The 1,153,433-nt window shown below is 37.8% G+C and overlaps 5 protein-coding genes, 1 non-coding gene and 1 pseudogene across 11 annotated transcripts; 5 read left to right on the top strand and 2 right to left on the bottom strand.

Moving 5' to 3' along the window:
• Positions 1-256,436: 256,436 nt before the first annotated feature.
• Positions 256,437-808,052, top strand: KCNH7 (potassium voltage-gated channel subfamily H member 7). 4 transcript variants are annotated; one of them, XM_088829777.1, is made up of 17 exons: positions 256,437-256,738; positions 258,383-258,613; positions 644,147-644,302; positions 662,370-662,798; positions 666,848-666,868; positions 667,269-667,292; positions 678,153-678,367; positions 734,259-734,684; positions 751,870-752,269; positions 759,137-759,336; positions 778,435-778,687; positions 781,613-781,818; positions 783,601-783,697; positions 792,560-792,823; positions 798,436-798,604; positions 805,788-805,980; positions 807,783-808,052. In XM_088829777.1, the coding sequence occupies exons 1-17, from the start codon at positions 256,663-256,665 to the stop codon at positions 808,050-808,052; spliced, it is 3,630 nt and encodes a 1,209-aa protein (XP_088685903.1). In that variant the 5' UTR covers positions 256,437-256,662. The 4 variants fall into 4 exon arrangements, with proteins under 4 accessions (XP_088685903.1, XP_088685905.1, XP_088685906.1 ...); XM_088829779.1 differs by lacking the exon at positions 667,269-667,292 and having other exon boundaries at positions 778,444-778,687; XM_088829780.1 differs by lacking the exon at positions 667,269-667,292 and having other exon boundaries at positions 792,572-792,823.
• LOC148778579 (dynein light chain 1, cytoplasmic pseudogene) lies at positions 551,029-551,358 on the bottom strand (annotated as a pseudogene).
• Positions 808,053-818,404: 10,352 nt separating the features above from the next.
• Positions 818,405-862,976, bottom strand: GCA (grancalcin). 3 transcript variants are annotated; one of them, XM_055397350.2, is made up of 9 exons: positions 862,685-862,976; positions 862,315-862,427; positions 834,560-834,676; positions 831,620-831,689; positions 827,598-827,641; positions 827,140-827,287; positions 821,314-821,427; positions 820,924-820,982; positions 818,405-820,280 (listed from the first exon to the last, which is right to left on the bottom strand). In XM_055397350.2, the coding sequence occupies exons 3-9, from the start codon at positions 834,590-834,592 to the stop codon at positions 820,254-820,256; spliced, it is 495 nt and encodes a 164-aa protein (XP_055253325.1). In that variant the 5' UTR covers positions 834,593-834,676; positions 862,315-862,427; positions 862,685-862,976; the 3' UTR covers positions 818,405-820,253. The 3 variants fall into 3 exon arrangements, with proteins under 3 accessions (XP_055253325.1, XP_055253324.1, XP_088685894.1); XM_055397349.2 differs by lacking the exons at positions 862,315-862,427; positions 862,685-862,976 and adding an exon at positions 837,034-837,197; XM_088829768.1 differs by lacking the exons at positions 818,405-820,280; positions 862,315-862,427; positions 862,685-862,976 and adding an exon at positions 837,034-837,198 and having other exon boundaries at positions 820,852-820,982.
• On the top strand, positions 830,241-830,343 carry LOC129538709 (U6 spliceosomal RNA). The gene has a single exon (XR_008682263.2). It is a non-coding gene; the product is annotated as a U6 spliceosomal RNA (small nuclear RNA).
• Positions 862,977-863,042: 66 nt separating the features above from the next.
• On the top strand, positions 863,043-924,429 carry IFIH1 (interferon induced with helicase C domain 1). The gene is made up of 16 exons (XM_055397348.2): positions 863,043-863,838; positions 870,387-870,555; positions 875,345-875,485; positions 891,149-891,253; positions 896,403-896,620; positions 908,270-908,480; positions 909,521-909,738; positions 910,958-911,074; positions 913,065-913,188; positions 913,734-914,006; positions 915,262-915,521; positions 917,902-918,051; positions 919,533-919,694; positions 923,056-923,246; positions 923,729-923,822; positions 923,923-924,429. Exons 1-16 carry the CDS (start codon positions 863,383-863,385, stop codon positions 924,100-924,102), a joined length of 3,069 nt encoding a protein of 1,022 aa, XP_055253323.1. The 5' UTR covers positions 863,043-863,382; the 3' UTR covers positions 924,103-924,429.
• Positions 924,430-960,254: 35,825 nt separating this feature from the next.
• On the top strand, positions 960,255-1,044,067 carry FAP (fibroblast activation protein alpha). Its single transcript, XM_055397367.2, has 27 exons — positions 960,255-960,329; positions 961,557-961,738; positions 962,069-962,153; positions 980,780-980,878; positions 981,829-981,923; positions 982,844-982,918; positions 985,316-985,368; positions 989,435-989,507; positions 990,200-990,320; positions 991,207-991,361; positions 993,264-993,367; positions 995,172-995,307; positions 999,041-999,085; positions 1,006,716-1,006,820; positions 1,006,919-1,006,989; positions 1,009,444-1,009,497; positions 1,011,542-1,011,666; positions 1,015,779-1,015,826; positions 1,024,702-1,024,800; positions 1,025,260-1,025,329; positions 1,026,071-1,026,265; positions 1,031,907-1,031,961; positions 1,039,908-1,040,007; positions 1,041,183-1,041,247; positions 1,041,719-1,041,791; positions 1,042,052-1,042,125; positions 1,043,676-1,044,067. Exons 2-27 carry the CDS (start codon positions 961,733-961,735, stop codon positions 1,043,775-1,043,777), a joined length of 2,283 nt encoding a protein of 760 aa, XP_055253342.1. The 5' UTR covers positions 960,255-960,329; positions 961,557-961,732; the 3' UTR covers positions 1,043,778-1,044,067.
• A 22,306-nt stretch (positions 1,044,068-1,066,373) lies between these two features.
• GCG (glucagon) lies at positions 1,066,374-1,076,720 on the top strand. The gene is made up of 6 exons (XM_055397368.2): positions 1,066,374-1,066,501; positions 1,069,587-1,069,687; positions 1,071,146-1,071,307; positions 1,073,562-1,073,699; positions 1,075,364-1,075,507; positions 1,076,157-1,076,720. The coding sequence occupies exons 2-6, from the start codon at positions 1,069,596-1,069,598 to the stop codon at positions 1,076,161-1,076,163; spliced, it is 543 nt and encodes a 180-aa protein (XP_055253343.2). The 5' UTR covers positions 1,066,374-1,066,501; positions 1,069,587-1,069,595; the 3' UTR covers positions 1,076,164-1,076,720.
• The last annotated feature ends 76,713 nt before the right edge of the window (positions 1,076,721-1,153,433 follow it).

Genomic DNA, 1,153,433 nt, shown 5'->3' with positions numbered 1-1,153,433 from the left:
TATAATTCATGGCACTTCTCAGGTAACACAAGGAATCACAAATATCTGATAATAACTGTCTAAATTATTTCTTGTAAATTTATAGCCATATTATGATTTCTCATTACTTGTTAAACCCTCACTATTGCCCTGGTTGAAGCCTGGAAAAACCATCAGGCATAAAAACATTTGATAAATAAAGTTTTAAAACAGTTAAATGATGTTTTTTGCTATCTAAATGTTTTCAAATCAATTTATAGCAATAGGTTATAACGCTATTAGCCATCATTTACCACATGATTATTTATATATCAGCTAATGTTTAGTTCCTGAGCACTGAGAGGTCTTGTTTTATCTTCTCAAAAACTCAGTTATGAAAATGAATGCTAGAAATATGTCTATAATTTATTATTGAAAAATGAACATATTATTCAAAAGCATACTGACTGAATTTCTGATCATTTAAGATGATAGATATGCTGTGTACATGTAGGAAACCCTAGGCAGATTCCTCACCAAAATGCTGACACTGACTATGTATTACTTTATAAACAATATTTGCAGTGTTACAAAAGGCATTTTATGACGATCACACATTACTGTATTCATCAGTAAAACCTCTTTTCTCTACACATATCTTCACTTTGAAGAGATATACTAGACTTTTATCATATTTATACTCTTTCCTCTATTTCCAGGTTCATAAACAGAAGCCTCCTATTTTTCAAGCTTTATGGATTCAGAGGGTTTTTTTTCCTATAGTTTTTATGTCTCAATCATGATATTTTACCAGAATCAGAGGGAGTGGGAATGGCTCAATGAAAGATAAATGAATCATTTTAAATGGAAAAAATTGTAATTCTGTTTTGACTCTAATCTCTTCTTCTCATTAAAACAAATTAGTTTAGTTTTAAAATATACTGGATCAAGATGTCCCAACATAGCCTAAGAATGTAATCATTAATCACATTTCTTTACTCTTAAAAGTTGGAATGTATTTAAGAAATTGTTTAAAAACAGTATTTTCACAGCAACTACACAAAAAACTGAATGTTTTCAACATGAGAATTTCCCAGTTTTGAGACATACAATACAAAATCACTCCATCCAAAGTCTACTCAACAATTTATGAAGCTGAAACTTGAGAGTACAGCTTGCAGATAACATATTCTGGTATGCTCAACAAAATCTGTGAACTTCAAGTTCAGATATTCTACTGCAGTCATCTAGAGATTTTCTTATTGCTTATGTTTAAAATTTTATAGCTTTCATGTTCATGCTTCTCCAGGTTTTAGCGCAAATTTGGAGATCATTTTGAGAAACTGTTTGGAACTTATTCCTACAGTCTGTCTTCTCACAAGAGTACAATGGTACCATATGTTCAATGATGTTTGTTGACACAATTACTTAATGAAACATTATCTAAAGCAAGTGAAGTCTCTGCTCAACCATTTAAATAATTTCCGCCCTTTAGATATTGACAAGAGAGCTTCATTCTTTGCCGACTCCTCCAATTCGTTTCAAACAAATATTTGAAACAAGTGTTCCTTGAGAAAGAACAACCAGAAAACATGCTATTTCTACTATCAGTGACTAACTGTGCTCCCTTTCTTATGAAAAGGCCACTTGTACAAATAAATTTCTTGAAGGTAATTTCCTGCTTCAGTTGGGGAACCTTAGGGAACCTGATCCAGGGAAAGACGTCACAGATTCAGATAACAAGAGCAAGTGAAAACTTTTAAATCCAACATCATGGTTATTTTCTTGATTCCTTAGACCTGTTATGCACTTTGATCCTGTGTTTTACATTAGCAACAATGCTGAGAACCATGATGTGTGGTGTATCATCCACTCAGGACACTTTGTCTTAGAACTAAGGATGGGGTAAGAGAATATCTTGTCTTACAACTAAGAGTTATAAATGAAAGGAGGTGGTGGGGTGACACTATATTTGTATTTTTTATTTACAGTATTCAAACAAATAGGTTTCATTCTTTTTGAAAATTTGGAATTTACTTTTAATATTTGAAAATTATTGTTTTTCAAATTTGTACAATATACTGTGTTCTAAAAGACAGTGATATTTTTTGATTCACCTTTTATTCTTTGGACCAGCACAGAGGGCTTTCTTCAGAAATGTCTATTGACAGGAAGGAAAGTTTGTTTGACTTCTATCAAGGATCAACTGAGTAAAAGAACCTTTTTCATCATATGTAAATATTTATTTCTCCTCAAGTAAATTGTTCTTCTTAAAAGGAATAAGAGAGAGAGGAATGATAAATAACTCCAACAATTTGGACAAGAAAATGTCTCTCTCTTGACAATCTTTCTCTAAATTGGTCTAAGGATATAATGAACATTCTTTGATAATCATAGTATAACACAAATTAATATTATATCATTGTATATATAATTTAAAAGCCTTATTATATAATTCCATTTATGTCTGTCCTATATTTTGAGCTATATTGTCATTAGTTTTACTTCTATATATGTTCAAAACACCACATACATAATTATTATTTGTGAAAATAATCAATTTACTTTTAAAAAATTTTAAGAAAAGGAATAATATTCATCATTCCTTCCTATATATAAGGATTTCCATTCTGGAGTCATTTACCTTTAGCCAGAGAACTTTATTTAGCCATATTTTAGTGTATATCTACTGTAGTGCTATCAACTTTTCTTTACCTGAAAATGTCTCTTCTTTTACCTTGAAATTTTAGATATTTTTCCTGGATATAGAATTTTTTCTTTCAGAATTAGTTTTATTTCATTATCTTTTGATTTACACCATTTCTAAAAAAAGATGCAGGCACTATTTTAACATTCTTGTTCCACTGTACATAATTTTCTCTCATTATCAATAGTTTGACTATGATGTACCTAGATGTATTTTTTTAATGCTGTTTTGGGTTCACCGAGTGTCTTGCATTTTAGTTGCTCTTTTTAATCAAATTTGGAAAAAGTACAGCCAGTATTTCTTTAAATATTCTTTTCTACAACATTTCTTCTTCTCCTGAGACTTTGATTACATGTATATTATACCATTTGATGCAGTCATATTGGCCACTGAGGCTCTATTATATTTTTCATCTGCCTGCTCACTGTATTTTGGTTTGGATAATTTCTGTTGATTTCTTTTTATGTCTACTGACCATTTGTTTTCTTTTGTGCAACCTGTTATTAGTTGAATGCAATGAATTTTTGATTCAGATATTGTTTTTTTCAGTTTTACATTTTTCATTTGTTCTTTACAGTTCTGTATATTTTCTGAAATTTTCTATTGCCTCACCAATTCTACCCACATTTTCCTCTAATTCCTTTAACATGTTTATCATAATTATATTAAAGTCCTGACTGCAAATCCCAAATCTGGGTCACATGCAGTTTTATTTTTAGTGAGTTATATTTCCTCTTTTTTCTCATATCTGGGTTTTTTGTCAATAGTTGACAATACACACTGTAGAGAATCTGGAATCTGTTATTGTCTTTTGAAAAGTGCTGTATTTTGTAAAAGCATGCAGTTAAACTACATGCCATTCACTTGATCTTTGAAAGAATTATTTGTAGGCTTTCTTAAAGTGGTCTTTTTTTTTTTTTTTGTCTTCTAGTAAACTCCTTAGTCTTTGGATGCAGTCTTGTTTTTTTTTTTTTTAATTAGTTAATTTTGTATTGTGCTATGACATACCTAATATAAAATTTACCATCTTAACCACTTTTTTTCTCATTAGCTTTCCATTTTATACATAACAGTGTATATATGTCAATCCTAATCTCCCAATTCATGAATACAGTATTTATTCAGAAGGTGTTACCCTTAGGTTGTTTCACTGGAGACTCTGAGATATTTACCAATCCCCTCAAAGTGTTGAGATTCACATGGCAAGCCTATCTCTCCAGCAGAGGCAGCTACTAATACCTAACACAAGTCTTTCAGCCTTCCAGATGTTCTTTTCACTAAATGGGCCTATTGATATCTTATTGTGGACTTCCCTCATAGCTCAGTTGGTAAAGAATCTGCCTGCAATGCAGGAGACCCGGGTTTGATTCCTGGGTTGGGAAGATCTCCTGAAGAAGGAAATGGCAACCCTCTCCAGTATTCTTGACTGAAGAATCCCATGGGCAGAGGAGTCTGGCAGGTCATGGGGTCCATGGGGTCACAAGAGTCAGACACAACTTAGCGACCAAACCACCACTACCATAGTTTAGGGTTCACTGATTTGAGAGGGGTTTATAAGCACAGTTTCTGTGGTTCTTTCCTTTCTGGGATTCTTCCCGGACATTCTGTTCACTCTTAAGTCATGAATCCTATTGTCTGACTACTTAAACCAATAAGACAGTAGGTTTTATTTTCTCTCTTGAGTTCTGTCAAAGGCATGCCATGTAGACTTAAGAGTTCCCTCAGGGGAAAAATCACATAAGTGGGGTTCTTACCCAGAATTTTTCTACTCTTCCAGGGTTAAACCTCCTCCAATTTGCACTTGTATCTGTTACTCTCTAGTTACTTTAAGTATATACATATTATATTTTGCTCACAGTTTATAATCACCAGCAGCAAATGAGTTTGTCCATTATACACTTTTCTATCATTGCTAGAAGCCAGAAGTTTTCAACCTCGTTTATTTTCTTTATTTTCAAATTATTAGTGAACTAAAATATTTAAAATATTTTACTAAAATTAAATTCATTTGCACGCAAATTAAGTCTTAATTATGTGACTGTTGGAACATCAAATGAATAAGAGCTTCAGAAGTTAGATGTGCCATTATTTTAAAGAATATTAGTCATTATGCAATAAGCATACTAAAATTTACACAAACAGATACTTGAAAGATGGCAGTCAAGAATCTCAAGTCATATTTATCCAACTATTTAATGAAGTTGCTAGCATTTTTCTGATGTCTCTTGGCACCGCTCTTGAATTTTAACTCTATAATTGTTCAGGTTAATTTGACTATTTAAGGCAGCACTAAATGTCTTCAAAAAGGATCTATATACTTATTCAACATAAATGATTATCCCTAAGGATCAGTTCAGTTCAGTTCAGTCGCTCAGTCATGTCTGATTCTTTGCGACCCCATGAATCACAGCACGCCAGGCCTCCCTGTCCATCACCAACTCCCGGAGATCACCCAAATTCATGTCCATCGAGTCGGTGATGCCATCCAGCCATCTCATTCTCTATCGTCCCCATCTCCTCCTGCCCCCAATCCCTCCCAGCATCAGAGTCTTTTCCAGTGAGTCAGCTCTTCACACGAGGTATCTCACATTCATAAAATATATGTTGCAAACAAACTTCACATACGTTTACATGATCTAATTCCCTTAACCACCCTCTAAGGTAGCATGCCAGTATCTCCATTTTATAGATTATAAAATTAGAATATTAAAGGGATTATGGTGACTTTCCAAAAAAGAAAAACCAAACCCACAGACAGCAGGTGATGGAGCCAAGTCTTGGACTCGGATATTCTGCCTTCCAATAAAACTTTGTTTCCACTAATTCATCACAGTCTCCTTAATTGGATCCCCTCTAATTCTGCTTTGGATCTCAATGCCAGTCTTTGTATAAATCAAATATAATACTTTGTGTAATCCTTTTATAATACAGAGTGATACAGGATATTTGATGCTAACTTTTAGTTTGAAACTAGTTACCTTGATGAGAAAATAAAATTCAGAAAAGATTATGCAGCATGAAAGATTAACACAGTTCATATTAGAATTTGGGAATCCTAATTACTAAATGTTCCCTTGGTTCATGCTTGACACAGTTAAAGAGATGCATTCTAGCTCATTGTTTTCTATTACCCATGTTTATATTTTAAAATCTTGATCAACTTTTAAAATCTTAATCAACTTTATATTTAAAATCTTAATACAAACAATTCATTTGCATTTGAGCAGGGAGTTTTTTGTAGGAAAGAAGTTGATAACTGCAAATTTGGAAGTAAAAATGTTAGACAGAAATCTGTCTCGCTTAGCATCCAGTGTCTTTTATCAGGCCTGAAACTGAGTTTAAAAATTACTTGCTAATAGCCTTTTATCTCTGAAATCTATAACTAGTCTCATTAATTTAACCATACATGAAAATTAAATTATTTTTAAATTTCTAGCTCTGAAAATAAAACTTCAACCCCTCAAGCCCTATACAATGTGCAGCATTTTGGTGATACTATTGATTATTATAGGCATCTCCTTCTAGGTGACTTTTTTGAATTTTGCCACCTGAGAATCTATTTGGCTTAAGAAATTTGCTTCCTGAGGATCTATTTAGCATTTCCATTCTCTATACTATAATTACACCCTTACTTTGATTATTAGATACCCTGTGAAAGAAATGGAGCTGATTCTGTAAAGCTCTTACTTTGCTAATACACTGAAAGCTTATGATTGTAGAGAGGGAGCTCTTTGAAAAACTATCATGTGACTCTTGTTACCAGGAAACCATATTCCTACATTAAATCTCTCATACAGCCATTGCTCAATATAGACATATATAAATATGCTATACATACATATGCATATGCGTATCCCAAACTTTGGACATATATAAAACACAAGTTAAAATAAGATCTAGCCTTACAGAGATATGGTTTTACAAATCTAGTTGGACTGAAAAGAAAGTCACTTTTGAGATTTAAAACAGTCAGATGATTCATCTTACATCTTAGATTCTTGATCTTAGAAATATACAGAATGGAAATTAAAAGAATAAAACAACCTAAATTTGAAACCTTCCACTTTCTGTCTCTTCTGTATTGAAAATATGTGTGGAGGGTAGTGAAGAGAGACATTTGGTTCAATTGTCAAAGCTGAATTAAGATATATTACATGATTTACAAATTTATTTTCTTTTAAGAGAGTAAGAAAGACATATTATACATTATATACACACACACATATATAATATATCAATGTAGTCTGTTTCCTGAAACTTAAAAAGTGTTATAGCCCATTCAGACAAATTTTGCTTCTATTACTATCCTTTTTATAAAATTACAGAAAGATGCCTTTTGCAAATTGATATAATGGTTAGGTGCATCAACCCAAGTACTGTTGTTCAGAAAACTTCCTTTTGTTGAGGTATTTCCTAAAATTAAACCTGACATAGAGTAATATTGAAACAGAGAATCATTTTGACCCAGTGGCCAGAAGGACCACTGAATTTCTTGGGACCAGAAGGAAAGCTCCTAGGAGCTATCTCAAAGAGCAAAATGGATACTAGTTCAAATACACTTGAAGTGTGTTAGACTGGTGTAAATGTTGTTGTTCAGTCACTCAGTTGTGTCTGACTCTTTGCAACCCCATGGACTTCAATACACTGGACTTCTTTGTCCTTCACTATCTCCCAGAGTCTGTTCAAATTCATATCCTTTGAGTCGGTAATGCCATCCAACCATATCATCCTCTGTTGCCCCCTTCTCCTCCTGCCCTCAGTCTTTCCCAGTATCGGGGTCTCTTCCAGTGAGTCAGTTCTTCACACCATGTGGCCAAAATACTGGAACTTTAGCTTCAGTGTCAGTCCTTCTAATGAATATTCAGGGTTGATTTCCTTCAGGATTGACTGGTTTGATCTCCATGTTGTCCAAGGGACTCTCAAGAGTCTTCTCCAGTACCACAATTCAAAAGCATCAATTCTTTGTCACTCAACCTTCTTTATGGTCCAGCTCTCATATTTGTACATGAGTACTGGAAAAACCATAGTTTTGACTATATGGTCCTTTATAGGCAAAATGATATCTCTGTTTTTTATTGCGCTATCTACTGGTGGAATATAAAAACCTAAAACCATTGTGAAGAATTCATCAAAAAAGAAGAACTGACTCATTTGGAAAGACCCTGATGCTGGGTAAGATTGAAGGTGGGAGGAGAAGAGGATGACAGAGGATGAGATGGTTGGATGGCATCACCGACTCAATGGACATGAGTTTGAGTAAGCTCTGGGAGTTGGTGATGGACAGGGAAGCCTGGCATGATGCAGTCCATGGGGTCACAAAGAGTCAGATATGACTGAGCAACTGAACTGAACTGATCAATAGCTGAAAAGTAATCAGCAACGAAATTGCTCTTTTACATCATAATCTTATGTCTAGAGATTTACCTTTAAATACATTCAGAAAAACAAAACTAAGCAAATATTCACAGAGATATTAATTGCAGCAATATTTCTAATAGCAAAATGTTTATTTCTCATTTATAAAACTTGGTTGAATAAAATATATTAATTCTGCACAAATAGACAGTTTAGCAGATGTAGTAAAAAGGAAAATGATCTCTATGAATCAACCATGAGTTATTTTCAGGGTATATCGAATAAATAAATTTAAAAAAATTAAAAAAAAAAACAAATGCAGAAAGGAACAACCAGTCAGTAAAGAAAATGGTTATACAGAAGGAGTAGTAATAATTCAGTTCAGTTCAGTTCAGTTCAGTTCAGTCGCTCAGTCGTGTCTAACTCTTTGCGACCCCATGAATCACAGCACGCCAGGCCTCCCTGTCCATCACCAGCTCCCAGAGTTCACTCAAACTCATGTCCATTTAGTTGGTGATGCCATCCAGCCATCTCATTCTCTGTCGTAATAATTAGGTGAAAACAAATGAGTTGGGAATGAAACTCTTCTAATCATATATTTTCACATTGAATTGAAAGTATTAGTCACTCAGTCATGTTTGACTCTGCAAATCCATGGACTATAACTCACAATTCTCCTCTGTCCATGGAATTCTCTAGGCAAGAATACTGGAATGGGTTGCTACTCCCTTCTCCAGGGGATCTTTCTGACCCAAGGATCAAACCAGGTCTCCTGCATTGTAGGCAGATTCTTTACCACTGAGCCACCACAGAAGCCCCATGTTTTCACATTGAAACTACATAAATAATTTACTGTAAACTGTGTAAATAATTTAAATATTTAAAAATAAAGTTAAAAAGAGTACAAAAGAAGCAAATACCTACATGAAAAATAAATAGAAACCAATGAATGAAACATAGTAATATTGGTAATTAATAGATTGAAAAGAAACAGAAAATAGGCATTATTGGAATGACAGGAAAAGTTTGGATATGGACTTGTTTTCAATTTCAGGAGAATGAGGCTTGCATAAATTGAAATTAATTTAAATGAGTTATCTAAGAATTAAAATTACTAAGGAAACGTGGGCTGATTTAGCATTATTAATACAGAATACATTTTTTTAACTTTTTATTTTATATAGGATTATAGGTGATTATGGGCTTCCCTGGTGGCTCAGATGCTAAAGAATATGGCAGCAACGAAGGAAACTCAGGTTTGATCCCTGGATTGGGAAGATCTCCTGGAGAAAGGAAAGTGAACCATCTCCAGTATTCTTGCCTAGAGAATTCCATGGACACAGGAGTCTGGCAGACTATAGTCCATGGAGTTCCAAAGAGTCAGACATAACTGAGCAACTAACACACACACACACACACACACACGCGCAAACTTATGGGCTTTCCAGGTGGCTCAGTTGTACAGATTCCACCTGCCAATGCAGGAGACTTGGTTTGATCCCTGAGTTGGGAAGATCCCCTGAAGAAGGAAGTGGCAACCCACTCCAGTATTCTTGCCTGGGAAATCCCATGGACAGAGGAACCTGGTGGGCTGTAGTCCACGGGGTTGCAAGGAGTCAAACACAACTTAGCAACTAAAACAATAACAACATGCAAACTTATACACTAATCAATCCAACCCCAGATCTGTAATTCACAAAAAATTCTTAATTCTTTTAAATATATTTCATAGAAATATTAAAGTAAGAACTTATCTTTACTTAACATATTTACTTTGAAAATATTTGGACATTAAAACCCGTTTCTTTCTGTATGTGTGTGAAAACAATATGCTCTCTGCATATTATAGGAAAAACAGAGCAGGACTTTCTGTGTTTAGGCAGCCAATAAGACAGAATTCAGGCATTAATATGGTTTAATTTTTTTCATTTTAATTTAACTGTGAGAGAAGAAAAATGTAATTATTTTTCTGTTATTTTCCCCATGTGTTCCCCACACCCGGCCAGTGTAAGGAAAACCAGTTCTGCCCAGTAAAGTTGGTGGCATTAATTATTGCTGCATCACTTTCAGCTGCTATAAGAAGCTCTATGCAGTGATGGCTGGCTGCCAACCAAAGGGCAATCTTCCCTCTCCTTGGCCTTTCTCATTCTTCTCTCATTAGCTGCGAATGAAATTGTCACATATATTTTTATAAGGGGACTTTTTCATGAGAACCTAACTCGTTCAATATTATATCTGGCCTGAAATTCTAGAGTCACATGCTCCTATGTATTTCAAGAAACTTTATTTTTAGCTTGTCTCTTTTTTGTGCCCTGTCAGCACTTAGGGCTTTCCTCCCTCTGTAGCCAGGTGGTTAGGAAAGGCTAAAAAGACAGATCAATTCAGAAAGAAGAGTCTCATGAAACTTGAGATAACTATTTCTCTTGCTCTGCCAAATATTTATGTAGCAGCCTATAAATGAGCATTTTTCAATTGGGGTTCTTTCTCTTTCCATTAGCACCAAAGGTCAACACTTCCTTTTATGGATTTTGTTTGAATATATGTTTACACTCATGAAATCCAGATTTTTGTTTCTGTCCCTTCATCTTCCAAAATGCTCCAGCAACAATGTAGTTCTGATATTCTGAATAAAAGTTCTAGACTTTAGTAATAATGCTATCCCTGAAATTGGCAGGTTCTTTTGAGTAACACTGTGTCAGTCTTACTTTTAGATAATATTTTGTCAAATCGATTGACATATCCTGGAAAAATAAATTACTTGTAGGCGTGTTCTGGGGGGAGGGCATGGTAAGAAAAATAATTTACCAAGGTCAGTGCAAAAAATAGTTTTGTTACTACTTTTGGAAATTGATTTGACATGAGCCTAGTTTTCTAGTCATTTCACTCTCTCTGTGCCTTCCTTGGTCTGAAGGACAAACCCCAGAGTCTTTGATTAGCAACTTTGAAATGAGAAGATTTGAGATATTTACTGGCAATGCTCCTTGGTGAAAATAATTAAGAGGAATTGAAAGAATATTGAAGATCACATTGTTTATTTTTCAGTGTGATCCAAAGAATTACTGGAAGTAAACATTAGAAATATGAATTACCATCCTAAATCCATCATAGATACATGAATGTTCATGTTCATGTTTATGAACAATGAGCAATACATGTCTTTCCCTGAAAATATTTATTCTGTAGTGAAAATTATTTTACTGGCTTCTCAAATCTAGATTCTGAGGTACTTTAATATGCTTCAAAAATTCAAGTTTGACCACACTATGAATTATGTGAGGGACAGTTTAAATAGCTCATTTTATATTTGTTAGTTTATTTTGTATTGGTATACATTTAACACTTTTCATTACTTGCAATTATTTGCTTTTACTAGAGAAAGAGAGTGCCAAGCTTAAGGCCTAACTAGGTAGTGACCAGTAGTACAGTACCTAGTTAGGTTTTGAAAACATTATTTTTGTGTTATTGCATTTATTTTAAAATTATCTTCCATTTATGGAAATGTTACTATCCTCTTTTTATAGTAGTGATATACATTTTCCTTATGTATTTAAGTTTAGAAAGTGAGTCATTTTAAAGAAAATAGTGATAATAATGTATATGAGGTATGAACATCGTGAGACTTTAAAGGTAATTTGGGAAACAGGGATGATAAACTTAGATTAAACATGTGGTCTGAGCTACTAGTCCATCAGTAACCATAAATTTGCTTCAATCTTAATAGGACGTTTTAGTTTGTTTTCTCTGGTTATACACAGCTTCTTGCCTTGGTGAGAAAATTGGTGGACAGAATATGATTATAGAATAGGGCTCTAATTGTAACCTATGCCTTAGTAGTGTGATGATCTAGCTGGGCAAGGTAAATAATCTGACTATGATTAGTTGGTAACCCACATGGTTTAAAGAAACTAAACCACCCTCAAACTTGTAAAAATCAAATGAAAATTTGGCCAAGTAACAGATTAGTAAAAATTACATAATCTAGAGAAGCGATCGTGATTAAATCTAAAGAATCACCCAGAAAACTTGTTTGAAATTTCATGCCTATGGCCTACTCTGAATAATGAGTTAGAATTTGTAGTGGTGGATCCTCTAAAAATGAGTTGGAAACAAATTACTACAGATGTATGATCTTGACAATATGTTCCTGAAATATATTGGGAAGAATCAATGCTTTTGAACTGTGGTGTTGGAGAAGACTCTTGAGAGTCGCTTATACTGCAAGGAGATCCAACCAGTCCATTCTAAAGGAGATCAATCCTGGGTGTTCATTGGAGGGACTGATGCTAAAGCTGAAACTGCAATACTTTGGCCACCTCATGCGATGAGTTGACTCACTGGAAAAGAGTCTGATGCTGGGAAAGGTTGGGGGCGGGAGGAGAAGGGGATGACAGAGAATGAGATGGCTGGATGGCATCACCGACTCTGTGGACATGAGTTTGAGTGAACTCCAGGAGTTGGTGATGGACAGGGAGGCCTGGCGTGCTGTGATTCATGGGGTTGCGGAGAGTCGGACACGACTGAGCGACTGAACTGAACTGAACTGAATGCAACCTATAATTTATTCCAGGGAAAAAAGGCTTGTTTTAGATCAAAAGAAAGAAAAAGAATATAGGAATTAGATGATCAAGACATGAGTCTTAGATACAACACATATAAATATCTAACTTATAAGATATTTATATTTCTTTTATTGGTTAGTATTGTTAATACACTATATTGATAAGAAGTAGAACTATTTGGTTTTGCCCATTTTATTGTGTTACTCTATCTATTGATGAAAGAACATTTATAAATTCTGAACAAGACAGTAATTTCTTCTATTTCCTTTGTAAAAGTTCAGTCATATGGAATATTTCTAGTCATCATAACTATTTAAATGAAATATTTACTGAAAATACTTTTCTGAATGATTGGAAGAGTGGAATGAAAACAGGTTACCATTAGTAAGAGTAGACCATCTCCATGCTAATGATTTGGATAAAAAGTTTAATTCATTGTCAAATATAAAAGAATATAAGACATGGGATCCCCATCTACCTAGCCAAAATGCCATGAGAAATTCGTGTTTTCTAATCATAAAATACATGCTTGTTTGTGCTGTACTTAGTCACTCAGTCATGTCTGACTCTTTGTGACCCCATGTACTGTAAACCCCCAGGCTCCTCTGTTCATGAGATTTGCCAGGCAAGAATACTGGAGTGGGTAGCCATTCCCTTCTCCAGGGAATCTTTCCAACCCAGGGATTGAACCTGTGTCTCCTACATTGCAGGCAGATTCTTTACAACCTGAGCCACCAGGAAAGCCCCACATAAATTGACACATACGTATTAAAATATTTTAAAATACAGCTTTGTTGTTGTTGTTTAGTCAGTAAGTCGTGTCTGACTCTTTGCAACCATATGGACTGTAGCCCATCAAGCTCCTCTATCCATGGGACTTTCTAAGCAAGAATACTGGAATGAATTGCCATTTTCTTCTCGAGTCTCTGGTGTCTCCTGCATTGGCAGGTGGATTCTTTACCACTGAGCCAACAGGGAAGCCCAAAAGATAGCTTATACACTCACATAAAAGAGAAGGTTGTTTAGAATCAAAATAATTTTAAGAGAAAAATGGAATAGAGGATTTGCTTAGAAATTAGGTTGTTTGAGTATAGAAGGGAAATTATGACTATGTTACTAGTGCTGTCTGCGTCTACTAAAGAGAGAGAAAACTTTGCAGTATATAACACTTAAGCTCATCAAGAGAATCCCTGAACTTGATTTAAAGACTTCCTCCATCTCATTTCTCATAAGAGAAAAATATAGAAAGAAATTAGCCTTTTACACAATTAGGCCCATGATGTCATGACTGTGTATATATTACAGATATGCATATGGAATAAGATCTTCGGGAATCTTATGATTATAAAATAGAGTATAATACGTCATTCCACCAGAAGTCAACCATACAACATATCTAGATATTTTTAACTTCCTCCTTTATCAGAAGAAGCAATGGAGAATTAGATCTTAGACAAATAACATGAAAGCAAGCTTTACTACTATAGATTTTTTGTTTAGTGTTTATTCATTTATTTTTGCTCTTGGGTGCTGGAAAGCACATCTGAAAAGGCAGTGGTTACTTGTCCTGCCATGAAATTTCAGAAGTGATTCAGTTCAGTTCAGTTCAGTCTCTCGGTCGTGTCTGACTCTTTGCAACACCATGAATCACAGCACGCCAGGTTTCCCTATCCATCACCAACTCCCGAAGTTCACTCAAACTCATGTCCATCAAGTCAGTGATGCCATCAGCCATCTCATTCTCTGTCTTCCCCTTCTCCTCCTGCCCCCAATCACTCCCAGCATCAGAGTCTTTTCCAATGAGTTAACTCTTCCTATGAGGTCACCAAAGTATTGGAGTTACAGCTTTAGCATCAATCCTTCCAATGAACACCCAGGGCTGATCTCCTTTAGGATGGATTGGTTGGATCTCCTTGCAGTCCAAGGGACTCTTCAAGAGTCTTCTCCAACACCACAGTTCAAAAGCATCAATTCTTCGGTGCTCAGCTTTCTTCACAGTCCAACTCTCAAATCCATACACGACCACTGGAAAAACCATAGCCTTGACTAGACAGACCTTTGTTGGCAAAGTAATGTCTCTGCTTTTTAATATGCTATCTAGGTTGGTCATAACTTTCCTTCCAAGGAGCAAACGCCTTTTAATTTCATGGCAGCAATCACCATCTGCAGTGATCTTGGAGCCCCCAAAAATAAAGTCTGGCACTGTTTCCACTGTTTCCCCATCTATTTCCCATGAAGTGATGGGACCAGATGCCATGATCTTTGTTTTCTGAATGTTGAGCTTTAAGCCAATTTTTTCATTCTTCTCTTTCACTTTCATCAAGAGGCTTTTTATTTCCTCTTCACTTTCTGCCATAAGGGTGGTGTCATCTGCATATCTGAGGTTATTGCTATTTCTCCTGGCAATCTTAATTCTAGCTTGTGCTTCTTCCAGCCCAGCGTTTCTCATGATGTACTCTGCATATAAATTAAATAAGCAGGGTGACAATATACAGCCTTGACGCACTCCTTTTCCTATTTGGAACCAGTCTGTTGTTCCATGTCCAGTTCTAACTGTTGCTTCCTGACCTGCATACAGGTTTCTCAAGAGGCAGGTCAGGTGGTCTGGGATTCCCATCTCTTTCAGAATTTTCCACAGTTTATTGTGATCCACACAGTCAAAGGCTTTGGCATAGTCAATGAAGCAGAAATAGATGTTTTTCTGGAACTCTCTTGCTTTTTCCATGATCCAGTGGATGTTGACAATTTGATCTCTGGTTCTGCCTTTTCTAAAACCAACTTGAATATCTGGGAGTTCACGGTTCACGTATTGCTGAAGCCTGGCTTGGAGAATTTTGAGGATGACTTTGCTAGCGTGTGAGATGAGTGCAATTGTGCGGTAGTTTGAGCATTCTTTGGCATTGCCTTTCTTTGGGATTGGAATGAAAACTGACCTTTTCCAGTCCTGTGGCCACTGCTGAGTTTTCCAAATTTGCTGGCATATTGAGTGTAGCACTTGCACAGCATCATCTTTCAGGATTTGAAATAGCTCAACAGGAATTCCATCACCTCCACTAGCTTTGTTCATAGTGATACTTTCTAAGGCCCACTTGACTTCACATTCCAAGATATCTGGCTCTAGGTGAGTGATCACACCATCGTGATTATCTGGGTCGTGAAGATCTTTTTTTGTACAGTTCTTCTGTGTATTCTTAGAAACTATAAATTCTCTAATATTATTTTGAGTGCTGCAGTAACTGTATCTTTAAAGCCCTATGTGCAGACACACACTCTGAAAATAGATATATTAATAGTGTTTTCAGAAAATATCTTTATTTCTTTTGATTAGTTGCAGGAAAATCCAAGCTCTTACGTTCATACTTTATATTTGTAAAAAAGAAATAAATTCAGACAGTGACTTTTAGTTCAGTTCTACCAAATAAGTTTGTTTTTTTTTTTAACCTTTAACACTTTTTGAAGTTAATTGAGTACCAGGGAATAAAATGAAGCAGAAAGTCCTTATATTCTACCTTAAATCACCCTTGATATTAAACTAGGGATTAAGAACCCTCACCAGTTATTTTCACTTTTTACTGTACCGACTGTGCTTTTTAAGGAACAGACAGTAGTCAACTAACTTTAAGGTATTACAGACTAATTAAAGAAGGGAGATTTACAACAGTGAACTAAGTCAAGAACTTTAAAAGATATATGCATCAGTGTTAGCTCCTGCAGTATGTGCACAGGAGGTGTAGGAGAAGGAAAATGATTTTTGTGAATTAGAAAAGGTAAAATGTGAGCTCTATTGTGATGGAGTAGATACAATGTTGATTCAAGAGCAGATGGGAAAACTGTATAGTCAAGGGAATGGAGATACTAAACAAACTTCATAAATGAAAAGGAGGCCAGCTTTATTGGTAACTACTGCTGTTCCTCTTTAAAAGTTGAGAAAATTGAAGCATAAAAATTTAGTAAATTTGTCAAGACCACACATCTTGACACAATAAGTGGCACTACATGAACTTCAAACTGTCACCAGGTAAGGAGCCCAAGGTTTGCCCAGAGAAGCAGCGAGAGACAGTGATATGAACTGAAAGGGTTAGGTCTCTTCTAAAACTCTATTCCTCCTACTCAGTTCTACGTCTCAGTTCTGATTTCGTTTATTTCCACTTCAATATTCTCTCCTTTGAAATTTATTTTTCATTCTAGAATTTTCTCAAAATAGAATTCTTATCTTCTATTCTATTCTATTTCAGAATTCTCCAGCCACTGCCTGAGAAACATCAAAAATACTTTTTCTCCTACTGAACTTTTTTGTTTCTGCCTCATTCAGAGAGTTTCTCTGAGAATTAAGGACAAAGAGCAAGTGAAGAACTGCAGACACAGCTGGACTGGCTAATTATCATTTCAAAGGAATTCAGTGGGAGGATTTTTGTCCCCCAAGTTCAGAGCTCAACTGTTTCACAGCTGTAATCACAGTAGTTTACACATGGAACCATAGAAATTGCTCACATTCTGTTCTGTCTTCCTTCTAAGCACCTCTCCCTTGCGTTTTCATTGTCGTCTCTAAATGTTCTTTCTCTCAAACTCTCATCTTGTTATATTTGTTTTTCCTCTTTACATTTTATCATTTCTCCCTCAAAAATATCTAATGTTAACATATAGTTGAAAAATACTTCTTGTATTTATTAAAATGCAAATTATTTTAATTATTTATTAAAATGATCTCTAAAAACTTTGAACATGGTTTAAAATTTTAACTCTCAGAAAGAATTTATCTATAAGAATTTATCTTGGAACTCCATCCTGTTAAAAGATAAACTGAACTATATTAAAATTTTTGAGTTTATTTGAACAAAAATCAATTTGAATCAAGCAGCATCCAATATAGCAGACAGAAAGGGGCTCCTAAGAGTTATACCAAATGAAGGACTTTTATAGGCAGGAGGGAGCAGGAACAAGACATTTAACAGGAGACAAAAGAGCAGATTGGTTGTTGAAGGTTACTTTCCTTTAGGGGATGGCAGAGATCTGTCAGGCAGATTGCCTAACTAGTGCTGCCAGGCCATTCCTGATTGATTGATTTAAGATGTCATTTTTGGGAGAGCCAAAACTGTGATTAAGTCTCAGCTTGGTGACAAGGCACTTAGCAGAAATAACTACATTTGGGGCTTATTGTCTTTTTTTCTTTTTTTTCTTTAATAATCTCCAACACCCTTTTTTTCAGCATTTCAATCCCCTACCAAAAAAAAAAAAAAAAATCTTACTTTTCCTTCTTCATGAGTAATATTTGGAACTTTTTAAAAAAAATTCTGTTTTTTTTTTAGTTGAAGGATAAATGCTTTACAGAATTTTGTTGGTTTCTGCCAAACTTCAACATGAATCAGCCTGCCTGGGTGCAAAAGCCCTCTTTCCCCTGTAAAATCTCTCTGTGCTGTGCTTAGTCACTCTACGACTTTTTGTGATCCCAAGGAAGTAGCCCGCCAGGCTCCTCTGTCCATGGGATTCTCCAGGCAAGAATACTGGAGTGGGTTGCCATGCACTCCTCCAGAGGATCTTCCAACCCAGGGATCAAACCCAGGTCCCCCACATTGCAGGCAGATTCTTTACTTTCTGAGCCACCAGGGAAGCCCTCTACTCCTGTTTAAAAGTTTCAGAAACACTAATAAATCTACATTTGTTGTATATCATTTAAATAACTATTTGGCTTTCAGTATTTTTCCCTAGCATGGGCCTTTCATTTCATGTTACACTATATTGGCATACTCACAAAGCAATCCTACAATTGTGAAATAATCAGTGATGAATGTAACAGATGATTAGCTGCAAGATTTTTCAAAGCCTTTAATGTAGTAATCTGCATTGTGAATTATCTTTAATTAAATTAAAAAAACTTTTCTTCCAATTTTATTGCGCTACTGTGGTATAGTGGTAAAAGATCTGATTCCCAATACAAAAGAGAGATGAAGTTTCAATTCCTGGGTCAGGAAGATCCCCTGGAGGAGGAAATGGCAACTCAGTTCAGTATTCTTGCCTGGAAAAATTCCGAGGACTGAGAAGACTGGAGGGCTACGGTCCACAAGGTCCCAAAGAGTATAATAGAATTGAGTGACTGAGCACACATGGGTACACAAAATAGACATATAGCACTGTATCTGTATAAATTTAAGGTGTACACATTAATGAATTGACTGACATACAACATGAAATGATTATCATAGAATGTTTAGGGAACATTCATCATCTCATATAGTGTATATATTTATAATGTTGTACATTACATCTCTAATACTTATTTATCTTACAACTGGGAAGCTTGTACTTTTTAACTGCCTTCATCCAGTTCACTCTCGCCTTAGCCCATTCCTCTGGTAACCTCAAATCTGAATTCTTTTTCTTTGAGTTTGTTTGTTTTTGAATTATAATTTACTTGCAACACTATGTTTGTTTCTATTATACAATATATAATACAATATAATGATTTTGTATTTCTGCACATTTCAAAATGATCACCAGGATAATTCTAGTTACGCCAGCGTACAAGCATATTATGTAATTATTGACTGTATTCCTCACACTGTACATTTCATACACATGACTCATTTATTGTGCACCTGAAAGTTCATATTCCTTAATTTCTTTCATCTATTTATTTCTTCTCCTTACTCCTGTTCCCTCTGGCAACCACCTATCTGCTCTCATATCTATAGCTCTGCTACTGTTTTGTTCATTTGTTTATTGTGTTTTTTAGATTCCATGTATGAATGGAATCATGCAGTGTTTGTCTTTCTCTCTTTGACTTTTTAAACTTAGCATAATACTGTTTCAGTTCAGTTCAGCAGCTCAGTCATGTCCGACTCTTTGCGACCCCATGGACTGCAGCAGGCCAGGCTTCCATGTTCATCACCAAATCCCAGAACTTACTTAAACTCATGTCCATCAAGTCAGTGATGCCATCTAATCGTCTCATCCTCTGTCTTCCCCTTCTCCTCCTGCCTTCAATCTTTCCCAGCATCAGGGTCTTTCCCAAGGAGTCAGTTCTTCACATTAGGTGGCCAAAGTATTGGAGCTTCAGCTTCAGCATCAGTACTTCCAATGAATTTTCGGGACTAATTTCCTTAAGGATGGACTGGTTGGATCTCCTTGCAGTCCAAGGGACTCAGCAATCTTCTCCAACACCACAGTTCAAAAACATCAATTCTTGGGTGCTCAGCTTTCTTTTTTTTTTTTTTTTTATTATTTATTGGAGGCTAATTATTTTACAATATTATATTGGTTGGTTTTGCCATACATTGACATAAATCCGCCTGGGTGTACATGAATTCCCCCTCCCGAACCCCCCTCCCACCTCCCTCCACCCCTTATCCTCACTCTGGGTCATCCCCGCATACCAGCCCCGAGCATCCTGTAACATGCATCAACCCTGAACTGGCGATTCGTTTCACATATGATAATATACATGTTTCAATGCCATTCTCCCAAACCATCCCACCCTCACCCTCTCCCACAGAGTCCCAAAGACTGTTCTATACATCTGTGTCTCTTTTGCTGTCTCGTATACAGGGTTATCATTTGCATCTTTCTAAACTCCATATATATGCACTAGTATATTATATTGGTGTTTTTCTTTCTGGCTTACTTCACTCTGTATAATAGGCTCTAGTTTCATTCACCTCATTAGAACTGGTTCAAATGCATTCTTTTTAATGGCTGAGTAATACTCCATTGTGTATATGTACCAAAGCTCTCTTATCCATTCGTCTGCAGATGGACATCTAGGTTGCTTCCATGTCGTCGCTATTGTAAACAGTGCTGCAATGAACATTGGAGCACATGTGTCTCTTTCAATTCTGGTTTCCTCGGTGTGTATGCCCAGGAGTGCGATTGCTGGATCATATGGCAGTTCTATTTCCAGTGTTTTGAGGAATCTCCACACTGTTCTCCATAGTGGCTGTACTAGTTTGCATTCCCACCAACAGTGTAAGAGGGTTCCCTTCTCTCCACACCCTCTTCAGCATTTATTGCATGTAGACTTTTGGATAGCAGCCATTCTGACTGGTGTGAAATGGTATCTCATTGTGGTTTTGATTTGCATTTCTCTGATGATGAGGGATGTTGAGCATTTTTTCATGTGTTTGTTAGCCATCTTTATGTGTTCTTTGGAGAAATGTCTGTTTAGTTCTTTGGCCCATTTTTTAATTGGGTCATTAATTTTTCTGGAATTGAGCTGAAGGAGCTGCTTGTATATTTTGGAGATTAATCGTTTATTAGTTGCTTCATTTGCTATTATTTTCTCCCATTCTGAAGGCTGTCTTTTCATCTTGCTTATAGTTTCCTTTGCTATGCAGAAGCTTTTGATTTTAATTATTTCCCATTTGTTTATTTTTGCTTTTATTTCCAATATTCTGGGAGGTGGGTCATGGAGGATCCTGCTGTGATTTATGTCAGAGAGTGTTTTGCCTACATTCTCCTCTAGGAGTTTTATAGTTTCTGGTCTTACATTTAGCTCTCTAATCCATTTTGAAGTTTATTTTGATGTATGGTGTTAGGAAGTGTTCTAGTTTCATTCTTTTACAAGTGGCTGACCAGTTTTCCCAGCACCACTTGTTACAGAGACTGTCTTTTCTCCATTTTATATTCTTGCCTCCTTTGTCAAAGATAAGGTGTCCATAGGTGCATGGATTTATCTCTGGGCTTTCTATTTTGTTCCATTGATCTATATTTCTGTCTTTATGCCAGTACCATACTGTCTTGATGACTGTGGCTTTGTAGTAGAGCCTGAAGTCCGGCAGGTTAATTTCCCCAGTTCCATTTTTCTTCCTCAAGATTGCTTTGGTTATTCGAGGTTTTTTGTATTTCCATACAAATTGTGAGATCAACTTTCTTTATAGTCCAACTCACATCCATACATGACTATGGAAAAACCATAGCTGGACTAGATGGACCTTTGTTGGCAAAGTAATGTCTCTGCTTTTTAATATGCTATCTAGGTTGGTCATGAGTTTCCTTCCAAGGAACAAGTGTCTGTTAATTTCATGGCTGCAGTCACCATCCGCAGTGACTTTGGAGCCCAGAAAAATAAAGTCAGCCACTGTTTCCCCTGTTTCCCCATCTATTTGCCATGAAGTGGTGGGACCAGATGCCATGATCTTAGTTTTCTGAATGTTGAGATTTAAGCCAACTTTTTCACTCTGCTCTTTCATTTTCATCAAGAGGCTCTTTAGTTCTTCTTTGCTTTCTGCCATTAGGGTGGTATCATCTGCATATCTGAGGTTATTGATATTTCTCCCCGCAATCTTGATCCCAGCTTATGTTTCATCCAGCCCAACATTTCACAAGATGTACTCTGCATATAAATTAAATAAGTAGGGTGACAATATATAGCCTTGACGTACTCCTTTGCCATTTAGGCTCATCCATATTGTTGAAAATGACAAGATTTCATTTTCTGAGTAATATTCCATTGTATACATATATGCCACATCTTCTTTTACACGTATCTATTAATGGTTACTTAGGTTGTTTTCATATCTTGGCTATTGTAAATAATGATGCAATAAACATGGGGGTTTGAATACAGATTTTCTGATTAGCATTTTTGTTTCCTTTGGATAAATACCTAGGTGTGGAATGTCTGGATCATATAGTAGTTCTACTTTAAATTATTTGAAGACTCTCCATATTTTTTCCATGCACCAATTCCCACCAATAATCGAGAGGATTCCTTTTTCTCCACATTCTGCTAACACTTGCTATTTTTTGTCTTTTTGACAATAGCTGTTCTGACAGGTGGGAGGTGATGTCTTACTGTGGTTTTATGTTTGATGATTAGTGATGTTGAGCATCTTTTCATGTGCCTGTTGACCATCTGTATGTCTTCTTTAGAAAAATATCAATTCAAATAGTTTAAAAATCAGGTGGTTTTTTGATGTTGAGTTGTGTTAGTTATTTGTATATTTTGAATGTTAATTCCTTATCAGATATACCATTTGTAAATATTTTCTCCCATTCAGTGGGGCTTTTCATTTTGTTGATAGTTTCCATCATTGTACAAAACTCTTTAATTCTTTTTCTTTTTCATGATAGAACTGGTATTCCACAAACATAGTGTGGCAAATATCATTGCATTTTCATACGTGTGTGTATTTATGTAGTCAAAACAAACATCTCTATAAACAATATTTGCTTTCTTTGCATAATAAAGCAAAAAAGTGTGAGTGAGTAATAGTTGCTCAGTCATGCCTGAGTCTTTGCAACCCCATTGACTGTAGCCTGCCAGGCTCCTCTGTTCATGGAAATCTCCAGGCAAGATTACTGTAGTGGGTTGCCATTTCCATTAACTCTCTTATCAGAAAAAATATTGAATCTAAAATAAGAAGAGTATATTGATATTCTTGTGTGGCCGAGAAGTACCTTAGAGAATCTATTCTAGGTTTCATGCTCATTGGTTTTCACATTAAGAGTTAAAATATAGATTTAGGTTATAAACAGAACTGACACACTAATAAAAATAGAATTGTCCTTGTCTATTTTTCCAAGATACCTTGAAAAGAAATTTCACATGGTAAAGATTTTGAGATATAATTTAGAGAGTAAAAAGAGTAACATTGATCTATTAATAATTGGGACATCTGACTCTTAAAGTTTGGCAGTTATCTTTGTGCCACCTGATGTCTTTTTTCCAAAATGGAATTAAAATCTGCAGCCATGTGTTCTCAATATAAACACAGATATATACAGGAATACACAAGGATTATAACAAGATTGCCTTATTGCCTTCTGCTAGGTCTGTATCAACTGAAAATTAAATTTTTTGAAGTTGGCAATTTAAATGGAAAAGCCATAAAAATTGTGTTGAAAATAATATTTCTCTAATCTATGAGTCACTGATGATAAGACATTATTTCTTTTAGGCACTCTGGTAGTGGTTATTTAGATTTTTCTCATTCTTGAAAAGAAATTATGTTTCTCTAATTATAAACTTGGTTGTATGTTTGCTGAGGTTTAAATAGATTGTTAATAAATGTGCCATATTCAAAATTTGTCATCTTTCAAATCAATTTAAGCTTCTCTTTGAAAGTGGGGGTCTACTCATACCTTTTCACTTTGGTTTGTCAATCTACATTTAAACTGACCTTTACCAAAACTAATTAAGGTATTTTAATCTTCAGAAATAAACATTAAGTATAGTATATGTTGGGATGCTGACCTAATTTTTGAAACTTCAATAACACCATTGACATCTTTGCAATTAATACAGTATCAAGCTTCCTTTAAAGGGCTTCAAATGGGCAGGATGGGAAAGTCTGCAGAGACCTTCCAAGGTAGAAATTAGAAAATTAATAGAGGTGACCATGGGTTCAAGAGACTATATTTCTGTTTTTATTTGCTCCTCTCCTAGCTCCTACTGGGAAATCCCACACAGAGATGTTAATAAAAATTCCACCAGAAATAGCCTCAATCTTTTCATGACGGCTCATCAAAGAAAAGTCTAATGTGTGGAATGGAGTTTGAAAACTTGAGTTGAGAAAGTCCATCTCAAAGCTGAGAAAGGGGTAGAAATTTTCCTTAACATTAGTCTGTCATTTGATAAAAACACTCTAGATTCACATCAGAGATATATATCTTATGGAACCCAATATATTTTGAAAGTTTTAACTCCCTTTCCCCCTCCTTCACAAAATCATTTCAACAGGGGCATGAAGTATCATTTCTATTGTAAGAGAGGTCACATTGCACCAGGGAGTTTTTAGAGAAGCTGGCCAGTGTCATTCTAAATTTAGTAAGAAAATCCCACTCTGCACAGACATTTGGTCTACATAATTGCCGAGTCTCAGGCTTTGTTACAGAAGCTTATGAAAACAAATGTAACTCTCTACCACAGCAATGGCCAAGTACCCTTGAGCATCTCTGCTGCTGCTGCTAAGTCGCTTCAGTCGTGTCCGACTCTGTGTGACCCCATATGTGGAAGCCCACCAGGCTCCCCTGTCCCTGGGATTCTCCAGGCAAGAACACTGGAGTGGGTTGCCGTTTCCTTCTCCAATGTGTGAAAGTGAAAAGTGAAAATGAAGTCGCTCAGTCGTGTCCAACCCTTAGCGACCCCACGGACTGCAGCCTACCATGCTGCTCCATCCATGGGATTTTCTAGGCAAGAGTACTGGAGTGGCTTGCCATTGCCTTCTAGACCTTGTTTAATTGACGCTTTTCCCAGCAAAGCACCTGTTCCTTAAACATGCAAAATTCCAGCCATATCCACAATAATCAGGCTGCAAAAGAGGGAAAGAGTAGAAAGAGCCCCCAAGGCAGCATGAATTCTGTATAGGACCTAAAATCTGGCATTTCTGCCAGAACCAGAAATAAAGGATTCCTTTGACAATAATAATTGGAACTGCTGCTGAACTGTGTTCTCTTGAAAACGTTTCAAAGTTGCCTTCAATGGGAAGAAATACATGATGTTAGTAAGCTTCAAATGATAATGAGACTGTATTTTGTAGAGAATAATGTAAGAACTCTACCATAAAAAATAGATAGTGATAATGAATCAGGAGACTGCATAATGAATCACATGAAAAAAATTGTTTTGTCCTTCCTGCTTGCCTTGTTTTTATTTGAGTTTGTTTCTGCCATGTAAGAATTGGGAGGGTTTCACTGAATTTCTGCCATCTCCTAAAAGTTGGAAGATCTGAACAACCTAAGTGTTCATCAGTGGGTAAATGGATAAATAATTTGTGATAACCACACACAAGAATATTATTCATTCATCAGAAAGATGGAAATCTTGTCATCTGTGACAAAATGGATGGATCTTGAGGATACTGTGCTAAGCGAAATAAGCCAAACAGAGAAAGACAAATGCTGTGTGATCTCGTATGTGAAATCTAAAAACAATGAATTTATAGAAACAGAGAGTGGAATGGTGGTTGCCAGTGACTGAGGGGTGGAGAAAATGGGAAATGTTGGTCATCTTCTAGTTATGAGATGAATAATTATAGCATTGTTAGTATAGTTAACAATACTGTATTGTATACTTTAACAGAGTACTTATAAAACAAGTAGAACTGTAATGTTCTCACCATAACAATAAAATGGTAATTGAGGGGAAGAATGTGTCAACTAACCTTATTGTGGTAAACATTTTGCAATGTATATGTGTGTATTGAATCATCACATTGAACACTTTAAACTTACACAAAGCTGTCAATTATATCTCAATAAAGCTGAAAAATACATGTATTTTTTTAAATTGGAGGACCTGATGATAGTGAGCCAAACATTTCTTAGTGTCAACAAAGAACTGAAGTTTACATCAACCAACTCCTTATACTTGGTCTGTTTTGCATGTCACTTGGCATCAGAGTTTGCAAATCCCCCTCTAAATGAAGTTTGAGATATAAAAACTGCCATTGGTTTTCAGGCATCAAAGGGTGTATAAAGAGATCTCTAGGAGAGGAGTCAAGAAACATCAGTTTTCAGGTCATTGTAATTTATCACTACTTCTGCATATAATGAGCTCAGAAATATGTGTTATACAACTAATGTGAGTATATAAGCATTAGAAGGCTCATATTCAGGAATGACACAGGCGCTGTGAATCCATGAATTGAATCCTCACCATAAATTTCCACCTACATTCATCTACTCTAACTTAAGGAAAAGCTTGGGACTTTGGGAAGGCTCCTGGATTTGGCATCCAGTATGATGATCTGTCTGTGTTATAGTTTGTCTCTTGAAAGAAGCAGGCATTTCTCTTCACTGAGATCTTATGTCAAAAGATTTTAAGCCAATAATTACTGTCAGTGACATAGAAGCACTTAATATGTGAAAATTATGTACAATAAGCTTTCATAACATTTTACAACCTGGTAGCTCAGACAGTAAAGGATCCACCTGCAATGGAGGAGACCTGGCTGGGTTCAATCCCTGGGTTCTGAGGATCCCCTCAAGGAGGGCATGGCAATCCACTCCAGCATTCTTGCCTGGAGAATCCCCATGAATAGAGGAGCCTGGCAGACAACACTCCATGGTGTTGCAAAGAGTCGTATATTATTGAATGACAAGCACATGTATGCATTAACTCCTTCCTTTTTAAAAACAAATCTAAAAACAGTAGCCAATTCTTCTAGGTCTTTGTTAATAGATTCTTGCATTTTCTCCATTTTGTTTTCAAGATTTTTGATCATCTTTACTATCATTATTCTGAATTCTTTTTCAGGAAATTTTCCTCTTTCCTCTTCATTTATTTGGACTTATGTGTTTCTAGTTTATGACATCATTTGTGCAGTATTTTTCTGCCTTTTCATTTTTTTCTGAAAGTTATTGTGTTTTAAGTTTCCTTTTCCCAGGCTTCAAGGAAAGTTGAATTCTTTCCTTGAAGAAGGTTGAATTCTTTCTTCCTTTTGGTTTCTGCCCTCTTAAGGTTGGTCAAGTGGTTTGTGTGAGCTTCAAATAGTGTGAGATTTGTGCTGAGTTTTTATTTGTTTATTGTTTTTCCTCTGGCTGGCAAGGTTGAGTGAGGTGGTACTCCTGTCTGCTGATGATTTGGTTTGTATTCTTGTTTTGTTAGCTGTTTAGATGAGGCGTCCTGCATGGGGTGCTACTGGTGGTTGGGTGATGCTGGATCTCATATTCAAGTGGTTTCCTTTGTGTGAGTTCTCACTATTTGATACTCACACAAAGGAAACAACTTGAATATGAGACCCAGCATCACCCATGCATTGGAGAAGGAAATGGCAACCCACTCCAGTGTTCTTGCCTGGAGAATCCCAGGGACGGGGGAGCCTGGTGGGCTTCCGTCTATGGGGTCACACAGAGTCGGACACGACTGAAGTGACTTAGCAGCAGCAGGGTTAGTTCTCTGGTAGTCTAGGGTCTTGGAGTCAGTGTTCCCACTCCAAAAGCTCAGGGTTTGATCTCTGGTCAGGGACAAATATGCCACAAGTGGTTTGTTATGGCATTAAGGGAGAGTAAAACAAATATCCAAAAATAAGAAACCAAAGTTGAATACCAGACCAATGGCAGTTATAAAACCAGGCAACTAAAAATAATGGAATACACACACATACACCCATGAGCAAAGTGAAAAAAGTCCAATAAAAATAAAGTACAGTAGATTGACCTGGTGAACAAAAGAAATCAAAAATTATATTTACCAGTTCAGGACAAAATTAACTTAAGCACAAACTGGAAAACAAAAACTAAAGCAAGGTGCCAAGTGAGGAATAAAGCAATAAAAACAAAACTAACAAATATGTTGATAGGAAAGGGAAGAAAAAAAGAATAGATATGCAAAGTTAAACAGAAGTAGATGAAGAAGATTTATATACATTAAAGATTAACTGCAAGGAGAAAAGAACAGTAGGAAAGGCAAACAAAAGAATAAATGTAAAAAAATATATAATAGGTTTAAAAAATTAAAATTATAAAAAAGAGAAAAGAGAAAAAATGGAAGAAGAATGAAAAATGGGGGGGAAACAAGGAAAATTTTCATGTTCCTGGGTAGGAAGAATCAAAATTGTGAAAATGACTATAGTACCAAATGGAATCTACAGGTTCAATTTGATCCCTATCGAATTACCAATGGCATTTTTCACAAAACTGGAACAAAAAATTTCACAATTCATATGGAAACACAAAGGATCCCTAATAGTCAAGACAGGCTTGAGAAAGAAGAATGGAGCTGGAGGAATCAAACTTCCTGACTTCAGGTTATACTACAAAGCTACAGTCATCAAGACGGTACGGTCCTGATACAAAAGTAGACCACTGGAACAAGATAGAAAGCCCAGAAATAAACCCATGCACTTATGAGAACCTTATTTTTGAAAAAGGAAGCCAGAATATACAATGGGGCAAAGACAGCTTCTTCGAAAATGGTGCTGGGGAAACTGGACAGCTACATGTAAAAGAATGAAATTAGAATACTTCCTAACACCATACAAAAAGATAAACTCAAATGGATTAAAGACCTAAATGTAAGACCAGAAACTATAAAACTCTTAGAGGAAAACATAGGCAGAACACTCGATGACATAAATCAAAGAAGATTACCTATGACCCACCTCTTAGAGTAATGGAAATAAAAACAAAAGTAAACAAGTGGGACCTGATTAAACTTAAAAGAAACTAAAAGCAAGGTGAAAAGACAACCCTCAGAATGGGAGAAAATAATAGCAAATGAAAAAACTGACAAAGGATTAATTTCCAAAATATACAAGCAGCTCATACAACTCAATACCAGAAAAACAAACAACCCAATCAAAAAGTGGGGAAAAGACCTAAACAGACATTTCTTCAAAGAAGACATATAGATTTCTAACAAGAGGAACTCAAAAGCCTCTTGATGAAAGTGAAAGAGGAGAGTGAAAAAGTTGGCTTGAAGCTCAACATTCAGAAAACAAAGATCATGGCATCTGGTCCCATCACTTCATGGGAAATAGATGGGGAAACAGTGTCAGACTTTATTTTTTGGGGCTCCAAAATCACTGCAGATGCTGATTGCAGCCATGAAATTAAAAGACACTTACTCCTTGGAAGGAAAGTTATGACCAACCTAGATAGTATATTAGAAAGCAGAGACATTACTTTGCCAACCAAGGTCCATCTAGTCAAGGCTATGGTTTTTCCCATGGTCATGTATGGATGTGAGAGTTGGACTGTGAAGAAAGCTGATCGCTGAAGAATTGATGCTTTTGAACTGTGGTGCTGGAGAAGACTCTTGAGAGTCCCTTGGACTGCAAGGAGAGCCAACCAGTCCATCCTAAAGGAGATCAATCCTGGGTGTTCATTGGAAGGACTGATGCTAAAGCTGAAACTCCAATACTTTGGCCACCTCATGCGACAAATTGACTCACTGGAAAAGACTCTGATGCTGGGAGGGATTGGGGGCGGGAGGAGAAGGGGACGACAGAGAATGAAGTGGCTAGATGGCATCACCAACTCGATGGACATGAGTTTGAGTGAACTCAGGGAGTTGGTGATGGACAGGGAGGCCTGGCGAGCTCTGATTCATGGGGTCGCAAAGAGTCAGTCACGACTGAGTGACTGAACTGAACTGAAACACATGAACAGATGCTCAACATCACTCATTATTAGAGAAATGAAAATCAAAACCACAATGAGATATTACCTCACACTGGTCAGAATGGCCCTCATCAAAAACTCTACTAACAATAAATGCTGGAAAGGGTGTGGAGAAAAGGGAACACTCTTGCACTGTTGGTGGGAATGTAAATTGATACAGCCCCTATGGAAGACGGTATGGAGATTTCTTAAAGAACTAGGAATAAAACCATCATATGACCCAGCAATCCCACTCCTAGACATATGTCATGAGGAAACCAAAATTGAAAGAGACACATGTATCCCATTGTTCATTGCAGCACTATTTATAATAGCTAGAACATGGAAGCAACCTAGATATCCATCAACAGATGAATGGATAAAGAAGTTTTGGTATACATACACAGTGGAACATTAGTCAGACATAAAAAAGGAACACATTTGAGTCAGTTCTAATGAGGTGGATGAACCTAGAGCCTATTATACAGAGTGAAGTGAGTCAGAAAGAGAAAGATAAATACTGTATTCTAAAAAATATATACAGGATCTAGAAAAATGGTACTGAAGAATTTATTTACAGTGCAATAGTGGAGAAACAGACATAGTAAGTAGACTTATGATCATGGAGAGAGGGGAGGAGAGGGTGAAGGTGAGCTGCATGGAAAGAGTAACATGGTAACTTACATTCAGTTCAGTTCAGTTCAGTCACTCAGTCGTGTCTGACTCTTTGCGACCCCATGAATCACAGCACGTCAGGCCTCCCTGTTCATCACCAACTCCCGGAGTTCACTCAAACTAACGTCCATCGAGTCAGTGATGCCATCCAGCCATCTCATTCTCTATCGTCCCCTTCTCCTCCTGTCCCCAATCCCTCCCAGCATCAGAGTCTTTTCCAGTGAGTCAACTTGTCGCATGAGGTGGCCAAAGTATTGGAGTTTCAGCTTTAGCATTACATATGTAAAATGGAAAGCCAAAGGGAATTTGCTGTATGGCTCAGGAAACTCAAACTGGGGCTCTGTATCAACCTAGATGGGTGGAATGGGGAGGGAGATGGGAGGGAGTTTCAAAAGGGAGGGGATCTATGTATACCTATGGCTGATTCATGTTGAGGTTTGACAGAAAACAGTGAAATTCTGTAAAGCAATTATCCATCTATAAATTTATAAAAAACAGTAGGCAAAGCAGATATTTGCTGCTTTTAATAGTCTCTAACAGTAAAAATGACTTTTGCCCAAGAATAAAAAAATCATTTGAAAAACCATGAACAGAGCTCTGATCTGTTTTCTACCAATAATAAAATTTTGAATTGTGTTCTTTAAATACCTAAATTTTCAGCAATTGAGTAAATATTATACAAAAGTGCTGCTGTTAAGAAGGACATTTCTGGAATTAATAGAGCTGGGTTACTACTCTGGGTGTGATGCTTAATACCTCTGAGATCTTGGGCAATTTAATAACATTTTTTATTTTTTCTCATTTGTAAAATATACATGATTGCAGTTACCTTACAGAATTATTGTGAAAATAAATGAGACAATGCCTATTAAGTACTTGTAACAGTGGCTAGTACATAATAGAAATTCAATGCTTAATACTTAAAAGAATTATATTAAGATTTATAACAAAATACAGAATTTAAATATACATGACTGAAAAAGCGATTTAGGTTATACTAATATAACTTTCTCTTTATGAATTCATTGCATGTATGTAAAGAAAAAGTCAATGTGGTATTTAACTTAGGTAACTGAATATATGTGTACAAAAACTCCTATAAAGATGTCAGAATGGTATTTGGGAAAAAATTGCCATTGGAGGCTGTTGATATTATTCGGTTTTTGAGCTACAAATATTTTTGAAAATAGTTTTGTTTATTTATTGTCAGGATATTTTTATTGGAGTATAATTGCTTTACAATGTTGTTTCTACTGCTGATTGACTTCCTTGACAGAATATTTTTAATACTTGAAAAGTTTTCAAGCATAATGCTTTTAAAAGTTCATTTCACATTTGCATTGGCAAATGGAAACATTCTAGACTGATGCTTTCTCCATTACAAATGTAAAATTTTTGTAAAGCTCTTGGAGAATTGCAATCTGCTTTTTGGTTTACAGAAAACTTGACTTTTTGTTTTTGTTTCTGTCTTTCAGAGTTGCTATAATTCTTACTGGGTAATGAGAAACAGGTGCACAGGAGTCAAAGCTCATTAAGATGAAAACCAACTGAGGTTTATATTTTTCTGTAACAGATAAAGGGCTCTCACATTTAAATAAGTATCACTCTTAATTTGTTGCATGACTGTTGTTAATTAGAAATGAATCCTGATAACAAAATTGCAATACTATTGATTTTTAGTCTATGAACTGTATCCTTACCAAACACAACTAAACTGCATATTCTTTATACTGCACTGCTCACATAGTTCCCAAGTTCCAGTGGCAACAATACAGGCCCCTCTAAATTGCTTTCACAGTATTCATCGATTATCATTTCTATTTAAATACCTTTAATACTGTAGGATTTCATGAAAAATGCCACTGTTCTATATTCAATTATTCAAAACATCTAAGTCAAATTTATAATTATTTGGGGTCTCAGCTTAACTAAAGCACTGAAAGTTTAGGTAAACTCATTGGTTTTTGAGGATTCTATTTCTTAGTTTTCTTATAGTTTATTTGTGTACATTTTCCCAAAAACAAAATTTAATACCTCCCAAAACTTGGTAGTGTGTAATGGGGGGCCTGGGAGGGAATATTTGTATACATATTGTAGATTTACCTTGTTGCCCAGGAGAAACTAATACAACATGGTTAGCAATTATACTCCAAAAATAAACAACAACATCAAAAAACCAAATCATCATGCTGTACACCTTAAACTTATATAGTGCAGCAAGTCAATATATCTCAGTAAAACTGGAAGAAAATTTTTTTAAAACTTGATAGTTTTAAGAATTATTTATAAGGTCAGTGTGTTCTTTCCCTTTAAAAACAGTCTTCTAAAATATTTAAGGATGAAATAATTTTTTATTTCAATCTGAAGCTCTCTCAGATTCAGAAACTTTTATAATCACACAGCGAAAAGGAAAGGATAAAATCATCTTTCAGAGAGACACGTGTACCCCAGTGTGCATCGCAACACTGCTCAGAATAGGTAGGACATGGAAGCGACCTAGATGTCCATCAGCAGACGAATGGATAAGAAAATTGCGGTACTAATGCACAATGGAGTATTCAGTTCAGTTCAATCGCTCAGTTGTGTCCGACTCTCTGCAACCCCATGAATCACAGCACGCCAGGCCTCCCTGTCCATCACCAACTCCCGGAGTTCACTCAAACTCATGTCCACAGAGTCGGTGATGCCATCCAGCCATCTCACTCTCCGTCGTCCCCTTGTCCTCCCGCCTCCAACCTTTCCTAGCATCAGAGTCTTTTCCAGTGAGTCAACTCGTCGCATGAGGTGGCCAAAGTATTGGAGTTTCAGCTTTAGCATCAGTCCTTCCAATGAACACCCAGGATTGATCAGGTCAGGAAGCAACAATTAGAACTGGACATGGAACAACAGACTGGTTCCAAATAGGAAAAAGAGTATGTCAAGGCTGTATATTGTCACCTTGCTTATTTAACTTCTATGCAGAGTACATCATGAGGAACGCTGGGCTGGAAGAAGCACAAACTGGAATCAAGATTGCCGGGAGAAATATCAATAACCTCAGATATGCAGATGACACCACCCTTATGGCAGATAGTGAAGAAGAACTAAAGAGCCTCCTGATGAAAGTGAAAGAGGAGAGTGAAAAAGTTGACTGAAAGCTCAACATTCAGAAAACTAAGTTCATGGCATCCAGTCTCATTACTTCATGGCAGATAGATGGGGAAAGAGCAGAAACAGTGTCAGACTTTATTTTTCGGGTCTCCAAAATGACTGCGGATGGTGATTGCAGAAAAGAAATTAAAAGACGCTTGCTCCTTGGAAGGAAAGTTATGACCAACCTGGACAGCATATTAAAAAGCAGAGACATTACTTTGCCAACAAAGGTCCGTCTAGTCAAGGCTATGGTTTTTCCAGTGGTCATGTATGGATTTGAGAGTTGGACTATAAAGAAAGCTGAGTGCTGAAGAATTGATGCTTTTGAACTGTGGTGTTGGAGAAGACTCCTGAGAGTCCCTTGGACTACAAGGAGATCCAACCAGTCCATCCTAAAGGAAATCAGTCCTGGGTGTTCATTGGAAGGACTGATGTTGAACCTGAAACTCCAATACTTTGGCCACCTCATGCGAAGAACTGACTCATTGGAAAAGACCCTGATGCTGGGAAAGATTGAGGGCAGAAAAAGAAGGGGACGACAGAGAATGAGGTGGTTGGATGGCATCACTGACTCAATGGACATGGTTTTGGGTGGAATCCGGGAGTTGGTGATGGACAGGGAGGCCTGGTGTGCTCTGGTTCATGGGGTCCAGAGAGTTGGACACGACTAAGCAAATGAACTGAACTGAATACAAATACTCTAAAGAAACAAGGATTCTTTCATAATTAGTATTTTATAACACACATACACATATGAACACATCTTAGCATTTATAAAATGATATGCAGCACTTCGGTCTAGTTACCTGGTATTGATGACTGTACATAATTACACCATTGGCATCTGTTGTTTTGCCTCCCATTTTCTTGGTCATCTGTTAATGGCACCCTCAGGAAGATTCCCTGGAGAAGGAAGTGGCAACACACTCCAGTGTTCTTGCCTGGAAAATCCCATGGACAGAGGAGCCTGGCAGGCTACAATCCACGGAGTCACAAAAGAATCAGGTATAACTTAGCGACTAAATAACAACAACAAAATGCTTTGGGAGATCTAAGGGTGGTGATTACAGGCACTCTCTTTGGATTTGAAAGCATATGTGTGCTAGGTCACTTCAGTTGTGTCTGACTGTTTGTGACCCTATGGACTGTAGCCCTCCAGGCTCCTCTGTCCACTGGATTCTCCAGGCAAGAATACTAGAGCAGGTTGCTATATATCCAGGGGATCTTCCCTACCCAGGGATCAAACCTGCACTCTTACATTTCCTACATTGTCAGGCGAGTTCTTTACCACTAGCATGACCTAGGAAGTATGAACAACATAAAAAACACCAACCCTGATAGATAGCATCCTGAAAAAAACTGTCAGCTTCTTTCAGATTTTGACAGCTGCCTTGGACCTGGCACTTCTAAGCCCAATGATTTTGTGATTTTTTTTTTCTTTCTTAAAATCTGTGAGCTGCCTTACTTCTTTCCAACCTATTTTTCTCATTTCACTTACTTTCAGCTAATGGACCCTGAGTTAAAAAACCTATCAAGACAGTCAAATGATCTTTGATACATGATTCCATGGTTATTTACATATTACAATCCAATGGAAATAGAAGATTTAATTTACATGCGTACCTATAGATATATATCTTTCAGCTTTAATGAATTCATTTATTAACTGATTAATTAATGTTTTAATTTTATTTAAAGTACTTTGTTGCTTTTAGGAGTTCTTAGCAAAGACATCATCTGAGAACTTACCAAAAATGCACATTCTCAGGCTTCACCCCAGATATAGTGAATTAGAATCTACATTCTTATAAGGGTGCCATTCTCAAATGTTAAAGTTTTAGAAAAGCACTGTTTTAAGTCATTCTGAGTCAAATTCATGAAACAGAACTCTGTCTTCTAAAGCAAATAAAGGTCACTTTCAAAACTATTAAATCCATTATACTGAGAGGCATCCATGATTATTGCTAAGTGCTCTTGGAAAACCTATAACTTTTGCAAATGGCTAATAGAAGAGGACATGACAACCCACTCCAGTATTATTGTCTGGAGAATCCCCATGGACAGAGGAGCCTGGCGAGCTTCAGTCCTCTGGGTCACAAAGAGTTGGACATGACTGATCTTGCACAGCGCAATATTCAGTTAAAACAGTCTTTTCTGTTTACTATTTTTTAATCACAAAATGTACTGATTCTTAAATTCAGAGAGCTGCACATGTTGTTCAGTCACTAAGTTGTTTCCCACTCTTTGCAACCCCATGGACTGCAGCACACCAGGCTTCCCTGTCCTTCACCATCACCCGGAATTTGCTCAAACTCAAATCCATTGAGCAGTGATGCCATCCAAATGTCATCCCCTTTTCCTCCTGCCCTTAATCTTTCCCAGCATCAGGGTCTTTTCTAATGAATTGGCTCTTCGCACCAGGTGGCCAAAGTATTGGAGCTTCAGCTTCAGCATCAGTCCTTCCAATGAATGCTGCTGCTGCTGCTAAGTCACTTCAGTCGTGTCCGACTCTGTGCGACCCTATAGACGGCAGCCGAACAGGCTCCACCATCCCTGGGATTCTCCAGGCAAATGAATACTCATGGTTAATTTTCTTCAGGATTGACTGGTTTGATCTTCTTGCTGTCCAAGGGACTCTCAATAGTCTTTTCAAACACCACAGTGTGAAAGCATCAATTCCTCTGCATTCAGCCTTCTTTATGATCCAAATCTCACATCCATACATGACTACTGGAAAAACCATAGCTTTGACTATACTGGCCTTTGTTGACAAAGTGATGTCTCTGCTTTTTATTACACTATCTAGGTTTGTCGTAGCCTTCCTTCAAAGGAGAAAGCATCTTTTAATTTTCTGGCTGCAGTCATGTCTGCAGTGATTTTGGAGCCTAAGAAAATAAAATCTGCTGCTGTTTACATTTTCCCCCATCTCTTTGCAATGAAGTGATGGGCCCAGATGCCATGATCTTAGTTTTTTGAATGTTGAGTTTTAAGCCAACTTTTCCACTTTCCTCTTTTACCTTCATCAATAGGCTCTTTAGTTCCACTTTGTGCCATTATATTACACTGCATTCTTCCATTACAACACATTATGCAACCATAAGTTTGAGATATTAACTACTTTTAATTTTTTTAAACAAATCAAGCATAAATATTCTGTCTTATAAAATATCACAATGATAAAAACAAATATAGCAAAATACTGGAGATTCTTTACACAGTTCTTACCTCAACAATTCCTTATCTCCCCTTATAGTTAGTAATTAGTTACATGCCCTTTCAGATATTTTTCTATTCCTATGTGTGTAGCTTTTAAATAGTTATATATGTAGATCCTGGAGGAGAAATGGCAACCCATTCCAACATTCTTGCTGGGAAATCCCATGGCCCAAGGTGCCTGGAAGGCTACAGTCCATGGAGTTGTAAAAGTGTCAGACATGAATTAGTAACTAAACAACAACAATGAGATGTAAGATAGATGAATGTTCTATATGCAAATTTAGATATACAGATAGAAACTAACATATGAATTTTCAAAATGTCTCCAAAACCTTGTTGTGGAGAAAAAAATGCTTCCTTTACTTTTTCATACCTGACTTTTATATGTATCCCCATTTTTCCCCAGTAAAGGAAAATTTATTTTTCAAGTTCATGGTAAACTTAGTCAATTCAGACATTTTCAGTTGATTCAGAGATAACTTACATAAAATCATGATATCAGTAGAAGACTAGTGCTTGGTCATCACTTCTCCATCTGCTCAGATATTAGGTCATATTCAGAACTGATAGCTTCTTTGCTGTTTGCAGCCATATGGGAACATGTTTGTTTTCATCTACTTCTCCCACAGAGGTCTATGGGGACTCTGAGATTGGAATGGGTCCATTTGCCTAGGCACCCCCAGGTAGTCATTTCTACTGTATTCTCCTGTGACATGGTAGCATGGTGAACTTCAAGAACATTTACCTAGCTTTTAGGTCCCTAGGCAGGAGAAAGAATAAAGGTCTTTCCCACTATCTGGTCTCTGAACTTACCTAGCAGTTCTGGTGTTCACCTCTGATGAACCTCAGGGTAGGTATAGAGTCCTTTCTCAGCACATCTTACCAGTGTCAACATTCTTACTACTTTCTCTGTTGAAGTAAATTTTATCATTTGGAGAGTGGGAAAATCTATCATTGTTTTATGTATTAAGGAATTATCTTTTTAACTCTTGAAGTTTACTTAGGGATAGATCTTAAATCAAAGAATTTGACATCAGTTGCTACATTTATTTAGGTGAGGAGCTGAAGGTTGAACTAACCAAGCTTGAAGGCCTTGGTATCTGAAAGATCTATACAATATTGAAACAATCATTCAAATTCTTATGGCCTTTAAGAAAGCTTCTAACATCAGCATGTGTCAGTTTCATCTAATTTGACTACAGTTGATCCTTAGACAACAGCGGTTTGGACTGTGTGTGTCCACTTCTATGCAGATATTTTTTCCAATACATACATTGTACAGTATGACTAACACATACACACACACACACAAAGTCCATGATTGTTTGAATCCACATATGCAGAACTGCAGATTTTAAGGTCCAACTGTAAAGTTTTACTGGATTTTGGACAGGGTAGAGAGGTCAACATCTCTAATCCCCTAGTTATTCAAGGGTCAACTAACTGTATATCATTTGGTCCTCAAAAATAAATTTGAGGTATACAGGAAAAAAATTAATCTTCCCAACCTTTGCAATGCCATATTTTCTTCCCTTTTCAGAATGTCTCTCCAATACTCATTCACTTGTGAATATTGTACTTTATTCAGGGTAGAGACTGGATAAATTTATTTCCTTATATTGATTACTACAATAAAAATAAGCAAATGTTAAATAAATAATATAAATTATTAATATTTAATTCTGAATGTATTTTAGAATGTATTAGAACTGTATTAAGAAACTTCATCAAATAGTTTATCCTTGTATGGTGCTATAAAATGCGAGTGAGGTATCTTATGTTTTGGGATCCTAGATAAACTAGTTTTTTCTCTCAAAGTTCAAGGCAAAAATTTGACAAATATGTATAAAGCAACAATAATATATTTTTCACTCTATATGAACATATGTGGTATTTGCATTTAAGAGTTTAAAGAAGAAAATATTGTTAGTTGTAATGTATAAAGAAAATGTGTATATTTGTCATTCATCAAAAATTTGGAGTGTTTTAATGTGTGTCATCTTGAGAGAATTAAATGAATCTTAGCTAAATATAGAGTTCAAGTTTCTTTGAGTTTACTGAGTCTCATCTGTGTTTGCAGAATGTACAGCTTTCATTCATCTTGGGAAAATACGGCTGTAAATGTGTATGTGTATAAATACATGTTTATACACACACACACACATTGGCTTCCCTGGTGGCTCAGAAGCTAAAGTATCCGCCCACAATGTGAGAGACCTGGGTTTGATCCCTAGTTCCCCTGGAGAAGGGAACAGCTACCTACTCCAGTACTCTTGCCTGGAGAATCCCCATGGACAGAGGAGCCTGGCAGGCTACAGTCCACGGGGTCGCAAGAGTTGGACACGACTGAGTGCCTTTCCCTTTCACATACACATACACACTGTGAATAGACATACACACTAACTAACGTGACAAATAACTGCATCTAGCTAAAGCGAGGGAACAGAATGCGTGAAAATGCAAGGAGTAGTGGAAACACAGAGGCAACTGGAATTTCTGAAATATATACTGGAAAATGTAACTTGATATAAAGGAGCTCTTAATTCCAGCACCAGAAATATATACACAAGCCTCCCTGGTTGGATCTATTTTAGTCTATAGCCTACATTTTTATTTATATACCAATGTAGCTAAGTTTAGTAATTCTCTCTTCTCTGTTACCAGTTGTAAAACAACACTCCAGGAGTAAAAATATGCTTTTCACTGTGACCTGTTTAATATTCATTTTTAAAGCTTAGCTTCATCATATGATTCAAGTATGAATTGATTTATGCAATAACTGGATACCCAACCTCACCCCCTTTCTTACACATTTGCACTGTATATTAACTCTACACACTGATATAGAACCCCATGTTATCGACACAGGGCACAAAAGAACTACTGAAATTAAATTTCCATACAATTTGTTAGAACACCAACAGAAATAAAAATTAAGTACAACCATAAAAACAAAATGTAGTTCTTACAGGTCTGAAATTCATACCCCATGGAACCATACAGTTTGTTGTTGTTTTGAGAAGGGAAATGTAAAAGAAAGGACATTCCAGGCAAGAATAACACCTATAGAAAGGCAAAAATATAAAACTGAATATTTTATACTGTGCCCAGACACTGCATGGCCCCAATGCAAAGTAGCTGCAAAGTAAATATTTACTGAATGTGCCAAATTTAGCATTGACACAAATAGCTTATAAAACATTTTGCTTTTCTCTATGAAAACCCTATATCGCTAAGTCCAGTGTACATTTAAGAGAACTACCTGTTGACTTTTCAAATGATTTTCATACATTCTCACTTTTATTTCCTACCCTGGACTTAAAACTGAAAGTCCCAAATGAAATGGTTTACTCTTATAGCACCTAATCCAAATTGATTTTAATTTCTCACTCCTGTCTGCATCTCTTCAACTATAGGACACCATACATCCAATACCCAGGTTGACATATATCTGCAAACTCTGGGGCCTCAATACAAGTGTGTCTCTATTTCCATAGCCACCTACCATGGATAAACCCTTTATTAGCTCATAGTCAGATATGTATGATTCCACTCAGTTGATTTTTATGTTTTTAGGCTCTCTTCTATCTGGTGTATCTACAGTATTTCTGCTAAAAATGTCACTCAGTTGGTCCAACTCTGCAGCCCTATGGACTGCAGCCTGCCACAGTCCTCTGTCCGTGGAATTCTCCAGGCAAGAATACTGAAGTGGGTAGCCATTTCCTTCTCCAGGGGATTTTCTCAACCCAGAGATCAAACGCAGTTCTCCTGCTTTGCAGGCAGGTTCTTTACCATCTGTGCCACCAGGGAAGCCCAGTGTATATATTTCTCAAGAATCTTGTCAGGAATTTACATCTTTTCAAGATTTAATAAATTTAATATCATACAGTCTTCAATATCTTGTATTCGATACTGTATAATTTTAGTTTTACAAAGTTTTCTATCATGTAACCTTTAAATTGGTCCTTTCCTATATTTTCTACATATAGAACTAAACACTAATTCTTTGCCTTTTTGAAAGCAGTTGAGATTTCTATTCTATATTTGAATTTTATTGACCTTTCCATAAATTATTATTTTTGTATTTGTTTCTCAAATCTAGTTAGTTTTATGACCTCACAACACTCCTTATAAAAGCAAATAGCTTTTTTCAACATGTGATTATGTGTCCTAGTTAATTAACTGAGTAATTATTGTTATGGTAGTTGGGATAACTTTGACCTTTACACTTCAGTTTTTAATACGAGAACTTTTTTATATTCTGTATCTGAGATTTTTATTTAAAATACAAATAAAATAAATTTGCTATTAAAGGTGATCACATTCTGTCACTATAGTTTGGAAGGCTGGGTTCAAAAGATATTGTTATTCTAGTGTAATAACCAGCAGGAAAGATGTGTGCAGGGAAATCCACAAATTCAAGGATGAATGCATGAAAGAGAACTTTAAAAACAAATTTTGGAGTATAATTGGTTTACAATGCTGTGTTAGTTACAGGTATACAACACAGCGCGTGTACATATATTCATTATTTTCCAGATTCTTTTCCTATATAGATTTTAGAGAATATTGAGTAGAGTTCCCTGTGCTAAATAGTAGATCCTTTTTGGCTGTCTATTTATTTATATATAGTAGTGTGTATATGCTAATCGAAAACTCCTAATTTATCTACCCCCAACCATATTTCCTCTTGATAACCATAAGTTTGTTTTTGAAATCTGTGAGTCTGTTTTTGTTTTGTAAATAAGTTCATTTAGATCATTTTTAAAAAATTAGATTCCATACATGAGTGATATCATGTGATATTACTAGGAGTTTAAACAAAATATTTCAATGAGAGTTCAAATGTATAGTAGATGCATTTTGAATTCTTATGACAATATGTTAAGGAAATAAGGTGAGAACTATCTCCATCTCAAATGAAAGAAAATGAAGCTTAGCAAAGTTGGGCAATTTATCAAAAGCTACTTAGCTGATGGCATATTTGAAAAGAATATACAGTTTATGCTGAACATTTGTGGTCCAAACTTCCGTTTCTCAACTACAGCAATACCACACCAAATGAGTAGAACATTAATCAAAAATTCAGATTCAATGGATTTACATCTTAAAAATAGATCATGTGAAATTCTACTTAAGTAGCATCTGTTCCCACCCACTACCTCTTCTGATTCTTTCCCCAAAGTGCAAGAAAGTGATGATTGAGAACATTCAGCAGTGTTTTCATGTGCTTTACCGCTAAATTCGAGGTTTAAATTGAACTTGTGATGTGAGCTACATTGTCTGATAAGGAATCAACTATATAGTCTATAGTAAAAATTCCTTAAAGCAAAATAGATTTCATTCTAAGTTTTTAAAATTAGAATTTGTTATTCAGCTAATAATTTCTTATGGCAACATTATGAGATTTTACTGAACATGCAACTATATATTTTTTTAAATTTTTGTCACAAATATAGTTTGTTTGCCAAATATGTGATCTGCTCATTTTTTTTCTCCATTGCAAGATTTTCTTTTATTTGCATTTTGCACAAGATGATGATCTAAAGACAATTATGTTTAGCACTCTATCACCTACAAAGCCTTTAATATCACACATGATTCCCAACTTCTTTTTAATATGTATTACCATTTATCACTAAGTCATTAAGATCTGCAGAACTGTCATAGATGTTAGGAAGCCCCTAGAAATGTGCACAACAATGGCAGGGCTGCAACTAATAAAATTGGGCCTCTATATATAGTCTCCCGTGCTTCTCTCTCTCCAGTTAAGCTTCCTACTTTCTCCTACAAGCAGAAAAAGTAGGTTTGGATATTTATGGATAAGTTTCTCGGGACTCCCTGGAGGTAGAAAGTGATATCCTTCTTATATCTCTATTAGTAAGCACAAACTTACCAAGAAAACAAGGTCTAGAATTGAGTGCCAAAAATAACATTCCTAGTCCTTGGTGCCCCTTTGAGGATTTATGTCTGTAAACCAAAGAATAGGATATTTCTTCTCAGCAGTCAGCATCAAGTAGGAGCTAATATGATAGGTGTTTCTCTAATTGGAACATATTGAAGTTAAACTTGGACCAACAGGCTTTCAGGTTGGACAAAGCATTTGAGGTCTCTCAGAACTCAGAGTTTCTAAATTTGTTCACAGATTTTATTTTCTTTGGTTGTATGAGTTTCTATTCTACTCAATAACTGTTGATAGACATTTAACTGTTAACAGACACTTCCAAGCATTTTATACTTATCAATTTTTTAGTCTTCACAGTGACTCAAGGAGGTTATTTTAACTCTCCAAATAGTCACATTGGTTGCAGTTTTTGTTAGTTACAGTTCAATCCAAATCACCTTACTTTTTCAGGAGAAAAAATCCATCATGTCTTGTCTTTAAGTGCTATAATAATTAAATTATAAACAAGCAATAAAATAATTCAACTAAATTAAACCAAATTACCTGACTCAAAACCAAAAATAATCTGTTAAAAATGAAAATATCAAGTAAAAATTGGGCATGATGAATCAAGAGATGATGATGTTATTATAATCATTTTTAATGCTCTTCCTTTGGCGTTTTCCTGAAGGTCAATGAGCAGTGTATTGCATTGATAGCAAGTGATCTTAACCCATGAATTGATTATTTTGCTATTAATGAAGAGAAAATTTAGTCCACAGATAACTATATTTTAAAAAGAGAAAATTTATTTAAGAAATTGAGCATTAGTCCTTATTGTTTTGATTGCAGTTTGAATCCATCCTTACTTCTAAACTCAACTTCCACTTTCTTACTGAGTCAGTTCACCGACCAGAACAATTACTGCTGATCCCCAGTTCCATTCTTTCAATTCTACAATAGTACCTCTACTCAGCTTCTAAAACTGCCATTTTCTTCCTTACATCCATGCCTAGGTAAGTTTCCAGCTAGAATGTAATGGTAACCAAATAAATCTGAATCTCTTCATACATCTTCCAAAAACCACAAGATCAAAAATGACAAGTAAAACTACACAAACAAAGAACAGAAAATTTAGTTCAGTTCAGTTCATTTCAGTCATTCAGTTGTGTCCGACTCTTTTCAACCCCATGGACTGCAGCATGACAGGCTTCCCTGTCCATGATAAACTCCAGGAGCTTACTCAAACTCATGTCCATAACTTTGGTGATGCCATACAACCACTTCATCCTCTGTTGTCCCCTTCTCATCCTGCCTTCAATAATTCCTAGCATCAGGGTATTTTTCCAATGAGTAGGTTCTTCACATCAGGTGGCCAAAGTATTGGAGTTTCAGCTTCAAGATCAGTCCTTCCAATGAATATTCAGGACTGATTTCCTTTAGGATGGACTGGTTGGATCTCTTTGCAGTCCAAGGGACTCTCAAGAGTCTTCTCCAGTACCACAGTTCAAAAGCACCAGTTCATTGGTGATCAGCTTTCTTTATAGTCCAACAGTCACATTCATACATGACTACTGGAAAAATCATAGCGTTGACTAAACAGACCTTCATCAGCAAAGTAATGTCTCTACTTTTTAATATGCTGTCCAGGTTGTTTATAGCTTTTCATCCAAGAAGAAACTGTCTTTTAATTTCTTGGCTGCAGTCACCATCTGCAGTGATTTTGGAGCCCAAGAAAAGAAAGTCTCTCACTGTTTCCATTGTTTCCCTGTCTGTTTGCCATGAATTGATGGCACCAGATGCCATGATCTTAGTTTTCTGAATGTTGAGTTTAAGCCAACTTTTTCGCTCTCCTCTTTCACTTTCATCAAGAGGTTCTTTAGTTCTTCTTTGCTTTCTGCCATTAGAGTGGTATATCATCTGCATATCTGAGGTTATTGAGATTTCTCCCACTAATCTTGATTCCCGCTTGTGCTTCATCCAGCCCAGCATTTTGCATGATGTACCCTTCATTTAAGTTAAATAAGCAGGGTGACAATATACAGACTCGATGTACTTCTTTCTCGATTTGGAACCAGTCTTTTGTTCCTTGTCCAGTTCTAACTGTTGCTTCTTGACTTGCATAAGGCAAAGGAGAAAAGGAAAGTTATACCCATTTGAAATGCAGCGTTCCAAAGAATAGCAAGGAGAGATAAGAAAGTCTTCCTCAATGATCAATGCAAAGGAACAGAGAATGGCAAAGACTAGAGATCTCTTCAAGAAAATGAGAGATACCAAGGGAACATTTCATGCAAAGGTGGGCACAATAAAGGACAGAGATGGTATGGATCTAACAGAAGCAGAAGAGATTAAGAAGTGGTGAAAAGAATACACAGAAGAACTATACCAAAAAGATCTTCATGACCCAGATAACCACTATGGTGAGATCACTCACCTAGAACCAGACATCCTGGAATGTGAAGTCAACTGGGCCTTAGGAAGTGTCACTATGAACAAAGTTAGTGGAGGTGATGGAATTCCAGTTGAGCTATTTCAAATCCTAAAATATGATGCTTTTAAAATGCTGCACCCAATATGCCAGCAAATTTGGAAAACTGAGCAGTGGCCACAGGACTAGAAAATGTCTGTTTTCATTCCAATCCCAGAGAAAGGGAATGCCAAAGAATGTTCAAGCTACCACAAAATTGCACTCATCTCACACGCTAGCAATGTAATGCTCAAAATTCTCCAAGCCAGGCTTCAACAGTACTTGAATTGTGAACTTCCAGATATTCAAACTGGATTTCAAAAAGGCAGAGGAACCACAGATCAAATTGCCAACATCCACTGGATCATTGAAAAAGCAAGAGAGTTCCAGAAAATCATCTATTTCTGCTTTATTGACTATGCCAAAACCTTTGACTATGTGGATCACAACAAACTGTAGAAAATTCTTAAAGAGATGGGTATACCAGACCACCTGACCTGCCTCCTGAGAACAGAAAATTACTACTGGCCATTCTTTAGATATGCTAGGGGACAGTGAATACCACAAACTTTTAATTACTTATAAGTAGACAAATGTAAAAAAATTCCAACAAGTTTCCATGACTGGTGAGTCTATAAGTATGAAGAGTGAGGGAAGGCAATCCTAAGTGATTCGGTGGAAAAGAAGAGTAGAACAGGAGATGCAGACAAACAAAATCACTTCCAGGAAGTGAAATTCCAACAGTAAGTACTAACATACTAAACAAAATTTGAAGAATGGCAGTTCCCAGCATCAGTTACAAGAATTGGACTTGCAAGCAAGAGGAATTAGGTATTAGTCCTTGAGAAACATTACCTTTGGAGGAAGAATTTGCCAGATAGAGAAGGGGTATCAGTGAAAAGAAAAAAGAAACAAAGAAAAAAAGGGAAGAAGAGAATGTTAAAGATCCCACAGAAACCAAAGACAAATATGACAAAGCATTTCTCTGCTCTTCCTGTCACCATCCATATCATCAGCAACATAATCACATTTTTAAAATACATTTTAAAATACTGGTATTAATAGAAGAGAACACTCTTGAGCCAGGAAAGTTAAGGGAAAGCCTAGAATTAAAAAAAGAAAAGTTAAGGCAGTATAAAGTACAACAAAAAAGTAAATAGAAAACTCCAATTAAATTATTTCCTGTGATAGATATTCTTTCCAAAAATCAATAAGGGAGCAGAAGAACATGGTAACAAACTTCTAAATTGAATTAAATATTCTTAAATAAGCCATTAGTTTTAAAACAACAATTTAAAAAATGCACTGAAACAAATTTTAAAAACTAATGACCAAAAAAAGAGAAAACACAAAGAAAAATGCAATGAAAGTCAATCAAGCTCAAAGAAGGAATTGAAGAAAAAGTTAACCAGAAAATGAAAAACAAATTAGAACATGCCCAAGGGAGTACAGATTGGAATAAAATTTTAATAAGGAACTTTGAGGAAAGGCAGGAAAACAAGCAAGACAGTACATTTGCAATTTTAAAAGCTGATTTAAAAAGTTTAAGGAGAAAATGGAGGAAATGCCAGGCAGGCAAAAAAAAAATTTTTTTTGCTCTTTTTATAATTAGAATTACTGGAAAAGAAAAAAGAAACACAACAGAAATAAATATTTAAATATATAAGACAAGAAAACTATTTGGAAATAAAAACTAGCTTAAATTTACATGTGGAGATGGCCTACCTTGTACTTGGGAACATTATTCAAAACAAATGACTTTGAGAAATATGCTAGTAAAATGATTTGATTTTAAGGGGAAAAAAATCATCAGGTCCTCCAAACAAACAATAAGATTATAATGAGAAGAATATTAGTCTAGCACTAGTCTCTCAAGAGTACAATATAATGCAAAGTAACAGTGGAGCAACATTTTCAAAATATTCCATAGAAGAAAAGTTAACCAGGTTATATTCAGCCAAACTGTCTTTAATGTATCAAGTCCATAGGTGAACAGTTTTGCCTGGCAATAACCCAGAGCCTGTTTTATAGGCAAGTCATTCATAAGGAATGTACTGTGGAAGGAGTTCATGCAAACAGCACATACTGAGGAAACCTTGGTAATTAGATTGCTGGTGGTTATTCCATTAAAACTGGGAGGAGAGGGAAAGGGGTGAACTTTGACAAAGGTAACTATTGTATATATGAGTGTCAATGAGTTCTATTTAAAGCTGACAGACTAATAGTTAAATTTTTTTTTAAGAAAAAATGAAGGGCTCTGCAACTGGTACACATATAAAGATTACTAGAACAAAACAAAATATTTCTGAAAAATCAAATTAAATAATAAAACATAATTTTGTTATATTTATTGTAAATAAAACATGTCAGTTACAGCATAAAATAATGTTAGATTGAAGTAAAATATACTTATAACATTAAAAGTACCTGGCAAGAATATCTTCATGCAACACTTTTTTTGACATTAAATTGGAAGTCCCAACTAATACAAAAAGACATTAAAAAGAAACAAAAGATTTACAAAATGAATAGGAAGAAATAAAATTGTTTATATTTGCAGATACAATAATGCTCTAAGTAGAAAATGCCAAAGAATCTTTAAAATAACCTCGAGAGCTAAAGAGCAATTTTGGTGAGCTGCAGGATACAAAGTCAATATATAAAAGTCAGTTGCTTTCCTAAGTACCAGTAATGAAAAACTGAAATTAGAAAAATACCATCTGCAAAAGTATCAAAAAGTCAAAAACTTAGGCACAAATTTAACAACATGTATACAGAATCTATATGTGAAAAACTGTAAGACATTGCTGAAAGAAATTAAAGATGAAGTAAATGAATGGATAGATATTTATGTTCATGGACTGGAAGACTCAATATAGTCAAGACGTGCATCTTGATCTATAGGTTCAATACAAAAAAGAAGTGAAGTCGCTCAGTCGTGTCTGACTCTTTGTGACCCCATGGACCATAGCCTGCCAGGCTCCTCCGTCCATGGGATTTTCCAGGCAAGAATACTGGAATGGGTAGCCATTTCCTTCTCCAGAGGATCTTTCCAACCCAGGGTTCGAACCCAGGTCTCCTGCATTGTAAGCAGATGCTTTTACCGTCTGAGCCACCAGGGAAGACCTAGGTTCAATACAATCCCAATCTAAATACCAGGGATCTACTTTGTCAGTGTTGATAAACTGACTTAAGTTTACATGGAAAGGGAAAAGACAGGGCATCCTATTTAATGTAATATTCTCTCTACATCAGTTCCCATGTTTCCTTTTAAAAACAGATTGTTTTTAATCTTAATTCCAGACTTCCATTTTAGTGAAAACATATCAATAAATATCTCTTCAAAGGTAAGCTGACAATTAGAAAATTATCTTGGAAACCAGACTCAAGTGTATCATCTCAAATGTTCAGTACACATCTTTGGAATATATAAACTGAAATTCACAATTTGTTTTTTATTGAACATTAGGGACTTTTCGATACTGATGATTCTTTTCATTCAGGCTTCTGGTCCTGGTGCAGTTTTTGAGACAGCTGACCAATGAATGGGTGTCATTTGAAAACCTATTTTGATCCCCAAGGAAGGTATAGTGTTGTGTTCTTTTTATATCACAGGAAACTTCTGAAAAGCCTGCAACTACTCCCTTTGATTTCTTGACTGAGGATGGTCTATTTAGAAAATATGAATTACAAACCAAGAGAGATAGAAATGAAAGAAATAGGTTCCCTCTATTATAAAAATTATCAGAGTCGTTATAGATCTATTTAATAAATTTAGAAAATTAAATATTACGATAGAACTAAACAATCTGGTGAAAATTAATTAAATAAAAACAAAACTCAGAACAGCTCAGTAGTTCAGTCTGGTAATAGAGTCAGTAAAATCAGATTCAAATTCTATCTTTACCTAATTCTGCACATGAGTTCGGAGAAGGCAATGGCACCCCACTCCAGTACTCTTGCCTGGAAAATCCCATGGACGGAGGAGCCTGGTAGGCTGCAGTCCATGGAGTTGCTAAGAGTCGGACACGACTGAGCGACTTCACTTTCACTTTTCACTTTCATGGTTTGGAGAAGGAAATGGCAACCCACTCCAGTGTTCTTGCCTGGAGAATCCCAGGGACAGGGGAGCCTGGTGGGCTGCTGTCTATGGGGTCGCACAGAGTCGGACACGACTGAAGCAACTTAGCAGCAGCAGCAGCAGCAGCAGCACATGAGTTGATAAGCTAAAATTTGTGAAATTTGCTATTACTGATCATTATACTTACCCAGCAAAGCAGTTAAGTTTTGATTTGTATCACAGCCACCTGGAGAACTTGTTAAATTAATAAATGCCCACCCTCCCACCCCCTCCCCCAAATTACCATATGAAATCTCCTGGCATTGGTCTTTTCTCTTCTTAACTAGCTCCCCAGATGATTTTGATGCACATCAATATGATGAATCACTGTCTGTGCACATAGTAGGGCCTCTAATATGATGCGTGAAGAGAATTTACTATGATTGCACATTATCTGTATCCAGTATACAGCTAATGCAACTACAGATTGGTGCAACTACATTTCTTTGTCATTTTCTTGGGATTTCACTTCACATTAATATGTCTATCCTATAGGGATAAGAGAAGAGAAAGAAAGGTAAAACAAAAATTTTTCAATTTTTCTTTTCAAGGATTTTGGTAAAGATTGAGAAATACATTGAAGTCAATATTAAGAATTGTCTCAGGATGTTGTTGTCTATACTTTCCGTGTTTTTGGTTATCATAGATTAATAGAGGTGATTCTATTGCCTTCAGGCTTCCCTAGTGGCTCAGTTGGTAAAGAATCTGCTTGCAGTGCAGGAGACGCAGGTTCGATCCCTGGGTTGGAACTGGGCAAGCTACAGTCCATGTGATCGCAAAGAATTGTACATGACTGTGCCACTAACTGGAGAACAAAAGTGAAGAATGGGTTTTAAGTTGCTTCAGAAAGAGCTGGCCCTAACCTCTACCTGCAGGTTCACTGATCTAAGCACACTGCCATGCCCCAGTCTCTCTGCACATACTATTTCTTTTACTTGGAATTCTCTTCTCTTGCTCTTGACTTTCTTGACTTCACCTACCATGCAGTTTTCCTTCTCTTGACTTCTGAAAGTGAAAAGTGAAAGTGAAGTCACTCAGTCATGTCCGACTCTTTGCAACCCCATGGACTGTAGCCTACCAGGCTCCTCTGTCCATGGGATTTTCCAGGCAAGAATACTGAAGTGGGGTGCCATTTCCTTCTCCACGGGATCTTCCCGACCCAGGAATCAAACCCAGATCTCTCGCATTGCAGGCAGACACCGTCTGAGCCACCAGGGAAGTCTCTTGACTTCTAATAGGGTGTAATTTAATTGTTCCTGTGCTTGACTGCTACATTTCCTCCCAGGCAGAGATCATATTTGACCCATCTTTAACTCACCATTTCTTACTACCATGCCTTGTTTATACTGGTACTTGATGTTTGCTGAATGAATGAAAAGTTAAATGGAAAAAAAAACCAAAAACCAAAACTCAAAAACCTCTTGACTAAAGAGTTGTAGGTTAACAAAAACAAGTCGCTGGTGAAAAAATAAAACTGTCTTCTTTCACCAGAATTGTCCAGAAGGTAAATATGTGAAGCCTCTGTTGCTTTTTTCTTACCTATTGTCACTTCCAAGGATACGGGAGAGGCAATGAGCATAGCTGTGGTGGCCTCTGAGAAGCTGCTGCTTTGGTTGCATTTATCTTTTTCTGAGTCTGAGCACCGAATCTGGAGGCAGACTGTTTAGAGTGATACTTTACGTTGCAGTCCCTGCATAACTGAATGGCATGGACTGTAAGTTGCAACCTCTTGTATCAGAGTAGCACCTTCATAGCCTGGAACCAGACAGCCTGAAAGCATAAAAGCTGGCCTCTAACCAGGGAAAGATCAACTCTCATCACAATAGACAGAGAAGAAAACACACTGCATTTTGTGTTAACCAGAGCTTCTTCAAGTTTAAAGAGTGGAGGGATCTTGTAAACGCACATTCCTATAAGTAATTGGTTCTGGAGGTGTAGGAAACTGCCCAGGAATCTGCTAGTGCCTGGTAATTCTAATGTAGTTAGCCTTTTGAAAATTAATGCTATAAAACATTGTTGTTGTTTAGTTGCTAAGTCGTGTCTGACTCTTTGCAACCCCAGGGACTATAGACCGCCAGGCTCCTTTGTCCATGGGATTTCTCAGACAAGAATACTGGAGCGGGGTGCCATTTCCTTCTCCAGGTGATCTTCCTGACCCAGGGATCAAACCTGTGTCTCCTGCATTGCAGGCAGATTCTTTACCACTGAGCCACCAGGGAAGTCCATAGAGTATTGACTACAAGGGAAGATGTTCTGCTAATTACATGGCAAAATTCTAAAAATTTACCCAAATAAATAAAAATGATTAAAGACTTCAGCTTCTATGGAATTCATCAAATAATGGAGGAACTTTAATTCCTATTCTTTTCCAGATAGAGGCACACGGTATTAGTAGTTCAGAGACTATGCTCTGGCTTCTTCCTCTGCCTTGAATTACAGGGAATTTTGCGGAAAGGTACTTAAATATTTTGCGTCTTTATTTCCTCCTTTTAAAAGAATGGGAATAATAAAAACACTTTCAGACTGCTGTAAGGATAAAATCAGTTCATATGAAGTGTTTACTACTTGGGCTTCAACAGATGGCTCACATGGTAAAGAACCTACCTGAAATGTGGAAGACCTAGGTTCGATCCCATGGTCAGGAAGAGCCTCTGGAGAAAGAAACGGCAACGCACTCCAGTATTCTTGCCTGGAGAATCCCATGGATAGAGGAGCATGGTGGGCTATAATTCATGGGGTCGCAAAGAGTTGGACTTGACTGAGTACTAACACTTTCACTAAGTGCTGCTGTCAATATGCCAGCAGATTTGGAAAACTCAGCAGTGGCCACAGGACTGGAAGAGGTCAGTCTTCATTCCAATCCCAAGGAAAGGCAATGCCAAAGAATGCTCAAACTACCGCAAAATTGCACTCATCTCACACGCTAGTAAAGTCATGCTCAAAATTCTCCAAGCCAGGCTTCAGCAATATGTGAACCGTGAACTCCCAGATGTTCAAGCAGGTTTTAGAAAAGGCAGAGGCACCAGAGATCAAATTGCCAACATCCGCTGGATCATGGAGAAAGCAGGAGAGTTCCAGAAAATCATCTATTTCTGCTTCATTGACTATGCCAAAGCCTTTGACTGTGTGGATCACAATAAACTGTGGAACATTCTGAAAGAGATGGGAATACCAGACCACCTGACCTGCCTCTTGAGAAACCTGTATGCAGGTCAGGAAGCAACAGTCAGAACTGGACATGGAACAACAGACTGCTTCCAAATAGGAAAAGGTGTACGTCAAGGTTGTATATTGTCACCTTGCTTATTTAACTTATATGCAGAGTACATCATGAGGAACGCTGGGCTGGAAGATGCACAAGCTGGAATCTAGACTGCCGGGAGAAATATCAATAACCTCAGATATGCAGATGACACCACCCTTATGGCAGAAAGTGAAGAGGAACTCAAAAGCCTCTTGATGAAAGTGAAAGAGGAGAGTGAAAAGGTTGGCTTGAAGCTCAACATTCAGAAAACAAAGATCATGGCATGTGGTCCCATCACTTCATGGGAAATAGATGGAAAAACAGTGGAAACAGTGTCAGACTTTATTTTTTGGGGCTCCAAAATCACTGCAGATGCTGATTGCAGCCATGAAATTAAAAGACGCTTGCTCCTTGGAAGGAAAGTTATGACCAACCTTGATAGTATATTAAAAAGCAGAGAGCAGAGACATTACTTTGCCAACCAAGGTCCGTCTAGTCAAGGCTATGGTTTTTCCCGTGGTCACGTATGGATGTGAGAGTTGGACTGTGAAGAAAGCTGATCGCCGAAGAATTGATGCTTTTGAACTGTGGTGTTGGAGAAGACTCTTGAGAGTCCCTTGGACTGCAAGGAGATCCAACCAGTCCATTCTAGAGGAGATCAATCCTGGGTGTTCATTGGAAGGACTGATGCTAAAGCTGAAACTGCAATACTTTGGCCACCTCATGCGACAAGTTGACTCACTGGAAAAGACTGATGCTGGGAAAGGTTGGGGGCGGGAGGAGAAGGGGACGACAGAGAATGAGATGGCTGGATGGCATCACCGACTCTGTGGACATGAGTTTGAGTGAACTCTGGGAGTTGGTGATGGATAGGGAGGCCTGGCGTGCTGTGGTTCATGGGGTCGCGGAGAGTCGGACACGACTGAGCAATTGAACTGAACTGAACTGCTTCTAGGAAAAATTAAAATTATCAGTTCTGATGCTGTTATAATGTATAGTTTCAAAGAGTAGATAATATTTGGACAATAATGACTATAATACAAATGGGATTGGGAAAAGGTAAAATAATTCTAAATATCTCTATTAGACAAGAGCAATGGGTTCAGTTCAGTTCAGTCGCTCAGTCGTGTCCGACTCTCCCCGATCCCATGAATCACACCACGCCAGGCCTCCCGGTCCATCACCAAATCCCGGAGTTCACTCAAACTCATGTCCACAGAGTCGGTGATGCCATCCAGCCATGTCATTCTCCGTCGTCCCCTTCTCCTCCCGACCCCAACCTTTCCCAGCATCAGAGTCTTTTCCAGTGAGTCAACTCTTCGCATGAGGTGGCCAAAGTATTGCAGCTTCAGCTTTAGCATCAGTCCTTTCAATGAACACCCAGGATTGATCTCCATTAGAATGGACTGGTTGGATCTCCTGGCGGTAAAACGGACTCTCAAGAGTCTTCTCCAACACCACAGTTCAAAAGCATCAATTCTTTGGTGATCAGCTTTCTTCACAGTCCAACTCTCACATCCATACATGACCACGGGAAAAACCATAGCCTTGACTAGACGGACCTTGGTTGGCAAAGTAATGTCTCTGCTCTCTGCTTTTTAATATACTATCAAGGTTGGTCATAACTTTCCTTCCAAGGAGCAAGCGTCTTTTAATTTCATGGCTGCAATCAGCATCTGCAGTGATTTTGGAGCCCCAAAAAATAAAGTCTGACACTGTTTCCACTGTTTTTCCATCTATTTCCCATGAAGTGATGGGACCACATGCCATGATCTTTGTTTTCTGAATGTTGAGCTTCAAGCCAACCTTTTCACTCTCCTCTTTCACTTTCATCAAGAGGCTTTTGAGTTCCTCTTCACTTTCTGCCATAAGGGTGGTGTCATCTGCATATCTGAGATTATTGATATTTCTCCCGGCAATCTTGATTCCAGCGTGTGCTTCTTCCGCCCAGCGTTCCTCATGATGTACTCTGCATATAAGTTAAATAAGCAAGGTGACAATATATAGCCTTGATGTACTCCTTTTCCTATTTGGAACCATTCTGTTGTTCCATGTCCAGTTCTGACTGTTGCTTCCTGACCTGCATACAGGTTTCTCAAGAGGCAGGTCAGGTGGTCTGGTATTCCCATCTGTTTAAGAATGTTCCACAGTTTATTGTGATCCACACAGTCAAAGGCTTTGACATAGTCAATGAAGCAGAAATAGATGATTTTCTGGAACTCTCTTGCTTTCTCCATGCGGATGTTGGCAATTTGATCTCTGGTGCCTCTGCCTTTTCTAAAACCTGCTTGAACATCTGGGAGTTCACAGTTCACATATTGCTGAAGCCTGGCTTGGAGAATTTTGAGCATGACTTTACTAGCGTGTGAGATGAGTGCAATTGTGTGTTAGTTTGAGCATTCTTTGGCATTCCCTTTCTTTGGGATTGGAATGAAGACTGACTTTTTCCAGTCCTGTGGCCACTGCTGAGTTTTCCAAATTTGCTGGCATATTGAGTGCAGCACTTTCACAGCATCATCTTTCAAGATTTGAAATAGCTCAACTGGAATTCCATCACCACCACTAGCTTTGTTCGTAGTGATGCTTTCTAAGGCCCACTTGACTTCACATTCCAAGATGTCTGGCTCTAGGTCAGTGATCACGTTATCATGACTATCTTGGTCGTGAAGATCTTTTTTGTACAGTTCTTCTGTGTATTCTTGCCACCTCTTCTTAATATCTTCTGCTTCTATTAGGTCCATACCATTTCTGTCCTTTATCGAGCCCATCTTTGCATGAAATGTTCCTTTGGAACCTCTAATTTTCTTGAAGACATCTCTTGTTTTTCCTATTCTGGTTACACAAGGTATAAAACAGTCAATTTCATGACACAAGTAAAGATCCAGTTTTGTGGAGGTCCAGAAGAGAAATAGTGTATTCTCGTCTATCTAGTGTTGTTGTTCTGCTGCTGCTGCTGCTGCTAAGTCACTTTAGTCGTGTCCGTCTCTGTGCGACCCCATAGACGGCAGCCCACCAGGCTCCCCCATCCCTGGGATTCTCCAGGCAAGAACACTGGAGTGGGTTGCCATGCCCCTCTCCAGGGTATCTTCCTGACCCAGGGACTGAACCTAGGTCTTCTGTACTGCAGGCAGATTCTTTACTGTCTGAGCTACCAGGGAAGCCCAGTGTTTTCTGCTATGGAACAAAAAACAGAGAAGGCATTGCGGATGGAACAACATTTGATTTGGGCCTTGAAGGATCAGTAACCTATGAACATATGGACAAAAACATCTCTGCCAGAGGAAATCTTGAGCAAGTTTTAGAAGCATTGAAACACACATGGTGTATATGAGTGAGATAGTGCCTGTTTTGATCTATTAGTGTAGCAGTGAGAAATATGTTAGAAATGTTTCAAGTCTGAAAAATACAGAAATGAAAGCCTTGACTTCTTTGATGTTTTTTTCCACACAGGTGCATCTAACATGAACAGAGCAGCAGCAGACACTTTTATTGTCAGCTTGAGAAGCAGTTCCAGAGATGGTAACTGGAATGTCAATATCATGGCCTTTTCAAAATGCAGTGAGTCAGTTGGAGTCTAGAGAAGAGGTCTTTATTAGTCATGGATAAATATTCAACTGAGACTGTCACATGAACCTAACAAGAGGGGATGTGCCGAGAGTATTGAACAGATGCAGCCTTTTCACACTACAGTCTCCAGCTTTTTTCTAAAGGGAATATTATGACAATGACAGCATTTATAACCAGAGAAGACTACATCACAGCCTTTGGTAATGAGAGCCATTAACATAGGGCCAACAGGATCTAATCTTGGCTCTAGCATTGACCCCTCCTATGCTCTGGGGGAGATTTTAAAGTATTAAGGCCACACTCCTTCCAGGGCTGTGACTCCAAGTTGAAACAAAAATCATTATAGTAAAAATTTCAAGACCTTGCTTTAGGCAGCAAAGTTGATGCTATTAACAAATAAATATTAAATGAGTGCTATGTTTTTGGACTTAAGGTAAAAATATGTATATGTTAGCCATGCAAACATTTTATGAATATCAAGTTACTAGAAGGTAGTTATAGCCACAATAGAGATTTGCTGATAATATGATGTGTTTATTCTTTTCCTTCAGGAAAATTACATAACAGAAAAAAGTATGGAGCCAAGTTCAGATGTTCTAAATTTATCACAGAGTCTTGTTTATGTTTCTCTATATATTAAAAACTCAGTGCTTGAAATTTATGTATGCATATGTTTAAAATATATATGCTCAAAACATATATACACATGTATGCACGTGTGCTTAAAACAATAATACAAATGTTTGTAGGATTTCCCGAGAGGATTTTCATTCGTATACGTTACTGACCCCATTAAGAATCCAGAATTGTGCATGGTGTTTACATACTGAAAAGGAAGTTATCGAGGATGCCTCACAGAACAGACAACCCTAGATGATTTCTGCTGCTGCTGCTGCTGTGTCGCTTCAGTCGTGTCTGTGCGACCCCACAGATGGCAGCCCACCAGGCTCCTCTGTCCCTGGGATTCTCCAAGCAAGAACACTGGAGTGGGTTGCCATTGCCTTCTCCTACCTTATGATATTAGTGAGCCAGCCTCATATAAAGTGTAGACCAAGTTGTTGTTCCTGAAGATAATATTAACATGTCAGATGTAAGGACATGGTTTGTTGAATGACCTCTGGAATTCAACATGATAACCTTTAGCTCTGACACTTTTGCTGACTAATATACTTGGTAACATTATTGACTTTTCGAATGATACATCTTTTAAACTTCAAAAATGAACACACACATTGGGCCCACATCGATTATTGACATCATCAGAATGACAATACACCAATATAGTATCACCATAGAGGTGCCACATAAAAAAGATACCCAACTTACCTAATCAAAAATTATCACTAGAATAAACATGCCTTCATTCAAGTATGAAGAATAATAGTAAGGTGAACCTAGGGTCAAGTGGAGGAGTCATTTCTGTAAACATCTGACTTAATCTTTAGTATAAAAGAAGGAAGGGAGCAACTGAGTAGGTCAGAAAGGGAAAACACCAAACAAGCTTTGATTTAAATTATTTAATGAATTCTATGATTTCATTATTGCTAATGATTTTATAGAGAGAATAGGCCTTGTGGTATTCAGTAGCTGGGCAGTCCACATCCTAGTAATATTTTTAAATCACCATTTGTATTCTGGAATATTAATGAGTGAATATTTTATTTGAGAACATTTTATGTGCAGAAGTAATTCCAAATTTTCTTAATTGATAAAATGTACTGCATATAGAAACATGTATCCTTTAAAATAAGCTTAGGAAAATCCCAACTTTACTTTTTATAAGTAAGGTCTACTTATGATGCTGGGAAAGGTTGGGGGTGGGAGGAGAAGGGGACGACAGAGAATGAGATGGCTGGATGGCATCACCGACTCTGTGGACATGAGTTTGGGTGAACTCTGGGAGTTGGTGATGGATAGGGAGGCCTGGCGTGCTGTGGTTCATGGGGTCGCGGAGAGTCGGACACGACTGAGCGACTGAACTGACTGACTGACTGACTTCTGGTCTGATAGCAGAGCATCATGAATTTAGCTAGTTTTCCCAATAAATAAATTATGTCCTGAGGCAAATGTGCATGCTTTGGGACTTTGACTCAACAAAATTGTGTTATGTGTCTCTTTATGCCTCCTAAAACTCAATCCTCAGAGCTTGTAAGCAGAACTAAAATGGCTATTTGACGAGTTGACTCACTGGAAAAGACTCTGATGCTGGGAAAGGTTGGGGGCAGGAGGAGACGGGGACGACAGAGAATGAGATGGCTGGATGGCATCACCAACTCTGTGGACATGAGTTTGAGTGAACTCCGGGAGTTGGTGATGGACAGGGAGGCCTGGCGTGCTGTGATTCATGGGGTCGCGGAGAGTCGGACACAACTGAGCAACTGAACTGAACTGAACTGAAAAGAAATCTAGTTTGACAAAGATTTGCTATATACCTACTTTGGCCACCTCATGCGTCGGACACGACTGAGCAACTGAACTGAACTGAACTGAAAAGAAATCTAGTTTGACAAAGATTTGCTATATACCTACTTTGTCTACCTCATGCATCGAGTTGACTAACTGGAAAAGAGTCTGATGCTGGGAAGGATTGGGGGTGGGAGTAGTCAGGGACGACAGAGAATGAGATGGCTGGATGACATCACCGACTCGATGGACATGAGTTTGAGTGAACTCCAGGAGTTGGTGATGAACAGGGAGGCCTGGTGTGCTGTGATTCATGGGGTCTCAAAGAGTCGGACACGACTGAGCGACTGAACTGTACTGAACTCAACTGTTAATCAAGAAATGTTTACTTGAGTTTTTGTTGATATACAGTATTCAAGAGTCTCAGGCAGAGAAATTAGTCTGGATGCTGTGTGATTTGTGGATTTGAAACAATCACCTCATCAAGAAGATGATGCCATCGTCCAGGTTAGAAACATCCAAACTTTACTCAGGCTGTGAGAAAGATGATGGAGAAACAATCAGAGAAAAATTCAAGGAATACTAAAGATGTAAATTGGCTCCTTCTGATGATTAATTGTATACAGAGACAATTGAGGGAATGAAAAGAGTTGAGGATGTTCCTAAGATTTTTTGCATAGGTTGGAATTGTTAATGATATCACTAGATGCAATACAGAAGGTATTGCTTGTAGGCAAAGGAACATAATGAGTTAATCTTTGGGGTATTTTAATTTGAAGGTTCTTCAAGACATGCAGGTAGGGCTTTCCACCTGAGATGTGAAATTCCAAAGCTCAAAGAAATCTCAGGGATAGATATAGACATTTAGTCAGCATCAATAAATGGTAGTAGAGCAGATGAAATCACTTCTGGAGGGAATGGAAAGGAAGAATAAAAATAGTTTGATGGCAAAACCTTGTAAAGAGTATTGATGTTCAAGACATGGATAGAATAAATGGTACTATAAAGCAAAAGAATAGAAACATTGGAAAAGTAGAATAAGAACCAACAATATAGATTCAATGAAGCAAAGTGGTTTCGTGAATAAACCAAATTGAGTGCTCACTTAAAAATCAGCTCCTTTGGAGCAAAATACTTGTCTGACTTGCTTTCTGCTGCATCCCCAGCACCAGGAGCAATGTCTGAACCTAAATGGACACTCAAGAAATGTTAAAGGAGTGAATCAACCAGCAGTATAATATGTACTATAGAGGTTTATTCAAATGACCACTAAAAAGCCCCCATCGATGAGGTGATTGAAGACATTGGAAAAAGTGATTTCAATGAAATGGTGGCAGCGGAGGTCAAACTCTCAGGCAAAGTAATACAAACACTGAGGGATGACTTCTTTTCAAAATGGTTGTATATAAAAGAAAAGTAAGAGGAAGACATTTCTTAAGATAATAAAAATAAAGCTTGGGAGACAGAAGATTACCAAAAGAAGAAAGTTCTCAAATGTCAGCACATAAAGAATTGGGTTCATCCTAAATGGAGTATAGAAAGGACAATCTCACCACCATATTGTAATTTCTTGATAACATGGCCAGTATTTCATTGAAATACATGTGGGTTCTGACATAAAGCAGGTGCCCATATTGGATGCTCTTGCTAATCAACTCCACCTAAACTCTTTAACTGTATGCCAAGATGAAAACCTATATTAATCTGTACTTATCAGTCCAGTCCTTTCTCTCTCTCCCCTCTGCCAGCTTGGTAACATAGAGATCTCAGGAGCTGGGCCCACACTTAAAGGAAAAATGATTGAAATGGGCAGAGAGGATGTTAGCACAATCCATAAAAGGGGCTTAATTATGTTCCATTCCTGGGAGCTCTGAGGAAATCAGATGAAACCACTGCTCTTCATTATGAAAATAATTCTCACTCATCTAGAGACCAGATGTGTTATGTGGCACTTGAAATTTTTTATATGATTCAAGGGTTTGAATCAGATGCTAAAACTATTTGATATTGACAAAATACATGTTTTAGCGCTGTTTGTTGGCTCAAAAGTTTGTTCCTGTGGATATAATTAAATTGCTTTCACATGTTTGCCTGTATATTGAAAAACAGTATTATTTTAAAACCATTATTTGTCTTTGTTTCCTTTCCTCCCTCCCTTTCATCCATTTATCCATCCCCCCATCCATTCATCATGGTTTTAAAATAATACTATTTTTCAATATACAGGCAAATATGTTAAAGTAATTTGATTGTATCCACAGGAACAACCATCTTTATCTTAGGATAGATATACATACGAGGAGGGTATGGCAACCCACTTTAGTATTCTTGCCTGGACATGGTAGCCTGGCGGGCTACAGTCCATAGTGTTGCAAAGAGTCAGACACCACTGAGCGACTAAGCAGAGCACAGCACAGATATACATATAAGCTGGATGCTTTCATTTGGGTGATTATATTCCTATTTTGTTTCATGGTTCTCTCTTGCCTTTACACAGCTAGTTTACAGTGTTTGGGTACATTTTTTGGTATCTGTATTTTGTTATATAAGTTACTGTTGCTCTGAAGACCATGAGCATTTGGAGCTTTGTCATTGACAGTTGCAGATATTGGGAGCTGTTTGATCTAGGTTTGCAGGATGTCTCAGCAGATCTTTAATCCGATGTGACTGTGCCAAAATAACCTGGCACCATGCACATACAATATGTCTGTGCTAAAAATTTCCACAAAAATTTTGGATAAGTAACCTCACAAAGTAACTGGGATCTGCTATTTTAAAAACAGAACTAATGCAACTGTGTTTATTGTTTTCAAATCACACAAGGTATGTTATCACCGAAAATGCTCCTTAGTTAAATATACTCTCAATAACTATATGTTATGCGTGGTCTCCCTTAAAAATGTCAATTTAACATATAGGTGCTTATTATTTTTTCTCTGGAGTCATGACAGTAAAGCCCCCATTGCCTATTTAAATGTTCATTTGTGGTGGGAAACCACTAGACTATCTCCTAAGACTCTTTTTGATCACCTCAGAAAAGTCTGTGATATAATCAGCCTTCAGTTCAGTTCAGTCGCTCAGTCGTGTCTGACTCTTTGCGACCCCATGAATCACAGCACGCCAGGCCTCCCTGTCCATCACCAACTCCCAGAGTCCACTCAAACTCATGTCCATCGAGTCGGTGATGCCAACCAGCCATCTCATTCTCTGTCGTCCCCTTCTCCTCCCACCCCCAACCTTTCCCAGCATCAGAGTCTTTGCCAGTGAGTCAACTCGTCGCATGAGGTGGCCAAAGTATTGGAGTTGCAGCTTTAGCATCAGTCCTTCCAATGAACACCCAGGATTGATCTCCTTTAGAATGGACTGGTTGGATCTCCTTGCAGTCCAAGGGACTCTCAAGAGTCTTCTCCAGCACCACAGTTCAAAAGCATCAATTCTTCAGCGATCAGCTTTCTTCACAGTCCAACTCTCACATCCATACATGACCACGGGAAACACCATAGCCTTGACTAGACGGACCTTGGTTGGCAAAGTAAAGTCTCTGCTTTTTAATATGGTATCTAGGTTGGTCATAACTTTCCTTCCAAGGAATAAGGTCTTAATTTCATGTCTGCAATCAGCATCTGGAGTGAATTTGGAGCCCCCAAAAATAAAGTCTGACAGTGTTTCCACTGTTTCCCCATCTATTTCCCATGAAGTGATGGGACAAGATGCCATGATCTTTGTTTTCTGAATGTTGAGCTTCAAGCCAACTTTTTCACTCTCCTCTTTCACTTTCATCAAGAGGCTTTTGAGTTCCTCTTCACTTTCTGCCATAAGGGTGGTGTCATCTGCATATCTGAGGTTATTGATATTTCTCCTAGCAATCTTGATTCCAGCTTGTGCTTCTTCCAGCCCAGCATTCCTCATGATGTACTCTGCATATAAGTCAAATAAGCAGGATAACAATATATAGCCTTGACACACTCCTTTCCCTATTTGGAACCAGTCTGTTGTTCCATGTCCAATTCTGACTGTAGCTTCCTGACCTGCATTCAGGTTTCTCAAGAGGCAGGTCAGGTGGTCTGGTATTCCCATCCCTTTTAGAATTTTCCACATTTTATTGTGATCCACACAATCAAAGGCTTTGGCATAGTCAATGAAGCAGAAATAGATGTTTTTCTGGAACTCTCTTGCTTTCTCCATGATCCAGTGGATGTTGGCAATTTGATCTCTGGGAGACCCCGGCCCCGGAGGCGAAGATGGCGCAACCGACCACGCCGTGAGGAGCTACCCCACGCCTGAGGCCAGGGCCGGTGGCCGAGGGGAGCTACGCCACATCCAATAGGCGGTGGCTGTGCGGGCGCAGGAGGGCCGAGAGGAGATACTCCACATTCAAGGTCAGGAGGGGCGGCCTTGAGGAGATACCCTTTGTCCAAGGTAAGGTTCAGCGGCTGTGCTTTCATGGAGCAGCTGTGAAGAGATATCCCATGCCCAAGGTAAGAGAAACCCAAATAAGACGGTAGGTATTGTGAGGGGGCATCAGAGGGCAGACACACTGAAATCATAATCAGCTTTAGAATCAACTGTAAAGATCACTGGGCTTCCCTAGTAGCTCAACTGGTAAAGAATCCGCCTGCAATGCAGGAGATCTGGCTTCGATTCCTGGATTGGGAAGATCCACTGGAGAAGGGAAAGGTTACCCACTCCAGTATTTTTGCCTGGAAAATTCCACAGACAGAGGAGCCTGGCAGGCTACAGTCCATGGAGTCTCAAAAGAGTTGGACACAACTCAGCGACTTTCACTTTCATAAAGATCAAAGGGCTTCCCAGATGTTGCTAGTGGTAAAGAACCCACCTGCCAATGCAGGAGATGTAAGAAACATGGGTTCTATACCTGGGTCTGGAAGATCCCCTGGAGAAGGAAATTGCAACCCACTTCAGTATTCTTACCTGGAGAATCCTAAAGACAGAGGAGCCTGGTGGGCTACAGTCCATTGGGGTTGCAAAGAGTCAGACACAACTGAAGCGACTTAACATGCACTCACATAAAGATAAAATAATTAGCTAGAAAGGGGAGGAAAAGCATTAACTTGATTTGTGTTAATGTTTCTCAAAATTGCATGGGCCTAAAAGTCACTTTGGAGGCTGAATAAAATTGTAGTTTGATGAACTATATCTCATGCCTACTGATTAGGAATCTATGGGTACGGAGGCTGGACCAGGAAATCTAATAACTGCCTTTGGTGAATTTTATGTCAGCAGTCCTGTACACAAACTATGTCCAGGCAAAGTTTTAAAACTTTCTGGAATTCAATGCCAGATTTTTTTAAATCTTAGTTTCTTTTACTTTCTATTCACATAAGAAGGTATTGTGGGATTATCAATAGACCATCAGAAATCTGGCAGCTGAGAGTGAGTGAAGTTCAAGCGAAGAGAAAGAGGTTCTTCCCTTTTCTCTTTGGACAGGGCATGGTGATAAGCTATCCATACTTAAGCAAACTGATCAGGGAAGTGAAAGGAATTAGATCATTTCCTGAGCAGGTAAATTTACTGTTTGAATTATCTAGGGAATTGGCCTGATTTTTTTTCTTGCTAGTGAGTCTTGTTCTAACTTTGTCCTCACTGCTCATGCACACCAAGTATAATAAGTAGTCAAATAAATCCATTGGTCCAGAGAGCTCTTAAAACATTTGCGTTAGTCTTTCATTAGCAACAAAGTTGAATTTTATTATTAAATTGAATTTTAGATATTATGAAGACTTTTCATGGAAGTTGCATCATTTAAGCCTTAACATTAAGTTCAGTACAAGATTTTTGTTCCATGTTCATGCTTAAAAGACTGAAAGTCCAAAAAAAAAAGAAAAAGCTAACAGCTTGGCTACCCAGAAATTAGGGACTAAAACTCAGGTTCCCTGACATATTGTTTAGTTTTATATCTTTGTTCTTGATTTAGTTTTTTCTTTAAAAAATAATTTTAAAATGTTGATATGTATTAATATGAGTCAATTAGAATATTTTAAGTTGCAAGTTATAGGAAGTCTCAATCTGGCCTAAACAATAAAGGCGATTTATTGAGTCTTCAAAGCAAATGATAGTATAACTACTATTGCTTCAAAGAAGCTTGATCCTGGAACTCAAATAAGAACTTAGTATTAATATTATCCTCTATTTCCTCACCCAGCTTACCACTGTCAACTCAATGTTGATATCTTGCAGCACCATCTTTCTTTGTGGCCATAAAACAATGGCCAAGAACACCCAAATCAGAACTTTTCTTATCCAGCATGAAAGAAAAAGCATTTTGCTCTTTTCTGGGCCCATGGCAGGATTAAAATTTCATTGGCCTGATTTCGGTCATCTATCCAGTTCTAAGGGCAGAATAGATGGAGTGATGTTTTGAGTCAAGCAGAGTTCACACTGGAAGTTAATTCTCATAAGCCCATTGTTAACAGAAAAGGATATTGTGCATATCAAAAGAATTTTGCTTATCAGTATTCTGTTTTCAAAGTCCCAATATATTTTACTGTTGATTTTTAAAATATTTGCCTGGTCAGCTGGAGGCTTGTGATAATGAAGTCAAGAGACTGGGTAACACACTGATTAGACTAGTTTTATTGAGGAAAAATTCCATGATTCTCATAATTTTGGCCAGCATTCTGACAAAGCTTTACTTTTGATAATGAACCAGGATGGAGACTGCATGATGCATAATAATTTTTATTTTCTATTAACATGTAAAATGATATGGATATACAAAATATATAAAATAAAATAGGGTATATTCTGTACCACTGATCGCTTAAGGACTTGGTGGGCCATTTCTTTGGCTTTATTCCAGACCTGCTCTCCAGAGACTTACTAGGATGAGCAAAGTTAGCTTCTTTGAAACAGCATTGGCACTAATTACTAGATACACAAAAGGAATGTATCATTGGAATAAAAATATGGAAGCAAAAGACCAATGAAGATAATAATTTTCATGGATCTCTTTTAGAATTATCCTACGCCGAAAGAAAAACTCTGAAGTTAGAAAGATTTGGCTATCTTGAGAGAAGTCATTCCAATTTTAAGAGCAACAGGAGTTAACACAGAAAAAGTAAGCATTAAAGTGTTCATTCAATGAACAAATATTTCTTAAGCAATGACTCTGTTCAAGGGATTTATTTAAACATCCTGTTAAATTACTGCAGAGGATAGATTGAGTCTGTTGCTTTTCTTTTATGTTTGATATATTTATGGATTGAGTAGCCTCTAATCCCAAACTTGCTTTGGAGGATATTGATTTGCTTTTTGAAAATCATAACTTCTTAACTCTCAGTTCAAGTGGTTGCCATATATTAACTATACCTCAGTACTAGCAATGAGCCATGACCAACTCACCTGGCCAAGAACAGAATTTCTGTTTCCCTGTACACACTAACTGGTGATCAACAGCAGATCAACAGCAATCATTTCAGGAGATTTTGCTGAAGCTATTAAGAAAGGGAAACTGGTGTTACTTCTTACAAGAGCTACTAAGATACAGGGGTTTTTCTGATGACTCAGTGGTAAAGAATCTGCCTGCAGTGCAGGAGACACATTTTTTCCTGGGTCGAGAAGATCACCCGGAGAGGGAGATGGCAACCCACTCCAGTATTCTTGCCTGGGAAATCCCATGGACGGAGGAGCCTGGTGGGTTACAGTCCATGGGGTTGCAAAAGAGTCAGACACGACAGTGACAACACACACACACACACACACACACACTGAGATACAGGCATCAAGCTTCTGGGGGCCACCACCAGGAAGGGAATTGGCTGAGAAGTAAGCAACGTGGAAAAGAGAAGAGCTGAGAGACGCCAATTAAGATCCAGTCCTGATGGTAACATTCAAGTGGCTGTTATCAGTGTCTGAAATGTTACTATATAATTTTCAGTTGGGCAAGCCTGCACATCCTCTTTTCTGTTTAAACTCGGTTGATTGTGTTTCTTACACAATTAAATAATAGATTAACATAGTTTCCAGGTTTCTAAATATAAACCCTTGCTTGTTAAACAAATCACTGAAAGAAACTACATATGATATAAAGAGAATGCAGCAAATTATAGTGGACATTGTGTTAAACGAAATAGAAACAGTTTCTATAAGTGATTGAAATTTTCTAAGGGGTAAACTCAGTTTAACTGCAGAATTTCCCAGTAGAAAACATATATCCCTTCTATATCAAAAGGAGTCTGAGATTTCATCCCCTTCATGGAAAGACTAATTCAGAAACAACACCTCTGTATACTTCTGTTGTTTTTCAATAAAATGTGTCTGTTTCACATAGGATGCTACTCCAGGGTCAGGAAATTTTATAGAGATGACCTCAGGCATTTACTTTTACCTTAGCGCTTGCCTGGTGGCTCAGTAGTAAGGAATCTGTCCGCCAATGCGGGAGACATAGGTTTGATCCCTGATCCTGGATGATGCTACATGCTTTGGAGTGACTGAACCCAAGTGCCACAACCACTGAGCTGGTGCTCTAGAGCCTGGGAGCCACAACTACTGAGCCCTAGTGCCCAGAGCCCTTGCTCGGCAACGAGAAACCAGTGCAATGAGAACACAGTGCACTGCAACCAGAAAGTAGCCTCCGCTTACCACAACCAGAGGAAAGCTTGCGTAGCGAGGAAGACCTGTCACAGCCTGAAATTAAATACATAAACAAATAAATTCTCATGATTTTACCTTACAGAGGTTAAACAGGGAATTTGAAAGCTGTAGATTTTTGGTCTAGCCTGTTCATCTAAGTGACTTTCTGTTTGTGACGTTTGGAAAGTGCAAACCATGAAACAACTGAGTGTTTTGATAACTCCTAAAATTAATGGTCAGAAACCATAAGAGGTTGCCAAACTGTGCACTTTTAGTTTAGGTTCTAGTAGAGAAAATCATTCTTTCTTATTGAGGTAAAATTTGTATACAACAACAACAAAAAAAAAAACCCTCCAGAGTGTATAGGCTGAGAGCTGTGATAAATGTATATACTAAATATAGCATCATAACCACCACACCAGTAAAGATACAAAAAATTTTCAGTCACACCAGAACATACTCTGATAAAGGGTTCCAGTCAAACAACATCCCTTTGAACAGTCACTGTCTGATTTTTAATTTTTTCTTTGTTCAATTTTAAAAAATTTTATCTTTATTTTTTAAATCTCTGTAGAATATTTGCCTTTTCTTGAACACCACACGATGCTGAAGCTTAAACTCCAATACTTTGGCCACTTCATGAGAATAGTTGACTCACTGGAAAAGACCCTGATGCTGAGAGGGATTGGGGGCAGGAGGAGAAGGGACAACAGAGGATGAGATGGCTGGGTGGCATCACCGACTCGATGGACATGAGTTTGAGTGAACTCTGGGAGTTGGTGAAGGACAGGGAGGCCTGGCGTGCTGTGATTCATGGGGTCGCAAAGAGTCGGACATGAACTGAGCAACTGAACTGAACACAATATACATGGAATAATAAGTGTATTACTTTTTTGTGTCTTATTTTATTGCTTAATATAATGTTTTAGAAATTTACTGGTATTGTTGAGTGTATTAGTAGTTCATTTTAAAATCAAGTTTATTGAGTTATGATTTACATAAAATAACATTTAAGATTTTAATGTATAATTCAGTGAGTTTTAACAAACTTACATGGTCATGTAACCATCACCCAAACAGTGATATAGACTGTGTCCGTCACCACAAACATTTCCCACATACATGTTTTATGGTCAACACCTTTCCCTACCCTGAATTCCTGCCAAAGACTGATCTCTTTCTGTCATTATAGCTTTGCCTTTTTTAGAATTTTATAAAAAATAGAGCTACAGATAGTGTAATGTTTTGTGTCTGACTTCTTTAGTTTAAAATAATGCTTTTACAACTTACTCATTTTGAAATGTATGTAGAAATTCGCTCTTTTCTGCTGCTGGACATTATATTACTATATCTTATTATGTAACTATACCATGATTTGTTTGACTGTGGGCCAGTTGACAGATATTTTAGGCTTCTTTCAGTTTGAAACTATTAAGAATAAAGCTTCTATGAACATTAAAGTGCAAATATTTTACAGATAATTAGTTTCATATTTTTTTCTGTTTACAAAACTGGCTTAAATTTATATTTAATGTACGGTAAATTTATATTTAACTTTATAAGAAATAAACAAATCATTTTCCAATTTAGCTGTACGACTTTGTAGTCCTGTTGGAGGAGGTCACAGAAAGGACATGACAGCTGATTGCCCTGCAAGCTGGACTCTGGCAATTTGAGGCTCCTCACCCGCTCCCCTGTCCTTGGAATGTATCGATACATTCCACCCACCATTTCCCACACTAGACACTGTCCCAAGAGCGTAGCCTTGAGAAAGCAAGGTGTTGTTGAGACCATCTGGACTGAATCTGCTGACTGAACCCCAGTAAAGCCTCTGTGTAAACTTTTAAGGATGGTGGTCCGGTGCGGAGATCTCGGCTTTGGGTTGATAAAGGCAAGCCTCCTGTGTAAATTCCCTTGCTTATTAAACGTGCCGCCTAACGATCTGGAGTGCCCTGGCTTTCTTGGCCTCAGATCCCTGCCCTCTGTGTCATATGGGGTCAGGTTTCCAGACCAACAATTCTCACTAGCCATGTGTAAGAATTCCAGTTTCTCTACCTGATCACTAATAATACTTGGTACTGTCAGTTTGATGTATGCTTGTGTGTGAATGTTTGGTTCATTTTAGCTTTTATAAGAACTGTGGCATAGCTATCTAGTGTTTTTAATTTGTATTTCTTCAATAACATGATGTTGAACATTTTTTCCGTGTGATTATTTCCTATGTATACTACTTAGAGCCAGACATCCTGGAATGTGAAGTCAAGTGGGCCTTAAGAAGCATCACGATGAACAAAGCTAGTGGAGGTGATGGAATTCCAGTTGAGCTATTTCAAATCCTGAAAGATGATACTGTGAAAGTGATGCACTCAATATGCCAGCAAATTTGGAAAGCTCAGCAGTGGCCACAGGACTAGAAAGCGTCAGTTTTCATTCCAATCCCAAAGAAAGGTAATGCCAAAGAATGCTCAAACTACCGCATCTCACACGCTAGTAAAGTCATGCTCAAAATTCTCCAAGCCAGGCTTCAGCAATATGTGAACTGTGACCTTCCAGATGTTCAAGCTGGTTTTAGAAAAGGCAGAGGAAACAGAGATCAAATAGCCAACATCCGCTGGATCATGGAAAAAGCAAGAGAGTTCCAGAAAAACATCTATTTCTGTTTCATTGACTATGCCAAAGCCTTTGACTGTGTGGATCACAATAAACTGTGGAAAATTCTGAAAGAGATGGGCATACCAGACCACCTGACCTGCCTCTTGAGGAACCTATATGTATGTCAGGAAGCAACAGTTAGAACTGGACACGGAACAACAGACTGGTTCCAAATAGGAAAAAGAGTATCTCAAGGCTGTATATTGTCACCCTGCTTATTTAACTTATATGCAGAGTACATCATGAGAAACTCTGGGTGGGAGGAAGCACAAGCCTGAATCAAGATTGCCAGGAGAAATATCAATAACCTCAGATATGCAGATGACACCACCCTTATGGCAGAAAGTGAAGAGGAACTAAAAAGCCTCATGATGAAAGTGAAAGAGGAGAGTGAAAAGGTTGGCTTAAAGCTCAACATTCAGAAAACTAAGATCATGGCATCTGGTCACATCACTTCACGGCAAATAGATGGGGAAACAGTGGAAACAGTGTCAGACTTTATTTTTTTGGGCTCCAAAATCACTGCAGATGGTGACTGCAGCCATGAAATTAAAAGACACTTGCTCCTGGAAGGAGAGTTATGACCAACCTTGATAGTATATTAAAAAGCAGAGACATTACTTTGCCAACCAAGGTCCGTCTAGTCAAGGCTACGGTTCTTCCCGTGGTCATGTGTGTCTGTGAGAGTTGGACTGTGAAGAAAGCTGATCCCTGAAGAATTGATGCTTTTGAACTATGGTGTTGGAGAAGACTCTCGAGAGCCCCTTGGACTGCAAGGAGATCCAACCAGTCCATCCTAAAGGAGGTCAGTCCTGGGTGTTCATTGGAAGGACTGATGCTAAAGCTGAAACTCCAATACTTTGGCCACCTCATGTGAAGAGCTGACTCATTGGAAAAAACTCTGATGCTGGGAGGGATTGGGGGCAGGAGGAGAAGGGGACAACAGAGAATGAGATGGCTGGATGGCATCATCGACTTGATGGACATGAGGTTGAGAGAATTCCGGGAGTTGGTGATGGACAGGGAAGCCTGGCATGCTGTGATTCATGGTGTTGCAAAGAGTCGGACACGACTGAGCAACTGAACTGAACTGAACTGATACTACTTTGATAAAGTATCTGATAAGAGATTTTGTCTATTTATATATTTTTAGTTGTTCGTGTTTTTTAAATGCTTATGTATGTTAATTGCTCAGTCCTATCTGACCCTTTGTGACCCCAGGGTCACAAACTGTAGCCTACCAGGCTCCTCTGTCTAAGGGGTTCTCCAGGCAAGAATACTGGAGTGGATTGCCATTCCCTTCTCCAGGGGATCTTCTTGACTCAGGGATTGAACCTGGCTCTGCTGCATTATAGGCAGAGTCTTTACTGTCTGAGCTACCAGGGAAACCCCAGGGAAAGTGTTTATGTAAATCCAAGTTATTTATGATTTGTTTTGGAAATATCATGCTGTTTCTTTTTTTAAATAGTATATTTTAATGAGCAAAACATTTTAATTTTGATAAAGTCCTATCTATTTATTTAGTTCATGATTTGTATTCTAAGAAATATTTGCCTAAACCAGTTTTCTCCTATGGCATTTTTTTTCCAGAGTATAACTCTAGCTGTTACATTAAGATTTCTTATTCATTCTTATTCTAAATTCATAGTGGTGCAGGTAAGGCATGAGTTTCATTTTTGATACGGTTATCCAATTTTGTTTCAGCACCATTTGTTCAAAATGCTATTGCATTTGTTTTCTATTAGTGCTGTAACAAATTACAAGAATTTTACTAGCTTATAATAGCACAAAATATCTTATAGTTTTGGAGGTAAGAAGTCCAAAATCAGTGTTACTGAGCTAAAGGTTTTGGCAATGTTGGTTTGTTCTGGAACTTCTACTACAGGAGAATCCTTTCCATATCTTAGTCAGATTCTGGAGGTTGCCAAGGCTCCTCTAGCTCCTTCCTGCATCTTCAGAACCAGCAGGGCAGCACTTTCAAATCCCCTTTACTGAGTCAGCTTCTGTCATCATGTTGCCTTCTTTCACTCTGAATCTTCTGTCTCCCTCTTATAAGGGCCCTTGTAATTACATTATACCCACCAGAATAAAATCATTGTGCATGTTCAGTTGCTCCGTCGTGTCTTGACTCTTTGCAATTCCGTGGACTAGACCTGCAGACTCCTCTTGTCCATGGAATTTTTCAGTGAAGGATATGGGAGTGGATTGCCGTTTCCTACTCCAGTGTATCTTCCTATCTTCCTGACCCAGGGATTGAAACTTTGCCTCCTGCATCTTCTGCATTGGCAGGCAATTCTTTACCATTGTGTCACCTGGGAAGAAAAAAAAAATTGCGCCCACCCAAAACAACCCAGAAAGTAAAGATCTTTTTTAAAAAGTAAGTTTTATTTATTTTTAAATTTTTGGCTGAGCTGGGTCTTTGTTGTTTTGCATAGGCTTTCTCTAGACATGGCAAATGGGGACTACTCTTTGTTGAAGTATGCAGGCTCTCACTGTTGTGGCATCTTGTTGAGCACAGACAGGGCCTAGGCACACAGGCTTTAGTAGTTTTGCTGCAAGGGCTAGTTGTTTCTTGGCATGTGAAATCCTCCTGGACCAGGGATCAAACCAGTGTCCCCTGTATTGGCAGGCAGATTCTTATCCACCACCAGGGAAGTGCAAAGATCTTTAACAACATTAGCAAAGTCCTTTCTGCTATATAAGGTAATATTTCATAGGTTTAGAGGATTAAGAAACATTCATCTTTGGAAGGAGATATTATTCAGCCTACCATAACTATCATTTCATTCATTGAGTTACTTTTGTTGTCAATCAATTGACCATATTTGTATGAGTCTGTATCTGGACTCTGTTCTCATCCAATGATCTATATATCTACCCTAATACCAATGCCACACAGTCTTAATTACTGTAGCCTGAGAGGTCCGTCTAGTCAAGGCTATGGTTTTTCCAGTGGTCATGTATGGATGTGAGAGTTGGACTGTGAATAAAGCTTAGTGCCGAAGAACTGATGCTTTTGAACCATGGTGTTGGAGAAGACTCTTGAGAGCCCCTTGGACTGCCAGGAGATCCAACCAGTCATCTAAAGGAGATCAGTCCCAGGTATTCATTGGAAGGACTGATGCCGAGGCTGAAACTCCAATACTTTGACCACCTCATATGAAGAGCTGACTCATTGGAAAAGACTCTGATGCTGGGAAGATTGGGGGCAGAAGGAGAAGTGGACGACAAAGGATGAGATGGCTGGATGGCATCACCGACTCGATGGACATGAGTTTGAGTGAACTCCGGGAGTTGGTGATGGACAGGGAGGCCTGGCGTGCTGCGATTTATGGGGTCGCAAAGAGTTGGACATGACTGAGTGACTGAACTGAACTGAGAATGATTAATGAATTCATGTACTGTGACCCCTCCAACTGTATTCTACTTTGTTGCATGTTTGGCTAATCTAGATCTCCTACATTTATAAATGAATTTTTGAAGTGGCTTTTTAATGTCTACATCAAAGCCTATATATCATTTTCAGGAGCATTAACAGCTTAGTAACAGTAGATTTTCTGATCAGTGAACATATTATTTAAATCTTCTATAATTCTGTGTTCAGGTTTTTTTAGAGACTTCAGACTATAGACTTCAGTATTAGATCTAGGGGCTTTCCCAGTGGTTCAGCGGTAAAGAATCTGCCTGCAATGTATGAGATGTGGGTTCAATCCCTGGGGCAGGAAAATACCGTGGAGAAGGAAATGGCAACACATTCTAGTATTCTTTTTTTTTGTTGTTGTTTGGGAAATTTATTTTATTTTTATTTTATTTTTTTTAATCAAATAATCCAATTTTATTTATTTTTTTTTCAAGTTGAACAGACTAAATTTCTTTAAACAAACTTACTTATAGTCCAGAGTCCTTTAAAAACTTAATAGCATTTATACATTGAAGGTATTTGATTTTCTTGTAATTAGCACTTCAAATGCAACAAGCATTTGAAGCAACAAGCATTTGACCCAACAAGTAAAACTTTTTACAGTTCATAACTTTTATAAATAAAATAAATTAAATGTACAGTGAATAAGTTCTCTGAAATATTTCAATATTTCTGCAGGTTTAGTAACATCGTAAAATACATTTCAACTAAAATTCACAAATCTAAAAACCTGTTAGGCATTTTTAGGCGTTTTAAGTTGGAAATGAAGACCAATGTTACATCGTAATATGCCAATTACAAATAGTACTTCAAATAGCAAATACTACAGTTTGTCCCAAACTTTAAAAACTATTCATGAACTCAACACTGAACTATTGATGGCTATGAGAATTGTTTCCTAGCCTTTTTGAAAATTTCAACCCATTTACGTTTAAGGTAATTATTGATAAGTACGATCCCATAGCCATTTTCTTTATTGCTTTGGGTTCAAGTTTATACACTTTTTCTGTGTTTGCTGTCTATAGAAGATCCTTTAGAATTTGTTGGAGAGCTGGTTTGGTGATGCTGAATTCCCTCAGCTTTTGCTTGTCTGTAAAGCTTTTGATTTCTCCTTCATATTTGAATGAGATCCTTGCTGGGTATAGTAATCTGGGCTGTAGGGTATTTTCTTTCATCACTTTAAGTATGTCTTGCCACTCCCTTGTGGCCTGAAGAGTTTCTGTTGAAAGATCAGCTGTTATCCTTATGGGAATCCCCTTATGTGTTATTTGCTGCTTTTCCCTTGCTGCTTTTAATATTTGTTCTTTGTGTTTGATCTTTGTTAATTTGATTAATACGTGTCTTGGAGTATTTCGCCTTGGGTTTATCCTGTTGGGGACTCTCTGGGTTTCTTGGACTTGGGTGATTATTTCTTTCCCCATTTTAGGGAAGTTTTCAACTATTATCTCCTCCAGTATTCTCTCATGATCTTTCTTTTTGTCCTCTTCTTCTGGGACTCCTATGATTCGAATGTTGGAGCGTTTAACATTGTCCCAGAGGTCTCTAATATTGTCCTCATTTCTTTTAATTCGTTTTTCTTTTTTCCTCTCTGTTTCATTTATTTCTACAATTCTATCTTCTAGTTCGCTTATCCTGTCTTCTGCCTCTGTTATTCTACTGTTTGTTCCCTCCAGAGTGTTTCTGATCTCATCTATTGCATTATTCATTGTATATTGACTCTTTTTTATTTCTTCTAAGTCCTTATTAAATCTTTCTTTCATCTTCTCAATCCTTTTCTCCAGGTTATTTATCTGTAACTCCATTTTGCTTTCAAGATTTTGAATCATTTTCACCATCAAAATTGAAATTCTTTATCAGGTAAATTCCCTATATCTTCTCCTTTTGTTTGTGTTGGTGGGCAATTATCTTTTTCCTTTACTTGCTGGGTATTTCTCTGCCTCTTCATCTTGCTTATATTGCTTTGCTTGGGGTGGCCTTTCCCTCTTCTGGCAGTTTGTGGAGTTCTCTTTATTATGTAGTTTCTTCGCTGTGTGTGGGGTTGGACGGGTGATTGTCTGGGTTCCCTGGTTAGGGAAGCATGTGTCGGTGTTCTGGTGGGTGGAGCTGGATTTCTTCTCTCTCCTTTAGAAGACAATGGGCTGCTTTTCTGGGAGCCTGATGTCCTCTGCCAGTATTCAGAAGTTGTTTTGTGGGCTTTACTCCGCGTTCAAATGTTCTTTTGATGAATTCGTGGGGGAGAAAGTGGTCTTGCCATCTTATCCCTCCGCCATCTTGTTCTTTCCTCCCCAGAACACTGGATTCTTATATTCCACTTGGTCGTGCAGTATCTCTTCCCAGCTGCTCCAGCAAGGCACAGCCGCTGTACCTTACCTTGGACGAGGGGTATCTCCTCAAGGCCGCCCCTCCTGCTTTGAATGTGGCTCAGCTCCTCTCGGCCCTCCGGTGCCCAAGCAGCCACCGCCTCCTGGACGTGGTACAGCTCCTCTCCGCCACCGCCCTAACCCTGGGCGCGGGGTAGCTCATCTCAGCCACGATTCTGCACGTGGTCGGTTGCGCCGGAGCCGGGCGTCTCCCGCGTCTGCGCCTGCGCCGCCGGAGCCGCCCAGTATTCTTCCCTGGGAAATTCCATAGACAGAGAAGCCTGCTGGGACACAGTCCAACGGTGTTGAAAAGAGTCAGACACGACTGAAAGACTGAGCATACACAAACAGATCTAACCATATTTTGTTGTTTATTTCTAGGTATATGTTTATGATGTTAAAATGGCTCTTGTTTTTACATTTTAATTTCAAATTGTTTGTGGCAAGCATATAGAAATACAATTGAATTTTCTACCTTTATTTCATATCTTATCATTTTGATATAAATCCATTTATTAAGTTTAGTAGGTTTTGTACATTCTTTAGAATTTTCCATATTGATAATCAAATTATCTTGAATAATGACAATGTAATTCGCTCTTTTCAGTTGAATGCTTTTTACTCTTTTTTTTGATTTATTGCTCTGTTTAGAAGTTCCAGCATTATGCCAAATCAAAATTGTGAGAGTTGGACATCCTTACTTTGTTCTCAATCTTAGGGGATTTCATTATAAAGTATGATGCAAATGAAGTCACGCAGATTACTCTCTTGATTCAAGATGTTCCTTTGTATTTTTTATTTACTAAGAGTTTTTAATTATGAATTCATGCTGAATTTTTTATATAACTTTTTTTGCATCTACTAATATGATATTGCTTTTTTGTCTCTTGAGGTGAAATACATTGTCTGGTTTTCATCTTTAAACTCCCAAATTTTGAAATTCATCTTGCATTCCTAGGATGAACTCACTAAGTCATAATGTATTATTGTCCCTTTTATATTGACTTTTATTTTTACTCTATGATCTTTCTTATATGTAAAATCTAAAGAACAAAATCTCACAGATACAGAGAACAGATTGGTGGTTGCCAGAGGTAGGGGCTAGAGACAGGGGAGCAAAATGAGTGAAAGGGGTTAAAGATAACAAATGTACAGCTATAAAATAAGTCCTGGGGATGTAATATATAGCATGGTGAGTGTAATAATGTATTATATACTTAAAAGTTTCTAAGAGTAAATCTTAAAAGTTCTCATCATAAGAAAAAAATTGCAACTATGTATGGTAATGTTAACTAGACTTACTTGTATGTTGAGAAATGATCACAGTATCAAATTGTGATGTACCCTGAAACTGTTATATCTGTTACATGTCAATTATGTCTCAGTTAAAAAAACTACTTTGAGTTATGATTGGGACAGAAAGCTTGCACATATTTAGTGTAAACTATGTGACGAATTTGCCTGATTTAAAATTTTTGTACTTACTAAATTTATAAAAGCTGTGTCTTGGAAGAGATCTGATATTTTCCTACTTGTCCTGTGTTTCACTGGCAGTTTCCCACACTCTTGTGTTAATCCTAAATCTGTGGTTTTCCTCCCTCCACTGAAGGTCTAAGTAACACATTGGGAGGAAAAGAGGAGTTGGCAAGTTTGTAACCATCATAGTATGGATGGGCTTGAGCAAGAAGCCCCAGTAAGGGTTAAAACTAGAGAGGCACTGGAGAAGGAAATGGCCACCCACTCCAGTGTTCTTGGCTGGAGAATCCCAGGGACGGGGGAGCCTGGTGTGCTACCATCTATGGGGTTGCACAGAGTCGGAAGCGACTTAGCAGCAGCAGCAGCAGAGAGGCATTACTTTGTCAACAAAGGTCTGTCTAGTCAAGACTATGGTTTTTCCAGTCGTCATGTATGGATGTGAGAGTTGGACTAGAAAGAAAGCTGAGCACTGAAGAACTGATGCTTTGGAACTGTGGTGTTGGAGAAGTCTCTTGAGAGTCCCTTGGACTGCAAGGAGATCCAACCAGTCAATCCTAAAGGAGATCAGTCCTGGGGGTTCATTGGAAGGACTGATGTTGAGCTGAAACTCCAATACTTTGGCCACTTGATGCGAAGAGCTGACTCATTGAAAAAGACCCTGATGCTGGGAAAGATTGAGAGCAGGAGGAGAAGGGAACGACAGAGAATGAGATGGTTGGATGACATCACTGACTCAATGGACATGGGTTTGGGTAGACTCTGGCAGTTGGTGATGGACAGGGAGGCCTGGCGTGCTGCGGTTCATGGGGTCACAGAGAGTCGGACATGACTGAGCAACTGAACTGAAGTGAGTCAGTGGCTTGGGAGCAAGATGTTTCCCTGGTCTCTATTTCTCCCCACTGTTTGCTCACTAATGGTCAGCATTTCAGTGAAATAAATACATTCCTAGTATTCAGAAGGCAGAGAGGAGTGACAGAGACCTACCCTGTACCTACTCAAGACTTTCCACTGTGATGGCCTAAATATACAGCGTCCAGACCTGGCCCCCTGTATGATAAGCCCCACCTGTAGGGCTGTAAGGGTCTGAAACTCTTGTGTTCTGCTGTCACACTGCACATAGGGGTGACCAGAGTGGCGGCTGCACCCTCTGGGTCTTAAAGTTTCCCCAGCTGAGAAGTGTGAGTTTTGAATGAGATGATTCGTATCTGACACGAGCCAATACCCTCCTTTTCTCCATGCTGGGGAGCCCAGCAGACACATAGTTGAACAAGGAGCTTTGTAAACAGCTGAAAGGTTTTGAAAATCTCAGAAGGCTGATTTTCTGCAAGGCAGAGTTATTTTCCTGGGGTGGAATCAATTAGCTGATGGGGAGTGGTTAAACCTGCTCAGGGAGCTGCCTGAACTAAAATAGTTGTAGTCAGTGAGGTGTTGTGAGATGTACCAGGAGCACACTTCAAATCAGGAGGGACTTGGTGGCCCATAATCCATCTTTATGTATCTGGACAATATTTTCAGATACCTACCTAAGAAGGGGTCAGATAGAGCCTTAAATGTAGTTGCCATGGGTGGTGAGGGGCTGCCAAGCTCAGCACGGGCAGCAGGTTCAGAGATGTTGGAATTTACTTGGTTGTGTCACGCAAAGGTCCATCTGGAGAACTTTCCCTTCCCCGAGGCTCTTTGACTGTAAAATGCACTAACAAATGTGAAGGCTGGGCAGCTGGTGACAGACTGACCTCTGAGAGGTTCTTAAGGCTTGTGCAGGACTCTCAGGCGCCTGGAACAGGGCTTGGCAAGCAGTCTTCCCTCAGCCTCCTCTCTATCTTCCTCTCCTGCTTCTCCCTCATGCAATCTTCTGAAATTTGTAGAGATGTGGGTGTGTGTAAGACGCTGAATTATATTTTCCCGTAATATTTCTAATTTTGAAATCAGTATAATGATGGCCTTATAAAATGAATTGAAAAACTGTAAACTGGCATTGTTTATGCCTTATATGATCGGTAAAATTCACCACTGAATCCACTGGGCCTAGAGTTTTGTTTCTTGGTAAGTTTTAAATTATGAATTCAGTTTCTTTCAGGGCTAACAGGCTATTCAGATTTTCTGTTCTTGATCTAGTTCTGGTAATTTGTATCTTTCAAAGGATTTGTTCATTTCTTGCAAGTAGTCAAATTTATTGGCATGAATTTTTTTCATAAGATTCCCAATTATCAACTGTCTGTGGTAATGCCCCTATTTTATGATATTGGTAATATGCATTTTCTTATTTTAAAAAATCAATTTATTTTATCCACTTATTGTGCTTTTTAAAGAAACAGTTTCTGAATTCATCTTCTCTACTTTTTGGATTTTCTATTACACTAATTTCTCTTATTATTATTTCCTTATTTCTCCTTACTATAGATTTAGCTTAATTTTCCCCACTAGTTTCTTAAGTTAAAACTTAAATCACTGCTTTGAAACTTTTCTTCTTTCCTAAAATGATCACTTAAGTTAATGCTATAAAATTCCATGAAAGTAAAGCTTTAACTCTGTGCCTCATATTTTTGTATGTGATATTTTTCTTTTCATTCAATTCCAGTTATTTTATGTCTTGCCTTGTGATATCTCTTTTGACTATGAGTTCTTTCAAAGTGTGTTATTTAGTTTTCAAATATTTGAAAAGTATCCAGATATCTTTTAAATTCTGTTTTGTTTAGAGAACACACTTTGTAAGCATTCAGTCCTCTTAAATTTCTTTTGATCTTTTATGGGCCAGAATATGAACTGATTTGATGAACGTTCTGTATACACTTTAAAAGAATGCTTATTCACCTAACATGGAACAGAATGTTCTATAAATGCCAGTTCTATAAATGCCACAAGGTTGAGGATGATATTCAATTCATATGTATGTTTATACTTGTTCTATCAATTTTTGAGATATTGGCATCGGAATATACAATGAGTTGATTTCACTGATCAACTTAACTCTTCAGTTGTCAACAGGACTCACAGGTCTCAAACCGTTTTTACTCACAAAACAACTTTTTATTGAAGACCTCAAACCATCCTAAGCGTGCCTATATGCAAGGTACCTTTGTTCCAGGAAGTCCAAGGTCTATCATGGTGAAGGTTTTTTGAAGTAGGCTGATTTTGTGGGCATATTCTAGTTATGTGACCAGCCCTACAGGAGCCCCTATTACCACCATTTACTGAAACCAGGTACAAATTATAAATCCAATTAGTATTTATAAACAACATTATCAAGCTGTTAAATCCTGTTCTGAAACAATTCACAGACCCATGGTTGCAGAATATTACCTTTACAATAGATTCCATAACATTGTCCAAGGGTCAGTAACTCTGGAGATAGGTATGATATCAATTCAGCCCAGCTGAAATAAATCCATACAGTACGGGTTCAGTGTGCTGCTGCTGCTGCTAAGTCTCTTCAGTCATGCCGGTTAAGTGTAGGTATCAATTTAAGAAGACAAACTAATACAATTTCTGTGAAAAATTTTACCATATTTTTGCACCAACTTAACTATTCTTACAAGAGTCTTTGCCTACTGTAATTTGAACTTTGTTATAAGCTTATGCTTATGGATTATAATGAATAACTCATTATTAATAAGATAGAAGTCCTCTTCAGGTCCACAACTTCCATTGAGACTGCATCCTAAGCAGATTTTAACTCAGTTTCCTTGTGCATTTGATCAACTATGTCTGTATTACTGTGTCTTATTTTCACCTATCAAATTGATAGGTAACAGTTGATTAACCAGTTGACCAATGATCTCAGTATTGTACTAAATTGCAGTATCACTATAAATATTAAAAATATAGTTTAAAAAATCAGAAATTATGACTAGTATTTGTTACTTCCCAATTGAAATATTTCCTGTGTGCCAAATATTGTTACGTACACACATATTATCAAAGACGATGTTTTTGTAAAATGTGGAGTTAAGTGTTCTGAATGAAGACACCTTCCTTCCATCACAAAAGATCAGATCAAAATGGGTTTCAAATGAAAGGAATCTTTTAATAAAGCCCCTTAACTGTTTCTTTGTAGTATTCATGTAAGTTGTAATTTTTTCTATGTTCACAAGTTGTATAATTGGAGTATCTTATTCTGGTCGACTGATGCTGCTGGAGCTGTTAAAAAGACTGATGTAAAATATATTCCCCTTTTGGAAACTGTGTTAATGAGGGGATCCATATAGTTCCATGAATGAACTACCTGTATTTTGTCAGTTGTATACTAGGCCAATGGGGTTGCCTTTTTTTGCCTCTATTTGACATAATATATCTAAAACTCTTGGCTGTGTCATAGTGCAAAGCTTTTTGCACTGTTGGTCGAGCCTATTGTCTTAACTTTGTTCCATTTGTAAAAACCATTTTGTTGAAACTGAATGATTAAACTAAACAGCTTGATGTCTACTTCATAAAATTTGAAAACTTCCCAAGCTACCTTTTTTTTTTGCAAGATATTTTTTTTCTTCTTTGAAAACTCTTCATTAAAGCAAATTTTGTTCATCTGAACATTCCTAGGCTGAGGCTTTCTCTTATTCCCCCTAAAGTCCTCTCTGGTCTGATAGTAAATGTTTTATGCATCATGTTTGTTGTTCCTACTGTGTGCTAACTGCCCATGTGTAATTGCCATTCGTTTGAGCAAGGAAAAGGAAAATGTAGGCTTACAGACTATCCACCAGGTAACAAGGCACTTGATCTTACTGAAGCCAGTTTGGCTTTATATATTTTGAAGATTAGGCACATATATATTCAGGATTTTGTGTCTTTGGATGAATTGTGCCACTTTTCCAGTTTTATTGAGACAGTTGATATACAGCACTAAATAAATTTCAGATCAGCAAAATGAGTTGACTTGTGAAATGATTACCACAATACATTTAGCTAACATCTATCATTTCATATAGATACAAAAAAAAGTTTCATTTTTCTTGTGATAGGAACTTTTAGGATCTGTTCTCTTAGCAACTTGCAAATATACCATACAGCAATCTTAACTCTATTCATCGTGTTGTACATCACATCCCCAGTATGTTTACTTATTATCTTATAACTAGAAGTTTGTGTCTATTGACCATCTTAACTCAATTATGAATTGACCCTATAGCATTATGAAACATACAATTTATCCTTCAAAACATTCCTTGGTCTAAAATAAAACTTTATCTAATTATTTTTATAGCCATTCCAACTTTATTTTAATTTGTGCTTACATGGTATATCACTTTTAATCCTTTTACTTTTAACATATCTTTGTCTTTAAAGTAGATTTCTTGTAGACTACATGTAGTTGAGTCTTATTCTTCTCTGTTTTACAGTTGGAGCACTTGGATCATACACATTTGATGTAACTGTCAATATACTTGATTTACGTCTATAATCTTCCTCTCTGTTTTCTGTTTTTTGTCATGTGTTTTTTTCCCCTATAGTTGGCAAAACATTTGGTTATTTAAATTTTCCTAAAATATATAAAACAGAATGGTTTCCTGAAATACGGTTTTTGGCAGTGAGTAAAGGTTACAATAAAAAACATTAAACCCCAAGTTTCCATAGCAGCTTTTATTTTTCTCTAAAAAGAAAGTTCATTTTCCTACAGAGATATTCATTTAGAAATATATTCTAATACACATGAGATTTTTTTCCTAAAGTGCCAAAACTTAATTTCTATTATTCCAGAGGAGAATCATAAGTCAAAGAATACATCAGCTTAAATACTCAAGGTCATCTTAAATCCTTAGGAGTTCCTGGATGCTGTGATAGGAAATTATTTTGATTGAAAATAGTTGGACTAAAATTCAAGCAATATGTACTAAATCTACATCTCTTGATTCTTAATTTTTTAAAAAATATGGTAACAGATTGCTTTCATATCTAATTATGTGGAAAAAAGACCCAAGAGTGTTTTGTAAAGATTTGTTTTAAAAATTCCTACATAAACTTTGCCAAAATTTTATTCTACTATCTATATTTTTCTTTGTTTTGTATGTCTTTTTCCCTTTCCACCAATTCCCAAGGACAATCCTTAAAAAAAAAAAGCCTATTTGTCCTATTGTTTAGGGGGAGGGAAACTTACTCCCATAGTCATAAGGTCTGTGGCTATCTAGAGTGTAAATTTGATCAGCCAAATGGTCTCCAGTGGTCAGAGCAGTGCTATGTGGAATGGTCTGGTCACTGCTCACTCCCACCAGGTTCAGCACCTCCAGCATCATGACACTGAAGCCACTGAACCACTGTTTGGTGTTTTCACTGAGCCACAGTACAGGGAACCTAAGACAACCAGAACAACATCTTTCACATGGACATTGTTGTTCAGTCACCAAGTCGTGTCTGACTCTTTGCGACCCCATGGACTACAGCACACCAGGCGTCCCTGTCCTTCACCATCTTCCGGAGTTTGCTCAAACTCATGTCCATTGAGTCAGTGATGCCATCCAACCATCTCATTCTCAGTTGTTTCCTGCCTTCAGTCTTTCCCAGCATCAGGGTTTTTGTTTTTTTTTTTTCCAGTAAGTCGGCTCCTCACATCAGGTGGCCAAAGTATTGGACATGGGCATGGATTGTATCAAATATATGTCCATATAATTCTAGAAAAATAAAGATGCAGATAAACAGATGGATCACAGGAGCCCTTGAAAGCACACCATCCAAGTAATGTTCTTCAATTAAATGTCAACCCTGAGCTAATTAAGGCCAGTATGTAATTCTTTATAAGCAGGTGGATAATGACAAGAAGTAAGAAAGCTTCTCCCAGAGCTATGCATTTTATTGCAGTCCTGGTCCCATATGTCATTAACAGTCTGACCTGCTCCATGTATCAGAACAGCTCCAGTATCACAGAGTTATACTGTGTATGAATCTGGAAAACAACCTGGTTCAAAGGCCAAATCAATGCTCCAGGTACACTGCAGACACATCTGTCAGGTTCCAATGGACTTGTGCAACCACACAAGGAGCATGTAGGGCTTTAGAGTGCAGGACACCAACTCCATGATCTCCAGTGCTACAGGCTAGTGGCTCCTGAGGCTGATGGCCACCAGTTCCCCTGTGATATGGGCACCAAGATGCTGGAACAGCCCTAGGAGTCAGGCAGCTGTGCCTGCCTCACACCCGAAAGTCCCAAATGAGCCTAGGAGGCATGGTCCCCTTGTCATGGGTTCTTTGTTCTTTTTTTTTTCTTCATGCCCTGACTTCTTTTGGTTAGTTAATATTTCTTTTGGCTCCATCCCTTCATTCTTTCTAGAGCTATTTCTCCACTGATTTCCAGTAGCATACTGGGCACCTACCGACCTGGGGAATTCCACATTCAATAACCTATCATTTTGCCTTTTTATACTGTTCATGGGGTTTTCAAGGCAAGTATACTGAAGTGGTTTGCTATTCCCTTCTCCAGTGGACCACATTCTGTCAGACCTCTCCACCATGACCTGCCCGTCTTGGGTGGCCCCACACGGCATGGCTTAGTTTCATTGAGTTAGACATGGCTGTGGTCCGGGTGATCAGATTGACTAGTTTTCTGTGATTATCATTTCAGTGCGTCTGCCCTCTGATGCCCTCTCACAATACCTACCGTCTTACTTGGGTTTCTCTTACTTGGTATCTCTTCACGGCTGCTCCAGCAAAGCGCAGCCGCTGCACCTTACCTTGGATGAGGTGTATCTCCTCACTGCCGCCCCTCCTGATCTTGAACGTGGGGTAGCTGCTCTCGGCCGCCGCCTCTGGCCTTGGACGCTGGGTGGCTCCTCTCAACCACGCTTCTGAGCGTGGTTGGTCGGGGAGACCGGTGTCGCGTCTGCGCGCTCGGAGCCGGGCGTCACGTCTGATGGAACAACAGACTGGTTCCAAATAGAAAAAGGAGTATGTCAAGGTTGTATATTGTCACCCTGCTTATTTAACTTATATGCAGAGTACATTATGAGGAATGCTGGGCTGGAAGAAGCACAAGCTGGAATCAAGATTGCTGGGAGAAATATCAATAACCTCAGATATGCAGATGACACCACCCTTATGGCAGAAAGTGAAGACGAACTCAAAAGCCTCTTGACTAAAGTGAAAGAGGAGAGTGAAAAAGTTGGCTTGAAGATCAACATTCAGAAAACTAAGACCATGGCATCTGGTCCCATCACTTCATGGGAAATAGATGGGGAAACAGTGGAAACAGTGTCAGACTTTAGTTTTTTGGGCTCCAAAATCACTGCAGATGCTGATTGCAGCCATGAAATTAAAGACACTTACTCCTTGGAAGGAAAGTTATGACCAACCTAGATAGCATGTTAAAAAGCAGAGACATTACTTTGCCAACCAAGGTCTGTCTAGTCAAGGCTATGGTTTTCCTGTGGTCATGTATGGATGTGAGAGTTGGACTGTGAAGAAAGCTGATCGCCGAAGAATTGATGCTTTTCAACTGTGGTGTTGGAGAAGACTCGTGAGAGTCCCTCAGACTGCAAGGAGATCCAACCAGTCCATTCTAAAGGAGATCAATCCTGGGTGTTCATTGGAAGGACTAATGCTAAAGCTGAAACTCCAATATTTTGGCCACCTCATGCGATGAGTTGACTCACTGGAAAAGACTCTGATGCTGGGAGGGATTGTGGGCAGGAGGAGAAGGGGATGACAGAGAATGAGATGGCTGGATGGCATCACCAACTCGATGGACATGAGTTTGAGTGAACTCCGGGAGTTGGTGATGGACAGGGAGGCCTGGCGTGCTGTGATTCATGGGGTCACAAAGAGTTGGACACAACTGAGCGACTGAACTGAACTGAATACTTCTTTTGATTCTATAATGTAATCATCATTTATCTTATTATATCTATCTCTGTATGTTTGAGAATTCTCTGGGAAAGCAAAACCAATAGGCTATATTCAGAGACTGATTTTGAGAAATTCGCCTATGTGATTGTGAGGGTTGAGTAGTGGTAAATCTGGATTCCCCCACAGGAGTTGATGTTGTCTTGAATCTGAAATCTGTAGAACAGGCCAAGAAGTTGGAAATTCAGATTGGATTTTTATGTTACAGTCTTGAGGCAGGATTCTGTTTTCTCCAGGAAACCTCGATTTTTGTCTGAAGACCATCAACTGATATAGATTGTGCTTATCATCACAAGAATTCCTCATGTTGCCACTATAGCCATACCCACTTCTCTCCTGTCCCTGGTCTCTGCTTAACCAGTGTCAACCACAAACATGTTCTCTATGTCTATATCTTTTCAAGAATGCTATATGAATGAGATGGTACATTGTACTTTTAGAGATTTTTTTTTTCCACTCGCATAATCTCTGGGGTTTTATTCAGGTTTCCTATGTCAGGTAATTCTAACATTTCTATCATTTTGGTCTTGACATCTAATATTTGTGTTTTTGAAAATTAAATCTGGAGTCTTCCTTGTTCTTGGTATGAGGCATGTGTTCAGTTGAAATCTGGACATATTTTTGTTATGGTCTCAGACTTTGGTTCTTAATTAAAGTTTGTGTTTTCTGTTTCATCAGAGAAAGCAGGGGAATGTTGCCTCATTACTTCCAGATGTAGATAGAAGTGCAGGTTCAGCACTTCGCCTTTATTGACAACCAAAGAGCAACCATGTTACAATTTGGACATGCAAGTTTGAGCTCCCTATGTGGAGTTCACTGGTCTTGTAGTGGGATGACCTCCTCACTGCTGTGTGCGAGTCCTGAGTCTATGCAGGGTCTGCTATGACACCCTTGGGGAGGGGTGCCTCGTTACTGCTGGCAGGGTGTGAAAGTCCAAGTTGTGGTCTCCGTTAACTCTGGGGGGCTCACTACCAGATAAATGGAGATGAAGATCCTACCTCCTTACTTGACCGTCTCTGACACCACCTCAGAGGAATTGTTAGAGCATTTCATTGCAGCCTCTCAAGAATGCAAGCCTAGTTTTCCCATTCAGCCTTTGCTGGTGTGGATGGGGTATGACCATAGTTGTTGTTTTTTTTCCTCCTTCATTTTTGATTGGAGTAGATTACTTATTATCTAAGAGTTTTCTTCTTCTAGATTGCCCTTTCCTGACACCTTGGCTAGAGAGAAGAGGCTCTTGGGGAACTTTTTTTTTGTCTGCACTGTTTCATTTTTTAGGCTACCAGCTTCTTCAACTCCAAGTCTAAGATATGAGCAACAAGAAACCCCAGAGAACTTACCATCCTGTTATCCCTCTGGTCCTGAAGTCCCGGCTGCTCTCCCTTCTTCTTGTTACCTTTCAGAGTCTTAGAGTTTCTCAATCTCTTTCTCACATACACACAATCTATCTGATCTACCTATTTTACCTATCTATCTTTTAATCTACTGCCTATCTTAGTTTTCTACAACTGTCTTAACCAGTACCATATACTGGCTGGCTTAAACAACAAATATATTCTCTCACAGTTCTACAGGGTAGAAGTCCATGATCAGGGTGTCAGCAGATTTGGCTTTTCAGGCTTCTCTCCTTGGCTAATAGGTGGCTGTGTGTGTGTGTGTGTGTGTGTGTGTATGTAGACACACACATTTATCCAGGAATTTAGTTGTAGTTAGAGGAGGAAATAAGGAAAAGTATATACACTCTATCTTCCCAGAAATGAAAGTCTTTACTGTTGTTATTTTCTCTCTCCAGTCCTTTTGTAACTCCAATTACACATAACAGATTACTTGATTTTGTGTCACAGATCACTGAGGCACTTCTGTTTGCTTGTCATTTTCCTGTCTGAATTGTCAGATAATTTCTGTTGAAGATTTTCTATATATATTGATCCCTTTCTTTGGCCATTTCCAACCATGTGTGGATCAGTTTCAGTGAACTTTTTATTTTCAGAATGTGTGCTTCTAAATTCTAAAATTTCTATGTTTTAAAATATATTTCCCATTTCTTTACTGAGATTGAGGCAGGAGTTAGATGAACCCTTCCCCCAGGGTAAAGTGATTGGAGATTCTTTCCCTGTGGATTGAAACTCTTAAAACATGAGTGTGTGCTAAATTGCTTCAGTCATGTCTGACTCTGACTCTTTGCAACCCTATGGACTGTAGCCCACCAGGTTCTTCTGTCCATGGGATTAGCCAGGTAAGCATACTGGAATGGGTGGCTATGCCCTCCCCCAGGGGATCTTTCCAACCCAGGAATCAAACCTGTGTATCATGTCTTTTGCATTGGCAGGCAGGTTCTTTACCACTATCACTACTTGGGAAGCCCAAGATAAGAATAGCAGGACAATTAAGGGAGGAGGCTGGGCCCACCCCAGATCACATATTTCTTGTTTTCACAAAGTCATACCTCCTAAGCTACACTGGCGCAGCAAAGCTTCTTGGCGTTCAAAAGGGAGTGATGCTAACTGATACTAGGCTAGCCACAGGCCTCTTTGGCAGAATCCAATTTGGCTAAGAGATTCATGCGCGCACATTGGAGGACTGGAGGATCCTGAGATATACCAAATACAGACTGTGATCCAGGAAAATCAAAATGATTGGCCAAAGGAAAACCAGAAGAAATACCCCATAAAAGTAATTCAAACTGCCACAAATCAGGGACTTTCCCCCTGAGTCTGCCCGTGTGTCTTTCCACTTATACTGTGCTTTTTCTCCTCTTAAACTAAATACTGGTTTCACTACTTTCCATCTTTGTGGGAGTTCTTTTCTGCATAGTTGAAGGGCCAGTATAGCCATACTCACCCATACTGACCACTGGTCTAGCAGCTAGGATCTGGTGCTTTTACTGCTGCAACCCAGCCCAGTCACTGGCTGGGAACCCAGCCCTGCTTCAAGCAGTTGCAGGCCAAGCCCACCCGAGACCAAGATCTTCCTTATAGTCACTCATTTTGATAATAGTTCCCATTTGATTTTTGAATAGGTTTTACACAGCTGCTATAAAGTTCTAGAAATTCCAGCTTCTGGGTTATCTTGAAATCTGTTTTTATTGACTTAAAAAAAATATGGGCCACATGTCCCTGCTTCTTAAAATATATCTCTATATTGTAGATAATACTTGATAAAATTTTGGACTCCATTAACTTCCTCCAAAGAGTGTTGATTTTTATTTTTCAGATGGTAAATTATTGGCTGTTAATCTTGAATGATGGAGGCTTGGTTTTATGCTTTATTGGAAGAGATTGGTTTTTGTTTTATTTTTGTTCAAGATAAATATTTTAGTCTGTTACATCATCTATGGCCTTAAGGCATGATCTTATTGTATTTTGCTGAAAAGAACCCAAATTCAAAATTTTATTTTTCTTCTGTGGGAAGAAACTGAGATATGTGTTCAGTTATTTCAGCCTTACACTTGATGACTTCCACTGTTATCGTTGAAGCCTTCTTCATATGTGCACAGTTTAGGGAACAGTCAATGATGTGAGGATGGTTATATGCAGATCTGGGGCCTATTCTCTCAGTGCCCTCTTTTTATCCAGGATTTTTATGCTCAATTTCCAGCAACTCTGGCTTCTGTGACCTTAAACCACTGAGACAGCAGTTTTCTGCTTGAGTTCTAGTCACTTCATGCCATATGGACTAAAGCATGTTATAGTTAAAGATAGAATTCACTGTTAAACCCCTCTTAAATTTCAAGTCTTCATTTGATTGCCCATTCCTTCAATTAGTTATTTAAAAGGTACTTTGGTAGAGTTTATAATTGTTATCTGGGAGATCATGAAGTTATATCAATAAAAGCTATTCCTACACACCAAAACCAAAACTTGTCTTAGTTTATTAGTAATTAAAAGAAAATAACCAATTAAAAAAATGAAAAGAAGATGGAAGTATAAATTATAACAATTTACTGATTATTAGAATGGTATATTTAAAGCTGGAAAAGGGAATGGCAACCCACTCCAGCAGTCTTGCCTGGAAAATCCCATGGACAGTGAATGCTGACAGGCTGCAGTCCACGCGGTCACAAAGAGTCAGACATGACTGAGCGACTAACGCAACACAATATTTAAAGTGCCTCCCTAGTGGATTTTTTAGTTTTAGCCATTTGGTTTTGTTTTTATTTGAATAAATGTTAAGAATTTCAAGTAGTTCAGTCAGACTATGAAAAAGGTCAACAAAAACAGAAAAAAGTCAGAGAAATATGGAATTTTACTTTAATGCTGTATGTTGAAATTTGATTTTTAGATTGAGTCTCACACCAAGTTTGCTACTTCTAAGGCTACATGGAACAATTTCAGTTACTATATCAAACTTCAAAGGAAAAATAAAGATGGACTTTTAACATTTTTTATCAGATTCTATGAAAATCAAGATTTCTCTTATGACTACAGAATTATACCATCAATAATAAAATGTCAGGCAGTGATCACTGTGTGCAACTGTATTTGCTAAACATAAAAACGACATGTTAGGGGATATTCATGAGGAACAATTGGTGTCTACAGATGAAATTTAATGTTCTTTTTCAAAATCCTTGTATTCTTCAGATTACTTGCAAACAGCTTTCACTGCCAGAGAGTAATCAGCTAGCTCACCTTGACTGGGAAAGGAGGCTCAGTTTCATAAAGCCAAATTTCTACTCTTGTGATTTCAGGGCAATTTTCTTTTGCTTCCATACGTAATTTCAGGAATCAAAACTAATTCCTCCTTATAACTATTCCTAGAAAACCCATTTTAGTAAATAGAATTACATAGAAAAACAATTATGTTCAAAGAATAAAGTAATAATTCTCTCAGCCTAAACTAAATTTCCTAACTATGCCAGTGTTGTAGCCTATCTTTTCTGTTATTTAAGCTTGGTCCTTTTTTCTTAAGCTCTCTTCTTATTCGGCTTGCAAATATACAGAAAGGCTGCCTCTAGGAGGATTAAAAAGTAATTTCTGGGAAAATACTTTTACACAATTAAGTGCTTCTTTTAAAGATAAATTTTAAGAATTATGTGCATAATTATAGTCCTTTAAGCTAAGCTACTATACCCTATTGGATAAATCTGTATTCATACATTATTTTTTCAATGCATTATTTTTTATAAAATAGACCAGAAATATTATGCAATTTAAGTTTCAAATATATGTTATCTATATGAAAAAAATCAATATTATTAAGTTGGCTCTTCATGAAATAGTGTTTGTTTGTTTTTTAATTTGTATACGTATTTTATTCCTAACAGTTTCATTTTGGGAGGATTTCTATGCAAAATAGAGTTTGAATAGTAACTCTGACTCAATATGGTGCTGGCTAAGAACTTTTCACTATTGGTCAAATAGATCAGACATTTGGACACTGTCTCTCTATGTGGCTCCATTATAGCATTTCTCTCTATGAAGATGGGAATGAGTATTTTGATATTTATCTTACACATAGTATGTACACATGTGTGTGTCTCTTTCTCTTATCCTAGTCATATGCCTCTTGCTCTCCCTCTCTTTCCAATTCTCCCTTCTACCTCAGTCTATCATTTCAATTTCGTAAGTGTTGATTTTGCTAGTGACCTTCTTTCGGATTCATCACACTCTCTGAGTAGACATTCACCCCTTCACTAAATGCAGTCTTTCTTTTAAATCCTATTTACTGTCAAACATTTCCACACACAGAAACCCCTACCCACTCCCCCCGCCCAGTTATCAATCAAGTGAGCAATACTGGACTTCACGGTATTTCTTTTACACCTACTGGTTCAACAAAGAAAGAAAGAAAGTATGCATTGGGTGAAGAAAAGTGTACAACTGGGCTCTTTTGTGAAAATTGTTGTGTCAGGGTCCTCTTCTTTCTTAATATTTATTGTGCTTGCCGCTGTTTCTGCTAAAGTATATCTACAGTTTTCAGTAATTTGTACCTTGTTGAACCTTTATTCAGGTTCAACACAAAACTTTATTCAAGGTTCAACACAAAAGATTGTAGTTGTATTTTGATTCTTAAATCCTACTGTCTGCTCCTACACATATTAGTGACTGTTCTGTTCTATATTTTGGAATATTTTAACACATATTTTATCTAAGATATCTAAAATAATTATGGTATTTATATAATAACAATCACACTAATAAACTTAAGCAACAGCAGACTTTGATTGAATATGTCTTGTCACCTGTCCATCCCATATTTGCCCAGCTTTGCATTGCATTTATATAAAGTGACTGAATAGTTTTCATTCAAATGCCACATGCAACATGGCATTTTGTTACTTGTAGCTTCCTCAGATTTAAGAGGGTCAAGTTTATTGAATTCATAATTATTAGACATCCAAAGGGACTTGCCATTTATTGTAATTTATTTACCACTGTGCTTGCCTGCCAGAACTAGAGTCACATTCATCTTGTTTAAATCCTCTATATTTGTTGAAATATTTAAGAGGCAATGTCAACAATGATTTAATTTAAAAATTACACCAAGAGGTTTTTGGCACAGTGTACAATCTAGGTTGTGATTAGGTTTTGTCTCTTGATTATGGGATAAATTAATTCCATCAACATTGCTTCTGTACTGTCCCGTGTTGAGTAGGATGTCAAGGGCCTGCTCTTTCTTGAAAAGAAATAGTAATGGATTAATAGTCAAGGGCAGTCTTTGAAGAAGGCAGCGCTTTTGCTGTTCACTTTCAAACATTAGTGTGTATCAAAGCTCTATTGATTTATACAATTTGTTCACCTTCCTAACAGTATGAAACTATGAGCTCATGACTGTAGTTACACCTTAAATTATTCACAGATATTATAAACAGCTTACTAAGGAGAGTTTAAAATAGCAAGGTAAAAAATATTAAATAGTGTTAAATAAAGTTTTTAGTGTATACATTAAGATAGTGTATATATATGTTAGTGAGACTGACATATATAATAAGAAAGGGTTTTCCATAGTTCAAGTTATCAAAAGAAAAAAGTTCTAAAAAAATTCACTTGACAGATGTGAAATATTATTTAGTATTCCTGAACAAAGAGGAATGAAGAAATGATGAAATATCTATAAATTCAAATTTTAATAGTAAGAAAGATATAAAGAGGTTAGTGTTAAAACACTGAGTTGTATATCATCATTGTATGTGTATTAATTGCTCAGTCATGTCTGACTCTGCAATCCCAAGGACTATAGCCCTACTGGCTCCTCTGTCCATGGAATTCTCCAGGCAAGAATACTTGAGTGGGTTGCCATTCCCTTCTCCAGGGGATCTTCCTGACCCAGGGATTGAACCCAGGTCTCCTGGATTGTAGGCAGATCCGTTACTGCCTGAGCCACCAGGGAAACCCATATATCATCAGCGTGCCTACCAAATTATCAGTAACTCAGCTTCTTTTGGCTTCCCTCATAATTCAGTTGGTAAAGAATCCACCTGCAATGCAGGAGACCCCGGTTCAATCCCAGGGTTGGGAAGATCCCCTGGAGAAGGGATAGGCTGCCCACTCCAGTATTCTGGCCTGGAGAATTCTGTGGACTGTATAATCTATGGGGTCACAAAGAGTCAGACACAACTGAGCAATTTTCACTTTCAGCTTCTGCTTGGACTCTGGGAATGATGAGAAACTCATTACGTCATGAGCAAGCCTACACCCTCATTAGACAAATTTAACTGTCATTTAAAAAATAGTCTACATTTATTTTTCTAGAATTTCTGCATGCTGCTAGACATATGAGAATTAAAAGCAAATTTCAAGCTAGAACTATCATTCTTTACCATAATATATATTTTATTGTCTGATTTTTTTTAAAGTAAAATTCTGCTTTATTTCTAACTACATGGGGATACTGACATTGTTGCAGTGAAAAGGAAAAAGAGGAATGAGTTATTTTTCCTTTCCCTTTCCTGAGAACAAAGAAGATAAAGAGAACAGTGAGAAAGCCTGAACATTCCTAGTGTTTTTACTTTTAACTGCTTGCAACTCTGCATGTCTGTAACTAAGTTTGCGTTTCTGTCCCCTAACTCAGCAGGAGCTATACTTTGCACCTATTTTCCTTTGACTCTATGCCAAATACATCCTATACCTGGTGTTTACCCTTTTAACACCCTTCCCCTTGAAGTTACACATCAGAAAGAAGGCCACAGAGTCATCAAACTGCCAGACTCAATTACTGGTTTACTGACTGTCTTTGAAACAATGCAAGAGGAAGAAATCACGATCCTAACACCTTTGTTTCTCATCACGACTCCTGACTGAGAGCCCTTAGCTTATATAAAACCTTAGTCTCCTCATTGGGGTGGGTGGCAGTTCTTGAGGCAGGAACCAACTGTGTTCACCTCTCTGCCAGCTGAGAATTAAAGCCACATTTCTATTGCTTCCAGACTCTGGCTCCATATTTTTTATTCCGCTTCAGTAGGCAGAGAAAGCCAAGATTTTGGCTAGCAACAACATGAAAATAACAGGAAAGGGAATGAGTGATCTAAGGCTATGACTTTTCGGATTCATCAAGGTTGGGCTTGGTTTACGTTTGAGATGAAGTTATGTATAGTCCTTCTATTGTAACCCATCTTCAGTTCAGTTCAGTCACTCAGTCATGTCTGACTCTTTGCGACCCCATGGACTGCAGAACACCAGGCCTCCCTGTCTATCACCAGCTCCCAGAGCTTGCTCAAACTCATTTCCATCAAGTCGGTGATGCCATCCAACCATGTTATCCTCTGCCGTCCCCTTCTCCTCCAGCCTTCTTATTTAAATGACCCATCTTACTGATCAAGAATTTCATAATTTTTCATCCCTTTACTCAGTAAGTATAGGGATTATGGTTTAGTAGCTCAGTTGTGTCCAATTCTTTGCAACCCTATGGACTGTTGCCTGATAGGCTCCTCTGTCCATGGAATTTTCTAGGCAAGAATACTAGAGTGGGTTGCCATTTCCTTCTCCAGAGGAACTTCCCAACCCAGGGATACAACTCCAGACTCCTGTATTGCAGGCAGTCTCCTGCATTGCAAGCAGATTCTTTACTGACTGAGCCACCAGGGAAGCCAAAATCTTGCTACACGAGTTGTAAGATACAATCATAGGTCTGTTGCAGGTAGGGGGACACATTCCAGGGCCCAAGATTGGACTCTTATCTAATACTTGGGAATGAATTGTCCAAGGAGACCCCATATTGACAAAGAAAAAGGCTTTATTGAGAAGGGACGTCCAAGCCAAGAACAGCAGGGTAAGGGAGCTACCCTGCCACATGGCTTGCCTTCTCAGGTTTAATGGTAATAAGGTCAGTTTTCAGGTTGTCTCTGACCAATCATCTTGCTTGTTCCATATCTGGTCTGATGCAGGGTCCTTCCTGGTGGCACACACACATCTCCAAGCCAAGTTGAATTCCAGCTTGAGGGTTTCTAGGAGGTTGGCAGGACATATCTGCTTCGCCCTCCTCCTTTTGTGCTGTCTCAAGTTCTCCCCTTTGGAGACAACTCAGACAAATGGTTATTATCATGCTTGGCTGAGGCAAGTGGTTTTGGTCAATGGTTCCCTAAGAAGTCTATTATCAGTCTTGAAATGTACCTTGAGGCCTTATTTGTTGGGATGTGTATAGCTAATTTAACTTAGCTCAGTAAACACTCTTTCCAGGCTATTCTAAGCCTTTACCTTTTTTAACTGATGATAAAGTGAATTCCTAATTGGCACTAGTGGTAAAAATCTGCCTACCAATGCAAGAGACTTGAGAGACTTGGGTTCAATTCCTGGGTCAGGAAGATCCCCTGGAGGAGGGCATGGCAACCCACTCTAGTATTCTTGCCTGGACAATCCCATGGGCAGAGGAGCCTGGCGAGCTACAGTCCATAGCGTCACAAAGAGTCTGCCATGACTGAAGTGACTTAGCACACACTCAGTAAAGCGACTTTGTGATGGTGGCTCAAGTAGTGTGCAGGGGTAGATTATACTGTCCTTTCCCTCTCTCCTCGTCACCTACTTCCATCCATTAGTCTCTAAATATCTGGTATTCCTTAGAACATCCCAGAGACATTCTTGTTGCAATTTCCAAAAGGTCCTTTTATATAGCATCATTATTTCCCATCGAGTTCTCAATCATTTGAGAAATAGAAAAAGAATGATAACATGAGAGCCAAAATATCACCTTTGTTACTGACAATGAGCAGATTATGGTAGTAGATTCTGTTCAATTCAAACATAAATGTTCCTGTCACCCTGCAGGTGCTGGAAACACTGGATAATTGGAAGAGGCCACTGTCCCAAAGAGACAACAGCCCTGGGGCAGCGGTGGAAGGATTGTTTCTGCAGCAGACAGCTTCCACCGGAGAGGAAGGTGGGGGGTGGGATAAGTGCCTGGTGAATTGGTTCAGATGTACACATCAAATATTCATTTCACCTTTCTACTGACAAAAATCGGTAAACAGTTCTTCCTCATATCAGATAACAATGGTGGTGAGGGAAGTGTTCTTACTTAACACACTCAAGGAGAAGAAATAGTGGTGGGTGAGTCTTTCTATTCTGGTCACCGAAGCTTCAGAAAACCAATTACCTTCAAAATGATTCTCTTCCAAAAGAATATCAGGTGAGGTTAAAAAATACTAGTTGGCACTATTTTTTTTACACTATTTTGACTAGATTTTCTTCTAGCTTATACATTTTATTCTTCTAATCAGTTCAGTTCAGTCGCTCAGTTGTGTCCGACTCTTTGTGACCCCATGAATCACAGCACGCCAGGCCTCCCTGTCCATCACCAACTCCCGGAGTTCACTCAAACTCACCTCCATCGAGTCAGTGATGCCATCCAGCCATATTATCCCCTGCTGTCCCCTTCTCTTCCTGCCCCTAGTTCCTCCCAGCATCAGAGTCTTTTCCAGTGACTCAACTCTTCGCATGAGGTAGCCAAAGTATTGGAGTTTCAGCTTCAGCATCAGTCTTTCCATTGAACACCCAGGACTGATCTCCTTTAGAATGGACTGGTTGGATCTCCTTTCTGTCCAAGGTACTCTCAAGAGTCTTCTCCAACACCAAAGTTCAAAAGCATCGATTCTTCAGTGATCAGCTTTCTTCACAGTCCAACTCTCACATACATACATGACCACTGGAAGAACCATAGCCTTGTACATCATGCAAAATGTCGGGCTGGATGAAGCACAAGCTGGTATCAAGATTGCTGGGAGAAATATCAAAAACCTCAGATATGCACATGACATCACCATTATGGCAGAAAGCAAAGAAGAACTAAAGGGCCTCATGATGAAAGTGAAGAGGAGAGTGAAAAAGTTGACTTAAAACTCAACATTCAGAAAACTAAGATCATGGCATCTGGTCCCATCACTTCATGACAAATAGATGGGGAAACAATGGAAACAGTGATAGACTTTATTTTCTTGGGCTCCAAAATCACTGCAGATGGTCACTGCAGCCATGAAATTAAAAGATGCTTGCTCCTTGGAAGAAAAGCTATGATCAACCTAGACAGCATATTAAAAAGCAGAGACATTACTGTACACACAAAGATCTGTCTAGTAAAAGCTATGGTGTTTCCAGTAGTCATATATAGATGTGAGAGTTGGACTATAAACAAAGCTGAGAACCAAAGAATTGATGCTTTTCAACTGTGGTGTTGGAGAAGACTATTGAAAGTCTCTTGGACTGCAAGGAGATCCAACCAATCAGTCCTAAAGGAAATTCAATCAATGAATATTCATTGGAAGGACTAGTGGTGAAGGTGAAACTCTAATACTTTGGTCACCTGATGCAAAGAACTGACAACTTGGAAAAGACTCTAATGCTGGGAAAATTGAAGGTGGGAGGAGAAGGGGAAGACAGAGGATGAGAAGGTTGGATGGCATCACTGATGCGATGGACATCAGTTTGAGTAGGCTCTGTGAGTTGGTGATGGACAGGGAAGCCTAGCATGCTGCAGTCCATGGGGTCGCAAAGAGTGGGACATGACTGAGCGACTGAACTGAACTGAATGGCAGTCATAGACACTCAAACTCCTGAACAAGCACCAGGCAATGCCACTGTGTTCCAACACTTAAGCTTTTGCAGCCATTTATTAATGGTTACTTAATTCCTTTATTGTTTGTAGTCAGATCACATTTTAGCTATTTATAATGAAGTTTTTAAATATGACTTCCTTGGAGCAAGAGAGACTCTTAATAAACATCACTGTATACTCACATTTTCTTTGTTTTGCTAAGTTTATAATATTTATTTCTATATACAGTATAAAAACATATTACAATGACATGCTTTAAAAATTCAAAGCTATATTTTAAATTAGAAACTGAAGTCAAGAGACACAGACTTATATGGGGTCTAAAATTAAGGTAAATGGATTTTTGAAAGAAAACAACCACTTACTGATTATTAAATGTGTTAAGTAACTAACATATAAACTAACATATATATATATATTTTAGAATACATAGAATGCATTTATTTTACAAATGTATATCTCAATTGATACAGCTCTTTAAGTATGTAATATCATTGTCCCAACTTTCTAGATAAGGAACTAAGGTTCAAAGGAATTATGCTGGTGTTAAAATAGTTGTTTGGATTTGTAATATAAGAAAGGAGAAGTGGAGTATATAATTTTTCTCAAACTGGTGTTCAACTAATTTTTCATTTTGTTAATGTATTTGGAGACTTTCTAGGACTGGTTAGCACAAATTCCTTTGCTCTCAGCTTCCTATACATTAGGTTTTGAGACTTGAGCTTTCTTAGGGTAGCCAATTAATTATACCTGTTTCTTTTTTTTTTTACGTTACAATATTGTGTTGGTTTTGCCATACATTGACATGAATCCGCCTTGGCTGCACGTGTGTTCCCCATCCTGAACCCCTCTCCCATCTCCCTCCCCATATCATCCCTCTGGGTCATCCCAGTGCAGCAGCCCCAAGCACCCTGTCTCATGCATCAAACCTGGACTGGCGATTCGTTTCACATATGATAATATACATGTTTTCAACTTCTTTCCAGCACCCAAAATTTGGTTGCTGTTTTCTACTCTACTGTTCTTTGACTTTTTAATTTAACTTTCTTTACTTGTAATTTAGTGAGATTTTAGTAGGGAGCAGAAGGAGGGAGGTGGGTTCAATCTGTCATCTTTAACCAGAAACTATATTTGGTGAAGATTTTGGTTTTGATTAAATTAAGCCAATAAACTAAACTCAAGAATTCTTCAACATAAGTTATTTTTCATATGTTCCTTGTATTTTATCTCTAGGTATTTAAAGACTTTTTCACTTTATACCTATTGTATGTTCTAAAAAAGGCTTTGTTAGAATAACGAAAGTTAATAGTTTTCTGATATTTTTGTGCCCAGACAATTAGAGAATTCTTTTTCTAACTTTAAACTGCTTAGTTTTCTTGGATAGGTAATAAACCCTTTGTTAAGATGCTTTACTTTTGAAATGTACTTTTATCTGATATTAGATATAAACATTTGAGTTATGAGATAAATACCTTCCACATCTTTATTTTACTTAAATTATGCAACTTGGCATTAGTTAAGCCTTTAAAGTTTGAATATGTTATTTATAAAATTGTCAAACTCTGGAGAGCATTCTTGAATTGATATCTGATGTTAAAAAATTCTGATGTTTTAATATTATTTCTTTCTCTCACTCTCTCTGTATAAATAATACAAATATATTTATATAATATATATAATTTATTTGATATATTTCACATATAACAAAGAAGTTTTAAAAATTTTACTCAAATTTTAAAACATTCCATGTATAATTATATATAATATAAAGTATACTTTTATAATATCTTGCCTACACTTCTTATTACATCACCTGTTGACCGTATTATCTGTTTCTCTCCTTAATTAGATTTTCCAGATGACTGTATTTTTGGGGGGTGTAAAAACTCTTATTTATCTATCCATTTACTGTTTATCATGCATTTCTTCACATTTGGCCTTTACTATGTTCCCTTGTCATTTTCTTCATCATTTGTTATTTTAAGGAGTCAAATATTTATCTCATTTATTTTAATTATTTGTTTTCACAATAATATAATTAAAAGTTAAGACTTGATAGGTACAGTTTTGGGTAACATTCACATTTTTGTCATAAAATATGGTTTTCTTCTGAATTATCTGGAATTGTATTGATGGTTTTGTTTTGGGTTGATTTGTGTTCTCCTCAAATTTTTATGTTGAAATCCTAATCCTCAGTACCGTGGAGTGTAATGTTATTTGGAAATAGGAGTATTGTGGATATAGTTAAGATGAGGTCATGCTGGAGTGAGGTAAGCCCCTAATCCAATATGACTGGTGTCCTTCATAAAAGGAACCTCATATGGATGGGTAGACATGTAGACAGGGGGAACACCACAGGAACATGATGACAGAGATCAGGGCAATGCATATCTAATCAGGAAACAATAAAGATTGCGAGCAAATCACCAGAAACTAGGAAGGAGGCATGGAATAGATTCTCCCTCATAGCCCTCAGTGGGAACCAATCCTGCTGATACCTTGGTCTCAGATTTCTAGCCTTTAGAACTATGGAACAATGAAAGTAAAAGTGTTAGTCACTCAATCATGTCCAATTCTGCGACCTCGTGGACTGTAGCTTGCCAGGCTCCTCTGTCCATGGAAATCTCCAGGTAAGAATACTAGAGTGGGTTGCCATGCCCTTCTGCAGGGTATCGTCCCAACCCAGGGATCAAACCCAGGTCTCCCACGCTGCAGGCAGATTTTTTTACACTCTGAGTCACCGAGGAAGCCCAGTGTATTGTATGAGACAATACATTTCTATTATTTAAGCCTCTCAGTTTGTAGTACTTTGTTAGAGCAGCCTGGAAATCTAATACAATTACAATTTTCCATATATTAAGATCTTATACTGTAAAAAAATTTTTTCATTGCAAAAAGCAATTGCAAAATATTTTGAAGTTTTCTGTTTAGATTAGCACTAAGTTCCCTTGGAGAAGAAAATGGCAACTTACTCCAGTATTCTCATCTAGAAAATTCCATGAACAGTGTAGCCTGGTGGGCTACAGTCTAAGGGGTCACAAAAGAGTTGGACATGATTAAACAACAACAAAATATCATTATGGTTGGAAATATCCTGAAGTCACTTTAAGTTTTATTCTTTCAAAATATAAAATGTAATATCAAATTCTTTATTCAATACATATTTTTCTAGCTTATAATGTACCAAGCATTACTATGAGTGCTGGGAAAACGGTAGTGAACAAGTCATATAAGGCCTGTATTTATGTATGTAAGTAACAGAGGAAAACAGATAATAAATACATAAATATAAATAGTTTTTCAGTTTGTGTTGCATCCTATAGAGGAAATATACAGAGTTGTATATTGTACAGCAAGAAGGGTAAGGCATGGAGAAGGTCTGTCTGAAGAGATGACATTCAAACCAAGAATCAAAGATTGAGAGGGAGCCAACTAACTGGAATAGTGAGCAGAAGCATCAGAAGTGCAGTCCATAAGACCAGAATAAATATGACCTGTTCAGAAATGGAAAGGAGACTAGGTTGGCTGGAGCAATGCAGAGAGTAGTTAGAGAAGTAGGCCAGAAACAAGTCATATACATCCAGGGAGTGGTCTCTGCTGTGGTCTGGCATCTAGTGTACCATTTCTACTTTTCCTGGTAAGAAAACACATTTTTGTTCTAGGGGAATACTTTCTTCTCCTGATCTCAGTCCTGAGCAGATCTCAGCTTGGGTCTCTTCACCCAGCTTTCCCAGAGATGGATACTTGATATGGGTCTGTCCAAGAAGCTTTCATATTACTTTGTCATGTTCAGTTCAGTTCAGTCACTCAGTCGTGTCTGACTCTTTGTGACCCAATGGACTGCAGCACGCCAGGCCTCCCTGTCCAATACCAACTCACAAAGCTTGGTCAAATTCATGTTCATGAGGTTGGTGATGCTATCCAACCACCTCATCCTCTGTAGTCCCGTTTTCCTCCTGCCTTCAATCTTTCCCCGCATCAGGGTCTTTGCCAGTGAGTCAGTTCTTCACATCAGGTGGCCAAAGTATTGGAGTTTTAGCTTTAGCATCAGTCCTTCCAATGAATAATCAGGACTGATTTCCTTTAGGGTTGACTGGTTGGATCTCCTTGCTGTCCAAGGGACTCTCAAGGGTCTTCTCCAACTCTGTTGTGTACTTGTGATTAAATCAGAGGAGAGACTCATGATGGTGAAACATGCTGTCTTCTGCGGTGTGAGAACCAGGCATTTCATCATCATGAAGATACCAGTTATGATGCAGACAATCAACCAAGAATCAGAATAGATTCTGGCATCACCTAAGTCCTTCATTCAGGGAACTCTGAAGCCAGATCCATCCTAATGCAACACCTATTTTTGAGTTGGGCTTTCTATTACAGTCATAACAGAAAAAAGGTTATATATATTGATTCTTAATTATATTGTCTAAATCATTTTTTTAACTTGTTCAGCTTTTGAATGATACCAGTATTTTAAAATCCCTCACTGCAATTGTATTTATCAGTGTCACATTTCAACAATTCAATATATATCTCTTTGTTACAATTTACACCATTCTTTATACAAAATGACTGGTTTGATTAATATGTTCTGAGTTCTCTTTGCTAGTAGTAGAGTCCCAGCTTTGCTTTTGCTTTTAAAAAGGAAAAATTAGACCCTTACATATTCTTTTGTTTTTGTAATTTCTTTCTTTCATTCTTTTTGAAGTAATTCTTGTGAATTGATAATTGTTAGTTTTTTGTTTTTTTTCTTTAAGCAATCTGAATTCCAACCCTGATGTGCCAGGCCTTACATGACCTGGTTCTTCAGTAACTTCTGACTTCATGGGCAGATATCCTCAAGCTCACTGCTATAGCTATAGTTGCCTATTTGCCAGTCTTCAAATACCCTTGACACATTTTCTCTTTAATATGTGCCATTTTCCAGCATACTTTAACAAAATGAACATGCTTTGAGGGAAGAGATTTCTGTCTACTAATCACTTTATGGTATCTCCTAGTGACTCAGTGGTAAAGAATCTGCCTGCCAAGGCAGGAGATGCAGATTTGATCCCTAGGTTGGGAAGAAGGTCCGCTGCAGAAAGAAATGGCAACCCACTCCAATATTCTTGCCTGGAGAATCCCATGGACAGAGGAGCCTTGTGGACTACTAGTCCGTGGGACAGCAAGAGGCAGACACAATTTAGCAACTAAACAACAAAAATAGCAATCACTCTATACATAGGACCAGAAATATTGCCTAGTGTATCACAGATACTTGTTGACTGAAGGAATTGGAGAAACTATTTGATTTTTGAAGCTATAACATTTAATTTTGACATGTATTTCTTTTATTTTGTGCTTCCTACCTGTTTTTTTCCCCTATATAAGTAGTCTTAATCCTATTTCCTTATTAACTTCTGGAATTATTTTAAAGTTAGTCTCATGACTTTTAATTAAATAAATGGATTTCCTTAAAACTTTTCTGTGAAATTTATAGGCCAACATTATACTGTGGAATGTGGAGATTAAAGTTAAATCTTTGCTTCAGTACCTCTCAAATCTGTGACTTAGGCAAGTTCTTTAACCTGTCTGTGACAGCTCAGCTCTGCAACACAGCATAAAAAATGGTGGAAGAAAAACACAATACCTATAAGAATGGCACCTGCTTGAAAAAGAGCAGAATAGGAAATACAGTAGTTTCTTCTCCATAGTAAGTATTTCCTACTAAATAGAAATAGTTGAGTCCCTGACTGCCAGGGGAATAGGATTCTGTACTGGTTCTGCTCTCAAGGAAGAGGCTTCTTTGCCATTGCCCTCTGTGACCACAACAGAGAGGTTCTTTCTCTGTCTATGCTGCTTTAGGAGCTCCCTTCTTGTTGTGAGTCAGGGGCCCTAGGATTGAAAACTTACACACTGTCAGGTCTTTAAATATCTTTCATCAATAGAATTCCCTCAAAAACTTAACAGTATTCTATAACACTGATTTGTTGAGCTAGTAACTGCAAGCAAGATCTTGACTACAATCCATGTTATCCCCACAACTAACGTTTATTTTAATGGCCTCTGCCTTTGAGTCCAGGAACAAATAAGCAGAAATTGGATTTTTTCTTAATTGAGTTTGTTTGTTCTGCCTGGTGAACAATGCCCAGTGAAGGAACCTGGATTAGGCTTGGGTCTCACTCTCAACAAGCGTATTTGCTGCAGAATGCTTACTTCCTGATGCTCTGAAGGTATGAGCTTCAGCTCAGGGATAGAGAAATTAGTTTTAGAAGCCTGGAAAAGCACCAGATGAAGGAATTGAGTCTACTTCGAAAGCCTGTAACAGACAGAAAACATGTTCTTTATCAAGGTTGTGTTTTCTTTCCTTTGTCCTTTAAGTTCAATCTTTCTTTCGGCTAAATTTCTCTCTGTTGTATTGTCCTTGCTGAAAGCCACAGTATGAACCCAACTCACCAAGCATTTCAAATTTTCATTTTATCTTTTTTCTACTTGTATATCTCTCTAGTAGGAGACCTGTTATGTTAGAAATAAAGCAGAAGTGGTGGTGGGGAGTGTGTTAGAATAGACAATGACTATTGATTCCAATGGTCAGCAACGTCTGCTAGACTCAGGGCTTAGTAAATGTTTTTTGAATCATTTTGCTTGTGTTCATAGTTGCTTCTGACAGCTCTTAATGTTAAGAATGCTTTGTTACTTCAGAAATCTTTTCTTGACTCATTTTCCCCTGATGTTAATATCTCTGCATTAAGTAGCATATCAGGGTGCTACGTGTCCAACTCTTTGCAACCTCAACGACTGTAGCCTACTAGGCTCCTCCATGGGATTTTCCAGGCAAGAGTACTGGAGTGGGTTGCCATTTCCTTCTCCAATATAAAATATCTCAGGTTGAGCAGCTTAAAAAGGAGAAATCTATGTTCTCACACCTCTGGTGAATAGAAATCCAAGATCGAAGTGCAAAGGGTTGGTTTCTGATAAGACCTTGTCTGTCTGATTTACAGATGGCTGCCCTCTTCCTGTGTTTTCATGTGACCTTCTCTATATGCATGAGTGGGGGCGAGAGCTCACTGGTGTCTTGTCCTTCCTCTTCTAGGGACACTAGTCACTGGATGAGGGCCTGCCATTTTAACTTCATTTAATTTTAATTACCTCCTTAAGGGGCCTATCACCAAATACACGCACATTGAGGATAGAGGCTTCAACGTGAATTTTGGAGAGAGATGTTTCTATCCATAACAACCTCATTTTAAAGCAGAATTTTAGTAATAAGTGAGTTTCTCTTGAGATATCTATTACTCTCACTGTGAATGACACCTCACCACATTTAGGTTAGAGGAATTGCTGAGGAATTGCTTTAGGTCAGAGGAACTTAAACATTAAAATAGGTATTGGCAAGATCGAGCTCATTGCTTATTTTTGTAAATAAGATTTCACTGGAGCAGCAGAAACATGTTTGCTCCTTTGAACCCTTTTTGTGACTATGGCAGGGTCTATATGACCCTCAATACTGAAAGTATTTATTCTCTTGATCCTTTAAGAAAGAAAGATGATGATATCTGATTAGGTGAATGCAGGAAACAACATGCAGCTGAGCAAAGCAAAAAAAAAAAAGAAAAAGAAAAAGCACACATGCACACACCTGGAACTTCCACCAGTACTATTAATGAGATGAGAAATTTTTCATACTGACTCAGATTAAGAAAAATGAATATAGAATGTATTTAGTGAGAGGGTTAGAAAGGTATGATCGTGTGATTATTGTGCTTGAAAATGTGAGTTGAGTTGCTAAAAGTAAAATTTACCAGATTAATAGAGGTAAAAGAGGTCTTAGTAAGATAAAGGAAGACACAGGAGAGAGAGAAGAAGCCATGAGGATTTCTGCATTCTTGTGACTGTGAAAATGGAGCATTCTGGGACATGTTGTCTGACTAAGTAGGGTAAAGGTTTCAATTAAGACAGGACCATGATTTCATTCCTGGTTTCCTTGGTTATCAGACCCCTTTGCCAAGGTAAGCCATTTGTTTTGAGTGCCTAGTGCATTCCAGGCACTGAGGACTGTGCCTGAATTAGATACAGGTGATAACCATGACCCGTGTCTCCTCAACCTCTCTGCAGAGGACAGTTCTTAGGCAGGCTGACAGCTTTTCCACTCCCATAACTTTGCTTCTCAGTCTAAACATTAGGCTTTCTCCAGAACTCAGGAAATTATTCACCCCACACAACTGGCAGCCCAGGAGAACTGGGAATGGAACATTAGCAGGAGAAATCTCCTCAATAAGAAAATTCTGAGGTACCATCAGTTTGGCTAAAATGCTTGTTTTGAAAATGTGGATTTATTCCAACACAATCAACATGTTAAGGAATGATTTGAACAGATCTCAATCTTCTGTTTTGTTTATGCATGATTTCTTCATGAGAAACATTATAATAGGGATTGGCAAAATCCAGCCCATTGCTTATTTTTGTAAATAAGATTTCATTGGAGGAGCAGAAACATGTTTGTTTCTTTGAAACTCTTTTTGTGACTATGGCAGGGTCTATATGACCCTCAATACTGAAAGTATTTATTCTATTGATCCTTTAAGAAAAAAATATGATAATCTCTGATTAGGTGGATGCAGGAAACAACATGCAGCTGATCAAAGCAAAAGAAAAGCACACATGCACACACCTGGAACATCCACCAGTGACCTCGTGCACTGGATAAATTATAAATCACACTCAGTCACCCCAATGCCTTCCAACTTTTTATCAGATTTCACATAATTCTTCTTCTACCACTTTGTAGTAACTCACAAACTGCAACCCTTCCAGCATGCGCTACCCCAAGTAAACATCATGCCTTCAAAGTCAGATGCCGTATTTATTGTAGATTTTAATTATTTCTTAACTATTAAACGTGTGACACTGTATTACCATTTTTAAGGATTCTATCCTTCTTATGTGTGAGAATTGTGCTTCTAACTTCACTTTTCTCCATAAGCCCTGTGATTTTTATTGCATGATTTTGTTTAGCAGAGCAATATTTTTTTTTTTTTAGGAACATATATGCCACATTCTATCAGAACTGAGTGTAGTTTCTACACTGTTTCTAAGACATTCCCCAGAAGAGTGAATCCCAATTGGCCAATCAGTGACATGCTTGATAACAGACAGGTTAAATGGCTTTTCTTTCTTCCCTGCCTCACTTCTCTCACTCTTTTCTTTGTACTTCCTTGGATCACTTTTCACATCAGCAACTTGCTCCCAAGTGCTTATCTCAGGCTCTAATTCTGGGAAACAAGTTGAGACAAACAGATTCCTGACTACAGGGAGAATACATCCAAATTTGGTAGAGAAACTATGATCAAGCAAATAAATGAACAAACACGCAAACAAGATAAAGACCGATGGTGGTGTTTTATGTAGGAAGAAGCCAGGGTGATGAGAGAAATTTAAAAAAAAAAAAATAGGGGAGGTACTTTAGAGAGGATTCAGGGCAGGTGTCTGAGAAGGAGACATCTGATGATCCGTGAAGGATGAAAATGAGCCAACCTGGGTAAAATAATAATCATGTTACAATGGTAAACAGTAGCATTTTCAAAGAAAGAATCAATAAGTAGGATAAGAGATCAAGCGTGATATAAAAATGCAACAGGTGGTACAGATAAAGCCTCTAAAATGACCCTGGGAATCCTAAGTCCCCAGTAGAGGCTCTCAGTTGGAGAAGGAAATGGCAACCCACTCCAGTGTTCTTGCTTGGAGAATCCCAGGGACAGAGGAGCCTGGTTGGGCTGCCGTCTATGTGGTCACGCAGAGTAGGACACGACTGAAGTGACTTAGCAGCAGCAGCAGAGGCTTTCAGGAAATAGTGATGGCTTTAACATTGCATTGACAGTTGTGGTGGAGGGTGGTCACAATCATGATGTTGGTTAACAATTCTTAGTGCAGAAAAAATGAAATATAGTCTCAGCCTTACGTTTCTTGCCAATTTGGAAGAGACATAAATTCAAACATTCATTATAGACTGGCTCCTAAAACTTAAGGTATCTTATTCAAAAGAAAGAAACAGAGGGAAGAAAGGATGGATCAAGAGAAATGACATTCTGAGTGTCCACATGTCATCACTCTTTGGCACATTTTACATGTTATCCTACTCATGTCACAAAAATCATATATGATAGTCTATCCAATTTTTATATACAAGGAAACTGAATCTATAATTTACCCAATTTCACAGAGCTCATTCAAACCGAATTGTATCTGTCTCCATGCTAATAGAGAAAAAAAAAAACGTCAACTAATATAGACTGAGTGGATGTGACTAATTTTAAAGAAAAGAACAAACATGGAAAAACTGAGTGCCATCTTTAAGACTTTGTTTAGAAAATGCTGGAAAGCAGAGAAGACAAGAAAGGCTACATTGGGACGTGAGGTCAGTTCATGTGGATCCTGTGGTCTTCAGCAGTGAATTCATTCTTGCGGATCATCACCTTTACTAATATACAGTGTCGAGCTTATTGTCAGTAATTAAACATTTGTGCTGATTTTGAAGAATTTTATGGACACAGTAGGGAAGCCAAACTGACTTAACTGTTTTGCTAATTGCTAATTAGCTGCAGTATAATGGCAGGTGTTTGCATTTGTGTAGTTAGGAAGAGAGCCAGAATATCATTTGTGAGAGATCCTACACTAAAATTTGAAAAGTGAGAACTGTTATCAGTTGATCAGGTTCTGGACAATAAAGCAGGTGCTATGGATTTGTTGTTGTTGTTGTTATAAAGTTACATTAAGATACAGTTTCTGTAGCTTCTTCTACCCTTTTTATGAGAGTGAACTTATATATATCTAAATCTTTCTATTTTTTTGCACATTTAGGAATGAGGCTGTTAGTAGGCTAATGGGATTAGTTCATATGGAAAAGTATGGAACTAAAACCCATCAGTAGCCCTAGCCCCTCCCCTGTTCTTCACCTCTTTTTCTTACTTAAAACTCTTCTTAAATTTATCTCCATAATTTTCAAATTTAACTTCATAAGTTTATCTTCATAAATTTTTTTTAAAACAATGTATCTTCATTCTTTTAAAAATGTCATTCTCATTTATATTATACTAACTTCTTTACTGTAATATATGTTCAGTCGTCAAGTTAAATTTTCTGTGACAATAAGGATTCTCTGTGCATAAATGTTGTTTGAAATTCTTTATTTTCTACTTGAAAAACAAAGCTCTATTACTGATACAATGTGCTCTTGGTCGAATAGGTTACTCAAGATATCAAGAAATGGGGGAAATTGCTTCAGACTTACACTGCACCATATTATTATTTTTTTCATAGCTTTATTTTACCAATATGAGAAAGATGAAGCAACTAACTGTGTTGATCTTTATCTGAGTCATTTACTTCCAGGAAACATCAGAGAGTTAAGATTTCCTCTCATTGTTTTGTATCTCCTCATCATTTTATGTTTCAACAAATGGCTAACCTAACAGCAAAGGCCCTGCCCTCTCTCATACTTCAAAAAATGACTCACTTCCATATCCACCTCTCCTCAGTGTTTCAGATTAGACCAGCCGCTGACCTTCATAACTCCCATAAGACTCACTGGTAATTTACTTGTTTACCTGCCTCTGAAAAACTTTTTTTATTAATGGACATTCTCACTATTGTAAAAGCCTTACTAGAATCACATCTCAATTGTCCAATGCCTTTTATCTTCCAAAGAAGGTTGAATGACTTGGAGGAGATACTTGAATTTACACCTGGGAGAAGACTCTTGAGAGTCCCTTGGACTGCAAGGAGATCCAACCAGTCCATCCTAAAGGAGATCAGTCCTAGTTGTTCATTGGAAGGACTGATGCTAAAGCTGAAACTCCAATACTTTGGCTACCTCATGGAAGAGTTGACTCACTGGAAAAGACTCTGATGCTGGGAGCGATTGGGGGTAGGAAGAGAAGGGGACGACAGAGAATGAGATGGCTGGATGGCATCACCGACTCGATGGACATGAGTTTGAGTGAACTCCGGGAGTTGGTGATGGACAGGGAGGCCTGGCGTGCTGTGATTCATGGGGTCACAAAGAGTCAGACACGACTGAGTGACTGAACTGAACTGAACTGAAAGGCTTCCAGCCCATCCATTCTTCTTTGATCTTTAGGTATCCAGATGACTGAAGAACAGAGTACATACCTACTAGCTGGGTTGATTCGCAGACTCTTGGCACAAGTATGGCTCCTAAAGCAGATGAGATGGTATTGAAGTCCATCACCACCAAGTGATATGAGTTGAGTATCCTAGGATAACCTTCTACTACCAATTGTCTTATCCCTACCTTACTGATACACCTTCACAAACCTAGCAAAGAAAACATGCAAAGGTTTTAGTTCGGTGACTAACACATAGTGAATGCTCTATTAATTGTGTGTGTGTGTGTGTGTGTGTGTGTGTTAGCTGCTCAGTCACATCCAACTCTTTGTGACCCCCTGGACTGTAGCCTGCTAGGCTCCTCTGTCCATGGAATTCTCCAGCAGGAATATTGGAGTGGGTTGCCATTTACTTTTCCAGGGGATCTAGTGCCACATTACATATATATCCATTCTACTGGTATAAATAAATAATATATATATATACACACACATATATATACACAATTAATATATATATATTTAATATATAAAGATATATCTTTTCCACATGTATCTATTCAGGGGAGGAGTGGGGGAACTAACTAGAGGCAATTCAGTCTGGCAAATTCGATCCAGTCTTATAATTTAGTCTTTATCTCTTTCAGGTCAAAACAAATTTTGAAGATACCTTCCTCCTTCTCTCTGCTCCTTTGCTAGATAGATTTCCCCAGAAGGCAAAATTGGCCCTGGTTGAGAGTAACTGGTCTACCATTGATCTATTTATATTTGAGAATTGTCACTGTTTAGTCCTTTGCAAACTTGGTTCTGGAGAAGGCAATGGCAACCCACTCCAGTATTCTGGCTTGGAAAATACATGGACAGAGAAACCTGGTGGGCTCTTGCCCATGGGGCCACAAAGAGTCGGATTCGACTGAGCAACTGAACACATCCTTGGTTTGGTCATTCTACTACTGTAACTCTTAGATACTGCATTGACTAAATGTATATAAGAGTAACTATTACAGAGGAGTGTTACAAAAACTAAGTGACAAAGAAGGTTTGTGTGATATTGTATCTGAGGGGAGCGGGGAATGATGACTGGACCTTTGATTTACATGGTACCCTATATGCTCCTGGGTAGATGCTGTGGTGAGGCCTATCTAGGCTACCCTCTGAATCAGTAATTGCTGGTCTTGTCCAGCCATTAAAGCCATCTTGTCTCAGCCCCTTATCCTTAGTCAGAAGGTCCTCACACCTCACACGGGGTGGCTGCTTTGTCTGGATTCCAGGCCGTTGCAGACTTACCAAACGTGGCAGTTTCTCTGGGCTCTTCAGCCAGAGCATACAGAACACCTGAAGTCCCTGTGCTTCACACAGGGCTTGGTAACCCAAGCGTTTCAAAGATTTTTCTAGACACTTCCTTTTGTTCATGCTATATAACATTCCCACATCAGATAGGTGTGACTGTGTTGTTACACATAGAGGTTTGTGTCCTTCCTTGAAAGATATGACACTGGCCATTGCCAATGTTCTCCAGTCCCCCATCCATGTCAGTATGTTTCTCCCATTCTATTTTACATCCTTCATTTCCCACCTTGAAAGACAGAAAGCAAGGAAACACATGTCTGATTTTTCTACGCTCTCCACATGTATGTCTACTCTTAGTTAGTTACCATAAACTGGGGTCATAATGGGTCTTCATTTTTACCATCCCCTTCAAGGAAGAAACCACCAAACATCCGATTTTCAACTGGGACATTGGATTCTAAAGACTCAAGAGACCCTTCTGGCTAGGACAAATGGGAATCTCCACGATAAGCAGCAGGAGAGAAAACCAGATGGAATATTCTCAAATGCACTGTATGACTCTTGGTATTTAATATGGTTCTCTGGAGTAAAGGAAACACTAGAAGTAATTGAGCTCTAATTTCCCAGCAGGCCAACCAGACAAGGGCTCTTTTTTGATCTCCATTGAATTTAATTAAATTAAAAGAAAATAGAGAATGAAGACATCTCTTGCAAAGCTTAATTTGTGGACAACTCACTTCTGCCAAATAATGCCGTTCCTCTCCACTATAAGTTCAAATTTTCTAATGATATTCCTAATGTTCATAAAGACTAATGATATAAATTTATACATTTATACTTTGAATTTAATACAGATTTCTTCTTCCTCAAAGTGTAATTTTAATTGATGTACACCTTTCATGCTTTGCATAAACTGTTAATAGTTATTTATTCCTCTGAAGGAAATTGAACTTTTGCAATTTATTATACAAGAATATCCTTGAGTTTCCCATCATCATATGGTATGATCAGTATATCATATTTGCTGTATCTATATTTTTAACAGTTGTGGCTTTTAAGAGTTTTTTAGAGACACGATGTACTCAACTCACATATTAATTCTTTATGCTGTGCAAAATATCTAAATCAATAAACATTTCAGACGAAAAAAAATCAATACTGCCCAAACTCCAGTGAGTAGACTGTGTCCTTGTGCTTTAGGTCAACATTGATGATTTGTGGGGAGACCCATAATTGGGTTGATTTTGGTTTTGGCTTTGTGGTACATCTTGATTATGATACATGTTATATTACCAGTGTCACTCTTTGCCATAAACCTATGCTTTCAGGATCAGAGTCTCGTTTTCATTGTATATGTTTAGTGTATGAGGGATATCCAGGGTCATCAGCTTAAAGATACAAGGAAGTGACTGTAAGAACAAATGTTAAAGGTGTTTGGTAAACTGCTTTATTTATATATTTTTATTTACTAGATCATGGTAATAGAAAAGTATAGCATTTTACCCAATCCTGGAAAAAAGAAGGAACAGAAGTAATTGACTTCTAATTCCTCCACAACAGACCAGATGAGGGCCCTCCATTGACCTCTACTGAATTCAGTTTAATTAAAAGAAAATAAATAAATGATACATTTCCTGAAATCCTAAACTCAAAATGCTAAATGTGTTATAACTAGATAGATCAAGGTGTACAGCTATGATTCATTAGGCATTATTGTTGTTCAGTTGCTCAATCATATCTGACTCTTTGCAACCTCATGAACTGCAGCATGCCAGGCTTCCTTGTCCTTCACCATCTCCCAGAGCTTGCTCAAACTCATGTCCATTGAGTCAATGACTCCATCCAACCCTTTCATCCTCTGTCATCCCCTTCTCTTCATGTCTCCTATCTTTCCCAGCATCAGGGTCTTTCCCAATGAGTCTGTTCTTTGCATCAGGTGGCCAAAGTATTGGAGCTTCAGCTTTACCCTCAGTCCTTCCAATGAATATTCAAGATTGATTTCCTTTAAGATTGACTAGTTTGATCTCCTTGCAGTCCAAGGGACTCTCAGCAGTCCTCCACACTACCAAAAACATCGATTCTTTGACACCCAGCTTTCTTTATGGTCCAACTCTCACATCCATGACTACTGGAAAAGTCATAGCTTTGAATATAGGGACTTTTGTTGGTAAAGTAATGTCTCAATAGGCATTAACTCCCCCAAATTTTTCTTCAAGTGTTAATATATATATTTCCTATAGTTTTTAGTCAATTTGTTTGCTTGAAACAATAAAGGCTGGAGAGGGTGTGGAGAAAAGGGAACCATCTTGCACTGATGGTGGGAATGTAAATTGATACAGCCACTATGGAAGATGGTATGGAAATTCCTTAAAAAACTAGGAATAAAACCACCATATGACCCAGCAATACCACTAGTAGGTATATACCCTGAGGAAACCAAAATGGAAAAAGGCACGTGTATCCTCATGTTCATTGTTGCACTATATGCAATAGGTAGAACATGGAAGCAACCTAGGTGTCCACTGACAATGAATGGATAAAGAAGTTGTGGTACATATATAAAATGGAATACTACTCAGCCATAAAAAGGAACACTTTTGAGTCCGTTCTAATGAGGTGGACGAACCTAGAGCCTGTTATATAGAATGAAGTAAGTCAGAAAGAGAAAGAGAAATATATACTGACACATATATACGGAATCTAGAAAGAAGGCACTGATGAATTTATTTTTAGGGCAGAAATGGAGAAACAGACCTATGGGCACAGGGGGATGGGAGGAGAGAGAGGCTGAGATGTATGGAGAGAGTAACATGTAAATTTACATTACCATGTGTAAAAGAGATAGCCAAATGGGAATTTGCTGTATGACTCAGGGAACTCAAACAGGGGCTCTGTGACAATCTAGAAGTATGTGATAGGGCGGGAGATGTAAGAGAGGTTTGGGAGGGAGGGGACATGGGTGTATGTATAGCTGATTCTTGTTGATGCATGACAGAAAACCACAAAATTCTGTAAAGCAAATATCCTTCAATTTTAAAAAAATAAAGTAGCAAAAAAAAAAGTCAGTTGTTGCGTGAAATGTTAGACATCGCTAACTTCTCTAGCCAGGGTTGCTGAATGTATTCTTTTCAGTTATAATTAGGTACAAAGGTGCACCCAGGTGCATCAGCTGGGTTTTATTGCCTGCTGTAGACTTAATTGCATCTGTCCCAAAATTCATTTTTAAAACCCTAACCCCCAGTGTGACTATGTTTGGAGATAGGGCTTTTAGGAGACAATTAAGCTTAAATTAGGCCATAATGATTGAGTCTCAATCTGGTAGGATTAGTGGCCTTAACAATAAGAGGAAGACGGAGAAAGAGATCTCTGTCCATGTGCAAGTATCAGGGAAGAGCCATGTGAACACACTAAGATGTCAGCCATCTGCAAGCCAGGAAAATATCCCTCACGAAAATTCGATCATTCAGGCCCTCTGCCAGCCTCTAGAAGTGTGACAAATGAATTCCTGTTGTTCAGCCCTCCCTGTCTACAGTATCGTGATGGTAGCCTGTGCTAAGACACTACCATTTTGTGAAAGCACCATTGTGCATGAATATGTGCTCAAGTGTGTCTGACTCTCTGGGAACACAGCAGGCTTCTCTGTCCATGGGATTTTCCAGGCAGGAATACTGGATCAGGTTACCATTTTCTACTCCAGGGGAATCTTTCTGACCCGAGGATTGAATGTGTGTCCTGAATTGGTAGGCGAATTTTCCACTGCACCAACTGGGAAGCTCTCTTTCTAATCAGCGTCTATTGCCTCTGCTAACGTGATGATGATGGGAGAAGGCAATGGCAACCCACTCCAGTATTCTTGCCTGGAAAATCCCATGGGCGGAGGAGCCTGGTGGGCTGCTATCTATGGGGTCGCACAGAGTTGGAAACGACTGAAGTGACTTAGCAGCAGCAGCAACATGATGATGACTCTTTTTGCCTTCTGGCCCTTGATCACAAGGAATCCAACAGCCATGGTTGCAGCTGTAGCTTGTAGTTCAGAGAGCCCCTTGCAGTGTTCCAAGACTGCACCTTTTTTAAAAGGCTATATCCTCCAGCCCTAGAGCAACCAATGTTGCCAGGATAGAGAGCATGATTTTTAAGCAGGTATTTGGGAATAACAGTAAGAGGGGCCAATCCTCATAGCACCCCTCAGTTCTCAGAGCTATGCATTCTTATTTGGATCACAGTTCCCTCTACAACTCTAATGTAGTATGTATGCATGAGTCCAGAATGGTGACACCAAATTCTTGCAGGGTATGCCTTCCAATCTAGCACTTTTAATAGTAAGGCATCCCTATATGCGGAGAAGGCAATGGCAACCCACTCCAGTACTCTTGCCTGGAAAATCCCATGGACAGAGGAGCCTGGTGGGCTGCAGTCCATGGGTTCACTGAGTCAGACATGACTGAGCAACTTCACTTTCACTTTTCACTTTCACACATTGGAGAAGGAAATGGCAACCCACTCCAGTGTTCTTGCCTGGAGAATCCCAGGGATGGCGGAAGCTTGTAGGCTGCCATGTATTGGCTCGCACAGAGTCAGACACAACTGATGTGACTTAGCAGCAGCAGTAGAATCCCTGTATAAGACAAGACCAGATGCTTCTGTATGTTGCAGTATATGATGTAACTAGTGGCGGCATAGACGCGAGAGACGCCGGCCCCCCCGGCGCAACCAACCACGCACAGAAGCGTGGCTGAGAGGAGCTACCCCATGCCCAAGGTCAGGGTGGTGGCCGAGAGGAGCTGTCCCACGTCCAAGAGACGGTGGCTGCGTGGGCACAGGAGGGCCGAGAGGAGCTACTCCACTTTCAAGGTCAGGAGGGGTGGCCTTGAGGAGATACCCCTCATCCAAGGTAAGGTACAGCGGCTGCACTTTGCTGGAGCGGCTGTGAAGAGATTTTCCACGACCAAGGTAAGTGAAACCCAAATAAGACGGTAGGTATTGGGAGGGGGCATTATAGGGCAGACACACTGAAATCATAATCACAAAAAACTAGTTGATCTGATCATATGGACCACAGTCCTGTCTAACTCAATGAAACTAAGCCATGCCGTGTGGGGCCACCCAAGACGGACGGGTCATGGTGGAGAGGTCTGACAGAATGTGGTCCACTGGAGAAGGAAATGGCAAACCACTTCAGTATGCTTGCCTTCAGAACCCCATGAACAGTATCAAAAGCAAAATGATAGGATACTGAATGAGGAATTCCCCAGGTCGGTAGGTGCCCAGTATGCTACTGGAGATCAGTGGAGAAATAACTCTAGAAGGAATAAAGGGATGGAGCCAAAGCAAAACAAATACCCAGTTGTGGATGTGACTGGTGATAGAAGCAAGGTCCGATGCTGTAAAGAGCAATATTGCATAGGAACCTGGAATGTTAGGTCCATGAATCAAGGTAAATTGGAAGTGGTCAAACAGGAGATGACAAGAGTGAACATAGACATTCTAGGAATCAGTGAACTAAAATGGACTGGAATGGGTGAATTTAACTCAGATGACCATTATATCTACTACTGTGGGCAGGAATCCCTTAGAAGAAATGGAGTAGCCATCATGGTCAACAAAAGAGTCCGAAATGCAGTACTTGGATGCAATCTTAAAAACGACAGAATGATTTCTGTTCGTTTCCAAGGCAAACCATTCAACATTACAGTAATCCAGGCCTATGCCCCAACCAGTAACGCTGAAGAAGCTGAAGTTGAATGGTTCTATGAAGACCTACAAGACCTTTTAGAACTAACACCCAAAAAAGATGTCCTTTTCATTATAGGGGAATGGAATGCAAAAGTAGGAAGTCAAGAAACACCTGGAGTAACAGGCAAATTTGGCCTTGGAGCACGGAATGAAGCAGGGCAAAGGCTAAAAGAGTTTTGCCAAGAGAACGCACTGGTCATAGCAAACACCCTCTTCCAACAACACAAGAGAAGACTCTACACATGGACATCACCAGATGGTCAACACCAAAATCAGATTGATTATATTCTTTGCAGCCAAAGATGTAGAAGCTCTATACAGTTAGCAGAAACAAGACCAGGAGCTGACTGTGGCTCAGATCATGAACTCCTTATTGCCAAATTCAGACTGAAATTGAAGAAAGTAGGGCAAACCACTAGACCATTCAGATATGACCTCAATCAAATCCTTTATGATTATACAGTGGAAGTGAGAAATAGATTTAAGGGACTGGATCTGATTGATAGAGTACCTGATGAACTCTGGACAGAAGTTCGTGACATTTTACAGGACACAGGGATGAAGATCATTCCCATGGAAAAGAAATGCAAAAAAGCAAAATGGCTGTCTGGGGAGGCCTTACAAATAGCTGTGAAAAGAAGAGAAGTGAAAAGCAAAGGAGAAAAGGAAAGATATAAGCATCTGAATGCAGAGTTCCAAAGAATAGCAAGGAGAGATAAGAAAGCCTTCCTCAGCGATCAATGCAAAGAAATAGAGGAAAACAACAGAATAGGAAAAACAAGAGATCTTTTCAAGAAAATTGGTGATATCAAGGGAACATTTCATGCAAAGATAGGCTCGATAAAGGACAGAAATGGTATGGACCTAACAGAAGCAGAAGATATTAAGAAGAGGTGGCAAAAATACACAGAAGAACTGTACAAAAAGATCTTCACGACAGAGATAATCATGATGGTGTGATCACTCACCTGGAACCAGATATCTTGGAATGTGAAGTCAAGTGGGCCTTAGAGAGCATCACGATGAACAAAGCTAGTGGAGGTGATGGAATTCCAATTGAGCTATTTCAAATCCTGAAAGATGATGCTGTGAAAGTGCTGCACTCAATATACCAGCAAACTTGGAAAACTCAGCAGTGGCCACAGGACTGGAAAAGGTCAGTCTTCATTCCAATCCCAAAGAAAGGGAATGCCAAAGAATGCTCAAACTACTGCACAATTGCACTCATCTCACATGCTAGTAAAGTCATGCTCAAAATTCTCCAAGCCAGGCTTCAGCAATATGTGAACCGTGAACTCCCAGATGTTCAAGCAGGTTTTAGAAAAGGCAGAGACACCAGAGATCAAATTGCCAACATCCACTGGATCATGGAGAAAGCAAGAGAGTTCCAGAAGAGCATCTATTTCTGCTTCATTGACTATGCCAAAGCCTTTGACTGTGTGGATCACAATAAACTGTGGAACATTCTGAAAGAGATGGGAATCCCAGACCACCTGACCTGCCTCTTGAGAAACCTGTATGCAGGTCAGGAAGCAACAGTCAGAACTGTACATGGAACAACAGACTGGTTCCAAATAGGGAAAGGAGTACGTCAAGGTTGTATATTGTCACCCTGCTTATTTAACTTATATGCAGAGTACATCATGAGGAACGCTGGGCTGGAAGAAGCACAAGTTGGAATCAAGATTGCTGGGAGAAATATCAATATCTTCAGATGTGCAGATGACACCACCCTTATGGCAGAAAGTGAAGAGGAACTCAAAGGCCTCTTGATGAAAGTGAAAGAGGAGAGTGAAAAGGTTGGCTTGAAGCTCAACATTCAGAAAACGAAGATCATGGCATCTGGTCCCATCACTTCATGGGAAATAGATGGAAAAACAGTGGAAACAGTGTCAGACTTTATTTTTTGGGGCTCCAAAATCACTGCAGATGCTGATTGCAGCCATTAAATTAAAAGACGCTTACTCCTTGGAAGGAAAGTTATGACCAACCTAGATAGCATATTAAAAAGCAGAGACATTACTTTGCCAACCAAGGTCCATCTAGTCAAGGCTATGGTTTTTCCCGTGGTCATGTATGGATGTGAGAGTTCGACTGTGAAGAAAGCTGATCGCCGAAGAATTGATGCTTTTGAACTGTGGTGCTGGAGAAGACTCTTGAGAGTCCCTTGGACTGCAAGGAGATCCAACCAGCCCATCCTAAAGGAGATCAATCCTGGGTGTTCATTGGAAGGACTGATGCTAAAGCTGAAACTCCAATACTTTGGCTACCTCATGCGACAAGTTGACTCACTGGAAAAGACTGATCCTGGGAGGGATCGGGGGTGGGAGGAGACGGGGACGACAGAGAATGAGATTGCTGGATGGCATCACCAACTCGATGGACATGAGTTTGAGTGAACTCCGGGAGTTGGTGATGGACAGGGAGGCCTGGCGTGCTGTGATTCATGGGGTCACAAAGAGTCGGACTGGACTGAGCGACTGAACTGAACTGAACTGAGTGGGTCACAACCTTATAAGCCCATTCTTGTAAAATGGATCCTTTGGTTGAATACTGTATTATGTACAATTTAATACCTGAAGATCAGGCATTCCCTATACCATAGGTTTTGGCTAAAGATATGTAGACAGGAAGGAAAAAATCCATTTCTCAGAGACGTATCTGTCTCTATAAGGATAAACAATGGGCACATCCAGGACAGAAGGTCCAGTGCAGTTAACTTTGCATTAAGTGATGGCCCCTTCATCACCTAGAGGAACTGTGCCATCTTATTGGCTTAGTGTTGGTCTTTGTTGCTAACATGTTAGACATTCAGGGGCAGCAGTAGCTAGACTGGCCTTGGCAAATACACCATTAGAGTTAGTGATATTTTAGGTACCTGCATGCTGGAATTTTATCAGTTTCTTTTTAAAATTATTAGCATATCTTTCAACCTTCATGTATTATATTTCCTTTTTTTTTAAAAATCTACCCTTTTAGCATGTAGGCTGACAAAATAATTATCAAACTGGAGAAAAAGATTCTAAAAAGATTCATAGGTTTGGCAGTAATATAAAGGTTTTGTGCTTCAAAGCAAGAAATGTCACCAACTGACTGGGTATGCTTTGGCACCTTAATATCTATGTTTTTCCACATCAAAAATATGTGTTCAGTTCAGTTGCTCAGTTGTGTCTGACTCTTTGTGACCCCATGAATCACAGCATGCCAGGCCTCCCTGTCCATTACCAACTCCCAGAGTCTACTCAAACTCATATCCATTGAATTGGTGATGCCATCCAACCATGTCATTCTCTGTCATCCCCTTCTCCTCCTGCCCTCAATTTTTCCCAGCATCAGGGTCTTTTCCAATGAGTCAGCTCTTCACATCAGGTAGCCAGAGTATTGGAGTTTCACCTTCAACATCAGTCCTTCCAATGAACACCCAGGACTGATCTCCTTTAGGATGGACTGGTTGGATCTCCTTGCAGTCCAAGGGACTCTCAAGAGTTTTCTCCAACACCATAGTTCAAAAGCATCAATTCTTCAGTGCTCAGCTTTCTTTATAGTCCAACTCTCACATCCATATATGACTACTGGCAAAACCATAGCCTTGACTAAACGGACCTTGGTTGACAAAGTAATGTCTCCGCTTTTTTTTTGTTGTCTAGGTTGGTCATACCTTTCCTTCCAGGGAGTAAGCATCTTTGAATTTCATGGCTGCAATCACCATCTGCAGTGATTTTGGAGCTCCCCAAAATAAAGTCTGCCACTGTTTCCCCAGCTATTTGCCATGAAGTGGACCGGATGCCATGATCTTAGTTTTCTGAATGCTGAAGCATATCCAATCTTGTTCTTGTAAGTTTTTATGAGATGTCTTACCTAATAGAAGATAAGAATACTTTTTCCTGTTAGTTTTTCAATGTTAATACACTTTACTCTTTTGGCTTAATAGATACAGAAAGGAAGTAGTTCTTAAATTTGCCATTGTTTGCTTTGATGAAACAGAGTCTGTATAGTTATTTTTTTGATTAAGGATTCTTTACCACTCTGTATTCAAACTTGCTCCTTGGAAGAAAAGTTATGACCAACCTAGACAGCATATTTAAAAGCAGAGATACTACTTTGCCAATAAAGGTCCATCTAGTCAAGCTTATGGTTTTTCCAGTAGTCATGTATGGACGTGAGAGTTGGATTATAAAGAAAGCTGAGCACCAAAGAGTTGATGCTTGTGAACTGTGGTGTTGGAGAAGACTTTTGAGAGTCCCTTGGTCTGCAAGGAGATCCAACCAGTCCATTCTAAAGGAGATCAGTCCTGGGTGTTCATTGGAAGGATTGATGCTCAAGCTGAAACTCCAATACTTTGGCCTGATGGGAAAATGACTCATTGGAAAAGACCCTGATGCTTGGAAAGATTGAAGGTGGGAGGAGAAGGGAACGACAGAGGATGAGACGGTGGGATCGCATCAATGACTCAATGGACATGAGTTTGAGTAGACTCTGGGAGTTGGTGATGGACAGGGAGGCCGGCATTCTGCAGTCCATGGGGTCACAAAGTCGGACTCGACTTGAGTGACTGAACTGAACTGATATTCAAACTACCTCTCAAATCTAGTTGCTTTAAACTAATCTCAGCATCTGTCTACAAGGTTCTTCACTGTTTACTGTTTCCTCCATATATAGTTTCATCCATCTGTGAAAATCCTGTTTTTCTTTTACTGCTTTATCTCTCCAAGATAAATTTTCTCCTTCTATTAGAGTAAAATTCATCAAAATAAATATTTCATTTAAAATATATGAGTGGTAATACTTTTCCAGCTTTCTTTTTTATTACACAATTTGACTTAGAAATACTAACATGTCTATTTTACTTATTATTTACAAATATATGTTTAACATGTTTTTACTACGACTTGCTCTGAAAATCTGTTTAAAATTTTTTGTTTGTCAATGCAAGATACATTCTCTTAAGAGAGTACTTTTACTTCTTAGGAAATCTAGAAGTACTATGGAATTTAAATTTAAGTAACAGGGCTATAAGTTAATTACTATATGTATTAAAAGGAAATATTTTTCTTGTTTAAAACTGAGGGAAAATATATCTCTTGAGGAAAGAGTTGTTTATAAATAAACCTCTACTTCTTCATCCCCCATTTATTCTTTATCTCAGCCCATTCTCAATTTTCCTCTACCATTCAATTTAATTACTTTGTCAAGGTCACAAATGTTTCCCAAATCCAGGGAATATTTATTAGTTTTATTTCACTCAGTGGACTTAGGCTTTCACAGCTGAACTACTCTTTGGGAATCACACTTCTATCCTGGCTCTCATGATACCATATTCCAATGTTTGCTTTGTTTTTCTCCTTTCTTATGTCCCCCGCTGCTATAATTTGATCTCCATTTCTGACTTATCAAAATGTGTTGTCATAGTCTATGAAGTCTAATTTGGTCTCATATACCTTGCAATTATGTTGGCCAGCTATTGCTGTGTAACAAACAAGTACCAAATTCCATTGGCATGCAATATTAAAATTTGCTTCATATGTGTCTCTGGATTGGCTGGAGTGGCTCTGTTGATCTTGGCTGGGCTTTTTCAGGCATCCATGGACTGGGGCTTGGACGGAGTTGGTAAACAGAATTAGTTTGCCAGCATTGATTCAAACTTAAGGTATGCCAATAAGGCAGGTGGCCTTGTTTTCTGTGTCTCCCATCCTTCTAGACTAGTGGACTGGACAGAGCATGAAGACTGCAGGAGCATAAGGGAGAAAACTAGAGCATTCATTGTTTGTAAGGATTAGATTCAGAATTGGCACACTACCAATTCCATTCATATTCCACTGACCAAAAAAAAAAATCACATAATTGAATGCACAGTCAAGAAACATGAAGATATACTCAGCCTTTCAGTTCAGTTCAGTCGCTCAGTCGTGTCCGACTCTTTGCGACCCATGAATCACAGCACGCCAGGCCTCCCTGTCCATCACCAACTCCCGGAGTTCACTCAAACTCATGTCCATCGAGTAGGTAATGTCATCCAGCCATCTCATTCTCTGTCATCCCCTTCTCCTCCCGCCCCCAATCCTTCCCATCATCAGAGTCTTTTCCAGTGAGTCAACTCTTCGCATGAGGTGGCCAAAGTATTGGAGTTTCAGCTTTAGCATCAGTCCTTCCAGTGAACACCAAGGATTGATCTCCTTTAAAGGCACTCAGCCTTTAGTGCAAGGAAATGCATTATTATGTGACAGAGGGTATGGCTATAAGGACAAAGAATTGGAGTCAATAACTCAGTTTATTTAATACCACACTTTAACTTAGGTTTTAATAATCAATTCTATAAATAGATTACATTTTCCTCACATCAGTATCTTTGCACATAATATTCCCACTCTCTGGAATGTCGTTCCATCTGGTATTTGGGTGGCTGTGTTTTGTGCAAGATTCATCTCTTCAGAAGTATCTTTTCTGACCCTTATGGGATAATCAGCGAGTTCTTCTTACTTTTTCACAGTACCCTCTTGTTTCCGTACTGCAATTTTGTAGTATGCTGTGTATTATTTTATTTGTGTTTTTGGCTATTTCTTTCTCCAGAATTCAAGCTTCATCAAAGCAAAGAGTAGTTTTGTCATTTTATCACTGTTTCTAAGAACCTAATGCAAGTTCTTGTGTATGATATTTAATCAATAAATATTTGCTAAGTAAATACAATTAAAAGTATGATTTGACTTTTTTTAAAATTTTAAAATTACAGAAAAGAGGTAGAATCAAAATATTATATCTAGATTTTTATGCCCCAGATATTTCTTTGCTGTGGTTGAAAGGCTTAGGCTGATAAGGTGGTTATTAAGCATAATTAAGATTAAATTTTCTTTTCTTTTCTTTCCTTTTAGTGTCAAATAACCCATTACTGTTAGAAAAATTTCATTCTTTAGCCTATGGTATAATAACATCACAAAAGCAAAAGACCAGTTAGAATATTATTGGAATGGTGGAGATGAGATAATCACTTAGAGTAGATTGGCAAAACAAGAGATTTGGGAGGAAGATGGGAAGTTCGACCTTGAACATGTAGACTTTAAGGGGATTATAAAATATCTAGTAGATCATTGGAAATGTAAGCTACAGAAATAAATTTGTTAGATGCTAAATAGATAGTAATTCTAGCCATGGCAATAAATAATATTATCTCTAGGGAATAGAGAGGGAATGAAAGATGTTTTAGAATTTGGCCCTAAAATGCTTCAACATTTAAAGTTTAGTTAATGAAGATGATAGAAGAAAAGAAAATGAGAATACACAGTTAGAGAGGTAGGAAGAACACTATGCTATCACAAATTACAATTGGCAGACATGTTTTCTGAAACAGAAAACAGTAAATAGGATGATTGCTATTGAAAGGTTAAATACAATGTAAGAAAGAGTTTACATTGGATATGGACATACTTTATGCTAACAAGAGCATATCAGAGGAGTCCTGTGGGTAGAAGCTAGAATGGAGTGGTCGTATGCACTAAGGTGCTTCAGTTGTGTTTGACTCTTTGCAACCCTGTGGAGTATAGCCTGCCAGGCTCTTCTGTTCATGAGATCCTGCAGGCAAGAATACTGGAGTGGGTTGCCATGTCCTCCTCCAGGGAATCTTCCAGAGCCAGGGATCAAACCTGTATCTCTTACGTCTCCTGCATTGGCAGGCAGGTCCTTACCACTAGTGCCACCTGGGAAGCCCCAGAATGGAGTACACTGCACATTAAATAAGGGCCAGAAATAAAGTCAGCAGGTGTAGATTTCTCTCCAAAAAGTTTTCCCAGGAAGGGGAAGAAGTGCGCATATAAAATTATCATTTCTCCATATGTCTTATATCACTTCTGGACTATCTTTTTTTTTCTTTGTCACATGAAGTAGTCAAATATCTAGATATGGACTAGTTAACCCCTGGGCTTGGGGTTAACTTTTTTGACTCTTTGCCCGACCAATTACCAGTTATTTTACTTGGGGTTAACATGAAGTAGTCAAATATCTAGATATGGACTAGTTAACCCCCGGGCTTGGGGTTAACTTTTTCAAATCTTTGCCCGACCAGTTATTTTACTTAACCTCTAAATCTCATTTCTTCATATGTAAAAATGGGGATAATAATACCAAATTTACTGGTGTATACAAGTGTCAAAGACATAATTAATGAGAAAATGACTGTAACAGAGAACATAGTTTGTAAAAATTTGATTTTAAAGTGGTAAATTTCAAATAGTATAAAAACAGACTACATGTTGTCAAGGGCTTCCCAGGTGGTGATAGTAGTATAGAAACTGCCTCCTAGTGTAGGAGACGTAAGAGATGCAGGTTCAGTCCCTGGGTTGGGAAGATCTGGAGAAGGGAATGAATGGCAACTCACCCCAGTATTCTTGCCTGGCAGATCCCATGGACTGAGGACCCTGGTGGTCTACAGGCCATGGGGTCACAAAGAGTCGGACATGGCCAGAGTAACTTAGCATTCAGGCACACTTTGTCAGAGGGTTTTTTAAGATTAATATTGTTAAAATTAATATAATTTCTTGTATTTAACTTTGGTACTTTGATTCTGTACTTTGTTTTACTTTTCTATAATAGTATTTTCATTTCTCTTTCTTCACATTTTCATTTCTCTTTCTTTTCATTTCTCTTTCATTTCATGTTCACTCTCTTCATGAGTATGTATTTCATCAAGATTTGGAAACACTTTATGCTCTTTGTTCTCCCTTTGACTTTCTGATTAGCTAAACTTTTCTCCCTGGTACCCTCCCATATCCTTAAATAATAGTTGCAGTTTTACAGTGATGTGGGTGATTCTCCAAACTGCATTTCCTTCCCTTAATCCAGTCTCTTTGGGTAGGTTTTTATGTCATTTGGTACTTATCTTCTGGGGGGCCTATTAATATTAAACACTAAACAAAATGGTTCAGTAGCTACTCTCACATAGCATATATTTTATGCTGGACACTTATTCTTTGTCAAGCACAGTCATGTATAACACCCTTTTTTTCCTTATAATGACCCTATGAAGTATGCAATTAGTATTATAGTCATTTTGTTGATGAAGAAACTAAGACATAGAGAGGTTGAGAAACTAGTCCAATTTACACAGTTACTAAGTATTGAAATTATGCTCTGTAGGTTCATAGACTCTTGTTGCATCTCCAAAATTCAAAAGTTCTAACAACTATACATTTTAAGATTCACTTCTGGCAAAAAATCCCTGACTTTAGCATGAGAGTCCAGGTGCTTAAGATGGCAGTACTATCAGGAAAAACTTGTCTGGATAAGGGGACCCAAACATGTTTGCAGGTGGCAGAGAAGACCTCATGGAAGAAAAAGAAAATATATTATTTGACACATATATTCTTTTAAATTTATTTTTAATTGGAGGATAATGCTTTATAATATTTTATATTGGTTTCTGCCTTACATCAACATGAATCAGCCATAGGTATACATATGTCCCCTTTCTGCTGAACCTTCCTCTCACCTCACACCCCTCTGGGTTGTCACAGAGCATGGGTTCTAGCTCCTTGGGTGACACAGCAAATTTCCACTGGCCATCTATTTTGATAATGGTAATGTATACGTTTCAGTGCTATTATCCCAATTCATCCCACTCTCTACTTCCCTAATGGTGACACATATAATTTTCCTACGTGAAAATGTGCTAGCTTCTGAGTATTCAGTGATGAACTCAATATAATCTCTGGCCTCATGGAGTCCGTATTCTATAGGATAGAACGAGATTTCAAGGGAAGCAGGAGGAGATGGGATTTAAGCAGCGTGATGCAAAGTGTGGTCCACTGATGGCAGCGTCAGCACCACCTGGGAGCCTGGCAGAACTATAAATTCTCAGGCTCACTGCATCGAAATCTCTGCCAATGAGGCCATGGAATCTGTGTATTCACATACTTTTTACCTGATTCCTATGCACACTGAAGTGTAAGAATCACCTGACTTGAACATACATAGATGGATCAGCCTTATTAGGGGAAAGGGACAAATGGGAACAGACGGTGAAGTTCTGCGGTGTGCTGAAATGAGACAAGGTAGATTACATCAGAAGATGTTCATTTTTCATTGAAGAAGGAGTGAGGTCATCTGCTGAACACATTCTGCCTGCTTTTCATCTCTCTGCAGGTCTGTCTCCCACTATGTCCCGACATAATTTGCACTCTAGCCGGTGTTTCCTAAGCACAACAGCACCTTTCTGTCTTGCAGTCTTTCCCTTTAATCTTAAGTGCCTTCTTTTTCCTCTAAAATTATTAGGGTGTTCCCTCCCATCTTAAGTCAATGTGACCTTCTCCTAGAAATGCCTTTTCTATAAATTCCTGCTGTAGCCTGTAGAATATCGGTTTCCTACAGCATAGACTCTGGAGCCAGGTGAATGGGCTTATATCAATGCTATAATTTAACATGTAATTTGGGAGAAAGTTAGCTAAGTTTTCTGAACTTCTGGGGACCTCACAAATGGGTTGAATAAATGATGATGTACTTGTCTTCCATTTGCTGTTTTCTACTTTGAGTTCTGGCCAGACCATCCCTGTTAATGTATCTAAAAGAGCATCTCAAATTTGTGTTCATGTTGTGGCTTCGATGGTTTCATTATTAGCTTCAGAGGAGAAAACAGTGATAAGATAAGAACACTGAGCCTTGAATTTGAACACATCTATTTCAGGATTTTTTAAGCTCAGCACTATTGGCGCTATAAGGCGCCAATTGTATTGCCACTCTTTAGATCAGCAATATGTGAACCATGAACTCCCAGATGTTCAAGCAGGTTTTAGAAAAGGCAGAGGAACCAGAGATCAAATTGCCAACATCCGCTGGATCATGGAGAAAGCAAGAGAGTTCCAGAAAAATATCTATTTCTGCTTCATTGACTATGCCAAAGCCTTTGACTGTGTGGATCACAGTAAACTGTGGAAAATTCTGAAAGAGATGGGAATACCAGACCACCTGACCTGCCTCTTGAGAAACTTGTATGCAGGTCAGGAAGCAACAGTTAGAACTGTACATGGAACAACAGACTGGTTCCAAATAGGAAAAGGAGTGCGTCAAGGTTGTCTATTGTCACCTTGCTTATTTAACTTATATGCAGAGTACATCATGAGGAACGCTGGGCTGGAAGAAGCACAAGCTGGAATCAAGATTGCCGGGAGAAATATCAATAACCTCAGATATGCAGTTGACACTACCCTTATGGCAGAAAGTGAAGAGGAACTCAAAAGCCTCTTGATGAAAGTGAAAGAGGAGAGTGAAAAGGTTGGCTTGAAGCTCAACATTCAGAAAACAAAGATCATGGCATCTGGTCCCATCACTTCATGGGAAATAGATGGAAAAACAGTGGAAACAGTGTCAGACTTTATTTTTTTGGGCTCCAAAATCACTGCGGATGCTGCTTGCAGCCATGAAATTAAAAGACGCTTACTCCTTGGAAGGAAAGTTATGACCAACCTTGATAATATATTAAAAAGCAGAGACATTACTTTGCCCACAAAGGTCCGTCTAGTCAAGGCTATGGTTTTTCCCATGGTCATGTATGGATGTGAGAGTTGGACTGTGAAGAAAGCTGATCGCCAAAGAATTGATGCTTTTGAACTGTGGTGTTGGAGAAGACTCGTGAGAGTCCCTTGGACTGCAAGGAGATCCAACCAGTCCATTCCAAAGGAGATCAATCCTGGGTGTTCATTGGAAGGACTGATGCTAAAGCTGAAACTGCAATACTTTGGCCACCTCATGCAACGAGTTGACTCACTGGAAAAGACTCTGATGCTGGGAAAGGTTGGGGGCGGAAGGAGAAGGGGACGACCGAGAATGAGATGGCTGGATGGCATCACCGACTCTGTGGACATGAGTTTGGGTGAACTCCAGGAGTTGGTGATGGACAGGGAGGCCTGGCGTGCTGTGATTCATGGGGTCGCAGAGAGTCGGACACTACTTAGCGACTGAACTGAACTGAACTGAATTATACAGAAGACAATTATTTGTCCTCTATCATAGGATGTTTGGCAGTATCCATAGCCTCTACACCCTGGATGCTACTATTTCCCCTGTTTCACTTGTGAAAACAATAAATGTGTCTGCTGCTGCTGCTGCTGCTAAGTCGCTTCAGTCATGTCTGACTCTGTGCGACCCCATAGATGGCAGCCCACTAGGCTCACCCATCCATGGGATTCTCCAGGCAAGAACACTGGAGTGGGTTGCCATTTCCTTCTCCAATGTGTGAAAGTGAAAAGTGAAGTCACTCAGTCGTGCCTGACTCTTAGTGACCACATGGACTGCAGCCTACCAGGCTCCTCCGTCCATGGGATTTTCTAGGCAAGAGTACTGGAGTGGCTTGCCATTGCCTTCTCCCATAAATGTGTCTAGATGTTACCAAAGTTCCCTAAATGACAAAAATTACCCCTAGTTGAGAACAAATGGTCTACCATTGATCTGTTTCTATCTGAGCTTTGTCATTTTTTAGCTCTGCAAAATCTTAGTTAGGTCACTCCACTACCCTCAGCCTCAGATCCCTCATCTGTAACATGTGCAATATAACGTGTATACCATCTTTTTTCCTTATAACCCTATGAGGACTTATTGTTGTATATTTTATAGTTATCTATTGCACTGGAGTTTTGTGAGGACTAAATGAGATGCTATATTGCAGTGTCTCATACAGAAGTTTATCAATAATACAATTTGTTAATCTTGATATCAGACACCTCTGTTGTTTATTTAGGCAGAACAAAAGAAAATGCCAAAGACACCTGAAAGGTGGGAAAAGATCATGCCCATTTCTAACACTCTCACTTCTCTCCCACCTTGGCATCACTTTCCACTTGATTTGACCCGCTTTTGCTGTGGGAGCTAAAATTGGCACGGTATTAAGTAAACTTCATGCACCACCTGTCTCTTCTGGCAGTCTAAACTTAAAGGAAGGTCAGAAGTGGAAGGAGAAAAACAAAACACAACAACCAAAACACAGCAGCAGCCAGGAGTAGTGGAATTTTGTAGTTAGAGTGAATTGTCTAAGTTTCAAGTATCTAGACCAAATTTGAGGGATACTAGTTTTGATACTTGAAGAAAATAATATTCCTTAAATGGAGAATTTAATCATTATAGAAGATAAAATATTAAATATTCCCTTTATAGCTTAGTAGATTAATGTAACTGCTAACCATGTAGAGTGAAATTATTCTTAAGAAATTGCTTGATTCAGCAAACCAATTCTATCTTCTTATGGTATTGAAACTATAAATAAAACATTTCAATTATTGAAATAATCATGAATGCCTTAGAAATATAGACTGAAATTAAATATGTCAAAGGATGTAGACATGGGGTCCTTTCCCAACGGATGTGGTAGTTCTTAGATGTAATGGAAAACTTGATAGACCAAGTTGCTGAAGAATTGAGCTATACTGTTCAACTTGAATAAGTTTAAACAATTTCCAAGTTGTTAAGAAAGAAAACAACCTGAGACTTTCCTTGCCAACACATGTTCTTGAAATGCTTCAGGGATCTGCAGTCTCATGAACACTGAGTAATGAAGAGGTAGAAAACATTCCATCACCAGAGCCAGAAAACTGTGTTTAAGGTTAAGTTCCAGAGACCCACTGATTTTCTCATATTTATTTCCATTTGATAGAAGCCAAGAACAAAATTATCTAGATAATTTAGAGTTTATTAAAGTAAGGTTGACTTTTTTTTTTTCGGTAATTAATTTATTTTTTATTGGAGGCAAATTATTTTACAATATTATATTGGTTGGTTTTGCCATACATTGACATGAATTCGTCCCGGGTTTATATAAGTTCCCCCTCCTGAACCCCCCTCCCACCTCCCTCCTCCCTTTATCCTCCCTCTGGGTCATCCCCGCATGCCAGCCCCGAGCATCCTATAACATGCATTGACCCTGAACTAGTGATTCGTTTTACATATGACAACATACGTGTTTCAATGCCATTCTCACAAATCCTCCCACCCTCACCCTCTCCCATAGAGTCCCAAAGACTGTTCTATACATCTGAGTCTCTTTTGCTGTCTCGTATACAGGGTTGTCATTTCCATCTTTCTAAATTCCATATATATGCGTTAGTATACTGTATTGGTGTTTTTCTTTCTGGCTTACTTCACTCTGTATAATAGGCTCCAGTTTCATCCACCTCATTAGAACTGATTCAAATGTATTCTTTTTAATGGCTGAATAATACTCCATTGTGTATATGTACCAAAGCTTTCTTATCCATTCGTCTGCAGATGGACATCTAGGTTGCTTCCATGTCCTGGCTATTATAAACAGTGCTGCAATGAACATTGGAGTACATGTGTCTCTTTCAATTCTGGTTTCCTCGGTGTGTATGCCCAGGAGTGCGATTGCTGGATCATATGGCAGTTCTATTTCCAGTTTTTTGAGGCATCTCCACACTGTTCTCCATAGTGGCTGTACTAGTTTGCATTCCCACCAACAGTGTAAAGAGGGTTCCTTTCTCTCCACATCCTCTCCAGCATTTATTGCATGTAGACTTTTGGATAGCAGCCATTCTGACTGGTGTGAAATGGTATCTCATTGTGGTTTTGATTTGCATTTCTCTGATTATGAGGGATGTTGAGCATTGTTTCATGTGTTTGTTAGCCATCTTTATGTGTTCTTTGGAGAAATGTCTGTTTAGTTCTTTGGCCCATTTTTTGATTGGGTCATTTATTTTTCTGGAATTGAGCTGCAGGAGCTTCTTGTATATTTTGGAGATTAATCCTTTATCCGTTGCTTCTTTTGCTAATATTTTCTCCCATTCTGAAGGCTGTCTTTTCACCTTACTTATAGTTTCCTTTGCTGTGCAGAAGCTTTTGATTTTAATTAGGTCCCATTTGTTTATTTTTGCTTTTATTTCCAATATTCTGGGAGGTGGGTCATGGAGGATCCTGCTGTGATTTATGTCAGAGAGTGTTTTGCCTACGTTCTCCTCTAGGAGTTTTATAGTTCCTGGTCTTACATTTAGCTCTCTAATCCATTTTGAATTTATTTTTGTGTATGGTGTTAGGAAGTGTTCTAGTTTCATTCTTTTACAGGTGGCTGACCAGTTTTCCCAGCACCACTTGTTAAAGAGACTGTCTTTTCTCCATTTTATATTCTTGCCCCCTTTGTCAAAGATGAGGTGTCCATAGGTGCGTGGATTTATCTCTGGGCTTTCTATTTTGTTCCATTGATCTATATTTCTGTCTTTATGCCAGTACCATACTGTCTTGATGATTGTGGCTTTGTAGTAGAGCCTGAAGTCCAGCAGGTTAATTCCCCCAGTTCCATTTTTCTTCCTCAAGATTGCTTTGGCTATTCGAGGTTTTTTGTATTTCCATATAAATTGTGAGATTATTTGTTCTAGTTCTGTGAAAAATATCGTTGGTAGCTTGATAGGGATTGCATTGAATGTATAAATTACTTTGGGTAGTATACTCATTTTTACAATATTTATTCTTCCAATCCATGAACATGGTATATTTCTCCATCTATTAGTGTCCTCTTTGATTGCTTTCAGTAGTGTTTTATAGTTTTCTATGTACAAGTCTTTTGACTTTTTTTTAAAAATAAGAAAGTATAATTTAAGATCATTAGAGTTCTTTCTGTAATAATAAATTGCTGCGCTGGTATTAAAATATTTGTCTACTTAATACAGTTAGCCTAAATTCCTAAGGGAGGCTTGTAAAAATGTACATGAATATGGTGTTCTATAACTTTTCTTTTCCTTTCTCCCTCCATCCCCCCCCTCCCTTTCTTCTTTCCTTTCTTCCATTCTTCAAGCATATCTAGATTCCACAAATATTTATTGACTATATCAACCTGTTTCAGATAGTTTGATCGCTGTTGATAAAAAGTGAGTTATTTCAACACTTAAAAATAGTGTCTTTGATACTAAATGTGCTATGGACACATAGCTGAGATACAAAATATGAATTTTATAGTTACTCGATGTCTAGCTGATTTGATTTATTTTAGAATATATGGGGTCTATGGGGTCACACAGAGTCGGACATGACTGAAGTGACAGCAGCCGTAGCAGCAGCAGCAGAATAGAACTCAAACATAAACTGCCACCAAAATAATTTGAAACTATTTTGTTTCAAAATAATAATTTGAAAGGCCTCATCTGTCTTTCTTGATTTCAAAAGGATATAAAGAGGAAAGTAAATATTAATAATCTCATGATTGATCATAAACGACAGGTAAAAGAGACTTCCCTGGAGGTCCAATGGTTAAGACTCTGTTTCTTGGCAGGGAACATGGATTCGATCCCTGGTTGGGGAACTAGGATCCTTTTGCACAGAGTGGCCAAAAAAAGGTAAGTAAATTGGCACTGTCACCCTGCCCTTACACACACACACACACATACATACACTGAAACATACCAACAAATACATATAATCCTCTACTTCACTCCGTTCTGGTTTACTATATAATGGTTTTTAAGACTAGCTTAGTGCTACAGTGGAAAACTTTACTTAATAGAGAAAGCACAGGTTTGTGTGTGATGCAAAAAGAATTTTCATCCCGTGGCTTAATTAATGATTTGCAGTTAATGTTCTCTCTGATTCCAACTACTCATTTTTATAATTACTTCTCTATATTGCTCTGGGACTAGAATTTCTTGACCTTTCATATAAGAAACAAAAGTGAAGAATTTTGCACTTGACTTTCCTATTTTAGCTGTATTTTTCTGAAATTACTAAGAAAACTTGCTCAGATTGTATATCATAGACTTTATAGGAAAATAAATAGGAATGACCTTGGCCTTTCCTGTGATTGCTGTATATTAAAAATATATTTAGTTCACTGTCATTTAATTAGAATGTTGCAAATATTTCCTACTTCAAATATCTCTCAGGCACACACACACACACAAAGGCATAATAAAAATTCTGACTTAAGAATTTATACTTGAATATATTCTGACTATATGTAGTCATTCTGTACATATCTAAACATTTATAAACAAAAATATTTAAGCATTAAATAAAAATATATAAATATTTTGTATATATGCATATAATTATATATTTGCATTATCTATCATATATTTACAATTTTATACATGTAATTATATATATTTGCAATTATGATTATGCATAAATACGTAATTATATATTTGCAATTATATATGTTTGCACATATATTTGCAAATTATACTTGTTGCTACATTTGAAAGTATTTTTCATATAATTTAAATCTCAAAAAATTTTCCCCCTGCTTGATAAAGAAGGAAACAAAGTATAATTTGGTTAAATAGTTTATTTAGGGTCACATAAGCAGACATGCTTAACCTGAGACTAGAATTTGAAGTTTCTGCTTCCTAACCTTATGGCATTTCTTCTACAAGATTTTTTTTTGCTGGTTGAGGATGTTATAATGCTTGTAAAGACAGAACTCAGGAAACTGACTTGCGTCCAATTAGGTAAGCTGGATATAATCAATGTATAATGGATAGTATAACCTTGATATCGAACACTATTAACTTAAATCACATTTTGTGTATATCCTTTCAATCAACACAGGCAGGCAAATTTCCTTTCATTCTCTGAATGCCCTTTTTTGGATTTCAAATGTTTTGCCTCTCTTTCTCTTCATCTCCCCATACTGCATGCCCCTCTCCCTGCCATGCCTTGCCTTTTTCTGGGCAATGTTCCCAGTTTAGAGTGTGTGTGTGTATGTATCTGCATGTGTGTGCACTCAGGACTGTGTGTGTGCGTGTGTTTCTTCATTTTTATTGTGAGGTACTGCATCCCAGATTCTGTTTTTTTTTTTTTCAGATTCTCTTTTTAATTGGAGTGCTTTATAAATAGTTATTAACATTCTCATTAAAGCTCTTTACAAATAGAATGCAAAATTCAAGCTTCCTACCTGCGATGAAACAGATAGACAGGCTAATAATTCATATTTGCATTTCTAATCTTCCTTAAGGAAAAATAAAAGAGGTGTGAGTTTAGAAAACACAGACAAGGTGAATACAAAATGCTCACTATTCTGAGATAGATGTCAGCGAATCCAGTCAATTGACGAATAACTATGAAATAGTAAAAAAAGCTATTATGCTGGGAAGACAGAAACAACATGATCCTGCACAACTTTAAAAAAGCTGTTTCCTGTACTAATCTGCTATTGTTTCTTTATATGAGATGTAAGCTTGGGTAATTTGAAATGAGAGCCAGAAGCCTTCACTTGATCTTAAAAAAAAGGGAGAAAAAGAAAAAGCTAAAATAAATTTTAAAATTTCACTTGGCAAGAACAAATTATGCACTTTTTATCACTTACTGAACAACTCTAAACTCAGTGGAAAATTTCACTTAACCTCTCTAACTTGTTGAGTAACATTTGAAAACAGAGCTGCACCATCTTTGTGACTGGGCCCCATAGGTGCCATAGATTGTGGCTGACCTATCTACAAGTTGGACTCTGGTCATAGAAGCCATGCATTAGGGTTCAGAGAATTGTGGCTGTCATCCAGATTTCTCTGAGTCGTATTATTTCATAGAACTGTGTATTCACTGTGATATTAATATGCCAGGGGTTTTAGTTTAAATCAGTAATCATAAGTAGATTTAGCTTTAGTGATACAGCTGATATTTTAATAAAAAAATAAGGTCCTATAAAATATCTGGGAAACATTTGGCTATATAAAGGAAAGTATAGTCAAATTTTTGTTATTATTATAATTAATATGATAGATTTACACTGGTGATCTGATAAATCTTGCCTGATCTCTCAGTAAAACACATATAAACACCCTGTGAAAAATGCTATTTGACACTCCCAACTGGGAATAGATGGTACTTACAAAAGCTTTCCAAGATAGGTTTCTAACATTTTTTTCCTTTGTTCTTATCTGATTCACATTTTGATAACTTGAATCAAGGAGGAAAATGAAAAACTGGCCACCAGAGGTGTCACAACTTACTCTCTGGAAATAAAACCAATATATCATCTAATTTCAAAGAATATTTTTTAAAAATTCTATTTCTGAACCTGAGTACTTTTAAGCCTGACAAGTATGAACAAGGTAATGATCTTCTAGCGACAGTCATGAGATAGACCGTGTAAAGCAAAAGAGAAGTAAGGAAATTCGACTGTAGTGCAATAAAGCAGCTTATTTGTTATTTTCAAGTTTCTTCCTGTCTCAGTAGCCGTGGCATCAAGGATTGTTCTAACCATGGGAGTCTAGTAGTTTAGCATGATCTCACAGAGGTACTCCTTGTGAATAGCCTAAACCCTGATGAGTCAGTTCAACAAAAATTAAGAGGACATCTCAGTTATGTCAGGCCTTGTATGGGAGCTCACTGTCAGAGCTACTATTGTCCTGATGACACTAAAAGGAGTAAAAGAGCATAGAAATTCCTTTATATGTAGTAATTAGACTTTTGAGTATTGACATGGCCTTCACTCAACCTAATACTGCAAGGCAATTCTAATCTCCCAGGAGCTATCAGCAATTCTAATCTCCCAGGAGCTTCATTCTCCTTCTGCTATGGAATGGCAAGCCACTCCAGTACTCTTGCCTAGAAAATCCCATGATGGAGGAGCCTGGTAGGCTGCAGTCCGTGGGGTCGCTATGAGTCGGACATGACTGAGCGACTTCACTTTCACTTTTCACTTTCACACATTGGAGAAAGAAATGGCAACCCACTCCAGTGTTCTTTCCTGGAGAATCCCAGGGATAGGGGAGCCTGGTAGGCTGCCGTCTATGGGGTTGCACAGAGTCGGACACGACTGAAGTGACTTAGCAGCAGCAGCATGCTAACCACCAAACTTGGGAGAACTAGGGAACTCTAGTTCCTATGGGCTGTGGGTGGGGCAGGCGCTTCATCTACTTGCACATTTGTATCTTTATCTCAAATATTGTTTTCACTGTTTATAATCTGCTAGTAAACTGAGGCGAAATCACTGTGCAGCAGGTGAAAATCATTTTAACCATGTTCTGAATGAAATAGATCTTCATGGTTCACTTTGGCTCACATTTTTCTGGATGCTCCTGAATATGCAAGAACATGGATCCTAAATGACAAATACTTAAACTTTGACATTTGCTGTTCAACTTACACCCAAAGATTGTATTTTGGTCAACAAAATGAAAGAAATCTGTCAAATAGATTTTTTTTTTAATTGAAACTGACTCCAATTCATTATGTGATTAATTACATGTCAGCACTTAATATAGGAGTTATATTCAGGGCTTCCCTGGTGACTCAGACAATAAAGAATCTGCCTGCAATGCAGGAGACCTGGTTTCAATCTCCATGTTGGGAAGATCCCATGGAGAAGGAAATGACTACCCACTCTAGAATTCTACCCTGGAAAATTCCAGGGACAGAGGAGCCTGGTGAGCTTCATACAGTCCATGGGGTCACAAGTAGTTGGACATGACTGAGTGACCAACACTTTAGATATATAGACTCCTCAGCTTTCTCTTTGATTCTGTATGATTCTTTTTTAAAACCACAGTAGAATCAATTGTGATATCATAAATAAGCTTTCCTGGCTCACATTTTTGATATTTTAGATGGTGTATTGTGTTCAACAAGTAAAAATCTTTTTATCTGGACATAATTTTTTAATCTAATTATAGTATATTTGATCTTTACATACAGACACATTATTTAAAGAAAAAAATAGAGTATGTGTACTATATGCTTATCTGGTGAGTGCACTCTACCCTCTGGAAAAATGTCCCAGTGCCTCTTTCATCTGCTGCTCCTAATCTGGAACAGAAGAGTTAAATTATTTTCCCAAGATAGCAAAGGGGCCATCAATCTAGTCTAGAATATAACTGAAAATTCTCACAAAGTACTCTTTTCTATATCTACTATGTGCTAAGTAGTATGAATATATTCACCATATTTGAAAAACTAGTTTATTGAAATACTAAAAGGCAGACTTGACAAAGGCAGGGAATGCCAAACCTGAAACATAATCATGATCAAAGCTAATCATATTACTTTTAGATAAAGATAAATTATAATTTACTAGATAGGTTTATTCATTAGAATAAATATTTTTATCTACTTATATGGTTACTTCCCATTATTCAAAGTAGTGGAATACCAAAAAGAATCAAACCTAGTCTTGGACGCTATATAAATTTACCAAGAAAAGTTAAAATTCTAAAACTAAACCAGAAAACTTTGCAACCCCATGGACTGTAGCCCACCAGGCTCTGTCCAGGGAATTCTCCAAGAAAGAATACTGGAGTAGATTGCCATTTCCTTCTCCAGGATATCTTCCTGACCCAGGGATCAACCTGGGTCTTCTGCATTGCAGGCAGATTCTTTACCGTCTGAGCTACAGGGAAGTCCAAAGTCTAATTATATTATTTAAATGCTTAGAGCAATATTTACAGTTAACTTTCAGTCAAATTCTGAAGACTCTCATCCAAAGTCCTAGAGTAATTCTTTTATTTAAGCAGATGTTTTATTTAGTGTAATTCTTTTATTTAAGCAGATGTTTTATTTGTTAAACATCTGCCTTAAATTTATCCAAGGCCGCTGCTAGCCTGGCTTCCCAGGTGGCTCGGTGGTAAAGAATCCACCTGTCAAGCAGGAGACATAGGTTTGATCACTGGGTTTGGAAGATCCCCTGGAGAAGGAAATGGCAACCCAATCTAGTATTTTTTGCCTGGGAAGTCCCATGCAAAAGCCTGACAGGCTGCCATGCATGGGGTTGCCAAAGAGTCAGTCACAACTTAGCGACTAAACATCAACTACTTAACTTAGCATTCCATTGCTAGCCTATCTGGTATCTGTGCAGATAGAAAAGTACCCATTCTGGGTAATTAATTAGGAAAAGGCCTTCATTTTGGTAGAAGCACTCCCGTGGACACGGTGCTTGGTGAGCTGAGCACTGGCTAAATTTGAGTCCCCACTCATAGCCCCAGCTAGTGCCTTTCTACTGTATTTAGTATGCATGAGGGTCCTGAGTTCACCCTCTGCTATATGATCATTATCTGCATTCTCAATTTTTAAAAAATTCTTGCCTTTCATAAGAAACACCAGATAACCAATGGATTCCTTACCCTTATTTTAAATCTCTGCAGCCAAAATTCTAGGTTTATACATGCTTGTATTTATCAAGAAAAAGACAGTAGCAAAAAGACTAAGCTAAACTCTTTAAGAGATAACTTTGCAAAATGTGGAAATTTAAAGAGAATAAAAAAGCAGAAATCACCACTGAGACCAAACAATGAAAACGTTTAAATATTTTAGCTTAAATTCAATCCCATGAAGGTACACATGAAATATTAATACTTTAATGTCCCCAAAGTAGTTTAATCTCATCTGCCAAGCCACAACCACAGCAGAGTACTATGTCCCAGGGTTGGGCAATGTGCTGAACTCAGCAGGTTGGGCTCAGTTTCCACAGACAAGAGGATATGCCCTACAGGCTTAGAGGAAAAGTCTATAAATGAGTATCTCCCTCAGCCCTCACCTGCAGAGTTCTCTAAGAAATGTTCAAGAATTTTCTGTTTAGATCTCTGGATTTATTATTCCTTCACTGATACTAATGGGAGAGTCAGTACTTGCAGAATTACTACACAATTGCTATATACACACAAACAAACTAATAACCAATTGTCACCAGTTTTGAAGTACCATCTATAATTAAAGTTATAAAGTTGCTTCAAAATTTAACTGTTATTAATAGCTAGCAATGAGAAGAGTTTTTAGAATGGAAGGATAGTAGAGTAAATCAATCTTAATTCATTTATCAGTTACTCAGAATAACACCATGATAAATAATTATCACCTAAAGGTGACTGGTTGTACCATTTCCTTTCAAGTGATATTTGTGACATATTATCAGCATACACAGCTTAAAAGCTTACACATGTTTTTCTCATTTGTATAATCTAATCAAAGGTGCAAACCCTGGATCTATGCCAATGCAAACCCTCCCTTGTTACCGAGTTGCAGCCTGCACGGTCCATCTGGAGTTGCTGGTCTGCTTGATGTCAAATGACAGGTCCTACCGGCTCAGAAGATGAAAGGATGTTCAGGCCACGTGTCTGGGGATGACAGTACTCTTTGTGATGAACCACAGAGTCACAGCTTGTTAAATAAGCCTGTGACAGTGATAAAAGACAAAGCCATCAGTTCATAGCAGAATATGGGCTATCTGCCACTGACAAACCATGCTATCTCTACTCACACAGGCTGACATTTCATAAAGCATTCCCACAAGTGGTGGCTAGAAATAGTCTCTGAAGACAGTCCCAAAAGAGAGTAATAGCTTGCCGCTTATCTTCGAGCAAATGAATGGAAAAAACCTGGAGTGCACAATGTAGTTCTCTTAGCCTCAAAGATAAAGGTGACTTCCTACTTAGAACATTTTTTATGATAGGCCTATGTGACATAGGCCTAAATGTCACACAACATTAAAAATTTGAGCAGTGTCATAAAGATGGCTGTGAGGCCTTTGCTTTTAAATACATGTTGATTATAAGCTCCCCTTCTATTCTCATAAGCCCATAGGCCCACTTTACATGACTGCTTCTGTTTATTCAGAACCAATGTATCTATTAACCAAATAATATTCAGTTCAGTTCAGTTCAGTTCGTTCGCTCAGTCGCGTCCGACTCTTAGCGACCCCATGAACCACAGCAAGCCAGGCCTCCCTGTCCATCACCAACTCCTGGAGTTCACTCAAACTCATGTCCATCGAGTCGGTGATGCCATCCAGCCACCTCATTCTCTGTCGTTCCCTTCTCCTCCCGCACCCAATCCTTCCCAGCATTAGATTCTTTTCCAGTGAGTCAACTCGTCATATGAGGTGGCCAAAGTATTGGAGTTTCAGCTTTAGCATCAGTCCTTCCAATGATCACCCAGGATTGATCTCCTCTAGAATGGACTGGTTGGATCTCCTTGCAGTCCAAGGGACTCTCAAGAGTCTTCTCCAGCACCACAGTTCAAAAGCATCAATTCTTCGGCGATCAGCTTTCTTCACAGTCCAACTCTCACATCCATACATGACCACTGGAAAAACCATAGCCTTGACTAGACGGACCTTGGTTGGCAAAGTAATGTCTCTGCTTTTTAATATGCTATCTGGGTTGGTCATAACTTTCCTTCCAAGCAGTAAGCGTCTTTTAATTTCATGGCTGCAATCAGCATCTGCAGTGATTTTGGAGCCCCAAAAAATAAAGTCTGACATGATTTCCACTGTTTCCCCATCTATTTCCCATGAAGTGATGGGACCAGATGCCATGATCTTCGTTTTCTGAATGTTGAGCTTCAAGCCAACCTTTTCACTCTCCTCTTTCACTTTCATCAAGAGGTCTTTGAGTTCCTCTTCACTTTCCGCCATAAGGGTGGTGTCATCTGCATATCTGAGGTTATTGATATTTCTCCCGGCAATCTTGATTCCAGCTTGTGCTTCTTCCAGCCCAGCGTTCCTCATGATGTACTCTGCATATAAGTTAAATAAGCAAGGTGACAATATACAACCTTGACGTACTCCTTTTCCTATTTGGAACCAGTCTGTTGTTCCATGTCCAGTTCTAACTGTTGCTTCCTAAAATAATATTAAGAGAACAATAATAAGACCTGTTACCTAGTCAGCGTTTACAGTGTGCTAGACAGAGTGCTATCACACAATAAACAGCTCAATGAATCCTATAACCCATCTATCATCTACAAACAATTGGATGTACCATTTCAAGTTAGAGCAGTATTGTATCTGTTTTGCAAATCAGGAAACTGAGACCCAGAGAAATAGTTTACCCAGGTTAGTCCATGGATGATTCAAAGATTGGAATGTGAGTCTCATAATTTACCATTTCTATCCCACCAGAATAGTAATAAATACCATGGACCACATTATAAATATATGGATTAAAAAATGTGAGGTCTAAAGCCTGTACCTCATTTTTGATTAACTGAGAGTTCATATTGTTAGGTCTAGTTATCTTAGGTAGGTTCAGATATATCAAATATAACTGATATATCTAATTATGCCAAGAAATATCTTCCAGATGTTTTGCAGATGGTTATTCAGAATAAGGAAAGATTTAAATAATATTTAGGTACTTCCCTGGCAGTCCTATGGTTAAGACTTTGCCTTCAAGTGTAGGGTGTCTGGGTTCAATACCTAGTCAGTCCTGAGATCCCACATGCCTCTTGGCCAAAACCCAAAATGTAAGACAGAAGCAATGCTATAACAAGTTCAGTAAAGACTTTATAAATGGTACACATCAGAAAAGTAAATAAACATTCAACCATCCCTTTTCCTTGACTTCTTCCCTTTCTCCCATTTCCTTAGTTTCTTTCTAGCCATCTTATTTTCCATGACCCCAGTGTTTTTCACCGGATTCCCTCACACATTAGGCTGTCCATGATGCCTTTGGTCCCTTGTCTTCCTGATCAGCTATTTTACCCTCTCTCTCTCTCTCTCTCTCTCACACACACACACACACACCTTAAAGGCAGGGTGTTAAGTTCTATTTAATCACAGGCTGGTTTCACATAGTTCCATAATTGTTTTATATATGTAAATTTCACCTCTCTTCCCTACAAATTTCTTGAGAATGTAAATGGGTCAGATGCTTCCTTTGTCCATGTATCAGACTTTGCAGACCTTGGACAACTAGAAGACACTCAGTGAATGGTTACCCAAGTGAAGTGCTTTTTTAGCAAATGGATTCAAAGACCAAAGAGGAGACTGTACCCCTGATGTTAGGAAACAATAATACCTGACAAATATAAATTCTGAATAAGCTCTCAGTAGCAATAGAAGTTTGCTTTGGGAAAAAAATGACTTTATGGTACACTCAGTTCAGTTCAGTTCAGTTCAGTCGCTCAGTCGTGTCCAACTCTTAGCGACCCCATGAACCACAGCACGCCAGGCCTCCCTGTCCATCACCAACTCCCGGAGTTCACTCAAACTCATCTCCACCGAATCGGTGATGCCATCCAGCCACCTCATTCTCTGTCGTCCCCGCCTCCTCCTTCCCCCAATCGCTCCCAGCATCAGAGTCTTTTCCAGTGAGTCAACTCGTCGCATGAGGTGGCCTAAGTATTGGAGTTTCAGCTTTAGCATAAGTCCTTCCAATGAACACCCAGGATTGATCACCTCTAGAATGGACTGGTTGGATCTCCTTGCAGTCCCAGGGACTCTCAAGAGTCTTCTCCAGCACCACAGTTCAAAAGCATCAATTCTTCGGCGATCAGCTTTCTTCACAGTCCAACTCTCACATTCATACATGACCACGGGAAAAACCATAGCCTTGACTAGACAGACCTTGGTATGGTACACTAAAATTGAAAAAAAAAAATCATTTCAATCCAGTGGTTCCTATTGTTCTAAATGGATTGCTGCTATTTTGGTTTTGATAGCCACCTTAATTCAACATGCTAATGATAGGCTTGTAATAGAATTTACAGACATATTAGATGCAAAGATTCAGTTCAGTTCAGTCGCTCAGTCGTTTCTGACTCTCTGCGACCCCATGAATCACAGCACACCAGGCCTCCCTGTCCATCACCAACTCCCAGAGTTCACCCAAACTCATGTCCGTTGAGTCAGTGATGCCATCCAGACATCTCATTCTCTGTTGTTTCCGTCTCCTCCTGCCCCCAATCCCTGCCAGCATCAGACTCTTTTCCAGTTACTACCTAAGAATACTGTTTTAATTATAAAATGACAAAATAAGAACTTTTCAGGCTGGAATTAAACTTTTAGGTCTAAGTACTTAATCTTAACTGATTCCCATCTTCATATTTCAATCAATTCAATCAAATCATACATACACACATGTGCACGCATACACACACATGTGAGAAAAGGGCTTCTCTGGTGGCTCAGTGGTAAAATAGTCTGTCTGCCAATGCAGGTGATGTGTGTTTGATCCTTGGGTTGGGAAGATCCCCTGAAGAAGGGAATGGCTACCTACTCCAGTATTCTTGCTTGAAGAATTCCATGGACAGAAGAGCCTGGTGGGTTGCAGTCCATGGGATTGCAAAATGAGTTGTACATGACTTAATGACTAAACAACAACAAGAATTATATTTATGAGAGAGAGTGAGAGAAGGAGGGGGAGTGAGGTGGGACTTGAAATGCCAAGCACTTTAAAAAATATTTTCAGGTGATTTTGATGTGTATTCAGAGTCAGCAGTGATATAGTTTAATCACAGATTGGTTTTAGAGTCTCTTGTATAACATGCCTTCCCTTGATCAAGCAACCTATTTTTTTTTTTAACACCTTCAAATAACAGAGCAGTCAGTGTACATCATTATGCTCATGAACTAAAAAAACTTGGCCACTTGTAAAATGTAGTATTTACAACCAGAAAATCACCTCTGATTAAAACATACAAGGCTTTATATCTCAAAATTAGTGTATTTTAAACATTTACTTCATAATTTAAAAAAATATACTAGATAATATGACTTTAAATCCAATTTCTTATTCTCAGTGAGAGAACTGGAGAAATCAAGTGGAAAATGACTAAGAAAAGATTCTCAAAAACAAAACAACAGGAAAAGGAGAACAAGAGGTTAAGTTGGAAAAATAATCATTACCTAGCACATTATTCTATATGTTTGATCATATCCTTTGCTTTAATTTTCAACAACCAGCTTCAAGTCACAGAGAAAAGAACACTAGAAATCTGAGTTGTTTAAGCATGCTGGCCTGTTTGATAAACTTACTTGCAAGTGAAATGAACTAATACTTCTTGAATATCTGCTATGTGAAAGACACTGTTAGAAAAATGACTTCCTGAAAGGCAACAGGACTAGCCAGTATATGGAGGCCCTGACAAAATTAAAAAGGCTTGTTGAGGAGGACCAGTCAGGTTTGAAAGAGACCAGAGACAACCTATAGCTGGAGACAGAGACAGAAAAACCTCTCAATGTCTGAGGGGAATGGTGAAAGCAAGGAAAAATGATTCTAAGTGGGATGGGAGCTTGGCCTCCTGTCATAGAAGAAGAATAAAGGTCATTAGAAAATATTAATAATTACCCACTTAAGAAGACAACCTTCTGAATGATCTGATAATATTGAACTAATGACTTCTACCTTTTCCTTGACCAAGAATCATATTATTATCCCCAAATTGGAGTTTACAGATAGGATGGGAAGGATGATATTGCAAGTGGAAGATAATGTGAATTTCAGTTGTAGTTATTTAAAGTTCTCCTGGATACGGCCCAAGAAGATCATCAGACACTGTGCTATATATAATCAAAGATATCAAAGGGATTAAGGTATTCTTTTCCAACAGACATATTCATAAGGAGATAATAAGGAACAATAAAGTTCAACTCTCATAATAGAAAAGTTGTCATGAGATTACAGAATATTAATTGCATAAGAATTTGAGTTGTTCAGATAGTATTGTCTCTGAGTTTCAAAGAGGTACAGATCCCTTCAATTGGAAAGGACATAAATCTAAAGGCAAAGAACCTCATATAACTCAAAGGCAACATTCCAAGGGAGAAGCATTTTGTCATTAAATGCTTACAGGCAGGGTCCTAAAACAGTCATATTAAGTGATTTATTTGTTAGGAATGGGATATTTGGAAAGGATAGCTAGTTTTAGGTATTTGAACACATGCTGAATAGTTTGGGCTTTATTTTAGAAACAACAGGGACCCATGAAAATGAAAGTGTTAGTCGCTCAGTTGTGTCCGACTGTTTGTGACTCCATGGGCTGCAGCCCACCAGGCTCCTCTGTCCATGGAATTCTCCAGGCAAGAATATAGAACATCCTTTTAGAGGGAAGTTACTTGTGATCCAAATAGTATTAGAGAAAACTGACTTAATAGTTTATATAGGATTAATGGGAGGGGAGAGAAATCGGAGCACTGAAAATCAGTTGGGAAATTGTCACAAGAGACTAAACCTAAGGGTCTGAATTTGGATCATGACAGTGAAATAGAAAGAAAAGGTCCCATGCAGGAGGTATTCAATGAGTGAATTGAGATGTTGCAAATGCTTCTTATTAACTTTGGTACTTCTATCATTGAACTGTGATCAGAAGTCTCAAATAAGTTGATTTGGTGAAATATTAGCTCGGTTGAAATGTGTGACAATTTACCACTTAAAAGGTCACACAAGTCAAACCTGAAAAGCTTTCTTATCTGGATATAATTATTCAAACACAATTTGGAAGCAGCATTTTCACTTAGATGCTGCCTAGCAAAATATAGCCAGCCCTCTTAATTAGGCCTTTTCACCCATGGATCTCATCCAAGTCAATAATGTTCCTTGGCCTCTGATGTCCTTTCCAAATACTAGCTGACAAGGAGAGAACCCTCTGTCTGTACTGAAGAGAGAAAATAGCATTAAATTCTAAGGCAATACAGATTCATTATCATTTAAAACGATTTTGAAAACACAAAGGTTATGAATTTAAAAGCTCTACTTAGCTGGTCGGGTGCTTTAGGTGTTGTGTCCAGAGAGGTCAGCTTTGTAGGTGGCAAGAGCAATGACAGTAATGAGAAAAAACAAAAAAACAGCTGTAAAAGTCCTTAAAACAAGATAAAAACTATTCAACTTCTGGATTTTTCCAATAAGTGAATATTTTCCAGGTAAATTCTGTTTACAGGGAATAGTTGAAATTTTTATTACCTAAAATACATGAATTTTAGAAGAGTATATCCCCTAATTATTTTCCAAAGATCTATTGTTAGATGATGTAGGTAGAATCTTCATTTTGGTTCTATTTGCCTTACCTTCCCTGAAAGGCCCCAGGTTCATAAGGTGTAACTTTCTCATTCATCAGTGATCTACTTTGTAATTTGTTCTATGTAGAACATTTTGGGATTATACTGGCATCTTCAGAACATCCTCAGAGATGATAATCCTTCATGGAAACGTGACATTTTAAATTTGGAAAATCCTTTTGAAATTATACAGCCACCTCCCACTCAAAATGGAAATACCTTCTCTGACACAGATATCCCTGACAGAAATTATCACCCAGACTGAATGCTTTGCAAGCATTCCATTCTATAGCAATCTACTCAAAAGAAGTCTTTCTTCTATACACCTATCTAAGGCATTTGTAAAATTGTTGAAAAAGCAGAGCCAAATGTACTGGAGACCTATTAGAAACATCAAAATGTCATTATTTATTTATTTTTTCTTTTGTATTTTACCGTGTCTCATCACCTTACCCACAATGACATAAGAGATTTTAAGACCTAATTTATTAGATACTTCTGAAGTAAAAGCATTTCTAAACAGAAAATTCCAGGTGCTCCATCTAAGGAATTCCCATTGCTAGAAGGCATTCTCATCTGGTTAGAAATTTCTAGTCATACCATTTTATTTTCAAAGTGAAAACAACTGATCTATTTAATAATTTATTCTAGAATTTTTTCAAGGCTTCATATTAAATTCTGCAGATACATATTTATGCTATAATTTATTGATTCACACAGTTAGATAAATATCATTAAGTATCAACTTTATACCAGCTACTGATCTAGGTTCTAGTAATGTGATGGTAAGTATATTCTCTACATTCTAGGAGCTTATAGGCTTACAAGCAAAATCAAAAATTAAATACACAATTTAAACACACTGGTAGAAAAGATATAAAGGAATAGTAGGACTTTTGACAGCGCACTGAAGGATCATTTATTGAGGCTAATAAAGGTGTGCAAGAGGATTTTAGATCTCAACTGAGATACAATCAATAGGTGGTAGTTAAGTAAAGACAAGGATAATCAATGTGGAGGAATCAGCATGTTTGTAGGTCCTAATGATAGATTTTCAGTTCAGTGAAGAAGGTCAGAGTATGTAGAGAGAGGGTGTTGGGCTAGATTGTGGGGAAGGTAGTAGAGAGGCTGTCAGAAGAAATGAGACAGAAGAGTACACAGAGGAGCCATAACAACCAAGGAACATATTGTGTGTATTTAAAAGATACTGAGATATAGAAATGAGAAAAGTTGAAGGAGAGCCAGGACAATGTGGTGGCATGAATGTCAAAGGAAGACCATTTGCAAGCAGGAGTCAATTATGCCTCAGATGTATTTTAAGAAATTTAGCAAGGGTTTGGGAAGGGTGTATTGGTTCTAGCTACACACAGGCTCTTGGTAACTGGTGTGAATAATATCAGTGGAGGTAGATTTGCTAAATCCTAATTGTTATGGGTTGAGGAGAGACTGCAAGGGAAAACGTGAATACAAGTATAGAAAACCCTCTGGATAACTTTACTGTGAACAGAGGACTAGGATAATACAGTAGCTAGGAAGAAATTTAAAGGGAGAATTTTTTTAAGCATAGAAATATTAAAGTTAGAAAATGTTTAAATCTGGGTATAGAATTATACCAAGGAATAGAATTAGGTATAGAAAAAGGAACAAATATAACATATAACAAAGATTTAAGAGAGAATAAGATTAAGACAAAGCAAAATCATGATAGATAAGAAAAGATACATTTCATTTTAAAAGGAAGAAAGGTAAAAAAAGATGAATGTACATGCAGGGACGTTTATAAGTTTGTTCATAGCTATAGGAAATCAGGAAATGCTAGTCTGATGCTTTCTACTTTCTCAACTGCTTAAATGGAGATATATGTTTAAATTCATTGTTTACAAGAGTGAAGAAGGCCTTGCAGTGAAGAGATCTGGAGGTTGGAATGGCTTGTTTTCCAATTCATTGGAAATCTTTAGAATATTAAACCATTGACACATCATAAAAGTATCATCTAGTAGCACTGAAGTCTCATTTGGGGATGATAATCATAAAGTTATAACTTGTGCAGTTTTGTGGAACTTATCCATCAGGGTCATTGGAGAGATTGTGGACTGTGAGAAAAAAGCAAACATTTAGATTAAAAATGTCTAAGGAACATTGGCTAAAGTAGAGTAGTGGTGAGGGTTATTGGAGTTAAGATCAAAATACTAGGAGACTGAGGTAGTTGAATGATTTGTCATTGTGGAGGCAGATGTCCCTCAGCATGATGGAAGAATTAGAGTGGAGAAGAAGATAGACACTAAAATCTCCAGTGAATGAGGAACACACACACACACACACACATGTATGTATATGTATATGTAAATATAGTTGGGTTGTGTATGACAGCAGTGAGGAGGACTGAGGGAAAATGGCTTGTATTATTCACCTCCACAGATAAGGAAATAGAGAAACAATGTCTTGGAGTCAGTAATTGAAATCTTGACAAGAGCAGACCTTGAGATGTGGGTGAAATAGTCTCCTTTTGAGGAGTCTGCCGAAGGGCAGATGTGGGTGATAACATTTTACTTTATTTTAAAAAGTAGAAATTGGAGCTGTAGATCCAATCTCTGGTTCCTCTGGGTTTGATCAAAGATGGATGATAAGGCATTTGAAAGGTGACTGAAGTGTCCAGGATCCTCACAGTTGTGACTGCTAAACCATTATAAGTGATTGCTTAGTGGCCACTAGCAGGTTTTGCCCCATCCCATATTAAAGAATGTTCTTACTGATATAAAGGACAAGCCAGACTAGATTAAGTGTGATTCTGACTAAGAAATAATTCTTTCTCACTACTGGTTCTAATATAACACCATGTTCCCTGTTGACTCACCAAGACTGTCATGCGTCCTCACCAATACATGTGTCTTTACATGTGGCTTTTGGCTTGCATCATTTCCTTTTGTTGGTCTAGTTTAAACATCTGTGGAGTTTCCTGTTCTCAGCCACTGCATCAGTATTAAGTGCCATGCTAAGAAACAGAAATGTAAGATAACTTCACTGCCTTCCAAGGAAATTAGAAACCTAACAGATGACCAAGTAGATCTTCTCAAGGCTCTCTGATCTGGAATCTTATAAGCAGACAACTGAACTTAAAAAATAGATGGTAATTGCAATTTGTGGGTGTGCTCAGTTGTGTCCTACTCTTCGTGACTCCAGGGACTGTAGCCCTCCAGGTTCCTCTGTTCATGGGATTCTCCAGGCAAGAATACTGGAGTGGGTTGTCCATTTTCTTCTCCAGGGGATATTTCCAACCCAGGCATTGAACCCACACGCTCTTGCATCTCCTGCACTGGCAGACAGATTCTTTACCCCTGTTCCACCTGGGATTTTTCTTTAAAACCCTGACTTTCCATGATTCTGTGATCCATTCTTAGGGTAACACTATCTTGTTCTCCAACATGCTCCAGATTATTGTGAGTTTTTTGAAAATTCTAATCCCTACTATATAAGTGGGAATCAAGCCTCTTGAGATTATGGGCCACAATACCTATAGCTCTTTGAAGCTGATTGTATTTTGCAAGCCTGCAGAGCTTGATAAGCAAGTAAGCATGGATGGAATATATTAATACAACAAATTTTCTCTGGACATGAAGTAAATATTTATATGCTCACAGAAAAAGAAATATTTCTACACTTTAAAATGACAACTTACTTAAACATTTTACTTCTTTCATTCATTCATCTTGTAAGTATTTTTACATGATTACTATTGGCAAGGAAGTTGGAAGGGTAGAAAAAAGAACTCACAAAAATGCAATTATAAAGATGATTTTCCCCCATAGTGAAGAACAGATGTGAATGTGAATAATTATCATTTGTGAAAAATATTTTAAAGGCCTTAGGAATCGTGGCATAAATTTAGCTACAATATTTAATGCTGACTGTGGGGATTATAATTACTGTTCTCAATTTTTTATATACTGATGGATACAAGAAACTGGCAGCAATTTTTCTCAGTGATAGGCTGGTAGGGAAGTGTTGGAAGGAGAATAGAATATTTACCAAGATCTCTGTAGATGGGAGGCATGCATGTTTTTTAAAAACTTCCAAGGGATTATTATATAGTACCGCCCTCCCCCTGCCCAGAAAATCCCATGGATAGAAGAGCCTAGCAGGCTACTGTACTAGGGTCTCAAAGAGTCAGACACAATTGAACAACTAAACTACCACACCACCACACACATGAACAGACACAAGTGTGCATCTTTTGAGGACTTCTAGGCAAAACAAACAAAAACTATACTGAGATATTTATTTATTCATAATTTGGGAAGACTGGTGGCTAAGAGATTATTGTTGGGTTTAGATTATTATTAACCTAATTAATATTTAGATAATTATTGTTGGGTTTTAATTAAACTTAAGATTCAGAGTTCACTGCTTCTTATCAGAGAGTTTCCAAATGAGAAAATATATTTAGTCAAAATTTTTAATGATTAATGACAAAATACTTTTCTAATTTTCTAATTATTATAAATATTTTGAAAATACAGATTAGATCCTGGGTAGAAGAGAGAAAGTGATTTGAATTTCAGGTTAAAACTGTATAATGAGTTTATGAATAAACTAAATAAAAAGTTGAAACAGAAAACAACTAGACCTAATTGGGTGGATATCTTGAACGTTATTGATCAAGAAGAAAATTCTTAAATATTTCAAGGTGCTCATTGCCATGGATTTAATGAGAGGAAAGGCTTATCTACCACATATAAGACAGTAATCAGTCATTTCAGTCAGTTCAATTGGTCAGTCATGTCCAACTCTTTGCGACCCCATGAACTGCAGCAGGCCAGGCCTCCCTGTCCGTCAGCTACTCCTGGAGTTTACCCAGACTCATGTCCATTGAGTCAGTGATGCCATCTAACCATCTCATCCTCTGTCATCCCCTTCTCCTACCTTCAATCTTTCCCAACATCAGGGTCTTTTTAAATGTGTCAGCTCTTCGCATCAGGTGGCCAAAATATTGAAGTTTCAGCTTCAACATCAGTCCTTCCAATGAATACCTAGGAATGATTTCCTTTAGGATGGACTGTTTGGATCGCCTTGCTGTCCAAGGGACTCTCAAGAGTCTTCTCCAACACCACAGTTCAAAAGCATCAATTCTTCAGCACTCAGCTTTCTTTATAGTCCAACTCTCACATCCATACATGACTACTGGAAAAACCATAACTTTGACAAGATGGACCTTTGTTGACAAAGTAATGTCTCTGCTTTTTAATATGCTGTCTAGGTTGATCATAACTTTTCTTTCAAAGAGTAAGTGTCTTTTAACTTCATGGCTGCAATCACCATCTGCAGTGATTTTGGAGCCCCCCAAAATAAAGTCAGCCACTGTATAGACTTGGATTACTCTGCTATCGAATGGATTGCCTTGGAAATGATCAGAGATCATTCTGTCATTTTTGAGATTGCACCCAAGTACTGCATTTTGGACTCTTTAGTTGACTATGATGGCTACTCCATTTCTTCTAAGGGCTTCTTGCCCACAATAATAGATATAATGGTCATCTGAGTTAATTTTGCCCATTCCAGTTCACTGATACCTAAAATGTCGATGCTCACTCTTGCCATCTCCTGTTTGACCACTTCCAATTTGCCTTGATTCATGGACCTAATATGCCAGGTTCCTATGTAATATTGCTCTTTACAGCACTGGACTTTTCTTCCATCACCAGTCACATCCACAACTGGGTGTTGTTTTTGCTTCTGCTCCATCTCGTCATTCTTTCTGAAATTATTTCTCCACTGATCTCCAGTAGTATATTGGGCACCTACCAACCCGGGGAATTCAACTTTCTGTGTCATCTTTTTGCCTTTTCATACTGTTCATGGGGTTCTCAAGGCAAGAATACTGAAGTGGTTTGCCATTCCCTGCTCCAGTGGTTTGCCATTCCCTTCTCCATTAGACTGTGTAGAAGACGGTAGTAGAATCATCTTTATTAGTCCACTTTTCCCAAGTGCAGAATAGGATGCTGGTGAAATGCTCTACCCGAGTAAAGGGAGAGCTGTTTAATGAGAAGTCTCATGCTGCAGGCCCTGGAGGAGGGTGAGATAGGCAGGAGGTTTAGACTTGGAGCTCCAATGGTCAAGAATTTAACAGAAGAGTCCTGTGTTCTATGAGGATGTTTATCTGCCCTTGATAGTCATATTGCAAAAGCAGGCATGTAGGGTCAAATGGCAAGGATTGCTATACTTGCTATGATTGCATGTAAGAGTTAAGAAAATGTCCAGAAAGATTCTCCATGTCCATTCACCTCTGTGTGACGAAACAAAGCAAGTCCACAATTTCCAATACAATTAACAAAAATGGCCCTGCCTGCTTATGGACATTTTTGTCCTCTCTTTTTCTTCCCACCACTTTCTTTTGCTTTCTTTATTCTTTCCTTAGTCCAGTACATACATCTACCAGATCTACAGAGTTCATTTAGTTTATGCCATATAGTTTATGCCAAAAAGCAAGAAAAAAGAAAAACTGGGTCCATGAAAATACATACATATACATGTAAAACAAGGTAATAATGACAGAAATTGGATTCAAATGATGATTTATAAAGTTAAAAATATCAGTACTTAGGAAATATAATAAAATATATTTCATTTACAAACATATGAATATCATGGATTTATAGTAAAATAAAACTAATAAATAAAAGAAAATACATTTTATTATGGCATATAAAATAAAATTTGAATACACGGAGGCTATTGAATTAGAAATTTCAAAGCTGTAAAGATGTTAATACATGATATATTGTTCTAGAAACCTAATAAATTATTAAATCCCAAAGTGTTAATTGTGGTATTTTTTTAATATCTAAAAGAAAAAAATCTCCCATTCTATTTTTTCCCAAGTTTTCATGGATATTCTTATTTGTGCATAATATTAACTTATTTTTAGAACTGAACTGAACTGAACATCAAATCACTAAGTAAATGACCATTTTTTTTTGACAGAAGATTATGCAAAGGTTTAAATGTAGAATGCAAAGAAAAAAACATAAATAAAAATGGCTAAGGAATATTTGTAAGGTACATTTGTAACTTCTATCATATAAAATGCAAATAAGAACATGTGTGACTTCTTTTTCCACCCCAGAATGACATTTTGGATCATCATAATACTCTGTGTTAGTAAGGGAACGAGGTAATGGTGTCCTATGCTGCTGGTATGAACATACGGTTATAAAGAGCAAAATCCTTAATCTTTAATATAGTGACTCCCTGCCACTTCCCCTGTGCCCCAGCAATTCAACTTCCAGGAAATTACCTGAAAGAAATAATTGAATGAAAAAAACAAAAGATATTTATGAACCTATTTAGAATATAATACTTCACAGAGAATAGGTCATCAATCAGCATTTTAATGGATTAGGGACAGTTGCTTAACTCCCCAAGTCTCTATTTTCCCACCTTTGAGAAGGGATCAAAATCACTATCATTCAGGATTGCTGTGAGGACAGCTTTGATGATGTAGGTAAAGCACAGAGCTTATTCTGCACAAGGAAAGTAGTGCTTGATAAGGGCATTTAAAGAAAAAGATATATAAATACATTGTTGCTATTGTTTAGTCACTAAGTTGTGTCCAGTTCTTTCAGGACCCCATGGACTGTACCCTACCAGGCTTCTCTGTCCATGGGATTTCCCAGGCAAGAATACTTGAGTGGATTCCCATTTCCCTCTCCAGGGGATCTTCCCAATCCATGGATCGAACCTGGGTCTCCTGCATTGCAGGCAGATTCTTTACCATCTGAGTGTTAATACTTGATATATTGAAAATACTTGATATATTAATACTTGATCTAGAAATCAAATAAATTATTAGATCCTTCCTGCATTGGCAGGAGGATTCTTTACCATTGAGCTACCTGGGAAGTCCATATAAATATATTATTTATGCGTATATAAGATTAAACATTTTTGTATGTGCTTATAGACTGTTTCAGTAGAATATTGTTTTATTTTCTATTCAAATATAGCTTTAAAAACTACAATGTTTTAAGTCATTTATTTTTTCCCTACATAAATAGAACTGCTGGAAATGTAGTGGTGTCCCAGTACATTTATCTTTTGCTGTGTAGGTGAAAACATCTTAGTAAATTATAATCTGGGGGAAAATGAAATTGTTAAATATTTAATTTCCCTACAGCCTCCGCAACCACTTGTTCTTGGAACACACACACACACACACACACGCACACACACACAAACTCACTTATACACATTGTACTGAGGTAGACAGTAGTATTTAGTCTCATGCTCTACAACCTACTATTTCTTATTTCATAAGCTTTCCTGAAATCATCTAACGTATCCTCATGATTGCATTGATGCCTAATACTGATATCTTTAGTGCATACACTGCCACTGCTTTAGAGCAAAAGAAAACTATAGGCTATGACTCGAGACTGATGCTTCAAGGAAAGACAGGTGTATTGTTGGCTCTTCTGTTCCATTTCTTTGTGTTCTTGGAAGCGCTGCTAGCCCAATATAGCAGCCTGGGACTGTTTGATTGTTTACACAAAAACTTCATTTTAGTGTCTTACAAACTACACCGAAACCAAAGTCACACATAGCAGTGACACAAGTTAATTACACCATTCTCAACAGTGTCAGAACACAGGGTAATGTGGGAGGAAGGCTACTTGAAGGAGAACTCTATTTAAACTTCTAAAGACAACCAAAAGTAGGTTGCTTACTCCTGTTATCACTAACCAAAGGAGAAGTCAACCTCTCTATAAACTCCACTATTTAAAAGTCTTTCTGCAGCTTGGTGTATTTTAACCTAGAAACAATGCAATCCAGGTGCAAGCACTGTGTCTCCTTTACATTTTTCTACAAATACAGAATTTATGTATCATCTCTTAAGACACAGATTGAAAAAAATAAGTGATTTTGAGTTGACATAAAATGTTCCCAAATTTCTTACTGACCAACCAAGACTATTTCTTAACAAATTTATTAGATTTAAAATTTCTAAAGCTGAACTTTCAGGTCACATTTTCTTGGATGAATAAATCCTTCCTAATTATCCCAGTCTCCTCCAGAGTGAAATGTAAGCAATGTGCTGCTCTATTTCCAATGTGGAGGTAGAATTCCTTTGGGTTTTTGTTCTTTTAGCTAGAAAGTAAGCCACAGTAACCAGAAGAAGTTCTTGCCCTGGCTCTTTTTGCCTGACTACATTGAAAACTCTCTAGACTACTGGAAGTTCAGAATATAAGGTTAATGATCCAAAGAACTGAACAGGTTTGGTAAGAAAAATCACAATAGATGTGCCAGAATGGGTTGTGCATTTTTATAACCCTTGTGTTATGTAGAGTGCTGAGCAAAAAAGTCATTTTGCATTTAAATAGTTAGCTTCTGAAAACAGTACATCATGTCCCAGCATTAAAATGAGAATCAGAAGTCTCCAGTGATCTCTGGGAGATCAAATGTCTCACTTAGATAAAATGAAACATTAGGATGCCATTACTTTAGCATTTCAGGTTTGGAAAATGACCTACTGTGTTTTCTATATTTCTTACTGTAATTCTGGAGTCCATTCACTTGAAATAAACTGATACACTGACAGATAAAATGGCATTGTGAAAAGGGCTATAGCAAAACTAGAACCCTCTGGGGTCTAAACTGAAGATGTATGACAACTGAAGCATAATACAAAGCAAATTGTTTATAGAAGGAACATTCACATTTAAGAAATGCTGTAGACTGTTCCCTGAATTGCAGTAGATGTGGATCCATCTTAAAGATATTCATGACCTCCCCAAATCATCCATATTGGAGTTGAAATAACTTGCACGTATTTTGGACAACGTAAGTATCTTTGGAATTGTTTCTGTGAATTGTCGTGTCTTGATTGATAGATGGAGAACAAGAAACATGATAAGTAGCAGAGAATGACTGGATAGGATAAAAAATATTTGATTAGTTTGTTCCCACAGGGAATAATTCATGGATAACTAAAAAAGTTGAATTTTTAAATTATACAGATGAAAGATAACATCTAAGTCTTTTATATTGCTATCAATATGATTATATCAGTTCTTATATTTCTCACTAATATGATTACATCAGTTCTAGATATGGGTAGTTAATTTAGAGTTCAAATAATCTAGCTTCCTATATGATATTTGAGGAAGTTAAGTGAAATAATTTGCACAATTTGCACAATCACATGCCCAGAATCAAGAATGGAATCCATATATATTCTTCCACTATAAAAGGTGGTCAAGAGGCTTGATCAGGACTTAAGAGTCCTAAGTGAAATTTTACTAAAAATATAGATACATGCACAAACTGCGAGGCAGAATAATAGTCCCCTAAAGATATCCACGGGCTTCCCTGGCGGCTCAGAGGTTAAAGCGTCTGCCTCTAATGCGGGAGACCCGGGTTTGATCCCTGGGTCGGGAAGATCCCCTGGAGAAGGAAACGGTAACCCACTCCAGTATTCTTGCCTGGAGAATCCCATGGACGGAGAAGCCTGATAGGCTACAGTCCACGGGGTCGCAAAGAGTCGGACACGACTGAGCGACGGAATGGAACGGAACATAAAGATATACACTGCAAGGAGATTCAACCAGTCCATTCTAAAGGAGATCAATCCTGGGTGTTCATTGGAAGGACTGATGCTAAAGCTGAAACTCCAATACTTTGGCCACCTCATGCGATGAGTTGACTCACTGGAAAAGACTCTGATGCTGGGAGGGATTGTGGGCAGGAGGAGAAGGGGATGACAGAGAATGAGATGGCTGGATGGCATCACCGAACCGATGGACATGAGTTTGAGTGAACTCTGGGAGTTGGTGATGGATAGGAAGGCCTGGTGTGCTGTGATTCATGGGGTCACAAAGAGTTGGACACGACTGAGCAACTGAACTGAACTGAACTGATAGTCAGAGAGAAAAAGATTCGGAGAGTTGCTGGCTTTGAAAATGAAGGGAGAGAGCCATCAATTCAGTTAAGTTGATCAGTTGTGTCCAACTCTTTGTGACACCATGGACTGGAGCACGCCAGGGTTCCCTGTCCATCACCAGCTCCCGAAGCTTACTCAAACTTATGTTCATCGAGTTGGTGATGCCATCCAACCATCTCATCCTCCGTGGTCCCCTTCTCCTCCCACCTTCAGTCTTCCCCAGCATCAGGGTCTTTTCCAATTGGTCAATTCTTCGCATCAGGTGGACAAAATTTTGGAGTTTCAGTTTCAGCATCAGTCCATTCAATGAATATTCAGGACTGATCTCCTTTAGGATGGACTGGTTTGATCTCCTTGCAGTCCAAGGGACTCTCAAGAGTCTTCTCCAACACCACAGTTCAAAAGCATCAATTCTTCTGCGCTCAGCTTTCTTTATAGTCCAACTCTCACAGTCATACATGACTACTGGAAAAACCATAACTTTGACAAGGTGGACCTTTGTTGGCAAAGTAGTGTCTCTTCTTTTTAATATGCTGTATAGGTTTGTCATAGCTTTTCTTACAAGGAGCAAGTGTCTTTTAATTTCATGGCTGCAATCATCATCCACAGTGATTTTGGAGCCCAAGAAAATAAAGTCTGTCACTGTTTCCATATTTCTCCATCTATTTGCCTTGAAGTGATGCGACCAGATGCCATGATCTTAGTTTTTTGAATGTTGAGTTTTAAGCCAAATTTTCACTCTCCTCTTTCACCTTAATCAAGAGACTCTGTAGTTCCTCTTCTGTTTCTGCCATAAGTGTAGTGTCATCTGCATATCTCAGATTATTGATATTTCTCCCAGCAATCTTGATTCCAGCTTGTGCTTCATCCAGCCTGGCATTCTCATGATGTACTCTGCATATAAATTAAATAAGTAGGGTGACAATATGCAGCCTTAATTTACTCCTTTCACAATTTGAAACCAGTTCATTGTTCCATGTTGGTTCTAACTCTTGCTTCATGACCTACATACAGTTTTTCTCTTGAGGCAGGTAAGGTGGTCTGGTATTCCTATCTCTTGAAGAATTTTCCACAGTTTGTTGTGATCCACACAGTCAAAGGCTTTGGTGTAGTCAATAAAGCAGAAGTAGATTATTTTTTTCCTGGAATTCCCTTGATTTTTCTATGATCCAACGGATGTTGCCAATTTGATGTCTGGTTCCTCTGCCTATTCTAAATTTAGCTTGTACATCAGGAAGTTTACATACTGTTGAAGCCTAGCTTGAAGAATTTTGACCATGACCTTGCTAGCATGTGAAATTGGTGCAATTGTGTGGTAGTTTGAACATATTTTGGCATTGTTCTTCCTTGGGATTAGAATGAAAACTGACCTTTTCCTGTCCTGTGGTCACTGCTGAGTTTTCAAATTTGCTGGCAAGTTGAGTGAAGCACTTTAACTGTATTGTATTTTTATGATTCATAAATTCCTATCTTTTAATTTTTACCATGTCTATGTGTTTATATTAAAAACATTTTTCTTAGCAGAATATTCTTGATTTCAACCTAATAAGCATAATACTTTAATTAAAATACCAATTCCACTTTCCTTTAATATAATTATTGATAATTTTGTTGTTGTTGTTTACTCACTAAGTCATGTCCTACTCTTTTGCAATCCCAAGTGTGTAGCCTGCCAGCCTCCTCCTCCACGGGATTTGCTTTCCCTGGCAAGAATCCTGGAGCCATTTCCATATTCTTCTCCAGGGGATCTTCCTGACCCAGGGATTGAACCTGTGTCTCCTGCATTTGTAGGTGGATTCTTTATCACTGAGCCACCAGGGGAGCCAACTATTGACATTTATTGTTGTTGTTTAGTTGCTAAATTGTTTCCAGTTCTTTGCAACTCCATGACCATAGCCTGCCAGGCTCCTCTGTCCATGGGATTTCCCAGACAGGAATACTGGAGTTGGGATTTTCCCAACCGAGGGATTGAACCCATATCCCTTACATCTCCCTTATGTTCTTTATCACTAGTGCCACACAGATTTAAACCTTGATTTTACTATTTTCTCTCCACTCTGTCTCATTTATACTTTTGTTTCTCCATTTAATTTTTTTGATTTGCAGAAAGTTTTTATTATTATATTTTATGTCTCTATTATCTTGGAATTATACATCTTGAAAATTGCTCTTTTAGTGTTTACTGATTAAAGATTCATCCTTGACTTATTACCAGTAAATACAGGTTTTTAATAGTTCACTTCCCTGTAATGCTAGCATCTTAGGACACTTTTAAGAATTCACCTCTCATGTTTGGATCATTGTTGTAATGCATTCTAAGTTTATATTTATGCCACAAACTTTATGACATTAAATTATTCTTTTGTACAACCAATATATATTTATACAAATATTTTCCATTCCCAATGCTCTTAATTCCTTTATTTGTTCTATTTATTTGCCTGAAATTATTTAACTTCTGCTTAAGAACTCCTTTTATATGTTTCCTAATGCCTTTTAATGACATTCTCTTAGTTTTTCCTTGCTGAGAACATCTTAATTTCACGTTTGCCCTTGAAGAATATTTTTCTAAGCATACGTTTCTAAACTAACTATTATTTCAACACTTTAAAAATATCAGCTACTTACTTTCCAGCTTCCATTATTTCTGATGAGAAGTCATCTGTCAGTTTTATTTCTGTTCTTTTGGGAATAATATATTTTTTATTAATTGCCACTTGTCAGACTTTCTCCTGATCTTTAGTAATCTGCAACTTGACTATAAAATTCATAGTAATATATTTTTAAATCTTGCTTGTGGTTTGCTAATTTTTTATCTGTGTCAATGATGTTCAACTGTTTTCTAAAATTCTCAGCTAGCATTTCTTTGAAAGTGTCTCTCTGCCCCATTTACATGTATATTGGACTTTTATAGAGTCCCTTATGTCTAGCATGCTCTTTTTTTGTTATTCTGTACTTCAGACTTGGTATTTCCTATTGACCTATCTTCTACTATATAAACTTAGGTCAAAACTCTTCATTATTTTATTCATTTTCAAATGTTTTTTTTTTCCTTCCACAATATTCATTTTATTCTTATAGTATACTGAATTTCTCCATGTTACCAATTTTCCATATTGCCCATATCTTGATTAGTCACAGTCATTGACTTCTGAATTCAATATTAGGATCACCTGAAAGTCTGATTCTAATGTCTGTTTTTCTTCTTGGTTACTGATCATATGGTCTTATCTTTTTCATTATTACATTAAAAAATGTAAAGGTTCATATTATAGATGCCATTTTTTTTCACCATCAGTGTTCTAAGAAATGAAATAATCACTTTAATCCAATCAGAAATGGGGCCAGGTCAAAAGTGCACTTGATTATCAAGATTCACTCTATTTCTACTTTGTCTTTACGTAGAGTACACCCACCAAGACCTTTTAATTGAGAGTCTGGAAAGGATTTTTCTTCTCACCTCTGGGAGACTGTTGGAATTCTTGCTCTGTCTTTCAAAGTTTTTTTTTTCTTTTTTCAAAAAATTTTTATATAAATTTATTTATTTTAATTGTAGGATAATTCCTTTACAATATTGTTGGTTTTGCCATACATTGACATGAATCTGCCCCGGGTGTACATGTGTTCCCCATCCTGAACCCCCCTCCCACTTCCCTCCCCGTCACATCCCTCTGGGTCATCCCAGTGCACTTAGTCTTGTCCTGTGCAGCTTTTGAAAAGCAGTTATGAGAAATTCTGGCTATGTGTTTGATTGACAAAATGCTTGTATGGTTTTTATTGTGTTTGTTTTGTTTTAAGGCCACCCCACATGGCACATAGGATCTTAGTTCCCCAACCTGTGCCCCTGCAACGGAAGTTTGGAGTCTTAACAATTGGACTGCCAAGAAAGTCCTCTCTGGCTGTATTCAGAATAAGCAAACATTCCCAGAGAGAAAAGCTAATAGAATATCAGCGTCAGTTCATTGTTTTCTCCAGTACCTTTAAAAATTATTTTATGGACCTTTCCTCTAGCAGAGAGACATCAGTAAATTTCATTAGTCAGTAAACATTAAGTACAGTTTCCAACTTAGTTCTTTAAATACTCACCCTACCCATATATGAATTATGTTCTTGTGAGAGAAACTGACCATGTGTTTGAGACAATTTAAGTCTTCAGCCCTTGATGACTACTAAAAACCCTGTTGGTTTATGTATTCCTTCTCATTGGTTTTCTCTCTGAAGGAAGCCCAGATTCTCAAGCTCTGGATGACACTCAAAATTATCACGTGCTGCCATGAAAACACAGCTGAAAATTCTGGGCTCATATCTGAATATTTTTCAAACTTTTCTCCAAATATTTGGTTCCTCTAATCTTCCTTGCATTTACAGCTCTCTGATGTCTTTAAAATATGATTTGTGTAATTTATCTGATTTTCTTGGGTTCTCACATTAAGAATGTTAGCCTTCTGAAAATTATTTCATCTTATTTGAAAATGAAAGACTCCATAGATCTTCATTCTAATTTGAATAGTAAAGAGAAGAGCAATTGTTCTCTAGTTTTCCAAAGATTTGATGAGCCTCTATTGTCTAAAATTCACAGCCTGATACATTGTAGAGGAATTTTTTGACCACAATACTAAAAGACACTATATTTTTTTTGTCTCCTTTGCTGCACACTTTGTATCTTTTTTTTCTTTTTTTTTTGAGGTTCACTTCAAGCCAAACTCCTCTGGGACCACCTTGTCTTACTGGCAAGAGATATATAACTTTCAATAAATTCCTTGACACAACTCTTCTCTGCCATACCACTCAAAAATAAATATTTTCAAAGAGCCCATGTGTTCCAAAATATAAAAACATACCTATTGCCTGAAATAGTTTAGATGTGAATAGAGGACCAGGGAAGAATGGAGTTTGACTCTTGCCAATTTCATCTCACCCTTATAATTTTGTTTTATAAGTCTTTACTAGCTATAGATTTCATGGAAGATAAGCAAATAGGTTTTTGAAAGAAGCAGTTCTTAGAATACTTTGGAAAATGTGTATTATAGGTCTCCCCAGTGCTATCCTGTTTCTGCAAACTGAAGACAATAAATAAAGAAAAAAAAAGTGCACCCAGAAATCAGTTGTCCCTATGGCTGGATGGCATCACCGACTCGATGGACATGAGTTTGAGTGAACTCCAGGACTTGGTTATGGACCGGGAGGCCTGGCGTGCTGTGATTCATGGGGTCGCAGAGAATTGGACACGACTGAGCGACTGAACTGAACTGAACTGAATAGAAATATCAAATATCCTACTGGATCTGTTAAGTTGTTCACTTGACTATTCTGCTTCTGGCTGTACTTAAAATCCCTCAAGAACCAGAGGGATTCTGGGTGAAAGACCCATGATCCTATTAGTAAATTTTATCTTCCCAGTTTAGGTAACGGTATCCCTCTTGGCCTACAAGCAATCAGCTAGTGCCCCAAAGCACACAACTGAAGTGTATGGTTACTAATGTTAATAAAATGATGGCTCTTATTTTGAAAAATAGCTTATAGCAGTATTGATAATATTCCAGCAGCAGAATTTGGAAATCCAGCCACAATATCTTAATATTACATCTGCATATTCAGTACTGTACATTTATCAATACATCACCACATGATTTATTCATACCACTCATTCACTGTCCTCTAGCATTGATCTCAAGGCTGTGTTTTTTTTCAGCTCTGTAATGAAAACTCTAGAGCTCAAAATCCTGATCAAATGTCATCACTACACCAAATCAGAAATATGGCCCATAGGGTTTAAGGTAAGATAAATTATTCTGGGCTTTAATTATAAAATCTTACCCAGAGCTAATATTGAAAAAAGGGGAAAAAACAACTCAGTGAGTCAGAACATTTTACTGTAATTCTCCACTCATCAGGGTAGATTGGGTTTATCCTTCTGAACCATGTGCTCCAAATATATATATACATAATATATATATATATTTTAATGCTGTTGAGAGGGTTTTAACCTTTATGTGAGTTTGGAAATGCATTAATGATGGAAAGTAAGAACAACAAATAAACTTAATTAAAGAACTAAAAAAATTATCATTTAAAATGAGGCTAATTTAAAAATAGAAACAACCTTGGAATGATAGTAGTGAGACCCTTACTAAATTGGTCCATTTTGCGTGTATGTGTTAAGTTGCTTCAGTCATATCTGACCCTATTAACTGTAACCCTCCAGGCTCTGCTGTCCATGAAGTTCTCCAGGCAAGCATACTAGAGTGGGTTGCCACGCCCTCGTCCAGAGGTTTTTCCTGACCCAGGGATTGAACTCGTGTCTCTTAGTCTCCTGCATTGGCAGGCGGGATCTTTACCACTAGTGCCATTGGGAAGCCCATATTGCTCCATTATCATTGTTAAATACTTAGAAAAGAGCTCTGGTTTGGATGAGTAATGGTCATCCAAATGTTACCATTTCTAACACCATAGGCTCTGAGTCATGAAAATGACTGTTTCATAAGCAAAAAAAAAAAAAACTTCAAGGAGACCACTGAAGTATTTTTGGTCAAATTCTTGGAGGGCATCTTATAAACAAAAGATCTCTATATGGTGGAGTTGGAGATGGTGGTCAGTTCAGTTCAGTTGCTCAGCTGTGTCCGACTCTGTGACCCCATGGACTGCAGCATGCCAGGCCTCCCTGTCCATCACCAACTCCTGGAGTTTACATCAAACTCATGTCCATTGAGTCAGTGATGCCATCCAACTATCTCATCCTCTGTTGTTCCCTTCTCCTCCCGCTTTCAATATTTCCCAGCATCAGGATCTTTTCCAGTCAGTTCTTCGCATAAGGTAGTCAAAGTATTGGAGGTTCAGCTTCAACATCAGTCCTTTAAATGAATATTCAGGACTGATTTCCTTTAGGATGAATTGGTTGGATCTCTTTGCAGTCTAAGGGACTCTCAAGAGTCTTTTCCAACACCACAGTTCAAAAACAACAATTCTTCGGTGCTCAGCTTTCTTTATAGTCCAACTCTCACATTCATACATGACTACTGGAAAAACCATAGCCTTGACTAGACAGACCTTTGTTGGCAAAGTTATGTCTCTGCTTTTTAATGTCTATGTCTAGGTTGGTCATAACTTTTCTTCCAAGGAGTGAGCGTCTTTTAATTTCATGGCTGCAGTCACCATCTGCAGTGATTTTGGAGCCCCCCAAAAATAAAGTCTGCCACTGTTTCTAGAGATTGTGGTCGGGTGTGACAATTTGCTTTTAAAAGATGGCAGAATATCTAGTTTCTATATTGCTTTATTCAAACAAAAATTTCCATCGTATAAATTTAAGAACTTGGGATGCCAATAAAGTCAGTCCTCTTGTTTTTACATTTTTACACTTCTGTATTAACAGTATACACAGATCTATATAAGAATCTAAAGTAATATATACGAAAACAAGATCCCATACGCTTACAAATAGTTATTGAAGTTGACCCAGGAAAAATCAGGCTCTAGCTACAATAAACATTCACAAAACTGACAGGATACCTTCTAACAATGAAACATAATCTCTGAGTTTAATTAATTTTTAAGATATAACAGTATTTTCATGAAGGTTAGTAAACACAATTTGGAAATCTTAACATAATTCATTGGTTAATGTTGTTTGGAATTATAATCCAGGTAACTGTATAAATCATGATTAAACAAGAGAAGCAGAATGCTTTCCTTTTATAAAGGAAAAGTAAATTAAGAGATTTATTGTAGGGAACTGACTGACACCGTTTGGGGGACTGGCTACTCATGTCTGAAACTTATACAGCAGGCTGTCAGGAAGGTCAGGCTGGAACACTCAGGCACAAGATAAAGGCCTTGTCAACATAGTTTTTTCTTATGAAAGCCTCAGCTCTGCTTTAAACCCCTTTTAGCTGATTGAATCAGGCCCTTCCAAACTATCTAAAATAAATTCTATTTTTAAAGTCAGCTGATTATAGATTTTAATCCCATCTACAAAAATCTTCAGAGCAACCCCTAAAATAGTGTTTGAAAAAAACAACTGGAAATTAGCCAAATTGGCACATCAAAGAGACTACTACAGTACTACATGTAAGTTTAAGTATTGGTTGATTTACTCAAATCTCTAAAAGCGTTGAAGATTTCTTATTTGATATTCAAACTCTGCTCTCTGTAAGAAAGCACCAAATGTGGTATGTATTATATTCTCTGATCTTTCCTTCTTATCTGGCTTTCTTGAAAATCAAGTTAAGTTAAAGAAAGCTCATATCTTTCTTACTATAAATTTTTGTCTCAGTTTTAATAAATGTGCAGAGGAGGTATTTCTGGATAAAGAATTTCCTATAACATGAAACCATATGAAGGAAAGAATATGACTTTCCCACTATTTCTCTTTTAAAAATATAAAAGGGATAATTCTGTTCACATACTAAGTGCAGTTGTCGATAATGGATACCATTAATTATTATATATTGATATATTAACAGAGAATTAGATAACTTGTTTTCATAATCCTTCATCAGTATTGTAGGAATCTTAATGTATAGGAAGATAGGGGAGATTTCAGTTATTGAAGAAGATACACCGTGGTCTGTCTCCAGCATTTTAGAACGAGTGACACAAGTTTCATTGTTTGCTTTTAATTTTGTGATTATCACTGTATAAAATTGTGTGGTGCTCACTTTGACAGTATGTTCACTAAAATTATATCAGCATTACAAACAAAATCAGAAAACCTCCCTACAAACAAATGTCCAAGACCAGATAACTTGACATATAAATTTTACACTACATTTAAAGAAGAGTTAACACTATCCTCTTAAAGTATTCACAAAAATTGCAGAGGAAGGAATACTTCCAAACTCATTCTAAGAGACCAACATCACCCTGATGCTAAAACCAGACAAAGAATCCCCCCCAAAAAAGAAATGTCACTGATGACCATAGATGTAAAAATCCTCAACAAAATACTGGCAAACTGAATTCAATAATACATTAAAATAATCGTTCACCATGACCAAGTGGGATTTATTTCATGGATGCAAGAATGGCTCAATACCTGAAAATCAGTTAAGGTGATACATCACATTAACAAATTGAAGAATAAAAATTATATCAACATCTCAATAGATTCAGATAACATTTTAGACAAAATTCAACATCTATTTATGATTTTAAATAAACTCCCAACAAAGTGGCTATAGAAGGCAAATGCTGCAATATAATTAAAGCCAGCTATGATAAACCTACAGGCAACATCATACTCAATGATGAAAAATGGAAGGCTTCTTTTTTACATCTGCTTTTAATCTCTAATCCTTAATTAATACCTGAACATTACATTCGTAGGAAAATTCCACTTGATGTGGGTATTAGTCTTCTTCTCTATGATTTCACTGAGTTTTCACTTCACAGGATCCCCACTTCCCTGCCTTCTGGCTAGAAAGCCAGGGTTTTATTTCCCCCAGTCTGTGGCATACTGTTAATAATTGTGACTGCCTTTTAGACTAAGTGATGAGAGAATGGAAAGAGAGAATAAAAAGTGATAGACATCCTCTCCACACAATGGGGAACACATCTTTAGATAGAAGGGTTCCTCTAGATAGAAGGGTTCACATCTTTATAATTATAGAGTTTCTGGTTCTGATCAAATATTGATTCCATTGCTGCTCCCACTGCCATAGGAATGCCTGGGGCTACAAAAGAGGAGAATGGATGGAACAAAAATATAGGCGTTTTCCTTCATCTCTCTGACTCATTAGAGCTTTCTTTCTAACTCTTCAGATCAGAGACTGAGGCCTTCCCTTGCCCACTTTCTGTCTACACATAAGGAACTTCATCTAAAAGCAGCAAAATACATTCTTTTCAGGAAACATTTAAGTGAGCATGGGACATTCTCCAGTATGGTTCATGTACTAGGCCAATCTCAATAAATCTAAGATTGAAACACTGTCAAGCATCTTCTTCAACATAGTGAGTAGTTACAGGGCTCAGATTTCCTTTGAGTCTAGCCTGGGAATCACTGGAAGAAAAATGAAATGGGAAACACCCCTCCAGTTCAATGGTATTTCAAATTATGGTTTCTTTTTCCAATCCACTCGCTAGTTATTTTTCAGAGCTCTTAGAGGGCTTCTGACTGAATTGTATTCAGAGATTTTAGTTTCATTTAGTATGAGAGATGAGTAAACATTTCTTACTCCATCTTACCCGGAACCTGCATTTACACAGGTTTTTTTTTTTTTTTTTTTTACTTAGTAAATGAAGTACCTTTCATACCTCTGAGTAGAATTTGTTGTTGTTGTTGAGTCACTAAGTTGTGTCTGACTTTTGTGATCCCAGGGACTGTAGCAAGCCAGGCTCCTCTGTCCTCCACTATCTCCCACAGTTTGCTCAGATTTATGTCAATTGAGTTGGTGATGCTCATCTGCTGCCACTCCCTTCTCCTTTTGCCTTCAATCTTTCCCAGCATTAGTCTTTTTCCAATGAGCTGGCTTTACGCATCAGGTGGCCAAACTATTGGAGCTTAAGCTTCAGCGTTTGATCCCCTTCAAGTACAAGGAACTCTCAAGAGTCTTCTCCAGCACCACAATTTGAAAGTATCAATTCTTTGGTGCTCAGTCTTCTTTATGATCCAATTCCCACATCTGTACGTGACGGCTGGAAAAACCATCACTTTGACTGTATAGACCTTTGTCAGCAAAGAGATGTCTATATTTTTTAATACAGTGTCTAGATTTGTCATAGCTGTTCTCCCAAGGTGCAAGCGTCTTTTAATTTCATGGCTGCAGTCACCATCCACAGTGATTTTGGAGTCCAAGAAAATAAAGTCTGTCACCGCTTGCACTTTTTCCTCTTCTATTTGCCATGACGTGATGGAACCAGATGTCATGATCTTAGTTTTTTGTAACGTTGGGTTTCAAGCCAGCTTTTTTGATCTCTTCTTTCACCCTCATCAAGAGGCTCTTTATATTTTACTTTAAAGTGCATTTTGATCTTCAAAAGAGGGTCATTCCTGTGTATAGTTGAACTGTACAGATTTTTAATTTACAAATTTCAGTCTTTAGAAATTACAGCAGAAAAAGATGCAAGTCATAGATTAAAAATAATGAATCAGAGTCACAGATCAGACTACATATATAACAAAAATCTGATTTCTTTTTAGTTTAGGAGTTTGAAAATAATTGCCTTTCCCTGAATTCTCATTAATAAAAACCACTTATTATTGGGAACAGCTTGTGAGGCTATCATCAGATGCAGCTCATTATGTGGCCTTGCGTTGCTATTATCCATTTTGGCTTAGCATGACTTATTCTTAGCAGGGTGGCAGCTTCTGCACTGTCGTCATCTAAGTGCTTTATGTGAGCTAGCAGGGTGACGGTGGAAAGAAACAATAGGTGTAGAGTGTGAGTGAATATTCAGACTTGAATTTTCCCCTTGAAAGGAGTTATTTCCCATCCGGCACCTTTTAGCTAAAAATATTAGATGCTTGCTTTCACTATTACCTCTGTTGCTGAGCCCTGAGGAAAGAAAAAAGAAAAGTTAGGCATCTATAAATTGGAAGACTTCTAGGTTCATGGGAACTGCAAGCTACCTGAAGAAGTATTTGGCATGCCTGGGTCCAAGTTGTCCAGGATCTCAGTTTAGTTCAGTAGTCGCTATGTGATGTCCAACTCTTTGCAGCCCCTAGGACTGCAGCACACCAGGCTTCCCTGTCCATCATCATCTCCTGGAGCCTACTCAAATTCATGTCCATTGAGTTGGTGATGCCATCCAACCTTCTCACCCTCTATTGTTCCCATCTCCTCCTGCCTTCAATCTTTCCCAGCACCAGGGTCTTTTCCAGTGAGTCAGTTCTTCTCATCAGGTGGCCAAAGTATCGGAGTTTCAGCTTCAGCATCCTTCCAATGAATATTCAGGACTAATTTCCTTTAGGATGGACTGACTGGATCTCTTTGCTGTCCAAGAAACTCTCAATAGTCTTCTCTAACACCACAGTTCAAAAGCATCAATTCTGGACAAAGAGAATGAGCTAGAACAACTGGATTCCAGTCCTGGTTTTACTACAGAACAATCAACGCCTTACCTTTCTATTGTGGGTTAGAATTTTCAAACACTCCCATGGTCTCATTTGATCTTCCCAACCTTGTCTTCAGCCAAGAAAAACTCATATTGTTTTCTCAGTTCTCAGGATGAGAAGTAAAGGCTCAACTCAGTTAACATCTACTTTCTGTTAATCTAAGATTCTTTCCACTTGAATGTCATTATTCATTTGTGTTTCTAGAAGACTCAGTTTTGTGATCTGTAAATGTAAAGATTTTCACTGAATTTTTTTCCAGGTCCTTTCAAGTTTTATCTAGTCACATTCTCACATTTTAGACACCTATCACTTCATAAATGGTTTATTAGGAAATCTTTCACAATTGCTCAACCTATAAGATGTCCCACATTCTGTCACTAAGATATAAAACATTTCTTCTGATCATACTCCAGTGCATAAGTACCAGCTGGGTATAAGGAGAGCATATTTCTTAGTACAGCATCTGATTTCTCAGTGTATGTGTGTTAAGTCTTGTCTAACACTTTGTGACACTACAGACTGTAGCCTGCCAGGCTCCTCTGTCCATGGGATTCTCCAGGCAAAATACTGGAGTGGGTAGCCAGGCCTTTCTTCAGGAGACCTTCCTGCCCAGGGATGGAACCTGTGTCTCCTTTGGCTCTTGCTGTGCCACCGGGGAAGGGTCCAGTTTCTCATTGTGTTTATAGAATTATGTAACTTGAGAATTGCAATCTATTTTACAGTCTATTAAATTTTAATGATTTCAACCACTCAAATTCTCTTTATTTAATTTGTCTCATTAATATAAACATCCAATAGAAAGGCAAAAGATATAAATGGCCAATTCATTAACAAAGAAAATAATTAGACCATATATAGATAGATAGGTATTCAGCCTCATTAATAGCCAAGTAAGAGCAAATTTAACAATACGACACCATTTTGCACACATCAGACCAGAAAAATTGTAAAAGATGAATAACATACCATGATAGTATGCATATACATAAATGAGAAAGCTCATACACTGTGTTGCTTGGGTAACAGCTCATACACTGTTAAGCCTGGTGGCTCAAATAGTAAAGAATCTGCCTGCAATGCAGGAGACCCAGGTTTGATCCCTGGGTTGGGAAGATCCCCTGGAAAAGAGAAAGGCTATGCAATACAGTATTCCTGGAGAATTCCTGGACTACATAGTCCATGGGATTGCAAAGAGTCAGACACAACTGAGCAACTTTCACTTTCACAACTTTCAAGCCCTTCATAGTGTCTGGCTTATAGGAAGCACTTAAAATGCTTGTTAAAAATCAATCAATAAAATAAACCGCTATTGCAAGTGTGAATTGTTTCAAATCTTTTGGAAAGTTATCTGGAAATATCTAGAATAATTAAAAATTCACTTAAACTTTGAGTGAATATTGCTGCTTTTAGCAAATACCTCACAGAAATAAGAGCACCATTATTTAGTAAAATATATGTAGAAGGATGTTTATTTCAGCAAAAATGCTGAAAATAATTTTTCATCAGCAAGGGAATGATTAAATAATTTTATCAGAGTCCCAAGAAAACAAATAAGTCATGGAAATTTGAGGGAAGTTTATTCACAAAAGGGGTATTTTAAAAGTATAATCAGTATGAAAGCAGTCATAGATTTTATTTTCTTGGGCTCCAAAATCACTGCAGATCGTGATTGCAGCTATGAAATTAAAAGACACTTGCTACTTTGCAGGAAAGCTATGACAAACCTAGACAGTGTATTAAAAAGGAGAGACATCACTTTGCCTGAATATTAGTTGGAAGGACTTTTGCTGAAGCTGAAGTTCCAATACTTTGGCCACCTGATGCAAAATGCCGACTCATTGGAAAAGACCCTGATGCTGTGAAAGACTGAAGGAAAAAGGAAAGGGTGCGGCAGAAGATGAGATGGTTAGATAGCATCACCAACTCAATGGATGTGAATTTGAGTGAACTCTTGGAAATAGTGGGAGACAGAGGAACTGGCCTGTTACAATCCATGAAGCTGCAGTGAGTCAGACACAACCTACCTACTGAAAAATGACAAGGGAAAAGCTATTCAGTAATGAAGTTTGAATTGGAATAGATCTATTACCTTCCTGGGCTCAAAGTGAGGAATCCGTGACCAGAGCTCGGAAGGAAAGTGCAGTAGAGGAAGCTTCCTTGGGAGACGTGGCCTTCAGCTGAGGGACACAGCCAGGCAGAGGCAAACTAGGATGGAGGGATCCAGGAAATAAACACCCTGACCTCAGCCTTTTTTCTTGCATCTCTTGCAAGGCTGCCTATTTGTTACCTCAATCAGAAACAACCAAGAGCAAGGGAAGCCAGAAGAGCCTGCCTCCCAAAGTGCAGAGTAGAAACAGGGGCAGAGAGAATCTAGGTCATCAAGCAAAAGGCATCTAACATGACAATACTCATGTCACATAGTGACTGTGGAATAATACACAGCAATGGAAATATTATGAACTGATATGGGTGGCCCATTTCATGGATCCATGTATGCTACATATTTGGGAAAAATGGAGTGTGAAGTTTTGAATATGATTTAATTTAAAAAGCAATAATGGTATGTATGTAAATGTACATGTGTGTATATATGTACATGCTAAGTCACTTCAGTCATCTCTGACTCTTTGCAGCCCCATGGACTGTAGCCCACCGGACTCCTCTGTCCATAGAATTTTCCAAGCAAGAATATGGGAGAGGGTTGCCATTTCCTCCTCCAGGGGTTCTTCCCGACCCAGGGAGTGAGCTCTCATCTTCTGCATCTCCTGCATTGGCAGGCAGATTCTTTACCACTAGCACCACCTGGGAAACACATATGTATGGATACATGTATAAAAGTGTGTATATATATAAACATGCATGTGCATATATCAACTTTTTATATTAGTGTTTCTACAAAGTGCTTTGAAATCCATTAGAATGATAGGATGTCAGAAAGACTGTGATAGTGCTAAATGCACTTTGCATGTTCATGGCAGGTGATTAGTAATATGGATTGGTTGATGGATATGGCTGAAATATTTGTAATTTGCATAAACTAAATTTTGCCTTGTAATAATGACTAGACTGAACAGTGTACAGATAAATGAACCTCCACAAAAAGAAGATGCCGATTCTATGTTTTTCTCATATCCACATGGCTGGAGTTGAAATGGAGCAAAGCATAATGGGATCTGACCTGCTTTTGAGTCAGGGAAATTTAACAATCATTTGTGTATGTGAGCTAAGTTGATTCAGTCATGTCTGACTTTTTGCGAACCCATTGACTGTAGCCCACCAGTCTCCTCTATTGATGAGATTTCCCAGGCAAGGATTCCCTTCTCCAGGGGATCTTCCCAACCCACGGATCAAACTTGGGTGTCCTAAATTGCAGACAGATTCTTTACCATCTGAGCCACCAGAGAAGCCCAACAATCACTTGCAGTCAACTCCAAAGTCAGGAATTCAATGAGGCCCTCAGCTCTATGGCAACTTATCTCAAAGTCAAATTTTTACCCTCAAATCTGGAACATTTTTTAGATGTTATCAGGTAACAAATCTGTTTTCTACTGCTCAGCTGAGATTCTCTAAATATTCAGGAACTTTTTGTTCACAGAAAGATTTTTTTAATAAATATCCCCTACCCCGTTTTTAATGGATGAGTATGTTTACAACACATTTCTCTTTTTTAAAAGTATTTTCAAACGTCACTGACTTTCAAATATTACCTTTTCACAAACCTACTTGCAGACCTTGCTGTTTTTAAAACACATGCCAGACTTGGTCTTGCTACAGATAACACACCACGCTTGCACAGCTGTTTCATCAGCCTTACCTGGGATCCTTTTCAAAATTCCAGGATAGGACAGGAGTCCCACTGCCTAGTGCCTGGAACACAGCCAGTCTCACAGCACTGAGTCAATATGACACACAGTCAGTCAAAGTTACATTTGATTCTTGAGTCTAAAAGACACAAAACATCTGGTGTTCTGTCTTCTTTCTTTCTGTCTCTCAACCTCTCTCTGTCTCTTTGAGAGAAATACGGATGCTCTGGCATTATAGGCACAGAGTCTATTTGGAATAGTCCTAAGAGAGCCAAGGTTTATATGTGAGTGCCTGGGAAGGAACATGAGTCACACTTGGATCTTTTCAAGCCTGGTTGCACATGTGCTGAGGGTTAGCCATTATTAGTGCTGGTTTCTGATGTGAGAAGCAGCAATTCCATAGCTGCTTTTTAAAAAGAAAAACTCAGGTTTGGCAAAGAATTTGCTAAAAGAATATTAAAATAGAACTCTTTTTTTTTTAACCTGCAGGAGTAGAGCCTTACATCGAGGATATTTTTTGGTACTTAGTGATGGATTTGTATCCATTTGTCTGAGGAACAAATCCTTTGGTTCTAAATTCTGATTACTTTACCTGAATGATCTACCAGGTATAAATTATACCCTTGACACTGTAAAATTATAATTCGAACTAAGTATCTTATAATTAGTAAATTATGAATGTTGTGTTAATAAAAATCTCCATGTAGCAAGTTAGACAGCAATAATAGTGAATGAGATAGTCTAATAATTGCTTACTCTGTTTTCATGATTCATCTTTGTAACTCCGGATGCTTGAAGATGGTGGTATAGCTAGAATTTCATAATGTGTCTGTAAGCTTTTATCACAAATAAGAAGCTGGTAATTATTACTGAAAAACTTGTACAAATCAGGTCAACGTCTGAGAATATTAGCATTTTCCCATGTCTCCACTACCCACTACTTCAGAACATGGGAGGTTTCTACGCTGGTAGGAAATGGAGCAGAAAGCAAAACAGTAGCAAAATAGATCAATAAAAAGTTAAGTGAATAGGTAACCTGTGGGGTAAATCAGAGACTGTGACTATTTTGTAATGTCGGGAAAGTTAGAACAAATGGCCACCCTATGATATAACAAACTTCCTGTGAATTACAACCCAAAAGCAAAAAGCAGAATGACAGATTAATACTAAAGGTAGGATGCTGGTAAAGGGGGACTTTGAATAAGAATTTTTCAACTGTTTTCTAAGTGCAGCATTGCACTCAATCCATTTTCTTCTTTACTCCTACAGAATTACTAGTAAAGGGAATCTACCAGGCAGCAATTTTGACAGTGTCATGTAACAGTATGTTTGCAGATTGGAACCTACTGATAATCCTTACGGAGCTAATACTAAATATTTACTGGCAGCCCATGACTTAGTACTGACCGATAGATAAAAATGCCTGTAATTTTCCCTGCTGCCTCTCAACACCACTGATTTTCTCTCAGCGTCACCTGCCCTTTCCCTACTCCTCCCATACTGTGTTAGCTCTTAAGGAAAAGCTAAGAATTTGCTACCCAATTAGGGAGCCTGTGGATTCAGAGATTTTCCTGGTGGCTCAGATGGTAAAGAATCTGCCTGCAGTGTGGGAGACCTGGGTTCGATCTCTGGGTCAGGAATCATTCCCTTCTCCCTCCTCTGGAGAAGGGAATGACAACCCACTCCAGTATTCTTGCCTGGAGAATTCCATAGGCAGAAGAACCTGGTGGGCCACAGTCCATGGGGTCACAAAGAGTCAATCTGGAGCGACATGAATTCAGAAGCAGAAGTGAAAAGGTGTGGAAGCAAAAAAAATAAAATAAAAATTATCTTAGGGGAAGTAGTATTTCACACTCCTAGATTGGGCTGATATGTCTACTTTGTGACCCACTGCCAAAAATTCCTCCTGAGCTAGCTGAATTTTCCACTTAGCATAATATTGGATCAAAAGCCAAAAGCCTCTTGTTGGGTTTCAAAAATTACCAAAAGTGTCCAATCACTGTTGAGAGACTGCTAAGTAACAAGCATTTTGATAGACATTTTATTCTTACTATCAGCCTGTGAGTTATGATATTATTAATCAAATTTAAGACGCAGGCAAGCAAAAGCTCAGAAAAAGGTTAAGTGATTTACCAAAGCCAGGGTAATAGAGTCAAAATTCAAAGACAGATGTCAAGCCCTAGAGAGTATCTCTGCTGCTGCTTCTGCATTCTACATTGTCTTCTGCATTGTTAGCAGTGTTTCATATTTTAATTTGATTTAACTCAACCTTGATCCATTCATTTATCCAGCATGCAACAGGCATTTGTAGAGTGCTGTGTGGGATACTCTGTTACTTCTTGAAGCTCCTGAGATTAGGTGCACTAGGGAATTGTTTGATGTGGGGATGGGTCAGGTGGCTGCAAACTGATTATTCAGCTCAGGCATTTGTAGGCACTTCCTGGTCTGGACCCCCAGGGACTTTGTGGGCTGACAATTGGAAAAGAACCCAAGGGAACATTTCATGCAAAGATGGGCTCAATAAAGGACAGAAATGGTATGGACCTAACAGAAGCAGAAGATATTAAGAAGAGGTGGCAAGAATACACAGAAGAACTGTACAAAAAAGATCTTCACGACCAAGATAGTCACGATAACGTGATCACTGACCTAGAGCCAGACATCTTGGAATGTGAAGTCAAGTGGGCCTTAGAAAGCATCACTACCAACAAAGCTAGTGGAGGTGATGGAATTCCAGTTGAGCTATTTCAAATCTTGAAAGATGATGCTGTGAAAGTGCTGCACTCAATATGCCAGCAAATTTGGAAAACTCAGCAGTGGCCACAGGACTGGAAAAGGTCAGTCTTCATTCCAATCCCAAAGAAAGGGAATGCCAAAGAATGCTCAAACTACCGCACAATTGCACTCATCTCACATGCTAGTAAAGTCATGCTCAAAATTCTCCAAGCCAGGCTTCAGCAATATGTGAACCGTGAAGTCCCAGATGTTCAAGCAGGTTTTAGAAAAGGCAGAGGCACCAGAGATCAAATTGCCAACATCCGCTGGATCATGGAGAAAGCAAGAGAGTTCCAGAGGAGCATCTATTTCTGCTTCATTGACTATGCCAAAGCCTTTGACTGTGTGGATCACAATAAACTGTGGAAAATTCTGAAAGAGATGGGAATCCCAGACCACCTGACCTGCCTCTTGAGAAACCTGTATGCAGGTCAGGAAGCAACAGTCAGAACTGTACATGGAACAACATACTGGTTCCAAATAGGAAAAGGAGTGCATCAAGGCTGTATATTGTCACCTTGCTTATTTAACTCATATGCAGAGTACATCATGAGGAACGCTGGGCTTGGAGAAGCACAAGCTGGAATCAAGATTGCTGGGAGAAATATCAATAACCTCAGATATGCAGATGACACTACCCTTACAGCAGAAAGTGCAGAGGAACTCAAAAGCCTCTTGATGAAAGTGAAAGAGGAGGGTGAAAAGGTTGGCTTGAAGATCAACATTCAGAAAACGAAGATCATGGCATCTGGTCCCATCACTTCATGGGAAATAGATGGAAAAACAGTGGAAACAGTGTCAGACTTTATTTTTTTGGGTTCCAAAATCACTGCGGATGCTGATTGCAGCGAGGGAATTAAAAGATGCTTACTCCTTGGAAGGAAAGTTATGACCAACCTTGATAGTATATTAAAAAGCAGAGACATTACTTTGCCAACAAAGGTCCGTCTAGTCAAGGCTATGGTTTTTCACCGTGGTCATGTATGGATGTGAGAGTTGGACTGTGAAGAAGGCTGGTCGCCGAAGAATAGATGCTTTTGAACTGTGGTGCTGGAGAAGACTCTTGAGAGTCCCTTGGACTGCAAGGAGATCCAACCAGTCCATTCTAAAGGAGATCGATCCTGGGTGTTCATTGGAGGGACTGATGCTGAAGCTGAAACTGCAATACTTTGGCCACCTCATGCGACGAGTTGACTCACTGGAAAAGACTCTGATGCTGGGAAAGGTTGGAGGCGGGAGAAAAAGGGGACGACCGAGAATGAGATGGCTGGATGGCATCACCGACTCTGTGGACATGAGTTTGAGTGAACTCCGGGAGTTGGTGATGGACAGGGAGGCCTGACGTGCTGTGATTCATGGGGTCGTGGAGAGTCAGACACGACTGAGCGACTGAACTGAACTGAATGGAAAGTGAGAAGGTACTAGTGACTAGTTTTACATCTTTAATATAATATAATCACTAGATTACATAACCTTTAAATGTGTCAATTGAACTACATTTCCCATAATTCTCTGCATGTTTCTTCTTAGGGTGGAAAAAAATCTTTTCATGGGAGATTTGGAAGGCAAGAGTGAAACAGCAGCCATTTTTGTCTCCATGCTCAGGTCAAGGCAGGTGGTTTTGTAGTTCATGCATATTGTCACTTAGTTGATGGCTCTCCTTGGGAGGAGTGAGTAGCCAGGTCCACAACTGCCTCACCCCCCTCATTCTCCTTCAGTGTTTCTGACTCCTGGGACAGAACTGTGCCCAGCTCCATGATAATTGGGTCCCAGCTTCTGTCCTCATAGCGTTATAATTGGGTGCTGATAGATGCCAACTGGTTCTTGCACATCTCACTTAGAGTCATCTTCTCTTCCAGACCATCTGCAACCTGTGTATTTCAATCTCCAGGATTCCAAAACAAAGGAAGTAGTCTTGCTGAGACTGCTTTCACATTGTGTGAGATCAAATTTCTATATAAAAATCTGCTTCTCTGGTTCACCTCTCACCAATATACTAGGAAAGGAGGGATCTAAATATTTTCCCTCCTCACTTCTAGATTGCATAACCTGACTGCATCTAATACTCTTGAAAACTCAACTGTTTAGCTGCCTCAGGGATTGCACGTCTGTGAGCCAGGAAGCAGGTTCTCACCAGACACCAAATCTCCCAACATCCTGATCTTAAACTTCTCAGCCTTGGGAACTCTGAGAAGTAAATTCCTGGTGTTTATTAGTCACACTGTGATTTCAAGTGCCCATTCTAAGGCCCTATGAGCTAACAAATATCCCTCTGTATTGGGAGACCAAATTTCACTTCTGCACTTCAAACTTGTATATTGGTTTGTCTACTGAGAAATCCCAATTAGATGTACTATATACAAAGTGAAGTGAAAGTTTCTCAGTCCTGCCTAACTCTTTGCAACCCCATAGATACACAGTCCATGGAATTCTCCAGGCTAGAATACTGGACTGGCTAGCCTTTCCCATATCCAGGGGATCTTCCCAACCCAGGGATTGAACCCAGGCAGGTACTTTACCAGCTGAGCCATAAGGGAGCCCAAGAATACTGGAGTGGGTAGCCTATCCCTTCTCCATCGGATATTCCCAAACCAGGAATCGATCCAGGGTCTCCAGCATTGCAGGCAGATTCTTTTACTATATACAAACTAGGATTTAATTTCTTCAATATCAAACTGACTATTGCTCATCCCATACTCTGAAAATACCAACTAATAGACAAATACCCCAAATATTCTCTCAATGTTTTTTTCTTTAGCTATTGGAGCAGCTGTCAGTCCAGTGCTCAAGTCAGAATGCTAGCAGTTCTCTTTTATTCCTTGGTATTCTCTTATTCTTTATATTCAATCACTAAACCATAAAATTTCAAAACATTTATCAAATCCATTCATTTCTCTCCACAGCTACTATTTCAGTTCAAGCCACCCATTCTCCAAGAATTATTAATGTGTGTGTATCATAAGATATAATGCAATATATGCTTTTGCTACATGTACATTATATATTAATTGGCAATATATACTTTATATATATTTGCATGTATGATATCATGTTAGACATACTTTTCTGAAACTTACTTTTTGCTTAGTGTCTTATAAACTGCTTTTTATCTAGTGCAAATATATGTTATGGGTGTACCATTAGTTGTTTCAATTATATAAGCAATATAGATGCACATAGTCAAGAATGCATGCAGAAAGCTATGAAATGTAGATTAAAATATTCCTTTTCCCATGGCCCCATTTCCATTCTGCTATTGCAATCACTGCTAATAAGTTTATTGCATTAGTCACACCAAGTTTAATATTGCAACTTTAAATCCTGTGCTATACCTCTGTTTATTCATCTGTCAACATTAAAGATTATCTTATTTACTCCCTTAAATAAAAGATGAGAATTCACTGCATTTATATAATCTTCCATTCCTCTGCCACAAACTAGGAAACATTTTCTGATTTAGCTTTAGCTTTTCATGTATTAATTTTAACTTTAAACCATATTCTTAAGCTTTTATTTCTTCCTTTATCAACTTTTGACAATATCTACTAATTCCACTTTATGAAAAGTGAGAAAATTAATTAACCTGCTGATCTTTTCCTAGATCTCATTTTTCTCCATATCATATCTCAATTTCTGTTGATTAAATCATTTTTCCAACATCAAGATTAATAATATTGCCTAGTATGTTGAGTTACATCATTGTAGTTAAATCTGCTGTTTTTATTTCTAGGTGTTTTCTCAAAGGTAAAAACCAATAAAAAAAAATGTGTGTTTTACTCACATCTAAATAAACCTGTTTACTATACAACAAATAAAATATTTGGACCATAAAAGGAGCAATAAAATGGTGTGTAACTTGAGATTCCAAAAGACAAGCCCCATGGCTTCTCTTTTATTTTCATTTTGAGTATCCATTTCTTCTGGATATTTTTCAAATACCCCTGTTTTTTATATCCTGTTAATGCTTCCTTGGATCACCAGGAACACATCCAACTGCTGAACATGTTGGGTTTATTACTTGTTGCAGTAGGAAAGACACAGACCAGTGGGAATTGCTGGATATCTCAGTGAGAGGGCATAACAATGAACTATCAGAAATTGTCTGAGTTCCTTAATATACCCTAAGTTTTATTTTCTTCTCACACTTGATTGATGATTTAACTAGGTACAGAACTGTAGGCTTAGAATTTAAAGTAGTCAATTATCTTCTATAATTCAATTTCATATAGCTGATGAAAAGTCTGAGGTAAATGTGGTTTTTATTTCTTGTTATATGTTTTTTACTCTCCCTCTTTCTCTTAAACCTTTCAGGACTTACCTAGGTGTGGGTTTCTTTGTATTTTTTCCATTAATTTCATGGGTCCTTTCAACATAAATATTTATGTTATCCTTCAGTTTAGAAACTTTTCTGTTAGTTTTAAATGTTTTCTCTCCTCCATTAACCCTGTTTTCTATGCTCTATGCCTTTGGAATCTATCCTCCATATACTGTGAACTTTTCTTGGATATTTTCTTACACTTTATCTTTTATTGTATATTCTAGGAAATTTCTTTAATTTGGATCACCTATTTCATCTTCAGTTATTTTATTAAGCAGAAAATTCACTAGTTTTGTTTTTGAAAATAAGAACTTCCAAGAACTTTACATTTTCCTTTGATTTTCTTTTCTTTATCATGTCATACTGATTTATTTAAAAAGTGCAATACCATTTGAAAAGCTATGAAATTATTCACTGTGTATTTTAATTACCTTTTTTTCTTTCAATGATTTGTTTCCTAGGTAATTTTATTATTGCTGTCACTCAGGATGTTGATTGTCCTCTGCTCTCTGCTTAATCTTGATTGCTTACTTATAATTAATTCAGTGACTAAATTGATTAATATAGTCAGGGAGCTTGGAGACTTAACCAATTTCCAAAAGGAGGGCTTGACTCTGGAGATGGAGCAAGATAGGTTATTTCCCTCAACAACAGATTGGATTTTTCAGTTCATATTATCTGGTCTTCCCTGGTGGCTCGGATGGTAAAGAATCTGCTCATAATGTGGGAGACCCTGGTTCAGTCCCTGGGTTGGGAAGATCACCTGAAGAAGGGAATGGCTATCCACTTGCCAGGAGAATTCCATGGACAGAGGAGCCTTGGACACGACTGAGTGACTAATACTTTCAAACTTTCATACCTTATGTGATATGGCAGTCAGGACTTGCTCAAACCTCCAGTGTGCCTCTCTCCTAGGACTTTAAACCCTCCACAGACAGATTACAAACTTTTCAGTACAAGAGAGGAAGGAGTTACTCAGCTTTTTTGTTATCAATTATGTAATGACTTTTTCTGATGGCCCCGAGGCCCACTTTCTGTTCTTGGGATTTGTTGGCTTTAATTTAGCACTCCTTTAGGAATCACTTGGGAAAACTAGAACTCAAGTATTGTGGTCTTCTCTCTCTAGGGCCTCTCTGGATGTCCATTTAGGATGAACTGGGCACATATCTGTGTGAATGGAGACCCCTAGAATTGCACATTGCACAACTTGAAACCTGAGGTTTGCTATTTCATCTGCACTGAGTCTCTACCTAGCTCCTGAAATGTCTTCAAATTCTTATCTTCATGGATTCCCAGTGATATTCTTTTTTGTCTTAAAAAATATTTTAAGTACTTTAACGTGACTTTGGAAGTACAGGAGAAAACAAATATCCTTAGATGAATGACTTGAATCAGAAACAATGTATTAGTTTTATTATTTCTTCTAGATATTATCTGTACTTAGATTAATACCCTAAATATTATCACTCTAAAACTGATGGAATGGGGAAAATAATCATGTTTCTCACAACATTTATGTATAAAAATTTCAATTCTTTTTGAAAAACTATGATTGCCTCAGGTTAATTCAGGGTGAGAAATTTGGGGGGAACTATATCAGATTCTGATCCTTTATACATAGAAATACATTAAATAAAGGCTTATGTATATAAGTGACAGAGAGTCATGAGGATGAAAATTATTTTAAAAAATAAATGATAATATTTATGCTTGAAAAATTCCTTTACTTACAAATTTCAGGTAAGATAATTAAATTTGATTTAAGGGCAAAAGGATTAGAAACTTGTAGTTAAGAAAGAAGAAATAAAGGGATAGAAAGGAATAAAGACCTGATTATTGACTCTCTCTTTCTCTCCTTTTGCAGCCAATGTGAAACATTCAATTGTGTCCTTGGCTTAATATTTGTCAGCCAAAGAAGGATAAGGATGTGTCTCACAGGTTGGGTTACCTGAGATCCGGACTCTGCAATGATCGGCAGGATATTTATCAGAGTGCTCTTAGGATCAATACATATGGAAAGGAAACAGGGGGACATCGTTGAACTAGTTTATAAGCCCCAGACCTCTGCCCACCCCATATATAGCTTTGAAACTCACCTCCTCTTTCAGAGATGTCTTGAATTCAGATGAAGGAGTTGAGGCTGTATATTCTGGGAATGATCATCCACTGGATATGGGCACACCTGAAAAGAGGTGTGACTTGACAAGTAGCTTTCTTTTCCTGTGGATAGCCCCCCAAAACACAAATAATTGACTACTATCCTCTAACATCACACCCATCAGCCAGGGAAGTATTTAATATTATAATAAGTCCTTTATTTCTGAGAGGAGCTCAAGGCATCTTACATCAACCATAATCTACCCTTTCTACCACTTGGAATTACTTCTTACAGGTTCTGGGAGCATCTTCCTTCTCTTGGTGAAAGGGAAAATAAAGCAGAAAGATTAGTGGGATAAACTAGCCCCAGCTATTAGCCTCAGATCCCAACAGCACACCAGGAAATATTTCTCAAAAGCCATAAATCTCAACTGTAAATGCAATGGCCTTGCTCCAAAACCCTAGAAGGCTGCATGATATTCTCCTGCTAGGGCTTATCACAAAATCAGTATGGGTGTCCCTTCCCACCACTAATATCTCTAATGCCACAGGGTCTACTGAGTCATATCCACCACGCAAGCAGCCGAGTTACTTGTACTGAAGCCTGGAATTGCTGCAGAGCCCTTCCGTGCTCTGGGATCCACTCATAGCTGCCAGCTTCTCAGACACTAGCTATATCCCCAGGTGGAAAATATGCTACCTCTGGGTCTGTTAGCCACTGTGTTTCATTCTTCATGGTGGGAGGCACAAGATGCAATAGTTTGTCCTTTATTTTGGAGAGAATGTCCTCACACACAGACCACAAACATTTTTGTTAACTTGGTGGGCCTTGGAATCTTCCTACGATTTGTTTTGTACTTTCTGAGGGACATATGGCTTACAACACGTTAATCATGCTGCTACTTCTTGCCCATGCAGTCCAATTAGAATAATGTCATTTATATGATAGTGAAACAAAATGATATTCAGACATCCTGGAAATGATGTTATGACAAAGGACAGACTAGCTACCAGAACCCTAGCACAAAACTGTAAATATATTCTGTTATTTGGTTCTTTCTTCAGACAAAGATAGAAAAGAAAACGTTCACCAGATCAAATTAGCGATCACTTACCAAGTTCCTGAGGACTTGCTAGTTCGTTCTAACAAATATTTCACATCTGGCTCCACAGCAATATTTGGAGCTACTCTTTTCTTGAGTTTACAATAATTCACTTTGTTCTTCAATATTTGTTGTCTTTGGTTTTGCTCTTTGTTATAGGAACATGGCGTGTATGAAACAGAGATAGGAGGATAGCTGTTACTTCTGCACCTTTTAGGTATTTAAGGGTGATGTTAATTTCTGTTCTTCCCCTGCCATGGGAGATGTGATTTATTTGCTCTCCTAGCAAGGTGTGTAGGTGGTGCAGTTTCAGAGACATCCTCTTGGCCTTCGTAGCTCTTACACTACAGGCCAAGAACCCATTATATGGGCTGGTGAAAGTGAAAGTGTTAGTCTCAGCAAATATAACCATTATACATTTAGGGACTCTAGAAACTACCATTGGGCGAGTCTGCAAGTCTAGTCAACCCACTGTGAACTATGACTGGGCTAGAACCCTGTTTATGAGCTATCCTCATATGATCCCACTATAACAGTGTGTGTGACAAGTTGCTTCAGTCATGTCTGACTCTCTGCAATGCTACGGAATATAGCCTGTCAAACTCCTCTGTCCATGGGGATTCTCCAGGCAAGACTACTGGAGTGGGTTGCCATGCCCTCCACAGGATCTTCCCAACCCAGGGATTATACCCATGTCCCTTGTGTCTCCTGCATTGACAGGTAGGTTCTTTACCACTAGTGCCACTTGGGACTATAATAGAGTTCAGTTCAGTTCAATCGCTCAGTCGTGTCCAACTCTTTGCGACCCCATGGACCAGCACGCCAGACCTCCCTGTCCATCACCAACTCCCGGAGCCTACTCAAATTCATGTCCATTGTGTCGGTGATGCCATCCAACCTTCTCATCCTCTGCTGTCCCCATCTCCTCCTGCCCTCAATCTTTCCCAGCATCAGGGTCTTTTCCAATGAGTCAGTTCTTCACATCAGGTGGCCAAAGTATTGGGAGTTTCAGCTTCAGCATCAGTCCTTTCAATGAATATTCAGGACTGATTTCCTTTAGGATGAACTGGTTGGATCTCCTAGTCGTCCAAGGGACTCTCAAGAGTCTTCTCCAACACCACAGTTCAAAAGCAACAATTCTTCAGTGCTCAGCTTTCTTTATAGTCCAACTCTCACATCTACATGACATGTTGGACATGTTCGTGTCCAACTCTTTGTGACCCCATGGACCATCCATGGAATTCTCCAGGCCAGAATACTGGATTGGGTAGCCTTTCCCTTCTCCAGGGTATCTTCCCAACCCAGGGATCAAACCCAGGTCTCCCGCATTGCAGGTTGATTCTTTACCAGCTGTGCCACAAGGGAAGCCCAAGAATACTGGAGTGGTAGCCTATCCCTTCTCCAGGGGATCTTCCTGACCCACGAATCAAACTGGGGTCTCTTGCATTACAGGTGGATTCCTTACCAACTGAGCTATGAGGGAAGCCCTTAGTAAATTCTTGTGGGTCCCTTTGAGACAAAACTTGGGAATTACAGTAATGTACAGTTGCTGAGACTTGGCAGAGCTCTTTCTCCTGGTGACCTAGTCTCTTTTTCAGTCATTAGGTTTTAGATTCCAAAACTGGCTTGGGTGAAAACTGGCTAAGACATTATGAATTTTATCAGTATTTTTACCCTTACTTTCAATTTGCTGATATTTTTTATTATTTAATTTATAGATTGAGTGATATAGTACTTTACTTTTTGGTTACCTATTATTCCCCTTGGTATGCTGTATTCTATTAACCACCACCATAATTCTCTGTGACTGGATTTTCTTGGCCTTTTGACTTGACTCCAATCTTTGTTTTTAATCAAAGTGGAGTTGATTTACAATGTTGTGTTAGTTTCTGGTATATAGCAAAATGATTCAGTTATATATATTTTTAATATGTTCTGTTACTTTCCGGTGTACAGTAAAGTGATTCAGATATATATATATATACACATATATAAAATATTATATATATGCATAATATTTCATATTATTTTCCATTATGGTTTATTACAGGATATTGAATGTAATTTACTGTTCATTAATATATAGTAGTAGGACCTTGTTCATTTATCTTATATATAGTAGTATGTATCTGCTAATCCCAACCTCCTAATTTATCCTCCCCTTTCCCCTGGGTAACCATAAGTTTGTTTTTTATTTCTTTGAGAACTTGACTCCAGTCAGTCTTAATGTTCTTTACAGCAAACACACTCATCTGCCTACTGATGCTTATGTGCAGCCACCTGGACTCTACTGTGCTCTTATGATGCCCCTTCAGTTCTATGATGGTATATTCCACTCACCTGGCCTAGAGAAGAAAGCAGTAGATGGATTTCTCAGTGAGGTTAGGACCAGTCTCACCCGCATATTCATTAAATGGTTCAATAACTGGCCCTCCCATGGAACAGAAGAGTCTAATGGGATTTCTCACCTTCTATAATATGTCCCTTCTAACATACCCATATCTCTTAAGACTTTTACCTCTTAGTCCATCATTTGCCATGACAATTCTGACATTTCCACCTCACCTAGGTTAGTCATCTAACTGGCATGCTAGCTAGTAATGTCATCTTAGCTGTGTGTTCACATCATCTCCCAGGGACCTTACCATGGTGATAAATTCTATACTATTTTCCTGACCCAGGGATCAAAACTGTGTCTCTTCCATCTCCTGAATTGCAGACATTCTTTTCCATTGAGCCATCTGGGAAGCCCGAAGAGTACTAACCAAATTTATTTTCTACTGAAAATAGATTGGTTCAGCACGCTCAGAATCCAGTCTCAAGCATATCCTTCCACCTCATCTTGGTATATGTTGTTCAGATCCAAGTGTTCCTTTGAGGCTTAATCTCTTTTTTCTCCTTAGCAAAGCTAGCACTTCCCTGCCTGGATTGTTGTAAATTTTTGCCTAAATTATTTTCCTGGTGGCCAAAAGGTGGAAAGAATGTCAATCTGGAAGACATGTTGCTTTTTAGGAAAGGTGCCTCGGTGTTTTGTTTGGACAAAAGGGAATTTCTAATTTTAATAAAGTTAGCTGGGCCATTTCTGTGAGTTTCACAGGTTCAGGGGGACCTGGAGATTAAAGATCTATCACCTTGGGTATTTCCATTCCAGCTGTCAGTGCCTTGCTTTTCCCCAACAAAGACTGATCTTGGCATGGCACATCTCATTTGCCAGGGAATTTAGCCTTATTTTGAAGCTTGGTGTGCTAACCAATTCATTGCTGGGCCTGGCGCTACAGCTTTCTCTGCCCTTTTGCTCTAGGAGATGAGAGCCTCTTTATACCATGCAGGCTTTCTGGCTTTGATATTTAGCTTTTAATTGCTTATTAATCACTCTTAATTTGTTATATTTTTTCCAGAAGATTGACAGAGCTTAGAGAGAATGACCCAATTCCAATGTCTTGGGGTTACCATTTCCCTCATATTCCCAAGTTTCTAATGCATCACCCAAGCTAATGCAGTCTCTTCACAGTATGACATCCCAGCTTGTTGATGATGAAAATTTTGATAATTGCATTGCTAACTTGTGCTCCAGGGCTGTCCATGCTCACCTACTACGGAAGATGGACTCCTCATTCCCCACACCAGACAGGAATAGGTGATCCAGTTTCAAAATGCCTGTCAATGTCTGGTTCTCTGACGATTACCGGTGTAGCAAATTTGGTTGACCTGGGAAGCTGGCTCTGAGATCAAGATTAATGTGCAGGAGCAGCTTTATAAGGAGTACATTTGGGATCAACATTTGTGGAGGGAAATTCAGGAAATAAAAGTGTGATTAGGCAGTGGGTGGGCTTCCCTGGTTGCTCAGATGAAAAAGAATCTGCCTGCAATCCAGGAGACCTGGGTTTGATCCCTGGGTTGGGAAGATCCCCTGGAGGAGGGCATGTTAACACACTCTAGTGTTCTTGGCTGGAGAACCCCAAGGACAGAGGAGCCTGGCAGGCACCAGTCTATGGAGTGGTCAAGAGTCAACTAAGCACAGCACAGGCAGAGGGAGAAGAGAGACTGGGATGAAGTTCCAACAGAAGCCTAAGCTGACAAAATGGGGAGTTCTGGACATGTAATGGTCTATCAGAGTTGTACCAACTTGGGACAAGGGGGCTTTTTGCTCCTTATTTATAAGTCTTTGAATATAAGCTTTTCCTAGAAGAAACTGTGAAGTTAAATGAAGCAATTTTCTTTAACTAAAGGTAATTCTAAAGAGAACTGATTTTGAAGACACATTCCAACAGCTATGGAAAAAAATCCTTCACTCAAAAATGTGATCTAGATGATGCATCATAGCATCTATTTCATGATTCAATCCATTATAGCTGAAGGAACATTTTTCAAACTGAGGATGGAGAAAAAAATTTGTGACAAAATCATGTTAATAGTTCCTATTTTAGTTGTTTTCAAAATGTGACTAGAATAAAATTATTTAAATAAGAAATATATTCATCTATTATTTACTGACTTGCTTAAAAAATTACCTATTGAGTAAAAATGTCTCATTTTAGACTCTGTTGGAATTCAAATGTAAATAAAAGTCCTACTTTCAAGATTATATTTTATGGGAAGGTACAAATATTAAATATATATGTAAATAAATATATGGGAAAACTTCAGAGATTTAGTAATGAGGCTATGTTATCTGGATAATTTAGTATATTTTATTGGGCAACAGTTCTATGCATATGTTAAGTATTGAGTGGAATACATAAAAAAAATACATTCTGTCTGTATTAACTAAACATAGAGGTTATTAGACTGATGTGAATCTGATGTCCTGATCATAAACAAACTGAAATCTTAGCCTGTAAGTGCCTCAAAATGCTAGGGATGCATAGAAAAGAATAACATAATGTCATTTGCAGCAATATGGATGGACCTAAAGATTATCCTTCTAAGTGAAGTAAGTCAAATGCAAATATATGATATCACTTATATGTAGAATACAAAAAACAATACAAATGAATCTGTTTATAATACAGAAATAGGCTTTCAGACATAAAAAACATACCTATGGACATGAGTCTGGGTAAATCCTGGGAGTTGGTGATGGACAGGGAGGCCTGGCGTGCTGCGATTCATGGGGTTGCAAAGAGTTGGACATGACTGAGCAGCTGAACTGAACTGAACTGAACTGATGGGTGTGTGCTTAGTTGCTCAGTTGTGTCTGATTCTTTGTGACCCAATGGACTGTAGCCCATCGGGCTCCTCTGTTCATGGGGATTCTCCAGGCAAGAATACTGGAGTGGTTCCCGTGCCCTTCTCTGGGGGATTTTCCTGATCCAGGAATCAAACCCAGGTCTTCCACATTGCAGGTGCATTCTTTATTGTCTGAAGAGAGGGATAAATTAGGATTTGAGGATTAACGATACACAGTACTATATATAAAATAGATAAACAAAAAGGACCTACTGTATAGCACAGGGAACTATATTCATTATCTTGTAATAACCTATAATGGAAAAGAATCTGAAAAAGAATGTATGTGTGTGTGTGTTTGTGTGTTACTGAATCACTGTGCTGTATATCTGAAATATTGTAAATCAACTATGCTTCAATTTTTTTTTAAGACATAGGATAAATAAAACATGGATTCTTTTAAAAAAACCAAGGACAATTAGTTACAACCAACCAACCAGACTTTAAGTTATAACAAATCAAGTGATTTCCTCTCTTTACTTCCACAATTTCCTGTCTTTCTCATGTCCCTGGAGGCTCCTAACCATATCCTGTTTGGTTCTATCCCATTTGAAAAGACGTGTGTTCAAATAAATTGGTAAAAATTTTAATATGCCTCAGTTTATTCGAATACTTCAATGAATTTACAATCTTACTGGAGAAATCAGAGACAAATACAGACATATCTCAGAGATACTGCGGGTTCAGTTCCAGACCGCCACAATAAAGTGAATATTTCAATAAAGAAAGGAGCATTAATATTTTGGTTTGCTAGTGTTTAAACATGTTTTGTTTACACATAGTATTCTATTAATAGTAAATGTGCAATATCAGTAGGTCTAAAAAATGTACATACCTTAATTTTAAAAAGCTTTATTTCACTTAAATAAAAAAGATAGTTGCATCTAAGGGCTTATGAACTTAAATATAAAATGTGCTGTAGTGTGATTAATCTTTTAGGGAAAATTGAGGGGTTATTGTAAAAATGATTTTAAACATACCCCCACACAAACACTTTATTGCTAAAGCATGCTAACCATTATCTGAGACCTCAGCGAATTGAACTCTTTTTGCTAATGGAGGGTCTTGCCTCAATGTTGATGGCTGCTAGCTGATCAGGGTGTGGTTGCTAAAGTTTAGCGAGGCTATGGCAATTTCTTAAAATAAGACAGCAGTGGAAGTTTGCTCTTTCTTTCATTTGAATGCTTGGAAGCCATTGTAGGATTATTATTCATTTTTTGTTGTATAGTTGTCTTATTACATTAGTTTCAGGTGTATAGAGTGGTAATTTGACATTTATATAGGTTTATACTTCATAAAAAGTTATTTTAAAAAATTGACTATATTCCACATGCTATACATTACATCCTTGTAACTTATGATTTTACACCTAGCATTTTGTGCCTCTTATTCCCCTTCATCTCTTTTATACCTCCCCTCACCCTGTCCCTTTTAGTAACTACTAGTTTGTTTTCTGCATCTGTGAGTCTGTTTCTATTTTGTTATAATATGTTTGCTTTATTTTTAGATTCCCCATATAAATGAAAATATACATTATTTGTCTTTCCCTGACTTATTCCACTAACCATAATACACTCTAGATCTATCCATGTTGTTGCAAATATTAGCTGGCTTAATTTCAATATTGTGTCTTAGGGAACATGGAGCCCCAAGGAGAGGGAGAGAGATGGTGTAGCAGTCAAAACATACGCAATATTTGTCTATTAAGTTTGCTGCCATATGGGCCAGATTCCTAGTGCCTCAAAATAATTACAATAGTAGCATCAAAAATCACTGATCACAGATAGCTACACAAATAAAATAATAATGAAAATGTTTAAAATTTGCAAGAATTATCAAAATGTGACACACAGATATGAAGTGAGCAAATGCTGCTAGAAAAATGGAACTGATAGACTTGCTTAGTGCAGGGTTGCTACAGACCTTCAATTTATAAAATATGCAGTTTATCTGCAAAACTCAGTAAAGTGAAGTACAGTAAAATGAGGAGTATCTATAAGACTCAAATGAACTAGAAAATAACTGCTGTGCCATGTTTCTAGAAATGTACTCACAGATTCACTGGAGTAGATCAACTGCATTTTTTGTTAAAAGTGTAGATCCTGGGGAGCTACCTCAGATTCAAAATTTCTAGAATGGATCCTGCATTCTATTAGCATTGCAAGTCATTCTGATGTACAGTTATGTGTGAGAGGAACTTGTGAAAATGGCAGCTTATAAGAAGTTAGAATAATTGTCAGAATGCAATAAAGAATCTAGGAGCTATGAGTCTTGAGGCAAACCATGAAATGGATGGAGTTTAGATCAAGAAAGAGGAGAGAATATTTTAGACAGGGGGAACTGAATCCTAGAGATAAATAAATGAGCGAGACATATTTAAGGTGGATTGAATAGAATAGACAATTATGATGTACAAGTTGGAGAACAGTAGGAAATGAAGTTGGGCAGAGTTTGCACCAGGTGGTAGAGAACTCTGAATGACAGACTGAAAAAATTTTCAACTTTATTCTGGAAGTCACAAGGAATGTTTGATTTTTACAAAAACAGAGTATTGGAACAAGCAAAGTTTTGAGAATACCAATCTGGTGTGATACATGGGATAGCATGAATTGAAGAGATACTCTAAACAGGATCTCAGTTAAGAGATGATTGAGATAGACAAGGTATGATGTCAATGGCCTAGATTAGCAAGTGAAAATGCAAGAGGTAGATGGATATGGGAGATTGCAGAAATACTTCATATGTTTTCATTCATTCTTATTTTTCTGAAAGTTGAGAGTTATTTATTTCCCTGAAGGATTCAGATAAACTTAAATAGGATAAATATTTGATATCACTTATCAAATGAGTGATAATTGATAAGTGATAATGTGGGCCACGGTGGTGTTGGAGAAGACTCTTGAGCATCCCTTGGACTGCAAGGAGATCCAACCAGTCCATTCTAAAGGAGATCAGCCCTGGGTGTTCATTGGAAGGACTGATGCTAAAGCTGAAACTCCAATACTTTGGCCACGTCATGCGAAGAGTTGACTCACTGGAAAAGACTCTGATGCTGGGAAGGATTGGGGGCAGGAGGAGAAGAGGACGACAGAGAATGAGATGGCTGGATGGCATCACCGACTCGTTGGACATGAGTTTGAGTGAACTCCGGGAGTTGCTGATGGACAGGGAGGGCTGGCGTGCTGTGATTCATGGGGTCGCAGAGAGTCAGACACGACTAAGCGACTGAACTGAACTGAACTGAATGTGGGCCTTGTCTTATCACTAACATGGAGCTGATGCTCACTGAGTGCCAGCTCTAACACTGATTATTATTCATATGTGGCACAAATTTGTACTGTCAGGAAAGGACCATAATTGACTAGAGTCAGAAGTGCTGGGTTCAAATGCTGGCAAGGTCTAGCCTTTTGCTGACCTATCTAGGGTGTGCAGAAAATTAGTTACACAAGAGAGCTTTAAGGTCCTCTAAAGTTCTGAATAAACTGTGGAAAATTTTGAAAGAGATGGGAATACCAGACCACCTGACCTACCTCTTGAGAAACCTGTATGCAGGTCAGGAAGCAACAGTCAGAACTGGATATCAGACTGGTTCCAAATAGGAAAAGGAGTACGTCAAGGTTGTATATTGTCATCTTGCTTATTTAACTTATATGCAGAGTACATCATGAGGAACGCTGGGCTGGAAGAAGCACAAGCTGGAATTAAGATTGCTGGGAGAAATGTCAATAACCTCAGATATGCAGATGACACCACCCTTATGGCAGAAAGTGAAGAGGAACTCAAAGGTCTCTTGATGAAAGTGAAAGAGGAGAGTAAAAATGTTGGCTTGAAGCTCAACATTCAGAAAACGAAGATCATGGCATCTGGTCCCATCACTTCATGGGAAATAGATGGAAAAACAGTGGAAACAGTGTCAGACTTTATTTTTTGGGGCTCCAAAATCACTGCGGATGCTGATTGCAGTGATGAAATTAAAAGACGCTTACTCCATGGAAGGAAAGTTATGACCAACCTTGATAGTATATTGAAAAACAGAGACATTACTTTGCCAACAAAGGTCCATCTAGTCAAGGCTATGGTTTTCCCATGGTCATGTATGGATGTGAGAGTTGGACTGTGAAGAAAGCTGATCGCCAAAGAATTGATGCTTTTGAACTGTGGTGTTGGAGAAGACTCTTGAGAGTCCCTTGGACTGCAAGAAGATCCAACCAGTCCATTCTAAAGGAGATCGATCCTGGGTGTTCATTGGAGGGACTGATGCTAAAGCTTAAACTGCAATACTTTGGCCACCTCATGTGACGAGTTGACTCACTGGAAAAGACTCTTATGCTGGGAAAGTTTGGGGGTGGGAGGAAAAGGGGACGACAGAGAATGAGATGGCTGGATGGCATCACCAACTCTGTAGACAAGAGTTTGAGTGAACTCCGGGAGTTGGTGATGGACAGGGAGGCCTGGCGTGCTGTGATTCGTGGGGTTGCGGAGAGTCGGACACGACTGAGCGACTGAACTGAACTGAACTGAAAATTCTGAAATTCTGTGATTTTAAGAAATGACAACTTAATAGATCTTGTAATAGATATCCTATAAAAGAATATATATCATACATTATGAAAATAGTAGCAATTTCTTGCAGAGAAGGAAATGGCAAGCCACTCCAGTACTCTTGCCTGGAAAATCCCATGGACAGAGGAGCCTGGTAGGCTGCAGTCCATGGGGTCGCTATGAGTCAGACATGACTGAGTGACTTCACTTTCACTTTTCACTTTCACCCATTGGAGAAGGAAATTGCAATCCACTCCAGTGTTCTTGCCTGGAGAATCCCAGGGATGGGGGAGTCTGGTGGGCTGCTGTCTGTGAGGTCACACAGAGTCGGACACAACTGAAGTGACTTAGCAGCAGCAGCAGCAATTTCTTGAGTCTCTTCTAGACAGAGATAATCTCCTCACATAAAGGTTTTCTTTTTTTTAATTTATTTGTGCTATTTTCAGGATACAATATAACATTTGAGTTTGAAGGGAAGAATTTTATTTAAAAATTGCATAAGAACCAAGTTTTAGTGTTCTATGAAAGAAAATAAACAGTGTGGTAAATCAAAGTGTAGAACTAGGCATCTTTCATTTACTTACAGTTGTAGAAATCATTTTACAAATCTTGTTTCCAAGAAAAAAGACACAGAAGCATAAAGGAATTTACAGATGAACCTGCAAGGCTGAGAAATTGTTGGACACTCAGCTTTGCATGTTGAGTTTAAGAACCGAAAAATATGATTGTGAACTGTCTTTTACATTACCCATGAAGAAAATGACAAACTGATTTGGACCAGACTCACCCTATTGAAAACTGTACACTGCAAAGACAAATACCAGTATTTTTAAGTCTGGAAAATAAATTACTTTCTTCAGTTTAAAATCGTTGGTTTAAAATAAAAGCAACTTGTTTTCCATAATATAATCTCTCTAGGGGAAAAAAAAAGAATGGGGTGGGGGGAAAGGTGTGCCTTGAAATTTAACATTTAGGCAAGCATTTCTAGGGAAGTCCTTTTTTTATTAATATTAGCAGGCAATATGTAAATAAACAGCAGCTTTAAAATAAATTAAGTTTATTTAATGGCACTCAATAACTATGAAAAGTTTTTGTGTCAACAAGGACTTATTTTAAAATAGATTTGTTTTTGACTAAAACATAATCTTCCTGATGCATAATTAATATATTAAAATTGTGGTTTAGATTTCTGTTAATTATTTTTGTGGAAATATTCACCCTAGGAATAATTTGAATAGCCAGTTTCTCAAGTATATTAAAAAGAGATTCAATTACCCAAAATGTATTTAAATTTGTTTCTAAGGTTTACATTTAGTGAGTTTATATGTACCTATATAGTGAGTCCTGTGTGTTGAATATTGAATATTTGAATTAGCTACCTGGAATTTAACAAAGAAATTGATTAGCCCTGATATTATGCACCAGGCAAATGATATAAGCCCAACCAGAATAAAGCAAGTGCATGAAGCTTTTTAAATTTATGTATTATTTTCATAATGTAATGACATTTATCTTGTTTTCAAATCAGTTTTAAGAGTTTTAGAATACATGTTCTTTTTATGTTTTATTCTCAACAATATAATGTTTAGATATAATCAGTATAAATATGGAAAAGCATGTGAGATATGTGATTTCATCACCAGCTTTGTCTTTGGATTCACACTAACTATTTGGCAGAGAAGGAGCTGAGGGAGGGAGCTGTGAGGTCTGTTATGTAGTCACTGCTGGACCATGACTAGGAGGCAGCATTAGTGTTGAGAAGTACAAACAGATCACAAAGCCTCTGCAAGGGCACTCAGAAGCAGCATCCAGAAATAGGGAGGCTTAAATAGATTTAGGCGAGAAGTCCTTCAGTTGTCCTTGGGGTATCTTAAACATATCATAAGGGCCCTGTGGCTGGGAGACTTAGATTTTTCAGACCTTGAAAAACACTTGAAGATTCTCTTCCCTCCAGACCCACTTAAGAGGAATCAGTGCCCCAGAACAATTTTTGGGAAAAAAAAAAGAGAGAGAGGAAAAAATACCCCAAGAGAGATTTTAATAACTTGTTGAGCAGGTTTTGAATTTGGAAGGCACATGTCAGAACTAAATATTCCCATTAACCCCATAACTAGTAAAAGCAATTCCTAAAAGAATACTGCAAGATGTCAGAGGATTTGTAGACTGATTTCACATTTTCAGACCTTGCTTATTTTTTCAGCAATGTTTATTCCCAAATGAATATTTGACAAGGTAGGAAGCTGAAAACTGTCTTCTTTCTGTATTTTTCTTTTTCAATCCAAGCCAAGAAACTATGGAGGACTGGAAAAGTGACAGTAAAGAAAGAGCTGGAAATCTGGGTCAGACATAAATGCATGATGATAAATACCTAAATATGATTGAATTATAGCGTTCTGAGCAGGTGATAAAGATTGCTGAATTATCAACCTGCTTTTTCTGAAGCCTGAATTTGTTTCAATTTGAGAGCCCCAAATTCATACTGCACTATGAATTGAGTTTTATTTCATTAATATTGACTTAATTAGAGAAATAAGCCCATTGACAGGTGAGATGAAAAGAAAAATTCACAGCCACTAATTAACAACATTTTGGTTACTTCTTTCTTTCCTTACTTTTCAGGATATTCACTGTATACTGAATTGCACAATTCTCGAATGTATTTTGTTGAATTTTATCCACGTTTAATTCAAAAGTTCTCCCAGTTTAGGGAACAGATACTGTATAAATATGCACAGTCTATATAATATAGACCCTTGAGGCATGACTAGCAGATTGTTTTCAAATCTAGGGAGTTGGAACTAGCATCTATGTTCTAATGGCTGAGGAATGCATGACAAAACATATTTTATGTGTAGATACAAAATCCATTTGTTTTAGCTCCTTTTACTGATGGGGAAAAAAAAAAAAAGATTATGTTGCATGTAAGACCCATAGTCAAAAAATTGCTGCTCTTAACGAAGCTGAGGATTAACTAAATTGGCTGCTTCCTGGCTAGCTCCTAACTCCTCTGACACCAACCAACCTCCAGAAATCTATAAAGCAGGGAAAGGGTGCATCTGTGTAACACAGATGGGAAAACAAGTTGAAATACACTCCCAGCTGATGGTAGTCTGGCAGGGATGTCTTTTCATAGGCAGTGTCTCATGCTTTTCTATTTCTTGGTCTTTTTGAATTCTGTATTCAAATATTAAACTCGTTTGAGCGAATCTTAGGAGACAAGAAAAAAGGGACAGGAGGTAAACTCTTCAAATTGTAGAACTCTCCAAATCTAACTTTTAAGAAAAATTTACATGATCAATTTTGAGGATTTTGTTTTGGTTTGGGTAAAACTTTTGATTAGGGATCATGTCTTATACTTAATTCATTGCTCACATTAGTCTCATAAGTATCCTAATAAAAAAAAGAAGGTATAAAGCAGACCTTGGGTAGAATTTTGAAGGAGTCAAGTTTACATGCAGAATTTTCTTCCTTATCAGCATCTTTCCTGGATCGTTTGAAACGTACTCCCACATTCTATTTGCTGAATCCCTGAAGATCCACATGAGCCAACAATCTAAGTTTAACCCTTCATAACATCCTCTTTTCTTTCTTTCACCCAACCTCTTTCTAAAGGATCAATGCCTTTTAGTTTAGATCCCCGTCAGAATATAGTTTCCAGGAAAGCAAGGAATTTGTCTTGCTTGCAATTTTATCTTCAGTCTTGGTATCTATAAGAAGATCAATACATTTTATATTAATGATGATTCATTCATTGCAACTGGTTTGAGCTAGTTATTAGAATAAACACTCCTGATTTAGCAACATCTCAAATTTGACCATTAAGGCAACTTCATTTCTTTAAGGTGTTAAAGAAGCTGTTACATGACACATGTTAGAGTAAGGGAGACTTTATTGAAGATGGCATTATGACAATAAGTATAAAGACCAATACAAGAGGGTTTTGCACTTGGGGAGAGAGATTGGGCTCAACTCTAAATGCAACAAGAAAAATGGGAATTTATAGCCAAAGAGCAGGGTAGGGGTCAGTGGATGAAAAATTACTAAGATGAATCATAAAAGATAAGGCGAGATTCTAGCTAAACTGACCTAACAGGATTCTTGCTGAAGGTAGAAGTAAACAATGAAATGCTATTTCATATAACCACATTCAGCATTGTACTGAGTAAATTTCTAATCTTACCATCACCATACTTGTTAACTTGATTGTCCAATATACGGTAATCAGAATGCACATAATGAGGCCAGCTGCATTTGTGTGTATTTGTGAATGTGTGGGCTGCTGTATGATATCGCAACAACTTGGCCAAGCCTGGACACAGAGAAACTGGCTGTTTCCTCTATCTGTTTTGTCATCTCACCTGTAGCCGAGAAGGTTTGAAAAATCATGTCAGAATAACAGAGCCCAGAGTGATGAATGCATCAAATGAGCTGGTTGTGCAACTATAATTGAAACTGCTAACTAGTCTTAGGATTGCAATTACAAGCTAGACATTTCTGGTCTCTCTCTCTTTTTATTAAACTGAATGGCATTTCAGTTCAGTTCAGTTCAGTCGCTCAGTCGTGTCCGACTCTCCGCAACCCCATGAATCACAGCACGCCAGGCCTCCCTGTCCATCACCAACTCCCGGAGTACACTCAAACTCATGTCCACAGAGTCGGTGATGCCATCCAGCCATCTCATTCTCCGTCGTCCCCTTCTCCTCCCGCCCCCAAACTTTCCCAGCATAAGAGTCTTTTCCAGTGAGTCAACTCGTCGCATGAGGTGGCCAAAGTATTGCAGTTTCAGCTTTAGCATCAGTCCCTCCAATGAACACCCAGGATTGATCTCCTTTAGAATGGACTGGTTGGATCTCCTTGCAGTATAAGGGACTCTCAAGAGTCTTCTCCAACACCACAGTTCAAAAGCATCGATTCTTCGGCGATCAGCCTTCTTCACAGTCCAACTCTCACATCCATACATGACCACGGGAAAAACCATGAATGGCATTTAGAAGGGCAATATTAATACACATGAAGAACAAAAGCCATTTAATAAACCTCTCACCACCTTGTCATTTTACAAATTAAATCTGGACTATTTTTTTTTTTTTGCTTTTCATCTTAAAGTATTTACAAACAGGTCTTTGCAATTTGGGCTTCCCTGGTGGCTCAGAGAGTAAAGAATCTGCCTGCAATGAAGGAGACCTGGGTTCCAACCATTGGTCAGGAAGATCCCCTGGAGAAAGGAATAGCTACCCAGTTCAGTATTCTTGCCTGGAGAATCCCATCAACAGAGGAGCCTGATGGGTTACAAGTCATGGGGTCACAAAGAGTCAGATGTGATTGAGTGGCTAACACTTTCACTTTCACTACTTTACAATTCATTATGTGGTTCCCCATTTTCATTGAGGCAGTGGGGTGCAGTGGTATGAACACTGGACTGCAATCTGGCATTCCTGGATTAAGGTGTTGGCTCTGCCAGTGACTTGGTATGTAAATACAAGCTGGTCATTTACCTCCATGAGGCCTAGTTCTTCTCATTTGTAAAAAGACATGCTTTCAAATTTAAAAAAAAAAGTTAAGGACACAGACTTATTCTTATGCTGAGATGAAATAGATATTCAAGGTATTAAGGGAAATAATGTAAACTCTTATGCTAAAGATGAACTGATTATTCCCAGAGAGGTTTGATATACCTTTACATTTATATGAGCTGTTATAGCAGTTTTTGGGTTACTTCTAAGTAAAGAAGTTAAAAATAATATTTTTGCACTGACCAATGACTTGAATATTCTGAAAGATATGGGAATACCAGACCACCTGACCTGCCTCTTGAGAAACCTGTATGCAGGTCAGAAAGGAACAGTTAGAACTGGTCATAGAACAACAGACTGGTTCCAAATAGGAAAAGGAGTATGTCAAGGTTGTATATTGTCACCCTGCTTATTTAACTTATATGCAGTGTACATCATGAGGAACGCTGGACTGGAAGAAGCACAAACTGGAATCAAGATTGCCAGGAGAAATATCAATAACCTCAGATATGCAGATGACACCACCCTTATGGCAGAAAGTGAAGAGGAACTCAAAAGCCTCTTGATGAAAGTGAAAGAGGAGAGTGAAAAAGTTGGCTTGAAGCTCAACATTCAGAAAACGAAGATCATGGCATCTGGTCCCATCACTTCATGGGAAATAGATGGAAAAACAGTGGAAACAGTGTCAGACTTTATTTTGGGGGGCTCCAAAATTACTGCGGATGCTGATTGCAGCCATTAAATTAAAAGATGCTTATTCCTTGGAAGGAAAGTTATGACCAACCTAGATAGCATATAAAAAAGCAGAGACATTATTTTGCCAACCAAGGTCCGTCTAGTCAAGGCTATGTTTTTTCCCATGGTCATGTATAGATGTGAGAGTTGAACTGTGAAGAAAGCTGATCGCCGAAGAATTGATGCTTTTCAACTGTGGTGCTGGAGAAGACTCTTGAGAGTCCCTTGGACTGCAAGGAGATCCAACCAGTCCATCCTAAAGGAGACCAGACCTGGGTGTTCATTGGAAAGACTGATGCTGAAGCTGAAACTCCAATACTTTGGCCACCTCATGTGACAAGTTGACTCACTGGAAAAGACTCTGATGCTGGGAGGGATTGGGGGTGGGAGGAGACGGGCACGACAGAGAATGAGATGGCTGGATGGCATCACTGACTCGATGGACATGAGTTTGAGTGAGCTCTGGGAGTTGGTGATGGACAGGGAGGCCTGGCGTGCTGTGATTCATGGGGTCTCAAAGAGTCGGACACGACTGAGCGACTAAACTGAACTGAACTGAAATCATTTTAGAAACAATGGGAAGTTATGACCAGGAAAGCAAGTTTTAAATGGTTTTTAAGAAAGGCATTATATCTTACTGTCTCAGTAAGCAAATTGAAAGCATAAAATTTTCCAGTTCTGTTTTGGGTAGTAGGAGTCAAAAAGAAGAAATACAGACATTCTGTCAGTTAATAGAGGACTCAGTTGTACCAGTCAGAAGGAATTAAAAAGGAAGGAAATAACTGGTATTGAATTTAATAATATACCCCATGAGAAATTAACAGACTTGTTTTCACCAAAGCAATCATGGAGTTTTGAACAATTAAAACCATTCATTTATTCAACTCAGACTTATTGGAATCTTCTAAATGTCTAGTCCTCTTTTGGGTGCTAGGGATAGGAAAGTGAACAGATAAAAAACACATCTACCCTCATAAAAATTGCATCCTGGTTGAGTGAGAGAACAATAAATGAGCAAATAAATGATACAAGATCTTTCAGAGAAAGACATGATTTGAAAGAAATATACTACAGGAATGTAGTAGAAAATGACTGTGGTGTGGGTGAGACGGTTTCATTATGAAAGTAACATTTTCTGAGATCCAACTAATGGGAACAAATTAGTGTGTAAGGAAATTAATGGCCCTGAAAGATGTTCATGGCCCAGTCCTCGAAATCTGTGACTATGTTACCGTACACAGTAAAAGAGACTTTGCAGATGTGATTAAATTGAAGGACTCTGAAATGGGGAGATTATCCTGGATGGGCCCAGTCTAATCAAAGAGTCCAAAAAACAGAGGAGAAAGGCGGAAGAGTGAGTCAGAGAGATGAGACAATGAGTCAACTTGCTGTTGCTGACGATGCAGATGAAGGAAGAGGGTCAGGAACAAGCAATGCACCTGAGAGTAGCCCTCAGCTCACAGACCGCAAGAAAATGGGAAACTTGGTTATAGAACCGTAAGGAACTAAATTTTGTCAACAACCCAGAAACAGATTCCCCCCGGAGCCTCTAGAAAGAAATGCAGAAATAAAACCCAAAGACTTTATTCGCTTTAGTAAAGAGCTTAGGTTTGTTCTAAATGAAGTTCAAACATACCATGGTCTGTGGTCTGTAGCCCGCCAGGCTCCTCCATGGAACAATACATGGCAAGAATACTGGAGTGGGTATTCCTTTCTCCAGGGTATCTTCCCAACCCAGGGATCAAACCCAGATCTCCTGCACTGCAGGCAGATTTTTTTTTACCATCTGAGCCACCAGGGAAGTCCTCAAAGACACCAGAAGTCTTAGATCAGAGTACAGCATAATTTATTTTTTAAAAAAGCATTAGTCTAACTGCCAGGTGGTAAATAGGTTATAGGCAGAAAGAGTGGAAGTGCCAAGGACTACTAGGAAATATCAGAGTCATCTATGTAAGATGATGGTGTATGGGGAATAGCAATAAATAAAGCATAGATGGATCTAGGATCTAATTGGAGATGGAGTCAGCAGTATGAATTTGTGGTTTGGTACAGGAAGTCAGTGAAGGGAAAGCAATCAAGAATGACTCATAATTTTGCTTTAAGCAATTGGTTGGGTGGCAGAGGTTTTGTTTTGTTTTAACATGGAGGAAACTGGAGAAGAAAATATAGTCCCTTTTGACTAGTGATGATAATCAATCAGGAAGATGGACTCTCATAGATTGACCAAAACTAGTCTGGGGATGTTTGGATTTCATATTTTTTACTCAGGGAATGTGGGAGCCTCACTTATCACTTTCTACAGCATCTTGGTGAAACTTTACAACATTTATTCAAGTGTGGGCTCCACAAAACTCAACTCAATCCCTTTAGGCATCACTGACAATATGGCAGCCCAAGCCCATATGCTGTGGGTTTATCTTACTTTACCTCCAGCAGCTGTGGCATTTATGATATACTAGCAGATTTGATATGATATACTACCATATTTCCTCTGTGATCTGGCAAGACAAATTTTAAAAGTACTTGTTAACTATGCTCTCAAAAGGGAACTAGAAAGGGTAATTAGAATAATAGTTATAATTTATTGAGATCCTATTCTGTGCCAAGCACTGAACTTAGTGGTTTACACCTGTATTTTTTTTTTTTTTTTGAGATATATCCTACCTTTTCGTTTACTATGCGCAATACCAATGTTCAGGGGAGTAAAATAACTTGAGGTCACTGAATGATCAAGAGTGGAGTTGTGAGTAAACACAAGCTTGTAATTCTTCATAAAATTCCATTTTGTGTAATATATATCTATTTATTTATACTCACACACATAAACATACACACACACACAATCTCAATTAAGAATCATAGCAACCCTGTAAGGAAAGCACTATAATTCCCTTCTTTTTTCTAGTGGAGAACTTGAAGATTAGAAGGCCTAATACATTTTTTCTAAGCTCACAGAGCTCCCATTTGGAGCTTCCGAGATTTGTTATAATTCTAAATCTCAATCCCACTTTGTTTCTTAGGCTTATTTCTCCAATATAAAAAGCAGAAAAGAGAGGATTTTTATTAAAAATGTTTCAATATTAACATATGCAGGTACTCTTCTAAGAATTTAAACAGTCTTCTAAAAATATCTAATTGCTGAGATTTCTGCTTCTCATCATGATAGAGGAATAGGTCCTTACCTTCCTGCCATCATCAGTACAAAACTGGACAAAATGTAAGAACCTGCGTGTAAGAACCTACAATGCCTGTTTGAGGCATTAAATATCAAGCAGTGCAGTTCTGTGATCCTTCTGAGAGGAGAAATGCACAAAACAAGAACCAAGTTCTTCCAGATTTTTGCCTGGGAGAATTTCCTGGACACAGAACATGAGTCCAAGGGGAGAAGATAAGTACTGGTAAGTTGAGAAGTCAGAGATCTGAGTTTGGACTCGCTGAAGTGTCTAGAATTTGTGCAACAGGGCAATTGAGAGAAGGAAGCGATGCAAGGAGGAGTGCAGGAACATGCTTGCGGTTTTCCTCTGGTCCTAGGTGTGTACTGGGCTGTGCACGAGCAGGACAAAATTCACTGAGGCTTAACAGAGAGCAGATGTGGTCCAACTGAAACTTGAATGTGACTAAGAGATAGCACATAGCCAGAGTTACTGAAATGCTGGCTCATCCAAAGTGGAGAAATGTCTCAAAGTACATTGGGCATTCAAGTAAGACCCTAGAAAGAATAGATTTTAGGATTAAGGATCCTACCCTAGAGTAAAATAATACCTTACAACTGAGGACAAAACTGAAATAGCCCTTCCCCCCCCACAAAAAAAAGGAAAGCTGACAGTTTCAAGAACATTTCCAATAATTTATCTATGTGTTAGAACAAAAAAAAAAAAAAACATGCTTTTTCTAGGAAGAATACAGTATTGAATGCCTATTATCATCCATCATCTCCAGTAATAAATTTTAAAAAATTACTAGACTTGTGAAAAAGCAAAATAATGTAATATATAATTTTTAAAACGTTATAGACATATATCCTGAGCATATATCCATAAAAGATGAAAGTTCCAATTCAAAAACATAAGTGCACCCTCTGTTCATAGCAGCACTATTTACAATAGCCAAGACAGGGTAACAAGCTAAATGTCCATTGAAAGATGAATTGATAAAGTAGATGTGGTATATGTATACAATAGAATATCACTCAGCCATAAAAAGAATAAAATAATGCCATTGGCAGCAATATGGATGGAATTAGAGATTATCATACTAAGTGAAATAAGTCAGAAAGAAAAATACAAATATCATATAATGTCACTTCTATGTGACCTCTAAAATGTTGATACAAACGAACTTATTTACAAAACAGAAATAGACTCAAACAGACATAGAAAATAAACTTATGTTATCAAAGGGGAAGGGAGAGTAATTAGATTTGGGGAATTAGAAGATCCCACTACTATATTATTTTTTTAAAGAAAATGTTATAGTTAAAATCTACAATATTGGTAAAGAAGAATTTAGTGGATATACTAATGAAAAAATCAGGTACTGCAAACAAAAATCTATGATCAATGAAACTGAAGACAAATCATGGGAGTTGTTTAAAATGAAAACACAGAGAAAGATAATTTTAACATCTGGAACAACTTCTGTGGAACTCCATGAACTCACGCTCTATCTAAACAATAGGTGAAAAATATATTTAAAAAAATGTTTAAAGTCTCTGGAAATTATCCATGGGTACACAGAAAACGAAGCTACATTTTTTTAAAGGAAATCTAAATGATTTTGCGAATAATTGTCAGAGTCCTTGGAACTTGAGCTTCAACCTGCTCCTTATCCATGTCAGTGTGACAGAAGCTCTGCTATGTGTGAATGTGGCCAGGAAGATGGGAACATATGATTCCTGTATCCTCCCAGCTCCTAGTCAAGGTATATTGTATCTTTCCAGGAAGAGAAGCATGTCTCCAGCACTTCTTACACCCCACTGCACCTTGAGTTGCAAAGGCTAACTTCCTGGTATATGTAACCAAAAGGTTGGTGATTATTTTTACCACCTATTTCCAATCAGAGGATGGGTGCCAGGTGGGGAATACTGGTGCCCTAATTCTGGTGCCACTTTCTCCATAACTCAGTTTTTAAAGAATCTGCCTGCAATGCAGGAGACCCCAGTTCGAATCCTGGGTCAGGAAGATCTGCTGGAGAAGGGATTGGCTACCCACTCCAGTATTCTTAGGCTTCCCTTGTGGCGCAGCTGGTGAAGAATCCACCTGCAGTGTGGGAGACTTGGGTTCGATCCCTGGGTTGGGAGGATCTCCTGGAGAAGGGAAAGGCTACCCACTCCAGTATTCTGGCCTAGAGAATTCCATGGACTATATAGTTCCATGGGGTTGCAAAGAGTCAGACACAGACTGAGCAACTTTCACTTTCTCATAGGTGGCTCAATGGCAAAGAATCCTGCTGATACAGGAGACACAGGAAACATGGGTTCGATCCCAGGGGCAGCAAGATTCCCTGGAGAAGGAAATGGCAACCCACCCCAGTATTCTTGCCTGGGAAATCCCATGGACAGAGGAGGGCTACAGTCCATGGGATTGCAAAGTGTCAGACACAACTGAACGACTAGCACTGTCACTTGTTTGCTTTCTCACAGGTTGGAGGTTTCCTGTTGAAAAAGGCAAGCCAACAAAGCTAGAGACTATTACCCTAACTCAGTATAGTTCTTATAAACTAAGAGAAGCAGATCACTGTACCCACAGCCACTGCAGAGATTTTGCCTTAGGCGAGAGGCAGGCCATAAGAACAGAGTGATCCATAGTTCTCCCCAAAGAAATCTACTTTATTTGAAACAGTGTGGAAAAGTTCAAGCCTAAGGGCACGCTTAAAAATAATGAAGATTTTGGTGGTAAGCAATTAAGAAGAGGCTCGTAACTCCATAAGAGCTAAACTGTCGGCTGGCTAGTTTACCAGAGAGAATCTGGAAAAAAGACAGTTAAGAAGAGCCCTACTAGAGTGAGGGGAAATAAAGCCTCATTGACAAGCCTTAAAAACTACCCTTGCAAAGGGACCTGGGGTTTAATCTGACCAAACTGTGGAGCAGTTTGTGTTCCAGGGCATTATTGAAAACAATAGGACAATCAACTGGAAATTAGTGGAGCCTAATGACTGGTATGATGCCAACAGAAACATCAGAGATAGACAACTATCATCCTGGTACACACTGTCATACCAGGATGACTGCAAAATAAAAATGTACATTTCTTCTTCTGTATTCTCTTAACTAATTTTAAAAGCAATTGTGTAAAACTGTATATATAGCAGTTGAATTATTTGACCCATAAAATATAGAAATAAAATACATTTGATAATACATGAGTGAAACAGAAAATGGGAGCAAAGCTTCTATTTCCCTAATATGAAAACACATTCTCGGTGGGACAGTATTACCATTCTGAGGCCAGTATTATTCTGACTTCAAAGCTAGATGAAGATATTACAAGAAGAAAAAAAAAACCCATAGGCCAATATTTTTTATGAATAGAAATGTAAAAATCCTCAAAAGAAGAAAAATATTAGCAAATTGAAGCAAGCAATATACAAAAAGAAAGACTCTTACACCATGGCTAAGTCGCATCCCAGTGGTGCAAAATTGGTTGAATATGTGGAAGCCAATTAATGCAATACACTATATCAATAGAATAAAGAACAAAAAACATGATTACATCAATAGGGGCAGTAAAACACTTTGACAAAGTTCAAAAGCTCTTCATGATATGAGAAAAAAAACCTGCAGTTAACAAGGAAAAGAAGAGGGATTTTTAACTTGAGCAATATGGTGGAAACATATTCTCAATAATTATATTAAATGTAAATGAACCATGCCCTCTAAATAAAAGGTAGAGATTATCAGACTAGGGAGAAAGGAAGGATAAAACTATAATTTTTAAGAGATGTGTTTTAAATATAAAACCATAGATAAATTGAAATAAATTATGAAAGAATTACATTTGGAAAAATGTTCACTGAATATCATCTGAGTCATTTAAAAATTATCAAAGCTTCAAAGATATCAAATTTTCTATAAATGTGTTTTTTGAATTTGTTTCTAAAACTAAGGTAAATTTTCTTCCGTTCATAGATGAACTTTGCCAGAATGTAAGAGCATTATGATGGCCATACCATAAAATATTTCAAATTACCTTGATATTTGAAAAATGTATTACTTTTCCTGTGTTATCACCCATGTTTCACCAGATAGATGCCATTCACAATAGAATGAACTGTACAGTCATATACTGCCCACAAAAATGTCACTTTTACTTTAGGGTGGTTGAATTAAATATGGAAATATGGTAACATTTTCTCCTTTAATTATGATTTTAATGTATGCTTCTATAGCCACATTATTTAATAATTAGTGAAAGTTATACACTTTTTAGTTTAAAAATATACATACTTAAACATGTACACAAACATACATGGGGCTCTCATGATTTCAGATTGAAGAGCAAAACACTGAAATCCATCTTTGAACACTGGCTTAAGAATCTACCTTGAAGTTAACATCACGTAGAAATGAAACTGCTGTTGTGCAGGGATTGAATTTCTCTTCACGCAAGTTCATAACTGAAGACAAATGCTTTCCTGTAGAAATTATACAGAATTGTTTACTCTTAAAGACAGACATGGTTTTCTGTAAAAATGGCATTTTTATATTTACAGAGAAAGATTTTGAGAGATTACAGAGAAATTTTGTAAAATTCCATCAAATAGAAATGGAAAGGAATTGTAGTTTTTCACTGCAGTCCACATATGTGTATATGTGCCTCTGTGTATGCATGCCAGTGGTGATGCCACACTGGATGTGCTGGGGGTAAATGCTGAACAAAACTAGAAATATTTTCTGTCACGTGGAGTTTGACATGTAATGAGAGATAGATATGAATACAAATTCATTAAAATAATAACTAGATTGAAGGAGGTACTCAGTGGTGCTTTGAAGAGAGCTTAAACAAGATTTGACCTAATTTAAGAAGGTAGGGCGGAGAAGGCAATGGCAAGCCACTCCAGTACTCTTGCCTAGAAAATCCCATGGATGGAGGAGCCTGGTCGGCTGCAGTCCGTGGGGTCACTAAGGGTCGGACACGACCGAGAGACTTCACTTTCACTTTTCACTTTCACACATTGGAGAAGGAAATGGCAACCCACTCCAGTGTTCTTGCCTGGAGAATCCCAGGGATGGGGGAGCCTGGTGGGCTTCCGTCTATGGGGTTGCACAGAGCCGGACACGACTGAAGTGACTTAGCAGCAGTAGCAGCAAGAAGGTAGGAAAGTCTTTCTTTTAAAAGGAAATGTAAATTGAGCTGAGATATGGCAACCCACTCCAGTATTCTTGCCTGGGAAATCCCATAGACAGAGGCACCTGGTGGGCTACAATCCATGGGGTCTCAAAAGAATCAGACATGCCTGAGCGACTAAACAACAAATGGAATAAAGAGAGGGATGGAGGAGGGGAGTTACACAGGTGAAGAAGAGAGGGAACATATTTGTAGAAGCAGATTTTTGTATGAATTCCCCAGGGCTTGAAGGATTGTGAAATTGAAGTCTTTTACATAATATGTTTATTCCTTTCTATATATACAGACAATAAAGAATCTGCTTGTGATGCAGGAGACCAGGATTTGATGCCTGGGTCAGGAAGATCCTCTGGAAAAGGGAATGGCAGTCCACTCCAGTATTCTTGCCTGGATAATTCCATGGACAGAGAAGCCTGGCGGGCTACAGTCCATGGGGTCACAAAGAGTTGGACATGACTGAGCAACTAACACACACACACACACACACACACACACACACAGAGAAGTGTCAGAGGCAAGTAATAACCCTTCAGTAGTATTGTGTCTGCAGGTTTGGCACTGAGTCGTCTGTAGGTTGCTCAGAGAAGTCTTGGCTACAGTTGTGAGATGTTGCTAGTAATGTCCCTTTCATTCTCAGAAGTGCTCATCTTTAGATAATGAATGAAATAGGCATTTACATCTCTTATGAGTATCTGAGGACCTCTGTAAGTCTGAATATTTGATCTTTAAGGCTCTTTTTAGCTATGAGTATTGTTGCAATGGACTTCCCTGTAGTTCAAATGGTAAAGAATCTGCCTGCAAACCAGGGTTTGATCCTTGAGTTGGGAAGATCCTCTGGAGAAGGGAATGGCAATCCACTCCAGTATTCTTGCCTGGAGAATTCCATGGACAGAGAATCCTGGTGGGCCACAGTCCATGGGGTTGTAAAGTATCAAACGTGACTGAGTGACTAACACACAGACTATTGTAATAGTTTTGATAGCCGTGAATTTCTGGCTATTTCTGTTTCCTTATAATTTCAAAATTAGTTTTTTCTTTGGTACACTGTATCTGTAATCATTGCAATAATATTCATTGGCAATGATGCTACAGTTTAAGTAAAATTATTCTGTATGCTTCTGTATGTGTTCATAGATGCATTTCTGCATGTGTCATTGTACGTATAACCTATTAATTAGCACTGCCTATATCTTCTGAATATCCCTATATGAACAACCTGGGCTTTGACGATCGATTAATTTGTAGTATCCTCAATCTTTTTTTTTTTTCACCTGTTCATACTAAAATGTGGAAAATTACATGGTAACCTTGTGTGTTTTCTCACTGCCACCTGGTGGCAAGAGTATAGAAAAGACAGCAAAACAAAGATGGATGACCCACCAGATGGAAAGTCATTTCCCATAGCATAAAAAATCACATGTCATGTTTTCAAACATTTTTTTCAGACTCCTGGTAGAAGCATTTTCCGTATCTGAGGTTTGAGTCTTTCAATGAAATATACACATAATCCTAAGTAACAATAAGGAATGAAATAGTATATAATTATTGAAAAAAATGAAAATACTAACATATTAAAATATCTACTTCAATTATTAACATATAACTTCAGAGTGCTTTCTTTGAGTAACTTTTAAATTTCAAGGATAATCTTTCTTGAAAATTCTCAATTTTGTGTGACTTCACTCTTTGTAAATAAAGGAAATCAAGTATCCTGATATTTTAAAATATACAATGATAAATAAATTTTTGAAGTTAAGTAAATATAAGTCCTGTCTTCCCTTTGTGGCCTAAGTCATTTCTAAACTAAAATCTTCATAACTTAAATTACTATTTTTAGCTTTAGTGTCTAATCTTCATTACTAGCCACTCTAATTTTATTCTTTAATGTCTAGAAATTTCATTATATCCTTTGAAAGAATATGTATTTAAAAAAATAGTAATACTGCATATCACTTTGACTCTTATTGCTCAAAGTTTTCTAATAGGTTTTGCTTTTAATGAATGAATTTCATAGATTATCAGGGGTGACTTCTATGGTCTACTCTTTCTACCTGAGGAGCTTTACAGTTCAGGATTCAACATTTGTCTCAATTATTTTGTATGTGCCTACTGTAGCCAGCCAGGCTCCTCTTTCCATGGGGATTCTCCAGGCAAGAATACTGGAGTGGGTTGCCATGCCCTCCTCTAGAGAACTTCCCAATCCAGAGATCAAACCCAGATGGATTCTTTACTATCTGAGCCACCAAGGAAGCCCCATGTAGCATGGATATTCTATTTAAGTTATTAATATGTACTATGATGTATTTCTATGTTGGAGTTATTGAATCCACATGTTGTATACATTTATTATCAAATTAGTGCATCATTTTTATAGATTTATCAAAATATAATTGACATATAACACTGTGTAAGTTTAAGGTATATAAAGTAATGATTAGCTGTAAATTATAGCAAAATGTTTACCACAATAAGGTTCAGTTCAGTTCAGGCACTCAGTCCTGTCTGACTCTTGCAACCCCATGGACTGCAGCGCACCAGGCTTCCCTGTCCATCACCAACTCCCAGAGCTTGCTCAAAATCACGTCCATTGAGTCAGTGATGTCATCCTCTGTCATCCCCTTCTCCTCCTGCCCTCAATCTTTCCCAGCATCAGGGTCTTTTCCAGTGAGTCAGTTCTTCATATCAGGTGGCCAAAGTATTGGAGTTTCAGCTTCAGCATCAGTCCTTCCATTGAATATTCAGAACTGATTTCCTTTAGGATGGACTGGTTGGATCTCCTTTCAGTCCAAGGGACTCTCAAGGGTCCTCTCCAACACCACATTTCAAAAGCATCATTATCATCATCATCAATTCTTTGGTGCTCAGCTTTCTTTATAGTCCAACTCTCACATACATGACTACTGGAAAAATCATAGCTTTGACTAGATGGACCTTTGTCGGCAAAATAATGTCTCCACTTTTTAATATGCTGTCTCTGTTGGTCATAGGTTTTCTTACAAGGAGCAAGTGTCTTTAATTTCATGGCTTTAGTCACCATCTGCAGTGATTTTGGAGCCCAAGAAAATAAAGTCTGTCGCTGTTTCCATTGTTCCAACAATAAAGTTAGTTAGCACATTCTTCACCTCACATGATTACCATTTTGTTATTGTCATTATAGTAAGAAGTTTAAGACTCTACCCTTATGGTAACTCTCCTGCTTTTACCAGTTTTCTTGACATATTGTATTGCATCTGGTACTCAAATCACTCATGGGAGAGAAAGATGGGGGAAATAGAACTAATTAACCTTGTAAATAAGAAAATAGAAACATAAACTGGACAACTGGGGAATTATTGAAACTAAGAATTCTAGTTGCAACTCCAGACTTTGTTTCAATACAACACAACAAATGATGGGAGCAATTCTTCCCTGCTTTGTAAATGTCCACTGAAATCTAACATGGCTAAGGAAAGTTAGCAAAATCCTGAAGACACCCAGAGGAGGTATGAAAGAGGGAAAGAACATTGTATTGTATTTTGCTAGGTACATGGCATGGCCTCTGATGAAAAATTATAACACATTCCTCTGTTTCATAAGAGGATTAGTGTTAATTTATGCAAAGCTCCTAGCACCATGCTGGTCAGATAGTAGTTATTACAAACAGCTATTATTAAGAAGAAAACATGAAATTCAAAAGATTCTTGCGGATCATCAGACCTGTGCAGCAGGCAGGTCCTCTAAGATAAATGGAGTTGACCATAGGTTACTTAACATTATACTGCCAGGTATTACTCCTGCATTTCAAAGCTACCCTATCTTCTATTTGGTGCCTAGCAATGACTTTATTGCTGTGACATTAACACTAATTGGGAACAATATGTGTTACTAATGTTTGCAAATTGAATTCCCTTATCTAAAGTTACATATAGTTGCAATTACTTTTCATTCAATCAGTACATGAGGACTTATCTTATTCCTAGCACTGTGCAAGAGAGTTAATAAAATAAACAAAGAAACTCAGAGCAATACCAAACTGAACTGTAGGAGAGAAGGAATTGAAGAAAACAACAAATTAAAAACTCAGCCTTATAAACAGATAATCATTCCTGGATGTTGTGTGTATGTGTGTTTGTGTGTGCACGCATGCATGCATGTGTATGGGTTTTAATGGAATAGTACTCAGTCTTATCACATAAGCAAAATCAAGCTATGTAACACTATTGCTTGTAGGCAAGAGAAGTGAGTGGGTTTGGGCCAGGACTCAGAACTAAGAAGACACTGCCAGGTGCCAGGAGATTCTAACCAACTCAGTATCTAAGAAAATAGAGAGGGCAATAAATGTCCTGGGGAGAAAAACAGAAAGTATCACCTAGTAACCACTTAACAGTAGCTCGCAGAGGCTAAAACATTCTCAGGAGAGCAGCTGCTGCTGCTAAGTCGCTTCACTCATGTTGGACTCTGTGTGACCCCATAGACAGCAGCCCACCAGGCTCCCCCATCCCTGGGATTCTCCAGGCAAGAACACTGGAGTGGGTTGCCATTTCCTTCTCCAAAGCATGAAAGTGAAAAGTGAAAGTGAAGTTGCTCAGTCGTGTCCGGCTCTTTGCAACACCATGGACTGCAGCCTACCAAGCTCCTCCGTCCATGGGATTTTCCAGGCAAGAACATTGGAGTGGGGTGCCATTGCCTTCTCCGTCAGGAGAGCAGAGACTTATGCAAAAAATATAGAAAAGGAACCTGTGGAAGGGAAACGTATGCTAAAAGCTACTGTTTTAGAAGAAGGTATTCAGAATAAAGGGGGAACGTTTATGTAAAGGATCCAAGAAAATCTGATAAACTGAGTAAAATCAATTTTGAAAGTCCATGAAATATGAATAGTTAATGTAATGAAAAAAATCATATTTCTATGCATTTCTATGAAATGGTACATATTTTATTCAATACATTTATTTGTAACTCTGCTCATAAACAGATGAAATTGTCTTTAATTGAATATATTATATAATATACAAATTATAAAAATATATTTGAAAATAACTGAGTTTTTAATTAAACAAACACTGAGCACTTTCTTTACAAAGTAAGTTCCATTTGTGTGTTTAATTTTCAAAAGATAGTGTTTTATAAATAAATGTGGTTGAAAAGTCTACCATAGTTTCAAGCATGAGAAGCATAATAAAAGGAAACCACACACTGAGATCATGATTTAAAGTATTGCAGAAATTCAAGTATTATAACGGATGGTCTACAAGTTAGACAAGGAAATTGCCTTACTAAAAAGAGAATATCATATATCTCCAGGCTGATAGAAAAATGAAAAAAAAAGTTAAAAGATTCAGTCTTTAGGAGCCTGAGTCATCAAATGTTGAATTGTTGAACTATGATTCTTCTCTGATTCCATAATACAGGGACAGGAGTACTCAGTTCTTACTCAAAATTGATCTTTAACAAGTAAACCACCAGAAGATTGAATGGAGATCTGTATGGTCTAGTTTTAGTGAACAGAAAACTTGAACAAGAAATAAACAAATCTGTAAGAGAAAAGGGCATCTAATTATAACTCTACCCAGAAATGAACGGAGAATGAATGATGTACAAAGGAAACTTAACTCATAAAGTGGATGTCTGAATTTATTGAATGGCTTATTTTTTAAGAAGAAAAAAATGAATATGTGTTGAGGGAATGTGGGTGTAGATATGTATTTCTCACACAACTATGATTTTCCACTCTGGCTTCACATGTCACCTGGATCATTGGAAAGCTTTCTAAAAAGAGGCACACTTGTGTCTCACTTAAAATTATTAAAATTTCTGGAGGTAGAACCTGAGCATTTTAAAACAGTTCTTCAGCTGAAAATGTGGTGCAGCCCTGGCTAACAAACACTGACTAATATCAACAATAATAGTAATTCACTCCGTATGTATCAGGCACTGTGTTATATAATTGACTAATAGTCTGTTAATAACCCTCACAACAATGCTGGTGGGTTGGTATGGTTTTTATTCCATTTACATGAGCAAGCTGATGCTTTGGAGAGGTTCAGTAACTTGTTCAATTATAGGGACTGGAAAGGAGAAAAAAATGATTAACTGATTTCAAGAGGTTACAATCTACTATTACCAAATCTACAAGTTGGTACAATTTTCTTTGCTCATTCATTTATTCAATGATCATGTTTCAAGTTAATATTATGTATTAGAACTTGAAAATATGGATAAATAAGACATGACCCATACCCTTGGGACATTCATTCCTAGAATCTTCCTAGCTTTTATGCCTAGAAGGTAACTACTAATACTATTGGGACTACTGTTGTCCCTTTGCTGCTTGGTGTATTCTTCCTTTCTGTCCATAGTAGCTCTTCAAATAGGAATTCCACAGCAGCTGTAGAAAGGCATTTTAAGTTGGTATATGTGTAGCATTCTCTACTTGGACTTTTTATCTATAGCTTTGGTATTTGTTGGCTCATAAGTAGTACAAAGGTGGGTACCCTCCCCAGAGAGGTGTATTTGGCACCTGTCTTAGTTGGATATACTTGCTAACATTTAGACTTACAGCACTGTAGCACAGTTCCTACCTAGTATGTAATAGATATTGAATAACTTTCTTTAAGTAAAGTCCGTCTAGTCAAAGCTATTGTTTTTCTAGTAGTCATGTATGGATGTGAGAATTGGACTATAAAGAAAGCTGAACACCGAAGAATTGATGCTTTTGAACTATAGTGCTGGAGAAGACTCTTCAGAGTCCCTTGGACTGCAAGGAGATCCAACCAGTCAATCCCAAAGGAAATCAGTCCTGAATGTTCATTGTAAGGACTGCTGTTGAAGCTGAAACTCCAATACTTTGGCCACCTGATGCGAAGAGCTGACTCATTTGAAAAGACTCTGATGCTGGGAAAGATTGAGGGCAGGAGGAGAAGGGGAGGACAAGAATGAGTTGGTTGGATGGCATCACCGACTCAATGGATATGAGTTTGAATAAACTCCAGGAGTTGGTGATGGACAGGGAAGCCTGGTGTGCCGCTGTCAATGGGGTTGCAAAGAGTCGGACATGACAGAGACTGAATTGAACTGACTGAATCTAAGTAAACCACATTAAATTGGAGAAACACCTCAAGATGCCTGAGTTATTGAAGATTTCATAGCTTTAGGTTTCTTTCTCTTTTCATAGAATACAAACTTTCCACTCCAAACTTCTACTAGTGGTGCTATGAAGGCATGATGGTGGTTCAGTCGCTCAGTCGTGTCTGACTCTTTGTCACCCTATGGACGGCGGCCTGCCAGGAGGCATCTCTTTCCATGGGATTTCCCAGGCAAGAATACTGGAGTAGGTTGCCATTTCCTTCTCTAGAGAAACTTCAGACTCAGGGATCAAACCCCGCTCTCTTGAATTGCAGACAGTCTCCTGTATTGCAGGCAGATCCTTTACTGACTAAGCCACCAGGTTGGGAGAGGCCTTATTAAAATAAATAATGAGTCTGTTTTGTGTCTTCTGCAAAGATCTATTTATTCTCATGATTTGACCCATATTTATGTATTCATGGGGTAAGAGGTTTATAAAAGTGCCATGTACTCTACCATGTCCCTCATTAAATATTAAACAGATATTAACGGAATTAAACATTACACTGATTCCAGAAAATTAAAATTAGCAGTCATCATTTGATTGCTGAGCTTTTATACTTTAAAGCTTATACGTACAATTACAGGAAAGACTTTGGACAATTAAAGCTCTTAACTTTGGGAGAGAAAAAAGTTGTAGCGAATTCTCTGATGGAAGAACACAGATATTTCCCCACAGAAATGTGCACTAACTCTTGGGATTTCACTGCTGAATTTTGAGTTCTGTCAAGAACTATCAGTGAGGGATTCTCTCCCACCAGACAAAAAACTGAAAAAGAAACATGTCTCCTTCACAAACCCATAGTTTTCATGTTTTCTTCCCTAGAATCCAGGTAGAAGGAGGAAACTTAATCTGAAAATGAAACTTAATCTTTTATATTTGCATAGAAATGACTTTCAGGGTTTTATTTAGGAACGTGTGAGTGAAGGGAAAAAAAAGTCATCTGAGACATTCTTACTTGTGCAGATCTTATTTGAGCCGCTAGCCTCATCAGTGAAAAGCTGTCAGAAAAAACTCCCAGATCTGATAGCAAGGACTGGCCACAAGCCTCAACAGGCAATGAACCGGCCGGTACATTCAATTTTAATTAAGTCCCCATGCCAGGAAAGAAGGCTTTGGGGGCAAGCTGGTTTTGGGGGTGCCGTGTGTTCATGGAGTTACTCTCTATTCATGGAATCATTTGAAATCATAGCAGCTGGTGTGGATATTTAACTGACCGATTAAAAGAATTTTATCATTTGACTTCTGCCAACTATGTTTAACATAACTACAAAATAATCTCTGAATTATGCACACCTTTATGGTTGTTTGTTCTCCTGGGAGGTGAAGCTTTCATCCAGAATTACTGTCTCTCCTGAATTCAGGCCAGCTTTTCCTCTTTTTGTTTCCTGTCATAAGTAATAAATGAAAAATAAACCATTCCATTCTTTTTTTGCAAAAACACTAAAGACTCAGAGGTAATGTTTTTACTCTAACTTCAAAGAAGTGGAGGAGGCCAATTACAGCTATCGAAGGCAAGCTGGACTCTGTCCTTGCAGGTAATACGATCTGCCTGACACTCACCATCTGCACCTTCATAGCACCAGTTGCTATCAAATTAGATTTCCCATAAAGAAATTAAAGAAAAATCGAATGACACACAGTATGAAGATCCATCTCCCCAGTGTTACTCACATTTGCCTTTGCCATCATGACTATTAGGAGGAAGGATATTTGTGACCGGCTCTACGACTAAACAATATCTGGATGACCACTACCAAAATACTACCTTACGCCTGTAATGCTACTTTTGCATATCCTTAGGAAAACAGTGGGCCATAGGTTCAGTGAGCCATTTATCCTTATTCTAGAGTACAGAAGAGTCTTTTTAAAGAAAAGAAAGGAAAGAAAATACATCCAAGTTGAGAGTCCTAAGACAAGTATTTCCCTTCTGAGGCAGAAGTTTCGTGCAATTAATAAAGAATAGAACTGGGAAGCACTTCGCTTTTGTTAATAGCACGTGCCTGAAAATATCCAGAGACTTTTTTTTTAGTTATAAGGCTGCAGCTTGCAGTACAGTGAGTAGAGGAGGGGGAGGAAGTGTGTGAACTGGGAAAGCTTAATATCAAGATTCATCTCTTCCTTGTTCCTATTCATAGGGCTTATTGATCTTAACCTCTCAATACATTGCTTCTTTTCCCTAGGTATATTTGCATGTTATAATTCCTCTTCTTTTTTTTTTTAAAGGTCCTTAGGTCACCTCAAGTCCCTGTTCTGCTAATGAGTTATGTCTCCTTTTACCTTTATCACTGTGGCTTTAAGAATCCCCATTTGCTCAGTTTCCCTCCATGCCTCTCAGTTCACTGCAACTTTTCTCGTTTATCCCTAGCATTCCATTAAATGGAAACATCGCTTATTCAATGCACACAGTTTAGTCACCTTGCTCTAACTCTGCTCCACGAACATTTTATTCTCCTTTCTTATTTAAATTCTAGCCATATTCACTGCTTCATTAATATTCTTTCTTGGTTTTCCTTCAACCTCTGTGATCTCCTCTTTTCACTGCATCAAGTCCTTCTTTTTTTCATTCCTATTGTTGTGACCTTAGAGTAGGACCTTATCATTTTTTATCTATATGACTTCAAAACTCTTCCCATTAGTATCCTACCACTGGTTGGCTGAACTTCCAATCCTTTCTGCTTGCTGCCTCTCCTACTGGCATGTAACAGCACTCACTTCATCTCCCTTGCCTTATTAAAATCCTTTACTGGTTATTACGATAAAACCCAAACTTCTTATCATATCCTGCACTAGTTTCCAGCTTCACTAGACACTCATCTATAAACAGGAAACCATATTAAATTGTTTGCAAGTGACCTGACTGCTTCATTTTCCTCATCATAGTTTAAACATTCTATTCATTCTTCTAGTAGATTCCATATTCCTCTTTTTCACCTGGTTAAGTCCAACCTATATTTTATGACATATTTCAAATCATATCTCCCTAGGAAATCAACACAGACACCGTATGCAAACAGCCCAATGTTCTTCATTGTTTCCTTTGCGACTCATGCATGCCTGTGTAGTTACTTATTAACCTGCTTTGCAGTGGACTGAATCCTGCTGGTTGATTCATTTCCTTCTAGTAATGGGCTGTTTTTTTCTATTCTTTTATTATTTTTTAATTGATGTATTCTTAGTATTTAGAATAGAGCCAGATGCTTGTCACTTGATAGTTATAAGAATGCAAGGACATAGGAGAGGAGGAAAGAAAGGAAGAAAAAGAAGGGAAGGCAGAAAGGCAGGCAGGAAGAAAGGAAGAGAAAAAGAGCGGGAGGAATTGAGAGCGATAGATGCGTTATTATGCCAGCCCAGCATTCATTCTCCCAATCAGCCATCCGTCTGGTAGTAGTTTCCATAGAAACCACCCTCTCCTATTCCTAGTCCATCTGATTCAGGTGGAGTTAGTTCCACACTTGGCTTCAAGGATGGACATACGGATTTTGAAAATATAAGAATTGACTTTGTCTGCCAATTCTGAATGTGGAAGCTTTGACATCTAAAATGCTTCAGATTTGGTTATGTTTTCCAAAAATATGTCAGATTGGAAGTGAAAGCGTATACTCCTCTAGCATATATATCAACAAAGCTAAAATGTCTATTAAATATCCAGCAGGTGTTATAGCCCAAAAGATCTATGGATGAGCTCTTTACTTTCAGTGATATATAAAGTCAATTATCCATGCAAATAAGCCCTTAGATACAAGTTTATATACTGTTTGTAAAACTTAGTTGAACTTTTGCCTGGAATATCTTTATGCCTACCTTATATGTTGATATTATTTTGTTCATGACAGAATAGCTCTTTTTGACCCTTTTTTTTCTTATAATCAGTCATAAAATTCTCTCTCTGAGATATCCCAGGAATTCCATATTTCCTCTCCGTCCCCACAGTTGTCGTTTCTATCATCATCTTTCTTAGTTCTCTAGTGGTACTAGTTCCTGGAGAAAACCAAGTTATTCTCCACACTTTCTTTACCCAGCAGTACAGAGGTAGCAAGTTGACAAAGTCAAAAACTGTATCCAGCCCACAGATGTATTTTTCAGAAGCCAAATTGTAACAATTTAAGAATTTAACATAAAAGCTAAATTTTGAGCTTCTCATGAAAAATAATTTCCAACAAACCTAGAGCCCAAGTTCTTTCCCAGTTGCAGTTTAAATTGCATCTCTCCCAAAGATAGATTAAAGTCCTAATTCCTGGTACTTATGAATGTATCTTACTTGGAAACAGACTTTGCAGATGTAATCAAGGTAAGATAAGGTAATACTGGATCAAGGTGGGCCCATGACTGGTACCCTTTTTTAAAGGCAAATTTAGACCCAGACACAGAAACACAAAGAGGAGAATGCCATAGGAACACACACAGATACAGGGAGAGCATCATTGTGCCAGAGATAGGACTGATACATGGCAACCAAGGACTGCTGAAGATTGCTAGCTAGGAAGCGGCAGGAAATGATCTTCTTCCCCTGAAGCCTTCAGAGAAAGCATGGCCTTTCCAACACCTTTATTTAGACTTCTAGCCTCCAGTGCTCAGTAGCTTAGTCGCAACTGATTTTTTGAGGCTGCACGGACTATAGCCCACCAGGCTCCTCTGTCCATGTGATTTTCAAGGCAAGAACACTGGAGTGGTTGCCATTTCCTACTCCAGGGGATCTTCCCAACCCTGTGTCTCTTGTGTCTCTTGCATTGGCAGGTGGATTCTTTACCACTCATGCCACCTGGGAAGCCTCTTAACCTTCAGAAGGGTGAGACAAGCACTTTCTACTGTTTTAAGCCAATCAACAATTTGTGGTACTTCATTATGCCACCCTAGGCTTCCCTGGTGGTTCAGAGGGTAAAAGCATCTGCCTACAATGCGGGAGACCTGGGTTCGACGGTAAAGAATCCGCCTGCAATGCAGGAGACCTGGGTTTGATCCCTGGGTTGGGAAGATCCCCTGGAGAAGGGAGTGGCAACCCCCTCCAGTATTCTTACCTGAAGAATTTCTAGAGAAGGCAATGGCAACCCACTCCAGTACTCTTGCCTGGAAACTCCCATGGATGGAGGAGCCTGATAGGCTGCAGTCCATGGGGTCACAAAGAGTTGGACACGACTGAGCGACTTCACTTTTACTTTTCACTTTCATGCATTGGAGAAAGAAATGGCAACCCACTCCAGTGTTCTTGCCTGGAGAATCCCAGGAACGGCGGAGCCTGGTGGGCTGCCGTCTATGGGGTCGCACAGAGTCGGACACGACTGAAACGACTTAGTGCAGCAGGATACTAATACAGCACCGGTGGGCTAGGATGAATAAAGATAGATGGGACTTGTGATCTTCAACTGAAGTGATCTCTATCACCTCTTATATTTTAATGGGTCACCAAAGCTAAGTGTTAGTGGTCATTTGTCATCTTACTTTCCCTTACTCACATTACATCTTTGGTCCCTATAACACTTTGAGCTTATGACATCTTCAGTTCAGTTCAGTCGCTCAGTTGTGTCTGACTCTTTGTGACCCCATGAATAACAGCACGCCAGGCCTCCCTGTCCATCACCAACTCCTGGAGTTCACTCAAACTCACCTCCATCTAGTCGGTGATGCCATCCAGCCATCTCATTCTCCGTTGTCCTCTTCTCCTCCTGCCCCCAATCCCTCCCATCATCAGAGTCTTTTCCAGTGAGTCAACTCTTCGCATTAGGTGGCCAAAGTATTGGAGCTTCAGCTTTAGCATTAGTCCTTCCAATGAACACCCAGGACTGATCTCCTTTAGAATGGACTGGTTGGATCTCCTTGCAGTAAGTAGTATATAGTCTTCACTACAATTCTCATCAAAATTGTTTTGTTGCTGCTGCTGTTCTCAGTGTAATTGATGACATTTTGGATATTGACTTCATCTTGTCAAAAAAAAGAGAAAGAGAAATATCTAGGTCTTCACTTAGATGTTGATAATTTGAGTGGATAATTCTTTATTTGAGAGGTAGTCCTGTTCTTTGATAACTTCCCAGATGGTTCAGTGGTAAAGAATCTATCTGCCAATGCAGGAGACACAGGAGGTGAAAGTTCAGTCTCTGGGTGGGAAAGATCCCCTGGAGAAGGAAATGGCAACCCACTCCAGTATTCTTGCTGGGATAATCGAATGGATAGAAGAACCATATACAGTCTACATGGTTGCAGAGTCAGACGTGACTGAGCGTGCATGCACACCTGTGCTTTGAAAAATATATATTGGCATCTCAGGCCTCTACACCCTAGATACCTGAAGCACCTCCTGTAGTTATGACAATCAGAAATGACTCTAGATATTATCACGTATTACAGGGATCTAGGGAGAGGCCAGGAGGAGGAGGAATGAGAAAATCTCCCTCACTGAGAACTGCTTTCCTAGGCTGTTTTTCCTCCAATCTCAGAAAAATAAACATAGTAGCACACTATGATAAATGTTTCAACATAAAATATTTAATCACTTCTGTCTTATCACCTGCTTTATGTCTTGTATTAAGAATTCTCTTTTCTTAGTCTATGACAAAGAGTGTTAATTGCTTCCCAGTATCCCTTTGGCTATGCCACCTTAATGAAAAACACTGATGCTATTTATATATCAATATTGATATATTTATTTGGGCACATACAGGTAAGAAAATTCAGAGTGTTGCCAGTGAGAATATGTGAATGGATACTGGCCTGTAAGATGTGAGTGGGAATTGATGTGAGAGAAAGGCCTTACTCTTATGCATTCCTTTTTTTTTTTTCCTGCTACCAGAAATATGACTGTGATGATTGGAGCTCTGGCAGCCATCCTGAGGCAGTTCACTAAAAATAGAGGAAGAAACAAACCATGGATCTTCCTTAACTTACAGTGAGGTTCAGTTCAGTTCAGTCACTCAGTCGTGTCCGACTCTTTGCGACCCCATGAATCACAGAACGCCAGGCCTCCCTGTCCATCACCAACTCCCGGAGTTCACTCAAACTCACGTCCATCGAGTCAGTGATGCCATCCAGCCATCTTATTCTCTATCGTCCCCTTCTCCTCCCGCCCCCAAGCACTCCCAGCATCAGAGTCTTTTCCAGTGAGTCAACTCGTCTCATGAGGTGGCCAAAGTATTGGAGTTTCAGCTTTAGCATCAGTCCTTCCAATGAACACCCAGGATTGATCTCCTTTAGAATGGACTGTTTGGATCTCCTTGCAGTCCAAGGGACTCTCAAGAGTCTTCTCCAGCACCACAATTCAAAAGCATCAATTCTTTCGCACTCAGCTTTCTTCACAGTCCAACTCTCACATCCATACATGACCACGGGAAAAACCATAGCCTTGACTAGACAGACTTTTGTTGGCAAAGTAATGTCTCTGCTTTTTAATATACTATCTAGGTTGGTCATAACTTTCCTTCCAAGGAGTAAGCGTCTTTTAATTTCATGGCTGCAATCAGCATCCGCAGTAATTTTGGAGCCCCCAAAAATAAAGTCTGACACTGTTTCCACTGTTTCCCCATCTATTTCCCATGAAGTGATGGGACCAGATGCCACGATCTTTGTTTACATCCTGATAAACCCATCCTAAGTTGAAAATATAAGTGAAAAAGTACATTTAATGCCCCTAACCTACTAAACATCATAGCTTAGCTGGCCTACCTTAAATGAACTCAGGACACTTACATTGGCTTGCAGGTGAACAAAATAATCTAAGATGAAGCCTATTTTATAATAAAGTATTGAATATCTCACATAATTTTTTGAATACTGTTCTGAAAGTGAAAAACAGAATGTTTGTGAGTGTGTTGGTTGTTAGCCTCCTGGTCTTGTGCTGACTGTGAATTCCGCTCACAGCCCCTGCCCAGCATCAGGAGAGAGTGACATGCTGCATATAGCTAACTTGAGAAAAAAAATAAAACTTCAGAATTTAAAGTATAGTTTCTACAGAGTGCATATTGCTCTCATACCAACATAAAGCGAAAATCCTAAATTGAACCCTCATGAGTTGGGGAACTTCCTGTGGAAGTCTTGGTCCCTGAAACAGAGGAGCTGTCACATAATTTCTACTCTGCCTCCAGAAGAATTTCAATTCAGGATAGAAAAATAAAAAATCTTATGTCATTGACTTCACTGTTATTTCAGGTATCCTGCCCCATAAAATACAGCCTACCTCTTGTTAATCATGGTCCATTTTAATTCTTAGAAGCTTTCCCAAAGTTTGTTTTATATAATTTGCACTATTATAATATTGACTCATACCTTGCTTTATTTAAAATTTTAAAATTGTCAAAGTTTTTTTTTTTTGTATTATGGCAATAATAATATGCATTTTGTGAGTCTGTGTTTCAGATCAGAGACAATACATATAAATCACCTTACACATTGCCTGTATAATGGAAATGTTGCTATAATCATGAGGACAATTTTAACAACTGTGATTATTATTATTATTATTATTATTATATCTGAGGGTGTCTTCAGTTAGCACTCCTATTATTCAGTGAAATCATTCCAATGATTTTTAAAGTTTTTTATTTGAGAGGCTAGAATATCTAGCTAAGTGAAACATATATTTAATTAGCTATATTTTATATATATTGTATGAAGTATAGTATTAAGCACACAAATTAATAATTTAAAAATAATTTCCTTTAAATTTAGTCTTTTAAATCCAAATACAGTTATTTCCTTTCAAACACTAGGTCTGAAATCTGGTTTCACCAATTGTATATCAAAACCTGTAGATGCCTGGGTATCACTTCTAGAGATTCTGATGTTATTATTGTGAGGTGGAGCCTAAACATTGCAGTTGATTACACTGCACAGCAACGTTTGAGAACCACTGCTTTAATTAGCAGTCAGGATAGGCACTTTCCCTATGATTTGCTAATTGTCAGAAACTAGGAGCCTGGCACACGGTGAGAGTGAACAAGCATAGTTCTGGTTGTCTGGATGTCAATCAAAGTAGTCACAAGATTTCCTTTGTTTTCCATCATACTCTTCTATTCTGTTCTTCTGTGTTGATCATTTGTCATTCTAAAATAAAACAGGAATTTGTTAGTTAATTTTAAAAAATGGATATGAACCCTCAGAGTAACAGTTGAAAAGAGGAGATCATTAGAATGGCTTGGCATCAGAAAGGATGGCATTATTTAACCCAAATTGCCTTGACTCCCAGACCGTTGCTTTTCTTACCTCTAGCAGTGAACTTTCCATGTTTTTTTTTCACCATAAACTGAAGGAAGAAGGGAAACAAAGAGAAAAATTACTCTTTTTGGCATACTGGAAACTACCTTTAACAAGTTACAGGATTAAATAAAGCCATACAGAATGAAGGGATGACATTCTGCTTTTTAAAGTCACTTAATATTTCTTAATATCCACTTTATATGAGACAATCATGTATCAAACCATTGCTTCATCTCCTTCAAAATTGAATTTGCTAAAAAATTACAGCTTGTAGCAAGTAAAATCCAGTTCTTATGCCTGGAAGTTGGTTTTAAAATATACAGAGAGCATATTATCACTTGGTCTAAGTGGATATTATGATCTAGGATTTAAAAGAAAGCATTGTACATACTCAATTGCTGATATCAAATAGGTTTTGTAGTGGTTCAGCTTTAAAAATAGAAAATGGATGAACATTGGGGTACACGTGTCTTTTTCAATTCTGGTTTCCTCGGTGTGTCTGCCCAACAGTGGGACTGCTGAGTCATATGGCAGTTCTATTTCCAGTTTTTTAAGGAATCTCCACACTGTTCTCCATAGTGGCTGTACTAGTTTGCATTCCCACCAACAGTGTAAGAGAGTTCCCTTCTCTCCACACCCTCTCCAGCATTTATTGCATGTAGACTTTTGGATAGCAGCCATTCTGACCAGGGTGAGATGGTACCTCATTGTGGTTTTGATTTGCATTTCTCTGATAATGAGTGATGTTGAGTATCTTTCTATGTGTTTGTTAGCCATTTGTATGTTTTTGGAGAAATATCTGTTTAGTTCTTTGGCCCATTTTTTGATTGGGTCGTTTAATTTTCTGGAATTGAGTTGCAGGAGTTGCTTGTATATTTTGGAGATTAATCCTTTGTCAGTTGCTTCATTTGCTATTATTTTCTCCCATTCTGAAGACTGTCTTTTCACCTTGCTTATAGTTTCCTTCATTGTGCAAAAGCTTTTAAGTTTAATTAGATACCATTTGTTCATTTTTGCTTTTATTTCCATTACTCTGGGAGGTGGATCATAGAAGATCCTGTTGTGATTTATGTAAGAAAGTGTTTTGCCTATGTTTTCCTCTAGGAGTTTTATAGTTTCTGGCCTTAGGTTTAGACCTTTAATCAACTTTGAGTTTATTTTTTTATATGGTGTTAAAAAGTGTTCGAGTTTCATTCTTTTACAAGTGGTTGACCAGTTTTCCTAGAACCACTTGTTTAAGAGATTGTCTTTTCTCCATTGTATATTCTTGCCTCCTTTGTCAAAGATAAGGTGTCCGTAGGTGCATGGATTTATCTCTAGGCTTTCTATTTTGTTCCATTGATTTATATTTCTGTCTTGTGCAAGTACCATACTGTTTTGATGACTGCAGCTTTGTAGTATAGCCTGAAGTCAGGCAAGTTGATACCTCCAGTTCCATTCTTCTTCCTCAAGATTGCTTTGGATGTTCGAGGTTTTTTGTATTTCCATACAAATTGTGAAATTATTTGTTCTAGTTCTGTGAAAAATGCCATTGGTAGCTTGATAGGGATTGCATTGAATCTATAGATTGCTTTGGGTAGTATACTCATTTTCACTATGTTGATTCTCCCAATCCATGAACATGGTATATTTCTTCATCTATTTGTATCCTCTTTGATTTCTTTCATCAGTGTTTTATAGTTTTCTACATATATATCTTTTGTTTCTTTAGGTAGATTTATTCCTAAGTGTTTTATTCTTTTTGTTGCAATGGTGAATGGGATTGTTTCCTTAATATCTCTTTCTGTTTTCTCATTGTTAGTGTACAGGAATGCAAGGGATTTCTGTGTGTTAATTTTATATCCTGCAACTTTACCATATTCATTGATTAGCTCTAGTAATTTTCTGGTGGAGTCTTTAGGGTTTTCTATGTAAAGGATCATGTCATCCGCAAATATTGAGAGTTTTACTTCTTCTTTTCCAATCTGGATTCCTTTTATTTGTTTTTCTTCTCTGCTGTGGCTAAAACTTCCAAAACTTTGTTGAATAGTAGTGGTGAGAGTTGGCACCCTTGTCTTGTTCCTGACTTTAGAGGAAATACTTTCAATTCTTAACCATTGAGGGTAATGTTTGCTGTGGGTTTGTCATATATAGCTTCTATTATGTTGAGATATGTTCCTTCTACTCCTTCTTTCTGGAGGGTTTTTATCATAAATGGATGTTGAATTTTATCAAAGGCTTTCTCTGCATCTATTGAGATAATCATATTATTTTTATCTTTCGATTTGTTAATGTGGTGTATTACATTGATTGATTTGCAGACATTAAAGAATCCTTGCATCCTTGGGATAAATCCCACTTAGTCATGATGTATGATCTTTTTAATATGTTGTTGGATTCTGGTTTGCTAGGATTTTGTTAAGGATTTTTTCATCTATGTTCATCAGTGATATTGGCCTGTAGTTTTCTTTTTTTGTGGCATCTTTGTCTGGTTTTGCTATTAGGGTGATGGTGGACTCATAGAATGAGTTTGGAATTTGAAAATTAAACACAAACATCTTCATTTGAAAAAGTTTAGTATTCCTTTGAGTAGTTTTAGTAGTGTTTCTTTGAGTTGGTTGTAAATACACTTTTACTTTTGTGGGGTGGAACTCTCATAGAAAGTACATTGAAAGAGGTTATTTATAACAGAGAAACATCCATGTTAGCATCCTCAGAGGTCAAGAAAATGAATGATGTCAGAACTCTCCTGTCACTTCTCACTACCTACCCTTCCCTTCTGCAAAAGGTAACTACCGTTCTGAAATTTATGGCAAATCTTTTTTTACTTTTCTTTATAGATTTAGTAGTTAAGGATGCATCCATAAGCAATAGGATTAGTACTGTCTGACTTATAAAATCATATATAATTTATAAAAATGTATATAAATTTCATATAAGTGAAACTATAAAATATGTTCTCTTGGGTTCATCTTTTCAATCTATGTTTGTGAGATTTATTCATATGATTTCCTATAGTTGTAGTAAAGTTAATATTAATGTTACTTATCCCATTGTGTTAAGAAGCCACCATTTATTTATCCATTTTACCTTTAATATGTATTAGATTGTATTCACTTTGAGGATATGATAAATAAGACTGCTATGAACATTCTTGTATGTATCTTTTAGAGCATCCAACAGGGATTTGTGTCATAGCTGAGGAGCTTGACATGCAGGGAACTGTGGAGATGATTAACATTGGGCAGTTAGCAAGAATATTGTTTAATATATAGAAGAATGAATGTCCACAATGCTGAGAAAAACTGTATCACTTAACGTTGTTGTTTAGTCACTAAGCCATGGCCAACTCTTTTGTGACCCAATGGATTGTAGTTTGCCAGACTCCTCTGTCAATTGAGAAGTTACAATTCTTTACCCAGTTTCTACCTGAGCTAATTTTCAGACCCCAAATCCATTGACTTTAGAAATAGCTGTTTCCTCATGAGATAGGATACAGTAACACCAGGGCAAATGTATAAAGTAATAATTCTCTGAGTCCTTTTTGAAAGTGACATGTAAATTTACTCAGGTTACTATTCACTGGACAAAATGCCCAAACATTTAGAGGACTTAGGGACACAGTTGAAGTTGACATTCATCCTGAGGGACCTGAAGCATCACTGTTGCCCACTGGTTAGGTAGAGGTTTATGTGGGAGCAGGTAATAAACTGTGTCCTGACCTAGCCTCAGTTCACAGTGGTTATCTGGGTCTGTCGATGGAACTGGTGATCATTTCTGTTTCTCAGTATATAATTGTAAAGTACATCACATGGCAGTTTGCAAAGCATTGGTTCCTTGGCCTGTGAGGTAGGACCTATCTTCATTGAGGAATTGGAAGTGGGAGCTGCAAAGCTGCCACCTCCATCTTCTGCTAAAGTAATGAGTGAAAACATTTTCCATCCCAGAGAGAAAGAGATTAGTGTAATTTTTAAATGTCTAAAGTATACAAGGGTAATAGCCCCATCATATACTCATTGGATTTACCAGTCTGACTCCTACAGGAGCCAGATAGATATAGGATGATACAGTAGATTACCTCAAACTTAACCAACTAATATTTTATTTACATCTGAGGTACCTTATGTAGTATCTTAGCTGGAGTAGATGAAAATAGGTATTAAAATAGGTATAGGTATATACCTGGTCTCAGGTATATAGCCAATGGTCTGGCAAATGCATTCTTTTTCATATCTGTGGGGAAGAAGAAACCCAAATTAGTTCACATTCATATGGATGGAGGAAGTATATATTTATTATCTTCCACAAGTGCTATGTTAGTTCCCTCAATCTCTATCATAATATAGTCCAAAGGCACCTGAAACAGTGGAACACTTCACATGATATTTGATCCAACTATTAATCAGATCACATGAGAAGTGATGAATACATTGGAGATTATTGTACAACACATGGACTTCTGCCACTTTGGACATATGACCCAGCAGAGTCTGTGATAGAAGAGTTACCTATGATGAGAAAAGATACTCTGTAGAAGAGTTTGCGACAAGCCCCAGTAGAAAAATTGCAACACATACTCCTGTGGCTCTGGAAAAAGCAGACAAGTACTTGCCAATTGAAAAGCAGCCTCTGGAGTGATTCTGGGCCTTGGTAGAGAGAGTCTGACTAAGTATCATCAAGCAACCGTGCAGCTCATCTTGAGCAAAGTTCCATCAGACCTGTCAAGTCATAAAATCAGGTGGACCCATTGGCAATGCATAATAAGGTGGAAGTAGTTCCGTTTTTTAAAATATCTGTCTTTAATTTATTTTTGGCTGTGCTAGGTCTTTGTTGCTGTGTAGGCTTTTCTCTATTTGTGATGAGTAGAGACTACCCTCTAGCTGCTGTGCACAGGCTTCTCATTGTGGTGGCTTCTCTAGTTGTGGAGCACAGCCTCTAGGGCATGGCGGCTTCAGTTTCTGAAACACATGGGCTCAGTAGTTGTGGCTCTGTGCTTCAGAGGACAGGATCAATAGATACGGCACACAGGTTCAGTTGCCCCGCAGCACGTGGCATCTTCCCAGACCAGGGATGGAACCGGTGTCCCCTGCATTGGCAGGAGGATTTTTTACCAATGAGCCATGAGGGAAGCCCCAGAGTGGGTCATTTTGAATCAGAAGGAGGGCCAAGAGCATACATGTTTCATGCCAGGGAATCTAAACTGTTATGCCATACATCACTGTTGCACCAGAATCTCCTCTTGGCTCACATGCATGGTTTCTAACAGGGGAGATTCTGAGTGTGGTACGTAGAGTAATGGACCTTGAAATATATTCTCATTTTAATCAGAAATATGTTAGATTGAATATACTAGGTTATGTGATAGAGTGGGTTGCACAAAATCCCCTAAAAAAATCATGTCCACTGGAACCTCAAAATGTGACCTTATATGGAAATAAAATCTTTGCATATGTAATTAAGGATTTAGATGAGATAATATTGGCTTAGTATAAAGTGTAAACACTAAATCCAATGAAAGTGTCCTTATAAGAAGTAGAAGTGATGCAGAGAAGAAGATGACAAGATGGAGGCAGAGATTGGGATGATGAGTCTCAAGCCAAGAACACCAAGGATTGCCAGCAACTACCAGAAGCTAAAAGGGAATCCTGGAATGATATCTCTTATAGCCTTAAGAAGGACTCACCCCTGCAGAAACCTTTATTTCATACGTTTGGCCTTTTAAACTATAAGATGATTTATTTCTGTGGTTTTAAGCCACCCATTTTGTGGTAATTTGTTATGCCATCCCTAGAAAATTAATACACATAGCAAAGGAGAATTAAAGTTGGTGGAATTAAGATTCTTGCTTAGCTGATGTTGGAATAGGGAGACGATTCTGAATTATCCAATATCATCACAGGTATCCTTAAATTTGAAAGAGGGTGGCAGAAGAAAGACAACCAGAAATGGTAGCATGAGAAGGAATCTGACATACTGGGATGGCTTTAAAGATGAAGGAAAGGTTATATGAGTGAAAAAATGCAGATGGGCTCTAGGAGCTGGAAAAGGCAGACAGAAGGATTGTCCTTTAGAACTTTGAGAAGGAAACCAGTGCTCCAACACCTTGATTTTAGCCCAGTGATTTTTTTCACTGTACTGTGTAAAATAATTGTATACTTAAGTCCCTCCTACACCTTTGTTCCTGCTGATCCTTTTGCCTGGAGGTTGGATAGTTTCCGCATCCAAATTTTACCTTTTCTTCAAAAATAATTCGAACACATCCACTTTCAAAGAAAAGCCTTTCCTGGTCACTTTCAGTTCAGTTCAGTTCAGTCACTCAGTCGTGTCCGACTCTTTGTGACCCCATGAATCACAGAACGCCAGGCCTCCCTGTCCATCAGCAACTCCCGGAGTTCACTCAAACTCATGTCCATCGGGTCGGTGATGCCATCCAGCCATCTCATTCTCTGTCATCCCCTTCTCCTCCTGCCCCCAATCCCTCCCAGCATCAGAGTCTTTTCCAGTGAGTCAGCTCGTCGCATGAGGTGGCCAAAGTATTGGAGCTTCAGCTTTAGCATCAGTCCTTCCAGTGAACACCCAGGACTGATCTCCTTCAGAATGGACTGGTTGGATCTCCTTGCTGTTGCTGCTGCTAAGTCACTTCAGTCGTGTCCGACTCTGTGTGACCCCATAGACGGAAGCCCACCAGGCTCCCCCGTCCCTGGGATTCTCCAGGCAAGAACACTGGAGTGGGTTGCCATTTCCTTCTCCAATGTGTGAAAGTTAAAAGTGAAATTGAAGTCGCTCAGTCGTGTCCGACCCATAGCAGCCCCACGGATTGCAGCCTACCAGGCTCCTCCATCCATGGGATTTTCTAGGCAAGAGTACTGGAGTGGCTTGCCATTGCCTTCTCCTTAGTCCTCATCAAATGTCCTGTTCTCACATGAAGTGTAATATTACTAGTCTTTATCAATACACTGATACATTCCCATAATTTTGCATTATGTACTGTTGATTGACGTGATGTTATTGTTGTTGTTCAGTTGCTCAGTTGTGTCCCACTCTTTGATCTCATGAACTACAACACACCAGGCTTCCCTGTCTTCCACCGTCGCCTAGAGCTTGCTCAAATTCATGGGCGACCTCATTGAGTCGGTGAGGCCATCCAACCATCTCATCCTCTGTCGTCCCCTTCTCCTCCTGCCTTCTATCTTTCCCAGCACCCGGATCTTTTCCAATAAGTCGGCTCTTTGCATCAGGTGGACAAAGTATTGCAGCTTCAGCTTCAGCATCAGTCGCTCCAATCTATATTCACGGTTGATTTCCTTTAGGACTTATTGGTTTGATTTCCTTGCAGTCCAAGGGACAAGCTTATCTTCTCAAGTAATTTTTAAGCAATACAGTAAGTCTCAACCAGAAACAGATAGCACACACAAGTAAGATAATTTGAGTGGGGTTTATTTACAAAAGAATAATTTACATAAATGTGAGTGTGTAGATGAAGCATAAGGGATTACAGAATAACCTTGGGATATTGTTAGCAAGTTAATACAGTCCCTAAGCAAGAACACACAAAAGGGAAGGAATAGATACCAGAACTCAGAAGGAAAGGATATTTTGTGATCAGCTGTCTTGAGAGGAGAAGTGATTGTTGTTTCAAAGAGACAGTCAAGTTTGCAAGAGAGATTTCAAGGGAATAAATACCTTGGTCTCACTTTAGTTGGTGCTGCTATTGACAGTTTCAGTCAAAATCATAAGGCAAGGGAGTCCTATTAATGTAATCCATGTAGATCTGCCTCTAGGGACAAAGAATATGGTGGAAAATATTGGAGAATGGATTAGTGGAGGCTGATAGAATAAGGGCTTCAGTATCCAAAACATTCATAGGTCCTGGCAGAACTATAGGAATATTATATGCATATATACTTTATAAATACTTGTTAATTGTATTTACTTTAATGTAATTATGTGTTTAATATGGTATGTATTATATGATTGCTATTTAATGAAATTAATGAATTTAATTTTTTAAATACTTACCATCTGATAGGCCCATTTACTCTAGTCTTGAGGATCTATTTAATACTAGTAACCATATAAAACTCAAAAACACCTTTGTTTCCTGGAGATTACACATGTCATATACAGAGTGTATGATAGGACTATAAAATACTTAGGCGTATGCCAAAGATACATTCTACTAGATTTCAAATTTCATAACCAAAAACTTCATCTAAATAGTTTATTGATTTATTAATACAAAAGGTCAATTATGTGACAAAGTCCTACACAGTAGATACATTTATCTAAAATTTATATGTGGAATTTTTAAAATCCTGTGTTAAATTAAGGAATATTATTTGTTTTTAAAATATCATTAATTTTCTATAAATCCTTATAGTGTTTACTTAATACTAGATATACAAGTATGGATTTATATATGTAGATCAGAGTCTCAACCTTAACATCAAGTGCATGTGTGTGTGCTTTGATATAATTTCCACAGATGCAGAGCATTGCACCTAACAGCTAAACTTCAGCCAAACTTCTGCTTAGTTTATATCCACACATTACCTCTTTGATTAAGATATGTTTTCTGGGAAAATCAGGTATTAAATCCCTTAATTTTAATGTTCAACATAGTCTTTTTATATTGTTCCATGATAAATCAAGGACTCTAAGAGGAACTGTAAAGCTTTTTCAAATGTTAGTATGAGAATTGCACTAATTTAGTCACCATTTCAAACCATTAATTTTTGGTGCACTTATGAATATCTGTTGGCTCCTTTTATGAAACCTAATTAACTCTCCATTTCCCTATGAGTTTGCCAAAAGCCTCTTTGTCAAGATATTCAACATGAGTAGATATTTATTAATCAAAATGTCAAACATTTAGAACAAAAAGATTTAAGAACTTAGAATGAATCTTCATGGACAGAATCTTAGACACAGACATTTAGCATCAATTATTTTCAGACAGCCTAATTATTATTCTGGTATACCAAGTGCACAAAAAGCACTATGAAAGATACTATGGGGGAAAAATGATACATTGGGAATAGGCAGCGTTCTTACAAAGTTTCTGACCTAGTTATAAAGGAAACACAGGGGAAAAGAAAATTGTTACTCTAAGTCCCTAGACTTAGGAATTTGAGGTGATACCAACTGTACACAAACAAGTAATGATTCTGGGAAAAAAACAAACATTTGAGCTAACCCCTACAGAATGAGGTTGTGATTGGTTGTTTATTTAGTCTGTGTTTGTCTAAGATTGGAGAAGATAACATTTCAGGAAGAGAAAATGACACAGCAGTAAAGCAGATTTTAGAAAGTATGTTTTTTTTTTTTTTTCTCTGCCAAGTATTTTGGTTGGACAAATAAATCTATTTGATTATGTCCATTAAGAAGAAGCTATGAGGGACAATTACAAGACCACTTTCTTCTCACTGCAACTGGAGGTATTTACATCATTTGCAGCCAAAATATTTATATTCAGTCACTTCATCTTAAAAGGCGATCATGCATACACGATCAATGATTTGAAATAGTTAAAATAACTGAAAAATAATCTGCTAATATATGAAATGTCAGTTAACTGTTGAATCAATTACCAAAACCTTCTCCCTGCCTATCAAAAATTAAGTTTTTCCCTTAAGGACTTATTTCCCTATCTTCAGACCAGAATTTCTCTCTCATTTTGTGTGCCCATAGCAATTTGTATGATTCTCTGAGACAAATAACCACATGAGATAGTGTTGGTTAGCAACCTCAAGAGTTTCTGGGGGTGAAACTAGTAAATGATCCTGGTACAGGGAGGGCAAGGAGAAACCAAAGAAAGAGGCATGCCACTCAAGATGGGAAGGTGACAGGTCTAGAAGCAAGGGAACTTACTGATGAGGCTCCTCTTGGGTGGCCAAAGGATAAATAGATCTCTACATCTGCCCTCTAGAATCTTGAGAAGTTATAGAGAGGCCTTAATGGTGTTGGGAGATATATACAATGCAGATGGTCTCAACAATATTACTCTCTCAAAAATGCATCCTAGAAGCAACTCCTAATACAGGGACAATAGGCAGACCCTACATTCCAGACACAGGGAAAAGGAGTAAGGAATCTCCCATTGCCCCATCCTGCCCCCCCTACAGGTCAAGGGCAGTCATGTCCTCTCAATGACCTTCTCCAATGTATTTTAATTTTAGAATTTACACCCAGTTAATTTTGGTTTACCTTGTAATATTGAATTATTCATCAATCAATAAAAATTACATAACAGATTCCATTTGCTTTTTCCCCTTTAAAGACTAACAGCAAAAATCTAACTTTGCTCAATCATAAGAATTACATTAAGCTAAATAATTGGCTATATTTTTCTCTCCTTTTATTCAAATGTTTATTTGTGAGCTGTAAAGATATTAAGATAGGTACTTGTAAGTACCACATATTTTAACACTAGTACTCTATTTTTAATGTGATCTTTTTCAAAAACTTGGAAAATATAAATAATAAATTACTTAGAATTTTATTTATATCTTGATGTATACTGGTGCATGTCAAATGTTCTAAGTGCAACAGTGTCTCCCATGAATAATTTTTGCATATTTGTGAAATACTCTTTTCAAGTAATATAGTTAGAGGAAGTTGCCAGTTGTCAGTCTACTAAATAAATTATAAAAACAAAGAGGTGGAAGCAGAGAAAACTGTTTGAACATGAAGTTTTGCAAAAATTATAAGTTACATTAACCCATTATTCTCTCACAACAACTCACAATAGGGATTTATAAACGTGTTTTATAACCTTAACTGAATGTTCATTAACTGCAAAAGTAATGGCTTTTAAAGCTGTACAGCTTAATAACCAAGGAGGTTTATGTAAAATGTTGTTATTGTTTAGTCACTAAGTAACATCTGACTCTTTGCGACCCCATGAACTGTAGCCCACCAGACTCCTCTGTCCATAGGATTTCCCAGGCAAGAATACTGGAGTGGGTTGCCATTTCCTTCTCCAGAGGATCTCCTGACCCAAGGATTGAACGTGGGTTCTTTACCACTGAGCCACCAGAATTATCTGTATGTAAAATTATAGATAATCAAAATATTTCCACCAGCAGATATATTAAATTCTGCATTTCTCAAGTCATAGTTACTGTTTTCTGGTTAGCAAATAATGGACTGTATACAACCAAGTTCCATTCATAGCATGATTGACAAAGCAGCAAAAATACTGGTCATGTCAATTGAGTTACTGTGTGCTTGATCCTTGAGACTGATTAACTTTTGACACTGAGTATTGGTGAAAATAGTAAGAAATCATTAGGCTATCCTAATATAAAGACAGAACGAAAGGAAGTAAAACTTTTGGAAATCATAATCTAGGTAAGAGTAGTTATGTGTGTGTGTTTGTGTCTTGTTAATGTGATTTGAGCCTTAAAGTAACAAGTTTTGTGGGACATGTGAAAGGTAGAATTTTCTCCCAAAAATTTCCCAATGTATTTTTAAAACTTTACTATTTGCAATGAAGTTTTGATTTACATATGAAAATTTTAAGGGCTTCTGCAAAGTTTTGGGTCACTAAATATCTTAGAAAAATGTGTTTGCCTGAGTATTTCCATGGGAAATTATGTGAGGAAGAGTATAGAATGAGGGTGTTGTGTAGCCTGAGTGTGTATATACTTTCTTGAGGTGTTTGCACTTCATGGAGAGAAATTAAACTGTGGTAAAACTTCAGACTTCAAGCACAACTTTTTAAGAATCTTTCTAGTCACCTTCTGGTTGAGGGTGACCATGATGCATAGTGCTGATCAAGGAGTCATAAAGTATAGTGTGCTAGACAGAATCTCTAAGACATTTTTTAAGAGAGGGCAGTTTCAGGTGGTATACCCTTTTCTGCTCTTTTTTGCCTCTTTTCTTCTTTTTCCCCTAACTCATTTTGCCTGGAATACTAATTAGAGCCTATTTTTCAACCATAAGGGGTTTCCCTGGTGGCTCAAATGGTAAAGAATCTGCCTACAATTCAGGAGACCCGGGTTCAATTCCTGGGCAGGGAAGATCCACTGGAGAAGGAAATGGCAACCAAATCCAGTATTCTTGCCTGGAGAATTCCATGGACAAAGGAGACTGGCAGGCTTCAGTCCATGGGATTGCAAAGAGTCGGCCGTGACTGAGAGACTAACACCTTCATTTTCACTTGCAATCATAAAGAAACAAATGGAAGAAAAATAATACCGTATAAGACGTGATAAGTCTGTAACTTCACTGGTATATACTTGAGCTGTTCTGTCCAGAACTTCCTAACAAGGGCTTTTTATGGCTTAACACTGAGAAACTTCTGAGTCAAGCACATTCGTTTAGAACTTTCTGTTACTTGCAGCCAAGTGTGGTTCTAACAGATACACTTTCAATCACACCATACAGAGAACTGTCTTCTCCATCACTTGCTGATATTGCTGCAATACCAAAGTTGATGAGATCACCTGAAACTCCCCAGGAGAGTGCCACAGCCATGTTGCTTAATACACATACTAATGTTAGAAAGTCTTTGTAAAGGTGAAGAATTCTAGGACTATCCTGAAGGATTATTATGAAAACATACTCAACACAGAAAATATCACACATGAACCAAATAATGCCCAAGATGGTTTCTTTCATGGACTATTTAAATAATCATTTAGAGCAAAAAATTGCCACTGCTAAATATCTTTTTTTCTCCCACTTTTATTTTTAGTGTGTTTTGTATTGTAATGTCTGCCAGGATAAGGTATAAGAAACTCTATTTTACCCATAATGGTGCATGACAAAGTATCATGAAACGAAAGAAGAATTGAAAGAGGAATTTATTGGCCTGAATGTATTCCTTAGATTATGGTTGACAACATAATGAGAAATGACAGCGAGAAATGGTCTGCCAAAGAAACTGATTCAGTATATTTGCTACTACTTGGTAGTATGGGCTTCCCAGGTGGCCCAGTAGTAAAGAAACTGTATGCCACTGTAAGAGACACAGGAGACGTGGGTTCTCTCTCTGGGTCCAGAAGATCCCCTGGAGGAGGAAATGGCAACCCATTCCAGTATTCTTGCCTGGAGAATTGAATGGGCAGAGGAGCCTGGAGGGTCACAGAGTCAGACATAACTGAGCAACTGAGCACACACATGGGGTATTAGGGTATGAAACAATAATTCAGATAAAAAATGGTGAGATAGTACATCTTTAAAAATAGAGTATGAAGAACGTAAGGAGTAGATGAGAATTATTTCCAGTGCTTAATTTTATCCAGGGCTAACAATGTTAATGACTAATTCAATGGAACACCAGTTTTGTTATTTAGATTAACTCCCTGTATAAAATGCATTAACAATATTCAGCAAAAGAATTTAATGTAGAAGGCTTGAAATAAAAGATTAGTGTCATACAGTTTCATAATTATATTTTGCTCAAAAAGAGACAGAATATTCATTTAGGACAAATTAGAGAAAGAGAAATGAAAATTTGTCTTTGAAAAGATTAAATACGTTCACACTGGGTAAAAGCAACTCAAAGAATTTCAAGATCCAAACTTCTGTAAAACATTACTAAAATGTGCATGAATGTGCAGTATGGCTTAGATATACAGGGTTGGTTAAAAAGAAACATTCAAATTAGTTATCAAATTTAGAAATTTAACAGATTTGGAAGAGGGAGGCTGTTTTAGCAGTTAGTAAGGGTATGAGATTCACATATTAGCTACAAAGCTGGAAAAGGAACTGAGCTGAACTCATTTTGTGACCTAAAACAGATCTCTTGATGTCAATTTTCCCTAGGTGCAAAAGTGAGCTGAGAGAGACAACAGTCCTTGTTCCCTCACCTGCCTCATTCCATGGGCAGGAACTTCCCTTCAAAGTCAGTGTAGAGAAAGTTGAATGGGAAAAGGAATTCAAACCAAACATGAATGCACATGGTGCTGATTGTATAAGCCCTGGATTTTACTGCTATAGTAACAACCATTCGCAACTATGATTATCTTTGATTTATAGTAAATTATAGTCAAGCACAGCTATTAATTGCAAATATATATTTCCATTCAGCAGTTTCAAGGTGGCATGGATTTTATATTGCCAATAAGTATTTTCCTTTATTGTATGCACATGCCATTCTTCTTTATAATGTCATTAAAATAGATGTCAAGTTTGCAGTAAATTATCTCTAGGCACTATTATAATACCAAGCATATGATACAACTGTATATCAACCTGAATGAAACATGCCTACATTTATTTAGAAATAGGATCTTACTGATACTTAGGAAATAAGGCAGTTCTTTCATGTCATTGTGGTGAAACTGTGCAGATTTTTGGAGGCGCTATTTTAAATGACTGCTGGATTGTGCAATAATTATTCAGTAATATTCCGGAAAGTTATGGTGGGTTTATGAGTACTTAATTACTTCAGTCTTCTTTTCTTTCTTTTCCTTCCAACCCTGCTTCCTTACTTTTACCCTTTGCTTTCTTTCTTTTTCTCTTTTTCCCTTGTATTTCATACCACTTCTCTTCCTCCATCTCTTTTTTATCCTCTCTTTGCTTCCTCCATCCCTTCCTTCTCTTCCTTTCTTCCTGTTACCATTTAATATTTCTCCTTCCTATCCTCATTTCCTCCTGCCTTTCCTATCTGTCCTAGCTCAACTCCAGTCATTGATCCTGCTTGCTTCTTTTTCTTCCTTTCATGCATGGACTCTCTTTCATCCATCCATTCATCCATTTATACTTCATATGCTTTCCTTTTTTTCTCTTATAACAAACATTTATTGGGTACTTATTGTGTGCCAGATGGCATGCCAAATATTAGGAATCCTTAAATAAATATCACATGGTCTTCAAGGAGAGAATTGTGGGTCCAAGGTGGAAGAAGAAATTTAAAACATAGTAAAATCATATGGAGGACTATGGAGAAAGAGGTATGGGTTGGAAAAAGGAGGCTCACACACAAAGCTTCTTTTCTATCATCCATCTCTGCTTTCAGAGACCACCTGTGATATCTAGTGCCGTCAGTGAGCAGCCCATCCCTGCTGTGATATTAGTCGTTATCACAATTAGGAATTGCCCTCTTTGCAGATCTCAGTTCTTTCAATAACCCATTATATTATCATAAGGAAGTTCATTGTGAAGAGACTTTGGGTTAGTCAAGCAACAAAGACCACACACCTGGGCTTCTCCACCCCAGCACATTCCCAAGAAAGGCCTGTCTTCAGGATTGGCCCTTGGATAGGCTCTTATAAATTGACCTCTGAGTCACTGAAATATCATGTCTGATAAGAATGTATTTATATGCTTGAGGCATTGGGCCATGCTGTGGTTTGACACCTGCTGTGGTGGTGGACTGGAGATTGAGTAGCTGAGGCCAGTTGCAGAAGCATTGCATGCAACATATCTTCCATAAAATCCTTGGATGCCAAACTTTGGTTGAACTCATTTTGTTGGCAACACTTCACATGTCCTTACATGTGTTGTCCACTGGAAGGGGACACCTGGAATCCTGCACTTTATTCTTCTGGACTTCACCTCATGTGCCTTTTTCCTTTGCCAGGAAGGGAATTTTAATTGGTTTGACTGATGGAGTGGTTTTCAACATGGCTTTGAGATAGTGTTTTGCTTGGCTAATACATATTTTGCAATATTGTCAATTGACACAGAAACCCCAAACATTAGAAAAGTGTTGGCACATTGGCTATTTTGTGCTAGGAAAGCACACTTCGTTGTGCAATGTTAAGATCATGAATTTTGCTAAGTAAAATTGTAAACACATGTTCTATTGCAAAGTAGGTAATGAAAAGCAAATTAAAAAATAAACAATACAAATGGTTTCACTAAGAAACACTGAATAAGACCAAAGATGTTTTAAAGACTTATGAAATTGTGCAACAACCATAACTACTACTTTTTGCATTTCTAATATATTAATGAGCAATATTGGTTGTGCTATTTCTACTTTTTAAATAATAAAATCAAGAAGATTAAATCACGAAAGCTTATATTTTACAAATTGTCTTCTTTTTTATTAGTGAAGGCATTTTAAATGCACAAGGAACTAATTTGAGGATGATTGAAATATTAATTCAATTATTAAAAATGGTCTTTTCTGAAATTTTATTTTGGTCACATCAGAATAATATGGATTTTGAAAGAAGGCAAGGATAGACTGGTTTGAACTGGTTCAGACCAGATCAGACAGGTAGAGAAATGTTTAAACTGATTCAGACCTGTTAAGACCGGTCTAAACTGGTCTGGATCAAACTGGTCCAGACCAATCTAGACTAGATCAGACTGGTTCAGACTGGTTCAGACTGATTTAGAGCAGTTTAATCTGGTTCTAACTCGCAGTCCAGACTGGACCAGACCAGATAATACCGGTTCAAACCTGTCTAAACTGGGTCAGACCGATTTAAACTGCCTCAAACTGGGCCAGACTCCTTCATACCAGCTCATGCTGGGTCTGGTCCAGACCCATTCAAACCGGTTTAAACCAGTCCAGACAGATTTAAACTGGATCAGTCTGATCTAAACTGGATTGGTCTGGTCCATGCTGGATCAAACTGATTCAAATTGCATCAGACCTGATCAGGCCAGTCTAAACCAGATTAGACTGATCCATACCAGTTCAGACTGGTCTAAACCGGATCAGACCCATTTAGACTAATTCAGACAGGCTTAAACTAGATTCAACAGATTCAGATTGGATAGGGCCGGATCATACCAGTTCAGACTGATTTATACTGGTTAGGACTGGTTCAGACCAGCCCGAATCAGTTCACTTCGGACTGGTTCAGAATGATTCAGACCAGTTTAGACTGGAATAGAGCAGATCAGACCAATTTCCACCTGGCTCCTCTGTCCATGGAATTTTCCTGGGAAGAATACTAGAGTGAGTTGCCATTTCCTATTTTAGGCAATCTTCCCAACCCAGGTATGAAACTCATGTCTCCTGCATCTTCTGCATTTCCGGGCAGATTCTTTACAAATGAGCCAACTGGGAGGTCTCGAGAAAGGATACTTTTTTCAATAATTGGTATGAGAACAATTGATAGTCATATGGAAAAAGCAAACAAAAATACTTCAATGCTTCTGTCACAGGTTACATGTAAACTAACTCAAAACAGGTCATAGACCTAAAAATGAAAGCTGAATCTATAAAGTTTGTAGAAAAAATATAGTAAAAAATCCTAGTGATTTTGGCTTAGACAAAGATTTCTCAAATAGGACATGGGGGAAAAAAAGCCTACAGTATAAAAGAAAAAAGATAAATTGGAATTCAACAAAATTCTAAACTTTTTTCTATTAAAAAATGAAAAGGCAATTCAAAGATTAAGGAAAAATATAAGGCATATATCCAATAAAGTTCCTGTATCCAGAATATATAAAGTCTTCTTAAAAGTCAATAATGACAGGACAAACGTCAATAAAAAATGGGCAATTGTTATTGATTAATGAGCAGACACTAAAAAAGAAGATACAAATATAGCGATGAATACTTGAAAATAAGGTCAATATTTGTACTCATTAGCAATACATAGATCTGGTTAGCTACAGTCCACGGGGTAAAAAAGAATAGGACACAACTGAGCACAAAGGAGCATGAGAAAACAAACATTTCTCCATTGGATTATCTAGACCAAATCAGTGAAAACCAATTAGTCACATATGTTTGAGTCAATTTCTGAATTCTCTTTGATTCCATTATTTGTGTCTATTTAAAAGAAGCTTTTCATAGATGCCCTTTGTCATGTTGAGGAAATTCTAACTTGAGAGTTGTTGTTTTTTTCTTTTTTTAAAGACAGGTTGATATTTTATATTGTTAATTTTTCTACATCTATTAAGAACTCCATTTTTTTCTTTTTAATGTCAATATAGCAGCAGCAGCAGCATAGTGAATTACATTGATAGATTTTCAAATATCAAATCAACTTTAAATTCTTAAGAGAAACTATACTCAGTTCTCTAAAATCTGGGTGAGGAGAGGTTTGCATCTATATTCTTGAGAGACAAGCTCTAAGACGTTTGGAATTTATTTATCTGACTGCAGTACCTGATTGCTGTTCTCATATTTGGGCTGTAAAAGTTTCTTAAGTATTGTTATTATTTCTTACCTTAAATATTTGTTAGCATCCATCAATGAAACCATTTGAAACTATTTTTTTAGGAAAAGTTTACATATCCAATTTTTATTTAATAATATTGAACTATTCAGATTATCTACTTCTTTTTGAGTGATTTTCTTAATTTATGTCATTCTGTCATTCAAAGTTGTGTGTATTTTTTAAATTTGTTGGAATAAATTGTTTTCATAGTTTTTAAAATTAATTGTCTATAGGATCTGAAGCATTGATCCCTCTTTAATTCATGACATTGGTAGTTTGTGCTTCTTTTCTTTATTTCTAATCTATCTGACTAAAAGTTTACCAATTTTATGTCAGTTATTGTTTTCATTGATTTTTTCTATAGTTTTTCATTTTTCTCTTTTATTATTTCTATTATTTTATTTTCCTCCTTATGCACATTTTTAGGGGTTTTGTTTGCTAAAGTTTTTTGTTTTTGTTTTTTTTAGTTTCTTAGCTGAGAAGCTTAGATTTAACTATTGTTGATGTGCATTGAATTCTATAAATTTCCCTTTCATCTCTGCCTTGGTTGAATCTCACATGTCATTTTTCTTTTCTTAATCAGTTCAAATTATCTTCTAAGTTTACTGGATTTCTCCTTGACTGTATCAGTTAGGGTTCTAGGAGAAAACACATATAGGTAGATAGATAGATAAATTATATGTAAAAATATTTAGTGTCAAGGAAAACAATTGGCTTAAATGATTGTGTGACTGTCTAGGTAGTCCTATATTTGTAGGGCAGGCCATCAAGAAGGGCAAACTGGAACTTGTGTATGCCCTAATGCTGCAGTTCACAGGCAGAATTCAGTTTTCTTTAGGGAAATCTCAATTCTGCTTTTAGAGCCTTTTAGCTGATTGAATCAGGCTCACTCTTGTATAATACAATCTTGATTAAAGTAAACTGATTATAAACTTTAATTACATCTGTAAAATACCTCCCCTGCAACCCTCAATTAGTGTTTTATTGAATAATTGGGAACGGTAGTGTAGCCAAGTTGACACATAAACTGCTCATCACACTGACCCAATAATTGTATAGGAGTAAACTTTGAAATTTCTAAATATTTGGGGATTGTTTATATATATATATTGCAATGTGATTTAATCCCATTTAGCCAGAGGACATATTTTGTATGGCTTAAATATATTTATAGAGCTTATCTTGGTGATCTGGGAGACTGTTCCTTAAATGCTTGAAACAGGGTGATTTCTATTATTCTCTGGTGTAGTCGAGTAAATGTCAAAATCTTAAATTGGTTGATAAAGTTGTTCAAGTCTTCTATATCCTTACTGAAGTTTTGTACACATTTTCTATCTTTTATTATAAGAAGAGTGTTGACATTTCTAACTATGATAGACTGGTCTATTTCTTCCATTCTGTGAATATTTTGTTTAAAATTTTGTAATAACAGTTTTAATGAGATATAATTCACACACCATAAGATTTTTCCTTTTAACATGCACAATTCACTGGGTTTTTTTATTAGCATATTCATAGAGTTGTGCAACAATCACTAATCTAATTTTAGAACATTTTTATCACTCCAAAAATAAACCTTATACTCACTGGAGATTACTCTCCATTTGTCCCTCTGCTAGTCTCTGGCAACCACAAATCTATTGCATGACTCTAGGGACTTGTCTAATCTGGACATCTGATATAAACAGAATTATACCCTATGTAGCTTTATGTGGTTAGATTCTTGCAGTCACCATAGTGGTTTCAATGTTCATTCATATAATATTATATATCAGTATTTCGTTCTTTTTTATGGCCTAACAGTATCCATTGTATGAATATATCACTTCTATTAGCTATTGATTTATATATTTTAAAACTTGTAAGTGAATAAGATCATTATATTCTCTTGATGTTTTAATGTCTATCATTATGAAATGTCCTTCATTATCTCTGATAATGGTTCTTGTTCTGATATTCACTTTTTCTGATATTAATATAGCAATTCTCACTTTTAAAAATAGTTTGTATGCTCTATCTTTTGCTGATTAAATTTTAAACCTATTTGCATCTTTATAGTTGAAGTGGATTTGTTGCAACCAACAATAGTTAATCTTGATTTCAGCTTGACAAACTCTAACTTTTTAATGGAATGTTTAGATGAGTTGTATTTAATATAATTATTGGCATAATTGGTTAAGTCAATTATATAGCTATTTTTTGGGGGGTCTTCCTGTTCTTGATTTCTTTTCTCCTCTTCTTTTGCATTTGTTTGGAATATTTTTAATAATTCTACTTTACCTTTCTTCTTAAATAATTAACTATATGTCTTTATTATTTTTATAGTGGTTGCTCTAGGGTTCACAGTATATACTTTTAGCTTATTACAATCTAAGTTCAAATAATACAATATCTTACACGTGTTATAAGTTTAAAAAGTTTTCATTTTCCCCTCTTGTCCTTTGTTTTGTTATTTGCTGCTGCTGCTAAGTCACTGCAGTCGTGTCCGACTCTGTGTGACCCCATAGACGGAAGCCCACCAAGTTCCCCCGTCCCTGGGATTCTCCAGGCAAGAACACTGGAGTGGGTTGCCATTTCCTTCTCCAATGTGTGAAAGTGAAAAGTGAAAGTGAAGTTGCTCAGTCGTGTCCGACCCTTAGCGACCCCACGGACAGCAGCCTACCAGGTTCCTCTATCCATGGGATTTTCTAGGCAATAGTACTGGAGTGGCTTGCCATTGCCTTCTCCGTTGTTATTTGCAGTGTTATTTAATTCTATATTATTATAAACCTCAAAATTTATTATTATTTTACTTTAAAGAGTTATTTTTTCATCTTGGTCTTATGATTGTCTTTATTTTAAAAATAATTACCTGATTGATTTTTTTAAATTGAAGTATAGCTGATTTGCAATGTTGAATTAGTTTCAGGTGTATAGCAGCATGATTCCATCATACATGATACATCTATTCTTTTTCGGATTATTTTCCCTTATAGCTTATTATAGAATATTGAGCACAGTTCCCTCTGCTCTACTGTTATAGGTCCTTGTTGGTTATCTGCCTTATATGTGAAAATCGCTTAGTCCTGTCTGACTCTTTGCAACCCCATGGACTATGAAGTCCATGTAATTCTCTCGGCCAGAATACTGGAGTGGGTACCCTTTGCCTTCGCCAGCGTATCTTCCCAACCCAGGGATCAAACCCAGGTCTCCCGCATTACAGGCAGATTCTTTACCAGCTGAGCCACAAGGGAAGCCTTATGTATAGTAGTGTGTATATGTTAATCCCAAACTCCTAATATATTCTTCTCCCTTTGGTAATCATAGTTTTATTTTTATGTCTGTGAGTCTGTTTCTGGTTTTGTAAATAAGTTCATTTATATCTTGTTTTCTGTTTTAGATTCCACATAAAAGTGATATCATATGATATTTGCCTTTCTCTGTCTGGTTTCCTTCACTTGGTATGGTAAACTCTAGGTCCACCCACGTTGCTTCAGCTGGCATTGTATCATTCCTTTTTTTGGATTAGCATTATTCCAGTGGTGTGTGTGTGTGTGTGTATGTATACTGCTCTTCTTTATCCACTCATCTGTTGATGGACATTTAGGTTGATTCCGTGTGTAGGTTATTGTAAACAGTGCTGCTGCTGCTGCTGCTAAGTCACTGCAGTCGTGTCCGACTCTGTGTGACCCCATAGATGGAAGCCCACCAGGCTCCCCCGTCCCTGGGATTCTCCAAGCAAGAAGACTGGAGTGGGTTGCCATTTCCTTCTCCAATGTGTGAAAGTGAAAAGTGAAAAGTGTCCGACCCTTAGCGACCCCAGGGACTGAAGCCTGCCAGGCTGCTCCATCCATGGGATTTTCTAGGCAAGAGTACTGTGTAAATTGGGGTGAATGTATCTTTTCAAATTTTTTTATAGTTTCTTCCAGGTACATGCCTACAAATTGAATTGCAGGATCATATGATAACTCTATTTTTAGTTTTTTAAGGAGCCTCCCCACTGCTCTCCAGAGTGGCTATACCAATTTGTATTCTTATCAACAGTGTAGGAGGGTTCCTTTTTCTCCACATGGTCTGTAGAATTTATTATTTGGGATCTATAGATTCAATGCAACCCCTATCAAATTAAAAATGGCAGTTTTTAAAGAACTAGAACAAAAATTTTAAATTTGTATGGAAACACAAAAGACCACAAATAAACATTCAGTTATCTTTTTAAGAAAGTTTTTAAAACTTGTAGGTAATTTTTTTTTAAATTTTTACTTTGCCAAAGCAAAAACAAAACACAATTGTGGATATGACTGGTGACCGAAGCAAGGTCTGAGCTGTAAAGAGCAATATTGCATAGGAACTTGGAATGTTAGGTCCATGAGTCAAGGCAAATTGGAAGTGGTCAAACAGGAGATGGCAAGAGTGAACGTTCACATTTTAGGAATCAGTGAACTAAAATGGACTGGGATGGGTGAATTTAACTCAGATGACCATTATATCTATTACTGTGGGTAAGAATCCCTTAGAAGAAATGGAGTAGCCGTCGTAGTCAACAAAAAATTCTGAAATGCAGTACTTGGATGGAATCTCAAAAATAACAGAATGATCTCTGTTCATTTCCAAGGAAAACCACTCAATATCCCGATAATCCAAGTCTTGACCAGTAATGCTGAAAAAGCTGAAGTTGAACAGTTACATGAAGGCCTACAAGACTTTTTAGAACTAACACCCCCCAAAAGATCTCCTTTTCAATATAGGAGACTGGAATGCAAATATAGGATGTCAAGAATATCCTGGAGTAACAGGCAAATTTGGCCTTGGAGTACAGAATGAAGCAGGGCAAAGGCTGATATAGTTTGGTCAAGAGAACGCACTGGTCATAGCAAACACCCTCTTCCAACAACACAAGAGAAGACTCTATACATGGACATCAGCAGATGGTCAATACTGAAATCAGATTGATTATATTCTTTGCAGCCAAAGATGGAGAAACTCTATAGGGTCAGCAAAAACAAGACCGGGGGCCTACTGTGGTTCAGATCATGAACTCCTTATTGCCAAATTCAGACATAAATTGAAGAAAGTAGGGAAAATCTCTAGACCATTCAGGTAGGACTGAAATCAAATCCCTACGATTATGCAGTGGAAGTGAGAAATAGATTTAAGGGACTAGATCTGATAGACAGAGTGCCTAATGAACTATGGACAGAGGTTCGTGACATTGTACAGGAGACAGGGATCAAGACTATCCCCAAGAAAAAAAATGCAGAAAAGCAAAATGGCTGTCTGGGGAGGCCTTGCAAATAGCTGAGAAAAGAAGAGAAGTGAAAAGCAAAGGAGAAAAGGAAAGATATACCCATTTGAATGCAGAGTTCCAAAGAACAGCAAGGAGAGATAAGAAAGCCTTCCTCAGCGATCAATGCAAAGAAATAGATGAAAACAATAAAATGGGAACGACTAGAGATTTCTTCAAGAAAATTAGAGATATCAAGGGAACATTTCATGCAAAGATGGGCTCAATAAAGGACAGAAATGGTATGGACCTAACAGAAGCAGAAGATATTATAAGAGATGTCAAGAATACACAGAAGAACTGTACAAAAAAAATCTTCATGACACAGATAATCACAATGGTGTGATCACTCACCTAGAGCCAGACATCCTGGAATGTGAAGTCAAGTGGGCCTCAGGAAGCATCACTATGAACAAAGCTAGTGGAGGTGACAGAATTCCAGTTGAGCTATTTCAAATCCTAAAAGATGATGCTGTGAAAGAGCTGTATTCAATATGCCAGCAAATTTGGAAAACAGCAGTGGCCAAAGGACTGAAAAAGGTCACTTTTCATCCCAATCCCAAAGAAAGGCAATGCCAAAGAATGCTCAAAATACCACAAATCACTTATCTCACATGCCAGTAATGCAATGCTCAAAATTCTCCAAGCCAGGGTTCAACAGTATGTGAACCGTGAACTTACAGATGTTCAAGCTGAATTTAGAAAATGCAGAGGAACCAGAGTTCAAATTGCCAGCATCCACTGGATCATCGAAAAAGTGAGAGAGTTCCAGAAAAACATCTATTTCTGCTTTATTGACTATGTCAAAGTCTTTGACTGTGTGGATCGCAATAAACTGTGGACAATTCTTTAAGAGATGGGAATACCAGACCCCCTGACCTGCCTCCTGAGACATCGGTATGCAGGTCAGGAAGCAACAGTTAGAACTGGACATGGAACAACAGACTGGTTCCAAATAGGAAAAGGAGTACGTCAAGGCTGTATATTGTTACCCTGCTTATTTAACTTATATGCAGAGTACATCGTGAGAAATGCTGGGCTGGATGAAGCACAAGCTGGAATCAAGATTACCGGGAGAAATATAAATAACCTCAGATATGCAGATGACACCTTCACCCTTGCGGCAGAAGGTGAAGAAGAACTAAAGAGCCTCTTTGAGAAAGTGAAAGAAGAGAGTGAAAAAGTTGGCTCAATATTCAGGAAACTAACATCATGGCATCTGGTCCCATCACTTCAAATAGATGGTGAAACAGTGTCACACTTTATTTTGTGGGGCTGCAAAATCACTGCAGATGGTGACTTCAGCCTAGAAATTGACACTTACTTCTTGGAAGAAAAGTTAGGACCAACCTAGACAGCATATTAAAAAGCAGAGGCATTACTTTGCTGCCAAAGGTCCATGTAGTCAACACTATGGTTCTTCCAGTTGTCATGTATGGATGTGAGAGTTGGATTATAAAGAAAGCTGAGCGCCGAAGAATTGATTCTTTTGAACTGTGGTGTTGGAGAAGAATTTTGTGAGTCCCTTGGACTGCAAGATCCACCCATTCCATCCTAAAGAAATCAGTCCTGAATATTCATTGGAAGGACGGATGTTGAAGCTGAAACTCCAATACCACGGCCAACTGATGTGAAGAGCTGACTCATTTGAAAAGACCCTGATGCTGGGAAAGATTGAAGGTGAGAGAAGGGGAAGACTGAGGATGAGACGGTTGGATGGCATCACCGACTCAATGGACATGAGGTTGAGTAAACTTCAGGAGTTGGTGAAGGACAGGGAGGCCTGGCGTCCTGCAGTCCATGGGGTTGCAAAGCTTCGGACAAGACTGAGCGACTGAACTGAACTGATAATTTTACCATTTCTGTGATGGTTATTGCTTTGTACCAATGCAGTTTTTCTTCTGATATGATTTTTCCTTCTGGAAGTTATTCTTTTACGACTAATCTCACTACAAGTCTGCTAGTAATGAATTCTCTTGGCTCTGTTTGTCTGAAAAAGTCTCTAATTTGCCTGAACACTTTAAAGTTTTACTGAATAGTGATACTTTGACAGCTTTTTTCTTAGATTTTATTTTGTTGTGTTGTTGTTACTGTTTTTTAAGTACTTGATGGATATGGCACATCGTAAATATATGGGCTTAGATTCTGATGAAAATTCTCCTTTGTATGGACTATGTCTTTTTTTTCTTATCACTGTTTCTAAGATCTAAAAAACTCTATCAAACAGTCTCATTAATTTGAATATAATTGGTGTCTTGGTATGGTTTTATATATTTTTTTCAGTTTGAACTTAATTGAAGTTTGCATATCTCTGGATTCAAAAAATTTAAGTAGTATTTAGAAAAAATTTAGACATTATTTTTGAAATAATTTTCTTATCCTGACTCCTCTCCCCTGTTGACTCTAGTTATATGAAATTATTTGTATATTTGATCACTTGATTGTAGGAGAGTTTCCATTGCTATGTCCTCAATTTCACTGATTTTTTTCTTGTTTCTTTTGGTAATGTTGAATTACCCTTAGTCTTATCTAGTATAGAAAGAGAGATATATATTTCAGTTGAGATGCTATATTTACATACCTACAGTTTGATTTGGATCTTTTTATGTCTTACACTTCTTTCTTCATCCCTTCATGTTTTCCTCTACATTTTTGGACATGGGTGGTATATTTACAATAACTGTGTGATGACCTTTTATGCTTTTCTAGCTGTTTCTATTGATTGATTTTTCTCCTGCTTTTTTAAATACCTAATAATATTTGTTTGAATGCTGGATGTTGTTGTTTTGTGTCTTATGGTACTAGATTTTGTTGTAGTCCTTTAAAGATAGCTGGGTTTTGGTCCAGAAAATAATTAGTATACTAATATAATCCCTTTGAGACTTGCTTCTGAGCTTAGTAGATAAGTCTCTCCTTAAGGTCTAATTTCACCCCTTTATGTGAATGCAGCAAATTTATGAAGTGTTCCATGCAATGGTAAGATTTTCACTTTAAATACAGCAACTATTCCCAAACCCATATAAGCTTTGGTAGTTGTTCCATACAATACTCTTCTTAGTTTTTTCCTTTGCTCTTGGATGGTTTCCTTACATATACTATGTAGATATCTTGACTTTTCTTTCTTTGCAACTTCCAAAATTCTGTTCTGCAAATTCAAGTTGCATTGATTTCCCTGAACTCCAAACTTTGTTTCCTCAATTTAGTTCATTGAGCTCTGATGGGGTTCCCACTTCATCAGCTGTGATCTCAAAATTCTTAGATGGTAAGCCAGAGCAATAGAGCTTACCTTGTTTTGACTCTTCTTTCAGGGAACAGTCTCCTGCATTTCTTGTTGTCCAATGTATGAACAGTGTTGTTTTCTACATTTTGTCCAATTATATAGCCTCATGTGACGAGTTGACTCACTGGAAAAGAGTCTGATGCTGGGAAAGGTTGGGGGCAGGAGGAGAAGGGGACTACAGAGAATGAGATGGCTGGATGGCATGACTAATTCTATGGACATGAATTTGAGTGAACTCCGGGAGTTGGTGATGGACAGGGAGGCCTGGCATGCTGTGATTCATGGGGTCGCAGAGAGTCGGACACGACTGAGCGACTGAACTCAACTGAACTGAACTGATAGCTGTTAAAAGTGAGAAGTTATACCTGATTTCAGTACTCTTGTCATGAATAGATGGGAAAGCCCAAATGACAGCTTTCACATTATTTAAGTTTAGGAAAAAGTTAATTCCTAGTGTATAGATTTGATATTTTGTGTTCAGTCGCCCAGTCATGTTTGACTCTTTGTGACCCCATGGACTGCAGCACTCCAGGCTTCCCTGTTCTTCACCATCTCTCAAAGTTTGCTGTAACATTACAGAATTTGCATGGTAGAATAAATATGTCCACAGATGTAGAGACAATTTTTAAAAATAACTAAAGCAAACTTCTTCCAGAAAAAAAAAGCAATCCAACTTAGTGTATTAGGGAAAAATATTTCTGTAAGATTCAAGGATCAATTAAAATTAGGTTTAATGAATATAACAAATAATCTAGATAATGATACTAGTGCATTTGTCAACTAAGAAATGATTTAAAGGTCTATTGATATAAAAGAAATTTCATATACTATCTTAGTCTTTAAAAAGCTGTAATGTATAACAACTGGCCCATTTTTAAACCAATGTGTTAAATTATCTATTAATTTGAGTAAAAACATTATTCTCTGAAACAACCTTACCAAATACCCCATCAAATCTCCAAATATATATACGTATATTTTCAACAAATTTCTAGGTATATTTTATTTTTTCATAAATTAAAAGAGCTCAGTTGGGTCACTAGCTATTTTCTACATCAGTTATTGATGAATGCCTTAACACTGCACATATGAAAAAATTTTTTTTGCAGAAATAGTTGGCCTGTTTTAGGGAACTATCTACCAACACCTTATTCCTCACAGAGAAGACATCTAAACTTATAGTAAGGCTTATAAGTAATCAGTAAGATGAGCCAAAATACTAGCCATTTGGATAAAACCTATAATAGGGAGTACATTATCACAAAATTATCTCAGGTGAAATGAATAGTAAACATTTGAATTAAAACTAATATATAAAACATTATCAGAAAAGCATCTAAATTTTCTGAAGCAATATCCAATTTTCTAACTAAATATGTTTACGTTAGTATATTAGGAATAGTCACTGGTATCAATCCAAATCACTTAGACTAATGAGTATGAGTATAATTCACCTACTCCATTCTTAACTTTTCATGCCCCAAACACACACACACACACACACATACACACACACACACACACCCCTAGTGAAGGCTTAGTATAAATTAGTTAAATCAAATATGTTAATGAAAATATTAATGCACTAATTTTAGATTGTCAAACAGCTGTTATTTAAATGTTCATCACCTGTCAGAGTTTATACTAAGCATTTTATATATTTTTTTCTAGTTATTCCTTACACAAAACAGAAAGTTGGGGATTATTATACTGATTATAGAAATGAAGCTATGAGCATCACTATTTTCGTTGGTTTCTGCTGTAAATGACAGTTTCAAGTTAGAGCCCAGTTTTTTTTCCTGCTTTCTTCACTAATTCATGTTGCAGAGAAATATTGCTGTTTTAATTAATGACCTCAAAATTTCTGCCTCTTAAGATATTGTAGAGCTACATATGATAATACAAGCCAAAATTTTCCTGTCAGATGTTTCTTAGGTTTAATGTGACCCAGTTACTAAGATAATACCCAGGATTCCCATAGAAGGCCACATTAAAATAGCATTTATAATGTTGCATTGTGGTCATTAGATCATTAAACTATTTTTGCTAAATTGAGAAAACTTCACATTACTTTCATTGATTTATATTCTACATTATTGAAAAATATGAAGCAAATTATACTGTTTATTTGATCTCGAAATGATTTCATTCTCTGTCAGTTTAAGGATGCCACTCAAGAAGCCCATAATTATTACTGGCTTATTAGTTTAATTCAAGCATTAATGTATGATATAATAATTTCTAAAGAGGGATTCTTAAGCAGGGCTGCATTAATTCTGTGGGCTTGTATAATTTTGTATGTATGAAATATATGGAGTACTTACTATGTGGTAGGCATTGTTAAAGTTTTAAAATACTGTAAATCCTAAACTACTTAAAGTAACAGAGACAAGTAATTTTAAGAATACATCAGAATCTGTTCTATATCCTTGCCCATAAGTATACTGCATTCAGTGTTAAGCTTTACACTTGATAGGATTTCAATGCTAGAACATATGTGCTTTGTTCAATACGTGAACTTCCAAAAAATGATCCCAAATTGCTAAAATGTTATGAAACCTGGCTTCAACACAAAAATGAATCTAAAGTTCATTTTTGTAGAGGTGGGGATGAAGGGAGGGGTGATTTTCCAGCCAGTGAGCAGCCTTGATTGCCATCTTCTATTTGATTCTATTATTGGCTGAATATAGATTGATGTACTTGTCTCCACTGTACCAATGTATAATGCATGAACACAATTACTGGGGTAATTTGAAACAGGATGCCTTTAATCTTCTGCTCAGATCAATCAATTACAATACATAGATTATAGAATGTCCTATGATCTTACACTGAATCCTTAATAGAACTAATCTTAGAACTAAATGGGGTTGGAAAAAAATGTGAAGCCCAAGTGATTGCTCATATGAACACAGACAATGAAACTTTAACCATCATATGTTTAATTATCCGGAATGAATGAACAGAGACCATACTAAAGCTTGTAGAGTAAGAAAGAATGCTTTGGGGAACAGAGTCAGGTTTTCTCTTGAAGAAGCCACTTTTCCAACCTTAAGGTGGAATTTCAAGGGTTTCCACACTTAGTAATCTATAAAAGTTTGTATCAGACTCATAACTAGAGACACTGTGCACTGTTATCTTTTTCATGCCAATACATCTTGTCATATGACAGAAAAATGTGTTTAAACTGCATTTGGAAATGCCCATTTCCCTGTAAAGCAATATTCATTCACTGAATTTACATGTAATTTGAAATATATATTTGCCACACAAACTTGCTTTAACTTAATGTTGTGTTACTATGCCTTTATAGTGTACATGAAACTTTAATTGCAGTGCACACAATGTATGGTGTACTCATTTATTTCTGGAGCCCTTGATGCATTTTGGGAGGAATACATTTGAGCATGGGTTTAACTAAGAAGCTAATTAGAAAAAGAAGGTATTTTAGAAATGGGCAGCTAATAGCGTTCTGTGTTTCTGTGGACATTCAGTGAAGGCAAGTAAGGTATTTGAATATATCAGGGACACTCGCCTGAGTTTGCAGTTCTGTTGTCTGTGGCTGAGTGTCGACCAGAGTGCAGTTGCTAATGGCAGAGTCAGAGTCAGCACCATGGATAGCTCCCCACGTTTAGTACCTGGGAGAGGAACTCGTCGTTTCACAAGCTCTCCGGCAGCTAGCGATCAGAAAGATCTGCTTTTACTGAAAACGGGGAGAAAATAAAGCCGTACATAGGAGGAGCGTGCCTATTTATATTCCGAGCGAGGGAACTTTACGGATTCAGGAAAGCTCAAGTTACCATAAGAGCCTAAGGAGTTGTCATAGAGTGTTTTATGTTTTTTGTTTTCTTTTTTAAGTAAAGCTAACTGGAAAATTCAACATTCCCAGGCAAATGTCTCTGATTTGTTTTAGTTACTTTGATATGAAAGATTGATCATTGTTTTTTTTTTTTCTTGGCTCCTGTTTCCTGGAGCAGAAATTAGAAGTTCTGTTTATTTCCTCTTTATTTATTGCAATCCACACGATCACCCTCCTAATTTAACCCTCCTTCTCAGCCCTATGCAGTTCCATTCTCATTTCTTTTTTCACTTCAGGCTTTAATGTTGGAACTGAAAAAAAAATATGAACTCGAGTTATTCAAGGCACAGGCAGAGCAGGCTAATGGACTGCAAGAACACCCAAAACTCTATTATGCAACTAGGTGTCTTGATGGGAAACTCTATTATGCAACTAGGTGTCTTGATGGGACTTTATCATCAGTAGAAGCAAGAGGTTTTTCCGTGTTCTAGTTCAGTAGTGGTGGCAAATTCCATTAAGAGAAAGGGGCGTGGAGAGGACTGACTGTAGGGTTAGAGGAAAGGGAAGTAAGCAAGAAAAACTAGAAAAATAACTTAGAAAGCACCATCCCCTGGCATGGCTTGTCACATGATTTCTCAAATCTCCAGGACTATTTGGACAGAAGTGTACGTATACCACGAGATTCCCAAGTTAGCAGGCTGAAAATCAAGAACACAGAGGACTAGTCTCTCCCCTGAACCCTTTCCTATCCTATACGAGATGATTTCTTAGACATGGTATAAGAGAGCAGAATGGCGTGCCTAGGGTGTTCAGGAGATGAGTGGCACGGGAGGTCACAACAAGGCTGGTAACTCTTAGCCCCACCCACCTTTTGTTCTTTCCCCCTCTTGCCCAGCCTCACCCATTTCAAACTCTTTCCTTGTTTTGTACCAGTTGCTTGCACAGTCTTTGGCTTTCCCGTCTCTCTCGCAACCTCCGAGAGAGAGACCTAATCAACCCCGTCTTGCAACTCCTCAGGGGCTCAAGCGATGAAACTGGGCATGCTCAGCGGCGGAGCCAGCAGCCTCCAATCTTTCGGAGGCGCGGCTCAGCCCCGGGTTGGGACAGGAGTGTCAATTCAGCGTAGGCTTCAGCGCCCACCTCCGCCGCCGAGCCCAGGGATCCGAGCTGCTCCCTGAGGCGAAACCTGCACCCTTAAGTGGTTCATCCTCAGTCTTCAACCTCCTGAGCCACCAAAGCTTAGAGCCACCAAAGCTTCACCCAGGAACTGTTTTTTCCCACCTGTCTTTTCTTTACAGCTAAGGGTGTTTTAGCTACTGCGGCGTGAGGAGCTCAGGAATGGGGCCCTGTGGCTGGTGGCCTCAGAGATCACCTTCCCAGTATAGCTGTTTGTCACTGAGTTTTGGAGATTTCTTGGCTGGCTTCCGCTGAAGCACGCTTGAGTAATCCGAGCTGTGGCGGCGCCCAAGCTGCTGGGATAAAGGGAGCGTGTGTGTGTGTGTGTGTGTGTGTGTGTGTGTGTGTGTGTAGGGGGAGAGGGCGGGGATAGAAACGTCAACCATCACCACCCCCCCCCAGCCTCCTTTTCTTTCTCCCCTTTCTGCAAAAGCTGCACAAGTCTCTCATCCCAACCCCCTTCTTACCCCACCTCCCACTCCCCCCCGCCAGCTATCCTTACAGCTCTGGGCAACCGCCAGGTTAAGCCCATTTGCACTGGGAAATTGACGCTGTTTGGGAGAAGAGAAACAGATCGATCGCCCTTGTGACTCCCCGCCCCCTCCCCACCCCCAGCCCTCCGCTCCCTCCTTCCTTCCCTCCCCCGCCGCCTCCCCTCACCCCGCCTCCTTCCCTCTCCCCACCCCCAAACCCTCTCACCCGCGGCAGTCCGGTGCGAGGTCCCCTCCGGAAGGTGAGGGGAATGGATTGGACTCCGGTAGGGAAAGCGGGTGTCTAGAAGTGGTGCTAATGGGAAGAGATTTCTGGTTTCAAAAGAGGATGCTCTGCCACAAAGAGCGGCTCGCGCGCTGGCCTGGGCTCTAGCCGAGGAGAGATCCCGGGAGAACTCCGGAGCTCGCGGGGAGCGCTCCTCGGAAGACCGGGGTCAACATGCCTGTTCGCAGGGGACATGTGGCACCACAAAACACATTTTTGGGGACCATCATACGGAAATTTGAAGGGCAAAGTAAGTTCATTTGTTCTCTTCTCTCTCCCTCGCTTTTCGCTTTGATAGTGCACTTGGCATCTGCCGCTTCCAAGCTGAGGAGACTCGGGGCTCCGTCAAGTTCAGAGACTGTGAAACGGAGCCAGGAGGTTCAAATGGCAGCGCAAGTGTTCTCCCCGTGATATTAATTTTGATTTACATTTTAGATTATGGTCTCCATTATAGGAGGCAATTTGATCCTCCTCTCCCACTGCTCCATTATCTGCCTTGCTACTTAATGTCCTACTCTTCTACTATCTTAAAGGGAACGTACTAGTGTAACGGGTTTATATTTCGTGGCTGTTTTATTGTAGACTTTTTGAAAGTCAGGAGCAGGGCAGAGCACACTATTGGAACGAGAGAACGTAAATGGTAGCAGCGATGTAAATGTCTATGCAAGCTGTATTTTACTTGGGTTAAATTGCAAGGCTGTGGTGTGACAGGGATGCTTGCTTGCTGCTAGTTTATAGAAGCTAAACTTTGCATTGAATCCACGCAAATTCCAAGCAGGAGAATTTGGGGAAAGCAGTATCTGACCCATGTTGATTCCCGAGGCAAACAGTTCATTGAAGAATATTTTTGTCCCTTTATTGCCCCCTTAAATTTCCACTAGAATTTTAAAAATTAAACTGTAATAAGTAAATCCCACAAAGACTGAATGCAGAGAATTTAATATTCTCATGTGTACTAATTATAGGGAATAAATTATTGTTATATAAATGTATTGATTTGAGATCCTACACTAGTTAATTTATGTCTGACGTCTCCTTTAAACTCCATTAGCACACATTTAATTTTGTACATTGTGCAGTTATTTTGGTGCTGCATTTAGTGGCGGGAGGATATAGTACCTTGTGTTCAAAAGAAACTTGTATATCCTGCTTCATATTTTATTTCGGAATAGTAAATATAATCTATGATCAAAATTAAGAAGCCTTTTGTATTAAAGTCCCTACTAGTACACACAAATGTGAGGTCACCCAAAGTAAAAGTGAAAAGGTAGTTAACATGATATTTACTGTGTGTGTGTAAATATTTTTGTCTTCTGGGTAATATATATTGTGAAAAGGTGAACTTTTGCATTATTGAACTGCTAATTAATGTGAAATAGTTTCATTGCTAGTAGTTTAAGAATTTGTTATTTTTAACATGACGTGTGTCATATGCCTTAGAGATCTAGAGAAAAGCCAAATCCAGGAATAATAACTACTTTAAGAAAGTTGTACTCTGAGGGCCAAGGTTGAAGTGAGGAACCTGACAGCTACAGGATGCTTCAGTGTTTGGGCTTTGAAAATATTTACCTCACAATTAAATGGCATTCTGGAAATATCAGTGTGCCAGCTGCTTGTCTGAGTGCTCATTAGGACCAAAGAGAGTTATAGGGCTTGAGAACTAAACTATTTGGGAAATGATACTCTCCAAATCTGAAGAAAAGCTTCTTAGTACTTTTTGTTAAAACTACTCAGGGGATCATTCATTTCAGTTTTAGGGTGTCTGTGTCCAGGCAGTTAGTGATTTGGGAAGTACCTGCATTTCAGATTTCCTGTTATGCAACGAATTGTTTCACTGTTTATAAGAATCTTGAGGAAGCTTTGTAAACGATGCCATCCTCTCTTCTTACTACAGATAAAAAATTTATCATTGCAAATGCCAGAGTGCAGAACTGTGCCATCATCTACTGCAACGATGGGTTCTGTGAGATGACTGGTTTCTCCAGGCCAGATGTCATGCAAAAGCCATGCACCTGTGACTTTCTCCATGGGCCCGAGACCAAGAGGCATGATGTTGCTCAGATTGCCCAGGCGCTGCTGGGGTCAGAGGAGAGGAAAGTGGAGGTCACCTACTACCACAAAAATGGTAAAGTTGATCTAGTTAGGATTCCTTGTGTTTTATTCCATTGAAATGAAATTTTGACAGTTGATTACTGAAAGTTCATAGGCAGAGAAACCCCAAATAGTCAGTTGAAGATACATGATTTGTTTATAGTGTTGCAGGAATCAAGGAATGTGGAGACTCTCCTCAGTGGATAGTAGGTACAATTTCTTTTCTGAATGAGTACTCTGTACTCTTCAAAAGTGCAGTAACTTAATGTCACTGAGGATAAAATGCCACAAATCAATCTCAGTGTTCCCTCAGGAATAAAGGCTAATAATTTACTGGCTGTGTTGATATGCATTTGGTTGGAGAGAAATACAGAGTTTTATTTCAAGTAAAGACTTACAGACAAAGCAAAGTCTTACAGAAAAATGTCTATCTGAAACTAAAACTGTTATAGATATTTCTTGGCTCTTCAGCTTTATTTGATAGGCAACACCTTTTGTTTCTTTTGATGCTTTTTATGCAAGATTAAGGATGACATACAGGAACTTATAAAACTGGTCTAGTAAAACTATGTATATTCAAATAACAGTCTATTCATGTATTCAAGATTTATTCTAAAATAAGAAATGGAGAAAAGGAACTAGGATATATAGAATTATTGGTATTCATTTTTACAGCTGCCGCAGAACTGGCATCTGAAACTTAAGGTCATATCTCCACTTCAAGGGCACTTCTCCTTTTAGGATTGCTTTGAGAGCATAAGTACATTAGACCTCTAATAGTTCTCAAAGAAATACACGTTTAGTGGGCATGCATTCTTTAAATATATTATATATATATATATGAACTTATGTGTATAGATATTCAGATATACCCATTTAACATATATACTTTCTCATGTATACACTTAATGATATCTGACAATTTGAAGCTTAAAGGCAAATAGATTAAAAATGAATGTTATAGGATTTGTTGATATTGCGTTATCATTTTAAAAAATTATATTGTTAGAAATCAGTGAGGCAGAGGGGTGTCTAATCAGATATTTAGGTAACTCTTAAAGTTTATAAATGAGTGATGTGTTATAATGACTCATCATTTGGTATGATACATTCAAACAGGGAAAAGGTTTAGCTCTTTCTCCTGTTTTCTTATAATTAAATATTTCATGATAGAAAACATGCAATTATTAAATTACTAGATTATCCTTAACACCAGTTTGAATGGGTATGAGTAACAAAGTATGACTGGAACAGGTCTGTATAACTTTGGATTAATCCGGAATGAAACCAGTTATATCATTATCAATTGAATAGATTTTTTTTAAAGTTCTCATTTCCCCACTACTTTTTAATCAGGAGGGTTGGCATACTAGAAATAGCCTAATTGCTCTGTTGTCTTGAAAGCATTTCTTGGACGGAAGCTCTCACTACCCAAATGCAGCTCATCTTCTTTGTGTGTGTATCTGATGCCAACAGTTTGGACTTTTGGAATAATTTGAATGTCTTGACATTTTGCCCTTATGAATATCTATCATGATGTCCCCACTGTTTGTATTGTGGTTACCGTAAGGTGTATTGGTCATAATATTTTCTGGTACATTTCAGAATTTTTTCAGCTTATAGAATTTAAGTATATAATGAATCTGGACTGTATAGTTCACTTAGATAACTATAATTTTCAAATTACATTTTCAGATAGAAAAAAGTGTTACTTATTAAGCTGTAAGTAAAATGGTAATGTTTTGAAGCCTAATTTATTTTGTACAATGTAACTGTGTAAAATGGTCTCAAAACAATTTTAAAAAGCATTTTAATGTGGAATCACAAACATGGATGTAAAAATTTCTATAGTGAAGATACTGGTACGTTGACTAATGCAAATCTATCAGTTATTGCTTGGTTATAATGAATTAAAATTTTGTTTTAGACAAGGAGTCTTTATTTGGAAGCTTGTTTAGACATACAAATATCAACTTTTGTTGATAATTTTGATTCTGTTGGCTTCATTTTCACATGTGACTCAGTCTACAAGGACTTGAGTATCTTTAGAATCAATGACAAATGCTGCCTATTTTGCTTTTTTTGATTTGGGGAACATGAGGTGATGGGCCAAGCTTTTTTTTTTTCTCCAAAGAGAAATATTAATTTGAATGACTTTTGTAAATTAAGAAGACACAGTCAGATTTAATTACTCTGAATGTAATCAACTTGTATTTTTGCTACTAATACAACTGCCTTGAATAGAATCTTCTGAGTGTATTGGTTTTATTCACATGGCAACTAAAAAATCATTTAGAGCTTGTGAAGTTCAAATGCTTTGAAAGTCTTGTCTCTTAGAGACCTGCCAGCCAGCTCTACATTTATAAAAGCAGGGAAAGAAAAGCACTGACATTTTCATTGGTTTGTTTCTGAAAGTTTCCCTATATCTTTATTATTGAGGTCATTTACTTTTGACAGGTTCTTGGTTTCTTAAATATATATGGTAAATGCCTCCTTTACTTATTCTTTATTTAGCATTTCACTGGGGTATGAATTGTGATGCAGTATGCACAATGAGCAAATTTAACAAAGAGTTGAGATATACTGTTTTCCACTTTTTCCATTCACTCACATTGGAGTAGCAAAATATGGGCATAGCCTTATTTCTGAAAGATTGTTTCCCAAAGTGGCCCAGAGGCTAATCAGTAATTTAAACTTCTGATCTGGGTGATGAGTTCACGTTGATTAGGTGTACATGAGCCACATGGTCACCATTGTAAAGCAGTGCTTCCTACCATACTCCTTCCAGTGATTTTTTTTTTTTTTAACCAGGTACAACTGGGCTTGCTGTTTACCAGAATATCAGTTTTTATAAACCTGGTTATTTGCAGTCGGAATATTTGACAGCCCTTCCTTTGAGGATTCTATTTTACAGCTTAAGTCATTATTGCATAAATCATTCTTGGCAGCTGTGAAATATTGCTTGAGGTGATAAAGCTGTAAATCTTTTGACATAAAACTCTAATTATACAAAACTATAATTATGCTGAAGCTTATATAAGGACAAGCATGTATTTTAATAGCAAAATATGTGCATTTTAAAAATACCTTTTTAGCAAAAGTGATTGAGAAATAACAAACACTTCAATTATTAACCCACTCATAGTTTGGAGATGATGTTAGTGGTAAGGTAACAGAAGAACAATTTAGTTGGTCATCCTTTAAGTTATTGCTCATCTGGTTTGGGGTGTGTTGTGGAGCAGAGCTGGCTGTAATTTTTACCTTAAATTATCAAGCCACTCTAAACATTTGGAAAGATCAAAGTAAATTTCTCCAAAAGAAGTAAAGGTCTTACCTCAGTAGAAAAACAGGACTTAAAATGCATTATTTTTAGAGGTCAGAGAATTTCTGTATTTTTGCCACCAGGCAGTTTGTTGTTGTTGTTGTTAGTAAATCAGAAATGCCCCTTTTTTTGTGTTGCTTCTAAAGGACTGAATGATGAGAAAGGGCTGAGGGAAGTCTTTTCCTGATCTACACAGGGACCAGATACAGACAGGGCACTAGTCATATTGTGAAAAGTGTGAAAGTCGCTCCGTCATGTCTGACTTTTTGCAACCCCGTGGACTGTACCCCACCAGGCTGCACCATCCCTGAAATTCTCCAAGCAAAAATACTGGAGTGGGTAGCCATTTCCTTCTTCAGGGGATCTTCCTGACCCAGGGATCAAACTCGCATCTCCTGTACTGCAGGCAGATTCTTTACTGTCTGAGCCACCAGGGAAGCCCAGTCATGCTGGAACCAATATAAAGTTCCAGAGGCATCATTTGATTCAAATCAACTCAAGAAAGGTTTTGGTTTGATTACTCTGAACTACCATCTCTAAGAGTTATTTGAAAAGATCTTATGGAAAATGCTATGTTGTTAGGAGTAAAAGTGAAGATGCACACAGAGTGCCACCTCCCTCCAGGCACCTGAGAGAGAGTAGGAGGAGATGTGAAGGATTATCCAACCTTATCTCTACTTTCAGGATGTTTCTGTCATAGGGTGACTAAAGTTCATTTCTATCTTCTAAATCCCAAGATGTTTTCTTGAAATTATTTTTAAAGAAAAAAAGACTACATAGACTACGAATGAAGAAGCTTTTATATTAATGAAGAAAAGAACTTAGGGTTAATTACCATTCTTTTGCTATTCCTCAAAGCTAAAATAAACTTGTATATTTCCTCTTATTTTTTTATTTGTGCATAATACAGACTTATTAAAGAAACAATGAAGTTTAGTTAAAATTTTAATAGCTCAAAATAAATTTTATAATAGCTTTATAAAGTTATATTGCATGCAGATATTCAAATCTCTTAACTCCTGAATTGTGTAGTAAAGATAAAGATGGTAGCTTTGAGAGAAAAATTGAAGCATATTTTGTGTGTGTGTAATTCAGGCAACAAGAAAGTTTGCCAGGGAGCATCTTGCCTAGAATTTGTTTTGGTGTTCATTTAAATTTTCGTTTTGTACATTTTTCTGTTCTGTCCGATAGTATTTAATAACAAGAGCAACATAAACTACATTTACTTTTACATATCTAAATTTCACTGGGCTTCCCTAGTGGCCCAGATGGTAAAGAATCTGCCTGCAATGCAGAAGACCCAGGTTTAGTCCCTGGGTTGGGAAGATCCCCTGGAGAAGAGAATGGTTACCCAGTCCAGTATTCTTGCTTAGGGAATTCTATCTATAGATAGCTAAAGTCCTTGGGGTTGCAAAGAGTATATTTCATAGACCCTAGTAGTTATTTTATAGAATTTAGATTTGATCAATTGTATTTGTTGATAAAATAAGATTTCTCAACACTCCTCCTCATCGTTTGAAAACTTTACTTCATTTTCCACATAAAAACAAAATATCCTAAAAATTTGGGTGTGCACTGTTCACCTCTAAGCAGGTTTGGTGCTGGAAAGAAGCTGAATTGTCTGCCAGCCTAAGAAATAACTGCTCAGTTACTTTTTCACCCAAGGGGCTTAAGAACAGGGTCAGCTTAGGGCTGTAGGCATATGCTAGATTTAGTGGAAGGAACTGATTTCTCTGGCTTCTAGTGGCTTCCAATGTGTTTTCATTTTTATTTTTTGGCTATAAATAGTCACTAAATCAATTACTGGCGGTCAGTGGCAGAGAGAGTCCTAGAATAATTGATTCACAGGGAAGTAGCAGTTTGGAGGGATGTTAAGACATCAACATTCATTTGGCCATCTAATCTAGAAACCTCAGGGTCATTTTCTGTTGTTTCCTCTCTCTCTTCTCCCTAAACCAATTGTTCACTAATTCCTTTCACTATTTACATTTGAAACATTTCCTAATGACAACCCTACATTCACATCACTGCCAAGTGCCCTGTTGAAGCCCTCTTCATCCTTCTTCTAGAGGGGAACAGATGTTTCCCTCCCTTTGCAATTCACTCTCCACTATACCAGCAGAGAACTATTTCTGAAATAAAAATCACATACCAGGGATAATTATCAGAGTCAGGCATCACTGTAAATGGATTTCATATACTAAATAATGAATACAACAATCCTGTAAGATACATGCTCTTATTATCCTTAGGAGAACCCTACACCCCATAGAGATGAACTTAGTCACACTTAAGAGATGATGTCCAAGCCTTTAAAAACATTTTCATATTTTCTGCTCAACATACTCAAGTCATACTTTGGCTTAAAAAGCTATCTTAACTCCTTAAAACTCTCACAAATAAAGTTCTGGACTCTTTAATACTTGGTGCCTTCAGAGTTGAATTCACTTGGGTTTTTAAGTGGTGTGTTTAGAGAACTAGGTGGATTCCCAGTTCTGACAGTTACTAGGTGAACTCAGTCAAGACTACCTTCTTGGTGCCTCAATCTCCTTTTATGTTGTATGTTTGGAAATAACATCCACTTTGTTAGGCTGATTGATTGTTTTATATAGAACAAAGTACATGGCATTATTCCTTGTATGATTTTTTGCCCATAAACTGTGCTTGATAAGTATCAATTAATTGTTCCCATAATACTTCACTGCTCAGAGTTTCTCAAAGAAGCCATGCCCTTTTTATGTCACCATAGCTTTGTTTACCCTTCAGAAGTCTTCGTTTATCTATAATAGACAAAGTCTTAATGATTAAATTGTCCTTCCCTCAGCTTCTCACCCTAAAGAAATCATTATCATCTTTCCAAAGGCAGATCAAAACAAGTCTTCTGATGCCTCCACTGTTTATTCCTGAACCGCTGCCTCTTTCCCACCCTTGGGTCTCAAGTCCGGTGTAGTACCTGAATTGTGCTGCGTGTCATTATATGTTGTTATTAATTTTGAGCTCATTCAAAGAAAATGCCAAGTCTTATTAATTTCTAAGTTCAGAATGTATGGAAAACTGTCTGGTATGAACTATGTGCTCAATTAGCATTCACACAAAGAATGAAGAGAGGATTAGAAATGGAACCATAGAATTGGGGAAACAAGAAACAGATCAACATCAGGAGAGGTTGTGAAAGGTGTACTTAAAGGGAAAGTGTGATGTTTTGATTTTTCTCATCTTCTTAAGAATACTTCTAAAGTGTTAAGAACAATTTTCAACATCGTTATATTAATGGACCCGTTTCTTTGCTTAATAAGCTAAGGTATTAAATAACCTTCACAGCCTGTAGCTATGCTGATAGCTAGAAAAATATTTAGTAAAAATGATAAGCTATTGATCAGGAATTCTCAATAATTAGTAGTAATAGTCAATAGTTACCCATGTCACTCACTCACAGTAAATCAAAATGATGCTTACCAGTGTCTCCAATTATATCTATACAGCAGCCAAAGTTCTCTTCTAACTTGAATTCATTGCTGTGTTTCACACAGTTCCAGCAGGAACTTACAAGTTAGACAGTACTGGCGTTTTATACCTAGTAGAACATCTCATTCCTCCCTGTTTCCTTGAGAATTCTTAACTGACAGTGAAGCTTGATTTCAGGGTCAGTCAATAATGTGTGTTGAATCTAAAATTATAAAATTAGCTTATTAAAAATATAAATAATAATTCTTAATTGTTATTGTCAAATGAACGCTTTCTCTCTTTACTCTGCTGTCTACATTTAGCAAAATTAGAAAACCACCAAGAAGCAATAGAATCAGGCAGCAGTAAGACACTAATCACCATAGTGAAAGAATTTGTCCTATTACTGAACAATTAGGAAGGTCAAATTGCCACTTGTCACAGATGGGTTACAAGAAAACCGAGTACCAGCCTTCTATTGGCGTGACTATTTCATATCGTCCTCTTGCTTCTTAATTTGTGTAAAATATCTAATTGAAAAAAACCAAGGCACTCTTTCTGTGAACAGTTTAAATTAGGACAGAGGCAGCCCCTGTGCCCTTTAGTCTGTTAAATGGACACGTGTGTGTACAAGCTCTCCTGTGTGTGGTTTCCACTGTTTGGTGGAATGTCTCACACTACTTCTTACTTCTGTTTATTGATTTACTTCTGTCTGTGGTGGATCTTCACTGCTACATGAGGGCTTTCTCTAGGTGCAAGAAGTGAGGGCTGCTCTCTGTTTTCGGTGTGTGGGCTTCTCACTGCATTGGCTTCTCTTGTTACAGAGCATAGACTTCAGGTGCATGGGCTTCAGTAGTTGCGGCATGCGGGCTCAGTAGTTATGATTTGCTCATTCTAGGGTACCTGGGCTGTAGTACTTGTGGCACGTGGGCTCAGTACTTGTGACTTGTGGGCTCCAGAGCACAAGCTCAGTAACTGTGGCACATGGGGTTAGTTTCTCCGTGACATGTGGGATCTTACCCAACCAGGGATCAGACCCCATGTCCCTTGCATTGTCAGGCAGATTCCTTCCTGTCCACTGTACCACCAAGGAAGTCCTACTTTTTACTTCTGAAAAGGGTAAAATAGTCTAGACTGGTGCTTGGTGAGCAAGAATTTGGAAGAAGTGAGAGAGGATTGGGGTGCACTTTGGCACTTAGTTGCACTCAGTTTGTAAAATAACTTCAAACTGAACCACACTGGTGAGCCTGGCAAGGCTGCCCAGGCCACCCTGCTTTTGTTCACCTGATTTTTTCCTCCAGGATGAAGTCAGAAGAGAGCAGGTGGAATCTCACCATTGCTGGTTTTATTGTCTCCTTTTTTTCTTCTTTCCTGAGAATCATTAGGAGCATTTCTATTGCCGTTCATTGTTTTGATAGGACATTAATTCTTATTTGTTGTTTCAAATATTGGTTTTGAGAAACACGTAATAACTGCATGGGTTCAAGACAACTTAAAATGACCTTCTGTCATTAAAAATCTCTTTTCATACTAACCTCTGTGTTCAAAATACCATTTGTATTTCTATTGCATGCAATCTATATTAATGACTCAAGATGGTGGGCATGATGACAAAAATTAAAGTATAAAATTGATGGTGGTTTCATAATCAATTTCTCAAGGATCAAATAAAGAATGAAATCTAGGAAAAAACTAAACAAGGTGCTTATATGTTAAAAAAAAAAAAAAAAGGGAACACTATTTGTGTTAGGAAAAATCTCATATTGAAATCAGAGCCCTAAGTGTTTTGAATATATCCTTAGGGTATAATTAAGTTAAGATCCCATTAATTCAATAAAATCAATAATAGAGCCAAGTAACATTATATGTTGTATGAATAATTTTTAATCAGGTTCCCACTTATTTCTCTTAGCTAAATTACTTAAAATTTCTTCTGTTTTTGCTAAAAATTTCTATGTACACCATACATTTTCTTTAATCATGTTAATCAGTTGATGTTTAGCGGTACATTTATTTTAGGTCTTTTATACACACAGTTGTGCACTATGGGTTTTAATTCTCCTGGTTATAGTATATGAACTATAGTCCTTCACCCAATGTAGATCTTCTCCCAAAGGATTAATTGAGTTCCATTTCTTTGACTGACTATATGAAATACTTTATCTAATTTTCATGACAGCTCTGGGAGTAGATATCCCATTTTACAAATTAAAATAAAGTTCAGAATAAAGTTCAAACTCCATTGGGCAAAGTGGAGTTGAGATTTAAAATCTAGAATTTTCTATGCTTGCAAATTTTGCTGCCTCCAAATATTTTATACTTTTAAACCTTACCGCATCCTATGTGTCCTAATTCTAGTTATTAATTATAGATTCTTACTGGTTGTATGAGGTGTGAATCTGATTAATTTTGACCAAAGGGTGAATGAATGAAGCAAACTTCATCCTGGGCAATTTGTATTTTAAATAGGACCATCATTCAGGATGAATCTTTATCTGGCAGATAATTCGATTTTGGTAGGGTGAGGAGAGCTATTTTGTGCTTATAATCTTTGCATTGTTATTAATGGTGCTATTTTTTTGCTCTTAAAAGTGTCTCTGTTTTGGACTGTCAACTTAAGTTTGGGGGACATTTGTGCTGAAGGACCCCTCGGCTACTCTGTGTCCAGTACTCATCCAGAAGGTCCAGAAGGAAATGTGTGTGGTAGTGTGATTCAGGAGGAGAAGCCCTATTATGTTCTTATCCTCTCTCCTTCCTACAAGGAAGGTTTTATTTCTTGGAAAAATTATGTGATTTAAAGAAATTTACCAAAATATTTAAGAGGGGAATCATAAATTTACTGGCAGGCAGAGTCCTTGTTTGATTTAAATCATCTCCAGTTTTTTTCATCTTGGGCCAAACGTCAGACTCAGTTCTGCTACACATCCTACTGTCTTGTGCCTCCCAGCTCCTCCCAAAGGCTGCCATCCTCTCCTTTACATGATCTCTAAATTTCTCAGCCAACCTTGTCTTAACATTTTTTTCCCATTGTCTCTGCAAGAACACCTATGAAATTACCTTGTAATAATTATTTCTATGTCTGTCTCTTCCACTCAAAGTCAAACTGTCTGAAAGGACTTATCAATGCACTTATTTTAAAAAGGGAAAGAAATGGAAAGAGAGCAAAAAACATAAATTTAAAGAACCAAGAAATATACTTGTTTGCTGATGAAAATGTCAGATAGCACGTTCTAGGGAAGTCTTTCTCATTCAACAACCTGTATCTAGATATGAGAGATGTAAAAATTACCAACATATGTTGTTTATTAGTTGAGTAGCTTAATTTGCTGCCATATAGCTTATATTTTATGAAGCAATTTGTTTTAATACTTAATAACCTGCAGCTTTTTCTAAAAGATATGACAACTACTCAGCCTTCTTTGGTTCACCTAGAAGGAGAGAGGTGGTCAGGACAGTCCAGATAAATCCTTAATGCCTACACAGATAATTGATTCTTTTGGGGCAAACACAGGTAAATAAAAGGGAGAATATGTCTACATATGCTTATAATAATAAATGCAAGTTTTAAGCCATCCTAGCTCTCCATGCATCTTGTTAGTTGAATATACATGATATAATATTTATTAAAGCTTCAGTTCAGCTCAGTTCAGTCGCTCAGGCACATCCAACTCTTTGCAACCTCATAGACTGCAGCACACCAGGCTTCCCTGTCCATCACCAACTCCCAAAGCCTACTCAAACTCATGTCCATTGAGTCGGTGATGCCATCCAACCATCTCTTCCTCTGTTGTCCCCTTCTCCTCCTGCCTTCAATCTTTCGCAACATTAGAGTTTTTTTCCAATGTGTCAGTTCTTCGCATCAGGTGGCCAAAGTATTGGAGTTTCAGCTTCAGCATCAGTCCTGACAATCAGTTCTGAATATTCAGGATTGATTTCCTTTAGGATGGACTGGTTGGATCTGCTTACAGCCCAAGGAACTCTCAAGAGTCTTCTCCAGACCACAGTTCAAAAGCATCAATTCTTTGGTGCTCAGCTTTCTTTATAGTCCAACTCTCACATCCATACATGACAACTGAAAAAACCATAGCTTTGACTAGACGGACCTTTGTTAGCAAAGTAATGTCTCCGCTTTTTAATAAGTTGTCTAGGTTGGTCATAGCTTTTCTACTAAGGAGCAAGCGTCTTAATTTCATGGCTGCAGTCACCATCTGCAGTGATTTTGGAGCCCCCCAAAATAAAGTCTCTCACTGTTTTGTTTCCCCATCTATTTGCCATGAAGTGATGGGACCAGATGCCATGATCTTATTTTTCTGAATGTTGAGTTTTAAGCCAACTTCTTCACTCTCCTCTTTCACTTTCATCAAGAAGCTTTTTAGTTCTTCGCTTTCTGCCATAAGGGTCATAGCATCTGCGTATCTGAGGTTATTGATATTTCTCTCAGCAATCTTGCATTTATTCTGATGTCTTTTTCTGCTATCTTTCTTCACACACTGAAAACAACCTTGTACTTACATGTGTCTCCAAACACATTTAATTCTTTTGCCCCAACTCTGAGTCATGGACTGAGATTGTAAGGTCTGTATGGTATCAGCAGACACTTCATCAGTCATATCCTGACAGAGGATTTCAGTCAGCAAGGATTTCATGTCTCTAACTCTCTCAAAGTGGATTAATTCCATTGTCAAAAAAAAAAAGAAAATAAGAGAACAAATAGAATAAAAGACATAATCTTGAACCTCAGAGAATAAAAGACATAATCTTGAACCTCAGAGAATAAAAGACATAATCTTGAACCTCATTGTTGAAAGGACAGCTTGCATACAGTCCATAATTTTTCTATACAAATAATGCACTTGCACACCTACACTTACATATGTGCATACCCATTTTTTATATGATCAGAATAGCATTATATATACTAAACTCTATCCTGTTTCCCTCACTGAGAAATTTATCCTGTACAGGTATGTGTTTTAATGATTGTATAATATGTATTACCTGTCAAGTCCATAAATTATTTTGATATTCACAAAGTGTTACATTGAAGGAAGTAACACATTACCAACATTATCTTATTATTGATCACTAACACTTCCAATTCTTTACAATTATTAAAACATACTAATTTTTCCTTACTGTGTACATCTGGAAATATAATTGCTGAGTAAAATGGTAAGTGTACCTTAAAAACCTTTGGTGCATGTGTGCATGCATGCTCAGTAACTTCAGTCATGTCAGACTCTTTGTGACCCCATGGACTACGTAGCCCACTAGGCTTCTCCGTTCATGGAATTTTCCAAAACTTTGGTTCTTCTTCTCAAATTATATTCCACTTAAGTACACATTTCCTGTGTATAATAAAACTTAGTATTCATTTTAATTTTTATTGACTCATTAAATAGTATCTTACTGTCTGATCACTGAATTTACTCCAAAATTTCTGTCAGAGAATGTATAGAAAATATTTAGAGCTAACAGTGCTCAATATTGCCAAACCTATGGAGCTATATGGTCTGAATGAAACCGGAGCTAGAATCAAGATTGCCAGGAAAAATATCAATAGCCTAAGATATGAAGATGACACCATACTTATGGCAGAAAGCAAAGAAGAGCTAAAGAGCCTCTTGATGAAAGTAAAAGAGGAGAGTGAAAAAGTTGGCTTAAAACTGAATATTCAGAAAACTAAGATCATGGCATCTGGTTCCATCACTTCATGGCAAATAGATGGGGAAAAAATTAAAACAGTGAGAGACTTTATTTTTGGGGGCTCCAAAATCACTGTAGTTGGTGACTGCAGCCATGAAATTGAGAGGCGCTTGCTCCTTGGAAGAAAAGCTATGACCAACCTAGATAGCATATTAAAAAGCAGAGACTTTATTTGCCAACAAAAGTCTGTATAGTCAAAGCTGTGGTTTTTCCAGTAGTCATGTATGGATGTGAGAGTTGGACTATCAAGAATGCTGAGCACCAAAGAATTGATGCTTTTGAACTATGGTGTTGGAGAAGACTCTTGAGAGTCTCTTGGGCTGCATGGAGAGCCAACCTATCCATCCTAAAGGAAATCAGTTCTGAATATTCATTGGAAGGACTGATGCTGAAGCTGAAACTCCAATACTTTGGCCACCTGATGTGAAGAACTGACTCATTGGAAAAGACCCTGATGCTGGGAAAGATTGAAGGCAGGAGGAGAAGGGAACAACAGACGATGAAATGATTGGATGGCATCACCGACTCAATGGACATGAGTTTGAGCAAACTTCAGAGTTGGTGATGGACAGGGAAGCCTGGCGTGCTGTGGCGCAGTCCATGGGGTCGCAATGATTTGGACAGGACCTAGTGCCCTGAACTGAACTGATGGAGCTATAGGACTGTCCAGCATAGATGCCCCTTCCTACATCAGGTTCTCTCTTCCAAAAACTCTTTTTCACATTCACATTTTCATTTCAGTGATTTTCTGGCAGTTTTCCAAGCCTCAGATTCAAAAACTCATACCAATTATTGACTGTTTAGCAGCATTCCTTGAAGTTTTTTTTCTTTTTTATATCTGTTTACGGGTTTGATTTTAAGTTATTTTCAGTATTGCTTATTGTCTGTGTAAACTCTGATGAAAATCTTGATTAGTGAAAAGTTTTTATTCAGGAGTTTGCATATGAATATACAGTCATATATATAAATATATCTCAAATTTTATAGCTTTGTTTAGATTCAAGTGATAGGCATGAAAAGTAATAAATTCATAATAAATAAACTTCCAGCAAGGATTCCATGTAAGAGAAATGTTGTTGTTCAGTCACTCAGTCGTGTCCGACTCTGTGACCCTATGGATTACAACAAGCCAAGCTTTCCTGTCCTTCACTATTTCCCAGAGTTTGCTCAAACTCATGTCCATTGAGTCAATGATGCCATTCAACCAAAATGTACTTATAACTATAAATGATATCAATTACTCAAAATGACACAATAATATGTGAGGAAATACACAAGCAACAGAGACTCAACATTGTATTAAATAAACTGCTAACTTTATCCCAATATAATACTATCGAAATGACTGCAGAGAAAGATCATTCTCTTCCTAGGCTGCCTTACTTAATAAGGACATGCAGAGCTCAGGTAATCTGATCTTTCTAGCTGTGACTCAATTCTCAGGTTTTCCCCCCAGGTGTTCTTTATAATGAATGTCACTTAACCAAGACTCCGTAGGATTTATGGATTCCCAAATTGCTATTCTCAGAATTTGCTCCCTGAATGAAGGAAGGACTACACAAAAATTCCACTAATGATGCATAGTTTCAACTCTCTTATTCATTGGCATCTATTTAGTTCTCACTCTAAAATTGCAGTACTTGTTTCTTTGCACAGTTCATGTTTCTAGAGTTGAGTATAAGATGTCCTACTAAAATTTCATACCCCTCAACATTCATTATTTTAAATAAGGACAGAACAATGTGAGTACAGTGCAAGTTACACAGTATTTGTTTTAAATATTGGCTCCTCTGAGGATGCCAATAACTTAACTGATTTAAAAGAATTCTGTTAGTACTTTTTGTTGTTAATCTAAATTTTTTCGAAAATGTGAGGAATGGTGAATATGTTTTCTAAATCTTTACCAAGTAAGAATTTTACACTACTCTTGAGTTTTCTTCACTAATAGAAAATAAAGCTAAATGTTTGAACTACAGCTCAGCTACAGAAATGAAAATTAGCCTCAACTGTGAACAAATAGGCAAGAGAAGCTTCATAAATATTTCTATGACATTTGAAACATAATGAGTAACATTTTAAATTTTTTCAGAAAAGAGTACTTAGAGATTTTAGGTACAATATCTGAGGTTATAGAATTAAAATATTAAAATATAAAAAATGAAGATGAAACTGACCTTTTAATTATTTTAGCTGTGTGTTGGAATCCTGAGAAAAAACAAGCAAGAAATTCCAGGCATTATCTTTTCATTGTAGCAGAAGTAATCATGCTAACTCTGTTAAAGAGTTCAACAAACATGCACTAAAAACCCAGAAAACTTATTCTAAAGTAATGAACTTATAACCAGGCAGGGTTTTCTTGCTACCAACTCCATTGTTCCAGAATTAGAATAACCACCGTCTTCTATCCATACACCCATTTTAATCATAACTCAAGTAAAAATCAGATCTTAAAACTTTTTCTTTTTGTTGATTTTAGTTTATTTATGTTTGTGTACTCTGGTATCTTGCTAATGAATTCAAAGACTAGGCTTCCAAAATTACCTATAGCAGCATACATGTTGTTCTGTAACTGGGATGAATTAAGTAGTAGACTGTGGTATGAGCACTTTAATTGATATTAATAGCTTTCATTTATTGGGTACTTACAGTGTGCCACTAATCTTGTGAAATCTCATTTTTTTCCCAATCCTCAGGACATCTTATGAAGTAGGTATTTGATTATTCCAATTTTATAGATTGAAAAGATGAAGTCAATAAGTTTTCCCAAGGTAACTCAAGTGAAATATAACAAAGCTGTGATTTAAGTGTGGGTTGTCTTCTTTCAGATCCTCTGCCCTCAGAACTCTACTGTACCACCTCAGGCCCCCTCCTGTCCATGTAAGATCTCTAAAACACACAGTGCACACAAATTGACATTAGAGTTAACTTCCATCTTAATAGAAAAATGTAAATTGTCTCTGAATTTTAGACACTTAAATGTTTTAAATTTTGAGGCTCCTAATTTTCTCTCAAATGCAATTAAGTAAACACATATTTCTGGTGTTTCAGAAATATTTTAAATTCACCTTTGTTTCCCCCATGCCTGAAGTAGTTGCTCAACAAATAATTTCTTTAAATAAATGTATAAATGAATTAAACCTGAGGCAAGCTCTCTTAATCATTTGATCTGTCTGTTACTTCTTCAATAATGTGTAAATTGTCTTTTGCCTGTTTGAAAGGGATGATAAAGAAGGAGCATACCACTCAGATATTCCTTCAAGAGAAACACTGGCATCTTGAACAGATATTTTCACACCTACATGTTCATTGTAACAGTATTCACAGTAGCCAACAGGTAGAATCAACCTTAGTGTCCATCAAGAGTTGAATGAAAAAGCGTGATGTATACCTATAAGCGAATATTACTCAGCCTGAGAAAAAGAATGAAATTCTGACACATGCTACAACATGGATGAACCTTAAGGACAGTATGCTTAGTAAAATAATTCAGTTATGTGGTGTCGACTATAGTTACGCTCTTAATAATAGAAAGTAGAATGTTGATTGCCAGAGTATGGTAGGAGGAGGCAAAGTGAAGTTATTTGAGATATCAACTTTCTGTTGTACAAGATAAAAAAAGTTCCAAAGATTGTTGTACAACAGTATGCACATAACGAACATTACTGTACACTTAAAAATGGTTAAAATGGTACAACAAAAGCACAGAAAAGGGGAAGCCTAGCATAGTGGCTAAGATCATGGACTCCATATTCAGGTGACTGGGTCTAAATCCTGAAATATTCATCGTGTGATCTGCAAGTTACTTCGTTGCCCTATCCTCAGCTTCATCATCAGTGAAATGGGAACCATGATAATAATAGGACTGATCCTGCAGGGATTTCTGAGGACTAAATTTGTCTGTATTTGTAAAAGCACTTACAGAAGCTCCTGGTTCCCAGTAAATGCAATGTAAGTGTTAACAAATAAAATTATATAAACATTTGAAAAAAATGTGAAAAAGAAATTGGGTTAAAAATACTTGTAAAGTTGATACACTTACTGAGTGTTGTGCTCAAAAGGAAATTTGGAGCCGCATGTGTGACTGAGTAAAAAATGTGAATGAAATTTTGACGTCAGTAGGTAAAAGAAGATATCAGCAGTATTTCTTGAAAATTTAAAATGTGAAATTCCCGGGACTTTATTCTGGAGATTATGGCCTCAATCACATTCTGTATAATTTATTTGTATACCTATTTTGAAATGCTGAAGCTCGTTTTCTTTTAGGTGTAGTTGCCCTGAAAATATCAACAGTCTGGGTAATTTTTTACAATTTTTCTCTGCACAGCTATCTTTCAGCTACACTGCACCAGTTCCAGAATAGTATTCCAGAAACCAATGAATTTTGAAAGCAACAGTTCCTCAAGTCACAGTGAAGTGTAAGCTCAGTTCACCTTTCCTCCTCCCTAGATTTAGTGGAAATCAAAATAGATCTTATTTAAAACAGATATGTGGAATTAATTGAAACCTACAGGTTTTAGAAAAGGCAGAGGCACCAGAGATCAAATTACCAACATCCGCTGGATCATGGAGAAAGCAAGAGAGTTTCAGAAAAACATCTATTTCTGCTTCATTGACTATGCCAAAGCCTTTGACTGTGTCAATCACAATAAACTGTGGAACATTCTGAAAGAGATGGGAATCCCAGACCACCTGACCTGCCTCTTGAGAAACCTGTATGCAGGTCAGGAAGCAACAGTTAGAACTGGACATGGAACAACAGACTAGTTCCAAATAGGAGAAGATGTACGTCAAGGTTGTATATTGTCACCTTGCTTATTTAACTTCTATGCAGAGTACATCATGAGGAACGCTGGGCTGGAAGAAGCACAAGCTGGAATCAAGATTGCTGGGAGAAATATCAATAACCTCAGATATGCAGATGACACTACCCTTATGGCAGAAAGTGAAGAGGAACTCAAAAGCCTCTTGATGAAAGTGAAAGAGGAGAGTGAAAAGGTTGGCTTGAAGCTCAACATTCAGAAAACAAAGATCATGGCATCTGGTCCCATCACTTCATGGGAAATAGATGGAAAAACAGTGGAAACAGTGTCAGACTTTGTTTTTTTGCGCTCCAAAATCACTGCAGATGCTGATTGCAGCCATGAAATTAAAAGACGCTTGCTCCTTGGAAGGAAAGTTATGACCAACCTTGATAGTATATTAAAAAGCAGAGACATTACTTTGCCAACCAAGGTCCGTCTAGTCAAGGCAATGGTTTTTCCCGTGGTCATGTGTGGATGTGAGAGTTGGACTGTGAAGAAGGCTGATCGCCGAAGAATCGATGCTTTTGAACTGTGGTGTTGGAGAAGACTCTTGAGAGTCCCTTGGACTGCAAGGAGATCCAACCAGTCCATTCTGAAGGAGATCAATCCTGGATGTTCATTGGAGGGACTGATGCTAAAGCTGAAACTGCAATACTTTGGCCACCTCATGCGATGAGTTGACTCACTGGAAAAGACTCTAATGCTGGGAAAGGTTGGGGGCGGGAGGAGAAGGGGACGACGGAGAATGAGATGGCTGGATGGCATCACCGACTCTGTGGACATGAGTTTGAGTGTACTCCGGGAGTTGGTGATGGACAGGGAGGCCTGGCGTGCTGTGATTCATGGGGTCGCGGAGAGTCGGACACGACTGAGCGACTGAACTGAACTGAACTGACTGATTTGGAGAAAACATGTAACTATAAATACCCAAATATTGACACTGTAGCTAAGGTGACTGTATCATTTATAATCCAAAGCATGATTATTTTTAATGTAAAAGGGCAAGTTATTAATAATTATAACAGGAGGACAGGAGAAATCCAGGCCTGTCCAGACAAATTGAATGAATGAGTACTTTGAATACAACCTATATCTGTCACAGTGTATCAGGGTTTTCAGAACGTAATCCATTATATAGTACATATTTTTCATGAATAGTTTTTAGATTCCTGAGAATGATGAGCTTAAAAATGTAGCGACTCATTCTTGTGATGCCTAAAATGCTTACTGTGTAGACAAAGGCAGTATCTTGCAATCTGGAGAAAGGAGTCAGAATTCCTCTAAAGAATATATTGCACCTGCTGACCTCTTTGAAACAAGACTACAAATGAATCTTTCTATAAATACCATGTTAAAGGCTCTCAGCAAAGGAATTAACCTTAACCACTTAGTGGACCATGGTGAGTCATGAGAGCAGAATGGACAAAAAGCAAAGGACTGAGTTCCTTGTTGAATGCCACCAGTTCTTTAAAGGATATCTTTTACTTTCAAGGATCTTATAAAGGATATTTATCTCTGAATCTGTTTTTTAAAGCATGGGTGTGCACAGGGTGAGTGTACAGCCATCTCTTTTCTATCTTCTCTGTTAGGCTTTAGTCATATGTATTTATCTGTTTGTAATCCTGTGATACAGTTAGCCTTACTTTGTGTGTAAAATTAATTTTCTAAAAGATTAAGAAGGAAGGACAACTCCAGAACAGTTGGGACAGATAGCATTAAGCATAAAGTTACCAACATTCTAATGAAGACAATTTAAAAAGTAGTTAGTTAATTTATTCAGATTTTGACTATACGTTCAGAAGTGAACTTTTTAGTTCTCATGAATTTAAATGAAAATTGATCTCCAAATTTGAGTAGAAGGTGCAAGAATCAGAAAATAAAAATTAAGGAGTAAGGATTATTTTTCCAGAAAAAAAGTTAGATGAAAGTGGTATAGCTGGTATTCTCATATTGTTTGTGTTTTCCCAGATCCAGCACAAACATAAAGGAAATCATCTTTGTCTGTGAAAATTGAGTTTGTAAGTAAATTTAGCTTTTGCAGTGCTACAATTCAAAAAGAGGACAAAAGCCTATGCATGACAGTAATCACAAAAATCTTTTTTCCCGTCCAGATCCAACTAATTATTTGTTTTAAATTACCCCTGGTTTTTGAGATCATTGCCCATGATAAAACATCACCAGGAGGATGTGGGGAAAATATTAAGGCATGAGAAATTATACCCTTCACATTTATCTGTCTCTTTTCCTTTTGACTTATGATGTCCCATTCACTTTATAATTGCTAAATAAAATTTCTCAGAATAAAGAAATCCCTGAATAAATATATTGAAGAACTTATATGATATGTGGGAATAGAAGTTGCATTATTGTGGGTGGTCATAGATTTTTCAATGAAAATGTGTCCATCCCCTTTTTAATGAACTAAGATAGAAGAAATACACAGATCTTCAATCAACATTATTGTCAATTTATCCTTAATGAAAAGTTATAGAAGAGAGTATCCTTAATTAAGGAGTGATTTCTTCTAGTCCCTTACCCTACATTCTTCCTCAACTCCTTATTCTAGAAAAATATTGTTCTATCTCTAACCAAAGAAAAGTGAACTAGACAAGGTAGAAATCTTTGGCAGTTGAAAAGGGCAAAATTTACTGGTTTCTTTTGAGTACAACAAATTAGCATTATTCTTGAAAATTTACAGAAAAGATTGTCACTTTAAGGTGATACTTTAATCCACTATTATTACTTTAATTAAAAGTTTTATTTTGAGAAATATTCATACATACAGAAGAGTTGCCAAATATTACAATGAACTCTCACACTACCTTGATATAAATGAACCTGTTTTACAAGTTGCCACCTTTGCTTTATCTTTGTATTTTCCCTATAACATATATACACATTGCTGTCTTATGTCTATTTACTTATTTTGCTAAGCTATTTGAAAATTCTGCACAGATCATGACCCTTCATCCTTGAGTACATCAATGCTTTATACATTAATAAAAAGGAAACACATTTAGGTAGCTACAGCTTACTTATCAAATTCAGGGAATTTTATGTTGATGCAGTACTATTATCTAATACACCCTATGATCAAATTTTGTCAGTTGTCCCAATATTGTCTTTTAGCTAATTGTTGTTGTTCAGTCACCAAGTCGTGTCCAACTCTTCGCAACCCCATGGAATGCAACTTGCCAGGCTTCCCTGTCCTTCACCATATCCCAGAGTTTGCCCAAGTTCATGTCCATTGAATCAGTGATGCCATCCAACCATCTCATCATCTGTTGCGCTCTTCTGTTTCTGCCTTCAATACTTCCCAGAATCAGGGTCTTTTCCAGTGAGTCAGTTCTTCACATCAGGTGGCCAAAATATTGGAGCTTCAGCTTTAGCATCAGTCCTTCCAGTGAGTATTCAGGATCGATTTCCTTTAATATTGACTGGTTTGATCTCCTTGCTGTCCAAGGGACTCTCAAGATTCTTCTCCAACACCACAGTTTGAAAGCATCAATTCTTTAGTTCTCAGCCTTCTTTATGGCACAACTCTCACAACTATACATGTCTACTGGAAAGACCATACATACATATAGTTTTTGACTATACAAACCTTTGTCAGCAAAGTAGTATCTTTGCTTTTTAACTCAATGTCTAGGTTTGTCATAGCTTTCCTGCCAAGAAGCAATTGTCTTCTAACTTCATGGCTGCAGTCACCATCCACAGTGATTTTAGAGCCCAAGAAGAGGAAATCTGTCACTGCTTCCACCTTTTCGCCCTCTATTTGCCATGAAGTGATGGGACTGGATGTCATGATCTTAGCTTTTTTTAATACTGAGTTTTAAGGCAGCTCTGTTATTCTCCTCATTCAAGAGGCTCTTTAGTTCCTCTTTGCTTTCTGCCATTAGAGTGGTATATCATCTGCATATCTGAGGTTGTTGATACTTCTGGCAATCTTAATTCCAGCTTGTAACTCATCCAGGTAATTAGCTAATTAGTTTTTAACAGTTCAGAATTTAAACCATTATCATATGTTGCAGTCTCCTTTTTTGAAAATTATTTTTTGAATTATAGTTGAATTATAATATTGCATAAACTTCTGCTAAACAGCAGAGTGATTCAGTTATACATATATTAAGATTTTTAATATTCCTTCCCATTGTGGTTTATCCTAGGATATTGAATATGGTTCTCAGTACTGTACCATAGGACTTTGTTATTTATATATTTTATATATAATAACTTACATCTGCTCACCGCAACCTCCCACTTCATCTTTAATCTCTTAATTTGAATCAGTTCTTCAGCCTTTCCTGTCTTTATGACATTGATATTCCTTAAGAGTACAAACTCGTTGTTTTGTAGAATGCTCAATCTGGATTTGTTTGATGAGTCCTCACAACTCGATTCAAGTTGAAAATTTTTGTATATTGTATCCTTTTCAGAATTGCCATAAACATGTAATATCAGTTTGCCCCATTATTGTTGATAAATTTAACAAAAACATGCAAGGTATCTATAGGAAAATAATAATAAATATTATTAAGAGAAGTTATAGAGCAAATAAGTAAATGGAGAGATGTTCCATGTTAATGAACTGCAAGTCTCAATGTTGTAAAAATGTCCAGTCTTCACAAATTGACCTGTAATCCTAACAACATTATATTGGATTTTTGATATAAAGTATCAAACTGACTCATAAATTTATATGAAAATGCAAAGCATATAGATAGCCAAAAAGATCTCGGAAAAGAAGAACAAAGTTGGAGAACTCTAACCACATGAGTTTAAGAATTACTATAAATTACAGCAATTATGAAAATAAGTATAGGCCTACATCAGTCAGTTCAGTTTGGTTCAGTCGCTCAGTCGTGTCCGACTCTTTGTGACCCTATGGACAGAAGCATGCCAGGCTTCCCTGTCCATCACCAACTCCTGGAGTTTACCCAAACTCATGCCTATTGAGTCAGTGATGCCATCCAACCATCTCATCCTCTGTCGTCCCCTTCTCCTCCCACCTTCATTCTTTCCCAGCATGAGGGTCTTTTCCAGTGAGTCAGCTCTTTGCATCAGGTGGTCAAAGTATTGGAGTTTCAGCTTCAACATCAGTCCTTCTAATGAACACCCAGGACTGATATCCCCTAGGATGGACTGGTTGGATCTCCTTGCAGTCCAAGGGACTCTCAAGAGTCTTCTCCAACACCACAGTTCAAAAGCATCATTTCTTCCATGCTCAGCATTCTTTATAGTCCAACTCTCACATCCATACATGACAACTGGAAAAAACATAACCTTGACTAGACGGACCTTTGTGGACAAAGTAGTGTCTCTGCTTTTTAATATGCTGTCTAGGTTGGTCATAACTTTCCTTCCAAGGAGTAAGCGTCTTTTAATTTCATGGCTGAAATCACCATCTGCAGTGATTTTGGAGCCCCCCAAAATAAAGTCAACCACTGTTTCCATTATTTCCCCATCTATATGCCATGAAATGATGGGACTGAATGCCATGAGCTTCATATTTTGAATGTTGAGTTTTAAGTCAGCTTTTTCACTCTCCTCTTTCACCTTCATCAAGAAGCTCTTTAGTTCCTCTCTGCTTTCTGCTGTCAGGGTGATGTCAACTGCATATCTGAGGTTATTGCTATTTCTCCCGGCAATCTTGATTCCAGCTTGTGCTTCCTCCAACCCAGCATTTCTCATGATGTACTCTGAATATAAGTTAAATAAGCAGGGTGACAATATACAGCCTTGACATACTCTTTTTCCTATTTGGAACCAGTCTGTTGTTCCATGTCCAGTTCTAACTGTTGGCATACATACACATAAACAGATCTATGGAACAGAATAGTTTATAAATAGATCCTCACATATATAGTTAACTGATTTTTGGTAAAGACACCAGGATAATTTAATTGGGGAAAGATGAGGCTTTTCAATAAATGAGCTAAATTAACTGAAAAAATACATGGGAGTAAGTAGATCCTCACATTATACTTTGCACAAAGTTAATTTGATGTGGTTTATAGGCCTAAATAGACTTCCCATGTGCACAGTGGTAAAGAATCCACCTGCCAATGCAGGAGCCACCAAGAAGGTGGCTTCATTCCCTGGGTCGGGAAAATCCTCTGGAGTAGGAAACCAACCCACTCCAGTATCCTTACCTGTAAAATTCCATGGACAGAAGAGCCTGGCAGGTTACAGTCCGTGGAATTGCAAGGAGTTGGCATTACTGAGCGTGCACACTAAGTAACATTATAGACATAAACATAAAAGTTTAAGTTATAAACTTTTTAGAAATAACCACCCAAAAAAGTCTTTTAACTTTCACTGGGCAAAGATTTCTTAGAAAGTATATAGAAGACCCTACCCTTAAAAATAAAAATTAATTGTACATCATCAAAATTAAAAACTTAAATGTTGTACTTAAAAAATTAAAGGCATGAAAACTGACATAACCTGGGAGAAAATATCATCAGTGCATTTATTTAACTAATTATATGTGTGTGTAGATAGAACAAATATATGTGTGTGTCTGCAAATCAATAATAAAATATAAATGAAAATGATGGGCAAAAGACTTGTGTGGATATTTCATGAAAGAAAGATCCACAGTAACCAATAAGCACCTGAAAATGGAAATGTAAATGAAAACCAAAGGAAGATACTATTTAACACCCACCAGAATAGGTAAAATTAAAATATTGACAATATCAAATGTTGGTAAGGATGTCGAGCTACTGAGGCTCTCATCCATTGCTAGCAGAATTACAAAGTACAGTTAATACCGAAGAATTGTTTAGGTTTCACTAGAAAATGAAAACCTACCTGCTTTGTGGTCTGGCCACTCCTCTCCTAAGTCTTTCTCCTAGAGAAATGAAAATACATATCCATAAAATGATTTGTATAAATTATTTTCAGTAGCTTTATTTGTCATAGCCCAAGTCAGGAAATGGGCTTCCCTGGTGGCTCAGTGGTAAAGAATCTGCTTGAAATGCAGGAGACATGGGTTCAATCCCTGGGTTGGGAAGATCCCCTGGAGAAAGAAATGGCAACCCACTCCAGCATTCTTTCCTGAGAAAACCCATGGACAGAGGAATCTGGCAGGTTACAGTCCATGGACTTGCAAGTCAGACATGACTTAGTGACTGAACAGCAAGAAGTCAGGAAACAACGTGAGTATTCACCAACAGGAAAATAGCTAAATAAATGGTGAAGGAGAAGATGGCATCAGAGGATGACATGGCTGGATGGCATCACTGATGCATAAACTTGGGCAAACTTTGGGAGATGGTGAGGGACAGCGAGCCCAGGTATGCTGCAGTCCATGGGGGCCACAAAGACTCAGACACGACTCAGTGATTCAACAACAACAACAAATGGTCATCAGCAGTACACCAGTCAGCAATAAATAAAATATTGATATAAAAAGCTAATGAGTGGCTCTCAAAACTTGGGGAAAAGCTTTATTCTTATAAATAAATATTGCACAATTTCATTTATATAGACTTCAAGATTAGGAAAAGCAAACTGATCCATGGTAATGGAAGTCAAAACAGCTTGCCTTTGGATCAAGGGGAGCAGGAATTGGCTGGGACAGGGCACATGGGAACTTTGGAGAGTGGTGGACATATTCTCTATTTTCATTGGAGTATTGATTATATGAGTCCCTGGACTGGTCCACATTCAACAAACTATGTACCTCAATTTGCATTTCACTGAACATAAATTTTCGCTTAATTTAATGAAGTCACTATTAATTTTCAGAGACATACTGTTTTTTCTGTAACCAAATAGACTTTACACAGACTTCAGTAAATCTTAAAAAAATTCATCAAGGGAAATGCATTCTTTAAATTCTGGGTATTTACTGTATCATATAGGGAGATTAGCATTATATTTAATATTGCACTGATTAGATTTTTGTCATAGCAATAAAATCACAGTCCATAGCTCATTTTCCACCTTTTTTCCTAAATTTAAAGATGTTAGTAACATCATGATTACCAGCCAAGATTTAGGAAAAAAGGTTACATGCTTGCTTAGCAACTAGTTTTGTCTATTTTCCCCACTGGCCTCTCAGATTTTAGAATTGCCTCAAAGGAACTAAATCTATTTTTAATTATATGTTGATCTATTTCTATTCACTTTCATCCCTTGTAAAAGTGGTATTTTATAACTTTGAATTTGACATTTCATCTTAAAACTACATCTAAACCAATGGCATTTAAGTCTTTCCTCCTTAATCAATGGTATCTCAGTTTTGTTTAAGGTTATTTTTATTTTTAAGTGGAAAGTGAATCTTCAGTAATCTGTGGATGCTTCAGGGTAGAGTGCTTGCTATTGATTTCTGCTTGTAGTTTTCAAGGCAGTTTTATGGGGAAGGGCAGAAATGATCATTTTAATGAAAGTCATTTTTTCTTAGATGCTGAGCCAAAGAGTTCTGCTAAAAGAAAACATGGATCAGTAAAGAAAGGAAACAAGAATAGGACAAAGGGTTTCTTTGGTAGGGTGGATTTCTAAGTAGGCTTTTTTTAATCTGGAGGATAAAAGTTATGAGAAAATTAATTATGTAATCCAAGTGATACATACATGCTACTCGTGCAGCCAGATGCTTCTTCACCAGAAGAAGCCCAGAATGATAGAACTTTCTTTGAAGACTGAAAGAAATCATGTTTAAATGTATAGTTATATGGAATCAGTAAGACTTTCCCCAAGAGATGATATTGACTGAGTTTACAAATACATCTTAAATGAAAAGTTTATTTACGCTGTCAGAGCTGAGCTAGACCAGTTCAGTTCAGTTCAGTTCAGTTGCTCTGTTGTATTTGACTCTTGATGACCCCATGGACTGCAGCACGCCAGGCTTCCCTAGGCATCACTAACTCCTGGAGTTTGCTCAAGCTCATGTCCATCAAGTCAGTGGTGCCATCCAACTATCTCATTCTCTGTTGTCCCCTTCTCCTCCTGCCTTCAATCTTTCCCAGCATCAGGGTCTTTTCCAGTGAGTCAGTTCTTCACATCAGGTGGCCAAAATATTGGAGCTTCAGCATCAGTTTTTCAAATGAATATTCAATCCTTTAGGATTGACTGGTTTGATCTCCTTGCCATCCAAGGGACTCTCAACAGTCTTCTCCAATACCACAGATCAGTTAGAGATGTAAACTTAACATTTTATTGACTTTGACATTGACATGAAAGGCAACCAGGTTTCATCTGGCCATCCTTTGGTGCCCACTTTGCTTTCTAATATGCATTATTCATCAGGGCATTCTGACCCAAGTTTTGTCTTTCTCTTTATTCATATTTATGTATAATAGCTAAAAATCAACTCAAAACCACACTTTAAACCCAGTGCACATACAATCATATTACTTCATATGATTTTCTAATAAGAGAATGTTTTCTCACATTTACCGTAATAAGAATTGAACTATATTCTAATTTTTGTCACATGATAGGCCACTAAACATAATTGAATACATATTTATATTTTTATTGGGAAAAATCATGTCTCTCATTTTTTACTTTTTCATTCTGACTATTTCTATCAGTTTGTAATATTTAGAATTTTATTTGTTTAAACAGAGACTTTATTTTCATACTATTCCTCTAATTATAAACTGAACTAGCTTGTTTAGATTACATAGGAGGATAAGACATAGCTTCTCCTTTAATTGTAGTAAACATTAAATTTAGATCTATGGACTTTAAACTTAAAATATTTGGGGAGATTACTTTCTATGCAAAAAAAAAAAAAAGAGAGATTTTTTCAGAGTATAAAGACAAAATTTGTGTGTGCTACTCCGTTATTGGAAGGGGCAAAAACAGAAATGGAAAACCAAGAAAGAAGGGAGGGAGGAAGGAAAGAAATAAAAAGGAGAGAAGATTCAAATATAGGAAAACTGTGAAGTGGAAAAAAAACAAATATATAAGCCTGTAGTGGAGAGTAAATAAGAAATAAGGTGGGAAAACTGCTTCAAGATAGCGAGGGAATAATAGAAAGAACTTAAAAAAAAAAAATAGACTGCTACTTCTTTCCCTCAAAAGAAAACATGCCAGTGAAATCTCAGACAAGCACAAGTTCAAGTGGGTTATCTGAGACTAGACACCATGATCCCAGAAGGATGAATTCTTCAGTGTGAAGAATATTTATTCCTTAGATCTGTTTACTGCTCTATTTGGAGCTGAGGCAAGAGCGATGAATAATGGATAACAGGACACCCTAATTGTTTCTGTAACAAAGGCAGCAGCACTGGAATTCATTCTATCTTATTGTGTGAGAACCATATATTGACAGTTACACAGATGAAAGAACTTCCCCTCGAGAGATAACAGGTCTCTGTTACAAACAAGAGATTACTTTTCTAGAAGTAGAAGCTGATACTTGGGGGCATACTTTGCCGTCCACACCTCATTGGTGAAGCAACTAGCTTGAGCTTTGTGGAAAACAAGATACTAATGTTAGTGACATTTTTCCCTTGAGTCAGTTTAAAACAATAAGGTCTAGAGATGAAGTGCTGCAGAATCATAGAATTTTAAGATGGTAGGAAACTGGGATCATCTGTAATGCTTTTTGGGAAGTGGCACAGAGTGAGTGCCCCCAAAATGCTCACTAACCAGCTTCCTGCTTGCCTGCCTTCCCACCTCTTTTCCTCCCTTTCTTCTTTCCTTCAACAGCCTTTATTTTGCGAATGAAGAAACAAAGGCCAAGCAACTAGTCCTAACAATCTTAACAGTTTCTAAGATGGGACTGGATTTCCCATTTAATGGTGAAAGCCTTGTCTTCTTGCTCATGTTCACAAACAAGCAATATTCTTATAAGTATAAAGATTTAGTTTATTTTCTTCATGATGAGGAACACTCTGCCTGAATTTCAAAACAGTGTTTCTCACTGAATTTGAGTAATCCCATAGCTTTCTATTCCCGCCCTGAGCATTTCATTTGCTCTTCTGGTGCTTTTTATACAACCTTTCATGACACTGTTTTTCCCCAATAAAATATGTGTAGTGTATGAATCTATAAATTGATTTAAGCCACTTGAGAAGGAATGGTGCTATTTGTACTGTATATTAAAATAATAGGGCACCAGTATTTGCCATAAAATGATATTGCAATATCCTAAGAGGGGAACTCACCTCTTACAGTGCATCTACAGGGGCATTAGAAATGAAACAAAATGCTGATCTGAGTTGGTGAATCTGATTTATTCTGTTTTATGAGCTCCGGCTGGTAGTTGTGGTTAATGAGCTGTTGCAGAGAATTTTAGAGAATGCTAGTATTTGTGTCCATAAGAAATGCTAATATCATTCAGGCTTATCTATGCCATGAAGACAATTCAAGTTCACTGTGGAGAAAGGAAAATCCAATGAGGATAGTACATTTTAGTTATAGCTAGATTTTTTGAGTTTGTGTATTTTTTGTATTTTTCTCAGTACAGTTTCAGAAATTGAGTACAATTCTTAGAAATTATGCCCTAGCTGAAGCACCTCCATCCTACAGGTTATTTTTGCCCATTGCCCTCTTGGCTCTCAGTTGTTCCCCAGAGGAAACTGTGGTAGCACAATTACCGAAGCCCCAGTTAATGATATTTTTGTTTCTGTATGATCTGCCCTGCTGATTGGACTCTTAATAAACAATGAAACATTCAGTTTTTAAAAACTCTATTTCTTGATAGGGTGTTTGGTTAGAATTTTGAAAATACACAATTCCATTTGCCGCTACCCTCCTTTGGTAGATGAGGTCTTTGTTACCCTGATATTTTATTGTATATTTATGTTGTTAAGGTATTTTTGCCTCAAATTTTTAAAAAAAGAATAATAGTATTCTGTGAGAATCAGTATCTTTTTTATTCAAAGGTGTATGTGTCTGTGGCTCCTTTTTTTTTTCCAAAATATTTTTGAATTTAATTCCTAAATGGTGAAGAAACTTTTATAATATAGTATTTTTCTCATTTATTTTATGTTGTATTATAAGATATTTGGGGGCTTCCCAGGTGATGCTGTGGTAAAGAATCCACCTGCCAATGCAGAAGATGTGGGTTCGTTTCCTAGACTGGGAAGATCCCCAAGAGAAGGAAATGGCAACCCACTCCAGTATTCTTGCCTGGAGAATCCATAGACAGAGGAGCCTGGCAGGCTAAAGTCCATAGGGTTGCAAAGAGTCGGATACAGCTTAGTGACTAAGCATGTGCTCGTGCACAAAGTGTTTGAGACATTTAAACATAGGAGGGGATCATTATCAAAGTAGCTTTCAGCATAAATCTTATTACTAACTTTTGTTAGAAAGCAATCATAAACATGTTTAACTGCCACTGATAGTATATTAAAAAGCAGAGACATTACTTTGCCAACCAAGGTCCGTCTAGTCAAGGCAATGGTTTTTCCTGTGGTCATGTATGGATGTGAGAGTTGGACTGTGAAGAAAGCTGATCGCCGAAGAATCGATGCTTTTGAACTGTGGTGTTGGAGAAGACTCTTGAGAGTCCCTTATACTGCAAGGAGATCCAACCAGTCCATTCTAAAGGAGATCAATCCTGGATGTTCATTGGAGGGACTGATGCTAAAGCTGAAACTGCAATACTTTGGCCACCTCATGTGACGAGTTGACACACTGGAAAAGACTCTGATGCTGAGAAAGGTTGGGGGTGGGAGGAGAAGGGGACGACGGAGAATGAGATGGCTGGATGGCATCACCGACTCTGTGGACATGAGTTTGAGTGTACTCCGGGAGTTGGTGATGGACAGGGAGGCCTGGCGTGCTGTAATTCATGGGGTCGTGGAGAGTCGGACACGACTGAGCGACTGAACTAAACTGAACTGATAATGCAGTATAGTATTTAAGAAGATAAGAGATTCCAGAGTTGGGAATCATAATAATAATATGGCTATTTCCTAATTTTTTTATTTACATAAGAAAGATGCAATATTAATTTCATGTAGGAGAAATTAATAAAAATATTAATTTTATATAGGAGACATAAGAGACATGGGTTTGATCCCTGGGTCAGGAAGATCTCCTGGAGTAGGAAATGGCACCCCACTCCAATATTCTTGCCTGGGAAATCCCATGGACAGAGAAGCCTGGTGGGCTACAGTCCATGGGGTCACAAAAGAGTTGGACATGACTGAGTGACTGAATACACACACACGTGGGCTTAGACCATCAGTCAGAAAAGACTTACATCCCAGAAAGAGAGCCATTCAAAGTAGACAGGATCAGATTCCTGGAGGCCCCGCTGTGCCAGGAATAAACCTGTAGTAATTGGATAATGTGGTAATTCATGGAGTCCAGTGCAGCCAGAGTAGTGTGGGCAACATTCAGTGGGCTGTGCTTGTGGCTGTTTGCCAATGTATGCAGAAGTACTTCAGAAATTTATTAATAGGAATGGCAATACTGCATGTAATTACCAAATTATCATATACTCTATGTGTTGATTTTATACATATATCACACTATGCCTTATTATTTTTATTGGGATATAGTTGATTATTATATTATGTTATAGGTGTAAAACATAGTGATTCACAATTTTTAAAGGTTATACTCCATCTATAATTATTTGACTCTATTCCCCTGTGTGCTCCAATATATCCTTATAGCTTATATATTTTACACATAATAGTTTGTACCTGTGGATCCCCTACCCCTATATTGCCCCCCTTCTGTATCATGTCTATTAATTACACATGTGGATTTTTTTTCTCAGTATAAGCAATGTAACTAGCTGTCTTGCTTGGTTTAAGTCTAGAATGAGAGGAAACTATTATTTATTAGCTAAGTCCAGCATTGTCTCCTAATATTCACTAGAATTCTAATTATACCAGGGTTTCAAAATTCCTTGAAATGTGGACTACTAGTGGCTACATAGTGTTAAGTGATTTTCATTCTTGAATGCAAGTCTCCATTAGGAAAGCTTGATACAGTAAATTTCTTTCTCTGCTCCCCCAGAAAATTCACTAGAGTCAAATTGGTGAGGGGAGTTACTTATTAGGTGAGGGAATGTAGAAGATTGTACCATTCATACATGAGATCATAGGTTTTTGTAACTAAAATTCTTTTTTATCAAGAATGTATTGATGGAATGATTCACAATTTCTTTTATTATAGCTGAATTGTTACAACATACCTGAATTTGTCTCAGTAATAGCTATTCAAATAAAATTTTAAGAATTTTTTGTGAATTCCTTTTATATGTCTGCTTAGAGGTTTCTTAGAAAATGAAGTTTAGAAGTTACTAGAACTGTCTTGAAAGAGATAGATGATATTACTGATAAGATAATTCACTGTAAGTCTGATTTTTTCCAGAGTTCTAAACAATGCTAGGGCATGGTTTATTAGATGTTCCTGTCATTTTTAGTGTGGTAAAAATGTAAAAATATTAAAATCTAATTTTCCTAAGGATAGACTTAAAAGAAATTCAGGTGGATTGTTGTATTTGTAAAACTTGGTGAGCAGTGGCTTATAATGGGTGGGAAATAATTCAGTCTCTCAGCGCCTGAATAGCTTTTCCCATGAAAAACTGAGAGTGAATAGGAGACATGAACTGTCATCTGAAGGTGTTAGAAGTCTCATCAAGTTTTGATGAGCCTCACGAATCAACCTCAATGGCAGTCTAACATTTCACTGCTGTTCAGTGACACTATTGTATATGCAATAGATACACCTGACGACAAGACTGGAAGAGGACAGAATGCAAACCTGGCCTGAAATTTCATCTACAGTTATTTTGTGTGCTGTGTGCTGAGTCGCGAACTCATGTTTGACTCTTTGCAACCCCTGGATGGTAGCCTGTCAGACTCCTCTGTCTATGGGATTCTCCAGGCAAGAATACTGAAGTGGGTTGACATTTCATCCTTCAGGGGATCTTTCCAACCCAGGAATCAAACCTGCATTTCTTGTGTCTCCTGCTCTGGCACTACTGAGCCACCTGGGAATGATTATTTTATCTCTCTATGAATTGAAGATGATCTGGGCCTGCTTGGGTTCTGGGAGGAAAGATATCTATGTTAACTATACAGGCCAATGTATTTTCTGATTTATATCTCAACTTTAACATTTCCAGTCCCCTGTTTCTGAAGTTTTGTCTTGTCTGACTCTGAAAATTTAAGACATTTTTTAAGTTTTAGGAGGAGGGTAGAGAGGAGATCTATTCTTGTTGGTTCCTCTCTGATTTTGGCCCTTTCTTTCTACCTCAGAATTATCAGATTTCTTCTTCTTCCCATCTTTTCATTTCCTCACTACCTTTTCCATTTTTGAGTCTCAGAAATCTTTGAGTCCCAGCCATCCTCAAGACACTGTACTCACACAGGTCACCAAGGATCTCTTCCCTGCAGGGTCGGCCTGGTCTTCTTCAGAATACACCGCACACAACTCTCCTTTTTCAGCTTTCCTGATATTGCAGTGTCCTTCCCCTCTGATTGTTTCTGTGATTCTCATCTTGTGCTATCTTTGAACCTAATTCTTTATTATTTTTTTGATTTTTTTCATCTGTAATTCAACTGCATTCCTACCTATAGAACTGTCTCCATGTCTAGTCAAAGTGAACTTATTTTCAAGACAGAAATAAAGATTCGGGCTTAGAGAATGGCCATGAGGACATGGAGGGGTAGTAGGAGGGTGAGGTGACTGGGATTGACATACATACATTTATGCAGATACAGATACATTGCCATGTGCAAAAGAGATAGCTAGTGGGAAACTGCTGTATAGCATAGGGAGCTCAGCTCCCTGCTATGTGATGATCTAGAGGGGTGGAATGGGGTTTGAGAGAGAGGCCTCAAGAAGGAGGGGGTTTAGGGGGATTTAGGTATACATATAGCCGATTCACTTCATTGTACAGTAGAAATGAACACAATATTGAAAACCAACTATGCTCCAATAAATAAAAAAGTATCATTCCTTAATGCCTATTGGTTATTTAAACTTCATTGCAATTCAATCCTGTATTTCACTGCCAGTCTGACCTCACTTTGACCCTGTTTTCACTGTGTCCTTTTTTATCAAAATATTCAAGGGCTTCCCATTTCTTTCATCTTCCTGTATAAAGACTTTGTTGATACAAGTTAAGTTTCAAGGTCTTCCATGAACTAACTCCACTCTCCAGCCTGATGTTTGTCAAACGTTTTAACTATAACCAGAGAAACATTTTTATATTGCAACTGTGTGTGCACATGACACATACACACACAGTCTTTTACACTCACGTAATTGGAATATTCTTTCTTGAAATAATATTTACATAAGCTACATATAATTTACTCTTATTTTCTTTTTTGTTTCCTTTAAAACGTGAAGTTTCTGAGCCCCTAAACAGACTTCCTGTCTTGATCTCATAGTCTGAAGTATCCAGCTTCTCAGATTTTTCACCTCTTCACACTCTACTTCCTTGACTCTCTCCAGGAGAGTTCATCTCTACCCTGTAAGCACAAGAACTCTCATTTCTGAGTTTTTATTCCTGTTTTTTTTCCAGTTCAAGTATCTTCTAATCATAAAGATATCTCTGCCAGCTTAGGCTCTTAAAAATCTTCAGTTCCTGAAGGACGACATATATACCCAAGCTGATCTGCCCAAGATGACCCATAATCCTCTCCTGATTTTGTAGTGGTTTTATAACAGTGAAAAACTGAGACTGAGCCCGACTTGCCAGTGAGTGTCCAGGAGTCTCCGGCAGAGGCGTGGGTCAGCAGAGGCCTGCCGTGGGGTCCAGAGCACTGACTACAACAGTGCTGGCATAAGTCCTTTTGAAGGAGGTTGCCATTACTGCCATTACCCCATAGTTTGGCCTCAGGCTACACTACAGGGAGGGAGCACAGCGCCTATTGACAGAAAATTCACAGATGTGTAGAACAGTCTTTGGGACTCTGTGGGAGAGGGTGAGGGTGGAATGATTTGGGAGAATGGCATTGAAACATGTATATTATCATATGTGAAATGAATCGCCAGTTCAGGGTCGATGCATGTTACAGGATGCTCAGGGCTGGTGTACGGGGATGACCCAGAAGGAGGATAAGGTGAGGAGGGAGGTGGGAGGGGGATTCAGGAAGGGGAACTCATATACACCCGGGGTGGATTCATGTCAATGTATGGCAAAACCAACCAATATAATATTGTAAAATAATTAGCCTCCAATAAAAAAAAAAAGAAAATTAAAAAAAAAAAGATTTACTGAGCATGGCCCCACCCATCAGAGCAAGACCCAGATTCCCCCACAGCCAGTCCCTCTCATCAGTAAACTTCCACAAGCCTTTTATCCTTCTCCATCAGAGGGCAGGCAGAATGGAAACCACAATCACAGAAAACTAACCAAACTGATCACTTGGATCACAGTCTTGTCTAACTCAATGAAACGATGAGCCATGCCATGTAGGGCCACCCAAGACAGACAGGTCATGGTGGAGAGTTCTGACAAAATGTGCTCCACTGGGGAAGGGAATGGCAAGTCACTTCAGTATTCTTGCCATGAGAACCCCATGAACAGTATGAAAAGGCAAAAAATAGGACAGTGAAAGATGAATTCCCTATGTGGTAGGTGCCCAATATGTTACCTGAGAAGAGTGGAGAAATAGCTCCAGAAAGAAAGTGAAAATGACACCCCATTGTGGATGTGACTGGTGATAGAAGTAAAGTCCAATGCCGTAAATAGAAATATTACATAGGGACCTGGAATGTTAGATCCATGATCAAGGTAAAGTGGAAGTGGTCAAACAGGAGATGGCAAGAGTGAAAATTGACATTTTAGGTATCAGTGAACTAAAATGGACCAGAATGTGCGAATTTAATTCAGATGACCTTTGTACTACTACTGTGGGCAAGTATCCCTTAGAAGAAATGGAGTAGCCCTCATAGGAATAAGAGAGTCTGAAATGCAGTACTTGAGTGCCATCTCAAAAATGCAGAATGATCTCTGTTCATTTCCAAGGCAAACCATCCAATATCACAGTAATCCAAGTCTATGACCTAACTAGTAATGCTGAAGAAGCTTAAATTGAACGGTTCTATGAAGACCTACACGCTCTTCTAGAACTAACACCAAAAAAAGACGTTCTTTTCATCAGAGGTAACTGGAACACAAAGGTAGAAAGTCAGGAATACCTGGAGTAATAGGAAAGTTTGGCCTTGGAGTACAAAATGAAGCAGCACAAAGGCTAACAGGGTTTTGACAAGAGAACACAGTGCCAAGAGAATGCATAGTAAACACCCTCTTCAAACAACACAAAAGAAGACTCTACACATGGATATCACCAGTTGTCAACACTGAAATCAGATTGAGTCATTCTTTGCAGCTGAAGATGGAGATGCTCTATACAGTCAGCAAAAACAAGACCAGGAGCTGACTGTGGCTCAGATCATGAACTCGTTATGGCCAAATTCAGACTTAAGTTGAAGAAAGTAGGGAAAACCACTAGACCATTCAGATATTACCTAAATCAGATCCCTATGATTATACAGAGGGAGTGACAAATAGATTCAAGGGATTAGATCTGATAGATAGAGTGCCTGAAGACTATGGACAGAGGTTCATAACATTGTACAGGAGTTGCTGATCAAAATCATCCCTAAGAAAAAGAAATGCAAAAAAGGCAAAATGGTTGTCTGAGAAGGCCTCACAAAGAGCTGAGAAAAGAAGAGAAGTGAAAGGCAAAGGAGAAAAGGAAAGATATAACCATGTGAATGAAGAGTTCCAAAGAATAGCAAGGAGAGATAAGAAAGCCTTCTTCAGTGATCAATGCAAAGAAATAGAGGAAAACAATAGAATGGGAAAGACTATAGATTTCTTCAAGAAAATCAGAGATACCACGGGACTATTTCATGCAAAGATGGGCTCGATAAAGGACGGAAATGGTATGGACCTAACAGAAGCAGAAGATATTTAGAAGAGGTGACAAGAATACACAGAAGAACTGTACAAAAAAGATCTTCATGACCCAGATAACTACGATGGTGTGATCACTCACCTAGAGCCAGACATCCTGAACAATGCTAGTGTAGGTGATGAATTCCAGCTGAACTATTTCAAATCCTAAAAGATGATGCTTTTAAAGTGCTGCACTCAATATGCCAGCAAATTTGTAAAACTCAGCCATGGCCACAGGACTGGAAAAGGTCAGTTTTCATTCCAATCCCAAAGCAAAGCAATGCCAAAGAATGTTCAAGAATGTTCAAACTACCGCACAATTGCACTCATCTCACGCACTAGCAAAGTCATACTCAACATTCTCCAAGTCAGGCTTCAACAGTCCATGAAACATAACTTGAAGATGTTCAAGCTGGATTTAGAAAAGGCAGAGGAACCAGAGATCAAATTGCCAACATCCTTTGGATCAAACAAAAAGCAAGCGAATTTCAGAAAAACATCTACTTCTGCTTCATTGACTACACTAAAGCCTTTGACTGAGTGGATAACAACAAACTGTGGAAAATTCTTCAAGAGATGGGAATAGCAGACCACCTTACCTGCCTCCTGAGAAACCTGTATGCAGGTCAGGAAGCAAGAGTTAGAACTGGACATGAAACAAAGGACTGGTTCCAAATTGGGAAGGGAGTATGTCAAGGCTGTATAATGTCCCCATGCTTGTTAGTTTTTATATGCAGGGTACATCATGAGAAATGCGGAACTGGATGAAGCAAACACAAGCTGGAATCAAGATTTTGGGAGAAATATCAATAACCTCAGATATTCAGATGACACCACCTTTATGGCAGAAAGTGAAGAACTAAAGAGCCTCTTAATGAAAGTGAAAGAGGAGAGTGAAAAAGCTGGCTTAAAACTCAGCATTCAAAACACAAAGATCATGGCATCTGTTCCCATCAGTTCATGGCAAATAGATGTGGAAAAAATGGAGATGTGACAGACTTAGTTTTGGGGGGTTCCAAAAATCACTGCAGATTGTGACTTGCAGCCATGAAATTAAAAGACACTTGCTCCTTGGAAGAAAAGCTATGACAAACCTAAACAGTATATTAAAAAGCAGAGACATTATATTGCCGACAAAGGTCCGTATAGTTAAAGCTATGGTTTTTCTAGTAGTCACATGTGGATGTGATACCATAAAGAAAGCTGAGTGCTGAAGAATTGATGCTTTTAAACTGTGGTGTTCGAGAATATTCTTGAGAGCCCCTTGGACTGCAAGGAGATCAATCCAGTCAATCCTAAAGGAAATCAGTCCTGAATATTCGTTGGAAGGACTGATGCTGAAGCTCCAATACTTGGCCACCTGATGCAAAGAACTGACTCCTTGGAAACGACCCTGGGAAAGACTAAAGGTGGGACGAGAAGGTAATAACAGAGGATGAGATGGTTGGATGGCATCACTGACTCTATGAACATGAGTTTGAGCACGTTCCAGGAGCTGGTGATGGACAGGGAAGCCTGGCGTGCTGCAGTCCATGGGGTTGCAAAGAATGGGACATGACTGAGTGACTGAACTGAACTATAACAGTATATCTTATATTTTCTGACTATCTAGTTTGTAAACTGATTAAGAATATAACTATGTTTCCTGCATCAGTCTAAGTGGTCTAAATAATGATATTAAGTACTTTTAATATCAACATATTAATAAGAGTATTAAATTCACTTTTCAAACTGCTGGATCTCTGTGATGATGTGAAAAAAAACAGTTTCAGAAGTCTAAATACAACTCTTATCTCTTCTAGTTGCAAGATGTGATCTTGGATGAAATCCTTAACATCTTAGAAAATTGCTGAAAAGATAAAATGAGAAGGCTCATTGAAAACCTCTGGTGTACACTAGAGGCCCAATGAATATTTGTTGTTAAAATCCTGCCCTGGTGCATAAGCATTTTATTACATCTATTGCTTAGTTTCCCTTCTGTTTGTTTATAATATTTTCAAATGTAATGCTTTTTCTAGTTTTCCTGTTACTCTTTTCTGATTATGCCAATTACCCACTAGACATATTTTTCTAAATTTTATGCTTGAGTCAAGTTCAAATGAACAATAAATGGGAAAATTATGGTTGTCTTCAGGTTCTTATCTCCCCAGGTAGTACTCCATGGCTGACTTTCTAATGTTCTAGAGCAAGTAGATACAACTAACTTCTTTATCAGGTTTCCTTTGGAGAAGAATGTTTGCTCAAAAGATTTGTGGCCACAGTTTCTGAAGGTTAGTTATATCAAATCAAATTGATTTAAGTATGTTTCACTTAAAAATAGAAGTTTCTGCATTAAAAAAGGGAATGTTTTGAGCTATTTCCTCATTATCTTTGGAAAGGTGGTAGTTTGGCCTTTAGCATAACTGGTTTATTTGACGAACTATGAGATGCTATTTTATTTTAAATTTGTGAAAGGAAGGTTTTGTATTTTAAGATAAACTAGGACACGAAGTTTTAGAGGCACATATTGCATCAGATTTTAGAACTAAATTTAAATTCATTTTCAACTTTCTTGCAATGATATATGCAGATTAAAAGGAAAGTGACACACATAAAATCATGTCTGTTAAGCATTTTGAATTTAAAAAATAGTTTTTTACTCACCAAGTCTCCCAAGAATGGAACTTGCTGGCATAAATTATCTAGAATCAGTTAGATGGCATAAGCAGTAGGGACTTATAGCAGCTACAAAGGCTAAAGAAGGGTGAGATAAGCTACATGAATATAAGTATGACGTTCCTTGTTAGTTATCTGCCTTCAAATCAAATTCAATATAAACTATTTTTTCTTTTCTGTTTCATTTTTTTTATTATATGTGGTAAACATGTAGCATTTAGTATGATGATATATTTCTGACAGACTTTCTACTGACACCCACTTTGTAGCTTGATTCTCTTATTTTTCTCTGAATTTCAGAGATATATTCTTAACATTCTAAACATTTTGTATCATACTCTTAAAAGCATAACCTCGGTTGGTTTTGGTTTCAGTTCAGTTCAACTCAGTCGCTTAGTCGTGTCCGACTCTTTGCGACACCATGAACCACAGTATGCCAGGCCTCCCTGTCCATCACCAACTCCCGGAGTCCACTCAAACTCATGTCCATCGAGTCAGTGATGCCATCCAGCCATCTCATTCTCTGTCATCCCCGTCTCCTCCTGCCCCCAATCCCTCCTAGCATCAGACTCTTTTCCAGTGAGTCAACTCGTCGCATGAGGTGGCCAAAGTATTGGAGTTTCAGCTTTAACATTAGTCCTTCCAATGAACACCCAGGATTGATCTCTTTTAGAATGGACTGGTTGGATTTTCTTGCAATTCAACTATAATATGAATATTATAGTATCAGTTCAGTCAGTTCAGTTCAGTCGCTCAGTTGTGTCCGACTCTTTGCGACCCCATGAATCACAGCACGCCAGGCCTCCCTGTCCATCTTTATTATAAATGTTATTATTAGATTGTTGATACATCAACAATAGGTGAGAATTCTCATCAAGAATAGGTGAGAATGATTTACAAAAGAATTCTGAAATCTTTGAATGTTTAGCAATCAAAAAATTATAAAAACTTTTATAGACTCAAATGAACCAGTTACTGTAATTCAAATTCCAGATTACCTCTGACCTCTGATTCTGTCAATTAGTAATGTGAAAATTTGCAAATTATCTTTTTCTTATATATTTATTAACCTAAAAATCTCTAGAAATGTTTATATGACATAGGATAGTTAAACCTGGATTATATTGAGTATCCTAAAAGAAAGATACTTTAATAAAGCTTTATTTTTTGTAAGATCTAATGGTTTTAATGGCAACCCACTCCACTATTCTTGCCTGGAGAATCCCAGGGATGGGGGAGCCTGGTGGGCTGCCGTCTATGGGGTCATACAGAGTCGGACACGACTGAAGTGACTTAGCAACAATGGTTTTATTATGCTTCCTAAAATATTTGCAGCAAAATTTGCTTCTGATATATAATCTGACATTTGTTTTTTAGTAAAATGAGCATTGTTATTATAGGAGTTGTAAGTATAGAACAAAGCTTTGCCGTCAGTGAGACTGAGTTACATATCAATAAAGTATTGACTTTATTCTAGGAAGAGGCATAAGAAGAATTTCTAAAATGTCATTCTAACATTTCTTAGTGTTCTAAGTTAAAGGAAGAGCATCTTCTGAAAAAAATCTAGTTCTTAATAAATTCATATCATAAGAAATGAGAAAGTAAAGAATGTCAACAGACATATGACATAAATGGTATGAGTAGAAAATACAAGTTTTAGAATTTCTTATTCAGATTGCCTCAAGAAAAGGGTGGAAACAATAGCCAGATAATATTTTTTTTCTTTGAATTTTCTTTTATAACAAAAAACTTCATAAAATAATATAGCTTCATATCACTGTGTAGTCTGTGATTATAATCATTCTTTAGTTAAACTAACTCTTGGATGATGAATCTAAAAAATGACTCCATCTCAGTCATGACTCAGATTTGTCTGCTGAATTCAATTATTAATGGATTAGAAAAATCTGTTAGGAGATTCTGGCTGATCAGTAGTGTACAGAAAATGCTCACCCTCCAAGCACTGAGCCTTGCAGAGCAAATACTAATTTATCTAAAATAGGACTAGCACGATGGCTTATCTTAGACAAAATTCAACTACCAAGTGCTGTTACCTCACCACCCAGCACCCTTCTTCCTGCTGTTCTATGTTGTACAGGTGAATGTATTCGTGAAATGGAAACTGATCCCCAAATTACTTTATGGAAAATAGATTTATTTTATCAAATATATAAACATACACATGTATAAATATGCACATGTAATCAGTACAAGTGTGTGCATGTATATATCAGTTCAGTTCAGTTCAGTCACTCAGTCATGTCTGACTCTTCGCAACCCCATGGACCACAGCATGCCAGGCCTCCCTGTCCATAACCAACTTACAGAGTCTACTCAAACTCATGTCCATTGAGTTGGTGATGCCATCCAACCATCTCATTCTCTGTTGTCTCCTTCTCCTCTTGCCTTCAACCTTTCCCAGCAGGGTCTTTTCCAGTGAGTCATCGCTTCGCATCACGTGGCCAAAGTATTGAAGTTTCAGCTTAAGCATCAGTCCTTCCAATGAATATTCAGCATTTCCTTTAGGATGGACTGATTGGATCTCCTTGCTGTCCAAGGGACTCTCAAGAGTCTTCTCCAACATCACAGTTCAAAAACATCAATTCTTCAGTGCTTGGCTTTCTTTCCAGTCCAACTCTCAAATCCATACAAGACTACTGGAAAAACCATAGCCTTGATGAGACGGACCTTTGTTGGTAAAGTAATGTCTCTGCTTTTTAATATGCTGTCTAGGTTAGTGACACCTTTTCTTCCAAGGAGTAAGCGTCTTTTAATTTCATGGCTGCAGTCACCATCCGCAGTGATTTTGGAGCTCCCCAAAATAAAGTCAGTCACTGTTTCCACTGTTTCCCCGTCTATTTGCCATGAAGTGATGGGACCAGATGCCATGATCTTATTTTTTTATAAGTTGAGCTTTCAGCCAACTTTTTCACTCTCCTCTTTCACTTTTATCAAGAGGCTCTTTAGTTCTTCACTTTCTGCCATAACGGTTGTGTTATCTGTATATCTGATGTTATTTACATTTCTTCTGGCAATCTTGATTCCAGCTTGTGCTTCCTCCAGCCCAGAGTTTCTCATGATGTGCTCTGCATATGAGTTAAATAAGCATGGTGACAATATACAGCCTTGATGTACTCCTTTTGGAACCAGTCTGTTGATTCATGTCCAGTTCTAACTGTTGCTTCCTGACCTGCATGCATATATATGGTACATTTAAAATGGAAGTAAATTGGAGAAATAAGGCATAAGATAGTGGCTCACATTTTCAAATCTGTTAACATTTGTACTCCATTGTTATATTTCTTCTTGACCTGATCTTTATATGGATATTGACAATTTCTAAGTTAAAAAAAATACACTTTTAATAATAAACATTTAGTTATAAAAGAAGCCCAGGCTGAGTAGTATAAAGTAAAAAGTCAGAGTCTTACTTATCTTCCTTTGAAATACAGCTCTACACCTTCAAGAGTAACTCCTTTTAGCTAGCCTCTTGTGAATGCTTCTATACTAAAAGCTCTGTGGGATAAAGACTATCACTATGGATCCAGAGCCTCACACAGTATCTGGTATATACTGGCATTCACTGAACTTTTAGTGAAAAAATAGAATGGATGTCAAAGAAGAAATAAATAAATGGAGAGATATGTCATGTTCATGGATAAGAAAACTCAATATTACCAAGATGTCAGTTCTCCAAACTTGATCTGTTTGATTTAATGTAATCCCAATCAAATTCCAACAAATTAATCTTCTAATGCTATTTTGACGAACAACCTGGAGGATTGACACTATATGACATTATAACTTATTTAAAGCTACAGTAATCAGGGCTATGTGGTATTGGCAAAAGTAAACAAATAGATCAATGGGACAGAATAGAAAGAAACAGAAATAGAAAATAGACTCATATAAAATGTGAAATAGACTCATATAAATATAGTTAACGGATGTTTGACCAAAGAGCAAAGACAATTCAATGGAACAGAGATAGTCTTTTCAACAAGTTGTGCAAAAACACCTGGACATCTACATTAAAAAAAAAACAACAAACTAATCTTGAGACAGAACTTACCCTTCACGAAAACTATTGCAAATCAAATCACAGACCTAAATGTATAACATAAAAAACTATAGAACTTCTAGAAGATATTATAGAAGAAAATATAGATTATGTTAGATTAGGCTTTGACTCTTTATATGTATCATCAAAAGTATGACCCAAGAAAAACAGAAGTTATAATTTAGAAATCATTAAAATAAAAAAAAATCTGTCTTGTAAAAGACACAGTAAAGAGAATGAAAAAACAAACCACAGGCTGGGAGAAAACATTTGCAAAAAGCATCAGAGACTCTTTTCCAAGATATATAAAGAATTCCCAAAACTCAACAATAAAATCATCAGTGAAACTATGAAAAAAAAATGGTCAAAGAACTTAAAAGACATCTTATCAAAGAAGATATACAGATGGCAAATAAGGGAAATGTAAATTCAAATGTTGAAATAGCACTATATACCTTTAAGAATGGCCAAAATCTAGAACACAGATAATACTCAATGCTGGTGAAGATGTGGAACAACAGGAACTTCCATTCATTGCCTATAAGAAATCAAAATGATACAGCCACTTTAAAAGACAGTTAATCCAAAAATCATGTTCTTTGGTATTTTCCCAAAGGAGTTGAAAACAGGTCCAGAGAAAAATCTGTACATGGTTGTTTATAGTAGCTTTACTCATAATTACCAAAAATGGGAAGCAATTAAGATATCTTTCAGTGGATGAATTATAAATATACTGTGGTATATCCATACAAAGGAATATAATTCAGTGTTAAAAAGATGTGAGTTATTAAACCATGAAAAAAAGAAAGTCACTTTTCTATATCATGTCTTCTTTATTTTCAACTTGTAAATGGATGAAGAGGGATGTTATACTTTAGGTTTTATAAATGCAAATAAACCGCAAGATTGTTTTCTGAATTTTCAGTTACTGTTAAAGTTAACACTTTGAGGTAAATATTTTGCAAGTTTTTTGTTTTATTTTGTTGTTGTTTTTTTAACATTTTTTTACATGAAAGCATTTATTAGTCATCTATTGTGTTTCTATTACTGCAGTTTCTTATGTTCTATTTCTATACAATTCTATTAATGTTACTATACTTTTTATTTCTATACTATAATTTCTGTTTCTAATACTATAGTTTTCTATTTTAGTGATTTTCTATGTAGTATTTTTAAACATACGATGATATGATCAATATCAGCTAGTTTAATTAGTACTTCCAGTTTAAGAGTTATCTAATTACTAGTAATTATTTATTCCCTCCCTGTTTTGACCTCATTAAGAACATAATATTCCTTACTCCCACAACTTCATTTTTAGTGAAACCACAAATTTCATTCAAACATATAGTATTGCCAGTGGTATGAATTCCTAATGGAATACAAAGTATTTATTAGTAAAACTTATATAATATTATCTCAGACTACTAATATTTCTTCATTGATTACAAGAATGCCCTAAAATCCAGTGTAAATTTGCTGAAGAGCTGAATTTGAGGATTAGAAATCAAATATTTTCTTTTTCTATTGACAGTAATGACAGCTATTTTTAATTGCCTGCTCTCTACCCATGAATTACTGAGAGATGGAAATCTATTAAGTACACTAACAATTTGTGTCTGATACAATTCAAAGGCATTTGCTATTTTCTGGTGTCAAAGAACAGAGCATATAGTAAGAACTCAATAAGCTGTGAGTTAGAGCATTTTATTATCTTCATCCAAAAGCCCTTCTATTCAAGATAAAGTATGAAGAGACACGGTGTTATTACTAAAATGGAGTTACCTAAACGTAGAGTTAGTTTAGAGTGGTTTTATAAATCTGCATAATTTTTTGATGTAGTGTTATTAGAGAAGTTCATGTTTGTGAATTTAGGTAGTCTCAGAAATAGTATAATTGCCTGTGAGGGAGATGAAAATGAAATGAAGTCACTTAGATTTTTAAAACATTTATGGAGGAACATTCTTTGGGGTTTTGTTTTTTTTTTTTTTGGAGAAAATTGGAAACACCTCAATATGTCTACCCAATATATCATTGCCCATGTGTCCTATAACTAAGGCATGAAGACAAGGGAACATGAGGAGAGAACACTTGTAATTTTACGTGCAGCATCAGCTTAGGTCCAAATTCCAGTAAATTATTTTGTTCTTTTATTGCCCTAAATACTAACTGTGAATTATATACCAAAGTAAAAACTGTTCTCTTCAAACACTAAGATTCCAGAAGTAGTTCTCTGATTACAATGAAATATTTGTCAATAATTTTAGTTCTCAGATTATCAGCCTGTGAATGATATTCTTCAGAAATGAAATTTTTTATTAGCTTGTGGTACCAGAGTCTTAAAGTAGAAAGAATTTAAGCTTCTTCACAGGCAGAAAAGATTTGCTTACTAGCTATGCGTCCTTAAGAAAATCACATACTCATAAGTGTCCGTTTCCTCATATTAAAACAGGCATGGTAACCCTCTATGAGTGGAGAAGTAAATCCAATGTTATAATTAAAATATCTCATGGAAGTATGTCAATACAAATGCGTTATGTTCGTTGTAAACATATTGTCAGTGGCAACTATTCCAGAAGTATTTTAAAATTCTCCCTCTTTCTTTTTGTATATTTCTAAAATTATATTAATTGAAGTAAATTTCTCAAGGAAATTGATCTAAAATTGAAATACATTTTAAATAGTTTAACTATCCCTTCTGAAGAAGTCTATAAAGAATTTTAGAATTTTATTTGTAAATAAGTTGGCTATCTCACTAGTGATATTTGAATTGTAAAATTAGTCTTGTTTAGGTTAGAATAGTATTTAGTTTTCACAATAGAAATTTGGGGGAAACTAAGAATAAAATAGAATAAATAGAGTAGAATAATAAATTGTATGGGATCATTGGATTTTATACTCTCAGCTGTGCTTTATTATTTAAACAAAAGGCATTTTCAGTGTGGACAGAGTCCTTCCTCTTCTGACTGGTGATGTCACATCACAGAGGTTTACTCCTTTTCAAGCTGTCCAGTTCTTCCTCTGCTACTTTCAGTAGAGCTTGTGGGCTATTTGGGAGGTTCAAGAATTTCCCTAATATAGTCACCTGTTTCAAGGCTCTCCCAAGTTTCCTACCAAAAGAAATGGATCCATGTCGTTGTTAAACATATAGAACTGTGCTGTCCTTTATGGCACACAGCTATATGTAGCGAGTAGGAACTTGAATATCAGATTAGCATGACTGAGAAACTGAATTTTGTTATTTTCTGTTATTATTATTATTATTCGGTTCAGTTCAGTTCAGTCACTCAGTCATGTCTGATTCTTTGCGACCCCATGAACAGCAGCACGCCAGGCCTCCCTGTCCATCACCAACTCCCGGAGCCTACCCAAATCCATGTCCATTGAGTCAGTGATGCATTCCAACCATCTCATCCTCTGTCATCCCCTTCTCCTCCTGCCCTCAATCTTTATTCAGTTAGATTTAAGTAAACTTGAAGCAGTCTAAATATTTTTTTGTTAAGCAAAACTATTGTTTCTGTCAAATTACATTTTAATTTAAACCACTGAAAATTTAGCATCTAAATTGAAATGTACTGTAAGTATAAAATGGATACCAAAATTTCACAGATTTAGTACCAAACAGTAAAATATCACATTAACAATTTTTGTATAACGTGTTGCAATGATAATATTTTTGATTTATTGGGTTAGATTAAAATATTTTCTTAAAATTTATTTCACCTGTTTTCTTTCTTATTTTCTGTAGCTATTAGAAAACATAAAATTAAACTTACGTCCTTCATCCTATTTCTGTTGGACCATGATGATATAGAGAGATGGCAAATTAAAAAATCCCACACTGGGAAGATCAAGTCCCAGATAAGTCAAATGAAGCTTAGAATGTGACTTGGGAGAGCAAAGGTAGTTTGTGGCAGAGGGAACAAAAGTTGCCGGCTCTTACAGATTCTGATTTAGAAGTTTCTACTGAGTTTAGTCTTAGCAAGTAGTATATAAAACTGTCTTTTAGCTAGAGTGCTACTGACAGCTTTACCTAACCTCTAATAGCTTAGGTTTTCCTGATTCACTTGAGTATTAGGGAACTTTTGATCATATTGTATCTCTCATTCTTTGTAAAAGAAACTAGAAAGCTATTAAACCAGAAGGATAGTTCTCAAAGTAGTGCTAGAACCAACATCATCAGCATCATCTGGTAATCTTATTTCAAATGCTAATTCTCCAGCCCCACTGCAGATGTACCGAATCAGAAATTCTGGGAGTGGGGATCAGGAATCTCCAATTTCAGCCCCTCAGATAATTTTGATACACTAAAGTTTGTGAACCACTGGGATATGACATTCTTGTACTGGAATATAATATTCTTGCTAACTATTCTACTAACTAATAGATTGAGATATCAGTAAGTCAACAGATATTTATAACTAAAAGCCATAATTAAGCACTGAAGCTGTAAGGAGCTCATTAAAGTACAATCATAATCATGACTCCCACTTCCAGCAGATTCATGTATTAAATCATTAGTCTTCATGAAAACTTCTAGATAAGGATTTTCCTGGTTTAGTATTTAGTTATCAATTGCCTTAATGGAGTATTCTTTGCTTTAATGGAATATACTGCTTAGCATCCTAAAGCAACTCCTGGTTTATTGTGACATGAGTCTAATAGACCACAATGCTTTTGCTCTTCATAGAAGAATTGCTGAATGGGATATGTTAGTTTTAAGGCACTCTAGTATGCTTCATCCATTTTGATGAAAAGTGATTGTGTTACTTTTTGAGAATGTCAGAATGATTATGTAACTTTTATGGTGCTAAATTATTTTGGATGTGACATTCTTGGTAAGGAAAAAAGGGTGTTTTAAGAAATCACTTCAGAATCTGACTAATTTTTTATTCCAGTTTTGCTTGTGTAACTTAAAATTAAAAAGAAAATTACTTTTTTGATATACCTGCTGTTAATTTTAGCATTCTCAATATATAAGCTTAAATACTTAAGTTGAGAAGGAAAACCTTATCTTTTTGTATTTTAAATTCCCAATAATCCACTTTCTCTTTTATTGTTCATTTACTTTTTTGGATGGTTTTATCAAGTCTATAGAGTATTGTGCACCTGTTTTCTAAACATATCTACCCTTTTAAAATTAGTTCCAAATATATCAGAATGAATTTTTCCTTCTTTTAAAAATGGATAGCCTTTCTCTCAGTCTCCACATAAATCTAAATATGGATTTAAAAGAAATGAAACATGAATTTTACATTCAAATGTAAAATAAAAAGTCAATACATGCATGTACTACTTGAGTACATTTTCGCCTTATTATGCAGAGATAAATTCCAGCAAAAAAGCTCTGTTAACTATTGTCAACCCTATAGCCTCCATTTCCAAGCACTACTTCAACATACAAGACAGAAATGTTAAATAAACAGGACAAGTGTAGAAGGACACAGCATTACTTTTACCACTTTACAGCTCAGAATTCTTCAAAGAATTTTAAACATCATGAAGGTATCAAAGGCCTCATATTCTGGCAGGTAGCATCCATGCCAACACAGCTGATTATTGTATTTTGTCATCTAAAGCGTAGGATTAATAAAAGCTGTTGCAACTTTTCTCTTCATTAGTGCTAACAAGTGCTGTGCTTCTTCATGTGCATAACTAATGCCTTCTCAAAAATGTAGTATTTGACCCAATAATGCTCTAGTCCATTTTGAGTGGGTGAAAGAAGAGTACTATTCTTTACCATGACAGGTAGGCTTAGATGCTTCAAAGGGCACTTAATGGAGTGTTTGGAATCAGAGCTTGAGGTATCCTGGAGTTAAATAGTTTTAATCAGAGTTTTGAAGATGATTGGTGCAGAGAATCAAACTAATTAACATAGGTGATAATAGCATGCCCAGTAAAAATTTAAAAAACACTAATACTGTACGTGACTTTCATTAAAATGATCTGGTAAAAGCTCTAGGAAATCTATTTACTTTCATTTTCTGCAGTGCTTCACCGGTCATTTTTTCTAAACTGATTCAAGTTTTTCCACCAAGAGTGCTTCTTTCCTCTTTTCAGAGGGTTTAGTATATGCCCCCAGGCACAATGCCCCATTGTTTGTTATGGTGATGGGTTAGTAAGAGATGTATTTCTCTGACAAAAGATAAAATAGGCATAATTTATATTTTATTGCATTTGAAGCCCATTCTGAGTATTTATAGTGTATTTGTACATATGCATATAGATGTGTGTATATATCCATATGTGTGAAACAAAGTGTTTTATGTTTATATTACAAAGACTTCTCTTTGGTAAGCACTAGTAGCACTAACTAAAGAAAAGGCAAATGTATAATTGATGATGCCCTAGACTTTCTAAAGCTTTGCAGTGAAATCCAGACACGCAAATTGTTCTACCAAAAATGAAAGTGTCTTCTTGTATGACAGCAGTTTGTTCCAGCTGCACCTGTGCTTTGCTATGATTCACAAATTGGTTGAAATTTGGCCCTTGCCATACTTTTACCTTCAAAATGTTTGCGTATTCTAGGGGTGAAAAGGAAGCCCGTTTATATTCCTTTACATCTGATTTGAGATAAATTTTAATTTTATGAATATAAGATACTTTTTTGAATAGGACTATTTGATAAAATAAGAAAGATTACTTATAACTATTAATAGTGACACACAAAACAATCTTCTAAATATTTAATATCTGGGTTATAATGATGTATGATATTGATGTTTACCTAATTTTAGAAAAAATACTAGTTGATTAATTATGGCTTATGTTTCATGTCATTCTGCAAGAAATATATAACCACTTTAGCAAAAATGTATGCAATTTATTAATAAAATATTTTTTTTTCCAAATTTTAAACAGAAGCTTACTTTTCTCCAAAAATTAAATGAAAAATTTATGGAGAAAAAATAACATAAAGACCATTCAGACCCCTCAATTGCTATATTTGAACACAGAATTTGGCACTGAATTTCTTGACAGCTTAAGGGAAATGTAGAAAGGGCCAGTTAAAAAAGGAGAAAACATCTGTTTCTCAGGGAAGCAAAGCTCTCCCTAGTACTTAAAGAATAAAAGATATTTCTCCAGTGGGTTTCTACCCAATGGATCTTTGCTAATATATATATAACTAAATTTGCTCCTATACTACCTAACAGCAAACCTGGTGACAAGGCTCATTTCTTTTAGGGTCCATGGATGAAAATCATGAACAAACTAAAAATTTCTATCAAGAATGTCTTTCAAAATCTTTTGTTATTCCCATTTCTTTCAGTTTTATTTTGCTGAATCAGAGTAAATTCAAAATTCTTTTATCTGCCAGAATTGAGATACAGGAATTCTCTGTTGCTGATTGGGAAGCAGATTTTTTTTTTTTTTTTTTTTAGATAACAGAAGCAAACCAATAATATTGGCCATTATCAAAAACCCAAAAAATAGCAAGTGTTGGCAAGGATGTGGAGGAGTTGGAAGCCTTGTGCACTGTTGATGGGAATATAAAATGGTGCAACTCCTAAACCGTAGGAGGTTCCTCAAAAAGCTAAAAATATAACGACATAGGATCCAGCAATTCCACTTCTGGCTATTCATCTAAAACAACTGAAATCAAGGACTTGAAAAGATTTTCACATTCCCATGTTCAGTGCAGCATTATTCACAATAACCTAGATGTGGAAAATCCCAAATATCCATCAATGGATGAATGAGTAAAGAAAAATGCAGTATGGACATACAGTGGACTGTTATTCAGCCTTTAAAAAGGAAACCCTGCATTATATGAACTAAGCTTGAGGAAATGATTCTTAAAATAAACCAATCAGAGAAAGACAAATATTGTATGATTCCACCTTGTTGTCTTAACGAGTTAAACTCATTGAAACAGAGAGTAGAATGGTGGTTTCCAAGGGCTGGGCAGGTAGAGGGAAGTAGAGAGTTGCTATTTGAGGGGTGTAACATTGGCTCAGAGGTTAAAGTGTCTGCCTCTAATGCGGGAGACCTCGGTTCGATCCCTGGGTCGGGAAGATCCCCTGGAGAAGGAAACGGTAACCCACTCCAGTATTCTTGCCTGGAGAATCCCATGGACAGAGAAGCCTGGTAGGCTACAGTCCACGGGGTCGCATAGAGTCGGACACGACTGAGCGACGGAACGGACGGAACATTTCAGTTATTCAAGTGGAGTAAGTTCTGGAGATGAATTGTACAACATCATGCCTTTAGCTAACAATACTGTACTTAACTGTATTGTGCACAACTGTGCACTTAACATTTTAAGAGGATAGATCACATATTAAATGTTTTTTACTACATAAAAGATTAAAGAATAAAATTCTTTAAAGATTAAAGTTTTAATCTTAAGTAATCAAAGTTTTTTTTTTTTTAGTTTTCTAGTGACTTTAATTAAGTTACTTTTTATTAGAGTATAGTTGTTTCACAATGTTGTGTTAGTTTCTACTATATAGTAATGTGAATCAGCTGTGTGTATACATGTATCCTTTCTTTCTTGATTTCCTTCCCATTTAGGTCACCACTGAGAACTGAGGAGTGTTCTTTGTATATACATTAGGTTCTCATTAGTTACCTGTTTAATACATAGCAGTGTATATACATCAGTCCCAGTCTCCCAATTCATCCCACCTCTCCTTCCTCTCTTGATGTCCATGTTTGTTCTCTATGTCTGTATCTCTACTTCTGTTTTGTAAGTAAGATCATCTATATCATTTTTCTAGCCTACAAATGTTGCACTGTTAAGTAGCAGATCCAAGACACACCACCTGACAAATGAAGCATGATATCTGGTTTCCCATAGTAACTTTATAATTTATACTTATATTTCTATCTCCATTGAAGAATCTGAAGCTCTTTATGGGTGCAAACCACTTTTCATTCATAGTGTAGTGCCTAGCACATATTAAGTACTGGATAAAAATAATGGAAATATTGTTATAGATTTTCCAGCAGCACATTCTATGGGACATTTTTCTATTTTGAAACTTAAAATTTGTTTGAAGACAATATTTTTAAAAATCTTGAAAGGAGTTATTCATAGTGCCTTTTTTTTTTAAGAAAGTAACAAAATTTAATACAAACAAGAAGGATTCAATGTATATTGTGCATTATATTGATTTGAGCGAAAATTTCAACTATTATGTGTTTGGAGGAGATCTGTAATTACATTTCTATACTGCTGCTGCTAAGTCGCTTCAGTCGTGTCCGACTCTATGCGACTCCATAGACGGCAGCCCACCAGGCTCCCCTGTCCCTGGGATTCTCCAGGCAAGAACACTGGAGTGGGTTGCTCTTTCCTTCTCCAATGCATGTAAGTGAAAAGTGAAAGTGAAGTCGCTCAGTTGTGTCCAACTCTTAGCGACCCCATGGACTGCAGCCTACCAGGCTCCTCCATCCATGGGATTTTCCAGGCAAGAGTACTGGAGTGGTGTACCATTGCCTTCTCCTATTCTATACTAGAGAAGCAAAAAATTCATAGAAAATAAATTCTAGACGTTTATTCAAGATTCTGTCATACAAAATGTAGAATGTTCAATGAATCCTTGGAAATATCCACATAAAATTTTATAAAATTCTTGCATCTCTTTGGGAATCTTACCATAATAACTACTTAAGCAATTTTCTGGGATATAAAATTCGTATGGGAATAAAAAGTAAATTTTAAAAAGCCATAGGGCCAACCATCTTCATTTTATAGATAAAATACTCCTGTCTCTAAAAGGAAGTTTCTAGTAAGGAAAATGGAAAAGTGCTATAAACTATACCTATATCTGTATATAATGTATATAGAGGCACAAGGCAACAAAGCTTTTTGCTTTTCATTTCCTGAAGGCAGAAAAATTATGTATTTTTTGAAGATTGCTTGAATGCACATGATAAAGAGTGTTATTATTCTTACCATTATTCACATTGTCAAGGCTATGGCTTTTCTGGTAGTCATGCATGAATGTGAGAGTTGGACCATCAAGAAGGCTGAGCCCCAAAGAATTGATGTTTTCAAACTGTGATGCTAGAGAAGACTCTTGAGAGTCCCTTAGATAGCAGGGAGATCAAACCAGTCAATTCTAAAGGAAATCAACCCTGAATCCTGAATATTCATTGGAAGGACTGAATCTGAAGCAGAAGCTCCAATACTTTGGCCATCTGATGCAAAGAGCCAACTCATTGGAAAAGACCCTGATTCTGGGAAAGATTGAAGGCAGGAGGAGAAGGGGATGACAGAGGATGAGATGGTTGGATGGCATCATGGACTCAATGAACATGAGTTTGAACAAACTCCCAGAAATAGTGAAAGACTGGGCAGCCCAGAGTGCTGCAGTCCATGAGGTCACAGAGAGTCAAACATGACTTAGCAACTGAACAACAGCAGCCATTATTCAAAATATTCTTCATTCTATCAAGTAGGAAAAAAGATCAAAATTAGTTTCTTATTTAATTCTGAAATGGGTCACTATAGACAACTACTGAGGCAATTGAAACTTCTCGCTCCATAATGTTATACACTTCATTAATTTGCTAAGTTCCTATTATCTCCCTCTAACCTTTGCTAGATTTCTGGGCTTCCTAGGTAGTGGTAGTGGCAAAGAATCTGCCTGTCAATGCAGATGATGCAAGAGATGTGTGTTCAATCCCTGGATCAGGAAGATCCCCTGGAGATCCCATGGCAACCATGGAGAGAGGAGCCTGGTGGGCTTTAGACCATAGGATCGCACAGAGTCGGACACTGCTGAAGCAACTTAGCACAGCACACACAACTTTTGCTGGATTTCCAGAGCTGTAACTTGGCCCGAAAGTCTATTTACCAGCTTTAATAGTTCGGCACTGCCTCTGGCAAAGTGATGAATTTACTTCTGGTCCCTGGAACTCTACTGAGGACTTCCTTTGGGTCAGAGTTGTCAACTGTGCTATCACATTTAAAGATTTGCATTGATAATTTTGTTCCCATATCTTTAATATTTAGGTCACAGGTCAGGGATTTACAAACAATGGCCCATGGTTCAGAAGTAGCCCAAAGAATCCTTCAGTTTGCTTTCATTATATTCTTGACAATGTTCTGTTTGAATGCCTTTGTGTCTTTTTTGCAGTAACCTTAGCCCACCAATATTTGTTTTCACTTCCAATCATTACTAACCTTGGTAATAATCAAGATTATGTTAGTTCTTCATCCTCATATGAAAGCTCTTATTTTCTCCTGAGTAATGTTGGACTTCTCTGTTCAAAGAAGGAATGTTAATATCCCAAAAACTGCTAATGAATGAATCGATTCTCTTAGGTCATTTGTGTATTTCCAGCAAGAATCAACAATATCATGACTTAGGGATACTAAATAGATTATTGGCTCTGATCAAGGTTGCTGGCTTGACAGTGAATTGTGTTGGCAAGAATTCTGAGACCAAATCCAAGTATGGGGAGAGACTATAGTTTTCAGCCACGGACTGTGAGAGATTAGCATTTGTCTAACTTCTATAGTTCCAATAGGTAAGAATTTACCATATTATGCTTTATAATTATGTGCTTGCCATATTACCCCCCACCCCATTCTTCAACTAGATTGTAAGCCAACATGGTGGGTGTGCATTCAAATTATCTAAATAACTTGTGGCACCTATCTCAGAGCTTTATGTGTGGAAAGCTGACTAGGTAATTGGAATGAAATTAAGCCAAGTATTTTGACTCTCTATCTCCTGCTACAACTTTTTAACCTATAAAGGGATTCCAAATTTAAAAATAAAACAGTATTAGGCAGAAGCCAAGTCTTAAAGAAATCCTGAGTGATTACTGTCAAACAAACATGAACACAATTTATTTTATTGAAGCTACAGCTCTCTTTCAGATACACTGCAGTTGCTAGTGCATAGAGACTGTGGCTTATTAGATGAAATGTTCACATAGCATTATGCTAAGTGCAATACAGAATATGGTATAGATAGCTGCTACTGCTTAGGTACCACTGGGAGTGCCTGTCCTCAGAAACATTTTCTGATAATAAGAGATGTGAGATATTGTCATCCATTTTACATTATCTAAGACAAGCTGGGTAGTGTATGACTATAGACCAGTTGTATTACCTGGATTCCATGAGGAGAAAGCCTCTAAACTGCTATCATTGGGAAGTCTTGAACCCACTAAGCTCACCAGCGGCAGATGTTTGAGCATACCAGTGGGTTCTGGGTTACTCAACATCAGTGGGAAATTCTCCTTGTCAAGCAGTGTTGGCTTACAAACCTATTATGTGCTTGGCTCCTTGGCACCTCATGTACATTATCGTGTTCTATTCTCTCAAGAAAACCTTGAGGTTCATATTGTTATACCCATTTTACATGTATGAAAACTAAAGTTTAGAAAGATAATTTTCCCAGTGTCATGAAGATGATCAATGATAGATATGAGATTCAAACCCCGGCCTCTGAGTTCAGTGCCCATGCTCTTTCTTTGTTGTCATTTGTGGTGTATATAAACAACTTTCCATTTAAACAAAACATGGATGCTATTGGTATGAGCAAACTTATTCTAGAATTTCAAATTTCCTGTTTGTTTAGTCCTTGGGCCTGATCGTGCTTCTCTTGGAATTGATTTTCTGAGGCACCGTTCTCACCATGTGCTCTTCTTTGTTTTTTCTTTTTATTCACTCTTCCTTTTACTTCGTGGAAGTAAAATAGCCAATATCTGCCTGTGAGTTTGTACACAGAGTACGTGTGTGACCCTTGCTGTTTAAATTGCTCATAAGAGGGACCCAGGATTCATTCCTCTCTTACTGTAGAAATGAAAGTGATCAGAGCAAGATGTCCACAATTATTGTCTTAAATTGTTTATGGATCCTGCAGACATACATGTCTATTTTGGGCATGTCTCAAAGTAAGATCCAAAGAAATGGTCCCTGTTGTGCAGAGAAGGTTTCGTGATGCTTCTGAGTATGACTTCAGGGCTCCTCAGTGTCAGAATCTGAATGCAGATGAGGACCTCCTTCACAGCTTCCTTGACATTCTTCTTGTTTGCTAGATTTGAAATCAGAGATTTTCAGAGCTAATAGTGAATGTCAAAGTGTGGATCCTGAAGATGGGACACAAGGGCTGTAAGAAGTCTATAGTTGGGGAGTTGTCCTCAGGACAGACTTCACTCTGCTTTCACCAGAGGGACTCCATTTGAGGGGGATGTCCATTGAAAATGCAACTGTCCCTGGAGCTAAAAAAAATTTTTTTTTGAGCCACACTGGTATAGTATAGATTCCTTGTAATTGTTGCTGCTTCTCCTTGTCTATCTTCTCTCTTCCCCTTCACCATCAAATTCTCATGAAACTATAAAGTTTTAAACAATTTCCTTCCAATTTATCCACTAAATTCTGTAATGATAAAAAAGATTTTAATAGATTGTGTAATTATATTATCTAATTACTGAATCATAGAACATTAAATCATTGATAATATGCAAGGCAAACCTTAATCTACAACTAATTAATGAATCCCTTTATATCTATGAAATGAGTTAACTGTCTGAGAAGAGATTTATAGATTTTGTGGTTACTTATTCACTTTTATGATGTTAAAAACTAAAGCACGTTCTTAATTACCGACTAACTGAGCAAAATAGTTAAGAGTGCTATGAATAGCTTAAAAAGGAAAAAAAAAGTATAATTTCACTAACTCTGATATGTATTTTACTCAAGGTCATGAATCAGAACTTTTAAAACTAATAAAACTGCATGATATCAAGAAATAAAATTAATGTGTTTCTATACATATTAATAAGGTCATTTTTCCATGTCAAATTTTTCTAGGACATAAACCATATTATAGTTTGAAGTTAGACTTTTTTGGAAGGCACTATTATGTATTAATAATCAGAATACATAAATGGTACAGTAAAGGTTGGTTTGCTAAGCCTAATTAGTAGGGCTGCTGCTGCTGCTAAGTCGCTTCAGTCGTGTCCGACTCTGTGCGACCCCATAGATGGCAGCCCACCAGGCTCCTCTGTCCTTGGGATTCTCCAGGCAAGAATACTGGAGTGGGTTGCCATTTCCTCCTCCAATGCATGAAAGTGAAAAGTGAAAATGAAGTCACTCAGTCACGTCTGACTCTTAGCGACTCCATGGACTGCAGCCCACCAGGCTCCTCTGTCCATGGGCTTTTCCAGGCAAGAGGCAAATTCACTGCAGTAAAACTTCTCTGAGACTCTTTTTTCATATGTGCAATAGAAGTATATGTGTATTGAAGGATTAAGAGTATATGTGTATTGAAGAATATATACATGAAAGAAAAAGAGAAAGAGTAAACATTTCAAGGACTGCTGCTGCTGCTGCTAAGTCGCTTCAGTCGTGTCCAACTCTGTGTGACCCCATAGATGGCAGCCCACCAGGCTCCCCCGTCCCTGGGATTCTCCAGGCAAGAACACTGGAGTGGGATGCTATTTCTGGACAGTGGTTGTTAAATGCTTGTGAAGATTATTTTGGCAGTTAAGGAATGAACATTAGAGTGAATATATAGGTGCCCCAGCTCTAATATTTTCTCCAGTGTCTCTCAGATCTTTTTCTAGTCCTGCACTGAGTGGAACTGTGTTTGAGGAGGGAAAAGGTGATGCTATCTGCAGTGTGCCTATTCTTTATGGGAAAGAACATGGAGTGATTTTGCCTGCACAAACACCAGGTATATGATACACCTGAGTTAGTCTCTGGTACACAAATGATTGGATTCTTCCTTCTTTCCTTCCTTTCTCTTTCTTCCTTTCTTTCTACTACCTAGCTAGGTAGCTATGCATTCATGAATCTTTTTAAAAAAATTTTTATTGGAGTATAGTTGTATTACAATGTTATGTTAGTTTCATAGGAAAGTGAATCTACTATACGCATACAGGTATCCCCACTTATTTTATTTCATTCATTTAGGTCAGCATCGAGCATTCAGTCGAGTTCCCTGTGTTATACAGTAGGGTCTCGGCAGTTATCAGTTTTGTACACAGTGTCAATAGTGTATATATGTCAGTTCCAGTCTCCCAGTTCATCCCAGCCCCACCTTTGCCCATTGGAATCCGTATTTGTTCTCTGTCTCTGTGTCTCTGTTTCTGCTTTGTAAATAAGATCATTTATACCATTTTTTTTCAGATTTGCGTTCATCAGTTTTTACTTCTTTATTTTACCATAAAATTTCTGTTCAATATGAAGGCTAAGTTTTTCTTTAATATATCTGAAATTATGCCTGCAAAATTCTGAGATGAGAAACAAGTAAGAAACAGCAAGTTTTGTTTTAATCATTCAGCCTGAAAGTTGAACATCTAGATAATTCTCAAATTTAACACACTTTATGCATGGTAAATTAAAGTGTACTTCTGTTGGACAGTAGTGTATATTCAGAATGTTTGGTTACAGTGAAAACAGTTTAAAAATGCTTTATTTAGAATATGCTTAAATTTTTGAAAGCATTTTCAAAGACATTATACAACATTTTTTTTTTTTAGTCAAGTGAAATAGCCTGTGGAGAGACCCAAACAAACTTTTTGTCCAACTCAGTTATAAAACAAAGATTTTTAAACTTGTTTTGTTTTTCATAGAAGTATGAGGCTCTGAAGCTGCACTTCCAGGCTTGAATCCTGGCTCTGTGACTTCCATGTGTGTCCTCTGGCAAGTGACTTAGCTTTGTGCTTGTTTCATTGTGTATGGAATAAGTGCATAATAGTACCTACCTACTGGCATTGTGGTAAGGAGGATGTGATATACGCCAAGGCAAAGAAAGCAGTGCCTGTTGAGTAACAGATACTCTGTGAGTGTAGGCTCATGTTACTTGTTTTGATAGGGGTTTTTAGGTCAGTTCAGTCCAGTCCAGTCCCTCAGTCATGTCCGACTCTTTGTGACTCGGTAGACTGCAGCACGCCAGGCCTCCCTGGCCATCGCCAACTCCCGGAACTTACTCAAACTCATGTCCATTGAGGCAGTAATGCCATCCAACCATCTCAACCTCTCTTGTCCCCTTCTCCTCCCGCCTTCAATTTTTCCCAGCATCAGGGTCTTTTCAAATAAGTCAGCTCTTCACATTAGGTGGCCAAAGTATTGGAGTTTCAGCTTTAGCATCAGTCCTTCCAATGAACACCCAGGAATGATCTCCTTTAGGATGGACTGGTTGGATCTCCTTGCAGTCCAAGGGACTCTCAAGAGTCTTCTTCAACACCACAGTTCAAAAGCATCAACTCTTCGGCAATCAGCTTTCTCTTAGTCCAACTCTCACATCAGTACATGATTACTGGAAAAACCATAACCTTGACTAGACGGATCTTTGTTGGCCAAGTCATGTCTTGGCTTTTTAATATGCTGTCTAGGTTGGTCATAAGTTTTCTTCCAAGGAGTAAGCGTCTTTTAATTTCATGGCTGCAGTCACCATCTGCAGTGATTTTGGAGCCCCCCAAAATAAAGTCAGCCACTGTTTCCCCTGTTTCCCTATCTATTTGCCATGAAGTGATGCGACCGGACACCATGATGTTTGTTTTCTGAATGTTGAGCTTTAAGCCCAACAGGGGTTTTCAGAGCCATTAAAATGGGAAATTCATTAAATAATTGAAAAATTAATGCCCCAATAGATTTGATGCAGTCACAGCTCAGTATCCATTCTCAGGGGCTTCTAAGCCGCACTGGTTTCAGATTCTTTCCTGAGAAAGTTGTCACCCCAAACCCAAACTATCCACAAATAAAAACAATGAAAACAAAGTCCCATACACTCCCTAACCCTCGCAAAACACAAACAAAAAACTCCACATGCACCATGAATAAAGAATAGTAATTGAAGTCAGAAGAAAATCCAAAATGCAGAAAAGATTTCCTTTTCACCTCACTTACTTGAATGTCTAAAGCAAATTAGATATTTTATTTTTTTAATTGAAGTATAGTTGACTTACAATATTGTGTTATTTTCAGGTGTATAACGAAGCACTTCAGTATTACATATATATTCTTTTCAGATTATTTTCCATTATAGGTTATTACAAGTTACTGAATATTATTCCCTGTGCTCTATAGCAAATCCTTGTTGCTTATCTGTTATTGTAGTCTGTATATGTTAATTCCGTACTCCTAATTTATTACTCTTCTCTTACCTTTCCTCTTTGATAACCATAAGTTTGTTTTCTATGTCTGTGAGTCCATTTCTCTTTCATATATAGATTCATTTGTATTATTTTTTATATTCCATATTTAAATGATATATAACAGTTTCGTTTAGTATAATTTTCTCTATGTACATCCATCTATTGCAAATGACAATATTTCATTCTTTTTATGTCTGATTAATATTCCATTGTATTAATATATATACCACATCTATTTAAACCAATCATCTGTTGATGGGCACTCAAGTTTCCATGTCTTGGCTATTGTAAATACTGCTGCTGTGAACACTGGAGTAATGTATCTTTTCAAATTACAGTTTTCATCTTTTCCAGATGTATGTCCTTTTCTGGAAAAATCCTGGAGTGGGATTGCTCTATTTTTAGGAACTCTGAACGCTATTCTTAGAAACCTCCATATACCTCTATACTGTTTTGAGGAGCCTCCATACTGCTTTCTATAGTGACTGCCCCAGTTGTAATTCCAATAGCCTAGGAGAGGTTCCTTTTCTTCACACTCTTTCCAGTCTTTATTATTTGTAGACTTTTGATGATAGCTATTCTGACTGATGTGAGGTGATACTACATTGCGGGTTTGATTTACGCTTCTCTAGTAACTAGTGATGTTGAACATCTTTTCATGTACCTGTATGTCCTCCTTGGAGAAATGTCTGTTTAAGTCTTTGACCACGTTTGATTGAGTTATTTGTTTTTGTGGTATTTAATTGTATAAACTGTATATTTTGGAAGTTAACTCCTTGTCAGTTACATCATTTGCAAATATTTTCTCCCATTCCATAGACTTTTGTTTTGTTGATGATTTGCTTTTAAAGCAAGTTAAATATAAGTAACTGCAGAAAAGAAAAAAAAGAAAACTTTGAAGAAAGAAGTCTAGATATCTAACTAATAGCATACTGTGATCATAGGTCAATAAATCAGTGAAATGTTAGAAAACTTTTGATATAAATTACTAAGTGGTAGTGACATCCTCAGTTCAGTTCAGTTCAGTTCATTCACTCAGTCATGTCCGACTCTCCGCGACCCCATGAATCACAGCACGCCAGGCCTCCCTATCCATCACCAACTCCCGGAGTTCACTCAAACTCATGTCCACAGAGTCGGTGATGCCATCCAGCCATCTCATTCTCGGTCGTCCCCTTCTCCTCCCGCCCCCAACCTTTCCCAGCATCAGAGTCTTTTCCAGTGAGTCAACTCCGCATGAGGTGGCCAAAGTATCGGAGTTTCAGCTTTAGCATCAGTCCTTCCAATGAACACCCAGGATTGATCTCCCTTAGAATGGACTGGTTGGATCTCCTTGAAACTAACTATATTAAGAGCTATAATGATGGAATAAAAAGTTAGTAGAAAAGTAAGGTTTTTAATAAAGTGTTATATTTAAGACCATTAATCTTAAGTATGGGATTCACAACTGGTATATTTATCTCCAGCTAAATGTGATTCACAGCTGTTAAAAAAGACTGGTAGTATTTTGGTTTATGCTATTTAATGACAAGCTAAAATCTTCTTTTAAAAGTGAAATATATACATAAATGACAACATTTGAGGTTGATTTAAAAAATTAGAAAATAGTACAGACTTGGCATAACAGAGTCATTCTTATTGGGCCCATGTCAGCTCTTACAAATGTGAGCCCGAGTTGGAAGATACCTAGGACACCATGATTCCAAAACCATCTCCCCTCCTCTCCCCCTTCCCCATTCCTTCGCTGGAGAACTGGTTGTAGCACTGTGGAGATTAACCAGCAGTTAAAAAGTATTGTACCCTACTGGTCCAGACTTTATTCTAAATTAGAAGCTTGTAAAGTATGCTGTGGCTTACATGGGGTAATTTTATCAAAGATTCTTTTTTCCTTTAAGTATTTGCTGAAACTATCCAAACCAAATAATGTATCCCAACTAGTGCTATTTTCTGAAACCTTTAGGAAAGGAAGTGAAGCTAATGCTTATTGAATATCTGACTGCATTTGACCCTCACTGCAATCCTGGGGTAAGGCGATCTGGCTGCTATTTTTGTGGATGAGAACAATGAAGCTTAGAGAGCCACTCACCCAATGTTGCCAAGTTTCCAAAGGGTGCATGTGGAATCCTCTGGCTTAAGTTCTTTGTACTCCTTAATGGAATTAGAAAAGAAATTTAAATAAAATTTAGTATGAAACCACTCAGGTAGAAGTTAATTTTTCAGTATTCATGTCTATATAGTTGAGGATAGGAGAATTATCACATTTCTGGTAAGGATTAAATAAGAAATAAACATTGGGGTCAGTAGTGTTATTTACACACCTACTATGACAGAGATTGAAGGAGGGAATTCTCATTGGTAGTCAGTATGCCAGGGTAAGACTGCTTTCAACGCAAGAGACACAGGAGTTACAGGTTCCATCCCTAGGTCAGGAAGATCCCCTGGAGGAGGAAATGGCAACCCACTCCAATATTCTTATCTAGAGAATCCCATGGACAGAAGAGTGTGGCAGGCTACAGTCCACAGGGTCACAAACACTCAGGCACATGAAGTGACTGAACATGCACGCAGGCACCTGGTAGCTCTGCCCCTCACTAACGTGCTAAGAATATGCACGTTATTTACTCTCTCAGAATGTCCATATTCTGTAAAGCTAGTGCACACGGTGGCCAAGAGGATTAATAAAGCATTGTACTAGAGAATTTCTGACGTATATTAACTCAAGAGTTCTTGTTGGCTTTGGATCAATACTTAACAAGTAACATAAGACTTTTCTTTTTAATCTTTAATTTGTTGAAGCCTCTTGCTCTTCTGCAGACATTCTGCATTTCACAAAGTCCAAACACTGAGTTGTAGAAACAGTGCAAATTCAGATTAAATGGGAGTTTTGCTTGAATAAAAATCAAGATGGTTCCACACAGCTTGTATTTTTTTTCAAAGTGTATCTACACATCTCTTACTCAGACATACCAGCTATTAGCTCTTTGAGCTACAACTTGAATGCACTCAATACATTTAGAAAGGAGAAAGTCTAAAGTCTGGAATCACTGATGAATAAATCAGACATTCATTTACATTTCAAATGGAAGCATGCAGAAAGATTCTCTTTAATGTGGGTTTCTTAGGTTGTAGCTGTGATACTAAAGTACAAAAACTTCCCTGTGTTTTACTGACAACACCCTTTTGTAGTCGTCATCTGAGAGATGTCACCTTTAGGGTATACAGCCAAAAGGGTTTTAACAATAAATTTAAAAGAGGATATTTATTCAATCTAGTCTCACACTGTCTTTCCTTCAAAGTGTTTGCTGAGGCATCAGATTGGCAAATACATCTCTGTCAACATCTGCTCTCATTTTCCAAATTGACAACATTCGGAAGTAGAATTTGGGATTAGATGTTATTCTTAAACCTTGGATCAGCCTATAAAACCACATTCCGTCTGCTGTAGAAAAGCCTTTCTGAAAAAAAATCTCAAAAAACATTATTGGCCTGAACCAAACACGTCCTGCAAAGGACTTAAGCTTACTTTACAAATTTTCCCAAACTTGCCGATTTTAGTTAAGTTTATCAAATGTCAAAATAGACAGCTTTCTGTAGATGGGTGAGATTGGATAAGTTCAGGCACAGGAGCAGAGTCACTAATGACTGTTATGGGATAAGGGATTCATCATAAAAATTAGGCCTTCCACTATTGCAGAAGGAGCCGTGGAAGTGAAGGAAGGATAGTTGGATTATCAGAGCAGAGAATCAATATGAGATAACATGCATTTCAGGTACCAGGTTGGACTGCCAAGAGCAAGCTGGGGTGGGAGTCTATAGGCACTTATTACCTCACCACCTCTGTGGCCTCACAGTGAAGCCTCGGTGGTGGCTCCAACCACTGTTGGATAATAGGACCAGTGACCAGGAAGATGCTAGATGGGGAATGGAGGAGAGTTAGGACCAGCTGAAGTCTGCCTGGTATCTCTGCACCCATCTACCACAGCATCTGACGATGAGACCCTCACAGAGTGATGACTACTGGACTGCCCTACTTCCACCTTCTGGATCTGACACCTACTCCCCTTGTGGTCAGGTATATTGGGCAGTCACACTAGAGAAAGGGGTTTGAGAAACACAGTTCCTAACTTAACTGGATACATAGTACAAATCACAGGATGCTCCATCATCCACATTACGGATCCCCGTTTCATTGCTGTCTTTGGTGAAGGATGTTTAATCTCTTTTTGAAGCTATTTGACTTTATTCTGTTGTCAGGATAATTCAACAGAAACACTTGGAGCCATTGATTTTCTTATTTCTTGGGTGTTTTCTTCATTAAACCTCTCCATTGATTTTTCTATTTCTTTCTCAGTGGTTAAGCCAAAGAGCTTACAATGACCTAAAAGGTTTTGAAGCTTGGACTCCCAATGTCCTCTCTGACCTTATCCCCCAGGCTTTTCTCTCTCCTCCATCATCCCAATCACCCTGGCCCCCTCAAGGTTTTCTTGAAAAATGTCAGACATTCTCCTGCCTTAGTGCCTGTTCATTTGCCTTTCCTGGAATGCTTTTTTCCAAAATAGCCACATGACTCATTCCATCATTTCTTTCTGGTTTTTCTTCAAATACCAACTTCTCAGAAAAGCTTTCATGACTATTTTATTTAAAATTGTACCCTTGACTCCCTGTATATCTTTGCTGATCTATTTTTCTCATTGTCCTATTCATTATTTAACAGACAATATAATATACTCCATATGTATTTTGTGTGCTATCTTTTCTCCCACTCTAGAATGTAAGCTCCATGAGGGCAAAAATTTGTGCCTGGTGCTTGATGAACAGGTAAGTCAGTAGGAACCCCACAAGTATTTGGTGAATATATTCAATGAAATAATCAGAGTCACAGAATCATTTGTTGTGTTCATAAAGATTGTGAGGGGTTTTGTATTTTGAATGCAAGGAATAGTTTTAAATGCCATATTTCAAAATTAATTATACTTGAAATATCTAGATTCCTATTAGTTTCTCATTCTGACTTTTTATTTCACTAATGATGAGACTTGAAGCATGAAGGAGTGTTTGTTGAATTTACCTAGCTATCTAAATCTCTACCTTTGTGACAGCCAATCACAAAAGGACTTTCCCAGTCCTGGTAAAAAATTTGGTCTCCTCTCAAAGCCCTAAATTAGTTAATTTTCTAAGTGATCCCCCTGAAATCTTAAAGATTGGCCTTGCTGACTTATGGGGAGGATAATTCAAAACCAGTTGTCTAGATTAACTGGTTAATTTCTTACATTGTGCAGCCACTAATGAATTGTTAGTAAAGTGGAAGTGTGAGTGGATTGAACCTGGATCTCCTGCACTGCAGATAGATTCTTTACCATCTGAGGCCAGGGAAGTCCCAATTTTTAGGGAACCCATGACCAAAATGAACTTTTGTAAAAATTATATAACTAAATCCGGAAACACCTTTACTTACTTATTATATCACTCTTCTCATCTCTTCTGCTATTCCTTTCATTTTTTCCAATTTTTATCTTCCTCATTCTCTTCTGCCACATTTAGTTGCTCTCATTTTCCTAGTCATGAGCATCTGTACAAATAATGTTAAGAGATTTGCATTTGGGGTCAGTTAAACACCCCCTTTATGGCAGAAAGTGTAGAGGAACTAAAAAGCCTCTTGATGAAAGTAACAGAAGAGAGTGAAAAAGTTGGCTTAAAGCTCAACATTCAGAAAACTAAGATTATGGTGTCTGGTCCCATCATGGCAAATAGATGGGGAAACAGTGGAAACAGTGTCAGACTTTATTTTGGGGGGCTCCAAAATCACTACAGATGGTGATTGCAGCCATGAAATTAAAAGACGCTTACTCCTTGGAAGGAAAGTTATGACCAACCTAGATAGCATATTAAAAAGCAGAGACATTACTTTGCCAACCAAGGTCTGTCTAGTCAAGGCTATGGTTTTTCCCGTGGTCATGTATGGATGTGAGAGTTGGACTGTGAAGAAAGCTGATCGCCGAAGAATTAATGCTTTTGAGCTGTGGTGTTGGAGAAGACTCTTAAGAGTGCCTTGGACTGCAAGGAAATCCAACCAGTCCATTCTAAAGGAGATCAATCCTGGGTGTTCATTAGGACTGATGCTGAAGCTGAAACTCCAATACTTTGGCCACCTCATGCAGAGTTGACTCATTGGAAAAGACCCTGATGCTGGGAGGGATTGGGGATTAGGAGGAGAAGGGGATGACAGAGGATGAGCTGGCTGGCTGGCATCACTGACTAGATGGACATGAGTTTGAGTGAACTCCAGGAGTTGGTGATGGACAGGGAGGCCTGGAGTGCTGTGATTCATGGGGTCACAAAGAGTCGGACACGACTCAGTGGCTGAACTGAACTGAACTGAATAAACATAAGGACTTAATAAAATTGTGAACTAAAATTAACAACCTGAATTCACTCTCTTTGTTTTACCATTTACTACAGTGTAATATTCTGAAAATTTTTATTTCCTTAAGTCTCATCTATTTAAATAATAATAGATAATAATAGATTCTACCTTCATGAGGATTAGATAAGTAAATACACATAAGACATTTAGCACAATGCTGAAGACATAGCACACATTAAATCTGTGTTACAATCAATGTTCAAATTATTGATACTGAAAATCAGTATTTCAGAATTACAGATTATATGTGTAAAGGTACATGTTTGGATATATAAAAAATATGTAATCTGTATTAAATCTTTAAAATTGGACAATGACAGTAATGGAATATTTAAATCATCACACCAATTTATTACAGTCATTATACATAGCTGTTAGCTATTTTTAACAGTTACTTATTTTGAGAAAGAAGCAAATCATATTAATTTAAGGTAGTACCCTTCTCAGGTTTTATATTTGTAAGATTTTTGGTTTAATAAGTAGTTGAAATAGTGTCTTCTGCAGGAAGTACTGTCTTTAGAAATAGATTCTGTCCTCAAATTTGTTGTTTGGAACTCTAAAACCCTTTTACAAGGATATAAGATCAGAGAAGAGGTCATTTTTTCCATGCTTGAGAAAAAGTTAGTTCAGTTAATTTTGTTATAAAAAGATATGATAAAAATGGTTTTGTAAGTTGTGTTTGGATATTGTCACAAAACTGAGGGTACAAGTGTTTTATTTTGATTTCATCTCAAGAATCACATCTCAAAAAAGTGAATATTTCTCCCCTTACCCTTAGGACTCAGTTACTGCTTTTATGTGTTTGGTGCACAACTACCTTCGCATTGGCACATCTTTTTTTTTAATAGTAGCAAAATATTAGAAACTTTAAAAATCCTTTAGTGAAGAATTTGTCACATAAATATGGCACAACTGTACAGTGAAATAGTATGCAGCACTTAAAAATGATCAAGCAGCTCTTTGTGTACTTAAATGAAAATATCACTAAAATTGGTTATTGTGAAAATGGAAGGGATGTGGCAGCGATGTTCAGGCGGGAGGGGACATGGGTAAACCTATGGCCAATTCATGTTGATGTTTGGTAGAAAGCAACACAATACTGTGAAGCAATTATCATTCAATTGAAAATAGAAAAAAAGAAAATACATTATTGTGAAAATGAAAGCACAGAAAAATCTGATTTATAAGCTATAGCTTTTGTTGAGGAAAATATTTCTATGATTATGTCTGTGTAGTATTACTAACTAATACAACCTTTAAGAAAGAGAATTGCTTTTCTGGAAACAAGGAAAATAGAGAGAGACATTTTTGTAGTTCATCATTAAAATGAGTTAATAAGACAGCTTAAATTTATTTTTACTGTCTCTTTGGATACATTTATATGGATAAAACTCTTGATATACTAATCAATCATACACCAGGAAGATTTTTTTTTAAACTCACAATTGAAAGATGGAAGGGAAAACCTACACCAAGAAGAAATGGAGGCAATTGGGAGTGGAAGTGGACGAGAGTTTAAAAGGACGTATGAGTTCGTTGAGAAATGACTTACAGTGCAACAGAAAAATAAAGTCAGCCATTATTTCCACTGTTTCCCCATCTATTTGCCATGAAGTGATGGGACTGGATGCCATGATCTTAGTTTTCTGAATGTTGAGCTTTAAGCCAACTTCTTCACTCTCCTCTTTCACTTTCATTAAGAGGGTTTTTAGTTCTTCTTCACTTTCTGCCATAAGGGTGGTGTCATCTGCATATCGGAGAAGGCAATGGCAACCCACTCCAGTACTCTTGCTTGGAAAATCCCGTGGACGGTGGAGGATGGTAGGCTACAGTCCATGGGGTCACTAAGAGTTGGACACGACTGAGTGACTTCGCTTTCACTTTTCACTTTCCTGTATTGGAGAAGGAAATGGCAACCCACTCCCGTGTTCTTGCCTGGAGAATCCCAGGGATGGGAGAGCTTGGTGGGCTGCTGTCTATGGGGTCACATAGAGTTGGACACGACTAACGCGACTTAGCAGAACAGCAGCAGCAGCATCTGCATATCTGAGGTTATTGATATTTCTCCTGGCAATCTTGATTCCAGTTTGTGCTTACTCCAGCCCAGCATTTCTCATGATGTACTCTGCATATATGTTAAATAAGCAGGGTGACAATATACAGCCTTGACATACTCCTTTTCCTATTTGGAACCAGTCTGTTGTTCCATGTCCAGTTCTAACTGTTGCTTCCTGACCTGCATACAGGTTTCTCAAGAGGCAGGTCAGATACAATAATAATACTATGCGTGGGCTTCCCAGGTAGTGCTAGTGGTAAAGAATCTGTCTGCCAATGCAGAAGACATAGGAGATTCAGGTTCAGCCCCTGGGTCTTGAAGATACCCTGGAGGAGGGCACAGCAACCCATCTCCAGTATTCTTGCCTGGAGAGTCCCATGGACGGAGGCTACAGTCCATCTGGTCACCAAGAGTCGACACAACTGAAGCAACTTAGCAGGCACTCAATACTATGTATAAATAGATAAGTAATAAAAATATATGATATAGCACAGGGAACTCTACTTAATGCAATGTGGTGACCTGAAAGGGAAAGTCAGAAGGGAGGTGATACATGTATATGCATGGTTCATTCATTTTGGTATACAGTAGAAATTAACGCATTATAAAACAAATATATTCCAATAATTAATTTAAAAAGAAGAAAAAAATAGAAAAGCTAGGGAGTAGGGGCAGTGAGTTACCTGACTTGCTGAAATAATATTTATTTTATTTTATTTATTAATTTATAAAGGATTTTGAAGAAAGTTGAAGTTCCTATTTTTAGTTAATCCTATACCAGAATTTATTAAACCATAGCCTGTGGGTCTAATCCAGCCTGCCCTCTTGTTTTCAGTTGTTTTATTGAACTATGACACACTCACTTACGTGAGTCTGTGCCTCATATTTTTAATATTGTCTGTGGTTACTTTTGCACAATTGGAGAGACTATGTAGCCCACATGGCCTAAAATATTTTCTATCTGGTTCTTTCCAGAAAAAAAACTTTGTCTACTTCTATCTTATAGGGAAAATATAGAGATGTTGAAAGCTGTTAGCAAATGAAGTGGATTATGTGGAACATATAAAATGGTGTGTGTGTGTGTGTTTTCTGAAAGAAATCAACGCTGAATATTATTGGAAAGACTGTTGCTGAAGCCATAGCACCAATACTTCTGGCACTTGATGCAAAGAGCCAACTCACTGGAAAAGACCCTGATGCTGGGAAAGATTGAGAAGAGGGTGGCAGAGGATGAGAGTATGAGATAGTTGCAAGGCATCACCAACTCAGCAGATATGAATCTGAGCAAATTTGGGAGGTAGTGAAGGACAGGGAAGCTTGGCGTGCTGCAGTTCATGGGGTCACAAAGAGTAAAATGTAACTGAATAACTGTATCTATATAGACTATGATGTATATGAGCCAGTTAACTTTGTTCATGCAGGATGAATTTACAGGGAATTATTGAGCTTCCCTAATAGCTCAGTTGGTAAAGAATCTGCCTGCACTAAAGGAGACCCCGGTTTGATTCCTGGGTCAGGAATATCCCCTGGAGAAGGGACAGACTACCCACTCCAGTACTCTTGGGCTTCCCTTGTGGTTCAGCTGGTAAAGAATCTGCCTGCAATGCAGACCTGGGTTTGATCCCTCTGTTGGGAAGATCCCCTGGAGAAGGGAAAGGCTACCCACTCCAGTATTCTGGCCTGGAGAATTCCATGGACTGTTTAGTCCATGGGGTCGCAAAGAGTCAGACACAACTGAGCGACTTTCACATTCATTCATTTTCATGTTGCTATTGCAAGAAAGAAGTGGTGGGAACCTCGCCAAGGTAGGACTAGGCAGGAAGGGATAGGAGTGAACTTAGGAATTGACAGAACTCAGTTGTGGAAGAACACCCAAGGCTGATCCAAAGGACCTCGGTGAATGAGTGAAGACATAAGAAAGTCAAGAGAGGAAACACTATAAAGGAAGATGGAGATTTATTTTAGAAATAAATAATGTATTAAATATGGCACAGCGGAAAGAGCATGGACTTCAGATCTGCTATCTGGGTTCGAGTTCTAGCTCTTCTACTTGTACACATGAGACCGGGGAAAAGTACCCTTTTCCAGACTGTTTCCTTTTCTGTAACATGAGGTTAATGGTGTCTACACTGGAGGGTTTTGAGGAGGTCAGATGAGATGACATGCACTTAGCATTGTACTTGGGACATGTTAGGTAATTGTAGTGATAATGAGTTATTCTTATTATTGCCCATGAAGTTGTTATATTTCAAAGGACGATGGAAATTAGGCCATCATTATAAGTATTACATTACACTAAAAGGAGATTTCATTTTCATGTGTGTCAAAAGTGAACCTCTAGTTTCACTTTGGCCTATTTCTTATTATTCATTCATCTCCTTTTATACTTCCTTTCTTAATAGACAGACAATTTGTCATGTAAATGTCCAAGCTGGAAACTTTCTAGCATAGTATCAATTTCTTTGGCATTGAAGAATAAATTGAAATGATTTATTAGCATTACAGAATTATTTGTTGTAATTGGTATAATTTTAAAAGAATTAAATGGATTATTCTCTACTGAAAATTTGGTATTCCAACTTCACATTTATTTTTATTTTTAATAAATGCTTTAACCTCATCAATTTTTTCCCTACATCTATCCTAAGACATAATTAGATTGGCATAGCTACCTGCCTAGTCAACCAAGAATTCCTCTAGACAAATTTTTGTCTTTTTGACAAAACCTTACTGGTCATTCTGTATGTTTGTTATATATTACCCATGAATCAAATAGCAAAATCAAGATTAAACAGAGATAACGTAATGTAATATACAGGGTTGTTGCTGCTGCTGCTAAGTCACTTTAGTCGTGTCCGACTCTGTGTGACCCCATAGACGGAAGCCCACCAGGCTCCCCCGTCCCTGGGATTCTCCAGGTAAGAACACTGGAGTGGGTTGCCATTTCCTTCTCCAATGTGTGAAAGTGAAAAGTGAAAGTGAATTTGCTCAGTCATGTCCGACCCTTAGCGACCCCATGGACTGCAGTCTACCAGGCTCCTCTGTCCATTGCCATTGCCATTGCCTTCTCCGAATATGCAGGGTTAGGGTTAATATAAAGGATTAGGGTTAATGTAAATGTCAGTGAAGAGGTCTTATATTTACATGAATGATATATACAGTTTAAAGGCTTTTAAGGTATTAAATACATATACACATTCACACGTATATAATTAGACATTTAGGAAGTACATTAGACATTTAGGAAGTAAAAAGAATACTTTTCTTTCCTACGTGATGTAGAAATGAATTGAGAATTAGTTGGAGTGGTCAAATGACTGGGTCAGTTTTATTACTGATGAAAACTAGATTTGGCTTTTTTTGTGGTTGCTCAGTTGCTCAGTCATCTGACTGTTTGCAACCCCATGGACTGCAGCACTCCAGGCTTCCCTGTCCTTCACCATCTCCCAGAGATTGCTCAAATTCATGTCCATTGAGTCAGTGATGCCATCCAACCATCTCGTCCTCTGTTGCCCCCTTCTCCTACTGCCTTCTATCTTTCTCAGCATCAGGTCTTTTTCAGTGAGTTGGCTCTTCAAATCAGGTGCCCAAAGTATTGAAGCTTCAGCTTCAGCATCAGTCCTTCCAAATAATATTCAAATAAGATTTCTCTTGGATGAAGCAAATAGACCTAATGATACTTCTTGTTAATTTGAACCTTAGACACTGCCACTTAGTAGAGGCATGAAAGGTCAAGAGTGTTCATCTAAAGAAAGTTTCTCCACATGGAAACATTAAGTGTAAGGGAGTAAGTGTGCACCCAGAACATCGACCTTTTGTGAGTAGAAGACTAGCAAGCTTAATGCCCCCAGGTTATTCTGAAGCAAAGACATGCAGTGTTTATGTCAGTCCATTTTGATACTGTGTCTCTTTTTTTTATCGGGTGTCCTCTAGTGTATTTTTTTATGTGTAAAGTATTTTCAGTTGTCCTGAATTCTGATGTATCACACCACTGACATTGGTGTTTAATTTTATTGCTAATGTTTTATCCCTCATGCAGGCATGGTTTCACTTATTGTATGTTTTCACCTTGATGGGTTCTCTGCTGGCTCACTGAGCTCTCATCCTCTTGTTTTATATATACATTGCTGTCTTTAGTGCATTTTGATTTATCTTTTTAAGCAGTTGGCAGAGGGTTTAAACTTACTGCTACATTCTTTGTTAATTTCAAATCTTTCTTGGTGCACACATTGGGTTTGTATTTATTGATCCTTTTACCTGAATGCCAACAAGGATCATTACATAGGCTAAAAGTTATATTTTTTAACAAATAACAAGAACTAGTCTTAGAAAAATGATGTCTGTTTTAAAATCTATTTCAATTAATGTTATATTAAGTATGATAATTCATGAAGGTTAACTTAATTTATGTCACAAGTTTACCTTGTTTCACACAAGGAACCAAATAAAGTTCCCGGTAGGACTTCTCTATTGGACCCTGTTGTAAATTTACTCAGAGTCTTAACTCTGGTTAAAATCCATGGCTCTGCTACTGTCCTTAAGGCCTTTGATAAGTTGCTTCCTTTTACTGAGAATGGCAGTTTTGTTCTTTATGAGGATGGTACAAACCTCACAAAGTTGATGGAGAGTAAAATGTGGTAATATAATTAGTATATATTAAGTATTTAAAATAATGCTTAGCGTATATAAGATACACTAGTCTCCCCACCTTTAATATTTACCCTCCTACCTTTAATGCCACTAAGAGAGAATACTGTACCGATGATACTTGTTTAGTGAACAGCAGAATGATAATCAAGATTCCAGAATCCTGTTGTAAGATAACTCACTCAGCTTATATATATGGGGCCTGAGATGGTGAGTGGACACTGGGCTCCAAGTATAACTCCAACAACAGAGGACTGAAAACAAGGATCGAGGGAGAGACAGTGGTTTTTAAGGATTTATATAGGAAGCTTTTGTGGACTAGCTGGCCCCCTCCCTATGCCTTGCCCGAGCCAGGAAGTTACTTCGTATTCATCTGCTGTGTTGTTGTTGTTCATTTACTCAGTCATCTCTGACCCTTTGTCACCACACGGACTGCAGCATGCCCAGGCTTCCCTGCTCTTCACTGTCTCCCAGAGTTTGCTCAAACTCATGTCCATTGAGTCAGTGTATGGCCTTAATTAAAGTCGAAGAATGAGAATGTAGAATGAGAGACAAAATTACACATAGGTATCTCAAGTGAAAATGAGAGTGAAACAGCAGCAGATATTACAAGGACAGGAGAGGAAGTCCCACTGACACCCGAGATGATGAAGTACAGTCACACCCCCTGGAAAAGGCAGTCAGGAATCTCTAAGTCCTAGCCTCAGCTACTCTCTCTCAGAGGCTACACGGTTCCATTTTCTGTCCTTTCTTCCTTCTCTTCTGTTTCCCAGACCACCCTCTGAAACTCCCCTCTCTCCTTTTCTTTCTTTTCCCTCATTCCCTCTCTCTTTTCTTTTTCTCACCTCTGCCTTCTTTCTTTCTCCTTTTCTCTCCCTCTGTCTCTCTTTTCCCCCCACAAACCCAGTATTTTTCACTTGTAGTTCGTTCAACATGCAGTCTTTAAATCAATGTATCTTTTTAGCCCATTACCCAAGAATGTAATTGGCTTAGTATTTCACTATTGTAAGTACAATTTCCGGAGAGGAGCAGGTTTTACCCGGATCATTTGTATTAGCCAGTGGATTGGCCTTCCTAGGTACGAAACGCAGCATACTTGAAACTATGTATGTTCCTTAGGAAGGTATCAGTTGTTTTCCTACAGCTTCATGCACAAGTGTTCACCAGACTGGAAGCTCTTGGAACCCCTTACAATCAGGAATTTATGCAGGCTTCCTCATGTAAGAGTGATCAATTGTTAACTCCATTTCTAGCCCCTCCCCTGTTTCTGGAGAATGAGGGGTGTTGGCTTGGTCTTTCTGGTGACCAGCCCCATCCAGGAGTTACCTGCAAGCCCACTCAGTGTTTCATCATCTTGGAATTTATGAGGGTTTAGGAGCCCTGTGTCAGGGACCGGGGACCAGGACATATTTATTTTATGTTATATTATCTCACAGCCACATAGAGTCAAATGTTTTCATCCAAGTCCTTCACTCTGCCCACTCTCTCTTGTGTACAAAAGAACTCTCCACTTCTGATCCTTGTTTTGCTGATCATTATAAGAACAAGTGATAAAATCAGTGCAATATAAGATAATAAAAAGAGAACAAGAGTTTATTCAAGTTTAAGGTGAAAGTTGAATATAAAATAAAATATTTTAAGTACTGATTTAAAAATGAGGAAATTAAGAGAAAAGGACCATAGGAAGAACTCGGACCCAGGAGGAAAATTAACCAAGGACAGTTGTGTTCAGTTCGGTCGCTGAGTCATGTCCGACTCTGCGATGAAAGGTCACTATAGTGTCTGAGGTGAACTGATCCAATTGAGACTTGATAACAGTCACTTGGAAAAAAATAGTTCAGAGCTTCAGGGAGAGTGATTAGGCTAGTCCTGTGTAAGGACTAATTTTTCCTATTTTCGGAAAGAGTGGAAAATAGTCCCTTTTGTTTTTCTTCTCTGAGTTGTCTGTTTCTCTTTCCTCCACTGTATAAACTTCTCAAAGACAAGAATGGAATCTTTCACTTTGGCACACAATAAACAAATAAATGCATTGAATTTGTTGAAGTAGGAGAAAGAAGAGCTTATCCCCAGGGCTCAACAGTAAAGAATCACCTGTAGTACAAGATCAACAGTAGACATGGTTGGATCACTGGGTCAGGAAGATACCCTGGATTAGGGCATGGCAACCCACTCAAATATTCTTGCCTGGAGAATCTCCATGGACAGAGGAGCCTGGTGGGCTAGATTCCATAGGGTCACAAAGAATTGGACACAACTGAATTGACTTAGCACACACGCATGCAGGAGAAAGAAAAGAGAGACAAAAAGCTGGAGATATCAAAGTTAGAATCATATTGAGTTTAATTTTAGTCCTGCTGCTGCTGCTGCTGCTAAGTCACTTCAGTCGTGTCCGACTCTGTGTGACCCCATAGACGGAAGCCCACCAGGCTCCCCCATCCCTGGGATTCTCCAGGCAAGAACACTGGAATGCGTTGCCATTTCCTTCTAATTGAGCTCTAATATTGGTTTGTGAAAGAGGGAAAAAGAAGGGTTTCCATGGTGTCTCAGACCATAAAGAATCTGCCCGAAATGCCGGAGACCCAGGTTCGATCCCTGGGTGGGGAAGATCTGCTGGAAAAGGAAATGGCAACCCAATCCAGTATTCTTGCCTGGAGAATCCCATGAACAGAGGAGCCTGGTGGGCTACACAGACCATGGCTCGCACTGAGTTGCACACGACTAAGCGACTAATTTTTTCTTGATCCTGTGGGCTTTGAAGATCTTAAGTGTGAAATAGACTGATGTGTTTGCAGCTGTATCTTAGCTGGTTACTCTGGTACTTGCTTGATTTTCACAATACCTGTGACCAGTGACCAGGGAGGAAAGGAAGGCAGCTTTAATAAATACTCCAAGAGGAAAAACTATACTATTTTGAATGAATCGAGGCATGAAATATATATACTGAGCTAGAAAAGAATTTTATTGTCATGAAGTCAAAGGGTGATGTAATTGATGTTATGGGAAAAGTTGAAAATAAAAGACTGTAATGTAATGTACACATGCATGTTACTGTAAAGTACATGTAATGTAAAGTCATGCTCAAAATTCTCCAAGCCAGGCTGCAGCAATACATGAACCGCAAACTTCCAGGTGTTCAAGCTGATTTTAGAAAAGGGAGAGGAACCAGAGATCAAATTTCCAACATGTGCTGGATCATCGAAAAAGCAAGAGAGTTCCAGAAAAAAATCTATTTCTGCTTCATTGACTATGCCAAAGCCTTTGACTGTGTGGATCACAAAAAACTATGGAAAATTCTGAAAGAGATGGGAATACCAGATCACCTCACCTGCCTCTTGAGAAACCTGTATGCACGTCAGGAAGCAACAGTTAGAACTGGACATGGAACAACAGACTGCTTCCAAATAGGAAAGGAGTACGTCAAGGTTGTATATTGTCACCCTGCTTATGTAACTCATATGAAGAGTACATCATGAGAAACGCTGGGCTGGATGAAGCACAAGCTGGAATCAAGATTACCGGGAGAAACATAAATAACCTCAGATATGCAGATGACACCACCCTTATGGCAGAAAGTGAAGAGGAACTAAAGAGCCTCTTGATGACAGTGAAAGAGGAGAGTGAAAATGTTGGCTTGAAGCTCAACATTCAGAAAACAAAGATCATGGCATCTGGTCCCATCACTTCATGGCAAATAGATGGGGAAACAGTGTCAGACTTTTTTGAGGGGAGGCTCCAAAATCACTGCGGTTGCAGCCATGAAATTAAAAGACGCTTACTCCTTGGAAGGAAAGTTATGACCAACCTAGATAGCATATTAAAAAGCAGAGACATTACTTTGCCAACCAAGGTCCATGTAGTCAAGGCTATGGTTTTTCCCGTGGTCATGTATGAATGTGAGAGTTGGACTGTGAAGAAAGCTGAGTGCTGAAGAATTGATGCTTTTGAACTGTGGTGTTGGAGAAGACTCTTGAGAGTCCCTTGGACTGCAAGGAGATCCAACCAGTCCATTCTAAAGGAGATCAATCCTGGGTGTTCATTGGAAGGACGGATGCTAAAGTTGAAACTCCAATACTTTGGCCACCTCATGCGAAGAGTTGACTCACTGGAAAAGACTCTGATGCTGGGTGGGATTGGGGGCAGGAGGAGGGGACGATAGAGAATGAGATGGCTGGATGGCATCACCGACTCGATGGACATGAGTTTGAGTGAACTCCGCGAGTTGGTGACGGACAGGGAGGCCTGGCATGCTGTGATTCATGGGGTCGCAGAGTCGGACACGACTGAGCAACTGAACTGAACTGAATGATCTAAAAATGAATGCTATGGGAAGGACATACGTGATGGAAAAGAACAGCTTTTTAGTCAGAAAATATGGGTTCAAGTTCAAATTTTCCTAGGATATTGGCTATGATTTTTGCAACCATCAGTTTTTTTCATCTTTAAAATAGAGGAAATACTAATATTTTACTTACTTATTGTCATGATTAATTAAATGTGATAATGTATGTTTTCTTTTTTAAGATATATTTGGATTCAAGAACCTGAAATCCATTTACTAACTCAAATAAAATAAGAATATATTTTTAATAGAAATAAGGAAATTAAAGGCTAATCAAAAGAAGTATAGCCTTTCTCATAAAATTTGAAAGTCACTGTGACTATTCTCCTTATCTGCCTCTTTCTCCTCTTTCTCTCCCTCTGATCTTTGTCTGTCATCAAGTCATTTCTCTGAATTCCTGTGGCATTCTTTTTTTTTTTTTTAGCCAGGAGTAATATAAAATCTGAATACAACAAGAAGTTCATTAACTTATATAACAAAAAGTTTTAAGGTAGAACAGATCCAGAGTTGGTAACTCAACAGCTTTGCTGTGCCATCATGGATCCAGACTGTTATCTTTATGCATGTCTACCTCAGCTCATAGGCTTATCCTCTTAAGTTGGTGTCTTCCAGGATCCCTAGGTAGATACCTCAGTCTTAAGCATCAGCTATCTACAAAAAGAAAAAGGGTTGTCTTTGTTACACATTTCTTTTTAAGAGCAATGACCACTTATTAGGTATTCTCAGCAATAATTTTGATTGTAAACTGTATGTATGTTAGTCACTCAGTTGTGTCTGACTGTTTGTGACCCCATGGAGTATAGCCCACAGGCTCCTCTGTCCATGGAATTCTCTAGGCAAGAATACTGGAGTGGGTTGCCATTCCCTTCTCCAGAGGATCTTCCTGATCCAGGGATTGTATTTAGGTCTCTTGAATTGCAGGCAGATTCTTCACTGTCTGAGTCACCAGAGAAGGTATAAACTATATAGCAATATACAAATAGTTTTTAATACATTCTATTGATGTATTCCGATAGAAATATGCCAAAGATTAAACATATCAAATTTTTTTAGAAGTGTGAAATCAGATGAAGTTTGCAAAAAAATCTGAATTTCACTCTGCGACTGACTTCACTGATAGATAAGAATTTATACTATCATTTATAAACTGTTTATAGATTTGTAAAAATTCTATACATTTAAAATACCTTTCATATTAAAGTTGATTGTAACAGTTGCTATAGGAAACTCTAAATTGACTAAAGAATATATCTAAAAATATCACAAGGCAGTCAGAAATACACAAAAATAAGAGTGACATAAAGTCAAATGTAAGTGCCAGACGATGGACCAAGGCGGTCTACCTTAATACACGGGTGAGAATTAAGAAAAACTTTATAAAGTGGCATTTGATCTCAAGAAGTTAGGGCAGAGGATAAGTTGCACATGCAGGGGAGACAAAGTAAGCAAAGACTTTCAAAAAGCAGAGTTTTAAATCCATGAATTATGTTAGGAGATCATCAGAAATTTTATTTTACAATGAAAATAACACTAATAGTTAGCCTGGATTTTGATCCTGGAATGTCCTACGGGTCAGGTTAAGAAGTTTCAACTGTATATTTGGAAGCCAGAAACTATCAAGTTACTTGAGGAAGACAGTAACGTGTTCGGGAAAAAGAGTTGATCTGTAGTATGTTGGGGAACTTGGAGCTCTGGAGACTCTCTACAGAAGTTTGAGCAAATTCATGTTATTTCATCTAGAGTTGAATAGAAATAAAAATGAGAGCTCAAATCCATGAGACAGCTCCAGGTTGGAAAGGTATAAAACTTAATAGTCTGAATATAAAGAAAAGTTAATAACTTTTAAACCTTGGGAACTGGAAGAAACGTAATGCCTTTACTAGAAATATGGTAGAAGGAGGAGAAATTTTGAAAATGAAATGAATTATTAAGATTTGGGTCCAACACATTTGAGATATTGAAAGGAACTTCAGTGACAAATCTGGAAAATCCAGGTCTGGAGTTTGGGAGAAAATTAGACTAAGTTTAGAGATTCTAATGTTATCACCATATTGATAATAAAAAAGAATATAAGAAGATAAAAGTGAAATCAAAACAATTAAAGATGAAAAAGTAGTAAATACTAGTTCCTTTCTCTGTCATTGTAATGGCAACATGTGATATTTGCAGTTTCTGCATGAATTTTTACGTCTTATTTTAATTGATTCTCTTAGAAATGTGTCCCAAAGGTATTAACATCATTGTTTTACAGTTTGTGAAACTTATGCTCAAAGAGATTAGATAATTCACCCCAAATTGAACAGTCCAAAGGTACAGAAATTGTAATACTTGTGTTTATTTTAGGACTCAGACTATCACCTTTAGTTAATTCTAAATTGAATTAACTGAAGCTAATACAAAATCTTTGTGTTCAAAAATATTGTTAAATAAGTGAAATAAATGTGTATATTCATGATATCTAATAATAATGCAGGACTTCTATATTTAATGAAATAATCTAAACATCTTTGCTTTTTCCTTCCAATTTGAATCAATCAAAGTTTATTCATTCCGATTCAATGCAGTATCAGGATAAAATGAATTGTTTGTTGTGAAAATTCACAAGCAATTACACAGACAAACTGACATGAACTGAGGCCTGAGATATAGCATGTAGGATACCTGCCATTGGCAAATTAAACCAACAAAATATTTCATGGATTTTATTAAAATTCAAAGTTGAAAAGCACTTTGTTAGATTATGAGTAAATATTAATTTAGAAACAAGAGCATCACTTTGCATTCTTATTGCACTTTTCCAAAATCCCAAAGGGTTAGAAACAAGTAGTAAACCTATGTTCAATATCAATTTACTTATAAGGACATCTGTGTCTTCTGCTTTGCTTATTTGCATCTTAAGTTTTTTTTAAGATGCAAAAAATTTACAAAATTTGACTATTTAACCAGCAGATGCCTTTTTTATGCTTTATTTTTAACCCATTGGGTTTCTACTTTATACCATGAACTTACAGATATATGTATATATATGTATAGTTTTACGGGTGGTTCAGTGGTAAAGAATTTACCTGTCAGTGCAGGATACCTGGGTTCGATTCTTGAGTCAGAAAGATCCCCTGGAATAGGAAATGGCTACCCACTCCGGCCAAAGTATTGCAGTTTCAGCTTTAGCATCAGTCCCTCCAATGAACATCCAGGATTGATCTCCTTTAGAATGGACTGGTTGGATCTCCTTGCAGTCCAAGGGACTCTCAAGAGTCTTCTCCAGCACCACAGTTCAAAAGCATTGATTGTTCGGCGATCAGCCTTCTTCACAGTCCAACTCTCACATCCATACATGACCACGGGAAAAACCATTGCCTTGACTAGACGGACCTTGGTTGGCAAAGTAATGTCTCTGCTTTTTAATATACTATCAAGGTTGGTCATAACTTTCCTTCCAAGGAGCAAGCGTCTTTTAATTTCATGGCTGCAATCAGCATCCGCAGTGATTTTGGACTCATGCTGGGAAAGGTTGGGGGCGGGAGGAGAAGGGGACGACGGAGAATGAGATGGCTGGATGGCATCACCGACTCTATGGACATGAGTTTGAGTGAACTCCGGGAGTTGGTGATGGACAGGGAGGCCTGGCGTGCTGTGATTCATGGGGTTGCGGAGAGTCGGACACGACTGAGCGACTGAGCTGATCTGATCTGACCCAGTCCGGTGTTCTTACCTAGGAAATCCCATGGACAGAGGAGCCTGGCAGACTACAATCCATGGGGTCACAGAGTTGGACATCACTGAGAACTGAGTACACACATATACGTGTATATGAGTATATACATATATGTATATATATAACTAGATATGTATATATGCATGTATATTTGTGTGTATAATAAATATGTGTGTGTTTTTGTATATGGTATAAGGCACTTGTTTCTTAAAACTACATTTTTACATAGATGGGTGAATAGGCATTTGCTCCTTAGAATGAAACCACATTTTTCTCTACCATTCCCTTGGAGATGACCCATCTTTACTAGGCCTATAGAAGGCATTAGTAGGCTGGTTTTAAGGGGAGTAGGTGTTAGCAACAGTCAACATTTATGAATATTCATTAATTTGTTTTGAGCAGTAATTCAACTTTGTAAATGGTTGCTGCCAGAAAAAGAGCTCTAATTAGAGGAATTAATTAGGACTTGGAAAGGTGAACTGGGATTTGTAGCATTTGGAAAGAGTGCTGTTTCCTTTTGAGAAAAATACCTCCCAGAGAGCTTGAGCTACAGGTTGCCTGTACACCAGGTAGAAAGATAATGGAGGATTTCAAATCCCAAGGGCACAAAAAAGTGGAGGTCTGTTCTTCAAGTTAGCTCAAGGCATCTTGCAGATCACAGTACACCTAGGCCTTTGCTTGGTGGAATTTATCGTTTAAAAGATCTTGTTCCCAACATTCAAAACCCACATTTAACCCCAGTATAAAGTTCAACTCATTTAAACAAGAGTGATCTGACATGGAAACTATTTTCCATGGTCAGTGTGCTGCTTCTTTCCCTCTGGGTTACCTCCATAATATCCCTGCCACCAGAAGCCCAAAGGAAGCAGCTGTTCTGAATATGTACAAACAAAAGAAGCTGTTACTATAGCAACCATAGAACTCTGTGGAAAAGCTCTCCTTTAACACTAGCCAGTCCCTTCTCTCTTCACCCTCCCTCTTTTCCTTTCCTGCACCAGTGTAGACTGCCCTTGGACAAAAACGGTGATTGGTGATTTGACTGCACCTGAGGGGGTGGAGCAGGGTGAACACTTCACTTTGCATTTACACTTTGCAAGAGTTGGAGGACTTGCTCCTGGTCAAAGCTTATGAAAGGGCTGCAGAATTGATAACTGGACCACCTGCTTGCTTGAGTCCCTGATTCTTCTTTATCCTCCTTAAAAATACTGCTGGTCTCTCACTTTCTACATTGATGAAACAATGTTGTCTCTTTCATTTCTGCTTTTTGTATCAGCTTTTCTCCCATGTCCATGTGCCTGGAGCCCACAGCATGGCTGAATACCATCTGTAGACTGTTAATTCCACAGTTGCTACTGAAATGTATGAAAGATAAGGACAATTTTGTTTTCAGAGGTAAAGGAGTGGTGCTAGATACTCAAGGTTATCATTGTGTTTCTCTGCATGGTTAAAAATGGAGACATATTTTATTAAGATTAACCTAGCTTCAGTAAGGAGAAGGCAATGGCAAGTCACTCCAGTACTGTTGCCTGGAAAATCCCATGGATGGAGGAGCCTGGGAGGCTGCAGTCCATGGGGTCGCTAAGGGTCGGACACGACTGAGCGACTTCATTTTCACTTTTCACTTTCACACATTGGAGAAGGAAATGGCAACCCACTCCAGTGTTCTTGCCTGGAGAATCCCAGGGGAGCCTGGTGGGCATCCGTCTATGGGGTCACACAGAGTCGGACACGACTGAAGTGACTTAGCAGCAGCAGCAGCAGCTTCAGTAAACCTGTCTAAAATAAATAAAATTTAAGTCATTTCATCTGTTTTAATGTTCCACAAAGTTTTGTTTTGATTGATGTATCAAAAATATTTTTAATTTTATATCTCTTTTTGTAGTCAGCTTTCATTTCACTAATTGCTTGTACTCCCAAATCAGTTTTGAGATCAATAATTTAGCTACTTAAAATTGGTTTTTAAGTTAGTAATTTAAAACTTGGAACATATTTTGATATAGATATTATCTGCTAACTATCCTGCTAACACAAATCATGGCTATCTTGCTAAGACCAATCTATTTATTCTCATATCACTTAAATATTTTATCTTGGCAAGGAAATGTTGTAGTATGTCTTCTTTAAAGTATAGCATGTACTAACGCATATATATGTATGGAATTTAGAAAGATGCAAATGATAACCCTGTATACATGATAGCAAAAGAGACACAGATGTATAGAACAGTCTTTGGGACTCTGTGGGAGAGGGTGAGGGTGGGATGATTTGGGAGAATGGCATTGAAACATGTATGTTGTCATATGTGAAATGAATCACCAGTTCAGGGTCGATGCATGTTACAGGATGCTCGGGGCTGGTGTGCGGGAATGACCCAGAGGGAGGATAAAGGGAGGAGGGAGGTGGGAGGGAGGTTCAGGAGGGAGAACTCATGTACACCTGAGGCGAATTCATGTCAATGTATGGCAAAACCAACCAATATAATATTGTAAAATAATTTGCCTCCAATAAAATAAATAAATTAAAAAAAATAATAAAATAAAGTATAACATGATTGTTTATAAAAAGATCTACCTTAACCCAACAACATCTTGAAGTACGCTTTCTAACTTGGGACTTAACTCTTAAAATTTGTTTACACGGAAAGTTAAAATCTTGAATTTAAAAAGTAATGAAGAATAAATAGTCTTATCAGTAATTAAGTCATATTTTAAAGCTTTATATGTAAAACTATGAAGACAGGTCAATGAAACAAGATAAAAACTCAGACAATCCAGTGATTTGTGAGGTTTTAGTACATGATGAATGGGAAGGAAATGGCAAGCCACTCCAGTGTTCTTGCCTGGAGAATCCCAGGGACGGGGGAGCCTGGTGGGCTGCCGTCTATGGGGTTGCACAGAGTCGGACACGACTGAAGTGACTTAGCAGCAGCAGCAGCAGTACATGATGAAAGGAGCTTTCCATGTCTGTGGGGAAAAATGATGAATTCATTAACAAATAATGTACACCATTTTAGTAATTATCTGAGGAAAAAATAAATGTACATCTTAAACCCTACATCATAATAAATTCCAAAATGGACAGTTGTTAAATGTAAGCTGAAACTACAGTCATATGAAGACCATGGGAAAAATATCTTCAGAGCGTTGGAAAATCACTTCATCTATCAAACTGAAGAAAAAGTTTATATTTTTGTTCATATTAATGATAAATGTTTGGAGGCCACATATTCTCCTCCATTGCTGGAAGGAATGTAAATTGATAAAATTGTATGAAGAACAATTCAGGTATGGCTTTTGAAATTTAAAATATACATATCTAATATTGTAAAATAATTAGCCTCCAATTAAAAAAAGAAATTAAAAAAATAAAATAAAATATACATATCCTTCAACTCAATAATTTACCTTCTAAAAGTACATCATGCAGGTACAGTTAGACACACCAAGAATTATAGAATACATGGTTATTCATTGCACCAAAAGTTTGGGAATTCTGTTTATACTTTTGAATATGATATGGGATAAAAGTTATTTTACAGTCATGTGATAGAATAAGAGGCAGCTATTAGTGAAAAAGACAGAGAGAGAGAGATGAGGGGAGAGAGAAGAGAAGCTTTTCATAAACTCTTTTTAAACTAATAGGAGATGATCTCAAAGATCAACTGTTAAAATTTTACAAAGCAAAATAAAGAACTTTGATGTGCTCACCTGAAACTTGCCCCTCAATTTTGAGGCATATCTGGTGTTACCCAAGTATCATTTACTACAGCTATGTGTTTAGTAGTAACTCAACAAATGTTCATTGACACCAAGGATCAGAAATAAACCCATATGCAGCCAACTTGACTGATTTATATCAGGCAGACCAAATGTCAAGTATCTGTTTAAACTTTTTAAGAGTTACTACAAAATGCTCCATTTTTTTTTTTTTACAATTTTAAAGTAGTTAACTTACTTTCTATTTTCCTTGGTTTAGACAGCATAAAATGCAAAGTCTCAGGGATAAAATATTGACATGTACACACAACTACTACATATAAAAGAGATAACTAATAAGGACCTACTGTAGAGCCCAAGGAAATCTACTCAATACTTTAAACCTATATGGGAAATGAATCTATAAAGAGTGGTTATGTGTATAACTGATTCAGTTTGCTGTACACCTGGAACTAATACAACATTGTAAATCAACTATACTCCAATAAAATATCTGTAAAAAATCAAAACAGATTAGCAATGTATGTAAGTCAAACCGTTATACTATACACTTTACAAACTCTACAGTGATGCATGTCAATTATATCAATAAAATGGGGAAAATTTGCATAAATAAAAGACGTACAGTCATAAACATTTTTTTAAATTACTGTAGAATTGAAATCACAAGGTAGAATTCTCTGATCATTTGTTTTATAAGTTTGACATTAACCTTTTTGATGGGAGCCTGTACAAAATGCTGTGTTCTAAAGTCTCTTTGACAAGAGTTGCCAAAACATGTTTGGACTAAGGAGTTTCTAGAGTCCATAAATGTATCTCAGTCATCTGAGTTTTTTTTTTTTAATTGTAGTGATATCTTCCCTCATTTTTATACAGATTTCAAACATATTAAATTTAAAAAGTAATTGAATAATTTGTAGAGTTAAATAAGTTGTCTTGATTTAATGAAATGGGGCTTTCAGAATTATTTACTGTTTTTAGAGATGTTTTACCTCAATCTGTTTTGGCAATCTTTATTCTAGTTGTGTTGTCAGTTACTTAGTAATATTTATTGTTTTAAAAAAAGTTGATATTCTAGTTTATATAGACCAAAAAAGAATTATTATTGTTTGAAAGCATAATATAATCTTTGATTCATTATTTCATATTCTTTTATACTGAATTTTCTGACTAATAAATTTCTATGAGGGTAGAAAGGCTCTTTTTTTATAAAATTGCATCCTAAATTTAATGTTTCCCTGAATTAATTGTAAATAAATAAATAGAAATATTTATTAAAAAAATAGAATTACTAGATACAAGATCAACCTTAGTATATCATTATGTCATGACATATTTTTGGTGCTTTCTAGATATAAGCTTATCTTTAGAAATAATTTTCTTTAGATGAAATTCATGAGTTGAATTAAACAAGTAATACTTTTCAAAACAAAAATAATTCTATATTATTATAAATGTGAAGAATAACAAAGCCAACTAAAATATATAAATAGGAGCCAAGCTTAAAATCAGGTCTGTATTGACCATACATTTTTGTTTCATTGTTGAAAAACCTGTTGATAATTTAATCAATTCTGAAATGTGGACTTATTAAAAAATATTTTGACAACAAAGAGGTGTTAGATTTGGAAACTTAGTAAAAGAGATTTCAATTCCCTGTGTGAGACTTTTCTTTTACTAATAATCAGTACTTTCACATATACAAAATACCCTTTTTCTGTTTGGATTTTTGTTTTGGATTTTAATTGTACATAAACTTCTGTTTCATGTTAAGGTACATGCACAAAATGTGAGTGACTTTGGCTGGTGCTAACCGTGAACTTTCCCAGTTGATAAGGGGCATCAGTAATTTCAAGCCTTATGCCCTTTTGTGTCACACATACACACACACACACATTCATTCTTTTTAAGGAAAAAGTGGGATAAAGGAAAGTAAACAAAATATAAAGATTTTTTTAAGTAGTCAAAAGTGGAAGAAGGAGGGAAATCATATGAAAAGCAGAGAATTTGTTATAAAAGAAAAAATATGGAGAATTTTGTCATCATCGTGAATTTCACTTATGTGAAATTTATTCATTTATTATATATTCATTTTCATTGTCTATTGGACCAACTCTATGAAAGACAGTACTATGATCACTCTTCAGTTGTAGTAATCACATCCTCCGCTATACTCAATAAACATTTTTCTTATACTTACAAACACCAGCTGTTAGGAAAACAGTGTGGTGTCAACAAAGTAGGACCTGTCACCTCCAGCCTCTGTCAAGAGGACACTTGAGTGTCCACAGTAAAGCACCTACCATATATAAGAAGCCCTAAAGAACTGAAAAAATGGAAACTTATTAAGAAGAATTATAACAGAGTAATGGTTAAGTTATACATACTCAGCCTCGAGAATCTTAGGATTCAGTCTTCAACACAGTGTCAGAAGTAAACTGATTGGTATTTAAATATTTAGATAGATAACAAGATACATGTGTATGTAGTTTTTGGACTTGTAGACATACAGCAGGATTCAGGTATCACATATTAAAGTTTTATTTTGTTTAGTTTTGTTTTAGATTCTTTTCCCACATAGGCCATTACAGAATATTGAGTAGAGTTCCCAGTGCTGTACAGTATGCCCTTACTAGTTATCTATTTTATATATAGTAGTATGTTTATGTCAGTCCCATTCATGTGTGTGTGCTCAGTCATATCTGACTCTTTGAGACCGCATAGACTGTAGCTCACCAGGCTCCTTTGTCTATAGGATTTTCCAGGCAAGAATACTGGAGTGGGTTGCCATTTCCATCTTCAGGGCATCTTCCCAACCCTGGGATTGAACCCACATCTCTTGCATCTACCTGCATTGTCAGGTGGGTTTTTGTTTTTTTTTTTAACCACTGGTGCCACAATTTTATCCCTTACTGCATAATTCTAGTGGAATAATCAGTCTGTTTGACCGTTTTTTAAAAGGCATTTATATATTAGTTTACATTTTTAGCAGTTCCTAATGATAACTTAGATAGTTTATACTTGATAGTATAAACTTTTGATACTTGATAGTTTAAACTTTTGATAGTTTATACTGGAATTTATTGACTTTATTGATGTTTAGATATTTGGGGAAGAACATATAATGTACTGTTTAATTGTAAAAGTTTACAAAGGAAGGCACATGGTGAAATATATTCCCTTGGAAAGGATTTTCTTCTTAATATCTGATATTTTCTTCTTAGTTTTTGATATAAAATATTACTGTTTTGTGGTTTAAATTTTTATAGTCACACCAGCCGTAAAATCAAAGCATCACTGGTTCTTATAGATGTTGATGCTTTTCTTTTATAAAATGAAACTTTCTGATATATCATGTAGATTTTCCAGTTCATGGCTTACAATTTTCTGACTTCTGTTTTACATGAAGCCTTCAGGAATTTTATAGTCATGTAATATATTATTGAATAATATTCACCCACTTCTGATATGGAAAATATAGCAAATGAAAAGATAAGTATCTGGGAGGGAAGGCACTGGAAAGAAAGAAGGTTACAAACACTGTCTACTGGTATAAAATCTTTCCTTAAGACAGAGATACTCCCTTATCCCCCAAAACACACACACACACACACACACACACACACACACACACACCCCTAAGGCACCTAAGGCACCCTTATTATCCTCTCCTTGATTCACTATAGTACTTGACACATTTTCTGCCTATCTCTCTGATGAAGACAATGAAGCTAAATTACGTCCAGAAATTATTAGAGTAGTTGACACACAGTGAAGTGAAAGTCACTTGGTTGTGTCTGACTCTTTGTGACCCCATGGACTGTACTGTCCATGGAATTCTCCAGGTCAGAATACTGGAGTGGGTAGCCTTTCCCTTGCCCAGGGGGATCTTCCCAACCCAGGGATCAAACCAGGTCTCCTGCATTGCCAGTGGATTCTTTACCAGCTAAGCCACAAGGGAAGCCCAGTTGACACACAGCAGATACCGAATAAACCTGTAGTAAATGAAGGAACCAGCAAACACAAGTAGTATAAAACACTCCTGCTGCAAATGCTTTCCTTCAGGTTTATTTTTTCCACTGAATGATCGACCTATCTTGGGCAAAATCAACCAGGGCTCTGATGTCCCTTGTCATTCATTTATTTTAACTACTTAATATCTCCTTTATTTTTTGGGCCTCATTAAGTTGAATGTTTATTCTCTGTTAAGACATAAAGCTCTGACTACTCTATTTCCTACCAATTTTGGAATTTTTCTGATTAAATATCAACATGGTGATAGAGACTAGAAAGAAGAGTACTGTATAACTTGCAATGATTAACTTGCAGTTTTAAATAATAAAATCAATAGTGTTGATTTTAGATGCTGTCTTCAATGAACAAACTATATCTACTTGGCTAAATATAGATACAAGACTCGGAGAAGACAATGGCACTCCACTCCAGTACTCTTGCCTGGAAAATCCCTTGGACGGAGGAGCCTGGTAGGCTGCAGTCCATGGGGTTGCAAAGAGTCAGACGCAACTAAGCGACTTCATTTTCACTTTTCACTTTTATTCATTGAAGAAGGAAATGGCAACCCACTCCAGTGTTTTTGCCTGGAGAATCCCAGGGACGGAGGAGCCTGGTAGGCTGCCATCTATGGGGTTGCACAGAGTTGGACATGACTGACGTGACGCAGCAGCAGCAGCAGATACAAGACTTTAAAGTAGTGACCAAATGAGTGTTTAAAAAGTGATTCAGAAATAAAATTTTTAGTGTTTATTGAGTACTGAGAGTGGTGCTCAGTGAACTATGGTCACTGACTTAAAGGAGTATATATTATAAAAACCCATTTGTATGATTCAGACAAAGTTATAGAAGTTTAAAGAAATGTGTCAGTTGAAAGGGATTTGGGGATATGGTTCCTGAACTACATTTAGAAAGGCAGATAAAAAATTGGACAGAAGAAAGAATTATAGTAGCAGTGATAGATCTTATCATCTTTATTCTATCCATCATATAATAAAATGCTTTCAAGGTGTCATTATAAATCTGTTATTTTAATAGCTGAATGTCCTTCTTTCCTCTCAGTCAAGTTGAAAAAAACTGCTGAAATAATAGTTTCTTAAATGCATAGAATATATTGACTGCTTATTCTGGATAAAACACAGTTTAAGAATCATTATCACCCATGCTTAATTCTTTACAGTTTTCCTAAAATGTTCACATTAATTACATAACTTTAATCTCACAATTTTATGAAGTGGTCGGTCCAGGAGTTAGTATACTCACTGTGGAAACAAAGAGTGGGAGGCACAGAGATACTATGGCTAAAATCCAACTCTGGCAGCTCTGGTAAGCTTTCTTCAAACTCAAAGAAAGGAGCCCAAACGTTCGAAAGGATGTAAAAACACATACACTTAGGACATCAGGATAAATTCTGAATGAACTATATGTACAATAGGTTTAGTATTGAGAGGAAGTCTTTCAGTTTGTACCATGGAATGGGTTTTGTTGATTCCTCCGCTAATTAGATCAGAGTGAATCTAAAAACCACGCCCTTTCACCTCACTCCTCCAAAAGGTATAGCACTTCCCCCACACACCTCCCAACCTACCCCCCCCATACTCAGCTTCCTTCTCCTTCAACAGGATCTTCATTAACTCAAATAATTCGCTGCCCAGGTATTACAATGAGGACTCATTTATGTATATATTAATTCATGATATCTTTAAAAGAACTCATATACTGTGTAGGGAAAAACAACAAAGACCCTAGGAAGTGAGGAAAGTCTTATCCCTGAAAAGTAAAATACCTAGACTGGGAAACCAGTGGGGGAGAGAGTAAGATCTAAAGAAGACAAAAGGATGCAGAAAGGAAGGGGCCTTGCTGCCCTTGGAGAGAGGCAGAAAACCGGATCTGGCCTCCCAAATCCCCTATCCATCACTAAGGGATGAACCTTTACGCTCCCTTTCCTTGGAGTATCAGAAACCCTACCCAAACTTGCTTACAGGAGAAAAAAATGAAATTTATTGAAAGAATTTGAGATTCTGTCAAAATGAAAGGAATGTTTAAACAGGAGGAGGGGCAGAGGCTGGACAGCTGATATAGCCATAACTCAGAAGCCATTGGAATCACAGACATAAATGCCACCAGACAGTCTTGTGTGATTCCCCTGTGATGTGTGTCACGTTCTCACTGGGTTTCATTCATCCTGTGGCTCGGAAAGGAATGTACTTTTGAAAGTGGCCAGATTGAGATGAGACTGCCTGACCTCAAACACCAGACACTCGTTTGTACTAAGACTTGGGTAATAACTCTACTCTATAGTTTCCTCACCTATAAAATGTGGTGACTAATGTAGGGTTGTTCAGTTCAGTCCCTCAGTCATGTCTGACTCTTTGCAACCACATGGACTGCAGCATGCCAGCCCTCCCTGTGTTCAACAACTCTCAGAGTTCACTCAAACTCATGTCCATCAAGTAGGTGATGCCATCCAACCATCTCATCCTCTGTTGTCCCCTTCTTCTCCCACCCTCAGTCTTTCCCAGGATCAGGGTCTTTTCCAATGAGTCAATTCTTTGCATCAGTTGGCCAAAGTATTGGAGTTTGAGCTTCAGCATCAGTCCTTCCAATGAATATTCAGGACTGATTTCCTTTAGGATGAACTGGTGTCTTGTCCAACACCACAGTTCAAAAGCATCAATTCTTGGGCACTCAGCTTTCTTTGTAGTTCTACTCTCATGTCCAAACACAACTACTGGAAAAAACATAGCTTGACTAGATGGACTTTTGTTGACAAAGTAATGTCTCTGCTTTTTAATATGCTGTCTAGGTTGGTCATAGTTTTTCTTCCAAGGAGCAAGCATCTTTTAATTCCATGGCTGCAGTCACTAGCTGCAGTGATTTTGGAGCCCCTCCCCCCCAAAAAATAAAATAAAGTCTCTCACCCCATGAATAGTATGTACAATATGAAAAGCGTTGTTGTAAACATTTTAAATGTTTAGTAGAGTGTTTAAACCCAACAAGTATCAACTGTTTTTGTTATTGAAACTGATATTTTTTCTTTGGGAACTAACTTCTCACAGTGTTCTTTCCTGAGAGAGACAGTCTCTTTTCTAGGTTTTGGATCGAAAACAGCTTGAGAAAGTCACCAGTTAGTCATATGTTCAGGCTGTAAGGATACAGGGACTTTGGAACTAAAGTTTGAAGTCAGGAGAGGAGGGTTATTTCTAGAAAAGAGATGGGAGTGATGCTGAGCTGATCAAGAAATGAATGCTTACCTCAGATCGATATTAACAATATCTATCCTAAATCTATACAAAATTTCCCTTCAATTAAACTTGTTTGAGTAGGTCTCTAAATGAATCCATGGAATAGATATTGATGTAAATATAGGTATAAAAGTAAATGAAGACAGATAGAGACATCAATTAGATAAAAATTACATGTCAAAGGATTGTTTTCTCTTCATAGAAAGAAAATAACTATTCTTGTTGTAATGTATCAATCTGATTCTTTTATAGAGAACTTCTAGAATGCATTCAGTTCAGTTCAGTCGCTCAGTCATGTCCGACTCTTTGCTACCCCATGAATCACAGCACACCAGGCCTCCCTGTCCATCACCAACTCCTGGAGTTCACCCAAACTCATGTGCATCGAGTCGGTGATGCCATCCAGCCATCTCATCCTCTGTCGTCCCCTTCTCCTCCCGCCCCCAATCACTCCCAGCAACAGAGTCTTTTCCAGTGAGTCAACTCGTCGCATGAGGTTGCCAAAGTATTGGAGTTTCAGCTTTAGCATCAGTCCTTCCAGGGAACACCCAGGACTGATCTCCTTTAGGATGGACTGTTTGGACCTCCTTGCGGTCCAAGGGACTCTCAACAGTCTTCTCCAACACCACAGTTCAAAAGCATCAATTCTTCGGTGCTCAGGTTTCTTCACAGTCCAACTCTCACATCCATACATGACCACTGGAATAACCATAGCCTCGACTAGACGGACCTTTGTTGGCAAAGTATTAGAATGCATTAGAAATCACTAATTAGTAACTTAGAAATCAGTGCCAACCAACTAGAATGACATCTAAATCATCTAAATAATACTCAGTTGATGTTCTACATGTAAATAATGTATTGTTCATAATTGAAAGAATAATACTCTGTACTGATCTTTCTAAGGAAATGTTGTTGCATGCACATCCTAAGACATTTTAAGTGTGCTGTACAAAAAAAAATACCATATTTATGCATTCAATAAAGTGTACACTTAAAAAGGAAATTCTTGTTAAGCAAACGCTGCAATGAAACAAATGCAATGAAATAAAATGTTGAAGCTAAACTTATTTGTATGCATACCAAACACCTAACATTTCTGGTATAATTAGCTTTTAAAGACAAGTGGTTCACTACTTTTGATCACATTAAAAATGCTAGTATACATATGATAAGAAGAAACCATTTAAGGAACCAGTGGAGATTTTCTAAATTAATATCACTTCGTCCCAAAGCAAAATTTATACTCTTTTTCAATTTTAAAGGTAACAAAGTGATTGTACTTTTCTAACCTGTGTGTCACTGGCTTTAAGGGGATGCAGAATTATGACAAATTCATTTGAGAAATGAGTATTATCTGAATATTGAATAAAAATGTCTTGCATATGTGTGCATTCTTTCTAAAATAGGGAGAAATTGTTGACTGATAAAATATAAATTAATTACTGAATAAGTATTTTGTAGTATTAATTATCTTTCTAGTATATAAATATAAAACAAAATATTATATGTGAGCCTGAGACATTTTAAAAATTATGGAAAGTTATTCTTAAATTGGAAATAGATTTGAAACTCCTACTTCAGAATCTCACTGAAATGCGTCATATTTCTAAACTGTTGAAAATAAATGTTCTGTATAACATAATAAGTGATATTAATTTATAGCATTAAGAAATTATCTGCTGCCTGCCAAAGTTAATATTGTTAAAATATGAGAACTCTTTCCACTTAAGCTGTTTGATTTTTTTCCTATCTTCAGTAAACACACTGCACACAAAGCAACACATTGATTCTTCAGGTCTTTGTATCTTTTGAATGGCTTACTAGGGGAACATCCGTTCCGTTCCGTCGCTCAGTCGTGTCCGACTCTTTGCGACCCTGTGGACTGTGGCCTACCAGGCTTCTAGGTCCATGGGATTCTCCGTCCATGGGATTCTCCAGGCAAGAATACTGGAGTGGGTTACCGTTTCCTTCTCCAGGGGATCTTCCCGACCCAGGGATCGAACCCGGGTCTCCCGCATTGAGGGCAGATGCTTTAACCTCTGAGCCACCAGGGAAGCCCTTGTTGATGCCTAATTCAGCAATGTTAGTAGCAAAGATGAGAACAGGTAATGGAATCAAATACTCATTATCATCTGAAAAGTACATATTGATATGTTTATAACTGGCTTAAATTATTTCGAGTCTCTGGTTTTAAGAATTCTGAGTGGTTTTCTCTGCTTTTTTTACTTTTCTTATCCCTCTTTTCCCCTCTTCCCTTCTTCCTTTGCCTCTTCTGTCTCTCTCCTTTTCTTCCTTTCTTATGTTTGGTCCTTAATCTAATCAAACCTGGCTTGCAATTTCTTTCCAGCCCATATATGTGAAAGAGCAATCACTTTAATTCACGCTCCTCCTCTTTGTTGCAGAGATCCTAGGGCTCACATAGGGTGAGAAAATGGGCTGAGAAGGGTGACTGGTTGATACATTATGGTCACCACTGAAGATGCACCTTGGCTTAGCCTGGGGATCTACTTAAAAGACGGCATTTCTGCTGTCAGGTTTACGCTCTCAGTGCCACACCAGGCAGTTCTCCCCAGATTCTAACAACATTCATACAACACAAGGGATGCCTCACTTCCTAAGATGTGCGTGTGAGGCTCGGTTGCTGCTCTTCACCATTACAGAAAAGACACTATTTCATTTCTCTGTCTTGGGCAACTTCCCTTTCTGTTCCTAAGGCTCTAGTCAGTCACTTCTTTATATAGGCAAAAACAGTTGAATAATGCCTTCAGAGAGTACATTTTCAAAAACAAAGAACTGTTGTTCCTGGAGGTAAAAGAAGCTCAGATCCAATCCTTATGTACATATCTGGGAACGTGGGAAAATGCCTGTCCTTCTCTTGAAGAGACAAAAATTTCTTAGATCATTCAACATAGACTTTTTTTGGATCAGTATGCTACACTATATTTGAATATTCGTCATGTCATCCTTTTCTTCCTTAAATAATTACCTATTTTGCCTTTATATTTTTTTGGCCTCAAAATGAATTAATATGGTACCCCTGTTTTTCCTCCTGTGCATACCCAATCATGAGAGTTCAAAGTTTAGCTGAAAGACAATAGAGTTATTGTTGCTTGCTTACTTTCAGTTTTTGTTGAAAATCCTGTAAATTGACTCATGTTTAAGTACATAGGATGAGTCTAAAGGGGGCTTCAATGGTAAAGCCTTTAGTATAGAAAATATGCCTTCTAAATTTAATGCTTTATCAGCCACTTGCATATATTTTGGTTTCTAAAAGATTAACACAGCTATAGAAATATTATTTTAAAAGCAACTAAAATTAAGTTACCACCTAAAGCTAAGAAGTTTTTTGGCTTGCTGGTTACATCACAAATAATTTTTTTTTTTTTTTGGTTTGGCTAAGGGCTTCCCGAGTGGCACTAGTGGTAAAGGATCCACCTGCAATGCAGGACACACAGAAGATGTGGGTTCAGTCCCTGGGTCGAGAAGATCCCCTGAAGGAGGGCATGGCAACCTACTCCAGTATTCTTGCCTGGAGAATCCCACGGACAGAGGAGCCTGGTGGGCTATAGTCCATAGGACATAAAGAGTCAGACATGACTGAAGCAACTTATCATGCATGAACAATATATCCTCCAATACCAATATAACCTTGATACTCATACTAGATCCTGTTCAGTCTTTAATGTCCATCCATGAACTCACACAGGGAAAGAATTGTGGTCTTGATCAGATTACTGATAAAACGATATGGCTTTATTTTCAAAATTCAAATCTAGCACAAAATTTTCTGATTTTGCTGACTTTCTCTTATCTCAAGGTATATGTCCCACATTTCCTAGAACAAACCTTGAAACATCCATTTGTTTTTTCAACAAATATTTGCTCAGGTCTTACTGTGTTCACTTCACTTACTATGTTTCAGGCACAATGAGTCTCATGGAGATAAGAGACAGTGGATAGATTTTTGTCCCTTTTCTCTCAGTGTTAACAGACAAGAAATGTACATATATCCTTTCTCCTTGTAGTCTTTCTGATTGTAGTGACTCAAGCTTCGGTTCTGACCAAGTATGGTGAAGTCCTTGAGAATAGGACATCTTGATAGTGTGTAATACAAACTCATATGGGCTGAATGGCTGAGTCCTTGAAAATGTAGCACTCAATGGCAGTATGTCATATATATGTGCAAAATAATTGGAGAAATTGTATAACTTAACAGTTGTCCCAAGAAAATCTTCAGCTGCTGTTTACACTAGAGATAGATTCCCTTCTTACCATCTTTCAGAAATCTAAGGTCTGATTCCAGAACATGGGGTGGTGGGGGATGCAAGGGAGGGAGTGTAATCCTTTCACCTCAGTCTTTGTTAAAAGTGAAAGTTGCCCAGTCATGTCCGACTCTTTGTGACCCCATGGACTATCCATTCCATGGAATTCTCCAGGCCAGAATACTGGACTGGGTAGCCGTTCCCTTCTCCAGGGGATCTTCCCAACTCAGGAATGGTGCTGGGATATTGTGCATTTCAGTCAGAATCTTTACCAGCTGAGCTACCTTTTTATCTTGTTAATCCCAGGGATGGGGGAGCCTGGTGGGCTTCTGTCTATGGGGTCACACAGAGTCGGACACGACTGAAGTGACTTAGCAGCAGCAGCAGCTCATAAGAAGTAATCTCTGCACAGTAGTTTCTTTATTTAGAAATTCTGGTAACTTTGATAACTTTGTGATAAAAACCGGCTAGAAATACACATTTTGGGGGAGAAAGGCAGCTAACTCTCTAGACATTTTAGAAAGATTTTATTTTGTATTTCTCACCAGATTTAAATTCTAGCAATAAAGCTATACCATTTCATCAGTAGTCTGATCAAGACTGCACATTTGGAAAGGCAAAAATGCACTAAATAGACTAATTGGGAAACCTGAAGGGTATTCATTAAAATCAGCTGTCTTTTCAATACATGTTGAGAGATTTTTCTGGGAGCCTTTCTTTCAAATGATACTATTTCAATCATGCCTAACATTTAAGTCTCTAAACACTGATATTCCCATTTTAATTTTAGCTGGCACCAGAAGGAAATGGTAAAACAGCAGATGATTACCTCGGTAATTTATTCCACATTTTCTAACAGCTTCACGGATTCAAATAAAAAATAATAATCTAAAAATGAAAAATACAGAACTAAAATGAAACATAGAAAATATTCTTAAACTAAGAGATTTTTCCCCCCTCATATGCTCCCAAATGGTGAAAAATAAATTCCACAGTGAAATGTAAACAGGACCTAATTTTACCACTGGTTTTATTTTGATGACTAACTTGGACTTTTCTTAAAAATAGTATAGATTCAAGCCTTATTAGTTTAAAATTTAGGATTATTTAGCTAAAGGATTAGCTGGTATTTTTTAAATTTGCATTTCTATGATCAAATCCCATTTTAGAAACACCCTATATACAAATTGTTCATTAAAACAAGTCCTCTAAATATTTTGATTTAGTTAAGATTTCCAACTGAAAGCAACAGAGATGAGATTTTTTCCTTAAATGTGATGGAAAGAAGCCTGAAGTGGGACAAGTGCTTCAACAACAAGCACTTATTGAGAGTCTAATACACACCAGGATTTGTCCTAGACTCTGGGTACAGCAATGAACAAATGGGACAGGTCTTTGCTCTCACATCATTTATATTCAAACCTATGACTTTTACTCCAGTTGGAACTTTTGTAAGTCATTCTACCACTTGTGGATGTTTTTGTAAATAAAACTAGTGTCCCATTAAGTTTATAGTCTTGAAATTTTGATTTATTTTGAAAGGAAGATATACATAATTCTATCTGTCTTTTGAAGTCTGCTGAATAATCAAACTAGTATTTCTTTTAATGTGTATTTTAGAACTCATTTATGATGATGAATTTATGAAAATTCAGAATTAGTTCAGTTAATATAATTAGAATAGAACATGGGCCTTAAGATAAAGTGTGAAACATTAAATTTTAAAATATCACTTGCTTCTCTTGACTACTTCTCTTAACCTTCGATTAATATTAAGGTTAATATAAATAGGTTACTATTAAGTTTGCAATTTACTTTGCAACAATAAGGCAGTTATAAATATGACTATTCTGGTTGTAGTACACTCTACTTCCAGATTTCTTTAAAATTGTCATTTAGATTTGCCTCATAATTAGTGTTTCATGTCATAACATAAATAGTGTGGTAAAGATTTTCTTAAGTCAGTAATGAAATGATAATATGTTTGGATGTGTCTGCAAGCAGATTGAAATTTTTGTCATTACATCTTAAGGTAGATATACTGTATCTCTTTCAACATGTGTTTTGCTAGAAACTGTTCACTCTGATCATCTTAAGATTCAAATCTTCACTCACATAGTATCGCGTGAGGATTCTAACTAAACACTCCTGAGAAAAACTATATTAATTTACATTAAATAAAGCAGATTGATAAAATTGGGGAAATTTAATATGTAATAAATATGTATTTAAGCATCAACTGTATAGGAAATATCCATCAACTATATAGGAAATATCCTTTGATCAAAAGAAAATTGATTTTTTTGTTGAGTATAATTTTTCTTGCTATTTTTCTATAGAAAAAAATGATAGAATGCTAGACAGAGATAAACAGGAAATGTTGTAAAGTATGAAACTTCTTTCTGTTCAGACAGCTATGTGGCAATCATTAGATAGAGAGTAGTGTAGATTTCCCACTCAATGGGGACCTTGGTGGCCAGGTAATTCATGTTTGATTTGGGTCAATATGAGGTCCTTGCAGAGTGATTCCCATTCTTTGTACTTTACCAAAGTTGTGCTCACAAGTTCCCAAAAGTTTGCTCTATGTTGAATCCAATGACTTTTTCATAACTTCTTTTTTTTTTTTTTTTACTTTGCATTTTATTCATTTGTGTTGGAAGGGATTGCATTCTCTGGGGTTAGACTCTTCTCAATATCTTCTTTTCCAGCTGCTCTTCCTCTACCTATCTCTTAAGTCTCCCTCTAATCTTAAAAATAAATATAAATTTCCCACGGTGCTGCCCCTAGACTTAACTTTTCTGGTCTCATTATTTCAGTAATTACATCTCCTATGTAATTTATAAATTTACAGGCCCAGTCCTGATTTCTTGGACATCTCTAAATGGAAATTTTATCCATACCTCAACCTCTCAGTGATTAAAATGCACTGTTTTATTTTTTATCATTTTCTCCTCAACATTTTTCTTATCCATCTGTTAATTTCACCTTTGCTAGTAATCTTATTTCTTTAATACTTTCCATACCTTCCTTACCCCTTCTTATGAAACCATTTAAATGGTTTTAGAATATGAAATTATAATATATAAATGTTTCTTAATAATTTATTAAGTTAGAAGATCAAAGGTGATGAGTATAAATAGTCATTTGAGCTATTTACAACATTGTAGTTAATATGAAACTATCTTTACTTACTATTGGTAACAAAGTTGTAGAATTTTTAATGGTGTTGTGGTCAAATTTTCCTCTCCATGGGCTACCTGAATCACGGGTAAAAATCCTTTGTCTCAGAACTTCAAAGTATGATCCTGTTTAAACAACAGAGAAATTAGGTAGGTGATTTCCACTTAATTATTCTAACCTGATGTTTTCAGCTGAAAAGTGAATTGTTAAAAAGTTGCCAAGGAAACCATTAAACAAACATAAGGAGGACTTTAGATGATTTGTTTTTTAAAAAGTGGAAAGCAAACATATAGGAACAAGTCTTATTTTCTTGAAAATATCTCTGTGTTCTCCATGGTCCCGGATAATTACATTGTTTGGTGCCTTAGAGAGGTTTTTGGTTTTGTTTTAGTGTTAAAATATTATTAATTACTGCTGGAAATGCAGTTGGTTATATAAGTACTTTCTTTTTAGTAATTTTGAGAAAATATTTTTTGTAATGGATTATTTTATGACTGGTCTCCATCTTGGGTAAATCAGTTACCTAGAACAAATTTTTATTGACTTACACTGTAGAAAAGCATCACCGACTCAGTGAACATGAGTTTGAGCAATTCTAGAAGATGGTGAAAGACAGGGAAGCCTGGTGTGCTGCTGTCCATGGAGTCACAAAGAGTTGGACACAGCTGAGCAACTGAACTGTATCAAGGGCTTCCCAGATGGCTCAGTGGGAAACCTGCCAATGCAGGAGACACAAGTGATGCAGGTTTGACCCCTGGGTCGGGAAAATCCCCTGGAGGAGGCTATGGCAACCCACTCCAGTATTCTTGCCTGGGAAATCCCATGGACGGAGGAGTCTGGCAGGCTGCAGTCCATGGAGTTTTAATGAGTTGGACATAACTGAGCACATGTACATGTGTGCACTGTAGAAAATGGGCAAGAAAAAAACAAGAAAACCTAATATGGAATTTAATATAAACAGGAAAACCTAAATTGCTTTTCTAATTTATTTTGCTTATCTCTTTTATATATCATTCTTCTTGTAGAACATTAAATGACAATATAATACTTCGGTGAAAAGTAGTTTATCTATATAAAGAGTAGCATGAATTTCCATTTCCATTTTAATTCATTCTTTGGAAACTGTGAATGCTTCCCTCTTAAAAATAAGGTTAACTATAATGTTGTGCAGGATAAGAAATCCAAGACTTTCAGAATCAGAAGGGCCAGAGTGTTACACCAATGGATATTGTTCTGAGACCTTATTATTCTGGTAGTAATAGAATCTTGGGTGCAGGGTCATGTGATCAGGAAATAACTGGTTGTTGATGTTGTTGTTGTCTTGATTTTGAATTTGTTTTAATTGGCCTGTAATTGAATATAAGTGAATTAGGTTCTTGAAAGGAAAGGAAAACACTAAGCCAGTTAATTTTTTTTATTTTAAAATATGTATTTATTAAGTATAATAGAAGGAGGTATAGATTTTCATGAGATTCTTTCCAAGTTGGCACAATTTGTATAAAAATATTGGGAGGCATAACTTTTTTTTCCCCTTCTTGATCCCATGCATGAGAACTTGAGCAAAAGTAATTCCAAGGTGACACATTCTTCCATATACCAGCAAAACCTAAGTCAAACAAAATGTAAGTGCTGATGAAAATTATATAAAGCAGACTGTTCTACAGTGTTAAATGTATCTATTAGCTTGCCTTTTAACTTTTATAAATGACTTAATGTACTTCTTGTACCTCTAAATTATCTGTTATAGATATTCATATAAATTCATTCATTAAATATGACCTTAACTTGGAAAATACTGTATAAACTATGCTAATTCTCTTGGATACACTTTGAGTTATATTACTTCTCTGAACTCTATAACTTATTTTATTCATTTTAGCATAAAGTGTATCTGATATTAGTAGCATTTTATTCATTTTTGAGCCTATCTGAAATTGCTATCTTATCATTTCTTTTACTACATAAGCTAAAGTTTATCCATTATTTGTTTGCTCACATATTTTCTTTTCCTCTGTGAGTTTAAAAATTCAGTTCCAAGACACCCTCTGTGCCATCTGTGTATTGCCATCCAAAACACAGCAAGATTGTGGTTCCTTCTCTATCCCATTCCACTGTCACCTTCTTCCTGTGGCACCACTGCCTTGAAGCTGACACCCCAGGGTATTTTTGTTGACTCCCTGGCTTTGCAAAACCTGATTTACCATCATTAATACTTTTAAAGTTTTCATCCTTATCGCCTCTGTTACTAGGTTGAACCCAGATTTGTCATTCCTTTTAATTAATCTGATTAACCTTCCTAGGCTCACATAAATCCCCAGTGTAAGTTTCTTGTTTGAAAGTAGAGAAGCCCCAGTTTGAAGGTCTTTCCAGGTCATCAGTAGGATAAAATTAAGTTGACTCACTAAAAAGGTTTCCTCATTCCTATCACAGCATTTCTTTCTTTCTACCTTTAAACTCTACTCAGCTCTCAGCAGGAATGTTCTCTTCCCTTCATTCAATCCTTATTATCATCTTATACTCGACTCATTTCTGTGCTATGCAGTTCTTCAGCACCCACAGAAACCCACTGTATTCTACCAATTTGTTCTATGAGATATATTGCTTTCTGGTATTTTCTATCATGTTTAGTCTACATATGTACTTCTTGCACATAGCTTCTAGTGTCTTGGAGGCTGTCTGACTTGAGGGTTGGCTAATTCCTTCATAGTTTTACTCAAATGTCAGCTTTTTAAAAAAAAGGCTTAATATTTCCAATGCTATTTGCTACTCACCCCTCTTCTTACCCAAGGTGCCCACATTCCTGACCCCCTTAGCCTGCTGAATGTTTTACATTTGACTTGTCACATTCCACAACACATTGTAAAGTTTGCTTATATTTTTACTATGATGTTGTCTAAAGTCTGCCTTTATCATTAGAAGATAAATACCCCAAGGACAGAGATTTTCATTGTGCTCACTAATATATCCCATGAAGTTAGAAGAGTAGTGAATATAATGTGTGATCCAGAAATAGTTAGAGAATAGATGAATAATCTCAGTCTTCTACAGCATGTCCTGTTGTACTGCTTAGTGCAGTGTGTTTCCAAAAAGGTAGCTAAATTTAAATTGGATAGATGTACAGTCAGAGAAGAAGGAGGAGTATGAAAAGAGCAGAGGAAAGGGGATAAAAGCAGAGAGAAATAAAGGAAAAGAAAAGAAAATTGATGCCTTTTGACTTTAAATCTTGCTTAGTGTCATATCCCCTTGGTTCACAGTCACAGGTTCATAATTTCAATAGCTTTTTGAAAGGTGTTGCAAAAAGCATTTAGCTACTTCTATACTACTACTAGACAGTGATTCCATTTTGTTTGTCAAGATCAAATTTTTTTAATAATTTTTTTTATTGGAGGCTAATTATTTTACAATATTATTTTGGTTGGTTAAGGAAAACAAAATTATGAGAGGGAGAGAAAGAAGATGCCTAACTAGCCATATCACCTAAATCACTGGGACTATGTAATACATTTAGACAACCCTCATGCATAAAGAATGTGCTATTTTCCTTTTATCATCAATGTGTTGGCATAGATATTCAGTATTTCACATATACATAATAGGATGGTTCATTAAACAGGTTGACAAGGCTGGAAAATGAGAAGTTAAATGAATCTGGTGAAGAGCATAAAAATCTAGCATAGCTCATCTCAACAAAGGACTGTTCTGGAAAATCCAATCTGGGTGTCACTGGGTAGCATATAGAATTTAAAACCTACACCGATGGCACTCAAGACACATTTCACAGAAGCCATAACAATACTATGGCATGAGGAATCTTATAATGTGTTCTGGGTGTTGTTGTCCTGGTGATTTCCCTGATGGCCTTGAAATACTAAGGCCACAAGGGCATTTGCATTTCCTTTGTGCAGATCTATACATACTGGTGTTTAGTGTCTTTTGAAGACTTTTCAGAGTAAAATGATTTTATTGATGTCACTGAACTGAAAGGATATCAATTCAACATCTGCTATTTGCTTTGACTTTCCAACAGCCACACCAACCACACTCTCTACACTTCCAAAGAGCTATCAAGAAAAGTAAGAATGAAAAGTCAGAATGAGTGTTTGTTCATAGGAAAGAGAGACACGTGATATAAATCACTCCATCATTTTAGCGAGCCAATGTAGGATGCACTATAAGTAGTTCTTAAGAGCCATTAGGTAATAACACATTGCCCTTTTCAAAAAATGAATTATATGAATAGTGGATGCCTTTAAATATCAAGAATCCAGTTCTACACTGGAAGTTACAAACATTAAACCTGGTTAGGTTTGGTAGCTTTCTGTCATCTTAGTGTGCCCTGTTTTCTGATAAGTCAGTGCAGCTGGTAGAGTGACTTCAATTAACAAGCCACACTACCATCTTGAAGTAGCCTATTGGATGAGATACTGAGTTTGGTTCTGCCCACATATTTGTTGTCACTCCACAAAATCCCAGCTCTACACCCACAGCCAATTAGAATATACAAATAGAACTTCTAAAATAGTCAACAAAAAGCAATGAAAATACAAGCACTTTGTTCTCAGCTATGAACAGTAGAGAATATGTACTTTCTTTTGAAGACTATTGGGAACAGTTCCCAGGAGCTGAGATACTGAATTCTGTCTTTGTCAGTGTTAATACATAAAAAGTTCTTAATGTTTTATTGTAATTAAAATTCTTTCTTACTTTCATCACTGGTAAACCCTCAGAATCTAACCCCCGTTTAGATAAAGCTCTTTTTAAGAGTCACAGTTTTCTTACTCATTCACTTGCTATTCCCACCAGATGGCTTTTTTCTACCTTATGTTTAAAACTTTTTTCTTATCACTTCATCCCTCTCCTCCTCCGTGCAATGGAATACTCAGTCAGTGATACTTTGAAGTTAAAGTTTAAAACTCAGAAAATAAATGCATTAAGAAGATTTTGTAGGCAGTTTTATATCTTCATTCAATAAAAAGATTAAGAATGTTCATATTTCTTTTCCATTTTGCTACTTTGCTTTTAAGGTTGCTTCCATATGGGCAGAATTATTATTAATGGCTGATGACAGGATCATATGGAACTTCATGATAATCCAAGAAAGATGAAGAAGAGAGTCTTTTCTTTTTTTTTCATTTCTTTTTCTGTGCTATTTTGAGAAGCTTCATAGGTAACTTCAAGTGTTTAATGTTTAAAATGTTGTCTTTTGAATTTCCTGTGTTAATTATCTATGCTGTCCCCATATATAATCTGTAGAAATATTGATGAGTAATGATTATTTACTAAAAAATTGATCCATATTGACTGTGTGGATTTATTAGTATTTTACCTGATTTCTGATTTACATACTACCTTTAGGCTTATAATGAGTTTTATTTAAGTTTTAAGACCTTGGTGATTTCATGGAATTGGAGTTTTGAACAAATCTGGGCTGAATTTCAAGTTTGATTTATTACTTCAGGCAGAAACCATGTAAAGTTTGGCAGTGTGAGATGAGTTTTGAGTTTAAGTTTTCTGGTTCATTTAAACCTGGATCTCAAAGAAATCCTCAAGGGATAAGAACCCACAGGAACTGAAGCCACATTCACTATAAATATTATCGAGATAAAAATACTTTCTGACCTCTAACTCAAATTCTATTTTATATATTAACACTTACTGTCCAAAGCAGTCATCTTTTTACAGGCTAAGGAGACAAATTACTACTTGAAGACCATAAATTGACTGTAGAATTATTAAGAATTATTTGGCTGAAATGCAAAAATAAGTGAGAGTTTTGCAGTTATTAAACCCATTTTTCCAGCAATATTAATTCCCATATTTATATTGCACTTCTAGCTTGAAAAATCTGAAAACTAAAATATCCTAGGAAAGGGAAGTTGAAGAGAAATCATTTCTATGTACTGCTTTAAAAGATACCCAACTGTGAGAATTAGAACAATATCCCTTTAACTTAGAATATATCAAGTTCATGAGTTTTGTCTTGAAAATTATACATACATTAAAAACAATGATTTTTATAAAGTTTAATCAGCTCCAAGTATCAATGCGTTAACTGAGCTGGGAGGCAGTAGAATTTGACTTCTGAAGAAAAAAAATATTGATATAATACACATAAATGTTTCTTAATACCTTTTTTATAATTAACTAAGATAAAAAAAAGAAAAGTTTTGAAAAAAACAACTCAGAAAAAAGCAATTGCAAAGAAGTTTTATCTAGTGCATTCTTCAGTTCAGTTCAGTCGCTCAATCGTGTCCGACTCTTTGCGACCCCATGAATCACAGCACACCAGGCCTCCCTGTCCATCACCAACTCCCGGAGTTCACTCAAACTCATGTCCATCGAGTCAGTGATGCCATCCATCCATCTCATTCTCTGTTATCCCTGTCTCTTCCTGCCCCCAATCCCTCCCAGCATCAGAGTATTTTCCAGTGAGTCAACTCTTCCCATGAGGTGGCCAAAGTATTGCAGTTTCAGCTTTAGCATCAGTCCTTCCAATGGACACCCAGGATTGATCTCCTCTAGAATGGACTGGTTGGATCTTCTTGCAGTCCAAGGGACTCTCAAGGGTCTTCTCCAGCACCACAGTTCAAAAGCATCAATTCTTCGGCGATCAGCTTTCTTCACAGTCCAACTCTCACATCCATACATGACCATGGGAAAAATCATAGCCTTGACTAGACGGACCTTGGTTGGCAAAGTAATGTCTCTGCTTCTTAATATGCTATCTAGGTTGGTCATAACTTTCCTTCCAAGGAGTAAGTGTCTTTTAATTTCATGGCTGCAATCAGCATCCGCAGTGATTTTGGAGCCCAAAAAAATAAAGTCTGACACTGCTTTCACTGTTTCCCCATCTATTTCCCATGAAGTGATGGGACCAGATGCCATGATCTTTGTTTTCTGAATGTTGAGCTTCAAGCCAACCTTTTCACTCTCCTCTTTCACTTTCATCAAGAGGCTTTTGAGTTCCTCTTCACTTTCTGCCCTAAAGGTGGTGTCATCTGCATATCTGAGGTTATTGATATTTCTCCCAGCAATCTTGATTCCAGCTTGTGCTTCTTCCAGCCCAGCGTTCCTCATGATGTACTCTGCATAGAAGTTAAATAAGCAGGGTGACAATAAACCTTGACGTACTCCTTTTCCTATTTGGAACCAGTCTGTTGTTCCATGTCCAGTTCTAACTGTTGCTTCCTGACCTGCATACAGGTTTCTTAAGAGGCAGGTCAGGTGGTCTGGTATTCCCATCTCTTTCAGAATTTTCCACAGTGCATTCTTAGAATAAAACTATTATCATTTTCTGTTTGCTTTGGTCTTTTTGAATTATGATTAAACAAAGATTCTTTAAAAGTATAAAATAGCGTACTGTTACATATAATTTTATTCCATGTTTAACGTTCCTTTAGGAATGGTCCCATCACTTCATGGGAAATAGATGGGGAAACAGTGGAAATAGTGTCAGACTTTATTTTTTTGGGCTCCAAAATCACTGCAGATGCTGATTGCAGCCATGAAATTAAAAGATGCTTACTCCTTGGAAGGAAAGTTATGACCAACCTAGATAGCATATTAAAAAGCAGAGACATTACTTTGCCAACCAAGGTCTGTCTAGTCAAGGCTATGGTTTTTCCCATGGTCAGGTATGGATGTGAGAGTTGGACTGTGAAGAAAGCTGATTGCTGAAGAATTGATGCTTTTGAACTGTGGTGCTGTAGAAGACTCTTGAGAGTCCCTTGGACTGCAAGGAGATCCAACCAATCCATTCTAAAGGAGATCAATCCTGGGTTTTCATTGGAAGGACTGATGCTAAAGCTGAAACTCCAATACTTTGGCCACCTCATATGATGAGTTGACTCACTGGAAAAGACTTTGATGCTGGGAGGGATTGGGGGTGGGAGGAGACGGGGATGACAGAGAATGAGATGGCTGGATGGCATCACCGACTCAATGGAGCTGAGTTTGAGTGAACTCCGGGAGTTGGTGATGGACAGGGAGGCCTGGCGAGCTGTGATCATGGGGTCGCAGAGTCGGACACGACTGAGTGACTGAACTGAACTGAGGAAATATCTTCTGTAAGAAATGTAACTTTTTCAGGGAATACGCTTTTATGGGAGTAGTAAACTTACTATTTCTTAAGGTGAATTTTTATTGAAATTACTTGGTATGACTCTTATTTTCAAACTAAAGGAAAAATCTCAATTACGAAGTTTAACCTCATTCAAATATCTCATCTAATGAACTGAACTGACCTGAACTGAATATTCTTGATCACTAGACTCTAGTTTTTTTTTTTTTTTTTTAAGGCTTTGCTGCTTCTGCTGCTAAGTCACTTCAGTCGTGTCTGACTCTGTGTGACCCCATAGACGGAAGCCCACCAGGTTCCCCTGTCCCTGGGATTCTCCAGGCAAGAACACTGGAGTGGGTTGCCATTTCTTTCTCCAATGTGTGAAATTGAAAAGTGAAAGTGAAGTTGCTCAGTCGTGTCCGACCCTTAGCGACCCCACGGACTGCAGCCTACCAGGCTCCTCCATCATTGGGATTTTCTAGGCAAGAGTACTGGAGTGGCTTGCCATTTCCTTCTCCGTTTTAAGGCTTTAGGTAGTGGCATACTGTTCATAGGGTTTGAACAGCCTTTAAAAAAAAGAAAAAGAAAGTTGAGCGCTGAAGAATTGATGCTTTTGAACTGTGGTATTGGGGAAGACTCTTGAGTCCCTTGGACTGCAAGGAGAGCCAACCAGTCCATCCTAAAGGAGATCAGTCCTGGGTGTTCATTGGAAGGACTGATGCTGAAGCTGAAACTCCAATACTTTGGGCACCTGATGTGAAGAGCTGACTCATTGGAAAAGAGGCTGATGCTGGGAAAGATTGAAGGCAGGAGGAGAAGGGGACGACAGAGGATGAGATGGTTGAATGGCATCACTGACTCAATGGGCATGAGTTTGAGTAAACTCCAGGAGTTGGTGATGGACAGTGAATCCTGGCATGCTGCAGTCCATGAGGTCGCAAAGAGTCAGACATGACTGAGTGACTGATCTGATCTGACTGAAGTAGGGACACTTTCATTTTCTCAAGTAATAAAAAGTAGGTCAAATACAGTGGTTGAATAGATGTAAGTGAACCTTGTTAAGGTAAAAGAACCTTAAGAACAGAGTTGAGATTGAACTGACAAATTATTAAATCAAAATGCTTCCTATTTCATGATTGTTGACAAGACCCCTATATGTCATCTCTGTTTGTAAAATGACTAAAAGCTCTATTAGTCAAGGTCATATAAAGTCAAGGAGTTGTACAAGGATATCCTCAAATTTGAATGTTTTAATGCCTTCCAAGGACAAAGCATCTTTGAGCATTTTGTTCCTTGTATGTCGGAAACGAGATGGGTAAAAAATCAATGAGCAGTAGCACCTACTACTCTTGCAGGGTGTTTGGATCTGCATCTTAGCAGAACTGCCCACCAGGCTTTTTTTCTGGAATCACAGGTCATTGTGATAACTAAAAGTACTGTAAATTAAAATAAAACTGTATGGGTGAAACTAAAACTGTCAGAACAGACCTGGTGAGAATGTGATGATTAGAGCTAGGAAGGACTGGGAACACCTGCCTGGTAGGGAAGCTTGTATGCCTGGAAAGAACTTAAATACAGTGAATAAAAAGGGAAAATACCAGAAGGTTATTTTCATGGAGGTGTAAAAGGTTGGTGTTTAATCTTAAAAGTTTCTATGGACAGCAGTTACATATCTTAAAGAAACTATTAAAAATTAGCATTTGTTTATTCCAGTAAGAATGATATCATTTACCTTAGCAATTTGTAACTTGGGGCTATTTATAGAATATTCACTGAGGTAAACCAATATGGTGTTTTAAATCTGTGATTTGGGATATAAGTAGTCAGATGAGTTTGTCATTTTTTCAAAACATGACAGTTCAGTTCAGTAGCTCAGTTTTGTCTGACTCTTTGGGACCCCGTGAACTGCAGTACGCCAGGCCTCCCTGTGTGTCAACAACTCATGTTCATTGAGTCGGTGATGCCATCCAACCATCTCATCCTCTGTCATTCCCTTCTCCTCCTGCCCTCAGTCTTTCACAGCATCAGGGTCTTTTCAAATGAGTCAGCTCTTTACATCAGGTGGCCAAAATATTGGACTTTCTGCTTCAACACCAGTCCTTTCAATGAACACACAGGACTGATCTCCTTTAGGTTGGACTGGTTGGATCTCCTTGAAGTCCAAGGGACTCTCAAGAGTCTTCTCCAACACCACAGTTCAAAAGCATCAATTCTTCGGTGCTCAGCTTTCTTCACAGTCCAACTCTCACACCCATACATGACCACTGGAAAAACCATAGCCTTGATTAGACGGACCTTTGTGGACAAAGTAATGTCTCTGCTTTTTAATATACTGTCTAGGATGGTCATAACTTTTCTTCCAAGGAGTAAGCGTCTTTTAATTTTATGGCTGCAGTCATCATCTGCAGTGATTTTGGAGCCCAAGAAAATAAAGTCAGTCACTGTTTCCACTGTTTCCCCATCTATTTGCCATAAAGTGGTGGGACCAGATGCCATGATGTTAGTTTTCTGAATGTTGAGCTTTAAGCCAACATTTTCACTCTTCCCTTTCATTTTCATCAAGACGGTTTTTAGTTCTTCTTCACTTTCTGCCATAAGGGTGTTGTCATCTGCATATCTGAGGTTATTGATATTTCTCCCGGCAATCTTTATTCCAGCTTATGCTTTTTCAATCCAGCATTTCTCATGATGTACTCTGCATATAAGTTAAATAAGCAGGATGACAATATACAACCTTGACGTACTCCTTTTCTTATTTGGAACCAGCCTTGTCTAACTCAGTGAAACTAAGCCATGCAGTGTGGGGCCACCCAAGATGGATGCATCATGGTGGAGAGGTCTGACAGAATGAGGTCCACTGGAGAAGGGAATGGCAAACCATTTCAGTATTCTTGCCTTGAGAACCCCATGAACAGTATTAAAAATATGACAAAGAGGTGTGTTTGTGAGAATGACATTATTTATTTCTTCATTGATTAGTCTACCAGTTCAGCTGGTAAAGAATCCTCTTGCAATGCAGGAGACCCTGGTTCGATTCCTGGGTTGGGAAGATACCCTGGAGAAGGGAACGGCTATCCACTCCAGTATTCTGGCCTGGAGAATTCCATGGACTATACAGTTCATGGAATTGCAAAGAGTCAGACACAACTGAATGACTTTCACTAAAAACTAATGACTTCTGGGTTATCAACATTTGGGCGATATGGTGAATCCAACAATTATGTGAAATTTGAAGTAGAAAAGGAGAAAATGGCTCTTCTTGTAGTAATCCATTTCACCATAATTTAGGTAAATGTGAAATTTACTGTGTAATTTTGTTGCAGAGGGAGTTTCAGCTTCAACATCAGTCCTTCCAATGTGACAAATTACAACTAATTTTGTCACATTAGCACTAATATATGTGAAGAAACATTGTAAAATACATTCTCTTTAGACACAGTTCAGTTCAGTCGCTCAGTCGTGCCCGACTCTCCGCGACCCCATGAATCACAGCACGCCAGGCCTCCCTGTCCATCACCAACTCCCGGAGTACACTCAAACTCATGTCCACAGAGTCGGTGATGCCGTCCAGCCATCTCATTCTCCGTCGTCCCCTTCTCCTCCCGCCCCCAACCTTTCCCAGCATCAGAGTCTTTTCCAGTGAGTCAACTCGTCGCATGAGGTAGCCAAAGTATTGCAGTTTCAGCTTTAGCATCAGTCCTTCCAATGAACATCCAGGATTGATCTCCTTTAGAATGGACTGGTTGGATCTCCTTGCAGTATAAGGGACTCTCAAGAGTCTTCTCCAACACCACAGTTCAAAAGCATCAATTCTTCGGCGATCAGCCTTCTTCACAGTCCAACTCTCACATCCATACATGACCACGGGAAAAACCATTGCCTTGACTAGACGGACCTTGGTTGGCAAAGTAATGTCTCTGCTTTTTAATATACTATCAAGGTTGGTCATAACTTTCCTTCCAAGGAGCAAGCATCTTTTAATTTCATGGCTGCAATCAGCATCTGCAGTGATTTTGGAGCCCAAAAAAACAAAGTCTGACACTGTTTCCACTGTTTTTCCATCTATTTCCCATGAAGTGATGGGACCAGATGCCATGATCTTTGTTTTCTGAATGTTGAGCTTCAAACCAACCTTTTCACTTTCCTCTTTCACTTTCATCAAGAGGCTTTTGAGTTCCTCTTCACTTTCTGCCATAAGGGTAGTGTCATCTGCATATCTGAGGTTATTGATATTTCTCCCAGCAATCTTGATTCCAGCTTGTGCTTCTTCCAGCCCAGCATTCCTCATGATGTACTCTGCATATAAGTTAAATAAGCAGGGTGACAATATACAACCTTGACGTACACCTTTTCCTATTTGGAACCAGTCTGTTGTTCCATGTACAGTTCTAACTGTTGCTTCCTGACCTGCATACAGGTTTCTCAAGAGGCAGGTCAGGTGGTCTAGGATTCCCATCTCTTTCAGAATGTTCCACAGTTTATTGTGATCCACACAGTCAAAGGCTTTGGCATAGAAAATGAAGCAGAAATAGATGTTTTTCTGAAACTCTCTTGCTTTCTCCATGATCCAGCGGATGTTGGCAATTTGATCTCTGGTGCCTCTGCCTTTTCTAAAACCTGCTTGAACATCTGGGAGTTCACAGTTTATATACTGCTGAAGCCTGGCTTGGAGAATTTTGAGCATGACTTTACTAGCATGTGAGATGAGTGCAATTGTGCGGTAGTTTGAGCATTCTTTGGCATTGCCTTTCTTTGGGATTGGAATGAAGACTGACCTCTTCCAGTCCTGTGGCCACTGCTGAGTTTTCCAAATCTGCTGGCATATTGAGTGCAGCACTTTCACAGCATCATCTTTCAAGACTTGAAATAGCTCAACTGGAATTCCATCACCTCCACTAGCTTTGTTCGTAGTGATGCTTTCTAAGGCCCACTTGACTTCACATTCCAAGATGTCTGGCTCTAGGTCAGTGATCACGTTATCGTGACTATCTTGGTCGTGAAGATCTTTTTTGTACAGTTCTTCTGTGTATTCCTGCCACCTCTTCTTAATATCTTCTGCTTCTGTTAGGTCCATACCATTTCTGTCCTTTATTGAGCCCATCTTTGCATGAAATGTTCCCTTGGAATCTCTAATTTTCTTGAAGAGGTCTCTTGTTTTTCCTATTCTGTTGTTTTCCTCTATTTCTTTGCATTGATCACTGAGGAAGTCTTTCTTATCTCTCCTTGCTATTCTTTGGAACTCTGCATTCAGATGCTTATATCTTTCCTTTTCTCCTTTGCTTTTCACCTCTCTTCTTTTCACAGCTATTTGTAAGGCCTCCTCAGACAGCCATTTCGCTCTTTTGCATTTCTTTTCCATGGGGATGGTCTTGGTCCCTGTCTCTCTTTAGACACACTTCTTGATAATGTGTCTTACTGTTTTTTCTGTGATTAAGGTTTTTATGAATGACATTCTGGAGGGGCACAATGTAAATTCTAAGAACTTCTTTATAGTGAGTCATTCTTATTTTTATTTTTGTTGTCATTGTTGTCAATTTCTACTAAAATTTTGGCCCCCTTATAGTGTCTGTTGATGTACCAGGTCACTGCATGAAAACATTGTTGTGTATTTTTAATTTTTAATACCAGAGATATGATGACTCTGGTATTCTAGTCATTGAGCTTACATTTAGATTGAAGTTCTCAACCAAGTTTTATTTATATTAGTAAGTTAGTGTTCTGTCATTTCCCCTTTCTCCATTTGCTAGCATTCTATATTATCTGATATAATTTTGATTTCAAAAATAGCTTCAGATTTGTCTTCCTTATTTAATCTCGAGTGCATGCTAAGTTGCTTCAGTCTTGTCTGACTCTTTGCAATCCCTTGGATTGTAGCCTGCCAGACTCCTCTCTCCATGGACTCTTCCAGGCGAGAATACTGGAGTGGGTTGCCAAGCCCTCTTCCAGAGGATCCTCTAAGCCCAAGGATCAAGCCTATATCTCTTATGTCTGGTGTATTGGTAGGAGAGGTCTTTACAACTAGGGCCACCTGGGATGCATTCAGTTTGTTTTTTTTTTTTTCTTTTTGTTCTTTTTTCTCTTTTCTTTCCTTTCCCTTTTATGTTATTATTTAGGAACTATTCTTTTTAGAGCTTCATTTAAATTACTAATTTGGGGGAATAAACACTCAAGGCATAAAATGCAAAACGCTAAAAGCAATATAAAAAATGCTCTCACATCTGTTCTCCAGCCATCAAGTTCCACTTGCTGAAAGTTACCACCTATAACCAGTTACAGAGAGAAGTATAGATGATAGACTCTATCGTCTAGAAAGAAGGAAAGAGGGAGAGGAAAGGAAACTACAGAGGTTGACAGGATCAATCAATGAAATCATATGTCACAAACTAGAGATGTGTCTTTGCTAAGTTTCAAATGTACTGTCGACCACGGAGAGTTCTCTCTGTCTCTATCCTCCTCCTTTCTAGCAGCAGGTTAACACCACGGGGAAGTCTGGTGAAGGGATGGGAGCCTAAAATGAAAACAGCTGTGCTGCGTTATCATGCAGTTAGTTGAATTGCCGATAATCTGTCTCAAGTGTTCTGTCCTCTATGAAAAAATTCATTTTTTTAAAATAATTGTTCTCAAGAGGAAAAAGGAAAGAAGAAAGAAGAAAAAAAAGAAAGCATTTTGTTTTACCAAGGAATGAAATATGAAAGGTATAATATGCAAAATAGTGTAGTTAACAAAAGATACAATATACCGGAGCACGGGAAGATGGTGGAGGAGTAGGACGGGGCGACCACTTTCTCCCCCACAAAATCAACAAAAGAACATTTGAACGCTGAGTAAATCCCACAAAACAACTTCTGAATACCGGCAGGGGACATCAGGCACTCAGAAAAGCAGCCCATAGTCATCGAAAGGAGGTAGGAAATAGATAAAAAGAGAGACAAAAGAGGGAGGGATGGAACTCCATCCAGGGAAGGGAGGCTTTAAAAAAAAAAAAAAAAAAGAGAGAGAGAAGTTTCCAAACACCTGGAAACATTGGCAAGTGGAATCTCAGAGGGCCACATAACTGGGAGACAAAAGACATAAATAATTAAAACTCACAGACTAAGTGCCCAGAGGAAACTCGCAGCGGAGAAGCGGTGCAGACACCCGTGCCCCCCACTAGCAGGCAGGGGCTGGGCAGGGAAGAGCCGGTAGCGGAGCTTAGAGGGAGAACCAGGCTTGAACGCCCCAGGGCAAACTGAGGGCTCGAACTTAAGATACCAAAGCAAAAGTTGCAGCTGAAAGGCGAAAAGGCAAGGAAAAACCTGCGAAAAGCCCCAACCCAGGACTCTGCCAGCCCCGCCCACAGAAAGGGGCGCTGAGCGAGCAAGCCAGCAGTGGGCGGCCCATCCACCAGCCCCCGCAGACGCGGGTAGGGAGGGCAGCCAGCGCCGGGGCGGGGGCAGCCACGGCCGAACAGAGGCTTCCCGTACCAAGCTGCAGGCAGGCTTTCTTGCTGGCCAGGACTTCTTGGGTTCAGGCCGGTGGATATCCACCTGAGAAAGTGCGCCGGTTATACTCCCAGAAAACCGAGTGGCAGGGACCAGGAAGGCGATAAGTCGCAGCGACCGCACTCGCCAAACGCCTGGTCACCTGAGCTGCTAGGACTGGTGAAGGCACAAAACACAGGCCTAGCCAAGTCTGCGCCTTTGTCGAGTACCCGAGGACCTGAACCTGAGCCGCTCAGACCTGGGAAGTGCATGCAACACAGCGCCAGCCGCGGACAGCTCCCAGCAGAGCAACCTAGAGCCTAAGCAGCATAAACAGGGAAAGCACACACACCTCGAGGAGGAGCATTCCCAGTGTAGCCGAGACACTGAGAGCACTCCCCACAGATGCCAGGGATATTTGTTTCCTGAGTTCCTCCCTCCCCATAGCAGGACTGAATAGGTGAGCCGGGGGAAAAAGTGTCCACCACCGCATCCTGGTGTCAGGACAGGAATTAGACACTGAGGAGACCAGAAAACAGAAGAGATTTTTCAACAGAAAGAACTGCCTTGGAAGTAACAGAGGGAGAAGCCTTGAGCCTACTGCAAGAATAAGACTGAAAACCAGAGGCAGAGGCTTAAGGCCAAATCCTGAGAACACCAGAGATCTCCTGTTCCAGGGAACATTAATTGATAGGTACTCATCAAATGCCTCCATACATACACTGAAACCAGGCACCACCCAAGGGTCAACAAGTTTCAGTGAAAGACATACTACGCAAACTATCCAGCAACACAGAAGAATACCACTGAGCTTCAATATACAGGCTGCCCAAAGCCACTCCAACCCACTGACATCTCAAACTCATTACCGGACACTTCATTGCACTCCAGAGAGAAGAAATCCAGTTCCACCCACCAGAACATCAACACAAGCTTCCCTAACCAGAGAACCTTGACAAGTCACACATCCAACCCCACACACAACGAGGTAACTACATAATAAAGAGAACTCCACAAACTGCCAGAAGACGGAAAGGCCACCCCTAACACAGCAATATAAGCAAGATGAAGAGGCAGAAAAATACCCAACAAGTAAAGGAACAGGATAAATGCCCACCAACACAAACAAAAGAGGAAGATATAGGGAACCTACCCAATAAAGAATTTCGAATTTTAATTGTGAAAATGATTCAAAATCTGGAAAGCAAAATGGAGTTACAGATAAATAAACTGGAGAAAAGGATTGAGAAGATGGAAGAAATGTTCAATAAGGAATTAGAGGAAATAAAAAAGAGTCAATATACAATGAATAATGCAATAGATGAGATCAGAAACACTTTGGAGGGAACAAACAATAGAATAATGGAGGCAGAAGACAGGATAAGCGAGCTAGAAGATAGAATTGTAGAAATAAATGAAACAGAGATGGAAAAAGAAAAAAGAATTAAAAAATGAGGACAATATTAGAGACATATGGGACAATATTAAACGCCCCAACATTCGAATCATAGGAGTCCCAGAAGAAGAAGACAAAAAGAAAGACCATGAGAGAATACTTGAGGAGATAATAGTTGAAAATTTCCCTAAAATGGGGAAGGATATAATCACCCAAGTCCAAGAAACACAGAGAGTCCCTAACAGGATAAACCCAAGGCAAAATACTCCAAGGCACATATTAATCAAATTAACAAAGATCAGACACAAAGAACAACTATTAAAAGCAGCAAGGGAAAAACAACAAATAACACACAAGGGGATCCCAATAAGGATAACAGCTGATCTTTCAGCAGAAACTCTTCAGGCCAGGAGGGAATGGCAAGACATACTTAAAGTGATGAAAGAAAGTAACCTACAGCCCAGATTACTATACCCAGCAAGGATCTCATTCAAATATGAAGGAGAAATCAAAAGCTTTACAGACAAGCAAAAGCTGAGAGAATTCAGCATCCCCAAACCAGCTCTCCAACAAATACTAAAGAATCTTCTCTAGACTGGAAACACAGAAAGGGTATATAAACTCGAACCCAAAACAATAAAGAAAATGGCAACAGGATCATACTTATCAATAATCACCTTAAACGTAAATGGGTTGAATGCCCCAACCAAAAGACAAAGGCTGGCTGAATGGATACAAAAACAAGACCGCCATATATGTTGTCTACAAGAGACCATCCTCAAAACAAGGGACACATACAGACTGAAAGTGAAGGGCTGGAAAAAGACATTCCGTGCAAATAGAGACCAAAATAAAGCAGGAGTAGCAATACTCATATCAGAGAAAATAGACTTTAAAACAAAGGCTGTGAAAAGAGACAAAGAAGGAAACTACATAATGATCAGAGGATCAATCCAAGAAGAAGATATAACAATTATAAATATTTATGCACCCAACATAGGAGCACCACAATATGTAAGACAATTACTAACAAGTATGAAAGGGGAAATTAACAATAACACAATAATAGTGGGAGACTTTAATACCCCCACTTACATCTATGGATAGATCAACTAAACAGAAAATTAACAAGGAAATACAAACTTTAAGTGATATAATAGACCAGTTAGATCTAATAGATATCTATAGGACATTTCACCCCAAAACAATGAAGTTCACCTTTTCCCAAGCGTACATGGAACCTTTTCCAGGATAGATCACATACTGGGCCATAAATCTAGCCTTGGTAAATTCAAAAAAATTGAAATCATTCCAAGCATCTTTTCTGACCACAATGCAGTAATATTAGTTCTCAATTACAGGAGAAAAACTATTAAAAATGCCAACATATGGAGGCTGAACAACACACTGCTGAATAATGAACAAATCATAGAAGAAATCAAAATATGCATAGAAATGAATGAAAATGAAAAAACAACAACCCAAAACCTCTGGGACACTATAAAAGCAGTGCAAAGGGGGAAGTTCATAGCAATACAGGCACACTTCAAGAAACAAGAAAAAAGTCAATTAAATAACCTAACTCTACATCTAAAGAAACTAGAAAAGGAAGAAATGAAGAACCCCAGGGTTAGTAGAAGGAAAGAAATCGTAAAAATTAGGGCAGAGATAAATGCAAAAGAAAAGAGACCATAGCAAAAATCAACAAAGCCAAATGCTGGTTCTTTGAGAAGGTAAATAAAATTGACAAACCACTAGCCAGACTCATCAAGAAACAAAGGGAGAAGAACCAAATCAATAAAATTAGAAATGAAAATGGAGAGATCACAATGGACAACACAGAAATACAAAGGATTATTAGAGAATACTATCAGCAATTATATGGCAATAAAATGAATAACTTGGAAGAAATGGACAAATTCCTAGAAAAGTACACTTTGCCAAAACTGAACCAGGAAGAAATAGAAAATCTGAACAGACTCATCACAAACACGGAACTAGAGGAGGTAATCGGAAATCTTCCAGCAAACAAAAGCCCAGGTCCAGACGGCTTCACAGCTGAATTCTACCATAAATTTAGAGAAGAGCTAACACCTATTCTACTCAAACTCTTCCAGAAAATTGCTGAGGAAGGAAAACTTCCAAACTCATTCTATGAGGCCACCATCACCCTAATCCCAAAACCTGGTAAAGATCCCACAAAAAAAGAAAACTACAGGCCAATATCACTGATGAAAATAGATGCAAAAATTCTTAACAAAATTCTAGCAATCAGAATCCAACAACACATTAAGAAGATCATACATCATGACCAAGTGGGCTTTATCCCAGGAATGCAAGGATTCTTCAATATCTGCAAATCAATCAATGTAATACACCACATTAACCAACTGAAAAATAAAAATCATATGATTATCTCAATAGATGCAGAGAAAGCCTTTGACAAAATACAACATCCATTTATGATAAAAACTCTCCAGAAAGTGGGAATAGAAGGGACATATCTCAACATAATAAAAGCTATATATGACAAACCCACAGCAAACATTATCCTCAATGGTGAAAAACTGAAAGCATTTCCCCTAAAGTCAGGAACAAGACAAGGGTCCCACTCTCACCACTACTATTCAACATAGTTCTGGAAGTTTTGGCTACAGCAGTCAGAGCAGAAAAAGACATAAAAGGAATACAAATTGGAAAAGAAGAAGTAAAACTTTCACTGTTTGCTGATGACATGATCCTCTACACAGAAAACCCTAAAGACTCTACCAGAAAACTACTAGAGCTGGTCAATGAATACAGGAAAGTTGCAGGATATAAAATCAACACACAGAAATCCCTTGCATTCCTATACACTAATAATGAGAAAACAGAAAGAGAAATTAAGGAAACTATTCCATTCACTGTTGCAACGAAAAGAATTAAATACTTAGGAATATATCTACCTAAGGAAACAAAAGACTTGTACATAGAAAACTATAAAACACTAGTGAAAGTAATCAAAGAGGACACTAATAGATGGAGAAATATACCGAGTTCGTGGATTGGAAGAATAAATATTGTGAAAATGAGTATACTACCCAAAGTAATTTATACATTCAATGCAATCCCTATCAAGCTACCAACGATATTTTTCACAGAACTAGAACAAATAATCTCACAATTTGTATAGAAATACAAAAAACCTCAAATAGCCAAAGCAATCTTGAAGAAGAAGAATGGAACTGGAAGAATTAACCTGCCAGACTTCAGGCTCTACTACAAAGCCACAGTCATCAAGATAGTATGGTACTGGCATAAAGACAGAAATATAGATCATTGGAAAAAAATAGAAAGCCCAGAGATAAATCCACGCACCTATGGACACCTTATCTTTGACAAAGGAGGCAAGAATATAAAATGGAGAAAAGACAGTCTCTTTAACAAGTGGTGCTGGGAAAACTGGTCAACCACTTGTAAAAGAATGAAACTAGAACACTTCCTAACACCATACACCAAAATAAACTCAAAATGGATTAGAGAGCTAAATGTAAGACCAGATACTATAAAACTCCTAGAGGAGAACGTAGGCAAAACACTCTCTGACATATATCACAGCAGGATCCTCCAAGACCCACCTCCCAGAATATTGGAAATAAAAGCAAAAATAAACAAATGGGACCTAATTAAAATCAAAAGCTTCTGCACAGTAAAGGAAACTATAAGCAAGGTGAAAAGACAGCCTTCAGAATGGGAGAAAATAATAGCAAATGAAGCAACTGATAAAGGATTAATCTCCAAAATATACATGCAGCTCCTGCAGCTCAATTCCAGAAAAATAAGTGACCCAATCAAAAAATGGGCCAAAGAACTAAACAGACATTTCTCCAAAGAAGACATAAACATGGCTAACAAACACATGAAACAATGCTCAATATCCCTCATAATCAGAGCGATGCAAATCAAAACCACAATGAGATACCATTTCACACCAGTCAGAATGGCTGCTATCCAAAAGTCTACATGCAATAAATGCTGGAGAGGGTGTGGAGAAAAGGGAACCCTCTTACACTGTTGGTGGGAATGCAAACTAGTACAGCCACTATGGAGAACAGTGTGGAGATTCCTCAAAAAACTGGAAATAGAACTGCCATACGATCCAGCAATCGCACTCCTGGGCATACACAGCGAGGAAACCAGAATTGAAAGAGACACTTGTACTCCAATGTTCATTGCAGCACTGTTTATAATAGCCAGGACGTGGAAGCAACCTAGATGTCCATCTGCAGACGAATGGATAAGAAAGCCTTGGTACATATACACAATGGAGTATTTTTCAGCCATCAAAAAGAATGCATTTGAATCCGTTTTAATGAGGTGAATGAAATTGGAGCCAATTATACAGAGTGAAATAAGCCAGAAAGAAAAACATCAATACAGTATACTAACGCATATATATGGAATTTAGTAAGATGGTAACCTTAAACCTGTATACGAGACTGCAAAAGAGACATAGGCATATAGAACAGTCTTTGGGACTCTGTGGGAGAGGATGAAGGTGGGATGATTGGGGAGAACGGCATTGTAGCATTTATATTATCATAAGTGACCAGTCAAGGTTCGACGCATGATACAGGATGCTTGGGGCTGGTGCACGGGGATGACCTGGAGGGAGGATATGGGGAAGAGGGAGGTTGGAGGGGGGTTCAAGAAAGGGAACACTTGTACACCCGGAGCGGATTCATGTCAATGTATGGCAAAACCAACCAATATATTAATGTAAGGTAATTTGCCTCCAATAAAATAAATTTTAAAAAAAAGCATCAATTCTTCACAGTCCAACTCTCACATCCATACATGACCACTGGAAAAACCATAGCCTTGGCTAGACGGACCTTAGTTGACAAAGTACTGTCTCTGCTTTTCAATATGCTATCTTGGATGCAATCTCAATACAGTACTTGGATGCAATTACAAAAACAACAGAATGATCTCTGTTCATTTCCAAGGCAAACCATTCAATATCATGGTAATTCAAGCCTATGCCCCAAACAGTAACACTGAAGAAGCTGAAGTTGAAGGGTTCTATGAAGACCTACAAGACTTTCTAGAACTAACACCCAAAAAAGATGTCCTTTTCATTATAGGGGACTGGAATGCAAAAGTAGGAAGTCAAGAAACACCTGGAGTAACAGGCAAATTTGGCCTTGGAGCACGGAATGAAGCAAGGCAAAGGCTAATAGAGTTTTGCCAAGAGAACGCACTGGTCATAGCAAACACCCTCTCCCAACAACACAAGAGAAGACTCTACACATGGACATCACCAGATGGTTAACACCAAAATCAGATTGATTATATTCTTTGCAGCCAAAGATGCAGAAGCTCTATACAGTCATCAAAAACAAGACCAGCAGCTGACTGTGGCTTAGATCATGAACTCCTTATTGCCAAATTCAGACTTAAATTGAAGAAAGTAGGGAAAACCACTAGAGCTATGACATTATCAGTACTGTTAGTCAAAAGTCATATAACTCTTGACCCTTTCAAATAGTCACGGAAGGATTTGAGAGGAATGACACATGTAACTATGCTAGACTACTTTAGGAATGTCTGTTTAAAAATCTAAGATCCATATAAGTATTCAACAACAGAGGGCCAGCAAACGTTCCCTGTAAAACAACAGATAGTGGGTGTTTTATCTGCTGTGGTCTACATGGTTTCTGTTGCAACTACTCAATTTGGCCACTCTAACTAAAAGAAGCTATACTCAAAGGTAAACTACTAAGCGTGGCTGTATTCCAAGAAAACTTTATACACACTGACATCTGTATCATTATATAATTTTTAAATGATACAAAATATTACTATTACAGTTCTTTTTACAATCATTGAAAAACATAACCCCATTATTAGCCTGAGGGCTGTATAAATAGAGGCAATAGGAAAAATGGGGCCCAGGAACCAAAGTTTGCTGATCCTTCTTCAAAAAAGTGTTTGAATGTTTCCACTTAGTGCATATCCCTCAGTGTTAGAGAATATCTTGAGGTAGCCTGCTGATGGATAAAAAATATAGAGTTGATGAATAATATTAAAGAATAATTAAACAAATGGATAGCTATCCTATGTTCATGGATATTTTCAATATTTTTAAAATATCTGTGCTTTCAAACTTAATCTAGGTTAAATGTAATTTCAATCAAAATCCCAGTAAGTTATTTTGTGGACACTGACAAACTGACTGTAAACTTTACATGAAGAAACAAAAAACGCAGCATGGCCAACAGAGTATTGAAGGGAAAGAACAAAGCTGGAAAACTGACACTACTTGACTTCAAGGTTTACTATAAAGCTATCATAATTCAAGACAGGTGTGGTATTGGTGAAAGAATAGACAAACAGATCAGCAGAACAGAATACAGAGCCCAGAAGTAGACCGCATACGCAGAGTCAACTATCTTTGACAAAAAAACAAAGACAATATGTGGAACAAAAACAGTCTTTTTAGTAACTGGTGCTGAAATAACTGGACATCCACATGCACAAAATATAACAAAACATTGATACCAGACCTAAATGCAAAATGCAAGACTATAATACTCTTAGAAAAGGACATAGGAGAAAACCTAGACGACTTGGATATAGCGATGACCTTTTAGACATGTGTACATGTGAAGTATTGATAAGCTAGATTTCATTAACATGAAAAATTTCTGATTTGAAAGGCAATGTTAAGAGAATAAAAAAGACAAGTCATCAACTGAGGGAAAGCATTTGCAAAAGCCATATAAAATAAAGGACTGTTATCCAAAATACATAAAAAACTCTTAAAAGTGAACAACAAGAAAACAAACAAGTTGATTAAAAACGAGCCAAAGACTTTAACAAACACCTCACCAAAGAAGACATATGATGGCAAACGAATTTATAGAAAGTTGTTGCACATCATATGTCATCAGGAAAATGAAAATTAAAATAATGAGATATTAATACCACTACATATCTATTAGAATGGTCAAAATCTGGAATACTGACAACAGCAAATGCAGGTAATGATATGGAACAAAAGGAATGCTCATTCATTACTGATAGGAATACAAAATAATTTAGTCACTTTGGAAGATGCTTTAGCAGTTTCTTATAAAACTAAACACACTTATATATGATCCAGTGGTTGTATTCCTTGGTATTCACTCTGAGGAGCTAAAAACTCATTTCCCTCAAAAAGCTGCAGACCTATACTTATAGCCAAAGCATAAACTGCCAAAACTTAGAATCAAAGTTTCCTTTAATATATGAATGTATAAACAAATACAGGTACACCTGGACCTAGACAATGAAATATTATTCAGTGCTAAAAATAAATGAGCTATCAAGCTATGAAAAAATGTGGGAGGAAACTTAAATGCATATTTCAGTTCAGTTCAGTTCAGTCGCTCAGTCGTGTCCGACTCTCCGCGACCCCATGAATCACAGCACGCCAGGCCTCCCTGCCCATCACCAACTCCTGGAGTTCACTCAAACTCATGTCCACAGAGTCGATGATGCCATCCAGCCATCTCATTCTCAGTTGTCCCCTTCTGCTCCCGCCCCCAACCTTTCTCAGCATCAGAGTCTTTTCCAGTGAGTCAACTCATCGCATGAGGTGGCCAAAGTATTGCAGTTTCAGCTTTAGCATCAGTCCTTCCAATGAAATGCATATTACTAAGTGAAAAAAGCCAATCCAAGAGGTTACATACTATATGATTCTAAATGTAAGACATTCTAGAAAGGCAAAACTACAGCGACAATACAAATATCAGTGGTTTCCAGGGAAGAGAGAGGGGGCAAAGATGAACATGTAGAATACAGAGGAATTTTATGACAACAATAACACTGTGTAATGTAAAGATGGATATATGTCATTACACATTTGTTCAACTTCAGAGAATGTACAACACCAAGAGTGAATCTGGGTGATTAGGATGTGTCAGTGTAGGTTCATCCTTGGTAAAATATGTGAGTGAGGTTGATAATTGGGAGGCTCAACACATGGCAGGGGTGAGCAGTAGCAAGTATATGGGGAAATCTCTGTACCTTCCTCTTAATTTTGCTGTGAACCTAAAACTGCTCTAAAAATATAAATTCTTCACACACATACAATCAGAACTTTAAAGAGAAGATTTGTTTTTGACACTAGATAAGATAATACAGAAAAAAGACTTAACTTGTGGAAATCAAGCTGTTTTAGACCTGTTTTATCTAGGTCAATATACCACTTGGAAACTTTTAAAGTAAGAAGCACAGAAGTAGAGGGAAAATGTTAAATAAGAAAATCACTTTAAAAACCGCTGAGAAAGGCACACACAGACTGAGAAAGACATGTCCCTAAGTGAAAAAGTTATACTGCAAAAATGTCAGATCACTTCAAATTTTATTAATTTAACACAATTTCAATCAAAACTGATGCCATAATACATTTTAAAATTTCTTATGTATTTACTTTTATTTTTAAATAATTTCTTGAGACAATCATAGTTTCAAAAGCAGTTGTATAAACTACTGGGAGATCCTGTATAGCCTTTACCTAATTTCCCCTAACTACAGTATGTCATCACAACCAGAATATTGTAAGTGGTCAGGACACAGAACACTTCCATCACCACAGAATCTCTCATGCTGCCCTTTTTAGCCACATTTAATTACCTCTACCCAGAGTGTTAGTTGCTCAGTCGTGTCTTGACTCTTTGTGACCCCATGGACTGGGGCCTACCAGGCTCCTTGGTCCATGGGATTTTCCAGGCGAGCGTACTGGAGTGGGTTGCCATTTCCTTTTCCACGGGATCTTCCCAACCCAGGGATCAAACCCAGGTCTCCCACATTGTAGGCAGACGCTTTACCGTCTGAGCCACCAGGGAAGCCCAAATCACATCCTTAATCCCAGAAAAAACTAATCTGTTCTCTATTACTATATTTTTGTCCTTTTAAGAATATTATATAAATGGATTCATGTGACATGTAATCTTTTGGGAATGAGTTTTTTCACTCAACATAATTCTCTGGAGTTTCATCCAAGTGGATGCAGGTATCAATAAATGGTTCATTCTCTGCCTTGCACAGTAATGTTGCATGTTATAGGTGAAACTCAATGTGTTTAATCACTCATCTAATGACGAACAAATGAGGTGTTTCCAGTTTTCAGCTATAATAAATAAAACTTCTATGAAATTCCTATACAGGTTTTTGTGTGAACACGTTTTCATTTGTTTTCTCTGGGAAAAAAGTCCAGGAATGCAATTATCAGGTCATACGGTAGTTTCATGTTAGTTTTTAAAAGAAAGTAGAAAAGATTTTTCCAGAGTGGCTGTACCATTTTGCATTCACACCTGCAATTTATGAGTGATCCAGTTTCTCAGCATCCTTGCTAACATTTCATACTGTTACTTTTTGTTTTTTTAATTACATTTTGTGATATCAGTATAGTAACAAATCTTTGTGTTTTAATTACATTTCCCCGTAACAGCTAATGATGGTGTAGTGGAGGAAGAAATGTGAGGAATAAATACTTTCTTTTGAGTTTTGGTAAAATATATACACACATACACACACTTACAGAGAAAGACTTGAAATTCCCAGATAAAAAGGTTTATCATGTAAAAACGCCACATTTTCCAAATTCACGTACAAATTTAACACAATTCCAATAAAAGGCTCTCAAAATACTTTTTTAGGTTTAACTGTCCCTTTTTCAGGGGATTTTCCCAACCCAGGGACTGAACCCAGATCTTCCACATTGCAGGCAGATTCTTTACCAGCTGAGCCACAAGGGAAGTCCAAGAATACTGGAGTGGGTAGCCTATCCCTTCTCCAGCAGATCTTCCTGACCCAGGAATTGAACCTGAGTCTCCTGCATTGCAGGTAGATTCTTAACTAACTGATCTATCAAGGAAGCCCTTCAAAATACATTTTTAGGTTGATAAAATAATATAAACTTCATCTGGAAATACAACAGGCAACAATTAAATTATCTTAAGAAGCAATAATCTATAATTTAATTAAATTTATTAATTAAATAATTAAAATGTCCTACAATGTATTTAAACTTTATAACGTTATATATCACATATATTTATTTTTAATATCAAATCATTAAAATAATGTCATACTGGCTCAGGAAATGACAGTTGAAGGAAACAGAATCAAAGTCCAAAAACATATGTAACCAATTTTTATACATTTAGTGTTTGAAAGAGACTGTAAAGGAGTACATCAAGGTTGTATATTGTCACCCTGCTTATTTAACTTATATGCAGAGTATATCATGAGGAACGCTGGGCTGGAAGAAGCACAAGCTGGAATCAAGATTGCCGGGAGAAACATCAATAACCTCAGATATGCAGATGACACCACCCTTATGGCAGAAAGTGAAGAGGAACTCAAAAGCCTCTTGATGAAAGTGAAAGAGGAGAGTGAAAAAGTTGGCTTGAAGCTCAACATTCAGAAAACTAAGGTCATGGCATCTGGTCCCATCACTTCATGGGAAATAAATGGGGAAACAGTGGAAACAGTGTCAGACTTTATTTTTGGGGGCTCCAAAATCACTGCGGATGCTGATTGCAGCCATGAAATTAAAAGACACTTACTCCTTGGGAGGAAAGTTATGACCAATCTAGATAGCATATTAAAAAGCAGAGAGATTACTTTGCCAACAAAGGTCCGTCTAGTCAAGGCTATGGTTTTTCCTGTGGATATGTATGGATGTGAGAGTTGGACTGTGAAGAAAGCTGATTGCCAAAGAATTGATGTTTTTGAACTGTGGTGTTGGAGAAGACTCTTGAGAGTCCCTTGTACTGCAAGGAGATACAACCAGTCCATTCTAAAGGAGATCAGTCCTGGGTCTTCATTGGAAGGATTGATATTAAAGCTGAAGTTCCAATACTTTGGCCACCTCATGCAAAGAGTTGACTCACTGCAAAACACTCTGATGCTGGGTAGGATTGGGGGCAGGAGAAGGGGATGACAGAGAATGAGATGCCTGGATGGCATCACCGACTCGATGGAGGTGAGTTTGAGTGAACTCCGGGAGTTGGTGATGGACAGGGAGGCCTAGCATGCTGTGATTCATGGGGTCACAAAGAGTCGGACACGACTGAGTGACTGAACTGAACTGACTGACTGATCTTCAATTAGGAATGAGCTATATTGTGCCTTTGAAAGAAAAATTGAAAGATCCACTTTGAACCATACAGTCATATAAAATTGAGATTAAAAATTCCAGTGTAAAAAAAAGTCATGAAATATGATAAAATCTTTACTACAATATTAAATCGCTGCAAGTGGCTAAATTTACTAATATTTACATGATTTACTCATCATATGGAAAGGTATTTTCTGATTACAACTATGATAATTATTGTTTTATTATATTTATGTTTCTGTGCTTTATAAAGTTTTCTTTTAACAAATAAAATACTTAATGTGTTTCAGAAAAAGAGGTATAAAAAGTATTTAAATGTTTCTATAAACATCTTGCACTAAAGGTTGTTCAGTCACTAAATCATGTCTGACTCTGTGGAAACCCAGGCTCCTCTGTCTCCCAGAGTTTGCTCAAATTCATGTCTATTGAATTAGTGATGCTATCTAACCATCTCATCGTCTTTTGTTCCCTTCTGCTTTTGCCTTCACTCTTTCCCATCATCAGAGCCTTTTCCAATGAGCCAACTCTTCACTTCAGGTGGCCAAAGTCTTGGAGCTTCAGCAACAGCCTTTCCAATGAATATTCAGGATTGATTTCCTTTAGGAGTGGCTGGTTTGATCTCTTGCAATCCAAGGGACTCTGAAGAGTCTTCTCCAGCACCACAATTCAAAAGCAACAATTCTGTTCCATTGATCTATATTTCTGTCTTTATGCCAGTACCATACTGTCTTGATGACTGTGGCTTTGTAATAGAGCCTGAAGTCCGGCAGGTTAATTCCCTCAGTTCCATTCTTCTTCCTCAAGATTGCTTTGGCTATTCGAGGTTTTTTGTATTTCCATACAAATTGTGAGATTATTTGTTCTAGTTCTGTGAAAAATATCTTTGGTAGCTTGATAGGGATTGCATTGAATGTATAAATTACTTTGGGTAGTATACTCATTTTTACAATATTTATTCTTCCAATCCACGAACACGGTATATTTCTCCATCTATTCGTGTCCTCTTTGATTACTTTCACTAGTGTTTTATAGTATTCTATGTACAAGTCTTTTGTTTCCTTAGGTAGATATATTCCTAAGTATTTAATTCTTTTCGTTGCAACAGTGAATGGAATAGTTTCCTTAATTTCTCTTTCTATTTTCTCATTATTATTGTATAGGAATGCAAGGGATTTCTGTGTGTTGATTTTATATCCTGCAACTTTACTGTAATCATTGATTAGCTCTAGTAGTTTTCTGGTAGAGTCTTTAGGGTTTTCTGTGTAGAGGATCATGTCATCAGCGAACAGTGAAAGCTTTACTTCTTCTTTTCCAATTTGTATTCCTTTTATGTCTTTTTCTGCTCTGACTGCTGTAGCCAAAACTTCCAGAACTATGTTGAATAGTAGTGGTGAGAGTGGGCACCCTTGTCTTGTTCCTGACTTTAGGGGAAATGCTTTCAGTTTTTCACCATTGAGGATGATGTTTGCTGTGGGTTTGTCATATATAGCTTTTATTATGTTGAGGTATGTCCCTTCAATTTCCCAAAATAGAAAGCCCAGAGATAAACCCACGCTCCTATGGACACCTTATCTTCGACAAAGGAGGCAAGAATATAAAATGGAGAAAAGACAGTCTCTTTAACAAGTGGTGCTGGGAAAACTGGTCAGCCACTTGTAAAAGAATGAAACTAGAACACTTCCTAACACCATACACCAAAATAAACTCAAAATGGATTAAAGATCTAAATGTAAGACCAGAAACTATAAAACTCCTAGAGGAGAACGTAGGCAAAACACTCTCCGACATAAATCACAGCAGGATCCTCCAAGACCCACCTCCCAGAATATTGGAAATAAAAGCAAAAATAAACAAATGGGACCTAATTAAAATCAAAAGCTTCTGCACAGCAAAGGAAACTCTAAGCAAGGTGAAAAGACAGCCTTCAGAATGGGAGAAAATAATAGCAAATGAAGCAACTGATAAAGGATTAATCTCCAAATTATACAAGCAGCTCCTGCAGCTTAATTCCAAAAAACTAAGTGACCCAATCAAAAAATGGGCCAAAGAACTAAACAGGCATTTCTCCAAAGAAGACATAAAGATGGCTAACAAACACATGAAAAAATGCTCAACATCCCTCATCATCAGAGAAATGCAAATCAAAACCACAATGAGATACCATTTCACACCAGTCAGAATGGCTGCTATCCAAAAGTCTACATGCAATAAATGCTGGAGAGGGTGTGGAGAGAAGGGAACCCTCTTACACTGTTGGTGGGAATGCAAACTAGTACAGCCACTATGGAGAACAGTGTGGAGATTCCTCAGAAAACTGGAAATAGAACTGCCATATGATCCAGCGATCGCACTCCTGGGCATACACACCGAGGAAACCAGAATTGAAAGAGACACATGTACTCCAATGTTCATTGCAGCACTGTTTATAATAGCCAGGACATGGAAGCAACCTAGATGTCCATCTGCAGATGAATGGATAAGAAAGCTTTGGTACATATACACAATGGAGTATTTCTCAGCCATCAAAAAGAATGCATTTGAATCAGTTTTAATGAGGTGGATGAAATTGGAGCCAATTATACAGAGTGAAGTAAGCCAGAAAGAAGAACATCAATACTGTATATTAACGCATATATATGGAATTTAGAAAAATGGTAACCTGAACCCTGTATAAGAGACTGCAAAAGAGACATAGGCATTTAGAACAGTCTTTGGGACTCTGTGGGAGAGGGTGAAGGTGGAATGATTGGGGAGAATGGAATTGTAGCATGTATATTATCATAAGTGACCAGTCCAGGTCCGACGCATAAATTTTCCTCTGTTCATTTCTTTGCATTTGTGCTTTTTTAATAAAAATACTTTTAACTGTAAAAAAAAAATAAAATAAAAAATTTATAAAAAAAAAAAAGAAGAAAAAAAAAAAAACAAAAGCAACAATTCTTTGGTGCTCAGCCTTCTTTATGATCCAACTCTCACATCCATACATAATTACTATAAAAATCATAGCTTTGACTATATGGACCTGGTCAGCAAAGTGATGTCTCTGCTTTTTAATACACTGTCTAGGTTTGTCATAGCTTTTCTTCCAAGGAGTAAGTATCTTTTAATTTCATGGGTGCAGTCATTGTCCACAGTGATTTTGGAGCAAAATAAAATAAAATCTGTCTCTGCTTCCACTTTTTACCCATCTATTTGCCATAAAGTGATGGGACTGAAAGTCATTATAATTATTTTTTTTCATGCTGAGTTTCAAAACAGCTTTTTCACTCCCCTCTTTCCCCTTCATCAAGAGGCTCTTTGGTTCCTCTTCATTTTCTGCCATTGGAGTGGTATCATCCGCATTTCTGAGGTTGCTGACATGCACCTTGGAAGATGCACTAAAGGAGCTAAATCTAAAAGCAAGTAAATGATAACTATTTGCAAGACATGTTGAAAGAAATAGCTGCATGGAACCTCTTAGTCATTAGCTCAAGCTGGAAAGTTAATTTTTTTATGGACTCCCCTTTCAATATGTGAACAGCTATTTAACTCTTTTTGTTTTAGAAAGATCCAGTCTCATGTCTCTACTCTCTCTTCCTTCAATAGATACATCATCAGTGATCTATGTGTCCAATGCTGTGTTCTCCTCCTTACTTGCCATACCCATGAGATGGTGTTGTTCTTATTTTTATTTGGGGCAGCTGGGGATTCAAGACCTGCAGAGGTGAAGCAAATTGCACACAGATAATAACTGATGGGACTAATACATAGGTCCGTGTATTAACTGTTTTCCTCTACACCATTCTGAAAGGAGCTCTTACTACCGGCCCCTGCTCTCTCCTCATCTGCCTCACTGGCACCTGGTTGTGCTCAAGGTCTTCAGGACCTTTGTTTGCAGTTGTTACCTCTAGTAGGAAAACTATGGAAAAAAAATTACCTCCAGTAATTCTAACTGTGAGCATTCAGATAGGTGATCATTTGTCAACCACTCAAAGCAGACTTTCTGATCACATTGTCTAAAATGGTGTCCTCCAGTAGACTCTTACCTTGCTTAATTTTTCTTCATAGACATTCTTGCTACCTGACCTTGTATTTTATACTTGGGTGTTTATTGCCAGCTTCTTCCACTAGGAGGTAAGTGCCTGTTTTAGCTATATTCCTAGCATCTAAATGAATAGATGAGTGAGATAATAGAGAATTCTGTTCATGGAGAATGAATTCAGTAGTACCTGAAAAGGACAACAGTTTTAAAGATGATCTCTAAAGAATGAAATTATTTAACTGATATATAAAAGAAGCTCTATAAACTCTGGACACTGATACTTGATCTTAAAACTCTGTGTCACATTTAAAAAAATCTGCTCTGTTCTTGAGAAGTAATTGTGACTTGTTAAATGAAACATAACGGGTAGTATACTTCTAAGTAATGTTGCCACTTCAAAATCAACTACTTGGCAAGCAGTGCACTGACTCAGTGACTCGACCATTGTTCAAACGTGTTTCTTACAACTCTTAGCCATTACCTTCAGAACTTGTGAAAATTTAAGTTTAATATACTCAGTAATGGAAATTTTTATCTATTGAGAGTAGGCATGGTCTCAGAAACAGCCAGAAGTCATTTAAAGCCCACTGTGGGGAACATGATATGAACAAAGCTGATCTTATGAATTTTTCATCAAAGAAGTGATGTGACTAGAACATAATGAGACTCCCTTTTTCACTGATTGCTCATAAAGTGTCTCTGGAAGAACTTTCAAAAATGCATTGTGAGACTCCTTTTGAATGTTGTAGTATAACAGGAACCATGGTACTGACTTTATTTGGAACAACACTCATTTAGATGTTTAAATTACATATGTTTGATTTATGTTAAAAAAAAGTCAGTCTATTTTATACTTAAAATATAGAGAGTTTAAAATAAAACATTTTTTCTCCAATTTATATGTATTCTTTAATTTCAAATGCCTCTGATTCTGCTTATGGATATATTTTCAGTTACTCTCTATAAAATCATATTAAATAGGTAGGTGGATAACTTCATTTTGCCCAGTGGATATGTTTCTGGCATACCATATAGTAACCCAATTTCAATCGTCAGAATGTCATAAAATTTTAAATACAGAAAAGAAATTGGCTCTGGGAAAGGAAAAACTATAGAGACACAAAAGATTAATAGTTGCCAGAAGTTGGAGGGGGGTTGGTTTGGGGAAAGTATGCACAGCTGGAGCATGGAGGATTTTTAGAGCAGTGGACTACTTCTGATGATACTATATTGCTAGATATATGGCATTACACATTGGTACAAACTCATAGAATATAACACCGAGGGTGAACTCTAATGTAACCTACGGTCTTTGGGTGAGTATGACATGTCAGTGTAGATTCTGCAGTTGTAACAAATTACCACTCTGGTAGACGATGTTGATAACGGGGAAGGCTATGCATGTGTGGGGGCAGGAGGTATAGGAAAAATCTATGTACTATCCCCACAATTTTGCTGTGAACCTAAAACTGCTCTAAAAATATATTGTTTGTTTTAAAATTTTATCTAGAAGGACACCTAAGAAAATATAGTTACTTCTAAAGAGTATGGCTGGGAGTTGAGATTGTTTGAAGGTTGAATTTCATATTTTAGTGTATTCCTTTCCGTACTGTTCAAATAATATGTTCATGGTTTTCTCTTTTATTAGACTTGTAGGGAATGTCACACACTTGCTAAGGTTCAATCTAATTTTCTGCTAGCTTTATATAGGGTAAATTTCAATATTTAAAAATTATATTTATAATGATGTTTTAAAAGGATTACAAAGTCTTTTCTAAATCATTTTAAAAGATTAAATTAAATAAAATATAATTTTACATCAAGAGTATTTTATGTTCTAATTATTTGCAAATTTATTGTATATAATAAACATATATATAATAGCTGGTAACACTCAATTAACCTGAACATTCCCTTCCCCAAATATTTAGAATAAATAAAAATATTCAAAATTCTTAAAAAATGAAAAAAAAAAAAAAAAGGTCCATTATCTCCCACCTGTCTTCAAATTCAGTGTTAACATCACTCTCACTGAAAAGAAGGTACATCAGGAGACACAAGTTCTTCTGCCAAATTGGAAACAGACTTGCTGTAGATCTCAGAGAAGATACCTAACTGTTCTGCACCTCAGTTTCTACATTGTCAATGTGAATGCAGGACTAATCATCACAATCTCTTCCAGTCCTGCTGCTGCTGCTAAGTCACTTCAGTCGTGTCCGACTCTGTGCGACCCCATAGACGGCAGCCCACCAGGCTCTCCCATCCCTGGGATTCTCCAGGCAAGAACTTTGTAGTGGGTTGCCATTTCTTTCTCCAATGCATGAAAGGAAAAGTGAAAGTGAAGTTGCTCAGTCATGTCCAACTCTTAGCCATCCCATGGACTGCAGCCTACCAGGTTCCTCCGTCCATGGGATTTTCTAGGCGAGAGTACTGGAGTGGGGTGCCATTGCTTTCTCCTCTTCCAGTCCTAGACATTCTTTTATCCAGTGCATTAGTGTTAGCCTGCTATTTCAAAAAACCTTACAGTAAAAACCCTTGTAATGTTAATATCTAGCCTCACTTAACTTTAAGAAAATGTAGTAAGTCTGCATGAAACATGGTAAAGTTACATAGTTTATTTTCAGTGCCTACAATTAAATGTGTAAGTGACAGAGATTTTTATCTTTTCTTGATGAATAAGATATTTAAACCCAAGAGTGCATTCTAAAAGGTTGATATATCAAAATGCTAAATAACCAAGGATACTTACAAGAAGATTATTTTTAAGTGAAGTGAATTGTAGTCTATTATTTTCTAATATACCACAAAATATCTCTATTTTCTGAGGAATAAAGATTTCATCATGCTTTAGCAAGAAGCATTTTATGATATTAAAAGGAACACCCTGACTATGCAAGTACCAGTTTAAAACAGATGGAGTGAAAACCCTAATTTTTGTAACCTTGCTTTTAAATAGGAATATGTGGGCTAGATACTAAATACGAAACCATGACTTCAACCTACTCACGAACCCAAATTGTTTGCTATTTTCAATCAACATTCTCAGGTTCAAGAAAAAACAAACAAATAAATAGACAAAAAATGGTCTACCTGAATTTGTCATTCTGACTTACCACACTCCTCCTCTTGTATTAACAACCTTTGTTTGAATGGTTCCTTTCAAGTTTATAAAAACATACACCTGATATATATTTCAGGTGTACAGCATTATAGTTCAATACCTATAAACTATAAAAAGTGATCACCACCACAATTCTAGTTGCCATCCATCACCATTCAGTTGATCTTCACCCATTTTCTCGTCCCTCCTGAACCCCTTTCCCTCTGGTAACCACTTATCTGTTCTCTGTATCTGTGAGTTTGTTTTGTTTTGTCAGTTGTTTTTTGTTTGTTTGTTTTTTAGATTTCACATATGAATGAAATCATATGGTATTTGTCTTTTTATGTCACTGCTGGAGGAAACAAACAAAATTCTTGTTTATTACATATTCAGAAATGGTCTCTGTATGGATTTTAAAACCCAAATATAAGAGGTAAAAGTATAATTATAAAGAGAGAATGTCCTTGGCCCAGGAGTGGAGAAGGACTTCTTAAAAGAAATACAGAGTACATAAAAGACCATTAACATCTTAATTCTAATGCTATAATTAAGGGCCAATTCACACAGTTTCAAATACAAATCTTTATTAAGTTTTACTGGAAAGATGCTGTATTTGATAAAGAGTTGAAAAAGTTAGAATTAAAATTTTTCTAATAACTCTATTTTAAGTTTGAAAATGAAATATAGAAAATCAACAACTTTGGAGTAATCGGTAACACTGAAATATAGCAAATTCTCCCTGTCTAAAATCTTGCTAACTGAGAAAAATAGGTGATTCGCTAGATCAATTAACATACGTACGTTTACTGTGTGTGTTTGTGTAACACACAGCATTAAAAATGTATAGAAATACAGTGGCACCTGACTGAATTGAAGGGAAGGGTTAAATCCCATGGAACATCCTTGGAAGATACTTCTTTTTTCATGACTCACTGAAAGTGTGTTTTATTTTAGGAATGTCTTCTAAAAAGCTAAGGTCACATTAGCCAACAGCTTGCTGATGAACATTTCTGCAATTTGAAAAAGAAAGCTTAAACCCTAAATTTAGTCATAAGTGTGGTGTTTTCAATTTAATTGTATTTTGATTAGAAGATTATTTCAAAGGTTTCTGATAACACGGTAAGATTTAGACAAGATTTCATGACCCAAATACAGATTGTTATTGGCAATATTTTATTTAGAAATGAGCATATAGATATGCTATTTCACATTGATTATTGCTTCCTACTTCAATAGTTTAACATATTCCATATTCACGTATTTCCATGCTTATTTCTAAAATAATTTCTTTAAAAACTACAACTATAACTTTATTATGATGCTTACACAAATTATCAGTATTTCTTAGATATCCCATCAATATACAAGCTTTCCAGATTTTTAAGTCCATTTAAATTGAGATACAATAAAGTCCAATCACTGCATTTAGTATGTTTATATCTTATCTCTTTTGATCTACAGATTTTAAATTATAAATTTTAATTTATACACCTAGAACCCTCTTTTTATTGCTTTATATATATATATATTCAGTTCAGTTCAGTCGCTCAGTCGTGTCTGACTCCCCGCGACCCCACGAATCACAGCACGCCAGGCCTCCCTGTCCATCACCAACTCCTGGAGCTCACTCAAACTCATGTCCATCGAGTCGGTGATGCCACCCAGCCATCTCATTCTCTGTTGTCCCCGTCTCCTCCCACCCCCAATCCCTCCCAGCATCAGACTCTTTTCCAGTGAGTGAACTCATCGCATGAGGTGGCCAAAGTATTGGAGTTTCAGCTTTAGTATCAGTCCTTCCAATGAACACCCAGGATTGATCTCCTTTAGAATGGACTGGTTTGACCTCCTTGCAGTCCAAGGGACTCTCAAGAGTTAAAAACTGGTTCATTTTTTCTTAGAAATTTCCATAGTTGGGCATGATACTGTTTTTTCATGCTTCTTTGTCACCTATATTTTCTGTAAATAGATGATTAGATCATGAGATTCAGAGACTGACTGGTGTCAGTTTCCAGTTTTTTGTACTACTTAGGCACTGTTGTGTGCTTTAATTAGGAGATATGAGATATTTGGCCATCTCTTCCTGTTATGATGTTAAAAGTTTATAATCAATGATGAGATCCTTCATTTCATAGAGGTTTCAAAAGGTGTGATTTTATTTCTATCATTCATTTTTAATTTATTATCTGGAATATTTCTTTTAAAAAACACCCTCATCAATCACTTGGTCATGGAAGGTAACCAAAGGTATAATTAATACAGAAAAACAGGAATAATGCTTGTGTGTTATTTCTGTCTTCCAGTTTTCAAAGCAATTGAGTTGCTTATCTCGAATGCTAGTGAATGAGGTTTAATTTCAGTATTATTATAAACTCATATTAAATATGCTTGAATTTATGGAGATTATGATTCTTTTTTCTTGTTTAGACTGTTCTAGCTTTGGCTCAGTTCAGTTCAGTTGAGTCGCTCAGTCGTGTCCAACTCTTTGCAACCCCATGAATCACAGCACGCCAGGCCTCCCTGTCCATCACCAACTCCTGGAGTTCACTCAAACTCATGTCCATCGAGTCGGTGATGCCATCCAGCCATCTCATTCTCTGTTGTCCCTGTCTACTCCCGCCCCGAATCCCTCCCAGCATCGGAGTTTTTTCCAGTGAGTCAACTCGTCACATGAGGTGGCCAAAGTATTGGAGTTTCAGTTTTAGCATCCGTCCTTCCAATGAACACCCAGGACTGATCTCCTTTAGAATGGACTGGTTGGATCTCCTTGCAGTCCAAGGGACTCTCAAGAGTCTTCTCCAACACCACAGTTCAAAAGCATCAATTCTTCGGCAATCAGCTTTCTTCACAGTCCAACTCTCACATCCATACATGACCACGGGAAAAACCATAGCCTTGACTAGACGGAATTTGGTTGGCAAAGTAATGTCTCTGCTTTTTAATATGCTATCTAGGTTGGTCATAACTTTCCTTCCAAGGAGTAAGAGTCTTTCAATTTCATGGCTGCAATCAGCATCTGCATTGATTTTTGAGCCCAAAAAAACAAAGTCTGACACTGTGTCCACTGTTTCCCCATCTATTTGCCATGAAGTGATGGGACCAGATGCCATGATCTTTGTTTTCTGAATGTTGAGCTTCAAGCCAACCTTTTCACTCTCCTCTTTCACTTTCATCAAGAGGCCTTTGAGTTCCTCTTCACTTTCTGCCATAAGGGTGGTGTCATCTGCATATCTGAAGTTATTGATGTTTCTCCTGGCAATCTTGATTCCAGCTTGTGCTTCTTCCAGCCCAGCGTTCCTCATGATGTACTCTGCATATAAATTAAATAAGCAGGGTGACAATATACAACATTGACATTCTCCTTTTCCTATTTGGAACCAGTCTGTTGTTCCATGCTGGTGGAAGCCAAAGACACGTCAATTGGCTCTAGTGTCTTTCTGTTATATCCTTAGTGGCTTTAAGTTTCCTTACTTTCTGACATGACTCTCACATTCCCCACTCTAGATATGAGTGAAATCAGCATTCTCCAAGGAATATTGGTTTGTTGTTGTAGGATATTATCCTTAGAGATTATAAATATCGGGCAAGAGGCTTATCGTTGCTGGATTAGTCCTTATTTTTAGGGTTTGCTTTTTAGTGGATGGAGTCTAATATTTTTTTAAAAGATTAAAAACATCATGAGTTCATATAGACACTTACAATTCAAACTTAGCACTACCATTTTTTACTTAAATCTATCTTGCTTATTTCTCCAAGAAACCTGGTTTCCAAAACAACAAAATTATTTCTACATTATATGCTAGTTTATCCATAAAAGTCTAAGAATAATAATATTAACACTACAAACAAAATATGACATGAATGAAATTTATGAAACAGAAACAGACTTACAGACATAGAAAACAAGGTTATCAAAGCAGAAACAGGGTGGGGCAGGAAAATGAGGAGTTTGGGATTAGCAGACACACATTCAGTTCAGTTCAGTTCAGTCGCTCAGTCGTGTCCGACTCTTTGCAACCCCATGTATCACAGCACGCCAGGCCTCCCTGTCCATCACCAACTCCCGGAGTTCACTCAAACTCATGTCCATCGAGTCGGTGATGCCATCCAGACATCCCATTCTCTGTTGTCCCTGTCTCCTCCCACCCCCAATCCCTCCCAGCATCAGAGTCTTTTCCAGTGAGTCAACTCGTCGCATGAGGTGGCCAAAGTTTTGGAGTTTCAGCTTTAGCATCAGTCCTTCCAATGAACACCCAGGATTGATCTCCTTTAGAATGGACTGGTTGGATCTCCTTGCAGTCAAAGGGACTCTCAAGAGTCTTCTCCAGCACCACAGTTCAAAAGCATCAGTTCTTTGGCAATCAGCTTTCTTCACATTACTATATATAAAATAGATAAACAACCAGGTCCTACTGTATAGCACATGGAACTATATTTAATATCCTGTAATATGCTATAATGGAAAAGAATATGAAAAAGAATACACACACATACCTAAATCACTTTGCTGTATACCATAAACTAATACAACATTCTAAATCAATTATACTTCAATAAAAAAATTTTTAAGATGCCTAAAGTGTGAGAAAAGTTTATTTTAATGGTAGTTGATTTATATTCTGGGTGGGTGTTGAAATATTTTTTGAAATGTTTTTCAACATCTATTGAGATGATCATATGGTTTTATTTTTTAGCGATAAAATCAAGTCTATAAAATAAGTAGATTTAAATGTACTATAAATAGAATACAGAACTGAAAATATAGAAAAAAACCAAGACAATATGAACATGGAAAGGCTGATTTAAAAAATATATTTTGTGGAAATTATATTACAGTTCCTGAAATAAGAAAGTTAAGGTGTGATGTGAACATCTTACTTGATACAACTGAATTAGGAAACTGGAAGATTTTAAATAAAAAGAGATAGAAAATATGAAAAAAAATTAAAAATCATGGATCTAAATGATTCTAATATTTCTTGAAAGGACAGAGATTGAAGCATGAGTTGATATTGAAAATTATTATAATGGTAGTGTAGGCCTGATACCCTGAAGAAACAGATTCTACAGCCATTGAGAGGGACTGTGTGTGAGGAAGATGTAGACATTCGTTTTCTATTTTAGTACGAAATTGTTCTCCTGAACTGATATTAGAAGTTAAAGGGACATTTGACTGACTATGCCTCTGATGCAAGTAGCTAGAATGCCAAAAATGATCCAAGACTCCTGAAATCAATAGGATCTATAAAGAAAAAAAAGAAAACCTGATATATACAAATACTCTATTTTCTCATATCCTTCTTGGAAGGATATATCCCCTTGAAGTTTATATATTCATGAGGATAAGCAACGTTTCACATTTATTTAGTTACTGGTTAAAAAGTGTGTGTTTATAAAAATCATATATTAGGGATTCAGCAGGTAGAACTAAGTCTTCCCTGGTGGCTCAGTGGTAAAGAATCCACCTGCCAAGAAGGAGATGTGGGTTCAATCCCTGGGTTGAGAAGAACCCCTAGAGAAGGAAATGGCAACCTACTCCAGTATTCTTGTCTGGGAAATCCCATGGACAGAAGACCCTGGTGGGTAACAGTCCACGGGGTCGCAAAGGGTCAGATATGACTTGGTGACAAAACAGCTGAAGCAGCAAGTAGAACTAAACTGAATGCAACGTTTAATGGAAATAGAATTAAGGATTTGTTGACTTGTGTTTTCAGTTATAAGATATGTTCATCTCAGCTAGTGGCTTTGTTCCTTTGAACTTTCATATCCTTATATGTAACTATAAAATTATAATTGTTAGCATCCATTTCAAAGAATTACAGTAAGATTTGGAAAAGATGATGGGATAGGGGAAAAAAAAACTTTGTACAGGGATCTGGTACTTTTATTATGCCTATTGCACATAAGGATACAAATAGGAAGACAGAGACAGACAAATAAAACGATAGATAGATGACAGACTGAGTTAAAACATTTTTCTAAAGGATGTAGCTAAAATCTTTATCTCTAAGTAACCCAGTCATTCATTTAGGCCAGGAGATCCAAACGCAATAATAGTAAAATAAATTAAACTTATACTCTTGTTTTCCAGGATCTATGTTGCTAAATATTTAGCATTATGAAATGGGGGAGGCAGTTGTTTTGATAGAAAAATCTATATTATCCTGAATATGAATTCATCTAATAAGATACTGATCATCTATTTTGTGTCATATACTTTGCTGGGTGATGAAGATACAAGGATAAATAGAATGCAGTGTCTCCCCTTTACCCAAATGTTCGTACATCAAATGTGGCCTTTGTGGTCCAAATTTTAGACCACAGCAAGGACTAGGATATCTAAGAGACAGATATGGAGGAGGGAGGGTCTTTATCTCCATATGCTCAAGACACAAAATGCAAGATCTTTTGAGATATAAAAGGAAAAATGAAATTCAATTAGCTTATTTTAATTTATTGTGAGTGATTTCTTATTATGGCTACTAGCCTCTGTTTAACTTCCATTGTTTGATAGCCCAAGCTTTACATCCAGTTAACACACTTTTCTGCTATGGTTTCTCCGGTACATTAAATATTAAACTGCATTAATAATGTTGCCAGCCATCTTTATAATTTCAAACTTTTAGATTTCCATTGCATTATGACTTTATGAGAATTTACAAATTCAAATTTAGAAAGAATGTAAAATACCAATTGATCACTGTTCACTTTTATTATTTCTATCATTGTAAATGTTTTGTGTGGTGGAAAAAATCCTTTATGATCTATCTAAACATTCTAGACTTGTCTGTCACACAAAAATGAGGTCCTTAGAAGCTGGAATTCCCAGACAATAGAACAAGAAAACAGCCTACTCATCCATCATGTAGCAATCTGACAGTATGTTTGATTACCCCCTTTCAGAAGCTGCCAGTTCAGGACAGTGGAGAGATTCCAAACTACAGCATCGTCATATTCAGATACTGTGGTCAGTGAGTCAGATTTTGCCCAAATCATGTTTTATAAGTCTGGCATGGTGTTTTTAAAAATACTTGAGTATATTGATGATATTAGGAGATATAAATCTTTTATATAAAAGACCAAATCCAAACCTGTCTAAAAACTGTGGTGTGTTTAGCAACAGTGAGTGTATATTCTTTCCAGTCCTGGCATATTCTTATGTTACACCTGGTATTAGTGTTCCAGAGGGCCAAGATCCATCCAGAAGCTGGGTTTTACTCAGAGAATTAGGAAGAGACACAGTCCCCAGTCCCCAGCTTCTTCTGAAAACCTCTATCTGGCACCCCTGGGTCTATAATCATTCATGGCAGCAAATAATTGGAGCTGAGTAGACAGCTGCCAATACTGCCCACCATTCTTTATTGTTTATGTTAATACCTTATCCTCTTTACACTCACCTACTTTTGCCCACTTTGTTAGATTGTGTTCCCGTTCACCATATTTGTTACCTTTCCCCACTGCAGGATTTTTTTCTTCCCAACCCAGTGACATCAGGCTTGGCTACTAACTCGCTGTGGCCAATGAATTGGGACATAATTCACTTCCAAGCAGAAGCCTTAGGAGCCATCGTTGCTCTGCCTTCGCATTTCCCCGTCAGCCAAGAGATCAAGATTCCCCAGATGGTGGCTGCTTCTTTGGTCCCAGAGGGAAGATGGATAAGGAACAGAGCTGAAGCAACTTGTGATGTGTATGTAGCATGAGCAAAAATAAGAGATTGTGGGGTCATGTTCTATTATAGCAGAACTTAGCCTAAGAAAACCATACATCTTTCTAGTTCCTCTAGCCATTTTATTCTATCCAACATCAGTAACTATCTCTTGTCTGCCTAAAAAGAAGACATATTTGATCCAGTGATCTAAATCTGAATATTTTGAGAAACAGGAGTGTACAGAGCACGGTAAAAATACCCAGTTGTTTCACTGGGTTGGCCAAGAAGTTTGTTCAAGTTTTTCCATAAGATGTTATAAAAAATCCGAACAAACTTCTTGACCAACCTAATATAAAATGGCATATATGTTTCCTCCATAGTTTTATAATTTAGAGTGAAATGTATATAAATTAATATTAACTGAATACTACCATGTGGTGGGTATTTTTCACTTTACCTTATTTTAAAAGATCAACATCAATCACATGAGTATTCTTTTCAGATCTCAAATAAGGAAAATGAGACTCAGAAATTTAGATAAATGTTTGTATTTGAATATGTGTGTATTCCAAGGTCCTAAGCTTATGTTCTTTTTTACTGTGTGTGTGTGTTAGTCGCTCAGTCATATTCAACTCTTTGTGATCCCATAGACTACCAGGTTCCTCTGTCCATGGAATTCTCCAGGCAAGATACTAGAGTGGGTTGCCATTCCCTTCTCTAGGGGATCTTCCTGACCCAGGGATCAAACTCAGGTCTCTGGCATTGCAGGCAGATTCTTTACCATCTGAGCCACCATGAAACCCACTCAATTCTTGAAAGCATAAATTCTAGGAAGTCTCATTCAAAAACACTCAACTCAGTAATATGATAGCATTTAAGTTTCACTTGACTTGAGTATAAGCAGTGATTCCTTCATGGATCTGTGTTATCCCATGATAAAGTTGTATTCTATAGCTCTGGATATGGATAAATGGTATAAACAGGAAAATATGGAATCTTTTCCCTCGCAAAATGTTCCATAAAGAAAGAACTGTCCTTTATTTTTAGTTATGACATTTTCTTGGTTTTATAACAAAATGTGTTTTTCTGTGGGAAATGACAATGGCCATAGATGTTGATTTTGTGCAATGTCTTTATCTGGAAACATTAAGTCACTATTATATAGTCCTCATTTTCTGTTATTACTGCTGTTGCCCTGCCATTGTGTTGTGGGGTGTGTTTTGAAACAAGAAAAACTGTACTGTTTTTCTCCCCTCTGTGATCCTTTTTAACGTGAAAGCCCTCCTTGCCTTGAAAACTAGCCATCAGCCACTTTTTCCCTCAGGGGAAGATTATGTAAACAGAAATGAAGTGTCTTGAGTTTTGAAATGGACTTTTAAAACTCACAGCATAGATAATTTAAGAGTAATCTTTTTAAACCTCAAAATCATGGCTTTAAATATCAAAAGCCACTACTTAGTAAATGTAAAGCTTATATCATAAGCCATAGCCATAGAAAAATCTTTGATTGCTTAGAATCAAATTTTCTTACAATCTTTTTAAAATTAACAAATACGAATAGTGATAGAAGACAAGTATTAAAAGAAGACACCGTGGTTGCCAGTGGGAAAGAGGGTGGGAGAGGGATGGATCGGGAGTTTGGATTTAAGACTGATACTGGGAGGGATTGGGGGCAGGAGGAGAAGGGAACGAGAGAATGAGATGGCTGGATGGCATCACCGACTCGATGGACATGAGTTTGAGTGAACTCCGGGAGTTGGTGATGGACAGGGAGGCCTGGCGTGCTGTGATTCATGGGGTCGCAGAGAGTCGGACACGACTGAGGACTGAACTGAACTGAACTGAACCATCATATATAGAACGGATAAACAAGTCTTACTGTATAGCACAAGGACCTATATTCAATATCCTGTGCCCATAATGGAATGGAATTTTTAAAGAATATATGTTTCAGCGTGTGTGTGTTTAACTGAATCACTTTGCTGTGCAGTAGAAATTAACACATTATATATCAACTATATTTAAATAAAAGTAAATAAATAAATATAAAGAGTTACAAACAGGATTAAGAAATTTAGATGTTGATGTGAGCCTTTGAAAAGGAGCTTTGTCTTTCCTGTTCCTCAAGCTAGTTTGTGGGGAATCTTAAAGCCAACAGAACTAGTGCCTCCCTCTCTGGGAGATGGCAAGACTTACAATCAGTCTCACATGGTATGAAATAGCAGGAAATGGCTGTGATGTGTCTAGACAAGCAACCTTGACAGAGCACCCTATCAATCATTTCACTGCCTATAGAACTTTCCTTGAGCAGAACTTAGAGTTAGTGAGAAAAAGCCAGTAGATCTGCAGGGCCTGTGGTCAGGAAAAGGAGGATGCTGAGTGACTAGTGTGAGCCAGTGACTTAGGTATGTAAAGAATGGACATTTTGGATGGATGTCTGTTGTGATTGATGTTGGTGACAAAACAAACAAAAAGAAAAACAGTGCAACTCTGTTAACTGATACCAGCCTGGGCTGAGGATGAAGACTCTTGACAAGTCTCCTGACATGGCTTCAGGAGAAAGGAGGGAATCCCACACTGAAATCCAAACTGGACCAAGGAAACTCTGAACACAATGAGGTGCTAATTGAATAGAATGGAGGCCCATGATCAAAATTAATTTCAGCTGTCAAAAAAAACCAAGGTTAATTTTTGCATGTATCATTATAAGAAATCCATTTCTGCCCGTTACACATAAACCCCTAACATCTGGCATCTTATAACTTTTGATGTCTGTTTCATTGTGGTCCCTATCAGATATGATTTACATCAAAATAGAGGATTTGTGGAGTAGCATCCTGTATAATAAATGACACAAGGTGACTGCTCTTATAAAGCAAAAGTGAGAGGTTATTGAATGAAAAGGGAGTTGCCAATTGGAAGTTACTCAGAAGATAAATGATCCACTTATGGTTAGTTAAAAAATGAAAGTGTTAGTTGCTCAGTTGTGTCCAACTCTTTGTGAACCCATGGACTTCCAGGCTCCTCTGTCCCAGGAATTCTCCAGGCAAGAATATTGGAGTGGGTAGCCATTCTGTTGTCCAGCGATCTTTCCGACCTAGGGATCAAACCCAAGTGTCCCTCATTGCAGACGTATTCTATACCATCTGAGCCACCAGGGAAACCCCATTTATGGTTAAGGGATATTTAAACATCACCCATCATAGGTGATGCACTGTTTTCCAAAAACAGGAAATAAAATCCCAGGAGAAATGGGTGTGTTGGACAGTGGTGGTTAATAAGAGGAAGATAGGAAGCATCAAGAAATACCTTCAGAATTTAAAGAATGACAGCAAGAAGTGTTGGGGCTTCCTGAAGCAAACGGGCATAGGATAAGGACCATTGCTAAAAGATTTAGTAGGAGGTCTGTTATTTTCTCATATGCCATTATTTTTATTGTGTTTTCTCATACTGACTGACAATTAAACATTTTCTTTAAAAACTCATATTCTCATTTTGAGGATTCATCAACTAAAGCAGCATTTTTGGGGCAAGTATAGACTTTTTATGACCCAATTATATCCATAGGTTCAGACATCTACAAAAACAAAACTAAATAGAAACCCAAGTATTATAGTTCTGGGAAGAAGATGCTCTAAACTCTGTAGCTTAGAAAGAAAAGAAAGAATCTCACCAAAACCAGTTGTGGACCTAGAATTTGATCTACTCAATAGTAAGATGACAATGTATACAAATTCCCAGCGAAGCACAAAGCCCATTATCACCTTCCTATGGATTTATCCTTGACACAGTGTGCCCAAGAAGATAAAATTTTGAAATCCTTTCAGAGGAAAACTGAAAGCCTTTACAGTTTCTGAGAAAAATACAGTGTTTTGGAGAATGTGGTTTTTGTTTGGGACCACCCAAATTTGAACAGCAAGTCATTGCAAGTATGCCCACATTATGTGTGGCATGACTGGTGTTTGGTAAAGTGAGTTAAAGACTCGTATTTCAGTATGGACCCAAGTCTTTTTTGAGTCCATCAAAAGCCCCTGTGAAGGAAAAGGTACTCAATCCCAAGCACGGCTGAGCTAGAGACTGTTTTTCTGGTCTGTAGCAGGTGGCTTTTTTTTTCCTGAGCTACATGGCAGCTCAGGGTGGTAGGTGAGGGTTTGTGAGTCCCAAAAGGAGCAGCTGCTAAGAGATTTGAAGGAGACCCTATTCACGGTCCAGAATCAGAACAGTAGCAGACCAGTGCCTTGTGACCAGTGCAAGGCAAAGTGTGATCGTTAGGAACAGGAAGGAGGCAATGAGACACGGCCACAAGGGCATTGTGAAGGTCTGAGTACCCAGGGATTCTCAGAAATAACCACAGAGGTGTCAAGGTTCTGCTGTGATTCAGGTGAGAAAGAAAATATAGACATTTGAGCTATGTATATTCAATTAATTAAGATTCTACATGGGGAAAATATGTACAAAGACTAAATAGAGTAACACTTGAAAATAATGCTTTGATGATCACACACTGTATTTAAAGAAAATGATATTAATGACCGATATAAACAGCAACATCAGAGATGAGAATAATCATACTCAAAGTGAATCACAAACACACTCTGCAACTTCACTGCCTGAATCTAAAACATTTTGCTTGCATACCCATTACCGCACTTTTACTGTAAGGTCAAGAGAGTCCAACTCAGGATTATATTGCGCAGCTTTTGAAAAAAAGTTGTAAAAATTGAATAACTCTACTCAGTCCCTGCTTCCACGAAGTGGAATTTTTCTATAATGAACTCCTTTTGTAAAATTCTAAGCATAAAAGCTAGTAGCCAAGCCACCGCCAATTCTGGTGATATGCGTTTGTGTGTGTGCATGTGTGTATGTGTATCTACCTACATATATACCTATTAATAAAACTGTGCTGTTGGTTCACATTTACAAAGTCCCTCCTCCCTCTGCGTGTGACTCTCTGCTGAGTGAGGTCCTGGTGAGCCTCCTTAGTTGACTACCAAGCAATCTGTCCCCACAGTGCTCTTTAGCACAGAGAAGCACCCCTTTTATATGTTAAGATGATCAGTGCCCTCTAATTTTTGACATTTTTCAAGGGATGAGCTCGCCTTGGTAGTTTTCATTTAGTCAGGGTTCTGTAGAACTTGCTGACAAAGGCTTTCTGACTCAGTCAGGAGGTCTCTACACTCCACTAGCTTCATGCAGAATGCTGCCTAATCTGACCCAGTTGTTCCCAGCAAAAAAGAACCCTAAAGGAAACACTCGAACCGAGTCAGTGCCAACACAGCACAGTGGACAAATGTTAAAGATGAAGCTTAGAGCCCCGTCTGCCCTGTTTTCTATTATTTGTCTGGCTGTTAAGTAATTTAGTCTTACTGAGACTAACCCAGAAAATGAGGGAAACATTTACCTCCTGCGGGCTCCAAAGAGGCTAAGAGAAATGATGAATATAAAACAACATGTAATGCATCTTAATTTCCACCCCTCTCTTATTGAGACCCAGATAATCAAGTTGTCTACCTGCCTTCAACCCATCTATGCTGAATTTGGTAAAAGTGGAACACTGATTCCATCAGGTCTAAATCAGACCCAGCCCAGTTCCTGCTCCCAAATCCCTCCCCATCAGATTCCTGCCCTTTTGCCCATGAGCTCAGCTTCCCCTGATCTCTCCATGCCTGTTGGCATTTAGGTCTTTCTGAAATAAAGACGCCCACCTTCTTTTGGAGCCTCGGGCTTCCTCTGCCCTGTATGTTCCAGTTCTTAGAAATGCACATTTGCCCTGATGACTTTTTTTCAATTCGTCTTCCAAACCTCCTCTGTAGGCAAACCTGTTCTTGGCTCCAACTTTCTTTCTTACTACATTCACCTCATTTCCTGTCTCAAAGGCTGTGAAACGTTCTACTGAATGGCTAAGACTCACCTTCCGGCTGATTCATCCCAAACCAACTGTCCACTGCCTTTTCTAAGTGCTGTCACCACAGATCCTCAGATATTCCCTCAACATCACACTTTTACTTTGTCTCGAACATCTGGATTGCCAGCCATATGCACCTAGATGCTCTCTACTTTCGCCCTACTACCTGGAGCAGCATGTCTCTCTTTTTTCTAGTTGCTAGTTTAAATTTTTTAATCATTTATGCCATCGTGCCAGTGGGGACCATCCTGCGCTATTAAGGGTGACTGAGATACTGTGTGTTAGAGCCTGCATAAAATTTTTCTAAGTCTTTTCTTTGGAGACAATGAAAGCACTCCAGGTCCAGCCATAGTCCTGTGCAAGGGCTGGTCATTGGGAGCACCTCCTCAACGTTTTTCTGTGTAACTGTAGTGTCTCATCGGGAATTTCCTTTTCTCTTTCTGTTACCTTCCCAAGACCTGCCAAGAAATGCTATAGCTCTTGTGGTCACTGTGTATCCATGAAGCACTGTTCTGGGCTTTGAACTATTAGTTTGCTCTATATGATGGTTTGAAATCCTCTCAAGGACATGAATGTTTTGGGATTCTTTCTGAGTCTTAATTCAAAACCTTGTATATTACAGACTTAAAATATACTTTTTGATTTAAAAAAATCTATAAATAATAAAAGCTGGAGAGGAAACCTTCTTTCACTGTTGGTGGAATGTAAATTGATACAGCCACTATGGAGAACAGTATGGAGAGTCCTTAAAAAATTAGGAATAAAACTACCATATGACCCAACAATCCCACTATTCAGCATGTACACTTGAAAAAACCATAATTGAAAAAGACACATGTATCCCATGTTCACTGCAGCACTATTTACAATAGCTAGGACATAGAATGGGAGAAGGCAATGGCACCCCACTCCAGTACTGTTGCCTGGAAAATCCCATGGACAGGGGAGCCTTGTAGGCTGCAGTCTATGGGGTTGCAAAGAGTCGGACACGACTGAGCGACTTCACTTTCACTTTTACTTTCCTGCATTGGAGAAGGCAATGGCAACCCACTCCAGTGTTCTTGCCTGGAGAATCCCAGGGACAGGGGAGCCTGGTGGGCTGCCGTCTATGGGGTCGCACAGAGTCAGACACGACTGATGTGACTTGGCGGCAGCAGCAACAGGACATAGAATCAACCTAGATGTCCATTGACAAATGAATGGATAAAGAAGCTTTGGTACATATATACAGCCATAAACAGGAATTCATCTGAGTCAGTTCAAATGAGGTCGATGAACCTAGAGCCTAGGTTTATACAGAGTAAACTAAGTCAGAAAGTGAAAAACAATATTGTATATTAATGAATATATATGGAATCTAGAAAGATGGTACTGGTGAACCTATTTCCAGGGCAGCAATGGCGATGCAGATATAGAAAACAGACTTGTGGACACACTGGAGGAAAGAGGGTGGGACAAACTGAGAGAGTAGACTTGAAACATGTACATTACCATAGGTAAACTATTAGGATTTTACAAAAGTAATTGTGGTTTTGGACCGTGAATTTTAAATCATTATAACTAAGCTCAAACACATCTTTATTAATCAAAACAGGAATCAGTAGAAGCAACACATTTTTGCCAATGATAAAGAAGTTTGTTTATTCCTGTTGCATAAAAATCCATGCTTTGGGATTTAATGAACTCTTGGAAAGCATTTTCTGCCTCTAAGCATTTTCTTGGAGAAAATGTGAAAGCATTTTCTCTGCAAAAAGCTCTTGAGATGCTTGAAGAAGTGGTAGTCTATTGGTGAGAGGTCAAGAGAATATGGTGGATGAGACAAAACTTCGTAGCCCAATTCGTTCAGCTTTTGAAGCACTGGTTGTGTGACATGCGGTTGGCTGTGTTGTGGAGAACTGGGTCCTTTCTGTTGATCAATGTCGGCTGCAGGCATTGCAGTTTTCAGTGCATTTCAATGATTTGCTGAGCATAGTTCTCAGATATAATGGTTCCATTGGGATTCAGAGAGTTGTAGTAGGTCAGACCTGACAGCAGACCACCGAACAGTGACCATGAACTTTTTCTTGATGCAAGTTTGGCTCTGGGAAGTGCTCTGGAGCTTCTTCATAGTCTAACCACTAAGGTTTCAGTTTCATATAAAATCTACTTTTCGTCGCATGTTACCATCCGTTTGAGAAATGGTTTTCTGTTGTTGCATAGAATAAAAGAAGATGACACTACAAAACGATGATATTTTTGAGTTACGGTCAGCTCATGAGGCACCCGGGCTTCCCTGGTGGCTCAGCAGTAAAGAATCTGCCTGCAATGTAGGAGACCCAGTCCCGATCCCTGGGTCAGGAAGATCCCCTGGAGGTGGGCATGGCAACCCACTCCAGTATTCGTGCCTGGAGAATTCCATGGATAGAGGAACCTGGCAGGCTGCAGTCCATAGGGTCGCACAGAGTTGAAAGTGACTAAGCAGCAGCAGCAGCTTGAAGCATCCACTTATCAATCTTTTTCAGCTTTTCAATTTTCTGCAAATGTCAGATGACCATATAATGATTGATACTGAGCTCTTTGACAACTTCTCTTGTAGTTGTAAGAGGATCAGCTTCAATGATTGCTCTCAATTGGTCACTGTCAACTTTCCATGGCCAGTCACTGTGCTCCTCATCTTTAAGTCTCTCGTCTCCTTATCAAAACTTCTTGAACCACCACTGCACTGTATGTTCGTTAGCAGTTCTTGGACCAAATGCATTGCTGATGTTGTGAGTTGCCTCCATTGCTTTACTACTCATTTTGAACTTGAATAAAAACAAAATTACTCAAATTTCCTTTTTATCTAATATCATTTCCCTAGTCTAAAATAAATATAAAATAAACAGGAAGTAATAAATCATTGGCAAAGAATGTAAGAAATGTATATTAAAATGGTGCATAGCATAGCTGCATTTATTTAAGAATGCATTCCAATATCAAACAGCAAAGTTCAACAATGAAAAACCACAATTACTTTTGCACCAATCTAATAGCTAGCCAGTGGGAATTTGTTATATGATGCAAGAAGCTTACACCGGTGCTCTGGGACAACCTAGTGGGATGGAATGGGGTGGAAGGTGGGAGTGAGGTTCAAGAGGGAGAGGACATATGTATACCTATGGCTGATTCGTGTTGATGTACAGCAGAAACGAACACAATACTAAAATAATACTAAAGCAATTATCCTCCAATTAAAATAAATTATTAATAAAATTTAAAAATATTGATGATGAATTGGTCATGCATACCAGACATAAGTTAACTGAATATTCTCAAGGTAAAATTCAATCAATGCTTCAGAGGAAGGGTGTTGGTATTACACAACAGCATATTGGTATGGTTACACTATACATATGGTATGTTAATGGTAAGTTAAAAAACAAAAAAAAGAAAAATAATTTTTAATTTGTCATGTATCTTTATTATATATTAAATAGGGCCATTATATATTTTTATTAATATATAATGTTGCATTCCATATGCTCTGTTACGTATTATATATTGGTGTTACATGTTATTTATGTTGTCCCTCTCTCACTACTGTTTTACAAACACATAAAGGTTTAATTCCATGTTAGTCAATAGTTTTAATTGATTTCAGCTTACAAATTTTCAGAATGAAAATCTGAACTTTCATAACCTCTATGGTGACCTTCTGAAGAAACAGGGATAGCTATCAACACATACCATAAAAATAATGGTGTTTACATTTATTTAAATTTTACAGAACACTTTACATTTTTCAAGGTACCTTCATATGTTAGCTCCACTTACAAAATCCTCAGATTTCCTTGAAGCAAAGTGGGATATGTATAAGATTCTAAAACGTAGTTTAAAGATTAAAAATTCTTGTTTTCTTACAGCTAAAATAATTTACTTTCTTTGAAGCAATCCTATTGCCTGTGAAAAAGATTTAGGGATGCAGAGGATGGTTGAATTTAACTTTGTTTTGGAAATATATTTACTTTATCACTTGTGATGGGATAACCAAAGTTCAAAGTGATTGTATGCAGAATTCCAAATGCTGTCCTCAAGACCAGGAGGTAACCTCAAAGATACAAATTATGACAGATGCTCTGAGCCTGAAAGCCACATCTCTGGGCGACTGTGTCACTGAGACTCAGATTCAAAGAATGAAAGGACTCAGAAAGAGGAGTGGTCTGAATAGTTAAGATCTAGATGACCTAAAAATGGTCCAGAGCAATGTGCATGATAAGAGTGACAGAGGGAATTGTTTTAATTTTTCTTTTAATTTTGATCCTGCATTTGTTAACAGAATAATAGTAAAATGGGCTTCCTCTCACTTCATTTCTGTATTTTTAAAGATTATATAAATTTTTCTCGAGTTTCTTTATTGAGTATAAATTAAAAAATATATTTTTCTTATTTTTAGAAGTTAATTGTTAACTAGAATCTGTTTATTTATTACATCAGTATATTTGGCATATTGTATCTTTTTTTTTTTTTTTATACCCCATGGACTGCAGCACTCTAGGCTTCCCTGTCCTTCACTGTTTCCTGAAGTTTGCTCAAGTTCATGTCCATTGAGTCAGTAATCCTATAACTATCCCATCCTTTGTAACCCTCTTCTCCTCTTGCTTTCATTCTTCCCCAGCACCAGGGTCTTTTCCAAAGAAACTGCTATTTGCATCAGGTGGCCAAAGTGTTGGAGTCCTTCCAATGAATATTCAAAGTTGATTTCCTTTAGGATTGACTGGTTGATCTCCTTGCAGTCCAAGGGCATCTCAAGAGTCTTCTCCAACACCACAATTCAAATGCATCAATTCTTCAGTGTTCAGCCTTCTTTATGGTCCAACTCTCACATCCATACATGACTTCTGGGAAAACCATAGGTTTGATTAAATGGACCTTTGTTGGAAAAGTGGTGTCTCTGCTTTTTCTTTTTTTCTTTCTTTTTTTTTTCTATTTTAATTTATTTTATTGGAGGCAAATTACCTTACATTAATATATTGGTTGGTTTTGCCATACATTGACACGAATCCGCCCCGGGTGTACATGTGTTCCTTTTCTAGAACCCCCCTCCCACCTCCCTCTTCCCCATATCCTCCCTCCAGGTCATCCCCGTGCACCAGCCCCAAGCATCCTGTATCATGCGTTGAACCTGGACTGGTCACTTATGATAATATACATGCTACAATGCCGTTCTCCCCAATCATCCAACCTTCACCCTCTCCCACAGAGTCCCAAAGACTGTTCTATATACCTATGACTCTTTTGCAGTCTCGTATACAGAGTTAAGGTTACCATCTTTGTAAATTCCATATATATGCGTCAATATTCTGTATTGATGTTTTTCTTTCTGGCTTACTTCACTCTGTATAATAGGCTCCAATTTCATCCACCTCATTAAAACTGATTCAAATGCATTCTTTTTGATGGCTGAAAAATACTCCATTGTGTATATATACCAAAGCTTTCTTATCCATTCATTGGCAGATGGACATCTAGGTTGCTTCCATGTCCTGGCTATTATAAACAGTGCTGCAATGAACATTGGAGTACATGTGTCTCTTTCAATTCTGGTTTCCTCGGTGTGTGTGCCCAGGAGTGCGATTGCTGGATCGTATGGCAGTTCTATTTCCAGTTTTTTGAGGAATCTCCACACTGTTCTCCATAGTGGCTGTACTAGTTTGCATTCCCACCAACAGTGTAAGAGGGTTCCCTTTTCTCCACACCCTCTCCAGCATTTATTGCATGTAGACTTTTGGATAGCAGCCATTCTGATTGGTGTGAAATGGTATCTCATTGTGGTTTTGATTTGCATCTCTCTGATTATGAGGGATGTTGAGCATTTTTTCATGTGTTTGTTAGCCATCTTTATGTCTTCTTTGGAGAAATGTCTGTTTAGTTCTTTGGCCCATTTTTTGATTGGGTCACTTATTTTTCTGGAATTGAGCTGCAGGAGCTGCTTGTATATTTTGGAGATTAATCCTTTATCAGTTGCTTCATTTGCTATTATTTTCTCCCATTCTGAAGGCTGTCTTTTCACCTTGCTTATAGTTTCCTTTGCTGTGCAGAAGCTTTTGATTTTAATTAGGTCCCATTTGTTTATTTTTGCTTGTATTTCCAATATTCTGGGAGGTGGGTCTTGGAGGATCCTGCTGTGATATATGTCGGAGAGTGTTTTGCCTACGTTCTCCTCTAGGAGTTTTATAGTATCTGGTCTTACATTTAGCTCTCTAATCCATTTTGAGTTTATTTTGGTGTATGGTGTTAGGAAGTATTCTAGTTTCATTCTTTTACAAGTGGCTGACCAGTTTTCTCAGCACCACTTGTTAAAGAGACTGTCTTTTCTCCATTTTATATTCTTGCCTCCTTTGTCGAAGATAAGGTGTCCATAGGTGCGTGGATTTATCTCTGGGCTTTCTATTTTGTTCCATTGATCTATATTTCTGTCTTTATGCTTCCCTGGTGGCTCAGAGGTTAATGCGTCTGCCTCCAATGTGGGAGACCCGGGTTCGATCCCTGGGTTGGGAAGATCCCCTGGAGAAGAAAATGGTAACCCACTCCAGTATTCTTGCCTGGAGAATCCCATGGATGGAGAAGCCTAGTAGGCTACAGTCCACGGGGTCGCAAAGAGTCAGACACGACTGAGCGACTGAACAGAACAGAACATTCCAGTACCATACTATCTTGATGACTGTGGCTTTATAGTAGAGCCTGAAGTCTGGCAGGTTAATTCCTCCAGTTCCATTCTTCTTCTTCAAGATTGCTTTGGCTATTCGAGGTTTTTTGTATTTCCATACAAATTGTCAGATTATTTGTTCTAGTTCTGTGAAAAATATCGTTGGTAGCTTGATAGAGATTGCATTGAATGTATAAATTACTTTGGGTAATATACTCATTTTCACAATATTTATTATTCCAATCCATGAACACAGTATATTTCTCCTTCTATTAGTGTCCTCTTTGATTACTTTCACTAGTGTTTTATAGTATTCTATGTACAAGTCTTTTGTTTCCTTAGGTAGATATATTCCTAAGTATTTAATTCTTTTCGTTGCAACAGTGAATGTAATAGTTTCCTTAATTTCTCTTTCTGTTTTCTCATTATTAGTGTATAGGAATGCAAGGGATTTCTGTGTGTTGATTTTATATCCTGCAACTTTACTGTATTCATTGATTAGCTCTAGTAGTTTTCTGGTAGAGTCTTTAGAGTTTTCTGTGTAGAGGATCATGTCATCAGCGAACAGTGAAAGTTTTACTTCTTCTTTTCCAATTTGTATTCCTTTTATGTCTTTTTCTGCTCTGACTGCTGTAGCCAAAACTTCCAGAACTATGTTGAATAGTAGTGGTGAGAGTGGGCACCCTTGTCTTGTTCCTGACTTTAGGGGAAATGCTTTCAGTTTTTCACCATTGAGGATAATGTTTGCTGTGGGTTTTTCATATATAGCTTTTATTATGTTGAGATATGTCCTTTCTGTTCCCACTTTCTGGAGAGTTTTTATCATAAATGGATGTTGTATTTTGTCAAAGGCTTTCTCTGCATCTATTGAGATAATCATATGATTTTTATTTTTCAGTTTGTTAATGTGGTGTATTACGTTGATTGATTTGCGGATATTGAAAAATCCTTGCATTCCTGGGATAAAGCCCACTTGGTCATGTGTATGATCTTCTTAACGTATTGTTGGATTCTGATTGCTAGAATTTTGTAAAAGATTTTTTCATCTATGTTCATCAGTGATATTGGCCTGTAGTTTTCTTTTTTTGTGGGATCTTTACCAGGTTTTGGGATTAGGGTGATGGTGGCCTCATAGAATGAGTTTGGAAGTTTTCCTTCCTCAGCAGTTTTCTGGAAGAGTTTGAGTAGAATAGGTGTTAGCCCTAATCTAAATTTTTGGTAGAATTCAGCTGTGAAGCCGTCTGGACCTGGGCTTTTGTTTGCTGGAAGATTTCCGATTACTTCCTCTATTTCCGTGCTTGTGATGGGTCTGTTCAGAAAATCTATTTCTTCCTAGTTCAGTTTTGGCAAAGTGTACTTTTCTAGGAATTTGTCCATTTCTTCCAAGTTATTCATTTTATTGCCATATAATTGCTGATAGTATTCTCTAATAATCCTTTGTATTTCTGTGTTGTCAGTTGTGTTCTCTCCATTTTCATTTCTAATTTTATTGATTTGGTTCTTCTCCCTTTGTTTCTTGATGAGTCTGGCTAGTGGTTTGTCAATGTTATTTACCTTCTCAAAGAAGCAGCTTTTGGCTTTGTTGATTTTTGCTATGGTCTCTTTTGTTTCTTTTGCATTTATCTCTGCCCTAATTTTTACGACTTCTTTCCTTCTACTAACCCTGGGGTTCTTCATTTCTTCCTTTTCTAGTTTCTTTAGATGTAGAGTTAGGTTATTTAGTTGACTCTTTTCTTGTTTCTTGAGGTGTGCCTGTATTGCTATGAACTTCCCCCTTAGCACTGCGTTTACAGTATCCCAGAGGTTTTGGGTTGTTGTGTTTTCATTTTCATTCATTTCTATGCATATTTTGATTTCTCTTTTGATTTCTTCTATGATTTGTTCATTATTCAGCAGCGTGTTGTTCAGCCTCCATATGTTGGCATTTTTAATAGTTCTTCTCCTGTAATTGAGATCTAATCTTACTGCATTGTGGTCAGAAAAGATGCTTGGAATGATTTCAATTTTTTTGAATTTACCAAGGCTAGATTTATGGCCCAGGATGTGATCTATCCTGGAAAAGGTTCCGTGTGCCCTTGAGGAAAAGGTGAAATTCATTGTTTTGGGGTGAAATGTCCTATAGATATCTATTAGGTCTAACTGGTCTATTGTATCATTTAAAGTTTGTGTTTCCTTTTTAATTTTCTGTTTAGTTGATCTATCCATAGATGTAAGTGGGGTATTAAAGTCTCCCACTATTATTGTGTTATTGTTAATTTCCCCTTTCATACTTGTTAGTAATTGTCTTACATATTGCGGTGCTCCTATGTTGGGTGCATAAATATTTATAATTGTTATATCTTCTTCTTGGATTGATCCTTTGATCATTATGTAGTTCCTTCTTTGTCTCTTTTCACAGCCTTTGTTTTAAAGTCTATTTTCTCTGATATGAGTATTGCTACTCCTGCTTTCTTTTGGTCTCTATTTCCATGGAATATCTTTTTCCAGCCCTTCACTTTCAGTCTGTATGTGTCCCTTGTTTTGAGGATGGTCTCTTGTAGACAACATATTTGGGGGTCTTGTTTTTGTATCCATTCAGCCAGCCTTTGTCTTTTGGTTGGGGCATTCAACCCATTTACGTTTAAGGTGATTATTGATAAGTATGATCCCGTTGCCATTTTCTTTATTGTTTTGGGTTTGAGTTTATATACCCTTTCTGTGTTTCCAGTCTAGAGAAGATCCTTTAGCATTTGTTGGAGAGGTGGTTTGGTGATGCTGTATTCTCTCAGCTTCTGCTTTCTGTAAAGCTTTTGATATCTCCTTCATGTTTGAATGAGATCCTTGCTGGGTACAGTAATCTGGGCTGTAGGTTATTTTCTTTCATCACTTTAAGTATGTCTTGCCATTCCCTCCTGGCCTGAAGAGTTTCTGCTGAAAGATCAGCTGTTATCCTTATTGGGATCCCCTTGTGTGTTATTTGTTGTTTTTCCCTTGCTGCTTTTAATAATTGTTCTTTGTGTCTGATCTTTGTTAATTTGATTAATATGTGCCTTGGGGTATTTCGCCTTGGGTTTATCCTGTTAGGGACTCTCTGTGTTTCTTGGATTTGGGTGATTATTTCCTTCCCCATTTTAGGGAAAGTTTCAACTATTATCTCCTCAAGTATTCTTTCATGGTCTTTCTTTTTGTCTTCTTCTTCTGGGACTCCTATGATTCGAATGTTGGGGCGTTTAATATTGTCCCATATGTCTCTAATATTGTCCTCATTTCTTTTAATTCTTTTTTCTTTTTCCATCTCTGTTTCCTTTATTTCTACAATTCTATCTTCTAGCTCGCTTATCCTGTCTTCTGCCTCCGTTATTCTACTGTTTGTGCCCTCGAGAATGTTTCTGATCTCATCTATTGTATTATTCGTTATATATTGAATCTTTTTTATTTCCTCTAATTCCTTATTGAACATTTCTTCCATCTTCTCAATCCTTTTCTCCAGTTTATCTGTAACTCCATTTTGCTTTCCAGATTTTGAATCATTTTCACAATTAAAATTCAAAATTCTTTATCAGGTAGGTTCCCTGTATCTTCCTCTTTTGTTTGTGTTGGTGGGCATTTATCCTGTTCCTTTACTTGTTGGGTATTTCTCTGCCTCTTCATCTTGCTTATATTGCTGTGTTCGGGGTGGCCTTTCCGTCTTCTGGCAGTTTTTGGAGTTCTCTTTATTATGTAGTTACCTCATTGTGTGTGGGGTTGGATGGGTGACTTGTCAAGGTTCCCTGGTTAGGGTAGCTTGTGTCGATGTTCTGGTGGGTGGAGCTGGATTTCTTCTCTCTGGAGTGCAATGAAGTGTCCAGTAATGAGTTTGAGATGTCAGTGGGTTTGGAGTGGCTTTGGGCAGCCTGTATATTGAAGCTCAGTGCTATTCTCCTGTGTTGCTAGATAGTTTGCATAGTATGTCTTTCACTGAAACTTGTTGACCCTTGGGTGGTGCCTGGTTTCAGTGTATGTATGGAGGCATTTGATGAGTACCTATCAATTAATGTTATCTGGAACAGGAGATCTCTGGTGTTCTCAGGATTTGGCCTTAAGCCTCTGCCTCTGGTTTTCAGTCTTATTCTTGCAGTAGGCTCAAGGCTTCTCCCTCTGTTACTTCCAAGGCAGTTCCTTCTGTTGAAAAACGTCTTCTGTTTCATCCTGACACCAGGATGCGATGGTGGACACTTTTTTTTTTTCTCTCCCCGGCTCTCCTATTCAGTCCTGCTATGGGGAGGGAGGAACTCAGGAAACAAATATCCCTGGCGTCTGTGGGGAGTGCCTGCAGTGTCTCGGCTACACTGGGAATGCTCCTCCTCGTGGTGTGTGTGCTTTCCCTGTTTATGCTACTTAGGCTCTAGGTTGCTCTGCTGGGAGCTGTCTGCGGCTGGCGCTGGGTTGCATGCACTTCCCAGGTCTGAGCGGCTCAGGTTCAGGTCCTCGGGTACTCGACAAAGGCGCAGACTTGGCTGGGCCTGCGTTTTGTGCCCTCCCCAGTCCTAGCAGCTCAGGTGACCAGGCGTTTGGCGAGTGCGGTTGCTGCAACTTATCGCCTTCCCCGTCCCTGCTGCTCGGTTTTCTGGGAGTACAACAGGTGCACTTTCTCAGGCAGATATCTACCGGCCCGAACCCAAGAAGTCCTGGCCAACAAGAAAGCCTGCCTGCAGCTTGGCAAGGGAAGCCTCTCTGTGGCAGTGGCTGCCCCCGCCTGGCTCTGGCTGCCCTCCCCGCCCACGTCCCTGGGGGCTGGGGATGGGCCGCCCGCTGCCGGCTCGCTCCGCTCAGCGCCTTGTTCTGTGGGCAGGGCTGGCAGAGTGCTGGGTTGGGGCTTTACGCAGGCTTTTCCTAGCCTTTTCGCCTTTTGTTATCTTAAGTTCGAGCCCTCAGTTTGCCCTGGGGCGTTCAAGCCTGGTTCTCAGTCTAAGCATCGCTGCCGGCGCCTCCCTGCCCAGCCCCTGCCTGCTAGTGGGGGGCGCGTGCGTCTGCGCCGCTTCTCCGCTGAGAGTTTCCTCTGGGCACTTAGTCTGTGAGTTTTAATTATTTATGTCTTTTGTCTCCCAGTTATGCAGCCCTCTGAGATTCCACTCGCCAGTGTTTCCAGGTGTTTGGAAACTTCTCTTTTTTTTTTAATCCTCCCTTCCCGGGATGGAGCTCCGTCCCTCCCTCTTTTGTCTCTCTTTTTATCTATTTCCTACCTCCTTTCGTTGACTATGGGCTGCTTTTCTGAGTACCTGATGTCCTCTGCCGGTATTCAGAAGTTTTTTTGTGGGATTTACTCAGCATTCAAATGTTCTTTTGTTGATTTTGTGGGGGAGAAAGTGGTCGCCCCATCCTATTCCTCTGCCATCTTCCCGTGCTCCCCCGAATTGATGCTTTTGAACCGTGGTGTTGGAGAAGACTCTTGAGCGTCCTTTGGACTGCAAGGAGATCCAACCAGTCCATTCTAAAGGATATCATTCCTGGGTGATCATTGGAAGGACTGATGCTGAAGCTGAAACTCCAATACTTTGACCACCTGGTGCGAAGAGCTGACTCATTGGAAAAGAGGCTGATGCTGGGAAAGATTGAAGGCAGGAGGAGAAGGGGATGACAAAGGATTAGATGGTCGGATGACATCACTGACTCAATGGACATGAGTTTGAGTAAACTCCAGGAGTTGGTGATGGATAGGGAATCCTGGCATGCTGCAGTCCATGGGGTCGCAAAGAGTTATACATGACTGAACGACTGAACTGACTGACCGACTGACTGATAATGTACCTGCTTTGTCAGCTAGACTACAATATTCTTTCCCCTCACTGCTCTTTTCTATTTATTTAGTCTTTCAGCTTCACACTAGCTGGCTACCTCTCTGCAGTGTCCTTGCAGCTCAGGTTTGGACTACTAACTGATGTGAGTTTCAATGACCAATTGTTCCCTGCAAAGTTCATCTCAAGGAGAAGTCCGGTTCTGGAAGCACCCCGCCAATACTCCCATCTGTCAGAAACAGCAATAACTCTAACCCCCGAGCTGGAGCCTGCTGGCTCTGCCCTAACACTTCAGGCTCCAAGTAGAGAGCACCTCAGAAATAAGTGGATATTTAGTAAAAGAAATTCTGACTGTAAATATGAGAAGCGTACTATATCATCCTTATAGGCATAGTTCATTAGATGTTTAGGTTACATTTGCACTTTCCATTTCCTCTTTATTCAAGAAATTAAATATATAATGTTTTGTTAGATAATTACACATGAGAGTTAAAACCTTACATTAAAGCATAATATTATATATACTGACTTTCAATTTGGAGTGCTTTCTTTTATCTATATATGTGAGGTAATGAACAGCCAGTAAACTAGCATGAGTAATTTTATATAATGTTTTTATCCACGGCCTTGAGTATAAGGTTTCTTTATAACTTGCTTTCATTTCTTACTTTGAATTGACTTGCCTTCAATAATAACATAAGTTTCTAGGTGTTCACTGCATTTGGAAATTAGAATACCACCAATTTTGCCCATAGCTACTAGCCATAAGGCATGTCCTCTGCCAATCAGATTTTCTGGCTCAGACAATTTTTATTATCATTTCTTTGTCTCAGAATTGCCTTCCCAGTCACGTCACTCTCTCTCAACTGGTAAAATAAGAAATATCCATCTTATTTCTTCTCTTGACAGTGAATGATTTATCTATGACTACTTTCTCCAGCCATAAAGTATTGTCATTCCAACATCCCAAACCAGTTATTTGAAATCTATACACCTTCTACATACTGTAGAGCCAGGCAGCTACATCTTGGAACAATAGCATTCAACTGGCATTTCACAATAAAATATGTATGAATAGATAGATTCCCTTTTACTTTAAATAAAGTAGGAACTGTCTGTCTTCTTCCTAGTAAAGTTCAGGGAATTGCTCTAAGTGATTATTAAAATGTAAAAGTTTCAAATACTTTTCAAAGGATAAATTAAACAATGTGTGTTGAGGGAATTCCTGGTGGCCGAGTGGTTAGGATTTGGTGCTTTCTCTGCTGGGGCCCAGGTTTTATCCTTGTTAAGGGAACTAGGATCTCACATGTCTCTCAGCAGAATAACTCACAATGAACGAGTAGGTAGAAGAATAGTATTGAGGCATTCATGACCATAAAATATCAACATGGATATTTTAAAAAGGATAAACTAACCTATCTCCAGAATGTTTGGAAAATGGCTTGTTCACTTTATCATTCATTCTCCTGTGTTTGAAAATCATTCTGATAGTTGCCTATCTCAAATTCTTATGATTTTAGACCACTCTGAGTGTGGATGAGTCATTTTATCTCAATCACTTTTCCCTTAAGCAGCAAAGAGCCAGTTGCTTGTTTATGGAAAGCATGAGGAGACAGTAGTGGAGGGCTGTGGAGAAGGACTCTTGCAGACCCTCTTCCAGTGCTGGAGAGCTGCCTTACTGAGTTGGGTGGAGGTGGACTGGAGATGATAATCAAGCAAAGCAGGAAACATTCTCACAAAGAACATCGACATGTGTGCTGAGAACCGCGGAGGGAAGAGCATACAGCATGAAGCATTTTTCTGTGATTCTCAAAATCTGCTTTTGTTCCCCTGACATTAAAATTGTTCACTTTGTTTTTTAAATTCTAAAGATGCCAAAAATTCACTGGCTAAAAATGTGAGGGGAAAAGCCTTAATAGAGTAGAAAAAAAGTGTAGCCAATTAAAGTGCCAAGTGAACAGTCTTGTACAAGAGGGCAAAGCACCCTTTGATCAAAGTACTCAGGTCCTGTTGGGAAGCTTTGAAGAGAAAATGCAGCATCCTAAATGCACATCAGTGAAAAGGGGACAAAGACAGGAAGAAAGGGTGAGAGACCTGCACTCCTTTTGTCTTCTCACTCTTTACCTTTTCAGATGCACTGCCTATAGTATGCGTTTGTTTGGGTGTTTGTTTGGTCCTTTTCCCCCCTCTCCTCTTGAAAGCCATAGCTATTGTAAAGCTGCTTCACGGCAGGAACCCAGGTGTCTGCTGTGTGCTTCTTCTTTTATGGAAACAAAAGCGCACTTACTGTGTGAAGCATTCAGAACTTACTCTGGCTGTCTGGCTTCTAAGTTGAGAGCACATTTTACCCTTTGCAATTTTTGAGTTATGTTAACTGCTGAAGAAAAACATGACTTTTGGTCACTAGGAAAGTGTTCCGCTAGATTGTATGGGCACACAATAGCTCCAGAGTTCTTTTAATGAAAAGAATATGAGCAAAATTCCCATTGAAATCTCTCAATGAAAATGCAGGATGTAGGTGGGAGAGGGGCAATGTTTTGTGACTTTTGCTGAGCAATGCAAGTTGCAAAATCCTTTTACAGGTATAACCTTCTTCCCTGTTTCACCCATTTATTCTTTATCAAGGTATTGCTCCCCAGAGACTGTTTTCATAGTACCTCCCTGGCAAAGGCAGAGACTAAGAGATAAATGGGGGCAATAGCAGCCTAGTGAAAGAGTTCTAAAAATACAGTACCTCTCAAAATCTCTGCTGATACAGAAAGCTCAAAAATGATATCTGGATATTGCTTTAGGAAAATATTCAGCCTAGAGGGCATGCGCTGAATGAAATGGGGCAAGAACATCATGTAATCTACATTTCCCCTTAAAAACTTCTGCCCCTTGCCACTCGGTTTCCATATATCATTTCAAAGCCTTTCTTATTATTTTTAGATAAGGATATTTTCAGCTGTGTAAAGCTGTATTATAAAAAGTGCAATGGTTGTTTTAAACATCTGATAGGTGAGTTTTTTAATACTGAAGTGACACTGAAGAGAGCCATCGTAGGAATCCAAAGCTTTAAAATGGTGGTTTGCAGGCCATATCTGGACCACAGATGTGTTCAGTTGGATCTGTAATATTTTAGAAATATTTGAGCAAACTTTTCAATTCTTTAAATTTCATTTTTAAAAGTTGAGGTTTGCAGCTTTTCCTGAAAACTTGGATGACCTCTCAGAAGACACTAGGGTTGTATTCTCAAACGACAAAATTGGTTTGAGCTAAGTAAAGCAAGGCTTCCCTGATAGCTCAGTTGGTAAAGAATCCACCTTCAATGTGGGAGACCTGGGTTCAATCCCTGGGTTGGAAAGATCCCCTGGAGAAGGGAAAGGCTACCCACTCCAGTATTCTGGCTGGGAGAATTCCATGGACTACACTCCATGGGGTTGCAAAGAGTCGGACACAACCGAGCGACTTTCACTTTCAAGTAACAGCAAGATTTCCCAGATGGCACTAGTGGTAAAGAATCCACGTGCCAATGCAACAGTCAAAAGCAACATGAGTTCAGTCTCTGGGTCAGGAAATCCCCTGCAGGAGAGAATGGCAACCCACTCCAGTATCCTTGCCTGGAGAAGCCATTGGACAGAGAAGCCTGGTGGGCTAGAGTTCATAGGGTCACAAAAAGTCGGACACAACTGAAGCGATTAATGTGACTACAGAGCAAGTTTGGCCAGTGTTGCCAGAATCCTTGATACCAGTCCAGATCCTTAGACAGGTCATGTGTTATGAACCTGCCCGCCTCCCACCAGACTCATGCGTGTCACCTGCTCTGAGGACTTTAAAGTGTGTGATCCTTGTTCCAGAAAAGCATTACTATTGGAGTGTGTCTTCTCCCAAATGTTAGTGAACAATAGAGCTAACTAGTTTGTAGTTTCTGAGTGTGTATAGGTGAACACACTGGTTTATGGTATGACCTTGTGCAATTTTGTTGCTGGTTGCATTCAACTTTCCATAGTGTCAGTACCAAAATACTAACAATAGACCTGGGACAGCAAATCAGACGGAAACAAAAGCAGAAAGTTCTAAACTAATCCGGAATCTTGGTCAAAAACATCTAGAAATCAACTAATTTTATCATACATGCATACTTTATATTTTATGGGTTAGTGTTGTTTCAAATTACTATGGTGATCTCCATAGACATTCTAGTGCTTTAGAGTTCACAAGGAATTTATTGGTCTAATTCTGAAAAACTGGATTTCAAAGCTCCTATTGAATCTTGGATGTAATTTGGATGTCGGATTTATTTTATGTAACTATGAAGCTGAGTTATTTAACATTTGACCATCTCTGCTCCATGATGGGGAAATCCTTGGTGGTCACTCTGAAACTAGTGTATTCCTACTCATTCTTTTCTCTCTCTCTTTTTTTTTTTTCTTGTTATCTATCCAGTTTGATAATCATGCATGCACAGAAGGATGAGTTCCCTTCAAAACCCACTCTTAAATGAACACGTTTAGTTCCTTCAACATCCACTGCTTAATGACCAAACTTTATGATTTTGTGACAGTACATGTTTTTGAGTATCTATAATGCCCTGGGCCTTCTCTAAGAATATGGGTTTTAAGTTACACAAGCATTCAGCAGAGAAGAGTATTTCTAAGGGTTGAAGAAGACACAGAAGTGCTTAGGAATGGCTTGAGTAGAACATTAGCAGAGGGAATGATAACTATTAAGCCAGGCAAATGTATACCAAACACATACTGTGGGAAAACCAAACTCTTAGAGGTAGGGAGCTTGAGACGTTGGGAAAAGTATGAACAGATCTGTTGCCTGGAGTAAAGGTTTGGAATTGAAGGGACCTTCAATTCCAAGCTTAGGAGCTCAACGTTTATACTATATAGATAAGAAATAGCCACAGAAGTCTCAGATCAAGGGATCATGACATAGCTTCTATTCAACTAGTGGAGAAATGGAGTTTTTCATTCCAGTTTGTTCATTAAGTATGTTTTATATACCACAAACACTGTTCTCTAGGTGATAAAATACAAGCATGAATGAAGAGATCAAAATGTAGAATCAATCATAGGAGAAATAAGCAAACCACCGGAAGACTAGTTGGGGTATTAGTAAAGATACAAAACTTATAATAGCTCTATATCAAACATACACACACACATAACACCATCCACGCTGTCTTGTCTTCAGCCATATTGAAGTGTTCTGACATCCCAACTGCACCTTCTAAATGAGCAGTTAAGAACCTTTTCTCTAATAAGCCACCATTACAAGTTGTTGCCTGTCTTATCATTCAGTTGTTTTGGGGAATAAAGAAAACACCAATAACCACTGGATGGAGAGGTTTGATTTTCAGGATTTTGCTCAATCACCACCACCAAGGAACCAGCACCTGGGTCCAGGCATTCTCAACACTTCACCATCATGTGTTCTTTTTTTTTTTAAGTCAACATTTTTATAGTGCTTACTTTAAGCTAGACACTGTTTTAGACACTTTATCTTAAACTTATATTCGTTTTTAATAATTTTCATTTATTTGTTTTCTCCAGGATTACAATGAATTCCATTTAACCATCACAACAAACCTATCCCATAAATCGTATAGGTTATATAGCATCAATCTGATAGATGGTAAATTGAGGCATATTTGAACCTTATGGATTATCGGAGCTATACTAATGACAAGTTTTAGCATATTACTGTCCACTGCTATCACTAAATCTAACCGTGATTCTTTCGTCTGTGTGATTCTTTAAATAGTAGCAAGAATAACATAAGATCATTTATTAGGTGCCTACCCTGTGTTTCCATAATATGCACTGAAACCAAAATTAGGCAATTCTAAAAATATACTCCCTTTTTCTATTTCATAGTTGTCCCATCTGGCACTCTGTCAGTCTGATCTTCCCTGTCTCCATACCTGGTTAACACCCACAGTATTCTTTCTCTGGTCTTTATTCAGGATAGGGAATATATAAAAAGTGATTGATTGACTCCTCTTAGGTGTATATCATACCCACTACTTTTAAAAGTCATTCTACTTATCCCTAAGTAGTTCTCTTTTGCACTCTGTTGAACAGCTATTCCAGTCTTTTACTATCCCAGCAGTTCCTCGTTCTGCTTTACACTTGTCATTTTTAGTAAATGGCCTAGAAGAAAATGGGCTTTCTTGGCTTTGCTGTTCTAACATTTATAAGTTCCTCTTTATCATCACCTATCTGTCTCACGTCCTTTGATCCTGTCTTAAGGGATGAGGTCTTCCCCTAGAGAGGAAGCTAATTGCTCTGCTTATGCCTCTAAACCTGTGTCCTTTGTTGTTGTTTTTGTGTGTGTCATGTCTTTGATTCTCAATGGTTTCATTGTTCTTTTTTTTTCTTTCACCAGTCCCTATCTCATATTCTTTGGCATATGAGTTTAACCTTACCTTAGTAAACTCAGACTTTCTCTGTACCCTTATAATATTCAAGCTACTATCCTAAACCTTTTATTGTTTTGTCCAAACAATCCCTCTAAAACTAGTCAATACTGCATTTATGCAATCAACAAATAACTGTTCAGTGCATGAAAGTGAAAGTGTTAGTCATTCAGTCATATCCAACTCTTTGCAACCCCATGGACTGTAGCCTGCCAGGCTCCTCTACCCCTGGAATTTTCCAGGAAGAATACGGAGTAGGTTGCCATTTGCTTCTCCAGGAGATCTTACCGACACAGGGATTGAATCAGGGTCTCCCATATTGCAGTCAGATTTTTTACCATCTGAGCCACCAGGGAAGTTCAGTGCCAACTATATGCTAAAAATGACTCAAAGCTCTATCTATTATTGATAAGTGAGCAGCAAACAAAATAAATTTTTTTGTCCCTGTGTCACTTAAATGGTAGTGCTAAATGGAAAAAAAATGTACAAATGAGTGTTGTGAGCTAGTTTTTATTTGGAGCAAAATGAGGACTACAGCCTGAGAGACAACATATCAGATAGTTCTGAGAAGCTGCTCCAAAGAGGTACGGGGGACATCAGTATATAGGTGATTTTGGTGAAGGGGGGGTTCATGCAATCTAACACATGTTTTTTGCAGGTTTCTGCTAGCCACAAGGACCAGCTGTCACCATGAATGACTTTAGTGCTTTTCTATAGGCATGAGGGGATGAAAGAATCGGGGTCATAAATTCATCTCTTGAAAATATCTAACTGCAGACCTGTTCCGCCAATTTTTTCCAGAGCACAGAATTTCTCATTTCTAATCTTCATCCTGAACTCTTCAGGGGTGTTGAAGGTCAGCAGCTGCGGCAACTCATGATTTAATCCTTGTAGAGGTAGATGGCAAGTGCCCATGACAAGTGACAATGTTTAGTTGAGAATAGTTGGGAAACAACAATATATCTTTTAAGAAAGTATTGTGCTGTGTTTTTTTTTCAACACAGAATATTTAAATTTATTAAGTCACTTATTCTTTCCTTCAACAAATATATATGGGCTGCCAACTGTGAGCCAGTCACTATTCTAAACCACTGAGGCTCAAAGATGAATGAGATGCAATCCCTGCCTCCAAGGAGCTCACAGCCCAGTGAGGAGATGGATATATTAATGGACAAGTATAAAGTAAGGTGAGAGATTATTGCAAATAAAAAACTGCAGGGGATATTACTGGAGCAGTAAGAAAGGACCTCTCAGTTAGCCTGGTGTGTGGATAGGGGTTTAAGGGAGACTTCCTGGAAAAGGTAGCTCTTGTGTTGAGTTTGAAAATAGATGCTATAGTATATTTGACAAAATATAGGGTGAATAATAGTCCATGAAGAGGAACTTGCAGCAGTAAAGTAACATGCAGCCATGTGCCTTTTTGGAGAATGCCATGAAGTATATTGTTGATGGAACACATTTAGGATGATTATAATATATCCAGAAGGTCATCTTCTTTGTCCAAAATCAGAGCCGTATTGCTCTCTCAAATTGTTCAAATTTGGTATGATCTAGATGGGGAAACAGTGGAAACAGTGTCAGACTTTATCCTTTTGGGCTCCAAAATCACTGCGGATGCTGATTGCAGCCATGAAATCAAAAGACGCTTACTCCTTGGAAGGAAGGTTATGACAAACATTAATAAGAGCTCAGTAGTAAAATAAGTAGGCAAGGATGATAGGGAGGCTATCATTTAAAATGGGACAGTGAGGGAAGGAGTAACTGAGATACATCATTGGTGGAACATTTAAATGAAAGTGATACCTTGACAAGGAAGAAAGCAAACATTAAATCTTGACCTCAAGATTGAAGTCAAAATCAACGTGTCAATCACTCAGTCGTGTCTGACTCTTTGCAACGCGATGGACTGTAGCCCATCAGGCTCCTCTGTCCATGGGATTTCTCAGGCAAGAATACTGAAGTAGGTTGCCATTCTCTTCTTCAGGGGGTCTTCCCAATCCAGGGATAAAACCCAGGTTTCCTGCATTGCAGGCAGATTCTTTACCATCTGAGCCACCAGGGAGTATTGAAGAGTACCTGGTTATTCAATGAAACGATAAGGAGGTTAATCTGCCTGAAGCCGACTGAGGGGGACAGTGGCAGGAAGAGATCATGTCAGATGTGTCAGAAGATGGCAGTTAGCTTCTGGCCTGTCCCACCGTATCTTTTGCCTCTTTGGGTTACTTCTTATGCTCTATATCAAAGCTATTTATACTCATGTCCCATCTCCTTTGTGTGAACATCATTTTCTTTTCAGTAGGGTGTAATCTTGTTCATCATTGCATCCCTCACAGATCCTACTTTTTTTTTTTTTTGATACAGTGGATGTGTTTGATCCATTAATGGAATTGAATTGAATTAAGTATGACTTTAGAAATAAAGTATTCTGTGTTTCCGTGATGGCTCAGGGGTAAAGAATTCACCTGCCGGTGCAGGAGACATGGATTTGATCTCTGATCTGGGAAGATCCCACATGCTGTGAAGCAACTAAGCCTATGTACCTCAACTGTTGAGTCTGTGCTCTAGAGCCTGGGAACTGCAACTGCTGAAACCCACGTGCCCTTGATCCTGTACTTTGCAACAAGAGAAGCCACTGCAATGAGAAGCCCAGATACCACAACTAGTAGTCCCTGATCACCGTGAGCAGAGAAAAAGCCTGTGCAGCAGTGAAGACCCAGAATAGCCAAAGACAATAAATAAATAAATTTTAAAAGTGAAGCATTTCTTTTTAAACATATATAAAATTATTTCAGCTAAGTTTTTTTCTAGGTGATATTGGGTGCTAGCTACACAGTTTATGATAAAAACCATATAATTCATATACTCCATAGTCTTAAGCAGAATGATATCTAAATTTGGTCGTTATCTACTGATGTCAAAGCCTTTTCCTTAAAGGATAATTATCCTAGGGCTTTTTACCTTTTTGAATTTATGAATTCTGTGCTTAATCATTTAAATCAAAAGGAGTATTAAATGAGTTTCCAAATATAACTTCAAATTTATTGCCAAGATAAAAAAAAAAGCTCAACAGAAATGGAATCAATTATATATTTTTTAGTCACATAGATTTGGATCCTCTTCCTTTGATTTCCAAATGCAAGGAGAAGAAATAACATTCCCTAAATGTGAAACCTTTTAGGGGACAAAATATGGACTGTCAAAAGATGTGTCAATAAGTTGTGTCCTTGGGCTTAAGTGGATGCATATTCTAATGTGCTGTGAGGGAACACCAAGAAACTGGAGTTATTCTGAGGCTTTCAGAAATAGAAAGCTTCCCCACTCCAACTGTGCTCGTTAAAAATCTCCGTAACACACATTGTAAAAAAATAAAGTGTTGTTTTAAATGACCAGACCAACCTCTAACTGCGGTTGTTACATTTTTAGGTATGAGAAGCAATTTAAAGTTGTTTTTATTTCCTATGTGGAGGAGCATGATTCCAAGCCTCTTTTTTCCTGCAGTCAGCTGCATTTCAGAGGTGACTTCCCTGTGGGTGGAGGCAGTTAGAGGCAAATAGTTTAACAGGAGCTCTGCAAACTTCTGAAATAAAAATATATTACAGGGATACCAGATAATATATTTTCTGGGAGGCAACTTGAATACCTTTCATTATGTGAAATGGTATGATGGTCAAAGGTAACAACTTTGTTGGAAGGCCTGTCTGAGCTCCTCAGTGGGCTCAGCCATGGGCTTGCTGTGACTTGTCAGATTACCTAACATTTCTGCTCTTCAGTCTTCCGTTCTATAAAATGGAGGTAACAGGGATACCTACCCTAGAGTTTTTATAAAGATCGAAGTGTGGACATGTTGGATGTAGCAGCCATTCAGAATATGAAAACTGTTCTTGTCATCACCATCATTCATATTATTATCAAGGTCATCTACAAAATGACTAAAAATATTTTAGGTGATTATAGTTACCCCCTGTCTTTTTTTTTTTTCTTAGAAAGGTTCTTGGTTTCTTGTTTCTGTAGATTAAAAGGTAAACTAAATATTTGCCGGGGTTACTGGTTTGGTTAAGTCATCTTAATGGCAACAAAGTACCATGGTCTTCAACAAAGCTTCCTGAGCCCTCTTGTCTTTGGGTAATGGAGCGCAAAAGATTTTACATTGAGCAGGACACTCTTCTGTGACTTGAAATTGTACCTCTGTGGGCATGCACAGCAGAAGCTCAGCAGAAATATCAGGAACTTTGAAATGTGAAGTCTGACTTTTAAATCAAGTACATTTGTGTAGAGTGTGTTTTCTTCCCAACATTCTAATTTTATTGCATTATGAATGCTCCAGCTGGAAGCACTCTCTGACAGTTGGTTTAGAGTCTTTTAACTTAATTTTTAATGCATTTGAAGGATTTTTCCAACTCATTCCCCAAAATTCATTGATAAGGAAAGATTCAATAATGTTATTATTAAATACAACTTTTTGCTGGATGCTCACAGTAAAGTTTAAATGGGCAAAGGCTAATTTAAAATCTTAAATTGCTTGAGGTGGGTCTTCCTGGTCCCCTGTAATACAACATAATCCATTTTATCAGCCCAAGAATAACAATGGATATCTTTAATAGGACAAATCTCTAAACATCAATGTAGAACATTTTACAATTTACACTATAAATAATTTACACAACACAAGTCAAAGAATTATGTCCTGACATGGTTTTTCCCTTTGAGGCTGTTTCAGTGTTCTGAAAAGGCAAATGTTGCAGTCTTCCCACAAATGAGGAGGATAGTTCAAGATATATGAATATTATCTCTTTGATCAGGACCCTAGCAATAATAAAACTGCCAATACACTCTTCAGCTACTCAAAGTTTCTGTTCTTAAAATACTTAAAAAATATGCCACCCAATACCTTGTTCCACATAAATAGATATTATTTCTAGTTCTACATTAAAAAGCAAGCATAGAGCATGTGCTCATGGTTCCAATGCAACCCTGTTACTGAATAGGTTATCTGCATGTAAATTCTGTAATATATACATGTTTTAGTTTTTAGATTATTTTAGAATAAATTTCCTAATTATTATGAAAGGTTTTTAATCAGCTTTTCTCTTGATTCTAGTATAATTTAGTGATTTCTGTATAGCTTTCAGTTTGTGAATAGAATGCATAGTAATACAAATGAATTATGATTTACAAATATGATTTTCAAAAGAAAAAAAATGAGAAACTATTCAGAAGTGCTAGGAAAATTAACTGATTTATTCTAAGTTTTACTCATCTTAATTTTGCTAAAACAGACATTTTCAAAAATATGAGAATTTTTTTGCTATAAACCCTTTTCCCCCCGAATTTCTTCTTCCTTACCTTCAATTCTACTTCAAATTAAGCTTTAATTAAGAGGACAGATAAAAAAAAATATTCTTTACTGTATATATGTCAATGCCAGTCTCCCAATTTATCTCACCATCACCCCCTTCCCCCATTCATATATACACTATTGATACTATGTATGAAATAGATAAGTAATGAGAACCTAGCTCAGAGATCTCTACTCAATGCACTGTGGCATTGGGAAAGGAAATTTCAAAAAAAGAAGGGATATATGTATAGGTATATATGATTCAGTTTGCTTACAGTAGAAACTAATACAGCACTGTAAAAGAACTATACTGCAATGAATATTTTAAAAAATAAATACAAATAATACAGAAAAAAAATATGTTTTTTTCTCCAAAGACAATACTCTAGGTTTCTGGTATCTTTGTATATTCCACCTGGCCATAAAGTCATTTTGCCTTTAATCACCTAAAGATGCCAAGTGGGAGTTGGGATTTCTGAGACAGCTGGCTAATACCCAGGCTCAAACAACAGGGAATTTGGAAGAGGGATTGGAAGAAATTGTCTCTTTCATTGCCCAGTAGTGTTCTTTTCCTGTTTTATGAAGCTGGAAAGAGAAACTCTAGCTGGATGAAGCTGTGGATTCTTTTTTTTTGAATCATGTATTTAAAAATAATAACTCTTCCAAATGACAAAAAGCTTCTGAAAATTTGACCCCTACTTTCATCCTAAACCAGAGAAACCAACTCATAAAATACAAGCTATAATTTCTATACAGCCAAATGTCGCATTTTTTTTTTTTTGAATCAGTTTAAACTCATGGGAGGAAAAAAAAATGTCCATACCATCTTTTCCTGAGATTTCAATAATTTGTTATTTTTTTTATTGGTCACAGTAAAGTAAGAATAATACTTTGCCATTATTTTGTACCTTTTTAATTTTCAAATCTATCAACACCTGCCTATCCTGAAAACTGACACATTTCTCAGGAAAACTGAAGTATAGGAAACGTTATGTGATTTAGTCAAGGTCAAACATAATTTCAGTGGCTAGGGAGGCATAACACGACATCTGCATTTTTACCCTGGAAAATATTATCACAATATTTTTCAAAAATCTCATTTGCATAGTTATTTGCTTATATAGTTTTAATGATAATCCTTTAAGCTATATTTGAGTAGCAGAAGTAATAGCATTACTATAAACTTATACCTTGTACCTTGATATTTTCCATGTGAATAAAAAGCATTCTATTATCCTTTTCTCTGCCCTTTTCCAAGCAACTCACATATGATTTTTGAACAGTTGGCAGGTTGATTACTAGATTAAGGCACCTTCTACTATTTCTGACATTTTCATAAGAGCATATATGATGCCTCAGAAGTACTAAAAGTTCTAGCTACAAGATAATTGAGTTACCATTTCAAATGACTTCTGTTACCCTTCTAGTACCATTATGACTATGGAGACAGGTAACGCCTGTCTAGAAGTCAGTGTTAGACTTGGGCCAAATTCTAAAGTATTTTTTTTTTTTTATTATTGGAGGCTAATTATTTTACAATATTATATTGGTTGGTTTTGCCATACATTGACATGAATCCGCCCCGGGTGTATATGAGTTCCCCCTCCTGAACCCCCCTCCCACCTCCCTCCTCCCTTTATCCTCCCTCTGGGTCATTCCCGCACACCAGCCCTGAGCATCCTGTAACATGCATCGACCCTGAACCGGTGATTCGTTTCACATATGACAACATACATGTTTCAATGCCATTCTCCCAAATCATCCCACCCTCACCCTCTCCCACAGAGTCCCAAAGACTGTTCTATACATCTGTGTCTCTTTTGCTGTCTAAAGTAGTTAAATTTAAGTTTTATGCTTTGTTTCATCATTTTAAAAGTATTGCCTCCTTAGAAAGAGATTGCTATCATATAGATGTTATAATAAGGTTTAACATTATCTCTCTTTAAGTATGGATGTGTCTTTTGAAATTTCACCATAAAATATGATAGAGACATTATGCATCCAAACTATTTCCTTCTCTGATATTTCATATTTCTCCTAACGTATTCTGTCAAGTACAGATGCTTACACTCTCTGTAATGAGGTGTCTCATATATAAGGTAGAGAAAATGCTAGCTACTTCATGGATTAGTGTGAGGATCAAATGAGGTATTGAATAATGCATGGTGAACAGTCATATCCCCTACTGAATACTATTGTCTATTATAGTTATTTACCTCTAACTACTATACATAATTAGATATAAAAAATGACCCTTTTTAATATTTATCATATCCAGCATTTTTAAAGTTTTTAATACCACCCAATATTAATCTGGGTCCTTGATGCCCTCCTGAACTACTGCAATATGTGTGTGTGCATGCGTTTGTGTGTGTGTGCATGTAGGATTAGCTAAAAAGTCTGTATATTTTTTGTAAGTCTACATGGAAAAATCTGAACAACTTTTTGGCCAACCCAATATATATTGTGGGCTTCCTCAGTGGCTCAGCACTAAAGAATCCGCCTGCAGTGCAGTAGATGCATTTTTGATCTCTTGGTCAGCAAGATCCCCTGAGTAGGTCATGGCAACCCATTCCAGTATTCTTGCTTGGAAAATCCGATGGAGAGAGGAGCCTGGCCAGCTGTAGTCCATAAGGTCACAAAGAGTCAGACACAACTGAAGCAACTGAGCACAGCACATCATGTATATTGCAGTAGTTCAGGAGCATTTATTGAGTTCTGATAAAGATCTAGTATTTTAGGAACCCTTGGCAACCCACTCCAGTGTTCTTGCCTGGAGAATACCAGGGACGGGGGAGACTGGTGGGCTGCCGTCTCTGGGGTCGCACAGAGTCGGACACGACTGAAGCGACTTAGCAGCAGCAGCATCAGCAGCAGATTTCCAAAATGAATCAAACACACTTCCTCAAGAAATATGCAGGTTAATTAGGAAGAAAAGATTTTGCGGATATTTACAATTAATATGACTAAAAAGGATTAAAGCATGTATATTATCATATGTGAAACGAATCGCCAGTCCAGGTTTGATGCATGATATAGGATGCTCGGGGCTGGTGCACTGGGATGAACCAGAGGGATGGGATGGGGAGGGAGGTGGGAGGGGGGTTCAAGATGGGGAACACATGTACACCCGGGGCAGATTCATATCAATGTATGGCAAAACCAATACAATAATGTAAAGTAAAAAAAAAAAAAAAATTTAAAAAGCAAGTTGAAAAAAAAAGAAAAAGAAAAATTATGCCAACTAACCTGGTTAAAGTAACAGTTAAGAGAGTATTCCAGACAAAGGTATCCACTTGTTGTAAGGGACAGAGTGCTAACAGAAAACAGAATCAGAAATATAGTGCTTTAGATGTATGAATAATAATTTAACTTGGAATTTGACTTCTTTTCCTTCAAATATTGGAACACACGTCTTGCGTTCTTTCCTGTCACATCTACATAGTAACTGTTTGACGGATTATCATGGGGTAATTGTTACAATTATTTTTAGACTATTTTTAAGAAATTCCAGTAAATGATGAGTAATATCATTTGAGGCACAGTATTTCATTGATTGCACTAAAGTGATAACACATTATATTCAAGGTAGGAACCAGATGTCTCTACCTGATGGTGAGTCATTTATTTGACAGAACAAATTGGTATCATATAACTTATTTTACTACTGTGGCTAATCTATGCATAATATAGTATAATGGCCTCAGAATTCAGTACTCCAGCAGGAAGAAGGGAGATAATGATGGAAGTCTTACTTTGACTATTGTGAATATTATGCTTATCAAAATTAGTAATAGCAATGATAATGATAATACATTGAATGTTGTCTGTGATTCATCCTGACTTCTGTTTCTCCCTTCTTGTTTGTCTGTAAAAGGATTTAACAATTTAAAATAATATTTTATCTCCTTTTAATGTCCTTTAGTAACTGAAATTGTTTGAATTATACAATGCTGATGAGCATCTAGATAGAATGTTCAATTTGATCTTAAATGTTTAAGAGATTAAACTCTAACCCTTAAATTTCTTTTTAAATTGTCTAGGTACTGACTTTCAGAGGTATTCTGAGAGGTTATGAGATTATAATTTTGAAGAAAAAGTTATGTGTGCCCAAAACAGCCATTTCTGACAGAAACCAGCATATCTGGCTTCTTCCATCAGTTTCATCTTTTTCCGGACATTTTGGTGCTGAAAATAGTAAAATTCCTTAAAAGAGATTAAAATACTATGTAAATTGATTTTAATCAGGGTAAATTTTTCAAAATAGTATATAAGGAGGTCTGGCGTGCTGTGATTCATGGGGTCGCGGAGAGTCGGACACGACTGAGCGACTGAACTGAACTGAACTGAACTGAAGCATTTCTAGCATATAAAGTAGATCATTACAAAAATTAGATATATTTATACATTTGCTAAATATAATAATTCTCCAGGTAACTCATCAGTGATAATCTCACTAACAACATTTTCATTGTGCTTGTTTCATAGAAAAAATTTTTTCAGACTTTACACTAGATAAAACGTAAATAAAATCTAAACCATAAGAATGAATGTGCCCTAATTATTTATATCTGATAATATTCAAAATGTTTCTTTTTTTTTTTTTTTTGCTGTTCCCCAATGAGTCCTTAAAACCATTATATTTTGACAGTGTCCTTAGTAACAATTCATTGACTATACTGTGGTAATTCTGAAAGAGCCAGGAGTGTTATATGCATGTCCTTTCTTATTAACTGAACATCTGATTATGGAGAAAATTGTTGGTCCACTTAGTTATAAAACCAATGCCCTGACACAGAGATCTAACACAAAAATTATTCAGTTTCAAAAGAAACCCCCAAACCTTAAAAAGAGCAACCGATATTTAACTATTTTAATAAGCCAAAACTCTGATTTTAAAGACACCAAAACAGATTTGTTGTATCGTGTTCATCCAGGGGAAAAAAAAAATGTAACGAATGAGCAACAATATTCCAATTTGTTAAAAAGTCTTTGACAGACTCAAAAACGAAACAGATTCTTAAATGTTAAGGAAAAAACTGAGAGCAACAGTTTTGAAACCTCTGACACAGTCACTAAGAAACAGATTCTGTTAGCTTCAAAGAAATTGGAAAGGATCTTTATTTTTCAAATATGCTGACAGTCAGAAAGTAATGGATTTTTTTAAAAGAGGCTTCTTGCAAGCATTTACATTTTTACATGTAGATTTCTGGAGTGGTTGTCTGGTAGAGCAGGGGATGGCAGTTTCGCATTTTATTCAGCCTCTTTCCCTTCCCATGCAAACCAAAAGTGTGTATTTCACATTATGATCCTTAAAGAGTAGAAATTTTCTCCCTGAAAGGAAAGCAGAGAAGCTGACCTGTGGAGCCTGCTCTTCAACTTTCTACTTATAGGGTTTGTCAGTTTGCAGCATGAGCAAGGATTCTTAGTAGCATCTCATGACTCCACAGCAAAACTGTAAATGGATGAATGTGTTTACTTTTGGTGTTTTCCTTGAGTGATATTTAAGATGTCTTTCTATTCCTCTTGGCTGAGGCCCTAGGAGATATTGTACCTCCATACCTGTGTCCCCAAAACTCACCAGTTCCCACTCTACCATCACAGCACTCACTCCAGCTAGGGGATATATTTACATATTCATTGGGAATTCTCAAGTTGTTTTCTTTTCTTTTTTTTTTAAAGAAAGTAAATACATGAAGATTTATCAAGTTTAGTTATTTTTCTACCAACCTTAGTATCATACCATAGAGGTGGATGCCAGCTTGAAAGACTGGTCATAGCTGCAAGGTATCACTCTTACTTTTAATGGAAATATATATGTGTGTATATATATCTTCTCTTGGTTGGAGAAGGAAATGGCAACCCACTCCAGTATTCTTGACTCCACGGACAGAAGAGTCTGGCAGATTGCGGTCCATGCGTTCACAGAGTCGAACCAACTGAGCGACTAACACTTCTTTTGCTTTCCTAAGGTCATGTCGTTTTTTTCTTTCATTTACCTTTCACTTGCATTCTCCTTAAGTGGAGGGCAGTGGGAAGAGATACACAGTCTTAGAGCTGTAGAAATTGCTTGCCCCAAATATATAGTTTGCCCAAGTTCCTGTGCAAAGGAAAACCTTTTATTTTATTTTGAAATTTTGTGAGAGAGAAAACTATTCACCAGAAACAGGAGAAAAGAACAGTTTTTTTAGTTGTTAGAGGTGATTATTGGCTGTGAGTTAACCCTTACTAAATTAAAAGCAAGTAAAACAGAGGCTATCAAATTTCAAGCAGATCTCAATTGTTGTAAATTTAAAATATGAATATTTGAACAGATACAATCTGAACTAAGAACAGATTCCATCACTTAGTCAGTTGTGGATTACTGAATGCATACCTGATGCAGTTCTACTATATCTTTTCAACCAAAAATTTTATTTGAGAATGAGGATAGGGAAAGGTATTGGTTTATCTCAGCTGCCTCACCTTATATTCCTGTTTCTACTCTTCTCTAATCTCTGATTTTCTATCTAAGAAAAATAGCTTCATCTTATCTGAGTCAATTTCAGAACATGAGAACTAAGAATGGTAATTTTCCTGTGGTAGATTATTAACAGTTTGAGTGTAAGACTATAGGCCATGGCAAGCCACTCCAGTACTATTGCCTAGAAAATCCCATGGATGGAGGAGCCTGGTGGGCTGCAGTCCATGGGGTCGCTAGGGGTCGGACACGACTGAGCGACTTCACTTTCACTTTTCACTTTCACACATTGGAGAAGGAAATGGCAGCCCACTCCAGTGTTCCTGCCTGGAGAATCCCAGGGACAGGGGAGCCTGGTGGGCTTCCATCTATGGGGTCACACAGAGTCGGACACGACTGAAGTGACTTAGCAGCAGCAGCAGCAGCATTGTTGTTGTTCAGTCACCCAGTCATGTCAATTTGTTTGACACTATGAACTGCAGCATGCCAGGCCTCCCTGTCCTTCACCTTGTCCTGGAGTTTGTCCAAGTTCATGTTCATTGCATCAGTGATACCATCCAGCCAGCTTTTCCTCTGATGCCCTCTTCTCCTTCTGCCCTCAATCTTGCCCAACATCAGGGACTTTTCCAATGAGTTATCTGTTTGCATCAGATGACCAAAATACTGGAGCTTCAGCTTCAGCATCAGTCCTTCCAGTGAATATTCAGGCTTGTTCTCTCTTAAGATTGACTGGTTTGATCTCTTTACTGTCCAGGGGACTTTCAGTTGTCTTCTCCAGCACCGCAGTTTGAAGGCATCAATTCTTTGGCGTTCTTCCTTCTTTATGGTCCAGGTCTCACCACCATATGTGACCACCAGGAAGACCATAGCCTTGACTATATGGACCTTTGTCAGTAGAATAATGTCTCTGCTTTTCAACGCATTGTCTAGGTTTGTCATGGCTTCCCTGCCAAGAAATGATTGTCTTCTAATTTCATGACTCCAGTCACTGTCCGCAGTGATTTTGGAGACTAAGAAAAGGAAATCTGTCACTACTTCCACCTTTTCCCCTTCTGTTTTCCATGCAGTAATGGGGCCGGATGCCATGATCTTAGTTTTTTTGTTTGTTTTTTAATATTCAGTCTTAAGCTGGCTTTTTCACTCTTCTCCTTCACACTCATCAAGAGGCTCCTTTAACTATATAAAAGGCCGCCCTATTATTTTCCTAGTAGTCAATATCACTTACAATTAGATTCAAAGCTCAGATACTTGGGGTAAGTAAACTAGAAAATCACAGCCTCTGTCTCATTTTTTCTCTAATTCCCTCTCCTTATTGTTAAGCCTGTTACTCTTCTATTTTTACTTCAGACCCATAAAACATTTAATTCCTAAAAGAAGACAGTTTTTCACACATATGAATGGAATGCTACAGTTATCAATGAAAGAGAGTTTTATCCTGTAAAATTAATTCCTTTTTATGAAAATGATATATACTCTAGCATTTAAGATTATGGATAAAAAGCCATGCAACTTGTAAGCATTAAATATTTTTAATTACTCCTCCTGCTTCTGATTCTTTTCTCTGGATCATTGAAGATAAGTTTTCATTTCATTGGATAATTACAATCTGCCTCTTTTTTATTTTCATTGCATGTGAATTAATCTTTCCAAGTCTTATTAATATGCTATTTTTTAAAAAAGAAAGGAAATGTATGAAGATTTATCAGTCTGGGCTTTTTCCTACTATCCTTAGAATCATACTGCAGAGGCAGATGCCAACCTCAAAGACTCATCATAACTATAAGGTATCACCATTACTTTAGTGGAAATAGATATTTATCTTTTCTTGGTGTCCTAGGTCATGTTGTTTGTTTCTTTCATTTCCCTTTCACTTACATACCCCTTCAGAATTACATGGAAGTGGAAGGCAATGGGAAAAGGGGTATCAGTTTTCAAGATAAAATGAATTGGCTTCCTATCATTTTCCAAAAGCCAATTTGATTTTTATAGTATTGTGATGAACAGTGAATTTCAATTTGAAATTTGAAAACTATTATGTACTGATGAAACTTCCACCCTTCCAAAATCCAATAACTGTTTATTATTGAATACACTCATAAAATACTTTACTTGATAACAGAAAAATAGACTTACATAAATTACACAAGTAATGGGGTCACAATTTTTTTCCTTTGGGAAAACATGGAATTTTATTCCTTTATTATCGTTAATATCCAAAAAACACTGAAAAATAAGGATATCTAGATTAAGTAAAAATTTCCACTAATTGGGAAAATAATACTTTAAGAACTTCAGTTTTGTGTGTGTGTGTGTGTGTGTGTGTGTGTGTGTGTGTCTTTAATTCTAAGTCAGATGGGAGTTGCGCTGGGGCAATCTCTTGGCTCTGAGGAGTGCTTCTACTTCCCCACTTCCTCTTAGAAATTCTGTCATAACCTGTCCTCCATCCCTGGGAAGCAAATTCCTTGAAAGAGCAAGAACCCACCATATAGCCTCTGATGATACATACTCATTCCCAAAGACTATGCACCAGATTCCTAAGTAAGAAGCGTAAAGAATCATGAGAGTTCAGACTTTTGTGAGTGTCAAGTACACATACACACGTGCACACACACGCTCTCCAGATGGTTGTAGTAAATACTGCAAAGATCTGTGAAAGTTCACTGCCTCTCTGCCAGAGTGAAATAACCTATTAAAAGCTGAATTGCTAGGGTGGAGAAAGAAATTTGAGTTCTTTGTTATCGTAACAATTACCTGTTCTAGATAGCTTTCTCAATCATAGCAGATGCCTTTTTTATATTAGTTGTAGAAGCCCAGCCTCCAAACTATAGTAGAAATCTGTTCACTATTTCTCAAGTTCTGATGTGCTGATGAGAGTTCTTAATAATATACTATGTAAATTACTGACAAGTATGTGAATTAAAGTGGAGATTGTTAACATAGTTCCTCAAATGTTTTCAGAATGAGAGTTTATGTTATTAAAATATGTAGACACTACTTAATAGCTAGACCTTATGCTTGTATAACACTTTTCTCTAAGGGACTTTGAAAATACTCTAACATTAATCCTCATAGGCTTTATTATGAAATCACGGCACCATTCAAAATTGGCAGCAATAGAATACAGTTCCTTCTATCCATAATATCTTAATTGACTCCTTATTATCTGTAATCTCCTCTGAGATAATAGCCAGTCTTTCTACTTTCCATATTTGTTAACATGAGAAAGGTTTAATATTCATGTTCAGCATTAATTGCCACATGTGTTTCATAAATTTGGAAATTGTCCTTATTCTTTTCACTCATTAACTCAGAAATGTCATCTTTTTAAAATAAGGTCTTTGTGTTACGTTATGTGTTATGACCCACATAATCAACAGTCTCCTGCCACTCTGTCGACATTTTTCGTAAGAGACATCATATTGCCAATACCTACTCAACCTTCTACCTCTTGCCTTCAGTGTTTCTTCTCTTCCTTAACTATTCTGATTTTCAGTTGGTTGTATGCACCCATGTCATAACACATTGCATGCTGAAAATGACCTTCCACTGATCTGATGCTGTTTAAACATGGACTAATTCTTTAGTGTTACCCGACTGATTTGTAATACTTCCTGAATATATGGCGTTCTGATGTGTGATGAGAGCTAATCTGGAGGAAAAACAATCTCATGCTAGAGTTGAAAATCACTAATTTAACCTTACTCACCATATCCCCCTTGAAAATATAGTGACTTCTTTTCCTTTATAACTTTTTATCTTTAAGCTATATCAAGGTATTATATTAAGATATATCCATATCCAGATGCATATGTACTGCTGCTGCTAAGTCCCTTCAGTCGTGTCCGACTCTGTGTGACTCCATAGATGGCACCCCACCAGGCTCCCCCATCCCTGGGATTCTCCAGGCAAGAGTACTGGATTGGGCTGCCATTGCCTTCTCTGGCATATGTGCTGAATGTGGTCATTTTTCGGTAGTCAGTTTACCCAAGAGCTCCTTTGAGATGAAAAATCAGAGTCAAGTTAAACGACTTTGCGATGTGTTTCAATGGGCAATTTTAAGCAGAAGACCATTATCAAATGATCTATGTAGGTAAACTATTTAGAGTTCCTTCCTTCAAAAATCTTTTCCCCACTTACTCGGTCTACTTGCAAACTATTTGGCATTCTTGCCTATGTTGCATGTGTGCTTATGGTCAGTTGTGTCCTACTCTTTGTGACCCCATGGTTTATAACCCACCAGGCTCCTCTGTCCATGGGACTGTCTGGGTATGAATACTGGAGTGGGTTGCCATTTCCTCCTCCAGGCTTACCTAGATATAATTTAAAGCTGACCAGTTAACTTTTTTATAAATTAAACAAAATAAATGAGCATGTATTTTTATTTAATTTACTTATTTAGTTCATTTCTCTGGATTATTTGAAAGTTTTGGTTTGAAAGTTTGGCATTTTCTTCCTTATCAATATCTCTCTGTCACACACATTTTCTTTTGCTGGATTACTTGCAGTGTGCTAACGACTTTACAGTGTTCACTTTTATTGGATTACATTTATTTTTGAAGTGGCTTCCAAATTCTCCCATGTGGCCCCTAATTCTTGAACACCAGTATTTGTTTTCTTTTCCAATGATTGAAAATAAAACACAAATATGAACTTTTTTCAACCTTTGCCATCTCACTTCAAGTACTGCTTTTGTCCTTAAGAGTGCTGTGCCAGCATATAGTCTAAAATATCAATAAAGGAAAAAAATATCAAATTATCTGGCGACTCCCTTGTACCTATTGGATTTTTCAGTAAAACAGTGAGGAAGCAAACAGTCTGTTCCCTGATGTCACATAGTCTTTTTCCAAATTTGGTATACTGTATTTTTATTAAAGTAGTCAAACACTTTAACTGACATTTCAGATACAAAAACATGTGTATCTTGGGTATATAGGTGAGTATGTATGTTTATGTTCACTAGGAGATTTTGTTTATAGAAGTCCTACATGGATTCTGAGATCCATGGTTCATTGTAGTCATGATGTAGCTTTGATTACAAAAATCTAGTGTTCATGTCAAGATTAATCCTCCTTAGACAACACCAGTGTCATGGTGTTAATAATAAGCAGCTGCAAGCTATCATATTTTCAAAACTAAACACAATGGGTTATTCCATGATTCCAATAGACCAACAGTCAGAGAAATCACTGGAGAAAAATTAGTATGGTTTTTCTTTGAAGCTATTGAGACTATGATCCTGTCCAAACAATCTCAGGAATGTTGGTATTCGATGTCTTCCTCAAAGAATAGAATGTTGCACATGCCTTCAAATAGCTGGCACTTTTTAAAATTAATTGGTTGTAAGTCATAGAGTAGTGATATTTGACTTGAAAAAATGTGAGGTTATCTGTTAAAAGGTATTTTTTGAAGGCAGTTTTCAAATTTTATCAGTAATCTTGGTTTGTTATTTAGTTGAAGGTGTGTGAAGAAAATGTATAACCAAGGTACAGCTTTTAGCCTTATTGCAGTGGAATTTCAGGATGGACCTCAAACATATGTGCCAAATATAACCTTTGTTTGTTTGTTTTTGTGTGTAGCTATGACTTAACCAGGCAGAACTTCCTATAGTGGACTTGGTTGAGTTATATAGAGTTACATATAAAATATTTATTACTTTTTGAGGAACACAGTATTTCATAGTTTGCTACTGTAAATACTTTCATGGGAGAATAACTGTATTAGTGAGAGCCATGTATATAAAAAAATCTCAACAAAGTGGGGACAGAACTCTGACCTCACCTGATGAATAATGCCTTTTAGTCTGTTTTCAAATTAAACTTAGAGATAAAATTTATTCAAACTAAGGTCTCCACAGATTAGAAAAAGTGATGTGGCCTAGAGTGATGTATATGCTAAGTCCCTTCAGTCATGTCCAACTCTTTGGACCCCATGGAACATAGCCCTCCAGGCTCCTCTGTCCGTGGAATTCTCCAGGAAAGAATACTGGAGTGGATTTCCATACCCTTCTCCAGGAGATCATCCCAACCCAGGGACTGAACCTGTATCTCTTAGATCTCCTGCATTGGCAGGCGGGTTCTTTACTACTAGTGCCAACTGGGAAGCCCTAGAGTGACAAAAGACAGCATATAAAGCTGAAAAAATAAATAGCAGTGGTGTAGGAAGACAGTTACTAAAAATGGTCCTAGGAAAATGAAATAACTCAAAATAATCCAGAGGAAACCTCCACCTCACATTTTCTATAGATTTTGGCATATCAGCATGCTTTCTATTATGTTAAGATGTATGTTCATTTAGTCTCATGTTTGATACTTAGAGTTTTAGAATCTGTTTTTATTGGTTTGATGTAGTACTCCATCTTTATCATTCATCCTGTGAAAGTTTCCTCTCTCTGAATAAAATGCCAATTATTTGAGACAATAATATAGACCAAATTCTACTATTTAAAGACAGAGATTTCTTCTCTCCTGCACTTTCCTCTGTTGGATTATGTTTAAAAAAAAAAAAAGTCCTGAAAGTGTTAGCCACTCAGTCATGTCTGACTCTTTGTGACCCCTTGGACTGTAGCCTGCCAGGCCCCTCTATCTAAGGAATTCTCCAGGCAAGAATATTGGAGTCGGTAGCCATTCCCTTCTCCAGGGATCTTTGCAACTCAAGGATTGAACCTTGGTCTCCAACATTGCAGGCAGATTCTTTACCTTCTGGGCCACCAGGGAAGCCCATATAGATGGAGGTTATTCTTAGAGCACCTGCTTATACATGAGATAGCTATGCTTATCCTCTCCATCCTCTTCAGATATTTTTATCTGAAAGGCATGTTAGAATGTTCATATATTTCCTCTATAATATAGAGAAACCCATTTAGTTTTAGATTAAATTATTCATGTCACAGTCCTGGAGAAATGCATAATAGAAAAGTACCACTGTTTACTTGAGTTAATAAGGCTCTAAAAACACTAAATACATTTTAATTGGAAACAATACAGGTAGATTTAACTGATCCTTGCATACTGTAGTTCTTGAATTGAATTTACTTATACTAGGCATCATCTTTGCCTTTTCAGAGGCAAATTTTCTTTGAAGATTTCTGTGCTACTGAATAAAAGATAAGCCCAAATAACTGTAATAATTAAATATAATACAATAACTAAGTATTGTCTTCAGTATTTAGCATCATAGAAGTAGAATAATAGATACTATTTATGTGAAATGAACTGTGCCGGATATTGACTTAGGAAGTTGTTGAGTATTATTGCATTATTATTAGGGTTTACGACTCTGTCAAGGTAGCGGGTGATATGCCCATTTTATAAATAAGAAAATCAAGACTCAAAAGTTACACTGCTATTAAATGGCAGAGAAGGGATTCATTTCAAATCTTTCTGACTCTCTCTGAACTCTTTGCACTATAGCAGTTTATAAAACCCTGGGAGATAAGGCACCTTTACACACCTGGTGAATAACGGAAATGCAGCATGTTATTGCTAGGCTGATGCAAAGTTTTAAATTAATATTAATACAATGCAGACAGCAGAGACATAAAAGAGAAGAAAAACAGAATCAGGGCAGGAGAAGTTAGTAAAGAGATAACATAGAAGCAGATAACTACCTGAAAAATACTTGTACCATGTTCAACATTCATAACAGTAAAAGGGTATATTGCCTTTGATTACTTGGTAAGCATAGCTCCACTGGAAAAAAATGTAAATTCACTTTAAATTGAGAGTCCTAAAGAGAGATAGTCCTGTACGCCTAACTAATGCAATGAAATACCTTGGTAGGAACTATAAACCTCATAATTGCTTAATGAGTTTTTATTTCATTTTCAACATTTTAATATTAGTCCTATATATGGTAAACCATCACTAGTAAATTTGCTATTTAATTGTTCCTCTGTGCAATGAAATGTGCTGTAATTAAAAATTTCTTGAGGAAACCCTTGATTAAAGTAATTCCGATTGCACACAAATGGTTTTTATTTACTTGGAAGGCTCTTGGGCCATTTTACTTAGAAACCCATCTTCTGAATGCATACTTCTAAGAGAAAATCAGTCTCGTGATTATCATGCATGAAAAAAGCTGAATTTTAAATTAACATAGTCTTTATTCTGTCCCATGCTTCAGCCCTCAAAATAGTGGGTTCTTAACTAGGTGCATGCTATTAATGTTTCACAAGTGGTTTTCTGGTGAGGAACGGCGCTCTAACTTGTAGTGTTTACCAATTTTTGTGGTAAATACATCCAATGTGGCTGATCCTTCATCACCAATGTGATATCACTGTACTCCGAGTTGTGAAGAAATGCACTGTACTCCGAGTTGTGAAGTAATATACCTTATGGAGTATTTCTGCTATACAGATAACGTAATATAAATAACCTCAAGAGTATAGATGATAAAATGTTATAAAACAATTAAGAATTAAGTGTTCTGATATTTGTGTCCTCTGTTTTTCCTATAGTTTATTAAATTCTAAATTTATGTAGTTTAATTTTCAGTAACCTGTGCTTGGGCTTCTGTGATGACTTAGTGGTAAAGAATCCACTTGCCAAGCATGAGATCCGGGTTCAATTCTTGGGTTGGGAAGATCCCCTGGAGCAGGAAATGGCAACCCACCCCAGTATTCTTGCCTGGAGAATCCCATGGACAGAGGAGCCTGGTGGGCTACAATCCATGGAGCCACAAAGAGTCGGGCACGACTCAGTGACTAGACAACAATAATAGCTGTGTTTAACTACTATCTGTCTCATGGTAATCCTGAAAATTTAGCAATCACTTCTTGAGAGTCATTGTGACGTAGAATGAGGTAGTATAAGCATCCCAGCTGGTATTAAGCAGTGGTGTCCCCACTGGTACTAAGCACATCTTTTTCTCTATAACTGCATAGCAATACAAAGCATCAAAGATTTGAAAATGAGGAAGTAGAAAATGAAGACAGTACTGTCTGAAAATGGGCCAAAATTAATCAATCAGGGTGAATTTCAAGGCTGAAGTTATCAGCCATGTTCTTATTCGTGGGCATTTGATTGTTGGGGAAAGATGACTGGACATTACATTTTTGGATTCTCTGTGCTCACATTAACCTTGATAATCTAGTCATGGAATCTGGGGGACAGCAAATGGCTAAACTACTCTGATAAAAGTGCATTCCTCTCAAAAAACAAACAACTTTCCCCATGCTGAAAATGGGCTTTACTGGGAAGTTTTCATCTCTAATGAAGCAGAGGTTGAAACTTCATCTGAGATAGCTTGTATACCAGGCAGGTTAATGATCCTCAAGAATTTGTACTGGGCCTAGCTAGGAGGTTACTTGCCTGGAGAATCCCATGGAAGAGGAGCTTCGCAGGGTACAGTTTGTGAGGTCTCAAAGAGTCGGACACAACTGAGTGACTAACACTAACACTAGCTAGAGTCTGTGAAAGTGGTTTGGACCTATAAGGGACCAGCACATTTAAGAAGAGGTGGAATGTGGAAGAAAATAAAAAACTGCAGAAGGAATTTAAGGAGGTATTTCAAGGGAGAAGAGTAGAGATCATTGGTTTAAGACGTGATGCTTCGTTCTGACTTTTAAATAAATCCCTTCCCAACCTCTCCTATGGAGAAGGAAATGGCAACCCACTCCAGTATTCTTGCCTGGAGAATTCCATGGACAGAGGAGCCTAACAAGCTGCAGTCCATGGGGTTGCAAAGAGTTGAACACGACAGAGCAACTTACACTCACTTCACTAACCTCTCCTAAGGTGTAAACTGATTTGCATCTCTTGTAGAGTGACATTTGCTGAATGTCATCCATAGTATCTCTCTCTGACTACTTCCTAAGACCAAACCATGACACTCATTTGTAACATGACTAGCCAAGGCTGGTAATATTGCCTCTGGCACTGAAATAAGGGATAGTTTGCATTCACTAATTCTGGTTAACGAAAATTATTATTTTGGTAATATTAGCAAAAACTCAGGATTAAAAACTGACTGGTATATTCACTTCCCTGGTTGGCAGAGAAGTTAACCTCTGGATTATTTGGGTTTTTAACCCAAGCTAAAGAAGAAAACCGACATGTATTTAAGTTTGGGTTTTGAAATTGGAAGATCGCTTTTACTGTTTTAGTGCTTAACTCCTCTGCTATAGAAAAAGAGTATATGGAATGACAGCAAATCCTCTAAGATTGTTTTTATGCCCATCAGAAGGCAGAGTCATTGCCCTGCCATACACTAAACTTTTCTTGTTATCCAGATGAATGCACTTTCCTGTTTTCTGTCTGTTTCCTTGATCTGGTTGGTTTCTTCTATTAAAACTTAGTTTATAACATGGACAGTAATATCAGAGAACAATAGCTAAACTGTTTTTGTTCCACTGTGTTAGATTATCAGTCTCAGCTGATTAGAAAAAAGAAAAGGCTAAGATTCAGTGAGCTGAATGATTCTTGTTTTAGCATGGGACATCTGTTTTATTGTTCAGTTCTGCTTTGTTTTATCTTCCCTGATGGGATGAGTGACAATAAATCATTATTAAGGTTTGAGTAAATCCATCTATTTTTATTTCCTATCTAATTACCCTTTCTGGCTGTCCCTTTCTTTCTGCTCTGTGAGCCAGGTCCTGGTACAATCCTCCCCAGATGACCTCATTTAGCCTCTCTTATACATTGCTTAAGTTTCCACTCTGATGTCATTTTACTGGCCCTAATACGTCTGAAATAGTCACTCCTACCAGGCACTTCTGTCACTGCCCACCTACGTTTGCTTCTATTTTCTTGCTGAAATAATATTTCCACATTGAAATTCTTCCAGTCCCCATGCACCACTCAGTTCCCGTTTTATCACAGAAGCATTCCCAATAATTCCTTCATTTCCTTCGGACCATCCATAGCAACTCATCTTCTTAGTATACACTGTGTCACTAGAATATATTCATGTAGCCTTTTGTTGTATCTTATCTTGTACAAGACTCATTTTCTAACTGGAGATTTTCTTTCTTAAGTAACTTCCTAGCTATCCTGAAGGTATGGTCCAAGAAAAATTTTACATTGATTTTACTAATTAGTTTTGAAGTACCTGACTAATGCTAAAAAAAAAAAAAAAAAAATGCTTGTTACCAGAAACTACTCTTATTGAATTAGAGAAATATTATGTCTGAATAAATTTAGACATGCAGGAAAGTCCTTTTCTAGTAGAGCATTAGGCCACTTCCTAAGGTGACCTCATGTCTCCTCTTGGAAATGACTTCATTGTGTCTCCCATCTGTGAATTCTGACATATTTTCTTGGTAGTTTACTTGAAACTTGAGTTGCTTTCAGGAGAGCTAAATGAGGTCATGATAAGGATGACTTTAGATTATAAATAAACAAAATCAAAGGGTAAAATTACTTGTAAAAAGTAAGCTGTTGAAATTGTATATTTTAAGAGGTTGCTTGAATGAATAAGAATAATTTTAGACAAGATTAACAGAAAGATACCAGGAGAAGACTAGAATAAGATTCAGAAGTGGACTCTGTCTTTGACCATTAAGATGACTTTGATTGAATCACCTAATTTCTCTATCATCATTGTCTTTATCTCAAAAATGAGGAAATTTTAATTGACGAATTCAAAGACTATTTTCAGCTCTAATACACTGTAATTTAGAAGTGAGAAGTTTTTATAAATGAGGAATTTTTGAATTGGAGGTCTAAAGATTTTATTTTATTTTTTATTGGAGGCAAATTATTTACATTAATATATTGGTTGGTTTGCCATACATTGACATGAATCCGCCCTGGGTGTACATGTGTTCCCCTTCTTTTTTTTTTTTATTTTTTTATTTTTATTGGAGGCTAATTATTTTACAATATTATATTGGTTGGTTTTGCCATACATTGACATGTTCTTTCAATATCTGCATTTATCTGAATAAGAAATTGTATGCCTTATTTGAATATTGAGTGATAAATGCACATTTAAGAAACTTGACATTCTGATTTACTTCATAGAGGACTATAGATGTCTACAAACTAAAATAATGTCTCTCTCAATAAATAAAAACATCATCACCTTTTCGTACCCTGCTGTAGAAAGTTCTGGGTCATTCAGCAGGAAAACCATTTCTGTATTACATGTTCTCCTATCCACAATATTTAAAGTTTTAATTGTGAGCTTCAGCACTTCCTATTTCAATATCATCTTTCTTCTGAGCTGTACTTTAATCCATGTCCTTGAGTAATGAAAAATAATCTATACTTTCATTTTTAAGTAAGCCAATTTCAGTGCAAGATACCATATAAGAAAGTTTTTCTGAAGCTGAAATGTGTTGATTGACAAATTATTTATTATTTGTGTTTATCCTAAATGAACAATCAGGAAATGATGGTCCTCTGTGGTTTTACTTAAATACTGTGATATTGATCACTGCAATTCAAGCAGGTCTATTAGTACATTTTAAAACTTGGCTTCAAGGTCTAGAATTTTTTTTTAATTTATTTTAATTGGAGGATAACTACAATATTGTAGTGGTTTTTGCCATCCATTGACATGAATCAGCCATGGGTGTACATGTGCTCCCCATCCCGAATCCCCCTCCCACCTCCCTCCTCATCCCATCCCTCTGGGTCATCCCAGTGCACCAGCCCTGAGCACCATGCCTCATGCACGAACCTGGACTGGTGATCTGTTTCACATATGATAATATACATGTTTCAATGCTATTCTCTCAAATCATCCCATCCTCACCTTCTCCCACAGAGTCCAAAAGACTATTCTTTACATCTGTGTCTCTTTTGCTGTCTCGCATATAGGGTCATCATTACCATCTTTCTAAATTCCATATATATGTGTTGGTATACTACATTGGTGTTTCTCTTTCTGACTTACTTCACTCTGTATAGTAGGCTCCGGTTTCATCCACCTCATTAGAACTGATTCAAATGCATTCTTTTTAATGGCTGAGTAATACTCCATTGTGTGTATATACCACAGCTTTCTTATCCATTCATCTGCCGATGGAAATCTAGGTTGCTTCAAGGTCTGCGATTTATAATTTACTGCTTCCCTCTGATTACAAAAACAATTAATGTCTCCTTATTAAGACTGAAAATTACAGAAAGAACAAAGTAAAATTATATATGACCCACCACACATAAATAACCATGGATAACATTTTGCTGAATATTTTTTCAGTATTTTATAATACCTGTGTCTTTTGGAAAAAAAAAAATGTCACTTTATCAACCCATACCTGTTTGTACAAACTCTGAAATACAGATTGACTAAACTGTGACCATGTTATGTTAGACCTAATATTTTGTTATAAATATTTCCAAATTTTTATAGCCCTTCTCTCTCTTTCTCAGAACAACTAGTGTGTGTATGTGCTCAGTAGCTCAGTTATGTCCAACTCTTTGTGAATCATGAACAGGCTTATCTGTCCATGGGATTTTCCTGACAAGAATACTAGAGTGGGTTGTCATTTCCTCCTCTAGTGTATCTTCCTGACCCAGGGATTGAGCCCATGTGTCCTGCATCTCCTGCATTGCAGGTAGATTCTTTACTGCTGCTGCTGCTAAGTCACTTCAGTCGTGTCCGACTCTGTGTGACCCCATAGACGGAAGCCCACCAGGCTCCCCCGTCCCTGGGATTCTCCAGGCAAGAACACTGGAGTGGGTTGCCATTTCCTTCTCCAATGTGTGAAAGTGAAAAGTGAAAGTGAAGTCACTCAGTCGTGTCCGACCCTTAGCGACCCCACAGACTGCAGCCTACCAGGCTCCTCCATCCATGGGATTTTCTAGGCAATAGTACTGGAGTGGCTTGCCATTGCCTTCTCCGTCTTTACTGCTAACACACTAATAAATCGGTTCTTACAGTGGGCAGGAAGTAGATAAAGCAACAGCAGACTTTATATTTATGAAAATGGTTCTTGAATAACAGATTTCCACTGTGGTGTATACTATATGAATGTATTATCATTCCTGATTTTTAATTGCTTAGACTAGTACCTGGCATCTATTTGGCATCACGCATATATTCATTCTATGAATGGATATATATTGAATTGAAACAATGGAAAGTCTGGCTCTTCCACTGAAACTTCATGGCATCCCGACTTTGGGACTGAACTCTAAGATCTGACCCATCACTTAGCATGGTCAAAAATACAGTTTTCTGACTTTATCTTTCTGAAAGAATCATGAGGATAAGTTTATTCCAATCAATCCCTATAAGATGAAAATTAGTTTTGAAAAAAAACAGAGAAGAAAAACAAATTTCAGTAATAGGAAGCAAATGATAAATGCTAAAGAGTTACGATTTCCAGAACTTTCTTTGCCTCTTGTGTTTTTTTGTTTTTAAACACATTTTTCCCCAAATACACAAAAGCAAATAAATAAATAAGGACTCCTTTTAAAGTAAAAATAAATCACACTCTTGAGTTGTGTTTATGTTATTGAAAGGTGTATAGGCTTAAAGCTGTTTGCAAACTCCTGTTACACTTTTAGCTCACCTATAATTATTAAATCTAAATGTATATTAACTCCAAGCAAAATTACAAAACTAAGAACATTTCAATCAACACTAATGGGGTGACATTTTTTTTTTTCTAAACTAAACCATTTTCATGACATGAAGAGCATCAATGCAGGGCTGACCGACAAGCCATCACTTTTGGTGGGGGGATGGTGGGGAGTGGGGTGGCAACAGAGGCAGAAGTCTGCCTCTTCTGTATTTTCACTTTAATTATTTATTGAAACAGACATAAATAAAAGTGCACAACTCATAAATGTTGAGTTTTCTGAATTATTGCAAAATGAACATACCCACACAATAGTCCAGATCAAGAAGTAAAACATTACCATCAACTCAAACACCTCCCTTCTACCTCATCCCAGTTTCTTTTCCCCATTTTTTAGCCACTTTATTTATTTGTTTTTTAATTGAAGGATAATTGATTTACAGAATTTTGTGGTTTTCAGTCATACATCAACAAGAATCAGCTGTAGGTACACCCATGTCCCCTCCCTCTCATTCCAGTCTTTAGGTCCACCTTCCTCCTAAAGACTGCCCAGCACCAGTTTGTGTATGTGAAATGTTTCCACTACTGCACTTTTCAAACCAATTTCTACTCTCTTGTCTTCCTGAACTATGATGAAACTTTTGTTTTTACAACACTGATATAATTTGCCTTTTTATTTTGATACATATTTATTGTTTATTTACATCCACATTGTTCTCACTAATAATGGTAGTTAGCGTTTATCATGTTCTTACTGCATGCTGGATACTGTTCTAAGTGCTTAACATAGAATAAACTTATTTAATATTCAAATAAGACTACAAAGCAGTTATTATTATTCTTATTTTACAGACAAGGAAACTGAGGCACAGAGAGGGTATATAACCTACCCAATATCATATAGCATGTAAATTGGGGTTCTAAGATTCAAACCCAAATGGCTTGGCTCCAAGTGTCTATTCCTTTAATTATCTACCCTGCTATGCCATCTTAAAATTTTAAATATTCTCAAAAGTACTGTGTGGCACCAACTTCATGAAAAACTCAAACTGTTCATAGCACAGGCACCCTCTGGCAGTACCAATTATAAAGTAGTAATTCACATGTCATGTATGGATGTGAGAATTGGACTGTGAAGAAAGCTGATCGCCGAAGAATTGATGCTTTTGAACTGTGGTGCTGGAGAAGACTCTTGAGAGTCCCTTGGACTGCAAGGAGATCCAGCCAGTCCATTCTAAAGGAGATCAATCCTGGGTGTTCATTGGAAGGAATGATGCTAAAGTTGAAACTCCAATACTTTGGCCACCTCATGCGACGAGTAGACTCACTGGAAAAGACTCTGATGCTGGGAAAGGTTGGGGGTGGGAGGAGACGGGGACAACAGAGAATGAGATGGCTGGATGGCATCACCGACTCGATGGAGGTGAGTTTGAGTGAACTCCGGGAGTTGGTGATGGACAGGGAGGCCTGGCATGCTGTTATTCATGGGGTCGCGGAGAGTCAGACACGACTGAGCGACTGAACTGAACTGAACTGAATTCACATGATCAGATAGATGTTTTAATTTTTTACATTGTCACTGAAATTCAAAGTCAGTTTTAGAATTTCTCCCACAGAAAATTTGAAGCTCTCTCTCCCTTATATATAAACAAAGATATGTGTGACCCCTGCCTGAGAGAAACTGAGTTTAAAGAATGAGAAATCATTTCTTACAAAAGCCAGTTGACCAGAGCATAATCACACAGAATGATCATCTATACCTTGCTCATTACAGAATGATTCACCAACTATCAGCAAAAGAATGAGCAACTAAAGACAGATACTGACTGTTGTCATTCAATATTATTTTTAATTGTTAAATTATATTAGACATCTTATACCTACTGGACACAAAAATGAATTTCAGGTATTATTGGATATTCTTTTGTCAAACATGATCTATACTTTACAAAGATTGCTGCCATAATATATTACAAGTGAGCAAAGTTTCACATGAGTGACTTAGAAAATCATATATAGAGAAATACAAAAGTAGACCCTAATATGGTATCTTGAGAAGAACAATCTGCTCCTCTTTAAATGAAAATTACTAACTCATCCAGTGTCTGCCTGTGTCCATATTTGTATCTGCAATTGGGCACTCACAGCCCCATCTCCCTGAATCATTTGAGTTCTAGCCTTTAGCCAAAAGTGGTGATTCTCAGGCATGCCTTTAGAGGTGAAGTGATGGATATCTGGGTAGCACCCTAAGCTGATATGACCATGCTAGGTATCCCATAATATAGTGCTCAAACTTCCTCTTTGTTTTTACCTTTATATTGGTTTAAAGTTTGTTTTGTTTTTTCTTTTTTTCCCTGCCTTTGGTAAAGTTATCCCTAGAGTTTGTTAATTTTAAATACATGAAGATTTCATAGTTTACTCAAAAAGCATTATGTTTAAAAATTAAAAAAAAAAAAACACGTAATGTCCAGTGGGTACTTTCATTTAAAAAACAAAACAAAAACTTAAAGAACCATTGAAGTCATACAAATTTTTATAAACCTGAATCTCTTCTTTGGATAGCACTTATCAGTCAGTTCATTCTAATCGATTTAGGAGTTATTTACGACTGTCTGTTCTCTTCTTGAAACACTACCTTCTCTAACCTTGACTTGACCAAGAAAACTCTTATGACCTTCCCTCTCTCAGTTTTGCAGCCCCAGGGTTGGCCACTCCTTCTTGTGATCCTGACTATCAGCCATATTCTTCAAGTTTCCTGCATTGTCTGAGCCCCCTTGCTTAGGATCTTTACTTGAATCTTCAGAAATTTTACACTTAGTATCCTCTTTACTTATCTTTCATCTCTGAATCATTTTTAAATGGATATTGTACTTTATTTCAGAAACTAAAACTATTCAGAAATGAATAATAGAGTAAAAGTTTCCTGTAAATCCTACACCACAGAGATAACATGTAAAATACTTCAGATGTTTTACTGTCTTTAAATTTTGTAGAAATTGTTTTTAAAGATTATGCATAAGAAATGTTATAAACACAAAGAATATATGTGATATGTCAGCATGATAGTCATTAGTTATGATTCACTAGCAACCTAGGGAGCATAGTATTACCAACCCAAAGTTCCATGGGCTTTCTACTAATTGCATCTTCCATCTCCACTTCCTCAGAGTGTTGCCTCTTTCATTTTTACAGAAACTTTGTTAAGTAGCAACTAGTGTAATAGTCGTTTTAAAGTGAGTACATTAAGGCTTAGAACATTTAAAATCTAAGAGTCACATGGCCAGTGAAAAATAGAGTTAGTCACTCAGTCATGTCCAACTCTTTGAGATTGCAAGGACTATAGCCCACCAAGTTCCTCTGTCCATGGAATTCTCCAGGCAAGAATACTGGAGTGAGTAGCCATTTTCTTCTCCAGGGGATATTCCCAACCCAGGGACCAAACCTGGGTCTTCAGCATTGCAGATAGATTCTTTACTGCCTGACCCACCAGGGAAGCCTCACATGGCCAGTAAGTTAACCAAACTCCAGACTTGAATTCCAGAGCTCAGGCTCTTACCCACTATTCCACACTATTTTTCCTAGACTCCCATACCCAATTTGAGATCTGTTAAAGTTGTCATGGCATCTAGAACTTCACTTTTATGGAAGAAGCATGATAATAATTGCATAATTATTTGTAGCCTATTTGCATATCTCCCACTACCTTGTAAGCTCCATGAAGGCAGAACACATATGTATCTTATACCTTACTCTAATTCCCTGTTACTGAAGCTCAGTATTGGCATACCTCATTTTATTGTGCTCTGCTTTCTTCACTTTACAGATACTGCATTTTTTACAGACTGAAGGTTTGTTGCACCCGTATATGACTGTAGGCACTATTTTTTTTTCCAACAGCATTTGCTCACTTCACGTCTCCATGTCACCTTTTGGTAATTCTACCAATATTTTAAACTTTTTCATTATTATTATATTTGTTATTGTGATCCATGATCAGTCAACTTTGATGTCAGACTTGTAATTGTTTTGGGGTGCCATGAACCATGCCTATATAAGTCAGAGAACTTAATAGATATTGTGTGTGCTCTGACTGCTTCACCAACTACATTCCTCATCTCCCTCCCTCTCCTTGGGCCTCCCTATTCCCTGTGACATGGTAGTATTGAGATTAGGCCAGTTAGTAACCCTATGGTGGCCCCTAAGTGTTCATGGAAAGGAAAATTCACACATCTCTCAGTTTCAATCAAAATGAAATTATAAAATTTAGTTTAATAAAATGAAAAATACTTAGATAAAAATGATCAAACAGTGAGGAAGGCATATTGAAAGCTGAGATAGCCTAAAAGCTAGGCCTCGTGCACCAAATGGTTAGCCAAGTTCTGTTTGCAAAGGAAAAGTTATTGAAGGAAGCTCAAAGTGCTACTTCAGTGAACACACAACTGATAAGAAAGCAAAAGAGCCTTATTGCTGATATGGAGAGAGTTTTAGTGGCCTGGATAGAAGATTAAACCAGCCACAACATTCTCTCAGCAAAAACCTTATCCAGAGCAAGGCTAGCTCTCTTCACTTCTGTGAAGCCTGAAAGAGATGAGGATGCCACAAAAGTAAAGTTTGAAGCCAGCAAAAGTTGGTTCACGATGTTGAAGGGAAAAAGCCACCTCAAAACATAAAGAGCAAAGTGAAACATCTAGTGCCAATATAGAAGCTATGGCAAATTATTCAGATCTAGATAAAAAAGAGAATGAAGGTGACTATACTCAACAACAGACTTTCAAGGTAGATGAAACGGCCTTCTATTGAAAGAAAATGCCATCTAGGACTTTTACAGATAGAGAGGAGAGGTCAGTGTCTGGCTTCAAGGGTTCAAAAGACAGGCTGACTCTCTTATTAGGGACTAATGCAGTTAATAACTTGAAATTGAAGCCAGTGCTCATTTACCATTCTGAAAACTCCAGGGCCCTTAAAAATTATGCCAAAACTATTCTGCCTGTGACCTATGAATGGAACAACAAAGCCGCAATGACAGCACATCTTTTTATAACACGGTTTACTGATTATGTGAAGCCTACAGTTGACACCTACTGCTCCGAATAAAAGATTCTTTCAAAATCTTACAATTCATTGACAATATACCTGGTCACCCAAGAGCACTGATGGAGATGTTTAAGATTCAGTTTTGTTTTTTTGTTTTTTTTTATGCAATCTAACACAACATCCATTTGCAGCCCGTGGATCAAGGGGTAGTTTTGACTTGCAAGTCTCATTATTTAGGAAATGTATTTCATAAGACTCTAGCTACCATAGATGGTGATTCCTCTGATGTGTCTCAGCAAAGTAAATTGAAAACCTTCTGGAAAGGGTTTATCATTCTCAATGCCATTAAGAAAATTGTTGGGAAGAAATTGATTCCAGCTGTTATGGATGACTTGGAGGAGTTCAAGACTTCAGTGGACGAAGTAACTGTAGATATGGTGGAAATAACAAGAAAACCAGAAGAAGAAGTGAAGATGTGACTTCATTGCAGCAGTCTCATGATAAAACTTTAATGGTTGAGGAGATATTTCTTATGGATGCGTAAAGAAAGTAGTTTCTTAAAATGAATACTCTGGGTGATGATGCTATGCAAATTGTCAAAATGACAACAAAAGATTTAAAATATTAGATAAACTTAGTTGATAAAGCAGCAACAGGTTTTGAGAGGACTGACTGCCGTTTTGAATGTTCCACTGTGGGTAAAAAGCTATGAAACAGTAATCCACGGTACAGAGAAATCCTTTGTGAAAGGAACTTCATAAAATGAATAAAATAAGCCACTTCCTTGTCTTATTTTGAGAAGTTGCTGCAGCCACCCTAGCCTTCAGCAATAATCACCTCAGTCAGTCAGGAGCCATTAATGTGGAGGCAAGACCTTCCACCAGCAAAAACGATTGTAACTCACTGAAGGCTCAGATGATGGGTAGCACATTTTAGCAATACATTTTTTTGTTTTTGTTTTTTTAATCAAGAGGTGGGCATGACAGCCCACTCCAGCATTCTGGACCAGAGAATCCCGTGGAGAGAGGAGCCTGCGTAGGGTTGCAAAGCGTCGAACATGACTGAAGCGACTTAGCACACTTGCATACGTTTTTGGGCATAATGCTGTTGGACACTTAATAAGCCACAGTAGAGTGTAAACATAACATATGCACTGGAAACTAAGAAAATTGTGTGACTCACTTTACTATAACATCCACTATATTGTGGTGGTCTGGAACCAATCCTCAATGCCTCCCAGATGTGACTGTATATATCTACTAGATAGATGGGTGGATGGGCTGGAGGCTGAATATTTATTTATATGTTTACCAGTTTCATAGACATCTAGCTAATGCCATGGAAAAAACAGAAAAGACTTGCTTCTTCTATGTTGTGTGTATAGACCCTGTGTAAATCTAACTCCTTGCGTTCCTCCAAGTCCTACTGATTCTGACAATGAGAAACCTGTACAGCAACTGTGTTTTGTTTCTGTCTCGTCACATTGCTTTGGTTGTAGGTTGCTTTGTTAATCATGTCCTCTCTGCCTCCTCTTCTTCCTCAAGACTGCTATATTGGTTTTGCTTGAATGAAATATTACTAGATGGAGGTGACCATGTGATCACCACCCTGCCTTCCCCTCTTCTCTGGGAACAGTTTTGGTAAAGTTCTAGGGAAAAATGCTTCTTTTTCCATTTTGACCCTTAAAAGTGAATCAGCACAAAATTCTGAGACTGTAATGTTGAATACCAAAAAGCCATTGAAGTTGCATAATGTCAGTTAGCTACATATAGGTATTATTTATCTAGAAAGATACCATATTCTTTTGATTTTCTTTCTGCAGTAGGTTTAAATATGATATATTTTCTACTTCTGTACAGAAAATTTTAATTTTCAGTGTTCTGAAATTATGTAAATTCAAAAGATACCACATACTTTAAGTGTTATTAAAGAAGTTTTTAAAATGAGTTTTCCAAAGCAAATTAAATGAAATTCAGAAAGGTATTTCAGAAGGTCATTAAAATTGAGAAATATGAGGTGCAGATATAAATAAGGCACAATACATTAATTAACACAAAGCTGAACCCTGCCTTGGTTTTCACCCTGAAAGAAAGATAATTAAAAACAACACTGTGAGGTATTTTTCATATGACTCCTGGGTTAGTGAATGGACGAGGAATGAAGATAATGACATAAAAGAAAAGTTGAATGTGAGACTTCTAACATAATAGCAAGAAAATGCATAGTCTGATGCTGTTGTTCTGTATTTAACACTCTAAATTGCTCCTACATTTTAAACAACTGCTCAGAGTGTTTCAGTAATTAGCACATCAGGGATGCATTAATATAGAATGATAGTCTTAACTTTGGGAGTTTTTTAAGCTTTAGTAGTCTGCCTTCCCCAAAGCATAACATGCAAATAATTTAAATGAAAATAATATATCTCAATCATCTACCAATACTCTCCAATATATTAAATATACACACATTAGCTTACACATTGCAAACCTGAAAATATTGCAATATTTCTTGTTGAATATTTCTTAATGTTGACTTAAATGTATGGTTTAAGATGACTTAAAGATATGGGTACATGATAGTGGTTCTTTCTATTCTGAGAACTACACAAGCAAGATGACTGTTCTGGGAAATTGCTGTTTACTAATCTTGTTGTATAGGGCTCTTCCCTTCCCTTTGTATCTCAAGGGCTTATTATCAATTTGACTAAAAATAGCCACTCTGTTTCAGAATACTTGCTATCCAGGATGATCTATATGGTGCTGTTTTTCCAGTTTCATATCTGTGATCTGTTATTTTAGATTTAACCTCAGCATATAGTTATACTTCCTAAAGTCCACATTGGATTGTAAAACTCCTGCAAAGACATCTACTACCTATTTACTTAAGACCCTTAGGTTAATTTTTCATTGTTTATGTGTGATCACCTCTTGGTCCAACCAGTCCATCCTAAAGGAGATCAGTCCTGGGTTTTCATCTGAAGGACTGATGCTAAAGTGGAAACTCCAATACTTTGGCTACTTCATGCAAAGAGTTGACTCTTTGGAAAAGATCCTGATGCTGGGAGGGGTTGGGGGCAGGAGGAGAAGGGGACGACAGAGGATGAGATGGCTGAATGGCATCACTGACTTGATGGACATGAGTTTGAGTGAACTCCAGGAGCTGGTGATGGACAGGGAGGCCTGGTGTGCTGCAATTAATGGGGTCGCAAAGAGTGGGACATGACTGAGTGACTGAACTGAACTGACTGAATCACCTTTTCAATCAGTCTCAAGATTCTAGATTTTTCTTACTCTGTATTTGGATAAATATTCTACATGTCTAATGTTATATCCAACCCCTAAATAAATATGGCCAATATTCTAGGAAAATATCTACCCCCAAAACTTTGAAAGTGTTCCTTGACCGTGATCAGTAGGTTGTTAAGTTATGTAACCTAAACATGTCTCCAAAGTCTGTCATTATTAAGGGTTAAGGAAATTTCTTACTTTTCAAGGCTTTAAAGCAAAATCCACATAAACAAAGCCTCCAGAATTTGACATACTGTGTAATGTGCTTGATGAAAGTGTAATCCTCAGTCCTTCCTAAAATATTCTAAAGTTATTGGTAAACTTCACAAATTGTTCTTTTCCCCAGTGTGTGTAGAATTACTTGAAGATATTCTTATTAGAAACAAGTCATCATTGTTGATGAAAATCTTTACCAACAAGTTTTTCCTTGGTTTGTTTGGATATTGAGGTCAGTTTTATTTAGGGGTACCATCATTTCTTAACAAAATTCTACGTACTTCAAACTCAAGGTAGATAATGTAATTAAAATGAAAACAACTATCATTTAGAAAATGTATTGAAGTATAGTTGATTTACAATGTTGTATTAATTTCTGCTGTACAGCTGATTCATATATATTTATATATATATATAAAACATTCTTTATATATATAGGCTTCCTTGGTATCTCAGCTGCAAAGAATCTGCCTGCAATGCAGGAGACCCTGATTTGTTTCCTGGGTCAAGAAGATCCCCTAGAGAAGGGATATGCTACCCACTCCAGTATTGTTGGGCTTCTCTGGTGGTTCAGACAGTAAAGAATCTGCCTGCAATGTGGGAGACCTGGGTTTATCTCTGGATTGGGAGGATACCCTGGAGGAGGGCATGGCAACCCACTCCAGTATTCTGGCCTGGAGAATCCTTGTGGACAGAGAAGCCTGGCAGGCTGCAGTCCTTGGGATTGCAAAGAGTTGGGATACAACTGAATGAGTCACTCAGTTGTGTCCAACTCTTTGCAATACATATATATGCCACTATATAAATATATATATAAAGTGGCAACCCACTCCAGTATTGCCTGGAGAATTCCATGGACAAATGAGTCTGACAAGCTACAGGCCATGGGGTCGCAAAGAGTTGGGCAAGACTGAGTGACTAACATTAACATATGGCAGATATATAGATCTTTCCATTATGGTTTATCACAGGATATTGAATATAGTTCTTTATTCTATACAGTAGGACCTTGTTGTTATCTGTTCTATTTGCTAGGAGTTTGCCTCTTAACCCCAAACTCCCACTCGATCCCTCCCTTCCTCCCCACTTTGCAACCACAAGACTCTTTTCTATGTTGGTGAGTCCATTTCTGTTCCTTAGATAAGTTCATTTATGCAACTCTATTTTTAGCTTTTTAAGAAAGCTCCATACTGTTTTCCATAATGACTGAACCAACTTACATTTCCACCAATAATGTATGAGGATGTCCTTTTCTCCACACCCCTCTGCAGCATTTGTTACAAATGACTATTTTTTCTAATTTATTTTTTATTGAAGGATAATTACTTTACAGAATTTCGTTGTTTTCTGTCTCCATGTCTGTTTCTCCATTGCTTTTTTACTACTTCACTCTGTATAATAGGCTCTAGGTTCATCTACCTCATTAGAATTGACTCAAATACATTCCTTTTTATGGCTGAGTAATATTCCATTGTGTATATGTACCACAACTTCTCTATCCATTCATCTGTCTATGTACACCTACGTTGCTTCCATGTTCTAGCTATTGTAAATAATGTTGCAGTGAACAATGGGATACATGTGTCTCTTTCAATTTTGGTTTCTTCAGGGTATATACCTAGGAGTGGGATTGCTGGGTCATATGGTGGTTTTATTTCTAGTTTTTTAAGGAATCTCCATACTGTCTTCCATAGTGGCTGTATTAGTTTACATTCCCACCAACAGTGCAACGGCATTCCATCTTCTCCACACCCTCTCCAGCATTTATTGTTTGTAGACATTTTGCTGATGGCCATTCTGACAGGTGTGAGGTGATATCTCATCATAGTTTTGATTTGCATTTCTCTAATAATGAGTGATGCTGAGCATCTTTCAGGTGTATGTTAGCCATCTGTATGTCTTCTTTGGAGAGATGTTTGTTTAGGTCTTTTTCCCACTTTTGATTGGGTTGTTGTTTTTTCTGGCATTGAGTTGTAAAAGCTGCTTGTATATTTTAGAAATTAATTCTTTGTCAGTTGTTTCATTTGCTATTATTTTCTCCCATTCTGGGGGTTGTCATTTCACCTTGCTTATAGTTTCCTTCACTGTGCAAAAGCTTTTAAGTTTAATCAGGCCCCACTTGTTTACTTTTGTTTTTATTTCTGTTACTCTAGGAGGTGGGCCATAGATGATTTTGCTTTGATTTATGTCATCAAATGTTTTCTCTATTTTCCTCTAAGAGTTTTATAGTGTCTGGTCTTACATTTAGGTCTTTAATCCATTTTTAGTTTATCTCTGTGTATGGTGTTAGGAAGTGTTCTAATTTCGTTCTTTTACATGTAGCTGTGCAGTTTTCCCAGCACCATTTATTGAAGAGGCTGTCTTTGTCCCATTGTATATTGCCTCCTTTGTCAATAATAAGGTACCCATAGGTGCATGGGTTTATTTCTGTGCTTTCCATATTGTTCCATTGGTCTATATTTCTGTTTTTGTCCCAGTACCATATTGTCTTGATGACTGTAGCTTCATAGTATAATCTGAAATCAGGAAGGTTGATTCCTCCAGCTCCATTCTTCTGTCTCAAGACTGCTTTGACTATTCAGGTTCTTTGGTGTTTCCATATGAATTGTGAAATGTTTTGTTCTAGTTCTGTGAAAAATGCCATTGGTAATTTTATAGGGATTGCATTAAATCTATAGATTGCAGTTGGGTGGTATAGTCTTTTTCACAGTATTAATTCTTCTTACCCAGGAACATGGAATATCTCTCCATCTGTTTATTTCATCTTTGATTTCTTTCATCAGTGTCTTATAATTCTCTGTGTACAATTATTTTGTCCCCTTAGGTAAGTTTGTTCTTAGATATTGTATTCTTTATGTTGTAATGGTGAATATGCTTGATTCTTTAATTTCTCTTTCTTATTTTTCATTGTTAGTATATAGAGATTCAAATGATTTCTGTGTATTGATTTTGTATCCTGTGACTTTCCTAAATTCACTAATTAGCTCTAGTAATTTTCTGATACTATCTTTAGTGTTTTCTATGTACAGTATCATGTCATCTGCAAAGAGTGAGAGCCTTACTTCTTTTCCAATCTGGGATTCCCTTTATTTCTTTAACTTCTCTGATTGCTGGTGCTAGGACTTCCAGAACTATGTTGAATAAGAGTGGTGAAAGTGGATACCCTTGTCTTGTTCCTGATCTTAGGGGGGATACTTTCAGTTTTTCACCACTGAGAATAATGTTTGCTGTAGGCTTATCATATATGGCTTTTTCTGTGTCAAAATTCTCCAAGCCAGGCTTCAGCAATATGTGAACCATGAACTTCCAGATGTTCAAGCACGTTTTAGAAAAGGCAGAGGCACCAGAGATCAAATTGCCAACATCCGCTGGATCATGGAGAAAGCAAGAGAGTTCCAGAAAAACATCTATTTCTGCTTTATTGACTATGCCAAAGCCTTTTACTGTGTGGATCACAATAAACTGTGGAAAATTCTGAAAGAGATGGGAATACCAGACCACCTGACCTGCCTCTTGAGAAACCTGTATGCAGGTCAGGAAGCAACAGTTAGAACTGGACATGGAACAACAGACTGGTTCCAAATAGGAAAAGGAGTGCGTCAAGGTTGTATATTGTCACCCTGTTTATTTAACTTATATGTAGAGTACATCATGAGGAACGCTGGGCTGGAAGAAGCAGAAGCTGGAATCAAGATTGCTGGGGGAAATATCAATAACCTCAGATATGCAGATGACACCACCCTTACGGCAGAAAATGAAGAGGAACTCAAAAGCCTCTTGATGAAAGTGCAAGAGAGTGAAAAGGTTGGCTTGAAGCTCAACATTCAGAAAACAAAGATCATGGCATCTGGTCCCATCACTTCATGGGAAATAGATGGGGAAATAGTGAAAGCAGTGTCAGACTTTATTTTTTGGGGCTCCAAAATCACTGCGGATGCTGATTGCAGCCATGAAATTAAAAGACACTTACTCCTTGGAAGGAAAGTTATGACCAACCTAGATAGCATATTAAAAAGCAGAGACAGTACTTTGCCAACAAAGGTCCATCTAGTCAAGGCTATGGTTTTTCCCGTGGTCATGTATGGATGAGAGAGTTGGACTGTGAAGAAAGCTGATCGCCAAAGAATTGATGCTTTTGAACTGTGGTGCTGGAGAAGACTCTTGAGAGTTCCTTGGACTGCAAGGAGATCCAGCCAGTCCATTCTAGAGATCAATCTTGGGTGTTCATTGGAAGGACTGATGCTAAAACTGAAACTCCAATACTTTGGCCACCTCATGCGACGAGTTGACTCACTGGAAAAGACTCTGATGCTGGGAGGGATTGGGGTTGGGAGGAGAAGGGGACGACAGAGAATGAGATGGCTGGATGGCATCACCAACTCGATGGACATGAGTTTGAGTGAACTCCGGGAATTGGTGATGGACAGGGAGGCCTGGCATGCTGTGATTCATGGGGTCGCAAAGAGTCAGACACGACTGAGGGACTGAACTGAACTGAACTGATGTTGAGGTTGGTTCCTTCTGTGCCCATTTTTTGAAGAGTTTTCATCATAAATGGGTGCTGAATTTTGCCAGACTTTTTCTGCATCTATTGAGAATATCAAATGGTCTTTATCTTTCAATTGTTAATATGGTATATCACATTGATTGATTTGTATATATTGAAGAATCCTTGCATTCCTGGAATAAACCCAACTTGATCATGGTGTATGAGCTTTTTGATGTGTTGCTGAATTCTGTTTGCTAAAATGTTGAGGATTTTTGCATCTATGTTCATCTGTAATATTGGCCTGTAGTTTTCTTTTTTTGTGTTGTCTTTGGTTTTGGTATCAGGGTGATGATGGCCTTGTAGAATGAGTTTGGAAGTGTTCCTTCCTCTGCAGTTTTTTGAAAGAGTTTTAGGATAGGCATTAGCTCTTCTCTAAATGTTTGAGAGTTTTATCCTGTGAAGCCATCTGATCCTGTGCTTTTGTTTTTTGGGAGTTTTTTTAATCACAGCTTCAATTTCATTGCTTGTAACTGGGTTGTTCATAATTTCTATTTCTTCCTGTTTCAGTCTTGGAAAATTGAACTTTTCTAGGAATCTGTCCATTTCTTCCAGGTTATCCATTATATTGCCATATAGTTGTTCATAATAGTCTCTTATAATCCTTTATATTTCTGCATTGTCTGTTGTAACCTCTCCTTTTCATTTCTGATTTTGTTGATTTGATTGGTCTTTCTTTGTTTCCTGATGAATCTGGCTAAAGGTTTGTCAATTTTGTTTATATTCTCAAAGAACCAGCTTTTAGTTTTATTCATCTTTATTATTGTTTCTTTCATTTCTTTTTCATTTGTTTCTCCTTGGATCTTTACTTTTTTTCTATTAATTTGGTTTTTTTTGTTGTTGTTGTTCTTTTCCCAGTTGTTTTAGGTGTAAATTTAGGTTGTCTATTTGTTGTTTTTCTTGTTTCTTGAGGTAGGATTGTATTGCTATAAACTTCCCTCTTAGAACTGTTTTTGCTGCATCCCGTAGGTTTTGAATTGTCATGTTTTCATTGTCATTTATTTCTAGAATTTTTTTAAATTTCTTCAGTAACCTGGTTATTTTGAAATGTTTAATCCCATTTGTTTGTTGTTTCTTACAGTTTTTTTTATTGTAATTGATATCTAGTTTCATAGCATGGTGGTCAGAGAAATGCTTGATGCAATTTAAATTTTCCTAAATTTACTGAGGTTTGACTTGTGACCCAAGATGTGGTCTATCCTGGAGAATGTTCCATGTGCACCCGAGAAGAAGGTTAATTATTCTGCATTTGGATGCAATGTCCTGAAGATATCAATGAGATCCATCTCATCTAATATATCATTTAAGACTTGTATTTCCTTATTAATTTTCTGTTTTGGTGATCTGTCCATTGGTGTGAGTGGGGTGTTAGAGTCTTGTATTATTGTGTTACTGTCAATTTCTCCTTTTATGTCTGTTAGTGTTTGTCTTATGCATTGAGGTGTTCCTTTGTTGGGTGTATAGATATTTACAATTGTTATGTCTTCCTCGTGGATTGACCCCGTGATCATTATGTAGTGTCCTTCCTTATCTCTTATAATCTTCTTTATTTTAACGTCTATTTTGTCTGATATGAGGATTGCTACTCCAGCTTTCTTTTGCTTCCCCTTTGCATGGAATATACTTTTCCATCCTCTCATTTTCAGTCAATGTGTCTTTAGGTCTGAAGTGGGTTTCTTGTAGACAGCATATATATGGGTCTTGTTTTTGTATCCATTCAACGTCTGAGTCTTTTGGTTGGAACATTTAATCCATTAACATTTAAAGTACTTATTGATATATATTGCCATTTTCTTAATTGTTTGGGGTATATTTTGTAGATCTATTTTCTTCTCTTGTATTTCTTGACTATATAATTTCCTTTAACATTTGTTGTAAAGCTGGTTTGGTGGTACTGAATTCTCTTGTTTGTCTGAAAACCTTTTTATTTCTCCATCAATTTTGAAGGAGATCCTTGCCAGATACAGAAATCTTTGTTGTTGATTTTCCTCTTCAGTACTTTTAATATATCCTGCCATTCCCTTCTGGCCTGCAGAGTTTCTGCTGAAAGATCAGCTAAGTGTATGGGGTTTCCCTTGTATATTATTTCTGCTTCTCCCTTGCTTCTTTTAATATTCTTTCTTCATGTTTAGTTTTTGTTAATTTGATTAGTATGTGTCTTGGCATGTTTCTCCTTGGGTTTATCCTCTATGGGACTCTGTGATTCTTGGACTTGTTCAACTATTTCCTTTTTCATGTTGGGGAAATTTTCAACTATAATCTCTTCAAACATTTTCTCATACCCTTTCTTTTTCTCTTCTACTTCTGGGACCCCTATAATTCGAATGTTTGTGCATTTGATATTGTCCCAGAGATTTCTGAGACTATCCTCAGTTCTTTTCATTCTTTTTACTTTATTTTGCTCTTCAGAAGTTATTTCCACCATTTTATCTTCCAGCTCACTTATTCGTTCTTCTGCTTCAGATATTCTGCTATTGTTTCCTTCTAGAGTATTTTTAATTTCAGTAATTGTGTTATTTGACTCTGCATGTTTGTTCTTTAGTTCTTCTAGGTCTTTGTTAATTGATTCTTGCATTTTCTCCATTTTGTTTTCAAGGTTTTTTTTTTTTTTATCATCTTTACTATCGTTATTTTGAATTCTTTTTCAGGATGTTTGCCTATATCCTTGTCATTTATTTGGACTACTGTGTTTCTAGTTTGTTCCTCCATTTATGTAGTATTTCTCTGCCTTTTCAGTATTTTTATTTTAACTTATTGTGTTTGAGGTCTCCTTTTCCCAGGCTTCAAGGTTGAATTCTTTCTTTCTTTTGGTTTCTTCCCTCCTAAAGTTGGTCCAGTGGTTTGTGTAAGTTTCATATAGGGTGAGATTTGTGCTGAAGTTTTGTTTGCTTGTGTTTCCTCTGATGGGCAAGGCTGAGTGAGGTGGTAATCTTGTCTGCTGATGATTGGGTTTGTATTTTTGTTTTGGCTTGTTGTGTAGATGAAGTGTCCTGTACAGGGTGCTACTGGTCGTTGGGTGATGCTGGGTCTTGTATTCAAATGGTTTCCTTTGTGTGAGTTCTCACTATTTGATAATCCCTCGGGTAAGTTCTCTGGTAGTCTAGGGTCTTGGAGTCAGTGCTCCCACTCCAAAGGCTCAGGGTTTGATCTTTGGTCAGGAACAAAGATTCCAAAGTGGTTTGTTATGGCACTAAGGGAGATTAAAACAAATATCCCAAAACGAGACACCAAAGATGAACCCCAGATAAATGGGAGTTACAAAATCAGGCAAATAGTAATTAAAATAATGAAATATACACATATACATATACACTAAGCAAAATCAAATCAGTCCAGCAAAAATAAAATGCAATAGATTGACCCAACGAACAAAGGAAACCAAAACTTAAATCTACCAGAACAAAACTAACAAAAGCACAAACTGGAAAATAAAACTAAAGCAAGGTGCCAATTGGGGAATAAAGCAATGAAAATAAAACTAACAAATATGTTGAGAGGAAAGGAAAGAAAAAAAAAAGAAAGAATAGATATGCAAAGTTAAATACAGGTAGTTAAAGAAGATTTATATACATTAAAGATTAAGGGCAAAGGGAAAAGAACAGTAAGAAAAACAAAGAAATAAATGTAGAAAAACAATAATAGGTTTAAATAAATTAAAATTTTAAAAAGAGAAAAAAAAAACCTGAGGAAAACTCCCTGAAACTGCAAAAGTCCAATGTAGAGGCAACAGTGCAATGCAAGTCACTCATTCAGGTCTGGCTCTTTTTGACACCATGGACTATACAGTCCATGGAATTCTCCAGGCCAGAATACTGGAGTGGGTAGCCTTTCCCTTCTCCAGGGGATCTTCCAAACCCAGGGATCAAGCCCAGGTCTCCCAATTGCAGGCAGATTCTTTACCAGCTGAGCCACAAGGGAAGCCCAAGAATACTGGAGTCGGTAGCCTATCCCTTCTCCAGGGGATCTTCCCAAGTCAGGAATCGAACCTGGTTCTCTTGCATTGTAGGTGGATTCTTCACCAACTGAGATATAAGGAAAGCCCAAAAGGACTGGGGTTGAAAGTGTTTAAGGCCTGCCAGGCTCCTCTGTCCATGGGGATTCTCCAGGCAAGAATATTAGTGTGGGTTGCTATGCTCATCTCCAGGGGATCTTCCCAACTCAGGGATTGAACCTGCGTCTTCCACATTGCAGGTGGGCTCTTTACTGAGTGAGCCTTCAGGGAAGCCTGACAGTGCCAAACTGAATATTAATTAGTTAATGGACTAAACAATTAAGCATTTTCAGAGTACATATTTCCAGACCACTGTAGTTTCTGCCATATCAGTTCAGTTAAGTTCAGTTCAGTTCAGCTCAGTCGTGTCCGACTCTCCGCGACCCCATGAATCACAGCACGCCAGGCCTCCCTGTCCATCACCAACTCCCAGAGTACACTCAAACTCATGTCCACAGAGTCGGTGATGCCATCCAGCCATCTCATTCTCCGTCGTCCCCTTCTCCTCCCGCCCCCAAACTTTCCCAGCATCAGAGTCTTTTCCAGTGAGTCAACTCGTCACATGAGGTGGCCAAAGTATTGGAGTTTCAGCTTTAGCATCAGTCCCTCCAATGAACATCCAGGATTGATCTCCTTTAGAATGGACTGGTTGGATCTCCTTGCAGTATAAGGGACTCTCAAGAGTATTCTCCAACACCACAGTTCAAAAGCATCCATTCTTTGGCGATCAGCTTTCTTCACAGTCCAACTCTCTCATCCATACATTACCACGGGAAAAACCATTGCCTTGACTAGACGGACCTTGGTTGGCAAAGTAATGTCTCTACTTTTTAATATACTATCTAGGTTGGTCATAACTTTCCTTCCAAGGAGTAAGCGTCTTTTAATTTCATGGCTGCAATCAGCATCTGCAGTGATTTTGGAGCCCAAAAAAATAAAGTCTGACACTGTTTCCACTGTTTTTCCATCTATTTCCCATGAAGTGATGGGACCAGATGCCATGATCTTTGTTTTCTAAATGTTGAGCTTCAAGCCAACCTTTTCACTCTCCTCTTTCACTTTCATCAAGAGGCTTTTGAGTTCCTCTTCACTTTCTGCCATAAGGGTAGTGTCATCTGCATATCTGAGGTTATTGATATTTCTCCCAGCAATCTTGATTCCAGCTTGTGCTTCTTCAAGCCCAGCGTTCCTCATGATGTACTCTGCATATAAGTTAAATAAGCAAGGTGACAATATACAACCTTGACGTACTCCTTTTCCTATTTGGAACCAGTCTGTTGTTCCATGTCCAGTTCTAACTGTTGCTTCCTGACCTGCATACAGGTTTCTCAAGAGGCAGGTCAGGTGGTCTGGGATTCCCATCTCTTTCAGAATGTTCCACAGTTTATTGTGATCCACACAGTCAAAGGCTTTGGCATAGTCAATGAAGCAGAAATAGATGTTTTTCTGAAACTCTCTTGCTTTCTCCATGATCCAGCGGATGTTGGCAATTTGATCTCTGGTGCCTCTGCCTTTTCTAAAACCTGCTTGAATATCTGGGAGTTCACGGTTTACATACTGCTGAAGTCTGGCTTGGAGAATTTTGAGCATGACTTTACTAGCGTGTGAGATGAGTGCAATTGTGCAGTAGTTTGAGCATTCTTTGGGATTAGAATGAAGACTGAACTCTTCTAGTCCTGTGGCCACTGTTGCATTTTCCAAATCTGCTGGCATATTGAGTGCAGCACTTTCACAGCATCATCTTTCAAGACTTGAAATAGCTCAACTGGAATTCCATCACCTCCACTAGCTTTGTTCGTAGTGATGCTTTCTAAGGCCCACTTGACTTCACATTCCAAGATGTCTGGCTCTAGGTCAGTGATCACGTTATCGTGACTATCTTGGTCATGAAGATCTTTTTTGTACAGTTCTTCTGTGTATTCCTGCCACCTCTTCTTAATATCTTCTGCTTCTGTTAGGTCCATACCATTTCTGTCCTTTATCGAGCCCATCTTGGCATGAAATGTTCCCTTGGAATCTCTAATTTTCTTGAAGAGGTCTCTTGTTTTTCCTATTCTGTTGTTTTCCTCTATTTCTTTGCATTGATCACTGAGGAAGTCTTTCTTATCTCTCCTTGCTATTCTTTGGAACTCTGCATTCAGATGCTTATATCTTTCCTTTTCTCCTTTGCTTTTCGCCTCTCTTCTTTTCACAGCTATTTGTAAGGCCTCCTCAGACAGCCATTTCGCTCTTTTGCATTTCTTTTCCATGGGGATGGTCTTGGTCCCTGTCTCCTGTACAATGTCACGAACCTCTGTCCAGAGTTCATCAGGCACTCTATCAATCAGATCTAGTCCCTTAAATCTATTTCTCACTTCCACTGTATAATCATAAGGGATTTGATTTAGGTCATATCTGAATGGTCTAGTGGTTTTCCCTACTTTCTTCAATTTAAGTCTGAATTTCGTAATAAGGAGTTCATGATCTGAGCCACAGTCAGCTCCTGGTCTTGTTTTCACTAACTGTATACAGCTTCTCCATCTTTGGTTGCAAAGAATATAATCAATCTGATTTCGGTGTTGACCATCTGGTGATGTCCATGTGTAGAGTATTCTCTTGTGTTGTTGGAAGAGGGTGTTTGCTATGACCAGTGCATTCTCTTGACAAAACTCTATTAGCCTTTGCCCTGCTTCATTCCGTGCTCCAAGGCCAAATTTGCCTGTTACTCCAGGTGTTTCTTGACTTCCTACTTTTGCATTCCAGTCCCCTATAATGAAAAGGACATCTTTTTTGGGTGTTAGTTCTAAAAGGTCTTGTAGGTCTTCATAGAACCAATTAACTTCGGCTTCTTCAGCATTACTGGTTGGGGCATAGGCCTTGATTACTGTAATATTGAATGGTTTGCCTTGGAAACGAACAGAAATCATTTTGTCATTTTTAAGATTGCATCCAAGTTCTGCTGTATAGACTGCTAAAATTAACAAGAACCAATTCATTCATATAAATATGCAAATATCTTTATGTTTAGTTAACTAAGTTGTTCAGCACAACTAAAAAAATTACCAGATTAGAATAATGAATTTGTGCTATAATGTTTTAGAATTTTTTTTACTTTTAGATAAAAAATGTTTTCTATCTTTAACCAATAGTGTTAAAGAATTTTTTATTGTTTGCTTTTGTTTTTTCATGAATGATAACCTTGCAAATTCTCTAAGCATGGATGATGTTTCTCAGGGAAACATGCTACTACTGCTAAGTCATTTCAGTCGTGTCCGACTCTGTGCGACCCCATAGACGGCAGCCCACCAGGCTCCCCAATCCCTGGAATTCTCTAGACAAGAACACTGGAGTGGGTTGCCATTTCCTTCTCCAATGCAGGAAAGTGAAAAGTGAAAGTGAAGTCGCTCAGTCGTGCCCGACTCTTAGCAACCCCATGGACTGCAGGCTACCAGGATCCTCCATCCATGGTATTTTCCAGGCATGAGTACTGGAGTGAGGTGCCATTGCCTTCTCTGCAGGGAAACATAAGACACATGAAATTAGAGAGTGAGTATACTATCACAAAATGAAGCTTGTGTGGTAGTACAAAACAAGAAGAGTTTTCTGTGAAGTTACTTTGGAAGACTTAATTTTTATTTTAAATTTAAAATCCATGATAGTAGTAACTACTGGAACTCTCCAAGGTACTTCTGTTTGCACCATTTAGCTCTGGATTTCATTTAAAATTACTTCAGAAGCTCCAGGGAATGTCAGCTGTGGCAGTTGCACATCTCTTAGACATAGAAATAGAAACTGGAACTGACTTGCTTCTAGTGAAAATTTAATTTTGTTCTTTCTGTTTTATCTCTTTTTTGTTAGTTACTGTCTTATGCAACTATGTCAATAGGAACAGAGGAACTGGAACATTTGGCTCTTCTCCTGGTTGGTTTCCTAAGTCTTATATCCTAGAGGATCAGAAATTTATATTTATTTCATAAATGAATAATACTGTGAAATAAACTCATTTACTTATAAAGATTGCTTTCTATTTAGGTCAAATAGATTTGGAGGTACCTTCAATGAGATTTCTTAACTGGATGACTTGCTAGGTCCCACTGTTGTTTTCAAAACCTTAAAAGGCAGAATCCATGCCTTCTTTATGTAAATTAAAGGTCATTAGAAGATAGTCCAGGTTCGATGCATGATACAGGATGCTTGGGGCTGGTGCACTGGGATGAACTAGAGAGATGGTATGGGGGGGAGGTGGGAGGAGGGTTCAAGATGGGGAACACATGTACACCCGGGGCAGATTCATGTCAATGTATGGCAAACCAATACAATAGTGTAAAGTAATTAGCCTCCAATTAAAATAAATAAATTTAAAAGTTAAAGAAGAAGATAATAAATTATTATATTCTATTGGGAGGAAAAGATAATAACCCAAAATAAAATGCATAAAAAGAAGAACTTTGGATACCAATGGATGCCATAAGGAAAATGAACCAGGATGATGTGATAGAGTTATCTGGGAAAAGGAGCCTGATTTATCTAGGAGTTAAAACCAGTTATTCTGAGGAAGTGAAATATTAGTTGAGCCCTGAATGATGAGAACTGAACACTCATTCAAAGGCACAGAGTGTTCCAAACAGAAAGAAGGGCAGAGGTCCTAAGACGCAAATTATCTTGGAGTTTGAGGAAAGAAACATATCTATTCTAGCTAAGTCCAGAAGATGAGAAGATAAGTAGAGAGAGATATAGTCACATGGAACATAATAAAATATGTAGGCCATGATGAGGGATTTGGATATTTCAGTAAAGTGTAAGATGGAACCATTGGAAAGCTTTTTGCATGAGAGTGAGCTTTTGATTTACACTTCTGAAAGAAAGCCTAAACTGCTATGTAAAGATGGTACTGGAGTGTGCAAGAACAAAGATAGACTGGTAAGAAGGTTTTTGTCATCCACACAACGTCATAGAAGAACTTGCATTAGGGTTGGAGAAGACGTGGTGGAAGTAAGAAAGATTGGCTTGAGATACACATGGAAGTATAACTAATAAATTAAAGGTGTAAGGAATACAGGCTGACTCCCAGAATGGTATTTACTGAAATATGGAAATTTGATAGAAAATATATTTTTTCATACACAGTAGTTATTTTGTTAATATTTTAAGTTTGAGATGCCTATTAGATATCCAGGAGAAGGCAATGGCAAGCCACTCCAGTGCTCTTGTCTGGAAAATCCCATGGATGGAGGAGCCTGGTGGGCTGCAGTCCGTGGGGTCGCTGAGGGTCGGACACGACTGAGCAACTTCACTTTCACTTTTCACTTTCACACATTGGAGAAGGAAATGGCAACCCACTCCAGTGTTCTTGCCTGGAGAATCCCAGGGACGGGGGAGCCTGGTGGGCTTCCGTCTATGGGGTCACACAGAGTCGGACACGACTGAAGTGACTTAGCAGCAGCAGCAGCAGCATTAGATATCCAATTACATATGTTAATAAGACAATTGCATAGTCCAAAACTAGAGAAAAGTCTAAAGTAGAGATAAAATTTGAGCATCATCAAAATTTTGTATTATTTTAAGCCCTTAAATTAGAGAGATTTCTTGCAAAGAGAATGAGTCCTGGGAAGGAAAGAACTAATGGCAAAGAACAGCAATTATAGATGGAGTAGAGAGGAACATACCAGCAAATGAAAATGAAGAAGAAAACCAGGTAGAGAGCGTACATCTCAGATAAGTGTCCATAAAATTAAAGTGAGTCCAGTCAATCCAGTTACCTAATTTCACTGACAACTATTAGCTGCAGTGGTGTAGAGTAAGTGTATAGTTAAATTAATCTGGGATGGGATTTTATTAGACAATTTTCATAGCAGTAGAAAGGGATTAGGTAGTTATGATGTTTGCAAAAGAAAAAAATTTGATTATAGTACTGGATCAAGAAATCTAATATAGATAAGAAAGTTCTTCCAGAAAGTAGGATCAAAGAATGAAAGATTTGCAATGCTCAGAGAAAGACACAATGAGATTTCTGAAAGGCGTTGTGGAGTGATTCAAGAAGGTAGTGGTGGGGAGAGGTGAAAGACAGGATTTATTAGACTGTGCAGATCATTTGGAAGATGATCATCAAGACAAGTGAAAGACTCTGAGAAGATTGGGCTTCTGATTCTGTTGGAGATGAAAGGAAGTGTGAGGTATGATAGAATTAGTCCTGGAAGTTGGAGCATGCTACTTGGCTTCAGCCTGGTTGTACGACAGAGCACAGGCAAAAACGGAGGACTTTTAGGGAGGTAGAAACAGCTCCATTTTTTAGTTTGCAATGGTTTCAATGAGCATTTTAAATATTTTTCTTTCTTCATTTTTTAAGGACGGTTTTATGAAAAGGATTATTTTTTTTAAAAAGAGCAAATTCAGGGTTTCTCATAATTTCACTGTATTTAGAGCCAGTTAAACATCACTTTTTAAATCAACTACATGAATAATAAAAATAATGAGCTGTTTTAAAAGTTTTTTGTTCTTATTTAAAGTCTAAGAGAGTTTTAAAATTCTTGGTTGTACATAGACTGTTTCTAGTTTGTATAAAAAACTAAACACTTAAAAGGAGCTTTGGACTTTTTCATTGTACTGATAATAAAAATGAGATTTTTTTTTTTAATTTTAACATTCAGTAGAGATAAGAAAATGAACACAATTATAATTTGGCATGACTTTGGCAAGATTTTTTCTATATTATTTAAAATTGATTATGTTTTTACAGAATTTAAGAAAAGAAATGAGAGATTTAGGAAATTGGAATATATATCAAAATTGGGAGTAAAATCCAAAGACATTTTTCCATGTTAATAATGTTTTTCTAGAAGTGGAAGTATACTTTCAAAGTTTATCAGGGTTGATGAAAAGTATGAGTTGAATATGACCTGAAATAAAAGAAGTGGAGTAATTTCATGAGGAAGAACTGAGCAATTTATGTTCTGTTTGTAAGGGATGTTCAAAATATTTTACATCTACAAATCTGAACTGGTCATTGCTGGGCACTGCAATGATAAACCTTAATTCCTTATTTGCTGGGTGTTCTTTGAGAGGGGCTGGGAAACTGGATCATCCAGAAGAGCATTTAGGGAACTTAGAGCTGAATATTTTCTTACCAGTAAATATTGTTTTTTATTATTTAACAACCAGTATACATGTTCTACTTGCATAGTAGCTACAAAACAATATGCCATCACCTCCTAACACCCCTATTCAGGAAGGTTCTATCATCTGTATATGGAATAACTATCCACATTCCATAGTTATATGGATATCATATAAGGATAATTATTTGGATACTATATACTAGATATAGGACAATGGCACAGGCTCCGATTATTACCTGTAAATCTGTGGTATTTCAGTTGGTTTTCTTCTTTTTTTCATTCTTCTCACCACTTCATGAGATACAGGGAAAATTATGTATTTAAAATTAGTTCGGATTCACAACCCAATTCCCCTATAAACTGATAGCAATTTTGGATAAAAACCTTTACCATTCAACTTAATCTTCTGTGAAATGAGGGTCATTAGGTTTAGAGACAAAGAACAGAAAACAGCATCGAGCCTATGACAGTTACTCAATAAATGGTAACTACTGCTAGTTTTGAGAATTGGAAGGAGACTGCTAAAGGATGTGTTCTTCACTGGAGCTCATCCATGACTGACTGATCCATAGAATGTCCAATCATTCCCTAAAAGTTCAAGTGCTGCTGCTGCTGCTGCCAAGTCGCGTCAGTCGTGTCCAGCTCTGTGCGACCCCATAGACGGCAGCCCACCAGGCTCCCCGGTCCCTGGGATTCTCCAGGCAAGAACACTGGAGTGGGTTGCCATTTCCTTCTCCAATGCATGGAAGTGAAAAGTGAAAGTGAAGTCGCTCAGTAAAACTGGTTAAATCTGTATACACACTCTTCAGAAAGTGTTCACAGCATTTGTAAGATTCGTAAAAAGTGTTTGGAATTTAAAATAGCTAAGAAAATGTGATTGAAGAAAAGTTGGCAAAAAAGAGAAGGAATGACATGGAAATAGACACGGATGAAGAACCGGGGAATAAGGACAGCAACTAAACAGAGACTCGTGACTTTAAATGGGGGAACTAATGTGGAGAATTCACAGAGAAAAGAGATGATAGCATTGATATGATATTGAAGAAGAAGGAGGTAGTGTTGGCAGGAATGAGTAGATAAGGTCAGACAGAATTAATACCACCAAGTAAAAAACATCAAAACTTTGTAATGGGGTCTGCAGTAAGGGCAGCTACTCTTAACAGATTCCTGGGAAGCTGTTATATTTCAAATTGCTTCTGTTTTATCTTTCCTTGTTACACAGAACTATTTACATAGTTCAGCTTACTGTACTAAGTATTTTATATTGGTATTCCTACCTCATTTTGAGACATTTAAGCTGTCTCATCACCATTACATTATCATTTGTCTGATGTTACTTATTCTCAAAAACTGATATTAGAATTTGATGAAGCTTATTCAGAGAGGAATTTCATACACAGGTTAAATGTTTAAACTTGCATGTCAGTTTCTATTTTCTCTGACAGTTCATCATTTGATTCTCTTGAACATTTTTTTTTAAGAGTGGGCAAAAAATGTTATTGATGGTTATCTGAAAGAGCAAACTAATCAGCCCTCTATTAAAAAGAATTTAGCGATATTCAAAAGTATGTGTTACTCTGAGAGAAAAGTAAATAAGAGAAATTATGCTTGAGTTCATTTATGTTAATAAGTTCTCAAACATTGTCATCAAAACATATCTTAGGATTAGAAAAATATGGGAAAAAAAAGCAGAAACATTGATTAAACCATAATAAGCAAAATTTCTTCAAATGTTAATTTTTTGTCTTAAAAATATAAAATGAAGCTGTATGAGAAATTATAGGATGGCAGCTCTGAAGGTTATGATTTAGTCAAAACTACACAGTTGCAACTTCTATTTGCCAAGTGCCTAACAGGTGTTATTAATTTTTATCTTTTCTCTTAAATCCTTGTAACCACAATCTAAGAGAAGCCTTATTGCTATTAGTCATATTTACAAATGACAACTAAGGCCAAGACAAGTTAAATAACTTGCCTATACATATATAGATAGATAGATAGATAGATGAGATATATAGATAGATATATAGAAAGATTCCATAGAAGTAAGAACCCATGTCTCTTTGCCTTAAATTCAATGCTGTTTATGTCATATTTATTCATTTATTTTCAAAAAGAATATTTATTCTGTACCTAATGTTTTCCAGACATGTTAAACACTGTACCTAAATCATGGTGAACAAAACAGTCATGACCCTTGTTCTAACAGAGTTTATAAATTATTATGGGAAACAGATTTTAAATAAGCCAGCAAACAAGAAACTATGAAGAAAAAAAGCAACTTGTTGAAAGTAAGGAAAGGATATGATCAGAGAGGACCTTTGTGGGAATCAGCTATAAAAAGAGAAAGTATGTTTCAGCCAGATGGAAGAGCATGTGCAAAGGCTCTGAGACATGAAAGAGGCTAGATTTATTAACTCTAAATGAACACAGTGATCAAAGACTTTTTTTACACAAATGATGAATTGCGCCTACCAAATAAAGAGATCACACAAATTGGTAGGCTAGTATATTATCAATCACCAATTTACTTTACTTGAAAATGTTTCCTAGAAAAAAATATATGTGTGTGTATATATATAGTTCCCTTTACTTACCACAGTAAACAGGCCTCTGTGATATCGACAATTGGAACACATAGCTTACCAAGAAATTCATGATATGGATGAGTTGTTTAAATTCTCAAATAAAAATTATTCTATTGTATATAATAACCTTTTATAATCTTGAATACAGAAAACATACGAAAAAATTAACTATTCCCAACCATATTCATTTCCACATTGAATTTTGTTAAAGATGCCATATTCAAAGTTTCAGTTTAATATCTAATTGATCTTTTATAAACTTTCATTTTTTTCAGTGTCTTTCCTTCAACTTGAAATTCTCTACCTTTCTATTTTCCTGTCTCATAGAGCAACTTTTAGCATTTTGGTAAGCTTCTGCAAAAGTGGGGTTAGCAATTGATTTTGTTTTTGCTAATAGATAAAGATCCAGGGTGTTACCATTAATGGAGCACTTCTTCATGTGAACTGGTTCAAGCACTGTATTCTTGGGACATTGGGATCATAGTATTGTCGCATTCAATCTTGCATGTGGAAAATGTCTTTTTATTTTCAGAGTATGTTGAGAATAATTTTAATTTGTCATGGTTCTTCATAAGTTAAAAAATCAAATTATTTTAAAACTCCTCTAAAATAGATCTCATTGCCAAAGAAATGTACTATATTATTAAACAGAACTTCTTTTTGAGACTCATCAGTAGTCATTTATATTGAACATAAGACTTGAGTCTCCTGGGGTCTTATGGACTAAGTACTTGTCTCAATCTCACCATTGAATTATTGTTGTTCTGTTGCTCAGTCATGTCTGACTCTTTGTGACTGAGCACACTAGTTTTCCCTGTCCTTCACCATCTGCTGGAACCTGCTCAAACTCATGTCGGTTGAGTCAGTGATGCTGTCCACCATCTCGTCCTCTGTCATACCCTTCTCCTCCTGCTTTCAATCTTTCCCAGCATCAGGGTCTTTTCAAATGAGTCAGTTCTTCGCATCAGGTGGCCAAAGTATTGGAGTTTCACCTTCAGCATCAGTCCTTCCAATGAATATTCAAGGTTGATTTCCTTTAGGATTAACTGGTTTGACTGGTTTGAATAGGTATAGGAAATATATACATATATTTCCTATAAAAGTTTTGTTAGATTTAAATTTGAACTGCAACATTTCACAACATGTGTTTTTTGCTTGCCATCACATAAAAATAACTAATTTCTAAAGTTAAAACTTCAATGTTTTTGGATAGATCTAGAAGACAGAAAATCAGAAAAGTCATAGTTCAATTCAACAGCACCATCAATCAATTGAATATAATATATATCTATAGAATATTTCACCCAACAACAGCAGAAAAAATGTTCTTCTAAAGCTTGAATGGAATATTCACCAAGTTAGACCACTTTCTAGGCCATAGATCACAACTTTAAAAGTTTTAAATAGGAATTATGTAAGGTCTGTTCTTAGATTACCATGGAATTAAAATGAGAAATTAATAGCAGAAAAATATCAAGAAAATCCCCAAATACTTGAAGATTAAATAACTCATAGGTCAAAGAATATATCTCAAGAGACACAAACCAACAACAACAACAAAAAAAAAAAATAGAAAGACTAAACTAAATGAAAATATAACTTCTAAAACTTTGGAGAATTTAGGGAAACTATGTAGTGGGAAATTTATAACATTGAATGCGTATATTAAATAGAAAGAAAAATCTAAAATCAGTAATCTAAGTTTCTATCTTAGGAAAGTAGAAAAGGAAGAGAAAATCAAATTCCAAAGTAAGCAAATGAAACATAATAGTAAAAATTTGCACAGACATCAATGAATTTTGTTAAAGGAAATCAGTAGAGAATACTAACAAAACCAGAAGCTGGTTCTTTGAAAAGAGTAATAAAATTGGTAAGACTTAAGTTAATGGAGAAAAAGAAGGACAAAACATATTACTAACAGCAGAAATGAAAGAGGAGACAGCACTACAGATCTTATGGACGTTAAAAGGATAATAAAGGGATGTTATTAACAACCTATGCTTACAAATGTGATAACCTAGGTGAAATGTACCTATTCCTTAAAAAACACAATCTACCAAAGCTCACATAAGAAGAAATGGACCCTAGGCCTGTAACTATTAAATTGAATCAGTAATTGATTGAGACATCCCTGGTGTCCCAGTAGTTAAGACTCTGTTTTGCAATGCAGGCGACATGGGTTTGATCCCTGGTATGGGAACTAAGATCCCACAAGCCACACAGTGCAGCCAATTAAAAAATAATAATAATAATTTAAAAACAGAAAGCAGTAGACCTAGATTGTATTGGGTTCTATTGAATTCTGCCAAACATTTAATGGAAAAAATTTTACCAATTATCTATAATCTCTCCCAGAAGATATAGGAAGGAAATACTTGCTAACATTCTATGAGATCAGCATTACCCTAATATCAAACCAAAGACATTGCAGGAAAAGCAAACTTTAGACCAATATTTCTCATGACATAGATTCAAAAATCCTCAACATAATACTATATATATTTGTTGATATCCACAAAAAAACTTGGCAAATTTTATTGGGACTGTGTTGAATCTATAGATGAAGGTTAAAAAGCCTTCCTATCTGTAACATTGGAGGAACTCTCCATTTAGTTAGTTGTTCTTTGATTTCTTTCATCAGAGTTATAACATTATAAAGTTTTCCTCATGTAGATCTTGAATATATTTTTCTAGATTTATACCTAAGTACTTTTTGAGGGGTACCAATATAAAAGACATTTTCTTTAATTTCAAATTCCTATTGTTCATTTTTGGTATGCAGGAAATGGTTTACTTTTGTAGATTAATCTTATATCTCATAACTTTGTTATTATAACTAGTTAAAGGAAGGTTTTTTTTGCTGACTCTTCTGAATTTCTTTACATTCGCAGTCATGTTATCTGCAAACAAAGACGAGTTTTTCTTTCTTGTTTTAATGCATTAGCTAGGACTTCCCATAGGATGTTAAAAAGAAGTATTGAGAGGGGAATTCCTTGCCCATTCTGATATTAGCAGAAAAGCTTCATGTCTCTCAACAAGTCTGATATTAGTTGTAGAATTTTTTGTAGATACACTTTATAAATTTGAGGAAGTTATTCTCTAATTCCTAGTTAAATCAGAGTTTTTATGAAGAGTCTTGGGTTTTGTCAAATACCAAAATACTAGAAAATTGATCCTGACAATTATAGAGAATTTACACCACCCAACTGGAAGTTATTTCAGAAGTGCAAGACTAGTTCAAAAGTCAAAAATAAGTTAATGGAATCAATTCACATTAACAAACTAAAGGGGAAAAATCACATGGCTGTATTAATAAACATGGAAAAGTATTTAACAAAATCCAACACTCTTCATGATAAACAGATGTCATGATGTCACAATGTCTTTCATATTGGTACCTCTCAAAAATGCTTAGGTATAAATCTAGCAAAATATATACAAGAAAGATCTATATGAGGAAAACATCATAGTGTTATAACTCTGATGAAAGAAATCAATGAACAGCTAACTAAATAGAGAGTTACTCCAATGTTATAGTTAGGAAGGCTTTTTAACTTCAATCAATAGATTCAACACAATCCCAATAGAATTTGCCAAGGTATTTTGTGGATATCAACAAGTTGACCCTAAAGTGTATATGGAGAGGCAAAAGACCCAGGCTAGCCAACACAATATTGAAGGAAAAGAACCAAGTTCCAGATCTGACAACATCAAGACTTACTATAAAGTTACTGTAGTCAAGAAAATGTAGTACTATTAAGAGAATAAACAAGTCCATCAATAGAACAGGAATGAGAGCCCAGAAGTAGACTTACACAAATACGGCCAGGTGATTTTTGAAAAAGCAGCAAAAGCAATACATGGAACAAAGACAGCCTTTCCAACAAATAATAATATGTCAGTATAAGTTCATAGATGGTAACAAATGTACTACTCTTATGTAAAGTGTTAATAATGAGAGAGGCTGTGTGTATGTGAGGGCAGGGGATATATGAAAACTCTGTACTTCCTGCTCAGTTTTACTGTGAACCTAAAACTGCTTCAAAAATATAGGCATTTTTTAAAATTGGAAGTTTTACACAAATATCCCTTTTTCTAGTAGCCATCTGTTAGAGCTATCTAATGCCTTTAGAGAGGACACATACTCTTCAAATTGCTATAGCCCCTCCTAGCTTGTTCCTAGTTTTTCTCATTTGTAGTCATTTGCATTTGTAACCCTTGAGCTTTAAAATTAATCATCTCTGATATTTAGTATTTCTTTTAGCTGAACAAAGCATTGCATTTTTCCTATGTAATTTTCTTCCCTTTTTTTTTGACGCGCATCACCAACTTGATGGACATGAGTCTGAGTGAACTCCAGGAGTTGGTGATGGACAGGGAGGCCTGGCGTGCTGAGATTCATGGAGTCGCAAAGAGACGGACATGACTGACTGAACTGAACTGAACTGAATGAATATTTCACATGTTTCACCATTGATACAATCTGCTCACTAACTGGTTTGCTGCCTTATATTACGAAATCAAACCAGTTTGGTGCCAACTAAAATACAGTGTCCTACTAACAGGCCTGGATATACTCTCAGAGAAATGGAGAGGAGAAAAGATGGCTTGTGGCTCTTACGCTCGTCTTTCTTTCTTCATCATTATTAAGAAAGCAAAGTAATGCCTTTTCATTCTTTTATGTATGCCCTGTATGCTTTCAGTCTATGATTCCTTTTTTCATAAAAATGATGGATAGGAAGGCAAGGAAAAGACAAACAGGAAAAGAGAACTGTATTCAAGAGACCACCTCTGAATGTTCATTTCAAAATTGCACACACATATATATATATGTAAGTATTGATACACATACACACACTGTGTTGTGTTCTATGTAGACTGACACTAAAGCTACATAGAAATTCAAGTCAGTGGATTTATTGTTGGTGTTTTCTTGAGAGAAATTTCTCAGGAACAAAATAGGCATCATTTTAGACTTCCTAGACGGTGGTCCACTGGAGAAGGGAAAGGCAAACCATTTCAGTATCCATGCCTTGAACACTATGAAAAGGCAAAAGACAGGACACTGAAAAAGGAACTACCCAGGTGGATAGATGGCCAAAATGCTACTGGAAATCGTGGAGAACTAACTCCGGGAAGAAAGAAGAAACAGAGCCAAAGCAAAAAAAACACCCAGCTGTGGATGTGACTGGTGATGGAAGTAAACTCTGATGCTATAAAGAACAATACTGCATAGGAACCTGGAATGTTAGGCCCATGAATCAAGGCAAGTTGGAAGTGGTCAAACAGGAGATGGCAAGAGTGAACATCAATATTTTATGAATCAGTGAACTAAAATGGACTGGAATGGGTGAATTTAACTCAGATAACCATTATATCTACTACTGTGGGCAAGAGTCCCTTAGAAGAAATGGTGTAGCTATCACAGTCAAGAAAAGAGTCTGAAATGCAGTACTTGGGTGCAATCTCAAAAACAACAGAATGATCTCTTTCCAAGGCAAACCATTCAATATCACAGTAATCCAAGTCTGTGCCCTAACCAGTAATGGTGAAGAAGCAACAAGTCCTTCTAGAACTAACACCCTCAAAAAATGTCCTTTTCATTATAGGGGACTGGAATGCAAAAGTAGGAAGTCAAGAAACACCTGGCATAGCAGGCAAGTTTGGCCTGGGAGTAAAGAATGAAGCAGGGCAAAGGCTAACAGAGTTTTGCCAATAGAACACACTGGTCATAGAAAACACTGTTCCAACAACACAAGAGAAGACTCTACACATGGACATCACCAAATGGTCAATATTGAAATCAGATTGATTATATTCTTTGCAGCCAAAGATGGAGAAGCTCTAGTCAGCAAAAACAAGACTGGGAGCTGACTGTGGCTCAGATCATGAACTCCTTACTGCCAAATTCATACTTAAATTGAAGAAAATGGGGAAAACCACTAGACCATTCAGGTAGGACCTAAATCAAATCCCTACAGTTATACAATGGAAGTGAGAAATAGATTCAAGGGATTAGATCTGATAGACAGAGTGCCTGAAGAACTATGGACAGAGGTTTATGGCATTGTACAGGAGGCAGGGATCAAGACCATCACTTAGGAAAAGAAATGCAAAAAGGCAAAATGATTGTCTAAGGAGGGCTTACAAATAGCTGAGAAAAGAAGAGAAGCAAAAGGCAAAGGAGAAAAGGAAAGATACCCCCATTTGAATGCAGGTTCCAAGAAAGAGCAAGGAGAGATAAGAAAGCCTTCCTCAGTGATCAGTGCAAAGAAATAGAGGAAAACAATGGGATGGGAAAGACTAGAGATCTCTTCAAGAAAATGAGATATATCTAGGGAATATTTCATGCAAAGATGGTCACAATAAAGGACAGATATTGTATGGACCTAACAGAAACAGAAGGTATTAAGAAGAGGTGGCAAGAATACACAGAAGAACTACACAAAAAAGATCTTCACAACCCAGATAATCATGAAGGTGTGATCACCTAGAGCCAGATGTCCTGGAATGCAGAGTCAAGTGGCCCTTAGGAAACATCACTGCAAACAAAGCTAGTGGAGGTGATGGAATTCTAGTTGAGCTATTTCAAATCCTAAAAGATGATGCAATGAAAATGTTGCACTGAATATGCCAGCAAATTTAGAAAACTCACCAGTAGCCACAGGACTGGAAAAGGTAAATTTTCATTCCAGTCCCAAAGAAAGGCAATGCCAAAGAATGTTCAAACTACTTCACCATTGCCCTCATCTCACACTCTAGCAAAATAATGCTCAAAACTCTTCAACCCAGGCTTCAACAGTATGTGAACCATGAATTTCCAGATGTTCAAGCTGGATTTAGAAAAGGCAGAGGAACCAGAGATCAAATTGCCAACATCCATTGGATCATCAAAAAGCAAGAGCTGCTGCTGCTGCTGCTAAGTCGCCTCAGTCGTGTCCGACTCTGTGCGACCCCATAGACAGCAGCCCACCAGGCTCCCCCATCCCTGGGGTTCTCCAGGCAAGAACACTGGAGTGGGTTGCCATTTCCTTCTCCAATGCATGAAAGTGAAAAGTGAAAGTGAAGCCACTCAGTCGTGTCCAACTCGCAGCGACCCCATGGACCGCAGCCTACCAGGCTCCTCCATCCATGGGATTTTCCAGGCAAGAGTACTGGAGTGGGTTGTCATTGCCTTCTTCGAAAAAAGCAAGAGAGTTCCAGATAAACATATACTTCGCTTTATTGACTATACCAAAGTCTTTGACTGTGTGGATCCAAGAAACTGTGGAAAATTCTTGAAGAGTTGGGAATGCCAGACCACCTAACCTGCCTCTTAAGAAATCTGTATGCAGGTCAAGAAGCAACGGTTAGAACCGGACAAGGAACAACAGACTGGTTCCAAATCTGGAATGGAGTATGTCAAGGCTATATATTGTCACTCTGCTTATTTAAATTACATGCAGAGTACTTCATGAGAAATGCTGGACTGGATGAAGCACAAGCTGGAATCAAGATTGCAAGGAGGAATATCAATAACTCGGATATGCAGATGACACCACACTTGTGACAGAAAGTGAAGAAGAACTAAAGCCTCTTGATGAAAGCAAAAGAAGAGAGTGAAAAAGTTGGCTTAAAACTCAACATTCATAAAACTAAGATCATGGCATCTGGTCCCATCACTTCATGGCAAATAGACGGAGAAACAGTGGCAGACTTTATTTTTCTGGGCTCCCAAATCACTCAGATGGTGAATGCAGCCATAAAATTTTAAGACACTTGCTTCTTGGAAGAAAAGTTATGACCAACCTAGACAGTATATTAAAAAACAGAGACATTACTTTGTCAACAAAGGTCCGTCTAGTCAAGGCTGTGGTTTTTCCAGTAGTCATGTATGGATGTGAGAGTGGTTTAAAAGAAAGCTGAGCACCAAAGAATTGATGCTTTTGAACTGTGGTGTTGGAGAAGATTCTTGAGAGTCCTTTGGTCAGCAAGGAGATCCAACCAGTCCATCCTAAAGGAAATCAGTTCTGAATATTCATTGGAAAGACTGATGCTGAAACTGAAACTCCAATACTTTGGCCACCTAATGGAAGAACTGACTTATTTGAAAAGATTCTCACACTGGGAAAGATTGAAGGTGAGAGAAGAAGGGGACCACAGAGGATGAGATGGTTGGATTGCACTGGATGGATGTCCTTACTCAATGGACATGAGTAAACTCTGGAAGTTGGTGATGGACAGGGAGGCCTGGTATGCTGCAGTCCATGGGATGGCAAAGAGTCATACAGGACTGAGTGACTGAACTGAACTGAATCCATCTACACAATTTTTTCAGATTCCAAGAAGGAAGATTTACAATACATTTTAAAGTGATTATAGATACATATGGAGAAGGAAATGGCAACCCACTCCAGTGTTCTTGCCTGGAGAATCCCAGGGATGGGGGAGCCTGGTGGGCTGCCGTCTATGGGGTCGCACAGAGTCGGACACGACTGAAGTGACTTAGCAGCAGCATAGATACATATAGTCATATCCTTTTCTGTGCATTGTATTATTGTTATTTATGCCAACTACTTGACCAGGAAATTATTCATGTTAAGAAGTATGCTACAGTTGCTATTATTATTATCATTATTAAAAACATGTATGAGAACTACCATGTAGCAGGCACTGTGTGAAGAATTTATGGCCTCTGTCTCTAAAAATAATCAAAATAAGTGTTTTTCATATTCATATTAATATGAATTACATGTATTTATTCCATTTTAAAGATGAAGATAATCCAGAGTTTCATAGCAAATTGATGGCAGAGTTGGGAATATAATCTAATATACCGGGCCTGTAAGACTTCAAATCCTGGTGCTTTAAAAATATTAAAATCCCATCAGTAACTTCTGTTAGGTTAAACAGAGTACCTGTGTCAATGTACAAAAAACAAGCACATGCTTAAGCTGCATATCTTTAAAAGTGCCAATATGCTGCATTCTAAATGCAGAGCTTTAGGCATTTTACTTGTCTAAAACCTACTATAACAAGGTTAAAGTCTGTGATGTTAGAGTCAGACTTGTCCTTTAAGAACCTTAGTTTCTTCCAAGTGAAACAAAATTACAACTCTTGAGTTTTTGTGGGTATTAAATGACAAATAGCAAAGTCCTGGCACACAGGAATCATTCTGTGGTATCTATAGCTATGTTAATTCCAAAGATAAAATGAAAGGTGCTACCTGGATCTAGATTCCTTGATGTCTGAAAGTTAAAAGTGTTAGTCACTAAGTTGTATCCTTGTGTCTGACTCTGTGACACTAAGGACTCTACTCCCCCCGGTTCCTCTGTCCATGGGATTCCCCAGGCAAGAATACTGGAGTGGGTAGGCATTCCCATCTCCAGGGGATCTTCCCAACCCAGGGACTGAACCCAGGTCTTCTGCATTGCAGGCAGATTCTTTACCATTTGAGCCACCAGGGAGGCCCTCCTTGACACCTAGCATTGTTCAGATAGTCTATATATTTTCAGGGCCTTAAAGTACTTACTGTATAGAGAAAAACAACTGTTGATAAATGTTATAAAAGTATTGAAATTGGAACTAGTTTTTATAAAATATATGCAGAACAAGGTGAGTGTATGCTAAGTTGCTTCAGTCATGTTCGATTCTTTGCAACTCCATGGACTGTAGTCTGCCAGGTTCCTCTGTCCATGGGGTATTCCTGGCAAGAATACTGGAATGGATTGCCATACTGTCCTCCAGGGGCTCTTCCCCACCTAGGGATCTAACCTGCATCTCTTTATGTCTCTGGCATTGGTAAGTGGGTTCTTTACCACTAGTGCTATCTGGGAAGCCCACAGAATGAAGTATTTTAGTCAGAATATCTTATTAATTCTCATAACACTCCTGCTAAATGGTATATTTGCATCTTAAAAATGAAAAATTAAAAGCTTAGAAACTTAGATTTTCCCATGAATACACAGCAGGTATGTGGTTTTCAATCCATCCAGATAGACTGTAAAGTCTTCCACCACATTCAAACTTAAAATATACTGCCTTTGAATTTTCTTGATTAAAACTGGAGATAACTATGAAATGCTTAGAAAAAAACCATTTTTGCTCAATATTCTGTAAACAAAATCTTGCTCTAAGCTCTCTCCTACATTCTATATATTCATATTTCAGAGTTTATCTTGAACATACTGGGAAAAGAATGCCTCAGTTTCAGTTCAGTTCAGTTCAGTCCAGTCGCTCAGTCATGTCCGACTCTTTGTGACCCCATGAATCACAACACGCCAGGCCTCCCTGTCCACCACCAACTCCTGGATACTTTTTAATAAATAAAATATAGTCAGTATGTATTTGGGCAATGTTATTCCTCCAGAAGTTTCCAAAACTTAGCAGTCCTTCAATATGAATTTGCACATTTTTTCAAGATAATAAATAATTATTTATATTTTTAATATGCTATCTTTGAATACTACTTATGGTGTGGTTCTTTTCAGAATGTTTTGGGGGGTGGTATGGCATTAGTTATACATGCCTACTCCAAAGTCTTCCCTGGTGGCCCAGTAGTAAAGAATCTGCCTGCAATGCAGGAGACCTGGGTTTAATCTCTGGATTGGGAAGATCCCTTGGAGAAGAAAATGGCAACCCACTCCAGTGTTCTTGCTTGGAAATCCCATGAACAAAGGAGCCTGGAGGCTATGTAGCCCGTGGGGTCGCAAGAGTCGGACACGACTTAGCCACTAAACTACCAACCACCACCACCACCACTGCTAAGTAAGAGTTTTAGTTGAATCTTCATAGGCTCTTCTGTTTATTCACTTATTCAGTGAATATTGGTGAAAGGCCTCCTGCATACCAAATATTTGCTAAGAGAGTGATACAAAAGCATACACGGCCCTTACTTTGGTGTGGCTGAAAGCCTAGTGGGGGACACGTGAATTATATAAATAATCACACTCTAAAGATGAAAACTGGCAGCAGCGACAAGTTCCACAAGGAAGACAGAAATGGTACTACGTGTGAAAGTACTTGACAAGAAAATTTAACCAGAAGGTTTGGAGACCTTGCTGAAGAGGTAACGTTTAAACCTGCATCTCAGGAATGAATAGGCATTGAACAAGTGAAGAGAGAAGAAAAGTTCCCCTCACAGTAGCAATATGCCAAGGCTTCTTGTTAGCATTTTTCTATATTTGTATTCTTCTTTCATTGATATCATATATTTAAAACATAGCCGTCAAGAGTATAACTGAATATGTGAGTTCTGAATTATGAAAAAGACCCACTGAAGACTTATAAGTGAACTGTTTAAGTTATTTAAAAAAGTCTTCATTTCATATGTATCTTTACATATTCAAAAGGATTTTTTATCATCCTATCCTTGAAACACTTATGAAGCATCTCTATTTAATATATGCCCTATAGAAATATAAACAAGCTTTAGCTGTGTGAATTCATGAAAGACCTCACAAATTGTTACAACAGCGTGCCAATAATTGTGCCAAATGTTAGAGATTCCAAGAAATGCAAGATAAAGCTCCTGTGCTCTGAGAGACTATAAAATCCAACTAAAGATGAGCAATGAGTGAAATACTGTCTAATTATGCCAGAGGTCAAACTTCAGCTTATTTAAGTGCTATGAAAACATAAGAGTGAGAGCATTACTTTTTTCCTTTATTCTTCTGTAAAGAGTATTCTTACTGCATTATTTGGCTTTACCTGAAGGCTCAATATATTAGAAATGCATTAATTATCTTATATGAGTAGATATGTCATTAAATAATTCTGTAATTAACATAAGTATTTATTATCATTTCAGTATAGATGAATGTAAATGCAGTGATGTTTAATTATGCTCTGTTACTGACCCAACAAAGAGCGATAACAGAATCCCTTTTTGACTTGCAGTAAATATTACTAGGGCTACCCTGGTGGCTCAGCTGGTGAAGAATGTGATTCCAATGAACAAGATCCCTGTTCGATTCCTGTGTCAGGAAAATCCACTGGAGAAGGAAATGGCAACCCACTCCAGTATTCTTGTGTGGAAAATCCCATGGGCAGAGGAGCCTAGTGGACTATAGTCCATGGGGTCACAAAGAGTTGTTCATGACTGAGCTTCTAAGCATGAACTATTCTGGGTTGCAGATATTCTCTGAAAATCCCACCATCTGGGTTTTTGTTGTTGTTGTTTGGGTTTTCTTTCTTTCTTTCTTTGGTATGAGTGTTCCATACCAACACATCATAATGCAGAAAGAGAAAATTAAGACCCAGGGTTTGTTCTCAGGCTCTACCATTGTCTCAATGAATTCTCATGAGGCATCTCCTCTTGTACCAGTGCCCAGAACAAGAAAACACATGCCGTACTACTCTGCACAGTCAGTGTGACTTCTCAAGAGACAGTGGATATTCAACTGACTTCAAAATAATAAGTGAATATTTAAAAATTCATTGAATGTGAAATATTACCATACGGTTGTTATAAAGCTAAAAGTAAAAATCACTTTCAGATTATTTTGGCATACTTTTTATTCTCTAACAATTTACCATTTGTGTAGACTTGAGCTTTTCTTGAAACAAAAAGCCTTGTGACAATTATTCAGATATAACCTCTAAGAAATCTTTAGCATTCAAAAAAAAGCTTGGGTGCCTTTTATTTCAAAATATGCTCATGTATAACAATGAACATGTTCTTCCTCTGAGAAGGTTTTGTCATGAATACATTAGGAGAAGAAAACACTCAGGTGAATTTATTTAATAATTGATAGTGGAAATAGAATCTTAATGAAGTTTCCATCTTCCTGAAACATGAGTTCTGTATTTATTACTTTTTATTATCATCTAATACTGATGTGTGCAGTTACCTGGCATAGGTGAGCTGCAACTCTTATTAGCAATATAAAGTATCTGCATTGGAATTTTTTTCATACACTAATCTCTCTCCATTAATCTCAAATAATATTAATACCAGTCCAGCAGTGCTAAAGAGACCATTCTCATGATAGAATTGTGTGTTCTTGCTTGACACATTTTAAATTAAATTAGTATTTGTTTTTCAGAGACTGGACATTATTAGTGGTAATATTTCATTAAAACAGATTATTTTTGCAGGTGTACTGAAGAGTCATTTAAATTCAAAACTGCCACTTTGAAAGTGGCCTAATTTACACTTTCATCAAATAAAGTTCACAAAATAATCATTAATAAAATCGTAACATTTAGAAAGAATCCTCAATATTAGGGCCACTCCCACTCTGACAGGTTTTTGTTTTTTTTTTTTTTCCCACAATTCTGAAGCTCCTCAAGCCCAGAAAGAAATGAATTTCAGTTCCCTAATATTCTAGGATCACCAAATCAGAGACAATAAAGGAAGAGTGCCCTTAGCATCTAATCCCAAGGAAGTAACAATATGACAGACTAGTGATCTGGTATCTGCTGGAATTCCCAAGGACAGGGAGGCCCAAACTGCTCCTAAATTACCCATTTCATTTTTGAGCTATGCTGTTTGTAACTTGTGTTTATTGGTCCCAGTTCGTCCGTCCGGAGTTCCAGTAATTCTTTTGTTCTCTTCCACAGTTGTCTTTCATCTCTGATGGCAGCTCTCATGGCCCTTTGGGGAGCTTTTCTCTTGTCCCTTCTTAACACTTTCACCCATTCCTCATATGGTCCTTCTTTCCACATTAAAATCTTTTGTTGCCTCTTTCCCTTAGGATTTTATTCTATCAATTATCCTTCTAAAATGTGATCTCAAGAGTAGCAGACTATAATAATTTGATTTTGATCTCACTGGACACTTTAGAGTTCAGAGAGGCTATTCCTGGTGTGGCTATTAAAATTTATATTATTGCAAGTATATTATATAATTAACATTATATTATTTTAGTTGTATGGTGTTTGTAACATTTCTTTAAAGCTAATCTTAATTACTCTAGAGTACCATTATTAATGATCATATCCACAGTGTGAGCATGTTTTATAAAACTTTCATTTACTATGTTTTCTTCTGGGGATTTGAGACATTTATAATGAGCTAACAAGGATAAATTTAGGAACTGTAACCATTAACTACTTTGAGGATTGTAGTACTTTGATATAATTGAAATCATTCTATAGCAATGTATAAAGTAGCAATTATGCAGTTTCCTCCATCCAGGAAACAGAGCCTTTATAAAGGCCAGATTATTGGAGCTTCCTTCCTAATAAATAGGTCAGACATTAGCTGGAGGCATCTTGAAGACTGTTAAGCATTATTTAACATTATTGCTGCTATAAGGAAACTATACATTTCTAAAGAAGATGACAGTATTTATTAGCAGATTATTTAGGAATCACGACTCTGTCAGGGAATTTTTTTAATGCTAGTGAATAAAATTAATTGAATGATTAATTTATGCCAGATACCATGATAAGTCCTCTATATGTATTATTTCTTCTACGTATTACATTATTTTGAACTATATATTATTGAGCCCATTTTACAGATGAGTTAAAATAAGATCTCTAGAGACTTAATTGCCAAAGATCATAATTCTAGTTAGTAAAAAAAAACAGGACTTGATCAACTATGTCTGACACCTAAGGTCTTAACTACTTTAAATCATCCACCCACTACTTTACTTACTTCCGTTCCGTCGCTCAGTCGTGTCCAACTCTTTGCGACCCCGTGGACTGTAGCCTACCAGGCTTCTCCGTCCATGGGATTCTCCAGGCAAGAATACTGGAGTGGCAAGAACACTGGAGTGGGTTACCGTTTCCTTCGCCAGGGGATTTTCCTGACCCAGGGATCGAACCCGGGTCTCCCGCATTGGGGGTAGACGCTTTAACCTCTGAGCCACCAGGTAAGCCCACTTTACTTACTTACTTACTTACTTACTTTCTTTCTTTCTTTCTTTCTTTCTTTCTTTACTTTACTTACTTACTTATTAATAAAATAAACTTGCCTCTACTTACTTACTTACTTTACTTACTTACTTATTAATAAAATAAACTTGCCTCTAGTATTGATAAGGGGTTTCCTTGGGGGCTCAGAAGGTAAATAATTTGCCTGTAATGTGGGAGAAAGATCCCCTAGAGAAGGGAATGCCAATCCACTCCAGTATTCTTGCCTGAAGATTCCATGGACAGAGAAGCCTGTTAAGTTTCAGTCCATGGGGTCACAAAGAGTCAGACATGACTAAGTGATTAACACACAGTGTTGATAAGTCTCAGAAACATTAACTAGTAAGTGCTGGATCTTAATTAACCTTCAGGGACTAAACTTCTGATCTCAACACCAGTAGCCAGGAGTTCTAATATACATATCACACTTAGCTTCCATTTGGGCTTCATATTTTAGAATTCAGAGAAACAAAATATTGTTTGCTTTGTCTCCATTTCTCTTCTCCCTCATAATTTAAGATAAGGCACCTCAAACTTTCTCACCAAAAGGTTCCGAGTAGCAGAACTCAATAAAAATGTGTCATTGAATGCAATTGGGAAAAGAAAAATACTTTGTACAAGCTATACATTCCATCAAATTTTTGTTTTTTAGCTTAAAAATTAATGTAAATTTTATACTGTATAGAGTAATACATAGTTATTCTATATCCACGTGATTTTACCCAAAATTTTTTAACAAAATTGAAGCTTTGGAAAGAAGTGCCATGGAACTCTCAGATTGAGAATTCTCAGTTTGAGAATTATTTTATGCAAAGATGCTACAGATAGGATATGGATATAAATAATACATACTGTCTGTCCAAGATAAGCTCAGAATCTACCTGAGAGACAGCCTAGCAAATAATTCTAATACTTACTAGCCCTCTACTGATAGAAGTTATTGGGTTAATCTTAATAGCTATTAATAAGATATTAAAAATCTGTTTATATAACTTTGTATGTTAAACTCACATGGGCCATTTACAGGCAATGAAGGACTACTGATGCTGCAAAGGTAGATGACACTTCTCAATTGCTTTCTAACTTAGCTTCTCTCTGAGGTTTTGCTGTGAATGTGTCTCCTGTAAGGATCTTTATATAGGACAGTAGATTTCTGAGACAGGAAGTCAGATCAAAAGTGTTATTATAGCATTTCATATATTGATGTGATGTGTTCAGCTCTAAGCCCCAACATCTCTTAGTTCTAGCACTGTTTTCCATATTACAGCCTTTCAGGCTGACCACAACTTGTTGATTCTTGATATCTGATGCTTTGATTTGGCCAATATTAAAGAGTTTCACTGTTACTGCTCATATGCAACTAGCTTATTTTTTTCAGTGTTCTCATCCATCTTTACCATCAAATCACGCGACCTAAAGGTCTTTGAGACTTGGGTTTGGATTCCTTCTAATACATTGTTAGCATTTCTTATGTGATTTCTGAAAATTGTTGTACATGGCTCAGCTATTTTTGTTCTTTTAAACTTTTCAATTAAAATGTATATATTCTAAAAAGTACAAAAGCCATTAAATAAGCACTCATATATTTCTTACAATTTTATACACTACTACATGCAAAATATGCAAAACATATTAATAGTATGTACTGAAATTCCAGGCCTACTTTTAGCAATCTGAATAAATGTCAGATATGAGTAGAGATTTTATAAATATTCAATTAGACATTATGCTGTTCAAATAGTTTCTGTGTGTCTAATTGTTAATTCACTGACAAGAATGATATATAACAGTCAAAACCTAGAAAAACATGCTTGAGTATTTCATTATGTAGTAAAAAGAAAAGCAATGTGATATAACTGCTTAATAAAGTTAAAAACAGTCTACTAAGAGACTTAAAAGACTTTTTTCCCACTTGGAAGAATTTAGATAGGCTTCATGAAGAAGGTGGCATTTGAACTGGACTTAAGAAAGAGGTAAGCAAACTTCCTTTAAAAGACCAAAGGCCAGATAGTAAAAAGTTAAGGTTCTGTGGGTCAAGAAGCGATACTGAGGATGTTATGTAGGTATTAATACGTATATGACCATTGAAAATGCAACTTTTTGAAAATGTAGAAAATGTGGTCTAAACAAAAAACAGGTGAAGGGCAGCATTTGGCTGCAGGACATTGTTGACCTTTGACTTAAAGAATGACTAAGATTTTCTGGGCTGAGAGAAAGCAAAAGCACAGAATTCTGTGTTCTTTGAACGTGAAAAGGCATGGGAGGAAGTAGAGAGAGATGAAGCTGAAAAATATATTAGAAGTCAGATCCTGGAGAGTTTAATGTGCTGTGTTAAACTTCAGTTAATGAGAAGCACTGCAAGTTTATAATACGTCATTTATTAGTGCCATTTATTGAATCCTTAAAGGCTTTCCTGGTGGCTCCATGGTAAAGAATCCACCTGCCAGTGCAGGAGATGGCAGGTTCGATCCCCTGGTCAGAAAGGTACTCCAGAGAAGGAAATGAGAACCAGTTCCAGTATTCCTGCCAGGGAAATCCCATAGACAGAGGGACCTGGCGGGCTACAGTCTATGGGGTTGCAAAGAGTCAGACAAGACTTAGCGACTAAACAAGAATAGCAATTAAACACTTAGTATGCAAGGAGATCCAACCAGTCCATTCTAAAGGAGATCAATCCTGGGTGCTCACTGGAAGGACTGATGCTGAAGCTGAAACTCCAATACTTTGGCCACCTCATGCGACGAGTTGACTCACTGGAAAAGAGTCTGATGCTGGGAGGGATTGGGGGTGGGAGGAGACGGGGACGACAGAGAATGAGATGGCTGGATGGCATCACTGACTCAATGGACATGAGTTTGAGTGAACTCCGGGAGTTGGTGATGGACAGGGAGGCCTGGCGTGCTGTGATTCATGGGGTCGCAAAGAGTCGGACACGACTGAGCGACTGAACTGAACTGAACTGATGGGCCGATAATATGCTGCCTGGAGTTTGACTGCAAATCTTGCATTCCAGCCTCTATGATTTACTGCTTCTTGTGACCATCATTGATTCAGGAACCGTTTATTCAATGCTCACTACAGGTTAACTAAAAATATGATAACACATAGTTCTTATTCCTTATGGATTTACAGTTGTAGGTATCATAAACAATGATAAAGGCTATCAATATGAAGAATTTGTAAATTTCAGCCACACAAACTTAGGAACGACCCCTTACAGGCTTTAAAAATCATCAAACATTCTGCAAAAGCCTTATCTGTAATAAAAGTAGCTACTGTATGCATCACCTGTAACTATCCCTCCAAGTCACACCCAGATATACACATGTGCAAACACACACACACACATTTATCAGAGACCTGATTGAGAGAAGAATTTAGCAGTCAAGGAGCAGTAACTCTCTTCAGCAGCTTGAACCTGGAACAACTTAACTAATCCATGTATGGCCCCAGATGCTATGAGGTAGACATATACTCTGAAGGCTCTACATCTCTTTTTTTGCTTAGAACGCAAGCCTCCTGATTCTGAGAAGCCACTGTTGAAGCCCTGCTGTATTTACTAATGCTACTGACAGGCTTTAGATGAAGGCCATATGTATTCGGTTTCTGTTGCTAAGTAACAAATTACCACTAACTTAGCAGGTTGCAGTAATTCATTTATTATTTCATAGTTCTGTTGGTTACAAATCTGCGTGAACTCTGTTGGGTTCTCTCCCGAAGGTCTCACAAAGCAAAAATCAAGATGTAACTCAGGCTGGTCTTTTTTTCTAGAGGATGTGAGGGAAAATCTTCCAAGCTCATCAGGTTGTTGGCAAAATTGAGCCCCCTGTGGCTGATAGTCTTAGGTTCCTCTTTCCCTGGGATTGTCAGTTGAGAGCTTCTCTCTCCTCCTAAAGGTCATTCCTGTTCCTTCTTTCAGAGCCTCCTGCATCACCAAACCATCAAGTCCTTACACTTTGCATCTCTTGACTTTCCCCTTCTGCCAACAGTTAAAGGAAGCACTCCATTTTTAAGGGCTCCTATGACTGGACCAACCTGCTGCTTGGATAAACTCCTTATCTTAAGATTAATTGCACTGTTTAATGTAACATGATCACTGCAGTGATATATCATCAAATTCCAGGTTTTGAGGACAACATGACTTTTTTGTGGGAAGGGACTGTTTTGGAAATTCTACCTACTATGCCATAGAGTGGGGTGGGGACAATAGAGACTAGCAGAAACAAAGCAGTGAAAGAATAATCAAAAAGGAGAAAGAGTGAGTAGTATAGGTTATACATTGAGACTCCATGAAGTACATACTGTATCAGGTAACTCTGTCCTTCTTTTTTCTAGTGTCATGGATTTATGACAGATCTAAAAGAAGCCAATATGATCATGTTGGATTTTAGAAAAAACCTTTTATACTCCACAGAAATTCTCATTCACTTTCTATGAGGCTAAAACATAGATATGGCAAACAGAGCTTATGGGACTCTAGTGTTTAATGGCTTGAACATCAAAACGTGGCATGTTTTGCTACATGCATTGGGTTGACAAAACCAGTCCTTCCAATATTCTTGACTGTAAAATTCCATGGATAGAGGAACTGGTGGGCTACAGTCCATGAGGCAGCAGAGTTGGTTGCAACTGAACACACACACATAGTTCATTTACAAATGTTGTGTTCAGGTGTATGACATATCATTTTATTAAACCTCTAGAGATTCCCTGGTGTTTAGAAGCCATCATTTATGTCTTTCTAGAATTATATGGGCAAATAACTGCCATTGGCTTATCAACCTCGGAAAAAGAGATGATTCATATGAGTTGAAAGATGTGTCATAAAAGAATTCAAATTCTCAATATATCAATATAAAAAGCTTTCTCAGGAAATATACCTTCTATAAGTGTTACCAGAACTCTCAGTGTGACCTCATTTGAGAGAGAAAACAGAAAACTTAAAGCAATGAAACGCTGTTGTACATTCCACTCATACTCAGTGTATAAGGAAAACTTACAAATTGACTTAGCCTCTTTTGCAAGCGAAGGCCCTAGGAAAGTAGATGAAAAATGTGCATGGCTATAGCCTCAGAAAATCTAGATACAGTTTTTCTAAGATTTCAGATACCCGAAAAGAGCAATATCCTCTTTAAGTTTCACAGTTACAGAGGTGGTAGAGTACAGCATATGCTCATGAAAATTGCAAACGACCTCAGCTAGAGACTTGTTTCCCTGTGTTATGTGAAATGACAAAATAAATACGGATTATAAAAATGCTTCAGTAAATACAAACTCAAACACAATACATACTAATGCCATACATTTCTTTTTAATCTTCTGAAGCAAACTGGTCTTACTAAAACTGAGAAGAAAAGATTTACTAATTATAGAGGCAACAATTTGTTTATATAGGAATAAACAAAGTGGTATTTTATAAAAATTAAATATACATATACAAGTTAAGTTGAATTAATTTCTACATCAAGAAACCCCCATCAAATAGACATTCTCTATGTTTAGTAGTGTGTGTGTGTGTGTTAGTCGCTCAGTCTTGTCCGACTATGTGACCCCATGGACAGTAACCCACCAGGCTTCTCTGTCCATGGGATTCTCCAGGCAGGAATACAAAAGTAGGTTGCCATGCCCTCCTCCAGGGGATCTTCCAGACCCAGGGATTGAACCCAGGTCTCCTGCGTTGCAGGCAGACTCTTTACCATATTTAGCAATATCTGAGCTTTAATAAAGCAGTGCATTGAGTGTAGTATTTGTCATAAGGGTGTTTACATTTTTTCAGAGAAAAAAGATAATTAAAATAATTTAGGAAAAAATAGGATAGTTGAAGAAAGCAGTTGGTGACAGTTTATTTAAAATAGCAAAAACAAAAAAAGTCCCTTCTTCTTAGATACATGATACGTTAGTACCCCTAAAAACCCCACAAGTTATTCTGAATTGTCACTTTGTCTAACTATAATAGTAAAAATGAATGTCTGTTATCTTTCATTATAGAGCTACTGGTAGATAATATCCTGTATTTCTGATTAGGAAAAACTCTAAATGTTTTAGAGTTTATGGTGTTGTTCAGATGTTGTTCATTAACAGCGTCAATATTATTCTGATTTCAAAACGTTGAAATGCCTTTTTGCTCATACTCAGGGAAAGATGGCTTCACTCACTGTTTTGTTGAGAAAGAATTTTAGATATGTTTTCATAGGAATCAAGGGAACTATCTGGATGATTAAAACAGATAGATCCAATATATAAGACTATTGGATATCATTCTAGAATCATTCAGTTCAGTTCAGTTCAGTTCAGTTGCTTAGTCGTGTCCGACTCTTTGGACCCCATGAACCACAGCACGCCAGGCCTCCCTGTCCATCACTAACTCCTGGAGTTCACTCAAACTCATGTCCATCAAGTCAGTGATGCCATCCAGCCATCTCATCATCTGTCGTCCCCGTCTCCTCCTACCCCCAATCCCTCCCAGTATCAGACTCTTTTCCAGTGAGTCAACTCGTCGCATGAGGTGGCCAAAGTATTGCAGTTTCAGCTTTAGCATCAGTCCTTCCAATGAACACCCAGGATCGATCTTCTTTAGAATGGACTGGTTGGATCTCCTTGCAGTCCAAGGGACTCTCAGGAGTCTTCTCCAGCACCACAGTTCAAAAGCATCAATTCTTCGGCGATCAGCTTTCTTCACAGTCCAACTCTCACATCCATACATGACCACGGGAAAAACCATACCCTTGACTAGACGGACCTTGGTTGGCAAAGTAATGTCTCTGCTTTTTAATATGGTATCTAGGTTGGTCATAACTTTCCTTCCAAGGAGTAAGTGTCTTTTAATTTCATGGCTGCAATCAGCATCCGCAATGATTTTGGAGTCCCAAAAAATAAAGTCTGACATGGTTTCCACTGTTTCCCCATCTATTTCCCATGAAGTGATGGGACCAGATGCCATGATCTTTGTTTTCTGAATGTTGAGCTTCAAGCCAACCTTTTCACTCTCCTCTTTCACTTTCATCAAGAGGCTTTTGAGTTCCTCTTCACTTTCTGCCATAAAGGTGGTGTCATCTGCCCCAAATGCCCATAATATGACCACTATGCTTTGCTTTGTTAAATTGTTTCAGCATAAGAGCAAACATATTAAAATCTGTTGCATTTTACATGGTGCTTTCCTGGTTATTTAGTGCGACTTGAGCTTTCTGGTTATCTACTCTCCCTGCCACAAGAACAGCAAGAAAACAACTGCATGCTGATATAGATTTTAAGTTAAGCAAATGTCACTGCATCCCTAAAGCACATCTGTGGCTCCTAGCAGACATATGCAGGTATTTCTGTTGCCAGGTGCTCTCTTGTTCTGAGGAGTCAACAAAGTGATATAAATGAAAAAGAAAAAAAAATCTAGCAGAAGAAATGAGCCTGCCTGAATGATTCAAATACTAACAAAAACACACCCTTTCAAAAGTGAAAGTACTATACAGAGATAGTTGGAACTCTTTCAATCACATAATTCAAAAATATTTGCTGTATGCCTGCTACACGTAAGACGTTACAACAGAGTCATGACAGATACACAGACAAGATTAACCTTACAAGTTTATTTTTTTAAAAACGATGTGCAAATGAAAATTAAATAGCACAAAAATCAAGCAACAAGATAATAATCCAAAAGGTACTTAGTGTGTTCTAGCTCAAGGCCTTACAGTATAGGAGATAGACAGTATGTATTGCCATGATTAATGTACACCTGAGGGCTTTATGGGCTTCCCTGGTAGTTCATTCCGTAAAGAATCTTCATGCAGTGTGGGATACCTAGGTTCGATCCCTGGGTTGGGAAGATGCCCTGGAGAAGGGAATGGCAAATGAGTCCAGACATGAGCCATCACTCTGTAAACTTCAGGAAACTAGAACCAGATTGTTGTGCTAAGGATGAGTAGGGCTTGAGACAGTGAATTTAATCAAGGCAAAACTTCCCATCCTTAAACCTACCTACTGGAAATTACTGGGGAAGGAGTCTTTAGTTCCCCTTGAAAGAGGTACTCCGTGTAGCGACATCATTGTCCTTCTTTTCTTGCTGTTGTTCAGTTGCTCAGTTGTGTCCAACTCTTTGTGACCCCAAGGACTGTGGCATGCTGGGCTTCCCTGTCCATCACCATGTCCCAGAGTTAGCTCAAATTCATGTCCATTGAGTTGGTGATGCCATCCAACCATCTCATCCTCTGGCATCCCCTTCTCCTCCTACCTTCAATCTTTCCCAGTATCAGGGTCTTTTCTAATGAATCAGCTCTTCACATCAGGTGGCCAAAGTGTTGGAGCTTCAGCTTCAGCATCAATCTTTCAAATGAATATTAGGGTTGATTTCCTTTAGGATTGACTGGTTTGATCTCCTTGTTATCCAAGGGACTCCCAAGAGTCTTCTCAAACACCACAATTTGAAAGCATCAATTCTTTGGCACTCAGCCTTCTTTATGGTCCATTTCTCACATCCATACATGACTACTGAAAAACCATAGTTTTGACTAGATGGACCTTTGTTGGCAAAATGTTGTCTGTGCTTTTTAATATGCTGCCCAGGTTTGTCATAGCTTTTCTTCCAAGGAGCAAGTATCTTTTAATTTCATTGCTGTAGTCACCATCCACAGTGATTCTGGAGCCCAAGAAAATAAAGTCTGTCACTGTTTCCATTTTTCCCCCATCTATTTGCCGTGAAGTGATGGGACTGGATGCCATGGTCTTAGTTTTTTGAATGTTGAGTTTTAAGCCAGCTTTTTCACTCTCCTCTTTCACCTTTATCAAGAGGCTCTGTAGTTCCTCTTAGCTTTTGGCCATAAAGGTGGTGTCATCTGCATATCTAAAGTTGTTGATATTTCTTCTGGCAATCTTGATTCCAGCTTGTGCTTCATCCAGCCTGGCATTTCTCATGATGTATTCTGCATATAAGTTAAAAAATCAGATGATGGTATATAGCTTTGACATACTCCTTTCTCAATTTTGAACCTGTCTGTTTTTCCATGTTCATTTCTAAGTGTTGCTTCTTGACCTGCACACAGGTTTCTCAGGAGACTGGTAAGGTGGCCTGGTATCTTTCTTCTTTATGAGGACATAAAAAAATTGACTTGGGCTCCATTGAAATGAATGAATTAAAAAAATATATGTTTAGTGTGTTCCAATTGTTAAACTTATCTAAATGTCTCAGACCCTTAATTTTTTTCTATGTAATACTTTTTAGTTATGCTTTTTTACTCTGAGATAAGTGTAAGAAATAAAGACATGGCAGGTGGCACAGTGGTAAAAAAAAAAAAAAAAGTCCTCCTGTCAATGCAGGAGACATAGGAGACATGGGTTTGATCCCTGTGTTGATAAGATCTCCTGGAGGAGGAAATGACAAACCACTCCAATATTCTTGCCTGGAAAATTCCATAGATAGAGGGATCTGGCAGAATACAGTCCATGGTGTTGCAAAGAGTTGGACATGACTGAACATGCATGTCACATTTTGGTATTTCTCATAATATTTCAAACTTTGTCACTATTATATTTGTTAGCATGTTTTGTGATCTGAGATCTTTGATGTTATTATTGCAAAAGATTATGACTTGCTGAAGGCTCAAGGATGATTAGCATCTTTTTAGTAATGCAGTATTTTTAAATTGAATTATATACATTGATCTTTAGAAATAATGCAGATAATACTGTAAACATAAGTTTTATATGCACTTAGAAACCAAAAATTCATATGACTCACTTTATTGCAATATTTGCTTTATTATGGTAGTCTGGAACCATACCTGCAATGTGTCTGAGATATGCCTATAATTTTGTCACTTTAAGAATGTTCTATAAATAGAATAATATAGTATGTAACGTTTAGCTTTTTTCACAGAGTAGCTTCCTGAATATTAGTTGATTTATAATATTGTGTTTGTTTCTGCTGTACAGCAAAATAATTCAATTATGAATCTGTATATACTTTTCATATTCTTTTCTTTTATGGCTTATCTCATGATTTTGAACATAGGTTCCACTGCTATACAGTAGGACTTTATGCTTATCTATTCTATATATCATAGTTTGCATCTGTTAGTCCCAAACTCACAATCCTTACCCTCCATCTCCAATAAAAACAGAATTCATTTTATTGCTGAATAGTATTCCATATTTTGGATGTGCCACAGTGTGTTTGCCCATTCATTTGTTGAAAGACATCTATGTTATCTCTGGGTTTTGGTTATTAGGAATTAAGCTGCTATAAAATTCATGTGGGTTTCCCAGTGGCTCGGTGGTAAAGAATCTACCTGCCAATGCAGGAGATGCAGGTTCAGTCCCTGAGTCTGGAAGACCCTCTGGAGAAGGAAATGGCAGCCCACTCCAACATTCTTGCCTGGGAAATGCTATGGACAGAGAAACCTGGTGGGCTACAGTCCATGGGGTAGCAAAGAGTCAGACACAACTTAGTGACTAAACAACAACAAACTCATGTACAGGTTTTGTGTGAACATAGTCTACACTTCTCAGGGTGAATTTCCAAGAACACAATTGCTTGACCACGTGGTAGTTACATGTTTAGTTTTTAAGAAATTGCAAACTGTTTTATAGAGTGACTGTGCCATTTTACATTCTCACTTCCAATGTGTAAGTGATCCAGTTTTTCTAATTCCTCACTAGTTTTTGGTCCTGTTAATTTTTTTTTTCATTTTAGTTATTTTGACATATGTGTAGTAATATCTCATTGTGGTTTTAATTTGCATTGACCTAAACTGCCAGGAGAAATATCAATAACCTCAGATATGCAGATGACACCACCCTTATGGCAGAAAGTGAAGAGGAACTCAAAAGCCTCTTGATGAAAGTGAAAGAGGAGAGTGAAAAGGTTGGCTTGAAGCTCAACATTCAGAAAACAAAGATCATGGCATCTGGTCCCATCACTTCATGGGAAATAGATGGGGAAACAGTGGAAACAGTGTCAGACTTTATTTTTTGGGGCTCCAAAATCACTGCGGATGCTGATTGCAGCCATGAAATTAAAAGACACTTACTCCTTGGAAGGAAAGTTATGACCAACCTAGATAGCATATTAAAAAGCAGAGAGATTACTTTGCCAACCAAGGTCCGTCTAGTCAAGGCTATGGTTTTTCCAGTGGTCATGTATGGATGTGAGAGTTGGACTGTGAAGAAAGCTGATCGCTGAAGAATCGATGCTTCTGAACTGTGGTGCTGGAGAAGACTCTTGAGAGTCCCTTGGACTGCAAGGAGATCCAACCAGTCCATTCTAAAGGAGATCAATCCTGGGTGTTCATCGGAAGGACTGATGCTAAAGCTGAAACTGCAATACTTTGGCCACCTCATGCGACGAGTTGACTCACTGGAAAAGACTGATGCTGGGAGGGATTGGGGTTGGGAGGAGAAGGGGATGACAGAGAATGAGATGGCTGGATGGCATCACCGCCTCGATGGAGGTGGGTTTGAGTGAACTCCGGGAGTTGGTGATGGACAGGGAGGCCTGGCGTGCTGTGATTCATGGGGTCGCAAAGAGACAGACACGACTGAGCGACTGAACTGAACTGAATGTCCAGTAAGACTGAGCATTTTTTCATACAGTTATTTGCTGTTGTGTATATCCTCTCAGTGAATCATCTCTTCATGTGTTTTGTTTGCTTTCTAATTAGGTTGTCTATTTCTTTTACTATTGAGCTTTTTGCGTTCTTTATATGTAGTAGATACTAGTCTTTTGTTGACTATGTAGTTTGTACATATTTGTTCTTGTTCTTCTGTGCCTTGTCTGTTTTGTCTTTTTTTTTAGTTTCGATGACGTCCAAAGTATCAGTTTTTCCTTTCTTGGATCACACATTTGATGTCAATTCTAAGAACTCTTTCCCTTATCCAGAGCCTAAAGATTTTCTCCTACCTTTTTTCTAAAATTTTTATACAGTTTGCATTTGAGCCTGTAATATTATAAGATAACTTTTTGTATAAGGTGTGATACTTAGGCTGAGGTTCATTTTCATCTTTGCCCATGGATGGAGTGTGTAATTACTCCATCTCCATTTATTAAAAATGTTATCATTCTTCATTGAATTACTTTGCATCTTTGTAAAAAATTGGTAGAGCATATTTATATGGGCATTTTTCTGGGTTCCCTGTCCTTTTCCTTTGATGTTTGAATTTGTGCTTCCACTAATATCACAGTCTTTATAATTATAGCTATGCAATAAGCTTTGAAATCATATAAAGTCCTCCTTTCTACTTCATTTTTCTTTTCAAAACTGTTTCCACTGTTCTACTTCTTTTGTCCTTTCACATAAATTATTGAAAAATTATGTCTATATTTACTTAAAAAATAGTACCATTAAATCTTTATGCCATTTTTGGGAAATTGAAATATTTACTATTGAGTCTTCCAATCCATGAACAAATAGATCACTCAATTTATGTATAAATATTTTTATTTTTATAATTTTTATAAATATTTATAAATGTATACATATATTTATAAATCTTTGATTTTTTCATCAGCATTATATAGTTTCTGGTACAGAAGTTCTGTATGTGTTCATTAGGTTTACCCTTAGATATTTTGTTTTGCGGACATTTGGGAAAGGCATTCTATTTCTAATTTTGATTCATTGCTAACATATACAAATAAAATTGACTTTTGTATGCTTATCTCGTGTCCTGTGATCTTCTGTACTCCCTTATTAGTTTATCAGTTTTTTGGCAGATTCCTTGAAATTTTCTAAATGGATAATCATGTCACCTACAAATACAGGCAGTTTTATTTCTTCCATCCCAGTCTGGATTCCTTGTATTTTCTTTTATTGACTTATTTCATTGGCTAGAATTTCTAGCACTGTGTTGAAACAGTTGTGTGAGTGAGCATTTTTGCCTTGTTTCTAATGTTAGAGGGAAGGCACTCAGTCTTTCAGATCATCTGCTATTTAAATCTTAGCATTATTATTAGATATTATGTCAGTTTTTAATATTTTTGTTTGTTTGTTTGGTTTCATAACAGGTCAGGTAAAGACTGCACTAAAAGACTTTGTAATGTATTGCTTACATGTGTTTGCTTTGGATTTAGTCAGAGGCAAATGTAATTCCATGCTCTATCTCTTCCTAGACATATTATCCTGGCTAGTACTAGACCACCTGACTTGCCTCTTGAGAAACCTCTATGCAGGTCAGGAAGCAACAATTAGAACTGGACATGGAACAACAGACTGGTTCCAAATAGGAAAAGGAGTATGTCAAGGCTGTATATTATCACCCTGCTTATTTAACTTGTATGCAGAGTACATCATGAGAAATGCTGGATTGGAGGAAGCATAAGCGGAATTAAGATTTCCAGGAAAAATATCAATAACCTTAGATATGCAGATGACACCACTCTTATGGCAGAAAGTGAAGAAGAACTAAAGAGCTTCTTGATGAAAGAGAAAGAGGAGAGGGAAAAGTTGGATTAAAGCTCAACATTCAGAAAACTAAGATCATGGCATCCGGTCCCATCATTTCATGGCAAATAGATGGGGAAACAGTGGAAACAGTGGCTGACTTTATTTTGTGGGGCTTCAAAATCACTGCAGATGGTGACTGCAGCCATGAAATTAAAAGACACTCCTTGGAAGGAAAGTTATGACCAACCTAGACAGCATATTAAAAAACAGAGACATTACTTTGTCCACAAAGGTCCGTCTAGTCAAGCCGATGGTTTTTCCAGTCGTCATGTATGGATGTGAAAGTTGGACTATAAAGAAAGCTGAGCTTAGAAGAATTGATGCTTTTGAACTGTGGTGTTGAAGACTCTTGAGAGCCCCTTGGATTGCAAGGAGATCCAACCAGTCCACCCTAAAGGAGATCAGTCCTGGGTGTTTATTGGAAGGACTGATGTTGAAGCTAAAACTCCAATACTTTGGCCACCTGATGCGAAGAGCTGACTCTGGAAAAGACCTTGATGCTGGGAAAGATTGAGGGCAGGAGGAGAAGGGGACGACAGAGAATGAGATGGTTGGATGGCATCACCGACTCCATGGACATGAGTTTGGGTAAACTCTGGCAGTTGGTGATGGACAGGGAGGCCTGGCATGCTGCAGTTCATGGGGTCACAGAGAGTTGGACATGACTGAGCTACTGAAATGAACTGAACTGAGTTTCATAACTTCTCTAAGCCTCTGTTTCTTCAACTTCAAAATGATACAGTGTACTTATTCATTCAATAAATTTAAATTGTGTATCTTAAAAATAGTGATAACAAAAGTACCTGCCTGGCTCACAGAGTTGTGAGAAATGAATACTACAGTGCTGTCCAAGTACATAGCCTAATGTAAGAATTTAACTTTAGCTATTATCACTATTATTATTAGATCATGAGTGTCAAATGAAATATTTACCTATAACAATGTAATCAGTGGTTCTCAATGGGGCCAGAGGAATGATTTTATCCCCAATGCAAGGGATATTGGAAATGTCTAGAGACATTTTTGGCTGCTGTAACCAGGGGACGGAGGTGCTAATAGTGTCTGGAAGATAGAAGCCAAGGATATTGCATAGGAGAGCCCTCCCTAATGAAGGGAGCCCAAAATACCAATGGAACTAAAACTAAGAAAACCTGGTTTAGATAGATGATAGAAATTATTTATAGTTTACCTGTAGCTCAGTTGGTAAAGAATCTGCCTGCAGTGCAGGAGACCTGGGTTCGATCCCTAGGTTGGGAAGATCCCCTGGGGAAGGAAATGGCAACCCACTCCAGTATGCTTGCCTAGAAAATCTCATGCTGAGAGGAGCCTGGTGGGCTGCAGTCCATGGGGTCGCAAAGAGTAGGGCACGACTGAAAGACTAACACTTACTTACTTATTTAATCCCTATGCTCCCTTAAACCCTTGACCTAAACTCATTCTCCGGAATCCCTTCTTTGACCTAAAGTTCAGAATTGCCCTTAGTCCATCATTCTTTCAATAATATATTAATTTATACTCTTGCATCTGAATTGCTTCATGAGCCAGAGATTAAATGTGTACATGCAGGAACTGTGTATTTCTTGGTAGTAATTCCTCTTTGCTACTACACATTGCTCATTGTCATCAACGATGTTTAATAACTCTTCCTTTGACGTTCCTTTTTTGATCTTTAACACTGGTTTCTTTAAAAATTTATGTTTTTCTTTATGCCTATTTTAGCAACTCCTCAGAATTAATAATGTGACACCTTGTCTACCAGTAAAATTCAGTAGTGGTGCTAGAAAATCACTCTTCTGCTTTCAAAATGCTTTCAGTATATACTCAATTCATTAATAATTTCTGTTAGGGAAAGAGACTCACAGACTTAGAAAGTCAACTTACGGTTGCCATGGGAAACTTGAGGGGAAAGGGATAGTTAGGGAGTTGGGGATGGACATGTACATGCTGATATGTTTAAAATGGATAATCAACAAGGACCTACTGTATAGCACGTGGAACTCTGCTCCATGTTATGTGGCAGCCTGGATGGAAGGGGAGTTTGGGGGAAAATGGATATATGTATATGTATATGTATGGCTGAATCCCTTTGCTATTCACCTGAAACTATCACAACAGCTGTTAATCAGCTATACCCCAATACAAAATTAAAAGCTCAAAGAAAAAAATAACAATTTCTGTTAGAAACACCCTAAACAGCAATGTATATCATATGAGTTTATATCAATATTCAAATCAACATTTGAAAAATTTATTCAAAGTAAGTAGAAAAATTCATGTTGATTACATACAAATTCTTTCCCAAGGAGACCAGTCTGAAGCAGAATCTGAATTCATGTACCTTTAGTGATCGTTTTCGCCTGCTGTGAGATTTTTTACTGACCACAAGCACTTTTACAGCATAATCCCTGATCTTTGAAGGTTGAAACAATTAAGGATTACCTCTAGGTCATTTTGAAACTACCACCTCAGTTTCAAAAGTAAAGCTAGTCAAGAACTTTATTCTCAATCATTAATTTACTTTCAGTCGCTCAGTCATGTCCGACTTTGCGACCCCATGGACTGCAGCACACAAGGCTCCCTGTCCATCACCAACTCCTGGAGCTGGCTCAAACTCATGTCCATCAAGTCAATGACACCATCCAACCATCTCATCCTCTGTCGTCCCCTTCTCCTGCCTTCAGTCTGTCTCAGCATCAGGGTCTTTTCCAAGGAGTCAGTTCTGCGCATCAGTTGAGTTTCAGCTTCAGGATCAGTCCTTCCAATGAATGTTCAGAACTGATTTCCTTTAAGTTTGACTGATTTGATCTTGTTGCCCAAGGGGCTGTCAAGAGTTTTCTCCAACACCCACAGTTCAAAAGCATTAATTCTTCAGCACTCAGCTTTCTTTATAGTCCAATTTCACATCCATACACAACTACTGGAGAAACTATAGTTTTGACTAGATGGATCTTTGTCGGCAAAGTAATGTCTTGCTTTTTAATATGCTGTCTAGGTTGGTCATAACTTTTCTTCCAAGGAGCCAACGTCTTTTAATTTCATGGCTATAGTCACCATCTGCAGTGATTTTGGAGCCCAAGAAAATAAAGTCTCTCACTGTTCCCATTGTTTCCCATCTATTTGCCATGAAGTGATGGGACCAGATGCCATAATCTTAGTTTTATGAATGTTGAGTTTTAAGCCACCTTTTTTCACTCGCCTGTTTCTCTTTCATCAAGTGACTCTTTAATTCTTCCTCACTTTCTGCCATACGGTGGTGTCATCTGCATATCTGAGGTTATTGATACTTCTCCCGGCAATCTTGATTTCAGCTTGTGCTTCATCCTGCCCAGCATTTCTCATGATGTACTCTGCATATAAGTTAAATAAGCAGGGTGACAATATACAGCTATGACATATTCCTTTCCTGATTTGGACCAGTTTGATATTTCATGTCCTGTTCTAACTGTTGCTTCTTCACTTGCATGCAGATTTCTCAGGAAGCAAGTCAGGTGGTCTGATATTCCCATCTCTTGAAGAATTTTCCGCAGTTTGTCGTGATCTACACAGTCAAAGTCTTTGGCATAATCAATAAAGCAGAAGTAGATGTTTTTCTGGTATCTTCTTGCTTTTTCTAAGATCCAATGGACTTTGGCAAGGTTCCTCTGCCTTTTCTAAATCCAGCTTGCATACAAACGATCATATTTGTGTTTGAGTCTAAACAGGCCAATAAATTACAATTTTTTTCCTATGCAAATCAGATGGGGATTTACCCATCAGATTCTAACTAGTCATGTGGATTAGAGATAAATTGTTAGATGTTTGGTCACTTTGATCTATCTGATGTGTCTCTTTTACTAATGCAAAATGATCCAAGGCTTAGTCTACAAGAGTAGGTACTTACTTCGCAAGCTACAAGAGGAAATCTTTGCCTCAGCATACAGGTTCTGCCCAAGGAGACAAGAAGACTAGGTAACGCAAATGAGAGATTAAATGATGTATGCTGCTGCTAAGTCACTTCAGTCGTGTCCGACTCTGTGTGACCCCATAGACGGAAGCCCACCAGGCTCCCCCATCCCTGGGATTCTCCAGGCAAGAACACTGGAGTGGGTTGCCATTTCCTTCTAGCTATAAATATAAACACAAAGATGAGGGTTACCCTAACCAATAACATAGAAAGTAGCATGATCAACAGTCGGAGACCAGAACTAAAGGCAGGAAGAAGGTACATTTTTGTGTCGATCAAGTGTTGTGTGTGCATGAGTGCTAGTCGCTTCAGGCGTGTCCAACTTCTTGCAGCCCTATGGACTGTAGTTTTCCAGGCTCCTCTGTCCCTGGATTCTCCAGGCAAGAATATGGAGTGGGTTGCCAAGCCCTCCTCCAGGGGATCTTCCTGACCCACGGATCAAACCCACATCTTTTGTGTCTCCTGCCTTGGCAGGCAGGTTCTTTACCACTTGCGCCACCTAGGAAGCCCAGATAATGCTTTAGGGAATTGTAAAAGATAAAGAAGACAGTCCCAAAGTTGAGTCCTCTTGATTGGACCCTAATGAATTCCCTAAAAATGGACCCCTCATGTAAAATTTTATTATTAAGAAGAATGAAGGTAAGAGGAGGAAGAGAAGGACAGTCTGATAGCCCTAGATTCTGTGAGGAGTAGATTACATGCATGCTCAATCGCTCAGTTGTGTCTGACTCTTTGTCACCCCATGGACTGTAATTCACCAGGCTCCTCTGTCCATGGGATTTTCCAGGCAAGAATACTGGAGTGGGTTGCCATTTTCTGCTTCAGAGTATCTTCCCAATCCAGGGATTGAACCCACATCTCTTATGTCTCCTGCAATGACAGGCAGATTCTTTACCACTGGGCCACCTTTGAAGTCAGTGAGGAAGAGATTGGGGCAAGGTTAAATGAGGGAGTTAAGTTGCAAATGATAAACACAAGCTCTGTTACTCAGTGTGTATCAGGCTGGCCTTGCAAAGTACACTGCAAGAGTTGGATCATTGGAGGAAAATAGCAGCTTTGTCACCGTTGTTGTTCATTTTTTTAAATAAATTTATTGTTGGAGCATTGTTGCTTTACAAATGCTGTATAAGTTTCTGCTGTACAGCAAAGTGAATCAGTTATACATATACATGTATCACCTCTTTTTTAGATTTCCTTCCCATTTAAGTCACCACAGAAAACTGAGTAGAGTTCCCTGTGCTATACAGTAGACTCTCATTGTTTATTTTCTACATAGTAGTGTGTGCATGTCAGCAACACCAGTCTCCCAGTTTCTCTCTCACACCTTACCCCACTTGGTATCCATAAGTCTTTGTTTCCTGTTCTCAAGGAATTTATCGGTTAACCCTGTGGAATTATTTGCTTTGATTCATGTCGATGGGGTATATTGCTTCCATTTATATGAAAGAAAGCAATACATAAAAATCAGGTCATTGTGGTCAGCTTATTTTTATTGCACTGTGTGATGTATAGTATGTGATGATTATGTCATGTCATTGAGCTTTCATTTATTCAGTCATTTGCTTGGCATTAAAATATGGGGCCCCAAATATTGCAGGGCTGGAAACAAAAGGGAACACTTTTATCTAGACAGTGAGAGGAAGAAAATGTAACAAAACTGTCAAGTCTGATTTTGCATGGATTAAGAAACACAATGAGGGTCCAACAAGTAGCAGAAAGCAGCAATTTCAACCTGATATTGGCTCTTTGGTTTACAGCACCTGGCAACAGCTATGATGAATGTCCTACAAACAGGGAGAGTGATTCAGGTGAAAGCTGAACGGCATTCAGTGACAAATATCAGAGGAAGATGAATGTTTCATTTAATTATCTCCATTTCTGACACTAGCCAAGATTCTGATTTACCCCCTTTCTTAATAATGCTAATTTTAGGCTATTTTCAAGAAATAATGCCCCATAAAATGTTCTTCTGCCAAATAAAAAAAGCGTACTTTGATCAGTCATGTCCAACTCTTTGCAACCCTATGGCCTTTATCCTGCCAGGCTCCTCTGTCCATGGAATTCTCCAGGCAAGAATACTGGAGTGGGTTGCCATTCCCTTCTCCAGAAATAAAAACAACCAAGCATCAATTTGGAAAGGAGACATTTTGCGCATAGATTCTAAAATACCCAAAATCAAAGTAGGTGCAAAAATGAGGCCTTGATGACTCTTCCAGGAAGGGTGAAGTGAGTTTTTGTTGTATTTTTTAAAAGTGAACAACAGAATTACTAACAGTGAGTGAAGAGATAGCCCACATAGGGGTCATATTTGATAGCTTTCTCTGGCTGCAAGATGTTTCCAGAAACCCCTCTGACTTGTGCATGGACACTCATAGGGAGGACAAACTTTCTCTCACACAGTGAGAAAACAACAGGGTTTTCCAGCAGCTTCTCCAAAGTGAGAAATTTCAAATGATTCATTGTAAAGAATCAAACTGTTTTGTTGGTAATTTCATCCGTGGTTATTTTGTGCAGAATGAAGTGGGGGTATTCTAGGTCAAGATTTTCTATTTTTCATTAGGTAACAAAAACAAAGAAGATGTGAATAGATCACTCTTGACACAGATTATTATCTAAAAAGAATTAGCAGAAATTGTGATTCAGATGTATGCTGCAAAGGCAGCAGTTCTGGGACTGTGTGGGTGTGTGTAAAAAGCAACACTAAGATTTGCAAACTTTAAGGCCAAAAAATCAGAACTAAATTCATAAAATCTTAGGGCAATGGATATCATAATTCAGAGCACCCCAATCAATCTGAAATAGTCAAAACTTCCACAGAGGAAGAGACCAGACAAAAGGACAATAATTTTTGAGGAAACTATTATTATTTATTACTTATTATGATTCCCCAAATGGCAATTTCATTGCATTTATTTCCAAATGGATACTGAGAAACCTCTGGTGTATCTTACCGTTTTTGTATCTCCAACAAAAGCTATGTGTCTTAGCACATAGTGCGTGTTAAATATCCAAGAGGAAATGAAATGATAAAGCAACTCCAGAAGATGAAGTTTGGGTGAAATATGCTAAATTAACACTACTCAATAGAGATTTCTATAATGATGGTAACTTTGGCACTGCCCAAAACTGATCACTGAAGAATTGATGCTTTTGAACTGTGGTGCTGGAGAAGGCTCTTGAGAGTCCCTTGGACTGCAAGGAGATCCAACCAGTCCATTCTAAAGGAGATCAATCCTGGGTGTTCATTGGAAGGACTGATGCTAACGCTGAAACTCCAATACTTTGGCCACCTCATGCGATGAGTTCACTCACTGGAAAAGACTCTGATGCTGGGAGGCGTTGGGGGCAGGAGGAGAAGGGGATGACAGAGAATGAGATGGCTGGATGGCATCACTGAGTTAATGGAGGTGGGTTTGAGTGAACTCCAGGTGTTGGTGATAGACAGGGAGGCCTGGCAAGCTGTGATTATTGGGTTCGCAAAGAGTCGGACACGACTGAGCAACTGAACTGAACTGAACTAAACTGATTTTGGCAGCTGCAGCCACGTGTAACTTTAAGCACTTGAAAAGTGGCTAATGCAACTGAGGAACTGCATTCTTAATTTTATTTAATTTTAAATAATTTAAAAATTATGTAACCACATGTGGGACAACATGGTGCAAATTTTGCAAAAGAATAAAAGTTATATATCCTGTTTTGTATCCTGCTAGTTTAATACTATTTTACTAGTATCCACCCTCACTTCCCAATTAATCATCTTTCATCAAGTAAGAAATCCAAAAAAGAAAATATAGTCCCATATTTCACATTAATTAAAAGTGACTATGGACATCCTTGCCTTGGTTCTGATCTTTAAATGAATGTTTTCAGCTTTTCACTATTGAGAATGATCTTAGCTGTGTGTTTATCCTGTATGGCCTTGATAATGTAGAGGTAAATTCTCTCCATTCCTAATTTCTGAATAGCTTTTATCATAAATGGTATTGTAGTCCCATGGACTGCAGCACACTAGGCTTCCCTGTCCATCACCAACTCCTAGAGCTTGTTCAAACTCATGTCCATCGAGTCTGTGATGCCATCCAACCATCTTATCCTCTGTCCTCCCCTTTTCCTCCTGCCTTCAGTTTTTCCCAGGATCAGGGTTTTTTTCCAATGAGTCAGTACTTCGCATCAAGTGGCCAAAGTATTGGAGTTTCAGCTTTAGCATCAGTCCTTCCAATGAATAATCAGGACTGATCTTTAGGATTGACTGGTTTGATCTCCTTGCAGTCCAAGGGACTCTCAAGAGTCTTCTCCAAAACCACAGTTCAAAAACATCAATTCTTCAGCACTCAGCTTTCTTTATGGTCCAACATGCAAATTCATACATGACTACTGGAAAAACCATAACTTTGACTAGATGGACCTTTGTTGGCAAAGTAATGTCTCTGCTTTTCAATATACTGTCTAGGTTGGTCATAGCTTTTCTTCTAAGGAGCAAACTTCTTTTAATTTCATGGTTGCAGTCACCATCTGCAGTGATTTTGGAGCCCAAGAAAATAGTCTCTCACTGTTTCCATTGTTTCCCCATCTATTTGCCATGAAATAATGGGACCAGATGCCATGATCTTAGTTTTATGAATGTTGAGTTTTAAGCCAACTTTTTCATTCTTCTCTTTCACATTCACCAAGAGGCTCTTTAGTTCTTCTTCACTTTCTGCCATAAGGGTGGTGTCATCTGAGTATCTGAGGTTATTGATATTTCTCCTGGCAATCTTGATTTCAGCTTGTGCTTCATTCAGCCCAGTATTTCACATGATGTACTCTGCATATAAGTTAAATAAGCAGGGTGACAACATACAGCCTTGATATACTCCTTTCCTGATTTGGACCAGTCTGTTATTCCATGTCCAATTCTAAGTGTTGCTTCATGATATGCATACAGATTTCTCAGGAGGCAGGTCATGTGGTCTGGCATTCCCATCCCTTTAAGAATTTTCCACAGTTTGTTGATATCCACACAGTCAAAGGCTTTGGCGAAGTGAATAAAGCAGAAGTAGATCCTTCTCTGGAACTCTCTTGCTTTTTCTAAGATCCAACAGATGTTGGCAATATGATCTCTGGTTCCTCTGCCTTTTCTAAAATCCAGCTTGGGCATCTGGAAGTTCATGGTTCACATGCTGTTGAAGCCTGGCTTGGAGAATTTTCAGCATTAGTTTGCTAGTGTGTGAAATGAGTGCATTGTATGGTAGTTTGAACATTGTTTGGCTTTGCCTTTCTTGGGGATTGAAATGGAAACTGACCTTTTTCCAATCCTGTGGCCTCTGCTGAGTGTTCCAAATTTGCTGGCATATTTAGTGAAGCTCTTTCACAGCATCATCCTGTAGGATTTGAAATAGCTCAACTGGAATCCCATCACCTCCACTACCTTTGTTTGTAGTGATCCTTTCTAAGGCCTGCTTGGTTTCGCATTCCAGGATGTCTGTCTCTAGGTGAGTGATCACATTATCATGGTTATCTGGGTCATGAAGATCTTTTTTGTATAGTTCTTCTGTGTATTCTTGCCACCTCTTCTTAACATCTCCTGCTTCTGTTAGGTCCATACCATTTTTGTCCACTCTTGAGCCCATCTTTGCATGTAATGTTCCCTTGATATCTCTAATTTTCTTGAAGAGCTCTCTAGTCTTTCCTATTCTGTTGTTTTCCTCTATTTCTTTGTACTGATCACTGAGGAAGATTTTCTTATCTCTCCTTGCTGTTCTTTGGAACTCTGCATTCAAATGGGTATATCTTTCCTTTTCTCCTTTGCCTTTAGCTTCTCTTCTTTTCTCAGCTATTTGTAAGCCCTTCTCAGAAAACCATTTTGCCTTTTTGCATTTCTTTTCCTTGGGGATGATCTTGATCACTGCTTCCTAAACAATGTCACAAACCTCCGTCCATAGCTCTCAGGCACTCTATCAGATCTAATCCCTTGAATCTATTTGTCACTTCCAGTGTGTGATTTTTGCCAACAAACATCCATCTAGTCAAACCTATGGTTTTTCTAGTAGGCATGTATGGATGTGAGAGTTGCTGAGCACCAAAGAATTGATGCTTTTGAACTGTGGTGTTGGAGAAGACTCTTGAGAGTACCTTGGACTGCAAAGAGATCAAACCTGTCAATCCTAAAAAAATCAGTCCTGAATATTCATTGGATGGGGAGATGCTAAAGCTGAAGCTCCAATATTTGGCCACCTGATACAAAGAACTGACTCACTGGAAAAGACCCTGATGCTGGAAAAGATTGAAAGCAGGAGAAGAAGGGGATGACAAGGATGAGATGGTTGGATGGCATCACCAACTCAATGGACATGAGTTTGAGCAAGCTCCAGGGGTTGGTGATGGACAGGGAAGCCTGGCGTGCTGCAGTCATGGTATCGCAAAGAGTCAGACATTACTGAGCGACTGAACTAAACTGTATAGTCATAAGGGGTTTGATTTAGGTCATACCTGAATGGTCTAGTGGTTTTCCCTGCTTCCTTCAATTTAAGCTGTTAACTGCACCATAGAGCCACCAGAACTTACGCAGGACTGGGAAAACTGACTCTTGGAGGGCACATACAAAACCTCATGCACACCAGGACCCAGGAAAAAAGAGCAGTGACCCCACAAGAGACTGACCCAGACTTGACTGTGAGTGTCCAGGAGTCTCTGAAGGAGGTCGGGTTCGCAGTGGCCTGCTGCAGGGTCAGGGGCACTGAGTGGGCAGTGCATGCACAGGGCCTTTTGAAGGAGGTCACCATTATCTTCATGACCTCTACCATACTTTGGTCTCAGGTCAAACAACAGGGAGGGAACACAGCCCTCCAACAGAATATTGGATTAAACATTTACTGAGCACGGCCCCACCCACCAGAACAAGACCCAGTTTCCCCCACAGTCAGTCTCTCTCCTTCAAAAGCTGAAGAGGGCAGACACAATGAAAACCACAATCACAGAAAACTTCAGTGTATAGTGGGATTCAGTTTGCTACTATTTTGTTGAATATTTTTTGTGTCTATGTTCATCAGTGATATTGGCCTATACTTTTACTTTTTGTGGTATCCTTGTCTGGTTTTTTTATCAGGTTGAGGGTGGCCTCATAGAATGAGCTGTGTGGAGTGTTCCATCCTTTGCAATTTGTGAAAGAGCTTCAGAAGAATAAGTGTTAACTGTTCTATAAATGTTTGATAAAATTCACCTATAGTCTTTCTGGCCCTGGACTTTTCTTTGTTGAAAGTTTTTTAATCACTGTTTCAGTTTCAGGACTTGTGATTGGTCTGTTTATATATTTATTAAATGCTAGTTCAATCTGAGAGGGTTGTACCTTTCTAAGAATTTGTCCATTTCTTCTAGGTTGTCCATTTTATGGGCATACCCTTGTTTGTGGTGGTCTCTTGATCCTTTATGTGTCTATGGTGTCTGTTGTAGCCTCTCCGTTTTCATTAAACTTAAAAACTTATGCACAGCCAAAGAAACCATCAACAAAATGAAAAGACAATCAACAGAACGGGAGAAAATGTTTGCAAATGAAGTGACTGACTAAGGGTTAATCACCAAAATATACAAACGGCAAATGCAGCTCTGTGTCAAAACAAAAACAAAACCCCAGTCAAAAAACTGGGTAGACATCTCCCAAAAGAACGTATACAAATGGCCAAAAGCACACGAAAAGATGTTCAACGTCACTAATTATCAGAGAAATGCAAAACAAAACTACAGTGAGGTATTGCCTCACACTGGTCAGAATGGCCATCATCAAAAAGATTACATATAATATGACTTATATGTGGAATCTAAAAAAAAGGGTACAAATGAAATTGTCTACAAAGCAGAAATAGAGTTGCAGATGAAGAAAACAAATTTATGGTTCTTAGAGGGTAAGGGGAAAGGGATAAATTGGGATTGACATATACACACTGCTATATGTGAGCTAAATAGTATATTAAAAAGCAGAGACATTACTTTGCCAACCAAGGTCCGTCTAGTCAAGGCTATGGTTTTTCCCATGGTCATGTATGGATGTGAGAGTTGGACTGTGAAGAAAGCTGATCGCCGAAGAATTGATGCTTTTGAACTGTGGTGCTGGAGAAGACTGTTGAGAGTCCCTTGGACTGCAAGGAGATCCAACCAGTCCATTCTAGAGGAGATCGATCCTGGGTGTTCATTGGAAGGACTGATGCTGAAGCTGAAACTCCAATACTTTGGCCACCTCATGCAAAGAGTTGACTCACTGGAAAAGACTCTGATGCTGGGAGGGATTGGGGGCGGGAGGAGAAGGGGACGACAGAGAATGAGATGGCTGGATGGCATCACCGACTCGATGGACATGAGTTTGAGTGAACTGTGGGAGTTGGTGATGAACAGGGAGGCCTGGCGTGCTGTGATTCATGGGGTCGCGGAGAGTCGAACACGACTGAGCGACTGAACTGAACTGAACTGATATGTGAGCTTCCCAGGTGGTGAAGAATCCTCCTGCCACTGTAGAAGACATGGTTTCAGTCCCTGGATCAGAAAGATCTCCTGTAGAAGGAAATTGCAACTCACTCAGTATTCTTGCCTGGGAAATCCTATGGACAGAGGAGCCTGGCAAGCTACATACAGTCCACAGGGTCACAAAGAGCTGGAAATGACTTAACAACTAAACACCAACAACTACTATGTATAAAATGGATAACTAAGAAGGACCAACTGTATAAAACAGGAAACTCTACTCAATATGCTCTAATGGCCTATATGGGAAAAGAATCTGAAAAAGAATAGATATATGCATATGTATAACTGAATCACTTTGCTATACACCTGAAGCTAACATAATGTTGTAAATCAATTATACTTCAATGTAAAATAAAAAGTTAAAAATAAATGCATATAAACTGAAAAAATCAATGAATTACATACACATTGTTAAAATATTCAATAAATGGTGACTTAAAAAATAACAAAGGGTTATATACCTAATAGGTGATTTTATAGATTATTAGTATTACTGTTTATCCCATATGAGTATTTCATTTTTCCAAGATTATTACTTGCTTTCACTTTTATTTTTACTGTCTTTTGTAAGAGAATGTTTTTATTTTTATTTACTCAAATCTATCAGATTTTTTCTTCATTACTCTGGATTTCCCATTTTATTTAGAGGTTTTGCCTTTTTTTCAGCTTCCTCAGCATGATTATAAAAATATTCCCTCTATTTTTATCTAATAATGTGATTTAAAATTCATATACATACAATATTTGTTATCATAGGGCACTGTAGATGATCTACTTTTATTAATTTGAAATGATTAACTAATTGTCACAACACTATTTCTTGAATAGTCTATCCCTTCCAAAACTTTAAATGCCATTTATTCAAGCTGTTAAAATGTCTTCATAGGTAATTTTTTCTGGACTCTTATTTTTTCCCACTGATCTATTTATCTATGCCTCAGACATCTTCTTTATTTTAATTACTATGCCCTTGTATTTTGATCTGTTTTAGGACATTGTTCTTTATTGAAAGTTTCTATTTTTGGATTTTTATATAAATTTTGAAGTAAGTTATCAGGTTTTATAATTTTGAGGTTTTGATTGGATTGCTTTAAATTTGTAGAATAATTTAAGAAAAATTGACATTCCAAAAAACTAAGATTTTAATTCCTAAAATCTTTGATATATTTCTCTAGGAATTGAGTTATTTTTAGCATCACATACTCAATAAACTTGTTATTTTCTTCCTATAGTCATAATGCACTTTTTTTCTTTATCTCAAATATTTTATGTTTCTTGGTTATTGTTGTTGCTATTACAAATGATATACTTTTCCCACTAAATTTTCTGGTTGGATATTTCTGCTTTATAGAAAATCTATTTTATTACTGCTAGATAATCTTATCATCTTCATATATTAAAATTTTTGCATTTTCCTTCCCAATATTTATACCTTCTTTTTCTTATCTTTGTTTTTCTTTAAACGAAGTGAACCTATGCACGCATGCTCAGTCTCTCAGTCATATCCAACTCCTTGTGACTTCATGTACTGCAAACCCCACTCTTCTATAGAGGGGATTTCCCAGGCAAGAATACTGGAGTAAGCTGCCATTTCCTCCTTCAGGGGATTTTCCCAACTGGAGGATCAAACCCAGTCTCCTGGATTGGCAGGTGAATTCTTTACCACTGAGTCACCTAGGAAGCCTGAAGAGGATTTAAGCGTGATGTTAGATAATAGTATTGTCCTTAATATTTATTAATAGGTATGTTTCTAATCTAGAGAAGGAAATGGCAACCTACTCCAGTGTTCTTGCCTGGAGAATCCTGTGGACTGAGAACCCTGGTGGGCTGCTGTCTATGGGGTCGCAGAGTCAGACATGACTGAAGTGACTTAGCATGCATGCATGCATGTTTCTAATATTTAAACTCAAGCATGATTTTTTTTTTTCCAGGCAGTAATCGCCATCAGGGTTAAGAAGTTTTCCCCCCTTCTCAAACTACTCCCCACTCTTGGGACCATTCAGTAGGATAAAGGCACATTACAATTTTTGTCGAGATAGAGGCCTGAAAATTGGTGGAGCAGGATCATGTAAAACAGAGAGAAAAGCTCTGTTCAGTGTTTTTACAGAGAAAAAAGGAAAAATAAAATTAAAGGAACACTTTATTGTTTTAATTATTTTAATCAATTGATGACATTTTGAAACAGAATTCCTTGCAGTGATTAAATCTATGTTTCTCTTTTCAAACTACACTTACACTTATTTTAATATTTTGTTAATGTTTTCACTCTTTCTGACTTCAAATTCATTCTCAATTTTATTCTTTCTGAAATTCACTGTCATCTAGTGTTTTTTCTTATGGTTCCTTTTTTCCCCAATGTTTCAGATACTTTGGGGGTATTTTAGCTATCTTTACCAGTTTATATGAAGCTGAAGTGGTCATGTTATTCTATAACTTAAAAATAAGCCTTTATTTCCTTTTCATATTTTCCTATATTTAATATTTAAACAAAATAAATAATTAAAATTTAAAAGTAATATATCATGTTTATTTGAACTTCACACTTCTGTTCTGTTCAGTTATTATACATATCCACTCATAAGAAACATTCTGATGAGATTTTTCTCCAAAATTTTATGAAGACATATTTTATTTCATTGTTTTCACTTGGTTAGACCAGCTTCTGAAAAGATACCATATCTTAACTACTCTGTCACACACAATTATCCTGTGGTTTGATAGTTACCCAGAGACACATGAAAAAATGCAAGTTCCCCAGTGTGTAGAAACAAAAATGTAAATACACAGAACTAGGGACATAGTAACATCTGCCGTGTATACTGGTTCCCATGTTCGAAAACACCTACAAACTGCTGTGAGGAGTCTCTCTGGGAATAAAGATTCCTGTGAGGAAAGAGAATGAATGTTCCCCACCCCACATAGAAGGAGGATGGTATGTGGAAAGAATGGATAAAGTGCCAGAAGCTAAAGAATCATAAAAATTCTTTGGCCTGAAAACCCTTTCCCTGTTTCTTGTTAATATTGCATATCTGCCTGGAGCAAGGGAAGGATGAAAAACCTGCTCTTCTATGGCATCAGTAACCTAGTTTCTTTGTTCCATAAGATACTGGTAGGTAGGGTATGTTTCAAAAAGGGAGGGAAGTTTACTTTCACTAGTATGACAAGAAAGAAAATAAATGTATTTATCTCTTAATGTCATACACTCATTAAAAGATTATTTGGCTAGCTAGCTATCATTGAAAAATTGGAATCACAGAGGAATATGTGTCTTGCTTTTTAACAACTCTGTAATTTGTCATTTTAAAATTTTTATGCAATTTGATGTTTTTAATAGAAACTGCAAAGACAGTATACATATATGACTTCCTTAAATCATATAGTCAATCAGTCATTCTGTTGACTAGCAATTTCCAAATATCCATATGTACAAGTCACTACCACATTCTGAAACTAAAGAGGGAAAAAAAAGATAGGATTTCTGCTCTCAAGGATTTTACTCACTAGAAAATTTAAATATTGCCTATGTCAATCATTCAATTAGCCAAATCTACCCTGGCAGTCAATAAAGTGACAGATGTCATGGCCAGATTACTCCACAGTCCAGGCCAATTGCTAAACTACCACAAGTTCTTTAGTAGCTTCATGTCAAAGACATTAAAATTTCATTATACACATGATGAGATGTGAAAATCACTGATATTCTCATATCTTTCAGTTTTTACTTAATTAAAAAATATTTAGCTATGAATTTAAATCATCTCTATAGACTGTTGCCTATTGTATTGTCCAAATTGTCCAAGTACTTATTGTGTGCATGCTCAGTTGCTAAGTTGTGTCTGACTCTTTCGACTCCAAAGACTGTAATTCATCAAACTTCTCTGTCCATGGTATTTTCCAGGTAAGAATACTGGAGTGGGTTGCCATTTCCTTCTCCTATAAGTACTTATTACTCATAAACAAAATGTTCAGTTATCTCAAATTTTTTGCTTCACTGCATATTTAGTAATACAGTTCATTTAAGGAAATGTGTGTTAGTTTAGTTTCAGTGTACATGGATTTTATATTTTTCATATATTCAAGTATGACAACGTTAATATTTTATTCACCATCTCACCCTCTTTGTGACACCAGTTACAATGCAGACAGATGGGGAAATCAGCCACCAACCGTGGACCTTTGCAATAATTGCAATTGCCTGAATCTAAGAGCCCTGAGTAAGTGTCAACCACAGTGCACTCTCAAAAGTCTCAGATTGAGGAGAAATCAAATCCCCACCTAGATGCTTCTGGATGACATGAGACAATAGACTTTAATTTCTTCAGAGATGTAAAAGAATGCATATGGTTGAGAAGTCTCTCTCAGGACTATGAAGGAATTCACTCACTAATTCAACAAATATTTTCCGGTGCCTTCTATGAGCATGGGGCTTTCCTGGTAGCTCAGATAGTAAAGCATTTGCCTGCAATGCGGGAGACCTGGGTTCATTCCCTGGATCAGGAAGATCTCCTGGAGAAGGAAATGGCAACCCACTCCAGTACTGTTGCCTGGAAAATTCCATGGACAGAGGAGCCTGGTAGGCTACAGTCCATGGGATCGCAGAGTCTGACACAACTGAGCAACTTCACTTCACTTCTTCTATGATCACGATCTTTAAGTTGCCACAGTGTAGGGACTCTAAGGCAATATATTTTTAAAATTCTTCTCTTATTGTTAGAGCATGGAGTGGAAAACATAGCATGCTCTTAAGGTTTTGGAGAAATAAAGCAGCACAACACTGAATTTCTACGAGTTTATTTCCACTGTATTTCCTCTATCGAAAATTGACTTTTCAACTAATTGCCTTTATGTCTACAGTTGGTTTTATTGAGAATTAAGCTCTTAATTCTCATTTTTAAAGCATTCTGTTACATAAATCTTTAATGTTGATCTGTAATCAGTTTAGATTGAATTTGCCTATGCAATAATGTGTATGTGTGTTAGTTGCTCAGTCGTGTTCCACTCTTTGTGACCTCAGGGACTGTACCCTGCCAGGCTCCTCTGTCTATGGGATTGAGGCTCAGTCACCTCAGTCATGTCTGACTCTGCAACCCCATGGACTGTAGCCCACCAGGCTCCTGCTGCTGCTGCTGCTAAGTTGCTTTAGTCGTGTCCGACTCTGTGCGACCCCATAGATGGCAGACCACCAGGCTCGCCGTCCCTGGGATTCTCCAGGCAAGAACACTGGAGTGGGTTGCCATTTCCTTCTCCAATGTGTGAAAGTGAAAAGTGAAAGTGAAGTCGCTCAGTCGTGTCCGACTAGTAGCGACCCCATGGACTGCAGCCCACCAGGCTCCTCTGTCCATGGGATTTTCTAGGCAAGAGTACTGCACCAGGCTCCTCTATCCCTGGAATTCTGGAGTGGATAATACTGGAAGTGGGTTGAATACTAGCAACTGGAGTGAGTTGCCATGGCAACCAATACTGGAGTGTTGGCAAGAATACTGGAGTGGGTTGCCATGCCTTCCTCCAGGGGATCTTCCAGAACCAGGGATCGAATCTGAGTCTTCTCCACTGCAGGAAGATTCTTTACCACTGAGCCACCAGGGAAGCCCAGTGATGGTGCTAGTGGTGGTGTAGGGGTTAAGTCGTTTTCCACTCTTGTGACCCCATGGACTGTAACCTGTCAGGAGGCTCCTCTGTCTGTGGAATTCTCCAGGCAAGAATACTGGAGTGGGTTGCCATCCAGCCTACAATTCAGAAAAATCAGTATATTAATCTCAGTTCAGGTATTATGACTGAATTTGTTATGTCACAGGATCCATTACCCCTGAAACTATATTTAGATTACCTTCTTCACATATGCCAGACACATTTTTTGGTACAGAAAAATGATTTGACTTACATACATCATGAAATGATTACAATAGTAAGTTTAGCGAACATCCATCATCTCATATGCTGCTGCTGCTAAGTCACTTCAGTCGTGTCCGACTCTGTGCAACCCCATAGATAGAAGCCCACCAGGCTCCCCCGTCCCTGGGATTCTCCAGGCAAGAACACTGGAGTGGGTTGCCATTTCCTTCTCCAATGTGTGAAAGTGAAAAGTGAAAATGCAGTCGCTCAGTCGTTTCCAACCCTTAGTGACCCCACGGACTGCAGCCTACCAAGCTCCTCCATCCATGGGATTTTCTAGGCAAGAGTACTGGAGTGGCTTGCCATTGCCTTCTCTAATATAGATACAGAATAAAAGATATTTTTCTTGCAGTGAGGGCTTTTATGATTTACTCTCTTAACAAGTTTAATATGCAATGTACAGTAGTGCTAATTATGGGGCTTTTCAGGTGGTGCTAGTGGTAAAGAATCTGCTGACCAATGCAGGGGACTTAAGAGATGTGTGTTCGATCCCTGGGTCAGGAAGATCCCCTGGAGGAGGAGGGCATGGCTACCACTCCACTATTCTTGCCTGGAGAATCCCATGGACAAAGGACCCTGGCGTGTTATAATCATGGGGTAACAGAGAGTCAGATATGACTGGAGCGACTTAGCATGCAGCATGCAGTGTTAATTATATCCATCATGTGGTACGATACATCCATAGTTCTTATTTATCTTATAACTGGAAGTCTGTACCTTTGACCACCTTCATCCAATTCCTTCTCCTCTCATACCCTTCCTCTGATAACCTTTCTTATGTTTATTTTTGAAGTATAACTGACCTACAACACTATGTTAGTTCCTGGTGCACAATGTAGTGACTTGATATTTCTATATATTTCAACACAGTCATCATAATAAGTCTCGTTACCATCTGTCCACCATACAAAGATATTACATAATTGTTGACTGTGTTCCCCACACTGTACATTTCACATCTATCACTGTTTCTTTTGTAACTGAAAGTTTATTCCTCTTAATCTCCCTCACCTATTTCTCTCCTCTCCAGACCCCCTTTCATCTGGCAACCACCTATTCCTTCTCTGTAAATACGACTTTTTCTGTTTTGTTGTGTTTGTTCATTTGTTTTGTTTCATAGAGTCCACATATAAGTGAAATCATAAAGCATTTATCTTTCTTTGTCTGACTTATTTCAATCAGCGTAATACCCTCTAGGTGCATCAATGGTGTCACAAGTGACAAGATTTCATCACTTATTTTTATAGATAGAAGAAACTTTGAATTTTTAATCACAGAGAATGTATCAGTCTCTTCTCGATACTCAAAATTCCAGTTCTCTCTCATTAACTACTCATCTTTGCTGCCAAATAGCAGCGTCTCCTATTTTTCTAATTTATCTTATGAATAATATTAGTATTATAGTTACTTTATGAGACATTGGGAATGTATTTTAAAGAGTATAAAACTTAAGTCCCAAGTGTTTATATAAGGCCTTAATACAAATATGTCAAAGCTTTCGGTGGGTACTCTGTCTCTAAATATTTATTATCTTAACAAATGGCTTGTGTTTGCTTACATTTTTGCTGTCATTTTCCCCACAATTAAAATTTTGTATTTGGAAATGCAACTGAAACTGCATACCATATAGACAGTGTATTTTTATTGAAAATTGAGCTAAGCCATCACATGTTAATAGAAATAAAATCTCTCCATATCCATAGCATACCACTATATCAAAAGTTTTAACAGAGCATAACTACTGCCTTAGTCCCAGGTCTGTGGCAGAATCGCATTCAAATGAATTTTACTTGATCAAAAAAAATTTTTTTTTTAATTTAAGATGTGTATTAAGATTACCACAGCAAGACTTTTAAGAAGCCTTTTTCTTTCTGTCAAGGTGATCAAGAATCTCCTCATCTACAACTCAGTCACTGCCTTTTTATTCCAGCTCCTACCTACCTTTTTTGACAAACTCTGTTGTTTTTATGGATTCTCCTCTCTTCAGTGTATATATACTAAATAGTATAATCCCTGATTCTGCAGCTCTTCTACAGAAAACTGAAAGCTGAATAACAAATCCCTTGGGATGGGATCAAGTTATAAAGATTCTTTCACTATTTTTTTTTTTGGTTATGAAATTATATTTTTTAATCCTGTAATAACTATAGAACATCTTTTTCTTCAAAAGGGGTCTTGCTGCCTGGACCTTGATTCTGCCTAAAGCAGCTTTGTCTCTCTTAATAAAATTCATCTCCCACTGGCCCCCACACTCCCTTCTGTTAGTCGTTCAGTCATGGCCAACTCTTTGCAACCCTATGGACTGTAGCCCGCCAGGCTCCTCTGTCCATGGGATCCTCCAAGCAAGAATACTGGAGTGGGTAGCCATTCCCTTCCCCAGGAGATCCTCCCAACTTGGGGGTTGAACTTGAGTCTCCTGGGTTTCAGAGAGACCTCTGAGCTCTTTACTGTCTGCTGCTGCTGCTGCTGCTAAGTCACTTCAGTCGTGTCCGACTCTGTGTGACCCCATAGACGGAAGCCCACCAGGCTCCTCCTTCCCTGGGGTTCTCCAGGCAAGAACACTGGAGTGGGTTGCCATTTCCTTCTCCAATGTGTGAAAGTGAAAAGTGAAAGTAAAGTCGCTCAGTCGTGTCCGACCCCTAGCGACCCCACTGACTGTAGCCTACCAGGCTCCTCCATCCATGGGATTTTCTAGGCAAGAGTACTGGAGTGGCTTGCCATCACCTTCTCCCTTTGCTGTCTGAGCCACCATCTAATTCCTACTTCATAAAATGAGAAGACTTAGGCAACATTTGTTGAATACACAGGCCAGGTAAAGTTCTAAGTGTTCTACTTGCATTTACTCATTTAATCTTCACAACATTGCTAAGAGGCAGGGCCTCTTTTCCCCCTTCTTTTATAGGTGAGAAAACAAAGGCCCCAAGGGCTAAGTAAATTGCCCAAGGCATTAGACTAGTAAGTAACAGAGCCAGGCATGGAACCCAGGGAGTTAAACACCTAACCACCATGCTACTTAATAATGTCTGAAACTTGCTTTGGTACAATGAAATGAATCATTATGCAACTGACAATGGAATTAGAGAAGATGAAAAGAAAAGTTTTAGAAATAAAGGAGGTGGCAAAGTTATCAAATAGGGAATTATAGAAAATAATTAAAATTCCTTATACTGGGAAAATCTGTATAATAGCAGTCCATAAAATCACAAGCTTATTAATCACAATATTATTAAAATAAATACGGATTTCTCTAATTAGTTTTTTGTGTGCTCAGATTCTCAGTCATGTCTGATTCTTTGCAACTCCTTGGACTGCAGCCTGCCAGGCTCTTCTGTCCCTGGGATTTCCCAGGCAGGAATGCTGGAGTGAGTTGCCATTTTCCTTAGTTGTGATAACACTTTCATTGAATGAAATCATATGTAGTTTTACACTACTCATTTATAAGCATTATCACTTCCCATTTTTCAAATGGAGAAACAGATTTAAAGGATTAAAGACTCAAGTTTTCATTTCTCTGATCCTATAGCCCTTACTAGTAATTTGTATATTCTGCCTTTCAAAAACTCCTCAAATTATTGGGTCAAAAGATAATGATATTAGCTAACATATTAAACAGCATAATGTAGGTACATTAACTATTTTAAAAATTGTGTAAATCTTAACTCATTTAATGTTTCCCGCAGTCCCATCCGGGTCTTTGCAACCCCATGGACTGTAGCACTCTAGGCTTCATTATTGCCTGAAGTTTGCTCAAACTCATGTCCATTGAGTTGATGATGCCATCCAACTATCTCATTCTCTGTCACCCTCTTCTCCTCTTGCCCTCAATCTTTCCCAGCATTAGGGTCTTTTCAATGTGTTGGCTTTTTGTATCAGTTGGCTCTTTGTACCAGAGTACTGGAGCTTCAGCTTCAGCATCAGTCCTTCCAATGAATATGTAGGGTTGATTTCTTTTAGGATTAATTGATTTGATCTCCTTGCTGTCCAAGGGACTCTCAAGAGTCTTCTCCAGCACCACAGTTCAAAAACATCAGTTCTTCAGTGCTCAGCCTTCTTTATGGTCCAACTCTCACATCCATTCATGACTACTGGAAAAACCATAGCTTTGACTTATAGACCTTTGTTGGCCATGTGATGTCTCTGCTTTTTAATATGCTGTCTAGGTTTGTCATAGCTTTCCTTCCAAGAAATTTAAAGAAAATTAGGATCCCAATAGTAGTAGTATTATCTCCATTTTATAAGAAACTGAGGTACAAGGAGTTTATGTAATTTTTTCAAGGTGATATGACAGGTTCATAGAGCTGGGTTTTGAACCCAAGTAGTCTAGCTCTTCAATCCACAGAATTAATTTCCATATTCAACCATGGAAAGAGAAATTCTAATTAAGTCATGTTTTTCAGTGTGTATCTCTAGTATTAATAGACCACATATAAAAAAAAAAACAATTCTGTGGTCAAACCAGTTTATTTTTTCAATATTTCAGATCCTTTAATAAGAATATGTATCATATATATTTTACATTTAAATTACATCATTAAATTATTTGAAATAGCTAATAGTCAATGATTTTAGAGATAAAATTGGCAATAAGAGACATAACATGGTTATGATATACAGTATCTCTAAGCAAACAGTTTAGTGACATACAAGCATTTTAAAATAGTCTAATGTTTTAACAGCAAGCTGTAAGTGATTGATGATGCTTTCTTTTAATAGAAACTAGAGACATGGGAAGACCCTTCAACTTCTATAGGTTCAGTTCAGTTTAGTCTCTCAGTCATGTCCAACTCTTTGCAACCCCATGGACTGCAGCATGCCAGGCCTCCCTGTCCATCACCAACTCCCTGAGTTTACTCAAACTCATGTCCATTAAGTTGGTGATGTCATCCAGCCATTTCATCCTCTGTCGTCCCCTTCTCCTCCCACCTTCAATCTTTCCCAGCATCAGGGTCTTTTCCAGTGAGTCAGCTCTTTGCATCAGTTGTCCAAAGTATTAGAGTTTCAGCTTCAGCATCAGTCCTTCCAATGTATATTCAGGACTGATTTCTTTTAGGATGGACTTGTTGGATCTCCTTGCTGTCCAAGGGACTCTCCAGAGTCTTCTCCAATACCACAGTTCAAAAGTGCCAATTCTTCAGTGTTTGGCTTTCTTTATAGTCCAACTCTCACATCCATACATGACTACTGGAAAAACCATCTACAGGTTAAATTATGGAAAATCACCATTCCCTAGTACACATCACCTCTTATCGAATACAGAATACAAAGATAGATAACCCATGATATTTTATAAATTGCCTTACAATTTACAATGTGAGGAAGTTTTGAGCCCCAAACCTCTATCTATTAATAGTTCTATTATGTAGTCCACCCATCTCGGCCATAAATAATGCAGGAATTTCTCTGAAGTAGAAGTTTGCTTGCCCTTTTCTATCTTTAGACTAATAATGCTTTTCACTAATGATGAATATCATAGAATAAAAATGTGCAATACTCTCCCAATGCTCCTTTGTTTTATGGAATAGAAATCTATGGATCGTCATCAACAACCAAAACTCTGTGAGACAAAATATATGAGACGCAAAGCCAAGACTCAAAGGACAAATTCCATGCCAGCCTTCTATATTTGTTTCCTAATTACATCCCCTGATAGCTTTTGCTTTTCTGGGCATCCGAGCTTTTTATTCTTAGGACATCTATGATCAGATTTTATGACCAGTTACAACAGGGCTCTAGGGGCACATACATAAATACAAATTGAAGAATTTACTATTGCATTCCAGAAGTCTAAGCATTGAAAAACAAAATTTTAGGCCTAGAATAAAACTGAAAGATCAATTCCATCCTTCACCCCATCTCCAATAAAGTAGAAGATTGAAACCAAGGGAGGCACTAAAGCTTCCTTTGGCACATAGGTATTTAACTCTAACCATCTGTGTTAAGAGTAAACTAATTTAACTTCATTTGACATCTGCCAACCTTGATAGATTGGTTTGATAACACTTGTTATTGATTTGCAGGAAGTGATGCTAGTAGTAAAGAATCCACCTGCCAATACAAGAGACTTAAGAGACGTGGGTTCATTCCTTGGATCAGGAAGATCCCCTGAAGCAACCCACTCCAGTATTCTTGCCTGGAGAATCTCATGGACAGAGGAAACTGGCAGGCTACAATCCATAGGGACACAGAGTCAGAAAGGACTGAAGTGACTTAGCACAGCACAATGACCAATATAGTTAGTTATGTTAAAGCCAAAGAAACATTCTATCTGTCCTTCCCATTGTAAGTGGGTGGTCAGTGCACGCGTGTGTGCATGCTAAGTCAGTACTCTCTTTCTTTAACCACATTCGCTGCCAGAAATGTAGCCTGAATATCAGCACATGATGACATGGTACTGATCCACTTTCAATACTGCTTCTCATGATGCTTTATATGAATTCAGGGTTGACCACTCTCACAGCTTGGAACAACTCCTATGAGCAGCCAACACCAGAGTGCTGTATATTTAATAACTGTGCATAAGAATGGCAGTTAATTTCTTTAGGTGTTTAATTTAAGCCTTTCAGCAGTTTCTAAAAGTAGCAGGAGAATGAATAGTACAGACTGTTCTCATTTTGCAGAAATAGAATAGCAAACTATATATCAAGAAAAACTGAACTGAATATTCTTTTAAAAAGTTCACGTGAGAAGTGGCAAGAGGAAACTACCCTTTAATAGCAATTATATCTTTTTGTATTTTGATAGCATTTCTCATAAAAGAAATATTTGTGCTATGCATGTAACTAATAATGATGCAGAGAATAATGCAAACCAATTATTTAATATATAGAACTTAATAAGTACTTTAATTTTGTGAAAAAAGCATACTTTGCATATTGAACAGCCTCTTCTGTAAAATAAGGTTTTACATAAAATTTCAGATCTGGTGAAATTTAACCAGCAATTAATATTTAATCTTTTGCTTTTTCTATACATATCCCCCCAGCACATGTAGATACAGAATGTGTACTTGTGGAATTTATTTGAAATCTTTGACATATCTCACATATTTTTTACATATATATCATGTGTTCTATATGTAATATTCTGTGTGATTTTAACCAACTACATGGTTAAAGGTGTATAGTCAGTTGTCAAGGCAAATATATTAAGCACAAATTATTTTCAAAATCCCAGAGAAGCATGTATAGTGTACACAACCTGGAAAAAGGCTCTAGCCCCTACTCTGCTCTGGAACACAGGAGAGAAGTTCCTAAGTTCCTAAGTGTGACCGAGCAGAGTAGCATCCTCAATTGAGAGCAGTGTCTATGTCTTCTGGTTCTTTATTAGCTAGTAGATTTTTGCCAGCAAGGACCACCCTTAGTGCCCCCCATGCCATAGATAACCCTTACATATTATCTGATTTAGCAGTGATTTTACCCAGAATTTGAAGCATAGGAAAAACCAGAAATCAAAAAATAAAATTACAGACTTGCTTCTATACAAGCTATAAAATGAAAAATTAGCAATATTCTAATGGGGGTAACTGGGCTTCCCTGGTGACTCAGTGGTGAAAATCCACCTGTCAATGAAGGAGACACATCTTCCCCTTAGTCGGAAAGATCTCCTGAAGAAGGAAATGGCAGCGTACTTCAATATTCTTGCCTGGAGAATCCTGTAGAGAAAGGAGCCTGGCAGGCCATAGAGTCACAAGAGTTGGATATGAATTAGTGACTTAACTACCACCACCACCAGTGTGGGTAACTAAAAAGATTGTTTAACCAGAAAAACACACATTTAAAAATGTGTGAAATTAAAGACAGTATGAGATAAGTTAATTGGTGAGGACATTTGAAAGTCAGAGAAAGAGAATTTGGATCATTTCTTTTTGAAGTGACCATATATCACCAGTTGACTGGAACATTCCCAATTCATGCCTTTTGTTCCAGAATAATATCCATTTTTAATAATGCATCATACTAATGCTAGGTATTAGAGGTATCCTGCATGTTACTGAGCAAATAAATTATGTGACAGAGCGTCTGTGACAGGAAGATTACTCTGTGATGTCTTGATGCCTGGAACAAAGGGAGACAGGACAAACTGAGAGGTTTTTCCATTTGTTTATACATAAGTTGACTGTTATTTAGTGATTAAGACACAAATAATGAGGAGGATCCAAAAGGCCTCATAAAGGGGTAACTTACAGAATTTTAAAATGGTTTAAAATAAAGTATGATGGGCAAAAGATCTCAAAAGTACATATTAGTTGTGACTCTAGGGAACTTGGTAAATATGAGGGTTGAAATGTTGGAAAAACTATTTAAAGAGAAAGTAAGGAGCTCACTATCTAAAATATCATTTTCTGGGGTCTAAAGAGGCAAGCCAAGGAAGTTGTAACATTGTATGATTATCAACAAGTAAAAGTGTAAAGAAACAGGAAATACACTTTTGAAACCATTAGCACATAGGTGATTTCACACAAAACTTTAAATTTCTGGACCAAGTTAGCATTTAAATTTCTAGAAGAGGCTGTAGAGATCTTGGAGTCAAGCATCTTTGCTGATAGTATCTTGGAGTCCAATGTCTCTGTCTATCTCTACCTAGAAATCCTGTCTATCTATCTATCCTTCTAAGGAATATGTAATGATTCAATGTAGGATCAGCTAACTACAAAACAGTGAATCTGAGGACTGACCATAAATCTCCCAGGATTTTGGACCCAGCACTCCATTATAATTTATTTGTTTCCATAGGACAAGTTTTGGTGAAATTCCAAAAACTAAAAGGTTCAGGAGTATTATACTTAAATTTAGATGTTTATGCAAACTGACATCCTTTTAAAAGTGAGGTATACCAAATAATAATGAATGAGACTGTAAAGCTATTTGATGTGGAACCAGCTCTGGGAAAAGATAGACTTAATTTCTGTGAAGCATCTTTTAGGATTTGGAGATTAATTTGCAACTGTCAACAGAGTCTTTAGTTGTCAGCAAATTCTTGAGCTAGAAGAATTATTTCATCAATGATAGGGATATACATTGGCTTATCTATTAAAAGAATCCCTTTGGTGGAAGGACATAATTGCCTTCTAGTTTGTTTTCAGTTTGAGTTGTCACCGAGGAAAACATTAATAGATCAACTGTCATCTGGCATTGATTTTGTACTGTTTTCTAGAGGGAGATTAGGGAAAGGGATTTGTGTTTTGAAAAGAATCAAGTATCCCGGACCAAAAGGCTAACTCTGATTGTCTTTCCATTTTAGGAAGAATTATAAATGATTTAATTAATTTTCCTTAAAGAACTTTTCAATATCACCCTTGGTCTTTTGTCCTGACTGCGCATAGGATATAGCTAGTTAATGAGATTTGATGTTTTCTTATTTTGTCCTCATTCTCTTAGCACTATCTTCTCAAGCTTTGCTATTTGTTTGAGATTGATCTTAAAGTAAAGCATGTCATGTTTATTAAGGTGGATAATTTTTTTAACTAGTAAATTTGTACTTTTCATGCTTAGTGACTGAATATCACAGCTCTTGACACATAATAATTGATGAAGAGTAATTGAATGAATAAATAAATGATGAAGGGACAGAGAGATGAGCTGAATGTTCAACAAAAGCTGACCAAGATGATAGTATCCTAAAGGACAGGAAGGTTTTCCTTTAGTCTCTTTATCCTTAACAGTGCCTAGATCTGAATATGTTAATGAGCTATTGCAGCACTGCCTAGTCTGTCTTCTAAGTAGATAATCCACTCTTGCATTCTCACTTAATTAGTTTATAGAGTAATGTAACTTAAATTCAGTTTGCTGTGTTAGGCAGTTTTCCACACCTTCTATGGTGCATGTGGAAGAGAATCGGAGACACTTAATAAGCTAAATCAGTTTGAGAGAATATTCTATTGATTCATCAACCCATTAACTTCTACAACCATAAATTAACATATATTCACAGATCACAAGTAATGAAATACAAAAGAATGTTTAAAACAAGTGTGGCAGTTTATAATATTGGAGTTTGAAAAATAAGATTACTTTGTCTTCCCAGAAGAAAATTAGATATAGTTTTATTTCTAAGTTAGTACTGAATCTTTTACCTTATGATTTCTTTGTATATATTTAAGCTAAAATTCTATATGTGTGTACCTCTGTGTGTGTCCTCTAAAATGCTCTTTAAGGTGCAGATTTTATAATAATTGTCCAATTAAATAATGTTATAGGGTCTTCATGATAGAAGTCAGTATTATGGATGTCGGGGAAGAAAAAGTTTTCCTTGACTCTTTTTCTCTGATTGGGTCTGGCTATTAGACAAAGACAGATTAAAAGGAGCAAAGCACACAAATGTATTTAATAGAAATTTTGCATGATCCTTCATAAGGAAATGAAGACTAGGAGAAATGGTTAAATCACTGTGTTTTTATGCTAGATTTTTAATGAACAGTCAAAAGATGTGATAGGTCAAAGAACCCTTTGTAGGAAACTGGAGAGAACTTGAGCTTCCCCAATGACTCAACAGGTAAAGAATCTGCCTGCCAATGCGGAGATGAAAGAGGTGCAGGTTCAATCCCTGGGTTGGGAAGATCCCCTGGGGCAGGAAATGGTAATCCACCCAGGTATTCTTGACTGAAAAATCCCATGGACAGAAGACCCTGGCAGGCCGCAGTCCATGGGATCGCAAAGAGTCCAACATGACTGAGTGACTAAGCATGCACTCATGGAGCGAACTTAGCAAGGCTTTTCATCCAGATTCCCCTTTGTATCAATTTGTCTTCAGAGATAGGATGCTTCTTTCCTCTGGAGGTAGGGAAGGCACCTCTCGACATGAGGCTTTTATGACCTGCTTCAGAGATTGGTCAGAAAGTCCTCCCTGTACATGCCACTTCCCAAATTCTTTCAACTTTTCATATTCGGTATGCAAGTTACCATATTTGGGGCCCCTCAATCCTGAGTCTCATCGAGGATTAATACTATGCTCTGATTTTATCTTTCTTAGCTCTACCACCTGCAAGAGAAACTGGGTATTTCTCATCTGCAAAAGAAAGTAGCCTGAGACTAAATGATGGGAGAAAGAGATAGATGACGTTCTTGTGACTGCCATGATCTATGTTTAGATGGCCTTTTGATTACTTTACTATTATTAGGAAGCATTTACTTATAAAAATATAATCAATCTTTCTTCTTTCATTATCCTGCTTAATCAATTTAGTTCAGTTCATTCCCTCAGTCATGTCAGACTCTTTTCATCCCCATGGACTGCAGCATGCCAGCCTCCCAGTCCATCACCAACTCCCGGAGCTTACTCAAACTCATGTCCATTGAGTTGCTGATAACATCCAACCATCTCATCCTCTGTTATCCCCTTCTCCTACCTTCAATCTTTCCCAGCATCAGGGTCTTTTCAAATGAGTCAATTCTTCTCATCAGGTGGCCAAAGTATTGGAGTTTCAGCTTCAACAACAGTACTTCCACACAATATTCAGGACTGATTTCCTTTAGGATTAACTGCTTGGAACCCCTTGATGTTCAAGGGACTCTCAAGAGTCTTCTGTAAAACCACAGTACAAAAGCATCAATTCTTTAGTGCTCAGCTATCTTTATAGTCCAACTCTCACATCCATACATGACTACTGGAAAAACCATAGCTTTGACTAGATGGACCTTAGTTGGTAAAGTAATGTCTCTACTTTTTAATATGCTGTCTAGGTTGGTTATAACTTTTCTTCCAAGAAGTAAGCATGTTTAAACTTCATGGCTGCAGTCACCATCTGCAGTGATTTTGGAGCCCAAGAAAATAAAGTCTCTCACTGTTTCCACTGTTTCCCCATCTATTTGCCATAAAGTGGTGGGACCCAGATGCCATGATCTTAGTTTTCTGAATGTTAAGTTTCAAGCCAACTTTTTCACTTTCCTCTTACAATTTCATCAAAAGGCTCTTTAGTTCTTCTTCACTATCTTCCATAAGAATGGTGTCATCTGCATATCTGAGTTTATTGATATTTCTCCCAGCAATCTTGATTCCAGTTTGTGCTTCATCCAGCCCAGCGTTTCTCATGATGTATTCTGCATATAAATTAAATAAGCAGGGTGACAATATACACCCTTGACATACTCCTTTCCCTATTTGGAACCAGTCTGCTGTTCCATGTCCAGTTCTAACTGCATAGAGTTTTCCATATGCATATATACATACAGATTTCTCAAGAGGCAGGTCAGGTGGTCTAGTATTCCCATCTCTTTAAGAATTTTCCACAGTTTGTGGTGATCCACACAGTCAAAGCCTTTGGCATAATCATTAGGCAGAGGTAGATGTGTTTCAGGAACTCTTTTGCTTTTTTGATGATCCAATAGATGTTGGCAATTTGATCAATGGTTCCTCTGCCTTTTACTAAAAGCAGCTTGAACATCTGGAAGTTCATGGTTCATGTACTGTTGAAACCTGGCTTGGAGAATTTTCAGCATTACTTTGCTAGTGTGTGAGATGAGTGCAATTGTGCAGTAGTTTGAGCATTCTTTGGCATTACCTTTCTTGGGGACTGGAATGAAAACTGACCTTTTTCCAATCCTGTGGCTACTGCTGAGTTTTCCAAATTTGCTGGCCTGTTGAGTGCAGCTCTTTCACAGCATCATCTTTTAGGATTTGAAATAGCTCAACTAGAATTCCATCACATCCACTAGCTTTTTTTGTAGTGATGCTTCCTAAGGGCCAAATGACTTCACATTCCAGGATGTCTGCCTCTAGGTGAGTGATCACACCATTACGATTATCTGGGTCATGAATATCTTTTCTTGTATAATTCTTCTGTGCATTCTTGCCACCTCTTCTTAGTATCTTCTGCTTATGTTAGGTCCATGCCATTTCTGTCTGTTATTGTGGCCATCTTTGCATAAAGGTTCCCTTGATATCTCTAATTTTCTTGAAGAGATCTCTAGTCTTTCCCATTCTATTGTATCCCTCTATTTCTTTGCACTGATCACTGAGTTAGGCTTTCTTATCTCTCCTTGCTATTCTTTGGAACCTGTATTCAAATGGGTATATTTTTCCTTTTCTCCTTTGCTTTTCACTTCTCTTCTTTTCACAGCTCTTTGTAACGACTCCTCAAACAGCCATTTTGCTTTTTTGCACTTCTTTTTCTTGCAGATGGCCTTGATGCCTGCCTCCTGTACGATGTCATGGACCTCTATCCATAGTTCATGAGGCACTCTGTCTATCAGATCTAATCCCTTGAATCTATTTCTCACTTCCACTTTATAATCATAAAGGGATTTGATTTAGATCATACCTAAATGGTATTCCCTGTATTCTTCAATTTAAAGCTGAATTTGTCAATAATGAGTTCATGATCTGAGCCACAGTCAGCTCCCTGTCTTGTTTTTGCTGGCTGTATAGAGCTTCTCCATCTTTGGCTTCAAAGAATATAATCAATCTGATTTCATTATTGGCCATCTGGTGATGTCCATGTGTAGCGTCTTCTCTTGTGTTGTTGAAAGAGGGTATTTTCTATGACCAGTGTATTCTCTTGGCAAAACTCTCTTAGCCTTTGCCCTGCTTCATTCTGTACTCTAAGGCAAAATTTGCCTGTTACTTTAGGTGTTTCTTGACTTCCTACTTTTGCATTCCTGTCCCCTATAATGAAAAGGACAACTTTTTCGGTGTTAGTTCTAGAAGGTCTTGTCGGTCTTCATAGAACCCTTCGACTTGAATTTCTTCAGCATTACTGGTCAAGGGATAGACTTGGATTACTGTGATATTGAATGGTTTGCCTTGGAAATGAACAGAGATCATTCTGTCGTTTTTGAGATTGCATCCAAGGACTGCATTTTGGAATCTTGTTGACTATGATAGCTACTCCTTTTCTTCTAAGGGATTCTTGCCATTAAATTCACCGAGTTATTTCTCCACTGATCTCCAGTAGCATACTGGGCACCTAATGACCTGGGGAGTTCATCTTTCAGTGTCCTATCTTTTTCATACTGTTCATGGCGTTCTCACAGCAAGAATACTGAAGTGACTTGCCATTCCTTTCTCTCAGTGGACCATATTTTGTCAGAACTCTCCACCATGACCCATCTGTCTTGGGTGGCCCGTGTGCATGGCTCATAGTTTCACTGAGTTAGACAAGGCTGCGGTCCATGGGATCAGATTGGTTAGTTTTCTGTGATTGTGGTTTTCAATCTGTTTGCCCTCTGATGGAGAAGCATAAGAGGCTTATGGAAGCTTCCTGATGGGCGAGACTGACTTGAGGGGGAAACCGAGTCCTGTTCTAATGGGCAGGGCCATGCTCAGTAAATTTTTAATTCAATTTTCTGTTGATGGGTGGAGCTGTGTCCCCTCCCTGCTATTTACCTGGGCCAAACTATGGTGGAGGTAATGAAGATAATGGCAATCTCCTTCAAAAGATCCCATGCATGTACTGCTATACTCACTGCCCCCAACTCTGCAGCAGGCCACCACTGACCCATACCTCTGCTGGAGACTCCTGGATGCTCCTGGGCAAGTCTGGGTCAGTCTCTTTTGGGGTCACTGCTTCGTTCTCCTGAGTCCTGGTGCACACAAGGTTCTGTTTGTGCCCTCCAAGAGCCTATTGCCCAGTCCTGTGTAAGTTCTGGCAGCCCTATGGTGGAGTTAATGGCAACTTCCTCCAAGAGGGCTTATGCCATACCCAAGTCTGCTGCACTCAGAGCCCCTGTCCCTGTGGCAGTCCACTGCTGACCCGCACCTCCACAGGAGACACTCCAACACAGTTCTGTCTCGGTCTCTGTGCCCTGGGTCCTGGTGTGCACAAGATTTGTTTGAGCCCTCTAAGCATCTCTGGAGGGAATGGGGTTTGATTCTAAATGAGAAGTTCCCCCTCCTACCATCTTGCTGGGGCTTCTCCTTTGCCCTTGGTTGTGGGGTGTCTCCTCACAGCTGTTCCAGTGCCACGCAGCCACAGCTCCAACACCTACCATCTTGCTGGGGGTTCTCTGACCTTGGACATGGGCTATCTCTTCACAGCTACTCCAGCGCCTCACAGCCATCGCTCCGGGGCCTTGCTGCCTCTGGTCCAGAATAGTTTATTAGGATAGATTAATATTGCTTTACTAAAAGGATATTTAACTGGAAATATTAAAATTAATATATTCTTTCATTTTTATTGTAAAAATAAACATAGATAAGCATTAAAATGCTCCATAAATGTTCAGACTTATGATTATCAGAATTAAGAAGGCTAAAATTATATGTATTTCTATGATTTAATTATTTTAAATTAGAGGATCATTGCTTTGCAATGTTTATGTTTCTGTCATACAACAGCATGAATCAATCATAAGTATATATATTAATATATCTCCTTTTTCTTGATCCTCTCTCCCACTCCACCTCCTCATCCACCTCTCTAGATCATCACAGATCATGAGGCTGGCCTCTCTGTTATACAGCAGCTTCTCACTTGCTATCTAACTTATATTTTATATATAGTAGTAGTATATGTCAATGTTGCTTTACATAAGACAGTGTGTATATGTCAGTGTTACTCCCTGAATTTGTCCCATGCTCTCCTTCCCCTGATGAGTGCACATACTGTTCTCTATATCTGCATCTCTATTCCTGCCCTGCAAATAGGTTCATCGGTACCATTTCTCTAGATTTCATATAAATGTGTTAATATATGATATTTGTTTCTATCTTTCTGGTATACTTCACTCTGTATTACAAGACAGAGATTCATCCACTTCAGTTCAGCTGACTCACATTTGTTCCTTTTTTATGGCTAACTCCAGTACTCTTGCCTGGAGAATCCCAGGGATGGCGGAGCCTAGTGGGCTGCTGTCTATGGGGTCGCACAGAGTCTGACACGACTGAAGCGACATACCACAATATTCAGTAACCTCAGATATGGAGATGACACCAACCTTATGGCAGAAAGTGAAGAAAAACTAAAGAGCCTCTTGATGAAAGTGAAAGAGGAGAGTGAAAAAGTTGGCTTAAAGATCAACATTCAGAAAACTAAGATCATGGCGTCCGGTCCCATCACTTCATGGCAAATAGATGGGGAAACAGTGGAAACAGTGGTTGACTTTATTTTTCTGGGCTCCGAAATCACTGCAGATGGTGATTGCAGCCATTAAATTAAAAGATGCTTACTCCTTGGAAGGAAAGTTATGACCAACCTAGAGAGCACATTAAAAAGTAGAGACATTATTTTGCCAACAAAAATCCATCTAGTCAAGGCTATGGATTTTCCAGTGGTCATGTATGGATGTGAGAGAAGGACTATAAAGAAAGCTGAACACAGAAGAATTGATGCTTTTGAACTGTGGTGTTGGAGAAGACTCTTGAGAGTCCCTTGGACTGCAATGAGATCCAACCAGTCCATCCTAAAGGAGATCAGTCCTGGGTGTTCATTGGAAGGACTGATGTTGAAGCTGAAACTCCAATACTTTGGCCACCTGATGCAAAGAGCTAACTCTGATGCTGGGAAAGATTGAGGGCAGGAGGAGAAGGGGATGACAGAGGATGAGATGGTTGGATGGCATCACCGACTCAATGAACATGAGTTTGGGTAAACTCCGGGAGTCGGTGACAGACAGGGAGGCCTGGCGTGCTGCGGTTCATGGGGTCACAAAGAGTCGGACAGGATTGAGCGACTGAACTGAATATTCCACTGGATGTGTGTACTGCAACTTCTTTATCTATTTATCTGTCAGTGGACATCTAGGTTACTTCCATGTTCTGGCTATTGTAAATAGTGCTGCAATGAATATTGGGGTGCATGTATAAGAGCTTTAAAGAGAAAAACAAGAAAATTAAAAAAAAATTCTAAGCTGCATATCCCTTTAATGAATGCAAAAGATTTTTTGCCTTATTTATAGACTAATGTATGGATGTATGGATGTGAGTGGTGGACTATAAAGAAAGCCGAGCACCAAAGAATTGATGCTTTTGAACTGTGGTGTTGGAGAAGACTCTTGAGAGTCCCTTGGACTGCAAGGGGATCCAACCAGTCAATCCTAAAGGAAATCAGTCCTGAATATTCATTGGAAGGATTGATATTGGAGCTGAAACGCCAATACTCAGGCCACCTGATGCAAAGAATCTTTTGAAAAGATCCTGATGCTAGGAAAGATTGAAGGTGGGAGGAGGATGAGATGGTTTGATGGCATCACTGACAGGATGGACATGGGTTTGAGCAAGCTCTGGGAGTTGGTGATGGACAAGGAAGCCTGGTGTGCTGCAGTCCATCGGGTTGCAAAGTGTCGGACAGGACTGACTGAACTGAACTGATAAACTGAATTTTAACAGTTACTGCATTTAGAACTAATTCACATTGGATTTCAAAAAGCCATTATTGTGTTGTACATGAATAACACACTTAATCCATTAGAAAGAGTACACTCATATTGGTCATGAGGCAAGTGTTGTCCAAACACAGTCTGTGCATCTGATTTGAGAACAGAGTTAATGCTCTGAAATCCTCACTCAGCTCAGCTTTATGTTTATGACTTTGTTTTGTGTTTTTCTGTCTTGCCCGTCATTCCTCTGTTATCTACCCCAGAGCAATCTCTGCTGGAGACTTGCGGCTTCAGTTTGTCTAACTTCTTCAAGCATGGGTCTCTGCTTCTCTCTAACTTGGCTTCTTTTCTTCCCCTGGTTATCAATCACAGTGTTCCCTGACTTTTAACTTCACCTTTATAGGATTCTCACTTGATATAAACCTGAGAAAACACAAAATTGAAAAAAACACAACCATACAGAAACTGAAAGTCCACGCTGCAGGTATAGGTAGCATAATTGAATTTTCCCCTTTAGAATGAAAATCCTAGAATGACTAGATGTTTTTTAAGCTGAAAAGCAAGAAGCATTTTTGGAGAAAAATAGAATACTTTTCTCAGTAGAACTACATTTTCTTTGTAATATAAACTGTACAAGTATTTTCTACTGTTTTATGTTTTCCTTGTGTTAAAGAGAAACCCCAAGGACAAGGGTCATCTTTATAGACTTTTACAGAATTTGCATTTCTTTACTGCTTGCTTTTTCTTTCTTTTTTTTTTTTTTTCTTCATTCTGCCACACACACCAACCTGATTTAAAGAGGGTGAAACTGCAGCCAGTGACAAACCCTCTGTCAGGACAAAGAGGCCAGCACAAGTGATGGTGTAGGAAGACTGAGAGGGAATGGATACCATCTGATCCGCTCATTTTACAGATGAGGAATCCAGGACCCATGGAGGCAACCATGGTATTTGACTGAAATTATAAAATGAGTCAGTGACACAAGTGGCTCAGTTCAGTTCAATTCATTTCAGTCACTCAGTCGTGTCCAACTCTTTGCGACCCCATGGACTGCAACACGCCAGGCTGCATCAGGGTCATTTCAGATGAGTCAGTTCTTTGCAGCAGGTAGCCGAAGTACTGGAGTTTCAACCTCAGCATCAGTCCTTCTAATGAACACCCAGGACTGATCTCCTTTAGGATGGACTGGTTGGATCTCCTTGCAGTCCAAGGGACTCTCAAGAGTCTTCTCCAACACCACAGTTCAAAAGCATCAATTCTTTGGCGCTCAGCTTTGTTTATAGTCCAACTCTCAGATCCATACATAACTACTGGAAAAACCATAGCTTTGACTAGATGGACTTTTCTTGGCAAATTAATGTCTCTGCTTTTTAATATGCTGTCTAGTTTGGTCATAGCTTTTCTTCCAAAGAGCAAGCGTCTTTTAATTTCATGGCTGCAATCACCATCTGCAGTGATTTTGGAGGCGCCCAAAGTAAAGTGTGTCACTGTTTCCATTATTTGCCCATCTATTTGCCATGAAGTGATGGGACTGGATGCCATGATTTTAATTTTCTGAATGTTGAGTTTTAAGCCAACTTTTTCACTCTCCTCTTTCACTTTCATCAAGAGGCTCTTTGGTTCTTCTTCACTTTCTGCCATAAGAGTGGTTTTATCTGCATATCTGAAGTTATTGATATTTCTCCCAGCAATCTTGATTCCAGCTTGTGCTTCATCCAGCCTGGCATTTCGCATGATGTACTCTGCATATAAGTTAAATAAGTAGGGTGACAATATACAGCCTTGACGTACTCCTTTTCCTAGTTGGAACCAGTCTGTTGTTCAATGTCCAGTTGTAACTGTTGCTTCTTGACCTGCATATAGATTTCTCAAGAGGCAGGTCAGGTGGTCTGGTATTCCCATCTCTTGAAATTTTTTCCACAGTTTGTTTTGATCCACACAGTCGAAAGCTTTGGCTCAGTGGTAAATAATCTGAGTGCCAATTCTGGAGACACAGGAGATGTGTGTTTGATCCCTGGGTTGGGACGATTCCCTGGGGTAGGAAATGGCAACCCACTCCAGTATTCTTGCCTGGAAAATTCCATGGACAGAGGAGCCTGGCAAGCTGTAGTCCATGGGGCTGCAAAGAGTAGGATACAACTGAACATGCACGCATAGGTTAGCATGTAATGAACACAGAGTTTATTTAATATACATGAGTTCAGTTCAGTTCAGTTCAGTCGCTCAGTCGTGTCCGACTCTCCGCGACCCCATAAATCAGCACGCCAGGCCTCCCTGTCCATCACCAACTCCCGGAGTTCACTCAACCTCATGTCCAGAGAGTCAGTGATGCCATCCAGCCATCTCATTCTCTGTTGTCCCCTTCTCCTCCCGCCCTCAACCTTTCCTAGCATCAGAGTCTTTTCCAGTGAGTCAACTCATTGCATGAGGTGGCCAAAGTATTGCAGTGAGTTAGATGGAGTTAAATTTCACTCTTTTGTTCCATTGAGGTAGAAACGGAACCTTAAAAATGCAAATAAGATTAATGTGGAAAACTTCAAAGTGATAATCCATGCCTGTCATAGCCGGTATCCAAGTAAAATCTTTGGCTTTTTATTTTTTGAATTATACCTGATTTCCACTCTAGGAATACTTTTGATTTGAAGGCAGTTTAGAAAACCATAGTATTAGAAACTCATCTCAGCAAGTTTCCTATCTTTAATTTGGTAACTTCTAATTTAGTGTGAAATAGGAAATCATTTTGTTAATTACTTGAAAATTAACTTATCAGCAATCTAGGGGAAAAGTTGTACTTTTTTGCCAGTGTATTTAAAGTGTGGGTCGTTTGTACATTTTTGCATGTCCTTTTATAATTATAATTACATTCATAAACATTCTCTCAGAGCTAGTACTTTTTGCTGATCACAATCTTTTAAAAAGAACGAGAATACTGGATAGCAATGGGAGAGTTTAATAACGTCATTGTTTTATTACCTTATCAATAAATAAAATGACTCAATTGCTCTGCATTAAAAGTGCTGCATAAATGTAAGTAAATATAATTAAGAGTAACAATTGATAGATAATACTTTCTGTGTGTATAGAGATAATATGATTTTAAGGATAAGTTTGTGACTTTGCCTCATCACCTAACATTTGAGAATCTTCATACATATTTTAAGTCTGAGGAGAACTGAACAAAGAATTCACAAGTCATCCTGACCAATGAGGCAAATCCTAACTAGTGTTAAGTTGTTAACTGAGTCCCTTGAGTGATATATTTTTAATGTCTTTTATATAAACAGTCAACAGAGTAAAGCAATTGCCTATTTATTTACAATTAACATGTTCGTAGGCAATGTTTGTAAGTGCTGAATAAGAAAATGAAAAGTGGATATTAGTTAAGCTTGAATCCCAGTGTGGGAAGCATAGCACTTTGCTTTGTTTAGACTCTTCCTATGAAAATCTCCTCCGATGGCCTCCAGTCAGCTTGCAGACTAGTACCTAGGAAAACTTGCTCTGTGTAAAGGCAGGACTCAACACAGAGTATAAGTGTCCAGAATCTATAGATATTACACTATACTAGCTTGAGATATTAACTGAACACAATTTGAGTTTCTTTTTAAACATGAAAAATCTCTGGGTTGGGAAGATCTCTGGAGTAGGAAATGGCAACCCACTCCAATATTCTTGCTTGGAAAATTCCATGGACAGAGGAGCCTGGCGGGTTATGGTCCATAGGGTTGCAAAGAGTCAAACACAACTCAAGTGACTTAGCATGCAAACTGAAAACAAAACTCTTCAAGTATGTTAAAGAATGGCAGATCTGAATGACTGCTGACATTTAAGCTACATGGTGGTAATTTTTACTCTCAATTTAAGAAATATTTTTATCAATGCAACTTCTTGCTTTTTAAATTATGAAATGCTTCAAACATACAAAGATATGTGAGTAGTATAATGAACACACTTGAAACTTCTGCTCAACTAAAGTACAAAATTACAAATAGAGTTCATGAACCCTCTCCAGTAGTGTTTTCTTTCTTTCCCACCATCCAGAAGTAGCAACTATCCTGAATTTGGTGCGTTTCACTCCTATGCACGTCTTTATACCTCCCTAAAAATATATATTCCTCAAGAAACCATGACATCATTTTATATTACAAAACACTATCATATGAAAGAATTCTTCAAATTGCTTTTTTATACTCAGCATTCAGTTCAGTTCAGTTCAGTCGCTCAGTCGTGTCCGACTCTCCGCGACCCCATGAATCACAGCACGCCAGGCCTCCCTGTCCATCACCAACTCCCGGAGTACACTCAAACTCATGTCCACAGAGTCGGTGATGCCATCCAGTCATCTCATTCTCCGTCGTCCTTTTAATATTTATCTACTCTGATGCCTTTACTTCTAGATCATTCATTCACATCACTAAATATTATTAGATGTATGCATATTCTGCAATTTATCCATTCTTTGTTTGGGGAACATTTAGCTATATTGCATTGTTTTGCTATTACAAGCAGTGCTACATTAATTGCTGTGATATATTTCTCCCTACGGATGTGTTTAAGACTTTGTATAGAGCAAGGATCCTCAGACTATAGTGTGGACCAGTATCAGTGAATTATCTCTGCTGAGGCAGTGCAAGTACTGAGAGTAAACAAGTGCAAACTCTTACAGCAATTTGACATTGCTGCAACATCATATGATTCTGCATTCTGCAAAATTATTGTTCTGCAGTGGATCACGCATTGTGAAAGCTGTTTTAAATCATAGATAGCTTAAGAGGTACTTTTCTAGTCTACATACCTTGGGATAGAATTGTGTTTCCATGAAGTGATTAATACTTAATCTTTAAAATATTGCCAGTTGTGCTTCAGAATTGTTGTGCTGATTTAGAGTCACGCTAGAAACACGGAAGACTTTTTGTTCCCCTGAATTCTATATATTCCGCTTTTTTTTTTCCATGCTTGTTTTTGAAAACTTTCTTTGGTATAGAGATTATTCAGTTCCTGCTTCTTTTCCTCTCTGTCATAGAATTTAAATGCTCTATTTCTGTTGTTTCAGTGATGAACTTTCAAATGTTTAATATGTGCACTTATCTACAGTGATTCCCCTCGTCCATGTTACTTTTATCTAGTGTATTTTTCATCTCAATTTTTTTATCATTAAAATCAATAGTTATTGTTTTATACCATCAGTGATTGTTTGGATCACCTTAAATTTTAACCATTTTTCCCCCAATACCTTTTGAGCTTCATGTCTTTTCTCTGAAATAATTTTATGCTTAGTAACTGAGAAATTTTAGTGCTTTAACACTTTTTTCATTCACTGAAAAAATGAAAATTCGATAGCAAATTATTAGTGCTGTTTTGACTTAAGCATATTTTTCCCTTGAGTCAAATTCTACATGACAGCATTTTCTCTTAGTACATAGAACTGGTCCATTGTCTCCTGATTCTTAATGATGCTGTTGAGATGTTTACAGTCATTCTAATTATAGTCCTTTGGAGAAAAATCTGCCTTTCTCCAGGCTGCTTTTGAAATACTTGTTCTATTCAGTGTTCTATAGTTTCACCGTGACATTTTGTATCTAACTATGTATTCTTTATTTACTTGATTAAGATTTAGTAGCTTCCCTCGATCTGAAAATCCATGTTTTTTAATTCTACAAAACATGTTTTTTTTTCTCTTTTACCTTTTTTCATTATGTAGATTTTTTTTACCAGAAGCCCAATTAGATTCTCATTCACTCTTTCAGATCCCTTAAGCACTCTGTCATATTTTTCATCTTGTGCCTCTGTGATAAATTCTGCATATTTCTTTAAAAAAATATTTATTTATTTATTTATTAGCTATCCCTTTAGCTAGTATCTGGTAAACCTGTTATTTAGTCTTCAATTGAATTTTAATTTATTAATATTCTTTCTTTGTTATTTTTTCTTCCAGTTATCATTATATAATTTACATAAAACACTGTATAAGTTTAAGATGTTCAGCATAATAATTTAACTTACATACATCATGAAATGAGTACCACAATAAGTTTAGTAAACATCCATCATGTCGTTCAAATACAAAATAAAAGAAAATGAAAAAAAATTTCCTTATGATGAGAACTCTTAGAATTTACTCTCTTAACAACTTTCATACACAATATAAAGCAGCATCAATTATATTAACCTTCTTTTACATTGCATCCCTAATATGTATTTATCTTATAACTTCTTTTTAAGTTTATGACTGTCTGTGAAAAAGACATTTTTCTGTCCTATGTTTCACCCTATTTTTCTCTAAGCATTTTAAGTATATGTGTAGTAGTCTGAGCATTCTTTGGCATTGCCTTTCTTTGGGATTGGGATGAAAACTGACCTTTTCCAGCCCTGTGGCCACTGTTGCATTTTCTAAACTTGCTGTTACATTCAGTAACTAAATTATTTGTTGTACTTGTAGGTCTGATTTTAATTGAGCACATTGCTAATTCTTCCTCATGTATTTTGTAATTGTGTACTTTGGGTTCATGTTTGGCAGGACTTAACTCTGGGATCCTTGAGATATTTCATTTCCTTCTGCCAATGACCTGTTATAATATGAATCAATGAATACCAATCACTGAGTATAATTTTTAATTTAGGGCCTCTGAGACCATCTACAGAGTATAGATTTGATCTTTAAACCCATGTGAATATAAGCTAACAATAATGGATTTTCAGGAGGACATGTTTTTCCACTCAAGCTCAACTCAAGATAGATGAATTCACTTGTTGTTCAACTCCACCTTTCACCAGGAGTTTCATGGATCCTTCTTTGCATGGTACTTTCTGCCCTAAGCTTACAGAACCATTAATACTTAGTCATTAAGATTGTGAAACCCTTCCAAAGCAGCCAGGATGTCTACATCAGCTTTCATTATGGATTTTAGCTTAACTTTCCACTCTTGATATTCCCATTCCTCTCTTGGAAGATTAGTTCTGAGTCTAAAATGAAGGTTTGCTACATTTTATCCAACATTCCTAGATATTTTGTACCCAGAAGTTTTTGAATTATCTGATATGCCATAATGCCAAAAATGGAAGTGAAATTCTGTCCTTTCCAGGAGTTTGCCCAAGTTCATGTCCATTGAATCGGTATGTGTAACTCAGTGAAGCTATGAGCCATGCCGTGTTGAGCTACCCAAGGAGGACGGGTCATAGTGGAAAGTTCTGACAGAACATGAGCCACTGGAAGAGGGAATGGCAAACCACTCCAGTATACTAGCCATGAGAACCCCATGAACTGTGTCAAAAAGGTTTAATTTACACTATGCTTAAATGTGTGAAGACAATACAACTCTTTTCTCCCATTACTAACACTATCTTTTCCCTTAACCTCAAGCATACCAGAGCTTTAGAATATTAATTGGATGCCTGATCCATTCAATTCTTTTCAACTCTGCAGTTTCAGTTAGTCCCTTTAAATAATGTTTGTTATTGTTGCTGTTGTTGTTTAGTTGCTAAGTCATTTCCAACTCTTTAGTTACCCCATGGACTGTCGCCCTCCAAGCTCCTCTGTCCATGGAATTTCCCAGCAAGAAGAAAAGAGTAGCCTGCCATTTCCTTCCCCAGGGAATTTTCCGACCCGGGGATCAAACCCTCATCTCCTGCATTACAGGCTGATTCTTTATCACTGAGCCACCAGGGAAGCCCTTAAATAATGTTTATTGTCAAGGAAAACATTCTTTAAAAAAAAAAAAATTCCTGAAAACTTTATTAGAATCACATGGAGGGCCACTGTTCAAGACCTTTCTCCCTTTAAGACCACCTTTAATCTTTAGAGTATACTTTGGCCAAGGCAGGGGAAGGGAAATGTCTAGAGCCTGACAAATTTCTCAATAGCCCAACTTTCTCGCCAGCTTATTTACATTTTGCAGCCACAGAAAGCTTAAAGGAGTTCATCATCTCTGAGTCCTAAGGCCCAGAACACTCTATGGCAGTTATCCCAAAGGAGCACTTAAGTAATGTATTTATCAGGTTAGGAGTAAGAGTTAATCCAGTAGTTTCTCTGCCATGCATTTCTCAACATGCACTTCTGAGTGTATTCTTCCATGCACAGCAGGAGCAGGATGGGCAAGAATGCAACTCAAGAGTGTTGAACAGGCTAGTCTGTTACATCCCACAAAAACTTCAAGGAATCACCCCCACCAGCCTCCCCAAGATCAAGTAATAAGCCATGTTCAATAGATTATTTGAACAAACGGTAATTAGCGCACACTTCTCCAACAGATTTATTTCTTTAAAGAAATGGATTTTGAAGATAAAAAACAAGAGGCAGGGAGCTATGGAATAGAAAATAAATACAAATGTAAGCTATTTTGCTAATTGCTTTATAACCACAAACTAGTACAGAGAATGCCCTGTACAAAACACAGTAAAGTTTCAAAGGTGGAGGTGTTCCCTTAGGCAAGGCTGAAGACTTCAGTCCCCGGTATTTGGAATTTAGGCTGCAGTCCTTGTTTTTGGATGGATCACCGGGTGTGTGGCACAGTCCATGCTTTTAACGAGATTTGAACAGGAGAATGGCCACTTTGCCCAAGTAGAAGTAGATGAAGTGTTTGCTTTCACGTGTCACATAACTACCAAAGTCCCGCCCCATGATGCAGTGCCAGGTGGAGTTGTGCTTCTTGTTGAACTCCTTCTTGATTTGGGCCACAGTGTCCTTCTCTATATTATATTTCTCCAGTGCCTGAGTAGCACACTCCGCCGAGTCCTGTTGCATCTCCTCCGACATGTTGGCATTCTTGATCTCAGCCTTTCAGTCACACATGGTTACCAAGGAGCAGGGGCTGGCTGACTGCAATGGTCTCTTACGGGAGGGGCTGGCAGAGCTCACACCTGCATAGAGAGGTGGTTGCTACCGAAGCCATGGTGCATCTTATTGTCAAGGAAAACATTCTTAATATCTCCTGTCTCTTAGCTCATTATTATTGTCTCACTTCCACCCGAGAATGGTGTCAGTGTATCAGAGAGCAGAGTATATCTTACAGAACCTTGTATCAGAGAGCAACAGTCAAAGTCTAGAGGTGTGATGCCATCTCATGTCACAGGCTAGGTCTCTTGTTCACTTGATTACAGATTACCCTGCTAGAACTCTTAGATAGTGAGTCAGACCCGTGTAGTCTCTCCAGTGCCATCACAGTGACCCTGTGGTAGGCTCCTTGGTTCTCAAATTTGCATCCATGCCAAGTCGGACTGAAGATGACTTGAAAAGTTAAAACCTCAGGGTCATTAATTTTACTTTTTTATTCTGTACTCCTCACTGATAAAAACTAGTATGGTTTCTTTTCATGATCCCTACAGGGAGTAGGATCTGAAGTCCTCCTATGCTTCAGTTTGACACACCTTCCCATTTTGGCCATTTCTATGCTTTTAGTGAACCTGGATTTCAAATCTGTTGTCTCACATAACAGTCTTATTTTTTGCCTGTCTTTTAATACCTTCTGTGATAAATCCTAATTCTTTTTTAAAAATGTATTTATTTTTGGCTGTGCCGGGTCTTCGTTGTGTGGGCTCTTCTCTAGCTGCGGTGCACCAGCTTCTCATTGCGGCAACTTCTTCTCTTGTTGTGGAACACGGGCTTTAGAATGCACAGGATTCAGTAGTTATGACACATGGGCTCAGTAGTTACGGCTACCAGGGTCTGGAGCACAGGCTCAATAGTTGTGACACATGAACTTGTTGTCTCACAACATGTAGGATCTTCCCAGACCAAGAATCAAACCCATGTTTCCTGCATTAACAGGTGGATTCTTTACCACTGAACCACCGGGGAAGCCCTGGCAAATCCTAATTCTTACCACATTTCTCACTCCTTACGTTGTGGCAAGCAAAGTGGAGGTCTCATACTCAGAAAAGCAAAAGAGAAAGCACGTCAATAATTTTCAGAATATTAGCCCAATTATTATATCAATACCTTATCAGTGACAAGACAAATGAAAATAAAAATGGCCAAATCACTGGTCTTTGTTTGCATGATATTATCAGTAAACTGGGACTAGGAAATTGAAAGATATTTTAATAAATTGTGGGTCACATGCAAGTTAATAAAATTAGGAGTCTGTTGTTTCCAGAAATACACATATTAAAAATAATTCTCTAATTACTTTTATTTTTGGCTCAAGGGCAGTTTAGCCATAGCATTTTGGTGACTTGAGCTGATCTCCCAGCATCATAGGCTTTGGGAGAACAGATCTCCACAGAGGTAGTACTTCTTGAAAACGATGTGGATAGACAGATCTAAGTGGGAATAAGAACTCATTTAGCTGTCCCTAAAGGACCTGTGATACATATAATAAAAACATAAATGTCCTCCTAGGCAATCAGTTGAGGCTTCCTTGCCTGGGCACTCTAACCTCTCAAGTTATATTGTTCCCGTGTACTTTTCCAGTAGTTAAGAACAATGCTCCTCTATGATATTAGACTTTTTGCGACCCCATGGATTGTAGCCCTCCAGGCCCCTCTGTCCATGGAATTCTCCTGGCAAAGATACTGGAGTGGCTTGTCATTTCCTTCTCCAGGGGATTTTCCTGAACCAAGGATCAAAACTGGCTCTCTTGCATTGTAGTCAGACTCTTTACCATTTGAGCCAGCGGGGAAGCCCCATGATACTGGAAGGCCATGTTGCACTCTCTTGACCCTGTTTCCAACTTTCGGATGATATGTTCCTGTTTTCCTTTCCAAGTTCATTCGGATGTTCAGTTTAACCTGTCTTTCTTCTATACAATTCTGGTGAGAGAAAGAGACACACAGCGAGTGTAATCATCCCCAAAGCTCCCCCTCTGTTCCCCAGTCCCCCAACGCCGCCCCCCCGCCCAGCCTGTCCATTCTCTTAAGGAGACTGTAGAATCTCCATGTTCCTGAGGATGGTCTGCTTCAAGCCTGAACTAGACTGAATTAGGTTTGCATTCAGACTCTTTCAGACTCTTTCTGACTTGTCCCCAGCCCAGGGAAACCCCCACTGTCTTATGAAGGATGCTATATCAATCACCTCTCTCTCAGCCTCCACTCACTTGAACCCTTGATTCTTCCAGACTCATCCTTAGATTCACATCTCTTTCAGTTGTGGCTATTTCACTCCCCAGTTCTCCCCTCCCTTTCCTTTCCTTTCTGCCCAATCTCCCTTCAAAAGGAGGAAAAAGCAATAAAAAGTTTGCCTTCACTTCATTTATGCACTCCTAGCACTTTCTCCCTTAACTAACTCATCTTGCCTCTGGGCCAAAATACCTAAAATACCCTCACAGTGAAATCCAAAAGAAATATCAATGAAAGGTTGGACTAAGTGATCTCTAAGGACACTTCTGGAGAAGAGTTCTATGACTTCATATGAGGTCAACAACATACAGAAAAATCCAATCTAGTTCTCAAAAAAATATCTGTAAGTTTTGAGAATCTGTTATTTGTGAAGTGCTGAGTGAGAGAAGACTCAAAAAAAAAAATAAAGTATTCATTCCCTAATCCCTATAACTTCAATATTCAATATAGAAGACCTGCATGCAAGAAAAGTTAAATACTATTTGAGGAGTCCATTCATTTAGTCATGTTTTCCGGGGCTTTACTTAAGATAATGAAGTTCACAATTGCAAGGAACCACAATAGGGAGTGCAAAGGATACTTGAATTCATGTAGGAAGTGTACCCAACCAACTCCCAGGTGGGGAAAAGGAATTGTCTTCTTGGAAAAAGTGTCCTAGCTGAAATTTGAAGACTCTGTGCATAACTCTGTGTGTGTGTGTGTGTGTGTGTACATGTATGCACTAGCATGTAGTTGAGCCGTGATTAAATTGAATCAGAGCAGAACAATGATATGAGCAAGGAGAATCACACTTGTAAAGGTCCAGAGTGAGAACACCTTCTTTTCAGAAAACTAATAATAGTTCAGTCTGGCTGGCTGGGAAACATTTGAATAGCAGTATAAAACCTTACAGTCACTTACAAGTCAGAAGCTATCATGGAAAATACCAAGTGAATGGCCAGTGGTGTGAGGTAAATAAAATGTTATAACTTCAGAGGTTGATTAACATGTGCTACTTGGAAAGAGCTGCATCAACACATGTGGTGATGGTACAATGGTAAGGAATTTCTAGTAGATTTAATGGTGTGATCAAAGGCAATCAGAGAATGCATGAATTTTTCAGTGAACTGTAGGCAGGCCTCTTTGACTAAAGTCAGGGTATGAATAGGAATTCACTGGTCAAAATTTGACATCTTAAAATATACCTTCCTCTTATTGCTGAATAAAAAAAGAAGAATTTCAGTAGCTCCAAAAAGTCCCCCACTTGTGTGCTGGGAAGAATGGGAAATTGCACTAACTTAGAAAATGATAGTGAACTGAATTCTACTCAGCACAGAACTGTGGCCACCTTATGCCCAGCTGCAGCCCGCACTAGTAGTGCCCTGGTTATAGCCTGTAGTACAAACTTTAACACTATTAAAACAAATTTCCTTTGGACTTGAGAGTACCGAATTCTGCCAGCTGCTTATTTCTCAACAGCTAATCACACCATCAACCCTTCACACAGAATCTCTACCTCTTCAGGGCAGAAGTGGAGGCCCACGGGCTGGGCTATTCCTTTTTGTTCACTGTGTATAGATGTGGTCAATAAACAGAAGTCAAATTCTGTCTTTGAAATATGGTTCCTTTTGTAAACACCCAAATCAAGCCAACCCCCTATACTAACTCGATTTGGGATCTAACAAGCAGAATGAACCTAAGAAATATAAGTATGGAATATTTGTTAGGTTTAGAAACAGTTAAAGAAGTCAGATTTTATAAATTAAGAACCTTGTAAGGCAACACAGTCTATATTTTTAGAACTTTGTAATTATATTCATATTATCAAGCTGGTTGAATTTGTTAGACTGGAAGGAGATCAGTGTTTCTGTGTGTGTGTGTGGAGTCTAGTATTTTAAAACTTTTTTTTATTCGAAGATATGCTAAATATAAAATATCAACCATTATAAGTTTGGAAAATTATTTGAATAAACTACAGTGTATTTAGAATTTTCATTCAACTTCAGTATATAATTAAGGACATAATAATGATAATATCACACTTTATATTATTTTTCATTAATGTCTATTTGATGCAAATTAAAAACTAGGTATAATGCAAGGCTTTTTCTCTTATTCCAAACTTGTTTTCACTCAAAATTTAGCAGCTATGCAGTCAGCTTCCTTGCTGATAATATACGAACCATTTTTTAAATTAATTTTTATTGGAGTATAGTTGTTTTACAATGTTATTAGTTTCTACTGTACAGCAAAATGAATCAGCCATACATATACATATGTCTCCTCCCTTTTAGACTCCCTTCCACTTCAAGTAACCACAGTACACTAAGTAGAGATCCCTGTGCTATATGGCATGCTCGCGTTAGTTATTTATTTTATACATAGTATCAATAGTGAATATGCGTCAGTCCCAATCTCCCAATTCCTCCCAGCTCCCCTTCCCCACTTGGTATTTATGTATTTGTTGTCTTCATCTCCATTTCTGCTTTGCAAATAAGATCATGTATACCATTTTTCTATTAATTTTCAAAAATGTTTATTTTCCCAGTTGCAAAATCAATGTGTTACAGGCAAATAAAGACATGAAGGAAACATAATTTGTAATCTCACCACCCACAAATAATTACTGCTTACAGTAATTATAGTTTGTTCTGTTCACTTTTAGTCTTAGTTCTAATATATATGTTTGTATTTAAAATTTGAGGTCATTATATATGCATGTTTAATCAACTTTTTGTATTAGTTTTTGAACATTATTCCAAGTAAATATGTACTCTTGTAAACTAGCAATTTTAGTAGTATCAGGCCATCAGTTTTTTCTATTAAAATTAATATTTTAATGGTTATATTTATTCACATCTATTGTTTAAGGTTCTGATTATTTTAATAAGATAGATATCTAGGTGAATTACTGAATCAAAATATATGAACCTTAAAGGTTATCTTATCTTATTCTCAGGAAGATTTTTTTTTAACAATTTATTCTCAGGTGTTTGAGCCTGCAATCCCCAATAGCACTATGTATTTATTTTGGTTATAATGATGGTCAGAAAATGATCATCTGTTCAAATTTACATTGATATGATAATAGTGAGGTGGAACATTTTTCATACTTAAAAGTCATTTGTTTTACTTTTATAACTGTTCATATCATCTAGGACATCTGTCTTTTGGATGAACTGAATGGAATTTAGATTTTAAAACACTGAACTGAAAAAATAATTTAAAAAATGATAACAGTAAATGCCACCTTGTAATTAAGTGAATACTTAAAAATTAATCAAGTTTTAATTTGCTCTCAGTTAATTCAATGAGGATTTTAATTAACACAACAGTTTTTAACTCAGTTTGGTCTTTTTTTTTTTTAAACCTGGCTTTTACTTTTGAAATCCTAAACTGCATTTCTCACGGAAGATTTGTACATTGTTACAGCTTTCTTTCACTTCACACCTTTTTTTCCAGACTACATCACCCATGCCATACACTCAAGCCTATTATCTGCTGCTGCTGCTACTAAGTCGCTTCAGTCATGTCCAACTCTGTGCGACCCCATAGATGGCAGCCCACCAGGCTTCCCCATCCCTGGGATTCTCCAGGCAAGAACTTTAGAGTGTGTTGCCGTTTCCTCAGCAGCCAAAAAGGATCTGAAAAAAAAATTCATGAGTCAGAGAAAAAAAGTCTTTAACAATAGAATTTAAAGGTAGTGAGAGAGATTTATTTATACAGAAAGGGATCCTCTACTGTGTAGTCAGCCATTGCTAATAAAATTTTTCCTGAACAGAATATTAATCTTTTTTGCACAACTGAAATAAAGAAAAACTACCATGCATGCAATTTGCTAAAAAGGCGTTTACTGTGCCCACCTAATATGTTAACAGAGCAATACAAAAAGTTTTGGTAAATTGGAGTAAATTTTGAGTAATTATGCTAAATCCTAGGTGTGTGTAAGCTGTAAGTGGAACCCTAGATTTCTGGGGAATTTTTCTCACTGACTTTGTTAAGGGTCTCTTTTAATAATGAGGAAAGCAAATTACCCAGGTAAGAGGAATGGTGTAAGCTTAGAAGGGAAAAGGGTCAAAGCTGAAAACTAAAACTTGAAACAACCAGGATGTCTTTTCCATTTAGAATATTATCCATTAGAGAAATGATGTGGAATTCAAATGAACGCAGGATTTTAGTGCTCACATCTGTCACCTTCTAGGCACCTAGAAATCACAGCAAGGAAATTCTTTCCAAAGAGTGAGGGTTTTGCATATTCTAGGGATCTGAAGAATAAAAATACATTCTGTATTCCTTTCCCAAAGATTTCTAGTTGTTACTTTCTTGGCATCTGTTTACTGCTGACCACTGGACCATTATAAGTTTGATAGCTGCTAAAACAAGAATCCTAATCAGATTTAGCAAACCTTCTCTGAAATGATTTATCTTGTCATAGCTATAGAGCAGGCTAAATTGAAAAGCAAAATTAATCTGCTTCTATAAAGGTGAACTCTAGCCTATCATGTCGTCTGTGGCAGTAATTAATGCTGCTTTAGCTTTCTTTCTGTGCTCAGCCCAAGACACTTGTAATAATTGGGGTATGTGACTGTGATGAGTTTCATTCATTTCAACCACACAGGATGAGGAGAGACTGGCATGTTTACACACTTTCAGCTTCTCCCAAGAAAATGAAGCTTCTGGTAGGCATTTCCTCTTTGCAATTCTCATTTCAGTTTCATGTAAAATTAGATACTTTTCTATCTCCTGATAGGAAAAAAAGAGTTAATCAGGAACCTCTATGGTAGCCCATAAAAACATTGATAATAAATTAATGGTATTTTAGGACTAATGTGAAAAAATACTAAATATTTGAGGTTGTTTTCCCCTATGTACTACTATTTTTTAAGATAGATAGGTAAAAACAATATTTTTAGCTGTTCATCTGCACTTAGTTATGTTATACTGATCCTGAAACCCAGCTCTTAATATAAAAAATTTGGGAGAGGGACTCCTTTCCTGCTTACCAGGTCAAGTTGATAGTGATTTTCCTTTTTGCTGAAGCAACAATATCTCAAGTAATAGCTTGGAAAAAAGAGAGGATGGTATGAAGAATTTAGACAAAGTAAAATAAAAAATTCATTAAGATTTGAGGTGAGGCAAAGGTGAAAAAGAGGAATGCTTCCAGAATAGCTGCCCTGCTTCTGTTTTAGACACGGGACAGCTAAAGGCACCTTTTGTAAGAATAGGAAGTACAATAAGAGGAAGAAATTAGACAAGAAAACAAATAGTTCAGCTTTGGATATATTGTTTACAAAGCGTGTGTAGAAGAGGCAGTCCGTTATGCAGGTGGGTGTCTGAGAGAGGTCTGGGTGATGAAATAGATTTGGGAAACCTCAACACCTAAAAGGTCATGAATCCATGGGATTGAGTGGGCACAGTAGAGGAGAATAGCCATGGTTTATAAATCAGTGCTTATTATCTCAATGAAAAATATATTTTTAAAAAATTTTGGGGCCAATGAACAATCCACTTTTGAACCCAAAAGTAGGTTTTATAGAATGTCCATATCTTCTTCTTACTATCTTTCTTGTTCATCAATCATGAACAACATAAATTTATTAAATTCTTAAAGAGAGAAGGAGGCCAATAGGCATAACTCGGGAAAATAATGTGCCTTGTTCCTGAATCAAATTTGAAAGAAAATGCCTAGTGTAAAACACAAGTTTCTCTAGCTAAGTATATAAATTCTCACTTATGAATGTGTTTGCCATTCCTCTATTTTCATGTCAATGAAAAAAGAATCAAAAATTCGTTGAGATTTTATTTTAAGGTATATATATTTAACTGTTAGTATTATCCTACTGTCTATGAGAAATATAAGCAGCACTGCATGTTTGTTTCACATATATTTTTAAACAGTACTAAAATTATTAAGGAATGATGTTAATCAATCCTGGCACTAAATTTTTAAATTCCAGTGTGGAATTTAAGACTAGACTAAAGGTGTGGTTTAACCATAAAACACATAAAGAATAGCAAAAAAAGTAATCTGGAACAGAGATATTTTCTGAAAGCTCATAGTTTGCTTCTTAAATGGAAGTGTGTGGAAAAATATCTAGTACTTCTATGAGTTCTGTTATTTTTCTTGAGGAGAGTAAAAATAATATTCCAAAACCACTTCTGACATCTTTCATTAAATATTTTAAACTATATAATAGAAAGAAATTCTTGGCCAGATGAATAATAAAAGTATGATATTTATATGGAAACAAAAGCCAGTCTTCCAGAAATACAACAAATCTGAGAACAAAATGAAAATTTGGGTGCATTGTCAGTGCTTCCATAGAGTATAGATTTTTTTTGAAAACAAGAGTAAAATAACCATGTTCTCTTTTATTGTCATATTTTATCTTTTTGGAATCTATCTAAACTCTACCTGTAGGGTTTTAGCTCTTACTTGGGAGACTCCTGTTGCAAGTTTCTTTCTGAGCCATATAATTTCTAATAAAATTATTGAACCTTGTTCACCCATTTGGAAGTAGAGAATAAAAGAAAGTGAAATTGCACTTTTTTTCAAAATATTGTAATAGATTCTTCCGTGGGTTTCCTGCTACACTGGCACCTCAGTCCCCTTGTCTGCAACAACCTTCACGTCCTGGTGTACACTTTCAGTTCTAGTTCCTTTCCTATTCAGACCCATGAGCATTTAATTTTTCCATGTCTGGTTTTTAATATTTTGGAATATAATTTTTTTTTAATTTACAACAAAAGTTTTCTCACTTTTTTCCCCTAAATTCTGCATTAATCTTCTTGTCGGTGAACGTGAATTCATAAAATACTTCAAACTGTTCATTCTTGATAAAAGTTAAAGAGATCATGTCAAGGTTATTATGGAAAATAAAATGCAATCTATTGTTTAACACATGTAAGGGAGAATACATACACCCAAGTGTTTGCAATATTTCATTTAACTTGATAAAATAAAATCCAAAGCTTTACATTGATTAGCTATGACTGAGTGCATCCTTCACTGTACAGATAATTACATGAATTACTAACCTTCAAAGAAGACAAGTCGGAATAAACTTTGTCACTGATGGGCCAAATAAAAAGTTAAAGGAGATTAATTGTATGGTTTGTTAGAGAATGTGACATTTAAGTATAAATTGAATAATGAATGGCAAGATCATTAAAGGTCATGTGTGCCTTTACTTAGATGTTTAGCCTGAAAAATGTTAAAAACACCAAAAAAAAAGTATTTTTAATTGGGAAGTCAGAAAGAGGAAATGTACTCAAATGAGTGCTGATAAAAGAAATTAGAGTTGAATGCCAAGAACCCAGGAGGGTGGACACACAGGCTCATCTTAAATGAAAGGCTCTCTGGTCAGCTGATATCGTTTGCTCTTATATCTGTACACCACTGGCCACCAGTAGGTCACAAATTTTTATTTGATCTTACTGAAAACACATACTCTTCTTCAACCAGCTGGTGCAGCAGAACTCCAAGTAATATTCTCTAAAGCGTTTTGATATGTATAATATGAGTTACATTTTCTTTTTTTTTTTCCTTTGAATTTGTTCTCATTCAATCTTAGAGCAAAAAGGGACTTTAAAAAACATCTAGTTCAGAGACAATAAATAGCATACATAGTATCATTTCCTTCTTTTCATCCTCTCATGGGAGAGGTCACTGCCTTGTGTAACCTTCTTTCCCATGAAACAGAATCCAAATCACAATTTGCAGCAGAGCACTTAAGGGCAGCCACTTCCAATCAATTGATACTCCAGGTAAAAACCACATGCTGTACCTGGTCAAGGTCAAATTTCCATTTTACAGTTAAAAAAATAGAGATCCAGAACTCATTTGCAACTGGGTTGGAGAGTCAATCTATAATTTTGAAAGCCAATTGCTCTAAATAGGAAGTAAAACTTTAATCACCTTTGCTCAAATTCCTGAATGAAACCATAAAGTAGAATTGTTTGATACAGAGTGAGCAATTTGAAAGATTCTTTTTTTCATTTTGCTGTACACAATAGAGCATTTAGGAGGTTGTGACTGAAACCGATTCTTCTCATGTGGGCAAAATAAAGTTTTCCTAAATACTGGGCAACATGCTGCTTGTCTTGCAAATCAAAAGAATAGCAAATTTGGCAGAGGCAAAAATGTTCCACCCTCAAATTATCTGGTTTGTCCATGAAATAATATCAAAGTAGAGTACCATGGTTTATAAAGTGCTCTGAGGGAAAATGCCCCCTCCCCCCCGCACCAAGGATAATCACATTGCTATATCATTTTGATCTCATTTAACTTAGAGAGACTTGCAGTTTTCTTTCTCTGAGGCTTATGATGGAAAATAAGGCAATCATGAGAATTTAAGAATAACACAGCGTAGAACCATCACCCCTAAGCCCTTAACAAGTAATATTCTGCAGAGAGCAGTCCTGGATGCATTTAACATCTCTACATGTGATTGATTATGAGCTGGAGAGAGTAGTCATTAAATCTGCCAAGTACATCACATCATCAGGATGGGTGAGCACCTTGAAAGACAGGATTAGAATTAAAAATGACCTTGACAGTTTGAAAAATGATTACAAGCAAATGAAATTGAGTTCCCTAAAATCAACGGTGCAGCAACATACTTACAACACCCCAGACTGCACAAATCAAGTTTGAAGTGGATAGTTGAGCAGATGGTGATTGTTATCTAGTGAGTTGTAAACTGTACTTTGGTCGACTTTGTTCTGCTGAACAAAAAACCCAATGTACGATCAAATATTTGATGAAGTACAAAGAGTCGGACACGACTGAGCGACTGAACTGAACTGAACTGATAGTATATAGTTTTATTCATGAACTAATGCAGATTAATCATTAAGCAGAGAGTGAAGAAGAACTAAAGAACCTCTAGATGAAAGTGAAAGAGGAGTGTAAAAAGCTGGCTTAAAACTCAACATTCAAAAAATGAAGATCATGGCATCTGGTCCCATCACTTCATGGCAGATAAATAGGGAAAAACTGGAAACAGTGATAGATTATCTTCTTGGGCTCCAAAATCACTGTGGACAGTGACTGTAGCCATGAAATTAAAAGATGCTTGCTCCTTGGAAGGAAAGCTATGACAAACCTAGACAGTGTATTAAAAAGCAGAGACATCACTTTGCCAACAAAGGTCCGTATTAGTCAAAGTTATGGTTTTTCCAGTAGTCGTGTATGGATGTGAGAGTTGGACCATAAAGAGAGCTGAGCACTGAAGAACTGATGCTTTTGAACTGTGGTGTTGGAGAAGACTCTCGAGAGTCCCTTGGACTACAAGATCAGATCAGTCAATCCTAAAGGAAATCAGTCCTGAATATTATTGGAAGGATTGACCATGAAGCTGAAACTCCAATACTTTGGCCACCTGATCCAAAGAGCTGACTCACTGGAAAAGGCCATGATGCTGGCAAAGATTGAAGAAGGAGGAGAAGGGTTGACAAAGGATGAGATGGTTGGATGGCATCACCGACAAAGGAAATGTTAACAAAAAGAATTTGGAAATATTATGAGTGCAACCTGTCCAAAGAGATGTGAGAAAATATGTTAAATAAGATCATAAAGGATTTAGGCCATAAATAAAAAAGTCTTGCATGTTATAAACTCTGACTTGATTTTGAAATGTTCTTTCCTAAAGATGATGTCAATCCAGACTATTAATTTACAGCTTTGCCTGAATTCAACAGTGCAAAAAAACTAGGATTCTGTGATCTCTTAAGGGTGTAATATTTATGTGGATTTTTAATTTCTCTCTCTGAAGAAATGCTAATTTGTAAGGATAGTTTGAGTTGCATAACTTTAATAATAAGTGATTACAGAATTATTACTTCAGCTATTGAAAAATTATAAAATTCTTCCACAACTTTTATAAAATCTTTACTCTTATTCGATGTAGAACATCACAAAGAATATGTGACATTCCTTAGCAATGCTGATACCCCATCATATCTCTGGTATGTACTGTAAGAAAAACTGGTGTAGAATCTTCTATATTTTATGCTGAACTTTAAAGCTAGAAAAGACATTTAACCCAACCACATCAATCACTTCACTTGGCAAATATAGTATAGCAACACTTTTAATAATTTTAAATACATGAAGTGATAGCCATACAATTCTCTTCTGTGTGCAGTGACATTTTTTAATTGGCCAAAACTCAGTAAAGGAACGTTTCAATTTGTTTAAATGTAAATATATAGCTGTATTTTTTTAATATCATGATTTTTAAATACTGCATTTCTTAAATATCTGCTGCTGCTATTTAGTTGCTAAGTCTTGTCTGACACTTTGCGACCCCATGGACTGTAGCTTGCCAGGTCCTGTGTGCAGTTTCCCAGGCAAGAATACTGAAGTGGATTACCATTTCCTTTTCCAGGGGATCTTCCGAACCCAGGGATGGAACCTGAGTCTCCTGGTTGGCAGGTGGATTCTTTACTACTGAGCCACCTGGGAAGCCCTCTAAAATACCTTCAGGGATTTTTTTTTTTTTTTTTTTGCCACATATATACTGGATTCTAGCAGTTCAAAAGACTATTTATGTATTTGAATATCTATAGATTGTATTTGCATTTATTATCCTTCAGATGATTCTTTGTATAATTATAGGGATTTTCCTCACTGTGCTCTTAACTTGCTGTAAAATGTCACTTTTTTGCAAGATTTCATCTCTTTTGTTGAATCCTTAGCTTATAAACAAAGAAAAACTCTATGGTAACTTCTACATTAACTTCATAGGTGTTCTAAAGGAATTACTCAAATTCCTGTTTAGCACACAGCTGGATTCTGAAAATTTTAACTTGTGTGTACAGTGCTGGTTTCAGTAGCTTCCTTACCATGGGAGAAATATTGCTCTCTGCAGCACTGGCTGTTTCCTTGACATGAGAGTGAGGAGAAAGGAGTGAGAGAACATGCATACTGGCACAGGGTGGGCACAGAGGCAGGGGATTGCTTAGAAACACTAGGGCTTAGGGGTCAAAATGTTCTCTGGGAAATAGTATCTGAAAAGAATTCTAACTTAGATTTCGTGACAATTTACATATCCGATTCAAGGGAATATCTGACAGTATCCCATTTCCAAAAATAAGAAAAAATAAATTTCCTAAAATGTTAATTTGGTTGGGCTACATTCCCATTCCCTTGCCCTCATCTCAGTGTCCACCCTCAGGAAGAAACCTTGCTCGGGGTGAGAAGGAATGGAATATGAGAGAGAGACTGACAAAGATTAAACAAGTCTGAAGCAACTGCACAAAGCCGGTAGTTCCAAGAGGACTCTTCACTGGTTATTAGACAGCATATCTGTGAGTTAAACTACAATCTTCTTCTGAAAGACAGTGATAGGGTTGTGCCCACTCCCACCTGCAATTCTCAAGGCCTTCACAGATTACAAGTCCAATTTGAATACAATAAAGTAGATGGATGCCAAACAACCACAGAAAAATGCAGCAGATGAGAGAAAACCAGGTTCCAAAAGGTCGTGGAAGACAAGAATTCCTACTCAGCGTGATTCTAGGAAGGCCATAGTCCTTTCCTCATTCTTCATATGTAGGGTTAGCCAATCAGGTGCAAGACAGGAAAATTAACACTAGACAGTTACAGGATAATTGAATGAAAGTGTACAATATCTGAGTCTGTCCATGAGTATATTGAGGAATATTGAGTCAATAAACATATACATTGGTATGTATTGAAGATAATTTGAGTCAACTCTCTCCTTAGTTATGATATTGAATCTTTGAGAAACAAACAAGCAAACAAAAAAAGCAGGTTTATTTTCATTTAGGAATGAGAACTCTGCAAACTGAAAAACATCAAATAGAAACATGGCCCTATTGTTGTGACTAGTTATCAAGACTGATGATTTGGCCAGAAATCAGGAAAAAAGAGGTAGAAAATCATATTATCACAGATGAGAAGTGACAATTCTTATACCTGCCCAACCAACTCAAACAAAGAACGGTATTAAAGATGATATTTCAGAATTACATAGGATGCGTTTTCTGGAAACAAAAAATTGCTACAAGTGTTAAATTGGGCCACATTTTTTCTAGGTTTTCAGGTTTTACTAGGCTAGACTAAGGTTGACTACATTACTGTGGGCAATTAGAAATGTTTAACATCCCTACTCTCTTTGCCATACAGAATGCCTGTCAATACTGTCTGCCTACATTATTATCTCCATTATACTAAGAAGAAAAGCAAAGCTATTTGGTTATAAGCAAAACAAATTTTTAAATATAATTCCCATTACTTATGCCAAGGGTCAGAAAATCAAGGTCCTTGGCCAAATTCAGTCTGCAGTCTATTTTTATATGGCCCTAGAAATATGAATGATTTTTACACTTTCAAGGGATTATTTTTTTAAAACATTATGCTGTGACAGATTTTTTTTTTATGTCACAGATTTTATGTCACCCACAAAAACTAAAATATTTGCTTTGCAGCCTTTTACAGGGCTATTAATAATATAGTGCCTTTAAAATTAACTTAAGTGGTTGATTATTAGTAAATTCAATGATTTGAATAAAAATGGAATGTTTAAACGTAGAAAATAGAAATGGAATACAGATCCTCATTTAATGTACAAAATGCTATATAATATGCTTTTGATGTAGAATTCATTGATGTAATGTCAAAAACACATCAGTATTTTGATATCCAGAAGCAATAAGCTTTTCTGTTTGTAAACTTGTCTGGCTCAACAAAAGAAAAAAATTTGTAAGGCAAACCTTTACCAGTAAAGTCAAGAAATAGAAGCCACAAAATAAAATATATGTATGTGTGTAAATATATGTGAACATCATCACAATTACAGATATACAAATAAAGTAGTATTAAATTGTCCAACAAGTAAATAAAGGTCACTGCAGGGAAAGATTGTAAGCATTAGCTGCAGTCAATTTTTGCAGCTTTCATCTGCAAAAACTCATCTATTGAACCAGATCAACTAAGTCCTGATCCTTTTTCTTGCTGTTAAATATCTAAGCTTGCCCCTTGTCCCTAGCTAAGAGTCCATTTTTTCCAAAACACACTAGATTTTTGTGGAAAGAACAGTCACAGAGAAAACCTGATAAAATGAGAATGTTCACTGTTTTCCATTTTCCCCGATACATGCCAGGGGACTATATTTACTCGGCTGGACTCTCCAATACTTAATGATGTCCTCCCTGCCTCTGATGGCTTTCACCTCTTTCCTTGCCAATGTACTTACAAACGCATCAGCCTCCTTCCTCAATATAACTCTGGTGCTGATTGCAGATTGTGGGTGAAACCTTTGTCTATCAGGAGACTAGGAATAGATCAGGAAACTCAGCACAACTCTGAATTAAGTAACCTTTCAGCTGCGAGAGACTTGAGTCACCCCACCAACTTCGCACACTATTCTTAACTGTTTCTTTGTCAGTATTTTTGTTAAAGGGAAAAAGATTAGGATGCCTCCTCGCTTTCTCTATCTCTCCGTCAATCTAGTAGAAAGAAAAATTGAACATGGACTAAAATCCATAGATTCTGCATGAGATGTTCCCCGTTACCTCAGCATTCACAAATCTTCATCCAGTTTCTCAGAAAGTGTATTAACTGTTGTATGTAGCCAGCTGCCTTAGAACACTTAAACAAGGAATGTAATCTGTGAAAGGAAAAGAAAGGAGTGCTGACGAGAATAACAAGTGTGTCGGCTCTTATTTGAGGAAAAAGAAATCGTTAACAGGGTTTAGATTTCAAAAATGAAAAGAAAAAATTCTCTACTTCTGATAAGAAAAAAAAAGTCCTAACCATAATTTAACTTTTAAAGATGGAAAAATATTCTATAGACTTTATGTAACAAATACCTACAGTTCCCCATTTTTGACATAGACAAACTATGACGCCTAAGTCCCTTGATGACATATTGAGAGTTAGTTGTCCAGCCAATTTTGAGAGCTAACCTATGGCTTATTTAATTGGTTAGCTCTTCACAACTGTGAAGACTGGCTATTTCTTTTCATGCCATATGTGGTTTCTATCTTCCTTTTAATATCTTCCACAAAATATCTGTAGTTGTTTAATTCTGGAGAAAAATCACTTTTGTAAAGATGGGATTCCGAAATAAGCAGAATGACTAGAGGTTATATATGCTTTAAAATAAATAATTATTGATCTCTTGTTATATGCTTATAATATGCTGGACACGGATATATAGACTGCAGAGACATATGTGAAAGAGAATCCTTGTCCTGGGGTAATTACATTCTAGTGTGAGATACAGACCATAAATAATACTAAAAGAAATGCATAATTTCAGATAATGTGACATGTATAATAAATTGAATGATATACAAAGAAAATAATTGTTGGGGGAGGTGCTTTGGTTGCTCAAGGAAGATTGTCCTGAGAAGGGGAAAGTCTTAACAGAGTGTTGAAGGTAGAGCTGGAACCAGCTATTGAAGAGACGAGGAAATGCATTTGGAGCAGAGGGACCAGCAAATATCCGTTGGTGGAAACTGAGGTTGTATTTACCAGAATTTCAGGAGGTACAGCTCTCCTCCTGCTCAGATGCACTAGAATAAATGCCTAGCACAAGATGTCTTCTTTCCTGCCATGCTGTGGTTGGGAACTTTCAAAGTTGCGTTGATCTTCCTGGGACAAACTATCTTCAGGTATACTTCTACACCTATAAAATACTCTAAAAGTCCATTTTCTCCAGTTACATTGGTGTTCTTTACTTGAATGTCTCCTTTCCCTCCTATATTCTCAGATTCCATCCAGAGCTTCATATTTAGTGCCCATCTCAGATTGTATCATTTAACTAACATCTTTTGCATTGAATAGCTAGTCTAGCTTTCCATATTACATGTGTGTTTTTCTTTTTTTTCTTTTGCATTTTTTCCTTCATTCATTCCTCAGTGCATCAGTTCTTAAATGCATCAGTTGTTAAATACTTGAACAACAACATACCGCATGTTTAATGGATTATGAGTGTCCGTGAATATACCACAGTAAATAATAGAGTTAATAGCAGTAATGGCAATTTATAAATCATCTTTATAGTTATCTTTTCTATCAAAACCCATCCAAGTATGAAATCTAAACATAGTTTCTTCTCATGTTAAATCCATGTTTGTTTGATTTTTTTCAGTTGAAGGATAATCGCTTTACTGGTCAGAATGGCCATCATTAAAAAAAATCCTACAAACAATAAATGCTAGAGAGGATGTGGAGAAAAGGTAACTCTCTTGCACTGTTGGTGGGAATGTAAATTGGTACAGCCACTATGGAGAAAATAAATGAGATTCCTTTAAAAAACTAGGAATAGAACTATCAAATCCATGGTTTTGAAACTTACTTTATCATTGGAATTGTTTCTCAGACAGAGAAATCCTATGTGGGACCCCCCAGCTCCCAATATGAGAAGTAAACAAGAGGAAAGCTGCTCGGATGGAAGAGGAAGATGAGTCATGCTTTCAGTCTCCTCTGTGTGCCCTGTGATTACGCTTGAGACATTTATACATAGGAAAATTCACACTCAACAAAATGCAGTTTGATACCTCAGTGCTAAAAAACATTACTCTAGATCTATTTCTTTAAAATGTCACATTTGGAAATTTCCCTACATGTTATATCTGTGTGACTAAAATTCACTAATCTTGATGATGCGTATCACACACACACACACACTCTCTCTCTCTCTCTCCTCTGAATCCTAAGATAATGCTGTAATACTAAGAAGAAGATTACCTTCTCTCAGTAAACATCTAAAAGATCCACATTCTTCAGAAGTGGAGTTTTGTTCTATAACTAATGAAGCCAGTCTTCTAAACCATCCCCACAGTTCTCCTGATTCATGTAGTGTAGGGTCTCCACTGAGGGTTGTTTAGCCTGGAAAGTTCTAGGGCACCATGGCAACTTTGCCACTCTCCACCTAGCGTGCTTCTTGGAGTAACGTCTACATCAGCCTGGTGAGGTAAACAGGAATGAAATCTTCAGCACAGGGTCAAATGTGAAGAACTTTAGATCACATTTATGGAGAAAGATTAACTCTCCATATTATCTACTCATGAAAATGTGACTGGGGTGAGGCAGGGTGTCAAAAAAACCACATGACATATCATCTGGTGAGGAAAGCTTTACTTCTTGACTTTATCAATGCAGATTTGGGATTATAACTGCCACTTATTAAATGGAGGGAGAGGCAAGAGGATAAATAGGTTAACTGGCAATTCATCATCATTCTTGATTCTAGAATGTTCCAAATAAATAATGAATTAAGACAATCAACTTTGACTTCCACAAGAAGTTGTTAATTTTATTACACGTATCTCAATTTGACAGACACCTAACTTTTGTATTTGGGGAGGTGTATGGAAAAGACCATAGAAATAGTAACGTACTAATCATAGTAGCATATTAATTATTCAGTTAATGAATAATAACAAATTCATAAATATTTAGATCTCCTTTACATTATATATGATAATGAAACCACCAGGATCCATATCACATAAATAACTTACTGGGTAAAGTTATCAAGAAAATAAATTATCTTTGGTTTCAGGAAAATGACTACATTTAGATTTGTGTTGTTTCTCAATTATTTCCTAACTCTTCCTCCAAGTATCATAATTGGGTAATATTCAGAAGTGAGAAGGTGAGGAACTGAATTGCCATTAAATGATGCTTCTTTTCATGTGATACCTACGTGACAGTGCTTTCCTTGTCTATATTCCGTGGTCTTTTAATAGCTCATTCAGAGCAAGAGCAGGAGGAGGAAGAAGGGATGGTTGGCCAATGGCATCTTTGCTGCTGTTCGATAGTATGACTGGTTTCCTTGTCTTGGCAGCAATTACACATGTAAAGATGCTTCCTGGAAAATGTTCTTTTTGGTTTATTCAGCAGAACTTCTGTGTATCTGCTGTGCTGCCCTGTATTGTTATGTACACTGACTCCTTATGTGTTCTTAGGGGATAAAAAAAACAAAGACATAGCTAAATAAATTTGGCATCTTATGGATACAAAAGCAAGGCAAATGAAAGGAGCAAGTGTTTGAACAGTCCAAAGTTATTACCAATCACTACAGTGCAAAAAGAGAGATACTTTTTTTGCTATTTATCAGCACACATGCTAATGTCTTCTCTGAACAAAGCTAGAAAGAGGAAACTATATAAACCAAAATAGAATTGTAAGAACACAGACAGTATACAGATGACACAGCGTATATGTGTATAACTAAAAATAAAAGTTTCTGCTGCTTCTGCTACTTTATATTTTTTAAAAAATCTAAATGCTGTAAAGACAAAAGCTCCACAATAAAATTGATTCTGTATTTATTCTGTCACCACAAGCTTGTGATAGATGAGAGAAGTTATTGTGAGTGCATGTCATACAGAATGCTGGAGGTAAACACACATTTTAAACAAAAACTTATTACAATGTATTCTAAAAGTTTTTCTTGGGTCTAAAATCTCAATGACAGCTTCTGAGAAAAAAGTCTGGACTTTAAAATATCTTCCAACTGAAAAGCAAATGTAGTTGAAATGTTTGATGAAGCTTATACAAGTTTTCCTAATGGTACTGGCAGATCACTCATAAATATGAAGTAAATAGCATAATAAAGAAGCAGAAAATTAAATACATAAATTACAAGCAAAAAAATTACAACCACACCATGACAGGATTCATGTACATGAATTCATTTAACACTAACCAAAAGCTTTGCTTACAAGTAACATTTAAGCAGTAGAATTTGAGATGAAAGGACATAAAGTTATTCTTTGCATGGGGAAGAAAAATGTATGTTTAATGTATAAATCAAGTTTTAAATTGGACATGCAGTCTTGACTAAATTTCCTCATCATAATGATGGGAATAGATTCAAACAGGTATAGGATAGATGACTTGGCAAATAAAGTTGATACAAATGTTTATTATTTTCATCTTAAAATTTTAATGGGATTTTATGACATGGTGAAAATTATTTGTACTAAGAAATCCATATCATTCTATTTCTAATTTCAAATTAACTTGCAACTCATATTGATTTCAAAGCCCAACTTTCTATCTTTAGGAGGGAAATGAAAACAGAGATATCATTATCAATATGTCTGTTATTTGCTTCATCAATTATTTAGGCATTTCAAACCATAGCTAATGTAGTAACTTAAAGGAAAAACCATTTATATGCTCATAATTCTTCAATTTAAGCTCAGCTCACATGGGCAGTTTTTTTAGCTGGACTTGTCTGGCATTCCTCACAGGGTTGAAATCATCAGATAGATTGACTGGTGATGGGATGCCTAACGTGGCTTTAGGTCTGAGGCCTCTGCTGAGATGGCTAGAATGGCTGAGGGGGCGGGGTCTTTCTTTCCATCTGGTTCCTCTTCGACGCTTCTGCAGAGCCTGGTGCTCTCAGAGTTCCAAAAGGATAAAACAGAAGATATGGGGCCTTTTGACATCTCATCTCAAATTGCAGAGTCACCTGTGGCACACTCTTGTTGATCAAAGCAGGTTGCAGGGCCAGCCCAGATTCAAGGGTTGGGGGAAGGGGTAAGAGAGGAAAGAGACTCCACCCTTTGGTGAGCAGAGCATCACTTTGAAATAAGGACAGAAGGAATTTAAGGTCATATTTATATATATATTTTACATAGTTATATATATATTATATATATAAATATATTTTATATATCACAGTCATCAAATTTAATAAAGGAATAGTACTTGGGTATATTAATAGTAACCCAAACATGAATACATAGGAAGAAAATCCTGCAAGTTTGAACTTTTACTTAAATAAAAGACTTTTATTCTGTAAAAGTTTGTTTCATGTTCTGTTAAACTGTTTTAAATATTCTCATTTCTGGAAAAACCTTTATATGGCTTTATGAACTCAAACACCTGTTGTATTAAATAATACATACAATTCCTTCTGCTTAAAGACATCTAGTTAAGATTTGCCAACATGATCAACTCCAAAGCAATTCTAACCTGCTTAATATTAATGTAACATTGTTCCTGAAAATCCTTGCTCTAAGTTTGGATCAATAACAGCACAAGTTTGGATCAATAACATCAGCACCGAAAATTGTGCATTATTTAATCTTTTATCCAGTTCTTTTTTATGGAAAGGTTTATCCAGTTGTGTCCATTTACACTAGATAAAGACAATGATTCAGTCATATAGTAGAGGACATTTTAGAAATTATTTAGAAATTATTCATCATCAAAAATTAATTTAAATGTGATTATCTCCCCAAATCTGAATTATTAGAATAAAAATCTCATTATGATTAGATTTTTCCAAAGTTGGGGAAAGTAGGTTTTTAGTTGTTTTTAAAGAATTTATATCCTTCATTCTGTTATATTTTATTAAACAGAGATAATTACTCAACTGTTGCTGTATGAGAAGAAATTTGCTATTCATGGGTCAGGAGTGAAACTGTGAGAAATGTAGTAAATAATAAACCAATCTTGATCAAAAGAGTTTTCAATCTACTAATGAGAAGATACAAGCACAAAAATAGAACAAAGATGTTGAAAAAATAGAAATCAAGAAATATAAAGTCTTTAAAATTATACAGGCTTTAAATTTAGATGGGGAAACAGTGGAAACAGTGACATCTTTATTTTTTTGGACTCCAGAATTACTGCAGATGGTGACTGCAGCCATGAAATTAAAAGATGCTTGTTCTTTGGGGAAAAAGCTATGACCAACATAGACAGCATATTAAAAAGCAGAGACATTACTTTCCCGACAAAAGTCTGTCTAGCCAAAGCTAAGGTTTTTCCAGTAGTCATGTATGGATGTGCAAGTTGGACTATAAAGAAAGCTGAGCACCAAAGAATTGATGCTTTTGAACTGTGGTGTTGGAGAAGACTCTTGAGAGTCCCTTGGACTGCAAGGAGATCCAACCAGTCCATTCTAAAGGAGATCAGTCCTGGGTGTTCATTGGAAGAACTGATGCTAAAGCTGAAACTCCAATACTTTGGCCACCTCATGCTAAGAGTTGACTCGCTGGAAAAGACTCTGATGCTGGGAAGGATTGGGGGCAGGAGAAGGGGACGACAGAGGATGAGATGGCTGGCTGGCATCACCGACTCGATGGATGTGAGTTTGGGTAAACTCTGGGAGTTGGTGATAGACAGGGAGGCCTGGCGTGCTACAGTCCATGGGGTCGCAAAGAGTCAGACATGACTGAGCGACTGAGCTGAACAGAACTGAAAGTTATTTATTTATGTTTCCAAACTGGTCACTTTTAAATCCCCCAGGTGAGAAGAATGAGTTATAAGGACAAGGAAAAAGTCCACTCCCAGCAGTGAAATCAGTGTCTAGAGCACTAGAGCATGGGCTAGCCTAGCTTGCTGATGCCCAGAAGTGTGGTGGTTGATAAATATTCTCTCAGATTCTTCATGTCTTTTTACACAAAGGGCTTTTTCTGGCATCCATAATCTCAGTAAATCCTACAGCATTCAGTGATACAGGTAAAGCCCTTGTTTAACAGATGAAGCAACTGGAGATGAATTAGGGAAAGCAACTTGCCCAAAGCTAAATGAAAATTAAAACAAGACAGAATTACGGCAAAGCGTAGGCCATGTACTCATTCCATTACTTTCATTTTTCTATATGGAGCAAATTAGCAGCATGATCAGTGGGTAAAAGCTTAATTTTTCAAAAACATCTATTAGTTCACAAGCACTACAAAATGCAATGGCTCTGAAATAACACCCTCAGTTCAGTTCAGTTCAGTCACTCAGTCGTGTTCGACTCCTTGCAACCCCATGAATCACAGCACACCAGGCCTCCCTGTCCATCACCAACTCCCAGAGTTCACTCAAACTCATGTCCATCAAGTCGGTGATGCCATCCAGCCATCTCATTCTCTGTCGTCCCCTTCTCCTCCTGCCCCCAATCCTTCCCAGCATCAGACTCTTTTCCAGTGAGTCAACTCTTTGCACGAGGTGGCCAAAATATTGGAGTTTCAGCTTTAGCATAAGTCCTTCCAATGAACACCCAGGATTGATCTCCTTTAGAATGGACTGGTTGGATCTCCTTGCAGTCCAAGGGACTCTCAAGAGTCTTCTCCAGCCAAAAGCCTATGTGACCATAAAATCTAGATTCCTCAGCTATAATAGTTTCCCCATTAGGTAATGTGTGTAAAGACAAAAGGATAAGTTCTAGTGTAAATGGACACAACTGGATAAACCTTTCCATAAAAAAGAACTGGACAAAAGATTAAATAATGCACAATTTTTGGTGCCAAATGTTATTGATCCAAACTTAGAGCAAGGATTTTCAGGAACACTGTTAGATTAATATTAAGCAGGTTAGAATTGTGCTGGAAATGATCATGTTGGTAAATCTTATCTAGATGTCTTTATTTTTTATTTATTTTTTCTAATTTATTTATTTTAATTGGAAGCTAATTGCTTTACCTTATTGTATTGGTTTTGCCATACATTGACATGAATCTGCCCCGGGTGTACATGTGTTCCCCATCTTGAACCCCCCTCCCACCTCCCTCCCCATCCCATCCCTCTGGATCATCCCAGTGCACCAGTCCCAAGCATTCTGTATCATGCATCGAACCTGGACTGGTGATTCTTTTCACATATGATAATATACATGTTTCAATGCCATTCTCCCAAATCATCTCAGCCTTGCCCTCTCCCACAGAGTCCAAAAGACTGTTTTATACTTCTGTGTCTCTTTTGCTATCTCGCATACAGGGTTATCGTTACCATCCTTCTAAATTCCATATATATGCATTAGTATACTGTATTGGTGTTTTACTTTCTGGCTTACTTCACTCTGTATAATGGGCTCCAGTTTCATCCATCTCATTAGAACTGATTCAAATGTATTCTTTTTAATGGCTGAGTAATACTCCGTTATGTATACATACCACAACTTTCTTATCCATTCGTCTGCTGATGGACATCTAGGTTGCTTCCATGTGCTTGCTACTATAAACAGTGTTGCAATGAACATTGGGGTACACATGTCTCTTTCAATTCTGATTTCCTCAGTGTGTATGCCCAGGAGTGCGATTGCTGGATCATATGGCAGTTCTATTTCCAGTTTTTTGAGGAATCTCCACACTGTTCTCCATAGTGACTGTACTAGTTTGCATTCCCACCAACAGTGTAAGAGGGTTCCCTTTTCTCCACATCCTCTCCAGCATTTATTGCTTGTAGACTTTTGGATAGCAGCCATTCTGACTGGCATGAAATGGTACCTCATTGTGGTTTTGATTTGCATTTCTCTGATTATGAGTGATGTTGAGCATCTTTGAGCATTCTTTGGCATTCCCTTTCTTTGGGATTGGAATGAAGACTGATCTTTTCCAGTCCTGTGGCCACTGCTGAGTTTTCCAGATTTGCTGGCATACTGAGTGCAGCACTTTCACAGCATCATCTTTCAAGATTTGAAATAGCTCAACTGGTATTCCATCACCACCACTAGCTTTGTTCGTAGTGATGCTTTCTAAGGCCTACTTGACTTCACATTCCAAGATGTCTGGCTCTAGGTCAGTGATCACGTTATCGTGACTATCTTGGTTGTGAAGATCTTTTTTGCACAGTTCTTCTGTGTATTCTTGCTACCTCCTCTTAATATCTTCTGCTTCTGTTAGGTCCCTACCATTTTTGTCCTTTATTGAGCCCATCTTTGCATGAAACGTTCCCTTGGAATCTCTAATTTTCTTGAAGAGATCTCTTGTTTTTCCTTTTCTGTTGTTTTCCTCTATTTCTTTGCATTGATTATGGAGGAAGGCTTTCTTATCTCTCCTTGCTATTCTTTGGAACTCTGCTGTAAAGTCATGCTCAAAATTCTCCAAGCCAGGCTTCAGCAATATGTGAACCGTGAACTCCTAGATGTTCAAGCAGGTTTTAGAAAAGGCACAGGCACCAGAGATCAAATTGCCAACATCCGCTGGATCATGGAGAAAGCAAGAGAGTTCCAGAAAAACATCTATTTCTGCTTCATTGACTATGCCAAAGCCTTTGACTGTGTGGATCACAACAAACTGTGGAAGATTCTGAAAGAGATGGGAATCCCAGACCACCTGAGCTGCCTCTTGAGAGACCTGTATGCAGGTCAGGAAGCAACAGTCAGAACTGGACATGGAACAACCAACTGGTTCCAAATAGGAAACGGAGTGGGTAAAGGCTGTATATTGTCACCTTGCTTATTTAACTTATATGCAGAGTACATCATGAGGAACGCTGGGCTGGAAGAAGCACAAGCTGGAATCAAGATTGCCGGGAGAAATATCAATAACCTCAGATATGCAGATGACACTACCCTTATGGCAGAAAGTGAAGAGGAACGCAAAAGCCTCTTGATGAAAGTGAAAGAGGAGAGTGAAAAGGTTGGCTTGAAGCTCAACATTCAGAAAACAAAGATCATGGCATCTGGTCCCATCACTTCATGGGAAATAGATGGAAAAACAGTGGAAACAGTGTCAGACTTTATTTTTTGGGGCTCCAAAATCACTGTGGATGCTGATTGCAGCCATGAAATTAAAAGACGCTTACTCCTTGGAAGGAAAATTATGACCAACCTTGATAGTATATTAAAAAGCAGAGACATTACTTTGCCAACAAAGGTCCGTCTAGTCAAGGCTATGGTTTTTCCCGTGGTCATGTATGGATGTGAGAGTTGGACTGTGAAGAAAGCTGATCGCCGAAGAATTGATGCTTTTGAACTGTGGTGTTGGAGAAGACTCTTGAGAGTCCCTTGTGCCGCAAGGAGATCCAACCAGTCCATTCTAAGGGAGATCGATCCTGGGTGTTCTTTGGAAGGACTGATGCTAAAGCTGAAACTGCAATACTTTGGCCACCTCATGCGACGAGTTGACTCACTGGAAAAGACTGTGATGCTGGGAAAGGTTGGGGGTGGGAGGAGAAGGGGACGACCAAGAATGAGATGGCTGTATGGCATCACCGACTCTGTGGACATGAGTTTGAGTGAACTCCGGGAGTTGGTGATGGACAGGGAGGCCTGGCATGCTGTGATTCATGGGGTCGCGGAGAGTCGGACACGACTGAGCGACTGAACTGAACTGAAATGAGCATCTTTTCATGTGTTTGTTAGCCATCTGTATGTCTTCTTTGGAGAAATGTCTGTTTAGTTCTTTGGCCCAATTTTTGATTGGGTCATTTATTTTTCTGGAATTGAGCTGCAGGAGTTGCTTGTATATCTTTGAGATTAATTCTTTGTCAGTTGCTTCATTTGCTATTATTTTTTCCCATTCTGAAGGCTGTCTTTTCACCTTGCTTATAGTTTCCTTTTTTGTGCAGAAGCTTTTAATTTTAATTAGGTCCCGTTTGTTTATTTTCGCTTTTATTTCCAATATTCTGGGAGGTGGGTCATGGAGGACCCTGCTGTGGTTTGTCTTGGGGAGCGTTTTGCTACGTTCTCCTCTTGATGTCTTTAAACAGAAGGAACTGCAGTTTCTCAGACACTCCATCCCTTCCATCTGTTTCTCAGTCACTCAGCTGTGTCTGACTCTTTGTGATTCCAGGGACTACAGCACACCAGGCTTCCCTGTCCATCACCAGCTCCTGGAGTTTGCTCAAACGCATGTCCATTGATGCCACCCAACCATCTCCTCCTCTGTTTTCCCCTTCTCCTCCTGCTGTCCATCTTTCCAAGCATCAGAGTCTTTTCAAATGAGTCATCTCTTCGCATCAAGTAGCCAAAGTATTGGATCTTCAACTTCAGCATCAGTCCTTCCAATGAACACCCAGGACTGATTTCCTTTAGGATGGACTGGTTGGATCTCCTCGCAGTCCAAGGGACTCTCAAGAGTCTTCTCCAGCACCACAGTTTGGAAGCATCAGTTCTTTGGCACTTGGCCTTCTTTATGGTCCAACTCTCACATCTATACGTTACTACTGGAAAATCCATAGCTTTGACCAAAGTGATGTCTCTGCTTTGTAATATGCTGTCTAGGTTTGTCATTGCTTTTCTTCCAAGGAGTAGTATCTTTTAATTTCGTGGCTGCAGTCACTGTCCACAGTGCTTTTGGAGCCCAGCAAAACAGTCTGTCACTTTTTCCATTGTTTCTCCATCTATTTGCATGAAGTAATGGGAATGGATGCCCTGATCTTAATTTTTGAATATTGAGTCTTAAGCCTACCATAGCTTTAGAATTAGGCCACAAGACCAACTATCACCATTTTTTAACAAGCTCCTTTTTGTTATTTCAAGAGCTGAACCACTTTTGGTGTACCTGAGATCCTCTTGTCTCTGAAATTTATTAGACATTGGTTCACTTCTCACACTAGGATATAAGTCTCTTTGAAGTTCAAGGACATATTCTTGAGTGTAAGAAAATACTCTACAAAGATTATTTTGACAAAATTGACATTGCTAATATAAAAACAATGGAAATTGACTTAATATATATATGATGGTCCCATTCTATGAAAACCAAACAATTTCACATTGTGCTGTGTGAAGGAAGGTTTTACAGAATATAAAGTAGATTATCACATAGCTTAGTGGAGGACAATAGACATGTTTCCACTATTCTAAATGCAATAAACTCTAACAGACAAAAAAAACGTAATATAAATTCTTTTGATTCATTTGTTACCAAACTTGACCTGTACAAACAAGGCCACTTGTAATTTTCATTCATTTATATCTTTTATTATGAATATATATGTAGTCATATAGTATTATTATGCAGAGATTAATATGCCTCATTATTGAGTACTGTCTCTTTCTAAAATCTGAAAGACTATTCTAAAATAGATCTCACCAAGTGGTTTCAAAGGACGGGTTATGCACTCCTGTGGGTGTGATACTGCAAAGGAATCTGCATCAGCCTGACAGTGTGCGCTTCTCTACTTTCAGTGACAGCTTTATGGAGACATTTGTGTCCTATTCTCACTGCTGGTGTTTTTCAGCAAAGCAACACCAATGGTTATGTTTAACTACTGATGCTCCTTTTCATTGTGTGGGTTTTCTTTAATCTTTATTTACTTTGCATCAGGTCTTAGTTGTGGCATGAGGGCTCTTTGCTGTGGGTGCAGGCTTCTCTGTAGTTGAGGTTGCTCTCTAGTTGCTCAGGCTCAGCAGTTATTGCCACATAGCATGTGAGATCTTAGTTCTTGGACCAGAGATCAGACTTGTGTCCCCTGCATTGCAAGGCAGATTCTTAACTACTGGACCACCAGGAAGTCCCTTTGATGTTTCTTTGGCTTGTTTGTGTTAAACTTAAAAATGCATTTTGGTTGCAAATATGGTAAGAATTGTAGACATTTTAAATTTGTCTGAATTTTATATCTTTATATATTTCTATAGTTTTACTAAAGGTGTTTTAGGTCAACACTGAAAGCGTTCACTAGATTTTTTTCTTTGCTTGTTTAAAAATAGGCATATTAATCATAGTTGAGAAACTTTGTTTAACATTATACTTATCAACTAGAACAAGGATAACATGGTAGTAGTTTGGAGTGATTTTCAACATTTTAAACCTTTATATATTGACAGATTTACTCTGGGGGAAGTGTAGCTATGGCCTAAAGTGTAACTGTGATGTTTTGCTATGTATCAGGGAAAAAAATTTTTACTACTTGTAACGGCTGGATGGCATCACCGACTCGACGGACATGAGTTTGAGTGAACTCCAGGAGACAGGGAGGCCTAGCGTGCTGTGATTCATGGGGTCGCAAAGAGTCGGACACAGCTAAGCGACTGAACTGACCTGAACTGAACATAATCATGAAAGTATATCTACACTTTATATACAATCTGTTTACTGTTGAAAAATATCAGTCTCTCTACTATAGGATATCTATATATTCTCTTTGCAACAAACAAATATCTAGCCTACCTGTGCTGCTAAACATCTGGTCACCTATCTGAAGTATCTTTAGATTCTGGGAAATGAAAAGTTCTCTAAACATATAGTAACTAATTAGAAACAATTTACAAGTATTAGTCAATCAGTCTTGTTTAAATAGTTGGGCTGCTTTTTTTTTATTTATTTTAATTGGAGGCTAATTACTTTACATTATTGTATTGGTTTTGCCATGCACTGACATGAATCTGCCCCGGGTGTACATGTGTTCCCCATCTTGAACCCCCCCTCCCACCTCCCTCCCCATCCCATCCCTCTGGTTCATCCCAATACACCAGCCCCAAGCATCTTGTATCATGCCCTGAACCTGGACTGGCGATTCGTTTCACATATGATAATATACATGTTTCAATGCCATTCTCCCAAATCATCCCACCCTCACCCTTTCCCACAGAGTCCAAAAGTTAGAATGCTTTAAAACTTCAAAAATAAAACCAGTTGTTCTGTGATACCCAGAGAGGTGGGATGGGGTGGGAAAGAGGTTCAAGAGAAAGGGGACATATGTATGCCTATGGCTGATTCATGTTGATGTATGGCAGAAAACAACAGAACATTGTAAAGCAATTATCCTCCAATTAAAAATAAATTTTAAAAATACAACCAAGGATGCAATTTTGAAATTTAGTACTTACTGCAGAATTTATCTTCATTGTCTATGCCAAAAATAGATGATAAATATCTCACTCTTACTAAGCAACTAAAATGTAACATTTAAAATGCTCCTTCCTGTGGGAAGATTTATAAGCAAGCAATTATAGCAACCTCACATTGAGTTGGTGCCGGTTTTACTTTCTAGATACAGGTGTCACCTAATATCCAAGGCAATGATGGTAGAGCAATCTCATTTGGTCCCTTTGATCTGAGAAAGAAAATGAGATTTTGAGAGGCTCCTTAGATTGTGCATGATCACGCAGCTAATTAGTGTCAGAGTCAAGTCCCCTCACTTTTGAGTAGAAATGTTTGAAGTTTTGTTATCATCTGAAATGCTGTGCTCTAAATCTAAGAAGGAAGTGAACTTACCTGCCCCAAAGCTTAAGATCAATTGTCCGCAAGTGACAAAGCAGTAGTTGAGCCCAGGAACAAAGAGCCTGACTCAGCCAGACCCCCTTTCAGCAGGGCTGGCCTTCGAAGCTGAGTCACTGAAAATTAGATTGCAGGGTAAAGGCACTGTGCGTTCCTGGCCTTATGCTACAAGTGAAAGGACAGAAAACCTCAACCAAATCATTAAATAGAAGAGTTTTTCTAAGCAGGCTTCTTACCAATCGTAACATTTTATCCCTGCTAATCCTCACTAAAGGGTAAGTAAAGATTATGCTAAAGTATCATCACACCATGTAAGAGGGTCCAAGGTAATGTTTCTCAGGTTTATCATTTTAAATTTTAATATAGGTTTCCAGAAGACCTTCTTCAGTCCTAAGAAAGAATGGCAAATTGTTTAGGGCAGCAAATCGCAGCCTAACATCCTCCCAAACCGATCATTTAGGCAACCAGCCATGTGCAAGACCAAATGGTGTCTTATGTCCTATACCGGCTGAGATCTTCCTAACCTTTTAGAACCACCTTTCTCATAAATCTCAAATTGCATTGCAAAGGGCAGTATTGTGCAGTCATGCTCATCCAGCCCTGTCTGAAAGGTCCTTCAGTTTATCCAGTCGTTTTGCTTTGCAAGCTGGCTTGGATATGGATATCTCTCTTGTCCTTTAATCAGATGCTGCACTTATCATCTTCAAATGAGAAGCCTATAGGGAATAAATATGATTCCAACACCGCAGTCTATTCTTAAACAATGAGTATCTCACCTCATCACTGCTTTTTATTTCTCAAGTCAGTTGGGTTCCTTTGCTGTAAAAATGGATTGAGCATCTTTCTGGGTTATTGCAATTTTCTTAATTATAAATTAAACCAAATTCCAATCAGTTAAAATATATGACATTACATTGTAGTTTTACTCCTGGCATTCAGTATCATATTTTTTCCCAATAATCGTAAATGTTACTCAACAAAATCAATATTAATTTTCCATCAGTCTAGTGATCCAATAATACCATTATGTAGAACAAGGTTTGCATCTTGGGAAAAAAATCTGAATTTAAATACACTTAAAAAAATAAAATAAAATAATCACAGGAAAACAAATGGTAATTTTCCATGTCCCAAAGGACAAGCAGGGGATATGACCTGCAATGACTCTTCTTATAACAAAGTAGAGAGAATGTCACCTCCGAAAGAATGTGAATCAAATACCTTGGTAATGGATATAAAAAAACAATGATTCTTTTCTTGTTAAGCTGTTATAGAAGTGATTGTTATATTAGCAACTTATATATTCCATGCAGTTCTGAAAATAGCTATCCATTGTTGTTTAATATATTAAAGTCTCTTTTATTATGGATACAAAAGTGCAGCTAGAAAAGTAAGCTCTGTAGAATACCATACTTGGACTGAAATTTGAAAAAAAAACAGGCTTTATAGTTTCACTTTATTTGGTCTATTGACTTGAATCTATCATACATAAGGACACAACTTTATTATTTAAAATCAAACTGGAAGTTCTTCTGCTTTTAAAATTCAGGGATTTACAAAATTAACTTAACTGAAGCCTCCTATCATTCAGTTCAGTTCAGTTGAGTCGCTCAGTCATGTCCGACTCTTTGCGACCCCATGAATCACAGCACACCAGGCCTCCCTGTCCATCACCAACTCCTGGAGTTCACTCAAACTCATGTCCATCGAGTTGGTGATGCCATCCAGCCATCTCATTCTTGGTCATCCCCTTCTCCTCCCGCCCCCAATCCTTCCCAGCATCAGAGTCTTTTCCAGTGATTCAACTCTTCGCATGAGGTGGCCATTGGAGTTTCAGCTTTAGCATCAGTCCTTCCAGTGAACACCCAGGGCTGATCTCCTTTAGAATGGACTGGTTGGATCTCCTTGCAGTCCAAGGGACTCTCAACAGACTTCTCCAGCAACACAGTTCAGAACCATCAATTCTTCGGTGATCAGCTTTCTTCACAGTTCTACTCTAACATCCATACATGACCACGGGAAAAACCATACCCTTGACTAGACGGACCTTGGTTGGCAAAGTAATGTCTCTGCTTTTTAATATGCTATCTAGGTTGGTCATAACTTTCCTTCCAAGGAGTAAGCATCTTTTAATTTCATGGCTGCAATCAGTATCCACAGTGATTTCGGAGCCCAAAAAAATAAAGTCTGACACTGTTTCCACTGTTTCCCCATCTATTTCCCATGAAGTGATGGGACCAGATGCCATGATCTTTGTTTTCTGAATGTTGAGGTTCAAGCCAACTTTTTCACTCTCCTCTTTCACTTTCATCAAGAGGCCCTTTAGTTCCTCTTCACTTTCTGCCATAAGGGTGGTGTCATCTGCATATCATTACGCATCCTAATCACTCCACATTGTTCAAAACTTGGGAAAACCGTGTTGCTGTATATCTTTTTGATCTCTGAGCTTTAGTTATAGTAAACAGTAACAATGAACACTTCATGATTCTCATTGTATATAGCTAATATAAGAAATTACATCCTTTTGAAAAACCTCAAATTTGGAAAACTCAGCAGTGGCCACAGGACTGGAAAAGGTCAGTCTTCATTCCAATCCCAAAGAAAGGCAATGCCAAAGAATGCTCAAACTACCGCACAATTGCACTCATCTCACATTCTAGTAAAGTCATGCTCAAAATTCTCCAAGCCAGGCTTCAGCAATATGTGAACTGTGAAATTCCAGATGTTCAAGCTGGTTTCAGAAAAGGCAGAGGCACCAGAGATCAAATTGCCAACATCCGCTGGATCATGGAGAAAGCAAGAGAGTTCCAGAAAAACATCTATTTCTGCTTCATTGACTATGCCAAAGCCTTTGACTGTGTGGATCACAACAAACTGTAGAACATTCTGAAAGAGATGGGAATCCCAGACCACCTGACCTGCCTCTTGAGAAACTTGTATGCAGGTTAGCAAGCAACAGTTAGAACTGGACATGGAACAACAGACTGGTTCCAAATAGGAAAAGGAGTACGTCAAGGTTGTATATTGTCACCCTGCTTATTTAACTTATATGCAGAGTACATCATGAGGAATGCTGGGCTGGAAGAAGCACAGGCTGGAATCAAGATTTCTCTGAGAAATATCATTAACCTCAGATATGCAGATGACACCACCCTTATGGCAGAAAGTGAAGAGGAACTCAAAAGCCTCTTGATGAAATTGAAAGAGGAGAGTGAAAAAGTTGGCTTGAAGCTCAACATTCAAAAAACAAAGATCATGGCATCTGGTCCCATCACTTCATGGGAAATAGATGGGGAAACAGTGGAAACAGTGGCTGACTTTATTTTTTTGGACTCCAAAATCACTGCGGATGCTGATTGCAGCCATGAAATTAAAAGACACTTACTCCTTGGAAGGAAAGTTATGACCAACCTAGATAGTATATTAAAAAGCAGAGACATTACTTTGCCAACCAAGGTCCGTCTAGTCAAGGGTATGGTTTTTCCCGTGGTCATGTATGGATGTGAGAGTTGAACTGTGAAGAAAGCTGATCGCCGAAGAATTGATGGTTTTGAACTGTGGTGCTGGAGAAGACTGTTGAGAGTCCCTTGGACTGCAAGAAGATCCAACCAGTCCATCCTAAAGGAGATTGGTCCTGGGTGTTCACTGGAAGGACTGATGCTAAAGCTGAAGCTCCAATACTTTGGCCACCTCATGCGAAGAGTTGACTCACTGGAAAAGACTCTGATGCTGGGAGGGATTGGGGGCAGGAGGAGAAGGAGATGATGGCATCACCGACTCGACGGAGGTGAGTTTGAATGAACTCCGGGAGTTGGTGATGGACAGGGAGAACTGGCGTGCTGTGATTCATGGGGTTGCAAAGAGTCAGAGACGACTGAGCGACTGAACTGAATGAGCTGAACTGAAACAGTAACAATGAACACTTCATGATTCTAACTGTATGCAGTTAATGTAAGAAATTACATCCTTTTGAAAAACCTCTGTTAGTTTTATGCTGTCCTTTCTCCGTGAGAAAATCACACAGGCCTCTTGGCACTCTGAGATCATTTCTATAGAGGAATATTAAAGTCTTCTCCTACATGCTTCTCAATATGCACAGGATACTCTGCTTCAGGCTATATTCTTTGCTTTGTGCCCCAAATCAAGGTCTCTTCTCCTTCTCCCTGGTGCTTTTCTGCTAAAAGAGTTGCATCTCTGACGGTGGGATGGTTGGACCTTTTCTCCTAGCAGGTACTCGTTTTATCACCCAAGTCAAGCACTGATCTTCCAAGATACTGGGTATTCTGGGAACCTCCTTTATACAGCAACAGTTGAAAGCTCTTAGAATTAAAGATCAAATAAAATTGAAGTGAGTTAAATTGACATGAGTGCCATGGAATGGACTGGATTCCAATGGAAGGGACTGGAATGGGATAACTTGGGGCTAAACTCTGCCTCTTTGCAGCCTCCCATGTTTGTAGTCTTATGATGCCGAGACTCACTTTTTGGGTTCATAGTTCCTTATTTACACCTATTTTAACTTTTAAAAAATCACTGTTATGAAATATTATATCTTCATGAAGGATGTAAACCAGGTCTTATTCATTCCTTATAGCCATTTGGTAGCTGTTTGTTTGAAAACACAACTTATACCATTTCTAAGTGATGGATATGGGCAGTGTACCATAAATAATGTAAACACATTAGCACTGCCAGAGAACAGGAGTTCAATTGCAACCTAGAAAGACCTTCCTGGCTTGAGCTGTGGTGTCTATAACAAGCCAGGAAAGTTCACAGAGTTGCATTATCTGAATACTTTGTAGAGAACAGTCTAGAGTTAATGTAATTGTAGTCAAGTCCACTTTGAATGAAGGAGAACTACTTCATGAGGTGGCAGCAGCTACTCATGAGGGTATTATCTTTTTTTCTTCATCCAGAAAAACCAAAGCTTACTTTTCCATAAATACTCAATTAAAATTCATTTCCAGAATATTTCATATGGAAGAGATCATTGTCTCTTTGTACACTTTTTCACAGTTCCAGTTGCTAACCTTTCTGGAGAAAAAATGTTTTCTATCAATGATTAAATATTCTATCCCCTATGTATCTGCTGTGGGTAAGGTTCATCATGAAACGACCACCTCTGTTGTCATACAGACTTTCAGGAAGGCTGTGCATTGTTCAGATACACACATCATGTGAGGAGTGAGCTCAGCAGGAGCAGTTTATCTGTTAACATCCCCGAACTTGCTCTCCAGCTGTTTCATTTCACCAAGGATGAGAAACCTGACAGACTTCTCTGCAGGTTCAAACATGAGGGAGCTTAAAGTGTCTCAAGATGCTCACTGAAACCAAAACTTCACACTGACATAGCAGAAGAACGGGAGACTATTCTCTCCTTGGAAATGTGATTGAACTTGTTCTTTCCATGAACTTCAATAGCCAAGAAATACTGCATCTCCCTCTACAGGAAGTGAAGTTGAATAAAGCCACACCTGAGCTGATGCTTTCTTTCCATTGCCCAGGAAGGGGTAAAGAGGAGCTCAAGCCCACAGAAGAGCCACATGACCAGTTGTATATAATCCTTGTTCTTGGCGGGTAATGAGCTTCCTGCTCAGGAGCAGTGACATTCTCCTTTTTTTCCCATTCCCCCTCAGTCAGAACAGATGAGAAATGCTTTTGCTCTCTTCTCAAATAGTTTATGTCACTCTTAGGGATTCACACAGCCCCCATCAGCCTCATAAATGACCCCAGAAAAAAGTAAGTCTGACATATGTTTTTCTCAGTGCTGTGGCTGGAATTTCACCAAAACATAGAATTATTTTATTACCTAATCAATCCAAGTGTAGGTATTTCAGTAGACAGGCATAGATAATGTAAAACTGATACTTTGCTAGGTAAAAAGACTCTCAGAAACCTGAATGCAAACTTAATTTTTGTTCTTAATAAAACTTAAAATATAATTTGGTAGGACTGTCTTCATAGGAACTCTATTTGTTTTCTCAAATGATAGCAAAGAATGTTTATTAAAAGAAGTAGGTCTCACCTCCATATCCAGGAATTGCTTTTCTTTTTTCCATATGTAAATGGATATATTCTAATCCTCAGTTCCTATACCATAATTGAGATGGCATGATCTCTCTGGGTGCCACCTTCAGAGGCAGTCCACAGAAAATCCCTGATGTGAGGAAAATACTACAGTTTCTTCTTTCAGAGTCATCTAAGCTTCAGCCTTTTCTTCCTGATGTCCTAGGTGCAGTGCCTTACCTTGTCTGGCATACGTGGGTGCTGAATTGACCTTCAGACTCTGGCAAGAGTCCAAATGTGGGGATCAGAAGTCCTGGTTGAGTCCCTAACTGGTTTGTCATTTATTAGGCATGTCATTAACCTCTGTGAATTGGGAATGATAATACCTACTTTACAGGCTATAATGAGGAATGCCAATACATGTGTGGAACACGCTTGAAAGCATAAAGCACAAAATAAATATGAATATTTAAACACCTTGTAATAATTTATATTGAATGCCTGACTCAATAGATACTGGTTTGCGAAATAAAGTTATCGTTCAGTAAAATGTTACTTTCGTCTCTCTCCCTTTGCTATTGTCTAAGATAGCGTTGAAAGACCTGCTATTTCCCAGAAATCACACAGACACAAGTGTACAAACACACACACACATACACACACACTAGATTTGCAAGGTCAGTATTTTCTCATGACATTCATTACCTTTTATTTGTAATTGCTTATTTATTGCCTTCTTGGCCTCCCAGGTGGCTCAGTGGGTAAAGAATCTGCCTGCATTACATGAGATGCAAGACTCAAGATGCAAGGTTTAATCCCTCAGTTGGGGAGATCCCCTGGAGGAGGAAATAGCAACCCACACCAGTAATTTTGCCTGGAGAATTCGATGGACAGAGGGGCCTGGTGAGCCTGTCATGGGGTCGCGAAGAGTTGGACACAACTGAGCATGCATGCCTAACCACTTACTTGCCTTGAAGCTCAATGGGGGCCAGGAGTATATTTATTTTGCTCATCTTTGTCAAGACCAGGCTTTTGAAGGCACTCACTGAATAAGTAAATCAATAAATGAATGAACACACAGGTACACACACACATATCACCCCAAAGCCCTCTCCCACTTCTTTGATTCATGATATTCTCCTATCCAGAAACAAATTATTTCACTCCAAATTGCAGACAATGAATATCCCCAGGGCAAGGTTGCTTAATAACCAAATTTCCTCCTACTAAAATATAAACAATTAAAAACAGATGCATCATGAGAATTAGTTCTGATAGGGAAAGATCATAAGGAAAAACGGACTAAAAGAGAGAAAAAATGCAGACGGATCCCTAGGCAAGAGTAAACACATGCTCACCTTCTTGACAATTTTGCTAAGATATACCACATCTTTTTAAAAATGCCTCTACCTTTTGTTCTGGTCAGTTCCCGATCTTGATTTCACTCAGTGCTTATAGAGGATCTGAGTCAGCACCAAATAAATCAGTGAAAATGACTGGGGAAGAGACTATCCAATGAGTGTCATGCTTTAGAGATGCTACAGAAACACTTTCTGCGGAAAATGTCCCAAGTCACTAGGGCACATTTGACCTGTGTCTGTATTGCAGCATCGGGACTTATCTCAGTATTCCCTGGAATCAAAAGGCACAGCATCCTGGTGGAAGAATCATAGACTTTGGAATTAAGGATATTGGACTCATATCTTAGCTCAGCCACTTAGGAGTTCTGAAGGTGGATCACCTTGGGCAGGTGACTTAACCTTGTTATACTCTATTGCTTCAATTATAAAATGAAAATAGCAATGCCTCCTTGGAAAGAACCTGACACTGGTAATATAAATATGCGAATTTTTTAAAAAATTCATTTAGTCAGGAACTTGCAGGAAATTTTAGAAAAGACAGTCTTTTAAATAAAATCATACTACCATAGTAAGGATTAGGCAAGTCTACTCTAATCCAGGAAGAATAAATAAATAAGGTCCTTTATGTAAGAGTATTCTGCAGTTTATAAAATTCTCTCCCTAGAAATCTTCCTCATCTAAGTTAATCGAAATCTGTGAGGAAAAGAACAGATTATATTCCCTCTATTTTACAGAAATAACTGAAATTAGGTTAAGTGCCTTGGCTAAAGTTTCAGGAAAATGCATACAAACGGTCAAGCTGGGTCAAGAGTCCAAGGCCAAAGTTCAAGGCTTTTGACCTAAGGTCCACCAGTTTTGTTTTTGTTTTTTCCCCATAAAAGGCCACCTTCCAGAGAAGTTTCCAGAGTAGCAAACTTTGAAATCTCTTTTGGTTTCTCAATAGATGACTGTTCCTGATTTCTTCCTTGTCTATGATGTTAAAGATATTAATATAATTTGATGTGGCATTAAGTGAGGGAGAGGGAGGGCAGAAATTGCAGGAAGAGATTACAGTACACTGTTCTGGTAGAAAGAGACTGTTCTTTCCAGTTGTAACTTTTTCACTTCTCACCTATTGTTTGCAATACTTCTTTGCTCATTCTCGTAGTCTCTGCTAGCTCTGAAAATCTATGACACTACTTTTTTTCTTTATACCCTTTTGCCAAAAGGGAAAGTGAAGTGTTAGTCACTCAGTCGTGTCAGACTCTGCAACACCACAGACTGTAGTCAACCAGATTCCTCTGTCCATGGGATTTTCCAGGCAACAATACTGGAGTGGGTTGCCATTTCCTCCTCCAGCAAATCTTCCTGACCCAAGGATCAAACCGGGATCTCCCGCAATATAGGCAGATTATTTACTATCTGAGCCACCTGGGATCCCCTCTTGCCAAAATGGGAGAAAAATACAAATATCTGTGGCTATGATGGACTTTTGAGGGGAAGTGAAATGAAGTACATTGTTGAGGAAAAAAACAAACTTAAGAAAGAGATGGGGAGAAGTTAAGACCATATACAAAAGAGTGGCTGATTTTAATAACTGTCCCAGGTTTTCTTGTTTTCTGCTTTTATGGAAGAGAGTTCAATAAGGAATGGGTTCCATTTCAAGTTCCCTAGCTTCCAAAATCTTCATATGTTACAGTTGAAAGACATTTCATCTTCTTCCCTCTATTCTCAAGCTCCTAATTTTACAGAATGGAAAAAGGAAAGCCAGAGAAGTTACCTAACTCAAGCAAAGATGCAGAGAAGTTAGAGTGGCAATTTTTCTTGTCTTTTGCCTCAAGAACTCATTCTTACCCTCAAATAGTGTTAGAGGAAAGAAGTTAACAAACCAATGGTTAGTAAAGTCACAGGGAAAATTCCATGAGAAAATTTGAATTCTTCGCATCAATTAAAAAGAAGAAGAAGAAAAAAAAAACAAACAGTTACTTGGTGTGCAGCCATGATCTCTCTTTATGCAAAGAATGAATGTTGTTATTAGAAAAATGCACTTTTGCCAAATTCACAGCTCTTTCAAAACTGATGGGTTCAATTTTAAATCCAACCCAAATTATGTGGTTCTCAAAATTGTTTATGCATAGCAAAACCCCATTTCCTGCAAGTGAGTCAGCTGTCTGTAACATCATTCATAACGCTTCAGGCACTGCAAAAATAATTGTTTGATTTAAATTAATTTTACAGTTCTATGGCTGAGAAAGTAAAATATCTTCGTGAGCTAGTTTTGGATTTTTTTAACTAAAGTAGTGATTTGGTGAAAGATTGCTTTTTTTAGTTATTTCTCCCATTTCAAATCACTTAACTATAATCTTCTTAGTTATGAAGTAAATATTATACTTCTAGTGCAGTGCTAAGTTGCTCTGTTATATCTGAGTCTTTGCAACCCCATGGACTGTAGCCCACCAGGCTCCTCTGTCCATGGGATTTCCCAGGCAAGAATTCAGGAGTGGGTTGCTATTTCCTCCTGCAGGGGATCTTTCCAACCCAAGGATCAAACCCACATCTCTTGCAACTCCTGCATTGGCAGACAGATTCTTTACCACTGCACCTACTCCTGGTAAATTCAGAAATAAATGCTGTTGTTTAAAAAAAAGGCATAAGAAAATATTTGGAGAAGCCATTGGGATGTAACGAGGCAGTATCAGTTCAGTTCAGTTCAGTCGCTCAGTCGTGTCCGACTCTTTGCGACCCCATGAATCACAGAACACCAGGCCTCCCTGTCCATCACCAACTCCCGGAGTTCACCCAAACTTATGTCCATAAAGTCAGTGATGCCATCCAGCCATCTCATTCTCTGTCATCCCCTTCTCCTCCCGCCCCCAACCTTTCCCAGCATCAGAGTCTTTTCCAGTGAATCAACTTGTCGCATGAGGTGGCCAAAGTATTGCAGCTTCAGCTTTAGCATCAGTCCCTCCAATGAACACCCAGGATTGATCTCCTCTAGAATGGACTGGTTGGATCTCCTTGCAGTACAAGGGACTCTCAAGAGTCTTCTCCAACACCACAGTTCAAAAGCATCAATTCTTAGGCGATCAGCCTTCTTCATAGTCCAACTCTCACATCCATACATGACCACGGGAAAACCCATAGCCTTCACTAGATGGACCTTGGTTGGCAAAGTAATGTCTCTGCTCTTTAATATACTATCTAGGTTGGTCATAACTTTCCTTCCAAGGAGTAAGCGTCTTTTAATTTCATGGCTGCAATCAGCATCCACAGTGATTTTGGAGCCCAAAAAAATAAAGTCTGACACTGCTTCCACTGTTTCCCCATCTATTTCCCATGAAGTGATGAGACCAGACGCCATGATCTTTGTTTTCTGAATGTTGAGCTTCAAGCCAACCTTTTCACTCTCCTCTTTCACTTTCATCAAGAGGCTTTTGAGTTCCTCTTCACTTTCTGCCATAAGGGTGGTGTCATCTGCATATCTGAGGTTATTGAGATTTCTCCCGGCAATCTTGATTCCAGCTTGTGCTTCTTCCAGCCCGGCATTCCTCATGATGTACTCTGCATATAAGTTAAATAAGCAGGGTGACAATATACAGCCTTGACGTACTCCTTTTCCTATTTGGAACCAGTCTGTTGTTCCATGTCCAGTTCTGACTGTTGCTTCCTGACCTGCATACAGGTTTCTCAAGAGGCAGGTCAGGTGGTCTGGTATTCCCATCTCTTTCAGAATGTTCCACAGTTTATTGTGATCCACACAGTCAAAGGCTTTGGCATAGTCAATGAAGCAGAAATAGATGGTTTTCTGGAACTCTCTCGCTTTCTCCATGATCCAGCGGATGTTGGCAGAATAGTCACACGTAAAAGAATGGGGCAGACAATAGTGGCCAGACCTGAAGCTCTATTTATTCCCTGGGACTGTCACCCTCTACTGTATCAGATGCTGCTTCTGGTGTTTGGAGAAGCACCATAATAGATGGAAACATGCAGGAAACATGGCTGGAAGAAGGCTGGTTATCCTGTATGTCATTTGGCATGAGGGGATCTAACCAAAGCTAAGACAGTGACTGTACAGGCAGTAAAGCACAGTGTCGAGAACTCCATGCAGGTAGGTGAGTAGTTAGTCTTGGGCAAATCTGTCTACAGGAAGCAGAGCCTCAGAAAGTAGATAGAAGCAGAGGTACCCAGTGGGAGACTATCCTAGAAGAGTAGAGACCAAAGCAATTTACAAAAGCTGGGATTCAGACATGAAAGCAGGAGTAGGCTAAGTGTGGAAAGGGACACAGGGTTGGAGAATAAGGCAGAAGGCCAGTGACTCTACTTGATCTTCAAGGTCAGGAGCAAACCAGCAGCAGATGTGATTTGATCTTGTGTCCCTGAATAGAAGGCTTTACAGCTCTAAACCTCCCATGCCCAGGTCAGATGCCCAGCTCTGGATCCTGGGCTAAACCTGCTTGCCTACTGACTTAGCTAGTGATGAAGGCACTGAGGCTGTCCTGAGGCCACACCTGGAAGGAGCACTACAACTTTATCACAATAAGTATAAAATCGGGGGTAGTGGAATTCTCACATGCCCAATGCTTCCATTGGCATTTGATATTCTACATCAAGTTTTGCTCATGTGACATTTACTCTTGCCATCTACCCAAGCCTTTAGTATTCTAGCTGAAAACTATTCCATCATGACAAGAAACAACAGTTAGAGGTCTACTTTTGTAAAACCAGCCTAATGATACTGGGCAGAGGAAGGAACATGGAACTGAGTCTGTAAGGAGTAGGTTTTCTGGACCTGCTGGAGCTGTCTGTGGTAAAAGGCCACCAACCAGCTTTGTTTTTGTCAGGGTGACAAAAACAGGGTGAGCCCATAAGGTCCTTTCAGCTCCAGCTTTCTGTATTTTCATTCCAAAACTCAAAAGGTTAAACACTACTAAAGATCTGGGGCTTTCTCTTCTAGACAGTTCACATGGCATTCATAATATTGAATGCTCAAATGAAAAACACAGAGGATTTTGTCCTCAGTGGCTTCAGAAAGTCATTACAATTTATTAAGTAAATAGTCTAGATTTCAACTGCATTTATATAACTGTATTAAGAGACCATAATAAAGGAATATTACATTTCTATTGAGCCAACTCTCTAACAGGTATATGATTGAGTTTTTGTTCCTTTCTCTTTAAAGAGAAGAAATTAAGGCTAAAAAAAAACTGCGCTAAAGTTAAAAAGAGACCATTAAAACCCTGCAATAATGAGCTGAGACAAGCTCTTCTGTCAAATTGAAGAATGGCTAATGAAAACTCAGAACTGCCCAAGCTCTCTCAATCAGTAATATTTGCACTGTATAAAACATTCAGAATTATTCTATAGTATATATACTTTGTAGTATCCAATAAAAGATTTAAATATCCATGCCAAAGAGATGCAAAATATACCTGTGCTTTGTGCACTCGTTCAATGGATAGTCAGTGAATTATGTGATTGAAGACGGTTAAATACCAAAATTTAAGACATGTTTCAAATTCATAAAAAGTTACCCACTTTAGAATAAGAGGTTTGATGATAATTTAAATAAATGACAAATTGTGATTCACAAATATGCTTATTCTGCCCTTTTTGTAACATATTCATACTTTATATAGCAACTCATTCTCACAGTCGTATTTTTCCTGGAGAACATATGAAGGAATGTGGTTGCATACATATTAAACTATGATACAAATATCTCTTTGTGTGTGTGTGTGTGTGTGTGTGTGTGTGCGTGCATGCTCAATCAGTCAGTTGTGTCCAACTCTTTGTGACCCCTTGGACTGTAGTCCATCAGGCTCCTCTGTCCATGAAATTTTCTAGGCAAGAATACTGAGGTGAGTAGTCATTCCCTTCTCCAGCAGATCTTTCCGATCCTAGATTGAACCTGGGTTTCTGCATCTCTTGTACTGGTAGGCAGCTCCTTCACCACTACACTACCCGGAAACTAAATATCTCTTTAACTTTTCCTTAAAAATTGAAACAAAAACTTCTTGGTAATTACCTATATAGTAAAATATCTGTGAAATAGTTAAGTAACTTTTATTGAACATGATAACATGCTGACTAATTCTTCCAAACCAGAGTCTGGAATAATTTTTCTTTTTTATAGATTTATACAATGTTGACACAAAATAAAAGGTAGGTAATAAAAATACTTACACCTATCCAGTGGGGTGAACAAAATAATATTCTCTAAAGATATGTTAAATTAATAAACATTTTATAACAGTTCTGTGAACATGTAATTAATACATAAAATTTGTCTAAATTCCCAAGCAATTTATTAGCTTTTTGTTCACTAAGGTTTTTCACCTTGAATCTCTACACCTAATTTTTACTTATATTTTAATTGCTATTTATAGTGCCCTTGTTAAATGGAAACTTTCATTTATTTTTAATTTATTTCTTCAGGAAATATTCATTTATCTCTTTTTCAGACATTGGGAACCAGATAAGGTCACAATAAACAGGAATGAGCTATTAACTTTGCCCTTAAGGTCTCTCAACCAATCAGAGCTTGATTTCAGAATTCTTTCTTGTCATATTAAAAAATTTCCCTTTTGACTTTTCTATGTAGTATACCATTTAAGATATTTAATTTATATAGTTTTTTCACAATATTTACAATATTTTTGAAGAGATTACTTTCAGAAATCATCTGAAAGCTTTTAGGCTATCTTTGTGTATCATGATAATTATTTTCAGAACCCAAAGTTATGGTTTCTTTTATTTTTTTTTGCTTTGTAATCAGTATATTAAAGAGACATTCATACATTTCAAGAATTGCTTAAATTCTGATATCAGATTTAAGCTTGTGAACATATGACTTTAAACATACAATTAAAGCTATTCATCATAATTTGCTATACTACCAACATTAAATTACAGTTACTCTGGAGCATAAGTTAAATGGTTTAAAGTAAGCCTGTAACATACCTACAAAAACACCTTCCTATCTCATACATGCAAATTACTTCTCCATGTAAAAGTCTCATCACTCCAACCTCTAAGTTTCCCTGCTCCAGAAGTCACTACTCTAAGGCTTACTGTGGTCCAAGGGCGGGCGGCAAAAAAAGTAACCAGGACCAATAGCTATATATTAATAAAAGATGGCACAGCACAAGAAGGGAATGCAATTCTACAAGTGCAAGCCCTCAAGAAGCAGCATGTTATGATAAACCCCTTCTTTACAAAGGTATCATTTCTATCACTGATACCACAGGCTAAGTTAAATTATACAGCATGCCATCTTCAAGTAACAGTTGAGGCAATAGAATAAATGCAGAAGCATCACAATGAATCCCACTTACTACAACTATACAGACCAACACTTCTCTACATTAACTTCTTTGTCTGACTGCCAGTTAAACACAGTTTTAATTTCATAGCTTAACAATTAAGGGTCATACACTGAAGTTGATACATATACCTAGCATTTCAGTCTAAGCTATTCAATATACATAGCTGAATTGATTTCAGCTATGGTTTCTTTTAAAATTGCTGTTGTATTTATGTCATATGTCCAATATCTGTGAAAAGCTGTAAAGATATTATAAGAAGCCAAAATGTTTTTTTTTAAGATAAGTATGACTTGTGCCGTTTGAGGTCTATTTACATTTGATTTTATTTAGCTTTCATAAAATGCCTAAAAATCTTACATTCTTCTCATTGCCTCTGGCTAGACTTCTTGCCTTTACTTTTTCTTCTTGCCTCTTTTTCTTTTCCTTTACTTTTTTTTTCTTGATTCTACTTTTTTTTTCTTCTGGCTAGACTTCTTGCCTTTTCTTTTTCTTTTTATACTATCTAAAAGCAGAGACATTACTTTGCCAACCAAGGTCCGTCTAGTCAAGGCTATGGTTTTTCCCGTGGTCATGTATGGATGTGACAGTTGGACTGTGAAGAAAGCTGATCACCGAAGAATTGATGCTTTTGAACTGTGGTGTTGGAGAAGACTCTTGAGAGTCCCTTATACTGCAAGGAGATCCAACCAGTCCATTCTGAAGGAGATCGATCCTGGGTGTTCATTGGAAGGACTGATGCTAAAGCTGAAACTCCAATACTTTGGCCACCTCATGCGAAGAGTTGACTCATTGGAAAAGACTCTGATGCTGGGAGGGATTGGGGGCTGGAGGAGAAAGGGACGACGGAGAATGAGATGGCTGGATGGCATCACCGACTCAATGGACATGAGTTTGAGTGAACTCTGGGAGTTGGTGATGGACAGGGAGGCCTGGCGTGCTGTGATTCATGGGGTCTCAAAGAGTCGGTCACGACTGAGCAACTGAACTGAACTGAACTGAACAGCTTTCACTTCATTCTTCAAAATATAGATACCTAAAACTCTGAGTCTGCTCACCATGCAGCTCAAAAATAAATTCTGAACAAATAAAAAAATGCTTTTTAAGATATCACTAAATAAAACATCTATTTCTGCTTCATTGACTATGCCAAAGCCTTTGACTGTGTGGATCACAATAAACTGTGGAACATTCTGAAAGAGATGGGAATACCAGACCACCTGACCTGCCTCTTGAGAAACCTGTATGCAGGTCAGGAAGCAACAGTCAGAACTGGACATGGAACAACAGACTGGTTCCAAATAGGAAAAGGAGTACGTCAAGGCTGTATATTGTCACCTTGCTTATTTAACTTATATGCAGAGTATACATCATGAGGAACGCTGGGCTGGAAGAAGCACAAGCCGGAATCAAGATTGCTGGGAGAAATATCAATAACCTCAGATATGCAGATGACACTACCCTTATGGCAGAAAGTGAAGAGGAACTCAAAAGCCTCTTGATGAAAGTGAAAGAGGAGAGTGAAAAGGTTGGCTTGAAGCTCAACATTCAGAAAACAAAGATCATGGCATCTGGTCCCATCACTTCATGGGAAATAGATGGAAAAACAGTGGAAACAGTGTCAGACTTTATTTTTTTGGGCTCCAAAATTACTGCAGATGCTGATTGCATCCATTAAATTAAAAGACGCTTACTCCTTGGAAGGAAAGTTATGACCAACCTTGATAGTATATTAAAAAACAGAGACATTACTTTGCCAACCAAGGTCCGTCTAGTCAAGGCAATGGTTTTTCCCGTGGTCATGTATGGATGTGAGAGTTGGACTGTGAAGAAAGCTGATCACCGAAGAATCGATGCTTTTGAACTGTGGTGTTGGAGAAGACTCTTGAGAGTCCCTTGTACTACAAGGAGATCCAACCAGTCCATTCTAAAGGAGATCAGTCCTGGGTGTTCATTGCAAGGACTGATGCTAAAGCTGAAACTGCAATACTTGGCCACCTCATGCGACGAGTTGACTCACTGGAAAAGACTCTGATTCTGGGAAAGGCTGGGGGCAGGAGGAGAAGGGGACGACGGAGAATGAGATGGCTGGATGGCATCACCGACTCTGTGGACATGAGTTTGAGTGAACTCCAGGAGTTGGTGATGGACAGGGAGGCCTGGCGTGCTGTGATTCATGGGGTCGCAGAGAGTCGGACACGACTGAGCGACTGAACTGAACTGAACTGAAACTTTGCTTCATTATAATACTGCAATTATTTAATCAATCAGAAATAGAAAATTATACAAAGTATTTAACTTAATACCTTAAAGACCATAAAAGAAATGACAATGTTTCGTATGCATCTGTATTGTACAAATCGTTCTTTTCACTTTAAAAATTTGAAAATTATTTATGAAGATCTTACTGCCTGTCAAGTTCTGTTCTAGCCAGTGAAAAGAACAGTAAAAATTCTTACACTGTAAAGCTTACATTCTAGAGAAGAAAGGTTAACAGTAAACATAAATAAAATTTAAGAGTGTGTGTAACTTGCAGCATTTTCACCATAATCATTCAGATACTTCCTGTGAACCCCGTTTGTTTTCAGCTAGAGGTGAGGGTGTGGCCAGAGGAAAGAAGAAGTCTGAAAAAAATTTGCCCTCATGGAGGGTACAGACAGTTAACATGTATGATAGTGACAACACATATTATAATCCAATGTACTCAATTCCAGCTTCCAATATTATATGTAATAGGTGGTGCCTACCTCAAGTTATGACCAACCTTGATAGTATATTAAAAAGCAGAGACATTACTTTACCAACCAAGGTCCGTCTAGTCAAGGCAATGGTTTTTCCCGTGGTCATGTATGGATGTGAGTGTTGGACTGTGAAGAAAGCTGATCGCCGAAGAATTGATGCTTTTGAACTGTGGTGTTGGAGAAGACTCTTGAGAGTCCCTTATACTGCAAGGAGATCCAACCAGTCCATTCTGAAGGAGATCAATCCTGGATGTGCATTGGAGGGACTGATGCTAAAGCTGAAACTGCAATACTTTGGCCACCTCATGCGATGAGTTGACTCACTGGAAAAGACTCTGATGCTGGGAAAGGTTGGGGGCGGGAGGAGAAGGGGACGACAGAGCATGAGATGGCTGGATGGCATCACCGACTCTGTGGACATGAGTTTGAGTGAACTCCGGGAGTTGGTGATGGACAGGGAGGCCTGGCGTGCTGTGATTCATGGGGTCGGGGAGAGTCGGACACGACTGAGCGACTGAACTGAACTGAACTGAACTGAACCTCACACTTCCCTGGTGGCTCAGATGTTAAAGAATCTGCCTACTATGCAGGAGACCTGGGTTCGATCCCTGAGTCACGAGGATCTCCTAGAGAAGGGAATGGCTACTCACTCCAGTATTCTTGTGGGGAGAATTTTGTGAACAGATGAGCCTGGTGATCTACAGTCCATGGGGTCACAAAGAGTCAGACACAACTGAGCAACTAACACTTTCACTTCGCTTTTACTTTACACTTAACCTCAGTTAATGGCTTTTGGACTTATTGGCCTTATTCAGAAAGATAACGGCGTTATTCAGAAAGAAAGGAAGGAAGGAAGGAGGGTTAAAAGGAGTTGTCTTATCTGTCCAGAACCCATTGCAAATTCCAGTTTTGTTAGAAAAGGATTTGACTTCACAGTGTAAAGAGTTATTTTGGAGTATCGAACATAGCTAAACTGATAATTTTATAATTATCATCTTCTTCCTAAAGAATGGTCATATTTTTCAGTTATTTTATTTTCTTGTGGTATGTGTTGAGTTCATGCCATAAACTGATACAGTAATAGTTCTGTCTTTGTTCAGTGAAAAATTACACTACTGACATGTCCTGGATAGATGGTATCTTTTGAATGCCTGGATTCCCCTATCCCCCTTCAACTGAGAAAATTCTGCTCATCTTTTAAGTCTAGGCTCCCCAAAAGTTATTTGAACAATAAAGGCACTTCCCAACACTTAACCACCCAAGTAGAATTGTTCTACTTTTCCTTTGGGTATGGCTCTAATTCACTCAGAGCTGCTGAAATGAAAATATTACTCTTTGGTGCTTACAATTTGATCTCTTCCTGACCCTCAACTTTGCTCAGCAGAATGAGAACCCTTCAATGGCAATTACTGTCTTGTCTTTGCAGCTTCAAGCAAAAAATGCCTGATCTTTATTAAGTACTTAATACATATTTCCTGCTTAAATGTATAATAAGCTAATGAATAAATGTCATTTACATAAGGTGGCAAAATGACAGTCTCTTATTTTTCCTTCCTGTACTTAATGATTATATTTTTCAAGACAATCCATTCAATTTAGGCAGGTCGTTTTTGCCCACAGGCTAGGCCATAGGGGACTGTCTGAGGAAACCTCATTCTCATCTTATTATAAATAAATGAGCTGACAATACCTATGAAGCTTTTATAGAGCACCTAAAAAGTTTCAAAATATTATACTATCCCTAAATAAAATTGGATTAGGACAAAGTGACCATGTTTTATACAAAAATAGATTTAGAAAATATACTGTAAGGCTGGTGAACAACGTGAAATATTGTGGAAAGGGGAAATGCAGAGTTACAAACAACAGATGCCTCCTCAGGAGGAAAGGGTTGATGCTGGTGGACTCCACAGAAGGCAGTGACCTCTTAGGTTAATGTTGTTCAAAGACATTCTGTTCTCCACTGTGAGCATTAATAGGGCAGGGCATGGTTCCCAGATAGATGAAAGTGACTTATAATATCTTAAAGCAATAAATAATAAGCTAATATTTATTATTTAGTATACTAAGCACTTTATAACCATTATTGTTTTTAATCCCTACAAAATCCTTTATTTTCTTTGTATTTTATAGATGAGGAAACAGAAAAGATCCAGTAATTTATGCAAGGTCAACACCTCAGAATAAAGAAAGGAGTTAAATCCAAGGTGTCAGCACATTCCTACCCACTCTTCTGCTTCCAAACTTAAAAATATCAAGAAAACTCTTCAGATGATGAAATTTTAAAAATATAATTTCACATTCCTTATAGTGATCTTGGAAGACCAAGGACTGACTTTAGATTTGCAGTGTCACAGTATGGCTTAGAATCATGGGAAGAAGTCTTCACTCTACCACGTCAGGGTAACTGCACCACCATTCAGCAGGTGACTGCTTAAAGGGACATGTTCAGATCATACTGCAGCATAATTCTGCCGTTTTTCCTTCCCATCTTACTTTGCCATTCAGTAAAAATTGTCGTCCTTTGGTATTTCTTATCAAGATATTTCATATGCTACTAATATATGTAAAACATATTCAGTCCCAGTGGAGGAAGATACTAAATAATTAAAATCAATTTAAATTGCCTATGTTGTCTAGCTCATGTAATGGAGATGTTTCTAGGGCTAGTTATTTATATTTTTCCAAATGAAGTGATTTTTTTGTATATGGTACTTTAATGAGTGATGATCAGGAAAGAAATACATCCTGTGTTACTCTGGTCTGAGCATCATGTAAAAAAGAACAAATGCAAAAAATAAAAAATCCAGACCAAAAAAACTGAAGGACGCTGAAAATTATTGCTTATTCCTACAGGCAGTATTCTGATATGGGTGGCAGGCGTTATGCCAGTCTAACAGACGGACATATTGAGGCCCCTACTTTTTGGTATGAAATATTAATAGTGAGGGCATGGTTCCAAGCTGAGTACATAAAAACAAATTACTTTGGGGGTTCAGGGGATATGCCATAGTTAATCTGTCGCTGAGCTGAATTAGCCTTCAGAAATAAAAATTGCTCCCAGTAACATGTTTAACCTAAGGCTCAACTTATTTTAACCAGGTGGGGCTTTGGGGAGACTGTTGAAAGCTATTATAAATTTTCTGAGCTCATCAAATATGGAATAAGAAATTCAGTACAGAAGACAATGTATTGATCCAAGGATGCTAAAAATAGAGTGGGGACCTAGCCCTTAATGACCCTCAGAAGTAAAATCATGTAGTAATTTTACAGATGGTAAAATATTATGTTGTACTTCCTTAATCCTAAACCAATAATCCTTCTCATCTTTAATGTTACAAAGAATTAGTGATCAAGGTCACTTATAAAATATTCTGTCATATCTAATAAGGGAAAATAACCTGTATAACTGTTTCTTTGAATTTGCCACAAAGGGTCTTCCCAAGTTTTTTCAAGAAAGAAAAGCAGAACAGATCAATTGTATAAGCAGTTTTAAGGATTGGTGAATTCCCTTTCACCTCTTTGGACCTCAGTTTAAGATCTCTAGTGTGCATGGCCTGTTTCACATTGGCAGAGCTAAAAAAAATTTCATTGAGAATTTACAAATATAACGATTCTCTTTCAAGATCTGCACTAATGCTTTTAACTGGGACTCAGCCTCTGTGAAATTTTTGCCCTGTTCCTTCACCTGGGTCATGCCATTTAAACTCTCTGGATCATATCTATAAATCAGGTAGAAAAAAATGCAAGGTCTAGCCATGGTACATAGAGATTCTGGAAAAGAAGTTCAAAAAAAAAGAAAAGATAAAAGTGGAGGTGTAAAAACAGGATCAAAGAAGTATCATATGTTAGTAATAATTGTTTTAAAATAGATTGTACATGGAGAGGAGGATGTAAAAGAAAATGCAATTTATAAATTTTAAGCTATGAAAGAAAGTAAGTTTGAACTTTAATTCTTTATTGCTGTTAACAAATGAAAACTTTATTCTAGATAAATTGTTAAGCCTCTGATACTAATAGCTGTTAGTTTTTTTTGAAAATATATTTATTAAATAATTCCATAATAAATCATTGTTGTAAACACTAGGCACAAGAAAATGTTAAGGGGAAAAGAAAGAACTAGGAATTAATTCTTTTTAACTTGAGAGATTTTATATACGGACACTGATATCTATAACCATAAGGAGACAATGCCATGAAGTCTTAATATCTAAAAGAATCTCATTTGCCGAACTCGAATTATATGTTTTCATCTAACAGCGTGCAGGTTAGTTTTTCTAGTTTGCACTTTATGAACTTTTAACTGAGTTTTTACTTCTTTTTTTAAAGAATAGTAGGTAAGCAGCCGTATCTGGGAAATTCAAGGACACAGCACAGGAAGTTGTTGAATCTTTGCAAAAACATTTTTTTATCTAATAGATTTATGTCATTTCATCCTAGCTTTACTACTAGCTAAAAAAAGCATAATCACCTTATGTGCTAAGCCATGCAAATAAAACCATCACTGAAAAGTGTGTGTATAAATTTCCATACTGTGTTAATCAATAAATGATATAATATGAGATGGTGTAATTAAAATGTAAATGCCTGCATGCCTTAGAACTTTTATCAGTTGTTTCTTACTAAATAGTATTTATGTGTTTAGCACTTTCCTGTAAGTCATTATATGATTTCATGCTGAAAACCACCCACCAGGGAGTATTAACGAGTTCTTAGATGAAGTAAGCAAGTTTCCTCAGATAGTACGTGGCAGAGACCAAACTCAAATCCTTGTCGGTTGCCCTTGCCTGGGAGGTGCTTATCACTGCACATTTAAGCTCACTGAATATGCCATCTTTCATTTAGTGGCAGTCACTTAAATCACAAGCGTTGAAAATAGTTGCTCTGTGAAAAGTGACCTTGTGTTTCTGAGTCAGATAAGTGACAGTTTGAAGAAAGACCAAAGCTCTACCCTTATCCTCAAATGTTAGCAATAGCAGTAGGATCTCCACAAGGACACGCATTCTTCTCTATTTCCGTGGTCCCACTGGGCTGTGTGTCATAGGTGTGGACTCCCAACTGGAACGTGTATTCTAAAAGGGCTGAGTTTGTGCAGAATATTATATATATATATATATATGCATATTTTATATTTATTTAATATATATTTTATATTTATTTATATATTTTGGCTGCACTGGGTCTTCGCTGCAATGCGAGGGCTTCTGTCTAGCTGTGGCACATGGACTTCTCTAGCTGTAGCCCTTGGGCTCAGTAGTTGCAGCATGTGAGCTTAGTTGCCCGATAGCGTGTGAGATCTTACTTCCCCAACCAGGGATCAAAACTACATCCTTTACTTTGGAAGGCAGATTCTTAACCACTGGACCATCAGAGAAGTCCTGAATACTAAGAATAATTAAATTAGACTTTACAGAGGACCCAGGAACAGCAACGTGGGCAAGACAAAGAAAATGACATAGACATTGAAGATCTTTTGTTTGCAAGATCCCCTTCCATTTGAAATTTCCCAGGAAGTTTCTTCTCTTTTGCAGAGGCCACCCTTCCTTGACCACTTGGCAATATTTTAAGCTTTCTCAAAGCCCAGGGCCAGGCCCACAAAGAGTCTAGTCTGCCTCCCACATTGTGACATCTGAACTAAGAATGGACATCTTTTCTCTCGGTAGTTAACACCAAAAAATATTCACTCCTTTATATTTTGCCTTCACACAGCAGCTCAGAATTACCCCCAAGCCACTGCTGAGCCAGTTCAGAGTACTACCCAGGACAGCCAAGCTCCATGTAAGAGACAGGTTCAGTGTTCATGCAGCAGCATAATTGAAGTCTGTACACTATGAAACCCATATCCTTACAACTAAAGTCTGTCTCAGTTACCTAAATCTTTAATTGTATATGAGCAATATTTTAATAAAATTACCCACATTATGAATCAATAATACATTTTAATGAATGGCAATGCAAAGGCAAAATTTTATTTTTCACATAAAAATTTTAGAATTGTTTTAAAGGAAATGAGATTCTGTTTTTGCAGCAACAATGACAACTACTACTTCATAGCAAAAGCAACAGCTACAGCAAAAATATAAATAAAAGGAAAGAGAAGTGCTTAAAGGGAAAAGAGAAGGGAGGGCATACCTGTTATATAATACATCATGGGTTTTTTATATAAATTAGATGCATAAGGTAATCTTGTGTGTTAGCCACTCAGTTGTGTCCGACTCTTTGAGACCCCATGGATTATAGCCTGCCAGGCTCCTCTGTCTATGGAATTCTCCAGGCAAGAACACTGGAGTAGATAGCCATTCCCTTTTCCAGGGGATCTTCCTGACCCAGGGATCAAACTTGGGTCTCATGCATTGCAGACTGATTCTTTACTGTTTGATCCACCAAGGAAGCCCAAGGATGGTCTTGCTAGAATGTAAATGAAAATTGCAGAATCTGAGAGAAATCACCTACTGAGCAAAACATTTGATGCTGTAAAAATTAGCAGTCAGTGGAAATATCATTATTTCCAAGTTATAAAAAATATTATTCCAATTCTATATTTTAAGTACGAAGTTGCCTGATTACCTTGGTTTTTCTATAGAATCATTCCATTTTAAGAGCGGACAACCTTACAGAAACACACACTGGAACAAATGGCCTCATACTTAGTTATTCAAGAAGGGTGAATCAGAGAATGAGCCATTGCCTTAAGAGTCACCTTCTAAGAAGTCTGATTACAGCCCCTTTAATTTTCTGTAACTCTGCAATATCCAAGTCACAATTATTTGTAAAATAGAATTTCTATTTAGAACAAACAGCTCAGGAAATCAAGTTAGTTTTATCTGTTTTATCCTTCAGTTTCAGTATTGAAAGTATGATATAGACATTAAAACTATATGTTCAAAAAACTACTTCTTTTTCACACTTGACTGGGCTCAGTAATTCAAAGGCATGATATTCCTAACCTTGAATATTGATGGTATCTTTTTATACGCAGAGGTGAAACAGAGCTGGAGCATCTCATAATGTCTTTTGTCCCTCTCTCCTCTTTGTAATCTTGGTTGCTAGTCACCCAGCTATATGCTGATTCCCAGATGGTTCCAGCCTGGCTGTTCCCAGTGTGAATGGCCTTCCCTTTTGACCTACAGCTTCTACTCTGTCATCAATTCTCCTTGAGGCCAGAGTGGTGTGCCACTTTTGTTCCTGCTCTGATGTTATAGTTACAAGTTACCTACTTGCAAGGAGGTAAAAAATCTTTTCAGCTCAGACATCTCTAAGACCAGAGCCTTACATTCACAAGAAATATTGAAATAGCAGAGACTTGCTTCAGGAATGTAAACTTTTCCAAACTCAGAGGAAAAGTTGGTTCCTTGGTTCATAAATTTTGTGGCAATGAAATTCGGCATTGACTTTATTGAATTTGCAAAACGCGATGTTCTGGCTAGTTGCCACACAAGGATTATGCTTATCTTAGGCATCCTCACCATTTTTTGGAGTTTACCCCCAAAGAGAATCATCACAGACAAAGTTTATATGCCAGAAATTATTTTAGAAAGCTATAACTAATGCCCACAGTGGGTGTCATTTTTAAAGATGGGGACAAGTTCTATCCTGTTTTGGTAACCAGTGCATTTCTGTGAAACAATTCTATATTGTAAGTTATGTTCACACCATTCAGAATTCCATATATTAAATATCATTGAGACAAATGTATTTCAGTTATAAACACACACCGTTTACCTGCCATCGTCCAAATAGACACAACTGTAACTCCGCTATACAGCTATACAGTCTATGCTGTCACATTTTGGATGGCTTCCTTACCCCATCAATATAAATATCATCATCATTTCATTGGTCCCGTATGTTTTCATGTTGCAGTCAATAAAGCTTCAATTTTAAAGCAGTTGCAACAAAGGCTGACAATGGTGATGACATAAAGGAAACAGTTGGGCAATTTGGAAATGTTATAAAATGGTTATGAGTATCTTTGTAGTAAAATGTGAAGTCATAGAAATGATAAACTAAAAGGGTAACTTTTGTTTTCTAATTCCTTGCTTTTAAACATTCTAAAATGTTGGCAAATAACAATATTGGTACTCGGAGTAATGGTAAATATTAGAAGTATTTTAGGCAGCTTTTGGCATAATTCAGCACCTCAATTGCTAATTCTGCCGTTGCTAATCACAGCTGACTCACGTTGATTTTTCTCCAAACAGTTTATTAGAATTCTTAAATATGGAATTCTTTAAACTTGGTCTTATAATTGAGTTCTTTAAAATTGTTCATTACTTTGGAGTTTACTTCCTTAAATTCACTGGTTCAGATTCTTCATCTGTTAGTTAAAGAGCCTAAATTTGATGAGTTCTAAAATGCTCTGGTTCCATGACACCTAAGCCATTTGACTTCAAAAGACTTTTGTACCTTTCCTACCTGTAGACCATATATTTATTCTTTTATACTGCTACAGCTCTTTTACGAAGACACTTTGTTTTGTATTTTAGGTTTGCATCAGAACTTCATGCACTTTATTCTTATTCCCTTGCACCTGCCTTTAGTGAATCAAAGCAAAAACAAAAAGTTTAGGGTTGGGTATGAACTCCCCAAAATGCATCTCTGTATAACTATTTTTTAATTCTGTGAATTTCCTACCCCAACACTATTGACTTCTTTTGCTTATATATTTTACCCTGTATACAGACTGAATTTTATTGAAAATAACTCAAAGACCTCACGATATCTATAAAATGGTTTGTTTAACAGAGCTTTGGTTATAAGAATTTCAAAGCAAACTTTATTTTTTATAAACTCCAAATTTGAGTAAGACACATAAAAAGTGGGGTACATAAAATGATACTCAAGTTTGAGTAAAATTTTAAAAGACATATATTATTTGTAATCATAGGGGCTTCCTAGGTGGAGCTAGAGGTAAAAACCCGCCCACCAGTGAAGGAAGCATAAGAGGTGCAGATTTGATCTCTGGGTCAGAAAGATCCCCTGGAGGAGGGCATGGCAACCAAATCCAGTATTCTTGCCTAGAGAATTCCATGGACAGAAGAGCCTGGTGAGCTACAGTCCAGTTCACTTCAGTCATTCAGTTGTGTCCGACGCTTGGCGACCCCATGGACTGCAGCACACCAGGACTCCCTGTCCATCACAGACACCTGGAGCCTACTCAAACTCATGTCCATTGCATTGGTGATACCATCCAACCATCTCATCCTCTGCTGTCCCCTTCTCCTCCCACCTTCAATCATTCCTAATATCAGGGTCTTTTCCAATTAGTCAGTTCTTTGCATCAGGTGGCCAAAGTATTCGCCACCTGAAGTATTTTTCAACACCACAGTTCAAAAGCATCAATTCTTTGGCACTCAACTTTCTTTATAGTCCAACTGTCACATCCATACATAACTACTGGAAAACCACAGCTTTGACTTGACGGACCTTTGTTGGTAAAGTAATGTCTCTGCTTTTTAATATGCTGTCTAGGTTAGTCACACTTTTTCTTTCAAGGAGCAAGTGGCTTTTAATTTTATGGCTGAAGTCACCATCTGCAGTGATTTTGGAGCCCAAAATCTGTCACAGTTTTAACCATTTCCCCATCTATTGCCATGAAGTGATGAGACTGGATGCCATGATCTTAGTTTTCTGAATGTTGAACTTTGAGCCAACTTTTTAACTCTCCTCTTTCACTTTCATCAAGAGGCTCCTTAGTTCTTCTTCGCTTTCTACCATAAGGGTGGTGTCATCTGCGTATCTGAGATTATTGATATTTCTTCCAGCATACTTTATTCCAGCTTGTGCTTCATCCAGCCCAGCATTTCTAATGATGTACTCTGCATATAAGTTAAATAAGCAGGGTGACAATATCCAGCCTTGATGTACTCCTTCACCAATTTGGAACCAGTCTGTTGTTCCATGTCCAGTTCTAACGGCTGAATCTTGACCTGCATACAGATTTCTCAGGAGGCAGGTCAGGTGGTCTAGTATTCCCATGTCTTTAAAATTTTTTCCACATTTTGTTGTGATCCACACAGTCAAAGGATTTGGCATAGTCAATAAAGCAGACGTAGATGTTTTTCAGGAACTCTCTTGTTTTTTTGATAATCCAATGGATGTTGGCAATTTGATCCTCTGCCTTTTCTAAACCCAGCTTGAACATCTGGAGGTTCACGGTTCACATACTGTTGAACCCTTGCTTGGAGAATTTTGAGCATTACTTTGCTAGCGTGTGAGATGAGTGCAATTGTGCGGTCATTTGAGCATTCTTTGGCATTTCCTTTCTTTGGGATTGGAATGAAAATAAACCTTTCCCAGTCCTGTGGCCTCTGCTGAGTTTTCCAAATTTGCTGGCATGTTGAGTGCAGCACTTTCATAGCATCATCTTTTAGGATATGAAATAGCTCAACTCAAATTCCATCACCTCCACTAGCTTTGTTCGTAATGATGCTTCCTAAGGCCCACTTGATTTCACATTTCAGGATGTCTGGCTCTAGATGAGTGATCACACCATCACGGTTATCTGAGTCATAAATAGCTTTTTTGTATAGCTCTTCTGTGTATTCTTGCTACCTCTTCTTAATATCTTCTGCTTCTGTTAGGCCCATACCATTTCTGTCCTTTTTTATGCTCATCTTTGCATGAAATGTTTCCTTGATATCTCTGATTTTCTTGGAGAGATCTCTAGTCTTTCCCATTCTATTGTTTTCCTCTATTTCTTTACATTGATCACTGAGGAAGGCTTTCTTATCTCTCCTTGCTATTCTTTGGAACTCTGCATTCAAATGGGTATATCTTTCCTTTTCTCCTTTGTCTTTAGCTTCCCTTCTTTTCTTGGCTTTTTTTAAGGCCTTGTCAGACAATTATTTTGCCTTTTTGCATTTCTTTTTCTTGGGAATGGTCTTGATCACTTCCTCCTGTACAGTGTCATGAACCTCCGTCCATAGTTCTTCAGGTACTCTGTCTATCAGACCTAATCCCTTGAATCTATTTGTCACTTCCACTGTATAATCATGAGGGATTTGATTTAGGTCATACCTGAATGTTCTAGTGGTTTTCCCTACTTTTTCCAATTTAAGGCTGAATTTGGCAATAAGGAAATTGCCGTAGGGGTACTCTCATCTGCCTGTCTGAGGTTATTGATATTTCTTTCAACAATCTTGATTCCAGTCCTGTGGCCACTGCTGAGTTTTCCAAATTTGCTGGCATATTGAGTGCAGCACTTTCATAGCATCATCTTGTAGGATATGAAATAGCCGCAGTCAGCTCCCGGTCTTGTTTTTGCTGACTCTATAGAGCTTCTCCATCTTTGGCTACAAAGAATATAATCAGTCTGATTTCAGTGTTGACCATCTGGTGATGTCCATGTGTAGAGTCTTCTCTTGTGTTGTTGGAAGAGTGTGTTTGCTATGATCAGTGTGTTCTCTTGGCAAAACTCTGTTAGCCTTTGCCCTGCTTCATTCTGTACTCCAAGGCCAAATTTGCCTGTTACTCCAGGTAGCTCTTGACTTCCTACTTTTGCATTCCAGTCCCCTCTATTGAAGAGGACATCTTTTTTGGGTGTTAGTTCTAGAAAGTCTTGTAGGTCTTCATAGAACCATTCAACTTCAGCTTCTTCAGCATTACTGGTTGGGGCATAGACCTGGATTACTGTGATACTGAATGGTTAGCCTTGGAAACGAGCAGAGATCCTTCTGTTGTTTTTGAGATTGCGTCCAAGTACTGCATTTTGGACTCTTATTGACTGTGATGGTGACTCCATTTCTTCTAAGGGATTCTTGCCCACAGTAGTGGATATAGATTGCATTTGATTTAAATTCACCCTTTCCAGTCCATGGAGTTGCAAAGCATCGGGCACAACTGAAGTGACTTAGCTCACAGGCATTTGTAATCATATCTTCCACAGTTTCCTCACTAATTAATATAGCTTGATAGGTGCTTTCAGATTTTGATTTTGGACTCAAAGCATACATTCATACCATAGCCCATGGTATGTTTAATACCCAATACATTATGTTCTGCAGGTGATAACTGCAGCTTGAGGGAAAGAGTGGGATCCTTCTGATTCTCACCTAAACTGGGTTTTGCTTCAGCTCTGGCAGAGGTGACAGAGAGACAGAAGGAAGGAGAGAGTTAAAGCCTTTACAAAAATGACCCAGAATAGTGCTTGCTTCGGCAGCACATATACTAAAAATGACCCAGAATATAGACAGGTGACTCAGATCCAGAGCACTGTCATCTTATGGTAAAGAGATGGGAGAACCAACTGGAAAGAGTAAAGCCCAGATCAAGCCCTTGTGAGGAGGAGTAACAGCCCCAGCGCAGCCACTGGGGTGAGGGCCCCTGTGGGGCACACGCACTACAAGTGTCCCTGTGATCACCAGCCCCAGGACAGCCCTCACTTGGTTGTGGGCATGCAAGATGAATAACCTAATTTTGGATCTTCTTTATGTCCAAAATTATTCTGTAGTATATGACGGGGAAACGAATTTATTTTTAAGACACTGCTTATAAACTTCCCTAATGAGTGACTGAACTGAACTGAACTGAACTGAAAATGATATCTATATCTAAGTAAATAACCTCAAGTTGCGGTAATTTTAAAAGCATTGTGTGTGTTATTTTTTATCAGTAAAAATCAAATGTCATGTCAATTAACCACAGAAACAGACCCCACAATTAAAGCAATAAGCCACATTTAAGAATACTTTTTAAATGTAAAACCATTTGGTCAGGGAACTAATATGTCTTTTGTAATTTTTAATAGCTTGTTAAACAATTTGAATATCAAAAAACCCACCTGTTTTCTGTAACAGGTTGTTAATTAGGAAGAGATTTTGGAAACTCTAATTTTAGTCATCAACTTATATTCAATTCACAGCTGACTCTTCACTTTGATTTTTTCTTCAAATGATTTTTTAAGGTTGTTTAATACATAGCTCTTTAAATGTGGTCTTGTAACTGAGTTTTTTTAAAAATGTCTATTATTCTGGAAACTAGTTCCTTAAATTCTCTGGCTCTTAATGCTTAAGTTAGGTTTGGAAACATTCCTTTTGTTTCTACCAGTATTCACTGTACACCCTCATTAGTCTCTAGATATCTCTTGGGTATATAGCTGAGATATGTCTTGTTATGTTAAGAAAAGAAAAGGAAATGGAAAATTCTTGAATATGGTCTCTTTGCAGAAAAAAGTGCCAATTAAAGCACTCCATGTTATTCTTTCTGAACTTACATATGTCTTATCAAAATAGTTTAAAATTCTCTTCACAAAATGATGCAGATTTTTAAGGTTGAAATCTCACTGTTTACAACACATATGCTTATAAACAGTTGCTTCCTGTAATATAAAGATAATTTTGCTCATGATTTAAGAGGCATCCTTGAGATATCTCTCTATATAATGTTACCTCCTATTTTTAAGGACATTAGAAAAAATAAACGTTGTCTTTAGGTTAGGTGGACCTAAGCTAAAATAAATAGATTTATTAAAATAAATATCAAATAAAACATCAAATAAAGCAGATTAATTAAAATAATTATATACATCTACACAAACATACCTCCCTCACTCTAGTTTGAAAATTCAAAATCAAATCAACAAATTAATCTGCAAAACTTTTTACCATCAAACTTGCTATGAACCTGCTAAAGTGTCACTACAACCCATTAAGAGCAAGGGCTGTACCTGAGTCTTACTCATCTTTAAATACAATTTTGTGTCAACACCTGGCAGGTAGAAAGCTCTGATAATCCATTTGTTAAATGAATGACCCTTATGCTGGGAAAGATTGAAGGTGAGAGGAGAAGGGGACAACAGAGGATGAGATGGTTGGATGGCATCACTGACTCAATGGACATGAGTTTGAGTAAGCTCTGGGAGTTAGTGATGGACAGGGAAGCCTGGCGTGCTGCAGTCCATGGAGTCGCAAAGAGTTGGACACAACTGCGCAACTAAACTGAACTGAACTGAATGAATGAACTAACTACTCTAATTTCACCTATTTGCATGTAATAGCTTGCTCTCCTTCATTATGATTGCAGTCATATAAAGGGTGTCATCCATTTTCTGAGTATATTTTAATTCATATCTAAGTTAACAACACAAATTTAAATTTTAATCATTGCTTCTTCAATTTAGAGCTTGGAGAGATAAAGGGTCACAGTGCAAGGGTTTGCTACATGTTAATCTTTGTGAGTGTCATGAATTCACCTATTAATATTTAATGAGTACCTACAGAGTATGAAGCTGTGTGCTAGGCAATGAGAAACAAATACTTAAAAATATTTCAGACTTTTTTGCCCCCAGACATTTTCAGTTTAGCAGTCACAAGATTCCTGTCTTGCATTATAATATACTGTTTGATTGTTTCTCATTATTTAATCATCGTCCTGCAGAAGAATTAAGCATGCTTGTCACTTTGATGTTGAACTTAACTGTACAATATGTCTTAGGCTAATGAAATATGAGTGTGATACATATCACATTTGAACAAAAGTTTTAAAAGCTATTATGTGGTTTACTTGTTGAATTTTCCCGTTCCATGAAAACAATGTGCCTCAAATAGTGACAGTCCCTTTTAGCCAGGATCCTGGAATAAGGAAGGATATAGAAGTGGAACAAATGATAACCCACAACTGCTTTAGTCTACATTTAATAGGAGCAAAAAGTAAGCCATTTTTTAGAGTAGGCTACTGAGACTTGGGAAGTTGCTTTATCCGTAGGATAGTCTTCTGAGGTTAAAAAAACTATTTTTTGTGTTTGCGTGTTTAATCAATCAGCCATGTCCGACTCTTTGGGATCTTGTGGACTACAGCCTGCCAGGCTCCTCCGTCCATGGTATTTTCCAAGCAAGAATACTGGAGTGGATTCTCATTTCCTTCTCCAGGGGATCTTCCAGACCCAGAGATTGAACCGACATCTCTTGCATCTCCTGCATTGCAGGTGGATTCTTTATCTTTGAGCCACCAGGGAAACCCAAATGTGACTAATATATGGTCAGAGCTCAACAATAGTTTTCCCAGGTAATTTTAATAGGAGAATATTCTGATGCAGTGGCTTTCTGCCTTAAAAAATGTAGAAATTTGTACTGAATCCACTTAAAAATAGACACTAGATCTGTCTGACTCTGTGCTTTATCTACTGTACCAAATTGTCACTTTAAAAGTAATCAAAGTGGTAATTGTAATAGGAGTAGGAAATAGCATCTATCTTTGATTTTATTACACTTTATATTTAATCTACCCAACAATTATACTTGGAAGGCATTTTTCTCTTCTAGGTTAAAAAGATCAAGTTATTTACCCCAAATCACGTGTCTGTCTTCACCCTTACCCACTCTTCATTTTGTTTCTCACCTGCTCTTCACAGTTTTGGCAGTAAAAGCCCATAAAGGTACTGTGATGCAAAGGGGAGGGACTTAAAGGCAGAAGACCTGTGTTTCACTCTCCATTACTAGCTAAGTGACTTTAAGGGTATCAGTTAACTTACTTTACCTCTCAGGTTCAGTTCAGTTTAGATCAGTCACTCAGTTGTGTCTGACTCTTTGCAACCCCATGGACTGCAGCATGCCAGGCTTCCCTGTCCATCCCAACTCTCAGAGCTTACTCAAACTCATGTCAGTGGAGTCGGTGATGCCATCCAACCATCTCATCATCTGTCATCTCCTTTACCTCCTGCCTTCAATCTTTCCGAGTATCAGGGTCTTTTCCAAGGTGTCAGTTCTTTGCATCAGGTTGCCAAAGTGTTGGAGTTTCAGCATCAGTCCTTCCAATGAATATTCAGGACTGATTTCCTTTAGGATGGACTGGTTGGATCTCCTTGCAGTCCAAGGGACTCTCAAGAGTCTTCTCCAACACCACAGTTCAAAAGCATCAATTCTTTGGCACTCAGCTTTCTTTGTAGATCAACTCTCACATCCATACATGACTACTGGAAAAAACCATAGTTTTGATTAGATGGAGCTTTGTTGGCCAAGTAATGTCTCCACTTTTTAACATGCTATCTAGGTTTGTCATTGCTTTCCTTCCAAGGAGTAAGCATCATTTAATTTCATGGCCACAGTCACCATTTGTAGTGATTTCGGAGCCCAAGAAAATGAAGTCTGTCACTGTTTCCATTGTTTCTCTATCTATTTGCCATGAAGTAATGGGACCAGATGCCATGATCTTATTTTTCTGTATGTTGAGTTTTAAGCCAACTTTTTCACTCTCCTCTTTCACTTTCATCAAGAGGCTCTTTAGTTTGTCTCCATTTTCTGCCATAAGGGTGGTGTCATCTGTATATCTGAGGTTATTGACATTTCTCCCAGCAATCTTGATTCCAGCTTGTGCTTCATCCAGCCCAGCATTTAGCATAATGTACTCTGCATATAAGTTAAATAAGCAGGGTGACAATATCCAGCCTTGACATACACCTTTCCAGATTTGGAACCAGTTCATTTTTCCATGTCCGGTTCTAGCTGTTGTTTCTTGACCTGCATACAGATTTCTCAGGATACAGGTCAGGTGGTCTGGTATTCCCATCTCTTGAAGAGATTTCCACAGTTTGTTGTGATCTTTACTGTCAAAGGGTTTGATATAGTCAATAAAGCAGGAGTAGATGTTTTTCTGGAACTCTCTTACTTTTTTGATCATCCAACTTGTTGGCAATTTGATCTCTGGTTCCTCTGCCTTTCCTAAACCTCTCAGGTTTCCAATCCATGAAATGAGTGTGATTCATATTCAAAACAAGATATAATACATGAAATGTCTTTAGAAAGTATAAGGTACAATGATGACAACTATTGACACAGTTATATACAAAAAATGATCTTTCCTCTTGATTATTAACTTTGTAGGTCAACAGCAAGTATCTGCTAACTTCTCATGGTTTGACCAGAAATTTCTGTCTGTGGATTCATTCTTTATTGCCAACAATTTTTTTCCCACTCTGCATACTTAATTTCCCAATCACCTGCAATCAAAAGAAAGGAAAAGAAAAAAAAAAAACTAGGCCAAAAAAACGGACAGTCAGGAATAGAAAGAGGCATAGTCAGCTTTATTTATAATAAGCACTATCAGTTGGAAAGAGATAACCTGTGGTAACCAAGCTCATATATCCCGGAGTTTATTAACTTTTCCTTGTCAATAACAGAATAACTTTTTTGCATCAAATATATTTTGCAAATACTAGGTGAAGTTTGCTTTTTAAGCAACCGCAGCAGGTTGCATTTTCCAAAAATATCTGCCCCAGTATCTTTATCTTCCATCTCTTGCCACTGTCCTATCAAAGGGAGCCTATTTCACTACTCTCTTGAATATAGTTGAACCCTGTGACCTCTTTGAAAGAAATAATGCTATCCTAGTTCCAGACTTAGCCTGTCATTGGCCTGGCAGCTTCCACTTTTTGCCTCTTGTAAAGCTCACACCAAAACATTCATTTGGGGGATGCTTCCTCTAGAAACTAAGGCACCATTCTCTGAGAAGCCTAAGCCACTTGCAGATCCATGTAAGCATTCCAGTCAATAGCTCTACTTAAGCTCCCAACCATCAGTCAGCTTCAACTGCCAGCCATGTAAAGTGCACCGTCTTGGATAGCCAATCTAGTTCAGCCTTTAGGTGGCTGCAATCACAACTGAAATCCAACTGAAACATAAAGGAACATAAGCTTGAACAAGTCATCTTAGAATTTAACCTACAGAACCATGCAAAATAATAATCAATGATTTATTTTTGGGGGGTGGTTTGCTACATAGCAATAGATACCCAGAACACTATCTACTGCATAGTTTCCCAAACGTGATTGTCCTTTGTTTCATATGAATCCATTAACACAAGTTAACTAAAACCAGCATTATCTTTGTAATTGTTTAGTGATTTCATCATATTGATGCTATGTTTTCAAAATTGTATAAGTAATTTTAAAATGAAGACAGTACTTCACATACTTTGAAACTCATTGTAAAAGTTTTTAGGAAAAGATAGAACTAGCATGTGAAGACTTAAAATGTATTGAGTTTTTGTTCAATTATTTGTGTGGCAATTTGGAGATCTAAACTGAATTTATTTAAAAAATAATGGATTTTTAAATACTCAGTAAGATAGGTTTTCAAGTATGTTTTCTTACATTCTAAATAATGTTTCATAGATGATAAACTGAAACCAGGTATTTCCCACTGATTTCCTCTTTGGTGGGAATCTTTTTTCCCCAAATGAAAAATATGTTTCTTACTTTTTATAATTGTAAAAGTAATACACACTCATCATTGAGAATTCCAGGATAGACTATAAACAAAGTAGAGGTAAGAGTCATTTGAATATTCACATCCCAAAGATAGTGTTAAATAATGAAGTGTTTTTGGCAAGTTACGTCATCTCTCTGATTCAGTTTCATGTACAAAATCAAGATAATAATAATTCATAGGCTTGCTGTGGGACTGTTTTAAATGATACATACAAAACATTTATAACAGAGCCTAGAATAAATGTCTTCAATATGTTAGTTTTAATTAGTAACAGTTTGATATATAAGTGTGTTTCCTTCTAGATTTTTATTTTAAGCATGCATAATTACATGTGCACATTTTTAGCAAAAATTTATGAAATCATAAATGCTCAGCTTTCAAGCTAGTTTTTTAACTCTTCACTCTATCACTTGAATATGGTTTTATAACAGTATATAGAAAAGTCTCATTCCTTCTTACAACCACATTGTATTCTATTTATAGAAATATAATATATGTAAAATATAACCCTAGACTATTAGAATTTTTTTTGCAATTTGAGCTAGTGTATAAAACACTGCAATGATTTTATATATATATATAGATTTTATATATAGATATATATATATATACTAAATATATACTAGAGCTAGTATATAAAACACTGCAATGATTTTATGAACAAGAAAACCAGGAAAAAAAATTATCTTAAAATGTATGGAACATTTCACACAAATAAATCAGAATAGTTTCTGATAATATGGTATGTATTAGCTCTAAATTATTAGAGAAACCATGAATCTGCTCATCTACATGCAGATAAAATTCTAATAAAATCAGTATATTTTAAGGACCACAAAAACTAGAAAAACCAAAAACATACAATCCCCATAATTTTATCAGGACCCCTAAATAATTAAGTTTAGTTAAAGACTCTGGGCAACCTACATTACATTCAGCACATCATGAAGAGAACCTTTATTTCATTATATCATGTACACTTTTAATTAAAGACTAAGTAAGTTCCAAATATATGTGAATATCTGAAGACAGAATTTGGGTTAAGAATATTAAATCATAGATAGTGAGAAATTGAGTGAAACTGAGATATTAGCATGCTAACGTTGATTTGACAAGAAGATTAAAATAAAATGTCAAAGAGAGCAAGTTATTTAATTGGTGTTAAGCTCAAGTAAATTTCACACAGCAGGACCAACCTGCCTATCTTATCTCTTCTCTTCTCCTTTAAGCAGGATATTCAAACATTCACAGTGGTAGAGCCAAGAGGTTTGGCTTGATGGAGGAGAGGTAGGGAAGAATTTGACTACTGGAATTTGACTCCAGTAGTTTCATTAGTCTCTGATTTCAAGCTTCCTCGAATACCCATAAGATCCCTGTAAAATATCAAGCTTGCTAATGAAAACACAGCTCCAAAGTAAGTTTCCTAGACCTCATCTTCTAACCAAGTTGCATCCCCTAAGCTCCTCATTTCAATCACACAGTAGTGTCTGACTCTGCAACCCCATGGACTGCAGCACGCCAGGCTTCCCTGTCCATCACCAACTTCCGGAGCTTGCTCAAACTCATGTCCATCGAGTTGAGTATGCCAACCAACCATCTCATCATCTGTCGACCCCTTCTCCTCCCACCTTCAATCTTTCCCAGCATCAGGGTCTTTTCAAGTGAGTCAGTTCTTCGCATCAGGTGGTCAAAGTATTGGAGTTTCAGCTTCAGTATCAGCCCTTCCAATGAATAGTCGGAACTGATTTCCTTTAGGATTGACTGGTTGGATCTCCTAGCAGTCCAAGGGACTCTTAAGAATTCGTCGGCACTCAGCTTTCTTTATAGTCCAACTCTCACATCCATACATGACTACTGGAAAAAACCATAGCTTTGACTAGATGGAGCTTTGTCGGCAAAGTAATGTCTCCACTTTTTAATATGCTGTCAAGGTTAGTCATAGCTTTCCTTCCAAGGAGTAAGCATCATTTAATTTCATGGCTGCAGTCACCATCTGCAGTGATTTTGGAGCCCAAGAAAATGAAGTCTGTCACTATTTCCATTGTTTCTCCATCTATTTGCCATGAAGTGATGGGACCGGATGCCACGATCTTACTTTTCTGAATGTTGAGCTTTAAGCCAACTTTTTCACTCTCATCTTTCACTTTCATCAAGAGGCTCTTTAGTTCTTCGCTTTCTACCATAAGGGTGGTGTCATCTGCATATCTGAGATTACTGTTATTTTTCCCAGCAATCTTGATTTCAGCTTGTGCTTTATCCAGTGTGGCATTTCACATGGTACACTCTGCATATAAGTTAAATAAGCAGGGTGACAATGTATAAACTTGATGTACTCCTTCCCCAATTTGGAACCAGTCTGTTGTTTCATGTCCAGTTCTAACAGTTGCTTCTTGGCCTGCATACAGATTTCTCAGGAGGTAGATCAGCTGGTCTGGTATTCCCATCACTATCAGAATTTTCCACGTTTTGTTGTGATCCACACAATCAAAGGCTTTGGCATAGTCAATAAAGCAGAAGTAGACGTTTTTCTGGAATTCTCTTGCCTTTTCGATGATCCAGTGGATGTTGGCAATTTGATCTCTGGTTCCTCTGCCTTTTCTAAATCCAGCTTGAACATCGAAGTTCATGGTTCACCTACTGTTGAACCCTGGCTTGGAGAATTTGGAGCATTATTTTGCTAATGTGTGAGATGAGTGCAATGTGAGGTTTGAACATTCTTTGGCATTGCTTTTCTTTGGGATTGGATTGAAAACTGACCTTTTCCAGTCCTGTGGCCACTGCTGAGTTTTCCAAATTTGCTGGCATATTGAGTGCAGCGCTTCCATAGCATCACCATTTAGGATTTGAAATAGCTCAAGTGGAATTCCATCACCTCCACTAGCTTTGTTTGTAATGATGCTTCCTAAGGCCCACTTGACTTTACATTCCAGAATGTCTGGCTCTAGGCAAGTGATCACACCATCGTGGTTATGTGTGTCATGAAGATCTTTTTTGTATAGTTCATCCATTTATGCTTGCCGCCTCTTCTTAATATCTTCTGCTTCTGTTAAGTCCATACCATTTCTGTCTGTTAATGTGCCCACCTTTGCATGAAATGTTCCCTTGGTATCTCTAATTTTCTTGAAGAGATCGCTAGTCTTTCCCATTCTAATGCTTTCCTCTATTTATTTGCATTGATCACTGAGGAAGGTTTGCTTATCTCTTTTTTTTCTCAGCTATTTGTAATGCCTCCTCAGACAACCATTTTGCCTTTTTGCATTTCTTTTCCTTTTTGATGGTCTTCATCACCTAAGCTCCTCTCATTTGGCAATTCTGGTTTCCCCCTGACTTCTAGCTGTTTTGACAACTTTCATACAATAAGTCTTTTACACAGAATCATGTGGACACATGCATGAAATATTTTACCAGAAGCTTTTGGATTCTCAGTGTTATATGAAGTCTTAACTTACTAGGAGTCTTATAAACAAAAACACATAAAGTACATCCCCTATAGTCAACTAAATAATGGCCCTGGAAAGAGGTCTATGCCGTAAACCCCAGAACCTGTGAGTATATTACTTTGCATTGCAAAAGGGACTCTGCAGATATGATTAGGTTAAGGATCTTGCAATGAGGAGATTTTTCTGGAATTTCTATGTGGGCCCAGTGTAATCACAAAAGTCTTTATAAAATTGGGGCAGGAATGTCACAGTCGGTGAAGTTTTTGTGACCCTAGAAGCAGAGGGAAGGAAGCAGAAATGAAGATGATCAGAAGATATTGCATTGCTTGCTTGAAAATGGAGGAAGGGATCAGGAGGTAACCTCTAGAAACTGTAACAGACAAAGAAGCAGATTCATCCTAAAGCCTCCAGAATGCATCCTTGCCAATCCATTTTAGATTTCTGAACTCCAGATCTATTCAATAATTAATTCATTTTGTTTTGTCTTACTGCTGCTGCTTAGTCACTCAGTCATGTCTGATTCTTTGAGATCCCATGGACTGTAGCCTGCCAGACTCCTGTGTTCATGGGATTCTCCGGGCAAGAATACTGGAGTGGGTTGCTGTTTTCTTCTCCGGGGAATCTTCCCAACCCAAGGACTGAACCTGGATCTCCTGCCTTGTAAGCAGATTCTTTACCCTCTGAGCCACCAGGGAAGCCCTTTATCTTACTAAGCCTGTGGTAATTTGTTGTAGCAGCAATAAGAAACTAATGCACTTCGCTGAGCATGTTGTGATGAAGAATTCTATTACTGATTTCTTCAGAGTAAAATAACCAAATATGTAACGTTTAAGAAGAGTGTAACTAGCTAGAGATACTTGCCATAGAAGTATTCAGTTCAGTTCAGTTCAGTTCAGTCGCTCAGTCGTGTCTGACTCTTTGCGACCCCATGAATCACAGCACGCCAGGCCTCCCTGTCCATCACCAACTCCCGGAGTTCACTCAAACTCATGTCCATCGAGTCGGTGATGCCATCCAGCCATCTCATTCTCTGTCATCCCCGTCTCCTCCTGCCCCTAATCCCTCCCAGCATCAGAGTCTTTTCCAGTGAGTCAACTCGTCGCATGAGGTGGCCAAAGTATTGGAGTTTCAGCTTTAGCATCAGTCCTTCCAATGAACACCCAGGATTGATCTCCTTTAGAATGAACTGGTTGGATCTCCTTACAGTCCAAGTATTCACAATATGCTAAATTCTGATGAGAACACAAATATTTTATCCCTGTCTTTGTAATCCTCACTTATTTTCCTCCGTATTCATGTGTAAGTTTCATTCAAGTTATTTCCTTCCAAACTGTCACAAAGGGTACAAAGTAAACTGCATCTTACTTTTATTACTTTTTGTAATAATGATTTGAAGCTATCTCTGTAGCTATGCCAAGGATGAAATGACTTGTTTCTTGGAGCTAGAACCCCCAAGTCACTGATAATCCAATATTAACTAAGCCTTATAAAGAAGTACACCTGGGGCGTGAAAACAAATGCAAGCATAGTTATTTCAGATCAGATCCGACCCAGTGTGAGTCATAGCCATGCGACTTCTGGTATTTCTACTATTAGAAGTTTATTTATTCATTAAACTTGAATCCAAACCTTTGTGTGGAAATGTTGCTGCTGCTGCTGCTGCTAAGTCACTTCAGTCATGTCCGACTCTGTGTGACCCCATAGACGGAAGCCCACCAGGCTCCCCCGTCCCTGGGATTCTCCAGGCAAGAACACTGGAGTGGGTTGCCATTGCCTTCTCCGGTAGAAATGTTATGTGTCTTTAATAAACATAAAGAAGCCAAGAGTGGCTTCATTTCATCTTATACTCAAGATGGGAAATTAACATATGCAGGAATAATGCAAGAGAATCCTGTGAAATAGACGGTCAGTATAAAATGGAATAATAAAGTGCAGAATCTTTTTAAAAGTGCTGAGGAGATTCAGATAAAAAGGTATTTAGAGCCCTTTGGGATTGTCTGATATGTTGCCCTTGGCTCCTTAGATTTCTGCAAGGAGAAAAGAAAAAAAACAATTCTTAAATTGTGTTTTCTAGGTGAAAGCAATATGTATCTTTCCCATTGCTGGATCCAGGAACCGATGAGAATGAGATGTCTAACATGGCCAATTAGTCAGAATTTTCGCTTTAGACCTCCTTTTGCCACTGTCTTGTTAAGGAGATTTGTGTTTAAAAGGTTAATTGCTCTTTGTAATACTTTTCCATTGGTTCCATAGTGCTCACAACTTCTAGAAGAATTATGAAATGTAAAATTCACATTCTGTGTCAAGTATTTAATAATTTAAAAATCGAAGTTGTAAAATGATAGTGAATAAGGAAAAATACAGAAGAGAACTAGGATTGCAAATCTTCCATGTTGAGGCTTAAGGGTGACTTTTACTCTTTATATATTAGTATAAAAAATCTTTCCAATGCTAGAAATTTTTTCAAATGTTGAAAAATGCCACTTGGGTTTAGGCTGCTGCATGAATAATAAGCAAATGAATTAAAATATACCAGAGATACTACCTAATTATATAATAACCCAGTTATATGACCTCAGAAATGTGGGAATCAATCCTTTTTAAATGTATAATAATTAAGTTCATTAAACACTTCTTGATGTCCTTTGTAATTTCATCCTGTACATCTTGAAGTAACAAATTTCTTAAATATGCTAATACTTATGAGTAAAATCATGCCTTGTATTAGTTTCAATTTTAAGAATTCTTTTCTGTAACATTAAGAGGAACCATTTTGTTCTAATTGTTAAGACCTTTGAAGAGACCCGATAAATAGCACCTCTTTCACTACCACATAACAGACTTTAATCTAGCAGAAAAATAAAATAAAATATGATTCGTGGAATAAAACTTTACTACTCAAAAACTTCTAGAATGGCATTTACTGGTTATATTTCTGAAAGGTTCAAGCTTCCTAATATTAAACCCCAAAATAAAACAGCCTCATCTATCTGATTGGGCTTCACAGGTGGTACTAGTGGTAAAGGACCTGCCTGCCAATGCAGGAGACAGTAGATACAGGTTTCATCCCTGGGCCAGGAAGAGCCCCTGGATGAGGGCATGGCAACACACTCCAATATTCATACCTGGAGAATCCCAAGGACAGAGGAGCCTAGTGGGCTATGGTCCATAGGGTCACAGAGTTGGACACAACTGAGTGACTTAGCATGCATGCACACATCCATCTACCTAGTTAGAGACATGCAGAGAAGAACATGTGCTTTTTTTTTTTTTTAAATCAGGTTTATTCTTGAAGGGTAAAATGAAGAGGTGAGTCAAGCATACCCAACATATTATCCCAATTCTGCCAAGGAGCTAAATCACACTACCCTCCCAAGGGCAAGATGACCAAAGGGATGAAGAGGACTCAGAAGTGTTATGTGAATCTCACTTCCTGGATATGAAACATCTGGAAAGGAAACAAGCGATGTTTCCCCACTAACTGGACACTCAGATTCTTGCAGTATACTTAATATGCAGACCTTTTATTTGTTTTTATAAACCTTAAGAATACTTCCTCAATCTTTAATTCTCCAGAAAAGTGGTATATTTGTAAGATATACTTCCTAAGAAATTTTGACCTGTTGCTCATTTTAGTTGTACATCTGGGAACATTGTCTATCACTTATGCACTTCCTGCTGTCTCGTTAAGAAGGGTAACTGTTTACAGTATCCTGGGAAAGAATTAACCCTGTAATTTTTACAGACCTTTTGTTTCTAGTCAGTTTCCAATACCTTTCCCAAGGATGCTCAGAAATGTTGTTGGTCTTCTCAATAGGAGTATGCTAAGCCTATGTCTATGAGGAGCAATGAAAATGCTCACTGTAGCTTTTTAATGAATCATAATTGCTGGTTGAGACTAATCTATCATGCTGCACACATCATCTAGATTAATTCTTCCTAAAATGCCTTGCCTTCCAACACACATTGAAACTTTTTCTACCATTTCACACAGTCAACATAACTAAATCTCTATTTAGTATACTCCCCACAGGTCAAAATTCTTCTGTATGCAGAAGTTTCTTCTAATTTTACTGAACTTTTGTAAAAAATGTCAGATAAGACAAATTCCAGAAGTAGTTTTTGCTCTGTTATTAGTTTCCTACAGCTGCCTGATAAAATACTATAAATTAGCAGCTAAAACCAATGGCCCACATATTAGCCTCCGGGTCTGGAGGTCAGGAGTCTGGGCACATTGTGGCTGGGTTCTCTGCTCAGGGTCTCACCAGGTTGAATTTAAGCTATTAATATCATCCCAGGCTGTGGTTCTCACCTGGGCTCAGGTCTTCTTCAAATGTACTGGTTTATGGCAGAATTCATTTCCTGCGGTTGTAGGACTGTGTCCCTGCATGCCTGTTAATTATCAGTTTGGTGCCATACTCAGTTTCTAGGGGCTTCTGGTCTCAGCAGTTCAAATATGGGTGTTTGCTTTCTTCCAGGCCAAAAGAATTCCCCTCCTATCACCAGCCAGAGAAAATTTTCTGCCTTTAAATGTCCCAGATGATTACATTCAGTTAGTTCAGTGCAGTTCAGTTGCTCAGCCGTGTCCGACTCTTTGCAACCCTATGAATCACAGCACGCCAGGCCTCCCTGTCCATCACCAACTCCCGGAGTTCACTCAAACTCATGTCCATCGAGTCGGTGATGCCATCCAGCCATCTCATTCTCTGTCGTCCCCTTCTCCTCCCTCCCCCAATTCTTCCCAGCATCAGAGTCTTTCCAGTGAGTCAACTCGTCGCATGAGGTGGCCAAAGTATTGGAGTTTCAGCTTCAGCATCAGTCCTTCCAATGAACACCCAGGACTGATCTCCTTTAGAATGGACTGGTTGGATCTCCTTGCAGTCCAAGGGATTCTCAAGAGTCTTCTCCAGCACCACAGTTCAAAAGCATCAATTCTTTGGCGATCAGCTTTCTTCACAGTCCAACTCTTACATCCATACAGGACCACTGGAAACACCACAGCCTTGACTGCTGCTGTTGCTGCTGCTAAGTCGCTTCAGTTGTGTCCGACTCTGTGTGACCCTATAGACGGCAGCCCACCAGGCTCCGCCGTCCCTGGGATTCTCCAGGCAAGAACACTGGAGTGGGTTGCCATTTCCTTCTCCAGTCTAGACGGACCTTTGTTGGCAAAGTAATGTCTCTGCTTTTTAATATGTTTTCTAGGTTGGTCATAACTTTCCTTCCAAGGAGTAAGCGTCTTTTAATTTCAAGGCTGCAATCAGCATTTTGGAGCCCAAAAATATAAAGTCTAACACTGTTTCCACTGTTTCCCCATCTATTTCCCATGAAGTGATGGGACCAGATGCCATGATCTTCGTTTTCTGAATGTTGAGCTTGAAGCCAACTTTTTCACTCTCCTCTTTCACTTTCATCAAGAGGCTTTTGAGTTCCTTTTCACTTTCTGCCATAAGGGTGGTGTCATCTGCATCTCTGAGGTTATTGATATTTCTCCCAGCAATCTTGATTCCAGCTTGTGCTTCTTCCAGCCCAGCGTTCCTCATGATGTACTCTGCATATAAGTTAAATAAGCAGGGTGACAATATACAGCCTTGACGTACTCCTTTTCCTATTTGGAACCAGTCTGTTGTTCCATGTCCAGTTCTAACTGTTGCTTCCTGACCTGCATACAGGTTTCTCAAGAGGCAGGTCAGGTGGTCTGGTATTCCCACCTCTTTCAGAATTTTCCACAGTTTATTGTGATCCACACAGTCAAAGGTTTTGGCATAGTCAATGAAGCAGAAATAGATGTTTTTCTGGAACTCTCTTGCTTTTTCCATGATCCAGTGGATATTGGCAATTTGATCTCTGGTTCCTCTGCCTTTTCTAAAACCAACTTGAAAATTAAACTCAGCTAAATCATATCCCTTTCTTAAAGTCATCTATGCCATGTGATAGAAACATGATATTCACTGTAGCTAGAATTATGAAGGGTGTATACACCAGAGGCAGAAAATCTTGGGGACCATGTTAGAATTCTACCCACCAAACACTATTAAAAAGTCCTAGGCATTGAAAGGAGAGATTGTTTCTCTCCTTTTTTTCTTTCTTATTTTCCAGTCAAGTCCTTATCTTTGTCAAATACTGTTCAAATTAGACCGTCATTCAATTTTTAAAACTTTCTAAAATCTCTGGTAAGTATCTGTTAAAATTTCAAAGAAAGTCTAAATGAATTTCTTAAATAAACAGGCTACTTAGAACCATCCAAACTTGAACAAAAGTCTGGATTCTCCTTCTGCATGGTGATTCGACTCTAGCCAGTTAGCAATATAATTATGGAAACTTTTCAACCTGTTTTCCTCTGTAGAATGGAGACAGTAATTCCCACCCCTGAAACACTGTCAGTATTTAATAAGTGTATTAAAATTCTTACCACAATGCTAGGTCCAGAGTAGCCAGCTAACAATTTCTCTCTTTTTCCTTTGTTTTATTTATCTTTTCATTTTGGTTCTGCTTGGTTTTTATTTACACACACAAGTCTCCAATAGATCAAATGGATCAGATTTTGCCTTACAGAAAAATGTTACTTTTCCACCAACACATTAGTCTCAACAAGATTATAGTATCATACAGTTTATTACCATTGCCAATACCTTGCCTGGTAGGGAAGAGCTCTAATCTATTGATCTCTCTTAAAATTCTTATCATGGGAATCACACTGACCAAAGCAGTGATCAACTAAACAATAAATTGCATACTTCACGTACCAGCACCACACCTTGAGCATTTTAAATATGATCCTGGAAGGTGATTTATTTATATTGTTTTTAGAATTAACACATTTAATGCACTCTACTTACGTAATGTGCTTCCAGACTCCTCCATACCTAGTAGAATTTTTAGCTGAGTTTGCTTTTCTACAGTGAGTAGAACATCAGGGATAAAATTTGTTCACCAGTTCATCTTCTTCTTCTTTTTTTTAATTGTCCAGTAACTTATTTAACCCAATTGCTTAGGAATTCTTTGCAAGTGTCCCTTGAATTACTTTTAGGTTTTTTGTTTGTTTGTTTCTGTTGGGCCTTTGTTGCTGCACACAGTGAGCAGGGACTACTGTCCAGTTGCTGTGCATGGGCTTCTCATTGTGCTCGCTTCTCTTGTGGAGCATGGGCTCTAGGGCTTGCCAGCTTCAATAGTTGTGGTGAGTGGGCTCCGGGGTACATGGGCTCAGTAGTTAGTTCCCAGACCAGAGTTCTAACCTGTGTCTCCTGCATTGGCAGGAGGATTCTAAACCACTGGACAACCAGGGAAGTGCCCTTTAGCTTAATTTTTTATACTTGACATTTAACTCTTACTCAGTTCCCTGGTTCTTTTTCACAGTTTCTTCACTTTGTAAATGTCTTAATTTTTGGTTTTCTTCTTTCAAGGGTATAGTTTTACCACATAGTCATGCAGGATTTGTGATCAAGTTACTTTCTTTGAAATACATTATAAATAACTTAAAAAGTTTACCTTGGGATATTAACAAGTAGTTTTTTAAAAAATGTTTTAAATGTTCTGTCAGTTTTGGTTTTTGCTTTCCCGCCCATCATTAGATATCCTCCTTCCAATAGATTTTTTCAGTTCCCCTCGCTTTTATAAAATGTTGAATTTAATCATGCTATTACAACCTAGTAATTGCCACTTTTCTGACCACGACTCAGAACTAAATCTATTATATTTCATTCCCCTTTGAAGTTCTAGAGGAATTTAATCTTGAAAAGTCATTTATCATATCTAGATACTTGACACCCATATTTTGTCAGGATTATAATTTCTGCCCAACCTGTGTGGGGACAAATGTGGTGCTTTATTACTACTATCTGGCCTAATTTTTTAGGTTCCCTTTGTCTTATTTAACATCTCTTACTTATTATCCCAGTGTTCTGCTACATTTTTGTTCCTTAAATATGGAATGTCTGCTTATCAAGTTTCCACTTACTTCCCTTGTCCAGTAATATTTTTATCATGTATGAATCAGTATTCGAGTGTTTCTGAACATTCAAATTGAGTAATTTGAAGCGAGTTAAATAGGGGCTTCCCAGGTAGCTGAGTGATAAAGAATCTGCCTGTCAGTGCAGGGAATGCAAGAGACACGGGTTCAATCCCTGGGCTGTGAAGATCCCCCGCAGGAGCACATGGCAACTCACCTCAGTGTTCTTGCCTGGAGAATCCCATGGACAGAGGACCCTAGCGGGCTCACAGACAGCTGGACATGACTGAGCACAACACAATGAAAAGATAACTTTGTAAATGTGCAGTAAGGAACAATGCAGTGTCCCAGGCTTAGTCACAGTGGAGAGCCACTGGAAGGGACAAGCCAAGGAAGTGAACCCTGAGACAGAGCTGAGGGCTGCCAGAAACTGACGTTCAGTGAGGGATGCATCCAACCATCTGCAGACCAGGAGGATTGGAGTCTAGGGAATAAATACTCTGTCGCACCTCCCTTCCTCTGATTACCTGCCGGAAATCTCCACCAGCTAAACTTCAGCTGGACTCCAGACGATAAGGGAGTCCTTTCAGCATATTCTAGTCACTTGAACAGGAGAAGGATGGAGAGAGAGCCTGGAAGAGAAAACTGAAGAAATCCAGCAGAAACACCACCGCTATTCACACCTGCATCTCAATGCCTTATTAGAGACATTGTATCTTAGGAGCAGCATGTGTCATTTTTCAATTACTCTCCTTCCAGCTGGGCCGGAAAATACCATTAACTGTCTGTACACTTTGCCAAGCATTCCCTACCACCATGGCCTCTGAGGTGAGTTTGGAAATACATATGCATTCTCCATTAAGATGTGACTTGTTGTCATCTCTCTGGGAAGCTTTCCATAAAATCCACAAGAAGACACTTTGAAATACATGATTGCTTCTCAGGGGCAGTTCTTAGAAGGAAGAGCATTTCAAAGAATTTATCAGTGGCATCAATCCAATATCTTCTTGTCAATCAAAATTTTGGGATTTCTTACTGTGCTTTTGGCCTTACTGTGCTTTTCAGTGATGTTACTAGATGACTCAATGTTGATTCCCTCCTTGTTCTTGTTAGCATTAATGGTATATAATATTGTCTGTTTTCTTTGTCCTTAGAAATTTACAATGACAATAAAGGAGAGGAATTTAGAAAATCTTTTTTTTTTAATCTTAAAAGTTTGAATCTTTCTTCTCAAATGTAATACATGATAGATCAACCTTGCTATGATTTTATAATGTCTGTTGAAATCTCACCAATGTGTTCAATCTAATTTTTTTTTTCAGTTCTTCTTCACCATTTGAGGAGAGATAAAAGTCTCCATTGCCACCCAAAGGTCTCTACTTTTGGCTCACCATAGTGCCTGAAATTTCCATCTTTAGAGAAGCTTCTCTGATATAAAACCGTATCTCCTGGAAATTCCCATTAAGTGGGTTTAGATTAACTAAAAGAGTAACATATTGACATGCAGAATCACTGATCAGCTTCAAAGTCATCAGGCAAAAAGAAAGAGGCATTGACATTTAGATGGAAGTTCCTATTTAGAGAAGCTAAAGACTTAACCTTAGGCTAATGGAATTAACCCCAAATTTTATGTCCAACATATTTCTATTCATGGGTAAAACTAAAGAACAGAGGGTTTATCTGCCAAAAAATTTCAAACACCAGAGCTGCGATTTATCTGAAAATTAAGTCCCATCTTTCTCTGTCAGCAAGTGCTTAGGAAAGACCTTTGATTATATATCAGGTTGACCAAAAAGTTCATTTGGGTTTTCCCAGCACATCTTATGGAAAAACCCTAATGAATTTTTTGATCAACCCGTTATTAATACATGGACTGGTAAATTTTCATAAAAGATAGGACAGGAGAAGTTCAGGGATAAAGGCAAGTTAGAGGCAAGTTCTGGGAAGAAAATTGTAAAATTATAGGAGAATAGGACTGGAAATGCAGAGTGTGGATAGGCAGATACTCACAAGGAAAATGGATATGTTAGAAGCACATTTTGTCCCCTCTCCCAACTTAAAAATTTAATTGTCTGTCTTTCAGTTCTATCTTATTGGCTAAAGAACTCAAAAGTGTGCTTTGATCATTTCTTTATAACAACAGATGACACTTTTTTCAATATGCAAGGCAAGATTTCAAAATTTTGCAGATGTTGGTTTATTTCATCATCCCAATAACTGTGAAATGGGTAATATCATCATCCTGATTTTACAGATAGGAAAAAAAAAATAATGAGTCTCAGAGCAATTAAGAAACTTACTCTAGTATCAAACCCTGCCAAAGTCAGATCCAGGAATTAACCCCTGACAATCTGATGAGAGGCTTTATGCTTAACCATTATACTATACACTCTCTGATGAATACATAAAATACATCTTAACCCTCAGATTAACATTTTGCTGTGTGTGTCAATCAGATCATCCAGCCTTGCATCTTTCTCTATGGTCTCAGTCTGTAGCTGGACCAAGGCAGTCACCACTCTGTTACCTTGAAAGGGCACTAGGCTTGGTCATGAATCCTGGTGTGGGTAAAACACACAAGCAACAAGAAGTGTGGTCTGGGTGAATTTTAAACTGAACCTCTCTCTCTTGCTGGGCAAGATGAACCATTGCAAAGCAGTCCTTCCATACGGGGCTGCTGCAGGTCCATGCCTCCGGCAGCCTTCAGGAATAGAGAACATCTGTAGTAGCCACATGCCCCAAAGCCTGGTGTCAAAGCCCCGGAGAGGGTGTTCCCCACTAACACTGCCAATGGGAAGGAAAAAGCCCAGTTTTCACCGGTGTCCGGGACAGGACATCCTTTCTGCTCCCTCTGCTATTCTGTAAAAAATATGCCATGCTTTTTACAGAAGAAAATGAAAATTCCAAGTTACAATGGTCAAATAGGATAGGAGTTTTTGTGAAAAGAGAGGAGGATTAAATTATCTAGAGCAATACCTTCAATTTCACCTTCTCTGCTTCTATCACCTTTTGTCCAATACAGGCTTATAAAGCCTAAATTTAACCCCTCTCAAGATCTGTGCAAACACAGTGAAAGCAAAGAGTATGTAATTGCTTTCAGCAACCACGAATACACCATGAACAGAGCACTCCAGGCATATGGCTGTGTACAGCCTTCATCAGAAACGACATCCTCAAGGTAGTGACTGGCCTCAGGATTCTAATTGTGTTTGACCTTGACAGTAGTGTATACATACCAAGGGTGATGTACAGATTTTCTCAAATTCTGCGTCAGTGCAATTGCTTCAGTGTTCATGAAGTTTTATTGAATAAATGGCAGTTTGGTGCGTGGATTTGCTTTAGGTAGGTCAGAGGTTCAGTAACATGAGTATGTCTTATTAAAAAAAAAAAAAAATGAACCAAATCAACGTGTACCTGGGTGTAAAAGCCATAAAGTACTAAAAAGTTATCACAAACATGGCTCAAAATTCCTGATTACAAATGTAGACTTGGTTAGCCTGTAAATCAGCCTCAGCTTGTTCTAACACTCATCTATCCCAATACAGTAATTCAATTCAAAATGCTCAAAAATTAAATGAAAACCAGGGCTGGGGAGTGGATAATCTTAATAGTACATCTAAAGTGAAAGTTGTTCAGTCATGTCTGACTCTTCGTGACCCCATAGACTATACAGTCCATGGAATTCTCCAGGCCAGAATACTGGAATGGGTAGCCTTTCCCTTCTTCAGGTGATCTTTCCACCCAGGGATCGAACCCAGGTCTCCCGCATTGCAGGCAGATTCCTTTACCAGCTGAGCCACAAGGGAAGCCTATTGGTACATCTAAAGAGATTATGTAATTTATGAGTCAGACATGGTGAAAGAGTTTTTCTTCCTTATTTCAATTCCAAAATGATTTCTTAGTGGTTTATCAAGTCTAGAAAGACAGTTGAACTTGCTCTTTCTTCCCAATAGTCAAGTTTACAAGTATGATGAGAACTTAATGCTTGAGCATTAATGTTAAAAGAGGATGTGTCAGTGGCAAGGGGCAAAAGTCAACAAATTATTATAAGTTCACATATGTTCACATTTTGAAAATGAAGAAGAAAGACTGTGAGGAAACAGTGTGAAAATATTTCCTTGTACGTGTCAGTCATGCAATATCTGGTGCAGAATAGTAATGGATTATCAAATGAGGGCTTTTGTGCTTTAAAAACATGATCTCCTCACATAGTATGAACTGGACCTTGTTTGTGAAACACTCTATCATATTTCATGTAGTGGTAACCTTTTAGTTTGTGGGGTAATAATTGCTACAATATGTATTATAAAATATGCTGATGCTGTTTTAGTTGGATTTCTGAGAACTCAAATAAGGACCAACAGCAAGCAGAGTATATTGAGTAGGTGATATCACCTTTGCCATTGTCTTTCCCCTCCTGCTTCAGACCCATGTTACCTGTAGTTCCTTCCTCTCCAATAAGCATCTAGGCGACCTATGATATTTACCAATATTTACTTTCCTCCCTCTCAGAAGGATGTCTTTAAAACAGGGAGGGAGATAACCCAATTTAGTGTTTTCCAATGGCTTTCTAAGGAGCTGGATGTTATTGCAAATTTCTCTAAAAATATCATTTCAGAATCAAATTAATTTGGGAAGTGCTGTGTTAAACAAAGTAAATATGTACTTGCTTTTACAGAACTTCTCAAAACTTCTAATACAATAATGTGCATTGAGCATCTTTTATACAGGAGAACATTTCCCAAATGATCATTTCAGAAAGTCCTTTCCAGGAAAGTCAATTATCATCTCACTGTTTGGGAAACACTGATGTAGGAGAAAGATCTGAGAAAGGTCTGAGTTCAAAGCCTGGTCCTACTACATATTTGAGAAACTTCTTTGAGATCAAATTTTCTTATGAGAAACACATGACACTTAGCAGACATTCAGAAAAGAATAGCCATGATTTAATTATATAGTTGCTAATCAGTTCAGTGCAGTACAGTCCCTCAGTCATGTCCCACTCTTTGAGACCCCACAGACTGCAGCATACCAGGCTTCCTTGTCTTTCACTCTCTCCCAGAGTGTGCTTAAACTCAAGTCCATCAAGTTGGTGATGTCATCCAACCATCTTATCCTCTGTTGTCCCCTTCTCTTCCTGCCTTCAATCTTTCCCAGCATCACAGTCTTTTCCAATGAGTCAATTTTTCATCAAAGTATTGGAGTTTCAGGTTCAGCATCAGTCCTTCCAATGAATGTTCAGGACTGATTTCCTTTAGGATTGACTGGTTGGATCTCGTTGCATTCAAGGGACTCTCAAGAGTTTTCTTCAGCACCATAGTTTGAAAGCATCAGTTCTTCAGTTCTCAACCTTCTTCATGGTCCAACTCTCACATCCGTACATGACTACTGGAAAAGCCATAGCCTTGACTGTAGTAGCAAATATAGTATACAGGGTTCTTTTCCTCTTAGAAAGCCCAGAGCTGATCAAAAGAAAAGATAGAAAATGCTCATGAGGCAGTATTGACTGGATGGACACAAATGGAATGTGGGGCTGGGCATGGCTCAACAAGTAGATTATGCCTTCCTGCCTCCTAGGTGGCAGAAGGGGACTCTGCCTAATCCAGAAAGGCTGCAGAAAAGTGCAAGACTCCATGAAGGAAGTGGGAAGAGTTTTAGTTCTCAGGCCATTGCTTATAAAATATAAAAACCTCTAAGAACTTAACTGATTTGAAAATCATGGAATTCAGGGTCTTGGCATGAAGAAATAATTGGAATCTTCTTTATGTATTCCACCACTAATGGAAAGGAGTTCAGTTCAATTCAGTTGCTCAGTCGTATCCGACTCTTTGCAACTCCATGGACCACAGCACGCCAGGCCTCTCTGCCCATCACCAACTCATAAATTCTCATGAGTTTACCCAAACTCATGTCCATTGAGTTGGTCATGCCATCCAGCCATCTCATCCTTTGTCATCCCCTTCTCCTCCTGCCTTCATTCTTTTCCAGCACCAGGGACTTTTCAAATGACTCAGCTCTTTGCATCAGGTGGCCAAAGTATTGGAGTTTCAGCTTCAGAATCAGTCCTTCCAATGAACACTCAGGACTAATCTCCTTTAGGATGGACTGGTTGGATCTCCTTACAGTCCAAAGAACTCTCAAGAGTCTTCTCCAAGACCACAGTTCAAAAGCATCAATTCTTTGGTGCTCAGCTTTCTTTATAGTCCAACTCTCACATCCATACATGACTACTGGAAAACCATAGCCTTGGCTAGACAGACCTTTATTGTCTAAGTAACATCTCTGCTTTTTAATATGCTGTCTACGCTTGTTATAACTTTCCTTCCAAGGTGTAAGTATCTTTAAATTTCATGGCTGCAGTCACCATCTGCAATGATTTAGGAGCCCCAAAAAAATAATCTGTCACTGTTTCCACTGTTTCCCCATCTATCTGCCATGAAGGGATGGAACCGGATGCCATGATCTTAGTTTTCTGAATGTTGAGTTTTAAGCCAACTTTTTCACTCTCCTCTTTCACTTTCATCAAGAGGCTCTTTAGTTCTTCTTCACTTTCTGCCATAAGGGCGGTGTTATCTGCATATCTGGGGTTATTGATATTTCTCCTGGCAATCTTGATTCCAGCTTGTGCTTCATCCAACCCAGCAGAAAGGAGAAGAAATGCCAAAAATCAAGGATGAGATGAGACTGTGTATGGTTTACTTTTCATCTTCACAATAATAATAATGGTGCCATCATCAAGTTTTTTTAAGATGCCAATGTATTAAGGCATGAAAAACCATTAGAACAGTGACTGGGATGCAAATATCAATAGATGTTAGCTATTATTATTACCTTTCTTTCTAAAATGTGCTTTCAAATACTGATCATAGTACTTCTCGAGCAAATCCAGAAATAAAAATTACTTCACAAATTTCTACTGTATACCAGATTCCACTCACTATAGGGCTTGCCAAAAGAGACAGAGTTCTGTTATAATCACAAAAGTTACCTAGTCTGTAGTATACTTTTTACAGGCAATAGCACAGTCTACCAGGGACAGGAAGTATATGAGAAACAAACTAAGGGCCTCATCACTACAAAGTTAAGGAGACATATTTTAAGACACTAGAAGATAAAAGAATCTTCCCTCTACTAAGCTCTCATTCTGTTCAAATTGCTGTTTGATGTAATTTCTCCTCTGAAGTCAAGGGGATTAAGTTGATGGATTTATCTCTGAAGTTCTCTAAGAGGTGAATGACTTGATTTCATCATCAAACCTTTGAAGGAAGTTTAACCACCAGTTCAAGTTGTTGAGAAAGTGCTTTTCCTCCTGCATTTAATAAAAATAAAACTTGTTTATTCCTCACTTTCTACATGCCAGGCTGCAAAATACTTTACAGGCATTGTCTAAATTCAGCTTCCCAACAATGCTGTGAAGTGTGGTACTCTCTCTTCCTTTCATTACTTTACAGATGAGTAATCTGAATCTTGGAGAGATTAATCTGTCCAAGGTCACTCAGCAAAGAATACCAGGCTCAAGTCTATCTGATTTCAGGGACTGCTCAGAGCTACATGTCCAAGGAATTTACTACTCACTGGGACTGCTTCAACATTTTCTGAATGTTTAAAATTGTTTTAAATAAGCGGTAATTAAAAATAAATCATTCATGCTGTTGACATCTCAGACAGAGCTAATATTGGCACAGAGAGCATGATTGTGGCACCAGGCTTGTGTAAATTAGGTTAGTTCTTCATTTTGCAAGTAAAAGGCATGTATATATATAATCTCTCCTAGAAATCTGGAAAGGATACGTCTAGTCCCATGTTATTCCATCAAGTACTTCAACCGACTAAATTTGTTCACAGTTGTTACAATTTAGTCATGTTGGTGAGTGTTATGTTGTCTGTGTTTGTTGGTGACTACTATATTAAGGTCATTTTTTAGGCTAATGCATTAGCAGAGGCACAGCTCAGTCCTTTTGTTAATAATGCTTCTGTATAAAGGGTTTTTGTTCGCTCACATGAGTTCCTCCTCTGTGTTTCATTGGAATCCTTTAGGTACTGACGAAGTAAGAGATTGGGCCAGTATTAGGAGAGTTGCCTCCCACAAGCAGTCAAGCTTGACCCATTCCACAAGTCCAGACTATATGAGTTCATGGGACCTATCTATTCTTGTTAATATGATATTATATATATAAGAGTTATTAAGTAGTCTTTCTAAATGTGCCTTCTATCTCTTCAAAGAACTCCTCTATTGCTGCTACTGTTTAGTCACTAAGTTGTGTCCAACTGTTTGTGACCCCATAGATAGGAGCCCGGCAGACAGAGGCTCATCTGTCTGTGGGATTTCCCAGGCAAGAATACTGGCGTGGGTTGCCATTTCCTTCTCCAGGGAATCTTTCCAACGCAGGGATCTAACCCATATCTCCTGAATCAGCAGGTGAATTCTTTATCACTGAGCCACTTGGGAAGCCATAAGAGTTATTAAATAGTCTTTCTAAATGTGCCTTCTGTCTCTTCAAATACCTCCTTTTGAAATTACTTCTGTAACACAGCACTAGGACCTATAATAGCCATGTCCTTATCTGTATACTAAAATATTTCTCTGAAGATACTCTCATGCTTAAAACAATCACTGTATCCTCAACACCAAAAACTACATTTTAAGAACATAGAAGGCCATCAGGCCATGACCTCCTCCTGTTCAAGCCTTGTCCATCATGGAACAGAGTTGGCACTCTATTCTCTAGTATACTATTACTCTATTTAAACCAAGTTACTTGACAATCATAAAATATTTCATGTGTCCATGTCTTCACAGCAACCAGAGCCTACCACTTCCCTGTCTCAATCCATCCAGTGGCTTCACCTCATCAGCCCAAGTCCTGGCAGTCCCCACAAGGTGATGCTTCCTTAGCCACCCTCCACTTACCCACTCCCTCGCTCTGGTAACTCTCTGACCTGGATCTCTTACCACTTTCCTCTCAGTTTAATCTGTCTTAGCAGCACTGGCTTCCTGCCCTGACATGTTCCACCTCAGGGCATCCTAGTCAGCTTCGGCTGCCATAACAAAGTATTGCAGACTGAGTGGGTTAAATAACAGGAAATTATTTTCTCAAAGTTCTGGAGAATCAAAGTCCAAAATCAAGGTTCTAGAAGCATTGGTTTCTGGTAAGAGCTCTCTTCTTAGCTTGCAGATGGCTGCCTTCTCATTGGGTCCTCACATGACCTTTCTTCTGGGTGTGCAGACTCCTGATATCTTTCCTTCTTCTTATAAGAAGTGATTAATAATGTTGTACTCAGAAACCAACATAACATTGTAGAGCAATTATCCTCCAATTAAAAAAAAAAAAGGTTAGTCCTACTGGATTAGGACCCCTCCTTTAACCTTAATTACCTCCTTGCAAGTCCCTATCTCCAAACATAGACACATTGGTGGTGAGTCTTATTCTAAGACTCCATAATAGTTTTCTCTCATTCTTTAGGTCATAAATTGTTCAATAGCAACATTGATATCAGCAAACAATGATTTATAAGATGTGAATTGAGGGATATATGAAAGGTGTTATCCATACAACCAAAATATTTCTTCTATATAGAGGCAGCATTAGAACTCATCTTGGGATAATTGTTGTTTTTCACTATTCCCCTTAAAAAAATTATCCTGAAGGTGGTAATCCATAATGTTATCAGTAGTTCTATAAGAGATTAATATTTCTAATGATGCCCCACACTGATAGAAAGAGGTTCATAATTTTCATCTTGGAAGCTTGGAGAGAGCAGAGGAAAAGGGAAGAGGTTCTTGGAAAAAAAGAAATAGAAGGAAATGTTTAATGGCTCCAATGTGTCCAACTCTTTGCAACCCCATGGACTGTAGCCTGTCAGGCTCCTCTGTCCATGGGATTTTCCAGGCAAGAATACTGGAGTATGTAGCCATTTCCTTCTCCAGGAGATCTTCCCAACCCAGGGATCGAACCTGGGTCTCCAGTTCTCCTACATTGCAGGCAGATTCTTTACTGCTGAGCCACTGGAAAAGTCCCCATAGGAAGCATTGCTGCTGCTGCTGCTGCTAAGTCACTTCAGTCGTGTCCAACTCTGTGCGACCCCACAGACGGCAGCCCACCAGGCTCCGCCGTCCCTGGGATTCTCCAGGCAAGAACACTGGAGTGGGTTGCCATTTCCTTCTCCAATGCATGAAAGTGAAAAGTGAAAATGAAAAGTGAAAGTGAAGTTGCTCAGTTGTGTCCGACTAGTAGCGACCCCATGGACTGTAGCCCACCAGGCTCCTCTGTCCATGGGATTTTCCAGGCATTACATACTGAAAAGTCAAGTACAAATTTTGCTTTTTTCTCGCTTGTGCCTCCACTTGACAATATCTTAAGTCATTCATGACTGGGTAGCTTTCTCCTTCTAAGAGGTGTAACAGTCCTTTTTGCTTTTCTAATAGGCTTTTCTATTAAAAACAAGTCTGCCCATTTGATAAGGCATTTGTTTCCCAAGATTGCTGTTTAGTTTTTCTTCTAGGACAGGTCTCAAAAGATATATTTTTTTTAATCTTCAAAGACCATCCTTTCCCACCAGTCTACTGGAAAGAAAGGAATTTAAAACTCTGTGACATTCACCAAACCTATCAACTCAGAGAAGAAAAATCTCCACGTGGTGCTGAGAAATGCAAACAATGTAGCTTGTAGTTCCGAGAAAAGTAAAAGACTGGAGGAAAATACATGGAGAGACTTGAGAGTTAGCTTGCCCCTCTGGAGACCCTCCAGCAAGGAGCAAAAGTAATAGCTCACATTACTCAGTTTTGCTCTATGACAGGTACTGTTCTAAGAGTTCTACTGAGAAGTGTGAAGCTTGGACTGTGACTAAAATGCAGCTTACTTTTATTTTTCATCTTCTGGTTAAACTGTTTTCACCCGAGTAATTCAACAGTGACTTTGGATGGTGTTTGGCAGAGCCTTCCTTCATGAGGTCCCTCCCAGATAATAGGTCAATAAAAGGTCAGCTTTTGTTGTGAAAATGGTCTCAATTCTAAAATTACAATTCCCAACCAACTTCAGGTCGTAAGGCAATGGCAAAATAGATTCAACTTTGTACCCTTTATCCTTTCCCCATGATCTACAAGGTGTGGCTCCCTACTTTATTTGCTGTCCAAGCCTGTTCTATGCCACAAACACCACACTGCCTTAGTCACACTGGCTTCCACACTGTTCCTTGAGCTTACAATCATGCTTCCACCTAAAGGATTTTGCACTGGCAAAGTCATATAGCCCATTTTACCATTTCCTAAATGTCTTTGCTTACATGTCATCCTGAAAGAGAAACATTCCCTTACCACTATTATTATTAACCATCTTATTCTGCAGTCTTTTTCTTCCCTGTACTTTTTTACTTGATAGACTGAAAACTTATATGTTTATTAATATGTCTCCCTTAGTTGGATATAAGTTATACAAGTTCAGGACCTTGATCTGTTTTCTCACAGCTTTTCTTCTCATTACCATCTGAGAACTCTGAACAGTACCTGACCCAATATTAGGTGCTTAGTGTACATTTTGGGGGGCTTCCCAGGTGACTCAGTGGGTAAAGAATCTGCCTGCAATTCAGGAGATGTGGGTTCCCATCCCTGGCTCAGGAAGATCCCTTGGAGAAGGGCATAGTAACCCACTCCAATTTTCTTACCTGGAAACCCCATGGCAAGAGTTGCCTGGCAGGCTACAGTCCATCAGGTTGCAAAGAGAGAGACACAGCTTAAGCGACAGCATACACATACATACACACCCACACATTTTTTTTTTATTTCAGGGTAAGGATACCCCATGAGTATAAACTGTAGAATAAAGCAGCTCTAAAGCGGCCCAAAGGGAGGAGTCTTCATATTTTATTTTAAAATGTGGCTAGGACTTTATTAATAAAGGAGTAATTATTCAGATTACTCCAAGTTTGCTTACTCTATGGCTACCATTAAAAATTAACATTCTAGACATTTTATTAAAATGAGCAGTGTTTCTTCTAAGCAGCCTTTCCTGCTTTGATAATGTTTTTACTCAGGAGACAAGACATGGAAATGAACCCAAGTCTTATTAAATTAGTATAATTTCATGTATAATTTTATAATTATTTGATAATGTTATTATAAATAATCAGTTTCTTAGAAAACATTATTAATTTCATTTTAATATAACCAATATAACTTTCTTTCAACAAGGCCTGAACTCTTTAATTCTAGATTTTTAAAAATTCTCTTATTTAAACATTATAGGAAGTGTCTATTTTTGTCTTCATGGCTAGATTAGTGTTTGCTGGGTTATGCTTCCATTTCTGTGCTTCCACTGTTGCATTTAACAAAAATATTTAGGATTACACAGTAATGACTTCTTAGGGTAATGTTGCTTTACAAAAGTAGTGTCTTAATAGAACTTGGAGTTTGTAGCATTATCCAAGCTAAATTGTTCTTGCACTATAAAATGCATTTGTTCTTCTCCTCTTATAAATTCCATGTATCTCCTTTCAATATCTGCTTTCCAAGAGTCTATGCAAGATTGATGGAGACATTAAATTCAAAAACTAAAAGAGAAAAAAATGTAATGTGAGTCTTCAGTTGACTTTAAAGGAGATATATTGCTTAATAGAAACATTCAGGGAACAATGATAGTGGGCAATAAATCCTAGATTAATTACACTTACTCAGTGTGCTATAGAGCTAATTCATATAGCCAAACTTTTTTACAAAGAACTATCATTTCATGATTTTTTGCACTGGACAGTAAATGTACAAGCATTAGTGTTAAAAGACAGGATTTTGCCCCTTATACTGAAAGCAAAATTACTCTGCTCTATTGCAAACCTAGTAGATCTCTATCCCTGCATCTTTTATTAATTGATTTCTCAAAAATCTGTCCTTCATATTTTATTGTACAATCAGTGGTAAACCTCAAATGTTGAAAAATTTGAAACTGCTAAGTAACAAATCTGTGAATTCACAGTGATATTCTAAATGATCCAGGAAATGTCATTTTAAGTAGTAAAATCAATATGTATTTTGGTTCATTAGCAAAATACATAATGGCTATTTCTAGCATCTCCTCAGATTTTCTGTTTAACCATTTTGTATTGTGATGCCTGGCCTGAAGCAATTCTATTTTTAGTTCTAATGGAACAGCCTTAAATTGCTTATTTTCTGTTTACTAAAGTCATCCTGTTTGTTACCATGGAAACGATGACAACTGCTCCAACTAACTATTTTATTAAATGAATTGAAGATGTAGCTGAAGACTGCGAATGCAGCATGTCATTCTTAAAAAGTATTTTCTGACAACTGCAAAACTATGGCCAATCTGTAAAAAAAATGAAATTAATTATGAATAAGATCTTCTACATTTCAAATTAGGGAGGCTTATCCACATTTGAAAATCTGAATATAACTAGCACATAGTCTTCCCCAACCTACAAAGAGTATGTCTTTTAAAAGTATATCTGTAAATCTGTTCCTTGGAAATTGGACCACATTAAACCATTTATGAAATAATTTCATAAATAATAATTAGATCTCCATGGCCACCCTCAAAAGCCCTTTGACCTGTAATGTCTCAATCGATAGCAATATTAGCAATAGCCTTTGTTCTCAGTTCTGGCAGCAGGAGATAAGTTTCAGAAATGTGAAGAAAGGGAAGAGTTTTCTCATACCCCAGTGCCCTTGTCTGCAGCCTCTTGGGGTCCTCTTATTACCAACTCTCCTGGGTTGATCCTCAACAGGGTCCTCCTGCCCAGTGTCATTCAAACCAATAAAAGAAGACTGAGTTCAGTTCAGAAGCAAAGGCAAACTTATTCTTTGATCTAAGAATGGAGAGGTGCAATCACCTGCTCCAGAGCCCAAGCTCTAGCCACTTCAAACATTGTGGGTGGGACCTCTTTATAGGGTTCTGTCTGCAGGGGAAAGGGGTGGAGTTCTGGTGGGTGGGGCGGGGCTATGCTACTCTCTCCTCCAGATTGCAATGCTAGGGATACAGTGACTCCACACAGGCCTATGGAGTTGCGGTGTTGGGCGCAGCCATTTTGCACTAGTAACTCTGGTCTGAAGTGCTGAGTGCAAGGCCTGTGCCTGAGGCATCCTACTGCTGCTGCTAAGTCACTTCAGTCGTGTCCGACTCTGTGCGACCCCATAGACGGAAGCCCACCAGGCTCCCCCTTCCCTGGGATTCTCCAGGCAAGAACACTGGAGTGGGTTGCCATTTCCTTCTCCAATGTGTGAAAGTGAAGTCGCTCAGTCGTGTCCGACCCTTAGCGACCCCACGGACTGCAGCCCACCAGGCTCCTCCAGCCGTGGGATTTTCTAGGCAAGAGTACTGGAGTGGCTTGCCATTGCCTTCTCCGCATCCTACTAGCAAGTGAATTTAAATTAAACACAAAAGAAGAGGTTAGACTTTATCTAAACACTTAGATTCCATCTTATTTTTCCTGTGGACCCTGTGGGCTTTGCAGAGACACTCTCACTTTTGCACATCTTCCTTCAGAGTTTCACTTCCCTTCAAGTTTCAGTTGGTGACAAGGACTTCCCTGGTGGCTCAGACGGTAAAGCGTCCGCCTACAATGCGGGAGATCCGGGTTCAATCCCTGAGTCAGGAAGATCTCCTGGAGAAGGAAATGGCAACCCGCTCCAGTATTCTTGCCTGGAAAATCCCATGAATGGAGGAGCCTGGTAGGCTACAGTCCATGGGGTTGCAAAGAGTAGGACACAGCTGAGTGACTTCAAATTTCACACTTCGAGCCTGCTTCTACATTGAACCATCAGTCTCCTCAAGAGTCAAGATGTTCCCAGATAATTGTTTAAAAAAGAGAGAAAGCAATCAAAATACTCTTTATTGTCTGAATAATTTAACTCTTCCTGTGAAACTGCTCTGAGGATATACTCAGATTTAGAAATCAGGCCAGGAAATCAGGAAGAATTCGGTTGATATGAAAAGTCAGCTTCTTTACTGTCTTCCCTAAATCTTGGATCTTGGATTTTCTGTTCAAGGATGGATGGCAGTGGTTAGTTGTAAACTGAGTCATCTTTTTGTTCATTTAATTTCCAGGAGATTTTAATAAAATGTATCTTTTAGCCCTATAATTGTGCTTTTAAAAGAATGGCATCTTCTTGTTTAAAGAGATCAAATTAACACAATAATGTAGACAAAAGTTTTGTTCTTATTTTCTAACAGAATACAAACAAAACAAAATCATTGTGATTTGAACATTATGAATTTTACACAAAAAGGAAAGAATTATTAGTACATATTTAAGACAGAATCAATAATTTACTGTTTGATGTTCAAGAAATTAAAGAAGAAAAAGGAAATAATTTGAGATTTTTTTCAAGATGAGAAAAACTGAGTTATCTTTATTGTTTATACAGCTATACTTTATATAGATTCAGAATTAATCAAAATATATCAAGGCTAAGACTTATTTATAGAAATGTAAAAGAAATGTCCTTTTTTAAAAATTAAAGTGGTGAGTGTAAGAACAAGTGAGATTTGATATTCTGTCTTTCCATAATGTAGTAGTTGAATTTGCCTGTAAAATCTTTCTGGCAAATTTGTGTATTTTTATGTAAATATATATGAATAAAATATGAAATTAGAAATTTTTAATTGAATTTCATTGATCATTTAGGATAGATAATTCTACAGGGCTTTATTAGAATTTTAATATTACTGTCACTTCAAAATGAACACATAATTTTGACCTTATACTCATTTTTTATCTCCTTAGGGTCCACTTTCATTTGTAATACTCACATAATTCCAGTGAAAAACCAAGAAGGCGTGGCTATGATGTTCATCATTAATTTTGAATATGTGAGAGATGAGGAAAATGCTGCTTCGCCAGAGAGGGTAAATCCAATATTACCAGTCAAAACTGTAAACCGTAAGTAAATGACAACATGTACATGTTTCTTTATTTTTATGGTAAATCTTATTAATAGAGTTGCTAACATGAAACTATTTTTACATTTCATCTTGTGATACTGAATTCTTTTCATCTGAAATTAATTTAGGATTTTGCATCGATATTCATCAGGAAAATCACTCTGTAATTTTTGAGGGTGTATATGCAATTTCACTAGGTATTATTATCAACATTATAATTACTTTGGAAAATAATTTAGAATTTTTTCTCTATTTTCTATGCTACATAAATAACCACTTGAGTTTTTCAACTGTTTTAATCAAATAGAGACTGCATTGTATTTTCTAATTTTTATACATCTAATAGTTTTCTCTTGTCTAATTGAACTGGCTATTACCTTCCAACATATTATTAAAAAGAAATTGATAGTGAACATCACTTATTCCTGATTTTTGTGTGAATGCCACCAGTGATCCCCATTAATTCAAATGAGGACATATGGTTGGATGGAACGTGTTTTGTAATTTTATGGAAATTTCCATTTGCTTGTATTTATTAATGGGTATTGAAATTTGTAAATTACCTTTTCAGCATCTTTGGAAACAAATTTGCTATTCTGTTTCCTTATTTTTATGGTAAATCTTATTCATAAAGTCACTAACATGGAACTGTTCTTTTGTCCCTGAAAGAAGCCACATTTGGGCATGATGTATTTTATCTTGTAATATTGAATTCATTTCATATAAAATTAATTTAGGATTTTGCATCCATACTCATCAGGGAAGTTGCTCTGTAATTTTTGACTGCATATGTACAATTTCATTAGGTATTATTATCAACATTATAATTACTTTGGAAAATTATTTGTAATATCTTCTCTATTTTCTGTGATATGTAATAATAATAAATAGTTTGGGGATTACCAGTCAGTTCAGTTCAGTCGCTCAGTCCTGTCCGACTCTTTGTGACCCCATGGACTACAGCACGCCAGGCCTCCCTGTCCATCACCAACTCCTGGAATTTACTCAAACTCATGTCCATTGAGTCTGTGATGACAGGATTATATGGGCTTTAAAACTTAAGTATAACTCCCCTGTAAAATCATCTAAACCTCTTACTTGTTTGTGGAGTAGCTTTTTGGCATTTCTTTTCCTCCAGAGGGGCTTTCCTGATAGCTCAGTTGGTAAAGAATCCACCTGCAGTACAGGAGATCTGGGTTCAATCCCTGGGTTGGGAAGATCCCCTGGAGAAGGGAAAGGCTATCGATTCCAGTATTCTGGCCTGGAAAATTCCATGGACTGCACAGTCCATGGGGTCCCAAAGAGTTGGACACGACTGAGGGACTTTCACTGTCACTGTTCCTCCAGAGATTATTCAAATTATCCTGCTCAACTATTATCAGTACCTTTGTACTCCTCTGTATGCTTAGTCTTCTACCATTCAGTCTTTCAGTTTAAATTGTAACATTTCATTCCCCATTTTTACCAACAGCGCATTTGATGAGCTTATATTATATTTCCTTCTCCTACCATTCCTTCTGGCTTCTCAGAGGATGAATTTACATACTTCTCACTTTTGTTTTGCCTTAAATTTCTAGTGAAATGTATTCAGTGCTCACCACTTGTCTTTTTGTCGAAGTTCCGCCAAACAAACTTCTTGGATAAAGTTCATCTTCAGGAGATGTTCATAAGTAAATCAGCATGGTTTTTCTGTAGCCTTCACGCTTTGAGGACAGCCTGGGTAGATATAAGCTACTTGGTCCACACTTTGTTGCCCTGTGAACCTAGTAGATAGTGTTTACTTTTCTTGCATCAAATTTTCCTAACAAAAAATCTGATGCCAACCCTTGTCTACCTTTTGTAAGTGATTTTATTATTTTTCTGATTCCCAGAAAACTTCAAAAATAAACTAATAATGGTAGATTTTTAATAGCTTCTTTCAAATGAAAACAGACTTTTAAAGTCTAAAACTATTGCTTGTATATGTCTGGGTTTGACATTCTATGTCAATTTTTCCAGATGTATGGTGGGCCCTTTCAATATGTACATTCAATTCATGTTATAGTTCAGGAAATTTTATTGCATTATAATTTTAATAGCTATTTTCTTTTGGTTTATTTGTCTTCTTCAGGGACTCAAATAATAAACTCAAGTAACGTTGCACCTTCTTTGCCTATCTTTCATATCCACCACTTCTTTTCTGGTCTTTTTTTCTGTCTTTGTTCTATTTTATTTTTTTAACTTTTCTCATTTCTGACCTATATTCTTATGGTTTGCTTGTAATGTGATCTTAATTTTTTAGATAATTGTGTCTTTTTTTCTATCTTGAATGTATTGCCTGTATTCTTTCAGTCTTGCTTTGCATTTTCTTCTTATTTGTCCAGATTTTATTCTATGTTCTTGAATTCCTAATTTATAATCTTATTACATATCTCTAATTACTGGTTTAAAATTTTAAATTTATTTCGAGGTGCTATATACCTATTCTGTCTTATAGCCAGATACTTAACACACTTTCTTCTGCATGTTTTTATTCCTGTTTCCTGTTTTTCTCTAATGATATCTTTGTACAGATATTAGAGTTTTCGTTGTACAAATATTAGAGATATCTTTGTACAGATAATCCATTCATTAAGGACTTTCCTGGACAATCACTAATGAGAAATATCTGGTGGGGGGAAAGAGAATAGGTCTTGTTTGAGTGGCTTCTTAAATTTTTCAGTTCAAAATTTGTGTATAGCAAGGAGTTTGTAAATGTGTGGGTTTGGGGGAGGAAGTTTCTCTTTCTTTAAAATATATGACACTAATTGATTTTGTTGTTTGCTTGTTTTTGTCTTCTGATTATTCTATTCCTTCTTATGTGAATAAAGAGAGCTTATATTTATCTGCTTCCTTATTTCCTAGCTTCCAAGGGACATTTCCACCTTTGAAGATACTTCCCCTTCTCCAAGAAGTAGTGCCTTTCCAAAGCTTACATCTGGGTCTTGTGCACTTTCCTAGCCACTTTTGTTATCCCCCTTTTAACCAATGCTTTTGCCATTAAGATCACAGAATTTCTCTCCGTATTTCTTACTCAGTGTGAAACTGTCTTCCTCTGAGAGTAGACTCTATTTGATATGTGTTCCATTACTCTGAGACTTTTGTGCTACCATTTTTTCCACTTATTTTCTGCTTAATATTGCATTGTGTTCGTAAGCAATTCTTTTGGTCTTGGGCAGTTATTTCCCTGGCTACATGTAAATTAAAGTTTGTAATGTCTTACTCTAATTACTCTTTAGGCATAGTTTATAGGTATTTTTATTTGCCTCCTTTATTGATCTTTGTAGTTTTTAGGAGGATCTATGAGCAAATAAAAATTTAAGTTACTGTCATTGTCTGTGGGAAACTGGAAGACTTATCCCAAAACTTTAATATTGAAAAAATAAATTGTTATACTATATATAAATCGATAGCTAAATATATGTAAAATAAAAAACCCAGTCCCAAAGCCTGTGTTGCAAAATGAACTAATACTAAATCAAATGTACACCAGCTAAGAAATTTTCATAGTATCAGCTGCTTTCTTAGCTGCATCTAAATGACATTACAGTATCCTGTTAAGGCAATACTGGCTCAAAATATATTAGTGTAATGCACTTCCAATATTCTGAATATTTTACTCTGAACAATATCACACTTGGGAAAAACTATCAAAACCACCAATTTGTCAGTCTCACAGGTGACATGTTTATAACAAAACTGAAGTACTATAAAAAATTAGTATAATACCAAGACTTGTTCCTTTAAGTTGATTACTATTTTTGCTTTCTTTATATTTTCTGCTAACAAACTTCATCATTATTGAATGGTTCTCAAGAATATACTTTAGGCAATCCCAGGTTGTATTTTGATCATCAATGTCAATAAGATAATTTGTTATGGGGGAAGCCTAGTTTTGTTTCTTTTTTGTCTTCAGAAAGTCTTCATTTCTCCCCCAGAATAGTTGTCTTTCATGGTCCATCAAATTGGATGAGTGAAAAAAGGGAGTAGTGTATTAGTTGTATGGCAAAAAAAAAAAAGTATTCATTTCAAACTGAAATACAAACGGATAATTGAAGCTTTGATTTCTTGAATGGAAGATAATCTCTACCGTAGCCTCCCAGAGTGTCATACATAATATATGCAACTTTATACTATGATTAAAATAGCATCTCTTGTGCAAGTCACAGCAAATTCAGTAGAGATTGTTCCTTATTATGTGAACATGAGTGGTTTCCCTACACTGCAGCTGTCACTCAAACAGGGAATCGTTAGAGAGAGTACAAATATGCAGATAAAACTGTTTCCAGAGCATTACAAAGGCCTATTATTTACAACCATTATATTGGTTTTGATTATACCTTCTGTCATTATATGCTCTAAATTTCTTTTTACTTGGTGTCAGTTTTTGAAGAGTTGATTATGAAATCAAGCAGAAAAGTTAAAGACAGACAAATTATATTTGGTAGCTTCTGAAACAGTGTCAGACTTTATTTTTTGGGGCTCCAAAATCACTGAGGATGCTGATTGCAGCCATGGAATTAAAAGACGCTCACTCCTTGGAAGGAAAGTTATGACCAACCTAGATAGTATATTAAAAAGCAGAGACATTACTTTGCCAACAAAGGTCTGTCTAGTCAAGGCTATGGTTTTTCCTGTGGTCATGGATGGATGTGAGAGTTGGACTGTGAAGAAAGCTGATCGCCAAAGAATTGATGCTTTTGAACTGTGGTGCTGGAGAAGACTCTTGAGAGTCCCTTGTACTGCAAGGAGATCCAACCAGTCCATTCTGAAGGAGATCAATCCTGGGTGTCATTGGAAGGACTGATGCTAAAGCTGAAACTGCAATACTTTGGCCACCTCATGCGATGAGTTGACTCACTGGAAAAGACTCTGATGCTGGGAAAGGCTGGGGGTGGGAGGAGAAGGGGACGACAGAGGATGAGATGGCTGGATGGCATCACCGACTCTGTGGACATGAGTTTGAGTGAACTCCGGGAGTTGGTGATGGACAGGGAGGCCTGGCATGCTGTGATTCATGGGGTCGCAGAGAGTTGGACATGACTGAGCGACTGAACTGAACTGAACTGATACTATCCAAGTTCTACTTTGTATCATTTCTGTTTTTTGGAAAATTCCCCTTTTTTCCCTTAAAGTATAATTTTGCTACCTTTGTAAAATAATATATTGGCTATATCAAATATTGTTGCTCAGTTGGTGGCCACTAAAACAAATAAACCAATGAAAAATAAAAGAAAACCAAATTTTGATACACCCCTTTTTGCATAAAAATTTCAACTTTCAAAAAGCTTAATTTCTTATCTAAATAAGGAATATAAAAGTGCATGTTAAGTGGGTGTCTGGGGGTGTATACATGCCCTTAGTATTGGTATTTAAATGAAAATAATAGGAAAAGGCTACTGTTTGTTTGAGAAGATGTGGGTATCTATAAATTTAACTGCCTCTCCTGAAATGTAGACAAAATAAAGGAAAAAATGTGAAGTGACAAGAAATACAGATGAAAAAGAAATGAAGTATTAAATTGAGAATGTTAAGTAATAGAAAAGAAGCTATTAGTAAATGCACAATAGAAAAGATACATCACGAAAAGACACTGTGATAAATTGGGTGGAGTAAACTGTGGAAACTTAGAGACTTGTATTGAATAAAAAGGTGTATCAGTTCTCAGTACAAATATCTAGTTTCTGAGTCAGGAACACAACACAACAAAAGTAAGCAGCCTTCTCTGGGAAGAACTAATTTTTCGCAAACTTAATCTCTGTTGACGATATAGAACCAGCCATAAATAGATACTTATTTTTCCTGGAAAGAAGAAGTATAGGAGAGAGTATCATTCTAGCAGGTCTAACTATCAAATTAATAAATACTGCACGATTGTGCTGATTAATTACTCCATAATGAATATGAATACCAATTATAATATATAATTAAACCTTTCTCACTGATGGTTTAAACTCTGTAATCTGAATAGTGGAAATGATACTGAGTGGAGGATAAAAATCTACTTTTCCTACCAAATGAAAGGGGATCACATCAAAGCAACTAACGGCAATGCAGCAATGGGAAAACGTGTTCTCTTTTTTTTTTCTACTCTAATATCTGTTGCTATGAAATATTTGGACAACATGGAAGATAGCCAAATTATGTGTTCATGCTTACACTGTTTATTTCAAAGTTGATTGTCATCAAGTTTAAGAGGTTTTTGTTTTTATTATTTTAAATAAAATATTTTAAAGTTTTATTTTACAAGTATATTTAAATCTGGTAATTTCTTCTATTTAATAGCAGAAATCTAGAATCACCAGTCTGGTTCACACAGACACACATACACATTCTCACTTGTTAAAAAACTTTTTAAGGTGTTTGGGAAACCTAAATTAAGCAAAAACAATATAGAACCCAACAGAAAATAAATACATTCCATCTTTTTATGTCTTAAAACCAAAAAGTCAGTTTGAGCCACTATAAATGCTGACCTTAAGTTCATATCCCCAAATAAATTTTAACTAATAACATTCATTCCTCTTATCAATTTAAAATAGTTTTTTGTTTGTCTACTTAATCTACTGCTTCCATCACAGTCAAAAATCCATGAAGTTTTCTCATTTTACTAAACTTGAAACATATCTCAACAAGAAAACAGGCCCATGTTTGTCTTTTTAGTCACAGAAAAATAATGGATTTTATTATTTACTGATTTATAAGTGATTACACTACATGCAAAAATTGCACAAAAAATCCTAATTTTTTTTGGATAATTTTCATCTCTTTCCATTAATAAGTATTTCAAAACTTCACCAAGGTTTTCATGACTCTCTTGTCAAATCCACCTCCTCTGTCAGATCAGACAGATCACCTCACCTTCCACATCCCTGAGGGCTTGGGGAGGGTTGAAGGAAGTGCTTTCATCAGCCCACCTTCAACAAATATATATCAATCCTGGTGGCAAAGAAAGAGCAAGAGAGGTGAGGGCTGTGGAAAACTGAAGAAGCTCGTCTTGTTTTAAGTATCCAGGAGCACTTAAGCTCTATTTCATAGGAAGAATGTTGTATTTTCTTCCATATCCCCCATTTTGCGAATAGTGAGTACCTGGTGGCTCAGTTGTAAAGAATTCACCAGCCAATGCAAGAGACATAGGTTCGATCCCTGAGTCGGGAAGATCCCCTGGAGAAGGAAATGGCAGTGCATTCCACTATTCTTGCCTGGGAAATCCCATTGACAGAGGATCCTGGGGGGCTACCGTCCATGGGTCGCAAAAGAGTCAGACACAACTTAGCAACTGACAACAATAATAACACATATTTGTAGAATATAGAAATTTATGAATAAGTCATTTTTTGTATTGAGTAATTAAGTCATTTTTCCTACTGAATGAGCATTAGTCAGTGATTCTCCAATCCTGAGACCATCAACATCATCTTATAACATGTTTGAAGTGTAATTTGTTGGACCTTACACTAGAACACCTGATTCATTAACACAGAAATACAGCAATCTGTATTTTGAAAAACTCTTCAGGTCATTCTGACAAATTGAAGTTTGAGAACTACTGTTTTAGGTTATTAATGGTTAGATAAAAACTATAAAGATACATTTTAAATGAAGCTAAACATAAAAATAAGTTTAAAATTTACAGTATCTTATTCTCACAGTTATTTTCAAAAGTGAACTTTTTCATTTAATTTCATTAAGGTATTATAAAAGGGACTCCATTATCTTTGAAATGATTAAAAATATGTTCTCCAAATCAAAAGAGAATTTTTACTTTTATGCTTACTAAAATAAAAATTTGAATTACTCTGAAAGGTTTAACTGGAGCAAAGTACAGTTGGTAATTCAGGCAATTATCTAGCTAATTTAAGCCAGTAAAATGTATTCATATGCTTTGGACTCAATATTCTGAATAATTGACACATAAAACATATATCTTCCTGAATAGCTACGTTACTCCCTCATATTTGTATTTCAGTGTTCAGACCTCAAGCTAAGGAACAAAGACATTTTCTGTATAGCTGGTTTATAAATGGCATTCACAGTGTTTTTACTATTCTCCATTGGAGCTGAAAGTCATTCTTTAATTCAAAGATGAAGAGCTGTGGAAGTAATACAGAGTTTCCCACTCAGCAAGCATTACTATAGAAACAATCCATTATTCAGATGAATTTAATTAAAGGTTTTACAACATAACTAATGTTTACTATTATCATGTGTTTGGAAGTTTCCTCTTTTTAAAGATTAAATTTGACATAGAAAAAGGAACCATGACATTGTTGCTAAAAGAAATCTTGGAAAAGTTCAGTCATAAGTTGCAAAAAACTTTATATCATGCCCACCCCCCTAGGATTTGGGCAAACTACATGCTTCTAAGATCAAGAAAATTACTAATCATTGAAAAATTTATGCATTATCCTTTTGTTAGCAAGGAATGTTAATGACAGCCTAAATGAGCATGTTCACATCAGAGTCCCTGTGTGCATACCGTTTGGAAGAATTTGTTACTTAGCAACACCCAAATTAGGGACAGTCCCTATTTACACAGCATGAGGGTAACAGGTGTCTGTATCATTTGTGTTCAGAACACTCCATCAAAGAGTTCTTGTCTATTGCAACAACTGTTAATACATGGTCATCTTGGGTCAGTCTAGGTACAAATGTTATTACTTTCACACAACATGAGTGGACTCTTTAACTTGGCATTTTGAAAAGAAAGAATTCTATGAAAGAGAAACGAAATAGCAGTATTGTAAATGATACATCGATTTATTAAGCAGTTAATACTGGAAACCCAGTTAGGTATTTATAATTCTAATGTGTTTGATTTCATTTCCAATGCCTCCTTGTGGAGGGATTTTTGACTTTGAGTGGCTAAGAGCGGTCCATCAGCCTGTCGCATTTTCTGCCTTATCTCCCTTATTCTAAATCTGTGTTTTCTGCTTCTTTGCCTCGAGATGAGCCAGCTAGGTCGAAAGCAGTGCTTCTCAGACATCATCAGCATTTGTGAACTTGTTCCAGAAGTTCTCTGCTGCTTCTCTGCTGCTGCTATGGCTCCTGTGGTTATTCTCACTCTATATTCTAGAGTTATATTCTAGGTTATTCTCCTACTATAGCAATAACTTCCCCTGATCTCCACACACATGACCTCCACACATTCCTTCAAGATTCGTATCTTGTCCTATACTTATTGCCTTATTGTGAAATGTTTCTTTTTCTCCAGTATCTCTCACCCCAGGAAATGTCCCAGAAGTCTAAGTCTTTAAAGGCATTACAGATCACATCTGCTCCTGTTCATTCAGTTCAGTTCAGTTCAGTCGCTCAGTCATGACCAACTCTTTGCAACCCCATGAATCACAGCACGCCAGGCCTCCCTGTCCATCACCAACTCCCGGAGTTCACTCAGACTCATGTCCATCGAGTCAGTGATGCCATCCAGCCATCTCTCTCTCTGTCGTCCCCTTCTCCTCCCGCCCCCAATCCTTCCCAGCATCAGAGTCTTTTTCAGTAAGTCAACTCTTCGCATGAGGTGGCCAAAGTATTGGAGTTTCAGCTTTAACATCAGTCCTTCCAATGAACACCCAGGATCGATCTCCTTTAGAATGGACTGGTTGGATCTCCTTGCAGTCCAAAGGACTCTCAAGAGTCTTCTCCAGCACCACAGTTCAAAAGCATCAATTCTTCGGCACTCAGCTTTCTTCACAGTCCAACTCTCACATCAGTACATGACCACGGGAAAAACCATAGCCTTGACTAGACGGACTTTTGTTGGCAAAGTAATGTCTCTGCTTTTTAATATACTATCTAGGTTGGTCATAACTTTCCTTCCAAGGAGTAAGCATCTTTTAATTTCATGGCTGCAATCAGCATCTGCAGTGATTTTGGAGCACAAAAAGATGAAGTCTGACACTGTTTCCACTGTTTCCCCATCTATTTCCCATGAAGTGATGGGACCAGATGCCATGATCTTTGTTTTCTGATTGTTGTAAAGGGTCCCAAATTTAGCTTCAGGTTTACCAGGTTGATGGACCCCAGTGACCTTTTGTTTTCACAAACACCAGGACTACACTGGCTTCACTGCCCCATTTGTCAGCCACTAATCAGGTTAGCCAGGTCAGTACCGAGTTCACTCTGAATAATGTTTGTTTGTTTATTTCTTTTCCCAGTCAAACTGCTAGCTACTGCCTTCTTTGACAGTACTATGGGTTGCTCTAGCAACCCATGGGCATCATCATAGAATCCTAACACATTAGTAAGATAGACATCTCCTCTCAGGGTGCCTCTGTGGAAATTTCTTCCTGAAAAGGAAAGTCAGATATGTCAATTATCTTCCCTCTTTCTCCCGTCAAATTTGATCTGTTGCTCTCTCTGACTCAGAGATTAAAATTATATTTCTTTGCACATCCAGAACTAGTTGGTTGGAGAAAAGTCTCATAGTGATTTTAAGGCTTCCAATTTAAATGCCAGATGTGTGAATATCCTGCTTATAGAAAGGTACATTGATATTAATTCATGAATTCTTTTGTGTGATAGTAGACTTACTCAGATCATCATTTTTTTCAGACCCTAGACTGGCTGTCCTTCCCCATCTGTATCACAGGCACTGTGCCTGACGCCTTCCTCAGGCAGGGACAGATGCAGAAAATATTAGCCCCTGCAGGTACACAGCTCCATCCCTCACTGGGAGTTGTAGTCAAAGGCAGGCACCTGCCTTACCCAAGGTCATGGCCCTTCCCATGGGATACCTGTAACCAGTGACTAGCTCCAACAGGGAGATACATGACTTCATTTTGGCAAAACTCTGAAGGACAAGTCCAGCTCCACAGCTCCCAGGAAGACAGGCTGAAGTTTTAACTGCATTTTTGTATCAGTTTAAATAACTTCCTCTGACCAATGGTGTCTTCTTCTTTTTCTTATAGCCATATCTCCTGAGAATGCATCCCCAAAACTCTTTTGCACAGTCTGTTTTCAGAGATCCAATCAAGATACTTCCCATTCTTAATGCTTCTTTGAGTAGTTCCCATTTTGAGTATTGTTTATTTGCAAGATTTTTCTTGTTGATTATTGTTACCTGATGTTTCCATTTTTCAGTCAGTCAGTTCAGTTCAGTTGCTCAGTCGTGTCCGACTCTCCGTGACCCCATGAATCACAGCACGCCAGGTGGCTTTTTAAGGCAGCTTTGACTCTGTTGAGCCTCTCAATTTTATCTTTATTTTTATTGCATTAATACCTAGTATGTATTAGTTGCTTTCTTTTCTTTATGATTATTCTATTTATTTTGCTAACTTCTTAAACTGACTGTATACTTGTATACTCATTGCTTTTCCTTTTTATGTAAAGTCTACTACAGTTGAGGCCTCAGTGGATAATGTTTTCCATATCCCGTAGGTTTTAAGACTGTATTTTTGTTATTTTTCTGTAATGATGTTGTTTTTAAATGCCATGTACTCAGTGAGTGATATAAACACATTGTAAATTTCAGTTTTCTAATAACAAATTTTATATATATAAAAAAAAAAAGATACTTCCCAGCACTCCAAATCCTTTGTGAGGGAGCATATCTCCAGTTGTGACCTTCACAACACCCTGCCCCCAATCCCATATACACACACACATGTCCTCTCCTTACCCCACTGTAGTCTCTGGTTTGCATGACTCCTTGAATGTAAAATATTTCCCACTTTTCAGCTTGCAATCCAGCTAAGCATAACCAAGCAAGGGTAATATCTTTTAATTGATATTTAACTGGAGGTTAGTACTAAAATGATTAAATAGTCAAAAGTTCTAAGAGTTTGTGGAAATTATGAGAAATTAAACCAAGGAAATGGGGAATTTGTAATTGTGAGGAAATTCAGTGATTTAGCAATATATTGAGAACTTTTTAGGAATATTTGGGTTTTCTGCAAGAAATTTACTGTTTCTAATATTCCTAGGTATAGTCTTAAGTTAGTGTCTTGTTTCATGTCAAAATTAGCACAATAGTTTTCCTCCAAATTTTAGATTAGAATCAGCTCTGGTTGGGGTGAGGGAGGTGAGGAGAGAGAGACAGAGAAATAATTCAGATTGGTGAAAATTTCTCAATTTGAAAATTTTGACAAAACCATTTTCTAAAGTCCCATTACTGCAGGAGATAGGGATAGAAATGTAGTTGTGATCATTGTAGTTCTATGAGAACTGTGATTAGCTAAAAGTATATGTAAAGAAACTCAAAACTGGAAGGAATATTAAGAGTCAGCTAGTCCTAGAGGATTCTAGGAGAGGTTAATGGAGGAATTTCAGATGGAGGAGATTTTGTTATTCAACCTTTGAGATTATAAAGAATGTGTGATGCATTTATCTACATTTATTTAGAGGAGAGATTTATGATTCTCAATAGATGGTTGTGTGAATATTTATGGAACAAGAAAATATGAAATCTTGGCTAAAACTGAAATTAAATCAAGGAAGCTGCTGTTTTATTTTTATTTTAACACCCTGATTTCCTATTTGACCCTGAGCCAAGTGTTTAACATTTTTTCATACATAGATTGAAGTCATAATTATAGACTGACACTGGGAATATCTGTATTTTCTTGGTTGAGATGTAAACAGCTCTTATTTAAGTATAACGCAGGGTGTATGAAGATGCAGCTTACAAATTTATATTCAGTCGTTTCATAGACGGTACATGTCCTGAGAAAGACATTGTCATGATAGTTAATTATAAGTTCATGCATAGTAGAAATATCTCTCTCAAGTGAAAAATGATGCCTTTAAACAAAATTATGTTTATGTCAGTAGTTTATCAATACATATAATTGTTTAGGGAATGTGTTAAAGGATGTATAACCACCCCCCCAATTCTATTGTTATTATTTCAGACTTATTGTATGTTTTAGTAGATAGTAAGCTAAATAGTATCTCTTTTAGTTATTCAAGTTAGAAAGCAAATATATTAAAATATGGAGGCAACTTACAAGGCTGTCTTTCAGTGTTAAGAATCATAAGATTATACTTATCTATGTTTTATATTTGATGCCTGAAAGTGCTAGCATTGACCAAAATTCTCAATGTTTATTCTTTCCGGATGAACTGAGGTTAGACAACTAAATCTGTAATGCAATATAACATGGTCATATTAACCTAGTGATGCAGAAAAGACCATCTGTACCACCTTGGATATGACTAAATGTAGGAGCAATCTAAATGCCTTGTGCAGTCATTAATTTAAGAAAGGCAGGGAATTGTTTTTAAATGTGGAGGATAATGTAATGGATGAAAAATGAATAAAAGTAGGCACTGACCTCAGTGCATTGTAATAAGCTTGCAGAATTGATTTGTAAACTGCTTTATAAGTCAATTCCAAGTGCATTAAAAACTAATCAAATGACTTTGATGCAGTTCACTGATTTTTAACTTGGCAATTTACTTGAGCATATAAAAGTTGTTAGTAGAATTATATAAGAATGCTTGCAAAATAGATACTGTGATGTACTGTTATTTAATCATATATGCACACAGTGGTTACTGTCACCTACTAATAAATCCAGAGCTTAATGTTGAATGGACCTGGAATTTGTGCACTGTGTCCTGTCTTTTATCAGAAAGATAACTTCTATTTCAATTATATTTACCACTGTTAACTACTAGCACACAAAACCTAACAGTAAGAATTTAGCCTGCTTAATTCTAAAATTTTCTGTTATCGGTATTTTACATAAAATTCACTAGATGATGAGGAATTTGAAAACACTTCTGTGTATGTGCTAGAATCAGAATGATAGGAATTAATAACCTCTGGAAAAAAGGTGACAATTAAGAGCATGTATTATATTAGGCATATGCTGCTGCTGCTGCTAAGTCACTTCAGTCGTGTCCGACTCTGTGTGACCCCATAGAGGCCCTGGGAAGCCCACCAGGCTGCCCCTTCCCTGGGATTCTCCAGGCAAGAACACTGGAGTGGGTTGCCATTTCCTTCTCCAATTAGGCATATAGGGCATGGTATAAACTTCACCATTTTCTCATCTATTGGATTCTACTTAGTTATTTTGGTAAATATGAGTATATAAAGTTCCAGGAGGCTGTGTGTATATGCTAAGTTGCTTGAGTTGTTTCTGACTCTTTTCAATGCTATGGACCATAGCAGGCTCTTCTGTCCATGGGATTCTCCAGCCAAGAATACTGGAGTAGGTTGCCATGCCCTCCTCCAGGGGATCTTCCCAACTCAGGGACTGAACCTGCTTCTCATGTCTCCTGCATTGGCAGGCAGGTTCTTTACCATTAGCACCACCTGGGAAGTCTACTAGGAGGCAAAGATGGTCTAAATAAGTTGGTCAGTGCAATTGAAAGTGAAAGTGAAGTCGCTCAGTCGTGTCCGACCCTTAGTGACCCCACGGACTGCAGCCTACCAGGCTCCTCCATCCATGGGATTTTCTAGGCAAGAGTACTGGAGTGGTTTGCCATTGCCTTCTCCGAGAGCAATTGAACATCTCAGTTTTTCCACAGTCAAAACTGAAGCACATTATCAGTTTAGGATCTGCTAGTGAAAATTCATTTACCATGCTCAAGCATTCTGTTAAAACTGGGATTTGGTGAGCAAAGTAGACAGAGGCCCTGCCTACAGTCCACTAGGGGAGAGAAATGTTAATCAAAAATCAGTAAGTGTACAACTATGAGCTGCTGTGAAAATTACAAAGGTGATACTAATAGTTCTGAAGGAAAGAAGAGCTTCCCATAGGAAATGACTTTGGAGTTAAAATCTGAAGGATGTTATTATAGATTATGTATAACTGAATCATTCAGCTGTACACCTGAAACTGCTGCTGCTGCTGCTAAGTCGCTTCAGTTGCTTCTGACTCTGTGCGACCCCATAGACGGCAGCCCAGCAAGCTCCTCCGTCCCTGGGATTCTCCAGGCAAGAACACTGGAGTGGGTTGCCATTTCCTTCTCCAGTGCATGAAGGTGAAAAGTGAATGTGAAGTCACTCCGACTCTTCGCGTCCCCTTGAACTGCAGCCTACCAGGCTCCTCAGTCAGGGGATTTTCCAGGCAAGAGTACTGGAGTGGGGTGCCATTGCCTTCTCCACACCTGAGACTAACACAACATTATTAATCAAAAAACCTGCCTGCCAGTACAGGAGACATAAGAGACAAGTATTTGATTCCTGGGTCGGGAAGATCCTCCAGAGGCGGGCATGGAAACCACTCCAGTATTCTTGCCTGGAGAATCCCAGGGACAGAGGAGCCTGGCAGGCTACAGTCCACAGGGTTACACAGAGTCCAGACACAACTGAAGTGACTTAGCACACACACACATGCATACTCCAGTATAAAATATTTTAAGAAGAAAGAAGTGCAACAGATTTCCATAAAGAGAAAATCCTAAAGGATGTACTAAGTAAGAAGAGTGAAAATTATCAAGCACAAGGAAGCCCTGAATCTAAAAGAAGCGTCAACCTCTGGAAGAATTATAAAGTTCACATAGCTGGATCCTAGAAAGGAAGGAGGAAAAATTAAGCTTCAGATAGTAGAGTTAGTATTATCTTCATGCCCAAAGCAAGAACTTACTGGGAGCAATAAAAGGTTAAGCAACAGTCTATGTGGTCAAAAGTTGTTGTTGCTGTTTTTAATAATTTTTAAAAGATAGACAATATGATGCAAATAGGGAATATGATATGTATCTTATTGCGAGAAATCGGGTGAACCGTGATTATCTCCACAGAGTGAGAGCAGTGGAGATAAGAAGTAAAAACATTAAAAAGATATTCAAGAGGTAAAATGAACACAGCAGATTAATTGGATATGAAGGATGGTTAAGACAGAATAGTAACGACTAGAGTAGCACTCATCTCAGGCTTATACAACTAGATGGACTGTGATGACACTCACTGAAAAAATAAGCGTTGGACTTGGAGGATAGTTCATGAGATCAGATTTGTTACAGGATTTTGAGGTGTCTTGAAGACTTCTAAGTGAAGATGCTGATGAGGCTATTAAAAACGCAGCTTTGGAAGTAAGAGAATAAGTCTAGGCTTGAGTTATAGATTTATGAGTATTTGAGCTAAAGATGGAATTGACAATGTATACATAGATAAGACCATCCACTGGAAGAGTATACTTAAATATAATGCAGAAAAGTTCATCAGTTTTGAGTGTTCTTCCATGTTTTAAAATGATTCTCAATACATTGAGGAAAAGTTCATAGTAAATATATTAAAGATAATGGTGCCCATGACACTTAAAGAACTTAAGGAGGGATTTCTGTGGTGTCAAGTGTTTAAGACTCTGAGCTTCCACTGCAGGAGGGCGTGAGTTTAATTCCTAGCTGGGGAACTAAGAATCCACATGTTACGTGGCATGGCCAAAAGATAGAAAGAAAAAAAAAAGAAGAATATAAGGAGGTAGAAAATACCATAGCCCAGATAATCCAATAGGCTGACTCAAAACCCAACATATGCTTGTAAAGCCATGGAATGGTGTGGACTTAGGCTACTGGACCGACAACAGAAAACAGAATCTGCGTTGTCTTGTAGGCAATACTTAGAAAATCTTTGAATTATATAGTTTTGTTTGGTTGCTTTCTCTTATCCTTTTATTTTTTTCTAGGAGTATAAAATTTACCTTTTTACTATTTTAACTTATTAAAGAATGCATGCTCAATGAAACAAACATTAGAAATATATAAAGAAGAATGCAATACATTTCCCACACTTCCAAACCCATTGACCCAATCAACATTAAAACTGTGGATTATATTTTTCCACATCTTTTTCTACTGCCGTATGACTTCTATGGGCAAATACAAGGTTATATTATTCTTAATGAAATAATATCACCATAAACACATTAAACTGAAACTTCCCTTTTTATGTAAAGCTATATTTGAGTAACTATCTAATCAAAGCATATACATATTCTTGTTTTTAAAGAACATCATAAGATTCCAAAGTTTTAAAATGCCATAGTTTATTCCACTATTTTCCTTCTAATGGATAATATGATGGTATCTTGTTTTGATGCATTTATAATATCCTCTAAAAGGGATTTCTGAGCCAAATTAAAAGTGTCTATGAAAATTGTATTTTTTTTCACTTTCATAGACATTGTACGATGACTTTCCAAAGAATTTGTACCAGTTTGCTATTCCACTAGCAAAGCATCAGAATGCTTGTCAGCTTTCTCTGCCAGCACTAGATGTTATGTTTCTTGTTTTCATTTACTACAAGTTGAAGCATGGAAAATACTATCTTGTTTTAATTTGCATGTTTTACTACCAGTAAGTTTAAATGTTTATTAGCTAATATATTTAATTTTTAATATTTTAATGTTTATATTTATTTGCCCTTCTAAGCATCAACTATTATGAGGTACATATAACTTTCCATGCCATATTCTTAGATATTGGAACAAAAACTAATCAAATCAAAGCAATTCTTATGTTTACAACCCACTCTGAAACCAAATGTTTTTCGGGAATTCCAAGCAGAATGAGGACTGTTTCATACACAGTTGATCCCACTTTTCACATTAACACTAGACTAACAATATCATCCAATGTAAATCTTTTAGAATATGTCAGGTCAACTCCTTACTCCAACCTCGTTCCCTTTCCTCCACTTCCAATACTATAGCATCCTCCCCTCCATTGCCCTCCCACACACATGCACTATAATCTTTCCTGTATCTGGCCCTTTTACACATGGTATCCCATCCCTTCTTTTTCTTTCTAAACTGTACTCCAATTTAGGTTTCCCTTTAAGAAAATGGATGTATAGTGAATATATTTTGTAATTTATTTTAAAAAAATCATCCAAATAATACTTTTGTATCACTGGAGTATATCTAACCATCAGAAACATGGTAAAATCATTTCACTATTTTCTTACAACCTATATGATAATTCATATTGGTCCTAGAGACGTTTTCTACCATAAGCCACATTCCAACTGTAAATGACTTAAGTATTTGTTAATAACTTTTTACATGGTAGTTAAATATGTGTCAATAATGTTTATTTGTTTGTTTGAAGGGATATATACTTTGTCGTGTAATAATGCTCTTTCCTATCTCCATTTGTAGGGAAACTTTTTGGGTTCAAATTCCCTGGTCTGAGAGTTCTCACTTACAGAAAGCAGTCCTTACCACAAGAAGACCCTGATGTGGTAGTGATTGAGTCATCTAAACACAGCGATGATTCTGTAGCCATGAAGCACTTAAAGTCTCCTACAAAAGAAAGCTGCAGCCCCTCAGAAGCGGATGATACAAAAGCCTTGATACAGCCCAGCAAATGTTCCCCCTTGGTGAATATCTCTGGACCCCTTGACCATTCCTCCCCCAAAAGGCAATGGGACCGACTCTACCCTGACATGCTGCAGTCAAGCTCCCAGCTGACTCATTCCAGATCAAAGGAAAGCATTTGTAGTATACGGAGGGCTTCCTCGGTTCATGATATAGAAGGATTCAATGTCCATCCCAAGAACATATTTAGAGACCGACACGCCAGTGAAGGTATGTTAGTAATTTTTTTAATATGGAAACTTATATTAAGGGGTAAGGAAAGGTAATTTCTGTATTGTGTTTAATTTCAACATTAATCCTTAGACTTGTGAAAAAGAAATGTGAGTAGAATCTATTAAAAATATCAGTTCTACAGAATTGTTACTGATTTCCTCCTTGAATCCTAGTGACCTTTTTTTTTTTTTCCTGGCTTCTTTATCTGAGATAGAATGATAACTATTATTTGCTTGTTTATGGAGTATTAAATAACTAATGCTTAACATAAGATCTGTTTAGGTGATAACACTATCATCTCAAACATAATGCATGGCCTGTGCATGTGTTGGAAAAAATTTCCAGACATGAGGCAAAATGAGAGGAGAATAAAGTTTATTAGAGTGGAAGACACTATAGAACAGTGGGCTGGCTCAAGGGAAGGACAAACCCTTTCACAGCTGGGCAGCTGATTTTTGTAGTCTCAAGACAGAGAAAGTTTCTACTGGAATGGTGGCATTAGGTGATTGGCCAGGATGATATAAGGCGGATAATAGGTTGGGTACTTTACCTAATTTGGAATCAGAGAACTGGCTGGTTTCGATCCAGAGACTCATGGCAACAGTTGCAGAGATTTTTAACCTCTGACTTTGGTGCAAGGGCGCCACACGTGTGACCTTGGTATAGAGCTCCACAGTGCCCATTGCATGGACGCATTAGTCTCACTTCTACAGATTTGGGCTCCGGAGAGGCCCACTGTCCTCTCTGTAGCATTTATTCCTGTGAGCGCCTGTCATCATCCATGACATAAATCTGATCATGGGGCTCCTTAGTGTAGGGTACTAGACACTCATCCAGCTGTCCATAGTTTTTTCAAGCTTCATTTCTAGCCCCTGCAAGATTTCCTCCCCTTCTGTATACTCAATTCTAAACCTGCACAAAAATAATCACCTTTTCCCAAAAATATCTCATGCATTTTCTTCCTTCATTGCTTTGTTCTGCTGGGAATACTCATACACACTTTGTCCCTCCTCACACTACAACTCATAGCCAGAAGGACCCATTTCTCCTCTCCAAACCAGAATTACATGGTTTCATACCTAAGTGTGTAAAACAGTGTTTAACATATATGTTAGCGTTCCTTATTATTATTTATTATTCTACATTTATTCCACATTTTATGTCTTTCAATGCTATTAGATATACACACAAATAATGATGTTGTTGAGAGCTTCTCTAGTGCTGGAATTCTAGCATGGTTGGCTCCATGGCTTTGGTTTCAAGCACAGTCACCTATTTCGTGGCAAGAACTCAGTAAGCATTGATGTGACTTTAAGAGCATCGTGCTCATGAATTTTGTTACAGAACCATACACATCAGGCAATAATGAGTTATCTATTCATTAGTACTCTGCAATTTAAACAAAAATCATAGGATTGAATCATGTGCAGGATCTCTATTTAAAGAGTGCAGTGAAGTAGAGAAGACAGAAGAGGTGAAAGAAAATGAATTAACAAGAAAAAATTCAAAGAGAGATAAATCAGTATCACAGAAACAGAAAGAACAGTTTTCTGTAAGATGGGTTTGGTATGGTAAAAGAGCAATTAGCACATCTATTTTATTCTCTAGTCCAAAGACAGTCAAAAGGCAAAAGGAAAATAAAGTCAAGAACAATTTTCAAACCGGATCATTGTCTAAAACTCTGTGTCATCTAGTCACATCATGCTCACTATCTCCTGACTAAAAGAAACTTGTGAAATTTAGTCTTTAAGCAATGGATTCTATAGCTGAACGACAGTAAATCCAATATAGTAATTCAAATGGCCAGCGTATATTTTAGTTAGTCAGTCCACTTAGTGTAGTCTTCTTTAGCAAACATACTGACTTTTCAGAGACTGGCCTTATTGCCTAGAACCTGAGTTACAGTGCAATAAGATTCAGAAACAATATTAAGTGATGCATATTCAGTGCATGGTACAGACAACCTGTGTTTTGACAGCGGTACTAAGTTAGATCAGATTTCATGATTTAACTTTATTGTTTTCAATTTTATGTAGTCTCCATTTAGCACACAGTTACTGATGCAATTATGGGAAAAGGATGTGTTAGTATTTTGGGGTACAGGTTCTATTTATGGACAAGGATGGACAATTCAGAAGGCATTTTGTACTTCACCGTTAGAGCAATTTTAAATACAAAATCTCTAATTAGTATAGAAGAAACTAAAGTTCCTAAAGCTGTTTAATTTAATATGCTTTAGAAACTGAGGCACTGATAGGGAAGATGGAAAGCTTTTAAAACTGATTTTAATTTGATGACTCTGTATAATTGTTTAATGGTTTCAATTGTTGTCTCTTCACTCAAGAAGAAAATTCCCTCCTATATAGGTTATTTTATAGAACTTGAAATAATTTGCAAATATATCAGTGCATATTATCCTACATTATCTTCTCACCCAATCTACATTACCAAATACCTTAGAACCATAGTTCTGAAACCATTTGTGGTGAAGGACCAGAAGTTTTTATTTTTGTTTTCCTATCTACCACATACCAACCAATATATTTGTAAATATAGTAATAATGTGCTATATGGAAATGAAATTTTGAAAAACAGACATAAAAATATAAGCTCCAATTCTTGTATTATTAAATTAAACAGATGTAAACTTATTCTGTCAAACTGCTACAAGACTCTAAATGCCTACTCTGATTTCTGCACTTATACTGTCATGGAGGAATAACAAGCTCCAGCGCAAAGTGCACATGCTTTGTCTCAGGAAGTCAGTGCAGCATTAACTGTATAATATCACTTTGGGGCAGTTGTCTTTGGAACTTCCAGTTCTTTACTTGTAATTTCCAGGTTGGTGAATAGAGTTATACCGTTTAACTACTTGCTCACAAGCAGTTATTACCTTCCTAACTTGATCCCAGCTTCTGATGGAGATAATTAATTCCTTGTAATCAAAGTCTCTTCCATTAGCCCTATTTGCTTCTTATAGTCCCTCAAAGAGGGCAGACCACTGACATATAAGGTCACTATTTTATTTGTGCATCTCTGTGTGAGATAATGTCCATGACAGCAATTCAGTATAACGCACTATTGAAATTGCTTCAGTTGTTGAATTTGAAACAATTGTGGTATATCCCAAGATTTTAAATATGAATAGCATTAACATATGTGTTGACAACATATTTTTCAAATCTTAGTTATATTTGAAAGTTTCTAACATGATGTCATTAACATTAAGCTTGTTTCAAAACTAGTAATGAATATTTTGTTAGTAGCAATACGTAACAGTGTCAGATTGCTAATCTCAAAATAAATCTGAAAACACTTCATTTTGAAATTTGAAAACAAGCCCATTATAATATAAACAAATTTCCTAAAAATTCTAGGTATTACATTGAGTGTATTGTGGACAGCATAACTTTTTAAATCTGACATTACCTTTAAACAGTCGAAGCTTTCACTGATTTCTTATAATTATTTTTGCCTAAGAATGGCTCTTAGAGTGCTGCTTCATATTTTCAAAATATGCATTGAAGAGCATTTGTGAGATGGATTGTTCATAAAATTGTGATTAATAATTCAAGTTGGTTTATTAAACCATTGTCTTAGAACCATTTTTTATTAACACACTAGTTTAGTTTATAATGAAAAACATTACTTAACATACAAAATGCTGTGTAGCTCTTTGTAAGTGGTGGCTGAAGCTACACTAAAATTGACTTCTGACAATGTTGAAAGTTTTTATCCCAACTCTAGGCATATAGATATGGCTTTCTCCAAATAGTCATAATTATAATATCTGGATCTTGGAATCCATTGAAATTAAGTGAGATTGATGTTTCATATATTTGAACACAGATGCTTATGATGGCAGATATTATTTTTAGCATATGCATCTTACTTGGTTGAAGAATACAGAATGTTAATTTCAAAGATACATTTTCAATCATTGCATCCTATTTTCTCTGATTGTTGTTACAGAGGTTATTCAGTGCATATAACATAATTTTAGTCTTCATATTTCTCTCTTTTTTTTCCTTACGTGCTCAAAACAGACAATGGTCGCAATGTTAAAGGTAATGTATGAACTCAAGTTTCATCATCTGATGCTTAAATTGCCCCTTACTCGGCATGTTAACTTGCCTGCTGTATGCCCTGTTCAATGCAACATCATGCTGCCCTTAGTGAGTCCAGGTGCCTGGTGGAGACATCATGGCTTGATTTTGGTGGAGATGTTGTTACTTTCTCAACTGTGTTACCAAAATGATTAAGAACTCCTTTTTCCTGCAAGGAGTATAAGGCTAGGTTGACAATGAAGACTTCCTAAATATTTGAATAATTTGGAAAGAAGCAAATATTAAGCTAAATATATTTCAGCCAAAAAAATCTTTTTTGAGTACCAGATTAAATAAAATAAACAAAGTGCTACATGACAGCATCACTTCACTTGTTCCTCTTTTGTTTCCTTAAAACTAGTTTCACGTTCCTGGATGGCAGGGGGTATGGTTTTAAGCTTACTGTAGTAGTAAACTGTATATGCATGATAGTCATTTCCTATTTTTCTATACAACATTTCAATCATTTTTAATTGTGTCCTATATAAGTCTGAAATCACTAGCATGACCTAAAGCTAATGTAAGTTTAACTGGGCAATACCTCTGAATAAACCTGGATCTGACTAAAAATAGAAAATTCACTTCAGTTTTTCTACTCTATTGTACTAGATGCAAAAACCACACAATATAAAAATCATATTATTCTCACCCAATGGAAACCTTTTGGAACTTGGTCCTGTAGCATACGCTGTGCATGCTGCTGCGGGTGTCCATATGGTGACAACTGCTCATTTGTGCATGTGTGTTGCATGGACACGTCTCCATCAGTGGCCGTCGTTACTTAGAGTTCACTGTTTTGGCCTCTTCCATATGTCACTCTACTCGGATCACTGTGAAGTTTTGTATATTGATTTCTCAAATGCTTCCCTAACTAATTCAGAGCTGGTGATGATTATGAATTAAGAGCACTAGAAACTAAAGGTGTTTGCTCAGCAGCATCCCAGGTCATTTGAAAATAAGAGAAATCATGGCAGCTTCTCTCCATCCTAACTTCATTTTCTAAGTATTTCAAAAAGGGTCTGTGCAGGTGACCTCCAGTTACAGGATAGAATTTCATATACATGATTATTTTATCCTTGGCCTTTCCACTGAGATTTCTAAAAGGGAGCAAATTAGTGTCAGCTGTGGGTAATGATTTGAGTTGCTATAATTCAGAACATAACCTCAAAAAACAGAACACAGACAGCTCATGACAACTGGCCTGTGTGAAACATGACTAGCTTTAACATTTAACAATTAGCAATAAATTATTAGACATTAATTTTCCAGTGATCCTTAAATGCAGTGAGAAACAAATATAATTTTCCTCAGTAAACAGGAAATTGAGCTTACTAAGCTTCAGACTAGTAGTTCACATAGTTTTCATGTCATTCAAGCTACATTAATTCATATTTTTCCTTATAGATTAAGCCATTCAATCTCCAACCCATTCCTTCAGTCCTCCATTTTTTAATAGCAATAGTCTTTGAATAAAAACGAATCATAAAAGTCAGAATTTGGGATTAGGAAACTCTAATCCACTCTAGAAAGTTTTCACATATTAATATTTATAAAGTTAAAAGATAAAACATGAGCAATTTAATAAAAATTTAGTGTAATCGTGCCCTCCAGTGTTTTTATTATTTGTTCAGGCTCCGATTTTGAAAACTATTTAAAAATATTTAAGTGCCTGGCTCTTTGAGATTTTCACAGAGTAATTAATATGCTAATTAGCCACAGGACAATGCATAAAAACTGTGCTTTTTAAAATTTTGGGGTCCTTGTTACTAAACCATATTTAAGTGAAAATTTTGAAAAATAAAAAAATTCTATACATCTTTGTATGCAAATACATATAGTTTTTTTCAATATTGACATAACCAAAAATAATTTAACAAACCAAAATAAATGATTTAGAAATGTGCTTGGAAAGCCTTCAAGATCATCTAGTTTATTCACCTTAGGCAAGAATATTGGTGAAATCTCTTGCACAGGTGGTAGAAGCATCTTTATCTCTAGAGGATCCCATTCTTTAATTTTCTTGGAAAATCTATTTTTCCTACCTGTACAAAAGCTAATTTAAATACTTCTTGCTGGATTGTAATTGTTTTCCCTTCATCTGTCCTGAGTGGACTGAGATACTAGCTGGTTACTTCTATTCTTTATGTAACATCACAGTGTAAAAACAGCAAATTGGTACTCAAATCATTTCTGCTAAAATGGAATAATTTTTATTTTACCTTTTCTCTTAGGATCAATTTTGTTTTCATTTAATAAATTCTCATAACACTCTGACTCTGAAATAAGACTTCAGAGTGTACAAAAGTATAACCCATTATCAAAGAGTGAAAAAGCTGATTCAAATAAATTGCACATCCTGCTTATATGTATGTGTGAATGTGTACATCATATATTTAAGCAATTTTTCTAATATATGAAAGATGAACTCAATTCTAGTGGTTATTCTGTTCATTCTACTTCCCAAGTAATCATAAAAATTAACCACACTTGTACCACTTAGTAAGTCATTTTAAACAGTTTACCTCTCTATAGCTTCCACCTCTTCATTATCCCAAGTAACTCTATACTCCACTGACAATGCTATGTTCAATTTCCAAGACATCTATGAATCTGGCATATGAGTTCTTTCACCTCCCCTCTAGTCACAAAAGCTATCAGATACACAAAGGAAATCAACTGATCTAATATGACTTTTATCTCATATGCTACATTGGCTGTTATCAAGTGTTTGTGATCTTACAAGAATTTGCAAATTGATTTTCAATCATGACAGTTTTCTTCTGCAAAGTATATGTCATGCACAGAAACAAACAATATGCATATTGATTACAAATAATTTGGTGGTTAATTCTGATATATTTTTAATGTCAAACTGGTTATCTTAGGCTTATTGACAGTAGTCTTTTACAAAATCCAATTACTAAACACTACATTTGCATTTTCTTTAATGTTAAGCCACTTCAGCAATTTAGGTTTTATTAAACTTTAGCCAAATAAACTCATGCTGTAAGAAATATTGTATAAAGATGATTTGAAAACACCCTTAATCTTTTTGGTTTCCTTTTCTGTATCCCTTTGGCTCTCAAGAGCAATAATCTTTTTTTTTAATAGCATTATTTTTAAAAAAGTTTATCAGAAATCCAGCAGCATCTTGAGGACAATATATTCTCCTTTAGCATCTTGTGTGCATATGTGTGCTAGTTGCTTAGTGGGGTTGTTTAATCCAGTCAACCCCATGGACTGTAGCCCAACAGGCTCCTCTGTCTGTGGAATTCTCCAGGCAAGAACACTGGAGTGAGTTGTCATTTTCTTCTCCATTAGCATCTTGTAACTCATGATAAATTCAAATAACCTCATCATAAAAATTTTAAATACCTTTAATCTAAAATTCTTCCCAGATGTTGCTTTAGCCTGTAGCTTGATCTTTAAATGCAGGGTACTTCTTTGTAGCTGGAACCTAGCTTATTTTATATGTAATCAGCCACTTATGATATATTTGAGCTTGATCCAACTGTTTAGTCTTTTTCCCGAAATCAGATTGATTATATTCTTTGCAGCCAAAGATGGAGAAGCTGTATACAGTTGGCAAAAAAAAGACCAGGAGCTGACTTTGGCTCAGATCATGAACTCCTTATTGCGAAATTCAGACTTAAACTGAAGAAAGTAGGGAAAAACACTAGACCATTCAGATATGACCTCAATCAAATCCCTTATGATTATACAGTGGAAGTGAGAAATAGATTTAAGGGACTAGATCTGATAGATAGAGTGCCTGATGAACTCTGGACGGAGGTTCGTGACATTGTACAGGAGACAGGGACCAAGACCATCCCCATGGAAAAGAAATGCAAAAAAGCAAAATGGCTGTCTGAAGAGGCCTTACAAAGAGCTGTGAAAAGAAGAGAAGCGAAAAGCAAAGGAGAAAAGGAAAGATATAAGCATCTGAATGCAGAGTTCCAAAGAATAGCAAGGAGAGATAAGAAAGCCTTCCTCAACGATCAATGCAAAGAAATAGAGGAAAACAATAGAATAGGAAAAACAAGAGATCTCTTCAAGAAAATTAGAGATTCCAAGGGAACATTTCATGCAAAGATGGGCTCGATAAAGGACAGATATGGTATGGACCTAACAGAAGCAGAAGATATTAAGAAGAGGTGGCAGGAATACACAGAAGAACTGTACAAAAAAGATCTTCATGACCAAGATAATCATGATAACATGATCACTGACCTAGAGCCAGACATCTTGGAATGTGAAGTCAAGATGTCTGGCTTGAATGTGGGCCTTAGAAAGCATCACTACGAACAAAACTAGTGGAGGTGATAGAATTCCAGTTGAGCTATTTCAGATCCTAAAAGATGATGCTGTGAAAGTGCTGCACTTAATATGCCAGCAAATTTGGAAAACTCAGCAGTGGCCACAGGACTGGAAAAGGTCAGTCTTCATTCCAATCCCAAAGAAAGGGAATGTCAAAGAATGCTCAAACTACCGCACAATTGCACTCATCTCACACGCTAGTAAAGTCATGCTCAAAATTCTCCAAGCCAGGCTTCAGCAATATGTGAACCGTGAATTCCCAGATGTTCAAGCAGGTTTTAGAAAAGGCAGAGGCACCAGAGATCAAATTGCCAACATTCGCTGGATCATGGAGAAAGCAAGAGAGTTCCAGAAAAACATCTATTTCTGCTTCATTGACTGTGCCAAAGCCCTTTCCACAATAAACTGTGGAAAATTCTGAAAGAGATGGGCATACCAGACCAACTGACCTGCCTCTTGAGAAACCTGTATGCAGGTCAGGAAGCAACAGTTAGAACTGGACATGGAACAACAGACTGGTTCCAAATAGGAAAAGGATTACGTGAAGGTTGTATATTGTCACCCTGCTTATTTAACTTCTTTGCAGAGTACATCATGAGGAACGCTGGGCTGGAAGAAGCACAAGCTGGAATCAAGATTGCAGGGAGAAATATCAATAACCTCAGATATGCAGATGACACCACCTTTATGGCAGAAAGTGAAGAGGAACTCAAAAGCCTCTTGATGAAAGTGAAAGAGGAGAGGGAAAAGGTTGGCTTGAAGCTCAACATTCAGAAAACTAAGATCATGGCATCTGGTCCCATCACTTCATGGGAAATAGATGGGGAAACAGTGTCAGACTTTATTTTTTGGGGCTCCAAAATCACTGCGGATGCTGATTGAGGCCATGAAATTAAAAGACGCTTACTCCTTGGAAGGAAAGTTATGACTAACCTAGATAATATATTAAAAAGCAGAGACATTACTTTGCCAACAAAGGTCTATCTAGTCAAGGCTATGGTTTTTCCCGTGGTCATGTATGGATGTGAGAGTTGGACTGTGAAGAAAGCTGATCACCAAAGAATTGATGCTTTTGAACTGTGGTGCTGGAGAAGACTCTTGAGCCTGCAAGGAGATCCAACCAGTCCATTCTAAAGGAGATCGATCCTGGGTATTCATTGGAAGGACTGATGCTAAAGCTGAAACTCCAATACTTTGGCCACCTCATGCAAAGAGTTGACTCACTGGAAAGACTGACGCTGGGAAGGATTGGGGGCAGGAGGAGAAGGGGACGACAGAAAATGAGATGGCTGGATGGCATCACCGACTCAATGGATATGAGTTTGAGTGAACTCTGGGAGTTGGTGATGGACAGGGAAGCCTGGAGTGCTGTGATTCATGGGGTCGCAGAGAGTCAGACACGACTGAGCGACTGAACTGAACCAAACTGAATGATCCAATGGATGTCGGCAATTTTATCTCAGGTTCCTCTGCCTTTTCTAAGTCCAGCTTGTACATTTGGAGTTCTTGGTTCATGGATTTTGAACATTACCTTGCTAGCTTGTGAATGAGGGCAATTGTGTTGGAACATTCTTTAGCATTGCCCTTCTTTGGGATTGGAATGAAAACTGACATTTTCCAGTCCTGTGGCCACTGCCAATTTTTCCAAATTTGCTGGCATATTGAGTGAAGCATTTTAACAGCATCATCTTTTAGGATTTGAAGTAGCTGAGCTGGAATTCCTAAGGCCCACTTGACTTCACATTCCAGGATGTCTGGCTCTAGGTGAGTTTAGTCTTCATTGTCTCCTGTTTTCCATATCCTAGTAGATTATTAGAAAATTTAGTCTGTTCATCCATTTTGAAAATGTTTCTCTAAAAATTGTCATGTCCTTCTAAATACTTTAGAGCTTTGTTATTTTCTATTGAATCTAGTGTGTGCATATTCAGTCACTCAGTGGTGTCTGACTCTTTGCAACCCCATGGACTATACCCCTCCAGGCTCCTCTATCCATGAGATTTCCCAGGCAAGAATACTGGAATGGGTTGCCATTTCCTTCTCCAGGGAATCTTCCTGACCCAGGGATCCAACCAGTATCTCCTGGGTCTCCTACATTGGCAGGCAGATTCTTTACCATGAGCCACCCTGGAATCCCCATTGCATCTACTGTTTCCCTTTATTTCTGCCCATCTATTTTCTTTAAATCCATTTACTTTGTTTTACAGGTTATTCTCCTTTCTTTAGTTAGCATTTTAGATGGCATCTGTTTATGATCACTCTAAGGGAGGCTTCCTTTCACCTTTAAATCCTCAACCAAGGCCTCTCTTAATATAGACCTAGGAGGTAGGAAGCCCTGCATTCTAATTTCTGGTGCTTGATTCTTATTCCCTTTTGGCCTCCTATTGTGTGTGCTTAGGCTTACAATTAGTAAAAACAAGGATATTACTAATACCTTCCTTAATTAAAGTGTAAGAAGTTATTTTCATTTGAATTTAGACATATTTCAGAGAAACCTAAACTAACACTGATAATCATTGCAGACACTAACAGACTGCTGCATATAAACACCTGTTTCAAAAGCAGTGGAGAAGAGCATAATGATCTTTGTTATACAAGATGAAATAGATTTTGAATCTAAACATGCATGAATTATTTTTTAAGTAATGTATTCTAAGTTCTGCTGAAGTCTTTAAATGTATAAATTTAAAAGGAAACCTAGCATTAAAAAAAGAATAGATTAACAGTTTAGAAATGTTTTCTGTTAGAAAGTAAGAGAAGATGAAATACAGATTGCAATGAACTTGTAATAGTCTGAGGCCAAACCTTAGTGTGATGTGTATTGGCCAGTGGTTTCTTAGCCCTATCAGACTAATGTCCTCTTGTTTCAACTTCCTGTTATGCTCACTTGACTATCCTAAAATGATATTCAGAGATGAATAACCTATTTCTAAAAGGCCAACATAATTTCTTAATTATACCGGAGGAATAAAAGGAAAGCAGCTTATTAATGTTCAAATATAGCTACCCTAGAAGAGATAATATGAAATACGAAAAAATATTTGGTTTTAATAACATCAAAGGCATGATAAAACATTCCGTATAAGTATTGGCTAAAATGATAGAGCAGGAGTGTGAAGGGATAACAGTTAAAACCACTATTGGAATAAATAGTGACAGATTGGACTTATTTATATATAAATTTTTAAATAGTGAATAATAAAAATTAAATTATAAATAAAGCCAAAATCAACTGGGGAGAAATTGAGGAAGTGCAATATCCTCACAAATTAATTGGCCCTTGCTTTTCAGTGTAGTGTCAAAATGATTCCCTGTGGGATAATGCACAGTAATAATGCATTGCACAGGAGAAAGACATCCTACTACTCATAAGGACATGTATATATCCTCCAATACTTAAGAAAGACCTTGCAGACTATTCACTTTCATAAGCAGTAAGAACCAGAAGATGGATTAGAAGAAGAAATGGCAATCAAAACATTTGTAGAACACAGACATTAAAAACAAACTAGTGGCTACCAGTAGGGAGAAGGAAGGAAGGGGGCTGACATAGGGGTATGAAACTAAGAGATGCAAACTACTCTGTATGAAATAAATAAGCAAGAATATATTGTACAGCAAAGGGGAATAAAGTGATTATTTGCAGTATGAAATATAATTTATAAAAATATTGAATCACTATGTCGTATACCTGAAGCTAATCTATTATTGTGAATCAACAATACTACCATAAAGAAAAGACCTCATGGAGGTATTGTGATAAATCTCTAGGGAGTTATCAAATCATTCCAAGGGTTTATTTTTTACCTAAAAACTAATATATAATTATTTTTGTTATATCATACATTATTTTACATATATAGGAAATCAATAATATAAAATATTTTAGAAGAAATTTAATCAATAATTTTAAGTGTGATTCCTATAATTATCTGTAAACTTAATAATATTGGATTCCAACAGTGTTTTAAAAAATACTCAGATATCTTTATTTACATGTCTGCATGTCACAGCTACAAACACAGCCTGTAACCTGAAGTCTGAAATTTTGTATTGGTGACTTAAATAACATAAGTAGTGTAGCTCCCAGTGATTAGGTTTTCCAAAATGGTGAACAACTTTTGGTAAAGTTTTGGATAAAAGAAAAAAAAAACTGTAAAAATATTCATTCTACATGGCAGTTGTAGCTCTGAAAGGTTCATTGTATTAATATATTAAAATATGTAAAACAGGTTCAAGGCTCAGATCATTATAAATAGGCTTTTCACCTACTCATTGAATGCCCATTGAGTCATCGGGGTCAATTTTTCAAGGTGAGAGAATAAACACCTCCCATCTCTGTAACAAAAACACCCCCACAGATGCCTCGATGGTGAAGTACTGTCACCGTTGATAATATTTGCTTATCTGTGCAGCACATTCACTGGAGATCATTTGAAGTGGCCTCAAACACAAGCAAAGTACATGTAACAGTACCTTTCTGTGTTAACAACATTACATATGATTCATATTTCTAGGCCAATTTTCTGCTACAAAATTCCAACATATAGAAGGATAATAGAGAAAGATGATTGAAAGGTGGGGCTAAGGTTTTGAAATACAGTTTAACTATACGCTTGAGCTCAATGTTCTACAATCTCACGTGTGCAATTAAGTTACCTAAACAGTGAAAATATGATATCAGAGTTGGGAAAAAGGCAATATCTAAGAAATCTGAAGTCTTAGAATATTTTTCAAAATTTATATATTAAGCTATAGGTCTGGAATGTAGCCATAGAATGATGCAAAAAAAGGAAACACTATCTAGCATATATTACAATAACAAATTAGTGGTGTGTATAGGAGGGTTTTACAATGGGGTTTCCCAGAGACCTATCTGAAGGAAAGATCAATCTAACTTTGGGCTCTTATATCTTTTCTTGTCATAGAAATAGAAAAGAGAATGAGAATCTATATTCAAATGAGAAATACTTGGAAATATATGCCCAGAGAGCACAATGACATTTTTAATTTGGATAGACTTGGTCATCGTCATGGGTAAAACTCATGGAATGAATAGACATGCACCTCAAAGAATACTTTCTTTCCTACATAAATAAAAAAAAAATCTCTTAAAATCATTTCAATATTTTATAATAACCAAATATAAACTTTTATAAATGAATGCAGTGTGATTTTTTTTTCTCTAAGATGAATATGAACTAAATAATGGGTATTGTTTTTTCCCGGATTATTTTTTACCTAAGTTGATTAATTGTTGTGGTCCAAAATACACAATCCATAAATTTAATTTTCAATTAAAAAATTAAATTTGGTGCATAAAGCACATTTTGATCTCCAAAATGTACTAGTTTCATACTGAACAGGGGAAACAACAGCATAAGGCAAAATGTGTTAACAAGTTCATTTATGCAGTTTGTATGTTTCAAGCACTCTCGAGGCAGAAGGTTAATGTCTGTATAGCATTCTTCCTAATGATAATCTTCAAGAGCTACATAATTTTATAAGTAATATCATCAATTTTATAAGAAACTTTTTGGAGTTTTTTTTTTGGGGGGGGGCTCTCCATAAACAACAGACAATAGTAGTAGTGTGTTTGTCGCTCAGTCATGTCCGACTCTGTGATCCCATGAACTGCAGCCCACCAGGTTCCTCTGCCCATGGAATTTTCCAGGCAAGAATATTGGAGTGGGTTGCCATTCCCTTCTCCAGATCTTCCCAACCCAGAAATCAAACCCAGGTCTCCTGTATTGAAGGCAGATTCTTTATTGTCTGAGCCACTAGGGAAGCTAGCAGACAATAGGTTCATCTCAGAAGAAGATGTAGCTGGTCAGTGTACTTATCCTCAGTGAAGGGGTCCAGAATCCTGACACTGTGCCAAATTGTAAGAAAGGAATGTGAGAAGTGACCAGAGTTGGTCAAAGAGCTCAAACGTCCAAGAATAAGTTCTGGGTATCTAATACACAGCATGGTGTTTTTAAAAAAGTAACTACTACCAACCCCAAACCCACCCACTGACGGTCAGTTTAGTTGTACGTTATGTTTGCCAAAGCACTCTTCTGCTGTGTCTTTTTCCCTCAAACAGTGGCCAACATGAATTCTAAATAAAAGGGAAAAAATGAAAAGAAAGGAAAGATTTAAAAATCCCACATAGGATCCAAATTATTGAATTCAGTCCATGCAACACATCATGCTTATGCTCAGTTGCTAAGTCATGTCCAACTCTTTGTGACCCCATGGACTGGGGCCCACCAGGTTCCTCGGTCGATGGAATTTTCCAGGCAAGAATACTGGAGTGGGTTGCCATTTCCTTCTCTTGAAACCCCTTACGTGCACACAGATGACATTTGTCCTTCTCAGTGTAACCTGAAATTCCTCTGTCTGGACTTGACACTTCTAGAATCTCTGTGAAGTATCTTATACAGGTAATAGAAGCATATGAAGAATGCAAGTGGCTTGTCACTTGTTATGGCAAAGTGGGGAGTAATACAAATAAAAGCAGGTTAGACACTATTCAGAAATGTCATGGCCAACATGATTTTAACCTTCCTTGATTAATTCATAAATTATAAAAGTCCTTCCTTGAATAATTGTTAAGTTATAAAAAAAAGTTCTTAAGAAACTTTGAATATAGAGTTTAGACAGTAATAGGGAGTAGAGTTCTTTCTTCTATTCCAGCCTCTAATGAAAGAAGCCCTTTAAGAGCTAAAGCTGCCATCTGCTCCCTGAGTGCACACCTAGGGCATGATCTTATCCTTGGATATTCACATGCCGCTCCATATGGTGGATGGTGAGCAGGTATCAACCAGCTGCATTTAGTCCCATCTGAATAAGGGTCACAATGGTCATGAATTACTAATAGGTCATTCGAGACCATCTCTTTCTTAATTATTCCTGATATTGCTTTTACAAATACTTTCCAATTTTTTAGGGCCTTTTAATCATATCAAGTCAAGCCTCCTGGGATCCACGTCGGATTCAAACCTCAACAAATACAGCACCATTAACAAGATTCCACAGCTCACTCTGAATTTTTCAGATGTCAAAGCTGAAAAAAAGAATGCATCCCCTCCTTCTTCAGATAAAACCATTATTGCGCCCAAAGTTAAAGATCGAACACACAATGTGACAGAGAAAGTTACCCAGGTAGGACGTTATTTTGCTCTCAATTTTCACTGTTTTTAAGGTTATTTTCTGAGGTAAGCCATTTATTTGCACTCCAATTTATCTTCAGATGTTGGGTGACCCTCTAATGTAACAAATAAAACTGTAGACTCTAATTTTGTCTATTACAAGACTAAGCAAAAATGGGCTGGCTTGGTTTATTTGTTCCCTTTGTTGCAGAGGTGATTAAGCAACTATTCATCACAGTTAGGCATTTATTGTTTTGCTACGAATCCTTGCATTAGTAAAGCATGGTATTTTAATATAATGGATATGTCTATTGAAGGTTTAGGTGACTAATTGGGATTTACTCTTAACTGTGGCCCTCTCTTTTGCACTTAACACTGCTAAGTAGAGTGAGGTATAAGTCATTGGACTTGGGGGAAGAACTGTCTGGGTTGAAGAAAAGTCAGAGTAAAACAATATGTTTCTCAGGAACAGTATTTTGTTTTTAAATAAATATTGCACATCTAACTAGGGTAAAAAAAAGTACTGTCTAGCAAGATTCCTGAGGTAAAGAATAGAGAAAAATGATTTGTACTTCTTATATCAAAATACCAACCTAAGCAGTACCCAGCTTTTGCTTACAATGCACTTACATTATTGGGAATTCATGACTCTAAAATTTGTCAAGTAAACAATTTTTTTAAAATAAACAATTTAACCTAGTATATTTGCTTAGCAAGTCATTTTATAAACTGTCACAATATAAAGAGAAACTTGACCCTAATATCTATCTCAATCATTGACGATCCTATATTAACGAAGGTTTTGTAATTGTAATTACTAAAACAGTATAGTAGTTTGTACATACCATCTTATGTGTGAGCTGAAACAGCCATCTAAAGGCCATGAGTTGGTTGTAAATAGGCCTGAGAGTCTCTGTTTATTTGAGATGAGAGATTGTACATGCCATACTCAGATACATATTTTGATATTTATGTAGTAATGAGGCTTTCTACACTTGGTGTTTTGTTTTTCTTAACTTATTCTTAGTAAATTGGGCTTAACAGTGGTAAATGAATGTATGTGTGTGTGCTTAGTTGCTCAATCATGTCTGACTCTTAGTGACACCGTGGACTGTAGCCTGCCAGGCTCTTCTGTCCACAGGATTATCTAGGCAAGAATACCAGAGTGGGTAGCCATTTCCTTCTCCAGGGTATCTTCCCGACTCAGGGATCGAACCCAGTTCTCCTACATTGCAGGTGGATTCTTTACCATCTGAGCTACCAGGCAAGGCCAGTATGTGAATAGCCTACTATACTCATGTTGTATTGGCACCATTTTAGTAGCTTTGAATTTTACTTGCAGTTGTTTTTACCTTAAAAAGTATCCTATTTGTAGACCATAGTCATTATATGGATATATAGGAAGTAAGAGATTTTAGAGATTGCACGGAAGTCTGGTTGCAGTTCTTACCGTCGGGGTCTTGCCAATAGCAGAGATGAGTGAAGTAGTCATGATAGCAGAGCAGGTGTGGTGGGGGCTACAGTGCCATCAGAGCGGATGGCTGCCACTCAGCTCCAGCCCACTGTGGTCATGAAGGAAGGATTAACCCATGTTTTCAAATCTTCCAATTGTAAAAAGAATCTGGAAATCCAGTTTTGAAAATAAACTGTTTATTACTAAAAGTTAGCAAGCTAGTTCACAATGCTTCTGCAGACCAAACAAAACACACCTTAAGGCCTGTGGGCAGACAAGTCTGATCTTTGCAAAGTGTTCATGAGCTTGGTTCACTACAGGGCCCGCCCTGTCCTTTCATGTTCAGCAGGTCCACTGTGCCAGGAGGAGATGACATACCCATGACTCAGAGGTGCCACCCGTACTGGGCGCTTTCTGAGCCTAGTGAGAGAGGAAACATATACAAATGGCCCCAGTGAAATCAAGGTGATAAAGAACACAGGAGCACAGCTGGGGGAAAATAATTATACTTTAATGGAGGAACTTTCAAAGAAGAAAAACAGATGAGATGAGATACTTAAGATGAGTCTAGAAGATTACTTATCAACTGGGTGGTAAATGATGTTTAAAAGCATAACAGAGTCCCATGCACTTGTGCTTTAATTCTGACTGAGTCATTTATTGTGTGACAAGAGCCATTTGTTGTGTGACATTGAGGAAAGTTTTAGTTATGACACAAATTATTTCTCAGTGTTGATATAAGAATTATGTAGAATGATATGCGAAAAGTGTTCATCAAGGTGCTATGTAGATGACAAGCAACATCAGCCATTATTCTGTTTATCAGTGTTCTTATATGACTTCCCTTGCCCTCATCACCATCATTGTAGGATAATCCACACCTTGCCAGGACCTAGTCAAACACCTGGCAGAGTAGAGTTTATGAAATGTTGAAGGAAGGCAGGAAGGCAAGAGAAGCTGGCCAAGCAAATGAGGCAAGAGATGAGATTCCCAGATGGAGAAAAAACAAGAACAAAGTTGCAGAGGTAGAAAAGTCTGAGCATCTTCCAAGAGAGAATAGGTTGGGCCAGGAAGATACATGGCTGAGCAGGGGCTTATTACAGGTCAGGAGCTGCTAGAACTTTCCCCTCTAGCTGGTTCTTCATTAACTTTGTCACAAAAAATTGGATCTGGGATTGAGTAAAATGCAATCAGTTCAGTTCAGTCGCTCAGTCGTGTCCGACACTCCGCGACCCCATGAATCACAGCACACCAGGCCTCCCTGTCCATCACCAACTCCCGGAGTTCACTCAAACTCATGTCCACAGAGTCGGTGATGGCATCCAGCCATCTCATTCTCGGTCGTCCCCTTCTCCTCCCGCCCCCAACCTTTCCCAGCATCAGAGTCTTTTCCAGTGAGTCAACTCGTCGCATGAGGTGGCCAAAGTATTGCAGTTTCAGCCTTAGCATCAGTCCCTCCAATGAACATCCAGGATTGATCTCCTTTAGAATGGACTGGTTGGATCTCCTTGCAGTATAAGGGACTCTCAAGAGTCTTCTCCAACACCACAGTTCAAAAGCATCGATTCTTCAGCAATCAGCTTTCTTCACAGTCCAACTCTCACATCCATACATGACCACGGGAAAAACCATTGCCTTGACTAGACGGACCTTTGTTGGCAAAGTAATGTCTCTGCTTTTCAATATACTATCAAGGTTGGTCATAACTTTCCTTCCAAGGAGTAAGCGTCTTTTAATTTCATGGCTGCAATCAGCATCTGCAGTGATTTTGGAGCCCAAAAAAATAAAGTCTGACACTGTCTCCACTGTTTTTCCATCTATTTCCCATGAAGTGATGGGACCAGATGCCATGATCTTTGTTTTCTGAATGTTGAGCTTCAAGCCAACCTTTTCACTCTCCTCTTTCACTTTCATCAAGAGGCTTTTGAGTTCCTCTTCACTTTCTGCCATAAGGGTAGTGTCATCTGCATATCTGAGGTTATTGATATTTCTCCCAGCAATCTTGATTCCAGCTTGTGCTTCTTCCAGCCCAGCATTCCTCATGATGTACTCTGCATATAGATTAAATAAGCAAGGTGACAATATACAACCTTGACGTACACCTTTTCCTATTTGGAACCAGTCTGTTCCATGTACAGTTCTAACTGTTGCTTCCTGACCTGCATACAGGTTTCTCAAGAGGCAGGTCAGGTGGTCTGGGATTCCCATCTCTTTCAGAATGTTCCACAGTTTATTGTGATCCACACAGTCAAAGGCTTTGGCATAGTCAATGAAGCAGAAATAGATGCACTGGTCATAGCAAACACCCTCTTCCAACAACACAAGAGAAGACTCTACACATGGACATCACCAGATGGTCAACACCGAAATCAGATTGATTATATTCTTTGCAACCAAAGATGGAGAAGCTGTATACAGTTAGTGAAAACAAGACCAGGAGCTGACTGTGGCTCAGATCATGAACTCCTTATTGCGAAATTCAGACTTAAACTGAAGAAAGTAGGGAAAAACACTAGACCATTCAGATATGACCTCAATCAAATCCCTTATGATTATACAGTGGAAGTGAGAAATAGATTTAAGGGACTAGATCTGATTGATAGAGTGCCTGATGAACTCTGGACGGAGGTTCGTGACATTGTACAGGAGACAGGGACCAAGACCATCCCCATGGAAAAGAAATGCAAAAGAGCGAAATGGCTGTCTGAGGAGGCCTTACAAATAGCTGTGAAAAGAAGAGAGGAGAAAAGGAAAGATATAAGCATCTGAATGCAGAGTTCCAAAGAATAGCAAGGAGAGATAAGAAAGCCTTCCTCAGTGATCAATGCAAAGAAATAGAGGAAAACAACAGAATAGGAAAAACAAGAGACCTCTTCAAGAAAATTAGAGATTCCAAGGGAAAATTTCATGCAAAGATTGTCTCGATAAAGGACAGAAATGGTATGGACCTAACAGAAGCAGAAGATACTAAGAAGAGGTGGCAGGAATACACAGAAGAACTGTACAAAAAAGATCTTCACAACCAAGATAGTCACGATAACGTGATCACTGACCTAGAGCCAGACATCTTGGAATGTGAAGTCAAGTGGGCCTTAGAAAGCATCTACTAACAAAGCTAGTGGTGGTGATGGAATTCCAGTTGAGCTATTTCAAGTCTTGAAAGATGATGCTGTGAAAGTGCTGCACTCAATATGCCAGCAAATTTGGAAAACTCAGCAGTGGCCACAGGACTGGAAGAGGTCAGTCTTCATTCCAATCCCAAAGAAAGGCAATACCAAAGAATGCTCAAACTACCGCACAATTGCACTCATCTCACACGCTAGTAAAGTCATGCTCAAAATTCTCCAAGCCAGGCTTCAGCAGTATGTAAAATGCAATAGCTGCTATCAAAAGGTTGGCATTCTTTTAAGGTCTCATGTTTCTCTTTAAAATTCCCACAACTCTTATATTTAAATCTGTACCATTATAATATTTGTTTTAACATTTTAAAAAGATGTTTTAAACTACTTACCACTGAAGGATTCAGGCTCACAAGGCCCCATAGTTTTCCAACAGCTTCTCATACTTCTCATCCAAATCATCATGGTGTGCCCATCCCCACAGTTTCCAAAATATCCCAGTTGGAGAAGCAAGCAAAAACCTTTCTAAGATGCTGGGAAGCTAGAATTGGATTTTGTTTTATAAAGGATCACTTTATTTTTACCAATGTAAATACAGTGATAGGAAGGACATTCTGGAGACAGAACATTTAGGTAGCTGTGAATCTAGCCAGAAATGATGAGAAACTGGACAACAGTTGAGACTGGAAACTGGTACCCCCTTTTGCTCTCAGCAGCAAACCTTCCAGTTGTGCAGCATGTCAGACCAAATAAATGTGTGTGCATGCTCAGTCGTTTCCAATTCTTTGCGACCCTGTTGACTATAGCCCATCAGGCTCCTCTGTCCTTGGGATTTTCCAGGCAAGAATACTAACAAGGTGGAGATCAAATATTGAGATATTCCTCCTGTAAACATAGCCTCTGAGCGGGGGGAAAAAAAACAAAAAGCACTTCAAGCAGAGACACCCTGTAATTGTTTCTCACTAGGTGTCATGAAGTTTCCTGATCATAGTTATCACTGGAATGCCCATATTCACAAAATGTAGTATCACTTGTCCCCACGTATCTAGAAATGACTTGATAGCAACTCAAAGACTTCGCTTTTCTCTTTGTTATGACTGTGTGAAAGTCCTCTTTGTCAACATGCCTGCCTGCATGACAAGTCTCTCAGCCCTGTCCGACTGTTTGCAACACTTTGGAATGTAGAATATCAAGATATTCTCATCCTATTTGCTGTAGGCAGCCAGCAGTGTTTTCTTTATCTAAAGTTCTTATTTGTTTTATTCTTTTAATAAATTTGTATGGCAATCCTCTTTTCAAAAGATACCAGAGTTTTGTTCATCAGCCATTCAGTAGTGAGTTTTAAACACTCCCCTGAGCATAAACAATAGGGTAGGTATTAAAAAAAGGCATAAGTGAAAGGAAAAATTCATCTCTGCTCATGTTATGCTCTCTCGCCATTTGGCTCTTATCTCCATCATACATTGGCTGATTACTAGTTAGCCAATTAATTACTTGCCTCCGCAGATAGAGTGAGCTCATTGAGAGGGACCATGCTGCTGTCCGTCCATCTATTCATTCATTCATACATCTGTGTGTTTTTTATTCACTCAGCAAACATTTATTGAGAGCTACTATTAACATGTACAGTATTGGTGGTGGTGGTTTAGTCGCTAAGTCGTGTTCAACACTTGCAACCCCCAAAACTATAGCCCACCAGTTTCCTCTGTCTATGGATTATCCAGGTAAGAATAGTGGATGAGTTGCCATTTCCTTCTCCAGGGATATTCCCGACCCAGAATCAAACCTGTGTCTCCTGCTTGGCAGGTAGCCCCCTGCATTTCAGGCAAATTCTTTACCACTGAGTCACATGGGGAGCCTCTTGGTTGGCTAATTCCTACCAAATTCCAGTAGAATGATGAAGAGAAAACAATGAATTGGAAGAAAAGTTGGGTGGGTAAAGAGCAAAGGTCTGCTTTCACCAAGTGGTTCTCAGTTCAGTTCAGTCACTCAGTCATGTCTGACTCTACGACCCCATGAACCGCAGCACACCAGGCCGCCCTGTCCATCACCAACTCCCAGAGTTTGCCCAAACTCATGTCCATTGAGTCGGTGATGCCATCCAACAGTCTCATCCTCTGCCCTCCCCTTCTCCTCCTGCCATCAATCTTTCCCAGCATCAGGGTCTTTTCAAATGAGTCAGCTCTTCACATCAAGTGGCTGAAGTGTTAAGAGTTTCAGCTTCAACATCAGTCCTTCCAATGAATACTCAGGACTGATCTACTTTAGGATGGACTGGTTGGATCTCCTTGCAGTCCAAGGGACTCTCAAGAGTATTCTCTAACACTACAGTTCAAAAGCATCAGTTCTTTGGTGCTAGCTTTCTTTATAGTCCAACTCTCACGTCCATACACAACTACTGGAAAAACTTAGCTTTGACTAGATGGACCTTTGTCAACTAAGTAATATCTCTGCTTTTTAATATACTGTCTAGGTTGGTGATTGGAGAAGGCAATGGCAAGCCACTCCAATACTCTTGCCTAGAAAATCCCACGGCTGGAGGAGCCTGGTAGGTTGCAGTCCATGGGGTCGCTAAGGGTAGGACACAACTGAGCGACTTCACTTTCACTTTTCACTTTCACACATTGGAGAAGGAAATGGCAACCCACTCCAGTGTTCTTACTGGGAGAATCCCAGAGAAGGGGGAGCCTGGTGGGCTTCCGTCTATGGGGTCACACAGAGTCAGACACGACTAAAGTGACTTAGCAGCAGCAGCAGCAGGTTGGTGATAACTTTCCTTCCAAGGAGTAAGCATCTTTTAATTCCATGTCTGCAATCACCATCTGCAGTGATTTTGGAGCCCAGAAAAATAAAGTCAGCCACTGTTTCCACTGTTTCCCCATCTATTTGCCATGAAGTGATGGGACCGGATGCCATGATAGTTTTCTGAATGTTGAGCTTTAAGCCAACTTTTTCACTCTCCTCTTTCACTTTCATCAAGAGGCTCTTTAGTACTTCTTCACTTTCTGCCATATGGTGGTGTCATCTGCATATTTGAGGTTATTGATATTTCTCCCGGCAATCTGGATTCCAGCTTGTGCTTCTTCCAGCCCAGCATTTCTCATGATGTACTCTGAGTATAAGTTAAATAAGCAGGGTGACAAAATACAACCTTGGCATATTCCTTTTCATATTTGGAACCAGTCTGTTGTTCCATGTCCAGTTCTAACTGTTGCTTCCTGACCTGCATACAGGTTTCTCAAGAGGCAGGTCAGGTGGTCTGGTATTCCCATCTCTTTCATAATTTTCCACAGTTTATTGTGATCTACACAGTCAAAGGCTTTGGCATAGTCAGTGAAGCAGAAATAGATGTTTTTCTGGAACTCTCTTCTTTTTCAATGATCAAGCAAATGTTGGCTATTTGATCTCTGGTTCCTCTGCCTTTTCTCCAGCTTGAACATCTAGAAGTTCACGGTTCATGTATTGCTGAAGCCTGGTTTGGAGAATTTTGAGCATGACTTTACAAGTGTGTAAGATGAGTGCAATTGTGCAGTAGTTTGAACATTCTTTGGCATTCCTTTTCTTTGGGACTGGAATGAAATCTGACCTTTTCCAGTCCTGTGGCCACTGCTGAGTTTTCCAAATTTGCTGACATTGAGTGCAGCACTTTCACAGCATCATCTTTTAGGATCTGAAATAGCTCAACTGGAATTCCATCACCTCCACTAGCTTTGTTTGCAGTGATGCTTCCTAAGGCCCGCTTGACTTCACATTCCAAGATGTCTGGCACTAGGTCAGTGATCACACCATCGTGATTATCTGGGTCATGAAGATCTTTTTTGTACAGTTTTTCTTTGTTTTCTTGCCACCTCTTCTTAATATCTTCTGCTTCTGTTAGGTCCATACCATTTCCTTCCTTTATCGAGTCCATCTTTGCATGAAATTTTCCCTTGGTATCTCTAATTTTCTTGAAGAGATCTCTAGTTTTTTCCATTCTATTGTTTTCCTCTATTGTTTTGCACTGATCAGCTTTCTTATCTCTTCTTGCTTTTCTTTGGAACTCTGCATTCAGATGCTTATATCTTTCCTTTTCTCCATTGCTTTTCACTTCTCTTCTTTTCACACCTCTTTGTAAGGCCTCCTCAGACAGCCATTTTGCTTTTGTGCATTTCTTTTTCTTGGGGATGGTCTTGATCCCTGTCTCCTGTACAATATCACGAACATCCGTCCATAGTTCTTCAGACACTCTGTCTATCAGATCTAGTCCCTTAAATCGATTTCTCACTTCCACTGTGGTTCTCGGTAAAAGATCAAATTCTTGACTGTATCTGCCCCCTTTTCCACAAAAGTAAACTGAACTTTTGTAACCTTGTATGATTCTCTTATTACTGAGGCTAATTATAGTTCCGATGTTAGGCTAAATTTTAGATACAACGTACTATTTTGTTGTCTGATTTAGCTGTTACAAATTTTGTAATGGCAGGTTTAAGAAGATGGCACTGTGGATTCTAGAACTTTATTGCCCAGTCTCATATGGTCAATGCTGTAACAATGCAAGTAATATAAGCCTGATTGAAACCATTTTAAGCAAAAAATGAAAGGCGGAGGGTCAGCTTACAGGGTCACATAACCAAAAAGTGCAGGGGTAGATGCTTTGGGCCATGGCTACATTTATTTTTTGAACAGATGATGAATTCTCTCTTCTCTGCCTTGCTTTCCTCGTTAATAACTTCACTCTCCATCTTATGGAAGCATGCCTTTAGACTCTCTTGTCTTACATAATGCTCACAGTTCGTGATCAGATACGACAGGCTTTCTCTCCACCAATGTCCATATCAGTTTCTGAGAAAGTGAACTCTGATTGGCCAGCTTGAGTCTTGTGCTCATCCTTGTGGTGGAAGAAGTGTAGCTCCTTGACTGAGGACCATACCAGAAAATTGCAGTAGGGAATGAATGGCTCCATGGAAGGAAAACAAAACATCAGTGGCCCATTACATTGTTGAAGATAAGAATGCAGACTAACAGTATCTCATATACACAAATCCACACATACACTTGATAAATAAATATGTTGGATAGGCTCTAGAGACACAGAAGTATAAAACCTAGTGTGTGTGTGTTTTAAGTCACTTCAGTTGTGTCCAGCTTTTTGCAACCCAATGGACCGTAGCCCATGAGGCTCCTCTGTCCATGGGATTCTCCAGGCAAGAATACTTGAATGGGTTGCCATGCCCTTCTCCATGGGGTCTTCCTGACCCAGGGATCGAACCTGCATCTCTTATATCTCCTGCACTGGTACTAGAGTTCTTTACCACAAGTCTCACCTGGGAAGCCCATAAAACCTAGTACCAGTGGTCAAGCACTACCTGGAGAAAAATGATACGAGAATATATAATAGTAGTATTTGCAAGTGCTAGTATACTAAATGCTACAAGACCATATTATGAAACTAAAGGTATTTTGAGTTTCCTTTATATACAGTACTGGCCAAATTATGAGCAAGTTATTCTGTAACATATTACTCTATTACTTAAAGAGAACATCTGGTGAACTTAATAGAAACCCATATTGTGATCATCAGGAAGAGAAAACATACAATGAGGAAGAGAATACTAGTCCACAAGTATAGTTTTCCTAGAGCTTTATTAAGGAGAATACTTAAAATAATTAGTTTTGAGAATAATCACACAGAAACTTAGACCACAAGAAAGAAATTTTTGAATGTTTAGAAGGTCATATAATTTTGAAATATACATATAACTTTAAACCTAAAATAGATTCTTATTATTTGGGATTTATTTAAGTATATTGTTGGCATGAAAATAGAATTAAGATAGATTTAATAATAGGTGACATTGGTTGAGCATTTACTGTGTCAGACTCTATGCCAAGTGGTTTAACAGATTACCAGTTTTAATCCACATGAAAGTCCTATGAGTTGATACTATTATTATCATCTCTATTTCATAAAAGAGGAATCAAGCTTAGAGAGGAGGCAGCACTTTGCCTAGGTCACACAGTAAATGGCAAAAGTAGCTTTCAGACTGAGATCATCTGACTCCAAAGTGAAGTTCTTAATCTCTAAAGTATATCCTCTTTAATTCTGTTTTGTTTTCCTATCTGTCCCCTAAATCTACTCAGAAGTTAGCAGAGCATTGGAAAATACCTGTAACATTTGGCAGTATGGAAAAATATCATAATCTAAAAGTTTGCTATTAATTAATTAGAGAAGTGAGTCTATAGAAATGAGAGGATGTGGTGTATTTTCTCTAAAATTCCTCAAACTCTTCAAAATGCCAAATAAAGTGATCCTTAATAGATTCATTATCTCTTGCTTAACTTCATATCCCATTTTTTAAGCTAATTTTTTGTTAGGATAAAGGTTTTGTTTTGTGTTGGTGGCATGCCACTTAGTGGCAGGAAAAGCAAAATTACACTGATAAAACTGACAAAAAGAGGTCAAAGTACATAACATTTCACTTTCCACTGAACTTTATCCACTGTAAATATGCTCAGTATCTCTTCATGTCATTCAGTGCTCCCAATTTACACTTACTTTTGACAGAACTCCAAAACAGTATTTGTAACTCAATACTTATTTATCAGTGGAGATTAATTTATAATGGAGAGACAGCATTGATTTCATATTATTAGCTAATGTTTAAAAAGATAAATGTGTGTAATTTGTGTATATCAATTATACCTCCATAAATCTAAAAAATTATATATTGTCTCAAGCTTAATAGTAAAAAATTTGTTAATGTTTTCTGTAGCTTCACTCAAATTAGATAAACTTAGCCCTAAGCTTTCTTCTAGGATGTAATAAAAATATCTTCCGGATGCAACTATAAGTTAAAAATACTTTTCAATAATAATGTCATTTTAATTATGATTGCAGTTCAGATTCTGACACCAGCTGGGTGCTCTACAATTCAACTTAGTTCTGGCACTGTCTACCCAGAGATCATGTCAGATGCCATAGATTAAGGGCTCAGTTTCTCAAGACTACCCCCCACTTCAGATGCCAATTGCAACTCCAGGTGTTACCTGTGTTTCTGACCAACTGGCTGTAAATTGGATTACAGCCCCTCCTTTACTTACATCAACTTGCTAGAGACACAGAATTTAGGAAACCTTTTTATTCACTTGATTTCCAGTTTTTCAAAATATGTTACAAATCAACAACAGGACGAAGAGATACATCAGGTGAGACCCTGAATGAAGGCACTTATGTTCCTGCAATGTTTGGGCTCAGCCTGATGGCATAAGGAAGAGCTCTGTTTCACCAGCTTGGAAGCTCTCTGAACCCCCTCCTTTTAGGGTTCTTTTTAAAGCTTCATTGCATAGGCATGAATGATTATTTCATTGACTATTGTCTATGGATTCAATTTCCAGCCCTTTCTTCCCTGGAGGTGAGGAGCACAGGAAGGGGCCTGAAAGTTCCAACCCTTTGATCAAATGATTGCTTCCTCCGTTGACCCCCACTTTGTCCTTAGGTGACTTAGAGTCTTTTCAAAATCATTTCATTGATGTAACAAATTCCAAAGGATTTAGAGTTCTGTTCCAGGAATGGGGCCTATGACTAAATGTATATCTTATAAATCGCAGTTATCACAGTCATGTATTAAAAATAACACTTAATTGAAAAGTCGATTTTTCAACAGTATTTTTATAAATCTTCATTGATGCTGTAGTCTTGAAATTACAAAAAACAACATACACAATACTTCTACAGTATGATTTAAATGTTTTTGTAAACCTCATTTTTTGCCTAAACTCATGGAGCAGGCAAACCTCAATAAAAACCATACCAATCATCTTGAGCTACCATTAAAAGAAAGTGAAAGTGAAATTGCTTAGTCATGTCTGACTCTTTGCAACCCCAGGGACTGTAACCTATCAGGCTCCTCTGACCGTGGAATTTTCCAGGAAAGAATACTGGAGTGGTTTGCCATTTCCTTCTCCATAAATAGTTAACAATCACAAAAGAACAAGTAAAATTTGAAATGTAGTGCAGGAGTCCCAGATTGCCTCTGAACACTTCCAATTTAATATGACATTAGTTTTGCATCTATTATCTTATTGTTATTTATAGAATACCATCAGACTTGGTTCAGCAAAACAAAACTCACCATCTAATATTTTCCCCATATTCTGGATTTGGTCTATGTCTAAACTGAAATGGAAAACAATATACATGAATACTGCAAGTAGGAGTATTATCATCAGGATAATACTGCAAGTAGGAGTATTATCATCAGAATAATTATTGATTCAATATTCGTGATTGCTTACTAAATATAAGTCAAAGTATATGTACACCGGTGCTACAGAAATGTGTACGTCAATGTCTTTGCCTTTGGGGCCCTTTGATTGAATACAAAGCCTGGATCTTTGAGATCCTCAATTATGTTTTCCAGTTCTCCCTGGGCAAATAAATATATTATATAACCTAGTCAATGATGAGGAGAAGACAAAATGTAGCCAGCCCTTTAGGTAGCAACTGACTCATGCAAACATGTTGTATGTTATACACATATTAAATATTAAAATGATGTTCACTACTTTGAAAAAAGTGTATAATTTTTAAAAGTAACATTAATTTTCTTCTTTTTTTTTTGTCTCCACTGGGTCTTCATTGCTGTGTGTGGGCCTTCTCTAGCTGCAGAGAGTGGGGGCTACTCTCTAGTTGTAGTTCACAAGCTTCTCATTGTGGTGGCTTCTCTTGTTGCAAAACACAGGTCGTAGGGTGCACAGGCTTCAGTAGTTGCAGCACATGGGCTCAGTAGTTGCAACTTGCAGGCCTATTCGCTCCAAGGCATGTGGAATCTTTCAGGATCATGGATGGAACCCATGTTTCCTGCATTGGCAAGCAGATTTCTTCCCACACCACCACCAGGGAAGTCCTAATTTTCTATTTTTACTAATTTCTATATGCACATCAAAATTGATCACTTGCTGACATATTCAAAATTAAAATAAAATAAAATTTCAGTTTTAAACATCTAAATTACCTCAAAGGTTATACTTCTCCATAGTCTAAATGATGAAGGAATAACATTGCTGATAGGCACTTTACACTACCTTGTAAAGCAAGCATTTATGTATAATTGCTTTTAAAAAGCACCTGTTTGGTTTTCTACATTCATTAGACATTTTTTTAATGGAGGGAGGAAAAACACCCACTTAAAAAATTCTGTTAGCCGAAGAAATGAGATTGAAAATAGATGCTTGAAATAAAGAAGTAAAATACCAATGGTCAGAAGAGACAGGTAAAAATAATTAAGCTTAGCATACAGAGCAATAGCCTGGTTCCTATGGCAACCAAAACAGAGATTGCAGTTATCTGTTGCCAAGATGGTTCAGTTTTTATCTCCCCAGTTAGTATAAGCCTTGGGTTAAAGTCGAACTCTGGGACAGAAAGGAAGCACTGAACTGGGAGTTCCTATGTACTTTTGCCTGATGGCCTAGAGTTGGGACAAACATAGTTCAAGTGAGATGCCTAATGAGAGTGGGCAGAAACAGTAAATTTTTCATGTTTCATAGGATAAGAATTAAGTAAAGGATTTTTATCAGGTATGGAAATTCAGAGCAGACATGGAATTTTCACAGACCCAAGCAACCCAAAGTCTTCTAATATCAAGTGGTTGTGGACTGTTCCTTGAGTAAGGAAGTAAATTCAACCATGGGACGTAATTTGAAGAAATCCCAAATAAGAAAGTAAGATTAAAAAATAATAATAATAATAAAATATCCCATTGCTTATGTTGGTGGTAAATTGTGGTAAAAATAATATATTTTCCCCTTTAGTTCTACTTCTCTGTATTATGCTAATCGCATTTACAATGGAAAATATGTAGTTAGATAATAAACCCTCTAAAACTCAATTGCTCCGAAAGAGTTCATTAAAAAGCAGTTAATCTTCATAGAATTGTAAAATTTAAAGGAAACTGAAATATCACCTTCCCTAAGTTTTTGATTTATTTTTTGAAACTTCTTGATCAATGGAATCATCTGGTTCTCTCTCCCTTCCTCTCTTTCCGTCCTGCCACCCTCTGGAAATTCACTTTCAATGGAGCCTGAGGACTGTGAATTTTTAACAATTCCCCTTTCACATTATTAAGATCAGGCAAATTTGGGAGACAGGGGTATGGCCAAATGTTTTTATTCTGCCTGTAAAGTTAGAGCTGAAATGAGAACCCAGTAGAGACCTAGTTTTTTATTTCCTCATTGTTATTGTGCATTATTACTCTTTCCGTGTATTTCTCAATGAGGTAACTGGCTCAGTTATATATCCCTGTGATGCTTAAATTACAATATACTTGTCTTTTAAATAAAACATACTAATTCATCTTTACACAATTAATGTTGGAGAAGTAGGCTTACTTCCATCGGGGAGCTACTGAGTCCAGGAGATGGTACTGCCATATTGATTTCTCAGGTAAACCCTCTAAGAAACAATGTCCATTTAAGAGAACCTGCCTAAGCCAAACCAGGAAAATTAACACAATAAAAATTCTGTGAAGTCCTACATTAAAGAAGTCTGAAAAAATCACGCAACACTTCTTGAACATTTTTGATAACAGAACCCATTTTAATTGCCTTTTTCTTTATATAGCATCTATCAATATCCTGAACTCATATTTGAGGGAAGATTTTTTAGGAAATACTAGCGTAGACAAAATGTTTTCTTCACAGGTAACTGTGAGGACTATATTCAACTCAAGCATGTATAATATTAGAAATTTTAAAACTTTCGAAAGAAAGAAGGTTAAGATTAGCATGAGGTAATGGTGATGTGAAGGAGACGGTATGTAATAGGAAGTGCATTTTTCGTCCTTGCTTTAACCAAGTCCACTCAGGCTTTTTTTTCTAACCATGTACCAAATACACATCTTAGTTTAAAATAACTGGAAAAAAGCACCATACATAGTTCCTTCTCTGTTTTAAACACCATGTCTAATCTCTTTTTCTGCTTTAAATGTATTGGTTACAAGTACACCTGTATTTTGAAGCCTACTCAATGTAGAAATGGGAAAATATGGGATGCAAAGTCACACATAAAAAGTGGCTAAGTCTTTATTCTGAGATTAACATAGCTAAAGCTGGCCATAGAGCTGAGAATGGAGAACACTCTTTTTCTGCCCCTTGAACCAGTGTCCTGAGGTCAGTGGCACCGAGGATGCTACCATAATGGTAGGAGCAGAGCCAAGGTGAGAGAAGCCGAGTGCGAGATCCCGCAGTGTGAGAACCCGAGGACATAACCGTGCTGTTTTCCACATTTCCCTGGCTCCTCAGTTTCCTGTGGGTGTCTCAGTTCTCCATTTCAGATGTTGCAGAAAATTCTAAAAAATAGTTTGCAGCCAGATTTAGTTTCTGGTGCCTGTTGATCCTTCTTTCATTTGAAGTGAAGAATCAAACTGAGAAATCCCTATACCATCATGAGGAACATAGGCTTAATTTTCAGGTCATGGGAACAACACTAGGTGAGATTGAGCAATGTTAAGTCAAAAGGGAAAAAGAACGTATGCGTGAGAAATATTCTAGTTTCATGGTTAACTGGCAGCTGTCAGCTGAGCTGTACAATCCTGTTTCCGGTGATAAGCTGTCATTTGTAAATTATGCCCATAGCTATATCTATTATTCCTGGGTTGGTACTGGTAAAGAGTGATTTCAGGCGCCTACGTTTTCCGACCTGCAGGCACCTGAATTACCTCCAAAACCGACTACTCTATTACCTCTTATGACCTCTCTTTTTTTTTCTACAATTGTCAGATCCTACCAGCCTACTCCTTGTTTCCTGTGAAGAAAGACTTCTTCCTCTTTCCTAGGTCTTCTTTCTTAGAAATGAATGAATAAATTCTGATGAACACGTCACTTTAAGTCTATAAATGAGCAACTGCAAGCATGGAATTTCAGTATAAAGCTAACTTTAAAAAAAGTATTTTCCAAAGAACAAGTATTCCTTTCCATTCTACGCAATCTATTACTTAAAAGTGAGTAAAAGCTAAGGCGTGAATAACCTGCTGGATATTTAAATAGAGAGACCTCATTACCATATTTTTGCATTTTAGAATTGTTTTATATTATTTATATAATAAATTCGAATAACCACATAGGTTGTTCTTCTGATTAGCCATTTTAAGATTTTGAATATGTTTCTTACACACATTATCCCAAATTTGTCTTCCTTTTGCATCCAAAGTACTCCTTTAGAAACACTGAGGAAGAGAGGTAAGCAATCACCATGCAAGGAGGTTGAAAGACTCTCACTTTGGAGACTTTTGTTCCATCCTGAATCGTCAAACTCCCTTTTTTGTAAGGTCCATGAAAAAAACAGAGACACAAATCCCATAGTCCCTATTTCATTTCCATGCAGTGTTTTTGTCTGGCATATTAAACTGCCAAGGAAAGAATTCTCCCACATTAGATAAATTAGGTCCATCCTGACAGTGGTCTCTCTGGTTTCTTTGCCATGTTTTTGACTTAGCAATAAAGAAAAAATAGAATGTAATTGAAATATCCTACTGCTATTTTTAAGGAAACCTCCTTTACATAATACGAAACTTGTCTTAGTGCAATTGTTTCAATAGTTTTGAAATTAGTGCTCTTTAGGGTGCTAAGTGCCAATAAGCAGGATGGGGCATTGGGACTTCCACACCACCCCCAAATTCAGTCAAACCAGCTTCATTCTCAGTAGTTTTTTATGTATTGGCCTTCTTTTAAGGATATGTGTGTGGATGTTAAAGAACTTGAAAGGGCCAGGTGCTCTAAACAAACTTTGGTCTAGCTCTGCTATTTGGAGAAGGCAGTGGCAACCCACTCCAGTGTTCTTGCCTAGAAAATCCCATGGACGGAGAAGCCTGAAGGCTGCAGTCCATGGGGTCACTAAGAGTCGGACAGGACTGAGCAACTTCACTTTCAATTTTCACTTTCCTGCATTAGAGAAGGAAATGGCAACCCACTCCAGTATTCTTGCCTGGAGAATCCCGGGATGGGGGAGCCTGGTGGGCTGCCATCTATGGGGTCGCACAGAGTCGAACACGACTGAAGCGACTTAGCGACTTAGCAGCTCTGCTATTTATTTTTTGCTTTCCTTTACCAAAACTGCTTAGAGTTTTTCATTGATTCTGGTCATCAAGTTCCCATTTTTATAGAAAACTTTCAATTAAGTGAATTATTCAGAGCCTCACAAGTTGTTAACTACACAGCCAAGACTAGAACCTTTATTTCTGCTTGGATTCCAGGGTTTTTCTCACTTGACACTCCCACTCAGGAGCAGGACCATTTTAATTCCTGCATCTTCTCCTTTCCATTCTGTCAGAGTCCCAGGATTCCATCAGTCTTCTGATACAACTCCTTCAAACCTCAACCCTCTTCTCCATGAGATGAATGTCTCAAGAAGTATAAACAGAGATACTACCAGAAGAAATCAGAGTTTTCATAACTAGTTAAAACCAAGCAATGAAACAGCAGGCTACTCTTATGGACATGAACAGTCTATTATTTGCCTTCAGGGATAGGACATAAAATTAACTTTGTGGGGAAGCAAACAACTTTTTTTTCAACACAGTCACTAAAATTTAGACTGTTATTAGTCATTTGTTCCAAGAATATTCTCAGAAAAAAAGAATCTAACACTACTTTTATGCCAGCAGGTTCAAATGTAAACTTGATATTAAATGTCAAGGAGAGACACAATATACAAGAATATAAAAAAGCAACAGAAAAATCAATGAATTTCTGTTTCTTAAGAAATTATTTTTATCATTGAAAACAGAATTGCTAAATATTGTCAAGAACAGTAATTCATGTTGCAGAATCTCTCTTTATTTGTATCAGTTCAGTTAAGTCACTCAGTTGTATCCTCCTCTTTGGGACCCCATGGACTACAGCACACCAGGCTTCCCTCTCCATCACCAACTTCTGGAGCTAGCTCAGACTCATGTCCATCAAGTTGGTGATGCCCTCCAACCATCTCATCCTCTGTCATCCCCTTCTCCTCATGCCTTCAATCTTTCCCATCATCAGGGTCTTTTCTAAAGAGTCACTTCTTTGCATCAGGTGGCCAAAGTATTAGAGATTCAGCTTCAGCATCAGTCCTTCCAATGAATATTCAGGATTTCCTTTAGGATTGACTGGTTGGATCTCCTTGCAGTCCAAGGGACTCTCAAGAGTCTTCTCCAACACCACAATTCAAAAGCATCAGTTCCTTGGCGCTCAGCTTTCTCTATGGTCCAACTCTCCATCCATACATGACCACTGGAAAAACCTTAGCTTTGACTAGATGGACCTTTGTCGACTAAGTAATATCTCTGTTTTTTAATATGCTGTCAAGGTTTGCTATAACTTTTCTTCCAAGGATCAAGTATCTTTTAAATTCATGGCTGCTTTCACCTTCTGCAGTGATTATGGAGCCCCCAAAAATAAGTCTCTCACTGTTTCCATTGTTTCCACATCTATTTGCCATGAAGTGATGGGACTGGATGCCATGATCTTCGTTTTTTTAATGTTGAGTTTAAGCCAGCTTTTTCACTCTCCACTTTCACTTTCATCAAGAGGCTCTTTAGTTCTTCTTCGCTTTCTGACATAAGGGTGGTGTCATCTGCGTATCTTAGGTTATTGATATTTCTCCTGGCAATCTTGATTCCAGCTTGTGCCTTATACAGCCCAGCATTTCACAGAATGTACTCTGCATATAAGTTAAATAAGCAGGGTAACAATATATAGCCTTGACGTACTCCTTTCCCAATTTGGAACCAATCTTTTGTTCCCTGTCTGCTTCTACCTGTTGCTTCTTGACCTGAATACAGATTATTCGGGAGGCAGGTAAGGTGGTCTGCTGTTCCCATCTCTTGAAGAATTTTCCACAGTTTGTTGTGATCCACACAGTCAAAGGCTTTGGCATAGTCAATAAAGCAAAAGTGGATGTTTTTCTGGAATACTCTTGCCTTTTCTGTGATCCAGTGGACATTGGCAATTTGATCTCTGGTTCTTCTGCCTTTTGTAAATCCAGCTTAAAAATCTGGAAATTCTCAGTTCCCGTACATTGAAGCCTAACTTGTAGAATTTTGAGCATTACTTTGCTAGCATGTGTGATGAGTGCAATTGTATAGTAGTTTGAACATTCTTTGGCATTGCCTTTCTTTGGGATTGGGATAAAAACTGAACTTTCCAGTCCTATGGCCACTGTTGAGTTTTCCAAATTTGCTGGCATACTGAGTGCAGCACTTTCACATCATCATCTTTTAGGGCTTGAAATAACTCAGCTGGAATTCCATCACCTCCACTAGCTTTATTCATAGTGATGCTTCCTAAGGCTCACTTGACTTCACATTCTAGGATGTCTGGCTCTAGGTGAGTGATCACACCATCATGGTTATCTGTGTGATGAAGATGCCACCTCTTCTTAATACCTTCTGCTTCTGTTAGGTCCATGCCATTTCTGTCCTTTATTGTGTCCATCTTTGCATGAAATTTTCCTTGGTATCTCTAATTTTCTTGAAAAGATCTCTAGTCTTTCCCATTCTATTGTTTTCCTCTATTTCTTTGCATTGATCACTTTCATTGTATGTAAAACTGCAATTCATATCAAAAGACTATATAGCATTTGTTGTCCACCTGAAACTATCACAACATTATTAATTGGCTATGCTCTAATACAAAATAAAAAGTTTAATAAAAATGAAAAAGAAGACCAAATAACAAAATACAGAAATACATGCCTCATACATGGAAGAAATAACCTGAAACTTGATTTAGCCAGCATGGCCCCTTGTCCACAGTATTTGAAGAAGTTACAGTGTAACATTTTGAAATTATTGATTTTAATATAAGACTTTTATTAAAATCTGTTTGACATAGTTAACACACATATCTCTGCTTCTCACCCATATGGAATAGAAATTAACTATTTTAAAATCTATGATATTCACATGAAATTTGAGAACATTTTAAGATCAGAAATATGCTTCATTATTTGTTCTGCCTTCTATTTTTATTTCCATAGCTTACGGAGAGTTAATTCCTTATTATCCTTTCCTCATCATCAACTCTTGAGAATAAACTCAGATCACAATCACTAGTGCATAACAGTTTTAGGAGTTTTAAGTTATAATATGTAAAAATTAACCTGATAATAGTTGAAATATGTTGCAATAATTATGTTCAGTTGGCACTTTATATTCAGTTTATGTTCCAGAAAGCATTGAGAATAGAGTTTGAAATTTTCAGGGAAATATTTAGTTTAGTGTAGGTATCCAGTAGAGGAAAGAAAAGTTTCCTGATTAATCTTTAAGGCCTAGGAGAACCTGCTTGTGCAACATTTTCAATTTCCCAAGGTTCTGTAACTGTAGAAAGCAGCAGACATCAATAATACCATTCTCTTCTCTCGCTTTGGCTTAATGCTTAACCTGAGTGACCTGCTGCACACCTTGATTCTGGTTCAACCTGTGAGCTTAATGTAACTATTTAAAAGTACTGGAATTGTCTGAAATGGTTATTGCCAACACTGTCTTAGAAAACTTTATTTTAATGGTTAATTCCTTTTTTGTGCTAGAAACCGCATGAAGTAACTTTAACATATATTCTTTGGAACCAACTCTTCTGATCTTTCTGGAAAGCAAACACACACACAGCAGAAGACATTTGAATATTTCCTCTCCTCAAAGCCGTCTTAACCCTGTTTGTGCTTTCCCCCTTCCCTGGCTCTTGCAGTCTCACTGCTCACAGGTGCATACTAGGCAACTATTCCCTTTAAGTTTCACTTGCCCCACTTATGACAAGACCTGGAGGTTTGTTCCATGTGATTCCTAGACTTGCAGGATTATCATACGTTTCTTTATATATCAAATCTTACCCGTTTCTGAAATTTGTTTTATCTCCAGGTACATTTTTCATGCTTCACAGCTTTCATTGACCTCTCCCATCATTTTTCTTCTTATTTTTTGGCCACACCAAACAGTCTGTGAGATCTTAGTTCCCTGACCAGGGATCGAACCCATGTCCCCTATAATGAAAGTTCAGAGTCTTAACCACCAGACCACACCAGGGAAGTACCAATCTCTCCCATCTTTAAACTCTAAGAATACTTGGTTTATTTTCACACAACTAAATAATTTATTTCCACAATGCTTTGTATCTCTTAGTGGGTGGATAACTGATAGGTAGGTAGATAGATAGGCTTCCCAGGTGGATCAGTACTAAAAAAAAAGTCTGTCTGCCAATGCAGGAGATGCAGGAGATGTGAGTTCAATCCCTGGGTCAGGAAGATACCCTAGAGGAGGATATGACAATCCACTCCAGTATTCTCACCTGGAAAATCCCACGGACAGAAGCGTCTGGTAGGCTACCCCCATGGGGTTAGAAAGAGTTGATAGATAATTTGTGTGTTTGTGTAAGGGCATGAGTTTCTTTCATCTCCCTATACCTTGAAAAATAGGACATATCATGTCTTTTAAAAATATGCCCCCAAAGAACCTAGCATACTGATCAATTGGTAATTAGCTAAATAAAATGTCATTTTACATGGTACATTCGTGGCATTCACAAGAGAAAATTCTAACTTCTGATGATGTTTTTATGGTAAGAAGGAATAAGGACCTCATTTGGACATTCATTTAATATTTCTGAGTTTCTTATAAGTGCTAAGAGGTCAAATAAGACACTTGAAAATTAACTGTATTTCTCCTTTTATATATTTTTCACTAATAAGGAAAAAGGCAAGAAACAATGGGGAGATATTATGCTAGACAACAAACCTTGAGTTAGAAAGTCTGGACAGAACTATGAGAGACTAAGACTCTGATACCATTAGCTTCTGGGTGAAGATAAAAGAATGTTACCTGAATTCGGGTTCTAGCCCTTATTACTCAATACTGCCAATGTTCTTGGCTACATTATTTGATCCTTCTTTGGTTGGATCCCTAACTAGCCTCTAAGTCAGAATAATATTTTTCCTCATGTAGGCACTCTTTAACGTTTAGTGTCAGATCCTAGGCATTCTCCAGATACATGTGGAATGTCTGCTCCGACAGGCCATGGTGTTAGGAAATCTGGTTACAATGGTGACATATCTTTGCCTTCAGATCAATTGGGCAAAGATAGAACGATTAGCAGAATCCCTACTGAATTGTGATAAAGACTCAGCTGTGGAGAAAGGAGTTAACGGTGAGCAGAGAAGGGACATCATATCCAGTCTGGAGGAGACAGAGGAGGGAATGCCCATGACCCAGAGGGAGGATAAAGGGAGGTGGGAGGGGGGGTTCAGGAGGGGGAACTCATGTACACCCGGGGTGAATTCATGTCAATGTATGGCAAAACCAACCAATATAATATTGTAAAATAATTTGCCTCCAATAAAAAATAAATAAATTTAAAAAAAAATAAATAGAAAAAAAAAGAAGGTATAGGGTGGGAACCAGCTGGAGACCCGGGCAGCAAGGTCACAAGGGGTACACAGATAGCAGTGCATTGACTTTTAAACCTAGCACTTCCGGCTCTCCAAGGTAGACCCTTCTACCTGCATTCCACTCCATTCCACTCCTTCCCTATCATGGATAACTCTCTGATAGACTACCCACATGTTCTAAAGTAATGTATAAATAAATGTATTAGTAACAGAGTTTGTTTAAAAATAAATTCCCTCAGTTTGTCTCATGGTGATTAAAAAAAAAAATCCATGTTTCTAATGTAGCTAATTTGATTAGAGTATTTCATACAAAAAGGTGCATGAGGGAATTCCGTTATGGTCCAGTGGTTAGAACTCAGCACTTCACTGGGGTGGGGGTTAAGTTCGATCCCTGGTCAGGGAACTATGATCCCACAAGCCTTGCTGTACCACCAAATAAATAAGTAAAAGGGGCCTGGAAAATGGAATTTTATTCTCACTGGGATATATTTGCACCTTAAAAACGAAACTCATTAACTCAAATGAATATTTTATTGATGGAAACATGGGGATGGAGTTAAAGGGATGAGTGGGGAAAGAAAAGATATTTTTAAAAAGCAAGCCTTCTGGTTCTATCTGTATCCTCCCCAACCTCCTACCACCCACCACCCAATCCCCTTTGACATAATTATTCCCCTTTCTGTACTCTCAGAAGGAATTAGGGGTTCGGTAACACAGGCTTCTCCTAAAGAATGGGCATTAGTGATTCAAAATAAATTATAAATGTGGTGGACTTCCTGCGTTCACCATAGACTGGACCATTTGCAATATAGTGACTCATCAGGAAAACTAAGAAAAGTACATACACCACAGGTGGCTATTTAAAATAGTAGCATTTCAATAAACTTGGATTTAAAAAAATATTATATAAATTAATCAGAAGTCCATTTTTTGTAGCTTAATCTAAAACCTGCCTTCAACTGGAGATTTTCTTTCCTCTCCTACAGTCTTGAAATAGCTTCATTAAACCCTTGAGAAATCATGGTCTCCTTGGCAAAATCATTCTTCACAGAATATCAAGTTTCATTTGCAATACCTTCAAATAAAATCTAAAATGACATTGTCATGAAGTAGAAATTAAAATGAATTCTGTCCCTCTATCTTGAGGATCAGCCTGCACTTATTTCCATTCTAAAAATGACAAAAAGTCAGGAATTAATAGAACTTTAAAAAGGTATTAGTAAGGATTATATCAAGATCTCTCCAAAAGCATCCCCAGGTAGTTAAAATATTTAATACAGCTCTGAAGCTCTGATTTCAGCCTATACTCCAGTCATCATACAAGCTGGAACAATTTTCACAAGAGGCACATGCATCACGCGTGCACACACAAACACATGATTCCTAACATTATACTCTGAGTTTAATTCCACTGCCTCTGTCCTTGGGAGACATCAATTATTGTGTACATGACACAGGACACTACCTACCTGCTATGCATGAGCAGTCTCCCACAGTGACTTCCTCTGATAAGTCTAGGTAGGGAGACTATAACACATGACATAATTAGAAAATACATTCCAGAGTTGTCTATAATTAAACAGTAACATGTATGGGCCAGACCGTATTTGAAATTAACATTCAGATAAAGGTTTTATCCACATGGTCAGGAGAAACTTCATGGAAAATAGAGAACTTGTTCTGGACGTGAATGATGAGCAGCGTTTGGAATGGTGGAGAGGGTGCTATAGACATGAGGATGAGGCTGGACCAAGGCCAAGCAGTGGAACTGAGAAGGGAGCATCCAGAACAAAGCTCTTTTCTCATAATAATGGTCATTATGACCTCCTACTTTTTATTTTCTGTGCCAAATTATCTTAGGTCCTTCGAGTTTCCTCAGAGGAATGTCCCTGGAGTGCTTATTTGTCCTATGACTGTACATACAAATTTTACCTAATCTATAAAAATTGAAGAAGGATCAAAATATGTATTATTACTTGATTTACGCTTAAATTTTGAAAGCTAATTGCTCATTCAAACTGAATTTTGAGTTGTGCTTTGGGTACAAATCACTTGTTCTTATTAATAATAAATATGCCTCCTTGGAATCCACAAGACTGTATGAAGTGCATAGAGTGTTAGTCACTCAGTCGTGTCCATCTCTTTGTGACCCCATGGACAGTAGCCCACCAGCTCCTCTGTCCATGGGACTTTCCAGGCAAGAATAATGTAGTGGGTGGTATGCCCTCCTCCAGGGGATCTTCCCAACCCAGGGATCAAACCCAGCTCTCCCACATTGCCGGTGGACTCTTTCCCAACTAACTGAGCCCCCAAGGAAGCCCATATAAAGTGCATAAAGCCTTCCATTTCATGAAAAATTCAAGTTCTGATTGTTACTATAATATAAAATCTTGATTGATGTGTAAGGGTATCCTTTAGCTAACAAATAACACTCATTTTAAAAGATAAATAATTTCTATTCAATTTCGCAAATATTAGATGTAAATCTAAGATATTGAATGATTCTTTATATAATTTAAAAGAACACTTCTGCATCCTCTTTTCCATTACTGTTAGAGGAAGTTAATGTTTTCTAGTAATTGAGTCATCTCCACTCACCTAAATTCAGAGTACACTATCTCTCCACCTCCCTAGTGCTTTCTGTGAATAGATCTGAAGTTTTCAAAATAAAAATTCCCCACCTGTATTATTTGTATCACTTCTGCTTCCTTCTTAAAAACACCAGGGAAGCCCAGGGAGCTACAATGATTAATGACCTGTTCTGGAATTAACCTGCTTTATAAAATGTGCTGAATTCCAAAGCATAAAAGAAACTCTGAAGTAGGTCAGGAGCTTAACCTGCTCAAGGGCCTACCTTAGACCAAAGGTAAGCAGGTTTGAAATTAAATTAGCACTATAAATTGCAATGACTCATGATTCAATGGCTCCATATTGGACTGGAAGATGGGAAAGTATGTGTAATAAAACCTTAAAAACCAAGTTCACTCAGACTTATGCAATTTAGAATTTGAATTCATTCCGATGATGAACCTGGTTCAAAATAGTTTTATGAATTCTCTAAAGTGAATTGAGGTGAGGTACAAGGGAGAATTTGCAAAAGGAGGTAAGGAAATTAGCTTATTAGACTGGAGGCCAAACTAGATATTCAAGGATTACATTAGAAAAGCCACAGAATGAGTGTGCTAATTATAAATAATTCATATTAAATTTAAAAATTTTATGCCAAGCAAGTAGATGAAATCTACAGGATGCTCCCCACAAAGGCAAAATATGATGTCACAGGACAAACCGTTAGCCCACTTTCATCTCTAAAAGTCTATAATACTATAATCCACCTGGGAAAACCACTGAAGTTCCCAAAGCTGTCAGGAGCAACTAAGTGGGAAGAGATGAAGTATTAATGGGAGATGGAGGTAGCTTCTTTCAGAAGAAGTGTAGATCTCTGGTTCAGGAAATGATTGGGAGCCTCAAGGCAGTTATTCCAGGTATGTGATTCTGACCTGTCTCTAGGGTCACTCTGTGTGCCACCATATACCTAACCCATTTCAGCTTAAATACCATTTCCTCAACTGCCACCAGACTAGGCTAAATTCATCCAGTTTTGCACTCTCTTCTTTTTATCAGTTATTACGTGTATCACAATTTGTAATCAAATCTTTGTATAGTTATTTCTGTTATGCCTGCCTTCCCCCACTAATATGTAAACTCGGTGAAGACAGGGATGAGGTCTTTTCTGTTTTCCATGATTTTCTCAGTATCTGATACACTGTGGGTGCTCAATAAATGTCAGGTGGATGGATGGATGGATGGGTGGATGGGTAGGTGGCTAGATGGTTAATAGGAAGAGTTATTAGATAGTATATGAGGAGGCAAGGTAGAACCAGATTTCAACCAAGCTCCCTCTTAAATCTGTTATGGCATTTGTCTTCTATTTGCTGAACAATATTCTATCCAGTAATATAAAGAGACTGAAAATAAGGAAGCATTAGAGCAATATATCATTGTAGAGTTTATTTTTACTTCATATATGTACATTATTCCTTGTGAAGACAGAAATGGCAGGCTGATTTTTTTTTTAGGGCTTGCCAACTGCAAAAAAATAAGAAAATATAAAAAGCAAAAATTCTTCCATTTAAAACCTTTTCTTCTCTACCCTATCTCTGAAGCCTACAGGGAAGACCCTGTTGAGTGTTTTTTTTTTTTTTTTTTTCCAAGTCTGCTTGTTGGGAAAGATAGAACTGGAACTGGAAAAAGAGCCAAAAGAATAACAATGTGACTGGTGCCACGGCCAGGCACCTTTGTACTCCACAAACCCTAGGTCTTGGCTTTGCCTCTTGAGCCCTCTGCTCCTCTACTCCCCAAAGATTCATTAAGCTCTGAAAGCTTGTGACGCATGTAGGGCCGTAGTCTCCTGCTGAGTGAGTCCAAGAGAGGAAGTGAACTCCCAGCCCTAAGAGATATCATGGCAGGAAAATCTGAGCAGTGTAAGGAATGAACATAAACTCCTAAGCTTTCAAGATACTGCCTTTAACAGGGAGACCTGAGGTACTGCAGTCCATGGGGTTGCAAAGAGTCAGACATGATTGAGTGACTGAACAACAACCCAGGCAGGAATTTTATACCATTCTTTCACTCTTATTTTTCTTCTCCTTGAAGTTAGAAAATCTATCTTTAAATATAGTTTTCATAGATGCTAGTGAGTGAATCGCTAAGAGTTGGACATGACTGAGCAACTTCACTTTCACTTTTCTCTTTCACGCATTGGAGAAGGAAATGGCAACCCACTCCAGTGTTCTTGCTTGGAGAATCCCAGGGACGGGGGAGCCTGGTGGGCTTCCGTCTATGGGGTCGCACAGAGTCGGACACGACTGAAGCGACTTAGCAGCCGCAGCAGTGAGTGACAAGGTTTCTGTGGCTGCTGCGGCTGCTAAGTCGCTTCAGTCGTGTCCGACTCTGTGCGACCCCATAGACGGAAGACCACCAGGCTCCCCCGTCCCTGGGATTCTCCAGGCAAGAACACTGGAGTGGGTTGCCATTTCCTTCTCCAATGTGTGAAAGTGAAAGTGAAGTCGCTCAGTCGCGTCCGACTCTTCGCGACCCCACGGACTGCAATCTACCAGGCTCCTCCATCCATGCCTAAGCCTTTCTTGTCCTGGTCCCTAACTCCTGAGGTAAATGACACGTAAATGAGATTCAGGGGTGCCTCTCCTGCTCTTGACCAATGCACATTTTTATTGCTGTAATAAAAGCTTGTATGTGAGATGCAGTCATATGCATAACCACTTTTAAAATCTGAGAAGCTATGTTGCCACTAGAGGTAATAACTAGATCTTATTTTTTGAAGCTTCAAGTTTGCAAATTTTCTCTAGAGAAATATTTTTTCTTCAACTCGTAAGGAAATGACACATAATGTTTTCTGCAGAGAGTATAGGCATTAACTGCTGTTTCACTGATTATCTTGAGATTAGTTGTATTTAAAGATGTTTTTAAATGTGCTAATAAGATGCACTGTACTTTTAAAGATACAGAGCAAGTGATATATAGCTTAGCAAAGAAGAAATAATTTAAAATGAACTGGTAAGAAATCCTTTATTACTTGAAGAGTTATAACTTTTATTTTAAATATAGATTACATTAAAGATATAAAATCCACTATAAAAATCGCCTCATTTCAGCATCTGTCTTTATAACAAAGTAAATGATAGTTTCAAGATAATGAGTTTTTCTGAATTACTGAATGCATTAAAGGTGCTCTGAGGTATTCTTATCTGACAGTAATCCAGGCAAATATTAATATTTTGATACAGCCTTTGGTATAATGAATATGTCTTGGAAAATTAGCACTAGAAGTTTGCTCTGTGTATAAAATTCCAGTGCATTTTTGACCAGAAAGTTTAAGGACATTATTTCAGCATGTTACAATGAGAAAGCTGAGGATTGATAGATTGAATTTCATTAATGGGCGCCAGACTCCTTTAATGAGATGCCAAGTTTCAGAGGTTTCATCCAGGTTCTAAATGTTCAGGACAAGCCCTGGTAATTTGCTTTGCTGAAAGCAGAGTTCCCCCTCCCCACAAAAGGGTCTTCTCCAATTGCAGTTTTCTGGGTTAATGTATTCTAGTATATGTGCTGCCGAAGCGAGCACAGGGTTAATGTATTCTATGCTGAATTATCTCACACATCGATTGCTGCCTTAGGAATTTCAGTGTTCATACAAACTAACAAACGTCCACCAGACAGCACCAGCAATGCCCAGCTGGCTGTTTGTCCCCCATGGGAAATTTTCTCAGTCAGAGCCTGGTAATTGTTTAGTGCAGCTGCTACAGTTTCAAGGGTGCCAGCTCATCTAAGCCAACTGTATGCACACAGTCCATGACTCATGAGACTGGGAAAGTACACATCGAGGGTGGGTGGGGGCCTTCAAGGACTCCATTTTAAATTTGTCCTCTTCTTTGTCAACTGGAGGAAAATGCGTAAGGAAAGGCAATTATTTAAGAGTTATAAATATCCTATATAGTCATGAAATTCAGCTATAGGCATACATAATAATATCATATTTATCATAAAGAATGTGCAGTATATCTCAACAGTCACTGGGCTGTACTGTATGTGTTACAATAACAGCGATACTATAACACCTGTTACTTAAATAAAGAACTGGCTTGATATCCAGGGTGAGGGACAGTCTAGGTGGAGTCTGCGAATGCAGGCCCCATATTCTGGCCTCTTGCCATGCTAGCTAGCATAAGTTCATTATAAGGTCTTCCAGAATTGTACTGGAAATTACAAAAATATATTCTGTTAGAATAATAGACAAAACTAGATTATTAAAGGCAATTTAAAAGAGTTTTACTGTCATTTAGAGGCAGTAATATCCTTCTGCGGAGAAGGCAATGGCAAGCCACTCCAGTGTTCTTGCCTGGAAAATCCCATGGACGGAGGAGCCTGGTGGGCTGCAGTCCATGGGGTCGCTACGAGTCAGACATGACTGAGCGACTTCACTTTCACTTTTCACTTTCACACATTGGAGAAGGAAATGGCAACCCACTCCAGTGTTCTTGCCTGGAGAATCCCAGGGATGGGGGAGCCTGGTGGGCTGCCGTCTATGGGGTCACACAGAGTCGGACACGACTGAAGTGACTTAGCAGCAGCAGCAGCAGCAGCAGCAATATCCTTCTGGAAAATCCTCCTACAGAGTATTCTGTACACAAATGGCATCATTAAACAGTGTCAACCTGACACATATATACTGAGTTTCTCCAGGGGCCTGTGGAATATATGATGAGTAGGATGCAAATTTTCAATGTATTAGTTATCTTTTGCCAAGAAAAAAAGAATTACAAAATTTTAGTGACTGAAAACAATAAGCATGTATTATTCACTGCTTCTGTGGGCCAGAAATCAAGGAGAGGCTTGATTAGGAGGTGGCTCTGCTCAGAGTCTTTAGTGAAGTGACAGTCTTGGCTGCAGTCATCTCAAAACTAGAGAGGGCTCTGCTTCAAACTCACAAGACTGATGACTGGCCTCAGGAGATTCTCTGCTGAGGTCACCACGGGTCCCTCCCACACTGCTACTTCACACATGGTAGCTGACTTCCTCCAGAGCAGCAGTCCAAGAGAGAATGAGAGAGCACACACAAGACTGAAGCCACAGCCTTTTAGTAACCTAATACTGAAAGAGGCAGCCCTTCACATCTGCCATCTTCTGTCCATTAGAAGCAGATTGATTTGTCCAGCCTACACCCGAGGGGAAGTGAAAATGTTAATTGCTCAGCTGTGTCCGACTCTTTGCAACTCCATGGACTGTAGCCCACCAGGCACCTCTGTCCATGGAATTCTCAAGGCAAGAATACTTGAATGGGTAACATCCCCTTCTCAGGCAGATCAAGGGGAAGGAATCACACAAAGACCTTAATTCCCAGAAGACAGAAATCATTGGGGGGCCATCACAGAGGCTGCCTACCACACTGAGGGACTTACTTCAGGGCTTTAGCATTTCTCTGGAATTGTAACTACTAGATCCTAAGTTTGATCCCTTCCAACCAAATTATCCTTGCTATAGAAAAGTGGTCTTTAAAAACAGCAAATCTTATGTCATCTAAAAAAGTGATAATTGTCCTCAGGAGCAAGTCTAAGCATTTTAATGGGACATACAAGATTCTTTATACACAGGGTATAGTCTCTTGTTATTGTTGAGTGGCTCAGTCATGTACGACTCTTTGCAACCCCACGGACTGCAACACACAAGGCTTCCCTGTCTTTCACTATCTCCTAGATTTTGCCCAAACTCATGTCCATTGAGTCAGTGATGCCATCCAACCATCTCATCCTCTGTCACCTCCTTCTTTTCCTGCCCTTAATCTTTTCCAGCATCAAAGTCTTTTCCAGTGAGTTGGCTCTTTGCATCGGGTGGCCGAAGGATTGATGCTTCAGCTTCAGCATCTGTCCTTCCAATAAATATTCAGGGTTGATTTCCTTTAGGATTGACTGGTTTGATCTCCTTGCCATCCAAGGGACTCTCAAGAGTCTTATCCAGCACCATAGTTCAAAAGCATCAATTCTTTGGCACTCAGTGTTCTTTGTGGTTCACTTCTCACATACATAATGACTACTGGAAAAAACATAGCTTTGACTATGTGGACTTTTGTTGGCAAAGTGATGCTTCTGCTTTTTAGTAAACTGTCTAGGATTGTCATATTTTTTTTCCCCAAGAAGCAAACATCTTTTAATTTCATGGCTGCAGTTACCATCTGCAGTGATTTTGGAGCCCCAGAAAATAAAGTCTGTCATTGTTTTCATTGTTTCCCCCATTCTATTTGCCATGAAATGATGGGACTGGATGCAATTATCTTAGTTTTTTGAATGTTGAATTTCAAGTCAGCCTTTTCATTCTCTTCTTTCACCCTCATCAAGTGGCTCTTGAGTTTCTCTTTACTTTCTGCCATTATAATGGTATCATCTCCACATCTGAGGTTGTTGATATTTCTCGTGAAATCTTGATTCCAGCTTGTTAATCTCCAACCTGGCATTTTGCATGGTGTACTCTCTTTTCAGCCAGCCCTGAATTGTGTATAATGCCATCCTGGCATTTTGCATGATGTACCCCCACAGATCTCTTTATCCATACCATCTCCACATCCCCTTGCCCATTCTCAAATACATACACATGCAGACTAAACACACATACAACATAGATACACACACAAATACACACATCTTTAAACACATAACTATATACCAGGAGACACTGCTTTGGATTCATTCTAGATGCTTGTTAAAGTTCATATTCCTGAGTCTCACCTAGATTCAGAGGGCAAAGGAGAGGAAAACAGCCTTTGACAAGCTTTCTAAGTAGTTCCTATTCATAGAAAGCTTAAAAGACCACAGCCCTTGTCCTGCTGAATGATCTTGACAAGCATGTCTCCAAACTTTACTACTGTCATGACCTCTTCCTGAAAACCATGTCATTTCCAACTAAAGAAAAAAAAGAAAAATCCCATTTACCCTTCAAAATTTACTCAAATAGCACCCTTGTCAAGCATCCCTCCCACAGCAATTGATGGGTCTTGCTTGGCTGGCCCCTGGCACATTTTATGAAAATTATTAGTTTGTACAATCATTCCCCGGGCCAGTTCAAGAGCAACTTGAGTGCAGGGACATCTCTGACAGCATTTCCAGTGCAAGGTCAAAAGTAGTCATTGCTCAGTTTATGTTTCCTGAAAGTTTAGTTATCAAAATATACTTTTGTCCTCCAAAAAGTCTTAAAAATACTTTCTAAGAAAAAACTTTAAAAGTCTGTCTTAACATTTTCTATACAAAATAAAAATCTCATAACAGTATTTAGCCACTACATGCCACCTTAACTTTTCAATACATTATAAAAAAGAATAGCTTTTTAAAAGCTTTTAAATTCATTAAATTCTTCTGCCATGACATTTTATCAATAATCTTCCATAATTTGGAATAATTAGCTTCAAATTACAACTTTCAGTTGCATTGATTTAGTAGCTTTATATTTCTTAATACAAAGGCAAAAGGTCAGAATGTGTTGGTATTTTTATTTATATTTTGGTGTCCCAAATATTTTAATGTTCTAAGATTGCTGCTTAAGTTTTCTTCTCTAACTAGAACTTGGAGTATATTAAGTAACCAATAATCAGATTTCTCAGACTCAAGGTAAACAAACGCCAAGATGCATAACCAAAAACATTTTAAATGGAGTCACTGCTGAGCCCACCACTGTCAAGGTGGCTATTCTTAAGGTGCAGAAGACTAAGAAATGTAGCATCAAAATACTTGAGCAGCTGAAATGTGCAGGGTCATCAGCTTATCGAGCTTGTTTCATTACACTTAGAATTCAGCTGACATTGATTTAACAACCTTGGTGAAAGAATCACTTCTGGTTTCTTCATGACATGATGACTTCTTCTGACTAAACTCTCCCTGAAAGTCAGACAATTTACATAGCCTTCCAAGCCCTCAGTCAGTGTGGGATCCTTTAGGCTGTATGGTTTCTCTTTTAACAACTTGTGAATTCCCAGAACAAAACCTTTCACTGTCATAGGAGGGAATTAAAATCCACCCTGAAGTCAAAAAGAATTATTTGGAAATGACATGCTGGTTATGGGATAATCCACTTCTTTACCTAAAGAGCAGATTGATAAAACAACATATCTCTTCATTTGTGAGTGATTCTTCCCTTTATTATTATTCATTATTACTCTATGTGATATTTAATATTTTAGAATTACCTGTCCTTATTCCACAGCTTATTTATAATGTTAGTACCTAGGTAAATTATTCTAAAATTGACTTGCAATTACATAATTTTGAGTATTTTTGCTGAGTGGCAATCAGTAAAGTCCATTTGCTTCTGTGTGTGCTAAGTTGCTTCGGGAGTGTCCAGCTATTTGCAATCCCATGTGGACTGTAGCCCAGCAGACTTCTCTGTCCATGGGATTCTCCAGGCAAGAATACTGGAGTGGGTTGCCATACTCTCCTTCAGGGGATCTTCCTGACCCAGGGATCAAACCCACCTCTCTTATGTCTCCTGCATTATCAGGCAGGCTCTTTACTACTAGCTCCACCTGGGAAGCCCATTCAGTTCAGTTCAGTCACTCAGTCGTGTCCAACTCTTTCAGACCCCATGAATCACAGCACGCCAGGCCTCCCTGTCCATCACCAACTCCCAGAGTTCACTCAAACTCATGTCCATCGAGTCGGTGATGCCATCCAGCCCATTCAGTTCAGTTCAGTCGCTCAGTCGTGTCCGACTCTCCACGACCCCATGAATCACAGCATGCCAGGCCTCCCTGTCCATCACCAGCTCCCGGAGTTCACTCGAACTCATGTCCACAGAGTAAGTGATGCCATCCAGCCATCTCATTCTCCGTCGTCCCCTTCTCCTCCCGCCCCCAACCTTTCCCAGCATCAGAGTCTTTTCCAGTGAGTCAACTCGTCGCATGAGGTGGCCAAAGTATTGGAGTTTCACCTTTAGCATCAGTCCTTCCAATGAACATCGAGGATTGATCTCCTTTAGAATGGACTGGTTGGATCTCCTTGCAGTCCAAGGGACTCTCAAGATTCTTCTCCAACACCACAGTTCAAAAGCATCAATTCTTCGGAGATCAGCTTTCTTCACAGTCCAACTCTCACATCCATACATGACCACGGGAAAAACCATTGCCTTGACTAGATGAACCTTGGTTGGCAAAGTAATGTCTCTGCTTTTTAATATACTATCAAGGTAGGTCATAACTTCCCTTCCAAGGAGTAAGCGTCTTTTAATTTCATGGCTGCAATCAGCATCTGCAGTGATTTTGGAGCCCAAAAAAATAAGTCTGACACTGTTTCCACTGTGTTTCCATCTATTTCCCATGAAGTGATGGGACCAGATGCCATGATCTTAGTTTTCTGAATGTTGAGCTTCAAGCCAACCTTTTCATTCTCCTCTTTCACTTTCATCAAGAGGCTTTTGAGTTCCTCTTCACTTTCTGCCATAAGGGTAGTGTCATCTGCATATCTGAGGTTATTGATATTTCTCCCGGCAATCTTGATTCCAGCTTGTGCTTCTTCCAGCCCAGCATTCCTCATGATGTACTCTGCATAGAAGTTAAATAGCAGGGTGACAATATACAGCCTTGTCGTACTCCTTTTCCTATTTGGAACCATTCTGTTGTTCCATGTACAGTTCTGACTGTTGCTTCCTGACCTGCATACAGGTTTCTCAAGAGGCAGGTCAGGTGGTCTGGTATTCCCATCTCTTTCAGAATTTTTCACAGTTTATTGTGATCGACACAGTCAAAGGCTTTGGCATAGTCAATGAAGCAGAAATAGATGTTTTTCTGGAACTCTCTTGCTTTCTCCATGATCCAGCACATGTTGGCAATTTGATCTCTGGTGCCTCTGCCTTTTCTAAAACCTGCTTGAACATCTGGGAGTTCATGGTTCACATATTGCTGAAGCCTGGCTTGGAGAATTTTGAGCATGACTTTACTAGCGTGTGAGATGAGTGCAACTGTGCAGTAGTTTGAGCATTCTTTGGCATTGCCTTTCTTTGGGATTGGAATGAAGACTGACCTTTTCCAGTCCTGTGGCCACTGCTGAGTTTTCCAAATTTGCTGGCATATTGAGTACAGCACTTTCACAGTATCATCTTTCAAATTTTGAAATAGCTCAACTAGAATTCCATCACCTCCACTAGCTTTGTCTGTAGTGATGCTTTCTAAGGCCCACTTGACTTCACATTCCAAAATGTCTGGCTCTAGGTCAGTGATCACGTTATCATGACTATCTTGTTCGTGAAGATCTTTTTTGTACAGTTCTTCTGTGTATTCTTGCCACCTCTTCTTAATATCTTCTCTTCTGTTAGGTCCATACCATATCTGTCCTTTATTGAGCCCATCTTTGCATGAAATGTTCCCTTGGAATCTCTATTTTTCTTGAAGAGATCTCTTGTTTTTCCTATTCTGTTGTTTCCCTCTATTTCTTTGCATTGATTGCTGAGGAAGGCTTTCTTATCTCTCCTTGCTATTCTTTGGAACTCTGCATTCAGATGCTTACATCTTTCCTTTTCTCCTTTGCTTTTCACTTCTCTTCTTTTCACAGCTCTTTGTAAGGCCTCCTCAGACACCCATTTTGCTTTTTTGCATTTCTTTTCCATGGGGATGGTCTTGGTCCCTGTCTCCTGTACAATGTCACGAATCTCTGTCCAGAGTTCATCAGGCACTCTATCTATCAGATCTAGTCCCTTAAATCTATTTCTCATTTCCACTGTATAATCATAAGGGATTTGATTTAGGTCATATCTGAATGGTCTAGTGGTTTTCCCTACTTTCTTCAGTTTAAGACTGAATTTGGCAATAAGGAGTTCATGATCTGAGCCACAGTCAGCTCCTGGTCTTGTTTTTGCCAACTGTATACAGCTTCTCCATTTTTGGCTGCAAAGAATATAATCAATCTGATTTCAGTGTTGACCATCTGGTGATGTCCATGTGTAGAGTCTTCTCGTGTTGTTGGAAGAGGGTGTTTGCTATGACCAGTGCGTTCTCTTGACAAAACTCTATTAGCCTTTGCCCTGCTTTATTTCATGCTCCAAGGCCAAATTTGCCTGTTACTCCAGGTGTTTCTTAACTTCCTACTTTTGCATTCTAGTCCCCTATAATGAAAAGGACATCTTTTTTGGGTGTTAGGTCTTGTAGGTGTTCATAGAACCATGCAACTTTGGCTTCTTCAGCGTTACTGGTTGGAGCATAGGCCTGGATTACAGTAATATTGAATGGTTTGCCTTGGAAACGAACAGAAATCATTCCGTCGTTTTTAAGATTGCATCCAAGTACTGCATTTCTGACTCTTTTGTTGACCATGATGGCTACTCCATTTCTTCTAAGGGATTCCTGCCCACAGTAGTAGATATAATGGTCATCCGAGTTAAATTCACCCATTCCAGTCCATTTTAATTCACTGATTCCTAGAATGTCTATGTTCACTCTTGCCGTCTCCTTTTTGACCACTTCCAATTTGCCTTGATTCATGGACCTAACATTCCAGGTTCCTATGCAATACTGCTCTTTACAGCACCGGACCTTGCTTCTATCACCGGTCACATCCACAACTGGGTATTGGTTTTGCTTTTGCTCCATCCCTTCATTCCTTCTAGCTATTTCTCCACTGATCTCCAGTAGCATACTAGAGAGCACCTACCGACCTGGGGAATTCCTCATTCAGTATCCTATCATTCTGCCCTTTGTTACTGTTCATGGGGTTCTCAAGGCAAGTATACTGAAGTGGTTTGCCATTCCCTTCTCCAGTGGACCACATTCGGCTGTGGTCCCTGTGATCAGATCGACTAGTTTCCTGTGATTATGATTTCAGTGTGTCTGCCCTCTGATGCCCCCTCTCAATACCTACTGTCTTATTTGGCTTTCTCTTACTTTGGGCGTGGGATATCTTTTCACAGCTGCTCCAAGAAAGCGCAGCTGCTGCACGTTACCTTGGATGAGGGGTATCTCCTCAAGGCCGCCCCTCCTGACCTTGAACGTGGAGTGGCTCCTCTCGGCCCTCCTGCGCCCGCGCAGCCACTGCCTATTGGACGTGGGGTAGCTCCTCTCGCCCACCGTCCTGGCCTCAGGCATGGGATAGCTCCTCACGGCCACGCCTCTTTGCATGGTCGGTTGCACCGGGGCCCATTACCAGTCCTCAAATTGAGTAAGAAACCAAAACTAGTTACCAGAGAAGTAATACTAGTCAAGATGGCAGCCTGAACTGCCACTTTACATGAGAATTAATCATTCCAAATATACACCATGTACATGAATTACAGAAATGTGTTTTTGATATCGTCTAAGTTTTCTTTCATGATACACCATTGCCAAGCAAGAGTTCCTTAACACATTTAACATGTAGTTTGCTATTTTCAGATAATAGCCAACATATTAACATTAATACACACAACACACATTATATACTCATTCAAATCCACTTTTATAAGTTTAGCCCCTATCCTCTGTGCTTATAGTGGCAAAGTAGATGAGTCCAGTTAAACAAAGAGAAATAAGGCAGCACACTAGTGAGATGTTTGACTTTGTGCTGTGCTGAGTAAATTCTGATTGACTTCAGAGGTTGAGTTTAACTCAAAGGAACACTCTATAAAGAAAAATATTGGAGATAAATTTGCAAAATAATTGAATTCAACCAGTCTATTATCTAGGAAAATAAATGCCTCTTCCCAGATCCATTGCTACTTAAAAATTCATAAAGGAAAAGATGAAAATGGAATGAAGAGATGCATGACTATGTGGCAGTATGTACACCTCTGAAATAGTGAGTGGATTGGGAGTAAATGTATAATATACAGTTGCCTATAGTCATGTCCTGCTTATGCCCGCAACAGAAATACAGCATTACTCAGCACACCTCACTGAATTGACCCTATGCAGAATAATCTTCGTGACCAAAATTATTGATCTGAGGCACCTTTCACTTTAGGGTAGTGGGATTAAACACAAAATATATTTGGGCAGAAATCATTGTACTCAATGACTTGCTGCTATCAAGTCCTTCTCTACCAAGCAAATTCCTAGGCAATAAGTGTAGAGATACAGCCTTAAGCTTTAAAAAAAACTACATTTATATTTTGGAAATCTTTACTCTCACAATAGAGCTTGAATTCAATATCAGCAACATAATAACCACTCTTGACTAGTAGAGTAAATTTCAGTACTAAAATGCAGTAATAATCAGAAACTTAGAGTATGTTAGGGCCGGAACAGATTATAGAGAGCACTTAACTGAACCCATATATTTTATAATTGAGATAATTTATATGACAATTTTTCAAAACCCTGGTCTTCAGAGCAGTACTTGATGATACTATTTGCACTGTCCACAGAAAAACAAGCAAGATGAAGCACTATAGTGAGTTTTCCATAAAATTAAATTTACTTCTGTAATATTATTACCTTTTATTCTAAGACTTTGTCCTTCCTAAATTTATATATTAATATATCTTATGAAGTGATGATGAAAGTAAGAAAAAAAAACACTTGCTTTCCCTAACTTTGTAATTGATTAAATAAAATCATAGCAACCCTGTAATACACCCCATTTAAAAAAAATTACCAAACTGTGAAATACATGGCTTGGGGAACCACTGATTTAGATGCCAGTATAAAATTTCTTCCATTGTCTCTTCCCTGGTGGCTCAGAGAGTAAAGAATCCGCCCACAATGCAGGAGACCCAGATTCAATCCCTGGGTTGGGGAGATCCCCTGGAGAAGGACATGGCAACCCACTCCAGTATTCTTGCCTGGAGAATTCCATGGCTAGAGGAGCCTGGCAGGCTACTGTCCATGGGGCCACCAAAAAAAATCAGACATGACTGAGCAACTTTCACTTACACAAATTTATCAAAAGGCAAGTTTAGTAAAAAGGGTTATATATGAAATGAGCCATAAATAGGACATTGTTCCTGTTTACCATGTAAAATGTGGCAAAAAGTCTCAAATGAAATAGTTTTTTGCTATTCATATGTGTCTCAGACAAAAGAGAAAATGTAACATTTTAAAAACTGGTATATTTTATCTATAAATAAGACATAAAAGTTGTAAGAACAAAGAAATAAGGGAGATTAAAGCATGAATATAATCATATTATTACATATTTATTAGGATAAAGGTTATGGAGAAAGTCATACTCGTCATTAGAAGGCATAAACTGGCTTAATTTTCATTTGTTCTGTGTCACTTGCATAGACCTTTTTGTTTCAGATTGACATTATCAAATTCACGCCTCACCCCAGGAGACATAAATAGGAGTCAAATATCTTAGTAGGTTTTTTCAGAGAATGTCAAGGTAAAAAATTCCTAATGAGATATAAAGTATAATATGTCAAAATGGAATTCAAAACTACTTAAAATCAGGATAAATTACCTCCTAGGAAGTTATTCCTGTGAGGTGATACACAAAAATAAGAAACTAATGAATCTCTGCTATAAAAATATGCTTCCACATCAAGTCACCTAAGTAATCAAGAGTGCCGAATGTATTTCTTTTTACTTATTTCATATAATTCATATGCCTGTTACCTCAAAGTTATGTACTTAAAAAATCAAATGTGATTTTCTTGAATGAACTACCCAAGATACCTCTGCATGACTTTGAAAGAGAGACTTTGATTAATACTTAGCTCTCAAAAAAAATTATTTCATTGCCACTTCTGGTCAGCATTTAAATATAATTATTTTTAGCTATGATAGAATCAGTCTCAGATTAAATTTCAAGGCCTGTCATGGTTTTTGGTGAAACATTTGGCCTGTTTTCTCTCTGAGAAGAAGAGAGAATATGTTATAATTAAAATTTAGTATCGTTTTCAAATTTTCTCTTATTGTGCAAGTTTGCGCAGTAATTTTTAGTATACAGAATGCTTTTTTCAGCCTTTTTTTTGGTTGCTGTTTGTGAGGAGTTTTTCATTTTTGTTTGTTTGTTTTATCATTGTTTAAACATGGAGAAAACACTCCCAATTTTAGTAATTGGGCTGACCGTACCATAGTTAGGACCTATTTCTAAGTCCTAGAAAGACATTTTTCTTAAGCCTTTAGAATTTAATACAACAAGAAAATAATTTGTCACATAACCAACTTTCCTCTTATGTATCTTTGGCCACTTATGTCACAGGATAATCATCCAAGGAAAAATACATATTGGGTATTTACTGTATAAGCAGCAATGGATATGGTGTGGTTTGAAGTGAAAAAAAAAAAAAAGTACATATAGAAAACATGGTTAAACCCATCAGGAAGTTTAGAATATACTAAAGAATTTATGAGGTAATTCATACGTCCTCTGCAAAAGTTTGACTTCTGTTAAACCTTTTCATTTTGGAAGGAAGGAAGAGAGGGAAATAAGAAAGGAGAAAAAATATGGGGGAAGGAGGAAGGAAGTAAAAGAAAAATTGTTAATTTAACACCTGCTTCTGGTAGACTCTTTAGGATTTTCTGTGTAGAGGATCATGTCATCTGCAAACAGTGAGAGTTTTACTTCTTTTCCAATTTGAATTCCTTTTTTGTCTTTTTCTGCTCTGATTGCTGTGGCCAAAACTTCCAAAACTATGTTGAATAGTAGTGGTGAGAGTGGGCACCCTTGTCTTGTTCCTGACTTTAGGGGAAACGCTTTTAATTTTTCACCATTGAGGATAATGTTTGCAGTGGGTTTGTCATATATAGCATTTATTACGTTGAGGAATGTTCATTCTATTCCTGCCTTCTGGAGGGTTTTGATCATAAATGGATGTTGAATTTTGTCAAAGGCTTTCTCTGCATCTATTGAAATAATCATATGGTTTTTATTTTTCAATTTGTTATTGTGGTGTATTACATTGATTGATTTGCGGATATTGAAGAATCCTTGCATCCCTTGGATAAAGCCCACTTGGTCATGATGTATGATCTTCTTAATGTGTTGGATTCTGATTGCTAGAATTTTGTTAAGTATTTTTGCATCTATGTTCATCAGTGATATTGGCCTGAAGTTCTCTTTTTTTTGTGGCATCTTTCTCAGGTTTTGGTATTAGGGTGATGGTGGCCTCATAGAATGAGTTAGGAAGTTTACCTTCCTCTGCAATTTTCTGGAAGAGTTTAAGTAGAATAGGTGTTAGCTCTTCTCTAAATTTTTGGTAGAATTCAGCTGTGAAGCCATCTGGACCTGGGCTTTTGTTTGCTGGAAGATTTCTGATTACAGTTTCAATTTCCATGCTTGTGATGGAAGCATTCGTTTCATATGTGAAACAAATCTGACATGGTTGGGGGTTCCCCACCTCAACACTCTGTGGATTTAAGAGGCCGTTCCTTCCAGAAGTGTATAAATTAGCCTGGGATAGATCCTGCACGCTGAATTTACTAATTATGAAATGAGAAACCAAAACTATAAAGGTGGCATAGAAATACAAGAAACAGTTCTTAAGTGATCTTTTAAAACTTTGAACAGAATTACAGATTTTACCATTTGTTATAAACTGGTATATATAATTTAACCAAAACCATAAGAAAATTAGTATTGTGTGAATTCTGAAGCACTTTCAACATGTTGTAGGAATAATGTGGACTTCCTTGAGTTTTACACATTCATAAGTAAATAGTCTGTATCTCATGCCTTTGTTGGTTTTCTGTGAGCTGTATTTTCTGTGAAGTGAGCAGCTCTCATTCCTGTAACTCTTGTAATCCAGTCATTCGTGTGCCTCCTTCATGAGGATTCAGTACGGCTGTGGTGCTGTTATCCCTCTGATAGGAACTCTAACTCGGTATAAAGCCCCAAAGGTCTGTTACTTATTTTTATTTTATATTATACTATATTTTATTTACAGTGTTGTGTTTGTTTCAGGTGTATAGCAAAGTGATGCAGTCATATATATATCATTTGGCGAAATTTTAACTGTTAAGTTAATGTTTTTGGCATTGTGCTTTGTACCATTTATTAAATAAAAATTAAAAAAAAAAACACAACACCTGTTTCTGTAGAAGCCATCTTGTTTTACTTCTTATGGTTGTGTTGAGTTGATCTATAGACATTCTGTCTTTTTCTATTCGTTGCACTTCTGGGTCCCTAACAAAACTTGTCAGACCTCCAAAAAGAACAAATCCAGGAGGCAAATTGTAGCCTTCCAAGAACTTGTTACTAAAGTAAACAACTGGACTGGATTCTAGCAATTAGAGTCAAGTTTTACTGACTCTTAGTCATCAGACATGTCTCAACCAAGGAAAACCTGTCAACTGCAAATTTGGTAGGAAGGTCACAGTTGCTAAGGCTACTTGAAAACTGGATGTTCTCAACCTCAACAGAACAGCATTTCTCATTTGGAAAATTTGCAGGAATGAGAAACCATCTTTGAAGCCAGGTTATTTAAAGACAAAGCACAAGCCTTAGATTTTTAGTAGGCTATTCATCCTGTAAATACATTTGGACCTTTGAACAATACAGGCTTGAAATGTCAAGGTCCACTTATTCACAGAATTTTGTTTTAGTAGTAAATACTAACTCAGAATTTTTTTCAATAGAAATACTACAGTCCAAAAAAATAAATTAAAAAAAAAAAAGAAATGCTACAGTCCTGCACAGTCTGCCATTGGATGGGACCTTGGATACAGAGAAACAATGAATATAGAGAATCAAAGTTATACATGGATATTCAACTGGGAGTAGGGTTGATGCCTCTAACCTCTGTGTTGTTCAGGGGTCCATTGTCCTCAGAAAATCTCTGTCAATAATGAAGAAACAGCTCACCCGTGCTTCAGTCAAGACGCCTTCTTAAACTTTGAGCACATTTCCTGCTAGTGCCAACCCCCATTAATTTATTCGTCCTTTCCTGTCTAAATATTTCTTATTCTCTTTTGTCTTTCTTTCTTTCTTATTTCCTCTCACTTAATATTATAAATGTGTTTGTGGTTCTTGGAATTCAGAGACACATAGAAGTTTATGTCCTAAGTCAGGATTTTTAACTATTATAAGTCCTGTTCTGTTCTGTTCAGTTGCTCAGTCATGTCCGACTCTTTGCAACCCCATGGACTGTAGCCTACCAGGCTTCTCCATCCATGGGATTCTCCAGGCAAGAATACTGGAGTGGGTTACCATTTCCTTCTCCAGGGGATCTTTCCGACCCAGGGATCGAACCCGGGTCTCCCGCATTGGAGGCAGACACGTTAACCTCTGAGCCAGCACCAGTCCTAGATGACTTTAAAAATCCCAAAAAAGAACATAAACACATAGTCCCTGAGAAGTAAACAACACCACACACCTTAATTTTTTAAAAATAATTTCAAACCCACTCATATATCCCAAGGTAATACTTTGCATCAGATAATCATGTGCTTGCTCATATACAAACACGCACATTTGCATTTCTCCATCATCTTGGAATTTTTTTTCATTTTGTTGAAAAATATTTGACATACGTTTTTAAGACATATAGCATGATGGTTTAGTTTATATATATTGTGAAGTGATTATTACAAAAGGTTCAGCCAACATCCATCATCTCATATAGATACAATAAAAAGAAATCTCCTTGTGATGAGAATTTTATCCTGGAATTTTATGAAGATTCTTCCTAATTTTTTTTCCTTAAAATACATTAAGCCTGGCCTGTAGATGATACAAATACAGCAAAACCATACTAATGTTTATCTGAGTGTAACTGAATAAACAACCAGTGTGAGATAAGCAAAATAGTAGAATTATAGAATCTCAGAGATCGGCTGCACCAATTTTGTTGCATGTATAATTTCTACAGGATCCTTAGAAAGTATACTCAAAATTTAAAACAAATAGGAACTCCATAGATACTTACTGATTCATTTTTAAAAAGGATCATTTCATTACCCATAGTAAAATGGAGAATAGAGTAAAATAGAACAAAATAGAATATCGCTGAAGATCTCAAGAGTAATTTTCTCCAACAACCCATCAGATGTTCAGTTTCCTTTATGACAGGCATTCCAACAAGGCCGATTAAATGTTCCCTAGATCCATGACATGTACTGCTTTATGAGGAAATAGCCTATTGCTTGCTTAAACTGGGTCTTTCAAAGTGTTGAGGACTTTTAAAAAATAGTTGATTCTCTAAATTACCACTCTGTGTATTGACCCACAGGCCAATATAGCATAACAGATATTCATAAAGAAAAACATATTATATTACCAGCAAACACACATAACCATCTGTCTCCTGCTGTCTCTCTCTTTACATAGTTGACTTGCTCTAACCCATCAGAGAACTGGGTTCAGTCAATAATTAAATTGACATTGAATGTTATTTATAATTAAATTGACAGCTGTTCAAGTTAAATATGCCTAAAACATAATAGTAATACTCACTCACTGGATGTTTATAGTGAAACAGGAGTTATATGGAGAAGTTTACGTTTTTTGCCTTACTTAGTTTACAGATGCCTGTGAGGTGGAGAATGCTGTCCTCATTTTGCTGTTAAGAAATCTGATACTCAGGAGATTTTTGAAATGGCCATGGTAGAGCTGGGGTATGTAACTGGGTTGTCTTAGTCTGGAGTCTTGTTTATTCTGCAATATTTGACAGATTGTGGATTTCTAATTTCAAGTGGTCTTTAATTTTTTGTGCCCCTCATGGCCATCAGGGGCTTCTCTGGTGGCTCAGTGGTAAAGAGTCCTCCTGCCAATGCAGGAGACATGAGTTTGATCCCTGGGTTGGGAAGATTTCCCGGAGGAGGAAATGGCAACCCACTCCAGTATCCTTGCCTGGAATTCCATGGACAGAGGAGCCTGGCAGGCTACAGTCCGTGGCATCGCAAAGAGTCGGACATGACTGAGCGACTAACACTGATACTAATGTGGCAGGTGGCACTGGTGATACAGAATCTGCCTGTAAAGCAAGAGATACAGGAGATATGGCTTCCATCCCTGGATAAAGAAGGTCCCCGGGAATAGGAAATGGAAACCCACTCCAGTATCCTTGCCTGGAATTCCATGGACAGAGGAGCCTGACCATCGATAGTTCCTGGGGGTCACAAAGAGTGGGACACAGCTGAGAACAGAGGCACACATGCCGCTGCAGATAAGAACACAGGCCCTGTGGAGCCAGACAACCTTAGGAAGTTGGCTAGCCTTGTTATTTTAATCTGTGGAGTGGGAATAAACAATCAGTTCAGTTCAGTTCAGTCACTCAGTCGTGTCCGACTCTCCACGACCCCATGAATCACAGCACGCCAGGCCTCCCTGTCCATCACCAACTCCCGGAGTACACTCAAACTCATGTCCACAGAGTCGGTGATGCCATCCAGCCATCTCATTCTCCGTCGTCCCCTTCTCCTCCCGTCCCCAACCTTTCCCAGCATCAGAGTCTTTTCCAGTGAGTCAACTCGTCGCATGAGGTGGCCAAAGTATTGCAGTTTCAGCTTTAGCATCAGTCCCTCCAATGAACATCGAGGATTGATCTCCTTTAGAATGGACTGGTTGTATCTCCTTGCAGTATAAGGGACTCTCAAGAGTCTTCTCCAACACCACAGTTCAAAAGCATCGATTCTTCGGCAATCAGCCTTCTTCACAGTCCAACTCTCACATCCATACATGACCACGGGAAAAACCATTGCCTTGACTAGACGGACCTTGGTTGGCAAAGTAATGTCTCTGCTTTTTAATATACTATCAAGGTTGGTCATAACTTTCCTTCCAAGGAGCAAGCGTCTTTTAATTTCATGGCTGCAATCAGCATCTGCAGTGATTTTGGAGCCCAAAAAAATAAAGTCTGACACTGTTTCCACTGTTTTTCCATCTATTTCCCATGAAGTGATGGGACCAGATGCCATGATCTTTGTTTTCTGAATGTTGAGCTTCAAGCCAACCTTTTCACTCTCCTCTTTCACTTTCATCAAGAGGCTTTTGAGTTCCTCTTCACTTTCTGCCATAAGGGTAGTGTCATCTGCATATCTGAGGTTATTGATATTTCTCCCAGCAATCTTGATTCCAGCTTGTGCTTCTTCCAGCCCAGCGTTCCTCATGATGTACTCTGCATAGAAGTTAAATAAGCAAGGTGACAATATACAACCTTGACGTACACCTTTTCCTATTTGGAACCAGTCTGTTGTTCCATGTCCAGTTCTAACAGTTGCTTCCTCACCTGCATACAGGTTTCTCAAGAGGCAGATCAGGTGGTCTGGGATTCCCATCTCTTTCAGAATGTTCCACAGTTTATTGTGATCGACACAGTCAAAGGCTTTGGCATAGTCAATGAAGCAGAAATAGATGTTTTTCTGAAACTCTCTTGCTTTCTCCATGATCCAGCAGATGTTGGCAATTTGATCTCTGGTGCCTCTGCCTTTTCTAAAACCTGCTTGAACATCTGGGAGTTCATGGTTTACATACTGCTGAAGCCTGGCTTGGAGAATTTTGAGCATGACTTTACTAGGGTGTGAGATGAGTGCAATTGTCCAGTAGTTTGAGCATTCTTTGGCATTGCCTTTCTTTGGGATTGGAATGAAGACTGACCTCTTCCAGTCCTGTGGCCACTCAATAGCATTGTCTTAATTTCCTTTGTTGTCATACAAATGGCCAAAAACTAGGCGGTTTAAAACAACCTATGTTTACTCTTTTATAGTCCTGAAAGCTGAAAGTCTCAAATCTAGGTGTTAACAGGGGCACTTCTCTATTTGGAGGCCCCAGGGAACGTTTATTCCATGCCTTTCTCTCAGCACCTGTGTTTCTGGCAGTCTTGGTGTTGTAGGCTTATAGACACATCTCTCCAATCTCTGTCTCCATCATCACGTGGCATTTCCTCTGTGTCTGTCTCTGCGTTCTCTTGCCCTCTTCTAAGGACACTAGTCCTTAGATAGAGCCCCCCTTCAATCCTGTATGACCTCATCTTACCTTGATTACCTCTGCAAAGACCTTATTTCCAAATAAGGTCATATTCACAGATACTGGGCATTAGGACAACAGCATATTTTTTTCTGGGGACATAATTGAACTCTTAACAAGCACCTCCGATGTAAAAACTGTCATATTTAAAAGTGATAGTGCAAACTAAGCCTTCAGTAAATAATAGGCATTCAGTAAAGTTATGAGTTATTAGGATTGATAATACTATAGTTGACTCTGAGGCCTCAAATAAATTATTCAGCCTCTCTAAGTTAGTTTCCATGTCTATAAAAATGGAGATAACAATGTTTATTTCAAAGAGCTGTTGAGAGAATTGAATGTCATAATTCAATACCCGTTCTGGTAACTAATTCAATGTTAACGCTCCTCTTTCTCCAAGAGATAGCATTGATGAGCTGAACAGGTATTCTCTCAGGAGTCTAGAGTCATCAGGTGCATCGTATTTCAAGGGAAAAAAAGCAGGGGCCAAAATAGGCTGACAGAGGACGTTGAGGAGGGCAGCTCTGCTCCTCCCAGTGCCAGCGGTGGCGGCTGCAGCTGAAGTGTGGTCTCCTCTCCTCGAGGAGGGAGGTGTCAGAAAAAGCCCCTCAACCCCCGTTGTCTTCTTGTCAGTGATAATGATTCTGGGGGTTCCTGGGCAGAAAGAATCTGAGCAAAGTGAGCTTGAGCCTATCCATTCCTTTGTGATTTCTTTACTCCTTACTCTCTCCGCCCTTGAAAAAGTCACCAAACTAATGAGTGTGCAGGTTCGTGTGATTTAGCTAGATTTAGATGTGGCTCTGTTGATCTTTGTAAGTTTGCACACTATCATTGTTAACACCAGTGATGTGACTTTATTAAACTAAACCTCAAGGGAGAGCAGAGGGAAGAGACGAGATACACTGTGGACTTGATATTTTTCTCTTGCCTGTTTGAGATCTTTGTCTTATTAAAGATTCAAGTATTAGAGTAATATTAGCACCTGAAACTAATAAACCCTCATATTATTGAGGTGCATGTGTGCTCGGTCATGTCCTACTCTTTGTGACCTCATGGACTGTAGCCCTCCAGACTCCTCTGTCCATGGGATTTTCCAGACAGGAATCCTGGAGTGAGTTGCTGTTTCCTACTCCAGGGGATCTTCCTGACCCCGGGATCAAACCTGTGTCTCCTGCATTGGCAGGTGGATTTTTTAGCACTGCACCACCTGGGAAGCCCATATCACTGAGGCTTGCCACAATATTGTATTTCATCCTCAAGCAATAGTGGAAACTGGTGTTTCTGTGTAATGAATAATTTCCTCCACTTAATGATTGGGTGACCCAGGTTTCCTACACTTGATGACTCCCCTACCCCATAGGATTTAAGGACCTGAAGACTTAGAAGCATTTGGTTTTATGCCATGGAAGGAAAAGAAGAGTGAATAAGGAAGGACACACTTGCTTGGGTTTGGCCAAGAAATGCTATTCATGACAGATGGCTATAGTTAGATGCAGATGGAGCGAGTAACATAGTGTTGGCTGGACAGACACATTCTAGCCACAACTCTACTCTTTGGAGGGTAGAACAACAAATTTTGGCAACAGCAGCTGTTTCTATCAAAATCCTTTCTCTCATGAACTTTCTGTCTTGTCACTTTCTTAAGCTTGTCTTTTTCTTAAGCTACAAACATGTCCATTCAACTATTTTGAGTGTGTACTATGTATATTCAGGTAAATTGCTAAGCCCCAGGAATATTCCCTTGCCTTTATTCTCCATCCCACATTTTAGTTATTTCTAGTGGATTCTCTCTGTCTGTACACCCTCCTGGCAAATGAGTCCACTTTCCAGAACTTCAGGCTCTGTCGCTACAGGATGAAGTGTCAGACTCCAACCTCCTCTGGAGCCCAGTCCTAGACCATCTACCAGGCACCTCCGTGAACTGGTATCTGGCACATTTATCTCAAACTGTCCTATCTAAACCCTGTATCTCTCTGTCCCATCTTTAAGGCTATTCTTCATTCTTCTGTGATTTTGAACTGGTGTGCCTATTGCTTCTTTTCCAGATTTCCATTTTTTCTTAAATTGCAGCTGCTGCTGCGAAGTCGCTTCAGTCGTGTCCGACTCTGTGCGACCCCATAGACGGAAGCCCACCAGGCTCCCCTGTCCCTGGGATTCTCCAGGCAAGAACACTGGAGTGGGTTGCCATTTCCTTCTCTATTTAAAAACAAAGATGAAATAAATGGAGAGAAGAGTGCCTGGGTACAGTTTCCAAGAGAAAAAAAAAAGAGAGAAGAGGCTGATGAGGAAGAAACGTTAGGCCAGAAGGCATCTGGTATCAGCAGCAAGGTGATACCCCAAGCTCCTCAGATGAGCTGCTACAGGGGAGGGGCTGATTCACAATTAATTGAATATGGAGCCAAAACCAACGGCCACTGCCCAGCTAGCTGTGGTGTGGAAGTTAAAAGGAGTTTATGGTTCTGGAAGAACCTGTCATTTTTTAATATGCATATATTGAAGTAACATTAGAGTATTATAATTGTTTAAGATATTACCTAACCTAATTCTTTCATATTCTGAGAGTCACACGTTTTTTGAGAAGAAGAAATTTTTCATATTAACATACACGGAACATACAAAAACAAAGCACTAAACCTGACATTTAGTTAGATGACTCCTATTTTAACAAATTCATACAATCTTCAGAATCCAATCCACACACACAGATACACATGTGTGTGCACACATAAACACGCACATGATTAAATGTCTAAGCTTTAGAAAATTATTTGAATACAGAATGCTGCAGTGATCCTACTACCTAATTTTAGAATTTTATTTATTTAAAAAATTTCCTATGCTACAGATTTGATTTATTGTGTAACTGTTTTTCATCTTTTTGTTTAAATATCCTGATAATCATCCATGGAATTACTTGACTAAGTGAAAATACTCAGGTTTTGCTTTATTTCTCAAATCAAGTGCTTAAAAGCCATGGGAGTTTCTTTTCTGATGCTATATAATCTATCTGATTCATTTTGTTACTGACTATTCTTGATAGATAAAAATATAGCTGGCCTATTAGTTAACTGCAAGTCCCGAGTTAAGGATAAATAACAGATGAGCAGTCTCTACCAACACCTCAGCATGGTGTTTAACAGCTGCCAAAAGTACTGTATAATCTTTTGGAAGGCTTAATCGTTCCCTATTGCACTTTTCAAAAAGGAAGAGTGGTTATTAATCCTGGTGTTTGCACAAAAGTTTCACAGTAGATCTTCATTGAATAAATAGTGCTATTTCCTATGAAGATTTTGGTTTTATATAACACTTTAACCATTCAAGGTTAAACAAATAGTAATGTGCTAGCAAAGAGAAAAACTGTACTTAGTAAAGAAAACCATATTTTAGGCTGCATTATACTGTGCAATTAATTGGTGGTTTGAGGAAAGAAAATGTGTCTTTTTGGAGACCATGGAGTTCCCCTTTTTTATACAGTGAGGTTTCTTCCCTCCTTTGCTTTCTCTCTTAAAAGAAAATCCTTACAATAGTTCAATTAATCATGTTTTATTTTTCTAAAATGTGCTATTTCTCAAATGTGTGGGAGAAGTCGGCTCTTAAAGAAATGTAATAGACTAATAGACTGTGTAGCAGACTTTTTCTCTTCAACCATTGACCACTTAGAATCCTACTTACCTTTTTTTAGAACAACTACTTACTTATCTAATATTTTATTTCCACCAGAATGACTCCCAAGCACTGTCATAATTAATTTTATTTTCTTGGGAACTTACAATTCACACATTTATCCAATTCCAAAGTAAGTATGAGGTGTCATTATCAAAGATACATGCATTTAAATCAATAGGGCAATTAAAATAATATGAAGGGAAATAGAAATAACGGTGGTGGTTTAGTCACTAAGTGTTGTCCGTCTCTTAACACCCCATGGACTGTAGCCTGTCAGGTTCCTCTGTCCATGGAATTTTCCAGGCAAGGACACTGGAGTGGGTTGCCATTTCCTTTTCAAGGGGCTCTTCCTAGCCCAGAAACCTCTTGCATTTTCAGGTAGATTACCGCTGAGCCACCAGGGAAGCATTTGAAATAATAGTACTGAATTCTAAACTTATATAGGTTTTCTCAAGATAAAAAAAGTAACTGTAAGTAATGAAATAATTCACTATCATTTTTTAAATAAAAAGGTATGAAAACTTTTGATATTTCGAGAGATCAATTTTTTACTAGAAATGAATTATAAATATATATAATGCAAATATTTACAAAAATGACATTAAACAACATAAAAATTTCATTTCGTTTTAAGAGGAAAGAATGCAGAAACAAGCTTCTTATATCAATCCAGAAAAAAGTTTGAATATGAAATACTGATAAAGTATTTTAACAAGAGGCCTAACCTGGTGCGTCTTGAAAAGTGGCTGTATTTTAATCTAAGTTGGTGAGCAGTGTAGCTAAGTATACTCAGAGAAATGGGCATCTATAGACTTAGCATGTCCAACTATCTTCTTAAAACATAATTTGTCCCAGCCACCAATTTTACAAAATTTAAGGAGAAACAGTTCAAGGCTGGGCATCACTGGGATTATGTGTAGGATCCACGGACTGAATAGAAATAAACATAATATGACTTAGATGTATGGAGAGCAAAGTAAACATTCTGTTGTAGAAAAGGGAATTCCAAATTGCCTAACAAGGAACCAACTCAGTTCGATAGGAGTGAGACCCTGTGATATGTGTAGGCCCATCCTCAATATGAGTTTGAGCAGGCTCCAGGAGTTGGTGATGGACAGAGAGGCCTGGCATTCTGCAGTCCAAGGGGTCGCAAAGAGTCAGACAGGACTGAGCAACTGAACTGATACTGATCCTCAATATCTTGGCCTTTTCTGAGTGAGATTTTACGTTTCTTTTTATTATTACTATTATTACTGTAAACAGTTTAAACATATTGTAAAAATAGAGAGAATTGTGTATACCTTCGCCCTGTTTCAATAAAAGACAACATACATCTATTGTTGTTGCATATAACCAGACTTTTCCATTCACCTTTCCCTTCCCTCATTCTGGATTTATTGGAACCCACCTCATATAGTATTTCATCCACAAATATGTTATTATGTATCCCTAAAACTCTCAGACTAGTATTTAAAACATCACACAATATCATTTTCACATCTAAAAACAATACTTGTTAACAGTTTCTGTGACAGCTTATCTCCAAGATGGCTCCAGTCGATCCCTTCTTTCCACACTCCTGCCATTCCCCTATCAAAAGGTAAAGTCTAACTCACCACTTTTTTAGAATGTAGGCTAGGCCAGGATTGCTTTCAGTTCAGTTCAGTTCAATCGCTCAGTTGTGTCCAACTCTTTGAGACCCCATGAATCACAGCACACCAGGCCTCCCTGTCCATCACCAACTCCCGGAGTTCACTCAAACTCATGTCCATCAAGTTGGTGATGCCATCCAGCCATCTCATTCTCTGTTGTCCCCTTCTCCTCCCGCCCCCAATCCCTCCCAGCATCAGAGTCTTTTCCAGTGAGTCAACTCATCACATGAGGTGGCCAAAGTATTGGAGTTTCAGCTTTAACATCAGTCCTTCCAATGAAAACTCAGGACTGATCTCCTTTAGAATGGACTGGTTGGATCTCCTTGCAGTCCAAGGGACTCTCCAGAGTCTTCTCCAACACCACAGTTCAAAAGCATCAATTCTTCGGCGATCAGCTTTCTTCACAGCCCAACTCTCACATCCATACATGACCACTGGAAAAACCATAGCCTTGACTAGACAGACTTTTGTTGGCAAAGTAATGTCTGCTTTTTAATATACTATCTAGGAATGATTGCTTTAACCAATAGTATATAACAGGAGTAATTCTCTACCACTTCTAGTCCTTAACTTTAAGAGGACTAGATAGTTCTACTTCTCTCTTGGGAGTACTAAACATCCATATAAGATATCTTGAAAGTGAAAAAAAAAGTGAAAGTGTTAGTCACTCAGTCGTGTCTGACTCTTGATGACCCTGTGGACTGTAGCCCACAAGACTCCTCTGTCTATGGGATTTCCCAGGCAAGAATACTGGACTGGGTTGCCATTTCCTACTCCAGGGTATCTTCCCAGATCAGGAATTGAACACACGTCTCCTGCGAGTCTCCTGCATCACAGGCAGATTCTTTACCACTGAGCCACCAGGGAAGCCCCTTGTACATATTTACCTAACATTATAAATAAGAATAATATAATAATCATTGGAGTTATGTACTAAGTATTTCTTTTGGAAAGGAGTCTGTGTTTTATTCAAATTGAGTAACCCTTACCTAAAGAAGAAAGCCTGAGGTTCCAATCATGCCACATTAGGTCTTCGGCTGCCATTCTTCACCACTACTCCCTTGCATTTTATCCATCAGCAGGATAAGGCGGCGTACAGTTCCTGAACACACAATATAGCATTTTATGCATCCCTTCCTTTGCTCGTTCTGTTTCCTCTGCCTGTAGGTGCCCGTTCCATCATCCCCAACCACTTCCTACTTGAAAGCTCAGTTCAAGTGCTATCTTTTCCTGAAATTCCTCTATGAAGGCTGCTCCCCCACCCCACCAGCACTACCATCAATCTCAGGAGCTGGGTGGACCCCAGTAGGGCTCCCATTTTCTTGTTCATATTTCCCCCAATAAACAATTGATTCTATGATGTCAGGAACAATGTCTTCATAATTTTTCAGACTCCCCTCTTAGCACAGTAGTCATCCAACTGTTATATGAAAGTTTGCCTACTTGGGTTGCAAAGAGTTCTACCCACAGTTTTTACATCTCAAGGGCAATTCTAAGATGCTGGATGTACTCTAACATACACTTCTGCTAAAACAAGTATTCAAATTGTCCATTTGGAAAATTGGTACTAAGAGTATGAAACTTAATCAGGAAGCAAGCTCAGGATATATCCATATCTTTAAAAATAGCTTTCTTTTTCCTTTGGATGATTATCTACCCTTTTTTTTAATGAGAGAAATTCGTGACTTCAGGGAGTTGGGAAGATCTCAGAAATTTTAGTTATGCTTTGCCAGAGTACACTGAGTGCACAGAGGACTCTAACGAGAAAAGGAACTGAGAAGGTAGAGCAGGTCTATATTTTAGGTGACTTTGAGAGTCAAGATAAGGTTTTGGATTTTGCTTTCTAAATACTGAGTAGTTCATGGTTTTTGAAAAAGGAACATTACATAATGATACCTTACAAGATGATCCATTCCTTCCAGACCAAAATATCATACACTGGTTTTTATACAAAGCATAACAGGATAGAGTTGTCTGCACTTTTGAATTGACAGATTATCTGAACATTATTCTTATTTTGATATCGGGTGTTACATATAGATATTGATAAAAATCTTGGTTTCTGAAGATATTTAGTATTTCATAAACAGTGAAATCACATTTTTCAGAGTTCTCGTCTACTAATAATTCCTATCATTTCTCATAATAAAAATTCCTTTTCCACCATATAAGTGTTGTTCAGATTTATTCTGGGCTTGCTCTCATTTCTTTATTATTTTTTTCCAAAGCTAATTGAATCAGTATAGCTGTTAATCTAAAAATAGTTTTGTCCATTTTAACTGAACTATGATTGTATTTAAAAGTCTGGTTGTATCTCACTTGGGGTTATTTAACTTCTCAAATTCTTTAAATGGCCCATTACATGTGAAAAAAAGATATAGTATATGGCAATTTCATATGGTATATGAAAATGAGATTTAAAATTGAAATTATTATAATCAAGTTAAAATCTGCATGGGAATTTTCTACTGAGTAGGGTCACAATTCAAGTTTAGTTCTCATTTTCTCATATAAACTGAGACTGTAAAGGTGAATGAATTAAGTCCTTGCAATGCTTTATTAAATAAATCTTAGAGTTTAAGTAGCCTTGGTGGCTGAGAATCTTGCAGCCTTTCCAGATCAATAGTCTGAATGTCTCCTTGCACCATTCTTTCTACACAATTCCCTAAATGTGATGAAGGAGTTCAAGTGAAAGTATCATTGTCTCAAAATATAAAATACTCCTTCAGCCTTTTAAGGAAAAGACTCATTTTGTTTATTTTAATCTCATGTCACTTTTTCTAATATTAAAAAATATTTGCAGGTGAGAAAATTTTAATTGATGATTTGAATGAATTAGGTTTAATTTATCAAGGCTTAATAATAAATTAAATATATTTAAATTAAATAAGACCATGGATCCAAGTAGGTTGTTTCTTAAGTTTGAAAACTGAAATGTCCATGTATCAAACTGATTTTATGATTTTCTAAAAATAGCAATGTGTTTTATTTCCAAAGGAACCAGTAACCATTCCTTAGTACCTCAGGGACAATATTCACTATTTTTTAGTGAAAATTATATTTATCAAGGAATGTCAATGAAGTTTTCTGGGGTCAAATATACTAAATTGTGGGGTTCCTTTAAATGTACATATTTCATAATTACATGAGTTTTTTCTAAAAGAATTTGCCATATGACTTAATATTTTTATAGGTTTGAAGATTAAGTGATCATATTTTTATGTAGTGTATGGTTCTTTTTTCTTTATTCAGGTTCTCTCTTTAGGAGCAGATGTTCTTCCAGAATATAAACTGCAGACACCACGCATCAACAAGTTTACAATATTGCACTACAGTCCTTTCAAGGCCGTCTGGGATTGGCTTATTCTTCTGTTGGTCATATACACTGCTATATTCACTCCCTATTCTGCAGCCTTTCTCCTCAATGACAGAGAAGAACAGAAAAGACGAGAATGTGGCTATTCCTGTAGCCCTTTGAATGTGGTAGACTTGATTGTGGATATTATGTTTATCATAGATATTCTAATCAACTTCAGAACAACATATGTAAATCAGAATGAAGAAGTGGTAAGTGATCCAGCCAAAATAGCAATACACTACTTCAAAGGCTGGTTCCTGATTGACATGGTTGCAGCAATTCCTTTTGACTTGCTGATTTTTGGATCGGGTTCTGATGAGGTAAGAGCTGCTTAAGAGTCTTATTTTCTAAAAAGTTGAAAATATAAAGTGAAGCTATTTTAACTATAAAATAAGTTGTTGCTTTACAAATTTCTATATCTCACAGATAAAATTCATTTTCAACTGGAAATGCTATAAAATGAAATGAAACCTTTTTGCCATTGCAAATGATTAGCATTTGTTTTTTCTATTTTTGCTAAGAAACAGTAAAGACTATCCTTTAAAAAAACAAATTAAGCTTTGAGACAACATGTTTCATTCTGTGCTTAGTCACTTATTCATGTCCAACTCTTTGAGACCCCATGGACTATAGCCCACCAGACTACTCTGTCCATGGGGATTCTCCAGGCAAGAATACTGAAATGGGTTGCCATTCCCTCCTCCAGGGTATCTCCCCAACCCAGGGATTGAACCCAGTTCTCCCAAATTGCAGGCAGGTTCTTTACCATCTGAGCCACGAGGGAAGACCATGGCATATTCCCAGGATGTATAATTTCTACATATTAACTTTATAGATATAAAACTATCTAAGATGAAGATGCATCTTTCTTTCTTAATTCATAATTGTGGTTTGTGAGAGGAAGGAATTATTTTATGTTCAAATTATGTGTAAGAGGAATCTTCTGAGATGTTTCATCCAAAACTCTTTCTCTTAAATAATATCTAGGTTTGAAAATACTTCTTGTGTCCCCAATATCTTATAAAGTTGGAAATTTTAAGTAAATTTGACAAGTGAATGTGCATTTTCTGGATAGAGAGGCCATAATTTTAATCAGATTCTTCTCAAATGGTTCTTTGGACCAAAACAAATCATGTTCTCCTAAAATCTCCTCTATTTTATTGCCACTGTGTGTGTTGTGCTGTGCTTAGTTGCTGAGTGAGTGAGTGAAAGTCACTCAGTCGTGTCCGACTTTTTGTGATTCTGTGGACTGTACAATCCATGAAATTCTCCTGCCCAGAATACTGGAGTGGGTTGCCATTTCCTTCTCAAGGGGATCTTCCCAACCCAAGGATCGAACCCAGGTCTCCCACATTGCAGCAGATCTTTACTATGCTTAGTTGCTAAGTTTTTGTAAATAAATTTCCTGGATTCTCTAATGGAAAGGTTTACAGAAGTTGTGAAAGTAGGACTAGGGGATTAGATTGAGAAAGATAAGCTTGGTGTTTTGAATTTTTAAGATTGTTTTGGGAATGCCCTGGTGGTCCAGTGGTTAAGACTGCATGCTTTCACTGCAGCCTGATGTCTAACTGCTGTGGTCCCATGATCAGTCCTTGGTCATGGTCAACTTAAAAAACATGCACAAGCTAGAAGTTAAGAGTTATGTTTTATGCAGTGGGAATTTTTAGGACTTTACATCATACCCAAGAGAAAGCATGTCAAGTAACCCTGAGAGAACTGCTCTGAGGAGGTGAGTGGAGTAGCCAGATTATATAGTTTTGCAAAAAAGGGCAGGTAGTCTGATCAAAAGATTATTTAACAATTTAATTATTGTTAATTAAAGTTAAGGAGTTTGTTGTTGTCACTCAGTCACGTCCAATTCTTTGCATCCTCATGAGCTGCAGCACTCCAGGCTTCCTTGGTGTTCACTATTTCCTGGAGTTTGCTCAGATTCATGTCTGTTGAGTCAGTGAGGCCATCCAACCATCACATCCTTTTCCTGTCCTCTTGCCCTCTTCTCTTCCTGCCCTCAATCTTTCCCAGGATCAGGGTCTTTTCAAATGAGTCAGCTCTTCGCATCAAGTGGCCAAAACAAAGTATTTGAGCTTCAGTTAAGGAATTTAGCACTTTTCTATGTACGGGAAGATGTAAGAGGCTGGGCTCACTGAAATCATTCCTTTCATATTCATCAAAGCTGTCTGGGGCCAGTATCCTGTGTGTTTCACATCCTGAGTCCCTCAGGGTTTTCCGTAGGGATAGGCTGCAGCCTCCTGGCTATTGATTGCCGTGGCACTCTTGTTTATTGATATGGGAGGAAATATTCCTATTTTCAGTCAGGGAACTAAGATTCCACACCACACAACATGACCAAAAAGAAAAGAAACAAAAGAAACTAAAAGTCAGGGTCCTTTTCCACTTAAGAGGTTTTTCCCAATTGCTCAGCAGGTATAGAATCTGCCTGCAATGCAGAAACATAGGAGATGAAGGTCTGACTCCTGAAATCCCATGGACAGAGGAGCTTAGTGGCTTACAATTCGAAGGGTCACCAAGAGTCAAATATGACTCAGCAACTGAGCATGTTCCAAGTCCATCAAGAGCTCACTATCTTTTTTTTCCAAGAGGAGATCAGATATCACAAAAAAAACACCCTCTGTAGATGGTTGCTACTGACCAATTAGGGCTTGAGGGCAAGAGAATCATCCTTAGCTAGGGGGACAATAGGTTTAGAGGTAAATTGTCTCCCATAGAACATGCCCATCAAACTGGATGAATAAAGAGCAGGTTAGTTAAACAATATATTCTTCCTGGATTCTACAAAACTTAGACAAAGGCTCAACTCTCCTCATCTATAAGGATGATAATATTACTTCCCTTCTTAAGTTTTTTTTTTTTTTAATTTGAGAGTAATGAAATAATATATGTAAAACTCAGCAAAATACTCAAAATCAGCTGCTGTTAAACTACTTGAAATTTTAATGTTAGATAATCCTAACTTTGTTTTTTAACTAAAGGGCATGAAAGCAAAATAATTCTTTATCAGTATTTATCTTTATGAACCTCTTATTATGGGTAAATCCATATCAATTCAGTTCAGTCTCTCAGTCGTGACCGATTCTGTGCGACCCCATGAATCACAGCACGCCAGGCCTCCCTGTCCATCACCAACTCCCAGAGTTCACTCAAACTCATGTCCAGAGAGTCGGTGATGCCATCCAGCCATCTCATTCTCCGTCGTCCCCTTCTCCCGCCCCCAATCCTTCCCAGCATCAGAGTCTTTTCCAGTGAGTCAACTCGTCGCATGAGGTGGCCAAAGTATTAGAGTTTCAGCTTTAGCACCAGTCCTTCCAATGAACACCCAGGATTGATCTCCTTCAAAATGGACTGGTTGGATCTCCTTGCAGTCCAAGGGACTCTCAAGAGTCTTCTGCAGCACCACAGTTCAAAAGCATCAATTCTTCAGCAATCAGCTTTCTTCACAGTCCAACTCTCACATCCATACATGACCACTGGGAAAACTATAGCCTTGACTAGACAGACCTTTGTTGGCAAAGTAATGTCTCTGCTTTTTAATATGCTATCTAGGTTGGTCATAACTTTCCTTCCACGGAGTAAGCGCCTTTTAATTTCATGGCTGCAATCAGCATCCGCAGTGATTTTGGAGCCCAAAACAATAGTCTGACACTGTTTCCACTGTTTCCCCATCTATTTCCCATGAAGTGATGGGACCGGATGCCATGATCTTAGTTTTCCTAATGTTGAGCTTCAAACCAACCTTTTCATTCCTTCTTTCACTTTCATCAAGAGGCTTTTGACTTCCTCATCACTTTCTGCCATAAGGGTAGTGTCATCTGCATATCTGAGGTTATTGATATTTCTCCCAGCAATCTTGATTCCAGCTTGTGCTTCTTCCAGCCCAGCGTTCCTCATGATGTACTCTGCATAGAAGTTAAATAAGCAGGGTGACAATATACAACCTTGACGTACTCCTTTTCCTGTTTGGAACCAGTCTGTTGTTCCATGTCCAGTTCTAACTGTTGCTTCCTGACCTGCATACAGGTTTCTCAAGAGGCAGGTCAGATGGTCTGGTATTCCCATCTCTTTCAGAATTTTCCACATATTGTGATCCACACAGTCAAAGGCTTTGGCAACGTCAATGAAGCAGAAATAGATGTTTTTCTGGAACTCTCTTGTTTTCTCCATGATCCAGCGGATGTTGGCAATTTGATCTCTGTTGCCTCTGCCTTTTCTAAAACCTGCTTGGACATCTGGAAGTTCATGGTTCACATATTGCTAAAGCCTGGCTTGGAGAATTTTGAGCATGACTTTACTAGCGTGTGAGATGAGTGCAATTGTGCAGTAGTTTGAGCATTCTTTGGCATTGCCTTTCTTTGGGATTGGGATGGAGACTGACCTTTTCCAGTCCTGTGGCCACTGCTGAGTTTTCCAAATTGGCTGGCATATTGAGTGCAGCACTTTCACAGCACCATCTTTCAGGATTTGAAATAGCTCAACTGGAATTCCATCACCTCCACTAGCTTTGTTCATAGTGATGCTTTCGAAGGCCCACTTGACTTCAAATCCATATAATTACACCAAATAAGTTCCTACTGATAAAGAGTAAAACCTCACTCTTTCAAATTTTAAAATATGTACACCAACAGTAAATAAATTTCAGCTTAGTGAAATGAAAGAATGGGTAACAAATAAATAGACAAATAAGATTGTTATGGGAAGTTAATTTACTAATGATGTTTCATCAATAGCAATCAAACAAGTGAATATTAGAATATGCTGATTATTCTAGGATAATTTCTAGATTGCAACACAATTGGTTTAGCTTCAGTTACTATATTACTTGAAAATAAATATTTCCTAAAATAAATAATTCAGGTTATCACTGTTTCAGACAGAACTTCGAGTGAGCTGAAACAAGAGTAAATTTATGTGGTTCACATTAGTCTAGGATGAAATAATCTCGGAGGGAAAAATGGTGTTTGGATAACCTTTCTCATATAATGTCAGAGAGAAAGTGAAGTTTGCATCAAGAAAAGCAACACCAGTTCCTTACTCTGTTACGTATGATTTCCTGGGTTCCCCCATGTCTCCAAACCTGGTCCTCACTCTTAAAACGTGATATGATATGGGAAGGATCCTTGCTTTGGAGTCAGACATACCCGAGTTTGATTCACCTCTGTGTCACTAACTTGCTATATTTAAGCAAGATATTTAACTCATTTAAGATTTCATTTCTCTTCTGTTATATGAAGAGAGGTAGATTCTTGTGATATCTAAACATAAAGCAGTGTATGTGAAAAGACTAGACCAGTACCAGCTACACAGTAATAGCTTGCCAAAGGTTACTCTTTTATCCATCCCATCCCTTAGAATTAAATCCCTGTTATTTTAATAAGTGTTCCTTTTAAAACTTAAATGTTATCACATTAATCCTTAAATACCTTAATTATCCACTTATTCAACAAAGATTTATTAAGTGTCTACTATCATATAGTAGTTATTAGATTAGCTAGTTGCAGTTAGGATTCCTGGAAAAATAGGACATATAAAGGAAATCTTTTGAGGACAGTTTTCAAGCAGGCTACAGTCCATAAGATTGCAAAGAGTCCAACACAACTGCGTGCACACACAAGCAACTCAAATTGTCTTGCAAAGCACAGGAGCTCGGGGGGGGTGTGGTAGGGAGAAGTATGTGGACATCAAAACTAGCAAGTGGGAGGGGTGGTCTGAAAGGAGCATAAAGAATCAACTATGAAGGATAACAAGACCAGTGATGGATTGGATTGTATGATACATTTCTCAAGAGTGACAATGAAGATACTCTTTTCTATGCAAACTATATTTTATAATTATAATCAGGCCTTTCAAGATATAGTGATATTTCAGAATGAAGTTTTCCCCTAAGGGTATAATATATCATGTTGTTGTTGTTCAGTCATGTCCAACTCTTTGAGCCATGAACTCTAGCCCACCAGGCTCCTCTGTCCTTGGGTCCTAGGTAAGAATACTGGAGTGGGTTGCCATTCCCTTCTCTAGGCAATCTTCTTGACCCAGGGATCATACCCACATCACCTGCATTATTGGCAGATTATTTACCATCTGAGCCACCAGGGAAAAAAGAAATACTTTCAGAGTAAAAAATCTTACATTCACATGGGTTAATTTGGGAAGTTTCATCATATGAATATGAAGGAAAAAACTTCTTTGGATTTTGGTCCCCAAATTGAATGACAAGATCTAAAATCACTAAGCTTAAGGTCATTCTGATGAGGGGTAATCTAGTTCAGTGTTTTTCAAACTGAGGGTTCGTGGAGGTGCCTGAGATTCCGAGAGACCCTCAAGGATTGACAGCAAGACAGGCTGATAAGACTCAGAAACATCCACCTCCAGAATACAAAGAGTAGCCCAATTTTATCTGCTTTTGCTTTGACGATTACAGTTTCAAGTAAACTTTAATAAGAATTGCTTCATTATTTTTTTCATTTCCAGGAGAGGGTATGGTAACTCCTTTCTCAAGTAGATTCAGTCTATTAGCATTTACTGGGAACCGCGCTATCTGTTGTAGTTGTTTAGTCGATAAGTCGTGTGTAACTCTGCGACCCCGTGGACTGTAGCCCATGCAGCTCCTCTGTCCATGGGATTTCCCAGGCAAGAATACTGGAGTGGGTTGCCATTTCTGAGTTTATAGGAAAGAGTGAGAAAAGACCCTTAGAGTATTATCTGATGGCAACTTTAATATTACTATGTACAGGAGGACATGTGAGCATGAAGGGGAGGTTTTTGATTACCAGTGGGAGTTTTCCAGGTAGAAGGGTCAGGCTAGTTAGAAGGGAAGCCCATTAGAGGCATGAAGGTACAAGGTGTTTGTTCCCAGCCCTATCAGAACCAATATAACAGATATTTTTAATGACCCTTTCTACTATTGTTAAATAAAAGTCATAGATAATATAGCCTTCTTACATGCATAATTTCATAAATATATAATACCCATCTTTAATATAAAGGAAAAACAGAAGAAATGTTCATTACAAAATACCTAGTTGATTATGTAAATGCTTCAGGCATGTCTGCATAAAAAGATACAGCGAAGTTATCAGATGCTTGTTGTTCAGTTGCTAGGTCATGTCCAACTCTTCATGACCCCATGGACTGCAGCATGCCAGGCTTCCCTGTCCCTCTCTATCTCCCAGAGTTTGCCCAAGTTCATGTCCACTGAATCCGTGATGCCTTCCACACATCTCATTCTCTTTCACCATCTTCACCTTCTGCCTTCAATCTTTCCCAGGATCGGTGTCTTTTCCAATGAGTCAGTTGTTTGCATCAGGTGCCCAAAGTATTAGAGCTTCAGCAACAGTCCTTCCAAAGAGTATTCAAGGTTGATTTCCTTTAAGGTTGATTGGTTTGATCTCCTTGCTTTCCAAGGAACTCTCGAGAGTCTTCTCCAGCACCAAGGTTTGAAAGTATCAGTTCTTTGGTGTTCTGCCTTCTTTATTGTTCATCTCTCACATGTCTGTACATGACTATGAGAAAGACCATAGCCTTGACAATATGAACCTTTGTAAGCAAAATGATATATTTGCTTTTTAACACATGTCTAGATTTGTCATAGCTTTCCTATCAGGAGGCAGTGGTCTTCTAATTTCATGTTTGTACCTAGTGATAATGAGGAAGCCCATAATTAAATAATAAATTAAATATTAAACAGGATAGTGTTAGTTTTCTTTAAATTTGCATTTTAATAAAGGATTTCATAGCTATGTATGTATATTGCATACAGATATATACATGCATTTATATAGATAATAGAAAAGTTTATCTGCATATAATAATATTTATATACCTAAGAACACTGATAACTACAAATGTTGACTGATATAGCTGTGCTGTATGCCATATATGTAACATACAAACAACACAAGATCTATTGTTGGACTGCAAGGAGATCCAACCAGTCCATCCTAAAGGAGACCAGTCCTGGGTGTTCATTGGAAAGACTGATGCTGAGGCTGAAACTCCAATACTTTGGCCACCTCATGCGAAGGGTTGACTCATTGGAAAAGACCCTGATGCTGGGAGGGATTGGGGGCGGGAGGAGAAGGGGACGACAGAGAATGAGATGGCTGGATGGCATCACTGACTTGATGGACATGAGTTTGAGTGAACTCCAAAAGGTGGTGATGGACAGGGAGGCCTGGCGTGCTGCGATTCATGGGGTCGCAAAGAGTCAGAAACAACTGAGCGACTGAACTGAACTGAACTGAATGATTATCACTGAAAATGAATAGTGCCAGTAATGGGGCTTGCCGGTGTCATTAATATCTTCCTAATGCTAATGCCATTCAGACATCAAGGAAAAATTCTCTATTTCTTAATTTTTGCATTATCAAACATCATAGCATCCTTAGCAAATTACCTCAATATCATTGATGCAAAGGAACAATATTACTCAGTTCAGTTCAGTCACACAGTTGTGTACAACTATTTGCACCCCATGGACTGCAGCACACCAGGCTTCCGTGTCCATCACCAGTTCCTGGAGATTGCTCAAACACATGTGCATCCAGTCAGTGATGCCATCCAACCATCTCATCTTCTGTTGTTCCCTTCTCCTCCTGCCTTCAATCTTTCCCAGCATCAGGGTCTTTTCAAATGAGTCAGTTCTTCGTGTCAGGTGGCCAAAGTATTGGAGTTTCAGCTTCAACATCAGTCCTTCCAATGAATATTCAGGACTGATTTCCTTTAGGATGGACTGGTTGGATCTCCTTGTAGTCCAAGAGACTCTCAGGAGTCTTATCCAACACCACAGTTCAAAAGCATCAATTCTTCAGCGCTTAGCTTTCTTTATAGTCCAACCCTCACATCCATACATGACCACTGGAAAAAGCAATGCTTTGACTAGATGGACCTTTGTTGGAAACTAATGTCTCTGCTTTTTAATATGCTGTCTAGGTTGGTCATAGCTTTTCTTCCAAGCAGCAAGTGGCTTTTAATTTCATGGCTGTAGTCACCATCTGCAGTGATTGTGGAGCCCAGGAAAATAAAGTCTCTCACTGTTTCCACTGCTTTCTCATGTATTTGCCATGAAGTGGTGGGACCAGATGCCATGATCTTAGTTTTTTGAATATTGAGTTTTAAGCTAGCTTTTTCACTGTCCTCTTTCACTTTCATCAATAGGCTCCTTAGTTTCTCTTTGCTTTCTGCCATAAAGGTGGTGTCATCTGCATATCTGAGGTTATTGATATTTCTCCCTGCTATCTTGATTTCAACTAGTGCTTCATCCAGCCCAGCATTTCACATGATGTACTCTGCATGTAAGTTAAATAAGCAGGGTGACAATATACAGCCTTGATGTACTCCTTTCCCAATTTGGAACCAGTGCATTCTTCCATGCCTAGTTCTAACTGTTCCTTCTTGACCTGAATACAGATTTCTCAGGTAGCAGGTCAGGTGGTCTGGTATTCCCATAGCTTGAAGAATTTTTCAGTTTGTTGTGATCCACACAGTCATTAAAGCCGAAATATATGTTTTTCTGGAACTCTTTTGCATTTTAGTTGATCCAACAGATGTTGGCAATTTGATCTCTCATTCTCTGCCTTTTCTAAATCCATCTTGAACATCTGGACATTCTCAGTTCACGTAATGTTAAAGCCTTCCTTGGAGAGCTTCGAGCATTAATTTGCTAGCATGTGAGATGAGTGCAATTGTGTGTTAGTTTCTACATTTTTTGCCATGCTTCTCTTTGGAATTGGGATAAAAATTGACATTTTCCAGTCCTGTGACCACTGCTGAGTTTTCCAAATCTTCTGGCCTATTGAGTGCAGAACTTTCACAGCATCATCTTTCAGGATTTGGAATAGCTCAACTGGAATTCCATCACCTCCACTAGCTTTGTTTGTAGTGGTGCTTCCTAAGGCCCACTTGACTTCACATTCCAGGATGTCTGGCTCTAGAGGAGTGATTACATCATCGTGATTATCTGTATCGTGAAGATCTTTTTTGTGCAGTTCTTCTGTGTATTCTTGCCACCTCTTCTTAATATCTTCTGCTTCTGTTAGGTCCATACCATTTCTGTCCTTTATCGAGCCCATCTTTGCATGAAATGTTCCCTTCTTATCTCTAATTTTCTTGAAGAGATCTCTAGTCTTTCCCGTTCTATTGTTTCCCTCTGTTTCTCTGCATTGATCTCTTAGGAAGGTTTTCTTATCTCTCTTTGCTGTTCTTTGGAACTCTGCATTCAGATGGGTATATTTTTCCTTTTCTCCTTTGCCTTTAGCTTCTCTTCTTTTTCAGCTGTTTGTGAGGCCTCCTCAGACAACCATCTTGCCTTTTTGCATTTCTGTTTTGGGGGATGGTCTTGATTACTGCCTCGTGTACAATGTCACAAACTTCCGCCCATAGTTCTTCAGGCACTCTATCAGATCTAATCCCTTGAATCTATTTGTTACTTCCACTGTATAATCATAAAGGATTTGATTCATGTCATACCCAAATGGTCCAGTGGTTTTCCCTACTTTCTTCAATTTAAGTCTGAATTTTGCAATAAGAGTTTATGATCAGAGCCACAGTCAACTCCCAGTCTTGTTTTTGCTGACTCTATAGAGCTTCTCCATTTTTGGCTGTGAAGAATATAATCCATCTGACTTTGGTCTTGTCCATCTGGTGATGTCCATATGTAGAGTCTTCTCTTGTGTTGTTGGAAGAGGGTGTTTGCTATGACCAGTGTGTTTTCTTGGTAAAACTCTGTTATTCTTTGACCTGCTTCATTTTGTATTCCAAGGCCAAATTTGCCTGCTATTCCAGGTATCTCTTGACTTCCTACTTTTGCATTCCAGTCTTCTATGATGAAAAAGACATCTTTTTGAGGTGTTAGTTCTAGAAGGTCTTGTAGGTCTTCATAGAACCATTCAACTTCAGCTTCTTCAGCATTACTTTTGGGGGCATAGACTTGGATTACTGTGATATGAAAGGTTTGCCTTGGAAACGAACAGAGATCATTCTGTCATTTTTGAGATTGCACCCAGATACTGCATTCTGGACTTTTTTGTTGACTGTGATGGCTACTCCCATTTTTTCTAAGGGATTCTTTCCCACAGTAGTAGACATAATGGTCATCTGAATTAAATTCACCCATTCCATCCATTTTAGATCACTGATTCCTAAAATGTCAGTGTTCACTCTTGTCATCTCCTGTTTGACCACTTCCAATTTACCTTGATTCATGGACCTAATATTCCATGTTTCTATGCAATATTATATGTATAGCATTGGACTTTATTTCCATCACTAGTCACATCCTCAACTGAGCATTGTTTTCACTTTGGCTCTGTCTCTTCAATTTTCTGGAGTTATTTCAACAACAATATTATTGGTTGTCTCCAAAAAGTCAACTTTTCATTATCTGCTTCAAATGTTTCCATAGTTTACTTCTCTGTGTTAAATGTTATATCACAGATGTTAATAGTTAGACTCTAGAATTCTCTGTTTAGTTACATGCTTCATTAAACTCTTACTCCCCTGAAAATTTGTAGTAGTATTTTGATTAATTAATTGACCTCTCCCCTTTCACACTTCACTGTTATTTTTCGTGAATTCTGAATGCAGGCAAGGCCTTTTGACAGGTAGTTTTAATAGAGAGGAGGAGTTTCTGCTCACTTTGATATGTTGCTTCATTAGTGTGATAGATAAATCATGGAATGGTTACAAGGGAAAGCAAAGCAAGCCTCTGTTATAGAAACTTTGATCATTTTGTCAGTATTCTTTCTGAACCCGACCTTTACAGTAGTTGTCATCAGTTTGTTTGAAATGAATTTCTAAAACATTAGACATCCTCACGTTCAAATTGAAATAACAATGAACATTTTGCAGGCCTGCATGTTTATATGTGTCTAAACATAAAGTAACTATGTCTCTCATTAGGTAGTTTTTAGGAATTAAGGCAGAAGTTTCAACTGATTGTATTTGAGGTTACTGGTCATGTTTCTAAAAGTCTGTGGCATGACAATTAAGAGACAAAGAATCTACAATGGAATAATTCTTGAACTAAGGAATACTAAGAGTATTCCATCAATAAATTTTGCATTAAGTTCTTCACTTATCCATTCACTAACTAAAGTTTGCTGAAGACAAAATAAGTTTTTCTTAAATGTTTCCAGAACAAGCCAAATTCCAAATATAAAAATATAACATAATATGCATAATTGTTTATTTACTGCAGCATTTGCCTCCTACTATTTAGAATCATTTGATGATCAGTTTTCTGATCAGTTTACGATAACTAAAGAGAAAGTAAGTTCAAAATGCAGCAAAATAGAATGTTAATTTTAAAACAAAATAAAAATATAAGTATCTCGAGAGTAAAGGATGTTAAATATGTTAAAGATTGTAAAATGTTCTCTTTAAAAGCCTGTTTGTTGAGAAATTTATGAGGTTTGGTATCAATGAGGAAAGGCTAAGCTAGGTGCCCCCCCCATGAGTTTTTACACACTCAAAATACAGCTCTTTGATTGTATTAGTGAATGTGTTTTAGAGATATTAAAATAATATGACTCAAGCTGAACAAAAAAAATAAAGCTTAGTTTCAGTATTATTGTGTTTTATTGGGCAATTTATTGAATGATGTTTGCAAGTACTAGAACTTAAAGGGAATAGAAATGAAATCTTAAACAAAACATGAGTGTGGAATTATGAAATTTATTACTCATTAAGTGTTCCCTTTCCTCATTGTGTGTGCTGGTCGCTTAGTCATGTCCAACTCTTTGGGATCCCATTGACTGTAGCCCACCAGGCTCCTCTGTCCATGGAATTCTCCAGGCAAGAGTACTGGAGTGGGTTGCCAGTTCCTTCTCAGGGAATTTTCCCAACCCAGGGATCATACACAGGTCTCCTGCATTGCAGGCAGATTCTTTACCATCTGAACCACCAGGAACCCCCTTTTCCCATTTGAAACCAAATATTATGCTTCCCAGATTATGCAGGTAAAGAATCCGCCTATAATGCACGAGACTCAGATTCAGTCCCTGGGTCAGGAAGATCCCCTGGAGGAGGAAATAGCAACCCACTCCAGTGTTCTTGCCTGTAGAATCCCATGGACAGGGGAGCCTGGTGGGCTACAGTCCAAGGGTTATAAAGAATTGGACACAACTGTACGACTAAAAATATACATCACTTGATAAACAGGACAGAATGATGGATTAAGTAGAAAGTTTCAGTGACATTCATCTAACAGCCAGCAGCCAGAACCAAAGATCACATATTTACATTTTCTCATTCATAAAAGAAAAATTCTATCTACTTACGATAGGCAAGGATTGTAGAGATTAAACCCTGAAATAAAGTATTTTAAATGTAAGATTTTTTAAAATGCTTACTAAAGAGAATTATTTTTTAAAATTGTTTTGAAAAATTCTCAATCATGAGATTTCCTCCTATTGATGATGCTTTCTCAGTTTAACTGTAGCCAGACTTATTCATAAGTAGAGAGTTGTTAAATACTTCACCTATTTTAATTTTTAAAAAAAAACATTGCTTTTCTTCAAAAATAATTCTGTTTACATTAAGAGAGAATGCCTGAACTACTGTAAAATATCTAGTAGAAAAAAATCTCATAGTTTTTTTTTAGTCTGGGCCTGTTAGCTAACATATTGACAAAATTGTAGATGTTTAAAGTATATATTCTTAATATAAAATTCCATTAAGAAAGTTGTACTTAATAAGGGAAAGTAGCTTTTACCTCAATGTTAAAAAAAAAAGTATCTGGGGCTTTAATAAACTATGGATGTGGGTACATTTTTTAAAAAACTGAAATTGGATGATATTCATCAGCTACTCAGAAATTTGAGAAATTAAATTTCCAGGGAAAGAATCATTTTACATTTTTAAAAAATTGTGATGTAAGTCTTAAGATGGTCGTTTTTACTGTGGTATTCAGGCAAAAAGAGTTTGAGATGTCGTTCAGTCAGGGTAAAGGAGTTGAATTCTGAACTGGCATAGGTACTGTTGAGGTGGAAAATTGACTTATTAAAGTTTATTATATCTCTTTTGCTATATATTAATAGACAGTACTGGAAAACAATGGACCTTGCTTTGACCTACTGCAAAACAGTTCACCTCTTTCTAGATCTTATTTATTGTCTTTCTGTCTTTATATTACATCATAATGATTACTCTTACCTCTAGTGAGCTTTTATATGCTTTTCACTCTCTACCAAAAGTAACAATAAACAAAGAATATTTTTCTAAAACCAGTGAAAAATTCAAGAAATACCACCTAAGAGAAACTTCTTTACCTCTACTGTTTTAAAAGTTCTTGTCATTAGTTTCAAGATAGTTTTATTTCTATTTTCAAAAGTTGAAAAAACACCCACTAAGGTAGATTTTCATAGTATGTCTGGGTATTACATGAACTTACATATACTGTGAGATAACTATGAATTCTGGAAATATTCTAATCAGCCCCAAACTACCAATTATAAGATAATTGTTGGTCCCATTTTTGACTTGCAGATAATACAAAGATAGTTCATTGAACTAAACAATGAAAACTAATAGCCTGACAAATCAGAAAGAAGAGATTGATCTTTTTTTTTTTTTTTTGCCCATTTTTTCTGAGATTTTGGTGCAGTCACTTCTCTTGATTGTATTATCTGGGGTGGAACACCTTAAATCTTTAAAGAGATATTTAAAGAAAGAAAAAAGAGTTATTGCTAGCCTAAGAGTCATCTACAAGGTGTGCTGTACACAGCTGTAACTAAGGAAGAATGCCCAGGCATTCTGATAACCACAGAAAAGTCATCTGTTACTTGGTACAAGTTATAGAATCAAGAGAGAATGGCTTTGACTGTTGAATCAATACTCTGTCACCCTTAAGATGCAACTGAAAGTACTCTCTACCCCCAACACTTTCCCTCTTCCCCTCCCTCTTCTCCTCCTCCTTCTGCAGTCCCTTTGTGTCAGCTCCTTTGGGACTTTATCATGTACCTTACTTTTTCAGCTTTTCTGGTACAGAAAATATGTCACTTGTGTGTTATTATATTTATTTACCTTCTCAGGAAACTTACTGTCATCTAGATTTCACCTCATTTTGACATAATTTAGAAGAAACACCAGAGGTTTCTTTTGAGAGGAGGGCAAAAAGGAAGTGGCATATACAGCAGATGTGATTCCTTTCCTTTTCATAACATCATTTCGCTCTACCATCTTTGTAGCCAAAAGAGTTGTTAGTACTTTTTATCACAATATGTTGTTAAAACAGCTCATTTATTCTGAAGCATTTCACTTTATTAACAAAATACCTATACAAATTTCATTATATTTCGTTTGAGTTTCAGAAATTGCTCCCAAAAAAAAAGCAGTTTTGAACAATAACCCTCAAATATTTCTGATTTCTCCACAGAAGTAAATAAGAATCAAAACTGGAGGGAAAATAAATGTGCAAACTTAAGCTCTGAAGTGTAGAAATGGAGTTACACTGAAACAGGTTGATTTCTGTTAGAGTCTGAGCAGTCAGTGCATTTAGATGATAGTCTTGTCTTTAAAAATCCCTGCAGTTTCCCAGGGGCGCTCAAAGACCAGTGTTCAAAAGCTTCCATTCGAAATTCCTGATATCAGAGTAACAAGTTTGGGAAATATGTAGCTCTAACAAACCATTTTACAATACAAAGTTACCGCTTAGTGATGGAAACAAAAGTATATGAGATATCAAAATAAAAACACAACTACAATGTACTGGGTATTACCTACAATGCTAGAAGAAGGCATTATTATGGCCATTTACAAAGAAGAAATTGACGCTTAAAGATTAAATAAGTAAATTGTCTGTGGTGACACACTGTTATGGAAGCAGAATTTCAAACCTAAGTTTGTTCCAAAGTTCTAACTCATAACTGCTACACTGAAACTTTGATAATACAAATAGTAGAAAATTGTCTTTTCTCCCAGGAACCCACCTCATACTCATTCAAATTCACCATTCATTCACTGAAGAGAAATAATTTTAAATTCGTGTTGAAAAAACACTGTTTCCCTTACTACGCCCTAAAAGATAATAACTCAGTTTTGGGAACAGAGAAGACTCACCTCTCCTCCCATTCCTAAGTGAGAAATGACCAGAATCCAAATTGTAACAAGACCGTCACAACTACACAAATTTCTTTCTAGAAGATTCAAATACTAACTGAAAAGAATTCGGGGGAGACAGAAATCTTTCCTTCCCTTGTGACCACTCTATCATAAGGAAAAAAAAAAACTGTAACCCTGATTTTAGAATGTTTATGAAAGTATTTTCTTGATATTTAGAGCCCTTTTCTCACCAAATCAATATGAAGATATAGGGTGATAGTTCTGCCACATGCTATTTCTTTAATTAAAATATGTGTTCTTAACAAAGATGATGTACTTGGAGAAATAAACACCAACAATGAACACATAAAATGACTCAATAATTGATTGGTAAATACCATGTAACATGGAATAATTATATACCCTGTGAATTAATAGTACTTATAGTTGACATTATTTAGGAAACCTAAGAAATGAACTTGCAATTTGTACTTTTCAGTTCAGTTCAGTTCAGTTCAGTCGCTCAGTCGTGTCCAACTCTCTGCGACCCCATCAGATTTCAAATCCAAACAACCAATTAAGTATCCTGTTATTATTTAGAAGTGTCCTATCTTTAGATACCTGGTCAATAATAGACATGCAATTAGTTACACATATCACATCCCAAAGCAAAATATATAATATTGTTGGGATATCAAGAAACAATTTATTGATTCAACACATTTAAAAAGGAAAAACTGAATCTAAATATAGTACTTAATGCATGCATGCAATCATCCAATAAGTTTCCCAGTTATCTGCTTTACTAGCTCCTCATTGAAACCCTTCTAAACTCTAATGTCAGCTTGTCAGCAAGATTCTCTTTGGCCTTCCTTTCTAAAATGGTTCTCATCCCAACCCAAGCTCCTGAACACCCTCTATCATATCTCTCTGTTTTTATTATCATTGTCACACTTTTCACTCTCTGAAATGATCTTATTATTTGTTTTAAAAATATTTTTATCTCCTCAATAGACAGTGACCCTTGTTTCTCTTTATAAAAAGTGACACTTTGTCTAATAAATAAATATCTTTTTCTACTATAAAAATGACCAGGTCCATTTGCTCAACATTATAATCCCGCTTGCTAGGCCCAGCAGTAATACACTGGGATGTTTGTCAGTGAATCAATGATTTACTGAGTACCCATTGTGTGCCAGGCAAATGGTTAAAGTGCGAAACAAAGCATGGTCTCTGTCCCAAAAGTATTACATGCCAAGATACTGAATTAATGTACCATACACTTTCAAAGTATTTTCCAAAACAAATGTCAAAAAAAATTAAAAAACTAACCTTGATGTTTAATTCAAATATGCAGTTATATTTTTGTAACCTATTTCTACTTACTTTGCTACACAGGAACACACACTGAATTGTTTACCAACTGTTTCTGATCATGCACATTTATTTCCACAGACAACAACATTAATTGGTCTTTTGAAGACAGCTCGACTCCTTCGTCTTGTGAGAGTGGCCCGAAAACTTGATCGATACTCAGAATATGGGGCTGCAGTTCTAATGCTCTTAATGTGCATATTCGCCCTGATTGCTCACTGGCTGGCTTGCATTTGGTATGCCATTGGGAATGTAGAAAGGCCCTACCTGACTGACAAAATCGGCTGGTTGGATTCCTTAGGACAACAAATTGGGAAACGTTACAATGACAGTGACTCAAGTTCTGGACCATCCATTAAAGATAAATACGTCACAGCACTTTATTTTACCTTCAGCAGTTTAACGAGTGTGGGATTTGGGAATGTGTCTCCTAACACCAATTCGGAGAAAATCTTTTCGATTTGTGTTATGTTGATTGGCTGTAAGTAGATTTCTCTTTTGTTATCTATTAGGATAAAATAATAGTACAAAATCAAGGTCTCTGAGACATTTAGAAGAAGGCAAAGAAAAAATTATAGAAAATTGTAGAGATAATGGGATTAAATATATGGGTATTTTATTTTATCAAATCTGATTCTCTCTGTGAGGGGAGACACCAAAGATCTTGCATGACCTCAGGAAACTATGAGCATAAAACTAGAGTGACATCGTCCTTGGGATTCAGGAATTGAGACTTGAAGTCCACTTTTACTGATGCAAAAATGTATCTGTAATTTATTACTAATGGTTCTGTTCTGTAATATTTCAAGCTGAGACCAGACTAGAATAGGAAGGACTCTTTTACATTATATAACTACATATACAGACATTGGTAGATAGATATAGATATGTAAAATCACCCTACTAAGTGATTGCCCTTTACCTTATAATGGGTAATTAAGTGAGCATCATTTATAAGTTATAGTCTTTAGAATAAGAAAAAAAACTGTGTAAAACTAAATATATTTTAATATTTATTTTAAAAAATCACACTTTGGAACCACTAAAAATAACCTTGTTTATACCAGGCAGCAACTGACAAAAAAGCATGATGGATTTTTAAAGTTTGAAAAAGAGCATCATCCTTAGATTGCATACAAATTTGAAAATAGATCCAGAGAGTCAATTTTTTTGAGTGTTAATATATTCAGTAGTAAAATGTGCTAGGTAAGCTTTATTTATGAAACTTAAATAGATTCATATTAGTATATTGTTTATTGATTCAAATAGTTTAGGGTTCACTGTATTTAAAATACGGACTGCAGCCTACCAGGCTGCTCCATCCATGGGATTTTCTAGGCAAGAGTACTGGAGTGGCTTGCCATTGCCTTCTCCGAAGTATTTAAAATTTACTTTTCATATGTATGCCTTGTGTTTATATTTTAGTAAGATTGTATAGGCAAATAACATTATATTTAAATAACTTAAAATATTCTGAAAATTCAGGCTAAGTCTTGCTACAAACCAAAAAGCTGAATTACATTCAGAAGGAAATGGAAGTGGAGCCCGCTGGAAAAAATAGAAAAATTCATTCCAGAGAAACTGAATCTTACAGCAAAACACAGCCCCAACCATTCTGTGATTGCAACTGCTAGTAAATACTTTATAGTGGCTATCAATTTTAGTGGCATTGGTAACAAAGAAAAGAAAAAAAGTATCTTTTAAATTATTTATACACAGATATAGAAATATATATATATATATATGCTCTTTTTAAAAGAAAGCAGGACCTGAATCTTGAAACTGAATTTGCAAGGAAGAATTTTTTAAGAGCTGTGCCATGCTAAGTTGCTTCAGTCCATGTCCGGCTCTGTGTGACACTATGAACTGTAGCCCGCCAGGCTCCTCTGTCCATGGGATTCTCCAGGCAAGAATACTGGAGTGGATTGCTAGTCCCTTCTCCAGGGGATCTTCCCCACCCAGAGATCGAACTTTCTAACCCGCATTGGCCTGGGGGTTTGATACTACTAGCGCCACGTGGGAAGCCCTTTTTAAGAGCACTGAAGTTTAACATCTTCACCCCATAGGAATCCTTACCTCTTGTGAGGATTAAGTGAAATGCATGGTACTATTTATCATGTAAATTATTTTAAATTAGAGAACTCAGTTCTTTACTTGCTCTGTGGTGATGGTGGTTTAGTCGCTTGTGACAACATGGACTGTAGCCAGCCAGGCTCATCTGTCCCAACATCCAATCCTTAAATCAGGAAATTACTGTCAGTTTTTCTTCTTCCTTGCTTTGTGTCTTTTCCCTTTCTTTTTTCTTTCTTTTCTTCCTCCCTCCCTCTCTACTTCCCTTCCTTCCTTCCTGTATTTTTGCCTTTTTGAATGTGACATTATGCTATTTCTATTGATTGTTTAGGAAGAATATTTGTTTCCTGCAGTGGAATTCTTTTAAGAAAAAACACTCTAGTTAATCGGGTTGACTAAGATATATCCATATCCCACATAATATCTTTTATTTGAATAACAGACTTGCTTCTACAAGACTTAATCAAAATGGGATTATGTAAAGCTTAGCATCACACAGGAAAAAAATTTATACATATTCTTAGAGAATTGGATCATGAGCTATTATGCCATAAAAGGTAAAATAAGATTGGAAACTTAGCAATAATAAGCATGCCTTGAAATTTTCATAGCCATTTAATGTATTTGTGTTTATCTACACATGATATTTTCATTTAGACCCAACTGTATTAAGAAATGATTTAATTTTCTGTATTTAGTTCTATTTTTATACTAAGTACATACCCCTCAATTATATGAGTGGTTTGATTAAACCTAAAAATAAAATATAATATCAAAATATAAATGTAAAATATTGTATGTATACTACTGCAAGTTAACATTGTTACAGTCAGTTATCAAGTTGAACTCTTTTTCCCAAAGCTTCTTTAAAACTAATCTTCATTCTAAAATAAAAATTTTAAGCCAAACAAAGTATTCTGCAATCCCTTTTGCAGCAATACATTTCAAGGAAACTAAAAATTAAAAATTAAAGGCTATCATCTAATTAAATTCAAATAACTCAGATACCTATAGATACATTTTTAAAAACTTCTTTTGCAAAGACAGTCACCAATTTTGCTGCTGAATGTGTACAGAGAATAGTAACCATAGAATTCTTTTTAAAAATATACACAATTCAAAATGAAAAATAAAAGTATAAGTGGAATTAAATAAGTGAGAATATAAGTTAAGATCACATATTTATATCTATTTGTTCTGATATTAATATATAACATATCTTTATTCAAATATTATAGATATAATATACACATTTTATTTTTAAAAACCTATAAACCAGTATATAAAGGCAAATGTATTTCATCTCTGACCTCCTTGACAAACATCTTAGGAGAATTTATTGTTTTTATAATGTGTAAAACAAAGTAACTGGATTTCTGCTTCTAACCATATGGAGAAACTGAAACCTTACAATACTCCTATAACTTCTTTTTTAAATATCAGAAAACTAAACAAAGTATGTAAACATTTGGATTTCATCAAAATTAGTAACTTCAACTTTCCAAAGGACACTGTTAAGAGGAACAAGCAAATGATAGACTAGAAAAAAATACTCTCAATACTTAGATCTAGAAAAAGACTTCCGTTTAGAATATATCAAGAATTCTTACAATTCCATCATAAGAAGACAACTCAAGTTAAAAAAATGAGAAAAAGTTTTAAACAGATATTTCACAAAAGAAGATATGTCAATGGCCAATAAATACATGGAGAGATATTATTAGCTGTCACGGAAATGCAATTAATGCTCTATGATGGTTAAAATAAGACAACACCAAATGTTCGGAAGGTTGTAGAACAGCTGGTATTCTCAAATATTGCTGGTGAGAATGTAAAATCACACCAAATTTGGGAAATAGCTTGGCAGTTCCTTAAACATAACCACCAATATGTGTGCTCAGTGGCTAAACCAGGTCCAACTCTTTGCAACCCCAGTGACTGTATCTCCCCAGGCTTCTCTGTCCATGGGATTTCCCAGGCAAGAATACTGGAGTGGGTTGCCATTACCTTCTCCTGGGGTCTTCCCGACCCAGGGATCAAACCCTAGTCTCCTGCACTGGCAGGCAGATTCTTTACCACTAAGCCACCAGGGAGGTCCAAACATTCCGCACAGATCAGCAATTCTATTTCTAATTCTTTCAAAGGGAAATGAAAATGTATGCCCACACAAAGACTTGTACACAAATGTTCATAACAGTTATATTCATAATAACCAAAAACTAGAAACGGTGAGATTTCATCAACAGAAGAGATAAATGAACTTGGCAGAACCATGTGATGCAAATCTACTCATGATTAGAAAAAAAACAAAGAACAAATTGCTTACACATACAAAACAGAATTTCAAAACTAATATGACTGAAAAAGAAGTCAGACATAGATGAATATGTCCATTATGATTCTATTTATATGAAACTCTAGGAAATGCAAACTAATCTGTAATGACATAAAGGAGCTCAGTGATTGTCTAGAATTAGCCTAGAAAATGTGGGCAAGCAGCCAAGGGACACAGTGGAATCTTCTGGGATGATGAAAATGGTCTATATCTTGATTGTGTTAACAGGGGTGTGTACGTTTGTCAACTAACTGAGCTGTACATTTAAAACAGATTCATTTTGTTGTACCTAAATTATACATCATCAAAATTTATCTTTTTAAATTTGTATACTAGGTAGAAAAGCATTTTTATTTCTTTTTTCAGTGTGTTTCAACTATTACCCAATGACCCTAAATTCATTGGGATTCCCTGGTAGGCTCAGATGGTGAAGACTCTGCCTACAATGTGGGAGGCCCAGGTTCAATCCCTGGGTCAGCAAGATCCTCTGGAGAAGGAAATGGCAACCCACTCCTGTCTTGCCTGGAAAATCCCATGGACGGAGGAGCCTGGCAGGTTGCAGTTCATGGGAGCGCAAAGAGTCAGACATGACTGAGCAACATCACTTTCTAAATTCATTAGTTTGGTGAACTCAGATTTTGAGTGTGGCGTACTGAAGTTTTAAATTATACATGTTTTATTTGTATAGTACCTCAAGGTGAAGCAAACCATTTTGGTGAAAGAATTTCCTGTTAAGGAAGGCTAAACAAAATACTGAGTTGAGAGAAATGATTGTATGGTTTGCCAACTTGCTTTTGATTCATATTTTATGCCAGTTGATGGGCATTAGCTAAATAATGTATACAAAATAGAATCATTTTATGCTTTTCTCTTGCTTACCGCGTTTAGCTCCATTTGCTTCCTAAAAATATAGAAAAAAATGCATGCCTTTATTATAATTTAAAAAGTCATTAGCATAGAATTTCCTTAGAGAAATAGATGCTATTCATGTATTCAACTATGTACTTATAATCTAGAGTTTGCTGTCGTATCAATAAGTAGAAATACCTGTTTATGATCAAACTAATGTTTGGTTCATTTTTATGGCAGTATGGAGATAAAAACACAGTATTTATTAAAAACAAAATAAGAATGTTTTCCCTGACTCTTCTTTGCTTAATTATGTGGTTTAAGTAAAATAACTAGCATTGATTATGGGCCCTCTAATTAAATCAAGTGAAAATCTGTACCAAACCATTTCCTGAGAACATGATAGATACTTTGGACACTTATCAGCAAGCATAAATATTTCCAACACTAAAGGTAGGCAGAGTCAAATATGTTTTTCACATAAATCTTCGAATTGTGGCAATCCATTTCAGGCACGTATTGCTAGCTCCCTTCTTAACTGTTCATATACTCAAATTATGCCCAAGTTTTTTTTTTTTTTTTCTTTTTCACGCCTGTGGAAGATACAACCTAAACAGGTTTTCTATATTAATGAGAGTTGCTGTCTTTCACAAACCCCAATTCAGCCTTCCTATAGATTTCCCCAGTTTTTCTCCCTTTCCATAGATAAAGCACCACCCATTTGTCTGGGACATTCTCTTACTTGGGACATCTATGGTAAATAAGGTCCATGCTAACCAAGAGACAGAAATAAGATGGAAAAGAAAGCAAATGACCATGAAGATGAATCATTTTAAAACACAGACTGAATCTGGTCAAAATTTACCTTAAAAATAATCAAGTGGTTTATATAGGCAATGGTTTGTAAAATGTGTTGTGGAAAAAAAATATGTTGGGTGAATATTGTTGAACAAATACTTCGAGGAGTTGTTGTTGTTGTTGTTTTCTTTTCTTTTCCCCCACCTGCTTGATACATTACAGTTCCATTACCTCCTCTCTAAGTGTCTGACATATGCCCAAAGCAAGATGTAGGCCATTGTCATCATGTGACTTTCTGTATAGAATATAGAATTTTTTTAGGATTATTAGAAACTAAACACAAATATAAAAAGAAAGACAAGATATTTAAACAGCTTATGTTAAAATTATAAATATTTCGCCCAGGAAGCTTTAGAAATGGCATTCTAAGTAATGAATGTTAGTTTTTTTCTTCCCATAGGTGAAAGAACAAAGAAGTATTCTATTTTTTTCTGCAAAAATAAAACTATATTCTCATAGTCTAAGCCAAAGCTATATTTCTCATATATAAAGTATAAAAATAAATTTTAATAGATTAAAAATTACATACAAAGAAGCACTCTAAGGAAACTGTGATTTCCTTGAAACAATTTATGGGGACTCCCCTAGTGGTCCAGTGGCTAAAACTCTGGGCTCCCAATGCAGGGGTCCTGGGTTTGATCACTGGTCAGAGAACTAGAGCCCACAGGCCACAAAGATCCCACATACTACAACGAAGACCTGGCACAGCCAAATAAATGAGTAAATAATTCAAAAAGTATTATTCCTTAGCAAATCCAAAATAGTCTAATCTTAAATTTTATAGTAAATTTTTAATATTACAAGGTTAGGCCTGAGGCTGAGGTAGAGTTGTCACAATTTAAAAACTTTTACTCCACTTCCAGAATACAGATCTGTGGTAACCCCATGACGTACTTTCTTTTTATTACATTACAAATAAAATGTTGATTCTAAACATGTTTTATCTTTAGTCAGTAGTCTAGATTGGTTACAGGTTGATATTGTAAACGGTCTGAGTTTTTACTTTAATATAGAATCCATGATGAATTGGGGTATTTTTCCTCTCCAGATTTACCATCAAAATTATAAACTTTACAACAGTACTGACTTAACTACTTTATTCCCCATGGGCCAGGGATAAACCCTCACAAATGGATTGAGATTAAAAAAAAAAAATCTGCATTTTGAGATTCTGACAAGATATAATATCCCCAAGTGCAGTCTTTCCCCCATAACTTTGTTTTTTATCCAATCCAGCACTAATGTATGCAAGCATTTTCGGGAATGTATCTGCAATTATCCAAAGACTATACTCGGGAACTGCCAGGTACCACATGCAGATGCTGCGAGTAAAAGAGTTCATTCGCTTTCACCAAATCCCCAACCCTCTGAGGCAACGGCTTGAAGAATATTTCCAGCACGCATGGACTTACACCAATGGCATTGACATGAACATGGTATGTATTACTGTTTTCCAAAACTGGAGCCCCTCAGGCATTATAGCTACAGCCAAAATGAAAAAAAAAAAAAAAAACAGTTTCACCAGCTTTGAACCCCTTGCTTTTGTTTTCCTTTCTCGGATGTTTATTTTCTCCCCTGGAGATAGTCTTTCATTCTCAACTCATGGCATTGCATGGTGCTATATCTAGTTATACTGTGTGGCAAAGGCATAACATGATGCAAACTGATATAACTGTGTGTAGTAGAGCGCCCACTTCTGGTCAGAGAGAGCATTGCTAAGTTAGGACTTGGGCTTTCCCCACATGGCCTAGCTGCCAGAGCCAGTTTGGATCCATGTGCATTATTACAAGTAAACAATAATAACTATAATGCCTCCAAACAGAAATTTTTTAAAGAAATATGACATTTTAAGGATCTGTGGGAGAGGTTAAGGAACTTAAGTATACCATAAACATTTTATAATAGGAAGTTTCATGTTTCTGTTAAGGACAGTTTTTCTGTATTTTAATCAATTAAATATGTGCCCTTTTACTGTATCTGGTTTAACGCATCTTTCCTTTCAAGGGGGAAATATGGATTCCTTCATAACTCTTAAACAATTTCAACATCAGCTTTTCATAACCTTCCCTCCTCTATCAATGCTTAAAAATCAATACAACTAATAAAATTAATTGATCTAAAGAGCTCCTTTTATTATTAGGAAAATTACATATATCTTTTTGACCTAGTTATTTGGCTATAGAGATTGATTACTAAAGATAAATTATATGATAAATACAAATTCAATAGTGTATCAAGACCTATTAAAAAATGATTAGAATTATGATACCCTCCCATCTAGCTGTTCTTCCACTGGGCAAGGATCTTGTTTCTAAGAGTTCTTAACAAAATGAAATCTTTCAAAGTTAGTGACAGCAACAGTATGATACAACTTTTACATACAACTTATTCAATTGAGATTGACATTTTTTTATTTGATCAGCAATAGCTTAACAAAAAAAATAAAGGTTCAAAATTAGCAGTTAAGGTACAGAAAACATTGCAAATACTGCCCAGTTTGAAATATATATTTACATATGATAAGTTTATCATAGCTGTGCATGATTTATTTGATTGAGAAGTAATGGCATGCCATTATAAAATTTTTGATTTGAGGAACTAATCAATCAGCACATTTCATACAAAACCATAACTGAATCCCATGAGTTATTTCTAATTATCCCATATTTACTTGTGAAAATTCATTTGCAAAGTTGATCTTACCAGGGTAACACTTTAATCTCTTAAAAAAGTACCTTCAAATGGGTCACTTTTGTTTATTTCCATTCATATTATTGTTTAATGAAATATCAACATTCAGATACTACAGGGGATTCTCTAATGCTGGGTTGGCTGAAGCAGTGTCAAGAATCTTTAATCAAAACACATGTCACTCAATTTTGTTGTTCCATTCTGCCAGATTATTTCAATAACAATAGTTAAACATTTATTTATTTTACTTCCCCTCTCCATATTACTCTAGTTTTGTGACCATTTTTTTTGTGATAAAGTCTATTTTGTAAAAATTATTTACCTTTCATTGTTTGACTCTATTACCTATGAATTTGGTTTATATACCACTTGCCTATTTACAATGTACTTATGAAAGATTTATCTCTTTCCTGTCTGCTTCACACCTTAATACATGGAATCACAACACCCACCGGTAAGAACAGGAGGTATTTATATCCAATTTAATTCTCGTGTAAATTGTGGAGAACACCCTTGTGATCTGTCAGGTTTAGAGCTTGTTAAATGATTTCCAATGTTAGTTCTGATCTTTTTTGCATGGTGTAGCAGAGGAAATACAAAGCAAGAAACTGGGGAAGATAACCTGGAAGAGGCCAAGTACAGAATAGAAATTCTGAACTTGAACAACTTGACCTCTAACAATATTTATATAGAGTTTCCCCCCGCAACCCACCCACAAAAAGTCACTTATCTGCCCCTTCCTCCACTCTGGTAAAGGTTATGGGTATACGGTTTGCATTAGATAATTGTCATAAAGAAAATGTCATTCTCTTTCATCATCCTCTATTTTCATGATGTAGGTGCTTTTCTTTCCTCTCATCTGCATGCCTGTGTTACATGATCCAGGAGTTGTATGAGCTCTAAACCATGTGCCACTGAGTCTTGCATGTGGTTTTGAGAGCTTGACTTTGCACGAACTTCTTGTTTGTACACAGTGTCTACATTTCTCATCTTGTGACTGCAATGTGAGTACAAGATCTAAGCGCAACATAACTCTGAAAACTCAGCAAATGGAAGATGCTTGCTAAATAAGCACAATGTGCAAAAGAAAGTTGATTAGAAAAAAGCACCCCTACTCTTAGACTATTGAGAGGTTAAAAAAAACTTTTTTTTACCTCTAACACCATATTGTTAAATCCCTGTGTCTTATTAGTTTTATTGCTAACTAAATTGTGATTTAATAACAATTTAATACAACTTAACTTTATGTACTGTGATACATAAAAATACATCAAACTGTTGTATTTTACATCAGCATTCCATGTTATTTCATTTAAGTATAACCTTTAATATAATTTATCATGAAACATTTCAGGCCATTTTTGCTGTTTAACTGTGTCCAGATGAAGTGCAAGATGTTTATTCACACTCTATTGACTGACTGAAAATTCTTTTTCATAGCCCCAAACATTTGGTTGCTTGATAGATTACAAAACATTGCAAAGAATTTACCTAAAACATGGAGCCATATTCCTTATTCCCTGTATTTTTGCTTTTAGTGGAACATCTATTGCCAGAATGTTCCAGAACCAAAAGCATTCTGGGAATATTTATGGGCTTCCTCTGAGTTGAGCCAAATGGTTCAGATTGCAAAAGGAAAGTGGTCAGAACAATGAAGCTAGTGAAAGGAAGATGTCCTTTTGAAAATTATGTCAGGTTTAGGATTAGTAAAAATTAGCTCAGAAATGTCCATAGGTCAAGTCTGGAAAATATTTTTCTTTCTGCAATACTTTTTCAGATTAGGACTGAAGGTTCCTCAATGGCTTTCCCCCCCCAAAATCAAAGCTGTCTTGTAACCCAATCTGAAACTTTCAGACATTATCTAACATTGATTTTAGTTACAACACTGCCAAAAACTGAAAATCACCTTCCATGTCATTGTAGAATCAAGCCATGCACATGAAGGAACATGGCTTGAATGAATAAGGACACCAATAACCATGATCTATCCATCATTCTGGATGGAGAGAAATAAATCATTAATGACAGAAACCACTCCGTAATTTAAAATTATATTTGCATGGAAGAAAAGCCTTTTTGAACGTTCAATGAAAACTGTTACTCCTTACCTAAAAATGGCCCTCTATTAATGCCTGAATAATAGAAAAACGATATATAGAATAAAAATTCAGAAGACCCAAGTACGAGCTATCAATATGCCACTAATCTTGGACAAGTCACTTAACCTCTCTGCAATTTCATTAAACATGTCATTTTCAAATAGTTCTAAAGCACCAGAACTGCCCTTGCTAAATCTGTGAAGCAATTTTTATGGGAGTTTTTCTGCTTGAGGATGTAGAGTCTAACCTATCTGCTGCACACTCCTGCTCCCTCTGAGTCTCCTTTGTGAGGCGTTTGTTTCTGTGTTGAGTGTTATTCAAAAACCTCTGAAGTAAGTGAATGGTAGAATTGTGGATGGCAGAGAATCCAAGGAGACCATTCCAGGTAAAGACAAGGACAGGAATAGAGGCCCTGTTTTGAGACATCCAAGGCAGAATTAAGGCAGATAATCTAAAAACAACTTCATTTAATTTATTTTAAGAAGAAGGGAGAACAGTTGAGTATTTTAGTCTGGGGTGTTGATGGAGAAAAATTTGAGAAACAGATATAGAAAGGAGTTGGAATAAGAACCTAAAAAAGAAGAAATTCTTTAGCAGCCAGATAGACAAAGTTTCCTTAAAGAGAGGTAGGAGAAGAAAGAAAAATGATGGAGCCTCTTGTTTTGAGAAATAAAGAAGGCGACTCAATGGCACTCACATACCACGTGGTCCAGCCCCTTTGGTCAAGCAGAGACTATTTCTTCAGAAAGAAGAAGGTATACGGTCAGAGAAGAGTTGAACAAGGGAGAATATTTAGAGATTTCAATCAAGAATCAACCTAGTAGGCTAAAATTGCTTAGAATCACAGTGGGACTCTTGGCAGGCAGATTCTTTACACGAAGCCACCTGGGAAGCCCCACAGTGGGACTCTTGAGTAACAAAACATACACTTATAATGGACCGAATGAACAAAGCCAATGAAAATAGAAAAGAAAATAATAAAGAATGACATACTGTTTAATAGAAATTCCTACTTTTGGGGGCTGATGTGGTTTCTAAGGACATTTTAATGAAAATCTGATTTCATTTCTTTCCATGACTCTTTTCCTGCTCCTCTGTTATCTGATAACTCTGACTACAGACTACTACTACTAACTGCTTGCTGCTAGTACTAACTACCATTTATTTAACTAGCAACTACTAACACTAACCTGCATCTAGAATCTAACTGCATTCCATCAATCAAAACTATTGTTGCACCCATTCCCTATATTTATTTAAATACCTTTATCTGTGCCAGACTGTCACTTTCAAATATACTCCACTAGTGTCCTATTTTAATACACCATCAGTTTAGTTCAGTTCAGTTCAATCACTCAGTCGTGTCCAACTCTTTGCGACCCCATGAATCACAGCACGCCAGGCCTCCCTGTCCATCACCAACTCCCGGAGTTCACTCAAACCCACCTCCATCGAGTGGGTGATGCCATCCAGCCATCTCATTCTCTGTCATCCCCTTCTCCTCCTGCCCCCAATCCCTCCCAGCATCAGAGTCTTTTCCAGTGAGTTAACTCTTCGCATGAGGTGCACCATAGTGAAATGTAATTTTGAGCTCTTTCAATGTCTAATTCAGCAACTCAGATAAAATAATCCTTCTGACATTAAGCCACATAGGATATAAAGCAAAATTTATAAAATAGCATATCTTGTCTCTACCATAATATTTTTATTACCCTTTACTTTTTTCTAATGATATTTTATATACCAAAGTTGATATAGTCAGTGAAAAACCTTGGACTAGTTCATTATAAGGCTACAGTAAAATGACTGCAAATATGATGTCTTTCAAGTCTGACTAACCATCCAATGGGCAGGGACCCTGTTATCAAGAAGTCTTCAGAAAATAAAAACAGTCATGTTTAAAGATAAAAGCAACATAATACAATTCTTGCATAGGTGAGCCTACAATTTAGATTGATATTTTTATTTGACCAGCAATAGTTTAACAAAGCATCAGTTCAAAATTAGCAATCAAGGTACAGATAGCATTACAAATGTCTCCTAATATGAAAGACATATGCTCCTTCTCTACACTTAGATAGAAAAATGTAAATCCACACATTTAAAAAGGGAGCATGGGGATTGGCCCCCCAAAAAAAAGAAAACATAGAAACTGTGTTTAAATGATAAAGACCCTGAGGATTGGTGACATCTTTTAGTTTTCTGTAAAAAAATAGTTGCTGTTTAAGAGTGGAGTTAAAGTAATGGCTGTCTACAATGAACCTTAAAAGATGTATTCATCATCATGCTGATTAGTTGACAGGAATTGCCTGGATCAGCAGAAACTGGATATGTGAAATTTTCCACTTGCAAGAAATCTACTATTAACACACATACTTAACAATTGTATTTAGCACCTGAACCTCAGGTGTTTAAGAGAGGGCAAGTCACATGTCTTTCCTACTTTTCCTCCAGGCTGTTTATCCTAAAGTCTCAAAAATGCCACAGAGCACAATAATTATACCATCTGGAGCCCCCTGACATGAACAATAGCAAGCTTAAGACAAGCATCTGGTATTTTCAGATTACAAATGGTATATGTTAAATAATGGTTCACAAATGATGACGGTCACTTCAGCCTGGTCTCCAACCATTATTAAGAAAGACTTGTTTACATAGAGCACCAAGCTGCTTTAAGCAAATGAAGTTCAACAGTGGGATCTGATCCTGAACCATTCTGAGTCAAGAGAAATAATGACAGCATGGTCTGGGGCATTACACGTGAAAAACAGTCATTGCAGAAACACCACACGGAGGCAGTGGCCACACTTCTATGCTTCAGTTTCTCCGTTTGTCAATGTGCTTCCTATGGGAGTAGGAAGGTGGGAATGATGTTTCAAGTTGTTTTTCAGCTTCCAAAATCTATGGTACTATTCAAAAAGGATTCAAGTGCAGTCTCTTATGCTGAAGAGTGATCTATGTTTCCAGATGCTTTCTTTGGAACACAGGAATAATTCAAGCTCAATTCAGTTTAGGATCAATTAATAATCAGTATAAGTGAGCCAATAATGAAAAATAAAAACATCAATGTTCACTTTTAAAATATTCTTTGGAAACATGAATTTAGGTCCATTAAATTCCAATATTAGGGTAACTTATCAAACTTAATAGACTCAAACCATCCACAATTTATCCCAAAATAAAAGTCCAGTGTTTAGTTAAAGAATTTCCCGAGACATTACCAATAGCTTGAGAATTTATATTGAAAATGGATATGTAAATTTCCACTCACTAGACCAGATATTTTAAAATCATTTTTTAAAGGCAAAAATAAGCACAAGTAGTTCATCTTAGCCAATTGACCATATAGCTTTAAGGCAGCAGACTCAGGAAAATTACATTTATTTTAATTATTTTTCATGGTTTAGACATGTTACTATCCATGGAGATTAGTGTGAATGGAAAAAAAAACATATATAATCATGCCTCTTTCATGCCAGATATTCCAAAAGAATCTTTTAGTTTGCATCTTGGGCTGCTGTTAGTCAGGTGTGCTACCCCAAGAACTCTACACTCAGTTTAGCGACCATCTGGTAAGAATCTTCCTCACTTTGGGTCCAGTACCTTTATTGTGCATTTTAACACTTCTGGAGCCATGCTAAATCATTTTCCTCACTCTCCTGGCCATCTTCTCAACTCAGAATGCTCTACAGTTCACACAGAACTGAAACATGTCAGTAGTTAGAAACACCCACAGTAGTGGGAAGGAAAACCAAAGACTCACTCCACACAAGTGTAATTATTGTTCTTGAATCATAGCGGTTCACATCTAGCCGTTACCTAGTTTTATCTGTGAGTGTGTGTGGACACTAGGAAAACAGGGCCTTAGTCATGTTTTCTAAAATGGGAATATTGGCCCAGATTCTAACTCTAATTTTACCTGCCTTATGTATGAGCTGTGCTGGAGTAGTCAACACCAGAGCCGAGTTCAGAGTGCTTTATTAAAATAAAGCAAGAATGGTCAATTGAGGCATCACTCCTGTGAATAACTTATTCATAACATTTTGGGGTAGATTTTGGTTACCCTTGTCATTTTTAAAGGATTTTTCGTAATTTATAGACATTGATGCTCTATCTCTCATCTAGATTGCAATTTATTCCTAGTCTCTTTCCAATATACTGAGTTTGTTTAGGATATTGTCTGGATGTTAATTTTTTTGTTTTTTAGTATCATCCAATTAGTCAACTTTTCCTGTATACTTCAGAGATCCTGTCCTGTTTCACTAAGTTCCCACTAAACCTGTGGATTACACAAGTAGTTTTCTAGGCTTTGAGCTTTGTTATATGATTAAGGAAGAAAATTCTGAATCTGTTTCAAATATAGTTTTATAAATTTTCTTTACATGGATGGAAGATAGGACTTTTTCTTTTGTTCTTAAATACCACCTGATTTATACATTACATTATTAGGTATAATTGGAATATATATTCCCTGATGGCTTTGATGGTAAAGAATCCTCCTGCAATGCAGGCAACCCAGGTTCAATCCCTGGGTGGGGAAGATTACCTGGAGAAGGAAATAGCTACCCACTCCAGCTTTCTTGCATAGAGAATCCCATGGACAGAGGAGCCTGGCAGGCTATATAGTTCATGGGGTCTCAAAGAGTCAGATGCAACTCAGCACTAATATCTTTATTCCCATATTGGTTCTATTTGTCCCTTCCTACGGCAATATTGGAGAAGGAAATGGCAACCCACTCCAGTGTTCTTGCCTGGAGAATCCCAGGGACGGGAGAGCCTGGTGGACTGCCGTCTATGGGGTCACACAGAGTCGGACACGACTGAAGCGACTTAGCAGCAGCAGCAGCAGTAGCATGGCAATATAAATTCTGATTTATGCTTAATAGCTTTACATCATACTTTGGTATCTGACAAGGCAAGTCAACTCTTACTAATCTTGCTTTTCTTATTTTGGGGGGCATTTGAGAGTATTTATTATTCCATAGAAAATATATGACTATCTTAATTCAATTATGACAAATTCCATTTGGGCTTTTGAGATAACCCAGAGATCAGATTGTTATTTCTGGCACACAAAAATCAGAACTTGTAACCAATATCAAAGTTTACTCAAGAATATATGTAATCATAAGGCAAATCAAGGCATGGAGATCCTTCTTCCAGTATGTGTTCTGTGTAAGTTTTAACATTGCTGTTGTTCAGTCAGTAAGTCATGTCCGAATCTTTGCAACCCCATGGACTATGGCACGCTAGGTTCCTCTGCCTTCCCCTGCCTCACGGAGTTTGCTCAAATCCATGTCCATTGAGTCAGTGATGTTACTGAAGCATCTCATCCTCTGCTACCCTCTTCTCATTTTGCCCTCTGCCTTTCCCAGCATCAGGGTCTCTTCCAATGAGTCAGCTCATACCATCAGGTGGCCAAACTATTGGAGCTTCCACTTCAGCAACAATCCTTCCAGTGAATATTCAGGGTTGATTTCCTTTAGGATTGATTGGTTTGATCTGCTTGCTATCCAAGGGACACTCAAGAGCCTTCTCCAGCACCACAATTTGAAAGCATCAATTCTTTGGTGCTCAGCCTCGCTCATCCAGCTCTCACATCCATACATGACTATTAGAAAAATCATAGCTTTGACTCTACTGATCTTTGACAGACAAGTGGTGTCTCTGCTTTTTAATCTAGGTTTGTCATAGCTTTTCTTCCAAGAAGCAGGCATCCTAAATTCATGGCTGAAATCACAGCCCTTGGTGATTTTGGAATCCAAGAAAATAAAATCTGTCATTGTTTCCACTGTTTCCCCATCTATTTGCCATGAAGTGATAGGACCAGATGCCATGATCTTAGTTTTTTGAATGTTGAGTTTCAAGCCAGCTTTTTCACTCTTTTCTTTCATCCTCATCAAGAGGCTCTTTAGTTGCTTTTCACTTTCTGCCATTAGAGTGGTATCACCTGCATACCTGAGGTTGTTGATATTTCTCCCAACCATCTTGATTCCAGTTTGTGATTTATCCAGCCAAGCATTCCACTTGATGTACCCTGCATAAAAGTTAAATCAGATTTAACACAGGAGGACCCTAAACCATGTGTGTGATGACATAACAGTTAAGCAGAATGAAGCTCTTTTGGTCATCAGACATACACATTTTAGAGTCTGAAAATTACATAGCTTACAAGACATTTTCTAGAAAGTAATGTCCTATAAATTTGTTTACTGTAAGCAATTTAAACTAGACACACTCTGCCACAGATAAATGCCACTCCATAGATAAGAGCTGCCCCACACTTTTAGTGTGCTGTGAAGAGCAGGTCATTAATCTTTGTCATTATCTAGTCACTTTTCTTTCCAGGTATTACTCAGGAAGGAGAGAGAATGAATCAAATACCTGTTGCTAACCCTTTCCTTTCTATGAATTTTATATTAATTTTTACATGACTTTGAAATTTCAATATTAAGTTCCTTGCTGCACACTAAAATCATCTGAATATATAAATGTTAGTGCTTCAGACCTACTATGCAACAGTTAAACCAGAATTGCTTATAGCTATGTCAGAGAATCAGTATTTTTATGTCTATTCTAACATGTATCCAGGATTGAGAGCCACTGATTTAGAGCCTAAAAAAAATTGTGTCTCCTTCAGTGAGACTTTTCTAATGTTCTTAGAAATTCTTACCTTTGTTATTAAATTCATTCTTAAATTTATATACCTTAGTCAACCAAATGAAATACATCATACATTTCCATTTTTACCTATTTATCTTCCTTCTAGCCATGTTAACATATTATCTGACTCGTTTTTTCATTTGTTCTTTTTGCCATACCACACGATTTGCAGGATCTCATTTTCCTGACCAGAACCCCCACCCCCAGGGAAGTGAAGGTGCAGAGTCCTAACCGCTGGACTGTCAGGGAATTCCCTATCTGCCTCATTCTTATTGGACTTTTTCTTTAGTTTGTTTTAGTCTGATTTGGGCTGGCTTTGTTTGGGCAGGAGGAGAGGTCCTTGAGGATTTACTCTTGGATGTTCTAAGTATCATATCAGCAACAAAAAAGAGATACATCCATTCTCTTTTTAAAAAATACTATTTCGTTTCCATATGAATTCATTTGATTCTCCAAAACAGTTTTGAATAGTAGTAGCTGACTTTTTGAAAATAACTTTACCATTAAAACTAATACTTTAAAAAAATCCTTGCATTTCTGAAATAAATCCTACTTGGTCACAGACATTTTTGATATTTTGTTGATTGTATTAGCCAGTAAACTATTCAGAACCGTGCATCTATTTTCTAGTGGTATTGTTCTGTAGTTACAAGCTTTTTAAACGTTAGAAAGATATCATCTGTTAAACCATCTGGTCGTGGTGGTTTTAACAGTAGTTCTTTAACCACCATTCAATCTCTACTATGGTAATTATTTATTCTGTTTCTTTCTTGGTCAATATTGAAAATTCATATTTTGGGGAAAATTCATCCATTACATCTAGGCTTTCAAAGTTGTTACAAACTTGCTTCAAAGATTCTCTTTTAACTCATTCATTCAGTCTTTTCCATATCAGTAGCTCCATCTGCCTTATCATTGCTAAATCTGCATATTTTTGTTCTTTTTCTCCTTCCTTTAGCAGGCCTTTGAAAGATTCACTTATTTCACTGTATTTTTTTCAAGGAACTAGCCTTTGGATGAATTTATTATTGCTGCCATTCTTTTCATTTTCAGCCTTTGCCTTCATTACCCTCTTTTTTATTTCTTTGTTTTGTTCTATTATTTTTACCATTTGTTTTAAGCTTTTTTTGAGTCTTTCTTTCTGAAATAACTAAGACATTAAGACTAATATTTTCCTTTCAATGTAAATTTTTTTGTGGTTCCATGGATTTTGATATGAATTTTTCTACTGCATTCTAAATTATGTATTTTTTGATCCAAAGGTTATCATAGAGTGTGGTTCTTAATTTTCATTCGCTTCTGATTTTTAGTCACTTTTAAATTATTTCTTCTAGAGTTAATGGACTGTATAACATTTCCACTTTTATAAATGTTTAAGTACCCACACCTAATACAAAGCCAATCTATGACTGCATTTGTTTACAATGACCCACTTTTATAAAGTTTTTCCAAAACATGTCATTTTATTTTCATGGAGATGGGGGAACCCTGCTCTCTTTCTTTAGTCTTACTTACTTCATTCTTTTATGTGCAATACAATTGAATTATGTGATTTCATGAACAAGTACAGCTGACATACATATGTTTGGAAACTTACACAGCTGGTTTGAAACTCAATTTGTAGAAGTAGGAATTTACAAGGACACAACAACATTGAACATTTGGAATGTTGGGTAGCAAGACTAAACACATTTTACAGAAGGGGAATCTAATAGATGGAGGAAGAGAACCTCTGCTATTTTGAAAGAAGTTATAAAATTGCCAGTAGAGCCATCATTTTCCCTAGAAGACAACTGAACGTTGTCTAGTTTTAATCTTTCTGGGAAACAAATACCCTAACCAGCACAAAAAGAAAATAGCGTTTATGCCACGTTTCTATTCTTTGTTGCTTATTGATAAAACTGATGAATGAATGGAAAACATTTTGTACTTCACCATACTAGCAGCAACTTTAGAAATCCACTCTGATGAACAGCTATCGCAAGTTACAAGGGTTGAAGGAATCCTGGACTAAGTTTAGAGTCTTAATTCTTCCACAAATAAAAATACCTTAATGCACATTTTTGTTGTTGTTTATGCACTTAGTCATAGAATAAGTGCCCCCATGGACTGTAGGCCATGGACTTTAGCCCGCCAGGCTCCTCTGTCACTGGGATTTCCTAGACAAGAATAGTGGGGTGGGTTGCCATTTCCTTCTCCAGGGGATCTTCCCAACCCAGGGACTGAACCTGCATCTCCTGCATTGGCAGGTGGATTCTTTACCACCAAACCACCAGCGAAACCCTTAATGCACTTATTCTTTAGTTTTTGTGTGAAAAAATGGGGAAATCACCCTTCTATATTCCTTATATAAAGCTAATAAATCAAAACGTGATTGTAACATATTACACATGAGAAAATTTTCTGAAACATAAAACTAGATTCAAGTTCAAAATGGTATACCAAATGTGAAGGGGTACTTAAATCACTTTCTCATTACATGGCAGACTTCACTCCCTTTTCCTTACTTTGTAGGCAAGCTCAGCTCATCTACAATCAGTCCATTTGTAAAAAAAAGTATTTGTGAAGTATTCCTTCATCCCTTCCTTCACTCCCTCTCTCAATTGGGAGGTTGAAGAGAAGGTCCCGAAATTGCTTTTCAGGATGCAGATCCCTTCTGTTGCCTTTAGAAACTTTAGTGAGTTCCAGGGTTTCCCCCAAGACCTTATTTCAAAAATCCTAATGTACCCTCTTAAGTCAGACCTTTGCTGATTTAGCAGAAGGGCTCCAGGTTTGGAGTAGCAAGAATATGTATGTAAAAGTAGTAAATCCCCTCTGCCTACACATCATCATTCACACTGCAGCTCATCCTAGGCCCTAACTTAACTGGGATCAGGTTAAAGTTTTAGTGTCTTTCCGAAAGCAAAGGAACATCTCATAATTAAGCTGTTAACTGGGGATGGGAACTGCAGGACAAGGAGGGGAGAAGGGAAAGATGCAGGAGGGAGGACTCTGTTTTCATTTTTCAGAGAAAATTTACCTGTAGCACAGCTGGTTCAGGATTTTTGACACTGTTTTCTGTATCTATGTGCAGCAGCATTTTGCTCTGCCCAAATGATGTAACCTTATGATATATGTTGAAAAGTTGCATGCAGAAAATTAGTTAATTTTTGCAAGACTCATAAAAGCCCTTAGTCATGGATTCTACAATCCCTTGCTTTGCCAGCAATCTGGCCAGATGTGATTGTGCTATGCATTGAAACAATTCCTTCTCATTAGCCCCGTGAAAGTAAAATAAGAAAGTAGATGAAAAAGCAGTTTGAGATTTCAGACTAAGACTATATATATTTGTATGTTTAAAACTACTAAAAGAATATACCTGACTTGATCAGTGGATAAACATGTAATCACTAAGGAAAGATGAAAGATGTGTTCTCCCTATCCCTTAATGATAAACCATAATCATAGAAATAATATAATCTGGGATGACCTCAAAATTGTGAAATCCATTAAGGAACAACATTGTCTTCTAGAAACAGTGAAAAGTGAGGTTTAGTATCTTTTAAAGATGTTATCAAATCTAGAATGTCCAAATAGTATGTAATAATTATATTAGAATCTTTTTAATACTATAAAATATTAAAGCTGTGATTTAGGGCAGAGATTTAAGATTTTGTATATTTCTTACATAATCTATTTGATAATCATACTTGAGTTTTAATGTTTCATTAGTGAGTGTTAATTTATGTTTTGATTAATACTAGTTTGTCAAGATTTAAGTATGTATAAGGACCCAGGGAAATTTCCTACTGTTAGTTATCACAGTTGTTTCTGTGATTAGTTTGCTGTTTAGGGGAACCATTTGCCACATTCAGACTGTCTTTCTCCATGTGCCCTCTTCAGGCTGCCTTTAGGAATGGCTCTCTGTGCAACCCTGCTAAGTGAAACAAACCAAAAGCCATTTATTACAGCATAGGTCAGCTTTCCAACGCTATCTAAATAGGGGACCTCTATTAGATAATTTTATTTTCAAAATAAAATGCAAGAGTTCAAAACACTATGGAAGGAGGGTTTTGGTTTTATTTATTTTTTTGGTAAAAACTCAATTGTTGACATTCTTCTAACAGAACTTAAACAGTATACACACCACGAAAAGAGTGTTTTGCAATGCAGGCTAAGAAACAGCAAACATTGAATGTTGTATCTTAAATCTGAGGAAGGAATAATAGAGTTTGATAGATGGTTAATATGGAATAGTTATTTCCATTTTTGCTGTCTCCATTTGTCATTTCTTCAGTCTGACTTTGATTTAATGCTTCTATCTTGTTTTGTGGTTGTTGGGTGGTTTTTGTTTGAATGTCCCTAAAATAAGTTATGGGATTGATTTAACAGTCACAGAAAGCACTTCTTACTCACTTAAAAGAACAAATGTCTCATTTGTCTTATACAATTTGAGAGTTTCATAGAGTTTTATCTACCTACATTCAAGTAAAAGGAAGTTAATTTTGCATTTATAAAATATTCAAGTGACTTTATATCATAATTAAGATATGGAATTTTTATCAGCCTTGAAAAAAAATGTTCTGGAACTTTTTACTCACCTTAAATTAGCTATTACCTTGATAGTTCCTTTGAACAACCATTAATATTGTAAACTTGCATTATAAAAGTCTAATTTGGCTATGTGGGAAATTCTGAGTAACCTTATATATATATATATATATATATATATATATATATTTTTTTTTTTTTTCTAATTAGGGCATTTAGAGGCTTGAGGACCAGGGATAGTTTAAGAATGTTTTATTCATTGTTAAGCTCTCATGCCTAGTATAGTGCCTGGTATACAGTAGATACTTAATAAATATTTGTTAAAAGAATGAAGACTGCTTTTCCAAGCTGCAGGCCATGAAACTGAGCAATGGCCTTAGTCCAACATCAGGCTAACTCAGTAAAACAATGGCTCCATCTGCACAGCGAAAGATGCTATGTACCCTCATAGCAGCTCCAGAGCCTGACAAACAAGGAGCTTGTGTAGAGTGTACCAGCGTGACTGCAATAATCATTAAACCAACCTGTGTACCGGTTTGTACTTATGTATTTGAAACAGATTCTCTTTTAGCCAGGCTAAAGGCTAAATAAAATGCTAAGGCTTTTATCTGCTAAGGCTCAATAAAATGCCACTATTGGAATGCTAAATAAGAAAGTTCCAAGTCAGGTAGTTTAGCAGAGGAACCACCTGACCAGAAAAGGAAATCAGCTGGAAGCAAGAAAGGCAACATGGCTGGGACCAATGGAAAGGGTGCCTTGGATAAATATCCACTTAAACCCTACCCTTCCTTCCCACCCTTTCAATGTGCCTCTACCTCGGTTTCAATACAGCTCCCTCCCTTATAGCTCCCATTTTAAAATCCCTTTACTTAGGCATAACCCAGATTCCAATGCTGCTTACTTATTTAGGACTTCCAAATCTCTGGGCTAGGAAGAGAATCAATGAATAAACCTTAGCTTCTACTGAGTTCTATGTAATTGACTTAAGAAAATTAAGAAGGTCAGTTAAAGGCTAACATCATAGGAGGATTCCTTAATCTAGACAAGTCCTTAAATGCCAAGATCTGCAAATCCTACCCCCACCACATACAAACAAAGGCCTCTCCACAGAATTTTATAGTACCTCCTTTGTTGTTGTTTAGTCACTAAGTCATGTCCAGTTATTTTGTGATGGACTGTAGCCATGGACTGTAGCCCACCAGGCTCCTGTGGCCCTAGGATTTTCCAGGCAACAATACTGGCGTGGGCTGCCATTTCCTCCTTCAGGCAACCTTCCCAATCCAGTTATCAAACAAACTTCTGTCTCCTGCATTGGCAGGTGGATTCTTTAGGCCACTGAGCCGCCAGGGAAGCCCCATGGTACCTCCTACTAGAGTTATTTTCTCCAGTGATTGTCACTTCTACTAGGATGAGTGTTAGGAGCTGAAAACACATGACAAAGACACTTGAAAAGAGAAGATATTGAAAAACTTTCCCAAGTGCCCTTAAGGCTTCATTGGTGATTCCAAGAATATTGGAATTCCAAAAACATCTTTCTAAATTGATTTAGTAACTGACTACTTTCAAAAAAGATTTAAGACAGCTCACAGTGAAACCTGAGTGCAAAATTACAAGCCAAAATATTTAAAACAAGTCATAAAGAGGAAACAAAAGTTAGAGAGATGAAAGGAAAAATAATTAAAGCTCTCTTGAGGCAATGGAACACAAAATTTAGTGGTGAATTTCCTAGTCACCTAATGAGACCAACAAAAATGCATTGGGCACTGTATCTCTCAATTTCTAGCAAAGAGAATGTAACAGTTCTTTAGGAATAATAAATATGTGTGAAAAAAAAAAACCCACAGGAAAAGTCAGAAGTAAACTTTCTATTGAATGTCTACAATGCATGGGATGATTTACATTCATTATCACGTTTAATTGTGGGCACAGCCCTGTGAGGTAGATATTATTTTTACAGTAAAGGAAAATGAACCTCAAGAAAAGTAAATTGACTTGATAAAAGTCACAGCTAGTAAGGGATGGAACTAAAACTTCAACTCCTACCTATCTGATTCCATAGCTCATATCACACCCAGTAAGTGTATAACCCCTACCTCGATCTGATCGGCATCTCCAGCTCAAAGCACACATACACATACACACACACACGAACACACACACGAACACACATACACACACATGCGTACACACACAATTTTTTCTTCTATAACCAGGTTATACAGAAAATATACCTTAGAAACCTCAGGAAAAATACAAAGCTAGCAGCTGTAAGTTCAACACCCTCATTCTGACTAGTATAATGGAAGCAGTATCTCCCCTGGTGGTGGTCAGTGGCTTCAGTCGTGTCCGACTCTGCAACCCATGGACTGAAGCCTCCCAGACACCTCTGTCCATGGGATTCTCCAGGCTAGAATACTGGAGTGGGTTGCCATTTTCTTCTCCAGGGAATCTCCCTGACCCAGGGATTGAACCCACATCTCCAGAGTCTCCTGTATTGCAGGCAGATTCTTCACCGCTAAGCCACAGGGGAAGCTCAGTATCTCCACAATTTGTGTGAAATATAAAATGCCTTTATGTACCATATTATAGATAAATCCTAAGAGAAAAATAGGCATATCCAATTTGTTTCTTGGAATAATGTTCCTTATGTTTTTATTTGTATAAGGATACCTGAGAGTTATGCTGAGATCACAATAGTGGGCTTCAGCCAGGAAAAGTAAATCATATGCAAAGAAGCCAGTGAACTGGAGTCTGTTCTTATCATAGCAGAAGACAGTATCCAAACCTACTTATCTTTAGTCTAACATCACTTGCCAAAGCCAATGTGATTAGTTGAGACTGGTAGAAGGATCAGCAAACTAGAGGACTGCTTCCATGAGAGGAGCTGGGTTGCTTATAATCCCAGTAAAGAGTAGGATAAAGGTCTCCAACCTCAAAGACAGAAATGATAACAAAGTTATCATTCTGGAGAGATCTCTGGTCTAAGTAGGAAATGCTATAGGAGTCCAGTCACAGAGGTGAAGCCTGAAGGTTACAGTTAAGGGGAGAGTGCCCATTCTTTTGGAGCTGGGTAAGCAGTGTCTTGCAATTGGCACACAATATATTGGTAACTTATGACAAATTCGAGTGTTGCAAAGGCTCTTATTTTCTGTCAAAGAAACACAGATGGATTAAGTGACTTGCACAAGCATCAACCTGTGGCAAATTCATGACCAGAACACATAGTATGTGCTTTTCTTCTAAAACATTCTTGAGCTATTTCTGTGAGTGACTCTACGATGAAGGACGCAAGATGGGAAACAGTGGCTGTAGTGTTTCAGGTCTTTCAATGATTCTTTTGTATCATGTCACAGCCAGTCTGACCAATTGCATCACACAGTAGTCCTGCAGATGCAGGATCCTTGTGGCTGCTTTCATATATATGTTAACTAAAATATGATTTAATTTGAAGTTCTTCTATGGGGCACATGTATTAGAATTACAAACACAAATAATTTATTGTTACATTTAGCTATAGTGGACAGCAATAACAAGCTTGACCCAAAAAGGTCAGAAATGCTAAAATTACATTATCAGGCCTCCTCCCTCTACTCCAGAGAATATTTAAATGAATTTATTTTTACTGACAGAGGAAAGTCAACCTGAGAATTAAAATGTCTATATGCCACCCAAAATAGATAAGAAACATACAGAGAAGCAAGAGATGAGTACCTTTGACTCATTGTATACAGGACATTTCTTTTTTAATAACATAAAATTTTATTCACTTTAAAATGAGTAGCACTTGTCACAAGTTATTCTTTAATCTTTTTTACAAATTTTTATTTAGTCACTGAATAGGTTGTCAAGACAGTAGAGCTGTTAGAAGCTTTATGTATGCATCATAAATTCTGGCACAGTTTCCATTTCTGAAAACTGAACTGCACTTTTAAAGTACTTTTGCTGTTATCCTTTCCTTTCTCTATTTTCAGTACTTATCAAAATATTTAGTGTAAAATAATGTGCTTAGGAAATGTAAATACTCAGTGTATTGTTAACTAAGAGCCCTCTCTGGTATATGACATTTACAAATACCATGGCTATTTCAGGATCATTATTTATATTAATTATAACTGAGATGTATACCAGAGATAGCAGTCCAAATTGACTTGAGATTCCTTCAGAAGGTTGTCTTTATAGTTGTACCACCTTTCATTAATTATGTCTTATTAATTGTCACATTGCATTTTATCTGTGCATAGTATGGTGCTACATAACATAATGCAGGCAATGAGAAGCAGTGTGAAATGTTGTAGGCATTATATTTTAATGAGACAGCATTTGTGTTGAGTTTGAATGCCTGCAGTTAATTCAGAGCACACGTATTTGAGTTCAAATTCTGACATGTTTAGCAAACCAAATATTCATTAAGTTAGGTGAAGCAGAAGCATTGTAAGAACTCCTGTGTGACAATTACTACACCTGAAGTTCTGTGAACGAGAAGTATACTTTATTTCAGTGGAGGTCCTCCGCGTGCTGGTAGTATGAAACTCTTTCTCTGTTTTTCTTCAGGTCCTAAAGGGTTTCCCAGAATGTTTACAAGCTGACATTTGTCTACATCTCAACCAGACTTTGCTGCAAAACTGCAAAGCCTTTCGGGGGGCAAGTAAAGGTTGCCTTAGAGCTTTGGCAATGAAGTTCAAGACCACCCATGCACCTCCAGGAGACACCCTGGTTCACTGTGGGGACGTCCTCACTGCGCTTTATTTCTTATCCAGAGGCTCCATTGAAATCCTCAAAGATGACATTGTGGTAGCTATTCTGGGTGAGTGTTTTAAAATTGGATAGTCACAAATTCAGCTTTTAGCCAGTGTAGTGCTTAGTAGTTTAAAATGACAGAAGACAGGACTTTCCTATTTATTTATGAGTACTGTTTAAGACTGATGAATAATTTTAAAGCTGTACTTAAAATGCAATTCAAATCAAATTAACCTTGCAGAAAATACATTTTCTTGACTCTCTCACTTGTTCTCTGGTGTGTAAATGCTTCCATTCTTGGCAGCCACTTAAGCCTTTGAGGCCAAATATATGAAAATAGCATTTTCCTTTTCGTGTTACAGGATCGTGGATTCATGCTGAGTCCTTATCACCTTAAATAAAATGTATATGTAGTAAGCATACTTGCTAGCATGTGCCAGTGCCTCTGATGAACTGGGTTTGTATGTTGATGAATTCATCTATTTGCTGTACACTTTACTACTGTGTCCCATCAAACAGAATTATATGAGTCCTTACCTAGGTTATCAGTAATATAGGGCTATAAACAACACACAGGGATCAAGGTGTTGAGGAGATCAAATTTCATGTTAAACTGGTTTGGGTGCAAAAGAAAGTCCATCTTTCCAATCTACTTCTTCAAAAATAAATTTAGTCAGTGTGAACTGGTAGGATTTCTTTGAAATATTAGAACAATGGGAAAGCACAAGGGAGCAGAGAGACATGAGATCAGTTTTTGTTCTCTCCTATCCCCTAGCCAGTAAGTTTAAGGCTCTGTCTCCCTGGGAACACCCACTCCTAATGTTTGGGAACATGTGCACTCATTTTTTCCCCATGGATTAAATCTGCTTCTATTTAAATAAAAAGCACATAATTCAATGATTCCCTTTTACTTGACTCTTAACGTTAACATCCAAAGGACAAGGATATTGTCTGTTTTCTTCACTATTATATAGAATCAGTGGGCATAACACAGAACCCAATACATGAATGAAGATGTTTGAGAGATTTATATATCTTGAAAATTATATTATGGCGAGAAGTTTTTAAAAAAATTTTTCAAACTTGATCAGAGGTACAATTTGGTTTATAATCCAATAAGCAGACCAAAAATAAAAATATATTTTAAATCACTTAGCAGCTACAGAGTAAAGTGAGATTTTCACTTGATTTGGCCTTGACAGTTCTAGTCTGTTGCCAGGGAAGAAGTATGCATCATTGCATTCCTGATCTTCAAATCAACCAGCCTTAACTTCTACAGGAAGATAACAAGCTGTCTTGCTTTATAAAATAGTAATTTTAGAATGTAGTTAAGCTGTACATGGTGACTGGCTCACTCTTTGCTCACTTACAATCATGTAAAATACAAATACAAAGCTCATGCTGAATTTAGTTCAGAGCTTTTCTCTGATAATATCAGTACTAACGTATCAAAACTATAAAGAATTTCAAGAGATTCTCCTTTCCTGTTTCCATTTCCATGTAAATCTGCACTTAAAAGTCTCAGAAATTATGATTTCTCATTCATTTTTTAAAAGCTAAATATTTATTTAAATGAAATTTAAAGTATTCTCTCCAACATCAATTTTTCTTATAAATATAGGCATCTGATTTCTCCCCATTACATTCACATTTAAAATAAGAACATCACAGAGTTTTTCTTTTACCTTGATTTATTTGTTTAAAAGTCTTTGGTAGTTTCCATAGTTTGGTATATACAAACGTGTTTACCAAAAAAGATAAGTAACAGATCCACTGAGGTTTTTCTAAACCTGGAAAGTAGCTTTAGGATATAGGTATATATGTAAGAAGGTACATTTTATACTGCCATCCACTACCTTTAAAAGTTACATAATCAATACTCCATCAGTAGTGACTGCACATGTATTTCATAGGTACAATTTTTAAGTATCTTGACTTCAGAGACAGAAAGATCTAAGTGCCCATGACATTCAGGGAAAATAATGGGAGGAGATGATATATATCAAGTGTGTAAAGATTTTAACTGGAGTCAGAATGCATGGGATGTAGTTATGGCTGCTCTCTCTCTACCTTTATTTCACCCAACTAAGAAGGTGACCTTGATTTAATCCGTTTACACTCTTTAATCCTCTTTCATTTTCATAACATTTGGATAATAATTAGTAATTTTTTCATTAGGTTATTTTGGGGATCAAGTGAGATAATGCACTTAAGCATTTGATACAGAGCCTGACACCTACTTAGTCTTCAATAAGCATTTGTTGTTACTGTCATTATCATCCTCATAGTTGAAGGAGACCTAGGAAAGAAGTGACATGTGGCTAGGCAGAGGGGATGAGGAGGGCCCATCAGAAACCAGACACTGAAATAACCCCAGGCTTGGCAAAAAAGCAGGACGGATACACTTTTGGAATAAAGGCCATATAGTTTAAAAGCATGACTGTATTTGTTGAGAAAATATAACTAGATTTATTATTAAAGGCAATTCCAAAAGTAGTTACTAAAGGAAACTGGGTATATTCAAATTGTACCCCTAGTCCTCTAAGTTAAAAGAGATCTTCCATAACCCCATGCTTGGCATCACCTCCCGAGACCATACTGAGATAGAAAGTTTGTGACTCACCACAGCCTTTTCCTTATTCCTAGAGTGACAGAATTAGACCACACTAGACTCTTGACAAAAACATAGCAGAGCAAAGACATGCTTGCTGCATTCCAGATGCTTAGCCAAAGAATCAAAGCTAGGAAATAACGGGGATTATACCAGGACCAATGATCTAAAAGGTAAAATTCTGGTCAGCAAACAAATACGACTGGGTCAGTCAGTACGTGGAACTAGGATTGTGGCGCCCAAGTGTCTGTTGGCTGTCAGGTCTTACATGTGAAATTTTTGGTTTAGGGACAGGTCAGTGGTCCCCTTCAACTTTTAGAAGTAAAACATTAAGTTCAGATTTCTTTCACTTTTTTTTTTTTCTCCTTTTTGATCTTTTAGGAAAAAATGATATATTTGGAGAAATGGTCCATCTTTATGCCAAACCTGGAAAATCGAACGCAGATGTAAGAGCACTCACATACTGTGACTTGCATAAGATTCAGAGAGAAGACTTGCTAGAGGTTTTGGACATGTATCCCGAGTTTTCTGATCACTTTCTCACAAACCTAGAGTTGACTTTCAACCTGAGGCATGAGAGTGCAAAGGTATATGTTACCTGCTCATTTTTGGACTTTGACTTTTTATTTTATCCTTAGATTGCCCAAAGACCTCTGAAAGATCAAGTGAAGTAGTGTAAACAGTTAAACAATTGTGAAAATTTGAAAGGAAAAGCCAACTTAATATTAGAATTTCTCAATTATAAAGAAGGAATTAGGTCTAATTGCACTCAAGTACGTTGAATAACTTTAGTAGCTCAATTCAATTTGACCTTTTAGGAACTTTTAGGTGATATACTTGATCTATAATAGCCTTTTTTTTATATTAAATGTGACACTTATTTGTTATAAATGTTGATTCTAGGCTATTGAAAATCACCTAAAAAGAGTTTATCTTATTTAGAGGTTAAAAGATTCTCTCAGATACTATTTACACTGTATATTGGTTAGCAGTATCTTTTCAATAATCATAAAGAAGTTAAATTCTTAAAGTTTAGGTATATATTTAACACAATTTCTAAATTGTAGAAGTATAAATTAATCAGGCCTATACCTAAGTCAAAATTATTGATGCAGAATGAATAACATATACTCTAGTAGAAATAGTATCTTAAATAATGTTGCATGTGATTTAACACAGGATCAATTTCTAGAGTGTAGCCCTTAAGGCCCTCACTCACCCTCCTCCACCATGAAAATGTGTCCTTATCACCTACAAGTATTCTAAGAATAGAGTTTATGTTGCAGCCCACAATTTATTACTAGGTTATTCTCTATCTCCTCCCCCTCCCCACCAAACTCATAATCCTAACTCCAACTCTAAATACATTTTTTGCCAGAAATCAAATGTTTTGACACTTGCAAGTGTATTTTAATGTTAACTAATAAAGTCTCTGGAAAGTAAGATTCTCAAGTCAATAGTTATGTAAGACATGGTAGTTTTCATTTTCCCTGGAGTTATAGTCATTCCCAGGAAACTGTGAGAGACTTAAAGAATTTAAGGTCACCAGAGTACCATTTGATAACCCAAAGCACCAGCTCAGATAATTACTTCTTTACAAAATGCTGAAAGTTGAAAAATCAGGTGGTAAGAGGTTCAAGTTACCAAGAGTACATGCTTTTTATAATGATTTTAATTCAGAATTTTATCAAGTTGCAGTTTAATATCACTGACCTCATTCTTATTTTGCTTCAAAAAACAAGAATCTACCTCAGATAACTTGTTTGTAAAAATTTTAGGCAGCAACCAAATAAACTAAACAGAAGCTTCCATCTGTTTTATTTATTTGGAAACCTTCAGTTTTGTTTACGAGACAGGGAGGAAGGAAGAATGGGGAACAAAATAGAGTTCAGAGCATAGTGTTTATTGAATTCGACCTTGTATTTATTGTTGTGAAATTTAACCTTGCAATATTTACCATGTAATTTAAACATCATAGCTAATTATAATTAGCTTACACATTTTTTCCTGCAATGATACAGATTTTTCCATTTTTAAAATTATTGCTATTTTTATTTTAACTTTTCCAAGTTATATAAAATATATTACACAGGAAGGAATATATGTTGTCTGCAAGTGCTTACATCATCCCCAAACATTTCTGATAAATAACTTCTACAACTATGATTTCCCTGGTTAAACTACTAGAATTATTCTCTATTTTATAATTTAGAGAAAATCATTACGCAAAGTGTTGTAGTTAGTTGCCTGCAATTTATTAATTAATTCTTAAAGTGCTTGAAATGATATGAAATAGTAGAGTTTACTGATGATACACTGTTTTCAAACTGAATAATCTTCCACTTTATCTTCATGTTCCATTAACAAAGGCTGATCTCTTACTACGATCACAGTCCATGAATGATTCTGAAGCAGACAACTGTAAACTGCGAAGGAGACTATCATTTGATAGTGAAGGAGACAAAGGTAATTCATTCTTTTCTAAAGTTTAAATGTGGAGCATGTGAATATTAGTCCTGCTTATTTAAATGCTCCTTGTACTTCTTATGTCAAGGGTAAACGTAATTCAGATTTTAGGAAAGCAAATCCTATGCTTTTTTCAGTAGCTAATGATGTGGTTTCTGATAGACAGCTCTCAACAGTGTTTCTCAAGACCCGATCCTAGGCCCTTTTCTTCTCTTCTTATTCTATATAATACTCTTCCGCTAAGTGATTTCATTTATACCCATAGTTTAATTATATTTTTGCATACATGTGTGTGATAGGTTGATTCAGTTGTGTTTGCTTCTTTGCGATCGTATAGACTGTAAGTTGCTCTGTCCATGGGATTCTCCAGACAAAAATACTGGAATGGATTGCCATGCCCTCCTCCAGGGATGGAACCCTCCTCCTTCCCAACCCAGGGATCGAACTCGCGTCTCCTGCATTGTCTCCTGCATTGTCAGGCAGGTTCTTTACCACTAGTGCCAGCTAGGAAGCCCTGTTCTATTTTCACGTAGGAGATGTGCATGAAAGTGAAAGTGCCAAAGTGTTAGGTGATTCAGTTATGTCCGACTCTTTGTGACTTCATGGACTGAAGCCACCAGGCTCCTCTGTCCATGGGATTCTCCAGACAAGAATACTGGAGTGGGAAACTATTCCTTTCTTCAGGGGATCTTCCTGACCCAGGAATCGAACCCAGGTCTCCTGCAGGTCTCTCAGACGGCAGATTCTTTACCATCTGAGCTACCACAGAAGCTCCAGAGAAGTACATATTCACATCTTAATACCAGAATATCTAGGGACTTCCCTGGTGGCACTAGTGGTAAAGAATCTACCTGTCAATGCAGGTAGACGTAAGAGATGTGTGTTCGATCCCTGGGGAGAGAAGATGTCCTGGAAGAGGGCATGGCAACCGATTCTGGTATTCTTGTCTGGAGAATCCCATGGACAGAGGAGCCTGGCAGGCTGCAGTACATAGGGTTGCATAGAGTCGGACACAACTGAAGCAACTTAGCATGCACATACCAGAACATCTGAACTTCAGCCTCCTGTATCCAAATGCCTGTTAAACCATCTACATGAAATTGCAACAGCAACTCAAACTCGGTACTTCTTAAATTGAAATCATTAGTTCCCCTGGAAACCTCTCTCTCCATCAGCTGCCATGTCTCTAAATGGCACCACCATTCAACACATTGCACAGAGATATTCTCTCTAGGAACCAATTTTCTCTCAACCTCTCCATCAGCCTTGGCAACAAGTCTTGCTATTAGTACCTCCAACACAGCAGTTTAGTCTTCAGACTAGGTCTTTTCTGGTTCACTCTTCTCCATCTTCATAACCACAACTCTGGGTCAGTGAAACATATTTCAACTCACCTTGCCAACTTGCCCCTGTTTCATCTATTGTTCACAGTGGACCACTGGTAATTTTTTTTTCTAAATCCAATTTGGTTTATGCCACTTATATATTTAAAGTCCTCTAAGGACTTCCCATTCCCTAAATTCTTCATAGGGTGAGTCTGTGCCAACCTTTTCAGTCTTATCTCATACCATCCTTCCTTTACTAGCTCCTCTCTTCTGAAACATTTATTCCAGCTGCACTTCCATACGATTTGCATCATTATTTAATCAATGATGTCTGCCTGTAGATCATAAACCTCATGGGAAGTATTTGGTCACCTAAAGCTTCAGTGCTTGCCTCAGCAGGTGTTCAACAAATATTTGTTGAAAGAATGAATGAATGAGCTAGCATTTGAGCATCTTCCATGTGATTCTTTTCCTCCTTTTGCCTTTTTAATCAAAGTTCTTTTCTTTGTCCTCTTTCCTCTGAATTCTTTCCCAAGGGGAGCTTGTCTCTTAGCTTTAACTTGTTCTATATTCCAAGTGAGCTCAGCTGTCCTTTCTTTCTGCCCATGTACATCACTTTTGTGTTCTTGATTATATCCTTTCCTTAGTCAGAATTTACCTCCCTGTCCTCAAACACATATATGTGTACACATACAAACAAAACTATACCACACCACTTTTTAATCAATTAAATTACTTTTTTCAAGGTTAAACTTCAGTGATATCCAATGTGAACTCTTTCATGATTTTCTCAAAAATACAAGTTTTCTTTTTTTTTTAATTCCTAAGACACTTCCCTCTTGTTATCTTGTTATACAGATGGTTCTTGACTTACGATGGTTTAACTTGTAATTTTTTGACTTTACAGTAGTGCAAAACAAAACACATTTAGTAGAAACTATATTTCAAATTTTGAATTTTGATCTTTTCCCAGCTAGTGATATCCCATAATGTAATTTCTTGTGATGCTGGACATTGAGAGCTCTCAGTCAGCCACATGATCACAAGGGAAACAGCCCATATAGTTACAACCATTTTGTTTTTTACTTTCAATGCAGTATTCAATAAATTACATGAGATACTCAACAATTTATTGTAGAATAGGCTTTTGTTAAAGATTTTGCCCAATATAGCATAATGTAAATGTTCTGAGCATGTTTAGACTGGGTTAAACTATCATGTTCAGTAGATTAAATGTCTTTTCAACTTATAATGGGTTTATTGTACTGTAACTGCATAGTAACTCAAGGAAGATCTTTACTTTTAAAATATGCCCTGTGCAGTGGTTATTGGTATATTTGTGTTTTTTTCTCTATCAAATAGTAGGCTCCTTTAGCAAAGCATGGTGAATAAATATCTATTGAATTGCGGTAATTGTTGAATCCTCTGGCTGATTGCAGAACAATAAACCACTCACAGCTAGGTGATAATTTATTTCTGCAATGTCCTTAATTATTCTCCTGGTGACTTTTTCTAAAACCAGAACCATAACAGCCAAGCTGTTCTGTCGACTTAATCTAAATCCCTTATCCTGAAGTTAATCTCATATTTTGATCTCACTAAAAATAAAACACTGCTTAACAATACTGTCTATATAATAATGTCACCCATACAGTTGAAGATTTATTAAATCTCCTTTCAATCTTGTTTAGTTTCCTCATTCTCAAGCTAAATAATCTGTCTTTATATCCAGATAAGGCCCTAAAAGCATGTCACAGTTTATATTGTGCTAATGCTACTAGACATTTCTACTGATTCTGAAGACTTTTCCTTTAATCTCAGGCTTAGTCTATAAGACCCATTTTATATAAAATGTTGATGATAAGGCATTTGCCTGCCTGTAACTTTTTGAAGTTTCCTGGTATAGCAGTGAGTAAGTCAATATGAAAACACAATTAACTCCCGTCTAAACTGTAACTCAGTTGGTAAAGAATCTGCCTGCAATGCAGAAGACCCACCCAGGTTCAGTTCCTGGGTCAGGAAGATCCCCTGGAGAAGGAAATGGCAACCCACTCCAATATTCTTGCCTGGAGAATCCCAGGGACAGGGGAGCCTGATGGGCTGCCGTCTATGGGGTCGCACAGAGTCGGACACGACTGAAGCGTCTTAGCAGCAGCAGCAGTTTACTGCTCAGTTGAAACAATACCTTGAGAGCATATATCCAAGAGTGCTGACGACTGTGAATTAATCAGCAGAGGCATCAAGAACCAGAGGGAAGAACACGTGGTTGGCCATTGGTGACAGACACGGTGAACCTTACAATTACTGCCCACAACCTACCCAGCAAAACACTGGAACTTTTCAGGTTTCAGTTCCCACTTATACCTCCCTCCCACCGTGTCTGCCATGTGGTGCTAAGGAGTTTGCATTCAAAAAGAAATATTAAAAATGAAAAGATATCTATATAAACTTTGAAGGTTGATTTGAACTAAATAGAAGCTTAACATATCGGACCTCTTCTCTCCTGAAATACATTTGTAGGTGAAAGTGGTTTGTACCTCATAGGCTGTGCACTTCTGAGGAAATAAACTCGGTTCTTGAATAGAAAGAATTGTCAGTTCAAGTCCAAGTTTGAGGACACTTTGTTTTTTTGTTTTTTTTTTTGGAGGATATTTTCAAGAAGTTCTCTTTCCTTCGTGAAGTTCTGACATAGAGGTACCCAGGACCTTCCCAACCTGACTGTGGTTATTATAGGGCGAGGTGTTACAGTTTCTGAGATGAAAGGAGAATGTTACTGTTACAGACTGAATAAAAGTGTATCTTCAATGACTTCCTTAGTGATCACAAGCATTGAAAAGATAGTTGGACAGAACAGAAAGAAATGAGCTATAACCATTTAGAACATGTTGAAAATAGTCTAAGTACTCTCCAAAGTTGGATTGTACTTACTTCAGAGTGTGCCGGTATAGTCTATTGAACGTGAGAATATTTCTTTTAAAATTTTATGTTGCAAAATTTTTAGGAATTTTATGTTGCCGCATGGTGTGGCCAAAAAATAATAATAAATAAAATAAAATGTTACACTGTGTATATTTTATAATACTCATAAATTTTACAACAATAGCATGTATAATGGCCCATGAGATACATACACACAAACATATATATATATTTTTACTCATAGCTCTTTTGTGACTGAATATTTAGAATATTCTGCTCAGCTTTTTCTAAGAACAGAAAATGCAATATCAAAGTAGCTGCTGCTTCTGCTGCTGCTGCTGCTGCTAAGTCACTTCAGTCGTGTCCGACTCTGTGTGACTCCACAGACGGAAGACCACCAGGCTCCCCCCGTCCCTGGGATTCTCCAGGCAAGAACACTGGAGTGGGTTGCCATTTCCTTCTCCAATCAAAGTAGCTATTAAACACTAAAAGCTAATTTAAGGAGTCAGTTACCCTTTGAGAGATACTAATTCAATGAGAGCATCAATTAATAGGCTCACCCCCAAAAAAGAAAATTGAACTGTGTTAAATGTTCAGCATCCTCTTTACATTGAATTTAGATGGTTGTCACACGTCATTAAAAAAGAACCCATTTTAAGAGATTTATATATTCTAAGAGCAATTTTCTTACTTTCCCACTCATGTGTTTTTTATTAAATTCTATGTATATTCAACTGGAAAAATCTAATGTTCCAGAAAATAAGTATGGAAGGAGGTCTTTAACTCATATACCTATGTTTCAAAGAATAGCAATAAACATTGTCTTTTTCTAATATTAGTTTAGTGATTTCGCATTGTCATACAAAAGTCAGTAAAGTCTAGCAAGTGTTTCTCCAAAATAACTTCTATGAAAGTTATTGAAGTTAAGAACAAATATATACATTGTTAAACTTGTTTTTATAAAATAGGAATGGGTCAAATTCTAATTTTATGAAGTTAATCCTTTAAAAATATTGCTATTATAATCTGGCACCTCTTAGGAACATCTTCTTCAATAATAAAGAATGATTAGTTTTTGTTATCTATTTCAGTAATATATAAATATATCTTTATTTATATTTTTAAGATAGACTTTTATCTGTATTTATGTAGAAAAGTGATGCTAATCTGTTTTCAACTTTCTTTGATGATAAAGAGGAACTAAAGTACTTGAAATCAAATGAAGACATTTATTTTAGATTCCAGTGTTCCAATGCAATAAAATTTTTAATGCACTTGACTGGAAAATGCTCAACTTATCTCAAAATTCTTACCAGTGGGAAATCTTAAATGATGAGAGAGCACATTAAATGCTGCTCTTTTACCTAAAGTTGGGTCCACCTGTTAGGTTGGGTCTGACAAATAAAAATGATAAATAAGTTGAGAGAAAAACTCCATAAATGTTGGAGAGAGCACAGGCATTTGTTCCCAGATTGTTTGAAATGTAAAGATTTTCTATAATCATTCTTAAGATGGATGGGTCAACCTCTCCATCCGGACATTCACTCTACATTCTTCAACCCATCCAGAACCCAGAGAGACACCCACAAGACAATTCATAAATGTTTTAGAATTGTATCCTGTGAGAAGGGCGCAGGGGAGATAGACTGTCAACATACAGTAACAAGGTTTTGGGGGGTTTTTTTAGAGTTTTCAGTCATCTAACTCAGAAAAATTCCAAGCTTAGTACAGTGATTATAACAGGAATGATTATACAATCTCATTTCTAGCAAAGGGGAAAATGTAAAAACTTCTTCTGATGACTATTCAGAATACTATTTCTTGAATACGTAGCATTCAAGAAAGCAACTTTAAGAAATAATAATAATAAAATAGCACTAAGAATAACATTAAGAAAAAATAGCACCTAATACTATTTAATGTCTATTAAGTAATCCAGTTTAGGGACTTCCCTGGAGATCCAGTGGTTAACACTCCATGTTTCCACTGCAGGAGGGCACAGGTTCATCCCTAGTTGGGGAACTGAGATTCCCACATGCTACCAGGAGTGCCCTGCCCCCCAGCAAAAAAAAAAAAAAAAAGCCAGTTTAACTAGAAAAAGGCAGAAATGGAATATGCCATAAAAATCTAGAGGTATCGGGAGGCTAATTATTATGCATTTCAGTCCAATTTCATGTATTCCATTAGCCAACCTCCAGCCTAAGACTGAGCGGTTTCCATTGTTAATCCACAATTAGATTGTCATTTCAGCTGTCATTTTAAATGATCAAATTTGAAGCTTTGTTTTATCTAGTATGGAATAGAAAAATGTTGTTGCAGTATTGGGCTGTGTCAGAGAAATTGTTCATGTGGCCTGAGTTCCAAAAAGCATCTGGCTGATCATTCAGTCACAAAGAACACAGAAATAAATATGGAGTAATTTCCCCTATATACCTGAAAAAAATCAAGAATATAAAACTTTTTCTTCTTTCGTGATCCTGCTTTTACTGGGGATTTTTGTTAAAGGATTTAGATATCATGTATATAGAACAATTTGCTCCATTTTATGAGAATTAAATAATAATTCCTCATTCACCACATTGTAAACACATCCCAAGTTTAAATCAACAAGTTCTAATTCAGTTTAACACTATATGTTAACTGGTGAATTTTTACCTAAACATCCAAAATCAAGCTGTAAGTTAGTAAACTAAGACCAAGGCCCATGTGGTAGGTGGGACAGAACATTTTACTATGTATGAGATTTATACATCTACAGAGGACTCCTAAGACTGCCCAAGCTGATAAAACCATGTGATTTAAAAACTTGTGATGTGTATTCATTACAAGTGTCCACCTTAGCATTATCCTTACTTAGATTAGAATTATGAATTAAATGATAATTTAGTTTGCATTTGATTCTGCTGAAAAAGATTCCATGAAAGTGTTTAAAAGAAGAGCATTTCAGGGAAAATGAGAAGCCTTTGCTGATTCAATCCTCCTGGTGCCCAAACTGCACAAAGGTTTACTTAGAAGCAACAAATTGACCCAGTTCACTAAGCAGGTGTGAGGATAATTTAGAGAAATGAAGAATTTTCTATTTTTAATATTCACTTGCATAAAGTTGGAAACTATTGTGTTTTGAAGAATGAAATGGTATGTTCATAAAGTGGGAGAAATGATCAAATTTTCAGGTGGGAAGAAGTTAAAATCAAAGAAAACAGGAGGAGATGACAAGAATGCAGGAGAGCTGTGTCAGTGACACTGGAGATAGACAGCTTGTGTAAGAAGACTTGAATTTACAACCAACTAGATTAGTGGTTGAGCACTGAAGAGAAATATGAGGGACACTGAGTTATCAAGATGTCTACAGTGCTTGAGACTAGAAAAGTCTGTAGTCTTCTCAGTAATGATGAAATCACAAGTGAGAAATCTTAAAGAAAATAAATTAAGAATCTGCTTTCATTGCATTTAACTTTAATTGGCAGGATGTAAACAACTAACTCCTTAATAACCATGTCACATGAAGCTGGTTTTTGAAGTTTATCTACTTGTACCTTAGGCTGCTTTCGGGCTTCTCAAATTTTAAATTATGATTTTTTAAAAATAAAAGAAAAAGATCTCTGTTTAATTTTGTGCCATATGGGAATTTTAAAAAACAGTTTGAAGTTTCTCTGGAGTGGCCTTAAATCATTTCATTTGGCCTTCTATAAATAACAAAGTATAATCAGGCAGAGAGTAGATGGAGACACTGTCTTAAACATTTCTCTAGAAAATGATATACCTTCTGGAGTATGTTGGTTAGTTATTAGTGGTAACCACATGGAGAATTATACTGTCTCCCCAGGACACTAATGGAAACAAGTTCTGAGATTTGTCTCTTAGTTTTTCCTGCTGAAATATGTTCTAACACAATGTTCAGGGCTGAAATTATCCTGACATTTTAGTATAAAACAGCCAGTGTGCACTACTGGCTTTAATGTAATTAGGTAAACCTACCTAAATTACTATTTTCAAGTTTTATATTATTTGCAATATGCTGCACAACCAAACCTCATGGTATGTCAAGGCCATTATACGGATTGAACTAAGGCTGAAATTCAGCCTGCCAGCCTTTACCATAAAGGGGCTTCTGGATTTGACCTTCACAATGAGTAAATGACCACCACAGATGAGAGGGCATGAAGGTTAAAAATAAATTTACAATAAGCTGCATAGTGGTGATATTTTAGAATTGAGACACGTTTTTTTTCACTGTTTCATTTCCTTAAAGAGATAGTACACCAGATTTTAAGAATACAAATGACCGTTGAGTGTGTATAAATAAGGTTTAAATTACCCTATAGTTTATTTCTGAGATATAAATGTGATTACTGTCACAGGTATGCCTTTATTTTGAAATGCATAATGTTATTTTATGACTAATCTAATGCACTGTGAATTAAGATTTAAAAATCTTCTTAAATAGCTATATTTTCAGTAGGATAAAAAAAGAAAGAACAACATTTTGGAAGTTTAAAAAAATTCTGTGTTAAATTTATTCAAAAAACACACTATGAAAAAGCAAGTTTATGTAGTTAGTGTTATGCGTAGAGTCTCATATTTGATTATCTTCTATAAAATAACTTTTCTTTGATAGATTTTGGCAAAGGAAGTACTACAAATGACCCTGAAGACTCTATAGATACCATAAGACATTACCAGAGTTCCAAAAAGCACTTCGAAGAGAAAAAAAGCAGATCTTCATCTTTCATCTCCTCCATTGATGATGAACAAAAGCCTCTCTTCTCAGGACTTGCTGATTCTCCTCCAGGAATAGGGAAAGCAACTGGACTTGATCTTGAAGAAACATTGCCCACCTCAGGAAGAATTCACATAGATAAAAGAAGTCACTCTTGCAAAGGTAACCAAGTTTCTCAGGAATCAGTTTGTCTCATGTCAGTGCTAATCACAAAATGCTGACTTTGTACAAATGAAAAGCCATACCACATGTTAATCGAATCTGCAATTTCATGACGTATTTACAAAGATCAAATCTTAGATCATCTACAAAGTGTCTGTAGGATTCTGGGATAGTGGTCATTATTCCCAATTATAGCATAAGAAGTTCTGTGTGGTCAGTCAGGCCTAACACAATGCCACATAGAACATGGTAGGAATATCTTTTGTAGTGATTCCATGGGAGGGGGGACCAATGAGTATTTGAAGAATTCTAACCCATTTATCCTTATATGTATCTTCTTTATCCATGAAAATGAAAGCATTAGTCACCCAGTCATGTCTGACTCTGACCCCGTGCATTGTAGCCTGCCAGGCTCCTCTGTCCATGGAATTCTCCAGGCAAGAGTACTGGAATGGGTAGTCATTCCCTTCTCCAAAGGATCTTCCTTACCCAGAGATTGAACCTGGGTCTCCTGCATTGTAGGCAGATTCTTTACCACCTGAGCCACTAGGGAAGCCCTCTGTATTCATTCGCACCCCTAAACCTGTTTTTATAATATGAAAGGCCAATTCAATCAAAATACAATAAATACTAAAAATGAGCTTCAGTTTACTGGGAATTATGAGAAAATGGGGATAAATGACCCTAAATAAAATACGCTTTTGATTCAACTCATTGGAACACATCTGTTTATAAGGGATATCCAAATATATGGGTTATGTTTTAGACAAAATGCATGAACTGTGTGACTGTGCTTAATAAATGTATCCAGATTTGATGCTGAAGGATGGAAAACTCAGAAAAACTTGAGGACTACTACATTAAAGAACAATTAATTTAGCATAACAGGAGCTAGATCTACAGATCTTATTATCTCACTAAGAATATGTAAGAACAGGCATGGGCAGACTGCCTGGGTTCCAGATCCAAGTCTGTGACATGCTCTCTTCATGTCTTGACAGACCTTACTAAGACTCAGTTTTAACATCTTCAAAATAGGAATAATATTTTCTAACCAACTAGTCTGTTGTGATTATCAAACAAGATAATTGCATAAATTACTTTCTCTGAAATAAAATCCCCAACTCTGTTTAGTATTTTCTCACAGTTTTTACTTTCTAAAACTTTAATCATTGAATATATTCCTAGATAGATAAAAATGTAGAGATGAAGAAAGTATAGCAAAAAAAATAAAGAAACTATAACAAAAATGAGGGCAAAATAGGATGTTCTTGAACTGGCAGGATACAAAATTATGGCACAGTGTAAGTAAATATTACTTATCATTGTCACCATTTTTCAAAGTGACTGTATCTGAAAACAAAAGTTTTACTGAACTTAGGATGTTTAGGCTTTACATTTGTCCAGAGTTACTTTCCATTTTATCAAATCAGCTTTTGGCATGACCCCAAGTTGAAGTAAGCTAAGAATATATGCAAATGTTCTCTGAACAATCTAAAATCTTGATGAAGTGAATGAAAATAGTACCTCATTTATCACAATGGAAGAATGGAATATTAGATGTGATTACTAAATGTCCCATTTTAGTTATTTATGAAAACGGATTCTGGGAAGTGCTAAAAATAATAAAAGGTTGCATCATGGAAGTCAGAAGTTCTGAAGAACTTGCTGAACCATCCTACTGTCTTCAAAAGAGTATAACTGAGTGGGCCTGATTTTTTTCAAAATACTTTTGTTGTTTTCCTCTTGAGTTTTAAAGCCTCAAGTGACAAGTTATTAAAGATACATTTGGGGGATTTTATTCAACTTGATGATGACTCTCACTGACAATGAATTCTCATGCCCTTCATCTTATGTTTTCGCTTGCCACGTCTTCCAATTATTTTTAATTAGCTATTTTACATGCACGATAAAAGATAGTATTCTATAAAATCTAAGTTAATATCTACAAATTTTAATTTTCAAAAATGTATAATGACATTTCTGTTCAAATAAACAGTTGCCTTTAAAACTCATAGTTAAATATTCATGTCAATTGAATAGGCGTAATTGATGCTGCATAGAGTCAATCCGTGTAACACATGGTTAACCTAGATAATTAATATGACTAACCAGTGGAGAATTCTAAAATTTCATTCAATGCAAATTTCTTTCTCTAATAATTTTTTAAGGTGAAATACTGTGCAATTGTAAAGAATTTGAATAATATGTAGGGTGTAATTGTAACTGTTGTGATTCAAACTACTAAATCTCCACAGATTTTAGTTTTATCGTCAATAGGAAATGCCACTTACATTTCTAGCATTTGTCATGCTGAATCCAACAGAGAAGCACCTTTAGACAGAACTGAAAAGAAAAAAATCAAACTAAATACACTCTGATCCTACTTAGATTGAGGTCAAAAGTTGACTCTAGGAAAATTATGTACCCAGAACCAAATGAAAGTTTACTTTCTGTTCATCCATTTCCAGAAATTTGTCTTGCAACTATAGCAACATTTTCCAAGGCAACCGAGTGCAGATTCTTTCGGAGCTATATTTAGAAAGTATCTAAAAGGATGTTCATTTTGATTAAGACCACTAAGCAGGATCTCCTCTTTGAACTCTTTTTTTTCATATACTGCTGTTAAAACAAGCTAATCACACATATCCAGATTTTAATAAAAGAGTAAATTATAATCAAGGAAGACTTTACCCAATAGTTTACGAGTATTCTTTTTTGCTAAGAGATTATCAGATTTTTTCTTAATCACTGAAGAAAAAATAAAATGCTACATAATTTATTGCATGTAATTCACCACTGTTATTTAAAAATCAATATCTTATATATGATTTGAGAATGAGAGCTATTAAGCATAAGTGGAAATTCTGTAAGCTTTCTCAGCACAAAACTTCTGAGTATAATATGTAACTTCCATCCTGTCAGTTTTATTGTTTTTGTTTTATTGTCTAGCAAGAGGCTAGACAGGGAGAAACATTGGCATCATCCAGCCATTTATATGAGTGTTCTATTTGTTTGGCATTACTTCTCTAAAATTGAAAACCTAGTGTACTAAAACATTATATTATTGTTTTACATTTTAAAGTCACATGTGTGTGAATAAGAAATCATACCTTTCAGTGAAAATCTGCTGATGTATTACTTAAAAGTTCAGCCATAACGTTTCTGATGTTCAATTTCATAGGAAATTACATATTGTCACTTTAGAAAACAAAACACCAGTTGTGTCCGACTCTTTGGGATCCCATTAACTATAGCCCACCAGGCTCCTCTCTCCATGGAATTCTCCAGGCAAGAGTAGTGAAGTGGATTGCCATTTCCTCCTCCAGGGGATCTTCCTGACCCAGGGATCCAACCCAGGTCTCCTGCATTGCAGGCAGACTCTTTACCAACTTTCCTACTAAGGAAGCCCCTTCCTTAGGATAAGGAAGGCTTTAATTTCCTCTGAGGTCTGGTAACCATTTCAATAGTATAGGGAACCCTGACCTTATGTTTTCCTAATACCATCTTTGGATGTGCCAATCCCTTTGTTAGAGCTTCACCCAAATGAAGCAGAAATTGTTGGCACCTCATTAGAGATTTCTATGCATTCAAAGATAAAAGTATAGTGGTAGAAAAACCATGAAGAAAAGGTTCAGAAATTGTGTCTGCTACCTGTGGGTAGGGGGTACTTTTGAAGAAACTGTAGGAAGGGAAGGGATTTCAAGAAACCCTGCAAATCCTGTTCCTTGTTTCTAGAATCATAGTTAATTCTCCCCAAATTGGTTACTTTCTATCCAATTTTTAAAATACACAAAGATATAAATTCCATAACTTTACATAACTTTCATCAGTTTAATCATAAATACTTGTCCAAAAGAAAAAACAAAAGTCTTTCTATCAAAGCAAAATCACTTTTTGTTATTTAAGTCTATTTCCGAGTGAAAATGAAGTCAGTCTTTTTCTCCTACCAGTCCTCTGAGTGAGGAAAACATACTCCTTTTTTCTCTCTGAAATAAACTCCCAACTCCACTAGTACTGGGTTGGTGTGCCATGTGCTCAGTTATGTCCAACTCTTTGAGACCCTATGGACTGTAGGATTCCAGGCTCCTCTGTCCATGAGATTTTCTAAGCAAGAATACTGGAGTGGGTTGCCGTTTCCTCTTCCAAGTGCTCTTCCTGACCCAGAGATTGAATCAGCTTCTCATGTGTCTCCTGCATTGCAGGTGTATTCTTTACCTGCTGAGCCACCAGGGAAATGCCAACTAGTATTTTTTCATGGGTTTTATTTCTCAAACTTTCAATTGTTTTAAGTACTTCTTAGATACATGAAATGCAGACGGTAAGAAAGCATAGCAGAAGTCATCAAAAGCCTACTACAGAAGTGAGAGGGAAAATAAGATATTATATTTGCCCTCAAATATTGACAACTTGCAAATACAGATTTTTAGAGAAACAGTAAATTAAATGAGGTTCAGAAAATGAACCTCTGTAAGAAAAATGATTAAAACCTTGTTAGACTGAATTCCTCAAGGGCAGGGCCTATGTCTTCTTCATCTCTAACTCCTCTACAATTAGCAAAGTGTCTGGCACATAACAGACATGCAGACCATCTGAAAAGTGGACTTGAACAGATAAGTGATATGTTTTAAAGTAAAAGGAGATCAATCCTGGGTGTTCGTTGGAAGGACTGATTCTAAAGCTGAAACTCCAATACTTTGGCCACCTCATGCGACGAGTTGACTCACTGGAAAAGACTCTGATGCTGGGAGGGATTGGGGGCGGGAGCAGAAGGGGACGACAGAGAATGAGATGGCTGGATGGCATCACTGACTCGATTGACATGAGTTTGAGTGAACTCTGGGAGTTGGTGATGGACAGGGAGGCCTGGTGTGCTGTGATTCATGGGGTCGCAGAGAGTCAGACACGACTGAGCGACTGAACTGAACTGAACTGAACTGAACATAAAAATATTTTAAATAAAAGAGCCCCAAGGAAAAATATTGAAATTTAATGTGTGTAAATTAAACGACAGTGCAGAAGTAGCTACAAGAAAACATTAAAATATGAAAGAATGTCATGGGACATTAGGTCAAGAGGCCTCTTCCCTTCTTTAATGGCTCATCGTTCTTTGGGTCTACTTTGAGTTTAGTTGGTCTAAGGGAATCCTGAAGATCATCACTTCCCCATGGCTCTCTCTTCTCGAACCCACTCTGAATCATTAAGTTTGCAAATTATTCTGTGGGAAAGAGCCCTAAAATCTTCAATCTGAGGTGAACCAGTACATACATATGGTGCTGTTTCTACCCAAATGCAAAAACTCAAAGTCTTTCTTCTCTTAGTAGAGTTTAGGGTTGGCCATCCATGTTTCCCCTTAGCAGAAAATAGAAGGGGAAATTGTACCGAAGACTCATAACCAGCTGTGTGGAAATAGGTGGGGGAGGTGGCAGTCAGGATCAGGATGGATGGGAGTCAGCTACCTATTGGTTGTAGTTGCTCGACAGGTCCCTGAGTGACTGTGGTTCTGTCTTCCAGTTAAATTTCAAGATCCCTTCCTGCTTGTATTGTGGATGTCTCTGTAGCTACAAATGGGCACCCAAAGAAGCTGATATCCATTTTGCTGTTTCTCACAGATATCACTGACACAAGAAGCTGGGAAAGAGAAAATGCTGGGACTCAGGCTGATGAGTCTAGTCCCTCAGCACTTCAGCGAGCTGCCTGGGGAGTCTCTGAAACCGAAAGCGACCTCACCTATGGAGAAGTGGAACAAAGATTAGATTTGCTTCAGGAACAGCTTAACAGGTATAAGCAATCGCCAGGCAAAGGAATAACGTAATCCAAGCCCTTAGTGAGGTCTGGCTTTACGCTTTGTAAATAGCAAATTCATCCTGCCATAGATCTCATATACACTTTCTTTATACATTTTCTCATTTAAAATAAGACTAGGAGTTGACAGAATTATTAATGTCTTGCAAGGAGCATTTATTTAGAACACTTCACACTTTTGGCAGCATGAATCCTATTTTTTTCTTGTCATAAAATCAGTATCTCATCAGCATTGCTTGCCTAAGAAACTTCCTTTTTTAATCCCCCCAAATAACTCATATTTAGTTTGTTGACTAACACCCTTCCTCTTTCAATCCTCCTTTTACTTTGAGGTGGTTCCTGGTAACTTAGATATGTGTTATGGCATTTGTTTTAATATTGACAAAATTATTTAAACATTTATTTTTTCAGCCAACTTGTCAAAAATGTGATTGAGTTGAAGTCCAGATCCTCTCCATTTTCCCTCCATCTTTGATCTATGACCTTTTAAGATAAGGAATAAATTTTGGTTTTAGAAAGGATAGAACCCCTTAATCCAAATCTACATGGGTTCCTTAAAATTAAACTGATCAATCAGATTTAAGAAAAATAGACGTATGATACTGTTTTAGTTGTGTTACATATGGAAAGTGACCTTGATTCAAGGTATTTTCCAGGACACCACTGGGCAAGGTATTCCAATAGTCACTCATGAAAAACCACATGGATTAAATTAAGATGCTCAAATCACAGGATTTACTAAATCAACTTAAAACACACAGTGAGTGATGAGGAGAGCCAGATGGGGTAATTAACACATTTCTAATACGTACAATCCTGGTAAAAGAATCGCACAACCCGAATCCTGATTTACATGACATTTATATATATATATCTCATCAGCCTTCCCTGCTGATGGTGTGGTTCTGTGGATGAGAATCGAGATTTACACAAAAAAGTTCCAAAGATAAAAACTGCCTAACACCAATAACACACACTTACTCCATCACTGAAATGTAAGGTCAAGTACACTTGGCCACAGTATGAACCATACTCTGGTTTGTTACATCATATTTCTATTCTATCTTTGGAACATCTTGCAGGTTGCTAACATACCCTTTGTATTTAATGCATCTTATGAAGTCTGCCAAACTACTTGCTTACTCACTATCTATACTCACCACATTCTATGTGTTTTGCTTTTACACATAAACTAGCTACTATGCTTACTTTTTCTTGTGTTTTGTTAATGTTGCTTGTTGTTTTATTGTTTTTAAAAAAGAAATCTTTATACCAGAATTGAGCAGTGTCAAATAATACAGTAAGCATAAAAATGTCTGTCTCCACAAATATACATTACCATGAAAGATGAATTAGCAATTAAAATACACAAAAGGAATTGGAAAACCAATTTGTAAATTTAAATAAATTTTTATGCCTTAATTTCAAAGAAAAGTGTGACAATACTGCATGAACTAATGATATCTTTTGTATTTTTTTCATGCAATTTAATCAAACTTTGAAAGTTAAAAAAAACTGAGATCTATATCCCATTCTCAAGTGTCAAATATCAGTCTTGTAAAATTGAAACATATCTGAGAAAATTAAAACAGATTATCACTTACTTAGAGTCAGTAATTCCTATTTAAGGTATAAGAACTTGACATGATCATACTTATTATTGCTCAGAGAAGCATATTTAGTTAATTACTACATTTCCTATCTCTCTCTTCTATTTATACCAAGCTACATTGATCTTTTAGCCATAATATATATCAAAATACATACTGTACACACAGAACTGATAGATGAAAGTGTGATTTCTGAACTTGACCTTCCTCTATTCCTGCATATTTCTTTGTCTGTTTGGCAGGTGTGTGTGTGGGGTGGGGGGCTCAGTGGCTCAATCGTGTCCAACTCTTTGAAACCCCATGGACTGTAGCCCACCAGGCTCCTCTCTCCATAGAATTTTCCAGGCAAAAATACTGGAGCTGATTGCCATTTTCTGTTTCAAGGAATCTTCCCAACCCAGAGGCAGAACCCACGTCTCTTTCATCTTCTGCATTGTGGGCAGATTCTTTACCACTGCGCCATCATGTAGTATGCATTCACTCCCTGGAGTAAATGAAAAAAAAATGACTGCATGAATGGATGAATGACAGGGACAGTGATTTCTTCAGCACGATACTTGCACAGCACTTAACAATTGTTCAGCCTAAAGTTATAACCCTCTCACTTGACTACTAACAGTATTACTAGATCAAGTCATTTAAATTTCTCCAGCCTCAGTTTACTTTTTCGACCTCTTCTGACCTGCAATATTATTGTGAAGACTGTAATACATGTGGAGAGTATATATGCTACAAAATAGAAAGAGTTGTGGTTAGGCAAAACATAATTAACAATGAACTTAACTTCATTTCTATTATTGATACTTGTTTGAGTATATTCTTCTACTCTTCATATAGTTCTATGTTACCTAATTTGGATCTTTCTTGAAGGTGAAATTTGAGATTTTAATTTTCCCTTGTTGCCTTGTCATGGATGCCAGTCATTGCTGCTAGTGTAAATCAAACTGAAAAAACTTGCCTTTAATGTGTCCTGGAACTGAAAGTATAAATTTTAAGGGCATGTACACCTAGTTCCCATTTGGTTTGCAACGACCTATTAATACTAATACTAATGGGCTTCCCTGGTAGTTCAGTTGGTAAAGAATCTGCCTGCAGGACCCAGGTTCAATCCCTGGGTCAGGAAGATCCCCTGGGGAAGGAAATGGCAAACCATTCCAGTATCCTTGCCTGGAAAATCCCATGGACAAAGGAGCCTGGTGTGCTGCAGTCATGGGGTCGCAAAGAGTTGGGCATGACTGAACAACTAACACACTGTTAATACTAATAGCTGTTATTATTTTATTATGTTAGTTTTAAAATTACTTTTATACAATACTTTTTTTCACAGCCAAACGGCAACTAAATCTTTTTGACATGTCCTAGCATCTCTATGTTTTTGAGCATATTTACTTTCTTTTACTAAATTATAGCTAGCTTTCAAAAACATTTTATTGCCTGACTCAACCTCTTTGGATTTAAAATCCAATATATTGCATTTTACTGCACAAACATCTCCAAGTACCTGTTTCCTCCACTTTAGAAGGCAAAAGTTTGAAGAAGGGAGCTCGATTTAAACTTCAGCTTTTCAGGGTGAGAATCCTGGTATACTTTCTTAAGTTGGATCTACTCTGTTTAGCTTCAGCATTCTGTTCAAATGTAGTAGAACTGTAAATTTCTTTCCCATTTGTTTCATCCAAATACACATATTATGTACACAGTGCAATAAAAACAAATATAAATAGTCTATCTTGAGTCATCCTGGCTGTTGCTGCTTTTTGCTTTAATGGCCAATTAAACTCTATATGGGGTTAAAAGTTTACATAAGAAATGTTCTTACATACTTATATATTATGCCTATGGATATACATATTTAGGGAAAATCACTAACGCTTGATCCCAAAGCCATGCATCTCAAACTTTAATGTGCTTTCGAATCACCTGGGGATCTTGTTAAAATGTAGTTTCTAAGTCTAGGTCTAGAATCCACATTCTAACAAGCTCCCAAATCTGACCACACTTTGTATAGGGAAGCCCGAGAGGATATAAAAGCTTTCAGTGCTGACTCCATCCCTTGCAGAACACTGTGCCTGGTACACTGTGAGTCTTTGATAATATGTGAATGAAAACATTCATTTTACACAGCTGTTTAGCTATGCTGATGTAGAGGAAGAAAAGTAAATTTCCCTCTACCTTTCTGAGTGTCTGGCTGAGACCCCCTATAATAAAAGATTAACAAGAAAAAAAAGAACATAAATGTATTAATATGTATGCCTCATGGACACATGGGAGATCCTCAGAGGAAAATGAGTTACTCCCTGAGGTGCCTTAGAATTCAGGATTAAATACCATCTTAATAGGGAAAGGGGCTGGGGGATTTAGGTCCCTTAGAGGAGAGTAAATGATTTTTAAGATAGATGAATGATCCCTTGAAAGAACAGGTGGGAGGTATGATAGTTTGTGATAAAGTTTGTCTTGGTGTGATGCCTCTTCTGCAACAAAATTCAATCTTCCCTGGTTGTTGAAACTCCCAGGGAAGGGATTTATGACAGTTGAGTTCCTTCTGGAATATCTGCCTTTAGGCAGATAAGAGAAGTTCAGAGAAAGCCTCTCCCCACACTTGCTGTTCTCCAAGTGCCTACAGCTCAAAAGAATCAATATGCCAAAGTGGCTTATTTTGGGGTGGCATCTGCTGCTACCCTTCACTGGCAAAAGAAAAAGTTATAAAATTTGAGTTTTTCTGTTTTAAAGATCAAGCTAGAATTTTTCAAAATTCTCTCTAATTCTTCCAGAGTAGAATAGATTATTTAGTGTCATCCGAAGAGTCCATTCCAATTAAACTGATAGACCCTAATCATAAAACATGAAAATACAACCTATGCATAACAGAGAAATTCTTTACTAAAATTCTTCTTCTTGAATGTTTTAGTCTCTGGGTGGGCTGCTGTAACAAAAATACAATAGACTGGGTTGTTTATAAACAACAGATATTTCTCAGTTCTGGAGACTGGCAAGTTCAAGATTGAAGTGCTTGGAGATTCTGTATCTAATGAGAGCAAGTTTCCTGGTTCATAGATGGCTGTCTTCTCACTGTGTCCTCACATGATAGGAGGAAGGGAGCTCTTTGGGGCTCTGGCTTATGAGGCACTAATACCATTCATGAAGGATCTACCTTTATGACTTAATTATATCCCAAAGGCCATACCTCTTACTACCATCACATTGTGGTTAGGATTTCACCATTAGCATTTCAACATAAACATTCAATCCATTGCAAAATATCAGACTATCATTAATACAACTAAACTAAGGATTCATAATCACTGTGGGAAAACCTCGACCTAGAAAGAGTCTTTAATGTTATCTCAGAAAGGAAAGTAAAAAGTGGGGTATTTATATGCCTTTGGAGTTTGGGCCTTTCAGGTCGAAAAACTGAGGGATTTGGGCTAAGTTCATAACATGATAGTCCAGGACTGATGGGCACAGTGACATGAGGATCTTAAAGCAAGTATAGATAAATAAAATTTGATTAAGCAAGTTATTTGCTCTCAAGATCAGTTTGCTGTCTCCAGTGAGTTAATCTGTAGAATTTTCCTGTGGGTATAAAGTTATTTATTCCCTTAAACTTATTTTTCTCAGGCAAAGTTTTCCTGAAACAAGCAGCAAAGTCATGTTGATAAAAGTGGTCTACAGTCTTAGCTGAGTCATGTTGGCACCAACAGTCTCGTTCTCACCCTGCAACAGCTGCCCCACCTGCAGATGATGGTCTTCTGTTCAGAAGTCCCACTAATGGGCCGCATGCTGCTGTCACTGAAGACACACTTCCAATCAATTTTTCCTTCTCAGACACAATTCACCTAGACAGAATCTGTGATATAGAGATCCTGTTTCTTGAAGATGACTGCTGTTTGACAGAGGTTTTGTAAGGAATCAAAATAATTAGCATAAGGTTTGACTCTCTATTGGGTCTTTAATCTCATTTGTTGATGAAGTTTTTATTATTCCACTGTCCACCCCCAAATCCTTCTACATGTAATGTATAAGCTACTCCCTAAATATTAAATGCTGTTCATGATAGGATAAATTCATACAGAAATATTTACAATGAATATGGAATTTTCTTTGGGGACTCAGAGGAGAGAGAAATTAATTCTGAATAAGGTAAGATTTCAGTGTCCAGATAAAATCTGTGCCATATTTTGAAGCATGAAAGAAAGTATTGAGGCTTAATAAAATAATGAGTCTTCTCTGTTTAGTTAGAACCATAAAAATATTAGATCAGAACAATGGGTAGCAAGTAGATATTAAGCTAGTTGATAATTCAAATTTTTGGTGTGTGGTTTTGACACCTGTAAGGCACAGTCATGTATAATTTATAGCTATTTGTTTAGAAAACACTAAGCTACATGGCTATACATACCAAATATACCAAATCTAGAAAAGCTGTACAAATAATGACAGGTCACCATGATTCTCAGAAGGAAAATTTCTAGTGTCAATATTAAAAACTAGAAGAATGATCTTTTTTTCATGTTGTCCAGGTTTATTCTCTTTCCTCTCAAATCAAAGGTTAAATTCTCTCCATTTCGAACTCACAAATATAGCATGTATATAACTGAGCAAAATTAGTCTATGCTTTTAACATTTTGGGGACAATTTACCTTTTTCTTGCATTTTCCATTGAAACAGAATAGTAAGCACAAATTGTTAAAAGTTATCTCAAGAGGCATATGGTCTAAATTTTCTGTTTTATACCCACAAAATTCTTTTTTAATACTGTTAACACACGCAAAGGAGAGGAATCAGATCCATTGTATTCTGTTGGTTTTTTCTCTTGAATTTTAATTTAAAATGAGAATGAAATTAAGAGGCCATTTGGCTGCTTGTGAAGTTTGAGGGAAAAATGATCAGGCTGGTATTTTGCAAGCCAGATGGGCTATAGAAGCAAGTGAACTTTTATATTTGGTCTGTTTCTGAATACCAAAGGCCCTGAACTATAGATGGGAAAGGAATTCAGCATTTGACAGTACTTAACATTAAGGAAAGAATGTAATGAATAATATACAATACTTGATGTGAGCAGGAGAGAGGTAACATAAAATATTGATAATAAAAATTTGAAACATAATAAATTATCCAATTGTTGCAATTATGAAAGAAATGTGCTATAATATCTCTTTCTGAAAGAGTAAATAAAATGTTCCTGAGAAACTGACCAAAACCTGACTTAAAAGCAAAGAGAATGACTGATTAAAAATAGATTCTCAATGTATTTTCCATTTTGAAATCAATGAAGCTTAACTGTAATGTAATACAATGTACACTGTGAAAATGTAGTCTTTTCATTCTGATGTTTTTCTGTTAAGATCTTATAAAAGGAACAGGAGCAATGATCATTATCAGAGCCATTAGTGTGATATAGCAAGTAAGCGTCTCCGTGCTCCCTCTCCTGTCCTTCTTGTTTAAAGCAAGGCCACAATTCTGTTTGGTGCTGCTGCTGCAGTTTTTATCAAATGTTTTGCAATCCTGAACTGTTTTAGGACTGTCTTCCCCCATTTCTGTCTGTCCTGCAGACTTGAATCCCAAATGACTGCAGACATCCAGACCATCTTACAGCTGCTGCAGAAACAAACCACTGTGGTCCCACCAGCCTATAGTATGGTAACTGCAGGAGGAGAGTATCAGAGACCCACCCTCCGCCTGATGAGAGCCAGTCACCCGGTAGCGTCCATCAAGACAGATCGGAGTTTCAGTCCTTCCTCACAGGTGAGTAAAGACAGGGTATAACAGAGAGCATCACTTGAGGTGTGTTTCCCGGGACCATCTGAGTCAGAGTCAAATAACCTGGGCTGCTGCAGAAAATGCATCCTCTCACTTCCACCTGTCTCTGCTCAATTAGAACGTCTGGGAATGAGCCCTGTAATCTCTGTTTTAAACAAGTTTCCCTCAGTTTCACCTCTTCTCCCCAGTTCTTTTGCTCATTTAAAGCTTAAGAACAATGGACCTAGAAGACTGATCTTGAAACACAATTTTTTTTTTTTTAAGAAAAAGTTTTTTCAAGAGTTAATCTACTTAAATTTATAAATGGTAGATCATTGAAAACCAAAGACTACCCCTGGGTACAAAAAACGTTTAGATAAAGGTTTGTAATTTGCATTAGAGACACTCTTGAACAGGATCTGGGGAAGGAAGGGGCAAGAAACAGCAGCCGGCCAGACAAGACCTGAGACCAGGAGTAATCAGATAATAATCACATCTGTGCCCACCCATCACTAAGGAGCACTAAAAGTTTCTCACCTTGATGATGGTAGGAGAAATGTTAGTGTCCTTTATTTCTCCTCTGAAGTCCTGTGAGGAAGCCCTCTGATTTTGTCAATGTGAAAAGTGTAATTCCTTTGGAATTCCATTTTGGGAATCTTTCTTAATCACTTAAATACTGTGGCCAAACTGGACTTGTTATGCCCTGAGTCCGGTCCCCCCATACTGGTAGAATAAGACACTCACAGCAATGCAAAAGCAAGAATGGGGTTTATTTCTAGCTCGAGCTAGGGCTCATGCCTCCTCCAGCGCAGTGGAGTGGGACAAGAGCCCCGAGCCCAGGTCACAGCGGTTTTTATAATCTCAGGTTACATAAGCACCTATTTCTGTTCAAAAGATCAAGCTGGCAGAAGCTCATTGGCCAGTTCATGCACACACGGAAGCTCATTGGCCAGTTTATACGCGCGCGGGGTTTTTCTGGGGGATTTCCCTTTTTACTCTGATTGGCCCGACTTTTGGCGCCGGCGGGATCTTCTTAGGGAGGAGTTTCTGTGGACTTAGCCTCCACCCTCTCTCCAGGAAATCAAAACTTAGGCCTAAGCAAGGTCTCAGGCCTATCCTGGCTACTCAGATGTTAGGGCTCCTAACAGACTTAAGAACAGCGATTTAAATAAGAATTTACAGAACAATCTTGTAAAAACTTTTTTTAGAAGGTTGGGGATTGAGTGGAAAATGTTCTGGGGAATGAAACTATTTTAATAGCACAGAGTAATGTGACTGAAGGAAAATAATGCAATCTCTCTAAAGTATGAAGATAGAGATTGATTTATCTCTAACTGGTTTTGAATGACTGGGAAACATGTGAAATCATGCACCTTGTTTTTTGTTTTCAGTGGACTTACATGACATTTTCTGCCAAGGGATGGTTGATTTTCCTTCCTTTTTCTTTCTCTGTGTTCTCCAAATGTACTCATCAAATGACCCACCTTTCTGATCCCAGTTATGTTGGGAATTTTGAGTTAAAACTAATCTGGAAAACTCAGTGTGAAATATTGTGTTTAAAATAATAATAATAATCTGATATGGCTTCAGAGTAAAATTAAAGATCTTGGAATGGTTGGGTAAGATTATCTAAACTGACATCTGACCTCCAGTGTCTTGACCCACCTTTGAGAGGGAAAGATTGGTTAAGACCATTAATCAAATACAGATTTATGGGAGAAGTAAGCATGTTTAGATTTCATGGTGTCATTTAGAAATATGTCCAAATGAATTATAAAAATGTGTTTTCTTCTCTTTTCTTTCATCAGTGTCCTGAATTTCTAGACCTTGAAAAATCTAAACTTAAATCCAAAGAATCCCTCTCAAGTGGAGTGCACCTGAACACCGCTTCGGAAGACAACTTGACTTCACTTTTAAAACAAGACAGTGATCTCTCTTTAGAGCTTCACCCCCCAAGGCAAAGGAAAACTTGCCTTCATCCAATTAGGCATCCCTCTTTGACAGATTCATCCCTAAGCACTGTAGGAGTCTTGGGTCTTCATAGGCATGTTTCTGATCCTGGTCTTCCGGGAAAATAATCATTTTGTACTGTTTATTCCACATACAATGTAAGTGCTTTTAATGGCTGTTTTCCTTTTTGTATTTAAATCCTCTCTACTTGACTCAGGGGCTCACAAGGTACCATTATATGCAAAAGTACTGTATATTTTCCTAAATTGATGCTTGTAAGGTAAAATTGAGCAGTTAGGATGTAAATATATGTATGAACTCTTCTGTTCCAAATGTTAAAACTGCCAGCATCTCAAGGCACCTTACTTTTTATTTTTATTTTTTGAATCATGTGCATGCTAGGAAACTCCAATTTCTCTTGCATGGAGACTCCTATTTATTGCTTTTACTAAACCAGTACTTTGCTATGAAAATGCCTTCCAAGCAGGAAAGCAGAGGATAAAATTGTTCATGGATGCAACTCAGATGATCCTCAACTCATGGAAGTTCAAGGGGGTGAAAGAGAACCTGATCAATTTTGAGAACAGATATCCTTCTGGATTGAGATGTTTATAGATAATTACATTCATTCTAGCACATTGAAAAAAAATACAGTTTTAGAGTTATAAATTTCTGACAGTAGAGGAAACCATTCCCAAATACATGAATATAGGCCAACTTTAATGAGGACAAAAAGGCCTATTTAAAATTGTTTCTCTAACTGTATTCACAACTGTATTCACAAACTCCCTAAAATATTTTCCATTGGCACATTTCCTTAAATGCTTAGAAACAAGTTTCTCTAATTTTTATTTTCTTTTTTGTTGGTGGGTGGTGTTGGAAGCGAGTCATCTTAAGAACTGCTGAAGTGCTACAGACACAAACTAATATCCACAGCTTTCTTCTGACTCACATTTTAAGGCAATACTGAATTTGATCAGTAAGACTTTTGATCAAATTAGCACACATTGTTTTCTTTCCAAAAACTGTGCAATTTTAGTGGATTTATGTGGCAAAAGTAGCTTCCATGAAGGGTATGCTGTTCTGTGACTTTCTAATTCCAGCTATAGAAAAACAGTATGCATTTACCTATCTATAAAGAAAATGGACAAACCAGCAGAAAAAAATATTCAATTTTATTTGGTTATTCAAACATATATACTAATCAAAGAGTAACTGAAAATCTATTAAATGTGAATTGGGCTGAATATATATTGATTCAGAATATATGATGGAATATATTTTAATATATTCAACTGTTAGATTATTTTGGGAGTGGTGACATATGCCTCTCGTAAAATCAGCGTACAGATAAGTTGCAAGTTAATTTAAGATTCTGATTAGCCAAATTCAAGTTAAGATGTTTTATTTTTCAATTGATTTGAATACAACTTTATTTTGGACTGGTTCATTGTACCCTTTCCTTATGAACAAAATTTCAAAACTTTTGAAAGTTTCATCTTTTACTAAGTTTTACACTTATGTTTTTAAAGAAACACTGTATCTGTGTATATTATTAAATGGATTTATTTCTGTCCCTCTAGGATAGAAATATAATCTATTGACTTACTTTAACCTTTGGCTAGTATATTAGTTTCAAATATAAACAAGTTATTTAAATTTACAAAAACTTTGCAGTATTTAAAATATAATTAAAGTGACCTTAAATTGCTCCCTATATATTAATGGTCAAATAAATTGATAATCTGTGTGGAAGGCAATCTGTAGGCATAGGCATGTTTTATCCCTGCTTAATTTTTGAAAGTAAAAACATAAGCAATCAAATACACATGACAGAGTGTGTACACAGACCAGTCAATTCAATAAAAGTATAATAATTTTAGCCAGCTTTCCAGATTGTTTGGTGTTATGCAGATAGAAATTTAGGGGCTAACTGATGATTTCCTTTCCGCACTCAACAAACTTTTATGGGTGTCTAGCAGAGGAGAAAGAGAAATGGCTAACTGATTCAGTGGACAACTTAGGGATTTTGTTTCTGTATGTAGGCAGATTTTTGCAGCTGCAACAAATTTCAGAAGGATTGTCAGTCCAAGCTCCAGGGAAGTTCAGAATGAATTCACCAGAGAATGTTCATTTGTAGAGAATATCTGGCAGGTGAGGAATTCAGATCTGATTGTTTGATTAGTAAATGCTTCAGCTTCAACATTTGGTATGACATACATAAAATTCAGCCTCCCACATAAAGCTTCTATACTTCTTTATAAAAACTAAGCATGAAGGAATAGGAAGATAGGAAGTGGTGTGCAAGCATCCAGCTTGTTTAAATTCTAGTATAACATGAACTTTTTTTTTCTTTGTAATTCCTCAACATAAAAGAATTTCTAAATATTAAAATCCAAGTCTCAGAGGGTGGGACAGGATTAGGAAGGTCCATTGCTACAGGATATTAGCTTTTTAGCCTAAGCAATATAAAGATATGGTGTCAGGTATAGACATCAGAAGATTTAACATTGAATTAAACCAAAGCAGTTGTCCTAATTTACAAAATTCATCCTCTTGTCCTAGCCAAATATCTAACCCCTAAAGTCACTGTCACTTTCCCCAATCACAGTCTGATCCCTTTATCATGGGACCCTGCTGAGAGCCAGGTTAACTACTATAGCCAATAATGGCAGTATAGCAACTGCTCTCCTTCTAGGTGATTAGAAGCATTAACATAACACCTTTTGGCTTCCACCTAAAAATATTACCTGGTCTCCAGGTCTAAATAAAATGGCATCTTAATCTAAAATTTATCTGGGTTAGTTGTCTGATGTCATTAATTGCCAAGCATCAATTTGAAAGACTTACCAGTTTACCCTGTAGGGGAGTCCCATACTCTTTATTAGTTGAGAAGAAAACCAGGAACGAAAAATGCAGAAGGCATGTTCTTGCAGGGTTTTAAAATACTCACTCATTCCACATATATGGCAGGAAGGGTTACACTTGGGACAGCATAGCTTCTTAAGTCCATTATAATAGGTTGGTCATCAGAGCTAACTCTGATGACCTTACTGACTCTTCCAGTAAGAAGATAAGGAAACTAAGTTAAGGCAGAATAGCATTTGGTGTCAGGTTTAATGTGTATAGGGCTCCCCTGGTGACTCAGATGGTAAAGCATCTGACTGCTATTTGGGAGATCTAGGTTCAAACCCTGGGTCAGGAAGATCCCCTGGAGAAGGAAATGGCAACCAACTCTAGTACTCTTGCCTAGAAAATTTCCATGGCCTGAGGAGCCTGGTAGGCTACAGTCCACAGGGTCACAAAGAGTCGGACACAACTGAGCAACTTCACTTTCTTTTCTTTCTTTCTTAACGTGTATATGACTGCTGCTCTCAGGGTCCTTCTGGACGTTGATCATTACCAATGGTTCTTAAATACCTAAAAGAACAAGGTCCTTATCCAAATGTTATTGTAAAATCCTATCATATATTATCTAAGGATAAAATTTATCACCTGAAATGCCTATCTAAAATAGGAATTATTAACAATAGCATATTTCCTCTGAATGCTTTTAATGGTCAAAAAAGAAATCTGGTAGAACTAGTTACTAAAAGTGAATTGGAGTTTTTCAAATGCTTATCCATGGTTAAAAACCCAAAGTACAGCAGTTGTTTAAGTAGATTTCTAACTGTAAATCAAAATTCTTATAAATGACAAAAATTTTAAATGTTACTAGATTTCAAATAATATTTTTTGCAGTACAACCAATGTGTCTGTCAAGTGAGTTCAAAGAGGCACCTAGAAGATAAGATGATGATGTCATCGGGGGTGGCCCTTAAATTAGCAGCACTAGCTCCAACCACCTGGGAACCTGTTAGGAATGCCTATTCTTGGACCCCACCCATTCTGTTAAATCAGAAACTTTGGTGGGAAGTGAGGCCAGTAGTCATGTTATAACACGCCCTCCTCCATATGATCCCGATGAACATGAAAACTTTGAGTCTCACTCATGTAGTGCTCTGCAGTTAGACCAACCTGGCTCTCAGCACAGGTTCTTTCATTAATATCCGTGTGACTCTAAGCAAATTAATTAACCCTTCTGAGTCTTTTTCCAGAGATAATGGTACCCGCCCTGAAAACACCTGAGGAGGAAATAACATGTAGGAGAGTGCCTGGCACATAGTAGGTGCTCAAAAATGCTAGATTCTTTGACTCTCATACAGGAGCATAACATTAAAAGCAATCAATCAGGAAAATAAACAATTTTCCACAATTTAGCTTTTGCACAATGTGCAACGTCTCCAACTAAATGGCTGGAACCAAGACTAAAGCTTTTGTTTAAAGAAAAATGCCAAGTGTAGCTATTGTTTTCTCTCTCCTAATTGTAGTTTGCACTTTTAGGTTTATAGCTTTAAAATGTTACTATTTACAGTAATAATTGTGAGTATGAATCTCATGGTTACAAACATATCTACTTTGAATGGATGTTAAATGCCAAGTGTGCAAAAATTGTCTGTTGAATTCAGTACAACTAGTATGTATTCCATGAAGACTGGCTCCCTAATGAAGCCTCTTTCGATCCATCATGTAATTCCCTAATGGTTATTTTAAAATAATTTTCAAAATACAATTTTGAAAGAATGTATGTTTTTTCAGAAAATAGAAGTTCACGATCTTAACGCTTCTTTTCAGACATCAAGGCCCACTCCCTCATGGCACAGATACATTGTACAGAACGAGCCTGCTAAACTCTAGTGTGGAATAGTAGTGATGGCTAGAGACTCAGTGTGGTAAATCTGAACTCAAATCCTACCTCCTCTACTCACTGTCAAGGCAAACTCTCAGTGAGCTCCAGTATCCAAAACTGTAAAAATGAGATAGCATCTTAAGTATCTCAAAAGGGTGTTAAGGAGTCTCTGGAATATATTTGTGGAAGTGCTTTGTAAACCGCAAGGTACGATCAACTATAAGACTTAATGCATCATCACAAAGATGGTGGTATTAGGGTACCAGTGCCGCAGCACTGCTTATGTCTTCTAAAAACCTTCTAGTGCCCTCTCCCTTGCCTGACACTACCTGAATTTAACCTCATGACAAAAATCTATAAGGTGATTCTCGTGCAACTCGCAAAGATCTATCTGCTCAGAAAAGGAGAAAGCCAGCATTAGGAAGCTTCCTCTGCCATAACAGCCCAATTGTGCATGCATAGCCCAGTACTTGTCCAATATACATAAAATTATTAATATATCTACATTGCAATCATTTCCTAGATATGCGATAGCTTCCCCTCATCCCTCTTACTTACGTGTTCTTTAAAGTTGTTTTTTTGTGGTTCTCATTAACTTATTATGAAATTATTTCAACCTTTTAAAAACTAAAAGGGTAGCCTTTTAAAATGCTTTATAAAGTATTAGTATTGTGATTGATCAGTGCCCAAGCTTAGAACAATTAATTACCTGCTTTTGTGGTACAAATACACTGTAAGAATATGCAATATAGAAAAGAAAATCCACAGGAAGACATGATTTTTTTTTTATATCAAGATCCTTTATTCTTTTAAAACTGGTCACAGCACTAAGCTTCTGGCCCATATGAATTCTTAATAATTGACAGCATGAAAAAGAAATTATTATGACTTATTTATATAAACAATTAAATGGGGGTTGAGAGAGATGACAAATTATTTAAAAGTAACACATTATTACTATGACTAGGATAACACATCTATAGAAATGCAATGTTAGAACAACTGACCAATTTCATTGTTCTACTAATCATCACTCAACTCTCAAATGAGAATACCAAGAATTACTACAGAAATGCTCCCAACAAAATATTTTTATTTTGCGAAGTGGCAATAGTAATATGGTTACTCTTGAAAAGCTAATTTTAATATGAAAACCCAGATGAATTCCTGAATTGCAGTCATAACATCTGTGACTTAATTTATGTTTTAAGAGACAAAAAATTATTTAGCACAATTGCGGTTTTAAAGCGCTGTATGTTTAATCTGTATTCTTTGTACTTCCACTGTCTGTATTTTGATGCTGTTTTTGAGTTGAAAATAATCAAATAATTACAACTGCTAGCATTTAACCTGTATTTTTAAATACTGACAGTATATTGTTTGAGTATTTGAGAAAATCCCACATAATTCCATCATTTTTGTGTTATTCAGGAATACAATTCAAAGATCTGTAATCTTATAATTAACTGCTTTACATAGTTTCATCAAAATGGCCCTATAATTACAATAGCATTGAAATGATATGGTACTCTCCTAACAAATACTAAGGAAATAGATAAAAATATTGGGGAATCCCTAGTTTTTAATCTGGTCACCTGCCAATTTTAAAGGCAAATTACCTATTTTTAGCTGAAATTTATATTTGATAATTTTGATAGGAATATGTATACAAGAATGTCTGCTGGTTAAAAAATAATACATTTCAAACAGTAATGTGTGTAATTACTGGAAAATGTCAGTCATCTGATACAAAGAAGCTTGCTCACATCTGTTAAGTAGTAAGTACCTTGGAATGCTTTAAACATATTGAAACAATCTACCAAAACACATATATTTCCTAGTCTTTATGCACATTATGTAGCATGAAATCATGATGCTTTTGAAATACTCTGTGCAGAAATATTTATTTTTTAGCAAATATTTTCTTCAGATTGGTATGTGATATTGACAATGTAATCTACTTGCACAACTAGTTTTGCAATAACCATCCACAAATAACTGTAAATAAGAAAACTGTAAATTTCATGTAAAAATGGTTGCAAAATTTTGGTAGCTAAAAGTGTACAAGTTGTATTGAAAATATAGTATATATACATAATTTAAGAATGAAGCATATAATTTCTGATCTATTTATACATGAAAATTCAAGAATTTGTAAAAGATATTATTTTGGGGAAAAGAAAGTAAATCTCATTAGCTACTTAGGATACTTTTATTAGGGAAGCCAACTCTTTCCAACATTTTACTAAATACAGAGATAGATACAGGTATGGTGGTGCTGATATATTTCACAAAATCATGTAATTGTTAACAGTGCTACAATTTTTCTGAGTTCCACTGGGGCGCTACCAAGCTGGACTGAGTGGTAAAAAGCATTAAATTTCAAAATAAATAAACGACAACCCTTCACTTTTTGCCCCTCAAGAACACAACAGTAATTTACTAAAACACTTACTATTTAAAATTTCCGATGACTAATCAGGCTTTAACTTACATGAGATAAATTTTTTTATAATGTATGCTTGATACATATTTTTCATCTAGAATGAAAATACTTGGATATGATTTTCATTTGCCTATGTTTCATACATTTTTAATTCTTCCCCTGGAATCATTTATCTATCATTTTTTTAAAAATCAAACTATCTTTAAAGAAAAGTTTTAAATAAAACTGATTGATCATAACATGGCATGTTCTTAGCTAAGGGCTGTTTAGTCTGTTTAGGGTTGAAATTACTCACTATTCACTTTTAAGTTTTAAAAAACCAAGAGAACATTGCCCTATCTGATAAAAAAAAAAAACAAACAAATACAGAATAGCAGAAAGCACTGTACTATCTAGAAGTGAAGCTGATTAAAAAATAAGAATCAAAGTATGAAAAAACAAAATATTTTTTAAAAGATTCTCTTGCCTTAAGATAAATGTAGGGGTAACGCATTTAGATAGCTTTGGGAAATTAAATATGTATTCTCAAGTTCAGTTAATCCTAAAGTCTTTTAAAAGTGGCCTATAATTTTCAAAAGAATATGGATCTTTAATTAGTATGTTTCTTTCTGGACTATCCATACTAGCAACGTTATCCTTTGCAGTTTCAGTAATCATAACAATGTAAAATGTGATTAAATACAGTCAACTAAAATGCAAATAACTGTATCTCTAAAGTACATACTTGTGTCTTCACGCTTATGGGAAAAGGTTCTGTCTCCCCCTTCATGCAAGGGCACACACATAGACACACTGTATCACAAGGGGTACTGATTTCTGTCATACTTGTCTCTGAATATAGCTATTAAATATGACCTAGACCAATTCTTCTCACTCCCTGTAAAGTTTCCAAACTGCCACCATCTCTGACTTGCAGAAGGGGCACACCTAATGACCTAAGCAGCACACAGGCAAGGCGCCTACTGCTCCCCTCACGGTAGGGCACATCATAGCAATGTAGAATTGCCGCCAATATAGAAGCACATCTGAAATTTGAATGCTCAAAAAGTAACACACAAAGCTGCTTATTACCAAGCTACATGGGTAAAAGGAATGTTAAGTAATACAAGGCTCTTTTCTTTACTATGCTTTTTAAAATAAGTAGACCGTGGCAAAAAACAAAAGTGCAAGTTTCCCAGGATTCAAATAATAATCTGACAGTGAGACAGAGAAATTTTTCTTAACCTTCCCAGTTTTCTGCAAAGTAGCTTTGTGCTCAGAACTCCATGTTACAGGACAATTTGAATTCAATAAAGACATATGTAATTTTATGACCTTATTCTAGACTATAAATTATTTAAACAGTATTCATTTAAAAGCCCTGCCTGTATTCATCACTATAACACAAGTTCTAAATATTTTTCTTTGTATCATCTAGTATTATGAAATCAAGACAGACTCTTAGATGATACCTTAGCATTATACATTTATTTAAAAATGCTCAATTTGCTATGAAAATGATTTGTGACCAACAAAAATGTGATATTGTAATATGTTTCAAAGTAATAAAACACCCATGGTTGCATTTTAAAGTTTAAGAGAAAAGAAGAATATACTAACCTGAAAAATGTATTGAATTTTACTCACTAGATTTAATTTACCAGATTTTAACAAATTTACTCCTATTAACTTCCCAGAAAACTGCTACAAAAAAAACATATCATTTATGTCTGTCAAATATAAAAGGACAAAGAAAAGCACACTTCTGACATATGGTATTTGTTTGTTCAGTTTTATAATGCCATAACAGTGACCTTGATTTATATATTTTATTTAAAGAAATCATCACAATTTATATTTTCAGTCACACAGATTTTAACTACATTAATAAGTTTTACTCTCTTCCAGGGTAAATGTCTTCTCTGGAAATAAACATATCACTTGACATTTTTCTATTATATTTTGTTTCTGAATGCATGCTTGATAGATCAAATGAGCACAGTCCTTGAAATTACACTTTAAAGTGGACCAAAATAAGATTCCAATAGTATTGATTACTCCCTGATGTAATTTAAAATGTGTAAACTGCCACTCAAAATAGAAGTGCAATACCTGACATTTAATCATTTGGCAGTCTCTTAAGCATAGGTGAATTATTGCACTGTTACTTGAACTGAAGTATCTCTTAATATATATGTTACAGATTTTGTATGATGCAAAACTTTACAGCAAGCTATTTGAATGTTTATTAAAAAAATTCTCAAAATGACATGGAAACATGTTTATTGTATAAATAAAAGCACTTAGACATTAAGAGTGTACATGATTTAATAATTTACATCATAAGAAAACTGGGGCTTGAGTTAATTAGTACAAACTACCACAGTATTCACATTCATGTTCATTTTAAAACGATTTAATTTTTACCTTAGTAATAGATTCTGTTTACATTATTTTAAAAGCATTAAAAATATGAATTGCATTTTAGCAGAAAAATCCTGGTAATGTATTCTCTATGGCTAATGTTTATATAAGATTTTCTAATGTGCACAGATTAGAAAACCAAGCACTAGAAAAATATGTAATTGTCCTGAAGGCCAAAATGATACTAGTGTTTGAAATAATGTTAATCTGGGAATTTGGAAGGAAAGTGATGATTTCACAAATCTTATTTCTAGATTTATGTTCTCATTAGTATAAGAAAATTTGAAAAGAGTCTAAATGCAAATAAAATTCTATGGATTGAAAAAAAAAAAAAAGGATTGTCTAATGTGAAGTGCAAAACAACTATCTACAACCAGGTTGGATTGGCAGAGAACATCAGTTTTTCTAAGAGGAAGGGTTCTGAGATTTAAAAAATTCAGAAAAAATTGAGTCAAATAAAATTGAGATTTTCTGTACCTTACGTTTTATTAAGCTTCCTGAGGAAGATGAGGGTTTCCCAAATATATTTGGTCCTGGGAACTTCTTCAGACTTCCTATGACCAAAAGTCATAGGAACACCTTTGGTAAAGGATGAGTTAAGATAAGCATGTAAAAGTTCTAACACAAAGTGTCAACTGACAAAACTTATATGACTCATGTCATACCTTTTTAAAAGTTTTACCTCAACTGTGAGCGTCCAAATAAGGAAAATTATTACTGACCTCAGAATAGTACTATAACTCAACCAACTGTACAAAGTGTATGTTAAGATTCCATGCTGCTGAGTCACGGTATCACCTTTATTCAAAATGAATGATACACAGTGTGTTTACATGATCTCTTTCCTGCAACACTGCTAATTAGAATTCTGTATCTTTTATGGCTCAGTTAACATGCTCACACATTATCAAATACATGTTTATTAAAAAATTTAACAGAGGACAAAATTACATGATTTATTCATTCACACATTTTTATAAATCTGACCAAATGAATTTGACAGCTAATTATATAAAATTATCAATATCAACAAGAGTATACATTACTTCCTTTCCAGGTTTTTTTAAGTGAAAGTTGATCTACAATTCTGTATCTTTATAAAAGGTTTTTTTTTTTTAAGATACTAACATTCATCCTCCATTTTTATGAAACTTCTATGAAAAACTATATTATTAAATTGATCACAAGCCATATTAAAATTATGTTAATTTGCATTCACCTTTAAGCTAGATATATTCAGTTAAAGTGTAATAAAAGTATGTGGTTTACTAACTCTTCATTTAGAGAGACTGAGGCATGTTTGCCAAGAAAGGGACTGATTAACTACAACAACTTATATCAGTAATCTTAAAATGCTAAGAACCTGGTGACTCCACTTTGAATTTTCATAGTTAAGACACTCAGAAATTCTGTCTACCATGCTCAGGATCCACATTACACTTACTGAGAAAGACTTATGGGTTTACTAATGTCAAAATCACGGACTAACGCTGTCAAGAAAGTCAAATGTATAATTTCTAAACATTTAAACAAAGTGGTAGATTACTTGATTTTTTTAATTTTATAAACAGCTAATTGCAATATGTATAAACAATTTAGTTTAAAATAACAAACTTAAATATTGACATTTCATTAAAGATATGTTATTTGCAGAAAACCTAAATTTGAACAAAGATGCCATTTTAGGTTATCTATACAGAGAAAGAAGCTATGTTCATAAAGAATTTTATTCCACAGAATACAGTAAAACACACTGAAGAAAAACATATACTGCAAAAAAATTAAAAAAAGAAAAACAATGCTTCCTGTAGTTTTATTTCACCATAGATTAATTTATGGCCCACCTAACGTGAAGAGTTGACTCACTGGAAAAGACTCTAATGCTGGGAGGGATTGGGGGCAGGAGGAGAAGGGGACGACAGAGAATGAGATGGCTGGCTGGCATCACCAACTCGATGGACATGAGTTTTAGTGAACTCCAGGAGTTGGTGATGGACAGGGAGGCCTGGTGTGCTGTGATTCATGGGGTCACAAAGAGTCGGACACGACTGAGCAACTGAACTGAACTGAATGTGATTCAGGATAAAATTTTAGGAACTACAGTTTTCTTCTTCACAGGCAAAGAGTCACAAGTTTCTGTTTTCTGATTATGTGAGCAAATAAAAAACCCTACTATAAAGATGGCACAAAATCTAGGCTTCCCTTTCTGGTTCACCTTCAAATACCAACAACTACAAACAAATTTTTCAAAATATAATTTGTAAACTTCAGGTAAGTATAGTTTTATCTAGGCTTTCATCATTTAGCTTCTTATACAATCTACCTTTTTAAAATACATAATCTATCTTGTAATTAAGAAAGAAAATTAAAGCTGCTGCTGCTGCTGCTAAGTCACTTCAGTCATGTCCAACTCTGTGTGACCCCATAGACGGAAGCCCACCAGGCTTCCCCATCCCTGGGATTCTCCAGGCAAGAACACTGGAGTGGGTTGCCATTTCCTTCTCCAATGTGTGAAAGTGAAAAGTGAAAGTGGCAGATATCTCTAAAGTTATAACTTTATTAAAAGCAATAATATTCGAAATACAAAACCATCTCTTTTATTGCTTTAAATTGGGAGCTAAAGTAAAAACTCAAGAGATTCAATATATGGAATATGAAAAAGCCTTAGAAGCTTTAATTCTAAGGAGTCCAGTTCATTTCTTCTAAGCAGAGACACTCACAGTATTTCTTCAGCTTTCAAATTCTAGACATTCAAACTGCCATTGTGCCCTGCAAAAACTAATAACAGGCAAAATCATCGTTGGGTAACAACAACATGGTTTTTGTCTTTAATGTTTTCTCTCTAATTATATTCCACAGAAGCATTTTCTCAAGAGGAGAATTTTTTACTATCTAAGGCTTGTAACTCAAACCAGTATTATACTAGTAGGATAAAGCTGACCTTATAATTTCCACATAACACAAATAAAATGCTGAAACACTTAAGAACATGTGAAATATAACCTTTCCTGTAGCTTCACTTAAAAAAAAATGGACTCAGCTTAATAGCAACAACTGAAATGAGAAATGAATAGTTCTATTACCTATCATACATGAACGTTTCCTATCTCTTTCAGAAGAAAGATCATCACAAGTAAAATACTCTTTATAAATTTGCACTTAAAAATGATTTGGAACATAAACTGCCAAAATCACTGTCATAAAATTTTAGTATTTTTATGTTTAATATCAAGTCAAATTGGTTACTTGTACCACTACTGAATTTTATATTTGAGTTACACTGAAAAATATAGAAAAAGAATATGGTTTTTAAAATATATTATCTCCACTACTGAAACCAGAGATCATTTACATTTTCTGATCACTATGAACACACATAGAACACAGTATAAATATCAAAAGTGGAATACAGGATACTCACATCGTCATATACGAAACTCACAACCCCTTGTTGCAAGTGGTCTCTTCTCCTAAAGAAATCTTTAAACAAGAAGTTATTTTCCGTGTTACAGTTTAAAATCTAGTTTTAAATAACTGGTATTACAAAAGGAATAATTTTATACTCTAGTAAATCTTGTGATTTTTTTTTATGTCCCAAGCCACTGAGATATGAAGAAAATTTTCCAAAACTGAGCTATTACATTTTTTTCACTATTTATATTCCTAAAGTTTTAAAGCCTTAGAACTCTGATAAGATTTAACAGTGAATAAAGAGGGGAAGACACATAATACTATAACTTTGCTGAAGAAAATGAGGGACATCATTTGGGGAAAAAAGTCCCATAATACTGTGCCCATAAATGGTCCATACCTGTCAATGCTCGAAGCTTCACACAGCAAGCAACATAATCATCAAAGAAGATTCTGCCATTCTTGCTGTAACGTTTGACAATGGTAGTTACTGTTTGAGGACTCAACCTATAACCTAGAAAAAGGGATTGCTACATTAAAACTTCTAAAACTACACACCATAAGAACACCATTAACCAACAATGTATTCTTGTTAATAAAGTTATAAAAACAAATTAACTTTCAGAATTCATTACATAAAAATATATATCGTAAACAAAACACATTCCTATTGAAATTGATCAGGAAAGGTTTCATTACTAATAGCAAAAGTGGTACATAAATTTCACAATTCCAACTCTATAAAAAGTCAAAGCTAGGAAAAAGAAAACAATTATCATTTTGTGCTTGTAAAGTATATTTTCATTTTGAAATAATGTCTAATGTAGTCACAGGTTTTTTAATTCATCAATTTTTAAACCCTGTAATTGTATAGTTCTTCAAAAACATCAAAGCAAAGCTTATTAGTGATCTTTGATATCATTCAAACCTGTATTTCCCATTGAATGTATTGTCTTAGTCAAAGAAAATTTGAGAATCAACATGGTTACTTAGAGGGGGAAGAAACAGGGAAATGTTATTCCATTTTGGCCTATAACCCTTATTATGTTTCTTCATAGATTTTTCATCCTAACCAGTCTTTTTACTCTTTCCTTGTTTCTTTGACGTCTAGCCCAGTGGACTCCAGAAATTTTTGAATGTATACTTTGAGTAAAAAGTTTTGGATCATTCACTCCCATTACATGTATATTATTTAGTCTTAAATTCTATACAAGTATTATTACTATTTGATGATTTACATTTTAAAATATATAAAAAACTAAAATATAAAATAATGGAATAAGAGTAATTAGAAATATAAATTATTTCACTTGAGTCCCCCCTAGTAATGGTCCTATGTATTTAATGAGGTGTGTATATTTTACTGTGAAGAACGCTGGCCTAGATATGTTGTCTTTGTATATTACTGGATTCAGTTCAGTTCAATCGCTCAGGCGTGTCCGCCTCTCCGCGACCCCATGAATCACAGCACGCCAGGCCTCCCTGTCCATCACCAACTCCCGGACTACACTCAAACTCATGTCCACAGAGTCGGTGATGCCATCCAGACATCTCATTCTCTGTCGTCCCCTTCTCCTCCTGCCCTCAACCTTTCCCAGCATCAGAGTCTTTTCCAGTGAGTCAACTCATCGCATGAGGTGGCCAAAGTATTGCAGTTTCAGCTTTAGCATCAGTCCTTCCAATGAACACCCAGGACTAATCTCCTTTAGAATGGACTGGTTGGATCTCCTTGCAGTCCAAGGGACTCTCAAGAGTCTTCTCCAACACCACAGTTCAAAAGCATCGATTCTTCGGCTATCAGCTTTCTTCACAGTCCAACTCTCACATCCATACATGACCACGGGAAAAACCACAGCCTTGACTAGACGGACCTTTGTTGGCAAAGTAATGTCTCTGCTTTTTAATATACTATCAAGGTTGGTCATAACTTTCCTTCCAAGGAGTAAGGGTCTTTTCATTCCATGGCTGCAGTCACCATCTACAGTGATTTTGGAGCCCAAAAAAATAAAGTCTGACACTGTTTCCACTGTTTTTCCATCTATTTCCCATGAAGTGATGGGACCAGATGCCATGATCTTTGTTTTCTGAATGTTGAGCTTCAAGCCAACCTTTTCACTCTCCTCTTTCACCTTCATCAAGAGGCTTTTGAGTTCCTCTTCACTTTCTGCCATAAGGGTAGTGTCATCTGCATATCTGAGGTTATTGATATTTCTCCCAGAAATCTTGATTCCAGCTTGTGCTTCTTCCAGCCCAGCGTTCACATGATGTACTCTGCATAGAAGTTAAATAAGCAGGGTGACAATATACAGCCTTGACGCACTCCTTTTCCTATTTGGAACCAGTCTGTTGTTCCCTGTACAGTTCTGACTGTTGCTTCCTGACCTGCATACAGGTTTCTCAAAGGCAGGTCAGGTGGTCTGGTATTCCCATCTCTTTCAGAATTTGCCACAGTTGATTGTGATCCACACAGTCAAAGGCTTTGGCATAGTCAATGAAGCAGAAATAGATGTTTTTCTGGAACTCTCTTGCTTTCTCCATGATCCAGCGGATGTTGGCAATTTGATCTCTGGTGCCTCTGCCTTTTCTAAAACCTGCTTGAATATCTGGGAGTTCACGGTTCACATATTGCTGAAGCCTGGCTTGGAGAATTTTGAGCATGACTTTACTAGCGTGTGAGATGAGTGCAATTGTGCGGTAGTTTGAGCAGTCTTTGGCATTGCCTCTCTTTGGGATTGGAATGAAGACTGACCTTTTCCAGTCCTGTGGCCACTGCTGAGTTTTCCAAATTTGCTGGCATATTGAGTGCAGCACTTTCACAGCATCATCTTTCAAAATTTGAAATAGCTCAACTGGAATTCCATCACCTCTACTAGCTTTGTTCGTAGCGGTGCTTTCTAAGGCCCACTTGACTTCACATCCAAGATGTCTGGCTCTAGGTCAGTGATCACGTTATCGTGAATATCTTGGTCGTGAAGATCTTTTTTGTACAGTTCTTCTGTGTATTCTTGCCACCTCTTCTTAATATCTTCTGCTTCTGTTAGGTCCATACCATTTCTGTCCTTTATCGAGCCCATCTTTGCATGAAATGCTCCCTTGGAATCTCTAATTTTCTTGAAGAGATCTCTTGTTTTTCCTATTCTGTTATTTTCCTCTATTTCTTTGCATTGATCACTGAGGAAGTCTTTCTTATCTCTCCTTGCTATTCTTTGCAATTCTGCATTCAGATGCTTATATCTTTCCTTTTCTCCTTTGCTTTTTGCTTCTCTTCTTTTCACAGCTCTTTGTAAGGCGTCCTCAGACAGCCATTTTGCTTTTTTCATTTCTTTTCCATGGGGATGGTCTTCGTCCCTGTCTCCTGTACAATGTCACGAACCTCTGTCCAGAGTTCATCAGGCACTCTATCAGATCTAGTCCCTTAAATCAATCTCACTTCCACTGTATAATCATAAGGGATTTGATTTAGGTCATATCTGAATGGTCTAGTGGTTTTCCCTACTTTCTTCAATTTAAGTCTGAATTTGGCAATAAGGAGTTCATTATCTGAGCCACAGTCAGCTCCTGGTCTTGTTTTTGCTAACTGTATACAGCTTCTCCATCTTTGGCTGCAAAGAACATAATCAATCTGATTTCGGTGTTGACCATCTGGTGATGTCCATGTGTAGAGTCTTCTCTTGTGTTGTTGGAAGAGGGTGTTTGCTATGACCAGTGCGTTCTCTTGGCAAAACTCTATTAGCCTTTGCCCTGCTTCATTTCGTGCTCCAAGGCCAAATTTGCCTGTTATTCCAGGTGTTTCTTGACTTCCTACTTTTGCATTCCATTCCCCTATAATGAAAAGGACATAATTTTTGGGTGATAGTTCTAAAAGGTCTTGTAGGTCTTCATAGAAAAGTTCAACTTCGGCTTCTTCAGCGTTACTGGTTGGGGCATAGGCCTGGATTACTGTAATATTGAATGGTTTGCCTTGGAAACAAACAGAAATCATTCTGTCGTTTTTAAGATTGCATCCAAGTACTGCATTTCGGACTCTTTTGTTGACCACGATGGCTACTCCATTTCTTCTAAGGGATTCCTGCCCACAGTAGTAGATATAATGGTCATCTGAGTTAAATTCACCCATTCCAGTCCATTTTAGTTCACTGATTCCTAGAATGTCTATGTTCACTCTTGCCATCTCCTGTTTGACCACTTTCAATTTGCCTTGATTCATGGACCTAACATTCCAGGTTCCTATGCAATATTAGATGTAGACAAAAGACATTCATCCAGTCAAAGGGAAAAATAATGAAAATAAATGCAATAGAAAATAATTCTACAAATAATTATAATGAAATACAATCCAGGAAACTTGCTAAAAGTAACTGAAAGGAAAGGTATAAATTAATAGAAGTCAAATATGCAAGCAAATGCTATTATATGCAAATAAACCCTGAGCCTCCTATTAGAGAATTACGATCTGGGTGGATATGGGACTGAAAAAATTCACAAGATTTTCCATAGCATTCTCAGCAAAAAAAAAAAAAAAAATTGAATATTTTAAAATATATCTGAAGACCTAAAATTTGAGTAATACAGAATGCCTCTTTGTTACTTACATTCAACTGCCTGTGTGAATTCTTTGGTGGTTTTCTTTTTTCCAAATGGTTATATTAATTTTCCAATATTGTATAGAATTAAGAACCAAGTTTAATTCATTAGGAATTAAGACTCTATAATTAAACTATACAAGTTTATATGGACAGGACTATCCCTAAAATGCAGAGAAGGCAATGGCAAGCCACTCCAGTACTCTTGCCTAGAAAATCCCATGGATGGAGGAGCCTGGTAGGCTGCAGTCCGTGGGGTCGCTAAGGGTCGGACACAACTGAGCGACTTCACTTTCACTTTTCACTTTCACACACTGGAGAAAGAAATGGCAACCCACTCCAGTGTTCTTGCTGGAGAATCCCAGGGATGGGGGAGCCTGGTGGGCTTCTGTCTATGGGGTCACACAGAGTCGGACACGACTGAAGTGACTTAGCAGCAGCATCCCTAAAATGACAATTTATTAAAAGGTCTATTTATAAAACAAAATCACGGGTTTGACTTTAAACTGAAATTTGAGATAATTTACACTTGTTCAGATTTCTGAAAAGTACAATCTTTCAAAAGTTAGTTTTGTTACAAAAGCAGTTTAGAAATGAATGCAAATCACAAGGATAAATACAATAAAGAAAACTACTTAAAACTATGTTACTGTAAGCAAGTTAAATGGACTGTATGTAGTCCATGGAATTCTCCAGGCCAGAATACTGGAGTGGGTAGCCCTTCCCTTCTCCAGGGGATCTTCCTAACTCAGGGATGGAACCCAGGTCTCCCACATTGCAGGCGGATTATTTACCAGTTGAGCCACAAGGAAAGCCCAAAAATACTGGAGTGGGTAGCCTATCCCTTCTCTAGAGGATCTTCTTGGTATTGAGCTGGGGTCTCCTGCATTGCAGGTAGATTCTTTACCAACTGAGCTATGAGGGAAGACCCAAGCAAGATACACACCATTCATATTATCGGTTTTTTTTTTTTTTAAAGAAAACAGACTGAAAATTTCAGCTTATCAGAGATATGATAAAAATAAAGTTAGAGTCTTTCGAGATACTCTAAAATGTAGATTTCTCATTTTGAGGTTTTTTTTTTTTTTTTTCTGGTGTCTACTGTGTGTTCTATACTACATAAAGAAGAAGAAAAACTAGACTATGTATGCTGCTGCTACTAAGTCGCTTCACTCGTGTCCAACTCTGTGCAACCCCATAGACGAAAGTCCACCAGGCTCCACCGTCCCTGGGATTCTCCAGGCAAGAACACTGGAGTGGGTTGCCATTTCCTATGTACTGAGACCTGTTATTGAGATAAGCTTTTGCCATCAAATTAGAGATCTTACCAAGTTACAAAAGTATACAATATAAATGATGAGTATGAACAATTAGAATAAATTTAAGTATATTCAACATAGGAAATTCAGAAACCGTTTTATCAACCAGAATGCATGAAAGATTATCCTTTGAAAAGTTCACAAATAAAACAGTTTTGTTAAATATATTTAATCAGAATATATCTATAACCTTGAAATCAAACTGGACAATAGCTGCTGAAATAATAAACCCTTTTATTACTTAGCAAGTTTAAACAATTAAGATTCATCTGATCAAATCACAAAGACGACCTGGATTTATTTAAAGAATTTTAATATGCTTACCCATAGCAGCAATGGCTTGATTCAGTTCATGATGCTCTACTGAGCCACTTCCGTCTTTATCAACAGTTATGAAGTTTTGCTTCCAGGAGTTAAGAGCTGCCCAAAGTTCTTTGAATTCATTAAATCCCATTTTTCCTGTGTAATCTCGCTGATAGTTTTATTAAAGAAAATAAATTCTGATACCAAAGAGAATTTAACCTGGACTCAAAATTCCAAAATAAGTGACTAAAAAATTGTAAACACGTCTGCAAGATTTAGCCAATTTAGCATATAAATAGATTTGTGTAAAAATGGAAAAGAATGGAATTCAAATAGGATGTTACAAAGTATTTTTAAACGACTCTAGTTTATTATGATCCTTTATACCTAACAAGGTATAAGGGTATATTGCCTTAAGGTATATTGCCTTAGGGTAATTATTCTATATTTTAGTATTTTTTGTTTTTATTCAAGGATACATCCAACATGGCAATCATAATTCTGCAGGTTTCCAAACTGAAGGCTATAAAACATATTTAATATTTGAATTAAACTCTGCCCTATTTATGTAAAATTACAACAATTTCTGTTTTTAAAACAAAACATTTACCAACTGACTGCCAAAACTATACATCACTCAATGAACAAACTCTGATTGTTAGGCATGCATAGTGAAAGAAAAAAAAAAAAAGACAAAAATTACTACCTTCATACTACTCACATCTACTAAAGGAATTTGGGTAATTAAATAAGCAACTATAAAATACTGAAACTAAACAAGGGAAAAAGAGGGCTTTAGTCTTCCTAACACAAATGCCAAGTTGGCGTAAGTAGTTCTCACATACTGAGATCACAAAACTTAAAAGTGTTAGAGATTTGTTTAAAGCTTAGGGCATATGGGAATGAGAGGCATATAATGACTTCAGATGAGGACCAGATCATGAGTCTTCAATGCCACCCTAAAGGTTTAGACCAATGGAGGTTACTAAAGGATTGGAGAAGGAAATGGCAATCCACTCCAGTACTCTTGCCTAGGGAATCCCATGGACAGAGGAGCCTGGCAGGCTACAGTACATGGGGTCGAAAAGAATTGGACACGACTTAGTGACTAATCAACAACAAAGGATTTTAAGGAACATAGGAGCAATTCTAAAATATCCATTTCAAAAACAGTAGTTGACAAAGAAAGACTACATAGACAGTAAACTATGATGAATCTGGATGTAGGTAAATCATTTGGAAGATTATTGCACTCAACCAAGTAAGAAAGAGATGAGCTTCAGAACTGAAAGTAACTGCTTTTCCTTGGGGGAGGGGGAAAGAAAGGAAGAAGAAATATAGATAATAAGATAGTTGGCTATCTTAAATCAGAAATATTAACACTTCCATATTTAAAGAACTATAAATGAGGACTTACTAGGCAAAATTTAATTTTTTTCCAATCCTTATCATAATTACATTCAATTAGCATGCTGATTTATAGTCCTGATGAAGGAGATATTATGTCAGTACAGTTCAGTGAAGTTTACAAAGTTCTTACTAGTAGCTCCTTAGATAAATGAATAAGCAAAAATGCTTAAAATTATTTCTGCTATTTGATAAAATATTTTGAATTTTTTATAAAGAAAAAAACTATTTCAGCTAAATTTTAGACCCATTAAAGAAAATTATAAAACAATCCACAAATTAAAAACTTTCTTTAATGTTTCACATGGTATCAATCGTAGAATAGATGGTTATGGTATTTTCAGACTGGTAATTCAATTGACACTGAATAAGCAGTTACTATGAACCAGTAGTGTATGTTTTATGATTTAACATAAACATGCCTAACCTATAATAGTCTCAGTTTTACAAATAAAGCAACTGTGGCCCAGAAAGATAAAGTTTCCCAAGTTCACAGAGCTAATAGGTGGAAGAGAGAGGACTGGAGACCTGTGCTTTTTCATACAAAAACTTCTCAGGCAGGGACAGGGAGAAATCTCTGGAATGGCATTCCATCATTTTGTCCAGTAAATTAGATCTACTTTGCCTTAAAGTTAACATAGCACACATTCTTTAAGTGGAAGAATTTGAATAGATGATAATAAATGACAAAATTCAGTCACCAAATAACCAGCTCTTCAATCAATCTCAAAATAGAACCAAGTAAATGTAAAAGTAAATAACCTTGACAAAAATAGAAGAAGAGAATTTTTAGGAGAGTTGACAGATTTTCACTCTCTCCCCACACCACATTAGAATGGACAGAATTAAACTGAATTTTTATAATTTGTAATCCTTTAGAGAATAAGAGAGGAAACCAAGGAACAAAACTTTGCAAGTTGAAAAGGAGGTGGACATAAGTTGACAACCTCCTTCTGAGAAAGTGGCTTCCTGACCCTGCAATAAGAAAAGACGAGAAGCAGCTTCGTTATCCTGGAGGAAACCCCAAACTTTTACAAATTGGCAGTACTTCTGAAAATGGGTGTGAATGTAGAGACAAAAACAGAAGGACTGGTTGAATGCCTATTTAAGGAGCCTTTGAAGCCCCAAATCTTCTTGCCTCAGCCACAGAGATGGCTGCCCTGTCTACTCCCAAGCCAGCAGACATCTGGGGTTTTATTTTCTGGAGGGATCTATGCACTGTAGGAAACCAGGCACTGTTGAAGACGGGACTATCTATTAAAACACGGAAATAAAGTGACAATTTACAAAAGACTGAGAACCCTGCTGAGTCCTCCCTCCTTGGCTCCAGAGAGCAGATCAACTGGACAACCAGCCCCAAAAGAAATCCCTAAAGATCCTGATGCCCAGTGTTGCAGGACAAACTGCCCAGCTGAACCAACAGGCTCTGAAGTCTGGAGTCAACACCCAGCCCAGCTCTCAAGGCTTCTAACCAGTATTTGAGTTAAGTATGAGCAACCTAGCATCATCAGACATCTGAGAAAGGCAGCTAACATGAAAGACAGTCAAATGAACAAACCAGTCAAATGAAAAAACATTGAAGAAGTAGGAGAAAAAAACCCTGGAAAAAAAAATTAAAAATCTCAGAGAGATAAGGAAAGACGTCACATTCATGAAAAAAAGAACAGCTGCTTTTTGATTTTAAAATCATGATAGGAGAAATGAAAGCCTCAATAGAACTTCAGGAGAACATATACTAAAATTGGAACAATACAGAGACAATTAGCATGGCCTTTACACAAGGATGACACTCAAGTTCCTGAAGTGTTAAAAAAAAAAAGAAAGTTGAGGTTGTTGTTTACTCTCTGTAGCCTGCCAGGTTCCTCTGTTCATGGGATTTTTCCAGGCAAGAATACTAGAGTGGGTTGTCACTTCCTTCTCCAGGAGATGTTCCTGACCCAGGGATCAAACCTGTGTCTCCTGCATTGCCGGCAGATTCTTTATCACTAAGCCACCAGGATTTCCCCAAAAGTAGAAGAAACCGAGAGGCAGGAGAGAAAAAGAAAAATGGCCCAATCCAAATGGCAGGCATTCCACAAAGAGAAAATGGAGGAAAAGTCACTGAAGAAAACTGCTCAGAATGAAAGCAAATGAGTCTCGACTGGAAACTCCCTCTGTATCCCCCACAAACCAAGGAACAGCACTGTGACATTTCAGACCAAGGGCAAAGAGAAGCTCTCACAAGCCTCTACACACCAAAAACAAATGACATACAGGCAGAAAACAAAAAGATCAAACAATAATGGAAGCTGGAAACAATGAAGCTTAAAACTGTAAGTCAAAATGTTTTGTAATCTGGAGTTCTATACCTGGCTAGTCACTTCATTCTGAGGACACAATGAAAGAATTTTCACAGAAAGTCTCAAAAGGTTTGTTTCCCATGTACTTTTATTAAGAAGCTAATTAATACTGTATGTTATCAAATTTAAGATGAAAACAAGCGATGGAATGAAGGGGAGACCCAACTCAAGAGAGAGAGGAAAGGGCTCCAGATGAGTGCATCATGACAGCTATGCGTAGGGATTAATTTCAGAAAAAGCAGTTACAGGAAAAGGAAAATTAATCCTATATTATTCTAAGACTCAGGAAGAGCATTTAGACAGTAGCAATAAAGCAAATGCTGATTACTGACCTAATGAAAATTACTTAACAGCTATACTGGATGGAGGGGAAGGGAAGGGCTCCTGTGCACAGGGCATGGACACAGGTGGAAGGGTGACATCCTCATTGTCCACAGCAGGACATAATCATTGATCATCATCAAAACTGAAAATCAATATAATAAAAGCATGCTATTTGAGATACGGAGGCAAATTCCAAAAGAATTAGCTGAAAGAAGTTGAAAGAGATTTTTTCTAAGAGTAGTTAACATCGGGGAAGGAGAATGCATACTGAACAGTATTTACTTAAGATTTGTAGCATTATTTGACTCTGCATTATGTGTGTGAATGTATATGATAAAAAGTTTTAAAAAATATTTCAAATATGGAAACAAAAACTTAGAAAGTGAATTTCCTAGTGCAATTTCAACATAAGGAAAAAAAAATGATCTCACGAGAATAAGTTCCACTAATTCCAGACTGTGTTAAACACTTCTGAAGTTCTTCAGCATCCACTTCACCATCCTGTTAAAAAATAATTATAACCTGATTAATAGAAGAAGTTGTATAAAAGCACACTAAAATGCTAACTAGCTGTTTGAGGCCAATGAATAAATATGCAGTCTTCAAAATATTACTCTATTATCAACTACAAAATTATAGAGATAATTACAGATGACAAAGACACAATAGAGAACATCACACAACATGAATATTTTCTCACAATCAAATTTTATTCTATTAAATTATGCAGGCATTTCACATATAATTTATATTCTCTACTTCTGAAAAACAGCATAATCACTCTGTCCTATAATGCAATGTAAAATCTTGTAAGAATCATTATACTTCTGCTATAAAAAGTTAGAAAAATGCCTAAAATGTGTTTGGAGAAGTCTCAAAATTTTTCTTTCATGCTTCTTTTGAGGGGAGCTTATTTCTAAAGGATACTGAATCTTTAACTGGAAAGAGAAATATCATTTTCTTTCACATCTTTGCTCTCAGCTTGAGAGTCCCCCTACATTTTGGTGCTATTCTTCTGACTTTTGTCCAAATATTCTTTGCCATTCTTATGGGAAAAAAATCTTTTATCACAAATAAGAAATCACAATCAAAGTGAAACAGGTTGAATAATCTCATGTTTCAGTACCTCATCCTCTTTTCTACAAAAATAAAGAGTAGAATAATTTACTTGAAAGCATCTCATACAAGGTCATGAATTCAAAACAACAGCTCTGAGAAAGGATTAAGGAGGCAAATTTAAATCATATAATTTATAAGAATCCAAAAAACAAACAAACAAAACTTTTACAAACTAATGCTAAGAAGTATTACAAACACGTCTAAGGAGCATTATAAACACTTTTAAGGAGTATTATAAATATTATCAGGCAAGTGAGAGACTTTTAAATTTGAGGAAGTTTAAAAAAACGTGGTGCTGGAGAAGACTCTTGAGAGTCCCTTGGACTGCAAGGAGACCCATCCAGTCCATTCTAGAGGAGATCAATCCTGGGTGTTCATTGGAAGGACTTATGCTAAAGCTGAAACTCCAATACTTTGGCCACCTCATGTGACGAGTTGACTCACTGGAAAAGACTCTGATTCTAGGAGCGATTGGGGGTAGGAGGAGATGGGGACGACAGAGAATGAGGTGGCTGGATGGCATCACCGACTCAATGGACATGAGTTTGAGTGAACTCCGGGAGTTGGTGATGGACAGGTAGGCCTGGCGTACTGTGGTTCATGGGGTCGCTAAGAGTCAGACACGACTGAGCGACTGAACTGAACTGAACTGAAAAAAACTCAGTTGTTACATTAAATTACGTTTTAATGCAATATTTAAAAAAACAAAATTAATGCAAAAAAAAATCTGTGAAAAAATACGCAGTTTTTAAATAAAGGCTCTGACCCTGTGTTTGCACCATTCACCTCATTTGTCTCTTGATATTGATCCTGTTTAGGTCTATCAAGCCTGTTAGATTTACCTGATGGTCTTAAATTTTTAAGATATTTAAGTATATATCAGTTTATTTATTGCATTTTAATCTGCTTGTTTTGGGGAAATAAACCCAAGTATTTGGTAGAACAAAAATTTAAGGAAAGTGTCAAATAGTACAATCATAGCAAATCATTGTTGACAACTGTTAACAATGAAATAGTTTGTAAGTCAAATAAAGGTCTCTAAATATACATGTCTGGTTCTTATATTTTAAGTTGTAGTTTTATAAAATGAGTTTATTATATAGTCAGCTATAGATTACATACTTTTTCCCAGTATTACACTACTTAAGAGTTCATTGCAGATAAGTGGTATAATGTAATAGGATTGCATTTAGCTGCAAACAATAGAAAATACAATCAAAGGGGCTTAAACAAATAAATGTTTATTGGGGCAAGGCAGATCAAGACTGTGGCAAGTTAACAAGACCATCAATCTCTTTCATATTTCCAAACCCCTCATCCACAGGCCTTTATCTCAAGCTTCTGGCCTCCAGATCACAAGATGGCTACACCTCCATACTTCAAGTCCCCTTTCCAGGCAAGTAGTCCCCTTTCCAGGAGGAAAAAGGGCTAACACTAGTTTCAGCTAAGCTTTCCTCATTTGGAAAAGGAAAGCATCCTAAAGAAATTGCACCTACATCTCAATGGCCAGTATTATGGCACATGGCTACCTTTATACAAAGGTGTCTGAGACAGGATTAGGGTTTTCCAACTTCTAATACACATGAAAAGGGAAAAGGACGTTTTGAATGAAATTTGGGTAGCCAAAACAAAGTGTGTGCAACATATAATAATTCTGTGTATAGATATTTCTACAAAGACATATGGGATCTAGTGAACATTTAAATGAATGAAAAATGAATAGAAAATATTACCAAACTGCTCTGAAGTTCTAACCACTCAATAAATCTTGACTACTGTAAAAGGAAAAAGACATGATCTGTGTCTAAGACTCAAGAGTGAATCTCTGTCTCTGCTCATTAGTTTGGTATTCGCGCCTTCATTCCGCCCCATTTCCTTTACCTTTCCCTGATCTGCTTTACCATCAGGGCTCTCCCAGAAACATCCACTGTGTATAAGTCTCTGTGACACTCTGCCCCAGCTTCCTCAAGAAGATTTACATAGAGATCACTTCTTCCCAGATCCGATCTGGCTCAGTCTCCATGCACCACCTTGGTTTCTTGTAACATGTCAGACACCAAACTAACAGACTTTTTAATAAGATAATTATGACCACCCTAATTTCTGATCTCAGGGAAAAAAACTGGATAAGTTTAAAATACAAATTTCATATACATTTTAAATGATACACTAAACAAAAGAGCTTGACGTTTGTTTTAGATTGCAATAATTTTTTTTAAACTGATATTTGTGCTGTATATTTAGCATTTTACCTGGCCAGCAATAGCAAGGAAGCATTTCCACATGGGGTCTCCTGTTGAAATACTGCCTGCATAAGATGGGTGTCCAGGGTATCCTGGCTGGCCCGCTGGATTGCCAAAATTTCCAAACTAAAAGAGTGAAAAGGGAGGAGGTTGTTAATATAAATGTTACCCATGATACACTAAATTTGGTTTAAAAGAAAATAGTTGAGAAGTCCGTTGAAAAGTAAAAACTGAGTTACTGAAACTTCCCAAATTATCACAAAAGCTGTTAGCTACAAACGGTTAGCTGTTCTGCATTACTTAATTCATCTCATTAACAAATATTATCCAATGTTCTTTAAAAGTCTTAAAGAAAAAAGAAGTCTCTAGCCTCTAAGAATGAGGCACACTTTAAAAAAGTGTTGATCATCATCACGGAAGCAAAAAGCTTAAAAATACAAGAAAATTTCACCTATAGTAAAATGAAAAAGTAGTAACCCTAAAGATACATACATAGAAGAATACAAAGTAAATACAATGAAACTGTGACCATGACCAAATCATGGGAAAGTGCATAGGGCTGAAACATCCTGTCCACCAAAATCATGTATTGTTTTAAAAAGCAAGACACCAGTGAAGAGAACAATAGATGGTAATTCAAACCATGATCCTTTTCAAAATAAGAATAACAAGAATACCAACAATAATAATAGCTAATATTTATTGAGAGCGTGTTATATCTTAAGTACTGTTCTAACTACTTTCTCACTATCGTGTGATTTCCCAAAAAGTAGGTGAGGTATGAAAGTACTATGTCCTTTTTCCAGTTGAGGACATAAAACTTCAAGCAGTCTCCTGAATTAGTTAAAGTTAAATGGCTAGTACCAGGTAAACCATGATTCAAATATAGGTGGTCTGACCCCAGAGACTACATACCGTTTGTTTCCTGCTTTGGCTCTGGTAATTGTTTTTTTTTTTTTTTTTACTCTGGAACTTTGTATGCATTCTTTCATATCTTAGGCATTTTGCATGCTTGTTGCTCTGTCACGTGTGACTCACTGCGACCCCATGGACTGTAGCCTGCCAGGCTCGTCTGTCCATGGAATTTTCCCAGCAAGAATACTGGACTGGGTTACTATTTCCTCCTCCAGGATATCTTCCTGACCCAGGGATTGAACCCACATCTCCTGCATTGCAGGTGAATTCTTTACCACTGAGCCACTGGGAAAGTCCAGAGAGGCATTTTTTCCAGTGTTTTTAATGAGTCTGGAGGATGAAGAAATATCTTGACTACCTTTGAAGAATGCGCAGAGATTGATGGAAGGCAAAAAGAGAAAAGAAATCTAAGTACTGGGTGGTGGTGGGGGGGCAAAAAAGAGCCTTTTGTAGCAGTTTGAAAAGCTGCAGCTTGGGATATGGTAAAGGCAAAAGGAATACCATATGGGAACTCCAGGAAATGTGCTCAGGGATGCAACCAAAAACTAGATTAGAAAGCAATAAAGTACAAGAAAGGAAACAAAAACCGTTAATATAATGAATTTTTTTTTAAAGTGACTGTTTAATAATTACTTCTTTGGGACTCCCCTGCTAGTCAGTGGTTAAGAATCTGCCTGTTAAAGCAGGGCACATGGGTTCAATCCCTGGTCTGGGAAGACCTGACACCCCAGTGGGCTACTAAAACCAAGCCACAACTACTGAGCCCAAGCTCCTGAACCCATGCTCGCAGCAAGAGAAGCCACTGCAATGGAGTCGGACACGACTGAGCGACTGAACTAACTGCTGCTGCTAAGTCACTTCAGTCGCGTCCGACTCTGTGTGACCCCATAGACGGAAGCCCACCAGGCTCCCCCGTCCCTGGGATTCTCCAGGCAAGAACACTGGAGTGGGTTGCCATTTCCTTCTCCAATGTGTGAAAGTGAAAAGTGAAAGTGAAGTCGCTCAGTCGTGTCCGACCCTTAGCGACCCCACGGACTGCAGCCCACCAGGCTCCTCCATCCATGGGATTTTCCAGGCAAGAGTACTGGAGTGGGGTGCCATTGCCTTCTCCGGAACTAACTAACTAGCATATCTTAATTTACTCATAAGCAACATAAAGAACTGAAAAGATGTGGTCTAAAAAATTCACGGAAAGAATGTCTAGCAAAACTGGGGAAGGGGCGCGGAGGAGGAGGGCTGAAGGGAGGGTGGCCCAAAAAAGATACTGGAACAAGAAGGATGCTTTGTTCCTCTATCCCAAGAAAGAAATTTCTAAAAGCACTCCATACCCATGGTTCCACAAGGATTCGCCTAAGGGGCCATCAGGCACCAGAACACCTGCGGCTTTCCGCTAGGCCCCAGCCCCGGCTTCCTACACTGCGCAAAGAAAGCAGTGTACTTGGCGCCGCCGAGTACCAGAAGCAGAAGTAAGCAAGGACCGACAGAGGGTGAACCCGGCAAGTGGCCACGGCCGCAGGGGCGTCACATCCCGCGGGGGCGGAGGACGCGCCGAAGCGGCCAGGACTCACCCCTCCGCCGTATCCCGGGTAGGCCATAACAATCTTGCGAGCGTCAGCCGTAGAGTCGGCGACCGCCCGGCTGGGAGAAAAGCGGAGTTCTAGGTGCAGGTGCAGGCGCAGGTGAGGGTCAGAGACGCACTTGCAGCGCCTTTCACGGCCTCGAGACCAACCTTTTCGGAGTCCAGCCCCGCCCTACTCGGTTAGGATTGGCTGAGACCTGCCCTTCGCAGCCTATCCGGCCTAGGCCCGCCCCTTCACCAGGGCTAGTCCCACCCATCTCGTCTCTGATTGGCTTCACGCGCCCAGCCTTTTCCTACTCCGCCCCTATTGACTAGCTTAGGTCTCGCGCTCTAGCCTTCCTGAACTGCAAAGAAACCTTTGCTGCAGTTAACTTCCATGCTCTTTGGAAAGGCTCTCTAGGCCGGTTTCTTTTCACCTTAGAAATCCCAGACCAGCCCGCCCATGACTTCTTTTTACCGATTTGTCCACTTTTTAAAAGATGGACTACGAAATATATATCTATGAATTTCAAAACTTGCAGAGTTACTTATATCTCTTTTTCCGTAGCACCAAAATTATGAAACTTTGACTTCTCCAAAGGTAGTGCGTCTAAGTTAAAATGCTCTTGACACCAAATTTTACAAAAAGATTATTATAGCTTGTTTGGTAGATAAATGGTGACAAGAGTTGTCAAATTTAGCAAATAAAAATACAGAATGTTCAATTAAATTTTATTTTCAAATAAACAATGAATTTAAAAAAAAATGAGTATGTCCCAAACGTTGGATGAGACATACACTTGTACTAAAAAATGATTTGCTGTTTATACGCTGATAATATACAAGACATTCTATATATTATGTAATAACTCAACAGATGACTCAACATTTGGGCAAACTCTTAACTCTTGAGTTATGCCGCCTAATAATATCCATCGAAAGGAGCAGCTTGTTTTTTAATTACTCAGTGAAAAGTTAAATGCTTAATTACTTTGATTTATTAAGTAGTAGTCATTGAACAGTTCTGCTTTTCTCTGGAGCTCAAGTGAATTTTGCAGCTCCAGACTGAAAAAGGAAACACACATGGGAAGGACAGCTGTAAATTCAGTTTAAAAACAAACAAAAAGACCATGATGATATTATTCTGAGTTACCTCTGAAGAATAAGACAAGGGCTAAAAATGTTTCTTAAAAATAAGGATGTAAAAAAATAAATAAAGATGTGGAAGAAAGTGTTACCTATTGGCAGGGGAAATTAAGCTTGCAAAGCTGAGTAACTACAGAGGAGGAACTTGTTCAACATTGTAAAACCTAATTTTCCCAGAAAGAGAAAGGAAGATTGCTAACATACAAAGCACCCTTGAGAAAGTGTGCCTTGGTTCCGCTAACACAATAAGAAATACTTTGGCCAATGAGGTTAAATTGGCATAAATAGATAAAGGGGGACGGTAAAAACTTTTTGATAAGAGGAAAGAACATTTGACTCATTAAAGCATCAAGTGATAAAACATTACAAAGCAAAACAAATTGAAACCAATTGGTATCATTTCAAGGGGGCTTCAAAAAGCTCTGGTATCATAGTCCTTTATGGCTCAGTGCAGAGAAGAATTCAGCCAGAGCAAAGAGGTAAATAAGAAGTGAATTATTAGAATAGGACGCCAGTGAGACTTAAAAGAGGGTGGGTGAGAAATGTCGTGCCCCAAGAATTTCATGGGCTACAGTTTCATAATCAAAGGAAGAGTGGGGAGGGGGAAAAGACCTTCTTTGTCTTTCTTGAGTAGATGTCATGCTTCCATCATTAGTTCCTCTTCCAGGTTAAATAGGGTCGTTTTCTTGTCCCTGTGTGATCAAACTAGGTCCACAAATTGTTTTTTATGTGTGCAGAGAGCATGTCCTAGAGATCATAAATTTACTGAGCTCACAGGGCAGGACGTGCGTCTCATACCACCATTGTTTTATTGTTTGGGGGCGTGTCCCAGACTTCTGTTGCACGGTTTTGTTGTTAAGCAATCCTTCTTGGTTTTGTGGTTAAGCAAACCTCTTAATTTATAGGGGTGTCCCATATTTTCCTACTTACAATCCCCTAGTGTGATTCACTATTTAAGCACTTACTTTGTCCATTCTGTCCCTATCAAAATCGTTGCAAAGTTTTATTCTAATTGATTAGCTACAAATTCAAAGAAATGCTCAGAAAGGACCAAGTGTTTTACGTTTACAATTTTAGTCTAAATCTCTGGTCAGAATTTTTGTGCATCTTCTTTTCATCATACTAGCCTTATCAATGCATTGCATTTGTGTCAGCACTCCATGTGCCCCTTGCATTTCTACGTATATAATTTCAAGATGTGCTAAGTCGCTTCAGTCATGTTTGACTGTAGCCCGCCAGGCTCCTCTGTCCATGGATTCTCCAGGCAAGAATACTGGAATGGATTACCATGCCCTTCTCCAGGGGATCTTCCTGACCCACATTTTTTATGTCTCCTGCATTGGCAGGTGAACTCTTTACCACTATTGCCACCTAGGAAACCCATAATTTCAAGATAAGAGATGCTATTTTCTTCAAGGGCAGAGAGAAGCTTGGCTGCAGGATAGCAAAGACAAACTCTCCTTCCAGGACAAAGTTTGCTTGTGTATGCTAGCAGAATTTTCCTAGAGTTCCTCCATGGTGATTCAAACCCATTGCTTCTATATTACCCATCTAGCAGCTTCATTTCACTCAGTGGAACTTGGGATCAAAAGGAATTCATGAGAACTCCTCCAGGCTGAGGAATCCACAGCCTATTGTGGTGTGAGTAACAAAGTCCTTTGTCTCTGACAGAGAAACCTCTTCTGTCCTTCTGTCAACTTCTGTGAAATTGTTGCAGGCTACTTGTTTGCTGGTAAATAGGATAAAATATCAGACCCTTTGAAGTTCTAGGTAGTGTGTTTCTTTCTTAGAGAAAGAACTACCCAGGGAAACTCCTACTGAAGGGTAGCAGAATATCCCACCCCAAAATATGCCACTTTGGCATAAGGATTATCCTGAAGCCAATTGAGAAGAAGCAGACACAAGAAAAGTTCTCTATTCTCCATTTGTCTAAAAGCAGGACCAAAGTGACACTCCTCCACTCTCTACCAGGAAGGACAGAGATGAGTACTCTGAGACAAGTGTGGACCCTTACCATAACGAAAGCAGGTACTTTTGCTTGTTTATCCTTCTTTTCCTGTTAACTACCCCAAAGGTAGTTTACGCATACCTTCCTTTTCTGTTTAGCTGAAGATGGCATTTAAGCCAAAGTTGTAAGCCACCTCTGAGAATTATTCATTTTTCTCTATCTCCCATGTCATCTTCCCTGGTGGCTCAGCAGTAAAGAATCTGCCTGCAGTGTAGGAGACCTGCAGGAGATGCAGGTTTGATCCCTGGGTCAAGAAGATTCCCTGGAGAAGGAAATGGGAACCCACTTCAGTATTCTTGCCTGGGAAATCCCATGGACAGAGGATCCTGGTGGGCTACAGTCTGTGGGGTCTGAGAGTTGAAAATGACTCTCAGCAATGAGTTGGAAACAACTAAGCACACACACACACACACACACACACACACATAACACAACATATACCTGAGTATATGTTAGTAAACCTCTGGGCTTTTTTTCACTTTCTCATCTGTTTTTTATTATGGGGATCTCTGCCAAGAACTCAGAAGGGTAAACAGAAAATTATTTTACCACCCTTACACTATCATTTGAGATGCAGAGAAGATTTTCAACTATAGTCCAGTGTATCTCTCTCTAAACCCATTATTTCATATAATAAATTTTCCAGTATAGGAACTGAAATTTCAAATGAGTCAATAGGATTGTTTGTTAAAAGTAATTGTATGATACAGCAACCCAAGCTGACTGTTCTCTTCCTCTCTGTATATCCCCTGCTTGACCAGTGAGTGCCTGCTTCACCTACAGCCTACTCACCTGGCTGACTTTCCCACATACTTGCCCCAGGCCCTGGTTAATAACTGTTACTCTAGCCACCATGATAGCTTATCAAAAGGGGCAGTGAGGGACGTGCCTTCTGCTGGTTCCCCTGGTAACCAGTGAGTCAACTTGATGTCAATTCCCCCTATAATTGGTAACTCCCGGCCCCTGGAGCAAAGAATGCCTGGTGTCCTGCCCGCAGTCCCCTACACATGGCAGGGTATTTCTCAAGGATATTGTGTCAGACGTGCAAGTTCTCCCATCCCTTAAACCTTTGATGTGTCTGTTGCAGACATCAGAGACATTTCTTTGGACGTAAGGCTGGTTAAGCACAGGCTTGCAGACCCGCATAGTGCAGCTCAATAGTAACAGTAATGACAATTTGCTCCATGATTCAGTGAGTATGGTATGAACAGTATCATTTTATGAAAATAGAATGTATAAAAACCATTTTAAATTGTACATGTTTTTTCATAAATTACTCTGTTATTTCATAAAAAATAGCTTATAGAGTAAATAGACTTTTCTGGTGGCTCAGTGGCAAACAATCTCCCTGCCAATGCAGGAGACAATGGTTGGATCCGAAAGATCCCCTGGGGGAGGGGATGACCATCCACTCCAGTTTTCTTGCCATGGACAGAGAAGCCTGGCAGGCTACAGTCCACAGGGTCACAAAGAGCCAGACACGACTTAGCGACTAAACAGCAACAATAATAAACAGTGTGTAACAGGCACTGTTTTGTGAAGTGTTATTCCTCTAAAGAATTCCATCAGGTATAGACAATTATTATTTTATAAATTTGAAAAGTAAGATGGAGAGTTGTATATCACTTATCTATAATTCAGTGTCACAGCAAAGCTGAGGTTAGAACCCAGGAAGTTTAGCTGCAGACTGTGGTCTCTTAAACATTACATTTGTTTGCTTTGTATTTTAAAATACAAAATTTTGTATTTCGCTGATAGATCTTCTTGCTTCTCCACTAACCCACGTCAGTCTATTGACAGCACAGCTGAAAGAGCAACGCTTTAAAAAAATAAGTTACATCATGTCCAGCTAAGGCTCCAATCCCATAAGTGGCCCTTATCTCACCCAGAGGATGAAAGAATATGCTTGCGATGGCCTGTAAAGTCCTGATGTGATCTTCCCCAGTGCTGCTGCTCTGTAACCACTCTATGACTCACCTCTGGCTCAATCCACCCCAGACTCACTGGTCTCCTTGTTTTAGAGGAGAGAGCCCATTTACTCTCTCTCTACACACATAGTATTTTAAAATAAAACAAAAATTATTTACACCATAAGTGAAGAGGTCTTAAAGAGTAGAAAAAATGGCACACCAGTAAGTAGAGAAATAAACAAGAAAATTCATGGTTTTGACTAAGATGAGCCAAAAATTTGTTCTCTTACACAGGAAATACATGCTTTCTGACAAGTGTAAAGTTTTCATGACCATGTCTACTTATATTATTTCTTCCAAATCTTGGTGGTCTTTGGCCTCAGGGTGAGTTTAGATATTCATTAACCAGTACTTTCACTCAGTTCAATTCAGTTCAGTCGCTCAGTCGTGTCCGACTCTCCGCGACCCCATGAATCACAGCACACCAGGCCTCCCTATCCATCACCAACTCCCTGAGTTCACTCAAACTCATGTCCACAGAGTCGGTGATACCATCCAGCCATCTCATTCTCGGTCGTCCCCTTCTCCTCCCGCCCCCAACCTTTCCCAGCATCAGAGTCTTTTCCAGTGAGTCAACTCGTCGCATGAGGTGGCCAAAGTATTGCAGTTTCAGCCTCAGCATCAGTCCTTCTAGTACAATACAAACACTGAAATAACAATGGTTCCCTTTCCTATCTGTGCCCATCTCACTTTCTCTTTCCCTCTAAATGGATTTTTTCTTTCTCCCCCTCTTTGCAGATGGAAAACATAGGAAAATATAGACAATAAATATTTACTGCTCTTCAGCAAACTTCAGAGCCAGAATCTGCCCCTCTCAGGAATCATTTATACGCCAAATACTAAGATATACCAGCTAATGGAAAACAGCATGAATGAAATTTATTTAATAGCACTAAGAAATTTCACATAGATAGCCTAATTCATTTTAGTAGATAAATGCTTATTTAACATCTATATTGTAGTACTAGTTTAGATGGAAAAAACATACATCAGTGCAAGTGGGGAGGATGTCCTTGTCCTTGTGGAGCTTATATTCTAGCAGGCAGAATAAGCAATAATAACTAAAGATAATGAGTAAGTAAATTAATATATAGTATGTTAGAAGATGATAAATGCAGTGGAACAAAAGGAACATGAAAACAGAGGTGGGGTAGGGAGGTGACTAAGTAGGTGGCAGTATAGAATGGGGTGCCCAAAGTAGCCTTGTAAAGCAAAGGATGTTTATGCAAAGGATTAAAGGACATGAGCAAGTTAGACATGAAATTCTCTGTAGAAAGTATATGCCAAGCAGAACTAGAGCTATAATCCAGAAATCTGATGACCTGTTTAAAGCAAAGTAAGGAACCCAGTGAGTCTCGTGTGGATTGAACCAGAGGTGAGTCATAGAATGGTTAGAGAGCAGGAACATTGGGGAAGATCACGTCAGGACTTTACATACCTTTGCAAACACATTCTTTCATCCTCTGTGTGAGATAATGGCCACATAAGGGATTGGAGCCTTAGCTGGACATGATGCAACATGTTTTAAAGCATCATTCTTTCAGCTGTGCTAACAGACTGAAGTGGATTAGTAGAGAAACAAGGAGATCTATCAGCAATCTGTTGGTAATTTAGAGATAATGGTGACTTATCATGGAGTAAGCTGAGATGGTGAGATGGTGAGAAGCAGTCAGATCATTTTCCATTTTTAAGGTAGAGCCTTCTCGATTTACTGATGCTTTGGATTTGACCATTATTGGCTTGGTGACAATGTTTCTCTCCTTGGCCAAACTCTAGGCAGGTTCTTCTGAGCGATCTTCTTAACCCTGGCCCATACAAACTTGACCAAAAACTAACTTAGTTTCTAACAGCTCAAGGCTGTATCCCTAGAATGACCCTAGTCCCCTTAAAGTGCCCATATGAGAAGACTCAAATCTTCCAAAAGAATTTATGGGACCCTGAAGATAGGGTCCCATCTCCCAGTCTCCGAGAGACGGGAGGAGCCTACTTTGACAAGTGCCACTTGGCAAACCCTGAAGGATATCGCTTGGGCTAGACCCCTCTTCCTGTTCTTTGTAATTTTTTCTTGCCTTCCAGATTCTACAAGGCCCTCACTTACCCCCACTACTTATTCCCTCATCTTCCCTTTAAAACACACAGTCACCTATCTACAAATCAAAGTTGAGTTCAATTCACATCAGATTCTTTTCCCTATAATTTCCCTATTATTAATAGTGCTCGGGGCTGGTATGCAAGGATGACCCAGAGGGAGGATAAGGGGAGGAGGGAGGTGGGAGGGGGGTTCAGGAGGGGGAACTCATGTACACCCGGGGCGGATTCATGTCAATGTATGGCAAAACCAACCAATATAATATTGTAAAATAATTAGCCTCCAGTAAAAAAAAATAGTCTATGACCAATTTAAATTACCCTTACTACTTTAACTAGTGTCCAGTTTTGTGTATCATTGCCAATGGTGGCAACTGGAGGAAGAACTGTTTGGGATGGCCAAATCAAAAATCAATATTGAACATGTTAGATCTGTGACACCTAGGAGACTAAGTGTCAATGTTAAGTAGGTTGTTGATCTAAGAGACTGGTTAGAGGGAACAGTGCTTACCAACCACCCAGCATTTACTTTTTACTGAACCTTTCTATTTCCCACCTGATACGTTGCAACTGTTAAGAAGTAGTGAAGAATTCTGTAAGAGATATTCCTCCAAAAATGGCCTTAAAATGGTAATCATTCCTATTGGCAATGAAAGTGAGAGGGTCCAAGAAATTAATGCCTCTTTGACATTGTTTTCCATAGAATTAATGAATGATTGAAACAGATTATGACCTAGTAAATTAAAGGTGAAGCTTATTATAAATGCAGAGTGATTCTGGCAACCTTTAAATCCACATAGTTTGAGAAATTATGCATACCCAATGTCTTGGACAGCTCGTGCTGCCTTAACAAAAAACCATAAGCAGGACTGCTTAAACAATGGGAATTTATTTCTCCCAGTTCTAGAGACTGAAAGCTCAAGATCAAGGAGCCAGAGGATTGGTGAGACACCTTGAGTTGCAGATGGCTGCCTTCTCACTGTTTCCACACATGGCCTTTAGCCAGAGGGAGACAGAGAAGTGAATTCTCTGGTGTTTCTTATAAGGGCACTAAAAATTGAACTCTGAGGGGCACACCTTCATAACCTCATCTCAACCTTATAACTATTCAATGACGCTGTCTCCACATACCATCACACTGTTAGTCTTCAATAAGCGAATTTTAAGGGAACATAGTTATCTATAACATATATCATCTAAAAGGTGAGGAAGAGGAGACACAGTCATGAGTGTCTGTTGTGTTGTCACCTTGGTTCCACCCTAGAATTTATTTATTTCATGCTAAAATATATTCACATAGATTTCATGCCATTGCTTTAATTGATAGACATGCAATAATTATCATACTTTCTCCTGAAATTATTCATTGTGTTTTCAACATGAAATAATGAAGGCTCTATATGTGTTAATTTCACAAGGTATAAAAATATGACAGTAAAAAGTGAAGTCATCTGGTAATAATTTCATTAAAAGCCCAAAGGTTCAGTTTCTTTCAGCAACTGCCTAAGGGTTCTTCCCGCTAGCGAGGACAGAGAGCTATAAGCTTCCTAAGTAAGAAAAACCTGAATATTATTTACCATTTATTATTGAAACCAGCCACTTGACAAATTGACCTTATTCAGCTAGGCTTTCAACAACACAGTTGTCTGTTTCTGATTCTGGTAATATTAAGTACTCTATTGGCAGAAGTACAAACTCTAAAGCAATTTAACAAATAGTAATACATATATGAAAAGTGTCAACAAGGCTCTTCAGAAAGGTGAAGAATGGCAGCTTCTGAATATATACATATAGCAATAAATATACTTGGATTGTTAAAGCTCTATCAAGCAATCTGGATTCAACACAAGCTTCTTTAGAAATGCTATGTATAATGTTAATCACAATGTGTGTCCACCACTAATGCTCAATAAAAGCACCAACACTATAACTAATAGCTTTGGTGAAGTTACCTGTGATTCAGGTAATATTGGAAAAACACCTGTCTTACATTTTAAAATGTGTATTTATTTGTTTATTTGGTTGCATTGGGTCTTAGCTGCGGCACACAGAATCTTCACTGTGTCACGCAGGATCTTTCACTATGGCACACAGACTCTCTGGTTGTGGCATGCAAACTTAGTTGTGCCGCGTGGGCTTAGTTTGCTCCACCACAAGTGGGATCTTAGTTCCCCGATGAGGGGTGGAACCCCACCCCCAAGCCCCTGCACTGAAAGGCAGATTCTTAATAACCGACCACCAGGGAAGTCTTGTTAAATTTTACCGGTTTCATGCTTGTGAATACCAGACCCCATATTAACATGAGATGATACACTCACAATACTGACTTTCTAGAAAGGTAGAAATGAAATAACATTGATTGATACTTTTGGTTAGTGCTCATCCCTTCAGTCAGTAGCTTAATTATATATTATGTGAGTCTGAGTTACCAAAAACTAAAATAATTTGATCAAAACCATAAAAGTGGTCCAATTCTTCAATAGTTCACGGACTACCTAAAAGCTGAGATCATCTCATTTCCACACATGCATGTGTGAAGATAAGGTTGCTGGTAGAAATAAGACCTGGTAATAATAATGAATGAAACAATTAGAATCTTGTTTTCCATAAATGTTTGTTGTTTATATATTTATGAATCTGGTCACACTGTGCAGCTCCTGAGATCGTAGTTCCCAGATCAGAGATTGAACCGACTGAACCAGGCCCTCAACAGTGAAAGCGCAGAGTCCTAAGCACTGGACCACCAGGGAATTCCCCCAGATCTATGTATTTATATAGCACATGATACTTTTCACAGCTATTTTGCAGAATATTATATTTGGTATTCACAACAACCTTGTGAAATAAATAGCACCAGTTATTCAATAAATTTTAAGAGGAAACTAAGATAGTAATAAGGTGCATCGTGAATGTAGGCACAGATCAAGAAACAGTTGCAAAATATTTTTAAAACAAAATATGACCTAATTGTAGTTTTGAATAAATGAATGAAGTTCTCGGCTTAAGCTTTCTAAGTTGTTTAAAAGCTAAGAATTAAGCTATAAAGCACTTTATTGAGTTCTTCCAAATGAGAAATTAAGTAAAAGAAAAAGTTTAGTATACCCCTTGTAAGGTCCCAGAGGATAGGAATTATAACTTATACTAACACAGATGAGGATCTATGATCAGAGATGGTGGAAAAACCACCAGAGTGGATATAAGAAACTCAATTAATGTACCATCAAGATCTGCTCAACTTAGTCTATCTCAAACTGTTGCTTTGTTTTCTGGTCTCTACCCATAAAACTCACTTGTTGCCATGCATGAGTGCTCGGTTGTGTCTGACTTTTTGCGACCCCATGGACTGTAGATTGTCAGGCTCCTCTGTCCATGGAGTTTTCCAGGCAAGAATACTAGAGCTGGTTGTTATTTCCTTCTCCAGGGGAACTTCCCTATCCAAGGATCAAACCCATGTCTTTTGCATCTCTTGCATAGGCAGGAGGATTCTTTACCAGCTGAGCCAACTAGAGAAGTCCTCTAGTTGTTGGTACATTTATTAAAAATGCAGATGACATACTCAAACAGTAATTGAGGGATTATAATAAAGTCACTATTTACAAAGGTGTTGACATAGTTAAGAGACACCAATAAGAGATGATACAGCATCTCAGTGCAAGCAACAATGAGAATCAATTACCACACTTACGCTGTCGGGGCAAGGCAAGGAGGCAGCTATTGAAACCTGGAAAGAGCAGCAGTGTGGAGAGGGCCACCTGACATGAGCTTCAGTGGAGGTATGTAAGATACACTGGATAGAAGGGAGTTGAGGGTACAATAGCCTCATTTCCCTGTCTCCAATCTCCTTTCTGAAATACCAATGACTGATCTCCATCAAAAGCCAGAGAAAAAGGGAGTTTAGGGACACAACAGCCTCCCAGGGAATAGTTCGGTATAGGGGAGGGTGGAGCATGAGTCTTCAGAGGCAAGTGGAAACGATAAAAAATGGTGAAGAGAAATTCCATAACATACATGTATAATCCTGCCAAAACTTAACAGCTCTTCAATTAGAGACTCGATTTATGTAATTTTTCTGTAAGGCAAAAATCCAGATAAATTGCTTAAAGTTAGTATTTATAGAAAGATTATATTGAATGGCGAATTTCTCTTTCATTAAAACCAAATGCTTGACTGAGCAATTAGGCTATGGAGATGAGACGGGGAGAATGAAAGAAGACCTAGGTTTTTATTCAGACACCATGATTCCATTACAGACTTGATCTACCCGTTACAAGAGGCACTGTGGCAACCAGCTCAGAAGAAAGGAGGAGGGGGAGGAGAAAGCAGGATGTAACCTAGCAACAGAATCTTTAGGCCACAGTGTGCTCATAACTGTCAAAACGGTAGTTAGTGAAATCAGAAAACATAATTAAATCAAGAGAACGTACACCAAAAAGGGGTGAGTGGGGATAAATCAAATATTTAAGTATGCAGGTAAGAAAGATCAAATATTTATTTAAGTTAAAATTCCTGTATATTTTTCTGTATATTATTTTAAATAGATGTAAGACAGGGAGGCCTGGCATGCTGTGATTCATGGGGTCGCGGAGAGTCGGACATGACTGAGCGACTGAACTGAACTGAACGGAACACATAAAGTAAAAACTGTTCAGAAGGAAATAAAAAACTGATTTCTATTAGAAAAGCATGTGCCTAAGATAGAGCTTTTTCAGTATAAAATTGAAAAATTAAATGGGTATAATCTCAACCTCAAGTATTAACTAAGCAAACATGTATCTTCAAGCTTATTATGACTTTATCATAGTTATTCAAGAATGAAGAAAGTAGCTCATTTTTTTTAATGTGTCTATTCATCTGGCTGTATCAGGTCTTACTTGCCACACTCAGGATCTTCTGTGGTACACGAACTTTCTAGTTGTGGCGTGCAGACTTAGTTGCTCCAAGGCATGTGGGAGCTCAGTCCCCTGACCAGGGATCAAACCCACATCCCTTCATTGCAAGGCAGATTCTAAACCACTGGACCACCACGGAAGTCCCCCCAGATAGTTGATATTTAGATCAATATTGCTATTTCCTTCTGATTGATATTTGAGAAATGTTCATGTGGAACACTATTAGCTAACCACATCATGCAGATAACAAATTAATACCTATAACAGAATTAGGACAATTCCCCTTATTAACTCCACTGATTTCATTCATTCACATACACATTCCGATTTCAAGAAAATGTTAATTGGTACACTAACTACATTTACTTATTTTCTAAATTTTTGAAGTTCTGGGATCTCGGGCCAGACTAACTGCCCCTCCCAGGACTTGTTTAGTCACTAAGTCGATCTGACTCTTTTGCAACCCCACGGACTGTAGCCAGCCAGGCTCCTCTGTTCCATGAGATTTCCCAGGCAAGAATACTGGAGAGGGTTGCCATTTCCCTCTCCAGGGGATCTTCCTGACCCAGGGATCGAAGCTGTGTCTCCTGTACTGCAGGTGGATTCATTACCACTGAGCTATCAAGGAAACCCAGAACCTACCAAAGGGAATTGTGTATATGTGTTTAGTCACTCAGTCGTATCTGACTCTGTGATCATATGGACTGCCTGCATCCTGCCAGGCTCCTCTGTCCATGGGATTCTCCAGGCAAGAATACTGGAGTGGGGTGCCACCTCCTTCTCCAAGGGTTCTCCCCAACCCAGGGACTGAACTTGCATCTCCAGCATTGCAGGCGGATTCTTCACCACTTGATGCCAGGGAAGCCCGTCCCAGGGGCTAACCAACTATTAAAGACACAAAAGACTCAACACGGTCTTTTGTAGACAAACTAGGTAATCTAGGGCCTGAACTCTGAACTACCACCTCTCTCTGGATCTGTCCTGTCAAGAGGCAAAATCCTCTGCACTAATCTCCCTGGGGCCAGATACAAGGCAACTGGAAGAAACAGCCTCTATGACCCAGAGACTGCTGAAATTATTCAAACTAGCCAATTCTAACCCTACTTACCCTGCCTTGCCTGGCCTTTCCCATGGAAACCAAAACGCAGGCTCCACTCATCCTTTTCCTTGGCTGTTTATAACTCCTGACTGACCCTGGTGCTTCCCTATGCATGGTCTGGTGTGCCCCTCCTATTAGAAACTGTAACCGACTTGGCAATCATCTCCTGATCTGCTGTCCTCATCCTACTGGAATAACAAGAAAACCTACATTTTAAAATAATTAGTTCTAGTCATTACCGTCTGTTTTACATCTTGAAGGAACTGTGCAGTAAATATTACAGATGAACCATTTACTGGCTGTGTGACACCGGGCAGAATAATACAATTTCTATGAATCTCAGTCAACTTTTGCAAGAGTGAAATTCTCTACTACTAGAAAAATTAGTCCTCTTACTGTTGTCTCTGTTTTTATAAAATATAATACTTTATACTAAATTATCTTCCCATTGGGAAATATAGATAATATCCCTTTCCTTTTATCTGGCGAAAAATCTACAATTGTACCTAGTTACAGTTTTTTGAATTGAGACTGGCCAAATCAGTTGTGTGACGCAATTAAGATTTGATAGTAAAGTCCCCACAAGGTGGCAGCAGAGGCACCACCATCAGCAGCCAGTAGCTGTACAGTTCAGTTCAATTCAATTCAGTCGCTCAGTCGTGACCGACTCTTTGCGACCCCATGAATCACAGCACGCCAGGCCTCCCTGTCCATCACCAACTCCCGGAGTACACTCAAACTCATGTCCATCATTTCGGTGATGCCATCCAGCCATCTCATTCTCTGTCATCCCCTTCTCCTCCCGCCCCCAATCCTTCCCAGCATCAGAGTCTTTTCCAGTGAGTCAACTCGTCGCATGAGGTGGCCAAAGTATTGCAGTTTCAGCTTTAGCATCAGTCCTGCCATGAACACCCAGGATCGACCTCCTTTAGAATGGACTGGTTGGATCTCCTTGCAGTCCAAGGGACTCTCAAGAGTCTTCTCCAACACCACAGTTCAAAAGCACCACTTCTTCGGCGATCAGCTTTCTTCACAATTCAACTCTCACATCCATACATGACCACGGGAAAAACCATAGCTTTGACTAGACGGAACCTGGTTGGCAAAGTAATGTCTCTGCTTTTTAATACGCTATCTAGGTTGGTCATAACTTTCCTTCCAAGGAGTAAGCGTCTTTTAATTTCATGGCTGCAATCAGCATCCGCAGTGATTTTGGAACCCAAAAAAGTAGTCTGACACTGTTTCCACTGTTTTCCCATCTATTTCCCATGAAGTGATGGAACCAGATGCCATGATCTTTGTTTTCTGAATGTTGAGCTTCAAGCCAACCTTTTCACTCTCCTCTTTCACTTTCATCAAGAGGCCTTTGAGTTCCTCTTCACTTTCTGCCATAAGGGTGGTATCATCTGCATATCTGAGGTTATTGATATTTCTCCCGGCAATCTGGATTCCAGCTTGTGCTTCTTCCAGCCCAGCATTCCTCATGATGTACTCTGCATAGAAGTTAAATAAGCAGGGTGACAACCTTGATGTACTCCTTTCCCTATTTGGAACCAGTCTGTTGTTTTGTGTCCAGTTCTAACTGTTGCTTCCTGACCTGCATACAGGTTTCTCAGGAGGCAGGTCAGGTGGTCTGGTATTCCCATCTCTTTCAGAATTTTCCATAGTTGATTGTGATCCACACAGTCGAAGACTTTGGCATAGTCAATGAAGTAGAAATAGATGTTTTTCTGGAACTCTCTTGCTTTCTCCATGATCCAGCAGATGTTGGCAATTTGATCTCTGGTGCCTCTGCCTTTTCTAAAACCTGCTTGAACATCTGGAAATTCACAGTTCACATATTGCTGAAGCCTGGCTTGGAGAATTTTGAGCATGATTTTACCAGCATGTGAGATGAGTGCAATTGTGCAGTAGTTTGAGCATTCTTTGGCATTGCCTTTCTTTGGGATTGGAATGAAGACTGACCTTTTCCAGTCCTGTGGCCACTTCTGAGTTTTCCTAATTGGCTGGCATATTGCATGCAGCACTTTCACAGCATCATCTTTCAGGATTTGAAATAGCTCAACTGGAATTCCATCACCTCCACTAGCTTTGTTCATAGTGATGCTTTGTAAGACCCACTTGACTTCACATTCCAAGATGTCTGACTCTAGGTGAGTGATCACGCCATCGTGATCATCTTGGTTGTGAAGCTCTTTTTTGTACAGTTCTTCTGTGTTCTTGCCACCTCTTCTTAATATCTTCTGCTTCTGTTAGGTCCATACCATTTCTGTCCTTTATCGAGCCCATATTTGCATGAAATGTTCCCTTGATATCTCTAATATTCTTGAAGAGATCTCTTGTTTTTCCTATTCTGTTGTTTTCCTCTATTTCTTTGCATTGATCGCTGAGGAAGGCTTTCTTATCTCTCCTTGCTATTCTTTGGAACTCTGCATTCAGATGCTTATATTTTCTCCTTTGCTTTTCGCTTCTCTTCTTTTCACGGCTATTTGTAAAGCCTCCTCAGACAGCCATTTTGCTTTTTTGCATTTCTTTTCCATGGGGATGGTCTTGGTCCCTGTCTCCTGTACAATGTCTCGAACCTCCGTCCATAGTTCATCAGGCACTCTATCTATCAGATCTAGTCCCTTCAATCTATTTCTCACTTTCACTGTATAATCATAAGGGATTTGATTTTGGTCATATCTGAATGGTCTAGTGGTTTTCCCTACTTTCTTCAATTTAAGTCTGAATTTGGCAATAAGGAGTTCATGAATGAGCCACAGTCAGCTCCTGGTCTTGTTTTTGCTAACTGTATAGAGCTTCTCCATCTTTGGCTGCAAAGAATATAATCAATCTGATTTCGGTGTTGACCATCTGGTGATGTCCATGTGTAGAGTCTTCTCTTGTGTTGTTGGAAGAGGTGTTTGCAGAAGAGCCTAAGGAAGGAAGTAAGGGAAGTGAATGGTATGCCTACAGCTGAACGTCTAGGATGTGGTGCTACTTTGAGTCTGTCGGCTCCACATAAGAGACGCTGGGTCATTGAACTTCCAGGGAACTTAATAGGCCAAAGGCAGCGTTTGGAGCCACCTAAAACCCTGGGTCAGCTTTTAGAATTTCATTTTATGAGGAATTTCAGGTTTTTTCTACAGTTCACTGTGGTGTTCTACAGATACTAAATGAAAATACTATTCTTAATTCCTAATTAATGACACACAGAACATTCCTGTGCATGTAAGCAGTCTATTCCTGAAAAAGCATTTCTGAGATACAGAAAATTAATTAACACTCATAGTCCATTTTTGCATCCTTATTAACATTAATCTATCTATTAAAATCATAAATTTTTTAAGTATTTTAAATAGATCATTTGTAGTAACAAAATAATTTGGACTACTCTTTCATTAAAATGTTTAAAATCTCCCACATAGTACAATATATCCCTCTTGTGATTCTTACTACATTTGAGGGAGAAAGAATCAATGAAATGGAACACTCTGTTTAAGTTCTAAGATTGTGCACCAGTTCTGAGGGGTGGGAAAGACCACGGAAGCCCCCTAGAACTTCTGGATCTTTACATCCTCAACACAAATGTGCAAATAGACACAGAAATGAAGGACTCAGATACATCTGTTCTCATTAGGAATTCAGAGGAGAAAAACTGAATTCTTATAGGTGTAATCAGGAACTATTCTATTTAAAATGTTATAAAATTTAATTTTCCCTGCTGATTCTTAAAAAAGGGATTCTCTGCTTCTTGTTTCACTTTTCACCTTACAAACCAGCATCCTTTTCAACACATGTTCAGCATTAATGTTTCATAGTTTTGCAGTTTTTGTTGGTGATTTCACTGTTTGAAATTATCCCAAGCCTAGTCCTGAAATGTTATCTGGTGTATCCAAGCACTGGAAGGCTGTGATGTGCCTCAAAGAGAAATATGTGTTAGATATGCTTTATTCAGGTATGAGTTACAGTATTATTGACCCTGAGTATAATGTTAGTGAATTAACAACATATATTAAATAAAGGGTGTTTAAGGAGAAGGCAATGGCAAGCCACTCCAGTACTCTTGCCTGGAAAATCCCATGGATGGAGGAGCCTGGTAGCCTGCAGTCCGTGGGGTCGCTAAAGTTCGGACACGACTGAGCGACTTCACTTTCACTTTTCACTTTCACACATTGGAGAAGGAAATGGCTACCCACTCCAGTGTTCTTGCCTGGAGAATCCCAGGGACGGGGGAGCCTGGTGGGCTTCCGTCTATGGGGTCACACAGAGTCGGACACGACTGAAGTGACTTAGCAGCAGCAGCAAAGAGAAACACACAGAAAACAAGGTTATGCATTAATTGATTTTAGAAATATTATGACCTCAGGAACCTAATTCTATACCTCCCCAGGGGAGTGGTTCAGTATTCGTGAATTCAGTGTGACTTTATAGCGGACCATGAGACTTCATTGTACTCTCCATTGGTGCTATGTTAGTAGAGGCCCTAATCCTTAGTTCTCAAGTCTGGCTGGAGACTAGTATCACAAGTAGAATTGAAAGGAGAAATCATTGACAATAAAGTTCCAATTGTGGAGATTCTGATGCAATGGACAACTGTATATATGTCTGCCTGTGAGTCAAATATATAGCCAGGCTTGAGAGCAACTTTCTAGCTCACTTTGACACCCAACAAGGAACTGAGTGGCTGCTCTGGTACTTCCTATTGGGGATTCTCTAGGAGGGCAGTATGTGTGCTCGGATAAGGAAAACATCTAAAAGATAAATTTTTCTAGCCAGCCTCGGATTATTTTCAAAATAAAATGGCTTGAGCTCCTATTTAAAAAAAAAAATGCCTTTAAAATCAGAATTTTTAAGTGTTTTGAGCAAGTATCACTTTATTTTAGGGGAGGTGGACACAGCCAAGTTCTAGCCAATGAGATATATAAAAAAAATTCTGCATGAGACTCGTGGGACATTTTTCTCTTCACTATTGAGAGAATGCAAGTGGGAGAAACTATGTTTCATCTTGTTACAACCTGCTTTGAACTGGAGTTGTAGGAAGAAATGATGTGGGGAGCTGTAGCAGTCATTTTGCAACCGTGAAAGAGAAGAAAAGAAAATTATAGGGCACACTCCAGAGCCCTGACCTCAATGAATTACTGGCTCTTCCTGTTAAGTGTGAAAAGTCAATTCCCTGTTACTGGGCCACATTTACTCAGCATCATATTCACCTCACAGCTGGAAGCATGCCTACTGAAATGACCCTCCTATCCCTGCAGAGCATGGTAAAGTCTGGCACCATTCATAAGATATTTGACAAATTCTATAGGGCTTATGCTCTCATTGTCTCCCCTGCATGGAATTCTCAATCTATGCTCCTTCTCACTTTGGACAGGTCCACTTTTCTATGTAGCTCTGCTCCACCACATGGGGTCACTGCTGCTGCTGCTGCTGCTAAGTCACTTCAGTCGTGTCCGACTCTGTGTGACCCCATAGACAGCAGCCTACCAGGCTCCCCTGTCCCTGGGATTCTCCAGGCAAGAACACTGGAGTGGGTTGCCATTTCCTTCTCCAATGTGTGAAAGTGAAAAATCAAAGTGAAGTTGCTCAGTCATGTCCGACTCATAGCGATCCCATGGACTGCAGCCTACCAGGCTCCTCCATCCATGGGATTTTCTAGGCAAGAGTACTGGAGTGGCTTGCCATTGCCTTCTCCACATGGGGTCACTACCTCTCCTTAATTAACCAAAGCAACACAATGTAAATCTATCACATGTGGAAGCCCTGTATAGGCAAGCTTTCATGGAAGATCTGGGTCTATAGCCCTCCAGGCTCCTCTGTCCATGGGGATTCTCCAGGCAAGAATACTAGAGTGGGTTGCCATGCCCTCCTCCAGGGGATCTTCCCAACCCAGCGATCAAATCCACGTCTCCCGCACTGCAGGTGGATTCTTTACCATCTGAGTCACCAGGGAAGCCAAGACCTGGGACTACTAAGGGTCAGTACAGCAAATGAAACACAGGAATGAACTTGTCATATTCTGGCCATCTCGGCCATCAGGAATCTCTCACAGATTCTCCCTTTGGAATGTCAATACGATCTACCTATGGTGATCTCTTCCTTGGAGATCTCTTCCTTCCAGCGAAGGCCATCTCAGTTCACCCTCTAATGAACAAACGTTGATATATGTGCACACATATGCATTTACACATACATTTATGCAATAAAAAATGGTAGGAAATATATTAATAACATATGCATTTACACATACATTTATGCAATAAAAAATGGCAGGAAATATATTAATAACGACTCTCTCTTGGTGATGGAATTATAAGTAATTCATATAATAATCTTCAATATGATGTGATTTTCCCCCTGAAATTTCTACAGCGAATATAAACTATTTTTAAATAAACATTAATTTTATTAAAATATTCAATTCAGGAACAAATCATCTGGACAGCACATGTCTGACAATAGGCTCTGAAATATATTCAGGTTCCATGTGTTAATATACTGACATTTGTCACAAAGCAATAATAGCACTAGTAATTAGAAAGTTCAACTTCCAAAATCTAAAAGCTGCATTCCACTTTCCTCCTGGAGCCCTCTCCCAACTTACCTCCACACCTTCATTCTTGTTAATACTCCTCTTCAAATGTATCACAGTCTCTAGCCCTTTATTGACTATGTCAAAGCCTTTGACAAACCGTGGAAAATTCTTAAAGAAATGGGAATACCAACCACCTTACCTGACTCCTGAGAATGCAGGTGAAGAAGCAAGAGTTAGAACTGGACATGGAACAGAAGACTGCTTCCAAATCGGGAAAAGAGTTCATCAAGGTTGTATATTGTCACCCTGCTTATTTAACTTATATGCAGAGTATATCATGAGAAATGCTGGGCTGGATGAGGCACAAGCTGGAATCAAGATTGCCAGGAGAAATATCAAGAACCTGAGATATGCAGATGACACCACCCTTATGGCAGAAAGCGAAGAACTAAAGAGCCTCTTGATAAAGGTGAAAGAGGAGAGTGAAAAAGTTGGCTTAAAGCTCAACATTCAGAAAACTAAGATCATGGTGACCATTCCCATCATTTCATGACAAACAAATGGGGAAACAATGGAAACAGTGAGAGACGTTATCTTTTTGGGCTCCAAAATCACTGCAGATGGTGACTACAGCCATGAAATTAAAAGATGCTTGCTCCTTGGAAGAAAAATTATGACCAATCTAGACAGCATATTAAAGAGCAGAGACATTACTTTTCCAACAAAGGTCTATATAATCAAAGCTATGGTTTTTCCAGTCATCATGTATGGTTATGAGAGTTGAACTATAAAGAAAGCTGAGTGCCGAAGAATTGAAGCTTTTGAACTGTGGTGTTGGAGAAAACTCTTGAGAGTCCCTTGGACTGCAAAGAGATCCAACCAGTCCATCCTAAAGGAAGTCAGTCCTGAATGTTCATTGGAAGGACTGATGCTGAACCTGAAACTCCAATACTTTGGCCACCTGATGTGAAGAACTGACTCACTAGAAAAAACCCTGATGCTGGCAAAGATTGAAGGCAGGAGGAGAAGGGGACGACAGAGGATGAGATGGTTGGATGGCATCACCAACTCGACAGACATGAGTTTGAGTGAACTCCAGGAGTTGGTGATGGACAGGGAAGCCTGGTGTGCTATAGTCCATGAGGTCGCAAAGAATCGGACATGACTGAGTGACTGAACTGAACTAGTCCTTAGGAGGCTCTCTAGAGCTGAGGTCAAGTACTTTATTCTTTTGATCCCTATCAGCTAAAATCTTTGAACATAAGCCCCCTAATATATATATAAATATACATTGTCTTTACATGTACAATTATGACATACCATAAAATACAAACAAAAACTTAAAAGTAAGGGATGAGATAAACATGAAACAAGATTTTTAAAAGTAATTGATATAATCAAGTGCATTAATAATAAAAATAATTTGTAATTGACAATGCTTTATTTTTTAAATCTTAGTGTAACTCTCTTATTTAGAAATTCAGAAGTCTGGTTGGATTTATCTCAATATTTGATTTCAATAATTCATTCTACAGCAATAACTCATGTCTCTGTCCCTACTTGAAGACTTTGTCAGCTGTGTAAGAGCAGAAGAGAAATAAAAATATTTAACTATCTGTATGGTATGGGTAGTAAGCAATTAAAACAGTCACTCTTCAATCAGAACAGACCCAGGCTGAGACTGCTAACCCCACAGTGCCCATCAGCTGAACGCCAACCAGGATTTCAAGGAAAAGACAACATTTGACTGTAGCTTGCTCTTGAACATTTATTGTAAAATAAAAGAAGCCCAGTCAGTCTATGCCTTTGAGGCAAAGGTGTTGTTTTAAAGATGTGCAAATATGCAAGTAAAATGTTAAAAGGACTTAAGCTATGGAGGAAGCATTTAGAAAAAAAGAGTGCTTGGAAAATGTATCTCTGACACCTTTTGCCCAAATATTTGTGTTGAAAAGCTTTCAAAAGCACACACTTAAAACTAAAACTTTAAAACTGAATTTTTGAAAATAATTGGGAAATGGTTATCATGACCTAGTAAACTTAGTTTTTTTTTTCTTTTCGGCTTATTTATATTCTTGAAATACAAACAGTATCCTTTCAAACCTTTCTGCTGCATCAACCTATCAGCTTCTGCTTCTTGCAGGAAGGGATGCTGTGTAAAAACTCAGTTAGATGGCCACTTATTATATAATGTTTATGCGTATAACTAAGCTATTTAGTCTATAAATTGTGTCTTATTTGAGTAATAGCACTATCTCTTACTCATTATTTGTCCAAAAAAATTGCTGGCAGTCAAGAATAGGGTATGTGTAACATGCCAGGATTAGGGCTAAGTACTTACAACAACCTTTTAACATAGTACAGATATCATCATTATTCTCATTCTACAATTGAGAAATTTGAGGTTATTTTCCTGAGATGACACAGCAATTAAGAGGCAGTGCTGAGATGTAAATCCTGATATCCTGAGCTCACAGTCTCTAAGCATAATCACAACCCTATTCTGCCAGTGGAAGGGCATCTAACTTTAAATTACACAGAGCAGGATCTTTCTTGATACAATTTAGTAAACAAGTGAAAAAAAAAATGACAATTCTAGAAGTATTTCCTCATCAAATTAAACCATTGTCATTTTCTTTGGAAAAGGCATGACTGCCACATGTGGCCATTAAACTGTAGTTCTAGTTTGTTGAAGACATGACAGTTTTGACTTTTCTTACTTCTTAATAGTAGAAAACTCAAATGGTAAGGTGGTTAATAGCAAGAACCTATTATCTAGTATCTTCCTGAGTGACTATTTAAAAAACAAAATGCTAAAAGGTGACTTTTAAAACTGATTTAGATGGAAATATTTCTTTTGCATATAAAAAGAAAGGGCAGCTCAAGAAAAAAGGAAAAGATATAAGTAAGTATGATTTCCTACCTCAAAGGAGAAAGGAAACAGAAACTTACATTTAGAAGCAATGAGGAGGATGATAAACAAAACTTATTTCAAGAAATTTGACAGAAAATCTCTATTAAAACAAAAAGGAGAAAATAAATGAAACCATGCTGCAAAAATACAGAAGAAAAAGGATACATTTTGAGAGATTAGATTCCTTGTACCCCAACTTCTTTCCTTCAGCAATGGCCCAATCAAGACTATGGTAGATTCCTAAACATAGAGGTTTCTATTTTTCCTCAAAATCAGTTCTCATCACTCAATCTTCATCCAGCAAGGCAACTCTTCAGTTCAGTTCAATTCAGTTCAGTCACTCAGTCGTGTCTGACTCTTTGCGATCCCATGAATCACAGCACTCCAGGCCTCCCTGTCCATCACCAACTCCCGGAGTTCACTCAAACTCATGTCCATCGAGTCGATGATGCCATCCAGCCATCTCATTCTCTGTCATCCCCGTCTCCTCCCGCCCCCAATCCCTCCCAGCATCAGAGTCTTTTCCAGTGAGTCAACTCGTCACATGAGGTGGCCAAAGTATTGCAGTTTCAGCTTTAGCATCAGTCCTGCCAATGAACACTCAGGACTGATCTCCTTTAGAATGGACTGGTTGGATCTCCTTGCAGTCCAAGGGACTCTCAAGGGTCTTCTCCAGCACCACAGTTCAAAAGCATCAATTCTTCAGCGATCAGCTTTCTTCACAGTCCAAAACTCACATCCATACATGACCACGGGAAAAACCATAGCCTTGACTAGACGGACCTTGGTTGGCAAAGTAATGTCTCTGCTTTTTAATATGCTACTCTAGGTTGGTCATAACTTTCCTTCCAAGGAGTAAGCGTCTTTTAATTTCATGGCTGCAATCAGCATCCGCAGTGATTTTGGAGCCCAAAAAAATAAAGTCTGACACTTTCCACTGTTTCCCCATCTATTTGCCATGAAGTGATGGGACCAGTTGTCATGATCTTTGTTTTCTGAATAAATATGTATTGTTATTGATGGGTAATATGTGATGCTAATGGTGAGAGTCAGCAGAGGGCATCTATATGGAAAAGCACCTGTGAAATTACAATTGCATTATTATTTAGATGTTACCAAAGTCCTCATGCACACTGTATATCTTCTGGTTATTATTTATTTCCCATCTTCCTCCTCCCATTAGAATGCGACATCCATAAAAATAAGAACATTATCAAGTTTTATAAATTGACCCTAGTGCAGCACTGGTCACAGAGTAGGTTCTGAATAATTATTTTTTTAAGTGATTGAATGAATGAATGACATAATCTAAATACCAAACACTTAAACCTCCACTTTTGACCAGGACAGCAATTTTGTGGCATTAAGAAGATGAAATTATTTCTCTATATTTAATCAACAACTTCTCTTCATTCCCCAATGTTTAAAACAAAAGGACTAAAGATGAGTACCATGGGGCACGATGTTTTTTGGTTTTTTGTTTGTTTTTGCTTTGAAATACTGAATACAACCTGCAAGCAACTAAAGGTGAGGGGGCGGGGGGAGGCGGACCTTAACAGTCCTAACAGATAATTTTGTATACACATAACTAAGCGTATAATGTGTTTATCTTCTACCTACAATATAAACTTCCCAAAGTAACTAAAGCCATGGTATTATTTTATGAAGAGACAGCAAAGAAAAGCATAAACCAGGGTCACTTGCAAGCTCAACGCTCTACTTCACTTCAGTAACTTTCACTATGTGTTTTGACATTAAGCCAGTTGCTAGAGTCAAGGCAAATAAAATTCCCATTCAGGTGGAAAATCAGCAAGGGCCTACATATATGCAGAGTACTATACTGGTCCTGTGTAAATATGTCTTTTCTTTAAGCATATTACAATTCTTGGGGAGGAAAAAGCTGTTACTAGCTACATAATCAGTTCAGTTCAGTTCAGTCACTTAGTCGTGTCCGAACAGCTATAACGTATTGAATTGGGAATTTTCTATGCCTCCAGTAAACAAAGATTCTGTATTTCTCTTACCCAGTGCAAAACACCACCAAACTTCTCTGGCCTATCCAAACTTCATTGACTGTGCATTGTTAACCCATGTCCAGGTTAAGAATCCTGGAGTGGGTTGCCATTTCCTTCTCCAGGGGATCTTCCCCACCCAGGGATCTTCCCCACCCAGTGTCTCTTGCATCTCCTGCACTGACAGGCAGATTCTTTACCACTGCACCACCTGGGAAGCCCACCAACTGTTTACTTTGCCTAAATATATCTTTTCAGGAGCCTAAATGACCCCTTCTACCTCCATATAATTCTGGACCATGAGGTTCTCATTATGAAGCAGATAAACTACCACCCATAGTCACCCAGGACTGCAGAATGCCAGAGTGAGTAGCAACCCAAAGGACTCACATTTCTGTGGCTTCTGTACTGAACCAAAGCTGCCATTTTCAGTGTGGGTGTCTTTTTTTTTCCCTCATGACATAGACAAATGTTGATGTTTACTACAAGTTGGTACATTAGTTGCTAATTAAGTTCCTGGCTGCTTCAGCCAAAACTTGCTGTATTGAATCCAAGAAAAGAATGGCAGCTACATCAAAAATAAGTTGTTGGGGATTTTGTTTGTTTTATTAAAGGAACGTTGTATATTAAAGACTATGGGGAACTTACATACTGGGAGATAGAAAACCTTCAGTCTTGGCTTCCTCCTAAGCTGAGTTGGTAGTTCAGGTCCTTCCGCGTCTGCCACCAGGCCTTGGTCAAAGCCAAATAAACAGTACAATCTAGGCGTGAGGTAATAAAGTTAATTAACTGTTTATCATTACTTGCTCTTTTTCATACCCACCCACAAATTCCCAGAGGAAAGAGTTATTTCTTGGGGACCCACAGGAGGGCAGGTTTATCCTGGAAAGAGCTCACTTCACCCTGGGGGGCTACATATCTCTAAAAAGATGTCTTCTTGGTGTCATCTCTCTGCGTGTCCCTGTAATCTCACACTCGGACGGGGCTGGGGGCTGCCTGCATCAAACTAATAACTTACTGTTGCCATCAGGGTCTGTGGCAGTCTCTCTTCACCTCTGCGCTGGGAAGTCCCCAGTCCCGCTTGCACGCCCTCCAGATCTTAGCTGACAAGGGGTGGTACCAGACAGCCGCGGGGAGGGAAGTCCGAATTTTCAGGCCGAACCCTGCAAAGTCGACAAAACACCCGCTGGCATTGCTGAAGCGCTGCCGCCTTACTCCTTGGAAGAGAGAATTCGCTTTCCGTTTCTGTCTCCCGCAGGCCGAAGGAGTGTCCCTACCAGAACCGACCAAAAGGTGGCTCCTCCCCGACCGAACAGGCACTCCCCGCCCCGCGGATTACGTGTGGAAAGTCCTGTAGAAGAGAATCGAAACAGAAACCGAAGTCAGGCAAACTATATAACTGCCTGGCGGGAGGGTGGCCTCGAAACCCCGACCCGAGTGAGCCGCGCCGGCGCCCCGGTCCCCGGCTCGCGCGAGCGCCCGCCGCCGCCGCCGCCGCGTCCTGCCCAGGTGCCCACCTGCCCGGGTGCCCACCTGCCCGGGTGCCCCGCGCCCCCGCGCGCCCGCCTGCGGGTCCTGCAGGCTGCCCTGGCGTCAGGCGCGCTGCCGCAGGCCCGGCGGCTCCGAAGCAGCAGCGAAGACACCTGTCATCCGCTGAGTTGAGAACAACTTTTCCGTCTACCTGGGAGAATCTTTTCCCACCTCTGAGGAAGAAAGATGTCGTCGGATGGGAGCTTCGCAGACAAGAATTTCTGCTATCTCATCTCGTGTTTCAGGGCCAGAGTGAAAAGGTACATCCAGGTGGAACCAGTATTGGACTACTTGACTTTTCTATCTCCAGAAGTGAAAGAGCATATTCAGAGGACGGCCGCCACCACTGGGGACATTCAGGCAGCTGATCTGCTTCTGAACACCTTGGAGAGGGGGAACTGGCCGCTCGGCTGGGCTAGGATGTTCGTAGAGGCCCTCCGGCAAGCAGGCAACCCCTTAGCCGCCCGCTACGTGAACCCAGAGCTCACGGACTTGCCTTCTCCATCGTTTGAGAACGCTCACGATGAGTGTCTCCAATTGCTGAACCTTCTTCAGCCCACACTGGTGGACAGGCTTCTGGTTGCAGATGTCTTGGATAAATGTGTGGAGGAGAAACTGTTGACAATTGAAGACAGAAATCGGGTAGGTGTCAGTTCAAAAGGAGCTGGACTTAAAGGCAGATATTGCTACTTGGGGTTGGTCCTCCATTTGCCCCCCATTCCAAATGTTTTTTGACATCTTTGGGTAAATTTGATTCCCTCCTTCCTTGAGAATGTCTAGGCTTTTAAAAACATAATTTTGCAAATTTAAGCACAAAAGAGCTATTTTTTCTAATTTTTTAACTGAAATGAGCTAAAGAAGAACTCTAGAAAAATAGAGAGCATTTATTAAGCACTTACTGTGCAATTAGATTCATTTGCAAAACCTATTATCAGAGTTCATGCTCACAATAATCTATGAGTTATTAGTTAATAATCTAGTGTTATTAACTGTGCCATTTTACAGATGAGTAGACTGAGGTAGTTTAAATAACCTGCCCAAGGTCTACCAGGAAGACAGTGGTAGAGGTAGGGATTTAGTTCCTGATGGTGTAAAATTTTATGTCCTATTATATGTAGTTGCATAGAACGGGGATCAGCAAACCATGACCCATGATAAATCCAACCTGAAAGCTAAGAATGATGTTTAAATTTTTAAATTTTCAGTTCATAAAGAAAGTTTTATTGGAAACAACTATGCTCATTCATTTACATGCTGTGATTGCTCCTGCACATTAAAAGCATTTGAACATAGAGTCATATAGCCCACAAATCCTAAAATATTCATTATCTGGGCTTTAAACAAAAAGTTTTCCTATCTCTGGCCTGTATTATGCACTGTGCCATTTAGTTTTGGTCCAAATGGGGAAATTACATAGTACATACACACAAATACACACACACTCTTTTTTGTTCTTTAATCAAAGTTTCAGCATTCTTTGGGAATCAAAAATTGGAGAGAGTTAATTGAAAAAATATGTAGTCAGTAATTTTCCGTTTTAATAGAAAAATAATGGATTTCTTAGGTGTCATTTTGACAGGAAGAATTTTACAGGGGATTACACTTAGCGTTTTATTGTTCATTGTTTTTCAGTGAATAAGGAAGTACTGTGGCATATAGAAACAGTCCTATTTGAATCTGACTTAGACTGTACAGTGAAAGTTTTATTTTGAAAGACATGTAGGCAAATAAACCCATTTTGGGGGGTCAAAGTCTAACATGCTGCGATTTTTGACATTTTCTTTTCTTTCTTTCTTTTTAGTTCATCAATTGTATGTATCCTCATTACAAAGTTCTGGGCACAGGACTCCTATCAGCCTGTAATGTGACTTGATCTTTAGTGACTAAAGCTAATGCTCCTTTGTCAACTTGACAGCCATAGGGCCTGTCCAAAGACCTAAGTGTGTATCTAATTTTGATGACTGGTTTTCCCAACAAGTAAATAACTTTACACTGTTGTCAGTAAGGTTTATGTAGTTTTGTGTATTGAGAACCAGCTAGAACGCATTATAGTAGTCCAGCTGGATATGACAAATGTGTACATCACTGTGGCAGAATCTTAATTTGGAAGACAGTATGCAGCCTTCAAGCCAGCTGGAGATGGAAGATGGCATTTCCAGCCACAGTAGCTGTTAGGAAGTCCAGAAGCAACAGAGTCCAGTAACACCACAAAGCTGTTTATGTTTGGTGGGTATGATGTCCCGATTGCCAGTAAAACAGCACTTCTCCTTATTTACTCTAAATACGTCTGCCTATCAGCATCACTTTTGTCTTGCCTGTATTGAATTTCCGCCAGCTAGATTTTATCCAAGTTCTTGATTCTGGCAAGCTTGGAGGCAGCTAGCAGGAATGCAAGGGATTTGACACAAAGAAGATATACAGTAAAAGGACATTTGTGTACTGGTAGCAGTTAAGGCCAAAGCAACCCCATTTCTCTCTCATAAGGGAGAATGGAGGAGCAATATATGGAGGCTTTCTAAGGAGCAGTAGTGTCTGTGTGAGATCCTGGCACATCATTCTTAAAGATACCATCTGTCTCAAAAGGAAGCAATGGCGGACGATGGGAAGGAAACACTAGGTTTAGAAGAATCCATAGCATGTCGATGGGTTCCTTGAGGAATGTTTATCTTATTGCAGAAAAGTGTAGTGAGGAAAACATGGGAATTTGGAATGGCAAGACCTGGATTTTGACATCTCTGTTTCTTACCATCTCTATTTCTTTGGGCCAAAGTTTCCTGATCCTAAATGTACTATGAAAATGGATATAATAATAATTTCCTCTCTCATTCACAGTGTTTTAGTGAACATGAGTAAGAAACAGTGTTTATGAAAAAGCTTTATTAATAAGAAAGAGCTGTTTTGATATGATGATGACTTTTATTATTTATTTGGTTATATTTCCTTGTGAACTTAAAGTTTCAAGGACTAAGGTAAACGCCTTATGTTGAAACTGAGATCTGCCTCCTAAATTCCATGGATTAAACTGTGAGTTGAGGAAGAAACTGATTTTCATCTAAGGATGAAACCAGGACCTAGTTAGAATTAAGTATGAAAAGACTCTGATGCTGGGAGGGATTGGGGGCGGGAGGAGAAGGGGACAACAGAAAATGAGATGGCTGGATGGCATCACCGACTCAATGGACATGAGTTTGAGTGAACTCCGGGAGTTGGTGATGGACAGGGAGACCTGGCGTGCTGTTATTCATGGGGTCACAAAGAATTGGACATGACTGAGCGACTGAACTGAACTGAACTGAACTGACTGGTGCCTAATAAGTATTAACTGATCGGATTAATTTCCAAGAAGTTATCCAGAATAAAAAATGAAAATGTTTGGTGTAATGAATTGCTTTTCCAGGCATCAGGGGGGAGGGGAGGAAGAATGGTTAGATAATGAATATAAGATCTCTAAGTTTGCTTTTCTGACATCTTAAAATAACATTTAACTAAGAAATTAGGACTTCTAAAAATAATTAATTAGTTAAGTTTTTTTGCTTTACCACATGACTTGTGGAATCTTAGTTTGCTAACCAAGGATTGAACCCAGGGCCCCAGAAGTAAGAGTCTGAGTCCTAACCACTGGACAGCCAGGGAATTCCCAAAATATTTTATTTTTATTTTTCTGTTTTCCAGTTGACATTTTCTACTTGATCTGTATTTTAGTTTAGGATTTCCACCTCCACCACCCAATCCCTGTCCCTCTTACACAAGTGCTTCTAAAAGTGATCCTAGATTTAGTTTTGTGACCAGCAGATACCCAAAGAAATTGATTTAATTGCTTAATTATTCATTCCATTTGAAAATATGGAGTGGCATGTTGCACCAGACATCAAGCTAGTGCTGAAAACAATGGAGATTAATACAGATACTGCCTGTGCTTTCTTGGAGATTATGATGCAGTGTTGATCCGTGTTCATTCTTCCAACAAATAGGTAAAAAATGTCTAGTATATGTGAGGCACTATTGTAAATGCTGGAGACTCATTAATAAATACAAGAATGACTTTACAGAACATTATTATAGAATGATCCCTAACAGTAAGGGGGTGCCCCTGTACTGACCTGCTTCTATTTAGGCTGCTAAGTGACATCTTAGTACATCCATGACTTAGACATCCATGAACTCTGGATCATATAAACATTTCCATAGTGTCTTAGATAAGCTGCATATTTCAGCCCCGTCCAGTTCAAAGCATTAAACATCTATAGTCCTGGAAGACTTTATACACTTTTCATTTATACAAAGAATCAGAGATAGCATCACCAGTCCAGCTAGAAACCCCCCAGTTCTATTTACATGAAGTTGAGTATTGGGGTCAGTTTCCTTCCAGCTCATTGTATTGCCACCTAAATTAGGATGGATAAGATTTTTTTTAGCAATAAAAAGTACTAATAAGAAATTAGTTATGTCTGTGTGACAATGCTTATTTATTAAGGAAGACATTAACTTTTGGAGAGAACTTGTTCTTTAAAATTCTTTGTTTTTAACGTGAGTTTGCTTCCTGATTTACTGGTACTGAGGGTTAGTTCTGCTATGTTAAAAAGTCACCATTACTTTTAAATAGATATCTGAGGTTATTCTGAGGGAGAAAAACCATTTTTATTGAACTTTACAACTGTGTTGGCTATCCAGGGTTTAAAAGAAATATCATTGGTTTCTAATATATGTTAGAAAAAACTATATCAAAGAATTCAGAATATGAAATCACTGAACTATATTACCCACAAATTCATATTTATTTGACACTCCATATATTAGTTAATAATGTATCCATAGACATTTTTAACTTCATAGTCAAGAGAATACATTAAATGGGGAAGAAATATGAGTGGGAATCATTATATGTCCTATTTCAGTCTCAAGTCTAAATATTCACTTCCCAAGAATTTTAATAATCAAGTATGTATGTGTTGGGATCTTATATTTTTCCTATGTTTTAGGAGATCAGATTAATTTTAAAAAATTTTATGGTTGCTTTAAAGGAAATTTTTATACTTTCTAGCATCCAAACTAGGAAGATTTCTTAAAAATTCAGAACCCTGATGATGCTACACAGGTATTATATGTAGTTCCACATTCAAATAATAAAAATACTTGTAGGAAATAATGACAAAATATTTCTCAAATACCTGAACTGAGTAAGGACAAAGCAAGCTTGACAAATACAAATCATTGTATACTCAAAGAAATAGCTAATTAATAGTTAAAGAAAATTTAGTGGATATAATATATTTGCTTTTTAAAATATAAGTATTTATTACAGTGCTTCCCTTGTTCATTTTAGAGAAATGCTTCCTGATTACTTCTGTGGAATGAGTTCAAAGCTGATTAAAGGCTGAAATAATTAAAAATGAAAACAGTTGAGTTAAAAGAAGGTGCTCAAACAAGTCTCATTTAGCATCTTTAGTGACTAGTGCTTAAATTAGTAGATAATAATGAAAATGTTACAAGCACCAGAGAAGGCAAAGAATTTCCATTAGAAAATTAATGGAATTAGAGAAAAGTAGGAAATGAGCCAGAATCTGCTTAGAAATGTTGTGAGGGAGAAATTGCTTAAATTTTATTGTCATTTTAACCACTTCTTTTCAAAAAATGAACTTAAAATTAGAGACAATTACCAGCTATAATTAGAGTTCAAGAAGGCAGCATTCAACTTCTGAAGCCAATTGCCTGGGATCAAATTCTACCTCTGCCATTTACTAGCTTTATGGTGTTAGGGAGGTAATTGGACTTCTCTGAGCCCTGGATTTCTGATCTGTAAAATGGGTTAATGTCAGTATCTTCTTCAGAGTTGTTGGGTTGATATATGGAAAACCTTTATAATTAACTATTAGCTAATGAAATGAAAATATCCATTGGGTAGAATTAATGCAGTATAATCTTGTTCTAAGTAGTGTCTGCTGGTGAAACATTTATAAAGATAGATGATTTTCCAGGTTATCCATAATAATAATTAACACTGAATTTGTACCAAGCATTGTTCCAAATATGCAAATTCCTGATATTAGATGATTATGGGAATGTTTATAGGACAGAAGATATGCAAATTTGTAGGAAACAATCTAGTTGAAAGGTCGATATTATACTAGAAGATGGACAAATTTTGAGAAGGACCTTTGAGAGTATGTAAGTCAGTATTTCTTACCTAAGCTGCTGGCTGGAATCAAGAGATGCTTTTGAAAAAAATTTCTGGTTTCCCAACATGGACAAATGAGAATCTCTGGGGGCAGATCTCAGACATCAGTATTTTCTGAAGTTCTGTAGTGATTTTAACCTGCAACTAGGACAGACAAACTGAAATTTCGTTTCCGTTGCTTAATTTTACACATATAGAAACTGAAGTCTGGAGAGGTGAAGTGGTTTGCCTAATGGCATAGCAAGCTGATTGTGTTCTGCCTAATTTCTTTCTGGTCTAAATGTGATCATTTCTCCAAATGTTTGGCTCTATATTAAGAATTGGGGGGATTCATTGTAATAATGATTACACAAATGATTCACATTTTAAAAGATTTGCTTGATTAATCTATAAAAGAAATTAAATGAAGTCAAGATAGGAATGAATGAATATACAAATAATTCTTCCCTATTTTTAAAAAAGATATATAGAAATACATTTCTTATAGTGTTAAGTAAACACAAATTTAAAAAAATTATAGTAATGATAAATAGCACAAATATTAAAGAATATAAAGCTGTGATAATAATTACTTACTCATAATGGTAAGAGTCAAGAAAGAGAGGTTGGATAACAAATGTTTGATTTCCTATTTATAGACTCCATGAGTTGAAAAGAAATAGCAAGCCCTAGATATACAGAAGGAAATTGATGCAAATAGACATAATGTAGGTAGAGATTAAAAACACCTTCTTTTGCACCCCTTATTCAGAATGATAGAGATAAAACATGTTTCCTGTGTCAGGTTTGACTATCTCAAAAGCTTTAAAAAAATGGTGGACATTTAAAAGGGGGATTGGCGCAGCGAATTTCCTACCTTTAGAATCCAGAATTTCTGCAAGTGGCATTGATGTTTTCTTTAATGTTTTAATATGAACCTTTATACATGTGGTTCAATTTTTCTAAAGGCTAGCTTCTTTTTAAATTTATTCATAAGATGTTTGACTTCTTTAATTCTACTTTTCTCTTAAAACAGGTTTCTGCTGCAGAAAATAATGGAAACGAAGCAGGGGTAAGAGAGCTACTGAAAAGGATTGTGCAGAAAGAAAACTGGTTTTCTACATTTCTGACTATTCTGAGGCAGACGGGGAATGAAGAGCTTGCCCGGGAGTTAACAGGCACCGATTGCTATGAAGGCGATACAGGTATTGCTAGTTCTGCAAAGGACAGCTTTGTGTGTGTTGCCTAGTGATTGAGAGTTTAATGAAGCCTATAGATATGGTGCCCCCAAAAATGGATATTTAGAATCAGAATTTCAGATCTGTTTTCTTTTCCTTACAAATGAGGAAGCTGCCTGGGAAAAGACGAACCTCCCAAAGACCACAACACTCAACAAGCTGAGCTAGAATATGGGCAGCTGACTCCTTGTCCAACATGTTTTCCGTTTTCCATCTCATTTTGGAAACAAAGGGATTGTCTGAGATTTTTATCAAGATCATTTTAACATTACTTAGACAAATACATTGGAAGAAAATATTTTAGTGGTTATTACAATTATGCTGCAAAGTCTTCAGGACATTTATATAATACTTTGAGGAATTTATTAAACATTTGATAAAAGGTCTATAATTGCTAGTGTATCACAATATTATTTTCTGTGAGTTTTTGAAAGTGTTCAATTATAATAATACAAATAGCATAGCTCTTTCAGATATGTTATTAGTAAATATAGTATTAACTGCCACCTTATTTTTCTTTTCAGAGTATGTATCCTATGTTTTAAAGAAGTATCAAATGAAAGACAAATTAAAATTTAATTGGCAATGAATGGTTACCAATATATAGTTATAATTTATACACAATTATATATAATTTAAATGGATTGTAATCATTTCAAGCTTACTTCACTTCTTTTATTCAGTCAGGCATTCAATCAACGTGTAACGAGTACCAACAATATACCAGACACTGTTCCAGGTGCTGGGGATATGGACTTAAATGAGACATACGCAGTCCCTGTTTCCATAAACCATACTTTCTAATGGAATAAGAAACCGTTTTCTAAGTTACTTATACAAAAGAAAAAACAGATAATTACCAAATCATTAGACCAAAGATATTATGATTTTATGTTGTATTATTTATGAAAAAGCTTAATTTTGCTCAGTAGTTAGAAATACACACTATATATATGCACATATATGTGTGTGTATATATATATATGTATAGTGTGTATATATATATAAAATAGTGTTTACATATTTATGTGTATATATAGACAAATATTTTTATTATGTGATATTAAAAAGCTCTGAAGAATTAAAAAATTGATGTTAATAAACTTGTGTGTAAGTGAACCATGGGAAGTAAAGTGCCATCCATGATTGTGGAAGGTCTTTTTGTTTTACCCCAAAACATATGTTGTGTGGTGTCATAAGTTTGAAATGGCCACAAAGTGAAAAGCTCAAGAGACTCCCCCTTCTCTCTGAAATCATTTAGGGATTTGAGGGGATTCATTCAGCCAAAGATGGTCAATCCAGCTTTCAAAAGCCAGGAGTAATTCCATGATTTGTCCACTAGCAATTTTCTCAGTTCCTACTGTCATTTTTTCTATTTCCACAGCAAAGTTTAATTGTATAAGGAAAATTCCCTCTCAATAGGAAGCATCTTGATTTTGCTTTAGTACTCTGGAGGGAGCTCAATGGTACTATTTGCTTGCAATATCAAGATTATAGATTTTGGGTTTTTTTTTTTTTTTTTTGCATTTCTTTATTGTGGCCCAGCTATTATTTCTATAGCATAACTCTAATGCCAATCTGCTACTTCTAAAGGGTCTTCAGGTCAAATTTACAAACAATGATAGAGCCAAATGTCTCCCTTATCCCTCAAGGATGAGCCAGACTCCAGTGCAGATCACACCTTATGATGAGTTCCCTTTCAAGACCGCATGGGACCATTTCCATCCATGATAACTTTCTAGACTTGAACTTTGAAATGGCTACAGTCTCGATTTTTTTGTTCCCTGGGAAATTTTGGTCTCCGTGTATCAAGGGATATTTAAAAGAGCAGCCTTGCAGATCACAAAAGACCTTGTTCCATGCTCCAAAATAGAGGGTAACTACACATCTTACAGCTGTGTACTAGTTTAGGAAAAAGACTAGTTTAGGAAAAAGATTGGCTCGAAAGTATCTTCTAACTCTCATGACACAGACAATATGTCTGGCTGCATTGCTTTCTTTTTTTGTGGGAGAGTGGTTGTTGGAGCAGAGCAACAAGTTATATACAACATATTTCTTTCTAAGATATTTTGGTGCCTTTTTAGAAGTCTAATTTGATTTTTCAAATTCTAATTCTTTGAACAATAGCAATCCTAGGTGAAGAATACATGCACCTATCACATACATCTATCTAATAGTCACAAAACTTCCTCTTTACTTTCCTTACTATATGTCATGAGTATGACTGTCTTTTAAGTGTCTATTTCAGAATGGCTTAGGGACTAGTTTATCCAAATTCCTCTGCCTGTGGACTTACATTGGCTGGTGAAAGTCAAGCACTTTATAAAAGAAATAAAGGCCCTTCTTAAAAGAAAAAAACATGGCACTAATTTATTGTCTATCATTCTTTTCACCCTCCCTGGTGTCCTGACAGGATCCTCTTAAATTTGGGGCTTTCCTTCTTTCAACCAAAGGATGATGATAGATGTTGTCCCAGATATGTGGGCTCTCAAAAGGAAGGGAGCAGGGTTAGGGTTTCTAAGCGTCTTTAAGTTTTTTAATTAATTTATTTATTTTTGGCTGCACTGGGTCTTTGTTGCTGTGCCTGGATTTTCTCTAGTTGTGTATAGTGGGGGCTTCTCATTGCAGTGGCTTCTTTTGTTGCAGAGCACAGGCTCCAGGGCTCCTGGGCTCAGTAGTTGTAGTATGCAGGCTTGATTGCCCAGTAGCACGTGGAATCTTCCTGACTCCTGCTCAGTCGCTATGTGTCTAACTCTTTTTGACCTCATGGAGTGTAGTCTGCCAGGCTCCTCTTTCCATTGGGTTTTCCAGGCAGGAATACCGGAGTGAGCTGCCAGTTGCTTCTCCAGGGGATCTTTCTGACCCAGCGATCAAATCCATGTCCCCTGCATTAGCAGGCGGGTTCTTAACACTTAACCAGGGAAGTCCTCTATGTTTCTTTCAAAAGTTGGATAGAAGTTTCAATCTCCATCTGGGATTCTGCGTTCTTACATTCTCACTACCCCTCCCAGCAGTCAGAGTACTCCTGACAAACTCATTCCAAACAAGTAGGGCTTACTTCTCATGTCCTCAGAAAATCTAATCAGGGGTTCAGGAATTTAAATATTGTTTGCTGACCTGTACATCTTATTAGAGGAGTCTAATCACTTTTTAGCCAGTCTTGATGCCGAGAACAAAGTTAGCTGTGATTACTCATGTGGTAGGAGCTTCTGTGGGCAGGATCGTGCCCTCCTCAACCCATAAATTCAGAGGCTGAAGCCCCAACCACCTGTGTGACTGTACCTGGAGGTATGTCTCTAGGAGGAAATGGAGGTTAAATGAGATCATCAGAGCAGGCCCCAGTGTGATGGGCCCAGGGCCTTAGAAGAAGAAAAATGTCCCCACCATGTGAGGACACCGTGAGGAGGTCACGCTCAGCAATCTCAGAAATAAACTCTCATCAGAGACCAAATGCCGGCACATTGACCCTAGACTTTGAATTTCTAGAAATATGATAAAATACTTTTTGTTTACTTTAACCACTCGGTCTACGGTGCTTTGTCAAGCTGGCCTGCACCAACTAATACAGGAGACTGGGGTCTGGAGCCTGACGCTTACTGAATCCTGGCTCCTTCACGTCTCTGGATGTGTGGCTTTCACCAGGTACCTACCCATTCTATGCCTCAATTTACTCCTCTGTGAAATGGGGATAATAATATTACTTACCATCGGGATTATTTTTAGGATTAAATGATTTAACATTAGTAAAGCACAAAATAAATTGCCTATTATTATTATAAATCCCAAATATGCGTAATATATACCTAAGAATATTATCAAATCATCTTATCTAAAGACAATCTCCAAAGTCAGAACAATTGTCTTCAGGAAATTCTCCATACACAGCACATATTTTCTCCTTATTCCTTAAGATAGGTTAATAAGAAATGATACTTTAGGAAATTTTCTTTATGGCATTAGTCTCTGACAGATTGTACGTAAGAAGGGTAAAACTCTTGTTTTTCTTCATAACCCACAAAAGCATTTAAGAAAACACTCAGTGCATGTTGGTTGAAAGGAAAAAAGGCCAGATGAAAGAAATAGAGGGAAAGAGAAAAGAATGATCAGGATATTTTATTAAATTTCTAAAAAATCTCCAGAAATTCAAAATACATGAATGTAGGCTGACATTAAAGCATATGTACATCTCATGTAGAATGCACAGTGAGAGAAAAAAATGGCAAGATCACAAGTTAAAGAAAAACTACCACCAAATTTGCATTTTCACTAATGCAGTCTTATGTGTGACTTTGTATCACTGAAATAAGTGGCTTACTTCCTAAAGGTGATGGTCAGATAGGAAATCATCACACTTATGATTAGCATAATGCTTAATATTATATTGGCTTTTTAGATAAAATTTAGTCATCACCAAAGAATTACTCACTGTGTTCATATTAAAAATAAAAATACTGTGTCAGAACATAAAAACATGTTCCAAACCTTTCAAAATGTCAAACCATTGAAGTGTATTTAGGCATATCTCTCCTAGAGACCCACTTGGTTTTCAAAATAAAAATAGCAGCTCTTTATATTGTATAAAAACTGCATTTCATTGCAATTTGCATTCTGCTTAGAATGTCAAAGTATGTAAGTATGTTCAGGTTAATCTCTATTAGGAACCCCTGTTTGTTTTCAGAACACCATTGACAGTTATGTATACTGTATAAAAGCTTGCATGGCACTATTGTTTACTTTCGAATACTTTTGTTCACAGAGTCTGAGAATTTATCACAAGAAGATGGTCTCGAAGTCAAAGAGCCAGTCCTTTTAACCACGGATCAGCCAAATCTGGAGGTCTGGGACATAGAGAATAGTTCATTGGAATCATCTTTTGCAGATTCTTCTATAGTTTCAGGTATTTGGTGCACACACATACTTTACATGCACTAATTAACTACTTCAGGAAAAATCAATTGTTGCATTGATAACATTCAGTTCAGTTCAGTTCAGTTCAGTCGCTCAGTCGTGTCCGACTCTCCATGACCCCATGAATCACAGCACGCCAGGCCTCCCTGTCCATCACCAACTCCTGGAGTTCACTCAAACTCTTGTCCACAGAGTCTGTGATGCCATCCAGCCATCTCATTCTCCGTCGTCCCCTTCTCCTCCCGCCCCTAACCTTTCCCAGCATCATTCAGTTCAGTTCAGTCGCTCAGTCATGTCCGACTCTCCGCGACCCCATGAATCACAGCACGCCAGGCCTCCCTGTCCATCACCAACTCCCGGAGTACACTCAAACTCATGTCCACAGAGTCGGTGATGCCGTCCAGCCATCTCATTCTCCGTCGTCCCCTTCTCCTCCCGCCCCCAACCATTCCCAGCATCAGAGTCTTTTCCAGTGAGTCAACTCGTTGCATGAGGTGGCCAAAGTATTGGAGTTTCAGCTTTAGCATCAGTCCCTCCAATGAACACCCAGGATTGATCTCCTTTAGAATGGACTGGTTGGATCTCCTTGCAGTATAAGGGACTCTCAAGAGTCTTCTCCAACACCACAGTTCAAAAGCATCGATTCTTCGGCGATCAGCTTTCTTCACAGTCCAACTCTCACATCCATACATGACCACGGGAAAAACCATAGCCTTGACTAGACGGACCTTGGTTGGCAAAGTAATGTCTCTGCTTTTTAATATACTATCAAGGTTGGTCATAACTTTCCTTCCAAGGAGCAAGCGTCTTTTAATTTCATGGCTGCAATCAGCATCTGCAGTGATTTTGGAGCCCAAAAAAACAAAGTCTGACACTGTTTCCACTGTTTTTCCATCTATTTCCCATGAAGTGATGGGACCAGATGCCATGATCTTTGTTTTCTGAATGTTGAGCTTCAAGCCAACCTTTTCACTCTCCTCTTTCACTTTCATCAAGAGGCCTTTGAGTTCCTCTTCACTTTCTGCCATAAGGGTGGTGTCATCTGCATATCTGAGGTTATTGATATTTCTCCCGGCAATCTTGATTCCAGCTTGTGCTTCTTCCAGCCCAGCGTTCCTCATGATGTACTCTGCATATAAGTTAAATAAGCAAGGTGACAATATACAACCTTGACGTACACCTTTTCCTATTTGGAACCAGTCGGTTGTTCCATGTCCAGTTCTGACTGTTGCTTCCTGACCTGCATACAGGTTTCTCAAGAGGCAGGTCAGGTGGTCTGGGATTCCCATCTCTGAGGATCTATTAAACAGAGGGAGAAGGAAATGGCAACCCACTCCAGTGTCCTTGCCTGGAGAATCCCAGGGTCAGGAGAGCCTGGTGGGCTTCCGTCTATGGGGTCACACAGAGTCGGACACGACTGAAGTGACTTAGCAGTAGCAAGCAGAGGGAGGAAATTTGGGCTTTGGGGTTTTGTATTTGTATTCACATAATATTTCCGGAGGAGAGATATCCCTGGTGGGGGGGAAAGGAATATTTAAGCTAATAACTCAAAGATGAGGAAGAAAAAGTCAAGTAACTAGTCTAGGGTGTTGCGAAGCATGTTACATGGACCATTAGTGATAGAGAAATACATTATTATTATCCTCATTATATATTTATTTTACAGTTTTGCAATTTATGACAGAAAAAAAAAATATTTCCGGAGGAGGTTAAATGAAAGTATTGCTCTTTGTGGCTAAAAATCTTTTAAAGCTAATGCAATATTAATATGTTATGAATATGAACACACTGAGTTCTAATTTTATTTTATAAAGATATCCATGGTTCTTGTCATATGATAAATATCATAAGTGCATCCCATGATTTTCAAAGTACTTTCAAATACATGAATCAGTTTGACTCATCCAAAGTTCCGAGAATTAAATGAAGGTATTACATTTTCCCTTTTTTACAGATTAGGGTGTCACAGAAAGATTAGGCTGGTTGTAGAAACCAAAACCAAGGTTGTAGAAAGGAAGATGAATGGGTGCTAAACAGGAGTTTGCTTGAATTTCAGTAACTAATTGGTGTGGGTACTAGATACCACCATATCCACCTCTTTTGATATGAAACAGGCTGAAAGAATGAAACGAATTTAACCAATTCCCCTCCCTAGTTTTCTCCTGATAGGAGAAGCCTTCTCTCCTTCCCCTCTGTCCCCCCAAATGGCCACGTTCATTTTTCACTAAAAATAGTTGCTGGAAGTCTGTGGTATACTAGTAAATGCTTACCAAGTGGCCCTGTAGGGAAAAGAAAAAGCCCTGATGTTTAGGATATGCCATCTTCATGGTGTGAATGCTTGCACCATGGCTAATTTCAAGTGTCCACATGATGTCACTGAACACTAAGTTGGGAATAGACGTGAAATACGTTATTTGCCATTTATTATATGGAGACCATAGACTGAAATAGCCTCAGCATCACTGATGATTGTAAAATCTACAAAAATAATTAGAAAATGATGAGTTTTAAGTATTCGTTACCTTCGTTTTAATATAATTTAGTAAGTCCATATCATTTAATTTGTAAAGATGCTTGTGCTTAACATTAATAAAATTCCACAAAATTCCAGAAAATTTAACAGTTGTTCCTGTGGGCCCATGTAAGCTGACTCTATCACACGACTGCAAAATACGCTGTTTCCAACTCAGAAAAGAAATATAGCTGCGTTGTAGGAAATTTGGAAAGCAGAAAACAAAGGAAAAAACCACTGCCCCTTTCCCAATAAAGTACATTACTCTTCATATTTGGGTATTTGTTCTTCTCACTTTTTATACATACCTGGATGTCTGTATAGAATGGCATTTCTCCTGTATTTATTAGATATTCTTCTACAGCACGATTTTTAACAATTGAAAACAATTCCATCTATTGGATGCTTTTAATTAACCACCTTTTGAACATTTAGGATGTTTCCAAATTTCTACATCATGAATAATGCTGCAGTAACTCTCTTTGTATTTACATCTCAGTTTAATTCTTTTTAAATTTATGTTTTATTTTTTAAAATACTTTATTGAAGTATAATTGATTACATTGTTGTCTCAATATCGGCTTACAGCAAAGTAATTCAGTTATTTATGCATACATTCTTTTTCATATTCTTTTCCTTTATGGTTTGTTTATTGCAGGGTATTGACTATAGTTCTTTGTGCTGTACAGTGGGGCCTTGTTGTTCATCCATTCTCTATGGAATAGTTTGTGTCTGCTAACCCCAAACTCTCATCTGTCTCCCCACCCAGTTTAATTCTTAAAGACATATTACATAATTGAAATTTCTAGATCAAATGGTTCCTACAATTTTAAGGCATTTGATATTTAATGCCATATTTTACTCCAGGAAATTGTACCAAACAATATAGGGTAATACTTACTGTCCTGAAGTCTCTTGTACAAGAGTAGGCAATGCTGTTTTTAAACTTTACCAGTATGCTATGTTACTACCTGAATTTGAGTTTTTAATTTCCAATGAAAAACATATTTACAAGTTCATTCTTTTTGTTGATGTTGCTAATTGCCAATTTTCTTTTAGGGCATTTATATTCTTCATGATGGTGTAGGTGAATTAGCTAAATATATGGGGTAGCAATCCTTTGTCATAAATAGTACCAAGGTTTTTTATAGCTTGCTTGCAATTTAGCCTTGCTTATTTAAGGTGTTGGAGTTTTTTTAGTGGGATACTTCTGAAGCATTAATGTGCTTATGAGTCACCTGGAGGAGGAGGTCTTATTGAAATACAGACTTTGATTCATAGGTTCTGTGTGGAACCTGAGATTCTGTCCTTTTCACTTGCTCCCAGGTGATGCTGCTACAGCTGGTCTTGGACCACAATTTAATGTACTGAATAGCAAACCTGGATTCTAGAGGATCTTTTTTTTTTCATTTCAGCAGCTGTGCTTTCTTTCAGAAACCATGGTTGTATAGGAATGCCAAAATTACTACCTGAATGTGGATTTTTCACATTTTAATAAACTTCCTTGTTAGGCTACCTGACATCTCTGTGGGTTAAGCTATTTTATAAATTCACACTGCTGCTGCTGCTAAGTCACTTCAGTCGTGTCCGACTCTGTGTGACCCCATAGACGGAAGCCCATCAGGCTCCCCTGTCCCTGGGATTCTCCAGGCAAGAACACTGGAGTGGGTTGCCATTTCCTTTTCCAATAAGTGAAAGTGAAGTTGCTCAGTCGTGTCTGGCCCTTAGCGACCCAACAGACTGCAGCCTACCAGGCTCCTCCATCCATGGGATTTTCTAGGCAAGAGTACTGGAGTGGCTTGCCATTGCCTTCACACTAGAAAGAATTAAAGCCAGGACTGAGGCTGGTAGTTGATCTTCATCTCAAATGAAGGGTTTTCATCAAACTTGCCAGCCTAATGCATCTTGTCAGCCTCCAGTATCTGTGGAACATTCAGAGTCTCAGCAAGGACAAAATTAAATGCAAGACTTTTTTTATTTAATCTGTTTTCTGGGACTTCCCTCATGATCCAGTGGTTAGGACTCCAAGAGTCCACTTCAGCGGGGCGTGAGTTCAATCCCTAGTCAGGGAACAAGGATTCCACAGCCATGCATGGTGCAGCCTTAAAAAAAAATCTGTTTTCTTACTATTTAATATAAAAAAAATTTGCATCATGTGAAAAAATCTGGATTTTAAAATAATGGTCTTGAGGGACAGGAACGGGTTTGTTTTCCTTCTTGGGGTCCCCTCCCTCCCTTTCTTTCACTTCCCTTTCTTTCACTTCTTCCTTTTAACAAATCTGTATTACACTCCTATTGTGTGCCAGGCATGCACTGTTCAGTTCAGCACTGTAAATATTGTGATGGAACAAAATAGAAGTGACTTCTGCCCCAGTGGAGCTTTCGATGATGGGCATGTCAGCCAAGCAGTAGTCACTCTGTAGCTGCACAAAGTGCTGTGGAAGAAAAGTACCGGCTGTTAAGATGTGTACTAGTCTGAGGACATGTACAGCAAACTGTACCATAATCTGAGGACTCCATCCGTTTCACGACTTCAACAGCTACTAGGCTGTGAGGTTCTTGTGCGGTCTGAGCTTCTTATGTGGACTTGGGAACAGGTTCATCCAATCCATTCTGGCCCTTCCCAAGAATGGGTAACTGATCTACGAAAGTATAATGCCTTTTGCTTCAGGCCTTGACACTGCTCCTGATAGATGTGGATCATCCCAGTTATTTGTTTCTTGTCTTGTTGTTCTTCAGAACTAAGAATTACTGATGTAAATGACTTTTAAAGAATCATTACCCCCAAAGAAGTTACTGGAATTCTTTTGACGGAAGTTTTTGTTGCAAAATTAACTGTAGAAGGATTTTGCCTACGTTGTTATTCTTTGGCAAGCTTAACAATCAGGATAAATATGAAAGTATTCAACACTGAAAATATTCAATAATACCAATGTACATAATTGTGTGCATCTTACTGATATTGATAATGTGTAATCTTTAGTTTGAATTTCAGTACATCAGGTTAAGATTCCAAGTACAGTTACCAAGGTAGCATTGAAAGAAACTTATTACTTAAGCTACACACATTCTATAAATATGAAATTTCATATGCAAAAAGAAAAAATGTGGCTTGAATTATTTCTAATTTTAAATTAGACTTCTCTAAGTTTTATTTCCAAATCAATTTCTAAAGTATTTTTTTTCAGTGCCCAATAGTCTTTGTGGATACAAATGATAAATATTTATAGTTTTAAGGCAAAGATTCTTAACCTTTTTTGCTCCTTAACACTCCTGTCAGGTAAGACACACTAGCGTTAGTTATAGTGGCCCACCGTGAAGCTAATTTTAGTCACATCTCTCCTTCAACCTGGGGGTGATAGATCAGAATTCCTTAGTGGGCAGTCCTGGACAGTCATTTTTGTCAGGCCTCTGGATCAGGGGTTGGCATTTCTTCTTCCTTTCTCCTTTCAACTGCTTCCCTTTAAAAAGTGGTTAATAATCAAGATAGACCCACACTAATACAATAATTTCTAAAGAATATTTGAATAGTTCTAAGACTATTCATAGAATTTTCATGCTGTATGTAATAGTTCTACTTTCTGAAGTCACTGGTCATTTTCTAACAAGAAACTATTGGAAAACTTTGATGTTTCTCTGGACCACATGTCCCTAGAAAATATCAGAGGGACACAAAGCCCACATTCATTTTCTTCTATTAAAAATAATTTAGCTATAGAAAACATACAGTTATCTGGTATATGTTAATTTTATAGGCTAATTTTATAGGCTTACGGTAAAATTGGTTATGCAATCATTTTTAATTTCTACTGTTAACTTTGTTAAAACAAGTGGTTATTTTACTTATTTAAAAGTTGACCTTTTTAATACACTATTTTATAAATTAGTGCACTATAATTAGATGAAAACAAAGCAAATGAGATTTAAAACTAAATAATAAAATTTATTGTGTTTGGGATGAACTTACTTTTATGCAGAGTTCCGCAGATAATCCCCCAAACTTCTTTTACCATTCTTCGCTGGATTTCCCTGTTACGAAACTAGAAAATGCAAGTTCCACACATTGGACAGCAGAGGGCGCTTTGACATTTATAAAGAGAGTAGAATGTCACTGTTCCCGGGTGGACGATTATAATTTAACAGGATGAGCGTGCCATGTGTGAATACACAGTGCGCATGACTGTGAGTGCATGTGTATATTTTGATTTATATATTCGTTCACGTGAAGATTTTAAAATTCCACCCCAGCTAATGAGCTTACCAACCTGCTTGTTTTCAGACTTTAATACCTTCTTTTTCATATTCCCCCATATGTTCCACTCCTTAGGTTTATCCGGTGACATTATGCTTTGGAATATATTGTGGATATATTTTGCATAGATCATGTTCTGTAGGAGGGGTTTAAAAATTGACCTTTATGAAACAGCCTCCTTCTTTCTGGCCCAATCTGTTAGAGCATTCTTTTTGTTGTTGTTTTGTTTTGCCTTTTTATAGACCAAAGTCCAATCTTAGACTTGGTCTATAGTAATCTCTGTAAAAATGCCACAAAATTTATCCTTGCACTTGTGGACCAGAATAATGTTCTTTAGCACTAACCTCTAGAAATTTAGAGATTTTTAGAATCTCTAGAAATACATAACCACATAGCACTTGAGAGCTTAGTGGGAAAGATAATTGATACAGCAGTCTTCAATAATACTGTGAGAGATCACCCATACTATTATGGAATTGCTCTGAATTTAGATAGCTCTCCTTTACATCTCTATCTTTTCTAAATTTAGTTATATTAATTATTGGGAACTAGAAATACTAGTACAGAAATACAAGAGGCAAATATTATTTCGACTTAAGAAAGAGAGAGAGTTTGTTACAACTGCTGTTTGTGTTTGTTAAAAGAAAATCTAGGATTGTATTTTGTTTGAAACCCACCGAGAGACATCTGGGTTAGTTATACGACCCCCAATCGCATAATAATTCGAGGAGGATTACTGTTCATATCTCAGGAGTGAGAATATAAGTATTTTGATGGAAAGAAACCTTTCTGCTATGCAGCTAATACGTGTTGGATTTATTTTCATGATTTTTATATGGCTACAAGCTTAAAGTTTTTTCGGCAGAGTTTCAACAAATGTGATGATTTTAATTTGATCATTAGATGTTGTCTTCTCCATTTGAATAGGGCTAGAGAAGGCAATGGCACTGTACTCCAGTACTCTTGCCTAGAAAATCCCATGGACGGAGGAGCCTGGTAGGCTGCAGTCCATGGGGTCGCTACGAGTCAGACATGACTGACCGACTTCACTTTCACTTTTCACTTTCACGCATTGGAGAAGGAAATGGCAACCCACTCCAGTGTTCTTGCCTGGAGAATCCAAGGGATGGGGGAGCCTGGTGGGCTGCTGTCTATGGGGTCGCACAGAGTCAGACACGACTGAAGCGACTTAGCAGCGGCAGCAGAAGCTGAAAATATGTTCTGACCAAGCACTGGAGTACTGTCCTCACCCTCAGAGAGTTTATAATCCAGTTCAAGAAAACTAGTTTCATGCCCCTAAACACAGACAGTAATCTGTCTCTAAGAAAAGAGAATATGTTAGAGGAGAAGCCTGGGAAAACTTACCACAGAGAAGGAATGGAAGGCAGTTCATCTGCGCTCTGAAGGTCCTGTGTTGGATTTGTAAACAGAAGTGGCAGCTGACACTTTCCATTGTGTGGATAGCATAAGCAAAAGTGCAGGTATAAAGAAAGTTCAAAATGTGCTTTAGGGGGTATTCATAATGGAGGAGGTTATACACAATCTCTTTACCTTCTACTCTACTTTTGCTACAAACCTAAAGCTGCTAAAAAATAAAGTTTATAAAAATTGATACAGGTATAATTAACACAAGGGCAGAGGAGTCCAGTATGTTATACAGTCCATGGGGTCTCAGAGAGTCGGCCACGACCGAGTGGCTGAGCATGCTCCCACACATTAAATACGTGAAAATCCAGTTGTATTAATAAAAAACATAGCAAAATTCTGTGAAAAATGTGGGTAGGGAAACAGTTGGATGCCAGAGGAGCATTTATGGAGGAGGGGGTTGGAGGTAAGATTTCTAGGATCAATGAAAGTTAGCAGGTTTCTTTTACTATGATTTTTACAAAGACTTGTCCTGGAGGGGGGAATCTCTTAAATGTTTATCATTCGGACAATTATGGAATATTAGCCCAAAGCATGTGGGATGATTTCAGATGGTGTTTGTAAGAGAGTGTTTCATTACGGAGATTTATCCATCAGGGTGCTGGAACGGGTTCCTTCTGGCTTGCAGGAGCCCAGTGTGTACATCTCTTCCCAGCTCCACTGGGTGACATCATGCTGGTAGCTTGAAATCAGCCATGGTGGGGAATATGAACACCATCAATGTTGGCAAGCACTTTTATTTTATTTTTGAACTAGATCTTTGTCTTATTAGATCAAATAGAACTTACAAACCAAGTCATCAAATCAATGTAGCAAGCACTTTTAAAGTGTCACTATTTTTCCCCTCCGCAAAAGTTACCACTGAATATTTACCAGGATTTACCTTTATTTATTGTTTTAAAGAATTTTTTTTTGATGTGGACCATCTTTAAAGTCTTTCTTGAGTTTGTTACAGTATTGCTTATGTTTTTATGGTTTTGGTTTTTTTGGCCAGGAGGCAGGTGGAATCTTAGCTCCCCAACCAGGGATCAAACCCCCACCCTCTGCATTAGAAGGCAACATTTTAACCACTGGCCCACCAGGAAAGTCCCTACCAGGATACCTTTAAATGCACCTCTCTCCATACTTTCCTCAGATCCACATAACTTGAATAGCTTTTCCTGACAGGTACCTACCAACCAAAGAGGTTCCTAATTCCCATCTCTCTTGCATGCATTCCTACACTCTGCATTGCCAAGATTTACTTCCCATGTGGTCATCACGCTTATCACTCATAACAGACTCTGCTGTCAGACTTTTTACCTGTTACTGACAAGCAGTGAATGAATGGGTCACTCTAGTGGGTATGACTATCCCTACAACCCTGTGCTTGAATCACTATCTTTCTCTTTAAGACTCAAGTCCAAAGGCTAAAGGGCATAGATGACACAATTTAAGCCAACATCAATATACACAATTCTAATTTAATTCTGGCTGAAACATTTCAGCAGAGTGAATTCTATAAACAGGAGCAGAGGCACTCGGTGGTGGATAGCCATGTGGGCCTGTGGCTCTAGGAGATTTTTTCTTTTTTTCCTTTGGGGAACTCATTTCCTAGAAGCTTGGATCCAGGAGAGAATATGCAAGGTGGGTGGAGGTGGCTTCTCTCCATTCTGCGGGAACACATGTTCCCTGGCACAGAGAGCAGAATCTGACAGACCAAAATGTAAGCGTGTGTGTGTGTGCGCGCACACGCACGCACAAATCCATATACATAGAGCTGAAAATAAAAGTCATCTATCTCCTTTCAGAAACGATAGTTATTTCAAAAGAAAAGGAGATTGGTATTATTAGTAGTATGACAGTAAGCACACTTGTAACAAGCCTGAGTCCTGCGTGAGCGCACATACATACACTTGTGTTTAAAGCTTTGGGATGATCTTTGCTGTTCCAGACTTTGGGGATTATGCAACAACTAGAGGGAAGGAGGGGATAGTTGAAGAAGTGAAGCTAATGTGCATCGAGAGGTCAGAACTAGAATAGACATACCATTACCTGGCAAGTGAAATCAGACTATTTGCATACTTTATAAGCACTGCCTCTCAGAACGGTTGGTGCCCTTCTTTCTCAGTAGCTCTGAGGCTCTGGCCCCCTTCCTAATGTGATGCAGAAATCACTTCCCAGCAAAAAGAAGGAAAGGCTGAGGCAAGGGGTAAGAAAGGAGGAATCTTCTATGAAGTTATAGACGCATCTTAAGCTGAAATTAGGAGGAACACCACCTGGTAGGGATGGAAGGAAGCACCAAGTGGTGTTTTACCTAATGAAACTCAGTTCTTAGGTTGAATAAACAATATATTTATCACTCACTGTTAATATAGCATTTTTCCAGCAGAGGGCATACTTTACATTGAAATGGATCTAAAAAGGCCTTCAAGGAGGAGGCTTTTTTTCATTTGACATTAAAAAAAATTTTTTTTGGCTTCTAAATGGTTTAAAAATATTTTAAAGTATTTAAAGTTCCATAGGATATTAAATATATAATTTCTCAAATTCAGGTTAGTATTTCTGCCTTATTAGTAAACTATTCAAGATGTGATTGTAAAATGAGGCAGTACTTTTTTTTTCTCCCATGTTTTATAGACTGGTCTTAGACACTATTATTATTAAAAAAAGCTGTTCTTTATTGTGTTGTTTACAAAATTATTATCGAAAATCCTATCTTTTAACAGAATAAATATTATTTTTCTTCATTCCAGCAGTTTCATAGGAATAACTGCTTTTCTTTAAACAGAAATTACCAGCATATTCTAATCCATTTCATAGCTACCTTTGATATTTTTCCTAAAGGAAATGACACCTAGCTAAAAGTTAATTAAACTTGTAAAATAATCTAATATTCAAAGCTCATGTAAACAGCCACTTCATGAGAATTTAAGATTTCTTTCTCTTAAAGATTTATTTATTTGATCTAACAGAATCATTCTCACAATAAAGGAGAAAGTAGAAACTGCTATCTATATTTTAAAAAGGTAAAAAGGGTAAGTCACTTGTTAGCAGTGGCTGATCTCAGATCAGGAGACTAATTTGTTTGACTCCACAGCACATTTTCATGGGAACACCCAGTCTCCAACTGACTATTTATCTGACTATTTTAAAATCATAGACACGTGACTTTAGTCATTAGGACATAAATCCAGATTGATACTGTGAAAAGTACAAAGAATGACACATGATAATCCTATATAATCAACTGCAGGAGCTCTTGGTTTATATTTTTTGATCTGACTTTTTGGTGTGCTTGTGTGTGTGTGTTACATGATTTTTTTAGGTAAATGCATGAAGAAAATCTCTGGAGAAAGCATTCTCAATGTTATCAAGGAACAAAATATTTTCTTTAATTATGACGGTTATTTCCCTTAGTACTTTTGTTTCTATGTAAGAAAAAATATATCAAATGCATAAGAAATTGCTGCTGAGGAAACAAAAGTATTTCTGTGTTGAAAAACTGGAGATTTATATATCCTTAAAATGACAAAGATATAGACCTCTCTGTGTTTACTTTCATTTTAATAATGATGTCTAGCAGAATTACCACAATTAATTTTATCCAAGGATAGAAATGTTCCTCTTTTATTTGTGTGCAGAGAATATTTAGAATTTAGTGTAGATTTTTAATCAACTGTACTCCTATATAAAAATTTTTTTAAAAGACAGTGTGGATGTTTAAAAGTAAAGTAAATGAAAATTTGTGAATGAAATCAGAAATGTTAGTTAGCAAAATAAAATAATCTCTAACTTTATTCCCTGGCAAGATAAGCTACTTCAAGATTGTTAGAAAAATTGGCATTATAATGCAAATGTTTGTATGCTTAAAAAAAAATTGTTCCAATTAACTCTATGGATATAGTATTGTTCACTTGTTTACAAAGCTTATAACAGATCATTGGTATGCTTGGCATTGAGCAAAAAATGATGGAATATTAGACTTGGATTCAGAAAATGGGATCCCCAGCTCTCTTCCATTCTAGCTGTGTGATATGGGTAAATCATTTAACCTCTCTGAGACTTGGTTTCTCACCTATGAAACTGAGGTGATGATAGGTATCTACCACAGAGGATGCTGAGAGCTTAAAATATCATTTACATCTGTGTAAGCACTGAGCTCAGTGTCCTCTGACACACTGTGGATTTGTTTGCTAAACCAAAATAATCCAGATAATGAACTTAATTAATAATATCCTATTTTGGTAGTATTTTTCTTTAATAGTTTCATACATTATTCATGCACATTGCATTAAGCAGCTCTCTCAAACCTTGTATATGCTAGAAGAAAGCTTGGGGGAAATCCTGACTTTACATATACATTGAGTAAGTTTAAGATAATGGTTTAACTGCTAGTGATTAGAAAATGAAATGAAAATCAAGTATAATTTTCATCTGGATTATATTTAGTGAAAAACTTAAAGATACAGCGTTTCATTTTAGATAATATTTGTTAGTATTTTTCAGTGTTTTGGGCATTGTCTTCAGTTCTCTATACCACATTTAAAACAAGTAAAATGCTTGTCAAAATTCACTTTTTTGACTTAAAATTCTTGATTTATCTTTCTAGATCTAGAATTATCCTTACAATGACATTTTCCCCACCTCATTTTACACCTTGCCTTTTCCTTACAACTCATATTCTCTTTCATCAGTACATCTGCCCAAAACGCTCTTCTACTTGACAGTTCTATCCCACACTCGCCTCTGAGCTCCTAACAAGGCATACCTCTGGGAATTGCAAAGTGCCATATTTAAAATCTCTCAGTGAGATATACAGGTTTTCCCGTGTGATCATAAGGGATTCCTCAAATCTGAGTTTCAGAGCTAATCTGTGACAACTGATAAGCACAGTATTTTCACATGAGTATATTTGTGTTGTGCTAATATACTTAAACAGTATGCAAGTCCATTGAGAATTTTTTTTTTATAAATTTCTTATCTGCTTTCTTTTAACTTTTAAGAAAGCTAGCTCATATATTTAATTGATATTGGCTGTAATTCCATTACGTTTCCCAAGCTAACTAGGCTTATCCAAGTTGGAAGGGAGATGTCACAGCCACACTTCACAGATGCTCAATGGAATAGTGGTCGGCAATGAAAAGGAACAAATTACTGATATAAATAACAACGTGAATGTATCTTGAAGGTCTTATTCTAAGTTAATGAAGCCAAACATAAAGGCTACAGATTGCCTCAGTTCATTAATATGACATTCTGAAAAAGACAAAACTCTAGGGACAGCAACCAAATCAGTGATTGCTAGGGGACAGCAAGAGGGAAGTGACAATGAAGGGGTTTGAGGACAAATTTTGAGGTTAAACTCATCACACTTATCCACCTAAAAAGAGTGATTTTTACAGTATGGAAATTATGCTTAAAAAAGAAATAACCCATTAAAGAAAAAGAAGACACTGTAGTTCTGAGGAGTTATATATTGTCCATATTAAACATGTTTTATTGATAACATGCTGTGTCTCTTTATCACCTGTTTCTAATTCCAGTTTAAGTATGTGACATTCAGACTAGTTTTACTTAGCTTCATGGTGCGTTCATGCTCAGTTTTGTCTGACTCTTTGCGATGCTATGGACTGTAGCCCGCCAGGCTCCTCTGTCTATGGGATTCTCCGGGCAAGAATACTGGACTGGGTTGCCATGCCTTCTACCAGGGGGTCTTCCTGACCTGCATGAGGGGATCAAACCCCCATCTCTTGTGTCTCCTGCATTTGCAGGCAGGTTCTTTACCACAAGCACCACCTGGGAAGCCCTTAGCGTAATCTTACTTTAATATAATTTATTTAGTGCATGTGAGAGCTCTAGCATAAAATAATAATCTCACAAGTGTAAATATTATGAAATATTAATTTTAAAGATGGTTTATTGTTTATTTATTTACTCATTTTAGACCATACTGCCTAGCTTGATAGTTCCCTGACTAGCGATTGAATCCCAGTCCCTGGCAATGAAAGCGCTGAGTCCTACCCACTGGACCACCAAGGAATTCCCCAAATATTTCTAAATGACATTCTTGCCTTAGTAATCCACCAACTACTTGAATTTTATTTCATTCTTCAATCACCAACAAATATATGCAAAGAACTTGTTGTATCTAACATTACTACGTGGTTGTCAAATACTGTGAAGTAAATTGTGCTGGCTCCATGTACAATATTTGTTGATGTACAATATTTATATAGGTTACATGTGTGCTAAGTCGCTTTAGTCGTGTCCGACTCTTTGCAACCCTGTGGTCTGTAGCCCACCAGGCTCCTCTGCTTATGGGGATTCTCCAAGCAAGAAAACTGGAGTGGGTTGTCATGACCTCCTCCAGGGGCTCTTCCTGACCCAAGGATCGAACCCGCATCTCCTGCCTTGGTAGGCAGTTTCTTTACCACTATGGCCACCAACCTTATATAGGTTACAGGTGCACGCGATTTTTAAAGGTTATACTCCATTTATAGTTATTATAAAATATTGGCTATATTTCTTGTGTTCTACAATATATTCTTGTAGCTTATTTTATACATAATAGCTTGTACCTCTACTAGCCCAATTTTAAACAAGGGGAAGGAAGTTAGGCTTATAGCATTGCCAACAGCAAATTTCACAAGTCTTTTAATTCCAAAACCAACATCTGTAACCATCTTTCATTTATTTTTACCAGTTTAGCAATAGTTCTGATCCTTGCGGATTGGACTGCATAAATCCTTGGAAATGAACTGTAAGGAGGGAAGCCTTCCGTTGCGGGAAGGAAGGTTTTTCAAAAGGAATTGATGCTGAGTATTGAAAAGAAGAAAAAAAGATTAATAAGTGAAATGTGCCCTTGCCACTTGTACTAATTGTAATTCTTGACAGAAACTCAGTTTAATTATAAGAAAGAAAAAAATAATTTCCAGCCTCATGTAAGCATCTAATGCCACTTCAATGCCAGGCTTTCCTGATAGTCTGAATAAATTCTTTGTGAAATTTTAGTTATGTGTATCACTGAGTTGCTGTTTTCATAACTTATCAGTAGAACCATGTTCTTCATTAATTCATTAATTTTTCTGTAACATTAATTCTCTACCATTTTACATGCAGATGACTCAATGGTTTATGTTTAAGTGACAATATCAGGCTCAGATTTTTTGGACAAAATTTGCACAAAGGGGGACAACAAAAGTCGTAACTCCTTACAAATTTGCATGAGCCCTCATATTGGAGATATGGTACTTTAAGTAGGTAAATACATGTATTTGATTCAGTCCCCGACAGCTGCTCATTCATAGTGGAGTTTTTAAACATTGCTTGCCAGAAAATCTTACCTTTTATTCGTGATTGTCTGGATGTACCTTCTCCACTTGCATTGAACTGTATGTACTGTGTGCTGTAGAGGTGTGCAGTTAAAATACGTTTATTCTCAGAAATATTTTTAAAATATTTTAAAATGTTTTCCTTTGCAGAATCAGACACAAGTTTGGCAGAAGGAAGTGTCAGCTGCTTAGATGAAAGTCTTGGACATAACAGCAACATGGGCAGTGATTCAGGCACCATGGGAAGTGATTCAGGTACTGCCTAACTGTTGTGTAAACCTTAAAAAGTGTGAAATAAGACACCATATAGTGGAATGCATGGGGGCTGTTCATACCCTCCCTAATGTATTTATGCAATTAAAGCAATTCTTTTCTACAGTTGAAATAGTTTTGGAACTTTGCCATTCACTTTCTTGAAAAGTACATCTTACAAGTTTTAGACTCAAGGTCTCTCATTTTGATCCGGTACATAGCTTTTTGGTGTGGCATATGCCACATTCCATAGAACCATGTAATCTATTTTATTTATGTGATTTGTTTCAATTAATTTGACTGCTTTTAAATTATATACTCAATTTTATACATTTGTTTCCAACCCCTGCATTTTAAAAAATTAAAATACATTATAAATAAAAGTAATATAATGAGTCCGTCTTAAGCGCTATAATATACACATATATTTAAAAGAATTTCAATATTTATAAACATCCCATTAATTGAGTTTGCAAAATATTTTCATCACTAAATGATAAATTTACTAGATATTTACAAAATTGTTATTTGTATCAGTTTAATATCCCACCCACTTCCCAGGTAGTGCAATGGTTTTAAAGAGTCCGCCTGCCAAGCAAGAGATGTAGGTTCAATCCCTGGGTCAGGAATATCTCCTGGAGAAGGAAATGGCAACCTACTCCTGTATTCTTGCCTGGAAAATCCCATGGGCAGAGGAGCCTGGAAGGCTTATAGTCCATAGAATCACAAAAAGTCGGACACAATTTAGCAACTGAGCATACACACACACGGTAAATAGGAGGGCCTCTTCCCAATCTCCACACTTTAACAAGACTTCCTGTTATCAGACTCCCTAACTTTGGTCAGTCTGATCCGTTTCTTATCTCTTCTTTCTGTCCTCTGAATGTGCCTTTCCATTATTACTACTGAGGTGACATGTTAACATTAAGAATGGGTGATGGACCCTTGCATGTCTTTCTAATATTTGTTGTTTGAAATATTTTATAATTAAAATTAACAAATTGGTGAAACAAAAATCAGCGTTTCACAATATGGTCAGCAAAGAAGCAGCAGCAAAATGGCAAATTAAGAAACTGTTCTTCATTCATTCTGTGACTGAGTTATAGGAAACACTTAGAAAATATTGTGTACTTCAGATTACCCTGCACTTTCTGAAGGATTATAGAAATTTACATCTACAATAGGCCTAAAAGGGCAAAATAGTTTACATAAAGATGGCCATCTGCCCTAAAAGCTTTCCCAAAGGAAACGTACCACCTCTTTTATTTAAATGCTCTTGTCTCTTAATCACCCCCAAATAACTTAGAACAAGTTGATTTGAGGAAACTCAATTCACCAAATGTCAGTCATAACTTTAATGTTAATTAAAAAGGGTTAATTAATTTTCCGTTCAATTTACTCAGTGTTAATATTAAGTTCTTGGCATGTGCATATTTCTGTGGCTTTTATTTGTTTTTTCTGTGCTTGTTATACAACTGTTAAATTTAATAATTAACATTTTTATTAAATGCTATTGATACTAGAACTCAAAATACACTCTAGCTAATATTTAACATCTTTATGATTGCTTTACGCTTCTGGACCTTCTCCTAATTTTTGTTTGCCTGAGTAAGGGCTTTTCAACAATATTCATTCACTTAATAACTATCTAATAGATGTCCTCTGTGTGCAGGGCATTTTGTCTGTTTAGCACTGTTAGCAAATGCAACTGTTTACTGATTTTCAGTCTTCAATATGGCATGAAAGGCGTGATGAATCTGAATGCAACCTACTTTTAAAAAGCAAATACATTTCCAAAGGCAAATACATTTGAAGACAAACACATTTTTAAAGGGCAACTCATTGAAGTTCTGGATGGTTAGTGCTTACGAATGAAGACTAGTGGGTATAAAATTGAATAGTGGATAGCAGAATTCTGAAATCATAAAATAATGAAATTCCTTTCTTTCATGTGCATGCTATAAGTTGGCATACAAATCAGTTTAAGATAGGTTCATGTAAACTGCGAATTGTTAAAAACACATTGACTCATTGAAAGCATTGCAGTGTTTGGGATTATGTTTTAATTTCTGAAGTTAACATCAAAGGGACCCTATTCCACACGTCCTTTTTCCACATTTAGAGGTTGCATTATGAGGCATAAGAATCATGGATGTGACATTATATTCCTTCATAGTATTATTATGCCGTAGTAAAGCATGATTAGTGGTACTTTTGATATTTAAATATTTTAATTATACTGTGAGAGGCTTTTTTGTTATTCCTCATTCTCAGAGAGATATACTGCTTCTTGCAAAGTGTCAATGTTTTTGGCAATGCACGTTGGCCTGATATGTAGAAAGTGTTTCCTTACTATTTTGAGGTAATACCTATTAATATTTGTCCAGCTGGAATGGTATATTTTTCTGAGGTTACATACTATAGGTAAAGGAATACTTTGTCATTTTCAAACACATGCAGTGACAGACCTTTTCTCTCCAAGAATAACTCAGCTGTCAAAAATCAATGTGAGAATGAAATTTGCCACATGGTGTAGTTTCAATAGAATGTTATTATTTAAGCCTTATTTGATTTCATTTTTTGACCATTTGTATGGTATAGTATAATTTTAAGGTCTTTGATAAATACTTATTGTAGAGGATGGGCACAATATTATTCAAAGCCTGTGCATATTTTAAATACCATTTTCGTTATTGCATTTAATTAATTTTGCTTTTTCAAAGAGAGCCAAAAAGAAGAAAACAACAAACAAACAAAACCCAAACATTTTTTTTTTATAAAGGAAATTGGCTCCTGGCTCCCTGACACCAGCCCAATTCTCTCCTTCTGGTGACAGAGAAGAGAAAATTCTCTTTTCATTGCGTATGTGGATGTATTCTTTCATTCCTGTGTCAGAGGATGTGATAAGGCAAGAATCAGGCTGAATATTTAGCACTCACCCAGCTCTTTTTCTTTGGATGCTATCCTCACAATGAATCCAACTCTGATTTTTTTCCATATTCACTCTGTGCCTCTCTTTTAAACTTGAGGCTACCAATCAAGTTTCCTAGACTTGACTCAAAAAAATATGGATGATATTGAGCTATCTGGGCTTCCCAGGTGGCGCTAGTGGTAAAGAAACCCCTGCCAATGCAAAAGTCACAAGAGACATGGTTTAGATCCCTTGGTCAGGATGATCATCTGGAGTAGGTAGTGACAACCCACTCCAGTATTTTTGCCTGGAAAATTCCATGGACAGAGGAGCCTGGCGGTCTACAGTCCATGGGGTCGCAGAGTCAGACACGACTGAGCACAGCACAATGATATTCTTAAGTCAACTTGAATCTTATGTAAATATAATAGAGGATGGGTTATTGCAATTGCTATAGAGTTCAAAGACAAGCATGGAAAGAAAACTTGTCAATGTGTGTTTTTAAAAGCTGGTGATCTTGAATGAGTTCTTCCTGACAGTCCTAATAAATGAATCAGCAGATGAGCCAATGATAACGTAAATGTATTGCATATGTGTTTACTCATCCATACAGAAGGCAAATTTCCTGCTCCGTTAGTAGATGACTCTTACTAAGTGGTATTTGGTGTGAATTTTCCTACCTGTTCAGATAGTGCTATCACAGCAAGTTAAAACCCAGTTAAACAGAATCATCCAGTTGCTGAAATGGAACAATCAGCAACTTTTTTTGACGTTAATGGGATTCTGTTAGTTTAATTTTATTGCATTCATTGATAAGAGAGAGAATGCTTACTTCATGTGCAATGAAATACTGATAAGTGCTGTCATTTCTTTTTTTTTTTTCTTGTGATTACATAAAGCAAAAGATGGGCTTTTAAATTGATACAATATTTATTTTATGCATTCCACATGATAAGTTATACATTTTTAGATCTTTTCCCCTGACTAATATAAACTCGGTCACTTCTAAAAGATGTATATTTAAACCAAGATATATTATAATGATTTGATTCTAATGTTTATAAAATTAATGTATGTTAGTATGTATTTTTACTCTTGCCTGGGAAATCCCATGGATGGAGAAGCCTGGTGGGCTGCAGTCCACGGGGTCGCTAAGAGTCGGACACGACTGAGCGACTTCACTTTCCCTTTTCACTTTCATGCGTTGGGGAAGGAAATGGCAACCCACTCCTGTGTTCCTGCCTGGAGAATCCCAGGGACGGGGGAGTCTGGTGGGCTGCCGTCTATGGGGTCGCACAGAGTCAGGCACGACTGAAGTGACTTAGCAGCAGCAGCAGTATGTATTTAATCAGTATTTTAAATGTAGAGATCTACGCTAGCTGAAAATATTTTTAATGTATTGTGCTTTGAGTTTCAGGAAAACATGAATATGTGGAGACATACCTATAAGAAAGTGATGAAAATCACATTCAAAGCTAAATAGCAAAATTAGTCAAAATCCAGTTATGAACCAACAAAACTGTTTTTCATCTTTCACTGCACACTTACAGATTAAAGGCTAGCATGGAAAAGGCTAGCACCTTTTCCCTAAATACAACTTCTGTTTAATCTGGTTGCCTTAAATGGCAAAAATTGGATTGGGGGAATCATTTTTAGGTATTTGAGATAGATGATCTACAGATAGAAGATAGATAGATAGATATACTTTTTGGTATTTGGTTTGTCAGGTAAAGTTTTTCACATGGAGGAAAGTAGCATCAGCTTTAGATTTCTTCGCAATAAAAAGTGAGGGGGAGTATAGAACAAGGAGTACTAATTTCCCCATCCCTCTTGATTTGTTGGTGAAAGAGAATTGGGTGGGGCAGAATGGTTCCACAAAGAAATGGCAAGTCTGAGGCATTAAGAATCATCAACTGCCAAGCCTACACCACAGTCATTTCCATTTGGCTTTGCCCACTCCCTGAAAAGACTTCTCTGTGTTGCCCCATCCTAGTCCTCCATCCTGTTATTCCCTTCCCTCTCCACTCCCATGCCCTAGGCCACTTTCAGAGTGCCTGGGCTGTGTCCTGCAAACACAGAGAGCTGACACCCGTTTGGTACAGAAAACAGAAAATGGACTGGTTTGGACCCCATATGAAAGGAGACTTAAGCTGCAAGGGGCCCATGTTCCATTTCAGACTTTCTAGCCTTTGTTATTTTGTTGTCTGTTTCCTTAATTTTCTTCCTTGTAACCTCCTTCAGATGATGAGAATGTGGCTCAAAGAGCATCCCCCGAGCCAGAGCTGAATCTCAGACCTTACCAGCTGGAAGTGGCCCAGCCTGCCCTGGAGGGGAAGAACATCATTATATGCCTCCCTACAGGGAGTGGGAAAACCAGAGTGGCCGTTTACATTGCCAAGGATCACTTGGACAAGAAAAAAGCATCTGAACCTGGAAAAGTTATGGTTCTCGTCAATAAGGTATTCAGACAGCACATAAATAGAACATGCTTTATTTTCACATTATTTTTTCTGAAGCATTTGTATAGTGATATTTGTAACAATGGATCACATGGATTTAATCAGGAAAAATGTCAAAATGAGTAATTTATTTTAAATCTTTGTTTTTTCAGTTCTCTCTAATATCTAAATTATTAGTCATTAGATTTTTTTTCCTATTAAACCAGAACATTAAATCAAAGAGCTGTAACCAATGTATTGTTGTTCAGTTGCTCAGTCATGTCTGATTCTTTGCGACCCCATGGACTGCAGCACGCCAGGCTTCCCTGTTCATCACCAACTTCCGGAGCTGGCTCAAACTCATGTCTATTGAGTCGGTGATGACATCTCGTCCTCTGTCGTCCCCTCCTCCTCCTGTTTTATATCTTTCCCAGCATCAAGGTCTTTTCCAATGAGGCAGCTCTTTCTTTGCATCAGGTGGCCAAAGTATTGGAGCTTCAGCTTCTGCATCAGTCCTTCCAATGAATATTCAGAGTTGATTTCCTTTTGGATTGACTGGTTTGATCTCCATGCTGTCCAAGGGACTCTCAAGAGTCTTCTCTAACACCACATTTCAAAAATATCTGTTCTTTGGCATTCAGCCATTTTTATTGTCCAGCTCTCACATCTGTACATGACTACTGGAAAAACCATAGCTTTGACTATACAGACCTTTGTAGGCAGAGTAATGTCTCTATTTTTAATAATGTCTCTAATTTATACTGATGGATAAAGAAATAGATGGGGAAACAGTGGAAACAGTGTCAGACTTTATTTTGGGGGGCTTCAAAATCACTGCAGATGCTGATTGCAGCCAGGAAATTAAAAGACGCTTACTCCTTGGAAGGAAAGTTATGACCAACCTAGTAGCATATTAAAAAGCAGAGACATTACTTTGCCAACCAAGGTCCATCTAGTCAAGGCTATGGTTTTTCCCGTGGCATGTATGGATGTGAGAGTTGGCCTGTGAAGAAAGCTGATCGCCGAAGAATTGATGCTTTTGAACTGTGGTGCTGGAGAAGACTCTTGAGAGTCCCTTGGACTGCAAGGAGATCCAACCAGTCCATTCTAAAGGAGATCAATCCTGGGTGTTCTTTGGAAGGACTGATGCTAAAGCTGAAACTCCAATACTTTGGCCACCTCATGCGTCGAGTTGACTCACTGGAAAAGAGTCTGATGCTAGGAAGGATTGGGGGTGGGAGGAGATGGGGACAACAGAGAATGAGATGGCTGGATGGCATCACCGACTCGATGGACATGAGTTTGAGTGAACTCCGGGAGTTGGTGATGGACAGGGAGGCCTGGCGTGCTGTGGTTCATGGGGTCGCAAAGAGTCGGACACGACTGAGCGACTGAACTGAACTGAACTGAACTGATAAAGAAAGTATTTACTCAGATTTTCTTTATGGTGAACTCGTACTGACTTATCATTGCATATGGACTTGCTGCTGCTGCTAAGTCACTTCAGTCATGTCCGACTCTGTGTGACCCCATAGACAGCAGCCCACCAGGCTCCACCATCCCTGGGATTCTCCAGGCAAGAACACTGGAGTGGGTTGCCATTTTCCTTCTCCAGTGTGTGAAAGTGAAAAGTGAAAGTGAAGTCGCTCAGTCATGTCTGACTCGTAGCGACCCCATGGACTGCAGCCTACTAGGCTCCTCCATCCATGGGATTTTCTAGGCAAGAGTACTGGAGTGGCTTGCCATTGCCTTCTCCAACATATGGACATAAACGACCTCAAAATATCACTGGAATCTAGGCTTAAGCACTGTGTTCTAGAGTCTCTTTAGCCACCCGTGCATGAGTGTGTGCATGCTAACTCGCTTCAGTCATGTTGAACCTGTGTCTCTTGTGTCTTCTGCATTGGCAGGTGGGTTTTTACCACTAGCATCATCTGGGCTACCACCTGGGAAGTCCTTTTTAACCACTGACCCTCAATCAAGAGTGGCAAGTGCTCTTTATTCAGAATATATATAATTTGGTTTGAAAATGAAGAGAAAATTAAGTGAATATTTGACTGATTTATATCAAGTTTTTTTTATTCTAAAATTTTTATGTAATATATGGTACAAAGCACAATGCCAAAAACATTAACAGTTAAAATTTCACCAAAAGAAAAAGTACTATAGAATACACAGTTGTAAAAAGCTACATTAAGTTATTTTACAACTGACTCAGGCTGCAAAAAGAAAAAAAAACCCAATACCATACCTAAGTTATCCCTCTCTCAAAATAATGCCATTTATGTTATAAACCATGAGCACCCCATCAAAAGACGGGAACTGCTTTTGTTAATTCATATATATATATATATATATATATATATATATATATATATATATATGACTGTATCACTTTGCTATACACCTGAAACAAACACGACACTGTAAATGAAATATAGTACAATATAAAATAAAAATAAGTAACAGAGCTTTGGGGCTTTACACAGAGTTAGAGTTCCTATCAGAGGGACAACAGCACCACAGCCATACTGAATCCTCATGAAGGAGGCACACGAATGACTGGATTACAAGAGTTACAGGAATGAGAGCTGCTCACTTCCCAGAAACTACAGCTCACAGAAAACCAACAAAGACACGAGATACAGACCATTTACTTATGAATGTGTAAAACTCAAGAAAGTCCACATTATTCCTACAACATGTTGAAAGTGCTTCAGAATTCACACAATACTAATTTTCTTTTGGTTCTGGTTAAATTATATATACCAGTTTATAACAAATGGTAAAATCTGTAACTGTTCAAAGTTTTAAAAGATTACTTAAGAGTGGTTTCTTGTATTTCTATGCCACCTTTGTGTTCTGGTTTCTCATTTCTTAATTAGTAAATTCAGCTTGCAGATTCTATCCCAGGCTAATTTATACACTTCCGGAAGGAATGGCCTCTTGAATCCACAGAGTGTTGAGGTGGGGAGCCCCCAACCACGTCAGATTTGTTTCACATATGATAATATACATGTTTCAGTGCCATTCTCCCAAATCATCCCACCCTCGCCCTCTCCCACAGAGTTCAAAAGACTGTTCTATACATCTGTGTTTCTTTTGCTGTCTCGTATACAGGGTTATCATTATCCTCTTGTCATAATATATCAAGTTTAATAGAGAAATAATTTTCAAATAGTTTATATATATATATGTATACACATATATCATTCAATGAAACTGAGGTTTTTGCTTTAATATTTTTATCTTAGAAAATATTTTTAGTCTATCTTCATAAACAGGTATAAGTCTCCATTTTAAACAAAGTCTAGTTGAGCTTTATTCAGATATATCAGAGTTTATTAATTTATAAGTTTGTAACTTGGGGACATTAATTTTTACCATTTTATGGAGTAAAATTGAGTACAGTTTCCATGACCAAACACAATCTTTTTCCCATTACGAATGGTGACCAGATTCTCATTTGCTCCTTTACAGAAAATATAATTATAGACTATATGTCTAACTTTCCTCTATTTTTTGGATTTCTATCATGCTGAAAGTTTTAGTTGTAGTCTGCTTTTCAGTATTAGAGAAATGTACTCGGAATCCATGATGTTAATGATTTCCATCATGTAACTCCAAAAGCATTTCGTATATATACCCTAAGCCTAAATACTGTTCCTTCATACTTCCATGCCCACTGTTAGAGCAGTTTGTGTGTGTGTGTGTGCTGATAGTGATACATTAGAATTTTTTTCCCATGGCTTTTCATATATTTTCCTTATTAAGGACATTATCTTTTGGAATAAAACAAATCTAGGTGTGAATACTGTTTCTACCTACCAGTAATTTGATCTTGGGTAAATTATGAACTTCTCTCAGTTTAATTTCCTCATCTGTAAAGTGAGTAAAATAATACTACCCTATACAGGGTTGGAAGTTTAAATGAGATAATCTATTTAAAGTCTAAGAGTGACTCAGTGAATATTAGTTCCTTCTTCCCTTCCTTCCTCCTCACCTTAACAACTTCAGTTCAGTTCAGTTCAGTCGCTCAGTCATGTCCGACTCTCCGTAACCCCATGAATCACAGCATACCAGGCCTCCCTGTCTATCACCAACTCCCGGAGTTCACTCAAACTCATGTCCAGAGTCGGTGATGCCATCCAGCCATCTCATTCTCTGTCGTCCCCTTCTCCTCCCGCCACCAACCTTTCCCAGCATCAGAGTCTTTTCCAGTGAGTCAACTCGTCGCATGAGGTGGCCAAAGTATTGCAGTTTCAGCTTTAGCATCAGTCCTTCCAGTGAACACCCAGGATTGATCTCCTTTAGAATGGACTGGTTGGATCTCCTTGCAGTCCAAGGGATTCTCAAGAGTCTTCTCCAACACCACAGTTCAAAATTTTTGGGGCTCCAAAATCACTGCAGATGCTGATTGCAGCCATGAAATTAAAAGACGCTTACTCCTTGGAAGGAAAGTTATGACCAACCTTGATAGTATATTAAAAATCAGATACATTACTTTGCCAACAAAGGTCCGTCTAGTCAAGGCTTTTCCCGTGGTCATGTATGGATGTGAGAGTTGGACTGTGAAGAAAACTGATCGCCGAAGAATTGATGCTTTTGAACTGTGGTGTTGGAGAAGACCTTAACAACTAATAAATTGCAATTCCTTAACCAATGAATAAGGTCTTAAGTGCCAGGTCCAGAGAAAAGAACAAAATTAATTGGATTTGAAACGACTTGAGCTGATGCTCTTGATACCATCTGAACATTCTTCCGTTTCCTCAAACTCATTCCCTTCCTTTACTCTCCCAAAGATCTCTCCTTCCCTTGTCCGTCTCTCTGTTGGTTATATTACCTCCTCCAAAGCATGTAACCTCAAAACCTAGGAGTTACTGTTGATTCATCAGCTTGCTTTATCCAGCATCATAGACTACTAGAGTTGAAGGAAGCCTGTAAGATCCAATTTTCATTTATTGCCAAGTGGTTCTCTCACCTCTGCTGAGTAACTTCTAATATCAAGAAGGTCCTCCTAACAAGAGAGCTCAATCCATTCTTTGAACAACGGTCACTGTTAGAAAGACATACCTGTATTCATCAAAATCTGTTCCTCTCTCATCCACACTCATTGCTTAGCATTCTTTCCTCTGTAATATACAGAGTAAGCTAAATCTTAATTTTTCTGCCTTATGATAGCCCTTCACAAAGAAAAGACAGCAAGCATCATATGACTCCAGAGGGATTTTTCTTTTAGTTTCCTGTGATAAATACTTCCAATTCTCTTATATGTTCTTAATAAGACCCTGTTAAAACACAGTGTTTAGGGTTGGACAAAATACTATAGATACAGTCAGTACAGAGTACAGGAAAGATGAGATATGACGTGTGATCCATGACCAGGTTTGCCTTCTGTCACCAATGCTGGCACCCACAGACTCATCTGAAGTTTTCCATACCTAAGAAGTCTCAGCTTATTTTCACTTGAATATCTGTTAAACTGGACCTCTCTTAAGTTATTTTTGGAGGTTAATTTTGCACCTACATGAAAATACTTAGGTTTACACTTATGTTTTTCATATTATTAATCTTGATTGATCTTTTCGAGTCTCATATTTTTGTGTGTATCTTGTGCACCTTCCTTTTTGTACAACTCCTCATCCTCTCAATGCTATATTCTGGCTGTGAATCTTTCATCTCATTGGATCAAGGTGATACTTATGAATTCACATTTGCACCCATGTTTAAATGTGAAATTATCCTCATTAATTATTCATATCCATTGCATTGCTCTGTAGACATTTAAGGCCATGGGTCCAATTTCTGATCTGCTTCCCTCTTGTTTTTCCCTAGGAGTTACTGGAAATCTCCCTACTAGATCTTCCCTAATAATCGTTTATTATCCCATTGCTTTGAATTCTAAGCAATTGAATCAGATAATCTCTGATCCAGTAAGTCAACATAACCTGCTTTCTGTATTTAGCCAAATGGCAAGGCATTAATATTTTAACCCTTGATCTAGAAAGGAGAAATCCTGTTTCCTAATACCATGTACTTTTGTCTCCCTTTCTCTATCCTTTCCAAAGTTATCGCCTTCAGATGCAGGGAGAAATGAAAACACCACCTGTGTTCCCAGACTTTCTATTTCCTATCTAGGACTTCAACATCATGAGAGAGAAATCCCAGGTTCCTAGATGCTATAATACAGCCCCATATGATTCAGCAGAAGTGGGTAGCATTTGGGTTTGATTAGTCTTGGCAGGCACTCTGTCATATCTCAGGAAAAGGCTCCAAGAGGACCACACACCTCCCAATTAGCCATGTCAGGCTTGCATCTGGCTCTCTTTGTGTCCTTCAGGAGGAAGTCAATGCCAACCAAAGTGAGTCTCAGGATTTCCAACACCTGCCACCTCCTGTGACAATGTCTTTTTATGCTGTAGACCAAAATATGCTGCTGCTTTGGAATATCTCAGCCCATCCTTCATGGGCAGAACCTCAGGTTTCTATGCCACTCCAGACCATGGTGGTAGTGGTTTAGTCTCTAAGTCATGTCTGACTCTTGCAACCCCATGGACTGTAGCCTACCAGGCTCTCTGTCCATGGCATTTCCCAGGCAAGAATACTGGAGTGGCTTGTCATTTCCTTCTCTACTCCATCGTATAGAGATTCTTAAATGATTCAGCAGCGTGAGAGTATTTAAAGACAAATCAAATGCAGAGCCTGCCCTCAAGGAATCTATGGTCTAGGAAATGAGAGCGGTGTATTAATATAATAATGACTATTGTGTTGCACTTTTCATCCTCTCATTGAAATCACACAGCTCTTCTTTTTAGTAACCATAAATATCACCATTTTAGCAATCAGGAAACCGAGGCTTTGGGCTTTAATTGGCCTGTCAGGAGTCATCTGCAGCAGAGCTGAGACTTAAACCCTTTTCTTCTGAAGGAAAGTGCTCCTCCCTGCTACCATTCTCTACTCCTAGAATAAAAAGATGGTGAAATACCAGGGAAGTTTTCTGAGTACTGGCACTATGTCAGCCTCTATTTCATTTATTTTTCTTTTTTTTATTTATTTTTTATTAGTATTTTTTTTATTAGAGGCTAATTATTTTACAATATTATATTGGTTGGTTTTGCCATACATTGACATGAATCCTCCCCGGGTGTACATGAGTTTCCCTTCCTGAACCCCCCTCCCACCTCCCTCTTCTCCTTATCCTCCGTCACAGGTTGATATTTTCCTGACTGTTAATTGGAGATAGAGACGATTAAGTGACTTGTCCAAGGTCACACAATAAGCGAGTAGCTGGAGCAGTTTTTTTCAGAGCTCACTTTCTCTTCTCTGGAGCATGCAATCTCCACTACATTTAATCTTCCTTTACTTCCTCAGAATCTTTTTTTGCTGACTTCCTTCTTAGATTATTTCCTCTGTCTTGTATAAGTAGAATGAAAAGAATAGCCCTATAAAAGTGAATCAGAAATGACTTTGTGGAAGAAAAAGAAGAGCTGTGGTTCTCGTTTAAAATTTTTTTGAAAAAACTTAAATGTCATATTGGAAGCTTCATAAAGTGCAGGCTTCAAGATTCTGTCCTTAATATGGTCAGTCTCTAGATTCAGTAGTTCTTGAGTGGGGCTTGGGAGTCTGTGTTCTCCAAATCTCTCAATTGATTTTATGACAGACAGACAAGAGATCTCACTTTGGAGGGAGAAAAACAACTAAGTGAAATTTTCTCTTTCAGCCCTGTGTTATATTCTTTCACTTACCAAACTTTGTTATTTATTCGCTTTGTTTCCTTGAAATTCATGGGCTCCATTTAGCCCCCTTTCCCCTCCTAATTCACTCTTAGAAGCCCTCACCATTTCTACTAAATAATAAGACAAAGAAGTGTTCTTCCTTGGTTCTCTCCAGCTAAGAGAGAACCAGCCCTTATTTTTCACATAAACAGAGTTCATCTCAGATTTTAAAAAATGAATAGCACATACCTTACAGACCACTATAAGATATCTGATAACAATATCAGATAATTGCATGAGGAGAAATGTAATGTTCATTCTTTGATGTTTGCCCTTGAAATTCTTTCTGCCAACTTTATTTGCCACTCTGTACATTCCTGGGCTTCCACTGTACAGATTCTCCTAGGATATAAGCTTCACGATGGCCTAATTTGGGAAGATCTCTTGCAGAAGGAAGTGGCAGTCCACTCCAGTATTCTTGCCTGGGAAACCCCATGGACAGAGGGGCCTGGAGGGCCACAGTCCATGAGTTTGCTAAAAGATGGATACAACTTAGCAACTAAACAACAGGAGCCTGGTTATTCCTTTCCCTAGTAATCGAGCTACTCTAAATGAATGACTGGTGATGTGACAGCCTTGAGGTATCAACTCAGTCACCTTCAGTGGTCACTACAACATACAAAGACTCAACTCCTTTGTTCTCTACTGAACAACAAAACCTTAACACTTTGACCAGGTTTAGCTGTTACCAAGGCTGGACATTTCTAAATGTAAATTGAGGCAGAATGCAGAGTAATGACATCATTGGGCATTGTGAATGCAGGACTGAAGAATTGACAGCACTCCTAATATTCAACACTAGGCTCAGGGGCAAAACAGTGCCAGACTTGCAGGTCTCTGTTCTCAGACAAGGGACTGAACCTGGGCCATGGTAGTGAAAGCCAGAATCCTAATCGTTAGGTCACCTGGGAGCTCCCATCAGTTTGTTTTCTGTGTCTGTGAGTCTGTTTCCACTTTGTAAGTAAGTTCATTTGTATTTTAGATTGCATTAGATTACATTTAGTTCATTTGTATTTTTTTAGTTTACATATACATTGTTGTTCAGTCATTAAGTCATGTCCAACCTCAGTGCCATGCTCCTCTGTCCTCCACTATATTCTGGAGTTTGTTCAAACTCATGTCTATTGAGTCAGTGATGCTGTCTAATCATCTCATCCTCTGTTGCCCCCTTCTCCTCCTGCCCTCAGTCTTTCCCAGCATCAGGGTCTTTTCCAATGAGTCTTTACATCAGGTGGCCAAAGTACTGGAGCTTCAGCTTCATGATCAGTCCTTCCAATGAATATCCAGGGTTGATTTCCTTTAGGATTGACTGATTTGATCTCCTTGCAATCTAGCAGACTCAAGAATCTTCTCCAGCATCATAATTTGAAAGCATCAGTTCTTCAGCGCTCAACCTTATTTATGGTCCTACTCTCACATCTGGACATGACTACTGGAAAAACCATAGCTTTGACTAAATGACTTTGACTTTTCCTCTCTCAGGAAAGTTATGTCTCTGCTTTTTAATATGCTGTCAAGTTTTTCTTACAAGGAGAGATTATGTATATAAGTTATATCATATGGTATTTTTCTTTTTCTTTTTGACTTCGTTCACTTAGTAAGATAATCTCTATGTCCATCCACGTTGTTTCATGTGGCATTATTGCCTTCTTTTTGTGGCTAAGTAATATTATATATGTGTGTGTGTGTATATATATATATATATATATATATATATATAAAGCATCTTTTTTATGCATTCATATGTTGATGGACATTTAGGTTGCTTCCGTGTCTTGTCTATTTTAAATTGTGCTGCTATGAACACTGAGATTCATGTATCTTTTCAAATTAGGGTTTTCATCTTTTCTGGATATATGCCCAGGAGTAGGATTGTTGAATCATTAGTAACTCAATTTTTTTTTTAAGGAACTTGCTATTTTGTTCTTTTTCAGCCACCAAAGCTTGTCTAGCAGTCCATCCCTTCACCTCCACCTGTTCTAGGCAATATCTTACCTTCTTACCTTTGGTTTTCTGCATCCTCCAGTTCCTTAGACAGGTTGCCTCTGGGTTGATCCCCAAACAACTCTACAGCCCATAAGGGTCCTGTGAACTGTTATATTGAATTTAAAATACTCTAGGTGTTCATAGCCCTTTATAGCTCGACTTTGTTTTATTTTTTTTAAATTTTTTATTAGAAAACTGAAATTTACAATGTGTTTATATCACTCACTGAGTACATGGCATTTAAAAACAACATCATTACAGAAAGATAACAAAAATACAAAGTCTTAAAACCTATGGGATATGGAAAACATTATCCACTGAGGCCTTAAGTGTAGTAGACTTTACATATAAAGGAAAAGCAATGAATCTACAAGTATACAGCCAGTTTAAGAAGTTAGCAAGATAAACAGAATAATCATAAAGAAAAGAAAGCACCTAATATATACCAGGTATTAATGCAATAAAAATAAAATTGAGAGGCTCAACAGAGTCAAAGCTGCCTTAAAAAAGCTTCTCTAAAAAGGGAAACATCAGGTAACAATAATCAACAAGAAAAATCTTGCAAATGAACAATATTCAAAATGGGAATTATTCATACAAGCATTAAGAATATAAATAATAGAAACAACTTTTTGCCTATACATTCGAAGATTAGTTGTCTCATATACAGAGTTATCTTTACCATCTTTCTAAATTCCACATTATGCGTTAGTATACTGTATTGGAGTTTTTCTTTCTGGCTTATTTCACTCTGTATAATGAACCCCAGTTTCATCCACCTCATTAGAACTAATTCAAATGTGTTCTTTTTAATTGCTGAGTAATACTCCATTGTGTATATGTACCAAAGCTTTCTTATCCATTCGTTAGAAGATGGACATCTAGGTTGCTTCCATGTCCTGGCTATTATAAACAGTGCAGCGATGAACATTGGAGTACATGTGTCTCTTTCAATTCTGGTTTCCTCGGTGTGTATGCCCAGCTGTGGGATTGCTGGGTCATACGGCAGTTCTATTTCCAGTTTGTTAAGGAATCTCCACACTGTTCTCCATAGTGGCTGTACTAGTTTGCATTCCCACCAACAGTGTAAGAGGGTTCCCTTTTCTCCACACCCTCTCCAGCATTTATTGCTTGTAGATTTTTGGATAGCAGTCATTTTGACTGGTGTGAAAACTGACTTTGTTTTAAAAATTCAAATTTTGTTTCTTTTCTTTTTTGGGGAGGTAGATATTTTATGTCAATAGCAAGTTGGTATTGTTTTAAAAGCCTCTCCCAAGAATTGTTACAGTGTTTTGTTTTTTTTTTTAAACCCCCTCCCACCACCCTCCCCATCCCATCCCTCTGGTTCATCCCAGTGCACCAGCCCCGAGCATCCTGTATAATGCATTGAACCTGGACTGGCAATTCGTTTCACATATGATAATATACATGTTTCAATGCCATTCTCCCAAATCATCCCACCCTCGGCCTTAATTTCAGTTTATCTCTTCACTAACCCATGGTTTACATGATTAAAATTTTTTCTAAGCCCTTCCAAAATGGAAGTTGCTTCTTCCATTTTGCTGTCACTTTCTTTGTTTCCATGGAAGAATTATCACATTGTGTTTTGATCATTTGTTTTGTTTTCTTGAGTCTTGGTCCATGTGCTCAGCTAGAAAGAGTTCCTGAGAGTTGTCAGCTATACCTTAAACATCTCTGTGTTCCAGACAAAATGTCTACTCCTAATGAAAAGACATTGAATAAATGCTTATTGACGTGTGAATGAATGAAATGATGGATAGGCTGTTACATCTAATTAACTTATAATGCAAACATTTCTGTTAATGCTTGGCGCATAGTAGGCCTTTGATCAATACTCTTTTTGTTTGACAATGCTGTCTCTTTCTTTTTAACTTTGTCATTTTTAAAGGTACCGTTAGTTGAACAGCTCTTCCGCGAAGAGTTCAAACCATTTTTGAAGAAATGGTATCATGTTACTAGATTAAGTGGTGATACCCAATTGAAAATAACATTTCCAGAAGTTGTCAAGTCTCATGATGTTATTATCAGTACAGCTCAAATCCTTGAAAACTCCCTTTTAAACTCAGAAGAAGGTGAAGATGATGGTATAGAGTTGTCAGGTTGGTTGAAATGTTTATTTTTGTAAAATAGTATTAATATTGATAGTAGTAACAGGGACTGTATTAGTTAAATAAGTTTATAAAGGTTGATTAAATGTTTATTATTTTTATGTTTTATCAGTTTTTAATTGAAGTGTAGTTGATTTCCAGTGTTGTATTGATTTTTCCTGTATTGCAAAATGATTCATTTATACATATATACATTATTTTTTAATATTCATTTCCATTATTGTTTATCATAGGATTTTGAATATAATTCTCTTCTACAACCTTGTTATCCATTCTATATATAAAAACTTACATCTGCTAACCCCAATCTCCCACTCCATAATTTTGATTTAGATTGTCTTCCATTGCTTAAGTTTTCATTAAAAACCTTCTTCCTTGGGGAAGCAAACAAAAAGTGAGATAAGTTTTTAATTAGATCACTTTATTCTACATCAGTATATCATTATTAAATCAAGCAGTTACTGTACTTCCAATTTACTCAGTATTTCTAAGTACCAACAAGTTCTTTTTAAGTTTTAGTGGATCCTGTTAGATAGGCCCTCTTCTCTGTAGAATAAATACAGTCCTTTCTATTTTGTGGGGGATGGGGAAAAAAAGTAGGAGCAAGGTAGGGAAGGAAGTATATAAAATCATAATAATTAAATGCAATGTTAAAATAAGGTAAAATTGCTCCTTTTTAAATAATGTTTTTCATTTGATAGAATGAAGATAAAATTTGCCAACTTTAAATATTTTCTTAAAGAACAAAAATGTAATTCTGAGAGTTTTGGGGAGTAAGTCAGGATTTGATCCATCCCGTAACACTTTTTAGATCTATAAATTTTCTGAAACTCACCTGTTAAATGGGGATAATAACAGGGATAGTTTCATGATGAATATGCACAAACATCTGTATATGCAAGTGGCTAGGATACTTACATTTCCCTTTAGAAAGTGAGAGATATTTGGCTGCTAAGTTTACTAACTTAAAGGTACTTTTTCACTATATTTTGCCTATATGGACAAATAAATCATTTTAATTTCCTTTTAAGCCTTTTCTCTCATCATTATTGATGAATGCCATCACACCAACAAAGAAGTGGTCTATAACAATATCATGAGGCGTTATTTGAAACAGAAGTTGAAAAACAATAAACTTAAGAAAGAAAACAAACCAGTGATTCCTTTACCTCAGATAGTGGGACTAACAGCCTCACCAGGTGTTGGAGGAGCCCAAAAGCAAGCCAAAGCAGAAGAACACATTTTAAAAGTAAGTCGTTAACTTTATGCATAAGTCAAAAAACCAAAGTTAGAGCAAATGCCAGTGCTTCTCGGTTAAGATTAAGTCCAAGTGCTGTGGAATGCATGAAGGATGGTATTCCATGCTCATCAGTTAAAAGAAATCTATATGCTTTGAAGTGAATAGACTCAGCCTTGTACAAAGCAGTAAGTGCCTTAATAAATTACTGTGACAGAGAACAATATCAAAAAAAAAAAAAATGGAGAGCAAACTTAGTGAAAACTTGGGACAAATTAAATACCTGCCTTTAAATATCTATCCCTAATTGTCAAACTTAATGATCTATTCATAGAAGTATGCATAAACTAGGGAAGTTTCTAATTTGCATACACTCTATGCATTTCAAAATTGCATATTTTCTTCCGTGCCTTTTTTTTGTTGTTGTTGTTTTATGTGATACTCAGGTTCCAGATAATTCAAATTAAATGGGAAATGGAGATATGAGAATCTTTAATTAAAAACATATTTCTTATCTGCAGCCCCAAAATGGTAGCAACGCATATAGTACTATTGTTGATCTCAAGCACTGAAAGAATTCAGATTCACATAAGATGTTAACACAAAGGCATTGTATTTCACTTTAAATCCCTTATTTTTAAGTTGAAGTTGGAAAAAATCATAAAGAATAGACAAAAGCACAATTAATTTTTCCAACATATTATTTATTACTAGAATTAAGGACTAACTCCAATCCAAATCCAGGTACATGGGCTTTGTCTGCTCCTATCTTTGCACTGTCCTCTTTTATGTGTGGGCTTCCCTGGTGGCTCAGATGGTAAACCATCTGCCTGCAATGCGGGAGACCCAAGTTATGTGTAGAAGAAAGTGGTAATATGATCCATGGATGTCAAGATGACCCATAAATGCCTTGTGTAATATGGTTAGCTTATAAACATTCTCTTTTCATCTCTGCAATTTTCTGTACTCTTTCCATATTACTTCTTCCATCTGGAAAAATGGAATTTAAGAAATGAAAAGAAATACTTTTTCTGGAATTTTCTACCAACTTGATTTAGAAGTTCTTTTTTCACTCTATCAGGATGAATGTTACTGGTTGGACCCACAGTGAAGCAATACTAAAATGCTGCCTTTAGCAAATCATGCTACATATTTCTCACACAAGAAAAATTTCTACATTAAATCAATTGAAAAGGAATAGTATTTGAATACTGAAGTGTCTCTTTTTCAGATATGTGCCAATCTTGATGCAGTTACCATTAAAACCGTGAAACAAAATATTAATCTACTTAAAGAGCACATAAAGGAGCCATGCAAAAAGTTTGTAATTGCAGATGACACCAAAAAAGTATGTGCTTAAATTTTTATATTTGTTTGATTGATGATACTATATTCAACTGAAAGATGCAAAGATTATCTTACACTGACACTCTGAATAATATTATTTTAAATTTTTGAAGAAAAGTTAGTTTTATTCTTTTTTTGATATTAGGCAGCAAAGCACTGCTGTGAATTCTTAATCATTTAGTTTTCTAGTTTGTACAAAGAGTAGCTTAGTACTTTGTTTACTAAGTATCAGTTGTGGTGGGAGAGAAAGGGTAAGGGTGGGGAAGGTTGTAAAGCTAAACTAGAGAGATTACCATGGTTTCTTTTATTTGTTTTACTTTTCTGAATTGATCTTCCCAACATTGAACAGAGCCATTTTTGACTACCAGATTTCAGTTGGCAATGATAACAGGTATCCCACCTAATTGACATATTTAGTTTCTTAGGAAAATACTTACAGTAAAGAAGTGAAATATTGACTTTAACAGTGTTTTTGTGATGAGTATCTTATTATAAAACTCAACCTGTGTCAGTTTGAACATTGTGACTAGAACATTATGTCAGTACTTTCTTTTGTAAAATATAAAAAGTACCATAAATTTTAGCTGTGTGTCCTTGATAGTAAGTGTAATCTTTCCAAATCTACCTCATAAGGATGTTGAGTTATGAAATATGCATAATAGATAATATTGTGTTTGAAATATAGGCAACAAATCAGTGTTAGCAACCAATCTCCATAGGTCATTCTTTTCTGGAAATTTTGAAAAATAGAACTTGTCTGTTCCAGCTGAACTAGCACATTGGCGTGTACTTGATTTTTCTTCACTTTTTTCATTCAATTTTACTTAATAAGCTTAAATGCATGTTTCTAATCACAATCATTAAAATTAATCCTCAGCATCCTCAAAGAATTTGCTACCTTATCTTTTAACTCAATTAACTTATACTGTGCTTAGTCGTTCAGTCATGTCCAACTCTTTGTGACCCCATGGACTGTAGCCTACCAGGCTCCTCTATCCATGGAATTCTCCAGGCTAGAGTACTGGAGTGGGTTGCCATGCCCTCCTCCAGTTTCCTCCAACTTAATTAACTTTGGGTATACTTTTTATGGGGTTTCCCTGGTGGCTCAGCTGGTAAAGAATCCACCTGCAGTGCCGGAGACCTGGGTTCGCTCCCTGGGTTGGGAAGATTCCCTGGAGAAGGGAACGGCTACCCACCCCAGTGTTCTGGCCTGGAGAATTCCGAGGACTGTATAGTCCACGGTATCAGAAAGAGACGGACATGACTGAGTGACTTTCACTTCACATACTTTTATTGAAGTATTAATATAACACACATACAGAAAGGTTCAAATTCATAAGTGTGCAGATTGCTGAATCGTCATAAACTGAAAACACTTGTATAACCGAAATCCAGATCAAGCGACTTCCCTTGCAGTCCTGTGCTTAAGACTCCATACTTCCAGTGCAGGAAGCGTGGGTTTGATCCCTGGTCGGGGAACTGAGATCCCACATGCTAAGCAATGTGGCCAAAAATAAAAAATGAAATCCCCATGTATTCTTCTATGTCTGGCTTTTCTCAAAACTCTACCTTTTAAATTTTTATTTTGGTATAAATAATACTGAAACCAGTTCTTCACCAAGGAATGTTTTTTTAAACTAAGTTCAGGCTTTTTAAATAATTTGGATATGACTTTAATATGTATTTTTAAAATAGCTATTAGCATTCAAGATGTATAACATTCATTAATTTTATTTTTTAACTTTTAAATGGGAAATTCCAGCACGGATACCTGGTGTTGGTATGGTGTAGCTTGAGGGTGGAGGTAAAATAGAAGTTGATTAAAAAAAAAAAAAATGCATATATAAAGAGGTGATCAGAGTAACTTGTTATTTTGTCCAGACAATGAGTCAGAATCAAATTTGTTATAACATATAAATTATTTTAATAAAGATAATGTTATTAATTCAACGATATAAACATGTAAGAATAAGTGTATCATTTATTTTTAGGATCCCTTTAAAGATAAGCTGTTAGAAATAATGACAAAGATTCAAATTTTTTGCCAAATTAGTCCAATGTCAGATTTTGGAACTCAACCCTATGAACAATGGCTCATTCAAATGGAAAAAAAAGGTAATTTTGGTTTTAACATAACATTTGCTTTATCCCATGTTTATACCAAGATTCTAGGTCACATGTTTCCAAGCAAACTGAAAGCAAATATAATAGCAAATGGAATTTCTGTGTTCTAAGTAGGACAGGGATAAAATGTCCTGACTCCTTATCTAAGGAAAGAGGCACCAGTTCATCCATTTTCTCTTAATCTCCAGAGTCTTTCACTTATTATATGTTTAAAGTATTAAGATAAATATTAGCATCTCTGTTTCCACATGCAAACTTAACTAATGTGTTTTTCATGCCATTCCTCAGAGTCAGCATGAATCAAGTGTTGTTGTTTTTTTTGCTGATGCGGAATAGAAGTAGCAAGTCTAGGAGTCAGAAAACTTGCCCCCTTTTTGTGCTCATGACACATTTTGAGCCTTAATTTGCTCATTTCAAAAACAAAGTGAAGCCTATTTTCAAGTCGGTGTCATAAACATACTAACATATTCAAGTCCACAGCACACTTGGGAGAGTATTCTATCATTATTTCATCATACAAAACATATTTTTCATAGCTGCAAAAGAAGGAAATCGCAAAGATCGTGTTTGTGCAGAACACCTGAGGAAGTACAATGAGGCCCTACAAATTAATGATACAATCCGTATGATTGATGCATATAATCACCTTGAAACTTTCTACAATGACGAGAAAGAGAAGAAGTTTGCGGTCCTCCTAGGAGATGCCAGTGATGAGAGTGATGACGATGGTGATGATGAAAATGTGGGTAATGGAAAAACACCTTTGAAGCTGCACGAGACAGATGACTTTCTCATATCTCTATTTTGGGGTAAGAATCAATGTAACGTTTTTGCATGGACTCATGCATTTATCTCTTTGGCGTCAACCCACTGCTTCTTAAGAACCCTCCAAAAAGTTCTCTTAAAATCTCTCATGAAAGAAGAAAGAAGAAACTCCATTCATATTGGAGCGATTTCTAATTGATGGGATTAACTAGCGGTGAGCTGTACTATCTTAATTTATCATTTGGTCGTCTGGTTTTATGATTAAGTTGACCACAATAAATTTATTTTAAAAACTAGCCTGATTATTGGATATGGCACAGATTAACTATGAACTTCTTAGTACTTCATTATATGAAGTATAGTTATTCACATATTTTATGAATTTAAGCTAATTATTTCTTTCAAATCAAAACTGTAATAAGATGTCACCTGTCACCTCGCACAGTCAGAATGGCCATCTACAAATAGCAAGTGCTAGAGAGAGTGTGGAGAAAAATGAGCCCTTCTGCACTGCTGATGGAAATGTAAATTTGTGGAGCCACTGTTGAGAACAGTATGGAGGCTCCTTAAAAAACTAAAAACAGAGTTACTATATGATCCAGCAATCCTATTCCTGGGCATATATCCAGAGAGCACTCTAATTTGGAAAGATGCATGCATCCAAATGTTCATAGCAGCACTATTCACAATAACCAAGACATGGATGCAACCTAAATGTACATCAATAGATGAATGGATAATAAAGATGCTATACATCTATATCCATATTTGTATCATCTATATCTGTGGCTATACATGTACACACACAATGAAAGATACTACTCAGCCATAAAAGAAGATTGAAATAATGCCATCTGTAGCTACATGGGTGAACCTGGAGATTATCATACTGAATGAAGCAAGCCATTCAGAGAGAGACAAATAATTATCTGATATCACTCATATGTGGAAAATCAAATATGACACAAACTTATTTATAAAACAGAAACAGACTCACAGACATAGATAGGAAACTTATGGTTACCAAAGGGGAAAGGCAGAGGGAGAGGGATAAATTAGGAGTTTGGGATTAGCAGATACAAACTACAATCAATATATATAAAATAGACAAACAGCAAGGTCCTACTGTATAGCCCAAGGAACTATATTCAATATTTTGGTATAAACCATAATGGAAAAGAATATTTTTAAAATGTATATATATTTCTGTATACTTTGCTGTATATCTGAAACTGACAGAACATTGTAAATCAAGTATACTTGAGTTCAAAAAGGAAATAAATGAATTATTTCTTAAAGGAAATAAGAAAAAGTTGAAAAAGCTAGCCCAAAACCCAGAACATGAAAATGAAAAGCTCATCAAATTGAGAAACACCATAATGGAACAATATTCAAGGACTGAAGGATCAGCACGAGGAATAATTTTCACAAAAACACGACGTAGTGCATATGCCCTTTCCCAGTGGATTATTGAAAATGAAAAATTTTCAGAAGTAGGAGTCAAAGCCCACCATCTTATTGGCGCTGGACACAGCAGTGAGTTCAAGCCCATGACACAGGTGAAAACATCTTTTTGGATTTTTTTTTCTTATGCTGTCATTTCTCTTCACTTGTAGTCTTTTTTCATAAATCTTCTCACCAACCCACAATACTTTAATAGAATGAAACAATTGTTCTTGAAAGAAAATGTGAGTTTAATAGCCATCAATCTGTGGCATTTGATACGCTAAGCTTTGTTTTAGGAATCACTTTCTCCATGTTCTTGGAGGAACTTTCTATATTGGGTTTCTTTTGCAAAAATGCTTAACACTTAGTAACAAAATGGGAAAACAGTCACAATGTAATATCAAATGGAAAAATCAAATTTCCACAAAAATGTGTGCATTATAATTAGAACTATGTAAAATATGTTTGCATAGGATGAGATCTTTAAGGGAACTTGGAAAAATTAAGACATTTGATGTGATAAAGATTTGGGACTATGAGAGATTTTCTTTTCAAGTTTTGTTTTGCTTTTAATTTATTATACTACTTATATGCACAGTAAAAAACACTTGGAAGAAGGAAAAAAAGACACTTATAGAGATTATAAATATGGGTGAAACAGAAATGACTTGTTAGTATAAAATGTCTTCTGAAGCCCTGTTGGTCCTTAGTTTTTCTGGACAAAGGGACACTTTAATTCCATTATGGCCATCATCATTTGGTCCATTGGAACAAACTGAATTTGTTGTAACATTTGTTGAAATTTGGTGCAAATTGTGCACCAAAACACTTGGTATACTCTCTATTTATATTGGAGTCACTTCTAAAGTTTATGCCAAAGAAAGCGCTGTTTTCTTTAGGTAAGGAGTTTACATCCTTCTTTATGATGAGAGCTGCTTTACTTGATATGTTTTCCTGTTTGTCCTAGCTGCCAAGAAGCTTATAGCAAAACTGAAGTTCATTCTCTCAGCTTCTGTTTTAATTCCTACAAGTGATACACCTATACTTTTTCAATTTTGGTCCCATTTTTTAGTTTTTATTCTATTGGCTTTAGTGTTAAAACTTTGATTTTATTTAGCCTTGGCTCCTCTTTGAAACAAAATGGCTTACAAATGGCAAGTAGGCATTCAAGCTACTTTTGGCTTATCCAGTTTTGACTAGGTGGCTGAATGCCAAAATATAGAACACACGCCCTTCCTCACTCCCCACATCCTCACCTGTAGACTGACTTGGACTTACTCATTGGAAGAGGAGTTAGGCAGCTATGTAATACGATGTGAGGGTCTGACACTGAGTCTGAAATTCTCGCTATTAAAGTTACTCCTTTGAATGAAGGCACAAACATCTGCTAAAATCCAAGGCTCTGTCAAGTTTGTATCAATAGTGGGCATGAGTGCAAGAAGAAGAAATTACCAGAGAAGACTGGAGAGGGATCTTTCTGCAGGGTTCTCCAGCAGTTAGAAGTCAAAAAGAAAGACATATGTCATCCTGCCTCTGAAAAGAATTGGATGGGAATAGGAAAACATACAGTCTGTCTGACAGGTGTATTTTTGTTTAATGTATGGAGGCAAAAGATAGGGTAAGTATGCACCAAAGGCCACTGGATCAACAGCTTTGATAAGAATAGTTATGAAAAGTAAAACTGCACTGACTACATCAAGCTAGGATTATGCTTACCATTTCCTCCTATGCAAGAGCCAAAGTGAATATTTGATTCCTTTACCTATGTTAACTTTCAAAATTCAGATTTTTCTAAATTTAAATATAACCGTTTTACTTATGTTTTTAATAACCTATTCTTTCATTTTTATTGATATCATCCATTTGAACAGATAATATATTTCCCTCTTTAAAAATTAATAAGGTACAGGGCACACCAGTGTCCTTCAGTCTCCCAGCTCCTCTTCCTGGAGGCAACCAACACTTTCAGTTTCTGCCAGGAATACTTCATGTTTCTTCGCTTGAATGACTCTTAAAGTGACCAAATGCAAAATAGAGTGTATATTTTCTCTCTGACTCAAAATTTGACAGTCTTTAAAAGTGTCATTGCATCTTATTCTCTGACTGTTAAAGATTCTGAAGTTAATGTAGTAAAAAGCAAAGCCTATTTTAGTTTCTCATTGCTGTGTAATTTTCTCAACTGAAAGCATCTCCTTCTTTCTTCCTCCTAAGTCACCCATCAGTTTGTTTCCTTGGCACAAATGATGGCCTTCCCACCTCCAGACTGGAGGATGGAAATATTTTTGTTATTGTGCGGTAATCCCAGATTGGAAATCAAATGTTGCCTCACCATCATGTCTTTGTTCAATGCCAAAAACAGATGGCAGCAAATCCGTGTATGATCTAATCCTTTCATTTACACTGACCAGTTGCAATTTAGTGTTTCTTTTCCTAATTAGAAGATTTTAATGTGTTTAGCATTACAACATTTAATTTACTAAAATGTTTCTACAGAATGAACAAAAAGAAGTCATTAGTAAATTTCGCACGGGAAAAATAAATCTGCTTATCGCTACCACAGTGGCAGAAGAAGGTCTGGATATTAAAGAATGTAATATCGTTATCCGTTATGGTCTCGTCACTAACGAAATAGCCATGGTCCAGGTATATTCAGATACCTCAAATATGTTAATTTCTTATTTTGTGTTCTTGTTTTGTTTTCTTTTAGTAAAACGGCACACATGAAATGGAAAGTGAAAGTTGCTCACTTGTGTCCAACTCTTTGCGACCCCATGGACTATACTGTCTGTGGAATTCTCCAGGCCAGAATACTGGAGTGGGTAGTTTTTTCCTTCTCCAGGGATCTTCCAATTCAGGGATCGAACCCAGGTCTCCCACATTGCAGGCGGATTCTTTACCAGCTGAGCCACAAGAGAAGCCTTTTTTTTTGAGTGTGTTTTTATTTCTTTTAGTTTAAAAAATATATCTGTTTACCTACAATAAGAGAAATCAACCAGATAATCAGAGAGCCACCAAATTAAGAAATACTTGAATTTCAGGAGTTGATGTGTTATTCAGTGCCTCACTACTCAGAATGAATTTTTCATGAGGATGATAGCGTTGATGGTGAGGCCATAGGCCATCACATCTTTTGTTACTCAAAATGTGCCTTAGTATTAACTCTTTATACAAAAGTGAAGAAATGTATTGGGCTTCCCTGTTAGCTCAGCTGGGTAAAGAATCCACCTGCAATGCAGGAGACCTGACTTTGACACCTTGGTTAGGAAGATCCACTGGAGGAGAGCATGGCAACCCACTCCAATATTCTTGCCTGGAGAATCCCCATGAACAGAGGAGACTGGAGGGCTGCAGTCCATGGGGTCACAAAGAGTCAGACACGACTGAGTGACTAAGCACAGCACATCATAGAAATGTACTACCACATTGAGTGTGTTTTCTTAGAACATTGAAGGTAGATGCCAGAAACAGAATGGCACTCGCCTCAGCTCTGGTGTCAAAGTCAGAGAGGCCCTTCTCCCCATTTGTCCTCCCTAACAGGAAGGGGGGCAATGGGGCTCCCTCAGCCCAAATCACTGATGATGGTTTTCAGGGTTTGAGAGTGGTGCCTGGGGAAAAGAAGGGCAGGACAGGATGGCCTTGTGTCGTTGAAACCTTTGAGGGCCAGTGTGGGCTTCCATGGTGGCTCAGTGGTAAAGAACTCACTTGCCAATGCAGGAGATATAAGAGACACAGGTTCAATTCCTGGATTGGGAAGATCCCTTGCAGAAGGGCAAGGCAACCCTCTCTAGTATTCTTGCCTGGAGGATCCCATGGACAGAGGAGCCTGGCAGGCTACAGTTCATGGGGTCACAAAAACTCGGACAGGACTGCAGTGACATAGCACGTATGCACGTGGGAACCTAGCCATCATCATTCTACAACATTTTTTCGCTGAAGTGCATTTTGAGTTTCAAATAGCCAGCTTACTAAGAAAATGGATAATAACCAACTTTATAGAGAATAGAGTAATCTTTTGATGATGGGATATTGAGCAGTGAATATCATTCCGGAACAAAAACAGGAGCATCCGCAGCAAAGCACAGCCCTTCACTGGCTTCATTGACTTGATTTCTCTCTGTTCTCAGGCCCGTGGTCGAGCCAGAGCTGATGAGAGTACCTATGTCCTGGTTGCCCAAAGCGGCTCAGGGGTTGTTGAACGTGAGACAGTTAACGATTTCCGAGAGAAAATGATGTATAAAGCTATAGACCGTGTTCAAAATATGAAACCAGAGGAGTATGCTCATAAGGTATTGTTTGGGGCCAACTCTGAATTTAGTTTTCACTTTTAAATGGCTGCCTGTGGTTGCCATGCTCTTTGTGGTTAAGCCTCTAGACAGAAATTGTGCTGAATTATAAGTTCCAGTTTGAAGGACTGTTCTGAGACCAGATTCGCATACAAAGACTCAAGATCCTTGGTGGGCAGAAATCATCAGGGAGCTGTTCTATGAAGTTTGATAATATAAATTTAGATTTTCCCGGATCCAGAAAGACTAGTGCAACTTACTTGTTCCATTCAACCTGGTCATTTTGGTCCCATCTAATCTGTACAGGCACAATTTTTTCATTTTAGAAATATTTGTGAAGTGCCTACTGCGTGTTAGGCAACATTGTAAGAACTGAATAGAGCCGCAAGCAACACAGATAGATCCCTCCTGCATGAAACTTGTACTTGAGTGAGTACGTGGTGAGGTTTGAAGAGGAGAAGCGATAAAGAGAAATAAAGCAAGTAACGCGTGTATGGAGAGGAGGGCTGAAGCGTTAGATCAAGACAGAGTGAAACAAACATCCAGCTGGGCTCTTTAGGTTAGGTGTTTAGGAGAGGCCTCTCTAAGAGGGAGAGACATTGAGGCTAGCCCCGAATGTTAAGAAAATAGACCATATACCATCTTGCTGCATCTCAGTTTACTAACATAGAATCATTTGAGTTGTGAGAGGAATGCAGCAAAAGAAGAATGTATTTCTACAATATTTCAGGAAATCCCCCATACCACTGAATTAAAGACTGTAACTACTATAATAGCAAACAATCCATTTAGAAGAAAATTCACACCCTTGCATATGGGTGTGAATGTTAGTTTCTTAACATTGGAATTGGCTCTACCCTAAATAGAGTTTCACGGAAGGGATGCTTTCAAATTGGTGTGCATTGCTATAACCAACTCCAAGGTTTCCTGGCCAGGTTTCTGCACGAATTTATATTTTAAAACCCCTTTAAATATAAGGCAAACCAAACATTTTGTGGTGTCAAATCAAACATTTGTAGCCATATAATACCACTAGAAAGTTAGCACTTTACATTTAAAGTACTAAATGAATAAATCACGTGGGATGTTTTTCAAAGATTGATGCTTCAAGACCAGTGTTTTGTATAAACTCTAGAACCATCTCTGGAGTTTGAGAGTCGCACTTTTCCAGATAATCTCTAGAAAAGACACATTCTCTTTGGGGGCCCCATGGACTATCTTTTTTAGGTCTCCTTTGGCTAAGAGACCTACTCTCTTAAAATTGCTCCCGGTAGACAAACCCAGAGAAGGGATGGCAATGACATGGGATACGTGTCATCACTACTTTGTTCAAATCCCCATCACACATTGCCACCAGGTCAAAACACTTCGTTCTACTGATTTAAGAATCCTTCTCAACATAACATTGGGGCAACCACTAATGAACAGTTTGAGTTGACATATAAGAGGAGGTCTGTTTTCCATGTTATATACTATGGAGTTTATACATAAGCCCAAGCTTCTTCAATCAAATCAGACCTCTAGGAGTAAATTGAAGATACTAAACATTGTCCTTGGCCTTGACCCAACAACATTTGCCACATTACATTTTAGTTGGAATTAGACTGATTATTACTGCAGAAGGAAATGGTATCCCACTCAGTATTCTTGCCTGCAAAATTCCATGGAGGAGACTAGTGCGCTTCACTGCAGTCCATGAGGTTGCAAAGAGTTGGGCACGACTGAGCACGCACGCAGACTGATTATAGCTGCGCCTCCCATGCGTTTGTTATGATTTCTTTTCTTTTCTGGCCCTTCTAATTGTTTCATATCCTTTACTAGCTTAGAGTTCTTCTTTTGGTTTCTGGTGTCCTGGTTACATATCCAAACACTGACCTTGGTTTTGTTTGCTTTTTTTTCTGTTGCATTCATAGTTATTTCTTAATTGCCCATATGTATCTGTTCCTATGCCAAATCATCTTTTCACCAGCTCACTGAACTGTAAATATCCTGCAAGAACAGCCTAATTAAACTTTTAAAGAACAGAATACTTCAATTCATTATATTGTTATAATTTACATAGGAAATTTGTCTCCATACTTATCTGATTAAATCATATTATAGCCCACAGGTTCACTTGCAAGGTTTGTTCTCTTTTCTGTGCTAACTATGGCTGCCTCGAGTCAAGGTCTAAAACAGAGGTGAGAGCCAGAGAACTGGACTATTCAGTTTTGTTCATCAGCACCGATAGTTTACTTTTCCTGAAAACTTTCCTTTGATTTTAAGGAAAACAGTGGCTTCCTCCACAACTTAATATCAACTTGTCATCTTTGAGAGGTTTAGTTTGGAGGTAAATTATTTAAAAACCAGAATTGTCTACTGTGAAGTTGTATAGATATGAGAACTGGCCAGTCTCTATCTCAAGTTTTATATCTCTCATAAACTATATTATTTCTGTTATGAATAAGTTTCTCCATTAGCCACAGAATTGGGAATATACAAATTTAAAGATTTTATTCTCTCATTTAAGACTGTGGGCAATCTAGACATACACAATAGCTCCATGATGTCATCAGGATGCCAAAATTCCTTTCTTTTCTCTGCCTTTTTACTCTGGCTTCCAGTCTCAAGGTCAAAGCTTTTAGAATTTCAACTGCTGCATGTTCACTCTAGGAAGGAGGAGACAGATGGAAAAGGCAACAGTGCCCATGCCAGCTACCTGATACTTTCTGGAAATTTCATTCAACATCTTATAGACTTATGTCTTAAAGGCCACTGACTCATAAATGTACTCATTTAGTGGTGTATTTCCACTCAGAATAAAACTATAGTTCTGTTACTACGAAGAATGGATCCTGGGTGGGAAACTAGTATTTTCTGTCACAAATGTATAAAGGAGATAAAATAGTGACGAGTCTGGAAGTTACAATATATGAAGAGAAATGAAAGAAACTGGAAGCTTCTCATGGATAAGAAACGACTAAGTAAGAATGTTTAGTTCTTCAAAGAGGTGTCATGTGGAAGAGAGAGGAGACTTATTTTATGAGATAAAATTAAAACCTATGGAGATGCGGATCAGAAGGAGTTTCTTTGTTTTTGTCTTTGTTTGCTTTGTCTTTATTAAATATTGCCAAACATTTTCACACAGTAGAACATTTTTTAAAATGGAATGGGGTATGTTTTGCACACCTTAGGATTCCACATTTCCATTATTGTAGGAAAAGATTCTATACTAAACTATTTGGGGGCCATCACCTCATCACTTTTATTTTTAGACTATAAGTCAAGTGATAGTATTTTCATAACTATCTAAGATCTCTGAATTCCAGGCAACTTACTTCACTGAAACTATGAAAAAAAAATCACGTTGAATATTCTTTTGCAGATTTTGGAATTACAGATGCAAAGTATAATGGAAAAGAAAATGAAAACCAAGAGAAGTATTGCAAAGCAGGTCAAGGACAAGCCATCATTAATAAATTTTCTGTGTAAAAACTGTAGTGTCCCAGCCTGCTCTGGAGAAGATATCCACGTAATTGAGAAGATGCACCACGTCAATATGACACCAGAGTTCAAGTAAGTCCAAGAGAAGACTTATCTTTAAGTTTCTTTATAAGGGATAAAGCAATTTGTATTGTAAATGGTCTAACAAAGTAGTACACATGAGATTCATTATTTTTCCAGAACTTCCCCTTCTTAGTCCCCAAACTATGAACCTTATTTCAAGTGTCCATTTTTCAAATATATACACAAGGGCAGGAAAGGAGAAGTGTAAGACCCAAAGCCATTTTCATCCAAACCAGATCAGTTTGTGAATGCTCATATTTATTTTCAACTTCTTGAGCAACTTAACTCTAGTTAAAATAATCAACAGACATGAAAGAAGCCATAAAAAGCAACATACCATGAGAGGTGTATGTCCAGTGATTTGGGAAGGGATGAAGTACAGAACGGTGCAAGCGTGTGGATGACTGGCAAGTTCAGTAGTGTGTACCATGGGCTGTGTACTGGTCCTGTATGAATTCTCAGGAATGATTCTGACTCCTTGATATTTTTAGGAAACTGTATTTTGTGAGAGGAAACAAAGCACTGCAAACAATGTGTGCTGACTATCAAACAAATGGTGAGATAATCTGCAATAAATGTGGCCAAGTAAGTAAATTGCTGTGGGCTTAATTTTACTTTGGCCAAAAGGAATTCTTAATTGAATGTGCATTTAATCTTTCCTCTGCCTCTCTCTTTTGTTTTCCAGGCTTGGGGAACCATGATGGTACATAAAGGCTTAGATTTGCCTTGTCTCAAAATAAAGAATTTTGTAGTGGTTTTCCAAAATAATTTACCAAAGAAACAATACAAAAAGTGGGTAGAATTACCAATCACATTTCCTGATCTTAACTATTCGGAATATTGTTTGTTTAGTGATGAGGACTGACATTTGATTCAAGATTTCTTTTAAAAATATTATCAAGTTGACATTTACATGATTTTGATTGTTTTCATCATACTACAGAACTTATGTGAACATTAATAAAAGTCAGTGCTTTACTCTGTATTGAGCTATATGAAAGAAGACAATATATTATGCTTTTAATTTCTACCTTGTTGGTGGGCAGAGGTTAAAAATAAAAAGCTTCCAGCAAAACCCTTTAGTGTGGAGCAGTATATTACCATGGGAAGGATGGTATAGTCTAAATAGGGATCTGAGGTACTAATCTCAGTCCTGTCACTAAATTTCAGAATAAAATTAAGCATATCAGTTCATCTTTGTGAACCAGTCTTCTTTTTGGTGAAATGGTAATGGTACTGTCTGCTTTTGCTTTTATTAGCTTTCTATTGCTTCATAGGGCTTCCCTGGTGGCTCAGGGTAAAGAATCTGCCTGCCAGTGCAGGAGACCAGGGTTTGATCCGTGGGTTAGGAAGATCTCCTGCAAAAGGAAATGGTAGCCCTCTTGTGTTCTTGCTTGGAAAATTCCATGAATAGAGAAGCCTGACAGGCTTCAGTCCACGGGTCACAAAACTGTAGGATATGACAGTGATTAAACAACAACAAGTGGCTTAAAACAACACCCATTTATTATTGCACATGCTCTGTAGCCCAGAGGTTGCTCAGCGTCTCATAACTCTGAAAGTCAAGGTGTCAGGTGATGTTTTCACCTGGATACTCTGAAAGAAGAATCACTTCCAATCTTTTCAGGTTGTTGGTTGTCATTTCCTTGCAACTGAAGAATGGGATTGCTATTTTCTTGTTAGCTGTCTACTGGGGATCACTCTAAGCCCCAAGTGTCACCTTCATCATGTGGCCTGCTCATGGGGCCTTTCACAGCTACTTGCTTTTTCACGGCCAGCAGGAGACTCTCTCAAGTGTGCTAAGACAGTCTAACTGTAATCATGGAAATTTTAACTGTAATCCCATCATATTCACAAATCCTACCCATATTCAAGGTTGGGAGAGTTTTCAGGGAATATATACCACCAGCAGAGATTTTGGAAGCCTTCTTAGAATTCTGCTTCTAACATCCCTTGCCCAGTATTTTTGATTAAGTAATATGTGTGTTCGGCATGAGTTTGAACAAACCCTGGGAGATAGTGAAGGACAGGGAAGCCTGATGTGCTACAGTCCATGGGGTAGCAAAGAGTCAGACCCAACTGAGCAGCTGAACAACAACAGCAACAATATATACATATGTATGAAAGTACTTTGAAAAATATGAAGTACCATGAAAGGCAAGGTATTATCAGGGGAGTGTAATCTCCTCAGTTCTGTCTCATCACAACAAAGATTTGAAGCGACGGACGTTAAAACCCTCGGTGCGTCACAGCTCTCAGACAGTCCATGTTATAGTTCTTGGACAGATCAGTTTTATTTAGAAAATAAAGGAAAATACACCCTCGAGGCATGAGGGTATGCCAACCCAAAATACGCAAAGAGGAGAAAGAGAGAGAAGAAGCGCATACAGGAGAGAGAGAGACCCATGGCCCTTTGGCTCTTCTTTTTATATGTTTTTTCCTCCCCTTTGGCCTGCCCTATGTAAATTGGGCTAGCCAGGAATGCTGTTTGTTCCACCTGAGGTCCTCACTCTGGTCCTTGGACCTTCCTTTGTTCTATTTTCGCGGGCTTTTCCCTTGTCTTTTAGCCACTGCCATTCTGAACTCCTTTTTCCTATTCTAACTACCTAACATCCCCACCTCAAGAGATGGGAGGCCCAATTCTTTGGGAATAGGGGCTTGAGGTCTTTCTGGCTACTTCCTGCTGAACTGGGATGGTGAGGGGTATTGGGCCTCCCCTTCTTGCTAGTCTCAGGCCTCAGAGTCCTTATAGCGGTGTCCATCTAAGGGTGAGTGATATTTTCCATGGTAGGCTTTAGTTTTACATATCCTTTTTAAACTGGCACTGCATGTTGTAGCTTATTGACCTGGACAGAGACAAAACGGGTTAGACAATTGATAATACATGAACAATCATAAGCAGCATCAATATGACATAACAAGGACTAGCAGGGGCATTATCCAACTCCAGATTCCCATCACAGGATGGCTCAAGTCCCTCCTTGTTCAGGGATCAGAAGATCTATCTCCTGGCTGTTTTGGAGTACAACCCCTGCCAAGCTATGTTGGCTCTTTAGAGCTGTCCTGAGAAATTTTATCTCCAGAAACTAGAATTTGGGGTTGTTTATTAGAATGACACTGATTTGTAGTTCTAAATAGGTGTCTGAGATTCCCCAGGGGCTCACAGGTGTATTGAGTGTCCTCTTCTGTTTTCTTCCATGGCTTGACCCTTGAGTAGTGAATTCAGGAATCATGTCCTGGTAGCTAGACTGCTGTGGGGTAGGGTTTTACAAAGTATTACAGGGTAGGGGTCCTTCCACTTGGGCTTGAGTTGAGACTTTAGGAACCCATCTTTCCAGACGTTAATTAGGACTTGAGTCCCTGGAGCATATAGTGGTAACTCCTTAGAATCTTTTGGGTCCTGGTTCACACCCCACAAGCATATATCCTGTTGGAATCGCCCAATGGCCATGGTATAAGACTGGAGGGTCTGAGCCTCTGGATCTAGGAAAAAGTCTCCTATCAGTTCAGTTCAGTTGCTCAGTCGTGTCCGACTCTTTGTGACCCCATGAACCACAGCATGATAGGCCTCCGTGTCCATCACCAACTCCCAGAGTTTATTCAAACTCATGTCCATTGAATTGGTGATGCCATCCAACCATCTCATCCTCTGTCGTCCCCTTCTCCTCCCCGCCTCTCAATCTTTCCCAGCATCAGGGTCTTTTCAAATGAGTCAGCTCTTCGCATCGGGTAGCCAAAGTATTGGAGTTTCAGCTTCAACATCAGTCCTTCCAGTGAACACTCAGGACTGATTTCCTTTAGGATGGACTGGTTGGATCTCCATGCAGTCCAAGGGACTCTCAAGAGTCTTCGCAAACACCACAGTTCAAAAGCATCAGTTCTGTGCTCAGCTTTCTTTATAGTCTAACTCTCACATCCATACACGCCTACTGGAAAAACCATAGCCTTGACTAGATGGACCTTTGTTGGCAAAGTAATGTCTGCTTTTTAATATGCTGTCTAGTTTGGTCATAACTTTCCTTCCAAGAAGTAAGTGTCTTTTAATTTCATGGCTGCAGTCACCATCTGCAGTGATTTTGGAGCCCCCCAAAATAAAGTCAGCCACTGTTCCCACTGTTTCCCCATCTATTTGCCATGAAGTGATGGGACCAGATGCCATGATCTTAGTTTTCTGAATACTGAGCTTTAAGCCAAAATTTTCACTCTCCTCTTTCACTTTCATCAAGAGGCTCTTTAGTTCTCTTCACTTTCTGCCATTAGGGTGGTGTCATCTGCATATCTGAAGTTATTTCTGCCAGCAATCTTGATTCCATCTTGTGCTTCATCCAGCCCTGCATTTCTCATGATGTATTCTGCATATAAGTTAAATAAGCAGGGTGAAAATATACAGCCTTGACGTACTCCTTTTCCTATTTGGAACCAGTCTGTTGTTCCATGTCCAGTTCTAACTGTTGCTTCCTGACCTGCATATAGGTTTCTCAAGATGCAGGTCAGGTGGTCTGGTATTCCCATCTCTTTCAGAATTTTCCAGTTTCTTGTGATACACACAGTCAAAGGCTTTGGCATAGTCAATAAAGCAGAAATAACCATAAATGGCCTTTACCATTTAGGAGTTGTTTCACTTGGTGGCTGGTAAAAATAGTTAGTTTGCCCCCAAAAGAGAGTTTTAAAGCATCTTCTATCGGACTGCAATAGCTGCAAAGTTTCGAAGGCAGGGAGAGATTTCTTCCCAATAAGGGAGGAGGACAGTCAGGGACCACTAGAAACTGGTGGGAGAATATTTGTCCATCCCAGCAACAAAGTGCTCAGGTGAATCTTTTTGTAACTGTTTTTTCTGTAGCACTCAAAATGGTACAAATTTGGCAGGAGAAGGCTCTGGAGTAGATCAAGACAGAGTGGGTAGTCCCCATGTCAATTCAAGAAATTCTTGGACCTACGTGCCACGTGCAGTTGCACTCTTGGCTCCAGCCCCGTGATGGTTATCTGTGACAGGTGGGCTTCCTGGAGCAGGCCCACTTCAGTCCTGTTGAACCATCGTGAGGGAAGGCTTGGCGCTTGACCTTGAGGCTATTGGATCCTGAGGGCAGAGTGCCACCCAATGTCCCAGTTGATGGCATTTGTAGGAAGCCATTTTAGGAGACTTGTCCCGGTTTGGACGCTCTTTCGCCCAATGCCTCGCCTGTCTACAGATTATACATTTGCCTCGTGCCTTGTCCTTCAAGGACTTGGGGTTGCCATAGGGCTTCCCAGGAGGGATCTGGGCATGCTTTGTTAGGCATATGTCTCTCCAGCCACAGGAGCAAGGACCTTCTACCATAACTGGAGGTCTTCTGGAATCTGAGACTGAGCCGCTTGAGCTTTCTGCTGAGTTTGTTTTTCATTGTCCTGGTTTCCAGCATGATGGGCCTCTTGTCACTTTCCTTGCACTGGGTTTTCTTCACCTTCCGCTTCTACTGCAGGAGTTGGGCTCCTGCTGTGCTTGGCCTCCTCCTTGTGGGGGCCACACTGAGGTTGTTTCAGCCAGGTTAAACCCAAGTCATGGCACCATAGATGTCAGGGGAGTGTAATCTCCTAGTTTCTGTCTCCTCACAACAAAGATTTGAAGCGGCGGATGTTAAAGCCCTCGGAGCGTCATAGCTCTTGGACAGTCTGTGTTGTAGTTCTTGGACAGATCCGTTTTATTTAGAAAATAAAGGAAAATACATCCTCAAGGTGTGAGGGCATGCCGACCCTAAAGACATGAAGAGAAGAGAGAGAGAGAGGGATTGCCCGCGGGGGAGAAAGAGAGACCCCTGGCCCTTTGGCTCCTCTGTTTTATATGTTTTTTCCTCCCCCTCGACCTGCCCTATGTAAATTGGGCTAGTCAGGAATGCTGTTTGTTCCACCTGAGGTCCTCGCTCTGGTCCTTGGACCTTCCTTTGTTCTATTTTTGTGGGCTTTTCCCTTCCTTATCCTTTGGCGACTGCCATTCTGGACTCCATTTTCCTATTCTAACTACCTAACAGTATTATCAATGCAAAGAAATAGAGGAAAACAACAAAATAGAAAAGACTAGAGATCTCTTCAAGAAAATTAGAGATACCAAGGGAACATTTTAATTTCATGCAAAGATGGGCTCGATAAAGGACAGAATTGGCATGGACCTAACAGAAGCAGATGATATTAAGAAGAGGTGGCAAGAATACATGAAGAACTGTACAAAAAAGACCTTCATGACCCAGATAATCATGATGGTGTTATCACTCACCTAGAGCCAGACATCCTGGAATGTGAAGTCAAGTGGGCCTTAGAAAGCATCACTACAAGCAAAGCTAGTGGAGGTGATGGAATTTCAGTTGAGCTATTTCAAATCCTAAAAGATGATGCTGTGAAAGTGCTGTACTCAATATGCTAGCATATTTGGAAAACTCAGCAGTGGCCACAGGACTGGAAAAGGTCAGTTTTCATTCCAGTCCCCAAGAAAGGCAATGCCAAAGAATGCTCAAACTACCGCACAACTGCGCTCATTTCACACGTTAGTAAAGTCATGCTTAAAATTCTCCAAGCCAGGCTTCAGCAATACATGAACTGTCAACTTCCAGATGTTCAAGATGGTTTTAGAAGAGGCAGAGGAACCAGAGATCAAATTGCCAACATCCACTGGATCATGGAAAAAGCAAGAGAGTTCCAGAAAAACATCTATTTCTGCTTTATTGACTATGCCAAAGCCTTTGACTGTATGTATCACAAGAAACTGTGGAAAATTCTGAGAGAGATGGGAATACCAGACCACCTGACCTGCCTCTTGAGAAACCTGAATGCAGGTCAGGAAGCAACAGTTAGAACTGGACATGGAACAACAGACTAGTTCCAAATAGGAAAAGGAGTACGTCGAGGCTATATATTGTCACCCTGCTTATTTAACTTATGTGCAGAGTACATCATGAGGAACGCTGGGCTGGAAGAAGCACAAGCTGGAATCAAGATTGCTGGGAGAAATATCAGTCACCTCAGACATGCAGATGATACCGTCCTTATGGCTGGATGTCATTAGAAAATAAATAGAAAGTGTTTACTTGCACCACTCCCTAGTCCTAAGCAGAAGAGTAACCTCTCTGTGTCTGGGACATTTTCAGTGTTCCTGAACTAAATGTGATCGTTTGGAGAGAGACACAGGGCTCAGCACAACAGAACATTCTCCCAGTAGAAGAGTAGCCTCTTTTGTCATGGAAGAACTACATAATTGAGACAGAACCACAACAGACCATTTTAACCCACACTTACCCAGTCTCACAAATGGTCTGCTTCACAGAAAGTTACCTCCTATGACTAAGGAGAAACAAAATGTTGGAGGAAGTAAAAAGTAAATTCTGTAGGTTTTGGATTAATTAAATTCAATCTAACAATATCTTTGAATCTTTTGATTAAGACCTGAGCAAATATGAATATTAACCAATCAGAACTCTTCAGAATACAAGAGGACAAAAAAAGGCTGTAACTTTCTCAAGATATTTTTAAAACTCCAGCTGACTCTATTTAAAGTATTACTGTCTTCTAGAATATTTTGGAAATTATATAAGAAATCAAATGCGTAGAATAGTTAAACATACTACCACAGCATTTGTAGACTGTTTATGAAGTATCAGCAAATACTAGGTTTTTTCATCTGTGTTTTCCAGTATGTTTTCAATAAAGAGATATTATTTTTACTGCAAAGTTTTAAAATACATGTTTCGAGTAAGATAAAACTTAATATGCACTATACCTGAACTCAAACTCTGATCCATTCAAAAACCATTGTAACACTTTGATTGTTAATGAACAGTTTAATATTTTAAGGTCATTTACAGAATATCCTCATGACAGGTAGATATCATGTCAGATGCCTGAGTTTCAGTCCCCATATAGTCTTCAATTACTTGGGTAACTGAGCAACCTCATTTCACAGAGCTTGTGTTTGCTTTCTTAAAAAAATCAGAGGTTGTATTAAGTGGTATCAAATTTTCCTTACAACTCTAAAATTCTCATTGTTCATGCTTCTGGCTCCCTGGCTGCTCTCACGTGGAGACCTTGTTTAGTGATTTGTGATAATACCAACCATGGACTAGGGCTTCCTTGGTGGCTCAGATGGTGAAGAATCTGCCTGCAATGTAGGAGACCCAGATTTCGACCCCTGGGTCGGGAAGGTACCATGGAGAAGGAAATGACAACCCACTCTCGCCTGGAGAATTCCATGGACAGAGGAGCCTGGTGGGCTGTATAGTCCATGGGATTGCAAAGAGTGAAATACAACTGAGTGTTTAACACTTTAACAACTGTGGGCTAAATATCTACCACATACACTACACTTTTCAAGGTAGCTCCTGTTTGCTGAAGGGCATTGCAGAGGTCTCACTAAACAGGTTCACAGGCTGGAGTCATGCGTCTCAGGCAGGGTTGAAAGGTCTGAAAGGGTCTGGAAATTTTAGAACAACCAGCATTTCCAAGCCAATAGATCACTGGCCAGCCTTGGGGATAAGAAACGTAAAGGCTTACTACCGAAAGTTTGAGATCATCTAGTGAAATCCCATGAAATTAAGATACAGTAACTTATGGTTTATACAGGTATTTTTTGTATGGCATTGAGTGTAAGGCTCTGAGAAAATACATAAATGGATGAGAAATGGTTTTTTCCACAGGATGATTAATGCCTGTCACAAGCAATTGTTGAAAATGAAAAGTGCTATAAGAGAGGTGAATATTTTCCTCTTTGTAATTTAATAGTCTCTATATCAGAGTGTTGTGCCTTAGGGAAAGGAAGGTTTCTGACATTGTTTTCAAGTGTTTGAACCCAAAGGCAAAGAGGATTCAGTGTTTCTCATTGTTGTTGTTGCTTTTAAGATGTAAGAGTCTTGAACACGCTTATGTGCTAATAGAAAAGGACAAGAGGAAGTGAGAAAATTAGCAATGTTCAGCCCAAAAGTAAATTGTTTATTGGGTATTAATGATATATTCTACAAAATGTTCTTGCTACAGAATTTTCTAGTCACCCTGATCCTTTTTCACCCTGATGCCTTTGCATAAAAGTAGAAGCCCTTCTGGAGGTGGAAATGGCAGCCAGCTTCAGTGTTTTTGCCTGTAAAATCCCATGGACAGGAGCCTGGCAGGCTATAGTCTACATGATCCCAAAGAGTCGGACACACTGAAGCGACTTAGCAGGCAGGCAGGCAGAATCCCTTCCTTGCGATCTCTTCAGCAGACATCCTTCACATTTTTCAAAGACAAAATCTGTGTGTCACTTCCCACTATCTAGCACAGTTCATGTTTTCAAAATTAGAATGGAGAGCACACCCAGGGAAAGTAACGTTCATGCACCCTGAGCATAACAAAGTGCTCATTTCCAAAATCTGGTAAACAATTACATGAGTCATAGCAACAGGAAAAAAACAAGAAAATTATTTTCTTCTGAGAGTTTGGAAGTTAATTTGAAGGTGACTATAAGTTTGTAGTTTGCTGTTTGTTAATTTATCCTTAATTAGTTCTACTAGACATACAATTTTACATCTTTGTTTTTATTAAAAGAGTACCGAGTGAGTCAAATTTGGGTGTGGATCCTCACTAGCTTTGTGACTTGAGCACGTCACTTAATATCTCTGAGACTATAGGAAATTAATACCAATCTTGAGGAACTGTCATAAGAATTTGGATATTGCATAAAACATACCTATTAAGTGCTAAATGCATTTGGTTTCTTGTATAATTTCCAAATATAATATATGTATATAATATATTAGCAAGAGTTTTCAGAAAAGCAGAAGCAGTGGTAGAAGCATATCTGTGGATATAGCATAATGAGTAAACAAGACCTATGTTTGATTATGAGTATTATAAACATTCAATATTTATCTAGAGTGCTTTTCTCAAGAAGTAAGGGGCTCAGTGGTAAAGAATCCATCTGCTAATGCAGGAGATGCTGGTTTGATCCCTGGGTTGGGAAGATCCCCTGGATAAGGAAATGGCAACCCAATCCAGTATTCCTCCCTGGAAAACCCCATGGACAGAGGAGACTGGCAGGACACAGTCTATGGGATCACAAAAGATTTGGACAAGATGTAGTAACTAAACAACAAGTATTAGTTGTAATGAAACATGATTGCTATGAATATGTTATTCAGTATAGTTTGAGGAAGGATTTAATGGCCAAATCTTCTGTAGATGCAATGCAAAGATAGGTATCAATCACAAAGATAGAAAAATATAAAGATCAACACTTTTTCAAGTGACTGTAAGAGTTACATAGGTCTAGCATATAGATAACAATTATAATTAGAGCCTTCTTCATCTTCAAGAAGACTATAAGAATGGAAGCAACCTAATATATAAATATACTATACATATATACATACATATATATGTGTGTGTGTGTATGTATGTATACTCACACATAATGGAATGCTGCTGCTGCTGCTAAGTCACTTCAGTCGTGTCCAACTCTGTGTGACTCCATAGACATCAGCCCACCAGGCTCCCCCGTCCCTGGGATTCTCCAGGCAAGGACACTGGAGTGGGTTGCCACCTCCTTCTCCAATGTAATGGAATGCTGCTGCTGCTGCTACTCAACCATAAAAAGAATGAAATATTGTCATTTTCAGCAACATGGACGGACTTAGAGGGCGTTATACTAAGTAAAATAAGTCAGACCAGAGGATGACATATACTGTATAATATCACTTTTATGTGAAATATAAAAAATATAACAAACAAGTGCATATAACGAAAAAGAATCAGACTCATGCTGCAGAGAACAAACAAGGGTTTATCAGCAGTGGGGAGAGGGGAGCAGTATATACAGGCTGGGGAGTGGAAGGTGCCAACTTTTGGTTAAGATAGGCTCAAGGATATTGCACAGCACAGGAATATTAGCCAATAATTTGTAATAACAGTAAATCGAAAATGACCTTTAAAACTGAACATACATTTTAAAATAATAATATAATTTGATACTGAGCAGGCCAGCAATTGCATGAAAAAATGAGAGCCAGCAAGAGAAGGATTTTTGTTGTAGCAAATGAACAGTAATTTTTGTCCAGCACAAACTGTAATTGTTTTTTTTGGAGGGGGTGGTTCTCTAAACATATTTTTCAGGTCATAAATTATAAAATATAAAATATATATGGAAAGCATTGCAGATATTCTTTATAATTTTTAGGTATTTTTTATACAATGTATTACCAAGTCTCTCTATATAGGAAATTAGTCATTCCATAAGCATCTTGCTTGAGGATGACATCAGATAGTGCTGAGCTCTATTAGTTTATAATTTAAAATCCAAATTAAAGGCTACATTCTAGGTGAGAAGAGGAACAGACTGTTCATAGGAAGTAATATTTAACTATGCAGTTGTTAGAATATATTTAAACCACTATTTAACTTGAATATACTTAATGAAATATATTGGGTTTGGCACACTAATTTCAAAACTGGACATTAAGACACATATGAAAGAAATTTAAATGTTTGACTCTGTTATATATGTGAACTAATAATGAACCAAAGATGAGCTTTTTTTCAACTTAAATATATCCTTCAAACTCTGCCTTTTGCTGTTTTTATGAGCACTTTTATTTTACATACACAGGATCAATGGACTGTTGGATGGTTAGTTCTTTCATTCTGAATCTCTTAATGAGCATGAAAATGATTTTAATTCAATAAGCTATAAGGATTTGTGTAACACTAAAATGACCTGAACAACTGAGTTAGTGTTGCCCACCTGAAATTCATATCAATTCAGTTATCTACTACTAAATTTACTTTTTTCCTTAGCATTTGATCCAGATTTATAATTTCATGACTTGACTTTGTACAATTCATGTCTAAATAACCTGTTAAGTTCAAAATTGCAACTTCATGTGACTTTCAAAACATTTATTACATTTGACAAATGAATCCTAAATCTCTTTCTAAAACATTGATGTTTCTTGTGTTTAATTAGACTAAATGGTTTTTCTTCTTTTGAAAACCACTAACATCTTAGGGAAAGATTCTTTAAGGTTCTCCAAATTTTGTAATAAACAATTTAGTATTTTATTCTATCACTTGTTTAGAGATAAAACCTAGAACTCAAAAAACTGCAAGAAACAAACAAAAATAATGTTTCATTCCAAGGAAAATGATGTGTTACAAGCAGGAGAGTAAAAAGAGAGAAAATGAAGGTAAAAATGGAGTAGAAACTAAATGAATGAAACAAGCAAAGAAGATAAAAAGCCACCCACACTAAACACATAGACAAAGAAATGAAAAAGGAAGAAGGAAAAATGAATTTACCGAGAGATATGCATAGTTTTAAGAAATGGTCAATTACTGTTTTTTATCTACTAATCAAATATTTTTAAGTCCTACTATTTGTTGTTGTTCACTTGCTAAGTCATGTCCTACTGTTTGGACCCCATGGAATGCAGCACTCCAGGCTCATCTGTCCTCCAATGTCTCCCAGATTTTGCTCAGATTTATGTCCATTGAGTCAGTGATGCTGTCTAACTCTCTCATCCTTTGTTGCTCTCTTCTCTTTTTGTCCTCAGTCTTTCCCAGCATCACTGAGTCAGTTCTTTCAGTTCTTTTTTTTTTTTTTTTTTTTACTGAGTCAGTTCTTTGCATCAGGTGGCCAAAGTATTGGAGCTTCAGCATCAGTTCTTCCAATGAATTTTCTGGCTTAATTCCCTTTCAGACTGACTGGTTTGATCTCCCTGCAGTTCAAGGGACTCTCAAGAGTCTTCTCCAGCACCACAATTCAAAAACATCAGTTCTTTGGCACTCAGCCTTCTTTATGGCCCAACTCTCACTTCTGTACATGACCACTAGAAAAACTGCAACTTTGACTATACAGACTTTTGTCAGCAAAGTGATGTCTCTGCTTTTGAATATGTTGTTTAGGTTTGTCGTAGCTTTCCTTTCCAGGAGAAAGTGTCTTTGAATTTCACGGGTGTAGTCACTGTCCGCAGTGATTTTGGAGCCCAAGAAAGTGAAATCTGTCACTGCTTCCACTTTCCCCCTTCTGTTTGCCATGAAGTGGTGGAAATAGATGCCATGATCTTAGCTGTTGTTGTTGTTTTTAATTGAGCTTCAAGCCAGCTTTTCACTCTCCTCTTTCACCCTCATTAAGAGGCTCTCTAGTTCCCTGAAAAAGTAGGGAAAACCAGTAGGCCATTCAGTTATGACCTAAATCAAATCACATACGGTGGAGGTGATGAATAGCTTCAGGGGATTAGATCTGGTAGACAGAGTGACTGGAGACCTATGGGTGGAGGTTTGTAACTTTGTACAGGAAGCAGTGACCAAAAACATCCCAAAGAAAAAGAAATGCAAGAAAGCAAATGGTTGTCTGAGGAGCCTTTACAAATAGCTAAGGGAAGAAGAGAAATGAAAAGCAAGGGAGCAAGGGAAAGCTATATCCAATTGACTGCAGAGTTCCAGAGAATAGCAAAAAGAGATTAAAGGCTTCGTAAATGAGCAAGCAAAGATATAGAGGAAAACAATAGAATGAAAAAGACTAGAGATCTCTTCAAGAAAATTGGAGATATCAAGGGAACATTTCATGTAAGAATGGACATGATAAAGGACAGAAATGGTAAGGACTTAACAGAAGCAGAAGAGATGAAGAAAAGTTGGCAATAATACACCGAAGAATGACACAAGAAAGGTCTTAATGACCCAGATAACCATTATGGTGTAGGCACTCACCTAGAACTGGACATCTTGGAGTATGAAGTCAAGTGGGCCTTAGGAAGAAATACTATGAACAAAGCTAATGGAACTGATGGAATTCTAGTTGAATTATTTAAAATTCTAAAAGATGATGCTGTTAAAGTGCTTCACTCAATACATAGCAAGTTTAGAAAACTCAGCAGTGGCCACAGAACTGGAAAAGATCAGTTTTCATTCCAACTCCAAAGAAAGGCAATGTTAATGGATGTTCAAACTACTGTACAATTGCATTTATTTCACATATTAACTAGATTAGGCTCAAAATCCTTTAAGTTAGGCATAAGCAATATGTGAACCAAAAACTTCCAGATGTACAAACTGGGTTTAGAAGAGGCAGAGGAACTAGAGATCAAATTGCCAACATTCATTGGATCATGGATAAAGCAAAGGAATTCCAGAAAAACACCTACTTCTCTTTCATTGACTACAGTAAAGCCTTTGATTGTATGGACCACAAAAAATATGGGAAATTCTTAACAAGATTGTAGTACCAGACCACCTTACCTGTCTCCTGAGAAACTGTATGTGGGTCAAGAAGCAACAGTTAGAACCAGACGTGAAACAACTGTCTGGTTCCAAATAGGGAAAGGAGTATGTTAAGGCTATATGTTGTCACCTTGCTTATTTAACTTATATGCAAAGTACATCACCAGCCATGCCGTGTAGGGCATGCCATGTAGTGCCATCCAAGATGGGTGGGTCATGGTAGAGAGTTCGGACAGAATGTGGTCCACTGGAGAAGGAAATGGCAAACCACCTCAGTATTCTTGTCTTGAGAACCCCATGAACAGTATGAAAAGGCCAAAAGATAAGACACTGAAAGATGAACTCCCCAAGTCGGTAGGTACCCCACATGCTACGACAGACCAGTGGAGAAATAACTCCAGAAAGAAAGAAGCGATGAAGCCAAAGCAAAAACAACACCCAGCTGTGGATGTGACTGGTGATGGAAGTCAAGTCTGATGCTGTAAAGAGCAGTATTGCATAGGAACCTGAAATGTTAGGTCCATGAATCAAGGCAAATTGGAAGTGGTCAAACAGAAGATAGCAAGAGTGAATGTCAACATTTTAGGAATCAGTGAACTAAAATGGACTGGGATGGGTGAATTTAACTCAGATGACGATTATGTCTACTACTGTGAGCAAGAATCCCTTAGAAGAAATGGAGTAGCCATTGTAGTCAACAGAAGAGTCTGAAATGCAGTACTTGGATGCAGTCTCAAAGATGACAGAATGATCTCTGTTCCTTTCCAAGGCAAACCATTCAATATCACAGTAATCCAAGTCTGTGCCCTGACCAGTAATGCAGAAGAAGCTGAAGTTGAATGGTTCTATGAAGACCTATAAGACCTTCTAAAACACCCCAAAAAAGATGTCCTTTTCATTATAAGCGACTAGAATGCAAAAGTAGGAAGTCAAGAGATACCTGGAGTAATAGGCAAGTTTGGCCTTGGAGTACAAAGCAAAGCAGGGCAAAGGTTAAGAGAGTTTTGCCAAGAGACCACACTGATCATAGTAAACATCCTCTTCCAACAACACAAAAGAATACTCTATATATGGACATCACCAGATGGTCAACACCAAAATCAGATTGATTATATTCTTTGCAGCCAAAGATGGAGAAGCACTATCCAGTAGGCAAAAACAAGACCAGTAGCTGACTGTGGCTCAGATCATGAACTTCTTATTGCCAAATTCAGACTGAAGTTGAAAAAAGTAGGGAAAACCACTAGACCTTTCAGGTATGACAGAAATCAAATCCTTTATGATTTTACAATGGAAGTAACAAATAGATTAAAGGAATTAGATCTGATAGACAGAGTGCCTGATGAACTATGGACAGAGGTTTGTGACATTGTACAGGAGGCAGTGATTAAGCCCATCCCCAAAAAAAGGAATGCAAAAAAGCAAAATGGTTGTCTGAGGAAGCCTTACAAATAGCTGAGAAAAGAAGAGAAGCTAAACGCAAAGATAAAAGGAAAGACATAACCATTTAATTGCAAAGTTCCAAAGAATAGCAAGGAGAGATTAGAAAGCCTTCCTCAGTGATCAATGCAAAGAAATAGAGGAAAACAATAGAATGGGAATGACTAAAGATCTCTTCAAGAAAATTAGAAATACCAAGGCAACATTTCATGCAAAGATGGGCACAATAAATGAGAAAAATGGTATGGACCTAACAAAAGCAGAAGATATTAAGAAGAGGTGGCAAGAATAACCAGAAGAACTATACTAAAAAGATCTTCTTGACCCAGATAACCACGATGGTGTGATCACTCACCTAGAGCCAGAATCTTGGAATGTGAGGTCAAGTGGACCTTAGGAAGCATCACTAAGAACAAAACTAGTGGAGGTGATGGAATTCCAGTTGAGCTATTTCAAATCCTGAAAGATGATGCTGTGAAAGTGCTGCACTCAACATGCCAGCAAATTTGGAAAACTCAGCAGTGGCCACAGGACTGGAAAAGGTCAGTTTTCTTTCCAATCCCAAGGAAAGGCAATGCCAAAGAATGCTCAAACTACCGCACAATTGCACTCATCTCACACGCTAGTAAAGTCATGCTCAAAATTCGCCAAGCCAGGCTTCAACAGTATGTGAATCGTAAATTCCAGATGTTCAAGTTGGATTTAGAAGAGCCAGAGGAACCAGAGATCAAATCACCAACATCCGTTGGATCATCAAAAAAGCAAGAGAGTTCCAGAAAAACATCTACTTCTGCCTTACTGACTACATCAAAGCCTTTGACTGTGTGGATCATGACAGACTGTGGGAAACTCTAAAAGAGTTGGAAATCCAGACCAGCTGACCTGCCTCCTGAGAATCTGTATGTCGATCAAGAAGCAACAGTTAGAACTGGACATGGAACAACAGACTGGTTTCAAATCAGGAAAGGAGTATGTCAAGGCTGTATACTGTCACCCTGCTTATTAAACTTATATGCAGAGTACATCATGTGAAAAGCTGGGCTGGATAAAGCATAGACTGGAATCAAGATTGCTGGGAGAAATATCAATAACCTCAGATATGCAGATGACACCACCCTTACAACTGAAAGTGAAGAAGCACTAAAGAGCCTCTTGAAAGTGAAAGAGGAGAGTGAAAAAATTGGCTTAAAACTCAACATTCAGAAAACTAAGATCATGGCATCCATTCCCATCACTTCATAGCACACTGTGGGGAAACAATGGAAACAGTGACAGACTTCATTTTGGGGGGCTCCAAGATCACTGCAGATGGTGACAGCAGCCATGAAATTAAAAGATGATTTCTCCTTGGAAGAAAAACTATGACCAACTTAGACAGCATATTAAAAAGCAGAGTCATTACTTTGCCAACAAAGGTCCGTCTAGTTAAAGCTATGGTTTTTCCAGTAGTCATGTATGGATATGAGAGTTGGACTGTAAAGAAAGTTGAGCGCTGAAGAATTGATGCTTTTGAACTGTTGTGTTGGAGAAGACTCTTGAGAGTCCCTTGGACTGCAAGGAGATCCAACCAGCCCATCCTTAAGGAAATCAGTCCTGAATATTCATTGGGAGGACTGATGCTGAAGCTTAAACTCCAATACTTTGGCCACCTGATGCAAAGAACTGACTCATCGGAGAAGTCCCTGGTGCTAGGACCGATTGAAGGTGGAAGGAGAAGGGGACGACAGAAGATGAGATGGTTGGAGGGCATCACTGACTCAATGGACATGAGTTTGAGTAAGCTCCAGGAGTTGGTGATGGACAGGGAAGCCTGGTGTGCTGCAGTCCAGGGGGTCACAAAAAGTTGAACACGACTGAAAGACTGAACTAAAGGGAACTGAAAGTTCATTATGCAAAATGCCGGCTGGATGAATCAGAAGCTGGAATCAACAACTTCAGATATGCTGATGATACCACTCTAATGGCAGAAAGAAAAAAAAAAACTAAAGAGCCTACTATTTGTAAGGTATTATATTTTAGGCATAGAGAACAGTGAGTGAAATAAGGATCTTTTACCCAATAGAGAGAATTTTTCACTCCATAATGAGTAAAATAAGAATTTTGTTTATAAGATTCACTTACCACATTCACAGATTCATAAATTAGCCATATCATAAATATCAATAATATATGAAACACAGTGATCAATGCCATAAAAGAGAGGTTACTTCCAACAGGTTTCACTGAACTGTGAGTGTCCAGGAGGTTTTTCAAAATGTTTTTGCAGATTATCCTACCTCGGGGAGGGTGTGCAGGGCAGACATAAGAAAAAAGAACACATAACAATTTAGGAAAGAGAATTTTATCATCAACTATGGTTAGATAACCTCCCACTAGAAAATAAAAAGTTATTCTGTTCAGAAAAAAAAATATTTTTGCCTTAAAATGTATAATAAGTTTGAGAGAGTTTTTATAGATAACATAATATTTAATTTTAAAACATTAAGGTTTATCAAAGTAATTATAAAATGGCTGAATTGTTTCAAAAGATTCAGTGCCTCTGTAAAGGTGTGAAATGGAACTGAACTGATTTAAGAGGATGCCAACTGTTGATGTAGCAATTATGGGGAGAGGTCAGGACTTCTCTGAATGGAGTTATATATGAGAGGAGAATTGTAAGATGCCTGTGTTCTGATCATATCCGTCCTTTTCAAAAGATGCCTAGAGACTCAGTCCTACTTTTCCAGCATTCTCCTAGACTAAGGTCTTAGCAACTGGACCAACAGAGTCATCTTCTGGCCCAAGTAAGGTCATTACCTCATAACCATTCTGAGAAAAGAATGCCCAGACAGCCATAGCTTGCTCTGGGACTATGATGGTGGATGAAGGAATGGATAGTTAATGTCACATACATCTTTGTTTACAATATCCAGTGATTGGGATGCGTTTAAAATGTTCTTTAAAATGCTTTGTGTTGAGTGCTCAATTTGATTCAATTATGTGTTTGGCTGAAAGAAAACTGACCTATAACAAATGAACCTAGTAGATACTCTTCAACAGAGAGTGAATTTGTGGAGGTGAAAAAATGGATGTAATGAGAATAGATGATCTCTGAATAGGAATTGTAAAAAAAAAAAAAAAAATTGCAAAAAGAGGGAACAAGATGGGAAGAACATTTTGAAAGGGAATGTAAAGTTTCAAGTCTGTTTACAGGACAAGGAGTAAGAGTCAAAAAAACAAGGAGAGATTCAAGACTCAAGAGGGAGAGATGCGAGTGTAATTGTTGAAACAAAAGCCTAGGAAGAAAGAGGATGAAACCAAGAGCACAGGAAAGATAAAGGTTGGCAGAAGGAGAGCTGCAGCTGCTTCTGAATCAGGAAAAAAGTAAATATGAATAAAAGACACAGCTTAGAGTAAAGGAGCATAGAAGATACAGCTTAGCACAGAAGGAGGAGGTTGATGGAAATATTCTCTGACATCAGTCGCCAGGCTATCTGCTGAGTTGGGTTTGGAATTTAAGGATGGACATGGGGACATTAAATAGAAGGGATTTTCAAACATGTTTTGATGAAGGCAAAATAAATAATTAGAAACCAAGAAGAAGGTGGTCATTCAGTAACTAAATTGAAAATAACAAATGTAGAAATAATAATTTAATAAATAATTATGTGTAGGATCTTAGAATAAGTTCTCTTATATTTATTCTCTGGTATGTAAGAGGAAAAAATCTTGATGTTTAAAAATTTGATGGATTTGAAAACTTTAAAATGTTACGGTCATTGTAACACAAAGCTGGTTCTGTTTGTAGCTTCCCTTAGCATGAAGTTATATTACAAGAAACCTAACATCAATATCCAGACTAATTAAAAATTAATTTAATATTTTTCTGGCACCCCCAAAAAAATCCAAATGGAATATGCACATTATAAAAATATCTTCAAACCTTTTAAACTTGGTGTTTCCCTAAGAATTCTACATTATACATCAGAACTGCTTCACAACCTCTTTTCCTCTTTCCAAAACTTTTCAAAATTATCTCTCTAAATCATCCTGTGTTACTTTTTATCTCACCTATTCCTTCTCCCAGTCTCTTCCTTTTAATGCAAATCAACATGGATTTTTTTCTTCTCAATTTCTTTTCCTCTCTTTATTATCCTAGGCTTGATGGTTGCCTTGAACCACAATTGGTTATTCCACCTTGGAAGTATGAACTGGGAGGTGGGAAATTTTTGTGAGTATCCATATTAGTATTTTTAGTCCCTGGAATATCTGAAAGTAACAGTGACAATTATCAATTTATTGACTTCTATCTCCAAATTCAACCTTTCTATATGCTCCCTAAAGATACGTCTGGGTCCTTTGAATATTTTTGATTTGTGTGCTGCTGGGCTTCCCTGGTGGCTCAGAGGTTAAAGCTTCTGCCTCCAATGCGGGAGACCCGGGTTCGATCCCTGGGTCGGGAAGATCCCCTGGAGAAGGAAACGGTAACCCACTCCAGTATTCTTGCCTGGAGAATCCCATGGACGGAGAAGCCTGGTAGGTTACAGTCCACGGGGTCGCATAGAGTCGGACACGACTGAGCGACGGAACGGAACGGTGACATTCAAGTTTGCCTGGAGAGGATGCTGGTGAGGCAGTACAGGAAGAAAGGGTTTATTTCCTGGTTCTGGTGTGCTTATATGACAGGCTTCCACAACCGGAGTAGTTTCTCCAGTGTCCAGTTCCTGAAGTACCTGTGACTTTCTCCAGTATCAGAGTGTTGCATGGCAGCCAGCAGTACTCAGTGGCCAGCATGTTCCCAGGCAGTTTTGTTTAGAGTACCTCCAGTAAGACACGTCCCCTTGAATGGCTTTCCCTGGTCCCCAGAGAGCACAATTCCAGCAAGCTCCAACAGGTAGACTACAGGTAAGTTCTGATGGCACCATGGCAACTTCCTTGCTTTCCGAAACCTACAACTGCCCTCTTCAATAAAGTCTGAATCAACCTTGGGTGCTCTATCTCAACCATAAGAGAAGCAGCTGCTTCATATGCCTCTGTTGTTCAGTTGCTAAGTCATGTCTGACTCTTTGCAACCCCATGGTCTGCAACATGCCAGGCTTCCCTGTCCTTCACTACCTCCCAGAGATTGCTCAGACTCATGTCCATTGAGTCGGTGATGCCATCCAACCATCTCATCCTCTGTCCTCCCCTTCTCCTCCTGCCTTCAATCTTTCCCAGCATCAGGGTCTTTTCCAATGAGTCGGTTCTTCACATCAGGTGGCCAAAATATTGGCACTTTAGCTTCAGCATCAGTCTTTCCAATAAATCTTCAGGGTTGATTTCCTTTCAGACTGACTGGTTTGGTCTACTATTTCTATATTCTTTAGGATTCTTTATACTTCTTCTTAGCTAATTCTCTGTTACTCCAAACCCATTGTAGTAAGTCATTATCTCTGTTAAAATTTATAAGTTCAAATTACTCTGTGGTTTTTCTCCCAGCAGACTGAACTCAGATTCACACAACAATATGTAAAGGAATATTGGAAATAGTTCATAAGAAGTTATCATTTTTAAACATCCAGTTATGTTCTCTTAAGTTTAAGCATTGAATTTCACATTGGAAATTACTCAAACGCATCTGTCCAATTCTCTAACCAAAAATTTAGAAACAGGACAGAATGCATTTTATAACTAGATAATTTCATTTTCTGATTCTAAACTATCCACTTTTTAAAACCAAGAACTGAACTCCAAATATCTATCTTATGTGAAAGACCTTGAAATGAGTTGTGGAGAGGATATAATGAGAAAATGTGTGTATGACATATTTCTTAAATACTTGAAACTCAACAGAATAACTCTCAGAGAGAGGGAAAGAGAAAAAAACTACTTTTGTAGAACCCTCGCTAATATATTTGCTTATTTTTGAAGATGAGACCTTCTTAGGGCATTGGTAATGAGTCAAAGAAATAGTTTAAATGTTTTGCATTAAACAGAATTAGTTTAGTAGGAGCTAAAGAGGGAGGGGAAAAAAAATTGAAGAGAGAGGGAATCCCAGAGGCAAGGCAGGAGGCTGCAGTCTGAGTTGAAATTACCAATGGAAATTCAACCGTCATTGTCCCCAAACACCAGTAAATCTGCTTATTACATACTTGAGTTGGTGTTCTTTGGCATCAGACATCAGGGCGGTCTGGCAGGGAAATATAGAAACAATGAAGTGAGAGCACACACACAAAGAAAAGTAGATACAGAGAAATTCTGGATAACAAATGTTGAACATATTTTACAGTGACTGACACTAAGCAGGCATTCAGTAAATATTAATTTCCTTTCCTGACTTGAAGTATTAATGTAAGGTGTAATCTCTGACCTCAGGGAGTTAACACATTGGTTGAGAGTTCAGTGACTATAGGTACAAAATTGTCAGAAAACGTATGGGTATACAACAACTGTGTGGTATACAAACTATAGGTATTCTAGACTTCTGAAAAGTCAGGGATTGAGAAACACTTCTGAATTAGAGGCATAAGGCATTTGAATAATGCCTTGTGTAGAATAGCTAATACATTTTAAATTATTTTAAAATAATTTTAAAAGGGAAGGAGCAGGACATACATTCTAAATGGAGGTAATGAGGAAGAAGGGAGAAGAGAAATGAATGTGTTTTGCACAACTATTGTGAAGCCAGACTGTGTCTGGGCTTGACTGGGTAACCAGTACAAATGAAGTCATTCTAGTTTTTTGAGCAGTGGAGTAACACGTTTTAGACAAGATGATCTACAGGGAGTTAAGCTAAATCATATTGAAGAAATAAAAACTGGAAGGAAAAAGATTAAGGAAGGAGCTGGTTGCAGTCATTCAGGCTGAGGTGATGAAAATCTGGACTTGATCTTTGGCCGTGAGAGTGAGAAATGACTGGTTCTAGATGATGCTGAAATAAAATCACGAGCTGAGGAAAACATGGCTGGCATCGAATTGATGACAATCAGCAAAGAAATACAAAAGGACAACACAGTTGGTGACAGAAAGAAATACCAGTCATTTCTTTACATTACCTTATTTTTGTTCTCAGTGTGACTCATAATTCTGTTTGGTCATCATCTAGTGCCACGTGTGCTCATGTTCCTGGCATATGGAGTAATTATTTCATTGCATCCAAGAACTTGTTCACTGGGCTCCAGCTGTTCCCTGGTCCACCCACACGGATCACTGAGCTGTGGTGGATACAATTCCTTTGTCCTGAGGAAAAGGCTTGAAATGAGTCAGAATCTCTTGATTTGTGAATAGAGCGAACTTTTTGTTTCCCTGAGTCTCTGGTTACCATGGAGGATAGCACAATGCATCTTGGTTACTTCCTCCATCCATTCCCACTCTACCAATGGGGGCACACTAGCTATATGACCCACGTGCTATCTTGGTCTCTTAAAAGCTAAATAAGGTGCTTTGGGGCACCTCCCATTTTACTGAGGCAAGGGAAATGAATTTCTGGTAATGTAGAGGAGATTGTTCTGCAGCCCTTTCAAGTGCTGCTCTGTCTGAGGCTATGGCTCAAGATCATGACATCTTTGTTAGACTTTAAGATTTTTCTAAAATCTTAGACCAGCTCTGTCCAATACCTGTGAAGCACACAATTAATCTAAAATTTGTCAATAGCTATGTTGCCAGTAACAGGTGAGATTAATTTTCAGTTCAGTTCAGTTCAGTTGCTCAGTTGTGACTGACCCTTTGCAACCCCATGGACTGCAAACCACATAATAACTTATTAAATTCAATGTAGCAAAAATACTATATTGATGTTACCAAGATAAAATTATAAGATACTTAACAATCCTTTCTTCCTATTAAGTTTCCAAAATGTTGTCTGTATTTTACATTTCTAGTACATCTCAATTTGAACTTGACCATTCAAGGACTCGATTGATACATGTGGCTAGTTGTCACTGTAAGGGGTATTTTCATTTTAGACAGCGAATCACCTAAAATGTATAATATTGTAAATCAATAATACATCAAAAAAGTCTCATAAATCTGGCCCATGAACCCCACAAAGATTTTTTTCAGGATCTCTAGATGTTAATCTAATGATGATTCTTATAATTGAGGGTAATATTTGATAGCCATGAAATTGTGCATGGGTGCTAAATTGCCTCATTGTGTCTGACTCTTTGTGATCCTGTGGACTGTAGCCCACCAGGCTCTGTCTGTGGGATTCTCCAAACAAGAAAACTGGAGTGGGTTGCCATGCCCTCTTCCAGGGGATCTTCCCCACCGAGGGATCAAACCCACATATCTATGTTTCCTGAATTGGCAAACAGGTTCTTTACAATTAGTGTGTTATATGTATGTATTTTAAACTAAAAGTTCCTGGTATAAAAAATTAATAAACAGACCTCAATTAAGTAAAACTGGGTGACCACAAGGGAGAACTCTCATGGGCTATGAAGATTGCAGAGTCTATCTGGAAGAAGAAAGGTTCCAGTTGGCTCTTTACTGATCACACATAGAGGTGTTCCCCTTGAGTGGTATCTATCTCGGGCCCACAGTGAGAGCTGGAAGCTCTTGATCTTCTATATTCTTCTTCGTTCATTCATTCATATAGCAATATTTATTCAGCCCTTACTATCCACCGAACATTGTTTCTATGTCCTTTGGCTACATGAGTGAAACAAACCAAAATTAGGGATAAAATATGAGATCAATGGGAATAGCAATAAAAATAATATGTACATACCTATCACATACTTCAGGATATTGGGAAGTGGTAAAATCTGTGGAAAAAAGAAGAGTAACTAAGAAAAACTGGAGGCTAAGAGAAATCAATTTTAAATGAGTGATTCAGCCTCATTGAGAAGGTGTCATGAGCAAAAACTTGAGCTCATGTTGGCAATGTCTTTCCTATTTTCTCATCCAGAAATCTTACTTTCTATTATAAATCTTTCCTGATGCTGTCTATTAGAAATGAGAAAAATAAAGGTTTAAGACTACATAGACTTTAGGTCTAGGCCAGTTTTTTTTGTTGATTTTTTAAAAAATAATAGTGTATCATTTATCTCTTGAAAACCTAGGAGACCTGGCCTTACTCGTGGTAGCAGTTGGTAGGTTCATAGACGATCTGGCATAAGATGTACTCCCCAAAGTCCTGTTTTGTCTCCCAGTTCCTCTCCTGTTTTAAAATCTACTTCCTAAAGAAATTATGTGATATCCCCGTCAGCCAAGCTGCCTGTGTTCACTACCATTAAGACATTCATTATATTAAAGCACAGCATAATTATCTCTTCTCTTTTGAAATTCAAATTTGTCATGGGAATAAGACTCAAAAAAAACCTATATTCATGAAAGGGAGAGTCTGTGTCTGTGGCATGGACTGGCAGGTGTGTAGACAGAAAGTCTCCCAAATAGACCAGGGGCTGAATTGTCAGTGATGAGGTAGGGTAGAAAAGTAGAGAGAGTACAGATATAGACCAGAACAAGGATGATAGGGTCTTAAACTTGACGTCATAGACTTTGCATAGTAAACACACAGGATATATTTTTTGTTCTTGCAAAGACATATGCTTTCACACAATTTTCCTGACCAGTTGGCTGTCTGATGTAACTTTATTTTCTCACTGGGATACGACTTTCTGAATTTTTTTTTTTTTTTTTTTGGCTGCACTGTGCAGCCTGAGCAATCTTTGTTGCCCTACCTAGGATTGAACCTGTGCCTTCTGCAGTGGAAGCTCTGAATCTTAACCACTGGAACACCAAGGAAGTCCCCACTTTTTAACTTTTGATGAAATGGGTGATATGGTGAAAGTGAGATGATCTGCTTTAGGAGAAAGGAGAATTTTATTACTAAAATTGTTTAGAACTGTTGGGTATGGTGATAAGAAAAAGCAGATTGATTCAGTAGGTTTTGTGAGATGATCTGCTTTAGGAGAAAGGAGAATTTTATTACTAAAATTGTTTAGAACTGCTGGGTATGGTGATAAGAAAAAGCAGATTGATTCAGTAGGTTTTGTTGTTTGTAAATATGTTATAGATATGCATTCCCTGTTTTCTGCTTCCAGGAAAAAGTATGTCCTCCGTGCCCCCACTTGGTAACCAGTGCTCTGACACATGTATTTCCAGAGTTTCTACTACATATATCCCTACATAAACATTTTCTCTCTCCTTTTCACAAAAAAGAAAATCATACCATACAAACTGAGTGAACAATTGTGGACATTTTTCATGTCAACACATTTAGACCTACAACATTCACTTTTTTATGTTCCATAATGGATTTGTCCAGTTCCCTCTAGATGGGCTTTTAGATGCTTTTCAGTTTCTAGATATTGTAAAGTGAGTTTCAACAATACTCTTGTATTTGCATTTTATCTAATGTCATCCTTAAAATATACTTCCAGAGGTAGAATTGCTATCCCGGAGGAAATGTATAATTTTGGTGTTTGTACCTAGACTGCCCTTCAGAAAGTCTGTAGTGGTATTTTTCTCTGCCAGCAGCTGATTGTGAGAGTGCCTGTTTCTCTGTGGCCTTGCTACCATTTTTCTAACCTCTGCTAATCCAATCAATGCTTCCCAGGTGACACTAGTGGTTAAGAATCCGCCTGTCAATGCAGGAGACTCAGGTTCCATCCCTGAATTGGAAAGATGCCCTGGAGAAGGAAATGGAAACCCACTCCAGTATTTTTGCCTGGAGAATCCCATGGATAGAAGAGCATGGCAGGCTACAGTCCATGCGGTTGCAAAGAGTCAGACTCAAATACAATAAATAAAAAATATCCAATTTGGTTATGTTATTTTGCATTTCTTCGATTTGTAGCAAATTTAGCATCATGTTTATATTTTTATCACTTGTGAATTTGCCTGAGTAAACTGCTTTGTTTTGTTTTACCATTTATCTACTTTTCCCTATCGTGCTGCAGAGTAAATGTTCTGAAAGAGGAACAAAAGACGGGAAGCACAAATGTCACCTCAATCCTATTCAGCTTATAACTGAAAGTTTGTATCCTTTACCAAGCTCTCCCTGTTTCCCCCAGCAACCACTTTTCTACTCTATTTCTGAGTCTGACTTTTTTTAAAAAAATATTTCATATATAAATGAAAACATGACATATATGTCTTTCTTTATTGAGGGTATTTCACTTTGCATAACGTTCCTCAGATCCATCCACGTTGTTAACAGTAAATGGCAGGATCCCTGTTTTCTCATGGATGAATAATATTCCATTGTATATGTTGTGTGCTTAGTCACTCGGTCATGTCCAACTCTTTGCAGCCCCCCATGGATAGTAGCCTGCCAGGCTCCTCTGTCCATGGGGATTCTCCAGCTAAGAATACTGGAGTGGGTTGCCACACCCTCCTCCAGGGGATCTCCCCAACCCAGGAACTGAACCCCGTTCTCCTGCATTGCAGGCAGATCCTTTACCGCCTGAGCTGCCAGGGAAGCCCATTGTATATGTACACCCAAAATTCCTTATCCATTCATCTGTTGATGTGACACTTAGGTTGTTTCTATATCTTGGCTATTGTGAATAGTCTTGCAATGAACATGGGAATGAAGATACCTCTTTGATATCTTGTCTTCACTTCCTTGGACATGAACCAGAAGAGGGATTACTGAATTTAAGCTTTAATGGTTGTCTTCTGTTCTCATAATTATCTTTGTAGTCGTTTTTTCCTATTTTTCTTGAATTTTTTTTCTTACTTCTTTTTCTTAGAGTCTTTACATTTTCTTTAACATTTTAAGATTTTGAGTCTTCCTTTAAAAAAAAATATTATTATTCTTTACTTATTTGTGGTTTTCATAGTAGATATAAGAATGAGGGACAGTCAGAGAGACCTTGGTATGCAGGTGGGACTTGTTGGCTGGTGGGTTTTGTTTAAGGATAAGCTGTCAGGAATTCATTGAATTGAAGAACTGAATTTACCTTGTTGCACTGACCCAGCAAGTTCCTCTCACATTCCCCATAAATAGTTTAATATCTCTTAAATCTTTTATTTTTCTGCCTGGAATAAATGTTCAGCTGAAGATTGTTTTGCATCCAGAGGTGAAGAATCCATATATGCATATCTAACTGCTAAGCTGCTAAGTCACTTCAGTCGTGTCCGACTCTGTGTGACCCCAGAGACAGCAGCCCACCAGGCTCCTCTGTCCCTGGGATTCTCCAGGCAAGAACATTGGAGTGGGTTGCCATTTCCTTCTCCAGCATATCTGACTAGCCTCCCTTTTTTTTTTTTCCAGTGCCATTTCTCTCTCCTACCCTCAGTGGTAAATGTCATTTCAATTCTGGAACCACTGCATGCAAGGCCCTTTCTAGGTGTGTCCCAGCAGTTGCTATTTCTGCTCTGCTATCCCATGCTGTCTCCATCTCTCCATTGTTATGTCTTAACCCTTTTTTCCTTTTCCAATCAGTTTAATGGTGTTTTAGAAAGCAAAGAAATTGATGTATATGTTCATCCTGCCAGTGTGACCTGACGTGAAATGAAGTGACCTGAGGATCTCTATAATTCTTTTATAAACAGTTTAGAATGTGACTCAATGTATTTCTTCCCCCTCCTCAATTATTGCCATAATATGGAATCAGTTAAGCTCCCATATACATCCAAAATGATTCCCTCACCTCTCATTGTTTTGGCAACTATAGTATAGGTACCTTCACCTCTTTCCTCTACCTTAGCCACCTGCTTCTGTATCCACACCCACACCCTTGTCATCACCTTGCACTGAAATCTTAATCTGAAACCTGCTCATTCTGCTAACAACTTCTTTATGTCCTATTCTATCACTGGTCTCATCAAGATATCCAGCTTATTAGACCATCTAATTTCTTCCTTCTGTTTCACCTTCTCCTAGATCCGGTCTTGATTCTACACCCCATCACTACACCTGTATATATATACCCTCCTAGCACAAACTTAAACATGGACCAATCAAATTGTGTTATAGGATAAGACTGTTTGGGTTCATGTGGTGTCTCTACCACCCACATAGCTCATGAACATATAATCATAAGCTATGTAACTTTGAGGGAGTTACTTAAATTTCTTTGCATCCATGCCCTTGTGTTTCAAATGAAGAACATAATGGTACTAATGTTCTGAAGGTGGAATGAGAAAGTACAAGTAAAGTGCTTAGAAAAATGTCAGGGTTGATATGTATTCAATAAGCATTACCTATTAATAGTAATATTCTCTACTGTAAAAATACTGGTGAAATAGCAGTCTAGTAAGTTTTATCAAAGTGTATAAAACACACACTCAATTTAAACTAGTTAATATAATCAAGCCTACTGATTTATTACTATTAGGAAAATGTAATATTTGCAATTTTAACCTGCATCTAAACACCCAAAGATAAGAACCAAATCAATAAAATCAGAAATGAAAATGGAGAGATCACAACCGACAGCACAGAAATACAAAGGATTATTAGAGAATACTATCAGCAATTATATGGCAATAAAATGGACAACTTGGAAGAAATGGACAAATTCTTAGAGAAGTACAACTTTCCAAAACTGAGCCAGGAAGAAATAGAAAATCTTAATAGACCCATCAAAAGCATGGAAACAGAAGCTGTAATCAAAAATCTTCCAGCAAACAAAAGCCCAGGTCCAGACAGCTTCACAGCTGAATTCTACCAAAAATTTAGAGAAGAGCTAACACCTATTCTACTCAAACTCTTCCAGAAAATTGCTGAGGAAGGGAAACGTCCAAAATCATTCTATGAGGCCACCATCACCCTAATCCCAAAACCTGGTAAAGATCCCACAAAAAAAGAAAACTACAGGCCAATATCACTGATGAACATAGATGCAAAAATCCTTAACAAAATTCTAGCAATCAGAATCCAACAACATATTAAGAAGATCATACATCAGGACCAAGTGGGCTTTATCCCAGGGATGCAAGGATTCTTCAATATCCACAAATCAATCAATGTAATACACCACATTAACAAACTGAAAAATTAAAATCATATGATTATCTCAATAGATGCAGAGAAAGCCTTTGACAAAATTCAACATCCATTTATGATAAAAACCCTCCAGAAAGTGGGAATAGAAGGGACATACCTCAACATAATAAAAGCTATATATGACAAACCCACAGCAAACATTATCCTCAATGGTGAAAAACTCCAAGCATTTCCCCTAAAGTCAGGAACAAGACAAGGGTGCCCACTCTCACCACTACTGTTCAACATAGTTCTGGAAGTTTTGGTTACAGCAATCAGAGGAGAAAATGACATAAAAGGAATACAAATTGGAAAAGAAGAAGTAAAACTTTCACTGTTCGCTGATGACATGATCCTCTACACAGAAAACCCTAAAGACTCTACCAGAAAACTACTAGAGCTAATCAATGATTACAGTAAAGTTGCAGGATACAAAATCAACACACAGAAATCCCTTGCATTCCTATACACTAATAATGAGAAAATAGAGAAATTAAGGAAACTATTCCATTCACTGTTGCAACGAAAAGTATTAAATAGGAATATATCTACCTAAAGAAACAAAAGACCTGTACATAGAAAATTATAAAACACTGGTGAAACTATTCAAAGAGGACACTAATAGATGGAGAAATATACCATGTTCGTGGATTGGAAGAATAAATATTGTGAAAATGAGTATACTACCCAAAGTAATTTGTTCATTCAATGCAATCCCTATCAAGCTACCAATGATATTTTTCACCGAGCTAGAACAAATAATCTCACAATTTGTATGGAAATACAAAAAAACTCTAATGGCCAAAGCAATCTTGAGGAAGAAGGGTGGAACTGGGGGAATCAACCTGAAAGACTTCAGGCTCTACTACAAAGCCACAGTCATCAAGACAGTATGGTACTGGCATAAAGACAGAAATATAGATCAGTGGAACAAAATAGAAAGCCCAGAGGTAAATCCACACACCTATGGACACCTTATCTTTGACAAAGAAGGCAAGAACATAAAATGGAGAAAAGACAGTCTCTTTAACAAGCGGTGCTGGGAAAACTGGTCAGCCACTTGTAAAAGAATGAAACTAGAACACTTCCTAACACCATACACAAAAATAAACTCAAAATGGATTAAAGATCTAAATGTAAGACCAGAAACTATAAAACTCCTAGAGAAGAACATAGGCAAAACACTCTCCGACATAAATCGCTCCCAGAATATTGGAAATAAAAGCAAAAATAAACAAATGGGACCTAATTAAAATCAAAAGCTTCTGCACAGCAAAGGGAACTATAAGCAAGGTGAATAGACAGCCTTCAGAATGGGAGAAAATAATAGCAAATGAAACAACTGACAAAGAATTAATCTCCAAAATATACAAGCAGCTCCTGCAGCTCAATTCCAGAAAAATAAATGACCCAATCAAAAATTGGGCCAAAGAACTAAACAGACATTTCTCCAAAGAAGACATACAGATGGCTAACAAAAACATGAAAAAATGCTCAACATCCCTCATAATCAGAGAAATGCAAAGCAAAACCACAATGAGATGCTATTTCACACCAGAGGGTGTGGAGAAAAGGGAACCCTCTTACACTGTTGGTGGGAATGCAAACTAGTACAGCCACTATGGAGAACAGTGTGGAGATTCCTTAAAAAACTGGAAATAGAACTGCCATATGATCCAGCAATCGCACTCCTGGGCATACACACCAAGGAAACCAGAATTGAAAGAGACACGTACTTCAGTGTTCATCGCAGCACTGTTTATAATAGTGAGGACATGGAAGCAACCTAGATGTCCATCTGCAGACGAATGGATAAGAAAGCTGTGGTACATATACACAATGGAGTATTACTCAGCCATTAAAAAGAATGCATTTGAATCAGTTCTAATGAGGTGGATGAAACTGGAGCCTATTATACAGAGTGAAGTAAGCCAGAAAGAAAAATACCAATACAGTATACTAACACATATATATGGAATTTAGAAAGATGGTAATGATAACCCTGTATACGAGACAGCAAATGAGACCCAGGTGTATAGAACAGTCTTTTGGACTCTGTGGGAGAGGGCGAGGGTGGGATGATTTGGGAGAATGGCATTGAAACATGTATATTATCTTATGTGAAACAAATCACCAGTCCAGGTCTGACGCATGATACAGGATGCTCGGGGCTGGTGCACGGGGATGACCCAGAGGGAGGATAAGGGGAGGAGGGAGGTGGGAGGGGGGTTCAGGAAGGGGAACTCATGTACACCCAGGGCGGATTCATGTCAATGTATGGCAAAACCAACCAATATAATAAAAAAATAAAAGAAAAAAAAAATAAACACCCAAAGAAATAGGTTGTTTCTCTACTGTTTATTTCCTAATCCAACTTTATTGTTAACTCTCTGGGCCACCAAGGAGACCTTGCCCTAATTATTAGAGGATAATAAACACTGGCCTCTAATTATAACATTTATTAAGAAAGTAGGTATCAATTACAAACCAGGAGGCATGTTGCTTCATAGTCTCCCTCATGTAACAACTGGAGTTTTAGAAAACAGATCAGATTCAAAAGTAATTTAAGCTGTATCATTTGTCATCAATGCTGTTCCATCACGTCTTCCACATCTATAATTATGTGACAGTTGCCCTGAGCTTTGACGATATTAGCTCTTCTTAGCTTAGATCTCATATCTTTGATGATGGATATTCTGATGAATCCCTTAATTTAAACAGGTCCCTGGAGGGATACCTTCTGATCCTAGGCATTCTGTAACTATTGTTCTGATTACTAGACCTCAATTCTAACAGTACTCTAACCAAGCTGATATTTTGGACGCAGACCCTTTAGAGTAAGACTGAGTTCTTTGGAATCATGTGTAAAAATGTTCTCCAGAGGACCACACGTATTTTAGCTCTAATTATTCTACCATCATACTTGGATGCCTTTCAACAGAAAACTCAGTAAGATATTAATTAAAATTTTTACTTATTATTTTTTTAATTTTTAAAAATTTATTACTTTGAAACATCCTTTTCTCCCTAAAATCACCCTCATTTTTACCAAATATAACCAAATTAAGACTTGTTTAAAAAATAGATCTGTTCTCAATAAACTTGACCTGATTTAAATGTTAAATCCCAGTTTGTTAATGGCGGTCTACCAATGGAGGTAGTAAGACTCATTTCTTGGATAGTTCCTTGCTGTTATGTGATATTAATGTAAAATTGAATTCTTAAAGAACACCCTAAGTTTGTTTCTGAAGCTTATCTCAGTGATCTATCTTTGGATGAAGATCAGATGCCTCGTGACCTGCAACCAGAACTAAAAAAAAAAAAAAGGACATAATTTAAAGGACTGTCTCCAACCTGGATGGAAGGACTTTTTTCAGAAGAAACTACACTACACCAGGATGAGAAGACGATGACATCAGAGGTAGACAGCTTGCCCAAGATGCTGGACCTGATTCGTATGCTCATTTATAATGTTTTCTTGACTTCTTAGCCCTCTGCATATAAATCAAATACTTTTCTACCATAGGCCTGATCCTATGCTAGTTTTAGAAATTAATCCAATTGTCGGGTTTGTAGACATGTAAAAGCTCATTCAGCTTATACAAAAACTCTGTTAGACTTGTGCCATCCTAATGTCCTTAAACCATGGCAACAGTCTGCTTCTAAATTGGAAAATTAAAAACAATAGCTGGAAATTAGAGTCAGGGCTATGGGAAATCCAAGATGGCTGCTTGGCTTTTCCCAGCTCCCTGACAAACCTCATTTTTTATTTGATGGGCTAAAGCCTCCCTGGCTACAGGGCCTCCATAATGAAAAATCACGGAATATTCAGTTTTGTAAATTGTTAAATTAATTTTCTAGTTTTGTTAATGGCTTCCCTGGTGGCTCAGAGGTTAAAGCTTCTGCCTGCAATGCGGGAGACCCGGGTTCGATCCCTGGGTTGGGAAGATCCCCTGGAGAAGGAAACGGTAACCCACTCCAGTATTCTTGCCTGGAGAATCCCATGGACGGAGAAGCCTGGTAGGCTACAGTCCAGGGGGTCGCAAAGTGTCGGACATGACTGAGCGATGGAACAGACGGAACGGACGGAGTGTTTACTAAGACTCACTGCTGAGACAGTTCCTTGTTACTTGATACTGCTAAAAGATTTAATTAAGTTATTAAAAAGGACACTCTAGGTTAGTTTCTAAGGCTTATCTCAGTAACCAATCTTCAAATAAAGGTCAGATGCTCCATAATGTACAACCAGGAGATTAACACCAGACTATAATCATTTAACGAATGACTTGGGGTATACCAGGCTTTATCTAATGAAAGTTCTTGACTTATAATTCTTATTTTACTAATAACTGCTAGCTATGGCTATATTATTTTCTATGTCACTTGTTTCACTGAGCCTGTGATATAATGCTGAACTGACAGTTCCATATGAGATCAATAATTGTAATAATGTGACTCTGGGTATGGGAAAGAGCAACAAGAGGAAATATTTTCCTGGACCAAGAGGCTAGTAAGACAGTGGTCCAGAGACTTTTGCTACTTGCAAGGCCTGGTCCAATTTTAGCACACTGAGTGGCCCATCACTTCCCTAGACCTGGGAATGAGCCTTCCCAGCACCGCAAGACACAATGGCCATGAAATGATGTCACATGGTCAGATATGTGGCTATGAAGGGACCCTGCTGACTGGAAGTTGGTACTTGCCAGCTGCCTCTACAAAGATTACATCATGACCATTGCAAGCTGCTGACCTTCAACACCCCCTGAAAGAAGTTCAGGGTGAAAATCAGGAATGAGGCACTCTGTGCTCTGGAAAAAAAAAAAAAACTGGCAGAACAGGCCTTCAGATAGTTAGATCTTTTCAGAAAAAGGTTTTATGAGTTGCAATTCTTGCATCTTCTCATAGCTAGAAAAACACTGACGTCATTAATGGTGAAATCTGCTTTGGCTACTAAAAAAATAAATTTTTTTTTCTTTTTTTACAATTAAAAGTCAAAATAGAGTAGCTGTGGTTCAGACATCCTGGGAAATAACTATTTCCCAGATATCCCAAAAAACGATATTATGGGTGTGATTTCAGATTAGACTTTGTGACCTAATGTAGAACTTAATGCTCCTATAAAGCATTTTTGCCTTTGTACTTTGCTTGCTGCTCGTAAAACCAAAGTTACTCCATTTTAAGATAAGATTGTTTTTAAGTAAAGATTCCTAAAATTGTTTTTGAAAAAATAAATAAAAAGAGAGAGAAAAGAAAAAATAGAAAAGCAAAGATAAATAGAAAAAAAATAAAATAAAAATATATTTATTACTTTGAAATCATATATTTTTAAAAATTAAAAAAATAAGTTTTGGAGTCAACTTCAAGACTTATCACAAAGACCCAATATACCATAGTAACAATGGTTCTTGCTGGAATCTTGGGCAAGTTACCTAATTTTTCAGGGCTCCATTTCCTAATCATTAAAATGGGTTTTGTATGAGTTAAAGAAAATGTATTAATGCACTTTGTACAAAACAGTTGACAGGAAATTTTTACTGAATGTGAGAAGTCAAATAGATAGGCATGGCCTTCTTGGGAGCATATTTTCATTTTAGAGTTATTGCTCAACCTTAATAATATGTTTTAGCTTTTGATTAATGAAAGCATCTCTCTTTATCTCCCTACCCCAAATTAAAAAGACAAAATCCTTATTTATGCTTTCAACATTGTCTTAACCTTCACACTCAAGGAATATACAGCTGAATATGTTTTCTGGGAAAATATCTAAATCAAACTCATTTTTGGAAGACACAGCAGCTATTAGTAAATAGTTCTATTGCTACTAAATAGCAAGCTAAGGATTTATGTTATTGTTAACTTATCCAGTGGGCTTACTAAAATGCAGTCATATTTTAAATTAAAACATTTAAGTTCCATCTCTGGAAAAAGCTCACTTTAGTCTCTAGTATCCTAATACTTGCTCTTAATTGTTTATAGGCCAAAGTCATACTTTCCATTTTATCAGCAATGAATAGGTCCAGAATTGCTAAATGAGGAAAGTCTCAGTCTCAATAAAAATAAGACTTAGACTTGAATTAAGGATCGCAAACATGTGCCATGTTTACTTTCTGTCTCTCCTCCTGGGTCCATGTAGCAATCAACAAACCCACCAGGGCACTCTTGGGCACTTTTTCCTACTAAACACTAAGCTAGCTTCAGGTTCATTCTCAGCAAGGGCTCCAGGAAAGGAAAAGAAACAAATATGTAAGGACTCACTTGCCAGGTGGCACAGTGGTAAAGAATACACTTGCCAATGCAGGAGAGGCAAGAAACACAGGTTCAATCCCTGGGTTCGGAAGATTCCCTTGGAGGAGGAAATGGCAACCCACTCCAGTATTCTTGCCTGGAAAATTCTATAGACAGAGGAGCCTGATGGGCTATATAGTCCAAGGGGTCAGAAAGAGTCAGACACAACTAAGCGTACACACACACACACACACACACACACACACAGTTGCCACGCTTACAGAAGAATGTAAGTTTCCTGAAGACACAGACCATAGCTTATTCATAATTATTTCCACCCCCTGGCTTATTCATAATTATTTTCCCCAAAAAATGTTAACTGGATGTTAACTAACTATATAAAATAAGGATATATTGTTTCCTTAATGTTTAAAAAATGTTAGCATAAGCATTTGCATTTTGACTCTGAAAGGAGAAAAAGTCAGTAAAGATGCTATAATATTAAAAGAATGCAAGTTATTTTTGTGGGAGTACTTGTTTGGATGAAAATTAGAACACTTACACATTATCTCAAAGGGATGGATATGTATAGTTCTGTTATAAGCAATGTATCCCTAACTCACCTTTATTTCTATAGTCAGTCTCATTTTTCTTGAAACCTTTCAAACCAGTCAGAATCTTCCAAAATTTTCAGTTTGAATTACCCAATCATCCAAGGAAAAAACAAACAAAACTAAAGAAACATGCCTTAGCCTCATATTTTCCCTTCTCACTAAAAGTTTCAATCAAAACTTTTTCTTCTTAAAGCACTCAGATTTCTTCTTTGATTTTGTCAAATGAGTTTCTTGTAGACACCCACACTTGACTGCAGTCCTAAGTGGTACCCAGGCCAGTCACATGTCAGTGCATTTTTAATTGCTAAAGCCAAGAGTAACCATTTTAATTATGCCCTAATCATTTACTACAGTCAGTTCCTCTTCAGGATGTAAAGTCGTGGAAATAACTCACTAAAAAGCACTTGGAGACTTTGGAGCCTTGGCAGCTGGAACAGAACTTCTGAGAATGCGCTGTGTGAACTTTCCAAAGAAGGCAATACATGTGAGAGGACCCACATGGTAGCAGCAGTTCATTTGGAACCTGGCTGGTGGCTTTTATCTTGGAGTTGAGGATTTCACAAGCACACGGAGATGCCTACAAGCATATAGCACAACTTGGATGTTTATCTCAATGATTGCTCCAGTTTGCAAAGAGCTGGCCCCATCAACTGCAAAGGAGGGAGGGGCGCCTCTTCAACCTGGGGTGGCTACATCTCACTGCCAGTAAGTGCTTCATGACTCATTTTCCTCAACAGAATTTTCATAAGGCTGGAATTCAGGGAGGGATGTCTGGAGAATGTCTGAAAGGAAGTTCACAAGCCACTGTCCTGCACTTTGCTGGAGAAAACCTTCCATGGTAGTCAGACCAGTTGACTAAAGCAAACAGCAAAAGATTTGAGAAACATTTCCTCATTATTGTTCATGAAAAATCCATGAAAGTTCACCATGAAGTTTGTTTTAGTCAGGTTGAGACCCATGAGTGGGAAAATAAAAAAATACAGTAGGTTAACAACTGTATTTATGAGGAACAGCAGAATCTATCCAAAGGAGTTACATCGAACCAGCCAACATATGCTAATAAACTGGTGTGTGTGTGTGCATGTGGGTGTGTGTGTGTTTTAATTCAGACAGATGTCAGATGATGTCAGGCTGACCGATTGCTTGGGATTTATGCAAATTTAGCCAAAATGAAATTATACATATGACTTACTTCTTTTTTCAAATGCTTTTATTTATTTTAAAGGCTTTATAATTACTAACTGTTCTCTCTCAGAATATATTCTGAGAGGGAAGCAAAAATATCACTTTTGCAAAGCCATGTTCATTCTTTCAAAGGTCTGCTGGTAAATTATTCTTACTGATCTTTCCATCTTTCTGGCCTGTGCATACACACCTAACCCATACTAAATTTCACCAGATGGCATTTTATTTCTTTAAAGTAAAGCAGTCGTGGGTTTAGACAGTTGAATTTTTAAACTTCTGTATTTACTGAAAGTGCATATGGTGCTATATGGACAAAGAAATTGTGCTGAAAGAAAAACATTTCTGTCTGCAGTACCTCATACTCTCCCAGAGAAAGAAAAATTGCAGTAACATGGAGTCTTTCTTACAAAATATTATGTGGCTTTAATTCTTCCTCTGCGAAAAGTTAGATATATGTGTACTATACACACCTTAAAGTTATATTTTAAATTCTTCTTCTGGTTGCAAATAGAAAGGTTATCCAAAACCCCATGACTTTCCAATATGATTCATAAGTGATTTCTAGAAGAAAATGAAACATAAACCTAAACTTGTTAAAAAAATATTTTAAAAAACCTCTGTATGTCAGCGTAAGCAGATGTTGGTGTAGAATTTACAAGGATAAGAAGACTATAAAACCTCCCTTAAGCCATTCACAGTTCATTTCAAGGCCAAGAACGCCCCCAAAATCTGTTTCTAATTTTACAGAAATCTTTTGAAATTTGGCACGGTTTTCGAAAGTCCGTGGAAAGAAAAAAAAAAAACTTGCCCTAGCTTCAACTTCCAACTACGAGGACAGACCTGCTTCTTTCAACGGTTTTCACAGATCTGGTGACCCACGCTCTGAAGTCAGAATTAGCTAACTTTCAAAAACATCTGGAAAAATGAAGGTTAGTATATGTAGCCTCAGATACTGCTAAAGGATGGGGGCTGGCTAAATTGAGCACAATCAGAGTTTTCTATTGTTTAGAAGGTGAGGATTTGTACATAAGTATGTACTTCCTGGAGTGGGTTAGGATTGGGAAATTGTTCTAAATATACTGTGGAAACATTTCTCCTTGCAGAGCTGGAAGAATTCCAGCAATTATAGCCAGATCAGTGGAAGACAATCAAAAGCTTTATGGGGAGGGAGAAAGCGGATTTAGGTGTAAACAGAATCTTGCCATTTGTACTATTTAGCAGAAACCATTTATATGTCTAATTTTCTTTATTTTATGTAGACATGGTTAAAAATTGTATTTGGAGTTGCCGCCTCTGCTGTGCTTGCTTTATTGGTGATGTGTATTGTCTTACGTCCTTCAAGAGGTAAGAATTTTCTCTATTTTGCTCGGTCTGCCTAGAACAGTTTGGAAAAAGCACTAGTGCATGGTCACAAGAGACTGAACATTTCTTAACTGCCTATTTTCCAAAGTAATTCTGTTATTTCTAAGAAGACATATAAGCTCCCAAGTATGTTGTTGAGCAACCAGAATCACTGATGAATTGAAGGCATAGGTAGGAAGAGGTTTCCAGTATTACTTCTGCAATAGAAAAACCCGAGCACTCTTCTGTAACACCCCAACGTCTCTCCAAAATACATGCTAAATTCCAAGCTTTGACAGGCCTTTAGAGACAATATTTTTAACTAACATTGCTTTTCATTATTGGATTGCCTCATGGAAAGTAAAGATGAGTAAGAATGGAAAAGTTAAAACAGAACCTATGGAAATTTTTATTATGAGTCTTTCCAAAAATTTAGGGAGGCAGTCAAGAATAGAGATCTCAGGAATAGCTGCATAGCAAAAGTGAAATTGTTGTTCTAGATGCAAAAGCCAAGAAAATCAAATTAAAAGACTAAATATTATTAAGCAAGCATTATGTTTAGTTTTTAAATTGATCCTTTTTAAACAGGCTTAGATAACATTGATCTCACTTTGCTGAAATTCAGGAGACTGATGTTAGGGCTAGTTTGGATTTAAATTAAGACTTTGTTTATAAACCTTTCTGTGATATCAGGGACATAGGATTTTATGAAACTATGTAAAGAAGCTTACGATCTAAAACAGGAAAAATGTATAATAATAGCATGTCTAGCTTTGGAGTCTAGGGAAAGGAAAAATGTTTGCACAAATATTAAAAGCTTATGATAGCTTGTGATAGCTTATAATAACTGAAGTGGGAAATATCTCTGGTTAATAGCTAACTGACAATAATGGAAGAACAGTGGCAAGCCTTTAGCTGAAGAAAGTATGAGTTCTGAATTATTTATTGCTTTAAAAATGAAATATAGGAAAATACTTTGAAAAATTAAAAATGCTCATGAGATTTTCACAGAATTACAAAATGAGGAAGTTAACCAATAAGATAAAGGCAACATGTAGATCTTCAAAACTCATTCCTCTCTGCTAGCACAAGATTATTCTGAGGATGTTGATTGAAAGAGATTGTGTGAGTCTGTATTTTTTGTACTTTGTCAAGTTAAAATTGTTTTCAGACCAATGTCTCACCTCATTTTGGGGCCATATTTTCCTCAAAGCAGCAGTTGTCAGCTAGTGGATTAGGTCCTATCCTATTGATTAGGTCCTATCCTACTGATTCCTTGAATGCTAATACATGCAAAAATGACTCCTAATCTTTAAAGGAAACTCCCCAATACTTGAAATGGACATTTTGCTCCATCAGAAACAAATGTGCGGGGAATACATGTGTGTGGATTTTAGGGGGACTAAAATCCCGCATACTGCTCAGGGTGGCCTAAAAAAAAGTCAAGGAAAAGTATGTGGATTTTATGGTGAACCTGCCTCCGGGTCTAGAGGCAAGGGTGAGTTGCATTTGCACTTTGGAATTTGAGTCATAATTTCCAGTAAGAAATATGTGACAGTTATAGTATATAAAAGTAAGAACATTTTGAGAAACTTAAAGACCCACTTACAAAACACTCGTTCATTTGTTTGTTGTTGTTTAGTTGCTCAGTCATGTCCGGCTCCTTGCGACCCCATGGACTGCAGCACGCCAGGTTTCCCTGTCCTTCACCATCTTCTGGAGCTTGCTCAAACTCATGTCCATTGAGTCAGTGAGGCCATCCAACTATGTCATCCACTGTCCTCCCCTTCTCCTGCCTTCAATCTTTCCCAGCATCAGGGTCTTTTCCAATGAGTCAGCTCTTTGCATCAGGTGGCCAAAGTGCTGGAGCTTCAGCTGCATCTTTGTTATATATTAACAAATGAAGTCCCGCTAGTTAGTCCCACTCAGTTAATTGAGTTTCACCTCTGCCCATCATTGTGCTAGTTGGGGAAATAAGGGTACTGCATTTAGACTTCCGTCTGAAAGCACGATTAAGAATGCAGTATGGATGCTCAGTCATTACCACCCATATGGGATCAGGCATTCACTTAGACCACTGGGTCACTTAAATCACTAGGTCTAAGTGAAATAAGAAGAGGAAAGGGCTTTGCCAAGGAGAGGGTAGGTCCCAGGAACATCAGTCTGAGAATTAAAAGAGCTTTGGGGGAATTAGGCAGGATTTTAGGAACAAATAGGGCAGTGGGGTAGTGAAATGAGAAAGATCCATTTAGCTCACTCACATAATAATAAAAATAACAGATATCTATTTTGGGACTTCCTAATTTTCCCATTTTTATTTCTACCTAATGGGAAACACGTGTGAGTTCCCACACCTTAGACCCAAGCTGTCCTCATTGGCCTCAGCCTACTCCCCTCCAACCAGTTCCCTTTCTTTTCTCCTGTCTCTACTTTTTCTCTTGAGGTTCTTCTTCCCAAGCATCATTCCTCTTCCTATATGAAGATACAACCACACCAATAGTGGAAACTAAGCTTCTCATCTTTCCCTTGTTTTCGCCAACCCTGAGGACAAACACAAGACTTTTTGGTTTAAGAGATATGCAAAAGTGACAAAATAAAAGCCAGCCAAGCAAAAACTAGAATTGGAAAGTAACAGAGGCTCCAGAATTTCGCAAGTAAATTCTATATGGCCTTGCTTCATGATTTACAGTTTCTGAATTCCTGAACTTTTGTGAAAGGACTTCTGGGAGCTATCTGCACTTTTCTTGATTTCAATTGAGTATAGAGTTCACTCCATGAGCAAACACTCAATAAACATTAACTAATCTTTTTCTAAAATTGCTAACATTTTGTGGCAGCTTAATAAATGGTAGCAAGCATTTTATTGTGTCCTCCATCCTAGTTCACAAAAGATGACAGCTCCCTCTGTGTGATGTATTTTTTTTTTTTTCCCTCAACAATGCTCTACTTAAGTCTGAGACTAGGGAGTAGTTATCCCTGAGTAGCACCCGTGTTCCTATCCTCCACCTCTTTGGATCAGAAATGAATTTTTTCACGAATTTTGGCTGCAAGGCCAGGATATTGGCAGCTCTAAGGCAAAAGCAGGAGAGAAGAAATGAAGAAGAAAGGAAAAGGAAGCTGAGGCAGGTGGGAGTAGAGAATAAGGCTGAGTGAGGGAGAAAGAAAGGAGAAATCATATAGTGTGGAGAAGTCAGATTCTTCTGGGCAGGGCCTCCAGTACCTGCAGTGAAAGGAGAGTCATCTTTAGCTAGCATAGCTTCAGATCTCCTTGAAGTCCTCTTGTCTACCTCTGCATACTTTTCCTTTTATTATTTTTTTATTGTTAGTTTTGGTCTGCAGTATTTTATACAAATTTGCATTAGTTGTCAATTTTTTTAAATCATAAGATTTCACATAAAAATGTAGATTTTTGACTTCTTTTTAAATATTAGACCTGACAACATTGGGCCCATGGGAATAGTTGACTCAGAAGCAGCTGTTGTCTTTAGGTTGGCAATGCATTCTCCAGTTTGCTAAGTAACCCAATATAAAATAGAAAATGGAGAAAATCTTTCAGTTTTATTGGCATAAAGTGACGTATTTACTTACAACATCTACTTGACTCCTATAAACACTTGGATTTTTAACTCTTGAGCTGAAGAAGTTATAGTGTTCCTCTTGGGATTAAAAATAACAATCTACTGAATAAAAGAATAAAAAAACCAGAGATTAGCATCCCATAGTTATCCATTATCCACAATGCCTAGTCCACTGTGGCTTTTGGATACTTTGGTTATTTGTTCAACTGTTATTTATTGAGTACCTTCCAGATACCAGGCACAGGTATAAGGCATGAATGACAATTCTCTGGCCTTACAAAAGGACAGTCTGATAATAAACAAGTAAATAAGTGGATTAATAGAGTATTTCAAATTTGTAAAAGTGCTACAGAGGACAACTGGAGTGGAACTGTGTTAGACATCCATGACTGCCATAACAAAATATCACCTGAGTGATAATAAAAAAAATAAAGCCTGAGAAATTTCTATTCGCACAGTTCTGGAGACTGGAAGTCCCAGATCAAGGTGTAACTGGGTTTAGTTTTTCTGGGGGCTTCTCTTCTTGGCTTGTAGATGGATGCCTTATTGCTTGGTCCTCACGTGGCTTTTTCTCTGTGCGTGTGCCCTCCTGGTATCTCTTCCTCTTTCAGTAAGGACGCCACTAGCTTCATCAGATTAGGGCTCCACTATGTGTTCCTGTGTAATCGTAATTACTTTGTTAAAGCGCCTATTTCCAAATACAGTTCCACTGAGGATTGGAGCTTCAATTTATGTATTTTGGGGGGACAAAATTCAGTTCATAACAAAAGTGGCTAGGGAAGGCTTCTCTGAGATGATATTTGAGCCAAGACCTAAAGGACAGGAAGGATACAAACTGGAGGCTCGATCCTCACTGCAGATACAAAGGCTCTGATGTAGGCAAGTATCTGGGAAGTTCAACCTGTGCAGCCAAAATTATGTAACCAATGAACACAGGAAAATATGTATATACATATAGACTTACGAGTGTACATACGCATTTATAAAATTTATAATGATCGCTTACTTAGATAAGGAATAACTTTATATAATTATTTCCGAAGATAATCTGAATTCACAGATGATTTAGAGAGAATGTAGATCAATATTTTATAAAGACAAGTATCATTTAGAATGCCTGTATTTTCAACAGAAATCCATTGTTATTATTGCTATTATTGTAACTAGTCAGTTCAGTTCAGTCGCTCAGTCGTGTCCAACTCTTTGCGACTCCATGATTCACAGCACACTAGGCCTCCCTGTCCATCACCAACTCATTAGTACTATAATCTCAACAATCATTTTTTGTATAGTAAGATATATGTGAGACCAAATTATCATCAAAGGGGATGTGAATTTGTTTTTAAGGCTTAAAATTTTCCCAGTATCAACATTCAGAACTGTGAAACAGACTCCCTCAAACATCTTAAGAGTTTTAAGCTTATTTATTCACTGTTTTTTTGGAGGAAATATGGGAAGTCTAAAGGGCTGAGGAAAAGATTCAGAAAGTTCATAGACCTAAAAGAGCTTTTGAGTTGAGTATAAATATATCAGCCTTGCAGATTATATTTCTCTACTTTGCTCTTGGATTTTAAAATCACGGAGGATGAATCTTGGCAATTCTTTTTGAGTTTTGCCAAATTCTAAATAATTTGAAAACAATCCAAGTTTTCGGGTGATTCCCATATTGCAGAGGAGTTTACCTGTCTCTTATTTCCAAAGTGAATTGTGTTACAACTTACATAAGAATATATAGTCATACATACACCTTGAAAAAACCAGGTTCTAAAGCTCTAACTGGGGATATGGAATCAAGGCTAAAGGTTTTTAAGAACCAGAGACAGCCAAACTGAGCCTTAAAATCTAGGAACATGCTAGGCTAAATGAAAATATTTCCATGGGACAATCAATATTAATGAGTCTTTTATTTACTTATTGCTTATTTTATGTAAAGCAAAGAACTTACTTTTTATTACAGTATCCTTGTGAAATAACAAAAATTATGTAGTAAAAATGGAATAGCTTACAATCCTTATTAACTTTTATCCTTGTGAATAATAAAAAAATAGAGATTGTTTTATATCTAAATTAAAATTTTCCCCAACAGATTATGATTTTTTACTTGGTATAAAACCTGATGAGATAGTACTCCTTAAAAGGAACAGGTTAGAAAAGACTGTATGTCAAAGAAATATCAGACAACTTCAATGAACAAATTTCTATAAAGATAAAAACTACCACAATTCACTCAAGAGTAAGCAGAAAATCTGAATAGAACTATAACAACCAAGAAAATTGTTTTAATGATTTTAAAACTTCCCACAAAGAAAACCCCAAGCCCAATTGACTTCACTGGTAAACTCTAGAGGACATTTTAAGAAGAATTATTACCAACCCTTCATAAACTCTTTCAAAATATAAAATAGAACACTTATCAATTCATCTTTAAGGCCAGATGCTGTGATACCAAAACCATACTTCTTTATGTTACAAGTAAAGAAATTACAGACCAATAGAAGTTACAGACCAATATTTATTATGAATATAAATGGAAAACCCCTCATCATACTACTAGCAAGCCAAATTCAGTAATGTACAAAAAGGGTTATTCACCAAGATCAAGTGAGATTTATCCCAAGAATATAAGTTTTAACATCCAAAAATCAATTACTATAATGAGTTATGTTAATAGAAAAAGACACAAAAAACACATGGTGATTTCAATAGATACGGAAAAAGGATTTAACAAAATACAACCCTCTTTCATTATAAAAACACTCAGCAGACTAGAAATAGGAGGAATTTCCTCTATCTGATAAAGGGTATCTACGAAAAAAAAAATCAGAGTTAATATCACACTGGTGAAAGTCAGTGCTCTTCCCCTAAGATCAAGAATAAGACAGCATGTTAGTTCTTATTTCTATTAAATGTTTTATTGACAGTTGTATGGGCTTCCCTTGTGGCTCAGCTGGTAAAGAATCCACTTGCAATATGGGACACCTGGTTTTGATCCCTGGGTTGGGAAGATCCCCTAGAGAAGGGAAAGGCTACCCATTCCAGTAATCTGGCCTGGAGAATTACATGGACTGTATAGTCCATGAGGTTGCAAAGTGTCAGACATGACTGAGGGACTTTCACTTTTTGCAGTTGTATCCAGGGCAATTAGATAAAGAAAGAAATAAAAAGTATCCAGATTGGGAAGGAAGAAGTAAAACTGTCTCTATCTACAGATGACATGATCTTGTTTATGGAAAATCCTAAGGAATTCACTAAAAAATAATGGAACTAACAAGCAAGTTGAGTAAATTTGCAAAACACAAGATTAATATATAAAAATCAATTGTTTTCCTATGCATTAGCAATAAACAATACAAAAAGGTATAAATTAATGAAAATAAATCCTATGTTTATAGATCACAAAACAGTATTTTAAAGATGGCAATATTCTCTAAATATGTCTGCAAACTAAATGTGACCCCTATCCAAATCCCAGATGATAGTTGTTGCAGAAATGTATAAGAAATGTATAAGGTGATTCCAAAATTCACCGGGAAATACAAGGGATCCAGAAGAACTATCTTGAAATGGAAGAATGAATTTGTCTGCACTGCAGGCAGATTCTTTACCCACTGAGTGATTAGGGAAGCCCACAGCATCTGGGAAGCCAAAGGACAGACATATCCCCTGAAGAAGATATTGTGGTTGTTGCTGAGTCACGAAGCCGTGTCTCTTTATGACCCCATGGACTCAGCATGCCAGGCTTCACTGTCCTTCACTATCTCCTGGAGGTTGTTCAAACTCATGTTCATTGAGTCAGTGAGCCATCCAACTATCTCATTCTCTGTCACCCTCTTCTTCTCCTGCCCTCTTTCTTTTCCAGCATCAGGGTCTTTTCCAATGAGTTGGCTCTTCCCATCAGGTGGCCAAAGTATTGGAGCTTCAGCTTCAACATCAGTCCTTCCCATGAATATTCAGAGTTGATTTCCTTTACAATTGACTGGTTTGATCTCCTTGCTATCCAAGGGACTCTCAAGAGTCTTCTCCAGCATCACAGTTCAAAATCATCAATTCTTCAGTGCTCAACCTTCCTTATGGTCCTACTCTCACACCCATACATAACTACTGGAAAGAAGATATGAAAGTGACCAATAAGCTTATGAAAAGAGACTCAACATTATTAAGGGATTTCCCTGGTGATCCAGTGGTTAAGAATGTGGGCTTTCACTGCAAGGGGCCTGGGTTTGATCCCAGGGAATTAAGATCTTGAGTGCCAAGTGATGTGGCAAAAAAAAAAAAGAACCTGCAATGAAATACAAGAAATGAAAATGCAGGTGTAGCAAACACATATCCATTACAGCCTACCTAGTGAGACATAGCTTGGCCTTGGAGGGAGGTTGTAGTAGAAATAGAGAGGGTAGAGAGAGATTTTGGACATAAAATTGTCAGACTTGGGTGCTAGACAAAGGCAGTAAGCAAAGAGGGAGGTCAAAGATAACTCACAGGCATTTGAATTGAGCAACGAAATGGAGCATAGTGCCGTTAACTTGGAGAAATCTGGAGCAGCAGGATGGAATTCCTGTTTTTCTGAGCTTTAGACATACTGATTTTGAAGTGCTTGTGAAATACACAAAAGTGGAAATATCATCTGGGATTCCAAGAAGAAATCCAAGTAAATTCAAGAAAAGTTACATCGCAATTTAAAACAGAGATTAGAGGAAGATGAGCTGGCAAAGGAGACCAAGTGAGCCTTCAAATAAAGACCAGGTTTTCTTTCATCTTCAGGATCACCTAAACATTTGTCATTTAACACCATGTGGCTCTAGTGATAAAGAACTCACCTACCAATGGAGGAGACTTAAGAGACGAAGGTTCAATTCCTGGGTTGGGAAGATCCCCTTTAGGATGGCATGGCAACCCACTCCAGTACTTATGCCCAGAGAATCCCACAGAGAGAGAAGCCTGGTGAGCTATAGTCCATAGCATTGTAGAGTCTCCCACCACTGAGGTGACTTAGCACACACGCAAAGTAGTAAAGATCACAGGGTATGGTCAACATAAAGCATAAGAACATGGTGCACGCATATGTTCTCAGTTACTTCAGTTGTGTCCAACTCTGACCCTATGGACTGTGGCCTACCAGGTTCCTCTGACCATGGGATTCTCTACACAAGAATACTAGAGTGGGTTGCCATGCCCTTCTCTAGGGGGTGTTCCTGACCCAGCGATTGGACCCGCATCTCTTATATCTCCTGCATAGGTAGGTGGATTCATTACCACTGACCCACTTGGGAAGCCCCTTACTGCTTTAGAGATCCGGGGGGAAAAAAGCCCCATTTAACATAGCACAACAATAACATAATACACAAAATAAACTTTTAAAAACCTGACAATTCCTTTGAATAACTTATATTGTTTAGTGTTATCTACAGAGAGAACCTTGCAAAATTCTTTCAAAACCAAGAGCTACTACATTCTTCAGTGAGACATTAAAGGCTTTATAGCAACCTCTTTGCTATGTTTGACGATGATCAAATCATCTCGTTTTCTCTTAATGTTTATTTTGAGGTATAATTATCCTACCTCCCCTTGTGTTTGATTTTTGTGTTTGCTTTGTTTTGTTGTTGTTTTATTACAGTGTGCATTCACTTTAAATCAAAAGGTAGTGGTAAAGTGCCCAGTCTCTAAAATCAGATGGAGTTGGATTTAAATCCAGTTCTGTTATATATTAGCAAGTTATTTTAACTCTCTAATTTCCATTTCCTATCACAGTCCTATTTCTTCAAAGTTGTCAGCCTTTGCCCAAATGTAATATTAGTTTTAAATAGTTTGTTCCCCACCCTTTTATTTCCAGCATTTACTCCTGTGGTGCTCACTCCAGAAATAAACATGACCTGATGTGATGGCTGGACATATTGCCTATTGAGGACAGTATCATTGTAGAGCAAGCAGGGAGACAGGCACAGTATGCCTGTAAGTCCACGTCACTCCGCTGAGATGGCCTCACAAGCATCAGTTTCAAAATCAGTATCAAAGTGAGAACAAAAAGACCTACCAGCCATTCATGAGCCCACTTAACAAACCATTTTTTCTCATTTAGTTTATAATGAATATTAGAGCTGACATCTGATGTCTCTGTTCTGACAATTATTGCCAGTTTTTCAAGACTAGAAAATTAAATGACAGAAATAGAATCCTAATAAAGAATAAATACAAAATTTTAAGAAAGAATTAGGAGAACAGTGAATCATTACTTGTGAATTATTTCTGTGAATTGTAATTTCTTGGATTTGTAATTGAAATAATCCCCATCTTTGTTTTAATAAGTTGAAAATGCAAATAATTATTGTTAGAGTGTTTAGCAGTGTATGAGTAACTGTAAAGATGAACCGTGTTGACTCCAAGGGCGCTATCAGGAATTAAGTGTTAAGCAAGTGTCAGTTACCAGTGGAAGAAAGATGTGCTCTCAGAATTCATTTCTGCTTCTGCTGAACTAATTTGAGTTTAAAATTTTCAAATGGCAAAACTAAGATTTCAAGATAATCAAGAGATTATAATTCAATACTGAAACATTATCTAGAAAAAGTAATGAAAATCCACACAGTTAATTTTTTAGGTGACTAGAACTTGTTTAGTGTGATTGATGCCATAGTGATGCATTTTATACTGATTTACACATACAAACACACATACACACATATGCAAAACACTAGAAAACAATAGCTCCTTCACCTATCATTGCTTTCCCTGTTATCTTGTTTAAACATGAGCTATGGCAGGATCTAGTCCCTTAAATCTATTTCTCACTTCCACTGTATAATCATAAGGGATTTGATTTAGGTCATATCTGAATGGTCTAGTAGTTTTCCATACTCTCTTCAATTTAAGTCTGAATTTGGCAATAAGGAGTTCATGATCTGAGCCACAGTCATCTCCTGGTCTTGTTTTTGCTAACTGTATAGAGTTTCTCCATCTTTGGCTGCAAAGAATATAATCAATCTGATTTCGGTGTTGACCATCTGGTGATGTCCATGTGTAGAGTCTTCTCTTGTGTCGTTGGAAAAGGGTGTTTGCTATGACCAGTGCATTCTCTTGGCAAAACTCTATTAGCCTTTGCCCTGCTTCATTTTGTGCTCCAAGGCCAAATTTACCTGTTACTTCAGGTGTTTCTTGACTTCCTACTTTTGCATTCCAGTCCCCTGTAATGAAAAGGACATCTTTTTTGGGTGTTAGTTCTAAAAGATCTCGTAGGTCTTCATAGAACCATTCAACTTCGGCTTCTTCAGTGTTATTGGTTGGGGCATAGGCTTGGATTATTGTAATATTGAATGGTTTGCCTTAGAAACAAACAGAGATCATTCTGTCGTTTTTGTGATTGCATCCAAGTACTGCATTTCAGACTCTTTAGTTGACCATGATGGCTATTCCATTCCTTTTAAAGGATTCCTGCCCACAGTAGTAGATATAATGGTCATCTGACTTAAATTCACCCATTCCAGTCCATTTTAGTTCACTGATTCCTAGAATGTCGACATTCACTCTTGCCAATACCTGTTTGACCACTTCCAATTTGCCTTGATTCATGGACCTAACATTCCAGGTTCCTATGCAATATTGCTCTTTACAGCATAGGACCTTGCTTCTATCACCAGTCACATCCACAACTGGATATTGGTTTTGCTTTGGCTCCATTCCTTCATTCTTTCTGGAGTTATTTCTCCACTGATCTCCAGTAACATACTGGTCACCTACCGACCTGGGGAATTCCTCATTCAGTATCCTATCATTTTGCATTTTGATACTGTTCATGGGATTCTCAAGGCTTATACTGAAGTGGTTTGCCATTCCCTTCTCCAGTGGACCACATTCTGTCAGACTTCTCCATCATGACCCGCCTGTCTTGGGTGGCCCCACACGGCATGGCTTAGTTTCACTGAGTTAGACAGGGCTGTGGTCCATATGATCAGATCAACTAAGTTTTCTGTGATTATGATTTCAGTGTGTCTGCCATCTGATTCCCCCTTGCAATACCTACTGTCTTATTTGGGTTTCTCTTACCTTGGTCGTGGGATATCTCTTCACAACCTGATGAACTATGGATGGAGGTTCGTGACATTGTACAGGAGATAGGGACCAAGACCATCCCCATGGAAAAGAGATGCAAAAAAGCAAAATGGCTGTCTGAGGAGGCCTTACAAAGAGCTGTGAAAAGAAGAGAAGTGAAAAGCAAAGGAGAAAAGGAAAAATATAAGCATGTGAATGCAGAGTTCCAAAGAATAACAAGGAGAGATAAGAAAGCCTTCCTCAGCGATCAATGCAAAGAAAGAGAGGAAAACAACATTACAGGAAAGACAAGAGATCTCTTCAAGAAAATTAGAGATACCAAGGGAACATTTCATGCAAAGATGGGCTCGATAAAGGACATAAATGGTATGACCTAACAGAAGCAGAAGATATTAAGAAGAGGTGGCAAGAATACACAGAAGAACTGTACAAAAAAGATCTTCACGACCAAGATAATCACGATAATGTGATCACTGACCTAGAGCCAGACATCTTGGAATGTGAAGTCAAGTGGGCCTTAGAGAGCATCACTACGAACAAAGCTAGTGGAGGTGATGGAATTCCAGTTGAGCTATTTCAAATCCTGAAAGATGATGCTGTGAAAGTGCTGCACTCAACATGCCAGCAAATTTGGAAAACTCAGCAGTGGCCACAGGACTGGAAGAGGTCAGTCTTCATTCCAATCCCAAAGAAAGGGAATGTCAAAGAATGCTCAAACTACCGCACAATTGCAGTCATCTCATATGCTAGTAAAGTCATGCTCAAAATTCTCCAAGCCAGGCTTCAGCAATATGTGAACCATGAACTCTCAGATGTTCAAGCAGGTTTTAGAAAAGGCAGAGGCACCAGAGATCAAATTGCCAACATCCGCTGGATCATGGAGAAAGCAAGAGAGTTCCAGAAAAACATCTATTTCTGCTTCATTGACTATGCCAAAGCCTTTGACTGTGTGGGTCACAATAAACTGTGGAAAATTCTGAAAGAGATGGGAATCCCAGACCACCTGACCTGCCTCTTGAGAAACCTGTATGCAGGTCAGGAAGCAACAGTTAGAACTGGACATGGAACAACAGACTGGTTCCAAATAGGAAAAGGAGTACGTCAAGGCTGTATATTGTCACCTTGCTTATTTAACTTATATGCAGAGTACATTATGAGGAACGCTGGGCTGGAAGAAGCACAACCTGGAATCAAGATTGCTGGGAGAAATATCAATAAGCTCAGATATGCAGATGACACCACCCTTATGGCAGAAAGTGAAGAGGAACTCAAAAGCCTCTTGATGAAAGTGAAAGAGGAGAGTGAAAAGGTTGGCTTAAAGCTCAACATTCAGAAAACAAAGATCACGGCATCTGTTCCCATCACTTCATGGGAAATAGATGGGAAAACAGTGAAAACAGTGTCAGACTTTATTTTGGGGGGCTCCAAAATCACTGCAGATGGTGACTGCAGCCATGAAATTAAAAGACGCTTACTCCTTGGAAGGAAAGTTATGACCAACCTAGATAGTATATTAAAAAGCAGAGACATTACTTTGCCAACAAAGGTCCATCTACTCAAGGCTATGGTTTTTCCCATGGTCATGTATGGATGTGAGATTTGGACTGTGAAGAAAGCTGAGCACCGAAGTATGAGGCTTTTGAACTGTGGTGCTGGAGAAGACTCTTGAGAGTCCCTTGGACTGCAAGGAGATCCAACCAGTCCATTCTGAAGGAGATCAATCCTGGGTGTTCATTGGAAGGACTGATGCTGAAACTGAAACTCCAATACTTTGGCCACCTCATGTAAAGAGTTGACTCACTTTAAAAGACTCTGATGCTGGGAGGGATTGGGGGCGGGAGAAGAAGGGGACGACAGAGAATGAGATGGCTGGATGGCATCACTGACTTGATGCATATGAGTTTGGGTGAACTCTGGGAGTTGGTGATGGACAGGGAGGCCTGGCGTGCTGTGATTCATGGGGTCACAAAGAGTCTGACACGACTGAGCAACTGAAATGAACTGAACTGAACTGATGGCAGGATCAGTCCCCTTGCCCTTTCTCTATTCCTTAAAAGTCAGCAGAGGGAATGCACCTAAAGAATAATCCATCTGGCAAAGAGCATGAGGACTGAACAGAGACATAAACATTACAAGAGACCTTGAACATTCCTTGAAAGCCATGATCAACATTAGCTGTGGGGAGTCTGTCCCTGAGATGTAAATTGCTATTCAGTCCAGACCAACCCACCTACCAGGAGTTCATAGGCAGTGTGAAATTCAACTGATAGGCACAGGAGAACACTGAACCAAGTAGATTCTGTGAAATCACTAAATTTGGATTCTTTGAAGAAGACTCACCAGTGGGGCTTGAACAAAAATGAAAATCAGGGCTTTATCCCCAATTCTGAATCAGTAGATTTGAGATAAGAACTAGGAATCTGTTTCTCAAACAAGTCCTCCAGCTATCTCCAAGGACAAAATTTTGGTATATTTTAAAATGATGTCCAAGTAGAAGAGTTTATATATGAAATTTACAACATGGACAGGATGGTAAAAAGTAAGGGCAGGTGTATCTTTGGGGGAGGATTAGTAAAAAAAAAAAAAAAACACCTAAAATAAAATCTGTCCAGTTGATCTATTTTTTCATTCAACAAATATTTATTATTCTTCCACTATATGCTGAGCACAGTCCTTGCTGGTACAAAGAACCGGAGATTAGATTGGAAATTCTAAGTACATGTTTTATAACTCTTAATATGTGACCTAATCCATCATCTTAGAGCAGGTACATTATTCTATTATGAATGTGTGGTCATTTTAAGCAGGAAGAAAAGAATGCCTAATGTAAAATTTCCCCCATCTGATTCAGTAGAATCAGTCTGACTCCAGGACAGGCTGACACCTTTTAACCCCTGGTTACACCCCATGCAAGGTTAGGAGTAATCACCTATCCCAAAGTTGTGCCACAAACCCTATTTCCAGATAAATACAGCTGGCTCCTCTTGATGTGTTCAGTATAACACCTTATCTTTTCCTGGGTGCTGGTGGGGCTTATTATCATTATGATAATTAGCAGTATAATTAATGCATATTTAAATTGTTTCACAGATATTGAGTCAATGTGACATATATTAAGTTCTCTAGATCATTAGCATGTATTGCTACTATCAGTTCAGTTCAGTTGCTCAGTCATGTCTGACTTTTTGTGACCCCACGGACTGCAGCATGCCAGGCTTCCCTGTCCATCATCAACTCCCGAAGCTTACTCAAACTCATGTCCATCGAGTCGGTGATGACATCCAACCATCTCATCCTCTGTCGTCCCCTTCTCCTCCCACCTTCAATCTTTCCCAGCATCAGGTTCTTTACCAATGAGTCAGTTCTTCACATCAGGTGGCCAAAGTATTGGAGTTTCAGTTTCAGCATCAGTCCTTCCAGTGAATATTCAGGACTGGTTTCCTTTAGGAATGACTGATTGGATCTCCTTGGGACTCTGAAGAGTCTTCTCCAGCACCACAGTTGCATAGCTACTATGCACCCATTTAAAATAAATGACTGAATGAGAAGTAATATGACATATACCCTTACTCTCACATAACATTCCTGGATAATCTAAATTAGAGATTACAAAGAGTAAATAACTAATCCTTAAAATCTTCTTGAGAAATCTGATAAGAATCAGTGTGATTGTTAATGTTAAACAAAGGAAAATTAGTAGGAATTTAAAAATAACTTGAAATTCTTGTTTTTTAATAAATTTTATTTATCCATATGTGTGATATTAGTACTAACTGTACTAATTAGTACTAACTGTACTAACTTTACTAATCATTATGATCATGATTGGACTATTTCAGTTATGGAACCCTAGGATGACCAAGATGTTCCAAGTGTAACTGATGAATTCCATTACATTAGAATAAAAATTAACCTTTATATACTAATAGCTTAATCTGAAACTGCATTTCCTATATTGTCAAGGGACATTCAACTTTAAGGAATCCAATATGTTGCACTTTTTTTCCTTTGTGTGCCATTTCTCAAGGATTCTCTGTTCCTTATCAGTTCCTATTCCAGGAATGAGTAGAGCTGCATGCAGTTCTCAGGACTGAGAGCATGGGAAAGGGTACCTGCCTGGATTCCTCTCAGTGGCTCCCTTCAATGACTCTTTTCAATGTCAGCGACCTTGTATGTATTAGACTATCCATTTTGTTGCAATTGATGGGATTTCATCCTTTGTAATGGCTGAGTCATCATTTTACTAAAGATATATAAGCCTACATTTCTGCTAATAAAATACCCTGTTCCACTAGAGACTTGGGTCCCCGTGTCATTCTTTCTGTTGCTCCCTCTGGCTAATTCTCTGGAGCGTAGAAACCTGCTGAGCTCATTTTCCTGCCTGGGCTTTCAAGACCTCTTCGAGAGGACGCCCTGTGCCTCAGTGAGCGGTACAAACCCTGTCCTAGGGTTTTATTGGTTCTCTGCATAACCCAGGGAATACTAGCCTCTTTCTGTCTTTTGCTTTCTTATCGTCAACTCCGGACCACCAGGTTCCAGTCCATTAAAGGACCACAACACTATTTTGTGATTTTGTGTGTTTGTTGCTCAACTGCACTCGATTCTTCGCGACCCCATGGACTGTATGTAGCCCACTGGGCTCCTCTGTCCATGGGGATTCTCCAGACAAGCATACTGGAGTGGATTGTCATGCCCTCCTCGCTGTGATTTTAGTAGATATTTTAAAAAATTTCAGTGGCCAAATTAGTTTGGGAAACACAGATCAAAAATATTTATTTCAAGAATATAATGAGCTATGACAATAACAAAAGCTAACATTTGTTGACTGCCAAGCATAGATTTAAATGTTTCACTTGAATTAGCTCACTTAATTTAACCTTCTATAAAAATGAAGACTAATTATAGCTAAGAACTTCTCAATTAAACATAATTACAAGTAAGGAAAATTATATTCAAGGGTACTTAAATTGGAAAATCTATTATATAAGTCATTAGCCTTAATCAAAGCATTATTCATGCTAGACAAAAAAGATGTCACCAAGATTACATTAATTTATTGAATAACTAAAAAAGTTTTTAAAAAGCAATTACTTAAGTTTTCTTGGTATTCATAATACAGGGATTCACTGAGGTAAATTTTTTTCATCTGTAAGTTCAGTATTGTCAAGACACAAATTAAATATATCTTAAAAGAAAATAGTTTCCACTATAAATAATACTAGAATTTTCCTTTGACTATTTAGAAACAGATTGCAATTTACTCTTGAAAATTAAATAAAATCAAATTAAAATACTTAGCAATTATACTAATGCTATTGTAGTAAAATAGTGTTTTATTCATTGAATGGGAATTACCAAATCAGTAATTTTGTACAAGATCATTTAATTAATCAGAAGCACTTTCATTACAAATAATTGTATAGCATGTAGAACTTTACTTAGGATGCAAAGTACCTTTGCAAATGTGATTATTAGAATAGTCTAATTTCATTCATTAAGTATTTAGTGTCTGGTTGCAAAGGGGTTCGTCATTCACTCGTGTTCTTCTAGCTACCATGATAATGTTTAGTAAATTAAGATAACTCACGGTCCTAATAAAAAGTTGGAGCGTACTTACTTCAGTGTGAATCAGTTAAAACCTTCGATAATGCTATTATCCAGTTGGTCCCTTGGACCTTATCATATGGCAATTCACTTATATGATTGTACAGTTAATAGAGCATATTTTTTCTCAAATTCCAAAATTTAAAGTGGTAGACCTGGAAGGTATCATCAACATTTTCTAGTCTAGTCCTTTACATTATAGGTGAGCAAGCTGTGATGCCAGAGATTGACTTACCCAGTATAGGAAATTGGTAGTAGAAATATTCTGTAAAGAAGAGGGCACAAATCTTATCCATTCACCCATCAATCCTTCATTTCATGCATTCATTCATTCAACAAGTATTTATTAAATGCCTATTATGTTCTAGACCCTAGGGATGTGGTGGTGATCAAAACTAGACATGGTCCCTGGCCTTACATGACTCTTGAGAATACAGTGGGAGGTAACAAAATGTGATAAAAATAATCACTCATATGCATACAAGATAGCAAACCAAGACAAATGTTCTTTGAAAAGGGAACCTGGCCTATGGTACTATATAACAAGGGAACCAGACTTAAACCAGGGGGTCAGGAAGGGCTTGCTAGAGGAAGTGGCTTTTATATTATGCACAAAGGGCTGAAAATAAGTTATAAGAAGGGAGAGGGTGAAAAGAGATGCAATGGCTCTAGAGAAAGAAGTAAATATTTGAGGAAAAGAAAGTCCAGCATGTTTGGAATCTGGAGGAAATGTAACCCTACCCAGTATTCTTGCTTGGAGAACCCCATGACAGGGGAGCCTGGTGGGCTACAGTCCATGGGATCTCCAAAGAGTCGGACACGACTGAAGCAACTAAGCAGGCATGGTCTGCAACTCAGTTTTGTAAGACCTAGAGTTGTTGGAGCCTCATCTCATCTTCCTTCTTAAAAATCTCTGAAAGTTCTTCACTGCCTGAAGAATAATGTTCCTGCTGCTCAGCATGGTCTCCTTCACACTTCTCAAGTTTTTCCCACAACGTGTTCCTTTTGGGCAATCAAACTACTTCTCTAAGCCTCATTAGCCTCTCTATAAAAAAGGAAATAATACTCATAGTCATTAGGACAAGAGTTAATGGCGCTGGTGGCAAAGAATCTGCCTGCCAGTGCAGGAGACATGAGATGTGGGTTCAATCCCTGGGTCAGGAAGATCCCCTGAAAGATGAAATGGCAACCTACTCCAGTATTCTTGTCAGGAAAATCCCATGGACAGAGAAGCCTAGTAGGCTACAGTCCATAGACTCACGAAGAGTAGGGCACGACTGAGCATCTGAGCACACACACACAAAACAAGTGTTTAGCAATGGCAGATCTTTTCTTTATATGATATCTGAGAAATATCTGAGTTATTAATCTTTTTTAAGTAATGAAATGTTTCCTCTTTCCCCAAAGTTCACAACTCTGAAGAGAGCACAACACGAGCACTCACATTGAAGGACATTTTAAATGGGACATTTTCCTATAAAACATTTTTTCCAAATTGGATTTCAGGTAAGTGAATTATTTTTTACATTTTTTTTAATGTGTGATTTTAGTGTTTTTAGTGCCAGCACATCTCTATTGTAACATAAGCCATGTTAGTTGAAATGGATTAAAAGAGTAATTATTTAGATAAGTCAAGTGGCCACCATAGGATTTTTGACAGAACCACTTAGACAGGATTTGCTCAATAATAATGATGCCAGTAGTAGTTTTAGCAGAACAGTAAAATCTGAGAATGCATTGTTAGAATAAGCTAAGCATAGGCTATAGCTTTTCAGAATGGGAAAAAAGCACCTATTTAAAAGAGGTCATGAGAATTTTACAAAGAGAAATTCCATTGTTAATCTAGATAATCTAAGAAATGAACAAATCCTACCCTGAAGACAAATCCTTTAAGGGCCATAAAATTGATATTCGCATATAGTTTTTCAAAATAGTGTGTTGTTAAATGAATCTAATCAAACAAATGGTAAAAGAAACTAAACTGCGCACATTATAATGCCACTAAAAATTGAATATTTTCATTTTCTCTTTAGAAAATAACATGCATATAAATAGGTTTTAAACTAAGTCAAAAACAGCCTAAATGGAATGTATATATATATATATGTATATGTATATTTGCAAAACAAACATGCCGTTTTAACTAGTCTATTCTCCTTATAATGCAGGGAAAATCCAAGTTTATTCCTAATCACCCTGAACTGGTAAAGTAAGGCTTCTACTGGCAAATACAGCATTTTGTATAAAGTAGAGGAAAGCATCCTCTCCTCTCTTCCACCGTCAACTTATTGTGTTTTTTTTTTCCCAACTTATTTTAAATCTGACAAAGCAATGCATACTGGACTGAAAGGGGAAAAAAAATAGTCTATCTATAAAATAAGAGGTGTTTCTTTGTTTTAAATGTATTTCTTGCTAAGGGAGATTATTTCAAGTTTTGTTTTTCTTGTTGTTTAAAGGACAAGAATATCTTCATCAATCTACAGATAATAATGTAGTATTTTATAATATTGAAACAGGAGAATCATATACCATTTTGAGTAACACCACCATGGTATGTATCCACCATCATCTTCCTCCTCAAAAACTTCTGCCAGCTTTTCACTGACCAAGGAACAGAGTTCAAATTTGGAGCACCTGATCTGGACCCAACTTGCCTTCTCAGCTGTCTCCCACCATCGTTATCCTCCAGTTCTCTCTTCTAGTCACACTAGGTTACTATCCTTGCCTCCTCAATTATTAGCATTTTTCTTCCTCTGTGGAACTACTATCCCATGAAATAAGAGTTACAAACAGTTCTTCCGGCCAGGCAAACTGAGTTCAGATCCTCGCTCTCATTTACTAGCTATGGGGCTTTGGGTAAGGTTCCACATTCTACCATCCTCATTGTGCCTCAGATTCTTCTTCTGCAGAGTAGGAATAATAATACCACTTTGGGTTAGTATAAGAATTAAATAAAGTAACATTTGAAAGTGCTTAGAACAGTGCTCAGTAAATGCTCAGTGACTAGTCCTATGGTACATACGTACATGTTGTTCTGTCCTAGGCCCTTGGACCTCCTACTTTCTCTACCCTCAATAGCCTAGCAATCTTTTAGAGTCAAGCTTTGCTGATATTTCTCCTTCTCTGGGCAACAAATGATCCTCTCATTTGCATTTAATCATTTTTTCCTCAAAATTTTTGCAGTGCTGTATTTACCTCTCTCTTATAAAACTGTCTAAATTATAATTTTATTTATTTACAAGTTTAATATTATAAGCCTCTTGAAATCACAGTGTATCTTATTTATCACACTGTCATCCCTTAAAGTGTAGTAAATTTCTTTGTATATGGTAGGTATTTCCTAAACTTTTAAAAAATTACTTTTAATGTATATGTGGGAGTATATCAATGATATAATATTCTCTTAGAACTATGAATGTATATGGCTCCGTTATTTTTTCTGTATTCTAATCAACTTCTTCATAATTTCAGAAAAGTGTGAATGCTTCAAATTATGGTTTATCACCTGATCGGCAATTTGCATATCTAGAAAGTGATTATTCAAAGGTATTGGAAATTTAATTTGGATTTGTCTGATTTTATCTCCTATTAACCCACAGACTGGTCTATAAAAGAGGAAACAAGAGTCTCTTTATCTCTAAATATTTGAGAAATTAATGCAATTCTAGTTGAATCCCCAAAGCATAACAGTAACACACAAGTAATTTAGAATTTGGCATTCTTGTCTGGCTATCATCAAGTATTTAAAAATTACTTTCATCCTGAGGGAAAAACTTATTTTGGGGGCACTGCTGTTCATCATAAAAATGTTATTTGGCATCATAAATCATTAGTCAATTCTCACGTATTTTAACCTTTAAAATATTTATTATTATTGAAAATGGAACTATCACAATGTAGCTTATTTAACTCACTTGCTCAAGCACAATAATATACAGTCAATGGTTAGATCACGGTTTAATCTGCATTTTTGAAAGCCTAGTGTAGTGTAGCAGTATCCATAGCTGGACTTTTTAGCCTTAATTTCCCCTTCCTGAATGAGGTTGTGGAGGGAACCAAAAGTAGTATTTTTTTCTACTTATACTGGCAAAAGAATTTTTTTCAAATTCAACTTCTAATAATTGCTTTGAGATCAAGAACCTTTTGCTTTACCTGCCATTTTTCATATTCAGTTGAGATGCAAAACTCCCTCAATGAAGAGAATGAAGTCAAGCTTGCCCCTCCCCCATTGTTCAGACAGCTGATTACTCTTCCAGAGGACCAGGTCTCGGTCCCCTGCAATCTTCAGAAAGACATGTTTCAGCATGCTGGAGTTTCCTTGTCAAAAGTTTGAAAGTCCTTTAAGAAATAAAATCCAAAATAATACTTGATTTGTTCACTTAACTACAGTACAGACAAATGTCAGGAAGCAACAGTTACAGCTGGACATGAAACAACAGACTGATTTCAAACAGGGAAAGGAGTGCGTCAAGGTTGTATATTGTCACCCTGCTTATTTAACTTATATGCAGGGTACATCATGAGGAACGCGGGCTGGAAGAAGCACAAGCTGGAATCAAGATTGCCGGGAGAAATATCAATAACCTCAGATATGCAGATGATACCACCCTTGCAGAAAGCGAAGAACTAAAGAGCCTCTTGATGAAAGTGAAAGAGGAGAATGAAAAAGTTGGCTCTTAGCTCAACATTCAGAAAACTAAGATCATGGCATCTGGTCCCATCACTTCATGGCAAACAGATGGGGAAACAGAGGAAACAGTGTCAGACTTTATTTTTATGGACTCCAAAATCACTGCAGGTGGTGACTGCAGCCATGAAATTAAAGATGCTTGGTCCTTGGAAGAAAAGTTATGACCAACCTAGACAGCATATTAAAAAGCAGAAACATTATTTTGCCAACAAAGGTCCATCTAGTCAAAGCTATGGTTTTTCCAGTGGTCATGTATGGATGTGAGACTTGAACTATAAAGAAAGTTGAATGCCGAAGAATTGATGCTTTTGAACTGTGGTGTTGGAGAAGACTCTGGAGAGTCCCTTAGACCTCAAGGAGAACCAACCAGTCATTCCTAAAGGAAATCAGTCCTGAATATTCACTGGAAGGAGTGATGCTGAAGCTGAAACTCCAATACTTTGGCCACCTGATGTAAAGAACTGACTCATTTGAAAGGACACTGATGCTGGGAAAGATTGAAGGCGGGAGGAGAAGGGGATAACAGAGGATGAGATGGTTGGATGGCATCACTGACTCAATGGACATGAGTTTGAGTAAACTCCGGGAGTTGGTGTTGGCCAGGGAGGCCTGGCGTGCTGCAGGCCATGGAATCACACAGAGTCAGACACGACTGAGCAACTGAACTGAACTGAACAGTACAGATAAACAATGAAAAAAAGAGCAGTTTTCTTTTTTTTTCTAGAGGAATTACAAGCTGTGTATCTATTTATTTTTCAATATCTATTATTTAAAAAAAACTATGCTCAAAAAAAGCAAGCATTTTACAAGAAAACTATATGATGGATAAAATTAGCTTTACCCAGTTTTATAGGCTATTATAATAATTACTCAGTACAGAGTAATCCTTACAGGACTTGGAAATTGTAGTGATTTTACTTCAATCAAGGTTAAGTAGAAAGGGAACAATTTTTAGAATAGAGTGTTAGAGAAAAGCTTTTTATATTAAGAAATGTCTTTGGATATACTTTTTATGGAGTAAGGGTTGAATCACTGCTGAGATTAGTTCTGGAATTTGGATGAACAGCACAGAAGTCCACAGTAAAACTCTTTAAATGATACTCATTTGGAATTGAAACATCTCTTTCTCAGTTTTTTGTGAAAACAGTTATTTTATAATTCTGAACCTTGAACTGAGTGATCTATGATTCTGCCTTATTGACCTGAGCCTCTTGTGAATCATAATTTGTCTTTGCCTCTTTTCTTCCTGACAGCTTTGGAGATACTCTTACACAGCAACATATCACATCTACGACCTTATAAACGGGTAAAATGTCATGTCTTTTTATTAACACAACTTCAATCTCATATAGAGCCTCCAGACTCTAATTTGAGATTGGCTGTGTTATCTTATTTCTAATCTTAGTTTCTTACATCTTTATAATAAACATTACCTATGCAATTTAAGCGACTGAACTGAGCTGAACTGAATTGATGCAACTTAAGAAATCCAAAGAAATACTTCCTTGGAATATTCACCTGTTTTTATTTGACTGTTATCTTACAGTTTTACACAAAACAAAGTTTTGTTTTTCCTACTTTTGAACACCTAATTATAAATTTCTAATTTATGAAAGTAAACATATCTATAAAAGTACCAAAAATACATGGGAATGATACACAGTGTTGGGGAGAAGGGCTCCTTCAATGGAAGGAAGCAGAAGGGAGGGAAATGTAGCATGTAATTGAAATTTAATTAATATTATGCTAATTGTTTTTAAATGTAAAATGTTAATATTTTTAATTTAGATGACTAAATTATCATCTATTATATTATTTTCTGTATCTCTGTGTTTAATTCTTTGAAATATTTACAGCTTAAAAAAATTAAAAGAATGAGTAGGTAGGCAAGGGACTGAGGGAGAGAATTTCTGACAAAAGCAACAACATGAAAGACCTAAAAGGGAAGGGAGAGCTCAGAGTATGCAGGAAATCCAAAGTAGGTCAGTTGAGTTGAAATTGGAGGAGGGCATGCTTACTAATAGGAGGTGGTGTAAGGTTGGGAAGGAATTGAGGCCAGAAATCATGCGCCAAATAATAATAAGGAAACCATTAAGAAGAATTTAGTTCTCATCCTGATGACAATAGGGAATCATTGAACGGTTTTAAATGGGAAATGACATGATCAGATTTGCACTTAAGAAAAATCACTCTAAATATGGACAATGAATTGGTTTAGTTACTCATCTTAATGTGATATCCTATTTGCTGTTATATAAAAGGGAAAATAATTATATGACTTGAAAAGGTATTAAAAATCTTACAGTCTATTTCCCCTTTTGTCCAGTAAAAGCACAAAAATTTAAAGACAACTAACTACTTCTTTTAAATTCTTTCTACTTCTTTCAGAAAAGAATAACTCTGATCTTTTTAAACTGTCAAATTAAGAAATAGGATCTGCTATATAATGTAGACTCTAAATCCATTCAGTACACTCTGAGTCTTTTCCTCTGTATGCACATCGTTACCAAAGTCAAGAAGTGTTTATTGAGCAGCTCTTACATGGGCTTCCCCAATGGATCAGTGGGTAAAGAATCTGCCTGCAATGCAGAAGACAAAGGAGTCAGTCCCTGGGTGGGGAAGATCCCCTGGGTAAGGAAATGGCAACCCATTCCAGTATTCTTGCCTGGAAATTCCCATGGACAGAGGAGCCTGGTGGGCTACAGTTCAAAGTGTTGAAAAGGATCAGACGCAAGTGAGCTCCAGCACAGACAGACATATGACAGGGAGACACAAATGAGTTTGAGGTAGTAACCTTATGCTCAAAATCTTTAGGCTAGTGAAATGGAAACCTTACCCTTTCAGTAGAATTTCTCAAGGCTTTAATCATTTCCTTGTTTTTCTTTTAATCATTTTTAAATTCTCCAAGTCCTATCTCTGTGGAGGTTCACCAAATTAGATAACATTCCAAAAGAAGATGACAATACTAGTATTTTAATCATGGTTTCTATAAACTTCATGGCTTAGAAGCTTTTTAAATATTTAGCTTTTGTGCAGTGAATTTAATCAAACCACTGTTTTGTTTTTTTTGTTTTCCTGCACAACTATCTAATTTGCCAGATTGCTTTTTGGTCAGGTAAATACACCATAATTTAAGGAGTGAAGAATGACAAACTTGTTGAAATTCAAGGCAAGACTGAATATCACTCATTCCAAGTCTTCAATATGCCTCTGAAAATTTTATTAAAAAATCTTCCTTAGAGAAGATGAGGATAGTTCTGGTTTCAAGCAAGGGAAGGATAACTGAGGAGATGAAAGCCTTTGTAAAGAACCCTCCTTCATTTTCTCTCATACTGTAAAACAGACAATGGCAGCTGTGGTGGCTTGCCAGCCATGAAGAGACTGTGGGCTGATTTTCAGCTTGTCTGCATGATTGCATAGATGATTCCATGGGCTGGAAACCTAAAGCAATGTTACGATGTCAAGGTAACATGGACACTGATTTGAGACAGAGCAATAAATTGGGGCGAATGTCTTCTCTTCTGGGACATTCTTTTTCCTCTGCCCTCCTATGTTCATCTGTTCTGAACATTCTAGCGGCCTGGTGCTCATAAAATGCCTTCTACGATCAGGATTCCCACTGCAACACCAACATTCTTCCTCTGTGGGCATCACTTTTTCTACAGTCATAGCTGATCTGTCCAGTGCCATGTTCCCTCATTGTGTGCTAGGCCGCCTCATACTTTGTGATGTAATAAAGTAAATCAAGGTAACGTGTTATAAGTGTTCACAAGTGTCCAAACTTTAAAATGATGGGAGAAATAGAAATAGCAAGCCTATATCAGGTTGGAGAGATGTTTTTGTAGGGGACAAACAAGGAGTCTTCCTTCAAGTGCCTCACAGTATACCTTGGAGGCAGGTCTTGTTTTGCAACTCCACACAAGCATTCTTGATGAAACTATTCATTTCATCTTCAAGAAGAGAATAGTCAAAACTTAAACAAGACATCCTATGACTCTTTAACACTTATAAAAGTCTGAACACATTCTTGCTGAAGAACTACAAAATCTCCACAGTGCAAGTCAGTCAATTGAGTATTTGCAGGGTGACTTGAGGAGAAGGCAATGGCAAGCCACTCCAGTACTCTTGCCTGGAAATCCCATGGATGAAGGAGCCTGGTAGGCTGCAGTCCGTGGGGTCGCTAAGGGTCAGACATGACTGAGCGACTTCACTTTCACTTTTCACTTTCACACATTGGAGAAGGCAATGGCAACCCACTCCAGTGTTCTTGCCTGGAGAATCCCAGGGACGGGGGAGCCTGGTGGGCTTCCGTCTATGGGGTCACACAGAGTCAGACACGACTGAAGTGACTTAGCAGCAGCAGCAGGGTGACTTGAAGCATCAAAGTGAGATTTTGCACCGATAGTATATTTGAAATTGGGCTTCCCAGGGGGCGCTAGTGGGAAAGAACCCACCTACCAATGAAGGAGACATTAAGAGATGCGGTTTGATCCTTGGGTTGAGAATATCCCCTGAAGGACAGCATGGCAACACACTCCAGTATATTCTTGCCTGGAGAATCCCATGGACAGATGGAGGCTGGCAGGCTACAGTCCATAGGGTCACAAAGAGTCGGACATGACTAAAGCAACTTAGCACACAAGCATGCATATCTGCAATTTCCCCATGGGTGGAGGACTTTCAAGCTTAAGGCATACTGCCCAGTATATGATCTGTTTTTCAGTTTAGCTTGAGATCAGATGTTCCTTTCCTTTTCTGATTTCAAGTCAGATCCCTGGGGAGATTGTCAAATGGCATCTTATTTTCAAAAATTTGAAATGCATATGCATTCACAGGGATGGGGGTTGTGAATGAAAATGTGGAAGAGTACATATTAAACTTTAGCACAATTATAGAATTTCAGAGCTGGAAGTCTCTTTAGCGACCATTTCAGCCTGGTGTGTACAAATTTTACAGTTCTGAGGGTTAAGAGACTTGAGTTTAATGAGGGGTCTGCCAAGAACTAGCAATATTATTTTTTAAAAGTCCTATCATTTCTCTAATCTTAAGTTTATTTTCACAACACTAGGGAGATTCAATTAGATAATTTCTAGAGGTATTTCCACTTAATCTATAAACATTTAATCTATTCACCTCAGTATAAAAGGTCAGAAAACTGAGATCCAGAGACATTAAATGACCTGTGAACTAGCGAAGAACTGCAACTTCCACCCCATGTCTTCTGTCTCATTTTATATCACATTCTTTCTATTAGGTTTGCAGAAGCATAGATGATGATACGTTATTTTTATTTTTTTCTTTTTATGCCTATTATGTGCACTGAACAGCAAAATTCATTTATTTGTTTATTTTCTTTCTTTCTTTTCTTCTAGGGAGTTTATAAGAAGAAATGAGCTTCCTCGTCCAATTCAGTATTTATGCTGGTCGCCTGTTGGGAGTAAATTAGTAAGTGTTTAAATTATAGAAGTGTTTAATCATTTAAATAAAAGAGGAGCCATTTGATTTTGGCCTTTGTTAAATTTCCCTGCCTGAAAAAAAATACATTTATGACTATTTTAAGTGGTTAAAAATGGGAAGAGTTTAGATAAATTGAAACCCATCTGAGAATTCCGCAAAATCTCAAGCTCATGGATAGACTTCTTTAAATATCGCAGTCAGAAACTTTATCCTCATACTCAGCCAGAATGCGTTGTGCCAGAAAGCTCAGGAAAAATATGGTTTTCACAAGTTTCCCAGACTAGCTTCAGACAACATGAAATTTTGTCCAAGCTCTTATTTAAGGACTCTAAATAAAGATTAGATCTGGATAGCTATTAATATTCAGAGATTTATTTGACTTTCTGTTAATATACAAAATTATTTACTTAGGTAATAAAAGCAACTAATACAATAGCATACTTTATTCTTTAATATATTGACTTTAAAATCATAACTTCTATATGTTAAAAATCATAATGTTAATGTGAGTTGGTTGGTATTTTCTGACCTGTTAAAATGGTATTTTAGTTGTGAGTCTTTTCATATCTGGATTATCACTCTTTTAAAAAGTATTAGGTGAATAATTAACACAACTATGTAAACTTTATTATGTTTCTTATGAAATTTCTCCTTATTAACTAACTTACCACCACTTCTAGGCATATGTCTATCAAAACAATATCTATCTGAAACAAAGACCAGAAGACCCACCTTTTCAAATAACATATAATGGAAAAGAAAATAAAATATTTAATGGAATCCCAGACTGGGTTTATGAAGGTACGTCGTATTCTTTTTCTTCTGCTGCTGTTAGGCTTTTAATTGAAAATAATCACACGCATTTAGTAACATTTAGATGAGTGGTATGTTACTGTGATGAGGGTGGCATTTCTGAAAGCTGTTATCAGGTTATGAACAGGACGTGCATATTCTGAAAGAACGAAATCTTGTTGTCAGACTGGTGGAATTTATTTTCATGAGCATTATAAAGCAGTAGTAATAATTTATATTCTAACAAGTATATGGTCCTTAGATGCTGTGTGAGTATATTTTCTCAGGTTTATTTTTTATTGCAAAATAAACGTTTTATCCAAAACTAAAGAGCTGTCTATATTATTGTGCAGGAAAATATTCTCAGTTCTCAATGCTGTCATGAATTTTGTCCTCTTTCTTAACTCATGTAGGATCCAGGACTTAACTGGACTTTAAAAGGTCTTCTAGTCCTTGCCTTTGTTAAAAATATATGTATATAACTAAATTAACTGCTTTTTTTTCCTTAATATTCCCAGAACAGAAAGTTAACTTTCAAATTTATGTAATATAAGTATGGTTTTCCTTGTCTTGGCTACTTTAGATGACTGTAAAGAAGCACCCCCCAAGGGAAATTAATTATTGTTGAGATTTTATTTTAAAAGATACATTCCTGATTAATGTCAATTCCCCAGTAGACTTGATGATGTTTGATATGGGGTATAAGATTAAACTATTCCTCTATACCCAGATTATTCATCTTTTGATAACCAAAGCATGAAATATATCACATCCACATTAAATAAATTATTTCAGTTAATAAGTGGCTATATACAGTGTATTTTGAAGTATTTGCAATTATTTTGAGTAAGTTGTCTTAGTAACTAATAATAATATGCTAGTATTTACTTTTCAGAGGAAATGCTTGCTACGAAATATGCTCTCTGGTGGTCTCCAAATGGAAAATTTTTGGCGTATGCAGAATTTAATGACACAGAGATACCAGTTATTGCCTATTCCTATTACGGTGATGAACAATATCCTAGAACAATAAATATTCCATACCCAAAGGTATGTGGAATACTTTTAGCAGATGCTTCCATTTCCCTGCTGTCAAAATGAGCAACCAATACCGTGACTAGAGGTGGGATCAACAAGTTTGGAGAGCTTCTTATCCTTGTGCATTGTAAGGCAAACATTGTACTGTGCTCTATTATTTATGTGGACATCTGTTGCTTTGGACATCTGGTTATGCTGGATGAAGTAGTCTTTGCAAAATCCATTGCAGTCTTTGAAAAACATATGGTCTAGATCATGGAGGAAAAACAAGCTTAACTTAATTTTAATTTTTTTCTTACTTCATGCTCCAAATTCAGGGTAAAGTTCTGTTTTGCAATTCCTTTTGAATTCTGATCTAAATGCAAACTAGAATGGGAAATTAAGACGTTGAATGTGATCTTCCTGTCAGGTCAAAGCAAGTAGGAGCTATGGTCTTTTCTGGACATTTATGGTAGTTTAAGTTTATGAGCCTAGGTTCTTCTTTGAGGGAATTAGACATGCTGTGAACCAATGTTTCTTACATAAACATTCTAAAATTCTTAACTTATGTACTTCACATGCAGTCCCATGTCTCAAGAGAGGCCTCATGAAAATAAATTCCACCAGAATGGCCATGTCACAGTGGAGAAATGTGGTATTCTGAGTTAATTTAGAAAAGAAATCTGAAAGATCAAATCACAAATTCTCCTCTGGCACGAGGAGTAGAAGTGATTTTAGAATGTAATTCTTTCTTCTTAAGTCACTATTGCTTTTCCTTGCCAAAGGGAACCCTGTTATAGAGGTCCCTATATGTGACAAAGATGGGAAGGACATGCAGAGACACAAGTGGATTCTGAAGCAAGTCAAAGTGGCCATAGTGAGACAAATAGAAATTCCAGATAGTCTAAAATTTATATTAAAAATCACATGAGAAAAGGAAATGAGTATGGGAGGGTGTCTGTTTAGGTAGAAGATCCTTCAAAGGTTGTGTATTAAGTACGAAACCTGGAGGTATTTGGAAGTGAGAGGTATGATCCTTGGAGATGGAAAAGAACTTGGATCTTTAGAAGGTTGTATGGGTCAGGAAGAGATGAAGAAACCCAGGAGTGAGGAGTAACTCACATTGACAGAGAAGTCAGGACCCAAATTCTCCCGTTTCTTTGAAGCTGAAGCTGCTGAACATCTGACACTGGACTGAGAAGTGAGGCAACTATATATATAGCCTATATGCCTAATTTTTGTGGGTTTAAATTATTTGACAATTTTAAATTCTCTTTTTCTGTGGTAAAATAACAGAACTCTAAGAAGATATGTGAGCATGAACTACACTGTCTTGTAAACCTAGGGCATACACTAAGGCAAAAAGCACAAAGCAAGAACAGTAAATCACAGGATATTTTATTTTGAGGTGGGATTTTCCTAATTTGGGGGCATTGAAAGCAGTAATAATTAAAGAAGCTAGTAGACTGTTTGGTAATTGTCCTAGATCAAATTACAGGGTAAAAGCAAAAAGTATCTTTCATTATTTATTCTTTACACTCTTTTCCCCAAATCAAGCTCCCTCTGCACTCCCCTTGGCACATGGAGAAATATTATTACAGTTATCCTAATAACAATAATAATAGTGCAACTATCTGTCTTAAAAGTCAGAAAAGAGAGTATTGATTATAGAACTGCATTTTTAAATCCCTAGTAGTTTTCCCTATGAATTAAAGTTCCCATTAATCACTAAGAGTATGTATTTTCACTCTGGTTGCACAAGATTTGTAATTACAGTGCAAAGAAATTTGTAAACATTGTAATTAGAATGTTTTCAACAGTAATATACCTAACAATTATTAGCTTATAAAAATACGCCTAAATTCCAAAAGTGTCTTTAGAATGTTGGTGATAATTAGAATTTGGTGACTTTATCTGTCTCCCCTTTCTTCACAGGCTGGAGCTAAGAATCCGGTTGTTCGGATCTTTATCATTGATGCCACTTACCCTGAGCATGTAGGTCCCAGAGAAGTGCCAGTACCAGCAATGATAGCCTCAAGGTATATTCATCTCTGATGTTCCCCACCTTTCAGACTGAATTTTAGCCCTGGAATTTCATCATCAAGGTTTATTTACATTTCTTTTCTAGCAAGTTTGCAATGGCCATGCTACAACAAAAGTATATAAATAAATTAGCATGCCAAGCTAAATACATAGCAAAATTAAAATTCACAAATAAGTTTTTTAAATTGATATGAACATACTAACCCTTTTCACACATCTAAAGATGACCAGAGTACTCAATTCAGTCTAAGTGCTGCTTCCCTTGGAGTGTGCGTGTAAGCTAGGGACAAACAAGGAGATAGTAAAATTCATGCATGCTCTCAGCCTGACTTCCTTCAAGTCTGGCCTACTTTTTCCCAGCCTTTGTGGATCACGCTTATTGTATGTGCATGGCAAACAGGAGAAGATAAGCCAACCCGCTCCAAATATTAGTGTTGTTCACTAGGACGCAGTCTATTTGAAATGATCTTGTCGTGGATGAACTGCAGGCAGACCTGGACAGAAGCATTTTCATTTCTGTGAAAGGTACCACCAGCATGGTACCCGTTGAGATCTTGTCTGATTAATCCTGGTCATTCTGGTTGACATGGAATAAGGGGAGGGGTCCATAAGCCCTGCCTGGCTGGACTCCTTACTCCTTCCCACATCCTCTCAGAACCAGGCCTGACTCCTCTTCTCCTGCCTCAGGAAGGAAGGTCAGCCAGGGCCAGATGATTGATTAATAGGAAAAAACACCTCAACAGAGGCCTCTGCCAGACTTTGCCAAGGTGAATCCACTCTTGGATAACAAAACTTCTTTTTTTTTTTCTCAATTATCCATATTTCCCACCCTAATATAGTTGATGAAAACTGGACTAAATATATCTGATTTTTTTATGCATCATTCTCCTCAAGAGGCAAGCGGAATGAAAGAAAGCATCATTTGTGCATCTGTAATACACTAGCAATATAGTAATAATATCTAACATTTTTTGAGCACTCACTATGTTGTATGTATAATTTGTAAGCACTTTAAGCATTCTTAGTAAGTCTTTACAGCAAACTTTCATACTGATAATGTTATTATTCCCATATTATATAGAAACAAAGGCACAGATATGTTAGTCAGGGTAGTATAACTAGTAGGAGATAAAGCCAGACTCTGAACCAGAGATCCCTTGTAGCTCTGTGATTCCTTTTACAACAAGGTCCAACATTTTGTGGTTCATTTACATTGTTGTTCTCTACACGTTCAACCTCAGAGCCAAGTAATCACTGCTTCCTTCACCGACATCCACTTTGTGCCAAGCACTGTTTGAGTTACTTTGCATACACTATCTCTGATTATTATACTAACCCAAATTTCAACCCCTGACCTGCAGCTAAAACTCAGCTTCCAACACAAACCTGCCTGGAAAGAAAGATGGTCTTTTACCCACTTAGCTCTCTTTTAATTTGTTAAAAAGTGAAAACTTGAGTTCAGCTATGGAAAAATAGGCAATTTAATGCTTTTTGTCCTCTAGGTTGGCCAATAACTTTGGCCTTGTGTCTTAATTTTTTTTCTAAGATATTAAAATCCAAACTGGGGAGAAAACTCAATTATAAAATAATTCTATTAGATCAGTGAACTCTTGTATGTTCTCTAAAACTCAGCGGGTATATTTAAATTTTTTAATGTTTAAAAGAATATTTTGCCTTCCTTACCTGTGGCTTAAGTGTTTCAGAATAATAAAATATGTCCTTTAGAAAACACAAATTAAGAAATTATTTGAATGTGATATTGATTTATAGTTGTGACTTTCTGTTTTGATTTGTTTGCAGTGATTATTATTTCAGTTGGCTCACATGGGTTACTGATGATCGAATATGTTTACAGTGGCTTAAAAGAATCCAAAATGTTTCAGTCTTGTCTACATGTGATTTCAGGGAAGACTGGCAGACATGGAATTGTCCAAAGGTATGTCGTATTAAAACCACAGAGGTGTATTTCTGAAGATAAAAGTACAAGAAAGAGTGGGGACTTATCTATAGCTAACATTTTATATTATAAAGCAGAATTTCTGCATTCAACTCCTGATTGCTTTGCAAAAAACGCTATTTGAAGGTTCATTATTTTTATTAAACAAGTAAGATACCTTTTGTTTTCTCAAATGACTTTAGCATTGAAACTGAATAGAGAAAAAGATTAAATGACAATGCCATACTGGGAAAATCAGGTATCTGGTTTTGAATTAGGATGGAAGTCCATCCTTTTGAGATTATAAAATTGTCAGTCCAAAAAAGCAAAATAATGAAGATTAAAACATAAGATGGATCCATTAAAGAAGTAGATGTGTTCTATTCAAAAGAATTAGAGAAAAATGCAAACGGTGATGTTTCCATTTGCAAATGTAAACTTTCTATTCAATGTCAAAATTGAAAAATAAGAATTCCAAAGTAAACAAGTATTATCAAAGGAAAGCCAAACACTTCTATTTGAAAATCAAAAGTAGGTAACTGAGAATGATATGAAACAGATTTAATTATCCTGCTATCCTGTTATCTTTGCAGAGTGCTCAATACTGTGCTAATTTTAGGGAGAAAAAACTTAAAAAAACTAGGCACAGATTTATTGTTGAGTTTTAATTGTTTTTGTTGCTCAAATCCAAACATAATCTGTTGAATTAATGAGTCAGAAAGCTACTTCTCCAATCAGAAAGCTTCAAAATAGGCCTGTTCATAAGTACTCACATTAGAGAATAAGAAACACAAAATGTTTTCTTTAAATAGGAAATTTGATGGGTACATTTCATGAGACATCTAATTATGAAGAAATGTTTCATTAAACCAAATATAGAATAAACCTATTTTATAAAGTAAGAAAAAAAGCACAGAGCAATCAAGCACTAAATTCCATCTAAAAATTAGGACATTATGTTTTGCAAGAAAAAAGTCATATGAATCTGTTTGGAAATATATCAGGACTATAATAGTCAACATTACTCAGGCTAAAAATATTTTTAAATCACTACTGTGTAAGAAGCTTGACTAATTTTGATGGAATATGCTAGAAGCTTACTTTTATCTTATTTATGTTTTGATATACAAAGCAGGAAGATTTTTGGCATTAATGCAGTGTCATAGGCAAAAAGAAAAGATAGAATAAATTTAATTTTTCTAGTTAAATAGAAACAACTGGGTGAATATATTGTTAGTGTCTTCATTGAATCTCAATACTAGGGATTATTGATTTAATTATATTAGTTTATAAGGTTGGTCATTTAGATAAAATTTTTAGCTCTTAAAACTAGGCATTTAAAACCATAATTGCTTTGGAATTTGAATTTCTAATTTATCAAATCTGAGACAACTTAATCCAAACTGACAGAACGTATAAGATGCTCATTCAATGAGATGTGGAATTCCCTGGAATATAAACTTTAGTTTTATGGCCAAAATCAATGATTAAGTTTAGAATACTAGGTTTGAATAACCTTAAAATTTCAAAACAACTGCAGTTTCAAAATAGTCTGGTAAGTACATGGAACATATTTTTCAGATTTAAGAACAACAGAGTTGAATTTTCTAGTAACCAGATTTATGACTGATGTGTGTGTGTGTGTGTGTGTGTGTTTAATTTTGAAAACAAACAACATTTAAGGTTAAGAAACTTGGCAACACTTTATTCATGTTGGGAGTCATACCCAAAATAAAGAAGCAAAGGAAACTGGCAATAATTACTTGTAATATAACTGTATTAATAGATTTGTGGTTTTGGGGAGGAACATCCTTCATAATATTATTTTCTGCAAGAGAATTAAAATTAATTTTATCTTAATAGCTAGAAATGATGAATAAAACATTTTACTCTATTAAGTCTTATCTTGTTTTTTCTGAAACACTGGCCTATCCCTATAAGAGATAATCCAAACTATGCTTTTAAAATTTATTATTCCTTTGCTTTTTATGACAATACACTTGCTCATGGTTCTCTTTCTAGTTTACTGTTTCTTTTTAGCTCTTCCTCTTCTGACTTCTAGAAATCTTATTATTCAAGTTAATGCATTTGCAAGATAGGCTACCTGCTGTAACAATAACAACAATAAAACCCCTCCAAAAGTTCAGCGGGTTTGCACATTCACGTAACCATCTAATAGTGAGTCCAGGTAAGTGGGAAACAGGGAGGGTGAGGAAATGGGTGCTCTGCTCCACAGAGTCATTCAGGAACCCAGGTTGATAACGTTTCTGTCTTCATCCAGTAACTTCCAAGGTTATTCCAAGGTTGTTCAAACCTGGTCATCAACATCCAGCTAGGGAGTGAAAAAAGAATGGAGGGTATGTATGAAAGGGTTTTATAGGTTAGACATAGAAGGAGCACAAGTTACTTTTGCTCAAAAGCTGTGGCCTAGAACTTACACATGACCACATCCAAGTGGATGGGGGCCTGGGAAATGTAGCCTACCTGAAGTTCTAGCAAAACCAGGAAGTAAATGATTACTAATTATCTTAGTCTCTATCCCAACACTCTGTTACTCTCCTAGGTGATTTTTATCTAATACAAGAAAGTTTCAATTACCACTTGCCCCACAAATTCGTTCTGAGGATTTGAACTTTCATGTATCTCTGGCTACATTGCTCTACTCCACCCTCACTACCACTACCTAGGTTTGGGTCTTCAGCATCTTTTTTCCAAACATTACAACGTCGTTATTTAGTCGCTAAGTCATGTCTGACTTCTTTTGCAACCCCAAAGACTGTAACCCACCAGGCTCATCTGTCCATGGGATTCTCCAGGCAAGAATACTGGAGCGGGTTGCCATTTCCTTCTCCAGGGGATCTTACTGACCCAGGGATCAAATCTACATCTCCTGCACTGCAGGCAGATTTTTTACTGCTGAGCCACCAGGGAAGCCTCCCGCTATGTTACCCACTTCTTATCTGTTCTCTGTATCATGTTCACAATTATATTTTTCAAATTGTGATTTTGAAAACTTTCAAAGGATTTATTGTCCACAGGAGAAATCCAAATTTCCTAGTTGTGGCATAAGATTTTCTCCAAGATTTTGCTGATGCCCCTACATTCTCCCTTATCTTCTAATTCTTTCCCACAGTCAGCCCCCACTCAGCCATACTGAGCCACCTGTGGTTTTCTAAGCTAGCCTCATCTCTATGCTATTTATTCCATCTAGAATATTTTTCATTTAACTGTTTATAAAATTCTATTCATTTTTAGGCTTATTAAGTGTTTGTTCAATAAAGGATTTGTTGCATTATCCTCAAATATATACCAAAAATAAGATTCAGTGCAAATTTTAAGATTTCTAGCTACTTTATAAGATAGAGAAAAGAAAAAAATATTAACCTAAATTCCACTGGGAAATGCCTTTTTACCTACATGACAATTTGGTTTGTGGTGGGTCTCCACGGATATTGTCATAATTCCAGTCACTGACTTATGGAAAATTTAACCAGAATTATGAATGATTTGCAATAAGATACGGCCCTCAGGTCATGCTTACGTATGTGACAGTGATGTTGTGTAAGATTTTGAATATAGTCATCTTCAACTCAAGTGTATAGTTGGTTGACTAACAGTAGTACACTCTGACCAGCCAGCTTAACTTGTTCAAATGTCCAGATTATATTTAGGAAAATCTGTCCTCTTAATACTATGTTTTATTTGATCTATTTTTTTTTTTTTTTCCTCTTAGACCCAGGAGCATATAGAAGAAAGCAGAACTGGATGGGCTGGTGGAGTATGATTGTTATCTTTTTCTTATCTTTTAATGAAATTCTCAGCTATTAAAGGACTATTTGAAATGTATCCAAACTGGCACTACTTGCTTTTATAGAAAAATAACAAGGCAAAAAACACAAAGGTAGTGATCCCATCAGCAATTTTGTGCCAGACAATTTTAATGTGCATATATCTAAAATTCTATTGAGAATGAATCATATAGCTCATGTTCTGTTCTTAACTTTTTCAACCAGATCTCTGATATCTATAATTAATATTGCTTCTTTAAAAATGTAATAAATATCATTTTTCAAAAGGGAACACAATCCCTAATTTGCTTAAAATAATCTTGATAACTTTTAGCTATTTGAATTCAGGAAAAATAATTACATTTGGTATCCTTGTTTAGAGACAACCGTACCTCTCATTATATTTTATATAAATAAATGAGTAGATTAATTTCATTTAGTTAGTTAGTTCAGTCGCTCAGTCATGTCCAACTCTTTGCAACCCCATGAATAACAGCAACCCAAGCCTCCCTGTCCATTACCAACTCCCGGAGTTCACTCAAACTCATGTCCATCGAGTCAGTGATGCCATCCAGCCATCTCATTCTCTGTCGTCCCCTTCTCCTCCCGCCACTGATCCCTCCCAGCATCAGAGTCTTTTCCAGTGAGTCAGCTCATCGCATGAGGTGGCCAAAGTATTGCAGTTTCAGCTTTAGCATCAGTCCTTCCAATGAACACCAAGGACTGATCTCCTTTAGAATGGACTGATTGGATCTCCTTGCAGTCCAAGGGACTCTCAAGAGTCTTCTCCAACACCACAGTTCAAAAGCATCAATTCTTCGGCGATCAGCTTTCTTTACAGTCCAACTCTCACATCCATACATGACTGCTGGAAAAACCATAGCCTTGACTAGACGGACCTTGGTTGGCAAAGTAATGTCTCTGCTTTTTAATATGCTATCTAGGTTGGACATAACGTTCCTTCCAAGGAGTAAGCGTCTTTTAATTTCATGGCTGCAATCAGCATCTGCAGTGATTTTGGAGCCCCAAAAAATAAAGTCTGACACTGTTTCCACTGTTTCCCCATCTATTTCCCATGAAGTGATGGGACCAGATGCCATGATCTTCATTTTCTGAATGTTGAGCTTCAAGCCAACATTTTCACTCTCCTCTTTCACTTTCATCAAGAGGTTTTTTAGTTCCTCTTCACTTTCTGCCATAACGATGGTGTCATCTGCATATCTGAGCTTATTGATACTTCTCCCGGCAATCTTGATTCCAGCTTGTGCTTCTTCCAGCCCAGCGTTCCTCATGATGTACTCTGCATATAAGTTAAATAAGCAAGGTGACAATATACAGCCTTGACGTACTCCTTTTCCTATTTGGAACCAGTCTGTTGTTCCATGTCCAGTTCTAACTGTTGCTTCCTGACCTGCATACAGGTTTCTCAAGAGGCAGGTCAGGTGGTCTGGGATTCCCATGTCTTTCAGAATTTTCCACAGTTGATGTGATCCACACAGTCAAAGGCTTTGGCATAGTCAATGAAGCAGAAATAGATGTTTTTCTGGAACTCTCTTGCTTTCTCCATGATCCAGCGGATGTTGGCAATTTGATCTCTGGTGCCTCTGCCTTTTCTAAAACCTGCTTGAACATCTGGGAGTTCACGGTTTACATACTGCTGAAGCCTGGCTTGGAGAATTTTGAGCATGACTTTACTAGCGTGTGAAATGAGTGCAATTGTGCGGTAGTTTGAACATTCTTTGTCATTGCCTTTCTTTGGGATTGGAATGAAGACTGACCTTTTCCAGTCCTGTGGCCACTGCTGAGTTTTCCAAATTTGCTTGCATACTGAGTGCAGCACTTTCACAGCATCATCTTTCAAGATTTGAAATAGCTCCACTGGAATTCCATCACCTCCACTAGCTTTGTTCGTAGTGATGCTTTCTAAGGCCCACTTGACTTCACATTCCAAGATGTCTGGCTCTAGGTCAGTGATCACATTATTGTGACTATCTTGGTCGTGAAGATCTTTTTTGTACAGTTCTTCTGTGTATTCCTGCCACCTCTTCTTAATATCTTCTGCTTCTGTTAGGTCCATACCATTTCTGTCTTTTATCGAGCCCATCTTTGCATGAAATGTTCCCTTGGAATCTCTAATTTCATACATACCCATATTTATTTTAGTTTTTAAGTAGAGTGGTATCAGTTAGGGAAGTATGTATTTTGTTACAGTTTGTAATCATATATATCTGGATTATTTTGGATAGATTCATTCAGTGATATATAAGGATTTCTGTGTAAAACTAAATCATGTTTTAGGAAAAACATCAACTGTATCTTATATCTTATATGAAGAATATAAAATAAGACAAATAATAAATGAATATTGTATGGATGCTACCATTTATCACAAATATGTTGTTGAACTCAACTAGCATTTGGGTAAAAAAAAGAAAGGCTACTTCTGGGATTTGGACACACGCAAAGAAAAAAGAAACTCTTATCTAGTGTAACACATTAACCCAAGACAAGGGACAATAAAGAATTCAGAAGTAAATTCTGAGATGATAAGTCTTGTAAAAATTTAAATTAAGATGCAGGGTGCAGGCTAAGTCACTTCAGTTATGTCCAACTCTTTGTGACCCTATGGACTGTAGCCCACCAGGCTCCTCTGCCCATGGAAATTTCCAGGCAAGAATACTGGAATGGGTTGCCCTGCTCTCCCCCAGGGGATCCTTCCAATCCAGGGATAAAATCAGCATCTTATGTCTTCTGCACTGGCAAGTAGGTTCTTTACCACTAGCACCACCTAACAATGTAACGAGGATAAGTGTGTAATTCAGGGAAAAAGAAAATCCTATTTTATTTCACTCTTTAACATTGTATAAGTAACAGGAAAAAAGAGAAGTCAGTGAAAGAACAGGATTTTCTAAGTTTTTTGGATTCTAGGTCAACCAGAAGCTTGCCTTCCAGAAAGATAATTCCTAGATCAGCATTTGAAAACTTAAGAAAAGGGAAAAATTTAACTTACAAGTTCACTGTCATTATAGAGATTTCCTGTAAAGAATGAGAAAAGAAAGAATACTTGAAAATGTCTTGAGTTGTGTTCTCCATGATAATGATATAGCTAGAGTTTCTATAAAGTAATCTGAATGATGTGATTTTACAAATAGATAAACCATGATACCAGCAATCTTAGCAAAGACGTGATCTTAGGAATCCATACACATTTATTCTGAAAATACTGGCACCATTCGGAACACTCTGAAATACTTGAACATACATCTTTTGAAATCTGTTTATAAGCATGTTGAGGACAACTGTATCTTGTAAATTTTTATAGTCTGTATAGCACCAGTCTTGTGATCCCAGCAAACAATAGCTGCATGAATGAATGAATTGCCTTCTAAAGTTTTAAAACATTGTTTTAAATACCCTCAGTGGAAGCACATACATGCCCTTTGAGGGAGAATGAGGTCTCTACATTAAATCAAAAGTCATGTCAAAATAAACCTAGTGAATAATATGAAATATGTATCTGCAAAATATGATTTTACACTAGATCATTATAGTATCTATAGTTTTAGAATTCTATTGGGGAAAATTAGTTTTCCCGTGTACTAATCTCAATCTCTCCAAATATATCCAATAGTCATTAACTTTCTAAATATTAGAAGAATTGCAGAAAATTTTTTGAAGTGACAGTTTTCAAGAGTAAGTTCACACTTCTCTGAGGCAACTATTTTCAAGGTGGCCATTCATTAGATTTTATAAGTCCTGACAAGCCTTTTGGAGTCATGACTATATATAGTCATAACTCATATGTCATAATATGCTGCATAGCTTCCTTTGACCCATAATCAAACCAGTGGCTTAATAAAATTACCCAGAAATAACCTAGAAATATTTGTCTTTTGGACATCTGTTCAAATAATATTTATGAGGGTTTTTAGATAAAGTGTATAGGCTAGTCATATTAATATAAATTTAAAGAGCAATTTTAGACCAGTTTTTCCTTTAGGATTTGTCAAAGAGATTTAAAATGAAAAGGCCTTCAGAGATCACCTATGAACTAGAAAAGAGACTAAATGGCAGTTAACCTATTAATTCAGGCAGAAAACTAGCAAATACTTCCTTGAGAACTTTACTTGTCACTTCCTTTTCTTCCACATGAGATATTGTGTCTTAATTTGGGGGAAATACTCTAATTTCTTCTTTGGTATTTTATCAGAAAAATAACAACAAATTCACTTCATTTTTTTTTTTTTTTTTGGTCCCGTAGAGAGCAGACAAAAAAGGAAAATTTAATCAAAGACTCTATTAATAGTATTTAATCATTAAAATGTGAGGAACAAATACTAAACACATAATACTTAGAATGCAAAGCCACATTTAAATCATTTAAAAATAATTAAGCCATACACCGCATCACATTTGAGTGGTTGGTGAAATCCTATGGCTCAGATAAATAAATGGATGCTCTACTTGATGCTTGAAAGTCTGTGCCTTTAACTAAATGTGGACTCAGTTTAGGCATCAGCCTTCCATAAGCAGGTTATTTACCATCTGTGGCAAAAAATTAACTGGTGTTAAGTCATCTTACCTTCCAAGAAAAATATTTTAAATGACTTTGTAAGTAGAAGTAAGGAGTTTATCAGCGCATCTGAGCATGATAAAGGGAGCTGTGAGGATGTCTTGTTAAACTGAGGGCCACCTAGTGACATGTGGTTATCTAGGGCCCAGGCGTGACGCTGCCAGAGCACTTAACTCAGGACGCATTATGGATCTCGCTCTAGCGCAGTGAATGGGGAAATATTTTACACTCTCTTTACCTCACCCAAGTTACCTGTTCATCTAAAGCATCTGTCTTGGATGTGTGCAATTAAAGGGGAGACGATAACAGTCTTTGCCTAACAAAAATATTCTTCCTGTTTGCCTGATTCTAATATCTTGAAACATAATGTTCTGCCCTCTTACTTTCTGTTTTCAATGAAAATGAAATTTTCTATTTTAATCTGGAACTAAGCCGTTTCTAGAGTTCCTTAACTCTCTGCAGATGTAAAGAGAGTATTTTTTTCACTAAGGTACCTTATAGTATTTGTGACCCCAGTTCCATTACAGTGGTTGAGACGATGTGGAGCCAATTTTCATCTTTCATCTTGATGAGGAGAGGGAGACATTGTAAAGTGTTTACTAATAAGGAATCACTTGGCTGAGAGGGTGAAGCCTCGTTCTAAAATGAAAGAATGATATTTCAGCCACTACTAATGAAATTCCTTCCACAAAATTGCAAATCAGAATTTCCTATTCAGGGGCCTCCTGGCTTTCAATTTCACTGAGTCTATACACAGAATCCTATCAGGACTGGTCTTATGATTAGTGGAACCAACAAGAGGATCATGTAAGGAGACAGCAGTTTCTCATTATTCCATTTTTTATTTTATTAAAAACATCAATTTTATGCCAAAGAGATAAGGACACCATATTAGTTTCCAAGGGGGTCTGTAAAAAATTACCACAAACTTGGCTTAAAACAACAAAAATTCATTCTTTCATCATTCTGGAGGCTAGAAGTCCGAAGTCAAGGGGTTGGTGGGGCCATACTTAGATGTCTCCAGGGAAGAATCCTTTCTCACTTCTTCCAGCTTCTGGTCTCCTGGCAATCCTTGGACTTTCTTGGCAGGAGCTCCACCAGCTTCAACCCCTGCTTTCATCTTCACATGACCTACTCCCCTGGGTCTCTTTGCACCATCATCTCTTCGTATGAGGACACCAATCATTGGCTCTAGGGCCAACTTGGATCCACTATGATTACATCTCAGTTCTTAACATTGATTACAGCTGTGAAAATGCTATTTTCAAATAGGTCATTATCCTACTCTGTTTGAGCTGTTATAACAATGTATCCTACACTGAGTGGCTTATAAACAACAGAAAGTCATTTCTCACAGTTCCAGAGGCTGGAGGTCTGAGACGAGGAGGCCAGCATAGTCAGGCTCTGGTGAGAGCTCTCTTCTGTCAACTTCTTGTTCTGCAGAGAGCAGAGCAGGGGGAGGATACTCTCCGGTGATTCTCGTGGGCTAATCCCATTCGTGGGATCTGTACCCTTCTGACCTCTGCTGCTGCTGCTGCTAAGTCACTTCAGTCGTGTCCGACTCTGTGTGACCCCATAGATGGAAGCCCACCAGGCTGCCCCGTCCCTGGGATTCTCCAGGCAAGAACACTGGAGTGGGTTGCCATTTCCTTCTCCATTTCCTTCCTACCCTTAGGACCTCATTGAATCCTAATTACCTCCCAAGGCCTCCACCTCTTGATACCAAATACCATCTTTATAGGGGTTGAACTTCAATATATGAATTTGGGGGAACAGAAACATTCAGTCCATAACAGTTATCTTCCGGGTTAGGTGGAAAAGAATTTGGGGGACACTAGTTAGACCCCACAGATACCACATCAAAAAGTTACATTTTAATATCATTCAATCATAAATATGACTTTTATTAAAAAACATCATGTCAAATTACACATAAGATCATCATTAAAAATACCTACAACTACTTCCCTTGTTTCATTTTGCTGTAAACTGTGTCCCAGCAAAATGAGTGTCAGCAAATTAGGTGTTTATAGCTGAAAAATATCGGTAGTCTTTTGATTGTTGTTGCTTGGACAACTGTAAAGGATCTGAATGTTTTAACACTGTCATGTGGAAGCTCTCCTGTTAAGAAATCTAGTTTGGAATAACTTGCAGGAATATCTACTCTGTATGAATAGAATAGCTCTTTCCTCATGGAGCCCCTTCACCGCGTTACCATCCTTCCTCCACCCAATGACCAGGATAAAAAAGGAAACCAGCAAATGTACAATGAGTCTCTTTTTCTAATGGGAGAAACTACTAGCTAAAATCTGATGTCAGGACATTTGCAGGACTTTATCTGTACCTTTCAGGATGCTGAGTTGTAGCTTGCTTTGTTCAGGACACACTAGACCTGTGGCAGAAACTCCTTAGGTCCTTAAGCAATTCCCTACAGGTGGTGAGCATGGGCCCTGGGAAGAGGTCAGAGGTGAACGGTGAGATTTGGTCTGCTCCCTAAGCTCAAGGAGTACAGCTTTCATTGTCTTGTCATTAGTTACATTTTTCTTTCAAGTCCAGAAGTCCCTTTCGGCCATTAAAAGCTGTGACTAGCAGTTTGTGATATTTTAATCTTTAAAATATCTTTATTGCATCATCAGCATTAGGTGCTTGACATCAAACAAATCAAGAATTAAAAGAGGCTATCAGCATTCAGAAGAGTCACATTTTGGTCAAATATAACATTTTGAAGTTTGACTTGGTTAAACATCAACATTCATTTGTGAAATTTTTTTAACTATGTTAAACCACGTAATCTCAGAATACAGAAATTCAAACTAAGCAGTATAAACCCAAGGATATGTAGTAGCAATTAAGCAGTAGTTGGAATGTATAAGTGCCTGTTAGAAGCACGAGAAAAGCTGTCCATTTGAAAGGAAGGAATCTAGGGTGTGAGTGCCGGGAGGCAAGACTTTCTGGTCCCAATAATTGTAAATACACATGGCTCTTAAAAAATCAATCATTTTAGTTTGGTTTGTCACCTGAGCATAACCTCTGTTCATTTCTTTTAGTTCTTTGTTTCAACACCAGTGTTCAGCCATGATACCATTTCATACTACAAAATATTTAGCGACAAGGATGGCTACAAACATATTCACTATATCAAAGACACTGTGGTATGTTCCTTCCAAGATTTATCTCCTGAAAGATCATTCACTTGAGGTTGCTCAAATAACGCTCAGCTTCACACAACATAATGTTTGTCTTTTTATAGGAAAATGCTATTCAAATTACAAGTGGCAAGTGGGAGGCCATAAATATATTCAGAGTAACACAGGATTCACTGTAAGTATTGCATGAAGCTTGATGCACCATTCAGGTTTTAATTGACACTGATGGACAGATGAAATCTACAGAACCACTGCTTTCAGTTAAGAGCATTTTTGTTACTTATTCTAAAGTATAGTTCAGACAGCTGTGGTTTCATTAAAATTACACGTTCTTTAATAATTAGTCAACACAATTTCCTTTTTTGGAAAGAACATTTAGTAGGTTGTTATTTCTCTTCTGATAGTTGGTATATAATTACATTGAAAGTATAAAAGTTTTAGAATAGTAACTGGCCCTAAAGACAAATTTTCCCTCTAGCACTTGAAGCAATAAGCTAGATTCAGAAGTCCATGAGGCCAGCCCCTTGATAAGAAACATTCTTGCAGTGATTCATTGTTGTATAAGTTTGAGATTATTATCTGTAATAGCTACTATTTATTTAGTGATTGATGTGTACCATATAATATAAAGTAGAAATGATAATCCCAGTTTTATAGGTGGGAAAGCTGATACTTGGAAATTTAATTAACTTGGGCAAGGCTACATAGTTAGTGGTAAAACTAAGATTTAAACCTAAAATATATTAAATCTAAGATTCTTACTATTAACCTCAACATGGGGCTTCTTTCTTCTAGATCTTTCCTTTTCAGTCCATCCTGTGTACTGTCTAAATAAACCATTTTAAAATAAGCATTTTTGATCAAACATCTCTAATCAAGAATGTGTAGTATTTTTTTTTAATTTTACTTCCAATAAAGTCCAAATCTAGGGCACTCTCTTGTAACTTCCCTGCCATTAGCTTGAATTCTAAGAGCAAAAGAGGAAGATAATTAGTCCAGCTTCACTGGATAAAAGATTTTTAGAAACCTATTGCCAATCCATGGAATTCTTGGAACTGTCAGCAAAGGAGTTTAGCCATTACATATAACAGCCATTAAAATTGCCTGTGTAAGATGAGTGACAAGATAAAACCTAATGGGAGATTTCAGGAATAATATATTTGGGAGGTAGGGGAAAACTGAAGGCAGGAAGACCCCGGTATGGTCATAATCTAGGCCTGAGGAGACAGAAGCCTGAACTAGAATGGTGGCGATGAAATGCAGACTCCGAGAGAAAACTATGTCTCCATTTTTTTAAAAAAATCTTTGGAACATGGGATAGTGCCTGGCACAAAACAGTTAAATGAATGAGAGGAAGGGTAGACAGACAGTGAAGAGAGACAGAGGCTGAAAAGGTAAGTCAGTGGTTGTGAGGGAAAAGGGATGGGAAAGAGGGAATGTGGACTCTGTTCTGAGTGTTAGAGACAAACCTTTAACGTAACAAAAAAACTGTAGGAGGCAGTTTGGAAAAATCTGAGAAGTTTATTCACAGGTAGTTTGAGATGATGTGGGAAAAGCAAGTAGAGTGATGTTTGGAGTCCTATGAAGTCAGTAAAGACATTTAGAAGGATGCTGGTTTAGGAGGTAAAGTTAATAGTAGGAATCAGGTGTATTCTGTTGCCTTTCCCTTTTACTGGGGGTTTTCCCAGGTGACTCAGTGGTAAAGAATCCACCTGCCAATGCAGAAGACACAAGTTCTATCCATAGGCTGGGAAAATCCCCTGGAAGAGGAAATGGCAACCCACTTCAGTATTCTCACTTAGAAAATCCCATGGACAGAGAGCCTGGCAGCTATAGTCCATGGGGTCCCAAAGATTCAGACAATGAACATGCACACTGGTGCCTTTTACTGGGAATAACAAGGTTGTTATTTCAGTGAGGATATACAAGTACTTGGGTGAATGAAAAGTTCTGAGAATTAAAAATAAGAAATCAAACCTAAAACTTTTAACACTTTATTGTGCTCTTCCTAAAAATTAAATGTCAGTTATTTTGTTATATTCAGATGAACTCACAGAGGAGAAAATCATGCCCATTAAATTGGATTTCCCACTTTGTTAAGACAGGTTAGAACTGGGACCGAGATACTTAAGTAACAAGCATGCTCTCTTGTGACTTGTTTTGCTTCTGGGTAAATTAGCATGCCCCTTTGTGTGGTATCCTTGGGTAGATGAACTTCCTGATTTATGAAAAAGTGATCTACTGTCAGTGTTTCTGTAAAATAAATTCTAAACAGGTTCAAAATCATAGACAAAATTAAATAGTACAGCACAAAGAAATCAGTAAACTTTTAATTATGGAAAGGAAAGAGGTGATATTAATCAAACATCCTAGCTTAACCAAATAATAGTATTCAACATAATTTAATATTTCTCCTGTTATTTATAAATATATTTGTGTAAATATATTTTATAAATGTATAAGTCAGACTATGTACATAAAATTCAGAAGTATGAACAGGAGCAATTTGTGTACATAAGCACCAATTAATTCATTCCATTAAAGTTGGACTATATTATTTACTATATTAAAAATTCTATCACCATTTAGTCATCAGTAATTATCTGATAACTTCTAAATATATTTTCAGGTTTTATTCTAGCAATGAATTTGAAGGCTACCCTGGAAGAAGAAATATCTATAGGTAATTTATGTCAATTCAATCTAATATTTTTGTATATTGAAATTTGAATAAAAATCTATCAGAGTCCTCGGAATGTATAAAATATTTTTAAAAAGCTGAAATGTAAAAAAATTAATTTATGAATTAAAATATTCAGAGAATGTGTATACTACATCACTATAAAAATATATGCCCCCTAACATACTAGCTAACCAAATGTTTTCAAAAAGAAAAATTAAGAAATTTTAATGCTGATGTAAAAATGGCATTAAACACTTCAACTAAGTTTAGAGGTAATTGAGAAAATTCATGTAACACACATTCATCAAGTAGCTACTGTATACCATGCATTGTGTTTATTCCTGTAATGTGTGATTTCTTTTAACATGACTTGCTTTGAGACTATTACGATTAGAAGGAATTCATCTCTGTTCATATATCAGTGTTTTAGTTTATGGCCCATTGGTGACTGGAATGGTGCCCTTAACAGTCCCTTCTGGGTGTGGAAGTGAAAGCAATAGTTTCCATGGGTTGGTGGTCTGCTGTAGGCCTTGCACATTTTTATCTGCTTCATATATGTAATTTCAACAACTCTATGCGGTCAGTGATGTTGTTGGGCCAGGATTTATACCTGGGCATTCTGAGCTTGACCCCTTATTGTTAACCACCTACCTAATGTTTTCTAAGATTACACCAAAATATAAATGTGAATACTACTAACTGTACTGAGAAAATAAATTTTTCCTTTTGCTGCATTCCTCTGTTCTCTTCTGGATCATAGCTTTTCCTATGTTGAGAAGAATCCCCCCCTGATGATAGCAATGATTCTGATCACCCTCTACCATGCTCAAGGCAAAGTCAGGGGCAGCAGTAGAAGTAACACTGCAGTGGCCACAGGTAAACTTAGCAGCCACATCAGGACTCCACCTCTGGCTACATCCTGGCATAAAACCACCTGCTGCTGCTGCTGCTGCTAAGTCACTTCAGTCGTGTCCAACTCTGTGTGACCCCATAGACGGCAGCCCACCAGGCTCCCCCGTCCCTGGGATTCTCCAGGCAAGAACACTGGAGTGGGTTGCCATTTCCTTCTCCAATGTGTGAAAGTGAAAAGTGAAAGGGAAGTCGCTCAGTCATGTCTGACTTGTAGCGACCCCATGGACTGTAGCCTACCAGGCTCCTCTGTCCATGGGATTTTCTAGGCAAGAGTACTGGAGTGGCTTGCCTTTGCCTTCTCCGATAAAACCACCTGGTCCTCCCCAAATGAGACTCTGAGGGTTTGGGGTAAGGTCTGGGAAGTTGTATGTTAAAGCCAATTACCCAGAGAGTTGGCCTAGAGTGGTAGGTACAGGTTGACTTGTGTAGGGCCGTTTGGAGGGGGCATTTCCAAGAAGAGCCTCCATGAACCCAGATTTCCTGCCAAATAAAATGAAAGGCATGATATGTGAGAACCATGTTTGTTTGGCTTTTTTCCCAATTAGCTTATTACTAATTTCCCCTTCTAGATATATGATAAGGACAAGAGACCCCTTTCTTGGTGATACTGTCAAATCTTTATTGTCTGTTTTGCCATGGAAGCACACATTACAGGAGGTAATTGAGAAAATTCATGTAATACACAGTCATTAAGTTAGTACTGTATACCAGGCATTGTATTTATTACTATAATGTGTGATTTCTTTTAACATGACTTGCTTTGAGCAGATGGGAGAGATGGTACATGGGACATGAAAGAACTATGCATTCTCAACCACTTTGTAAAGTAAGAGATTGACAGCTACGAGAAGTGACTACCTCGCTCCCATTTGAGGTGCTAGATATTTCTCCCACTGCCAGAAAATCGCCGAGGGCTTCTCCCTCAAAATCTGTGCCTGTTCGGGCAAAGATGGATTGAAGATCAGATAAATCAAAATACTGTGGTTCTCCCTTTACTTTAAATGATATTGGCAACAGAAAAATAGTGAGCTTGATGTTAATATGTAAATCAGTCATTTTGCACGGAGTAGTACATTTTGATAACTACAATCTCAAAATTTCAGTTTTTAGTTTTATTTTAATTTCCCTCTAGAATTAGCATTGGAAGTCATTCTCCAAGCAAGAAGTGCATTACTTGCCATCTAAGGAAAAAAAGGTGCCAATATTACACAGCAAGTTTCAGCGACTATGCCAAATACTACGCACTCGTCTGCTATGGTAGGTAACGGACCTAACACACGCTCTACCCTTCTCTGCCTCTTTCCTTGTCCTTGTCATCATTATCTGATCAATCCTTAGCTACAGGTTATTGAGCACCTGTTATATGTGAGGACCTTATCTGCCTTATCTTATCTAATGCTTACGGGAAAAAAATGTAAGAAGGATAGGAAGGTATTATTATCTTCATTTTTTGCAGTTGGGGAAACAGACCTTTTGTAAAAGGTCCACACTGCTGGTAAGCATCAGAGCCAGATGGGAGTAAGAGTTCCTTGGCTGTAAATCCCAACCTCGTACCCACCATGTGCCACAGCACCATGACGTTATATTGTGAGAGCAATATCATAAAAAGAAGCATCCTCTGATAAAATGGTTCCTGGACTTCAGCCCCATTTGCTTGGAGAAATGACAATCTCTGATAGCCAGGGAAAGAAATCTGAGCTCTTTGTCTTGGAGGCCAGCAATTCTTTGAACTATAGCTTCCATGGGTATGGAAAATAAGCTTTTTTCACATAGTATGTCCTTTCTAAATTTGGGAAACATGATAAGTAATTCATTCAAGTATTTTTTTTAAAAAGTTCATAAAATATACTAGATGTTTCCTGCTTGTTTAGGTTATATATCCATTTAACAAATAATTTCTATCCAGATCATTTTATTTTATGCATAACCTTTCATCTGTATCTTGAACACATAGCAAATTTGGGTTAGTCAACCAGTAAATCATTGAGATATGTTATGTCCTTGCTAGTCATTATGGGAATTTTGGAAAACTGATATGAAACATATCTACCCCTCCATTCTGTGTTCTGACACCCCTCCTCCCACCACTATTAATCCCTGAGTTTCCCTGCGAGTTGAGGGTGGACAGAAAACAAAAGGAAGTTATTACAAAACATATGCCATTCTTGTTTCTGGTGTCAACTGCCTGTATTCAGGTGGGCAGCACAGAATATAAACAGAATCTCTGACTAATTTTGACCCCTGCTCAGTATAGAGGACGCTGAGGTTTCCTTTACTTGCCAAAAGAAAGGTTACCCTGACATACCACTTCTTCTGTCCAATCATCTGGGCCCAGAACCTCACCCCAGCTCTTTTGACTATGTGAAAATGAGTAAGCATTTTAATTCAAATGTTCCCTTCAAGATGGCACAAGATACCACTTTAATACAACACTTTCACAAAAGGTTTGGTCTGTGGCATCTCTGTAAAGTCAAGATTGTTGTTCATGACCATATGTGCTGATTGTGGTTACAGCATTTCAAGGTATACGTTAAATGTCCTTCTCAATTTATGTGCAACATTTTTCATCCCAAGCTGCTTATTCGTGCACCATATATTGAAGCTTACATGCCAGGCACAGGGTATCATTGAAATAACTGTCCTGAATCATCTGGTTGTCTATTTTCTCTCCTGGAGGCAGAATAAACTTTCCTTTCATCTTTATATTCATAAGGCCAAAAAAGAATGGTTAGTGCAAGATACACGTAGAATGTTTGTGGAATGAACATAGGTAACTAGGGAAGATCAAAACATTGCTGCCTTTTGCAAAGTGTACCCCAAACCTCATTTTTATGCTGATGTTTGTGGCTGTTTTTCAGTTGCTAAGTTGTGTCTATCTCTATGCAACCCATGGACTGTAGCACACCAGGCTCCTCTGTCCATGGGTTTTCCCAGACAAGAATACTAGAGTGGGTTGCCAATTCTTTCTCCATGTAATCTTCCCGACCCAGGGATCAAACCTGCATCTCCTGCATTGGCAGACAGATTCTTTATTTCTGAGCCACCAGGGAAGCCCTTTATGCTGATATATTTACTGATAAAGACATCAGTGACCCTACTCATACAAACGCATTTATATTTTATGCTCATTTGTACAGTGCTTTTTGAAAGCACTATCCACTTTTTAGTGTCTTCCTAAGATCTGCTCGAGCCTAAGTGCCCCCTGAAGAGTAAGAAATCAAATACTAATCTCTCATCAAAAGTTGGTGAAAGACTCCTTTCTGGAACTTGAATCGCCTGACTTTTCCACACTCACTCTTCCTCGGCAGTATGGTAATTTCCCATTTAGCAAAAAATATACTGTGTGGGAAGCATCACATCGTCTGGTGTTTTTGAAGCTCCAGTAAAATGAGTCACTGCACCATCATAGGAAAAACCTTGAAATCTTCCCCTTTAGGACTAAGAGTAAAGCTTCATTATGTAACTTCAAACTCTCTGAGAGAGATGGTGAGTAAATCCCAGATAACAGGATTGAAGTAGGTAAAATCATATTGATGATGCTGATGGAACAAAAGCAGTGCAAAGAATACTTCTGCCACTAGGATCACACCCTCAGGCCACTTGTGTCAAGGGCAGTCAGTCATTAGTTTGTCTCAGAGTTTGGGCAAAAGGTATATGCTAGTTATCCCTACTGGAACTGCACACCTAAGAACATCCCATAAGGTGGGTGCTGTTTGACCAAAGTTTAGAAATTCAGATTCATGTCTCATTGCCTTACATGCTAACAAAAAATACAATATGTATTTGTACCTTTTAACAATGTTGAAGAAAATCTAATCAAAATGAAAATCTCTGAAATTAAATTCTATAAAATTGAGACTCCACACAATAAGTACTGCTGGTTATTGAGGGAGCCTAATAAATGATATCCTTTCTCCTTGCTCTGAGGTCAGATTGAGGAGTCAGGCAGGAAATCAAAATATTAGCTTTATTGCCTATAAAGTTTAACTGGAAAATGGGACTAAGACCCCAGAATCACAATTACAAATATGGATGTAACTAGACAGCCTCTGGCTTTGCCCATGGGGCCTGCCACTTTTAACACTTAGAGCACACTGAGAAGCAAGTCAAAAGCATCTTCTCTGAAGGCGGAAAGATGTCAGGAACAAGGCAGAAGAAGGAACTTCTCACATCCAGGGTTTCTAATAACTTTACGAACATATTTCCAGGTGTTATTTATTCTATAGTTCAAGTAAGTAATAGTTGTTTTTAATATTTACAGATATTGTTAAAATGACCAGTTTTTGGACTTCCCTGGCAGTGACTGGGACTCCATACTTCCACTGCACGGCAGGAGAGCAAAAATTAGATCTCTGGTTGGGGAATTAAGATCAGAAAGAAAAAAAAAAAAGGCCAATTTCTGCACAGAGAACCTGAATTCCATGTCAAAATATATGGTGGACACTGGTTTGCCACTCGGACCTCCTACCTTCAGGACTGAGTCCTCATTTCTCCAGCTGCTGAGAGAGCTGGTGGCTAAAAGTTTACAGCTGGGCCCCCTGCACCCAAGCCAGAGATCGCTCTTCTCTCAGGCCCAAATCAAGAATCACTCCATTCTGGGAGATAAAAGGCAAACTAGTTGGGTCCATTCAAGACAACTCTGAAGGCCAGCCAGCTCCAGAGCTCCCAGTGAGGTTGGCTGAGGTATCTGTTGTGACTACACCATGCTCCACTTTCCCTCAATACCCCACTTTTTTTTCTCTTCCCCCACAGCTGGGATCCTAATACAGCACCCCAGATGAACTTTCGGTGCACAAAAGTTTGGTGCACAAAACAGACCTCCTTTTAGGTCTGTTTCATAGGGAATGTGTCCTGTCACAGCATATTGAACAGGAAATGTTTTCTGTATAAATTTATTTCTGCCTATAGCAATTAAGTGAAACAAAAAAAAAGTTGCTGAGTTCTACCTACCAAAATAAACTGAACTTTGAACCAAGAAGCAAGATAGAAAATATAATCTGAGTATTGGTGAAGTTAAAGACACAGCTAAAACTGGCACATACAGCATATCTTCCCAGCAGGCCATTTACCCCTGCAGCTTATGGGGCCCATTTGTGTAATTAGATACTGACTATTTAGGATCACTCTTGGAAATATATACAGGCAACTCTTCTCTTATGTCTGTTCTTTGACTGGGCTCTGGTCTCATGTGTTGTTTGAATGTAACTTAAAAGGGGATGTTTACTTCTTTATGGGAGAAAAAAAAATAGTTGCATAAATAAAAGAGGTAATTGAGCTTGACAGTAATCATAAATACAACCAGCAATTCTTATTGAAAGCTAAATGTTATTTTAAAACTAAGCCATGCTTTTGTTTCATCCTGTGCACAGGCCCAGGCCTCCCCATTTCCACCCTTCATGACGGCCGCACCGACCAAGGTACTGTCTCCCACATAGTGTTGTCTTAAGAAATCCTGGACTCTTGCGACACTGGAGGAAGCAAGACAGCTTCCCCACACCAGCAAGGGGAACAGTGACGTATAGCTTATTGCATAGCTTATGATTATATCGATCAACCTATTCTTTGTCAAACCTGATCATATGAAATTTAATTATTATTTGCAATAAGAACCAGGCATAAAGCAGATGTTATATAAGACGAATTAATCCTGTCTTCCCCAATCACCTTTATAAAAACACAGAAGCTTAAAATTGGAAGGAAACTGAAGATTTTTAGTACACTCTCCCTCCTGAATAAGAAGGCCTGTTTTTTTTTAACATCCCGAACTGGAGATGAGTTCCGGATATAACTCCAGTTTGAAGCAGAGGGTGACTATCATGCTAGCTTTTTTGTTTTAACAGCTACATCACACTGTTGCCACGTATGAGAGCCCTGAAATTTGGAGGCTCTTTCCATTTTCAACTGCTATCAAGGCAGATCTCCTCCATCCTGTATTCGTGATATTGGTTCAAAAATAGTTCACAGCTCAAAGATGACCATTTTTATTCTTGACGGAGATATCCAAGTGTATAATTGCCCTGAGACTCTTCCTGCGGTTCTCTGTTACCTTTTGATTTACTATGAAACGTTGTGGGGTTGAAGTTGATGGAATCTAAGGACAAAAAGGGGCTTCAGCACTCAAGCCTGTGATTGTCCTTGGACAGCTTTGGTGACAAGTCAGGAGACTGACTGCTTTGGAATTAGTTTGGCTGCCAGCTTAATGGCCTACGTACAGGTGAAAATAAGGCAATGAGGAAAATCAGAGTCCATTCAAGAGCTCAGGACAGGACAAGCATTGTAATAATGAAGCTGCGAATTTAGTTGCGTTTTGAAGTTTTGGGGGTTTTTGTTGTTTTTTTTTTTAACCTTGTGTCCAATAATGAAATACTTTAAAGAATAACAGATTGTATTTCTGAGTTTGGCTCATTTCAACCTTCAGTGAGAGAAATTTTAAAGCAAGACTAGTTTCAAATTTCTAAGTCTTTGTTTTAATGGAAATCACCATAAATGTGTAATTCTCATTTGTTCTCAAAAGAGAACACAATCTCTGATTTGCATAAAATAATCTTGATAACTTTCAGCCATTTGAATCCAGGGAAAATAACTGCATGACTGCAAAATAAAGGTCAGCTTCTCTTTTTTAACGAACTTCCACTTTCTTACTATCCTTCTCATATTCCTGCTAGATACCATTTTTGTACTGCTTACAAAACTTTATCACTTCACTCAGTACTTACAAAATAGGTACAATGTTCATGTGTCTATATATGTTATATATATTGACATGTTTTTAACTCTCAAAACCAATGAAAATTCTTTCCTAGTGAAGTTCTGCAAACTTGCCCCATGATGAAATTCTCCAGAGAGGTATTTATTATAAATACAGGTTCTCAGGTCTGCCTCCAAAATTCCAGTTTAATAAGTCTTATATTGGGCTAGGGAATCTGTATTTTTAATCAATATCCGGATAAGTTTTGGAGTAGCTTTTCAGAGCAGATGCTATGTCTTCTATTTATTTGTAGTTTCTCTTTGCATTTGGTGCCAAAAATTTTCATTCAATACATATTTATTAAGCACCTATTATGTTAAACCAGGCACTTTGCTAGAAAATCCTAAAAGTGAACAGATATTGCATTAGAGATGGTCCTGTTCTCAGGAGATTACAGGTCAGTGGGGAATGCAAACATGTGAACAGACAGTTACAACACAGTGGGATTAAAGTATTAAGATAGGGAAAGTAGAGATTCCTGAAAGCATATTAGCAGGGCTCCTCCTCTGGAATAGGGGGTTAAGAAATGTTTCCTAATGATGACTATGTCAACCTTAAGACTCATAAATATAAGGGAGAGGTTGATGCTGTTTGGATGTCTAACTTGGTCAAATGGATTCATACTGATGCTTTTTATTGAAAGATGAAACCCACAGTGGAGAGAACGTTTTTGGGGAGGTGATGAATTTTGTTTTGAATATTGAGTTTGAGGTACTGATGACATGTATCCAAGAGGAGCTGTCCTGGAATGACATACTTTTGGATCTGAATGTTGGAGGATTAGTTTGAATTGAAGATAATTATCAGGAAGTTATTCATTTATGGAATACATGGTTACTAAGTTTGTGGAAATGGATGAGAGAGCAGAGTTGGGAAAGTGAGGGTGGGCAAGGGTAGTAAAGAATGAGCCTGGAGTAAAATTGTGCAGAACACCAACATGAGAAACAGAAAGAGAAAATGATCCTGTAAAGGAGACCGAGGGCGGACAGAAGGAGAAGGACACCCTTGAGAGTATGGATTCACGGCACTCAGCGGAGAAGAGGATCTCAAGAAAAGGGAGTGTTCGTCTGTGTCAAGCACTTCAGAGTGAAATAAGACCTGCCCTAAATCAATGAGTTTAGCAAAGTAAGGATGAGCATTAGCTTAGTCAGAACAGTTTCAGTGGAGCAGTGGAGGTAGAAGCAAGACTGAAGTAAATTTAGGTTTGCATAGGAGGTAAGTAAATAAAAAGGGACTATTTCGATGGTGGAGGAAAGAGGTGGATAATCCTGGAAGAGATTGATAGAGGTTTAAATTAACTTTTGAAAGCTGATAAACACTTGAGAATGGTTAAATGCTGATGGAAGAAATGTGGAGACCATGGTTGAAGACATAAAGGAGTGAATGTCCCTCTACTCTGGGTAAAGTGGAGTCCAGAGACAGGTAAGGAAATTAATCTCTGGCCTTGTGATGAGAGAGTGAGGAAATTTTTGATGTAATTCTATGAAAGTTTGTAGAAAACAGAGCTTCCCTGATAGTTCAGTTGGTAAAGAATCCACCTGCCACAGTTTGTAGAAAACAGTGCAATGGCTATATTTTCTCTGCAAAGTGAAGTAAAGTCATTGGACAATAACAGATAGCACTTGACCTAGATGCTATAAAAACGTTGAAGAGTTGACACTTGACATGGAGGACCCATTTGAGGCTTAGGTACTTCAGATACAGCAGATTTTCATTAATTGCTCAGCTGATTGAATAGCCTTTTTTTATCAGGTTTCCTGAAGATTCTTCACATAATTTAATCAATGAATAATATATCATAGTTACTATGATTTTAACAAATAAATCAGATGTGGTCTATCATTCTTACACCTTGATTCATCATAATGAAGAGTCTCCAAACATATGGAGAGCACAGCCACATATCATGTACTTGGTACTGAGCATGCTGGGCATCGAGTATACAATGATGAGCAAAAGAAGCTAAAAGGTATAGTCTGGGCTGTAGCAACCCTTGCCATATTGTATACTCCTAATGCAAAGCCACATACAGAAGTCCAATTGCAACCCCTCCCTCTCTTCACAGCCCTATGAAATTCTATCTTGCTCCAAGAGGTAGGAAAATTGTTCATTTACTCTCCATAAATATGCAACTCTGGACTGTAGAAGCATTAATAAGCTTTTCTATTCAACTTGTCATTTCAGTAAGTCCTTAACTGGGAACAGACTAGAGAAGGAATCAAGGTCAACCCAATCAGGCAACATCCGTGTATTGTCTCAGACTTCCAGCATCTGTTGGCAAAATGATAAACGTTGTCTAAGTAAATATTCCAGCCACTCTGTGTGCTTGCTCTGCATAGATTCCCTTTATCCTTGACAGTTCCACAATCAGAACCCACACACAGAGATGAGGGACTGGCTTCATTGTACTTAGAACTGAGTATTCATTTAACTTTTTTCTTTTAGTTTTGAGTTTTTAATTGAAATATAGTTAATCTGCAATGTTGTGTTAGTTTCAGGTATATAGCAAAGTGAATCAGCTATGCGTGCATGCTAAGTCACTTCAGTTGTGCCCAACTCTTTTCGACCTCATGGAATGTAGCCTGCCAGGTTCCTCTGTGCATGGGATTCTCCAGGCAAGAGTATTGGAGTGGGTTGCCATTTTCTCCTCCAGGGGATCTTCCCAACCCAAGGATCAAACCCACACCTCTTACATCTCTTGCCTTGGCAGGAGCATTCTTTACCCCTCACACCACCTGGAGAGTCCTTAAAGTGAAAGTGAAAGTCTCTCAGTTCTGTCTGAGTCTTTGTGACCCCAAGGACTGTAGCCTGCCAGGGTTCTCTGTCCATGGAATTCTCCAGGCAAGAATACTGGAGTACGGGCCCATTCCCTTCTCCAGGGATCTTCCCGACCCAGGGATTGAACTTAGGTCTCCTGCATTGCAGGCAGATTCTTTACCTTCTGAGGAACCAGGGAAATCCATGTAAATATATTCGCTTTCAGATTCTTTTCCATTACATGGTGTTGCAAGATACTGAGTGTACTGATAGTTCGCTGTGCTGTACAGCAGGTCTTCATTGTTTATCTGTTTATACACAGTAGTTCAGTTCAGTTCAGTTCAGTTCAGTCGCTCAGTCGTGTCCGACTCTCTGCGACCCCATGAATCACAGCACGCCAGGCCTCCCTGTCCATCACCAACTCCCGGAGTACACTCAAACTCATGTCCACAGAGTCGGTGATGGCATCCAGCCATCTCATTCTCCGTCGTCCCCTTCTCCTCCCGCCCCCAACCTTTCCCAGCATCAGAGTCTTTTCCAGTGAGTCAACTCGTCGCATGAGGTGGCCAAAGTATTGGAGTTTCAGCTTTAGCATCAGTCCCTCCAATGAACACCCAGGATTGATCTCCTTTAGAATGGACTGGTTGGATCTCCTTGCAGTATAAGGGACTCTCAAGAGTCTTCTCCAACACCACAGTTCAAAAGCATCGATTCTTCGGCGATCAGCTTTCTTCACAGTCCAACTCTCACATCCATACATGACCACGGGAAAAACCATTGCCTTGACTAGACGGACCTTGGTTGGCAAAGTAATGTCTCTGCTTTTTAATATACTATCAAGGTTGGTCATAACTTTCCTTCCAAGGAGCAAGCGTCTTTTAATTTCATGGCTGCAATCAGCATCTGCAGTGATTTTGGAGCCCAAAAAAATAAAGTCTGACACTGTTTCCACTGTTTTTCCATCTATTTCCCATGAAGTGATGGGACCAGATGCCATGATCTTTGTTTTCTGAATGTTGAGCTTCAAGCCAACCTTTTCACTCTCCTCTTTCACTTTCATCAAGAGGCTTTTGAGTTCCTCTTCACTTTCTGCCATAAGGGTAGTGTCATCTGCATATCTGAGGTTATTGATATTTCTCCCAGCAATCTTGATTCCAGCTTGTGCTTCGTCCAGCCCAGCGTTCCTCATGATGTACTCTGCATATAAGTTAAATAAGCAAGGTGACAATATACAACCTTGACGTACACCTTTTCCTATTTGGAACCAGTCTGTTGTTCCATGTCCAGTTCTAACTGTTGCTTCCTGACCTGCATACAGGTTTCTCAAGAGGCAGGTCAGGTGGTCTGGGATTCCCATCTCTTTCAGAATGTTCCACAGTTTATTGTGACCACACAGTCAAAGGCTTTGGCATAGTCAATGAAGCAGAAATAGATGTTTTTCTGGAACTCTCTTGCTTTCTCCATGATCCAGCGGATGTTGGCAATTTGATCTCTGGTGCCGCTGCCTTTTCTAAAACCTGCTTGAACATCTGGGAGTTCACGGTTTACATACTGCTGAAGCCTGGCTTGGAGAATTTTGAGCATGACTTTACTAGCGTGTGAGATGAGTGCAATTGTGCAGTAGTTTGAGCATTCTTTGGCATTGCCTTTCTTTGGGATTGGAATGAAGACTGACCCCTTCCAGTCCTGTGGCCAGCACTGAGTTTTCCAAATCTGCTGGCATATTGAGTGCAGCACTTTCACAGCATCATCTTTCAAGACTTGAAATAGCTCAACTGGAATTCCTTCACCTCCACTAGCTTTGCTAGTAGTGATGCTTTCTAAGGCCCACTTGACTTCACATTCCAAGATGTCTGGCTCTAGGTCAGTGATCACATTATCGTGACTATCTTGGTCGTGAAGATCTTTTTTGTACAGTTCTTCTGTGTATTCCTGCCACCTCTTCTTAATATCTTCTGCTTCTGTTAGGTCCATACCATTTCTGTCCTTTATCGAGGAGAAGGGAATGGCAAACCACTTCAGTATACTTGCCTTGAGAACCCCATGAACAGTAACAAAGGGCAAAATGATAGGATACTGAATGAGGAATTCCCCAGGTTGGTAGGTGCCCAGTGTGCTACTGGAGATCAGTGGAGAAATAACTATAGAAGGAATAGAGGGATGGAGCAGGAGCAAAAGCAAAACCAATACCCAGCTGTGGATGTGACCAGTGATAGAAGCAAGGTCCGGTGCTGTAAAGAGCAATATTGCATAGGAACCTGGAATGTTAGGTCCATGAATCAAGGCAAATTGGAAGTGGTCAAACGGGAGATGGCAAGAGTGAACGTCGACATTTTAGGAATCAGTGAATTAAAATGGACTGGAATGGGTGAATTTAACTCGGATGACCATTATATCTACTACTGTGGGCAGGAAACCCTTAGAAGAAATGGAGTAGCTGTCATGGTCAACAAAAGAGTCCGAAATGCAGTACTTGGATGCAATCTTAAAAATGACAGAATGATTTCTGTTCGTTTCCAAGGCAAACCATTCAATATTACAGTAATCCAGGCCTATGCCCCAACCAGTAATGCTGAAGAAGCTGAAGTTAATCGGTTCTATGAAGACCTACAAGACCTTTTAGAACTAACACCCAAAAAAGATGTCCTTTTCATTATAGGGGACTGGAATGCAAAAGTAGGAAGTCAAGAAACCCCTGGAGTAACGGGCAAATTTGGCCTTGGAGCACGGAATGAAGCAGGGCAAAGGCTAATAGAGTTTTGTCAAGAGAATGCACTGGTCATAGCAAACACCCTCTTCCAACTACACAAGAGAAGACTCTACACATGGACATCACCAGATGGTCAACACCGAAATCAGATTGATTATATTCTTTGCAACCAAAGATGGAGAAGCTGTATATAGTTAGCAAAAACAAGACCAGGAGCTGACTGTGGCTCAGATCATGAACTCCTTATTGCCAAATTCAGACTTAAATTGAAGAAAGTAGGGAAAACCACTAGACCATTCAGATATGACCTCAATCAAATCCCTTATGATTATACAGTGGAAGTGAGAAATAGATTTAAAGGACTAGATCTGATTGATAGAGTGCCTGATGAACTCTGGACGGAGGTTCGTGACATTGTACAGGAGACAGGGACCAAGACCATCCCCATGGAAAAGAAATGCAGAAGAGCGAAATGGCTGTCTGAGGAGGCCTTACAAATAGCTGTGAAAAGAAGAGAGCCGAAAAGCAAAGGAGAAAAGGAAAGATATAAGCATCTGAATGCAGAGTTCCAAAGAATAGCAAGGAGAGATAAGAAAGTCTTCCTTAGTGATTAATGCAAAGAAATAGAGGAAAACAACAGAATAGGAAAAACAAGAGATCTCTTCAAGAAAATTAGAGATTCCAAGGGAACATTTCATGCAAAGATGGGCTCGATAAAGGACAGAAATACACAGTAGTACATACATGTAAATCCCAACCTCCTAATTTATCTCTCCCCATCACCTGCTATTCCCTTTTTTAGTTTTAACTTTTAAATTGCCACAGCTATCTCTTTCCTGATGGATCATCCAAAGTTAAAATGAAATGTATTATGTATCTTATACAACTCATACCAAAACATCTATCCTTGTTCTAAGATTAAATGTAACACGTTGGAGCAAAATGCCATGAGTACATGAAAGCTGAGAGTTACAAGAGAAGTGGTTTGGCAAACTTAGTGTAGTTGCAAGTACTCCCCCAGCTCCCCATCTTCAAGGACCACTTTTTTAAAAAAGCACAAAAACAAGGAGTCCACAGGCCTGCTGTAACTCAGAAGTCATCCAGACCCTCTTTTTAAAAATAAAGCTACAAACGTCACTTATTATTAAAAAACCTAACTTTTCTCAGGAGATCAATGGATTTGTTCAGTTAAACAGCAGTTTTTTAGGAGATCTTGTCCAGGTGCCCCCTTTGAGAGTTCTCTTTAGGAGTCTCGGGTTGGCTCAGATGGTAAAGAATCTGCCTGCAATGCAGGAGAACCAGGGTCAATCCCTGGGTTGGGAAGATCCCTTGGAGAAGGAAATGTCAACCCACTCTAGTATTCTTGCCTGGAGAATTCATGGACAGAGGAGCCTGGAGTGCTACATACAATCCATGGGGTCACAAAAAGTCAGACATGACTGAGTGACTAACACTTTATGATGAAAGACAAAGATCAAAGTGTGTATATATGGTTGTCCTACTAAGATATATAACTGCCTTGAAAGAAAGGATTTGAAGGAATTGAATGCACAGTAATTCAATTATAAAAAAAAAGAATAGCCTATATTAAGCAAGTACAGCAGGAAGAATTTAAGAAAGAAATAGATATGAAAATATCACAGACTTAATATTTGATCTTGTGCATTGAAGATTTTAAAACAAACTTTATAGCTTTAAATATGAAGTAGCAGCGATATAGATTTTATTTCTACCACTTCTGTTTTAGTGAATATTTTTTTCAAAATTCTACCTACTCAGGGCACTTATTAAAAAAAGGTTGGACACAGGAAAATGTGGCTGAATAAGCATTATTACTTCTGTGATTCTGCTCAAAATGTTTGGATGCCATCAGGGTCAGTTTAGGAGACAATGATTGATGTCTTTTACAAGCTCATCCCTGATTTAAAGCCTGTATTAAAAATCTGCTTGTCAATATGAAGACCCTTAAGCAATCCATATACCATTTCAGTTTCATCCATAGTAAATTCAAAGACATTTTAAGAAAGAGATTTTTTTATAGAACTTCTATTAATTAAAAATGAACTTTTTTTTTAAGAAATTAAAATCCTGGAAGACAACAAGGAATTGGAAAATGCTTTGAAAAATATTCAGCTGCCCAAAGAAGAAATTAAGAAACTTAAAGTGGATGATATTAGTAAGATCTTTAAAAACTTCTCATGAATAAATATGAAGTTGAGCACTTATCTTGCTTTTTAAAAACAAAATTGTAGGGGAAATATTATAGTACAACCCTATAATATTATAGGATCTTAATTTTAAAATGTTACTGTAGCAATAAGGTTTTATGAAATATCCTTCATATGTCTGTGAATAGGGTTGATATTTTTTCTATAGCTCCATTTCAACACTGATTTTTTTTTAAGTTTATCTAATTTTAATTTTAGAATGTGTGCTTCTAGAAAAACAATAGTTCGATATTTCTAGTAACTTGTAAATTAGACAAAATACATAATAAAAATCAAGAAAAACATAGTCTTGATTCTTCACAATTTACTAATTATAAGTTGATTTTATGTTATATATTATTATTAAAGAAAATAAATAATGCTGAGTATAGTGGAATGAAGATTTTTCTCTGTTTTTGTTTTTCAAGCATTGTGGTACAAGATGATTCTTCCTCCTCAGTTTGACAAATCAAAGAAGTATCCCTTGCTAATTCAAGTGTATGTAATATTTTCTTTGGTTTAAAAACATTTATTGAAAGCATGCTGTATTAAATACACATTTGTGAGATAGAATGAACCATTCTCCTCGGTAACAGTTCCTATTGATGCTGTTTTTATATATTCCCCAACTAATCAGAGTAAATAAAATATGGCTATTTAAAATAGCTTGAGAAAGTTTTGAGATTTTTAGATGGACTTGCTTGCATTTGCTGTTTTGAATTTCCTTTGTGTGGCAAATTGCCTAATGTGTCAGAATACCTTTGAGATAGAGAAACTGCAGCCAAAAAAATATTGTAAATCATCTTCATGTCTTATGTAATTGAGTTAGAAATGAAATAAGGGAATGGAATACATTTTGTGGAATCACACCCCAAATCAGTGCTGACCTACACACAATTTGCTTAAAACACCATGCATTTTTTTTAGTATATCTTATGCCTGCTTTTAGCAAGTGGCAGGTGGCAGAAATGACGAAAAACCCACACATATTCCTTGAAATGCCAACCCTAGATGTATCCGTTTTGGGGAATAGGAGGGGCTGTGTCCCAGAACAACTTCCTTGTAGCAAACCTCTGGGAAAAGCCTGGTCCTCTCTTGATTCTGAGCCAGCTCTAATGCCGCTGTTATTGAAATTTTATCATACAAATGTACTGGGAAATACTAAAGGCAATTCTTGGCCCTGATGGGAAGTTGAGTTTCACAAAAACATCAGAGATTCTCTTTCTTTTTTCCCTTTAGGTATGGTGGTCCCTGCAGTCAGAGTGTAAGGTCTATATTCGCTATTAGTTGGATATCTTATCTTGCAAGTAAGGAAGGGATAGTCATTGCCTTGGTGGATGGTCGAGGAACAGCTTTCCAAGGTGACAAACTCCTGTATGCAGTGTATCGAAAACTGGGTGTTTATGAAGTTGAGGACCAGATCACAGCTGTCAGGTGAGCACCTTCTCATTCAAACAGAAACTGATGTCAGCAAAAGTTATGCAATATCTTTTGGGTTTCTCCATCCTTAATGCCTTAATTCTTTTTGTCTGTTTTCCTAACGTCATCTAAAGCTATCATTAATCATCAAGGGATATTTTTACCCAATATGAGAAAAAAATTATTCACGGAAAAGAGTAGAAAAATAATTCGTAGTGAAAGATGATAAATACTCTCCATGTTTTAGTCATTCTAATAGCTTTTCATTAACATGGCTCACAATTAACAGAAAAATTTGTGTAACTCTAGGAATGGTCTGTAGAAAACCAGACATCTGAGGGCTCAAGCCTTGTGGATTCTACCTCATAAATTCAGAAATGGCTCAAGATTTCATCGGCACTATGTACTTACAGATATCAGACATTCATTTGTAATTAAACTATCATATTAGCAAGAAAATGTTTTCCTACTTTCATTTGACAAAATATAATATTTTATGTAATAGAAATTACATTATGAAAACATTTAGAGGAAATACAGATTTATAATCTTATTTCTTCCCAACTACATCCTCAACCACAATTTATGGCTCAATCATTTCTTCCTGAAACAAAAAGAAAACAGTCACCAAAACTGTTCCTAATTTGGAAGCACTGTGCAGGATTCTTCTGGATATTTCTTATAGCTGTCAGGTTTCTGTTATTATGGTATGAGTAGGTGACATTAGAGAATAGTAGTTTTTAAATGTAAAAACTAACACAGTCTGATTGCACTCTTAGTCATGGATATACATGCATGCATGACAGCTAAAGGTCAAACAATGCTTCACAGAAAAGAGCAATTCAGAAAATTAATTAGTATATTTCTTTTATCATCTTAATATCACTAATGGTTATTGATTTCAGTGTAGCATACGTAACACAGACTGTATTTAACAACTAGGAACCAGGCCCAGACAACACTTTTCTGTATTTTTTGTCTCTGATCAAAGCAGAAGAGTTTAGACTCACAAGTGATTTTTTTTTAGTAGAAAAGTAATCATATGCTTTTAAAATTTCATTCTGTGAACACTTATTACACACACACACACACAAAACATTCGATTAAAAATAAATTCTATTTGGATAAAATCTAACAAATTAATAAGTAAATTATTAAATAACGTTACACAATCTGTAGGCATTATTCACACTTAACTTCTAGGAGGTTCTGTCTTTCCTACTCACCCAGATTTTTGGCCTTTCTAATATTTCAACTTTTTTGAAAGATACTTCTGTGTGACAGAGAGTCATAGGAAAGGTAATTCAAAGAAAAATTCCAAGATACAATGTCTCCTATAGACTATGGCATGCCTTAAAAATATTAACACAGCTATCAGCATTATAGATTTAATTCTTTTTTGGCTGTGTATCACACTTGTTTGTATTAAACCAGGCAACGAAACACCAAGGACACGTAATCCTGGGACAATATCAGACAGAGATGTAAACTGTGGTTTATAATTCAACTTTCCAAAGTTGGTAGAGCTAAAAAGTGATTTGTTTGGTGTTGATTAAAAACAATCACTACCATCATTCATCATTATATGTTTGTGCATTTATCACCAAAAATGTGGCATTCAAATTTAAGAGGAATACCTCAAGAAACAGAAGAGATAGAACAGATAACTTCTTAATGTTTTTCTTTGGCTGAATTGAAAATTTAAACCTGATATCCATGCATTGACCTTAACATAAATTGTTATTTCTGTTCAACACATAGAACAGGAACCACAAATTCTATTGATTTTTCACAATAATATAAATGACGCTTAGAACTGAAATGAAGATGGACCAGAGGCTGTAACTGGCTACCTTTACCTTCTCTGAGCCATTTTTGGATGGAACCTGAAGAAAGTTTTTGTGCTATAGATCAAACATATGTTCACTCATTGACTCAGCCATTCAAGAGCAGGTGAAGTAGTGTATGCAATTACAATACTCTGTGTAAAATCATGCAATTTACAATCTCAACTTTCAGTGCACTCACAGTTTCTGAAGAGTGAATAAACCACATACACTCAACAGACAGCATGGTTGTTAGATGGAACTTTCTGTATTTACCTCAGTGAACAGGGGTGTCTGTGTGGCCCATGCAAAGTGCGTCTACAGCAGTGGAGATGCCAACTAGGGTTGGCCTTCACCTTGCTTGAAGCCATTATTCTGCGAAAGTATAAGGGCAGCCTTGAAACCCGATGTTTTGAGAAGACAAAACTAGAGCATAGATTTATAGTGGTAATTCTAGAAAGAATTTAATCACATATTTTCCAGAGAAATGTTTTAGGAATCAGACCCTGAATGTCTGACCTGAGGACCTGGGATTGTAATCCCTCTATGGTAGTCCTGCAACTCTTGCTGCTGTCGTTAAGTCACTAAACTGTGTCTGACTCTGCAACCCCACGGACCATAATCCACCAGGCTTCTCTGTCCATGGTCCTCAAATTACCTCTTCCTGCAAAAAGAAAAGAAAATGAAATTTGTTTCCTTGAATCTTTTAGGAAATGCAGTCAGGCTAAATTTTTTACATACCAAAAAAATCATATGTACATATTTGAAAATACTAGTAAATACTAGTCAAGGTTGAGAAATAAATTTAACGAAGCAAAGCAGGGGAAAAAAGCCCTACAACTGCACAAATTTTGAATGCCCCAAAAGAAATGCGTTTGAGGTCAACGCTTAAGTGAAACTGAGAGCTACGTTCTTCAGGCTCCTTTGCAAGTGGTACACATGTGAGTCCCTTAAAGCTTCAGTAGTTATAGGGTCAAATCTGCTCATTTGGGGTAAGTTCATTTCCACAATTTCCACAATTTTGAAATTTTATATAACTTCAGGGATAGTAGTAAGAAAGAATTATATGAGATACAATATACTGTTATACATGATCCCAATAAAAACATTTCCAAAATAGAATAATAATCAATCAATAGGGTTTCAAACTGATCTTTAGCCTAGGGTTATTTTTAAAAGAGAAAATTTGTAAAGTCCAGACCAGTCTCCAAAATTGGAAAGACATGCTTTTCCCCCAGTTATTAACATTTTGTTGATTTAACTACATTATTGGCAGTATTTCTGATAACCCTCCTGAAAGCTTTTCAGAATTTTGGAGGTAAATTTTATAAAGCCTGGTTGGTCTCAAAGTGCTCAGATTATCTAGCTAACCTTTAACCTAGTCTTGCCACATTAAGTGTTAATGTTTCATTTCCATGTTAACTATTGCGCTATCATTTCCTGTAAATGTCATCCTTTTGGAATAAACCTAGGAAGGGAGCTGTTAAGAATTTCCTGTTCCCATGTATCACCTGTTATTTGCTTTTATCCCAGATGCAAGGCAATATGATTGCTAGCTTCTGGGAGATCATAAAATTGTGATTGATTTTATGGCTTCGAACTGGCTTCAAGCACTAGCAGCAAGATTGCTTTGTTTGGGTTTTTTGTATTTTTTTTTTTTTTTTTGACAAAGTGAACCTTCTTTTCTTTCATTTGGCTTTTGAAGTTTGTGGGTGAATTGCCAAAATACCACAGTTGACAGCCCGTTTTCTCTACCTACTGTGAACAAGCATCTACACAGGTAGCAACTCTCCGTTTGCTACTGCATTTCTCCCCGAAGACGCCTCAGTGTCCTTCAGAATTAGTGTCGAGTAAGCTGTGACTGACGGGGCTTCTTCCCATCTGTTTGTCCCGGGCATCTGCCCAACTCCTCTGTGCAGAAGAAACGTGCATTTTGAATCCATGCAATGAGCAAAATGGTTGCTGTGAAATCCCTTTAAGAAATTCCATTATTCACCTGACGCAGATACTCCATCCTAGTTCCAGAGAAGAACGAGGAGGGACAGTAACGTCACTGAAGGCAGCCCAAAGAAACAGAGTTCTTCTGGTCATGAGCGTCACTTCGGTCTCATTCCCTTCTTTTCCTTCACTGTCCCATCCAGGCCTCTGTAATGGCTCATTCACTTTGCTTTTTTCTTCCACTGCTTCTGTTTCTTTGAGAGTTTCTTCTGTCAAAACACTCCCTAAATAAATCACAACAACTCTCCAACACCATCCCTCAGGTAAGCATGGAGTAAATTAGCCCCAAACACTCTTGCTTTGTACCAGCAATGCACTTAGATTTCTGAGGGTTTCCCAGGACTTTCTGAAGGTCACCATTAAGCATGGCCCTTTGCTCCTAAGGAGAGATTTGTCTTCAAACTTGATTTCAAATCGTGGGTCTTTTGTGATGGAGCTTGAATGAATCATGTTCATATTCTAAAAGATATATATGTCCAAACCGTGATAAACAGAGGGTATCTAAATATGAAATGAGAGAGGGATAAATACTTCTCCATGGATGGATGTGACCAAAAGTGAGTCAGTGATTATAATGTGTGCATGTGTACTAAGTCGCTTCAGTCGTGTCAAACTCTTTGCTACCCTATGGACTGTAGCCTGCCAGGCTCCTCTGTCCATGGGATGCTCCAGGCAAGAATGTTACAGTGGGTTGCCCTGCTCTTCTCCAATTATAATGCATGTCAACTTAAATAAAAGGTTAAAATGAGGCAAACTCAAAATTGTTTAAAAATGAGTTTATTCAGGTATAGCAGAGGAATTGCAGTTCTGGACTCACAAACTATAGCAAGCTATAGGCCAGTTCATTGAAAGTTTGGGATAGGCTGTATTATAGGCATGGAATATAAAGAGGGAAGAGTTCAGTGAGAGTCTGTTAAAATAAAAAACAAACAGAGTCCAACTTTGACTACTACCTGGGCAGATAAAACTAGTCCCATCATACAAACAAAGCTCAATTCAACGTATTTTGAGGAACTAACCTGACTTTGGTCATTTCTTGTTCTGGTCTCTGGAAACCATAAGCAAAACTTTCCAAGGCTGATATGAGGCCAACTCCCTATCATTTAAGAAAATTTCAGTAATATCAGTTTTCTGTACATCAGGCATATATGGAAACCAGTCTCTCAGTCCTGAGAGCACCTGTGTGAGATTTTTCATTTTTATTTTTCAGTGCCATTTTAGATTGAAATTCTTTCACATTAACATGTAAGCAAACAAAATATAAGAAATTAATAAAATTTAAAACAGGAACAACAAAACCATTTTTTTTCCCCCAAAACCTGCAGATTTGGAAATTTGGTCCCACTCAAAATGCTGTTTCTTCTGGTATTACTATGAGCCTGTCTCACTCTCTTTTTCACTTATAAGTAATTTAACTACATTTAATATTAAACTCAAAAACAGGTAGCTGTAGTCTGAGAACCTGAACTAACCATTTACTTGTTCAGTGCATTAAAAAATTACTTCCCCTTTCGATCAATACTCATTGCTGAATATGAGCTTCTTCATCTGAGCCCCAAGTAACTCACCAGGACAATTAGGGTAGGAGGCCTTACAGCCATGAGAGTACGACTCAATAGATGTACTATAGAGTTTAACAGCTCCTTTTATCCTTTGCAGAAAACATGATAATATTATTTTAATTATTTGTAAATGCAACCTTATTATGCATGTGTTTAAACAAAGAAAATGTAGCGTTTCCATTAAATCTTTGGATTAAATATGCTTGTGTAATGAAGTAAATGTCATGTGTACACACTTAAAATTCTAAAAATTTGTTTCTTTTACTTTAGAAAATTCATAGAAATGGGTTTCATTGATGAAAAAAGAATAGCCATATGGGGCTGGGTGAGTTGTTTTATATGTTTTATGCCTGTTATTTGGTTCAGCAATCATCATTTTCTAAAGTGTTCGCTTATAAGATTTCTCATGAAATGTTAATGTTGCAACATAATTTGATCTGTCAATGGAAACAGTCAATTTGGATAATCTGGGCTTCAAAGTGGTGGCTTTAAGTGTTTGTTCCTTTTTTAAAAATCATTTTGTTTCTCCCTTGTATAGAAAATTAACTCATAATTGATACTCTTTCACTTAATTTCCGCTATTAGAGTATATAAAACTGAATCATATTTATCAGAGGTTTAATTCCCTTTGTTATTTTAGAGTTAACATATTTCTTTTATACTTCATCATTTCATTTTAATGAAAAGCTAAGATAAAGTTGAAAACTACAGGAAATTTCAAAGTATAAATTCCTTAGGACCCAGTCTATCCCAGTCATATCTTGGCTATTTGATTCTTATTTTTGTAGTCAAATTTTTTCCCAGAACTAATGTTAATTTCTGCTAACTGGAAAGAAATAATTATTTATTACTAGTTATAGGTCGTGGCGATCATTTCTCAAGTTTGAGAAACTATACCGGTTTTCTAAATACATACTGAAAGAAAGTGGTGACATTTACCAGTCTCGGGCAATAAAGTCACTGGAAAGTTCAGAGAATTATGGGAAAGAGTTTAGAATCGCCTATTATAAGTTATGATAATCACCCTTCAAAGAAGATTTCCTGTTTCACTTTTTGGTCTGAATTTGTACATTTGCAAGTCAATTTGCAGCCATTTGTGCTTGGGTTGTTTTCTTGGCTGTTTTCTGAGAGCGGCCTGCACAAGATGGAGGGAATGAAACCCAATATTGAAGGGAATCTGCAGGATTCCTCTCAGCTCAGTGACCAGATGAAGAGCTGTTATGAATTTGTAGAAAGTTGTTACTTTGAGCCATTTGGTCCTTCTTAAAACTATCAAATGTTAAGTATCAAAACAAAATGGAATTCAAATGGGTGGAAATAAATGAAATATTTTATAGTGAAATATTTCAGATAAGACCTTTCTTACAATCCGTTTTTATAAAATTTCCTAAAGTAAATTCTTGAAAGATTCACATTTTGAACTGAACACTTACATATAATCATGAACATTTCTCTCAGAGTTTCACTTTGCTTTTACTTCAGGCTTTGAAATAACCATAAAGTGAACTTTTAATTTCATTTCTAGAACATTCTAGGTTGAAGTACTTTGGTAGAGAACCACATATGTAGATGATTTAAGAAACCCATTCATTTCATGAAGGAGAGTGGGCTTTATCCATGACTCTGTAACATGTTTCTCCTCTTAGTTTTCTGTTTCTGTGATCATTATACTCTATTCATCCTTTAAATGTTGGTGGTTTTCTGGATCTGGTCTTGATTCTCACTGTTCTTCACTTTCTTGGGAAAATCCACATGGTTTCAAAGACAAGACCGACTGCCAGATGCCTGCCACTAGCCCCCACCTCTCTCTTCTGAGTGCCACATTTCAAATGTGTCTTCCTGAGGCCTCAAGCTTAACTTGCTGAAGTTAAACATACTATGTTGGTGTTGTTCAGTCTCTAAATCATGTCTGACTCTTTTGCGGACCCTTGGACCATAACCTGCCAGGGTTCTTTCTCCATGGGATTTTCCAAACAAGATTATTGGAGTGGTTGCTATTTCCTTCTCCAGGGGATATTCCCAACCCCAGGGTTGAACCCACATCTCCTGCATTGGTAAGTGTATTCTTTACCACTGAGGTACCAGGGAAGCCTTAAACAGATTATAGTCTACTTTTAAAAAAATCTTCGTCTTTAATGAGGACCTTACCACAATACTTTGGCCACCTCATGCGACGAGTTGACTCACTGGAAAAGAGTCTGATGCTAGGAGGGATTGGGGGTGGGAGGAGACGGGGACGACAGAGAATGAGATGGCTGGATGGCATCACCAACTCGATGGACATGAGTTTGAGTGAACTCCAGGAGTTGGTGATAGACAGGGAGGCCTGGCGTGCTGTGATTCATGGGGTTGCAAAGAGTCGGACATGACTGAGCGACTGAACTGAACTGAACTACCACATACCTGAGCTCCCAGGTGGCTCAGTGTTAAAGAATCTGCTAATATACTGGAGATGCAGGAAACACAGGTTTGGGAAGATCCCCTGGAAGAAGGCATGGTGACCTACTACAGTATTCTAGCCTGGAGAATCCCATGGTCAGAGTGGCCTGGTGCGTTACAGTCCATAGGGTTGCAAAGAGTCAAGACACGACTAAAGCCACTGAGCATGCACAGCATATACCAAGTCACCCAAACTCATAACTCTAGAGATGCTTTCAACTTCTCCAGCTCCCTGACTCCAATATTCTCTTGATTAGTAAATTCTGTCAATTCTGCCTCCAAATATCTAGTCTATTCTCATCATCCTCACTGACATTATTTTAGTTCAAGTTTCTTTATATGTAATTTAAACCAGAGCTTCTCAAACTTCAGCTTATATAAGCATCACCTGAAGAACATGTTAAAGCAGTTCCCAGGGCCCTCACACCAGAGTTTCTGATTCTGTACTCCAGAGTAGGGTATGAAAGTCCACTGGCATGGACCATAGGTTGGGAGGTACAGGTTTAAATCTTGCAGTTGTCCCTTAACTAGCCTCCTTGCTTTAGTTTCAAAAGCTCCAATGTTGATGAAATTATTGTTCTAAAACACAACTCTTTCTATGTTGCTTTTTTGCTTATATTGCTCATATATATTCTAGGGCTACCTGCTGACTTCAGCCTAGTGCCCAAACACATTTACTTGCATGCAAGGCCCTTGGCAATCTGATTGCAGCCTGCTTTTTCTGTCTCATCTCCTACTTCTCCCCACACCTTATGAATAATCTGATTTGTCTGGGCCTCCTTTTTCCCATGAGTCAGTCACTCCTGTTCCATGCACCTCAGTGCCGATCCTCTTCTTCCATGCCCCATGTCTTCCTCTCTCCAAAATGCAAAATTTCTACTTATTCTTTTAAGACCCAACTCAGATATGACCTTTGTATGCTCCAATAGCTCTTTATTACTGCTCTTATAGGAATTACCGTTTTATCTTATTTGTGCATTGTTTTCTCTCACAAGGATGTAAGCTCATCAATGGAACGGACTTTGTCTTTCAACTTTGTTTCTCAAACGCTTAGCGCAGTATTGGCCATCTTACATATCTATGAGGCTGTTTAAGCTGAATTTAATCCTGTAAGTTAACGTTCCTCCAATGTGTCATATTAGTACCATGAAATTTGGGGGCAAACGTTCTCTGGTCTAATAATTTGGTAAATGATGAAGTCTATATAATAGTGCATATAGTTCCATGAAGAACAGTAAAGAAACCTGTTAGTTTTTTTAAATATAGTATTACCAAAAAGTATTTGATTCCATGGATATCTCTTTGAGAAGTGGTCTTGAAGTCAATAGGGAGTGAAACTGGACTCTTAGCAAGATACTTGGCAGCATAATGAAGAATGGCCTGATGTTGGGAGAGGGAGTGGCTCAAAGGACTAGGAGGGATATAATATTGGCAACAAATACCAAGGGCCTGAATCTAGGCAGTGAAGAAAGGGGCAAAAATAGGTCGAAGTTTTGTGTGTTCTTTTATAATATAATAAGCAGAAACCTATGGGAAATTGGAGAAAGGAAAGAGAAAGATGTTGAGAACGACCATTTGGGTTTGTTTACCTATTACTGTGTTCCATAAGTATCTGTTTCCACTAAGTATTCCACCTTGCTAAACTGAGAAATACACTAAAGCTAACTACACAATTTTTTCTTTGGCCAGTTGGTCAGTAAGTTACAAATCATACATTTCCCTCCATTATCCAGAGGGATATCCAGGGAAGAGAAGGCATTTTCATTGTACCCTTTCATTTTTCTGGCACACAAACTAAAGTCTGCTGCTGCTGCTAAGTCGCTTCAGTCATGTCCAACTCTATGCGACCCCATAGACAGCAACCCACCAGGCTCCCCCGTCCCTGGGATTCTCCAGGCAAGAACACTGGAGTGGGTTGCCATTTCCTTCTCCAGTGAATGAAAGTGAAAAGTGAAAGTGAAGTAACTCAGTCATGCCTGACCCCATGGACTGTAGCCCACCAGGCTCCTCCATCCATGGGATTTTCCAGGCAAGAGTACTGGAGTGGGGTGCCATTGCCTTCTCCCAAACTAAAGTCTAGTAGCCTGGTTTTTAGCTGCTGCTGCTGCTGCTGCTAAGTCACTTCAGTTGTGTCCGACTCTGTGTGACCCCATGACGGAAACCCACCAGGCTCCGCCGTCCCTGGGATTCTCCAGGCAAGAACACTGGAGTGGGTTGTCATTTCCTTCTCCAATGTGTACTATGTACTCAGCCCTATGCTTAGGAAGTGTCTGTTATGACAGTGGTTCTGACCTGGGAAATTTTGCCACTCAGGGGACATTTGGCAATGTCTGGAGACACTGTTGGTTTTCAGAACTTGGAGAGTGCTTCTAGCATCTAGGGAGTAGAGGCCAGAGATGCTGTCAAATATCCCACAATGCACAGGACAGCATCCAACAGAAAAGAATTATCCAGCCCCCAATGTCAATAGTGCCAAGGTTGAAAAACCTTGATTTATATGAAGAAAAATTAAAGCAATTATTCTGACAATTGAAGAGCAGCAGGAGTTTTGCTAAATTATTAGAATAACAACCTCATTTATGGGCTTTGCTTTGTTAATATAGACCTAGCCAGGTGGTGTTGAATAAGCATTAGTTCGTGATTTAATCTTAGTTCCTTTCTCTTCCAGTGACTAATTATAAGCAATTTGAATTGCTATGTGTGATCAACGATGTAAAAGTAGGACAAATGCACCTCTAATGAGACTATATTAGACTCTGAACTTAAAACTTCCCAACAAGGTTGCCCTAATGTAGGGTTAGAGAGGAAGTGGCTTGTTGTCAGATGTCCTGCAGTTGAGTCTCAGCTCCACTGCTTACTCTAAATTTATTCTGAGCCTCAGTTTCCTCATCATGAAATGCAACAGTAATTTCCCCATCAAGTCACTGTGAGAGTTAGATGAGTTAATAGGAAAGTCATATATTAAACAAATATTGATTCTATTCCCAATGTGTTTCAGATCGTATCATCAGTGCTAGAGGGGACATTCATTAACAAGATGGACAAAAATTTCTACCTTTCAAGTTGGGAATGGTTGGGAGAAAGGCAATAAGCAATATAAATAAATAGCACAGATGGGAAAGAATGATTGGTGCAATGGAGAAAAGCAAAACAAGAAAGGAGTAGGGAGCATCATACAAGGTTGATGCAGTTTTAGATTAGAAGGACAGGTGAGACTTTTTTTTTTTTTTTTGAGTTAAGACTTGAAAAAGGAAGGAAATAAGCCATGCCAATTGTGGAGACAAGAAAATTCCAAGCAGGGGTTGGTGGCATTTGCAAAAGTCCTGGGACTAGATCATGCTTGGAGAGTTCAAAGAACATTAAGAGAGCCAGTGAGCAGAGAGGTGGGATGGGGGAGAAAGGAGACAGAGCCTGTAGGACCACAAGGACTGCTGCAATGACCTTAGCCCTGCAAATGTTAGCTAGTTATTAGTGTTGCCTGTAGGCAAAATAGTCCAGTCCAATTTATAGCTCCCAACAGAATACTGTTCCATAAATCCCTCAAAATTCTGTGCCCTTCTAAGAAAGTTTTTAAAGATACCCTTCATTTAAACAAAATGGCAAGGCATCTAAGTGCAAAGGACAAAATTCTAGAATTCTCATGGCCAATCTGCTCCGTGGGTTCTTTTCTTACTGCATCCACCCACTCTGCCTTGGAGCCCCACCCATGGGAGAGCAGAAAAAAGTCAACTCGGGTGTTTTTTTTTTTTTTCTCTCTCTCTTTATTTCTACAATAGAAACAGCTTTTCTAAGCTGCCTGAGAATTTAAAGTACACCTTCTTTTGTTGTGCTGCTGCTATACTAGTTTTGCTTTTACAAATTTCTGGAGACAGTGTGTTCATATCGAAAAGGTGAACATTTTATTCAGATACCACACTCTTATCTAATCAGTGAATAAATACAGATTAATATTTTTATAATTTCTAAGATTTGGGACAGAGATATTCAAAACCCTTTTTACTATATGCAAATGGTCTAATTTCAAATATCATTCTGTGCTATTTTGTGTTATGGGGCGTACAAGAGGAAAAGCAGAATCCAGTATTATAACTGCAGTGAACATACTTTTCCAATGAAACCGTAAACAATCAAATTTCTAAAGGACTCAGGCTTACTCTCAGTCAGTCAGTTCAGTCGCTCAGTCGTGTCCGACTCTTTGCGAGCCCATGAATCACAGCATGCCCTACATGCATTTAAATCTAAAATTAAGAACGAAGAAGAAATCTTTCATTTCAGTAATAGTTGTTGCTAACCTACTAATCCAAACAGATTATTTTTATAAGTAAAAGTTTGATCCTGATGAGAATTTTCAGTTATCAAAATTATTTTAAAACCCACATATTCCTTCTGTTTTTAAAATATATTTTTCCTCTATTAAAATACGTTTTAGTTCTCCTCCAAGTATAATGAAAGGAGGCCACGGTATAATTGGAGCTGCCTCTTTTAGTCTGTGTTTTGTAGCCAAGGGTCCTCAGTAAGATTCCCTGGAGATGGAAACATAAAACTGTAAACTAGTTAGAGCATTCTTTCTCTAACAATTGAATTCAGCAAGAGGGTTTAGCTGATCCCTGCAGGCCATGTATTTCATGGATTAAGACTAGACCCCGGTCACTGACCTGCTGCCTGATTTCACCAGGTCTGTCTTCTGTCTCTCCCTTGCTCTGTAGGGCTCTCACTCCCACCCTCTCTTAAGACTGACTTTTCTGTGGCAAAAGATGATATGATCTCTCCTGACCTGAGGGCAGATCATTCCCAGAAGTTTGTGGTAGTAACAAGGCACACCCATAGTTAGAGAGCCATATTGTCCTCTTTTGATTTGTAGGAATGTTCCTGTATTGGGACAAGAATAATCACATCATAATCTAGCCCAGACATTGGTGGGGTAAGGGTGGGAGTATGACCAGGACACTGCTTAATCCACGTGCCCAGAGGAAGCATCTCTCTCCCAACAGGTAGACAAAATTTGCCTTCTGGGGGAAGATGCAGCTTTATTATGAAGTTCTCTGTTCATTTCTTCATTTTCAGGAAAAGGTTCAAATTTCCAAGTGACACAGACACACATCTCCTTCTGTTATCAGGGTCACATTTCTGAATCACCTACCAATTCCCTGGTAAAGAAAAGTGATAAGTGCTAAACCTGCTTCAGACTCTGCAATTTGTATGTCCTTTTGTGTTTATGTTTCCATTAAGTTGAGGTAGTAGGGGCAAGTAAGATTTGTTAAGGCACCAATGGCTTTTCCTCCTTTAGGCTTCTGTGCCAGAAATCCTCAAAACAGAATACATATATACAAACTCTGGCCATCTCTTAAACTACACAAAAGGTTCTTGTGTCATTCCCTTGATGTTATCTTTTGAAAACAGCTTAAGTAAATACACAGATATAAGTTCTGCCTCACATTACTGTTGCACATTGTGGAATGTATCTTGCTTTTACACTGGGAAATTATCTTTGTGTGTGTGTAATTTTTAGAGTAAAATTCTGCTTTTGCCATAGCAAGGTCCTGGTTGGAAAAACATAGAGGCATGGGTAAAGAAATTTTTGCAGAAAAATTGCAGTTGTATCTATCTCTTAAACCGTCCCCTCCATATTCTGATCATCACACCAAGTATTTGTAATTGACTAGGGTGAAATTGTTGGAACTTGCTGCCAAAAGTGCAAGATAGACATTTAATCTACCCAATCCATATTCCCCAGCTCCCATCCGCACTTATTGTGAGTAGAATCATTACACAAATATGTTGGAGAGTTTAGGAGAGTGAATCTGGGACTGACTCCTAACAATGTCTCTACAGTCCTATGGAGGTTATGTTTCATCGCTGGCCCTTGCTTCAGGAACTGGTCTTTTCAAATGTGGGATAGCAGTGGCTCCGGTGTCCAGCTGGGAATATTACGGTATGGAAACATTTCATAAATGTTGCTGCAAAAACATTTAACACATAATTACTCTATATTTAAGGTTGCTAGGAAAACAAATTATGCAGTAAAATTCACCCCAGCATCACTGGGAAAAATATAATCTATAAATGAGGTTGTTTATATGATTCATTGTAGTCACGTTGCAACAATCAAAGAAATCTTAAGACGAGAAAGGACTCTTTCAAAACCCAATGAATGTTATTCTCTCCTAGAAACCCTGTGCCCCCTGATGAACCAAATCTTTAAAAATCAGAGCTAACTCTGTTTTTGCAGACACACAGGTGCAGCCAAACTGGCTTTTAAGCAGTTCTTAGGGAAAATCAGGCCAAGCCAAGTAATTCACCACACAACAGTTTGCAGCTGCCTGTTACATTACTCCAGAAGTCAAAGAAACAAAAAATTTGTTCGAGAAGTATATCTTCCATATCTGCCTATTTTTATGATTAACATCAATGCACGATGACTATTTGGAATTAATTATAATGAACGCACAAAAATTAGCTTTCATTAGATCCTCTTCCCTGTGTTGAGGTCAAAATGAGGCAATTGTGACTTGTGAATCTTTATTCAGAGAAAAAAGTGTGTTGGGGGTGAAGGAGGAATTGGGGGACATATTTCTATCCCAAATTAAGAGACCAATGAGAGTACTAGAGGTGACTGCATTTGTGATTTCTTTTAAAATGGAATGAGGTCATTCCTAGCTCAACATTTCCCCCATCAAAGAACTCTGGGTAGAAGTGAAAACACTGAAGAGCTGTCCCTTCCATTGTTAGGTGCTCCTGTTTGCATAATCTTCTCCTGCATCTCCTCTCCAGGCTTGTTGAGACAACTAGCAGAGCAAATGACTAGGGTGGAGCAGTACAGAAAGGAAAGCAAGACCTTTCCTCAGCAGCTCCCCCTGGGAGATCGAGGAACTGGCTCAGACAGTAAAGAATCTATCTGCAATGGAAGAGATCAGAGTTTCGATCCCTATATTGGGAGGATCCCCTGGAGAAGGGAATGGCTACCCACTCCAGTGTTCTTGCCAGGAGAATTCCACTGACAGGAACCTAGCAGGAATGCAAGAAATCAGACATGACTGAGAGACTAATACATTCACTACCCAGCCTGAGTTATCACATGCAAACCTCATGCTCTTACATATTTTACAGCATCTATCTACACAGAGCGATTCATGGGCCTCCCAACAAAGGATGATAATCTCAAGCACTATAAAGTAAGCATTTTCTGTTTTATTTAGGTCATTAATTTATTTCTTATGTGTTAAATAATTGTAAAGCAGTCATTCAGAGTTTACACTTCTGCTGGGTCCACAAGCAAATATGATGATCTTTTGTCAGCTGTAACACACCTTACTAGAAAGGAATTAACTCCCTTTGGATTCTACTTTTTCTTTCCTCATCCTCCTCCCCACCCCCAACCCCTACACAGCTTGAGCGGGCATCATTTATGCCTAAGGTCTCACTCATATGTAACATATGACACATAAACTTTCAGTTTTTCAAACTAAGAATCAGATGGAAGTAATGCAAATGATGATGAAAATGTGTTGCTCTGACTCTTAAATATTTATCAACCAAAGCAATACATAATTTCAGTATTGGTGCTAAGTCCATTGCACAATGATTTAGCTAGTTTTCTATTAGAACTTGCAGCAACTAAAATGTTAATTTTTCCCCTTTTCCAGAATTCAACTGTGATGGCAAGAGCAGAATATTTCAGAAATGTAGACTATCTTCTCATCCACGGAACAGCAGATGGTGAGGTTTAAGCAAGACTCTTACACATAAAAATACTGAGCCAGCATCACTTTGTTTAAGAAACATTAAGCATCCTCCTATGCCTGTGCTCAGGGTCAGTACCTAAGAGTCAGGGACATTTCCATAAGCGAGTGTGATTACTCACTGCTGACAATGTCAACTGCATGACTAGATAATTGTTGGTGTTCATTTCCAGGCAGTACATTGTCACTCTGCTTTCTGGTATTTAACAGCACTTTAACTCTCTCTCTTTGTTGCAGATAATGTGCACTTTCAAAACTCAGCGCAGATTGCTAAAGCTCTGGTTAATGCACAAGTGGATTTCCAGGCAATGGTACATGATTTCGTTTTATTCAGGTTGATGGCCTTAGACCCCTAAGCTAAAAGGAGGACTCTTCTTCTTCTTCTTCTTTTTTTTTTTTTTGCTAAAACCTGACAAGAAGGCTATTCAATAGAGCAGGCAGAACATTAGCAAGTGACTTTTGGAGCTTCCATGAACTCCCTGAGGGACACTAGGCAAGCCACGCCACCTCTGCTGACCCCAGTCGAGTCATATATTAAATAAAGGCATCCACAAGATTAGAGGTTTTTCTAGCTCAAACATCCAACAGTTCTATGGTCCTACATACTGAATGTAGCTACGTGCTTCAAATCCCTATAAAACCTCAAAGCAGCCAGAAGATTCTGTTTATTCAGTAAGAAGCCATCACAGAAGGCTGTCAGAGACCTCAGAGGCTCCCAGAAATCATGCGGTTCCACTCAGAGCTAGAGAATCCTTCCATCTCTGTGTTTTCAGTGCCTGACATGTGCTTGGCCCATCACAGAAGCTCATATTTTCCCTGACTGAATGAATGAATGAGCTAACTGTGAAATCCAGTTGCTTGAGGAATGGAAATGGAGACAGAGAGGAAAATAAGGCAAAACCCAAGTCAAGGGAGACAATCCTTGGTGGTTCCGTCCCCCTTCTCCACTTCTCCCTCACTTGCTTATGTTGCACAAGAACCTAGAAAAGGAAACCCTCCTTCTTTTGGAAATTTGGCTTCTTAAAATAATTTAGAGGGTGAGGTGAGACTTTTCTGGTCTTTTTTTATCCCCTTTACCATTTTTTAAATTGTGACTCCTAAAGTGCATTCAACTCATAAGAATATAGTATTACATCAATAACCACTAGCCAACTTTATTCAGGGAAAATCATCTTTCTGGCATCTCTCCAGCAATAAAATTTAAATCCATAATACCATCTCCCTGTTTTTTTAAAAAAATAATACTATTTTTAACTCCTATGAAGGACGTTTACGGTTATACGTATTGTGAATTTTCTACAATAGAGAGGAATTAGATTCAGAGGCTAAAAGTTTCATGGAAATTTTTAGCTAGAAGGCACCTTAGAGGAAGTGAAATCCAACCGTCTCATTTTTCAAATGAAGAAATCAAGCTCTGGAAATTCAAAGTAACCAACCCAGCACCCCAGTTCTGGAACCCAGGCTCGGAATCCCAGGGTGCTGGCCACTGTGAAAGCTCAACCACCCCAAGGCGATATCACATATAGGTTTAAGAGTACTGGAGTGGGTTGCCATTTCCTTCTCCAGGGGATCTTCCTGACCCAGGGATCAAACCCAGGTCTCCCACACTGTAGGCAGATGCTTTACTGTCTGAGCCACCAGGGAAGTCCAAGAAATATGAAACAATGGTGAAAGTTAGTAAAACGGCTTTAAATCTTCTTGTTCTTCATGTATGCATGTAAACTATTTTATTTATGCAAGTATTCTTAGGTATTTCAATGGTAATAGAAAAATTACCAGGTTCTGAGAGCACAAAAAAGTCAAAGCCGGATGCACTGTGTGGTTGCAGGAATAAAATAAGTTTCTTCCCTTTGTGTTTCAGTGGTACTCGGACCAGAACCATGGCCTATCCGGCCTATCTACGAAGCACTTATACACCCACATGACCCACTTCCTAAAGCAGTGTTTTTCTTTGTCAGACTAAAACGATACAGATACAAGACTGTATCACAATCTGAACACTTCCTATAAATGCCTCAGACCGTTTGCTTGTTTCACTCTTTATGCTGTTAAATGTTGGTATAAACAAACACACGAATGTTGTTCTGAAGTCTGACAGAAGATTCAGAGGACTCAGAAGTTCAACCTAAATATTGTTTACATTTTCTTGCACTCTGTGAAAGAAGGGAAAAGGAGGCCCTGTCTTTTGCTTTGGACACAAACAGTGTTTTATTACCTGTTCATCTGAGGGGAAAAGAATAAAATCAGAAGTTAAAATGCTATTATTTTCTCTGTGTTCATTCATTTCAGGTTCCAGTTTCTATCAGAGAAAGAAATGCTTGTGTTAGGCAAATGCTTGAATAATAGGGTGGTCATGGAGGAGAAGAATCTAGAAGCAGTTTTGGATTTTTGTAAATAGAATTCCAAATGCTGGGAAAAAATAGCTCAGAGTGTGCAAAAACATTGTTCAGAAATCAGGTTGGCGATACATTATGTAGAGGCACCGTGACGTTTGTTCTCTGTGCTGTCCCTTCAAGAAATGTTTATTAAATTTCTCCCAGAAGATTTCTTATTGTCAAAAGCATTTGATAAAGATAAAGTCAGAATTTTGAATCCAGGCTCCTTTTAAGAAATGCTTCAAATTTGGAAATGTTCCTATTTTAGATCCCTTTTTAGAATGAGTAATGGTAACTGTCTTCAGATTGCTGCGCCACATCAAACTAAATAAAACAAAAAATTAAACAAAATGGACATCAATAGCTAGAGAAGGAAAATGTTACATCTATGAGATTATTCTGAGGTTTTTGTTCTACAAGTTTATTTGAAAAAGAAAAAAATACCAGAAGGGGCATAATGCCTGCAATCCCAAAGGCAACGCTCTGCCAGTAACTGTCCCTGTCAATTAGAAACACAGACAGTGTTCCATCTCTGTGATGACCGTAGAATTAAAAAGGTCCACACCAGGTCACCATAAGATATCTCTGATGAATGTTGAAAGTATCCATGAAGCCACCACTGAGGGGACTTTTCATTGATATGGTTCCCTGCATTGGATTACCCTGGATGATTTCTCCTCACCCTCGGCTTGATCCTTCCCAATGGTAGATAGGAGACTCTCCACCTCTGTCATGCTGTATAACCAGAAGAGACATGGAAACTTACAGCAGGAAGGGGCCTCAAAGGTATATACCATAGCATCTTCTAGAGTTTTCTGATCTTTCTCAGTCCAGAACTCTTTCTCCTATGACTTTCTGAAATCATGCTCCCATTCAGGTCACAGAGTCCCACCTCACCTGTCAGGAAGGGCATGTTGTGGATGTCAGGGGGACTGGGCAACACCCCTACAGATTCAGGACTGGCCATAGCCCCTCTGCACATCTATGCAACAGCTGATGCTCTGAGGGTTGGAGGGAAGCTATTGCTGTCCTTTTTTCTTCCACAGGGAGCAGTCTGTAAAGCAAACCCAAGAAATTTCTGCATAATTTACTCCCCATTTGCTCTCTACAACTAGGAAATGAGGACTAGCCAACAGTCATTGCCTGACACTCTATCAAGGGAGATACCAGGGCAATTACAAATAATAAGGAAGTCTTTTAACCTTCACTTATTTTCTGTCTTTGTGAAATATGTGAAGCTGGTATTTAATATCAGTGTGCAGATAGTCATCTCCAGTCTCAAGCCTTGGCTCCCACTACTGTTAGAGGTAACTTCTATAAGATAGATTGCCGTTTTCTCCAAGTGGAAATCTCTAAGGATTCTCCATGGTCTGTAAAATAATATTGTGGATATTCGATGTAGAACATTGTCATCATCACAGAAAGTGCTATTCAGTGGTGCTGTCCTAGAGGAATCTTCACAGACCATATCTTGGAACATAGTATACTGCATAGGCTCCCCAACCGCTGAATGATTGAACAACTCAACTCTGTGCTCATGCGAGACTCAGGCTTTCTACATCACTGTTAATGCAACCTTCCCTAACTCCTCAGGCAGAATTATCCAGTGGCTCCTTGGGACTGTGTGTGTTTATGTACTTATCTATTCATTCAAAAAACATTTGTCCAGTTTGTCTATATACCCGACACTATGCAAGGCTTTGGGGACATAGTGCAGAGCAAGGAAGCAATGAGAGTGACAGGGTTATTTTGTAATTTTTTTTTTTTAACATTCACATTTTGTACAGATTTACCAGATTTTTCTTTGGGCTTGGAAAATAAGAGGTACATAAAGTACAAAGATTTTAGTAAAAAATACCAAACTAAAAGGGATGATTAAACATCTTATCGTTTCTATTTTCAGGAAGTGAATTAGAATAATAGCTATCCTTTGCGACACTATTCTTGCATATGAAATTTGGGAAGGAGGATGTCCCACCATATCAATTCACCCTGCAGGGTATAATAATCTTTATATATTGCAAACTCGAGATTTTCCTGCATTCATTCAACAAATGCAATTTGTTTAGGTACTATACAAATGTAATTTAGGTACTATAGGTGACCTTCTCCCAAAAAAAGATATGTATGTTAAACAGTATGCATATCTTTAGGCAGAGCTTAAAGTCTGTAAAGATAAGAAATGAATGTAACTACAGTGCAAGTTTAAATGAAATCAGGACTCTGGGGGTAGGATTCTTGTATGCGTTAGAGGAAAACCATAAAAAAAAAAATGATGCCATTTCAAAATAATCTCAAATTTTAATCCTGCCATACTGACCTTAGTGGTATTTCAAAAGGTTTCAAAATTCTGAGTGACCATCATATATTTGTTAGCATGAATGAGAAAGAAGCAATAAGAAAATGGGTATCTTGCTAAATTTGATACAAATGAGGGAACCTTTATTGAGGCTTAATTTTTTTTCAAATTTTCTTCAAAGTATGACATGTATGATTTATTTCCTTCAATAAACATTTTTTGACTACCTATGCTGTGCACGACAGTATTCTGTGTCCTGCAGGGGTTGCAAAGATGAATTTTTGTGACAAGTTCTCAATTTCTAGACTGTTTCAGTGAAGGCGACTTAACGAATCTGATTTTCCCAACATTTGAGCATTTTTCAGAAACTGACAGATCTTTATGCAAATGTTGTTGCCAAGCTGTTTGTAATGGTGAAATTATACTTTGACAGTAACTCTTTAAAATATATTAAACCCAGCTAAGGTTTTCTTTGAAATGTTGCCAATTAAGTGACTTTAATGAGCTTCTTGATGGTAATGTAATTAAAATTCAGATGTTCTAATTGTAAAAAAAAAAAAATACAGTTCTGGGAAACTTAACAGTAAAACAAGCAAATGTGAAATGAAGTAAGGCTAATTTAAATGGTGATTATGTGGTCTTCTGAGAAGATTCTATGAAAACAATGCTTTCAATTATCCTGTTTGTAAAGAAGAAAGATGGCACCTAACAGATATTTTAAATGTATCCCGTAAAGTAGATATTTCGAGTTTATCTAATAAAACAGATTAAAAAATTCTGAACACAGGCAGTCATTCCCACCTTGTGAAAGAACTGCTAAAACACTTCCTTGGCTTTGGTTACAGGTATCCTGGCAATCTGAAGTGAAACAATTTCTAATTCAGGGAGAAATTAGTGCCTGGACCTTACCAAGCTATTCACGGGAGAATAGATCTGGCTCCTAGTCTCTACTGACCACCTGCTCAGATTATTGGCATGCAATACCAGCATGCTGGTCACAGACACTTCTTTTTGACATACAGGTAATATCATTGGCAAGCTAGAGCAGTAGGATTTCATTCTATTGGCCTCTAATTAATACTATATTACTTACTCCACCCACTTGAAAAATGGCCTGACAATATGTGAGTGAAGTGAAAGTTACTCAGTCGTGTTTGACTCTTTGCAACCCCATGGACTGGAGCCTGCCAGATTCCTCTGTCCTTGGGGATTCTCCAGTCAAGAATAGTGGAGTGGGTTGCCATGCCCTCCTCCAGGGGATCTTTCCAACCCAGGGATCGAACCCAGATCTCCCTCACTGCAGGTGGATTCTTTACCATCTGAGCCACCTGAGCCACCAGGGAAGCCCAAGTATACTGGAGTGGGTAGACTATTCCTTCTCTAGGGGATCTTCCAAACCCAGGAATCAAATCGGGGTCTCCTGCTTTGCAGGTGGATTCTTTACCAGCTGAGATACCATGATTTACAAATATTCTTTGGTGTGGCATTACATCTTTTGCTCTGTGGTTATAGAGTCCATATTATGTGCATAAGAGGGAGAGGTAATCAAGCCAAGGTAATGCCACCATGGTTTGACAGCTCATCTTCCTTCTTTCGTTACTGTTTATAGACCAGCAAAGACAGGAGCATCTTTGCTAACCATGAATTAATAGGGTTAGACATTTTTCTCTATGTTATAGAAAGCAAATTGTTGAAAGAAATGTCTTAATGAAATACGTAAAAGGATATAAAAGTTATTTCTTTGCTAAAAAGCTACTATCTATTCACTAATGATTCAATTTGTTATGGAAACATCCTTTCTGATAAAAGAAATAATAGAAATTTATATAGGTCAAAAAATTTGCTTTTATCACACTGACATTTTGCTGAATTTCCAGCTTTAAGGGACAGTGTTTTACTGTAGGCAGGTGTTTTTTATACCAACAAGAGACAATGCTGCTCACTTTGCAATATTGCCTTCCTTTCTAATGAATTGGCTCACATGCCGATTCTTTTAAAGATAATATGTTCATTGTAACTTATTTTAGAAGTAATTGACTGTAACAGATTAGGGCACAAATACTAAAGTTAGATTACTTGATTTGAATCCCAGTTCAGCCACATACTAGCTGCCTAACTGTGGTCAGCTTTCATACTTTCTTTCTGCTTCATCTTCCTTACACGTGAAATGGGGGATAATAATACTTCCGACCCCACAGCATTTGGAGATTTAATTTAGTTGCTATTGATAAGGTTCATAGTGTCTGGCATATAGTAAGTATTTGGTAGGAGTCTGCCTAGACATATAAAGTAAACCACTTTTTAGTTGGTTTCTTCAGTAAGTTAATTCTCAGTAAATTAATAGTTTAATCAGAAACCAATAATTTCTTCCCAGTATTAGTTTAGTAGAAATATCAGAATCATTCATCAGTTAAAAATGAATCTGTCTTTTTCTGAATCAATACGGCCCTTTAAAAAAAACCAATATGATGAGGAAACTCATCAACCCTAATGAATCATTTAACAATAGTAATATTGTCAATATTTGACAGTAGTAATGAAAACACCTTTGGGGAAAGCAGACCACCAAGGAAAAGTGTGCTTGAAGGACATGGACAGTTCCCTCAGCCAGCTTCACACACAGCCACAAAGCACCACACCGTTCCTTCCATTCTGGTTCTATCTTCACCTGCTGCCCTCCAAACCCCAGGCACACACTAAGTCTCCTTTCTTTTTTTTTAATGCAGTCCACGCTCAGTCCCGTTTTAGGGCCTCGAATGTGGGATTTCTTGAATTTTTCATTTGGCTGTATCCTTGCCAGCTAGGTCTCAGGCCAAGTATCACAACCTTAGAGAGAACTTCTCTGGATTCAGCAGTCACTGGATGTAATGTTGCTTCTTCACAGCCAGACTTCCAATCACAATATCTAACTTTGTTTGCTTGATTGCACATATAACCATAAGAAATTTATTTAGATCTATGTTTGGAACCTAGTTCTCCTACTCAAATATAAGCTCTCTGTTAGCAGTGACCTTATCTGTCTTTTCACCTCTCTGCACCCAGGAACTTGATAGCCTTTGGAATAAGGTGGAAGGAACTTGATAAACAGTTGCTGAATGTATTTCCACATTTTGCAGATAGAAAGGCCTATGAAACTAGAAACCTTATGTGTGATCTCACAGTGGAAACAGATCTCACCCTTTCTGGAAATGAGTGTGTAATAGAAACTTGTCTTTTCCCCTTCAAAGTGAAGAAAAAAAAAAAATCCCTGAGTTGCAGGTGATTCACAGTCAGGAGAATGCACTTAGGGAGGACATGAATCTTAGCCAGAGATCTAAAGAGTTGGCCTTTGGAACAAAAATTAATTGGTTTAGGAAATAGAAACCAGCCCAGTGCACTGTCCTACCTCCAGTTCTCACTGCCCCTAGATGACACCACAGACCAAGTTTAGCACAAAATGTTCAGACTGAAAAAAGTCATAGAAGTCTCTGGGATGCTACTGATTATTTTAGCATCTTTCATTTTTTTTAAAAGTATTTTTAACAATATATTTTACTTAATAAATATATTTTAAGTACTAGTGGTTTCTTTCACATTATAAAACAAGCATGCTTTACACTGTTTCTTTCTCATGATCAGATAAATCGTAAGTTCAAACCCAGAACGTTCGACTGACTGGTTCTTTTAAATTCAAATTATAAACTTGGAGTTATCAAAAATAAGCCAGTGAAATATATCTTCCAAAAGTTGTAAATTAAAGATCATATTTCATTTAACATGGGTGAATTGAACTTTCTAGGGTCCTATCAATACAGCAGAGTATGGCCTTGTGTATCTGCAAAGTTGCCAAGCAGAATCAAGACAACTGAATTCTAATTCTTATGATCTGGACAAGCTCCTTCTTTTCCTGAGTTTCATGTCTCTCTGTGTGCCACAGTTACTGGGCTAAATCCATGGTTTGTATAAGTCCTAAGAATTAGTCTGTATTCCATTAGGTGATTGTACAAGGTAATTGCTGCTGCTGCTACTGCTACTGCTAAGTCACTTCAGTCGTGCCCGACTCTGTGTGACCCCATAGACGGAGGCCCACCAGGCTCCCCCGTCCCTGGGATTCTCCAGGCAAGAACACTGGAGTGGGTTGCCATTTCCTTCTCCAATGTGTGAAAGTGAAAAGTGAAAGTGCAGTCGCTCAGTCGTGCCCGACCCCTAGCGACCCCACGGACTGCAGCCCACCAGGCTCCTCCATCCATGGGATTTTCTAGGCAATAGTACTGGAGTGGCTTGCCATGCTAAGTCCTAAATCATATTCCTTAGTTGGTGATGGACAGGGAGGCCTGGCATGCTGTGATTCATGGGGTCACCGAGAGTCGGACACGACTGAGCGACTGAAATGAACTGAACTGAACTGAACTGAAATCATATTCCTAAAACTGAGACCCATAAATTTAACAACTGGAGTCAATCCTGTGTTTTAATTCATTCTTACCTCCCTTGGATCTTATCACCTTCTGGGATTACAGTGGTTACATTTAGGATTTCTGTTTCCTCTCAATATAGAGCTCTCATGGTCTCTTTTCAGGCTGTATTTGTAGAGATGGGGTGAGATAATGATGCTTTATTATTTTTGGCCACATGGCACGTGGGATCTCAGTTCTCCAAACAGGGATCGAACCCACGTCCCCAGCACTGGAAGCACAGAATCTTAACCATTTGACTGCTACGGATGTCCTTTTTTTTTTTTTTTTTTCTGACAAGCAATCTCATATTCCCTAGAAACACTGAGATTGAAGTGTTCTGCCTCACTTGGATGATGAAAGTGAAGCTAATGACCCACCACGGCACTTTGATTGGTGCTAATATGTCAGGAAGCAAAAGTTAGAACTGACCATGGAACAACAGACTGCTTCCAAATAAGAAAAGGAGTACATTAAGGCTGTATATTGTCATCCTGCTTGTTTAACTTATATGCAGAGTACATCATGAGAAATACTGGGCTGGATGAAGCACAAGCTGGAATGAAGATTGCCGGGAGAAATATCAATAACTTCAGATATGCAGATGATACCACCCTTATGGCAGAAAGTGAAGAGGAACTCAAAAGCCTCTTGAGGAAAGTGAAAGAGAGTGAAAAAGTTGGCTTGAAGCTCAACATTCAGAAAACTAAGATCATGGCATCTGGTCCCATCGCTTCATGGGGAATAGATGAGGAAACAGTGGAAACACTGTCAGACTTTATTTTTTGGGGCTCCAAAATCACTGCAGATGCTGATTGCAGCCATGAAATTAAAAGACGCTTACTCCTTGGAAGGAAAATTATGACCAATCTAGACAACATATTAAAAAACAGAGACATTACTTTGCCAACCAAGGTCCGTCTAGTCAAGGCTATGGTTTTTCCAGTGGTCATGTATGGATATGAGAGTTGGACTGTGAAGAAAGCTGAGCGCTGAAGAATTGATGCTTTTGAACTGTGGTGTTGGAGAAGACTCTGGAGAGTGGCTTGGACTGCAAGGAGATGCAACCAGTCCATCCTAAAGGAGATCAATCCTGGGTGTTCATTGGAAGGACTGATGCTAAAGCTGAAACTCCAATACTTTGGCCACCTCATGCAAAGAGTTGACTCATTGGAAAAGACTCTGATTCTGGGAGGGATTGGGAGCAGGAGGAGAAGGGGATGACAGAGGATGAGATAGCTGAATGGCATCACCAACTCGATGCATATGAGTTTGGGTGAACTCCAGGAGTTGGTGATGGACAGGGAGGCCTGGCATGCTGCAATTCATGGGGTCACAAAGAGTCAGACACGACTGAGCAACTGAACTGAACAGAACTGAATACGGTAATGGCAGAACTAAAGAGCCTCTTGATGAGGGTGAAAGAGAAGAGTGAAAAAGTTGACTTAAAACTCAACATTCAAAAACTAAGATCATGGCATCTAATCCAATCACTTCATGCAAATAGAAAGGGGAAAAGTGGAACCAGTGACAGATTTTATTTTCTTGAGTTCCAAAATCTCTGTGGACAGTGACTGAAGTCATGAAATTAAAAGACACTTACTCCTTGGAAGGAAAGCTATGACAACCCAGACAGTGTGTTAAAAAAACAGACATCATTTCGAGGACAAAAGTCGGTAGAGTCAAAGTTTTTCCAGTAGTCATATATGGATGTGAGAGTTGGACTTTAAATTGTGGTGCTGGAAAACACTCTTGAGAGTCCCTTGGACTGCAAGAAGATGAAGCCAATTAATTGTAAAGGAAATAACTCTGAATATTCATTGGAAGGACTCATGCTGAAACTGAAGCTCCAAGAGTTTGGGCATCTGATGCGAAGAGCTGACCCACTGGAAAAGACCCTGATGCTGGGAAAGATTGAAGGTAGGAGGAGAAAGGGGTTGCAGAGGATGAGATGGTTAGGTAGCATCACTGACTCAAGGGACATGAATTTGAGCAAACTCTGGGAGATAGTGAAGGATAAAGGAGCCACATGCTACCGCCCATGGGGTCACAAATATTCAGACACGACTTAGCAACTGAACAACAGCAACAACAATATGGTAATATTGACAAAGGACTTGCCATCACCACTCACCATCTTCCTTAGTGAGATTGATTTTATATGAATTAAATTGATAGTTGAGAATCTTGTATTGGACAAGTGCAACAGATGCCTTGGAGTAGAGTTCCGCCTCTCTAGCAACTGCTGAGGTCAGCTAGGCAATCAGAATAAATGAAGAAAACCACAGAGGGGGTCAGCAGGGTCTCAGTAACCTAAGGATATAACTCAAACAAGCTGGTAAGTGCTTCTAAAAGTATAACCAGTACTGACTCAAACTGTTGCTAGTGACAATATGGGCCTATTATTTCCCAACTTGATTTTTGTCAAGAGAAGCCAGACAACTGAACTGTTAAATGTAAACTCTCTCTCAATTTTGAACCTTTGATAACTAATTTATGAGTAAAGAAAATTCATCTGTGTGCCAGATTTGGTCTATGGGTATTAATTTCTATTTTAAGTAATAATTTAATTGCATATTTTTGAATGTCAATTACATATCAAGTACTCCATTTACATTATTCCACTTAATTCTCCAAACTGTAAAGTTATAATTTTAAATTTAAAAAATTAAAATATGTGTTTTTCTTATTAGGAAAATTAAATCAAATTACAGAGTCCACTGAAGATTCCTAAATTCAAATCTGCTGGACCATGGTTTTCCTACAAGACCTGCTTGCTCCATGGAACAAGGACAGTGCCATTAAGCAGGTATTCCAGAGGAGCAAGCGGAATACCTTTTCAGGTGGATTTGTTACATATTACTGCCATCAATCAATGTTCAATATAGATTATCAATAAACACAACCCTAGTGGCAGGCCCTCAGTCACTATTAGAATTTAAGTACAGTTCATGGAGTAGCCATTAAGTGACTGCTTAAATAAACATTGGTAGGGTGGCTTAGAAAACGGAGTATGGTGCCTCTCTCTATAATTTGATGATTTCTACTGTTTGCATCTTGTTTCTGGCCCCAGCAAAATTTTGTGTATGTAGAGGAAAGCCATCCAATATGTAAATCCAATTCGTGACTGGACTCAAAATGTCTTAGCATTCCAATCTCCCTATCACCTCTCCTCCACTCATCAGTATTTCTTCTGGATGTCTTCTCCCTGTCCTTACCCCTGCTTTGTATCTTCCCACACCTGTCCTCCTACCAGCTCCCACACTATGGCCATGGAGCTGCAGAGGGGGCAGAATAAGGGGGAAGCTCCTAAGAGAGCACACAAGAATGGGCCCCAAATTGGAATCGGGTGTATCTTGCCAACCGCATTCAGGCTGCCAAAGCAGAGGCTCCAAAAATAAACAATGGAAACCTGAGGTTTTATTCCTTCAGATTAGGTTTTTAGGGGAAAAAAATGTGGAAACCAAAGTTCCATGAAAATAAGCACTTTGTATCTCTCTTTTGTTTTTAGTTAGTGGATATCAGTGTGTTTTAAAAAAAAAAAAATCACATGGGCCTCCAGGTTGCCAAAGCACCTTCAACATATCCGGAGTACTTTTGTTATTTACTTTCTCAAGTTACAGTATCAGGAGCCATAAAACATTGTTTACATAATCTTTGGTGAAAAAGCTGTGCCCAGTGAAACCTGCTACCCTAGTATCATTTCCTTGACGTAGAGTCTTTTGCATGGTGTTTCCTCTTAACAAGTATTAGTAATTTATCATCAAAGTGTTAAAGATGTGTGGTAAAACTTATATCTTAGATCTTCAATATTCACATATTCCTGTGTCATAGCTCCCAGAAAATAAGTAAAGTCATGGAAACTATGTCTGCAACTGTTAATATGTGTAATTTATTGAAATGCATAATCTTTTCATTGAAATTTTATTCATTTTTAAAAAAGAACTTCATATATCATATACATTGTTTATATGTTTATATGTATAATAAACATATTTAAATATACATATGCACATATGTATATGTATATACATACACATCTATATTTTTAAGATTCAGTATCTAGAATATATAAGGAACACTTGCAATTCAACAACACAATTTAAAAATGAGCAAAGGACTTGAATAGACATTTCTCCAAAGAAGTTATGCAAATGATCAATAAGCAAATGAAAAAATGTTCCACAACCTTAGTCATTAGGGAAATGTAGATCAAAACCACAATGAAATACCACTTTATACTTACAAAGTTGGCTATTAAAGAAGAGAAAAGAAGTGTCAGCAAATATATGGATAAATTGGAACCCTAATATATTGGTGGCAGGAATGTAAAATGGTTCAGCTGCTGTGAAAAATAGTTTAGTAGCTCTCCTAAAAGTTAAACATAGAATTACAACCTGGCAATTCCACTTCTAGATGTATAGTCAAAAGAATTGAAAACAGGTTCTCAAACAAATACTTGTCTAGGCATATTCTTAGCAGCACTGATTCAAGATAGTCAAAGGATGGAAACAGCCCAAACATCCATCAATAGATGAACAGACAAATGAACTGTTCTATATACACATAATGAACATTATTCAGCCATAGAAAGAAATGAAGTACTGATACATGCTACAGTGTGAATGAACCTCGAAAACAAGCTACGTGAAAGAAGCCCAGACTCAAAAGGCTACTGTATGATTCCACTTTTATGAAATATTCAGAATAGGTAAGTCCACGAGACAGAATGCAAATTAGTAGTTGCCTGAGGATGAGAAGAAACTGCTTAATGAATAAGGCGTATTTTCTCTTGGAGTGATTGAAATGTTTTGGTACTAGGTGGAGTTGGTGGTTGCACAACATTGTGAGTGCACTAAATGCCGCTGAATCATTCACTTTAAACAGTTTGATTTTGTCATACAATTTAATTTCAATAAATGTTTTTAAAATCTAGTTTAAGAAACTCCATTTGTAAAGATTTTCAGCATAAGTAACATAATAATTATGACATCCTTTCTAGAATCAATAGACTCAAGTTTTTCATTGAAGAAAAGAGTATATTTCAGGAAATTAGGCTCTTAGGTACTTTATAAATATTTGTTTTGATTCATCCTCATTGCTGTTAAAAGGAATATTCCTAATTTCAATTTAAAAACTTAAAATTTGTTGTGCTTATTTAACTGGTTGTCGTTCACACCTCCATACGTCTGGACACAGAAGAGAGGAACCCATAGAATTCACTCCCTTCAGTCATACCTTATGAGCATTCAAAACACTTAGACTTTCCAAATACCAGATACTCGTTTTTCTGCATCTTAAATTCTGTTCTTTCAACTTCCTGCTCAACTGCACTCAGCATAGCAGTTCTTCCAAAATGACTTTTTCAAACAGCCAACCTCAAGCTGCCTCCTACTTTGCTCCTCCCATTCTGTTTTCACATCAATTTACAGAAAACTATGAGAACAAGCTCTGTTTGCCAAGACCTGTCCCATTTCCATACTCTGCTCTCAATCCTATGCTCTTTCAATGTTCCAGCTTCTTCACCAGAAAGTGAAATCTGTAGCTGTTGAAAAGGGTGAAAAGTCAATTGGGTGACATCTCCAAAACTCATGGATCTGATTCTTAAAAAAATGAAACCTCTACAGTCACTTTGGAAAGCAATTTGGCAGTCTCTCAGTAAGTTAAACATAACCCATCAATTCTACTTCTAGACTTCTTCTTTAGAATTCTAGAATTCTACTTTGCCTGAGAGAATTAAAAACAGAACCAAGCAAAAACTTGCACTCAAATATTTATAGCAGCATTATTCATAATAGCTCAAAAGTGGAAACAACCCAAGTGTTCATCAATTGATGAATAGTTAAACAAAAAGTGTTATAAACACATAATGGAATATTATGCAACCATAAGAAGCAATGATATACTGATACATGCTGCTGCCTGGATGAACTTTGAAAATACTATGCTAAGTAAAAGAAATCAGATGAAAAAGTCCACGTATTGAGTGATTCTATTTATATGAGATGTTCACAGAATAGGCAAATATACAGAAAGTAGATGAGTGGTTGTCAAGGGCTTGGAAAGGGGCAATGGGGAACAACTGCTAAGGGTACAGGGATTATTTTGAGAGTAATGAAAATGTTCTGGAAGTAGACAGTGGCAATGGTTATACAACACGGTGAATAAACCAAAAACCAGTGAATCATATGGTTTTAAAATAAAAGCTAAACTATAAAATACCTGGAATTGCCAATTGTTTATTTTTTAGACCTCTTGCTGTCTTGGCCATCTGGTGGTTGTAAATGGATTCAGACAGAAGCCAAGGCAGATTCTGAGGGGGTTAGGAGATCCTGCCTGGACTCCTACCACTGCTCTGCAGAGTCTTCCTCTAGAAAGGCCGTATGATCTGGATTCATAGCAAGTGGCTTTAAGCAACTTGGTTGCCTATTCTAAGCCCCCGAATCATTATTTGTAATATAGAGGCAAAAATATTTAACTTACTGTGTATTATGAGGATTAGACAGTGATATATTCAAAGATTTTTGCTTTTAGTAGACATTCATACATGGCAGCTATCTCTATTATCTTAGAGGACTTGCTCCTCATCTCTGAAATATTAAAAACAATCTGTCCTTAAACAATAGAAATATTTTCAAATTATCATTATTTTCTAAATCTGTTGCCTATAATTAAGCCTATATATGAATTTCGAGTGAAAATGAAAAAAAAAGCAATCACCTCGAAATGAATGCCTATTACACTTTCATCCAGGTGTGAAATCAAACATTGCCCTGAAATCATAATTTATACATGATTGTTTTCATTAATGTCAACTATCCTAAAGGATACATTTATGTAGGATAATTGTCCAGAAAAGCATTAAATCAAATTGGTGCTTAATAAACCAAAGCAAAAGTTAAGATATTCAACGAGTCACCTTTTGTGCAATGTATTATGCCTAATGTTGAGAGAAGGAGGTGGAGAAAAAGGTATAAGATCCAGACTTTGTTTTGAGTTAGCTGATCAGTGTTTATGAAAGAGGATGCTGGTGACCATGGACTAGATTTATGAAAAAGTAAGGGAGAATCCCAGGGATGCCGGAGCCTGGTGGGCTGCCGTCTATGGGGTCGCACAGAGTCGGACACGACTGAAGCGACTTAGCAGCAGCAGCAGCAAGAGAGAATCTATCTTTCTTCAACATTAGAAAGGGGTTCACAGTTAATGCTCTGGTGTGCTCCATAAAGATTAAAAAAATTTTAATTAAAATGGAAGTGAGAAATCAGTGTTTACTTCCTTTCCTCTGACAATATGGCAACAAAGAAACAATTTACTTTTCAGCCAGAAAGAGTTAGGATGAGAACACAGTATGTTCTATGAGGCCATAGAATTGTTTATGAGAGTAAAGATAAATTTTGGGGGTGATTTATTGCAAAATGAAATTGTAGAAATTAATTCTGTATGTTTGAAGAATAAAATAGTTAATGAATTCTTCTTAATTAGATAAAATTCTGCTTAAAAATAGGAAAATAGCCTAGAGGACTTTATAAATTAGCCTTCAGTCTATGATTATATCATTTCAATATCACCAAAAAAAAAAAAACTGGGCATATCTTTACAATATATCTGATAAAATATGAGTTGGCAGCACCAGCGCTGAGCAAATTTCAGGCAGGGGGCAAGAATGATTACAAGACATCATGAATAAGAAACAGTGTTTATAACTCCATTTTGCATTTTCTGCATTTTTTAGTATAGAGATTTCAAATTTTAAATATTTTAATGACTGAAGTTACTTCCTTTTACAGAAGCCTTTGAAAAATTGCAATGTTTTAATTGGTTCACATTAAACACTCTTAGAAGCTTGAGGGAAAAAAAAGTCTTTCCAGATGAGCAAGAGGTTGGATAAATGTAATGACATATGGTTTGTTTTTTATAGCTACAATATGCAAAAAATAGAAGCATAACACATGTATTCAATGATATATATGTATTTATATATATAAATATATATTCTGATATAAATTATGAGATATGATTATTTTGTATCAGTGTGATTTTGTTTTTCTCTTTCTTGTTCCCTTTATGAATAAAAATAACAACTGAAACTTAGAACAATTTTAAACATCTCATTATACCCAGGATCTAACGAAAGATAAAATCAACGTATGCAAAGCCTGCCTGGTCCCCTCCTCCAACTTGTGAGCTAGATTGTCTAGAGGGTCTCGGAACCTTGGGGTTGTAGTGGGATGGTAGGGGTCGGGTATTGAGGAACTGTCTGCTGATCTTATTACAGAATTTTCCCCCACTCAGCAGAATCAGAATCACTCCAGATGAACGGGTCACGGACTGTTTCTTAAATATCTCTCAGTAACAATATATCTCACACCCTTTGGCAACAACACCCTCCCACACCCTGCAGTGTTCTTCTTTTATTGCCCCTGGACCCCTGAATTCATCAAGACACTCAGGAGACTTGAAAGGCATCTGATCATTACCTGCTATTTACTTAATTTCAAAAGTTTCAAAGGCTTTTGTTAAATGGCTACATTTTTTTCTTCAAAGTTAAAAAAAAAATCTGAGTTAATGTAAAGTTTCCTTTCACAGGCTATAGACAATTTTGCGGGGTAGGAGGGAGTGATTTTTTTTGCAGGCTCACAGACTGTTTTCAGAAGATCCTTCTTATGGAGAAGAGGATAGCATGCATATTGAGAGGATTACCTCTGAGGAACCAAAATGGACCTCAAACCAAAATTTTCCCCATTGGGAAAGTATTAGTGGTCACTTAAGTCTCATGACAGGACAGAGGCATACTCTCAAGACAGGCCTTAAAAATGGTGGAGAAGGAGCTGGGATCACTATTCCATTACCTCTGAATGGTGGTTCTCATGTCCTGCCTCCATTGCAGTGGTTTTTCTGTTACCAAGACCTGGGCCTGTGCTACCATTTTACCTTCAAGTTTGAGGCTGCCATGAGTCCCTGAACTTCTCTTACCTTACCCTGCTCATGTCTGGTAATGAAGGGTTAAACTCTTTTACTTCCAGAGTAACTGATTGCTGCTGCTGTGCTGTGCTCAGTCATGTCCAACTCTTTGCGACCCCATAGATTGCAGCCCACCAGGCTTCACTGTCCATAGCATTTTCCAGGCTAGGATTCCGGAGTGGGTTTCCATTTCCTACTCTAGGGGATCTTCCTGACCCAGGGATCCAATCGGCATCTCCTGTGTCTCCTGCATTGCAATTGAATTCTTTATCCACTGAGCCATTGGGGAAGCCAAGAGTAACTGGTGCTAATGGCCCACCCCTCCACACTTATTTTATTATAGTTTTGATTTAACTTTTTAGCTTGGAAATTCCAATCATGTATAAATACAATCACATAATAAAACTTCACAGTAATAACTCATCAATTTCAAAAATTATCAATATTCTGCCATGCTCTCCACCCACGTATCACGCTCCTTTTTAATTTTACCATCTTTTCCTTAGAATTTTCATGAAGTGAAATCACAACTCTTGGCTGCACTATTTTAACAACTGGGCAACCTTGGTAAAGCATTGCCCTTTCACAACATGGAATACTTCCACCTCCCCAGAAAGTTACCCCTAGATGATTCTCTTCTTCTGAGAGAAAACCACAGTTCTGCATTTTATTTAACTTTACTTTTGCTTCTGAACTTCTATTAATGGATTCATACTGTATGTAGTGTTTTGAGTCCAGCTTCTTTCACTCAGCATCATATCTATGAAATTCATCCATATTGCAGACAATATCAGTTATTGTTCAGTAGAATTTCATGTTATGAATTCTGTACCACAATTTGTCCATTTTTCCTTTTGTTAATGGATAATTTGGTTCTTTCCAGCTTTTAACTGTTTTAAATAAAGCTGTTGTGAATATTTTTGTACAAGTCTTTTTGTGGATATATTTTTTCATTTATTTGTGTAAAACAATTAGAAGTAGGATTACTAGGTCAAAGAGTAGCTGTACATTTAGCTTTAAAGCTTAACCTTTTCCTAAAGTGGGAAAATCAGTATTTAGAAGTATTATTTGTACTCTGGTCTTGTCTAGCCCACTGCTCCACACTGCCTCCTACAGGTAAGCACTTTTCTTGTGCATCCTTCCAATTTTTAAAATCACAGTGATGAGTAAATAAACATCTATTTGTTCCTTTCTGTCTTCGAAGACACACGGGTAACATACTATATATCCATAAACCATCCTATTTTCACCTAACATATCTTAGAGTCTTTCCATATTGACTAAACATTAATAATAAGTGGCTTCCTCATTCTTTTTCTAGAAACTGCTCTACTGATGGCCCCTTATAGTACTTCCAACCTGTTTCTACTATACATATGCCACAATAAAGAACACTGTACACCCCCACCCCTACCCCACTGGCCTCCTAGCCCAGCTCCAGTTGTGGCCAAAGCCAAGAGCCAGTATGTCGATGCCTCTCCATCACTGTCATTTTGTCTTTAGTTTCAAGGAAAGAGTACTTTGTGCCATTGCAGCAGCTTCCTGGGCCTGGAAGGGTCCCGCTCTCCCTCATGGCTGGGGGGACACGTGCTTACTGCCTCTGTGCTGGCCCAGACCAAGTTGGGGAAGAGGGACTAGGCAGTGCAGTCTTTCAGTGCCAAACACAGAGCTGGGGGTCGGGGGACACCTCGTGATGCCCCAGGACTTGAGGTTGAAGAAGTCAGGCTGGGCTGGGCAGAGTCCAGTGACCTGGGCAGGGGTGCAACCTGTGGAGATGTTTGGGGCAGAACTCCACCTCTCCGAGCCTTTGGTGGCAACACAACTGCCAAACTCATTAAGCGTATGGGCCAGGTGACCATGCACACAGACACGTGCCAGGCACACATCTGCGCTTACCGTGAGCTCAGGCACAACTCCACCCTAGGCACGTCCAGGGAGGGATGCAGGCCCTGCACCTGGTTCCTGTGGTTCTGGGGAACTACCAGGTGGAGGTGAGCAGTTGACCAAAGTGGCCAAAACCCGGGCTTCCAGAAGCTCCCTGGACAGCACACCCTCCCCAGTCCTCTGGTCTCTGTGGGCATTAATTGGGTGCACCTCAGGCTTCTGTGCCCCAGTCTTGTGGGTGTGGGGTTGGGGGTGGGGACAGCCCCCCAGGAACAGTTTCATTTCTCAGGATTCTCTCAGCCGAGAAAGGGCCAGGGAGCAGACAGAGCACGGCCCCCTCCCTCCTGGGGGGCCTGATATTTCTGGAACCTCTAAGCCAAAGAGCGCGTTGGCTGTGGCAGAGGGGGGTGGGGCTGCCCCACCTAGATCATCTTGGGGTGGGGGTGTCCCCACTCCACCTGGCATCTGCACGATTGTTGATTGAGAGAAGGGACCGACTGCTGAGTGTGGGGTCACCAAGGCTGGACCAGAGGCCAGTGGGTACAAGTCTAGGCCACTGGTAGGTGATGCCATGTGTCTGTCTACCTTTAACGGATGTGGAGCCCAAGGCCCAGGCCCTGTGCCCCTCCCTGATGCTTCTGTGTGTGTCAGTGGGGTCTATGCCCTGCCCCAACCCCGAGTCTGCTGTGTCTACATGGAGAAGGTGCTAGTTCTGGTGCCCCCTCCCGTATGCCCCACACAGCTATCCCCCAGAAACAAGCAGTGACCAGTCCACTCACCTCACCTGGGTCCACACTCCCCTCACCACCACCTGTCCCCTGCCCCCTGTGGTGATCACAGTACAACTTTTTTATTTACAAATTCGTGCTCCTCTCCCCTTCAGTCTTCACCCTGGGGGATCGGAAACTTATTTGTCTGGATTCTTGGAGGCACCTCTGTGCATTTGTCCTCGGGTGGTCTTATGGATGTCTTTCAAAAAATGGTTATTTTATATAATTTGTCACAGAATTTATTCTAATAAATCATTCTTCTATCATGTGGCCAAAAAAAAAAAAAAAAAAGAGCTTTGTACCTACATCATCACATTTATATGTAGGAATATAGATGGGATAAATTTCCAGAATGGTGCTTCAGCTTTACTGGGCTGAAGGGTGAAATGTATTTGTACTTTTGTTTACTATTGTCAAATAGTGCCCCAAACATATTGTGACATGTTTTACTCCCATCAGCAATGCATGAATATTCCCCTGGTCTATCAGCTTGCCACCAGAGTGCACTGTGTACCTGGATCTTTGCCATTCACAAACATTTCAACCCAAGTTTCATGGGCAACTGATGAAACTAACCTGCAAAACCCCTGTACCCTATGATTTTGTGAGGTGAGATCCTAAGAGGAATTTGATACTTAATCTGTGGCATCAACTGAAAAACAAAAATGTGGAGTCTTTGTTCAAAAATTATTAAGAATTTCAAGATAGTATGAGTAGAACATTAAGCCAAGTGTGTGGCTCCATGCAATGGCCCAGGCTGAGAACCTTAAACATCATAAAGAAAAGAGATCTTTGAGTAGACATTTACTTTACCTGAAAACTTGATGTATGTTTTTGTACACTGCTCCATATAATTCTCATATTTTAAATGACTTACATCAAGTTATAGGATGTTTCAGGAAGGCATATTATAACATCCTGTGGCCATACCCAGGTACTCCCCCACACAGCCTGATGGGAGAACCCTAGATGACACCTCCCAGGACTTTCCTACTCCCAGACAAGCTTTTTAATACTGCTGCTGCTGCTGCTGCTAAGTCGCTTCAGTCGTGTCCAACTCTGTGCGACCCCATAGATGGCAGCCCACCAGGCTCCGCCGTCCCTGGGATTCTCCAGGCAAGAACACTAGAGTGGGTTGCCATTTCCTTCTCCAATGCATGAAAGTGACAAGTGAAAGTGAAACCGCTCAGTCATATCCGACTCCCAGCGACCCCATGGACTGCAGCCTACCAGGCTCCTCCGTCCATGGGAGTTTCCAGGCAAGAGTACTGGAGTGGGGTGCCATTGCCTTCTCCATTTTTTTAATACTAGTTACATAAATATAGAGTCACCACTTTTCCTGTCTGAATAACTGCAATGATAGGAACTGAATACCAAGTGGAGGTTGATATTGGGGCAGTAATTGGAAGAAGATCCCCTAGTCCAAGTGGCACTTGATGTTTGTCTTAATTTCTGACAATGCAATGTCCATGAGGGAGCCTGAGTTCGCCTTCCAAGGGAGAAGAGCGGTGCCTTTTTCAGTGGGGCTCTTAGTGCTTCTCTACTCTCAGAATGCTTGTCATTAATAGTATTGGGACCCCCAGGAATCAGTGTTGTTGGGCTAGAGATAGATGACACTAGAGGAAATTTCCTGAAAGAAGTGAGGATAGTCAATTCTGAAATAATAGAGGGCAAGTAGAGTGGAGGGCTAAAAAGGAGTTTTGTGGTGAGCTATTGGGAGAGGGAGAAGGCAATGGCAAGCCACTCCAGTACTCTTGCCTAGAAAATCCCATGGATGGAGGAGCCTGGTAGGCTGCAGTCCATGGGGTCGCTAAGGGTCGGACACGACTGAGCGACTTCACTTTCACTTTTCACTTTCACACATTGGAGAAGGAAATGGCAACCCACTCCAGTGTTCTTGCCTGGAGAATCCCAGGGACGGGGAGCCTGGTGGGCTTCCGTCTGTGGGGTCACGCAGAGTCGGACACGACTGAAGTGACTTAGCAGCAGCAGCACTGGGAGAGGGAATTTACTGAGAAGCCAGATGCCATGTTAAGGCCCTTACGTACAGCATCACAGGGCCCCCTTCTTAGGACTGCTCCCACAAACAAATAGCATCTGCAAAGGAAAGAGACAGACGGACTGACAGAGACAGAAAGAGGGTAAGAAACCTCTATTCAAAGAGGCAAAAGGGAAAAAAAAACTGAATGTCAAGCAATTTAAGTGAAATATAGCCGATATACTCATGAGGATTGAGGCCAGAGGGAAGAACAATTTGCTCCTCTGTCAAACTAATCCACACTTTCAAGTCATTACAGTATGTATCAGTGATAATACAGTCGGCCCTGAGGTGTGCCACAGTTCTCTGCTCTTTCACCCCCTCTGCTGGTGAAAGGAGTCCTCAGGTCAAAACACCAGCAAGCACAGGGAGAAGGTGAAGAAAATGAGATAGGTATTTTATACAGTCACTCTTCTCAAACTTTAACATGTATATGAATCGCCTGGGAAGCTTGGTAAAATGCAAATTACTCATTAAGTCTGGGCTTGGGCCTGAGGGTCTACATTTCTGGCGAACTCCCAGGTTATACTGGTGCTTGGACCACACTTCTAATAGCAAAACTAACATTAATGATATACCACTAGCAATTACCAGCAGGAATACCCCTTCCTGAGGTTACCTAATTCACAGAGAACTGATCTCTTATGGTGTTTAAACAGCTCTACATCCAACAGTGGGTCCAATCCACAGAGGGAACTGTTTAACTCATTGGGAATATTTCTATAGATGTCTCTGATTCACTTCTGTGCAAGCTTCATCATGCAGTTGATTATGTTAGAGTGTTGGAATCTAGTTAGCAATGGTTGCAAGGCTTTTGTTGAATGAAAGCAAATTTTTAGTTTAGAAGATTCATTTAATCAACACTCACTTCTGAACAGGAAGCTGAGGCATAAACAGAGTATGTGACTTGACTGAGGCCACACAGCTTATTGATAGCAGCCAGACTAAAATCTAATTACACTAACACTGTCTAATGCTGTCTGTCCAGATCATTTCCCATTTCTCTAAGATGATCACACTCATATCTGCTAAATCCCATAGATCATTGAAGTCTTAAGTGGCAGATCACAAAGCTCAGTAATATGAATACATGTTATTTTGAAAATTAGTGTCCAGCTCTCTTATCAATAGAGTTAGCCTTTAAATATGCACTGGAAGAAAAAAGAAATATGAGACCTTGTCTTATTAGAATCACCCATCCTGGATGTTTAATCCTCACTTTGCTTTATCTTTTCTTCCTGAATCCCATTTTAAACAACAGTCTTAATTGGTACTTGTAATTGAAAAGTCTTAATTGATATTCTTTAAAATTCCTCACCAAAATAATACAAATTAATTTCACATAGTGTTGATGAGAAGATCCCTAATGTTTTGAGTGAGTGATTTATTATTTGGGTAGACAAAAGAATGAATTGATTATTCTACTAAGATAAATTCATTATAACTAAATAGTAAAGAAGGGCTTATAAGACCCTCGAATAAAGCTATGCTCAAAGAGGTTGGCCATGGACTATATAATTTCACAGTCTTTTGTCTGCAACATAAAAATTCACATCAGAGTACTTAAGTGATTTTCATTCCTGATCAAGAGTGAAGGTGAATTTCCAAACTTCCCCTTCCGTTCTCAGCCAAAAAAATAAAGCAAGAGTAAATAAAAAGTTTCCTGGTCTCTGAGTTCCCACCCAATATAAGCTTATTATGCAGATGAGCAAAGCGAGTGGGCGAGTGAAATCGTTTGTAACAAAAACCCATTATTCACAGATGAAAAATTTATATTGTCAGCATAATATCTGCAAGGCTAAACACCACTGGAGAGTATATAAAGGCAGTGAGGTTTGGTGCACAACTACAGAGCTCAGGACACTGCACACCCAAACGCGGCTCACTCTCTCTCCACCTGTTCTGTTCCACCTCCTGGTGTCAGAAGGTAAGATTAATATTGAGTGATTGTAAGAGTGTACATTCTGTTTAGGGTACAGTTAAGTGTTCATAAGGAGCAAAGTATTATGAATTAAAGTGCTGTTTTTTCACCTTATACTTTGTTATTATAATACGCAGGGCAGAACTGAAATGAAAAAGTGGTGTAAAATGCATCCAAATAAACTTTAATATAGTAAAGCCTCAAAGCGAGTCAAAGAAATAATTCAATGAAAAGACGTAAGATGGAAAGAAAAAGATTCAAATCAAGGCACTTATTACAAAATTTAACTAATGAAAATTGCATTTTAAAAATCAGTGGTGACATTTTGAAAAACAAATATTTTTCTTTGGATTCAATAAATGTGTATACTATTTTGAACAGAAGGCGCCTTTTAAACAGCAGAAATGTGCAAATGTGCCCATTAGAGAGGTTATAATAGTAATTGATCCTTACCAATGAAAACGTATGATTTTCCAGAAGAGCAGAATCAACATCATCATTCAAATATTCAAATTTCTGATCAGCCTATCAAAAAATCAAAGTCCATGAAATCAACTCTTTGTAGATAAGACATAGTGTATTTAGGGCAGAGAAGAAATGTCATCAGTAATTGGGAATTCTGTGGATGGAGCTGAGTAAAAGCACAGATTAATAATTACTATGTTTTGGGGACCAATAGTAATAAATAAACTATCTAAAATGTCTACATTCCAAAATGAAATTTTAGTAAATACCTTAAGAAAAAAAAATCACACTAAAGTACTTATTTAAGCTCTTAAGGACGCGGAACAATTTTACAAAGATCTTCAGTGGAGAAAATTATTTCATGGTGCTTTTTGTGTTTGTTGGTTTTCACCTCTCCCTGTTGAATTCAGGATCTTAGTTTCCTGACCAGGGATTGAACCTGTGGCCCCTGTGTTGGGAGCACAGTGTCGTAACCACTGGACCACCAGGGAAGTTCCATGTAGTGTGTTTTCTTCCACACATACTAATTAATACCTGTGAGAAGAAATTATCTAGCCAGTTTTAAAAGAATTTATTTTGCCTATGGCACCAGTATACTTAGGGATATACTATATAATATATGTCACCTTACCTAGATCAAAGATTAATCTTTGCAAAAGACTTCCTATTTAGGAAATATGATTGGTACCACATCTCCTTTTAAATTTGAGTGGAAATATATAGGTTTTATTAAACTGCAGACTCTCTCTGTAGGCTAAAGCAGGGGTGTGGGAGAGTAATTGGAAAGTCTCTCCTTACTGAATAAGATTTTGACACCAAAATGATGCAAATGTTTGCTTTCTCAAGTAGCAGTATTCAAAAATCCTTATTCTTAAATATTTCACAATTCTGTTGACTTTTACACAATAAATAAAGTTTCAAAAATCAGTTATTTATTTGAATAGAAATACTCTATTGCCTGGGGAGGACTTCAAACACTGAATTCTGTATTGTTGTTTCTTATACCAGCTGTCCCAGAAACTACCTGCTCCATATCTGCCTCCGGAGACTATAATAGAAGATATTGTAAAACCTTTAGGGACATTACATGAAAGCAATTATAGTTTTCAGTTGACTTTCCAACAATGATGTAATCCTAAAGAGGAATGTTTGCTTTAAATTTTTATGTTTCTGAAAATGTGAAACAAATTGCAATCAAAGACCCTGCCTATATATTTGGCAAGGTTTCCAAAGTTTGCCAACTGTATAAACTGAAGCACAGAAACACACCAAGTTAGTAATTGAATATTGGTGAATAAAGGAGGAACAGGTAATGTCTATTGTGTTGCTTTATCTAATCGATCACTTAATCTAAAAGGCAATATTTCAAAGGAAAAAAAATTGCCACTGCAGGTATTTACAGTCCTCATGTTTTAGTGCCAAAGAAAGATAGGAAGTATGGCTAAGATGTTAAAGACAAGGTTGATAGTTTAAAATGATGATATTTGTAAAATACCCATTTCAAACCAAATGCCATTTGCTAAAAATAGTCAAATTTTTAAAAAATAAGCATAATCAAACTTAGATTGAAATCCCCACTTCTCAAAGTAAATATGGTCGGACTTGAAAGAAGCAGAGAGAAGTTTACAACAAACACTGGATTTGAGGTTTTCATTCAGAAAATAGAGGTGCTTGTCCTGTGGGGTCATTCTGCCCCACACTCATGCTGGTTCCATCCCACCCCGTCCACAGTACATCATCATGTCCTTGCCATCATGCTATGGCCTCAAGGGGCATCTGCGTATAATGCAAGGTATCTTGCAACATGGTCTAGGGTGTCACTAGCAGTGAATGACACATCCTGGACTCAGTCCAATTATAAAACAACCTGGGGACTTTCAAGACCTCAGAAGCAAGCATTAATTTTCTTTATGACAGTGATCTCTTAGTTTCTTAGTTGTGATTGTTCAAGTTGCCAGAAGCATTAGTTCTTGTTGCAAATTGCTTGTCTTTAAAATGATTTTTTTCTTTTAATTTAGAACAGGTCAAAGCACCCTAAAATACCTCAAATCTGTTGGCCGCTTTATAATTACAAAGTCTAGACCAAGTTACACTATTTAAAATATAAATGAATAATACATCTGAACCGACAGCTGGTATGCCAAGTTGTAGCCTGAGGCTGCTTTAAGATGGTTGAAATGCAGTATAATGTAAACGCTTGGAAGTGAAGGACTATTAATTGAAAGCCAGACTGATAGTGAAGAGGGTGGGATCATGGATAAGGTGCCATTCAAGCTAACCATATGTAGCATATCATCTACAGTGGGTATTTTCAATGTTTATCATGGACATTTTTAATTTCAAGTCTGGAAATGAGCCTTCCAATTATTAACAGAAGTGTCCTACACTAATGAAAAGCTTCATAGTGCTACACATCTTTTGTATTCTTTTTAGCCACCAAAAAAAAAAAACTGCAAGAAAAATATAATATTTTAAATTAAGCTAGAAATATAATCAGAATAAAATTGATGACTAGTTTTTTCTTTCTACTCTCAATATTTACTTAGTCAAAACTGAACTAATTTACCTCACACTTTTAAATATGGTTGAGTGTCTTTATGTCTCCCCTGACTCTGTGTTTCAACAGGCAGCAAAAATGAAAAGCCTTTACTTTGTGGCTGGATTGTTTGTAATGCTGGTACAAGGCAGCTGGCAACATTCCCTTCAGAACACAGAAGAGAAATCCAGGTATTAAATCTTTAGATTTGAACTAACATAGCACTATGCTTATAATACAGCCCAAGATAACTGTGACTAGTAAATAGGTCTCAGTAATTTGGTATAAACTGTGCCCTGCACAGTTTTCAAATGTTTAAAGTATCACTATGATAAAGGCTTTTCTGGAGTATAGATAGGAGTATGTTATTTCATAACCAAAGAAGCTGGGAATGTTGAAAAATATGATACATGGGAAGTTATAGCTCTTTGAAATCTTTGGCCGATCCTGTCTGTCCATTCATTACTCACAGTGCATGGTAGATCATTTAAATTATTCACACCAAATTTTTCATTTTATTTATTTTAAAAAATAACATTGTTTCCTACTAATTGTAAAATTAGTAAGAAATTTTACGTGCACATTCATGATAGACAATACACGTGCGCTAGTATATAAATACATCCCAGATCATTTACAGCTTTGTATTGTATTTTTTCTCTAAGCATTGTATTGTTAGATTATTTTTATAACATTACAAATATCTATTAAACATATGATATTTAATGACTACATACTATTTCATCTTATAAATGTACAATATTTATTTAGCTACCCCTTCTCTTTTGAATACTTAATAGTTCTTCAAATTTTCCTACAAAAAGCCTGCCAATAACATTTTTCCTACATTTCTTACTATTTTCTAAGGATTTATTTCTAGTGGTAAAATAATTATGTCAAAGGATTTGAATGAGTTTAAATTTTTTATAATATCTTGCCAACTTGCTTTCCAGAAAACTAATACACATGCCACTGGCATTATAGAAATACTCCTCTCACAATATCGTCCCCGGTATTTAATCCTTGCTAATTCGACAGGTAAAAATAGTATCTCATTTCTATTTTGAGTCTTAATCATACTGAATATTTCCCCACATAGCCATGCCAACCAACTGTTGATTATTGGCATGTGGATTATCCACCACATAGTTTCAAATTAGCAAGTGGGCTTTTTCTTTTCTTTCTCTGAACCTTTGTCTTTCCATTAGCTGCCACATAACCAGGTGATGGAGCTACTTTTTTATAGTGATATATGCAAAACAGAATTTGGAATATAAATCTGCTGCCCAAATAAAAATGATTTGGGACGCTTCACTCTTTTAAAATATTCAAGGCGTGTTGCTCTCTTCTGGCATTATTAACATAATGAGTAGATGAATTTGTTGAAAAAAGATTTATTTAATCCTATTTCAGAAAAAGAGAAGCCAGTTGAAAAATCAGTTGCTAGAATTCCAAATCAGAGTATATTCCACTCTGGTAAAACCATGGGATTCCCATGGCAAACTAAGGTCTTTCTGAACTGCCAACTAAAATGCTCAGGGAACCTGCCTTCCAGCTTCGTGTGGTTCTATATTTTGTAGAGAAGCGGCTTCTCAAGTGAATCTACTCTTGAGGAGAGATGTAGTTGTACCAATCACTGTTCTTCACAGTTCATTCCCAGCTCCCCAGACCGACCCGCTCAGCGCTCCAGATCAGATCAATGAAGACAAGCGCCACTCACAGGGCACATTCACCAGTGACTACAGCAAGTACCTGGACTCCAGGCGTGCCCAGGATTTCGTGCATTGGTTGATGAATACCAAGAGAAACAAGTAAGAATGTGAACTTTATCAGAAATGTACACTCAAAGGTATTACTTAAATATGTCTAAAATTCTTCCTGACTTTCTTAAGTTATCATACATATCAAATAATGCCCATAAACTCATTTGATTCTGATGATTTTTAAGCTTGGTGGTGCTAACCTCCGTATTATGCCTTTGCATGTCCCACCCGTCACCCCTTCAAAACTCTTACCTACCCTCAAATGGGACACAGACTTTAAATAGTTTTCCCAACTTTGGTCTTAGCAATATTTACTCGGTTGCCTATTTTACTTTAAAATTGAAAGCTGACTTTTGTGAAACTGCAAGGTTAGGAATCTAATTCCTGACCAAAAGATAAGAGCAAATTCAACATTCTCTTGTAGGGTTCAAACTCATGACAATGATCACATTCAAAGTATCCTCTAGCCAAGTTCATCACGGTAAGAAATGGAAACAGATGCAGTCTTTTTCTTGTAGAATACAATCCAAGATACACATTAAAATTACAGCCTAGCAGCACAGCATAAAGAGAGAAGAAGGCACATAGGAACACAAGCCTATCATAAGGCATACATTTTAATGCTGAATTTCTTTAACAGTGTTGGGGGTTTTGCTGCATGAGGCTACTGGAGGAAATCAGCCACAAGGGTTTCACAGGGATGGTGGAATTTCACAATTTCTTTGGAGGGTGGCCCACAAAAGGAGGGAGTTATGCATGCAAAGTAGCTGAAGGAATCTAAAAATCAGGAAAAGGGAATATATTTGTCCGGATAGAATGGAGAAGGGTAGAGAGAAAGAGAGAAACCAGAAAGAAGAATTAAAGAGGGTTGTTGACCAAAAATTCGTAAAGTGGAGACTACAGGAAAGACAGTGATCATGGTTAAAGAAGACACTAGAAGTTCTTGCTAAGGATGGGGCTTCCCAGGTGGCTCAGTGGTATTGAATCCGCCTACCAGTGCAGGAGACATAAGAGATGCAGGATCAGTTCCTGGGTCAGGCAGATCCCCTGGAGGAAGAAATGGCAACCCACTCTAGTATTCTTGCCAGAAAAATTCTATGGACAGAGGACCCTGGCGGGTTACAGTCCATGGGGTCACAAAGAGTTGGACATGACTGAGCTACTGAGCATGCATTGATGAAATAGGAGAAATCGCAAACTTGAAAAAATGCAAACTGTCTTCATTTCTAGAGAGACAATGCCACAACTTAGCAAGTGAATGTAAACTAATCCTAGCACCCAGGTGGTTTCTGTCGTGTTTAAGATGGAACCTTCTAGGGCTTATATATGATGGAGCAACTGACCATCTTTCTGGTCAACCCCTTCCGTGGGGCATTCTGTACACACGTGAGGGTGATGTAGGGTCATTTCCTTAGCTTTCCTCAGCCCATCACACGGAGAATGCAGTGGCACCCCACTCCAGTACTCTTGCCTGGACAATCCCATGGACGGAGGAGCCTGGTGGGCTGCAGTCCATGGGGTCGCTACTAGTCGGACACGACTGAGCGACTTCACTTTCACTTTTCACTTTCACACATTGGAGAAGGAAATGGCAACCCACTCCAGTGTTCTTGCCTGGAGAATCCCAGGGACGGGGAAGCCTGGTGGGCTGCCGTCTGTGGGGTCGCAGAGAGTCGGACACGACTGAAGTGACAGCAGCAGCAGCAGCAGCCCATCATACATTTCCTTTAATCCATTATCCCGTGGCCCTTTCGAAGACATTTTGTGAGGCTCCTTTGCTTTCCTTTGATTCAATAAACTAACTCTGACCCCATGTGTTGGAGTAGGAAATAGAAACCCACTCCACCCGGAAAATTCCATGGACAGTGGAGCCTGGCAGGCTACAGTCCATGGGGTCACAAAGTGAGCGACCGAGCACGCACACACGACCCCATATGTACAAATGACAAGCTGCTGCTTTGTTTGCAAGTGGCATGGCACAGTAGATAGCCCTCACACTTTTGGACTGAAGTAAGGGCAGCTTTAAGAATTAATGACACAGACAGCAGAAGAGGTGAAATGGGTCACTGGGTGAAGTGAGCGAGCTTAGCCTCCCTTAATTGTCATTAGATTGCCCCATCAACCTTCACTCCCAACAATTAATGTAGCTTTCTGATGAGTCTCCTACACACCCTCATCTCCCCAAATCTCCCTCTAAGCCCCCTCCACACAGAATCCAGAACCCGAGGCTGCCATTGCTTATAGGTGAGAACCATATTGCTAAAGAGACAGATCTTCAATTTAACTTTCACATTTCTTTCAGGAATAACATTGCCAAACGTCATGATGAATTTGAGAGACACGCTGAAGGGACCTTTACCAGTGATGTAAGTTCTTATTTGGAAGGCCAGGCTGCCAAGGAATTCATTGCTTGGCTGGTGAAAGGCCGAGGAAGGCGAGAGTAAGTCTGTACATTCTTATTTAATTTTTTTTTTTGCTTGATGCTGAAAACTTAGATTACAGTTATCCATAAATGGATCTGCATTATGAAGCCATTAATATAGTCTCACAAAGTAAGGAAATAACTCCTGTTGGTGGGAGACAGGAGTTATTATAAAATCTCATCTGTTTTATCTTTGAGAGCAAGTGTTAATGATAGCGTCACACTGGTTACTATTTATCCCCCATTATTAGTTGTGCTAAAATTAGGTATTGATTTGCCAGTCCAGGATACTTTTGAGGATAAACAGAGTGCTTCTGATAACTACACCACGAAAATAAGCTTAAACTAAGACTGTCCAGGAAAACTAGGGCTAAGGGAAGAGAAGAAATAATGCTGAAAACTTACTTTCATTTTAAATATTTACATAGTTTATGTGTTAGTAAGTATTCAGGTTAAAATGTGATGACGACAGGAAGTAACTAAAGATGTTTAATGAAATGACATTCAAGACAAAATATGTGAAAACATTCGTCTATTTAATGATGTATCCATTTTTTATGAGAGTACCATAGAGATAATCATTAAATTATTACAGTTGAAAATGAGCCTAAGACCTTTAGGTACTTTCTTGGATCTTACCACAGCCAAACAGACCCACAGACCAAACAGACCTTCTCATTTTCTTGTGACGATTTTGATTGACTTTGAATTATGAAAATCAAGAAATTCATGTTCCACTCTATTTTTATCTTTAGTTTTTTTTTTTTCTCCATACCTTATGGCATGTGGGAATCCTAGTTTCCCAACCACGGATCAACCCAGGCTCCCTGAAGTTGGAAACACAGAGTATTAACCACTGGACCATCAGGGATGTCTTTAACAAGATTTTCAATAAGCATATTGAGATTTTAAGGAGCTCTCAAGACAAAAAGGAACTAGTATTGTCACTGATTTTTAAAACAGCAGCAGTAAAATTTATAAAATCAATGGGAAAAGAGTCACACGAGATTATTTTACAGTGATTTAAAGAGATACCAAAAATTCTGTTAAACAAACCAGTCAGAGAAAATATCTAATATAGACTAAGGTTTAATTCCTTAAGACTGTACTTGGCAAGGCTGTTTTGCTCATCATTAGTTTTACAGGATCCCATAGATCCCATAGATATCTATGGGGTCACACGACTGAAGTGACTTAGCAGTAGCAGTAGCAGCAGTTTTACAGGATAGACTATATTTTTCTGAATATGCTGCTGCTGCTGCTAAGTCACTTCAGTCGTGTCCAACTCTGTACAACCCCATAGATGGCAGCCCACCAGGCTCCCCCATCCCTGGGATTCTCCAGGCTAGAACACTGGAGTGGGTTGCCATTTCCTTCTCCATTTTCTGAATATAGACAAATCAATAGCTTCAATAATAAGTTCTATGTTGATAATACACTAAAATCTTAGAAGCAGCTGGAATACAGAAAAGGGCTTTGTTTCAGGTCCTGGCTCTGCACTTGTCTACCTAATTCCCTTTCTGACATTCAAGTTTCTATGAGGTTTTTTGTGGTAAGCCCTCTGTAAATAGAAACATATGGTTTTCTCAGTGACCCTTACACAGGTTACCAGTGACAGGCAACCAATAAGCATTTCTTTGAAACGTTTAACCAAGTGCTGGTTTTACCCCTCCATTTCTCAGTTTCCCAGAAGAAGTCAGCCTTGTTGAAGAACTCCGCCGTAGACACGCCGATGGCTCTTTCTCTGAGGAGATGAACACCGTTCTTGATAGTCTTGCCACCCGAGACTTTATAAACTGGTTGCTTCAGACGAAAATTACTGACAGGTTACTGTATTTTAGTTCATCCCTGAAACCATGAAAACTTTCATAAATATTATCATACTGCTATAGGTTGTTCCTACATGAAGGAGAGAGTCTTTACTCTCTTGGTATGCAATCAAAATTATGAGTCATTCAAGAGTATATTATTATATTTGTTTTTGATCATTACAATTTTATTCTTCCACTTGTTGATTCCAAACACTTTTCCTGAATGTTAGTAAGGGACAAGTCATTAGGAATACAGGTATGGAGATGTTAAGCTAGTCACATATTAATAATATTGCAAATTGCTGTGTATTTTGAAATTTTAGCACAAAGTAAAATACCAGTATATATGATATTTAAATACTTAATGCAATAAGTATAGCAGTGAAATTTAAATGCCAAGATTAACAGGCATGTAATAGGTTGGTTGTAATTACTTTTATAATTATCTATAGACTTTTTATTTCTCACTAGGGACGTTAGGATAAGCCATCTTTGAAGGTAAATATTTGAAGAGTTCAAAACACAAACAGATGTATAAAATGAAAAGATGAACAGCCCTTATTAAAATAAATCATTGAAACATTTTCTGGCTAAATGAACTGTATCATCTATGCTTTATAATATGTTAAATAATCGTCTCTCTCTTTTTTTTTTTAATTTCTAGGAAGTAAGTGTGTCATTCAATACTCAAGATCATCTTCACAGTATCACCTGCCAGCCATGTGGGATGTTTGAAATTTTAAGTTCTGTAAATTTAACAGCTGTATTCTAAAGCCATATTGCTTGCATGCGAATAAATTTCCTTTTAATGTTGTATAACCAAAAGATTATAAATTGAATACACCATTGTCAAAATAGTGCTAAAATATCAGCTTTAAAATATGATAATTCAGAATTCTCTTTCCTTTCTTCTGCTAACCTGCTTAGCAATGAAATTATTTCTCTGTGATATAATTTGTATATATAAATTACTCCAATCACAACATATTTGCATTATAATAAGATAAGGGGAAGGACTGGTAGCCACAGTTGTGAAATGGGAAAGAGAATTTTCCTCTGAAACTTTTGTCATAAAAATGCTCAGCTTTCAGTATATAAAAGATAGATAGACTAAATAAAAATTTCAAGCTTCTTCATCAATATCTGTATTCTCTCTTCTTTATGGTCCCACTCTTTCCAAATACTCCTGCTTCCAATAAGCCAAATCTGATGCACAGATATGGTTTCATGTTTTAAATTGCTGCACAGTACTTTCATGTTTTTTAGCCAACACCAAAAAACCAAGGTATTTTATATTAGAATGTTGATTTCTCATGTTTCTTGAAAAATTAGATCATCAGGCAATATGAGACCCACAAACCAAATCTCTTCTAAAGATGAGTACCAGTTGCCTCCTTCTAAAAGGTCACATGATTTTCAACTCACTATTGTGCCCCTTACACACACACACACACACACACACACACACACACACACACCTCACACACACATCTGGGTATGTTACACATTTACATTCAGGTAATATGTGTAAGTAGCCACTTTCCCGGCCCACTTTATTTTTATATCTTATTTGCCTGGCACCTGCAGACATTTGTCTATCATACCTAGTACTTTTATCTCCATGTCCTGCAATGTCCAGTATTTTGGGCCAGTCTGGTGCTCATTGCCATGTTATGGGTATTTTTTTGCTGTGTACAGACAATGTTGCCAACTCTCTTTCTCTCTTGTCTTACCTAGATAGAATAATCACATAACATTGTGTGTATTTATGGTGAACAACTTGTCAATCTGATGGGATTGCACACCAAAAGTTAAAACTCAAGCAAAAAGTTACTAAGGAAAAGAAGGACACTTTAAAATGTCAAGTGTTCTGAATCATAATGAAGACCTATAACAGCTGTTAATATTTATGTACCCAGTAACATGCCAACCATTTTCATAAAGCAGAAACTACGTGAGATTCAAGAAGCAATAGAGATAAACTGATAAAAGGAAATCTAAACTCTTTTCCCTTAGCACAAGATAGAGTCAGGAAAGCAACAGAGACCTAAATAGCATAATCAATAAGATAGATCTCATAGGCCTAAACTGAACTATAAATTCTGATGAAAGAGGATACACGTTCTCCAAAATGCAATGGAAAAGTCAAAAAATTGACCACATAGTTGGCCACAAAGAAAACCTTAGTTATACAAATAATTGTACACATTTCTAAGTTTGGAATCATTTAGACCATAGTGAAATTAAGCTAGAAATCAAAAACCAAAGAGAGCTTAAAAATTTACAACCACTTGAAACTGGGCAATCACTTCTAAATAAACATTGTGTCAAAGACATCATAAAAGAAATCAAAAAACACTTTTTGTATTCTATTATAATACAAGCTGGAATCAAGTTGCCGGGAGAAATATCAATAACCTCAGATATGCAGATGACACCACCCTTATGGCAGAAAGTGAAGAGGAACTCAAAAGCCTCTTGATGAAAGTGAAAGAGGAGAGTGAAAAGGTTGGCTTGAAGCTCAACATTCAGTTAACAAAGATCATAGCATCTGGTCCCATCACTTCATGGGAAATAGATGGGGAAACAGTGGAAGCAGTGTCAGACTTTATTTTTTTGGCTCCAAAATCACTGCAGATGCTGATTGCAGCCATGAAATTAAAAGACGCTTACTCCTTGGAAGGAAAGTTATGACCAACCTAGTTCAGTTCAGTTCAGTTCAGTCGCTCAGTCATGTCCGACTCTCCGCAACCCCATGAATCACAGCACGCCAGGCCTCCCTGTCCATCACCAACTCTCGGAGTTCACTCAAACTCATGTCCATCGAGTCGGTGATGCCATCCAGCCATCTCATTCTCTGTCGTCCCCTTCTTCTCCTGCCCCCGATCCTTCCCAGGATCAGAATCTTTTCCAGTGAGTCAACTCGTCACATGAGGTGGCCAAAGTATTGCAGTTTCAGCTTTAGCATCAGTCCTTCCAATGAACACCCAGGATCAATCTCCTTTAGAATAGACTGGTTGGAGCTCCTTGCAGTCCAAGGGACTCTCAAGAGTCTTCTCCAGCACCACAGTTCAAAAGCATTAATTCTTTGGCGATCAGCTTTCTTCACAGTCCAACTCTCACATCCATACATGACCACGGGAAAAACCATAGCCTTGACTAGACGGACCTTGGTTGGCAAAGTAATGTCTCTGCTTTTTAATATACTATCAAGGTTGGTCATAACTTTCCTTCCAAGGAGTAAGCGTCTTTTAACTTCATGGCTGCAATCAGCATCTGCAGTGATTTTGGAGCCCCAAAAAACAAAGCCTGACACTGTTTCCACTGTTTCCCCATCTATTTCCCATGAAGTGATGGAACCAGATGCCATGATCTTAGTTTTCTGAATGTTGAGCTTCAAGCCAACCTTTTCACTCTCCTAGACCAACCTAGATAGTATTTTAAAAAGCAGAGACATTACTTTGCCAACCAAGGTCCATCTAGTCAGGGCTATGGTTTTTCCCGTGGTCATGTATGGATGTGAGAGTTGGACTGTGAAGAAAGCTGATCGCCGAAGAATCGATGCTTTTGAACTGTGGTGCTGGAGAAGACTCTTGAGAGTCCCTTGGTCTGCAAGGAGATAAAACCAGTCCACCCTAAAGGAGATCAATAATGGGTATTCATTGGAAAGACTGATGCTAAAGCTGAAACTCCAATACTTTGGCCACCTCATGCAACGAGTTGACTCACTGGAAAAGACTCTGATGCTGGGAGAGATTGGGGGCAGGAGGAGATGGGGACGACAGAGAATGAGATGGCTGGATGGTATCCCTGAATCGATGGACATGAGTTTGAGTGAACTCTGGGAGTTGGTGATGGACAGGGAGACCTGGCGTGCTGTGATGCATAGGGTCGCAAAGAGTCGGACACGACTGAGTGACTGAACTGAACTGAATTGAATTGATAATGAAAACACAATAAATATAAATGATAGATATAGCTAAAACAGTATTTAGGAATAAAGCATAGCTTTAAATGTATTTGTTAGGAAAGAAGAAAGTTTGAAAATCAATAACCTGTTTTTAACCTCAAAAAGTTGAAGGAAACAGCAAATTTCAAAATGTAAAAGAACTATTTTTAAAAATATAGGAGAAAATAATAAAATGGAGAAAATGTGGCACTAAAAATTAGCAAAGCCAAACTTAGTTCTTTGACTAGGTTAATAAAATTAAGAAACCAGATCATGGCATCTGGTCCCATCACTTCATGGGAAATAGATGGAAAAACAATGGAAACAGTGTCAAACTTTATTTTTTTGGCTCCAAAATCACTGCAGATGTTGATTGCAGCCATGAAATTAAAAGACGCTTGCTCCTTGGAAGGAAAATTATGACCAACCTTGATAGTATATTGAAAAGCAGAGACATTACTTTGCCAACCAAGGTCCGTCTAGTCAAGGCAATGGTTTTTCCCGTGGTCATGTATGGATGTGAGAGTTGGACTGTGAAGAAGGCTGATCGCCGAAGAATCGATGCTTTTGAACTGTGGTGCTGGAGAAGACTCTTGAGAGTCCCTTATACTGCAAGGAGATCCAACCAGTCCATTCTAAAGGAGATCAATCCTGGATGTTCATTGGAGGGACTGATGCTAAAGCTTTAACTGCAATATTCTGGCCACCTCATGCGACGAGTTGACTCACTGGAAAAGACTCTGATGCTGGGAAAGGTTGGGGGCGGGAGGAGAAGGGGACGACGGAGAATGAGATGGCTGGATGGCATCACCGACTCTGTGGACATGAGTTTGAGTGTACTCCGGGAGTTGGTGATGCACAGGGAGGCCTGGCGTGCTGTGATTCATGGGGTCGCGGAGAGTCAGACACGACTGAGCGACTGAACTGAACTGAGCAAGACTAGGTAAGGAAAAAAAGGAGGAAAAATTACAAATATCTGTAATGAAAGTGGGCCTCTCTAAAGAGCTCTCAAACAATAAAAGAATAATAAGTATATGGTACATAAAAATTATATGCCTGGTAAATTTGACAATTGGATAAAATGAACAAATTCCTTTGAAAAATATTACTTAAATAGACATAAATGTGAAGAAAATCTTAATTGTCCTTTGTTATAGAAATTGAATCTGTTATTTTAAAAACTTTTCCAGAAAAGAATCCCAGGCCCAGATGACTTTAACAGGTGAATTCTTCTAAACATTTAAGGAAGAAAAACACCAATATTACCTAAGTTCTTCAAAATAAGGAGCAAATAAAAAATATTTTCCAGGTCACTTTATGAGACTAGTATAACCTTGATGAAAAATCTGACAAAGATTTTATAGAAATGGAACACAACAGATCAATCTGACTCATGGACATAGGTAAAGAAAATTCCATATAAAACAGTAATGAATCAAATCTAGCAATATATAAAAGAAATACTACAGTACAAACAAGAAATAAGAAAAAAGAGCAATATATAAAAATGAATTAGGAAACAACCATTGAAACAGATGAAACTGAAACAAATGTTAGACTGTTGAGAAAGTCTATGATATATATATTAACATAAAGTATATTTGAAAACCTAGAAAAGATAGATAAAATTGAAAAGAAAATGTAATTTGTAAAAATTGACTCTAGTATAGATACAAGAGCTTAAATAAACCAATTTTCATAGAATAAATGGAAAAAGAAATCAAAGAACCATCTCATAAAAAGTCACCAGGTCCAGATGGGTTTGCATGGAAATTTTATCAAATTTCCAAAGAAGCTGGTAGTCACAATACTTCATAGCTTCATAGCTTATTCCAGAGGCTAAGGGGCGAAAAGAAGAAAAAGAATTTTCTAAGTCTTTTTATAAAGAGAGCGTAAAATTGATTTCTAAACTTGATAAAGACAGAAGGAAAAAACCCAGAAAATTATAAGCTAATTTCACATATGAGGCTGATTTTAAAATCCTAAAAATCCCAGAAAATAGAATTCAACAACATATTAAAGGTATTAGATAGCTAGTTGGAAGTTGCTGTACAGCAACCAACACAATATTGTAAAAGAATTATCCTCCAATTAAAAATAAATTAAAAAAATAATACACTATGCTTGAATTTAGTTTATTCCAAAATTATCCAGGGTGGTTCCATATTAGAAAACCAGTTAATGTAATATACCATATTAAGAGATCTAAGAAGACAAAAATTATCATTATCTCCACACAGGCTGCATATAAAAATATAATAATATAGAATTAAAATGTTGGGCTTCCCTGGTGGCTCAGACAATGAAAAATCTGCCTGCAATACAGGAGACCTGGGCTCAATCCCTGAGTCAAGAAGATCCCTTGGAGAAGGAAATGGCAACCCACTCCAGTATTCTTGCCTGGAGAATTCATTCCATGGACAGAGGAACCTGGTCGGCTTTAATCCATGGGGTTGCAAAGAGTTGGACACAATTGAGTGACTACCGCTTTCACTTAATGCATCGCCCTTTTATAACAAATTTGTAAAAGCCAGCAGCCTAAATGGTGGCAAAGACGTGGCACTGGAAGTCTCAGTATTCTGAGTGATAGTAAAAATGAGACGGGCACGTGGGAAAACTGGCAATTTTTTATAAAGTTAATATACGCATGTTATAAATATTACCTAAAGAAACAGATTCTTGTAAACAACCTAAATACTCATCCATCCATAGGATACTGGTTGCTTCAACAAATGGACAAACTGCATAGCCATTGAAAAATGTATGTGTGTGTATATGATTTGAACAAGGTTGTTCTAGTAACTTTCATAATAGCCAAAATATTGGAAATCCAAATGTCCATAAACAGAAGAATGGACAGAAAAACTGGCATGTTTATCCAATAAAATATTACACAGCAATAAAAGGAAAAATTATTATAATGCTGGCAACAATATGAATAAACCTTGCAAATAATATGTCATACAAAATTATCCAGATACAAAATAGACCATACTACTTGATTCTATTTTAAGAACAGCACAAACTAAGCAATGATGGTAGAATAGCTCAGTAGGTGCTTCTGAGGAGGGAAGTGTGGAGTTCTGAGTAGAATGTAGAGCTTCCTAGAATGATGGAAATGCTCTATTTTGTGAGGAGCATGTGGGTTACATGGATGTGAACATTTATCAGATATCAGCAAAATGTGCAGTCAAGATCTGTGATGTGTATATAAATTATGTCTTGATAAATAAATTAAAAAGTATAAAAATCTATGTGAATAAAACAAAATAAAACTGTATTGATATATTATTTCTAATTTGAAAGCTTAACAATACACTCTGTTGATGAGGATGTGGGTACATAGAACCTTCCAAACACTGCATATGAGCATACAAAATGTTATTACCCCTTCTGCAGGAGTATTTGACAATATATGCAAAAATACTTAGGCATTTACGCTTTTCTTCAGCAGCCCCAGTTCCAGAAATTTATCCTAATGATACATACTTAAAATAAAAATCTACCTATGTACAGGTTACTCTTTGTTATTACTGATTATTCATTGTAAAAAATTAAAAACAACCTGAATACCCACAAAATACCCTTTGAATGAATCAAGATACATCCACGAAATGGAACTATACAGCCATTAAAAAAGAAAAAAATTTCAATTTGTAAACATAGGTTTGTTTCCAGAAGCATTAGTGTAATTTTGGGGGAGGAAAAATGCTATCCTGTACCCTTCTAAGTTCTCCTGGCTTCCCAGGTCTAGGGGCTTTCCATATGGCTCAGTGGTAAAGGATCCACCTGCCAATGTAGGAGATGCAGGTTTTGATCTACAGGTCAGAAGATCCCCTGGAGAAGGAAATGACAACCCACTCCAGTATTCTTGCCTGGGAAATCCCATGGTCAGAGGAGCCTGGTGGGCTCCATGGGGTGGCAAAGTATAGCACACCACAATTAAATTAACAGGATTAACAGGAGAAAATCAAATGTCACTCCATACATTCAGGAACCCCACATATATAAAAGGGTCAGAGACTCCCACATACATGAGAGATTCTTGGTAATAATTCTTTTACTGGAGAAAATCTCCAATCTAAATTCTTCTAGGTAGTTAAGGAAGGGACAACAGTTTCTCTTGAAGGGTCTCTATTGCCTTTAGCTCAAAATAACCCACATGCTAAAGTAGCACATGTTGGGGAGTCCTGCTCTGAATCCTTATATAATAATTTTGAGACTGCTCGGAGAGAGACTCTTTAAAGAAATGCATCTTTATTGACTCCTGGGCTATTGTCAGTAGACTCAGAGCCTGGTCTGGACAATGGCAAAAGGGTTATTTCATGATTCAGGGAAAGCCTCTCTGGAATGCCTCCATTTAGAGATAACCAGGTCACATGATGATCACTGACATGCCTTTGCACAAACACACACATGCACACACACACACACACACACACACACACTAACACCAAAAAGATACTGCAATACCGTAACAACATTGCAGATGCTTTATCCAAATTGCATGCTTGTTCCAAGTCACCATGAGCCACATCTCAGAGCATCAGACACAGCCCCAGAAACAACTATTCCTCCAGAGACAACACACCCACTAGTAGAGTTCAGTTCAGTTCAGTCGCTCAGTCATGTCCGACCCTCCGCGACCCCATGAATCACAGCACGCCAGGTCTCCCTGTCCATCACCAACTCCCGGAGTTCACTCAAACTCGTGTCCACAGAGTCGGTGATGCCATCCAGCCATCTCATTCTCGGTCGTCCCCTTCTCCTCCTGCCCCCGATCCTTCCCAGCATCAGAGTCTTTTCCAATGAGTCAACTCGTCGCATGAGGTGGCCTAAGTATTGCAGTTTCAGCTTTAGCATCAGTCCTTCCAATGAACACCCAGGATCGATCTCCCTTAGAGTGGACTGGTTGGATCTCCTTGCAATACAAGGGACTCTCAAGAGTCTTCTCCAACACCACAGTTCAAAAGCATCAATTCTTCGGCGATCAGCTTTCTTCACAGTCCAACTCTCACATCCATGCATGACCACGGGAAAAACCATTGCCTTGACTAGACGGACCTTGGTTGGCAAAGTAATGTCTCTGCTTTTTAATATACTATCAAGGTTGGTCATAACTTTCCTTCCAAGGAGTAAGCGTCTTTTAATTTCATGGCTGCAATCAGCATCTGCAGTGATTTTGGAGCCCAAAAAAATAAAGTCTGACACTGTTTCCACTGTTTTTCCATCTATTTCCCATGAAGTGATGGGACCAGATGCCATGATCTTTGTTTTCTGAATGTTGAGCTTCAAGCCAACCTTTTCACTCTCCTCTTTCACTTTCATCAAGAGGCTTTTGAGTTCCTCTTCACTTTCTGCCATAAGGGTAGTGTCATCTGCATATCTGAGGTTATTGATATTTCTCCCAGCAATCTTGATTCCAGCTTGTGCTTCTTCCAGCCCAGCGTTCCTCATGATGTACTCTGCATATAAGTTAAATAAGAAAGGTGACAATATACAGCCTTGACGCACTCCTTTTCCTATTTGGAACCAGTCTGTTGTTCCATGTCCAGTTCTGACTGTTGCTTCCTGACCTGCATACAGGTTTCTCAGGAGGCAGGTCAGGTGGTCTTGTATTCCCATCTCTTTCAGAATGTTCCACAGTTTATTGTGATCCACACAGTCAAAGGCTTTGGCATAGTCAATGAAGCAGAAATAGATGCTCTTCTGGAACTCTCTTTCTTTCTCCATGATCCAGCGGATGTTGGTAATTTGATCTCTGGTGCCTCTGCCTTTTCTAAAACCTGCTTGAACATCTGGGAGTTCATGGTTCACATATTGCTTAAGCCTGGCTTGGAGAATTTTGAGCATCACTTTACTAGCGTGAGATGAGTGCAATTGTGCGGTAGTTTGAGCATTCTTTGGCATTCCCTTTCTTTGGGATTGGAATGAAGACTGACCTTTTCCATTCCTGTGGCCACTGCTGAGTTTTCCAAATTTGCTGACATATTGAGTGCAGCACTTTCACAGCATCATCTTTCAAGATTTGAAATGGCTCTTGTAGAGTTAGCCCATGTCATATCAGGCCTTTGGGGAGTGACTCATGGGGCAAACAGGCACAGCATCTTCCTCACCCTGCTTCTTGCCAAAATGGTAGCAGATAAGTGCCCCCTTTGCTCCCAAACAAAACTCTGGAAGGCTCCTATATGGGGACACATGCCCTGCGGGGACAGACCTTACTGCTTTGGCAAGAGATTTTTATCACAGGGCCGCTGCCCTCTTCTGGAACTAGAAGGTACGAAACCACTATGGTGGGTAATTTCACTAGACTCCCACTGGCTTCTCCCTCCAGAAACACTGCTGCCCGTCATATAATCTCCCTCTTCAGCATGGATGTGCTCATTCTCTTTGGCCCACCAGACATTGTAGAGTCAGATCAAGGTACCGTTTTGCTTCCCAAGCTATTCGGTCATATCCTACACCTAGCCAACATCCATCCAAAACGTGGAATCTTACAGAATTTCCACCTAGCTTACTGACCCCAAGTGGCCAGATTTATAGAGAGACATGTTACCCAGAGACATGTTCCTCAAGCTTTTAAACAATAAAGGATCTCCCTAAAGGACTAAAGTTTTACCCCAAGTTCTGCTGCTGCTGCTGCTGCTAAGTCGCTTCAGTCGTGCCCGACTCTGTGCAACCCCATAGACGGCAGCCCACCAGGCTCTGCCGTCCCTAGGATTCTCCAGGCAAGAACACTGGAGTGGGTTCCATTGCCTTCTCCAGCTGATTCCACTGGGGAGCTTTTAAAGTTTCCCCAGGTGGCGCTAGAGGTAAAGAATCCACCTGCCAATGGAGGAGATGTGGGTTTGATCCCTAAGTCAGGAAGATCCCCTGGAAATGGCAACCCACTCCAGTATTCTGGCCTGGAGAACTGCCATGGACAGAGGAGCCTGGTGGGCTACAGACCACGGGGACATGACTGAGCGCACACGCATACACGCATAGGAGCCTTGAGTTTTGAAGCACTCAACTCTTGCTGGCCAAATTAGGCTACTCAGCGCCATCCAAATCCTTTCAGAACATACAGCTCCCGGGCAGCTGTTCTAATACTGCTTAATTCTTGGCCAGTCAGTCAGTCACTCCTGGTCTCTAAACCCCTCATATCACTGACAGTCTTTTCCAAAGACTTCCCCGATGGTACCTCCAGGGAACATTCACTTCCTTCATCTTGAAGAGGATGCCACTCATGTCCAGTCACAGATAAATGCTCCCTTTAACATTTTGACTTTGCAATAATCTCGCCATCTTCCACATACTGGCAACCCTACTGAGGGCTGATTGTGAAGTATGACTGTAATAACAGAAAAACTAAGGGAACAAAATTGCTTAGAAATCATGATTATACAGATATCATTGGCCCACAAGATGGCCCAGTACAAGCCACCAAGCTCAGGTCACTGACTCTGCCTCACTATTCAGGTTGTAAAAGATGATTAATTAAACAAAATTAATCAAAAATCTTACAAGAAGTGGAAATTATAGCTCCAAAAGCCACTAGCAGAAAACTGTGTGGATCTCAGAGAGAGGAACACAGGCCCTCTGCCTTGTGGGTGTCAGTCACATTAGGAAGTGATATCCACATTGGAACCCAGGAATCCAGGTTACTAAGGCATCTTGGGGGTTGAGGAAACAACCTGCTGGTCCAAAGCAACTCTATCTTTGATGGTACCCAGACTGCTTTCCTGAAGGAGGCCCCAGCAAGCTAGGCCACTGCAAATACTCTCCTTTGTTAACAGTTATTGCTCTTAATTGTATACAGCCTATATTATAGCATCCTTATAGTTAGTAGACCCCTGAGAACTGTGGAAATCAGCCAGGTAAACAACTGCAGGGAGGATGGCTGAGCATCAAGCCCTGTGAGGAGAGTTTCAGCCAGTGAGCTGACCCAGAGCTCACCTCCCTTTACATTAAACAGCGCCAATGGAAGTGATAGATAAGGAGCTGTTCCCTCATTATTGTTGCTGTTGTTCAGTTGTTCAGTGGTATCCAACTCTTTTGTGACCCCCAAGACTGTAGTCCACCAGGCTCTTTTATCATGGGATTTCTCAGGCAAGAATACGGAAGCAGGTTGCCATTTCCTTCTCCAGGGGATCTTCCCAACCCAGGGATTGAACCCATATCTCCTGGACTGGCAGGCATATTCTTTACCTCTGAGCCACCTGGGAAGCCCATTCCTTCCTTATACCATGCCTCAGATTATATCCCAAGCAGAATGGCCTCCCAGTGTAATCAAACGAGACCCATCTGGCTGGCAGGTTTGTGTCCTAATGATCCTACTATATATAAAATCTCAGTGGGACACTCTCTGGATTGTGAAGCGGCCATCCACAAAATGTTCCTACAATTAACACCATCAGTGTCCCCAGAAGCTACACATTATGGAGGAACTCCCCACAGAGCTGAGTCACAGATAGCACACTCTTCTTTACAAGGTACCCCGATGATCCTACAGAGCTCACTGAGATGTGCTCAACTAGCAGTAGATCCTGCACTTGTGATTTCACTCTGAGAAAGGCCTCTAGCATACACACTCGGAACATGACACCAGCCAGTCACTCCATGAATCTCTCCCAGGGAGGTCACATTCCCTGGAGCTGGCCTCCACCATCCCCAAGACACCAGAGACTCAGAAGACATAGCCCCAGCCCAGGAGCTTGCTATTGGAGACACCAGCACCTCAGCCAACACACCTCAACTCTGCTAGACATTTGGATGCCCCCCCTTCTTGCAACCTTGCTGCCAGGTGGGAGATGGCTGTGGTGACTATCAGCCTGGAGGATGAATTGCAAAAACGCCTCCAGCTGGTCAGCTCAGATCAGATAGGCTTCCCCAGTGGCTCAATGGTAAAGAATCTGCTTGCAATGTAGGAGCGTCAGGAGATGCAGGTTTGATCCCTGGGTTGGGAAAATCCCCTGGAGAAGGGTATAGCAACACACTCCAGCATTCTTGCCTGGAGAATCCCATGGACAGAGGAGCCTGGCAGACAATAATCCATACAGTCGCAAAGAGCAAGACACAACTCAAGCGACCGAATATGCGCTGTCAGCTCAGAAGACATAGATATTTTCTGAAATATCTATCTGCTTGCTTCAAGAACCATGCCTCTATCAAAACATTTGAAAAACCTAAGTTCCTCACCAACTGCCTGGCTGCACTAGACATTGTTCACCTCAATGTTGTCAACCATGATTTGGCACTTGCCATCTGCTTCTACAAGGATTAAATCATGTGCTGCTATAGCTTTTGACCCACAACACACCTTGAAAGGAGCTCAGGGTGGAGTGCAGAAATGAGGCACTCTGTGCTCTGGGAAAAAGTGGCAGAACAGGTCTTCAGACAGGTATTTTTCAGGAGCTGATTTTATGAGCCCAATTCTTACATCTCTTCATATCTAGAAAAACACTAAATTCCTTCATGGTGACATCTGCTCCTCATGACTAGCAGAAACGTTCTGCAAAAATGTGTGCTTGCTTTCCCGTACTCCCCCTTCACCAAAATCACTTATAGGCTAAACCTCCTCCCTACCTCTTTGGAGAAGTTTTCTCAGAACTCTCTGAAATGCTGTCTAACAAGCTGTAGCCCTCATTTTGCCCCAAATAAAACTTCACTTGCAACTCTCACTTTGTGTGTTTTCTTTTAAGTTAGCAATGTCAAGCCAAACAATGTATTTGAAATCATGCTAGCCATAATAAGGCACTTCTTCAAAACACCTCTAGCTTGACCTGCTTGGAGCCCAAGGTCAGAAACTTCTGGGTACTGTGTTCCTGCTCAGTGTCCTAATAATAGATTATAGCCTTTCTTCCCTCCTGAGGCATCCATGAGCCACCTTGCTTCCCCATTATTCCATCCCCCCACTTTTGGCAATACCTTGACACCCGAAACTTCTGAGTTGAACAGTAATGTGTTGGTAAATGTTTACTGGCTCATCATTAAGAGGTGGGAGGGGCATAATGAGGAAACGCTTGATTATGCTATCTTTGTATAATGTTTTATGCAGAATGGAACACGCATGCGTTCTTAGTTACTCAGTTGTATTTGACTCTTTGGGATCCTGTGAATGTAGCCCACTGGGCTCTTCTGTCCATGAGATTCTTTAGGCAAGAATACTGGAGTTGGTTGCCATTTCCTCCTCCAAGGAAACTTCCCCCAGAGATCAAACCAGCATCTCTTGTGTCCCCTGCATGGGCAGGCAGATTCTTTTACCACTGAGCCACCTGGGAAGCCCCAGAGAACAGAGGAAATTTACTAATTGTTCAGATGGTAAAAGGAGGAAGGAGACGGCTAATTAGTAGAACCAAGGAATGGTTGTTGTTGTTCAGTTGCTAAGTCGTGTTTGACTCTTTGCGACCCCATGGACTACAGCATGCTAGGCTTCCCTGTCCTTCCCTGTTTGTTGATTGAAGATTTGTTGGTTGGTTTCTTAGGATGAGATGACTTTAGAATAAATTTGTATCTCCCCCCTCCCAGCCTGTGCAGACCACATGGACAGCAGACTTGGGAAAGGTTGGTATTCAAATGTAGTTGCCCTCTCTTCTCTTTCAAACAGAGAGAAGGGAGAGAAGGAAGCAGACACAGATAAAGAAGCACCCTTCCTAACCTAACTAGTCAAATTACACAGGTGAAAAATGACTGAAGATCAAACAACATGAGCTCAGAGACTTACTTTCACAGAGAACATAAGCTTAAACAATAAATTTTCTGGAAACTAATTCTAAAGTTTTGCTGTTTAGAAATGCTGTTTGCCCTAGGAAATCACAAGTTCTTGCCAAGGCAAAGTTCTCACTTTCCCCCTAATGTTTTTGATTGATCTCTCTCACTTTTCCAACAATTATCATTGCATTTTGATGTTTGAAATTGTTTCTGACATCTGGAACAAATGTGTGGCATTTCTAGGAAAATAAGTTTTCCTTTTTTTTTTTTTCAAAAAAAGTTACATTTAGAGTAACACATCTTGCTTGAAAATGCATGTGCTTCACATTCTTAACATTTTTATATCCCAGTGAGAGAAACAGAGCAGAGAGCAGTGGCAGGACAAGTTGAAAGGAGATGAGCTTTAAAATCAGGCAGACTGGGACTTGCATGACAGCTCTGTCGGTGAATAAAATGGTATAATAACCCCTACCTCATGGTTATGTCTTGGCACTTTACCAAGATAGCACATTCCAAGCTCATGGTGCTGTCCCCGGCACACAGTTCAGTTCAGTTCATTGCTCAGTCATGTCCGACTCTGCAACCCCATGGACTGCAGCACGCCAGGCTTCCCTGCCCATCACCAACTCCCGGAACTTGCTCAAACTCATGTCCATCGCGTCGGTGATGCCATTCAACAATCTCATCCTCTGTTGTCCCCTTCTCCTCCTGCCTTCAATCTTTCCCAGCAACAGGGTCTTTTCCAATGAGTCAGTTCATTGCATCAGGTGGCCAAAGTATTGGAGTTTCAGCTTCAGCATCAGTCCTTCCAATGAATATTCAGGACTGATCTCCTTTAGGATGGACTGGTTGGATCTCCTTGATTACATTGGGTCCACCTAGATAATCCAGATAACTTTTGCCTTTCAAGATCTTTAATTCAATATCATCTGCAAAGTCCCCTTTTCCGTGTAAGGTAATATAGTCACTGGTTCTGGGGATAGGGATGTGACATTTTTGAGGGGGCTATTCATCAACCAATAGCAAGACCCAAGACAAATTACAGATATGACATATAGAAAATAGCAGTTTGACAGTAAAAGGCTTGGGGTTTATTGTGGAACATAATATGTGCCAGAAACAGAAAGGAAATGCTGTAATTTAAACAGCAAATATGATACTGGGGTAAGATAAGAAGAAAACTATGCTGTTTATTTACAGCTGATTTGGACTTAAGAAGAAATGCCATTACCAGTTTTATATAGCTAAGTATAAAATAGACTCCAAGGAGAAAAATTCTTAATTACAAAAATCATCATATATAGAGGGGAAAAATCTTCTGAAAAATAAGTGAATTTCAACCGTGGTAGCTTGTGAAGGAGGGGGGAGGTACAGCATACGTCTTAATAATTAATTGTGAAAGTAGGAGTGTCAGCCAGAGATAATGAACAGAAAAGGTTGATCGTGTATTCTCCATACTCACAGGGAACTGATAAAAGGGAAATGGGCCAAACTGCAACGAGAAGCTGGGCTTTTAAAAAAGGAAGTTCTTGACCATGAAGATCAGACTACCAAGGGAAGCTGTGTAATCTCCATCCTTAAAGAGCTTTAAAAATAGTATAAACAGCCATCTGCACAAGATGATTTATGCATTGACCTTCAGGAGGCGGGCCCAGATCATCTCATGAAGTCCCTTCCAAGTGTGGGATTCTATGATTTAATCAGTATGTGATTTTTCTCAGCTCCACATTTTGTGAGATAACCAGCAGATGGAAGCCACGAATTCCCCAACATCATACCAAAATCATGGTTCCTCGTACTGGTAGGGCCCGGCCAAGCTTGCCAAATTGGCATCGGTTGTAAAAATCATTGAAGGACCCACCTCAAACATTTATTTATCTCCTCATGGGTGTCTGGACCACCCATGGCCACAAAATACAGATAATCCTTATACTGATTCATGTGCATTTAGCTTTCATTTAGCATAAGAGAAAATTGCATATGTTAGAAGTATTTGTCTAGTTTTAAAATATGAGGCAATGGCTCTTAAAAATGTTGTGAAAGATTTACAGACCCCCATCTGAGCAGAAATTAAACCAATTGGACACTTCGCTCTGAAAAGACTCATGACTCACTTGGACCTCAGTGTTTGTCACTTAAGTAACAGATACAGTTCTCTGTGTATGTTTATTTGTTTGTTCAACAAATATCTGAGTGCTGACTGCATTCTAGGTTATATGCAAAACATTCAAATGCAACAGTGAGGCAGACTCCTTCCCTCATGGAGCTTCAAGTCTCCTGGGAGAAACAAGTAAACACCCCATTGTGCTGCAGAGGGATAAAAGCTATAATGGGGTGAGGAACACGGTGCTAATTTGAAAGGAGTAACCAACCCAGTTTGAGGGGACCCTTAGGTCCCTTAGGATGAATGGTTGGATGGCATCACCAACTCAATGGACATGAGTCTGAGTAAACTCCGGGAGTTGGGGATGGACAGGGAGGCTTGGTGTGCTGCAGTTCATGGGGTCAAAAAGAGTTGGACACGAACGAGTGATTGAACTGAACTGAACTGAAGGGGATTTCTGGGCTTCTCCAGTGGCTCAGTGGTGAAGAATCTGCCTGCAAAGCAGGCATTGCAGGAGACACGGGTTTGATCCCTGAGTTAGGAAGATTCCCTGAAGAAGGGCATAGTAACCCACTCCAGTATTCTTGCTTGGAGAATTCCATGGACAGAAAAGCCTGGTGTACTACAGTCCATGGGGTTGCAAAGAGTCATACACAACTGAATCAACTTAGCATGCAAGAGGATTTCTGGAGAAAATGAAGCCTAAGCTGGGATCTGAAGGATGAACGGCAGTTGCTAGGGAAGAAGGTGGTGGAAGCATATTTCATGGAAAGGGAACAGCCTGGCTGAGAGGCTGGTAGTGCCATGGTGTGGGAATTGAGTGTCTTAGCATATGGCTGGAGCTTGGAGGGTAAAGGGAAGGTTTACAGTGAATGGGAGGAAGGAAACAGCAAGACAAAGTCAGCAATGAAGCTTGAGAAATCATGAGAATTCTCATAACCATGCTAAAGAATCGGGACTTTTACATAAAAGTAGTGAGCTGCCATTAAAAGGTATAGATCAGGTTTGTCCTTTCAAAAGATATATTACGGCACAGTTTTGAATCCAAGGACAGGAAAACACTAACATTTGTTTTGGCAAAAGGAAGAGTTTCTCAGAAGAATATTGGGAATATAAGGAATCCAGGTAGGAACTGAACATCCGAGCTGAGTGTAGGGCAGAGTGTTTAGCTGGGAGCCACAGAGCCTGGTGTGGGAGCAACATGGTACTTCATTCATCTGCTATTATTGCTTCTTGGAGCTTTGTCCCTTCCAAATGCTCTTTCTGTTCCTCCAGGTCTGTTAATGGTCACCAAAATCTAAATTGTAAGCTTTCAGACTGAGTCAGTTCTTTCTAGTATAAATCCTACTTGTCAACGGAGGGGACTGCCAGGCTCATCTATAATCGAGGAGCTCACCTCTTGTCCAGAGAACTGTGACAGGGAGCAGAGTTGCATGACAACGAGGCAGCTCTGCTTCAGCCACTTGGATGGCAAAGGAGGGTTTGCTCCTGGATATGCTGCTTTGCAGATTTATCTGAGTTGCTTTGCTACAACTTAGATGGATTAATGGAAAGCCTGGAGGCACAGCTGCTGTGGACTTGTTATATACATGTCCTTGCATACAAGGTGGAGCTTGTATCTAGGGTCCACGAGGAGAGCTGAAGCCTCCATTAATTCCAGGAACTACACAGCCACACAAGCCACAAGCCCAGAGCAAGCTTGGGACCTCCATCAAGCTCCACAACCCAGAGAACAGGTTTCTGGGAATGTGTTCTTATTCAAAGATATAACTACTGGCAGGTTCTACTCTCATATGCGAATTTCTCACCAGCATGCTTTTACTCAAATTGTTCTTTTGTTTCATCGTGTTACTAAAAAAAAGTGTGACAGGTTGGCATGCTTGTTCATGAATGTCTGCAACTGTAATTTCTTACAACTTAACTTACGATCACTATATACGCTACCATTTATAATATTCTCTGAAACAGTGAAGTGATCTTATCGGTACTGACAAAACTTTCCTTAAATTTGTGAAGTATGAGCTATAAGCCTTTTTATTAATTTACCTCCCTCATGTTTCCATTTGTTTTCAATTTCTGTCAATAGATGTTACATTAAGCAATACATATGCAGTTACCTATTTTACCACTAGATGGCATCATACATCTTTCCTTCTAATTTGATATCAAGCTAGCTTTTTAGAAAAAGAATTTGCTTTTGTTTTTGCCTGTCGTTTTTCAAAGAGCTAATAGAATTATTGCATCACTTATTGAGTGCTCATTAATGTCACTATTTATTTGTAATACTATCTTTAATCATATACTAAATTTCTATATATGCTCCACATTTCCAGGCAATTTTATTATTTTATCTGTCAATTCTTATTATAACACCATGCTGTTTTAATTACTTTAGTTTTACAATGCATTTTAACATCTTTTATCGCCACCATTACTCCTCAACTGTGTCTTCAACTTCAAAATCTTTTTAATCCATTAATTTATCCACATGAAATTTGGAATGATTTCATTCCCTTAAAAAATTTACTAGCATTTTTATTAGAATTGACAATAATTTGACAATAAATTTATAGGTTAATTTTTGAGTAGGTTACATCCTTGCAGGATTTATTCCTCTAAGTGTAATAAATGCTTCTGAACCAGAGATGTAGATAAGAACATACACAGAGTTCTTGGCATATGCATGAGTGTGTGTATGTGTACAGAATAAATGATTAAATAGAGAGGGACACATTCAAATATTCTTTTTAAAAGGAGAAAAATAACTCCTCATGTCCAACTGTAGCAGATGGGCTAAATAAATTACTGTATAATCTCAACCGAATACTTTGCTCTACCACATATAGTGATTTCAAATGATTGTCAAATGAGAAAGGGCTCATAATAAAAGGTTAAGTAAATATAGTAGATGTGAAATTATACATACAACAATTTAAAAATAGAGACAGAAGGAAATAGAATCTATGCTAACTCATCTCATCTAGGAGGTCGAATTGCAACTAATTCATATTTTCTTAACACTTTTGAGACTTTTCTGTATTTCCTATAGTGAACATGTATTGATTTCATAATCAGAAAAAGAAACCTTCTAAATCTTTAAAGTAAATATATTTCATGGAGATTTCAAAGGTATATCGCTTTCTTTTATATCTATATACAGATTGATTTATTGACCAATTTTTAGTAAAAAATAGTCTTGTGTTATTCAAAGTCAGGAAGTTTCCCATAGCTAAAAAAGTTACTTTCTGTTAATATTTTCCCATATATTTCCCTGCCATCCCCTTAGAGACATAATCTCAAGCTGTAGGTCACTGTCTCCAGAAAATTCCTCCACTTCAATTTCTTTTGCACAGGTCTGATCTTTCAACCATTCCCTGAGAGCAGGTCTTCACCTTCCAATAAGCAGTAGAAATCAGTGGGTCTCAGAGTTTCTGGTCTCAAGGACTCCTTGTATTCTTAAAAATTATTGACTATGCCAAAGAGGTTTTTAAATTTAGATTATATTTATTAATATTTAACATATTTAAAATTGAAACGAATTTCTATATATTTATTTTAATTCATTTAAATAAAAGAAATAAGGAGGAGGTTGACCAAGATGATGACACTGGGGGCTCCTGAATGCCCCTCCTCCCATGAACTTGAAGAATGCGTAGCTGCACACAGAGAAATCATCTCTGAATGAAATTCAAAAGCCCTACACATCGAGTGAGTTAGAAAATACCTACATTGGATTGGATGGGAAATGCTGAGACAAACTCTTGCCAAAAAACCTCACCTTTGGTACAGTGCATACAATCCTGAGGGAACACTCAACTCTCAACTTCTCTCTGAAGAGTGAAGTTTGGACCCCACACCTAATGCTCCAACTTTTAAGACTCTCACTTGAGAGATGGGCTTCCCAAAACTTAGCTCTGAAGGCCAGTGAGGCTTGTGTTCTTGAGATCCTTGAGACTACAGATAACAAACAGTTCTTAAGGGACAGGCCATCACTCACTGCAGCTACCTCCCCAGGGGTCAGCACATAAGGAGCAAGGAAAAAATGCCCATTTCCCAGTCTTTTTGTAAAAGGGGTCCATCTGCAGACTTTGAAAGTTGCTGCTTGAAGGTCAGGCTTCTAATGTAACATACATCTAGGGGCTGGTAGCAATTGTCGCCAGAGGTTGCATACTCTTACCACTTTTATTCAACATAGTATTGGAGGTAATGATCAAGGCAGTTATTCAAGAAAATTTGAAGTCATTGAAACTGAAAAGAAAACTAAAAGCATCTCTATTTGCAGATGACATAATACTGCATATAGAAAATCCTAAAGACTTAACCAAAAAATATTAGAACGAATAAAAACAAATTTAGTAAAATTGCAGGATGTGAAACTAAATATACAAAATCAGCTTCATTTCTATACACTAACAACAAACAACAGAAATAAAATTAAGAAACAATCTCATTTACTATAGCATGAAAAAGAGTAAAATACTTAAGAATAATTTAACAAGGAGGTAAAAGTTCTATAACTATAAACTTTAAGACGTTCATGAACAAAATTGAAGAAAACACAAATAAATTGAAAGATATTCTGTGTTCGTAGACTGGAAGAATTGATAATGTTAAAATGTCTATATGATACAATGTGATCTACAGATTCAGTGTAACCCCTATAAAAATGACAATGGCATTTTTCACAGAAAGGAAAAAAAGCGATTCTAAAATTTCTGTGGAGTCACAAAAGACCTCAAATAGCTAATGCAATCTTGAGAAAGAAGAATAAAGCTGGAGACATCACATTCTTAATTTTAAGCTACATTACAAATTTATAGTAATGAAAAGAGTATGGTGCTGAAACAAAAACAGACACATAAATCAATACGGAACAGAATACCGAACCCAGAAATAAACATATACATATATGTTCAATTAATTTTTCACCAAGGAGCCAAAAGCATACAATGGATAAAGAACAGTCTCTACAATAAATGATGTTGACAAAACCGAATGGTCACATGTGAAAGAGTGAAACTGGATCCTTGTCTTGGACCATGCGCAAAAACCAACTCAAAATGGATTGAAGACGAATGTAAGATCTGAAACAGTGAAATTCCTGTAAGAAAATACAGAGGGCAAGCTTCTTGACATTGTCCTGATCACAATTTTTGGGGTTTGACACTAAAAGCAAAAATAACAAGTGAAGCTACATCAAACTAAAATGCTTTTACTCAGCAAGGTAAACCATCAACAAAATGAAAGTACTTGCAAACTGCATATCCAATAAGGGGCTAATATCCAAAGTAGATTGGAACTCATACAACTCAATCACAAAAATTACCAAATAACCCAACATAAAAATGGGCAAAGGACCTTAATAAGTATTTTTCCAAATAAGACACACAAATGGCCAACAGGGTACATGAAGATATGTTCAGTATCATTAATCATCAGGGAAATGCAAATGAAAATCACAATGAGCTGTCACCTCACACCTGTTAGGATGACTTTTATTAAATAGAAATCACAAATGTTGTCAAGGTTGTGAAGAAAATGAAATATTTTTCATTCTTGGCAGGAATACAAACTACTATGAAAATACTATAAAGTTCCCTCAAAAAAATGAAAAATAGAAATACCATGTGACAAAAAAAATTCCACTTCTGGATAAATATCCAAAGTAAACAAAACCATATCTCAAAGAGATATATGTACTCCCAAGTTCATTGAAGCATTAGGCGCAATAGCCAAGATATGGACACATCTAAATGTCTGTCAAGGGATGAATTAATCAAGAAAATGTGTGTTTGCATGTGTGTATGTATCTTGTGGTTTGTGCCTTGTGTGAATCTGGAGGACATTATGTGAAATAAGCCAGGCACAGAAAGACAAATACTTCATGGTATCACTTACATGTGGAATTTTTAAAAAGCACAAAGTCATACATAGGAACAGAAAGTAGAGAAGTGGTTGCATGGGCTGGGGTGTGACCAGAATAAGGAGAGATTGGTAAAATGGCACAAAGTTTCAGTTATAAAATGAATAAAAGATGAATAAGATCTGAGAATCTAATGTATAACTTGGTGAATATAGTTTATAACACTGTGATTGTATAATTTATATATTCTCACCAAAAAAAGGTAAACATGTGAATTTATGGCTATGATAACTTGATGAGGGAATCCTTTTACAATGTGTACATGTATCAAATATCCACATTGTAGACTTACAATTTTATTTGTTAATTATACCACAAGAAAGTTGAACAAAAAAAAATTGTGACTGAGACTTCAGCCTCATCTGAGGTTCTGCTGGGGAAGGATATGCTTCCAGTCTCACTTGGGTTGTTGGCAGAACTCAGTTTCTTGCTGGCTGTGGGTTTGGGGCCACCCTCAGCTCACTGAGGCATCTATAGTTCCTTGACACATGGGGTTCCCCAAATGGCCAGTTGCTTCCTCAAAGCCATCAAAGGAGAGATGGAGCACCTCCAGCAAAATGAGCTTATGTAAGAGAATCACAAATCATCTATTCCCCATTACGTTTGGCATAGTTGGTTAGTGTCTCAGATGTGTTTATGGAGCATCCTGGCTGTAGGATACATCAAATAATTTATCTGATAGAATGAGGCAAAGTCTTCCTGAAGAGAGGATATTTTCCCTAAGACCCCAGATAATAAGGAACCAGGCATGAGAAGATGGAGGTTAGGAGCATTCTGAAAAGAAGGAACAGAAAATGGGAAATGTAGTTATACCTACAGGGAGACCATATTATCATGGCATTATAACTTTGAATTTTGCTTCTGTGTCTATTTTCTCTATCATCCAATGCTCTGTACAAGATATCTCAGAATAAGCATATCCCTGGTGGTCAGTGGTTAAGAAAACACCTTCTGATCAGGGAACACAGGTTTGATCCCTGGTGGGTGAATTAAGATCCCACATGCCGTGAGGCAACAAAGCCTACATGCCACAGCTAGATAGAAGTCCACATGCCACAACAAAAGATTTCACATGACACAGCAAAGATCTTGCTGCAACTGAGACCCATAGCAGCCTAACAAATAAATATTTTAAGCAATCACAACAGAAAACTAATTATCTCAGAATCTTCAACATGTATTATACAGTAGACAATCAGCAAATTTACTTAATAAAAGGGTGAAATTTTAAATAAATAAATGAAAATTTTAAACTAAGCCCATTGCAAGTTAACAAAAATAACAAATTTTTATGGGGGAAAAATCCTTTATTTTCCAAAACAACAAAAATATAGTTCCCAAAATGGTGTCATTTTCCATGTTTTGAAATTTATTTCATTTCTAGCTTAATATAAACCAGCTGGATTCTCATGTCTGCTTCTGAACTCAATCTGTTGTGCTCTCATACATCACATAGCCTCTGGAAAACTCCACTGTAGAGTCATAAGACAAAAAGAAAAAATGGCTAGTGATATCTTAGTATCCTTAAGCATAAAGTTATGACTTGATAAAGTTCTGGAGGAATTCTAGGGCGCCCCCCACCCCAGTCTACTTTGAAATTCATTACTTAGTTGGATTAAAACAATCATCAAATTCTTCTCTCTGTAATAATACTCAGGTACTCAGCTGAAACTGAAAAATAATGATGATGAGAGTAAAAACACTAACATAAAATCTGGTCCCTCATTGACCACTTGGTTACATGGAACAACTATGGGACTATTTTTAAACTAGACCTGTGTGTCACTCTAGAGGTGGCTGGGTTTGTTGAAGTCATTTCCTACCCCCTAAATCCCCCACTGCTCTCACCACTACTTGGTTACTCCTTGCTCCTCCTGGAAGATAGTTTAAGATTCACTCTTTTTAATTCTACTCCTCTTACACTTCTCGATGAGTTCGTTATCATAAAAGTGATGCTTTCCACGTCTGCCCTCACAATTCCTTGCTCTCCCTTCTTTTCATTACCCTTCACCCTGGCTACTCATTCCCATGAATATACCCTTGAATAACTGCAAACTCTCCACAATCTCAACTTTAAACAACCTAGTTTCTGGCCAATAGCTACTGTTTTTGTTTTTTTCCTCCAGTTCACTTCCTATACCCCAGTTTCAACAATCTCTCAACTCAACTAACACTTCCAATCCATTGAGCCTACAAAATTTTCACTGGTTCTCCTTGTATCCTCACTTGCTTTCCAATTATCCAGTCACTTATTATAATCACTCCTGTAAATTTGTTCCCAATTTCTTTGCCTTGCTCTTGCTTCATCACACTCTCTTGAATTAAAGCCCTATTCTGGTTAAATACAACGTCTGCCTACTCTATTCCTACACCCTCCTGGTTGAACATGCCTAGAGAAAAATCCACTGATGACATCAATCTAAATTCATGATTACCAAAATGTTCACAAGTGAGCCTTTCTTTCATGGACACTTTTATAGGTCTCCAAAGGATCTCTCTTGAATGCCTCCCCTGAGATTCCCTTGTCTCAGACAGGCAGATGCATCCTATTATGGATTGTCAAGTGAAGGGTGACCAACCATTCTGTTTATTTCGTAGTACCCCTGTTTCAGCATTTACAGTCCCATGTCCTAGGACACCCTTCAGTCCTGGATAAACAAGAATGGTAGAGTATCCTAGTCATAGGTGCCCTGTACTCCTTCATTAATCTGATATCAACTCCAACTGCTGGCTTCTGGTCCTTCGCTCCTTTAGGGCCTTATTAGATTAAATCAATGATAATCAAACATTGATTCACCCACACAAGTGATTCACATCTATGGTCCACAGAAAATATTCTTTGGCTGTTTTGAAATCTGGAGGTATAAACCCTCCATCGTGCCTGAATGCAAATATTTGCAGTGGTCATCTCCAAAAGCAGCTTCTTGTACTTCCCCTCTCTTTCCTAAGAGGAATTAAGTGTGTCTTGGGCCCATTGGATCAGATTCCTTCCCATGGCCTCTGGGCGGGTTTGGTGATGGCCAAGAGGCCTCAACGGGTGTTGGGTTTGGGCTTCTCAAGAAGATACACATTCCTCACAGACATTGGTCATGTCTGTATATAACCCTTATGATATGTATGGTGAGCCCATAAATAATCCTACACTGGGCCTACCTACCTTGCTTACTTTATGGTGGAATAATAAAGACTTTAATTACTGCCATGTTTTAAAAATAGTAGTAATTTTAGTAAAATAATAAATAAAATTAAGATGTTATTTTAAGCAAAATAATAATAATCATTACCAGATTTTAATATAACAAGATTTGTAATAAAAAAAAAAAACTTCATCTTGTTGCCATTACTCTAAGTCTTCTGAGAATTGGGCAATAGTCTACTGAGAATTGCAACTGCATGAAATATGATTCAAGATGCTCCAAACAGACACACTGAAGTCTCTTCTTACTTAAGTTGCAGTAAAGGAAATAATGGTGGCTCAGACAGTAAAGAATCTGCCTGAAATGCAGGAGACCTGTGTTCAATCCCTGGGTCAGGAAGATCCCCTGGAGAAGGGGATGGCTACCCATCCCAGCATTCTTGCCTGGAGGGCTCTGTGGAGAGAGGATCCTGGTGGGCTACAGTCCATGGGGTCACAAAGCATCAGGCTAGACTGAGTGACTAACACTTTCACTTTCACCATTTCCTATAATGGAGCAACTTCTCTTCCCAAAGAAATCATTTCAAAATTCTCCTCCATATCAGCTCTCTCCATATGAAAGTGATTGAGGAGTTTCAGACATGGAATATAAACTTTTCACGTTGTGATCTGGCTACGGAATATTATCTCAAGTCTATACTGGAGTCTTATGGATGTGAGAGTTGGACTGTGAAGAAAGGTGATTGCCGAAGAATTGATGCGTTTGAACTGTGGTGTTGGAGAAGACTCTTGAGAGTCCCTTGTACTGCAAGGAGATCCAACCAGTCCATTCTAAAGGAGATCAATCCTGGGTGTTCATTGGAAGGACTGATGCTGAAGCTGAAACTGCAATATTTTGGCCACTTCATGCGACGAGTTGACTCACTGGAAAAGACTCTGATGCTGGGAAAGGTTGGGGGCAGGAGGAGAAGGGGACGACCGAGAATGAGATGGCTGGATGGCATCACCGATTCTGTGGACATGAGTTTGAGTGAACTCCGAGAGTTGGTGATGGACAGGGAGGCCTGGCGTGCTGTGATTCATGGGGTCGCTGAGTCGGACACGACTGAGCGACTGAACTGAACTGAACTCTAACTTTAATTTGAGCATTCTACTATACAAGATTATCCAAAATAAAAACTGTACCCAGTAAGTGGCACCTGCAGAAATATGTGCAGAATATTTGTAGCAGATTGTATTTTCCACCAAATGCGATAGCAATATTTATGTTCTCATATAACCTTGACATCCTTCCATCAAGTAGTGGAATCTATCCTTCTCTCTCCAAATATGGGAAACCTCAGTGACTCACTTCTAAAAAATGCAATGTCACGGGAGCCTGACTTCCTAGATGAGGTCAGAAAGGGCCATATAGCCTCTGGCAACTTCTCTTTCTCTGGCTCTCAATCAAGACCAGCTACATAATTGGTGGGACCCAATACAAAATGAAAATGAGGAGCCCCTTTTGCAAAACTTAAAAATTTCAAGACAACCACCACAGAACACTACAATAAGCATGAGATGAGTGTGGGGCCCTGTGTGATGCACAGTTCACCAGCCGGACTTTCTGAAGATGCTTACCCTTGAAAACCAGCCACCATGTGGAGAGAAAGTCAGGCTAAACAGTGCAGTCATGTGTACCTCTTCTAGCTGACAGCCCTAGAAAGACCCTCAGCTAATAGCCACGTCGACCACCTGACACGTGAGTAAAGGAGCTTTCAGACAATTCCAGCCACCAGGCCTCTAATCTTCTGGATGAAGCTCCAGACCTAATAAAAACAAACTGCCTTTATTGTTAATATAACTATAGATTTTTTTTAAATGCCACTATATTTTGAGATTGTTACACAGCCATGGTAAGTACAACCTGATTTATAGAAACAATACATGAAAGACGTGCAGCCCAGTCACACCTGCCCTTTCTCTGCTCTTCAAGCGTCTGCACACAACCTGTCTCCTCAGACACCAGAGTCCTCCTGTGTTCTGTTGAAAAAGCTTCAACCACCACAACAACATGGTGACAGAACAAGTGCAAGTCTCCCCTCTTCCTAAAGCAGCTCCTGCCTTTTAGCACCTTTGCCAGCATCAAAGTGTAATCATCCCTGGACTTCCTTGTCCAGCAGTTAAGACTCTGCACTTACAATGCAGGAGGTAGTCAGGGAATTAAGATCCCACATGCTGCATGGCATGGCCAAAAAAAAAAAGCTTAATCTTCTTTCACATTAGAGCTCCCTTTACAGGGTTTCAACCTCAAGACAGGAGGGCCACTCAGAACATCCAGCCCTGATTCCACAGGCAATCTTTCAGGTACACTCACCAATGGGACAAGCTTCCTGACTGTAGTTTTGGAGTTACTGTTCCAGCAACTCTGTATATTAAACTGGCCCAAAGGAGTGGCTTTAGAACTTAGATCAGGGATTTTTATTTATATTTATATCAGGGTTTCTATGAAAATGAGGGTCTACCTTTTCATTAGTTAAAAACAACAATCCAGTCTGTAATCACTTACAATCCATCATCTGACTTAAACAGTTGTTGGAGGCCAATGAGTTCGTCTTTCCCCCTGTTTGTTTAGTGACTTTGGAAGTCATAGCTCTCAGAATTTAAAACACTCAACCCAAAGCAGTATAATGTTATTGCGCTCTAGAAAAGAATTACAAAAACAAAGATTTCAACTAAGAAGTTTAGACATTTTTTAGATTTTACAAATTATGAAACCATGACCACAGAAAGAAGCTCATCTATTATACAAAATGATGTCATGAGTTATTTTGAAAAATATAGGAATGTCTCAAAGTAAACGTTGTTTTTACCATAGTAAGTTATTCGGTGCAACAAGTCGCTGAAGTATCTGTCTGCTCCACTCTTGATATTCCCAAATTCATTCATTCCTAAGTGAAGATGTCTTTTATCCCCTGACTTTTCCTGTCAGTCATATTAGTGCATGTACCATTTTAATGCCATGTAAACATTAACTTAGATAAATACACACTTTAAAAAAATTTAAATAATCTCCAACCTTGAAAAGATTTCTTGGACTTCCCTGGTGGTCCTGTGGTTAAGACTCCACCTGCTAATGCAGAAGACACGTGTTCGATCCCTGGCTCGGGAAGATTCCACATGCCGCAGGGCAACTAAGCCCAGGCGCCAAATTACTGAAGCCCACATGCAGCAATAAAGACTCAAAGCAGTCAAAAAATAAATTTTTAAAAAAGAAAAGATTTCTTACATTTCTCTTTGGTGTCCAGTTGCCAAACAAACATAAATTCAGATTTTATCAAACTTGTTTTCCATACCAAAAATGTAATTATTTGGGACACACCAAGCATAATAAAAATTAAAATAAAATGGCACTGTATCCTTAAGGGATTAAATTTCAGTACTAAAAAATAAACTTGTTAATTTCTTTTTTCTGTTTCCTTTTTTCTTTTTCCTGGGCCAATCCAAATTGAACCAAGCAGGATCATAAATTAGTATATCAAAATACTCACAGTCCAGATTCTTTAAGGGACCATCCATATCACTGTAGCACTACAAAGTAGAAGTAGCAGTAAACTATGAGGAAATGTGAACTCCTTCCTGGGAAATCCAAAAACAGGATGTTCAAGAACAATGAAAATCTGCCCTGCCTACTGGTGTATGAATGATGAGAGCGACTGGCCAACCAAATTATGTCATGATATAAATGGAAACAGTATCATTTGATTAAGGACTGGGAATGTTTTCACAATATTTAGCTCCAGATTAACTCACTGTTATAAGCTTGCTAAATAAAATCATCTTGCTTATCTCATTTTTTTCCTCTCTACAACCTCCCAAGATGAGTAATACTATCCACCATTACTGGAAAGAAGTCCTGTGTTCAAGAGCTACAGGCTGTGTACAACACTCTTTCAATATGACAGTCAAGCAGACACTGCACTCATCCATCCATCTGCTCATTCACTTACTCTTCAAAGCCAAACTTGTGGTTAGTACATATAAAGAGCACACAGTCCCGATGGGAACAGATGGGGAACTTGAACACTGCATTCCAGACTGACTGGTGTAATACAGAAACATGGTTGTGGAGGCATTCAGGGCTACCTGGAAGAGGTGATACATTGCTGAACCCTGAGTAGAGGTAATCTAGTGAAACTGTTTTAATCCACATATTGTCTAACTCAGCACTTCTCAAGCTTTGTTCAAAGGAACACTAATTTTGGGCTTAATATCAATAAATATCCTGTGGATGATGGAATATCTCTATTAGCAGCAATTACCCTGTGGTCTGACCGAGCATTTCGTTCATTGTAAACAATTAAAGTTGGCCCACTGTTTCACCAATGAACCTGCTGAATTTGATCATTCAGAATTAGCCCAACATGAACTGGCGCATTTATGCAATAAGACTCCACAGATGGGCTCATAGCTGACTATTCTGACCTGGTGGGATGAAGGCACACCCCAGAACAAGTGTGGTATCATTGCCTCTGACCACAATTCTCAGCCTTCCTGGAGCTAATACTCTGAGTAGATTTTTTTATTTGCTTAAGGTGAAACTGGACATTCTTTGGATGAATTTAGTGGGTGTGGTTAAAAAATAATTTATTTAAAAATGATCCAGAAGTGATGAAAGGTTGTTGCTGAACCACGCAAAGATGCCGGGATTCTTGGTCTCCAGAGGAGAAGAATTCAATCCAGGGCCAGAGACGAGGCTTGATCGCTCAGAGCTTTTATGTCATAAAGTTTTATTAAAGTATAAAGGAGATAGAGAAAGCTTCTGACATAGGCATCAGAAGGGGGCAGAAAGAGTACCCCCTTTCTAGTGTTAGCCATGGAGTTATATACTCTCTAATTAGTTATTACAGTGAATCAAAAGAATGTCTGGAGGTTGTAAAGACCTCACTAGACCTACTCCCATAATTTACACCTTAAGATAACAGGATTAGCCAGAAGGTTTTTTCCAGAGACTGTCCTCAAGCAGGATACATTATTGTTATATAATCCTAAGGCATGTAGAGGGACAAAAAAAGTTTGTCCTTTCTTCCTCCTTGAGAATTCCAGACTCCTCTCTCCTTGCGGACCCCTAGACTTCTTATCAACCTGCCTAGGAAATGACTCTCTCATTTCCCCCTTTTCTTTTAGGAGAATTATGTTGCCAAGGGAAAGGGGCATCGTTTTCATTCCATAACTACTTCCTGCTGTTTAAGGATGTGGTCCCTAAATTGTTGAGGCAACATATTCTCCTAACCCTCATATTGAGGGTCTTTGATCCAGGGGCCCCAAGTAATAAGTTGGAGGAGGCTGTGGCACTCATAGGAGCTTGAACAACCATTTGTAACGTAAAAGCTTTTAGATGGTTAGAAAACCCCATTATACAGTTACAGACATAAGGCTAAATAGTCATTAAACCAAGTTAAAATCAAAATGGAAAGTCACATTATGTCCATAGTTACACCAGTCCATCCTAATGTTGTTAGATGTCATCAGTTTAAGAAGAGGCATCGTATATGATTGTTGAGGAAGGTATTCGCAGACTTGGAAAAAGTCTTTTCCTTGAAGTGGAGATGTCCACCACGGGAAGCCTTCCACTGATGAAGAGGGGAGAGCTCCACAGACCCAGCAGTTAGACTGACTGTGAAATGCTGCGTCGGAGTGAGCCCGGGACAGGGAGGCATTGTCTTGAGGATCAAACGGCAGACTCAGGATTTTTGGAGTCAGCAGAAGTAGTCTCACATAGATTATCAGGCCCATCTGAAAAGTACAAAGTCAGAGCATAGAAAGTAAAGACATGAAATGAAGTCACTTAGTCCTGGTCAGGGTGCCACCTCTTAACTCGAGTGTGATGTACCCACGAATCAATTCCTGGCACTTTGACAGCTGTGGGAGAAGAAATAATAACCTGGTGAGGGCCTTCCCAGAGGGGCTCAAGGGATGGGCCCCCAGGTCCCAGTGTTTTTATGAGGACCTCGGTTCCTGGCTCAAATAGAGGCTTGCTTGACTCAGAGGGTGGGTCAGAAGTCATCTCCCAGAGTTCTGTTAATGTCTGTTGAAAAGCTGAGAGCTGAGTTACATAACTAGTTAATTTCAAGGCTTCAGGGTCTATAACAATGTCTGCGTGTAAGAAAGGCCTTCCATAAATACATTCAAAGGGGGACAGTCCCTCCTTTTGGGGGGCAGTTCGAGCCCTCATTAAAGCTATGAGTAGGACTTTAATCCAATTGTCCTGCGTCTCTTGAGTTAATTTGCACAGATGTCTTTTGATAAAGTCATTAGCTTTTTCAACCTTTCCTGAGGACTGGGGTCTCCAGGAACAGTGTAAGTGATATTCTATTCCTAGAGCTTTAGACAACCCCTGAGTTACAGCAGCTTTAAAGGCAGGTCCATTGTCACTCTGAAGGCTCTGTGGCAGCCCAAACCTGGGGATAATTTCATGGATTAAAATCTTTATAATCTCCTTAGCCTGTTTACTATGACAAGGAAAAGCCTCAATCCATCCAGTAAAAATATCTACTCAAACTTGTAAGCAAGAATATCCATTCAGTTCAGTTCAGTTCAGTTCAGTCGCTCAGTCGTGTCCGACTCTCCGCGACCCCATGAATCACAGCACGCCAGGCCTCCCTGTCCATCACCAACTCCCGGAGTACACTCAAACTCATGTCCACAGAGTTGGTGATGCCATCCAGCCATCTCATTCTCCGTCGTCCCCCTCTCCTCCCGCCCCCAACCTTTCCCAGCATCAGACCACCTTGATAGTATATTAAAAAGCAGAGACATTACTTTGCCGACCAAGGTCCGTCTAGTCAAGGCAATGGTTTTTCCCGTGGTCATGTATGGATGTGAGAGTTGGACTGTGAAGTAAGCTGATCGCCGAAGAATCGATGCTTTTGAACTGTGGTGTTGGAGAAGACTCTTGAGAGTCCCTTATACTGCAAGGAGATCCAACCAGTCCATTCTAAAGGAGATCAATCCTGGATGTTCATTGGAGGGACTGATGCTAAAGCTGAAACTCCAATACTTTGGCCACCTCATGAGAATATCCATTAGCTTTTGGCATATGAGTAAAATCAATTTCCCAGTCCTCTCCAGGTTACTTTCCACTTCGCTGTAATCCAGATTTTGCTAGCTTTTCAGGTTTTGGTCTTTCTAATTCTTCCTCAGTATACTGTGGTTTTTCCTGTTCCACAGGACCTGTCCAGATCAAAGGTGTCTGTAGTGAAGAGGTTTTGTAAAGTGCCGCTTTTCTGGCTTGACAGTCAGCCAGCTGATTACCTTCAGCTACTTTACTCCCATCTCTGTTGTGTCCTTTGCAATGCATAACAGCCACTTCTTTAGGACAATATACAGCAGTTAAAAGTCTCTCGATCTCTCTGAAATGTTTAATAGGTTCTCCTGTTGCTGTTTTAGACTTTCTTTCCATATTGCAGCATGAGCATGTAAAGTCAAATAAACATACTTAGAATCAGTGGAGATATTTACCCGCTGCCCTTTGCTTAACTCTAGAGCTCGGGTCAGAGCCACAAGCTCTGCTGAGCACTGGTTCCCTGGGGGAGAGATCTATTTTCTAAAATCTGTTCAGCAGTCACCATGGCGTAACCTGCTTTAAGCTTTCCATCCAGAACAAAAGAACTGCCATCTGTAAATATTTTCATGTCAGGATTGTCTAATGGGGTATCCATTAGATCTTCTCGAGTTGCATAGTTTAAAGTTAGAAATTGGGAACAATTGTGATCAGGTGTTTCATTTTCCTTCTCAGGAAGGAAAGTGGCAGGATTTGAATTTCCACAAACTTTAAGCTTAGTTACTGGTCCTTCTAACAACAATGACTGATATTTAAGAAGCCTACTGTCTGTCATCCAAATATTAACCTTAGAATTTAAGATTCCACTCACATCATGAGAAGTCAGTACAGTAAGGTTTCATCCATTAAATAAAGTCACTGACCCAATTACTCATTGGCAGTGGGGCATGCACATGAAATTACATCTAATTCTCCACTTAGATTAGGAGAAGGCAATGGCAAGCCACTCCAGTACTCTTGCCTAGAAATTCCCATGGATGAAGGAGCCTGGTAGGCTACGGTCCGTGGGGTCGCTAAGGGTCGGACATGACTGAGCGACTTCACTTTCACTTTTCACTTTCACACATTGGAGAAGGAAATGGCAACCCACTCCAGTGTTCTTGTCTGGAGAATCCCAGGGACGGGGGAGCCTGGTGGGCTGCCGTCTATGGGGTCACACAGAGTTGGACACGACTGAAGTGACTTAGCAGTTAGCAGCTCCACTTAGATAAGCAATAGGTTGCTGGTGAGGCCCTTGGGGTTGTGTCAAAACTCCCAAGGCCACACCTTTTATTTCAGTGACAAACAAATTAAATTTTGACCCTGTGGGCAACTATTTAAGAAAGAGAAATCAATTTATCAAAGAAGCTTTTTGGAGCCACAGGAGGCAAAATCATCTATGCACCTGGGTGAGGTCAAGTAGCACACACCACAGAAAGCCACTCAGCCCCCATATTTCCCTGGAGAACAGAAAAGAGTCAGGCAGGTTGTCTCTTTAAAGTAGATAATCTGAGCAGAGGACTGTTGAAGTGGAAGTCAGAATTAGATTAGTTAGAAAAAATTTTAAGTGAGAAGAAACCTCTCCATATATCTCCAATTGTACAAAGCAGCAGCCAGACCTCCACTAAAATCTTGAGAAAAGCACGCCTCTTTGTGAATTAGAAATTTGGCAGCAACCTCTGAAGGTCCACTTCTTCAGCTTATTTCATGTCAAAACACGTATAGAAGTCTCAGATGGGTGCTGGTAATCCCTTCTAAAACTTTCCCTCAGGATAAAATTGGCAGTCCTGGGAATACATTGTAGGAGTTCTAAGGTTTGTTTATTCCTGTCATGTTTTTAAGTGTTTGAAGCAAGATAGCACAAGTTTGAAGTGGAAGGGATGCCCTCGACAACAAGACAGGGCCCATTCTAAAATCTAAAGAGGCTTTGATAGCCCATAGCACAGAATCCTCCTTATTTCAGATGATACTTCATACTTGCAAGTCAACTACTTGGACACTGTGGGGCTTGATTACATTTGCACCAAGGCTCCTGTTTGTCGCAGTCTGAATGGTGACAAAGATTTGTTGAGTATTTGCTCTGTTCTAGCCTCTTCACATTATTTCCTATCTTGGCAGAGGAAGAAGGCAATGGCACCCCACTTCAGTACTCTTGCCTGGAAAATCCCATAGATGGAGGAACCTGGTAGGCTGCAGTCCATGGGGTCGCTAAGAGTCAGACACAACTGAGCGACTTCACTTTCACTTTTCACTTTCATGCATTGGAGAAGGAAATGGCAACCCACTCCAGTATTCTTGCCTGGAGAATCCCAGGGAAGGGGGAGCCTGGTGGGCTGCCATCTATGGGGTCGCACAGAGTTGGGCACAACTGAAGCGACTTAGCAGCAGCATCTTGGCAGAGAAGCAGGACTTCCTGATTCAGAAGTACAAAACCCTCATTGCTGATGCTGTAAACTTGTCCTTACGGCACCTGACTTGGGACAGAGCAGGAACTCACTCTGTCCGTCATTCAGAGCCCTGGTTCTTTTCTACGGTTCATGGGAAGGCTAATGTGCTATCTTATTCTACTGAATTTCACACAGAGGGGAGGAGTGAGAGAAAAGAGGAACTTAGCAAACAATGCTTGTCTTTCCATGTGAGGCCTGTGAAGGTTTCTTCCTTGAAGAAAGCACAAGCTGCATGAGAAGGTCATGTTCCTTCTCTTTCTACATCTCTCTTCCTCCACCCTTATTTTCTTGGCTCTTTTTCTAAAATCCATCTTTGACCGCAAGAGAGTAAAGAGTGGATTTGGGCAAAGAATGTTTGAAACAATGCTAGTTCTCTCCTTCTAATTTCAGGTTCCACAAACCACGAAAAATCACAACTTCTCTCGTATTTAGCATCCCTGTCTAAGCACCTGCCATAGTTGCACTGGCTCTGAGTCCTCTACCGTCACACCTCACCAGTGTTCCCTGCACTCTGATAAAAACACGAGTGAGGACACAGCACCGTCTCCATACTTTGTCGATGCTTAATTCGTTTTAAATTTTTTTTTTAATTTTGGAATTTCAAAGCAAAACCAAATTGTACTTTTTTAAAAATACAAGTTTTCCAAACTACGTAAACAAGGGATTCTTATAGGAAATTTTCCATTAAACTATTTATGACATTTGGCTTTACTGTTTTACAAACACCAAATCAGTCATCATTGATCCAGTGCAGTGAGAAATGAGACTTAAAAACAAAAACCAACAAAATAAAAAGACTCATGATTTTAGCATTCTAAGGAATTTTCACAATTAAACACAATCATGTGTATATGTGTGTTTGTGTACAAGTAATCTTGTAAGTTTATTTACTCATTTAGCAAATATTTTTCAATCATCTACAATATACCAAGTTTGCCAACTCATGCTAGGGACTGAAGATAGAGTATTTGATAGAACAGTGTTGTGATCACCTATTGCTATATAATAAACCACCCCAAAACATAATGATAACCTTACTACTATAATGCATTATGATCTTTCATAGTTTAGTAGGTTGACTAGGCTCAGCTGGGCAGTTGTCATGTAGGTCTTTCATGTAGTTACAATCAGATACTGGTTGGGGCTGCAGTCACATGAAGGCTTGACTGGTCTGGATGTACCAGACCAGTACATGGTGTTTGCTTGCAACCTGGATGGCTGGAACAGCTGGAGCTAGCCAAATCTGCCTGTCTGTCTGTCTGTCTGTCTCTCTCTCAAAATCACTCTCTTACCATCTGGGCTATGCTTATAGCCAAGTTAGGCTTCCTTACAGCCAGGCAATCCCAGGTAACCAGAGTTATCAATTTCCTCAGGAGCACCAAAAGACCAAGGCAAACATTGCAAGGTTTCTTGTGACCTAGCCTCTGAAGTTATGCAGACTCAATTCCACTGAATTGTATTAGCTACATAGGACAAGATTGGATTCACTGTGGGAGATAACTACCCAAGATCCTGAATGCAGGGAGACATGGTTTGTTGGGCATCGTCTTTAGAAACTAACCAAGGTAAACAAGCATGGTCCCTAACCTCTAGAAGCTTATAGTAATTAAATACATTCTGAAATAAGAGTTGTAATTTTAACTAATAATTTTGGTTTTGCCATGCTATTGTGGAAGAATTGTTGCTTTTGAACTGTTATACTGGAGAAGACTCTTGAGAGTCCAATGGACAGCAAAGAGATCAAACTAGTCAATCCTAAAGGAAATAAACCCTGAATGTTCATTGGAAGGACTGATGCTAAAGCTGAAACTCCAATACTTTGGCCACCTGATGTGAAGAATTGACTCACTGGAAAAGACCCTGATGCTGGGAGGGATTGGAGGCAGGAGGAGAAGGGTACAACAGAGGATGAGATGGTTGGATGGCATCACCAACTCAATGGACATGAGTTTGGGTAAACTCCAGGAGTTGGTGATGGACAGGGAAGCCTGGCATACTGCAGTCCGTGGGGTCACAAACAGTCGGACAGAACTGAGTGACTGAACTGAACAGAACTGATACTTATCCAAATTTTCTATAATGAACATATATTGCTTTAACAACAAAAAGTATACTATATTTATAACTAACATGCTGAGAGAAAAAGAAAGTGAACAGCTAATCCTTATACTTATTTCTGGGATTGGGACTGTCTAACACGACTGAGCGACTGAACTGAACTGAACTGAACTGAAAATCACCACAGAGGATGACAAATTATCATAGAACACTAGTACGATGACCGGCAAAAAATGAAGACTACAAGGTGGCCAGGAGTGTAGTTCACAGGACTTCAGTGTCAACAGTCTTATGAAAGAGGAGTAAAGCAACAGGGTATTTCCTAAATTCTCTTAAAGGCAGAAACCACATCTTGACAAAGGAGAGAGTCAAAGGCTTGGATTTGTCCTGGAACACTGAAGTTCTCAAGAGAGAAGTGTTTTGGCCATGGTACCTAGGCAATACCATTTGAACTAGTTCCAAGGGAGCTTGTCTCAAGTTTCCAAAAAGGACTGTAAGAATAAAAGAGGGTGAAAGAGTAAATATAATTAAATACAGTATGACTCCGCAGTGTATGAGAGCAAGAGATCAAGGACACCCATTGAAGATTCCATTAAATTAAGATATTGATGGTGAAGAAGTGCTTTCCTGTCTCAGATGGTTACATAGATGGGAATAAGATGGCATTTCAGTGGCAGGAGCCCATGCATGGTAACCAGAATCACAGACTTAGTGGTGAATGTGGTGGCCAGATGAGCACTGAGCCATAGCTTATGTGGCTCAGCCTCAAATCTAGGTCATAGGCAATGACATTTAGTACAGAAACCTAGGTTTTATCTCAAAATAACTCAGATTCTTCACTTCACATCTCAAGGACTGTTAAAAACATTGAACTACACAGTCCACAACACCACCTTAATATTGTCTTCTCTTTCCATATGGGATGTCTGCTATTCCTCCCCTCCAACGTGTATTTTCCTTTCCTTCATTAGACGTCCACACCTTAAATAAAATCAGACGATTCCCAGGTGTGGTTAAGTGACTAAGCAATTTCCTTAAAGAATGTCGGCAGGCCCTCTGTGTCCCTTCTTCCTTTATGCTGGCAATAATACAGACAATTTGGCTGGAACTGAAACATCTATTTGGGACCATGCAAGAGCATGCTAAGGATAATGGAACAGGAAAAGGATCGCAAGTCCTTGATGGTCATGGAACTTCCATGACGGTGAAAAACTACCTACATTTGGACTTTGTAAGTGATTGAGGAACAATCTTCTATCTTATGTAAGCTATTATTGTTTAGAAGTTTTTCTTGCTTGCAACCAAACATAATCTTAACTAATTTAAAGTCAAATCTGTACATTGTGCATTTTCCTTTCCTAAAATCCCTGAGAGAAACACCTCCCTATATGCAAGTCTCCAGAATCCCAGCCCCAAGAGAGAAACATCTCCCCTTTCTGATGAAAGGAATGTCTGATAATTAGAGGGAAGCCTCTAACCACTCCGCCCTGTCCTTTCCTCCAGATCCCCAGGCTCTAGCTTCCTGTCTTCATTCTCAAATTCCACAACCCACATTCCACATACCTGATGGGCAACAGGAGGAGGAAATACCAAGCAGATACAGCCTAACCTCTATTTAGGAGGAGGGGGATAAGGAATTAAAAGCTATAGGAAGATTCATACTTTAATTGCTAAATCACACCACTATTTTCAAAGTAAAACAATAAAGGAAAATTGTCAGTGCTAACAAGACACCTTTATCACCTTGTGCAGATAACTTTATTGAAACGTAATTTTTATTTTCTGTTTGGAATGAAAAATTGAAGAGAAAAAATTGCATAACTTTTTTGAGATGATATCTGAGAAAGAGCATGCTTGGGGCAGCAATTAAATCCTTTCCACTTTACATGCCATTTGAATGCATTACTTCATCTTACCTCTAAACAACCCTGAGGGGTGAATGTTATTACCATCCCCTATGCACAAGACAAAGTTGAGGCTCAGAGAGGTAAAATGTCTTGCTCAAGTTCATGTAATATGTCAAGTTGTATTTTTTGTTCTCCGATATTGGCTGCCCAGCACCAGTTGTAGGATTAGATCTTGTCACATCTTTGACATCAGGCTTAATGCTGTGATGCTCTACTTGGGCCAATGAAATGTAAGTAGAGGAAAGTAGTAAAAGTGCTGACTAACACAGTGGGGTTAGTTGTGTTCCACTCTTTGTGACTTCATGGACTGTAGCCCACCAGGCTCCTCTGTCCATGGAATTCTCCATGCAAGAATAGCGGAGTGGGTTGCCATTTCCTACTCTAGGGGATCTTCCCAACCCAGGGATCAAACTTGCATCTCTTGCTTCCCCTGCATTGGCAGGAGGATTCTTCACCTGGGAAACCCGAAGGCCAGGTGCCAATTCCCAACACAAACTTTAAAGCAATCCTTCCACCCTCTTTTTCCTGGCATAGACCTGCCTGCCCCAGGTAACTGCTGGGTCATTGATCAAATACACAGAGTTGAGCCCCAGACGATGCACAACGCACATGTAACCTGAGCAAGAAATAACACCATGTTTATTTGTGGGTCATTTATTCCTGTCATATAATTTAGACTAAGGTGATAAATGTACAAAGTGAGTGAGTAAAAATCCTGGGGCTGAAAGATCATCCTGTTAGGGGAAGCACACCTCCCTGTGCTGAAACCACCCTCCCTGGCCAGGCACCATAGTAACCATTTGCATGAGTTGTTTTATTACAGGAGATCTTGATAAGGAATACGGAACTAATAAGCCACCACCAACTGGAAGAGTTTGGGAAAAGTCGAAAAGAGACACCAGTTGTCCGTCCACTTCCCAGAATCCCTCTCACTAGCATCCGTCTTGGCTGAGCGATGCGTGCGCCACCAGGAAAGACTCTGAATTAGAATGATTGGCCAAAGACCATCTGGAAACTAATCCCATCACCGTAAAACTCAAGACTGAGAGCCACGTGGCAGAGCTGTTCTCCTGGGTTCCCTTACCCTACTGCTCTCCACCCCGGGCCCTTTCCCAATAAAATCTCTTGCTTTGTCGGCACATGTCTCCTTGGACAATTCTTTTCCGAGTGGTAGACAAGAGCCCAGTTTCGGGCCCTGGAAGGGGTCCCCTTTCCTGCAACAATCACATTTAAGCAGCATTTGTTTAGCACCAGCAGACGTTCCAGCAGGACCCAAAGAGCAGAAGGAGTTATAGGCAACTGTCCACTCACAATCTCATCCCCCTTCTCTCATGGTTGGAAGTTCTCCAATCTACAGGTAGATCTCAGAGATAATGCGAGTTTGGTTCCAGACCATTTCAGTAAAGAGAATATACCATGTGCATTTTTTTGGTTTCCCAGTGCATATGAGTTATCTTTACCTTATACTGTGGTCTGTTAAGTATTCAATAGCACTATGGCTAATAAAACAATGTAATGCCTTGGTTAAAAGTTACTTTGTTGCTAAAAAATAATAACCATCATCTAAGCCTTCAGCGAGTTGCAAACCTTTTGTTGGTGGAGGGTCTTGCTTCAATGTTGATGGCTGCTGACTGACCAAGGTGGTGTTTGCTAAAGGTTAGGGTGGCTGTGGCAATTTATAAAAATAAGACAACAATGAACATTGCCTTGTTGATTGTCTCTTCCATTTACGAAGAGTTTCTCTGTAGCATGCAATCCTGTTTGATAGCATTTTGCCCACAGTAGAACTTCTCTCAAAATAGGAGTCAATCTTCTCAAATACTACTGCTGCTTTACAAGTAGTGTAATAGGTTTGTGTGATATTCTAAATCTTTTGTTGCTGTGAACTGTACCAGAACCTCAATTGTGGCTGCCATGGCTGCCAAGGAAAACCCAAGATCCCCAGATTTCACAGCAGAGTTAACAATCAGCTTGAGAGCTGGGGGACAGGAGCTTAAGGGTCACGGAAATCCTGCTGAGTAGGACACAACTTGGTCATCCTCTCCAAGGCTGTTGTGGAAAACATTATAAACAGTTTATTTTTCATTCACTTAATACACTGATTGTATTTGCCATAGCAGGTGCTTTGTTGCTAAAAATATTTTCCACCACCAACAGATACACGGGCTACTCATTATGCCTTTGAGCAGCAAGAAGGTTCCCACATCTTACTATCAATAGAATCACCATTTATTGCTATAAGAGAATAATGAGGACATTTTCAACATCTATAAGGAAGCAAAACTGCATCACTTTCAGTTTTATGGAAAATTACTGTTTGGCTTTTCTTTTCTTTTGTTTTTTTGGAGCCATTATGGATTTTAGTAACTCCTTTAAAGTTTATTTTAAAAACTCGTTTCCTCTAAGGCTTATTGAAAACCCTAAAGTATAGTAAACTGAATGGAAAAACATCTTTACCAGGGCAAGTGATATGAGGAGATGTGGAGAAAAAGTCCGGATACATTTCTGATGTTTTTGTGGCAAAATACCTTCTTTGAAAGGTCTCTGTAAACTTACTAAGAACCTGTTTATCTAAGTAGAGGGCCCACACTTTAGCTATTTGACCCAGTCCTGAAGAGAGTGAAGTCTGAAGGCAAAGGAAGAGGATTAGAAATTGGAGCAGGAGACAACTCAAAGATTCAAAGGAGTAACATGTGCAGTTTGCCAAACAGGTTTGACATGCAGTATGGAATTGATTCCGAAGCCAGGTAAGGTGATATTTTACTTGCTACAGAACAACTTGACTGTGTTTTGTAACTGGATCCATTTCTATGTTTAAGTGCTCCGGCAAAGCCATGTGTGTGTGTGTGTGTGTGTGTGTGTGTGTTTCCCAAAAGCTAAGAAGAAAGGGGATTTTCCTCACTGTGGCAAAGCTAGCTGAAGAAATCTGTTTCTAGATGCTGTAAAATCCTGTAGCAGCAGTTGCTTTAACTGGACAGCCAAGGCAGAAATGCAAAAGGCAGGATGGAAACGGCCATTATAACTGATACTATGCCTCTCACTCCTCCCTGAAGATTCCTTTAATAGCTGTTAGTATTTTTTCACTTTCCCCAGATCTCCTCGTGGCCACTTTCTCACCTCCCTCAGGTTTTGCCCAGATGGCCCCTTCAAGTGAGCCTTCTCTGACCTCCCCATTTAAAATTACAGCTCTAAGCTTCCCTGGTGGCTCAGTGGTAAAGAATTCACCTGCCAGTGCAGGAGACATGGGTTCAATTCCTGGTCCAGGAAGATCCCACACGCCGAGGAGCAGCTGAGCCCATGCCCCACAGATACTGAGCCTGTGCTGAGTCTGGGAATCACAACTCCTGAACCCATGCACTGCAACTGAAGCCCGAACACCCCAGGGCCCGTGGTCCACAACGACAGAAGCCACAGGGAGAAACCCAAGCGCAGCGAGAGAGTAACCTCCACTTGCCGCAACTAGAGAAAAGCCCACACATCAGTGAAGACCCAGTCCAGTCAAAAATAAATAGATAAAATTGTAGCTCTTCCCTCTGTAAACCAACATTCCCTATTCCCTATTTCTACTTATATTTTCCATAGTCCTATTTTATTCTTTTAAAGTGTAATATTTAATGCCTGCAAAAGTATATACATATAAATAATAAATCACGTTAATAAAATAAAAGTTCACCACAATTTAAGAATTGAAACATTTTGAATACTCTGTCCTCTTTCTCATTGTATCCCTGATATGTGTGCCAGGAGAATGTACATGATAGCACACATAATCACAACACAAAACTGAAAGCAACAGAAATACCCATCAAACAAAGAACAGATAAGTGAATTACAAAATATTCACCGCATAGAATATTCATTTGGTGGAAATGAGTGAACTATAGCAATACACAATGAGCATGGAGAAATCTTAGAAATATAATGAGTAGAATAATTAAGTCCCAGAAGACCAAACTGAATATGATACCATTTATATAAAGCTCTAAAACAAGCAAAACAAAATTATTAGCATGAATCTTAATAAATGTTAGCACTATGATATATTCATCATCTTTATCATAGTTTATTATTCAAAGAGGACTCTTCCAACTTCAACATACATACATGTAAAATAATGTTTTCTAAATTCATGCCAGTTTTAAAAACTCTTAGTTCCAAAACCATGAAACTATATTTAGACCTCTAAGTGGAAAACCGGAGAAGGCAATGGCAAGCCACTCCAGTACTCTTGCCTGGAAAATCCCATGGATGGAGGAGCCTGGTAGGCTGCAGTCCGTGGGGTCGCTAAGGGTCGGACACGACTGAGCGACTTCACTTTCACCTTTTACTTTCACACATTGGAGAAGGAAATGGCAACCCACTCCAGTGTTCTTGCCTGGAGAATCTCAGGGATGGGGGAGCCTGGTGGACTTCCGCCTATGGGGTCACACAGAGTCGGACACGACTGAAGTGACTTAGCAGCAGCAGCAGCGGAAAACAAGAATCAATCTTGACGTCTTTTGTTTCTTGCCCACCATAAAAAGCTGGCTACCCAATCAGGTAACTGCCTCTTGACTCTGGTCTCAGTGTTCATCCAAGGTCAGATCATTCTTAGATCAGATCATCAAGTTTGAATTCTAACATTTAATAACTTCCTAACTCATCCTTCCATTTTAGTCTATTCATAAATATCTTTCTGTGAGTTATACAGAAGATTAAATCTTTTAGCTTTTATTTCAATGATAAATTTCAAATTATTTAATGAGCATAATTGACATCAAATAGCTTAAACATGACACAAATTTGTACTGGAAACAGTTTTATTTATTTCTCCAATTGCCACATTCATTTATACTAGCATAAACCCTCCTTTCAGGTTTTCCAGGTGGCATTAATGGTAAAGAACCCACCTGCCAATGCAGGAGACATAAGAGATGCTGGTTTGATCCCTGGGTTGGGAAGATCCCCTAGAGGAGGGTACAGCAACCCACTCCAGTGTTCTTGCATGGATAATCCCATGGACAGAGGAGCCTGGTGGGCTACAGCCCATAGAGACTAAAAGAGTCGGACACAACACAAGCGGCTTAGCATGCATGCACACAAACCCTTCTTTCAGTTACTTTCAGATAATTTCTAATCTAGTTCATTTTAATCCAGCTAAAACTTTATTCTCATAGAGCTCCCTCCCTCCCACTCCTAGCTCATGCTGCTTGACCTTTTATGCCCTGAAATCTGTAGGCCATAAGAGTGCCCTGATTATTGCCTCCTCTGGGAAGTGTAGGTGGGTGGGGGAAAAGAGTTATGGAAAGGAATGACTGGGGACTACTTGAGGATGCTGTTGTGGTTCTCTCTTGGCCACACTGGTTACTTATTCACTCCCTCAGTATAGCAGGAATCCAGCTGATGCCTCTTTCGGGGGGCAGAGTGAAGTTCACTTTGGGGCACAGTGTGTTCTTGTTGGAGGGCCCACATCACTATTTCACTCTGGGGATAGAAGATTTGATCCAGATAGACTTATTCCCATCTCTTTATCCCATTATCTGCTGCAACCAGCTCATGCTGGCCAATTGTTAAATTTTTAGAAATTTTGTGAGCAGGATGTTAATCTGTTGGTAGGCTTGAAACAGCCATGGTGGCTGTTTTATTTATTTTTGGCTGTGCTGGGTCTTTGCTGCTGTGTGGGCTGTTCTCTAGTTGCAGTGAGCAGGGGCTGCTCTCCAGTTGCCATGCACAGGCTTCTCATTGCAGCGGCTTCTCTTGTTGGAGAACATGGGCTCCAGGACACATGGACTTCAGTAGCTGTGGCACACGGGCGTGTGGGCTCAGCAGTCGCGACTCCCAGCCTCTAGAGCTCAGGCATAATAGTTGTTGCTTGTGGGCTTACTTGTTCCTTGGCAGGTGGGATCTTCCTGGACCAGGGCTTAAACTCGTGTCTCCTGCATTGACAGGCAGATTCTTTACCACCAAGCCACTAGGAGAACCCCTTTGCATGATTTTTTGAAAGTAAAATTTATTAAAGTATAATATATATACAGAAGAATGCCTGATAGATTTTCATACAGTGCAACATCCATGCTGCCAAAAGCCAGAAAAAAATCCACCACCACAGTCTACCTCGTGCTTCCTCCTAGTCACTTACATCAGAAAAGAGAAGCCATTCGCAACTCAGTCTCAATTCCTGACACAGAATCTATCAGCATAATAAAACAGAGGAAAATCTTATCTGACTTCTAACTTCATAGATGATTTATGCCTGAATAACATCTTTATTGAGATATCACTCACATTGCCATATAATTTAATCATCTAAATTATGTAATTGGATGGCTTTTAATATATCAATGAACTGTGCAACCATAACCACAATCTAAAATTTTAAAACATTTTCATCAGCCCACCAAGAAACCCCATATTCATAGGCAGTCATCCCTTAATCTTCCTCACTCGTCCTTAGCTCTGAATAAGACTTTGAAATGATTATCTCTTCACATTCTTGAGATCTGACAACAGAAAAACTTAATTTATTTATTTACAACTAATCAAACATTTCCAACAGGTGAAATTATAGACTAATCTAAATGGCATTTCTTCCCTTAGGAAATCTGATATTGATATTTCCTATGAAAACATGAATGGTGCTCAATATTGGCACTTTGTCAAGGATGGGTAGTCTGCATCTGGCTGGTGAAGTAGACAGATACATGTCCAGACGGCAGAGTGTCACCTTGGCTGTGCTGAGCACTCAGAATAGTGGCAGAGGAACAAGTGCTATGTGTTTTTCCACAGGGACCTCATGACACTCTGTGTTCCATGAGAAAGGAGAAAACAAAGCCTTTGGCCATTTCTTTCCTAATCGGTGTATCTAATGCCTAATAGTAAGCCCTCCAAAATGAGAAATACCACCTATTTGTCCCCAAATGTGGAACTTAATTGCTAATTTTAGAGCCTAAGGAAAAAAAAAAGCATAGTTATTATTCTATGAATAAGCATATTCTGGATTATCCAGATGACTACCATACAAAGATGCCTTTTTAATGTTCCATGTTTGTTTCCTGTGTTGTTCTCATAGCTGTGGTAGTTTTCAAATGTGGTTGAAAACTCTTCAATACTCCTCCCATTATGACATGGGGTCTATACCTCTACTCCCTGAATCTAGATAGACCTGTGGTCTCACTGTAACCAGTAGAAGACAGAGGAAATTACTTTGTGTGACTCCTGAAGCCAGAACAGAAAATGTGAAGCAATCTCTGCTTTGTGAGCTGGGACACTTGGGAGCTCTGAGCTGCCATGTAGGAAATGGGAGCTACCACTGAATTCTGCCAATGATATGACTACCCTGGGTTCCACGCATTGTGGAAGCTGAGTCTACCCACAAAGGCATGTACTGAAGCTCCAGTCAACTGCCCAGCTGAGGTCCCAGCCCAGAGGTAACGTCAATCAGCAGAGTGAAGAAGTTGAGTTATCATCAGCCCTTGAGTCTTCTCAGCTAAGCCCCAGGTATCCTGGAGAAAAGAGAAGCCATTCCCAGCTCAGTCTGAATTCCTGACTTACAGAATCTATCAGCATAATAAAGTGACTATTTAAGCAGCTAAGTTTTGAGGGAAACTTATAGCAAATGGAGGTCAAACGACTTCACAGCATGTGATATAGATAAAAGATGTGCAATAGTTTGAGCAACAGAAAGAAGTGGAAGAGTTGAATTATCTTAAAACATGAGGTATTATAGGCATGCTGAGATCTCATGATTAAAGACATTAATTTTTTTCATGAATTAATTTTAGCAAAACATACTCCTTCATATTAATGAGAATGTGAACTTTAGAATTCATATGGTTTTGTTTTTATTGTATCAATCAATTTTGGTTCTTTAGTTGTATAAAAATTATAAGCAAAAAGAATTTATATGTAATTAGCCAAAGCTCATACATATAGGATATCTATCATAAGAAAAATACATGTCAATCCTGAAAAAGCCTTCAAAAAAGATTTCTATTAAAAGGATGGATGGAATAATCAGATTTGTGAAATACTGTCTTCTGCTTAATACCCCACCATTAACCTGTTGCCTTTGGATTGAGTCCAAACACCTCTATTCAGTTCAGTTCAGTTCAGTCGCTCAATCGTGTCCGACTCTTTGCGACCCCATGAATCACAGCATGCCAGGCTTCCCTGTCCAACACCAACTCCCGGAGTTCACTCAAACTCATGTCCATCAAGTCAGTGATGCCAACCAGCCATCCCATTCTCTGTCGTCCCCTTCTCCTCCTGCCCCCAATCCCTCCCAGCATCAGAGTCTTTTCCAGTGAGTCAACTCTTCGCATATCCGCTCCAAAAGCATCCTGATTTCTGTCTTCCCTTTATCCATTTGCTTTATGTTCTAGCTACCCTGAAGTTCTCCCCCATCTCTTTAGGACCATCCCCTCTCCCTAAAAGACCCATCCTCAGTGCCACCTCTGTGAAAGTCTTTCTGGATTCCCCAAAGAATTCTCTCCTCTGTTCCCACAGTGTGTCAGTAGGGTCTGGCAGGAAACAGATGGCACAGTCGAAAGAATAATTCGAGGACGTTTCCTGAAAGCAGCTATGACTGGCTGACAGATGCAGGCAGCCCCACATGGAAGGAGAAGGGGGATTCGATACCTCAGCTCAGCTATCCCTTCCTCTAATCTGCTGCCCGGGTCCCCATTGGTTGAGCTTAACCAGAAGCCAAAGGGCAAAAGAACCCATTGATATAGCCCACTCAGATCAGCCTCCCCAGGGAAAAGTGCAAGGCGGAGGTTGAATATGGGTGCAAGGGAACAGAAGATATCCAGGGTTTTTTATTTATTCTTGAATGACATTTTACACTATGACCTTTTTCATAATTGCTTTCCTTTTGGACTCACACTGCCATTAATATATCCATATGCTCTTTGTTTGGCAAAAGCTTTAGGACTTCCCTAGTAGCTCAAACAGTAAAGAGTCTGCCTGCAAAGCAGGAGACTTGGGTTCGATCCCTTGGAGAAGGAAATAGAAACCTACTCCATTATTCTTGCCTGGGAAATCCCATGGATGGAGGAACCTAACAGGCTACAAGTACATGGGATGGGCACGACTTGGTGATTTAACAACAGCAACAATCTTTTAATAAGTGCTTATTGAACTAATGAATTTATCAGAAAATGACAAGGATGAAAATACCAAGAACATTACTTGTATTGTTGAATATTCCCCAATTGTTATTTAAAATTTTTTTCTCTAGTTATTATTTTATTTCTATTTTTTGAAATCCATTTTTTTCCTAAAATAATTTTTGTGATTCTTTTTCCTGAGTAAAGCAGCTATTTGTATTGTATTTTTGTTTGTTTGACTTTTGTTAGTGAGATTTTAGTTCTTTAAGCCAGTTAGGATGGTATCTTATAATAAAGCTCATTTTAATCTGTTTTATTTTTGTGTATATAATTGTGGGACAATTTTAATTTATAAACTAGGACACATTTATGGCACATAGTTTAAAATTTTCCCTTCAGTTTTGTACTGATTTCCTAAATTCCTTTACACTATTTGTATGGATCTTGTCAATCAAATTTATTCTGTGTAAGAGATTAATAGAGGGATGCTACATTATAAGCTTTCCAGTTTCCTTGAATGATTTTTAGTATTCTATAACACTTTTTTGTAATTAAGATTTAAATACCCAATCCCTCAAGACTTGCCATACAGAGAGCTGTCAATCAAGGAATTGGCAAGCTCTATGAATGGCATGATGAAATCTTTATCCCTACTCTCTGATGCCTTCAAGACCAGCTTTTGCAAGTTGATCCTTCATTTCACATGTCTTAGAACTCACTCACACTTCTTATGCTTGGAAATGTAAAACACAGAGTGACAATGTAATCCACAGCTAATAAGTTAGCGGCTATAAAAATGAACATCCACATTAACTTGCCAAGCATGGAGGCTGGAGGTGTTATACTGTACTCGTGTATATATGTCTGCCAGGGCAATAGTACATATGCCTTTAGAGATGCTTCTAAGTTATGCAGAGAAGCCGACAATAATTCTTGAACTTTGTCGTCAGGATCCAGTTTCATTTAAGAGCCAAACCAACAGCATCAAAACACTTGGCCATGATCAGCTATAATCCAACCAAAGAAGAAAACATACAAAACTAGCCCTTGGGTCGTAAATTTTGTGGAAATAAATCTCAGTACTTTCTGTTGTGAACTAATTTCGAGTATAACACGTTTTCACTGAAAAAATACTAACAATGAAGGAATTAAAAATCTTTTCTCTGTATATCTCTTAAATCATCACACAGTCAAGTAAGATGAATTACTATTATTATTTACAAAAAATTTTTTATCTGAAATATATGTCATCATTGCAAGTATAAAAACATAATGCCATTGCATTTTTTAACTTACATTTAAAATTTTGTTTTTGGAGTTTATTCTGTTACAAACAATATTTAAAATAATACATTATAAAATTGCATAGCTGGTTAAAATTTTAGCCCCCACACCATAAAATTAAGTTCTACCCATTAATATCTAATATTAAATTTACTTATCCTGTACATTAGGATAGGATGTTTGACACATAGTGTTTTAAACATTTATAAGCTCTTTATATATACATATTCTCTTAATGTGTTATACTTATGAATGTTTTTAATAAATATAAACTCTCTTACCTTTACCCAATATAATTTTATTTTAACCATGAAAACTTGTGATCATACACATGAGGGAAGATCATCTTGAGTCCACTGGAAAGTTGAGTAGAGATTTATGTTAAATGGAAGCTGGGCTATATGTTGGGAGAAAAAGGAAGCCAACATTATCCTGTGTCTATTATGGTACTTGTTTAAACTTTGGCCACCTCATGCGACGAGGTGACTCACTGGAAAAGACTCTGATGCTGGGAAAGGTTGGGGGCGGGAGGAGAAGGGGACGACAGAGAATGAGATGGCTGGATGGCATCACCGACTCTGTGGACATGAGTTTGAGTGTACTCCGGGAGTTGGTGATGGATAGGGAGGCCTGGCGTGGTGTGATTCATGGGGTTGCGGAGAGTCGGACACGACTGAGCGACTGAACTGAACTGAACTGAACTGATGCTGTTATCTATAAAAACCCAATGAAGTAGTTGTCATTTATTGCTCTACTGATTCATATGTTAAATCTCAAGAAGATTGGATAAACTGTCCAAATTCACAGGACTGGTAAATAATAATGCTGGGATATGAATCCAAATCTCTTTAAAAAGTGTGGGGTTTTTTTGTCATTCCACATCCTCTTTCAATGTACAGGAAGTACTACATACTACAAGCTCCTCAAAGACAGGAGCTCTACCCAAAGCACCATTGTGAATCTGATTGTCCGCCTGTCTGTTTCATCCGTTTATTCCATAAGTATACAGTCAGTGTCTACTCTGAGCCAAATACGTCCTCAGTTCAGTTCAGTAACTCAGTCATGTCCGACTTCCGTGACCCCATGAATCGCAGCACACCAGGCCTCCCTGTCCATCACCAGCTCCCGGAATTCACCCAAACTCATGTGCATCAAGTCGGTGATGCCATCCAGCCATCTCATCCTCTGTCATCCCCTTCTCCTCCTGTCCCCAATCCCTCCCAGCATCAGAGTCTTTTCCAGTGAGTCAACTCTTCACATGAGGTGGCCAAAGTATTGGAGTTTCAGCTTCAGCATCAGTCCTTCCAATGAACACCCAGGTCTGGTCTCCTTTAGAATGGACTGGTTGGATCTCCTTGCAGTCCAAGGGACTCTCAAGAGTCTTCTCCAGCACCACAGTTCAAAAGCATCAATTCTTTGGCAATCAGCTTTCTTCACAGTCCAACTCTCACATCCATACATGACCACGGGAAAAACCATAGCCTTGACTGTCTATGCCAAAGCCTTGACCTTTGTTGGCAAAGTAATATCTCTGCTTTTTAACATGCTATCTAGGTTGGTCATAACTTTCCTTCCAAGGAGTAAGCGTCTTTTAATTTCCTGGCTGCAATCAGCATCTGCAGTGATTTTGGAGCCCCCAAAAATAAAGTCCAACACTGTTTCTACTGTTTCCCCATCTATTTCCCATGAAGTGATGGGACCAGATGCCATGATCTTAGTTTTCTGAATGTTGAGCTTTAAGCCAACTTTTTCCCTCTCCTCTTTCGCTTTCATCAAGAGACACTGGGAATACATTGGTGAACAAGGCAGACAAGGAGTCTTGTCCTTAAGGAGCTCACAGACTACGAAAAGTTCAGAAAAGCAGAAAGGCAGTGGTAACAGAGAGGTGACTGCTACAGGGAGAGGGGAACAGATATGCAAGGGGGATTCACATTTGGCGGATCTGGGAAGGCAACTTAGAGAAAGCAACATTTAAACACAGACAAGAAATGAGGAGTTTCAAACTGAAGCTGAAACTCCAATACTTTGGCCACCTGATGCGAAGAGCTGACTCATTTGAAAAGACCCTGATGCTGGGAAAGATTGAAGGCAAGAGAAGGGGACAACAAAGGATGCGATGGTTGGATGGCAACACCAACTCAATGGACATGAGTTTGAGTAAACTCCGCGAGTTGGTGATGGACAGGGAGGCCTGGCATGCTGCAGTCCATGGGGGTCACAAAAAGTGGGACACAACGAATGACTTAACTGAACTGAACAAACAAGGAGGGCTAACCCAGGTTATCAAGCATTGTAAGGTATTTAATCTTTGAAGGGGCTAGTGGTCTTAATCTAACTTCCGGTAAAGCAGAACATGGGGGATGCTACTGGGGAGAGAGATCCCAGAAAACAGTTCTGAACAACCAGAGGCTGGGAATGAAGAATAGGACTACACTGAGAAGGTGTCAGGAAAGAAGGGGAAGGGAAGCGAGTTTACAAAGAAGTATATAGACATGTTCAAAGGATTGGAAATGAAAGGATCAGTATTGCGTTTTAATATAATTTCCCTGAGCTGGGTTTCCCTGGTGGTTCTGTTGGCATTCACTTGCATTGTGGGAGACCTGTGTTCAATCCCTGGGTTGGGAAGATCCCCTGGAGAAGGGAAAGGCTACCTACTCCAGTATTGTGGCCTGGAGAATTCCATGAACTGTATAGTCCACAGGGCTGCAAAGAGTCGGACAGGATTGAGCGACTTTCACTTTCACTTTCCTGAGTTGAGTTTAGAGAACTAAAGAAGGAGAGGCAGATGGGGAGGGCAGGGAGCCAGGAGTTGGGGGCCACTAAAAGAAGGGGTGGTGGCCTGTGTTCTGACTGGCCCTGGGGACTGGGAACAGGGACTCTTGGGGAGGAAGAGAGAGCCCACTGTGGGCTGTCCATGAAGTTTTGTTAAATTTCTCAGAACAATTGAAAGGAAAGTGAAAGTTGCTTAGTCGGGTCTGACTCTGTTACCCTCTGGACTATACAGTCCATGGAATTCTCTAGGCCAGAATACTGGAATGGGTAGCCTTTCCCTTCGCCAGGGGAACTTCCCAACCCAGGGATCAAACCCGGTCTCCCACATTGCAGGGGGATTCTTTACCAGCTGAGCCACAAGGGAAGCCCAAGAAAACTAAAACAAATAATGCAGGTGAAATCCTATCACAGAGAACTCCACAGGAAATAAGTATTAATGAACACTTCCAATGGATGAATGTGGAGACTTCTCAGAAGCTCTAAAGTATAACTCCTCCTTTAAACATCTTAAACTGCGGCATCCAGAGGGAATATCTCTAATGAAGAAGGACTCAAGTATTTCAAGGTGTTTATCTTTGAAGGGGCTAGAGGTCTTAATCTAACTCTCCTATATAGAGAGCAATTCTTTCCTCTCTAGTCAAGGTGCAGTCATTCTATAATTGTGGAACATTTTCTTGTTTTCCATATAAAAAGATTTACTCCACAATTAGTGAGACTTTTAGTTCCTCTTTATGTTTATGCTGCACCATACCATCAGATACTCATTATCTCCTTCATTAAGACTCTCTATTGGATGCACACAAATTGAAGAAGAGCATTAGCTCTTTTGCACAATTTAGAGTTGTGAATTCTCACTGTATAGGGACTAAAATATAAGCAAGGGAGTTTACTTTTGAGCATTAGTCAAACTTTCAACCTCAAGATGCTTCATCTATTTCTTGAAATTCCCATTATTATAGTTCATTAAAATTATTAATTTTTATATTTGATTAACGCTGTATATTAGCACATTGTATTCAGTACAAAGTAGTTTTTTTAAAAATGAAGCTTTTCAGTGTGGAGATTCCTCAAAAAACTGGAAATAGAACTGCCATATGATCCAGCAATCTCACTCCTGGGCATGCACACCGAGGACACCAGAATTGAAAGAGACACATGTACTCCAGTGTTCATTGCAGCACTGTTTCTAATAGCCAGGACATGGAAACAACCTAGATGTCCATCTGCAGACAAATGGATAAGAAAGCTGTGGTACATATACACAATGGAGTATTACTCAGCCATTAAAAAGAATGCATTTGAATCAGTTCTAATGAGGTGGATGAAACTGGAGCCTATTATACAGAGTGAAGTAAGCCAGAAAGAAAAACACCAATATAGTATACTAACGCATATATATGGAATTTAGAAAGATGCAAATGATAACCCTGTATACGAGACAGCAATAGAGACACAGATGTATAGAACTGTCTTTGGGACTCTGTGGGAGAGGGTGAGGGTGGGACGATTTGGGAGAATGGCATTGAAACATGTATGTTGTCATATGTGAAACAAATCACCAGTTCAGGGTTGACGCATGTTACAGGATGCTCGGGGCTGGTGTGCGGGGATGACCCAGAGGGAGGATAAAGGGAGGAGGGAGGTGGGAGAGGGGTTCAGGAGGGGGAACTCATGTACACCCGGGGAGGATTCATGTCAATGTATGGCAAAACCAACCAATATAATATTGTAAAATAATTAGCCTCCAATAAAAAAAATAAAAAATAAAGTTAAGTTTGAGAGTCCATAAAAGTCTCAGCAAAAAAAAAAAGGGGGGAGGTCTATGGTTATATAAATAATCAGGTCAAGTTTATTGAGAACAGATCTATTTTTTAAACAAGTCTTAATTTGGTTATATTTGGTAAAAATGAGGGTGATTTTAGGGAGAAAAGGATGTTTCAATAAATGTTAAATCCCAGTTTGTTAATGGCGGTCTACCAATGGAGGTAGTAAGACTCATTTCTTGGATAGTTCCTTGCTGTTATGTGATATTAATGTAAAATTTAGTTGAATTCTTAAAGAACATCCTGTTTGTTTCTGAAGCTTATCTCAGTGATCTATCTTTGGATAAAGATCAGATGCCTCGTGACCTGCAACCAGGACTAAAAAAAAAAGGGCATAATTTAAAGGACTATCTCCAACCTGGATGGAAGGACTTTTTTCAGAAGAAACTACACTACACCAGGATGAGAACATGACGACCTCAGAGGTAGACAGCTTGCCCAAGATGCTGGACCTGATTCGTATGATCATTTATAATGTTTTCTTGACTTCTTAGCCCTCTGCATATAAATCAAATGCTTTTCTACCATAGGCCTGATCCTATGCTAGTTTTAGAAATTAATCCAATTGTCGGGTTTGTAGACATGTAAAAGCTCATTCAGCTTATACAAAAACTCTGTTAGACTTGTGCCATCCTAATGGCCTTAAACCATGGCAACAGTCTGCTTCTAAATTGGAAAATTAAAAACAATAGCTGGAAATCAGAGTCAGGGCTATGGGAAATCCAAGATGGCTGCTTGGCTTTTCCCAGCTCCCTGACAAACCTCATTTTTTATTTGATGGGTTAAAGCCTCCCTGGCTATAGGGCCTCCATAATAAAAAATCACAGAATATTAAGTTTTGTAAATTGTTAAATTAAGTTTCTAGTTTTGTTAATGTCTAGTGTTTACTAAGACTCACTGCTGAGACAGTTCCTTGTTACTTGATACTGCTAAATGATTTAATTAAGTTATTAAAAAGAACACTCTAGGTTAGTTTCTAAGGCTTATCTCAGTAACCAATCTTCAGATAAAGGTCGGATGCTCCATAATGTACAACCAGGAGATTAACACCAGACTATAAGCATTTTATGAATGAAGTCAGGTGACTTGGGGTATACCAGGCTTTATCTAATGAAAGTTCTTGACTTATAATTCTTATTTTACTAATAACTGCTAGCTATGGCTATATCATTTTCTATGTCACTTGTTTCACTGAGCCTGTGATATAATGCTGAACTGACAGTTCCATATGAGATCAATAATTGTAATAATGTGACTCTGGGTATGGGAAAAAGCAACAAGAGGAAATATTTTCCTGGACCAAGAGGCTAGTAAGACAGTGGTCCAGAGACTTTTGCTACTTGCAAGGCCTGGTCCAATTTTAGCATACTGAGTGGCCCATCACTTCCCTAGACCTGGGAATGAGCCTTCCCAGCACCGCAAGACACAATGGCCATGAAATGATGTCACATGGTCAGATATGTGGCTATGAAGGGACCCTGCTGACTGGAAGTTGGTACTTCCCAGCTGCCTCTACAAAGATTACATCATGACCACTGCAAGCTGCTGACCTTCAACAGCCCCTGAAAGAAGTTCAGGGTGAAAATCAGGAATGAGGCACTCTGTGCTCTGAAAAAAAAAAAAAAAAAAAACTGGCAGAACAGGCCTTCAGATAGTTAGATCTTTTCAGAAAAGGGTTTTATGAGTTCCAATTCTTGCATCTTCTCATACCTAGAAAAGCACTGACGTCATTAATGGTGAAATCTGCTTTGGCTATTAAAAAAAATTTTTTTTTTTACAATTAAAAGTCAAAATAAAGTAGCTATGGTTCACACATCCTTGGAAATAGCTATTTCCCAGATATCTTGAAAAATGATATTATGGGTGTGATTTCAGGTTAGACGCTGTGACCTAATGTAGAACTTAATGCTCCTGTAATGCATTTTTGCTTCTGTACTTTGCTTGCTGCTTGTAAAACCAAAGTTACTCCATTTTAAGACAAGGTTGTTTTTAAGTAAAGATTCCTAAAATTGTTTAAAAAAAAAAAGTGAATGAAGCCATGTTTATGAGTCATTTTAAATTCATAGTAATATTATGAATAATAAAGATACACTTTAAGATTTGTAAAAAAAAAAAAATGAAGCTTTTTTTTTTTTTTAATACATAGTCTTTACTAAGATAAAGGGAGATTTCCCAAACTTCCTCAACACCATTTACCTCTGACTCAAAGAACACAATAACAAGTTGCTTCACAAAACATTATTGACATAAGGGCTGCTGCTGCCAAGTTGTTTCAGTCGTGTCTGACTCTGTGTGACCCCATAGACGGCAGCCCACCAGGCTCCCCTGTCCCTGGGATTCTCCAGGCAAGAACACTGGAGTGGGTTGCCATTTCCTTCTCCAATCCATGAAAGTGAAAAGTGAAAGTGAAGTCGCTTAGTCGTGTCCAACTCTTAGCGACCCCATGGACTGCAGCCCACCAGGCTCCTCCGTCCATGGGATTTTCCAGGCAAGAGTGCTGAAGTGGGTTGCCACTGCCTTCTCTAGCTAATAGTGAACCAATATATCTAATTATAAGGCTCATATTTAATTACTGGGTATAAAATAGCATAATTGGATCTTCTTTCATCAGCTATTGATTTATTATCTTATGCAATAATGGTATCATGTTCCTGTTTTGTAACTGTATTTAAAACAATTTTGAATTTTGGAGATTTAAAAAAATTTCTGAAGTGTACTGTGTTACTATTAGAACATCAGTTTTACATGAGTATAGTATAGAATGAATTGTTTTATGAATAAACTTTGGACATATTAAGTTATACTAGGTGAAACCATAATTATGTAGATCAAAAATGGTCAAGGTCAATATCATATGGTTCAAATCGAATCTTGCCATACAGAATTCTCATCCATTTTCATTATCAGGAGGAATTAGCAATGGTTTTGTTGTTGTTCATTCTCTAAGTCCTGTCTGACTCTTTTGCAACCCCATGGACTGTAGCCCTCCAGGCTCCCCTGTCCATGAAATTTCCCAGGCAAGAACACTGGAGTGGGTTGCCATTTCCTTTTCAGGGGATCATCCAAGCCCAGGAATTGAACTCATGTCTCCTGCATTGCAGGCAGATTCTTTATCACTGAGTCACCTGGGAAGTCCTTTACCCAATTATTAAATGAATGCTTAAAGGAAGTACTGTTCATATAACATACAGCTTATTAACCGATAGCTAAAAATATAATAGGTCACCCACACAGAAAAATCAACTACTCATAAAAAAAAAAAAAACTCAGTGAAAAAAAGAGAGAAAAAAAAAGAAAAACTCAGGGGATGAGAGGTCCAGAAATCTGATTTTGTATAGGTTTGAGTTAAGTTTATGATTTAGACTAAACTAATGAAGACTGACTTGTTTTAAAGTAAATTCTGTGTTTGACTGAAACTTCAAAGGGTTGTTGCTAAATGTAAATGATCTCTTAGCAATTATGCCTTTCAAAACAATAGAGAAGAGAAAGCTACTGAAAACTGTCTACCAGCAATGACTTCATAGAGTAGTGTACGGAAAAACAGAGGCTCTTCTTGGGAAAACATGAACTTTAATCAGAGAACCTGGTTTGTCCAGGCTGCTTTACTTCACTCCCTTCAAAAATAAGAATGCCTAGGCCACTCCTCTGTCAAAAAACTGGATCTGGAGAGGATAGCAGGTCATCACAGCTAGACCAAGAGGCACCCCATGCCTCTGAGTGTCGGAGATCCAGGAAGGAGATTCCATGTGCAGAGTGGAGGTCCCTGCAGGGCCAAGGGTTGCTGTATTTTGCCACTACGTGTGATATACCAGGTGCTGCACAAAGTCATTGGATAGAAACTCTTGACAATTGTACCAAAATCTTGCCAAATATAATTTTATGAATTGTATTTATACGAAACTCTACACATGTTTAGCAACACAAGAAACTTGAATTTCTGGGTCTGTTTTATCCATATGTGCCTTCTTAGTTCCTGAAAACTAAGAGAAAGAAAAAGAAAGGTTATAAAAACAAATGTGAAGACATGGTCTCTACTTATAAAGGGTATGCATTCTTCTTGGGCAGAAAAGATGAACTATACACAAAAGAATTAGAGAATGCATCTTCTTTTACAATTCCCCTCCTCTCTTAGGACATTAAATATTTTAGTTACACTTATACCACCTCCTTTCTCAAGAGCTCAAACACCGGCTGTGGAACAAACTTGGATAAAACACTTCTCACAATCCCTTTTTAGCCAGTGAGCCCATCTGGGAAACCAATGCAGTGTCTTCATACTAATTGTAACTTCCACTGACTTTGGGATCTACCTTAGTCAGTTTTCCTCATGAGGCAATGCCTCCAAAGTCTTAGATGGAAAACTAAGAAAATAATGCTAGCAAAAAGCACTAATGATAAACTCACTCTCATTGGAGCCTACCACTTGCCCTTTCGTATCTTCTGTGTTTTCTTACATCAGGCTTACAATACAACTTGCAGGTATGTTAGTCACTCAGTCATATCTGACTCTTTGCCACCCCCATTGACTGTAGCCTGCCAGGCTCCTCTGTCCATGGAATTCTCCAGCCAAGGATACTGGTGTAGAAGGCTTTTCCCTTCTCCAGGGGATCTTCCCGACCCAGGGATTAAACCTGGGTCTCCTGTATTGCAGGCAGATTTTTTTACCATCTAAGGCACCAAGTGCTGCTCAAAAAAGACAAAGAGATATAGCCTGAGTAAATCCTTGCCCTTTCTCTCACTATATAAACATGTCTCCCATGTAATAACTACCAAATGAGCCAGAGATTAAGACATGAAAATTGCCTTGGATTTTTTTGGTGACATGGCTATGAAAGCCTGACCAGTTCAGCACCCTCATTCCATCCAGTTTTAAAAGTTTCTAGAAAATTTCTGCAACACATTTTTAAAAATCAACTGGCATTTAGGGAAAAAAATGTAAAATACACCTACTACCCAGGAAATAAGGGTTTCCCTTGTGGCTCGGTGGTAAAGAATCTACCTGCCATGCAGGAGACATGAGTTTGACCCCTGGGTTGGGAAAATCCCCTAGAGAAGGAAATGACAACCCATTCCAGTATTCCAGGACAGAGGAGCCTGGCAGGCTACAGTCCATGGAGTTGCAAAGAGCTGGACAAGACTTAGCGACTAAACAACAACAACCCAGGAAACACTATCATTACTTGTCACCTACCTTCCAGCTGAGTGGGATCCCAGAGCACTCAGGATATCCCAGGATATTCTTTCATAATGTTTTGCAGAAGCTCCGTCTGTCATTCCCCTAGTTGTCCCTTTCCCCATATCTCAGCCTCACAAAGTCAGTATAGCCCTATTGCATACTCTTCTCTGTGACACCTAGAAACATCTGCTCCAAAGCCTTCAGATTGGAGTTTGGGCACGCACAGTTGCTCAGGGCCCTGGAACACAGACTCTAGCTTACTTCTTTCCAAATTTGACTGCAACTATTTTTTAGCCTTGGAGATCATATTTTTCAACATTTAGATCCTTTTTAAATCTCTGCTCATTCTCTCCTGTTTCTCTGTGTTGTGTAATATTCCTTTGAGTTATCTTTTTCCAAGGAATTCGAAGAACTCAGTGACTCAGCTCTCCACCCACATGCCCACATGAGACAGAAGGTTTTCCTCCCTGTTGCCCTGAGATATAAAACTGTTTGCCTCCAGTGTGTCTCTGTTTATCCAGCTGTCGAGAAGCAGCTGGCCAGATTTTTTTATACAGGATGAAAATTCACATGCAGAAAAGTGGGCTACGGCATGGCAGGGTGGATGCAAGGTCTCAAGAAGAGCACAGAGAGGTGCAATCTTGGAACTCAGAGAGACAGTGAAGCTATACAGAGAGATAAGTTTATCGATTTTATATGCCACGTACCAGGCTACTTATTGGGAATACATGGAACAAAACCTTCTCCCTGGCCCTTCAGTAGGAAGAGACACAAATATATTAGCATTTACTCATTCAATGAACCTGTAAACACTATGTGAACAGCTATTATGCCAATCCTTACTGGAAAATGGTGGAGTAGGAGGACATTTGATCATCTTCTCCTGTGAGACAAAATTACAACTCACTGCCGAAAAACCATCAACAGGAGAATGTTGGATCCCACCAAAAAAAGATACCACAAATCCAAGGGCAAAGGCGAAGCCCCAGGAAGACAGTAGGAAGGGAAAAATCAAGTTTAGAATAAAACCCCATACTCACCAGAGATGCTCAGGGGGCACAAACAAAACATTGTGCACACAGTTCAGTTCAATTCAGTCGCTCAGTATTGTCTGACTCTTTGCGACTGCATGAATCACAGCACGCCAGGCCTCCCTGTCCATCACCACTCCCGAAGTTCACTCAAACTCATGTCCATCGAGCTGGTGATGCCATCCAGCCATCTCATTCTCTGTCGTCCCCGTCTCTTCCTGCCCCCAATCCTTCCCAGCATCAGAGTCTTTTCCAGTGATCAACTCATCGTATGAGGTGGCCAAAGTATTGGAGTTTCAGTTTCAGCATCAGTCCTTCCAATGAACACCCAGGATTGATCTCCTTTAGAATGGACTGGTTGGATCTCCTTGCAGTCCAAAGGACTCTCAAGAGTCCTCCAGCACCACAGCTCAAAAGCATCAATTCTTCGGTGATCAGCTTTCTTCACAGTCCAACTCTCACATCCATACATGACCACAGGAAAAACCATAGCCTTGACTAGACGGACCTTGGTTGGCAAAGTAATGTCTCTGCTTTTCAATATGCTATCTAGGTTGGTCATAACTTTCCTTCCAAGGAGTAAGCGTCTTTTAATTTCCTGGCTACAATCAGCATCTGCAGTGATTTTGTAGCCCAAAAAAACAGTCTGACACTGTTTCTCCATCTATTTCCCATGAAGTGATAGGACCAGATGCCATGATCTTAGTTTTCTGAATGTTGAGCTTCAAGCCAACCTTTTCACTCTCCTCTTTCACTTTCATCAAGAAGCTTTTGAGTTCCTCTTCACTTTCTGCCATAAGGGTGGTGTCATCTGCATATCTGAAGTTATTGATATTTCTCCCGGCAATCTTGATTCCAGCTTGTGCTTCTTCCAGCCCAGCGTCCCTCATGATGTACTCTGCATATAAGTTAAATAAGCAGGGTGACAATATACAACCTTGACATACTCCTTTTCCTATTTGGAACCAGTCTGTTGTTCCATGTCCAGTTCTAACTGTCGCTTCCTGACCTGCATATAGGTTTCTCAAGAGGAAGGTAAGGTGGTCTGGGATTCCCATCTCTTTCAGAATGTTCCACAGTTTATTGTGATCCACACAGTCAAAAGCTTTGGCATAGTCAATGAAGCAGAAATAGATGTTTTTCTGGAACTCTCTTGCTTTCTCCATGATCCAGCGGATGTTGGCAATTTGATCTCTGGTGCCTCTGCCTTTTCTAAAACCTGCTTGAACATCTGGAAGTTCACAGTTCACATATTTCTCAAGCCTGGCTTGGAGAATTTTGAGCATGACTTTACTAGGATGTGAGATGAGTGCAATTGTGCGGTAGTTTGAGCATTCTTTGGCATTGCCTTTCTTTGGAATTGGAATGAAAACTGACCATTTCCAGTCCTGTGGCCACTGCTGAGTTTTCCAAATTTGCTGGCATATTGAGTGCAGCACTTTCACAGCATCATCTTTCAGGATTTGAAATAGCTCAACTGGAATTCCATCACCTCCACTAGCTTTTTTCATAGTGATGCTTCCTAGGCCCACTTGACTTCACATTCTAAGATGTCTGCCTCTAGGTGAGTGATCAATCGCACCATCATGATTATCTTGGTCGTGAAGATCTTTTTTGTACAGTTTTTTGTGTATTCTTGCCACTTTTTCTTAATATTTTCTGCTTCTGTTAGGTCCATACCATTTCTGTCCTTTTTCGAGCCCATCTTTGCGTGAAATGTTCCCTTGGTATCTCTAATTTTCTTGAAGAGATCTCTTGTCTTTCCTATAATGTTGTTTTCCTCTCTTTCTTTGCATTGATCACTGAGGAAGGCTTTCTTATCTCTCCTTGTTATTCTTTGGAACTCTGCATTCAGATGCTTACATCTTTCCTTTTCTCCTTTGCTTTTCACTTCTCTTCTTTTCACAGCTATTTGTAAGGCCTCCTCAGACAGCCATTTTGCTTTTTTGCATTTTTTTTCCATGGGGATGGTCTTGGTCCCTGTCTCCTGTACAATGTCACGAACCTCCATCCATAGTTCATCAGGCACTCTCTCTATCAGATCTAGTCCCTTAAATCTATTTCTCACTTCCACTGTATAATCATAAAGGATTTGATTGAGGTCACATCTGAATGGTCTAGTGGTTTTCCCTACTTTCTTCAATATAAGTCTGAATTTGGCAATAAGGAGTTCATGATCTGAGCCACAGTCAGCTCCTGGTTTTGTTTTTGCTGACTGTATAGAGCTTCTCCATCTTTGACTGCAAAGAATATAATCAATCTGATTTCAGTGTTGACCATCTGGTGATGTCCATGTGTAGAGTCTTCTCTTGTGTCGTTGGAAGAGGGTTTTTGCTATGACCAGTGCGTTCTCTTGGCAAAACTCTATTAGCCTTTGCCCTGCTTCATTCCATGATCCAAGGCCAAATTTGCCTTTTACTCCAGGTGTTTCTTGACTTCCTACTTTTGCATTCCAGTCCCCTATAATGAAAAGGACATCTTTTTTGGTTGCTAGTTCTAAAAGAACTTGTAGGTCCTCATAAAACCGTTCAACTTTGGCTTCTTCAGTGTTACTGGTTGGGGCTTAGGCTTGGATTACTGTAATATTGAATGGTTTGTCTTGGAAACGAACAGAGATCATTCTGTCGTTTTTGAGATTGCATCCAAGTACTGCATTTCGGACTCTTTTGTTGACCATGATGGCTACTCCATTTCTTCTAAGGGATTCCTGCCCACATTACTTTCAGTTCAGTTCAGTTCAGTTCAGTCGCTCAGTCATGTCCGACTCTTTGGGACCCCATGAATCACAGCACGTCAGGCCTCCCTGTCCATCACCAACTCCCGGAGTTCACTCAAACTCATGTCCACAGAGTCGGTGATGCCATCCAGCCATCTCATTCTCTGTCGTCCCCTTCTCCTCCCGCCCCCAACCTTTCCCAGCATCAGAGTCTTTTCCAGTGAGTCAACTCTTCTCATGAGGTGGCCAAAGTATTGCAGTTTCAGCTTTAGCATTTACTGAGTGACAAATGCTTTGTTAAAAAGATGTAAGCACAAAGTTCTCTGGGAGCACAGAGGCAAAGCACCTCACTTGGACAAGTGGTGGTCAAGGCTTCGTAGACGGAATTTCACTGGAATCTAGAAGGGTGACTGGAATTTAGCCAAATGAAAAACAAGGGAAATGGAATACCAGGCAGAGGGAGCATCATGTTTGAAGATCTGGAAGTAAAGGAGAGGACAGCCATGCTTTGAAATGCCAGTCGCCTGGTATAGATATCAGGTTAAGGAGGTGAGCTTAGAAGGAAGATGAAGAAGAGACCAGATCACGTTAAGGAATTTGGACTTTATCCTGCAGCCGAAGCCACTAACTTTAAACAAGAAAGTAATAGAGGCTGCATTGGAGTGAAATTACAAGACAAGAGGCCAGCTGGGAAAGACTGAAGGCAGGAGGAGAAGGGGGCCACAGTGGATGAGATGATTGGATGGCATTACTGACTCGATGAACATGAATTTGAGCAAGCTCTGGGAGTTGGTCATGGACAGGGAAGCCTGGCGTTCTGCAGTCCATGGGGTTGCAAAAAGTCATACACGACTGAGCGACTTGAACAGATCAGGGGAGGTTGGAAGGATGGCCGGAACTGGAAGAAAGGAAGGCCTAAAAAAACTAGTGAGCTTAAAGGGATTCAGACAAATGAAAGAGATGCCAATGAGGTTGATGTGTGGGGTGCCAAGTGAATAGACTCTGAGGAGGACCCCTGGGTCTCTGGCTCGGGCAACATGGCAGCACTGACTCTCACCAGAGCGGGGTGTGAGGGAAAGGCCAGAACTTTGTCGATGGGGTTGGGGATGAGCAGGGTAGTGCCAACAATAATTAATAATTAACTTACTCTTGGATAAATTGCACTTGATAGGCCTCTGAGTCATCCAGGCCAGAACATCCAAGTGACTCAGAATCCAGCCTAGAGATCCCAACTACAGAGATACATCAGCATGTAGATAAATTTGCAAGGTTCAGGGAACGGCAGAGATTACTCAGTTATTATCTCATTAAATCTCCACAACTCTGTGAAGTATCTTTTTTAAAAAAGACCGTTGGGCATGTAGTAATTGAATGACAGACCCAGGCATGTCTGACTTCAAAAGTCTTGCTCTTGTCTCTTCTCCAGGCTGCCTCCCAGGTGGTACATTGATTGGCTGGATGAAGCTAGTATTTCTGTGTTCATAGCTTTGGTACTTTGCTGAGTTCACCCAAGTCCAACGCTTCTGTAGTTTCTCGAAATATAAATATTAATGACATATACCTGCCAGAGTCAAAACAGGATAAGAGAAATAGAAAGCCAAGAGAGAATGTCAATGCAATACGGTGTCAATGAAAAAAATTAACCTGTCGATCTAAGAAAGTAATAACAGAATTTTACTTGAGCCAAATTGAGATTATAACCCAGGAACAGCCTCTTAGAAAGCTTGGAGAACTATTCTTCCCACTAGAGGACAAAGCACAGTTGTATACCTTTCTGGGACAGAGGGCTGTACAATAAATCATGTTGATAGTTTGCACAATCCAGATCTGTAAGTACAAAGTGAGTAGTGAGTCATGGGTCATTGTAGCCCCTTACAAGATTAAGAAGCTTATCTCCAAGGGTGTCATCTCACTGATGTTAAGAAAATGTTGCTATTTATGGCTGAGAAGGAATTTTCTGCCAATGGGGAACCATGTGCAGATATACAACGCATAGTAGAGGGGAGTAACATGGCCAGAGGGAAGAGAAAAAATAGTATGCTTAGATTTTACTTAACTTGCCTTAGAATATGAATTTTTACTTAATTCATAGTAATGGGAGTGATGGAGGTAGGTACAGGCGTATTTTCCAAAACTTTTTTTGAAGCCTTCTGGCCTTAGAAGTCCTGACAAAATGCCTATGTCAATCCTGTCAACCTCCAGTAAAAGCTGCTTACAGAATAGATGGAATTTGAGAGAAGAGAAAGGGAAGGAGGGTCTCTGCCTCTGGGGATTGGTTCAAAACAGATATTCCTGAAGGGGATACCATAGCACAGAAGATAAAATGGAAGAGAAGAGACAGCAAGACCTGGGAGGGAAATGGAAGAGCACCTACAGGAACAAGCCAAGAGGACTGACGACCAAACTCTTAAACATCAGATCCACAGCCCAACACACTCCTGAGGTCCCTGGGAGGCTAATCTCCCCCTGCACCCCAAAATGCTTTCTAGCGGGCTTCTATTGTCTTTCAGTCACTAAGTCATGTCCAACTGTTTGCAATTCCCATGCAGCACCCAGGCTTCCCAGTCCTTCACTATCTCCTGGAATTTGGGCAAACTTGTGTCCATTGAGTTGATGATGCCATCCAACCATCACATCCTCTGTCACTCCCTTCTCCTTCGGTCTTCAATCCTTCCCAGCATCAGGGTGTTTTCCAATGAGTCAGCTCTTCAAATCAGGTGACCAAAGTATTGGAGCTTCAGCTTCAGCATCAGTCCTTCTAATGAATATTCAGGGTTGATTTCCTTTAGGATGGACTGATTTGATCTCCTTGCTGTCTAAGGGGCTCTCAAGAGTCTTCTCCAGCACCACAATTGTAAAAGCAACAATTCTTCAGTGCTCAGCCTTCTTTATGGTCCAGTTCTCACTTTGGTACGTGATTACTGGAAAAATCATAACTTTGACTATTCAGACCTTTGTTGTTAAAATGATGTCTGTGCTTTTTAATATGCTATCTAGGTTTGTCATAGTTTTTCTTCCAAGAAGCAAGTGTTTTAATTTTGTGGCTGCAGTCACCAATCTGCCACTGTTTCCATTTTTTCCCCATCTATTTGTCATGAAGTGATGGGACTGGATGCTATGATCTTAGTTTTTTGGATATTGAGTTTTAAGCCATCTTTTCACTTTCCTTTTTCACCCTTATCAAGAGGCTCTTTAGTTCCTCTTCATCTTCTGCCATTAGAGTAGTATCAGATTTGTATATTTGAGGTTGTTGATATTTCTCCCAGCAATCTTGATTCCAGTTTGATTTATCCAGTATTAGGAGCCAGTAATGAAAGCTTAAAAAGCAGAGACATTACTTTGCCAACCAAGGTCCGTCTAGTCATGGCTATGGTTTTTCCACTGGTCATGTATGGATGTGAGAGTTGGACTGTGAAAGCTGAGCACCGAAGAATTGATGCTTTTGAACTGTGGTGTTGGAGAGATCCAAACAGTCCATTCTAAAGGAGATCAATCCTGGGTGTTCATTGGAAGGACTGATGCTAAAGCTGAAACTCCAATACTTTGGCCACCTCACGTGAAGAGTTGACTCACCGGAAAAGAATCTGATGCTGGGAGGGATTGGGGGCAGGAGGAAAAGGGGACAACAGAGAATGAGATGGCTGGATGGCATCACCGACTCAATGAAGGTGAGTTTGAGTGAACTCCAGGAGTTGGCGATGGACAGGGAGGCCTGGCGTACTGTGATTCATGGGGTGGCAAAGAGTTGGACACGACTGAATGACTGAACTGAACTGAATGAAAGCTTAATCATTTCTGACATTTGGTCTTGGGTTTTGCTGACAAGCTTGGATGGATTCACAATGATAAACTTGTTTGTAAACACTGTGATCCCCTTACTGGACCTGACTTATCCACTGTGATATTTCCAGAACAAGCATGACAATGTAGCATATCAAGAAGTACAAACCTTGATTGAATTAAAGCTAAATATAAATAAATAATCAGCCACACTAAAAATATTTTTTAAGAATCTAGTAGAATAGTTTCAGTTCATTTCAGTTCAGTTCAGTCACTCAGTCATGTCCAGCTCTTTGCGACCCCATGAATCACAGCATGCCAGGCCTCCCTGTCCATTACCAACTCCCGGAATTCACTCAAACTCATGTCCATCAATTGGTGATGTCATCCAGCCATCTCATTCTCTGTCGTCCCCTTCTCCTCCCACCCCCAATCCCTCCCAGCATCAATCTTTTCCAGTGAGTCAACTCATCGCATAAGGTGGCTAAAGTATTGGAGTTTCAGCTTTAGCATCAGTCCTTCCAATGAACACCCAGGACTGATCTCCTTTAGAATGGACTAGTTGGATCTCCTTGCAGTCCAAGGGACTCTCAAGAGTCTTCTCCAGCACCACAGTTCAAAAGCATCAATTCTTCGGCGATCAGCTTTCTTCACAGTCCAACTCTCACATCCATACATGACCACTGGAAAAACCATAGCCTTGACTAGACGGACCTTGGTTGGCAAAGTAATGTCTCTGCTTTTTAATATGCTATCTAGGCTGGTCATAACTTTCCTTCCAAGGAGTAAGCGTCTCCTAATTTCATGGCTGCAATCAGCATCTGCAGTGATTTTGGAGCCCCAAAAAATAAAGTCTGACACTGCTTCCACTGTTTCCCCATCTATTTCCCATGAAGTGATGGGACCAGATGCCATGATCTTTGTTTTCTGAATGTTGAGCTTCAAGCCAACCTTTTCACTCTCCTCTTTCACCTTCATCAAGAGGCTTTTGAGTTCGTCTTCACTTTCTGCCATAAGGGTGGTGTCATCTGCATAGCTGAGATTATTGATATTTCTCCCGGCAATCTTGATTCCAGCTTGTCCTTCTTCCAGCCCAGCGTTCCTCATGATGTACTCTGCATATAAGTTAAATAAGCAGGGTGACAATATACAACCTTGACATACTCCTTTTCCTATTTGGAACCAGTCTGTTGTTCCATGTTCACTTCTAAATGTTGCTTCCTGACCTGCATACAGGTTTCTCAAGAGGCAGGTCAGGTGGTCTGGTATTCCCATCTCTTTCAGTACCCAACTAATAAAAGTATAAAAAATAAGTCTTAAAAGTCTGAATAAGATTGGAATATCCTTGATTTAGTTGACATTTTTAGAACACCAACTAGTAATACTCATTTATTTTTGAAGTTCCCATTATATATTCTCAAAGGTAGGCCACATGCTTAGCCATAAATTAGGTCTTAAGAACTTAAAAATTATATTCTGATCATAATAAAATTAAGTTAGAAGTCAACAATAATAAGAAAAGGTAAGTAAATGAATAAGTAATAAAAGAATAATCTAAAATATATTTTGTATTTTACATAATAGATTGGCTTATTGAAATATTTTGGTCTTCCATTAGTAGAGGCCAGACTCCTAATCTACCCTTTGAGCAGCCACCAATTAGGCTTTCTTCTCAATATTGATGGCCATCACATAGTTTCCATCTAAAAGTCTTTGGATGGTCTTTGCATTGTTACAATTCAAATGAATTCACAATTCATCTTTTCGTTACTGCTGAACTTTTTTGTTTGTTTATCAGCTCACTGGTGGATATGACAGAAAGTCTTAACTCTAAAGAGAAAGCATTTGTAGTAAAATCCTCTAGAAGTAGTCATTTGAGCAGTGAGCCTTTTTCTGGACCATATCAAAATCGAAGTTAACATGTAAATATTCAAGAAACTACGTAACAGTGTCTTTGTATGTATAAGTTTCCCATTGAATGACTTACCAAACTCTTCTGGCACTTGCCTGCATTTCCAAATATCTTTGAATATTATGACTGAGTCGTTAAATAGCCAAAGCATCACTTAAATTATTTACACAGTGTGACTGATAAAGGACAAGATAAATAATGTTATAACAGGCTTTGGGATGGTTGAAGAAAACAGAGATCAATAGATGAGCCATGCAAGCTATTGAAACATTGAAATGGAGAAGTTAATTATTAAACCTGTGGTGTCTCTTTAAACATGTAAGGTCTTCTATGGCTGCAATCTTCATTCTGTACTATGGAAATAAACAAAGATCACCCAAATGAGAACAAGCCACGGCTATTTTTTCAGAGCTTAATATAGCAAGAATCAGCCGGTAATGACATTTGGACTCAAAGGTCAGCAAGGGAGTAGCCGTGCTTTATAGTGTATAGCTTCTAGTGTGGGGGCTTCCAGTGTGCTGGAATTGGAGATGATTGCTGTGGGAAACAGGAGGCAGGCTGATGAGAAGTGGAGCTTCTGACAAGATTGAATTAATGAGCATATTCACCTTTTTCCGGTTGGTTCTGGGTTGGAAAGAAGGGAAGCTGACAATCAGTGAAGTCCTGACCACTTTGGACAGATTATTGTAGAGGTTGTGAGTGAGAATTCAGTTGTCTAGCCCTTGTCTATTTGCATGTTCAGTCTCTCAGCATTAAGATTTCATAAGTTAGCTTTATCAGAGTGAACTCAGTATTTCTATCCTATGCTAGAAGCAGCACTCTAAAAGAGCAGTTATATTCTGGCGATCCTGAGTAATTGCCATGTCCACTCTGAAATCAGTGTCACTTCAGAGCATACATTATCAGTGTGGGCAATATCACCCCCTTGGGAGTGGTTCTTGGGGGCAAAAAAAAAAAATGTTCTCTTCTGATGTATGAAGCACAGATTTATGTAGAACATATAATACCATGTATTTATATAGAACATGTAATACATAAACAGACATACAGAATTCAAGTAGAATGTGGGGCTCAGGAAAAAAATGTCTGAAATAGAAGTGAGGGTGGGGAGAGGGTAGAGAATAAGGAAATAAAAAGTTTGAGAAACATGCTGTAGAGCCTAATAAATACTTCTACCTAAAACAAAGCTTTTTAGCCGGGGAGTTAAACAGCATCGGACCTTCCCTCTTGGAGTACTTTTGTCTGGTAATTTCTGGCTCTTCAAATTTCTCCCCAGTTGGTTTAGTTTCTGTTCTAAATACAACTACTGTCCCTTCTCTCAGAGCACTACGTATGTCGCCAGAATAAAGGTCCATACAGCCAAAGCAGACTCCCCTGTAATATCAATAAAAAGATCCAATTCCCACATAGTCACTCTTTTCCATTGCCAGAAAACAGATGTTAGTTCAAAAAATATACAATGAAAGTAGTGGTTTTACTCCACCATTTTGTCAAGATAAAGGAGAGTCATATAATTTTAAACTGTATGTTTGATCCACTAAAATTACATTACAAACACTGGACTATTACAGATAAAAAAGAAATGACTGTACACTTAAAAATGGTTAAGATGGTAAATTTTATATTATGTATATTTGACTACAATTTTAATAAATGACAGGCTTACTTTTCACTCTAGTCCAATGCCCAGGTCTTTGCATATAACAAAGAACTTTGTGTACAAGAAGTCTTTTTTCCTATCTTATTGTTCTTAGCAGCGTACAATGAATCTGAAGGCCTTTCTGCATATAACTTTCTGCTTATGTGGTCTGCCACTCAGAAGAGAGTATGTATTCCCTACCATGGCAAATTAGATATCTCAGTTTAGTTAGAGTCCCTAGCTTTGTTCTATTGGCTCTTGCTCTTTCCTAAAATGAGAGCAACCACTAGCCAGCCTCTCCACTCCTCCACTATCCCAGTCTCATATACATGTATTACCACCACCACATCACCTCAGAGTTACAGATTGCACATGTGCATGCTCAGTCTCTTCAGTCGTGTCCGACTCTTTGTGACCCTACGGACCCTATCCCACCAGGCTCCTTTGTCCATGGGATTCTCCAGGCAAGAATACCGGAGTGGGTTGTTTCTAAAGTCTCCTGCATTGGCAAGCAGGCTCTTTACCACTAGCACCACCTGGGAAGCCCAAGCCATAAAGGAATTATCATAATCATGGCCATTTTGTGAGAATCTAGCTCCAAGGATCTTAAACACATTTTCTCATAAAATCATATAATTATTTCTTAAGTCAGTAGCTAATATAAGCAAACTCTTCAAATTTTTTAAACTCACAGACTATTCAAAGAAGAATCAAAGAAGTGTACAAAAGTCTCCTCTTTGGCTAATGTCTGTTCTAATAGGAAGCAAGAGAACTTAATTATGTATTGAGTGTAAGATGAACTACTTATTTGGTATTACTGATCATTGGGGCAAGGAAAACATTTCACACTACACATGAAAAATAGTTTTTAGAGACTTGTATGTAAACAAATACAAATCCACATGATTTAAATTCTTTTACAACAAGCTCCACACAGAGAAGCACCTGCCCAATTAATTTTGCAACATCCAAGTTTATGATTCTCATCCCATCTCTAGTTCTTCCATTTCTCAGCTGTCCAGCCTATGCTGTTGCCTGTATTTTATATCTAAAGTTAAGTCTGATCGTGTTCCTTCACCTGGCAAAAACTCTAAGTGGCTCCCTAGTACATACCGAACACTGAGTTTAAGACTAAAGAATATCCAGGATCAATACCCTATATCCTGGTGAAACTAAACTAATAGATATTCCCTAAAGATCTCCAGGTTTCTCACTCAGCCTTTGTGTACAGTTATTCCTTTGGCTTGAAATTTCTTCTTTCCATATGTCTAAATCCATAGGATTTTCCACCTAGCTAACTATCATCTCTGTATCTCTAGGTGGGAATTAAGTTGGTTGTAAATAACACACTCGCTTGGTGGCTCAGTGTTAAAGAATACGCCTGCTAGTGCAGGAAGCCTGGGTCAGGAAGATCCCCTGGAGAAGAGAATGGCTGGAGGCCTGGGTCAGGAAGATCCCCTGAAGAAGAGAATGGCTACCCACTCTAGTATTCTTGACTGGAGAATGCCATGGACAGAGGAGCCTGGAGGGCTATAGTCCGTGGGGTCGTAAAGAGTTGGACACAACTTAGCAGCTGAACAACAACAGCACAAGCAGAATCATCTGCCAAGCTCTGGTTGGTAGGGAAAGCAGAAAATTGTATGGAAACAGATGGGGTTATTGTTGAAGGTAACCTGGAAGAAGTACTTTTGATCTGGATTATAAAGGACATGCTAGAAAAGTCATTCCCACAGGGTGGACAGAGTTCTCTAATTAGGTGGAGGTAAAGGAGGGCACTGGGCAAAAGAATAAATACCTTTGTACTTCCTTTACTTCTCTTGCAGAGCAGAGGGACAGGAGTAAGGTCTGCTCAGCTCCCTCACTGCTCTCAGCCCTGTCATTCTCACTCTCCTTTCTTGCCACACATGAGATCCCATTTTTTTCTCACTTCCAGCTGCAGCCACCAAGAACACAGTGAAAGACCCAATGTTATTTTTTACTCATTTAATTTTTCATTTATTCCACCAACACTGATTGATTACTCTGTTCCAGGCATTTAACGAGGCAATAGAGAGAGAAGGATGGAAGAGAAAGGTAAAAAAATAAATGGAACATCTCCAATCTTTATTCAGTTCAGTTCAGTTCAGTCGCTCAGTCGTGTCCGACTCTTTGTGGCCCCATGTATCACAGCACGCCAGGCCTCTCTGTCCATCACAAACTCCCGGAGTTCACTCAAACTCATGTCCATAGAGTCGGTGATGCCATCCAGCCATCTCATTCTCTGTCGTCCCCATCTCCTCCTGCCCCCAATCCCTCCCAGCATCAGACTCTTTTCCAGTGAGTCAACTCTTTGCAAGAGGTGGCCAAAGTATTGGAGCTTCAGCTTTAGCATCAGTCCTTCCAATGAACACCCAGGACTGATCTCCTTTAGAATGGACTGATTGGATCTCCTTGCAGTCCAAGGGACTCTCAAGAGTTTTCTCCAGCACCACAGCTCAAAAGCATCAATTCTTCGGCGATCAGCTTTCTTCACAGTCCAACTCTTTATTAGGAGACAATTTAACAAATAATATGTAGTGTTGGGCTGTCTATTTGGTTATTTTTCATTTAGACCCTCCTATCCATCCTTCACCCTTATCTTTCCTGCCCATTGCCCTAGGAAAATGACGCTTGCAGATAACATCCTCTATTATCCAGGTTCCTTTGTCCTCTGCCTTTAGTTGGGACATACAAGCAGGAAAGACTAGAAGAAAGAGACCAGAGTATTTATTCCGTCTATTTTTTATCTGCTTTGTGCTGCAATCTGACATTGGCTGCATCCTTCCAGAGCAATAACTCACAGGGACCCTACTTCAAAGACTCAGTTTCTTTAAAGAAGATATTATTATAAACATCTCCAGGGATAACATGGTAATCAAAACGTATAACCTGCAACAGTGGTATTTCATTGATCATAGGGTACTTAAGAACAAAGTTCATGGGGAGCATTCTAAGTTATGGTTTGATTTCAGCACTTAGAAAAATTCTAGATCTGAGTCAGAAACCTCACTTAAGTTGCCGTAATAGAAATTCATGGCTTTTCGTTGTTTCCAGATTCAAATCAGTTCGTAGACCCAAAACACCCTGTTTGAAACAGAGGCCAGAGCCTGCAATGCTCCTATAGAACATGCTTAAATCTTCTTCCCAGTCTCCTTCAGAAAGACATGGGACTTACAGTTACGTTTGAGAATGCTTGGTGAGAAGGGATATGACCAGACCGCCCAGGAGTTGTTAAATCCTGGCTCTAGGAGTTAAAACATCCATTGCTACGAAGTTAAAACATAAGTTATGTCCAGGGTACATTAATTTTTCTATTGCTGCTGTAATAAATTATTATAACCTAGTGGCTTAAAACAACACAAATGTATTGTCTTATAGTTCTGGAGCTCAGAAGTCTGAAATAGGTCCTACTGGGTTACAGTCAAGGTGTCGTCAGAGCTGCATGCCTTCTAGAGGTTCTAGGGGCGAATTCATTTCCTTACCTTTTCCAGCTTTAAGAGTCTGCCTGCATTCCTTGACTCATTTCTCCCCTCATCACAGAGAGAGTTGATGGTAAGAAAGGCTAAATAGAAGGCCCTGGAACTATCCTTCTACATCCATATAGTAAGCTAAAAGGAATACTGCGTCCCTGGACAAGGACAGAGATTGGTGTCACTATTAAAAAACCCAAAAGATGCAAGAGTGCAGGTTCCCTACCCTATTCCCCTATTCTTAGTTAACTTTCTGTTCAGCCCAGACAAAAGATGGATTATGGAACCATGCCCATTGTACCAGCATGGTCACTTCACTGGACCAGACAATACAATCCTGGTATCTGTGGCTATTAACTTGAAGAGTACTTTTTTTTTTCTTCAGGGCCATCTCAAATTGCCATCACCTGGAAGGGTCAGCAGTATAATTTTACCATCTTACTTTCAGGGCTATGTCAACTATTTTGTTGCTTAACCACTATGTTATGTCCAACTCTTCTACAACCCCATGAACTGTAACCTTCCTGCTCCTCTGTCCACGGGATCTCCCAGGCAAGAATACTGGAGGGGTTTGCCATTTCTGTCTCCAGGGATAGAACTGCATTGTCTCCTGCTCAGCGTTGAGTTACCAGGGAAGCCCCAACTCTCTTCTCTATCATAATATAGCCTCTTGGCATCTTGATTATCTTGAAATCCCATAGAACATCACATGGGTCCGTTATGTTGGTGAAAAGCTAACTGGACCTTGGGAACAGCAAGTAGCAAGTTCCTTATATATTTCAGCAAGACAAATATGACCACAGAATAGACGATAAATCCCATGAAAATGTTTGCAAGGATTCAAGGGATTTAGCAGTCTAGAACATTACAATATCCTCCCTAAAATGTTGGTTAAGTCACTACACCCTGTGTGCCCACCAAAAAGAGGGACAGTGTTTGCCAGATCTCTCTGGATTTTGGAGACACTGTATACCACAAGCAGCTATGCGTCTCCAACCTATTTACTCAGTAGTACCTATGGCTGTCTTTTTTGAATGGAACCTAGAACAAAAGAGGGCTCCCTAGGTCTAGGCTATAGTGCAAGCTGCCCTGATCCTTGGATCTTAATGACCCAACAGATAATAGTTATTACAAGTGTCCATGACAGGCAAAGCTTCCAGCAAGCCCCAGTAGGAAAATCACAGATAATCTGCCTAGGATTTTTAGAAAAAGTCATGCCCTTCGCCAAAATATTAGTTATCTTTTGATGTATATTAAGGTTTCCCAGATGGTGCTAGTGGTAAAGAACCTGCTTGCCAATGCAGGAGACACAAGACTGCAGTTCAATCCCTGGGTGGGGAAGGTACCCTGGAGAAGGAAATGGCAACCCATTCCAGTATTGTTGCTTGGAGAACCCCATGGACACGGAACCTGGCGACTGCAGTCCATAGTGTCAAAAAGAGTTGGACACAACTGAAGCACAAAGGTAACACCCAAACTTTGGGGCTCATTTTAGATGTGGGCTACAGCAGTCAATGACTATTCACTATATGAAAATCAGTTCCTCTCTTTCTATAGGGCCCTGGCAGACACTGAAAACATGATCGTAGAACACCTGGTATGTTAGTGTGCAGGGGCCATTGTAACAAAGTGCCACAGATAGGATGGCTTAACAGCAACTCATTGCCTGCCATTTCTGGAGGCTGGGGTTGTTGTTGTTCAGTTGCTCTGTTGTATCTGACTCTTTGCAACCCCATGGAGTGCAGCAGGTCAGGCTTCCCTGTCTTTCACTATCTCCCAGAGTTTGCTCAAATGCCTGTCCACTGAGACAGTGATGCTAACCATCTGAAGGCTGAAAGAGTGAAATCAAGGGATCATCAGGGTTGGCTCCTTCTGAGACCTGAGGGAAAGGATCTGTTCTAAATCTGTCTCCTTGACTTGCAGATCACAGTCTTCCTTGTAAGTCTCTTCACACCATCTTCTCTCTATGTGGATCTGTCTCTGTTTTCAAATTTTCTCTTTTTATAAGTATACCACTCATATTATATTAGGTCCCATCCTAATGATTTCTTTTTGACCTGATGACTTCTACAAAGACCTTGCCTCCAAATAAAGTAACTTTCTGAAAAGTTACTGGGGATTGGGATTCCAGCATATCTTTTTTAGAGGTGACACAATTCAACCCATAACTATACAACTTTCAATAACAAACTGGTTGTTACCTGGCCCACCAAATGATAAAGCTGAGTATGTTCAGCCATGCCCCATGATTAAGTGAAAATGGTATCTATAAGACACAGTAGATGAGCAAAAGTGATTCAGATGGCATAAGAAAATTACATAAGCAATGAGCTTGGACTCCATGGTGCTTCTCCCACTACTTGGTGTTTTTCCCTAAACAAACACCTATAACTGCATAGGAGTTCCTCATAAACAGGCAACAGAGAAGGGAAGAGTCAGCCTTATGTATGCAAAGTAAGCTGGCACCAGTCACAAATCATGGCTGCTGCATTACAGCCCCTCTCAGGGATGCTCTGAAATAGTGTAGAAAGAGAAATCTTCCTAACAGAGAGAACTTGGAGTAGTACATCTGTTTTCCATTGTGCATGAAAAGAGAGATGGCCTAATATAAGATTTACATTGACTTACAGGTGGTGGCTAATGTGTTGGCCAGTTGGTGTCTTAGGGACTTGGGAAGAGCAAGATGGAAAGACTATTGACAAAGAGGTCAGGTGGGAGAAATTTAGGAAAGAATCTCTTGAAGTTGACAGAATGTGGAGATATTTGTGTTTTGTGGAATACTTTACAGAGAACAAGATGATCTGCCCATGGATGTCAGCCAGCTTCCCTGGGGCTTGCTGAAAGGATAGTGTCACGGTGGGGGTATGGAGGTTAAGCATGTGGGCCGTTGTACAGACTTCCCTTCTCCATTGCTGAGTGCACGAACCAGTGAGAGCTGAGGCCAGCACTGAGCTGTTCCCTGTAGTCCTTGCCGGATGGCCTCTCTTTCCAGCTCCAGTTCACAGGCTGCAACCACACTATTGATTCACCTTTCCCAGCAGCTGGAAGAGGGAGGAGGGGATGGATCTGAGAAATACTTGTAAAGGCAGAACTGAGAGGAAATGATGGCCATGTGAACGTATCAGGAGAATGGAGAAGAAAAACTGAGATGACTCAAGTCTTTCGTTTTTGTAACTGATGAGTGGGGATACTTTTAATGTAATTCGTGAGGAGGGTAATTTTAATGAAAACAGAATCATCAGAGGAAGGTGAGGTGAGACTGATGGAAAGGATAAAGAATTCAGTTTGGGCCTCTGAAGGCGGGTGTGGGTAAGTGGATGTGTCATAAGCAACTAGCTCGGTTCAGAAGCAATGGTCAGACTGGAGATAAAGGATGGAAACTGGAGTTTATTCATAATCATATGTTAATGCCCCACAGGACTTTGCATTTTGACCTTTTACCTCTAACTTTGGAAGAGAGACTTTGTTTTGCAGCTGAGTGAACAAGTTGAAGAGGCCTTTTAGGGAACAAGAGTGCTTATCCACAAGAGGAAGTAAGTAGAGGGACCCTAATGCAAAGGTTCTATTGTGTATTTCGGACTGAAAGTGCCAAGTGCACAAACCTCATCTATCTTGTCTCACTTCTCTGTCCCTGGAATCTAGATGAGAGTCTGATGCTTTGTATCCACACAAGTATTTGTGGGATGGGTGAAGTCAAAGGGAGGTTGTGGGGATGAAAAGGCAAAGGGGAACGAATGAAGGAATCTACCGGGCATCCTGGGGACCTGGAGGAGAAGCCACACTTGCCCTTTTACTTTTTTCCCAAATCTCTTTGGAAGACTGAAAGATAAAAGGCCGTATGGATCGGCAGTTTAGAACATGGACTCTGAATTCAGGCTCCACGACTTCCTAGCAGCCTTGACTTGGCCAGCTGACTTGACCTTCTGCTTCCTCCCTG

Source organism: Moschus berezovskii, chromosome 2, assembly GCF_049115385.1.
Source record: "Moschus berezovskii isolate FMDL1 chromosome 2, NW_MosBer_1.0, whole genome shotgun sequence".
Lineage (NCBI taxonomy): Eukaryota > Metazoa > Chordata > Mammalia > Artiodactyla > Moschidae > Moschus > Moschus berezovskii.
Note: the sequence above shows the minus strand (reverse complement) of the source record. Positions and strands in the feature narration are given on the sequence as shown.

Bases quoted from the DNA above. Each gene is read 5' to 3' on its own strand.
- KCNH7 (XM_088829777.1), top strand. From the start codon at position 256,663: ATGCCTGTTCGCAGGGGACATGTGGCACCACAAAACACATTTTTGGGG. The intron at 258,614-644,146 runs GTAAAGTTGATC...TTATCTCCTTAG, and splicing joins CACCTACTACCACAAAAATG to GGTCCACTTTCATTTGTAAT. The intron at 752,270-759,136 runs GTAAGTAGATTT...TATCCAATCCAG, and splicing joins TTGTGTTATGTTGATTGGCT to CACTAATGTATGCAAGCATT.
- GCA (XM_088829768.1), bottom strand. From the start codon at position 837,060: ATGGCCTACCCGGGATACGGCGGAGGG. The intron at 831,690-834,559 runs GTAAAATGCTAA...ATTTTTTAACAG, and splicing joins TCCTTGCTATTGCTGGCCAG to GATGGTGAAGTGGATGCTGA. The intron at 827,288-827,597 runs GTATCCTTGAAT...TAAAACTATCAG, and splicing joins TTATGATTGCCATGTTGGAT to CGAGATTACACAGGAAAAAT.
- IFIH1 (XM_055397348.2), top strand. From the start codon at position 863,383: ATGTCGTCGGATGGGAGCTTCGCAGACAAGAATTTCTGCTATCTCATC. The intron at 863,839-870,386 runs GTAGGTGTCAGT...CTCTTAAAACAG, and splicing joins CAATTGAAGACAGAAATCGG to GTTTCTGCTGCAGAAAATAA. The intron at 870,556-875,344 runs GTATTGCTAGTT...TTTTGTTCACAG, and splicing joins TTGCTATGAAGGCGATACAG to AGTCTGAGAATTTATCACAA.
- FAP (XM_055397367.2), top strand. The intron at 1,015,827-1,024,701 runs GTACTGTCTCCC...TTTTTTTTTAAG, and splicing joins TGACGGCCGCACCGACCAAG to AAATTAAAATCCTGGAAGAC. The intron at 1,040,008-1,041,182 runs GTATGGAAACAT...CATATTTTACAG, and splicing joins GTCCAGCTGGGAATATTACG to CATCTATCTACACAGAGCGA.
- GCG (XM_055397368.2), top strand. From the start codon at position 1,069,596: ATGAAAAGCCTTTACTTTGTGGCTGGATTGTTTGTAATGCTGGTACAA. The intron at 1,069,688-1,071,145 runs GTATTAAATCTT...TGTTCTTCACAG, and splicing joins AACACAGAAGAGAAATCCAG to TTCATTCCCAGCTCCCCAGA. The intron at 1,071,308-1,073,561 runs GTAAGAATGTGA...CATTTCTTTCAG, and splicing joins ATGAATACCAAGAGAAACAA to GAATAACATTGCCAAACGTC.